General features: G+C 35.2%; 3 protein-coding genes, 1 long non-coding RNA gene and 1 pseudogene across 17 annotated transcripts; 3 read left to right on the forward strand and 2 right to left on the reverse strand.

The window, feature by feature from the left end:
• Positions 1-78,519: 78,519 nt before the first annotated feature.
• On the reverse strand, positions 78,520-116,047 carry RASSF9 (Ras association domain family member 9). Its single transcript, XM_008531064.2, has 2 exons — positions 115,098-116,047; positions 78,520-83,359 (listed from the first exon to the last, which is right to left on the reverse strand). Exons 1-2 carry the CDS (start codon positions 115,142-115,144, stop codon positions 82,099-82,101), a joined length of 1,308 nt encoding a protein of 435 aa, XP_008529286.1. The 5' UTR covers positions 115,145-116,047; the 3' UTR covers positions 78,520-82,098.
• A 28,784-nt stretch (positions 116,048-144,831) lies between these two features.
• NTS (neurotensin) lies at positions 144,832-156,485 on the forward strand. The gene is made up of 4 exons (XM_008531065.2): positions 144,832-145,185; positions 147,482-147,543; positions 153,008-153,232; positions 155,715-156,485. Exons 1-4 carry the CDS (start codon positions 145,116-145,118, stop codon positions 155,865-155,867), a joined length of 510 nt encoding a protein of 169 aa, XP_008529287.1. The 5' UTR covers positions 144,832-145,115; the 3' UTR covers positions 155,868-156,485.
• A 48,895-nt stretch (positions 156,486-205,380) lies between these two features.
• LOC103558211 (protein cornichon homolog 1 pseudogene) lies at positions 205,381-205,935 on the forward strand (annotated as a pseudogene).
• Positions 205,936-233,086: 27,151 nt separating this feature from the next.
• Positions 233,087-924,670, reverse strand: MGAT4C (MGAT4 family member C). Of its 14 annotated transcripts, none has more exons than XM_070600674.1 (10): positions 924,336-924,670; positions 829,845-829,877; positions 624,083-624,193; positions 539,558-539,618; positions 277,044-277,093; positions 270,220-270,370; positions 246,869-247,038; positions 243,342-243,494; positions 238,134-238,281; positions 233,087-235,122 (listed from the first exon to the last, which is right to left on the reverse strand). In XM_070600674.1, the coding sequence occupies exons 8-10, from the start codon at positions 243,486-243,488 to the stop codon at positions 233,981-233,983; spliced, it is 1,437 nt and encodes a 478-aa protein (XP_070456775.1). In that variant the 5' UTR covers positions 243,489-243,494; positions 246,869-247,038; positions 270,220-270,370; positions 277,044-277,093; positions 539,558-539,618; positions 624,083-624,193; positions 829,845-829,877; positions 924,336-924,670; the 3' UTR covers positions 233,087-233,980. The 14 variants fall into 14 exon arrangements, with proteins under 14 accessions (XP_070456775.1, XP_070456768.1, XP_070456777.1 ...); XM_070600667.1 differs by lacking the exon at positions 246,869-247,038 and adding an exon at positions 256,475-256,555; XM_070600676.1 differs by lacking the exon at positions 539,558-539,618.
• Positions 495,753-498,615, forward strand: LOC139080201 (uncharacterized). The gene is made up of 2 exons (XR_011534509.1): positions 495,753-495,861; positions 498,236-498,615. It is a non-coding gene; the product is annotated as an uncharacterized lncRNA (long non-coding RNA).
• Positions 924,671-1,153,433: the final 228,763 nt, after the last annotated feature.

Genomic DNA, 1,153,433 nt, shown 5'->3' on the forward strand with positions numbered 1-1,153,433 from the left:
AAACTGAACATTTTACATAATACAGTGTGGCAACTCTAGGAATCAGATTCCTTGTATTATTTATTTTAAAGTCAGTACTCATTGCCATGTGTAGCCACTGAAGTCTCTACTTGGTTATTTAGTTATCAGCTAATGATAGGACAGAGATTTCCTTAAATGCTTTGTACCAATATGTCTCCTAGGCTTTGCCAACAAGCTGAGTTTAAGTTGGGGCACGCATTCACCACTCAAGCAGTCAATTTAGAACTGTAACTTAATCTTCACTCCCTGTTTCCCCAGCATCTCATAGTCATCCGGAGGTGAGAGCTTAGCCTTCTCAAGACTTTCCTGGGCACCTGCACAGCCCCATGTACATACGTGCCTTCTAGATTCCCAGGAATATATTTTCACTATTTGAAACCCACTATGGACATCTCATCCATCAGATTTTCCTTTTAAGTCTGCTGATCAGCTTGTTTGTTCCATCTGTTATTGCTGCTGCTGGCAGCTGCAATGTTAAACAATTGCTATTAATTGTTTTCCATGAATGCCCAAAGGGAAAGATTGTTTACCCTGGGTGAGGTCTGAATTAGGTCAAAGGGAGACCTACCCTATAAATGCAGTTTTCCAGGGAGCTGCAGACAGGTCAAATAATGACAATTCTCTGGAACTGGAGCTTTGGAGAAACTCCAGTCCTATTCTGTCCTCTCTAATTGATGCTAGGCTGCTTCCTTTCACTGTGATTGTGCAGCTGTGGTTTCCAAGGCTACTACAGAGCTGGGGAGAAGGGAATGGGAATACAAAAACTTACAAACACCACATAGTTTGCTGTACTCACCTAGATTTAGCCATTTATCTTGAATAAATACTCCTGAATTATTGCAAGCTTTTGATAAACTTTCAGAGCTCTAAAAGAGCTGATTTTGACAATTTTTACCAGTGCTTTCATTAAGTGAATAGACTAATTTTGAGTTGGTCTTACCACAAAGAAATTACAGTTAGTTCATTTTTTGTCTCCTTTTCTTTTGAACAGAGAGAATTGTACAGTGATCTGTAAAAGTTTTCTCACCATCCATCTCAGACACATTAATCCATCATTAATAGGTTTGAGCAAAAGGAGAAATAATTTCAGGCCTGTGAAACATTCCAAAAGAGAGGGCTATATCTCTGTAATCAGAGTAAGTTGGCCTCAGTGAAAGAGAGAACATACATTAATTGAAAGAAATTTTTGAAAAGATTAGTGTCATAAAAAAGAGGGCAAAGCATTCCAACAAAGAGCACACAATAAATGGCATAAGGGTACTGCTGAGAGACACAGAGTTCGTGATTGTCCCAGGACACATTGTTATATAAGATCCTTTATTTGTTCAAATTTCTCTGAACATAGATGCATTATCCTTATTTACAGCTTTTTAAGTGAATTTGTACAATAAATTCAGGAGGCACAAGACAAAGAATGGAACAGGCACTGTTGATGTTTAAATCTCTTCACTTGGGTAAATCTCTTGATCACAAATTCTGGTACTTAAGAGCACAGATTTCAGAAAAATACAAATCTAAATTCAACTCCTGCTTCTTGTACTTAATTGTTCTGTGACACAAAACAGTTACTTACTGTCTGGAAACCTCACTTTCTCCCTATATAAAATGTAAAGTTTATGAGAAATAAATTAAATAATGTGTGTAAAACTCTTAGCTCAGTTCTTAGCTTATAATGAGTTCTAAATAAATGGCAGATATAATTAATATATTGTTCATATTAAATGTCTATGCATATAAATGAGATGTTCTTTTAATTTGAAAGTTTTTAGTAATAACAATTTTAAATAAGGACTTGTCCACATGTGACTGTGAACCATATGTATCTGGATCAATAGTTAATATATACAATTAATATATGTATACAATACATATATGTTCATATACATAATGTATATAATACAGTTAATAAGTGAATGTTAACGAAAGTGTGGTTCTATCATTCCTACTTCCCTGTGTTATTGGAGAAAACAATCTAAAGTTGTTTAAAATGAGAGGCTGAGTAATTCTGTTCATTATCTTGTTGTTTTATCGCTCTTGTTTCACGTTCATTTCTTTTTCTTTTTATACCATGCTTATTTTTGTTTGGTGTTAGAGCAAGCATACTATTGTGAAAAAGTCTTGCCATCATTCAATTTCATTTCTGCATCAGTCATCCTTCAAACTCAAATACATAATTTACTTGTGCAGCATTGTTATTGCTATAGCTATTTCTTTCCTAATTTCTATTTCATAGATCCATGAAATACTACATTTTCTTTTCTACGTCAACAACAATAATAATCATGCCTATCACTCATTAAAGATTCTCAATGGACTAAGCAAAGTCTCAGGAATAATAATAGCAATGTTTACTGTTTATTGAGAAAGGTCTTATGCATATCTTATTAACCTTGACAATGAATATACTAAGGAATTATTATTTTTATTTTATGGATGAGAATACTGATATTCAGAAGGCTACAGAGGTAGAAAATTGGAATGGCTTCAATTTGAATTTTTCTGTCTAGTTCCAAATACATGTTCTTTCTGCCTTAACATATAGCCACACCATATAAATACATCCAAAAAGATTTCCCTTGGAATCACGACTGTTACAGTGATCTTCTCCAGTGATGCTGAGGTGACATTACAGGTTACTCTTAAATGTAAAAATTCTTTTCAAATTAAGCATTGTCTCTAAGATTGTCCTACATTACTCAGAACTCTGTTCTCATTGATTGATTCTTGCTTCCTCCTCTCAAGCATATCTTGTCCTTTCTACCATGTTCCTTTAACCACAGCACCTGAGATTAAACATATTTAATGGTTTTATGGTCCTTAACATATAAATTATGCTATATTCCCCTCTGTTTTTTGTTCTGTAAGTTCTCAAATCACTCCCAACCATAAGTCAGTTAGTATGGTCTCTCTCTCTCTCTCACACACACACACACACACACACACACTCATATACACCACACACATTCATACATGAAATGCTACTAAACAAATGACCCCAAAACTCAATGGGTTAAACAATATTTTATTTTCTCACAATCTGGAGGTCAACCAAAGGTAAGCAGATTTGGCTGGACTCAGCTGAGAGGCTGTGCAGATCCCAGCTGATCGCATTCTTGCGTCTGGAGATAACCTGATGTATGTTGGGCTTTGCTGCAGTTGTCTTTCTTCATTCTACTGCAATAGTTGGCTGGCCAGGCATATTTTTCTCGTTGTGATAGTATGTCACAAAAGAGAGACATCAATGATGCAAGTTCTTGTCAAACATTTGCTTGAAGCTCTTCTACTAAAATTCTATTGAACAAAGCAAGTCACATAGCTGAGTCCATGGAAGTAGGAGGGAGGAGAGAGGATAATTTTGGACAAGACGTAATCTCCTACCAGGCAGAAATACATTATATATCTCTAAAAGGTACCCTAAATTTTGGTCTGAGTCTTACACAAAGATGTATACTGCTATAGGTGACATTACATCTCTTGTTTCTGGATGACGCCTAACATACAAATCTACTCTGGGACCAAGTTCTCATTGTGATAGTCCAGGAAGAGGCAGTACCACAACATTTATCATAAGCCTCATCTATCAAGAGAGACATAGTGTTCGGATAGTTTGGTCTTCCTCTCTGTGAGTACTGATTAAAGAAGATAGGGTAGCTCATTAGCATAGCCTTCTTATTTGCTTACCAGATGAAGACATAGGCCATCTCTCTCCCACCCACACTTTTTTGTGTGGGTCTGATATAAAGAGTGCTGAATTCATTAAGAACACATGAATGGGCTAAAGATAACTGAAATCGTCAGTTATCAAATTACTCAGGGTAGTTCAGAAGGGCTTCTTCAATAATGTGAAAGGTGTTTCCTAATAATATTATGTTTTCTGTCCCCAAATAATACTTACTTTTGTATGTTCTGCCTTATTATAAAGGACTATAAAAAGGAAATAAAATAAGGCAAGATGGTAAATTATGACTAATAGAAAATTTGTGGTGACACTTTGTCTTAAGATAAAGTTTAAATAAATGTGTTTATAAAACAGATAAGGTAAGGCAGAAGCTTTTCCTTTTGAGATATTTATATGAATCTAATTTTCTAAATTTATTTGGCCTAGAATTAGAGACTACTTTTTTTACAAGGTCAACCATTATCCACAGTAAGGATTATATAACACTAAAATAATTCAATTATTTATATATTCCTAGATGTCTATACGTTCGTCTTCAAAGCACGTATGTATAGATTTTACAGCTCACGTAATAGTTTTACATCTCTTTCCATATGCTAAATATGTCAATAACAGATATACCAAAAGCATAATCATTAAGAACATTGTAAAGTATAATTTAAATAACTTTAAATAATTAGTCACTCTTCCATTTGTCAGGATCTCTTGAAAATATGTAATTATTAGGTTGACGCTATAGTTACTGTCAGTGTTACTAATGGCAACCAAGGAAAGCAATCTTGAGGTTTAGCAATTAAAAGAAAGACCTAAAAAATTTGGAAAAAGACTTATCAGATTACTTCTAACAATATTATGAAAAATAGCAGAAAGAACATTTGAGAAATGGGCAAGTCCTGTGTCAATTTGCTAACATGATTCTAACATCATTAGTTTTAATTTTCCCAAAGAAAACTGTTTGAATCAGAAGAATGACTTTAATATGCTTTAATTTTTATCTAAATGTAGATATTGATTCATTATTGACATTATTTATATCATTTGAAGCAAGACGATTTTGATGGTTTATTTTATTTTTTAAATGTCATGTGCTTCTCTTACAGTAGAAATACATGTCATTTTGGAATAAAATAAGTTAACTAATGATGAATACAAATTATATCTTTGGTTTAAACTATGAAGTCTATTTTGAAGAACATGTGAGAAATTATTTAAATCACCAAAATTTTGCTTTTAAAATTATTTTAATTTAATGAAAAGATCAACAACCTTATTTATTCAATTTCTGGATTAATTATTTTAAAATTTTAAATAGTTTTGATATTGGAATCAGGGTACAACAGCACTTGCCTATTATAGGCTAGGAAGTCAATGTTGACTATTGGCTTGCTGTCATAGCCACTGTGTGTATGTATATGTGTCTGCGTGTGTGTGTACAGATGAATTAGAAGAGAACAATACTGAAGACGTATATTCATCTGATTGCCCTCAACTGAATTATTTGCAGAAGTGGCAAAGTTTAATTTGAATTATGTTTAAATTCCTGATTATCTCTGAAATTTATTCCAAAGGTTATATTATGGTGCATTTTTAAAACAAAAATTATTGTGTATCCCAATGATTCTGTCACAAGCCAAGCTGGTCAGTTTAGGGAGTAGAAACAGCCAAGCCCTTTCAGACCATCAAGGAATTTACAAAGCTTGGCAAGATTTAAGATTCATTCATGTGTCACAAAAAGCTATCACTCAGGCATTGAAGAAGTATCTGTTAAAAACTTCCAGATGATTTTTCAAGATAAACTGCCTAACTTCCAGCACTGAGAGGAAAAAAAAAAAAGATGGGGGGGGGTGTTACTAAAGAGGAAATGCACATGAAACTGGAATTCTTTGATATGCTGAAGGATGACAGTCAGTTCAAGACGCAAATAATATCAAGCTCATGAGCATGAACTACCATCAAAGCAATAGTCATGTCCTTGTAGCACTGATTAGAAGCCCATTTAAACTGAATAAGGAAGAGATTTAAATTTTGTGATATTAAAGATTAAAATGGTCTGTAGTTATTTGGAAACAAAGAGTTGGCAGTAGTTGTCTTTTTAAGTGTTTAAATTTAACGTAATGCTTTATTTTTCTCATTGAACTTCCAGGAAATGGGTAATGTGTCTTACAATTGATAGTGTCTATGAGTTGAGGAAATACAGTACTTATATTTCAAAAGGCAAAATACCAGCCCAAGTTACATTTTATTTGTAAATGTTTTTTCTAAAATGATTGAGATCACATTGGCTATCTTGAGAAAGCAGAAATTTTTCGTATGATTCTGTTTGATCTACTCATTTGCATAGCAAAACTTTTATCATAGACAAGGCATAGATAAACTTTTATTGAACTTCATCTTTAACTTATTACTAATTAAGTAATATACTTTATTTTCCTGTTCCTTTCTATGCATCCCTCCAGTTATAAGGCCTATGGTACTCTTTGTTACTCTATATTTCTTATTGTAGTAGCAAGGCAACATTACAACTACGTGTTCCAGGGTTTCTCAGCTTAGCTGCTGATGACTTTATGGGTCTGATAATTCTTTGTTGTGGAGGGCTGTCCTGTGCATTGTAGGATGTTTAGCAACATCTCTGGCCTCTACCCACTAGATGTGAGAAGCAAATCTCCCTTCTCCGAGTTACAACCTGATATCCCTACTCTGATACAACCAAAGTTATCTCCAGACATTGCCAAATGTTCTCTGGAGAGTAAAATTGCTCTGGCCGAGAACCGCTGATCTGTTGTAACACTTAAGTGACTTGATGAAGTTCACAAAAGGAACTATGACTCAAATCCAACTTTATACCTTGCTTACAGTTTGCGTGATCTTGGGACTTGGTTTTATAACCTCTGAAATGTAAATAATACATTTCTTATAGAATTGTTATTGGAATTAAATGGAATAATATATGTTTTAGAATAACAATTTATGCCTTTTACTATAGAGAAGATTTGAAGATTTAGAGACAAAAGGAAGAGAGATCATATTAAAATGTAGATGTGTATAATTATTTCAGCTCAACAATTTTGGAAATGATTTGTTGTAGCTTATAAAGTCATTATCAGCATATCTTTCCTGCTACTTGTTGCTCTTTTCATGCATTTCTTTAGACTTAATACTTCATAGAGGTATAGAACATTTGGTCACCTTCATTGTTATAATTCCTCACATTTACGCTAATTATACTCAATTATGCCTATTATTTTATGCTGTTATTATCTATCCCAACTACTAATCTTAACTTTCAAACTGGTATGTTTTTCTTCACGCATTGGCTACTGAAATTTGTCCCTGCTTTAATAGGGAAATAGACATCAGGAGTGGCATCCATTTAGTTGTATCTTAGCCCTTATTGGTCAAGATAACTTAGGCCTATCCAAGTTCTTATTCTCACCAATTTTAAGTATTAGCCGACCTTTGGTGACATGATCTGACTTAGATGGCGTGGAAAGAATGGGAGCATGGAGAACTTTTAGGAGATGATTTCAGTAATCTATAAGAAAAGTGATATTGCAATGAAGAAAAGATGAATATAAGAAATATGTAGATGGGAGTCTGATTAGATGTCAGTGATGAACAAGATAATGGCATCTGAGGAAACTGATGGTTTATGGGATGTCTGCACCTTGTTAGATTGGGGAATTACGGTGGTAAAGAATACTCAGAAATGATGAAGTATTCAATTCTGAATAAACTAAGTTTGAGGATTAAGTAGAAAGTCGAGGCCCAAATATCTAGTAGGTAGTTCGACCAGACACACATAATATCTAAAACTTAGAGAATTTTTAGCCAAAGCTAAACATTTGGCAAATATATATGTGTGTGTTATGTATGTTTATATGTGTATGTATGCATATACACACATGTGTGTGTGTGTTTATGTATGTATAGTAGTTAACGTTTTAAGATGAATCATGAAAAAAATCAAATCCTCAGGCACTAGAATTATTGGTATCATGTAAATCTTCCTAAATAGTCCTGTGAATTTTTAAAGTATTGAATAAATGAATGTTACTTGTGAAAAAATATCAGCCATCATGATTGCTAACGGGAGGAAGATGACAATGTACTCAGCACATGTTACTACAGTTCACAGGCTGTGACTTTGTGACAGCTGTGCAATTTTAGTGAAATTATGAACAAAGCATTGTAGAACAAAGCATTGCAATGTTGGGAAAAGTGTTTCAGAATCAGTCTTTGAACCGAAAGATTTTATATAATAATGCAGTTGGTACTGACAAACACCTTCCTCTCAATATTTTTTTATTTTGGCAGTAGGAAGAGCTGGCATGTATTTCCTCTCTCACTTTAATTTCTAACTTCATGTATGCTAACATAACTAAGCAGATTTGACTGTATGAGCAGAAGTTATTGCTCCTCCTTTCATACCTCTTAAAATTTACTTCTAATAGTTCAACTGAAACTTCAGATGCTTCTACAAATGCTAAAGTTAATCCAACGTCATTCAGATGTTTTTCCTTCCATTGGTCTCTTTCACTAATTTGATAAGAGTTTATGAAAAGAATTAACACAAATGTTTTAGATTAATACTTATATTTAATGATCTAACATAATGAAGCTTCAAATATCAGTAGGATAATAGATGTTATTATGAGTTAGCTTTCAATCAGAAGCAAAGAATATGGTATTTTGAAAGATTATTTTAAATTAAAGAAGATTTGTTAATTCCATGATACTTATAGCTTCCCTTTCCATAATGTAATTGTACAGTTTGTGAATTCATACTATAGAAAACTGCCAATACAAAATTAATGTATGTAGTTGTAACATAATGTATCGTTAGATAGACACACGCACATGATAAACTCATAGTACTCATTGGGTGAATTATAAAAAACAATTTATTTTTAAATCTCATAGTCCTTTTGAGTCTGTATTATCAGGGAGCTTTTTTCCCTTGCGCTGGATAAACAGTAGGATATTTCTATGATTTTCGGGTTAATCTTAAATAACAAAAAGTCCTATGTTACTTGAACTCATTTACACAGCCTCAGTTCAGCAATTAAAAGTGCCCAGTCCCACATCCCAATGCAAACTTTGACCTTGCCTTAAAGTTAAAACATCCCTCTCACCCAGAAGGAGTTTCTGCTATTGGAAACAGAATGTAGAGTAGGCGCTTCTTTTATTTTTCCTTAGTTTAAGCTTCCATCCTTCCTCTACTGTCTGGTTCAGTTCAATTTCTGACTTTTCTGGAGATAAAGCAAGAGGACAGCTGAAAAACGTGAGGATAAAAGTTCTTACTGAACTTACAGTGTTTGTAAGATGGCTTAACAATTTCTGAGTGTGGTCGACGTTCGAACACAGGTTTCATGGAAAAATTTTCTTTTTCCCCTCTCACTTATTCTTTATTTTGTTTAAAGTAACAAATTAAACTAAATAGCAAATTAATGTAATTGTATATACTTTTATTAGATATTCCTTAACTCTTTGCTTTACCAATAGCACTTTTTCTACCTCCTACTTTTTGTACAAGCACATTCATTTTGTACTCACTTGGAAGTGTTTGAAATTCACTCCTATTCTTCCATCTTCTTCCCATGCCTAGAAAAATGCATCTGTAAATTAGACAACAAAAAAGTTTTAAATGTTGCTTCATCAACCCTAATTACTCTGTATAAGTGACTCAACAATTGTTTTAGGTTATGATTCATTTTCTTGAATCCTTCATTGTTCCTGCCACTGGAAATATCTTAGTGTACTTTCTGTGAGGTGGTGATGAATTTTCTTCCTGATGGATGCCCATATCAACATCACAAAGCGTCTTACTGCCAGGATCCCATTACCTCTCCAAATGGTCTTCTTGGGCAGAAATTAAAATGTTTAAGAGCCAGGTCCCTCATACAGTTTATATTTGGTCAATGGAAAACACTCCTGCATTCTTTTCCCCCACCATGCTGTAAGTAAACCCTACCAAAATGCTACAGTCCATTTTTGCCTTCTGGATTTTTCCACTCTTGTGTTAGATAGCACTCTACTGTGTTTTGCTAATTGCAAGAGATATATATCAAGCACTCTAATATTGAAACTCTGCTTTTTTGACTTGATGTAAAGAGAGAAGCACTTCCACTACTAGTCCCTCAGTGGAAGGAAATAGTCATCACAGAACAAATATCTCCAAAGAATTTCTCCTCTCAGACATCTCCCAATTTCCAATGTACTGGCCCTTTGATTGACACCTATGACATGAGAGAAAGATCAAAAATAATAAAGAGAATTCTTAACCTTCTCTTTGGAAATGTTCTTCTTGTTCAGACTTGTAATCTGATATCTGGGATCTCTCGTAACTTGGTGTGTGACTCAATATTTCTAATTCAACATCCTGTTCCACATGTTGCATGCTGAAGCAATGGCTGATTGACACCAAGGTAAGATTTATACCTTATAACATAGGAAATTATCTATGCAGAATCTGAGAGAAATGTTCCTCAAAATGCCTCACCCTCTAAACTTAAGAAAATATCTGAACTTCTCTTATAATAATTTAAGCATCATTTTAGTTTAAGGCAGTAAAAGCATCTGTTAAAATATGAGTATAAAAATTATCTGCAAACAATAATATAAAAAGTAATTGCTATCTACAAGATCTTGCTTTAGATTTATTTTGCACATTATTCATCAGTAATTAAAAGAAAAATGTTTAAAATATCTAAAGCAGTTAGAATTAAAAAACTAGTTAAAATGGTTGGTATCCAGGGCAGAACTGCCTGGATCGGAGCAAGAGAGTCATGAAACACCCAAAGTGGGGAACAATGTCTCAGTCACTATAATAGGGTAGGACATCCCTCTAAAAAGCTTGGAATTGACAACCTGCAGCATGAGGACACTCTTAGGATAGTGTCACAGCTGAGAGAACAAGAGAAATATGATGGATACCCCCTTTCACTAAGGTTAATCTGTACTGACCCACAAAAGACAAGATTTAGAAACAAAGTTTTTCTTAGAAAATTCTTTTTTTCCCATAAAATGATTTCTAACATGGGCAATTCCATTATATTTAGGAAATTCTATAATAAATAATAGTATAGGAAAAAGTTAACTATTGTTCTAGGGTATCTACCAGATATACATCCACTATAAGGTACATAATATTTTTATTTATTTATCTCTACCTATAATATATATTTCCAAAATTTATCCTAACTTTTATAATAACAATTGCAATTCCCAGTGACTTAAAAAAACACAGTTTGCAGCTCACTCATGTGATTATTGGGGCTCTGCTTTACATAGCTATTCAAGGACCCAGGCTCCTTTTGTCTAATGACTCCACCATTCCATAGGGATATTGAATCCTCCATTGGATTAGATTGGGATCCTCCGTGTCTGGTTGGCAGAGGAGGGAAGAGACAGAGTAAAGAAGGCATGAAATATTTAAGGAGCTATGTCTAGAGGTGGTGTACATCAATTCTATCCACAATCTGTTAGCCAAAGCTCAGTCACATGAATATAGCCTTTCTCTGTTTCCAGGAAAAAAATGAAATTAGGCTTAGTAAACATATAGGATTACCTCTGTCATAATGAATATTGACTCCATGGTTTGCAAAAATAGTAGATTAATCATTAGAAAATAATTATTAAGGAAATTTTTATATCTATGTTAAATAATTTTATTAAATAATAACATAGAAGGGAAGTAAAAGTGCTTTAAATTGACTTAGAAAATATCAAGCGTTTTTAATTATTCTGTTGACGTTGAAAACCCAACAGAGTACATTTACAAAAATAGTCAAGATTATATCATAGCTTTTCAAAAACATGAGGTGTTAGTAAATATAATATGTTAAAAAATATAGACTATTATAACTGTAGTATACACACCTGTAGCAATATCACAAATATTTGAATTACCTACTACAATGAAGTGAAAAAATACACCGAGCTGAAGTTTATTTGCTAAGCATTCAACAGTTAAAAAAACCCAGAAACTCAATATTGCACAAAGGAAAACATAGTTAGATGTTTTTACACATTTTAAAACGTACTGATTCAAAAAATATACACTCACTTATCAATTAAAGTCTCTTCCATATGTTTAAGAGTGGTGCATAACAGATGAAAGAGACATGCATTTTCTAGTAGCAGAGCTGACACCTTGGCTTAGTGAAGAATTATAGCTAAATAAACAAAGTTTTTTGAAGAATAGGAAAGATACATGTATATCTTTGGTTCCTGCTGAGGTGGCTAAGAGACAACATCCTTAAGATTCCTAGGGACAGTAGGTTTGATTGAGACAATCTGTAGGGCATACCCTAATCTCTTAAATGGACCATTTGTGTAACAGAGCATTCTGACCTTTTGAGTTCTCTGAAGTTTTGAGAAAAAGTTATATAATCATATACTAAGCTTTTCCTATATACTATGTTGTTGGCTTTTTTTGGTGAGGAAGACTAGCCCTGAGCTAACATCTGTGGCAATCTTCCTCTACTTTGTATGTGGCATGCCTCCACAGCATGGCAGACGAATGGAGCAGGTCTGTGCTCCGGATGCGAACCCACTAACCCAGGCCACCAAAGTGGAGAGTGTGGCACTTTAACCACTTGGCTACAGGGCCATCTCAAATATACTATGTTTTTGGTAGCCATTTTCAACTTATAATAACCTTTGCCAACTGGAGAGGCTGATAATTTTTAAAATCATCAAGTCTTGGTTTGTTTTGTTTACCAGTTCTTCCTTTAATTTCTCTCTCTCCTCTCAAGTTTATTATAAGCACCAAGAAAAAACCATGAGTCACCTTCAACATTTTGCTTGGAAATTTTCATAGCTATGTAAGCAAGGTTATCACTTAGAATTACTTCTTTCCATATAAATGCAAGAGACAGTTTTGCTAAACTTTCTGCCACGACATTATCACGGATCCCTCATCCTCCAGTTTCCAATAACATATTCCTCACTTCCATTTCAGCAGTAAATAGCAACATTGTCTAAATTCAGATTTCTACTAATAGTAAGGGAAGAGGGGTGTGAGAGAGTGAAAAGGGTGAAAAGGCGCATGTGTATGATGATAGAAGGCAACTAGACTTTTGATGGTGAATATGATGTAGTCTGCACAGAAGTTGAAATATAATGATGCACACCTGAAATTTATATACTGTTATAAACCAACATTACCTCAATAGAAATAAAAATAAATAAACAGTATATTCAAAGGAATTGAGACTTTCTCTATGATGCTCCTCAACATTCTTCTGGCCTCCACACACTGCCCCAGTTCCAAAATGACTGTCACATTTTTAATATTTGTTACAGCAGCTCCTACTTCCAAGTACCAAAATCTAAGAGTTTTTTTATTGCTATGTAGCAAACTACCATGAAGTTAGTAGCTTAAAACAATACACATTTATTACCTTACAGTTTCTATGGGTTGGGAGTCCAGCACAGCTTAGCTAGACCCTCTGCTCCAGGTATCACAAGGCTGCAATCAAGGTGTCAGTGGGGCTGCATTCATATCTTGTGGCTCAACTGGGGAAGAAACCACTTTCAAGCTCATTCAACCTGATGGCAGGATTTATTTCCTTGCTTCTGTACGATTGAGAGTTTTGGCTTTTTTGCTGGCTATTGCTTGGAGTATTCTTTCAGATACTAGAGGCTGCAGATGGTTTTTAGAGACCACTCGCAGTTTCCTGCCTTGTGAACTTTTCCAACATTGCTGCAAGGATAGTCTCTAGCTCCAGTCTGCTAAGATGGAATATTATGTAACATAAGTAATCACAAGAGTGATATCTCATTACCTTTCCTATGCAATAAAACTGAATCATGGGGGTGACAGTCCCTCTCTTTTGCTATATCTATTGTTAAAAAAAAGTTGCTAGTCCTGCCCATATGCAAGAAAGGGGATTACACAAGTTATGGCATTAAGAAGATTTTTCTATTTTCCTGCATTCTATATTTTCTGTTATGTGATTATATAATTTTTTAAATAAGAAGTAATTTTATTTTAAATGTTCACCAAAATAAAAAGTATAATATTGTTACTCTACAAAAAAAGCAGTCCTTTCAAAGATTACCACTAACCCTTAAATTATAAATCCAGGGTTGGTTTTCTTTTCAGTTACTTCTGCAGTATTACCATATTTAAAAATTTTATTGAGGTCATATTGGTTTACCGCATTGTGTAAATTTCAGATGTACAACATTATATTTCGGCTTCTGGACAGACTGCATTGTGTTCACCACCAAAAGTCTAGTTTACATCTGTCACCATACACCTGTCCCTTTACCTCTTTGACCCTCCCTCCACCCTATTCCCCTCTGATAGCCACCAATCTATTCTCCATTCTATGTTTGTTTGTCTTCCACATATGAGTGAAATCATGGAATATTTGTCTTTCTCTGTCTGACTTATTTTGCTTGGCATAACACCCTCAAAGTCCATCCATGTTGCTGCAAATGGCACTGTTTCATCTTTTTTTTTAAGGCTGAGTAGTATTCCATTGTATGCAAGTCAAAACTACAATGAGATATTAGTTCACACCTGTCAGAATGGCTATTATTCAAAAAACAAGAAATAGCAAGTGTTGGAGAGGCTGTGGAGAAAAGGGAACCCTTATACACCACTGGTGTGAATGCAAACTGGTGCAGCACTATGGAAAACAGTATAGAGACTTCTCAAAAAATTACAAAATAGAAATGCCATATGATCCAGCTACTCCACTTCTGGGTATTTATCCAAAGAACATGAAAACACTGATTTGAAAAGATACGTGCACCTCCATGTTCATCGCAGCATTATTCACAATAGCCAAGACTTGGAAGCAGCCCAAGTGCCCATGGATAAAGAAGATGTGAGATACACACACACACACACACACATATATACACACACACTGTAGTATTAACATCTTTAACTATTCTCTCAGTCTCTGAAATACTTTTTCCTCCAGACTTCCTTGGTGGTATTGATTCTGATTTTCTGGTCATTCTCCAAACTTCCCTACTCTAGCTAGAACTTTTCTATCCCTGACACTCTCAGTGTATGTACTGATTCAAGGCTGTATTCTTGACCATCCACTTTCTCTTCCTATTTATCTGTTGTGATCATATTCTCTCCATCTGTTTCAACTGTCATTTCAACAGAGTTGATTCTTAAAATATTGTCTCCAGAAACTATATCCATCTGCAATGCCAGACCTTTTTTAATGCTATGTGAATGTGGATTTTTTTTAAATTCAATGTCATCACTGGACATTTGTACCACATATCTTGTCATCACATCAAACTCCACAAAATAAAACCAAAGTCAGACTTTCTATCAAATTAGCTCTTACTACTAAATTACTTCTTTTATGTTAACGATACCATCATTCTCTCATACATTCAATAATTTTCACATGCTAGTCTGTCTTATCTTATTTCATTATTTAATGCCTGGAGCTCAGCTTTTACGGAGAATACAAAAACCAGATGAAGCTTGATACTTGCCCTAAGGGGAGAATTTGATGATTAATCAGACATGTAACCCTGAAGGTAAATTCTCCGGTTATGGTACGAAAAGCGTGTTAAGGAAGTACATATACATCAACAGGAAATTAATCTGAAGGGTCAGAAGATGCCTCTAAACTCAATCTGCATGATCTTAGAAGAGAGGGCCATTGAATTTCGTTTTGAAGTTTGCTAGTTTGTCAGCAAAAAGGGGTATTGGAAAAGAAAGAGCTTCTCTGTCAGAAGGAATAGCATTTATAAAGCCATGAAGTCACTTAAGCATCAAAGTTAATTCTTGACTCAACTCCTACTCTTCCCTTTCCTCCCATAATCAATTTGTCACAGAGGCCTTTACTCTGGCTTCAGAACATTCCTCTTACTTTTGTCATTTCCTTTGCCACCAGTTAGTTTAGACTTTCATTAACTCTTATCTGGATTGATCTCTTGAATTCCTAACTCACCTTCCTGCCTCTCCTCTCTTCTGATTTCAACTCATCCTACACACCAAAGTCAAATAACTGTAATTATGTTAGAAACATGAACTGAATTTTGTCTTAAAGTTTGAATTAGAGCTTGTCACTATTCCAGCTCAAGAATCATTGGATGTTTGAGTCATTCTCTAAAATAAAAGAAACAAGAGAAAACTTGGTACTGTGCTAATGTAATAAATTTGATGAGAGGTAGCTAGAGAGATGAGAGAGAGAGAGAAAGAGAGAGAGAGAGAGACAGAACAAAAGGTTGTATAATGAAGCAAAATAAGAAGGGAAAGATTGTTCCAAAGAGTTCAGCAAAAGTCACAGAAAGAACCTGCCATTTGAAGGGGATTTGATGATCAGGTGAAAGAACGAGAAATAAGAAAAATAAAACCTAGACAGAGGCAAAAGCATGTGAAACATCATAAAATCATAAATATCCTTCATATAAGATATTTGGGAATGATGAATGACCTGCTTATGCTGGTAAAAATTGTGTGCAAATCTGAATTATTGGGAATGATTTTCAGAGCTCCTAGATTGAATGCTGAGCTCCTTAACTTGATGCTAAAGGTATTTGTGATAGTCTTTTAATTATCTCTTCCTACTTCTTTATGTATCCCATTGTATTAGGCATGGTTTTCCAGAGAAATAGAACCAATAGAATATATATATTCTATCTATCTATCTATATATATAGAGAGAGATTTATTTTAAGGAATTGACTCACATGATTATGGAGTCTGGCAAATGCAAAATCTGCAAGCTCAGCCAGCAGGATGGAGACCCAGGGAAGAGCTGGAGTTAGTTCAAGTCCAAAGGCCACAAAGCTGGAGACATAGTGTATTAGTCAGCTCAAGATGCCATAACAAAATACCATAGACTGGTTGGCTTAAACAACAGAAATTTGTTTTCTCCTAGTTCTGGAGGCTGAGAAATCCAAGATCAAGGTATGGCAGGGTTCAGTTTCTAGAGAGGGCCCTCTTCCTAGCTTGCATATGGCCATGTTTTTCTATATCCTCATAAGTCAGAGAGAGAGAGAAAGAGAGAAGTTGCTCTCCATTCCTCTTCTGTAAGGCCACCAATCTTATCATATTAGGGTCCCACCTTTATGTTCTCTTTTAACCTTAATTACATCCTAAAAGATCTATTTCCAAATACAATCTCATTGAGGGTTAGAGCTTCAACATATAAATTTTGAGGAGACATAATTCAGTCCAAAGCACCTGGGAAGAGCTGACATTGCAGCCTGAGTCTGAAGGCCATCTGCTGGCAGAATTCCTTCTTGCTCAGTGGAAGTCAGTCTTTTGTTCTATTCAGATCTTCAACTGTTTAGGTGAGGCCCACCCACATTAAGGAGGGAATCTGCTTTACTCAAAGTCAACTGATGTAAGTGTTAGCTTTGCCCAAAAATACCCTCACAGAAACATCCTAGAATAATTTTTGACCAAATACCTGGCAGTGTGGTCAAGTCACATTGACACATTAAATTATCCATCACACCCTTGTTTCCTCCCAAATTGCTTTCCCCTTTTCTTTGAATACGTCAAAATATCCTTCCGCCAAATGTTTACTCACCTGGGATATATTATTTTCCTACCTCTATTTAGAAAAACTACACCCATTTGGTAATATACAGATCAAATGCCATCTCTTTCATAAAGGTTCCCTTGATTATTGCCAGAAATGATTGCTGTATCTTTCTGTTGTAAAGTCTCTAGTAGTTTGCATCATTCGTGTAGTTCTTACCATAAACAGACTTATAATATTTGTGTGCTTATATGAGTTTCGTTGCTCTATATTCACTAAGTTTATCACTAGAGTGTCTCAATAGCAATATAATATCTCCCACTACTTTATATCTACTCATATTTCTTATTTCTTTCTATTTCCCCTTGTTGCCAAGCACAGGGGCCGTGGGCTTTAACTGGGGTCAGCGCTTCTACCTGGGGTAGAATAACCAGAGGGATTAAGAAAAGAAGAGTTAGTGAAGAATCAAATGCTTAGTGGGCCTATCCCATGATGTTTGAAATCTTTAAAATTACACAAGTATATATACTTCCATTAGAATACGAGATAATAAATAATTAAATCATTGTGTTTAATATCTGAGATGAGTTTTTAACAATATTTAAATTTAATTTTTTAAATTTTTATGGAAAGCTATTTTGACAGACTAGAAACACAGGGAGCCCTAGGACTCCCTTAACAAAGTACCAAAAACTGAGTGGCTTTAAACAAGTGAAACTTACTGTCTCACAGTTCTGGAGTCCATTAGCTACCCAGTCTATGGTACTCTGTTACAGCAGCCTGAATGGACTAAGACAGCTAGTTTAATACTAGTTTAAATGGATGTGCTCAGCTAATATTCTGCAAAGCACTTTGAGGGATAGAAAAATAAAAATTAGGATCTTGTCTTTAAGGAATTGAAAAAATGAGATTGATATATAATTAAACCTAGAGAAAAATGCAAACAATATGTAATTAGCTGCTAAATTGCATGGTATAGAATATAAGAGTATAACTAATAAAAGAAGAGGTTATACAGGATAATTTCTAAGGGCCTGACAGCCTTTCCATGTTGGACTGGTGTGAGATATTTCAAGGGACAGGAATGACCTACGTAGTTTGAGCACCCTGTGCTAATGGAACCATCATTTTCTAAATCTGTTTCAAAATGCAACTGCTTTCTAGACTGTGTCTTTTCATTAAAGCGATGTTTCTGGAAATCCAATTGATGGTCCCCATCTTTTACTGTACAGTGTGCAGAACCCATGGTGATTCTGATCATGTGTTAATGCAATGGCCATTATATCACATATGCTGCCTACAATGTTGTAAGTTGAGAATTACTAACCTCACTTCACAAATGCTGAAAATGAATCCAGGGAGTTAAAGTAGCTTGCATTATCACACCATTAGTGATGCAGGAAACTAAATTCCTAGATTAGTCAGTAAATGTCAGAGACTAGCACGCTAGGGTAGGCGAGGCAGGGAGTGGTAAAAGTTTGTTTCCAAATAGAAAACATTTTTTGGAGAAAAATTTGTTTATTCTAAGGCTAAGTACTAGGAATAAATCTGAGTTTGGAGAGGAGAAAAATGAATGTTTCATATTAAGAAAGGAAAACCAGATGATGAGGAGAAATTTATGTTAATAAAATAAAACACGATAGGCTTTCTCAATGAGAAACCCTAGGTGACAGTAACATAAGAGGGAAGATAAATCATTTGCTATCTGGTCACATCTTATCCCTTCATCCCTATTTCTTAGTCAAAATGAGCATTCTTTGACGTCCTGCAAATTATGAACTCTCTTGACGTCGTCTTCGTATCTGTTCTTTTTTGTGCTAGTCATAACTGTAGATAATGTATTCCTATCATAAAAGGACTATACCACGAAAAGGGAAAATCAGATTAAAGTAATGAATTCTTGTAAATTATGAATACACTCACAGAATTTCTTTAAAACTAACAGTCTAATGTTAATGCTTAGACTTATAACCACTACTACAGGCTACCTCAAAGTAACAAAGGAATATTGTCTATGAAAACCTGAATTTCTAGGCTAAAAGACACTACTGAGTACCCAGTACATTCTGAAATTGTATCCTGAGGAAAAAGAGAAGACTTTAAAAGCTCCAGAGAGAGAAAGAGAATAAAAACGGTAACATACAAAGGCAGGTGAATGGGAAAGATAAAAGGTTTCTGAGCTGCTAGAGATCAGTGAAATGCTGCCTTCAAAATACCGAAAGGAAATCATCTGCAATCCAAAATTCTCTACCCTGGCAATTTAGTAGAAGTCTATAAAAAAGACATTTTCAAAAATGGGTTAAAATTTGTTCAAAAGATGAAAATATGACTTCTATGAATATATAAAATAAGACCAATATTTTATTTCATCCATTAGTTGATGTTAAAACCAGCTCAAAGGAGAATTTGAATATATATTTAATAGGAATGCTAAAATTAATTTGCACTTATGAACATTGTTAATACCTACAGAGCAACATGAAGTAATGTTTGAGATCATCTTTTCTCCAAGGCGAAATCAACTGTATTTCCAGCTACTAGACAAAACTCATTTGCATTACTATGAAAAAGATTATTTGGTTGACTATCAGTTTTCTACACCTTGACTTCTATCCCTATACAGTTATAAAATAGTTTAGTCAATGGGAAGATTATCAAAGGAGCACACTCCTATCGATCCTGCAGTCCCTAAAGGGTGTGCTGGGTGTTGTCCAGAACCCCACTCAAAGGATACTTGGTAATCTTTCTGTCCACTTCCAAGTCTGTGACATTTTTTTCCTGACATGAGAGAGGACTCTCAGTTTTAAATTCTTAAGCAATTAGGAAACTATTGAAAGGTGATCTTCAACAAAACAGGGAGTAATCCAAGAAAGAATCTGAAGAATAGGCGATCCATCCGGATCCATGTCTCCATTGCTACACGAAAGCAGAAAAGCTCCAAAATGACAGCTGAGCATCAGAAAGAGCAACGTGAAATACACAATAGTGCAATTATACATTGTCTATGTAGGGGATCACTTAAGATAACTATTCTCATGCTTTGACAGATCTGTTGGTGTATTTAGTAAAGAAAAATAGCAGTGGATATATAGAAAACTAAATAAATGAAAAAATGCAATTATTAATGCCAAGAAAAAATATTATTTTGTATGAATTTAAAAATAAATACAATACAATGCTTGGATTGATAATGTCATATGTGTATATCAAAACAAAATAAGCACTATTAAATTTAATACATACTTATGAGGTAGCTATATTGGGTTATTGGATGGTACAGAAAGGTACTTGAAATAAGAAGGCCAAACCATCAATTCCTATAAACAGGAAACTAATAAGTGGTGTCTAAATTTGATAAATTAGGAAATAAAACTTTAAGAATATTATTTTTTAAAGTATCTGGAAAAAATAAATGATATGTTTGAAAATGGTTGTTTCTGGAAAGAAGGTCTAGGTTGAGTGAGATTTGAAGAGCGTGCTCTTAGTTTCCATTAAAAGTTTTAGGTGTATTTGATTTCTCAACTATGTGCATTTATAATATTGACAAAAATAAAAAATAATTTCAAATAAACTTAATAAAAATGTAACTACATATTGTGTTGTGTCGTAGAAGCGGATTAAAGTAGGTAGGTGAATTTGGGAAATTATTCTTAGTTGAGGTAACATTTGATTTGATACCTGTTATGAGATTCAGCATTTCCTTGATGGAATGATAGAAGTAAAGACAACTCAGCAGAGAAAATATTATGTGAGCTGTCTCTACCATTCAAATAAGTGATTTTACTGAGTTCTGTATATAACTGAATTGTGAATATAATTTTGTATTCAATTATCTGTGACATTCCCGGATCACTTACCTAAAATTTCAATCTATATACAATGGAACACGTAAGATTACATAAATTTAATTCCTTGTATCCTTGCTTCATGTGTGTTACATAAATTTGTTGGTATCTTTGCTTTTCTGATGTTCTGGTATTTTAACTTTCATTGGTGAAGAGAGAATAGAAAGAAGAAGGAAGAATGAATTGCATGTGGATTGACAGAAAGAACTTTCACATTCTTGTATAGAAAGCAAGTCTTTAATATATGCAAGCATATATTTTCTTATAAGCAGATGTTGACATTACAAAATAACAAGTAATTGAGCACAGATGGTGTGCTTGACATACAAAAATGCTCAGAGGAGAGTTAGCACTTAGCAGAATGAGCAGATTTCCTTTTCAGTTAGAATTCTTTTGGCTTTAAATATTCCAGATTTCTTTCTCACTTAATGTCTCTTTGCAAAGGCAGTGTTCTGAGCCAGTATGAAAATAATAATATACTAAATATTAATGATAGACATAAAAGTGAATTTTATTCCAAATCAACCTTAAAGGAACGATGCTACCTAGCTAAGTGTAAATGATAATTAACATTAGTCTTATGCATGATTACATTTGTATCTTCTACATCTTTTGTTTCCGATTTTATTTTAGTGATATGATTATCATAGTCATTTCTGTTAGTCATTGAGTAAATTAAGCTTAAACTTGCCACAGTGATAGCTTAATATTTCTGATAATTGCAGTGAATTAGACCGGCAGCAGAATAAAATAGTGTCTACTTCTTCCCATTAATGTTTCCTATTGAAAGTGTGTCTAACCACTTAACCAAAATACTAATGATGATAATTGAGAGAGGAAATGGGGAGAAAGGTAAACTCTTAATTCTAGCTGGGAGATAGATAATGGTTTCAAATTAGCATTTTGTGTAGCAAAATAATGTCAGTTTTCATTTTTAAATACAACACCAAGATATTCACACTATGTTCACAGCATTGTCCAAAAATGTTAACAATTAGTTTTGAAGGATTTTTTTTCTCTTTATAAAAGAAGAGAAAGGGCAGACTATAACTCAAATTTCTGGCCTGTGCCGAATTTGTATGTTTAACTGAGAAAGGATTTGAATTATTTTATCCCCCAAAGACATCTCTTCCACACAAAGGTTTTCCCATTGACTTCAAAGTAGGAGCCACAAGAGTGCATATTAACATTGAAATGGATGAAAAACAGATTCAAATTTTTGAATGAGCATAGCAAATTGAAAAGCAGCTAGCAGAAATAATCAGCAGATCAGTCAGGCTGACAGACCATTTGAATTTCTATTGTATGAAAATCAAATGAAAGGGATGAGCATAATTTTTGCTATGAATGTGGAAAATTTCAGACGGTGGAAATGCACGTTCACAAGACAGGGGAAAGAAGGAAACATTCAACTGCTTCGTTGTAATGAAATATTCCTACAACTTAATGAAGCAAGTAGAATACTCTTTGCATCTCTTGCTACCCCTCTGGATACACGGGGATTTTGGTGACCTGTGAGTTCTTAATCATTCCCACAGAGGATTTTTAAAAAACTCAAGATCCTAGAAGACTTACATAACTGGTATTCTTCTCCTGAGTGTAAGTCACTTTTTAGAGAAGGATATAACTCGTATAAATCTCTTGAGAAGCAAGAGGATAGCATGGAAACTTTACTTGGAGGAACTTTGATTAAAATTCTTTCTATACATTTCAAAATTTTCTTTTAACTCTAGGGTAGAGGAGTACTGATTAACTTGATTCATCAAATATTTATTGAACATGTTAAAATAGTGAACTAGTCGCTGCAGAATAATCAATGGAAAAGTTCCATTCAACAAAATTTGAGGCCACTATAATACTGAAGAACAGAAAATGTGCCATCAACAGAACAAAAATTTTGAAAAATTCCAAAAAAATAGCGTCAATAAATAAGAGGCATAAACTGCAAAAGAAGCAAAAAGATTATTTGGAGTCTCAAGAACTGCAATTTGAGAGAGAAAGATTCAAATACAAACTCAAATGTGCTCCAAGGTAGACAAAGGAGACAGAACTTTATAAAGGTAAAAGACACATGCTTACAAAGGTTGTGTTGAACAGTCAATGACGGGTTCTCGCAAGGAGCGAGCTGACTTGCCAATATATGATTGGTCCTTGAGTTGTATCTAGGCAGATTGTCTGTTCTTGGAATGAGGAGATGCTCCAAGATGTGACCTCCAGTGTCAGGCAAAGTTCAAAATTTCAGTTAAGGTCCAGTGGTGGACATGGTGTATGTGCATAAGCCCAACTTTCTTACTAGCCTCCTAGCTCCATTTTAGAAACTTTCGTTCATGTTATTCCATATTGTTATTATCATCACATTTTACCCTTTTGACCAAGATCTTTCAGGAGAGAGCATTGCAGATCAACTCTTTCATATGTATATATATATGCTTCATCGCCTGGAAGGCTCATTCTGGGGAAGTTTTGCCCTACATAGGGGGGAAAGTAAGGTGCTCAATCATCAGTAAGAGTGACATAGTCAGAGGCTTTGGCTACAACTGAGCAATGAGGAGTTGGTCAGGAAATGAGTCTTAGGCATAGTCCCTATCTGGAAAAAGTATCAAGTCCGGAAGATTGTATACCAATAGACATTGATCTGTTGACTGGAGTTGCAAGATTGGTCAATCATCTCAAGTCACTGAGACATTATTACTCTAGTAGTAGAGAAAGATATGCAGCACTGAGAAATGCAAATCATTAGCAGTTTGAAGGCAGCAAAGATTGCACAAATCAGGTCAATAGTCATTAGTATAACATGGAGCAGATCTGAGTGAGTAGTAGCATATGAATTTCAAATACAAGTACACATAGCAAATCTCCAATAATAATCATAAACAATATTTGTAGCCCTGATCTCCTGCAAGCACCTATACTTGAAAGAAGTCAGCTGAAAATACAGTAGAGAACCAGAGGGTGTCATTAAAAGACGTTGGACTGGAGAGGTCTTGTGCTATTTTCATAAATTTTTTGAGGTCTAACTCAACTTCACCAGAAGAGTTAATCTAGGTGCAGCAGGAAGAGTCAGCTATGGCACAGATGTCACACTTCTGTGTAAAGACATAATCAAATGCCATTTAATTATCTTATACAACCCTCATTAGGGAATCCAGAGATTTCTGTTGTTGAGCCAAGGCTTGAGCGGTAGAATTTGCCAGTTTAGCTATGGTTAGGGATAAAATTTTTATGAACAGGTCGTCATGGACAACGTCAATCCAAGGGACAAGGTCGTTGGCAATGTTAATCAATGGAGAGTAGATGGGATATAAAAGGGGAGTTGCCAAGTGTTGCTTAGACCAATGAGATTCTGGTTGGGTTTTTTCTCTAACAAGAGCTTGAAATGGAATATTGTGATATCCTAAAAGGTCTATTCCTGTCATATGTCAGCTGTCTAGACGTTCATAAGCCCATGGTTCCCTGTAATAATCACACACAAAGGTGTACCCAAAAAGGGGTACATAGTATGCAATGCCTTATAGGTATGCAGCAGTGGCAGCAGTCACGTGCACTTGTTATGGTCCTTGCCGTGGGGCTTGAGAGGTGTCTTCCTCTGATGATGTGTCCAGAATACCCTGTCACCAGGCTTTAGACTGTGACCAAGAAGATCTTTTAAATCAGAATCTGGGAAAGGTTCTTTAATCTGTTGATGATAGGCTTGAGCATAACACATTAGAGACTTACAGTAGCTGTCATACTAGCAATGGTATAAGACAAGGGATCGGCAGAAGGTTGGATACTAATAGACATTGATCTGTTGGTGACTGTCTCATGTGGAGTTTATGTTTTCCAAAGAGGATACTGTAAACAATCGGCAAGACCAAAAGCAATACCTTAGGCCAGGGGAGCCCAGCCAATTGGTATATAACAAACCTCAAAGACAATTGACAGGAGCAGAATCTAGTATCTACAAAGGTGCAAGCACAGTTTTTCTCTCTACAATTACTCTCTCTCTTTTTTTTTCTTTTACTAAAGATAACCACAATAAAACTAATTTTTTTATATTAAAAACTTGGCCTGACTATTTATACAAGTGAAAATAAGAATACAGACTGACAGTTTCTGAATTCTGGAGGGGTCGGGTAGGTATAAAAAGCAAATGTTTCATCTTTATTCACAAAGTATGTCTTAACAAATTGTTGATAGCTTAGGAGAAAAGATTTCTACAAATTTGGAAAGACAAAACAGTAAAGCATCTTCTTAAGTTCATGTAGTCCCATGTAATTTAATATTTCTTCTGCTTGAATCCTGTTTTTCCATTGGTTTTCTTAGATTTGCCTTTGATTGATAATGATAGGAATAATGATAATTCCAACAAGTTTGAAAGCTTTTTGTTCAGGTTTGTGTGAGTTGCCCAGTGAAGTGGATGCCTTCATCACTGGAGACTGTGGAAGGTAGACCTCAAGAGGGAAATACATTTTCTAACAGTTTCCTTGCCATTGTGAGGGCATCAGCTCTGTGGTAAGGGAGGGCTTTAACTCATCTGGAAAACATACACACAGTAACTAGAACATAATGATAACCCATGCTAAGCAGTAATTGAATGAAATCCAGCTCCAGGTGCTCAAAGGACCCAGAAGAAGGAGTTCTGAGTCCTCTCGGGACAGAAATAGTTGTTCTCAATGCACTATGGTAGATGAAGGAATGTAGAAACAAAAAATGAGGTTTTCCAGGGAGCCAAGAAGAACCAGGCTGCTGTCTTGGATTTCCCATTGCCCAGACTGTTCCTTTAACTTACAGCCATTGTTTGCCAATCTTAGTTCCTCTGATTCAGAAGCAGACTATTGTGTGTTACAAGGACATCAGGATGGCAAAAGTTGGCAATGAGCGGTCAACATTTTTCTTGTTGAAGTAGAATGGACTTCATTTATGTGTGTCATAACCTTTATTGTTTCTGTTGCTGCTGCCTTTGCATGAAAGTCAGCTAAGAAGCTTTCCTAATATTTAGTGTGAGCCTCAATTTTGATGACAGACAACATCTTATACCAGGACATATTAGATTTTCAGGAATTTCACATAACTTCTGGAACTCTTACATACTTACAAGGATATAAAGAAGGCTTAATGCTATTTCTTATTTAACAACATTTCCCATGTAATTTAACATAGCAGATGAGCCCGGTTACTTTAGCATCCCTCTTTTTATAAGGAGTGATCTAAGGAGAGAGAACAAATCTTTTGAGATGTTTCAGGGATTCTCTGAAAAATCCCAAAGTTAGCTAGAGGTCAAAAAGACTTCATTTTGAATCTGATTTTGGAAATTTTGTCAAAAATATCAAAGAAATTTTTTAAAACAATTGCCTAAATAGGACCACAGATCATTCTGAAACAATATTTAATTATCTATTCAAGCAAAGTGACAAAAAGATCTCAAAGACAAATAGAGAAAGTTACAGAGCTACAAAACCTTAACTCTTTTAGCAGAAAAGACTCAGCTTTTCTAAAGCAGTCAAAGACCTGATAAAGACAAAACATGGAATCTTTGTTTCCCAGGCAGGTTACACTGAAGGTAAGGAAACTCTGTTTATAATTTTTTATTGAGAGCAGATCAATAAACTGAGAAGACTTCATCCTTTAATAGAGAAAAAAAATTTCACATTAAATTTGTATTAAAATTCATTTTTAAACAAATTCATTTTAATCTTAGCCAGCTTGACCATGCATAAAACTCTTTTCTCAGAGGTCTTCTTCCATAAAGTTTCTATAAGTTTCTTTCTACATTTAGAATTTGTCCTTTCTTCTCACCCATAACCAGTTTTACTTTAGAACAAATTTACTTTCCTAACAAAAATATCCGTATTTTTTAAACCTTCTTTTACTGAAAACATACGTTTACTCAATAGCATAATCTTTTTTAAAGTGGCACAAAACATGTTCACTAATAGATCCAAACATTTTTTAGTTGTTCTGTGGTGAGAAGCCAAAAGTAGATAAACCTATGTTCAGTAATTAATGTCTTATTATTTTATCTCATCTGGAGATGATCCAGATATTCAATGAATTCTCCATAATTTAATTTAACTTAGCAAAACTCCAAAGTTTCAGGTTACCAAAAAGTTTTGAAGTTGTTTTTTAAGCACACGTAAGACATAATTATTGCACCTAAAATTTTTATTGCATAGCATTGCTGGGGATCAAAATTGGCCACCTCAAAAGGTGTCTCTTTGGCTGGATTATTTTTAAAGACAAAAGACGCTGAAAGATACTTTGACCTTCCTCCTAACTGCCTGAAAGAATTTAACATAGAAGTCTATTCTAGGAAGGAGCTAATGCCGTAAAATAACTATGGTATAATGCAAAATAGTTATGATAGATGGAAATGCAGTAGCAAGCCCATTTTTATCAAAGTTCTGCCTCTTGGGTCACATTGTTTATAGATGGCCCAGCAAACACTTTTTTATCAAACATTTGCATTTCCATCACCATGTAAATTCTTTTCCTCCCCTTTGAAGTCCCAAACCACTACCTCCAACATCCTCCTTTGTCTTTAGCTAAAGATGGTATTTAAGGTGGTGGCTTCAGCCATTCTGGTGAGTTCCTCAGTTTTGCTGGGTTTCTCCCATGTATACCTGTTATTAAACTTTGATTTTCTCCTACTATTATATTTCATGTCAATTTAATTCTTAGACCAGCCAGAAAGACCTAGAGGGTAGAGGAATTGCCTGGCTTCCCTACAACATGTAGGTAACTCATTTGTTCTTAACAATCATACTTAGATTATTCATGAAAATTTTGTGAGGCATTAAAGCAGTTACCCATTATCTTAAGTTATTATTTTTGCTGACAAATCATATAACAAAGATAACATGAGTGTATTTAATTAATAACCCAGTATAAAAGTTGCATTATATCCAATGCAGATAACTCTAAGGGCATGCCTATTTTAATTAAACCAACAAAATTAATCAAACTTTTATTTACCAAAGATTACTTTATATTGTATTCACTTAAAAACATTTGGTTCAGTTTTTATTATATTTAGAAATAATTTATATAAAAGCTTACTTCAAGTTAAATAGAACTCTTTAGAAATAAGTTTTGATAACACCATCCAGAGGTAGAATATTTATTTGTTTATTTATTTAAAAAATTTCAGCTCTGAATCAGGTGCAATACAAAACTTACCAATTTATAAATAATTGTATCTCTAGCAGATGTAACAAGTTCAAGTGAAAGACTTTTGATATTTATTTTTGCTTGAGACAAAGAGGCTATGAATTAGACTTTGGATGAGAGACCCTCCCTAGCAGCCTGTCTTCAAAACCAAACACTTCTCTCTGTCTCTTTTTTTATTTTTACCTTTAGGCTTTACTGATTGAGCCAGCCAGGTTTATTCTCAAGCTAGTGTGGGCTGTTATCTGCTAAGGTGTTTACATTCTAAAGACATGGTAAAACTTACAGCTTCAAAGGATGGAGGAAAAAATGCAAGCTTTTCTATTCCCTAGGAGCTTTTGGGTAATTGCAATTTAAAACTTTAGCCTTAGGAATTGAATGTGGGTGGAGGAGGAGCAAAGGCAGTGACAGTAGTGTCAGCTGACTTTTCCAGCTTTGCAAGCCTTTGAGGGAGGTCTGAATTGGCCCCAGTGAGTTTAGAATTAACAGAAATTGTTTTGATGATTCATTTAGAGGCCTCGAGGTACCAATTGAAATGAGTTTCACATTCAATTTATTTGATATGATGACTCTTTTATTTTCCCCCACTTGAGCACACAAGTAAACTAACTTAGAAATTTCAAAGGAGCTCCATTTAGGCCATTAAAGTCTTAAATCATCCTGAGTCATGTGAGTCCAGAGGGACAAAAATCTCCATGCAGAAGGTCCAAATTCTTTAAACCTAACACCAGCAGAAGTCCCAGAAGGCAGGCTGCCCTTCAGCATTCCCCTTAGAAAATGGACTTCTCTTTTATAAGTATTTACAAAAAAACCAAAGGCCCAACAAACCAATGAAACAAAAGGAAGTTCCTTAAGAAAGCTGACAATGAAAGAACAGCCAGACCAGTATCAAAGGACACCCAAATAAAGAATCCTAACCTCAACTGAGGATGGGTGGTTTGGGCCCAGGATGACTTACCACCAAGACTCAGTGCCATCAGGAGGAAGCAGAATGCAAAATACTCTTTTCAGGCACCTTGCTTGTAGTAGTGGCACTGGAATCAGAGGTCAATCACACTAGATCCCACTTCTGAAACCATATAATGTCAACTAATAAGTGGCATAAACTGCAAAGGGAGAAAAAAGTTTATTACAGGTCTCAACAATTGTGATTTGCAAGACACAGATTCAAGTAGAAACTCAAATATGCTCCAAAGTAGACAAAGGAGACAGGGATTTATAAAGGCAAAGGAAACAGGCTTACACAGATTCTGTTGAACAGTCAGTGATAGGTTCTGGCAAGGAGGGAGCTGACTTGCCAGTATATGATTGGTCCTTGAGTTACATGTAGGCAGATTGCCTGTTCTTGGAATGAGAGGATGCTCCAAGATGTGCCGTCCTGTGTCAGGCAAAGTTTAAAAGTTCAGTTAACATCTAGTGGTGGATGTGGTGTACATGCACAAGCCCCTCTTTCTTAATGGCTTCCCAACTCCATTTTAGAAGCCTTGATTCAATTCCATTTCGTTATTGTCATCCACAATAGCTAGTAGGATTGGATAAATACTTAGAACAGAGAAACTTGCCGTTGAATACACCAGGAGTAAGCAGGGCATTTCACCCAAAGGAGTTCCAGATAAGCTCCAGATAAGTTCGGTATCAACAAATACCAATTGCAGAAATAGTAAATCATTAAAGTGTTCATTAAAGAACTCTGTTCTGAACAATTGTCCTTCTCCTCTTTTGTGTATCGGTTTAGTTGATTTCAAACCTACTTGTTTATTACTTAAGTGAAGTTTTTTTCCCACTTGTTTATGGCTTAAATAAAGTTGTTTTAATCTAGGAGTAAAGTTAGCTGTGTTAGGATGTCATGATCTGCCCTCTGTGGTTGTTGATAAGCATTCAACAGCTCAGCTGATGATAGCCACTGCTTATGATAGCAACACGTGGAGAAGCCACTATGGCTACAGGATATTTAGCCTTTAAATACCAAGAGTTTGTGAGGGCTTACCAAGAGTTTTCAGTCTGGGCAAGGCAACTCTTTGCTGACCTAGATAGCTTTCTGGAGACACTTGGGACATTAGCTCCTGCCAAGAAAAGGAGGCCACTCTTTTACTGGCAGTGGTGAAAGCCATGTAAAGGCCTCGTAAAGAAGATCATCCTGAGCATGAACACTGCTGCTGTCATTCCTTAGAAATGTGCTCTAGTAACAAGGGACTTTTATTTTCACTGGCAGCTGGATGTCAGCTCTTGGTTGGCCAAGCTGTCTCTCCTGAGAACTAACCTTGTAGGAAAGGTACACATCAACTAAATTTGGGCTTTATTTCTTTCATCTCCCCTTGTTTGGAGCAATAGTGGGATTAATTTACCATTGGTTTGGAGTATGTTATTTCCTTATAGGCTTATTAAGAGATATTATCCTGCATACTATTGGCTTGGGAAATTTTATAATTCCTGTAGTGAACTTGTGTTAGATAAATTGTTGGCAAAGACAATCTCAGTCTCTGAGTATATTTTGTCACCCTCAAAACAAGACATCCTCTTTACTGCCATGAAAATAGAATGCTATTTATAAGCTATACATGATAGAGCCATGTGGCTCCGGCTCCTTCTAGCAGTGGTTCTCAACCACAGTGCCACATTAGGATTAGATGAAGAGCCTTTACAAAGTACTAATTCTCAGGCTGCACTCTCCAAATATTTCTGATTCAATTGGTCTTCACAGGACCCAGAAGTCAGTATTTTTATTTATCTATTCATTTATTTACTTATTTTTGCTGAGGGAGATTTGCCCTGAGCTGACATCTGTGCCAATCTTCCCCATTTTGTATGCAGGTCACCTCCACAGCATGGCAGCTGACAAGTGGTATAGATCCATGTCTGGCAATTGAACCTGGACTGCTGTATTGGAGCACACCAAACTTAACCATTAGGCCACAGGGCTGGCTCCCAGAAGTCAGTAGTTTTAATAAAACTTCCCAGGTAGAAGTTTTTCACTGTTTGATCACTGGTGAATATCCAGCATCTAGAATAGTTTCTAACACATAGTGGGAACTCAATAAATGTTTTCCAAGTGAATGAATAAATGAATGAGAATCAGATTTTCCTCAGGGAAAGTATCAATATCTAGATAGTTGTATGTAATTGAAAGATAAGGCCATAGTTCTGGAGGAAAAAAATCAAGTGATCCTAGAGTTTTATACATGATTGCATTATCAATAAAATGTGAAGAAAAATAAGCATGTTTTGAAATATGCATACACAATTTATTACCAAAGCAAACTATATGAAAACATGACTCTAGGTTGTGTGACAAGCAACAAGAAATCCAGGAAACAGAGTACGGGATATAAGAAGTAGCATTTGAGTACAGCACAAACATAGCAAATAAAATCTGAAATAATTAGGAGACCCTGTAGATCGTGCCACTTGGAAGATTGTCATTACTGCAGGAAATTCCATTAAGGTAACAGTTCCTTTATTTAATCTTCAATCTCACTATTTGTTTCATAAGGAATCATTTTATAAATAAATTTTAAATGCTGTTTATTGCATTTGAGTTCTTTAATCAAATCAAGCCATTAATACTTAGTAAAATTACCAAATAAAATATAGTTTGGTCTTTAGACTAGAAACCTGGTTTGTGGCACAGAGCTCCTAAAACACTTGGAATTTCCTGAGTGGTGGGAGCATTTTGTGTTATTCATAAGGAGCCCCACTTGATCACGCTTGAGTTTACGCTGAAGAGGAGACTTAGAATGGGGTTCCCAGGAAGCCTGGGCATGGTGCTGCTCACCAGAAAGACCACGTGATTACAGGGCTGGAGGTTTCAGCCCCACGTACCAAACTCCAGGAAGAGAGTGAGAGGGGCTAGAGATTAAGCTCTATAAAAACTCTTGAACAATGATATTTGATGAGCTTCCAAATTAGTGAAAACATTCACTTACTGGCAGCGGGGTGCACTCCAACTCCGCAGGGAAAAAAGGTCCTGTACTTGAGACCTTCCAGGCCTTGCCCCATGTACCTCTTCATCTGGCTGTTCATCTGTATCCTTTATAATAGACCAGTAAATGTAGTGAAAATTGTCTTTGTGAGTTCTGAGAGTCTTCCAGCAAACTATCAAACCTTAGGAAGGAGTTCTGGGAAACCCCAATTTATAGTGGATTTATTACGTCAGTCAGAAGTATGACTGGCATCTGAAGTGGGGAGCAGAACACGGGACTAAGCTCTTAAATTTTGGGGTCTGCACTAACTCTGGGCATTTAGTGTCAGAACTGAAGTGAATTCCTGAACACCCAGTTGGCATCAGGAGAATCAAGAGTATTGGTTGTTGGTTTGGAACAATAACCTTAAAAAGTTTAAAATAAGGAAAGTGGGATATTAAAAGAAGAATGGAGTATTAGCAAAGCAATGGTATCAATGGTAATAATAGCATCATATTTTATATTAGGAAGTTAACACATACTAATTAAAATTGATTCATCATAGAATAGGGTATAAGTACAGTATTTAAAATCACAAACACTACCACCAGAAAACAAAATATAAAAATCACCATATCTTGGGGGCGAGCCTTTTGGTGTAGTGGTTAAGTTCCTGTGCTCTGCTTTGGCAGCCCCAGGGTTCACAGGTTTGGATCCTAGGCACACACCTCCATGCCACTCATCAGGCCATGCTGCGGTGGTGTCCCACATACAAAATAGAGGAAGACTGGCACAGCTGTTAGATCAGGGCCAATCTTCCTCACCAAAAATATATAAATAAATAACTATCTCCTGAAGTTGTGGTGGGAAGGGTGGTGAAAGTGTATCCATTGCTCGGTTTTCATAGTGGGCAGCCAATAGATACAAAAAGTTGAAACAATAAATAGAAGGGTAACATTTAAAGTTATATGAGTAGCTATTAAAATAACAAAAACAGGGGTCTGCCCAGTGGCATAGAGGTTCAGTTTGCACGCCCCAATTTGGTGGCCGGGAGTTTATGGGTTCAGATCCCTGAGCATGGACCTACGCACCACTCATCAAGCCATACTGTGGCAGCGTCCCACATACAGAGTAGAGGAAGATTTGCACACATGTTAGCTCAGAGCCAGTCTTCCTCCAAAAAAACCAAAAAAGCACAAACTATCTTCTTGTTAAAAGTAATAATCTCCTTGGAGTTGCATGATCAGATTAGTTTTTGTTCAATATTATTATGTCCTATTATAATTTTTTTGCATCTATCATGTCTATAATTTAGATGTTTTATTTGAAATATCCTATGAACTGCAAAAGAAAGTACCATTATCTATAATAAGAGACAATCCAGAGGAACATCTAATTATTAATATTTTATGATTATGCTCTATAAAATGCACACATTTGAAAATAAAAGAATAGCCCTGTGTGTTTTTTAAAATTTTGTTACACCATATATGCAGCACATTTTACCCCTATTATGCATTGTAGAGTTCTCTGTTTACTTATTGTGAAAGTAATACCTACCTATTTTAAGTTCACAGGTAGATATTTTGACCTACCTTTTTCAAATACGTTGAGGCAGATAAAATTGATTAAAACCTTTCTTTCAGATTCTGTTCTGACTCATCCACACAATTGTTTTCATTGGATTACAGAATTATTCATAGACTATTATGTAGCATAATGCCATTAATTCTTGAACTATTTCCCTTTTATAATTTATTTCTTTGCATTTAAAGAGGGTTTCTACATTTTGTGAATGCCTTAAAATTGTAGTTTTAAGAAAGTTACAGTGTGTAATTAAATTAATCAAGGGCTATCAATTTGGTAGAGTGAGTTTCTGGGTAAGAGAGCTTGAAAAACTACTTAGAACTTGATTAATTTTGATTTATAATGTATCTCTATCAAATGGAGTAGCTAAAGCATTAACTGTTGACTAAAATGTGAGAGATTTAGGGGAACACAGTTGGAAAGTGCTTTGAAAAGCACAATGTGTTCCCTTTTACATTTACACGTCCACACTGGAGCTTGCTCTGCAAAATCTGTTTACGTTGGCACCTGCATTCACAATGCAGCTTCCCTTTCATGAGCTCTAATGGGCAGGTAGTCGGGGACAAGCAAACTCATCCCAATGCAAATGGATGAGGATGTTCTCTCTTGGATTCAGAAAATGCTCTTCTACAAAAGACTTTTTGAAAGTATGAGAATTATGTGTCTGAAAAAAAGTAAATTTATGAATAAATTACAATGGAAGTAATTATGCACATAAATGATTGGAGTGGTTTTACTTATAAGCTGTTAGATTACTTCTCAGTGGTAATAGCTCACTAATCCGAGAAGGCTATGTATTTATCAAATACATTTCTTTAATCTGCAGTTTTCTTCAGTAAATTGCAGAAGTCTTATAGATTCCCTTTGTGTCTTAATCAATATCCACTGAGTCAAGAATTTGACCTTGCTGCTTTCTTCCTCAGTCCTACTCCTTAAATGCATTACTACACTTTGTTCTTTTCCTCTCTTGCAGGATGTCATGTTGACTGAGCCCTCCATGACCTGTTATTTTTATTACCGTAGCTCTTTTTTTCCCTGCAAATAGCTTTCTATTTTTCTGTTCAGCCATATTTGTGCTACCATCATTTCCTAGGGCTAGATCATCACTTCAAATCTGCTTTTTAAATTTTATTTCTGGCTCCTGACTCTATGTTCTTGGGTGGTTTTATTTACTTCCTGTAGGAAACCCTGTATGTAGAGGCCTGCCCAGTGAGCGGATGGTCACAACAAGACCCCCCTGCCATCCCAGAATGCGACATAAACATTCTCTTAATGGTGCTTCCTGGCTTCCTCCCTTTAAACATCCGCTAACAAAACTAAAAAGTAGTCGAACCTTTGACCCCCACTGGAGCGATAAAACCTCTGGACTCTTTCTGTCCAGTGTATATAGGTTACATCTCGACGTGCAATGTGGTTTAGAAGATATCACAAGTTAAATTTTCTCTCTCAGTACTTCAGTTTCTTCTTCTTCAAAGATGGGAATAATACTGCTTACTTTTATAGTTTATTTTAAGGATTAAATAGAATCAACACATGTTAGAAACTCCTAGCACAGGATCTAACATAGAGTAGGTCTTTCGGGGGGGTCTTGAAAACCATTGCCTGATAAGTATTTATCAAAGGCTTTTTGTTCTGTTGTTTTAATTCTGAAAAAGGACACTTATGAGTTGCTGAACAATCGCTGGATGCTTTCTCAGTTCACTATTAATTGAAGCTACAATGTAGTGCTAGGTGCACCTGCCATTTTATACTTCAGATTTTAGAAAAATAAACAAAAACAATAAAATTGAAAACACCTCTAAGGATCTTATCAATGACCTTGGTTGCTCAGGCATGGCTGAAGCGACGTGATCTGAATGCAGTAGTTGTTTCTGTTGAGTTTGCCAGGGGGCCCACCGCCACCGACCCACACACACATGCACACACATGCATTTCCCCTTTTGAGTTATAACTTTGACATGATTCAGTTTGGAGAGTATAGCTGTAGCAAATTCAACAGAAATAAATTCAGCTAGAGTTCTAAGTTACACCTATGGTAAAGTCAATAAAGTAATTTTTTAACCTGGCCCCCTGACTTTTACTACAATGTCGAGTGGGTTTTCATACCACATGTGAATCAATAGACAAAGCCTGGGAAGCAGAGAAATAGAAGTACACTATTTGAAGTTTCTTATACTATGTGTAAAGTGGAAGCTCCGAAAAAGTTAAATATGCTTCTACACTCTCGGATGAAAATAGGTGTTTGTATAAAACTTATACTCTGATGGTAGCTTTATCCATAAGAGTCAAAGCCTGAAAAGAACCAAATGTCCTTCAACAGGTGAAGCAATCAATACATTGTATGATATTCATACAATGAATACTCCTCAGCAAAAAAATACACTGTTGATACACCAAAAACTGTGACTGAATTCCAAAATATTTATACTGATTGAAAGAAACCAGACCAAAAAGAGTGTATATCATATAACTTCATTTTTATTTCATCTATATAAAACTCTAGACAATTGAAATTAATCAATAGTGACAGCAAGTATATCATAGGTTGCCTGATAAGGGGGTGGGGAGATGCTATGGGCAGGACCAGGATGGATGAATTACAATGGGACAAATAGAAACTTTTGCAGAAGTATGAATATGAGTGTTATCTTGACTGTGCTGATGGTTCCAGGGGTGTATACATGTGCCAAAACTTATCAAATGTACACTTTAAATATGTGCCATTTATTGCTTGTTAATTATTCCTCAATAAAGATGTCAATTCCAAAAAAAATATATATATATATATATATGCTGTTATTTCCCCGGAAGATAAAATAAATTTTAATAGATAAAGTAGCTAGAAACTCTACAAAAATTCTAATGAGGAGGGAACATTTGCTCAATCTGTATTAAAAAATTATATATACATATATATATATATACACACACACAATAAAATAAGTGTGTATATATACACACATGGGTACATATCAATATATATCTCTCTACATATTATATATACATATATCTCTTTCTCTATCTATACATCAAATTACCTTATGAAATTATCTAACAAATTTAGCCCTAGCCCAAGGCTAAAATTATATATTTGAAAATCATCCCCTTAGCATACTGAAATTCTGAGTTCATAAAAATTAAGATTCTAGAAAAAGAAGAATAAGATTGGCACAGCAGAACATTGAATAACATGAAACTTCAGACAATCAGAGGAAAATAGTAACTAGAAGAGCAATAAGAGAATTAGGAAGAAAATAAGCATATATACCATATGTTTAAGAGAATTCTTTCCCAGAGGAGATTAGTCATTTAAAAATGGGGTGCATGACTCTGAACAGACTCATGGCATGACTACCAATGAGGCATGACTAGAGTAACCTAACTTCCAGTGTTCTATGGACATTCATATTTTATACCAGTTATTTTTATCACCTGCCTTCACAGCATAGCACTAATATTTGTATATTTTACACCTGCTTAAGTTAATGGTCAGTAAATTACATAGTATGGATCTTTTCTTTTTATTCTTTTACAAATGATAAAGCATTTACAGTCACCTTTTTAGTACTCACTTTGGGTAAACCAAGCAAACAGCACACTTCCTAGAACACACCGAAACAATGCCTTCACTTTCTGTTGGGATGTGCCACCATATGCATTCATTACTTCACCAAAGATATTTCACAAAGTATTTTCCATGCCTTTTGTAATTGGAACACCTCACTATAAAAGAACTTTTACTCAAAGTAGTTTTCCTCTAACATTAAATGTGCAAATGAAGACTTTATTTAAATCTTATTGAAAAATTGTTAAAAATATTATTTGACCCACAGCTAACACCACACTCAACAGTGAAAAGCTAAAAGCTGTTCCTCTAAGACCAGGAACAAGGCAAGGATGCCCACGCTCACCACATTCATTCAATCTATGACTGGAAGTCCTAACTAGAGGCAAGAAAAAGAAATAAAGGGCATCCATATCAGAAAGGAAGAAGGGAATGGTCTCTATGCGCAGATGACATGATAGTACATATAGAAAACCTTAAAGACTGCACCAAAAAACTATTAGAACTAATAAATGAATTCAGTAAAGTTGCTGGATACAAAAAGCAATACACAAAAATCAGTTGCATTTCTATACACTAACAACTAACTATCAGAAAGAGAAATTAAGAAAAAATCCCATTTACAATTGCATCAAAAAGAATAAAATACTGAGGGATAAATTTAATGAAGGAGGTGAAAGATCTGTGCACTGAAAACTGTAAGACACTGATGATAGAAATTGGATAATACACAGATAAATGGAAAGACATTCAGTGCTCATGGATTAGAAGAATTAAATCTGTTAGAATGCCAATATTACCCAAAGCAATCTAAAGATTCAGTGCCATCTCTACTATATTCCAATGGCATTTTTCACGGAAATAGAAAAAATAATCCTAAAATTTGTATGGAACCACAGAAAACCCTGAACAGCCAAAGCAATCTTGAAAAAGAAAAACAAAGCTGGAGACATCACACTTCCTGGTTTCAAACTATATTACAAAACTACAATAATCAAAATAGTATGATATTGGCATAAAAAAGATATATAAGTCAATGGAACAGAATAGAGAGCCTGGAAATAAACTCATGTATATATGCCAATTAATTTACAACAAGGGAGCCAAGAATATACAATGGGGAAGATAGTTTCTTTAATAAATAATGTTTGGAAAATTGGTGTTGAAAGATAAACTGAGGCTTGTGAACATTTTTAAGAGTTTATTTGGGCAAAAATCTACTCGAATTGGGCAGCATCAAACTAGAAGTGGTTAGGAGTGCTCCACTGGCAGGAGCTCAAGGAGAGACTTCTCTAGGAAAGGGGTGGAAGGGAAGCAAGAAAACTACTGATTGGCTACAGCTTAAAGCCTATTGGCTGCTTGTGATTTAGTCATCCTCAGGTTTCAATTTTGTAACCTAGAGGCATTTACAGGTTTATAATTTGGTTTGCAACCAAGGCATTAGAGCCAGCTTAGTCTAATGGCCTTCTTGTTTAATTAATTAAACACTGGAGAGGCATCATGCAAATGAATGAAACTGGACCCTCTCTTACACAATACACAAAAATCAACTCGAAATGGAGTAAAGACTTAAATGTAAGACCTGAAATCAAAAAACTCCTAGAAGAAAACATAGAGGGTAATCTCCTGACATTGATCTTGGCAGTCATTTTTTGCATTTGACACCAAAAGCAGAGGCAACAAAAGCAAAAATAAACAAGCAGGACTATCTCAAACTAAAAACCTTCTGCATAGCAAAGGAAACCATCAACAAAATGAAAAGGCAACCTATGAAATAGGAGAAAATATTTGTAAATTATATATCTGATAAAGGGTTAATATACAAAATATATGAAGAACTCACACAACTCAGTAGTGGAAAACCAATCTGATTAAAAAACAGGCAGAGTGGCTGGCCCCATGGCCTAGTGGTTAAGTTTGCTGCACTCTGCTTCGGCGGCCTGGGTTTGGTTCCCAGGTGCTGACCTATACCATTTGCAGGCAGCCATGCCATGGCAGCAACCCACGTACACAATAGAGGAGGATTTGCTCAGATGTTGTCTCAGGGCAAATCTTCCTCAAGCAAAAAGGAAGATTGGCAATGGATGTCAGTCCAGAGAGAATCTTCCTCAAGCAACAAGAGGAAGATTGGCAATAGAGGTTATATCAGTGTGAATCTTCCTCATCAAAAAAAAATGAAGAATAGGCAAAGGTTTGCAACAATGTGGATGGACCTTGCGCACATTATGCTAAGCAAGGTAAGTCAGACGGAGAAAGATAAGTACTGTATAATCTCACATATATAGAATCTGAAAATGTTAAACCTGTAAAAACAGAGAGCAAAATGGTGGGGGTATGGAGAGGTGAATAAGGGTGATGGTATTTAAGTGTACAAACTTGTTGTTGTTAGTGCTGTAGAGCGGATTCTGACTCCCAGCAGAGTGGAACCCTGCCCAGTCTTTTTGTGCCATCCTCTCCCTTTCTGGCGCTGTATCAGACATGCTCCACTGCTATTCACAGAGTTTTCATGGTCTTTTTCAGAAGTGGGTGGCCAGGTCCTTCTTCCTAGTCTGTCTTAGTCTGGAAGCTCCGCTGAAACCTGTCCAGCATGGGTGACCCAGCTAGTATTTGAAATACCAGTGGCATTGCTTTCAGCATCGCAGCAACACACAGCCCCCACAGGATGACAACTGAAAGACAAGTATTGTAGTTCCCTGACCAAGAAACAAACCCGGGCCAGGCAGTGATAGCACCTAATCTTAATCACTACACCACCAGGGCCAGCACAAAAAAAATTAAAGTTGCAAATAAGCCTTAGGAATCTAACAGTATAATGAATATAGACAATAATATTGCACTATAATTATGCAATGTGATAAATATGGCTACATTGGCAATCCTATTACAATATATAAATGTATCAAAGTAACACATTGTACATCTTAAACTTATACCATGTTAAATGTCAAATTTATTCAATAAAAAAAAAATGGGCCAAAGATCTAAATAGACATTATCCAAAGAAGATATACAAATGGCTGACAGGTACGTGAAAAGGTGCTCAACACCGCTAATCATCAAGGAAATTTAAATCAAAACCAGAATAAAATATTGCCTCCTACCTATTAGAATGACTATCATCAAAAAGACAAGACATAATAAATATTGGTGAGGATGTGGAAAAAAGGAAACTCTTGGGCACTGTTGGTAGGAATATATGTAAATTGGTTCAGCCATAGAGTACGATATGCTCTAGGAAACACACTTCTGGGTATTTATCCTAAGGAAATGAAATCATTATCTTGAAAAGACATCTGCACCCTCATGTTCATTGCAGCATTATTTACAGTAGCCAAGAAATGGAAACAACCTAAATGTCCATAGACAAATAAATGAATAAAGAATGTGGTATATATACACAATGGAATATTATTAAGCCACAAAAAAGAAGGAAATTCTGCTATTTGTGAGAACATGCATGGAACTTGAGGGCATTATGCTAAGTGAAATAGCCAGACAGAGACATGCAAATAAATACTGCATGATCTCACTTATATGTGAAATCTAAAAGAAAAGAACTTACAGATACAAATAACTAGGGGATCTACTCTCCTGCTGTGGTCACCAGGAAACTACTGATCTCCTTTCTGTCAGTATAGATTAGTTTGTACTTTCTGGAATACTACATAAATGGAATTATACAGAATATACTCTTTTCTTACTGTGCCTTTCGCTTAGCATAGTTATTATGATACTCATAAGTAATATAGTTTGTGTCAATAGTTCATTCCTTGTGTAGCTATACAATAATGTATCCATTCATCTGTTGATCAAACTTGGATTGTTTCCAGTTTAGGAACATTACAAATAAAGTTGATATGAACATTCATACACAAGTTTTTGTACAGACATATGCTTTCACTTCTCTTGGGTATATCTAGGAGTAGAAAGTCTGTATCACACAGCAAGTGAATGCTTAACTTTTCAAAAAACTGCCAAACCATTTTCTATTTTACATCCTACCTGCAGTATATGAGAGTTCCAACACTTTTGCATCTTGACAATAATAGATATGGTCAGTTGTGCATGATTTTCTTTTTAATTTAGCTATTCTCATGAGTGTGCAATGGAATCTCATTGTAATTTTAGTTTGCATTTCCCTAATAACGATATTGCACATCTTTTCATGTGTTTATGTTTTTACCTGTGTATGTTCTTTGATGCAGTGTCTGCTTAAATGTTTTTGTTTCTTAATTGCGATATAAAGCAGTGTTTTTAAAATTTCTCTCAGGTGCTTCAAGTTCTTGAGAAGAATTTTTACGTTTTGTGTTTTCAATTCAATGATGACTTAAAAATTAATATGCTCATATTGTGACATCTGGATGATGACATACAACAAAATTTTACCACTAAATTTCAGCTCCTACGTTTCCATTTGTGTATATAAAGAATTATCCAGAGCTACTGAGAAGCAAATTGTTGCCTACTTAATAATCAATTATTTGTGTCAGATAATTGATGCCAAGAAATCCACATCACATTACTGCTGTATACTACTTTTATCCTTTGGAATCTTAAGATATTTTTCTTCATTTTTTCTCTAATCAATCAATTCATATCTTATAAACAATTCCTCTTTGATATTTCATGTTTCTTTTAGACATTTTTTAATGTCTTAATATCCTCCATTTTACTTATAAGAAAAGATATTTTTTAAAAGTGTCTTCCTTCTTAGTTTTGGAGGAAAAAGTCTCTTCAGAGCTGCATTCCTTTTGCATTATGGTCAAGGAACCTGTAAGATTTGCCACATTTCTTCCATTTATTTCTAATTTTTGTTTCTTTAACATGGCAGCACAAAATCATTAACATGAAAAAATGGGAGTGTTTTGTTTATGATGACATATACTGTTACTGTGTACCAGAACCTTTTTATTTCTTTCTCCTTATAAACATTGTCAAATGTCAATCTGAATATTTTAACACCACCCTTCAGCTGAGGGTATTGAGGTAAAGGAAGGAGAGGTGAGAGATGCATAAGTAGGTAGTAAATTTCTCTGTTCATCTTACAGCAATATGCAAACTCTTAAGCAACATGTCTATCAGTGTAATTGAAGTTGTGAAAAAATGTTTTTTCTTTTTTTTAAAGATTGGCACCTGAGCTAACATCTGTTGCCAATCTTCTGTTTTTTTCTTCTCCCCAAAGTCCTCCAGTACATAGTTGTATACGCCAGTTGTAGATCCTTCTGGTTGTGCTATGTGGGACGCTGCCTCAGCATGGCTTGAAGAGCGGTGCCATGTCTGCACCCAGGATCCCAACACGTGAAACAAACCCTGGGCTGCTGAAGCTGGAGCTCATGAACTTAACCACTCGGCCATGGGGCTGACTCCTAGGTTTTCTTTTTATTTTTTATATTGTTAGATGAATCATGGTCCAATAAACATGATCACTGTATATATAAAAGGTGTAATAGAAAAAATATTTGATTTTACATTCAAACAATAATAAATCCCATTGGAATAAAAAAAGTTATTCGTTTGTAATATTTTACTTAGTGTTTATATAGCATTTTAAATATTCCTGGATAGGGCCGGCCCAGTGGCACAGTAGTTAAATGCCCACATTCCGCTTCAGCGGCCTGGAGTTCACTGGTTCAGATCCCAGTGCGGATACGGCACCACTTGGCAAGCCATGCTGTGGTAGGCGTCCCACATATAAAGTAGAGGAAGATGGGCATGGATGTTAGCTCAGGGCCAGTCTTCCTCAGCAAAAAAGAGGAAGATTGGCAGTAGTTACCTCAGGGCTAATCTTCCTCAAAAATAAATAAGTGAATATTCCTGGATATTAAGAAATCCACAAAGAAGATGCTCTATTTTCATTTTCCAGAAAATAATTACAGAAGATGGTAGTAATACATTTATTCATTATATTTCTTTTGTAAGCATTCAAAAATGTTAATTTGGAAAAGACAATTGTATTATGAAGTGTTTTCTTAGAGATTTTTGAATTTATCAAATTACTATAGTACATTTGTCTTGTGAATGAAATTAATTTTATCCTATTATTTTCAAGAGCACTTAAAATTTAAATTGCTAAATTACATAATTACCTTCTTAATAAAACTGAATCACTTTCTCATTACCGAGATGATAAAAGAGCTATCATTCTTCATTATTACATGTCTTATGATAATGATGCTGTCTGAAATGCCTGACTGATTTAAAGTGGTGCTTTCATTCTTTGCAAAATTAAAATAAAATCCAAACATTTTATATGTCATCTCAGAAAGTTATAGCTCTTAATGCCCACCTTTACTAAATTAGAACACTTTTTTATGTTTATCATTCGCTCAAATGTATCATAAGTCTTTCAGATTTTGTAAAAGTATCTTAATTACAGATTGGAAAATTAAATTTTGAAAAACTTCTTTTGCTCTTGGAAATATTTTTAAAAGGCAAGAAATCATTATTGAAATTTATTTATTTATTTAATGTTTGGTGAGGAAGACTGGCCCTGAGCTGACATCTATTGCCAATCTTCCTCTATTTTGTATGTGGGAGGCCTCCTCAGCATGGCTTAATGAGCAGTGCATATGTCCACGCCCAGGATCTGAACCTGCCAACCCCGGGCCACTCAGACTATTGATATTCTAACAGTAAAGAACAACTTGAACACAATACTGTCTCTACAATTAAAACTTTATATAACAATATTTAAGGAATCTTCAACGTTACTTGTGACATTTAATACATAGCATATATGTCATTCATAACAAAAATTTAAGTTCTTTGATTTTATTAGCCTTTAGCATAAATTGCTTATTGTAAATCACTTTCATTTCTATCTACTTCACTCATTTATATTGTCTTCTTAAGTTTAAATTTTAAAATTCTATCATTATATGCTCCAGTTTTTTTTACTTTATCTTATTTATGCTTAAGTTTACAAGCTATTCCAGACAAAATGAAGAAACATGCAAAGTCCTCTAATTTATACTATTGTAAAAATAAAAACTGCATCCTAATATGACCTATAAACCTCTCACATTTTTTCAAAGCATTGAAGGATGCCTTATTCCTCATTACTTCTCCCGCCCTACCTTTCTCTGTGGTTAACACCCACTCCTCATTCTTTCGGTGCTTTGTTTCAACATATCGCCTAACTACCCCTTTTATAGTTGATTGTGTTCTCTGCCACTGTAATTTGATTCCCAGAACATTATCCATTTTTCTTGTTAACCACTTTATTCATTTTTCAAATCTCATAGTTATTTCTAATGATTTTCCAGGCCCATCCAACAATTTATGAGAATTATTATAAAAGTAAACCTATTGCTTTGTGCCCATTTTGAACAGGACATTTTTTTGAAAGCACAATATTTTATAAAGCTACTCTAAAATGTATCAGATACTTTGTCTCATAATTGTTGTACCCTTAATGAAAAGTTGCTCTTTTGTAAGAAATATAAAAACTGCATATAGTAGAAATCTGTTAAAAATTACTAAAATTTATGGAGAGTAAGTTTCCAATTAATAGAGTGTATCAAACTGGTACGAGAAGTTTATAGAAAGGAGGCAAAGCATAAGCAATTCATCCTTTCATCTGAAAAAAAAAAAATGTAAGTACTTCTGTCTACCGGAAATGATAGCATATATAGTCATTTACGTCGTAGAAAAAAATATACTAGTTCCTTTGAGGAAGCCACCTTTGTCAAGAAAATTTCACTAAAGGGTTTCCTAATAGAGCTTCCTAACTTTATTCTCAGGTTCATATATTAATTCCTCTCCCACTGCTCTGTACTGTTTAACTGTTTTGCTCTCCATGTGCCTTTATTACACAAAGCTTAACATTCCTTAAGTATTTTTTATGACTTCTCAAGCTAGATTAAATGAGTTAATGTCATCATGTATTTTTCTTTTATATGAATCTAGGTCCAGTACTGAAACAGTTGAGATCTGCCTTGACAGTCTTCAATAACAATATACTTATAAATTAGTACTAAGAGAAAAGTATTTTCATTTGATTTTAAATTTGATAAGATCCTGGGCCAAGAACATGGCATTAGGAATAAGAGCAGAATAGTGAGTTAAGAATGACTACGGTTTACAGCTTTAGTAACAAAGTCTGTTATGTTTCGAGATTGAGAAGGGGCAAAAGTCAACAAGTTGGGAGAAACAGAGAGGAGTAATAATAGGTTTACAGGTGAAAATAATGAGAGTGGATTTAGATTGTAAAACCTTGGGCCACCATATTAATTTCAGGTGACAATGACTAATAGGCAGTAGGAAATAATAGGTGGAGCAATGAGAGGGAGGGTGATGAAATCAATTTGGTAAGATATAGTAGTTGAAGCTATTAGATTGGATTAAATCCACTGGAAAAATCTTAAGAAAAGAGAAAGAAAGAAAGAGAAAGGAAGTAAAGAAGGAAAATACAATGACTCACGAGTCTGACTGTAAATTTAGGGGTCAGTTATTTTCAGGTCGGATTAGTAGGCATACGCCTAAAGGAGGGCACAAAATAAGAAGTTTAATTCACGAATAATTAAAAGGCAGTATATAAACATAATTTATCCTTTGTGAACAGAGCCTGAGACTCAAGGTTTCTATGCAAGAACATAGGAGAAGCAATTCACAGACGTTTTGATGGACCACTGGAACCATCAAGCTTGTCTACAACAATTACTAGTGGTCTAGCTACGAGAAACTTTGAATTCGGGATTCAAGTATTTCAACTAATGAACGGGCTTGGGTATGAGATGGCAAACTCAGTCAAAAATGAACTTAGACAATAAGGAATATTAAAATAGTTACCAGAAATTGAGGTTCTCTTACGGTGCTTAGTTAAAAGCAGTCAGTTGCATGGAAGTGGGAAAGCGGACTTACACACTGAGCCACAAGCAGTTGCAAAATACAGACCTATCCAAAGGGAGAAGAATAGACAAGGCAAGCAGACCCAAAGTTAAGGTGTGGGGCCTCAGGCTCAGCTCCTTTTAGGTTCTGCACTCAGATTAGTTGCTCTTCTTCCCTAAGTAAGATTGAAAGGCAAAGAGTGAACTCCAGGGAAGTCATTCCACATGGAAATAGGAGGATGGAGCACAAAGCATTCTCCTCTAACAGAACACTACTCTTGTAGTCTCTCTGTTCTTCTCCCAGGAGTTACTGCTAAAGATAATGAAAAAGTTCTGTCATTTCTCTGTATCTCTCTTTGAAAAGCTTCTCTCTTCTTCTTCTTTTTTTGTTTTTTTTTTTTTTGAAAGAGCAACTATATGTGATAGAACAAAGCTTTCTCCCTTTTTGGTGCTGTTTAGAGTGGGGTTCCTGCTGCTTTCCACACTAGAGCACGGCAATTAGGATTTCAATAAGAGGTTAAACGTGCTACCCTAATAAGTCACTAGAAAAGAAAAAGTCCAAAGAAAAGCTTAGTATTAGCAAGAGAAATGTTCATCTTATGGTTATTTCATTCTAATAATGGAACAGGAATTTTCCCTTTCTTCAACACCACCTTCTGAACACAAAATCCGAAGAAACGGATAAACTTTTCCTCACTCAGTAGAGGAGGACACTGCATATAAGCAGATGCCTGAGGCCTGCCTCCGAGGAGAACAGGGCTGGGAATTTTCTGTCCTTCCAAACTTCCAGAGGAGAGTCAGGTTGTTTATATTTACATCTACAAAATATCCTCTCACCAGAAAAAAAATATTGTCTACTCTATATCCTATTATAATGCTTTTTGATTCTGAATTTTTGATTGAGACGCCACTGTAGTCTTTTTGCTGGCATGGGTCTCTTCCTGCCTAGAGCTTTGGGTGGATCCATCCCACTCTGTGGGAGGTATTTATCATGTCTGTTTCTTTGAGTTCCTTCCCAGCACTCTCAGCTACTGTGTTCATTTCAAGTTGTATCAGGAAAATTAAGGAGAGTATCTTTCAAATACAAAAGAACATTGTGAAGAGATTTTGAAAAATAAATATATTGGATTTCAATGAATTTTACACTGAGTATTTTTTAGCTTTCATATGTGGCATTATATTCAAAAGTCTGAAATTAAATTACATAGGCTGTTAATAACTTAAGAGATTATATCAGAAACCCAAGGCGTTTTCTCCTGCCACAATTAGTTCTTTATGAGCTTCATAATTTATGACTATTATTTTTTTCACACAGTCTTAAAATTTCCCTTTAGAAAGTTGTTTTTCTTCTTTGTAAAGTTAGATTTTACTCTTCTTTTTTGAAAATATACTTTATCTTTTGTGATTTGGAATGACTTCATACCAAGAGTATCATATTTAGACAAGAAGACAAACGTTACATTATATTGTAAATTGTTGAAAAGATTCTTAGTTAAATGGAGAAGATTATCAGACATTTATCATTTTTGCATTCTGGAATGCAAGTTCTGCAAAGGAGATAATGAAAATAAAATAACCTGCAATAGGCTAACTTCTAAAGAATTAATGAACTAAAAGAAAAATAAGTAAAATTGGATTATCTAGAAACTTTTATTTCACATAGAAATGTTGATATTAAGTGATGTTCCCATACTTTTTACCGAATTCAGTCCTTTGCTATGATTGTCTCTAGCATTTTAGTATTACATTGGTGCCTGTATCAGTTGGGATTTTGTTCGTTTGTGTATCAGAGCTATCCACCATGTGTGAAACAAATAGGATTTATTTTTTTTGAGTAACAAGAGTCAGGAAGTAGGTAATTGAGGTCAGTACAGCTGCTTAAGGAAATCATCAAGGACCAAGATTCAGACTGGCTTCCTGAGCTGCTATCCTTAGCATTAATTTTGGACACTGCTTCACTCCTGGAGAAGTTGAGCACATTTCAGGTAGCAAAACAGGGTAAAAGATGGGGCAGTTCAGTCTGTCCTACCAAGGGACCTCCACTTACAACTTTGGCCAGAACACGGCCACCCCCAGTACAAGTATTTTTAACTATGTGTGTGTGTTTTTTTTAAAGATTTTATTTTTCCTTTTTCTCCCCAAAGCACCCCCGTACATAGTTGTGTATTTTTAGTTGTAGGCCTCTCTATCTGTGGCATGTGGGACGCCACCTCAGTATGGTCTGATGAGCAATGCCGTGCCGGCGCCCAGGACTTGAATCGGGGAAACCCTAGGCCGCTGAAGTGGAGCCCACGAACCCAACCACTCGGCCACGGGGCCAGCCCCTTAACTATGTGTTTTGACCAAATAAAAGCAGGATTCTTTTCGTAAGAAAATAATACATCTATCACTGTATTGCTTTTTCACAGAAATGGGTTACAACACTTTATAATGATTGCAGCAGTTTTCAAAATTCAGAATGCTTACCAGTCATTTAGAAAGTTTATCAGATGTAGAGTTCAAGTCTTTGAAAGGGGAGACTTATTCGGTGGGGCAGAGAAGACTCTAGAATTTTATATTTTAAATTGTCATCATAGTTCATTCTGATACAGATGGTTCACAGACTATTTTTTGAGAAATACTGGTAAATTCTGGTAAAGTTCATTGAGGACATTTTCCATTATGATTAGTGGAGTTCAAAGATAATTGGTGTTTTAATTTATTTGTACTTTATGCTTCAATTTCTTATAATTTTATTCTTTTACTTCTTCCCAATATTATCCATCTCCTTTTCTTTCTCTGTGCTTATATGTGAGACTGTCTGACTCTTGCCATTTGCAAACTTGCTGTTTCTAAAAATAACGATTAAATGAACTTAATAATTATTTTTCTATCTTCGTTGATCCTTAAGTTACAGTCACTCTGGAAACTATTATATACTTTTGGGAATAAACTCTAGATCTATTACTTAAGGTAAATTTTCAGACATATTTCAAGATGGCAACATACTGAAACCTTTTCAAGTTTGAGAGTATGCGAGCATCGAGTCTTCAGAATTCCTGGTGAAATAGACTCCTTTTCTGCCCATATCCTCCCTTTGATTTTGGTACTGATTTTAGAAAATACCTCTCTTAGCCTTCCATTGTATAGAATGTAGTCTACCTGAAAGGAAGCAAAGGGGCTTAGTCGTCATAAATTACTAAGTGGTTCCACCCCTCCTTGCTCACATTCAGTGATGTGCTGGAGGAGGCTAGTGTCGGCTAAACTGTTAGCGTCCATTCCCAATTCCATGTTCAATTGGTAGCTTGACATTGGCCCAGGTGGGTATGTTTTACACCACAGAAACTGGCAAATGCTACAAATCAGGCTTTTGTTTTGCTTTGTTTTTCCTAGAACATCACTGCCTATGAAATTACCCATCTTTCCTCACCTTCGACCCCTTAGGAATTTGAGTTTTGGTTCACATACCTAAGAGAGGGTGTTGAAGAGAGAAAGAGAAGAAAAAGAAAGGAAGAAAGGGGAGGGTAGAGGATGAGGGAGGGAGTGACGGAGGGAGGGAGTGAGGGAGAGAGAGAGAGAGAGAAAGAAAGAAATAAAAAAGAAAGGAAGCAAAGAAGGCAGGAGAAAGACTCGGCGAAATCAATCAAATTCTAGGCCTGCCTGGTTTTCAATTTCATTCAAAATTTAAAAACAAAAGAAAGGAAAACATAAACTGGAGTCTGAAGGTTTGAAATAGAATCCTTCTTAGTAAAATAAAAATAGAAAATTTTTTTTTAATATGGTAACTAGTTCCTAGTAAAAAGTTCTTGGTTACATTAATATTGTTTTACTCATCCTTCTCCAAACACAGAGTCCAGGCATTTTTGAAGGACGGGGTGGGCCACAGAGAGGAAAGCTGTGGAATGGCTCTAGAACAAAGTGAGTCATATAAATGATTTACTATGTTCTGTAGGATACAGATCATGGGTTGCTGAGATCATCACAATGGAAAATATTGATTCACTTATAAGAAGATAGAAAGTCAGAGCTGAGTCAACCCTCAAAGCACACTACAGAATGATGCCCTATAAAATCCTACATAGACAAGCTCCATTGTTTGGCAGCCTCCACACAACCTGGTTTTGCAAGATGCCCTTGACTGATGCATAGAGTCAGTTCTCCTTAAATCAACATGGTATGTTAATAGTGAAGAAATAATTTTGTAATAGCTTTTGTTTGTTCCATGGATTGCTCAAGGCAAATTGCATAGCGTGAAATGGGATGAACTCCTAAATTAGCACTCCAAAGACAGCAATCCCATAGGTCATTGATAAATGACATACAATACATGCGCTCTGGTTAAAGTTTGTATTTTGCAAGTCAATCTAAATAAGTACACACCATGTAATAGACTTGAAAAAAGGTCTCTACTAAGGATATGAGCTTTGGAGAGACAGATATACCAAAGAGACATAAAGAATGCAATCATCATCCCTTCCAAAATAATCCAGTGTAACCAATCATTAAAGGTTATTCTCTTAAGAGTGCCCAAATGGACTGACTGCAATATTAGTCAGTAATTTAAAAATAATAGAAAGACTGAAATATATATATATATTTTTGGTAAGGAAGATAGGCCCTGAGCTAATGTCTATTTCCAATCTTCCTCTTTTTGCTTGAGGAAGATTATCCCTGAACTACCAACTGTTGCCAATCATCGTCTATTTTCTATTCAGGATGCTGCCATAGCATGGCTTGATGAGCAGTGTATAGGTCCACAGCCGGGACCCAAACCTGCAAGCCCAGGGCACAAAGTGGAGCGTGCTAAATTAACCACTACACCACCAGGCCAACCCATGAAATAAATATTTTATGAACAGATGAGGCAATCATAAGAATCGTTTAGCTGTGTATACATACACATTAAATGCTTTTATTCTGATTCTAGTTTTTGTGTAAAGCTATCTCAGTACATGTCTGATTCCATTGACTTTCACCTATGCACATTATGAAAGACATTTTCCTATTGGTATTAATATTATTCATATTAGCAAATGTTCTTCTAAAGAATTAAATACTGAACTAATAGTGGAGAGTTAAGTCCACCTAATCTCGCGTGTATTAAACATTCATTTGACAGAAACCTAACTCAAAGTAGAAGAGTAAAAAAAAGCCAATTTCACAATCACCGAGAAGGATGGGTGTGGAGGTGACAGAGGCATAAGAGTGGATCTAGGGCTCACATATTAACGCTACAACTCTTTCTACCTACCCGTGCTGCTGTTCTCTGTGTTTTGGCCACATTCTTGGTTAATACAGACAGGCTTCCTCCGTTTAGTGGGGAAAATGGGCAATGCCAATACTTAATTAACATATTCCTTGCACTAGGAATCCAGAAGCAAGAGAGTGAATTTTAGCTCTCCTAGCAAGTAAAGAATGTCCCAGTCTAGTTTAAATTATGTGCCGTCTTTGAAAAGAATCACTGTGGACTGGACAATGAGTCCGTCTGAAGGCCTAAATGAGAGCCTAAATCATATGCCTTCTCCTAAATCTGGGACTGTTTGGGATATGATTGACAGCCTCACCACAACCATAAGAAATGGAAATTTAAATATTCCTCAAAGAAGTAAGTTTAGAGACAGACCACATCAAGAAATGTTCACTATACCATGTAGTAAAGTATGCAGATTTGATTTCTGGTACTTTTTAGCTTTCCCACAAAAGTAAGCAGAATTTTCAGTTTTCTCCAATGTAATTAAAATATGTCCAATCTGTTGGGTATTTAAATGTATTACCATGGTGACAAAACAGGTTTGAACAACATTTAAAGATTCCCAATCATCACCAGAAAACAACATGGAAGGAAAAGCAAAGAAACCAGGAGGTGCCTGTCTATGCACAGTGTATTCATTAGAACTACTTATCTTTGGGTCAGACTGGTTTTAAAAACAGAATGTATAAATAATAAACATAGTCGCCACAAGAGAGAATCTCTTTGTTATGAAACTAACAAAAAACTAAAATATATCAGTTACCTCATTTCTCCCATGGCATTGGACTAATCTGGGAAGCAAAAATGTTTCACCTTGTCAACATTTCATTGTCGACACACATTTTAAACACACATTTTAAACAAACATTATTACAATGAGTAGTGTCGTTGTGCCTCTTATGCATAGGAAGCTATTTCCATAATTCCAATAATTACGTTTACTCAAACACAACTGCCTGCCATTGGATTAAATCGAAAATGTACAGTAAAAATTACCTGGAGTAGGCAGCTTGTGACCAAATAGTCAATTCCTTATAAGAGTAAATTTAACTGTATCTTCTCTCCTGGCTGAGAGCCTCCCAGAAATAAATGCAGGAAGTGAGTAACATTAATTGCCTCATCCAGAAATAAAACTTTAAAGTGTATCAAAGCCTCTGGCCACCTTAGTGCACAGCCTTTCTCATCCTGCAGAAACCCAGTGGCACTAAACTCTTGCCTGTTGAGAGGTAGAATTCCATAGTGGTTAGACATACAGATTCTAGAGACCGCTACCTGGATTCAATGCTTGAATCTACCGTTCACTGTCTTTAGGACTGGACAAATCACTTAAAACATTTACCTTAGAGAAGTGTGTTTTAAAGGACAGAAGAAATAAAAAGCTACCTCATAGCATTGCTGTGATGAGTAAATGTTTGGATATGTGCAAAACACTTTAAAATAGTGCCTGGTTCATAATGTGAACTGTGTGTGAGTTCGTATTATTGCTGATCCCTATTCTATTTGCCCAGGGAATCTTTCTATGGAGGACAGCCATAAATAAAGTTTCAAGAATAAGCCCAGAGCAGAGACAAAGAATTTGGGTGACTAATGACTAATCTGAGGATCCCGAGGAAGTGGACTCAGTAAGCGTGGGGATTTCCATCAAAATCGAGCCTTCCAGGGGCGAGCCAGCAGTGTAGTGGTAAAGTTCATATGCTCTACTTTGGTGGTCTGGATTCACATGTTTGAAACCCAGGCATGGACCTATGCACTGCTCATCAAGCCATGCTGTGGTGGTGCCCTACATACAAAATAGAGGAGGATTGGCACAGATGTTAGCTCAATGACAATCTTCCTCAAGCAGAAAGAGGAAGATTGGCAACAGATGTTAGCTCAGGGACAATCTTCTTTAGCAAAAAAAAAGGAAAAAGTCCAGCCTTCCAGGACCATGCAAGGAGACAGCAGTTAAGGGTCAGACTTTTACTTCCTTGCTTATTTTCTCTTTCCCAGGTTATTTTTAGAGTACTCTATGGATCCCCTTTCAATGTAGTTTTGGTTTACAGTTTTCAGTTCTCAGTCTGCTCCCAGCAAATACTCACAAAATGTTTGAATTTTAAAGGTAATTTTAGTTATCACTTTACAGGTAAAATAACTCAATTTAAAAATGATTAATTGCTCTTTCATAGGTCACACCACTAATCATCACAGTTAATCCCATATTAGAATCAACTAGTAAGTCTTCTGATGTGCATTTCATACCCTTTCCCCTGTTCTCAGGCTTTGAATGGTAAAACTCTGAGACTGAAATACTCCCATCTGGAATCCCATTATATCAACGAATCAAGGATAAATTTGGTAAAAAATAATGAAATATGTGAACTTTAGAAAAATGAAAGACATTAGTACTAGAACCTGCCATGCTATGCAAGTTGAAATCACAAGTCAAGACTTGTACTCCAAATGCCTAAGAAAATTTCATATTCTGAAGTCATCGAAAAGTATGTTTTCCTGTCAGTTATGTTTGTTCCTCTGACGTTCTATCTCTCAGTGTCAGTGGTTCCATTCTCTCAATGTGAATGTCAATCTGGGGCTTCATCCTCGAGTTTACCTTCTCTCTTGCCCCCTCCTTTGCAAAAATCCCAATTATTACACTTCAAAATCCCTCTTCATCTCCTCTTTAGCTCCTTTTTCTCCATGAGCTCTACTTCACTTCAAGCTCTCATCAGCTTTCCCTGGATTGCCTCCTGGCCTCCTTTCTCAATCATCTTCCATCAAAGTCAGGCAATTTGAAAACCTTGGCATGAAATGTGAAGGCCCTGTATAATGTGACGCAATCCCACATTTCCAACTCTATTTCTTACTAACCCCTGCAGCCCTACACAACTATCTCCCTGTACTCCGGCACTGCTAATGTGTTCTCATGTTTCCCTGCCCTTAATATCCTTTTCCTCCTCCTCCTCTTCCTTCCTTAATATGAGATTCAAACATTTCCTTCTCTGAATTTGCATATTCTGGGTTAGCCCTGGGGTAATTATTGTTTTGTTGTTATTTTCTGCTCAGATCCCTTTCCTTACCTCGCACAAGAAGTACGAGGATAGGTGGAACCCGATTGGCCAATCACTATATCCCCACCCCACTGACACAGTTGTTGGTCTAGGACTGATTTAGCTGTGCAATCAACATCCCTTTCTGATATTGTTCTTACTGTATTAAGAAGGAAACTCTGTTCTTCCTGGCACAGAGAACAGAAAACATGTGAACCTAGGTCAGCTAGTGGCCATGTTCTTCATCACATGAAAAAGCCTGTCTGTAGGATAAAGAAGGATGCAAGGAGAGAGGAGAGACAGGTAGAAGATAGCACTGGTAGAGATGAATTCCTCTTCCAAACCCCGAGGTTCACAGACGTGCCAGGGTTGCTGTAGAACTCCCTTAATTGGGAGAGCTTCTTTTTTTATCTATCCAACATACCTTTTTTTTTTTTTGTTAGTTGGGTTTCTGTCACTCACAACCACAGAGTCCTAACTAATAAAAGTACCCACCCTGGACCACACGCTATCAGAGCACTCTCATTTTCTATAGTTTTTTTTTTATTATTATTAAGGTTGTAAAAGTTAACATCCTTGTGAAATTACAGTTGTACATTACTATTAGTCATGTTGTAGTTACACCACTTCACCCCTAATGCCCTCCCCCCACCCCCCTTTCCCCTGGCAACCACCGATCAGTTCTCTTTGTCCATACGTTAGCTACCACCTATGAGTGGAGTCATACCGAGTTCGTCTTTCTCTGTCTGGCTTATTTCACTCAACATAATACTCTCAAGGTCTATCCATGTTGTTGTGAATGAGACAGCTTTGTCCTTTTTATGGCTGAGTAGTATTCCATTGTATATATATACGACAACTTCTTTATCCAATCATCAGATGCTGGGCACTTAGGTTGGTTCCATGACTTGGCTATTGTGAATAATGCTGCAATGAAGATAGGGGTGCATAGAGCTTCTGAAATTGCTGATTTCAGGTTCTTAGGATATATACCCAGTAGTGGGATGGCTGGGTCATAAGGTATTTCTATTCTTAACATTTTGAGGAATCTCCATACTGTTTTCCATAGTGGCTGCACCAGTTTGCATTCTCACCAACAGTGTAGGAGGGTTCCCTTTTCTCCACAGCCTCTCCTACATTTGTCACTCTTGGTTTTGGATATTTTTGCCATTCTAACAGGTGTAAGGTGATATCTTAGTGTAGTTTTGATTTGCATTTCCCTGATGATTAGTGATGATGAGCACCTTTTCATGTGTCTATTGGCCATCCATATATCTTCTTTGGAGAAATGTCTGTTCATGCCCCCTGCCCATTTTGTAATTGGGTTATTTGTTTTTTTTATTGTTGAGTTGTGTGAGTTCTTTGTATATTATGGAGATTAACCCTTTGTCAGATAAATAAGTTGTGAATATTTTTTCCCAATTAGTGGGCTGTTTTTTTGTTTCAATCCTGTTTTCCCTTGACTTGAAGAAGCTCTTTAGCCTGATGAAGTCCCATTTGTTTATTCTTTCTATTGTTTCCTCATGTGAGGGGTTACGGTGTCCGAAAAAATTCTTTTGAAGCTGATGTCAAAGAGTGTGCTGCCGATATTCTCTTCTAGCAGACTTATTGTTTCAGGCCTAATCTTTAGGTCTTTGATCCATTTTGAGTTTATTTTAGTAAATGGTGAAAAGGAATTGTTGATTTTCATTCTTTTACATGTGGCTTTCCAGTTTTCCCAGCACCATTTGTTGAAGAGAATTTCTTTCCTCCATTGTAGGCCCTCAGCTCCTTTGTCAAAGATTAGCTGTCCATAAATGTGTGGTTTTATTTCTGGGCTTTCAATTCTGTTCCATTGATCTGTGCATCTGTTTTTGTACCAGTACCATGCTGTTTTGATTACTGTGGCTTTGTAGTATGTTTTGAAGTCAGGGATTGTGATGCCTCCAGCTTTGTTCTTCTTTCTCAGGATTGCTTTAGCAATTCAGGGTCTTTTGTTGCCCCACATGAATTTTAGGATTCTTTGTTCGATTTCTGTAAAGAATGACATTGGAATTCTGATTGGGATAGCGTTGAATCTGTAGATTGCTTTAGGTAGTATGGACATTTTAACTATGTTTATTCTTCCAATCCATGTGCATGGAATGTCTTTCCATCTCTTTATGTCATCATTGATTTCTTTCAAGAAGGTCCTGTAGTTTTTGTTCTATAGACCTTTCACTTCCTTGGTTAAATTTATCCCAAGGTATTTTATTCTTTTTGTTGCAATCGTGAATGGGATTGAGTTCTTGAGATCTTTTTCTGTTAGTTCATTGTTAGTGTATAGAAATGCTACTGATTTATGTATGTTGATTTTATACCCTGCAACTTTGCTGTAGGTGTTGATTGTTTCTAATAGTTTTTGTATGGATTCTTTGGGGTTTTATATATATAAGATCATGTTGTCTGCAAACAGCGAGAGTTTTACTTCTTTGTTACCTATTTGGATTCCTTTTATTTCTTTTTCCTGCTGAATTGCTCTGGCCAACACCTCCAGTACTATGTTGAATAGGAGTGGTGAAAGTGGGCACCCTTGTCTTGTTCCTGTTCTGAGAGGGATGGGTTTCAGGTTTTGTCCATTGAGTATGATGTTGGCTGTGGGTTTGTCATATATGGCCTTTATTATGTTGAGGTACTTTCCTTCTATACCTATTTTATTGAGGGTTTTTATCATAAATGGATGTTGGATCTTGTCGAATGCTTTCTCTGCATCTATTGAGATGATCCTGTGGTTTTTGTTTCTCATATTGTTAATGTAGTGAATCACGTTGATTGACTTGCGGATGTTGAACCATCCCTGTGTCCCTGGTATAAATCCCACTTGATCACGGTGTATAATCTTTTTGATATATTGCTGTATTCAGTTTGCCAAAATTTTGTTGAGGATTTTTGCATCTATGTTCATCAGTCATATTGGCCTGTAGTTTTCCTTCTTTGTGTTGTCCTTGTCAGGTTTGGGGATCAGGGTGATGTTGGCTGCATAGAATGTATTAGGGAGTGCTCCATCTTCCTCTATTTTCTGGAACAGTTTGAGAAGGATAGGCATTAAATCTTCTTTGAATGTTTGGTAGAATTCTCCAGAGAAGCCGTCTGGTCCTGGACTCTTATTTTTGGGGAGGTTTTTGATTACTGTTTCTATTTCTTTACTTGTGATTGGTCTGTTCAGATTCTTTATTTCTTCCTGATTCAGTTTGGGTAGGTTGTATGAGTCTAGGAATTTATCCATTTCTTCTAGGTTGTTCAATTTGTTGGCATATAGTTTTTCATAGTATTCTCTTATGATCCTTTGTATTTCTTCGGTATCTGTTGTGATTTCTCCTCTCTCGTTTCTAATTTTATTTATTTGAGACTTCTCTCTTTTTTTTTCAGTGAGTCTGGCTAAGGGTTTGTCGATTTTGTTAATTTTTTCGAAGAACCAACTCTGTTTCATTGATCCTTTCTACTGTCTTTTTTGTTTCAATATCATTTATTTCTGCTCTAATTCTTATTATTTCCCTCCTTCTACTGACTTTGGGCTTTATTTGTTCTTCTTTTTCTAAATCCGTTAGGTGTCGTAAGAGGTTGTTTATGTAAGATTTTTCTTGCTTATTGAGGTGAGCCTGTATTGCAATGACTTTTCCTCTTAGGACTGCCTTTGCTGCATCCCAAATAATTTGGTATGGTGTGTTTTCATTTTCATTTTTCTCCCAATAATATTTGATTTCTTCTTTAATTTCTTCAATAATCCATTGTTTGTTCAGTAGCATGTTGTTTAGTCTCCACATTTTTGGCCCTTTCCCAGCTTTATTCTTGTAGTTGATTTCTAGTTTCATAGCACTGTGATCAGAAAAGATGCTTGATATTATTTCAACCCTCTTGAACTTATTGATGCTTGCTTTGTTTCCCAAGTTATGGTCTATCCTTGAGAATGTTCCATGCATGCTTGAGAAGAATGTGTAACCTGCTGTTTTGGGATGAAGTGTCCTATATATATCTATTAGGTCCATCTGATCTAATTTTTCATTTAATTCTATAATTTACTTGTTGATTTTCTGTCTGGATGATCTGTCCATTGGTGTTAATGGGGTGTTGAGGTCCCCTACTATTATTGTATTACTGTTGATGTCTCCTTTTAGTTTTGTTAAGAGTTTCTTCACGAATTTTGGTGTTCCTGTGTTAGGTGCATATATATTTATGACTGTTATGTCATCTTGGTGGAGCATCCCTTTTATCATTATATACTTCCCCTCTTTGTCTTTTGTTACCTGTTTTGCTTTGAAGTCTACTTTGTCTGATATAAGTATGGCAACACCTGCTTTCTTTTGTTCATTATTGGCTTGGAGTATTGTCTTCCACCCCTTCACTCTGAGTCTGTGTTTGTCTTTGGGGCTGAGGTGTGTTTCCTGGAGGCAGCATATTGTTGGATCTTGTTGTTTGATCCATCCTGCCACTCTGTGCCTTTTGATTGGAGAGTTCAATCCATTCACGTTTAGTGTGATTATTGAAACGTGGGAGCCTACTGTTGTAATTTTATCACTTGCTTTCCGGTTCTTTTGCATTTTGTCCTGATGGAGAGCTGTTACTTTGGATTATTTCTTCTGCTTGTCTCCTTTGTTCTGGATTTTGTAACCCCTTTCCTTTTTTGATTTTTCAGGAATGAGTTTCTTCCTGAGCAATTCTTGGAGAGGAGGGTTTGTGGTGAGGAACTCCCTTAACTTTTGTTTATCTGGGAAAGTTTTTATTTCTCCATCCTATTTGAAGGATATTTTTGCTGGGTAGAGTATTCTTGGCTGCAAGTTTTTATCCTTCAGAGTCTTGAATATTTCATTCCAATCTCTTCTAGTCTGTAAGGTCTCTCCTGAGAAATCTGCTGATACCCTTATGGGGTTTCCTTTGTAAGTTGTTTTCTTCTGCCTGGCTGCCCTTAGTATTTTCTCTTTGTCGTTGACTTTTGCTAGTTTCACTACTATATGTCTTGGGGTTGGTCTTCTTGCATTAATAAAGCTTGGAGATCTATTGGCTTCTGTGACATGAAGTTCCATCTCTCTTCCCAAGTTTGGAAAGTTCTCAGCTATTATTTCTTTGTACAGGCCTTCTGCCCCCTTCTTCTTCTCTTCTCCCTCTGGTATACCTATAATCCTTACGTTGCATCTCCTAATTGAGTGGGATAATTCTCGGAGAGTTTCTTCATTTCTTTTTAGTCTTAATTCTCTCTCCTCCTCCGCCTGAAGCATTTCTATATTCCTATCCTCCAAATTGCTAATTCTGTCCTCCATATTATCGACCCTACTGTTCAGAGAGTCCAGATTTTTCTTAATCTCCTCCATAGTGTTCTTCATCTCCAGTATTTCTAATTGGTTCTTCTTTATGGTGTCAAGCTCTTTTGTGACATAGCTCCTGAACTCATTGAGTTGTCTATCTGAATTCTCTTTTAGGTCGTTGAGTGTTTTCATAATGGCAGTTTTGAAATCATTGTCATTTAGGTTGTAGATTTCATTGTCTTTGGGGTTGTTTTCTGGATGCTTATCATTTTCCTTCTGTTCTGGAGATTTAATATATTTTTTCATACTGCTTGATGGCGTGGGTTTGTGCCTCCGCATAGAAATAGAGTTTAGTCGCTGCTTCCACTTGTTGTAACTGGTGTGTGTGTGTGGGGGGGCAGCTGTTTAGACTGCCCCAACCAGGAACCCTGTCAGCTGTTACTGACTGGGTCTGGACCCCTCCTCGTAGTCACAGTGGTCCTGTGGGGTCCCTTGTTGGTTGTGGGGGCTATCACAAGGGGGCCTCAGGCTGCTGGTGCCTACTGCTGCAGCCCACCTAGACGTGCTCCCTCCTTGTGGTCTGCAACAGTGTTGTGGGCTTTCCCATCAGCCAGGAGCAGGATCACCTATAATCTCCGATTTGTCACTAACAGAGCCCGGCAGATCACACTTGTCCACTATAAGTCCCAGCAGAGCTATGGGTATCTTCTGCAGTCTGTCATTAGCTCACGTAGCTGTGCTGCTTTCACCCCAGGACCTTCCCGCCTTGTGATTGCCAGCTGGGACCTCTCCACTAGTGCTGTGCAGAGGCTTTCACTGAGGCTGCTGTAAGAACCTGGAGTTCCCCCGTGGGCTACGTAGTCGTTTCACCGGAGCTCTACTCTGCCACACTTTACTCTCATGGGATCTCTGGGAGCCCCTTGCCTCGTCTGGGACACAGCCAGAGTCCGTAGGCCTGGCGGTGGCTTGTAAGCTGCTGCCTTGTGTGGAATTCTGCTCTAGGGAGCTTCCTGGTGTTCTGAATGCTGTGTGGGTCCTCCCTGCCAATGGTGAGCAGAGGCCCTCCCTGCTGGGGGGGTGTGGGACCCTGGAGCAATACCCCGGGCCGCAGAGCCGGGTGTTGGAGCTCCACCCAGTCCCCAGGCACATCCACGGGAAGTCTGGGCACCCCTGCACCAACCCCTGTGCAGGAGACCATGAGCCCAGCAGCAGCTTGTGGCCTGGAGTGGCCTGGAGGATCCGCCCACCAGGAGCTTTCCTTTTTCCTGGATTCTGGGCGTGGCCTCCCTGTTAATGGTGAGCAGAGGCTTTCCCTGCTGGGGAGATGCGGGACCCCGGAGCCTTCCACCATGCCACAGAGCAAGGCGCTGGAGCTCCAAGCGTGTCCCCAAGCATGTCTATGGGAAGTCCGGGCACCCCCTGCACCAAGCTCTGCGCCGGGGACTGTGAGCGCAATGGCAGCTTGCAGTCTGGAGCCGCCCCAGGGGATCTGCCCACCAGGAGCCTCCATTTTTCCTGGCTTCTGGGTGTGGCCTCTCTGCTAATGGTGAGCAGAGGCTGTCCCTGCCAGGGAGGTGCGGGACCCTGAAACCTTCCCCCGTGCCACAGGGCCAGGCACTGGAGCTCCAAACGTGTCCCCAAGCACTTCTATGGGAAGTCAGGGTGCCCCCTGTACCAAGCTGTGCGCCAGAGACTGTGAGCTCAGTGGCAGCTTGCGGTATGGTGCCATGCCGGGACCGCCAGGAGCTTCTCTTTGTTCTGGTTTCTGGGCGGGGCCTCCCTGCTAATGGCGAGCAGAAGCCTTCCCTGCCGGTGGGTGTGGGGCCCTGAGGATTTCCCCCTGGGCCTAGGTGCGATCACGGGGGGCTTGGGTAGCAGTGTTGTCACCTGTTTCCACCGTCGCTCCGCTGGTGAGTGCACACTCCTGTCCTTGGTGTCTGGCGATGCTATGGTGGAGTCCGTTGGAAGAGAGCCTCCCGCAGGAACTCATTTTCTATAGTTTTATATTTGTTTATTTTATTCCTCAAATAAGACCAAAACTTTGGGGGGAAAATGGAGAGGGTGATGCTTCATGTCTGATTCTGCAAAGTATTAACACAATAAATAATACATAATTGTTGAATAAATATGTTAACAGATGACTAACTTAGAAAGCTTTTACAATAAAGCAAATTTAAACATACACAATTATGATCTTTGAAATAATGTTGTTAAATTAAATTTTTGATTTTTTTCTCATAATAAAATTGTTAATTGTAATATTTGACTACAGTGATAATATAACCTAACATTATCATTCTGCAGATGAAAGATATAGGCCCCAAAATGATGAAACTTTACCAAAATCATGTAGTTGGTATGTGAAAATCTCCTCAACTTTACACTGGGAAAAGGACAAAAAGAAAATAGTAAAAAAGAAATATCCAAGCAAAAATAATTAAATGAGTTAAATTGGATAAAATTACTTAGTCATCTCCATTAGTGTCATTGCTTTCATTCACTTATAGCTTACTTTATATTTATTGTTTCTGCTTTTAACAATGAATTTCCCAGGAATTAAAATTCTAGTAACTGTAAAGAATAGATTTCTTTCTCTATGATATATTTATATTTGCCCAACAGAGAGTGAATCAACAGTAAAGAAGAGAGTGAGTCTGGAAACATAACACTCCAGGATACATAATTGATTCTTAAGCTTTTAGCATTTGTTCTAAGTGTATATTGGGTGCATCATCCATCAAGACTTTTTAAAAATTTTTCCTTTATTAGAAATAAATAAGAAGGACAGGAGGATCTGGTCAAGATGGCGGCATAAGCAGACTCTGAACTCATCTCCTCCCACGAGCACAACCAGGTCACAACTATTTTTGGAAAAATTACCCTGGCTAGAAAATTGAAAACTGGATAAAAAGAACCCCCACAATGAGAGACTGTCCTGACTAAGGTGGAAGAGGCAGGAATTCCTGCTGGAGAGGAAAAACCACCTTAGGGAACAGTGGAGATTCTCAGCCAGCCAGGTGAGAGCCACCCTAAGGTACACAGCCATCCCTGGAGAAGTGAGGTCTGGAGCAGGGCCGATACTGCTATAAGCATCATTCAGACTCAGCCCAACTGAGACGGGGGTCTTACTGTCTGGCTTTGCTGGCTATTAATTGCAGCAAGGACACCCCCAGAAAAGCCATCAGCTGAAAGCCGAAAAGACCCAGGTCTTAAAGGGCCCATGCACAAACTTACTCATTGCAGAAACCTAAAATCACCAGAGAGAAGGCTGACAGTCTTCTGGTGAAACAAGACTCACCTTGTGGGTTCTGGGGGCATCTCGGTGAGAGGAGAGACCTCTCCGGAGACTGAGACATTGGTGGATGCCATTGTTCTGACCTGGTCCAGGCGCGCTGACACAGAGCCGGGTGGGCGCCATTGAGTTCTTCCCTTGGCCTGTTAGCCTGGGGGTCTGCCAAGCCTGCTAGAGCACAGATTTAATCCAGTTCAGCCAGGTCAGGCAGTCTGCCCTAGGAACTGTCCCCACCCAACAGCAAGCCTTCAGGCTACTTTTCAGCTGGCATTGACTGGGTGCCTTGATACTCTACAGGCAGGCAAGGGTGTCTGCTTCTGTGGGGCAGTCTTGTGTGTGGATCAGGTGAACTGTGGGGAGCATTGGTGGAGAGGTGGGGGGGCCTCTGCAGCATGGTGTCGGGGTATGCTCCAGGGGGTTTGGAAAGTGTACACTGAGCAGGATTGTGTTGATGATGCTGTGGTCCTGTGGGGGGTGAGGCTTATCAGAGGCAGAAGACCTGTGCTTCACAAATAGCCACAAAAAGGATCAGCCCCACTTTCCAGAGCCTGAAACAATTGAGTGCCTAGGGCCAGCCCCACTGACTGCACTCCTAAGAGAACTGACAACAGCTTTGCAGGCCTGAGGCCTATGCAACTGTAAGTCCCTGAGCCTAGAAACCAACTACACTGGATACCAACCCAATTAAGAGGAAAATTGCAATAGGAGTGTGCTGATAGACTTTGTAGCCAACAGTGCTGAGGCTCCCCAAACCGGATTTACAAACAGCTGGCCAGGGAAGGAAATACTAGACTCCTTGGGTACCTGCAGTGGGAGCAACCCTGCCACAGAAGAAGGACACAAATAGCCCACAAAGGGGTCATTCCTGGATCATTTGGACTGATGATGAGAGGAAAGCACACTGCTGGACCTCATAAGGCATCTCATACATAAGGCCACCTCTCCAAGATCAGGAGACACAGCCGACTCACCTAATATGTGAAAATAAGCACTGAGAAAGAGGCATAATGAGGACATGAAGAAATACTTTCCAAGCAAGGGAAGAGGACAAAACCACAGAAAAAGGACTAAATGAAACAGAAATAAGCGACCTACTTGACAAAGAGTTCAAACAAAATATCATAAGGATGCTCACAGATATTGGGAGAAGACTGGGTGAACACAGTGAGCTCATCAGCAAAGAACTGGAAAATATAAAAATGAACCAATCAGGGGCCAGCCAGGTGACATAGTGGCTAAGTGTGCACGTTCCGCTTTGGTGATCCGGGATTCACCGGTTCGGATCCTGGGTGCCGATATGGCACTGCTTGACAAACCATGCTGTGGTAGGCTTCTGTCTCTAAAGCTCCATGAAACAAATTCAGGGTCAGTATTTTAACTAAGAAGAGAATCATGAGATCTAACAAAGTGTGCTCAGTTTTCAGCAAGTGAGGACTGAAAACAGAAGGAGCCTTATTATTTTAAATAGTTTTATCTGAGAAAGAAAGGGATTACTGTATCCTTTTCTCCTATTGGTGAGTTGCATTACATCTCTCTGTAATTAAATGTTTATTGTAACTTGGCCTAAACCCTTCATTAGATTAGATTCCTGAAAGAAAACTACTGTATTTCTTTTCCCCCATCACTTAGTATATATGTCTCCGTGTATAACTACAACCTGGAGCTTACTTATGTGTCCTTACCATCAGATATAAGGAAATAAGAAAGAACAGCAAAAGGATTTTTCAATCCTGAACAACAGAAACACTTATTTTCTTTTTTCAAGTTATTTTCTACACAGGAACTAGCCCTAAATTCGGCAGATACATCCTATTACAAATGGTTAACATCCTGATTTCATGCATGTTGAAGTGTTAGTTTGAGCCAAATGAAATTGCAAATTTCTTAAGTGAAAAATGATTTAATAGCAGTAATTTTACATTGTTCGAACTAGCAGGATACTGATTTCCAGTTATTATTTTAAGAAATGTTAACCTACATTTGGATTATTGTTCACTTGAAAGGAATATTTGTTTCTCACATTGTTTTTAAAACCCACTGAAAACCTTTGCATGTGAGATTTTACCTTTTCCAAACTCAACTGTAATCATATTTTTCAGTGTATGTCCAGACTCAAGACAATACACTATTATATATAACACCAACTAGATTACTTCTTGACCCAGCTGTGGACCTGCAGCTGGATCAGGTGTATATTTGTGTTTCAGTTGTCTACTTGTAATTTGCTATGAGAACACGAATCAGCCTTTTAGAGCCAGGACTGAAGTTCTCTTGTGAGCAGTGGAACATTTGGCCAAGTTGATTTTTTTTGTATTGCAGATATAATACCTGCTCACTGTAGAAAACTTAGAATATATAATTGCGCCAAATGAAAAAAAAAGGAAACCAATTTCTACACGGGACACATTCATTACTATTCTTATGTATGTTCTTCTAGTTTTTTTCCTTATATATTATATTTACATAAATCAATACATGCATATGCATATTTGGTGCATATTTTGCATGTGTTTGTATCTGCAGTTGCATAGAAAAAAAGTATGGTCGATGACCTATTAATGTTGTTTTTATGAATTCTTATTACTGTAGGATCCTCTATTACTCTACATCTATGAGCATCTTGAAACAAACACTAACCTATTAATAATTCTCATATTACTTTAGAAATATGAATTTTTGTATATTCCTTTAATACCTATGCAGAAATGTGTGCTTCAACTCATGTAAAATCAAATGTAATGGAAATGAAGATTTTTCTACCATTAAAGGCAAAATAGAAATTAGCTGGCTACATAATTCAATAAAAAAGTAAAATTAGAAAAAATAAAATATTTCAGACCAATTTAATTGCTTCTCAATGACTGTGAGAGAATAATTGCTAAAACTACAATTTATTTTGGACTCGACTAGCCAATGTTTCCCAGAATGTTTCATAAAATGCTATTTTCATGGATCTTCTTAGGTGTAACAGAAAAAAAAGGAGTTCAGTAACCAAATAAGTTTGGGCATACTTGTTACCGTGAGTGAAGCAAGCTATTTGTTGCTATTGTCATTTGTTATTGTGTACTTTGTTCTTAACACAGATATTCTTGAATCTTTTAACATGCTAATGTTGGCTGTAAATATCCAATTACAGAAAGTAGGATACAATATATCCCAAAATTTCTAGCCAAGGAACTCCTCCATTCCTTTGACTTAAAAGACCTGACTAGTATTTCAATGAACAATTCCTGACCAATGCTTGCATAAAAATATCAGAAACTATTTTCCTTGAATGCTTAGCACGTCATTTCTTTTAGTAGCTTCTACTTAGTGGTCAATGTAGACTAGACTATGAGCCTGCTGCAAATTTTCTAACTCGATAGCCTCATATGCTTCTAAACTCTTTAAATTCAGTGACCGTCCCTCCTCTGACTCTTTAGTCCCCAAGGTATTTTGACATCAATTTCTTCTGCTTAATCTTCAACTCTGAAATATTTCTTTTATCACCTACTCCATCTACTTCTCTGACTTCTTTACTTGATTGAACAAATTCCCAATTACTAGGCATTGCAGTCTGCATTTCAATGCCTTCTTTCTTCTTTCCCTGCTTTGGCTTTGTTCCAGTTGTAACCAGTTGGAACTCTTCTCTTTTTTTTTTTGCTAAGAAAGATTCACTCTGAGCTAACATCTGTTGCCAAGCTTCATCTTCTTTTTCTTTTCTCTCCAAGGGCCCAGTACATAGTTGTACATTCTAGTTGTAAGTCTTCCTAGTTCTTCTATGTGAGCTGCCACCACAACATGGCTACTGACACACAAGTGGTGTGGTTCTGTGCCCAGGAACCAAACCTGGGCCACTGAAGCAGAGCACATGGAACCGTGGAACTTTAACTGCTAGGCCACCAGGGCTGGCTCTGGAACTCTTGTTGAAGTCATTATAATGAACAGCCAAGGCTTAAGACCTGTGCTCTGTGGATTTTCTTGTAGTTATTAGCAACTAATTTTTCAAATCTAGCAATGTCTCAAAACCCAAAAATCAGAATCTTTACTCTTTTATCTGTTCTTGATTGGACTAAGTCTCAAAGGGTAATTTTATGTATTTTTTGTCTCCTTCCTCAATCATAATCCAAATTTTCAAAGCCTTTTCTACAGATAATATTGCTGAGCGTCTCTCTTATCTTTTCCTCTGTAATCCAACTGCCGCCACCCTTTAGTGCCTCATTGCCTCCTGCCTAGACTTTTCCAATAGCATCTATTCAGTATACCCTTCCAGAATAATTGTCACAAAAAAGTTTAGATCATGTTATTGCAAACTTACTGCCTATTCAAATCAAATACAAGCAAATGCAACATTTATTTATCACTTTTCCCAAGTCTGTTTTCTTTAGCCAGACTAGACTCCTTAGATCTTGTGCTCATTCATTAATCTTATTTCTTTGCTTATTTTTCTCTCTACTGATAACTTTCCAAGTCTTTCATGGTCCAAAATAAGATCCTTGACATCATTCATTGACTCTAACATCTGACTCTGTTATCATGGGAAATTTGTTTATCCTACTTTGGCCTCAGTTTTTTTTTAATCTGTATGGTTGAGATGATATATCTATTTCTCAGAGTTGTAAAATTGAAATGAGATAATGATGGCAAAGTGCCTAGTTAGATATAGATCTTCAAAAATGTTAGGTTCCTTTCCTAACTGATTTTCCCTTCCATATAGGCCTTTTTAAAACTTCTGTCATGCTGCTTTTTATTATAATCATCACTCATATCTTTTATGATTGTATGTCTTGCCTCCTCAGTGAGCTCTTAGAGACTGCATGCTAGTCTTGAATCATACTTCTTTTGTATCTACCGCAATATTTAATATGTATTATATTCATTGTTAGGATCATCAAATATTTGTTGAATGGATTTTACTAAATAAATTATGAAATCTTCTATTGAAGTACAAAGCAAACTTGCAAGTTTAAATTGTAATGATTTCATGGGAGCTCCTAATATGTAGATGAAAAAAAGCCACCTAACTTTTGGTTTTTAAAAAGAAAACAGAAAGGAAAGAAAGAAGGAGAGAGAGAAAGGGAAAGGAAGAAAGAAAGAGAGAAAGAAAGAAAAAAAGAATTAAAATCTCATTTTTGAAAAACAAGGTGTCTGGCCTGGTGGCATTGTGTGCTCTGCTTCAGTAGCCCAGAGTTTCAGGTTCAGGTCCTGGGGGTGGACCAAGCACCGCTCATCAAGCCACGCTGTGGAGGCATCCCACATAAAATAGAGGAAGATTGGCACAGATATTAGCTCAGGGCCAATCTTCCTCACAAAAAAAGAAAAGAAATAAAACACAAAATTTAAATACAGTTTAGGATGAGATGATATAAGACAGCCAGAAAACTACAACATCAATCATATGGTAATGCAGGAAGGGAAATACTCTGATGTGCCCTAATTTCAGCATCTCTAAAATGTAGGTAAATTCTTTTTTTTTTTTTTTGAGAAAGATTAGCCCTGAACTAACATCTGCTGCTAATCCTCCCACTTTTGCTGAGGAAGACTGGCCCTGAGCTAACATCCATGCCCATCTCCCTCTACTTTATACGTGGGACGCCTACCACAGCATGGCTTGCCAAGCAGTGCCATGTCTGCACCCGGGATCTGAACCCGTGAACCCTGGGCTGCCGAAGTGAAATGCGCACACTTAACCACTGTGCCACCGGGCAGCACCTATATAAATTCTTTTTTAATTCTCTTCTATGTGAGGTATGGTGGTAGGATAATATTATAAATGGAAATATTTTGAGTAAAATTTCAAAGAACTACTATGTATAAAGTAAGATCATCGTTGTATATACTGTAAGTATTGTGTAGATGTGTTTCTTCCCAGATTTATTATATTTGATTTAATCTTTTAATTTCTTATTAGTCATTATTTTATGTTTACATATTATTCACTATACATGATATAATCTACACTTCCTCCTCCACCTCTCCTGCGGAATGTGCTACCTGAAGTTCAGGCCTATCCAAGTTCAGCTTCTTCACGCATCCCCAGCATTGTGTTCATTAAGTTTCAGACTAAAACTCCAGATATCTTTATTACAGTAAACTCCCAATTATCCATGATAATGGGTTCCCGGAAGAGCCTATGTAGACAGATGTGTTGGGAGATTTGTCACCTTGAGTAAACTCTCCCGTGCTGCTCCCTGGGAGTAGCAGAAAATGTAGGGTGAGAGCAACAGGCAGGCTGACTCCTCACAATGACTGAAGCTCCAGAGGGTAGCTCAGTTATTCACAGAGAACTTCTGGAATGTCCCTGTGTCATTCTCCTGTCAAGGATGAAAGAACTGACAAAAGTGAGAGCCTCTAGCAGCAAACATTTGTTGAGTCAACGAGAGGATTTACTTAGTGTGGTTCCAGCAGAGAAGAGGTCTCCTCTCTCACTTCCATCCCCAGCTTGGAGTAAATAAACACACCCACTGAAGAAAGACCATGGTAGGATAAATGCTTACCTAAGGAAGCTGTAGTTAGATGGAGACATTTCTACCAGGTGTTCTGTAAAATATATTCATGTAATAAGGCAGCAGACAACAATGAAACATGTTTAAATCAATGCTAAGCAAGGAATAATGTCTCCTTAAAGACTGCCCAATATTTATGGCATCCGGAAACAATCCCTCTACTGTCATTTGGAAACTGCTGCTGATTTTTCTGTAGCAGATACACAGGAAATGTAAACTGTTGGTTGAGATAATGAGAAGGGACGTGGCTTCTAATTGTGCAATTTGTTGTCAAACAACTGATGTAATTTGAATTCAACCAATATTCATGAAATACTTAGCAGTTCTAGGCATTTGTCTAGTGGCTAAAGACGAAAAGATAAACAAGAGGCTGCACACGTCGCTTTGTTGCTTTAATGGATCTTTAGTGTGTGTTACAGAAGGATTTGATCCCAGGCTTCAGCTATTCCATGATACTTTTCTACCAGTTCTGTTGTTTTTTCCCAAAGAAAGAAAAGGCCCTAAGGTAAATATCCTTAGAATATTAGCATTGGGGCAGCAAGTGTTACAGTAACGCAGAGACTGTGAGGAACCCACTTTCCTAGAGACAACATGTGGAGAGAGAGAGAAAAGAGCACTCTACTGGGAAGTTAAAGCCTGAATCTTAGCAATTCCCTCATTAATTATCTATAAAACTTCAGCTGTCTGGGACTCTATATACTCTTTTTTAATATGAGAGATTTGGACGACATGACCTTTTAAACTTGTCTCTGACCCCAACAGCAATAAGACTACTCTAAAAGAAAGATCGGAGTTTTGAGAAATACGTGGATAGCAGACAGTAATGGGACTTCAAGACATTGAATATGAAGATTTGGTAGAGTGGGGAGTCTATGAGATTCTGAGGATTTCATTCTGGATAACCAATGCCTGGGTAACAGTTTTAGAGAAGTTAGTTAACTATTAACTCCTTCAAAAGGCAGGCAACGTGAGGACAAAGGAGCAGCCGGGGTGATTCATATATTTGCCAACTGAGCACAGATTGCCTGGGAAAGGTATAGCCAATCTTGTTTTTTCTTTCCCTGACTTGTGGGCTCTTGTTCTGCCCATGTAGAAAAATTCCCCTGGCACAACACGTGAAAACTCATTACTCATTTAGCATGGAGAGAGCATACACTCTTCAAGCTTCATTTAATTTGTATCTACAAGGAATGATGAATACTAAGCATGGGCTCTAATTATGATTTCAAGATATTGGGGTAAAGCACAAAGTGGTGACCACCCATGATCCCAGCTAATGATGGTATTAAGTAAAATAAGGTGGAGACACAGACTCACAGAGCCAGTTTCAGCTGAGCTTCCATGATGACAGAGGCCCACACAAAATGACACATCACTGCATCAGGCTTTATGCATTTAATTCATATCACATACTCCAATAGCATCAGATATGGAAAGTTGCTTATTTGTTTGTGTATATATGAAAAGTTTGAAATATTTTAAGTTCAAAATAAGTAGATAATTGTATCTTTTCATAGTAATTTGGGAATTCTTCATTCTCAATCATTGTAATTGATATTTTGTTTATAAGGTAATAGTCATGTAATTTTTTTCCCATGGTATTTTTATCACTTGTATCTCCACCCTATTGATTGTTAAGACAATCTTTTAAAAATTGTAACATCCAGATAAAAGTCAGATCTGATCTCTTTCCAATTGTATCAAAACCATTATGTAATTCCTTACACGCCAGCATTCAGGCACAAATTGCCTCCTCTCTAACTCGACAAAAGTGAAGTACAGTAAAGGAAGATAGTCAAAGATCCTTTGCTTCTTTTGGAAATTAGGATCTTGACTATGTCATTCTTGCTGTTATCTGTTATCAAATACGTGTTGTCAAATAAAATGTGCTATGCTTGTAATAATGCTCAATAACAGTTTTTGAGGAGTAGAAGAAACCTTAGATGCTATAGAATTTTTAGCCAGCTATTGACTGACTATCAAGTATATTTATTATATCACTTTCTTTTTCTGTTATAACAGGAGTTTAGGTCTAGTCTTCCCATTAAGAATGTCTCAATCATTCTAGATCACTTTGGAGTGTTGGCTGTTATGAGTAGTTCATATGTATATAAAACGCTGTTTTTCATAACAAATATTTATGAAGTTGATCTCTTTATCTTGATAAAAAGCACGCTATATAAACAAACTGCACCTTTTTTTTGCTATAACAATTTCTTAACTTAATTAAATTAAATATTGCTAGAAATTAATTTTTCCTGAAAATCAGTTTTTTGTTTTTGTTTTTGTTTTTTTTTGCTGAGGAAGATTGCCCTGACCTAACACCTGTGCCAGTCTTCCACTATTTTATATGTGGAGTGCTGTCACAACATGGCTGATGAGTGACGTATGTCCACACCTGGGATTTGAACTTGTAAACCTGGGCCGCCAAAGCAGAGTGCATCAAAATCAACCACCAGGTCAGACAGCTTGCCCCTAATCAGATGTTTTTAACAAATTATCATTTGGTATCTGAGAGATAGTCTTCATGACACATAAATTATTCATACCAACATCTCTTAGCTTTGACAATTCTGTGCTTTATTCTGAGATACTTGGCAATTTCTACCACCTTTAATTGCACTGTCTGCTCTGCAATAGGCAATCCCTTCATAATGTGTCTCAATGACCAAATACAGTGTAACTTTATCTTGACTTATTAGGTTTTATAAAACTTTTGGTTGTTGCCTTAGGTATAAACATGTGGTCATCCTACAAGCAAGAATGCACACATTGCTTATAAAATGTGTATTATATTTCAGTTTGTAGCTCTATTTCTGTCCTCTTTATTCCACACAGAAATTTTTTATTTCACTGCTGGATTGCAGTAAAATATTTTAAGTGAATTTTTATTATGTAGTGTAAATTATATAAATACCTTACTGAAATGGTAATGGGATGAACAGATAAACACTGTAAATGATTCCCCAAAACAGCAAAAGCTACAACATAGCCTACTGTTAAAACTGGTTACACTTAGGTGCTGGCCTGGTGGCGTAGCAGTTAAGTTCACATGCTCCACTTCAGTGGCCCAGGATTTGCAGGTTTGGATCCCGGGCATGGGCCTATACATTGCTTATCATCAAATCAAGCCATGCTGTGGCAGGCATCCCACTTATAAAATAGAGGAAGATGGGCACAGACCTTAGCTCAGGGCTAATCTTTCTCAAAAAAGAAAAAAAAAGAAAGCTGGTGAGCATTTAAATTATTTTGCCATAAATGGAATGATGTATGATTCTTTTACTAACATACTAAAAAGTAATAAAATCAAGAAAAATATTGTAGTAATAAAAGTTACCATAATATTAAAAGCACACTCTATGCCAAGTGTGATGCTAGGTATTTTCCGTGTTATATCTCTTACCTTTCAAGCATTCCAAAAAGTCGGATATTATTATCTCAATTTTCCAGTTGAGGAAATTCAGGCACAGAACAGTTGAGTAATTTGAGTAAAATCATACAGGTAACAAGGGCTGGAACCTAAATTTGAACTGAATCTACCTGGCTTCTTGACTGAGAACTGTCTTAGTTATTTTGCAGAAGAAATCACATTTAATTTTAGCTAAGAAAACACAACACTTTTGGACAGATTATTATTCTTAATATGCAAGGCTTCTTAAGGTCATACTTCAGGAAAAGAGTATAAAACACGTCAAGAATGTTTGCAGTACTCATATGACATCAGTAATCCCCACAATAGCCTAATTTCTTCTAATATTTTCACCTCAGATTAAGCACTATCTAGAAATGAGACATTGAAGCTCCTCCCTGGACACATGCAGTGTGTGGAGCTGCCTTTTAATAAGTTTCTGTTTCTAGATTGCCTTTGGCTTCGGACCCTGGAAACTTTTATTGTCTTTTCAAAGCCATTGACCTCCCAGTCATCTTGAGAACTCTTGCTTTTCACCTCTTTTCATTTTAGCCTGGTAAAGTCTGGAGATACTCACCAGCTCTGCTAGAATTAATAAACCACACTTGAATGCCATTGCTTTAGAATCACTTGGGTAGCTATTTAAAAACACAAAAGTTGGGGCCACAATGCAGATTCCTCAATCAAATTCTCCAGGGTGAAGTTCAGGAATCTGCATTTTTAATGAGCACTCTTTGTGCTTCTGTTGTGGAGACAGGTTTGGGAACTACTACAGAGTCACGGTGCAGAATGGTCTAAAAGTTAAATCTCCAACCCAGGACATTTTCTTCCCTAGTTGGTCCTACTTTTGAATTCTAAATCCCAGTTAGCATCACCACTCCCCATCCCCAGCGCAACTGCTGTTCCCCTCAGTATTTGACATTTGGGCATTTTATTGGAAGATGACCTCAGGAGTGGGTGGTGTGGGTGGCTGCTGAAAAAGCATCCTTCCTAGTCATCTTTGGGCTTTTTCTCTTTAAGGTAATTTAGTTTTTTGGTTAATGATCTACAATTGAAAAGCGGAAAAACACCTATGTCAAACACTTGCACTTACTAGAGGAGAGTGACTCAAGAAAATTTCACGTACACAAAGGTAATGCTAACAAGCATTTTAAAATCTTAGTTTCAGTTCTGAAAAGGTAGAAAACTTTTTTTCTATGCTCTTGTCTAGGGTATAACAAATGCTTCTTAGAGAGGAAAGAAAAAACTTTAAAAACAGGATTTGGAATGGAAAAACCTTATCTTGAACGTGTATCTATGTGAGCGCTGGTGTATTTCTGCTGAGTGATGGGCAGTTATGATATATACTTTCCAAGATAGTTAAATTATAATGAGGAAAGAATTCATTTACAGGAAGGGAAAGAGGTAGTTTATTTTGAATATAGTATGTAAGCATATTTTACTCAAGGATAGAAATTTCACTTTTCTGTTGTTACTTACAATAATAGTAGTTAACATTTACAGAACAACTCTCATGTTCCAGGCACTGTGCTGGCCCTTTAGTTACACATCTAATTTTATTAACATATTTTGGCAAATACTAGGCACTAATCTCTGTTAGACACCAGAGCAATATAAAAATAAATAATACAGGTTACTTTCCTCTCTACCTCTATTTCCAGCATAGTTTTCTGTTCTGGAAACACAAATGATGCTCTTTTTTCCTGACCATATATTGTTTAGCTAACATAACCATGACTCTTTTGTCTACCAAGGCCCACCCTAACTCATTTGGAAAGAAATGAGATAAGAGTGAAAATGTTGGGAAAGGCAGAGTGTTGAGTTTTAACTCCCTCTTTGTCAGTTAGTGGGCTACTTTAACGCTGTACAGGCTCTTCCAGAGGTAAAATAAACAGAATAGAGCCAAGAACTATAAGCAAATATCTAATATTTGGTAGGCTTATACCAAATCCACTGAACGAGTTACCTTGCAGAATTTAACCAAACCAAGGACTATAAAGATTATCTAATTTTTAAAATTTTTCTTTTTTAAAAAACTATTTTATAGTTAGGAATCTGACATCCTGGGATTCAAATGGTTTGCTTACAGCATTCAGCATTCAGGCTTCCAGCTCCCAGTTAGTAGGTCTTGTCATTAGTCATCACCCTCTAGCTGTTTGGTGTGCACGGAAAGCCTAAAGAGCTTCTGCAAACATGTAGGAGGGTCAGAGGGATGTCAGACACAGGAAACATTGCTAATGTGTTTACACTGAAAATAGTCTACATTTTAAATGTATTTATGGTGAAAAGAAACATATCACGCCCCAAATTATCACTTTAATACAAAAACTCTTAGCAAAAAATTATGCATTTCCATTTTCATATGAATTTGCTTTTTGGTATGCATGGGTCTTTTTAAACATAGTCGGTCTATATACATTTTCTAATTCCTTTCTTTTAAACTAGATTTCACTATGGCGTGGTCTTACAGGCATCAGTATTTACAAATTTCGTACCCAAATAATACCTCAGAACTTAACTAACAATTCCTCCGTTATTGGTGTTTTAATTAGCTATTATACATAAAGTTAGGATGGATAGCTAAATGCATATGTGTTTTTACAAATTTTGGAATACTTTCTTGTAGTTTATTATGAATAATAGGAGTGCTGATTGAAAGGTGTGAATAATCGAGGGTTGGTGATAGATAGCAATATTTCCAAATTACTTTCCAATGAATTATAAAAATCTCCATAAGTAAATCTAGGTGCCCACGAGGTAAGGTCATTTCATTTACTTTATTTTCAAACCGGGAAGTTCTTCAGTAATCTGATGGTGGGACCAGTACATGGTACCAGCACAAATTCTAACAATGTCAAGCAGCATAAGAACAAAATACTTGGAACCCCAATACAAATCACAGTCATTAAGGATGTACTTGGGAACTGCTACAGCCAGGTCTTTAATCTCTCCCTCTCTCTCTTTTTGCTTTTCTGTCTGGCCATCGTCTGGAATCACAAGCAGTAACTTTCATAAACAACATTTTCTTTCCTCAGAAGAAGAATTAGTGTTTTAGCCTATTATTAACCATCTTTATAGATAAGAATGGAACAAAACTCAAGGGGAATATGCTTTCCTCGACTGATATTTTTTTGAACTTTAATTTCATCGTAGCAGAAATTACAGAATACTTGTGATGAGATAGCAATTTCAACAATTGATGATTTGATTAGCACTTCCTGAAGCACCAGTACCTCTGGGAGCACAATAGTAAAGCTGTATAATCCTTGAAATCAGGTTGCGCTGGCTAAATTCCTGGTAAAAGGAGATGGTGTCAACCATTATAAAAAATAATCCTAAATTGTGCCCCACCCTTATGTTTACCTCCTTTGTTTTTAGTGGAATGTTCTGTGCATTTGTAGTCAATATAACACACCTATATCATTGCTTCTTCTGTTAATTTTATTTTTAAAAGATAAATGCCATTTTCTTTTAATAATAATTGAACTCCAATATTACTACATTGTTTGCAACCAAAGACAATATTGGCCTCTGGGGGATGCTTAGAAATACGAGAGACAGGGAGAGGGGGCTGGGAAGGGCATTTATGTTAGTCCCAACGTTGAGGAACACTACTGACATTTAGTGGGAGGGATCCAGGGGTGTTAAAAGTTCTGCAATTAATAAGAAGGTCTGGCAAACCAAAATTCTGCGGCCCAAATGCCAGTAGAGCTACTGTTGAGAAACAATGCAGGTTAAGCATTTTTGTAATATCAGCATTAGTTTTGTAGCCTTATAATGTACTAATTTGGCCAACAATCCAGTATTATTAGACATCCTATTTTTTTCTATCTTATGGTCATGGTAACCACAAATATTACTAGCTATACTTTATAGTCTCTGTCCTACACAAATGAGTAGAAATATTTGACTTCTTCACATTCAGATTTCTTTGATCTTAATATTTTTGGTCAGAGAAAGAGTTCTCAGGGGTAAAATGAACTGCCAAATCAACAGAATGGCATAGAAAGTCCAGAAATAGATTCCAAATACATACCAGAGTTTGGTTCACAAAAAAAGGTGTCATTTAAAAATAGTGGGACAAAATTATTTGGTAAGTGATATTGGTAAGTAACTGGTAACTATCAAAAAAAAAAAATATTGTCTCCCTACTTTTGAACATTGTAACAAAATGAATTCCAGATAGTTCAAATGTTTAAAAGTAAAACATAAAACAAATGCAGTATAAACAAGGCATGAGAGAATTTTACTTTTAAAATTAGTTAGCATGTAGAGGGAGGACCTTTTTAAAAATGACAAAAAAAATCCCTCATGAGTTATTAATGAGAGAAATACATAAATTTAAATTCAAAGAAATTTTTAAAAATTTTTTACATTAAAATAAACAAATTAAAAAGACAAACAGCATACACTGTGGGAGGAGGGAGTATATTTCTAACTCAGGTTGTAAAAGGTTAATTTCCATAAAGAATGATTAGCAATGTGTATTAAAATTTGAAAATCCATTTGTCATCATTTGACATAGCATTTCTACATCTGTCAATGCAGCCTCATAGAAGTACATTGAGAGGGTAATGTTGTTTATTGTAATAAATGATTGGAAAGCACCAAAAGACCATTGGGAGCAGACTGGTGAAAAAAATTATGGTAACTGACACAGTGGAACTACCTGCTGCCATCAAACAGAATAATGAATCTCTATATGAATAATACAGGGCCATATATACATTACATATACATTGTGATGTGAACGTTGAGTAAAAAAGACACATGATGTTCAAATTATTACTGTTACTATAACTCAAATTATTCAAAACATGTGCACCACAAAAAGTAAGTCTCCCTTCTACCCTATGGCCTAACTATCCAGAGATCCTCCTCAGAAATATCCACTGTTAGGTGTCATTTATGAGTTGTTTCAGATATAACCTAGGTATATACAGGTATATATGTACATATGGCTAAGAAAATAGTGTTAACATTTCTATGTGTTGTTACTGGACAGAATGCACAATTGTCTAATAGAGTCATTTTGTCATTTATAGAACAAGCAAATGAATTTCCTTACTTTTCAAATGATTTAGTTAATAAAGACAGTAAAAGTTAAAGGCTTATTTTGAGAAAATAAGGGTAGTGAGAACTGGATAATAGCAAGGAAGATTTACAGTTGGATATTTTTACAGTAAAATGAACTTCATTCTAGAAAGCAAGATACTAGGCCATAAAACCAGCCATCCAGTATAAAAGTGAGGACATTCTGGGGCTGGCTCCTTGGCCTTGTGTTAAATTTGGCATATTCTGAATCAGTTACACTTGAACTCCACTTTGGTGGCCCAGGCCCAGTTCCCAGGTACAGACCTATACCACTCGTCAGCAGCCACACTGTGGTGGCGACCCACATAAAAAATAGAGGGAGATCGGCAAAGATATCAGCTCAGGGTAAATCTTCCTTAAACAAAAAGGGGAAGATTGGCTACAGATGTTAGCTGTGGGCAAATCTTCCTTAGCAAACAAAAAAAAGAGATGGGATGAAGAATAAATGAGCTACTATTCACTCCTTTAATTATTGAAAAGTTAGGACATTCACGACAAATTGAAAGAAATATTTATGAAACACAATAAAAAGTTTTGTTAGATTTTATTTGCTATATATTTATAGTATCATGAAATAATACCTGATCTTAAATTGTGTGAATTAATTTCAACTGATATAAAATTTATTTTTAATATAGTCAAGCAACACACCCAGAAAGACAAATAATATCATATGAAAGGGTACAACTACTCCTTTTATTGTTCAGACTCCAGTTACACTTGAACAAGTTATATATACTTTACGTTTCTCACATCAGGTTTATTAAACCAATCAGGTAGCATAAAAAGAAATAGGCTAATATTTTTAAAAAATCTATATCTGAATTTAAAGGTACTCCTTTTCTCACTAGAAAAATACATTTTAAATAAAACAATAATCCTACTTTGAAAAATTATAAAATGCAGCCACAGAAACATATTTTGTCATATAAAGTAGATATTTAAATAAATATAAAAATAAAATTTTAATGGATTAGAATAGCTTCTACACACTAATGAAGAGCCATTTACTTATTTTTTTGAATTAAAACAGAGAAAATAAAATAGATATTTCCTTTAGAATATTCCAAAGTTATCTTGTGTGTCTACCACTTAAAACCCAACTCTATAAAATATGTTTTTCTTACAAGCATACAATGCAGAGGAAAACACCATAATTTAACTATTGAATTGCTTTTCAAAAGACAACATTTGCATTGCTTTAAATCAGTAACTCTGTGAAATAAAAATAAAATAAAAAATTGATACATTAAAAATTCTTCATCATAACACAGATTTAGTGCTTCCCCAAAGAATTTATAAGTAGAATTACTGTTAATGTTTTAAGTCTGCTAAAATGCACATGTATGTATAAAATACACAAGCATCATTTACCATGTACAGAAATATATTTTTTAAAAGTTTACAATCTTTTAAAATTTAGCAATTCAATTTAAAAATTGAGTAAGGACAAGATTGATTAGAGGGAGTAAGGTTAACAAGACAGATGACAAATTAATAAGACAATCAAATATACATTGGAGGGATGAAGTTAGATAAGTACATAAATAAAAATAAGCTAAGCCAGAATATAAATGCTCCCCTATGAAAAGTACACCTAAAATATTTGTGGATTCAGAGACAAGCTATTACAACTGGTTGAATGGAACAATCAATGTTTCATAGAAGAGATAACACATTAGAAAGAGTGAAAATGGGTAGGATTTCGGTGTAAGGCAGATGGAGGGAAAAGAGACATTCCAAGAGGGAGGATGAACAAGGCACAGTTTGTGAAAATCGAAGTCTTGTTAGAGGAGGAAGAGCAGTCAGCTATTTGGTTTGCTATTCTAGCTGCATACAGCAATTTCACAGCTGACCTGTTAGGTTACTCAAGAATTTACACACACTATTGTAAAGGTTCTAAAGATAATAAACATCAAAGCTTCTATCAATTTCTGTATTTATAATTTGAATTCCCACTTAATTTAATAAAGAATAGCTCGGTATCGAGAGATGAGGGCACTGTATTTTACTATTGTTATTTGTATTAATGTATTATTCTAAACTAGAGGTTCACCATGGTAACTGATGATTTAAGATGGTAATGAATCGAAAGCACAAATGCATTTTATATAACTAAAGAACAAATAGAAATTCTAAAGTGAACTTAAAAATCAATGGTCCTGCTTTCTGATAAGTTATTAACATTATTTACTGTTAAAATATAGAAGAATTGGCCCTTAGAATGCATCACTGTGCTTTACTGTATAAAAGCAGGAGTTAATTCAAAGTTTCTAAAATGAAATTATCTGTCCTGTCCTATTTCTTATCAGAACCTCTTTTGAATTCAGATAATTAATCAAATTATATAGCAGTTATGTTCTTTTCGTTATTTTCTCACTAAAGAGTAATCTAAAGAGATTACTTTCACTTCAGGAAAACATTACAATTGGTTTATCATTGATGATGATGTTCTGAATTTAATCCCCAGTATGAACAAAGAACACGTCAATAGCTTACCATTTTGCTGAATGATTTAATGGAATATTAAGCATTTAAACTTCCCTTTCTCAGATGAGTATATAATTCCTTCTTAGTTTTTAAAAATTAAACCCATGCTTGTTTTATTACTTACTGTTCATCACTGCACTTTCCCTGGAGTGGAAATTCCTATTTTTCTTACCAGCCAACTTCAAATAAGGCCATCAGCAATATCTTGGTGCAAGAAATAATAACATAGATGCTTCCCAAAAGTGAAATACTAAGAAAATTCTAAATATCTTCCCAAAGATTGGTGAAAGTCTGGGAAATGGAGGAATAAAAAAATAGAAACGCAGTTAAAACATGCACTACAGTAAGCATAAGAATGAAAGAGAAGAAGTAAGAAATACTAGGAATCTTAACTGACATTCACATCTTAAAACTAAGTAAAATATTTCTACTTACATGTGCACTGACATACAGGAAAGGTGTCAGGTAAAGAAAAAATAAAACTTCAGCAGTATTCATTTAACAGTACAATAAAATGATAAAATTAATTGTCTTCAATGTGATTATATCACATGTTCACTGGCAAGATGCAAGCAAGGGAGGGAAGGGGAGAAGACAGAGAGGGAGGAAGAAAGAAATTCTTAAGTAAAAACCAAGTAAAACCAAGCATAGTCTGGCACTGTAATGATTATCAGTTAACGTGGGATCTAAGTAATCCATACGGTTTGTTGGATATTTACTATCATGCTCCAGTGTGGGGTAGGGAGTAGAGCTAGTACTTATTTCAGTTTGCACCTTAGATAATGTACTATTAAGACAATCTGAATTATAACGTAGCAGAATAAAAGGGTTTTGTTCACATGAGTGCCTCTCTGTAAGTTCCAAGACAAAATGCTAATACTTACGGCATACAGAACTCTATTTTACTCACACAAAGGACCCCAGGTTTCATCCCTTCAACTTTTGTGGATAGGGTGTAAACAAACAGAAGTATGATCCTGTGATTTTCTCAGTAACCCATACTATACCTTACTCAAAAAATGAACCTGCAGAGCCCATTGGTCTGATCAGAAGATGGGCACTGTCAGATAGAGAAAGCACATACATATCTCTTAATAATTTTAGGCTTCTTTAGAAAACTTTCTGTCCTCGGTTGCACTTGGCCCTTCCTCATCCACACCCGCACCTGATCCACTGCTGGTATTTGTACATGTCTCAACAGCAGCACTTCCCACCTCCTGCCATCCAGGCCTAAACAGGTAGAAGGGTTCAAGAAGTAAGAGAGATGATGCACATTCTAAATACCAATCAGAATAACCAAGAATTGAATTAATACTTTACATTATAGCAGCTGCCATGTACTTTACTGATTTAAAAGTTCCAATGACACATTGTAGAAAAAATATATTACAGCACATTTTAATTTTACTTGTTTGTGTGTATAGTTTCAATACATTGACTGTCTAATATTAAGAATGAGTTTTACGTTTGTCTAAACCATTTCTCGAAACTATGAGATTCTAATTCCCATCAAATTATTTCTCTGTTATACGCTTGCAAGCTAATTTGTGCTGCAGTCCTAATAAACAGTTCACCCTTTGAACTTGTAATAATTAGGTCACACTGGAAATCTTAAATCAAAAAAAACTTAGAAATTTCTCTAGTTTTTATTAATTCCTTTAACATGATTTACATTTTTTTCAGACTGTAATATTTAAAATAAAGTTTCCTGTTAAATTAAACAAACATGAACAACATTAAGGTAGGTTAGAAAGAAGCCATTCCAATTATGTTGACAAAAGCACCATGTCTGCTACAGTTGTTTCTGAGTCCTGACTGTGGTTAGAGCTGATGCCAGTGTCCGAGTCTGTGTCATTTGTATACACATTAAATACTCTTTGAGTAAAGGGACGAACCTCCCCACTGCTGTTGGGGACCTCAGATTCCTTCCCTCTGTTTTCCTTTAGCTGGCATCCATCTTTGTTGTTCATATGAAGTGAACTGAATTCCTTGGCCAGGAGTTCATATTCTTTTGCTTTCATCTGAAGCAATGAGTCACTGTATTTAATCTCTTTCTGGATGCCACTCAAGTGAGAGTGGATTTTCAAACCTGCTTTCATGCTTTTCTCCAAATCACACTTAACACTTTCTAAATTAAGGCTTTCAAGTTCACTTGCAGCTGCCCCTTCTGCGTCTTCATTTATCTCAGTGCAAACACTTCTTACCTCTTTCTCTATTTCAGCAGAGAGCTTGTCAATGAGCATTCTGTAATATGTTAGTCGTTCTTCCAGCTGTACAATTCCATCACTTGCACCCAGGTCCTCCAAGATCTGGTTTTCATCATACTGCAAGCCCAGCTTTTGTTCAACTTCACTGAAACTGGGCATTAAATAAGCATCCTGGACATAATTTTCTCCATCATTTTCTACCCGATCAAGGTGGAACTTCGCTTCACACTTTTCAATTTCCAGATCCAGCTCTTTCATTCTCTTGACTTGCTGATGAATAGTATGATCCTGGGAAATAATCAGATGAACCAATGTCTCCATACTATCTCGATCCTGGGAAACTGTGTCCTGCTTAATTTTAGCCAGTTTCCGGAAAGTTTTTCTGACAATTCTCTTTTGCTTTTCTGGTGGTAATGTCTTCATGTAATTTGCTGGGCTGAGCTCCCATAGCTTTTCCGTGTTTTGCACTAATTTGGCTTCAGCTGTCCGCCACAAGGGAACTGGAAGAAAAGCATCTGCTTTGACCAAAACAAATTGCATGTTGGGCTGCTCATCTCCCCATGCTTTCCAAAGCTTCAGGATTCTAGTTAGTGGAGGAAGGACCCGTTCTGAGCCTCTCCACTTTTCTATGATGCAGTAGTCACTGGGCTTCCCCAGAAGAAATCGTTTCTCTCCAAATGCGGTCTCATGTTCCTCAAGTAAAGCCTGGATGACATCAGCAGAGGTGGTGCGTTTAGTTAAGCCACAGACAATCTTCTCTTCCTGGCAAACCCAAACCACAATTTCCTTCTCTTCTGAATCCATGTCTTTAGTTGGAGATCTGAAAGAAAAACAAAGTACATTATATTTCTGTCATCACCTGTGTAAACTCAGAAAGATGGTTTAACTTTAATACCCTTTCTAGATTTTACCCTTAATAAGAGATGCATCTTGAGGTTGAGACCACATAAGAATCAGAAGTTTTACTGCAAGAAAAAACTTTTAAAACCATGAAAAATATCTTAATTTCCTTTTATTTCCTTGTGGGCTCCAGAAGAGTAAATTGTCATCAAAGACAACTGAGGCTATTTAAGTTTATCTTTAGAAGTCAGTCATAATGTAACTACAATGAGAACTGCTAGAGTTAAGACAATAATCAAAGCAGAGATGAATAACAGGAGATAGCATAAGACTATTTTTGCTGGAGTCTTAGGACTAGAGAAGGACCATCGAAGCATAAGCAGAAATGGTAGGGTGATCTTGGAGTCATAGAGTTGAAAATAGTCCATTATTGAAAATAGTGATCGTTTCATTCAACAAATGTTTATTGTATGCCAATCATGTGCCAGATATGCCTGAAGATTCTAAAGATGCAGCAATAAAGAGACAGGGACACAGACATAAATGTGTAATCAATACAATATCAGACAGTGGTAATTCCTGGGAAGAAAATTAAACTAGATGAAGAAATAGAGAATGACTTGGAAGAAGGAGAGGTCTTTTTCATTTAGAGTGCTTAGGAGAGACTTCTCTAAGAAGGTGACATTTGAATAGGGACAAAAATATGAGAAAGAGGCAGTCAGAGACCTAAGGGAAGAATTCCAAGAAGAGTGAACAGAGGTTCAAAGGTGATGAATTAGGTTCAAGGGACAGAAAGAACGTGAACATGGCTGGAGGCTGAGGACAGAGGAGTTGCAGGTTTGTGTTGCCTGGAGGGAGAGGTTAAATGATAGGCAATGAGCCCTGCAGGCCATGATAAGATATTTGGATTTTGCTCTAGGTTTACTAGGAAGCCATGGGAAAGTTTCAAGCAGAGGAGGGATATGATCTAATTTATCCTTTAAATATATCTGGCTTCTGTTTATGGAACAGACTATAAAAAAGGTAAGAGTAGAGGCAGGAAGCCTTTGCGGATGAGGTCTCAGGAAGACGAGGACCGCCTGAACTGGAGTTTTGGCAGCAGAGATGTTACGAAGTGGTCGGAGTTGGTATATAGTTTTCAAGTAAGGACTTGATAGTAATTTCCTTTGTAGTACAGTGGGACAGAGAAAAAAAATCCAACAATTTTTCTGGAAGAAAAAAAGACACAGGTCATAAAAGAAACAAGGAAGTTCCATGATTTCCAGGCCACATCTACTGAAGAAATTTTACGATCATATTTACCATCATGACTATAAATCACATTGATTGTGTCTTTCATAATATCTCTATAAAAGAAGGTGAAGAAACAAATGACATGAAATGAATAGTAATCCAATATGATTTATGATTATGATTTAGACATAAGATTTTTGAGTAGTAATTGGCTTGATGTGGAAGTTAAGTTAAAGTCATTTATCACTTTATTTACATAGCACACTCAAAGCATATGAAAACAAGAGAAACATACCAAAGAAATTTTCCCCAGCTTCTACGATCTTTTAACACTTAGAATTTATAGTGTTTGTGTTTTAGTAGCAATAGCAATTAACATAACATTTATTATACTCATAATATTATTATTGACTCTCTTGAGGTCATAAAGTGACTACTAAAGGTGAAAGAATAAATCAGCGACACCAAATAACATAAAAGATTAGACCTAGTTCCTAACAAACAGCACCCAATAAAATTTAAATATTCAACTGTACTAAGTAAAATTTTATAAGTGATTATTCAAAAAGTCATATTGATTTATGGTTGTTCTCTTATAAAATATTTTACATTTAATGACTCAGTATTGAATACTGTGATATTTTTAAATACATATGATATTTGACAATACTTACAGTTCATAATTTGATAATTCTAAGCAGCAATAAAGAAGGTTAGAATTTAGGGTAACAAAATTATTTTCATATTCCAATTAGTAGAGAAATAGTACACAAATATATTCTAAAAAAACAAGTTCTCAAAGTAACTGATACTAACTACTGTCTATACAGCACAAATTACCTCCAAATTAACCCTCATCATGATGTTTTCATCGTGTATATAAAATACTCAAAATTAATATAAACTTTTTTACACTGTGTAGTATACTTATTAACTTGGGTAAGTTGAAAATGAGGAAACCATACTCTATGCACTTACTGTATGTTAAATTACAACTAATTTCAATAGGTTCTTTTTATAAATAATGGTAAGAATAACAAAATTGAGTAATTGTCATAATTATCAACCTTATGAGATAAAGCCAACAGCTACTACATTAAAACTAAGGACATGTTTACTTTAAACTATTTTTTAGTGTTTAGGGTTAAACGCTAAAAAAAACATCACATATGAGAAAATTAGTGCCTCTATTAATAACCTCACAATATGACTGGTTCCAAACCATTTTGGTTTTTTTTAAAGATTGGCCCTGAGCTAACATCTATTGCCAATCTTCCTTTTTCATCCTTCTTCTTCTTCCCAAACCCCCCAGTACGTAGCTGTATATTCTAGCTGTAGGGCATCCTTCTAGTTCTGCTATGTGGGACGGCGCTTCAGCATGGCTTGATAAATGGTGCTAGGTCTGCGTCCAGGATCCGAACCAGTGAAACCCTGCGCTGCCAAAGCAGAGTATGCGAACTTAACCACTTGACCACGGGGCCAGCCCCTTAAATCTTTTTCTTTTCCTTTTTTAAAAATTTTTTTTAAAGATTGGCACCTCAGCTAACTGTTGCCAATCTTGTGCTTTTTTTTTCCCTGCTTTTTGTCCCCAAATCCCCCAAGTACATAGTTGCATATTTTACTTATGGGTCCTTCTATCTGTGGCATGTGGGATACCACCTCAGCATGGCCTGATGAGCAGTGCCATGTCCATGCCCAGGATCCGAACTGGTGAAACACTGGGCCACAGAAGCGGAGCATGCGAACTTAACCACACGGTCATGGAGCCGGCCCCAATCTTTTTCTTTTTAAGTCTGGCCTAAACATCCTTGTATTTTCTTGGGTCACTTCTTTCTAAATATTTGGGGGAATTACGACCATCATTTAAAACAGATAATTTTCAAAAATTCTGGCACTTGACTGAACAAGCTTAAAAGTAATGACCATCCATTACTGAACTTAACCAATAAATCTTCCATATCTAGCATAAACTTCATCACATTTAAATTCTACTTTGTAGCAAGCTTAGGATTTTGAGCATTGTATTTATTTGTAAGGCTCTTATTGAGTTTCTATTCAGTCATTCAACAAATACCTGCTGAGCACCTCCTCCATGGTTGACACTGTCATGGAAATGTGGATGATAAAAAGTCACGTACAATTTATAACACAATATCCCTGGCTCATCGTGGGAAGCAGTGCTAGGGGAACACTTTAGTGTCAGTTCTAGTGCTAAATTTCTTATTACATTAGTGGTCCCCAAATGCTACAGTGATGATCCCAGCATCAGTTCATTTAAACAACAAAAAGAATATTCAAAGAAAAGATAGAAAAAGGATGAAAAATAAATATTCATCAAAATTAAATCAACTTAAGAATCTTAAATAGTGAATACTTTTTAGAAATAATTGTTTTCATTTGGTCACAGATCCATATAAACACTAGAACTGAGACTAAATAAAATGTTCCCTTCCCTACCTTTGGAAACACCATCTAGCATAAGTAAGGACATCTACAAACACATATTCAACAAAAGGTTAAAAATATAAACTTAGACTAGATAAATTTGTCTGTTGTGTAACACAATGTAATAAACTTCTTACCTAATGTAACAAACTTCTTACCTAATAATTCAAATCTAGTAGCTGAGACACATATCTCAAACTCTAATGCAGCAAAATAACAATAAATACGTCCATTGCAAGCCTAAGAGTGCTGTCTGTTTTGTTTTGCTTTGCTTTTGTTTATGTTTGTTGGGGGGAAGGGATAAAAATTTTACTGGATCTTCAACTACCCAGAGAACATACTATAAGCACAGAAAAACTGAAAAATTATAGGGTTTTAATTTATAAAACCTCATAGCTCAATAATTCATTGCCACTTTCTATTTTTATTACAGTGTTTTAGATCCATTTATAACACCTCATTGTCAATCTGATTAACATTACTTCTTTTCTTTTTCTTTTCAGCTCACCATATATTGCCCTTGTTCATTCAATGTTACTTTATAACACAAATTAAAATTTTTTCCTGTGTATTGGAAATATGTTTGTTGATATTTACTATTTTCAATCTAACAAAGTTATTTTTATTTTAGATGTTTCTTGGTTTGCAGCATCCTTGATTTTAAAAACTCACATGTGTTGTAGTTACCAATATCATGCTCATTTTACAAACGAGGGAACTGAGACAAAGAGAGGGCAAGTACCTTGCCTAAAGTCACAAAGCTAGAAGAAGAAGTGTTCCTTACAACTCTAGCTTTAGATGTTAACCTCCAATTTATCCCTGAAAATAAATTACAATAGCCATTATGACTGCCCGCTAGCAAATATTTCCCAATTTATCAACTGATTGAATTTTAAAAGTCATTTTTAAATTAACTGCTTGAAGCTCAGTGCATTTTTCCCTGAAAATTAATGTTCCACCTAGTATAATCAATCAAACTTCTGGTTTGAATGCTTTTAGGTGAAGCATAAATTTGCCTTCCTTCAACCCTATCATTCTTTCATTTAAACATCCAGTATAAAGCTAAGTATTGAGAGAGTTGTATGTATCTGAATCTGTGATATGAATGGAGCAGTGACAAAGAGATTGATGGCAGATGGTCAGGTTAACATGGAGGGAGGTTGCAAGAGTGGTTCTATCTAGATCCTCTAGGAACTAGTAACCAACAGGTGGACATCCACATGGGAGCTATCCAGGAATACCATGGCTGTTGGCAAGTATAGATTATGTATAATTCAATTGGCTATAAAATGGGGATTTCTTGGACGATAGGATTCAAAATTTATAACTTCTGTGTTACATTATAGAGTAAAAGTATTTACTCTATTTACTCAAAAGTTGTACATTTATAAGAATAAATTAACTACCATATTCACATTTAATTCACACTAGTTTTAATTTGGAATTTTAGGTTAATTCAATAATTGTTTACTCATACAATTTGCAAGCAGATATGAAATTTTATATGCAAGAATCTAGTCAGGTCATGGCTTCAAACTATGGTACTTAGCATTCCTAATATCTTATTATCCATGAAGTTTCTTGAATAGCTTATATGGCCAGGAAGATTTGAATCAATTATCTACATCAGCACATGTAGTAAGATTATTTACTTTAAAGTGTCCACTTTAAGGAGGCAAAAGCAATGAATAAATAAAAACTTCAGGTGATGTCAGCAACATGGTGGAGTGAGTTGCTCTGTTTCTCTCTCACCCCTTGAACAACAGCTAAATGGACATTCATTGACCAATGGAGGATACCTACACAGCAGAACAGAATGCCTGGAGGACCGACACAGCTATACATCTGAAAGTGGATGGACTGGGCCCCTATGAAGCAGTAGAGATAGGTGAGCACTCCCCTGCCCCTCCCCAGCAGCCCTATGCACATGCTGGAACACTTTCCTGGTCAGCACAAGTGTCCATAGTACCACCGAGGCTCCAAAAGTGGGAATATGCCTTGGCATGACCATAGGAAGAGGCGGTGGCAGCCCTGGGCCCTTGTGTGAGCACTTTCCCAGCCAGAGGGAGAGCTCACCATGCCACTGCAGTCCTAAGGGGTAACCCAGGCTTTGACCCTCTGAGGAAGCCCCACCATGAAGCACAGCAACTGGCACGACCATAAGAAGAGGTGGCAGCAGATCTATGCACCCAGATGAATGTTTTCCCAGCCAGCACAAGTGCCCATAGTAATGTAGCAACTCCACAAGTGGGAATCTCCCTTGGTGAACTGTCGAAACAGACAGTTGCAGCCCTGAGCCCACATATGATCAATTTCCTGGCCAGTGGGACAGCCCACAGTGCCACTGAAGCCCCAAGGAATGGCCCAGGTTTGACACCGTGAGGAAGCCGCATCCACCAAGCACAGCAACTGATGTGTCTATAAGAAGAGGCTGCAGAAGATCTATGCATTGGGTGAAAGCTTTCCTGGCTCGTGCAAGCACCCATAGTACCCTCACAACTTCCAGCAGATGGAGTGGGACCAGAAACACAGCTTCTGCTTCTACCCACCAGTAGTAAGTGGAATCTGCAATCTGATACTACCACAAATTCCCAGGTAAAAGATTAATTCATCTAACACCACGAGAAACTACAGCAGCAAGTCAGACCAGAAGGAAAATGATAGTTCTCCAGAAAACAACCCTGAAGTCACAGAAATTTACAAACTAAATGACAGAGAATTCAAAATAGCTGTCATAAAGAAACTCAATGAGTTACAAGAAAACTGAGACAGTTCAACGAGCTCAGGAATAAAATTAATGAGAAGAAGGAATACTTCACCAAAGAGATTGAAACCATAAAAAAAAAAAAGAAACAGAAACTCTGGATATGAAGAACACAATTAACAAAATAAAAAAAATAATCTAGAATCCTTAAAAAAATAGAATTGATGTTATGGGGGACAGAAGTAGTGATTTAAAGGATAGAAATATAGAAATGCATCAGGTGGAGGAGGAGAGAGAATGAAGGTTTTTGATAAATGAAGGAATTCTTCAAGAAATATCTGACTCAATTTAGAAAAGCAACATAAAGGTTATAGGTATTCAAGAGGGAGAATAGAAGGAGAAAGGAGCAGAGAGCTTGTTCAAATAAACAGTAGCTGAAAACTTACTAAACCGGGAGGAAAGAACTGGACTTACAAGTATGTGAAGCCAATAGAACTCCTAATTACACTGATGCAAAAAGACCTTCTCCAAGGCATATAATAGTAAAATTTGCAAAAGTCAATGACAAAGAAAAAAATCTTAAGGGCAGCAAAGCAGAAGAAATCTACAAAGGAAGCTGTATCAGGATTTCAGCAGATTTCTCAGCAAAAATCTAACAAGTAGGAGAGAATGGAATGATATATTAGAAATACTGAAAGACAAAAACTTTCAGTCAAGAATACTCTATCCAGTAAAACTATCCTTCAGATGTGAAGGAGAAATAAAAGCTTTCCCAGATTTAAAAAAAGTTGAGGGAGTTCATTGCCACTAGGACCGGCCCTACAAGAAATAATTAAGGATGCCCTCATAGTTGAAAGAAAAAGGCAAAGGTCTATAAAGCTTTGAGCAAGGGGAGAGACAGACAAAATCAGAAAACTGCAGTTCTCTTTCAGAACAAGGAAGCAAATACTTAATTATAACTTGAAAGATAAAGGGAAAGAAAGCATCAAAAGTAACTATAAAAGCTTCAGCTTAGTCACAAACTCACAAGGGGAAGAGGAAAGGGACAGAACTTGATTAGGCTAATAGAGCTAAGAGGCTACCAGAAAACTGACTATTTCATCTACAAGATCTTTTACGTAAACCTCACAGTAACCACTAAACAAATAATCAAAACAGAGCCACAATTCATAAAAAATGAGTAAACCTACACAGAAAACCACCAAAATGAAATGTCAGTCAAAAATACAAAGGAAGAGAAACAATGGGAACATAGAACAACCAGAAAACAAGAGACAAAATGGCAGTATTAGGCCCTCATATATCAATAATCACTCTAAATTTAAATAGATTGAATTCTCCAATCAAAAGACAAAGAGTGGCTGGATGGATTAAAAAACGAGACCCAACAATCTGCTGCCTCCAGGAAACACATCTCAGCTCCAAAGACAAACATAGGCTTAGAGTTAAGGGATGGAAGGCCATACTCCAAGCTAATGGCAAAACAAAGAAAGCAGGTATTGCCATATTTATATCAGCAAAAGCAGACTTCAAGATAAAAAAGACAGTGAGAAACAATGAAGGGCAGTATATAATGATAAAAGGGACTTTCCACCAAGAGGACTTAACACTTATGAATATATATTCACCTAAAACGGGAGCAGCAAAGCATATAAAACAACTATTAACAGATGTAAAGGGAGAAATTAACAGCAACACAATAATAGTTGGGGGCCTCAACGCCTCACTTACATCAATGGATAGATCATCCAGATGGAAAGTCCAAAAGGAAATAGTGGATTTAAATGAAACACTTGATCAGATGGACTTAATAGACATATAGAGAGCATTCCATCTAAGAACAGCAGAATACACATTCTTCTCAAGTGCACATGGGACATTCTCAAAGATAGACCATATTTTGGGAAATAAGGCAAGCCTCAATAAATTTAAGAAGGTTGAAATCAAATCAAGCATCCTTTCCAACCACAATGCTGTGAAACTAGAATCAACTACAAGAAAAAGGGTGGGAATGTCACAAATGTCTGGAGACTAAACCACATGCTACTGAACAACCACTGGATCAATGAAGAAATCAAAAGAGAAATTAAAAAATACCTGGGTACAAATGAAAATGAAAATACAGCATATCAACTCTTATGGGATGCAGCAATAGTGGTTCTAAGAAGGAAATTCATAGCAATACAGGTCTACCTCAATAAACAAGAAAAATCTCAAATAATTTTAAACTAGACCTAACAGAGCTAGAAAGAGAAGAACAGACAAAGTCCAAAGTCAGCAGAAGGAGAGAAACAATAAAAATTAGAACAGAAATAAATGAAATAGAAACTAAAAAAAACAGTGGAAAGGATCAATGAAACTAAGAGCTGGAAAGTACCTCAATATAATAAAGGCCATATATGACAAACCCACAGCCAACATCTTACTTAATGGTGAAAAGCTAAAATCTATTCTTCTGAGAACAGAGACAAGACAAGGGTGCCTACTTTCTCCCCTCCTATTCAACATAGTACTGAAGGTTTTGGCCATAGCAATTAGGCAAGAAAAAGAAATAAAAGAAATCCAAACTGGAAAGGAAGAAATGAAACTCTCGTTGTTTGCAGATGACATGATTTTATATATAGAAAACCCTAAAGAATCCATCAGAAAACTATTAGAAATAACCAACAACTACAGCAAAGTTGCAGGGTGCAACAATAAACGTACAAAAATGTGTTGCATTTCTATACACTAATAATAAACTGGCAGAAAGAGAAGTTAAGCATACAACCCCAGTTACAATCTCAACAAAAAGAATAAAATATCTACAAATAAGTTTACCCAAGGAGGAGAAAGACCTATACACTGAAAATTATAAGACATTATTGAAAGAAATTGAAGAAGGCATAAAGAAATGGAAAGATATTCTATGCTCATGGATTGGAAGAATAAACATAGTTAAGGGTCTATATTACATAAAGCAATATACAGATTCAATGCAATCCCAATCAAAATCCCAATGACATTCTTCATGGAAATAGAAAAAGAATCTTAAAATTTATATGGAACAACAAAAGACCTCAAACAGCAAAACCAATCCTGAGAAAAAAGAACAAAGCTGGAGGCATTGCAACATCTGACTTCAAAATATAGTACAAAGCTATACTAATCAAAACAGCCTAGTACTGGCACAGAAGCAGACACATAGATCAATGGAACAGAATTGAAAGCCCAGAAAAAAACCATACATCTATGGACAGTTAATCTTCGACAAAGTAGTCAAGAACATGCAATGGAGAAAGGAAAGTCTCTTCAATTAGTGGTGTTCAGAAAATATGACAGCCACATGAAAAACAGTGAAAGTAGACCATTATCTTGCACCATACAAAAAAATTAACTCAAAATGGACAAAAGACTTTAAGACCCGAAACCATAAAACTCTTAGAAGAAAGTATACGCAGTACAGTATCTGACATTGGTCTTAGCAGCATCTTTTCAAATACCATGACTACTCATGCAAGGGAAACAAAAGAAAAAGTAAACAGATGGGATTACATCAGACTAAAAAGTTTCTGTAAGGCAAAGGAAACCATGAACAAAACAAAAAGACAACCCACCAACTGGGAGAAAATATCTGCAAATCATATATCCAACAATAGGTTAATATCCAAAATATATAACGAATTCATGCAACTCAACAATGGAAAAACAACCCAATCAAAAAATGGCCAGAGGATATGAACAGATATTTTTCCAAAGAAGATATACAGATGGCCAACAGACACATGAAAAGATGTTCAACATCACTAATTATTAGGGAAATACAAATCAAAACTACAATGAGATACCACCTCACTCCCATCAGAATGGCTATAATTAACAAGACAAGAAATAACAAGTGTTGGAGAGGATTTGGAGAGAAGGGAACCCTCATCCACTGCTGGTGGGAGTGCAAACTGGTGTAGCCACTATGGAAAACAGTATGGAGTTTCCTCAGAAAATTAAGAATAGATCTACCATACGATCCAGCTATTATACTTTTGGGTATTTATCCAAAGAACTTGAAAACACAAATGCATAAAGATGAATGCACCCCTGTGTTCATCGCAGCATTATTCACAATAGCCAAGAATTGGAAGCAAGCTAGGTGGTCATCAAGGGACGAATGGATAAAGAAGACGTGGTACATATACACAATGGAATACTACTCAGCCATAAGAAATGATGGAATTCTGCCATTTGTGACAACATGGATGGACCTTGAGAGTAATATGCTAAGTGAAATAAATCAGAGGGAGAAAGCCAAATACCGTATGATCTCACTCATAAGTAGAAGATAAAAACAACGGCAAACAAGGACATAGCAACAGAGACTGTATTAGTGGTTACCAGAAAGGAAGGGGGTGGGGAGGAGGGGCCGAAAGAGGTGATTAGGCACATGTATGTGGGGATCGATTGTAATTAATCTTTAGGTGGTCAACATAATGAAATCTACACAGAATTTGAAATACATTATGACGTATACCTGAAAGTTATATAATGTTATAAACCAATGTTACTGCAATAAAAACAAAACAAAACAAAAGAAGAAAAAAGAAGATGTGGTATATTCATATAGACAGTGGAATACTACTCAACCATAAAAAGATGAAATCTTGCCATTTGTGATGACACAGATGAACCTTGAGGGCATTATGCTAAGCGAAATAAGTCAGAGAGAGAAAGTCAAATACTGTATGATTTCACTCATGTGGAAGATAAAACGACAACAACAACAACAAAACAAATATATAGACACAGAGAACAGACTGCTGGTTACCAGAGGGGAAGAGGAGAGGGGAGTGGGTGAAAGGGTTAGAGGGCATATGTGCGTGCTGGTGGATGGCTTTTAGACTTTGAGTGGTGGACACGATGTAGTCCTCACAGAAATTGAAATATGATGTGCACATGAAATTTACATAACTTTATAAACCAATGTGACCTCAATAAAAAATAAATAAATCTGAAAAAACCCTCAAAACCATCAAAGCAAAAGTACATATGGTCAAAATCTCTCTGTCATAACTATTTCAGGGACTACATCTCTTAAATACCAAGAAGAAAAGACACTCTATTAAATACTCACATACACACACATATATGCACATCAAATAACGTGTAATTAATTCTGATAGCACATACTTAGGAAACTTAGCACAAGACTTTATTTAAGAAATAATAAATAGTGCACAAAATTCTAGACATTATGATAAGAAAATATTGACAGATATGCTGAAAAATGCATTATAGGGATTTTTTTCAGCATTAAAAATACAAAATAATTGAAAGAATCTAAATATTCAATAATTCTGAACTGCTTAAGTAAATAATGGCAAGTTCATATGATGGAATACTATGCAACTATTAAAATAGTGTTGTAGAAAGACACTGAATGCTATGGTAATAACTACGGTATATTGCCAAAGGAAAGTTAACTGACTTAGAAAGCGCATTATGGTATTTTTTAGAAAAGACATATTCTGGAAAAATACATGGAAAGAAATTACCTGGAGGGACACAAATCATAAAAGATGTTTGCTCTAAATGATGCAATTATGTAATTTTGATTTTCTTATTTGTGTTTTACTGTTTTCACTTTTTTATGACTAATACAGAAAATTTAACTATGGATATGTTATATTGTAAAGGATTTGGGAAATGTACTAATGGCAAGAACCTGAGTAGCTCCAAGTTACGGGTAATCATTAAGATACTTTTCAGGGTGGGCAGCAGGGCCCCTCCCTCCATTTGCCATGTTGGGGTTTCTCTTGGCATCGGAATGCTGGTTTGAATCAATCATTGGTCTAAATGCAATAGTGAAATATTGTTCCTTTTATTTACTGACTAGAATATAAATATACTATAATAAAAGGTAAAAAAAAAGAATAATTGCATTATCAGACATACTTCTAAAACCCAGTATATGAACACTAGACTGCAATCTATAGGTATCTACAGAAAATATGTGGACCTCTGAATGCATTTTTCCATAGAATCTATGTTAGAATTACTTCCTAAGCTAGTCTGGAAAGTAGATACTGACACAATCTAGCCGCCATGTGTAGGAGTGATTCGAAGTGAAATGCTTTTATTGCCTGACTCTCTGCAGAACCATACTCCATACTTAGAAATCAAGTGGTACAACTTTTTTGGTTCCAAGCTATTGGTGGCACCTGTGCCTGGAGATTGTGACGGAAGGATCTTCAGTTTGGAGGATAAGCAATTGTGAGGCTTTGGGAGCATATCTGAGTCCTGGCCCACTGCACAGACTGTGCTCTGGCTCCTTTCTATTACCATCACTTCCTCTTTAAATGGAAGATTCTCTCCTTCTGAGCCAGTGGTTCTCTACCAGGGGAGATTCTGCCCCACCCAGGAGACAACTGACAATGTGTGGAGACATTTCTGGTTTTCATATTATGGTCCAGGGGTGCTCCTGGCATCTGGTGGGTAGAGGCTAGGAAGATAAACATCCTATAATATGCACAACAGTGCTCTCATAGCAAAGAATGATCTAGCCGAAAAGGTCAATGGTGGTGCTATTGAGGAATCCCGTTCTAGATTTACAATAAAATACACTTTCGTCACTGCTTTGCCTTGACGCTTTTTTCTTACATCTTCTAGAGAAATAATATATAGAAATATAATAGTAATATGTAAAAATATAGTAGTAAAATATATGAAAGCAAAAATAACAAAGAGAGATGTTTCCAATCTCAGGTAGTCTAAAATAAATGATGAAAGTTGATATTCTATTTAATGGAATACCAATGGAATTTTTTTTGCTGCTTTTCATCCCGTAGCCAATCTTTATGCCTGTTATTATTAATACCGCCCAATTGTTAGTACCACAGCTGGTCATAAGGAATATTAATATTAGCATTTAGATGCTATAGAAACATAAACACTGAGAATAGGGTCCACTTTAGTTTAGGAACTTACATTTACAGACTAGTAAATCTTCATTTATCAAGAAATAGTGTTTAATCATTTGGCTGCCAAATATGAGGAGTGGACCGTGTGGTGAAAAGATGTGTGGATGAAATGACACGATGGGAAAGGTCGGGGAGACCAGCGCAGTGCCAGGGCCGTGGTGGGGACTGGGAATCAGCCGAAGGGGTTTTCATTGTATTTCTCTCTTATTCCTTCTTTGCAGTCTTTCTGCCCAGACAGAGGGGGCAAACGAAGACCAGGATTAGGAAAGGAGGTTCCTAGGACCCAGAAGTTTGGCAGAAGAGGAACCCAACATAATATTTGCAGTCTTTATAAGATGAAAGGGAAATTCCCAGAGACAACTGTGGGAAATGAGAAAAAAATGTGCTATCACTTAGTTAAGGCTGGGGGTATTGTAGATATGTAAGATACACCTAGATAAGTCAGAGACAGCTTCTAAAAATACCTTAGCAATAAAAGTACACTGAATATAACATTATCTTGCTTTGGTTATTTAAAAGACACTCTGAAATCTAATACTGTCCCAAAGTCACCATTATTCAAATAAATTGGCATAAGATACTATATAAAAAAATCTGGTTATTTTTGCTTTCTGATTACTGACCACAAAGCAAGATTTACTAATATCCTACATTTTATCAGTCTTTTGACTAAGCTAAGATATTGACACAATATGTTTTTTTTCCATGAAGTTCTAAGTAAGTAAATGCTTTTCAGTCAAACTTCTTATTTCATAGGGAGATGAGGATTATCTCCCTGATATTTTCTTAACATATAATATAATTAATTCCCTTTCCATTTTTGATTAACGCTCAATATATATTTACACTCTTCAAAAGACAGAAGTTTATGTTACCCTGCTATAATTAAGCAGTTCAAAGCCATAGCAAGGAACACAATCAGAATTAAGACAACATATGTTATTCATTTATGTGTCCCGTATTCTGATAAATGTAATACAAAATAACAATACAGAAAAATAAATTAGTTCCTTCACAGAGATTCTGATCCAGCAGGAAACTGATCTTAATGCCTCATAATAATTAGATTTTTCATGGAAAAGATAAATGACTGTGAAGTTTTGGAAATACTTCAGAGGCAGTCCTTTTTCAAAGCGTCTTACCCAATAAGTTACTAAGTCTCACAGGAAATGGGGTCCAGTCTATTTAGCCCTGCAACGTAGAGCTCACTATATGTGGCACTCAAATTAAAAATATGTCAGTAAAGAATACTTGGAGATAGAATAACTCAACAATACAAGATTCAGAAATGATGATTAGGAATGGAAGCTATAACACAATGATAATAAAAGAAATTTGATTTTAGTATATTTACCTCAGGATCAAATACGAGAATTCCTTGTAGAAACTCACATTACTTTGAATAAAGCATATAATTCATTAAAGAATAAAGTAGGTGAAGATAAAGAGAAAATTTACTAAAATAAGCTCCATATAAAGGTTCTAAACTGATATTTGAGTTTATAAACCGATCTTTATACCAATTAAGAAATTTAAAATGCTGAGGATTCCAAAAAGAGTCAGTATGGATATGAAGGTGTAAATTACATGTCACAGCTATTTTTGAAGTACAAGATCTTACTTCCAAATTTAACAGTGTTTTTTCACAATAATCAGAATTATCACAATACAACTACAATTAGTTTAGCTAGTAAATTACTTAGCTTCATCATTATCATGTAAGAGAAAAATTTATATTTTGTATATACGATTGGGTGGCTTTATAATAAGAGAAGAGAATGACCCAAACACAAGCAGAAATTTAGAGACAAAATTGGGTAATAACAAAAGCTTAAATGTATGATTAAAAAAAATTCTATGTAAATCAATTGAAATCATTCTAAGTTGGTTATACTCCAAATAAATTGTTCATTTTGAATTATGGTATATGAATTTTTATAACTTGCTTCAAGATTCATTTTGTTAACGGAACTGTAGTTTTAGCAAATGTGACTGAAAGCTGAGGATAAAATGAGATGGGAGATAAGATGATCTTTATGTTGAAGGATTTGTCATATAGCTAGGAAGGAAGAAAGATACATTTAGAGAGAGAGATTTTAAAAATTTAAGACCATCTTAAAAATTACTGGAAATCATGAGATACACTCTGTACAAACGTGCTATAAAATTTCCAAAAAAACCCCAAAAAACAATAATCAAGTTAAGTAATATTCAATAAACAATAAAAAGACAGAAGTTGACCTCAACCTCTTCAATTCATTCTCAATTCCCATAACCCCTTTTAGAAAGTCAGTTTAAGTAAAAGAGCCTCAAGAGATATAATTTGGGACAGGATGCTGATTTGAATCTTTTCTGTAAGGAAGACCCTTTTAAATTGTGACTTAACATGATTACATGTGGTCCTGGTAGTTAGGAACAGGTACTTAAAAAGTAGTAAGGTGGCTGGAGAGAAGAATAGCGGGGTGTGTGTGAAAGGATGCATTGGGTAATAATAGCTCACATTTACTGAAGTTTACTAGGTGCCAGGCATTGTTCTGAGGGCTTTATACATATTAACTCATTTAATTTTCTTCACAACCCTATCAGATGGGTCCTATTGTCAATATTGCCATTTGTTTTGGCTATTTTTTGTATTTAAAAATTAATCACCTCAGAAAAAATGAAGGCATTTGAAGTAAACCATATATATGATTGATGGGATTCATGACATGACGCCCCCAAATATGGCACCTTGGTGACAAATAAATGACAAGCAATAGGATATATTGGAGTATATGAGGAGGCCATTTGGTAAAACTAATTGGGCCTGACCTTGTTTTTCCAAAAGAGCCTGACTTCAGCATGCACTATATATCTGCCTTAAGCATTTATTATGTCCCAGAGACCAGAACAATACCCTTTAAGATAAAGATGTAACTTCCCCCACATCATCATTTCCTTAAGGATAAGCATCTCTTCCTAGGCTAGGAATTGATTGCTGCCCTCCTGCATTCTCCTTGCGACCAGCCAGCTTGAGACCACAGACCTGCCACCTGCTGTGTTCATCCACTGCTATGTGAATTGCTGTGCCTGCGAGACAATCTCATGACTATTGTAAAAGGGACATTCCAACCATGTATGATACACACTCTGATGATATATAACCGCTCTGTATACCCCCACTTCTTTGGAATGCTCTATTCCTTCGTAAAAGGACTCTCCTGGGCTAAATGGTCCTCGGATCTGGTTCATAATAAACTCACCCCAACTTTGACTTAAATATTGATTATGGATTATTTGCACTGACATTTCTATATTGTGTATTTTAAGCTGAAGGACTTTGAGAAGATGGGAGAAGCAGTAAGTTCACTCTGACGTCTCCACAAGGCCTCTTCCCTGAAACAGGTCCTAACACCCTCACGTGAGAGATGCATCCTTATCTCTGAAGACAAAGGGATGAGAAGAAGCCAAACAGGCCCTGCTGAATTTCTCCCAGTTTACTACACTTCCTTCAAGTTCTTTGACCTACCATACTTCTCCATGACCGTCCACTCTTCACCAAACCCAGCATAAAAATACTCCAGTTTAACCGTTTCTTTGGGTCTTCATTTCCTTAGGAAGGCTCCAGTGTCATGTAAAACTCATATCAAATAAATTTGAATGCTTTTCCCCTGTTAATCTGTCTCTGTAGGTTTAAATTTCAGATCCACCCAGGGACTTTAAGAGGGTTGAGGAAAACTTTTTCCTTCCCTACCCTATACATGAAATAGAAAAAGCAATATTAAATGACAATTTTGATTGTCTTTCTTTAAAGCACACACATACACACACACACAGTGTTTAAGCAAAATTAAAATTAATGAAGCAGGCAAATGATGAGGAAGATATGGCCCACAATCAAACTCTGAAAAACTGGAACAGTCAAAAATTAATAAAAAGTACCCTGAAAATTAAATTTTGATACATGTGTATATATATACATATACATAAATAAATCCATATATATGTATATAAATAAATCATTATATATATATAAAATCATAGGTTTATTCTCGACTAATGCCAGTTTAATTTTCTAGGAAGTAATAACATAAGCCAATCGTGCAGGATAAGAGAAACCCTAGACATCCCATAATTACAAGGTAGCTATAATACATAATTCCCATAAGCAGACAGAAGGGCAGGGAATGTGAAAAGAATGTGTATTGGAGACTACTGGGGGGTAAGTAAACTAAGCTCATAGTTCAGATCCCGGAAATTGATTATAATCAAAATGTAAATATTTAACATGTAGTATTTACCAGATGAAATGCTGAGAAAATATCTAATCTCATTGGAAATTCTAGTGTTTACTTCCCAGTGTTATCTGTGCCTGGCAAATACCTAAACTTTCTTTATTGACTTGTACTTTGGAGAGAAATATTTCTTAACAACAAAGCATATTTATTAAAAGAAAGTTACCCAGCCTGAATATTTAGTTTAGTGACAGCTGTAGCTCTGTCAACTATTAGCATCCATTTTCCTTTTGACAGCTAAGCCCATAATTGGTTTTGCCTTCTGAGACAAAAGATGTTTTCTAATGATGGTGATATTCAGTTTGTATTTGCCCTCAGCCACCTACTCTTCCAGCTCTAAATGTATTCCGAGTTTTCTTGGCATATTTGAATGCCACTAGAAATATGTAAGAATTTGAATTATCTGGAGGATAGCTGAAAACACAAGATGACCTTTTCCTCTGGTCCTTCCTTGATATCCCGTCACACTGTAACAACCATCATTTGACCACACATTCACCTCAACTACCTTTCCTTCACAAACTCAAACAGCAATCCAGTCACTTTATCTAGTTCATCACTTTCCAGTAACTACAGCCCACCACAAAGTGACTTCCACCCTCACCTACCCCCAACAGACATATTTCTTCTTAGGTTTATCAGAGATCTGCTAACTGCCAAACCCAATAGCCATTTTCCATGTTCAGAACTGACCTGACTTGACCTCACTGTAACATTATGCTTTGCGACCTTTCCCTCCCATTCTTGCAGCAATTTGTCCTTTGATTTCTCTGACTCCACTCTCTATGGTTCTTCCTTTACCTTTCCAGCTTCTTCTCAGTTCCAGCAAGGGCTTTGCTTCTTCTGCATATTCAGTAAATGTTGGTGTCATGCAAGGATGGCCACAAATTCTTTGCAGCTCCTTCTATCAAGAGATGGAGTTTATTTCCTCCCCCTTGAATAGATCTTGGGACTTGCTATGGCCAACAGAATGTGCTGAAAACCATATGTGCAAGTTCTAGAGTCCAGGCTTCAAGAAGTCCAGCAGCTTCTGCTTTCTTCCTCCCAGAATGCTGTCCTAAGACTGCTATTTGATGAAAGAGCCTAAGATCGAAGACCACATGGGAAGAGGGACCCAGCTATTTCAGTCGGCCGGTTTGAACCTAGCCCTTAGCCAATGCACTGCTCATGAGAAAGCCCAGGTGAAACCAGCAGAAGAAAGACTCCAGTTTACTCACAGAATCATGACAAATAATAAATTGTCTTCAGCCACTAATTTTAGGATGCTTTATTATGCACTAAGTGATAACTGACACATATGGCATCCCCCATGCTTCTATGGTTCATTTCATGTCTCACTACACACATCTCATGGATGACTGTCCACAACTTTATTAACCAATTACAGGATGACAGTTGCCAAAAATAATTATTTTGCCCTTGAGCTCTAGACCATGTTTCCAACTTCCTTTTTTGCATGTTTACTTGATATTTGTATTTGTATAACCCATAAACACCTCAAATTTGGCCCATCAAAACTAATTCATCATCCTTTCCTCTCATATCCCAAACTATTCCATCTCCTGATTTGCTATCTTACTACCCTGCCATCCTTTCTCTCAAGCTTCAAAACTGGCAGACTTTCTAGGTTCTTTTCTCTGTCTCATCTCCCTTTAATGACCAGTCACTATGCCTGTTTTATTCTTTCTCCCAAATGTCTCAAATATGTGCCCTCCTATATATCGCCACTACTAAGATTCAGACAACCTTCAGTTTTACAACAGATCACTGTAGTGAGCTATCACATATTGTATTATTATAAACTGTTGCCCACTTCATATTTGTGTTCCATAATATTGCCAGACTGCCCTCTATAAACTGCAAATCTAGTTGTATACCTTTCTTGATTAAAATTTTTAAATGGTTTCCAAGTACATCATTTTAAATCTCTTAACTCTCTTCCTCTCCCTTTCACCCCCTCTCCTCTCTCTCTGTCTCTGTCTCTCTCTCTCTTCCTCTCTCTCCTATTCTTTCTCTTTTTCCTTCTTGCTCCTAAGATTCCTTCCCTTACCCAATTTCTCCAACTTATAGCCAAGCATATTTAATATGCACATTGAGCTAACTATTCCTAACTTCTTGCTGATCACAGGTCAGCAATATGAGGGCAACCTGGCTGTCACATATATGCCCCTATGGATTGCTAGCCTGTATTGAACTATACCAGCCATACTTTTGTTTTCACTCTGGGCTTTTCCATAACCTATTTGCTTGGCCTGAAATACCCTTTTTCACTGTTCTCCATCTGATTAACTTTTACTCTGCTTCAAATGTTGCTTCCTCTAGGAAAATTCCCTTACCTTTTCTGAATAACCCCACTTCCACCACCTTAGATGGAAATGAATGCCCATTCCTGATGCTCCTACAGAACCCAGTGACATTCAGTAACAGCATTTTCTACCTTGCACAATGCTTGCTATTTTGGTAGTTGGACAGTCAGGTCCTAGAGTGAGTCTTTCATCTTTGAAGCCTAAGCACCTAACACAGAATATGTTAATGTTTCTTTTATTTTTTGGAGCGTGTGGTGGGAGGCCGTGGGGTGGGGTTTTAATGGAGTAAGAGATAAATGAAGGGAATTTTTCAGTCACCTAGGGCCTAATGGTTATAACTGTCCCACTATCTGCTTTTCTAAATAAAGTTTTGTTGGATGGCAGTCATGCCCATTTAACTATGTATTGTCTATGAGTGTTTTCATTCTAAATTGACAGAGTTTACAAGTTGAGACAGTGACATTACGGCCCGAAAAACCTAAAATACTTATTATGCTACCTTTTACACAAAAAGTTTGCCAACTCCTGACCTAGATGATTTATCTGCACTAAAAATCCAGACTTTATGTTTGTTTAAATACTAAAACATTCTTTGAACTCCAGTATCTACACAATTCTACATATGGGTCTCTAGCAGGTGAAAATAACAGTCTTTAAACAGAAGAAACTTACGATCCTGTGGAGGTAATGGCCACGTTTGGAAGTAATTTCAACCAAAGGTAATGATTAAAGGATCAATAAAAGGATGGCTGTGAAATGCTTCATGGAGATCGAGTGGGTTTAACACAGGATTAGTCAGCTTGAAGGCCCTGACTGGAAAGCCAGAGTGTTTTGCCCATTCCAGGTGCAGTGTGCTCCATATTAGTCAGGCCCATACACACATCAGGAGGTGTCAGAGTAGGCCAGAAGAAAGGCTGCTTTCACAGCCCCATCTCAGGCGCAGTGTGTCCAAACACCAGGTGTTTGCAGGTGGACTGTTTGGAAACACTCAGATGACACTCTGAATTTTTCACTCTTCACCCCGATGTTCTTCCCACCCCATGATTACCTTTGCCATTTGTTCTGTTCTTTGTGATGACACAACTGTATTCCCAGTTACTCAGACCCAAAATTGCAGTTATCATTGATTCTTTTTTTCCATCCTGATCCTTTCTACCGCCCCCATCCACGCCATTTTGAATTCCTATAAATTCTATCTCCATAGTGACTATTATAACAGCAATCATTATCTGAAATTTCATGTGCATTTACTGTTTGTTTATTGTCTGCCTGTCCACCACTGCACTATAAGCTCAATGAGAGTAGAGACCTTGACTATCTTTCTCACTATTTTATACCCAGAATATAGAATAACACATGGCACATATTACGGTAAATAAATATTTATTGTTGAATACAGGGATTTTATTATAATATTTTAAAATGCTTGCCTTTGGGGTCAGCCTGGTGCTGTAGTGGTTAAGTTTGCCCACTCTGCTTTGACAGCCCAGGGTTCATGGTTTTGGATCTCGGGCACAGACCTACACACCACTCATCAAGCCATGCTGTGGCAGTGTCCCACATATAAAATAAAGGAAAATTGGCACAGATGTTAGCTCAGGAACAATCTTCCTCAAGCAAAAAGAGGAATATTGGCAGTAGATGTTAGCTCAGAGCCAATCTTCCTCACACACACACACACAAAAAGCTTGCCTTGTATTTATGTATGTCTATGTGTCTACTAATCAGCAAGTTCCTTAAAAACAAAATCCACCTTTGATCTTTCATAAAGTCCCCCAAAGTTCAGGGTTCATTTAATATTTCTGGATTTTTAAAAATCATCAAATAGCCATCATCTGTAGTCACAACAAGGCAAATATATATGAGTAGATGCCAAATCTGACAGTGTGCAATAGTTCAGGAATATTTTGTTTTAGATGCTAAGGTAGATAAAAAAGCGATATGATAGTATGCTCAGACTACATAAAATATTATATAGCACAAGCTGCATTTTACTTAACCCTCTAAACTGTGATTACAATAAGTTCTCCTAACTAAAAGTACAACCACAAAAATGATCAACATTTTTTTTTTAAAATTAACTTAGTCTACGTTTCATGCCTATTACTAAACGTTCCAGGAAGAAACTCTTTGACTTTCACTACTAGAGTAGAATAAAAGGCAGTCAAGAAACCAAAGCTAATACTTTGTGGTCCACTGCTGTAAAGTGCCTAGCTTCCTGCACTGTTAAGAAAAGATGAAATCTCAAAGGTCCACTATAGCTTCCTAAGTGCTTTTTCTAATTGTGCACAGCTCTCTTCTTCATGTGGGATTGTAGTTATTATACGTCTACCCTATGGAAACATCTGTGGTTTTTCAACAGCGTTTCTCATAGCTTCCAGGCAAATGTAATGTCTTATGTGCAGAGCTAAAAATAGGCATCCTCAGGCTCTACTATGTAAGACTGTGGTTTCCCCAACGAATGCCCTGCTACTGGATCTTACGTTTCCTCAGTTAACCGTGACTGCAGGAATTCCAGAGGATTGAAAAGGCCTGAGTAAATGAGGAACATTAGAGCAATTAAAGGTATTGGAAGTGGCTATAAAATGTCCTAGCCATTGTTTGAGAACAAGCATACACTGTGCCATAGACCAGTAAGCCCCAGACACAAAACTCCAATCAATTATATGCCATTATTAGTAAGCGTGAAAATTTGCTAAAGTTGGACTGCTATTAGTATTAATGGAATTACAATGAAAAGGATCCACAAAATAATAGATAATAGATAATAAAATAATAATAGAATAAATAATAACAAAAATAATAGAATAACTAAATTCTATGAACTGATAAAGCGACCAATTTAGTATGATTGTTAGAAGAAATAGCGGTCAACTACAGTTGACTATAAGTCTAATACTGTTATATAAACATATCCTTAAAATTTTTCTGTACACTTCCTCAACTGTAAAATACCATTTTCTAGCAACCCAATCAAGATTATGGATTCTCGCCAACTGACCATATTTCTGCCTGCTTCCCGGATTCTTCTCTTTTGATTATCCTACCTGAGTCAGTCTCAGCTTCGTGTGATTCAGCCCCCTCCTACATCTTTTTGTACATCTTATTGTGTTCCCTTCTCTTGTCCAAGCCTGTCACCTACCTGTGGGAGTTTAATAAATGCTGTCTAATTATCATGATGCTCCTTTTATTTTCCTTTACCTCCATTTGTTGTTGTTAGTGTTGTCAAGTGGATCCTGACTCCTAGCGACCCTGTGTACAGCAGAATAGAACCCTGTCAGATCTTCTCGTGCTATCCTCTCACCTTCCTGTGCGATACTAGACAATGGTCTACTGTTATTCATGGGGTTTTCATGGTCAATTTTTTGGAAGTGGGTGGCCAGGCCCTTCCTCCTATTACCTGCATTTACTCCTCTCTTATATACTTGTACTTAAAGTCAGTCAAAAACATTTGTTGAGCACCTACTCTACAGAGAAACAGCCTTCCTCAACTCCAAGAAATATATTCTTATTTTCTTAATTGTATTATAAAGATTGTGATTTTACCTACCCTGTCAAAGATAGTTTTCCATGGTGGAGTGATTAAAAATAAGTCCATGTTGTGAGATATTTAACCATAGTGCTATTTTCTCAATTAGGAGTTTAATCTCTCAGGAATGAGGTTGTGTCTTTGCATGCCTGGTATAGTACTAAATACAGTTTTTACCAGTCCTAAAGAAATAAAAGAAAAAGATAGCTACTCATACCATTCATACATTGTAGTACTAAACTTAAAATTGTGCTTAGCAAATAGTAACATGCGACAATTCTTAGACATTATAATTTATAAACTAATCACATCTTTTCATAAGTGGAAATAAACACATTTGACTTTTACCCTAATGCTACTTTTCACGGTGGAGGTTATATGGCAACCAATGCATCATGTTTTAGGTAAAATAAAACTTTTAAAATAATCTCTCTTGTAATTCCATTTCTTAAAGTTATCCTTAAAGGAAACAAGCAGGAATCATAGAAATTTAGACATGAAAGAGGCCTTAAGTATCTAATTCAACCTCTCATTTTATTAGACAAACATAAGACTAAAATATTTAAATTATGTATGTTTTCATCTTACCAAAACTCCCCAAAGACAAATAAGGAAATATCCCTTAAACCATGCTGTGTTATACGTTGCAAATTAACGTAATGGTCTCTTAATTTGGCTCAAAAGAAGAGTGAAGATTGAACCTGAAAGCTGTCAAAATTCACATTTCATCGAGATCCCAAGATAGTTTTATATAACATTTATGGACTCATTTCCAATGATAGCAGTAGTTTGTAATCTACCTCTTTGTGTCTAAGGAGGAAAAACGATCAGAGGAGATAGAGAAGCTCTAGTGAGTCGAGGTTGAGATTCTGAAGCCCCAAATATCCCAGCACGTTTAAGTATTAAAAACTTAGATACACTTCATAGCATTTTTAATCCAACAGGCCTGAACAGGGAGTGAATAGTTATCGAGCTTTTATGATGACCTAGCACTATGCTAAGTCTTTGACGTACGATCAGACTCAATCCAAATGGTTTAGGATTAACTGTATTTTAGAGATGAGATGAACCCTAAATCCTAAATAGGCCCTACAGAGTAATGGTTAAGAGCATTGATTCGAATCCTGTCTCTGCCACTTATGAACTGTTGCACTGCACTGTGTCTTAATGACCCCATATGTAAAATAGGGAAAACAATGGTACCTTCCCCAAAGCATTATTTTAAGCATTATATAAATCACTTAGAACAGTGCTTGGCACATCATAAGTGTTATAAGAAGTCTCAGCAGAGGTGGATTTACCCTGAAGCTAATGAAGCTTAACCATAAGAGCTGCTTCATTTGCACAGTTACTTTCCAAAGTCCCAGAATGACCTTAGTAATATTTTTATTCATAATTGTGTATTCTTGTATAAAGAGCATCTCCCTTCAATTATTATACTTGGATTTGCTCTTGCATGCTATTAATATAGTTGTTGTACTAGGAAGATTAAGTGTTTGTCCTACAGCACACAACTAGCAATGGCATAACTGAGATATGACCTCAAGTCTGTGTGACTACAGAGCTGGAATTTCTTAACAAAGATATTTTTTCTGCCTATTTCTGGCATTTTCCCTTTGTCTCATAAACAGTAATTATCTTATACAAAGGACATAAATCCTCCTTTCATGTGAGAAAACAAACATTTCCCAATCATATTTCCCTCATCTCAAAAGAAGGAGGAAATGTTCCACCTTCAGCAGTGAGGTCTAGAGCAGCCATCCACCATCATCTGACAAACCTCACTCATATACATAGCTTGTTGTGTTCAAGGAGAGTGAAGGCAGTGAAGAGCATCCCTAGAGAAGAAGGAGCTACCCTCCTCCTTGGTTTGTTTTCTACACAAGCCCAGAAAGGTCTCCTACAGGATCTATTTGACAAATACAGCCCTTCACCATTTGAAAGCAAGGAGGAGTTGAGCCTAGGTGCAGAGATGACGAGAGGTCAACAGTGAATTTATGGATTCATTCTTTAAGTTACCCATGCATCCATTCATCACAAATGTACTGATCCATTACTCTGATTCAAGTGCTGTATGGGGACCATCTGTATTTGGAGAGCATATATTGAATTCGTTTATTAAATCAACAAATATTTATTGAACACCTACTCACTGGTTATCTAGAAAGGAACCAGATAGGTAAGGTCCCTACTCTCACTGAGCCTATATCCAATGAGAATTTTTTTTTTTAATATTTTTTTTTTTTAAAGATTTTTATTATTTCCTTTTTCTCCCCAAAGCCCCCCGGTACATAGTTGTATATTCTTCGTTGTGGGTTCTTCTAGTTGTGGCATGTGGGACGCTGCCTCAGCATGGTCTGACGAGCAGTGCCATGTCCGCGCCCAGGATTCGAACCAACGAAACACTGGGCTGCCTGCAGCAGAGCGCGCGAACTTAACCACTCGGCCACGGGGCCAGCCCCCCCAAAGAGAATTTTTTATAGAACTCTTAAGTCAGAGGGCATTCTAGCCTGCAGATAGAAACCTTTGAGGATAATTTTCCTTGTTTGTCAGCATATTTAATCCCCATCAATCATTCTTATTCTTGAAATATCTTGCTTATCACTGGTGGTGTTGAATATCTTCCCAAGGCTCTATTCCATTCACATAAAGCAATCACTTTGCCCTTGGGTGACCATTTACATTAGTAATTGCTTTCAATTATAGTCAACAAATTCGCAAACTTTCTCTAGAAGGTGTAGTATTACAAGAGGCTCCACAAGAATGGAATCACAATCTATTTAAAAAAAGTAAATAATTGACTCTTAAGAAATCAATATTGTATGTGCTGTGCGTTTTGTCAAAAGGATGTCTTTAAAAACTCTTAAGCAGATATCCATTAAAGAACATTAGAACACGGAAGTAGGCTAAACTTTTTCTCTTCGCATATACACGACACAGAGAACATGTTGCCTTGCTTTAGAAGGCCAATATGCTAGAGACAAAGAGATTCCTTGTCAAGGCTGGTACCCACATACACCTGAAAGAGGTAAACTCATGCCCCTATTTCAACTTTCTTCCATTTTCAGAACTAAAATCAAAAGAACAGAGTCACACTTTTGTAAATTACTTAGTGCTATTATCAGATCTCTTGCAACTACATACCAATCAAATAACATCAAAAGTTTCTAGGTTATGCAGTCCAGCTAATAAAGATGTCATGTAAATAGTTAACCAGCTACAAACCCTTAAAAACTTAAAAAAAAAAAAAAATCTATTTAAGAACTTTTCATCTTGACAAGTTTCATGAATTAGTGCAGTACATAATAAAAGATCTTATGGAGTGGGTTTGAAGTTAGCTAATAATTGTTTGAGTAACAATTCAAGATTTAAACTAGAGCTCAATTTCACTGTTGTCACTGGTGTTGAGATACTCTTGCCAGGAAGAGAACATTCCAGTCATTGTTCCTAATGGGCTGTCTGCTGCCAACTAATAACTACTTAAGTTCCCAGGTATCATCAGGGGAAATCTCAGGAGCCCCTGGGAACTAAGAAAATGTACATACTCAAATATCTGGCATTTTTCAATCCAATTTCAGGAACATTTTAAATATTTATTGGAAGTTAGACAAAATACTACATGATAATTTCCTATTCTGCAGAATTCATAAATCATCATACTTCTAATTACAAAGAGAAAACATCCATCTTGCCAGCAACTTTTACGCTAACCACAAAACAATTCTTCCTTCAGATGAAGCATTCATGGCATGACGTACTTATGGGAGCAATAAAAAGCACCTGGTTTTAATAAACACGGCAAGATATGTTCTAATTAATTCAAAAGCAAATTTTAATGTAAATTTTATACATCAATTATAAACAACAGAGCTGTATTATTTACTTATATATTTATTACAAAATTATACTTTGAAGGCTTTTAATTTCAAGTTGATATTATGACAACGTTGTCACAATGTGTGATGGATAGACATGTATCTGTAAGTATAGGGAAAGCCAAGCTCTGGCTGAATAGTACTTAACAATAATAATACAGGCCTTATTAACGAGATTAGATCCTTTCATATTCATTGTTAATTTTCTTTTCTCTTACAAATCACCTAAATGAACTAAGTTTATATTTCCGACAAATACATGGGCTACTGCATTACTATAGCAATTTTCTGCTTCTGGCAAGGATTGGTAAAGGTCCAACCAATTCTCTGCCCCAAATTTCATTAATTAAAACATCAAGGAGTCATAACTCACAACCAAGTATCCCAAAAAGCTATAATTTATAGTGACATTCCCCTTTTCTGACTTTTAAATGTTGCTGATTGCTATTCAGAAGCATTAGCTTTGAAAACAATCATTATCTTGAAAATAGAATCCAACATAAAGATGACCACATTCACATGGAACCTATATGGGTATGTATTTGAATATGTTAATAACCTAAATTCAATCATTGAATGTCCATGTGAGCATCAAGTGAATTCATGCCTCACTGTGTGCTTCTTTGCCCATTATATGAGAAACAGTAGCTACCTAGTGACTTTTAGAAACCGTTTTCAGCGACTTGAATTGTTTATTGAAACGAAAATACCTAGATTCTCTAACATTTTCATTCTTCATGTTGAACAAAAAGCTGCGTAAGAAGATATTCATCAGTCTTTGAGAATCAGTCACAGAACACTATTATTCTGGAACCAAAGTAAACAATCCATCTCCTGAGACCAAAATGTCTTCTGAAAACTGTACCTTTCCTATTGAATGTTACTGCAATTAGAAAATTTAAAAAGATCATTCTGATTGTAAACACAAAGATTTTAGATTGGCTCTATCTCTTTCATTTATACGAAAGTTAGAATTGAAAAGCATGAAATGTTTGTGACTACAAATACCATCATTTTGTGATCACATGTTATTCTCAAATTTCCTGAAGATTGTTTCCAAAATTTTTAAATTAATTATTTCTTAAAATTTAGAAAAAGATGATCTGGTAGAGTAGGATTAGCTTGGTGTCCAAAACCGTACAATTATTTGTCTATCTCCTTGGGTTTTGGATTATATCAAATGTTAACCAATCCTTTATAAAGTTTCCACTTTTATATAATACAAACTGACATCAGATGATGAATAAAGAATAAAATAATTACCATGATTTTAGTTTGAGTGCAAATTACAATTTTGGTTTACAAACTTAAAATTATATTAACAACTATATTTCAGGTCCATCACATGCCAGGTACCATCCTAGGCATGAGAACACAATGATAACTAGACAGACATGGCACTGCCCTTTCCAAGCTTTACAGCTGTGTTTTCTCTTTTTTTTTTTTTTTTGAGGAAGATTAGCCCTGAGCTAACTGCTGCCAATCCTCCTCTTTTTCTGAGGAAGACTGGCCCTGAGCTAATATCCGTGCCCATCTTCCTCTACATTATATGTGGGACACCTACTACACCATGGCGTGCCAAGCGGTGCCATGTCCCGCACCCGGGATCGGAACTGGTGAACCCCAGGCCGCCAAAGCAGAAGGTGCGTCCTTAACCACTGCGCCACCGCGCCGGCCCCTACAGTTGTGTTTTCTGTCTTTGCATCTCTTAGTTTGAAGTTCATTTGTGCCCTCTTTATCTCTAAAATTTTGAAATATCCATGTATTATGAGGATATTTACAGATCTCAGGAGGTTTAATCCTGGCTGATGAAATATCACTCGAAGCGTGAACAAAAATGAAAAGACAGAAAGCAAATAGGATGCAGAAAAGTTCAATACACAAACTTTCTCAAAATTTATGATCTCAAATTCCTAATATTCCTTCCAGCCATCCACATTTTTTCCTACTGACCAAGACAAAAGTACGTTCGAGTAGTTCTTTTAGCGCATAAATCATCTATCACAAGGTATACAAACATATTGCTCAAATTCTTCTTTACAATCTACAGGGAATTTTATACTATATATTTGAGGAATGCATTAGATGTTATCAGATAACTGTCTTATCGCCAATCATGTCTTCTATCACAGGATGAATCACTTGTCATTTAAGGAAACATCTGGTTTCTACACATCCAAGTAGGGTAGTTTAGATCACTATGGAACCTGGTAAACGAAATGGATAAACTTAATCATGTAACTAAGTTTCACCTGCAGTTTCACCTTTGAGAAGGTGAAAAAAACAAAACAGAACAAAGCAAAAATACCTCATCTACAGCAATACTAAACACTGAAGGAAATAAATATACATTAATTCTATGTCAATACACCACGGAGCTTATTTACTGCTTAGTTTGAAATGTCCATATTTCAACATCCCTGCCCACCAATGTGGCTTAAAATTTTAAGGACTGGAAAAATACAAATATGTAAAGGGAAGCACTCAGTTTTTAGAGCAACTTACACACGTCCTCACTGTGACCACCTTCAAACACGCTCATAAGAAAGCATCACCTTTGGGAACACCATTCCATTTTCCCAGAGAAATGTAAAATACTATTAAACTCCCCATTTTTCGTTGTTCTTTCTTTCCACTTTTTCATAACTTTGCATGCAAAATGCCATATTACAAAATGTTCGTATACTCACCTCCTTGAAGGAAAGAGAGTTGTATGGGTAGAGTAGATGGTGCAGTGGCAAAACTCAGGGAAGGAAAGTGAACATGTGCTTCCCAGAGGGAAACGCACAGGGGCGCATGCAAAGTTTTATTGCTCTGCTATTTGGCATACAATGACAGAATTCCCGAGTTAACAATTATAAAAAACAAAAAGCAAACATACGCACACCCAACAACCCTAAACTGGGGTAGCACTCAGAAAGATCAGTATGCCAGAAATATAATTTGTTTTATAAAACCGTGAACTTTCCCAAAGAAACTTTTTATACATTTTGACCAGGACTTAAGCAAAAATACTTCAAAAATAATGCTACTGAATAGTCATTTAAAAAGTAGTAAGGATTTTCTTTTGGCAAGGGGAGTCTTCTGGAATATTTTTTAACGTACTGACACCACTAAAATACAAACCTATTTCAGATAATCTTTACTAACATACTTTTAAAGAATACCTAGACATATTTCTTTATTTTAACATATAGTTTCATTAATTATCAGAAATACCATAATTGTGATATATCATCGACTTATTAGCAAGTAAAACTGGTTTAGAATGTTTTATAGTATTGATTATTACTGTTTTAGTTTTTCAAGCAAACTTAGTCAACTAAATCATTAAAACCTTTGGAATGAGTTAAAAATAGAAATTTCAAGACAACATTCATGCACAAAATAAGTGTGGGGATTTACCTGAAAACTGTATTACTCTATATTGTCGTGCAGACACTACCGCAATTGTATCATTTCCTACCAGGTAATTGTATGCTTTTAAAATTACACCAAGTAAATTACGACAAGTACAAACAGGCATGATTGAAAGAAGAGTTGTGGAAAAGCCTCTATGCCAAAATAAATATATTTTAAAAAGTAAGCCTGTGTTTAAAATTACCCTCTCATTTTTTTGGCATAAAAATTAACATTTGAGGTGTTAATAACATATTTAATAGAACTGAAACACACACACTGGCTCAAGAAACATATGTGTGTGTACGTGTGTGTGTGTGACAAAGACATTTTACTTACAACTTGGGCACTGCAGGCTTGAAAGAGCAAAACAAATCAAATCAAAGTAAAACAGCAATAACAAGGATTAAGGAAGACAGCTGCTTGAATTCTTTTTTAGTGCCTAAAACCACCTAAAGTTCTCAAAGAGTTTTGAAAGGTTCAGCGCATAAAAAGCTTCTCTACAGAATGCTTTCACTTTGGGAACTTTCCAGGTTTCAGGAATGCCCCTCTCTAAGGGGAGCCAAAGCATTGTTTCCGGATTGTATCAGCCACTGTGTTTTTCGTTCTAATTAGTGGTTAATAAAATCTAGCTATACCTTCATCAAAATTTCCACTCTCCCTATAGTATACTAAAATTCTGTCTGAAGCAAAACGAAACTTGCTATCCCACTACTCTCAAATATGCAAGGCAACCCAAAGGGAGATGCTTGTGATGTTAGTTGAGGAACCAGGACTGACCGAACGAAAAAAGGGGTCAAGATCATCATTCCTTATTTTCAGGGATCCTTGCCCCGGTCCCTGCAATCATCTCTTCTGAAACAACAGTCTCAGCCGTTGAGTATAAACACCAGACCTAACTCCCTGGGGCTTTGTACTCCAAGAACAATTCTCCTTAGAATCTAACTGTAAGAAAACACACTTTCACACATAAGCTCCCAAGTACACACACGCAGGACCTTACCTGTTTTTATGCCGAGTCTTTCGCAAATTTCTTCCAAAGGGAGCCATGGTCTGCCAGGCAAGCGAACAGCAAACACTGTATCTCAAAGTTATCTGGGCGTGGGGGGTGGGGATATCTGGATTTCTAGAGTGAAGTGGGGACGACTGGAAGCTTCCTCATCACCTCCTCAGACGTGCCTGGCTTTCAACTCATTAGCAGCCGGCTAAGAGTGTTGCTCCGAGTTGTGCAACTGCTGCTTAACTTTGAACTGCGGGATTGTTGTGGCTGCTACACCTTTGGAGACCTGCCCAGCTGTAGCCTCGAAGAAGGCATTTGGAAGCAGGAAAAGAAAAAAAAAAGGGAGAGAGGAAGGGAGGGGGACTCTATTGTGTTCTGTAGTTATTTGCAGACTTGATAAACTTTAAGAACTGCCAACCCCACAGGCATGGTAATACCCGTGGAATGGAAATTTCACGAGATCTGGAAACCCCCCCTCCCCCGCTTTCCACACCCAACCCCACAAGGTGAACACACACGAAAGGATAGAAACTAAATACCCCCACCTCCCAGCCAGCTCCAGCCTGTGAAAAGTAACTTGATCTTGGCAAGCCGGAATGAGGGCCAAGATCTCTGTCTACAGATTCGACGCAAACCTTTCTGCCCCAGGGCTCAGTGCTGCAAATACGTTGAAGAGTGAAGCTGGAGAGCGGATGGAGGTGGACTGGCAGACCACTTGGGAATCTGAGCCCCCAAGTTCATGATCCTAAGAGCTTCCGCAACTCCACTCCTCCACCCTCTTCAAGTTCATCTTCCCAATGCTGAGGGATCTGAAGGACCAAAGGCTCCAGGGCTGACAGATCACAGCATTGGCATAGGAACCAGCCCGGGTTTGGGGTCTAACTTGCACGGCCTTGACAACGACCCTTGCCCCATCTTTGGCATTTACTGGGCCTTTGGTGCCCTGGGAGTTTGAAGGAAGAGCCAACTGTTTGCTCCTGCCCCTCAGTTAGTAACGAAAGAGAGGACACGCCTAGAGGACTTGGTGGAGCCCGAAGCCGTGCGGTGGCATCCCCCGGGAGCTCGAACCTGCGACCTGGGCCGCCAGGATGGAGCTGGCGAGGGGTCGCGGGGGCGCGGGGGCGGGTGACCGGGTGCCCGGGTGCCTGGCGGTCTCAGCTCCCCTGAGTCCGCGACGCCAAGGAAAGTACTGTCCAAAGGCGAGGGCCCTTAGAGTTTTCCCAGGACTTTTTCTATGGTTTCGCCCCGCCCCCACCCCACTCCCGTCTCGCTTGCGCACCCCTTCCCCGCCCCCCTGCTCCCAGCCGGGCTTCTAATCGTTCGCTTTGGCAGCAGAGGGAGGGAGGGAGGGAGGAAACAGACATCACAGGACTGTAGGTTCTCTCTGAATCTCACTTCAGGCTAGTGGATCTCTGGACCTTGGCAAAGATCCTGAACGGCTCACACTTTGGGTGGCCACCGCCCCCCCCAACAACAGCAAACAAAAAAGTGATCTCAAAGGTTTCTATAATTTTTATATGAGCTGATTTATGCATTATGATTTATTCAGGATTCTAGAGAGATCAAATTAAATATTATCTATAAGTCATATATATATATATGTATCCCAAATTGTTACAAATTAGAAAACATTACAACAGCCAGAGCTTTAGCACAGTTACCCTTTTTCTATTCCTGCAAGATAAGATAATTTTAAAATATACCCATCTTTTAAATGAATCTATGTCTGTGGTACCAGAGAAAACCTTGAAGACATCAAAAGTGATAATGACATATTTTGTTTTATGTTTTATATGATATATACGCAACATACATACTTTCTATGCAACATAATCTTGGGTATACTTCAGTTTCAGTTCTTGATTTTATTTCACAAGCACACCACAAAAAGTGATTGAAACTATTATGGAAGATTGCCCAGTTATTTTAAACATTGTTCAAAATATAACCCCCTAAAGCTATACTGTTTACTTATTAATATAATGGCTGCAGTCAATTTGCAAAGAATTTTGCATTTACCAATATCCCTATGTTTCCTGTAGTTTCAGTCCAACACCCTTTTTAACATTATTTGTATATGCAGTTTTCATATAAAACGTTTTTCAATAAAAGAGTTTCAATGGGACAAGAGGAAACAGCATTACATCTTTATTAGCATAACCTTATGTCGAGTTTCGAGTTGGCACAAATGAGTCTCATTTAGGTTGTTATTATTCCTCACATAAAATATCATGACAAGCTCTCTGATGTATAAGAATAAACACAAAGGGTGGTGTCCCTCAGATATTAAAAGCTGAAAGCAATCAAAAGCATAGACACTAATATCCAAATAGAAAAATAAGCAAGTAACAATTTTAAAAGAAAATAAAATCATATTTTAAAAAATCAATTTCATTAGTAACCAGATTTTGTATAGGTAAATTGAAATGAGACTTTCTTTTGCCTCTACCAAATTGCCTGATTTTTAAAATAATGATGCTCAACTCAGTCAGTGTGATGGTCAGAGTATGCTACTGCACATGAGTAGTCCAGATTGGCACGTTTCTTGTGAAAATGAATTTGGCTATGTACGTCAACAACTTTCAAAATCTTTCAAACTCCTTTATTCAAGTTTATACCCATAAGGGTTTTCCCAAGGAAATAATCAAGGTTCGTTGAAAGGCTTATGCCTATTGATACTCATGTGAGAACTAAATGAAATTTTGCAAACCAAGTGCTGACACATAATATTAGAGAAAGTACTATTTTTCTTTTTTACAGGGTAGAGAGTAGTATCAAAAATTAACTCAACTTGAAAATAAGGTAAACTGATGACTACACGTCCTTTCAATGATATAATTAATGGAGCATTGTCTAACAGTTCCTCCCAAAGATTATCAAATTCTCCGAAAGAATGCTTTTTTTTTCCAACTGATTCGGCCCAGCCTCTGAAATTAGATGTCAAATTGTAAAAAAAAAAAAAAAAAAAATCAAAGTAGGTGAATTGGAAATGATTTTTGTTCAGAAGTGATAAAAATGATTTTTATCTAGTAGGAAGATAACTCAAAAGGTTCTAGTTTTATTGGCCTGTAGAACGTCAACCAATTTTATACCTAACTTCATTTCATTTCAACCTTTTTTGAATTCTCTCAATATATAACAGGCTCTCCTATTCTCTTTTGGACCAGCTTTACAGTTCTGCTGGGTCTCTCATTAATTTAGGGCAATCTTCAACACTTGCCCACCATGTATTTGTATGAGATTCAAACATTTCAGGTTTTTGAAAATTATACTTTGAAAAATTCTGGGCATGCTTCAGTCCTTTTCTGAATCAACAGGAAATCTTTATAGAAGAAAGACGGTTACTTAACTATACAATCCCTGCCTTCCTGAAAAGATAAAATGTGTAAAATGTTTTTATGGTAGAAAATCAGAATGTTCTTACATTCATCTCTGAGTATGAAGCTCTGCCAAAATAGATAGAGAAGGTGGATTCCCTTACATATTTAGATTAACACGAAAAATCAACACGGAAGATGATACATTATACTTGATAATGAAAGAATGAATGAATATTCTCCTCAAGAGAATAAAGATTCTTTAACTACAGGTAAGCCAATATCAAAATCTAAATAGAGTTAAAACATGTAGTCTGATAGGAAACCCTGTTTTTGAAGGAGGGATAACCAAGCAAATAAATGTATCAATTCTTGGTCTAGTTCATTCACAGACCCAGCCCCTCTTCATATTAGGAAGTCTTTTTTTTTCTTTCTGTTGAATTTTTCCCAGGTTTATTGAGATATAATTGACATGCATCATTGTACAAGTTGAAGGCATCCAGCTTCATGGTTTGACTTAGATATATTGTGAAATGATTATCACAAGAAATTTAGTTAGCCCCCGTCATGTCAGACAGACACAGTAAAAAGAGAAAGCAAACAAAGAAAAATCATCTTTTCTTGTGGCAGGAACTCTTAGGGTTTACTCTCTTAACTTTCGTATGTATCGTGTAGCAGTGTTAACCATAGTCGCCATGCTGTACATTACATCCCTAGTACTTATTTATCCTGTAACTGGAAGTTTGTACCTTTTGACTTCCTTTCTCCAATTCCCTGCCCCTTGTCTCTGGTAACCACGCTTAAGGCTTTTTATTATATGAACTTTTCTGACTTTTAGCTTTAGCACGTGTGACTTCTCTAAGGGTGGCAGATAAAGCATGGGATTAAGAGCAGAGTTTTGAAGCTCATACTCAGAGATCCATGCCACAGCTCAGCCACTTCCTAGATCTTGGATAAATTACTTAACCTGTCTGAGACTCAGTTTTCTAATCTGCAACATGAAGAAAATAACAATCATGTATTCTCATTTCCCATTAAATATAAATATAAAAGGATTTATTCTTTACCAAAAAAATGGTCTTCTACAAATGTGTTGTAATCTTATTACCGGAAATTTACTTTTAAATTAAATTACTTTTAATTTAAATTAGCCTACTGGTACACATCTGGACTGGTACGAGCCAGTTTTCTGCAGGGCCTACATGAAAAGAACGGCAGCACTGAGGTTCCGGGTCTTGGATTACGCACAGGTCCTTGACTCTGAGCCAGTTTGTCACTGTGTATATGGCAATCTGTGAAGAAAAATCATGCTACATGGCTTGTTGTAATCAATCAGTTTATCTGATTTACTCAAAACCTCATTTTCAGTTAAAGGAAAAATAGTAAGATGCAGAACCTATTTCGACGAGAGAGAAGAACTCAGAAATAATTAAAACTGGCCAGAACATGGGGTCAGAACTTGGTCGAGAATCTTTGGACAATCAAGATGCAGCAAAGGAGCACCATGTGGAACAGGGCTGTTTATAGTACAAGGTGGAAAACCTCAAAAAAGTTAGTAGAGGGGCCGGCCCGTGGCCGAGTGGTTAAGTTCGCGCGCTCCGCTGCAGGCGGCCCAGTGTTTTGTTGGTTTGAATCCTGGGTGTGGACATGGCACTGCTCATCAAACCACGCTGAGGCAGCGTCCCACATGCCACAACTAGAAGGACCCACAACGAAGAATATACATCTATGTACCAGGGGGCTTTGGGGAGAAGAAGGAAAAAAAATAAAAGCTTTAAAAAAAAAAAGTTAGTAGACATATGTGGTTAAACTGAATTCCAAAGCAATTATTATTATTACTCCAATGAGTATCTATCTTCTGAAGTCCTTTCCTGCCTTGTTTGCTCACGGTAATAGAAACCATGTCTAAAAATTGAAATTCATGTGACTTTTCTGACAGAATCCTTTAAATAATGGATGTAGGTGTCATGCACTGTGAAATAATCTCTCCAAGAGGTTTTGAACCTCGAAGGAATAACTATCTTGAATGGTTGGAAAGCCAGAAGCAGCGATTCCATTTCAGCTCTAGGATTCTATAGTGGTAATGTTCTTTTGATTCTCCAAAAAAGTTTAGAATGGCACTCCTAAGCTTTTCTAGGACTCATATAATCACATGTCTAATTAGTCATCCAGCTTCAATAGGTGGCTTCAAGCTTTTAATTAACTAAACAGTATTTGAATAGCTGGCTGAGTGGGTGTTGGTCAGGTACCTGTGTCCTAGATAAAAGGCCAAATTTCTTCACTTAGTAGCCATGGCTTTTACTAACTCTAATGAGATAAAGTGACAAATCTATATAAGGATGGCTACTACTAGAAATTGCCCAACTTTAAAGACAGTGTTGTGAAACACAGACACTTTAATAAAATTAAATGTATAATATGAATATATAAACACACTCAAATATACAGTCCCCTGCTATACTAAATAATAAAATCATAGTATTATGTTGTAGTGCTTTACATAAAGTATTTTTATTCCTCATATCTCATTTAATTCCAATATGGTCAGTAGCAAAGAAAATATTATTTTAATTCTATAAATAAGAAAACCGAGGTTTAGAGTTATGTAATGATTTAACTATTACTCAAAACAAAGCACAGACTGGAATCAAGATGGTTTTAGAGTAGGTAAGAAACATAAATATCCTTTCAAATCTCTCATCATATAAATGGAGAAGATGAGACTCCGAGATAAATGCACATGCTCAAGGCCATGTGTTAGCATGGAGTAGAACCAAGAATGTATCTTGTCAACTATGTTAACAACTCAGATAAAGCTTTCAATTAACAGAAAATAGAAGAAGATAAAAATCTAGGGACTAAAACAGAACTTAGAATTCATCCATGCAAAGACTCATTTTACTGCTAAGGTCTCTGAGTACAGAAGAGAATAAGTTAATTGCCAAACTTCACACAGTATTTGGCTTGAAACATGATTCTCCCAATTCAGTATTCTTTTTAAATTATATAACTGCATGTGCTCAATCTATTTGCAAGCATTTAAATGACTTGGGTTCAAATCTCACAGGCTTAAATGACCACCTCTGTTTCATAGTTTATAAAAAAGAAAATAAGTTTTAAAAAAAGAAAATAGTTTTAATCCAGGGACAGGAATTTTCATGAACTCATGAAGCATTAACAGAATTTTTCTTGAATAAAGTCTGATAGAGATATGTGATGTGCTTATTACTAGAAATTTACCCTTCCAGTTTTAAGGTGTCAAAGACTAATAATTTCACAATTCAGAACTCTCCTTTGACAAATATGGAATGGATAGGGAAAGAAAAGTTTATACCATATGTTTCCAGCCAAGATATTAAACATCACCTTCGGTAGTTCAAGCCAAGTGAGTTTTGATGCAGAAAATTGGTTACAAAGGTGTTGGAAAGAATGGAGAAACAAAGCTGAATAAAAGAAAGCTGCTACCGTACTTGTGCTGGAACCCTTGAGCCAGAAATGACTTCTCAGCTGCTGGAGAAGCTTTCTCGACCTTCTACGCCTCTTAGAACTGCAAGGCTGCTCCTGGCAAAAACCCTGAACTGCGCACTCCAACAGTGCTGAGCCAATATTTGCCAATCTCTCGGCTCTTCCCACTTTCCAAACTTCTGCCCATATTTCCCAGTGTTAGAACGTAAGAGAAAGTTTGCACTTAAGCCACTAGCTTGAAATCTCAGAAATGTAGTTGACAGGCTTTTAACCCTGTAGGCACAGGGGGAAATATAGAAGGATGTGGAGTTGAGGACAATTAAATCATACACAATTTGACATTTGGTAAATAGTTTTCTAATGTATAGCTACGTGGAAGATTACAGAGACAAGGTGCTTTCTGTGTATGAACTAAGTGGGGGAAAAACAGAATTCAGGAACACGGTACATATTTCCAAAGGAGAGAGATTGAGTAAAAGCGAAGCTGTTGGCTATATTCCTATCTTATGACAGATGTAAATAAAACAATGTATCAGTCAACATTCCCTTCTCTTAGAAAAGGAACCAATGCTCTAACAGAACTACTGCCAAATAATATTATTCTTGTTGACCTAGAGCGTGAGTTCTGGAATCAGACATGTGTGAATTTGAATTTGGCCTCTGTTATTTACTATTTGTGTGACATTGGGACATTGAATTATTTAATCTCTCTGAACCTTGATTTCCTAAGTAACCTCAAATGGATAGAATCCATACCTAATATGATTGTTGTGAAAATTACAATAGGTAACATATATGATATTCCAAGTACCGAATACATAGTCAATAAATGTTAGCTCCATCTGCCTGCAGTCCCTGCCACTTGGGGCATGTATGATTCAGGCTAAAATGATCATGCTGGAATGGATTTTCCTAGACAGAATTAGGACAATCACTTCTCTCCCCATCTCCTCAACTACTCACACATGAGACTACTAGAATTACTACTTGTAAGGAATTAGAGTTGGTGACTGGTCTTCAACTAGGTCTAACTAGGTTATAGATTTTATCAGGAAATATTAAAAAGGAAACATCATTTGTACAGAGGGAAATAATTAGAATATTCTTCAATTCAAGGTATTTAAAAAATGTTACAAAGGACAGTCATTTATTGATTTAAGACCCTGGGGTTTGTCTCAAATATTGACACCCAAAATAAAAGACTTAAATCTGGTTTTCTCCTTTGAAATGCATTATAAGAGTGATTCAAATTAATCTGTGGTAGTTTGATGAGAATATTATGTAATAACAAATGATTTTTTACAAAGAATGAAAACAGTTTTATTATCAGTGTTGTTAAAAAGATGGAAACATCCTCTTAATAAATTTGCTAATCAATATTCCTTATCATTTATGTTTGGTTCACATTTAACAAACACATTGACTTGAAGCTAATTAGTTCTTTGATACAATAAATGTTTGTTGGACATCTAGAGAATGCAAAATGTTGAATTAAAACCTACTATTAGAAGATGACAAGGTACAGTTCTGGCTTTCAAAGAGCTTGAGTTGAATGGAAAAAATAATTACAATATAGTGTCGTTTCTTGAATTAAACTGTGTGTAAAGTACAGTGGTGATACAGAGGGAAGTGATTAAATCTATTAAGGAGAGTTGAGGAAAATCATCACTCTGAGAAGTAGATGCTATTATTTCCATTTCATAGACGTTAACAACAATAATGGTTTAGAATTATAATACAATCACCTACCTGGCCTTTGGAAATTTTTGCATAATTGATATTTAGTAGATATTTTATTAAGTAGATTTGGGACTATTTCCTTGTGTAAACTTGTTAAAGATTTTATGAATGTGATTTTAATTCACCACACTGCCAGCCATCTTTCCTTACAATATGGAGAACATATTAACCTCATATATATCACAGCACTAATGCCAATTTTTATGGACTGAATTGTGTCTCCCTAAAATTAATATGTTGAAGCTCTAATCCCCAATGTGATTGCATTGGGACATAGTGCGTTTAGGAAGTTATCTAAATGAGGTTAAATGACGTCGTAAAGGTGGGGCCCTAATCCCATAGGGCTGGTATTCTCATAAGAAGACACAAAGACGCCAGAGCTCTCTCTGCAGGCACAGAGGACAGGTCATGTGGACACAGAGGAGAAGGCTGCATTTACAAGCCAGGATGAGAGTCCTCACCAGAAAGCAAATCTGCCAGCACCTTTGTTATGGACTTCCAGCATCCGGAATGCTGAGAAAATGGATTTCTGTTGCTTAAACCACCCAGTCTGTGGTATTCTGTTATGACAGCCTGAGCAGACAAATACACCAATAATAGGAAGCAGATGAACCTGGAGTAATTTTCCTTGGGGAAGAACACCACAGTACCTTTTGCCTGTTGAAAAGAAGCTACCTCCTTTAATATTCCTTTGTGTTCTGGGAGAAGAGGTAGATGAGTTTGCACTTGGATCGGGGAGCCTCCTGGGAAGTTCAGGGGTCTCGGTCAACACCTTCCCTTTGAGTGCCATGTTTCCCAATGAATAAAAGTGCCATTCTGGGCTGAAAGGATACCAGGGATGTTAAGGGTGATTCCAATCCAACTTTGAGGAAGTTCGCAGGTTGCATCTTTCTCACTAAGGTTCTACAGAAAAATTTGTAGCCTGTGAGAGAGGACTCCTTCTGGAAAACTTGCAAGACATGGCCACCATAGATTTTCAAATTCTAGCTAAGTTTGTTAGTGTAGGTTAGGAAGAGATGTGGGGCCTTCAAAGTTGCCTTTTCTGCACTTGCTGCGATCTGAGCTTGTTAGGGCAGTGGGCACAGATCTGACCCTGCAGATCCAGTTTTTGAGATTGAAATCTTGTGACAGCAAGAGAAACAAGGGCAGCTAAAAAGCTAGAACTGCAGGTAAGCCATTCACATTTTCAAAGTTTCCTTCCTGGTGCTCTCTGTTAACAGGACTACTTTGTTTCTATATGTAAGAAGGAGGGAAGCAAAGGACCGAGGAGTGGTGATATTAGGTTTCTTGATAAATATAGGCATTACTCAAGTGATTGATGGGAGAAATATAAAAACACGTACCTATATTACTACTCCGATTTAGTGTCTTAGATCTTGTAGGTTTTCATATATAGCAGAGCCCTAAAAACTACAATTTAAAAAATGTTCATGCTTGTGAACAGGCAAATCACAGAAGGATTAAAGAAACTCAGTACTGAGGTGTTAAAAACTGTCCACAGATTCTTTAATGCTCCTCCCTTCAATAGATGAAAGTTAATTCCCCTCTCCTTGAGTGTAGACAGGTCTTAGTGACAGATTTCTAACAAACAGTATTAGGTTAGACTTAGTGACATTCTTCTAACAAATAATGGTGGAAGTGATGGTGCATAATTTTCCACATTAGGTTATAGAAGACTGTAGCTTCTACCTTGCTCTGGGAGAACTCATGTTGTGAGCAGCCCTATGGAGAGTCCCAAATGGTGAGGAGCTCAAGCTTCCTGTCAATGGCCACATGAATGAGCTTAGAAGCAGAACCCCCCCCCCCCATCCTTCAGAGATTTCAGCCCTGGCTGACAGCTTGACAGAAACTGTTACCACCCAAGACCGAGATTATTTGCCCTCTTCAAGACATGCCACTAGTCAAGAGGTAAGGTGTTAGGAGAGAAAGAGTCTTATTACAGCTTGCTAGCAAGGGGAAGATGACTGACTGATCTCCAAAAGTACCATCTTACAGAACAAAGACCACAGGTCAGTTATATAGGGGGCTGGTCTTCAGGTAGGAGAGGCAGCTGGTCCCTGGTGCGGGCATCCATCTGATCTCTGGGTGGTGGCAGACATCCGACCCTAGTTCCTGATAATCTTTTGTTTTACTGGATATGCATCAGAAATGGGAGCAATGCCTTATACCCAGATCTTTCATTGTCATTGGTGACGGCTATCAGTATAGACTCTCTGCCTGGAGGTGATCACACCTCTAAGGAACTCAAAAGAACAAAGTTATCAACTTATCACAACTGGAAGGGGCCATAAAATCTACAGAGCATGTATATTTCCTGGAGGGTGCACAACCAGCTGGGTTAGTTAATCAGGTCATTCAAAGTTACAATACGGCTTCTTTTCTATAATATGGCTTCCCTTGTGTCAACCTTGTGTTGACCCAATATCAAAACCTCATGTGAGACCTTGAGACAGAGCCCCCTAGCAAAGTTGCTCCCAGATTCTTTCCTCTTATAAACAGCCTGAATTAATCAATGTTTTTAGTTGCTAAGTTTTGGGGTAAATTGTTACACAAAGTATTTATATCCTGATCACAATTCCAGCATGTAGAGGAGGAGGGTTTTCCTCCACACCACACGCAATGCTTTAGACACCAGCTGGATGTCTTAACAATTTGACTCAATTCTGACACTTGTCTACCTAGAGTCAGATTCCGCAGGTTAAGGGTTCAGTCCTACAAGACTGCCCCCCTCCAACTTCAGCCTCCAGTGGTAAGCCGAGGTTGTCACCTGTGCTTCTGACTAGCAGGCTATAAATCAGAGGTTCCCACAGCCTCTTCCTTGGGTTCAATTAATTTGCGAGTATGGCTCACAGAACTCAGATGAATGTTTTACTTACTAGATCATTCATTTATTGTGAAAGAACATAACTTAGGAATAACCAGATGAAAGAGATGCTTAGGGCAGGGTATGAGGAAAGGGTGGAGAGCTTCCCTACTCTCTAAGAACATGCTACACTCCCCATGTTTCCACGTGCTCACCAACCCAGCTCTGTGAAGTCTTCCTTTTGGTGTTCTATGGAGGCTTCATTACATAGGATTGATTGATTCAATCCTTAGCCATTGGCGATTGAACTCAATCTCCAGCCCCTCTCCCCTCCCTGGAGGTGGTGGGAGCCCGGGGACTGAAAGTTCCAATCCTCTAATCACAGAGTTGATTCTCCTGGTAACCAGCCCCATCCTTAGGTGAGGGCCAAGAGCCACCTCATTAGTATAACAAAAGACACCTTTATCACTCTCTCATTTAGGAAATTCAAAGAGTTTTAGACCTTTGTGCCAGAAATGGGGGCAAAGACCAAATACATGTTTCTTATTATAAATCACAATATCACACAGAGTTGAATAACTGTTACAATGAGTCTCACTAGATATGAAAATAAAAATAGTCAAGTCACTTCTTGAATGTTAGATTGGCCGAATTTTTAAAACAATAATTCTCAGTATTTACTAGGGCACACACTATTGATGTATATTTAATTGAAACGTTCTAGGGGGCCAGCCTGGTGGTGTAGTGGTTAAGTGGTCTTTGGTATAAGTGGCCTTTGGTGGCCCAGGGTAGGCAGTTTCAAATCCCATGCACGGACCTACATACCGCTTATCAAGTCACGCTCTGAGAGTCCCACATACAAAACAGAGGAAGACTACCACAGATGTTAGCTCAGTGACAATCTGCCTCTAGCAAAAAGAGGAAGATTGGCAATAGATGTTAACTCAGGGCCAATCTTTCTCACCAAACATATATATATATATATATACACATATCTATCTATATATATATATAAATTAAATGCACACATATCTTTGACTCAGTGGTTCTACTTCTAAAAATCTAACCTAAAGGAGTATTTGTAAATGTCCCAAAAGGTGTACTTTTGTATCATTGTATGCAATAGTGAAAAACTGCCTAACAACTACTTGTTTTATGTCAGGCACTTTCCTTAATCTTATAAGAGTCTATGAGATAACCTCATTTTTTAGTCACCATTTTATATAGAATGAAACCAGAATATAGAGAAGTAAACAACTTCCTTGAGGTCACGAAGTTCCTAAGTAGCAGAACAGAGATTCAAAGCCATGATATTAACAATTACAATATGCTGCCTCTCATAAAAAGAGATACTTTGAATGTATTTTGACAGGAGAATATTTAAATAGTGAACTCCAATTATAGATAACTCTATGAATATTAAAAGTAGTAAGTTAGATCCATATACAATTTGATGAAATGATTTCAGTAAGTATTTTCCTTCAAGTGAAACTACATATCAAGAGTTGCTAATGAAAAAGTCTGAAGATATTAAGCAAGTGATGCTAATGAATACAGATAGAAGCCTGGATAGCTCTAGCAGATTGCTGCTATGTGGAACATGGGTCTATTATTTCTAAATTTTCTGATTTTTTAAAGATAACCTATGAAAATCTGAATTTTGTAAAATGTGAAATCTTGCCATATTTAACACATGGCAACAAATTGAATTTTTAAAATGCTGAAGTCAAATATAATATTTCTGAATGCAGATACTATCCACAGTGATCGAGGTTGAGCTCTCTCTATAAATTAAGAATAATAGGGTAAGGAGAGTTATACAAAGCCACCTGAAAAATTTCACTGAAACATGATTGAATTCTTCATCATATCTAAAGAAATAATGTCTTAGTCAAAGGGATTTTAGCCAACCACTGAAACAGAAAAGTAGAAAGAAGTGATGTGTTCCAGGAATCTCAGTGCAAGTCCTGACCATGCCCAGAATCATAATGTCGGATCTTGATCTATTGGGCTGTGCATAGCCTTATAGATGAGCAGTTGAGAACTTGGGCTCTTGAGCTAGACTCCATGTGTTTGAATCCCAGCTCTACTAGTTACTCACACTCTCTGTGCCTCAGTGTCTCTATTGGTAAAACAGGAATTATAATTATATGTGCCACATGGAAATGCTGTGAGAAAGTAATGGCTTAATAAATATTAGCTAGTATTACAGTGGAGATAAAATATCAGATTACCAGAGCATGGTGCCAGAAACCATTCTTATCATTTAACAGTTTTGTGCTGATTTCATTCTCACAAAACAATTCCTGATTGTAATAGACTTATGTACAATGAAAGAATGTCTCGGTCTGAAAGTGTGAGAGCAGACCTTGTGGAAGTTAAAGATCTTAGGATAAATTAAGAAATTGCTATTCTGATTAAAGTACTTCGCTCTCTGGTAAGTTCAGTTATCATGAATTAGTTGCCTAGGACTTGATTATATCTAAGACATGATCAGTTTTCTGAACCCTAAGCTGTGGTAAATTCGCCAAGATAGATGCCAACCAAAGAGAACCGTTGGCACCTATGCAGTTGGAATGTTCTTTCTTTCACCATGAGATTTTTCTTTCAGACTTTCTCTCTCCAAACCATAAAAAAAGACTTAGGTGTCTCTTGTTCATTGTTTCCTCCCCAATCTTCAGCTCAGTGCTTGACAAAAAGTAAGTGGTCAATAAATATAAATTGAGTGAATTAATTAAAAGTCAATGAATGCTTGAAAAACAGGTTCCCTGATACCAGGTTGTTTGTTGTCATTTACCTCATTTCAATCAGTGTTACATTGAGTTTTTTCTGGTTCATTGATAGTCCCATTTAATTGACTTCTAAATATGAAATATTTTGCTATGTCTTTCACAATTGGAGCAGGAAATAGAGAGTGGAAAATGAGAATTGAAAGAAAGGAAAAGCGACTAGCTATGTGCAAGAACAACATTCATTCATTTGAGGGTGAGGGGTTGCAATAATGATTTACTGCAGAGTTATGGAGATGAGCTTTATCTTCCTGCCAGAAAAATCAACAAAATAGCAAATATATAAAATAACTCTTTCCAGGCTTTGGGAAAAACACAGCCTATAGCTATAATTCCTGAAAGAAGGATAACTCGTGAGCTGAGTCCCACATTTACTCTGGTGTTCTGCCTGGCCTTTCCTCAGACTGCTGCACAGGGAAGAAAAACCCAAAAAAGAAGGCAGCCGACTTGCTGGGCAAGAAAATAATGATCCTATTTTAGAACTGCTGAGGCTGCTGTATTCTGTGGCACAGGGTAGCAGAGAGGAGGGAGTCGCACAGAAGGAGCCTCAGAAATCTGCATAGTGGTCCCTTCAGATGTTTTGCTAAATACAAAACAGAGCAGTGCAAGGCTTGACTCCACAGGCCTAGCACAGAATAATTGTTAGGAAGGTAAGCACAGAACGCAGATTCTGGAAGTAGGCAGGTGTTGGAAGAAATTGGATTTCCAAACTGCTAGAGTGAAGAAACCTCAGAAAGGCCACACCTTAAGAGTAAGAATCATGCCTGAGAGCAGTGGTCCCTCGACTCTGGTCCTCAGAACAGCAGTGTTAGCATCATGGGGGAACTTGGTGGAAATGGCAATTCTCTGACCGCAACCCGCTCTAGTGAATCAGAAACTCTGGGGGTGAGATCCAGCACTCTTTAGATAGAATTAAAGTTCACAAGGAAATTAGGACATATTTTTAAATGAGTAGTGATGAAAATACAACTTATCAAAATGAGTGGAAAACAGCTAAAACCATGATTTCATGGAAATGTATAGATTTAAATGTCTATATTAGAGAAGAGACAACGTTTGAAATCCATGTTCTAAGCCTAACCTAAAGATAATAGAGAAGGAAGAATAATTTAAACCAAAAAGGAAATAATAATGATAAGATTGAAAATCAATAAAATAACCAACAAATAATGGGAAAAAATCAACAAAGCCAAAAATTGGTTTTTGGAAAAGACAAATAAAACTGAAAAATCTCTAACAAAATTAATCAAGAAAAAACAAAAACACAGACAATATCAACAATGGAAAAAGAGAATGTTGCTATAGATCCCTCAGATAAGAAAGAGACAAATATTGGGGCCTGCCCAGTGGCCAAGTGGTTAAGTTCATGCGCTCTGCTTCAGTGGCCCTGGGTTTTGCTGGTTTGGCTCCTGGGTGCAGACATGGTGACACTCATCAGGCCACGTTGAGGCAACATTCCACATGCCACGACTAGAAGGACCCACAACTAAAAAATATGCAACTATGTACTGGGGGGATTTTGGGAGAAAAAACAGGAAAAAAAAAAAAAGATTGGCAATAGTTGTTAACTCAGGTGCCAATCTTAAGAAAAAAAGAGATAAATATTATGACCAAATGTATATAAAAAAATTTGATAACTTAGATAATATAGCAAAATTCATTGAAAGAAATTAATCACTAAAACAAGAATAATCCAGATAATCTAGGATAAAAACAGTGGGACACTTACTGAGGCAACATCTCAAACTGGTATTGTGATCATATTGTCAGAACATAACAGACAGTTTCTTAGCATGATCACCATGAAAGACAATTATTGGGATGTGTTAACCTTAACATTTATATTTATTTAAACTGCTGATTATCCATGTCTTAAATAGTTTGTGGTACCCCATCAGCATCTTGTAGACCCACGTGAAAGGACTTACAAAAAAGCACAGGATGACCTTTCTGTCATCCTCCGTGATTATATTTAGATAAACAATAGATTAGATAAAAGAAATAGAACATATAAATAAGATTAGATTTATTTTAAAAAGTTCATAAATTTAAACTTTCCCCTCAAGCTGAGGTGTTTCACTGGTAGATTCTAACCAAAGTTAAAACAATAACACCAATCTTACAAACTTTGCAGAATATACAAGAGGAAAGATCACTTCCCACCTCATTTTATGAGGCCAGAATAATCCTGATACCAAAATTAATTAAATATATTCCAAGAAGAGAATACTATAGACCACTATCTCTCATGAAAAGACATGAAAATGTCCTTGACAAAGTATGAGCAAAGTACATCCAACAATGTATAAAAAGGATAATAAGACAAGACATAGTGAGGTTCATCTCAGTGCCAAAATGATTTATTATTTTAAAAGATCAGTACAAATAATTCATCACATTAATAGAGAGAAAGGATAAAATTTACATGATATCTTTATATATATATATATTTTATTGTGGTAACATCGGTTTATAACATCATATAAACGTTGGGCATACCTCTTTGCATTTCAGTTTCTGTGCAGACTATATCATGTTCATCACCCAAAGACCAATTACAGTCCATCAGCACAAACATGTGCCTAATCACCCCTTTCACTCTCCTCCCTCCCCACTTCCCCTCTGGTAATTACCAATCCAGTCTCTGTCTCTATGTGTTTGTTTGTTGTTATTTTTATCTTCTATTTATGAGTGAGGTCATACAGTATTTGACTTTCTCCCTCTGACTTATTTTGCTTAGCTTTAAAACCCTCGAGTTCCATCCATGTTGTTGCAAATGGCAAGATGTCATCATTTTTTATGGTTGAGTAGTATTCCATTGTGTCTATATACCACATCTTCTTTATCCATTCATCCTTTGATGGGCACCTAGGTTGCTTCCAAGTCTTGGCTATTGTGTATAATGCTGCAATGAACATAAGGGTGCTTGTATCTTTACACGTTTGTGTTTTCAAGTTCTTTGGATAAATACCCAGCAGTGGAATAACTGGATCATATGGTAGTTCTATTCTTAGTTTTTTGAGGAATATCCAAATGGCTTTCCATAGTGGCTGCACCAGTTTGCACTCCCATCAGCAGTGTATGAGAGTTCCCTTTTCTTCATATCCTCTCTAACACTTGTTAATTCATGTCTTGTTAATTATAGCCATTCTGACCAGGATGAGGTGATATCCCATTGTAGTTTTGATTTGCATTTCCCTGATAATCAGTGCTGTACATATTTTCATATGATATCTTAATAGATGTGTAAAAAGTATTTGAAAAAATTAAATGCCCAATAATGACAAAAACTCTCAGCAAACTAGGAAAAGCAGGGAAAACCTACAGTTAGCATAAAACTTAATTGTGAAATACTGAAGTCCTCCTGCTTAAAATCAGGAATAGGGTAAGGATTTCTGCTCTTGCTGCTTTGTTTCAACATTGTACTGGAGGTCCTAGCAAATTCAGTTAGGAAAAACAACAATGACAGAAAGAAGCAAAGGACTTCAAGTTTAGAAGGAACACAAAAAGTGTCTTTACTGGCAGATAGAATGATTGTTTAGGTAGAAAAACCAAAGGAATATACAAAAAAGCTAGTAGATCTAATAAGTGAATTTAGCAAGATTTCAGGATACAATCATAATATCCAAACGTCTATCTGGTGTCTATATGCTAAGAATAAACAATTAGAACATAAAATTTAATGAAATAGACCCCCTAACCTGAAAACAACAAAATATTACTGAGAAAAGTTAAATTTACAAGGATCTAAACAAATAGACAATATGCAATGTTGAAAGCTCAATATTCTGAAGATATAAATTATTCCCAGTTTGGTCTCTAGATTCAATGCAATCCCAACCAAAATAAGACTTTTTAAAAATATAAACAAAGAACACAATTTAAAAACTTACACGAAATGCAAAGCACTTAAAGCTGCAAAAATGGTTCGGAAGAAGATAAAGTTGAGAAATATGTACTTGATTTCAAAACTACTGTAAGGCCACAGTAACCAAGACAGTGTGACATTTACATAAGGACAGAGAACTAGATCAATGAAAGAGAATAGATCTAATACATACATGATCGATGGTTTTTCAAAGGAAGTCCCCAAGAATTTCAATGGGGAAACAGAAGTCTAGTCAGCAAACGATGCTGGAGCAACCGAAGAGCAAAAGAAAAATTTGAATCTTGATCTTTATAGCATTCACGAAAAGTAATCAGAGATGTTTTATAGATCTAACTTTAAAACCTAAGATTATAAAGCTTCTAAAGGCAAACATGGAGGAACACTTTCAGGACATTGGCGTAGGCAAAGATTTCTCAGGATATTAAGAACACTAACGGGGCTGGCCCCGTGGCCGAGTGGTTAAGTTCGCGCGCTCCGCTGCAGGCGGCCCAGTGTTTCGTTAGTTCGAATCCTGGGCGCGGACATGGCACTACTCGTCAGACCACGCTGAGGCAGCGTCCCACATGCCACAACTAGAAGAACCCACAACGAAGAATACACAACTATGTACCGGGGGGCTTTGGGGAGAAAAAGGAAAAAATAAAATCTTTAAAAAAAAAAAAAAAGAACACTACCTAGAAAGGACAAAGGGAATAAATTAGATTTCATCAAACCTGTAGAACTTGTGCTCATTGAAAGACATTCTTACAAAAATAGGCAAGTTGCAAACTGGAAGAAAACATTTGCAATACATATATCTGCTAAAAAAACATTATAATGCAGTAATAAAAAGACAAACAACCCAATTAAACAATGAGTAAAGGCCTGAACAAACACTGCCCAAAGAAAAATATAAGAATGTTGACTGCACATGAAAGAGTTCAGCATCATGAGTCATCAAAGAAAAGCAAATTAAAATCAGATACCACTTTACACCCAATATAATGGCTAAAATTCAAAAGAATGGCAACATCATATGTTAGCAAGGACTTTGCTGCTGGGATTTTAAAATGGTACAACCACATAAAAAACTAACAATTTCTTTTTAAGTGAAACATGCACCTACTCTATAGCCCAGCACTTCCGTTCCTGGTATTTATAAAGGAGCAATGAAAATATATGTCTAGGAAAATACATATGTGTAAATGTTGATAAGAATTATATTCAAAATAGTCCTAAACTGGAAAAAAACAATGTCCATCTCACAAGAGAATGTATAAACAAATTCTAGTATATTTCTACAGTAGAATAATCCACAGTAGTAAAGAGGTACAAACTGCTGATATGTGCAATAGCATCAATCAATCTCAAAAACATTATATTGGGACCAGCCCAGTGGTGTAGTGGTTAAGTTCAGGCACTCTGCTTTGGTGGCCCTGGGTTTGCGTGTTTGGATCCTGGGCATGGACCTACACATTGATCATCAAGCTATGCTGTGGCAGCATCCCATCTACAAAGTAAAGGAAGATCGCCACAGACGTTAGCTCAAGGCCAATCTTTCTCAAGCAAAAAGAGTAAGATTGGCAACAGATCTTAGCTCAGGGCCAACGTTCCTCAGCAAAAAAAAAAACCCCATAAAAATACAAAACAGAAAAAAAATCTTGAGCAATAATAGACACTCATAAAAAGTACAGTGTTTGATTCCAGACACTCACAAAAAGTACAGTGTTTGGTTCCATTCGTATGAAAATCAAGGATAGGCAAAATTAAGTGTTTGCCTGTGATGTCAGAGGAATTCACTGGGAATGTGCATGAGAAAATTTCCAGGCTGGAAGGAAATGATCTTCGTCTTTATCAGGTTTTGAACTGTGAAAAGTCAAGTATCTGTCAAAACTCATCAATCTTTATACTTAAGATCTATGCCTTTCACCATATGTAAATTATACCCCAATTAAAAAACAAGCCACAGAGGGACAAGAGTTATATACTGACCATCACCAAAACACTTCGAAATTGGAAAGCAGAGAGGCAAAAGAATGTTCAACTTTGGAGAGAAAGAAGGATAAGTTTCACATAGAATCTCTGAGATGGAGTCTAATTTAAGATTTTGTGAATAAATACTGGAATGATTTAAAAAGATTAAGGCATATAAATGTGAAGTAGAAAGAAAGAAGACAGGGAAAATAAGAATAAAAGGAAGGAATGTGTGTAGCTTACGATTGGATGAGCAAGCTAACATTTATTGAGTGCCTGTTACATTCACACTGTGATATATGTGTACCGGGTAAAAACAAATACAATCCGCATGACCATATTTTAGACAGTAATTATTATTTTTATTTTACAGATGATGAAAGAGGCCCAGAGAGTTAAAATCTAAAGCCACAAAGGTAGAAAGTTATAGGAGTAAGATTTAAACCAGGGACTAGCAAAATGATGGATGTTGAGGCTGAATTCAATACATAGACATTTAAATTTGTCTGCTGAGTGTTGTAAAAAAGAAGATTGAGCTAAATATTTGCATTTAAAGATTATGACATTTTCATAAAAATCTGAATTTCTGGAAAATGCTGAAAAATGGAAAGATCTGCCATCTTGGGTCTATGTTTCCACATGAGGGAAAATCATCTAAAGCTCAGTAGCAAGCCAAACGTCCCATTAAATAGGGCTTAAACAGGACACGTTACCTGCCTGGCCCTTGTGGGCATTTCAGTGTGGATCCCTAATTTATGACCATGTTCACCTGACCTCAGAGCCAGAGAGGATGTAGAAAAAAGGTGATGATATTATACTGCGAAGGAGGGACAAGAGATCATAGGAGTAGAGAATCTCTGCTTTAGGAGCTAAAGGGTTTGTGTTTACTGAAAGATAGCAAAGGAAACTGACAATGCCAAAAGCAAGATATTATGTAACAGAAAAAGACAAAATGAGAGGCCTGTTCAAAAGGAAATTCCATTTTATTGTGACTAATATTCTTTAGATGTTTTCTAACTTGTCGTGCAGATGCTGTACTGATAATAGAGAACCTCACAGAAGATACATTATTTTCCAAAATAGCCGGATTGATGTTGGCAAACAACCTTCCTCTGGGTTGAGGAGTGGGGTTAGACTGAGCAGCTGGAACCAATGTGATCGAGAGTTGGAAGGTGGAGGAAATTTGCAACCCACTTACAAACACTTACTGGGTTTCCCTCTCCATAAAATTCAAGTATCAGGCTAGTTGTTCCATACAGCCCACACACTTCCAACATTCATTGGCTTAGTGAATTAGGATGATATTAAAATATGGCCTAGTACCCCAAGAGCACTTGTCTGGTTTTGTCTTTCTATACATACTAGTGCCTCCACCTAGAGTACAAAGTGGGAAATGTTTTCCTTCCCAGGCCACTCATTTCCACTCACCTCAGGCTGTAACATCACTTTCTCCCTGATTCTTCTTTCATACTTTCTAATCTTCCACCCGGTTAAAGCAATTCAACACATGCAGAGCCCATTCGGGTTCTACACAGTCCTTACAATAAGAAGGAGGATTCTGAGATAAAGTGTCTTTGTTTAATATGTGTAACACACCTAAGCCTGGAAAGGGAGAAAAACAAGGTTAAACTGATGAATTAGAATCAATTTGAAAATAGAATTCAATCTGACTTTTTACTAATTGTCCTTTTAGGTTAAAAGTATTAGCCTGCCTTTAGTTAGCATAACATTTTCTTCAACAAGTTAATACAAGATTTTCTTTGCCTGGTACTAGGATCCAGTATAGTATGACAAAGATTAGTTGTTGCTTGAGAAAGGAAAGCATTGTTCAGTCCTATCCAAGCTCTACTTCATAAGTCCCCTTATCCTTATTTAAACTCTCTACAGCTCTTTTTATTTTTTTTTTAATCTACACAATGGGAATAATATCATCCTGTGAAACCTGCTTTACCGTATGCTATGTTATATGAAATCAAATTAACCTGCACAGTGCCTGTCATAGAGTAGGTTTCCTATAAATGAATTTCAGGTTTAATCTTTAGATTACTCTGAGGCCTGTAGTATTGGTTACAGCAGCTATTTCTAGACTCTGAATGCAATATTGTCACTCAATCCTCTGCCTCTGAAGACTTGCCTGTACCTATTCTTTCTGCATAAACTGGCTCACCAAATTAGAAACACCAACATGTGGCTTTAGGATCATCATACTCCCACTTTTCCTTAATGGTAACTTACAGAATGTCAATTGCAATTGAAAATAATATTCATGGGGCCAGCCAGGTGACATAGTGGTTAAGTTTGCATGCTCTGTTTTGGGGGCTCTGGGTTTGAGGGTTCAGATCCCAGGGATGTGGACCTATGCACCACTCATCAAGCCATGCTGCGGTGGTCTCCCACATGCAAAGTGGAAGAAGACTGACACAGATTTTAGCAGGGCTCATCATCCTCAAGCAAAAAGAGGAAGATTGGCAGCAGATGTTAGCTCAAGGCCAATCTTCCTCACCAAAACATAAGTGAATAAAATAATAAAAAAGAATATTCACAACTCCCTTGAAGGGAAGCATTCTCTCATACCATTTGGCAAGGACTCTCTCCAAAAGAGTTTGCCTCCTGAGTTTTATTGTTCACAGCTTAGAGAATGAAAATGTCCCTGTAAGAAGTGAGGGAGAGGTAGATAGCTACCCTAAAACCATCAGGGAGGGGTGCTCAGACACCTCATTAACTTATCCAATTAACAATATTCACTGAGTGCCTACTATGGAGAAGCATTATTTTGTGTTCTGAGAATATAAGAAACAAAACCAAAAAAAAGGAGAGAGATTTCTGATTTTACTTACAAAAGACAAAAAATGAATGGGCAAATAAAGACCATAGAGATTGAATGGGGTAACAGTGGGATGGGTTTTAAATAGATAGCTGTATCAGTCAACTATTGCCACCAAAATGCTGTGTAACAGATGGCCCTGAAACTCAGTTACTTAAAACAAAGCACACAGTCCTGTTCATGTCTGTGAGTTCGCCAGGCTGATCCTGTTTTAAGCTCAGAAAGCTCTGCTTCAAGCTTCAGGCTTGCAAGACAACTAGCTCAGCTTGGATTCATGTTTCTCCTCATTTTGGAACCATCCAGAAAAAATCCTTCTTCTGGAAGTGGCAGAAGAGCGTGAGGGCAAGCCCCATGCTGCAAAACACATATCAAGTCCTGTTTCCTTCTGTCTGGTAACATCCCACTGGCTAAAGCAAGCCTCATGGCCAAAGTCATGGTCAAAGAGTGGGGAAATATCCCGTCCACTCTGGGATGAAGCAGAGAATGAGCAGCTGCTGAACAGTAACCTAACTGCAGTGTTCATTGAAGATCTCTGAGGAGAAAGGCTGGCCTGTTTGAGGAAAAGCCAGAAGGCCTGTGTGCATGAAATACACAGACAGAGGGGAGAATGGTAGGATATGGCAGTAGAGAGGGAGTCAGAGGCCCATTCAGGATAATATAGGCCAAGGTCAGGAATTTGTTCTAAGCATAATAGGAAACTTTTAGAGGATTTTAAGCAGATAGTAACAAGAATAAAGTTACATCTTTATTTATTTATTTATTTTACGATTGGCCCTGAGCTAACATCTATTGCCAATTTTCTTTTCTTCTTTTTCCCAAAGGTCCCCTCCGCCCCAGTACATAGTTGGATATTCTAGTTGTAGGTCTTTCTAGTTGTGGCATGTGGAACGCTGCCTCAGCATGGCTTGATGAGCAGTGCTAGGTCTGTGCCCAGGATCTGAACTGGTGAAAACCTGGGCCACCGAAGTAGAGCACGTGACCTTACCCACTCAGCCGCAAGGCCAGCTCATGAATTTACATTTTTGAAAAAACTTCTCTGGCTACTGTGTGCTGACTGCATTGAAACGAACCAAGACTGTTGGTTGGGACACTATTCAAGTGGCTCTTGCTGCAGCTCAGGGGAGCGATGATGGCTTGGACTTGGATGGTGATAATGGAGTAAGGAAAAGTACTTCGGAATATATTTTGGTGGCAGGCCTGCACCCCAGGAGGTTTTGACTACTTGAAAGTGGTGAGGGGGTAGAAAACAAATTGTAAACGACTTCTAGTTTTTTTATCCGTGCAACTCAGTGAATGATGGTTCCAATAACTGAAATGGAGAACACTTGAGGAGGAGGATATTCCTGGGAAGATGTTTGGGGGAATCAAAAGTTTTATTTTGGACAGTAAGTTTGCTTAATGACTCTTCCAAGTAGAGCTGCTGAGGATGCAATTGGATGTACAACTTGGTTAGTGAGAGATGTGAATTGGGAGGTTATTATGGAACAGATATGATTCAAAGCCATGGGACTTATCAGGATCACTAGAGAAAGAAACTAAATTGAAAAAATAATAAGACTGAGGAGTACTAATAATATGAACCATTATGTTCCAAATTCAACATCTAATATCTTCTTAAGATAAAGGAAGAAAAAGTGTTTCACTGAATCAGCTCCTGGTAAAGGAGAGCTCAACAGCATCTGCTCTTTTCTGGGTACTACAGGTGCTACAGAAATTTTATTAAATTTGGTAACATTAAAAAAAAAAGAGGGGACACTTTTCTTTCAATGAAAATTCATCTCATTTTTTCACTCTAGATAATTATATACATTTGTAAAACTAAGAAAAGTAAGAGAAAATTGTTAGGAAGTTTTTTTCTGTAATGCTTCATTTTGGACTTAAAAAGTAGGCTTATAAGGTCAATTACCTGAGCATTGCACATAGTAGGTAGTGATTTTGCGGACATCTCAATACTTTCTTAGATTTGAGAAACAAGATTATAAGGGAGCTCAGCAGTAACTACAATGTGGAGCATCCTTAGTTGAATATGGCAACTTTCTAACATGTGAATCCCAGGCTTGTGAGAGCCCAGGCATGTCAGCTTGTGCTACAATTGGAGTTTAAGCTGCAAAATATGCTTTGACTACAGAAATCCATCATCAATTTTTCCAAGTCAATTACTTATAAAGATGTAAGAGCAGAGACAGGAAGATCCAAAGGGAAATGAGCTGGGAATTTACAGAGGCTATTGTCAAAGCATGGTTACATGTAGATTGGGAAATTGGACGTTTGGTTTACATTTACCTAAGTCACCAAGGTCTAGGTTATATGCATTTTGGGTGTGAGACAGCATATGGGTGTGTGCATGCACGTAACTATCTGTATGTCTAGAAAACGGACTTTAATTGAACAGAAAAATCAATTGAGATTATAAAGAGATTGACATCATTGTTTGTTCAGATGAATCAGAGTTACAGTTCCAAACCAGAGACTCATTTACAGGAATGGAATAAACCCACAATTATCCTAAGCACTCAGCTGATGAATGCACATGATCCCAGGGCGCTCTTCTTAAATAACTTTTTAAAGTTGATTTTCCCAGTCAGGGAGGAAAAGAACAACTAGAGAAAAGGCTGAGAAAACTGAAGTCATTAAAGCTTCACATCAAATATTAAGATCAGTGATAACAAGTGAGTTTTAAATAATTTAAATTAAAGTAGAGATGTGGCTGAAAAATGTTACAAATGGGAACATGGAAAAACATTATAAATTTAAAATACTTAATATTGCAATTCCGTTGCATAAATATGTATTGAACATTTATGGATTGTAAGAGTTGGAAGAAGAGGATATACAACGATGAGTAAGAGTCCTTTTCTTCTAGAAGTTTACAGTTGTAGCTGAGGAAAATTAATTTTCCCTCTACAATTCAATGTTCTTGGTTGTGACCCCTCCCTTCTCCACCCTTCCCCTGCCCCTGTAATAAAAGACAGATTAACCAGAGAAAAACAAACAGAAGTTTAATAATAGGGACCGGCCCTGTGGCCAAGTGGTTAAGTTTACACTCTCTGCTTCAGCAGCCAGAGGTTCATTGGTTCAGATCCCAGGTGGGGACCTAGCAACTGCTTGTGAAGCCATGCTGAGGAGGCGTCCCACATAGAAGAACTAGAAGAGCCTACAGCTAGAATAAACAACTATGTACTGGGGGGCTTTGAAGAGAAAAAAAAAAGAAGTTTAATAACATGTATACCTCCTGTTATATGCATAGGAGATAACCAGGAAAATGGAGTTAACTCCCTGAAATGGCCCAAGGCACCAGCTTAGATACCATCTCCAGCTGAAGACAAAAGAAGATGTTGGTGGGGGGAGGCCAGTTATAGGAGGGTACCAGGAAAAGCATAATAAAGAAGAATATGGTTGTTATAGAGATTTAAGTCCTTTCCTCCTCCACTGACAAGAGTTTCTAAAGAGTTAGTCATCCTTTTCTTCCAGGTAGAGAAAGAGACACTCTTAGAGAGGAAGATTTCCCTTATTAATGTAAATGTCTCTTACAAAAGGGTGACTTCTCCTCGGGTTTTCAGATCTTCTCCTGTGTCTGCCATTTCTTAAAATTTACCAGCCCAAGATAATCAATATGCCAAAGAGGTATATTTTGGGGTGGCAAATTCTGCTCCCCTTCACAGTTTGCCACAAATGGATGAGCATTTAGCAGAAACTGGGAAGAGTTGAAGTCGATGAGACTACTTTCAGCATTCAAACTTGGAAAGGCTTACTTCGATTAGGCTGAAAAATGCAGTCTTTGAAAAACGAGAGATAATGTCAGAACGTGACATAGGAAGGTCAAAGGCAAGGTGGAGGGCAGATTCCAAATGGTAGAAACACCACAGGCTAAGTTTTAGATGTGAAGATATAAAGAGGATGGAGAGCCCAGGGAGCTGTTGATGGGGTGGTGAAGGCTCCAAAGGTAGAGGAAGAAATCATCTGGAACTGAAGAACCACTGGTCATCAAGGAGTTCTCAGCCTCCCCAGCTCCAGATTGAAGTTTACAGACCACTCTTCCCAGTTGTCAATTCTTCAGGCATCTCTGTTGATTATTTTAACTAATTGCCTGATAAAGGTCAGACCTAAGTCACAGTAGAAGCTCAGAAGTCTGGTACCAGTACCATAGAGATGTTGCACTCTACAGGTAACAGATAAAGCTATTTACATCGATAAATAGCTAACCTATTTAGAGTTAGCCCGTGCCAGATGACCTCAAATTGGAAGGCCAACACGTGAAGATTATCAGATGTTCAAATTTTTTCTAGTTATTTTAAGAGCGAAATAAAGTTAAAAGGATTTTAGGCATAAAGCCTTTAGAGTAAAAGTAGTTCACCCATCTCCTAAAATCTTGCATTAAAGGCATCATTTGGGTATTTCCTAGAATACTTTTTTTTTTTTGGTGAGGAAGATTAACACTGAGCTAACATCTGTTGCCAATCTTCCTCTACTTTGCACATGGGACACCACCACAGCATGGCTCGAGGAGCCAAGTGTAGGTCCACGCCTGGGATCTGCAAACCCTGGGCCACCAAAGTGGAGTGTGTGAACTTAACCTCTATGCCACTGGCCCCCCCAGAATACTCTTTGTGTGTGAGGAAGATTCGCCCTGAGCTAACATCCACTGCCAATCTTTTTCTTTTTTTCTTTGGGGAAGCTAGTCCCTAGCTAACATCTGTGCCAATCTTCCTCTATTTTATACATGAGATGCCTCCACAGCATGGCTGATGAGTGGCATAGGTCTGAGCCCAGGATCCAAAGTTGCAAACCAGAGCTGCTGAAGCAGAGTGCATGGAACTTTAACCACTCAGCCACCAGGTGGGCCCCCACTAGAATACTTTTTAAAGACAAATATCCAAACATAACTACCTTCTTAAATTGTTTAATTGGCTTTTCTATAGCTTGAGGCATTGGGATTGGGGCTAAAAAGAAAAGGGGAACAGATTTTAAAAATACCAATTAGAGGTCAGATGAAGTTTATCTATATCATAATTTTACCACAAAAATTTACACATCTTTTTCTCCCAGAAGAAAAATAGTGTATAGCCTCTATTTGATTCTGAATCATTTGACATTAGTTAACACATTTTGTCCCAGTTCTTTCAGATTTACCATATGTTCAAAACAATTCTTAGATTGACAACTAATATTCAAGTGATACACTTAAAAGAAAATGAATTTCCATTATTCATTCTCTCTTTTTTTCTAATTAATTAGGAATAAATTTTGTTAACATTTCCTGGAGCTTCACATATTAAAGAACTCATTTGAGGAAAATAGGAGTCACATTTCCTTTTTACTGTTAGGCTGCTATCACACATTTTAAAAGATTATTCTTTGTATTTGCAATTCAAAAGCAGATAAAACAAATTCAAATATCACGCAGAGAATATATAATTTCTTGATTTCTTCATCAAAGTGGCTTTAAAAGGATTGTATCACAAAGATGGTCTGATAGTGAGAAGAAAGTAAGCATAATCCTCAGAGTTCTGTGACCAGTTAAAATAAAAAGCCTTTTAAACTTCTATTGTGCCCCCTAGTGGCAGGAAAGCAAAAATTTAGAAGTATATATTTCACATTTCTTTGCCAATCAATTACCCTTTACATAAAACTTTCCTCTAGTGAGCCGTGTTCAATATTGTGTTGTATGTAAGTTTGCAAAACAAACCAAAGCATCAAAAATATCAGCCGTTTGTTAAATTCCTGAAGATTAAATTATATGAATGACTCCTTGCTATTTTACATAATTATTAAATGTTTGGAATTAATCCCTTTCCTTAAGTTTGGGGTAAAATGGAGAAGTTAATTTCAATGACATATACCTTATAATATAAATCAACTTTCTAAAGAAATCAATCCAGATTTTTTTTCTGTTACTACGTGATTAATATATTTAAAAAGTGAACAAGTCCCACACACCTTTACCTTCAAATATTCACATTCTTATCAACATCCTCTCTTGAGATTATTGCATGTATCCTGAAATACTTGCTGCAAGAAAAAAGCTTCACTCCAAAAGACATTTTGAGCAATTTTCTTCTGATAACCCAGAGAGGGAATGAGCGTCATCATAATTCATGAAATACGTGAAGGTACCATCTTAGAAAAGTGACTTTGGTGGAGGGTGGTTATTTAGGATTGTCTCCTTTCTGGAAGTCCAATCTCACTTTTATAACCATAACAGGGAAAGAAATTGGATGCATTGGTAAAAACCAGTGAGAAAGGGATTCTTATACAAAGAATAGTGTATAGCATCAGGAGTGAATCCCAAAAGATCAGGGAGCAATGCAGACAGAAAAAGAAGCCACTGTCAGAAACCAGCAGTCAGTGAGACAGTAATCCATATTTCCGTCTGCTAGCACATAAATGATTTATAGTTGGATTTTATAAATTTGAAATTGTTTTTCTAAGTCGTTCAACCAAAAGTCAGCATGCATAATTCAGTCATCCTCCTAGTCACTGAAACTTCTTTTTTGTTAGGAAATAATATCCTATTCCTTAGAGCTACTGGTCTTGCATTTTTAAAAATGTCTTTTCTTTCTTTAAACTCTTTTGCTTAACCCGAATGTTATAGTTAATTCTCTGCTTATCTTCCATTTCCTTCTTCTAGCACGTGTTGTCTAAGACCTATACTAGTCTCTAAACTACAAAACATTTGCTCAAGAGTGTGGGTTATCAGGAAAGAACTGGAGCTCTTTAAGAACTTTCAAACCTAAAGACTCAGATTTCATGCACTCATCCTGGGGATTTTGAAATCATAGATCTCACGCTTCGCAAAGTTAAAATGACAACTTCTTGGAGTCAGAGAATGAGAGGAAATGGGGACAGAATGGTACTGGAAGTTCTTTTCCAGTATGTTCTGTATGGAATTACTTTTGAATCACTCCTGTGCGTCAGAAATCCAGAGCAGCAGCCGCAATTAGGGAGGATGTCACTTTCATTCGAGGTTCAGAAGTGGGGGAGGCTGGTGGGGGGACAAAGGAAAAGGGGAGAAGGAAGTGAGCAGAGGAGGGATGGAGATGAAGGGAGGGCACATCCCGAAGAGATAATCCCTGTGCTCTCATGACATCATCCTCCTGCATATATATATAGGGAATGGCCAAACCATCTCTCATAGTTCGCTTTCAAAGTCAGCTGAAGGCAAGAGGAAGCTCCAGAGAGAGCCCCCTTCAGCGTGTCTCTGAGGCTTGTGAACTCGGCTTGCTAGAAGGCTAAAGGAAAGGATGGCAGGAATGAAAATCCAGCTGGTATGCATGATACTCCTGGCTTTCAGCTCCTGGTGTCTGTGCTCAGGTAAGCTCAGCTGCTTTTTACAACGCCCTGAAGTGATTTCTTTTTCGTTTTTTGCAGTGTCTTGTTACTTACACTAATGTATCCTGGGAGAAGAGTTTCTCCCTTATTCTAGATCTGCTTTCTAGTGACAGAAACTGAATATTTCCTTTCTCTGCCTTTATGATTACAAGAACTGAAACGTTTCTTTCCCCTTTTTAAGTCTGCAAAGTAATCAAAGGGATTTCAGTGAAACACTTCATGCTCCCCTTTGGAACGTAATCGCTAGGAAGGAAAAAACAAAACAAGAGGTAAATTAGGCTGATCAGCATGTAATGAGACGTACAGGTGCCGTGCCCTGGGAAAGTGCAAAGCCATAATTAAAAGCCATTGCATTTAAAATGCTTCATCTCATCCTCAGTCATTCTCTCAGGAAGCAGTGGCTTCTCCCTCCTCCAAATTATTTTCCTAACTGTGTGTGTGTGTTAAGACAACAAAGAAAGTGAAAATTGATGCTTAATGAATAAATGAATGAAGCATTCTATGTAGAAAATTATTTCTAGAAAAATGCAAAAAGCTTCCAAGTCCTTTTTGAGAATATATTTTATATAGTCTTTCTATGTGATAAATAAGCATACTATTGATTTGTTTGTTTGCTTGCATGTTGTTTATGTTGATACAAAATGTAATTGGAAAATTGACATTCTTATGTTAAGGAGAATGATTTAGCTTTGCATGTGATTATTAAAGAGAAGCCACATATTGCTAAATATCTATCAAGAACTAAACTTGAAAAAAAGGTTTAAATTTGAGTAACATGAAATATGATGGTTGCAATATGCTCCAATTAATGTTTGAAAAATAATTGAATGATCACATCAAAGTGAAAAAATAAAAAACACAAGGAATAAATGCAGCTTTTAACTTCATTTCTAGTTTTAAATCTTATAAATATGACATTGAAATGTTTAATTCAAACTTCTGCTATGATATTATTTAAATTATGAAATTAAATCTAGCAGAACATATAAATGTTACTTAGTAAAATTTTTAATTTATTTTGGTCATTAGAAAAAGACCTTGAATTTCCAATGTTGCAAGTTTTTAAATGAGATAAATACCAAATTTTCTACAATTATGATTTTATCTAGTAGTTACAAGAAGTTAAAAGTATATTTAGAGTATGTGAGAAAAGCTGGGTTACTGATTAAACATTACATTTATTTGTTGAAATGTCTTGTTTATTGTTGAAACTTCTTACTGTGATAAGCCAAAATGTATGGGGATGGTGGTGTACATTTTCTATAACTGCCTAAAGGAATTTGACCCTCCTTTAGGAAAATAGCTCGGGCCCTTAGAAATAGAAGTAAAAGATCTATGGCATAATTCAGTTTCTAGATACAATGTAACAAATGGTTTCTCCAAGTAGGGCACTTTTTTTTAATAAGAATGTGTAGTGCAAGAAAGACAGTCATTTTAACTTCTACTTTATTTTATGCCATACAGATCAGTAAGTATGAAGTAAGTCACCTTATTATAGTGTTCTATAACTTTGTTTCTATTATCTTATAGAATTTAAAAAAATTTTTCTTCTCTGCTAAATATTCATTAATGGAAATGGAAAGGATATTCTAAAAAAAATCCGAAATCCATTTTCAACACCATTATACACATAACATGTATTGATGGACAACTCCGCTTTCACTTAAACAATTTCGGTAATAGCCTGTGATAAAATTGCTAAGGACACACAATTCTAAATTCTTGTTTAAAGTAGACAACAAATCTTCCAAAGTGTGTTTTGTAAAATAGCTTCTCAAGTTAATTAAATCTTGGTTTCTTTCTTATCCTGAAATTCTCAGTAAGCAATTCCCTTTGGTTTTGTCATGAAAGAGTCTCTTATATACACCTACTTATTATTTTGTTTTTAAAATATTTATATGTGTATACTCTATTTATGTAAACTATTCCTGGTAAAAATTAGCAAGCATATTTGATAAAATTCCTATTATATGATATAATCAGTTTTTTTATACCGAGATTCAGAGATTAAACCACTGTAAATCATCAATAGCTCTCCTGGCATTTACTCATGTGCTTGTTTTCTTAGAAGTGCTTCCATTATTCTAACTGCCTGTTAGCCTAAAAGAAAACTATGATTAGTTCTTTCTGAATACCATTTTAAGAAGAATAAACACATAAGACAGGCAAAAAGCCTCTAGGAGTAAATTTTGGGGGGCATGAGTCTAAAATCTGTAGGTTACAATATAATTATATGATATGTGGTTATATGGTAAACATGTGGTTTGATTTTACTCAGATTCAGAAGAGGACATGAAAGCGTTAGAAGCAGATTTATTGACCAATATGCATACATCAAAGGTAACTTTTTCTTTTCTTTACCTGAAGATTGAAAAACATATGAACTCTCACTATAAACCAGGTGTCTTTTTCCTATAGTAATAATTTCCCATCAAGACTGTCAAAACAAGAACTTCTGTTCATTGGGAAGCATTTCTGTTTTGGGGAAACTTTTCCTTGAGTTCAAAGGAGTTAAGGGTGTTGATGTGGCAGGGAAAGAAATTATAGTGACTATCAACCAATATATTGCAACTTTAATTAGATAGCCACATATTATTTATGTGGACATGTAAGTGGATTTAAAGGAATCCTGTTTCTATTCCTATCACATTGTATATGATGAAAGGTATATTGGCCTAAAGTTAAATATGTAAATGAAAATTAAGTGACATTTTTGCCTTTTGTATTGGATTGGAGAAAGTAAAGTGGAGTTCCTAAATTAGGAATGAAAGTTCATGACAATCCATGAGAAAAATGTGGTGGAGAGTGAACAGCAATAGACTGGCCAAGAGAAGCCTTGAGCTCTGCTCTGCCACTGTGACACGTGAATGATTGATCTAATTCAAGTGGGTTAGTTCACATCGCTGGCCTTCTGTCCTTATTTTTAAGCACTTGAGTTGGAGTTTATAATCTCCTAGACATTTACATTAAATCCATGCCTGGGTTTAAATTCTTCCTATAGTAGAAGTGTTATCTGTACCTGGTCATTGTTTTTACTGAACCAAGTAAAACTTTGCATACTGGACCCTATTATTACTCTCTTAGGGTCTTGAAAACAAGGTTCTTAGATCCCAATCTATACCTAGGAATAAAATTCAATTAGAATCTGCCTAATTCCAATACTGATTTACCCAGAATGAGCCAATCAGTACGTATTTAAATGCAGAGTTAGAGAACAGCATTTCCAACCAAAAGATGTTTCTCAAAGAAAAATGAACTTTCAGGCAGTCCCCTGGCACAATCAATGTGTAGCACTGGGAAACCAAGGCTGAGGACTCAACAGATGCTATTGTAAGAAAGCACATGCTCAAAACTCCTGTGTATTTTCTGAAGCAATACCCCAACTCAGGTCCTGCCACCTCAGGTTTCTCTTCCCCAATTGGATGAGTGTGTTCCAGATACCACAATCCCTAGTACATAAGTAGAGTTGTGTTTGATGGTGGTATAGAAGCGAAATACTCAGTTTTGAGTGTGTGTGTGAGTGTAGGGCATTATTATCTGAAAGCTAACAAAGAGGCATTTTCTACTATGGTCCTTAAAAGCCGTTTGGGGAAAATTGAAGCATACATGTTTCCATAATTGCCCAAATTTATAAAAATGGAATGGATTAAAACCAAATTTTACTCTAATTTGATAGGTTTCATATCAGGAATGATCAAATTTAGTTAAGTCTAAAACTCAATGACCAAATACATTTAACCTTATGATAAATATAAGCACCCTTGTTTAGCGCCCAATCAGAATAGCAATGGCTATAATCACTTCAACTCAAAAATAGGAAGACAAGTGAAGTCAATAGTCTGTGTTGGAAAATGAGGCAGATTAGAATATCTTAGTTTCTTGGTAGAGATTTTACGTCTATAATTCCAATTTTACATTGACACATAAAGGTCTAAATAATCTCCAAAATGTGGTATAGTTTGGGGAGTGTTAGCTACTTCGTGAACACATGGGTGCAAAGTTGTGATTCCTTCCTTGGCCAAGACACTGCACAGAAAAACAATTGCAGTATATGGATAGTTTAATTTTTCTTTTAAGAAAAATACATAACAAAAGTATAGACACAATAAAATTTTTTTCTTTCATTCAGTCATGGGATATATCACTAAACCAGATCATGGAAAATAATTGAATCCCATTTCTTCCTTTTAACTGAAGTAAGTAAATACAGTATAGTCAATGATGAGGAAACACCCAGAAGCATAATTATTCCAATTTTGCTGCTAGGATGGGAACAAAAAGCTCATTGTTTATTTTTTGCAAAACTGCTATTACTTATTTCTCTGTGATTCAATGAGCTTTTGGTGTGTGTCGGGTCCTATGCAAATAGAAACTCCAAACTTATGACCATTTTAACCAAATTACTACATTTAAAAAATTTAAGAGAGTAGTATTTAATATTTGTATAACTCCATTATTAAAAGCTTCAGAAAGCTTCAGCTTTCTTCTTTTCACTTTAAGTGTGTAAAACATGTGAGCAATTTCAATTTTAGAGTAAAGCTATTTAGACATTGAAATACAATGTGTAATTACACTTAAGCAACAGAAGGCCAAGAGAGACTCCAGAGTCTGAAAAGAAGTAGAAGATAATTTTTTTCTCACAGTGCAATTCTCTTTATTACCAATGCTAGTACTTTGGTATAGTTTTATTAAGAAAGAGAACCTGGACAACTCTCAAAAAGCTGGGGAAATGTTATAATTTTCTATGATTAAACTCAATGCCTTGTATACCGTAGGAGTTTAATAGATATTTATGACCTAACAATGAGAAACTAGGATTCAGTACTCAGCCTTACTTTTTGTTTTCAACTATAAAAAACTTCAGGGCTCCACCAGAGATTACTTTAATTATTTTCAATTTGGTGAAATGCTTGAATTCGCCATTTGCTGGACTCATCTGAGTTCAGCGTATTACAAATAGTGAATATTAGTAACATAGATCAGGTTTCACTTAATTAAGAAAACAGAAGTTTGACCAGGATTTTATTCATTATTGGAAAGTTAAATCAAATAATGGTAAGGAGGAACCACAAATATTCTTATTCTCCTCATCTTAAAAACAAGAAGAGGCAATATTCTAAATTTCTTATCTACGGGCTTAGGTCTATTATAAACATTTGTATAAAATAATTTAATAAGTGAGAATGTCTACTTTTAAAGAAAATTAAACAAGACACGTGTTAAAGAGTAAGGCAGATTTTATTCAAAAGGAACTACTGCAATGGGAGTTTTGTAGAGATTGGGCTCAACTTTGAATACGACAAAGACAAAAAGTAGAAATCTGATCAAAATTTGATTTTTGATCAGATGTCCAGGGTGATCAGATACCAAGGGGGAACCATTTTCACTACATTGACTTCGTGGGAGTCTTGCTAAAATTTGGCCATGCAAACCAAGGACAGTGTCCAAGGTCAGGACCTAGTCAAGAAGCCTTGAAATTTCCTTTAAACTCAAGTTTTCCAGTTTACTTGACAGTGGAACTCCTTTTTAAAAATAGTGCAGAGGGGCAGCCCTGATGGCCTAGTGGTTATGTTTGACACGCTCCACTCAGCAGCCAATGTTAGGTTTCCAGGTGCAGAACCACACCACTCATCTGTCAGTGGCTATGCCATGGTGGCAGCTCACGTAAAAAAAAATGAGGAAGACTGACAAAAGATGTTAACTCAGTGTGAATCTTCCCTAGCAAAAACAAAACAAAACATACTAGTGCAGAGTTAGTGTTGTAAGGAATACACTTTAGAAAATACTCAGTGAAATGATCTTGAAAGAGCTTCCCAGATGTAAAATTGTGGTATCCCATTAATTTTGTCCGGCAGGACGTAAGGTGTTGCTGCTACACAATGTTGCCTTTAAGTTTCCCATAGCAGAAAAATTCAAGCAATGGCTGGATAATCATGTTCAAAGGACATAGTTGAAAGGATTTCCAAGCTGGTTGAAAATGTTGTAATGAATAATATCTTTGTACTCACCGATTTGCATGTCCTTAGGATAAAATCTTCATCAAAGGATATGCATATTTACAATTTTTGTACAGATTGCCAAGACATCCTTTAAAACCTTATGCCAATCTACACCCAGACTAACAATTATTTAGAAGGGGAAGTGTCTGTTTCCACATGTCCCCATAAGTACACCGCTGAGTGTACTTATACTTTTTAAAGTCTTCTGATCTGAGGGTCCTAGCCAAGTTGAACATCATACCAAATATTTCTTTTACATAGCTCTTCTTTGATGAGTGATTCTGGATTGCTCTGCTCATATTACTTATCTAAGGTTTCAACTTTTTAGAGTGTCTTTCTTTTGTAAATCAGTCTATTCACCATTTTCTTTTAGAAGAGCTCCACCTGTGTTAAGGATATTAACATTTCGTGACAGCTTGTACAGTATAGCTTGTTTTTGACTTTAGTTCAGGTTGTTAATTTTCCAAAGAGATATCTCTCACATTTATGTATTGAAAATGATCTTTTTCTTTATGGATTCTGGTTTGAATATTTGCTTAATGACATCTTTCCAGATTTATAAAATAACTTCTATGTACTTATGCACTTTTACTTTTACTCTTATTTAACTCATCTGGATATTGTTAGACAATAACGCATCAAGAAAAGTTGTAACTAGATCTAAATCCAGATTTCCCCACAGCCGATTTTCCCAAGGATTTCAGATGCAAACTTTGCTAATTACTACATCCTCATATGTACTTGGATCAATTTTTGGACATTATGCTCTCTTCTGTTGGATTTCATGTTTATCTTGTTCTATTAACTTACTCGTTTGACTACTACAGTTTTAAAATACATTTCAATATCGGGTACAGTAAGTCCCTTCTCATTATCTTTTAACTTTTCTGAATCTTCTTGGTTCTTCCCACACATTCATGTTTCAAAATTAATTTTGTAAGTATTTTGGTAAATCCTCTCCTCTAACTTCCAGTATCTGCCTATTTTCCAAATTGGAACTTTGGCTTGCAATCGCATTACATTTGGAGAGTAATTCAGAGGGAATTGACACCAGATTCTGTTCTTACTAAGTTTTCTCACCATGGCTTTGTAGTCATTCAAATCTTATTTTTATTTTAAAGTCCTTTAGGAAAAGTTTATGCTTTTATGCTCTTTGAAATTTTTGTTAATTTTTATTAATTATTTCACATTTACATTCTCCTAAGACCTTATGTTTTCTCATTGATTATTGTTGGCACATAAGAAAGTTGTTGAGTGTGGTAATAATGGTTTCAGACAAGATCTTGTTAGAAAAGAATGGTAATTCTAGAAAGTATTATAAGTTTCAAATAAACAAATTGGTCAGTTGTGATGCTGCCTGTGACAACTATTAATGTGTGGAATGTAAGTCTCGCACTACTGTAATTGTCCAAATCTATTAGTATCATCTTAGTCCCTCCTCCATTAGACACTCAACTGAAGTGTAATTAAAAGAGAGTGGTATTTTTAATATTTTGATCTGTGATATATACATATATATTTATATACTTGTACTTACTGTCACTTATATTTCTTTCTTCCTTTGCTCCAGCATGCATCTGCACATGTGTGTGTCTAACTTTATTGCACTTTTAAAAATAAAGGATATGAGGTATTGACACTATTTAACTTTGTGATATGAAGTTACTAAATTAATAACTGTGTATTTCTTAGGCTAGAGTAACGTTAGACCCTAAAATGTAATGCCTTAGTACAGTAGAAATTTATTTCTTACTCACATAAAACAAGTTTTAACTGTAACATCTATTTTGTTTTCTATATTTCAGATCAGTAAAGCAAATGTCCCTTCTTGGAAAATGACCCTGCTAAATGTTTGCAGCCTTATAACCAGCCTGAACAGCCAAGCTGAGGAAACTGGAGAGTTTCGTGAAGACGAGCTTGTTGCAAGACGGAAATTTCCTCCTGCCTTAGATGGCTTTAGCTTTGAGGCAATGTTGACAATATACCAGCTCCGAAAAATCTGTCACAGCAGGGACTTTCAACACTGGGAGGTAAAAATATAGATATAATTATGGTTATATTAGTTAGCTCTCATTTCTACTGATATTTTTTAATCCTGATCATTATTATAACAGGAAAACTTACAAATATTAAAGAAGAATAAACCATGTGTTGAGATAAACATTTCTTTAGATCTTCTAAATGTCCTTCAAATATTTGGGATTCAACACAATATTTTTACTTCAATCTTAAAAGAGGGATATGTCTTAAGGCAGATTTGATCCATATGTTTTTATTGTGCATAAATGGATGGCATGCTTAAGTTATTTTTGGTGGTGGTTGTGGTGGCATGTGTAAGAAATTCAGAGAACTCAAAATTTTTTCTTAGAAACACAAAGTCATGGGTGTTCATCTATAGACAAACACAAAACACAACAGGTTCCACTTGTATTTGAATGTATTAGGCAATAAAACCAGAATGATAGAGATATATATCTCTCTCTCTAATATGAACGTGTGAGAAGAACAAGAAGATTTAGAAAAATTAAAAGATAATGAAGAGGGTCCTTACTCTACCAGATATTAAAATGTATTTTAAAGCTGCGGTAATCAAAGTGAATCAATAGAACTAGAATAAACATACAACCTAAGAGAAGAGAATGTAACGTTCGAAAATTGATCCAAGTACATATGAGAATGTAGTAATCAGCAAAATTTGCATTTGAAATATACATAGATATTCCTATTTCATTTGAATGCATTGGTTTTACATGTCCTTAGCAGCTAAATTAACTCCACCACAGCCAAGACAGCTAAATTCCACTACACAGAACTACAATGAAGGACTGGATGAATCTATTTATTCTACTAAATGCTATGCTGGTGACTCACCATCTTTGGTTTGGGAATGTTTGTTTGGAGGAGGCAAAGAGAAATAAAAATGCTTCAAAAAAGGATTTTTAAAAATTTTCCCAACAAAGGAAACATTTCTTTCAAATTAACCTGTAAGAGAAATTTGCTTAATATTTTATATTTCGAGTTTGCACCAACACTGGGGCTCTGAGGGTGCCTTCCTTGTTAATATCTGCCTAAGAATAACTGACTATCACACAGATACCCTGTGGAAAAGAGGAAATGCAAAGCAGAACTTTTAGCATTTATTCTAACTTGTAAACAAAAAGACATTTTCTAGTTGAAAAACAAAGAAGCCAGTTTTAATTTTACTTGCTGGACTATTCATCCCCTAATGCCAATTCCAACGAAATAGTTTAGTTAGTTTTTAAAATATTGTTTAAGTCAATAAAACTTGAAAAATACTAATTTTAACATACGGAAATGTCACTTACATGCTATTTATCCAGAAAAAAACCAAACCTCAATAAACTATTATGTGGACAAATCAGGTCCATGTAAGATTATAACTTTTGCTGTTTTAAATGTTATTGATTTAAAACAAAATGACAATATCATTCAAATCATAGTTCAAGTAATTACAGACTATACACAGAGGGAAACAAAACATCAAGAAAAATACTAGATTGACAGTTGCTGTTTTTCCTTCCCCAAAATTGAAGAGCTGTGTGGTGAAATACAGTACTTGGTGATCCAATTCTATACATATGTATTATAATTAAAAACTTAGTCTCCTGTCAGTATTAGTTATAGTCACCCTGAAGTTTAGAAGACAATCAGAAATCTGAATACAATTCTTCAGCATCTATTTATTTTTTAATTTCTGTAAGTCATGTGCAAAACTCTGGACAGAGTTCTTAAATATTTTTTGCTAGCTGAAAGTTTTGAATAAGAACAGTATTATCAGAAAAAGTGTTTGGAACTAATTTTAGAATGGGACCTATTCAATGAGATATCAGGCAATATTCCACATGGAGATTAGCTCCCTTGAGTTACTGAATCTGAACTTGCTTTTAATTATTAAGCACCACAATCTAGAGACATCCTTACCATTTAAGCAGAGCTTTCACATCTGTGAATTTCTACAGCTGAGTAAGTTATGCAAAGCAGGCATTCCTCTCTCTCTGATTGAGAAACGGATCTTTGGAATAGCTTTCAAGTCAAGTCAGTAATCACCTTAATTGAATAGAAACTTTGAAGCCAAACTTGCTTTACTAGATTCAAAACTATATTTGTTGTGATTCATGATGTATTTCTATAACATTTTGGTCTATCATAAGTTGAAGGCTGAAAAATACTCAAAGTTCTGTTAAGTATTTTTTCTTCAGTTGTAGACATTAGTGTATAGCCTTGATGGATAAAGAAATTTTTTAAAAAGGCAAACCTGGTGAACTAGGAAGAACACTGAATAGAGAGTCAGAAGAATCAGGCTCTCATCCTCGCTCAGCCACTTGATAGCCATCTGTCCTCGGATGAAATAGTTAATTGCCTTGGACCTCATATATCTCATTTATGTATATTATGCTGTCTGAATAGAAAATAAGGTAAAATGGAAAAAAATACTCTGAAATGGAAGACTGTATGCATGTGAGTTTGATTCACATTCTGTCTATCTTTCAGTTAATTCAGGAAGATGTTCTTGATACTGGAAGTGACAAAAATGACAAGGAAGAAGTTATAAAGAGAAAAATTCCTTACATTCTCAAACGGCAGCTATATGAGAATAAACCCAGAAGACCCTACATACTCAAAAGAGGTTCTTACTACTACTGAGAAGATAAATATTTTATTTACATGTGATTGTGATTTATCATCCTTTAATTAAATATCAAATTGTACTTCTGTGGAAATGTGACAGAACACAGTTATTTTGTCTCTTCTAAAATTGTGACTTATGAGATGTGATTTTACTGTATTAACATAAATTGGACTGAATGTTTTCAAATAAATCTAGATCTTCAGCATGATGTGTTGTGTATAATTAATGTTAATTAAGTCACATATAGAATGTTCTGTAATTTTGAAAAGCACTTAATGGGTTGTTTAAACAGTCAAAATGTTTGACATTTTAAGCCAAATTCTAAGAGATTATGAAAGTCTTACAGCAAAGTCTACCCTACATATCATTAACTCAAAACAAAGTAATAGTACTTCTTTCATTATTTGGCTGATCATTTTTTTAAATTGAGAGAAATACATGCTCTCTTCCCAGACTCGCTCATGAGTCTCTCAGATACAAGGAAGGTAATAGTAATAAAATAGGATCTTCTTAAAAGAATGTTTAATGAACTATTGTTAACTGTGCCTATCTTAATCAATGATCTTCAATTGAATTTGTTTTTTCTGTTAAATGAACTTAATAGCTAATAAAAAGACAATAAGCCATCAGAACCACGTGTATCTGCAGATTTACTTCCATTACAGGAATTACCCTTTATTGACTTTTTTCCCTCACATTTCAATCCAGTAAATGATAACTTTATTTTTAACTTCACTGAGGAATTTGTGTGGTTAATATTTTTCCCAATTGAGAGGGCATTTCTGAGGCAAAAGGAATACTTGAAATAACCTCTTATAAACTTCCTTTAAGACCATGCTTATGGTCTGATAATCCCTCACAGCCTTTACATTCCGCCATTAGCAGTGGCTTCCAAGACCCTCACTCTTACAGGGCTGTAGGAAGACCTCTCCTCACAGGGCTGCAACCTAGTCCATAGTCATCTATGAAAGAAAAATGTCAGGATTTGAGTTGTCTTGGAATTAAGGGGCCTTCATAACTCCATGTACTTTTGATGAGAAAGCCTCTCCCCTGCTCTGAACCCTACTCAGTAGGATATAAGAGCAGCCCACTGATCTCTGGGATTTTCTGGTAAAACCATGACTTCTCAAAAGCACCACCTCACCATCTTTCACCATCCTATCAGCTTCCACATTAAAAAGTGCCCAAAGCACTGAGCCTAGTAAGGAAACTATTTGATAGTGATTCAGAGTGTGCACTCCGGAGTAGAGTGCCCAGGTTCAGCTCCATTATTCACTAGCAGCCTTGGACAACTAGTTTGACCTCTCTGTTTCCTCACCTACAAAATGCAGATAGTAATGGGGTTTGGAGGAGGATGAAATGGTCTGATATATGTAAAATGCTTAGAATGGTGCCTGGAACATATTAATAACACACTAAATCTGAGTTCTTCTAACCACTGTCATACCACTTTTCTTTTCTCCTTCAAAAACTACAGAGCATAACACTATTTCATATACCAACCCTCTGTGTTTTGAACAACTACTGATCTCCTACTTGATTCATTGATTATCCTTGAAGACTTCCACATGCATGTGCAAGATTCATCCAGTAATCTCCCTCCTCAGTTCCTGACATCTTCACTTCTAATAATAAACTTTTTATCCATTTCATCTCATCCAATCACTTCCATGGTCTCATACCATAGAACTTTTCACTACCAATAAATTCAACCTCTCCAAAATCTCAATTTTAAGGCCCCTCCTCTCTATATGTCATCTTTTCTTTCCAGTTCACATCATCACAAATCTCACTCCAACATTTTGGATCCCATCTAATCCATTGTCCCCACCTCTTTTCTCTCTTCACCTTCTGGTCATGCCCTCACTTTGCTCTTTACTCAGCTTAGATTCTATGGTCCAAATTAAAATCACTCCCTTTTATCCTCAATTCCCTGTCCTTCTCTTATATGAGCCTGGAAAACACCATTGGTGCAACTGAAATCTCCCCTTGATTCTGACCTCACTTGAGAAGCTGAACATCACTGGAGAAAAACACCCAGCCTTGTTGAAGAGTCGCACTAAAAATCTGTGATCCCAAATCTCAAGTGGGTCCTTAGTGCTGCTTAGCATTCTGACTACACTCATTTAATAAATTTTGCCTCTAATTCTCACAGATGATTATTTTATACCTTTTCTTCTTCTTTAAATTGCAACGTATCATTTTCCTCACTTTCGTCAGATGACGTTCTAATTATTTCAATAAAAATTAACAGGGATAAGAAGAAAATTGCATTATTTCCCCACCACCAATGTAACAACCAGCCTGCATTTACCCCTCACTCTCTTCCATCCCAGTGACGGAACTGTCCATTTCAATGGAGGACTGTCCCTTCTCTTCTGAGGCTCCCTCCTTCATTTCCCCATCTCAGCAAATGGCCCCACCTCTTTCTCAGGCTGAAAATCTAGTAGTCATTCTTGACTCCTCTCTTTAATACACACCTGAGATTTCATTAAGAACTTTTGATGGCTTTGCATTCAAAATACATCTCAAATCCATCTACTTCTTGCCACATCTACCACAATTGTCCTAAGCCACAAGTTTTCCCCTTGGAACTGTGGCGGTTTCTTCCTAGCTGCTCTCCTGTTATCATTGTTATCCATCTACATCCACATAACAGAATCCATTTTTTAAAAATGTTAATTAGATTATGCCACACATCTCCTCTCAAAATCCTGCAATGTCTTTCCATTGCACTTTGAATAAAATCCAAATTCTGTTTTAGAAGGCCCCAAATGCTCTGGCATTTGCCTATTTCTCTAATTTCACTCGTTCTCCTCCCGTCTTGTCATTCCTTTAACATATCCAGCTTGTTTCTGCTCCAGAGCCTTTAGAGTTGCTGAAATCTCTTTTCTGGGAAGATTTTCTGGCAGAAAATCTCTTCCTGAGGGCACAGGACATCCAGTTAGAGACTACGTTTCCAGCCTCCTTTGTTACATGGAATGACTAAGTTAGAGCCAATGGAATATTGAGTGGAAAAAGTGTGTACAACTTGTGGGTCTTTCATAACTTAAAGAAAAACCTCATTTCTTGTACTTCGACATTTTCCTCATTTTTTGGTCTTAAATGTGAATTTCTTTTAACCAAATGAATGAATACCATTCTCTTGAGGATGGCATTGATCGAGAGCTTAAGTTTTGAATAACTTTATGGAGCAAAGCTGTCTCACTATCCTGGACCAATCAGACTATTATTTGAAAAAGAAATGCAGTTCCAACTTATTTAAGGCACTGCATTTTTCAGCCTCATTGATACATCTCAACCATTACTTTGTTTTATTTATTTATTTATTTATTTTTTTATATTGAGGTAACATTGGTCTGTAACATTACATAGATTTGGTGTACATCATTATATTTCAGTTTCTGTGTAGTCTACATCATGTTCATCCCCCGAAGACTAATTACCATCCATCACTGTACACATGTGCCTGGTCACCCCTTTCACTGTCCATCTCCCCTCTTCCCCCTGGCAACCACCAACCTAATCTCTGTGTCCACGTGTTTGTTTGCTCTTGTTTATCTTCTGCTTACGAGGGAAATCATACAGTATTTGACTTTTTCCATCTGACTTATCTCTCTTAGCATAACACCTTCAAGGTCCATCTCAACCATTATTTTAATTGTTACAGTTTTCTTCAGGCCTTCTCATGGTTTCTGTACACTTGATGAGGCTTTTTCTGAACATCCTAAATTAAATAAGTTTCGTCTCTGAGTCAGGATCTCCATTTAACTTCTTTATTTTTCTTCATATTTGAGAAAGAATAAAAGAAAAAAAGCCACTAACAGCCATCAGCTGGGAGCTGGCCTAGCACCAACAACCAGGCCATGGTGTTCTGTTAAACATAAACAATTTTACGAACTAAAACTTCAGACAGACTCACTTTAACCATGATGGCAAAAGACAATAAACAAGACCATTTTCTAATCTTGTCTAAGCGAAAACAAAAACAAGAACACTGTAAACCACAAAAATGATCAATTATCCTCCTTTCCCACATAATTTGAGTCACTGCTGCTTCGTTACCAACTCTTGCTTTAAGTCTGCTCCATTCTTCTGTTTCCTGGATAAAAACCACTATAAGACCCAATTATAGAGTTGCTCTCACTTTCTGAAAACACCCAAGCCACAGCAAAACTACACTTCTGGAATATTCCCCAAATTACCTAACACCAGCCCAAATCCTCTAAAAGGCTCCTATCTGCACACTTTTATTGAGAAGCTCCATGATTTCTCATAGAATGAGATCTCCAGTGCCAATAAACCCAACTTTGTCTGAATATGCTCCCAGTGATCTTTGGCTGGGAGGCATCGGCACAGCACATACCATAACTTGAAATTATATAGTCATTTATTTGTCTACTTGTTTATAGTCTATCACTCCCACTAGAATCTGTAAGCTCTGTGAGGACAGAGATTTAGTCTTTTTATTCCTCATTGTGTCTCCAAGGTTGAGCACTACACCTGGTAAGTGTCAGTAAGGATTTGTTGCATGAATAAATCAATTAGCAGCAGAAGGACTCTTAGTCTTATAGTAAGAGGTTTTAGACATAGTTATACAGATTTTTAGCCCCAACTCAGGGGCTGGCCTGGTGGTGCAGCGGTTAAGAGTGCATGTTCCACTTCGGCGGTCCAGAGTTCTCCGGTTCAGATCCCTGGTGTGGACATGGCACCGCTTGGCAAGCTGTGCTGTGGCAGGCGTCCCATATATAAAGTAGAGGAGGATGGGCGTGGATGTTAGCTCAGGGACAGTCTTCCTCAGCAAAAGGAGGAGGATTGGCAGCAGATGTTGGCTCAGGGAATCTTCCTCAAAAAAATAAAAAAGTCCCAACTCAGAGATGACATTTCAGAAGGATTGGTATAAGCTCAGGTATCTACAAGAGGTCCCTGGTCTTACGTGAAGTGACAGGATCTGAGAAACTGATGTTCACATTTACTCATAGTGACAGTCTAGGGAGATTATGCCTCATTTTTTTGTCTCTTAGATTCTTTGTGAGAAAAAAGCAAACAAACAAATATGCCTACGTGAAATTGGTAATAGTTGAAATGGCAAGAAATGGATTTGTGAAATATAAAAACGAAGAACTATCATAAGCCAATACTTGAATATAGGAGGAAAAGAAGAAATGAATATTCTAAGATTATTTTGAGATTTCAAGACAGGAACCTTGTTCTATATTTGTACTTTCTGAGATTCCTCAGTCTCTGCTGGGATAATGTGAGCTATGTGAAACTCGGATTTAAGTCCACTCCTTTTGGAGGGTTGAACAAAATGGCAACATAGAAGGCTCCCAAACTCACTTCCTCCCAAAGATACACTGAATGTACAGCTACGCACAGAGCAATTTCTTCTGAAAACAATCCATAAACTAGCTGAGTAACTACTACACATCAGGCAAATGAGAAAAGACCCACACTGAAATACATAGGAAAGACATGCTCTTGCCATAAAACCCACCCGGCACATCGTGATGCAGTTGGGAGGGAATGCCTGACTCCCAATGTCTCCCAGAGGAGTGAAGAATTTGGACTGCACATCTGTGACTTTGCATTAAAGACTCTCGTCTGAGGGACAGACGCCCCAAAACACCTAGCTCTGAAAGCCAAAATTGCTTGTGTCCATGAGACACCTAAGACTCTCATAAATAAAGAAGCAGTTTTTCACAGCTGTGGTAACACTTGCTGAGGGTACCGCCCCAGGGCTCAGTATGGAGACAGCTGGAAAAACACCCATCTCACAGTCTTTCTCTGAAAGGGGTCTGTTTACGTACTCTACACACTGGTGCCTGATGATCCAACTTCTAATTTTAGCACACGTCTAGGAGCTGGCTGTGATTCTCCCCAGAAACCAGGGGAGCTGGTGGACATCTCCCCCACCGTCTCCTTCCAGTCACTACAGCAATAAAACTAAGTTGCCAGTATCTCCCTGGAAAGAGCTCATACACACATCTGGTACCCTAGGTGTTGTGGCTTCTGCTTGAGGGACATACCCCCAAACCACTTAGCTCTAACAGCCAACAGGGCTTCACTCATGAGTCCCATATGACTTTAGTCAACAAAGAAGCTGTTTTAAAATGCATTCAGGGGCACCTACCCCTAAACTTATAACCTACCAAGACTGAATTATGAAGAAATAGAAAATCTGAACAGACCAGTTACTATTAAGGAATTTAAACCAGTAATCAAAAACCTCCCTAAAAGAAAAGCTCAAGACAAGATGGCTTCACTGGTGAATTCTACCAAACATTTAAAGACAAATTAATACCAATCCCTCTCAAACTCTTCCAAAAAAATAAAAGAGGAGGGAACATTACCAAATTCACTTTACAAGGCCAGTGTTACCCTGATACCAAAAGCAGACAAGGACACTACAAGAAAAGAAAAGTATACACCAATATCCCTGGGTAACAAAGATACCAAAAATCCTCAGTAAAATATTAACAAACCAAATTCAGCAGTATATTAAAAGAATCAGACACCATGATCACGTGGAATTTACTCTAGAGAGGCCAGGAGGGTTCAACATACGCAAATCAGTAAATGTGATAGACGACATTAAGAAAATGAAGGATAAAAATCATAGGATCATTTCAATAGATGCAGACAAAGCATTTGACAAAATTCAGCATCCTTTCATGATAAAAATTCTCAACAAACTGGATAAAGAGGCAATATACCTCAATTTATATGACAGGCCCACAGCTTTTCACCATTCAGAATGATGTTAGCTATGGGCTTAACATACATGGCCTTTATTGTGTTGAGGTATATTTCCTCTATACCCACATTGTCATTCTTGAAGAAGACACAAATAAATGGAAAGATATTTTGTGCTCATGGATTGGAAGAATTTGTTACTAAAATATCCATATTACCCAAAGCCATCTACAGATTCAATGCAATCCCAATGAAAATTCCAATGGTATTTTTCACAGAAATATAAAAATAATCCTAAAATTCATATGGAACTACAAAAGAACCTGAATACCCAAAGTAATTCCAAGAAAGAACAAAGCTGGAGGCATCACATTCCTGATTTCAAACTATATTACAAAACTATAGTAATCAAGATACCATGGTGCTGGCACAGAAACAGACACACAGACCAATGGAACAGAATTGAGAGCCCAGAAATAAACCCATTTGTAGACAATCAATCAATAGTTTACAGGAAAGCCAAAAGTACTCGATGGGAAAACATAGTCTCCTCAATAAATGATGTTGGAAAAACTGGCTATTGACATGCAAAAAAAGAAACTGTACCTCTATCTTATACTGCTCAGAAAAATTAACTAAAAATGGATTAAAGACTTAAATGTAAGACCTGAAACCATAAACCTCCTAGGAGAAAATATAGAGAAAAATTTTCTTGACATTGATCTTGGCAATGCTTTTTTAGATATGACACTAAAAGCCCAAGGAACGAAAGGAAAAACAAACAAGTGGACTATATCCAACTAAAAGCTTCTGCACAACAAAAGAGACAATCAACAAAATAAAACACAATCTATGGAATGGGAGAAAATATTTGCAAATCATATATCTGATAAGGGTTTAATATCCAAAATATATAAGAAACTCATGCAACTCAATATAAAAAACACAAATAACTCAATTAAAAATTGGATAAAGAAGGGGCTGGCCCCGTGGCCGAGTGGTTAAGTTCGCGCGCTCTGCTGCAGGCGGCCCAGTGTTTCGTTAGTTCCAATCCTGGGCGCGGACATGGCACTGCTCATCAGACCACGCTGAGGCAGCGTCCCACATGCCACAACTAGAAGAACCCACAACGAAGAATACACAACTATGTACCGGGGGGCTTTGGGGAGAAAAAGGAAAAAATAAAATCTTTAAAAAAAAAAAAATTGGATAAAGAACCTGAATAAATATTTTTCCAAGGAAGGTATACAAATGGCCAACAGGTACATGAAAAGGTGCTCAACAGCACTCATCATCAGGGAAATGCAAATCAAAACCATAATGAGATATCGTATCACACATGTTAAGGTGGCTATTACGAAAAAGCCAAGAGATAAATGATGGTGAGGATGTGGAGAAAAGAGAAATCTTCTACCCTTGTACGAGCCCTGTTGGTGGGAATGTAAACTAGTATAGCACTATGGAAAAGAGTATGGAATTTCCTCAAGAAATTAAATAGAATTGCCATATGATCCAGCAATTCCACTTCTGGGTATATATCCAAAGGAAAAAAAAAAACATTATCTCTAAGAGATATCTGTACTCCCATATTCATTATGGCGTTATTCACAATAGCCAAGGTATGGAAACAACCTCAGTATCTGTCAAGAGGTAAATGAATAAAGAAAACGTTATATATATATATATATGTATACGCACATATATAATTTGGCCTTAAAAAAAAAGAAAATCCTGCTAATTTATGCAACATGAATAAACCACATGCAGGCCATATGCTAAGTGAAATAAATCAGACAGAGGAAAATAAATACTGCATGATATGGCTTATGTTTGGAATCTAAAAACGCCAAACTCATAGGAACAGAGTAGTAAAGTGCTTCCCAGGATTGGACTAGGGGGGTGCGGGGTTGTGGTGTAAACGGGTGCAACATTTCAATGATGAGATGAATAAAGTCTGAGGTTCTAATGTATAATATAGTAACTATTGTTGATAATGCTGTATCATATAATTGAAATTTGCTAACGTGAGGTGATGGATGTGATAATTAACTCAATAGGGGAATCCTTTGACAATGTTTATGTAAGTCAAATCATCATGTTGTGCACTTTATCTTTCAGTTTTGTCAATTTTATCCTGACAAAGTTGAAAAAAATAATAAATCCAGGTCTTGCCCCTCCAGCACTCATCCCTTTGGAGTCTGAATACTTCTAATCAAGCATAGATTTTATGCAAATTATATTGAGAATTGTTATATTGTATAAAACATCCATTTCAAATACAAACTTTAGAAGTGATAATAGTATTTATAACATAATTTACAAAATTAGAAGTCATGATGTTTCTGGGATTTTATCTGTATGTTCTCTTACTATAAAAATATATATATACAATATTATGTTAAGGGTACGATACTACATTAAAACATAAAATATTATTTAAAGGTGGATATATTTTTCTTATTCTACAGATGAGAAAACTGAGTCTCAGGGGAGATTAAACACCTTCCCAGTTTTGAACTGGGAGTAAGTGACAGGATCAGGATTTGAACTCAAGTGTGTTTAACCCCAGAGCCTGTGATCTTGCCACTATACCATGTGCGTCTCAGTAAGAACACACCATTGACAACATACTTGAGTTTTGGATGGTGAGTTTCCATGTGTGGCATTTTATATGAATAATGGCTAAAAAAATATTTAACTGGATTCTTTTGGTGGATGAAGAAAGTGAACATAATATTCCTGAAAATGTAATCTCCAACTTTGTACTAATGTGCTAATTACGTAAATTATCAAATCAAACATATCAATACATTCTAATCTTTTTATTATATACATATCAATAATTAAATGAAGAATTATTTGAAGAGATTTTAGAACATCACCTTTTCAAATGTGTTTGTTATATTATACATAAATATTTCTTTTACTGTTTTTCCCCTGAATAAATTTCTGCTTTCTGTGCAAAATATAATCATTAAATGACTGTACTGAAATGTCAACAAAATTCTAATTCTATTTTATATTTTTATACAGTGCTAACACAAGCATGGAAATCTTTTTACCTTTTTAACAACTGAAAAGGTTAGCTATTATTCATTCCCATTTATTTGCATACGAAAACATAATTCAGTTTTTTATTTAATGCCAAAAAACAAGGATTTTGAAGAGAAAAGTCATCTGTCTCCCCAAAAGTGAGCACACTTGTTGTACCACAAATAACGTAAAAATTAAACTGTTTGACCCTTTACCAATCTTTTTATTATTGGTGAAACACAACAGTTAGTATGATAAAACACATATCTCTTTCAAAATCTTGGAATTTAATGATGTATTAAGAAGATTTTCAAAACCTTTATACTTTTATTAGCGAAAATTTATTTTCTATTTCCTTTTCTTAAATTGAGATAACATTGGTTTATAATATTATATAAATTTCAGGTGTACATCATGATATTTCAATTTCTATGTAGACTACGTCACGTTCAGTAAATTCTGAGGATGGCTTGAATAGAAATTTTAAAAGAGAGAAAAAATAAATAAGAAATGCAAAATAAATCAGCAGTCAGAGGTGGAACTTTCTGGAGTGGTGGTGTGAGGTGCTCTGTGAAACCTCTTCCCCAGAGACGTGTCTTACAAAACTGCTCAAAAATATAAAAAACACAATCATTCAAAATTTGTACAAATTGATCAAAGGGCTTATAACAAGTTGAAATACATTTATTCAACAAAATCTACAGAACTTGGTAAGGACAGGGAGATGCCAAGACATTCGAATTCAGGGCAACACCCATCCCTCCACAGCTCTGTATTGTGGAAAAGCTGTTCTGCTGGACCGGACAGCAGATTGGCAGTTCCCGCTTCTTCCAGCTTCCTAGTGTGGAATTACTATTCTGAGTGGACTCAGCAGCAGGTAAACATAGGCAGATCCCTTGGGACACATCAATTCATCAATTGATGAAAAGATGAACAAAACGTGGTGCATCTCAAAAACAGTATGCTGTCTGAAAGATGTAGATTACAAATAGCTACACATTGTACGATTGCAATAATGAGAAATAAGCAGAATAGGCAAATCAGTTGAGAAAGATAATAGATTAGCGGTTGCCTAAGATTGGCGTAGTGTGACTGCTAATGGACACATGGTTTCCTTGTGGTTTGAAGAAAATGTCCTCAAATTAGATTATGGTGATAGTTGCACAACTCTCCGAATATACCAAAAACCATTGAACTATACACTATAAAAAGGTAAACTTTATGGTATGTGTTATATATCAATAAAAATGTTAAATATAAATTGGTAGAAATAATACAAATACAACAATGTGTGGGACGAAACAATTGCACACAAAGATCAATTGACAAATCCAGTATCACAGTGGTAGATTTTATCACCTCTTGTTAGTGACTGAATTATCTGAGAATGTGAATGTATTTGGAGATAGAGCCTCTAAAGAGGTAATTAAGGTTAAGTGAGGCCATGTGCGGGGCCCGAATCCAACGCACTTTATAAGAAGAGAAAAGAAAGAGACGCCAGAGATTTCCATACACAGAGGAAAGGCCATGTGAGGACGTGGTGAGAAGGCGCCATCTGCCAACCAAGGAGAGAGGCCTCAGGAGAAACCAACCCTGCCAACATCTTGATCTTCAGTTCTAGCCTCCAGAACTTTGAGAAAATAAATTTCTGCTGTTTAAACCCCCAGACTGTGAGATTTTGTTATGGCAACCCTAGCAAACTCACACATCTGTCTTTCAAAATTTTACAGACAGAAGTGACACAAAATCATTATGAGAAAAGAATTACATTAAAAATAATATAATTATAATGCTCTATCTAATGGACACAAAAAATTCCTCACGCAAAAACTGTGAAGTACACAAGCTCTCCAAGCATACTTGGAACATACATTTTAAAAAATTTAATTTATACTTGGTCATTAAAAAAGCCTTGTGAAATTTCAAAAGTTTAGAGTCATACAGAACTCATTACAAGCTCAAAATCTCATTAAGTTAGAAATAAATAGCAAACACATAACTAGAAAAATCCCCTTGTTTAGAAATTTAGAGCTAAAATATTAAATAATCCACGAGTCAATGAAACGATCAAAGTAAAAATTATAAAATATTTAGGGTATAATACTGAAAATGCTTCATGTGAGTATATGTGAGAAAATGGTATATATGAGTATATTATTATATATGTATATAATGGTATATATGAGTACATGAGCATATTGTTACATTTATATGAGTATATACATATATATACTGTCAGAATATACAGACATATACATATAATAGTGAACAATATGTCTAATAACAAAAATATTACATAATATATATTTTTGTCAATTGTTATTTTGTCATTTTTATCTTGATTTTATATGCTTTTATTGGGAAGGTCATTTAACCACACTGCCAGAAATGGAAGCCCATGAATTTAAACTGTATAATGGTGTGATAATTAACTTTGGTGCCCTCTCATAGCTATTTCTCATATTACTCACTATGATGCACAAGTAATGCAATCCTAGGAAATGCAGTATCATATTTTATATTTCTTACCAAATACAAGTTCAAGAAATGCCTGTGAAAAGACTGTGGATCCCCGGACACATTTATAAAGAGATTAGTTAAGCCTACCAAATTTTGTTTGCAATCCACTTAAATAAATGACCAGAAATTTTTAAACAGAAAGGTTTGGTTTATATTCTTTATTTAAAAAGAATAGAAATTGTAATATAAAAAATATTTATTTCAACATTACCTCTTTAGGTAACTCTACAACAACCTAATTTGATCTGGTAACCAAAAGGCCAAAGGTCAACATCCATTCAAACACCATTGGCTCCATACACCACGGGAGGTTCATGCCAGTGCACCACTACCAGTACTACCCTTCCCACAATTCAGAATTAGTTTCCACTTTCTTCACGTTATTATACTTTCAAATACATTTACTATGGTCATTGTCATGTTTGGCTTGTATCAAACCAAGAACTTTAACAAACCAGAGAATATACAGATACTGAAGACAAGAATAATAAAAGTGCTTTAAAAAATGAGTCACAAAGAATTAAGGATGCATAGCTTTGAAAGAAGAAGTTTTAAGTAGGACATAAATGACTTCCAATATGTGAGAGAATCTGCGCAGAAGAGGATTGAATTGTCTTGTGTTTCCCCGGTGAGCGGAATGAGAAAACACGTGGTAGATATTATAACAGTTCAGTTTAATTTCGACAGATGAAAGCCATTTTGATAACGTGATGGATTGGCATTTGAAATAGATGATGGACCACTATTTGGCAGCATATGTGTTTGTGGGATCATGTTAAATACCAGATAGGAGATAGGATAAGGTTACTTTTCAGGCTGCATCCAGGCTAATGACATCAGGTTTAGGATGAAGCATTAGTAATTGCTTAATTAATTAAATAACTTAATCAACAGACATTGTGAGTGAGGCATAATGCTATCCACTAGGAATGCAAAAGTAAAAACCACAGACCTTGCCTTAAGCAAGTTTAGAGTCTAATTGGGGGATCGGGAAAACCAACAGATAAAATAGAGTGAAAGATACTGTCAAAAAGATGTGAAAAGAATGCTGTGAATGTCCAGAAAAACTCCCCCTTATTGAATATAGTGATGCCAATGAAGGACTCATGGGGATGGTGGCAAGTAAGTTGAACTATGAAGAGTAACACATAAGAGTTGGATAGAAAACGGTTAAGAGCACGTGATGAAAGAATTACGGCACATTTAATGGAATTAGAGGCCTAGAGAATACGACCATTCACGGAGCAGCTTGAGGTAACAGAATATGAGGCTCAGGTCATATAATATGAAAGGTCTAATCTGCTATGTGCTGAGAATTTTTTTTAGCTGTTTTTCCTTCAAAGCAATTAAGCAATATTCAAGAATTTTGACCAGAGAAGTAGTGATATGATATGGCTTTTAGGAAAATCTCCATTCAGAAATACAAAGAATGAATTGGATGGAAGTGAAACAAAGAAAACAGGAGTTATTCAGCAGCGCCAAATGAAGAGAGAATGACTCAAACGCAGTGCTAGTGCGATGGAGAAGAGAGAAAAAATTCAAGAAAAATTAGGAGGGAAAAGATACAGTATTTGCCAGTTGCACAACTGAAGAAGAGATGAGGGAGTGTGAAAGAAGAATCAAATGATGCCCAGGTTTTTAACTTGTCTAACTGGGCCTATAATGATGCCATCTCATTAGAAATAAATAAATAGGAATAACAGGTATATTGGCCCCCAAACCCCTGCTACCCTGGCTCAGAGTCCCCACTTTGCTGCCACACCTAAACACAAGAGCACTCTGTCTGATTTGCTTCTTTCTTCCAAGTGCCCTTGCCCTATTCCCCTTTGAGGTGGTGGCTAGTAGGTATCCTTTCCGGAGAGACTTCCTCTCTCCAGCGACCCTGCCACTCAATAACCTTGTGTGTTACTGCCATCTTGTGATCCTATATCTTCTTTGATCAGTCCCCAAATCTTCAAACTCACCGCAGAGCTCTGGAGACATTCTGGGCTAGAAATGCATGATTTGGGATCATGGGTATAATAGGTCGTAGTAGGATTAGGAGGAGCAGATGAGAACTTCCAAGAAAACTGCTCAGAATGCAAAGAAAAGAGGATGAAGATGGAAACATTGGAACACCACTTTGAAAGGCACATAAAGAAGAAAGAGACTGTGAATAAAATTGAGGAGGAATAGAAACACCAGAGATTGGTATTATGTAAGAAAAGAGAGGAGACAATTCCGAAAAGAGGAAAATCAAAAAAGTTGAGTTTCGAAAGCAACATAAGGGTTGAATAAAATGTATCCACTTTATTTTGCCTTCAGGCCATTAGTGGTTTTAGTGGGAATTTCTCTCGCTAATAGGGGAGTGAAATGTAAGAAAGTGATGCTGTTAGCCAAGAATTGTAGCTGACATTTACTGAGCACTTACTGTGTGCTAAATGCTTTTACATTCATTATCACGACTTTCCAAAGAACTCTCTGAGAGAGGTAATAGTATTACTCCTAGTTTACACACAAGGAAATTGGCATAGAAAGAGATTAAGTAACCTTTCCAAAGTAACAAAAATTGTTAGCAGTAGAACGTGGATTCAAACACAGACGAAATGGCTCCTGGATCCGTTTTCTTCACTACACAGTACATGCATTTGTCCAGGAACTTTTCCATGGAGTTTTGTCCCTATCTACATCCACACTAACTTTACGTTCCTCTAGGCTGAGAATGAAACTTTCAGCGTAACTGAATTACACAATGCCTTTGCACATAGTAGGCACATCGTTAATTGATTATTAAATATTGTTCTGTGGTTTTTTTTACACCAAATTCTAGCGAAGTGATATAAACATTATAGTTAGCAAATCAAATGCACTTGCTGTCCTCATAGACTTAAATGGACTGTAAGAGACAATCGCAATTTCAGCAAAAAATTAAAAATGAACAATAAACTGTAATATGTGCCATGGAAAAATATTAAAAGATCTCGCAAGAACTTATAACAAGGGGTCATGGAAAGTTTTGCTGAGAAATTAACATTTGAGCAGAGATTTGGTAAATAAATATATATATAGGAGTTATGGATAACATGCAGATGAGGAGATGGAGCATTGGAAGGACCAGGGGAAATTATTTCACTCAGGGGAACAGCATTCTAAAGGCCACACAGCAGGAAGAGAAGAGGCCTATTCATTGCATTGAAACGGTAGGAACAAAGAGAGAGCACAGCATGGGCTTGGGAAGGAAGGTAAGATCACAGACAATCATATTGGAAAGGTAAAGTTCTATTTTTTAATCCCAAGAGTAATCAGCTGCTATAAAGTGAGGGTGAGTGTGATTTCAGAAAATTTACATTTTAAAATAATTATTCTGTCTGCAGAGAGGAGAACAGATTAGAAGAGGGCAAGAGTCAGTGTAAACAGATGACTTTGGGGACTTTTGCTGAGTTTCCTGTCAGAGATGATGTGACTTGGGCTCAGTGTTAGTCTTGATGATGGGTGATAAAGGGCAGACTTGAGAGCTGTGTCAGAGAAGAAGCCAGCAGTCCTTGTGACTGGATCATGTCAGCTGTAGAGATGTGTTCAGCATGATGGCTAGGATCCCCATCTGTGCAGAATAGTTCCCTGAGAAAAAAGGGCACACAAAGTGATCACAACGTTGTTTTATTTGGTTTGTTTATTTATTTTCTATTTGGCGGAGGTTGTTGATTCTTTTGGGTGGGTGTGGAGATGTATTCCTTTCCTAGGGCTGCTGGAACAAAGCATCAGAAATTAAATGGCTTAAACAGCAAAAATTTAGAGTCTCAGTCTGGAAGCTTGAAGTCCTGGATCAAGGTGTGTGCAGAATTGGCCCCTTCCGAGGGCTGTGAGGAAGAATTGTTCCGTGCCTCTCTCCTAGCTTCAGGTGGTTTGCTTGCAATCTTTGGTGTTCCCTGGTGTGTAGAAGTTCAGCTTGACCTCTGCCTTCATCTTCATTGGCATTCTCCCTGTGTGTACATCCATGTCCAAATTTCCCCTTTATATAAAGACACCATCATACTGGATGAGGGGCCTGCCATATTCCAGTTTGACCTCATCTTAACTAACTACATCTGCAATTACCCTATTTCCAAATAAGTTCACAGTTGAGGTTCTGGGGTTAGGATTTCAATATATGATTTTGTGGGGGACACAATTCAACTCATAACAGAAGGGAAGCCACAGTTCAGGAGCTGACATTGAGTCATATTGGGTTTCATATATGTTTGAGACATCCTTTGACATATCCAAATGTAAATTGCCTGGTAAGCGGTTGAATATAGGAGATAGTACTTAAAGGAGAGATCAAGATGAAGGTACAAACTATAAAATTAAAAATCGTAATCCTACAGATAGTAATTCATGCCATGGGCATTGCTGATGTTAATTAGCGAATGATAGAAGAGAACTTAAGACTGCACATTGAGCTTTAGTGAAGAAAAATGACTTGAATCACATTCATTCATAATATAATTACTCAGCTATTTGTAAGTGTATATAGAAAGGGCTGTATGGAAGACTGAGACATGAAACTCTTTAATTATAGAAAGCACTAAAACATCATCACCATTCTGAACAAAACAGGATGGTAACTTAGGCTGAACTTCACCCTATTACATCGTCATTTTCTTTCTCATTCTCTCTCATTCCAATAACAATTTAAAAATCCAGTTCCTACATAACACTGTTTGCATATTTCCGTGTCAGATGACTAGAGTTACAGAGATTTGCAATGAAGATTTGCAGTGAGGGTATTTTGGATGGAAAATTTTTAAAAAACCAAAACTTTAGGTTGGAGAATTGCTAGGTATTCCAAACTAATTTTGTTTTCCACCAGTCACAGAAGATCTTTTCATTTTTTGTTCAGTTTTTCAATCCTCGTTTGGGAAATAAGGTAGTAAGTAAAAACGTGCTGAGACCAGAGTCAGAATCTCTCTGTATTTGTGGACAAAGAACCAATATGTACTTTGGACATTTATTTAAACTACAAAGGATCACGACAACTTCAAAAAAAATCTATGATTTGATGCAAGGGGACTTTGTGACTATTACTTTGCCCTCTTCCCAGGAACCCAAACAGTCTTTGAAATAAGTACACAGTTCTATCTGGATCCTTCAGCAAGATGCAAAGATGAAAAGTACCCAGTACATCATTGTCTATCTCTTTGAAAGGAATCTCTTCATCTCTTTGTGGCAGGCTATGCTTCGACCCAGGTCATCCCTACGCTTTTGGCAATAGGTGATTTCTGAGAATCACTGAAAGCTCTCACTGTGGCTCTTACTGAAGCAATCAGCATGCTGCATCAGTCCAGAGGAGATATCAGTAATGATGCAAAGCCTTCTGTTGCCTCCATTATTTGTGACTAACAGCTAGGGAAAACAGCTCCTAGAAGCATTCTGCCTCTGCAAGAAGGTCACACTCAACTGATGGAAAGTGGTGGAATTATGCATTTAGCTGAATGCTCTGGTCCATGGTCAGAAAGGTTGCCATAAGTACGTAAAGCGAAGGAGCCTCTGTGATTTTATAAGGGAGTAGGGAAATTTATGACAATTCATTCAGGAGAGAAGAAAGCTCTTCTCCTTTCTATAGCTCAGGGACACGAAATGATGAAATTGTTCAACCTTACAATATCCAAAGGAAAATTGAACGAAATGCAAAATTCATTGTATTTTGAGGTTTTTATAAAAAATAATGAGTGATTCAATTTTTACCTCTAGGTTGAGATGACCTGAAAGATATCAAGTTAGGTGACATTGGCTATATTTACATGATAGTAAAATGTAGGTGAAAATTGAAACACTGTCAATGTATTTTTACCCAAGGTTTAAATAGAATAAATTTGCAGTAAAAATTATTCAGTTAATGTATACACATTTATTGTATTGCCTAGCTGAGTGTTTCCAAAATACTTGCATGTAACACTAGTCCCATGGGATATTAACAGTTTTTTATTTTTTTAAAAATAAATGACTTTCCTTGATGGAGGAGACCACAGACCTGTTATGGTCATTGCCTTCAAGACATTGCACATAAACAATTGTACATGTCCCTGTATTGCTATCACATTGTAGGTTCAATGGATCCTCAAAATCCACCATTTTGATGCCTGGTCATAATTATAAGTAACTTCCTATGCCTGGGGGCCATAGGAAGCAATTATACCTCAAATCCAGGTGTAAGACCTAGGAGATACAGCTTGCAAAATGGAGGTTTTGCAACCATATAAGGTAATTATGCTGAGGTTTCATGGTGACATGTTTAGGATGCAAGAGGTTTGAAAACACCCAATCTGAGTTTCCAGAGACCTGAAGGACTTCTTCCAGGTGTTGAGGAGGAAAATAATTTTTCCTCTACTCTCCTGGAGTTCTTGTCTGAGATACTTCTTGTAATAAAGGACAAATTAACAGGAGAAAAACAAACGCAAGTTTAATAACACATATACATGGGAGAAACCCAGGAAAACTGAATAATGCGCCAAAATGGCAGAAGGCCTCACTTTGTTTACCATCCTCGGCGAAGGACAAGAGGGGATGTTGAGGGGGGGAGAGTCAGGGCCTTCAAAGGGAACGAAGGCAATTCACAGGTGCGTGAAAAAGAGCAAATGTTTGGTAAACACATGTTTATTCAGCCACACAGAATCAAATAGACTTGTTAAATTCTTCCCTATCACCTAGTTCATCTTATGCCATGGTGATAGGCCTTTCCTGGAACTGTTTTTTTTTTTTATCTGAATATTTTTAGGCAGTTAAGGGGGAGGTAACATGAAAAACCTTGAGTCTTTTGTTTCTTAAAAATAATCAACCTAAAATAATCTTCATATTAGAGACACATTTTGGGGTGGCCAAGTTTGTTTCCCTTCACAGGGTAGGCAGAATATCATAACTAGAATATCATTATCTGCTTATTCTTCTATGAGGAATTGGGAACTTGAGAAGCCACTGTCACCAAATATTGCCACAGTCTGATAACTCTTGCATGTTTTGCTGAGTCTCCCATTTGGAAAATTCTCTGGTAAGCAGAGTTAAACAATTCACTTTACCTTAGGATTCTGTACATCCATTAATATGCTAATATACATCGAATATACATCGAATATCACCATGAGGAGAATATACAATGTAGGATTTTCTAAATTTATTGAATCAGAGAACTCCTTTTAAAGGAATAGTTCTTGACAGCATCCATGTACATATCTTGAGAGATACCACCTGTACCAACACTAATTTAACAATTATTGCCTGAATGCCGAGTATATGCCAGGCATGGTTGTAGACGCTAAGAATACAAGTGGAACAAACCACCCAAGGGCTCTACGCCATAAAGCTTCTTCTCTAGACCTGGGAACAGAGATGATAATAAATAAGGAAACAAATGAACTAACAACAGAATTTAACTTAGTAAGAAAGTCTACGAAGAAAAATAAAATGATGTGGAAAATTTGGGGGTAGCTTTAGTTTGGGTGATCAGATCCTCAGAAAGGATATGAAGTGACTATTTCTTGGATTAAAATTTCAAGTTTAAAAACCTTATATACTCAGGTTAATTGTATAAACCTGTGTAAATCTTTGGAAGAGATTTTTATGAATTTCTATTTTCCTTAGTGAATGCAAGACAAGAATAAAATAAGAATAAATGCATTTTTTAATTTCCTGGGAAATATGACACATTAGCATGCATAAAATCTAAAAGTACACCTTCATGAATTATTATAAAGCAAAAAAAGAGAACACTGCCAGAATCCTGGTTTGCCTACTCATGACATTATCCTAAGTCCTGACTCTTCTGGTCATCACTTTCATCTTTATATTCTTTATCACCAAAGTCTGTTTCGCTAAACCCTATCTATGTCTTAGCTGTGCCTGTCTTATATATGGAATCATGCACAGTGTACTCATTTGTGTCTTGCTTCTTTTGCTCAATATTAATTTGTGAGATTCATCTATGTTGCTGTATCTGATCATAGTCCATTTACTTTTATTACTAAATCATATCCACTACATATGTCATCCATTCTTTCCTTGATGGACATTTGGATAGTTTTCATCTTTTTTACTACAAGCAACCCTGCTGTATGTTTTGAGTGTTTTTCTTGGTGCACACAGTTATATATTCATCTAGACTAGAGCATATACCTGGGAGTAGAGTTGCTGGCTCTTAGATTATGCATTTCTTCAACTTTCTATAGAAAGCCAAATTGCTTTCTAAAGATGTTATACCAGTTTATAATCCCACCAGCAATGTATGAAAATTCTTCTACATCATCATCAATACTTTTTATTGTCAGTCTTTTTAACCCTAGCCATTCTTTTATATACATAGTGGTACTGAATTTTGTTTTTAATTTGCATTTCTCTAATGACTAATGAAGTTGAGCACTTTTTCATATCTTTACTGGCCATTTAAATATCCCCATTTTGACATTTATCACCTGGAAATTACTAATAAGATGAAAAGAGAGATCCAGATATATATGTGTGTATATGTGTGTGTGCGCGTGTGTGTATATATATATATCTCCATGTATATAATATTGCACTGTAACAAACATATTTTTAATAGAATCTGTGGTGATTTTCACACTCATACTGGTGTTTCTAAAGGAATAATTATTTTTAGCTCTATTGCAGTTCTATTTGTATTTCTGTATGATTTCTCTTGTGTTTAAGAAATCATTCACTGTTTTGTGAATTTTTTTTGTAATTTTCTAAGAGCTTTAGTATTTTAGGGGCCAGCCTGGTGGCATAGTGGTTCAATTTGCACACTCTGCTTCAGCAGCTCGGGCTCTGTGGGTTCAGATCCCAGGCACAGACCTACATACTGCCCATCAAACCATGCTGTGGTGGCATCTCACATACAAAATAGTGGAAGATTGGCACAGATGTTAGCTCAGGGCCAATCTTCCTCACAAGAAGAGACAAAAAGCTTTCGTATTTTACTTTTCCTATTTAGATCCAACATCCACTTTGAAATGATTTTTGTATACATGTGGAGAAAAGGATAAGTTTTCTTTTTTTTTCCATATGGGTATTTATTTTTCCCAGCATCATTTATTGAAGAGTCGTCACTTTCCCCACTACTCTAAAGTGCCAAACTTATCAAGAATTAGGTGTTCCTATATGCTTGGGTTATAGTCTGGTATCTCTACTTGGTTCCATTGGTCAAGATCCTTAAGGCGATATCACACTGTCATAAGTACTGAGAGTTTGTAATAGTTCATTAAGCAGGTCCTCCTACATTTTCTTCCTAAAAGTGTTAGTTATTCTCAGTCCTTCACATTCCATTAAAAATTTAGAATTAGCTTGTCAAGTGTTACACACATACAAACACACAAATAAAACCTGTAAGGATTTTTATAGAGAGTGAATCAAATCTACAGATCAATTTAGGAAAAATTGACAACTATATAAAATTGAGTCTTCCAATCCTTCTGAATAATATATTTAACAAAATTTTTACATAAAGACCTTGCAAATTTTGTTAAAGTTATTCCTAAATGTTTGATATTGTTATTGTTCTTAGAGATATAACAACCTTTTATTGTTTTACCGCCTCACAGAAATACAATTGAGTTTTCAAACTATGTTGACCTATTCAAGTCCTTTGTCAATTTTTGTATCAGGTTGTTTGGGGTTTTTTTGTGTGTGTGAGCTTAAGGATTTCTTTATATATTCTGAATATTAATCACTTAACTGCAAATATTTTCTCCCATTGTGTGGGTTGTCTTTTACTATGTTAATGGTGTCTTTTGATGCACAAAAATTTTTAATTTGATGAAGTTAAATTTCTCTCTTTTTTCTTTTGTTGCTTGTGCCTTTGATGTCTTATCAAAGAAATCATTACCAAATCCAACGTCATGAGGATTTTCCTCCATGTTTTCTTTTAGGAGTTTTATGGCTTTAGCTTTTATGTTTATGTGTTTGATCCATTTTAAGTTAATTTTTGTACATGGTGTAGATAAGTGTCCAACTTCATTCCTTTGCATGTAGATATCCAGTTTTCCCTGTATCATTTGTTGAAGAGACAATCCGTTTCCCATTCAATGGTCTCGGCAGCCCTATTGAAAATCATTTCATCATCTATGTGATCATTTATTTTTAGACTTTCTGTCTTATTCCCTTGGTCTATACGACTGTCTTTATGCCAGTATCACACTGTTTTGATTACTGTAGCCCTGAAGTAAGTTTTGAAATCAGGAAGTGTGTGACCTCCAACTTTGTTCTTCTTCATCAGGATTATTTTAGCTCTTCAGAGTCCCTTGAAGTTCCATATGAATTTTAGGATGGATTTTTCTATTTCTGCAAAAATCTTTGTTGAGATATTGGTAGGGGTTGCATTGAATATGTAGATTGTTTTGGGGAGTATTGACATCTTAATATTAGGTCTTTCAGTTCATGAACATGGATGTCTTTCCATTTATTTAGATCTTTAATTTCTTTCCGCAATGTTCTGTAGTTTTCATTGTATAAGTCTTTCACCTCCTTGATTAAGTTAATTCCTAAGTATTTCATTCATTTTTGTTTTTTAAGACTGGCACCCGAGCTCACAACTGTTGCCAATCTTCTTCTTTTTATTTTCTTCTGTTTTTTCTCCCCGAATCCTCCTAGTATATACTCATATATTTTAGTTGTGGGTCCTTCTGGTTATGGCATGTTGGATGCCACCTCAGTGTGGCCTGATGAGTGGTGCCATGTCCGCACCCAGGATACAAACCAGTGAAACCCCGGGTTGCCGAAGTGGAGAGTGTGAATTTAACCACTTGGCCAAGGGGCTGGCCCCCTTCATTCTTTTTGATGCTATTGTAAATGGTGTTTTCTTAATTTCCTTTTTGGATTGTTCGTTGTTAGTTTATAGAAATGTAAATGATTTTTTGTGTGTTGATTTTCTACCTGCCACTTTGCTAAATTCACGTATGAGTACTAATGGATTTTACGTGTGGAATCTTTAGGGTTTTCTACACATAAAGTTATAGGATCCGTAATAAGATTGTAGAGCCTGAACAGCTTACCCTGAATGTGTCTCCATTTTTTCTAACATTTTTATAGTAGTGAAACTAGGTTAATATGAATATTTGTGGACACTTTTAAAGGTATAAGTAATTAAAGATAGTTTGAGAGATGTTGACAGCAGTGTGACAGGCTGTCTAAACCCATCTACCTTGTAGGTTAAGAGGCCTACTGTCACTCAGTCTACAAGCTTTGAGCTCCCTGACTGTGTAGTTCATCTATATTTCTCAATTGACTGCTTGTCTGAGTAGTTGTGAATCCTGGGGCCTAATTCGTGTGTATCCTGGAGGGTCTGTCTCCAAGATACTCCTTTAGAATAATCAAAGATGAGTTAAAGGAGAGACTATACTTTAAAGCTTTATTATTATCTTGGGAAATAGTCTTATGTGATTACTTTCTTAAAAACCAAAAATGTAAACTCCATTTCTTGATCTTCCCAGAAAACCAAACCTATGAGTTCTGTTCTCTTTACATATTCTAGTGTCCTTTGTTACATCATCCTAAGTTCCACTTTAAAAGCATCACTGGTATAACTTTCTGTTGTGATTGGTTTATCTTACACATTTCATAATTTTAAGGACATAGCAGAAGGAAAAAAAACGATATAAAAATGGGTGCATAGACTGTAGGATCTTATTTTTGAATTAAAGGCAAATTTCAGGGAATCAACGAGCATAATTTACAAGACTGTTTGTGAGGAAAAGCAAATCTAGAAATTCCTTTTTAAACTTAATTTTTTATTTTTTGCATTATATTGCCATCTAATGGTTACAAGTGGTATGAAGAGCAAAGCTTTTATGACACTGTCATGTCAGGAAGCCTTATCTCAGTCAATGAACATTTACAAAAAGGCAAAACATAAGTATAATATCAATATCTCTTTTTGGTAGATTATCCTAAGATAATCAAAGAGTGGTTATATATTTGAGATTGTAATTTTCTTCTCTCTTTTCCAAAGTTCATCTCAAGCATTCCTCACAATTCCTTCTTTAATCCCACCATCATCCTTCGGAGGACATTGTCATTCTTCATAAGATAATAGAAACCTAGTCTCATGTCCCTTCTCGTTTCTTGCTTACATTTTAACGTTCTTTTCCTTTTTCTCTGTCCATCTGCTTACAGAGGTGAGCACACGTCCCATGGAGAGTAGGAGAGGAAATGGTTCAGGACCTGCCCACCAGCAGAGAATGTGGTTCCATTTCTACTTATTTGCCTACCTAAAGACAAGCATACACCATCATTATGAATATTAATTTCTTTACAAGACTATACTGTCTAGACAATATTTAATAAGAATATGAAAAAAGAATATGAAAAAACCCAGGGTTTTTATGCTAAAGGGGTATTTATCTTCTTGATTACAAGGAGCTCTCATATTGGCTGAGAATTCCCCAGCTCAGCCACTAGAAGAAAAACAATGCTAATACCAAATAGTGTCCAGTGTCCTGAAATCGCTCAGCTCCTATGAGAAGAAGGGTGCCCGTTCATCCAGTCACATTGTGAACCAGAATTTCTTGTGTAATATTGCAGGTAATAAACTTTGAGTTGAGTGTGTACTGACCATAAATTACATGATACAGTTTCAATTTCAAAATAAAAGTATTGATGTTTACATCTTAATTTGCAGCTGGATCTCAAATTTGAAATAAAAATAAATATTTCCTGGGGCTGGCCCCGTGGCCGAGTGGTTAAGTTCGCGCGCTCCGCTGCAGGCGGCCCAGTGTTTCGTCGGTTCGAATCCTGGGCGCGGACATGGCGCTGCTGGTCAGACCACGCTGAGGCAGCGTCCCACATGCCACAACTAGAAGAACCCACAACGAAGAATACACAACTATGTACCGGGGGGCTTTGGGGAGAAAAAGGAAAAAATAAAATCTTTAAAAATAAATAAACAAATAAATAAATAAATAAATATTTCCATGTAATGGAGGTTTAATTGTACAAATTGCGGTATAAAACCACATCTTGGAGTTGCCTAACTCCTTACCTAACAGTATACGGTTTTATATATTATATGTATGCTTTTTCTGGTGCTTACAAGAGAAAGAAACTCCGAGAATATACTGAGAAAACCCAGTACATGTCCAGAGAAGTAGAGTTTGGTAATTCATACTAAGCCTTTATTAAACATTTACCAGGTAAGTGAAAGATGACGGAATGAGCGGATGGGGGGTGGCTGGTGGGAGTGGCAACATCTGTAAAGAAGCTCTTTCCCGCCGTGAGTTCAGATAGTGAGCATAAAAGCTTCTCTTAATGTGCCTGTGAGTGGAGCAGCTTATTTTTTAATTTCCTTCCTTCTTCCGACGGTGCCACTCCTAGGAATTCTTTGGGGAGGACTCCCACTTAAAATGGCAGCAGTCTCTAATAACCCACCCTGATAATTCTCAACTCACTGTCAAAATTAGCAATATATGTATGTTTTATTGTAAATATATAACATATTTACAATTATAGATATTATATATACGTGTATAGAATTCTAGGGCAGTGAGACCCTTCTGTGAGCGTCTCTGGCTGCAGCCTGCCTTCTGCCCGGAGCCCTGAGGAGCACCTCCAGGACCGACCTTTGGGAGCAGCATAGGACTGCTGTTCAGTGCCTGCAGCTGTGACTTAAAAACAGACGAACAACGCTGACAAAAAGGCTTAAAAACAAAACCAAAATAAGACTCTATTGGTAAACACCTAAATTTTTGTAAGAAAATTTAAAATTAAAAAAAGCAACAAAGGAATAACAACAAAAAACCGAAAGAACAAAAGTTGCTTCCTGATGGTTAGCTTTATTCAATTTTCTGTGATGAGGGGAAATCATTGTTCATCCTGTACAAATAGAGATATACTGAATATAAATATTAGGTGGTGTGCTGAGAGGCACAGAAAGAGAAAAATCTTGCAAGGGCTTTAGGTTCCAAAGGTGATGGTGGTGGTGGGGTGTGTGAGTGTGTGTGTGAGTGTATGTGTGTGTGTGTGTGCTTGTAGGCTTCTCATGTCTTTTTTAAAGCCATTTCACAGGACCTTCCCAATTTATCTCATTCTCTAACTCTGGTAGGCATTCGCAGTGTGCCGATGCTCTCTATAGCGTAGGATTTCCTAAAGTCTACTGATTAACTCCTTGTCAACCAGGACACTATTTAACACGATAGACTACAGTATACAATAAGGGAAAAATAAAAATTGGTATCCATAGCATAGAAGGTCAGCCAGTGAGTTATTTCCAGTGGACACATGCTAAGAAAGGCTTTGCGGGGTCTGGCCTGGTGGCACAGTGGTTAAGATCACATGTTCTGCTTTGGCGGCCCAGGGTCCACTGGTTTGGATCCTGGGTGCAGACCTACGTGCCGCTTGTCAAGCCATCCTGTGGCAGGTGTCCCACATATACAGTAGAGGAAGATGGGCACAAACGTTAGCTCAGAGCCAGTCTTCCTCAGCAAAAAGAGGAAGATTGGTGGCAGATGTTAGCTCAGGGCTAATCTTCCTCAAAAATAAAAGAAAAAAAAGAAAGCATTTGCAGGCACAATATTAATGAAGGCTTTCTAAATAGAATGTGTAAAGATAACTAACACCAAGTTAGGGGGAAAATTCTGTCAACATTTCCTCTAATAAGCCACACTAATAGAGCACTAGAATTTCAAGATGGAAAAACTTTTTAGTAAACCACCCAATAAACATTTCTTTTTTTTCTTATGGAACACTCACGACTAAATATCAAAATCAATTCAGAACTAAAATCCTTAATGAAATCACAGGGCCATTCCAGCTCTCATGAAAGCTGTCATTACTCTACACTTAGCGAACTCACGATTTGTAGCAAAATATTTGTATAAATCTTCTATTGCTGCTGTAGCAAATTACCACAAATTTAGTTCTTAAAACAATATAGATTTATTCTCTTACTGTCCTAAAGGCCAGGAGCCGAGAATCAGCTTTGCTAGGCTAAGTCAAGGTACTGCAGGCTTGCTCGTTCCGGGGGTTCTGAGGCATGAATCAGTTTCCTTGTCTTTTCTCAACTTTAAATGTTTGCCTGTATTCCTTGCACGTGGCCCTGTGGCCCTTCCCTCCATCTTCAAAGCTCATCGCTCCAGTTTCTGCATCCATCATCACATCGCCTTCTCCTCCGCCTTTTACTCCTCCTGCCATCCTCTGATGAGGACTATTGAGATCACATAGAGTCCAGTTGGATAACCCAGGATAGTCTCTTTATCGCACAATCCTTAATGTAGTCCCATTTGCCACATAGTATCACATTCACAGGTTCTGGGCAATAAGATGTGGGCATATTTGCGAGCCATTTATTCAGCCAATCACAGTCCCTAAGTAGCTGAAGTAGATAGCTGTGGATACTTATTTAGAAGGCAATGATTTGGGGTCAGTTAGCAACTTAAATGATCACAGATTTATGAACCTTGATAGTTATCAATATTAAATTCTTTTTCAAATGTTCAAAATATCTATCAATAGATTGTGAGTACTTACATTTTTAGTGAATTTTTATTTAATTCTTACTGTCTTTTACATTTCATTTTTTATTCCATCAAAATTAATTTATCCAAACCAGAGGTACAAATTAAAATTATATAGTGTTTTCGTATATTCTTATATGTTTCTGCCATTTTCTTTTCAAGTAAATAGGCTCTCATGGGCTTAGAATACTTTTTCTTCACTTTGATTGAAAATTCAAAACTCTAAATTATAGAAAAAAGTAAGAATATGCTTAAGGGAAATAAAATTAACAAGGAACAGGCAGAAATGAGGCATCTACATTACAGAACAGTTAAGGAAGCATCAATATTTTTGAACACTAGGTGGTATTCCTAACCCACAGAACCGTAATGAAACAGCTCTCTAAATGTCTCGTTGTTTTGGGAAGTTTAGTCACTTTATTATTTTTGGCCTAATTTTTAATGTAAGATTTAAATTAATCAATTAGTGGGTTCTGACATAAATACCTTGCTATTGAATTTCAGTATCACATACACGTACTTTACTTTATGCAACATGTTTTTAAAATGCAAGAAGAGAATAGTTTATAGGTAATATTTCCTCAGCTTTTTTTAATTATAAGTTTCTGTTTTGAAGTATCATAAAGTTAGTGCAAACCGAAAGATAGTTATCCAGACTCGTTCCTTTGAAGGTACAAGCATCAATAAAGAAAAATTAATATTTTTAAAAGAATAATACTTACATGCTCAGATTTTAATGCTGTTAAATCTTCACAACGTTGAACAATATCTATTTCTTTGTTCCAAATGGGTAATTTTTAAATCAGATAGTAAAACATATAGCAAACATGTTTCTATATTCTTCTATAGCTTATAGAAATCTCCAATATTTTCACATAATACAGGACCATTGTTTACAACAGATCTTTGTGCTGCTTTTAGAGCACTATCATTGTCAAATATGTGAATCTACAAAGAGTAAATTTTGACAGGAATGTCAACTGCATCTTTAGGCCATAGCGAGTGTTATCATCTTTCCCAGAAGTAAATCCTTGTGCAAAAACAGTTACAGGTATTTTTTCCTACTTTTAGTGAAATCTGCTTTTTTTACAAGCTCAGTTTCATGAAAAGGACAATCAGATGGAACATCCCTAATGAAAAAGGGATGAATCCGACTGGCTTGTAGTTCTGAAGGATTGTATTTTATTTTATTTTTTTAATTTGGGCAAAGCCTTTAAACTTGTGAGAGGAAGGTCAATGGAAATTGTAACGGTTTTCTATTGAAACTCTATCTCTGCTTGTGGCTGGAGGTAAGAACAAAATTTTCAATCAGACAAGTCAGCTGCAGACTGTGCCACTGCAAGTGAACTGAAAACAAATTTCTCCACTAGATCTTCGGAAGAGTTGCAGATGAAGTGCTCCAACCACTGCTAGCACCACCCTCTCTTTGGCGTGAAGAAAAACACTAACCGAGATCTGCAATACGTTCTATTTCAGAAGTAGTTTACAGAAAGAATTTTGAAAATTATCGAAATGTTAGTAAATTGCATTTCAATGTTATTGGAACACATAATTCACATATTAAAAAACTTACGCACTATGTTTCGAGATTCAATTTGATCTTTTAAAAATATTGAGAAGTTTGTGGCTCAAGTGGGAGGCAAATGAGGCGGTTGTGACTGACCCTCCACTGAAAACAGAAATGCTGGAGCTTGAAAACGAGAGGCGTAGAGGAAATAATATTTCAGTGAAGACTTACTGAGCAAAGACCCGGAAGAGGAAAGAAACCCAGAAGGGATAGCTTGGCTTGGGAATTATTTTATTCTGGGGATTTTTTTTTCCCTAGGCACTACCCAATGCCTGGTGAATACCTCAGACATTTGTCACTCACCCTGATGGCCTCCACACCAGAAGAAAGGGTGATCTTGAAACAGACAGGCTCTGCAGGCACTGAGGCTCTGTTTAGAAACATCTTGGTCTCTTGTAGTTCTGGGATCTAGGATTCATAGGACCTTTATTTGCATGCTGGAAGCAAATAGAAAGCCTTGTTAGGGTGAGATAATATCATTCTAGGCCTCAATATATCTCTGAAATTTTCCATATTCAATGCCTAGCATGTAGCACAAATTAACTAGGGAAATATAGAAAGGAGAGACCTGAGTAATAACTAAGAGAAGCAGAGATAATAGGAACAGACCCACAGCAGATTCTGATAATGGAACTGTTAGAGAGAGTTTAAAATAAATGTGCTGTATACGTTCAAAGAAATAATGAGATTGAGAAATTCAGTAGAACTCTTTAAAAAAACCAAAAGAAAACCCCCAAAAATAGAACTTGAAGTATGATAGGTGAAATAAAAACATAATGGGTGGTTTTTAAAGTAGATTAGAAACAGATTTAGAGAGTATTAGTAAAATTAGGATAGGTAAGAAAACAATATCCAAAACGAAGTGCTGAGAATTGAACTTGAAAATTATAGAAAAGAGCAAAAGACACATAGAGGATACAGTGGATGTGTTATAAACTTATAGTAGGAGAGGAAGAAAAGATCAGAGCGGGATGCACACGTTCATGCTCAATATTGTAATGAAACTTTTGTCTCCACTTTGTGTGTCTGCTGTGTACTCACTGAATTGAGACAATGTATGGTATTCTGGATCTTTACTTAAAGACAAAAACAAGACAAAACTTAGAACTGCTCTGTTTGATGTGCCATTCACAATAGCAATGCCTAGAGTTTTTCCAAAGATATTAAACTTTCATTCCTCTAGGCAGTAATCATGCAGGTAGCATTTCTCTGTGGACCAATGAGGTTTGAAAAGTTCTTGAACATAAGGGAATGGGTAATAACATCAAAAAGTCCCTTTGAATATCCTGTAAATTTGAAACAGAATCAAATTTCACTGTTTCCTTGATCAGTAACTTCATGTGTAACATCTTCACCCTGATTACAATAATTTTTAACACTGTGGATGCTAAGGAGATAGTTCCAATCGTTATTTTAGCACCAGGGCAGGCCTCTTCGGAAACTTCCATGGCACAGATTTATCATTCGGTCACGGGAGGGGAGTTCTGATAACCAACAGGCTGAGCGAGCAACAAATTCTAGTTCCTCGGTGCCATCTGCTGCTGGACTCTAAGTCAATCGCTCACAATCTTGAAAAAGTTATAAAATTAAGGATGTGGGCTTTGCTCCACATTATGTGTTTCAGAGTTATGGACATCAAATTATTGAAAAGCTAGAAGCAGTCAAAATTAGACTGCCCTTCACCAGCAGAACTCTTTGCCATAGATTAACTAACATCTTTTGCCAGTGGATCTACTTCCAGCAGTCACTCCTTGATAGGCTTACAAGATTTAACTTCTAGCTCCAATGTAGTTGCTCACCACAACTGGAAAGGGCACTAGTGACAGTCCAGTGTTTCTCCCTCCCTGAGGCTCTAGTTAGCCAGAAAATCCTCTGGCCCCACTTCACATAAAGATTGCATGCTCTATTCCTTTCTCTCATTTCCCAAATCTCTCACTATTTGTAACTGATCACTTTACCTGGTACTTTCTAGCCACTGTCTGGTTTCCTAGAGCTATCTCTAGACTTTAGTTTATTTTTAACTTTTCAAGGCTTTCTAAATTTTTCTTTTCTTTATCTTTTTGTGTGTGAGGAAGATTGTCCCTGAGCTAACATCTGTGCCAACCTTCCTCTATTTTGTACGTGGGATGCCACCACAGCATGGCTTGGGGTGCAATGTGTAGGTCTGCACCCAGGATCCGAATGTGCAAACCCCTGGTCACTGAAGCAAAGCATGCGAACTTAACCACTACACCACTGAGCCAGCCCCTGAATTTTTCTATTTTTAACAAACAAAATTTGGGGGTAAAAGTTTAATTTTTTTTTAGATTTATTCTGCTTAAATATAAGCAGAATAACTAATTCTGTAATTTTTCAGTACTCTTTTTACAAAAAGTGTTGTCATTGTCATCATTGGATAATCTGATTTGTGGGTTTATGACTGCTTAAGAATTGAAATTAATTTCTAAATATGGTTAGGGGAGCAAAGATGTCTCAGTCTTCTATAAAATGGAGATAACAGTTTCCAGCTTTTTTATGTACAAGATAATTGCAATTGGTGCATAAGGGCTTTGTCAGCCACAATTCTATAAAATTATAGAATTTCTATAATTCTAGTAATTACAGAAGTGCTATTACTATGTAAGTTGATTTGAGACTAGAGTTAACAAGAAACAGCTTGTTGATTCAATAAGTATATTTTATCTTCTTTGAAAACTCTATACGCTCCCTAGCTAGTCACAAGTAGGATCACAACATGCTGTCACTGGAACAGATGTTGTTTTACAGATGGAAAGTGAGCCCTGAGGAGATAATGTCACTTGCCCCATAAGTGGGAAAGACAGAACTGGACTCAGATCATTAAACACTGGGATGGGTAGGGGCGGCGAAGGAGGGCATAGTTCAGAATTCTAAGTAAGAATCTCAGCTCTGTTATTTAACAGTTGTGACTCTCCGAATCATTTTTCTCATTTGTAAAATCAAGACATCAATATTTCACACCCTTGTTTTGAAGATTAAATACTAGACATAGGTTAAAAAACAGAAAACTAAACACACAGAAAATTAAAACATCATCACCATATAGTGGGCCTTCGGTAATCAATTCTCTTCTCTCCTCCCCTTGTCCTCTTCTTTCCTCTCTCCCCATCTCCATCCTCCTTCCCTCCTTCCTTTCGTCCTACTTTTTTCCGCTTTAACTAATCTTGCATACTATTAGTAACCTGTTTAACTCATTACCTTAAAGGTGTTAATTTTGTCTACTGAAACACTTTCCAAAATGATAGAATTACCTTTAAGTAGAGCAGAAATGGACATATTTCAATGCGTGGGGGAGAATATTATGCGAATTATTTGAAGATGGGAAAGTAAGACTTAGGTGAGGTATTTGAGAAGATGAATGACATTTGATCAGGAAAAAGAAAAAGATGCGTTTTAAAAAAATAAGTGTTTCATGTATTTTCTTGTGAAAGCTGTTATATAATTATTCAATACTTCAATTACAGGCCTCTAGTGAATGGAATTAAAACATAAGTTATTCAGTAAAAGTCTTAAAATCTGGGACATCACCATGAGTATGTAGAGACTTTATATTTTGGTGCTGTTGGGAGATGAAGCAGTAAGAGATAAACTCTCTAACTCCCTATCAGTCCTTTGACTATGTGAAATATTAAATATCTCTCTGTCATTTTTCAGTTGAGTTTAGATATATTATGTGGTTCCTGCCAAGATTACTTGCTTACACGCACTTTGCTTTAATTTTCGCAATTTAAAACTGTGTGTCTTCAGGTGATTAATCATGGTGGTTATTTCGCTACTAAGGTAAAAATGTACAATTTCAACTGCATATGTTGAAATTGTAAAGTAAAATTATAGATTTTATATATTCACTATTAGAGTTCATTACTAAACTTTAGTAATTATAGTTCAATAATTTTCAGGTTTTAGATGTAATGAGAATATATTTTGTGGAAACTATTATTTAATAGAAAAATTACCGAGAATCTTATTACTATAATAAGGGCTTAGTAATTTAAAACAGGGATAACTAGAGCAAATTTATTATATTTTTTCTTTCCTAGGATGAGACATGGACATTTGAACATGCTCTTTTCTTTGGCATTAACATAATTTAATGTCAATGTATAATTTATATGTCATTTCCTGATGTAATGAACTTATCTTTTGTTTAAAATTTCAGAGGGAGTTTCTGGAGAGAATATGATTAAAATAGTGGCAATCATTCAAATCAAAAAGTACGTTGGCTTCAATTATCTATATTTTTAGAATAAATGGATATTAAGGGACTCAATTCCCCACTTTAATTTCATGTGAAACAGAATGGGAATTTCTCTCAGAAGATTTAGGGAATAATGAGTAGAATACTGTTAAGCTATTGTTCTCCAGTGTATGCCATCTACCAGTCCGTAATCCAGAACCGTATCCCCTGGACTCCCTTTAGTAACTGGCATCTTGTTGGATTTAGTCAATGAATACATGAATAACAATAACTTTTTTTTTTTAAAGATTATATTTATTCCTTTTTTTCCTCAAAGCCCCCCGGTACATAGTTGTATATTCTTCGTTGTGGGTCCTTCTAGTTGTGGCACGTGGGACACTGCCTCAGCGTGGTTTGATGAGCGGTGCTATGTCCGCACCCAGGATTCGAACTAACGAAACACTGGTCCGCCTGCAGCGGAATGCGCAAGCTTAACCACTCGGCCACGGGGCCAGCCCCAACAATAACTTTTTAAAATAAAATTTTGGTGCCTTGATGAACTCTGCTGTGATCAGACAGTAAATTCTGCGTTATTTCAGTCCTTTGAATTTGATGTGACTTGATTTATTGTTAGTCTACTGTTAATTAAGGTAAATGTTCCACAGGCATTTGAAAAGAATGTTTGTTCTACGTTTGTCAGTGGGCAGTTTTATTAAAATAATCATGGGTTAAAAGAAACAAGATGGAATTTTCTAGCAATTGATGTGAAGTGGTAATAATCCTACCAAATGATATCAGGAGTAATGTTTTTAGTCTTTGTCTATATTTCAAGACGCACATTAACAAGTTAGAAAATATGTCGAAAAGGGTGGTACCTGAGGCTTTGCAAAACTATGTGTTCTCTCTTCTATACATATATCATGACGTTTAAATGTCTGTTTCACTTACATAGTTTCCTTATTATCCTTTATATTTGTGAAGGATAGAATTATATGGCTCTTTTGAGAATTTCACAAAGAATGTTGGTTTAATAACAGAGTGACACAGTATTACACACGTAGATACATTTCATCTTCCGAAAACCATATACTTGAGAAATTACAGATTATAAATCCAAAAATACTTGCATTACCATTTTTAAAATTTATAATATCTACCCAGTCAATACAATTAAAAACGCATACTGTACTATATTTTTATACTTTTATTTGACACATACATGATTGCTAAAGACTCATTTTTTTGGGCCGGCCCTGTGGCCGAGTGGTTAAGTTCCTGCGCTCTGCTTCGGTGGTTCAGGGTTTCACCGGTTCGGATCCTGGGCACGGACGTGGCACCGCTCGTTAGGCCACACTGAGGCAGCGTCCCACATACCACAACTAGAAGGACCCATAAGTAAAATATACAATTATGTACTTGGGGGATTTGGGGACAAAAAGCAGAAAAAAAGAAAAAAAAGACTTTTTTAGGAGAATAATCTTAAACATGAATTATTTATGTCAATTTCAAATTAGAAAAAACTGGAATTATTTTATAACTGAAATCTCTATTATATACACCTTTAAAATAGATGACAACTCTTCCTGTGTACAGTGTCATTCTAAAGTCTCTGGTGATTAATATTTAAAAATTTTATATTATGCAAAAAATAAGAAAACAGACAAATGTTTCTGTTGATACATTTCGAATACAAATTTTCTTGTGGCAGTCATTTTGAGGCAATTATCTAGGATTTACTAAACACAAAGCTGTTGTCTCAAAGTATACACAAAAAACATCCACAAAATCATGGGTCACATCATGAAGTCTGCATTATGACAAGGAGTCGTGTCTTTAGATGGTCACTTATACACGAAAATTTACAGATGGCACAAAAATCTGCCATGTACAATTTCCACTGTGTGTGTAGAATAGCATATAACAAAAATAGCTAAGAGGTAGGGGAATTATAAAAAAGACAGGCAATATTTTTCAGGGTGTAAAGATCTGAAAGTTCAGGAATAATGGGAAATGCTCTCCAAATAAAAATGGAAGTTAGCAATAATTAGTGACTTTAATAGCAACATATGCCAAATACTAATATTTAGTCTCCTGAAAAAACCACTGTGTCTCCTTAACAACAAAACAGCTGATTCTAAGGTGATATTCATATATTTGCCGTGAAAATAGAATAGCAAGATATTTGAATGATTTCTTACTAGACTTGCCTAATAAACATTTCACTGGTTTGCTTTGTGATATTTTGAGTACTACTATTTTAAAATCTGTTAGGATTGTGAAAAAGCTGTAGATACAAGAAATTATTGAGTATGAAGGAGAAAAGTAGACTAGAACACTGTAACACTGCATTAGGGGTCTAGCCTCTATCAATAAATACTGCACGCACATTTATTCATGCACCAAAACATATATTTAAGTTTGGAGTGGAAATTCTATCCATCACACTTACCTTCACTTTTGCTGCCTCAATCAACAATTAAGACAGATGTGACACAATTAGGACATTAGGAAGCCATAGTCCTCATGATATAAGTCTCCTGAAATATATTTTGGAAAATAATGTGGTTGATGTAACTTTAGTTTAATTTAAGTTAGCTGGGCTTGCTTTTTATCTGACTTGTGTATGTCACAGTGCATCATTTAGACTATTTTAGAATTAATACAATACTCAATACCATGATTCACTGAAGATTTGTACTCCTGCTTCCTGAAATTCTGACTTATTGCCTGAGACTAACTCCGTGAACAAAGAACAGAAATTACTCATGTCTATAGGGATCCATCAAGATATGAGGAAAAGTCTACTGACCTGGGAATCAGAAATCTCCCTCAGGCTCTGCCCTAAATAAATCTCTGTGAGTGTACACAAATGCAAACTTCCTGGGCCCCACTTTCTTACTTTTTTAACGGAACGAGGAGCATAGGAATTTAATTAATTCCCAGTTTACCTTCAACAAAATATAAATCATCTCAGTAATTTCAGTCATATACTCTACAGTAAAATTTGTTTAGATTTATGTCTAGGTATTTCATTTTTGGAGCTATTTTAAATGGTGTATTTAAAAATTTTTTCTCTTCCAGTTGTACATTGCTGCTATACGAAAACACCATTGAATTTGTGTGTTAGTTTTGTATCTTATCACCTTTGATAAATTCATTTATTAGTTCTAGGAGGTTTATTTGGATTTTTTCCTAATCCTTGGGTATTCTACACAGACAACTATGTCATTTGTGAATAGAGGCAATTTTGTTCCTGCATTTCCAATCTGTATGTATTTTATTTCCTTTTCTTGACTTGTTGCACTGGCTAAAACCTTCAGTAAATGTTGAATGAAAGTGGTAAGAGAAATTTGTCTTGCTCTTGATCTTAGGAGGAAAACTTTCAGTTTTTCGCTGTGACTTATGATGTTACCTGTATGTTTTTTGTAGATTTCCTTAATCAGGTTGAGGATGTTCTCATCTATTCCTAGTTTGATGAAATTTTTTTAGCATGAATGGATATTTACTTTATTAAATCTGTTTTCTGCAACAATTGATGTAATCCAGGTTTTTTTTTCTTCTCTCGACTGTTAATAAGGTGACTACATTGACCAATTTTTGGATATTGAACCAACTTTGCATTTCTGGAATAAATATCAGTTGGTTGCAGCAAATTTTTCTTTTTAAATACATTGGATGTTATTTGCTAATATTTCGTTAAGGAATTTTGCATCCATGTGCATAAAGGATATTGATTTGTAGTTTCCTTTGTATGTGCCCTGTATATGTCTCATTTTGTTATCAGGGTAGTACTAGCTTTGTTAAGTGAATTAGAAAATGTTCTCTCCTCTTCCGTTTTCTTCAGAAGAGATTGTGTAGAATTGGTATTGTTTCTTCTTTAAAGATTTGAAATAATTTGCCATTAAACCACTGGGGCCTGGAGATTTCTTTATCCCAGAAATGCTCCAGAATTTTTAACTATGAATTCAACCTCTTTAGCAGTTATAAGACTGTTCAAGTTATCTGTGTCATCTAGGATGAATTTTGCTAGTCTGTAATTTTCCAGGAATTGGTCCATTTTTTTCTAAATCGTTGAATTCCTTTGCATGAAGTTGTTCATAATATTCTCTTGTTATCTTTTAATATCTGTGGAGTCCATAGTGAATAAAAAATCTTTCACATCTGATACTAGTACCTTGTCTAGGTATCTTTCTCTCTCTCTCTCTGTCATTCATTGAAGGCCTATATATGGTTTACATTAATTAAATTAGAAAATTTGTAGAATTTATTTAGAAAAATATCTTGCTTATAGCAAGCCCTGAATGAATGTTAGCTTTAGTTATTAACATACATCATTTCTTTTATCCTACAACAAACCATAAATAAATCACATGAGGAAGATATTACTATCCTTATTTTATAGATGATAAATTTGAGTTGCAGAGAGTTTAGATAATGTGCCCAAATTTAGTGAACTTACCTAATGAATGGAGGAAATAGGATTCAAATACAAGTAATATAACTCAAAACCCATGCTCTTTCCACTGAAGTAAATCCCTTAAAATATTTAAAAATAAACTACCTTTTCATTTCTTGGTCTGTAAAAGGACAGGAATGCTCAGTTGAGAAAATATAAGTTTTTTAATTTGTTCAGTTTGATGATCTTAGACATTCTATGCATTCATGTATGTCCACGGGAAACATGATATACAATATTCCCATTGCCCCAGGAAGTTCCCTCAAGTCCCTCCAGTTAATATCTCCTTCTCAAAAGCATTCACTTAATGACTACTATCATCACATATTAGTTTTGCCTATTTTTGTACCTATAACACATGGTATCATACAGTATTCATTTTTTGGTTGTTGATTGCGATGGGGTGAAATCTGGCTTCTTTCATTCCACATAGTATTTTGAATTTTAATTCATATTACATATATTAGCTGCCCATTACTTTTTAAATTGCTGAGTACTATTATATGGTATGTATATACCACAGTTTATTTATTCACTGTCTTCTTGGTATACGTCTGGATTGTTTCCAGTTTTTAGCTGTTTTAAATAGCATGTCGAGAATATTCTTGTACAAGTATTTTTGCTGGCAATTGTTTTCAATTTTGCTGGGTATATACCCAGGAACAGACTTGCTATATCATAGAGTAGGTTGACATTTGGTTGCATTTGCAGTGAGCAACCCTGAGGGATGAAATAATGTCTCTTTCTGGGACAAAAAGCAGGCTTGCCTACTGCTTTTTATAAAAGCAGTGGATTCCCCAAGCTTAGGTTCCTTGGCTGCTATACAAACCCACTACATGCACAGCTTCTACCAGAGTCCTTCTATGCCATTCTCATGGGACTTGGGGCATAAGAAACATGTTCACATGCTGCTGTTCATGCTCTCTGTTGTGCCTTGACTAATAGGCCCTTTCACCTCTTAACCAGGAGTCTCATGCTTTCTGACATCATCCTTGAAACAGTAATTAGTTAAAATTACTAACTTATTTAGCTGTATGGAAAATAAAATCAAGTAGCCCTCGGTAAAGTGAAACCATTTTATAAAAATCTCAAAATTGAAACTTCTTTATAATTTTCAGAGTAAATAAATAATGTAGTCATTACCTTTCTAAAGATATCTATCTGAACATCCAAACTCTCCCTGGATACTTTCCTTTCATAGCTACTCTTTGTTGTGTATGTCTCAGCAATGTAGAAAAACTTCATTACAATAATTTTCCCAATAGGAGCACAATTCAATAGACTACCTGTAGCCTAAATATCTACCTTAGAGGGTGCTGTGAAGTTGAGGCAACTTGCAAAGGCATTAAGTATTTTGTCATGTAATGTTGCTTCTCTCTTTCGGTAGCTTTAGTTTCTTTTCCCAAAAGAGGCACATATTTCACTAATATGTAAACAAACCCATTGAGCTTATTTCTAGGTCTATAATTGCAGCCTCATACAGGTTTGACACACGCTCAGTAACTCCAGGTTATTTCTTGATAGTAGGTTTAGCTAATCTTAATCCTGCAACATGGAGTATGGTTGCCGGCAGAAGTCTTAAGTGATGCTTAAATGATTTCTATGAATATTAAGCATGATTTTACAGGAAAATAAAAAGACAGAAAAAATAATTTCTTCTTTTGGCGCTAAAAATATGACATGGCTAAGAACTTTCTGAATGCAGACAGAATTTAGTTAAAAACATAAAACTTAAAAGTATTACAGCAAAGAGAGTTGAGGGAGAAAAGAATATAAAAAACATTGCGTTAGCTTATATAAGGCAACCACTTTTCACTATTAAAATAAAATATTTTAACATATTATTAAGATAATTTTTAAACATGTTAAAACATTTTAAGAAATATTTATTAAATATATGTTAATTATTGAGGTGAGAAATTAAATAAAATTACTTTGGTTAGCAAATATCATTATTTTGAATCCAAACTAAAATAAAAATAAAGAGTAATTTTTCAATTAATTCAGAATACGGTGACTCTCATTTTTCTTTTCTTAGATTAGCAGCTGAGCTAACAACTGTTGTCTATCTTTTTTTTTTTTTTTGCTTTTTCTCCTCAAATCCCCCCAGTACCTAGTTGTATATTTTAGCTGTGGGTCCTTCCAGTTGTGGCATGTGGGATGCCGCCTCAGCGTGGCCTGAGGAGCGGTGCCATGTCCGCACCCAGGATCTGAACCAGCGAAACCCTGGGCCGCCGAGGCGGAGCACAGAAACTTAATCACTCGGCCACGGGGCTGGCACCGTTGACCCCCTTTTAAAAATCTAATTCTGTTATGTTATTTCACAACTTAGGAGAAGTATACAAAATTGAATGTAGTTTTTAAAGACCAGAAGTAGACTTTTCTTTGCGTTTGAGTAGGCTGTTTTATCTGCTAATTTGTAAATATGATGGGATGTCTGCCCTCTACAGTCAGGGATTTATCATTCCCAAGGAACTCCATCAGAATAGGAGTTACACCATTAAATGTCACTTTATGTTAGGATATGGGCTGATGCTTATACATGATTGTATAAAACTTCAAAATAAAGGATAATAGCATTTACTTTTCTCTTGGATAGTTTCTCCGCTATGTTTTATGTACTTAGCTTACAATGACTTTGAAGGCATACATATTCCAGAAAGAAATCAGTGTAAAGATTTTTCTGTAAATAAAGGTTCTTTGTGCCTTGAAAGTGTCCCATAAAACAAAGCTTGTAAGGATCCTACGTGTCCCATGAGCTTTTGTTCAATTTATGTATATCAGATGTATGTGTCATTTTAACCTATATACAAAGCTTGTAACAATTTTTTTCCAAAAATAAGATTGTTTTAACCAAGATAGCCTCTGGATCATGCATCATGCTTTATATCTATGAGGCAAAGACAGAGGCACACTGATTGACCGCACTGATGCTGCTTATTTACCTAGTGGGCTTTCTATAGTACTTACCTGGATTAAAAAAAAAAGAAAGAAATAGAAATGAAAATCATCTTTGATTAGTTGCTCTAATTTGCTATCAGTGGGCACAAATCTCAGCTACTAGAATTCTTTTAACTCATGTTAATTTAAGTGGCTCTGAATTAACTGACTTTTGGTAAAGGTATGTGGGAATCCTAAGACCAGCACAAACGCAGGAGAACTACAGGTACCATACACATTACTCAATAGAAAGGCCTAGGTTTTAAGATTCAGGAATCTTAGAGTTTCCATGAACAAAGTGCATAGCTTCAAACAACCTTTCAACCAGCAACTCCAATACCAGGAGTTTTACAGCAGACAGAACAAGAGGACCAATTCAGAATTTATATGCTTGACCCATGGTTAATCTCAGCCTTTTCAAAGAAATACAAAATTGCAACTGGCACATAATAAATGCCTAATAATATGTTCAATCAACAAGTAAAACATTTTACTAGGAAAAATCAGATTTTGACCCGCTTACCATTGCCATACCACCACGAACTCCCACACTCATTGCTTTGAAACAAACTCTGGCTTCTCCAACATCTCCGGTGAAATCAGGGCACTAAAGAAGTCCTGTTATGAGAATTTAAAAAAACGTGGAAGTATCCTCTTTCACTGGCTTTCCTACTCCTAATGCAAGGGCTCATAAATTATAATCTAAAGAATGTCTCCTCTAATGTGTTGTCTTCAAGGGATCATGAATGAAACTCTTATGTGAGACATTGTTCGGTAAGGGAAAAGTAATTGTGGGGTTTAATTTTTTTTATTTTATAGTTTTTATGGTTTTCCAACCAAGAATTATCCAACTTTCATGAACTCACCAATAAAAGAGTGAAAAGGCAAGCTCAGAGTGGGTGAATAAATATTTATCAAGTAAAAAGGACAAAATGCTGATATGCAGAAAATATATTGAACAATAAATATATAAGAAAAAGTAAGCAACCCGTATAAAAATGGGCTGAAGACTTGTATAATTACACCAAAAAAAGATAACTAATGTTGAGTATCTATGTATGTACTTTATCTATCTATCTGTATATCTATCTATCTGTCTATCTATCTATCTATCTATCTATCTGCAAGCTGATTAGTCCCCAGGGAAATCATAACCATAGTGAGGTTCCAATAATCAATCACCAGAATGGCTAAAGTTAACAAAACTAGCAATACCATATGTTAGCAAGGGTGGGAAGTAACTTGAACTTTCTTATGCTACTGGTGGTATTACAAATTTTGAAAAACTGTGATGGTACCAACTAAAGTGAATATATTCATAATCTATAATCTAGCAATTTCAATTGTAAGTGTATAATTAATAGAAACGTATACAAATGTGTGTTGAAAAACAGCTACAAGGATGTTAATATCAGCATTATTTATGGTAACCCCAAACTGTTAATAATCCAAATGTCAATAAAAAGTAGAATGGATAAATAGTTTTCTCAGATGTCTCTATAATGAAATACCATACAGCAATGAAGTTGACACACTGGTGAAGCACACATCAACATGAAAGAATCTCAAAAGTAACATTGAGTGAAAGAAACCAAACATGTAAGGTTATGTACTGAATTCTTTCGTTTACATAAAGTTTAAATCCTGGCAAAATTAATGTATATGGGGTATTACGCATTAGGATAACAGTGGTATTTTGGAAAGAGTGTGAACATTGTGAATAGAAGGTGTTATGAATTTGTCTTATTCACACTTGTTAAGTGGAGCACAGGGTAGCTGATGGTGAGTCTTGTTTCGACAACGGACTGCAAAAGAAATTGAAATAAAGAAGTTTATTTTTCACAGGTCCTGAAGGAAGTACCTGGCATGCCTTGAGGGGCCACACAGGGATGTCAAGTCAGAGTACAGAAGGAGAGAGAGACAGGACCTGGGGCACGTGGCTTCATTAGGGTTCATTGGTGTAGTACTTTGGGGTTCCTGGGCTAAGACCAGATTAGTCAATTCAAACCAAAAGAGTGGGGTTTTGGTAAGCCCTGTGGGGGTCTTACCTAAGGGGAATGTACAGGGAAGGCGTTGGGAGGCCGGGAAACTGTTGATCAAAGGCTGTTGGGGAAATCATATCAGGAACTTACATTTAGTTGTGACTCTGAATGTTGCTATCTAGGGCTTGCACTTGCCTTAAGGGCTAGTGTCAGTTTAAGACCACTGCAGGCCACTTGGCCAAACAAAATGGGTGCAATATCACGGAGTAACTCAGCTAAACTTTCCACAGAGGGGCAATAGGAGTAGCTCTGTGGTGCTGGTAATGTGTTATTTTTGGTTGAGTGGTATTTACATGACTGTGTTCACTTTGACAGAATTTATTCAACTGTATTCTTATGATGTATATACTTTCCTATACATATACTATACTTTGTTTTCTTAAAAATTCACAGAATTTATGAAATGATTATTATTCAGTGTGTAAGCCTGTAAGTTTTTCACTGTATAAAACTTAAAATGTGTTTTAAAGGGACTTTATTGTTTGATACAAACTGGATATTTTTTTTTCCTGTTTTTATTTTTCCTCAATCATAGAGGATCCATTTTTGTTTTAACTAAGTTTCCTTAACCTTAGTTTGTTAAATAATTTAATGAGCAAACATGCTGAGATTGGAGTCAGAATCTTTCTTTGGTACATAAGAAAAATTGACAAGTTTTCCAAATATTTCTAATGACCTACAAAGAAGTATGACAACTTCAAAAAATTCATGAGACTTCATGCAAGTGAGGGTATTCTAAGGCTTTTTTGCCCTCTTCAAAGTAAACTCAAAGTCTGTGAAATAAATACACAGCTTTGTTTGGATCTGTCAGCAAGACCCAAAGATGAACCGTGCCTGGAACTTCATTGTCTGGTCCATTTGAAATGAGTCCCTTCATGTTTTCTTGGTGTGCCGTGCAGGAACTAGGTCATCTCAACACCTTTTAAGCAGGCTACTTCTAAGTGTTGTAAGAATAACCCCTAGAATCGCTCTGGCTCTGCATCTGTGTCAGAGGAACCAGAATGATACACTTAGTTGCATGCTGTTTATGTCCTTCAAATCAGGAGGGAAGCACTAAATCCAGCGAGAAGTGGGCTTCTTTTTGGTTTTACAAGGGAGAAGGAGGAATTGATGTCAATTCAGGAAAGTTGGAGGAAGGCCGCCCGCTCCACCTCCACTTCTGGGTTTCAATGAGAAGAACTTTATGTAAGTGTCAAAGTTTTATTATCAAAAGGAGAACTGATTAAAATACTTTGGGGAATATTTTGAATATTCCCTGTAATAAAAAAGAGTAACTCAAATTTTTACCTCTAGATTGGCATGGCCTAATAAATAATTTGTGGACATTGATTATGATTGCAGGATGGCAAAATAATTATCTGAAGGGCAAAGCACTATGTCAAATTTAGTTTTACTTTTCAATTTTTTCCAGCAACTTTATTAAATTGAATAAACTCAACCAAAAACAGAGAACCCCACACACATATCGATCATACAGCCTACTTTAGAGGTCCCATGATATTAGTTATGGAACTCTGATTTTTTCAAATATTACTGGGCTCTCTCTCTCTCTCTTTCTCAACTGTTTTACGCATTCCCTCTCACATGCACACACACTGTTTTACACACACTCTCACACATATATGCTATTTTAGATACACACTTGGGCATGCACCCAACTTCCCTAATAGAGTAGGCCCAGGGCAGGCCTGCAAGTCTATCCTTTTAAAATAGTATACATAATGGGTTGTACATATCCATAGACTGGGTCATACATATCCATAGACTGTAGCAGTTACAGCCTTATATAGCTGTAATGTGATTAAACAGGTGTAATGTTCACACATCATTTTATATTGTAGGTAACCCAGTCCGTGCTGTTGAAGAAGTAACTTGTAATTTGAATCTTTCTTTCAGATCCAAGAAATGTCATTTGCTAAAGGCAGTTTACAAACCATAGAAAGTAGTTAAACTGGAGTTTGTGGGTGATAATGACAGGGTTATAATAGAATCTGTAAGGCCCTGCTGAGTTAATATACCTTTTCAGAACTTATCCTACACAGTCAGAATATCACAGCTATGAACCTGGTTTGAAAAATCATCTTGAGAGAACGTCTTCAGGCCTGGTAACTCCTGTTAGGCTTTGCTGCAAGTATATAAATTCATGCTTTCTTCACAGTAAACCCTATCATAAAGTTTATAGTTCAGAGACTTCCTTTCCTAAGTCTCGGACTCAGTCCTCTGTCTACTTTATGTGATAAAATAAGCTGAAAAATCCCAGGCTAAGCAAAGTCTAGCAAGCCTCTCCATTGCACGGCTTCTTGGAGCCTTTAATATACTAATGGGTATTATGGACTTCCAAGCAGAGAATGTAGTGTGTAGCATTAACCAAACTCACTGGACTACATAGCTCTTCCTCAATGGGCTCCTTCCAACACCAGTGTGTGGTTGAACACATTTTGAGATTCAAGATTCCATACAGTTATTAATTCAACACATATGCACCCTGCTATGTGTCAGGAACCATTCAAGATATTAGGGTTACATAAATCAGCAAAGCTGTAAGGTCTTTATTCTCCTGGAGACCACATTCTATGAGGTGGGAGGCAATATTTTGTAATATTAGTAATATTTTGTAATAATAATGTTATAAATTATTATCATAATTTGTGTTATAAGGAAAAGACATAGATGACAGCAATGGAGAAATCGTTGGCGTCCACTTTAGTTTGGTGACAACGGAATTCTTCTCTGAGGATAAAACGTCACTCTATTTCTAGATCATGGATGTATTCAGATTAATATTAGGAAGTGGCCAAGTGAGTAAGATGAGCTGTTGAACATCTGTTTTCCTCTACAAATAACAACACTAAAGAAAATTGGAACAGTAATAGCTTGTAATCTATTTCATGTATCATTGTAATGCAAATACAGCATCAATAATGAAAAAGGTCTTGTATTTAGGTCTTTTTAAGGTTGTTTTGGAAAAACTCAGTTCAGTCTCCTTCTGTATAGAGAAGAACCCAGTTCTTCCCACCTGTGAATCTCTCCTGTATATCTCCTTTACTGTTCACACTGAGCACTTCACTACTGACACTTCTGGTCACCAAGTCTGTGGAGGGTTTCCCCACACCAAGGAATTCTCTGCAACACCACCTGGGAGTCCTACAATTTAGCTCAATTCTAACACTATCTATCTGGAGACAGTGTCAGATCCCACAGGCTAAGGTCTCAATGCCCCAAGACTGCTCCCACCCTCTTCAGATGCCAATCATAAGTAGTAGGTCCCCAGGTTTCCACAACTTCTGTGGGACTTGGCTACAAATTAGAGGTTCCCATGACCCTCTCCTCACGTTCAATCAGTTTGCTAGAGCAATTCACAGAACGCAGGGAAACATTTACCAGTTTATTAAAGGATATGGTAAAGGATACGGAAGAGCTGCCTGATGAAGAGGTACGTGGGGTGAGGTCTGGAAGGGTCCCGAGCACAAGAGGAGCTTCAGCCCCCGTGGAGTTGGGATGCGTCACCCTCCCAGTGTGAGTGTGTTTGCCAACCTGGAATCTCTCTGAACCCTGTACTTTTGGGGTTTTTATGGAGGCTCCATCACATAGGCATGATTGATTATTAACTCCATTTTCAGCCCTTCCCCCTTCTCAAGAGAACAGAGGATGGGGCCGAAAATTCCCACCTTAGTCATGGCTTGGTCTTTCAGGTGACCAGCCCTGACCCAGGAGCCCACCGAGAGCCACCTCATTAGAACAAAAGACATTCCTATCACCCAGGAAATGACAAGGATTTCAAGAACCCTACGTCAGGAATCAGGGGCATAGACTAATATATATTTTTCTATTATCTCCCAAACGTCTTATTTTATTTATTCTTGTTAAGACCTTTTTAAAAGTAGTTTTATGTTCATAGCAAAATTGGAGGGAAGGTACAGAGATTGCCCATATGTCTCCTGCCTTCGTACATGCACAGTCTCCCCCATTACCACAAAGTGGTACATTTGTTACAATTGATGAACCTAAGTTGACACATCGTAATCACCCAAAGTCCATAGTTTACTGTTCATTCTAGGTGTTGTACATTCCATGGGTTTGGACAAATGTATAAGAACATGTATCCATCATTATGGGATCAATACAGAGTATTTTCATTGTCCTGAAAATCCTCTGTGCTCTTTTCCCCTCCCCCTGCTAGAAGCAGGAGGGGATTTTTCTCCAGTATTTTCTGTGAGAATCTGATGGAGCTCCTGGAGGTAAATCTCACAATATTGTAGGCAACGCCCGCATGACTGGGTCCCCCTGGAGTTTTTGTCTCAGAGTTGTTCACAATGAGCTTCCAGATCAATTGCAGTTCAGGTTTTCCTACCCCGGCGCTGGTTCTCAGGGCAGTTTCTGCTTGCAAGTGTCTGCTCCAGTAAGCCACGACTCCCTGTGTTTGCCTGCCTGGGTCTCCAATCTTGGGAGCAGCAGTTTGCCCTGTATCCTCTCCTCTCCTATGGATACAAGAAAAGTCGTTGATTTTTCAGTCTGTTCAGATTTTTACTTGTTCTTAAGACAGAGTGGAAAACATCAAGCTCCTTACACGCAGAGCAGGAAACTGGAAGTCTGATTTTTTTCCTACAGGAATCTTTTACATATTATCACAGTTATTTTCAATTTTCTGCATCATCTTTATGTCTGGTTCTATGGATTGCTTCATTTCTTGATAGCAAGGGGTTTTTTTCTGTGTTTTTTTTTTTTTTTTTTGTCTTGCCTTTTTGTCTGACTTGTAATTTTTTAATTAAATGCCATACATCATGCATGGAGTTACAGGACAGACTGAAGTAAACAGTATTTATCTCCAGAAATGAACACATCTCTCTTCCGTCAGCTCATTAGTGTGTGGATTGAGCTTATCTAGTTAATCATAAAGCTTAGTATGATTAGATAGTTGCTACTGTTGTCCTCAGTGTACTAGTGACTTCAAATTTCCCCCGCAGTGAACTGTATTTCTCTGTATTTCGTGTGGAGTGTGCAGTACTGGAAGGGTTTTCTCAGTGTTCTCACTCCACCTTCACTTATCAGCAGTATCTGCGTGCCTGCCCCAACATCTTCATTACATGGGTCTCTTGCATTTCTGCACATCTTGTGAGCAGATGTACTGGCAGACTTCCTTCCAGAGTAAGTTTCTATGGATATTTGTATAGCAAACATCCTTGGAAGATTGGATAATATCTTCTTCTAGAGCAGAGAGTAGATTTTCTTACTATATAGTATAATAAAGATAATATTTCCATTGTTTGAAGTCCGTTATTAAAGATTGAGGTTCCCCAAGCTCAGGGTTCCTAATCTGTGACACAAATCTACCGTGTGTGTAGCAATCACCAAGTTGCTCCATGTAATCTCCATGAGACTTGGAGGTGAGGGGGCAAGGGAAAACAACACAAAACATGTGAAACATATCCTACTTGCTGTGTTGGGGATCATAAAGTCTGACCCAGAAGTCTCACATCTGCAGCTTCCATGAAACTGTAGCAGGTGAATGTGTCTGTTTGCAAGTAGAATAAAATCTCAGCTCCTTCACAGTTTTTTACTCTCTTGCACTTCTCCCAGAAGTAGACTACTGTTGCTTGTTAGTAGCAGCTAAATTTATTCCAACAGTTGAGGGGGCGTTTCTTTTGTCAAAATTTAGCCTCAGCATTCCTGCCCACCCTCTCCATAGACATCAAACTCTCAGTTATATTTCTGGTTCGTCTCAGGCAGAAGAGTTTCCTATTCCTCCCTTGGTGGTAGTAGATCACTGCTTGTTGTTGGTGTTTGATCCCTGGCCCAAGAGAGTTTTTTGGCCTTTCAGCCAGCTTGTGTGTGTGTGAGAGAGAAATATATATATATATATAAAATATATATATATATTTATATATGATATATATGTTAGTATATTAGAGAACTTATATCTATATCTATATTTATATCTCAATTGGAGAGATATATATATCTCAATCCCTCATTATCACTGGATCTTTAGCAATGTCCTGAGAGCCAGAAGCTTGTTTTCCCATATAGCAGAGGCAGTCTTGCTTCTACCCCTCTATAGAAGCAGTGGCTCTTTGACTATGCCTTGGGAACAAGAGAGTTTGTGCCTTCCTCCAAGGTTTAATATTTTGGCATAATAAAGAAGGGTCCTGGGAAGTGGACAGGGTTCTTTTCTTGAACCCCAGCAGCAGACAATCACCACTCCTAAGTCTCAACACCAAAAGGGGCTCTCTCTTTTCTCTTGCCCTTTGCTCAGTCTTTCAAGTGAGCACCAAAGGATGTTCACAGAAAAGAGCTTGGAACCTAGTGTAAACTTCCCTTATATCTAGGTATCCTAGATGTCACAGTTGCTACTATTGAAATTAGCCCAAACTTGGCCTTGAATAATTTATTAATTTTTTAGCTGATTTCTTCTTTCATCTGTATGGTGCCGTCTCTTCCTCCAGTGTTATTCAAAAGACTAATGTATCCATCTTCCTTTGGAACTCCATTTTCTTGGTTGTCTTGTGACCTCTTCTCTCTGATGGATTCACAATAAGTTATGATTTTTGTGCATTATTCAGATTCATCTCTTTTTTCACACCGGGGCTCATTGCGCACCTGGGCTTGTGCTCAAACGTGCTGGGAGAATGGGCCCAGTGGTGGCTGAAGCTGCAGTTGTGGCTGTGGCCAGGGGAACTGAGTGGTATTACCCAGAGGTCCCCACATGGCCCTTCTCCTCTAGCTCTGGTGCTGCTTCCTGCTCCTCCTCCCCAGTCTTGGCTTTCAAGTTCAAGGCCTTTTGTTAGAAGCTGATGCTGATGTTTACTCCTGTGCTCATCTTCTTCAGCATCTGGCAGATTTGATGACCTGAAGATTGATTACAAGAATCCTAAAGACCAGTGTAATACCTTATATCTTCTTTTATTTTCAGAGTACCTCACCCATGCTTTCTTCTGTGTCATGTCTGTTTGTGCAGCCGAGGGCTGATGATGGGTTTCAATATTCCCTTCTTTGCACACCATACTTGTAGGTATGTGAGTAGACCAGTGAAGAGCAGATCAGCACTCTATGACCCTACAAACATCATCAGTGCAGGTATTCAAGCATATCGTCAGAAAGAGGGGTGGTGCAAATTAGATTTTTATTTTCTAGCCTTTTTTTACTACCTATATGGTGTGATCTATGTTGTGGTGAGCTCTTAGAACAATACACAGAAGATTGATCCAGTTAAGTTCATGCAAAAAGCTACCAAATGAAGGAATTCTATCCAGCAAGATCCTGTTTCTATGAATAGCCTGTGGAATCTGGTGAATTACTTAAAAAAATGACATTTTAAAAATATTTCCAGAATTTTTGCTTGTGGAAAGACTTTTCATATGTTATACTCAGGTAAAGAATTTAAATGGAATTATGCATAAATTAATATAAAATGATTACTTCTGGCGTTGACAGGTTTGAACTTGCACTCCTTAAGGAACAGCCGTAATCCTCTGAATGATTGTGTTAATTATTGATTGTCCTTAGTCCATCTGGACATTTTGTTTATAGGAAATTTTAGGGCTCACTTTTAGTTTTACTGAAAGGTCATCTACAGGCATCCCCAATTTACTATGGTTCAACTTAACAGTTTTTTGACTCTATGGTGTTGCAAAAGTGATATGCCTTCAGTAGAAACCACACCTTGAATTCTGAATTTTGCTCTTGTCCTGAGCTAGCAATATGCACTGGGATACTTTCTGGTGACACTGGGCAGTGGCAGCAATTCTTAGCTCCCAGTCAACACTGGGGTCACAAGGAAATAAAGCTACAAAAAGAGACTGATGATTCTGCCAAATTATCTACATAGTATGCAATTTGATCAAGTGTATAATACATTGGTATTGCTCGCCCATGGATAAACAACTTAAGGTCATTTTCAAAAATAACTTGTTTAAAGGTTAAAAATTATTATGGTGTATTGTAGATGGTATCAACAAAGCATTCTTTCCAATAATAGATAAGCTATTAATTTAAAGTCAACAAATAGAACAAAATTATAAGGATGTATAGGACCCACAGTAAATATGAATGTATCATTTATCCTGTCAGTTGTGAGTCTCTGTTACTGCTTATGCTTTATCTACTTCCATTGTCTAAAATCAGCTATGTTTACCGGGATGATTTTGAGAAGGACCATTGAAATGTGTGGGGCTTCTGGTAATTCATCCTAAATGAGTCCTCTCCATTTTCTTGAACACTCTTAAACCAGTAAAATAAGGTTAAAATGAAAATCCAGGAAATACTTTGAAGAAAAAAAGTAAGTAAGGTACACATACTTTTAAGAATGTGTGGGGAAACCAGGAAGGTTATCCAAACTTTGCTGTATGGGGCTGGGGTGAGGGTGGGGGTGGGGTTTATGGATTGAGAGCTACGCCAACTCTGGAGCTCATCTCAGTTGGCTACAGCCTGACTCATTGTCCATCCTGAGAGAAAACTCACATATCTCAGAGCATTTTTATTGTACCATGTGCCTTTGGAATGAGCAAAGATGAGACTATATTTAGTTTATTTTAAGGAAAGAATATATTCACCTCCCCCAAAGCCCCAGTACATAGTTGCCTTTCCTAGTTGTATGTCATTCTAGTTCTTCTATGTGGGATGCCACCACAGCATGGCTTGACAAGCACTGTGTAGGTCTGCACCCAGGATCCAAACTGGCGAACCCCAGGGCGCCGAAGCAGAGTGCACCAACTTAACCATTCAACCATGGGGCTAGCCCCAAGAAATCAATATTCTTATTGTCTTTTAATTATTTTGAAAAATACGCTATACATGGTAACTCAGTAAAAAATGAATTTCCTCATTCTAGAAAAGAGTAATAAATAAATCTTTCTATAATTCTAAAACACATACATATTTCTACTGTTCTTTGGATTACAACGTTTGACACTGAAATTAAAAAGTACAAATAGTAGGGGCTGGCCCAGTGGCATAGTGGTTAAGTTCCCACACTCTGCTTTGGCAGTCCAGGGTTCACCAGTTTGGATCCGAGGCACAGACCTATGCACTTCTCATCAAGCCATGCTGTGGCAGGCGTCCCACATATAAAGCAGAGGAAGATGAGTATGGATGTTAGCTCAGGGCTAATCTTCCTCAAAAAAAGAAAAGTTACAAACAGTAGATTCTTTTTGTGATCAAGTAGCTAGGAAAGAATTACTTTTATGTATACAAGACAAGTTTTTCTTTAGCCTAACAAAATAACCTAAAAGACTTGAGGGAGGATGATGAAAATGCCTAACGGGGCCCATTTATAACTCAAAGAAATAGAAATTTTAAAACCAAATTGTTCGTGAGGAAATGAATGCTAGAGAAACAATTCACCAAGTAATATTAGTCCCTTCATTTTTGCCTAGCTTATAATTTGCATTACATTGCCATCTGGTGGTTAAAACAGATGTTAAAAACAAAAGCTTTATAGCACCTTGCTGTCAGAGGGCCTGTATATTATCAGGCACAGATTTACTATCAGAGATAGAAATATAATCTATGATGTTCTTTTAAGCCCAGTAGTCTAAAAATTATATTTTCAGAATGGAGAGAGGAAAAATCCCTTAGACACAAACACAGTAGAACTCCAGGCAAGGACCTCGATCGAGTAAGTGCATAGTGTTTGTTCACAAGCTGGCTTCCCTGGCTTGAAAACACGGTCAGATCCAGGCAGGGGCGCGCTTAGACTGAACGGGAGAACTTACACACCTGGCGATTCCAAGTTAGGGCCTCATAGTTTAATTAACTTCGTGAAACCCTCACTTGTAGCAAAACAAAACTCGGCTGTTTACAGTGGACTTTTCCAAGTTATTGTGTAGTTGCATAATAACACAAACCTTGTTATGTTAATAATAAATGTTAACAAGAGATATTCTTATTAGAATTAAGCTTTGAATAATCTTTCTGGGGGAAATTATGAGAAAATAAAGCATTCTAGTTACGAAATTTTGTTTTCCTTACATTGAATTCCTTTTTTGGGCTAAAATTTCTTTTAAAAAATAAAATTTTATATCAAGTATGTGAGAATTCAAACACTGTTGAGAATGATAATTTGCCAAATTTTGCTTGGATATGTACCAACCAAAAAACATACAATAAAATTTGAATTTATAAGGAAAATTCTTACTGTAAGCACCAAATTTGTATTTTCTGTCTGAAATTAGGATGGAAATATGAAAGGTTACATCTGATTAATATTTTCTTTCATTACTGGTGGTAGCTTCACTCCATCCATGTTTTTTCATAAACATGCCCTTGTTTATGAAAAAAAATGAGGATTTAGAGAGAGAGGAAGGAAGGCAGGTACATATCATAAACTGAGAAAGTTATTCGGGGCTGTTCTGGGAAAACCAGGATGTAAGGTTACCCTAGAAATGGCTCACATTGACTCTTTCCTGAGTCTCTTTTTGGCCTTATGTACATGTTAATTCTTTGAAACTGTATTAACTATTATCTAGGGTTATACTGAACTAAACAATATGGTTTATAGTTTTCTGCATGGAAGTGTGATTTCCACCTGTCTAAATGTGTTTTTGGCTTTGTTGATAGATGGTTCATTTATTGACTTGATCAAGCGTTAGACAGTAATCATTCTCAGCTCTGGAAACTTATTGAGGAGCCAGTTTTACTTAGGAATATCGAAGCTGGTATTTTTAGCATTTAGACCATCATCATGAGACTTCAATGCTTGAATATCATGTATGGTCCCTGGGATAGTGAATCTTTTACGTTTTCCTTTTTTTGTTGTTGTTTACCTGTTTTGTTTTGTTATCTGTTTTGTTTTTGTTTAAATGAGTGTAATTAAACATCATTTGTGGTCTTGAATAACAGGTACACAACATAAAATCTGAGGGTAAGGGAAGAAAAATGTTATTGCCAGGGCATGAGACTTTAAGTGTATGTGTGTGTGTGTGTTTCTTTTTGTCTTTCTCTCAACCAGGTGGCTTTTAGCCCAAGTGCTAATTCCATGAAGCAATTGTAGCCTCTTGGTGGCCTCAGAAGTGCTGGGATCCCTAGATCCTTTCCTAATTTTTCTGATTGGCCTCATTTGTTAGAGCAGGAAGTCCCTCTGGGCTCTATTTAATGAGTTGATTCTGAAGACAATATGAGAGGAATAGGGCCAGATATGACTAATATTTAGGTTCGGCAGGATCTGAATCACTGGATTCATTTTGGAACATGCTAAGAAGAAAACTGGGAGACAATGTCAGTCACTAATGGTTAAGGTGATCATTCTGTTATCACCTCATATAAGAATATATAATTGGAATTTCTTAAGGGAATTTTATTAAAATCCATATGGATATTTACTTTTTCTTCTGGAATATTAGTGATGCAATTTAACTTTCAATTTATAATTTAAAATACTGCTAAAATCTCAGATTCAATTTGTCTGCCCCTCTGTCTACTCAGGGCTATTTGAATTCCAACAAAAACATCCACAGCTTCACAAAAGTTTAGTCCGTGACTTGCAAAAAAAGTCACTGTGTACTTTAAGTACTTTAAACAATTCTACTTTAAGTAGAATTATTTAATATTATTATCCAGAAAAAACTACTTTCTGAGTCAGTGTACTCTTCATTAAGCACAATTACCTTTATGAAGTTTGACAAACAGTACTATTGATGTCAAACTCTGTTGTTGTTTTCCTTTAAATTCTGAATAACATTGACCAAAGCATTCTATGCTTTTATATTTCAGTAGGCTATTTTTCTCAAGTCATACTTTTTCACCTTTCTGTTATTTTTTTTATCAATACCAAAATGGTAAAACTGGGAATGAAACAAAACAAAATCTTTGTTTTACATGAGGTAATTGTTGATTTATATATTTATAAATTTCTTTTTTTTTTAAAGATTTCATTTTTTCCTTTTTCTCCCCAAAGCCCCCCGGTACATAGTTGTATATTCTTCATTGTGGGTCCTTCTAGTTGTGGCATGTGGGACGCCGCCTCAGCGTGGCTTGATGAGCAGTGCCGTGTCCGCGCCCAGGATTCGAACCAACGAAACACTGGGCCGCCTACAGCGGAGCGTGCAAACTTAACAACTCGGCCACGGGGCCGGCCCCTATAAATTTCCTTTTTTAAGTAATTATGTGGTTACAGGATTAGAATGTTTTTCGGGTACTTTTATAAAAAGTTCAGAACTTCTGAAATGATGAACTAAAAATATATTCAAAGTAAAACCCCAGGAATATTTGTAGTATTCATACTGGGAGGTGCGCAATTTGACCACTAGATGGTGCCCATAATCCAAGTATCTGTAATTGAACGGCCCTCACAAGATCTTTCCATTATATTACGGAAGTTGTCATTTTATTATTTTGAGTCAACTTATACTTTTTATTTCATAAAAAATGTAATTCATCATATTAGCCATTTCTGGTTATATTTCCCAACAATTTTACTCTCATATAGGAATGTTTTGATGAATATGCCTACGTGATTTTAAATGAAAGCATAGAAAGAATGGAACAGATACTTTTTTTCCATTTAAATTCATGAGATTGTCTCACTGATCACCTTTAAAGTCATACTTAAGACAAATGACAGTCTTTTCTTTCCTTTTGGGGACAAGTACAAGATTCAGTTGATGGAAACAAATATTTATAAAAAGTATACACAGTGTTTTTATGCTCTCTAGTCTTCACATTTTTGAACAAGTCTCAATTTGTTGCTTCAAATGAATAATAAATTCCAAGCACAGGAATGAAAACAGCAAGCATACTGCTTCACCACGTTACAGACTTTAACAAATACAAGATTTACAATAACTATTTGTGCCATCTAAGGAATAAACATTTAGATCATCAGTTTTTATGTATTTTATATATGTATACATTTAATCAGTAAATGCTGTCCATGAGATCAGCTTAATGACACTTTTTAGGGCACAATGAATATTAGTATTTTTGATGAAAATATGTCATGAACACAGAGTAAAAAGTAGAGTTTTTCAACTTGTTTAACAGAAATCTGGTTTTTATAAAACCTGATTCATGAAAGGAATACAATTAAAAATCTCTCTTCCAAATGACAACAATAGCTCTAAATGGTAGGTAGTTCTGATGAATTGGAGTTTTTCTTTTTTTAATTTGGACGTAAGCTTCAACTTTGTGAGGAGAAGAACAGTGGGAATTGCAATAATTTTGTAAAACCTCTCTTTGGCTCTGCAAACATACAAGCATCAAATTTTCAATCAAACCATTTGGCTGCCATGTGTGACACTGGCAGGGAACTGAAAATACAGATTGCTCTGTTACTCACTTTTGCAGAAGAAGCTTGATGAGCTGTATACACTAACACAGGAATCTCTTCTCAATAGCTTTGACATTTTGTTTGTGTTGAGATCACAGAAATAATATATGCGTTATATTTTGCATTTCAGATACCTCAAGATAAAGTTTTTTAAATTGTTGAAGCAATTTGATGAACTTGCTAAAATATGATTTCAAAATTTGAGAAGGGGCCAGCCCGGTGGCACAGTGGTTGAATTCACAGATTCTGCTTTTGTGGCCCGGGGTTCACCGGTTGGGATCATGGGTGCGAATATGGCACCGCTTGGCACACCATGCTGTGGTAGCCGTCTTGCGTGTAAAGTGGAGGAAGATGGGCACTGATGTTAGCTCAAGGCCAGTCTTCCTCAGCAAAAAGAGGAGGATTGGCAGCAGATAAATAAATAAATAAAATTTGAGAAAATTCGCTTGGAGTTTGGACTACACTTAGTCTTTAGAAAAGATCCAGTTTAATCAACCAGTGATGCTACTTGGTATAATGTAGAGAAAACAAAAGTGTCATTAAAATGTTCAGTTTTCAGCTTGTTGTGTAAGATTTAACCCAAACCACAGGGGGCAAACCAAATAATTAGACAACGAATCGTGAAGCCCAGTTCTATCCTCAGCCAAAGCTAATCATGCAAATATGAAACAGAGTCAAAGACTAGGGAGATACACAATTTATGACATGAGATTGAAAAAGAATCTGAATCCACAGAATTTTATGTTTCTTTTACCTTTGCTCAGTTTATGTTTGGAATAACCTTGCTTGGGAAACTTGGCTGAGGTGACACAAAAAAAGCCCAGAAATATACCCAAAAACAAATACCAAAGTCAATTTTGAAATAAGCTACAAATTACTCAGTGGAGGTCTTCCTATGGTGAAATCGGATTTCATGGTTACAGGTCTTTCAAGCAGATGTGGAATCATTGATTGGTCAGACAAAATGATGACAGAATGTATGTGAAAGCCCTTTGCCAGTGTCAAAGCTTAAAAAATAGAAGCTGTTATTTTGCTGTCATCATGTTTCCTCATGGCAGTCAGCTTAAAGACTGTTATTCAGAATTTAGTTATTTATCAAAGAAGTAATAACGTCTTACCTTGCTGGAGGCAGAGAGCTGAGCTATGTTTATGCCTAATTTTTATTTTATTTTTTTCTGTTCTCTGAGCTATGTTCATGATTAGTCTTTATTTTAACTTTTTCCACCTGTAAATGAAAGCATATTATTTATGAAGGACTAAGGTCAAGGATCTTGCAGTTATTCTGTAATGAGGCCATGTCACTTTATTCATTGCAGACATTTCAGAAATTAGTTATATTTAGGTCTTTTTGAAGCGTATGGGCCAGAGGTATGTGTAAAGAAATTATCTTTCCAGTCTTCCTTTCACCACACACTTGAATCTGGGAACAGCTAGAAGGGAATTAATAGTTTCCAAGGTTGAGTAATAGCCCTTACAAGATACTTTTAGTATCCTGCAAATATAAGTTTGCTACGAAGGAAGAAGAAGATAGACCTTTATCTTAGTATCATTCCTTTGAACATAGCTGAAGATGGCTCTGTTGTGTCAAAGAAAACCATAAATTTTCTTTTTATTGCAGAGTTGAACAAGAAAGCAAAAAACCTATCAGTCATGAAAAGAGTGAGTCCAGACAGATCAGAGGGTAAAGATACAAATGGAAATCCTTCAGCTAAAGATTTCACCAGTTTAGAAGAGGGCAGACGGTGCAGGGGCTTTCAAGATTGCTTAAGATATTAAAGTATGCCTGAGTAATGGGAACCACCATTGTTTATGGGCTTCTGTTGCTTTTTTTCCACATAAATTTGGAACTTCTTCACTTGGCTCAAATTATTTCACTTGGATTATGTTTATCCAAGTGAGGGGCTTATCATTAACATATAGTAAACACCACAGGTCACTGTTCTTCTAAATATGAGACTGAATTAAGCGTTCAATTTTTTTTCATATTTCATATCATGTAAGTTTAAGAAGTCAAATATCCTCATGTCTCAAATTCATTTAACTTCGGTGTGAATTGGTCTTCTTATTTCCTTAGAGATAGAAATTATCATAATACTTCATGTTGAGTGTCTACAGTTGACTCTGTATTGTGAAGAAGAGAAATATATGGAAGAAACAGTTTATTGATATTTTAAAACTAACTGGAAAATATCAAGTTATTTGACTGTTACATAAGCAAGGATAATTCTATTTACTTGTCAAATGAGTACTGTCAAGTACTAATTAACCTTTGAAAAATTTGTTTAGAACTTGCAATTTTAAAGATACTTATTACTAAGTTGAACCTCCTTCAAGAACTGCTAAGTCTGTTCTTTAGGGTTAAGAACAAGTGGCACCGGCACGAATATTTAATTTAGCTAAGCTTAATTAACTAATACCCAAACTAATTGTCAGATCGTTAAATTGTACATAATCTTATAAAATCTATCTTTTAGTACACACCTATCCTCCCCACATTTTGAAACAAGAAAAATACAAGTGATTGGGCAAAGGAAATGGTTCACTTACTTTGGTTTGTCATTAAATCTCGGTTAACCATTTAATACACTATGTGTAGACTCAGTATTCAAGATGTATTCTTACTCTCCAAGTTTCACCTGATAATGTTGTAGAATAAAGAGAAACTTCTCTATAACTTTGTTTAATTACAATCACATGATTTATACCCAAGTAATGAGAATCCTTAAGCAACTTGAAATATCAATGTAGAAGGCAGGAAAGCTGGAAAATCTCATGAGGACTAGAAGAGGTACAATTTTAAGAGATTCTTCCTTCTTTCTTCTTTCTTTCCTTCCTTCCTTCCTTCCTTCCTATGTATTTTTGCCATTTCTTCTCAGGAGCTCCTGTAATTTTAAACCTTAAACGTTAGATTGGCTTTGAGGAGGAAGATTCATATACAGCTTTAGTCTAAATTTATCTCACTATTTTAGATAAATGGAGGAAACTTTATTCAAAACTTGCATGGAAACAATATCTTTAAACCTGACAATGACATTTGAATAAATACTTTAAGTTGTGCTGTAATTTCTCAGAGCAACTTCTGCCTGTCCCTCACTCACCTTAACCATTTCTCGTGGTTTCTGTATTTTTTTATTTTTTGCTTGCTGAATTTGAGGTTGACATTTATTTCTTTCTAGGTTAACTCTCCTTAAAGGTAACTGAAACAATTTGGGGTTTGTCACTTTATGAAATTACTCTTAAGTAAAATGTTGATGTTGATTTATTGACTTTATTTTGTCTCGTGCTTATTAAAGGATTAAAATTCGCCTCTAAACCCCTTTAAGTCAAAGGGGTTTCACTGCTCTGTAAAATTCTAAAAATAATATCCTGCTCTGCTTGTCTTGCGGTTTTATTGTGATAATCATGTAAAATTGCGTTATAAGCTACAATTCAGTATCAAAAGAAATTGTTGCAAACTGACTGCATTGATCAGGGTCTGATGTTAGTGAGATATAGCTTATGCTTACGTTATTTTATTTTACATCTTGGGTTGCCATATCATATCACTAGCTAGGCCCAGGCACACTTACAAAGGACCACCCATTCAGAACAAAAACATAATACAACTGGAAGATATTGTCATCAAGCATCTTTGTCCTATCCTCCTATTTCACAGACAAAGATATCAAGGACCAAAAAAGAGGTGACTTTCTCATTGCATAACAAAATTAGAACTAGCATCCAGGACATCTCACTTTGGGGAGAAACTGACAGAGGGGAGAGGCAGAATCTTCAGTCCAAATCCCATCTCCACCATTAAGTCCGTGTTCTCATTGGTTGAATACGAATAATGATACTTACCACACAGGTTGGTGGTTTGAATCAGGTTAGAGAAATAGTTGAAGAATCTAGAACAAGGATTAGCGTAAAGCAAGCTCTTAGCTCATCAACCCTTCATTCTTTCCCTCCCTTCTTCTTTAACCTTCAAATTAATTAGGATGATGACCATTGTTCTGTGTGCATCCCATAATTCACATATAGACTGAGTGACATTGTTCTATATATGGAAATACTTTGTGAAGTGAGTAATAGGGAAACTACTTTGAAGTCCGACCTGAATGAATTGGACAGATGATTTTCAATAGTTGGTGTTTCTTTGCATTTGACATGAATGGACCCATATTATAAACTCTTATTAAACTTAATTGCCAAAAAATAATAATTTAATGTAAAAATCATATGTTGAAAGAATTCCCTCCTACCACTGGTTTGATTTTTACCGAACCTCTAAGTATTTATTTATATAAGATGTGACACTTAATTTCATAAAACTACACTTAGCTTAAAAGAAATCACTTATTCACTCACCTTTCCAGGGTGGTGTGCATTTTTCAATTAGACAATAAACTTACTATCTATTTAAAAAACAGAGTCATAGTCATTCCAGTGACTTTCTGACTATAAATTAGAAAACAATATTCTTTCTGTAATGTATGTGACGCCAGAGCAAGAATTACAAATTGGGAGCAGGTAAGAAAATGGTTGTTGACTTTCCTTAGTATTCAAGTTACACTGCAGTCAGAATTACCAAGTGTAACCCATAGCATCAAACTCCATCATTTTACAATATTCCTGAGACTGTCACTTGTATGGGCGTTCTTTGGCAGCCTCACATGACTGAGAGTTTTACTATTTTATTACAGAGAGGAGCCAATTAAATGATAAACTTTTATGAGCTTAGAAAAAATACCTAACATGAATGTTTAGACATCTCATTTTTTTGTTATTCCCATCTCAGAGAGTGGGAAAAGTTAAGAAACAAAAGAGACATGTCTGGGAATGGTACTAGTGAACAATGGAATTATATGATTTAGATTATAATCAGGAGAATTTTATATATATATACACATAGATATATATGCATATGTATATATATATTTTATGCAATATATATTATGTATATATGTATGTATGCCTAAATATGCATATATATATAGTTTAGTTTCAAATTTACAGTCATCCTCCACCAAATAATTCCTCCCATATTCTCTTTTTCTGACTATGTCAGAATATTTGGGAATATTTCACGTGCTTGAAACTTCACACTAAGGAAATTTGTATGCCAGATACAATAAGAGCAATTGAAGAAAACAGCAAAACAGAATCTCCTGCTTTCTTGAATCTCTTTTTTTAGCCTGGCCTTGTTTACATAAGAGTTCCTCCTTCATACTATATATAGACAAATTCATGTACACTTTTCATTGACTCTCAAATAGTGGTTTGACATGGTCAGGAGACTCAGACTTGGCCCATTAAATACAATTTGAAGTCCCAGGAGTTTATTAGGATCCTAAGGTTATTCTGTGTTGATGGAGCTCATTAAGTAAGAATTGATTACCCATCGTCAAAAATCATTCCCCATTGTCAAACAGAGTAAGAGCGTGAACTGTGTCTGGTTTTATTCACTCTTTTTGTTTACTTGAAGGAAACATGTGGAAAACTGTAGAATGTACTTACAGGCCCCTTAGAAACTTTTAAAACTATAACTTATGAAAGTCATCCAAACACTGTTTAGGAAAGAATAAGTTCTCATGGAAATGAGCTTGATGTGCTCCAGATGGTATGCATCGAAGAGACTGCAGCAGGCTTTCTAGAGTTAGTACTGTATGGTAGCCTCTTGTCTCAAGACAACCGCCAAATACCTTCTTCTCTGTAGTATTATCGTACATTTTCTGGCCCAAATATCGCACTATATCTTTTGTTTTTGAGATCTGCAGAACAAAGTCAACATCTGAACTTAGCCAAGACTGCTTTGACTATTTGAATTCAAATGTGTTAATTGCTGAACCACTGGTTTAAATCATCAAAGTTTGAAGGTCCAATGAAGTAAAATTGCATGATGCAATTATTTACGTAATAAAATATTAAAAATAATTAAATATTGACTATTTGCTTTTTGATCTTCACAAAAATTCAACATTATGTATTTATTATTAAACCTATTTTACAAATCATGTTTATCACATAAGCCATGACTGGATTAAATAACCGAATGAAGGAAGTGAAAGGCAATAAATTGTCTTATATATTCGGTTTGAAAGAAACTGTAAATTGCACTTGTAACATTATTCAGGTCTGTGTGTCAACTACATTTTACATAGAATGAAAATAAAGATGATTAATTTGATTAAGCCCAAGATATTTTATTTCTTCATAGAAATGATATAACTTATGTATTACAAAGACCTTTATTTTTACTCAATTCACTGAAAAACAAGCTATCATGTAATTGACTGAATAGTTAAATCAAAATATTTAGCTGTTTATATTGATACTGTGGGGTATTTGTTAATTAAGCTTTTTTTCTTACTTTCTTTCACAGAAACATTGCATAAAAACCAAATATTTACTAGAGTTGAAACATTAGTCCTTTCCAATAGCAAAGTGTATTATAAGAACACAATTAATATACACTTAATAAATTCTTTAAAATAGCTGTCCATATGCTAAAGTAATATTTATTTTGTATTGCCTTGGGAAAATAGTTTTGCTTTCTGGCTTATGAACAACTTTTATTAATATAATTATTTGTGTAGGTCCAAATGGTGTTTGGAAGTTGTTACAAAATCAAATCCTAAATTTTTAAAATAGAAGAATTGTAAGCATTGAACTTTTGATTTCTCACAATTATTTGAAAAATACAAATTGTTCCATGGCTATTTCTTGTGGAATAAATCCAGGATTTTTGCTTAGAAAAAATATTCCTGTAAGGTGACTGACACATGTTCAGTGGTTCTTAACCATTTTGGGATTTTGAAACTTTTGATGAAAGACATTCTATCTGGAAAAACTCACACACACACACACACACACACACATACATACACACACAGTTTGTTATAAGTTCAAGAAATTTAATGATCCACTAAAGGGTTGGGTTTACCTTGAGTCTTAAACACCAAGTCAAAGACTTTTGGATTTGATTCTCAACAAATAGTTGTGGTTGGGAGACCAAGAAATTATTGACTATCAGTCCCAATATGCTCCCAGAACGTAGTTATCAATGAAATGATGTCTACCAAAAAGATTTAAATAGATATTACCAAGTTCCAAAGTTGTTTAATGGCATAGATGATGCAATTCAGATCATAGTCACTGAAATGGCAGAGAAGACCTTGTTATAATGTGTAAGTGGATGCTAGGAGAGAAAATGTGAAGTAAAAATGTGTGTTAAGTCATTTAAACAGTAAAAACCATAGAAGAAGTAAAATAAGAGAAACTGGAAATGTAGGAGGGAATTTGTTTAAAATGTGCAATGTATGCAACAAAGACATTGAAAGCCACTGAACGTACCAAGAAAAAAGAAGAAAAAAAAATCGTGCTGGATACATAATATCCAAAGTAATTTCTCCATCGTAATACTCCTAACACCAGTTTTTTGTGTAGTTCTCAGGTTACAGGTAAGATCATGGTTTAGCAAAGTCAGATAATCAGAATAAAGCTATAGGAAAAAGTGAAAGTAACATAAAAGAACTGCTGATGCTGCAATAGACAGAGAAGCAGCATCAATATTTATAAAATATATGAAAAATTATGAAAAGATAATAAAACTCTAATGGTTAGATTCTGTGATTATAATGATGCTACAAATGGATGCTACAAAATAGTACCCTTCTCATCTGTTGTACCACAACAAAATTCCTCTTAGAAATTTGTGCATTTAAAAATTAATTTAACTTCAAAACATTTTGTTTTGTGAAATTCTAAGGTAAATGAATAATGTACTTTCTGTGTGGTTGCATAAGGACTTAATGGTCCCATTGGCCATAGAATCATAGAATGCTAGTTATGGAGGGAATTTTAGAGATTTTTGTACCAGGATTAACTAATACTATCAGTGTATTTCAGGGTCTTAAGCATCATCCCTACGACTAGATAATTATTTTGAATAAACTATGCTTTTAACCAGAAGTGAATCCGGGTAAAGGATACTGACTAGATTAAGGAGGAAAATACTGATAAAGGGAACATTATTTATAGAAGATAGTACACCCTTATCTGACATAGAGGTCTGAAAATCTGCAGCTCCTCTGAAAACTACAATTATTTTTTGCCAGTACTTTAGCTTGGTTTTAAGCTCTTACCTACTGTTTCTTCTGATACTTCTATGGTAAAGGGAAAGCTATTATCAGCAGCAATATTTTTTTCCTACAGAGTCAGTCGTATGGATACGCAGAATTCGTTGCCACCCAGGTAATGCGATTTGTTAAAAGTCCTCCATCCCAAAATAGACATCCCATCTGTGAGTTCACGCTGAAATTTCTGTCATTATACTCACTTTCCAGGTAAGACAATGAGGCTCCAGAAAGCCCTTGAGAAATGCACATAAACTATCACTGCTCTTTCCTGGATGATTATGTAGAGTTTGGAGGTCATGAATCCTTTCTGGTATCTTGGGTGAAAGCTTACAAAATGTGCACCGACCTCTGTAGACGTATTTTCTTTCAACTAAAGAGAATTGTTGAATGTTGAGAGAAGATTCTTCATAAAATCTATGGCTTTTAACATTTCTTGTTGCTTTCTATTGTGAAGATTGTGAACTTTGGAAAAAGGACACTCCGAACAATTGGGCAAGAACCATATTGAGAGCCAGAGAAGGAATAATTATCAACAAACGGACATTCATGAAGTCAAAACTTGAATTTGAAACAGACCTTGCCCTATATTCTGAATGATTAGAACTTTCAGCTATGTATTAAAGTAAATTCATTTAAAATTGACAAATTTTGTCCAATTGTTTGAGCCATGATTCATGCCAAATCTACAGATCTAAAATTATCAAAGTGATCACCTTTTCACTTATCTGAATTTTTTCTGCATTTAAAAAAATCCAGATTTTCATAGACTATTTCTGCTTAATAAAGGTACACAAAGCTGACTTGTAAGGCTATGCTAAGGAAGTGACATGCGTGGAACACAGAGGGTACACACTAAATAGCTGGTAAATAAATGACATTTAGTTGTGTTGAACAACTGAAAGTATCGGTGCTTATATTTCTTAACATCCAGAAATTTTGTGTTATGGTTATATTATCTATGATTGTATCCCAAATAATTTATAAAACATTAACTCCTGTATTATCAAAAATTTAAACAATACCAAAATATAAAAAATTATATTCTCTCATTTTATTATTAATTCAAAGACAGTTCTCTGACTATTCACTCGTATTTACCCCTGTCTGGTTTGACCACATTCTCTCACTTTCTCTTGTTTTTGCTAAGCTTATGGATAGGGTTGCTGGTTTCTTTTTCTGACTGACTTATATATAACTATTTCTGTATCTATCTATCACCGTCCCCTATCATCTACTTAGTTTGAAACTTCTGGGGTTGCATGAGAATATAAGAGTACTTAATCAAAACAGTCTTTTTATCATTTGTTACTGAAACTGTTAAACCCAGCTGTTTCATTCTACTGGGTATCCTAATTACTTAACCAAATGGAGATGTTTTCCATCTTAGTTCTTTGAATGCATTTTTTTTTTTTAATTTTCAAACTCGATGAATGATAGACAGAGCATTAGATCCTGAAAAACAACATTGGTTTGTGTGTTTGTTTTTGACATTAACTAGCACTAAAACTTTGAACAAATTTGTTAAACTTTCTGGCATTTCAGATTCACAATCTATCAGTAGAGGGTATTCGACAGTAAATTTTTTTACTTAAATGGTGTTTGACAAAGAACAAGTTTTGTTTTATCTTAGAGAAAATGTTATTGAGAATTTGTGAGCTGGAATTGATATAGGGGGTTCCTTGGAACTATGTGTGAATATGTGTGTGAATGTGTGTATGTGTGGGTACACAATATTCTATTCACTGCCTTTGTTCTTTTTAACTCAAATAGCCATCATTTAGGCTTCTGACAATTTATAGGTATTTAAATAGACACTTTAGTTTCCCTGTTGGAATACATACCAAGGCCTATATCAAATAACCTCAAACTCTCTAAACACTCAGAGCAAGCCAGTGTATTCTCTGTGATCTGAAATTTGAAAACTTGACAAATAGATTTTTAGAGTATTTACTTCCAAGACAAAGAAAAGTAAATTAGAGATTTGGATAATATGGGCTATGACTGCATGAGGAAAGACACATATGGTGACATTTGGACGATTTATGAAAAAAATCTGTTACAGAAAAGCTGAAACAAAGTTGAATTAAGTGGTAGTTTTTCGCTCTCTTTCTTGAATAAGTGTACTTAACTTTATGGAAAGAGGAGGGTAATTCAGCTTGCAAACAGCACTGGATTGAAAAGTATTGTTATTTACATTCTTACATTTTAGCAAACTAAAAACATGGCACCATTAGATTTTATGTATTAAAATGAAGACTAATAGTTTCTAATTAATAAGATGTATATAACAAAATTGATATAAAAAAGATTACTTATGCAGTTTTCCAAAAGCTAGACTCCCAGATTCAATAGGAGGGCATGTACGGTAACCTCTGTAAGCTGACAAGGCAGTGGAGAGTTGGCTGGAGCTTTTACTTTTCAGTCCAATTCCTATAGTTGAAGTAAACTACAAGGACAGAGAACAGCAAAGGAAATCTTCACCTTCCATCTCGTCTCCTAATCTATGACCCTTCCAAGTCAGATAAACAAGACACTTTGGGATTTTACTGTGGTACAGTGATTCCCAATTGTACAGTGGCTCCCAGTTCTGGTTGCACATTATAATCACTTAGAAAGATTTTATTTTTTTAAATACTGATTTCTAGAAACTCCAGAACACTTAAAACAAATTCTCTGAGAGTGGAGCTCAGGAAAGCGCAAAATGCTTCCTGGGTGATATTAACCAGCAGCTAGACTTAAACACTGCAAATTTAGATAAACATGAGTACAAAATAATAGTGTTCAGAAGAACTGGGCTTAGGATTTCACTAAAAAGGTCACAGTTTTCACCTATCTCTACTGCGTGACACTGAGCAAATTCCCTAACTCTTACCTGAGATATCTCCTCTGTGTAGTAGGAATAATAGCCATTCCTATTTGATACAGTAGTTTTAAGGATTTAATGCAGTGTTTCTGAAAGGAGTCCATACAGCACCTGCATCAGTGTTAACTGAAATACATTAAAAATACCAATGCCTAGACCCATCCAAGATCTATTGGTAAGAATCCAGTAGTCTGGTATATGCATTTTCAATAAACTATCCAGGCAATTCTTTTGCATGATGAGTTGTGATATCCATTATTTTGATGGGTAATGGAAGCACCCATTAGGAGAAGACCCAGTACATATTAAGCACTCAGTACTTATAAGCTATAAGCTGATAAATGCAACTTTAGAGTTTGTTGGTGTTTTCTAGTCTTTCCAAAATAGTAGCTGAAAATTTTAAAATTCAGTTAATTAACCAAAAATGTTCTGCACATATTGCCAAACTACCAATTTGGCAGATTTGGGGCTGGAGATCTGAAAGACCATCATATAATGCATCATATAATTCAAATTGACAACTTTGGGAGTCGTTTAATGTACTCAGAGTCCATGAGTTTTGTTAAATAAATGAAATTAGGGGAAAAAACCTTAGACTTCTAGGCTGCAGTTGAGTTCAGTGAAACAAATTGTAGAAGCAAGTGTCTTAGATGCTCAAATTTTAAAAAAACAAAAATTTGAGAAAAAATATTTCATGTGAAGGAACTTCCAATTGTCTAATTTTTAGACTTCTATTATTTTAATATAGTTGTACCTTCTAGATAATCACTTTATAGCCATATGCTTTGTCAATGAACTCACTATAATCAAGAGGTGATATATGATATCGGCTAGGAGCATGGACTTTTGAATTACACAGACCTGAGATAGAATCCATTCTCCATCACTTATTAGTTATATGGCCTTGGAAAATTTACTAAATCCCAACTTCCTCATATGCTATTAGGTTTTATAATAGTTCTTATCTCATATGATTGTTTCACTTATTAAATAAGATAATGAAATGAATATGAAGTCTTCCCATTGGTGTCTCATAGCTGCTGACAACATGTTATTTACATGTAAGCACTGTTCTAGATAGCCAGTCCTGAAGGTCTAGTGGTTGAGATTTGGTGCTTTCACCACTATGGCCAAGGTTCACTTACCAGTCAGGGAATCATACCACCTATCTGTTGGTTGTCATACTGTAGTGGCTGCCTGTTGCTGTGATGCTGAAAACTCTGCCACCAGTCTTCAAATATCAGCAGGGGTCACCACTGGTGGACAGGTCTCAGTGGAGCTTCCAGACTAAGACAGCAAAGGAAGAAGGACTTGGCCGCTCACTTTCAAAAAAATTGGTCATGAAAACCCTATGCAGAGCAGCAGAGCAGCAGAGCTTTGTCTGATACAGCACTGGAAGGTGAGAGGATGGTGCAAAAAGACGAGTGGGTTCTGCTCTGTTGTAGGGGTCGCTAGGAGTCAGATCAACTTTACTGCACTAGCATTGACTGTTGTAAATGCTGAGCCTCCATAAATGATCTGTAAATTAGAGATTTGTTAGTTTTGTTTCCTTTTCTTATCAGTCCAGATGCCTTTTTTTCAGAAGTAGACAACTTAATCTCACTCTACGGCCTCCTCTTCCACCCTCCATTAAATATGAATTATCAACATCATGATTTATTACTCAATTTCTAAGGAAATATTATTAACTGATTAAAATTAACTTTGTCAATAGATGTAACTGATTGTCTTTCCTAGGTCACTCAACTTGATTAAATAGTATAAAATTTAACAGTCCCCTAGTAGTTTTGCTAGCATCGGGACCAACATCTGATTTTTCATATTTTTTTTTCTCTCCAATAGAATGAGGAACAATTTCATTAAGGTATGAATCAACTAGTAAATTTTGAATCATATGGTAGATTCATGAACATAATTAATCAATTTTACAAAATTAAACTTGAATTTTTCACAAAATTGTTTTTTTTCTTGTATTTCTTGGAAATATAAACTAAATTGTTGGATTAAGTCCAAGAAAGTTGTTCAAGTGATTATGAATGTTAATACATTGCTCAAAAATCCTCCTAGACTGGTTTAAAACCTGTGACTGCTTAGACAGTATAATCCAGCTATAGCACTCCCATATATTTCTTGTTATTTTTAAGTGTGTATGGACATAACTGCCTTCCTTGTGTGCATTCATTTAAAAAAATTATTTGTCCTGAGTATACTATGAAGAAAAGTAGTGATTTAACTAAATGAATTTACTGTGCTTAGATTATGTATTCCAAATTCCCAGTGCTTTTACAATCCAGATGCTATTTTGCTTTGAAATCAAATGGAGAAATCGTAAGCAAATTAATTAAAAATGCTTAATGTTTAACATTCCATTTTATATAGAAAGACTAATGAGTTGAGTAATCAAGAATTCTAAGTAGAGCTGGTTTCCTAACTTACTGAAAGTGTGTTTTGGTACCTATGCAATATCTAACTCCATGAGTCCTAAAACATGAGTGGCTAAAAAAGCAAAATGAATCACATAAATTATGAGATTAACATAAGATAAAGCAGTGGTATAGGGGTTGTTTTTTGTGTTGAGTAAAATTGTGCCTTGTAAAATCTTATCTTGTGAGAGCAGTGTGTGAATTTCATTGCAACAATTATTAAATTTACTGATAAAAATCAGAACAATGGTGAAAAATTTATTTATAAGTTTAATTATTTATAACAATACAATTTACATTAATAATAATATAAATATATTTGCAAGAATAAAATAGGTATTATCAAAATAATTCAACAAATGTCACTTTCTTGCTGTAAAACAAAGTACTATATGTTAGAGTGACGCTGTATGAATGGTATTTACAATAGTTATTTGTAGTAGTGCATCAGATCACTACTTATTAAGCACCTACTAATTTGGTGGTATGTTGATTGATAACGTATAGATTTATCTACATTAAATTGATTTGGCCAGTTGAGAGATTTGTCAGGAAAAAATATTACAAAATATCTTTTTACTTTTCAAAGATGATCAGTTTAGGTTGACTAACTAGAAGGGCACTTACTTTTTTTTATTGGTTTTACAGAAGACATATGACCCAGATTCATCATTGCCCAAATTAATTCAGCCATCTTGTAGCATCCCATGGCGGATGCTTATCCATTTAGTAAAGAGTTTAACTATTTAATAAAAGGGCAAACAAAATAGAGCCTTGGGTCTAATCTGGAATACTGATTTGATTACAAATAAGCGTTATCTATTTGGTCAAGCAAGTAAAAACACTAGATTTGCACCTAAATTGTCTCTTGACACTCTCAAGAATCAAATTTTGATTTGCTTGAATAAAAATGTGAGGCGTACTATGGACTAAAACGTTGAGCCATGGTAATTTGTAATGCTTAGAGGAAAGACAAGAACTTGCTTTAGGCAAAATCATGAAACAAAGCTTTTCCTTCTGAATCCTCCTAGCTCATGTATGTGCCGTTCCCCCTGCTGTGATTTTCCCTCGCTGAGTCCTCAGTAAGCTCTCTTTACCACAATATTTGAAAGGGGTACCTCATTACTAGTCAGAATTAATTGTTATTGTCATTCACTTGATAGTAATTTGATACAACAGAGAGTATTTTGAGTGGATGTTTCTTGCTTACTATGATTATATCTAAGACTAATTACAGTAAATCAGCAGAAAGTTCGAGTGCAGAAATATATACTTCACTTATGGATTTAACTGAACATACCTTCAACTGTTAAATTAAAGATACTTCAAACACATACTTAAGTGCTAGAAATCTTATTAGTGACAAATTTCCCAAATGTTTTTCCAAACTAATTGGTTCTTCTAAGTGACTTTTAAGGACATTAATGAAATCATGATTGATTACCAAATTATGCTGGATAAAGATACTACATACAATAAAAAAAAATTATGCTCAGTTACATACAATGTAGATCTTAGAGAAATGTTAGGAATAGAAGTTCAAATTGCAGTAACATGATTTTCAACTTTTAATTTGGCTTTTTTACTGCAAATAGAAAAGCTCCTTTATTGTAAATCTATGCAAACCTAAAGTTGTAAATATATGTGTATATTTTAATAAAGGACTTCTTTTTCGTGAATATTATTGGCCCTGAGCTAACATCTGCTGCCAATCTTCCTCTTTTTAGTTTTTTTCCTCCCCCATGCCCCAGTACTTAGTTGTATATCTTAGTCGTAAGTCCTTCCAGTTCTTTTATGTGGGAAGCCGCCACAGCATGGCTCGATGAGCGGTGTATAGGTCTGTGCCCAGGATCCAAACTAGCTAACCCTAGGCCACCAAAGCAGAGTGTGTAAACCTAATGACTTAGGGAAAACCACCGTTTATTCTACTAGCAGAGATCAGTTTGCCCTTTTGAAAATAACTGTATTAGATAGGGCGATTTATAAATCAAGGAAATTACTTTTTAGGGCATTATCTTTCTTATGTTTATCCCTTTACTAATAGTATAATGTTTTGTAGAAAAAGAATTACAGTTCAAGACTAGATCCAATGTGATATAAAAAGAGAAAAACTTGTAAACACTCAATATCTTTCAATAGTACTAGTTGTTAAAGTGTAGGAGATAGTTTAAGTTATTGAGTTTATTTTCTAATAGTAAATAACTTATTCCAACTATTGATACCATCTTATGTGCTCCCATAAGGACCAGTAACAGACAATTGAAAGATTGCAGATGTAACCTGTCATCAAAGCAAGATTATTTTAAAAGACACCATAAATATTTTTAATATTTTTGCAAAAGGTAGCTTTCAGTTATGAGAGCTAACAGCCTCCATGGCTTTATTTATGCATTGATTTCTGATGATTTTTATCCTTTGAAATTGTATTTATTTGCAGCTAGGCAGAATGATTGTAGGTTATGTTGGCTATTGTGGTTTAAGCCGTAGTAACACATAGTATATTAAAAGTATAGACTGTTTCTGCATATTGTTTATTCACTGTCATTGTTAAATAACCATTAAACCTTTAAACAATACTTTAGCAACCATTAAATAAAGTGATAATTTCTTGTATATTAAATTTAATGAGTGTATGCCTCATGGAAATTTTCATTTGCTAGAAAAAAATATTGAGAATCTTATCACTGTGTCATTGATTCAGCTATTTTAAAGAGATGGCTATTTAGCATATTGCCTTCCTGCCTACAAGACATGAAATTTGAACATGCTGTATTCTTAATGTGATTGTCGTTTTCTATGAGCATATAAAATTTACATATTTTCTCACATAATGAATTAACTTTTGAGTAAATCCTCGAAGAAAGTATTTAGACAGAATGAATAGGAAGCTGCAGTAATAGTTCAAATACAAAAACTACTTTGGTCTCAAATATGTATGTTTTTCAGAATAGGTGTTCAAATCCAATTATTTAGAAAATGGCCTCAAATCTGCCTTTCAATTTCAATGTTCAAAATAGAATATTAAAGCCTCTTGGAAGATTTGGGGATTAATGAAGCGAGTTCTCCACTGGACTTAAATCAGAGAAACCATGATGGGCAGATTAATAAGGTGGAAGGGACTAGAATTTTGGGAAAGTGTGACCTTGTTATCCTCATATCTTTATAATTTTAAAAAGAGAATGCCTTACAACTCATATTTTAACCTTCAAATGTTGAGGAATTCATATAAAACAAAGAAATTCTAAAATGCAAGCCCTCTTTTGAGAGAAATGGGATCCTCTAATAAACAAATAAGTTTTTAAAGAATTTAAAGAACTTAAAAAATTGCACAAAAATCTCTAATGAGCTATGATTTTCAGAGGATGTCATGTATAAAACATCAGTGAGTAACAACATGTAACTAAAAGTCAGTTCAGAAAAGACACAACCACGAAGACAGTGGATTGAGAAAGCTAAAGCCAAAAATAAGTGGGAGGTGGAAGTTAGAAATAATGCTGAGGATACATTGTTTTGTCTCCCCCCAACCCCGCTCTCTCTCTCTGTGTATATATATATATATATATATATATACACACACACATATACACACACGTATATAAATACACATATATAAAAATATATATACACACAGAGATATATAGACAAACACACACACATATATATACATATGTATAATATATATGTGTACACACACATATACAGAAAGAGATCTATTTATCTGTACATAGACTTGCTCACATATATGGGCAAAGATGCAATTATTTTGGATAAAAAAGATGTTGCCTCTGTTTGGGGTAGATTTAAAAAAATGTTGAAAGCAAACAAAAAACAAAGAGCAAGAACTAATCAAATTATATTTTGTTATGGCATTTTTTTCTCCTAACGTGAATAACCCCAAATTGAACAGAGAAGAAATTCAAAGCAGTCGAAATCTAAACATTGAAACTCAAGGTAGACAAGGAGATAAGTTGCCTATTTTCAAGTTTGAACATTACAGTCCAGGTAATTTATAAGTCAGTGCACTGATAATTTTGCCAGTAATAGAAATGATACCAGAGAATAGGAAATTGACATTTAAAAAAAATATAAATATATACTTTGAAAACTGCAGCTCTGAGAGCTTAATATAGATTTTGAGCAAAATTTTAGAAATTGTAAAAGTGTTTCTTTTTCTTTATTTTTCAAAGTAAAATGGATTTAGATTTCTTAAAAAAGAAATGATCATTAATATTTGCAATGGGAACATTAGGAGCAAATGTTCCAAATTTTTTGTAAGGTTTCTAGAGTAATAGAACGACAGGAATATATCTTGACTTTAGGAAAGGATTTACATAACCCTAGATGACATTCTTTTGGAAAAAAATATAAAAAGTCATCTTGGATGACATTTCCAATAGGTAGTGAAGTTTGTGATTGTTACTGATCAGGATGAACGCCTCTGGCAGTGTTTTCAATGGTCATATTCTTTTATACATATATAACACGGCCAAAAACAAAGGAAACAGATTTCTTGATTAATGGATTTGTTATCTCATTTCCAGCCCTAACAGCTTACAAGGTAAAATTATTCCAGTTTCACAGATGAGGGAACTGAGTTTCAAAGAGGTTAAATAACTTTCCTCATATCTGGAGGCTAGTAATCGTAAAATCGAGTGTCAAACCCAGGTCTGTGTGACCTTCCCACTATATTTCCTATGAAGACAAAAGGCATACGTATTAAACTTGTGGTAACATAAAGCTAGGAAGCAACGTTAAAACACTGAATGACAGAATCAAGAACTGGAAAAGCATGGCACCACGGCTCAGAAGAAACAAGATGAAATTCTCTTGAAATTAATATTGTCTTAAAAGAAACCTTCAAAAAATCAATTGAACATGTACAGAACGGCAAATCATGTTTTATCAGTAGATTGCATAATAAATACAGTTTGAGTGTGAGCTCCCTTAGTCAGTAGTACGGTGATAATAATAATAAATGTAATCTTAGACTGTATTAATGGATATATTGACGAGGCAAAACAAGAGAATTACATTGCTCTCTTCAATCATTAGAGGACATTGAGAGTAGTGTTTTCAATGTTAACCCTGGGTGCAATTTTCTAAAGGACCTGTTGACAAACTGGCAAACATTGAGTGAAGTGTGTCGTATGGACATCTAGAAGAGCAAGTGTTTTCCCTAAAATACCTTATAATTGATAAATGTTTCATTTACACACCAAGATTGTACAGCACAATTTTTCTATGACATTTTTATAAAAATTCCCAAAGAATACCAGCTCAGTAAGAAATGGAATGTTCGTCTCATAAATGTAGCTATACGAGAGAAAAAGTTCTAAGTGACACATTGGTTTCCAAATTATATTTTATACCTGGAAAATATCTACTTTATAAATTGCACAAGGTTATAGTTTTTCAATAACAATGCAAAATTGCTTGCATTAACACTTTTTATGTTTTTTTATATGCACACTTGTTATTGATGCTAAAATGTGTATTTTCCAAAAATGTATATTTTCTAAATTTTTATTATGCTCTTACAAGATGCTTTTTTCTGGATGTCCATGAATGCTAAAAAGGCTCCCTTAAGGAGAATAATTTTAAGTGTAAGTAAGCTTTTTAGTCAGTTTTAAAGTATACAAATCGAGACATTATTTAAGGTACATACCATATTTTGTGCTTGAAACCTGTCAGTATCTTATTTTCATAGCAATTAAATAACTCAATTATTAATGTCCCCTTCCATATTTGTAACAAAGAAAATAATATATTAAAAAAATTTACTGCAAAGAGAGAGGTCATGCAATGCTTAATAACTGAATATAATTAAACCTAATAACTGTCTTTTTGCTCTATGCCTCTTAGACAAGATTAGTAGAGTCTTATTCTGAATTTATTTTTCTTTGGTGAGGAAGATTGGCTGTTCCTCTTTTTGCTTGAGGAAGATTGCTGCTTAGCTAATATCTGTGCCAATCTTCCTCTATTTTGGTATGTGAGATGCCACCACAGCATGGCTTAAAGAGTGGTGTGACGGTCCACGCCCGGGATCTGAACTGGTGAACCCCAGGCCACCGAAGCAGAGCACATGATCTTACACCACTAAGCTGACCCAGAATTTTTAAATATTGGAAATACAACATTGAACTATGTAAATAATGTCTGGTCAGATTTTCTTTTTGAAAGAGAAAGGGGGTCCCCTTGACCCCTAACAGAGAAGCTTTCTTTGTCAAAGTCTTTTCCTTAAGTTGACCCACAGTCAACCTATAAAGAAAACATAAAGACATTTTTAGGTGATTGGCCAGTTTATTCAAGCCTGGTTTCAGTAGTGAAAGGATCAAATTAAAGATGAAATATGACCTTTTTGGATCATATTTTGCATTTATCATTCTCTCGCAAACATGCAATCTCATTGTCACCCTCAGCAATCTTTCTTGAAGTATTTTTCAGAAGGTGATGTCAGTCGCTGCTCTGTGAAATTGCCCCCAGAAGAATATGTAAAATTTTACAAACATTTCGTGGAGTCTGCCCAGGTCTTGATATTATATGTCTTTGTTGTGTACCTTTTACCATTGAAACCACAGGGAAATAATTGTAATTTCTGAGTTATATGTAGAATACTATACAACTAGCTAGTTAATAAAATGGGTGAGAAAGGCAAGAAAACAGAGTATCTTTGAGTGTCTGGCTAGTAGCCTCCAAATTAAGGTAAAGTTATAAGTTAGTGGCAGTGTTCATCTTTTCTTATCACTTTAAGATTTATAGGTGCCATGACATATTTATATTTATAGGTTCATGTTTTCCCTATCTAACACTATAGCAACTGTGTGCAAAGAAAATACACAGTATCAACAAAAGAAAAATATTTCCCAATTTTTTATCCGAGTTTCTAATTTAATTGATGTGCATAGAGTGAATAAAATACTTCCCAACCTTATTTTGGACTGTAGCGCACCGGTGAGTCCTAAGGATTTTGTTTCAGGATGGAAGGAAGAACAAGAAAAATTCCTCCATCTTTCTCTGTATCACAGGTCTAGTCTTCACACACCCACCCACACATACACACACATATATACACACACACACGAATATTCATCTACATAAACATGTATTTGAGTCTTTCCATAAACACACCTGAAGTACTCTTCACTTCTCTTCATAACAAATCCCTTCGTCTTTACTGTTTGTCAAAAAATAGAAAGGATGAGACAAGCTCAGGACATTCTGAAAAACCAATGTCTTTAGGGTGCACTATGGTGCCCTGAATTGCTTTAACAGATACATAGTGTAGACACAATTGTCCAGTCCCTTACAGTGATATTTGTCAAGTTTGCTTATCAATTGGATGCATATGCCACAACAGCATCATTTAGGACACTTTAGAATTGTTCCAAAGAATGATAATATGACTTATGGAAGAATTGTATCAGCTGTTTTCAGACAGCGTAACTTGTTATCTGAGACTCAGGTAGCAGGGAACAGAAGGCATAAATTACGTAAGGAGCAATCTCTAGATGAGGGAAAGAGCATTGTCTGGGTATCCGAACATCTGATCTCTCATTCTGGCTTTGCTATGAACTAGCTCTGAGCGTAGAAAAGTCAACCGATTTTTATGCTTCTTACTCCTCTCCTTTATAAGATGTCCATTTAAACTCCAAAAAAGTATATGATAAATCACAATGATTTCAATCACATAAATTTTAATACAAAATGTATAAAACCAATTTCAAAATTTTCTGCATATACTGAAAATGTTTGTAAGAATGAACTAACTATAGGCCTTCTCAAATTTCTTCTATTAAATGCAGGTACCCAATGTAACCTGAAAATATCGAGCATAACTATTCTCATTTGCAAAAGGGAAACTAGAAAAAGACTGCTTCCCACAGAAAATTTATTAACAATAGGTGCTCAATTAAATGTTTTTATACAATGAACAATGTCCCCTTTCATATAAATAATCAAGGGAGAGAGTTTTTGTCTTCTTTGCCTTTCCATCACCCAACCTAAACACAAAATTCTGTTGTAAAGACATCACTTCCATGAGGAAGTATCCATTACAGATGTATAGAAGTCTATGGAAACCTAAGTTTACAAGAGAAAAACAGATTATCATTCTAACCAACTGCATATTCACGCAGATGCTTAATAAAAGCTACCTGATGATATAATGAAATCAATTCTTGAGGAAGTGTATATAGTTGGCAACTATTTTTCAAGACTTACCATCCAACAAACTAAATGTTTTCATTTTCAATCCTTCATCTTACCTTTTTAACATTCAGCAGAAATTTTAAAACTAATATGATAACATTAAAAAGTATAAATGAAAGTAGTATTAACTATGGACTGATACTCAACTTCAGAAGTTAAAATAAATACAAGTGTGTAGTAGAGTAAAATTATATTGACAATGTGTAAATCAAAACTGCCGAGACCATTGACTTTTCTTTTAAAATATCCCATCCATTGCTTTCCCTCCCAAGGACAAAGGCAGCAAAAGAGGAAGGGAGCAAACAAGGAAACAGGAAGACCTGCTTCAGGAATTGGACACATTGGTTTAATCAGCTAAGAAGTCCAAATGCTAATACTCCTAATAATCAGCCATTCCTTTTGTGTTTTGGTAACGTAAATCCTTATGCAGTGTATATCAAATGGAATTTTTTGATTCATATCTGACATTTCAAAGTTTCCATTTTTGAATTCCCCTAGTCTTACATAAGTAACACATTGTCTAATTCTTTTGAAACGTACGACATTTTCCCCAACATCTAGGGCTCCATGATGTAAAATGTCATTTTGCCGATCTTCTGTTCCAGTAGTCACTTTAATTTTTTTAATTACAATTGGATTTTCAAATACAATCACAAAGATGTCTCCTGTTGAAGGTGGTTTCCCCCAAAAGTACTCATCAACACTGCTATACGCCTTGCTTGCTTCATAACTTTCAAAAACATTCATGTTGGTATATAGGCTTGCAGGAGGGTTATCAGGGATGTCAAATGACTCCTCTTCAAAATCATCATCCTTCAGCTTATTCTCAGCCCCTTTATATGATGAATAATAACCCATGTGCTGAAAGAGAGATGGTTTAAAACGGATCACATTTTTCTGAGCCAACAGATCCCGGAAATGAGTCAGCAGCCAATCACAAGGCATTTCTTGATAAAACATTAATAAAAAATGTGCCAAACGTGGGAGGTCATGAGAATGGTAAAGTTTTCCAATGTAGCCAAGCTTAGAGAATTCAAGAGTTACCCAGTAAGTTCCTTCTAGAGATGTAATGACTTTCTTGATGGCAGTTAAGAAGTTTTTTGAACATCGAACATCGTCTTCAAGCATTACATAATAGTCTGAAGTATTGGCACAAAAATTAAGCAGAAACGCATAGTCTACATTTTGCTTGGAACGAAATCTGACTCTATCTTCTGGATCATTGTAATTTCTTTTAAGGCCATCCAGGATTGGGTAATACTCCTCTGGAGCATGTATAACTATTAATCTTCCTGCAATAATATGGTGGGCAAATTTCTGTGTAATATCCTGAACCATGACCTCACGCCAGGATGAATTAAACTCTGCCAGATGAACCACCACTGAAATCTCCTTCAGCTCTTCATAGCTGGATTGCTCAAAAATTGACCTGATTGTCTCAAGTAAATAGTTTCCTTTTTTTCGTTTTACTGACGAAAGTCCAATTGTAAGAAACCCTGAGCAAAAGAATTCAGAAGAAAGACAAGTTAAATGTGAGATAGGTTTTGAATAACGTAGAAAAAGGAAAAAAAAAAAAAAAAAGATATTTTCCCCTTAGGCCTGCTACTAAATGAAGTAAACCTAGTGAGGATTATGTATAGAACATTTTGTGATTAAAGTGTTATGCTAAATATATAAAGGCTGTACTACTTTATATATAATTGACATTTTCTATGAAAAAAATTGCATTTTAAGCACAATGATATATGAACTCTATTACAGTAAACATTTGCTTATGAAATTAAAAATATAGTTTAAAGCGTTCTGCAGCTTAATGTTCTCATATATGCCCATTATAGAAAATAGAGAGATATTTAGAGAACATCCATGCTATTTTTTTAAAAACCTGCAAAAGGAGAAGGGAATTCGCAGTTAAAGATGACAAATTCTTTTCAGATGATGAAAAAGAAAATTAAGGGTAACATTCTTTTAATCATCTTTAAATTTTTCTTAGAAAACATGTCATATATTTTCATTTTTCTTTGATCACTGTCATCTTGTAACAGAAGAATTCATAGCTGGACTTCACAGTTTTATTTTGAAATTCATCTAAATGTTAATTAGAATGCAAACGGCATCATAAGCTATTTTTGAAAAACTGCATTATTTTTCAAGTATATGGTACACTGTTCCAAGACATAAATATTACTGTTTTATTTATTTTGAAACACATTTTATAGTAATTTTGTCTGGACAAAGTTTTATTCAGATACTTAAAATCTAAAATTAGAATTGGATATTTTTAGGGAATAAAATAAAACCCTGTGAAATGGCAGTTTGCTTCTGAGAAGTGTTAGATGTCATTCTATTGAAATGTTTCCACTTTTTAAGGCTCTTATTCTCACTATGACTCACCGTTGAATAAAATCTCAGAACCACCATTTGGAAAATAGGGAAATGTTCGTATCCCCCAAGATTACTGTTTTAATACAGACACCTACATGATATGATTTGTGTGGTACTGAATAAGCCCCTTCCAAGAAAAATCTTTTTTACTAGTATGTCAGAGAGGTAGAGATTTACACATTTTGTTTAAATGCTTGGGCTTACAATGTTGACTTCTACTCAAAAACTAATACGTTACCTGGTACCATTAAACTCCAGCCACCAGCCTTCATTAATGCTCAATAATGGCCAACACTTCCAGACTACTTTCTACACAAAAGGCAGGAGTCTATGCACTTTACCTGTAATATGCATCTTGAACATTCATAATAGTCTTTGGCATAGCTTTGTGCTTGTCATCATCCCTGCTTTATAGACGAGGAAAGTAAGTCACAGTGAGATCATGAGGTAATTTGTGCAAAGTGTGACACTTCATAACTGGTGGAGTGCCAAAATGGAAGCTGCCCTGCTCTCACCCTGTTTTATATTGTTTGCATTGTTTTATATTGCCTCTTCAGGGTAAAGCAATTGGCATTTGTGCAAATATGCATTAGTAAACTTAGCATGGAAAGGGGGCATTAGTAATGTTTGAATAAAGGCAGTGTAACAGATGGAGATTAAAAAATAGTGGCAGTTTTATGCAATTAGAAGGAAGTTTAAGAACATAGACATTTGAAATGGTAGAATGAAAGAAAAAAAAAGATTTAATGAAAGCTGAATTAACTAAGTTAAAATTTCCTCAACCTAGTGATCACAAACTCACTTGCATAAACACTCCCAGCAGGGAACTCAATTTTGTGGTGTCCACACAATTTATTAAGAAATTCGTGGAGTTGTTTGGAGGGTGAAAGGGGTAAAGGGGCACATATGTATGGTGATGGGTTAAAACTGGACTATTGCTGGTGAACATGATGCATTCTACACAGAAATTGAAATATAATAATATATATCTGAAATTTATACGTTAATCAATATGATCCCAGCAAAATAAAAAAAAAGGGAAAAAAATATAATGTTGAAGAAAAAGAGGAAAAAGGAAATTCATGATATCACTGCACTTGGTTGATTTTAAAATTCATATATTTCACATAAAAATACTTTAAAATCAGGTTGCATATTACAATTGATGGCATCTTACAATTAAAACTGATAATGCTTATACTTTCTTAGTGCTACATTAATTCGATCGTGACACTTTCTATACTCCATGGAGTCTTGAAATCCATGAAATGTAGTATGTTACTTCTTGGATCTAAACCGCCAGTGATGGGTTGAATAGTTTCCTCCAAAAAGTCATGTCTATCTGGAACCTCAGAATGGGATCTTATTTGGAAATAGAATATTTCCAGATGTAATTAGTTAAGAATCTTGAGATTAAATCCTATTGGATTTAGAGAGGATCCTAAATTCAATAACTGGAGTCCTTGTAAAGAAGAGGAGAGGACACAGGGAGACATGGGGAAGAAGGACACATCAAGATGGAGGAAGAGACTGGAGTTATGATGCCACCAACCAAGGAATGCTAAGGGCTACCAGAAGCTGGAAGAGGCAGGGAAGAATTCTCCTCTAGAACTTTTGGAGGGAGTGTGGGGCTACCCAGCACCTTGATTTCGGACTTCTGGCTCCAGAAATGTGAGAGAATAAATTTCTGCTGTTTCAAACCAGATAGTTTGTTATAGCACCTTAAGGAACTAATACAATGACTTTCACTATTTCAAAACTGGTAGCAAGTCATAAAAACCAAATTATTAGAGTTAGAAAATGTATCAAGATGGGAACAGTTATTTTTAAAAGCTAACTTTTAAAATTTAAAACAAATTGATTTTTCTTTGTCTCTCTATACAGTTCTACAGAAAACTGCTAAAAAGATCATACTACAAATAGGCATTTTAATTTTTTTTATTAATGGAATTGGATCAATGAGTAACTGCAATTTACGAAGAGACATTGAAATATTTCCCAAAGAATATATTACACTGGTAAAGCCTAGAAACTTTTATTGCTATAAAAATGAAGCAAATTATCATTATTTTAAAACAATATATTTTACACATTCTTGATTTACAAGTGTAAAGATACTTACGTTTTCTTTGTAAAGGCGTGGCAGCTAAGTAGCGATAGGTGACATTGATGGTTCCTGAGAAATTTGATAAATCTTTGAAAGTATGCACATAGCGTTCTGAGTTCAGTTGATGGGTGGATGTTTCCCTTCCAAATTGTTTGTCTCCTTCCTGAATGCCAAGGAGGAGGCAGAGAAAATAAATAAATAACAACTGGTCACAGCTTAAATAAAGTTTCTCCTTATGCAGTAAATATATGGGGCTGATATGTAATATGGGTGTTATATAAATCTCAGTCACTGGGACCACATGCTGTCAATCATTATCTCTCCCCTGAATGTCTACCTGGAGTCTCTACCCTCTTCCACTCTATAGTAGACTTACATTTGCTTTTCTATCGCATACATTAGTAATGGCATCCTCTGGATAAAAAGTCTCTACATGAAGACTCCCACTGCCTTCATGTTAAAATTCAAATGCTTTACAATAATTCAAGGATCTTAAAATTTGACACTAATCTGTTTTAAAGCTCCATGTAAAGCTAATTGCCACTAAATTCCCCATTTTTGAGTCATATTAAGTATTTACTCTTCTTCCAGCACTGTCAAATAAAAGACCACACGTTATTTCCATGAGTGGGAAACTTTAGGAATGATTAGAAAGTATGCAGCAGTGGACATAAGAGTTGTATTTTGGATAATTCATTAATCAAGATGCTTTATTCAGTCTCTTACATGACCGCTAGAATCGAAGGCTGTTGGGAATGGACAGCCATGGTCCTTGTGACGTGGCAGTTTTTTCCAAGGTCTTTGAGGTAGCTCCATTAAGATACATTTGTACCAAGTAAAGGAAATGTCTTCAGACCTTGCACAAGTCTTTCCCTTGAGACGTGTGCTTGTGTGTATGTGTGTGTGGTATTCTGTTGGAAATGAAGTCTGGTCCTTTTTATATTTAGGATCCTTTAAACTATTTGGTAACAGACTTACATCATTCAATCTTCAGGTAGGTTTATATCCAAGAAAACATATTCATATTCAGCTTAAAATATATTCTATTAACCATTAGTTGCTTCCTTTTTTCTCCCATCTCTAAGTCCAATTGTAGATTTTGATTATTTAATCACCATTTGATGAAGTTCTATTGGCTATACATTATCAGCAAAATGATGACTTTCTTGGCTTTTGTATATGGTTTACTACCATTAATAGGATATGTTTGGGGAAATGTAATTAAAAAGAAATGTTTCTTTTTTGGCAAAGTGTCTACTGTACTCTGTGGTGTTACATGGGTCTATTTCTGCTATTCAGCATAGAATGGCAGGTCAGGCATGTGTAAGCCATTAAGACTATAGAGAAAGTGAAGATATTAAATAAGTTTGGTCATCATATTATTTGGCTGTGGTCAGTAAAACTTTAATTAAACTCCTGCTCTAAAAAATTAGAATTCAAATACAAGTTTTACCTCAATTGAAACAGTCACTACTTCACCTCAAATTCATATGTCAACGGAAGGGGTGACTAACTCAAACTTTTAAATCTATGGCCAAACTGGAATTGTCTTAGAATAAAAACTGAGAATAGTGGCTATGACCGGGAAGAACTTTCAATCTTGTCCTTGCTAAATCAAGATTCATTCTGAATATCTTTTCTGTGTGTTCAATTATGTTTATGAACCTATATTTGGCCTTTAACACTGTATTTCTATATTTTATACTGCCTTGATAATTTGGACAAAGAAAATACACTTTAGTCTTTTATAAGATTTATAATGGATTGGCCATCTGTAAGTTATAGACTTTCAAAATATATGAAATTAAATCTTGGGTGCTAGATTTCTTATAAATATGCTAATTGAATATCCATTGAGTTTTGATTATTTAAAATTTTTCACACAGAAATATTTTCATCTTTGTCTTTCTGAAAACTTATAAAACATCATTAAAGTTTTAAAATAAACAAATTTAGGATTACCAAAAGTAACCAGGGATTCAGTTTAGCCTCAACTATTTTAATAGGAATATAACAGTGTCCATAATCAATAGCGTCTAAAAGAAATACCCATAAAAATCACAGTAGTCACAACTCTGAATTCATTTTACCATTCTGTTCTTATGTGATGTCACAATCTAACAGAAGTGAAGGATATTGAATATTTCTTTAAGAATTCTTTCTTGAACATGTAAAAATCCAGACCTTTTCTGTGATAAGATAGTGTACATTCATCCTGATTGAAGGATATAATAGAATATAAAATGAAACGTAACTTATATGAAAGCACTTTATTAAATTCTCAAGAACAAGTTTCTTTACACATTTCAGAATAAATAAATAATGTGGCTTTCACCTGACTCAGCCTTGTTGGCTGCTTTCCAGAGGCATCTACCTGAACAGCCAGGCTCTCCCTGGATACCTTCTTTCTGTAGCTACTATGCTGTAGTGTATTTCTCAGTAACAAGACAAAGCTTTATGACAATCATTTTCTGGATGGGAATGCAATTCAACAGACTAGCTACAGACTAAATATATACTCTAGTGGCTACTTTGAAGATGCTCGCAGCTGAGAGGCTAAGTTGATTGGGCATGCAGCGTCTCTTCTACTTAGCTTTCCTTGTAATACTATTTGTCTCTTACACTGAGCTCAGCTTCCTTTCTCACTGAAAGGCACATATGCCCCTAACATGTAAGCAACAGACTGAACTGTTACATGCGCAGGATTTCAGGCCACCAGTGGATTTTCTTGCAAAAAGGAGCAGAATAGAATGTGCTAAGTAATTCCAGAGACCTTACAACTTCTAATTGTTTACCTGATTTCTCTGAATTATGACTACTACTTCCCCCTGAAATAAGCAAGACAGAAAAAGAAAGACGCACTAATGTGCATGCTTAGAAAATTTCAGGCAGTGTGGCATTCTGGAGTCCCAAAAGAAAATCAAGTCAGATAACTTTATGAAAAATGAAATAAACACAGATAAAAGGGTCAAAAAGTGGGAAGTACTTAAAAGAAATTGCATTATATCCTAGTAGGGGGCCAGTTTTCCATAGATATTAAACATTTTTAGAACAACAAGCTTAATGTAATTTTACATTAACGATCTGAAGAAAGTTTCAAATCTTTATACGTATTAAGCTTTGGGATAAAATTTAGCTCAATACGCAATTTAGGTAGAAAACATCATTTAGTATATAGTGAAAAATTAAGCTGGTAAAAATACTGTCATTGAATTTTCAATAAGTGAGGGTGCTTGTATTTAACAATCATTTTAACCCACTTTTTCCGACTTAATAAAATTATTTAAAAATAATTTCAATTTTTAAAGCTAAGATGCAACCTCTTCTCTGCACCTAGGCTAACTTGCAAATTTGAGTAGTTATATGGCTAATGTAGCCAGAAAAAATTTCACTGAGAAAGTACTCTTTAGTTAGAGCTACTTCATTAAATCATAACTTTTATTAGGTGGCTAGGATCAATGTTTAGATAGGAACGTGTAAAAATTTACAAAACAAAGCAATAGCATTTCAGCTTCTTATGGATATATACTCTACTACTCCTTACACTTTTTATAGTGAATTTGGAGAGGTTCTATTCCAAAAAAATATAAGGAGGTTTGTTGCGTACAATGATCTTTTGTCCGTTTAAAGTGAAACATTGAAACTGCACTTAAAAGTGTTTCATAAATGCAGCAAGTCATTGAATTCACAAGCATCCTGCCAATAACATGTTTTTGATTTACAAGCTTTGATTTACTTCTACCAGTAGACACAGATGTAAGAAATAAATTTTTATTACAAAATTAAATCATTACTCAAGAGCTTCTCTAGTGAATTTATGATCTTTAATTCTATCAAGAAAAAGATAGCTGGATCACATGGGCCTTGCTCTATCATCCTTAAATCCAATAAACCTAATAATCAGGTTAAAAAAAATCCAAAGTGCATATCACTAGTAAGCTTCTCCAGTTTGAGACTAAATCCAGTTTACCTAAATCATGCCTAGTCAAATTTCATTAGTTTGTTGTAATTTCAACCATTGTGAATTGACTATGGATAGGAGAATGAAGTGTCCACCATATTAAGACCTATACTTGAAGGTAAATGGCCCAGGTAGAGTCAAGATCTAGGAATCTGGCAGGATTCCACCATCAAAAAACAACGCTAAAGGAAGCAAGATGCTTTACAGAAGACCTCCTACAAGGATCTGTACCAACTAAGATGATATGGTAGGTTCATAGGCTACAGAATAGAATCTGACAAATAGTGGATAGTTAACAAACCATGGGAAATGCTCTCTGTGGTTATTGTCAGATTCTTTCTTGCTAAGACATTAATTGAAACTTTCAGCATGCTTGCCTGATGGAAAGTATTCAGTCCTCTTTGTAACCAAAGGTTTTGATTTTCTGAAATATGGGAACAGGAGTAATACAAAGATTAGGATTTTTCCGGATATCTTAAGCTCAATTCAGATAGAAAAAGTGAATAAGCAATAATGTCCATATTATTCCCATCCGACATAAAATGATGTGATAATTATAACAACAACAATAAATAATAGAAACAAATTGAGTTCTCAGAATTAGCCAGAATATGCCATTTTATTTATTTCCACAATTCACTTAAAAATTCATTTGTATATTGTATACTAATTTTATCTTTTTTAAACTACTGGTTTTCACATTAATATCTTTAGTTCTTGAGGTTCTATATTACTTTTCAGTGAATATAGATATATAACATGGTGGCCATTTAGGACAATAAAAATCGAAACAAGATGTCACACTTTGCAATAAAATATTCCTTCTTAATAAAATAAATAGCACAATTAGGATAACTAATTAGACAATGGGATTTTAAAAATTTTGATGATAATACAGGAAAGTAGAGAAAGTAAGGAGTAATATGTTAAGCATAGTTTGTTTATTCTATATATTTCAAATTCAGGCTCAAAAATTGTAATGGTTCTATATAATATTAATTGGGCATAATGATGATAGCTAACTTATTTGTAATTAAATGTATTAAGTATTAAAGAAAATATTGCAAAATAAATCAAAACAATTGTAATGTTAGTAAGATGTAATTAACACAAAAGGTAGCTAGATAGAAAATCAACGTTAGAATTTTGCTCAAGCTAAGGCTATCGCAACAGCCTGGGATTGAAGTGAGGTTACAAGTGGACTAAGTCTAGTTTGACTTAGGTCTTATCTGAACAAAAAATAATCATTCTCCCAAACTCACCAGCACGTAGCTATCTTCAATGTACAAGTTCATAAATAGAAGGAAAATGACAAGAACTCCCAAGAAAGACACTGTAGAACGTTTTCGCAGGCATCTCATTTTATCCAGTGTCTCAAAAATATATTTCATTTGATGAAATTTAAACATTCTTTCCTGTGGAAAAGAGGCACAGAATTACTAACAATTAATTTTGGATGCAAATATTTCCTCATCATATATATCAAAAGCTTCACCCTTCGAATGTTTTAACGAAAATTGTTTGCAACTTCATACATAAGGTTGGCACAGATTATTAATAGATTAACAACAGGTCAGTGCAGTGATTTGTATTGATGTGCAGTAAATCAAAATGAAAAGCAAGTCTCAAGGTTATTTCCGAACAAATACACATCAGTAACAATAACATAATAAAAAATAATCCTTTGATGAGAAACATAATAAAAATAAAAGAGAAAAACAAACATTGAGATAACATCTACCTACCCATATTATAATGTAACAAAAATGAGAGAAACTGAAAGTATGGGTCTAATACTGATCCCACACTAGGTGCTTTGAAAAGAGCTCCAGGGAGGGAATTTGGGTGAAAGAAAGAGAAGTCACATAGGAAGTCAAAGTTTTGGAGATAAGTCCAGACATATTCAAGAATTTCTGAGTTATAATTGCTTTGCTTATTTTTCTAATTATTCTTGTTAATCAGAGTAAATCCTGGAGTAGCATATTCACATTGCCTTATTTGATCTACTGACTGTAAGTGTGGCTGTTTATAATAACTCACGGACAGCAAAAAGGCAAGATTAGTGAAGAACTACTTTTTTCCCATTTCATTCTTCTATATTTGTGATATCCTCCAGGCACAGATTCATTTAGATTACTGATTGTTCCTTAAAAAAATAAAAACATAGCTGAAATGACCAAAAGACTAGTTAAATCATATTTGTCTAAAATCAAGTATAGTCTGGAAATTGTGCCACCTTGAGTTCTGTACTGGGTCTCTCCAGATTCAGCTTTAGAATATGTATTTTTGTGCTTAAATTGCTTCAGGAAGTGAAAAAGTCTTGGACCCCAAAGTCTTAGAACAATGTCTAGGACATGGCTGGCAAAAAATGTCTCTTCAATGAATTAATGCAATAAAGAATTTATGAATCCTTATAAATTATAGGAAAGAATATTAGGAACAGGGAGAAAGTCTTAACAAAGGCAGAGAATGGAAGAATTCTTAAAAGATATATTCTAAGAATTATTGTCTACTGGCATAAAAACAAACACGTAGATCAATGAAATAGAATAGAGAGCCCAGAAATAAATTCATGCATATATGGTTGATTAATCTATGACAAGGGAAGCAGCAATATATAACGGGGAAAAGACGGTCTCTTCAAAAAATGGTGTTGGGATAACTGGACAACTACACGCAAAAGAATGAACATGGACCACTATCTTACATCATACACAAAAATAAATTCAAAAAGGATTAAAGACTTAAATGTAAGACCTGAAACCATAAAACTTCTGGAAGAAAACATAGGCAGTCAGTTCTTTGACATCGATCTCAGCAATATTGTTTTGGACTAGTCTCCTCAGACAAGGGCAACAAAAGCAAAAACAGACAAATGGAATTACATCAAACTGAAGAGCTTTTCAAAGCAAAGAAAACCATCAACAAAACAAAAACGCAACTGGGGCTGGCCTGGTGGCACAGCAGTTAAGTTCATGTGCTCTGCTTTGGCAGCCTGGGCTTCACTGGTTCAGATCCCAGGCACAGACCTATGCACTGCTTATTAAGCCATGCTGTGGCAGGCGTCCCACATATAAAGCAGAGGAAGATGGGCACAGATCTTAGTTCAGGGCCAATCTTCCTCAGCTAAAAGAGGAAGATTGGTGGCAGATGTTAGCTGAGGACTAATCTTCCTCAAAATAAAATAAAAGAAAAAAAAAGGTAACCTACTGAATGGGAGAAGATATTTGAAAATCATACATCTGATAAGGGGGTTGATAACCAAAATACATAAAGAACTTATACAAGTTAATACAAAAACAAAAACCTGAGTAAAAAATGGACAGAGGACTTGAATAGATGTTTTTCCAAGGAAGACATACCGTCAGCCAAGATGCACATGAAAAGATGCTTAATATCACTAATCATCAGGGAAACGTAAATCAAAACCATAATGAGATACCACTTCACAGCTGTTATAATGGCTATTACCAAAAAGACAGAAAATAACAAGAGTTGGAGAGGATGTGGAGAAAAGGAAACCCTCGTACACTGTTGGGGATATAAATTGATGCAGCCACTTTGGAAAACAGTATGGAAAATCCTCAAAAATTAAAAATAGAACTACCATGCAACCCAGCAATCCCACCTATGGATATTTATCTGAAGAAAATGAAAACACTAATTCAAAGAGGCATATACACTCTTATGTTCATTGTAGCATTATATATGAAAGCCAAGATATGGAAGCAAACTAAATGTCCATCATTAGATGAATGGATAAAGAAGTAAGATATATATATCTCACATCATATTTATATATATGTGTGTGCGTGTGTGTGTATATATATATATATATAAAACATATACAATGGAATATTACTCAGCCATAAAAAAGAATGAAATCTTGTCATTTGCAACAACATGGAGGGACTTAGAGAGTATTATGGTAAGTGAAATAAGTCAGCCAGAGAAAGACAAATACTGCATAGTTTAACTTATATGTGGAATCTAAAAACCAAAACAAACAAACAAAACAAAAACAGACTCATAAACACAGAGAACAGGCAGAAGGGAGAGTGTTGGGGGAGTGTGCCAAACAGGTGAAAGGGATTAAGAGGTACAAACACCCAGTTATAAAAGTAATAAACCATAGCAATGTAATGTACACATAGGGAATATGGTCAATGATATTTTAATAATTTTGTATGGTAACAGATAACTAGACTTGTGGTGATGATTTTATAATATAGTTAAACATTAAATCACTATGATGTATACTTCAAGCTAATAGGACATTGTATGTCAATTATACTTCAATAAAAATGTTTAAAAATAAAGTTTATGTGAGTTCCCTTAAAAAAAAAGAATTGTTCTTCATTTCCTTTGGCCATATCTTTCTCTAGTGATTCTTATTTTCCTTGTTGATTTGTAGGAGTTTTAAATATATGTGCAGAAATGCACAGATAAACACTAATCTTTGCTTATGTTGAAATTATCTAAATATCTTCTTCAAGTATTTCTTGTATTTTCTTTTTGGTAAGACTTTCGCAGTATAGAGTTTTTGATGTCAAATTTGTTTCATGGTTGTTGGGTTTTTTGTACTATATTTAAAAAATCCTTTCCTATCTTGATGCTAAATGGAGAATTTCCTTTATTCTCTTCTAGCTTAAAGAGGCTTCCATTGAAGAAATTTGGGAAAAACAATACTTTAAAAAAGACTATGATTGATAGTAAAATACTGACAATATAAATTCATGATAATATGGTGATAATAAAAAGAAGAGGGGAAAAGAGGTAAGAAAGCTACCTGCCACAGTTGGAGGTGATCACTGCACTATCTTCTAACTCTAGAAACTCGGAATTGAAAAGGAAGTACTAAAATTTCCCTCTGAATTTCCAGGAGGAGCTGTATTTCACCCACAGTTGATGATGGATATTTTCAGATACAAGACATCAGGCAGCATTGGGCGATGAACCCTGAGAGAAAGGAAATGAAAGAAGTAAGCCCTATCATTTCTCCAGTTTGGGGCTGGGGGCCATTTTCAAAAGGCAGCACAGGACATTGATGGAAGAAACTGAGGAAGATACAAACAAATAGAAAGATATCCTGTGTTCATGGATCAGAGGGATTAACATTGTTAAAATGTCCATCTATAGATTGAATGCAATCCCTATCAAAATTCAAAAGGCATTTTTCATAGAAATAGAAAAAACATTCTAAAATTTGTGTGGAACCACAACACATCCCCTATACCCAAAGCAATCCTAAGAAAGAAAAACAAAGCTACAGCCATCATGCTTCCTAATTTCAAAGTATATTACAAAGCCATAGTAATCAAAACAGTACGGTACTATCATAAATACAGACACATAGAACAACAGAACAGAATCAAGAGGACACAAACAAACCCATGCACGTACAATCAACTAACATTTGACAGGAGAGCCATGAATACTCGATGCAGAAAGGACAGTCTCTTCAATAAGTGATTCTGTGAAAACTGGATATTTGGAGGCAAAAGAACGAAATTGGACCCCTATCATTTTGATGTAACACCATACCAAACAACTCATTTTTAAAATGAGAAGACATAATTTTCTCTCTATAATTCCTTTTTGCCCCAAATGTACGCAAAATTGGCACATCTGGTTCAACAAGACTTCATCAGTTTTTAAAGGCAGAATCGCATTCTTTTTTGGAAGAGCCAGGTGTTGAATGGTCACATATATGAGACTACTATAACCAAACTTCAAAGACATAGCTATTTAAAATCATTTTGATGTAACACCATACCAAACAACTCATGCTTAAAACGAAGAGACATAATTTTCGCTCTATAATTCCTTTTGTAAAGATTATTATATATGAATATATGGATAAATATACTCACATACAAAATGTGTATTACATATTCACATATTTACATGCAATTTTGAAATTATAAATAGTGTAGCATGTATTCCTATACATTTATACACATGTAATTATACATCTATAAACAGAGCTGTATTCACTGGCAATGAAACAGGTAAGTTGGTGACAAAGTAGTATTCTTTCTCAATATTTAATACTGATCCTACCTGAAGTTTTTCTCACGTTTACACGTTTACAAACCATCACTAAAGAGGATACAGACCTTAGTTATCTCCTTTCCCTCCTGTAATATTGTTCTTTCCACTGCTCTATCCAACCTTCTCTTTTCTTCCTTCTTTACAACCTTTTGGTACTAAGGTGACCTCTCCTACAACCACTTTTTGAGCAAAATTCAAAACTTAGATTTCTAGCCAGGACTTCTTCCTGAGCATAGTTCCAACTGTTGAATAATAACTTTTATCTCTAGTAGATTTCCTGCTGACCACTCAAACACAAGGAGTTCAAAACCATAGGATGATTTCCCCTTCCAGCCTGCTCCTCCTTCCAGAGTCTCATTTTTGGTAGGCCTAGCTGTCTTATCACCAAGTCAAATCATCTGAAAAAATATTTTCCTCCTCCTCTCCCACAGTCAGAAACATGCCAAGCCGTCTCCAGTCCTCAGCCTCTCACTTGCTACAATTTCTCCCGTCTGCTTCTCACTGTTGTTATCAGAGTTCAGGTTAATACTTCCTTTAACTTTGGCAACAGCAAGAAATTTCTGATGGCTTTTCCAAACTGTTCGCTCTTTACCATTTGTTTCTAAAGGATCAGCCCCTAAACGGGAAGCAAGAAGCTAGTTTTGCAAGTCCCGTTCTTAAACCGGAAGTGGGAGGATCCACACTAGGGGAGAGGTCAGGATTCCTTACCAGCCCAGGGGCTTTCCGAAGATGTTTGCTTAGGCAGACAGTAGGGAAGACATAACAGGGCGCTGTGGTGCCAAAGGGCAGAAATCAAGACAGCTGTTTGCAAACGATCTGTCATCACAAATGATGAAACAATGCCCTAGGGTAGACCAGGTGTTAGCGAGGAAATGCAGCCAGCCCTGCGCAGAGCTCAATGACTAGGTCCATTCAGACCCGGACTTCCCCTGCCGCCCTGAACTAGAAAACTGTATCAACCCAAATCCAGTTGGTCTGTTGCAGTCCTGCTGTTTTCGAAAATCGGGGAAGGGGAACCCAATGCCTCTTCAAAAGTATTTTATTTATTTATTTCTCAAGTTCTGAAATTAGCTGCACTTTTGATTGTACTCTGCATTTCATGAGAAAGTGACACTTGGCAGAGAGCTGAGGAGCCCTTCGTCAGGGAGAGGAGGCACAGGCCCTGAACAATGCTTTTGAATCAAAACTGCAGTTTCTTCATCCAGTGTCTTACTTCTACTCCCACTCCTGAGGTAAAGTAACCAAAGATTGTTCTGTTTGGTGATAATGAATCGTGGTAATGTTAAAAAAAATTTCCCGTAGGAAATAAAAAGAACTAGGCCCACTGTGGTGGGAGCCCCATTGCTTCAGGCAGTCTCTCCCTTTGCTGCCTCCCTCCAAGCTATGTGTGGGGGAGCCATGCCAATCAGCTGGACTGCTAAGAGGAGCCAAAGGACCAGTGCAGGATACATTGCAGGCCAGCATCGCCCTTCTTGACCATATAGAAGGCAGAGGCTTGGCATCTTCTGTTTGAGGACACTGAAGTTTATACAGATTGTCATTTTGCCCAAAGTCACCTAACTAGAAGCAGCACATTGCAAAGTTGCCACCCAAATGAAGCTTGGATTGTTTGAGACAGGAGCTTTAGCAATTGCTGCAATAACTGGAGGAAGAAATGTGAAACCTTCGCAGCTTCATCTGGAGAGTGTCAAGATGGCGGCTCAGCGGATCTGAGCTGCCAACTCCAAAGGCCTCTCTCTGACCTTTAATGATGTAAAAGTGCTTTCTTCTAATGTTTTGCTTGTGTGCAATTCCACATCTTTTAAAATGCAAAGCAAGTGATCACAATCAAAGACTGTTACTCAACTAGCTTTATTACTTTGAAGTTCTACAAGGTTGACTATCTCTGTGTTTTGGATACATTAGAGTATGAGTGGTGGAAGAGGCACAACTCCACAGAAATGGGCTACATCCCTTCCACATACATGCAGCCCTTAAACTACTGTAAGTCTACACTGTGTGCCAGCAGAATGAATGGCAGTATTCCAGACAGTCAAGAAAAAGTAGCTAAGGAATTCAGTTTGCTTGGAGGGTAGACAGGTGAAAAGAAAGGGTCATACAAAATCCAAGAATAATAACCATTTCTGAAATGAGGTCCAAAATCTTTGATGGGCTGCCATCTACAAATCAACTAAATGCAGAACAGCCAGTCAAGTAGGACAACACTATTTTTAGAAACAAATGTTCATACAGTTTATTCTAACTCTCTATCCTCCAAGTCAAGTCTGATGCTCCTCCATCAAGTTTTGTCGCAGGATTGAAATCACCTATCTCTGAACAATTTCAGAACAAGGAGGATTTTTAAATATCCTGGTTCAACCGCGAGAAGAGGGCCTGGTATCGCCTGGACTTGGACTTGCTTGGCAAATCCTCTGGTTGAGGCCAGACCCAAGGTATAGAAACTCACATTGTTAGCAAAGAGGATAGTTCCAGGAGAACTATGCAATTTTCCAACACCAACACCAGCGTCAGCATCCCTGTGCCTGAAGATAGCTCCTGGGGAAGTGCAGCAGATCTCCACGGAAGCTCTGCTGGACTCTCCCTCGGAACTCAACATTGAGTGGCATCAACCATGTCTTATGGGTAAAACTGAGTACTAAGGAAGTAAAAACCAGTCTGCTTGTCAGTTCTAGAATCCCTACCCCTGGTTAGAGAATTTAGGGATTGAACTATTTAGAAATACATAAGGCCAAGCAGGATGTTATTTGGTGCAAGACTGTTTATTTTATTTCTCAAAGGCCTAATTATAAATTGCTTTGTATGTGGACCTGCTTTCTTACATATTTCCTTTCCTGATCAGGCTTGGGATATTCTGTGCATTAGTTTAAGAAAAGTACTCTTCCCCACCTTTGCCTCACATTTTAATCTGCATGGATTTGCTATCTTCTCTTATCCATTCCCACATTTTAAAATTTAATTTTTAGGTCACCAATTGTTGCCTTCTTGCTGAAGATTTCTCTGAACCCCATTTTCAGTCAAAAATTCTTCTTCACTTTTTTGAACTCTTACTATTTTATCTATACTTCTCTTAATTTACTTAATACTTCCTACTTCTTGATGTTGTATCCATATTTCTTTTTTCCCTTTGGATTCTGAGCTTCTTATATGTAGAGTATTTCTTGAAAACTTCATATTATATCACTTGAGTATTTAGTGAGATGTTTTTAGAAAGAGGGCAAGCAACCACTACACTGTCTTTTTTTGTATGTGTGCATTTTTGCATTGCAGAAATCTTGAACTTGATGCCACAGGGAAACTATCAGCCCATGAATATTTGTATTTCTTTCCCACAGCATTCTGAAATCTTGCCCAAGAACTTTCCTGCCATTATCCAGACCTACAATGTAATCTGTGGGCTCTTTGGTTGCAAAAATGCAAATGAGCACATCAAACTTTACTTTGTCCTTTATCAAAGGACTATAGACTCTTTTTGTTTGTCTTATCATTTAAGTGAGAAGTGAGGATAATGCCACTTGTTAGTTTTGTTATTTAATGGATTGAAATATTTTATAACTGAGCTAAATCAAAATTTTTTAGGGTATTTAAGAAACGCAGCAGAAAAAAATAAATGTTGACATTGTGAAGACCAGTTGCAAAATAGAGAATTAGTTTGTGCCAGAGACGCCTCAGACAGATGTAATCTGATCTAATATCAGAATTTAAATATAGTGCAAAGTTTAGAAGACATATAATTTGGGGACAAATATTCTTTGGATCTAATGGACTATCTACTTCTCTTTACTACCTCATGCATATGCATGTATACATGGAAATAAAGATTCTGCCATTGTAACACTATGCATATCTATTATTTATCTCAAATCATTGCTCATGGAAACAGAGTATTAGTTGTACAAACCCTTCATTACATTTCTTCTTGGGAAGACACTGTGTGGGAATTTGTATGCTAGTTTTTCATCAACTCAAGAAAAATGCTAATTTATTAAAGAATTGATGTTGATATGAAGTGACAAGTGAATTATTACACCATAGAGCTGTTTGCATAGAGTGCATATGCTTGTGCGTGTTATCACAAATTCTTCATGTTTCTGGAAGGTTACTTGGACTGTAGGCAACAAACTACAAAATGTTAATGAGCTCAGTTCTCTCCCTCCAGCTCCTCAGGGTAAAATCACACTTCCCCAAAGCAAACTATTCTCTGGTCATATAAGGGAATGGTGAAAAGGAAAACCATACCCCTACCTATGAATGTGCCCACATTATTCTCTGCCAGGCACTAAGCTTAACTTCTACGTTATTTAATAGTCCATTTTTAAATCAACAGTTAGAATGCAACAGTAAATTACATTCTCCAACTCACATGGGTTTGCATCCAACACTCAACCTCACTTTAGGGAAAACATGAGGGAAGTCTTGGAGTGCACTGTTCATCTGTCTGACATGTGCCACTATGTGTCTCTGACTTGCTTGGCTTGCCTTTTTTAATGCTTCCTCAATTTGTTTTTCTACTTTGCTTTTTAGAAGGCTGCACAGGCCCTCAGGGCAGCATTCAGTATTTTCTGATGAGCAGCAAGAATGTTGCTGACATAGCAAAAGCTTCAGGATGCCACAAAAATGAAAACGGTTTTACAAAATATGATTATTGTTGCATTTTGTACAAAAGGCTCAGATATTGATAGGAACAAATGTAATTGTTTTCCATTTAAGCTTTTTTTTTTTTTATGATGCCAAGTTGTACTGTCCATTTGTAGCTATAGGTGGTAGTGAAGTGGAAAATTATAGAGGCTAGGCTAGTCCATAGGGTTCACAATGAGGACCAGCAAGATTTATTTTTCTGGTTCACTTTAAGCTTCAATGCAGATAGAAAATGTGTAGCACTGACAGACTGGAGGTTTCCTGCCACTGACTATAAAAATAGTAAAATTGAGATGAGGATTGGGAAGAAAGAGCAGTCTTTTTCAATGTTGAAGCTAACTAAGATGAGAAATGTACTTTATTTACCAACTTCTCTTTTAGAATATCATTTTCGTATAGATTTCTAGTTTCTTTCCAGTGAGCTGAAAAAGGCCTGGCTAGAGTGGAACCAATAACACCAAACGTTGAACTCATGACTTTAGCAAGAATACAGGAGTTAGTGCTAAGGAGAGTTATGGTCATGAAAGCTGTTTTGAGTTGTGGAGAAGAAAGAAAGAGTAATGATGATGTTGATAACTAATTCAGAGGACTGTAAAATATATTTTGTTAAATCTTCCACAAAACTCATGAGGTAGATAAGAATATAATTATCACTATTCTCACCATGCAAATAAGGAAACTGAAGATCAGATAGATTAAGAGACATGCCCAGGTCCAGGATATTGCAAGTATGCGATATAGGTATGATAAATGACAGGTCCTCTTTCTAAATCTCTGACTTTTCACGCATTCCAGTCTACTCAGTTTATCAGAGAGACGTAAAAATTTGGTGCTTTCAAATCAACTTAAAATTTGGGTAAAGCAATAGTATTGAAGGACATTAATGATCATATTTCTATTACTAATATGAAGAGGTAATAAAGTGATTACTTTTACCCAAAGAGATCATGCAAGAATTTATGCACAATTACTAGTATAATATAAAAGACTGTACCACACTATCTCAATAAAATTTACACACATTTTTATACAGTAAAAATCAGGTAAACTTTAACTCAAATTCAGTAGTACCAAGTACCAATTTGAGTAGATGAGTATGATATATACATAAATATGTTTTGTTATTTCAATAATATGCTCAGTTAGAATATGTTTTCCTCTTTAAGTAAGAATTACTTTTCTTGCTTGTTATTAAATTCTAAAGTTAGAATGAAAAAGTCTGTTATATATAATTCATTACCATATATTTATCCTTTCATTCAAATGCAGAGTTCACACTAATTACTAGGTATCTGTACTAGTCACAATGATGGCAATTTCCTATCCGGCTTAACAAAAACAGAAAAAAATTAGCACAGGAAGTACGACAAAAACACATCTTGCGGTTAGAAATACTTTCCTGGTAGCTGTTCTCAAGAATTTTTAGAAATATCACTAAGTGATTGTTTAGTCTGTGTTGCCCTAGATATTAAATATTGCTGTTGCTCTTTCAGCATTTATTGAAGCTTCACTATGCACCTGACATTGTGTTAAAAGAAAAGATTAGTAAGTCCATATTCTTGCACTACTATTTAAGGCAAGCTAAGTAGAAGGTAAATATGCCCAAATTAGATCAGTAAAATGTTACAGATATGACTTTAGCAGTGTGCAAAGATTACAGTAGAAACACAACATAGGGAAAGACAGGAGTTATCCTAAATCTTGGGGGTGATGTCTTCAGGAGATATTCCATAGAGGAGGTGATAGCAGATAGGGGATGAAAAAAGGGTGGGGAAGATTCCAGATAGAGGGAACAGCAGAAAGTGGCATGTAGAATGTAACATTTCTGTATTATGAAGTTGTTTTTTCTCTTTTCTTAAATTCTTACCACAGTCTAAGCAGAAATAGTACAAATTAACGTACTACAAAAAGGTTGACAAACAAAATGAGCAGACTGATATCAGACTTCTACTGCATAATACTTTTTTTAAAAAGGAAGATAATGAGAAAACATCTGGGGACTTTTGTAGGGACATGTGTTGTCCCATAATAGCAGTTCACAAAAGTTCTCTTTATTTTTCAGGGGAAAAATAAAATAGTTTATTCTGATATGTAAGTTCTCTGGAAATAAAACAAGGCTTTTTCTTTTAAAAAAATACTTAAAGATATCCACTAACTCATTTTAGAGATGAATTAAGAGCCAAGAATGGAAACACATGGTGAAAAAGAACTAGAATTCTTTTACGTAGTTTTGATTCCAGATTCAAGAAACCAGTAGGATTTAGGTATTCTCATGTTGATTTTGAATTTGAGCAGTAAAGTTGGACTTTACAAAGCTCTCTTCTTCTTTCGTACCACTGAATTTTCTAGAATCAAAAATATGTTAATAAGACTGTATCCAATGTTCAAGTAGAATATATTAGCCATTGTTTATAGTCACTTGAAGCAGTAACTGGATTCCCCCATTCATGAACTTGCTTACGACGGCTATAACATTTACACAGTTTGGAGTTTATAAGAATAATTGCCAACAAATTTTGGTTCTTGTTTATTTCCCTCAGAAAGGTAGAGTTGAGCTGGGTAACTTAAAGTTTACTTTTGTGTCAAGAAACTTGAGTAATGAATTTTTTTTATGTACTTTAAAACTTCCTGAATGAAAATATCCAATATCATTTGTCAATAAATCAGCACATATGATATTGTATGTAAGACCTGTAAATGTTCTTCTCTGTTTACTATTCTTAAATAGGTGTAAAATTTTAACTATGTAAAAATATATAAAGAAAAAGATTAAAGAATTACAATGATATATTAATACGGTTGTGAGCATTTAATACTAGTATGAATGGCTATTAGTTTCTTCTTTATAATCTTCTATATGTCCTAGTTAATATATGTTAATATTTAAATATTTAATTTAATAATAATTTAAAACAATATATTTCTTTAAAAAAGCCCCTGAAATTCTACATATATTTTCAAAATTATGCAAAAAACTTTGAAGCAAAATACTAGATGGGATTAGTTCTAAAGGTAAAAATTGTTTGTGCTCTGAGCCAAGAAGTGTTTCAATTCTTCTTTTCCTTTCCGTATTTTTTAAAATAACTGCTCATATATTAATTCTTTTGGGAGATATAATTTTGTTTTCTAAAAAGACTCATAACTATACTCTAACATCTAAATGGACAACGTAAGCCATAAAATTCTACGACATAGAATTTGAGTGATGAATAATTTCAGGTCGACTAGAGGTGCTAATTCAGATATAAGAAGACAAATATGATTAACCATCCTACAAACTACTCTTGGTGAAAATGAAACAGCCATTTCCATAGTCAAATGCTCAAATGGCAAGCCTATAAGCATCTGTCGCCTAGGCATATATGTATAGCAATGACATAACTGATATTTTTAAAATGCATTTTAAAGTCTCAATTCCATTTATTCATCTTGTTACAAGAAATCTTAACATATTTTAATATATCAGTTTTTTTCAATTCCCACACTGTGGGGAGAAAAAACAAAGTCTTAATTCTGTTTCCATTAGAGGATAAACCAAATGAACTAAGATTGTCATTCAACTGTTAATGTTACTAGGATTGAGCCTTGTTTTTACTCTGGCTACTAATTTCTTAAAGTAGGTTGTCAATATTACAATAAAATTGTAATAAAAGATTTATTAACCTAGATTCGTCATCAGTTGCTTAAACATAATCTTTATACCAACCTTCAGTCTCTTTTTCTCATTCTCCCATAGTGTGAATTACTTTATTGATTACGAAGCTATGGCCTGAACGCAAATGAAAATCTGTAATGAAAAACTCATTTTAGAAAGAAATTAGTAAATTCAATAGTGGAAAACAATTTTCCTGTGTTCAATCTTGTAATCTACTTTGCGTTATTTCCCACATGTACCCTACACATCAGTGATTCATGTCACTGTGCACATAATCAATTAAAATAAAAGAATTACATAAAATATGTTTCTCCAATGCTAACCTCCAGCTCTCTCATACTAAAATAGTTATATTTCTATATTGAATATCTAACGATGCTATTAGAGAGTTAAACAGTTTTGCAAATACATTCACTGTTGAAAAATTCATAGAATAACATTTCCTTGTGTTGTTTTAGAGATTATATAACTTATTGAGGAAAACAGGCTATTAATATAACCAATGAAAAAGCACTAAAAAATTCTAAATTTTACAGGAATTTATTATATGGTAGGCACTATGCTGTAGGACTTTCCACATGTATTGTCTGTATTAATCCTACTAGGACTCCAATAAGTGAATAGTATGATACACATTTTTTAATCAAGAAAAAACGAGGATTAACGGAATGTTTAACAAATTTGCCCAAGGTTGCGTAGTCACTGAGATTCAAACCAAAGATCTATCTGACTTTAAATACTGTGCTCTTAAACATCATACTATTTTGTTTCTCTTCATAGCGTGAAAATAATTCATCATCAACTCAATCCTAATGCTTGGGATTCCTGTACAAAAAAACATATATATGTACATATATATTTATATCAAAATATATATCCATATATATATTCACCTGCCAAACTGGCCCATACTAGTGAAGGTACAATGATAAATTAGGAGGAATACTTCTTTCAGTACTATAGATACGTTGTAGTGGCGATGGCATGTTTATATCGTGTCTTGAAATCTCACGTTTTTGCTAATAAAAAATTCTTTTAAAAGTTATAATAAATAAAGCAAGTGTCTAAGTTTCATTCATAAGGAGTGGGAATAGAAAGAGGAATTATATTACTTTCATTTTTTTAATTACACAAGTAAGTACACAAGCAAGAATCTGTTAAAAAAAAAAAAAATAGAAGCTGTGAATGTCCCCCTTCCCTCCACCCCTCTAAGTTTTTACTAGAGATAAACAGTTCTCCCCATAATTTAATTTTCCAGGGCCTTTTCTACACCCATGAGCACCCACCCACACACCCACACCCACCCCCCACACACACACATACAGACACCTGCTTAAAGTAACACAATTACATTGAACCACATTATGTGTATTGCTTTGCGTCTTCTTGTTCCTTAATGTATATTGGAAATCTTTCCATATCAGTACAAATAGGGTACTTTATTCTTTTATACTGCTGAATCGCCTAATTGAAACACTTATTTATTTGGCCCTCTCCTTATAAATATATCTGTAAGTTGTTTCCAAACAATCGCTATTACAAAAAATGCTGCGGTAGAAATTGTAATATGCCTTTGTGCATAATTTTTGGATATAATCCTATAAGTGAAATTGCTGGGTCCAAGGGCAGGTACACTTACTATAGATACTGCCAACTCCCTTTAACCTTATAGTATTTCCCTGTGTATTAAATGTAACACTGTTGGAACTGGTTCTGTGTTTATTGTCAGCATTTCAAATAGATCCCTGTCTCCTGATAAATTCAAACAGATCTGAGAGATTGCTGTTGACAGCTTAGTTAAATAAGCTTTCTTAGCTCTTCCAATCCGTGTGTTCATAATTCCTCCAGAGCCGGAGACATTATGAAAAGGGTCCTTTCTAATTAAAGTAGCAACAGCCAAGTATTTGTGTGTGGCTCCCTCTACTAAGGAGAAGGCAACTGCCACTGAATATGTGCATGTTTCAATCTGCATTGGATTTGGTTTCTAAAATCATTATTAACCAGTCCTTAGTGTATGATAAATAAATATGTCTACATTCTTAAAAGAAAAATAGTAGCAAAAGAAAGCTCTAATGAACCCTTATTTGGAAACCTTCAGGAAATAGAGGACTTTTAACTTCTACACTACGCCTCATCTCATGAGCAAACTGACCATTTGGCCTCATAATAGACGGTGAAAGATGCTGTGAGGAGACCGCGGGAAGCATTTTCATGTGTTTTTTTCTGACTCTTGGCCCTCTGATAACTAAGCAGTAAAATAAGACTTTTTCTGTCTTCCATGTCTCCACAAAAACAATTGCCAGTGACAAAGCTGAAATTTCCTAACAAGAAGCATTATTTAAAAATAATTATAAATTTTTGTATTCTTTAATAATCTTCTTTTCATTATGTTTGTATTCTGAATTTATAATTTTAAAGTCACACTTCTCATTTGTGCTTCATTGCCTACTCTAATGTTTAATAATTAATTACTTAATCAAATCTTATAGTGTAATACACTATGTTTCTTGTCCAGAATTTTTAAATGTACATGGTTTTCCATGAAATTCGTATGAGGAAAAATATGGAGAATATAGGTCATTACAGACTACACATTTTAACTGTTTTTCTATCTGGTTAAAACTTCTGTCCCAGTAATAAAGCATTCTGATTTAATGGGAAATTTTCCACTCTAACTATTAGCCAAAAATTTGGAATTTATGTGAATACATGTAACACTGAAACTATGTCAAACATAGCTTAATATTTCACGACTCACAAAAGAGTTCAGAATCTTTCAATGCCCCATGGCCATTATGATAGCTTTTACTATAAGTTTCCAGAGATTTGATTAATTCTAAAATTCACTTTGCTAAGTTCATCTTTGAAATAATAGTTTTAGACTTTAATGTGCTCATTCATTTTTCCTAGAAAAATAATGTACATGTGCTGTAATAATTAGTCAATATAAAATATTATATATAGTTAGTAATGGCTTATAATCAATATGATATTTAATTTTATGTCCCATTTGACCTGAGATATTTAAATTTTCCAGCCTTGAAAGCAAGAGCATCCAGTCCAGAACATTTCAGACACATGCTGTTAAAACTGTTCCGTCAACTGCTGTCTCTTTTTTTTATTTTTAAAGATTGGCACCTGAGCTAACAACTATTGTCTATCTTTTTTTTTCTGCTTTATCTCCCCAAATCCCCCCTAGTACATAGTTGTATATCTTAGTTGCAGGTCCTACTAGTTGTGGCATGTGGGACATGGCCTCAACGTGGCCGTACGAGCGGTGCCATGTCCGCGCCCAGGATCCGAACCAGCGAAACCCTGGGCCGCTGCAGCAAAGCGCACAAACTTAACTACTCGGCCACGGGGCCGACTCCTCAACTGCTGTCTCTAAAGAATATCTTGCATCTTTCAGATCCCTCTGCCACACTCCTCTGCATAGTCTTTCTTAAAACAAATCTGACCATGTCACTCTCAACCATGAGATTCCATAATTCTATTTGCTGATTGCACAAAGTTCAAATTCTTTTGCATGTCATTAACAGCTCCTGTCACCTTTTCTGGCCGTAGCAGTTGACAGTATTCCACCCCTAACACCATGATCTATGTCTGTTCAAATATACACACTCCCCACCTCAGCAGCTCAGCTGATGCTCCCCCGATGAAACATTCTTGATTTTCCCTCCTCTGGCAGAAGTCATCAGTATTTTCTTGGCATCTTGTGTGTAACTTGTAACTTGTTCATCATATCACCTTTAACACTTTGTTGCAATTATGTCTTTGCACAATGCTGTTTTATTTTCTCTAATAAACTCTGGGCTCATAGAAGACAAGGAAAGCATCTTTATATTTACCTTATTTAGGAAAATTTGTACCTCAGAGATGTTCTCCAACATTTTTGAATGGAGTTTTAATTGATGAATTTACCATTTGAAAGTACATCTCACAAAAGCATGGCTTTAATTAAAATTTGAGAAAGCTTTAGTGGAGTTTCAAGGAAAGTGTTTCTAATTATAAGACATTATTTTACTAGTCTGTTTGCTATATGGTATGCAAAAGGGTGGATGGGAGTGTGATCCTGCGGGAGATTCTGGGAGCTGGGAGCAGGATTTTTGCATTAAAACAAAAGCTCTCGTGAAGGAAATAAGAGTGAAAAATCTATATTATAGCTAAGAAATGACGTAAGATCTCTCATGAAATACCCTCATTTATCTACATGTTCACTCTGCATGTAATTATTGCGAACTTTTACAATTATTATAATTTTGATCATTAAAATTGGAGAACCAAACACTGTATTTTCAGTTTTCTGGTTATTGTCTACAGCATTTAACATAGTAATAGTCATATGATTGGCACTTAACAAAGACCTTTTTAAAGACTGAACTTATTAAAGATGAGAGGTAGTAAAGTGACTGATGCTTTTTAATGGACAGTGGTATAAACATTAGAAGCAGATAATAGCAGCATATTGAACTCTTAGTAAGTGCCAGGCACTGTATTAAGAATTTTATGTACTTTTCAAAAAACCAACTCTTGGTTTCATTGACTTTTTTTGTCTCTATTTCATTTATTTCTTCTCTGATTTTTATTATTTCCTTCCTCCTACTAGTTTTGGGCTTTGTTTGCTCCTCTTTCTACAGTTCCTTTAGGTGCACTGTTAGATTATTTGGCATTTTTTCTTGTTTGTTGAGGTAGGCCCAAATTGCTGTTAACTTCCCTCTTAGAACTGCTTTTGCTGTGTCCCATAGAATTTGGCATGTTGTATTTTCATTTTCATTTGTCTCCGAGTATTTTTTGATTTCTCCTTTGGCTTCTTCATTGACCCAGTTGTTCAGTAGCATCTTGTTTAACGTCCACACATTTGTAGCTTTTCTGGTTTGCTTCCTGTAGTTGATTTCTAGTTTCATACCTTTGTGGTTAAAAAAGATGCTTGGAATTATTTCAATCTTCTTAAATTTATTGAGACTTGTTTTGTGGCCTACTATGTGATCTATCCTGGAGAATGGTTCATGAGCATTTGAAAAGAATGTATATTCTATGGTTTTTGGATGGAATGTTCTGTAGGTATCTACTAATTCCATCTGGTCTACTGTGTTGTTTAAGGACAATGTTTCCTTATTGATCTTCTGTTTGGATGATCTATCCATTGGTGTAAGTGGAGTGTAAAAGTCCCCTACTGTTATTGTGTTTCTGTCTATTTCTCCTTTTATCTCCATTAATAATTGCTTTATATATTTAGGTGCTCCTATGTTGGATGCATAGATATTTACAGGTGTTATATCCTCTTGTTGGATTGTTCACTTTATCATTATGTAGCTCCTTTTTTTGTCTCTTGTTACAGTTTTGTTTTAAAGTTTATTTTGTATGATATAAGAATTGCTACCTCAGCTTTCTTTTCTTTGCCCTTTTCATGGAGTACCTTTTTCCATCCCTTCACTTGTGTATTGGAGAGGACGTGGAGAGAAGGGAACCCTCGTACACTATTGGTGGAAGTGCAAACTGGTGCAGCCACTAGGAAAACAGTATGGAGAGCCCTCAAACATTAATAATAGATCTACCATGTTATCCAGGTATTCAACTGCTGGATATTTATTCAAAGAACTTAAAAACATGAATGCATAAAGGTACATGCCTGTGTTCATTACAACATTATTCACAATAGCCGAGATTTGGAAGCAACCTGGGTGCCCATCAAGGGATGAATAGATAAAGAATTGTGGTATATATACACAATGGGATACTATCCAGCCATAATAAATGATGAAATCTGGCCATTTGTGACAACATGGACAGAACTTGAGGGTATTATGCTAAGTGGAATAAGTAAGAGGGAGAGAGTCAAATATGGTATGATCTTATATAAGTAGAAGATAAAAACAATGACAAAAAACCACATAGAAACAGAGATTGGATTGCTGGTTACCAGAGGGGAAGAGAGGAAGGAGGAGGAGTAAAGGAGTGGTGATGGACTGTGATTAGCCTTTGGGTGGTGAACATGATGTTATCTACAGAGAAATCAAAATATGTAATGACATATACCTGAAATTTATATAATGCTATAAACCAGTGTCACCACAATAAAAAAAATAGCCAAAAAAATTTTATGTACAATATTTCTTCTAACCGTCACAGAAAACTTGTGACATAGGCATCATTTTTATCTTTGTCATTTTACACACGGGGAAACAAGTTTATTGAGATTAGATAACTTTTTTAAAGATATACAACCTACAAGTAATAGAGGTAGGGCTTGAACTCAGAGGCAGCTGATTTCAGAGCCCAGAAATTGACAACATAGTCTTCCTTTTTTGAATTTGGGTTGAAAGAGATTGCCGGTTATTTTAGCATAGAGTGGCATACTGCAAAAGTCTTATTTTGTACATTTTTGAGATGGGAGATTAACTTGGGAAAGGACAAATGAGTCACAATGAGAAAATAGGTGTAATAAATTATCCCACAAATGCAGAGACATGGGGAAATCACTGTAAGCGGAACCTGGACAATGGGTTAGTGCAGCAATCATTTTACGTGAGGATATGCCTTTTGAAACCAAATTGTGTGAATAGGAAAATAAATTCTATTAGTTATTGAAGATTATTTTTATTGGAATAATGGCTATTTCCATAATGTTTGTAAATACACAGGGACATAGGTCAATTGGATAAAAAAATCAAAGTTCCTGTGCAAATTGAATTTTTTTTCATTTTCAGAAAATTGTGAAAACACTATAAAATCAGTTTTAATAACCCAAAACTTCAGCATATTATTTTGTTCCACATTAATAGACTTTTTTTTATGAAGTGGCCTCTGATGTATGGTGTCATTACTTTAAAACCATTGTATTTTGTAATTTAATTTAAAAATGTTCATTGTTATATACATAAAAAGTTTCTAAATGTAAGACTTCTTTGCATGATATACTCATTTATTTTCAATACAGTCAAATTTTAATATCAGAATTAAATTTATATGGGGCCGGCTCGGTGGTGCAGCGGTTAAGTGCACACGTTCCACTTCTTAGCGGCCTGGGGTTCGCCAGTTCAGATCCTGGGTGGGGACATGGTACCACTTGGCACGCCATGCTGTGGTAGGCGTCCAACATATAAAGTAGAGGAAAATGGGCACAGACGTTAGCTCAGGGCCAGCCTTCCTCAGCAAAAAGAGGAGTACTGGCAGTAGTTAGCTAAGGGCTAATCTTTCTCAAAAGAAAAAAGAAGAATTAAATTTATAGAAGCCATCTTTGGAATCTTATAGTTGAGTATTTTTGTGCAGGTAAGGTTATGTGAAGCATTACTATTTGTTTTTGTTTATCCATTTCTCTGTGTGTTGTATCATATTCTTTTTTAATTCTTCATTTATTAATTTATTTGTGACTTTTTTTGTGCCTACCATGTACATGCATAAATCATGAGGATGCAAATATAAAGATAAGATTTCCCCCTAAGAAGCTTAGAGTCTCTTAATGGAGAGTCTTTTAAAGTTTATTAAATATCAACTCATACTCTGCTTAAGAAGTATCTCTGCTTAGCAGAGCAATAATTAGAAAGGAAGAACAATACTGCTCCTGCTGAAGGGAACTCGTAAACCCAAGCTAGCCAGACCACTCAAGTCTGCTACTTGCATCTAAGAGGTAATATATCAAATAGCAGTGAACATGGGAAGCAGAAGAGAATGTCTTCATCATAATCTTACTGCAAGTTAGTCATGGAGTTGCAGATAGTGTTTTCTTCAAAATATACATTTATTATTTTCCACAACAAGATTTTTAAGCATATGTTCAGTATGCACAGGCATTCTGCTGGGGTTGGAGGCAGATAGATGCATAACCAAGACAAATTTCTTTCTGCCCTACTATAGCACAGCATCTTTAGAAACCATTTTGAGAGCCCACCTTCTCTATCTGGATATACAGACATCTGTAATTTGGCGTGTCCTAAATCAAGTTCATTTTCTGTCCCCTCCTCAACTCTACCCACGTGTATTCTTGGGCCTGCTTCCTTATTTTGGCTAGTGACAACACGATGTCTCTGTGCTGCTGCCTGAAGTGAAAAAACCTCAGCATGGTTCCTGACTCTTCTTCTGTGGCCCTCACTATGACACACGCCATCCCTCATGGAGTATGTAATCCAGTTCTGTCAATTCTGTCTCAGAAACCTCTCTGACATTTTTCTGTTTATCTTTTCTACCATTTCTTTCTCACTCCTCTCCCTTCTCTAGAATGTAAGCCCCCTGAGAGCAAGGACTTTATCTGTTTTGTTCAATGCAGTATCCCTAGTTCTTAGAAGAGTTCCTGGCACATAGTAAACCCTCAACAAATATTCGTTAAATGAACAAATTAATTCCTCTTTCCAAAATAACATAACAACAATTAATATTTTTGGAGGATCGCTATTTGCCAGGCACAGGGATATATGCTTTGTAAAAATTTCATATTTAATCCTCAGAATTACCCTATAATAGATTGGCACAACAAGGGTGATTAGACTCAGAAGACCACGTTCATAAATTCAGGATTTTACTTAATTGCCCTGTTGTGATATTGTGATTTATAAGAAATAAATATTTGGTCTTCATCCAAGGTTCCTAGCTGTAGCTCCCCAAACCCTTGGAAATTCCTAAGTGATAAGAGCTTAAAGGTGTCTCTTATGTTTATAAAGTCACTTTTGGAATGGGCTTAAGGATGGGGATGGTTTGCTGGGAGAACCAACCATGGGATTAGGGAGTTGGAACTTTTAGTCCCACTCCTGAACCTACTCGGAGAGGAGAGGGTCTGGAGGTTGAATCAATTGCCAAAGGCCAACGATTTAATCAATCATGCCTATGTCATGAAGTCTCCATAAAAACCCAGATGCATGGGGTTTGGAGAGCTTCCGAGATGGTGAACACATGGAGGTGCTAGGGGAGTGGCAAGTTCTAAAAGAGCTAGAAGCTCCACCCCCCTCCCCATTCCTTGCCCTATGCATTGCTGCCATCTGACAGTTCCTGAGTTATATCCATTTTTAATGAACCAGTGATCTAGCAAGTAAAGTGTTTCTCTGAGTTCTGTGAGCCACTCTAGCAGATTAATTGAACCCGAGGAGGAGGTTGTGGGAACCTCTGATTTGTAGCAAGTCGGTTAGAAGTACAGGTAACAACCTGGACTTGAGATTGGCATCTGAAGTCTAAGGAGGGGGTTGGAGGAACCTCCAATCTGTAGCCAGCAGGTCAGAAGCACAGGTAACAACCTGAGCTTGCGACTGGCATCTGAAGGGGGTGGGGTTAGTCGGTCTGGTAGGACTGAACCCTTAACCTATGGAATCTGACACTATCTCCAGATAGATAGTGTCAGAATTGAGTTGAATTCTCGGACACCCTGCTAGTGTCCGAGAATTGTTTGCTGTTGCCTGGGAAGTATTCATCCCCACATATACCTGTTCGAATTGGGTTCAGGAACCAAAAACACCTGCCCAAAACCACTCATTCCTACAGTTAGTCTTTCCTAATGTCAGCATAATCTTCCTAAAGATCGATCATAATTCTATTTACCCATTTAAAACCTTTCGATGACTTATATCTCCTTGTCATTCCATGTTAGGTACATTACATCTCGGCTACAGCCTACATTTCCAGTCTATTTTTCAGACATTCCAAGAATCATTATTACAGCTGTGCAGGCCTACTCGCTTCCCAAGTTATGCCCTTCACCTCATCGTGTGTGCCTTTGTACTATTGTCTTCTGTGCCTGGAATTACTTTCTCCTTGCCTGCTTAAATAGCTCCTATTCATCCTTAAAATTCAACTCCAAATCTTAGCCTGAATCAATTTTGAAGAGATAATGTGGAAACCAGATACATCTGAATTTACATCCTAAATCATTCTGCTTACTTGCTGTGTGATTTTAGGCAAGATCTTAATCCTCAAGTTCTTCAGTTTAAGTTGGCTCATTCACACCTGATTTCAAGGGTTATTTCTTTGATTAAATGAGATAAGGAAGCAACTAGAACTTGGTACACACTCAAACAAAAGTTTACCAGATCAATTCCTTATCCTGACATCATCAGTTAGATAAACTGCTCCATTTAGTTCACATTTCTATTTGAAAACTTGTAGAAATTACATTTCTTAAATTTTCAAATCTAACCATATGCCTGTCACCAAGTAGATTGTAAATAAATAAATGTTGCATTTATTGATGCATCTAAGATATAATTATATGTACTAAAAGCACACTATGCTTTCTTAAGCCAAATGTAGTTTATGTGTTATTATTCCTTATTACTAGTAATAAACAGTTGACTGATTCTACGCTTACATGAGCTTTGTACACCTTTTACATCAAGAGTACCACATAGTTTTATTTGTTCAGCATTAGAGTCAAGACCTATCAAGCTTTGGTCAGGGTGGGTGAGTCATGGGAAAGAAAGGAATATCAAAAGGCAGTGCACAGACAAATTGAGTGTGGGGCTGGATCTGCTGTCACACCAGAAAGAATAGCTATCACTATCGTGGAGACATTGCTGATTCAAGGCTGATGTTAGTATGCTTTGTAAATAGCCTATTTAAATACATACAAATAAATTAATAATGAATTTAATAAATAAAATTTAATGTTTAATGAAATAAGTAATAAATTATAAATAAAGTACATGTATTTAATTTCCTAAATTAAATAAATAATATAAATGTATTATCAATAAATTTAATAAATACATACAAATAAATTAAATACATCCATACTGCTTTTAAACTACTTGGGCAGAGATCTGGCCTGGTAAAAACCAGCAGAGTCTTCTACCAGTGTGAGAACACAAAATTTCCCTTCTGCTTCTTGTGGCAGTCACAATTTCCTGCTGGATGAGGTGTTAGCAGGCTGGCTCCCAAAAGAAAAATGGAGGGGAGAAGTTGCTGAAATATTTCTTGAAGATTATTAATTAATTTATCGTTTTCTTTGGATTCATTTTCTTCATAGAGGAGAGAACTGCTTATCTAATTTAAAACTATTGCCCCTGATATTAGTGATGACATCTTATTTACACCTAATAGGGAACTTTTACAAGACAACTGTATTGCAATTAGATTCTAACTCAGTTTTCCTTTTATTCATTGACGAATGTGTGTAACTCTTACTAACCTTAAAAAGAACTGAGAAAGCGTAATGATTTCAGACTACAATGTGTCAAGGGGTTAATTTGAATTGCATATAACTATATTTAGATGCGCAGTTTAGAAACAACCATTTAATGATAATAACCAAGTTTCTTAACTACAAGTAGCAATTGACTTGGGCAAACATTTGTTGTCCCTATAATCCTATTAAAAAAGCACTTTGGGAATTCAAGTTTATTTTTTTCTGTGTTGGAAATATCATCTTTCGTTTTAAAGGAGGGAAGGAAAGAGATGACAGGAGGTCTAAGTCGTGTGCCATTTTACAGAAAAGGCAAAGGAGGCTTGGAGATTTAAATAATTTGCCCACATTCATACAACTATTAAGTAACAGGATAAAAATTCATAGTTAGGTTTGTACAGTTTGAAATCCCATGCTAACCGGTGAAAAAAAAATTGCTTGTGAACAATTTGTGTGATATTTATGTGCTATAGTCTGAACGTTTGTGTCCCCTGCCCCAATTCATATGTTGAACATCTAATGCCCAAGGTGATGGTATTAGGAGATGGGGCTTTTGGGAAGTGGTTAGGTCAAGAGAGTGTAGCTCTCAGGAGGGAGATTAGAGCCCCTATAAAAGCAGCCCCAGGGCCAGCCCCTGGCCACGTGGTTAACTTCCCGTGGTCCGCTTTGGTGGCCCAGGGTTTTGCTGGTTCGGATCCCGGGCGCAGACATGGCACGCTCATCAGGCCATGCGGAGGTGGCGTCCCACACAGCACAGCCAGAGGCACTCACAACTAGAATATACAACTATGTACTGGGGGGCTTTGGGGAGAAGAAGATAAAGAAAAAAAAACAAAGAAGATTGGCAACAGATGTTCGCTCAGGTGCCAATCTTTAAGGAAAAAGAAAAAAAAAAGCAGCCACATGAGGATATGACCAGTAGTTTGCAACCCCGATAAAGACCTTCATCCACTCATGCTGGCACTCTGATCTTGGACTTCCAGACTCCAGAGCTCTGAGAATTAAATGTCTCTTGTGTATAAATTCTCTAATGTGTGATGTTTTGTTAGAGCAGCCGAAACAGCTAAGACGTTGTGTCTGTATATTGATACTGAAGTTGAAATCAGTGTGATTGGGGAAGAAAAAAGACGACACTCTATGCTAGAGGTCTTTACTTGGCTATGTCTGTATTTATGAGATGAGGCTTGTAATGTGTCTTAATATTGGTGAGTGTGACTACCTGTACAGATGGTACTGCATCAGATAAAGTACATTAAATGGAAAACTTCACTAGAACCAATGACCAACAAACACTTACTGAGAAGTCTACTATACACAAAGCATTGGGTGGTTTCTTTTTAAAAGAAGGTTGAAGAGACAAGACTAAAAATTGATTAGATGCACTACATATTTATGCATTGCTTTCTAATGGAATATTAGTTTATATTGTAATATGGAGGAAAATAGTTATCATTTACTCAGTGGTCCAAAGCATATTTTACTTTTTAAATTATGAAAAAGCCACCTAAAAGTCAAACTGATAGTCATAGAATATTCATGCTATGGAGAAATGTGAAGATCATTAGCCAAACAACAACTTTATGCAGAAGGAAAAAAAAAAATCAACACTAGAGTCCAAATGACTGATTTGACTTGTTATTGATGGGACAGAGAGTAGCCTGAGGTTCCCTGACTCTCAGTGCAATGCATTTGAAATGATTCCAAATTGTCCTTAGAGTCGAAGATCATAGTGATCATTAGATTCAAAGTCACCAACGACAGCGTAAAAGAAGTATAATCAAATATGGGAGAAGTAGAACTTAAATGCCACACTTCAGATGGATATTCTATGTAAAATTGGAAGCACCACAGTCAGTGGTTCTGCCCACATTATAAATGATTGTGCTTTTTCTACTGAGTCCCAAATGCAATCTCTTTGGGTTGAGGCATCATCTATTAAATACAGGCATCTCAAGCAGTACCATCGCACTCCGTTTGATGAGTAATATGTTCACACATAGGAACTAACAAAAACAGAGAATAGTAGATTTCTATCTCCCATTTCCTTCTCAGGTTCACAACGGGGTATCCCAAGTTAAATGGGGGTAAAACTGCCTACATGTAAATTTACATAAATCGTTATTTCTGTTTCTCTCCCACTCTCTCTCTCTCTGGTTTTTGCTGAGATTTTACAGTTTTATTTATTTGAATTAAATTTGCTTAAAATGTTCCTACATTTTAAAGCATGAGAGCAAAAGATTGCATAGATTTTTAAAGAAAGAGCAAGTCTAGATTATGAATATGTAGAATATCAGTATCCATACATCAATATCAATATGTATGAATATCAATAACAAAGCAACATATCAATTGAAAGATCTAAAAAATGGGAATTTCGTGACAACATCTGCAATGTTCAAATAATATAAGTTTCACAACAACAGTTACTTGAGGATAATCTAGATCCTAACAAGACTGACTTGGTCCATGCAGTGTGTGAAAAAGGAAGAATTTCAGATAAATATCTTGATTTCTTTTTAAACTAGAGTACATAGTTACAAAGCGGTTTCACTCCCACATTGCAACAAGTGGCTGGACTTAAGGAATATCTAATTCCATTTAGATGGGTAAGGCTGTCTCCGGTTTCATACAATCTCCCCTCCCTCCCCAACTTCTTAATATTTTACTACTGAGCTGCATCACTCATTTATATTACCTATATGATTCTAGGCAGTTGAGTATGCAACATCTGATCCAGAGGAAAGGGAGTCCAAGCTGTAAAACGTTTTAGTATTTTTCTTCTTAATGGTTTGGTTATCCTTGAGGTGAAGAGAGATGCAGTATACACACTTTATGCATTTTCCATCCTGTTAGGAAAGGAAAAAACAAAAACCAAAAAATCTTATCATTAGATGTGGCTCTCTTAGTTTAATATCATTAGATTTTTCCTCATCTGACCTCCAATTATATATATTGATAATCAGAGAAAAACATTCTGATTTCTATATTTGTCTGCCTAAAAGGAGCACATTTCCTATTTCGGCTATTTCTGGTCTCTGTGAAAGTGAATTTTTCATGGCATATCCACCATGTGCTTTGTATTACTTGACTGATACCGACCCTGATATCAATTTCCCCACATTAAACCCATCGTATATGAGGTTAAAACCAAAACACTCATTCCCTGCTTACTTACTGGCTTCCTGGCTTCAGAATCCACTATCCTCCATGAAGACAGACACCGTCAAGGACAAGCACCTGGACTATCTCCTCCGGCAAAGAGATACGGGCTGGTGGGAAAGCTGCTGACCAGCAAGGTCACAGGCTTCCTCCTCTCTGCAAGTGTCTCAAGGCCAAGGACAGGCTGGTGGGAAAGCTCCGACCAGCAAGGCCATGTGCTCCCCCTCCCCTACCTAAAGCCCCAAATAAAAACCCTTCCTTTTAGCTGTTTGGGGAGTTTGGGATTTCAGCGTTAGCTGCCCTCTCTCCTTGCTCAGTGCTGTGCAAAAATAAAATTCCTACTTTCTTCCACCACACCTGATGTCAGAGATTGGCTTGCTGTGCAACGGGTGAGTGAACTCACTTCAGGTTCTGTAACATGGCTACAGTGAGAAATTTTACTGATTATGCCCATACATGTATTTTCAGCTTGAATAATATTTATATTTCTTATTGTCAATTAAGAAATTAGCAACATTGTCTTCCATTTCAATGTGTTCTGTATTTTATTTAGTGTGAGCCCATCTCTCAGACCCTAGTTATATCTGAGGCCCTCATTATACTTGAGCCTTTACAGCGTAGGGCCAGAACAAATGAATTTCAGATGGCAGTACTATTCTAAATGCCTCTTGCCGATTTCTACAGTATGTATAGCAGAGTTAAATCAACTGTAAATGAGGCAAAGAATTACTTTTACATTGTGTATTTGTTGGTAATCTAGGATGCTATGGTTGACTGACTGCAGAAATGTCCCAGATTCTTCACCCTTCCTTGTATGTATCCCCTTTTCAGTGTGACCTCGTGATTTCTCCTATCAAGAGAAGTGGAGTCTGTTTCCCATGTGATATAAGTTGACTTTTTAATGTATTTTGGCCAAAAGAAAGCTGTAGAATTAATAGTGCGCTATTCTAAGCCTAGAACTCAAGAGACCTTTTGTGCTTCAGCTCTCCCTCCTGGAACCCTCACTGCCACGGGCAAAGGCCAAGCTAGTCTAGCCCAGCCCAGATGGGCACAATTGCCCAGGTGACCTGAAGACTCCCAGGGAGAAAAATCTTGTTGATTTAAGCCACTAAGTCAGCAGTTTTCAAAGTGTGGTCTGGGGTCGCCTGGGGACCTCCGGCACCTTTTCTGATGATCTGCAATATCAAAACTACTTTTGTAATTATATTAAAACATTATTTGTCTTTTAATTCTCATTCTGTCAAGAGTGTACAGTGCGGTTTTCCAAAGGCATCATAATGTTCAATATCAAGACGGGGTGAATACAGAAGCAAATATGAGAATCCAGCAGTCTTCTATTGAGACAGAAAGAGATTAGCAAAAATGTAAAACAATGCTACTCTTTACAGTGAATTTTGCTTTGATTAGAAAATGTTATTTTTTAATAAAAAGCATTATTTAGGGCTGGCCCCGTGGCTGAGTGGTTAAGTTCCCATGCTCCACTTCAGTGGCCCAGGCTTTCGCTAGTTCAGATCGTGGGCGCAGACATGGCACTGCTCATCAAGCCATGCTGAGGCGGCATCCCACACAGCAGAGGCAGAAGGACCTACAACTAGAATATACAACTATGTACTGGGGGGTCTTTGGGGAGAAGAAGAAAAAGAAAAAAATAGATTGGCAACAGATGTTAGCTCAGGTGCCAATCTTCACAAAAACAAAGTTAGCTGTTATTAAAAAAAATGGGGGGCCAGCCCTGTGGACAAGTGGTTAAGTTCATGTGCTCCACTTCGGCGGCCCAGGGTTTCTCCAGTTCAAATCCTGGGTGTGGACATCGCACCACTCATCAGGCCATGCTGAGGTGGCATCCCACATCCCACAACTTGAAGGACCCACAACTAAAAATATACAACTATGTACTGGAAGGATTTGGGGAGAAAAAGCAGGAAAAATAAATAAATAAATAAACAAAAATGTTGTTTATAAATAATGTCCCTATTTGTAATGATAAAGGAAATGACAAATATCTTAAAATTTATATTTTAATTTTTACTACAGTAAATATCAATATAAAACCCACATAAACAAACCTATTTGGAGTCCTCAACAATTTTTTTTTTTGAGGAAGATTAGCCCTGAGCTAACTACTGCCAATCCTCCTGTTTCTGCTGAGGAAGACTGGCCCTGAGCTAACATCCATGCCCATCTTTCTCTACTTTATATGTGGGACGCCTACCACAGCATGGCTTTTGCCAAGCTATGCCATGTCCGCACTCGGGATCCGAGCCAGTGAACTCCGGGCAGTCAAGAAGTGGAGCGAGGGAACTTAACTGCTGTGCCAACAGACCAGCCCCTCAATAATTTCTAAGAAAGTAAAGGACCCTGAGAACAAAAAGTCTGAGAAATGCTACATTTTTATTTCTACGTTATGAGAATAGCACTTCTTCCTCAAGTAAAAATCACTATGCTTTGTCCTTCATGACCTAATTGCCCTAGCATATCATGCAGTTCCAAGGACTTGAAATCCGTAGACCGTGGATATACTTTCATTTCTTGAGTAATAGTGAGTCATTTTCAGCCTTATCCTTTTAAATTTGAAAAATGGGGCTTATTCTTTTTCTAAAACACTGTAGAAATATTGATTTATCTAATTCGTATACAAATATTTACTTGCTGATTTTATACAAAGCAGTAAATTCTGTGAAACACATAAATATGGAAGCTGAGAATTTTAACTAAGAGTATCCCTTCAAGCTTCCACTAAATTTAGCTTGAGGCTGAAGAACTCCACTGGAGTTGTGATAATCGTGCACTTGGGGAGGTGAAGTTGCTCACATTTTATTATACTAAGATTAAAATTAAGGCTTTTAAAATTTTTTGTGAGGAAGATTCTCCCTGAGCTACCATCCACTGCCAATCTTCCTCCATTTTTTTGTATGTGAGTTGCCACCACAGCATGGCCACTGGCAGGCCAGTGATGTAGGTCCACTCTTGGGAACCTAACTCGGGCCACTAAAGTGGAGAATGCTGAACTTAACCAATAGGTTACCGGGACCAGCCCAAACCTAAGGCATTGTGAACTGAAAATGTCTCACTACTCTGACATTATGTAAAGAGATGAAGTAAAAAGCAAGAAAATGATTACTCAATTCTTGAGGAGTCCATATTTATCAAAAAGGACAGACAGGTAATATGGGATCACATATCTGCTGTGATGAAAGGATTATGGGCTTAAAATTTTCTGTGGGCTAATATTGCATACTACAATGCACAACAGCTCACTAAAATATCTCATATAAGCTGGCTAATTCAACTGCATTTGAATAAAATAGCTTCTTCTGCTTAGTACTTTGATATTATCTCTTTGGCTTAGCCTCAGGTAGCTAGAGCAGAGGAAATGCAGGAAGTAGAAAATGTAATTTAAGAGCCCTTCCCTCAATGCATTGAAAGGAAAAATGAACCACGTACACTACAAATATTTGGGAAAACACAAATTACTGTGAATTCTAATTGCTATTGGACACTGTTGAAAAATAAAAATTGAAAAATAAAACAGCTTATGAAAATAAACTCAGTATTGATGGATTGAAATTTATGTTTGAAAATCTGCTCCTCCATCCCTCAAAGACAGCTTGCTATAAATTGAATGTCTCTGTAATGGCATTTTCACATTATCTAAAAAAAAAAAACCAAAACAGGGAAATAGCATGTGATGTATTTTAAAGTTAAAAAAAAGATTTATGTTAAAAAACATGGTACATGAGCATTGTAATACTATTTTCTACAAATAAGTCTAGCTGATTTAAACCAATGTGAAAATGCCAGCCTCCCAAAGAGAGTAAACAGAAACTTTTGAAATGTTTACACCAGAAAATGCCAACAACAGCTGCTTGGTATACACATCTTTCACGTGAGTAAAGAGAAGAAAAGACTTGTGTATGTGTCCTGTCCAGTTTTAGCCCCATTTTCCAACCACCATATGGGTAACTTCATTAGAGAGCCTGACTGGTCATTTTATGAATTGCCCACTTAGTCAAACAGTAAGCGTTGATGATAATTACAAGAATCCCAGAGGCTATAATATTAATATCGTGTGTTCAGGGAGTCTAAAAGATTAGAAGAAGAACACAAGTTATGCTTTTTTAATTTTCTTCAAAAGCAGAATCAAACAAAAACTATACCCATTTTCTCTGTTGACAGGGCTTAATGGTTTAGTAAGATTAATGTGATAAAATCCTTGCTTCAGGGAAGAGAAGGAAGGAACAGAAGCCTATCAGAATTATGGAAGGAAAAGGTTGAGCCATGCAGAGTTAGGAAATTAGTTTGAATTAAAATTTTAGCAGATGTCAGTTATTTGAGTTGAGTCAAAAGAGAAAAATATCACTGTTTACACTAAGTGCAAAATGTAAAGAATTAAGTATTAGCATCTTTATAAAGCCAAACACTTGAGCTCTTCTTGAAGCCAGTATATTGGATCTATAGAGTCAGAGTAAACTTTCTGATGAAAAGATAAAAACAATTAAAATAAAATTGTGTATATACACATATGTAAGTACCTTTTAAGAATCTTTGATCTGACACGAAAGAGAAATTTGCAAGGACTAAGATCAAAGTAAAAGCAGGAACCCTAAAAAGTAATCATTGAACCTAGCTTTCCTCATGAGAACTTCCAGCCATCCTTGGAAAGCTTCAGCTGCCCTTTTGACTGCTTCATGGGTAAGAGAGTGAAATGTACAACAGAAGATCTCCTCCATAAAATGAAAAATAAACCTCATGGGCATAAAAGGCAGAAAAGGAAATATACAGTCTTGTCTTTAGTGTTGGCTGGATTAAATTAAAAAGAGAGAGAGAGAGAGTAAGTTGGTCTTCACCACAGATCTGAAATCCGAACTCATGCTATGTATTTGGTCAAAAACCTAAAACAAAGCACTTATTTTAAAAGTGGTCCTGGGTGGATAGTGCCCCCTGTAGAAGTGAATATTCTAAGAATGGAACTCGAAGTTGGGCCTTAAAGAATTCTCATCAATAACATTCCACATACGTGAGATCAGAGTCAAAAACAAAAACACATAAGGAAAATAAGATTTCAGGAGATACAACAAGCAGGAACTGCAGAGTGCAATCAGAATCACAAAACTAAAATAGAGGCTTGGATTGAACATAAGAACAAGAAAGAGGAGATTATTACATTTGTAAAAGACTCTGGAATTTCTTAGCAAAAATATAAAATTTAAAAGAATAAAAGGAGATTAATTTAAAATAAGTCATAAATGCAGATCAAATCAGTGAACTGCACATAGATTTAAAGACCATGGCATTACGAAACTAGGAAATGATTTGAAAAAAATTGAGACCTAAAAGATAGAGAAAAATGGAAGAAGTCACATTAAAGGAGAAAACGAGGAGTTCCAGAATTTCTGAAAAACATCTATCCTGGAATTCAGGGAGGCCAACAAATTTAAAGTGGGATACATAAAAATTATTCCTAGATACATCATAGCCAGCTTCAGAACAACAAAGATCAAGAGATTTTAACAGCAGCCAAAGAGAAATAGCAAATTACCCACACAGATATAGCAACCAGACACAACTGACCTTCCACTAATAAATGGAATCCAGAAAACATTAGAATAAAATCTTCAATGGTATCAGAAAAATTGCTCACAACCTAGACTCACAATCCAGGGAAATTAATTTTCTAGAATGAGAAGAAAATACAAATACTTTCAGACAAAGAAAAACTGCAAAATCTTCACCAGAGGAAAGTCATAAGAACATAATTCAAGCAGATAAATAAGGTGGAAGGTTATAAGAAGAAATGGTAAAAACAAGTGGTAAATATGTAAGAAAATCTAATAGTAATTTATAATACAATAATAATAATTTCTAACTCTCGGAATAGTAAAGCCAAAATACCCACAACATAAACACAAAAGTCTGGATGGCTCACGAGAATTAAGACAATCTAGTATACTTATATGTTAGGAGGAAGTTAAAGATATTAACATGCTTGTGTGTGTTTGTGTGTACATGTACATTCACTCTGGGAGATACCTTAATTGTATTAGTTGTATCAGTATACTTTATTTTTGTTCTATGATGTATTTTTTCTTCTAGCATCAATAAATTTCCAAGTTTTAATCAAAATAGCAAGTTACATGCTTTGAAGAACTCAGAAATTTCCAATAAACATCCTCTAGAGTTCACTGTTAAAGCAGTCCTGTTGTACAAATAGAACTTGTGTACATAAAACTAATGAGCACATAACCTCAATTTAGGCATGAGTAGCTACCCCAAGAATATTTGACTAATGGAATATCTTTGATAATATATGAAAAGGTGAATGACCCTCAGAATTCCACTGTGAATGAAACCCAATCTCACCTTAAGAAAGAAGCTGTCATAATCTGTCCTGTACAGAAAGTGTTGATACACTGGAAAAAAGAAAGTCCAACATTATTAATACAATTCTTTGGTTTACTATTGATAAAAGTAAAATAAAAAGTATTCTAGATAATTTACTATTCCCACACAATTGCATTATACTTATATTTATTAAAGTTTTCTAAATTTACAGAAAAATATAGAATAAATATTTTAACATATTTTATTTTATATGTGTATATTACACAACATCCTTTTATATTAAATTATTCATTAAAAGTAGGTAAATTAAACATTTGAAGTATATATTATGTAATATAAAGATATATGTTGACAAATAAAAATGGCATGCAATAGGATATACTGGAGTACATGAGGAAGACATTTGGTATAAGCCTAATTCAGCCTGACTTTGTTTTTTCCAAAAGAGCCTGACTGTGGACATTGAGCACGCATTGTATATCTGCTTTAGATATTCCCTATGGCAAGAACAAAGTCCTTGAGATAAAGATGCAACTTCCCTCCCCCTCCCAATGTTGGCATTTCCTTAAAGATTAAGCAGCTTTCCTTAGGCTAGGAACTGACTGCGGTGCTCACCTGTGACCACCCAGCTCAAGACAGCTGACCTGCCGCCCTGCTGTGTCCATCAATCGCTGTGCTGACAGAGCAGTCTTGCGACTATTGTAAAAGGGACATTTTAATCCTATGTGAAACATCCTCTCTGGGGGTATATAACCACTCTGTGCACCCCACATCTTCAGTGCCCTTTCTTCCTTTGGGAAGAAAGGCCCCGGGCCATGGTCCTCAGATTTCAGCTCAGAATAAACTCTCCCAAATTTTCATTTATAGATTGGTTATGGATTATTTTCGTCGACAATGCAAATATTTATCTTTTAACATCACCATTGATTTTATCTGTGCTAGCAAATAAGTTAGATATATTTTATAATATTCCACTTAAGCACAGAATTATTTGCCCTTAGAAAGAAACTTCAGTCCGTATTACCCAGCTGTCCTTCACCTAAACAGTGCAGAGGCTAATTTGTTACATGTTTATACATGTTATTGATTTTTCCATCATATATAAAGGCTTACAATGTTCCAAAGATTGTTTCTGCTACATTATAAATTCGTTGCCTGGAACACAGTTTGCTATTGAATGTCTGCCAGACTATATTAACAAAGGTATTTAGAAGAAAACCATGCAGCTACAACACGATGAATACACGAAGAAAAGTCTCTAAAGATGTCTTTAAAATCGTGTGTGTGTTCTTTAAGCAGAGATAGTTTGAGGAATAAATACATTGTTATTTTGCATTACTTTTCTCCATTGTACTTAAAAGTACTATTTATGTTTTTAAAAGTTCAGCGCTTCTCTGGGCTATTTAGGCACATTTGAGGAACCAAAAACTTGATTTTCTGGAGTTTGATAGTAGGTCAATGTTTATTCTTTTAGGCAATGGTTAATTGTGAAAATTCATATGCTCTTGAGGCACACATTTCTCTGCTTCTCCTGGCATCTCCATCAGCTTTGTTCATTTCTACTTAGATGTGCTGTGGTCAGCTTCTGTGGTCAAAAACACCCTTGCTGAGATTTCCGTAATTTTCCTGCAATTTTTTCTTCTGTAGCTCCACATTTGGCAAAAATATTTGTCATCGGAGATTTATGTTTTAAAATAGTAGTCATTTTCAGATTCTCATTTCAAATAAACCATTTCTCAACATGAAGCTATTACCCTTACAGCTAATCAGCTATATCTCAGCACGTTGAGGCCAGGGCTTACAATCAGAAAGGAGACAGGCTTGAAGGAGGCCTAGCTGGAGATTCCGGGAATTTCTGTAGGCAAAAGGGTGTAGCAGGATGAGCGGAATTTTGGGCAAGCATTTTGTGTCTGGTCACAGCAGCACCTTCGAGTTGTAAAGTTTATGTTTCCAAACTTATGGATCCAACATACTGATACAGGGTGTCCAGACACTAAAGGTGGTAATCAGATGATCAGGAAATCATGAAAGAACTGTATTGGCTTTCAGAACATTATAACATCCTTCAAGACCAGGTGTCTTGTAATGGACTATGTCTGCTGACTCTTTCCACTTACTAGTGGTGTGACCTTAAATATATTTCAAGATGTTTTAACAACAAATCTGATTTTTTGCAATAAGAATTGATTAATTTTCTACAAGACTGGTTAACCAAATGGAATCTGCTGATTTGTTCTTGTGTGCATATCAACAACTGGAAACTTAAACGCACACTAAAAAACTTAAACACAAGACCTTAGGAATACATCAGTGATTTTTTTTTTTTTGAGGAAGATTAGCCCTGAGCTAACTGCTGCCAGTTCTCCTCTTTTTTGCTGAGGAAGACTGGCCTTGAGCTAACATCCACGCCCATCTTCTTCTACTTTATATGTGGGAGGCCCACCACAGCATGGCTTGCCAAGCAGTGCCATGTCCCAGGCCGCCGAAGCAGAAGGTGCGAACTTAACCACTGCGCCACTGGGCTGGCCCCTACATTAGTGATTTTTAAGGATTATATTTTCCTGATAATTGCTTATATAATATTGAGCAAAAATATCTTAGAGGGGTACCTGAGAAGAGGTATACAGGAGACAAGATTTTCAATTAATAAAAGGTAATTAAACAAAGATAATTTTCTCTGATTGCATTATCATATATTTTCTTTTTAGAAATATTATTTTGATGTAAAAATAAAATTACTATTATAAGAATCTGTCCCATTTAGGTAGAGATATAAAGGGAATGAATGAAAAAGAGAGTTTAGTTTTTCTTTTTTTTTTTCTGAGGAAGATTCACCCTGAGCTAACATCTGTGCCAGTGGTCCTCTGCTTTGTATGTGTGTCACTGCCATGGCATGGCTGTCAACAAGCAGTGTAGGTCCTTGCCCAGGAACCGAACCGGGGCCACTGAAGCAGAGCACCCCAAACTAATCCACTAGGCCACGGGCCTGGTCCCATGTTTACTTTTTTCTGATTATTATTTAGCATATTAAGTGGCATTTTCAATGTGACAACTTAGATATGATTTAGTTGTATTTACTTTCATTTTGGGGTCACTGTCTTCTTTCTGAAGCATTACTATGAACAATGGTTAATTTTAAAGACTTCTGTTCTTTAGCATGATTAAAAATATTTTGAATCACGCTACAAATAATTGTTAGCATAAAAAAGTAATTGATAGAATTACTTTATTATTTTCAAAAAATTTCCAATATTCAAACTTCAAATATTTAATATTATAGATACTTAAATATGTAATATATAAATATGTTTATAAATATATAATATAAGTACTCATGTTGCCATAATAAGAGAATGATACATTTCTATCATCTTTAAAATAAATGTAAATTTTATATCTTATAAAATGAAAACACATATAGGAAAAATCTCAGAGTTATGGTAAGTGACTAAGCATTCTACAAGGAGATAATAAACCTGGAAATAATTATACACATTTAATGGTTATGGAAGGATTTTCAAGATAAAAATCTCAGCAAGCGAAAAATCACTGTACATCAACTGTCTGAAGAATAGACAGTCCTTCATTAATGACATATATTTGAATACACATTCAGTACATCCCTAATTTCTGGATGAATGAATTGCTCAATCACATAAATGTCATCTATTACTATATTGTATGTTAAATTAAATAATAAGAAATGTGTACTTTCTGTATTAGTCCCAAGCCATTTCCTTTATGAGCACATGAGAAGCTTTAAGAATCAAATCGACCACATTACTTCACTCAGTGAAATTTACGGCAGATAAGGAATACAAAGCATGAAAGAAAATGAAAGACAGAAAAACTACCTTTCTCAAAAACTCCGTGCTCATCTGAATCTTAAATCATGCATTCTTTTCCCTTCATGTCTTTCTTGATGGGAATCTTACAGAGAAAAAAATGGGTTAAACTGACAGTGCTTCACTGTCAAGAGAAACCTATAGTCAGGGATATATCTAATTCCCAAAGCTTTCATCATTAATATTTTATGTGTCTCACGGATCTGTCCTATCTAGAAGAAAAATTTATCTTTCATTTGTGCAAGCACTGCTTGCAGAGTTATAGATTTCATCTCTGTAAACTGAGTGCTGAAATGCAAACCGCAGCTAAGGTAAGAGGCAAAATGTCCGCTGTATTTCTTTTCCTGGAGTCCGGCTACACTTCACCGGAGTTGCAGAGTCAGCCAAGCAATGTGTAAGATCTCTGGGGAACTAGGAAGGCTGTCAGTTCCATGCCTGCGTAGTTCAGCCTACACATGCGAATGCCCACCTGTTTAAACTGACTTGTAAAAGAAGATGATTAGCTATGGTGACTTTTTTTAAACTTAAACGTTGACAAGGAAGTTTGATGCCTACAATGCTGGAAATCATGAGCTTAGTCTCGAAAATTTCCTTCATTATAGATGAGATGAGCAAATGGCAAATTAATGATCTTCCAACATTTCAAACTGGAAAGGCTGGATGCTGTGCTTCAGTTGAGCGTGGCTGCCTTAGCTGAACGAAGGATACTGTGTAGGCTCATCTGGGACACCGAAGCCGAGTGCTCCCTGGGCAGTAGTCATCCAGAGAAAAGTGGAACAGACAAAGAGGGTCTAGTCCCCCGTTTCACAGTCAAAAACACATTGGGCGTCCATCTGATAGGTGCGCCTAAACCGCAGGTGCATGTGGATTCACAGGAGGCTCCAGAAGTGGAGTAGAGTTCCCTCTGTGGTTGAAAAGATTATTTCTAGAGAAATGTATTTAGTGTATATTCAAGGGAAAAAAAAAACCTGGTTTCGAGGGTTTTTTGCTAGAAAATTTAGAACTCAAAACTACAAGAAACAACTGTGTTTCTTCCCTTCAGATCTCTTATCTCAATTTTTAATTATATTTTAACTAGTATAATTATTTAACATCTTTCTGATCTTTTAGGACATAAATGAGACCCTGTTTATTTTGGCGCACAATTGTATTCCTGGAGTCTTCTACATTATTGGAAAGCAAGAGGTGTTCACTAAGTTTTTGTTAAAAGATCTGCATATGTTTCATTTTCATCAGTGCCTACTAGCATGTTCTACATAACAATTCTCAATAATGTTTGTGGTAAGAGTGATGATTTATTCAAATTATAGCTACTGATCATAAATTTACGTGAAGCACTATGTTAGAAATAGAGTGATTCTAAAATGTCTAAAATTAATTTCTAGGGCTCAAAGAGTTGACCATATAGTTGAGGGAATAAGATGTATGTGTAAAAATTATACAAAATGAAAAATATTAAGTGACAAGAGAATATATTAGCTGTAATTGTAGATGGCTATTACATACACACAAATGAAAGGACACTCCTGATAAAGAGAACTACATGAGTAAGCATGTTGGAATCAAAAAAATATAAACCACAAATAATAACGATGTTGTTAAGAATGATACACCTTAGAAGCGCTGACAGAACATCACTCCTGTCTCTAAGAACCATCTAAACCCAGCTTTCCTATCAATTTGTCTGTTTAATTTTTGTAGTAGAAACACACAGGATTCCCATGAACTGAGAGGATTAACATTCAACACTCATGCTAATGTTACCAGAAGGGCGTGAGAATGTTTCTCTTCTCACACTCTAGCCCACAGCTGAGTGCTTCAAACTTTTTAAATCTTTGCCGACCTAGAATGCATTGCGGCAGAGGGAGAATGCTCCCTTGCTTTCACTAGATCTTTACTTGTGATTTAAGTCTCTTTTCATATCTTTATCCTTTCTTCTTTAGACTTCAGTCCTTTTCCCATTCCCTTCTTCCCCAATTTGTTTCCTCAACTCCTCGGTGTCTTCATCCAGGCTATACAAATGGGAGTGGACTTTCAGTCTTTCATTTACAGCTGGAAAACCAGGAATGTTAAATTCACTCATCTCAAAGAGGAACCATATAGTCAAGCACAGGAGAAGGGCAGGGAGCTTATTGGTGAATCTGGGGTGAGGAAAGGGGAGTAACACCTGAAAGACTCCTTTGTAACTCATTTGTAACATATATACAATGGCATATAACAATGCCGTTGGGGAAAGGTTACGAATTAAGGAAGGCATTTTCTGACTGTGACTTTTGGGAGCTCTCTTGTTTACTCCAAGCATTCAGCCGCCTCCAAGTAGCGTTCCTGTTCTCACAGCAGCTTCCCTTTTGGCTTTTCAGTATATCCCTGTCTAAAGGATGCCTGTTGTCCCTTCAGCCAATCAGGTAAGTGAATCAGACAACGGCACTGCCCAAATAATGTCCTAAAATGCAAATCCGGTCAGATCACTCTTCCTCTGACCCCTTTATTGGTTTCTCATTGTCTGTTTGGTTAAATAAATTTCTTAGCCATATATTTCACTCACACCAAGAATCCTATGCCTCAGCCACACTGAACTCCCTGCCGTTTTTCAAACACATTTCATGTGAACTTTCATGCTTCAGTGCTTCTGAACATATTTTCCATTTCCCTAGACAAAACTCTGATCCAGCGTCACCTCGGTGAGAAAGTCTGTAACCCCTGCAGCAATGTCGTTCATCCTCTTCTTGAGAAAACAATTAGAGGACTAACTACATCTTACTGCAGTCTTTCTGTGAATGTCTGTATCTTCCCAACGCCATAAACTCAAGGACAGAAGTCATATCATGTCATCTTTGTGTTTGTAATATGATAGATATTCAATATTGCTGAGTGACTAATATAATTAATTAAGATGGCCTTTTTCCACTAATTGGAGGTTTTCAGGGAAAATAATTTAATGCAATCAAATTTCTCTAGCAGACAATTTTGAATTCTGTCCACTGCTATTTGAGGAGGTATTTTTTATTCGGCAGTTCTTTCTGGATCTCTTAAATAATAGATTATTAGAGATCGACTTAAATATAAGGGCTTTTAAAATCTAGATTCGAACCTCCATTGCCTCACGTCTTTCCTTAGTCATTAACTAAACTAAAGATAGATATTTTTATAAGAGAAAAGAGGCCATAAATGAAAACCCACATTCAATTAACCATGAGCATTTTTATACATACGGATTTTAGTTATTAATAGGATGTTGCACCTAAATTATCCAGAATATTATAATATTCCTTCCTAATAACTGACACATATAAATAGTATAATAAATCGGTTAGAAACAGTGCAAACTAAAAAACTTCATCAGAAAGATGATAGCACCTTCTGCCCATTCCTTTGGCTAGCTTGTGTACATAGTATAAATTCCCCAAAAGTCTATAAACTATTTTGTATTATGCCAAATAAAATTTTCAGACTCCTTTCATTACCTCTTTCAGCAAGAAAAATAAACTCAGTAGTCTACTAATCGTAAGAAATATTTTCCCCAATAGTTTACATAATATTCAATAAGCCTTGCAATTCAATTATACTTTAAATTTTACAGTGTTTTAAACATGAAAAAATGCTTTAATTATTGTCATGGATACTTCGAACAGTCTTGCAAAGCAAGCTCAACAACTTTTGATATTATCTTTAACTTTCCTATTAGAAAAATGAGGCGACAGAGATTTGGTAACTTCTGGAAGGCAACATAAATAATATATCTTCTAGGACTGAATTAAAAGTAAGTCATGATATGTGGAAAAATGCCTCTCTGACATTTCTTTTTTTACATAGCCTCTCCATGATTTTAATAAAATGGTAAGAGTTCATCCAACTCTAACAAAACATGCTTAAGTATATAACTTAATATTTTATTTATCTTTTAGTCATAAAACACATATTCTATTTTCAAGTTTTGCCCTCAAATTCTTCCCAATGCCACTTTTATTAATAGACAGTCTTACATTTATACAAAGCGTTTACAAAGATATCCACATTATTTTCTAGGAATACCTTTTGATTTAAAGAATATAACATTTTAAACAGACATTTTATTCGATTCAAATGCAACAGCATTGCATTTCCCTGGAAGACTGAACCTTCCTCCTTAATGTTCCCATAGCCTGCTCTTCATTGTCTGCTCAGCTCTCTGTCCACACTTGTTCAGCCCTTTGTTGATATCTTCTACCTTCAGAAGAAACCACAATTCTCTTGAGGAGCTGGGCTGACACAGTGTTTCCAGTTTCCATTCTGCTAGTTGGAAATACCTGTCTCCTCTGTTGTCTTGTGAGCTGCAGACAGCGCCATCCCACTTCTTCCCTCCCTCCTAGAAGATATATCCATGTTGTAAGGGGCTGACTCGAAAGTCTCAATCTGCTGTGACCTGTATAGTTAATAAAGGCTACTCTCTAGCTAGGCTGCGGTAACTAGATACGTTTACTTTTTTTGACAGAAAACCACAGTGTGAAACTTCAGTTTGACCTGATTACAATGAACTGAAATGAGAAAGGTCTGTCCCTTTGGTTTTTCCTCCTCTCACTTGACTGTCTCTCTGTGTTAAGAGCATGGGTGCAGCAGCCCCTGACCAAGACTGCAACACTTGGAAAGCAAGTTATCACCCCACACTGTCTACCTACAATGCAAATCAGCACACTGCAACTGACCTGAGAAATGGGAGATAGAGGTCTTCCGCAGAGTGGGAACAGAAAGAGAGAAGGAAGCAAAAGAAAGGACACAAAGCATTTTCTCTGAAATCTTTTCTGTTCTCAATTTCTTAGAGGTAGAGAGAGAAACATGCAAATACGACTATCTATGTCGAATAGTTTAGTTAGGTATAAAATAAAATGAGCCCTACAGCTTCAGTTTTTCCAAAGGAAGTAGAGACCTCTGGGTATGACAATCTATTTGAGGCTCAAGGCCTCTAATCAGCTTTTTGATACACAGAGGGAGGCCTCTACACAGATCGACCTCTTCTAATTTGTCATTTCACTCAAAGAATAAAGAATTGTTTTTACCTTACAGCGTTTTTCCAGAGGCGCCAAGTCTTTTCGGGTTTTTTTCTTAACTAATAAAAATTATTTAGGTAAAGTTCAGGAAACGTCCACAATTGTCTTATAAATTTTTAGGAAATGCAAATGGCCTACAAAGTTGAAATTTATTTATTTGCCTAAGTGCTCATGTCAAATGCCTATTATAGTTTATGTCATATTTGTCTATTTAATCACATCATAATACAATACTTACCAACCAAGGGAGCTCAATAAATTGGAAATAAGCCATTCAAATAACTTTAATTAATAAATCATCTTTAACTATAAAATTCTATCCTAAGAATTATAATTCTATCAAGCCTCAGACTGAGCAAACGTATAAACACCTAATTCATAGCAGTTAAAGTAAAAGAAAAAGAATGCAAAGTGATAGAAACGTTTCTTGCTCAGCAGTTAAAGTAAAAGAAAAAGAATGCAAAGTGATAGAAACGTTTCTTGCTCAGATTCCGGATCTTCAGAAGAAGATTCACCTGAAGAATTCTTCCCAACAGGGGACTCATTCTTTTAGGAAATGGGGTAGGGAATAAAATCCTGGGTTTGGCCAAGGCTGTTGAAGGAACTTTTTGGTGGACAGACATTTCTCAGCGCTAGTGGAGGATGGGGTTGGCCAGGAAAAACCCCCTGTAGAAAGCAGTAGGAAGGGAGGGCAGTCTTCACATGCTTCCTGGAGGAAGGTAGGGCGAGGAAGGTCCTCCTTTCATCAGTTTCCTCCATTGTTCTATTCCCAGTATGGGCCTCCAACTTACTGATGATATAGAGGAAGGAAGCCTGGGTCAAGTGCTTCACTTTGGAGTAAAGAGACAGATAGTGAAAATGCAAATTGCTAAAAGCACCTTTAGCATCAGTTTCATTGAACTCTGTTTTTATGGATACTGGACCATCTCTTCCATCAATGGAAGGCATGTAACAAATTATGAGTCCTGCTGATCTAGGTTGAGCCAAAAACAGGAGTGAACTTTCTTGCCGTGCCAGAGTAAGAACAGGAACAAAAATAGAGGTGCTAGCTGGTCAATGTAGGACATAAGTCCCAGATCCACAAGTCCTCTCTGCTGCACCTGTCTCTTACTAATAACTCAGAGTATTCCCTGGTCCTCTTGGGCCTCTGCCAAATGCCACAATTGGATTGCCTCTCCAAAATTTCAAACCCAACTTCCACTTCAGTTAATTTTGATCTGCTGTGTGTGTTCTTTTCTCTTAAGTCACTCTAGTTTCTCAGATCAGCCTGTGCTATTGATCACATATATTTTCTTAGCAGGGGCAACAATGCAGATGTTTTTGAAGAGGAAGATTAACCCTCAGCTAACTGCTGCCAATCCTCCTCTTTTTGCTGAGGAAGACTGGCCCTGAGCTAACATAGTGCCCATCTTCCTCTACTTTATATGTGGGATACCTGCCACAGCATGGCATGCCAAGCAGTGCTATGTCCGCACCTGGGATCTGAGCCAGCGACCCTGGGCCACCGAAGAGGAATGTGCGCACTTAACTGCTGTGCCACCAGGCTGGCCCAAACAATGAAGATTTTTAAGGAATAAATTACTTTTTGTTCTTTTCTTTTTCTTGAGGAAGATTAACCCAGAGCTAACATCTCCCACCAGTCCTCCTCTTTTTTGCTGAGGAAGACTGGCCCTGAGCTAACATCTGTGCCCATCTTCCTCTACTTTATATGTGGGACACCTGCCACAGCATGGCTTGACAAGTGGTGTGCAGGTCTGCACCCAGGATGTGAACTGCTGAACCCCGGGCCACTGAAGCAGAATGTGCAAACTTAACCGCTGTGCCACTGAGCTGGCCCCTTCTTTGTTCTTTTCTTTAAGCTTTGGTTTGATTTTTTTTTGGAGGTATTCTACTCTTCAGGCTTATGACTCATGTCTCCTCATCTGATTTGCAACATTTTTCCTCTCTCTAAACTATTCCTTTTCTCTACAGTCAGTTTCCTGGGAAAGTATTTTTTCTTCTGTTAATGTTTGTTGTTTCATTTATCAAGATCAGTCATTAAGTCAAGTTTCTGAGGAAGCTTTTGAACCTCACTTTCATTCTCTGTATTTTCTGATTCCAAGGACTCATTCTTATGTTGCAGAGTTTGACCTGGTGTCATAATTTGTTCTTTTACCTTCTCCAGTAAAATCTACATGTGTATACACACTCTCCCAGGAAAAGCCTGCTCCTTCCTCTCTCTCGCTGCCTGGCTATGTGAAGAACTGAGCTCATCTAATGTGTAGTTGAGCTGGGTGTCTGGGCTTTGTGAATTATTAAGGGATTCCGTTTATTACTCCAGCTTCCTATGCCTCTGAAGCTCTCCCTTTGCTGGGCTGCCCTGCTTCTAGCCAGCTGTAGCGGTGCCGTAGATAAAAGGCCTGTAGGCCTTGGATGGGCTCTCTTAGCCCTGCTCCCCTGCCCCATGGCCTTGCACTCCGGGAAGCCCCTCTGTGAAAGAGTTGGTCAATGCTACAGAGTCGCTTTGTGATGGAGACTCCTTGTAATTCTGTTTCATCCCTCTGACACACATGTGACTATTAACAGCTTTTTAAATATTGGGCTGATTTCTTTTTATTCCCTTCTAAGGCAGAAAGTCTCCTTCTGCTGAGGTGCCCTTAGGGATGAAAATAGTCGTGAGATTCTTTACCCTGGGACGGATTCATCTTTTTCTGGAATTTCGTCATTTAATTTTGTGTCTTCAGTTCACCAAGCAATTAAAAAATATGACTTTGTAGCTTATCTGTCTTATTCTTGAGTGCTCTTTTAATAAGTATCTCCCCACAAAACTCTTCTCTTCCTCTTGATTAGGCGACTCTACCTACAAAGATATCGATTCACATCAAAGTTGAGATAATATAGATTTGCTTCTCAAATATTGAATCCATCCGCCACTCTGCTCCTTCGTAAGTGACAGGGTCAATAGCAGCACCTTAAATTGGAAAATTTAAAGTATATGTTTGACTTTTAGATTTTACTTAATCTATTTGTCTGAAACATAATAGCTGTAGAGGGAAAGTCTCCAATCTTAGCATTCCACATATAACATGGCACTAAGGTGACAGGAACAGTGTAAGCTCTGAGACGTTGAGCAAGCCGATGAATCTATACAATATTCTCTTTCTTAATCGATGTCTACTCTGTCTTTCCAGTCCTCTCGGCCAATTCGGGTCATTCTTAACTCTATCTTACAATCCATATCCAATTCATCAGGAAATCCTGCTGGCCCCACCTTCAATATACATCCATAATATAATCATGGCTCACTGAAACAACTGCTGTCACCTTGGTCCAGGCTACCATGATTTCTTACCTGGATTTAACTAATATGGTTTTAAGCATCTGTATTCTTTCACTCTTGTAAACTTACCTCCTTACTCACCACCCGAACCTATTCTAAATAGAGTAACTAAAGTGACCTTATTAAAATGAAAGTCAGATAATCTAATTCCTCTACACAGTTCTGTACAGTGTCTTCTCATTTCTTTTGAAATAAATGCCAACCACATTGGTCTAAAAGGCCCTCATTGATCTGACCCCTTCCTTGACCTCATCTCTTTCTCTCTTCTTCTTCCTTCAGCAGCAGCCCCACTGCCTTCCTTGTTGTTCTTTCCACATGCGGGTGAGCCTCCTGATGTAGGAAACGTGCACTGGATGTTCCAATTTTTCTTAAAACTCTCTTCTCCTAAATATTCCTATGGCTGTAAAACTTGCCTTCCCTCAAGTTGCTGTTCGATTATAACTGTCTCAGTGAGGTCTGTCCTAACCATTAAACTGCAAATTCCTCCCTTCAAATGGGCGTTTTAATACCCATCAGCTTGTCCTATTATTTTTTCTTTTATATAGAATTTATCTCTTTCTAATATACTATGTAATTTATTTATTATTTATTATCTGTCTTCTTAGACTAGATTGCCAACTTTTCAAGTACAGGATTTTTTTTCCTCTGATGGTTTGCAAATATCTAGTAAGTAACAGACATAATATTTGTTGAAAGAATGAATCAATATGAGAGAAAAAGCTAGTCAACCAATCCATTTCTTGTGCATACATTCCTTCATGATCTTCGCAAAGAGATATTTTTTCTCCACATTTCAAGTTTAGTATAAGTTAATTGTCTGTAGTGAAAATTCCCTTAATAATATTTATTTTTATAGATGGCAATAGTTTTTAATGGTTATAACTCTTTATATAGATCTTTCTTAATAAGCTGACATTTTAAAGCTCTGTCTATCCCTAAAGAGATTTGTGGAAATATAAAATATTACTAGAACATACAGAGGTATACTTGTCAGGAGACAAGTAGAGCAATTATCTCCTACCAGGTCTATAATCAATCAGATTCAGAATCATATTTTTGTACTGAGATCTAATAATACAGTTAATTAACAATTTTTTAAAAGTTGACCAACCAAGAAGTGAACTCATTATTTTGACAAAACCCATAGGAAAACATGTACCTAATTTGCTTATTCAAGAGTATTCTGGCATTCTTAAACAAGGATGAATGAAATCTAGATTAGCGTGTAGAATGTTGCCATCTACTCTAAATTGTAGCTAAAGAAGAAGTTCAAAGCTCATGAAATAATACGGGTAGGCCCAAGGCAAAGTTCCAAAGGAATATTACTTTTCAATGCAGAGGTAGGCAGTGGAGAATATGACATGACAAAGCACAAAGAGAGTAGGGAAGTGCACTCACCCATGTTAAACGCATTGTGAAAATATCACAGCAAAAAGCTGTTCGACTTTGGAGGTTAGGAAAGTACCAAGGCATCATGGGAATATGTGGACTTGGGAAAAATATAGATCCAAAAGGAAGTCAAAGCTAAAAAAGGCCATCTCTTTTAGAGGAAAAACATCAAATAGTATAAAGCAAAATTCAGAGGATCAAACAAGGCTGAAAAAATTCATAGAGATAGCTTCAATTGCTTTTTTGAAGAATGATATAGCTACGTAAATAATTTATAAAACATGCTTTGCAGTTGGCTTATAACAGTATCATTCAGGCCATAAAATATTTATTAACTTGGCTTCTGGTTCTTCAGCAGTACCAATGGTGGTTAACACTTATGTAACTCCCGGGAGGGCTGTTGAGTTGCACACCTCCAGGGAACATCTCTTATTCACGTGTAAGACCATGTGAATGATTTCTCTTCACATCAGGTGATGTGGAAGCAATAGCACTATGTGTCAGGCCTTCACATAAGTTATGAATTCCTTTAATCTTCTCAATAATTGTATGAGTTAGGGATTTTTATTATTAACCCTATATTAGTTTCTCTCCAGAGAAACAGAACCAACAGAAAATATGTCTATATAAATCTTTCTTCTCTCTTTCTAAATTATGGAATTTAGAATTCCCACGATCTGCCATCTGCAAGTTAGCAGACCACGAAAGCTGGTGGTGTAATTTCGCTCAGGGTCCACAGGCCCCAGAACAGGAGAGCGGAGGGGGTAAGTTCTGGTCTGAGCACAGAAGATTGATGTTCCAGCTCAAAGAGACAGGCAGAGTGAGCAAATTCTCCCTTCCTTCACCTTTTTGTTTTATTCAGGCCCTCAACGGATTGGATGAGGTCCACCACATTGGGTAGGGCAATAGGCTTTATTCATTCTACTAATTTAAATGCTAATCTCATCTGGAAACATCCTCCCAAACACTCCCAGAAATGGTGTTTAGGCTCACAGCTGGGCACTCTGTGATCCTGTCAAGCTGACACATAAAATTAACCAACACGTCCCTATTTCACAGATTTGAGGACTAAAGAACAGAGTTAACTTGCTCAAATAAGACAGTTAATGTATCGGAGCGTGGATTTTAATGCAGGGAGTCAGTCTTTATGATCACTGTTCCTAACTGCCTCTTCAAAATAAGACTTAATTGACTACCTTCAATGTTTTCAGCACCATTCTTGGTGCTAGGAAACAGCAATGAAATGAAAGCAAATCTCTCGCTGTCATGAGCTCTTGTTTCTGTAAGGGTCTTCAGACAATAATTAACAGCTAATGTATAGGGTGCTCATTGTGTGCCAACAACGGTTCAAAGCTCCTTATAAATATTAACACACTCAATCTTCACAACGACCCTATCAGATAATTGCCATTGTTATCCTCTTTTACAGACAATAGAACTGAGGACAAAAGGATTAAGTGACTTGCCCAAGGTTATAGAGCTAGTAAATGGTGTTTATCCTAGTCTTAAATACTTTGCTACATTTTCTTAATTCTATTGCAACAAGGCAAGCACACTCACGTCACTAAACTAATTTTTCAGAAAATATTCTCTGAAGTAAATATACTCCAACTTTTCTAGAAATTCTTTTTATTATGTTTTTTTCTGACTATACTTTTTTTTTTTTTTTGCTGAGGAAGATTCACACTGAGCTAACATCCATGCAATCTTCCTCTATTTTTCAGTATATGGGCTGCTAGCACAGCATGGCTGCTAACAGAGCAGAGGTCCATGCCTGGGAACTGAACCCAGGCTGCCAAAGTGGAACGCACTGAGTTTTAACCACTAGGCATTGGGGCTGGCCCAACCCTCTATAGTTTTACAAATTCCAGGTCAGACTAATGCTTTGGTTGTTGTCTGCCTGAAAGAGGAGGAGAAAATGATATAACTACAGGTAAGTAATAAAAATTAAAATAAAGAGCCAGATATGTTTGTGAGTGTACAAAATGTGACTCTACATGTATTTATCTGAGAGTCTCATGATAGATAGATACTAGATAAATACACACAGATCATCACACACATTTACACATGCGCATTCTTTCCTCTTTCTCATCTTATATGTTTTGAGCAACAAAGTAAAGGGTGGATGGAAGGATATTTGGATAGATGGATAGATAGAGAGATGGATCTTTAGTTGGGTAAATAGGTAAGTAGGTAGGTAGGTAAACAGGGAGATGGGGGTAACTACATATACTAACAAACAATTAAAAAAATATATAGCTGAAAAGAATTGAATTTGAAAAGGAGAATATTGTACCAATATATCTACCCCCTTTTTTGCTCATGATAATTAATTTAGGAGAATTGCCTAGCTGTTTAGGACCTTACCCAGGTAATTTTCTTCTTTGGAGAAGGAAAATATCTAAAACTCCTTAACTTTTACCTGAAGTCTCATATTATTAATAGTATTATGGTATTGGAACATCTGAGAGGACTAGAAGTTGCATTGCCTTTCCCTTATGTAACACATTCTTCAAAACAAGGCCATATGAAAGGACAAGAAGACTGAGCCAATGGTTCAGTTTTTAAGGGCTCTGAAGAATCTTAAGAGACCCAGATGGAGTACACTCACACTGCAACTCTGACTTCACTATAAAAATATGGATTATTCCACAAAGTACAGACTCTAAGTGCTTATTGATTATGACATACTATTTGGTAATGGAGATGGAAAAACAAGTATTTTCAACAGGTACTCTTACTAATGAAGCCCTTGAGATTTATGTAAGTGATTCTAGTTGATTAGAAAATATTTTTTCAGAAACAGTTTTGTTAGTGCATTGGGAAGTACACGTTCTATTATCAGAATAAAACATTTGCTCAAATGAAAATGTGCCAGGTATTTCAGATATCTTATTTCCATTACCATTTCTGTCTAAAACCATGAATGGAAGCGTTACCTTGGTTATTGCAGTTTCTGAAAATAAGACTGTGCTTGTCTACTCAGTTCAAACGTCCACTCATATTCCATAGTGGAGGTCAGTACAGATGTATGTCTTCTTTCCAGAAACTTTTATATTCAGTAATGACAAAAGGCAAATTTCTTAGTAATGAACATTAGTTCTTTTGATTTTAATGTTTAATTTGGCATTTAATTAAAAAAATATATAAATCCTCTTACCGGTTAACTTAATGACAAAGCACATTAGATTAACTATCAATGCTCTTTATATTTCTTCTGTAGAATGAAGAGCACCCAAAGGAAGTTGAACGGGGTATCATCAAGTCACGGCCTTAACCTGATTGTCTTATTATCCTTACTTTTTTTACCCTGATTCCGCCAACCCTGTTTATGGCAAAATAGTAAGGTATGATTTTAACAGTTCTCCCAAAGGCTGCCTTCGTCAAAATGATATCCCAACTGACATGAAGACTTCGCATTGCACTACGAAGGGGACCGGTTCTCAACCTTTTTTCCACTTCAACATATCTGAAAGATGGTACATAATTCTCTCAGTAACAGTGGCAACGCAAGGGTCTTCCAAAGGATGAGAAGCACGTACACTCTGACATGCGTGTTATCTTTAGTTTATTCCACTTTTAAGTATAGGAGCTGTTTTTGAAATACAAGTGAGCACTTTAACTCATTTTATTAATTTTTTTCGAAAAGTATTTCTTTTCTAAATTAGTCCTACAGGAGACCAGAGCTCAGAAGGAAGACTCCACAAGATAGAAGAGGTTTAAAAAGGAAAATATAGAGTGGAAAAGCACTGTTTTTTTGTTTTTTTGTTTTTTTTTTATCGAGACAAGGAGATTCACATCAGTACACTGGTATAAACAGGTGGAAAGCCTGGATGACAAGAGAAGAATTTGTGCATTGCGTATCTAGTCAAATCCTGACGTAGAGATGGTACTTGATAAATATTTTTTCAAATGAATGGGATTAGGAGGGATTCATTCAAGGGAATAAAAAAAACACAGAAAATAACCTTAATTCTCTTATAATTGTAAAAGACTCAAGAGATGATCTCTCTTATTATCCCGCTTAGGAACTTTACCTAAGTATAATCAACAAGGCAAAGGTGAAGGGGTCATCATGGACTTGCTGAGAGTTCAGGTAGCAGCTCCAAATGCTGAACTATGAAAGCAAAAGACAAAGGGTCACACTCTGACTAAAGAATGGCACATTCAGCAGTCTCCTTTCTAAAACAGCTAAGGAGGGGCTGGCCCAGTGGCATGGTGGTTAAGTGCCTGCATCCTGCTTTGACAACCTGGGGTTCGCAGGTTCGGATCCCGGGCACAGACCTATTACAGCTCATCAAGCCACCTTGTGGCAGCATCCCACATAAAACAGAGGAAGATTGGCACAGATGTTAGCTCAGGGCCAATCTTCCTCAAGACAAAACAAACAAAAAAAATCGAAGGACACACAATGGTCATCATTAAACAGCACTATATATGTGGTCTTGTCTGATGGGAGGATGGGGATTAGAATGAAGGTTAGAATATAAAAACAAAATAAAAATGGGAATTTTCCTGAAAAATTACCCTGAAAACATTCCTATTTATTCAAAAACTATGGTATAAGTGATATACATATATACATACACATATATAAACTATAACATATGAATAAATTAATAATGTATATCTGCAAAATATTTAAAGATATATATGTGTGTACTATAATTATAATCACATTCCTGTATCTTGAAACACTAGAAATGTTTAAACATTGAGAACAAAGTGAAATGGCGAGTATTGAGAGCAGGTTTACAACTCTTGACTTATTCTCATTCCAGTATGTACCCATTGAATAGAATGGTTAACTCCTCACCTCCCTCGTGCTCTCTCTCTCCCACCCTTTCCTTCTTTCCATTTTCCTGTTTTTCTTTCTGGTTGCTCTCCTACCACATTCCCACCCAGAAGGGCTCTGAAGTTCTTCCTGCTGTGTCGTCAGCTCTGTTACACTGAGGACCATAGCTAAGCCCCTCTGGGCCTTTAGCCTTGGATAAGATGTTTCTCAAACTTCCCAGTTGCTTCTTTACCAGGAGAGACTCACGGTGCCAGTCCCACACTGCCATGCCACTGTTTGTCTCCTGGTTTGGCAGATGCTGTTGACGAGGTATCTCTTCCTTACTAGAGTGTGGACTGCCTTTCTCCTCCCTTTATTTTCTGCTCTTCTTGTCCAGACTTTGTTTTGTTTTGCTTTGTTTTGTCTTTTTGCCACCTGCTGTATCTAAACATTCTGGCCTTAGTTAAAGTTACTGCTTTGTCTTGCCCAATCCAACTCCTTTCCTTTGCCTGGGACAACAGATAAATTCACTGTTATGAGTGATTTATTTAGGTTAATTTACCCCTTAGTAACTGACTCAGGCTTTATCACACTTTTTTTTTTTTTTAACTTTTCTTTAGAGGCCAGCCGAGTGGTGCAGTGATTGGGTTTGCATGTTCTGCTTAGGCGGCCTGGGATTCGCCAGTTAGGATCCCAGGTGTGGACCTACGCTCCTCTTGTCAAGCCATGCTGCCGCAGGCGTCCCACATATAAAATAAAGGAAGATGGGCACAGATGTTAGCTCAGGGCCAGTCTTCCTCAAAAAAAATTTTTTTTCTTTGTATTTTTGACTTTTTAATTTTATTTTGATTACCATGGAAAATAGCCAACACATATTTTCATGTTGAAATGATCAAATAGCACATTTAAAAATATTTGGAAATATGAGAAACACTATTAAAGCAGCAGCAGAAAGAGCTTCCAGGATTGCCCATGTGTCTATGCTTCAATCTGGTTATAAAAACTTGTTAGCAAACACACACACAGAGACACACATCAAATGTAATGTGAACTCACTCAGAATCAAGACATTGTAACCAGAGCTTCATGACTACTGCTCTAATAATGGCACGTGGTTGGACCTATATATTCTACTCTTAATTAGTAGGTATGGAGAACAAAAAAGAGAGGTTTATTAGCTGGAGGGAAACATATTCAAATAGATGTGTTGCCCCATAAAGCTAGCTTCCTGGTGTGAGTATGATTAAAAACACAATTATGGTTTTTCATTACTGTAAAAATTCAGGGGTAACAAAATTAAAGTATTTAATTTTTAGAACAGGCTTGTGCTCTCAGCATGGAAATATCTGGGTTTTTTAAAGAAATTCTATATGAAATCAAGTCTATAAATAGTGCAGATGTTTCCTAGGCATTCAACTTTAGATAAAGAAAAAAGTCAAAAGTGAGTGAGTGTGAATATCAGTGAGCCTTCCTCCTCTGTTGTTCAAGGGGATGTGGACGAAGGGAGTGTGTGCTATAGTGGACCACAGTTTTAGCACTCCATGCCGGAGAAAATATATGTAATTATTGTGGGTAAGAAAACAATAACAGCGAAATATAAATAAAAAACATCTGAAAAGATCCTAGATGATAGATTATGTTCCCAAAACACATCCTAGTAACCTATAGATGTTAAAGAACAATAACGAGCTGGTTTGCAATATCATTGACTTGTTGCCACGGTGACTTTTTGGGGTGGTGGGAAGGCAGCACAGTCAAAGCAATTTAAATCTGAGAGTCTGGTCCAAACCGGAGATGAGTGTTCATTGGATAGAAAATAGAGACCTCATTTTAATCTCCTATACACACTATTTTTTATAGTATTGCATTTATTTTGATGGCTGTTTTTTGTCCACATGAATTTACAAATTCCCCGTGATTCCAGCTATCTGTAATGTTCGAGATAGTGCTCATTTAGCAAAACTGATAACACTAGGGGACAATGTCTAATACAGCCTCTGGAATGCAGAATGGAAAATACTTGTTACAGGAATTGAATGAAGTCTGGGGGTGACATCTCAGTGACGTTTTGGACTATTGCTGTGAATGCAACTTTTACATTGAGGCCTTGCTCAATTGCTGTGTTACAGAAAGGGCCAGAGAGGTCATGCCGATTTCTAAAAGGAAAAAGAAAAACACGTGGTCTACACAGACAAAGCCAACTATCTTGAAACAGCTCCCTGTTGTCCTAAAAGATAACATTGCTGAGTGTGACAGGCTATAGGCTCTGTCTCAGGGGACGTGCCACAGAGGGTTAGACAACTGAGATGCTTGCTTAAAGTCTTCATTAAAAAAAAAAAAATCTACCTTGCGAAGCCTCCATGTCACTAGAGAATGGAGGCATTATGTAGCTGTTACAGTTTGCGCGCTATACTGTCTAAGGATCCCTGGCGAGCGGGAGCTCTTAGTGGAAGAATTGTTGGCAGTATTTCTGTTAGAAATGCTGTGAGTCATGCAGAGACACTTTCTGAGCATCCTCTTTCAGAGGTGTCACGAAGTGGACCACAGCACAGCATAATAAAAAGAGCAGCAGCCTGAGAACCAGAAGATGGTATTTCTAATTTGGTCAGTGCCATTAAACCATCTGTGTAACCTTAGATTGGCCTCATTTTCCTCATCTGCAAAATGAGGACTTTGGACTAAACCATCTCCGAGGTCTTTTCACCTCTAAAATCCTACGATTCTTCTCAGCATTGCTATGTGTCTTTATTCTCCCAGAGGGATGATTCCTTTGACTAACTGGAAATAAAGTAAAAGCTTCTACTGAAAAAGGAATTGGTAAGCAACAACTCATTTGTCTTCCTATATTTTTTCAGAGACATTCTGGCACATATCTTGTTGTCAAATATGAGATTTTTTTTAAAGGAATTTAGTACTGACATATATCAACCACAGTTTAGGCATCTTCTGAGAAAAGAGAAAAAACACCCCAACACAATTGTAAATGGTAAATAGTAAACTGTAAGTTTCAGTACAATGTTATCAAAAGGAAAGTTTAGGGGCCAGCCCCATGACCAAGTGGTTAAAGTTCCATGTGCTCCATTTCAGCACCCTGTGTTTGCGGATTTGGATCCTGGCACAGACCTACTCTACTTATCAGCCATGCTGTGTAGGCATCCCACATACAAAATAGAGGAAGATTGGCATGGATGTTAGCTTGGTGTGAATCTTCCTCAAGGAAAAGAAAAAGAGGAAGATTGGCAATGGATGTTAGCTAAGGGTAAATCTTCCTCACCAAAAAAAAAAAAAGAAAAAAAGAAAATTTAACATAAGTATCAAACCACTACAAATAATATGAAATATGTTTAAGACTCTCCTCCCTCTATAAAACACCTTTGTGGAGGGTTTCATCCTTATAAAAAAATCAATGGTGATGGAAAAAATGGGAGGGCGTTTATAAACCCCAAATTAATCTAAATCTTCCAACAGCAAAATAAATATAACATGTTTTAATGATCTTACTCTCCCAGATATTTGCATTCTAATCTGTCATAGACTGAATATTTGTGTCCCCTCAAAATTCATACGTTGAAACCTAACCCCCAGTGTGACGATATTTGTAGGTGGGCCTTTGGGAGATGGCTGGATTGTGAGGATGGAGCCCTCATGGATGAGTTTAGTACTCTTAAGACAGATGTCCCCGAAGAGCTTCCTTGCCCCTTCTGCCATGTGACAGCAGAGAGAAGACAGACTTCTGTGAACCAGGAAGCAGGCTCTCACTGGTCACCAAATCTGCCAGCACCTTCATCTTGGATTCCCAGCTTCCAGAACTGTGAGGAATAAATGTTTGTTGCTTAAGCCACTCAGTCTAAGGCATTTTGTTATAGCAGCGTGAACAGGCTGAGGCGGTAATTGGTACTGAGAAGTAGGGATGCTGCTGTAGAAATGTGGAAGTGGCTTTGGAACTGTAAGAGGTAAAGTCTGGAATTTTGAGGCACATGCTAGAAAGAGCCTAGATTGCTATAAATGGGCCTTCAAAGGTGATTTTGGAGAAACCTCAGAAAGAAAGGGGGAAGCTGAAGAGAAAGCTTCAATCTTCTTAGAGAGTGACTAAGCAGTTGCGCACAGAATGTTGATAGACAATATGGACGGTAAAGGCGATTCTGATGAGGTCTCAGAAGGACACAGGGAACACATTCTTGGAAACTGGAAGAAAGGCAATCTTATCATAAAGGGGCAAAGAACTTGGCTGTATTGTGTTTGCATCCTAGTGTTTTGCAGAAGGTAGAACTTGTGAGCATGGAAATTGGCTATTTGGCTGAGGAAATTTCTAAGCAAAAGGTTGGAGTGGTCTAATTCCTCCTGACTACTTATAGCAGAATTCAAGAAGAAAGCAATGACTTAGAATTGTTAATCAAAAAGGAAGCACGTGCATACCATTGGCTCCAGCCACCAATGCCACCCACCTTAGTTCCTTGCCACTGAACCTGGAAGTACCACTGAGGACCCCACAGCCTTGACTGTCAGTTCTTCCAGACTTATGGACTCCCAGCATATCATCTGTAACTATTGATAAATTAGTCTCTTCATCCAAATTTATATCATTTATTTTTTTGTCTTCTATGACTTAAAGCTTTCAAATTAATACAGAATATTACTAGCTATTGTGAGTATCTTTGTCTTATTCTTAATTTTACTTAATTTAAAATTTAAAATTTAAAATTTAAATTTTAGCCATTTCGTGCAATGTTTGCTGATGACTCCTAATGAATACTCTTGATCATGTTAAAAGAAATTTGAGGGCTGGCCGGTGGCACAGCGGTTAAGTACGCACTTTTCGCTTCCATGGCCCGGGGTTTGCTGGTTCAGATCCTGGGTGCAGACATGGCACTGCTTGTCAAAGCCATGCTGTGGCAGGTGTCCCACATATAAAATAGAGGAAGATGGGCATGGATGTTAGCTCAGGGCCAATCTTCCTCAGCAAAAAGAGGAGGATTGGCAGCAGATGTTAGCTCGGGGTAATCTTCCTCAAAAAAAAAAAGAGAAGTTTGAAACTAACATGTATAAACCACAGTTTAGCCATCTTCAGGGAAAAGAGAAAAAAAAGGTTACAATTTGTAAATTGTAAGTTTCAGCACACAGTTCTCAAACAGAAAGCCTTATATAAGTATCAAATTATTTAACATGATGCAAAATATATTTAGACTTCCTCTTTTGTATAGTCTGAGGAAGTGTTGAAAAAATTCTGGAAATGCTTTTTCTTGTTTTATTGCATTTTCATCCAAAACAGTATCCTCTAGTGTCTTTATATTTTAAATACATTGAAGTTTTATTTGTATCCAACTTCTGTGTGTGCTCTATAGGCATAGCACAATAACAAGTACACACAGCTATAGATTTAAACTATGTGTGGGATCAATCAAAGATGGTGTGTGCACATGTCTGTGTTAGATTGAGTTTATTGGTTTCTTTTTAATTAAAATCTTTGATATCTTTCCCCACCTTCCATTGAATGGTCAGTTCTCAGGAAAATGTTTTTACTTTTAAATTTTTATTATTTTATTTTATTATTATTATTATTTTTGAGGAAGATTAGCCCTGAGCTAACTACTGCCAATCCTCCTCTTTTCTCTGAGGAAGGCTGGCCATGAGCTAACATCCATGCCCCTCTTCCTCTACTTTGTATGTGGGATGCCTGCCACAGCATGGCTTGCCAAGTGGTGTCGTGTCCACACCAGGGATCCAACTGGCGAACCCCGGGTCGGCGAGATGCAGAACGTGCGCACTTAATTGCTGCGCCACTGGGCCAGCCCCTAGGAAAATGTTTTTAAAATCCTATTTCTAGGGAAAATGTTTGTTGATTTAACAGTTTTTCTGTGTATTTCCTAAGTGTTTTGTTTTGTGCATTTCTTGCCCTGCTAATCATTTTGGTGGATTGCACTATTTAACATTAAAATTATCTATCTTTTTATTGTTTAAGTTGCTGTCTTCGAATACCATCATATCTAATTTAAAATTAGCTGCGACTTAATTGTTTATCACTTAATTTTATATCACTTTTTGCCGTTTCACTTTAGATATGTTTCTCCTGTGCAACTTTTACTGAATTTGTATTTATTTTTCAAATCTGAGAGTCTTTATCACTGAAAGTCATATTATTCATTGTTTTTCATAAGTGATACGTTTGATCTCATTCCTTTGATAACATTATTTTCTCCCATATTTAAAATATACTATGAATTTACTGTTTACTTTCTTTCCTTAGGAAAATACTGATTGACCAAGTTTTCTGAAGTATTATTTATCTTTACAAATATTACTGCCCACAACCACAATATTATCATCTATTTGGGATTAATCAAAATTTTGACTGTATTCACTAATCGTCACTAATTTTCATACACAATATCTTCCACCTTGAGATATTCTCTCTTATTTAATTTTCATTTGAGTGGAGCAGATCTTCGAGTAATTAGCACGTAGAAGGCTCGTGAGCGATGTACTGTCTGAATTCTTGTACATCATCCTGTGCCTACTCTTAGCCCACAAATATAAATGAGATCTCGGCTGGGTGTAGATTCTAGTTTTGCAGTACTTTCTTCTCAAATATCTGTAAATATTCTTCACTCTTTTCTAGAATCTAATACTACGATGAGAATTCTAATACCAGTACTGTTTTTTCCCCTGGAGGAAAAGGTTTATTTCAAGGCTGGTAAGTCCTTGGTGATCGTCTAGATCTTTACACAACGAGGATTTAGAGTCTTTCTTAAAAACCCAAAGCCACAAATGTGTTTGGACTCTTCTCCCCGATCCACTAGTTAGATCATACCTAAACTTACTTTTTGAGAAGATGGCAGGAGAAGGAATAATTAGCAGATGCTTGGGCTGCCTTCTTAAATTCTTCCTAAAGTAGGTTTTTCTAACCATAGTGGCCAGAAATGATTGTTTAATTTACCATTGGAGAACAAAAATTCAGAGGAAAACACATCTCGATTGTTTACTTGTTGCAATGATTTATCTAAAAAGTTAAATACGTATCCCCTCCTTTCCTCTTTCCTATAGAATGTCACATTATTATTATTATTATTAAAACAAACAATAAAGATATCAAAAACCAAAAGGAAAGAATTTAAAATAAGTTGAAATGCCTAGATCAGGGACTATTCTAATTCTTGGTGCTTAAATAAGAATATTTTATAAGAAAAAAAGTCTTGTCTCAGATGTTTTTAAAAAAGAGATATAGTAGAAAGGAAAGCACAAAAGCAATAGCCTTGAATAACAGCTACTTCCCAAGAATTGAATAAATGAAGCAGAAACACAAAACGTCAATGTGTAATTGTCGAAATTTCTTAACATGAATATAGTGATGGGTTGTTAACCATTTTCCCCTGACTGGTTCCAGATTTTAATTTTACTATGAGAATCCCCAGGAGACTGTTTTATGTGAAGCATTAATGCATTTTCATATCCCTAGCCAAATGCACAAGAAAGCAGAGCATAAAATGGCTAATCAGACAGGAGAAATTCAAGTATAAATGACAGTATCTAGAGACTAGCAGACCTTGTCCTGAAATGGCTGAAAGTCTAATGCAAATAATAAACAGCAACTCAAAGAAATATGAGAGCTTGAAACTCATAGCTTTACAATTCCTTTCTGATTTTATATGATTCCACTGAAAAGCAGCCTAAATATAGAATTGCAGAAGAAAATAAAATGATGTTCCTTGACTCAAAGGCATGTTTTTGTGTATTACTTAACTCGGTGGAGAGCCATTGAAGTGTATCATACTATCTCTATGCTACCACAGAAGTTTCACATAACTTGCAAGTGCCTGTCTCTGGCATCCACCAGACACTCAAAGTATGAGATGGAAGATAGCCATCCCTTTACCTAACAGCTCCCTAGAGAGGATCCCTAAGGCACAAACGCGTGCTCACTGGTATCACACGAAGAACTAGTAATTGTCTTTTCTTTTCATTTTAACTCCATCCACTGTAGCGAGAAGTAAGTATAGTTTTTCTTGTAGCCCTACAATAACCCTTGGCACTCTAGGCTTTTCTGATATATGACAGGATGAAAATACCTACAAAAGTGAAAAGGACCTTTGACTTTTTCATTGAAGATCATAATTCTCTCAAATAACTACACAACCATCTGATGCTCACATAAAAATCAGTGATTACTAGGTTAAAAATCAGTAGGTTACGAAGAAGAACTTAAAAATTGCCTTTTGATCTGCAAAAGCAAACATCACGTTATTGCACAATCCACTATCAACCTGTTTGGTTAGGTGATAATACTCATACAGCTTGGAAGCAGCTGAAAAAAGGATGGCAATAGTTGTCATTACCATATTATTTCATTTATATGAAAAGTGAGACCCAGTGAGTTTATGTGGTTTGGTTTCCCAAGATCATTATTATCAAAAGTACTGAAAAAAGGGGGGCTGGCCGGGTGGCATAGTGGTTGGGTGCATGCACTCCACTTCAGCAGCCCCGGGTTCATCAGTTCAGATCCCGGGCACAGACCTATGCACTGCTTATCAAGCCATGCTGTGGCAGGCATCCCACGTATAAAATAGAGGGAGATGAGTGTAGATGTTAGCTCAGGGCCACTCTTCCTCAGCAAAACGAGGAGGATTGGAAGCAGATGTTAGCTCAGGGCTAATGTTCCTCAAAAGAAAAACACTAAAAAAGTATGCAAAAATGTTATATTCTTGACATTGGGGATTTCTATATGTAGAACATGGGCACCCTAGGGAAGTTTTAGCACTAATTCATATAGATTCATTTTAACTAAGTTCTCAGTTAATTCTGTTTTTCATTTATTTTGGAGTTCCAAGAGGACTTTCCATCTTAACCTTAACCATTTTTCTCAAGGTTCTAGATCCATCTTCTCTTTACCATTATATTTAGTTTAAGTGAATCTTAAGTGCCTGCATTATATAGATATCGAAAGGACTGTGACAGGTACACATCATCTAGGAGGCATATGATTGTTCCTTTAACTCAACATTTAAAACGATCCTTCCTATTCCCTCTAAACCTCATCAAACCTTTGTCTCCATCTATGCTCTCATCTACCATCTACTGTCAGAGGAAAATGTGGATCCCTTCTTTCAAAGCTAACCCTGAGCTCTTTCGTACTCTCGTTCAAAACTTCACTTTTCCTATTATTAAATCTCTTCTTTTAAATTTTATCAGCATGTCCCTTTCTGCTGACTCTTTACATTCTGTCATAGCATAACTAAAGTTCTCATATTTTTCAAGTCTTATTTTGACTTTCTTGATTCTGCATAAGCAATACCTTCTCTCTTCACCAAGCATGCTATTTAATCCTTTGATTATGTTTCCGCAATCCTTCTTTTATGAGCGACTCCCGGTGTTTCTAATAGATAATACTTTCTCAATGCCCATTTTTCTGTATCTCTCTAATGCATTTGGTAGAATTGACCACATAGAAAATACAAAGATCTCTTTAAAATTCTCATTGCTTCTCATTAATTATTTATTCAGAATTTATTATATGAAATCACTTTGCTATAAATTAGACACAGCCCTTAATAGCAAGGGATTACAGTGTGTGGGGAATACTCAAGAAAGGGCATTGTACATATTATAGTGTAAATAATTCTTAGTTTAAGGGACTGTATTGAATACAAATCTCCAGTAGCAATGAATCCTCTTGAATACCATCTGCCTCCTAAATTTACTCCTCCTACAATTTCCAGAGTGCTACTCTCTTCTTCACACTCTTATTATTTTACCTCTTTCTAATTTATTTCACTAACTTTCCTCCATCTGTCACTTCATTTTGGCTAGGGAAAGGTTCTGGATCTTGTCCTTTCCCCTGCTGTCTTTACACTGTCTGTGTTGCTTATCTATACGTTGCATCAACTAGCATCTAGAAGTTGATGATTTCTATATCTCTATTTATTATCTGTCTATATCTCTATCATCATCTCACACAGGACATATTTTCAACTCTGTTAAGATATACTACAATATATCCCAAATTGGACTTGATCCTATCTAAAATGAGACGTATTTTTTTCAAGTTCACTACCACTAACTTTGTAAGTCTCCCATAATTCGTTACCTGAAGTAATATGATATTTATTTTTAAGTTTAACGTTAAGTATTTCGATAGGTGGTACATTCACATGATTCAAAATTCAAAGAGTACAAAATGGTATATCAGGAAAAATTTTCCTTCATTACCTGTCTGCTAGCTACCTAATTTCTCTCTAAGACAGTAGCACTCTTATTTCTAAATTATTCCATCCTTATAGGAGCAAATAAGTATAGACTCATTCTTTTTTCCTTCCTTTTATTTTAACAAAATAGTAGAATGCTATACACATTTTTGTGCCATTTTTCTTTCATTCAGTGCATCCAGGAGATTATTTTATATCACTCCACAAAGGAGTTTCTTCACGTTTTTTTGAAGCCCTATCACTCCTTTGTATGGATGCATCACATTTCATTTAACCAGTAACCTATTGATGGACACTTAGATGAAGCAGAATCTTTTACTATTATAATGTCACAACAAATAATCCTTCATATATGATCTCTTTAAATATGTCTAACAGGTACACTTTTAGAATAGAATTGCCCGATCAAAGAATATTTGTAGCTGCAATTTGTGTAGAAAATGCCAAATTGCCTTCCCTGGAGATTTTTCCAATCTAAAATTACATCTGCAGTGACTGAGAGTACCCTGCTTGCTCACATCCCATTGATAGACCATGAGAGCAAGCTTTTCCATAGTTGACAATCTGAGTCACAAAATGTTATTGCAGAGAGGTCTTTAATTTAACAAGCAGTAACTTTCTAATTGATCTCTTATCACTCTCTCTCTGGCAATTCTTTCTTAAACATTTCTGATTCTACTCTTGTCTACATACATATGGAAGTCCAAACTGGCATATAAAACACTTCCAAATTTGGCCGTCGAATTCCTTGCTGGTTTGATCACTTGTGTTTACCCTCCGTGAATATTGCAGCCCCAGCCTCCTCCAAACTTACCATGCCTTTCCATGAATTTATAAATTTGCGTTTTTGTTTCTCTTTCCATGAAATGCCCTATCAATTCCTTTTATTGACCTGGGAAATATCTGCTTCTGCTGTCTGAATCGACTGTCTCCTCCTTAAATGTAGTCTTCTTGAATTCTTTAGGCCAAGTTAGTTCTTTGTATTTCTGTGCTGCTTTAATATGCCGGGAATTTTACATTTCTTGCATACTTTTGTAATTATCACCTTACTCTTATGCTTAACTCACAGATATTGAAGTTTCATTTGTGTTCAACATATTTATTAATTTCAAATTGCAGGGTATTGCCTACGTTAAAGAAATTGTGTAAAAAATGTTCATTGAAGAGAATGAGAAAGGGGAAAACATGTAAATTGTTGGTATAGATGAGAATTCAATTAAATAATGTCTGAATGGTGAAAGGACAAATGAATTGTGCAATGTGATATATGTACAAAATCAAGGGAGAAAACATGAAGTTGTAAAACTCCACTGGGTAAGAGAATCTTGAATATTGGCCAACAAAAAGAACTGTAATGTCAGCATATCATGCTTTTTGTCTCAAGCAATTGACAGAGATGAACAGTACATAAATTATTTTTAAATGCTCTTAAATGGATGGAGGGGAAGTTAATATGCCGCATAATTATTCTCAATTGAAAGTAAATAAGCTTGACAATAACTGTGTTGCATCTCTGTAAATACCAAGTATATGTTTTACCAATATTGGTAAATGTGAAACTGTACAAAAATACACACACAAATATGTAGGTGTTATACACTGCTGAGCATTTTAAATACTACTTTTAGAAATAAAAACTATAAAATACATAATATCTTTGAAATTAAGCTATTTACTCAATGCGTTGGCAGGTATTACAATAGTTTTTATTCCAAAAACTAGGATTATTACACAGCTGCCTGCTCTGCTGAATTTTCTAATGATAACATTTTCTTGAATGTGACTTTTATAATTCTTTCTCCTTTCCCTTCTCTCTTTTGAGTATGAGACCTTGGATTTGTTGTTGTTTATTTGGTAAAATATTCTGCACTCTGCTCCTCTGAAGAATGACAGGGATTTGTTCTCATAAAGGCACAATTAGCTCGCTGCATCCCTTTAAGTTTCCTTGCACATTAAGCCATTGATGAAAGGATTAGTGAATCAATCCTTTTCCCGGGCAGACACAAGAGGAGAAGCGCAAGGCACTTGCTTGCTGCCACAGCACTTCCTCAGAAAGAATTGTGGTGAAAGAGAATGGTAGCTACATCTCCAGTATCCATTCTCCCCTTTTCCCTTAGTTTCAGAATTCCACTTTGAAAAAGTAGCGGATATGTGCTCAGATTTAAGAACAATGCATTTCCTAGATTTACATACTGATGGACATGACACTTGTTGAAGTTCTGACCAATGAGATTAAGTGGAAGTTGAGTACCATTCTGGGAAAAGTTCTTTAAAGAGACTTAATCGCTGGCATATGCTCTTTTAGTAATGAAATGATGGCTTGAGTTCCAGCAGAAATCTTGAGAGGGTGAGGACAAATGTTCTACTTTAAAGAGGCAGGAATAAAATGCTAGCCTTTTGTGCGTGTACTCCTACAGATATTTAAAATCACTTGAAACAGTTTCCTCTGGTGTGGTTCTGAATATACATTTAGGTTCATTTTACTTTTCATTTGGAGAGAATGCTTTTTCATTGCTTTTTATAATAACATACGATACTTACCTGGTTTCAAAGTCTTAGCTCCTATTCTAATCCTTTAAACCTATTTCCTCTTATTGGTAACTCATTTTAGAATTTTATGCATAAGCAAACACGTTATTTAGAAGTGGTTGTATTTTGTTCCAGATGTTACCTGTATACAATGTTTTTATGAATACATTTAGCTTTTTCTTTGTTTTTTTGGAGGGAGGAGACTATTTTCTGTTTCTTCCCTGCTTATGAGCTCTCTCTCTTTTTCCTGCTTCTCTCTCTCTATACCATCTAATTTGAAGTAATCTCCTACTCCTAGCTAATTTCTGTAAGTTAAGCATTAAGCTTTTTCTACTTTTCTTACATCATCTCATGATTTGATTTTTTTTTTGGTGAAGAAGATTAGCCCTGAGTTAACATCTGTTGCTAATCTCCCTCTTTTTGCTTGAGGAAGATTGCCCCTGAGCTAACATGTGTGCTAATCTTCTTCTATTTTGAATGCGGGACGCTGCCGTAGCATGGCTTGATGAGCACTGGGTGTGTCCACATCTGCCCTGGATCTGAACCTGCAAACCCTGTGCCATCGAAGGAGAGCTCATGAACTTAACCACTATGCCACTGGACCAGTCCCGTCTCTCGTGATTTCTGATAGTTGATTATCTTAAGTATGTTATTCCATTGTCTCTGGCAAAAAATGTTGCCGTCAAATATCTGATAACAAACTGTTTCCCTTATAAGTAGCTTGGTTGTTTTGCCTGGGCGCCCTTTAAATAATTTTTTTTTTCTTTAAAGCTCAATAGTTTTACTAGAACAGGTCTCATTTCTGGCTATGATGGGTTAATTTTCCTGTGTGTGGTAGGACTTAATATATAGTTTCTTATATCAAAAAATTTAAAAATTTATATTTTTTGTATTTATTCTGCTCCATTTGTTTTTGGTTTTTTTCTGGATCTTTTATTCTTTGCTTATCTTTTATATATGTTACTTCCTCTAGACTTTCTTTCTTTCCTTTCTTTTTTTTCCCCTTTCTTGTTAACTTATTTAACATAAAAAAATCACTTTCCACCTTCGATCTTAATTGTCTCTTGTTTTATCTCATTCTGTGTTTCATCCAGTTTTGTCTCCATTTGTGAAATTTTTTCTTTTATTGGGAACGTTTTACTTCTCAAATCTTTTTTCTCTGATTAAGTTATGACTGAGTTTTTACAATTCTGATTTATGTTGTTCTTTTATGCTCTATATTATTTTCTTTAAAATTGAGCTCATTTGAAAAGTATGGTTTTCTGCTGCTGTTGGGATGTTATTTCATTCCCTGTTCTATTCTCATGAAACACCATAAGGAATTCGACTAAGATAGAGTCCTAGTACTTCACTTTGTCAGTAGAGTGAATTTTTCTACCTAAAGCCCAAGTCATGTCTTTATGGTTGGTTCTCAACACCCACAGTCGTGTCCCTGGAGTACTGGTTTGTCTGCCTTCCCAGGCTCTTTATTCATCTTTGTAATATCTTGTCCTAGTTCACTTTTGCCACTTTTCCAATTCTATACTAACCTTCAGAATCATATGTCCATATACTGGCCCTTACAAAACCAAACCTTGGGTTTTGTTCCAAGTTCAAGTATATTAGATTATCTCAAGTTGACATTTGGCCTTAGAATTTCATAGTCTAAATTGTTTTGCCACCAAATAGATCCTGATTCAAACAGTCCCTTGCTGTATATATATAGTGTTGCAGTTTATGATATGGATCTTTAACTGAAAAGTTGTATTGAAAACATCATGTATAGGAGGAAAGTGGTAAGGAGAAGTAGAGCATATGTAAGTTTTATAGAAATTAATTTGGCTTGAATTGATCATTTGTTTGCCAGAACATCTTCACATTGACTTTAGAATATTAATGCAATTGACATCATAGCTACAATATTGGATACTAACACAATATGTGTATTTAGTTTTCCACTGCCTTCTAGATCTTACTCTTTTCAATACCGCAGTGCACAGAATCTTACCATATTTTCAGTTTGTTTAATATAAATAGTTGCGACATGAAGATATTGCATTTGCATATTTTTGGGAAGATCTCCATAGAAATGCATACTAAAAATTATAATAAGAATAAAGAATATATGTCTTTGACACTTTACTTGTCGTGGATCCAGACATTTTATTATATTTCCGTATTTAACTCATCAGAGATATTTAGTACTTAATAAGGTATGAAACTAGGTAGGTGTATTTAAGTACCTTTAATTCACTTAAAATTAGCCTATTATTTTCATTATTAAACGTAGTTTCATGAGAAGTTTTGTTCAAACTAGTTTCTACAACAATGGAAAACCTTAAGCACCTATTAAGTAGGAAATATTCTCTACCTCAAAGTGTTTGCAGCATATGCCATTAGTACATCTCCCCCTGAAAAGATCTTTTTGCTTTTCAACCAGCTAATGTTTCATTTCCAAGCTAATTCTAGTTAGAATTTTAGTAAAATAGAGGGCACCACGCTGTCATTTGACACTTATACTAATGGAAGAAACACCTGCCTGAATTACATTTAGATTCAGTTAATAGACTTGTTTCCTATACTTTCAAATGACATTGTTTGGGAAATCATTTCCTAGGAGAAGCATATTCTGTACTTAAGTTATATTGTATGTAATATAGAAACTGTAATTTACCTTGTCTACTAAGAGATGAAAATCTGATGAAAATGTTCAAATGTTTTTAATTTATCTTCCTCCTTCTCCATGGCCTTGCATCACTTTTTCCTTTTCTAAATTTTAATACTGGGACGTGATTATCATAGTTTTGTATTTTCAAAGTAATTTACTATTTTGTTCCTTCCTTGCTATCAATGATGAAATTGTCCAAAATGCTTTGAACACATGCTATGAGAAAAGTTTTGATGCGACTTCCTGGAAGTTTACATTAAGTTGGAACCACTGAGGCATGTGTGATTGAGCATCCATGGGAAGGTTCTGGCACAGTCATATGTTGTCTCCAGCCCGTGCATAGTTTCAGTTAGGTTTGCCTCGCCATCGCGGTGTGTGAATGGCTGGAAGGCAGAGACCATGTTAGATGCATTTTGTAATCCCACTGTTGCTGTGACAGTTTTAGGTGACATTTAAAGTACTCAGTCCTCCTTCACTTCTCCCTGATCACTAATCTCTCCACAGCGAATCCTGCTAATACGTTTCCTATACATATGCAAACATAGATCTTATAAAAGAGAAATGAGATATATATATATTTCTAAACACACACATATGTAGATATATTTATTGATATAACTTTTTGCTGTTTTTAACCTTATACATTTCATTTACTATTCCGAACAGCAAATTATTTCACATAATGTTTATGTGAATTGTACTCATATACTAGGGGATTAATTTTATTTTTTCGAAGTAAATAGCAATTTTCTATAATCTATACCTTACTTATCTTTTTATAGAAATATAATGCATATCTATGCTACAAAAACTCAAATGCTAAAATATTGTACTCAATGACTGAAAACTTTCCTTCTCACTTAAATGCATTTATAGAATAGTCCAGCATTTATTGAAATTCTACCTCTTTTTAACAAATTATATTATACCTTATATGAGTGTTTATATCTGCATTCTCTAAACGTTTAAATCTTTTTTCTATACCTGTGCCAATAACCTATTTATTAATTAGATGGTATAAAGATATTTTTATAGTTTGTGCTTACAGAAAATTTATGCAAATTGCCAAGTTCCACAAGAAAATGATGCCTTGCTATCTTGAGATCGTTTTATGTCTGTCAATAAAGATTGACATTGTTATTTTTATTTTTTTTTTAATATAGGGCTTGCACCTTTATTTTGAAGCTTATTCTTAACTATTTCATGGTTTGGCTGAATCTCATGGGTGTTTTTATTTGAAGCTTTTTGTCATTCATTAATAAAGAGTTTGTTACCTTGGGTTTTACATTCTTCTATCTAAACTAAGATTTTATTTAGAAGAGAATTTCCCTTTGAATTTTTTCAGTGTATACATTTTTTGGGTTTTTTTAATAGCATCAACTTCTGAATTTTTTTTTTTAGTTTTTGCCAGAAAATATGAAAGGCATGGTTTCTGCTCTTCAGGGTATGTTGCAATTATCTTGTGGCCTGATACATGGTCAATTTTTATGAATATTTCATCATATGTATATATTTCTTTCTTTCTTCCTTTTTTTTTTCCTTTTTGGTGAGGAAGGTTGGCCCTGAGCTAACATCTGTGCCCATCTTCCTCTATTTTGTATGCGGGATGCCAGCACAGCATGGTTTCATGAGCAGTGTGTAGGTCTGAGCCCAGGATCTGAACTCGCAAACCCCTAGCCGCCAAAACAGAGCACGTGAACTTAAACACTGTGACACTGGGCTGGACCTGATGTGGCATATTTTTAAAATGTATATTTTCATTAGTTAAATCTTCTCTTTATTCTGTCTTCTTGCTCTGCTGATTTATGTGTTCTTTTTAATTAAAAATGGTTTATCATTTACCACTTTCTCCTTTCATTTTTATTAGTGTTTGCTCTCTACATTCCGAAGCTACATTTTTAAGAGCATACAAGTTCTCTACTACTGTGGCTTTTTGTATTGTACTTTTTATTCTACCAGATTTTATTGTTATGCCTTTTTCTTTTCTCTTTTATTTTTCTTTGGGTTACTTTGTTTCATTCACTTCTCCAGAAAGATAGTGTAAACCAAAATTGTTTTAAATCATAAGATTTCTTATTAAGGGAATTTATCCACATTCACATCTATTACTGTTACAATACGTTGGACTTAGCAATGGCATCTTGTTTTCTATCATTTATTTGCTCTTCTTTGCTGTTTTTTTCTTTCCTAATTTTGCTGGATTGATTGGGGATTTTGAGGTAACATTTCCTTTTACTTGAATAATTTAGAATTTATACAAATAATTTCTATTTTTCTGAGAGTCATCATTAAATTATTAAACATAAAATTTTAAAAATAGATTTTTCACAAACATTCAGTGATAATCAGTATCTATAGACTATTTCCAAAGAAGACAGGAACCACTCTGCTCCTGAATGCCTGACGCCCATTCCCACATTGAAATCATCTGTAACTTTTATTTTTTTAAATATACTGTCACAACAATTACTTTGACATATACCTATGATTTGCTACTTTGCCCCCCAATAGTCCTTGTATGGAGTGTATATTATTTGTAATTGATAAACTCAAATGTTCATAAATTTGAAGTTTTTTTTTTTTTTAAAGATTTTATTTTTTCCTTTTTCTCCCCAAAGCCCCCCGCTACATAGTTGTGTATTCTTCGTTGTGGGTTCTTCTACTTGTGGCATGTGGGACGCTGCCTCAGCGTGGTCTGATGAGCAGTGCCATGTCCGCGCCCAGGATTCGAACTAACGAAACACTGGGCCACCTGCAGCGGAGCGCACGAACTTAACCACTCGGCCACGGGGCCAGCCCCTAAATTTGAAGTTTTTTATAACTAGATTTATTTTTTATCTTCAGGCACTGATTCTAAGCAAGGTGAGAAACAATCTAGTCACTTCCAGGCAAACTTGGTCAAATAAAATTTTGAAATTTTTTCTACTTCTTTCTTTCCCAACTTAAATATTAGCAATCAGGGCTAACAGAATAGTTAAATGTTAGTGGAGAAGAGGGAATGGGGAAGATAGAGTATGCATGTTGAAGTATTTTTGGCATACAGATTTGTAAGATGGTTCCAAAGTTTTCTGCATCAAACTGTAAACTACTGGATAAAAATTGTTATTATTGTTGCTAAAGTAATGATAACTACTGACATGGAAGTGTGTCATTGTTATTGTTAACTTTTTCTATTCACCTGTCAACAGTGAAGTAGAAAAATATTTTATCTTCATTTTTATTCTTTACTAAGACACCTATTTGTTTTTTCCTTCGGCTATGCATTAACAATGAATATTTACTAAGTATTTGCAATATTCGTTATTACTCTGTAAGACATAGTTGCTACCTTCAAGGTCCTTAGAATTTAGTTAGTGAGATAAGAAATAAGACTTTAAAAAATTAATAAACAAGAGCTTAAGTAATAATTTAGAACATTAATAAGAAAAGCCACCTGACCATAGATAACTCACTGTCACACGGTTAGTTACATAAAGGGTGACTATTAGTGGAGTTCAAAAGAGGACAAGACCATTACCCCCCATACAGAATAAGAGTGTTGGAAGAAAAATCTAGAATGTACCTTGAAATACAACAATAGAAAGCAGGAGGTCTTTCTATGTGGATGAGTTGACATAGCAAAAGTAAAGAGGTAGGAAATAGTTCAAAGACAGGAAGTAATTCTCCATAATTTCCAGAGTAAAATTATCTTTTAAAGTGAGACCTTTCTAAATTTAGAGAGGGCTAATTATGCATAACTCTCCTCTGAGTCACCTAGGGTCGATTTGACTGCTCCAGTCAGGCTAGATCACAGAGGGTCCTTCAAAACCACCTATTAGGTAGCCCAAACTGCAGTACAGTAAATGCTGCGTTGTGTTTAGGGTGGTGCTCGTGCGAGAGAGGTGTAGCAGAGATGTGATTTAGTCTAAATCCTAGGAAAATAAATGGACTCCTATTACTCCACCAACTGACTATGTATTTAACGAGAACGTGTGTGCACGCAGCTTCAAAGGCTGCATGAGCATTATGAGTTTTAGTGTTTTGCACTAAAATTAATGGAATCAATGTCTTAAATCCCCAAGTTGAAAACCTCCTACTGAATTTCCTATATCAAGCAGTACTTTTCCAAAATCCTTTTCATGATGAAAACTTATCTTTGGAAAGAATAATGTTTCTTACTCAAAATATGTGTTGTCAAGAAGCCTAATTAATCACAAAATGACAGAGAAAAGAAACAAAATAATTATGAATATTTAATGCCTTTTATATCATATTTAAAAGATTTAACCATCACACTTCATTGGAATAAAAACAATTAGTGGATGAGGAGATAAATACTGATGTAAATTTGAATACTAAAATACAGGAAATGACCATGCTTATTGATTTAGAAATGGAATGAAAGGTACACTTGCATTGTAATAACAAATTAAAACTTCTTGGAAGTTGAAGGGGGAAGGAGTCAAAGATACGCAGCAAAGGCCGCACTAGCTATTTTCCCAGTTGTTTTAAGTACTTCTGTTTACCTAAAAACTTTATTTTAAACTGCTGTAATAGATGTTATGTAAAGCCAAATTATTAATCTGGTTAAAAAAAAGCAACAGAAAATAGATTTACACTTTATGAATAATTTTAAAAGCAATTTAAAAATAACATCTATTAAACTTAAAAATTAATATATGAAACATTGCAATAGGCTAATAGGTTCACATTAGGCCATCAAATTGGTTTGGAAATGAAGTATTTTCAGTTCTCTGAATCCATTTATTTGATATGTAATGTAATAGTTGAAAAGGGAAATCTCTAAAACAGCATCATGTAACCTAAAAAGCAACTGTACGATCTCTATAATGGAGAAGGAAGTGAGAGATATCATCTTAACATAGTTATTCTCAGTAGTCTTATGTAGCACTAGTCAATTTTAAAGCAAAATGGTAATTTTTTTCACTTTGAGAACTCCATTACAGTTCTTATAGATTTATTGCTTACCAATTTTTTCTTTAGATTATCACTTTAAATTGAATAATATTTAGTATTTTTTCTACAATATGGAATGGACAAATAGATGAGTTAATATAAATGTATGAGATTTTTGCATTTGCTTATCCTAGCTGTCAAAGGTAAATCTCTAAATTGAAACTAATGTAATGTTGGCAAAAAGAAATAAATATCAATTTTTAAGTTCCTAGTATAATCTATTTTTATTTTTAAGAAAAGAGTATATTGAGTATGTTTAGGGCTTTGAAGCTGCATATAATATCTGCATTGGCTCGTATGCTGGATGGGGTGTACAAGTTACAGTTGATCTCTTGACTAAGCTGGATAATATATGTCAGCTAGAAGGGCGGATCCTGTGGGCTGATGGTGGCTCCAAAGAGATGTTCGCATTCTAATCTTCAGAACCTGGGAATATTACCTTATCAGGCAAAAGATGTGAGCAAGTTGAGGACCTTGAGGGGGGAGTTTAACCTAGGTTATCAGGTGGGCCCTAAGTGCAATCACATCTATCCTCATAAGGAGAGGCTGAACAAGCTTTGAGACAAACACACAGAAGAGAACACAGCACACACAGCAAAGGAAAAAACACTGTGAGCACAGAGGCAGAGACTGGAGGAATACAGCCACAGTGAAGGAATACCAACAGCTACCCGAAGCTGGAAGAGGTACAAGGGATTCTCTCCTAGAGCCTCTGTGGGGCATGTAGCTTGGTGGCATCTTGATTTTGAACTTCTGACCGCCAGAACTGTGTTCTGTTGTTTTAACACACACAGTTTGTAGTAATTTGTTACAGCACCCACAGGAACTAAGCCAGCTTCTTTTTTTTTTTTAAATCTACTTAAACTAACATAACATCCCTCTGTATCCTATGTTTTGAATGTGAGCTGCCATCTATGAGAAGATTCTTATAGACTAAAGATGGAGCAAGAAGGGGACACTTGATCCAGGCTGTGCCAATAATATTTTTCTCTCCCTCACTCATGTAGGCATAGTTGATTAGTCAGGATACAAACTTGCCCAAAACTGAGACAAGTAGAATATTTCTCTGGATTTACTTTTCCCCTCTTAATTTGCAATCCTTTGGTGTCATCCTCTCTTAGTGGCAAATGTGGTAAATGTGAGTCTGGGAGCTTCTGGTGACCGTATTTTTAGACATCATGGATAAGGCCAGGTGGATAGAATGCAGCAGTGGATAACTGCAATGACTGGATTAGAGGTCCTCCAATATAAGACTCTTATACTACTCATCTTTCATTCATCTCTGCATCTCCAGAACTTACGTATGCCAATCATATAGTAAATATTTAATAAATATTTGATAAGCAAATTATCTGTTTAAACTAGCTTCTCTTCAGTGTGAATTCTGGCTTTATCTAATTATTGGAAAGCCTTTAAAAAGACCTCAAAATTCCAACCCAGTAAAGGGGAATGTTTAGGGAGATATTTAGATATTTAGGGAGAGCCCAAGTCCAGAGGGCTCAATTTCTTTTATCTGGAAACTCTATTTTTTTAATCAGCATTTTTGGACAAAGCAGGGGCACTAATCCAAATTTAGAAATTGGGATAGGACACACTTTGAAAAATAATTTTCTCATAATTTTTAATATTATTTTCTTAAAAGTCTCAAGCAAATTGACTCCTAGGGAGGAGAAGGTGGATTAAAAGGAGTGGGTTGTTATGAGCCGGAAGACAAGTGAACTTTTGTTTTCAATCTTCGAACCTTCGGTATTTAGTTTTCCAATTCTCTCAAACTTAGCTATTAATTTTTAACACTTAGCAATGTTACATTGCAATTTTCTGGAAAAATGAAATGAACCATAAGTGTTTGTTGAATGGGAGTTGACATGAAAATGAAGTCTGTTTTCTGAACTAAAAATAATCTTGCCATTAATGTAGGTTTTTTGTTTTACAAATATGGACATTTGTTATCAAAACAGTCAGATAATTTGTTAAATGCAAAAATATATGGACAACCTGATATTTCTTACAGATCTTTATTTTGGCGTTGATCCAGACTTAGTCGTTATTACTTCTAGCAGGACTCAGAGTTAGACAGTGATATATCCCCTCATCTCATTCACCTTTGCTACTAATAAACCATTGAGAGCAGTAGATGGACTTGAATACCAAGGTCTTGACATGTTATTTTCATTTATGTTCCCTTCTCATGAGAAAAATCTATGCAAATGCAGATAAAACGTGCTGTACTGAATAAGTTGCTTTAATGCAAATAGTTAAGTCACAGCAAACTTGAAGGATGATAGCTTTACATTGACTAGATAATTTTATTTCTAAGATCTGTGTTTTTCCGAAGTATCCCATGTTTGACCTACAGCAGATTGTTTTATGTATTTGATAAACAATATGTTGGATTTAGGGCATCTTTGTCCTTCCTCCAATATGATTTTACTTTATAAACTCTAGTAGAATCTTACTGAATAGCAGAAAATGTCTTTAAAAACAAACCACTTTCAACAACAAAACCAAAAACAACAACAAATCTTCCAAAATCACATTCAGTATATGATCGTATAGAAAAAGCATCATATGTAAGATTTTCCACCTTCTCACATAGACCTCATTAGCATACACGTTATTAGAAAAATAAATCAATGAGTAACATTTTCTATTTCAAATAACATATGTTGAGTGAGTTGCATATAGTATGAAGCATCTACCTGGCATTTGCTATAAAGGAGGGAGAAGATGAAGAGAGTCATGAGAAATAACACCAAGAGATATATTGGAAAACAAACACATTCCTAACTGTATTTCCTATAAATACAAATAAAACGGAAGGAAAATCGTTAGCCACATTCAACTTATGTTGTTATCTTCCATATTAGTGATTATTTGTTGTTTAATTCAATAAACAAACTTTATTGAATGTTTGCTATATATGGTAATATGCTACTATTATACTAGTGGAAAGGTTAGAAGATAAAGTATGGTAGAATATTCTTTCAACATAAGAATGCTGCCTTGGGGCTGGCCCCATGGCCAAGTGGTTAAGATTGTGCGCTCTGCTTTGGCAGCCCAGGGGGTGCCAGTTCAGATCCTGGGCATGGACCTACACATCACTCATCAAGCTATGCTGTGGCAGCATCACACATAGAACAAGTAGAATGACCTACAACTAGGATATACAACGGGGCACTGGGGGTTTGGGGAGAGAAGAAAAAGGAAAATTGGCAACAGATGTTAGCTCAGGGCCAATCTCCCTCTCACCAAAAAAAAAAAAAAAAAAAAAAAGAATTAATTTGTACACTTAATTTAAAAATATTTTTGCCACTAATTTTACAAATATTTATTGAATGCCTATATCACAGTGAGATTGGGGAGTGATAGACAAAAAATTGTCTAATACAGCACCTACATCTTAAATGACAGCTGTAGTCTCTAACACCTTCAGAAAGGATTGTTAGTATTACATTCTTTCTAGTTTTAATCCAAAACTCCACAAATTCCTCTATACACCATGAACTTATTGTGTGCATCATACCTTATTATGTATATTATGCCTTACAAATTGTTTTAAATTTCATGGATAATATCTATTTTTCTCAGATTCATGAAACTCTGGAAGATGCTAGTCATAGGTTTAGTTTATATCTTTTTTTTTTTTTTTTTTTTTTGCTGAGGAAGATTCGCCCTGAGCTAATATTGGTTGCCAATCTTCCTCTTTTTGCTTGAGGAAGATTTGCCCTGAGCTAACATCTGTGCCAATCTTTCTCTATTTTGTATGTGGATTGCTGCCACAGAATAGCTGCCAAGGAGTGGTGTAGATCCGTGCCAGGGAACCAAACCCAGGCCACCACAGCAGAGTGCACCAAATTTAATCACTAGGCTATGGGACCGGCACCAGTTTTTACCTCTTTTGACTGATTTGTCATCTGATCTGGTGTTTGATGTTATTACGTTTCTCTGCTTTTTCAAGCAGGATTTTCTCTCTTATTTTAAAGCATTCTCTTGCTTTGAATGTGTTAATGGTATTTTTTTTTCTCTGAGTAATTTAAATTTTTTGTGCTAATTATTTCTACAATGTATTTAGTTATGCATTTATTTCTTTCAATGTGTGAGGTGGTGTCTCAGGAAAATTTACTGTCATTTCAATGTCTGCTGCTGAGTTCAATTTTTTCCATTGGTCTTGAAAAATAACAAACTTTCTCCCTAAGTAGGATCATGCCTAATTTTGCATTTGAATTAAATCTAGAGTAATTACTGTTTTCCATAGTGAAAATGCAATGAAATCAATAGTCTCAAAAGCTTTTGCGAAATAGAGGCAGCCCTTTGACTTCTCCAGACAGTGGGCTGGTCACCAGGAAAGACGATAACTCTCCTGTCAGGTCTACGAAGCCCTCAAGATGTGCTTTTGTGGATGTTTTTCCTGAAGTATAGGTGTTCTGCTTTGGTAAACGAAAACGTTTTAAAAAATGCTTTCATGCTTAAGGATTTTACTTCAGTAAATAAGTGTAGCTTGGAATTTAGAATTTTACAGGACTTGATAATCCAGCTCACATATTCACATTAATTGTTAAAGTTCTAGTTCCATGAGCCTTGTATTTGAATAATTCTAGCTTCAAGCACATTTAAAAGTCATATGCCTTGATGAATTGGGGGAAAGATTGAATAATAGGAGTTTAAGAATTCAACCCAGAATTTTTTTCTGAAGTGGAATCCCTGAACATCATTCTGTGATTTGTTTGTTTGTTTGTTTTTAAGGAGCAAGATGATAATCTAGACGTAATGCTAGCAAACAGCACTACAGTACAAGTATAAATCAACTATGTTATTTTGAGTTAACCAAATATGACAGAAAAAAACATAACATTTATAATCTTAGTTTTTTAGTATTTATATTTTTAGCACAGATGCTGCAAAAGATGTCAATATAAAAATTTTTCTTTCTTAGACTTTCTAGCCTGTTCCACCTCTACTTAGAGAATAAAGCATTCAATGATATCTCATATATTTCTGGTTTGGTAGTTATTATTGCTGCTGATTTAATTACCTGAATTTTACCTGAAATTACCCTTAGTAAATGGATCATCATTTCTGGGTCCTGGCAAAACCAAATGAAGTTGATGACAGATTTTCTCAATGAAGTCATTAATGCAAACTTCATACTAGAGGATTTCCAATAAATTTATTAATAGAGAAACTACTTATTTTAAATGACTAAAAATGTTATGCATCATTAAAATGCCCTTATATACCTTTGGATTTTGGAATGCTCTCAGATGTAACTGAGGCAATGTTGTTATGACTGGATTTTATTCAATAAATTCATTCTAGGGCAAGCCAAATATAAAGTTGAGTAAAAGCAAGGAAGTATCAACTGCTGATAGTTTTTCTTTGTTTGCAAAATTTTAAAAACTTAATCCTCTATAGTTACTTACACATCTCAGGCGAAGGTTCTGGAGCCACGCAGATGACTCTACAGGGTTGCCCGACTCCTAAAGAGTAGAGGAGCCTATAGGGACTGCAAATCCACCACATGGGACTCAGAGCATAATTGTTGATCAACTGTACATCATCCATAACCTGAAACTAGTCAAATGTTCTCCCTATCAAATATCCTTAAAGAAAGCTAGTCATTAGATGCCAACACAAAAATTTTTCTTATTTGTGTCTTATTCTGTCTTGGCTTTGAAGACAATTTTTTAACAACAAAAAACTTAACTCATTGTGTTCTTACAGAGACACTGGTATATGGTATTGCAAATTAATGCAACCTTTCACGAAGCCATTTGTGGCAATATGAAGATGTCATACTCTTATACCAGCTATTATTTCTTGGAAGTTTTCTTAAAGAATCAAACAGAACAAAACAACAATATACATGAAGATATTCATATCAATGTTATCTGTAAGTTCAAAACATTTAATACACCTGAATTGCCTATTACATAGTAAACTGGCTTTGTAAATCATAATACATCAATGTTATTATTATTATTCATCCATTTTAATGTGATGATGAAAACTGTTCAGAAATATGAAAAAATGTTTGTGATGTAACTCTAACTAGAACAAAGCAGAACGCAAATTACATTCATTTATTCTTTTATTTCCGCGGGTATTTATTGCATGTTTAATGTGTGGCCAGTCATTGGGAAAAAAGAAAAAAGCAATGGGAAAAATGATAAAATCCTTGACTTTATGGAGCTTATAGACTAGTGAGAAACAAGTAATCACACTCAGAGTTAATTAATTATAGCAGTACTGAGAGGTGCCAGGAAAGTTACAGGTGCGCTGAGTGGTCTAACAGGAGACTCTAACTGAGCCTGAGAATCAGACGAGCTTTTGTAGGAGTGTTAAACTGAAGAACGAATGGGAGTTAGCGAGATGAAGAATCATGGAAAGAATGTTCGTGATAGAAGGAAAGTCATGGGCAAAAGCCCAGTCACAGTGATAATTTCAGGAATTTTGAGGACAGGAAGAAGGTCAGTGACTGCAGGATAGAGAGCAAGTCAAGAGCGCTGCTACCTGAGGTTGGAGCAAATAAGGTCTTTTAGACAAAATGTCAGGGATTTGATATCTAAGTAATGGGAAGCAATTAAAGTATCATAAGTAAGTATATACACTATGATTGCACTTATATAAAAATAAGTGCAAAATGTATAGTCAAGGAATTGAAAATGAAATTAGCAATGACTCAAGGTGGAATTTTTGGAAATCTCTTTAAAAGAGAAAACTAAAACATAGTATATGATGTCACTTTAACTCCTCAATTACATCTACATTGACTGAGAAAATCCAGTCTTCTCAATACATGTTAAGTAATTTTTAAAGTTCACTAATCTAACTTTTAGGACATGAAGCATTGAGAGAAGTTCCAGCAAATAACACTTTCTACTACAACATTATCCCTAACCTTTATAGGCTTTTTTCTCAGTTTTAATAAACCTTCTAACTGAAAAGCATATATATTGTAACTGTTATATTTGTATCAAAAAGTATGCTCATGAAAGATTTGCAAAGCTTACAGAAACCTTGAAATCAAATCATTTATACAATTTATAGGACTCAGTTGAGGCGAAGAGTTATGGTTTTACTGGTTTACTATGAATGTGAGATTTGCAGGCTTTCTTCAGTGAGACGATTGTTCTTTTTCTCAGTCCATTTTCTCTTGAAAGTTTAAAGATGCTAAAGGTACTTATTTTTCGTGTGTTTGCAATGCATTATTTTTATTTCCTTTTAAAATATAAGCAGTACAACACTTTCCTTTAAGAAGCACTGATTTATTCTATAAATTTGGTAAGAGGTCAAAGTAGCCGTTATAGTTTTAAACCATAGAAAGTTTCTGGCATTTTAGGGAGACTAAATTTTTCTATTTATATATGAAATTATATATGAAAAGAAGTAATGTTGCCACACTGCATAAGAAACTTGATTACACAGTTATAAAAATTTAAATGTATCAGTAAACTAACCTAGAAGCTAATGGCATTAGGACTGAAGAAAACGAGGACAGAAATTTTTACAGAGGCTATTAAACATTTGTCAAGATTCTGTAATCATATAAGAAAGGTTGCTATTTGTGGCTCCGCAAATGAAATCAAATGTCGCTGTCCTTGTGTATTTGCAAAATGATATCAGTGTTAATCTGCATATATAACACGAGACTAAGGCACACGAAATTGGCTCTTTCCATCTGAAGTTATATAAAGTCAGATTTAATTTCCAGATTTTCCACAGAGATGACAAATGCTTCTAACAGTCTTCTATTTAATTATTACAGAAAAAAGGATTTTAGAAAACCTTTGAAACAAAAGAACTAAAGATGACTTTTCTTTGTATATATGTATTTAATTCCTCTTAAGATTAGTGGGAGTTCTGTGTGCGCATTAAGGAAAGACTATAACCTAAGCCTCAATTTCAGACATTTCCTGAAAGCACTTTTTGAAAGCTTAACTAGAGTGGCTACGTGCTTTTCACCCACGCTTATGCGCAAACACTTCCAAGGGGACTGCACTTACTTTAAAAACCTAATATCACAGAGGTGTGTTACATTAACCAAGTTCAATAAAAGACAACTACAAATGGAATGCAAAATATCTTTTCAATCTTTCTATAATCACTTCTGAATGGGAAAGAGAGCCGCCTGGGGCTGAAAGTGCTTTGCCAGTCATTTTAGTAATGCAATTATTTGAAAAAATGTGACTTCTGGAAAATGCCGTTGACACAAAATACCAAATACATATGCACATGTGTATACTGTGCAAGTATACATATGTACATAAGTAGGATCCACACTTTCAAGCTTATTGTCTAAATACAATGAAAGAGTTGGCTATAGTACATATCACTTAGATATTATTCATGCATGAAAATCTTATAATCAGAGGCATTAGCGAAGTGAGCTTCAGGTTTATGGCAACATTTAGTTTTCTAGCTAAAATCTCTATCACCTTGAAAGGGTAGATGACATTTCACTACTCCCTAAGTGGTGCTATGTTATCTTTCTTCCTAACTTCCAGCATTTTGTTGTTGTTGTTACATATAATGCTATAGGTGTACCTAATGTCCGTGTCGAGCCCATCTTTCTCTACAGAAATAGTTGAAAAATGGCATGAGCCTGTTGGGGAAGATCAGCAATGACGGAGTGTGATCCTCTTCCTTATTCATGTTTGTAGGGAAGATTGAAATTGATTAGTTAGCCAGAAGTTATTTATTAAACGTTCATTAACACCTCCTACTGTGCTAACCAATGAAGGCAATACAAAAAAAAAAAAATAGCTTTTATTACACGGTTTCTGCTATATACTATTTATTTGTAGCAAATGAATATACATGAAATAGTTAAAGACCAGTTAAAGATTAGGCTGTGTCATAAAGACGGTAAAGGCTGCAAAAGTTTGACAGTTAGGAAGATGGTTGTGGGTTGTAGTAGCCGTGAAATAATTCATGAACTAGGTGGGTCTCCCCAGAGGGGAGGAAATAGAGTGAGTGATGATGTGAGACTGGAATGAACGCAGCATTTATAAGTGACAATAGAGAGATCAGCCTTTTTGAAACAAAGCATATGTTGGAGAATGTCATATGGTAGGATATAAGGGGAGAACTTAAGCATAGGAATAATTATGAAAGGGCTTGAAATGCAGAGATATTTGGGAGGAAAAAGGGAGCCAATGAATTACATTGTGTTTTGTAATCATTCCTCCAGGAATATAAGAAAAATGATAATAAAGTAGGGTGAGGTTGGAAACAAGAAATTCAAGACCACTGTCAAAATCTGGGCATGACACAGTGAAATCCTGGTCTCAAGTGGAATTAATGGTAATTGCCGAAGTATGCGAAATATACACTCTTGATTAGCTGCTAACCAAATTCTTTAATTAAATATTTAGGTATTATTAAGCAAAATAAACTAATTTTTAAAAATTTTAATTTAGAGTCAGAAGCATGATGAAATAAATTCACAAGTGTTTTCAGAAGAAATTTTAAGAAAGAACCCATAAATTATTCTAGCGTAACTTAAGCAGTATTGTTGTAGAGGCAACATTGTAACAAACTCTAGATATTGTGTAATATTTGCTTTGCTGCCTGAATTGATTATTAATCACAAGTACTCAAGAGCAAGTGATTTTTTTGGCTAGAGATGATTTGTAGGATTTTTTTTCATGCTAAAATTTACATTTGAGAATGGGAACTTTTCAGATAAAATGGAAGAAATATCACAGAAGAAAAAAGGAAGAGTGGAAAAGGGAAATCAAAACTAAAACAAGGAGTAGAGCACAAAATTCAAGAGGACAATGAAGGTTTTACTCAAGTTTGGAGGCTCTGAGCATTGTAAAGGGATAAGGAGGACTGAATTAGAACAGAAACGAGGTTCAGCCTCACTGGGTAAGTTGGGATAAAGCAACTACTCAGTAAACTAAGAAACCTAAACTAGTTGATTTCTAATTGCCCTGTTTTCATTAAGATCTACCTATCAAATGATGAGAAACAGAAATGCATCCAGGTTAATTAAGATTATGGATTAAAAAAAAGTCCAAGGAAGTAAGAGAGACATGAAAAATCTCAACAGAATTATAGCTGAGTCTCACAGGGAAATGAAACATCGTTCCTTCACCACTCAAAATACAACAGGAATTTGAGTAGTCCAAAGAATGCTGTTGACTCTCACCCACCTAAGAGGGCGCTAAGCTTGTGAGTTGGATTCTCCCTGGCTTCTTCTGTGTCTATCTGTTTTTCCTTTACATCTGATGAGCAACCAAATTCTCCAAGTCTTTCTTTCATTTGGAGAACTCTGCCTAATCTTGTCTTCTATTCTTTTTACGGCTTCAATCTCTCCATGATTTATTATTTTTATTTTTTACTAATCCCTCCTACTATGCCTCTCCCGCTTCTGGACTCTTAATATACCCTCTCTTTCTTTTGGTATTCCTTGCTTTCAAAATCCAAAGATGAGCTGGTTGGTTTGGTCAATCATCAAAACTCACTATAAACTGCACCTGTTGGATTCCAGTACACCTCACAAATCAGTGGGTCAGCTTACGGGTGTCAATCCTTCTTATTGTGGACAAGGTGGAGAGGCCACGTTCTCCAGAGCATGACCATCAAAATGTGCAAACTTTTCAACAGAGGTTTGTGATCATGGCATACAACATGAAATTTATGAGAAAAGTGCAGTTATAACAAGCAAAGACATCATATGGCCTGTTCGATAAGAGCTCCTTTGATTTTATTCAAAATAAAAAAACTCATAACAACTGCTATGTATTAGGCATTTATAATTTTTGAGACACTATGATAAATGCTTCAAATATATTATCTATTATTTTCATAGTAATCCCAAGGCCAGTTTATTTCATTTATGCCATATTAAAAATATACCCACAATTTTGGAATGGTCCTAAGTGCCCAAGGCAAAAGACCTGTTATTAGACAGGGCTGAGATTTGAACCTCCATTTCTTTGACCCTACAAGCTTGCTTTTCACCTTTCTCTCTCTTTCCCACCACATCTCCATCTTTTCCTTCCTTTCTCATGGTTTTAAAGATACTAGTAGAAGTTATAAAGTCTATCATCTACCTTAAGGAAATATTGTGATGTTTGGTGACAAGAAAACTATTGAGATTTATAAAGGTAGTTCGGAATATAGCCATGTGCTACAGAATGATGTTTCAGTCAACAATGGACTGCATATACAATGGTGCTCTCATCAGCTTATAATGGAGCTGAAAATTTCCTATCACCAAGTGCATTTGGAAAAAGACACTCAAGAGATTCGTCCATGACATCAAAGGATTTACCAAGGATGAAGTGGTTGAAAAAATCAACCAGGCTGTGGTTGAGGTGGCAAACAACTTTAATCTGTGTGTGGATGAGGATGATATTGAGGAGCTCCTAGAGGTGGTTCCTGTGAAATTGATTAATGAGGAGTTGGAACTGGAATAGGAATGCATAGCTGAAGAAGAGGCAAGAGAAAAGGAAACTGTGGGAGAAGAAAAAGAAGAAAAACCCTCAAGAAAACTCACAGTAAAAGGTTAGCAGAAGCTTTTGCAAACATCAACAAACTCCTTAAAAAGTTTGAAAACAGGGCTGGCCCGGTGGCACAGTGGTTAAGTTCGCACGTTCTGCTTCAGCGGCCCGGGGTTCGCTGGTTTGGATGCCGGGTATGCACCTATGTACTGCTTCTCAGGCCATGCTGTGGTAGGCGTCCCACATAAAATAGAGGAAGATGGGCACAGATGTTAGCTCAGGGCCAGTCTTCCTCAGCAAAAAAAGCAAGATTGGTGGCAGATGTTAGCTCAGGACTAATTTTCTTTAAAAAAAAAAAGAAAGTTTGACAACATGAACCCAAACATTGAAAGATTTTCGTTAATAGAGAGGAATGTTCATGGTGCAGTATCTGCTTCCAAGCAAATCTATGATGAAAAAAATAAATAAATAAACCAAGGAAACCACCATGAACATATTTCTGAAAACAGCCACATCTCCTCAAGAAAAACCTCAGGCAGGTCCTTCAGGAGGTATTCCAGAAGAAGGTATTTTTATCATAGGAGATGACAGCTCCATGCATGGTATTGCCCCTGAAGGGTTTCCAGTGGGACAAGATATGGAGGTGAAAGATAGTGGTATTGATGATCCTGACCCTGTGCAGGCCTAGGCTAACGTGTGTGTTAGTGTCTTGGTTTTTAACAAAAAAGTTTAAAAAGTAAAAATTCAAAAAAAAAAAGAAAAACGCTTATACATTAATGTAAAGAAAGAAAATATTTTTTCTTCAGCTGTAAATGTGTTTTTGGCTGTGTCATTACAAAAGAGTCAAAAATTAAATAAATTAAAAACTTGGGGCGAGCCCAATGGCGTAGTGGTTAAGTTTGCATGCTCTGCTTCTCTGTCCTGGGGTTTGCAGGTTTGGATCCTGGGTGTGGACCTACAGACTGCTCATCAAGCTGCATTGTGGCTGCATCCCACATACAAAATAGAGGAAGACTGGCACAGATCTTAGCTCAGTGACAGTCTTCCTCAAGCAAAAAGAGAAAGATTGGCAGCAGATGTTAGCTCAGGGCTGATCTTCCTCACCAAAACAAATAAAAAAATAGTAAAAACAAAACCTTTATAAAATAAAATGTTACAATAAGCTAAGGTTAATTTGTTATTATAGAAAGAAAAATATATGTGTGTATTTTTGCTGAGGAGGATTCACCCTGAGCTAACATCTGTTGCCAATCCTCTGTTTTGTATGTGGGTTGCTGCCACAGCATGGCCACTGACAAGTGGTGCAGGTCCCCACTTGGCAAATGAACTCGGACCATTGAAGTGAAGCATACCAAACTTAACCACTTGTCCGCTGGGTTTGGCCCCCCAAATTTTTTTCAATAAATTTAGTGTATCCTGAGTGTTCAGTGTTTATAAAGTCTACAGGAGTATACAGTGATGCCCTAGGCTTTCACCTTCACTCACCACTCACTCTCTGACTCACCTAGAGCAACTTCTATTCCTACAAGCACCATTTATGGTACCTGCCCTATACACATCTGCCATTATTTATCTTTTGTACCATATTTTTACTGTACCTTTTTTGTATTTAGATATGTTTAGATACACAAATACTTAACCATTGTGTTACAATTGCTTACGGTATTCAGTACAGTAACATGCTGTACAGGTTTGTAGCCTAGGAGCAATAGGCTCTACCATATCGTCTAGCTGTGTGGTGGGCTATACCACCCAGGTTTGTGCAATACACTCTATGATTGCAAAACAGCAAAATTGCCTAACAACGCATTTCTCAGAATGAATCCCTGTCATCTTTGAGCCAACTCCAGGAGAAGACAACTTCACAGAATTCTCCATTTTACTCTTTGCCTACACTCCTGTTTGAAGGAGAAAATAATACGACCAGAAAAGATCAGGAATGTACATGATAGCAATCTTAAAGATTTGGAGAAGAGGTGATATTTCAGTAAAATTTTCTGGAGACCAGTAGACGGTGGAAGGGTGAGGTATAATTTAGCATGTATCTGCAAAATCTCTAAGATAGCTAAAGACAAGGCAGTTAATTAATTTATCAAAAAATATCTTATAAATAAGGGAGACAAGGCTGAATAAGGCAACTTGGAGATATCTATATTTAATGGATAAGGAAGAGATGCCATACAATGAAATTAAGAATAAAGTCGTTCAGGTGTAGGAAAAGTGGGTCTAGCAAATTTCAAGAAGACTTGTCAATCAGTTATGTCAAATACTTCAGATTTGATGTGGAACTAGTTTAATGAAATGATACAAATATGTCTTGTTTTAGATAATTTTTTTAAAATAATAGTAAAAGAATATGCTAGAAGAATGTTTATTTTTCAGTTTGTGTGAAATAAAATACTGGGGTTTCAATTGATTATAAAGAGCATTAACAGTTGTTTTAAAAACGGTAAATAGAGGCCAGCCCCATGGCTGAGTGGTTAAGTTCGCACGCTCCACTTGGGCGGCCTGAGGTTTCACCAGTTCTGATCCTGGGTGTGGACATGGCACCGTTGATCAGGCCATGCTGAGACGGTGTCCCTCATAGCACAACCAGAGGCACTCACAGCTAGAATATACAACTATGTACTCTGGGGCTTTGGGAAGAAGAAAAGAAAAAAATAAGATTGGCAACAGTTGTTAGCTCAGGTGCCAAAAAAAAGGTAAATAAAATTCTAAGTAGTGTTAATTAATCTAGGTCACTATAAATATTAGCCCTGATATTCTCGGTGATGGTCAAAATCAATTTAGAATAATTCTTTTTAAGTCTATCATTTCAAAGGGTAACATAAAATGCCAAGACTTCTGGATAGAATGACATTAGAAGGAAGATTAAAGAATTTGAAGATGTTTACTCTGGGGAAGAAGACAAAGTAAGTAACAAGGTGGAAGGACAGAGCAATAATTTTCCAACATGGCATTTCTTTAACAATTATTTACTGAGCACTTACTATGTGATAGGATTTAGTGAACAAGACCCCCAAAATCTTACCCTTGAGGATCTTAGAGTGATTCGTAAAATAAGCACATTAACAACTGCGGAAAAATTTTATAGTAACGTATGTTATCAGAGACACAGGGTAACGAGAAGATGAGTGATCAGAGTGTATAGCTACATTGTCTCTTGTACTTAAAGAAGATCTTCTGCACAAGTGACGCTTGGGATGATAGGAAAATAATGGGAAGGTAGCGATATTATTTTTCTGGGGCTGCCATAACAAAGGACCGAAGACTGGATGGCTTAAACAAAAAGAATTCTATATCCTCACAGCTGTGGCAGCTAGGAGTCCAAGATGAAGGTGTCGTTAGGATTGCTTTCTTCTGAGGCCTCTCTCCTTGGCTCATAGACAGCTAAATTCTCTCTCTGTCCTCGTACGGCCTTCTCTGTGTGTGTGTACCCTATCTCCTTTTATTAAAAGGACATCAGTAATATTGAATTAAGATTCACCCTAATGATCTCATTTTAACTTATTTACCACTTGAAAGGTCCTATTCTCCATATGGTCATTCTGAGGTACTGGGGGTTAGGACTTCAACATGGGAATTTGGAGGGGACATATTTCGACCCATAATAGTAGTCATATGAAGAAGTGGGCAACAATATCCCAAGCCAGAAGAACATCTCTGAAAAAGGAATATGCTTAACATGTCAACAGAATAGCAAGGAGGCTGCTAGTTCCAGCGCATAACAGGAAGAACGGCAGATGCTGAGAGTGAAATGGCCGCCAGGGGCCGAATCACATAGGGCCTTAGAGGGCACGGGAAGCAGTTTGCATTTCACTTTATTTATAATGGGAAGCAAGTGTAGAGGTAGAAGCAGGACATACTCTGAACTGTACATTAATGGACACTCTGGCTTCTCTGTGGACAATGGAGCGTAGGGCAATGAAACGAACAGGAAGCTCTTTTAGAAGTTGCTGCACTAAATACTTCAGACGAAAGAAGATGCTATTTTAGACTAGGCAGCTGTAAACTTGGTGAGAAGTGGTCAGATTAGGGATTTTTTCCTTGTTTTGGAGATACAGCTATTGAGACATATGATAGATTAGATGCTGGGTAGGAAGGAAATGGAGGAATTAAAATTAGTCATCCAATTGTGCCTCAGCTCTTAGACTGAAGACAGAAAAGACATCTGGATTTCTGTATAAAACTTAATAAGGACTAGAGTGTAAGTTATATAGAAGTAGATTCAATAAGAGTTTAGGAAAAAGTTTCCAACTAGAATTGTTCAACATCGCAATGGATTATCTTATGGGAAAATAAGTATCTGTCACTTGAATTGGGCAGGTTGAGCAAGGTAAAATTCAATCTTTTTCAATTTTAAGACTGTATGATTGAAAGAAACCTTTCTAGAGATAATATTAGCAATGACTTACAGCTTATGAACATAAATACTTGTGATTTAGCTATCACAAATATTGATACCAACGCTTTGGGGAACAAATTCCAATCCATAAATATCATCAATGAAAGTGAATTTCAGAAGATCAAAATTTTAATTTCCAAAATATAGCATAGAAATAGTTTCAATTAAGCCATTATTGAGTAAATGAATTTGTATTTCTCTCAAGGAGTAAATTTATTTATCAAAGTAATATTAGTGGCAAATTATTACTGAGAACTCTGATGCTTTCTAAAGTCATAATCTCACATTAATCATTATTAAAATCTTGCACTATGCCATGAGTCTGCTGCCATTAAATAAAGAAGTTGACTGAGAGAGTCAAGCTTCATCATGCCCCAGAGTGAAGTGTTAGAATTTCATTCATTCTTGAAATTCAAGAGTGGATGGGTCTGCTTGGGGCAACCATCATACAGTCGTGAATTATGATCACAGTGGGGTTTCTTTATCAAGCATAATGGAAATAAAAGATATGCTACAGACAACATCACAGAGTATTTGAACAGTTAATTTCTCTCTGGGGCATAAAAATGGGAATAAAAAATGCAAGTTTTTTAAATTGTTCCATATGGTTCTGTGTGCTTAGGACTGGATGTTGGCTGGAGTGGATCTTATCTTTTTTTTTTCGTAGGGGAAGATTTTCCTAAACTAACATCTGTTGCCAATCTTCCTCTTTTTTAATTCCTTTTTCCCTGCCAAAGCCCCAGCACATAGTTGTGTATAGTTATAAGTACTTCTGGTTCTCTTATATGGGCCACCACCCCAGCATGGCTACTGGCAGACAAGTGGCGTGGTTCCATGCCCAGGAACTGAACCCGGGCCACCAAAGGGGAGCATATCAAACCTTAACCACTAGGCCATCAGGGATGGCTCCAAAAATGCAGTTTTTGACTACCTTTTGAGATTTCATTCTAACTGGCTTATCAGAAGGTCCCTCTGGCACCAAGTTTGGCAACCAACTTAATAATGTACATCTGCATTGGCTTTTCTCCCATCTTTTGTTCTTCCTGGTTCTCATCTCATGTTCCTTTGGATCAATTCTTAAATAAGTTAGTGGTCCACTAACACTTTTCAATGGTGGTGAGTGGAGAGATGAGAAATTCAGGTTAAAAGATATCGTACTGGAAGTGGCCATAGAAAACAAAGCCTCGGGGTGGGATTCTGGAACTGAATTACTCACCAGACAAGCAGCAATATGGACCCCCTTGCTGATGGCAAGTGAGCTGGCATTAATCCCTTCGACAATAACATTCTGGTTACTAACAAAATCTCAAGGATAAATGGGGGAAAAGGTTAGATGCAGTATGACATACTGAGGTAGAAAAGTTAGACTGGATGTGTTATGTGAAACTGGAGAACAATCACTTGGCTATGTTCCCCAAAGGGCGTATAGAAAGCTCCTTTCAGCATAGCAATAAGGAATATATAGGTGATGAGAAAACTGGTATTGTTGAGAAGCTCGGTTATCTGATTTCTAGAAATCAGGGTTAAGAATATATTTCTCTAGTATCAATGGAGTTGATAGGACCTCAGGATGGTAGTGATCATATGTTGCTACTCAGAGATAAGGTGGACTTAATCACCATAATGGACATCATGGGCAGAATGGCAATTCGAATGCCTTGCACTACAGGAATCCGTGGTGGCGGCTAAATTGATCATAATGTTTCTAGTGGTGAGAGATGAATGAACACCTAGAGTGATTTTGGCTTATATACCTAGAAAAATCACCAAAAGACAAGCAGAAGGCAAACTTCAGCCACCAAAATGGAACACTGCAATTCTTCATCAGCTTCTAGATCTAACAAGTTCAGATAAGTAGAAACTACTGATTGAAGGAAAGACTGCAAGCTATCACCTGTGTACGTGATCAGTATTTTCCTGATCTTTTCCCAAAGGGCTCTAGTGCCATTTCCTAATGTAGGTGTGCACTGGGACAAGGAAAATACTGAGATCTCTTGAGGGCTTTAGCAGTCCTGTTTGTGTAAACATGATTTCTGAGAAGTTGCCAATGACTTGTATTTTGTTCAGGGCCCTGGAGGAAGGAAAGTAGAGTATAACAGATAAGAAAGTGTGGGAAGGAGACACCAGAGAAGGCACAAAGGACATGTATCTACATGTGTGTCTTATGTTCATACCTGTTGGAGAGACTCCACCTCAGAAGAGTTGTTAGGTAAGTATGTGGACAAGATAAAATCATCTTGTGAATATCAGCAAATGTTTCTCCTTGACTACCCAGTGCTTTGGCAATATGCCCATGAAAAGATTAGCTGTAGAGATAGGGATGTGTGAGCAAGAGAGGAACACCAATACCATGCGCTGCTTCTCGCCAAGATCAGCCTTCTCACCAAGACACTGTTACTGCTGAATGCCAACACTGAGCCCCTCCCTCCCTTTTTTTATGGTGAGTAAGATTGGCCCTGAGCTAAGATCTGTTTCCAGTCTTCCTCTTTTTGCTAAAGGAAGGTCGTCCCTGAGCTAACAGCTATGCCAATCTTCCTCTATTTTTTGTATGTGGGATGCCGCCACAGCATGGCTTGATGAATCGTGTGTAGGTTCACACCCGGGATCTGAACCCATGAACCCCCGGTCACTGAAGCAGGTCTTAACCACCATGCAACCAGGCCAGCCCTCTGAGCTCTTTTTTTATCATGGAAAAATCATATATGATATTTATAGACTAGGGGCTTGTGACATTAAAGTTAGACATGTGTCTAAACAGATTGTTTAAAGGATGGTTTGTACAGACTTTGAAAATAAGTAAAGATCACTGTCAGCCGTCATAGGTCATAAAAATTAAACCAAACCAAATAAAATGCATTCCCTTTATTTTAGTAAAATTACTAAAGCAGTAGATGATTGGAAAGCAATATAATTGTGTTGTATGCCTCTGGGAAGAATATTTTCATCTATTTTCCCTAATATTTTATCTATATTCTAAATGGTAACTCAGCAGTCAAAAAAGGGTATGCGATTTCAATAGGTGAAACATTTTTAGTGATAAAATTGCACTCATCAAATTCTAAGAATTGACTCTGAAAAATGCAGTGATTGTGAAATAAGACCACGTTAGCAATAGGACCCAATAAAGGCTAATTTACATAATGAAAAACAATGAGTTGCACAGTTTTGCTTTCTTTAAGTAACATGGACAAAACTTGAGATGCAAAGATATTTAAAAGAGTAAATAAAAGTTAACTTAAAATTATAATCATTTCTTAATAACATAGTAAACCTGAAAAAATATCTTCATTATTTCTCTCTTCCAGTGATGCGTACAGAGGAGTGAGAGATGCGACCTAGGAACCCAGAAGAAAAGTTCCACTCTCCGGAGCAAGATCACTAAAGGATAAGATTTTAGCAATTATTGTATTTACTAAGATCTATTACTAAAATGAACTGGATAGGATTGACTGTAAACTCTCTTCTAAGAGGATTAACAAACTGATTTTCATTAAGTATTCCTTGAAAAATGTGTAGGAGTGAGTGAGAAAAAAATAGGTTTTAGAGGAATGCCAATAAGCAATGCCAAAAAGCAGTCATTGACATGATATCTCTATGGTAATACTATTTTTATTTGGCTGTATCTAATGATTCAGACTGCTCAAAATTGTTCAAATACACAATGGATTTTGTGTGTGCTTTGCTTATGTTTGATTTTACCATGCAAATAATCAATACAAGCTCTACTTCAAGGGACAAAGTCTTACAACTAGACATATGTTATCTTCTTTACAGAAAAAAAGTAGGTAAGAAACAACAGACTATGTGTTTATAATAAGAGAAACTTATTTGTCAAAAGTAGGTCATATTTTAACCTTCTATGTGTATGTAAACAATTGATCTCACTTAATTAATGAAGCTATCTATAGTTTTGGAACAGAATTTTCCATCAAGGGTTATACAAATTCTTAATTTCAACAATATTTTAGAATTATGATTATAAACATCTTCAAAAACAAATGAATAATGCATTGGGGCATATAAGACTAATAAAAATAATTCTTTTAAAATTCTTTGTTGGCTAATTTTATTGAAATTGATCAGAAATAATTAAAATTTTGGCAAAATAGCTACAATCTTCAAACTGTAGTTTCTATTGTAGTTATAAAAAGTCGAGATACCGTGTCACTGTTTATAGCTACTAGAAAATCAATACCATGTTTCTCAAAAGGCAATATAATTGCTGTTATCATTTGGAAACTCAAGTTTGTAAGTTATGAATCGTGAAGACTTAATTAAACGCATTTATTTTTTTAATGAATGCTTTTTATTAGCAAAAATACACGTTTTACTGTTTTTTTCATGTAAAAATAAAGAAAACTTTAGGAATTTAATCAGGCACTATGGAAACAAGCACTTTTTTGTTTTTTCCATTTTTCCTTACAATATCCTAAGATGTAAAATTTAATAAATTTTTATCATTGTTATTACTGTCTTCTATTTTCTATATTTTTTATGTGGCAACTTCATATTTTCCTTGTACCCTTTTTTATTACAATTACGGCTATGCAAGAAGTTATAATTGAAGTGTTTAAAATTTATATGGCATTTTTCATCTTATCTGAGTGATAACTAATTAAGTAAATAATTAATCCATAACATCTCTAAAGTAGTGTGCAAGCATTTCATCTAAATTAATTATGTAAATCAAGAAAGTAAACATACTACAGAAATATAAACACTGCAAGATAATCTAGTCAGATGGAAGTGGTTTCATTAGGCTTCCAATTAATCTGCTGGGAGATGCTATAAAGTGTGTAAAAGAGGGATAAACAAAACAAAAACAAAAATAAACAAAAATAGTCGAAAGTTCTTTTAGTGTGTGAGTGTGTGCATGTGGGTGTAAATTTGCATAAAATCATAGTACTTTTATTTGGAAATAATTTTCTTCATCATAATTGTAGCAGTAAACCCGTTATATGTATCCAATTACTAAAAAAGTAAGTTACCCAATATGTCAATCCTGAGCAGGACATAAGTAATTCAATACTGAAAAGAGATCAAACTTTAGCTTATATTTCTCACACAGCAATACCTACCCAAGATATCTATTGTCCTTAGCATCCTTTAAACATTGCTCTATGTAAATGAATTTTGGTAATATTTAATAATGAGAAAGCCCTGATTTTCCAGCACCGATGTCTTAAAGTACCTGAAGCAATGGCAAAATACCCTGGCATGATCTTGAAATGTGCAAAGAGAAATGAAACAATGATCCAACTACACTATGTTTTATGTTATCACTTTGTCAGGAGGGAAACACAGCGACTGTGAAACTTTCAGATAAAACCAACATAAGGTAGAATTTAGACACAATATAGTATCAAAAGTTGTATAATTTGTGTCAACTCAAATACATTTTTATTTTTACATATTTCACATTAATTGCAAAAAAGAAAGTGAAATTCATAATGATTTGATAGCTGCGTTAAAATACACGTTGAGAAAGATGCTCAGTAAGATCTCACCGCTGTTGGTTACATCTAGGGGAGTCACTATTGTGGCCGGATTACGTCATTCATTCTATAACTATTTAGTGACATCTACTGGATGCTAGGCTCAGTTATCCATCTGAACAAGGCAACATAGTTGCTCTCACAGTAATTCTTTGTTAAATTATCATGTTATCTTTGTTGTTAAATCTTTGAGGCATTTAAGAAATTTGTGAAATACCTCAATCAGTCTGTTTAAATTAGAAAGATAGACTTCCCACCTGTTACACAATTACTAGAAAGTGTCTTCATAGGTGCATTTTACTTTTTCATTCCAATGATAAACTGAGATTAAGTGAAGGAAAAATCCCATTGTTACCCTTAAATTCCACTTTGCATCACTCTCAAAACTTGTTCTGTACAACCCAACGGATAGAAAGGCCAGAGCCACAGTAAAAAGAGCCAAAAGCTTCTGCTGCGCTCAAAAACAGATTTGTATTCTCCATGTCTCGTTAGTCTATGGTGTGCACTTAAATTTAATTGTAAAATGTAAAAATGTGAATAGTGATTATTTACTTGTGTTTTAACTACTTAATAAATGCCAAGTGTTGTGCTCAGTGCAGAAAAGATCAAGAAAATACAGAATAGTGGGAAAGCCTTATAAACATTGTAAATTAGTGAAATATATATTTCACATTCTAAAAATTTTGAGGAACTTTTGATAGAAGTAAAAATAATGAAACAAGTTGAAGTATAAAGGATTTTTAAATAATTTTCCATCTTGAGAAGCAACGACATCACTAAAAAGTAAATCCTAGGGGCTGGCCCCGTGGCCGAGTGGTTAAGTTTGCGCGCTCCGCTGCAGGCGGCCCAGTGTTTCCTCAGTTCGAATCCTGGGCGCGGACATGGCACTGCTCATCAGACCACGCTGAGGCAGCGTCCCACATGCCACAACTAGAAGAACCCACAACGAAGAATACACAACTATGTACCGGGGGGCTCTGGGAAAAAAAGGAAAAAATAAAATCTTTAAAAAAAATAAAATAAAATAAAAAGTAAATCCTATTCTGGCAAAGCTCACAAACAACCCTAATTTGTAGGGAGAGTGCTAATGGCCAGAGGAACAGATGTGGCTCATAAAATTTGGGGTGCATATCGCTATGTTCATTACCTTTTGAAAATAGTAGCTTCTGTGCTCTTATAGCAGATACACTGTTCAGAAAGTGGAAGAGGTTGCTTCAGACAATAGGTCAAAATTTTGCGAGACTTACAGTTTCTACCTGGCATAGAGACAGGGTCATATAGCAAATCTGGTGTATTCCCTTAGTGCAGCGTCTTTCCCAGACATAGAGCAGACATATGCTAAAACAAATGTCCCTTTGGGAAGAGGGCATATCTCTGGGACCATTCCTATTCTCTTTTAGATTTTGGAAAAATTTGTATTAGCTCTAAATACTGGGAAAAGACGATATTCGTGTTCTATATACTTGAAGGAACTCCTGCAAAAGAGAGTATAGATGTGACCAGAATGATGAATGGACTCACACAACCTACAACTTTCTGTTCATATGTGGCAATTGTTCTTATGGGAAAGTGAGTCAGATTCTGACTAAAACTCTGACTACCTTACGTGGAAGAATGAAGGCTGGGTATAACAGTGTTTCTGGTGTGTTATGAGAGAGGTTGTGGGAGCAAGGTGTTGGATGACAGATTAGAATCTCACCAACACCTCTGGAACACACATCAGATATCAAAGGTCATACCAAGCAGGATTACTCCTATTACACTACACATAGACAACTGTACCTATCAAAGGATAAATAGCATCTTGCCTGTGGTAGTGCTAGGCTGCCACAACTTACACAGGGAAACATTTTATAGCAAAAAGTAAAAGCTCCCTGTTTGTGGTACCCTTGGGTCTCATTCATTCTCATGTTGCTGCATCTCTGAATTAACGAGGTTCAACCAAGAAAAGTAATCATTCCTACTTTTCCTTTCTTGACCCATATATTGTGTTTACAGAACATCTCAATACATTAGATTACTTAGTAAACGGGGATAAGCATTAGCAACAGAGAAAGAGAAGCAAACAGGGTAAAATTACCAGGGATATAAAAGCAAAGGAACTAGAGTATGGAAGGGGAATAGCGTCCTTTCTATGAAACAGAATTATTGCAAGGAACAGGAGGAGATTTTAGAAAACACCTATTTATTTTTGAAAATATGATTGCAGTGGATAGTACACCAAGAAACTTAGAGCAAATTATAAATGATGAACTAAAATCTTGAAATAGGAAAGACTTCATGGAGATAGGATAATGCTAAGTTAAAAAAACAATAATAATACAAAATAGAGGCAATGAAAGACAGTTACATAGTTTAAAAAGAGAAGTATAATATGAGCCTGAAAATTTCTATTGGAATATTTATTCATTCATTCAGAGAGAATACATTGTACATAAGAATAATTAGAAACAAAAGAATGAGAAAATAAAGCTAAAAAATAGAAAGTATTAAACAAGACTGAAGATTGAATCTTAGTTATGATTACATAGGAATCAGATAAAATTACATATGAAAAGACAAAGATTTTCAGAATGAATCACAAAGTAAAATTTATCTATATGCCACTTACTAAAGGCAAAGTGAAATAGTGTGTTTAAAAATTTAACTTTAAACAAATTCTCCTAGAAGTTCCTTTATGTAAGTCAGTATTAATATTTAATAAAGGATAATTTAGGAAAAAGTAAATAAAGCAAAGTGTCTTATAATTTCAATAAAGAAAGAATACATGGAAGCTACAACAAAGCATAAAGCAGTAAGGCACAGCAGATAATATTAAAAACTGAAAATTTAACAAAACCAAGGATAGTAGACAACTCTAACTCACAATTTATCAGTCTTTTACATATTCAAAAAGAATTGAGAGAATTTGAATATATAAATTAGTAAAGGCCATTCAATGGTTTTATTAAATTTGACATGCTATGCACCAAGAATAAACATTATTTCAGGAGCCACAAAACATTTTCAAAAATTGATCGTACCAAGTCAAATGTAGATATGACATATCATAGTTTGTGACATTCTGAGAAAGCGGGATAATAATACAATTTTAAACAATCAAAACACAACTGAAAATACTGGTGAATATATATATATATATAATTATATATAACATATATAATATGTGTTAAAAATCACCACCTGAAATAACTCAGGTCAAAGAGAATCTCAAAGCTAAAATTGCAGACTACCTAGAAATATTGGCAAAGGCAAACATATCAAAACGTATGGAGCTTTACCCAAAGAACAAGAAAAAATGTAAACTCAATAAGCTACAGAAGACCCAAATAATACAATAACACAACATTTTATTTAAACCATGAGCCTGAGTTTAGTGCCTCTGCTGCATTTTGTAAAGGATTGTAAGAAAGGAATGCAAAGAACTTTGAATGTGGTAGGATTACATATTAAACTAATCAAAAGCAAGTGGGTCAGAAGTCTACTAATTTTTAAAAAAATTTTATTGCTAAGGAAACCAGGAGAATGAGCTAAAATTTCTTTCACTTCGGAAGAGTAAAATGATGACCTATTTTTCTTATACTGTCTTGGCATTAGATGTGGCCACGTGATTGAGTTCTACCTGTTGCAATGGGAGCAGAAGTCATATGTGCTAATTCTAGTCCTGCCCCATGAATCTATGGGCCTCCTCAATTTCTTTTTCCCTTCCTCATCTGGATGCAGAGTTTGATAAGGACCGAAATAATGACTTGTGCAGCCATAAGATAGAAGGAGGTTGGGCCCCTGAATATAAGTCATAGGTCAGCCATTCTGCTGACTTGAGTACCAAATTAAACTACAAAAATCTTCTGTAAGGTTGGGTTAGCACATGTTTGGATTTATATTTGTTAAAGGTCCTTGGTATACCCTAAATAATGAACTAGGGAAAAAGAAACAAAATAATATATGGACTGATAAAATGCAGATAAAATAATATCTATATTTAAGAATATAGAATTTGAAATTTAAATTAAATACCACTAGATTAAATAAGGCACAAAAAAAAAGAATTATATGCAATAAGCAAGTGGAGTTTATTCCAGGGGTATTTTTGTATCGTATATATAAATGTTTAATTGACAACTCCTCTTTGATTTCTAAGAGGTATCTTAAACCAATAATGTCTATAACTAAACTCTTATTTTTCTCCCAATATTTGCTCCTTCTTCAAGTTTTCCCCTTCTTTGTAGGTTAATATCCATTCCATCAATTGCTCAAGCAAAAATGATGGTGTCATCCTTGACTCCTCCAGTTCTCTCACATCTCACACCTATCAAAAGGTAATGTCTGGTCTGCTTGCAAAATGCATCTGAATTCTGACCATTTCTCACAACTCCTTAGTCACCACTCTGTTCCAAGATACTCCCAAATCTCACCTGTTCCAAGATACTCCAATATCTCATTATTTTTTATTAACTAAAGCCTTCATGCTTCATTCTGTGCCTCTTAGAGCATGTACAGTAGTCAGAATAGTCTTCTAAACATAGGCTGGATTGTCATTCATCAGTTCAGTGGTTCTTGACCTCATCTAGACTAAAAGTGAAAATCCCCCGATGGCCCGCAAGAATCGGTGTGACCTGACACTCCTCCACTCCATCTTTCAGACTTCCTCTCCTGACTGTCTTCCCTGCTCGGTAGGCTAAGGTGGCTCTCATTGCTGTTCACTAGTAAGCCAACCATGCTATTTCTTTAGGACATTTGAACTTGCTTCTCTTTCTGCCTTGAATGTTCTTGCACCATATATTCACATTTCTTACTCCTCTTCATTCAGCTCTCTAGTCACCCTGCATAAAATAGTTGCTATTTTCTTTATATTCCTCTTATTATGCCTTGTTTTTCTCTATAGCAATTATCAGCACTTGACATATTTATTACTTAATTATATGTCCTCTTCACCATCACAGTGTAAGCTCCATGAGGCCAAGGGCTTTACTCTGTTCACTTGAGTAAACGAATAAGTAAAAAGATAGCTTAATATTAGGAAATCTATTACCATAATTTATCACAACAATAAATCTATAGATAAAAGGATAAAAACCCTATCACAATTTTGAGAGCTGGAAAGACAGATAAACTTCAAATTAATATTACCAGTAAAGACTCCATAAGCTAGGATATCAAAATTCTTCCTTAAAATGGTAGAGAACAAAAATCTTAAAATAAAAACTAATATAATAGGAATACTGAAACAGAAGAAGCATCCACTTTAATTTCAGAAACTGACTAAAGATGTCCCATTTAACAGTGAATTTAACATTTGTCTGGAAGTTATAAGCAATGCAATATGGATCAAGAAACATAAATAATAGAAGGCATAACTAGCTATTTTTACATGATATGTAAAACTAGCAAAATTCAAAAGAATTAATTGAAATATACATTAGATATTTGGGGAAGGAAGTTGGAAATCACTCTACTTTCTTCCTCTTTTCTGCGGATCAAGATTTTGTCACCACAACTCTACTTAAACTGCTTGTCAAAGTCACCAATGACATCCACAATTCCAGTTAAATGGCTGCAGCAATTTCAGACCTCACAACTACATTTCATGCCATCTAGAAAGAGAAAATTCTCCAGGTAGATTACAGAAGTTTCCTACAAATATTGCTTCATCTGCGTGCATTGGGTCATGAGAGGGTTTCTGAGCAAATCCTTGTATCAGAGTGAATAGAAGGTGCTGATCCGTTTAAGCAGGTTGGAGTCCACCAGTAGAACTGAAAGCACGTGCACTGTGTTGAAATAGGTTTGGGCACTCCTGAATTAGAGTACTGTTTTACAAGAAAGGGGACATTAATCTGAGAGCTTATGAAAATCAGTGATGTATGCTGTATTTAAGTTAAAGTTACTTAGTAACTTAACCACTTTCCTCTAATGACAAAATTATAGTCCCCCCAAAGCAGAGATCATTGAATTTTACTTCTACAGCTCAGGGGACAGCTGATTTCTGAGCTTGTAAGTTCTGAGCTTGTAAGTAGTTTGACATTTCATCAAAAATGTCAAACACTTAAAATTAGTCTTCAATAAAATTAATTTCCTTAACAATGTTAGTTAGTTCTGGTGAATAAATATTAGAGATTGTTATAACAAAAATAAAGTAAAAAAATCTTACATAAATCCATATTGAATATGAAGTACAAGATATGTCAGAATGATAATTTCCAGGGCAAATAAAATAAAATGGCTTACAATGAAATTATACAAGGACAAAATAATATTTTACATCCAAAGATTTGTTTTGAAACTCTGCATTTCTTAGGGTGACTCTATCAAATAAAAATAGTATCTCTGATTTATAAAAATGGAAATACAAGGCAATGCATTCCCCATTCAACTCAAATGGCTTAAGAAAATATGGTGTCTGGATAAAGAAATTCTCCAGGATTGCCTTCTCCTTTATATATGAGAAATGCATATATAAAAATATGAGTATAAGACTATCATATTAATTTATACTCTAGCATAAGTAATGTTCTTAATTATTTCTTCTGTGAAATAGATATTGAGTTTATAACAATACATTCATTCTTGAATGTTAAAACTTATATTAATATCTGGATATAATGGTCATTTGAAATTTACAAAACTCCATTAAAACTGGCCAAAATATTCCCCATTTGAATTAAACTTACCACTGAACTAAAATTGTATTTTAATTTGAATATATGTTGATACAATTAGTACTGCTTAACTATTATGATTATTCTTACTACCACCACCACCGAATATCACCTTCACTATTATGACTATGAACAATGCTACTGTTACTATTATAATATTTACTACTTTTGCTACAACTATTAAAACTGTGGTCACTCAAAATTTAATTCATAGTTTTTGTTAGTTCTGTAGTGATTTCTCTCAAGCTTCCCAGATCTCATCATTCTTCCTTTTATGTGGCAGAGGAGTGCAGAGGAAAATGTGGAGTGCTAGGAACACACAGATCTTGTCCAGTTACTAGATACATAGCTTCATTTTAGTAAGAAGTTCTCTTTGGGCCTCAGTTTATTCTTCCACATATAAAATGTGATCATATGTATATTTTAATTTGGGGAAAATAGTAGGATAATCTATACAGAATACCTGGATCTAGGAGCTGGTCATGTGTATATTATGCTTGAGGATCAATAAATACTAGTTCATTTTTTTTGAGGATCAACCTGGAAGTTGAACCTTATCTTCCCGTCCCTGTTTTAAGATGTTCTTGATATGGTAAGTTTTCCATTTCTTTCATGATTTTATATATTCACATTTGGGCATTTGCTAGGTCCATTATATTTTTCTTGAAGCAAAGAATCTGAATAATAGCTGATGTGATATACATTCATCAATGGCAGGACATTTTAAAACAAGTCAAAGTTATAATGAATTTAGCATTTATTCATTTATTTTATATAAATTCTTTCTTTCAATAGAAATCACTTCTAATATTCTCCAGAAAAATGTGCTGAAATATCTTAGTGAGTTTGTATTGGATTCATTTCACTAGCCAGATTTTGATATTTATCTCTTCAGATCCCTAATTCTTTAGTGTTAAGTGACTGATAAGCAAGACAATAGTACCAAAGTAAAGAGGTGATATTTGTAACAATACACTTTTTTAGTCTCCACAACACAACTATTAAGAAAACACCCCATTTAGTTTGAAAAAATAAGCAATGTGAGCTATATATAAAACATATAGCTAAGCTTTTGGGTACATTAATATAGTAGCTGTAATTAATAGCGTTCTTCAAATGTAAACTATCATGTGGCCCATTTAATTCAATTATAAGAATGAAATCACCTAGTACAATTTCAAATCAGGATAATACCAAGGGAGCAAAATTGAATGTGGCACAAATGATTAAAATGAATAATTCCATAATTTCATTTGGTTATAAGAAGTTGATCTCTCTCTGGACAGGTTTCAACGCCACGTTATTTCAGGAACTGCCAGTCTGTGAAGGTTCATGAATTTTAATTGTAATGCTGAAGTTTTTTAAACATCTCTTTATCCTGAAATTACCATCAATGTATTCAATGAATACTCAATAAGTACTTTCTGATTGACTGGCTAGAACATCTGAAATAGTTGCTTTATTGGGAGGCAAATACAATAAATAACTTTTAACGGGATGGAATGAGCAGCTTCCTGCTAAGTAGAATATAAATTATTTTTCATCAATATAAATTGACTCTAAATTCAATGATGTTTGGGCTTTTTTTGCCTGAAGCTTCCAGCTGAACTTTTGTCCTGGAATAACCTTTCTTCTCAAAAACTCTTCTACAAACTAATGAGATATATAAAATAATTACATTATTTGTAGAAACTTTCTAGTAACTAAAACACAAATGAAAAATCGACACTGTGAAATGCTATTATTTCCATTTTCAAAAGTATTCCAAATCGATATGTCAAATTAAGTCAAATTACACATTTGCCTCTAAATATGCACCGTTCACTTTTTTATTATTGTGATAAACTCAGTTTTCTTACTGAGTCTACATATTTTCTTAGTTCTGGAACACAGTGATCTGTTCTGTACAATTCTCTGCTTGAGAGAATCATCTGCTGACTATTTGAGATTCAAGTATTTCTCTAATTGTGTGAAAGAGGTACCTTTGTTAACTGTTCCCTAGCCGTGTTTGTACAATTTTTTTTAAAAGAGGTATAGAACGACATGAATCCCAATTGATTTTTATTCAATCAAAGTTGTGATACACAAAATTAATAGTGATAAATTGGGAGAAGCTATGTGACACAAAATGAGTGAGTACTGAAATATACAAGGTACTCTTGCAAAATAACGAAAATGCAATAATATCTAGAAAGAGAAAAAGCAATAGCAAAATGGAGGATGAATGTAAATAGGAAATCCACTGCAGAAGAAACTTGAATGGCTAATAAGTGTACAAAGGGATCCTCAGTTCTCTAATAATTAAATCACTCAAAATCAAAACAATAATAACATTATACTGATCAAATCACCAAAAATTTTTTAAAATCCAATGCTACCAAACTTCGGTGATGTTTAAAAACAGTTAGCCTCGTAACTGTTGGTAGACATGCATTTTGGTGTAATCTTTTTGTAGAAAATTTGGTGATATTTAGTGAAATTACATATTTGTACATCCCATGACCAAGAAACCTGTGTGTTCCTCAGAAATATTTAAGCTAAGGCCTTTGAAGAAATGTTTATGCAGCCCTGTTTTTGGTAGCAAGGCACTGGATTAGAGGTAACCTAGGTGTCATACGTGAGAGAACTGATAAATGTTGTAAATGCATGCATTATGTGTAGCAAAATTGTCCCTTAAAATCCTACTACAGGATTTACTTATGTAAAATGCCCCAAGATGAACATATATAGAAACAGAAATTACATTGTGTGGTTGCCTAGGGCTGGGGCTAGAAATGGGGAATGACCATAAATGAGCACACAATTTCTTTTAGGGTCGACTAAAATGTTCTAAAATTAAATTATGGTGAAGGTTGAACAACTTTATAAATATCCTAAAATTCATTGAATTGCATAAGGAGAATAGTTGAATTTTATGATATGTAAATTATATTTCAATAAGGCTGGTAAAATACGAATAAAAAAGACAAATGATAATGCAATACTATTTATCATTGCAAATATACACGAAAGCAGATATATACAAGATTCAAGCAAATACAACATATACATCAACTACTTTAAGTGGATTCTTGTAAAGAGAAGAAAACAGAGAATTGAGGTGGGGCGCAATAGGACAGTTCGTGTAAGACAGCAAGGAAGCCTTGCATGCACAAATGATGGAGTGCCTTAAACTGAAAATGATTAGCTCAACTTTTGTCCCTGGGAAAAAAATAAAATAAATAAAACAACTATCAAATAAAGTATTTGATAAAAACCCAGGAGAGAATAAAATGTTGTTGACATAAGGTTTTGAGAATTCAAAGTGGTGTGCTTGTTATCACAATTCCCAGAAAGGTTTGGAGAAGAAAGTAATGACTGTATAGACAGTGGAGATCAGAATAACAGTGAAAAAGGAGGCTAAGTACGCGGGACAGACTAGACATTTCATGTGAAAACTGTACGTTCTCCATTGTTGTTATCATAATTGCGTTCTTTTTCATAGTTATCAAAAAGCCAAAAAGATTCAGAGGTATTCAACTATTTAAATGTCTTGTTTTGTTTTCTTTAATCTCTCAGTAAATAGCCTTTAACCATGAAGCTCAAAATGACCACTATTTTTTAAAAAATATGTTATGATAGGAAATTGATTTTAAACCTTAGGCTATAGGATATGCTTGGCATAAAAAAGTAAATTTGTTTACATTATCTGTAAACAAACTCATGGATGGTATGATAATTATTTTACACTCTGTAAAGGAAATTCAGATATTGCAATCACTAACTTACTACTCTATACACTGTGTGCGTTCTCTTCCTCTTTTCCTTTTCCCTCCAGAAAGCACCTGAATCTTTGGTTTAGCGTCTGTGCAATTCTGCTAGTAGTAATATACACCTTCAATAGATTTTGATACAAACACAACACAAAGTCTCTTTCTTCTACAATTATCATCTATAAGAAAAAAAATAGCAGATAATATGTACTTAGAAAGTACCAATTGATTGATTTGCTCATTTTTATTTAATTTGATTGCTCTTTAATCATTTCTGAGACAGTTTAGAGCAGAGAGATTAGGGATACTATTTAAGTAGTGCAGTCGCCTGTCACCCATCAAAATCAAATCATTCGTAAATTTCTAGCCTCATTATTTGTAAATGAGGACATTATTATCTATCCTGTCCTCTAAACTTTTGGAAGCATTTGGGAACAAATGAGTTCACGTGATAGAGCATTTGAAGATATTTCCCTAATTGGACGTGGGCAATAGTCTAGATGGACAAATTCTTTTCCTTATATGTGCTCGCATTCTCCAAGCATAATCGGGGTTACCCCAATAGAGTCATAAATAGAATTAAGTAAATGCTCACATCACTGACTTATAGTCAGGATAATGCAGGTTATTCTTTACCTATGTTGCTGACTCCTCTTGTAAATGAATTCAAAATCCTTTTATGTAAAGATTGAAAAAGAACTTTGAATTCACAATGAAAAACAAAGTTTTGGTTTTAATAAACCTTTAATAAACACTGAAGTAAGTAAAAAAGATGAAGTCTACTTACACAGAAAAAAATCTGATGGAAGTTTATTAATAGTTTTGCCCTGACTCTTTTAAAAGATATGTATTCAATTAGGAAAAAAGAAAGTAAAACAACCTATTCTGTGGAGAACTTAATGATACGCAATTCAGCTCCTAAATCTAGATTTTATTCGAAACCAAAAAGATTTTATTCCTAATTTTATTTTGCTATGAAATGTCTAAAAGACATCCAAAAAATTTAAATGCTGCAGTTGAATTTTTCATTTTTGTTAAATTCAAGAAGAGAAAGCAACATCTACTAGATAAAATATTCCTCCTTGTGTTGTATATAACTCTGTATACCTCACGTAATTGTGTCCATTTTTGTTTTCACGTATGATACACTCTCACTTAGATTCAAATAATATTTTGTTTCTCAATATTCTTGCCGAAATGATCCAAAAATATAGTTCCAAAACATATTTTTTTTTGATTAACCAGTAATTTTTATTCCTTATTTTTACTTGGACAATATTTGTCAGAACATTGTGGAAGTGTATAACTTGGTTAGTACCTACATTAAATTCAATATTTTAGCTAATATAAATTTAAAGTTTTTAATTTTTTGCAGGTTCCCCAAAAGATTTAGATGGAAAAATAAATCCTTTTTTCGATATGGTGTGTCGTTTGTTGATGCTAATGTTTATAAATTCAATGACCTCCTCATCCCCAAATAAGCTGCTTTTTATTTTTCTATCAAAGGTTTCTTGTGTCTAACAGTAGTATAGATCATTTTTCTACTTTTTCCTTTCTTACCCTCACTAATGAAACTGGTAATAGTTTTGGACTCCATGCCATTTTGTCATGTAGTTACAGCTTGTCCTTTTATGAAAGAAAATGAGAAAACCGCTGAGTGTTATAGATATTAATGGTTGTTAGAAAAGTATAATAAAAGGCTCTCTTTCTAGAGTATTGCTAAGCTTTTATGTCATTATTCATGAATGACTAATGCATTCAAAGGAGAGGAGTGCTGATCTCCAAGGCTAGGATGATGGACAGTGGAGAGGGAAAGAGCAGCTAAAAGAAAGCTGTTTGTCATATGTGAAGATCTAATAACAGGCTTGCCCACAATGAGATATTTCAGCTGAACTTAGAAAAAGAAGCTTTTATTGCATGTGAGGTTATCCTTCATGGCATCTCAAATCACCAAGGACAATCTGCGGGACGTCTTTGGATAACTGAATATTTTTAAAGCACACTGACAATCCCAAACTCCAGAAAGTAATAAATAGGATCTTAAGTAAGGCCATGAAACTACACTTTTATTATTTCCTTTCTCCTACCAGATCACATATATATTACTTAAGTTATGGGCATAAAAAGAATCATAAATAGGGCCTCTGCATTAGTTGTTGTTCTTTGACTATAAGCAATGGAAACACGCTGTAGCTTAATAAAACATAACATGAATTTATTAGAAGGATATGGAGGAGCTTCCAGAATCCCAGGAAAGACTGAAGATCAAGAAAGATAGGATACAAAGAAGTTCCTCGAATCATGGTAGAGGAACTAATGGGCAGTGTCATTGGGGTAACACAACTAGTGAGAATCAGCTCCCAATATTTTTTGTTTTAAATGATTTTCCAGTTCAAAGTTCAAGTTCTAGAGAGAAACAGCCATGTGATTATGAGAGGAAAGTGTGTGCATGACCTTATTTGTAATGTTGCATGGAAAGTCTGTCAGGTATAATTACCCAAGGGAATACTGAGATAGTATTACCAGAAAAAAGAGTTGGGGGGATGAATGCTGGAAAGATAAAAACAAAGTTATGAACTATACCTGGAATCTGAACATCTTCCATGTCTATTATTTTGTGTGTGTTCAATAATTACAAAAGTACACTGATGTTTACACAGAGCCCTAAGCTACATACCTCACAGTGAAACTGATTAGAATCTGGCCCTTATAGAATGTCTGCACTGTCTTTGATCTAGCAGCATCTTAATACCACGTAGAGGCATACTAATTTACCAAGCTAGAGTGTACTCTTTTCAGATTGAGGTGATCTATCAATACACTAATGTCAATTACATCATTGCTAAATTAAGATTTGTAATATACAGTAGTCTTCCCTTATTTGTGGTTTCACTTTACATGGTTTCTGTTACCCAAGATCCACTGCAGTCCGAAAATGTTAAATGGAAAATTCCAGAAATAAACAATTCATAAGTTTTAAGTTGCACACCATTCTGGGTATCGTGATGAAGTCTTGCACCATCCTGCTCTATCCCACCCAGAACGTGAATCATCCCTTGGTCCAGTGTATTCACGCTGTACGTGCTACCCACTCATTAGTTACTTAGTAGTCATCTTGGTTATCAGATGGACTGCTGTGGTATCTAAATGCTTGTGTTCAAGTAACCCTTATTTTACTTAACAATGGCCCCAAAGTGCAAGAGTAGTGATGCTGGCAATTCAAATATGCCAAAGAGAAGCCAGAAAGTGCTTCTATGGTAAAACAAATCTTCTATTTGTGAAATTGTGAAGGAATAAAGAAATTTGTGCTAATTTTCTTGTAGCACTTCAAATATATACATATAGGAAAAAAACATCGAATATATAGGGTTTGGTACTATCGGTGATTTCAGGTATCCACTGGGAGGCTTGGAACCCATCCCCCAAAGATAAGGAGGAACTCCTGTTTCGACGGGATTTGATTCTGCAAACAGTATTGTTTAAAGTGGCAATAAAGTCCATAAAATAATCACACTGTAAACCTGTTGGATGTATCAGTTGTTCATCCATTCATTTAATTATTGTCTTTCTGATATTTCAAGCAATGTTCTAAAAATAAGGGATATATTTGGTGGTGGTGGTGGGAACTCTGTCGTCACAGAAATTTTATTCTACTGGAGAAGACACAAAATAAATATACCTAAGAATGTATGATATAATACCAGCTGATTGTATGTATTATGAAGAAAAAAGAAGGTAAGGAGTTAAAGAAAAATGGGGTTGGAGGCTGTGAGGTGGAGGACAGATATTTTAGATGGAGTGATTAGGAAAGGCATCTCTAATTGTCATTTGAATAGATATTACAATAAAAAGACTAGACAGTTAAGTCACAAAGATATTATCAACCAGAAAGAGTTGGTCAATTGACGTGTTATGGTTTTGTTATTCTTTCAATATTCTATTACTCAGGATGCCATTGGCTTATTTCTTTTCTTATCCTACGAACTTTTCCTGGGACTTCTTATCCACTCATATATTTAACTATGATAAATATGATAAGATAATGATGAACAAACGCCTATCCTGATCTCCCTTCCAAACTTCAGACTTTTATATTTAACCGCCTGATAGGTAGCTCAATAGGAATATTCCAGAGACACCTAGTATACATCCTCTTGAAGCCGAAATGGATTATTTCCAGCATCTTTCTCATATTCCTCTATTAATTCAGTGACCAACTATACAATCTTTAACCATCTTTGATTACTTTTTCTTCATGAAACCATAAGTCTTTCCTTTGTCTCTTAAATATTTCTTAAATATAAAAAGCAGCCACTATCCATTCCTACTTCTCTAAACCTTTATAACCTCTCACATGAACTTTTTCAATGGCTTCCATAATAGTTTCCTAGGCTTCAATCAAACATCTTCCAGTCTGTCCAGACACCGCCCTCATTGAGATAATTATCTATATGACTCTTTATACTCCTTCTTAAAACCATTCAGTAGCTTCTTATCGACTAAAGGATAAAGTCTAAGCTCCTTAAATGGCATTACTTGTCATAAAATCAAGCCTAACTTTAAGAATGCTCTTGTGACTAACCCTAATAAAGAATTCACTTTAAATTCTCAAGAAGAGTGTGTAGTAAAATCTACCATGCCTTGAAATATTCTTTTTGGATTCTGTGATGCCATGTTTAACAAACAGTTGTAGGTTCTATACTCAGATTCTCTCTGATGGCTTTTGTCATTTCTGTGCACCATTTCTCCCCTCTGGTTATCCTCGCTTCTGACAAATAGAAACGGCAAGCAATAGGATATATTGGAGTATATGAAGAAGGCATTTGGTGTAAATCTAATTTGGCCTGACTTTGTTTTTCCAAAAGGGCCTGACATGGCCATTGAGCATGCATTGTATATCTGCTTTAAACTTTTCCTATGGCAAGAACAAATGCCCTTCAGATAAAGATGTAACTTCCCCCTACATTGGCATTTCCTTAAGGATAGGCGTCTTTCCCTAGTCTGGGAACTGATTGCTGTGCTCACTTGTGACCGTGAAGCTTGACACAACAGACCTACCACCCTGCCGTGTCCAATGGGACAGCAGACCTACTACCTACTGTATCCATCAATTGCTGTGCCAAGAGAACAGTCTCGTGACTATTGTAAAAGGGACATTTCGATCATATGTGAAACATCCTCTTTGAGGGTATATAACCACTCTGTACACCCCGCTTCTTTGGTGCCCTTCCTTCCTTTGGGAAGGAAGGCCCTGGGCCATGGTCCTCACATTTTGGCTCATAATAAACTCACCCAAATTTTCATTTATAGGTTGGTTATGGATTATTTCAGCCAACACTTCCAACTTCCTGCTCCTGCAATTATATTTGAGGCCTGCCCACAGGCAACTGCAGCCCTTTTGCAGAGAACAGGAAGTACTTGGGAGTCAATAACCTCCTGGAGCCCAGTTTGGCAAATACCCTATGGGAGTATAAAAGCCCAGCTCATTTGCATTGAGTAGGGAACAATTTTGAGTAGCATTCATCCTTCAGATCTTTCTTAAGGAATCAAACTATAGTTAAGACTTTGTTTCAAATTTCACGCTTGCTTGTTTTCTTCCCTGCTCCCTCACCAGTTTATCCAGGAGCTCTTTTCTAATCAATCACTAGAACATGAATCATTATCTCCAGGTCTGCTTCTGAAGACCTGACCTAAGACATCATTCTCTCCTATTTTCCCTCATATCTTCTGGCTCCTCTTCATTGCTCTTTATTGCCAGCTTTTCCTTCTCCATCCAGCATAGAAATGCTTGAGTTCCTCAACACTCAATCTCAGATGCTTTTCTCATTGCACCCTATGCCCCCTCCCTGGGTAATTTCATTTATCCCTAGGGCTAATGTGACAGTCAAATTTTTTCCCCAATCATCTAGACTTTCCTTTGAGCTTTAGACCATGTATTGTTTACATTCTCCTCAATATTCCTACATGGATGTCTCACAAGCAACTCAATACATCTCAGAATAAAATCATAATCTATCTCAACTCCCATTCCATATATTAGCTGATTGATCACACCGAGGAAGAAAGTCAACCAGAGAATTGCTGGCATAAGAATAAAAAAATAATAGATATGAGAAGCCTTCAAAGGAGCGTTCAAACTTGGGGGAGTAGGGTGGAAAGTTTTACTGGACTACGTTCAGGAATGAATGAAGTTTTCCTATGGATTAGCAGCCATTGGACAATTTGATTTGTATCAAGAAGAATGGAGAGAAACAGATAGAAGCTAATGTTATGTGCAAGAGGTTTTGCAGGGGGGGATAGCTGAAAGATCAAGTATGTGCAAAGGCCACAGTGGAAAATTCTCAGTCCTTCAAAGTCTCTCACAACCACCTCCTGGGTCCTCATGACTTCCCTCCATCTCATTTGCCTCACCCTGGATCAATTCATTATATTTCCCCTGGATTATTTTAATAAGCTTCAAAATGATCTCTGTAAACTCTGACCCTTCCATGATCTATTTTATTTTATTTTATTTTTTTATTTTTTTTTTAAAGATTTTATCTTTTCCTTTTTCTCCCCAAAGCCTCCCGGTACATAGTTGTATATTCTTCGTTGTGGGTCCTTCTAGTTGTGGCATGTGAGACGCTGCCTCAGCGTGGTCTGATGAGCAGTGCCATGTCCGCGCCCAGGATTCGAACCAACGAAACACTGGGCCGCCTGCAGCGAGCGCGCGAACTTAACCACTCGGCCACGGGGCCAGCCCCTCCATGATCTATTTTATAATGTCTTGTTAAATATTTAGTAATTATAAGACATTATAAAAGGCTATAAAAGATATAAAGCTAAAATATCAAAATACTCATTTGGCCATCAACTAGTTGAAGAAACCCCCTACATGCTTCTCCCTGATCCTATTTGATTTGTCTTCACTCAGACATGACCATGATCCTGACTTTGAGTTTGACGTTTACTCCCTTACTGTCCTTAAAACTTTATTATTTATATTTGTATCTCTAAGATATATTGTTTATTTTTTTCTGTGTTTAAAGTGTTTAACTATAAAATAATGCTATAAGTATTCTTCTATGATTTACCTTTTTCACTCAAAATTATGTTCCTGATATTCATATATGCTATGTAAAACTGTCATTTTTAACTTATTTATACAACGTTGGCAGATTTTGGAGATGTTCTTTTATAAAAACTAATTATCTAATTAATTAATTAATATGTATAAAAGTCATTTCAATGATCATTTCTATATATGTCTTCTGATGTACACATGCAAGGGTTTCTTCAAATACTTAAGAGTAGAAACACAAGTCTTTAGCTTTACCAGAGAATGTCAAATAATTTTCCAAAACATTTGTACCAATTTCACATTCATAATCCCACCAGTAGTTATAAGAATTTCAGCTTCTCTACATTTTCTTCAACACTTGATAGTGTGTTCTAACCCATTCCTCATTCAACAGCCACTATGACCTTTTGCAAATGCAAATCTGATTAAGTCACCCAAACTCTGCCTAAAATCCTTTCATGGTTTCTCATTGATTCTAGAATAAATTCCAAAAGTTTAACATTGTCAAAAGGTTCTTTTTGCTCTGACCTCTCCGTGAGTTAATACTTTATAACATTCTCTTTGCCTTCTATCTCCACACTGGCCTTCAGTTTCTCTTTCTGCCCCAAGGCTTTCCTGCATGATAAACTCTTTCCTGGAACCCTTTTTTTTCTACCTCTTTCCCTGACTAACTTTGCTCCTTTATTATCATGTTAAATATCACTACCTCAAGGAAGCTTCTTAACTCCTTAAAATTTATTAGACTCTCTCATTAACTGCTGTAATTATACATTGTGTTTTCTAAATATAGCATTTATCACAAAAATGCATAAGAAATGTGTGTGTTTTTTAATGTGCCTGCTAACAACCTTTATGTTCATATGAGGTCAATTACAGTCTGATCTGTGTTGTTCACAAATTTATTTTGAGCAACTAGCAAGAACTAGACTAACAGTCAATGCTCACTATACAGTCATCCATCACTCAACAATGGGGATATGTTCCGAGAATTGGGTTTTTAGGAGATTTTGTCATAGTGCAAACATCACAGAGTGTACTGAAGGGGAACAAAATGTGCCACTCCAAAATGTGCCTCTTTAACATGAAGATTATTTTAAAGAAACAAAAGATTCAGAAGTTTTTCTTGTTACCTCCCCATTAACTGCCTAAAAGAATTCAAGTACAAAACTTGTCTCAGCAAGCGAGCTATCACCTTAGCCCAATATGAACTAAGTGGTAGACAGGGAGGAATCTAGAAAAGCCTGTTTGGGCTCTCCTCAGTGTTCTATTTCTGGGTGGCCAAACATTTGTTTATGAAACATTTGCTGTTTTTCATCTATCCATGAACTGCCTTCCTTCCCTTTGAAGTCTCCCACTCTCCCCACCCCAACTTCTTTTGTCTTTAGCTGAAGATGGTATTTAAGGTGGTGGCTTCAGCAATTTTTATGAGTTACTTGTTTTCCTGGCTCTCTCCCATGTATATGGGAGGTATACATTTTATTAAACTTTGTTTGATTTTCTCTTGTTAATCTGTCTCATGTCAATTTAATTCTTAGACCAGCTGGAAGAACCTAGAAGGGTAAAGGAAAATTTCTTCCTCCCCTACAGTGCTTACACAAACCTAGATGGTACAGCCTACTACACAGCTAGGCTATATGGTACCAATCTTATTGGACCACTGTCATATACGCAATCCCTTGTTGATGGAAATGTCATTACGTGGTGCATAACTGTATGTGTTGACTGGGAATGACTACTCCTTATACACACACACACACACACACATACACATTATGCTTTATATTAATTTTCACTTCAAAAGTGGTAGGTTATCATTCAGCAAATATTCATATCCTTCCTACACTCCCATTTCCCCCAATTTCTAAGTGAGGGGTGTACTTTCCTCTGCCATTGATATTGATGTTAGCCATGACCTGCTTTAACACAATGGAATGTGGAAGGTATAATGAAGGCAGAAATTTGGAATGCGTTTCCCCTTTTAGGTATGTCATCTTGCCTTTCACCATTGTCATAAGAAGAATATGCTTTAGCTAGTTTGCCAGTCCCTTAAAAATACAGGAGTCACATAAAGCCAGTGTAGACCCAATAAATAGGAAATACCATCTGATATGCAGGTTGAGATATAAGTACCTCTTTTAATTAAACCACTGAGATTTGTTGATTAATTGCAGGCAGCAAAAGTTAACAGAGACACTAGATAAATTTTAAAAAGAGATGAAATTCTTGAAAGGACACAAAATTAACAAATTTAAGTTTTCTCAAGTAATTAGCAATAAAATAAAATGAATCCAATTTAAGTTGAAGTGTAAATAGCTGCTCAAATCCATTTTTTCCCCAAAATAACTTAGATGAAATAAAATGTGTATTTAAACATTGGGAAATTTGAGTGGAGGGCTTCTTTATTTTAAACTCTGATTATAAGCCTTTTACCTCACAAATTCTCTCATGTGTCTGGACATAAAACAATAAGGACCACGGCTATTATAAGTTGTAAGTGACAATTTCTCTTAACATTTTAAGGGCCAGCTTTAAACTGAACATTTTCCATTAGTTGTACAGAAAGAGTTTTATAATCTTTTTTTGTGTGATGACCTCTACTTTTCAAAGATGAGATATAAAATACTCTTAATTACCAGCAATATCTAATGTTCAAGTTTAGCTTTTTAGTCATAAAGATAAAGCCATTTAAGTTTCAGAGGTAGTGAGTATATCATAACCAAAAGCATATAATTTAAGTCATGCAGATAACATAGTTCAAATGCAAGATATACTTGCTAAGACTATTCCTGGTTAAAGTAGCTTCCATAGTCTGGACATATCACTAAACTCCTAGTCCTAGCAGAGTGAGACTAGAAAAAGTAAAGTCTTTCTACTTTACCAGAATATAAGCTTGATGCTAGAATTTCCCTCCTTAATTAGGAGAGTCAATAGGAGAGTTAATATCCCCCTCTTACAGAGCGGTGGTCTCATGCTAGGATCCAAACAACGCTCACATACAGAAGCAGAGATTCTAAGGAAATCTTATAAACTTTGTGACCTGAGCCCCTGGCTACACTGAATCCTACTGGAGACAAATTTCTGACTCAAGCCAGGTTGATTCTCTCTCTGAAAAATGAGAACTGGAATTCATGGTTAGATCACTAGATCCACTGTATGTGCCTGGAAGTGAAGTGATGTAAACCTGATCAGCTTACGGGGCCATGTGGATGCTGAAGACATAAGGAGAGGCCATGTGCAGAGAAGAAAATCAAGAAAATATGACAGACATGCAGAGCTTGAGGATAGAGCTTCCTGTCTGGGTTCCAAAGAGCTTTCAGTTCCTTTTCTCCTTTGCCAAGAGGCCTATGTACACGTATATCTTTTCATGCAACTGAAGGGAGGAAAGTCTCAGATACTCAGTTGCCCATTTACCTTTCAACCTTATCTGTGACCAGTTGAGATGGTTCACATCAAAACCTAACATCTGTGATGTCAACCACAGGCTGTTAGGAAGTGCCTGCATGTATTCCAAATCTGATTTCTCTTTTCTTCTAGCTGAAGTTCCCTGACAAAATATAACCTTTCTCAGCTGAATGTACATAGGAGATTGTATATGTATTGATGGTTATAACTATGTTGGTAAAGATGGAGAGAAGCGTTGTAGCACATTCTATGTTTTGGTAGAAGGATGGGATTTATTGAGACCTTTTTTTTTTTTTAACCAAATAATATCGCTATTGACTGAATTGTGCCCCCACCTCCAAATTCCTACATTGAAGCCCTAAGCCCCGATGTGACTGTATTTGGAGATAGGACCTGTTAAGAGGCAGATAAGGAGATAGGGTCTATAAGGAGGTCAAAGGCAGGGCACTGATTCAATAAGATTAGTGTCCTTACAAAAAGAGACAGCAAAGAGCTCTCTCTCACTCCATGTGTCCCCAGAGGAAAGGCCATGTGAAGACACAGGCAAGAAGGTGACCACCTACAAGTCAGGAAGAGAGCTTTCTCACTAGAAACCAAATTTTCCATCACCTTCATCATGGACTTTCTAACCTCCAGAATTGAGAGAAAATAAATTTCTGTTGTCTAAGTCACTCACTCTACAGTATTTTTTTTATTGCAGCTCGAGCTGACTAAGACAGATATTTAACAAATTCCATGTATGAGGGGGCCCTATTTTTACCTAGGAGTCCCAAAATTTATAGTAAGCTGAATAACACAGCAACTTGTAAGTTGCTATAGCTTATGGAACATCTCCACTGGGATGTATATCTTCCAAAAAAACACATTTCCTTCATGGCATGATTAAGGGTGACATTTTTCTTGGACAAAATCAATTTATATTTAATGTATTCGTACCCAGAATTATGTGTGCTTTTCTGACCTGGAGGAAAACTCATAAACAAGCTGTAACAATGTAATGAGTACTCTAATGGAAGTATGGATAACTTTCTATGAAGGAACAGAAGAGCAACCAATTAGAAATAAAAGGAAATTTATATTTAGAGAAGCTCTTTTTGGAGATGGGGAGAAACATAACCTCTCTCACCTGAAAAATAGGATTCGATGGCATTTTAAGTAGTTTGCTATTATGAGATTTTAATTTTATTGTATCAGCGTTAATTTGCTAGAGAGAAGAACCGAAGAACAAATCAAAATAAGCCAATAAAAAAATCTACATCTGTAAACTGGGGTAAAAGAAAATAAATGTAAGAAGAAAAGGAATCAGAAGGAGTCTTCATGAGAAATGTTAATTACTAAACCTACTATTATAATAGATTGTAGGTATTGCCTTGCCCAGCACGTAAAGGCAGCAGGAACTAGTGTGAAAGGGTGGAGAAATCAAAGAGATCATAGACCAAGGATCTCATTGTCGGAATAAGCGATTTATGTGGCTTGTTCCTGTGGCAGCCTTTTCTAGAGTGGGAACCATGATGATTTCTCTTTTGTGTTCAGTCTCTAGGATAGTGCCTGGAATATAATATGTATTCAATAAATTTCAGTGACAGGAATAACAAGTACAATAAATTCCAACTACGGGGAAGAGGGAGCACTGAGCATCCAGGTGAGACCATTAAGGCAAATGTGGATTGAAAAGGTCTTGCATGTACTTTATACTTTTCCCCTAGTACTGGATATCCTGGTCCATACTGTGCTTTAGAATTCACATTTTTCATTTCAGCTTTAATATACAGTCACTGTAGGTCATGTTAATGAATGCTCTTCTGTTTCAGCAAGTGAAATATTTCTCTTACCAGGAAAGCTATATACAGTGAAAATGCTTATAGCTTCCTCTAATTGAAACGACATTGCTGGTTATACCCTCAAGTATGGGTCTTATATCTACTTATTCTTTGATGCTAAGAATCATGACACTATTATTAAAATAGAGACAAAATATTCCTCAGGTCAGGAAAAAATTGGTGTGTGTGACCAAGGGGATTATGTATTGCATTTCATCACAGGGTTGTCACTCTTGTGATATATTGTAGAGCACTAAAAGCTATTGTTCCCATGAATTATAACCCCAAATACCTCCACTCTGAGGATTCATTGTATTGGGGATTTCAGTATTATACATCACCACTGTAATGTGTAACATATTTTCACTGACATATCTTTATGATATGCTATAGGCTAACGTAGAGTAATTATCCTTACAGGAAGGTTTTACAAGAAATTTTATGTTTTAATTCATATGTTCAAAGTTATTTAAGCTGTCTCTGTAACAAGAATGCTAAAAATACTCACAGGTTGTATTGTAAAATCAGCACTTAGAGATTTTAAATTATTTTCAATTTTTAAGAGGTCCTTTATGAGAAAAAAATGTTTCATCAATAAGACAGTAAAAACTTTCAATGCTTGCTTTTCATTTTACATTGCTTCAGCTGGTGCCAAGTGGCTGTTTTGCAGGAAAACAAAATAAAGGAAGAAAAATATTAGACACACAATTTTACCACACTAAAGTAAATCGTAAGCAAATGTAGAAACGAGAAAGCTGTTTAAATGCAAAAATCTTGCTCAGTTCTCTGTCAGGTCATACAACATTGAAACGGTGTCTAAATATTTTAAACATAACAAGAAATAAGTCTCTTTATCTTATGTGGCTAGCCACTTCTAGCTTCTGAGTTAAATTCTGGGCTGGCTAGCCATTAGTAGATAATTAAAATGACCTGAGAGAGCCAACATTCAACACAGACTTGCTTTTCCTGGCTTAAGAGCCTAGTTACTTTGTGCAAATTGGGAGGAGACCATTATCATGCAGCCCTGGCAATCAGTGTTTAATTTCTTGATAGCCTTGACAGTTGTGGCCAGAGTATAATTGGCATGGGCCTTGGTGCAAAAAAAAAATAAATTGGGTCGTGTACAAAACTAAACAACATAATTACCAACAATTAGACATTAATTACGAGGTAACAGATTCTCAAACCCTTCTGAATTTGGCCAAACTTAGACCTAATTATATTTTAATGTTGTGAAAATAGCCATGTTCCTGAGATAATCAGGTGTTCAGAAGGTGCTTCCTGTAGATTTTGTGCTTTATAACGAATTATCATGTCAGGAAATTAAATATGCTTATGTTTGTGGATGATCTACTAATCACAAAAAAATTAGCGAGGTGGGATTTATGCTAATTTGCTAGAAATTTATCTACTTCACCTATTTCATTTGATCACTTATTAAAATACTGATTTGCAAAGAAATGAAAATTATTTTAGGAGTATATAAAACAAAGTCTCATTGATGATTATGTTAAGAAGGAGGAAAAGGAAGGGATGCTCAGGGCAAAAATAGAGCTTTGCTAAGCATCTTCCATCATAACAAAGAAACCCTGTCCAATATTAGACTCCGGAGGAGCCTTGCCACAGCACACTGCCAGCCACAGCCTTAGTAATAGGTTTCTACTACCACGTGGGGCATGAAAAAGCATTCATATGAAAAAAATTTAGCTCATTAGATACTTCATTATAATTATTAAAGACCCTTTGGGGCATGAGAAATATGCTACAAACATTCTTTCTCATTAGAAATGTAGATGAAAAATAGTATCAAATTTCAACAGCTTAGCAATATCTGAATAAACATTTCCTTACTCTATTTCCTGTGATCTGAAGACCTGAGGCTTATGTCTATGAGTTCTCCTACCAGCTAGTCATGGTACAATCCACCTATTCTGTTAGGCATATATCCTAACTACTTGTAATTGAGAGGTTATTCTGTGCAGAAGACCACAGGTAAAATAGCATCCATGCTTGCTTGAAGGAGCAACCTGTTCTATACTGTTTTACACCTCAAAGCATATTAAATTTGTTTAATTAGCTAGGGGTTGTGCACTCTGTTCTCCAAGGGAAGTAAGATACATTTTTCTTTTCACATTAGTCTTCCTAATTTCCATACCTCACATTCACTCTTCTGGATTGATAATTAAAAGTTATCTATCTATCTGTCTATTTATGTGTTGAAGCTATTTTTTAAAAGTATATTAAGTAGAATATTTTTTTCTGATTTCTGCTCCATATCCTTGTATTCTATTTAAATCTCTCATAGAACTTGCAAGTTATCCAGTTTAATGGCCCCTTCTGAGTCTTCATTCCAGGCAATGTAGCAATCGATATTTCTGAGCATCTCCTATTTCTTGAAAGCTTCTCTTCCCATGAATTTCAGAATGCTGGCTAGTCATTGGTTAAAAGTTTGGTGATGTCTCAATACTTATTGGCATAATTTAAAGGTAATTATCACTGAGATTCAGAGACTTTAAATTTGACAGCAACCTACCTTACTTGATACTTCCTTTGTACATTCTAATCTTATTATTCCATATTATAATATGCACTTTTATATTCACTTGCCTTTATCCCTGCTGTTTCTGCACGTGGAGATACCTTACATATCTTAAACTTGACCTACTTGGTAAAGTTGTAAAGTCTTCCTTACTACACACCATTCAGCGGAAAGACTAAATCATTGGCCCATCTAAACAACAGTGGATGGATTCTTTCTTGTCTTTATCATGCCTAGCTAAAAAGGTTTGGCACATTGTATGTCTGCGAACCAGGCAAGGAAAGGGCTACTGGAAATCTGATCAATAAGTAACATGGTCTGTCAAATGTTTTCCAGACAAGGAGAAACTAAATATTCTGTTTTTCAGAAGTTGATGTCCCTGTTTTTGCAGATATTGCCATCTTACAGTGAAACTTAAATGGCTGCAGCAAGACCCTGGCAAATTACTCCAGCTCCAAGCATCCAAAAGTTACCATAGACCTATTACGCAATAGCATGTTACAGTGAACTTGTTGTGTAATGGTACCTTGAACTCCTTATGTAATGGCTCCAGTGTTCTCTATTGATTCTGCAAGTGACAAATCTTTTCTTCACCTACTTCAGCTTTGGTTGTGCTTTTGAGCTCCATACTCACCAAGAGACAAACTCATTGAGTTCGGTCACAATTTGAAATTATGAAATCTATGTGTGTATGCGCATTTGTATGACTTTTATTTACTCAATTTCAGCTTGAAGTGCATCTGTGTCTTACCCAGAGAAAGGTGGGTCTAAATATCAACGTGTCTGAGGCTTGGTGAAGTGAGGGTAGAGAGAAGTAGCAAAGATAGCAGAAATATGCAAAAGATAAATTTTAAATACTACAATTTTTCCTAGTATTTAGTATAGATTTTTCCTCCTAAATAGCATATGCTATTTATGCTATATAGGCCAGTATAAGCCTTCTTTGAGTGGGGCATCAAAGATGGCTGCAGAAGAAACCTTGGTTCTCTTCCTTCAAAGTTGGAGAAATTACTGAACATGGTGAATTGCTAGAGAAAGGAAAATGCAGACTTTAATGAGTGATTTTTCTTTCATATTTAAGTGCTTAAACCAGTAGTACAATTACTTATGGTTACACTAAAATTAGTGATTTAGGGAGAAAGCACTGTAGATTCTAATATATCGGTAGGGCACCTGTAATTTGGACAGTGTAGAAGCACATATGGCGAAATAAAATGGCCTCTCTAAGACAACATTTGAAAGTCAAAACTAAAGCTAAATCTCAAGTCTCTGGATTTCAGAGCTTTACTTCCAAACAGAATACTTATTGGCTTCCAGTGAGAGCAAAATAAAAGAGAGAGACACATTTAAAGGATTCAAACAAAAGAATATAAACAATGAAAACAAAATCCATTTTGAAGCATTTCATATGGAACTACCAATTTTGAAAACAATAATAAAGTGAATGACTAATTAAAGGGTTCATTTTTAAAAGGCTTCTTGCAAACACTCCTTTTTTGGTATTTAAAAATTATGTTCTTACTGTAATTTTTTAAAACAAATTGTATATGCACATCAGAGTCTCTGCAACTGTTTAAAATCAGCAGGACCGACCACTTGCCTTCCCAGAGAGAAAGGCATGTAGCTAATCGACCCTGCCAGAGAGTAAGTGTACCCACTGTGTTTGAATTTGGGGTGAAATTATATGTCTTTGCAAGTTTTCACATGCCAATTATTGTACTTCACAAATCTGCATATTACTAATACCTCTGCAACTGAAGAGGAAGAGGAGAGAGAATTTTCTAAACAATGCAATTAGAGCAATATAGGCAATTAACTGTGCTATTTAGTATAAAGCGGAGAGTGCTAAAGACTGAAGTAATAAATATTCACAAACACTTCATCACTATACAAAATCGCAGAACAGCCACACATTTTTAATACACAATGCAGGCAGTCATATTATTAAACTTAATGGCATCTGAGAAATGATGAAATGCTCACAGCCTTGAGCTTGTAATGAGATAAGCTTGTAGCCTGATCAGCTTGCATACAAATCATCTCATCTGAATAAAATTAATGTTTGATTTTTATATCTCTCCTCAAGCACTGCTGAGCCCCCCTGTTTATTTTATGAACAATTATAGAGAGGAAAATAAAAATTTATTTGTGATATGATATATCAGTTGGAGGGTCTACAATACAGGACATTTTAAGTTCTCATTTCTCATGGTAAATGTAAGAGTTTTTGTAAATTAAAAAAAATAAAAGAATGGAATTCTTGATGCTAAATACAATGTGAGAAATCTTTTAATGCTTTTACATTAATATAAAAATGTTTATATTTTAAGCATGTTTTCACATTCCAGAATAATAATAGCTTGCTAGTATTTAATGTTAAAATGATTGACATTCATAGATTTAATTGCATTTTTTTCCTAAAAATTTGATATTCCCTCAAATACTCATTTTAAAATTATAATGTTAAAGGAGATAAACGTATCACGAAGATAACCTTTCAAGAGCAGTCAAAATAGGAAAATTATATACTTTATTTTCATTTCTGTGACTAAAGTTTACGTTCAATATTTTAAATTCCAAAGTAAATCATTTCCTTAAATTCTTTTTGAAGTGAGTTAATTGTTAACAGATTTTACTTAAAACAGATTGTAAGCATCTCAAAGTAGGACATTGTCATCTTCCCTGAACATTTCAAAGAATGTTTAGTAACATTTAACCTTCCATAGCTATGAAAGAGGAAAAAGCACAAAATCTCAATTTCTATTTAAAACCTGTACTGGGAAAGAAAACTACAAAGAAACTAAAGTAGAAACTCCTTGTGGGAGGCTGTCCTAGACTATATCCTAGACTAGAACTCAAATTATGTTACATTCCTTCAATACACCACTTGTAGTGATTTAGAATATCAGTATCAAATTTTATCTCCAAAAATAAATGATGAAGATCTATCATGTTTCATAATAAAATGGAGATTTAAGCCATCCATAAATTAAAGAGAATATTTAGGAAAAATATTTAGTTAATAAGCTAAGTTGAAAACTCAAACTTTCTTTCTTGAATCACGTTAGCTCTTAAAAGATATTCATTTTACTGTATCCATGTAGACATCTCCTAAGTGACATAGTTGAGGGTTAAAGGAGTTAAATCATAAAGTGCGTACAATAAGACCTGCCAAATAACACGTGTTCAATAAGTGTGAGTTGTTACTCAAGAAGTGTCCCTTCACTTCAGCTCCCCCAGCTCTCTTGTGTGTCTACCAAGAGTCATTTGTGTTAGTTCTCATACACGTGTTTGCGAGTTAAACTTCTCTTTAATTCAAAAATCATAAAATTTGGAAAGAATCTGTACTCAGATTCCAAGTGTTACTCAGTTCTCCTACTTCAAAGAAACAAAACCCAGAAATCACAGATAATGCGTTATGGGTGTGGCTTATCCAGGAAATTGTGTCCGAGGTCCCCAGGATGACTGTTAGGCTCCACAAGTCTCTAGAAGGACTCACAGGACTCATAGAAGCTGCTGTGCTCATAGTGATGGTTTATTACTGAGAGAGAAGCTCCAACAGAGGGAAAAGGGGCACGGGACGAGTCCAGGTCCAGTCACATGGGCACACACGTAATTCTCCCGTCAATAACGTGTGACAACATGTGCAAAGTGCTACCAATCAGAGAATGTTGTGTCTACAGGACTGACCTCAACTACTCAGACTCCAGTCTCCCTCAGAGCAAAAATAGGCATTCACCATAAATCACATTTTTTTTTAAGATTTTTTTATTTTTCCTTTTTCTCCCCAAAGCTCCCTGGCACATAGTTTTATATTCTTAGTTGTGGGTCCTTCTAGCTGTGGCATGTGGGATGCCGCCTCAAGTGGTCTGATGAGTGGTGCCATGTCCGTGCCCAGGATTCGAACTGTCAAAACACTGGGCCACCGCAGCAGAGCATGCAAACTTCACCACTCAGCCATGGGGCCGGCTCCATAAATCACGTTTTTGGCTTAAGTTTCTCTGGTCAAACTGGTACAGCATGGCCCAAGAGATCAGACATACAAAAACAAGTATTCATTTTAAAGATAGAGTGGCCCAGGCCTGAGACATATAAGCATAATTCTATTCTTAACAAGCAGAATGTTCCAAGGGCCAGAGTGATCTCCCACGAACCAGCCAAAAGCCAGAACTGAAGACAGACCTTTTTTTCGAATGTACAGGGTTTAAGCAACCCAGGCCTGCTGAATGAATCCTTTCCTGCCCTGAAATTTAAAGTGGAATTCAAATCAGTCCACCAACACACAGAGAAAAAAAAATATCTTGGCACTACAGTGAAAAGACTAGTGAATGAATGCGTCTATGTATTGTTAAAATAAAATCTTGTTACTTAACTATAACTTTTTAAATAATATTCTGTTTTAAATTACTTTTCTGATTAATCAACCAGTTTCCGTAATTCAGGTGCCTCATTCAATCTTAGCCATCCATAACTGATAGATATACCTTATGCCCTGGTTTATGCCTTTGTGTCCTGGTTCCTTAAATGGGGCCCCTCCTTGTTCCTGCCACTAAGGCTATTCTATAACCTGTTTCCCCCAATTTCCTGCATGAAAATCCTAGTCCCTGGGGCTGGACCTCCCAGCTCTGTGCCCTGACTCACAGGATCCAGCCTGCCACCAGGCTCACACCTACCACCAGGTTTACACCTGTGAAGCGCAACAATTCTGCCAGCATGCGACCTCCTGCTGGAAGCCCCTGAGACGGCCTGCCTGAACTGCCACTCTAATTTCAGTCCCTCCATCTCCTGTCATGTCAGATGGGACTTTTTTCAATTCCCTGTAGTTTTCCCTGAGGCATTTGCCTTACAACGGTAAGCAAGCTTATACTGTTTACGAGTCTTTACATGGGTTCTTCTCACATCGTTTACCTCACAAGGCCACTCTGTTCAGAGGGAGATTGGTCTCTCGTGCAGACAACATGCATTCAACAAGTATTTAGGGATTTAGTGAGTGGCATTAAATACCAAGCACTGTTCTAGTGCCAGGAAATATGTGAATATGTAGTTTGGGCAATTGAATGTCTATGTTAACATATGTGTTTGCACTAACACGTACATATACATAAGGTCTCAGTCTTTTCCTTAATAAACAAAAGAAGATCAGTATGTAGAACCGACTTTCAAATTAGCCCCTAGCTATCGTTCCTCTTTCCTTTCACAGTCTCCTGTGGGTCTTTTTGTACTTTGCTCATGTGTCCAATCCAGCTCACATCACTTTTCAATCCTGCTAAAGATGCTTTACCCTGATCCTGGAAGGACAAACTGTTGTATTTTCTGCTCCACAGATTCTAATCTGTACCACTGATTGTAAAACCAATACTCTTTGCCACTGCATGCCCCTAAATGTGGTGGAGAATGCCATAGGGTCACAGCCACTCTGACATTAAAAACAGAGAATAAAAAAATGAATTGTCCTCTCTCAATACACACAGCTGTAAATTCAACAACTACATGACAACCACATTCTGATTATCCTACTCCTGGAGGGAATCTCTTGAATTCTCTGATACTCAGACCACTGGAGAAAAAAAATCTACCCTCAAATTAATACATCAGTACATGCTAGACAAATATAACCAAATAAAATATTTAGTAAAATGTCTACGAGGCAGATCATGGAAGTACAATCTTAAAAACCACAAAATTTAGTACTGCATCCTCTGAAGACTTATTTTATGTTCTATCTCACATGTTCAGTTACAACTCACAAAGATAGTTCTCTCTAAAATTGTTTCTAAAGAGTCAAAACACTCTCCATGCTCTGTTCTCATTATGAGAATTCTTCCCTTCCCTGAGCATAAACTTTATAGTAAAGAACAGATTCTGTTGTTGTAGACAAACACATTTTAGTGCTGTGGAATAACATTATCAATCAAAGCATGTTCAAAAGAAAAAGGCAAGTTATAGGGATCCATATTTATACAAAATACATTACACTTACTACCATGAAGCGGTATACTTATTTGGTGTTAAATATTTCTTGAGTAAATTCCAAACTCCACTATCACAAACGGTAATTGAGAAAGTGACGTACTAGTTCTCACAATATATTCAAATTTAATTACAATTTTAGCCATAGTCAGAACTAGGAAAAATAAGTGAGTGAATTTAGTGTTCAGTGGACCCAATCATTTTCTGCAAGAAACTCACTTTCACTGAGAGCTTAGCTCATCTAGCTAATGACATCTGTGTCACCCATTCATTCTTTCCACAAATATGTGTTGAGTACTCACCATGTGCCTGGGCCTTTCCCGGACACTGAGGACACTTTGCTGAGTTAGACAGATAAAACAACTGTTCTCATGGAGCTTATATTCCAGTGGAAACAGCACCAACTATTCAGAAGGTTGTGTTGTGTTGTGTTCTGAAGAAAATAAAGTGTGATGATATGATAGATAATAATGGGAGAGTGCTAATTTAAATTGAGTAGTCAGTTTACCTCTAGCAAGGGATGATATTTAAGCAAAGATCCAAATAAAAGAAGATGATGCTGGATGAACATTATGGGAAGATGGATGAACTACCGTCAAGGTGGAGAAGAGCTTGGATAATTCAGGAAACAAAGATCAATGTGGCTGAAGGGTAGTGAGTGTGTCAGAGAATAACATGAAGTGAATTTGGCAAGTTTGTCCAGATCCAGATTGCAGACCTTTGTAGACAGAAAGAATGATTTTGTATCTAAGTGTAATGGGTAGCCACTGGATGGTTTAGTGGCATGCGTGTGGAAAATGGATGGTAAGGAGTTATGGTTGGAAGTAATAGTGACCAGTTAGGCAACCACAGCAGTGACATAGATGAGAGATGATGGTACCATGGATTAGAGGAGGTAGTAATGGAAATAGTGAAAATGGATACATTTATAATATGGTTTAATTACTGTAAACAGGACATGGTGGTGGCTGGATGTGGGTATAAAGGAAAAGGAATAATTAAGCGATCATCAATGCCTAGATTTGAGGTTTGAATATATAGAAAGATGGTAGCTTTATATAAAAACCAGGAAGGAACAGATTGAGTGCATGTATGTGTTTCGGATGCATTAACTCTGATGACACTACTAGACAGCCACTGGAAATGTCAGTTTGGTAAAAAAATTATAAACATACATAAGTATATATATTATGTCATACAATATAAAGTTGTATATGATATATATGTATACATATATGTATGTGTTTATATATACATGTATGTGTGTGTTTATGTATATGTGTCTGTGTATATATATATATATACACACATGTGATGAAAAGTGTACCAGAAAAATTATCCCAAACTTGGAAATATGCAAAAGATATTACTTTATGTTCTTTCAGTGTGGTGCTGGCCTTAACTTTCTATTAACTAGGCCATAATCCAGCTCTGAAGGGACAGAGGTTAACTTGTAGATTTGTTGTTGCCGTTACTGTTGAGTATATATGAATATCATTTCTATCTAGTGGAACAGAAATAAGGTTAGTTTATTGCCCTATAAGACATTAACCAGTTGTAACTCTAACTCAGAAATCTTATCCTAACATTCCTTTATTAAATTGCATATTATATATACATATGTGTACATATATTTAAATACACACATAGCTATTTTTGCATATGCTCTTTGGACCAATTTTAACATCCTGTCATTAACTAATGAGTTAAATAGAGTATTTGGTATGTGTTCATTTTATATTTGTGTGAGATTATTGAGTTACTCTTTTTGAAAATTATGATATAATAGATACAACATTAATGATATGTATCTGGGAGCCATTGGCATGTAGATGATAGCTATCAAATGGGTGAGATAATATAAGAAGAAATACAGAAAAATATGCAAGAATTGTTCTGATTCCAGAGGACAGGGAATATATATATATCCATTTCACTATATGCTCAGAAAAACTCTATGAGGTTTTGATATCTTCATTTTCCTATCAAGTAAATTATGGATCAGAGCGCTTGAGTAGCTCTCCCAGAGAATCAAGACTAAAAACTGTTAGAATGCAAATGTATCCCTGGTCAGTCTGACTCAATTTCATGTTTTTTCCACAAGAGCAAGATAATGCTCCAGATGAAAATAGCTTATTTTGTTATAGGGCTAATGGGCAATTTAGCCAATCTCCATTCCCTTTATTCCCATCCCCCTCCTGGTGTGTGTGATTGCTGTAATTTAGGCTCTGCAAACTGCAAAACTACCTCGTAATCTATATTATCTGACCCAAAGGAGTTACTTCAAAATTGGTAAGTATAGACCATGTAGAAAATGCAAATACTATCATAGTATGAGGCATTGCGGTACAGGCAAAATATGGAAAACAAGATTACATATACTGCAGGATTTTTAACACATATAATTTGTACATTTTTTAACTGAAGTAGTATTCATGAGCTAAGTAGATGATTAAATTTCTCTTTTTTTTTTTTTTTTTTGAGAAAGATTAGCACCGAGATAACATCCTCCACCAATCCTCCTCTTTTTGCTGAGGAAGTCTGGTCCTGAGCTAAAATCCAAGCCCATCTTCCTCTACTCTATCTGTGGGACACCTGCTTGAACATGGCTTGATAAGGGGTGCATAGGTCCACCCCAGGGATCCAAACTGGTGAACCCAGGTCTGCTGAAGCAGAATATGTGAACTTAACCACTGTGCCACTGTGCTGGCCCCTTATTATTACCTCCTTTTTCACCACACTCTTTAAAATGCATATTTCTGTAGTGCAGATAGACAAAAATAGATTTAAGGAGCTTAGGAAAATGACAAATTCACCTACATGACTTCTATAATTCAGTGATAAAGAATATGAACAAACTAGAAAAACATATTTTTTCTTGTAGGGACAGCAATAGTTAAAGGGGATTGAAAATAATAGTGAACACATCATATTGCCCAAATGAAAGTTTAAAATATAATACCAACTTCATTGACAATGACACATTTATGGTAGGCTCTGGACCATTGACTTTACGTATATATCTCCTTCTAGTAAACCACAACTGCTTGAGGGCAGAGATCATAATGATATTCAACTGTGAATTTCAAGAGCACATGGTGAGCCCCTCGTACATTTACATTACTGCATTCATTAGCATCTATGTCTTATACATCATGAATCCCATACTTCCAAATCTATAAGTCTAAAAATATAAAATTAATAACAGAATAAAATTAGAATTTTGACCATTTTTACCTGCTAGAGATGTCTACTAACCGATTTGTTAAACAATTGTTTGTTAGAAAAACAAAGAAAGTTAATGTTTGAATTTGAATGCTCTAAACTAAGAACAAAATATTGAAATGTATTGAAAAATGTAAATGTTCGGAACAATGAATAAATGAAATGGAAAAAATTATGTAATTTTATTTATTAGTTCAAATATTTTATTTTAACATAATCAACAATAGGGGCTGGCCAGGTGGCGTAGTGGTTGACTTCTCAGGCTCCACTTCAGTGGCCCAGGTTTTGTGGGTTCAGATCCTCGGTGCAGATTTAGCATCACTTGTCAAGCCATGCTGTGGGGGCATCCCACATAGAATGGAGGAGGTTTGGCACAGATGTTAGCTCAAGGCCAACCTTCCTCACAAAAAATAAATAAATAAATAAATAAATAAATAAAAGTAAAAGAATCAACAACATAGAACCAGGTACTTAGGGTCTGCCATCCTTTATGCCCATTTAAGAGAACTGTAAACAAATAAAATGTGAAAAGTAAAACTTTAGAAAATTTTATGAAAATAATGAATGCAATATGTAAATATGTCATTAAAGAATATGAAATACTTAAAGTTTGTTGCAGTCATTCACAGAAATATAATTGAGGATGATAACGTCTTTATGTAAGATGTTAAGTCAAGGAATATTTATGGACAGCGAATGTGTTAGATTAGCATTATGAACTTGAAAAGTAATTATTATATAACAAATTTAAATTGCATGGAGGCTAAATGAATTATTTGTTTAAATGGCTTTTTCACACTTAAAATAATTGTCCTACATCTTCAATAATGTGTAGGATATTCTCTTCAAATTTCCCACAAATATAGAAACTAAACTTCCTATTATCTTTAAATATTATATTCTTAATCCTCAGGTTAAAAATTTTATAGCTATCTTAAATGGTTCCAGGTCTGCTATCCACTCAGAGAGATTCTGATTCAGTAAGATGAAGATAGGCCCTAGAAATCTACATTTCAATAAGCGTGTCAGGCAAATTTGATTCAGATACCGTGTGGAAGCTTTTGTGAGTGAAATTTCTACAGTAAGTACTTAAATCCTGCTGATCTTTCTTTGCTATACTTTTTCATCTCTAGCCCACAGTCAACATCTTCACTATGTAACTACATTTCAATGCAAAATATTCAATGTGAACTCTTACCAGAACTTCTGCACACAGCCTTTCCTCATGACATTCTGCACTGAAAATTATTAATCACCTTTAAGACTAAAAATTCTTAGAGACCCAGACCTTGTCCATGTCACAAACTTTCACATCCCCAGCATTGGTCGTTTACCTGGAACATAATAGATCTATCTGTTGAATTACTGAATAAATCCATATTATCACTAGACCTGTTCTGGAAAATCACTTTTAATCAGATAACCCTCTGCATAAGAATGCTTAATGGGTGCCAACCAGAAAAATTAAAACTTTCTGAAATCCTAACTTGAGAATATGAATATTTTTTCATTAGATAGACTAAGACATCACATGAAACCGTTGAACTTGCATTTGTACCAAGACTACATTTCATAACCCCTTAATTTCAATCCAATCAATTTGTCAATAAAGTTTTTGTAAATTCTTATTAGGAATATGAATTCATATAAAACATGATCCTTGTTTATATGGTATTTTGAAATCTAATTACGAAAGACACATAAGTAAATAAAGATATGAAAGTATGCACAACAGTAAATGGCAAATTCTCATGTATATATATATAAGCATAAATGTATACACAGTAGGAGACAATTACATTCCCCTTAGGTAAGGCTTTGTAGAGCTGAAGGCACCTAAACAGGGTTTTTTTGAGGAAGATTGGCTCCTGAGCTAACATCTGTTGCCAATCTTCCTCTTGTTTTTCCTCCCCAGTATAATTGTATATCCTAGCTGTAAATTCTTCTAGTTCTTCTGTGTAGGACACCACCACAGCATGGCTTAATGAGCAGTGTGTAGGTCTGTGAGCAGGATCCAAACCAGCAAACCCTGGGCCACCAAAGGGGAGTGTGTGAACTTAACACCTATGCCACTGGGCTGCCCTTGAATAGGTTTTAAAGGATAGTTAGGAGTTAGATAAGCAAAGAAGGGGGAAGGGTTTTATAGACATGCTGAAATAGAAGAATATAGGATGACTTTGGGAGATAAAGAATAAATCAAGCAGAGGGTTTATAGAGAGTTAAAGTATGAAATAAGTTTTAAGGATAGCTTTTAAGGGGTAGCTGTGTTTTAAGGGACTTATGTCTGTCAGACCAAAGGATCTGGAGTTTATCCTGTAGGCCCCATGTTGACTCAATGATTCTGGTGAAGGTAAGTGGCCAGCAAAGTGGTATGAATTAGATGATATCCAATGTCTTTAAAACGGAAAATAAAATACTTTGGAAAACCAAAATGCATGTATCTTGCTATTTAATAATAAATTCAATCAATGAGTATTTATGCTATGCCAGGCTAGGTAATGAGAATACAATACCAAGAAAAAAACACACATTTAGTAAGGCTGAAATTCTAATGGGAGCGATATACCCTGATCAAATAGTCACACAACTATATTTATAACCAAAAACTGCGACAACTTCTATGGAAAAGTCCATGGTGTTTTATGAGCATATATAAGAATTACAGGGATAGTTTTGCTGAGTAAGTGACTTTAAGCTGAGTTCTGACAGATTTGTAGGAGTGGGAGCACAGGATTGGGGAGAGAGCATTATAGGCAGAAGAAAGAACAAGGACAGCGGATGTGTCAGGGAGTAGGGTACCATCTGGGAATAGGAAAGAATGCTAGTGTAGCAGAGAGGGAGGGAGCGAAACAAGCCAGCCATGTAGTGGGAGAGGGAGGCAGGAGCTGGATTAAACAGGGCTGTTTAGCACTCTTAATGGCATTTGTCTTGAAAAGAACAACGATGGTGAGTCAGGGGTTTTTTGTTATATGTAGTCTAAGCATAATTTTGGAACAGCTCATTACTTTTTTCACATACTTTTGATTGGCCTATTATTGTACAGTAAATACGTACAAAATGGATTGAATACCAAAGGATATTTGTACCAAAGGACCAAACATTTTGTTCCTTTAAAAGTATTCCCATTTGTGCATTAGTTCACAAATTTAACTGAAGTATCATAATGTTTGTAAGTATGTGGTAGGACAATTCTTTCTTCTTTATTCCTCCTCAAAATACTTTGTTTTCTTAAGCTGGTCAATTTTTTGAATCGCTTTTAGCATTTTAGAATTATATCATCAAGTGCTATAAAATCCCCTAGGGGATTTTGATTCAAATCAAATTGAAACTATGATACAAATTAGGGACATTTAATATTTTTTTTTAATATTCCATTTTCTAAACTTGATTTTGATACCAAAAATACTGTATTTACAAAATGGAATAATAAACAAGTCATATACATCATTTAATAAAATCAACATATAGATGCTTCCTCTATTTTTCTGAGTCTGATATTACAATATAGAAAGAAATTTCTTGGCCATGTGTAGTTGGTCCTGGCCTCATCAGTATCAGGGTTTGAAACAGCTAAGCTAAGTGCTTACAGATTATTGTATATGTCAAAATTACTAAGTTTAGTAATTCAGTAGTATCTAAATTATATACTAAATTTGAAGATGCGCTATGCATGCAAGGAAAAATAATATGCTTAAAGAACCTGTATGCTGCTTTGCTGTCTGCAACTTCCCTATTTTTATTACCTTTGTACTACAGCCAACAATATCTAAATGCATTAGGGGTTGAGAAGCAAGGGCACATAGACACAGAATTACAGTCAACTATAACAGATGAGGTGCTCCGCGGAGAATGAGTGTGTCTTTCGACAGGCTGCAAACCACTTATGAAATTATTAAAGTAATAAAATGCAACTCAAATCCCAAACTATTACTGATTCCAAACACGACATAGTGTTTTCAAGGATGAATTTTATTTTTGAAGAAAAAAAAACCCAACTCTGTATTTCAAATAAAGTTTCACTAAGTAGCTTAGACTGCTGTTTATGTTCTTAATAAATATGGTGTAACAATATTTGGAAATCTAAGTAACCCTGACCTTCTCATCATCCTATAGTGTAGCAGCAGGATATTATAGAAAACACAAGAAAAATTGCTCAAAAGAACAAACATTTAGAAGAATAATTCAGGAAAAGGTAACCAATTCTCATACTAATTTGGAGTATGAAATAAAAGCCAGGTAACTTGAAATATGAAACACATCTTTGACAAATGTATATATTATTAAATAATAGATTTCATATTGGTGTGAATATGATGTAGTCTATACAGAAACTCATATACAACAATGCACACCTGAAACTACATAAAGTTATAAACCAGTATGACCTCAATAAAATAATTAAATTAAAAGAACAATAGATTTAACTTCATGTGCCCATTTTGAATTAAAATTATATACCTCACATTTTGGTACATTATCTCATTTACACTAGTCATCACAACAATCCTATTTATGAAGAAACCAAGGCTGATTGAGTTTATATCAAGTGCTTAACGTGACATTTCTAGAAAGATATAATTCCACAAACTGAAACTAGACTTTTTATTCTAACACCAAAGCCTATATTCTTAATAATTCCTCTAAGGTAAGTTTGACATTGAAAAACACATTTCTGCTAAGTGATATCAAATTTGGAATTATAAAATATGACAACCAGTACAATAATACAATGATCATGATGATTATATCCATACAAAATTGTACATTTTTTGAGGTCAGCGATCATGTTTTGTTTTTTAATTCAGCGTTTATTACAAGTATTTTGAGAAGCACTGATATAGGTGGTGGTTAACAATGATTTACTGAATTAGTCAACACAATGAAGCTTCGTTAATTAGAACTGACCGGTGAAAGCTTAATCCGAATTAGTGACTATTCAGAATTCAAGCAAATCTTTGTAAAATATAAATTCTACTCAAATATTTATTTAGAAATGTCTATTTCAAGCTAGGCTATATAAAGTAACGCCTTGATCAAATAGTGACTAAGGTAAATTGCCTGCCCTCAGTGAGCTTACAGCCTTTCCCAATATGTTATGTGCTTCGATGAAGAATTGCACAAGAAGCTGTCAGAACTAGGATGGTCATTTATGATAAAATTGAAATTGGATTTAAATAATCAAATATCGCTGGTCACTTTATCAAATACTATTTGTGGCTATGAATTTTGGATTTATTCGAGAAATATTCAACGCCATTCTACTGCTGCTTCATGGTTGTAAAATGCATTTGGTAAAGTACAAATCCGTGTAAGTTGTCTCTTCTTTCCACAGTTTGTACACAGCACAATACAAATCAATCCAAATTTAATCTTATTAACTGTAAAACAAAATTCCCAGCCATAGCTTTATCATGTTAAATTATTGTGCTGATTTTTAATTTCTCCTTGAGCAATTATTACCAGTAATGAACAAATTCATAGCATGTACCTTTCTATATATATATATATATATATATTTCTGCCAAAAGACCATAAACAAAAACTTATTGTGAGGTAACATCATGTAAACACTAATTGAGGGATGTTGTACAAAATAACTCTGAACTCTTCAAAAATGTCAGTGTCAAAAAAAACAAAAAGTAAAAGGTAAACAAAGAAGAAGGAAAAAAGAAAGGCACTCAGGAAGTGTGCCAGGTTGAAGGAAATTAAAATATGACAACTAAATGCAATGTATGATTCTAGATTTTCTTTTGCAATAAAGGACATTACTGAGACAATTGAAGACATTAATAAAATTTTTAGATTAGATAACAATTTTGTAAATGTGTTCATTTCCTGATTTTCAGAGTTGTACTGTGATTATGTGCTTAAACTGTGAGGGGGATGAAATCACATGTGGAGGTGCTAAGGACAGACAACCTGAAAGGCAGTGTTTGGTATAATGTCTTCTTTAAATGGGCTTTTTCTTTTTGCCATCTCCCAGGCCCTCTATCACTGGATTAAATGAAGCAGAGAGGTATAAAACATGTAGAGAAGTAGAGACAAAATACACATAAGCAATACAGATAAACTTTTCTGGTCTACTCTAACATTTAGGGGAAAATTGGACTGGATTTCATACTCCGAAAACACTAAAGCTAAGGAAGAAAAAGAATACAGAGAAAGCAGAATGAAGAAAAAGTTCATAGAATGAAAATACATTAAAAAGAGAAATAAAAGGTGTAGCATATCTAATGATCTTCCCGTTTTTCAACATTTTCTCATGTCAGAACCTGGCAAAGGAGAAGAAGACAGGAAAAACTTGTGCGATTGTTTACCAGGTCAGAAGTGTTCCATGTGAATGTAGTTATTCCAACAACCAACATATGGCTTGGAAGCGAAGTAGAGATGGGGACTTTTGCTGTCTGATGTATTGCAGAAAGCAGAAGAGAGAGTGTCATCAGTTGCTTGGCTAGAGGATTCCTGTGTGACTAGAGTACTTTGAACATTGGTGACCAATTGTCACATTTTGCTGAGATTTGAGGGGTTTCTACAATGAACACTTTCAATGCTGAGACTGCAACAGTCCTGAGAAACCAGCATGATTGGCCATGCCATGAGAATTCTCATGAAAGAAGCCACATTGAAAACTCAGTGTGTTTACAAGGTCACTAAAAAGGTCCTTTTAACCCCTAAATCGTACCATTTAAACTTAGCTAATTTTAGAAAATCTTGTATTTGAGATTCTTCCCTACAATTAAAGTGCAGATTTCCTTGGAAAGCCATTGTCTTGATGCCATTAATATATTATTAATGAGTGCTTATTTCAGTATCTATAACATTTATTACGCATTTAATATGTGTCACTGCTTTGCAAACATTGGTTCAACGTCTCATTTAAAAACCTGAGGAAGCAGTCACTAATCTTATATTTTTTTAAGATGAGCAATATAAAGTCAAAGAAATTAAGTCATTTGCTCAAGCTGGCAGAGTTAATGAGCGATTTAAGCAGAATGTTTACCTATATCGAAGCTTGAGTCCTTGGACATTCCCTTCTCTGGGGGAAAATCTAAGTACACGGCATTTTGCTGGATATTTTGGGAACTTTCAAGATGTATGATGCACTGTTCTTAAGATGTTTACTATCTTACATGGGAGTTAAACATAAATAAGTTAAGGTATTACTGAGATTTGCATAGCACTTGGTGTACACAACCCTTGTGCAAACATTAAGTCAATCAACCATTCTAGTAGTTCATTAAAGCAAGTATATCAGGAGTTTATAAATCCCATTTCACGGATCAAAAATCTGAGGTTTAGATAAGCTTAATGACTATTTAATGGCTATTGATATTGTAGCTAGGGGTTAGAATCCAAGACTTTCTTTTTATAGGCTCGTCTTTATTTTATTTTGCTGAGCTGCTTCATACACACATTACCAAGTAATAATTACATTATAGAAACTTCCCTTAGGATCATGAATTTCAGTAATCTTTGTGATCCTTATACCCAAGTTTCATCATGCTGTTGCAACTTCATAAATGTTTGCTGAATGAACAAATCTTCATTTCTCCAATATATCTGGAATTTATTTATGTACTCCACATCCAGTAATTATTTGGTGTAGATTCACACAGGGACCAAGTTGTTTCATAAACAGAAATGCCCATCCCAAAAAGCTGTAAAGCTTAGTGCCTAAAAGAAAGATTCTCGAGCCAGAAAGACTTTATAATCCCAGGTCTTCAATACTCTACCTGTGTGATTATGCAGAAGTTACTCATCATAATGGAGAGTAAGAGTAAGAGTAATATCCTACCTATCTCAGAGACCGTTATACAAATTAAATGAGTTAATATGACCAAGGGCTTAGAAAAGAGTCTGGAACTTATTAAGCATTATATGTCTTGGCTACTGTTATTGTCATGGTATTAATTATTATTTTACTCAGAAAGCTGATTGGATACAGTCTCAGCTACCTGTTTGATTGTGGCAATATTATTTTATATCACTGAGCTCAACCTCATTACCTGTAATATTTGATAATGTTTGCAAATTTACATAGTGAGAATAGTGTTTAACATAATTGCCCAATAAAATTTAAATATTTTTCATTTCATTTTATTTCATAAACATTGAGTAATTACAGTATATCAGGCTCTTTGTTAGTCTCTGAGGATGAAAAAGTTTTTAAAACACGTAAAACATGATTCTTGTTTTATGATATTTTATGGGGGGGTACAGTCATAAGAAACTATTTTTTCACCAACTAATTACTCTAAGGAACTTGAGGGTGGGCTTTGGATATTTCAATTGTTTTTCCAAATTGTTCTTTTTCCTTTTATGTTAAGGAGATGCAATCGCCAACCACCCTGAACCAGACCAAGCCTCAAGGAGAGATACACCTGTGACCTTTGCTTTATTTTTAATGCTAAGATCTCTCCAGGCGGAGCTCAGTTCTTATTACCATAACCTGCAGTGTATGTGGAAGCATGTTTTCCAACTGAGCCTGCATAAGTGAAACCCAGCTCTCTCTTTTGAATACTCACTTCCCACCTGAAATAAAAATGTGCCTGCTTCCCTCTGTTTCAGGATGCTATGACTCCGGAAATGATTCCTCATGGTCTCCTAATTGCTGCAAATACAATTTAATTTGTGAGACAACTACTTCTGGTGGAGAATCTGATTTAACTCACAAGGAGGGAACCCACTTTGGTTTCGGTAACATTTTCACAAATACATAATTACATATAGTGAATCCATACGCAGCCAGAAGAACACTCAGTTAGAGCAAATATATACAACATATCATTTATCATCCATTTGTCTTTTGATTTATGGAGTTTTTTCAGATGTCTGTCCATTCTTTAAGTTTGCTAAGGTCACATCTCAGATTTTTAACTCAGAGCAAACAGACTACCCCATATATACTACAGATCATATATATTTTTTAATGGTTAAGATTTAACTGATTTTTTCTTAGATTAGTGGCAATAAAGCAAATGAAAATGAGATCACCTCTAAGGATGCTGACAGAGTCTCAAACCCAGGTGTTCTGATCTATGTATTCTGCATATCTTTTTAATAATTAATATCAATGATTCAATTTATTAAAGTTATTAGAGCCATTGATGACTTTTCCAGGTGTGAAATTATGGAGTCATTACATTTTAAAATATAATCATAAAATTGTATGCATAGAGGAATTCCACGCATATACAATTTTGAACATGAAACTGTCATAGAGAAAAACTTTAGCTAGCAAAATCTACATTAATGCAAGCATTAATGTTCTGCGGGAGACTTCCAGTTCAGACTGGGATAAACTATTATTATGGAGGTGAATTGCTTAGTATAGGGAGAGAATAACCTAAACAGTAATTCACATATTTCTTTGAAGAGCTTCCTGTTACCCCTTACCTAATAGTGATTTTTATTACTATGAACACTTACTTTAACGCTGCATCAGCAACATTTATAGTGGGCTACTAAATTTATTATATGTCAACATTTACATATTCTGAGATTGCTAAAACAATTTGACTCTCTCATCAACTTACTACACTAGGAGGAAATATTTTTAGAAATGCTGATGTGAATTTTGTAATTATTAACATACCTCAAGCAGTAAGGCCCACAGTAGAACAATTATTCAAGGATATTCCAATTAGCTACTTTATTTTTATTCAAAATGTTATTGTTTCTTTTTGAAAATAAAATGCAACAGATCAGCAGAAACTGGTCACAGTGAGCTATGATATTTTACACATTTATGAGTATATAACATTTATTTGCATTTCCAAAAATAAATTTTTGATCAAAATAGTAATCCAATACTTTGATCATCCAAGGTATTATTTCTAAAAAGGAGAATATCTTGCTAGTCATTTTATAGGGAAATATTAATATGCAATTTAGCAATGTTTTACATAAATGTTTGCAGGATTTGCATAATAGGATAAATTTCCTCAAATATAGTCAGCCTAAAAATACAACAAAAAGGAATTTTATTGCTCTTTCTTATTTGTGCCCTTTCCTATTTATAACTTCTCTGCATTTTATTTTTGAAGGCTGTGTTATATTTTACCATCTAGAATGTTGCATTTGTCTTTCCTCTTCTTCCTCCCTTCTTCATGTTTATGCTTGCTTGTACTGTGATACAATTTTTCGTCTCTAATAAACAATGTTTTCATTGTGCCTCTAGCTAAAGTAATGCTGTCACATTCATAGACAGAGAGGAAAATAGTCATTAGTGAGGTTTTAACAGACACCCCAAATGCCAGGATCTATGTTTCTTACAATAAAATTCAAAGTTGGTTATTCTCATCAAATAACACACATTCACAAAACTGTCAGCTTAATAGTTCATCTTTATTTTGGATATTTCTATTTTCTTTGCTTTCATTATTACACTGGGTTTACCTTGGTCTTTAAACACTTCCCTAGTCACTTCTTTTCATCTTATTTTTTACAAGGTGGTAAAGAATAGTTGTTAAGAACCCAGAAGCAGACACATCTGAATATAAATTCTACTGTTTTTATCTTACCAGATCTGTGAAATGTCTTAATTTTCTCATCTGTAAAATTTATATAATAAATATCATCTCCTGATTCACAGTTCATTGGAAAGTTAAATGAAATAGTACATGTGACATTCTTGCAGTACTTGGCAAGAAGGTGTGATGGGATATATGTATCATCATTGACATGCGTCCTCCTTCCATTGTTAAAAACCAAGCTTTCCTTACGATTTTTCCCTTCACTTTTCTCTTCCATTCCCATGGCTCAAGTGTGTGGCTCTACTTACTGCGACAGTGTTAGTAGTTCCTATGACCTAGACATTCCTTATGACGTGGTATTAAAATAAGCTTTATAAACTTCCATCTTAGCATAAAAATGCTAACATTGATTTTAAAAGGTTGAGAAGTGAGAATGAAATTATTTTAGAAACAAAAAGTTTAAAAAAATGCACTCTCTTAGTCTTCTTCCTTATTTACAATCTCTGTAATAAGTTTAGAATTTATGTTAGTATTAAAGTTACTTTAAAACAATATTAACATTTGGCTACTTGACAATTGGAATTAGCAGTATACTAAAAGTCACTTTCATATTTCCCCAAAAAGATTATTCCAAGGTATAGCAGCTGATAAGTACAATTTACCATATACAATAGAAGTATGTATAAATAGGAAACTCAGTTGTAACTTAAATTATTGTAGATACATTCGGCTTAAATCAAATAAAGAATGTATAAAAATTAAGATAGAGCACAATCAAGTTTTTAAATAAAGAGCTCATAAAACAGGAAAATGTAAATTGATAATATAAACAAATAACACTTGGCAGTACATTAAAAACTTCATGTATAAAATGATTGGATTACTAAGTTCACAAAGCTAGAAAACTAGAAATCAATCAAAACTCACTCCTTTACCTTCTGATTCTATATCCTCTTGTTCATATCTCAATTTTACACCCCACATTTATCTTAAATCTGCTCCATCGTCTATATAGTACTTGGTTTCAGAACCTCATCACTTCTCACTTGAACTGCCAACATGTGACTGAACCCATCTTCTTCTTTTCATTCACGTCTCCTCCCAATGAATCTGCCAAGGGATTATTCCAAAGTACTTGTGCAGCCTTCCCTCTCAGCTTTGTCAGTGGATGGCTTTATAACGCCAAACAAATACCAAACATTTTAGCGTGGTGTTCTCAAACCTGAAAGTACATCAGGATCACCTGAAGGGCTTGTTAACAAAATGAGTCTCCCAGGATCCTACCTCATAGTTTCTGCTGCAGTAGTTTTGATTGAGCCTTGACAATTGGCATTTCTAACAAATTTCCAGGTGATGCTGGCCTTGGGACCATACTTTTGGAACCACTGCTTTAACATGACCTAAAATGTTCTCCATGATCTTTCTCGCATCTTTGTCAAACCTAATATCTCATCATATTCTCAAACTTATTCATATTCCAAAGAGGCCTAAACACTGTGGGCTCTCATACATTGCCATATACAATCACATGTCCATTCTTTCTGGAACATCTTTTATTTCACTTTTCCATTGTTCTGCTACCTTGTTTACTTGGCTTGCTGATGATCACATTCAAGATTCAGCTGAAACAGAGTTTTGGCTTGGAAGAATTTTCAAACACATTTTTGTACGATCTTCCCCTGAGTCAGCCAGTATTTGTGCATAACTTTTCATTATACCTACCAAAATGTAATTAGCAATTGTTTTTTCTATTTTGCATGAAACTCTTATGAGCTCCTCATCTTTTATCTCTATATTCATAACTGTGTCTGGCATTTCAGGCTATATTTACCATAGAGTGAAAAATGTGCGTACAATCATTGAAAAAGAATATGAAAAATAACAAATAAAAATATCTCTTTGAGATTAATAGTATTCTTGGATATTGCTGCTTTAAAGATCTTTTATGGCTATTCTTATTTTTTATAAATAAGGATACTTTCTTGTGTTGTGAATTTTAAAAATGACAAAATATTGGCAAAATTATACAGTATATCCTATACAATCCTTTTTTAGGGTCAAACAATATTTTTGTGCTGTTTTCATCTTTCTTATCTGGTATATACTGAAGTGAAGTGGTAAGGAGAGATAATGTTTATATTAAGTGACTTCATTTTTACATTAAATTGAGGAATATATATGAGAACTATGCAGCACGCACTGTTCTAATTTATGTAATTTCCAAAAACTCAGCGGTAACAGTAAACTGTGAAGCAGCAGGTAGTATATCTGACCCATTTATTATTCTATCATCTCTTCTTCATCCCGTGTAGTGTGGTTGGTTAAATTTGTTTGAGAATACCAGCTTAGTATTCAATAAAACTGACCTACAGCTCTCCCAGGACATATTTGCACCAAGTGTAAATTCTAGCAGGGTGATGCAGTTGCTGAAGAATTATCATCAACAAAGTGGAAGTTGGGTGGAGAATGGAACACATAACTGGCAGCCTAACCACATAGCGAACCATGATATTTAGTATGATGATGGATATTTTGATGGGATTGCCTTCCCTGGAAGATTCTCTGAAACTAAGGCATGATGTTATTTTACCCCCAGTCTTTTTGTTTCTTTTTTTGAGGAAGATTAGCCTTGAGATAACATCTGCTGCCAATCCTCCTCTTTTTCCTGAGGATAACTGGCCCTGAGCTAACATGCGTGCCCATCTTCCCCTACTTTATATGTGGGATGCCTACCACAGCATGGCTTGCCAAGCGGTGCCATGTCTGCACCCGGGATCCTAACTGGTGAACCCCTGGTGCCAAAGTGGAACATGTGCACTTAACCTCTACGCCACTGGGCCGGCCCCTTCCCCCAGTTTTATTGAGGTATAATTGCCAAATAAAAATCATATATATTTAAGGTGTACAATATGATGTATGTAGAATAAGATGGACAACATGATCACAATATGATATATGTACATATTGTAAAACGATTGCCACATCCATCACCTCACAGTTACCTGTGCGTATGTGCATGTGTGCGCGTGTGGTGAAAACACTTGAGATCTGCTCTTTTAGCAAATTTCGAGTGCACAATACAACATTATTAACTGCTGTAGTCTCCAAGTTGTACATTAGATCCTCAGAGCTTATTCATGCTGCATAACTCAAACTTTGTGCCCTTTGACTGACATCTCCCCATTTCCCACACCTCCCAACACCTGGCAATCGCCATTCCACTCTCAGCATCTGAGTTCCCCTTTTATGTATGTATGTATGTATGTATGTATGCATGTATGTTTGTGACGAAGATTTGCCCTGAGCTAACATCCATTGCCAATCCTCCTCTTTTGGTTGTTTGAGGAAGATTAGCCTTGAGCTAACATCTATGCCAATCTTCTTCTACTTTGTACGTGGGATCCCCCCACAGCATGGCTGATGAGTGGAGTAGGTCCACACCCGGGATCTGAACCTGTGAACCTGGGTCGCTGAAGTGGAGCTCTCGAACTTTAACCTCTTGGCCACAGGACAGGGCCCTGAGTTCAGCTTTTTTAGATTCCACATATAAGTGAAATCATACAGTATATTTGTCTTATTTCACCTAGCAAAATGCCCTCCAGGTTTATTTATGTTGTCATAAGTGGTAGGATTTCCTTCTTTTTATGGAAAAATAATATTCCATTTATATATATATATATATATATATATATATATATATACGTATGCCACACTTTTTCATTCACTCAGTGACAGACACTTAGCTTGTTTCCATGTCTTAGCTACTGTGAACAATGCTGCAATGAACATGGGGGTGCAGATATCACTTTGAAATACTGATTTCATTTCCTTTGGATATATACCCAGAAGTGGGATTGCTGGATCATATGGTAGTTTTATTTTTAATTTTTTGAGGAAATTCTATACTGTTTTCCATAGTGGCTTTACCAATTTACATCCCCCAACACAGCGAACAAGTAACTCGTGATATTCCTAAAGATAAATATGTTTTTCTTTTAACTTTTCTTAACATGAATTGGTACATAAAACCTCCCATAGAAAAAAAAGAGAACAATTTTGAATGTGTACATTAAAAAGCATGTTTAAAAAGGAACTATTTTAAAACATGCAGAGAAATTCTTTCAAGTACACCTGCAACCTAGAAAAAAATTATCTTAATGAATATTAGATTTCTCCCAATGTTTAAGAAATAGAGGTGGGGCATAAACTCTTCACGCATTTAGAATTCATAAAAATAAAGGATTTCTTCACTATGTCACCAACATCCTAATATTTAATATAACATATACACACAAAGATTTCTTTGAGAAAAATGAAAGTATTATTTATAAAATAATTAAAACACTGCAAAAGATTTGCAAAAATATATCCTACGATTACAGTATCTAACAATATATTTTGAGATGTCTCTTTCTACTAGTAATTTAAATCTGAATTTTAGCCTTCCAATTTCATGCTTAAAAAGACAGATTCTTATTATATTGTGAGTATCCCACTAGACTGAGGTTTATAATTTAATATTGAATCAGAATTCTAGCCTATTAGGAGCAGTTATTTTTAAAAATATATTCAGTTGCTAGAATGCGGTTTGTTTTTACTTATCACTGAATAAGAATTTCATATTTGTTTAAAATTGTTTGAGAATATGAAAATAAAGCAAGCACGGCAAACATATGGATGGAAAGAAGACTAACGACAATTTGCACAGAGCACATAGTCTTGGTAGAGCATTTGTAATCTCTGTACTCCATGGAGCAGGCATGGATGTTCACAGTTATGCTGAGAATGTAATTAAGAGCAGAATGTTGACTTTCTTCTCCTTCTTGCTTTTACTGTTCTCAGAAGATTACAGTGACATTTCTTGCCCTACTACGTTTTGTTTACTCATCACATTTTTATTGTTACTGTTTTTGTTTATAGTTAAGCAACTTTAGCAAAAATTTCCCTCCCAGACTGCTCTCCCTTAATCAGAAATGCCTTGCTCACTCCCACTGTGGTGATTAGTTAAGCCGGTGCTGCCTGTCACTAGATTTGGGCCCAGAGAGAAACACATGCAAAACTCTTGTTTCAAAACCTTACATTAAAATTAAGATGCTTATATTAATATTAGGACAAGCTTGTCACGTCTTTGCTAGTCATGTTCTGAGCTGTTTTTTTTAGCCAGGATATCTCTCAACAATTCCTAGTTTATCTGACTCACAGATTCCTCTATCTTCTAGACCAATATTCCTGAATTCTGCTCTGACCCTTATGATCCCACCTCTGTTATGATCCTGCTTTCTGATTTTCCCCTGGATTCCTAGATCCAATCTGTTTTCTTGCACCTTGCTTTTTCCAATCCTGTACTCTTCACATCCTATAGTTATACTTGTTTTTAGATCGAAGGCTGTTTTGACAATAACTTAAAACTTACCCTGTTTCATCAAAAGTAGCTGCCCAATTCTGGCATTGATACTGATATCAATATAAAGTTTGGAGGAGACATGAACTTGTGGTAATACTTTGAGATAAGGAATGGCAACATGGACAAAATTCAATAGATAAGCAGTCAACTAGCACATTAAACTCTAACATAGATATGATTATTAGTTATATTAATTAAAATTGTGAACTATTTTCCATGTAATCTTTCAGATGATGAATGCTTCATGGATCTTAAACATATTAACCTAAATAATGCAAATTTTAACAACTGATCTAAGCAATTCTACTTCTAACCATCAAGAACTTCTATTACGACTAGTGTCACATATCATGAATATTTGAATTGTTAGCACCTCCTAAAGTAGCTGAGATAACTGCAGCCAAGGGTAAAGATAAGTTAGCATAAGGGAAGCCATCTTATAGAAGGAAGCCATGTTGAAACTGTAAATGACCCTGATTCACCAGACACCCCCCACCCCTGCTTACTTGTCAGTAATGCTTTAGCTTGCATGTAACCTACATATGAAAGAATCTGCTTGTGAGAAATATGCATGCTCTGCTGTTTTCATAGTCCTGGATTAGACGTAAACCTCCCTGTTGCAATAAGGTGATAACTTTGTTCTTTAAGTTTTCTCAGGAATGTAATGACCTTTGGGAAAGAGCCCTATGCCAGTGTCCATCACCCCTGACAGAAGAAAGAGATGAGCTGGCATCTCAAGGTCTACTCCACCAGATGGTCAGCATTCCAAGAAGCTCCTTTTCAGCCTACTTGCCATATTTAACTGCTTCAAGATTTTGCAGTTTTAAGATGCTTCTTTTGGGCATTAGTCTGCTATCTTCCCCCTAGCTAGAAAGCTATAATTAAAAAAACCTTTTCTCTCCTACCACCTTGCCTCTGGACTGTTGGCTTTTCTTTGCATCAAGTAGGAGACCCCATTTGGTGGTAATAGAGTTAGTTAAACTACAACTAACTGAGGAATAGATTGAGAAAGCAATCTTCACAACCAAACCAATTTTTTTGGAATTTTGTTCCTAATTTTTTCTTTGTAGCAAATAAGAGCAACATGTCTTCTTTTTTCCTTCTCAGTGTTCAATATTTTTAATTGACTTTGATGTGTTCTGAATTATTTTTCTAATAAACAAGACATACTTCTTATGCTATGTCAACATTCCAACTCTACGTCCATATTCTTTCATTTCAATGATATTATTCATCATTAGTTTAGATCATCCACTTCCAGAGTTTAACCAACCACTATTTGAACATCTTTAAAAATGGGAATGAGGAGCCGACCTGGTGGCATAGTGGTTCAGTTCGTGCACTCCACTTCTGCAGCCTGGGATTTGCCAGTTCAGGTCCCGGGTATGGACCTACACACCACTCATCAAGCCATACTGTGGTGGCATCCTACATACAAAATAGAGGAAGACTGGTACAGATGTTAGCTCAGGGACAATCTTCTTCACCAAAAACAAAAAAAAAATTGGCAATGGCACTCTTCCTACTGCATTGTACTACAATGAATTTCATGTTGAAAAATTTTAATCCACGTGCAAGCCTAATTCATTGAATTCTCCTAAAGTTTATCCCTGGTGTTATTCTAATTTAATTCCATATGGCAGAGCCATCCATTAGTATGAATTTAGTGTTTTTAAAATCGTTTCTTCTTTGCTTATTGAGGTAATATTTATATATAGGAAAATTCATTCTCATGGGGTACACATTTCAGTGAACTTTGACAAACTTATACAGTGGTATAACCACCTTCATAATCAAAATAAGAATATTTCCATCTTTCAAAAAGATATTTTCATTTCTCTATGTAGTCTCTCCTTTTTCCCTACCCCTCAGGCCCTGGCAACCACTAATATAATAAATGTTCCGATAGTCTTACCTTTTCTAGAACGTCATATAATAAATCTTTCCTTTCTACAGGAAATACTTCATTGTTATTTAAAGAGAACCTAGAATGGGCAAAAAGTGGTTGAATGAGACAAAATATTGCTTCTTTGACCCTAGACATTATGTCTTCCTGCCTTCAAAGTGCAAAGAAAATGTCATTTTTCAAGGGTCCATGCTTGAAAATACTAAAAGAGGGTTATTTATCTAAGTTGTACCTCATGAAAAATATTTCACAAAACTTCAGAAGGAGAGATCTCCAGAAATCCAAAGATATTCTTAAATTATGAGAAGATTACCTTAAGAAATCAAATGGCAACTTTATTGAATGGCTCCCAAATAAGGTAACCAGAACATTCACCTCCAAATGTACTGCGATGGGAGATAAGGCATATGTCCAGCTGAGTGAAGAACCTTTTGGGCCTTTGCCTGTCTTAAAGTACATTTCTTTGAGTGAGCAGAGATTGGATTTCTCTTTTGCGGTTCAACTTTTCTGCTCAAGTTGTGCTGGAGAAGTATTTCTTGAGGAGGAGCAGGAAACAACTAAACAGAATGATAAGAAATGATTGAAAATGCCAGTGATTTTAGAGGAATGGAGTTTATGTTGTCCACTCAAGTATAGTGATGATTTTCTAGTGGGAAAAATAGGACTGGAAATTGCCTACATTGTGGTAGTTCGGTGGCAGAATATAAAAGAAATTCTTTGAAACAACATTTAAAGTTCTCAGGAGTATAAACCTTTTATCTTCCTAGCCTGTGGGCAGCAGGGTGCAGCATATGGAACATACATACAATATGAGAGAAAACCACAAAACAGGAGGGATGTATTCATTCCTCTGTGTGGTACCAATTTGGTATATGGATTCTTAGGCACTATTCCTACTCTAGACAACCTGGAGACACACTTAAGATGCATAAACCTATGTGTTAGAGGAATGTCCTCAGAATAATCTGAAAGTTCAAAAGAAATAACAAATTACGTATTCTCCCAATTCTACTGAGAAGGAAAACTAATTCTTTCCACGGTTTGCTGTAGATATGACATTTGGGAAGTTTGAAACAAATGGTTTATGCATTGTAGTTTATAGTTATGGTCCTGTGGGAAATTAATTCACTAATTTTAAAATCCCACTGCCAGTATAACAGAGCAAAAGACACTGTGAAGACTTTCTATTTACTTGAAGGAAAAAAACAAGTCACTAAAACTTCATTGTAATGAAATTATTAATGACTATTGAATATCATGATAATTATTAAATTATAAATTTTATAAATGCTAAATTTTAAATAAATTATGTAAATCAATAAAGTTGAATAATAACTTTTAAATAAATTTTAAAGAATATCATTTAACAGAAGTTAGGTTAGGGTGACTAGACAGGATTTGATAGGTTTTATGTGGAGACAGAGGAGCATATTTTAGAAATCAATGACTTAACTTTTTAAACTTGAGTCCAGTAATAATCTCAATTTTTTCCTTTTTTGATTAAGATTCATGCTTTCCTATTTCCAGAATTAGGAGTGATTTTAACTGTCTTTTTTATTTGAAAAATAATACTCCAAAGAGAACATTAGACTTCCCACATCGTTATTCAACTTTCTAACTCATTTGAGAGAGGAAAATTGGTATGGCAAAATTTCTTTGGTTTCTCATAAAATTATTTTTCACATTTTGCCATTGTTGGAATCTCATCAAAAATATTTTAAATATAAATAATCTCTTAAGGTAACTGAAATTCCTAGGGTGTAATATATTCATTTTCAATCTGCCCGCCTTCAGACGCAGTAATAACATTGTACAGTAGCCACCTATCTCACAAATATCACAATAAGCTGGACAGAAAGCACAAACGGAAGTTAGTATTATGACAGTGAGAACAAAGCATATTAGGAAAAACAAGAAATCAAAAGTCCCTGAAAAATATTGCACTGTGCTTTTTTTAAATTAATGTTTTTTCTCTTCTAGCCCTTTTTAATATAAGTAGAAATTAAAGTCACTGATTTCTTACTAAAAACTAAGGGAAATAATCTTTTCTCAGAGCTCCTGACAATTGAAAAATCTTTTATCTCTTGAAAACTTATCAGCCTTGAAAACACCTTCATATTCAACCGTGTAAATCCCACATGTCAAATCATAAATCTGACTATTTTCTTTGAAAGCAAAAACCTAGTAGAGTAGTCATTTGTGGAAAATCACTTGCAATTCACTTTCTGCATCCTTTTGTATCCTCTACAAAGCCATGAGAAGATAGTACATTCAGGCAGCCAGTCATGCGCTCCTTCTGATGGTGCAAACCCATGATCCTCAAAAGAATTTCAGTTTCCCCTTCTTCACACTTGCGTTTATGCAATAACCTGGTTCTTTAAATACTTACAGGTCAAAAGGAAGACTCCGTGTTTAATTCTCATAGGATTTCATTAGGTTGTAATTCTGATTCTGAAGGACATTTGATGACACCTTTCCTTTGCACGTCCAAATTGCAGCTTATCAGTTAGTGGATTCTATTTAGCTCTTATTATATTTGGGGAAAATGCAGAAATAGTGACAAAATTAAAGGAAATAAAAAGTCCTAAAAATCTTCTAGGATTGATATTCCCTTATTTGTTACACCACGCTTTATGGAAATGAAAGACACTTCTTTTCTTCATTTTCTAAGTCTGTATTTGCTGCTCTCATTTAAGGAAGCTCACTCAGTCTAGAAAGTACAGTGTAGTTCCTTGACTTAATATATTTAATATAAATCCATACTTTTACCATCTAAAATAATATAAGAACCCATATCTCTACTTACCTCTGCAACTTACCCTTTACATTTCCTCCTAATTCCTAGCTTCAGTGATATATTGTTATACATTTTAATTCTCTATATATTTACTCCTCCGTGTATTTCTGTGATTCTAGGTGTAATTATTTCCCCTTGCATGAAAAACTCACTTTAGTTGGAACAGCTGATAACAAATTCTCTTTTCTTAATTTTTATGGAAATTCTCTATTATATCTTCATTTTTGAAGGATATTTTCATAGGGTATAGAATGCTAGGTTGGCGGTAACCTTTTGAAGTTTTCAATAACATGCAATTATCTTCTAGTTTTTGTTGTTTACTATAAAGTCTACCATAAGTGTTATTGTTGGTCCTTTGAAGAAAAGCATCTTTTATAAATAGAGATATCTTTTCTGTCTTTGGTATTTAGCAATTTGAGGCTTTATCTCAAATTTGAGATAAATTTGAGGTACATAGCTTTTCTTGACTCTGGGGTTTCTTGTCTTTCATTCATTTGGGGAAATCCTCAGCCACTGTTTTAACTTATTCCTTTTGTTTTGCTCTTTTCTTGTCTCTTCTCTTCCCTCATCTCATCTCACCTTACCTCACCTTTTCTTATCTCCTTTCTCTTCCACTCTCTCCTTTCATCCTGAGGCTCTAGAAGATATGCTAGAACTTTTCATCATAGAGGCATCTTGTATGCTCTTTTCTGTATTTTCAACGTATCTTTCTCTCTGTAGTTCAATCTATTTCCTAATGACCTGTCTTCTCGTTCACTAATCCTTACTCTAGCTGTATCTTAAACTGAGTTCTCAATGTTAGTTCTATAACAACCACATGATTCATTTTATAGATTCCAATTTTCTGCTGACATTAACTATCTTATAACACATATTCTTGTGCATATTAATCATTAATATTTAAGTATCCACATATGGTACTTCCAATAATGATTGTCTTTTAATTTCTTGGTTTTCAATCATTTAATCCTGCTTTCTAAATCTGCTAATTTCTGATAGAATATTGAACATTGTGTATGCAAAATTATAAAGATATTTGAGGTTATGAGTGTGGTTATTTTCAGCCAGAGAGGACTTTTTCTTTTTCAATTTCTGGCAGGCTGTAGAGTAGGGACAGATCAATTTAATCAGTCTGGGGTTGAACTGACTCAAAGCTGGTTTTCTGTCTTTGTAAGAGGATTTATTTGGGTTTTCTCTTACCCTGGTTGAAGCCTGAAGTATTTGCCAGAGCCTGACTTTTTTGGCAGGTCCTGAACTAAATGTTTGTCTCCCCTGCCCATGAATTGGCAGAGGCTCCCTAGCTTCTTAGCATTTTGGCTAAAGTTAAAAAATCAACAAATGCTTGGGAAGGTGCCAAGTATTAAGCTCCTCTCTACATTCTTCTTTCTTTCTGTGATCTTGGCTCCTCAAGTTCTGGCTATCCTGGTAGACATCAATCCTGATTTTCACTTTTTCAGTCTCCAGAGACTACCCAAAGCACTGACCAATTTCTAGCGCCTTGATCCTTTGCACAAATCAGTAAGGAAAGCAGAGAAATGTGGTCTCACTCAGTATAGTTCACTTCTCTGCAGGATCTTGATTCAAGTGCTGACTGCTGAAGTAGTTCTCCAATATTCTTAAACAGATTTAAAAGTTTTTTAAAAATTAGCTTTCATAGTTGTTCTTCATGATTCATTTGTTCTCCTCTAAGATAGTTTTTCATTATTAAATTATATGATTGTATTAGGATATTAATAAAACAAAGTGCTTTATAAAGTGCATATTAGACACACTATAAGATATAAAGGAAACTTTTTGATTAACTTTTTATGAGTTAATATCTTTCAGTTATTAACACAATTAATTTAGAATGTGAAAATAGGTATTTGAAAAGATGGAAAGACTAAAATATTTACAATATATTGGTTCTATCTTCTGAAAGAGCATCATCTATTCTACCATGTATAGATATAGCTATCTATCTTCATCAATATGTGAGAAGGTTGACAATTATAACAAAAAACATATCTGAAACTGCTCTCATTTTTGAACCATTCATTTACTATAGCCAGGTGCAAATCTTTTCACTCTTCCATCTGTCCTCCATCCGTCTCTATATACACAAACACTCATACAAACACCCATATATAACAATATCATATACAGATGTGTGTATACCAACTATACACACACACACACACACAAATACACATAAATAGATACCAACAAGAAGCATATAAAGGATGAAGAAGCAGTTGCTTGCAACAAGCTTTTTCATCCGAATAAAAGGCATTTTTGTAAATGGTTTCTGAAACAAATATGGCCTGTTCTTTTTCAGTCTCTTCATTCCAAACTACCCTCTGAGTTTGATGAATTTTTCTATGAGTGCCTGCTATCAAGTTCCTCTATTTGAGTTTTGGTATCATGCACTGCTTTTACCTGTACCATCAAGCATCTTAATTTCATGTTGTTTAAATGACTCCATTGTTAACTCTGTTTCTATGACCTCATACATTTCATAAGCTTAGGGAAACCAAAATGTAAAAACAGAATTCTGAGAAAAGATTTGGGAATATATAGCATTTTAAAATATATGGGCTTTAGGGAAGAAAGATAAAAAATAGTTTTAAGTGTTTAAATAAATAATTTTGGCATGCAAATATGATCATATATCTTTATTGACTGTGATCTTGTCTAATTCTTACAGAAACTGGAAGAAATCCAGAAATGACATATTGACTAAGCTACACACAATTCAATGAAAAATACAGTGACAAAGTCTACCAATTATTTTATTAGGTAAGTTGTCTTGACAGATTACAGACTGTTTTTGATAAGTTAAATTGTTCTAGCCATGTAATTTGTTTCTAATTACCTCAATTCATTGAACATTTTGTTTCATTTTTAACAAAGTGACTCAAGATGCCCAAACTTTAGCACTTTGTGAACATAAATGTTTAGTAAAAAACAAATATTAAAATGATTTAACTGTCCAATCAAAACATTCAATAAAGTAGCTTTAATAAATTTTGTAAATATAAACTATCGTTTCAATTAAGAAAATTGTCCAAGGTTGTAATCCAATGTGGCCCCAAAAAATAATTTTTACAAAAGGAGGAAATTGTCGCTTAAGCATTTAGTCATTCAAACAATTGTGAACTGATATAGTTTGAAACAAAAAAAATCTGTTACATAGAAAATCAGTGTGTTTAATTCAGTTGTTAACACGGTCTAAGACCAAAGAGAGTGAAATTTATGTTTATGTAGGTTTTTTCTAAATGTTAAAGTAGTGATTTATACTGAGACAATAATCTTCTGTTGTTAACTGAAATTTTATCTGAAGTCAGCCCGACGATTCTAAAATACAGCATTCCGTGTATCACACACAAATGCATACACACACTCATTAAAAACAACTCATATTTTTAATTGATTGCACAAATAAGTGTATACTACATAGGGAAAGTAATACTGTATGTGTGTGATTAATCTACCACTCTTAATTTTGAAAAGGCCAAAAGTGGTTTCTTTACCAGATATAGGTAATTTGAATGTAAACATATTGTATAATACTTATGCAAATATGAAATATATTTTGGATGGGATTTTTGTTTCTTCTTTTTAAGTAGAGATAGATAGATGATAGATAGAAAGATGATGTTACATTTTAAGTGGAAATAATATAATCTGTTTTGACAGAAAAAAATGATGGGTTAATAGTGAATTCTGGTAAACATAGGCAGGACACCTTGCTGTATCAATTAAAATGTGTACAAGTGTAGGAGTGAATTCTGGTAAACATAGGCAGGACACCTTGCTGTATCATCAATTAAAATGTGTATAAGTGTAGGAGTGAATTCTGGTAAACATAAAATATAAATGATTGTTTGAGAGATACATCTTTTTTTATTGATTTTCAATTGAACAGAAACCAAGACCCAAAATAGGTAAATTAAAATATTGTTAGAATAAACAGCTCAGTAAATGGGAATTGTGAAGCTCAGAGCACGGCTCCATATGCTTCATTTAAATAAGATCAGAATTTTATGGGAAACTTCATTTTAAATTATGCATATTCAAAACACTGGCTAAGGCAATTAGGTTTAGTAAAATGTTTTTTAAACATGAAGTCCCCAATATGTTGTCACTGTGATACATTCAAAACCAACCAACCAGCATTTAACTGGATTATATAACCTAAGTGTATGTATAAATACATAACCCACCGCAAAATCTGACAATCAAAATTATTTCCTTTTGTCAGTAGGGTCTAAAGGCTATTGAGTCACTTTTTTTTTCTTGCAATATCAGCTCAATCGCAAAATTTAAAATGAGTATTTTCCATAATCTAATTTTCTGTTTACCACGGCCATGGTGTTTGACGTCCTGATTTGTCTTTTACTTTTTTAAAGTGTGTTTATAACTTCCTCTACAGTTTTAAATCATTGTTTAGTTTTAGATGAGTTTATTATGAAAATTATTTTAGTGGATTTGTGTAACGTATCTTTCTCACATTTTCATTGTTCATGTGCACAGGAATTTCCTCCCGTTCCATCAATTCTTTTCGTTTTACTGGGGCATTTTTGTGTCAGTTTGAGTAATACTTTATAAACTTTTATTTTTATCTATTGTGACGTTCTTCTGGGAAGAATTTATGCTTTGATTAGGTATGGTGGTTCACAATAGACTGATGCTTTCATGACAGTCGTGATTTGAGAGCACTTTTCTGAGTATTACTTTTAATTTCACCCATTTGTTCCCCTGTAATGCTCAATGTGCCGGCACTTCTTCATTCTCAGGTTGAAATCTCCTGTTTCCAAGGTACCAAGGGTGTACTACAGAATGTGTCACAAAAAATATTGGGATTTTGAAAGCTTGGTTATCGCATATGGCTCAACACTAGACAAAGACAGCTACACGGAGCAAATGCTCAGTTCTGAGCCAGAACATGCTCATTTTACTTTACTGGGACTTTCAAAGAACAAATGCCATCTGTGTGAAATAAAATGCTATTGAAGGATTTAACAGCATTACTCATAATGGTTATATCTTAATGATCATGTCGAATTGTTCTGTCCCAAAATTTATTCAGGATTAAAACATCCTGTAGACTGTTGTTGCTGCTGCTGAGTCTGCACACTTTTCTTCATGTGGCTATAGTTTTTGATATGACAATAGAAACAACGTCATAAACAGAAGGGTGAGAATGCCTGTGAGAACCTCAGGAAAAGAGGAGTGAGTAGCATTTGGAGCATCAAGGCTTAAGACGGAGACAGCAGGGAATCAAAGCAGAGAGAAAAAGAAGCCAGCAGAGTACAGGATCAGCAGTAGAGATTATAGTGTTAAGCGATAATCTAGGCCAGGAGGGTGGAATTTTGTTCTGAATAACCTGCATGTTCTGAATTCAGGACTGAGGTCACCATAATTTTGTAGAAAGCTCTTTTTCAAAAATTTTCCAGGTCATATTTAATTTCATCACTCATCCTGTGATTCATTCAGCATCTATTCAATATGTGTTTATTATATCACCTGGGTCCATTGTAGACATATAGTGATAAATTGGTCAAAATAAAATATTTTTTAAAACGTCTTCCTTCATGGGGTTTACATTCTGGTCTGTAAGACTAGTACGTGATAGAACAGGTATCGGAGTTGTCCTAAGTACTAATATTATGCATGCAAAATACTTAGTAAAGAGCAAAACATGTAAATGCTAGTCTCCAAATAAATGTAACATTGTTATTTTTGGAGAATGATCTCATTAGTGCTATACGAGAATGCTACAAACTCAAATATAAAAACCACCTGCTAAAACTTGCCATTTAATATTTTTAAAAAAATTAAATTGAAGTTCCAGTTTACGTATAGTAAAATGTATACCTCTTAAGTGTCTTTTAAGATGAGTTTTGGCACATGTATACATCATGCAACTAATCACCAAATCAGGGTGTAGAAACTTTTTATCCCTATAGAGTTTCCTTATTACTCCTTCCTGTCAAACTCTGCTCTGCATAGGTAATCTTTGTTTTTATTTCTATTCCATAGATTAATCTGGCCTGTTTTTTAACCTTTTAAAAATGGCATCCTATAGCATGTATGCTTTTGCGTCTGGCTTCCTATGCGCCCTATAACAACGTGGCGCTCCACCCATGTTGTTGATGCATCTGCAGTTCATTGCTGTATGTGCTATAGTACGACATTTTACAAATATATTACAATTTATCTGTTATCTTCTTAATGGGCATTTGGTAATGTCCAGTCTTTGGTTGTCATATAAGGCTCTCTTGGACATTTGTTTCATTTCTCTTTCAAAAATATCTAGCCACATCATGTTGTAGGTGTACAGTTTGCTTTATAAGAAATTACTAGATACTTTTTCAAAATAGTTGAAAATTTTATACACTACCAGTATATCATGAGTTTTTATGTCCACGATTTTGGCTGTTGCCAGTCATTTTCATTTTAAACATTCTGGTAGATATAAAGTCATATTTCATCATACTTTAAATTTGTATTTCCCTGAGGACTGACAAAATCGAGCGCCTTTCCATGTGCTTACTAGAAATTTGTGTAGATTGTGCCCATTTTTACCACATTTGACATTTCTTTATGCATTTTAGATACGATTCTTTTGTCAGAGAGATGCACACAAATATTTTCTCCCAACTGTGGCTCATGTTTTCAAAGATATGAAGTTATTTTCATATGTTTTCTCCTAGAAACTTTATGGTTTTAAAAGCTTTATGTTTACATATAATTTCTCTCAAAATAAGTTTTGTATACAATGTAAGATTTTATGGTCCCCGATGAATTGTCTTGGAGTCTTTGTTGAAAACCAGTTATCTACATATGCATGTCTCTGCTATAGTCTATGTATAGACTCTACCTGTTCCAACGTTCTATTTGTCCATCCTATGTCAATAACACACTTCTATTAATAAAGGTATAAATAAGTGTTGAAATCAGGCAGCGTATGTCCTCCAAATTTGTGCTTGCTTTTAGTATTGTTCTGTTCTAGGTCTTTTCTAATTCTGGAGTAATTTGCGAATCGGTTAGTCAATTTGTAATAAATTGGCTATTGGGATTTTTATAGGAGTTGCTTTGAATTTGTAGAATAAATTGAGGAAAACAAACATTTTAACAGTACTGAAACTTCCAAACCACCAACATGATTTTTCTTGTCATAAACAGAAATGTTTTCGTTTCCAGGGCAGAGATATTGTACATTTCCACTAAATTTATTCAGAAGATTTTATGATTTTAATGCAATTGAAAATGGTATTGTGTTCCAATTTAGTTTCTCAACTGCTTGCTGCTATTACATGCAATTGCTTTTTCATATATCGACCATGTATCCTTTGAATTTTTAAAGTTTAATATTTATCACAGTTTTTGTACATTGTTTAGGATTTTTCACACATCTAATCATGTGATATATGAATAAAGAATGCTTTACTCCTTCCTTTTCAGTCATCATACTGAATTTTCCCCTGATTTTCTTGCCTGATTGTATTGGCCAGATCTCTAGTCAATATTAAAGAGAGTAATGAGAGCTCACAACCATGTCTTGTTCTAAATTTTAGGGGGAAAAGATTAATATTTTGTCATTAGATATATTATTAGTTGTAGGTTTTTAAGAAATATATTTTTTCATCAGATTGAGGAATTTTTCATCTATTCTCATTTTATTGTGAGTTATTCACATGACTGGGTGTTAAAGATAGTTGAATGATGCAGTTGTATGATATTTTTCCTTTAGTAATGTTGTGATTTAGATTAATTACTCCTTAAATGTTAAGCCAGCTCTGCATTCCGTGGGTAAGATCTCATTGGTAATGATGAATTATATTTTTTATTTATTATTGGATTCAATTTGCTAACATTTCTTAAGGATTTTTTTTTTTTTGAGGAAGATTACCCCTGAGCTAACATCTGCCGCCAATCCTCCTCTTTTTGATGAGGAAGACTGGCCCTGAGCTAATTTCCATGCCCATCTTCCTCTACTTTATATGTGGGACGCCTGCCACAGCATGGCTTGACAAGCGGTGCCATGTCTGCACCCGGCATCTGAACCACCAAACCCCAGGCCGCCAAAGAGGAATGTGTGAGCTTCACTGCTGTGCCATTGGGCCAGCCCCTTCTTAAGGAATTTTTTCAACTTCACTTGTGTTTCATTGAATTACTAGATAACAAGTTGAAATGTTTCATAAAACTCAGCATATTTTGAGCCATTATTTCTTTGAATATTTGTCTGCCCTATTTTTTCTCTCTTCTGATTCTATAACCACAATTACTCTATGTTACTTGATATTTTCCTACATATCACTGAATCTCCTTAACTTTTTTTCATTTTTTTCTGAATCTTCAATTTAGATAATTTCAATTGATCTGTCCTTAATTTTACTGATTCTTTTTTTTCTGGTGTCTAAAATGCTCTTTAGCCTCTCTAATGAATTTATTTTCGTATATTGCACTTTTCTGTTCTAATATTTCTGTTTGCTTTTTATAATTTTCTTTCTTTGCAGTTTCACCAACTGTTCCCTTTATGTTCATTTAAACTTCTTAAACATATTTTAATAGCTGTATTAAAATACATTTTGCTAATTCAAAACCTATCTCATTTAGCAATGTGTTTTTACTGATGACTTCTGCTGCTAATCATGAAACACAAGTTCCTGTTTTATTGAGGTATGACTAACATACAAATGCTATACATATTTAATGTGTACAATTTGACGTGCTTGAAGATACATATGTATCTGTGAAACTATCACCACAATCTATGCCATATACATATCCATCATGTTAGGCTTTATGTAATGTTTAGTTAGGATGGGTCTCTTTCTTGTCTCCTTAATTCAAGGGTTAGATTTTGATTAAAAGTGATGTCCTTATTCCAACAGAAATTTCTGTATTCTCAAGTGAATTCCCAAGGCTAGGCAGGAATGCCAATGATGCCAGTACTGCATGATCTCTGGTATTTCCATACGGATCTGAGCTAAAGAGTAGCTACTGTCTTCTAGGTCTAGAAGACTCTCAAACACCTCTAGGCAGAATTACGAAGTCCTTCCTTTGCAGAGTTATGTCCCTTCTGTTACCCGGATCAAATTCTAGCTGCCTTGGCAGCTCCAAACTCTGATTTCTGCCTCAACATCTCTGTCTATCAATTAATAAAATGTCCCCCAGCAGAAGGCCAGATTGAAGGGAGGACTTGCCTCTAGTTCCCTTCTTTCAAGGATATTGTTCCAAACACAAGGAATGCATATAAATAAATTTCCTAATGCATTATAGCCAACCTCTAGAGTAACAAAGATGATGACCTTAAAAACAGAAAGACAAAAAAAAAAAAAATTTGATTCAAAGAAAAAAGACATGGTAGAATACTTCTGATTAAAATTATATTTCAAAAAACAAATTCAAATTAAAAATGTTCCAACAAACAAAAATCGAGAGATTTTTCCACCTGCAAATCCTTATTACAGGAAATTTTGGAGACAATGGGATATTCAGTCAGCAGGACAAGTTTACTAGAATGGCTGAGATATAAGAAAAAATGAAAAAAGAACAACAAAAAGGAGTGATATGTGAGTAAATTCAAATAAATATTGACAATATAAAGCAATAATCATTTTGGTCTTTTGGAGTTTAAGAAAAAGAAAAAATCGAAATAGAATTAAGGTAAAAATAGACATTACAAATAAGTTTGTGGAAGTGAAAGATGTTATCATATTCTAAGACCTTAAATTATGCAGGAGGAGGGAAAATTATAGATATTAGACTTTAAAATTAAGCATGTATATTTCAATTACCAGAGTTACAGCTACTAAACTATTTGAAACAGAGCATATTTATATAATTGTGAACAGACATGATTATTTGAGTAATATTTTTAAATGTATGCGAGTATCTATAAAATTGATTTTTAAACTCTTCAAATAGTAGAAGCATTTAATACAGACTGATAAACTTTTTCTTAACCTAATTTATAATAACTGTGACATAGTAAACACATTTTCTACTTTGACTATAGATTTCAAAGATGTTAATTCATATTTTCATCTGAATGAGGAAATTATAAACTCCCACATTAAAATTAATTTGAAATTCCCTAAATGATCCCCTGAGAACTTCATGTTCTGATTTATTTCAGCTTTTTACATTTGTGTACCAATATTTTTAAGGGTAGGTTACTTTCTTACATGTGTGCTGTTCAGTTCAGCATACTTCTGCAAAAGCCATTTAAACAATTACTGTTTTCTTTCCTTAGAAAATGTGGGCAGGTCTGTGGGATACTACAGAAGATATCTTTTGTTGTCTATTCTCTCAAACATAAATAGGAAGCCAGTCCTACAAAAACATGTGAGAAGAATCCTTGAATACTACAAATTCCTTCATTCCACGCAGTGACTACAGAAGGCTTAATGTATACAACGTGTTCAACACACATTTGTGGAAACACAGAAAGAAGAAAGGTCAGAGGAGGGAATAAAATGAGATAAAATGAATTGTTCAATTAATTATAGAATATTTAAATTGAGTTGCACTAACTACTGGTTGTAAACAATAAAAGAAAAGAAAATAATCATTCAATATAGTCATTGAAATATATGTCATCTGTCCTTGCATGCCAGACAGAGTGTGCAAGCTTTGGTCTCTCTTCCTCTTATTGTTAAAGACACTAATCCTATCGTTGGGGGCCTACCCTCATGACCTCATCTAAACTGATTTCCTTCCCAAATGCCATCACCCTGTGGCGTTAGAGCTTCAACATATGAATGTGAGGCGCGACACAAGCATTCAGTTTATAATATTCCTAATGTGTAAAATATTCAGTTTTTAAATTATCTATGAAATATTCAGTCTGTTTGGGTAATGTAGAAACAGACTTTGATTTCTCTCAGTCAAAAAGAGATTAAATCTATATGATTCTTTGCACAATGGTCATTGTTTAATAGCGTTTAATTCAAGCCTTATTAGAGACAATCTTGAAACAAAAGTCTAGTAGATTTGGAAATATATATAAAATAATTTTAATACTGGAAGCAGAATTTATCAGTGAGAAGTTCTTTAGTTTGTATGCACCTGCGTCTCTTTCTTGTATATAAAATATACATTGCATATAAAAATATGTATACTAAATCACAATTGTTTGTATGTGCTATTGTGTGTATTAATTAATTAACTGAGTAAAATTTTAACAGAGTGAACATATTGGCACCAAACATTAAAATTAGGACTATTTAACTATTTATATGGATAGCTTATATGTTCAATATCTGTTACACTTTTTAAAGTAACGACAGGGTATGGGACAGGCAGTGGAAAGGCACAATGCTTTTAACAGACTCATAAAACTGTATTTGGATTAAAAAAACTCTTTATGATACCCTGAGGCATTTTTGAACAAAGATTGACCAGAAAGAGATTTTTTTGTTTTGAGGAAGATAGCTCTGAGCTGACATCTGCCACCAATCCTCTTCGTTTTGCTGAGGAAGACGGGCCCTGAGCTAACATCCATGCCCCACTTCCTCTACTTTATATTTGAGATGGCTGCCACAGCATGGCTTGACAAGCAGTGCGAACGTCTGCACCCAGGATCGGGGCCAGTGAACCAGAGGCCGCTGAAACAGAACGTGCGAACTTAACTGCTGCACCACCGGGCCGGCTCCAAGAGATGGGTTTAAAAGAGACATAAGAATATTGGATAAGTCTAGGAAGAAAGAACTAAGTTAGGCAAGTAAGGAAAATGATAGTTACCAAATGGTGGTTTACCACTGTATGTAACACTGCACTGACCATCCTTATAAGCAAGCTGAAGGCTGACTGGGCCAGGAAGCTGATGGCAGGCATCAGGCTTTGGGGGAAGAAGTGTTGGCAGGATGCGCTGAGTTTTTATCATAGAGGAAGTTGATATTTAAGTGGAAACTTCCTGATTTTTCTTTCCTTTTTTTCTTTTCTACCCTTCCTTTCTCTTCTCCTTCCCCATCACTTTCACTCTCCTCATCCCCTCTTTGAACTTACTTCTCTTTTCATTTTATTCCTTGTTTCTTTCTCTTCTCTCTCTTTTTCTTCTCTCTCTCTCTATTCTACACTCCCTCTGTCCTTTCTCTTTCCCTAATGCTACCCCCTTCAGAAATGTTTATTAATCATATGCTATGTAAATGGCATAAAGAATTCACAGACAAATACTTTGTTTCACATTGGCATAGCCAATATTAATATCAAGAATCTAGCAAACGCTCCTAAAATAGATGGTGAAAACATAAATTAAAAAATAAAGGTTCCCTTCATCTCAGTTTCTTTTACTTTCTTTTCAGTGAACATTTATCAAATGCCTTCGACATGTCAGGCACTGTTCCATGGCACTGATATCTCAATCAAATGGGAAAGGCAAGGATATAAAAAGAGAATTATAAATTAAATTTTGAGTATTTACTACAGGATTAAATAGTAATGTGGATCTGAAAGAATCTTCATAGGTATGGAAGAAAAGGGAAGGAGGGGACCAGAACCTCAACTGGATTCTTTGTTTTCTTTAGTTTATTTAATCTTCAGCACTCCATGAAGTAATTACTATTACCTTCACTTTAGATGTGAGAGACTCAGAGATTAATTCACCCAGTTCAATGAGAACTCACATTCGTGAAATGTCAAAGACTATTTCCTTATACTACTTTGTGATTAGAAGGTTCAGTATAAATTTATAGAAGAAATTGATGATGACAATATCTACAGCAATGATAATAGCAATAATACTACTAATATAATAAGGAAGAAGAAAGAGGACAAGAATAATAACATGTACAAGAAGAGCAAGGACAAGAAGATTTGATAACATTATGTAGCACAAACCAAATGCCAGTTCTACGTGCTAAATACAGTAAATCATTTAATTCTCATAATCCTACAATAATGTAGTGTAGCATGTAGGATGAAAAGTGATAAAATTAGGATATGTTCAGTTTTGGGAAAAAACTAATGATGAGTACTTCAATTTTTGTCCTCCTGGGAATGAAGAATTAATTAATGAACACTTATAACTTGTCAAACTTACCAGTAAATATTTGAAGATAACATTTATATAGAATACAAGAAAACATGTGTATGGTAAGAATCACATTATTCGAGTTAATAGATTGATACTTAAAAAAATTGAACTACCTAAAATCAAATCAGTGATGACATCCATTCTGGGCTTTGCCTACAAATCTTATAATTGTCCAAGACGACCATAGCATTTCCCTCAACTTGACTAAACTTGTGGAAAGGCTTCTTTCTGCCTGTAGACCCTGTCTTCCTTCTCTCTGCTATCCCTACGGAATCCAGGAGGCCTAACTGCAGAGATCCTCTTTTTTCTTAGAGAATTTACTTTAGAAAACTTGTAATTGTAAATCCTTTTTCTGGCCCTTTGAGATATAAATCTTTTAAAAAGCCTCTTCTCAAGTTTACAACCCAGGGTTGTTTTTCTCGAGAACCTGGGAGGCATCCCTTTGAAATGTAATCATCAAGGAGACAGGCTCCCATCTTCCAGCCTCTGGGTAGGAGCCTAATCAACTTCAATGGGACAGAGCCTCACTCCAAAGTGTAAAACCACCTCTGTCATGAAGATATGAGAGAATTTACTTTTTCTTTGGGCAGGGCCAATCAGCAAACACAGATGGTCTTTATCCGGAACCGTAGCTCTTAAAACTCTCCAGCCTTTTGTTTCAGCAGAGTTGAGTTCAGACTGCATTCTGAATTCTATCTTCTATTGTAATAGCCTAGAATAAAGTCTTTCTTACCTATTTAACTTTGTCCGGTGCAGTTTCTGCTTTGACATAATGTACAATCCCCCAAACTCTGAAGATAGTAACATTTTGGAGAGTAAACCACTGGATTCAATTTAATCCAAAAATTCTAATTCTAACTATGTATTTAATCCTCTTAAGTAGTAGATTGATTATCCCAAAACTAGATCTGTTTAAGTAGCCAGTAAGAGCCTATGTAAGTAGAAAATAAACTTGATAAGGACCTATAAATTCATTATTGGCTTCTTTAACAATTCGTGTATTAGCTTCAAAAATGACTTTCAATTTTTCACTTGTATGGACATTTTTAATCTAATTCTTGCATTAAAATGTGACATTACGTTTTTCCAATGAGAGCATTACTATCAGTATGGTTAAGAACACTGCATTAATAGATTTTTATTACACTCTATTTATAGTTGAAGGAAATATAGCTTAACGAAAGCTGATGGCATTCTGTGCATATAATTCTTAGATGATCCATATTTCATATTCGCCAATATTGTACAATATTAACAGCATTTATATTATTTTTTCTCTGAATATAGATAGCACTTAATGGAATTTGCAGGAATTATATTAATTAAAAATTATATTTGTTAAAGTCAGATATCCTGAAGAAAAAAAAACCTGTAAAGTATAATAAAGATAATTCTACATTGTGATTTATTACTAGTAATACCTTCAACGGCACAATCTTATCAGTATTCTTTAGCCTTTGAAATAATTTTCTCCTACAGAAAATATGAATAGAAGGATATCAGAAATTTTGACACAGTTACTTTTTCCCATGATTCTTATACTTAACTCTAAATTGCAATAATTTTAGCAACTTTCAACATTTTTAACATGCTTAGCAGCAGCATCAGGTTTTAGACTTATGAAATTCTTCCCTACCTTATGTTTAATTAATTTAACCAGTCTTAAGCAAATCAATCTTTATTTCTCAACTTGACTGTAATGAAAAAGTTCTCTAGGGGCTGGCCTGGTGGCATAGTCCTTAAGTTCACATGCTGTGCTTTGGCAGCACGGAGTATACGGGTTCAGATCTGGACACAGACCTACACACTACTCACTAAGCCATCTTGTGGCAGCGTCCCACATACAAAAATAGAGGAAGATCGGCACAGATATTAGCTTAGGACCAACCTTCCTCGCTATATTAAAAAACCTCAAAAAGGTCTGTATTTTTCCATCTTCCTGTGGATAAAAGATTCAAAAGCAAGACTAGACATTAGCAAGGGAGAGAGCCATGAGAGTAAGAAATTTAGCTTAGCACAAATGAGTAGAAGGGGAATTTTCCTCTTCATTCTTCCCTAACTCCCACAAGTTCTCAGTTCTCTATCCCACAGACACCAAAGGCAAAGGTGAAAAGAGCTTTATTGTTCTGCAAACAACAAAAACATCCTCTTTGGTAAAAGTTTTGAAATATCATTTCTGTACTTAAGATAGAAGTTCTAATAATCTCACACATCTGCCTTCTCTCTTGCCTCTTAATAATTATATAGATCATAGTTCTGTTATTCTCTTAAAAGTGAAGCCTGAAAACATAGGCTCAACTTTCTCACTTTCATTTTTCTTGAAACCATTTTTGCTCTCCACTTTATCTACCTAGCCCATTAATCACCAATGTCCTGTCAATTTCAGAATATTCTATTTGAGTCAAGGATTTTATACACAGATAAATATACTCAAGATAAGGATAGTAGGCAATTGGTTTAACTTAGATGTCTCTACTTTTCTTCGATGGATATTTTCTAATGAAGTTATGATGTTAATCTTTATCTTTAATATGAGTCCTTTTAAATGTCTGGATTCACGTCGGGGCAAACACTGACTTGCACATGCAGTGTTCGGCAATTCTCCTTAGCGCTTTCTCTGACAACTACGTGCAGGACTGCAGTGAACAGAGTTGTGAGTAATAAATCAGTTAGCTGTAAAGATCTATGATATGAGATGTCAGCCTCTATCTTGTTTCCCAATGTTGGCAGCTTCCCTATCCTGAGACCAGCATCATCTAACATTCATCCATAAGCCCTGCTTTAGACCAGGTCCAGGAACACTCCAGACCTTGGTCCTCATGAATTTCTTAAGTTCTAATCCACAAGCTTCTAACTAGGAATCAACAAAGTTACCTAGAAGTACTCATGAACTATTTTCAATATTTCAAAATACTTAATGTACAATTATAATTTACCTATAAAGCCTGATTTACCTATAGTCTAAATAGTGTCAAACGTGTTTGCATTTAATTGGAATTATATTAGTTGTGTGTACTTCCATACCACCTCAGATTTTACTCTAAAGTAATACTTATTTTGGTTCTGGATGTTTACTTGATTACTCTGTCTTTCTCAGGATAGTAATGCTAAACCTGGCTCATTCATTTGACAGATGACTGATAAACAATCAATATTTTCCAGGTCTTGGGCTGGGCACCAGAGATAAAGGAAACAGACTTCACGTTGCTTTCAGTCTGCACCTGATCTGATTGGAGAGGGAGGTGATCCAACAGTATGACACAAAATGATAAGTATATCAACAGTCTTTATAGAACATAGAGAACAGACACCTAAGTCAGAATGAGCAGAGAGACTGGGAGTAACACGTGGCAATATGCCTCTTTGCTTCCATTTGTCTTTGAAAGAAAAAGTCTTGTAGCTATTTCTGATCTCAACTTGATCTTCTTGTCTTTAAATATGTGTGTCTTTAATGCCTTTCCAAGTCCTCCTATTGGTTTCTTTTGCTATTTAGAGCCTCCCCAGCAGAGGAGCTGACCAGACAAGAGTTTCTTCTCTTCTTACATGACTTTAACCTATTTTTGCACCTGTTGAAAAGTAAGTCCTGTCGATGTGATCTCAGCCATTTTCTTTGTCTATCAAGGTAGAATCCTTTCAGAGATTATCCCCAAATTCCTGTTTGGTCTTTCTCAACTTTGAGGCTGCTGTGTGACTTCAGAGTTAATTGTCCAGTTACCGTTTCAGAAGTTTGGTCTTCTCAGAAGATGAAAAAATCTTACGTTATCTCCTAAAATTTCCATTAAAGAAAGACACTAACTTCCCCCCTAAATTCAAAGATGGCAGCCCTAGAATTCTCCTTCCTTTATGTCTAGTATGGAGGTGAGAAAAACACAAGGAAGAATAGCCATCTCATTTGCATATCCACCAAACCCTCCTTTTCTAATAAGTATAGGTTTTCCCCTAACTAAACAGCATTTTATCAAACTACATAGGAAACAACCCTAAAAACATTCTAATCCACTCCACCCAAGGGTAGGGGGTATTATATTAAATTTCTCATAAAATACTTCTTTTGTTATCAGAGGTTTTGGATACAGAGGATATATATCTTTTAATAAAAGAGAATCATTGAAAAGTAACTATAATAATTCCCTGATGGAAGAAAAAAACATCACTGTGACACTATTATGCCAGGACCCAAGATTAAAAGAATGAGAACAGCAGAAATGTTAATAATTATACACGCTTATTGAATTTTACTTTTATGACCTAATTGATATTTCAATATCAATTGCATATTGCAGATAGTTATATGAAAGCTTCAAATAGTTACCAAAAAAGAAAGATAAAGAAAGGCACTTATTGTTTGTTAGTGAGATTATTGTTTTTGTAAGTTGCAACAAAAGTTCCTTTCATGGACTGTGTCTTTAAAAATAAGCATTAAATACTTTGTTCCGTGGACTCGGCTTGACATGATTCCCCACAGACTTCAGGGTGTGACATCTCCTTTACCAGCTCAATAGCTAAACTCCTGGAATACTAGCTGTGTGTGCTGAAGGATAAGAGAATTTGTGGCTGGAGGATATCTTTCTAATTTACTTGAGATTTCCTGATATCTTTGCCTTCCTTGTTTTTGGCATCAGTGATCTAAACTGACAGATCAATTGGGGATAGAAACATGCACTTGTTAAGTTCTTTCCAAAAGTGAGTCTGAGACCTAATACTGCTTCCCAAGAAATGTTGCTCTTCTTTCTGTTCAGTGCCACCCGTCTGGGAATCATGGCAATAGGCTGATTGTTTCACAGATATGGAGAAAATAGCTACACGATGGCAAAGTCATGGTGGCACCATATGGTAAGTCAAGGAAATAAATACATCTTCTGGAATTTAATAAAATAGTTTTAAACTTCATAGTGAATATAAATAGTGGATGATACCACACTGTGTTCTTTTACTGTTTTATGTAATAGTTATGTCATTATTCTCCAAACTTAAAAAAACAACCACCATCGTAAGAGTTTATGTTTAATGGTTCTCCAACACAGATTAATTGAAAGAAATTAGGATATCAATTGGAAGAGTCATTGAGAACCAAGCCATTTTTTATTCAAAAATTATATGCACCCATATTCATATATTCCATACACATATTGGACTGTATGGTATGTACTTAACAAGAGTTTTTGTGTATCCAACCCAAAGTTAAAAGTGAAAGAGATAGACCTATAAAAGCAGTTTGAAAATGAGAAAAATAAGATTATATGGAGATAGAAAGCAAAATTTTAGAGCAAGTTTCAATTTTCTCCATCTCTATGTGGCTAGTAAAGTCAAATATCCATCACTCCTTTACCAGACTACCCTAAGTGGTCTTCCTGCTTCCATTATGTGTCCATGTAATGCATTTCCCGCCTGGGGATCTGAGTGGTCTTGTAAAACTGAATCAGGGTATGTGACATCCCTCATTAAGTTTCCATTGTTTTCCACAGAGTACCCGACTCTTCTATGTGCTCCCAGGCTCTATAACCTCTTTTCTTGGCCCCATCTCTGTAATCTCATCTCTGACTACTCTTCCAATTACTCTCTATGATCCAGATATACTGAATTTCTCTCTGTTTCTTTAGCTCTCCTAGTTCATGCTCATTTCTGTGTCTTAGCATCTCTTGTATCCTCTGCATAGATCCTTTTTCTTCTGGATTGTTTGTGACTCTCTGTTCACATCAGATCACAAAAGAGGCCTTCCCCTAGTGCCCTCCATATAGATCTGCTACACTAGTCACTAGTGATAGTTCCTATCACATTATCCTGTTTTATTTTCTTCAGAATATTTGTCACTATCTTATTTTTATTTATAATCTATCTCCACCCACTTTTTGAAAGTTTTATGAGAGTAGGGACCTTGTCTGTCTTGTTCATTGCTTTATTCCTAAAGTCTAGAGTGATGCTTGAGACCAGTATATGCCCAATGAATATTTATTGAGTGATAAATGTAAATTTCTTTCATTTGGACACAATTGTCTGATTCTAAAAGTTAGGTCAAATTGCATCATATCAGTTACACGTAGATTCTATTCTTAGGCTCTGTGACATCAAAGAGTCTTCATGACTTACTTCTATTTCCCAATCCTGGAAGAATCTCAGACTAGATTTTGAATGATGAGGTGGGATAATTTTTTATGAGAATTCTATCACTTATAGGATCCCCCTATAATGCATTTTGGAGTAAGTTAGGGCATAAACATATTTAAAATTAAAAGTAGTTCCTAGATATATGGATGGCATCCCTGTCATTTCTTTTCAACAAATTGTACATTTTGTGTATTTAAGTTTGTATGACATAATTTATAAGTTATGTAATTTTTTAAATCACTTTCTGGCCCCTTCTGTAGTTGTATCATCATGAAAAAAGCAAGATCTTTCACTAACAAATGGGGTATCTTTATATCCTTCATTTTATTCAATCATGTATACTTACACACATACAGGCACACACCTGAGAAGAGTACTTGCAATAAACTTAATTCATTAGAGATTGTTACTATATATAAATTTGTGATAAACAATGTATATGTCAGAAATAGGAATTCTCAAAGACAACCTCTTCTAGTACACATCACAAAGGCATAATCCACAGTATAAAAATAAAAAATATAAGCTCTCTGAGAAAGGAAAATAAGTGATCAAAAATATATGTCTTCTTTTTAAAAGAGAATCAGCTCTAATTTAAGGAGACTATAATGTAGATCATACAGAACTGAAAGTATATTTAAAAGTCAGGTGTCGTTTTTTAAACATATCCCTTGTGAAGATAAGAAAACCAAATTTACAAGCTTTTAAACTAAACAATGAGCTGTGGTTAACTGAAAATCAAATTGAAACAAAGTTCTCAAGTAAGACTAAATTTAATTATACTCTGTTCTCCATCAAAAGTGACAGAATTTTCTATTATATTTTCCTGACATGCAATGAAATAAGAAAAAAAAACCTCATTGTCACATTGTTGTATGGCAAAGCCTGTTTCTATCCATCTAAATTATACCTTTATATTTATATGGAAGTCAAAGTTTGAATAACATGTTTGAGTTAATTATGGAACACCACAAAAGAAATTTCAGCTAGCTAGGAGATGAATTGTACTTAATTTTAATCTCTTCAGAAATAATTAAATTGAAAATGAACTTTTAAGATTTAGGAATTCGATTATTATTATTATTCTTTTCTCCTAGTTTTTATTTTCTTTCCTAAAATACATATGTACCACCATGGAGATTTGCGTTTTTGAAAAGGCTATTTCAATTTGCACTCTCCTTTGTGCAGATATTAAAATGAAAGTGAAATAAAATAAAAGTGCTTCTAGGGGCCAGCCCAGGTGGCATAGTGGTTAAGTTTGTGAGCTCTGCTTTGGCAGCCCAGGGTTTGCAAGTTCAGATCCTGGGTGGTGACATACACACAACTCATCAAGTCATGCTGTGGAGGCATCCCACATACAAAATAGAGGAAGATTGGCATAGACGTTAGCTCAGGGACAATCTTTTTCACAAAAAAATTAAAAAAATGTTTTAAAAAGTGCTTTGAATAATGTCTAATTTTAAATACAAATTTACTACCCAAATCTGTAGGTATTCATTGAATTAAATACTCATTGAATAAAATTTGGTAGGAGGGAGAAAACAAGACGAAACCAAACAAAATCACCTGCATCTAATAATGGACCTATATAATTTTGTAATGTGCAATATTTTACCCACAGCTGCTGGAGATATAATACCATCATATGAGGAATACACAGTCTGTTGTCAGAAAGAAACGAAATACACGTGATATAAGTGCTATGGTAAGAACAAGTTTAGGGTTTGTACATGGAAGGCTTCTTGGACTTTAAATTGAAGTTTAAAAAATAATTAAAAGTTATACAGTTCTCATATCAGAACAACAGAATTTTCAAAGACCTTGGATGTGAGATATACTTGAAGAGTAAGAAAAAATTCTGTATGGCTAGAATCAGGTATAGGAAGAGGAGTTCTTGGCAATCTGTATTTACTACTGAGAATCTGGGTATCAACTCCTTTGCTCACTTCCCTTCCTTCCTGACACCTGCAAATAACTCAATTCTGGTAAAGAGTGGTATCTCTGTCTCCCTAAGCCTCCAACATTTCCTCTCTCTCCTCTCAGTCTCACCTTGATCCTTGCTCATATTTCACTGAGCGAATGAACTTTTAGTTTCCTGCTCCTCACCCTCAACAAAATCACCAAATCTACCAACATACCCGCATTCTCAACCACATATATGTCTTTGTTCCTGTTAAAGTGAAGGGATCATTTGCTTAAGACCAACTCCTCTACTTAGTGGTTTGAGTTTCATCCCCTTTCACATACTCCTTTGCAGTCGGCTTCACTCTTTCTCTCCATTGTTGCTGTTTTTTTTCTTCTCTACTGTAATGTTCACATCAGAATATAGATATTATGTAATGTCTTCCACCTCAAAAAAAACCCCCTTCTGACTCCACAGTCCACTCTAGTTCTCCATGTCTCTGTTCCCATTTATAGAAACACACGCAAACACACAAAACGCACATACACATTCTCTAAAGAGTGGTCTATATTCATTATTTTACTTAGTCTTCCTTCACTCTTTTTAAACTCCCTCTTGATAAGCTTTGTACCCATTACTCCAGAGGAAATTCTCTTGTCAATGCTATTAATTGCCTCCAGGTTGCCAAATCCAATGGTGTTTTTTTCCAGTCCTTGATAAACTTCACAGCTTCTGATACATTTGATCCCTATCTTCTTCTTATTTTCTTAACACAGCATCAAAGAAGTCATCCTCTTCTTTCTCTTCCTCTCTCAATGAACCCTTTTTAATCTCCTTTTCTGGTTCTTCCACATTTTTTTTCAACCTCCAAATAATGGCTTGGCCCAGTACTGAGTCTTCAACTAGAGTCTGTATCTACATACCACACCTAGAATTTAAGCACCTCACATCTCCTCTTCTTTTACAATCTTAGTTCAAGCCACCATCACCTCTCATCTGGTTTAGTCCTTTAGCTGCTCTTTTCACTTCATCCCCAAGGGCTTCCTTGTATTTCAGCATGTGCCTACTTGAAGGCATTTGCTTTCTGTGCCTGGAGTATTCTTCCCTGGGTGATTGGATATCACTTCTTTCACATCTCTGATCAAAAATCCCCATGGCAGAGAGATTTTGAATTAACAGTCTACCTAAAGTGGTCATTCTCTCCCCTTATCTTGCCTTATTTTCTTTCTAGCACTTGTCATGACCCGATGTAATTATTCACTTGTTATTTTCCACTGATATTCATCAGAATGAAAAGCACCACAACAGCAGTCTTTGTTTTGTTTTCTGCTATATCCCCAGAGCTTAGAACTCTGCCTAGAACAGATTGCCACTGAAAAATTCTTATTAAATTATCTTTGAAGTCTCACAAAATGGGATCCAGGGGAGGGGAAGATGATCTGGCATTCCGAAAGAGGTGGGGAAAAAAGAGAAAATAAAACTGAAAATGAAATAGGCTTTTGCACATAGTTGAGTTTAGTGTGTTGGTATTCTAATGAAGTATTCAAAAATTCATAGTCCTTTCTTAGAAAGTATGTTGGATTTACCTATTTTTCTTTTTCTAAATTATGTTTTCTTCAGCTGCACCAGAGATGGCAGATGGGACCTTTCCATTTCTCAAAATAAACATATTCCTGATGGTTAAGTGTTTTAGGCATAAAAAGTAACCTCTTCAATACCTATTTCCTTAAGTCCTCATCCTTCCCCCAACACACACACGTGCACACAGCACTCCCAACCCTCGGACACACACACAACATAAATGTCTGAAAATCTTCTGAATCACTTGATGACAAGGTTCAAGCACTCATATTAAATCTCCTGCATCATTACTTTCACCAGACAGGCATTGCTTCCTTTGTATTATAATGAAGGGTCAGTTGTTTAACTTCATGGGTTTTAAAACAAGTCAAATTATTTCAGATATTACATTTAAAAATTAAAACAGGAGTGAGCAAATTCAGTATAAATACTAAAAACGAATCCATTTTTTGTAGGCTCCCAAAAAGTTGCCACTGACGTGCAAAGAAGATGGGAGTTCAAAGAAGGGATCTAAGAGAGATATCTATGTTCTTGCTGGAGTCCATGGTATATTTAGATTTTAGATAGAAAGTTGACTGCCTGACAGAGGTCATTTTCCTACCGTCAATCCAAAAAATGAATTTATATTGTGTATCTTGAATATGATCCAAACGTTCACTCTTGGAATTTCAAAACCATCTTGTACTCAGGAATCATCCTTTAAGACTGGGGATAATAAGATGGAGAGACAAATAAATAGAAATGAGATGCAGAAGTGGTCAGAGCATAAATTATCTGGGCCAGGGTAGTTTTGACTACCTTCACTGGTTTCTTTTGAAGATATAATGCAAACAGGTCCATGCATTTGTTTTAAATGAGAAAAACTGTCTAACTACAGTACAGAAAATTTGCAAAATAGAAAAAATACATGTAAATTCAGCATAATGACATAGACATTGTTATTGTTTTAGGATAATTAATTGCAAATTTTCTTTTTTCCCCATGCATTTTAGAAACATATAACTGATGTTTCCTCTTATCATGCCAATGTCAGGATAATATATCAAAATGCCTTTCTCTGGATCACACTTGCCTACTCATTTTAGTACCTCTAGTCTCTTCAAATCCCTTCTCATCTTGTTTTGTTTTCCCCAGGAATGTCTCAAGTGTATTTACGAAATTATCTTCTTGCTTGCATTTGGCTTCTATCATTTTCTTCCTTATCAGTATTGGCTCATAATTTTGATACCTTCTGAGACTGCCTCTGCCACTGTTCTTTCCATTCCCATGGCTTCTGAAGCCGCCTCAGGCACTAACAAAGTTGAGATGCTGGTGTGATGTCCTCTAAATATGTCTCTCCCAGGAACAATTCCCTCTCACAGCTCAGAGAGTGTCTATTTCACATTCCAATGAGCACCAATAGTAACTCCAGGTGGAAACGTAATGCCCTGGTCATCACCGCTGCTGCCACACTCTTCTAAATGTTAAGGTTTTCTCTCAATGCCTCATTAGAGGATTTTATAATACTCTTTCTTTATTATAGCATCTTTCCATTTGGACACAGGCACAAGCTTCATCAGGATAGCATAGTCGATATTTCAAGTGACTTAGCCCCTCAGGTAAATGAATTCTTGATAGATCTGGTATGACAGTTCTACTATCAGATTTCAGTATTTTAACATGTGTATAGAATAGACTTTCAAGTTTTGGTCCTTGCTGAATATAGTTAACATCATAGTATATTACCCTGACTATTTTTACTGAGCATTACATAACTAGCATCTTTCATGAGTCTGTATTTGAATGTAATGTTCATAATTTTAATAGTTTAATATATGTATTTGAGAGCACTCAGTGCAAAAATAGGGGCATCAGATCCCAAGAATTCTCTCCCCTGATGTAGAAACATTACTTTGTGTGTATGGTAGGGGAAAGGAGTAATATAGTAAATATTTTCGTGTTATTATTCTGTAATAGGATTAAACAATGTAGTAGTACAGCTGGAAACACAAGCCAGAATTTTTCCTCATCTTAATATTAGACTAGAACTTTATGTTCCAAGCTTCTGACTCATGACTCTAATACTCCCCATGTGCTTCTCTCTTCAAGTACAATAACACGTTGTTTCAGTAGATCTTGTCCACGACTTCCTTGTACAGCCTGTTCACTTCAACAAATAGTTATTGGACTACACTATGCATCAAGCACTATGTTAGATGTTAAGACTACAAAGGATGAATAAGACATGGGCCCTGCTCTGAGCTACATGGTTCCAGTTTGCTCTGGAAACTGCACATCCACAGCCATCACTTCTGTCTACTGACTTTCTTGCAGACAAGAAAAAAGAAATCTAATAGAAAGGAGGATAAAACCAAAGGAAATCAATTAAATATTCCTCAAGGAAGCTCTCGGGAATAGAAACTATAGGAAGATCAACCACATCAGTAGCCTAAAATGTTACCTGAGTGCATTGCTGTTCTATCTATACACTATTTTAATTTGTTTCCTTTTTATGTCTATTTTATACCAAATCTAAAATGTACACAATAAGTGCATTTTATAAAAATATTTCTTTCAACCAGTGGAATAGATATCTTTGGCTTGAACTAAGAAGAGGCCTTTACACCCCCAAAGAGAGTTTTCTAGAGCTTTCAATTAATCAAGGGGAGCATTTAAAGTCAATTTCGCAGAAGAGGGGGTGGACCAGAGTGATCTCACATTCACAGGATTTGTCTGCACTCTAGGAGAATGAATGCTGTGTTATTGCCCAAATTTTCTCTCTGAAACAGAAGGAATAGGGATTTGCATTTTCAAAATAGATTCCTTATGCCAATAAATCCTAAAGTTTTCTCCTTTGGTATGCAAGACTCCTATTTAAAACAGCAAAAAACATTTAGTTAGCAAGGCACAATTAAATGTATGTCATTACAATACTTATATAGTCACCACATTTAGGACAATTAATTCTTGCTAAGATTAGCAAATGCAAACTAAACAAACAGAGCCTGTCAACTGACTAACTCCTCAGGGAACCAATCTCCACCAGCTAGTGAAGGTTATCAGGGATTATCAAAGCCACTGTCAAGAAAATGTGAACTTGTGGCTTCTTATGTCTGGAGGGATCATGAAATGTATGCAGATTGGAAAGAGAAAATAGTTAGCTTGATGCTTTTCCTAATTTTGCTTTATACCATAACTGGTATTATCTGTAAATTAATGAGCAACCTCAATATTAATGACCATAGAAGTTCAAATATATTGGAAAACAAATGAATAATAATGCTATAAATAATGAATAATTGATTATATTATAGTTATACCCTCTCATACAATGATACATACATGTATCCACAAGATATAACAATGTAGATGACTTTAGAAATGCACATTTCTTAAAACATGAATTGCAAGAATGATGCTTAAAAGTGTATTACTTGTATCAATACAACAAATAACTTTTTTTCTTGGCTGAGGAAGATTCTCCTTGAGCTAAAATCTGTGCCAATTTTCCTGTATTTTGTATGTGGCTTGCCACCACAGCGTGGTTGCGGACGAGTAGTATATGTCTGCACTCGGGAACTGAACCCCGGGCCTCTGAAGCCAAGAGCACCAAATTTAACCGATAGGCCATGGGGCCGGACCCAGTAAACAACATTTTAATCTGATATTGTTTTCATTCTTCTTACGGAAAATAGATCAGTTATAGAAATCAGAAACTATAGTTTTGTATCTAACATTTTGGGAGAATATGGGGAGTATTAAGATATTTATGTGAACACAAACACGTCATTCAGAAGAATCCTGAAATTCAAATTAGGAATTAGAGCCAAAGAATGGAGAATATTGTGCGCACATGTGTGTGTTCTTAGTTCTAATGCTTAATTTAGATTGGTTATATTTCAACTTAACACAGCAAATATTTACTCCGTAGGAGCCATGACCTATGTTAGGTCCCAGAGATAAAGGAATGATGACTACTGCATAGTTTCTGCCTGTGAGTAGCTTGAAATCTAGTAATGGTATAAGGAAGTAAATAATTAAAAACAAAATGGACCTCATGAAAGAGATTTTTTTAAAGGGTTAAGAGTTTTCAAGGATAGAGCAGATAGACTTCTGTCAGGAATAGTCAGGAGAAGCTTGATGGTGAAAGTGATGGAGAATTTGGTTTATATGCTAGGGAACAGAATTATAGTTTATGATATAAGCAAAATATGAGCTTGTATATAATTTGTAGCAAAACGCATTGTTAAAAAAGCATAGTATGATTGTGTAGAAGTCTTCTCAAGATGGGCAAGACAAAGTATTGCCCTCGTTACAGAGAAGAGGGGATGCTTCTGCTCTTCTACCTCCATCTCTGCCCACCCACCCATCCAGGCCTTGGTAAATTCCCTTGGGAAGAGAAGATGTTAATCTTATTGCTCAGAATCTAAAACATTGTAATTGCTCCTCATTAGAGGGAAAGCTCTCCATAAGGGCAGGGACTTTTTGAAAGTTTTATTTATGGATGTGCATAGATCCTAGAACAGTGCCTGGTATATAATAGATGCTTTATAAACGTGTGTTTAATGAATGAAAAGACACTAAAAATGGTGGCTATTTGTTTTTTAAGTGATTGTTTCCATCTGCCAGACTGTGTGCTGTTTGAAGGGAACAACTAGCTCTTAATTGACTTTTATAAACATATAGATGTACTGGGCAATGTTTAATGTTTTGGAATGAATGGATGTCAGAAAAAATATTAATGAAGGGTCCTACAGTCTAAATGAAAAGGGCAAATGTCTTGGTTTTGCAAATAGAAATAAATAGAACTCAACAAGCTATCAAACATTTAAAGGAAGTCAAATAGGTTTTGACCTTTTCAGCTTCATTCATCCTTTAACTCAAAGGCATTATTAGCACTTAAATTACAATGCTTGTGTACTGAATTTCAGTTCAACTAGTTATCTTTGAGAGAAAACAAAATGTGTCCAGTGTAACTTACCCAATTATGTAGTAGAAAATCAGAATTTGTCACAAAGGAGAAGCTGATGATGCCAATATATTGTTATTCTGATCAGGAAAAGGAATTGAAAATACAACAATAAGTTGCACTTTCATGTGTTTATATGGGAACACTCCAAAAGAAAAGATTCTGAACAACACAAAAGGAATTTCACCTCGGCCATCTGCGGGATGAAGCAAAGGATTTTGAACAATTTCTTTCCCTAAATTTGTAGCAAAGATGTCTCTGGAAATTTGACCTTTAACAGATGACTCTCTACTTCAAACACTCCCCTTTTTTTTACTTTCTTCCTAATTTATGTGCCAAACGAGAAAAGCAATTTCCATTACATTATGAACAGGTCATCCCTCCCTTACTGCATTTTCTCAGGGTCAACACAATCATGAGCAGTAATGGATGTCTACTACAGTTGAGATGGTAGAAGAGCCTGCTCAAATTGAAATAAAAACCTACCTAAAAATTTATGCCTGAAGTTTTAGCATCGTCAGTGGTTCTGGCAATCAGATATAATGTGTTAGAAATCTACAGAGATTATAAATCAGATTTTTCCCACTAATAGAAGCATTCTAAAATATCCTCTTTAGCAAATTATTAGCTTAGGAAGGGGCAGAGATGATATTATTCACATAGTTGAAAAGAGAATGTTTCTGGCACAAGCAATTTTTAGGCTAAAAGAGATAACTTATCCTTAGGCAAGACCCATTAAAATATTTTGATTTTTTTTGTGTGAATTCTCATACACTTGGGGTATATGCAAAACTCCTGCTTGATAATATATGTGTAGCTAATTGGTGGGTTAGCTCTGCCTCTCTAATTTTCTGCCTATCTAATTACCTGTGTAACATTTAGAAAGGAACCAGGTTATTGTGAAGCAGAATGTTTAATTAACCAAAAAGGAATCTAGTTCTGGAAATAAAATATGTATAAGAATCATAACATAAGCGTTAATAAGTGATGTCTTTATGTTACTAGGTAGAACTGAAAAAACCTCAGACTGTATGTAGTATTTGACTTCTTCTGAACATGTGATAAGTGATTTAAAGGGTATTTATATACTTCTTATTTGAAATTCTATTAGATTGCCCAACTCATATAGATGGTAGAATTCTAATTTTCACTTTGGTAACACTATAATAGTACTATTTTGTATTTTTATAGAAATTTGTAGTTGAAAATGAACATGCACATCATTTGTATTATTTAATCCCAAATGATGACCTTCTAACAAAGGCAAATAGAAGTTAGGAAAATGAAACTTAAAAGGATCAAGTGACTTGGTACAAAGCTTGTCAGTTTTAGCAAGGCGGTCCCACTTCTCTGATCATTTCTCTTTGTGGAAAAATTTTAACATGAAAAACCCTACATTTTATTTGACACATCAATATTAGCTCAACATCCTTTGGTTTTTTGGTGCTAAGACAAAATTCACAAAAGGGTTCGAGAAATTTCTTCTCAAATAAATTAACATAAGACATATCGCAAAGTACTTCAATCGTGGTCAGATTTGGAAGGAAAAGCAGTAAAACAGAGTATTTGAGCACATAGGAGCTGAGACTCGTGTGTCCTGGTTTCAACTCTGACTAGGTTACTGATCATATATTCTTGGATTATTGATCCTTCCATTCTTCAGTTTTTTTCATATCTATGTAGGGAAAATTACACCTACCTCAGAAGGGTGTGGCGTGGACGAATGAAGTAAAACACGTACAAAGTTTAGAAGAGTGCCCACTTATTTGATATTTTAACCTAGAGAAAAGGAATGCAGAATAAAGAGTGGTCCTCTGCTCATCTGGCATTAATTGTGACTACGTATGCACATATTTATCATATGTATGTACATATTCATCAAGGAGGAAAGGAAAAGAAAAAATTGGCAGCTGGACAAGAAAAGACAATGAGTTTCACAAGTGAGAGGTGAGAATTTGGGGGGAGAATGTCACCATTCACTAATATCTAACATCTATGACTGGCCCTGTGGGATGTTATTTGATATTACGTGGAGAAACACTCTCTGAGCCCATACAGCAATCAATAGGTCGCATTTCCTATAATGTTAAATCATACACAAGGATCTAATAAACTATAGAAAAAAATAGTTGTAATGTGCCAGCAGTGGAGTAGGGACTCAGTAACACAGGTAGTGACTGAGGAATCTATTCTGTTTTAGATTTTTAGACCCAGATTGATTCCGTAGTAACATATGGGTGTCATCACAGGAATTTTGCATGATTAATGCCCTTGCTGCTCAGTGTGATTTAAACATGTTTTAGAAAAGAAAGTGATATTTTGCAGGAAACGATTTTCTCTATAAGCTGCTTATATGCAAGTCTGTTTCAAAGAGGTAAGTTTCTATGACAAAGTTTCAGTGCTTACCCCGTAAGCAACTAAGAACCTGGAAGCAAGCCAGATGGTTAGTACCCCACAGTTTAAAGCAAAACCAATATTGCAGGCTGGCAGACACTTTGATGTTAATGGCCCACTAGATTACTTTTCAGACCTTTATTACAAGGACTCCAAAGGTGCAGCCTTTGATAGGGGACAGTCTTGCTGTGTTTCAAGGAGTGGGACCTTTAATCTCCCTTTGGGCTGTCAGGTCTCACAGTTGTACCTCCATGGCCTTGGTGGTTTGTTCGTGAATTCCAGGACAATTTCTTTCTGCTATGACTAGAAAGAAGGATGAATTAAGTGTCCTCGATAATAGCATAGCAGAAGAGAGCAATTTCATTTATTTTATAGTTTTCTCTTTTAGGTATTCCCTTTCTAAATATGTATGGTATGAGCATTTAAACAATATTCATAAACTTTTAAAGAACGCATGAAGAGAACTAATTTTTTTTCCTTTTAAGCTGATATAATCTTTCATAATGTTTTCCCTGTGAAATAAAATTCTAGTAAGCATATGTATAAATCATATTTCTAACATTTCTTACTATCAAAATCATTTAAAGACAACTTAGCTATATTCTCTTTATTCCATGATGGCTTCAATAGTCTATGACATTTTCTAATATTTACAGGTTTATCATGTGTATTTTGTAATCGATTAAGTGCTCTTACCTGAAACTGGGCATGCTACTCTCACTCGATACTTGATGATAATGATTTTTCTTCCATATTCAAAATAATGTACGATCATGGTAGCAGTAGTAATAACAATGAAAGGCATGACAGTGGGCTAAGATGTAAGTTTCTTATTTAGTACATACAATTCACTTTGAAAGGCCATCTGGTTTAATTGTTCATAAAAAATATGAGTGCATTTCTCTAAAGATGTATTCTTAAGAACATCTGAAAATAATATATTTAAATTGAATTATTTCAAATAGAAACTGATACAACCTCATGTTACACTGATATAAGACCAGCATTTGGGGAAAAAAAACTACAAGCAAAAAAACCCTAAAGATTTCAATTGATTTTCACAAAGTGATAGACAACCCAGGATTAATAGGCGTAGTCCTTTAAGGGCGTCATGCGGATGTTTATTGAAGAATGACTGTACACCTAACACTGCACTTTCCACGCACGCTTGAGAGAAACTCTCCATCAGTATGAATCACTCGCTGAGTCAGCGTGCTGTTGTGGTTTCAGTATCATTCTAAATGCAAACTAGGTACCAATCTGTGTCTTGTAAACAGTGTATGTATGCATAAGTCCTGCTTTGCGCTGACAGAATCCTTGACAATTCATGCATCAGTGCAGAGCTTCTGGCCGACACTAGTTGTCCCCTCTACTAAACGCCCTCTCTTTCTCCCTTCCCATTAGTTGCTTGAGTTTTGTCTCTCCTAATTTACCTCTAACTCATTCCTAAACCCATGCTAATTTGTATTCTTCCCACACTACTCCACTGAAACTGCTATTTCCAAGATCACCAGTGACCTTGTTTTTGCTAAAACCAATGCACACTTTCCAGTGTGTTTGCATCTTGTTGTTTTTTGCCTCACATGAACTGGTACTGCATTTGACACTGTTGCCTCCTCCCACCTTCATGAAATATGATTTTCTCTTAACTCATTATATTACTTTTCTCTTAGTTTTTTGGTCTACTTATTTGGGCTGTCTTTATTTCTTTCTTCCTGCCTTTCCTAAATGTGGATATTTTTCAAAGACTTGTCCTTAGTTCTTTTCTACTTAAAAAAAAACTTTTTCTCTTCTTACATTGCTGGGATATTTCATCTATTTCCATGGGTTTATTTATGTCCTTCTGATTCTCAGGGCAGCTCTTTCTCATGAACTCCAGGTCTATATATTTAGTCACGTAATGCATATCCTTTTGACTCTCCTTCTTGTTCATATTCATCTGCTTTTCTTCTTCTCCATGCCACAATCTCTGTTCAGACCACATCATCCTCTTCCTCACAAACTCAGCATAAGCTTGACTGACACCTCTGTTCTAAAGTTGTCTACTTCCATTCCATTGACAGAGAATCAAAAGGGTTTTTTTTCCCTAATATATAAATATATTCATGTTACTCCTTTAATAACACTAAAACTCTCCAGTGACTTCCTCCTTCACAAGAGGAACAACATAAACTTCATACTAAAGCTATATGAGGTTCATTTTGTACCATTTCCTCTCCACTCTGCCAACTTCTCCAGCCTCATCTTTCCCTCTGCCCCCTTGTTCCCAGCCCCTGTCACCCAACTATGCTTTTGTCATACAGCCATACTTTCTTTTATTGAGCTTCACTTTATTACACGTCATAGATACTATGTTTTTTATAAGACTCTCCACCAGCAAAAAGATTACAACTTGCTGAAGGCTCAGATAATGGTTAGCATTTTTCAACAATAAATTAATTAAGGTATGTACATTGGTTTTTTAGAAATAATGCTATTGCACATTTAATAGGCTACGGTATAGTGTAAACATAACTTTCATATGTGCTGGGAAACCAGAAAAATTGTGACTTGCTTTATTGAGATATTCACTTTATTGCGGTGGTCCGCAACCAAATTGGCAGTATCTCTGAGGCATACCTACTGACTTTTTTGCAGATTGAGCCATATGTATGGCTCTCTCTTATCCCTGAGTGTCTGTATGTGCTATCTGAAATATGTCATATCATTTTCCTTGGCTAACTTGTACTGTTTTTTTTTTTAATCTAAGCTTTGAAGACACTCCTCTTGGAAATCTTCCCTTAATGCTATAGACTAAGTCAAGCACCTTTACTGTGAATCTCACAGTATCTTATACCTACTCCTAAGTAAGTACTTGTTTCTTTCACTGAAGAGTGATTCTGGAAGGCCAGTGCTGGGTCTTATTCATTGTTATTTTCCTTAGAGCTTAGGGTAGTACCTGGAATAAAGTTGTTGTTAAATAAATATTTGTGATGTGAGTTAAAAATCAACAACGATAATTATTACAAAAACTTGAGTCAAGGCTATGTAATAGAAAGTAGGTATATTTTAAGATGCACTTTTGGATTCATATAACTTTATGTGACAGTTCTAGATAACAATCTAACCTGTCCAAAGGCCAGCCCCATGGCCAAGTGGTTAAGTTCGCATGCTCCCCTATGGCACCCCAGGGTTTCGCTGGTTCAGATCCTGGGCAAGAACATGGCACCACTTGTCAGGCCATGCTGAGGTGGTGTCCCACATAGCACAACTGGAGGCACTCGCAACTAGAATATACAAGTGTGTACTGCGGGGCTTTGGGGAGAAGAAAAAGAAGAAGGAAAAAAGAAGATGGGCAATAGTTGTTAGCTCAGGTGCCAATCTTTAAAAAATAAAATAAAATCTAAACTGTCCACAGCAGACTGAAAAGTCTAATTTACAGCCATTCAAAATGTAAACGTAGATGCAGTATTGATACTACAGAAACATAGAGTTTATAGTCACTGAAAATACATTCGCTTTTGATGCAAATACAAGAAAATAATGAAAGGTGCAGTCTCCCCTTACAGTCTACAAGGAGGGAGTTTTCAGGGTTGGTTGAAAGACCTGGATTCAAAGACTTGAATTCTTTCCAGATCTCAGGCGTCTTATGCTAAGTGGCTTGGCCCTCTGACTACTTAAAGTTGACAAGACATGTGCAGCAGCTCCACAAAAGAGATTTCATCCTCTCCATATCTCTATTTCAGGAAAAAGAAATCTCAGCAACTCCACTCTCATCCCAGCAGGTTTCGACTCATACTTTCTAGGCAAAGATTAGGTCCCAGTTCCAGTTTCTAAATCTCTGGCAAGGGAGGTAAGATTACAAAAACAGCCTAAATTAATAATATGGGAAGTAAAAATGGATGTCAAGGAGTCATCCACCATGACCAACACAAAACCAAAGACCAAGAAAGTTACCACCGCTCAGGTTCTGAAATCAATGACACATGTAGGATGCTTCTTTATTATGCAAATATATGAGTATCATGGGTGGGAACAGGGGGCTGAGAGATCGTATATGGTCAGTTAAAATGGTAAAATTACAAGCAGATTTACTAACTAAATGATTCAAGGACCATCTCAAGTTCAACTTGAAAGAAAATAGAAGTTGATTGCTAGAGATAACACAAGTGGGCAATTTAATACAAGCAAAAATATTCTGTCACCGTGAGCCTAAGAAGCAGAGTTATTCACTGTAATTATCCTGGTAAATAATTGCTAGAGAGTTTCAAAAAAAATCTCAGCTCAATTTGTTTAATTGAAAAAGACTTTATCTTGAGCAAGAGAAGTATGTTACATGTCCCGTTAGCATAGTCTTTTTAGAAAAAAGTTTATATTCAGAGAGAAAGTAGAAAGAGTGTAGATATATAGTTTAATATAAACATGAAAAGGATGTAGAAAATATACACACACACACATCATATATACACATACAAACACAATGAACAAAGTGGCAATCTATTTCGTAAAACCGGGTGGAGGAAATTTCTGGAGATGGATAACCAACGTTTAGTTTGTTTCCCATTCCATTACTCACCAGCAATGTGACCCTCCTAACTAAGCCTAGGTTTTCTAATTAGTAAAATTATGACAAAAATCATTTGCAACTCTTAGGATTGTTGTGGAGTTCGGGGCCAAAGCGCGTGTAAAGTGCCTGACACAGTGCCCAGCACATTGTGAACATTATATAAACATAACCAATAATAAAAACTTTAAAATCACTATTTACAATACTAAGCCGTAGTAAAAGAAGAAAAATCATCTTGTTCATATAACATTTAAAAAAATTATTGATTAAAACCTTTTCTTTTAATCAGACTTATGAGCTGACCCAAAATACTGCTACAATAGGTTCAACTTCTTCCTTTTATTTACACTCTGTGGAAATTAAGTTAGAGAGTTAACATCATGCAAAAGGGTTTATATATTAGGAGAAAAACTAATCTTGGCTTAAATTTTTTGAGGCTCACAACCCATTTATAATAGAATAAAGTTACATGAAAATGTGAATCAGGAGATATGACAGGGAAGATAGAAAATAAGATACGTAAAAGAACACATTGGAAAGTGATATCATACAATTAATTGTAGTATTTCATCCATAAATAATTCTACATTACAATCCTGAAGGACAAGGAATTTCTTTTTTCCATGTTTTATAAAGCCAGCCTACTTTACAACCTTAAATTACAACACCTAGGTGGTTCTTAATAATGTTTTGATGATCACAAATAATACTTTTGCAGCTTTTCATTTCCTTTGAGTGAAAGCTTGCTTCATATCCTACTGTTTTCTTCCTCTGTATTCTGTGCGCTTGGCATCTTGCATAAGCCAGCTAAAAGACGTCTGCTGCGGTTGTGGAGTCATTTGAATTATATAGAATTATTTTGCAAAATTTAGGTCACTTTTAGTTATCATTTACTACAAAATACTAAGGCAATAATAATATAATGACTGGGTTGTAGTTTAGTCATTTCTCTTGACTTTTTTAAAAGCTATGTGAACCTGTGATAAAATTAAGAAGTCATTATCAAAATGGATTAGTGGCTTTCTTTTTCAATAAAGAGGCCCAATCAAGGGTCTGCAAGGCCTAAATATTAGCATTGGTCAGACTCATCTTCTGCCAGTACATTATACCGTCAAATTATACAGAAGTTTGAATACATAGAAGATGCTTTGATCCATCTGCAAAGAATGATCCATGATTAAAAGAATTGGTTGTCTTGAGTGCTACCTTGTCATATTTTATACATTTTCATAGTTTTCTAGTTTATTATGCTACAGTATTTGATGTTTTCGATTAGAGTCTTCAGGTTTACTAAACATGAAAAGGAGGCATTACCATGCAAAGGTGGGCGCACACATTCTACACTGTTATAGAGTTTATTTGAATGCAGCTTACACGGTTTCAGGGTCAGCAGTTACAAAGTTGTTGCTGAAGGGGCAGCTCTAATGGGCTGGAAAATCTGGACAGCACAGATAGAACGCTGTAACAGATCTAAATTTGTATTGTATGCCATCTTCAAATTGTTAAGCCTTTTAACTCAATAAGCAATATCGAGTAATTCCACACAACACAATAACCAATATTGGGCAATTCCACACTACACAATAATAAAGCATACAATTATTTACTGTTACAATTAAGGTGTACTTTCTAGTCATAAGAGGAATGAAGACATTCCTGGAGAGGTGACGTGGTTTAATGAAAACACCATTAGACAAGCAGCAAAGGCTCTCAAATGAGATAATAAATGTGAAAGCCTTTGAAAAAAGATAAAGTATTATAAAAACATAGCATTAATATTACAGATCTAAAATGTTCATTTCCAGCAGATCTCATGCATTCTGGGGCTACTAGAATAACATTAAAAGTTTTTCATTACAGCTAGTAATATGTGGTGCCATGGGAATCTCTAAGATCCATGTTTCAAGTTCAAACTTGGAATTTATTGCTTTTGTGATCTTAAAGGTTGACTGTTAACATCCGTTTCACACACAACCTCTTAATTTTGTTTTTATGTGGTGGTGTTTGGCTGATATTCTTGTGTTTTTCCTTTAGGAAATGTTCCATAGCAACAGCATTATTAAAACTGGACATGTTCCAAAAGAGGAGCCAGATACCATGGCAAACTTTGATTCAATCTCAGTGGAATCAGTGCAAGGCCATTGTCCCCAAATCATCACTTTTGGATGTCTCAATAAATCTGGCTTTGATAACATGGAAATTTGTCTTCACGAAAGCCTGCAGAGGAAGGAACATGACTATATTTGCTGTGAAATGCTAAATTACACAGAAATTTCAGAGGGCTGCTGAAAGTCTCAAGAAGTTAATTTAAGAAGGTTTATATCTCTGTTCTCTTTTTCTCTTTTCTTTCTTTCGCTCTCGCTTTTTTTCTTTATTTTTGCTGGCGCTTGAGCACGTTTCAAAGAAATGTGTTTTACAACCAATATCAATAATATCATCTGTTGTATTTGTTTTATCCCCTTTCCAAGTGAAGTTCAGGAATCTCATAAAAATGATCTCATCAATCCTTAGAACACCCTGATATGGAAAGTTGTGAAAAAAGTGTTAATCACCCTCTTACAAAGTGAGAAGAATAAAGTATAAAGGCTGTAGGTGAGCAGCAGTTAAACCAGTGGGAGATCTAGCAGTACAACCAAGGTTTCATACTTCTTTTCCCTTCATTTTATTTTGGTCATACCACCTTAGTTCTTTAACTTTTCTTCATTGATTTAAAGATCTTATCCCTCTCTCTCCAAGTAGGACATGAGCTCGGTGAAGCCATGGGATTCAAACAGCAACTGCTTCATTATATTTCTAGAGGCCAGACAAATGTACAGAAAGTGATTAATACATATTAAACTGAATTAAATTAAGCTCTCTTTCTTTTTTCATTTAAAAAGTACATGCAAATATTTTTTTCAATTCAAATATTGCAAAAGGGTTATACAGTGAAAAGTAAGTCTGTTCCGTCCAGATAAACAGTCCGGAACCCAGAATTAAATGCTGTTAACATTTTCTTGTCATATGTATCCTTCCAGACACTCCCATGCTTATTAATGAGTGTGTGTCTCTTAGTATTTGTATTCATTTTTGAACAATTGAGAGAGTAATATTAAGTACACTGTACTACATCTTTTTTAATTTAACAATATATAGTATAATTTTTCTTTTTTTTAGTGAGGAAGATTGGCCCTGAGCTAACATCTGTTACCACTCTTCCTCTTTTTGCTTAAGGAAAATTGTCACTAAGCTAACATCTGTGCCGATCTTCTTCTATTTCTTGTATGTGGGATGCTGCCACAGCATGGCTTGGTGAGGGGTGTGTAGGTTCACACTCGTGATCCAAACCTGTGAACCCTCGGCCACCAAAGCAGAGAGCGTGAGCTTAGCTACTATGCCACAGGGCTGGCCCTATATTGGATAACTTTTTATGTAAACTTTTTATTTGGAAATAACTAAAAATTTACAGAAAACTAACAAGAGTAAAAATAGTATAAAGAAAGCCATACACTCTGAACCTAGATTTAACTATTAGTAACATTTTACTCTGTTCTTCCTTTGCTTAGTCTCTCTCCCTTTCCTTTCTCTCTCTCATCATTTGAGGGAAGTCACACACATCATGGCCTTTTACTCCTATGTAATTTGACTTTAATGCCTTTAATTCTCTTACATAACCACAGAAAAATTATCAACTTTAGTAAATTTAATATTGATACAATATTTTAAAATAATACCTGTCTACATTCTAATTTAGTTTATTGACCCAACAAGACTCTTCAGAACATTTTTTTTTTTAAAGATTTTATTTTTTTTCCTTTTTCACCCCAAAGCCCCCCGGTACATAGTTGTGTATTCTTTTTTGTGGGTCCTTCTAGTTGTGGCATGTGGGACGCTGCCTCAGCGTGGTTTGATGAGCAGTGCCATGTCCGCGCCCAGGATTCGAATCAATGAAACACTGGGCTGCCTGCAGCGGAGCGCACAAACTTAACCACTCGGCCACGGGGCCAGCCCCTCTTCAGAACATTTTTACCTCTCCAACATAGGACCAAATCTAAGAGGAGGGGTTGCATTTAATTACTATATCTCTTTAGCCTCTTTGAATCATAGCAGAGCATTTCTTTGTCTTTTATGCCAATGATAATTTGAAGAATACAATCCTCACTGCCTCCTTTTTAATAAAGTGTTGCTCATTTTAGATTTTTCTGATGTTTCCTTATGATTAGTTTTAGATTATGCATTCCAGGCAATAATAGTACATAGACGAATTTGTTCTCCGGGAATCGAATCTAGGGGAACATAATATCCATCGGTCCCTCACTGGTGATGTTAATTTTGAAAATTAAAACAACAGCCCAGGTGCTGTCTGATTTTCCACTGTAATGACTCTTTTTGTTCTCCTTTGCAACTAATAAGCAGTCTCTGGAGAGTCACTTTACTAACACACAAATATCCTGCTTCACATAAAAAATTTCCCCTTAGATTTAGCATCTATTAGTGATTCTTGTTTGATCCAATCTTTACTATTACAGAAGCAAATGACAATTTTGCAACTCCCACTCTCTCTCTACATTGGTCTTCTGCATTCTAATGTAAGAAAGGACCATACCTTCTCCCCTGTTTATCATCTTTATTACTGATATAGACATACTTTTTTTTTAATACCTTATAATTCATTGCTTCCCTTACTTATTTTGGTCCTCACATTTTGCCAGGTTGGATCAAGACTCTACCTTGAAAGTCTAGGGGGACTCCCCTCACAGGCAGAGCTGTCTGCCCAGAGGAAAAGGCAGCGGGAAGCAGCAATGAGTGCTTCCAAGGCAGCCGATGCAGGGCTGGTCTCAGGTCCTAGAGCTGCCTGCCTGCTGTATGTGGAAAAGCACTTTATTAAGTGTCACATAAATGCCAAGTAAACCTCCTCCAGCCCTAACTGCAGGTGGATAACCACATGCCAAAGCAGCTTGGTCTGACAGTGCTGACAGCCTTTTGCTTCTGTCTCAACAATTGTCCGGCTTGGTCCCACCAAGCCACTCACCCTGATCCTTACCTGAACCTGCTTGGCCCATCAGCCCCCACATCATGAGAGACTGAAGGAGAGGAAGAAGTTAAGAAGATATCATTCATGTTACTGACAGTGGTCTCCCAGTGTCTCAGAAATAATCCCACTCCACCGCCGGCCCTCTTCTTTTTACTCTCCCGTCAAATTGCCCAGGTGTCTCCCTTTCGCTGGGCCTTCTACACAGCTTCCGGAGGGCCTGGGAAGAACATTTAAAGGCCACTGAGTACAATGTGAGTTTTCCCAGGGTCTCAGCCTCAAGTAGGACATGTTCCCCTTTATGCTGTGAAGACCAAGGTGGTCATAGCAAGGCACCCATTTAACCCAACTCCAGAGAACACGTGGCCAAATCTCACCAGTGGCAGGAACCTGCAAGACAAATGCGAAGAAACACAGCATTCCCTTTCTGCTCACGGGTAGCAAAGCTGTTTTTGCCAATCACCGATGCTACTTCAGTTTCAGTCTCTCCTTCATCTGAAATTGCATCATTTCTCTTATTTAAATGACTGAGTGAAGCCGTGATGGTCCTCTCAGATTCCCAAATGTTGATGCTTTGTCCCCATGTGAATAGGCATGGGACATTACATAAACACCTTTTTCACTATTTCTCTTACTGCACATTCCACATTTACTCACTTCTTTTTTAACCCTGTAGTTTCTGTATATAAAGACACTAGACTTTGTACTTAGAAGTTTCAAAAGTCTTTACTGACTTGATTTGATTGTCAATGAAAGTACAATAAAATATTAGGGTCTTTCGAGACATATAGAAAGAATAAAAGAGGAGGAAGAGTGGGGAGGGGAAGAGCTGAAGGAGTAGCTGTGCCATCCAGCCCCATGTGTCTACAGCCCCCCAGCAATGGCTTGTGAAGGGCAGTAACTCCCCATTCACCCCCTCCACACATACACACATACCTCCCAGCTCCTGAGGGTTCTGCTGGTCCCTCAGGACTTTCAACAATGCAGGGGGAGGGGACTGATTCTAGCTGCTAAAGGAGTGCAGGAGAAGGAAGCCTCTAGATATTGTGCCTTATTAATCAGACTAACAACAATGGTGGCCCCAAGTGACAATATCAGCAGTGTGACTCTCAATTGCCCTCCTGTTGATAATGGGTGAAAACAGGGGTCCCTGGTCCAAAATGTCTTAACGAGAGTCCAACACTACAGCCCTTGCTCCAGCTCTCCAAACCTACAATAAGTACATGTGGCTACGTTTTTTTCTGGTTGAAAGGTTAGGAGGAGGCAACTGGCCATCTTTCTGGCTCCAATTATCACTTTCTCTTGGTTACTGATCCACTTTCTTCATTCAAAATTAGCTCATCTCCATGAGCTCTGCCAATTACAAGTTTAGGAAGATTTGTAGAAAGTTTCCACTAATGGTTAAGCAGCGGTGGTTGACAGCCACTTAGAGGTCTCAGAAGATTCTGTGACTGCTCCCTGTTGCAGACACATCCTAAGGTGACCCTCAGGGAGTCACAGCCTTGTATAATTCTTTCCGTTTGAGTATAGGCAGAACCTGTGACTGACTTAAACGGCCAGCAGAATATGGCAAAAGCGATGGGACGTTACTCCCATGATTACACTGTTATGTAAGACTCCATCTTCACAAACTCAAGCAAGAGACTCTCCTCCTGGTCTCGAAGCCTTGTTGAGAGAGACCTGTGAGAGAGCCTCCTGGCAAAGAACTGAGGCAGCCTGTAGGAGCTGAGAGCAGCTTCCAGCTGACAGCCAGCATGAAAATAGGGACCTCAGTCTACAGCCGCAAGGAACAGAATTCTGCCAACACTTGGGCCTGAAAGAGGATGCGAACACCAGAAAGGAACACAGCTTGATAAAACCTTTATTGCAGCCTCTTGAGACTCTGAGCAAAAGCCTATTTAAGCTGTGCCTGTATCACTGACCCGTTGAAACTGTGACATAACGTCTATTGTTTCAGGCATCTAAGTTTGTGGAAATGTGTCACAGAGCAATAGAAAACTAATACATCCCTCATGCAGTGAGAAGAGCCCAGGAGGAGAAAAGAGGGGCCACAAGCTAGCCTAGCCTCTGTGACCTCCAAGTCCAGCTCTTCAAGTCCCCAACCTGGTTCCAGCAGGAAGTACTGCTGTTTGAGTTTATTTATTATTTTTCTCTCAAAGACAAATAAGACAATTAAAGTAAAAGAAATCTTAGATAAAAACTTCCCAAGAAGAGCAAGGTCTTTCATAAGGCATGGCCACAGGCCCACAGGCAGAAATATACACACTGTTCCTCCTAGAATGCATTGCTCTGTTTCATGATTGTGGTCTGTCGTTCACTGACAGTCTCAAGCATGTTTACACCAACCAAACTGGGAAAGATGGTGACTGCCACAGCAGCTTGGTGGCTGTGCGAGATACCCTCAAAATGAAAGCTTTTCCTACCAACACCACTGTGGCAGGAGACAGATAGGGATTGACAGAGGACTGAGTTTCACTGCTGCCTCCTGAAAGGGACCTCAGATCTTCCAGTTCTGGCTTTCCAACTATCAGCCCCCAAATTAAGCTTAACAGAGAAATCCTTTCAGATTATGGTTCTCCAAAGGGATCTAAGTCTGAAATCTCTCACCATATATGCATTTAATCAATATTTAATGAGCTTCTACTCTATGCCAGCACTGCTGATACAGCAGTGGGTAAAACATACAAAATCCCAAAACATATGGAACTTGGAGTCTAACAGGAGATACACAGAAGAAAATGGCAATTAAAAAACATGACAGGAAAATACAAGCGCTGTCTGAGCACAAAAGAGGGACACCTCAGCTACTGCAAGATGGTCTAAGAAGGAATCCCCATCCCCCACCAGAAGTTGCATCTCAACTGAGATGGGAAGGATGGAAAGGAGTTGACGCTGCAGGGTACTCCATGCAGAGGGAGCATGTACCAACACCGAGAGGTGGGTGTGAGGAGCAGCAGGACTGAGCTTGGAGTTTGCAGATTAGTCATGATAATGAAGTACAGCAGTTATCCAGCATGCACTGGGGGCCAGTGTTATGCTAAATGCATGGTATATGTCATCTTGTTTGATCCTCACAGCATCCCTCAGATGAGGCAACTGAGACAAAGAAAGGTTAAGTGCTTTGCCCATGGTTGTACCCTGGGTAAGGGGTGAAGCTAGAAATTAATGTACAGCTGACTACTTTCAAAGTCCACACTCTTAATCCCCACACTCACACCCCAGTCTATAACTCAAGTGAATAAACCAAGTGGTGGCGTTTCAGGTCCAGCTTCCATCCTTCACCAATAGAGCCACCAACCCAACCTACGGGTCCAAATCCACCCCAAATTCTGGAACTTCTCTGACCTCAGAATCTCTGTCCAGTCTCTGAGTTCTTGCCAATAAGTGAGGTGCAGTCAGGCCTCTCCCAGTTGCTGGGTCCCTTGTTACCAAGCCAGGTTTCTATATTGAGGCTCTTCCCCTTAGACCTCCTGAAAACCAGAATCCCGCCTCTGAATCCAGTTACCTTGGTCCCTCTTCTCAAACCTAAGATACCACTTTGCCTCCTTTTTTGGCCTTCTTCTTGCTTTTGGGGACTAGAACCCAGTCTTCCCCAGTCTAGACTGACTACAAACCATTGCTTAGAGAACAGCTTTATCACATGGAAGTGGCCACAATTTTGCCTAGGCGTAGTACTGTGGCCAACTTTTCCAATTTCAAACCCTCTTTTCATCTCACTTCTCTGAATTCATAGTGCATCTCACTCCTCCTTCTGTGTCAGATGCTAGAGTTAGTAGTCAAGTCCTGTTGCTTTGTTTTTCAGACTACAGTAATCCCCCCCATCCATGGAAGATACCTATGATGAAGATTAACTTATAAATCCGGCAGAGTTAGAGATTAACAACAATAACTAATAATAAAATAGAACAATTATAACAATATACTGTAATAAAAGTTATCATAGATCTTAGCAACCTCAGCATATGATTTTTTTTCTTTCCTTAAGTCGAGAACTCTCACTTTTCACTTAAAGGAAGCATTTTACAGCTTCTCTTCAGCATATCTGAATTGCCAGCATCACTACTCTTGTGCTTTGGGGCCATTATTAAGTAAAATAAAGGTAACTTGAACACAAGCACTGCAACACCGTGACAGTTGATCTGATAACCGAGAAAGCTACTAAGTGAGTAACGGCCGGGTAGTGTATACAGTGTGGATATGCTGGACGAAGGGATGGATTGACATCCTGGGCGGGCTGGAACAGGACGGTGGGAAATGTCGTCATGCTACTCAGAACAGTGTGCAATTTAAAATTTATGAATTGTTTATTTCTGGAATTTTCCATTTAATATTTTCAGACTGCGGTTGACAGTGGGAATTAAATCTGTAGAAGGCGAAACCACAGATAAGGGGAAACTATTGTATTTTGGAAACAGGAGGAATATCTTTCTCTCTTGACCAGAATATTTAAAGATATCTTGCCCTTCTGAACAACAAAAACAAATAAATTAATCAAACTGGTTTTTTTTCTAAGTAAATCAGAAATCTCTTCTTAAGAAGAATTCTGTAATCATTGTAGAGCTACCAGAATAAATAGCTCGATGTATCGCCAACTTCGAAAACAAAATTTTCTATCACTATAGTATACTTTTACGTATGTAAAGATATATAATTCTATATGTATATTCATTTATTTTGCATTCATACATTCATATTGGTATATTATACTGTCATATTCTCTCTAATTATATTGATTTTTAACCTGTATCCACTGCAAATATTTCTCTCTCTGGGTTTCAGTTAATTTCTCCAACCTCTTAAGGTCTGAGTGCTCTTCTATTTAGCAGGTCATGAATCTTTCCTGGCACAGCCTTGCTTCTTTAGGATATTTTGTGAACTTCTGGAGGGTCCAAGCCTTAAAGTCAGGAGGCTTATTTCTTTATTTGCTTACAAAGCAAGAGCTGTTTATTTTCTATAAAGATGCTTATAAACGGCTTCAATTGAAACAGAATCATTTTTATGAGAATAAATTAACTTCTGAGTAACTACGCCCACAATTTTCTACATTTTTGGATATATTGCTTTCCTTTTTGTAACCATAATGATCTTCTAAACATAATAACTAGATATTAAATACGTTTTGTACAAGTTATGAAAACCAGTTTATAAGGGTGAATGTTACTTAACATTGTACACATCCATCCTTCAAATAAAGTTTCTCCATTTATGAAGGAGTCATTATTTGACAGTTCTGACCAGCAGGTCTTTATTCCTTTTCTATTCTAAATTGCCTGAGCATGACTCAATTTCTAACAATCAATTTCCTGCCAGACTCCTTGGTGTCTAGCATCTCAAACTACTTTCTTTAAGGCCACCAGTGATCTCCCCTTCAATTTAAAGTGCAGTTTTGTTTGATCCTTTATTTTGAGCCTTTCTGCTGCCTTTCATACTGTTGGCCACCACATTCTCAATTATGCTCTTTCTAGTTTCAGTAACATCAGTGATGCATGGTACAAATTATATAAGTGGTCACTCAGTTTCTATACCCTTTGCCAAGTCTATGCCTCTTCATATCCTTTGACTATCTGTGTGTTCCAAAGAACCCTTGCTACATTTATATAAAAATTGACAAGTAGATATTGCTAGTATTTCCATTGTTTGGAACATAACTCAAAGTCCACAACCTACAAACTTACTTGATATACTTACGTATTATGATTAGTATGGTGTCATCCACATAATAGTGACAAGGAGGCTGCAGGGATGGGCAAGTACTCTAAAACTCTACGGAAGTCCATTCAATTTTCCTTTCTATAATTGAGATTCACTATTATCTCAGTGCTTTTGTTTTTCCCTGGTGCAAATACATTTTTTGCCAGCTTCAGTTTGCCTGCACCATTTATTTAGCTGCTATCCTTACGCTAGATGTTATGCTAGATGCTGGAGTTTCAGTGGTGACTTCGACTGTGCCATTACTTTCATGAAGATTAAAGTCCAGTGGGGAAGATTGGAATTAAACTTTAATCAACCAAGAAATTCTCGAACTGCAACTCTTGCATGTGTTAAATATTGTTTTAAGAGCCTGTCGTAGGAAGATTTTACCTGTTGAGGAAGTCAAGGAAGATTTCTCTAAGGATGCACTCTTTAACTGAGATTTGAATGATGAGTAGGAGTAAAGTATGTGCAGAAGTTTGAGAGGAACCTGCTAAGCAGAAGGAATGGCATGAGCAAAGTCTCAGTGGTGGGACAGAGAAGAGATTGTAAGAGAGACGAAAAGAAGGCAAATGTTGAGGGAATGCACAGACAAACCATGTTGGGCCTTGTAAACTATATTAGTTGTGTCACTATCCTACAAGTAATGGAAAGCGATTGAAGGTGACAAGGGGATGAAGAGAGGCTATGGGGAGAGGGAAAAATTAATGCCATGTTCAGATTTATTTTTCCTGAATAAAGCTTTGCATAGATTTCCTACCATCTTTTCCTTCCTGATCTAAAGTTAAGGAGGCAGTTCTAATAGTTTAGATTTGGTTTCCTCCTGAATCAAAGGCCTCTCATTCTGAGTATCCCTTGTTTCTTCTAAACAGCAGAATTTCATAAAGCTTCTTCTCTAGTTGATTTCCTTCAGTTACATTGCTTTTGCGTGTCAACAATTTGAAGATAGTTCCTAAATATCTCACCTCCAGTCTTGTTTATTCAATAGTTACAGTACAATACAATAGCTTTGCTCTTTAATGGGCATCTCAAACATAACATATTCAAAATATACAAAGAGAAAAGGGACCAGTTTCTATCCTTCCTCCTTTCCCTCAGGCAGTCAGGCATTCATTTAACGAACATCTGCTGAACTGGCTTCCAGGCCATGGGTACTCAAAGAATTAGGCTGAATCTTTGACTTCAAGGAAATAAAATATTCTCTATAATTAGCTATCATATTCCCTGTGATTAACGATCACAACCTTGTCAGCTAGTGGATTTTTTGTTAGACTTTTCTTTTCACTCTCCTCAAAATGCTTACTTTCCTGGATCTCAGGCAGTCTAATGCTGAGTTCCAGCCTATTTCCTACACTCGAGACCATTTTTCTTTCCTAATCTAAATTTATCACTTGTACCCCATTACGCACTATTGCTCTGAGAGTTAATGCTAAAGATTTGGGCAAGCAGGAAGGAGTTATCCTAGAAGCAGGAAGACAGTTGTGTTGTCTTTCCTAGAGTGACCTGTCCTAGTATCTTTTGCGCCCTGTCATGAAACTCATATTCTTTTTTTTTTTTTTTTTGGTGAGGAGGTTTGGCCCTGAGCTAACGTCTGTTGTCAATCTTCCTCTTTTTGCTTGAGGAAGATTGTCACTGAGCTAATATCTCTGCCAATCTTCCTCTATTTTGTGCGGGATGCCACCACAGTGTGGCTTGACGAGCAGTGCTATGACCACACCAGGGATCTGAACCCATGAACCCCAGGCCGCTGAAGCAGAGGGCGCAAACTTAACCACTACACCACCAGGCTGGCCACATGACACCCATATTCTTGATGTGACATCAACACCACACTTACCTCTGTATCTCCACCACCTATCAGAGTGCCCATAGCATTGTAGGTGTGAGATGCTGTAGATACAGCTTAACTGATTATGCCCTCGTTGGATGCCATCTCTTTCTCCATATTGGGAACTCACCATTATGATATACGAACAAACTTAGACAACAGTTTCTGGGATAGTCTTATGAGACAACTGTGAAATTAGTATATGGTCTTCCCTAATGCTCACTACCTCTTTCTCTCTCTCTTCCTTCATTATTAAATTATGTTTGCCATAAATCACATGCCACCTAACTCATAGCCAGAAGGGAATGGGATGATGCTTTATTTTTTCTTTTAAAATGGATTTTTAATAAATAGCTTTTATACAATGTTCTTCAAATACTTTAAAAAAGTGACTACAGTGAACTGAGTCATCTGATCAGAAGGGAATTCATTCCCCTGGATCTTCCAGTTGACCTTAGCTCAACAGTGAAACAGTAGGTCATGCAGGATCAGACATTTCCTAACCTTAGCTCATATCTGGTCAAGAGCATCAAGAGTGAATAATTACTGACTCAAGCTCTCTTTCCTAAACTCTGATATTCTCCTCCATTTTGTCATGTGTGACTCTCCTCTGTATTCTTGAGTAATTAGTCACCCCATTGGATACCACCCATTATTTAAAATAAATTAAGAGAATGTGGAATCTAATAACACTGTTTGAAATTTATTGAAGTGGACTCTCTTGGCCTTTCTGCTCCTTTGATGGGTCAGACTGCTTTAAGAAGTTTTGGACCGTCTTGCTTCATTTCTTTTAGGAAGCATTCCACATTTACTCACAACCACAGTGATCTCTCTAATCTCATACCTTCCACAGTATTTAAATTCAGAAAAACTCAGTTTAACTTTCCAGCCAAGGTGGATAGTTATGCAGTTATGACCAGGTTGTCCCTATTGGTGTTTTTACAACCAGCATCTGTTCTGATACTTTGGTGCTAATTTTTGGTTTCCCTTCATCCCTGCCTCCTGTCATACTAAATACTGATTCCTCCCTCAACACATTGTGATTTCTCCTCCCATTTTGACTTTGTACTTTCTGAAGGACCCTCTGTCTGAAATATCCTTTGCAGGTCTTACCTGGAAAATTCTCTACTCATTTTTAAAACTCAGCTAAATGACAGCTTATTTTAGAACAACTTTCTGATTGTTACAGGTAGAATAAGTCACTCCTTGTCTATGTTGCCTCAGCACTCTGTGCATACCTCTAATATAAAACTTATCAAATCTATTAGAATTATTTATGTTCAACTTTGGGTTGACCTCTAGGCCATGAGCCCTTTGAGAGCAAAGGTGGTGTTTTGATCCTTGTTGGCATGTCCTAGGTGTTCAATAGTTGTGTGTGTATGCTTTAAATAATTTGTGAAATAAGTCAGAGTACCTAGAACTGAAGAAAAAATACCTTAGCAAAATGATTGGATTGTTCTTTTATGTTTTACACACACATTATCACTTTGATTCTACAAGATTATAAATTCCAGGGAAGAGAATTTTTTACGCTTTTCTATTTGTATCTCTCTTGATGTAAGATTGGGCACATGGTAGATGCCTCATTAAAATGAAACAAAACAAACTATATACACACACACACACACACACAGATTTTAAAAATCAGACCACCCAAGAGGCCAGCAGGTGGCACAGTGGTTAAGTGGGCGCACTCCACTTTGGCAGCCCAGGATTTCATGGCTTCGGATCCTGGGTGAGGACCTGCACACTGTTTATCAAGCCCTAGTGTGGTGGTGTCTCATATACAAAGTAGAGGAAGATTGGCATGGATGTTAGCTCAGGGACCATCTTCTCAATCAAAAAGAGAAGACTGACAACAAATGTTAGCTCAGGGCCAAACTTCCTCACCAAAAAAAAAAAAAAAAAAATCAGAATATGCTTATTTTGCCTTTCGGAGTGTGTTAGGGATACAGAAAAGCATGAGTTAGAGAAGGACTTTAGCCTAATTCTATCACCGCTTCATCACCCACTATGAGTGCCTGGAAGGCAGGGGAGTGTTGATCTTCACACATATCAGAACAAATCAAACCTTTTATAACTATAAACTGTGATCGACTCATGAAAAAATTCCCGTATCATATAATTGTAAAGGTGGAAAAAGCTCCTAAAAGTTATTAATCCATTTTTTATTTAGTTCATTTTTCATATTAAAAATCTGAAATATAACATAGATCAGAAATCTTATATGTAATAAGTGATAAGGCTATATCTAATATGATAATCTCCTAAATCCCAGGATCAAGTTTTAAAGAGTGATTAGTATAATTGGTTCCCAAAGTTTTTGTATTTGTAATATATCAGAGTTTTTGTGTTTGTAAATATTGTTTTTTAACGAAATTTCTGGATTAAGACATGCACACATAAAATATTAAGCAAGTCAGTAACATTGAATATACTAAAGGAGGCAATACTGATTGACCATACTGTATTCCAGACACTGTCTTCAGTGCTTATAAGGTTAACTCACATAATTTTCACAATAACCCTAGGAGATAGGTACATTTATTTCCCACTGTTTTTATATGAAGACATTAAGGCCTGACGGGGTGAAGCAAGAAATTGTTCTCAGCTAATCTGATCTCAGGAACCATATTTTAACTGCAGTCCACGCAAACAAAGAAACAAACAAAAGGGGCCTGCCCACTGGCACAGCGGTTAAGTTTGCATGTTTCGCTTCGGCGGACTGAGGTTCACCACTTCAGATGCCAGGCGTGGACCTATGCACTGCTTTTCAAGCCATGCTGTGGCAGATGTCCCTTATACAAGGTGGAGGAAGATGGGCATGGATGTTAGCTCAGGGTTGATCTTCCTCAGCAAAAAAGAGGAGGATTGGTGGCAGATGTTAGTTCAGAGCTAATCTTCCTCAAAAAAAAAAAAAAGAAACAAAAAAGTGCTTTGACAGCCTCAGCTATTTGTTACTCTACCCAGCAGAACTGTTTGCTCATCCGATCATAGTCTCTGATGCACTTAAAATCAAGAAGAGTTGCTGGAACTGAACTTTCCACCAAGCCTTTCTACTAATCACAGCAGATTTTATCATGCTCTACCCCACATTATACATTTCACCCAGCTCAATATTTCATCTGACTTTGCAGTACCAATATGTATACTCTGTTTTAGCAAAGATATATCTTACACATTAATTCAAATGCCATGGTACACCTCTGAGAGTTTTACAGCGTGCCATGGCATACAGGTAGAGAGTCGCTTGTGAATGAAGACTGGGACCAAGACTGTCTATATACTACCCATGCTCAGCTCCTTGCCACTGAAATCAGTATCGCTGAACAAACAACCAATTCTTTGCTTTTAGTAGAACTTCGCATTTAAAAAACCCACTCTGATGTCCATTTATGTTTTATTTATCACAAACATTATCAAAATTAACTCTGGAATCTTGTTAGGTAAAATTAGCTAAATTCAAGGCCTGGTGTCTTATAAAACTTTTTGGCAAAACATCCACAGCTTAATGTCCCTTGAATGTAGTTAATTCATATTCTTAATTATCGCATTCTAATTTTACTCCCTCATTCTGCTCATTTTAAATGCACATTAGCAAAAGGACTAAGTTCAGGGGTATAATTTTTTTATTATACAATATTACAAGAGTAAAATATTTTGTGCTAAATCAAGCGTGTGCAAGCAACTTTGAATTGTTTCACAATTTATATGAATGTCACTAGGTAGTCCCTTCAGTGGCTAATTAAATGATACCATCTAAAAATGGTTTATCTTCAACTGATAGGTTCTGTGTACAGATTGATTTTCTCTGAGAAGGTTAGATTTCAGGCCTTTTTTTTTTCTTTTAAACCACTGGGTATCTGTAAGTAAATTAAATGGGTAGTAAACATCACTTGCAGTTCAACTGTCCTAGGACCTAGCGTTAATATATGCCAAACTGCTGAAAAAATGGGTGTTACACTTCAGATTGTCTCTTCTTTGCTTTACTCAAACACAAACTACTATCATTGGAAGACATTGTTAACTTTTTTAATTAAAAGAAAATATAAAATTCTCATTCTCCTATTTATCCTAAGCCCCATCTGAAGCCAAATGACTGTAAACTCAGTGCATCAAGACCATCAAGGGCTTTATAATAAAATAAAGGTGAAATGTAAAGCTGGATTGCTTGAATGTATACTACAAATAGAGGTAACTTTGTCCAAAAATGATTTTTTTTGGAATCCATTGTAATTTAAGCATTTTATTTTTTGTAAAGTTGCAGTGATCACATTCAGAATCAAATCTGAGTAATAAAATAATTGATAAACATTTTCACAATACCCAAAGGTAAAGTACTTATAATTCTATTTTAGGTTGAAACATACCGGGGAACTTAAATAGAAACACAAGAAATGCAAATAAGCCCACCCCTCAACTCATGTTTCCTAATTCCTAGGAAGTTCTCTACTTTATTCAGCCACACCTTGAAATAAATTCCATATTTTTAGTAATTTAAAGATGAGAGCTTTCCAGATAGAAAAAATATATAGCATGCACAAGAGCAAGGATCTTTTATATTGTTTAGTTGTAAATAAATCCCAGGCACCTAGAAGAGTGCTTGGCACAGAGTAGACAATAAAAAAAATTAATAACTAGTTAGATAGCCAGATATATGAAGGGAGAGAGAGAGATTGAGATTGACTGATTGATCTGAGGCACTGAAATTTGAAAATCTGTTTCTGAGTCCTGACCTCTCCATTTACTGATTTCCTGACTAGGTGATCTTTGGCAACAAGTTAAAAACTATTAGTCTCTGTTTCCTTAGCAGCATAATTTCAATTACTTCATCACAGACCAATTGTTAAGAATGAATATTATGTCCGTGTAAAGACATTTTAAATTTTAAAGTCCATATCACATTATGTTTATGCACATAAAATATACACCTAGACATCCATGTATTCACATACTAATATAAGTGCTAGCTAAGATGACATCATGATTACCATACTTTTGGCTTAACTAGAAAATTGGCCATCGAAGTCCAGAACTTCACACCTTTAAGACAAGCATAGAATTCGTGATACACCCAGTACTTCACCTGAGAAAGCAGAAAACTAAATGGTACTCTGTATTCAATAATCAAAAGAAGCTAATGAAAGTGCTTACATAAACTAAGTACAGGAGAGGAGTAGGGCATACAAGAAGAAAAAAAAGTGTTATTTTGGAATAGATAATCACACAATTTGAGGAACAATTTTCAAAAGAAAACAATATATCACCTTCAGCCTCTGGGAAATGCACAGAACTTCAGAAGGGATCATAGAAATCTCTTTATCACTGTGCACTTTTTCCATCACTTCTTAAGACCTGTAAAACCTGTCACTTAGCAACATTTAACTTGGTGCACCACATACAAAGAACTGGATGAGATAATACAGAGAAGAATAATGCAAAAGAAAAAAAGGCATTTACTTAATTCAGACAAAGAACATATGTATAAGAAAGAAGGCAGGGAACATAGCAATACGAGTAGCATCGTGCATCTTTACCTATGGCTCCCTGCACTAAGAATTCTTCCTAGGGAGTTTGTGGCATGGGAAATTGCTAGGATCCCATTGATGCCCTCTATTTAAAAGAATAAAATGAAAAGCAAAAACCTTCTGTCGATGAAGTCCACCATTCAGGTGGATGATATCATGCATATCCATGTTGTACAAAGTTGTTCAAAGGAAAACGAGATAAGCAATGTTAACACTGCCATCATTACCAAAGCAGTACATTTGTGATTAGAGACACTAACTCTGAGAGAAGCATTCATACACACCTGAAATACTATTTTCAATGTCTACACCATTCATTGGCTGAGTAAGATTTTCCTCAATGTTGATGGAAGGATATAAACAGATTTTTAGGGAATTAATTGTTAGGAAACAAATGCTTTCCCTTGGTCAAGATTGATCAGCTGTGAACATGACAGAGTCAAAACCTTTGGGTTATTCAACTCCACTTTAAAGAACTTAAGGAAAAAAATTCATTTCAAAGCAGTGAATCATTTCAAGTTCCCATTATCAGAACTTTTGGATTCCCATTTTTACATTTTGAAATTCACAGAATACACCATCATAAATCTCCCTGTGAAAAATTAATTCCAGATGCATATTTGTAAGCTTTTGAGGTTTGGTGGATTATATATTGTTTTGCCTGAGACAACAAGCTTTATTCTTTAGATTCGATTGATACAGATCCGACACTTTCTACAAACTCAGTTTTGTTCAGACCTGTATTAACTAAAGGAGACAAATCGAACAACAGTAATGTCAAGCACTGGCAAACAGGACTGGGCTAGTGGAAGATACGGAAGTGTGACATAGCTGAGAAATCCCTGCTGTCTTCAAGTATAACTGGAACACCTCCAAACCCTGATTTCTAATTATCCAAATTACTGGTTTGCACAGGCAAAAATATTCTATGTTAAAGCAGAGTGAAAATAAATCTGAAAAGTATAAGTATATTGAAGCCCAGTGGACAAGTTATTATTCAAAAGTTTTATTACCCTAGAAGAGATGGAGATGTTATTAAAAAAGAATATTTTAAATAACAGCTATTTACATTTTTCTGCATCTTCATTTCACAAATAACTGCATTCAACTTTAAAGTAATGATAGTCTGCTACTTGATACCATGCTAATAGACAACCTTTGAAGAGTTAAAACTGTTTTTGAATTCTTCATTTGGTGGCATGTAAACATTCTCAGTCAATTAAAAGCTTCATTTTATCTGATTTTTCAGGATCCCTGTCAGATTCAATAACCTATATCCACAGCAATTCAACAGCTCTAAATATATTTGATTTGCTACAATATTGTAAGGATCCTCAGGTATAAATATCATTACTAATAAATGATTGAATAATTGAAAGCTTTATTTTCAGGGTTTAAATATTCTGCAAATATATAAAACACAGTATTTTGTTATGCATTCAAAAGCACTTAATGTAATAAATGATTTTAACACTTCTTAATTCCAGAAAAAAAACCCACTGTTTCTTAACACTATTTGCTATTATCATTTTCTTAGGTTAAAAAAGATAAACATGAATACAAAGTACTACAACTTCGTTTCAGAAGCTAAAGCCTTTGCTCACTTGGTAAATTTGTTTTCCTGAATAGATACAACTTTGGAGAACTCTCCCAAAGAACTATCATTTAACAATTAGAAACTTTGACTCATTTTAAATTTATAGCAACACTACTTGGTTGATCATTTCTATCTCTACTCCTTGCTACTAATAGCAAAATATAAAGAAATAGAGCAGAGTGGTGTACATATCCATAGATATTTTTAAAAACACATTCAAAATAATCATCCTATAAAAGCAGTTACTTTCCCCTTTCTAAAGACCAGCTGAATGTACCTGCCATTCATTTCCTACTGCAAATTAGTTTGCCAGGTACACGTTAGCATGCTCTTTTGCAATTCATTTTGCTCAATCCACACTTCCTTTTAATAATGTTAAACGTTGCTCTGATTAAAAGCTTACCAGATAGTAATCCTGTTCCACACTGACACTAGTTTCTTCCACTGTTTCCTCTGTTAGACACATCTACCTTTATTTTGAAAGAGAAGGTAAAACAGAAGAGGCTCTTACCAGAGACAGGGAAAACAATTCGTTCAGCTAGATCCAACAGTGCTGTGTGCAGCCTGGCAGCATGAGTGATCCTGGGGCCTCACACAAAAGCGAGATAATTGGCTCTCAATGAAGAGATGTAAACATCCATCATAATGGCACTGGGGCTGAAACTGAACGCTACCTCAGCTGTTCTATGTACTCCGACTGGAAGATGATGTCACAAACATCAACTGGGTGTACTCTCATTGGCTTCTGTTACCTGGAATCATGTCTTAACCCTAAACTGTCAGCTGCAAATTGAAATGCTCATCTCTGACCATAATTTTTGCTGAAAAGAGGAGTGAAAGTGATGTTGAGCTACTGGAGGATAGCATACTGAAAATACTGCCCCCTAAATATGCTAAGATCTATTTACATAATTAATCAATTAGGGTCCTTGGGAATTTTATTTCCCAAAAATGTTTATTAAATTACAGTATTTGTAAAAGGTACTCCACAGCATGGATATTAAAGGAAAAGATTAATATAGTCACAACATCTGGAATTTTAAGTTTTCTAATTACTTTGTATTGATTTTACAGAACTACCCCATGAGATTAAGAAAGTTGAGAAAAATTACAATGTAGACAGTTGCACACTGGAGCTTTCAATCAATTTGGACAAAGCAGCCATCTGTATTTTTAAACCTTCTAGTAACAATAAAAAAATAGAAATGCGCTTTACTTTCTGAATGTTAAATAGTATCTCCAAAGTTTTGTGCAATAAAGCTTAAAGTATGAGATATTGAAAGCATAACATCACTAAAATAATATTGTTAAATATTAATTTTTACAAAGTAATTTATAAGTCACTGGAACTACAGACAAGTCCATTTCAGTAACTGAAGATTACTTTGTAATATAGTGCTGTTCTCTTTGAGAACAAACGGGTAATAATTATCCACCCTTTACCCTCTATCTTGACAAAAGCCCCAGACTTCTCCTCAGGCTTAAATCCAGTGGGAGAGGAGGATAATGGGCTAAGCTGGGTGCAGCAGCTTGCTGCCAGAGGGACAAAACTACGATCACCTTGAAATATATCCAGCTTTCCCCACCAAAAGGAGCTGTCAGCTGCATAACTGTGAGATGCAAGAATTACCAGAGCTATTGAATGACCAGCTCCTTCTAAATCCAGCCCGTCATATCCCAGGGCAAGCCCCTTGAAAGCTGTGCAGCTCAGCATGCACACAGTACAACCACCTGGAGAGAGAGTGAGAGAAATTCACTTCATCTATCCCCACCCTTAAGGAAATAAGGTCACCAACAGTGCTCTTATATGCCTTTATGTTGGTTCATGTCCTTCTGAATAATGGATTCAGGGTGAATAGTTGTTATCATTCTTCCACATTTTCAGTGACAGAACATTATTTTTATTGTATGGCTCATAAGAGTTCTAATAGTTGAAATTATATGAAAAGACACTTCCATAGACCATACATTCAAAATTTCCTTCCAAGTTCTAGTTTTCTTTCCTGTTGGTTTGATTATTTGATTCTTCTTATTAGCAAGTGAGTGCGTGATTTAGAGGCAAGAGTTCTAGATCATATTCAAAAGATCCAGTCTCCGATTTTTGCTCCATCAGCTACTATCTGTGAGAACTTTGAAAAATGAATAATTTGTACGTATAGAATGAGAATGATAATGCTACCTACAACAAAAAAATAGTTGATTTAGGGGTTAGATGAGGCAATGTACGGAAACATATAAAATAAAAAAGTATTACATTAATACAAGATGCAATTATTATTGTTATTATGCAAAAGATTAAATGTGTTCATTTTAAAGGCATTTGCGTAATTAAAATTAAAGGTCAATTCACTGTCTTCAAAATAATGAAGGAAAAATATTATTAATCTAAATTCTGAAAATTTTAACTAGAAAATAATGCTGCAAATTAACTTGATTTATAACACTGACTCATTCAATGCTCTTTCTTTGATGTTGTTGTCCCTCCCAGTATATTTGGAATTTAATCATATTAGTCAAGTGCAAGAATCTCGACTTAAGAAGACTATTTGTCAAAATGTACTTTGGGCCAATGTGAAAGACACTGTTCATTTATTTCTGCCTAAAATCATGGGAGTTTAGATAGAAATGCGCATTAAAAAAGATTCATTGCCATGCAAAGTGACATAAAATTAAATTACAGATCAGAAAGATGAATTTGGACAATAGGAATGTCAACTGTATTTCTGTAGACAAATGATAAAGCTATTGTCATTTCTAAGAAGATATGTCATGGAGAGAATAATTATTTATAAAATAAAATATGCTCCTCTATTTCATACATTATATAAAATTTTAATGGCTTAAGCATTTAATAGCAGAGATAACCAGCAAAACTAGAGTACAACTTGTCACACATAGAAAACATACTGATATATATATATACCATTCAGTTAATTTTTAAGATAAACATATATTCTGATGATTTACATAAACAGATTGTAACCTGTCTTATGTCGTTTTGCATTTGTTTGTGTGCTACCGTGCTACATAGACAGAGGACACTATGAAGACTGAGAAATATAAATACTCCTAGCTCTCTTTAGGTACTTTGTATCGAATACTCACATCCTTCACATGATTCTTAATAAGTTAATACCTTGGTAAAGGGCCCCAGTTTTGTGTTATTAAAATATGTAAGTAAGCTATTTTAAGAATATAGATTTCAATGATTAAATATTATATAAGATCAAGACTAATCAATGCATCAGTAAAATTTTAAGGGAGTTCACTTATTAAATATAAAAGCATAAATGTTTGAATTGTGTACAAAATAGGAAAATTAATGGAATATAATTTAATTCCTAGGAGAATGAATAGGAGAGAAGGAAAATATAGTAGAAATATTTTAAATTAATTTTGGCTTATAATAAAAAATGAATCTTTACCCCATATGTTAAGTCAATTTCAAATTTCACTGCAATTCATTAGGACAGAACTTATATTTTAATTTTAAATAATTGTATCTATAGACTCAAGGAGATTTCAGATAAATATAATGTACAATATATCATATATGGAAATCAGTTTAATTGGCCTACTGTAGTATTTTATATACAAGAACAGAAAAGTTATATTCCCTTGTGGTAGGCAGAAATCATCTGAAATTAATGATGAGTGGAAGTTATGAAGATTTTAGTAATTGTTGGGTAGTATTTCTTTAGGAAGATCAGAGATATTAAAGGTTAGGGCCTTTCAGTGATTTATTTGCAGTATGTCCTTTTGGAAAGTCTAATGATACTTGAACATCAGTCTATACATGCATCTGGGTTAAAGCCAAAAATAAGATAGCGAATATGTAATATGAACATTGAGAAAAGACATAAAAATCCTTACTACTATCATAAAATAGTTTTAGTAAGAAGTCCAACCTAATCACATAATGTAAAAAAAAGTTCTAAATGTAAAAATGTTAAAACATTAAGGGACTGTGAAAAAAATAAAAGGATGGTGCCAGTTTTTGAATATACTATTTAGTATAAACGTGTAAAGGAGTAAAATACATTTGTTTCAGGACTTCAAAAAAATCTCCAATTTCATTAAAAGGGAAAATAACAAACATCACAATTTATAATGAATCTACCAACATTGTCTCATTATTTATTACCTTCCTCCAGCTAAAATGGCCAGCTAACACTTGTGAGTTTCAGAGAACGGACAAATATTTTAACCTTAACAGCCATGTAAAGACTTAACATAAGGGGAATTAAAAATCTAAAGGAATTCTCTAGGCTTTATTCCTGAATAAATTTATATTAGTGACTGTTTTCTGATATGAAGAATATGGAATCTGTAAAAATATTTTTGACAAATCAAGTAGAAGATGTTTTGTAGTTCAAGCCAAGTAGACCTCAATTTTGTTACTATGCTTCCATACTACATATTTCCCAGGAGCTGAAATCATTGCAGTATTTAATTGCCTGACAATTATTTCTGTTACACCAATTTTGTAGTTCAACTAATTATTTATATTATCAAAACAAATCAGCACTAGAGGCTAATTAAACTAGAGAAGTCATCCTCCAATGTTTCCCAACCTACATCTTAATAAGGTTTACATTAATAGTAACTGCAGAAGAAATGAACGTGTCCTGCACGTGTTAATTTTATAGGCAGGACTTAGGAATTTATATGGGTTTTAAACTCTTGTGAATGTTGTTACTTACTCTGAGCAGTTAGCAATGTTAGAATATAGCATTTTACTACGTTTTACAGCATCAGCAATTGGCCCATTGCTGAATTATCCACAAGATGGCAGCTCTGCTTATATGGCCGCTGATATTCTTAACACACAAGTTTATCCTTTTATTATTACTATTATTATTTAAAGAAATATAATATGTGAAGTATATAAGGAAATTATGTGTTTGCTCGTATTAGGTAACTTTTCAGTTTAAGAAGACTAAGTGGTTAAAGGTATTTATTAAAACCTATTGAAAAGCAGGAATTATTTAAATCATCTTAACATGTGTGACTTCAAAATATTATGTTTTGCTAACACAATGCCCAAATGCTTCATCCCAAAATCATTTCAGAGGTTAATTTATTTATAAGAAATGATTTTGTTTCATATAGACTTTGATGTTTCTTTTTAAAAAAAACACAGTGTTCAAAATAACTGTGAATCAATGACAACTCACTGGTACAGTAAGAGAGATCTGAGAATTATATTTTTCATCTGCTAAATTCTAGGCATAACCAAATCTGATAAGAATATCTATTTATTGACCTTACTTGTATTCCTTTTTTATACTGAGCCATCATCACTGTCATTTTTTTTTCTTTATGTCTAACTTAAATCTACTGTGTGGCAGCTTCAGTATATTATCTTTATTTCTGTTTCCTGTGCAGATAAAATTTTGAAAGTGCTTAGAATTATTAGGCCATATCACCTTTCTTTTCTGAGAATAAATATCCCCAAGATGTTTAACTCTGTTTATGTGCCAGTAAATTTTATTCTAGAGAAGGGGAAAATGATTGGGTAAGGATGAAGAAAAGTCTCCCCGTTGTATGTTAAAGAAACATGAATTCTCTGACATGAAGGTAAGAAGCCCATGCTATTTTGGTGATTGCACACACTGTTTTTAAATGCAAACTGAAAACATTAAATTTCACGGAACTTATCTCTTTTTAATATATACTCATTAACTTTACAAGTTTCCCTTTGAACATCATGGTTAATCTCTGGGAGATACCTAAAGATCCGTGGGCAAAAGGACTTGTTTTCCACCGTGTTCTCTGAACAACTGTATTTTCATATGACTCAATTAAAGACCCTTCACTTGCTTTCTTATAAATATATTTTGCTTTGTCTCTGCTATAAGTGTTTACAACTTCACTTATCACTTTTTTCTTTCACATCAATTTTCTTGCCTTTTGTCTCTTGTTACCCAAATTAGATCAAATCAAGGCCTACTATCTCCATCTTGACAAATATGGAACAACATTAATCTCAAAGAAACTTAGAATTCAGTTTAGATCTCAGTGAGGAACATTTGAACACAATCACTTTATACTTGACAGGAGAAAGGGTTTATTCTTGTCAAACCCATCGTGCTTGAAACATTGCTTCACATGTATGGATGTTTACATATGAAAAATAGTGAGAAACAGGTTATTAATCATTGTATGATATTTTAACAGGCTATAACTTTCTAGTAGAAGGATTTTCAGATCATTTGGAGAAATCCACATTACCACAAGGAGGATTAGGATTATTATAAAAGTAAAAGAAAGAAAAATATCATCATCATTGTCACTGGTTTCAGTGCTTACTTTGTGCTAGGCACTATGCTAAATATTTTACATTGATGATCTAGTTTGTTTTTGTTTTATTTTATTTTGTTTTAGATCTCCAAGACAGGTCAAAGTTAAGACTTCCAAAGGGGCTCTTAAATTTACACTGTCAGAAAGTATTTTTCAATCAGAGCTACTTATTTGAATCTCAACTTGGAAATGCCAAAACATAGGGCCCTTCTATGGACTGAATACTTGTGTCCCCCTGCAAATTCATATGTTGAAACCTAATGCCCAGTCTGATGGTATTAGGGGGTGGGGCCTTGGTAAGTGAGTAAGTCATGAAGGTGGAGCCCTCATGATTTGGAATAGTGACCTTATAATAAGAGAGGCCCCAGAGAGCTACCTAGCCCCTCTGCCATGTGAAGTTACAGCGAAAAGATAGTCATCTATAAGCCAGGAAGCTTGCTCTCCCCAAATACGGATCTTAGGTTTCCTAGCCTCTAGAATGGTGAGAAATAAATTTCTTTTGTTTATAAACTACCTAGTTTATGGTATAGCAGCCCAAACAGACTAAGACAGGCCACAGTCACACTGCGTGAGAATCTCTGTGTATGGAGAGTGGGTGGCACTGGTGTATATTCCTCCCTAAATGATTATCTCTATAGCCAGCCTTGGAAATCATTGGCAAAACCTGTAGATATGTGAGCCAAAGGTTTTAACTTGCAGCATCCGATTTCATTGTAATAAATAAAAAGTGATGTAAAAATCGAAAATGAAGTCTGTCAAGGAAGCAGGGCATAATTTGTATGTCAAACAATACTTTGGAGAATGAACGAAGGAAAATCCAGACTACTCTGCATCACTAAGGTGAAGAGATGACATCAACTGCCTGAGGAGGAAAGTGTGATGGAGCATGATGAGTTGGGGCCGAGAAAGGCTAAAGGACTAGAAGTGGGGGAGTGATGTGAGGCGGAGCCGATTCAGCATTGAGAGTGGCCAGCGACACTGGGTGCTAGTGCTGGAGTGCCCTGATCTGCCAGGACAACCCACGGATCAGGTCCCTTGTGAGGCAAGATTTTTCCTGCACATCGCCTGGCACAAATCACACCCTGTCTTGCCACAAGACAATATCGAGCCTTGCCCTAAATGCCCTGTGTCGATACTCTCCTTTTCAAAAACCCAGGATGCATATAAGCCCATGGACTCAGAGGAGGGAACCTAAATAGTAGGAGGGTACCTAAATAGAGGGTACCTGGATAGCAGTTGTGTGGAATGGAAATGTCACAGTAACTGTATTTGGGTGGGAATAGACCCTTTGAAAACCAAGCCTGTGACAGAAGTAATAAACTAATTTTTCTATAGATCTTTATGATTCCATAGAATTATACTCATAAACCAAGCTTTGTGCCTGAGATATGCATTATTTTAATTGTACTTGCTCAAATGTATGGCAGAAGTCATATCTTCAGAATTAATCATTAAGCATCATCAGTAATAAAGCCGGATTTTAATACATTTCTGAAGGTACAAGTGAGAATGCTATTCTTTGTTATAGTCTCTATAATGAAGTGAATGCATTTATCTCTCAATGTATATAATTAAATAAATGAAATACAAAGTTTTAAACAATTATTTGGCAGTTAGTGCAAAGCTACTTATAGATAGTCTAAAGAATTCTAAGAATTGTTTTAAATGTCTAATTTACTACTATACTTGTAACATATATAATTGGTTTCTTTCTCCTTACATTTGAAGTTATTACAATATATCTACTGTACTTCAAAATCAATTATCTTATCTTCATTTAATGATGATCTGTCAGCAGCAGTTGGTTTTCAACTATTCATTTAAATCTGACATAATTTCAGGGCTACCTGTCTTCAGCAGTGCGGGACTAGAATGACTTTCTTTAAATTTATTATTTTGCCAAGCTTTGGTAAATAACCTCTTCTGAAAGCATGTATGTTTACTATTTTTGCTATTAGCTGGTGTCAGGAAAGGCATCTGCCACTACACATTATCTGAAATGATTCAATAACAGTGTACTCCTGCAACCATGGTCACCACAATAGAAAATACCTGGGTGCTCCTTCTACGCATTTTTTAAAAAGTGGTTAAGTTGCAGCCATTGTTTCAGGACACTGTAGAGAGTCAACGTGAATTAATGACCTTCAACCAGATCTTGGTCGATTGTTTTCCAGGAGCTCATTATTCAACATAATCCATGAAGTCACCAAAGGTAAATGATCACGATTAAAGGCTATAGGAATATTATGCTTTGTCAAGATAAATGACAAGTGGGTGTGACTTAAGCCTCTGTGATATACCAGCATATTTATCTATCACCTCTGTCAGTCCATCTTTGAAATTGTAGATGTGGAAAACATACTAGCTCTTTACAGGTTAAATTAGAAAAAAAATCACTAAATGGACAGTGTGAAAATGTAGGAGATAACAAGAAACATTTTTTTTTTTTTTTTTTTTTTTTGCCAGAGGCCACCTTCTCCTGCTACATTTGTTTTGGGTTTTGACTAACAGAGGATCAAAACTGGTTGCAGGTTAGAAGGGAGATATTCCCACCTTTCCACTATCCTGAATTCAGAATCAATTAAGAAGATGCTGGAAATAGATACGTGACTATAAATATGTCACACTGTTTTTTACTGTAGGCTTCACTGGAGTACATGGTCTGACTTATGGCCAAGCTCCTAAATGTTCCCCAAATTCTAGATCTTGGAGTGAGCCAACCAATGGCTATCTCCTGTGGATCAAGATAGTGGCCCATAATGTAGAGGACAGGAGTAGGTTTATAGTCTATCCTTTTTGTGGTCAGGCTACACCAGGCCTGCTAAGATTAATCCATGTTCAGATAACTCACTCCTCTCCCAATACTGTCCCCGATATAAAGCTAAGTCTTTTATTGATTGACAAATTACTCTAATTAAAACTTCATCTCATCCTTTGTTTAGTTTTGCCCATACAGTCTATAAAAAAAAAAAACTGCCTCATATTTCACTTCAGACAAGTTATGCCTAAGGACCTTAAAAATAAAATAATGGCATTGGCAAAAAGGTCACTTGCAACCCCAGGCCCCTCCACAGTGATTCTTCCCCAAATGGAGACAGAGTCATTTTTCTGCCTTATGTAACTTATGTAATGGAGAGAAAGTCCTGGAAGGACACACATTTCTATGTTGAAAGGACCCATGGGGGCTCCAGCAAAATGAATGAAAAAGACCCATATTAAAGCACATCATCATGAGATTTAAAATCACCAGGGATAGAGCATATCCTACGAGTCTGAAATGAGAAAAAGCTAGTCACATAAAAAAATTTAGGAATCAGACCAGCATCAGACTGTTCAGCATCAAAACTGAGAAAGGAAACAATGGAACAGTGAATGCTTTCAAAGTTATTTTCAATACAGAAATTTATACCCATTGACATTACCAATTAAGTCTCAAGATCTTCAGACATGCAAACTCATAAAAATGCCATCTTCCATACACTTTCTCAAGATGCTGCTGTATGATGTGCTCCATCAGAGCAGCGGGTAAAGCAAGAAAGAGGAAAATGTGAGTTTAGGAAATAGGTGGTCTAACACTTGAGAGAGGCCACAGAATTTTCCAGATGATGATGAAAGGGAATCTCAGGATGGCAGCTAGGTAGCAGGCCTAGACAGTAATCATGTACTAATTAGAACAGAAAGACAGCATTTTCTAGGAAGGATATTTTAGTAAAAAGTAACCACAAAGAAATAAAACTGAAAGATTATTTGATGTGTTTGAATGTATTGAAGGCAGGTGTATTTTTCTGCAGAGTGTAAGTCCAGATTAGAGCAAGGTAGTAGAAAACTAAGGCAATCCATAAAAACTGAGTTACTTAATAAAGGAAGGAAAACTAAAAGTTATTTAAAGGGAGGAAATTTTACTCCTTCTCCTACACTAATAACTAATAAAAACCTGAATACTTATTTAAGCTTTAAAATGTGATAAAACCATATCGGAATGGTAGGAGACACCAAAGGCAAAAATGCTACATTCATGTTTTTCAAAAGTAGCTGAAAGGACTTCTGGTTTCCAGTCCAGCCTGTCAGAACCTTGGAAGTAGTCAATCCATCCTAACAAGAGAAAAGCCAGACAAGCTGAAAAATCCACAACTCTTCTTAGATTCATCAGAGAAGTGAGGTCTCAGGGTAAACTTTTGCCTCCAAAATTGGAGAGGCCAATAGGCAGATACAGAGAATCACAAATTTCCAGAGCAGAAATCCACAAACTGAAATGTCCACAGGAACCAGTGCTGGGGTAGGAAACCTGAACAGTAACGGAGGAATTGCGAGAGGCTCAACATGGACAAGTCTGAGAGAGAAAAACTCCAGTAGCACCCAGACCCTGGGGAGGGGGAGGGGCATACTTTTGTGAATTTTGCCTCCATGAGTTCTATCAGATTCCTACCGTGAATATAGAAAAGAAGATATGCTTATGTTTCTGGCAGGAGGAAGGGAAAAGGAACCATTTTGAACATATCAGAGCATCCGTTCTTCTTAACAAGCTCTGCCCTCTGGAGAAAGTAGTTAACCAGAGTCTAACCTGCAGCGGTTTTATCTAAACCTACCGGATCTTGGAGAAGGGAAATAATCAACTCCAGCTGGCTCTAGCCTTCCATGTGGAGGAAGGGAAATACCCAACTTCAGTTCCCTCTAGCCGTGCTGCCCCACCTAACGGAGGAAAAAAACTGAGAAACACATGTGAAGTTTGCAATTAAGAGGCACAGATTCACTAAAAGACTGTGATCTAATCAGGACCATAACCTAACAGTAAGACACCTACCATCCTTTTTTCAGAAAACTTTACCAAAGTTAACATTCAATAATATGCTAAGTGCCAATTTCCTGATAGAAATCTCTGACTCACAAATGATTTTTATAGCAGTGTGTGTTTTCACAGGAAATGATGAAGTGGACTTAGGTATCATCTACACTTACTTTCCCTGGTTCCCATCCAATGACAGAATCGAATTTGAGCATAGACTGTAAATCAGAGATTCTTGAGTTAAATTACCGATTTTATACTTAGTAATTATGTCATCTTGGAAAGCAGAAAGTTATTTACCTTCTCTGAACAGTATTTCTTAACTTATTGTAAGATGAAATCATAATTGTAATTTATCTCAAAAGGTTCTTAAAGTTATTAAAAGGACAAATAAATTATGTAAATTATTTAGATGATTATATAGCACTTGCTAATGGCTCAAGGAAGGAATGGCTTTTTACTCCAAACCTTGTTATATTTTTATATAACAAATTATCTTTGAAGCAGAAAAAATTGTAGGCCACATATGAATATATGTATATTTTTTCTTCTAATTAAAGAAAAAGACTTGTTCGTTAAACGGCATTTATAAGTACTCATAAGTATTCAACAGAACCAGGAGGGTCAATGGTGCATGTGGTAAAACTATGATGGTTCTCAACAAAGTGTGTCCATAGAAGTAACATCTGAAGAAAGTTGTTAGGCACTCACAAATACTTGGCTAGCACTTTCTTATGAGAAGTACACACTCGTTCAATATTTATTGAATTGCTTTCACTTTAGTGAGATATTGTATCAGAACATATATGAAACAAATTGTGTCAATTTATCTTCATTTAATTAACAAACATTGATAGCCTGATATTGCATTAATTGCTATGATACAAACATGAAAATGACATATTTTGGTCTCAAGGAACTCTCAGTCAAGGGAGAGTTTGAAACATTAAATGAAACATAGCAGACCCATTTCTTATTGGTCAGTTGAGACAAACACAAGTTTACCTAGAAGGCTGAAATGTCAAATGTTCATTTTGTACTTGTATGAATAGAAAACAAAACCAATCAGCAAGCTATTAGAAGCAATTTCCTGAGAAAAACAACTTTCGAGATATATAATAATGTTGTCACTGATTCAGACCAATATTCTGAAACCCGTGTATCTGTGACATTGCATTGATTTTCAATATGCACAACCAAGACCAAGAAGCATATCAAGACAGTCAAGTACCTTCTGAGTCATCTTGGATTGATTAGATGTAATAGAGTTCATGATTAATTGAGAGGCCTACCCAGAAGTGCGTTGTACTTTAGCACTGGATCTGCGGTGGAGGGGAGTAAGAATCAGAGAGAACCGGACCTGTAATTTAAATGTACCAAACACTTAGCATCCTACCCCACCACATCCATGCCTTGTTTAAAAACCTTCAGAGATTCTTGTTGTTCTTAAAATAAAAGTAGGAGGACTCTCCCTAGTATGATTTACAGTGTCCTGTCTGATCCAGCCCCAATCACTCTAGCTCAACTCCTATCAGCCTTCTTGACTTCACTCTTGTTCTCTCTCTTCTCCATCTCAAATGACAGATTTTAGTCCCATTTATTGCCATAATATCATTTGATACAGGGCCTGTTTGTGTACCCAGACAGTTTCTTCTGACTGAAATGCCCCTTACCCATTCTTCTTTTCATATTACTCCTTGTTATCACACTTAAAGCCATTTGAACCTTCTATTATTCACTCATCATCATGTTGCATCTTTTGGCCACAGGCCTTTTACACATGCTTTCTATTCTGTCTAAACACTCTTCTACCCTCTCCATCTCCCTCTTTATCTAGGTGTCTCTACTCACGCAAGATCAGCCATCCCGTTCTCCAAAGAAGTCTTCCTCGATCTCCTTAATAAGTCGAATCCCCATTATACGCTCTCATAGTCCATATATCTTTCTTTTGTTGCATTTATTTTTGCAATAAATAGATTTATTTCCGTGACTTTTTAAATGTTTGTATGTTCTTGTAGAATATAAGGTCCTTGAAAGCAGACGTTCTGCTTTTGCTTATTAAGTTAGGCATTCAATATACTTCTGTAGACTAAATTAATGTCTAGATATTTCAGTATACTATACAAAATATGCATACAAGCTTAGAATCTTTGGCATGACATAGCTATTTATTTTTAATTTTCTAATTTTTCACATAATTTTCACTTTATATCCCTCTTGGAAAGCAATTTCCACCTGATGTCAGAATTAAAGGAAACATAAGCAGTTTTAATATATTTATAACATTTGCTAAAATGTTTTACTTATTATTTGTATCTTCAAAATTTTGACCCATCGAATTTCCATATGGGATAGTTCTCAACTTTATTCCAAAATGGTTATTTTGTTTGTGAAAATTTTGTCATTGGCTTAAAAGATTTTGCTTTACGTAATATTTTCTGTTAAAATATTGCATTTTACCTTGCTGTATCTGTGTGAAATTTTTCTTTTTCAAAAGTAACTTGAGGTTTTGAAGTAAGCCATAAATTGGAGATAAAACCAAAAACCAGAAATTTGGGTCTAGGTCCATTTTTTTTAAAAGATTGTCACCTGAGCAGACATCTGTTACCAATCTTCTTTTCTTCTTCTTCTTCTCTTTCTCTTACTTCTTCTTTTTCCTCCCAAAGGCCCCTCAATACATAGTTGCATATTCTAGCTGTAGGTTCTTCTGGCTCTGTTATGTGGGATGCTGCCTCAGCATGGCTTGATGAGTGGTGCCATGTCCGCATCCAGGATCCGAATCAGCAAAATCCTGGGCTGCTGAAGTGGAGCAGATGAACTTAACCACTTGGCCATGGGGCCCGTTCCAAAGATACATGTGCTTTGAGAGACCCAAATAAATTTTATTCTGCGTTTTAAATAAAATTTTATATTTATTACTTTTTTATTTCTGAACTGTCTTTTCAAATATTTGCATCTGCTTTAGAATACAATAACTCAATCATGGGGGAGTAAATCAATAATAAAATTGAACTGAAAAATATAAAAGCATCCAAAAGCATTACAAACCAATATTAGGCCTTCACTGGAAAACAATTAATTGGATGCAGAAAAGAGGTGAACATATTTTTAAGCAGAGAATTTGGACTTTTCTTTGTCTTGGAAGAGAGGTTGTTCTGGCCTTAGAACTGGTTTTTTACTTGTGGACTTCATAGAATTACACAAACTTGTTTGTTGAAAACAGGCAATGAAATTCTTAAATATCTGTGGAGTAAGTTTTTGCACCAAAATATGAGTAACTTAGTCACTCATGATAATCTGTCACATTTGGACAGCTATAATTTTTGTTGGGATTAGAGTATGTTGAAACCCATAGTGACATTCCTAGATTATTCTGGTGAGGTTGACTCTGAAGTATCAAGGGATATCTTTAGAGAAGATGCTTAGAAAGATAGCTACATGTCAGCCTTGAATTATAAGTACTTTTCATCATAAAGAGAATGTTTATATTAGTCATATAGACTTACGATTGTAGAGCTGCTAGTGGACTTAGAAATGATTAATTTCACCATCTCATTCAGATTACAAAGATTATATATGTGAAAAATGAAATTCAAGACTTCTATTCCACTAGCTCAAGTTCTTACAACTAAAGACATCTTTATTAGGATGCTACACTTCCTGACTGGCTCTCTAACCCTTATTTCTTTACAGCACACTTTTCTCTATCTTAGATTCAATGGGCACATCACAAAAGAACTGTTTGCTATGTCAAAATGTTGCTTATGTAGATAGGTAAATTTGTATTTTAAACATGCTTGATATACAAAGCTTTTTTTTCCCTTCAGTGAATATATTTTGAGATCTTTTTCTCCTTTTTAAACCTTATGTCTACCATATTTTTAGTTAGGGATACACAGATTTTTGAAGTGTCTGTTAAAATCATTAGTAAAATAAAGTACAATCTTACTAAAATATTTTGTCTTACTTATTTAATTGGTATCATCGCCCAAACAAATGAAAGGATTTTAACTACACATATGTGTCCTTGTGCTCTACCACTAATAACTTTATTTTTATTGTTTATTTCTTCTGATCTATGTGATTTTCTGAAAAGAATGATATTTGAAGAAAAATAAAGTGAGCATTTTAAAAAATTATATGTATGTATATGTATTTAAAACAAAAAGCAAGTTGTGTGTGTGTGTGTATGTTTTGTTTGTTTTGTCTATAAAACAACATTTCTTGACAGTAGTCAAATGGAGAAGACATTGCAGTCCCTCCACCCACCACCACTCCCCACACACATACACACCACCTTTGCCTTTTGTATATATTCTGTCATATATATATGTTCATATATATATACTTTTTTTCATTCATACAGCATAGTATGCTGGTTAAAAGCACAGCTTCTTTTTTTTCTTTTAAGGAAGATTAGCCCTGAGCTAACATCTGTGCCCATCTTCCTCTACGTTATACAGGGGACACCTGCTACAGCGTGGCTTGACAAGCAGTGTGTAGGTCCACACCTGGGATCTGAACCAATGAACCCTGGGCTACTGAAGCAGAACATGTGAACGTAACTGCTGCACCATCAGGCTGGCCCCAAAGGCACAGCTTCTTGAGCTAGACTGCTTGGGTTCGAATCCTGACTTCGATATTTATCAACAATGTAACTTTGGGGAAATGACTTAAATTTTTCTCTACCTCAGTCTCCATCTTTATAAAATGAAAATAATAATAGTAACTATTTCATTTGTACTTTATATAAACTAAATGAATTAAAAGGTAAAGCTCTTAGAACAAAGACTAGAACATAGGAAGAACTACATAAATATTTGTTAATCAAATACCTTTAAAAGAGGAAGATGTCAATATTCCTTCCCAGGTTTATGGAAATATGATTGAGTGATATCATTTGTTATGATAGAAAACAATGAAAGATGAATATATATAGGAAGTATATTGAATTTTGTGTGTGGATGAGTGATATATAATCAGAAGTTTTGAGTAAAAATTGGAATATATGAGTATGAAACTCAGAGACAGGAGATTAGAGTTAGAGTCCCAATTTGGAGATTTATCAGCATATAAATTGCATATAATAACCTAAAGTAAATACACAATGAGAAGAAAAGAGGGCCTAGTAGTGAGATCTCAATCATTCCAAAATATCATGATAACAACCAGTAGTTCTAAATCAACAAAATTTCATGCACCACTAAAACTCAAAGACCAGTAGTTTTCTGATGCCAAGATATTCTAGTTTTTAAAAGTGGCCTTCATCTAAATGACAATACATATAAGCCTCCCATTGATAAAACTGCCATTGTGCTAGAAGTCAGCAGTAAATATGAATGTGAGTTGAACAAAGTGTGGAGCAATGTGGTCAGTTCCCAAACCACATCAGCATCATAGAATAAACCCTCGAAAGTTTATTTGGCTACTGAAGTTTTGCATCAAATAATGATGTAAAAAGACTAGCCAACCATAGCAAAAATTTCTTGGCAGATTTACAAATAGACTATTCTAAAGGTGAGTTTTCAAGGACTGAAAGAGAAGCAAAACCTGTATTTACATAAGAACACTTAGCCATCCTCTGTCTGTATTATATACTCAGACTTGCTGGAGTCATCCTATTATAGGAAAGAGAAACATAACTTTGGGGTCAGTTGTTTGCCTCCAAACTTGCCAGGACAAAATACATAAGAGGGCTTGAAAATCAATTTCTGCCTAAGAGTTAACACCATTCTGTGAAAAGAAGAATGTGAGAAAAGTGAACAGTTATAGAATTATAAAAACTCCTCTTAAGAGAAAAGCCTTGGATCCTAAGATAGCAAAGACTGGATGAAGTATGGCCTAACATGACAAGGGGCTCACAGACATTTCGATATGGCCACATGGATCTTGGGGAACTGAAGTTGTCTCTAGGAGTTGATAAGGTTGTTCGAAGAAAAAAAGACAACCTAGAGTCAACAGTTCATTCACCTTGATTTAATTTAATATGAGACCATGTGTACTATTCAGAACAAGTAATAAGCGTCACTTGAAAATTAAAATCACAGTCAATATGTAACATCACATATTATCTATGTTTAAAAGTAATGTAATACTAATGAGAGGATATATATAATGGTATGGGATAGTATAATGGTTAAGAATAAAGAAATTATTCTGGATTTTGGTGTTGAGAAAAGGGATGCAGAAGGGTCAGGGTCGGGGAAGGAAGGGTCAGGATGGAAGCAGAGGTTGGAGTAATGCAGGGCCACTGGTAAGGTGATGCAGTTAACCTCTGGAAGCTGGGAAAGGCAAGGATTCTCCCCTAGAACCTCCAGAAGAAATACAGCTGTGCTGACCTATTTTCAACCTCTGGCATCCAGAACTGTATGATAACAAATCTGTGTTGTTTTAAGCCACTAAGTTTGTGGTAATTTATTATAGCAGCAATAGGAAGCTAATACACTACCACTTAATAATTCCATAATAAATGTTAGCTGATATTATTGAAAAAAGAAAAAAAGAATATGGTCAGTCCTATATTAAGAAGAGGAAACTGTTATTTTAGGGAAAGGAATTATTTTTATTTTTAACTATATTCATGTTGTAAAATGAAGCCTGTACATCGTAAAATATTTGAAAAATATAAAACTGTACACAATAAAAATTAAAGCTGTCCTTTCCATTCTGGGCCCACAGCCTGCCATGCAGAAAAAACGCTTTAGCAGATTCTTCTGGATCTCGTCAAAAATGTTCTTACATAAAAAAATTTATAACTTTTTCCCCCTGATTTATGGCCTTTAGATTTTGTCTTATGGATTTGTCTATTTCTCTCTTGTTATTTTGTCAATTACTGCTACTTATATTTTGAACCTCTGTTACTGGTTTATACATTTGGGATTTCTAGGCATTTTTGATAAACTGAGCCTTTATCATTGTGAAATGACTTTAAAAAAAAATCTTTGTTAATACTCTGTATCCTGCAGTTAACCTTGACTGACATTATTAAAGCCACTCCAGCTTTGTTACGACTTGTGTTTACAGAATATATCCTGTTCTATCGTATTACTTTTAAGCTTTCGGTGCTTTTCTATTTAGTGCGTGACTTTTGTAAACAGCATATGGTTGGGTCACTCTTTGTTTAACCATTATGGCAATCTTTGTCTTTTAATTAGACTATTTAGTTCATTTACATTTAACATAATTATTGGCATGGTTTTATGTTCACTATCTTACTATTTATTTTTTGTTAGTCCCATCGTTTCCTTGTCTTCCTCCTCTCCTGTCTTCTTTTGGGTTGAGTACATTTTATTATTCCTTTTTATCTTGTCTGTTGGTTTTTTCACTGTGTCCCTCCCTGCTTGTTGTGGTTTCTATATGAATTACAATATGCGCCCTCTATTTATCACAGTAGTCTATCTTCAAGGCTATTTTATGCATAATTTAAGGAACTTACATTAGTAAACTTCCATTTTCTTTCTAGTCCTTTATGCAATTGTTATCACACATTTCATGCCCCCCATCTCTCTCTGAATATATTTTAGAACCAATTGTCTATTGAAGAAATTAAAAAACTGATTTTAAAAAGACTTTTATACTTGCCACATATTTACCATACTCAGTCCTCTTCATTTTTGGTATAGACTCTAATTTCCATCTGCTATCTTTATCATTTATCCTAACTAACCTGCTTCAACATTCATATAGTTACAGGACTGCAGATGGTGGATTCTCTGAGCTTTTGTTCATGAGAAAATACCTTTGCTGCCTTTGTTTTGGGATGATATTTGAAGGATAATTATTTCTGAACTTTGAATTCTATTTCCACAACTATTTTTTCCTTTAGACTTTAATGAAGTTATTTCATTGTTTGTTTTTTTTTTTAAGAAAATTAGGAGGTGAGAGTTATTGTTCTTCATGTGGGTACTATGTTATTCGCTTCTGTCTGCTTTTAAAATGTTCTATATACCTGGCTGTCAGCAATTTGACTATGTTGTGTTTATACGTGGCTTTTTTACTTTATCTTCTTGGGGTTTGTTGCATTTCTTCAATCTATAGGTTGATATTTTTCCTCAGATTCAAAAATATACTCAGTCATTATTTATTTATTTGCCCCATACACTTTCCTGTCCTTTCTGGGATTCCAGTGACACATACATTAGACTGCTTGATTTTGTCCCACAGGTCCCTGTCTTTTAATTGTTTTTTTTAATTCGTTTTCTCTGTGCATTGGTTTCAATAATTTCTATTTTCCTATCTTCAAAATGACGGATAATGTATTTTAAAATATCCTATCCTGTGTTAAGCCCATCCAGGGCTTTTGTTTTCTGTTTTCATTTGGATATTTTGCAGTTTTCAGTTCTAGAATTTGCATTCAGTTCTTTTTTATACTTACCGTTTCTTTACTGAGATTTGCCTTCTTTTCATTTATTATATTTAGATTTTTCTCTACACTCTCATTCATAATAGCAAACTAAGATATTAAAGCAGCTAATTCTGACATATCATCTCTGTGTTTGTTTCAAATAAATTTTTTTCTTGTTTGGTTTTGAATCACATTTTCCTGTTTCTTCAGATATCTAGCAAAAATTTATTACATATTGTACACTGTAGATATTGTATTGTTGAGAATACGATTCTTTTGTGTTCTTTTAAAGCATAGAATTTTTTTGCAAGCAGTTAATCTACTGATACATCATCCTCATTATTCAAGTCTTATTTTTCAGCTTTTATTTTTAGTGTGGTTCTAGAGAAATCTTTATTCTGGGACTATAGGAGCTCTTCCACAAAGACTTTTCTCCATTGTGTGTCTTTTCTGGAGTCTCACTGAAGTGACAGAAGTGTTCAGATGAAATCTGGTTTGTTATACTTGGTGTGTTTTTCAGCTGCTCAGTATTTTTTCTAGGCGAAACCTTACAGAATATTACCCAGAGCGTGTGCAGCTCAGTCTTCGGCAAAACACGTAAAAGCATGCCTATGCAAAGCCCTCAAGCCTTTTCTTTCTGTTCCCTACATGACAAATTCCAGCTACCTCGTCCATGTAAAACGCTCATCTCTACTTCTTCAGCATTGTGAGGCCACCATAGTTTACTTGGATTCCATCTCTATGTCCTGTCCTATCAGGAAAGTTCCTCCAGGCAGAAAACAGAGGCAATTGTGAGGTTTATCTCTTGTGTTTCTCACAATCCTGTGTTGTTTTTCAAATTCTAAATTCTGTCGCTTTACCTGTTTTGTATGCCCTTGTAGTGGGTGACAGTGGGAGAAATATCCAATAGCAGTTCTATCCTGGACAAAAGTGGAAATTATATATATAATCAATTTCCATTATCCTCTTTAGAAATTATTCTTTCTTCTCTGAAATAGTATATAAATTTGGCAGTTTTAAAAAACTGATTATGTTTTCTATAAGAATAAGACAGGAAAATTAGAGAATGAAAAAACATTTTTTAAAAACCCCTTCACAATGAAATAATTTGAGTTTCTTCTTAACTGCTCTAGCTTTTACTAATAATGATTAAATGTGAAATCAAATAATAATAAGAACTGTCGGTATTTCATATACTTACGCTAATCTTGAGATACTGACCATTGGCAATGCACTGTTTGTTGGTTGTTGTTACATTTTGAAACTCTGAGCTACAAATGCATTATGTTTTCAACTATCTGCCAAAAGCATAAATAGTCGAGCTTTAAAATGACACCAGCTACATCTCTATTTGTCTGAATAAATGTCTGTATGTGATATGTTTATAACTGTTGCAACACTCCTTTTCTTCACTCTGACAGTTCTGTAGAGATACAGTATATCACTATATCGAATAAGAAGCACGTTCAATACTTTGTGCTAAGGCATTGCTGTCTCAAAATGTTTACAATCTGATCCTCTCTATAACTATTGAATCTACTATAACCAGCATTAAATGTTGCTCTAAACTGTATGGCTGAATTAAATGTAAGCACAATGTTTTCAAAACACTTCTGAGAGCTCAAATATAAATAAATGTATTTGTATCATCTAATCAAAATGCAGTGAGTAAAAGGACAGAAAAAAATTTATGCCAATAAGTAAACTAGAAAATAGATAAACAAAAATACATTGTCCAGGGTTGGAAGACATAAACTAATACTATACAATAGATTGTGCTTTACAAAAAATTTTTTAAGTATAGAATATAGAGAGACACTTAAGTAATAATAGTTAAAAATAAAAATGCCCATTAGTTTCCTGATTTGGGAGTGTGTTTATGTATATGTATACATTTTCTCTTCACTTTGGGAAGATAGAAAAGTGATTAATGTGGTCCTTGCAAGCCTTCTCTAGAGGCAGTTCTTTTAGTAGTGGTGATTTCACCTGTTTCTATCATCTAGCTAGAGGCAGAAGTTTAACCTAGCCTAAGAAAACCTACCAAAATCATACAAGAAAAGAAATCATATTTCCTAGGGGGAAGCGGTTCATAATTCTGTCTTATCCCTCAAGCTTATCATCATTTAATTACAATAGAAAGCTTCTTATTATCAAACACTGATTAATTGAAAATGAATAGTGGAGTAAAACAGGAAATCATGAACAATTATATATGCATGTATTAGACAATTGTTTTGACATAAATCATGTAAGTGCACATTTCAGGTTTTTTCCTTCAGTTTATAGCTAAGTCTTTTTCTTTTGGCAACAGTGTTCTGATTAGAGTTCCACTCAGTTTCTACCAAGTAAAAGCATCAAATGTGACTATAACTTCCACTTTCTTTTAATTTTAGGTGGAAGAAAAATTTAAACCAGAAAATCCTGAGAGCATATGCCTGTTTTCTTTTTTTTGCTGAGGAAGATTAGCCCTGAGCTAACATCTGTGCCAATCTTTCTCTATTTTGTATGTGGGTCACTGCCACAGCATGGCTGCTGAGTGGCATAGATCTGTACCAGGGATCTGAACCCCTGAACCTGGGCTGTCGAAGTGGAGTGTGCAAACTTAACCACTATGCCACAGGGCCAGCCCGGGGCATATGCCTTCTAGGTGTTCACTATTTTTCCAATAATTTTCACATAATATAATAGTAATAACTTTAGCAACTAAACTTTAAGATTTTCTAAATATTAGATCAAAATTTCATAGAAACAAAACCATATTTATCTTGTATTCATATTTTGTTGGTCTATATAATATTAATGAAAGTACAAAATTACCATAACAAGAACATGTTGGACAAACAAATTTGTGATCACACTCATTTAAGTCTTGGTAGGCATATAATCCAAGTGAAGAGAGGAGAATATACAGATACAAGCCTCCTAGCCACAAGAGTTCAGACTCATATAGATATAAGTTGCTATGTTTTGCTGTAGGAATGAAGGGTGAGTCAGTGGGAGAGGCACTTATGTGGAGGTATGTTAAGAGAGCTTCTGTGATACATATTTAATGTCATTTATCCTGTTAATTGTAAGCTTTATAAGAGCAGGGATCCTGCCTGTCTTGTTCACCACTGTATCTCCATTGTGTAGCATTGGGCCTTGTAACTAGTTAAAAATCAGCATACATTTAATGAAGAAAAGCCATGACCAAGCCATTTATACAACACAAATACACACACACAACATGCAGATAGCATACAAAAATACATAACTTTGCAAGAAATCAAATAACCATTTTAAGAACTAACCCACTTTCAAATTGACAAAATTTAGAACATGATGAGAATTACTGAAACAGAAATGATGGACTAAGCACACTTGTACATTTTTGGAAAAAGTGTAAATAGATAGATTAATTCAGAAGGACACAATATTATAATATGTGCTCAAAAACATTAATATATCCTGAAGTTTTCAGAGATGTAAATGAAGATCTATTTATCAAGATATTTTTTACAGATATATTCATGACAGTAAAAAATTGCAAATTGCTTAAATATTTAATAGATTTATTAGATAAATAATGTGACATCCATATGATGAAATAATATGCAAGCATTTAAACCATATATTCTTACACTAATGACATGGAAATGCCTAATGGAAGTGGAAAACTGAACTATATATTTAGAAAATCACATCTATTTGTAAAACATATATACATACATATGGAAACACAACAAAATAGGATTTAGTACTCTATTTGGGGGGTGATAAATTCTTTGAAAATTTCTGTTTTCTTCTTTATTCTTCCTTTTATTACTCATTTTTTTCTATAATAAGCTTACTATTTACAAATCAGGACAAAAATTGCCTTATAAGCCATTTTATTGTAATTCCTGTTTCAATTTTTTGTTCTTTCAAAATATCATCAGAAAACAAATCTTGATTGTTATATTTAGTGGGTTGCAGAGTGGGTGTAAGGTTTTGTACACTTTAAAATGCTAACCTGACATGACTATTGCTTAAATTCAAGGGTGTCACATTTGATGAAATCTTAGTGGTAAAAAGAACATTACAGATGCCCTAATGAAACCTACATCTTCAATAGCATGTGGTCATGTGGCCATGCACTATTTCCACATTAAGCCTTCCATAAAAATGTGTTCTAAAATTGGCATGTACTTGTACCTGCTTGAGAAACAAGAACAGAAATGTACAAAATAATACACCCAAAAGACCAATATCCTTTACTTGAACAAACATTTACGCTTTAAAATTTGTCAGTAAACTGAATATTTATTAGGCATGAAAATCTTACAAATTGACTATTCATGACAGTTTGATGATAGTTTCTAAGTGGAAAGTAAAGTTTTTCAAAAAATGTTAAATTATATAAAAATAAAATAAGAACGTTTTTCAAAGGATTATTAAAGTTTTATTTTGCTTTATTATGTTTTTTAGGTGAGGTACTTACTGTTAAGGCAGCTGTTTTCCTGGGTTTATAGCTAACCTATACTTCATAGCCTCATTTGCATTTACATTGAGAACCTATGACTGGAAAATAAAATGTGGGCTTCAGACCCCCTTGTAAACACTCTGTAGCAATTTCTCCATTCTTTCTTTTCTCTTAAAAAAGAGCCATTACTGGTCATATTTAAGGATGATGGGGTTACTAGATGCAAAGGTGTTGAATCTCTAAATCACTTTTTGTATAAGAACTTCTCAGGAAAGCAGTACAATTAGGAACATATACACTGGCCTTCGCATGGTGAGAATAGCACAAAAGTACTGAGATTACTTATTGCAGCAGCTAGCAATAATTACAATGACTAACACAAAAACCAGTACCTTAAAGTGAGATGCTGGCATAACAAAAATTGGAATATGTGACATTAGCTTAGTAGTGTGGCAGCAGATGATAAAAGATAAATGAATAAAGCAGCTTGGTCAGTTGGTGATTGCAATGAAAAGTCATTTAAAAACTGCCACCTGTGGTAGCTTGGAAGGCAGTTCAAATATTAATAAGCATATAGCTCTAGAGAAGCTTGGAAGATACATGTAAATACCTTCCAAAATCTAAGGGATGCAGTAAAAGCAGTTCTAAGAGGGACACTTATAGCAATACAGACCTACCTCAGGAAACAAGGAAAATCTCAAGTAAACAATCTAACTTCACACTTAACAGAACTAGAAAAAAAGAACAAAGAAACCCAAAGTTAGTAGCAGGAAGGAAATAATAAAGATCAGAGTGGAAACAAGTGAAATAGAGACTAAAAAGCAATAGAAAAGACCAATAAAACTAAGAGCTTGTTCTGTGAAAAGAGAAACAAAATTGATAAACCTTTATCCAGAATCATCAAGAAGGGCCCAAATAAATAAAATCAGAAATTAAAGAGGAGAAGTTACAACTGACACAATAAAAATACAAAGGACCATAGGAGATTATTAAAAACAATTATATGCCAACAAATTAGACAACCTAGAAGTAATGGATGAATTCCTAGAAACGCAGAATCTTCCAAGATTAAATCAGGAAGAAATATTAAATCTGAAGAGAGTGGTTACTAGTAATGAAATTGAATCAGTAATCAAGAAACTTCCAATAACCAAAAGTCCAGGACCAGATGGCTTCACAAGTGATTTCTACCAAACATTTAAAGAAGAGTTAATACCTATCCTTCTCAAATTATTCTGAAAAATTGAAGATTAAGAAACACTTTCAAATTTATTCTTTGGTTTTGTTTTAGTGAGGAAGACTGACCCTGAGCTAACATCTGTTGCCAATCCTCCTCTTTTGGCTTGAGAAAGATTGTCACTGAGCCAACATCTGTGCCAATCTTACTTTATTGTTTATGTGGGACCCCGCCACAGCATGCCTTGATGAGTGATTGTGTAGGTCCACACCCAGGATTTGAACCTGCAAGCCCTAGGTCAGTAAGCAGGTGTGTGAACCCAACCACTACACCATGGGGCCAGCCCTCAAGCTTATTGTATGAGGTCAGCATTACCCTGATACCAAAACCTGACAAAGACATTAGAAAAAAAGAAAATTACAGGCCAATATCCCTGATGAACATAGGTGCAAAAATCTTCAACAAAATATTAGTACACTGAATTCAATAATACAGTAAAAGGATCATACACTATGATCAAGTGGAATTTGTCGCAGGAATGCAAGGATGGCTCAATATCTGCAAATTAGTCAATGCAATACACCATAGTAACAAACGAAGAATAAAACTCATGTATGATCCTCTCCATAGATGCATAAAATCTTTTGACAAAATTCAACATCAATTTATGATAAAAACTCTCAACAAGGTGAGTATAGAGGAACATACCTCAACATAAGAAAGCCATATATGACAAACCCACAAGTAACATCATACTCAACAGTGAAAAGCTGGAAACATTTCTTTTAAGATCAGGAACAAGACAAGGATGCCCACTCTTGCCACTTTTATTCAACATAGTATTTGAAGTCTTAGCCATAGCAATTAGACAAGAAAAAGAAATAAAAGTCATCCAAATTCCAAGGAAGAAGTAAAACTGTCATTGTTTGCAGATGACATAATACTGTATATAGAAAAACCTAACAAGTCCACCAAAAAGCTATTATAACTGTTAAAAATAACAAACGAACTCAATAAGTTGCAGGATACAAAATTAATATGCAGAAACCTGTTGCATTTTTATACACTAATAATAATCTATCAGAAATTTAAAAAACAATATCTTTTATAATTGCCTCAGAAAGAATAAAATACCTAAGAATAAACTTATCCAAAAGGTGAAAGACCTATACTCTAAAAACTGTAAGACACTGATGAAAGAAATTGAAGAAAATACAACTAAATGTAAAGAAACACCATGGTCATGGATTGGAAAAATTAATATTGTTAAAATGTCCATGCTACCCAAAGCAATCTACAGATTCAATGCAATCTTATAAAAATACCAATGGCATTTTTCATAGAACTAGGACAAAGAATCCTAAAATTTGTATGGAACCACAGAAGACCCCAAATAACCAAAGCCATCTTGAGAAAGAAGAACAAAGCTGGAGTTATCACACTTCCTGATTTCAAACTATACTACAAAGTTATAATTCAAAATAGTATGGTATTGGCATAAAAACAGACCCATAGATCAATGGAACAGAATAGAGAGCCCAGAAGAAACCCATGCTTATACAGTCAATTAATTTAAGACAAAGGGGGCAACAATATACAATGGGGAAAGGATAGTCTCTCCAATAAATGATGTTGGGGTAACTGGACAGCTACGTGCAAAAGAATGTAACTGGACCACTTTCTTATACCATATACAAAAATAAACTCAACATGGATTAAAGACCTAAAACTAAGACCTGAAATCATAAAACTCCTAGAAGTAAACGTAGGCAGTAAACTCTTTGACATAGATCTTAACAATATTTTTTTTGCTCTGTCTCAGACAAGGGCAACAAAAATGAAACTAAACAAATGGGAGTACATCAACTGAAAGGCTTTTGAACAGTGAAGGAAACCATCAACAAAAGAAAAAGGCAACCTACTGAATTGGAAGAGATATGGCAAATGATATATCTGATAAGGGGTTACTATCCAAAATATATAAAGAACTCATACAAGTCAATATCTGAATAACAATCAGGGGCTGGCCCAGTGGCATAGTGGTGAAGTTTGCACACTCTGCTTCAGCAGCCCAGGGTTCACCAGTTTGGATCTGGGCACAAACCTACACTTCCCTCCTCAAGCCATGCTGTGGTGGCATTCCACATACAACTTAGAGGAAGATTGGCACAGATGTTAGCTCAGTGATAATATTCCTCAGGCAAAAAAAGGAATATTGGCACCAAATGTTAGCTCAGGGCTAATCTTCCTCACACACTCACACAAATCTGATTTAAAAATGGGCAAAGGAGATTGAGAAAGACAAACTCTGTATGATTCCACTCATATGTGGAAGATAAACAAACACATGGACAAAGAGAATAGATTATCGCTTACCACAGGGAAAGTGGGTGGGAGGTGGGCACAAAGGCTGAAGGGGTGCACCTATAAGATGACTGACAAATAATAATGTACAACCGAAATTTCACAATGTTGTAAACTATCATAACCTCAATTAAAAAAAAAAACAGGCAAAGGGCCTGAATAAATGTTTTTCCAGACATACAGATGACCAACAGACACATGAAAAGATGCTCATCATCACTAATCAGCAACAAAATGCAAATCAAAACCATGAGATATCACCTCACATCTGTCAGAAAGGCTATCACCAAAACGTCAACAAATAACAAGTGCTGCTGAAGACGTGAAGAAAACGGTACCCTCACTTCCTCTTGGTGGGAATGTAAATTGGTGCAGCCACTATGGAAAACATACAGAGTTTCTTCAAAAAATTAAAAAGGGCATTACCATATGATCCAGTACTTCCACTTCTGCGTATTTACAAAAACGCTAATTTTAAAAGATTTATACAACTCTATGTTTATTGCAGTATTATTTACAATACCCAAGATATGGAAGCAACCTAAGTGTCCATCGATAGATGAATGGATAAAGAAGATGTGCTTTATATCTAAAATGAATATTACTCAGCCATAAAAAGAAAAAATCTTGCCATTTTTGACAACATGGATGAATCTAGAGGGAATTATGCTAAGTAAAATAAGTCAGACAAAGACAAATGCCATATGATTTTACTTATATGTGGAATCTAAAAAATAAAATAAATGAACAAACATAACAAAACAGCAACAGACTCATAGATACAAAGAACAAACTGGTAGTTGCCAGAGGGAAAGTGGAAGGGGGTTTCAGTGAAATAGATGAAGGGGATTAAGAGGTACAAACTTTCAGTTATGAAATAAATAAATACAGAGATGTAATATACAGCATAGAGAATATAGACAATAATATTTTAATAACTTGTATGATGACAGACGATTAGTAGACTTATCATGATGATTGTTTCTTTTCTTTTCTTTTCTTTTTTACTGAGGAAGATTTGCCCTGAGCTAACATCCATACCAATCTTCCTCTATTTTTCGTATTTCCTATATTTTTTGTGGGTCGCTGCCACAGCATGGCCACTGATGAGTGGTGTATGTCCATGCCTGGGAACCAAACCCAGGCCACTAAAGCAGAACATACCAGACATAACCACTGGGCCATGGGGCCAGCCCCCATTATGATCATTTCTTAATGTATATAAACGTCAAATCACTGTGTTGTACACCTGAAACTAACATAATATTGTATGCCAACTATATGTCAATAAAAAAAGATATGTTAGTAGTATGTGTTATTGATATTGATGGTTTTAGAAAAGTATTACAAGAAAGATATCAGGGGCCAGCCCCATGGCTGAGTGGTTAAATTTGCACGCTCAGCATCTGTGGCCCAGAGTTTCCCTGGTTTGGATCCTGGGCACGGACATGGCACTGCTCATCAAGCCGTGCTGAGGCGGCATCCCACATAGCACAGCCAGAGGCACTCACAACTAGAATATACAACAATGTGCTGGGGGGGTTTGGGGGAGAGGAAGTGGGGGAGAAGATTGGCAACAATTGTTAGCTCAGGTACCAATCTTTAAAGAAAAAAAAAGAAATAATTTGCAGGTTTAAAGTAGAAATGAAAACTAGTAAAGAAGTTCAGTAAAATACATAAGAGATGTTATTAAAACTTTGAACAACCAAGAGCCAGTGAGACTTCTCAACTGCACTGTGACTCAGATTTGTAACAAAGATCAAATGAAGGGCATGCTCTGCCCACTCAAGCTTGACAGTCTCAAGATTATCTGACCTGAAGTTGAGATAGAGTGAGACATGACAGCAAGGTAGAAAAGACATAAAACATATTTGAGAACCAAGTCTGGTAGTTTTGGCTACTTGTAACTGAACCTGACTGGAAGCAAATAGTTTGCCAAGTTTTTAAAAGAATTATATTGCCAAATAGCCACAAGTCCATATTAAAGGGTCTTTGACTCTGCAATCCTTAAAACAAGGTTTGCACACTCACATTTCCATGAGCATGAGGTGGGTTCTCTCAGGTGGATAGCCAAGAAAGATGTATTCTTCAATACCCACTTTAGATATGGCCATGGAGGATAAGAAGGAACAAACTTCACTGAATTTGGGTTTATTAACAAAGAGTTCCTCCCAGGGAAGATAATCAGGCCTAATCAAGGATCTTTCTTTTTTCTCCAGGAAGTGGGGCTTTATAATATCTCCCTAGCTGGATTCCATAAATACCGTGGACTTCTGTGTGCCTCCTATTCTCCCATTTTCCAAACGACAGTTGTTGTTGAGATTATTTTGTCTCTGTCTGTTAGTAAGTGTATATGGAGGATCAGAGGGCAAAACCCATGATTTTTTTAATTTTTAGATTTCAGAACGATGGATATGACTTTATACATGAACCTGTCATCATCCAAAGATCCCAGAATATTAACCAGATGCTATGACTATTTGGAATTTGGGGTTGTTCATTTGGAGAAGTCGAGAATATGGGAGAGAGATGATGAGAATATGATGACCAGAAGGGTAGACTTTAAAAAAACATACTGCTATATACTTAGAAGCCATTTCCCTTTCCTCCTGGACGCATCCATAAAGCTATATTTTCCAGTCACTGTTTCAATTAGTGGAGGATCATGTAACAAACTTTTGTCCACAAAATCTCATGCCTGATGCTCCACACTTACTCATTTATTTAAGATGAAGATGGAGCCATTAGAAGATGGTAGGATGTTATGTCACTACTTGTAGGCAAACCACTCAGGAAGGGATGGACAACTGATAAACTAATCGTCTCATACCACCAAGCCTCTGGATTTTTTGCTGTTGTTGTTATGGTTAGCATTAATTATGCTGACTATAGAGTCACTTTTGAGCAAAAATAATTCCATCTTACAACCAAAAACTAAAATATCCCTTTTAAAGAAAAATTATATAGTATATTTTAGATATACAAATATATATTTCAATATATAACTATTGCTATTATTTTAACTTATGATGAGGTTGAAATTAGGTAATTTTTTTTTTTTGCGAAGACATCCACATTCATAATTTTTCAAAGTCTATTATTTAAAAAGAAAATAAATCCTACTACTCCTTTTGTGGTAAAGGCATCAGGAGAGCTATTCCATTTGGCAAACACTGATTTTCACTGGGGCCCATTTTTCCCCACAATTCAAGAAACACAAAATAACATGTGGATTTTGGAGATGTGATTTTAAGTGAATATCTAGACATAATTAATGATAACTTCTGAAGACGCTGTCATAGGGACATATGATGTCTTTAAATTAATAACACTTTGTGTTGCCCATATTGTTTTCCACAAAGACTGCTGCTCCATTCTATTTGACCAAATTGGTATAATTGATAACAGTTAGAGCTTGGAGTGCCATTTTAATCATGTCAGTACAGCTTTCCTGACAGAAGAAAATAAAATAGCCGCTGTATGTTATCTATTATCAGCGGGGAGACAGAAATGTAAAAGAAATGGCTGTTTGTTATTTTAACCTGAGACTTCGGGACTTCTAGATCATGGCTAACCATTCACTGATGGTTTTGAAGAGTTTGTGCTAATCTCTATATGCAGTTATTGAAAGCTACCTGGTGTGTAATTTAGCACAAAGGAAAAGATGAGAAAACGGTTTGAGTAATTGTTAGAGATATACACAAACGATCCAGGAAGAAGTGTCGGTGTCGCAATCCAATGTACACATCAGGATAGATGCGGAGAGGGCTGATGGCCACTCTGAGTTTATTATAATCAGCGTTTCAATATATACCTAACTTACATCTGTTAAACATACACAGGTGTTCTGGATGAAGTAATTAGCGAATGCCAAGAATTCTTAGTGATTTCTCAAGGAGCCCTCCCTTGGCCTCTGTTTTGATATTATCATGTTATTGCTGTGCTCCTATACTTTTATCTCGGAGCAGGCAAGGTCTCTTAGGCAATGGTCCCTCCTGCTCCCAATATCGATATCGTTTCTCCATCTGTGCCCCCGGGCGGCCGCTGCCTGGCTTAGGTTGCCCCCCAGGGGGTCTTACCCGTCATTGGCTAACCTGCCTTCTCCCCTCCGGGTCACAGTTTGTTGGCAAGCTTTTTCCAGTGATTATTAACCCTTCCTGTGTCAGGGGCGGCTACAAGAAGCATGTTTGAAAATATTCTAAACATTAGTGTAATCCCTAGTAAAAAGATCTTTATGACAGAGAAGCTGTCAAGATCTTATTATTTAAATATTTAATTTTAGTTTGAATTAAAGACTAAAAATGATCTTAGTTATAAATGTGATTGCTTAAAATTCTCACTGATTTGAACGGGTGTTCAGTGTACATGTAGGGGGAGGGGTTGATGCTGCAAAGAAAATAGATAAATGTTGCTAATTTAATATTGTTTAATTATTATGAGATAATGAGCTGGTTATTCCAAAAAGCATTGTGTCTTTCACCTTTATCACCATCCTTTGGTATGTTTTGTTTTCCTTTTTTCTTAAATAATAGGAAGGCAAAATTCATTTCAACTATAGAAACTGCAGGAACTCAGTATTTTCACTTTCTTTGGCAGCTGAAGAATGTTTACTCTATCCTCCCGTTGAGGAGTTCTGAATTCTGGATTCTGTGGCATTTCTCATTCCTTGCTTTTTTGGTTTTGTTTTTTGTTTTGTCTTTTGAAATTTTTGAAAAAGTCTTTCTCTCTAAACCAAATTTTTAACAACGGGGGCACTTTTCATTATGATATATTTATAGTTCAGTGCATAAGAGGGTTAGCAATCTATATCCCAATATTGTACCACTTTTCTTCTTTAACTCTTCTGTTCTACTCCTGGTAACATCTCCCACCAAGTTGTGTTAACTCTACCAGGGTAGACAGAGATCGTGACAAACACTGCATGACCTAGGAGAGTGCCGGGCATGTGGCACTTCAGAAATTAAAAAAAAAAAACAAAAAACCATGCTTTGCAGCCCAACTATATCTGAGACTTTTCTGGAAACTCTTTTACTTAGCTAACTATTAACTAGTTAAGTCACTACTAGAGTTGATATTTCCCTATGACCTCTCGTCCCACCCCTAACCTGGCTTATCTCTAACTCAAATCTCGTGTAGCTTTTCTGTACTTTCCTATCTTTTTTCCCTTATTATAAGGGAAAAAAGTGTTATTCACACTCATCAAAGCTGTCTTTTCTTACTAAGCCCTTGTTTTTATCACTTTCCCATTCCAGAACTTTGCTTCCATATTTATTCTCTTCTTGTCTAGCGCCACATGCCTCTTTAACTGCACTCAGTCTCCTCTGCCTGCAAATACACATAGGGCTTGACTATTTTGAAAAACAAAAGGAGTAAAAGGTAATTCATTTTATCCCACCAAACTTCTCCCAGACAAACTGTTTATCTCTTTTCTGTACTGATACAAAATAATATAATAAATAGTAAGCAAACATGGCCACCATATTATTTCTCTCTCTTCCTTGTGTTACTAGCAAGGGCTCTCTCCACCTGTGTGCACAGAAGCCAATATTGTGTACACAGCTCTTCAGGGAAGAAAGTTTATTACTCAATCGATTGGCAAACAGACAGGAGAAGGGCTCTCAAATCTGTCTCCCCCCTCCATGGGATAGAGTAAAGTTTAAAGGATCAGGGACAGCAGGCTGGTATGCAGAAGCACTGGTGGGATGAGTTTTGATTGGCAGATCAAAATTTTCTCTTCTGCGCATATTGCTGGCTGGCTCACAGCCCCTGAAAAATAGCCTTAACATTCTGCTGATAAGATGAGGCCAACACAGGTAAACAAAGGTAAAGCCGTCATGTAATTTAAGTCATTCTCTTCTCTACTGACAAGAGTTTCAGGAGATTTAGTCTTCCTCTCCTTCCTGGCTCAGAGAGGAAGGAAGATTCCTTTTATACATGGAGATTCCTCATATAAATATAAGCTTTCTCTACAAATGGGTAACTTCTTCTAGGTTTTCAGAGCTTTTCCCGGAGTCTACTGTTTCTTAAAAATAATCAGCCTTGGGGCCGCTGGGTGGCGCAGCGGTTAAGTGCGCACGTTCCGCTTCTCGGTGGCCCAGGGTTCGTGGTTAGGATCCTGGGTGCGGACATGGCATGCTTGGCACGTCATGCTGTGGCAGGCATCCCACATATAAAGTAAGGAAGATGGGCACGGATGTTAGCTCAGGGCCAGGCTTCCTCAGCAAAGAAGAGAAGGACTGGCAGTAGTTAGCTCAGGGCTAGTCTTCCTCAAAAAAAAAAAAAAAAAAAATCAGCCTAGGATAATTCTTCTGCCAAAGAGACTTATTTTGGGGTGACAAATTCCATTCCTGGTCCTGTGGTTATACTAGCTTAACTACATAAACTGACTTCCAAGCCCATCACTGTAATGAAATTGCCCTCTCAAAGTTTCTAGTGATTTCCTAATTATAAAATCTCATGGTCATTTCTGTATTTTCATTTTTTATAGCTTCCTATTACATTTGATTTTTTCAATCTTCGCCTACTTATTGAAACCCACTCTTTCCTTCTATAGTTTTGCCCTAACTTGATTCACGACTTTTCTCATCATTTGTTTTTTCTATGTCCTCCTTTGCTGGCTCCTCTTTCTTGCTTTTCACTCTGATCTCATAAAACACTGTGTTTTGGTCTTTTGCTATTACACTTGTCATTTTCTATTCTTGTTCCCGTGAGTTCATGGAATATTCTGGTTTCAAGTAAGTATACTTAAAAACATCTATCATTACTCCTGTGCTCTCCTTGGAACTCTAGAGACATGTTCCCAATTTCTAATCAAGTTGTCCTTTCCATAGATGACACATTTCCAAAATATAGATGTAACTTTCCCCTCACACCTGTTTACACCATCCTGCTAATCATTACCCACGCTCAAAAGTGTTTTAGCTTATCTCTTTCTTTACCATATTGGGCAAGATGACAAGTTCTCCAATTTTTGCTTAAAATATTTCTGTTGGATTAGGGATAGCTCAGGAATAGGCCCAGTATGGGCTGAAAGAAAAACCTAAAGACACTCCCCACCCCCCAAAAAATAGATACAAATCTCTTTGAGTGAAAAAGTGGCTTTAGGAGGGCACTGTGGTGATCTGAATGTATTACTCTTTGTAAGGCAATGAGAAATATTTAGTAAAATTTTGTTGTCTCTGGTTTATAGCTAACCACATGTAGGGAAAAAATGATTAATATTTTCTATTCTCCACTTGTTTCAATTCTTTAACACTTTCACCTCTTTTCTCAATCTAAGCAGATTGATTCCTATTTTACAGATAAAGAATGCTTACAAGAACTCCCTTAACTTACTGCCTCCGAGATTGCAATTGCCTGTATCTGCTCCCATTCTTTTCTCCTCTCTTTATGTTACAAAGGAAGATATAACTGTATTTCCTCATGCCTAAGGTAAATTTTTCCACTTGTTCTTAGAGTTTTTATGCCCCCCACTCTAGCAATTCATCCTGGATAGGATTTTAATCAAGTCAAGCCTGTATGTATTTAAAACAAACAAAAATAAGTAAAACAAAACAAACCTCTCTCCAGATAGCATATTTTCATCTCTCATTTCCTTTTGTGGGGGACTGGAATCGGCCACCCCAACATATGTCTCTTTGGTGTCAGGAATATTTTGGGCTGGTTACTTTTAAAAACCTGCAGATAGGAAAGAAACTCTGAAAAGCAGAGCTTACTTACCCTTTGTTAAGAAACATTTACATTGTAAAGATGTTGGAGAGGTTGTGGAGAAAAAGGAACGTTCATACACTGCTGGTGGGAATGCAAACTGGTGCAGCCACTATGGAAAACAGTATGGAGATTCCTCAAAAAATTAAAAATAGAACTACCATACGATCCAGCCATTCCACTACTGGGTATCTATCCAAAGAGCTTGAAGTCAGCGATTCCAAAAGTCCTATGCACCCCAATGTTCATTGCAGCATTATTTACAATAGCCAAGACATGGAAGCAACCTAAGTGGCCATCAACAGATGAATGGATAAAGAAGATGTGGTATATATGAACAATGGAATACTACTCAGCTGTAAAACAGAACAAAATCATTCCATTTGCAATAACATGGATGGACCTTGAGGAAATTATGTTAAGTGAAATAAGCCAGTTAGAGAAGGATAATCTCTGTATGACTCCACTCATATGAGGAATTTAAAAATGTGGACAAAGAGAACAGATTAGTGGCTACCAGGGGAAAGGTGGGGTGGGGGGTGGGCAGAAACGGTGAAGTGGTGCACCTACAACACGAATGACAAACATTAATGTACAACTGAAATTTCACAAGATTGTAACCTATCATTAACTCAATAAAAAGAAAAAAGAAACGTTTACATTGTAAAGGAAATCTCCATCTGTAAAGGTGTCTCCTTCTCTGTACCAGGAAGGAGGGATGACCTTATCTCTATAAACTCTTATCAATGTGGAAGGCAAGGACTCAAGTCTGCATAATAACCTGACTCTTGTTTACAGTACTTGTGTGGTAATCTCCCATAACTGACTCTCCCCACCCCCAACATCCTCCTTTGTCTTTAGCTGAAGATGATATTTAAGGTGGTGACTTTGGCCATTTTGGTGAGTTGCTCAGGTTGCCTGAGCCTCCCCCATGTATACATGTTATAAAGCTTTGTTTAATTTTTTCCTGTTATTCTGTCTCATGTGAATTTAATTCATTCTCCAGCCAGAAGAACCCAGAGTTGGTAGAGGAAATATCTTCCTCCCCTACACTTTCATATGATAAGTTATTATAAGGTTAATATTCACTGTCATCACTTCCTCATATCCACTCTCCTCTCAATCATTTCAGCTGGAAGTTTTATTTTCTTTCTCATGGGTTTTCTCTTACATTTAGGGTTCTTCTTTTCAGTCCTTTATAGATTTTTCTTCCACCTATCCACCAAGACAGTGTCATTTATGGTTCTATCACAGGCCCTCTGCTTTCCTCTCTCAACAGTTCCTGGTTAGTCTTGTCCCTTCCTACATCAAGGCGTAGATTCTTTCATTCAACAAATGTGTATGGAGTCCAGGCCCTACACTTAGTTACTAGGGATATAAAGTAAAAAAACTATTCTAAATATAGGTGGTGAAATGTGTAGGAAAGGAGGCGGAAATTACCTTCTATAAGAAAAATCTACTCTGAAGGAGCAGCTAGGATAAAAACCCCAAGGCAGATAAAAAGCTTGGTACATTCTAAGGTGGAAAGAAACCTAGATTAGTTTGGCCCTAGTGACAGAGAGTGAGAACAGTATGAGATGACATCAGAGATCTAGACAGCTGTTAGATCATGGGGAAGGTTTTCATAGAACCCTAGGTAAGAAACAATGGTGGTTTTACTCTCAAATATTTCTAGCTTTATGTCAGATTTAATTCCTGGCTCACATTTCCAACTGCTTAGTGGTCATCTCATTTGGGTAGTATTCAGATGAACTCAAACAGTTGGAAACTGAACTCATCATCTTAACCCCTAAACATGTTGGTTTTTTTCTTCCCTCTCTTAGAACTTGGAACTCTGAAGCACTCTGCTACCTAAGCCACAAACCTGTGAGTCTTCCATCATATACTTATCCTTCTTTCTCACCCATCCCTTGTAACACTAAATCAACCATAAGAGCTGTTGATGCTTCCTCGATATCTTTGTCCACTTCTCCCTTTCATTCCCAGTACAACAACACTTGTCACACAATCTCTTTCTTCAGTCATCTCAAAATTTCTCAACTGGCCTTCCTCACCATTAACCAAGTCACCACGTTGCTAGGAGAATGATCCTTTTAAAACACAATATGATCCTATAATAACAACCTTGTTTGAAACCCCTTAGCTGCTTGCTGTCTAGGCTTTCATCCTGCTTCTCTCTCCATTCCTTGATTTCAAAGATCTAGCTATCTTCAACATGGTACAGTTCCCGGAAAAAATAATTATAAATAAATAAAATAATACATATAAGTGTCACTATTATACATGGATCGTATGTTCTAGTGTTAGTATTCTTTTAATACTCAATTTCTAAAATGATAAAAATATTTTTGATAACTTTTATTTTGCACTATTTCATAAAAGTAATGGTCAAGGATTAAAATATTTTCTTGTAAAGAAGCCAGATGAAGACAAATTGAAATTGTAGATTTCCATTTTCTCGGGAAAAGAAAATATTTCCCAAGCGAAGAAAAGAAAGGTTAAATCTACAGTGAAAAGCTTGACAGAAGATATAACTCCAATGAAATGAATAGAAAAGATATCCACAGGGAGGAAAAGTAATACTCTATTTCCACCATTGACAAGGTGTCCTGGCTTTTGAATACTTCACAAAAGCTCTTAGTTATCAACAAGTAAGAATGATGACACTAGCTTGTGAATATTTAACGAGTGTGCTGATTATGTTCTGGAGAGTTTATTCTTGTAAAAATGGGAAGCAGGCACGTATGCAGCTCAATCTTTGAAGCATAGTAACATTATAATTTTCCATTTGATAGAAAATATATATATACACATATATATAAGTAAACTTTTATCTAAAGAAACTTTTTCAAATGAATTTTATTTAGAATTTTATTCTATCTAGATGCTGATATTTTATTTAAACTACATTTGAGACTATGCATGTTACTTAAGGGGAACATTCTGGAATCAAGTTAGTTGCAGAAGAGTTAAGAACCAAAATCTGTATGTAGACTCTTTCCAAATCCTTGGCTGACAGGTAATGCTGCATATATGTAGGAGATTGAAGAAGTTTTCATAGGAAATGACTCAGAAACCAGGAGAAGGGTCTGTTCTTAAAAGACAGAATTGATCCCGATGAGATTTGTGAGTTTGTTGTAATTTTGACTTCTTCTCCAACTCAGGAGATTCACGAAAAGCTAAGCCAACTTTAGGAAAAGAAGTATAAAGAGATGGGATTGTTCATCTTATCTATTTAGACATACAATAAAGCCATATTAACACAAACAGTATGTAACTAACTCAGATAAACAAAAGTCATGTAAATCAAGAACTTGACACATGATAAATTTAGCACCAAAATTCAATGGTGAATAATGAATTTTAAAGAAAATGATGTTGGAAAACAACGGTTTACTATGTGGAGAAAAATGTAAAGGTAAAGATATATACATAATGTAAGTGATAGATAAATAGACATATACATGCATAAATATATACATACAACTGTTAAAAGAGAATCTAGGGAAGTATATTTATGGTTATGGCTTGGAGGAAAGCTTTGTAAAGCCCAAAATAGTGAAAAACAAACATTAAAGAGAAAAACAGATGGGCTTAACTATATCAAAACAAGATATCTATTGAGGGACAAAATTATGTGAAGATACATATGTAGCACAAAAATAGACAAGAGCTTAATATCTAGAGCATTAGACTATCTCCAGCAAATGAAGCAGAAAAAAAAAACTAATAAAAATGGACAAAGGCTATAAAAAAGAAATTCACAGAAGTAACTTGGAAGACAAACTCACTGGTAATTAGAAAAATTAGAAAGTTCAATAGAATCAACTATTGTGAGTATGTGAAGAAATGGGAATCTTCATGTATTGCTAGTAGGTATGCAGCCTGGTGAGATTTGGTTTCAAAGTGCAAAGTCTAAAATCGCTACGTTGTAGTTGACTTTCAGTGAGAGACTGAAAATCACAAAAGTGGAAAGCCAAATAGTTAATAACCACGAAACATTCCACTTAATTAGTCATGAAGAACAAAAATATAATGAAGAGAGATTTTTCATGTATCAAATAATTAAATATTAAAAATAAGATAATATTCAATATTTGCAAGTGTTTGATGAGATGGGAACTTCTACATAGCATTAGAAATCATGTAAATTTGTTGAAACTTTTCTGAAAATCAATTTCACATTGTGCATCAGGAGCTTTAAAATGTTAATAAGTGTGGCGGTTAATTTTATGTGTGAATTTAATTGGCCTGGGGTTACTCAGATTAAACACTTTTGAGTGTGTCTGTGAGGGTGTTTCTGGATGAGAAATTGAATTAACACATTCTATAAAGCAGATAGCTCTCCCCAGCGTGGGTGGGTATGATCCAGTCTTTTGAGGACTTGAATGGAATAAAAGACTGAGAAAGAAGGAATTCACCCCTTTTTCCTGCCTCATGACCCAGTTGGGACATCTCATTTACTCACTCCCGCCCTCAGAATGGGAGTTACACCATCGCCTGCCTTGATTTTGAGGTCTTTAGATTCAAGCTGAATTACACCCCACCTTCTTGGGTCTCCAGCTTGCAGTCAGCAGACTGTGGGACTTCTTAGCCTCCATAATCCTGTGAACTGATTCGTCATCATAAATCTCCATTTATACGTATACATAAATATTTTTTTCCCGGTTCTCCAGAGGACTATAAAATGTATATATTTTCTGGTTCTCCAGAGAAACAGAATCATTAGGATGTCCTGATTCTGTTTCTCTATCGAACTGATGATTCAATAACCTATCCCCTATGAATTCTACTGCTACGATTCTATCGAAAGGAGGCAATCAAAACAGGCACAAATGCATAAATATATTTTTCATAGTATTTCTTATGGTGAAAACTGGAACAAATCTAAAACCTCAACATCACGGCAAAGGTTTTAGAAAGCATAATTTATGATGCTCTATCAGATGCATCCACGAAAAATTATGTTTTGAGGGAATTTTAATGAATTCAGAAAATCCTTTGTTATGTGGACAAAAAGCATAATGAGAAATTCTATTGTGTTGAAAAGGAATATAGTAAAATTTTCATAGCAGTTATCTATACCCTGTGGTAATTACCCGCTCGACTGTAAGCCAGAAGCAAGGATATCGTACTTTATTTACCTCGAAATGCTCAACACTTAATCCAGTGTTAGTCCAGTAACACTAGCTACTCAATAAACAGCTGTTAAGAGAATAAACTTGAATTTGAATTAATTAATTTGTTTTTCTTACACTTCTGTGTAATTTGGAAATTCTCACCAATGAGTGTATATTGTTTTTATAATCATAACATATAAATATTATTTTAAAAATATGTCTGTTGCAACCTCCGGTAAGGTTTAGGAATAAATATGTTCTTTTCTTTCCTCTGCTGGGTGTGGATGAAGAATCAGAAAATTTACAGTGTACGCTTGTAAATGAACATAAGTGAGGCCATCTTGTTACACTAAATTACCCTTTTCTAGTCAAAACCCTTCTAGCATGTAATCATTATAAATGACTACACACTTTTGTGTTTTTCTGGCCCTCATCCTGTGCACATGCCCCTGCTGAGGTACTCTGATAGCTTTGTTAACAATCTTAACAAATTTTCCCAGGGAATAAGAAGGTCTCCAGGAAGAAGGAACACCTGTAGGATATCCATCTTCACTGACAGAAGAACACTGCAGTGTCCTAGAGTCTGTCATGCCTGAGGCCAACATCTCTAAAGCCCCTCCTTGTAGCCCATTTTCCCTATATGACTGCCTCAAGATTCTGTAATTCTTTAAGATTTTTTTTTGAGACATTAGTCTCCCATCTTCCGATTATGCCAGCTAGTCGAAAAAAAGCTTCCTTTCTCCGTCTCTAACTCGTTGTGATTAATTGTCTCAGCTCACAGCGAGCAGAGTTAGCCCATTGCTCAGTAGCATGCTGAGTTTTGCCAGTGAAGTTCTGCCAGAAAAGGTGTCTCCGGAATATTGGTAAATGACAATGTCAACCAAAATTTAGAAATGGAGAGAGCTATATTTATGCTTCAAGTTGAGCCACAAGGGACAAATAATTTTAATATATTATTAACTCCACTTTTTCTTTTGGTTTTGTCAATAAATTTTAGCCTTCCTTCTATATTAAATTTAATTTTTAGATTGAAAACTACTTTCACATTGATGAGCTTGATACTACTAGCTCAAATAATGAAATCACATAATATTTAATGTAAAAGTTTTCCAACTTATACCTAAACTGTTTATTCAATACATTATACAGTGATATAAAGAGCATTTGCTTTGAGAAAATAAAACCAAATTATATTTTCCATATTGAACTTAATTACATAGAAGAGTATATTTTACTTCTTCTGTGTGCAAACTCAGATGAAATTGTTCAAATATTTAGCATTATGTTTTTCTTGCCATTTACCTGACTGATAATTACTATGTCGGAAGATTAAGTGGAAGGAGAGACTGGAAATATGCACAGAATCTGTAACAAAAATCAGTGTGTAATAAACTTTGCATTTTAGGAAAAAATTAGTAAAGGATGAAATGTGCCCTTTGCAGTAGATTTAACTCAAACTTTTCAATTTCAATCTCGAATTTCAATTTGCTGAGCAAACTTTCTCTATTTGGGCATGTTTTCTTCTCTTCTGGCTCGGCTCCATTTCTACTGAGGCCTAAAGGATTCCTGTGAGTTGGCCCACATCTACAAAGCACCTAGTGTGAAATGGCATTTTACTCTGTGCGTTCATCCTTTTCTATTCTTTTCCTTTGTTGTTAGTTAAGAATTGACGGGAGGTTCACTGAGATGCAAGTCATCAAGAATCCCTACTACAGAAGAAAAACATACTTTATTCCATTAAAAAGTAAATTATAGCAGAAACAAGTTGTCTGCTCCTGATCATCAAGACATGGTCCTGAGATTTTAAAAATATATCTATTTCAGAAAATGTACCATGTTTTAAATTAAAATAATGCAATGAACGTGGCTATTCAAACCAATTAATAAGAAATAGGTCAAAACCTGTCTACACATACAGAGTGTGTATTTAGAACTGGGGTGGTAAACACAGAGAAGAGTGATTCTTTTATGACAAAGACAGATTTGAAGTGATTATTTCATCCAAGAAGTAATGGCACTACTAAGCAACTTCAAATTCCATATACATCAGCTTGTCAACATTCTGTCATTGAAAAACACTAGCTTTCATTTTAGTTTTGTTGAGTATAACCTGCCACATAGCAATAGCCTTCTTCCTCCCTCTGAATTTCTGCGAAAACTGAGTTTCACTTGCATTTCATGGACTGAGGATAAAATCAAGTTGCACTGCAATACAATATCAAATTTAGTCAAGTGGGAGATTCTACTATCCACATCCATAACATTGAGATCCCAGTAAAACCCTGAAACAAATGAGATTTGAGGTCCCTCTAGGCAAAAATTGGAAATTTCAGCCAGAGGAATATGCAGGATGCAGAAGAACTCACTTCCCTCTATGTCCAATGCAGAACAGAGCTGTCATCTGCTTTCATGTGAGAAAGACACTTATTTAGCAGATAAAAGTTTTGTACTACCAAAAGTTGTAAAAAATTACTTTATATATATGTAAACATATATGTGATTTTAATGATGTAAAATTGAATGTATTCTTCCAAACAAGAAAAAGAACTTGACCTTTAAAAATAGTATTATTACTTTCTTTCATAATTTCAATTTACTTTAATGTCAGCATTAACTAGAATGATCCCTAACCACAAGTGAAAGTCAATTCTTTTTTTTTGCCAAAATCCACAGCAAACTCACCTGAAGCACACATTCCTTCATGAATAATCCAAAATAACACTGATTTAAGTCGTTTCGACACTTTGTAAACACCTACAATATTCTACGCAGTCATTAGCCACTGAGATATAAAAGTTGTTAGATATGATCCTAAAATAGAAATGTTTACGGTCTAAGGAAGGAGAGCTAAGAACAATCAAGTCAATTCAAAGCAGTGGGCTAATTCCTGTAAACGAAATATTTGCTGTGTGCCATCAGGACTCAGAGGAGAGACACCAAATCTAATCTGGTGAGGGAAAGAGGGAGCTCTAAGATAATAAATTCTTTTTAATTCTACTCTTCAGCTCTTTACACTTTATCAAGTGGAAGGGCAGTGTTAGGGCCTCATTAACTCATCCACACCCAGGGGCTCACTAATGTGAGAAGTCTGACCTCCAGACCGTCTCAAAGCATTCCTGAAGGAAACATGATGTTAAGCCGGCCTTTGTATCTCAGGGAGTCTTGTCAGTACTTTTAAAGATAAGAATCATTTATCATGAGCTCACTTGCTTTTTAGGAGTACTGTTTTCAAGTCTTGAAGAGTTTGCTGAACTTCACTCTTAAGTAGGATAAATGATTTCCTTGTTTACATTATCAATTTGCTTGGAAAACCTTTTTTTATTTTTTAGAATGTAGAAAGTAAATTCTAGTCCAGCACACTGTGACTATTATAAATTATAGATTAGTACCACTTTAGAATACATTGTATTTAATGAGTGATATGTTTCTCGGTACAGAAATTTTTCTGCTTTTACATTTATGTGCTTCTCACCAAACGTATGGCACAATATTTGCATGGATGTTTCCTTTTTTTTTTTGAAAGATGTAATATCCTCTCATTTCATCTGCTCTCTCTGTGTTGACAGATGCACGATACTGCAGGATGGCTGCACCATCCTGTTGTAAAGTGTTTCCACTTAAATAAACAAAAACGTATATTTTAAAATATCACGCGATACTTGTTTTCTTCTCAAAATAATTTTTCTCATTTTACTATTTCTCAAATCAGGATCCATCATAAATTGCTGTGTGCATTGATGCAATTTTCCACACAAAAGGTACAATCAAGGTTTATGATATAACTGATGATTGATGGAATCTTAGAATTAACAAAGTACTGCATTCATAAGAATATCTCCCTTTTTACCAAGAGGTGAAAAGCCAATATCAACTGCTACCATCTCCTAAAGAGAAAATGATTTATGCTCTGTATTACTATACTATTTCATTAATCTATTTTATTCACTTAAGAAACTTGAGAATGAATCCATATCTGAATAAAATCTGTTTCAATTCTCAATCCTAACGAAGCATTAATATTCAATCATTGAAATTATTCTTTCCTGAATCAACATTTTGCTCCAGTGTATAAACACATGTGGATTCAAACCTTCTGGTAATGGAAATTAATTTATATATGCATATTTTCTAAAATGTTTCAAATAAAGCTAAGCTTTGACACATCTGATTAAATAAACATTTGAAAATGAAAAAAATAGTCAGATGTAAATAAACCTTAGGAGAAATTGATTCTCTCTGCTGTACAAGGGTCTTTATTTTGTAGGAAAGTGTTAATGAGACAGAGGCAATAGCTACAATCTCTTCTATTGTTTGTTTAATTTTTTATTTATTTTTCTAACCTAATATATATTCTGCCTTAAGAAGATTAGGAAATCTGAATCTCCAAGCCAACCAGTGATTCAAAAGTAGACACACTTTTTGGGGCCAGCCTGGTGGCATAGTAGTTAAATTCACACACTCCACTTCAGTGGCCTGAGGTTTGTGGGTTTGAATCACAGACACGAACCTATGCACCACTCATTAAGCCATGCTGTGGCTGCATCCCACATACAAAAAAATAGAGGAAGACTAGCACAGATGTTGGCTCAGGAACAATCTTTTTCAAGCAAAAAGAGGAAGACTGGCAACAGATGTTAGCTCAGGGCCAATTTTCCTCACCCCAAAAAAAAGTTGACAATTTTACTACCTCTGTTTGAATTGAGGGATGGTGGTGTGGGGAATGAAAGTAAAGGGACCAAGATTCCAAGAAGCCATGATGACTTTTATTCTGAGGAAAGGAATTGAGGCTTAACTTTTCCTCACACTTTGTGAAGATGCAGCCTTTTGCCAGCAGCTCAAAGAGTAGAGCTTCAGACGTGTTTTTACTTAGTTTTCTGATATTAATTTCACTTCCATTTTTTCCTCACATCTTTTTCCAGTACTCTCATTGTAACTCCTACCATTTTAATCCTCTTCTTTTGGAGAACCAATTTCAGTTATATTGCTCTAATCAAAAATGAAAGCAGGAGAATTTACAATTTGATTTAGACTTAACATACTGATTCTTTTAAGGCTAATGTTCTATGTTGTGATTATTTATTGATTCTGTCTGTGTTCTTCCCTTTCAGCCTCTAAATCATGCTGGCTTCTCTGAATTTTCCAATTGAAATACAAGATTTAGACTCTATTAGAATTACTTAAGACACACTTATAAACATTTAAATCTTTAAAGGAGACCATTAGCTACATTGTGCCCACACAAATAAGTGAAATCAGAGTATTATGATAGAATTACATTTGAAGATGTTATTAATATCTCTTTTTACCTTGACTCAGTTCCCTATACAGCTGCGATTTAAAACAAACTTTTGTAGATCAACCCTGGAGAATGGCTAAAGTAGGATATCTTTAAAAGACAAGTAAAATTACTAAACTCCAGAATTTAAAAAGAAATGAATCAAATCCTGGGTTCTAACTTCATCTAGCTATGTAGCCTTAGATAACTCTGACCCTCAGTTTCTGTGTATCGTAAAGGAGGCTATTACATTTTTAACGTCAGAGTACATAACATAAAAAAAATACTGTCTTGAATTTATAATGTTGCTCAGGATTTCTAACTAATTTATACATTTTCTTTTGCTTTTCCTAGAGTACATTTGTTTTCAAAGGATTAAATGCCTAAGAATTTTACAGTTTTCACTTTGTTATATTGCTTGAAAACAATCTCTCTCTTTCTCTCTTGACTTCTATATCTGTCCTGTTTCTTCTATCTGCTAGAATGGATGGTGGGCATTGCAAATAAAACTGGAGTCGATAATAGGTAAATGTGTCAAAATGACAAAAGGCGAGGAAGTTCTATTTTCTTAGAGAATTTAAGTACTTCTAGCAGCTTTCATGCCTTCTTAATGTGAAATTTTCATTAGTCTGATGTGAGAGAAAAAGTGAGTGGCTTTTCTAAAAATATAACTAATAAGCACAATCTTTGAGTGTATTATATTATTTTTTAAAACTGTAAGTTGCTTTCACCTATCCCAAATGTTTTTTGGTGGCAGATAGCTTTTCTTGATGAAGTTATCCAGGCTCACTCTTTAAGCTGATTGTTTTAGTCAGTAAGGTTTTGCTGATTTTGTGAAACAAGCTGTTATTGGTTTTGGTGTTTTTATGTAAAAGCTTGAAGGAAACAGTTATTTTCACACTCTACTTTCTGTATGATTGTTTCTAAAGCTATTAGACTAAGAAGATGAAAAAACTTCTAGCAAAAGGTATACTTACTCCAATAGTTAAATCATTTCTACGTCATCAAACATGCTAATATATTTAAGAAGGAAGTGACTAAAATTTTAATCTTGTCACCATCTCACATTTATTCAATGGGAAATAAACCAAATATCATACAATCTGTTACAGGTTGAATTGTGACCCCTGAACAGATATGTTGAAGTCCTAACCACCAGCACTTGTGAAAGTGACCTTATTTGGAAATAGGGTCTTTGCAAATGTAATCAGTTGAAATGAGGTCATCAGGGTGAGCCATAACACAATATGACTGGTGCCTTTATAATAAGAGAAAAGACACAGACATACGAGGAGAGAACACCGTGTGGCAACAAAGGCAGAGATTGAAGTGCTAAAGCTGCCAGCCATGGGATGCTGAGGATTGCCAGCCAATCACCAAGCAGGAGAGAGGCTAGGAAGACTTTTCCCTGCAGGTTTCAGAGGAGCGTGGTCCTGCCATCACCTTGATTTTGGATTTCTAGCCTTCAGAACTGTGAGACATACATTTCTGTTGTTTTTAGTTATGTAGTTTCTAGTAGTTTGGTAGGGCAACCCTAAGAAACTGATATACACCATCAGGTCCATATTAAAAATAAATTTAGTTTTAATTATAGTTTAAATTAGATTTGGTTCAAAATAGTATAGAATGATGTCCAACACCTAAGTAAATGTTGACTAAAGAAATGCTCTTATGTTTTGACTGTTTACATTCATAAGAATAAAGACTATCCATATTATTTTTTAAGAAATTCTTCAAAATTTTATATAGTGATTTTAAATTAAATAGCTCTTAAAATATATTTACTTACTTTTGTACAAAGTTGTTCATTTTCAGTATTTATGCACTTATAAAAGGACTTGCTTTACTTCCAGAGGCATCCTGCCATGTGGTGCCCTACATTTTAACATGAACCTCTCCTTTACCAGAGAATGAAGTAGCAGAGTCTAATTTCTAAGTTAGAACTTAACAGGAGAATAAAACTAGGAGTTACAACCATTTTGAGAAAAAGATCTGGCAGTGTCTTATAAACCTAAAGATACCCCTGTGATATGACCCTGCAATTGCACTCCTAGCTATTTACCCAAGAGAAGTAAAAACAGATGTCTACACAGATTTGTCAAGAAAGCTCATAGCAGATTTAAGCAAAATGAAACTTCCCAAGTTGCCATCAACAGAATGGATATAAAAAGTGAGGTATATTTATGTGATGGAAAACTGCTCAGCAATAAAAAGGAAAAAATGAACAATAAACACAGTAACGTGTATAAATCTCCAAAAACATGCTAAATGAAGGAAAGCTACACAAGAGTATGTGCAGTACAGTTTCATTTGTATGGATTTCTAAAAGAAGTGAAATTAATTAGGATAGTGGTTGCCTCTGGGTTTTGGTGGGGAAGACATGGACTATAAAAAAGCATGAAGGTTTTCCCTGTGTGATAGTAATGCTCTGTGCCTTGATAGGTGATTGGATCGCACAGGTGTATACAGTTGTCAACATCTGTGAAGTGATACACTGAAGATTTGTGCCTTTTATCATTTGGACATTTCATTTTAAAATAAACTGTAAACAAATATCTACCTTTAGGTGATTATTTCCATGTTAAGGTATTTAGGGGGAAGTGTACTGATGTCTACAAATATTTTCTGAAATATATACGATAATAAGAAAGATTGGACTACAGATAGATGGAAGGAGAAATGATAAAGCAAGTCTAGTAAAATGTTAATAGTGAATATATGTTAATGTGCGTATAGGGTACTATAAAATTCTTTCCACTTTTCAGCATGTTGAAAATGTTTATAATAAAATCTTGGAAAATCCTGATGAGAAAAACTCAAACATGTGAATGCATAGTCTCCAGAGTATGTTTTCCTAATTGTCATAATGAAAAAAGTGTTATTTCTATGTTGAGAATTTTTCAATTTTATTGCTTCCTGAACCATTCATCATAATTATTAAACATGTCATTGAAATCAAAACAGAAAACCATCGTCTAAGATAAAATATTGTCACTAACAGATTCTACCAGAATGTCTGTATTTATCATAAGAATTGTGTATTATATACTATTGAATACAATATTTTATATTTATAGTTGTCTCTTTCTGATCATAGGAAATTAGTACAACGTTAGTAAATTTAGTCATTAGCTAGAGGCATTGGGGTGTAATGCATAAGACAAATTATATATTTCTACATTGCTTATACTTACTGTAATCTTATTTAATATACTAGTTATCACATAGATTTTTAGTAAATGTTTGTGGAAGGAAAGGGTGGATAAATGCATTCTATTCAGAACCAACACCATCTACCCATCAGCTAGAACTCGTGAAAAAGTTCTACCCAGACGCAAACGGGCTGTGTTATGATGTCTGTGGGCAGCTGCTTTTAAGCAATTATTTTACATTAAATAAAGGGAGCACACAGTTTTCTTTTTTCCATGGGAAAATCTTGTCCACACTTATTTTGTTTTGAGATATTTTGAAGGCAAAATTTTCAGCTGTTTAAGTATTATCTATTTTTTTGAAAAGTGTGACACTTAAAAAGACATTTGAAAAATAAATTATGTGTATGTACACACACACACACACGGATAATGTATATATAGGACCTTTGAACATTTTTCCACTGGGAGACTACCTTACTTTTTAAAAAGTGTGATAACTTTCATTAATTGTTTATTTTATTCATTTAAAAAATCCAAATGCCTATTTTGTCCCAAGTACATATGAGAGAGAAAAATATAAATAAAATACCAGCCCTATCTTTAGTGTGTTCAGAATTTTTACAGCTAATTTCTCTACAAATATAATTGCTGAAAACTTTAAATTTATATAAATCTCTAAAAGCTTATGAGACTAATAGCAAATTCATCTTCACTTAAAAGAGATCTGGGGAAGAGGAAGAAAGGGATTTTTTTTTTTTTTTGGCAAAAATAAAAATCACATAAGAACTTAGACAAGTATTTGTCTGTTGCTTTAAGAAAAACTTGAATGCTTACTGGGTCATGTAACAGCCTAACAATGATGGCAGTGATTTCAGTAAATAGACCACACACACACACAAAAGGATGGCAAAATACAAAAAAATCTGAGAAGTAAGCACAGAGAAAGTCGTTTTTTCCTGCCTCAATCAAATACGTAAGTCCTCAGTAGATAACGAAATTTTCTTTTCTTTCGTACTAATGTTTAGTACGTTGATACACTGTGCTAAGTATTTTTATAGTCATTATCTTATTTGACATTCATAATAACTTTGTGATGTTGGGTTGCTATCCTAGTTTTATAATTTTTTTTAAAGAGGGCTTCAAAAGGAAAGGACTTATGTAAAGTCACAGTGGAATTTTAAACTGATTATCTCTAACTAGAAGGCTGTGTTCTTTTAAAAAGACTGTTTACTATTAATATTTGACAACAATAAAAAAGTGAAATTCTATTCTTTATTAATACCCATTGTGCTTCTATAATATTATTAGATCTGGTTCTACCCAAAAAGTTTTCATGTAGTCGGCTGCTAACAGCATTCAGACAACTACCACACTTTCCCAGTCCTCTAATCTTTAAAGTGCCTGCTGATCCAAAATAGAATCAGATAAGTATCTTGACCTTTATTTACAAAGCCCTAAATGGTGTGGATCTGCTAATGTGTGCAGAATGCAGGATTGAACAGCAACCTGCATCCAGTCAAGCATACTCAGCCAGCTTACCGACGCTCAGTAAGTCAATCTTTAGATACAAGTTTGTAAAAGAAAAGAGACAGAGAGTTTCTAAACTGGTGGCTACAGTGTTTGAAAGTTCCTCTGAAACGAGAAAACCTAGGGACAAAAATATTAAAAAAAGTCTGTGTTATCCTTGATGATTTTACTGTTCTTCAGTAAATTGCCCAGATTCCAATAGACTACAGAAGAGTCCAAAATTTTAAGAATAATTTTATCTTTCTCATGCTTTCTCTTACGCAGCTTGAATTTAAAAAGTACAAACACACACACACACACACACACACACACACACACACATATAAATGAGGAAGTATAAGATCTTCAAGGAAGTGGAATTGGTGGGAAAATAGGAAGAAGGAGGAGAAAAGAGGAGAGGATAAAGGAACAGAAAGAGGATGGAGAAGGCTCAGTTAGGAAAATAAATATAACAGGAGAAGAGCAGAAAAAAGAAAAAGGACAGTACAAGGTAGAGAAACGCTCCTCTTTTTATGACTTTCCTCTCTCCACTTCTTTTAGGGAAGTAAACAAAAATAAATATTTCTCTTAAAAGAATGCGAAAATGCAATGATTAAGAGCAATGTCATCTTCAGCTCTGGAAACAACAGGGAATGATGGGGCAAACCAGCGTTCCTGCTGGTGCTGGAAGAGGATGAGAAGCGAGCACCATTCAGCTCCAGCCAATATTGGCAAAACTGATTTTTAAAGAGGAGCTGAAATTCAAATTTTATGAGAAATTGAAATATTGACAACTCATTCAAAAAATGTTTAAAGCTATGGGAATATTCTCATTGCCCCTTACTGATTACTCTCCTGGAGGTTGGGCCCTGGGCCCAAGGAATACCTGATTGGTTGTGTGTTTATTACTAAAAAGAGAAGGGGCTGGGGAGAAAATAGTATTCCTCACTTTACCTCTCTCCATCCTTAAGGCTGGGTGGATCCTCTGATTACTGTGTTCTTCTCTAGATCATTTTCTTATCTGTGAGGTTCATGCACAGTTCTCTATGCATGGTCCACAAGGGGTGGCTCTATGGTCTTGCCCATTTTCTGCTTCCATCAATTATTTGTTGTTTTTTTTGTTTTAAGGTTTTATTTGTTTCCTTTTTCTTCCCAAAGCCCCCCGGTACATAGTGGTATATTTTTCGTTGTGGGTCCTTCTAGTTGTGGCATGTGGGACGCTGCCTCAGTGTGGCTTGATGAGCAGTGCCATGTCCATGCCCAGGATTCGAACCAACGAAACACTGGGCTGCCTGAAGCAGAGCACGCGAACTTAACCACTCGGCCACGGGGCCAGCCCCTCAATTATTTGGTTTTTAAAGGGAGTTAGTATTTTGCTTTGGTTTAAATTCATTTTTAATGGGAGCCTCACAATGTCCAATTCTGGGTTATTTGTTGTCATCTATCATCTAGGACCAAGCAAGTGAACTGAAGGAACCAGAGCAACTACAGTCTAGTTTCAGGAGTATGTCCTCCAAGCAGAGCCAGCTTCACGGCTACGGGATTGTGACCAACTAGTTACCCTGAGGAACCCAAGGGTGGGTTTGGATAGTTAACTATTTTTCCAAATTGTTTTTTTTCTTTTTGTTATGTTAAGGAGATGCAATCACCAGCCACCGTGAACCAGACCAAGCCTCACCAGAGCTACCATTGTGATCTTTGCGTCATTTTTTTTAAAATTTATTTATTTATTTATTGAGGAAGATTAGCTCTGAGCCAACATCTGCTGCCAATCCTCCTCTTTTTGCTGAAGAAGACTGGCCCTGAGCTAACATCCATACCCATCTTCTTCTACTTTATAGGTGGGACGCCTACCACAGCATGGCTTGCCAAGTGATGCCATGCCTGCACCCAGGATCCGAACCAGCGAACCACGGGCTGCCAAAGTGGAACGTGCAAACTTAACTGGTGTACCACCTGGTCGGCCCCTTTGCGTCATTTTTGATGCTAAGATCTCAGCGGGAGAATGTTAGGCCTTATGACTGTAACCTGCAGTGTATGTGGAAGCATGTTTTCCAACTGAGCCTACGCAAGTGAATACCCACCTCTCCCTTTTGAATATTCATCCCCGGTCTGAAATAAATGTCCCTGCTTTCCTTTGTTCGGGGATGGCATGTCTCTGGAACTGATTCCTCATGGTCTCCTAATTGCTGCAAATACACTTTAGTTTGTGAGACAACTACTTCAGGTGGAGAGTCTGATTTAATCCGCCAGGAAAGAACCCACTTTGGTTTCAGTAACAGGATCACTAGAGTTGCCAAGGGTTCTGCCCTCAGCAGGTATTTAATGAGTGCTCTGTGGCTGCTGTCTTGAAATTGTTAGTAGTTTTAAGTCTAGATATGTGCTTTCTAAGTAAAGTGTGGTGGGACAATGGATCATGAGCCAGGCTCTTAGAGACGGCACGCTCATGCCATCTTGCATCCTTCTGCCTCCCGCCATCTCCCCACCCCTCAGAACGGGCCCTTGGCAGGGAACTCCCTGGTCCTGTCCTCCTACCTCTCCCACTGTCTGCCCCAGCAGGGGGCTGGGAACAGGCTTGGTGAGCTTTAGGGTCACATGAAGCCAGTGGCCGAGTCACAGGGCTGCCTCCAGGTAGCTGTGAGACACTATGCTCACCCTAAAAGTGCCCCCATGCTTGAGGGATGACATTCAATAGGAAGTAAAAAATCTCACACCAATTCAAGAGAGACCGCAGAAGAAAAGACTCTTTCCTGCCTTTTGAACAAGTCCTACATTTTCATTTTATCCTGGACGCTGAAAATTATGTAGCCAGTCCTGCTGTTTACCTACTGTTTCCCTTGCACCCCACAAACCTCTCCTCCTCTCCCTAAAACGTACAATATCAAACTAAAAATTCCAGCAAAACCTGAGAGTTTAACAAGATTAGTTAAGAGAAAAGGGAGGCAATTCCTTTTAGAAGCAGGCATTACACTACGCTCCAAATCTGGAGAGGGTGAAAAGCAAGGGCCTGTGTAATAGCTGTCACCTTTTTTTTTTTTTAAACACACCCGCTTGCTCACTTTAGTTTCCTCACACGTAGAGTGTGTATAAGGCAAAACTGTGATGTACTCCTTCAAATCTCAGGCAAATTCCAATTCTGTCACTTGCTAAGTGGGTGACCTTGGCCAAGTTACTTAACCCTTTGCTAAGTTTCACTCCTCTATGAAATGATTATAATAATGACCGTGCAGTGTTGTTCAGGTTGCGTGGTGTAACATGAAACAATTACATAGTATAATGCTTAGCATATGGTACAGGCACGCTCTTATAAAAAACATGCATATACAATTTAAATAATATTTATATTTTTAATATCTCAATGCATACAAAGTAAACTCATTTGGTGTTGAATACAAAGAACTCATAATTTTAGTTGAAAAAATCAGAAGTCATTATACAGCATTTCTAAGGCTATGCCCACCAAATCTGGATGGGCTTATCAACTATTATTCTGTGGAAGAGTTGAAATAGCCAACAATGCCTTCCAGTGTTTAAGCTAAAGTTAATTTAAGGGTTCAGAACCCCTGAGCCCCAAGTAAAGTGTTTAGAGTCTTTCACATGCTAGAATGTTTTTCCTTATATAGTGAGAATTTCCTTGATTGCATTGATGAGTGAAGGTGTGGTTCCATATTCACCCATTCTATGTACTTGAATAGAATTAGAGTAGTGGCTAATGTCTGTGACAAGCCACACTTAGTAAAAGCAGGAATCTAGATATCTTTCTCACTTCTCTTATGTATATATAAACAATATTTGTGAAGTCACAACAGTTTAAAATATAGTAAAATTAAATTCCAAATAAGCCATAATTTCTTATTGGAGTTCCTTTACATAGTCTCTGAGAAATTGTGGAGGGTATTGACAGATGCAGCATCTAATTTGTTCAGGCTTTTAATGAAAAGTCACAACCTAGGTCAGCACCGTGGAAAATCAATTTATGCAGAGATGAATTTTACTCATATTAAAATTTCATGATCTTCTTTTCAAGATCTTTAAATCAGTGTTTTTAGTCTTAAGTAACGTGTATTCTGTGTACTAACAGATATCGTGTAAGTCAATTGATAATAAGCACAGTATATGCACTCATTAAAAGGATAGACAAGTAATGATTAATACAAGGCACCGAAGACTTCTAAGGCAGTTAACTGAATGTGGAACAAATCACGTTCTTACAAATGAGAAATGCCAGGAGAAAAATTTTAATTACTCTCTCATGAACTTGTGAAAAACTATGCAATCAAAAGAGAACAGAGTTTATTTGGAAAGATGAGTAAAATGGTTTTGTTAATATAATTTATTCAATATTTGCATGTGACTAGGTTAACTAAATTACATCTTAGCAAAGAAACTAATATGCTAAAGATAATTAGGTTCTAATTACCAAGATTATTAGAAATAGTCATTTACTTGGTGATACATACTAGCAGTAAATGAGGAAAGCTTATAAATTTCTAAAAACATTTTCCGAATGATCTATAGTATCTACAGAAGGAGAGCGAGTACCGTGAAATAGGATGCACAAATGTGAAACAAGCTTAAATTGTTGTTGAGATTGTAGGGACCGATGTAGTAGTTGGAATTAATTCCTACTGAAGTAACTAAATGAATCACTTCTGCTTCAATGAATTTGCTCTAATTTAGGTCTATGTTCTTTTATTCTGGATCCAATGGAATTGGACAAATATTCCCTTTATTTATTATTTCAGGAGAGCAATACCCCCTCCCTCAGCTTCCTTACATCTCTTTTTCTATTATTTGACCCCATTCACTCTTCACCTTCTTGTAGAAGTCATTGAAAGTTTAGCACAATAGAATGAAGTTTGTAGGATGTTTTAACAGCATAGAATGGAGTAGATAAAAATAGGAAAATAGAGAGGAGAGAGAGAAAAGAAATAGAGTAAGAAATACCATTGAAAATTATAGGTGGAATCAGTGAAAAATATTGAATCTAAAGCCATTTGACCACTATTATATGAACACTGTGCTTGAATTCACAAAATCTTCTAAAATCTGTCTGATTTAGGAAATCAGGAAACATATAATTATTTTATTTCCTTTTCAAGGGCTTTGGTTTGTAAAGAATATTAATGAATACCTTTAAAAGTTTCTCTCTTTACTCTCTCTTCTCCCAGCAGTAATATGTGCTGTACACCGATGGCATGATATCTTTGGGAATTATGAAGTAAATATTCAACAGAAATATATGAAATTTAATACTTTGGAAAAGTTTGGGAAAGATAAAGCTCATCTTCTAGAATTCATTATAGTCAAGAAGGGGCAACTTAAACATCATCAGACTTCAATATTTAAGAAGGCAATTTTTATTTTTATTTATTTAATTTTTTTTTTTGAGGAAAATTAGCCCTGAGCTAAACTACTACCAGTCCTCCTTTTTTTTTTTTTTTGCTGAGGCTGCCTGACCATGAGCTAACATCCGTGCCCATCTTCCTCCACTTTATATGTCGGATGCCTACCACAGCATGGTACGCCAAGAGGTGCCATGTTCGCACCCAGGATTCGAACCAGCGAACCCTGGGCCGCAGAGAAGCAGACCGTGTGCACTTAACTTCTGTGCCACCGGGCCGGCCCGAAGAAGGCAATTTTTAAATGTCCCAATAAAAATATAAGCGTGATATCATTGAATAGCACTTTAAAAGAAATGATAAGTAAAGAGGACTGGAAAACTCTCAAGAAAAAAGCTTCTGAATTGAATTCAAAAAGTAAAATTAAAAAATTTTGACGCAATTTACCTGACTACATTTAGAACATCAACAAAAAAGCTACAAAGTAGCCATGAATTAATTGACAAAAGAGCTGTATGACTTGTTTGTAGACAATCATAAAATATTACTGAAAAGAAATTATAGGAGATCTGAACAAAAATTTTAAAAATCTCATTTTCATGAGATTAGGAAGACACAATATCATAAAGATGACTATTCATCTGAAGTTGATCTATAGATTCAATACAATACACAAACATACTTGAAATTAACATGAAAATACGATTCAAAAAGTTAGAGAAATGCAAATTAAAACCACAGGAGGCCAGTCCAGTGCCATAGTGGTTAAGTTTGCATGCTCCATTTCGTTGGCCTGGGTTTGCTGGTTTGAATCCTGAGTGGAGACCTATACACTACTCATCGAGCCATGCTGTGGTAGTACCCTGCATAGAAGAACAAGAGGAACATACAGCTAGGACATACAAATACGTACTGGGGCTGCGGGGAGAAAAAATAGGAAGATTGGCAACAGACCCAATCTCAGCTCAGTCCCAATCTTAAAAACAAACAAACAAACAAAAAAAAACACACAATAAGATGCCATTACTATATTAGTCATCTCAGGCTGCCATAGCAAAATACCATAGACTAAGTGGCTTACCCAATAGAAATTTATTTTTTTCCCATTTGCAGAGGCTAGAAGTTCAAGATCAAGTTGCCAACATGGTTGGTTCTGATAAGAACTCTTTCTAGCTTGTATATGGCTGCCTTTTCCCTATGTCTTCACATGGCAAATAGAGAGAGAGATCAAGCCCTCTGCTGTCTCTTCTTATAAGGGCACTAATGCCAACTTGAGGGCCCCATCCTCATGACCTCATCTAGTGCTAATTATCTCCCGAAGGCCCCAACTCCAAAGACCGTCACATTGGGGATTAGGGCTTCAACATACAAATTTTGAGAGGACACAAGGGAGTCCGTAGCAATTACAAAGCTATTAAAATTTCTAAATTTACGTTGTACCCCTGAAACCAATATAATTTTGTATGTCAACTATACTTCATGAAAAACAATTTGTAAATTTAAAAAGAAAGACCATCTTGTAGGACTGAAACTTTATACCCATTGTTTCAGTCATGCAAGAAGTTTTAGAGATCAGCTGTACAACATTGTCCTCATAGTGAACAGTACTGCACTGTGTACTTAGAAATTTGTTAACATGCTAGACCTCATCTTACGTAGTTTTTATCACAAAAAAAGAAAGGAAAAGAAAGAACGATCATACCAGAGTCCTGCTGAGGGTGTAGACAAACAGGAACACTCATGCAGTTTGTACAACTACCTTGGAAGTTTTGGAAACTGTTAAACGTATGCCTGTCTTTTAATCCAGCCATTCTATTCCTAGGAATTTACTGAAGTGAAATGAAAGTATATATCCATACAAAGACTTGTGCATGAAAGTTCATAACATCTGTATTTAAGATAGCCAATAACTAGAAGCAACCCAATTGTCCACCAACAGGTGAATAGGTAAATTACATTATGTCCATACGATCAAATACTACTCAGCAATAGAAAGAATGACCTATTGATACATACAACGTGGATGAATATCCTAATTATGCTGTGAGACAGTCAGACAAAAAAGAGTTCATACTGTATGAATCAATTTATGTAAAATCACAGAACATGCAAATGAATCCAGAAAAACAGAAAGTAGACCAATGTTTGCCTGTGGATAGGAGGAGGGTGTGGAGAGGGGAGAGAGATGAAGAAAGGGATTATAAAGCAGCATGGGTAATGGATATATTCATTATCTTGATGGTGGTTATGACTTCACAGGTTCATACATGTATTGATAATTATCAAATTGTACAATTTAAATATGTGCAGTTTATTGTAAGTTAATCTTACTTCAATAAAGCTATTTTTAAAAGTGTATAAAACCTCTCACTTCCAGCCCTATTCCAGCTACTGAAATGGCCCTTCTCTGTAAAGAGCTATAAAATAGTACATAATATTTAAAACAATAGATTTCGGACATCAGACAAAAGGAGTTCAGGACTGTAATCCCTGAGAATTGGGAAACAAATGAGCTGACCCCTATGCATGTTGATGCTTCCTGCCTGGAAACTCACTCAAGAATGTAGCACAAGGAAAGGAGGTCAAAAGCAGAGTAGAGCAGGCTTGCTAAGTTGAGAAAACTGAAATCAGAATTCATGGAGCTGAAGATAAATGATCATTTTATAAAGGTCTACGCAGTTAAAGAGCTCTAGAAATCTGCACTTCAATCCGGCTAAACACTGAGTGGCCGATGCTCAAGGTGAGACTCCCTAAGGAGAATAAAGAACACTACTGCGGAAAGAATCACAATGGGCGCAATAAAGCGAACAGCTCTCTCAGGGGACACAGGACTGGGAGATGTTTGGGATCCAACAAACCAGAGTGGAAAGATTTCCTGAATATGAGAACATTCAGTGAAGATGTCTACAAGACTAAATCTTAAGAAAAGGGTTACACTAGCCTTAAAGCAGAGGCTAATGTATAACCACACTAGTACATTCTAAAAATAAACCTTGAAAGAATCAAGCAATTTGAAAATAAACTGCTTGCCAGAAGAAAATTCAACAACCTTTCAAAGGAAGACAACACTTTCTTTTCCAACACTTTTCACAGAATGCTATGTTAGTACTAAACAGCGTTGCCTATGCCTGGGAGAGCAGTCATAACATAGCTGGGGACCCATTGCTGCCCTTGGTGTCTGACACATCCAGAATGCAAACTGGCCCTCTGGAAGGGATGGTGCTGGCACCAGCCAGCCTACTTCACTCTCGGACCACTCTAAATGTTTAAACATGCTTCTTCATATTGAGCCAAATTTCTAGACCATATAAATTAAGTATACAGTTTTTCTTGCAAATATTGTGGTGTTTTTTGTACTGTGAGCTTACTATACTGGATTAAGTGAGAGCTTTCAGATCTAAGACACTAACAAAAAATTATTGGCTATATTGTATTGTATTATAGTATAGTCTATTACATTATCTTATATATAAAATAGAATACATTCCCTCTCAGTATCCACCCACATCATCATGATGGCACATTCTTCCTTATAAGTGGCACAAACTTCCACTGTTACATCTATTATTCAGAATCATTCCAGATTCTTATTATCAATGGCTTTTAGGCTGCAATTGTTTATCACTCTCAAGAGGTGAGACTGCTAGTCTTACTCTGACTTTTACCTCTATAGTCTTACACCTTAGCCATAAAATGTTAGTTAGTGATTGAGATATGTTTTCTATGTCTGTGCTTTTTCCTACTCTTCCCATTTTGCCCAGGATTTCACCTTCTATCATCCAACCCCTATTTTTCAAGATGCAACAAATACCTACTCCTCTGACAAAACTCAGATTAAATGTTTTCTGCCAGGAAGCATATTTTTGCCCACTACAGATACAATTCGCTCCTGCTTTGTGCTCCCACTGAAGCCGACACAGATATCTATCAAGAAAGAACTTATTACAACGGACACCTATATGACCTTCCATCTCCTCCACACATCAAATCATTCTCCACGATGCTGGACCTATCTTACAACAGAGTGATTCTGATTGTAGTTTCCCTTCATAAACCCTCCCCATTGCTTTTAGGATAAAATTCAAAGGACTTAGCACAGTAAGCATAAAATATAAAGCCCTTTATGATTTGATTCCAGACTATTTCTTTAGCTTTATTTCCTGTAGTCATTTACCCACTAGCTCAATATGTAACTGTTAGTAAATTTCTTGATATCACCCATACTTCCTACACTCTCTCATATTCCCTGACTACCAACCAAAATTTTCCACTTAGGCTGTCAGTGAGGCAGTGACTGATTCTTTCATATCATTCAGTTCTAAGCACAAATATCACTCTTCAGAGAAGCATTTATTGGCTCCTATATAAAGTGGCTTCCCCATCATTCATTTCCCTGCATTATGTTCACTTAGCACTTATTGCTGTCAAGAATGGTAATGTTTGATTGTTTTTCTGGCTTCTTAGTTTATAAAGTAAGTTTAATGACTGTAAGGATTTTTTCTTGTTCTCTGCTCTATTCCTAACACCTAAAACAATGTCTGTTTTTTAAGTGAGTGGACAAATGAATGTTTAGTGAATGAATGAATGTGTCTGTTAGTTACCTAGGAAACTCCGTACTGTGTCAGCATCTTGTGCCCCCGCTTCTTCATATCAAGTATCTGAAAATTGGAAGGAACTCCGTGGCATCTCTCTCGAACTGCCCAGTATTTTAAGATTCAATGAGTAATAAATTTTAAAACAAAGCTCTGCATTCAAAATGAATGAAATTTCAATTCTCATAAAGTAGTAAGGATATAACTTCACAATACATTGAGTAAATTTAACTTTATGGAAAACCTGCTGCTTGGTCCTTATTATTTCTCTTTTGGCCATGGAATACTATAAACCTCAACAAGTACAGACCAATATCAGCAGCTCTACACTGGGAACCTCTATCCTAGTCCAGCTTCCCGTCACTGCAAGAGCTCTTTCATCACAAAGGAATGTCAGCAACGTAGTGGAGTGAGCTATTCCCTTTGTCTCTCCCCCTTTTTTGAACTACAACTAAATGGACACTCACTGACCAATGGAGGAAGCCCACATAGCACAACAGGATGCCTGAAAGACACATGCAGCTATACATCTGAGGGTGGATGGACTGGCCCCCCTGGAAGTGAGGGAGATAGGTGAGCATACCCTGCTCTCCCCTGGTAGCCCTGTGGATGCACGCAAATGCTTTCCAACCTGGTGCAAGTGCCTGGAAAGTGGGAACATGCAGCAGGGTGACCGTAAGAGGAGGAGCAGTAATGCTTAGCCTGCACTCATGGTAGCTCTCCTGGGGGAGAGAGGGAGCCCACCACAACCCTGTGCCATAAAGCAGGCAGCCATAGCCTGGGTCCCAGCAGGAAAACCCTCCCCGCAAAGCTCAGCAGCCCCATGGACTGCATATCTTAAACAGGGACCTCAGCAGATTTCCTCACTGGGGCAAACACTTCCCAGGCATGCACGAGCCCTCACAGTGCAGCTGCACTGCCAAAGAGGGAAAAGGTCTGGAAGGCTGTGGGAATACACATGGCAGTTTTGAGCCCATGCAGGCTTACTTTCCTAGTGGGGTAGGGAGCGCACCATGCCGCAGGGCTGTCAAGGAGCAGCCATAGATCAGGTCTCAGCAAGGAACCCCTGCCCACCAAGCACAGAGGCCCCACAGACTGCAGGTTGTAAATAGGGACCGCAGCAGATTTCCACACTGGGGCAAACACTTTCCAGGTGCGCACGAGTGCTCACAGTACAGCTGTGCTCCCAAAGAGGGAACGTGTCCTGGGGCAGCTGCAGGAATAGGTGTGGTAGCTTTGAGGCCACTGGTGATCACTTTCTGGCTGGGAGGGGAGTTCAGAGCACACCTGAGTTGCCAAAAAGTGGTCCTAGCCTAGCGAGGAAGGCCTGCCTGACAAGGACAGTCCACACAAGGGCCTGAAGACATAGCAGGCTGGGCAAGCACCCACAATACCACCACAGCTTCCAGCAGACAGAGTGGGGCCAGAAACACTCCTCCTGCTCCCAGCTAGCAGTAACAGGGGGAATCTGCATCCTAAGAATAACACAAATGTCCTGATAAAAGGTTAGTTCATCAAACACCATGAGAAAGTGCAGCAACAATTCAGACCAGAAGGAAAATGACAATTCTGCAGAAACCAATACTGAAGACCCAGAAATATAGAACCTAAATGACACAGAATTCAAAAATAGCCACTGTAATGAAACTCAATGACTTATGAGAAAACACAGACAGACAGTTCAAGGAGCTCAGCAATAAAGTGAATCTCTTCACCAAGAAGATAGAAACTATATAAAAGAATCAAGCAGAAATTCTGGATATGAAAAACACAATTAATGAAATAATAAGCTAGAATTGTTAAAAAATAAAATTGATCTTATCGAGGAAAGAATTAGCCTTCTTGAGGATGAAAATGAAGAAACTCTACAGGTGGAGGAGGAGACAGAACTAAGATTTTTAAAAAAATGAAAGAATTCTTTGAGAAATATCTGACTCAGTTAGGAAAAGCAGCATAAGGATTATAGGTATACCAGAGAGTGAAGAGAGAGAGAAAGGAGCAGAGAGCTTGTTCAAAGAAATAATTGCTGAGAACTTCCCAATCAGGGGGATGGTTTCAGATTTACAGATAAATGAAATTAATTCAACACCCAACATTATCAACACAAAAAGACCCTCTCCAAGGAATATAATAGAAAAAATTGCAAAAGTTTAGGATAAAGAAAGAATATTAGGTGCTGCAAGGCAGTAAAAAAATAACCTACAAAGGAAACCCTATCAGACTTTCAGTGGATTTCTCGGCAGAAACCTTACAGGCTAGGAGAGAATGGAATGATATATTCAAAACACTGAAAGACAAAAACTTTCAGCCAAGAATACTCTATCCAGCAAAACTTTCCTTCAGATATAATGGATAAATAAAAGCTTTCCCAGATAAACAAATCTGAGGGACTTCATTGCCACTAGACCTCTCCTATAAGAAATAATTAAAGATCCCTTTGCACCAGTGACAAAAAGGCAAAGGTCTACAAAGCTCTGAGCAAGGAGATAAATAGACAGACATGATCAGAGACCTACAGCTCTCTACTAAAACATGGAGGTAAAGGCTCAATTACAACTTAAAACAGAAAGGGAAAGAAAGCATCTAAAGTAGTGATAAACACTTCAACTTAGCCACAAACTCACAAAATTAAAAACAGAACAATATGTACCAGCAATTAATCAGAAGGGGAGAGGAAAGGAAAGAATTTTCTTAGGTTAATGGAGTTAAGAGGCTATAAGAAAATGGACTATCTCATATCTAATATCTTTCATACAATCCTCATGGTAACCACTAAATAAAAAATTAGAGCAGAGCCACAATTCACAAAAAGAGAGAGAACTGAGAAATCCCTCTCAGAAAACCAACAAAATGAAATGGCAGTCAGAAATACAAAGGAAGAGAAACAGTGGAAACAGAAAAACCAGAAAACAAGAGATAAAATGCCAGCATTAAGCCCTCCTATAGCAATAATCTTTCTAAATGTAAATGGACTGAACTCTCCAATCAAAACACGCAGAGTAGCTGAATGGATTAAAAACCAAGATCCAACAGTATGCTACCTCCAGGAAATGCATGTCAGGTACAAAGACAAACATAGGCTTAGAGTGAAGATATGGAAGACAATACTCCAAGCTAATGGCTAACAAGAGAAAGCAGATGTTGCCGTACTTCTATCAGAAAAAGCAGGCTTCAAGTTAAAAAAGACAATGAGAGACAAAGAGGGGCAGTATATAATGATAAAATGGACACTCCACCAAAAGGAAATAATGCTTATTAATATATATGCACCTAACACAGGGGCACCAAAGTACATAAAGCAATTATTTAACAGACCTAAAGGGAGAAATTAACAGCAACACAATAATAGTAGGGGGCCTCAACACCCCACTCACTGCAATGGACAGATCATCCAAACAAAATGTCAACAAGGAAATAGTGGATTTAAATGAAACTCTTGACCAGAGGGACTCAATAGACATATATAGAGGATTACATCCCAAAACAGCAGAACATACATTCTTCTCAAGTTCCCATGGAACATTCTCAAAGATAAACCATATGTTGGGTAACAAGGCAAGCTTCAATAAATTCAATAAGTTTGAAATCATCCCAATCACCTTTCCTAACCATAGTGCTATGAAGCTAGAAATCAACCATAAGAACAAAACAGGGAAAGTCAGAAATATGTGGACACTAAACAACATGCTGTTGAACAACCATTGGATCATTAAGAAATCAGAAAAGAAATTAAAAAATACCTGAAGACAAACAAAATGAAAACACACCATACCAACTCTTATGGGATGCAGCAAAAGCAGTCATAGGAGGGAAATTCATAGCAATACAGGCCGACCTCAACAAGCAAGAAAAGTCTCAAATAAGTAATCTTAAAATGCACATAGAGCTAGAAAAAGAAGAACACACAAAGCCCAAAATCAGCAGAAGGAGGGAAATTATAAAAATCAGACCAGAAATAAATGAAATAGAGACTAAAAAAAAAACAGTAAAAAGGAACGATGAAATTAAAAGCTGGTTCTTTGAGAAGATAAACGAAATTGACACACCCATAGCCAGACTCAACAAGAAAAAAAGAGAGAAAGCTCAAGTAAATAAAATTTAGAAATGAAAGAGGAGGAATTACTACAGATACTGCAGAAATACAAAGGATTATAAAAGAAAATTATGAAAAGCTCTATGCCCACAAATTTGATAACCTAGATGAAATGGATGAATTCCTAGCCTTATACAACCTCCCAAATATGAATCAAGAAGAGACAGAGAATTTGAACAGACCAATAACAAGTACAGTGATCAAAACAGTAATCAAAAACCTCCCAAAAAACAAAAGTCAAGGACTAGATGCCTTCTCTGGAAAATTCTAATGAACATTCAAAGAAGATGTAGTACCTATTCTCAAACTATTCCAAAAATTGAAGAAGATGGAACACTTCCTAACATATTCTATGAGGTCAACATTACCCTGATACCAAAACCAGACAAGGACAACACGAAGAAGGAAAACTATAGGTCAATATCACTGATCAACTAGCACGCAAAAATCCTCAACAAAATATTGGCGACCCAAATACAGCAATACATTAAAAGAATCGTACACCATGATCAAGTGGAATTCATTTCAGGGACGCAAGGATGGTTCAACATCCACAAATCAATCAATGTGATACACCACATTAACAAAATGAGGAATTAAAATCAGATGATCATCTCAACAGATGCAGAGAAAGCATTTGACAAGATCCAACAGCCATTTATGATAAAAACTCTCAATAAAATAGGTATGGAAGGAAAGTACTTCAATATAATAAAGCCTATATATGACAAACCCGGAGTCAACATCATACTTAATGGCGAAAAATTGAAAGCCAGCTCTCTGAGAATAGGAACAAGACAAGGGTGCCCACTCTCACCACTCCTATTCAACACGGCACTGGAGGTACTGGTCGGAGCAATTAGGCAAGAAAAAGAAATAAAAGGAATCCAAATTGGAAAGGAAGAAATGAAACTTTTGCTATTTGCAGATGTTATGATTCTATATATAGAAAACCCTAAATAATCCAACAGAAAATTATTGTAAAGAATCAACAACTACAGCAAAGTTGCAGGGTACAAAATCAATTTTAAAAAATCAGTCACATTCCTATACACTAAAAATGAACTAGCAGAAAAAGAAATAAAGAATAGAGTCCCATTTAGAACTGCAACAAAAAGAATAAAATACCTAGGAATAAACTTAACCAAAGAGGTGAAAGACCTGTACACTGAGAACTATAAGTCATTACTGAAATAAATTGAGGAAGACATAAAGAAATGGAAAGATATTCCATGTTCATGGGTTGAAAGAATAAACATAGTCACAATGTCCATACTACATAAAGCAATCCACAGATTCAATGCAATCCCAATCAGAATCTCAATGAAATTCTTCACATAAATAGAACAAGGAATCCAAAAATTTATATGGAACAACAAAAGACCCCGAATAGCCCAAGCAACCCTGACAAAAAAAGAACCAAGCTGGGGGCATCACAATCCCTGACTTTAAAACATGCTGCAAAACAATAGTAATCAAAACAGCATGGTACTGGCACAAAAACAGACAAACAGAGCAATGGATCAGAATTGAAAGCCCAGAAGTAAAACCACACATCTATGGACAGTTAATCTTTGACAAAGGAGCCAAGAACATACAATAGAGAAAGGAAAGTCTCTTCAGTAAATGGTGTTGGGAAAATTGGACAGCTACATGCAAAAGAATAAACGTAGATCATTATCTTGCACCATACACAAAAATTAACTCTAAATGGATTAAAGATTTAAATGTAAGAACTGAAACCATAAAAATCCTAGAATAAAATACATACAGTACACTCTTTGACATTGGTCTTAGCCACATCTTTTCAAATACACTTCTTTTGGGAAACAGAAGAAAAAGTTAACAAGTGGGGCTACATCAGACTAAAAATCTTCTACAAAACAAAGGAATCAATCAGCAAAATGGAAAGACAACCCACCAACTGGGAGAAAACATTTGCAAATCATTTGTCAGACAAGTGGTTGATATCCAAAGTATATAAAGAACTCACACAACTCAACCAAAAAACCCCAAACAACCCGATGAAAAAATGGGCAGAGGATATGAGCAGACATTTTTCAAAGGAAGATATGCAGATGGCCAACATGAACATGAAAAGATGCTCAACATCACTAATAATTAGGGAAATGCAAATCAAGACTACAATGAGACTTCACCTTATACCAGTCAGAATGGCTGTAACTACCAAGACCGAAAACAATAAATGCTGGAGAGGGTGTGAAGACAAGGGAATGCTCATACACTGCTGGTGGGAGCACAAACTGGTGCAGCCACTGTGGAAAACAGCATGGAGATTCCTCAAAAAACTAAAAATAGAAATACCTTATGACCCAGCTAACCCATTACTGGGTATCTACCCAAACAACTTGAAATCAACAATCCAAAGTAACATTTGTACCCCTATGTTCATTGCAGCACTACTCACAATAGCCAAGACATGGAAACAATCCAAGCGCCCACTGACTGATGATTGGATAAAGAAGATGTGGTATGTATGTATGTGTGTATATACACACACGTGCGTGCGCGCAAGGGAATACTACTCAGCCATAAAAAAGACAAAATCATCCCATTTGCAACACCATGGTTGAACCTAGAGGGTATTAGGCTAAGCGAAATAAGCCAGACTGAGAAAGACAAACACCATATGATTTCACTTATATGCAGAATATAAACAAACACATGGACAATGAAAATAGTGCAGTGGTTACCAGGGGCAGGGGAAGGGAGGTGGGGCCTGGGCACAGGAGGTGAAGGGGAGCACTTATGTGGTGACAGACAAGAAATAACGTACAACTGAAATTTCACAATGATGTAAACTATTATGAATCTCAATTAAAAATAAGAAGGCCATAAAAAAGCATCTCTTTCATCATATCTTCCTGTAAATCTACTTACTCATGTCTCTTTCTGTCCCTCCCAGCTTGGTGAAGGAAAATAATGTGATAATCTTATTTGAGCAAAAACATTGATATCTGATAATGACTTAGCTTAATTCATCTTTTTCAGAAGTTTGCGTTTGTTTTAAACAACCATTAACCGAAAGATATGAGTAAATATATCAAGATTTCGGTTGTAATTCCTAGTAAGGAGAGACGTTTTCTTTCTTTCAGCTTCTCAAATTATACCATATAAAAAGATACTTTGCATAAAGATGATCTAGATTAACAAATATAAGGAAAAAATTTACTAATACATGTTTCCTTTTAACACTATCAGTTTATTAAAAGTCAATGTTTCCATGGTGATAAAAATAATAATTATAACTAAAATTTATTGAGAACATAACATGTACCAAACACCATGACTTCAAACATTGTCTCACTTTGCCTGTATAGCAGTACAACAGGAAATCACTTTTATCCCAAATTCACAGATAGAAAAAATAGGCTTAAAAAGTGGTCAAGTAGCATGCTTCATGTCTCACTGCTGGGCAGCAGTGGGGCTGGAACTCATATTTTGATTTGTGTGATTACAAACCTTAATATTCTACAGCCTTTCACACAAAAAAGAAAGTTTTAGAATTGGATTAGATCTGATCTTTCATTAAACCTTATGTATTAATCCGCTACTAATGGCCCTGAAAGGTCATAAAAACCCTTCTTTGTGAACAATGAAAAATTCATGCCATCATAAATTGCAACTTGTGTTTTTATTCAGCTCCAATAGTTACCACAGCATTTTCCTCACTGATCAAAGTCTACCACCTGTACAATACGCACCACTTGAGCCTATTCTTGTTCCTCAACAAGTAAGATATGTAAAATCAAGAAGAGAACTCCCAAAGACTGTAAAAAACTTCTCCTAATTTGACATTCTAGAAGTTCATGTAAATCTTTTAATAGATATTTAAAAAACAGATAAATTTAAAAATTTTAGCTGTATGCATTTTTAAATCCATTGAAACTTACCATAACTTTTTTGTAATAAATGAGTCCTAAGGTATCAACTCTTCTGTTTTATTTTTCAACAATCACTAAAATCTATGTGTAAACAATTGTTTTAAAAACTTGATGGTCAAGAGAAAAAAATAAAATGATTTGACAATTTTTATTTTAAAATAGAGGGCCATATCAGTTTCAACAGCAAACATTTTGATCTAAGATATATTTCCTACTTACATATGTTATTTCAATTTCTTAAGATATGATTTAATTCTGACTGTGGTTAATATCAGCAGTCCAAATACGGTTTCTTAGCTACAGGGCTCAGCCATTCAGCATTTTGCAATCAAATAACTAACATCAAACTAATTAAATGATTTGCATCCCTAGTTATCTAAGGTAGGCTTTCCAAAGACTATAACATCTTGTATCTAAAGTGCAGCATTCATATTCTTGTCCTTCCAGCTCTTTATTTTGATTGAATTTGAGATAAGCTAAGACACAAAATAGATCATTTACTCTTGGAGGCAGATATAAGAATTTTTTTCATTTTCCAAACTAAATGGAACTTTTTCTTTGACTTTTATTGTGTTTTAGGAAGTATCTCGATGGTTTGGAAATATTTTTTAAATTATAAAATTTAATGAGAAAATTGGGAGATATCATTGAAACAACACTAGATGACTGCTTAAATGAAATGCTGGAAATGGATTTATAAGTATATTCATTCAAGGACCAGTATGTTCTTTTAAACATTATTCTTAACTTGTACTTTTTACTTAGACAGTGACTTACATATTTCTCGATTCTAAACCACTGCTTTAGACGTTGAACTAACATGGTTACTATTCCATTTTCACAGTCATAATCTTATCAACAAATTTTTTATTTTTCTTATTTTTTAAAGAGATGAAAGCAAGATCAGTATTATACTAAATTTGTTTATTAAAAAAGGAATTTAGAGTTTCTTTAAATTTTCTTTTTATTAAAGCTTCTGCTGTTACAGCTATCACTATTGCTACTTAGTTGAAATTTGGTGGAAGAGATCAACAAGAAAGCCAATTCTGTTGCTTTAACTTGAAAAAAAACATATTCCCCAGACACTACTTCCTGTCATTTTTGGTAGCTCAGGAATGTGTTCATATATGAGTCATAGAGCGTACATTTTTCAGATTGCAAAATTGTCGTAGCATGAGATAAGATATGTAAGATTTAGATTGTGAATATAACAGTTTCCAATTTATCGTAATGTCTGCTTCAGTTTCCATTTATAGTCGAGTTTATTGCTAGGAAAGAGAGGGAAAGTTAATTCCAGATTTTATTCATTATTGAAGTAATTATTAAAAACATAATAAACTAATTACAAATATTATTTTTATTGGCCTTGCGTCAGAGCTTAACATGCTAGTGTAAAATTCAACAACTCATGAGGTTCCATGGGCAGTTTAATTTTAGAGGGATTTGAAAGACTTAATAAGCCCACAGAAATTTTCCCATGGAAGTTTTCTTTTATGATTACTATCTATGCAATACCGTTTAGTCATATATACCTGCTGGCAGAAAAAAAAAAGAAGAAAAATAATTGTAGAATTCTTAAGTATCTCAGTGAAATCATAAATAAAATGCATGTATCGCTTAACGACGGGCATATATTTTAAGAAATGTGTCATTAGGCCGTTTTTTCACTGTGCAGACATCATAGATTGTACTTACGCAAGCCCGGATGGTATAGCCTACTACACACCTAGGCTATACACTATAGCCTATTGCTCCTAGGCTATGAACCTGTAAGCATGCTACTGTACTGAATACTGTAGGCAACTGCAACACAATGGTATTTGTGTATCTAAGCATACCCAAACATAGAAAAGCTACAGTAAAAATGCAGTATAAAAGATAAAAAATGGTACATGTGTATAAGGCACTTACTGTCAATGGAGCTTGCAGGACTAGAAGTTGCTCTCGATGAGTCGGTGAGTGAGTGCGTGTGAAGGCCTAGGACATCCCTGTACATTCCCATAGACTTTATAAACACTGTACACCTAGGCTCCACTAAATTTATAAAGAAATACTTTTCTTTCTTCAATAATAAATTAACCTAGCTCACTGTAATTTTTTTTACTTTATAAAATTTTATTTTTTTTAACTTTTTGACTTTTAAAACACGGATTGTACGGCTATACAAAAATATTTTCTTTCTTTATATCCTTGTTCTACAAGCTTTTTTCTATTTTTAAAATTTTTTACTTTTTAAACTTTTTTGGTAAAAATTAAGACACAAACACACACACTAGCCCAGGCCTAATCAGGATAATCAATATCACTGTTCACCATCTCCACACTTTGTCCCATTCCACGTCTTCAGGGGCAGTAACACACATGGCGCTGTCATCTCCTATGATAATGCCTTCATCTGGAATACCTCCTGAAGGACTTGCCTGAGGCACTTCTTGAGGAAATGTCACTCTTTTTAGAAATATGTTCATGGTAGTTTGGTTGGTTTGTTTTTTTTATCATAGATTTGCTTGTAAGCAGATGGCGCACCATGAACATTCCTCTCTATTAGAGAAAACCTTTCGGTGCTGGAAGGTCCATGTTTTCAAACTTTTTAAGGAGCTTGTTGAGGTCTACAAAAGCTTCTGCTATACCCATCACTGTAAATTTTCTCGATGCTTCTGCTTTTTTCTTCTTCTCCTGCAGTTTCCTTTTCTCTTGCCTATTCTTCAGCTATGTGTTCCTGTTCCAGTTCCAACAACTCCTCGTTAGTCAATTCCTCAGAAACTGCCTGTAGGAGCTCCTCGATGTCATCCTCATTCACACACAGGTTAAAGCTATTTTCCATCTCAATCACAACTTTGTTGATTTTTGCAACTACGTCTTACTTGGCAAATCTTTGGAAGTCATGGACGAACTTCTTGAGTCTCTCCTTCCAAATGCCATTGAAACACTCTTTAAAATGCCATTGAAATCCAAACACTCCTTGGTGACATCACCCCAACTCTAAGCAAGGTTCTTGATACAATCATGGATGCTGTAATTATTCCAGAATTGCACCAGTGTCATGTCAGTGTCTTCCTCAGTTGCAGCAATAGCCTGGGCAAAGGTCCTCCTCAGGTAGTAGGCCTTAAAAGCTGCTCTAATTGCTTGATCCATTGGTTGGATCAAAAAGGTGGTGTTTGGAGGGAAAAACACCACTTTGATACTGGGATGAAGATCACCAACAAAAGGAGGAGGCTCTGGAGTATTATCAAAATAAGTAAAATCTCGAAAGTTATGTTATTCTCCAAACATCACTTCTCCATTTCGCTGACACAGCAATTCAGGAGGGCATCTTGGAAGAGGAGCTGGGTCATCCATGACTTCGTATTGCTCCTGGAGTACACTGGCTGTGTGTGCTTATGATATGTTAGAAGGCCCTGGATTTTCACTATGCCAGATCACAAAGGCTTTCAATTTGTTTCCTGAAACATTGCCCCCAAGCAAGACTATCACCCTGCCCTTAAAAGCCTGAAACCTGGCACTGTCTTGGCCTCCTTATGGAAGAAAGTCCTTTCAGGCTTCTGTTTCCAGAATGGGGAGGATCATTAATATTGGATATTTGCTCTAGCAAGTAATTTTCCTCCACAACCAGTTTATCTAAAGTTTCCAAAAATCCTTTAGCTGATTTCACATCAGAGCTCACAGACTCACCAGTCATTTTCACATTATGTAATGAATAATAATTCTTGAATTGTTTAAACGTCTAGGAGCTAGCAGTAAATTTTAACATCACAGTCAGGTCCCGCCTTTTCTTTCAACATCACAAACAAACTTTTTGCTTTGGCCATGATCATCATGGTGCTAAAAGCGATCTGCTTCTTTTTCTGGTCTTCAAACCAGGTCATTAGAAGTTTCTTCATGTCTGATATAGGCCCTTCTCAAATTTTTGTTAGCTTCATTGCCTTTAGTGAAGCAGATGTTCTAACAGTTTCCATCACTTTACTCTTGTTCTTCAAGATCATAGTTATGGTGGAATGGGACATTCCTGACTGGCGAGCAATAACCATCATTGATTTTCCACATTTGTAGTCCTTAAGCACTTTTAATTTTGTTTCCAGGTCAATCACTCAATGTGGCTTTTTACTGGCAACATTAGCAGTGGATTTTCTACACACTTAGGGGCCGTTACGAACAAAACAACGTGAGATTAAATCAAACACAAGAGAAAATGATGCTATCAAGAGATGCAGTAAACACAATACGTATGAGGCTGCTGCTGGCATAACATGGCATACTCTTTTACAGTAAACTTTTTTTATAAGTAGAAAGAGTACAATCTAAAATAATGACAAAAAGCATAGTATGGAAAATACATAAACCAGTAACATAGTCATTTATTATTGTTATCAAGTATTATGTGCTGTACATAATTGTATGTGCTATACTTTTATAAAACCAGCAGTAGGTTTGTTTATACCAGCATCACCACAAACATGTGAGTAATGTGTCGCGCTATGATGTTAGGATGGCTACAACATCACTAGATGATAGGAATTTTTCAGCTCAATGATAATCTGTGGGACCACCATTGTATACATGGTCTGTCACGAACCTAAACACGTTATGTGGTGCATGACTTTAATTTTGAAGTTGTCTGTAAACAATGAAGGTAAATATTTAGAAGGATAATTAAACTAATGAGAACTTAACTCTTCCCCTTTCATTACCTAGCAAATCATCAAAATTTTCATGAATTTTTTTCAGAAAACTCAATTACAGATTGACAGAGAGAGAGAAGGATAGAGAGATGATAGTAAAAGAGAAAGAAGATAGTTTACAGAAAGTTCCCATTAAATAAATGTCTTTTAAAAGTGTCCAATAAAGTTCTCAATAAATATCCTCTTCTTCACACCTATTCCCTTCGTTCCTCCTAACCTCAGGGTCTCCCATTCCTTTTTTCCCTAGAATTGGAGCAAAAATAGCATATGAAAAAACACATAGTATTCAGCCCTTTTTTCATCCAGATTCATCATTCATTTTAATCCCTATCACTTGATTTAAATCCTTAGTAATATATTTTTAACCTCAGATTATTGATTAATTCATTCAGCAAATATGTATTTTTTCAGACACAACTCTAAAAGCTTGTAATATCTGTCAAAAGATCAAATCAAATAAAAAGGTCCTGCTTTCATGGGATTCATGTTTTAATGGAAGAGACAAGTAAAAAACAAATATAAGTAAATAAATTATACAATATGATTTTCCTTGCTTTCTCCAGCTTATGGACCCTTCCAAGTCAATATCTTGCCTCAGTTCAAATTACCTTCTTCTTCTGGCAAACCTCCCTTTTATAAAGGCACTTGTGATTAAATATAAAGCCCACTCAAATAATCCAGTATAATCATCCATCTCAAAATGCTTAGCTTAATCTCATCTGCACAGTCCATTTTGTCATATAAAGTAACCAGGTTCCAGGGATATGACCTGGATATTTTTGATGGTCATTATTCAACCTACCACAGCAGTCATAAGAACCAGGAATCCTAATCGACAATGAAGATCATTTAATATGATTATGCTTTCATTATTTGTTGTATGACATTTTACAAATTTTAGAAAGTTATACCTGACATGTGGAAATAAAACAGATAGATGAACATATAATCTTATATAAAAAGACTGTTCCAAATACAGTCATGTGTTGCTTAACGGCAGGGGTACATTCTGAGAAATGCACTGTTAGGCGATTTCGTTGTTGTGCAAACATCATAGAGTGTATTTACACAAATTTCCAGATGGTACAGTCTACTACACACCAAGACTATACGGTCCTAATCTTATGGGACCGCTGTTATATACGCAGTCCATCATTGACTGGAAACGTTGCTATGTGGTGCATGACTGTATTTCTTTTTCTGGTAGTATTTATTGAGGAAATAATAAAAAAGGAGAAAAATCACGATAAGTGACAAAATATAAAAGTAGTAGAACAAAGTGTTAGTATCCACTATTAATTTTTACATAATAAATTGAGAAACAGAATGGTAATTCATGATAAGTGAAAGATTAATAGCAAGAGGTAGCATGACCCAATATGAAAATTATTAGAGAGCTTAAAGTACCGAATTAACAGAGGTGCAACTTATTACTCTCCATGTTCCATCTTTATGTTTCTATGGAGGTTTTCAGCTATAAAAGTTTGTACATGCGGAGAAGAGCATTGTTACTTGTCTGCAATTTCAGTTGGCTTCAATGTGATGAAGTTTCCATTTAGATGCAGATCATTTTCTCTGTAAAATCTTCAGTTCCGTTTCTCTTCATGGGTTGGCTTTATCCTTCTGCTGGCCTTTTTCAGAGCAGCAAACTGCTGCAGGGGTCTACATGTTTTATTGCCCTCGTCAAGTGAGGTCAAGAATGTGTCTCTTTCTCCAACCATAAAAAGGAGGCCAAGTATTCACTTTGCTTAGATAATCCCTGAACAAATCACAAACTTATTTCAACTACTGGTTTTAAAATTTTCGGTCAAAACTTACTTACTGATTCGGATGGTAAATACACATTATCTATCAGTAGAGAGAAGTCAGTAAGAGTTCAGATTTTTGATTCAGACTCTCTCAGACCAAACACTAATTCTGTCACTTAGTAGCTTTGTGACCTTGGGCAAGTTACTTTACCTATATCTCAATGTTCTTATCCGTAAAATGGGAATAATAAAGGTAGCTACCTCAAAGATTATATTTTTATGTCACTAAGATAAAATATATTATATAAAAATTTCTTTTATATAACGTCTAGCCATCAAATTCTAATTACGTATGATTATACGTTAATTTGTATATAAGAGCAGATAATAAATACGCTAATATATAGTCATGATTTTCTAGATTGTAGATGATTTGACTTTTTATCAGCTAAAGAAGTATTGCTTTTTATAATACACATTTTTTTTTAGTTAGTTTCCTCTATTTAAAGAATAAAGGAATCAATCCTAAGTCAACTACAATTTAAGGATATGAAAGACTTGAAAAGTTAACTAATTATAGATGCTGTTTATGGAAATTACAGTTGTGAATACATTTGAAAAAAGAGTATACTTTTTATTTGAAGTTTTCTGAAGCATATTTTAAAATACTGTGTTATTTTTAATTCTAGAAATATTTTTCCTAGATACACTGGCTGAAGAATTGCATAAAATAATGATAGGGAAATATATCTTATTGTCATATCGTTTTTCTCTTTTGCATCAGTGAATGGCAAAGCATAAGAAGAAAATGTAAATAGCCCATAAGATAATAGAGCTTGTCTCTCACTCTAAAGTGACATGAGTTATTAAACTATCATAATCTACATTTTAGTGTTCTACTTGATTTTTGTGAATCTATTAGTGGTTAATTGAGCACAGTTTTAATATATTCCATCTTTATTTTCTAAAATAATATTAAAAGAGTTGTGATATGAAAAGAAAAAATAGCTTTTTAAGATTATAAAATTACTAAGACAGTTTTCAATATGCAGTAGGCAAAGACAAAAATTAAGTATGTAAAACAATGATAATACAGTTAATATAGTTTAAGAAAAGCATAATGTTGTGCTTATAGGTGTTGTGTTTTAAGTTTTTATTCAAAGGAATTTCACAGCAATGAAAAGAAACAACAGTGGGAAAAAACACAACTAAATTCACATATATCTTCTTTTTCTATATTACTCATTAAAATTATTTAAAAATAAATATTAATGCATCATGCTTTCTGACTGAAAAATGTCCTAATACAATTGTTGATGCTTTCCACAATCTTTTTCATACTAATTTGATATTTAAAATCAAAGGCTACCTAAAGCTACTAAATCTTACCTATTAGCCTAAATGAATCAATGCATCTTCATTCTCAGGAATCATTCAGGGTTAAAAAATATAGAAATCAGTAGAAGATAAGATATTGTATTCAAACGCAAAAAATGTTAAATTTCTTATATAAGCCTTTACTAATGAAAAGAAAAGTGAGAATAAAAATTAGTCTTCAATTAGTTTTATTCTTTAGTTGATTTACCACTGGAAGCAGAATTTCTTTCCTTTTAACTGAACACAGGAATGTAAATCAAACATATCGTCACAAACTCATTGATCTTCTCTTAACCAGCAAGTTAAATCTCCATTGCTAAAAACAAAATACAGTTTTCTAAGATTGGTTGCATATTGCTTTTTTATTTTAGCTGTCTATCTCACAAATTTCTGCAGGTTCTCATGGAGGACAAAGGAATGATTGATGTCTTTGTGTAATCCATCCACATATAATAAACTCACATATTGTATTAGGAACCACGAGTGTGCTTCGTTTGATCATGATATGGCTCCTGATACATATTTCCATATTCTTACATCTTTTTCATCATTTTTGAGCATTTTAGTTACTTATTGATTAAAATTTATTTTGCATTCATTTTAATTTTTTATTTGATTTTGATATATTTATTTCTGCTTGATTTTAAATTGCTTTTAGCTGTGGATTTTATTGCTGAACATGTGATTTAAATTCAGGTGTAATTAGAGTGTATTTCAAATATGCCACTTTATTAAGTGTGAATTCTAAAGGGGCAATTATATGAACAATATAGTAATTGTACCATTGAGAATATTCTAATTTTGTATTAGGAAGTAAAGTGGTAAGAAAATAAATACTTCGGTAACAAAGCCATAAAGAAACAAAGGTTTTTCTGCCTGTGCAAAGCAAATTAGGAAAATAGTCAATGTTTCTTTTCCAGAAACATTTGTTCTCTGCCCCAGTTTTATGTCTGGATGTTTACTTGGTTTGTATCATTCTCAAGAGATATAGCTTATTAGAACCACTTGGGTGGAAGTCTTAGAAATCTAACGACAATTGTTTGTTTTTCCCAAAGAACCACTTCCTAATGATTTTTATTCATCCCTGCAGTATTAAAATGACATGTTCAGTTTTAGATGAGAGTTTTAAAGTTACTTCAGCTATTCTAATACCTGTCATGGAATAAATGTCAATTTTTCTGACCTATAGTAGATGTTTAGAAGCAGATCAATTATTTTAATATAAATGTTGCCTATTTCCCCGATGCTTCACACAAGCATGAATAACAATTTGAAGCTACCAGATCAATACCATGCACGTTTATTTGCAGTAGGTAGACATTCAAATACAGACATTTATTCTGTTGATACTTTAGATTTGATTATCTCTAATATAATCTAGTTCATAATAATTGCTAATACTGAGATTATAAAAGTTTGTTGTTCCTTCCATGTAGCCAGATATTGACCCTCTTTCATGTCTTTCCATAGGAAGTTCTCATTAATCATTACGTACTCCGGAGATGTATGAAACAACTAGTATTTATTTAGAACTTTCTATGGCTTCGTGATGCAAGGTACAAAAAAATTCTTAACGAAATTCACAAATAAACGTACAGTGGAATAGTAGCAGAGGGTTCCAGTTAGAACTGTGCAATTAAAAAGAATTGTGGTTCAATCCTGACTTCACTACATTGTCTTTGGAGATGGGCAAATCCAACCTCTCTATAGCTCTGCTTATTTATCTGTAAAGTGAGTAAAGTAAAAGGGTCTAAAGCAGGTATTGTAGTAAAAGCAATAAAATTAGTGCCTGACACAGGGCTCTCAATGTAGTCCTTTTCATTCTATTACCATCAAAAGGATTATATTCTTAATGTCGAAATGATGTGGCAAGCATCACATGGGCTTTGAAGTCAGGAAGACCATTTTGACTCTGCTAACAGGCTGTGAGACTTTGAGCAAATTATATTACAGATGCGAGTCTGCTTATGATTCATAAAAATGAGGATCATATTTTCTTTTACACAATATTGTTGCAGGATTAAATGAGATAAGCCATAACTTTTCATAGTAAGTAGCCAATAAATATTAGTTTTATTCCCTACCCAGCCATTCAGCTGAAGAAAAAAATCACGAAGGCTTAAATCCATCAGACTGTGTCATAAAGTGTTCAAATCTGTATACAGAAAAGATAGATGAAATTACCAAAGAGTAAGTAACTTTTAATTTGTAACTACACGTGGGTCATATTTTACATCACTGAAAGAAATTGTTGCTGTGTTTGTAGAACCAACTTATCTAATTATTTAAAAAAATCAAGAAAATCACTTGAAACTTCACATCTTTGGAAGTGTGCAAATATTGAACCAGCTTTCCTTCTCCAATCAAAAAAAAATTCAACAGAATATGAAAAATGAAAGCAGTTAACAATTAAAGCCAAACTATGTAACTAACAAAAGTCACCCTAAAAGAGCCTTGCCTCACTCCTCCTTCAACAACAACAACAAAAATATGGTAGTGAGCGAGTTAAGGAGAAGGATTTAGACAAGCTGTATTTTGATGTCAGGAAGCTTTTCATATGACTGTCTCAAATATCAGAACACTGCATGGCTGGCTTAGGCTCTCTTCCTTAAAATTTACTTTAAAATAATTGGGACCATATCATTAAAATGATTATAATCAGTTATGTAAATACACTAAGATACAAATAAGCAAGTACTAATGCAGAGAGACTGTAAAACATGTTTTTACTGTCACTTTAATACCCTTTTGCAATAAAATAATATCATTTCACCATCACCCTAAGGTCCTGAGATGCCCCATATGGTAAACTGCCCATAAAACGTTGTCACCTTGAATATGCAAGATGAGAAAACTTACATCAAGTGAAGGGCAAAGTTCTTTTTCTGCAAGTTCTCCATTTGCCACCTGCTCCAAGTAACTAGTTGAAATTACAGATATTTTCATGCTTCATCATCTATTGGTTTAAGCCACAGTGCTACGCTAGGGAGAGGTGAGAAGGACTGGGGGAAGAAATGTGCCGCAAGATTCTACCGACTGTGAGGGAGGTCGTGCAAGTGGGAGCTGTGGACAACGTTTGCAATTATCTTTTGTTTGTTTATTTGTATGTTTGAGTACTATTTCCTATATCACCATCCACTGAATAAGAGCTACCTGTGCTGGGAAGATCCATCTGGAAGCCTGCATATATTTGTGCTGCAGACTATTCTAGTACGTGCTTCAACTTTTTTCAAAATTCTTAATCTTCACCTTAGCAACTCTTTTGAAACAAATACAGAGGACATCTGCTGAATCCCACAAGACAGTCATGCTCACCACTTCAAATTGACATTTCGCATAAGTAGTAAATGTCAAGATGCAGAAAAATGAGGTTCAATTTGGGGCCTTCATCATCAGAGATGTCCTAAAAAGTCTTGGATTTCTCTGAAGATATTTGGGGAAATTTTTACTGACAAATTTCTAGGTACAATTTTTTGGCATAACAGTGTTCCTGACATTTCTCTGGAATTTACGAGAAAATGTGTGTGTTTGTGTGCTCATTTACATATGTTTTAAATAAGCAGACATACCTGTATATTCTAATACTCTAAATGATGCACTTTTAATTACATCCCAAGATAAGAAAGCTAATTATGCTGTAAGAAGGCCTAAAAAGATACTTACGTAAAAACATATTGCACACAGTGATATATATTCGAAAAAATCTATTTGAAAGCCTCTCTAAGTCAGTTTCTATTTAACTGCTCTCTGAAATACTGCCACAGGCCACTTGCTTCGCCTATCGTGGACTTCCTAAGACACCTTTCACGTCTTCCATGCTGTCATTAGAAAATGTGTAAGATGGGATAGGGAGTAAGTAATACTCACTGAAAATGCTTACATCTGTAACGAAAGAATACCACAGATGAAAGCACTTATGTGTCTTTTCTTCAAAATAGAGAAAAATAATCATTCATACTGAGAGTTACTCTGGAGGATTAAATGAGATAATCCACATAAAGGAATTGGAAGAATAACTGGCTCATAAAAAATGCTCAGGTAAAACAAGGCATTATTATTATTATTATCATCATCCAATAGTGCCTAAACATGTTGATGTTTAACAATAACATGTTTTATTGTTGTTTTTAATACTGGTCATATTGTTGTATTTTTCTGAAGGTCATTCTCTATACTTATCACTATGACTAAATCTAAATCTCTATGTCTGTCTACTATCTATCTCTCTATGTATCTATCTATCAGCTAAAGAATGAATATCAGTGGTTAAAGAAGAATACTTAGAAAACTTTTTAATTAGGCTCAAATGTATGTGTAATGTGCATGAATTTGGATGTTTTATATTTGTGTGTATGACTTTGTAAAGCATATCTAAATAAGTTGTTAACAATTGGTCCAATTAGTGGATATTAGAGCACTAATCAGGATCATTTCTTGAGCACTGGTTTTGAAACAGTTTTCACTTTTTGTTTTACTTACAAAAACACCAGCTACCCTCCCTTTCCTCATTTTCTTCCCCTTAGCCACGTTTAACTTTTTTTCTTTTTGGTGAGGAAGATTGGCCCTGAGCTAACACTTGTGCCCATCTTCCTCCATTTTGTATGTGTGTCGCCACCACAGCATGGCTTGATGAGTGCTGTAGTTCCACGCCCAGGATCTGAACCCATGAACCCTGAGCTGCTGAAGCAGAGCATGTGAACCTAACCACTATGCTACTGGCCAGCCCCAACCACTTTTAACTTTTGTAGCTGCTTTATTAAATACTACTTCTTGTTTTATTTTGTTTTCAACTGTGGGCACTATATATTGACTACACACTAGGATAGTAGAGAATTTAGCACTCTTTCCTTCCCCTACCCTAATTACACATGCACAACCTTCCTACAACTCTTCCTCCTAATTTAATTTTATTCTAATATAGACTAAATAATAACCCAAATTTTGACTATGTAAATACTATTTACATCACAGTTATGTAGTCAATGATGATTAATTTTCATATTTTACATAACTCCTTTGGTTTTTCCTGACAGTAAATTTGCTTGAACTTCTTATAGTTGCTATTTTTGCTGGTATTACATATTCAACCCAAACTCTCCTCCAGTTGTCTAAATCTCCTCTCAAAATGGTGAGATGGTAGATAATCTATCAATTTCCTCTTCTTGGAGAAATTTCTCATGGAGTCTTCTGATATGCTCAGATGTGGTCTACTCTCTGTCTGACACACAGCTTTTATCCTAGTTTCCCCTATGCCATTATCCTAGGGTTGTATGTTGTCTCTCATTATTTAAATCTCATTTCTTATTTCTTTCTTGGTACACTCCCCTGTTTTGGTGGGGGGCATCCTTTAGTAGGCTCCTGAGAAATGCTGCATGCAAACTGATGCTGTCACACCTTGAACGTCTAACTAGGTGGTTAATCTACACCCATATTTGGCTGATATTTGGACATGGAATTCTAGATTGGAAATTATGTCTTCTCAGAAATTTTTGACTAATCAACTTAATTATAATTTTTAACATGGTACACATTAATCTTTGGTGTCATACAACATCTTGATATTTGTATAGCTGAGATATCCCTAAATCTTATTCATCAACTTGTTCTGTTCTTTCCTTCAAGAAATATTTACCATCTAAATTTCTGTAGATATCTTTGCCTTTAAAAATTGTGGCCTATGAGGGGCCGGCCCTGTGGCTGAGTGGTTAAGTCGAAGCGCTCTGCTGCCGTGGCCCAGGGTTTTGCTGGTTCAGATCCTCGGCACAGACATGGTGCTGCTCCTCAGGCCACGTTGAGGCGGCGCCCCACGTGTCACAACTAGAAGGACCTGCAACTAAGATATACAACTACGTACTGGGGGGAGATAAAGCAGAAAAAAAAAAAAGTTTGGTAATAGTTGTTAGCTCAGGTGCCAATCTTTAAAAAATATATAAAATAAAATAAAAATAAAAATTGTGGCCTATGAAAACATGTGATTTTGGCGGAAAACAAGTGCTGTTTAAAAATCCTAATGCAGTCTAGTTTTTGATGTTTTGCATCTGATGTGTTTATGGGTCCAGTCCTATCCCTGAAAGTTTGCAGAATCCTTTGTCTTCCTGAAATTTCACAATGATGAGCCTGACTTACTTCTATTTTCTCCCATTGTAGTGATTACTTAATGGACACTTATAATCTGCAAAATCATGTTTTTCAATTTTTGAAAATTGTATTGAATTATTTTATTGATGATTTTCCCCATCCATTTTCTTTCTCTATTTTAGAAATTCTATAATTCAGATATCCAGACTCCTAGATAAATACAGTATTTTGCTTAATTTTATCGTTTCTATTTTCGTCTCTTTGTCTTTTTGCTTCTCTTCCTGGTAATTGTTCTCATTTACTTCCCAACACTATGTTGCAGCCCTATGCTGAGCCATATCGCAGCTGAGACAAAAGGAAAAACCAGTAATGATGAGGACTTTTAGGCTGCTTAATTTTAAAATGGCTTATGATGAGGATTTTTAGGCTGGTTAGTTTTAAAACTACAGATGAGATTCAGGCTCCAAGGAGTGGAATTTGTTTGCCCCTTTGTTGGGAAACATTTACATTTCTAAGGGAAACCTCTATCTGTGAAGATGCCTCCCTCTCTGTGCCAGGAAGAAGGGGGTATGGTTTTATCTCTAGAAGGTCTTAATCAATGCCAGAGGCAAGAACTTAAGTTGGTTACTGTCTGGCAACCTCATGTAACTGTCCCTCACCCCCCCCCCCCAAATCCTCCTTTGTCTTTAGCCGAGGATAAAATTCAAGAGGTGACTTCTGCCATTTACTCAATCCGGTTTGATTCTTATCTAAAAGTTGTGGGACCGCCAAATGGCCAGACCATATGGGCACTGATACCATTTTAACTTTTTTACATATTCTTTGTCTTGTAAAGAGATAACTCACATACCTATGCCTTAAATTTAGCCTTACTCTCCACCCAACTTTGCAGGAGCAGCAGAAGCTCTGACTGCCCATGGGTCCTGTCCCCATGCTATTCTACTCTCTAAATAAAAGAGCACTACTGCCAGATCTTAAGAGTCTAAGAAATCTTTCTTTCGACTCCTCGGCTCACCGATCCCGCATCAGTAATACCGATCTTGTCTTTATTTAAAAATTATTATGTTGTTCATTTTAGATTTATGCATTAATTTTTCTTTTTAAAAATATTTTATTATGGGTCTGGCCCGGTGGCGCAGTGGTTAAGTGCCCACGTTCCGCTTCTCGGTGGTCCAGGGTTGACAGGTTCGGATCCCGGGTGCAGACATGGCACTGGGTGGCATGCCATGCTGTGGTAGGAATCCCACATATAAAGTAGAGGAAGATGGGCACGGATGTTAGCTCAGGGCCAGTCTTCTCAGCAAAAAGAGGGGGATCGGCAGTAGTTAGCTCAGGGCTAATCTTCCTCAAAAAAAAAAATTGTATTAAAGCATAATTTATTTGGATTACTGAGTTGATTGATGTACCCTTAAATTTTGCACTCGAAGTGGGCGCCTCATTTGATTCACCTTAGTCTCAACCCTGCTTAATGTTCCCTGATGTGTATCCTTTCTTAAAGCGGAGTACATCTGACATCTGACGTTAGTTGAAGTCTATTGTGTTTCATGATTGTTAATCCAAATCCAGAACACAATGGCCAGTATAGTAGAATTGGAATTACAGATATAAACCTTAAAAATATGGAAGCAAAAACTGGACAAAATTGAGCTAATAAAGAAAATAACATTTCAAAATAAACAAAAATTCTGACAATATGTTTAGAGGGATTTGAAGATATACCATTAAGAACTGGTTGGTACTTTGAAAACACAGAATATCCAGAGAACTAACAGTTCTTTATTTTTAAGCAATCTCTGCTTTTTTGCCTCCACTCTACTCCATCTTTTTTCCCCACAGCTAGAGGTCTCTCAGGTTGCGATTAACTAACACTTCGAGGAATTCTGCAGAGTGATGTCAATTATGTTATTTCTTATCTTTCTCTACTGACAGCTGAGGGTTTACTTTTCTCAGGTGTTTTTTTTACCTCAAGTCCAGAGTTTTCTCATCTTGAAAAATGTTGTTGCATTGTTTTCAACTGGCAATCTCTCCTAACTTGAAGTTTGTGTCTTGAAATGAAAACAAAATATCATTTAGTGTCACTTTAGTGAAGTTTGAGTGTGGAGAGAAAGCAGAGGTAAGCGTTCAGTCTACTACTTTCATTTGAAATTTAGCTTCTTAAGTTTTTGTTGTGTTTATAAGATAACTGCAAACTTTATCAGCACAAAAAAAGAATTACATGAGTCAAAAGGTCTACAATGAGACTTAAGATGTACAAAATATGTTCACTTTTTAGCAGAGGGTTTAAGTACCATCTATGTACGAGATGCTATACTCTTTGTTGAACACATAATCTTTTAGGAAAATAGACATATCAATAGGCATTGTCTATAGTCTGAAATGTGTTATATTGGAGAGAGTCTCAAGATGCTGTGAGTACAACCAGAAGGAAGTCTGACCATGGCTCCAAAGTTCAAGGAAAGTCTCCCAGAAAAGATAACTTCTAAGGTGAGTCATTAAAAAAAATGAGAATTAAGTAATAAAAGAAAGACAGCGAATGGAGAGGGGCTGCTCCAGCTAAATCTAACAGCAATGCAAGTGAAATTCTGGAAGGAGAAGAGAAGGTGGCAATGAGGGAAGCCTCAAGCAATTCACTCAGCATATTTACAACAAGATATGAAAGGCAAGAAGGAATAAGAATTGTCAAGATACTTCTTCAAAAGCTTAAGTCACCTATTCTTAACATTAATGAGTTAACAATGTCTTTACTCAACTGCATCACTACATATCGACAAAATAAGTGTAAACAAGATGAAATGGATGAATTTACCACCTGGCCTGTGAAGCACTATGTGTGGTTTTCGGGTTTATTTAGGAAAAGAATAATATTTATAATATATAAACTCTCTATGCAAGAAACTTAAAATTATGTAACTTGTGAGGAAACATTACATACAAAAAAATGCCAAAAGAAACTCTACTTGACCTTCTGGAACTAATTCTAAGATACATTATTGTGTTAGAAAGAAACACTAGGAGCATGAGTTGATTCTTGACATTCCATTAAGATACTAAGGTTAGAGTCCTGACAAAGCTGTTTAACAAACTGATATGACCTTTCATTCCAGTGAGCATCTCTCAGTACTTTACATTTATCATGGAAAGTGCAGGCAACAAAAGGAATTAGCAGCAGATAGAATTTCTTAAAATGTCTTGGTTTTCAGCAAGTTAAAAAGTGTATTTATTCCCAGGTACTATGTGCTTTGTCTCTGCTGCTTATTGTTAGAAAACAAATGACTGAGAGCTCATATTTCTAAAGTGTTTAACTGTAGTTTAATTGCCACATTCCTAATGCACTGCTAAAAATGGCATTTCAGTCTAAATGTTTTCTGCCAAGAAATTGTCCCTGGCATTTCTTGTCTGTGTAATCATGATCAATTAACCCTTCACTAATCCCATTAAAATAATTAATATAATGGAGATTTTGACATATATTTTTTAAATTATTAAAGGTCATGGGAGTTGTAACCTAAGGTACTCAAGGTAAGTATAATCACATTGGGAGTGCACATGCAAGAGCAGGGAGCATGGGCTAAACAGTCGTTTTTCCTTCTCCATCTATAATCATAAAGGTAAGTCTATTCTCCCAAAAGAATATTTTGGCATTTGTTTTAGCATGAACGGTATTTACACAGGTTATTCTCTTCTCACCTTTCCATTATACAGCTAAACATTCACTCATTTACTCTTGAGAATATTTTATTCATGGGGCAGTGGTACTCAAATCGGGATCACAGACTTTATTTTTCTAGGCTAGAAGAAAACACAAAGATACGTTTTTTTTCATTGTGAATTATGATCATTTTTATAGCTGAAAACAATGATGGATGGAGATTAAGGCCCTTGGTTAAGAATACTATGACATTGATATTTTCCATTTTCCTAGCATCATTAAATTTTTGATAACATTATTTCTTTAGGTTTTGGATATCTTCACAAGGGCCTTATTCATGAGTATCAGTAATTTGTAGAACAAAGAACAATGATATTCTACACTTTAACAATATTTGTGTTTTCGGACTAGTTTTTAACTTTTCACATTATTAACTTTCCCATGTGTAAAACCTAACATTGACCATTGGCCACTAAAGTCCCTATAGCCACAAGCGTCTATGCTTGGATTTTATTTATTTACCTGGGTCTTAAAATCTCTCATTTAAATGTTGCATGGATATCGTGATTTAATTTTCATCTTGTAAGCTTTCAAAAGCTTTGCCACACAAAATATGTGAACAGTATTTTTTAATTACTATGAATATTAAAAATTATTGAATCACACATTGGGAAACATTTTAATAAATTTATTGATTTATACTACTATTAATTATAATATTAATTCAGTTACATTAATGTCATGATTATTTAGTATTTACTTAATGGGAAAAAAATTGTAGGCAAAGTAGATATCAAGACAAAAAGTATTACCAGACATTGAGAATAATATTTCACAGTGATAAAAAGGGGTAAATACATCAAGACATAATAAATCTGATTATATATGTACTTAAGATCAGAGTTTCAAAACACATGAGACAAAAATTGATAGAATTGAAGAAAGAAATCTCAAATCAACACTTTTGGATGGAGATTTTAAAGTTGCTTTGGTAATTGAAAGCAGGAAGACAAAAAAAATCAATGAACAAAATTATCAACTCAAACTAATTGACAATTATAGAGCACTATTTTCCAAACTGTAGGATACATATTCTTTTCAGGAGTACATAGATTATTCACCAACTCCCAATAAATTTCAAATAATTAGATAATGTACAGTATACTATTTTACCGCAAAGCTATTAATTAGGAAGTGATGAAAAAAAGATAGGTAGAAAATCTCCAAATAATAAGAAATTAAACATTAAACTTGTAAATAATCCATGGCTCAAAGAAGAAATCACAAAGTAATGTGGATACAATTTTAAACTGTAAGAAAATGAAAGCAGACCATGACAAAAATTGTGGGATACATTTTAAGAACTGCATAGAGAAAAGCTGATAATTTTAAACTACTCTTTTGGTGAAAAAATGAAGTATAAAAATAATAATCTAATGTTCTACCTTTATAAGTTAGAAAACAAAAATCAATTTAAATTTCAAAAAGAGTAGAAGAAAGGAAAATGAATAATAGGAGCAGATATCAATAAATTTGACAAATGAAGAAAAATATTAAAAAATTAACAGAGTCAAAATTTTTTTCTTTGACAATATTAATAAAATTTATATATCCTTGGTCAGATTTAAGGAAAATAAAGAGGGTAAATTCAAAATACCAATATCAGGAATGAAGGGGACAATACTACAGATCCAACCAACAACAGAGTTTCATAATAGTATTTTATGAACTGTTTTATATCAATAGAGGCAATAATGTAGAAATAATAGACAAATTTTCAAAGAAAATCTGAATATCCCTTTATCTATTAAGGAAATATATTTACAATTTAAAACTTTTCCACAAAGAAAATTCCAGGCTATTTAAAGAACTATTTAAATAACTCTTTAAGTAGATATTCCAGTGAATTCTATCAATTACGTGAAGAAGAAATAATACACAAACTTAGAAAATAGAAGAAATAAAGCACTTCCAAACTCACTTTATGTCTTGACATCAAATAAGAGAAAAACTTGAAAGAAAAAAATTACAGTCCAATATTTCTTATAAACATAAATGCAAAAGTCTTTGACATAATATTTGCAAATAAAATTTAGTTACATAGATGAAGGATGTTACATGATGACCAATTGGAATGTATTCTAGGAATGCAAGTTTGGTTTATGTTGTTGTTAGTGCCCTCAAGTTGATTCTGACTCCTAGTGACCTTATGTATAGCAGAGTGGAACCCTACCAGTCTTTTTGCTCCATTCTCTCACCTTCCAGTGCTATATCAGACAATGCTCCACTGATATTCATAGGGTTTTCACGGATAGCCAGTTTTTTGGAATTGGTGACCAGGTCCTTCTTCCTAGTCTGTCTTAGTCTGGAATCTCTGGTGAAACCTGTCCCCTATGGGTGACCCTACTAGTATTTGGAATACTGGTGGCATAGCTTTCAGCATCACAACAACAGTAGTCGTCACAGTATGGCAACCATCAGACAGGCAATGTGGTTCTCTGACCTGAAACCAAAGTCAGGCTGTGGCGGTGAGAGCACCAAATCTTAACCACTAGAGCATCAGAGTGATTTAGCATTCAGAAATTTATCAATGCAATTTGCCATGCTTAGAGTGTAGAGACAACAAATAATAAGATGATCTCAAAAGATGAAGAAAAAATATTTGAAATCCATCCACAATTGAAATTCATGATAAAAACTCTTAAAAATCTGGAAATAGAGTAGGACTTTCTCAATCCCATTAAGGGTTTATGTGAAAACTAAAATTATACTTTGGAGAGAAATGCTGAATGTGTGTCTCCTAACACTGAGAATATCACAAAAAATCAGTTCTCACCATTTTTATTCAACATTGTAATGGAAATCCTACTAGTGAAATCAGACAAGAAAAATGAAAATACAAATGTCATAAAAATCTTAATATCAGATAATATAACTCTGTATGTATAAAAACCTATGAAATCTATTTAAAATATGCTTGGGCTAATAAGTGAATTTAGACAGCTCACAAGATAAAAAGTCCATGTAAAATTTGATTGTATTTCTATACATTAACAATGGAAAATGAAAACTTTTAAATATTACCATTAATAACAGCATCAACTAACATTAAATAGGAATACATCCAACAAAACGTGTGTGGAATCTCTAATATGAAAACTATGAACTGCTTCAGAGAAACAAAATAAGACCTAAAAAAGGGAGGTATGTCACCTTCATAAATAAGAAGACTCAACATTTTTAAGATGTCAATTCTTCCTGATTTGTTAGCTTTAATATAATTTTAATCAAAATATCATAACAATATTAGCTGATTCTAAGAGGAAATGGAAAATGATCTAGAATAGTCAAAATAATCTTGAAAACAAATATATTTGGTAGAGTTACACTAACTTATTTCAAAACTTGCTATTAATTTACGATAATAGTAAATAAACATGTCAATAGCATAGTTCAAGCATTTTATAATAGACAGATCAATAGAACAGTAAAAATCTCACACAAATGTTTTCAATGGATTTTAGAACAAAGTCTGAGTCAATTCAATGGGAAAGGAAAGTATTTATGAAATGTAGCTGGAATCAACTGGATTTTAATTTTATGTTAAAAGAGATTCTTTGGGCCAGACTGGTGGTATAGTGGTTAAGTTCATGCTCTCTGCTTCAGCGGCCCTGGGTTTGCTGGTTCAGATCCTGGGCATGGACCTAGCACCACTTGTCAAACCACACTGTGGCAGCATCCCACATAAAATAGAGGAAGATTGGAAACAGATGTTAGCTCAGGGCCAATCTTCCCCACATACACAAAAAAATTCTTGATCCTATGTTTTTAGTACACAAAAAGTAATTTAGCTGGTTCATAGAAGTAAATGTAAAGCTAGAGAAACAACACTCCAGAAGAAAATATAGGACAATAACTTTGCCATCTTGAAGTATGCCAAGATTCTTAGAAAGTACATAAAACACCAAACAGTGAAAGTTTGCATTTACTTCTCCTACTGTAAATTCTTTCAGAAGATGATATTCTAAATCTAGATCTAGGCAAAATAGAATCCTGGAAAGATCATGGCCTTGAAACAAGGATTATCTGGTCAGATTTGTTAGGTAAATACCAGGTTAACTACCAACAGATTTATTAGTGTAAGAATTCTTCATACTTTTAATGAGCTAATGTTCTTTTCTATTGACAAATAAAAATGGCAAGTAATAGGATATATTGGAGTATATGAGGAAGCCATTTTGTGTAAACCTAATTTGGCCTGACCTTGTCTTTCCAAAAGAGTCTGACTGTGGCCATTGAGCATGCATTGTATATCTGCTTTAGACATTCCCTATGGCAAGAACAAAGGCCCTTGAGATAAAGGTACAACTTCCCACGCCCTCCCAACGTTGGCATCTCCTTAAGGATTAAGCATCTTTCCTTAGGCTGGAAACTGATTGCTGCTCTCACCTTTGACCACCCAGCTCAAGACAATAGACTTGCCTCCTGCTACGCCCACTGAGATAGCAGACCACTATCTGCTGTGTCCATCAAGCACTGTGTGGACAGGGCAATCTTGTGACTATTGTGGGATGGACATTTCAATCACATGTGAAATATCCTGTTTGGGGGTATATAGCCACTCTGTGCACCCCACATCTTCAGTGCCCTTTCTTCCTTCAGGAAGAAAGGCCCTGGGCCATGGTTCCTCATAAATCTTTGTTTAATTTTCTCTTGCTATTCTGTCTCATGTGAATTTAATCTGTTCTCTGGCCAGACAAACCCACATTTAGGTAGAGGAAAGTCTTCCTCCCCACAGCTATCATTCAAAATAACCACATTCTTATTTTCTATGCTTCTAAAAGAAGGTACTGGACCTGTTCAAGGCACATAGCTACATGAGAACAGAAGCTCAATTCCTTAAATGTGTTGAAGGATCTTCTACAATCTTGACCTAATATATTTTCAAATATAGCCTTCATCCATAGCAGCTGCCAAACATAACATAATATATCCGTCTATATTTAGTTAATAACCTGTTGAAATAAGCAACTAATTCTTACTAAACACCTTCTTCATGCCTTTCTTTATGTTGTCTCCTGTGCCAAGAATTCCTTTAGTTTCCTCAAAGTTTAGTGTCAAATGACCCTCAGCAATGGGCTATTGCTATTTCCCTCAGCTGAAAATGAATTCTAGTTCTGCTAAATACTATTAACATTTTCAACTTCTACTTTATAGTTAAAGCCTACTGTACTTTTTAAAGTGTAAATTGAATTTCCTTACTATATATTGATTTCACAAGATGAGAGTTAATAATTTACAATAGTAAATCTCTCATAACCTTTTATATAGTTTTATACACAGTCAACTGTCAACTCTAGTTTTATGATCTAGTTTTCTTTTTTCCTTTTTTTTTCACAGACGTGGGCACCAGAACATTTTGAAATCCTAAAATGGTATCGTTAAATATATTTATTTCACACTTCTGTTTATTAGGAAGCCTTACAAGGTTTTAAGGTCACAGTTTAAAGACTGGGAAATGTGAAGAATATTTAATATTGTGAATTATGCTTAAATGATCTAATAGGTTCTCACAGCAATGCCCTAATTATGCTTTAATTCATTAATAAGAAAATTCTAGTTTATGTGAAATATTCCACATTTTCACAAGTGGGACAAAATCAAAAGGCTCTGCCGTACAGGGGCAGCGTGAAGTCATCATTTTCATCCAGTTAGAAGACTTTTCCTTTTTCTACTTCATGAAATGATCACTTGTTTTGCATTGCAATACAGACTATAATGAACAATTTTAAATTTAAAAAAGAGAGAAAACATATCAGTTTATATTGCTAATTCACCCACAGTTAAGACTACTGTCATGCATCCTAAGAACACTTTAGAAAGATTTCACTGATTGCTTTCATTTAACTACCTCTTTGCCACTTATGGGCTTAATTTTACACACAATGGAGCACACTTAAAACCCAAGGGAAGATATGAGGTTTTAGTTTTCCATACCCAATCATGGAAATCATAAAACGAAGAAGGTTTTTTTGCATTTGCTAAATATCTCACATCCAAAAACATAGATGCGTACTAAAATCTCTCACCACAATTTTAACACACAAAAATAAGCATCTCTTCCTTTTATGTTCCTTTAAAATTTGAACCAGTATCTGTCTCATTTTCCAAAGTATGCCATTTTCTTTCAAAACATATAGAGTAATAAAATAGAAATTTCACAGTAGAAAACTATATTGTAAATGGGAAAAATCTTTATTTTCTAAAGACTTTTTTTGGTGAGACCTGTTCCAAATCAGATCAGCATTTTTTTTTTTTGAGTAAATTAATTCAGTAAATGTTTTCAGTAAATTAATGCACTTATGTACATACCCCTATGTTTAAATAAATAAACAAACTAAAGAAATGCATTCACCAAGAGCTGGGCTATTATTGAGAAACATTTCTGTAACTATTTAATTATCAATATAAATGACTGTGCTAACAGCAGAAGGGTTGATTAATTTTTTGTTACAAACACTTTCATATTAATAGACAGCTAAGTTTTTGTCAATCCCTTTGTTGTTGAACTGTTCCAAGAGATCATCTAACATATGTTCAAGTTACCAGTCTTCTAATAGATAAAAATTTAGTAGCAAGAGGCTGTATAAATCAAGCCTGCACCATCCCACAGCAGAGGTCTGACGACCCCTGAATGTGACCTGCTCCCAGAGGAAACCAATTTAATGCTCCATCGCACACAGAACAGTATGTATGAATCACAAAACCTCCAGATAAATTAGTGACAGGTACATCTGAATAGGATTCCTTCTAAGTCGCTTATCTGCAGCCAGGCAAGCTCATTTCATCCTCACTTTCAAAGATAAAGCCACATGGCATGTTGCCTTGGCAGATTCTCACAAAGTAAACAGTCCCTATCGCCCATTATTGGGGAAAAAAAATCTCCTTATTTCAGGTATTGTGACAGCAAATGGGATAAATATCTGCCAGTGGAAAACTCATCAGTCGACACAAGGCCTTACGTTTTCTCTAACTTTCTTAAGCTCTGTGCCTCATGTTCTTTCATTTTTATTTTTGACAGTTCTGATACCCGAGAGCTGTAGCCATGGCAAAGTTCGAGAAAGAAACAGAAGGTTATCAAAGACAACTTATCAGAGCCCAAACAGGGAGAAAAGATGCCAAGAATCACTAGGTATCTGAAAGACAGATCTGTGACAGAAGAAGGAAAAAGGGTGCACCAAGATTTTATCTTTAACCAACACTAATTCCATTTGAAAAAGCCAGAGAAACATTGAGATGCTAAATACATGCTCTGAGTACTTAGAGTTATTAGTCATAGAAAAGATGAAAAAATAAACTATGTACAAAATAACATGAAAATGTTTACTTGTAAGGGATCCTATTTACATATCAACCATAAATAGACTGGAATATCAGAACTATATAAAATTAAATGCTTTAAACTGAATATCAATGAATAGCACAAATGTGCTATCATCTTCAAAGTATCCATTAATCACCAGAATTCTTTTAAACTGAACAATAAAACAAATATATTAATTCTCACTTTCTGCATTTCCTATAGTCTACAATTCTACTTAATCAAGACTTTCACTATGTTTCTTAATAAAGGCCATGTCATATCACAGGTCAGTCATATAGCATACTGGAATTCGATAGCACGAATTAACAGGACTCACGTTTTAGGTTCTATTCATAGTCCTTCTCAAGCAAAATCAGGGTTGTGCTTTCTGGGTGAGTCTAAGTTAAAATGAAATGACAAAAATCTTAGTTTCCCATGCCACTGCCACTTAGAATATATGCAAATAGACCCCCAGTTAATCAAGGAGAAAAAATTTCATTAAAGAGTACTGATTTGTAATTTGGTCCTTTCAAATGTACAGAACATTTGCCCTCCTCCCCCTATATCTTCCTTTGCAAAATTTCTGCCCAATGAATTTGTTACTATAGAAACTCAACTATGGCTACGGTCAGTTAATGAAATTTGGGTCTGAGATTAACCTCTGTAAACATGTAGAGTGGTTGGGCATCTAGAATTGAGAAAGACAAGGGTGATGCTGGAAAGGAAAAAATAATAAACCATATAATTTAAAGAACGTACAATATGATAGATTTAGCTACATTAACTGCTGTCTTATATATGAAGTGATTCATAGGATTCCAAATGTATAAAAATGAAAGCAAAAGTACTTTGAAAACATTACCAATACCATATCCAATGACACCTTGGGGAATAGAAATATAGCTACTAAATTTACCTCCTTTGAAATTACACAGGTTTAATTAGATTGGATATATGTCCTTTACAGCTACAATAATTTATGCAACATTAAACATCATTTAAAATGTGCAAGAACTTCAGTTAGCAGGCAATAAAATTATTATTTCTGCTCTATCTAGCTACTATGTTTATACTGAGTTATTTATTTACAATGCACTTTAACATCAGCAATTTCTTAGAAGCTTCAGTAAAACGGAGAACTGAAATGTTCAATTAAAACATTAAACTCTACTTGTGAAGCACCATATTATAATAATGTTAGTTTACTTTTTACGAATTAGAAAAATATGAAAATGTAATCAGAACAATTAGCTTGAATATTTAAAAAAACATATGTCATGTGTGTATTGTTCAACACTTTGGTTAAATTATGTAAATACAAAGTTATATAATAGTTCTTAATCATTACATGTCAAGAGTTTTTTTACTGTACATTGGAATATTCAAACTTTCTGGTTAATTATCCATTAATTCAACAAATAGATTTGTCTAAGATGGCCTTACAATTCCCCTCAGCTTGACTAAACTTTAGACAGGTGTCTTCCTGACTCTAGGCCCCTGACCTTCCTTTTCTTAGAGCATTTACTTTAAACTTGCATGGTAATTATTTTTCTACCCCTTTCAGATATAAATCTCCTCCCAAGCTCTTACCAGTTTTATAACCCAGGAACGTCTTTCTCCAGGCCCTGGGAGCCATCCCTTTGATCTGTAATTATCAAGAAAGATAGTGCCTCTGTCTCCTAGCCTCTAGTGATGGTAGAAGTTTAACTTCAATATGCACTATTAACAAACACAGATGACCTAATCACATTGACCAACTACCCCGACACATCCTCTAGTAATTTTCCACCAGCCATATCAGCTCTTAAAAATCTCCCCGTTTAGGAGGCTAGCCCCGTGTCCACATGGTCAAGTTCTCACACTCTGCTTCGGTGGCCCAGGGTTTTGCCAGTTCAAATCCTGGGCGCAGACATGGCATTGCTTGTCAAGTTGTGCTGAGGCAGCATCCCACACGCCACAACTAGAAGGCCACAACTAAAAGTATACGACTATATACCGGGGAGCTTTGGGAGAAAAAGGAAAAATAAAATCTTAAAAAAAAAAGTCCCACTTTCTATTTCAGCAGAATTAAATTTGATATCTCTCTCCTTTTGCAATAATCTTGAATAAAGTCTTCCTTGCCTATTTAACTCCATCCAGAGCAATTTTTCTTTCACACCCTCAAGTGTCTGCTATGTGCTGGCAGACTAGTAGTTCAGTGGTAGAGGAAGTAGACACAGTACTTGCTTCCATAGTCCCTACCATCTAGTGGGAGACTGAGACAAGTTAATTGACACTTAAAATAGAAGGTGATCTGGGGCTGGCCCTGGCAGGTTCATCGGTTTGGATCCTGGGTGTAGACGTTCACACTACTCATTAAACCAGGCTGTGGCAGCGTCCCACATACAAAATAGAGGATAAGTGCCACAGACGTTAGATCAGGGCAAATCTTCTCTGCCGAAAAAAAAGAAGAAGAAGAAGAAGAAGAGGAGGAATAAGAAGAAGAGGAGGAATAAGAAGAAGAAGAAGGAGGAGGAGGAGGAGGAGGAGGAGGAGGAGGAGGCAGAGAAGGAGAAGAAGGAGGAGAAGAAGAAGAAGAAGAAGGTGATCAATACCAGACCTCAGGAACAGAATGGGGCACTTAATAAAAGTGAAGCAGGTGATGAAAAGTATAATAGACTAAGTGGCATCAACCCCATGACTTCACAAATGATGGGGTATCATCCTGGTAAGTTGGAACAGGGAAAATGCTCCAGGAAGAGGGTCTAGCATGTGCAAAAGCCCAGAGGCAAAATAGGTATTGCAAAGAAAAGAAAGACCAGAACGGCTGGATTGCATACAGTGATGTGGGGGAGCGGCAGGAAATGAGGCTGAGATGTAACAGGAGATAGGAAAAGGCATTTATTCAATCCTATAGTTGTTCATTTTTCCTTTGATCAACACATTTATAGGAGAGGTGATATAACTTAAGGTTCCACGCCAAGGGCTCTGGAATCAAATTATCAGGCTTTGAAACCTGACTCTCTCTCGAAGTTGTTCCACACTAGGCAAGTAGACTAACCACTCTTAACCTCAGTTTCTCCATTTCATAAATGGCGATAATAAAAATACTTACCTCATGAGGTTTTGTGAGGGTTAAAAGGGAAATTCCACATAAAATGATCAGCACAAGTCTTGGTATGTAGAAAATTATCTATGATGATGATGGTGATGAAGACAATGATAGAAAGCAATCTATGATGATATTGATCATGAAGTACATACTCCATACCAGGCCATAAGGGTCATGGTTAAGTGGCTGAAGAAAGGAGAAATTGCTGAAACATTTTAAAAATGAATAAATATTATCAAGTTTACATTTTTGAAATAGCATTCTGATTACAGTTAGAAGAATGTTTTGAAAGTTGGGAAGTGAATGCTGCAATCCAAGTCTGAGAACAAATAGTTGTAGCTGAAACTTTGAGTAAATATTTGTAAGTATGTTAATTAAAAATCAATGTGTGTAGGAGTGATGGGTTTATAATAGAATGGCCTAATAACTGGGTAAACATACCTCTGTTTATTAACTGTCGTCTGGTTGTAATTATTAAGAGCACGGCTTTCTTTCATAAAAGGATCCTTGTTTGGATAAACTATGTAGTTGATGTCCTTGTGAGCATCAATTAGTATGTTTTCTAAAGGGAATTTTGTTTAATCAAGCAAATCAGTTGAATGGAAGTCGTCCAACACAACAGTAATCATAAGAGAAGGAGCTAATATTTATTTTAGCTTTTTTGTTTGTTTGTTTTTTGTTTTTTTATGCTAATTATTTGTATTAACTCACTTACTTCTAACAACAAGCCCATGGGTATTATTGTTATTTCCATTTTGCATATGTGAAAATTGGAGCACATGGAAGTTAAGCAATTTGCCTAATTCACATAGCATTTGGAGGAACACAGGTTCAAACCAGATAGGCTGAATCCAGAGCTTGTGCTGTTAACTCCAATATAAAAAGTGCTATAATAAAGTAGTTGTTAGAGAAGCTGAAGCTCAGAAAAGGCTACTATAAGCTAAGAGAATATTAAAGAATCAAATAAAGAACTTTGGGGAAATAGGAGAAGAAACTATTTCAAGAAGGTAGAATGCAAAAAAGGATACAATGAGAGTAGCTTCTAAAAAGAAAGAGTATTTCAAGTAGGTTTTAAAGGATGAACAGGATATTTGTCTCCTTGAAAATCAAGCATAGTCTACTTTAAAGAAAAATCTGTAATGGTTTATATTTTTCCCTTATCCCAACTAGATAGGATCACTGCATCTTCTAAATGTCCTAGTATTTACTAAACATGTGAAAATATATGTTTATCCACCCCAAAGAAATCTGTAACCAGCAGCATTCTGATGCATTTCTATCATACTTAAATGAAAACCTAAAATTCAGCCTCCTTTCCATGGCATCTCTGATAATATTCTTTCCTATAGTGAACACACACACATTCACATATATAGCACATGCCAGTATCCAAGCTACTCCTGCCACAATAACCTCTGTTTCCTCAAATGCACCAGGCTTCCACTGTTTCATTTGCTGGACTAAGCTTCACCCAAATCTTACATTACCAGATGTATATATGAAGACGTTTCTTAGGGAAAATATTTTATTCTTTGCTAAAGATATTTCTTTTTGTTTGAGAAAACTCTACCTGCTGTCTCGTTCCTGGCCTCACTACACTCTGCACGTCCTTTAAAAATATCTGATAGTAAAGAGTCTCTCTCCCTCCTAGTAGGTGTCACAGTCACATTTTACATGTGTTTCTATGATTATTGACAAAATCATTACCAGTTTTAAGTCCAATGAGGGCAGAGGCTCTGTTGGTTTTTATACTGTAATATATCGTGGGGGAGGTCAGAATATGCCACCCTAACATATGCCACTTTTTTCTTTGAAATTTGTCACTTTTTTTTCTGGGAAAGATTCTTTTTTTTTCCTCTCCGAAGCCCCAGTACATAGTCATATATTCGAGTTGTAGGTCCCTTTAGTTCTTCTATGTGAGCCACCACCACAGCATGGTTACTGACAGATGAGTGGTGCGGTTCTGTGCCCAGACACCAAACCTGGGCCACCAAAGCTCTGAACTTTAACTAGGCCGTCAGGGCTGGCTCAACATATGCCACTTTTGAATGGGGACCAATTTGAGCTGAAGGTAATTGAGAATCAACAGATGCAGAAAGATTCCTTCTCAGAGCTTCCATTAGGTAACTAAAAGAAGAAACTTCAGAGAAAGGAGGGCTGTTAATAATCTCTTCTCTGGGAGATTTTTACAGCCATGAAGAAGATGCAGACTTAGCACCAAGATGAATCTTCACATACAAAAAACCTTACTAAAATAGCTCTTACCTTCCATTAGTTTCCTCATATATTTACTCTCCTGTAATTTACTCTCCCACCTAGAAAAGCCCAAATCTTCCTTTCTTTGTCTAGTCCACAATTTATTACCCTTTGTTAAAAATACAGTGTAAGCTTCCAAGTCTAACCACTCTGTGGGGAGCTCATTTCTTTTCTGGGGAGGCTGCATGCATGTAAAGTTAAACTAAAGAAACGTATACCTTTTCTCCTATTAATGTCTTTTGTTAGTGTAATTAGTTTAATTCTCAGGTCCCAGTACTAAACATAAGAGGGTAGAGGAAAAGTTTTTTCCTCTGCTACTATCCCTGGCACCTAAAGCAATGCCAGACTCAATAAATATTTGATGAATAAATTATGTGTGACTTGGCAGTAAGCCATGTACTTGGAGTGACTGATTCACAGAAAACGGCCAATGAAAACTATCAATTGCTATTACCAAAGAAAGGTTGCTGCAAATATAGTGTACTCTGTTTTATGTTGTCCTCATCATCATGACTGTTTCTAGAACTCAGATGAGGGCCACATGTAAGTAACACAAAATAATAACAAAAAAATAAAATTACACAAACAAAATGACTCAAATGAGATTGAGATAGGAAGTCCAGGGCTGTTTTGACAGTTTTGTGGTCATCAAAGACCCAGGAGCCTTTCTGATTTTCCACTCGTAGCCAACGGTTTCCGCCTTGAAGATGTTTGGAATATTGCTACTTTAGTTCTAGCCTTCACAGCTTTCAGGAAGCAGAAAATAGGAAGGGAAGAAGGCAAAAAGACACATCTACCAGCTTAGTAGGTCCCCTAAAATGAACTATTCTAGACACCCACTTCTAACTTTAGCTTAGGTCTTATTGGAAACACCTTCAGAATGGAAAGTGAAACATGGATATCTAGATAATTCTATTGCTACCTTAAACAATATAGTGATTATTAAGGTAAATGGTAGAAATATAAACAATTTTTCTTTTCTCTTATGAAAATATTCATTTTTAATTTTTTGAGCATTTTGCATCATAAAACTGTTCTTTTTTACTGAACCTTCAGGAAATAAGTCTTCGCAAAATAATTTTTTATTACATATTTTCCTTTAACCTTAGTGCCCCAAAATGCCAAACAAGGGAAGCCCAGGATTAAAACCAGATTCATGGTTTGAAATATCAAGAACCATGAAATGTTATGACAAGAACAAAGACAAACCTCAAGTGCATTGTAGATATACACAAGAAGATGCAAGACTGTCTCCTTTACTCTGTCCATTTCGAATATATCCCCACTAGCAACCTGACGAGACTTTGACATCTTTATGTTTCTCTGCTCCCTGACTGCCCTCTTCTCAACCCTTAGCTTCATTCAGTCAATTCTTGATGCGAAAACTACTGAAGTTAAGCCACAGCAGCAGGAAGTCGTTCTTCTTTGGCTTTTGAGTGTGTTTTTATGTGTCTCTGTGCTTACCTATGAGTGAATGCTTGCTGTTGGGCTAGTTTTTCAAGACAAACGATGAATTCACACAGTGATGTCCTGAACTGGGCTAAATTTGGCAGCTCTATCATTTCTTCATTCTTCCTCTTTGCTAAATTTTCCTGTTACTTGGTTTAAACTGAAAACAGAATTATCTGCCAGAATGAAATGAGGATTGTAAATTCTCAATTTTATCCCACAGCCCCTTTTCTCCCCAGAAGATAGCCTGATATTTGAATTTCAAAGGCAATTTCTTCATGAAAACTGAATCTATGGAGTAGAAAATTCATGGAAACAACCACTTTAGAAGGCTATGGCTGCTCTTAATAAATTTGAGAGGAAGATGTTCTGTCCAAAGAATCAGGAGTGATTATAATTTGAAATGAAATTATATTTGTGCTCTTATTTTTAAACTTGTTTTAGGGACGCTTCTGTCAAAAGAGAATTTGTTTTTAATTGATTAGTAAGGACCTGAAGAACTAAATAGACTACATTTTTTTTTTCCCAATAAGATTAGCCCTGAGCTAACATCTGCCACCAATCCTCCTCTTTTTGCTGAGGAAGACTGGGCCTGAGCTAACATCTGTGCCCATCTTACTCTAGTTTCTATGTGGGACGTTTCCCACAGCACGGCTTGATGAGCAGTGTGTAGGTCCGCACCCAAGATCTGAACCAGCCATCCCCAGGCTGCAGACGCGAAACATGCGAACTTAACCACTGTGCCACCAGGCTGGTCCCTAGACTACTTCTTTATTCCATGACAGTTTTGCTGTTACAAAGAAGAAAAGCTTACCTGTGCAAAAAAAAAAAAAAAAAAAGACCTGACTCCTGAAAAAAGCACTTTTTAGATTTTTGCCAGACATTGTTGAACAATACAGTTAAATAAAATTAAATTTGCTTTATCTACTTTTTCTTTTTAGTGCTTTAGAAGGATCAGACAGGTTCCAATTGATTGTACCTTTTAGACACTGAATAGAGACTACACAGATGTGTTTAAAAATCTGTAAAATACAGAAGACTTAGCTGAGAAAAATGTCCCTTCTTTTTAGTGTTAAATATCCAGCAACACAGTTCTCTCTTTTCTTAGTGTGTGTCTGTGGCGATGGTGGGATGACACCTAAGGAACCAAACATAAGATTTCCCAGGACGAGGCTGCTGCTCATTGGATTAACTATGTCACACCTTCAGCCATTAAATAACAGCTTGCTTCTATTTAATTTTTGCCTATTGGGACAGCTATTTGCAGGTGATTAGATTTCTTTTAGCTTGTATGTGTCCTACAAAAATTCCTAAGGAGAATGCTGATGACATCATTGAAAACATATTCCATTACTTATGCATCATAATCTCAAGTGTTCACTTGTTCTTTTGAAAATTTTAACACAAAATATTTCAGATATACCAATATAATCCCCCCATAATACATTTAGGATAATGTAATATACTTATTTTTAAAAAATGCTAAGAACATCATATATAAATTTGTGACTGACCTTAAGTTTCTTTTTTTTTCCTGCTTTATTGAGGTACAAGTGACAAATAAAAATAGCATATATTTAAGGTCTACAATGTGTTGTTTTGACATACACATGCATTGTGAAATGATTACTGCAATCAAGCTATTTAACATATTCACAAACTCACATGGTTTCCTTTTCTTTTTGTGATGAGAGCATTTAAGATTACTGTCTCAGCAAATTTTAGGTACAATACAATATGATTAACTATGGTCACCATGTAATGCATTAGATCTCCAGAACCTATTCATGTTGCATAATGGAAAATTTGTACCGTTTGACTAACATCTATTTCCCCCAATCCCTGGTAACCATCAATCTACTCTGTTTCTATGAGTTTGACTTTTGTAGATTCCACACGTAAGTGAAATCATTCAGTATCTGTCTTTCCGTGCCTAGCCTATATCATTTAGGAAAATGTCCACCATTCATCTATGTTATCACAAGTGACGGGATTTCCTTCTTTTTTAAGACTGAACAATATTCCCTTATATTATCATTTCCCATTCATTGTGTGTGTGCGTGTATGTGTATACACACATATCACATTTTCTTTATCCATTCATTCGTCAGTGGACACTTAGATTGTTTCCATATGTTGGCTATTGTGAATAATGCTGCAATAAACATGGGAGTACAGATATCTTTTTGAGATAATGATTTGTTATCTTTTGGATATATATCCAGCAGTAGGATTTCTGGATCATATGGTAGCTCTATTTTTAATTTCTTGAGGAACTTCCACACTGTTTTCCATAATAGTTATACCAATTTACGTTCCCAGCAATAGTGCCCAAAGTTTCTTTTTTTTTTTTTTAAGATTTTATTTTTTCCTTTTTGTCCCCAAAGCCCCCCCGGACATAGTTGTATATTCTTCGTTGTGGGTCCTTCTAGTTGTGGTATGTGGGACGCTACCTCAGTGTGGCTTGATGAGCAGTGCCATGTCCGCACCCAGGATTCGAACCAACGAAACACTGGGCCGCCTGCAGCGGAGCGTGCGATCTTAACCACTTGGCCACGGGGCCAGCCCCCCAAAGTTCCGTTTTATTCTTATCTTGCCAATGCTTATCTTTTGGCTTTGTGATAATAAGAAATTTAACAGATTTGATGTGATATCTCATTGTGATTTTGATTTGCTTTTCCCTAATGACTTGTAGTGTTGAGTGTTTTTTCATGTAACTGTTGGCCATTTGTGTATCTGTGGAAAAATGACAATTCAGGTCCTTTGCTTCTTTTTAAGTCAGGTCATTAGTTTTGTTGCTATTGAGTTGTATGAGTTCCTTATACATTTTGGATACTAACTCCTTATCACGTGTATAGTTTACATATATTTTCTCCCATTCTTCAGGTTCCCTTTTCATTTTGTTGACTGTTTCTATTGCTGTGTAGAAACTTTTTAGTTTGATGTAGTTCCACATGTTGATTTTTGCTTTTGCTGCCTGTGCTTTTGGTGTAAATCCAAAAAAAAATCATTGCCAAGACCAAGATAAAGGAGCTTTCTCCTTATGTTTTATTCCAACAGTTTTATGGTTTCAGGTCTTATGTTTAAGTTTTTAATCCATTTCAAGGTGATATTTGTGCATAGTATAAGAAAAGGGTCTAATTTCATTCTTTTGCATGTGGATATTCAGTCTTCCAAACACCATTTATTAGGAGACTATCCTTTCCCCACTGTATATACTTGGTCTCTTTGTCAAAATTTAGTTTACTATATATGTGTGAGATTATTTCTGGGCTCTTGATTCTATTTCATTGATCCATATGTGTGTTTTTTTTGCCAGTGCCATCCTATTTTGATCAATCTAGCTTTGTAATACAGTTTGAAGTCGGGAAGTGTGATGCCTCCAGTTTTGCCTTCTCTACTCAGTGGTTCCATATGAATTTAAGGATCTTTTTTATTATTTCTGAGAAATATGCCATTGGAATTTTGATAGATGGAATTTTGATAGATGATATATTCAATATGCATTGAATCTGTAGATGACTTTGTTTAGTATAGACTTTTTAACAACGTTAATTCTGCAAATTCATGAACACGATATTTTTCCATTTATTTGTGTCTTCTTCAATTTCTTTCATCAATGTTTGGTAGTTTTCAGTGTATAAATCTTGTACCTCCTTGGTTAAATTTACTCCTAAGTTTTTTTGTTTTTTTTTTTTTTTACTGAGTTCATAATACTTTACATCACTGTGAAATTTCAGTTGTGCATTATTTCTTGTCTCTCATCACATAAGTGCTCCCCTTCACACACTGTGCCCACCCTCCAACCCCCTTCCCCTGGTAACCACTGAACTCTTTTCTTTGTCCATGTGTTTGTTTAAATTCCACATATGAGTGAAATCATATGGTATCTGTCTCTCTCAGTCTGGCTTATTTCAGTTAGCATATTTCCCTCCAGGTCTATCCATGTTGTTGCAACTGAGATGATTTTGTATTTTTTATGGCTGAGTAGTATTCCATTCCATATAAATATACATTCCATATACATATATAAATATATATGTACACCATATCTTCTTTATCCAATCATTGGTCGATGGGCACTTAGATTGTTTCCATGTCTTGGCTATTGTGAATAGTGCTGCAATGAACATAGGGGTACATATGTTACTTTGGATTGTTGATTTCAAGTTGTTTGGGTAGATACCCAGTGGTGGGATAGCTGAGTCATAAGGTAGTTCTATTTTTAGTTTTTCGAGGAATCTCTATATTGTTTTCCATAGTGGCTGCACTAGTTTGCATTCCCAACAGCAGTGTATGAAGGTTCCCTTTTCTCCACACCCTCTCCAACATTTATTATTTTTAGTGTTAGTGATTATAGCTTTAACAGGTATAAGGTGATATCTTAGTGTAGTTTTGATTTGCATTTCCCTGATGATTAGTGATGCTGAACATCTTTTCATGTGTTTATTGGCCATCTGTATGTCTTATTTGGAAAATGTCTGTTCATATCCTCTGCCCATTTTTTCGATTGGGCTGTTTGTTTTTGTGTTGTTCAGTTGTGTGAGTTCCTTCAACTATGGAGATTAACCCCTTGTCGGATATATGATTTGCAAATATTTCTCCCAACTGGTGGGTTGTCTTTTTGTTTTGATGCTAGTTTCTTTTGCCTTTCAGAAGCTCTTTAGTCTGCTGAAGTCCTACTTGTTTATTTTTTCTTTTGTTTCCCTTGTCTGAGAAGACATGGTAGTTGAAAAGATCCTTTTAAGTTTGATGTCAAAGAGTGTACAACCAATATTATCTTTCAGGAGTTTTATGGTTTCAGAACTTATTTTCAAGTCTTTGATCCATTTTGAGTTTATTTTTGTATATGGCATGAGATAATTGTCTACTTTCATTCTTTTACATGTGGCTGTCCAGTTTTTCCAACACCGTTTGTTGAAGAGACTATCTTTTCTCCACTGTATGTTCTTGGCAACTTTGTCAAAGATTAACTGTCCATAAATCTGTAGTTTTATTAATGGGCTTTCAGTTCTGTTCCATTGATCTGTGTGCCTGTTTTTGTACCAGGACCATCCTGTTTTGATTACTATGGCTTCATAGTACATTTTGAAGTCAGAGATTGTGATGCCTCCCGCTTTGTTCCTTTTTATCAGGATTGCTTTAGCAATTTGGGGTCTTTGGTTGCCCCATAAGAATTTTAGGATTCTTTTTTCTATTTCCGTGAAGAACGTCATTGGGATTCTGATTGAGATTGCATTGAATCTGTACATTGCTTTGGATAGTATGGACATTTTAATTGTGTTTATTCTTCCAATCCATGTCCATGGAATCTCTTTCCATCTCTTTATGTCATCATCTATTTCTTTCAATAATGTCTTATAGTTTTCATTGTATAAGTCCTTCACCTCCTTGGTTAAATTTATTCCTAGGTACTTTATTCTTTTTATTGAGATTGTAAATGATATTGTATTCTTGAGTTCTCTTTCTGTAAGCTTGCTGTTAGTGTATAGAAATGCAACTGATTTTTGTAAGTTGATTTTCTACTCTGCAACTTCACTGTAGTTTTTAATTATTTCTAATAGTTTTCCAATGGATTCTTTAGGCTTTTCTATATATAAGATCATGTCATCTGCAAACAGCGAGAGTTTCACTTCTTCATTCCTTCTTTGGGTTCCTTTTATTCCGTTGTCTTTCCTAATTGCTCTGGTCAAAACCTCGAGTGCTATGTTGAATAAGAGTGGTGATAGTGGGCAACATTGTCTTGTTCCTGTTCTCAGAGGGGTGGCGTTCAGTTTTCCCCCATTGAATATGATGTTGGCTGTGGGTTTGTCATACATGGCCTTTATTATGTTGAGGTAATTTCCTTCTATCCCCATTTTGTTAAGAGTTTTTGTCATAAAGCTCTTGGATCTTATCAAATGCTTTCTCTGCATCTATTGAGATGATCATGTGGTTTTTAGTCCTCATTTTGTTAATGTGGTGTGTCACATGGATTTATTTGCAAATGTTGAACCATCCTTGTGTCCCTGGTATGAATCCCACTTGATCATGATGGATGATCTTTTTGATGTATTGCTGTATTTGGGTTGCCAAAATTTTTTTAAGGATTTTTGCATCTATGTTCATCAGTGATATTGGTCTGTAGTTTTCTTTTTCCTGTTGTCCTTGTCAGGCTTTGGTATTAGAGCGATGTTGGCCTCATAGAATGTGTTAGGAAGTGTTCCATCTTCCCTAATTTTCTGGAATAGCTTGAGCAGGATAGGTATTAAATTCTCTCTGAAAATTTGGTAGAATTCCCCAGGGAAGCCGTCTAGTCCTGGGCTTTTATTTCTTGGGATGCTTTTGATTACTGTTTCAATCTCTTTCCTTGTGATTGGTCTATTCAGACTATCTATTTCTTCTTCATTCAGCTTGGGGAGGTTGTAAGAGTCTAAGAATTTATCTATTTCTTCTAGATTCTCCAATTTGTTGGGATATAGTTTTTCACAGTATTCTCTTATAATCTTTTTTATTTCTGTGGAATACATTGTCATTTCTCCTCCATTTCATATTTAATTTTATTTATTTTAGTCTTCTCCCTTTTTTTCTTAGTGAGCCTGGTTAAGGGTTTGTCAATTTTGTTTATCTTCTCAAAGAACCAGCTCTTTGTTTCATTGATCCTTTCTACTGCCTTTTTTGTTTCTCCCCAAATCCCCCCAGTACATAGTTGTATAGTTTAGTTGTGGGTCTTTCTAGTTGTGATACGTGGGACACCACCTCAACGTGGCCTGATGAGTGGTGCCACATCTGCGCCCAGGATCCGAACCAGCAAAACCCTGGGCCTCCGGTAGCAGAGCGTGCAAACTTAACCACTCAGCCACGGGACCGGCCCCCTCTCCTTCATTTACGAAGGACAGCTTTGCTGTTTAAACAGTTCTTGGTTAACAGTTTGGACCTTGAGCTTAATTCCATGGGAGCAAGCCTGGGTCCATAGGGATGGACCTGTGCCTGAGTCTTTGTGGGTCGGATTGGCCACAGGGCCCACTGAGTTGGGCCTGGGTCCTGGGTCTACAGGAGTCTGGCATCAAAGGGGCCAACATTTTGCCATGGTTCACTAAAGTTGGCATGTTGCTGAGGTTCACAACAAAGTCAACTGTTAACTTCGCTCTCCTTCCCCCACACAGCGGTTATCTCTGCATGCTGTGCTGTAGGCATGCAGCCCACATGGGGAGGGGTGAAGTGGATAACGTGAAACTGTCCTTCCTACTCTTTTCAATGCATCTTTTTTTATTTCTGTGCTCCACTAAGGTGCTGTAATCTCTCACCTGGATTACTTAGCTCTTGCGAAGTTATTTTCAAATTGATTCCTAAGGAGAGGAAATTTCAAACTGATTCCTGAAGTTACTGTGAGGAGACAAGCACTGAAATTCCTATTCTGTCATCTTACTGACATCCTCTGACTTTAATTTTCTAAATGTGGCTCACAGTTGCACTCAGGTTATCAGCTTTCTTACTTTTAAACAATTGTATTTCTTAGAGAAAAAGCAGAAAGGGATTATGATGAGTAATTTAGCTACCAAATTTTAATCAAATTTAAATTCTATTTATATAAAATATGACCATTATTTTTCTGTCCTCAGAGCATTTTAATATACATCATCTGAAACAGGCTACCTATCATTTGCTATACAAATATGGACTACAGTAGTGGGTACTTCATCAGCTGAAGTTAAAAAACAATAATTTGTTTATTTATTTACCTGTTGAGGGGTATTATTATTAACAATGAATAACAAATGAGTTAATAAAGATTTGCCAGTTGAAATAAAACGCTTTCAATTCTCACATTGGATGATAACCATAATTTTTGTATTATGCATGAAGTCTTTCAAAAAACACTACCGCATCAAGATTATAAAATTTGTATATCTAATCACTGAATCCATGACTTATGGAGAAATATGATTATGGGAAAACATACTGATGTCTTCCACCTCTATGCTTCATAAGGAGTCAGTCTTTAATACACCTTTGGAACAATCCTTGTTTAACTCAGTTCCAAGATAATACATTGCCGGCTACTTGCATCCTTAGAAACTTGCCCAGTGCTGCCTTACCTGTCAATAAAATTATGAGAAATTTTGACAGAAAGCATAGATAATATTTAAACTTGTAGTTTTTTAGTTGAGATGAGCCATTTTTACAAAGAGTCAGTACAATTCCTAACCAGACTATATGTTTGGCCCCCATATTTCCTAGTTAGGCAAATTTACTACAACAGTATTAAATTGAAATTATCACTTTAACTTATTTCCACCTCTCCTTTTCTCTATTGAGCTTTCATGTTCTGTTATTTGAAATTTTAATTCACATCAAGTTGAAAAATTGTATTTTATTCTGAAATGACATGTCTTCATCATTTTGCTTTTAGGTTTATTCTCAGTGTGTATAACTTACCTAATAAACATTTGCATTATTATGGAAATACACACATACATACACATATATAATCTTTAATTGTAGCTCAGAATCATATGTGCAAATTTTTCTTTACATTCAGCCCAGCTTCACAAATCCTGAACCAATAAAAAAATTCTTAACATCTAGGTGAAATAAGTTATTTTTATTTATAATTTATAAACTGTTCAAAATCATTCCACATTTTAATTTACCTCACATTTCAGCAATAAATGCACTATTATTAATCACCTTGCTTGTTGAGAGAAGACTCAAATGCTTTTTTTCATTATGTTACTAATTGCATTCACTCCTTAGTCATTCTTTTCATTGCTTTAAATGTAGTTCATTCTTCTTTTTAAAGATATTCATCTCTGAATGCATTAATGTCCTGATTTAATTTAAACTAATTATTGTCTAGGTCTGCTACATAGCTTTAATTTTTTTTCATCTATGCATTCCTCTTCCTTGGATCTTACCCTAGTTTTACTGTATTAAATATTTAATTAATTTCCCCAGAAAAGGGTTGATTTGGAAGTAAATTTTATGCATAGTTCTTACCTAAGACTACATTCAGGTAGCCCTGGCCCTGGAATGATAGCTTGTCTGGGCTTGGAGTTTAGAATTCTGAAGGCTTTGCATCACTGCATTTACCTAGTGTCCTAGCTATCTAAGACTAATTCTTTAGTAGATGGTCTTTTTGGTTGGTTGTTTGTTTTTTCTCTTTGAATACTTTGGATCTTCAATAATCTTTGGGATTCAGAGATATCATAATGATGTCTATTCATATGGATCTTTTATAATTCTTTTTTTTTGCAGTTGGCAGCTTTTAAAAATCTTGGCACAGCTGTTTCTCTTCAACTTTGAAAAGTTAAAATTGGACTCTTAATAGATTTTCTTTTAAATAATTAAGATCAATTCCTTGAATTTTTGTATTGTATAATTTTTATTATCATATTACTCATTGAAAGAAAATGAACCACATGTACTGACTAAAATGAAGTATTTTTTTAGAATTATTTGGTTATAACCCAATAGCAATTCCTTGAAACTAAATTTACTGTTACTTGCATTTATTTCCATTGTATGTTACAAATATGTGGTCACCATGTCCTCAGAATCTCACAGGAAATGAACACACAAAAACCTGGTATATATTTTTACACATAATTGCCCGATATTGTGTAGTGAAATTGGAATGACTGCATGATTTTATCTTCCTGAAGAAGAGATTCACTTTACCCTTTGGCAGGCATCTAAAGGGGCAGATCACCTTGATCCAGTATGGGGCTCAGGCAATTTGAGGCTGGGTTTGTCTTTGGGAGACTCACTGTACTGTACATTTAATTCATTTCTACTCCTGGTAAATCAACTATCAATTTTTAATGCATTTTTAGAATGGATTGAAATATTTTCTACTTAACCTTCATAAGGTTATGGTGGAACTTGCAAGATCATACATTTCTGGTGATAATATAAATTGACATAATCTATCTTTTCTGTGAGTTTGTGATTATTTTGTTTACTCTTTCTTGTTTTTGTTATTTATTTCTATGTTGTTTTTTCCTTCACTGGAGACCACCTGGATTTGTTCTTACAAGGTCTTTTGTTTTTAAAATAATTTTATTTTGTTGTACATTTATGCATATCAAGTGACATTTTGGGGTCTGTCCAAATCAATAAAATCTTCTGACTTTATGACTATATTTTTTAGAGTTGTTTCTCTAAGCCCTCACTCCAATTTCACAAACAAATAAAAGCTTGGATGTTTGTGTGGAAAAGTTTTGGTTGTCTTTCAGTAACTAATTTCCCTTATATGCTTGAGTGAAGTAGTCACATTCAACCAAGGTGATTTCTAAAGCTCTCTCTAATACACAGCAGTAAAGGACATTTATTTCAAGTCCAATACATTCATGCCCAAGCATATCCTTGGCCTGGAAGTGGGGGGCTGTGCTTCTCTAGATAAAGTTCTTTAGTTCCAAACCTAGCCCAAATTGGCCTCACATTCTTTTCTTTCTCTTGTGAATGTAGCATAAGATGTTCTGCTTAACCATAATATTTAACAATGCCTGTACTCTTCCTATTCATCAGTTTCTAACTTATCTAAATAACTAGTAAAGATGGCTAGGATATACATACATTTGATCAAAACTTCTGTGATGCAGAGATGATGTACAGAGGAATCAAGAACAATAAAATCTTGCCTACAGTGGAATCAAAATAGGGGAGAGATTATTGAATACATTCTTTCAATTATAAGAAAATAAATGAAAATCTAAAATTAAAATGAAATCACGCATAATCCTATCATTCTAACATAATTATTGCCAGTAAGATAATTTTGAAATGCAGTTTATGAAGAATTATCAGGAACTATAAATATGCATATATTTTCACTCAATAATTTCATTTCTGACAATTAAATCTGAGGAAATAAATCAAAACAAAATGCAGCTTTGTACATTGAGATGTTCATTTTAACATTTATTTTAATGACAAATGTTTTAAACAATCTAAATATCTGACTAGGGTAAAATTATTGCACACCAACTTAAACTCCTTAAAATTAAGATTATCACAATAGCTACATGGGACATCCATTTGATATAAGGTAGAAAATTGTCAGACCGTTATAGTAAAAGCGAAACTACTCATTTATATGGTTAAGAAATGAAAGAGACCTAACACTATATGAAATAGTTTCATCAGGATAGTTGGATTGTTGTGAGTTTCTTTTTATTTTCCATTATTACAGTTACAACAAATATATAAAAATCATAGGAAAAATAAACAGCAGAAAATTAAAATTAAATAAGAAGTGAATTTAATTATATAATGCCCATGGAGTAAGCAGCTATGGGAACTTATTAATTGATACCAATTTGAAATTATGTTTAGCCTATCAATTAATTACTTTTATTAAGCTTTTGTTATGTGAAGCTTTGTTTTATTATTTTTGTTATAATTAGACAGTTAAAAATAAGTACCCTACAACTTAATTTTTAAAGGTAAATTCTTTGCCCTATTCAACTTTTTATGTGCTAATGTCTAAAACAATGGCTTAAACGTGGCATGTTCTTGATGAGCTCTGTGGAGCAATTTTGAGACTATAAATCTTTGACATCCTTTTAAAAATTAATTTGAGTAGATAATGCATGCACATGGATCAAACAATCTTAAAAGAATACACAGCGAAAAACTTCTCCCTCCCCCATCATCTGCCAGCCACTTTTCTCTTCCTACATATACAAATACCTACGTGTATTATTTCCCTCTTTTTAGACAATGATAGCCTACTAGACATAATTTACTGCAGATTGATTTTTTTCCAATTAACAATATATCTTCTAAATCTTTGCATATCAGTACAAATTTGAACTTCTTCATTCCCTTTTATGACCCCATAGTATTCCATTACACGGATATATCACACCTTGTCTTCATTCATAAACATCTTTTTTTGCTTTTATTTGGCCCAGCATTTCCCAAGACTTTTTAGATGCATTTGTTGGTGTGATGCAAGGCATCAGAGCCAAAAGTGAAGTTTCTAATAGTTTCTAAAGCTTCCTCTCACACACTGTATCAATGTTAGGAAATCCTGCTGGTTTTACCTTAGGAATATATCCAGAATTGAACTTCTTCCCACCATTTCCACTGAGCTATTTTTATCTCTCACTTGGATTGATATAATTACCTCTTAAATGTCTCCCACTTTCAACGCTTGCTTCCTTTGCAGTCTAGTCTCCAAACTATAGATAATAGAAATTATCCTTTTAAAATATAAAGTAGGACTTCTAGAATTACCTAAGATAGAGTTAATACATATCATTTTATCCCTCCCACTGAATAAAATTAAAAACCCTGGGCAGAATAAATAAACAAGCATCTTTAGACTCCAAAAAAATAAATAGCAGCATGTGGAGGAGGGAGCTGGAGAAAGCATTTCTTTAAATCTGCATGTGAAGTCCACAGATTGTGCATGTATGGAACTGACCTGAATCAACACATCAAAAGCTTTCAGAATTTATGATATGAAGTAAATGACTTTCCAGGTGACAAATTAGCACTTGGTTGGTGGACATGTTGGGTGGACCAGACTATGACTGCTAAGGCTTTGGCAGCTGTACTGACACTGGAACTATAGTGAATAGAAGCTCAGTCATAACATTCAGTCTGAACCTAACTAGCTTGATGGCATGCTAAAACAAAACAAGCAAAACAAAATGCTCCAGAGGATTTTAAAAGGACCCAGAGTCTCATATCATAATATTAAAATGTCCAGGATTCAGTCCTCACTTAATCAACATGTTGAAAAGCTAGACGCACCTCAAGTCTCAAGGAGAAATCCATTTGAGAGACAATGACTCCAAGATAACTTATGTTAGGATTATCAATAAAAATTTTAAAGCAGCTATTATGACCTTGTCTACATGAAAGGCAAAAACTCTTGAAATGAGCAAAAATGTATAAGTTCTCAAGAAAGAAATAGAAGTTATAAAGAAGAAGCCATCTAAAATTTTGGACCTAAACATTACAATAACGAAAATAAAAAAATTCCATGTAAGTGATTATAGAGGAGAGAATTAGAGAACTTGAAAGTAGACTAACACAAATTATCCAATTTGGACAACAGAGAAAACAAAGTTTGAATTTATAAAACTACCCAAGGGACCTGTGACACAATAGCACAAAGTGCCTTTGGAGTCCCAGAAATAGAAGAAAAAGAGATTAATGAAGAAAAAATGTTTGAAGAAACAAAGGCTGGTAAATGACATAAATTTACAGATTTAAGAAATTCAGAGAAATTCAACCAGGATAAACTCAGAGAAAACCACATACAGACACATCTTAATCAAACTGCTGAGAGAAAGATAAAAACTTTTAGTCAGGTGGAGAAAAATTACATATTACATAAGATAAGAAGACAGAGTAATGATTTTTTTTAAAGTGTTGAAACAAAAGAATTGATAAGACAGATTTCTGCAGGTAGTAAACATATCCTTTAAGAATAAAGGCAGAATAAAGACATTCTCAGATAAAAGAAAACCAGCAGAATCATTTACTATAAGACTTGCCCTCGAAGAAATAGCAAAGAAAATTCTTTAAACAGAAGAGAAATGGTAACAGGAAAATCTAGAACTTTGGGAATGTTGAAAGGGCAATAAAAATGATAAATAACTGCATAAATAAAATGTTATATTTTTCCACTAAGTTCTTTAAAATACGCATGAGTTGAAAGCAAAAAAATATTAAATTGTCCAAAGTGATTTTCAAAGTATATAGATGTAATACATATAATAACCACTTCATAAAGGCACAGATTGGTAAATAAAGAGGCCTATAAGGGGGTAAGGTATCTACTTTTTATGTGAAGTGATAAAATATTAATTCTATGTTGGGGCTGGCCCCATGGTGTAATGATTAAGTTTGGCGTACTCTGCTTCGGTAGCCCAGGTTCACAGGCTTGGATCTTGGACACGAACCTACACCACCTGTCAGCCGTGCTGTGGCAGCAACGTACACATAAAATAGAGGAAGATTGGCACAGATGTTAGCTCAGGGAAAATCTTCCTCAGCAAAAAACCCCAAAAACAAAATACAAATATTATTTGCATGTATATTGTAGAAAGTTATATTTATGTATTGTAATTCCTAGAGCAACCTCATCCAAATATATTAAGGTACGTAGTTGAAAGCTGAAAAATAAAATGGATTACTAAAAATATTCACATAGTTCAAGAAAAGGCATAAAAGTGGCAATAGAGGAAAAACACCAGAAAAAGAAAAACAGAGGATGAACAGAAATATAATAAGAAGTCTATATCCAACCAGATCAATAATTACATTAAATGTAAATAGCTTTAATCCATCAATTAACAATATTAATTCATATTGTCAGATTGGATTAAAGCAATAACAACAAAACAAGATCCAGTTATGTACTCTACAAGAAACATATTTTAAATATAATTATATAAAAAAGTTTTAAAAACATTGTAACAATAATCAAAAGAAAGCTGGAGTGACTATGCTGATACCAGACAAATTAGATTTCAGAATAAGGAAAATTACTAATGACAAAAACAAGTTAACCACATAAAGACCAAAAAAGGCAATTCTTCAAGAAGGTATTGCAATACTAAATGTGAATGAACCTAAAAAGATTGCTTAACATTCATGAAGAAAAAAGCTGATAGAACTGAAAGAGAAATAGAAAAGTCCACAATTTTACCTGGAGACATCAATACTCCTATGGATGTTAATCAACAGAACAAACACATAGAAAATCAGCCAGGATATGGAATACCTGACCAATATTATCATTCGAATTAAAAGCACACTCAACAACTACAGAATACATATTAGTCTCAAGTATACATGGAACATTTATCAACATAATCTTATCTTGGATAACAAAACAAACATTAACAAATTTAAAAGAATTGAAATTATACAAAGTATGTTATCCCATAGACAGAGTATATAGAAAACAAATAGAAATCTATCTGTAAAACTTGAAAAATATTTGGAAATTAAATAATATACTTGGAAATAAGCTATAGGTGAAGAAAATGTCTCATGAGAAACTGGTAACTATTTTAAACTAAATTAAAAGGAAAATAAAACATATCAAAATTTGTGAGATACAGCTATGGCAGTTTAGAGGGAAATTTACAGCATTGAATGTTTATATTAGAAAAGAAGATATATCTCAAATCAATAATATAAGCTTCCACATTAAGAAACTAGAAAATAAAGAGAAAACGAAATGCAACAAAGGCAGAAGAAATTAAAATAATAAAGACAAGGTACAAAACCACTGAAATTAAAAGCAGAAAAACAATAAATAAAATCAATGGAACTGCAAGTTGGTTCTTTGCAAAGTTTCATATTTTGATAATATTAATAAACATTTTTCAGATCAATTAAAAGAGATATAGACAGACGGAGAAAGCAAAAATTGCCAACATCAGTAACAAAAGCAGAATGTCACTACTGAACTCAGAGCTGTTAAATGTATAATAAAAAGATAAAAGGATAATTAGAAATACTGTTAATAATTCTATGCCTATAAATTCAACAACTTTGAGTAGATGGACTAATTTCTTGAAAAACAAAACTACCAAATTTCACATCAAAAAAGATACATATCTTCAACAGTTATCTATCCATAAAATCAATTGTTTGTAGTTACATATCTTTGAAGAAAATTACAGGGCCAGATAATTTTGCTGGTATATTTTAACAAATATTTAAGAAAAAATTATGTTAATCCTACAGAATCTCTTTCAGAAAAAAGAAGAGAGAATATTTCTTAGTTTGTTCTTTGAGGCTGGCATTCCTTGGATACCAAAACTAGACAAAAATATTACAACAAATGAAAACCACCGAACAATATACCTCATGAATCTTACAGGCTTTTAATTAATACCTGCCCTGGTATTGGATCCCCTACATTAAACCCAGCATATATAGGGTTAAAACCAAAAGCACTCATCTCCTTTCCCTCCTTCTTTAGTTACACTCGTGTGTAAATATCTGTTAACCTTCAACTCCCTGAGCTTTACAGCCAAATAGAAGTTACAAATTATTAAAGCCCAGGTGGCCTCACACTAAACTTTTGGCTAATCATGGCTTCTTGAAGTTTATTACAGGAAAACTGGTGTCCAGAGAATATCAAGAAGCTGAAGCTTCCCAGATCCCAACTGCTTGGCTTCCTGGCCCCAGAATCCACGATCCACCACAGAGGTGGATAACCAAGAACCTCCACCTGCAGATCCCCTTATCTCACCATCCTCCTGCCTGCAGGCAGCCTCACAAGGCCAACTGCAGCCTGGTGGGAAAACACTGAGCAGCAAGGTCACAGGCTCCTGACTAACTACAAGCAGCAAAACTTTCAAACCCTTTACTTATTTCTTAATGGGGAGCCAGCAATTCTTAGGGCTTTGGCCCTTTGCTTGCTCCCTCCGCCTGAAAAAAATAAAGTAAAGCTGTTTTTCCTTTTCATCCAAGACTCTGTTCTCATTATTTGGACTGGCACCAGGTTCAGAGCCCGAACTTTCAGTAACAATTGCTTGGCTTCAAAGTCCCACATCATGTACGTAATGTAAATTTGAATTCTGTGTCCAGAAAATCCTGTGAACTTGTATTTTCAGGTTTTCACAGCGGATTTGTTTTTTCTAGAAAGAGCCCCAAGGAAAGTTCAACTTTCTTACTTACTTCCTGCAGTACACTTACAAGGTCCTCTCTATTATAAGTGCATTTCTCCATTCTCTTGTTGGCTTTAAAAGTTCAGCTCATTGGGGAAGTATATCTGACTCTGGTATCATTCTTCGCTATCAGTTCCAACTGTACCAGCTCAAAATATTTTGGTCTAGCCCAAGTTCCTTCTTCGTGGCACCTGGGGATTTCCCTTTCATTACTTTTGTACTCAACTATGCATTTACTATTTAATTTATCCAATATTAGTAAGTGTTTCTGGCAACAACGGAAGGTCCACATTGAATCAGATCATCATGTTGAAAGGACAAGAAATACATATGGTTCTAAGACTAAATCATTCCTTTCTCCTCTCTGCTATAATTATAAGCTGATGATTTCCAAGTACCTTTGGAATTCACCTTACATAAAATAAAGTCAAGTAACATATTACCCTTTTGTAACAACATTGACAAAATATAAAATAGAATGATTTATGCATAAAACATACATAATGCATTTTTGTCTTGCTGATTTGAAAAATAAGTACAGAATGTCTGCTACTCAGTTTCAAGAACTATCTCCTTTTAATATTCAATAGACTCTATCTGTTAGATTTTTTGTGGTGTTCAATTTGCTTTGTAAACACAGATTCAGTACTATTTTCTCTGGTTTCAGCTGGATTAGATTGCTAATAGCATCCTTCTGGATTCTACTTAATAGCTTCTTCTTCCTTTTCTAATTTCTGAGTCCTAACTCAAATCTTTTTTAGTGCACTATTTCCTATTTCTCTTTTAGAAAATGGGAGTGGCATACAGGATACATAAATAACCGCTCTATTAGAAAGCAGTTGAATCCCAGCATCAACAAGAAACTTAGTTTCTTGTTCATTCAAAAGTGATTATTGGGTGCCAACTTTGTAACATTTGTTGAGCTGGAAATGAAGTGCGCCTTACAGCCAAAAGTGAGGGGGTAATGATATAGTGCACTAAATGTTAAAATGGAGACATTATGAGACAGGACATCTTAGTCAGACAGGGAGAAATATGAAAGTCTTCTACCAGGGGATGATACTGGCACTGAAACTTGAAAAATAAATAGAAATTTTCAGCTTGAGGAAACAATAGGTACAAAATATCAAAAAGTGAGTAAACACAATGTGTGAGAAAATACAAACATTTTGGTATAGCTGAACCATACGTCATATGTGAAAACTTGGCTAAGGATGTGCTCCAAAAAGCTTCCAGACGCAAGCAGTTACCAGATCTTGAATGACTTCGTTTCTCTACTAAGGGAACTGAATCTCCTTTGAAAAATAATGGAGAAGTATAGATGAGTGCTAACAAAGGAAATAACCTGACTAGATTTACAGAGTTGAAAGATCATTGTGGGAGCAGCATAGAGTACTGAGGACACAATGTCTATGAACGATTGTCATCACTCAATAAAGTAGCTCTACTGTTCCTAGTAATTTATTTTTCTGCTTAAATCATTTTTCTTCTTTTTTTGGTCTATTTAATCTTCAAAAGTTCTCTGAGTCAATATGCATGCACAATTCCCTGGGTACAGTTATTTCAATAGTATCGACTACGTCCTATGACAAACGTTGTGCTAAGCCCTAGGAATACTAAGACAAATGACACAGGGTTCCTGCTTTCTAAAAGTTGACTACTTTATTAAGATGGCAGTCCTTTTCAATAGCATGGCAAATGATTTCACAAAATCATGCAAAGATATATATATATAAATATAAATATGTATATATTTATATAAACCATGAGAAGAAATAAAATTTATACTGAAACTTCCAAGGTTAACAAAATTGAAAAGATGCTTACTCCCCTTGGACTAGTATTAGTTATTGCTCCAGTTAAAGAAGACTAAATATTCCAAAACTCTTCTTCCTTTCCATCCTGCCCTTCACCCCCCAACATCCTAAGTCTTATTCATCACTAAGACTTGCTTTCCAATGGTGTGCATTGTGAAGGGGGAAAGCTTTAATTCAGATATTCTTCTCAAATTCTGCTCTTCATTTCCTTCTCACTCTTTCTAGTCCCTAACCATCTCTCACTTAAACTTTGGTAATTACCTCACTTCGGGACAATCAATCTTACATACTGCTGCCAGAGGGATCTTTCCAAAAGATAAATTTGCTCGTATGACTCCCTTGATAAAAAAAAAAAAAAAATAGCAAAAGCACTTGGTAGTCTTCCATTGCCTGCAGGGAGAAGCCCAAAGCTCTGTGTGGGTCACAGAACGCCCCTCACTAGGCATTGGTGACTTGCCTCATCAGTCTTCCCACTGCCTTTTCCTTACTCTCAAATCCTTTAACTTTTTAAAAAATGTCTCTTCATCTGTAGAGCTTCCTTCTCTATCCCGAAGGCAGAAGTAGACAGGACTCTAAATTATAGAACTTTTCTCTTTGTATGAGATTATGTATATGTGTTTTCCCCTCTAGACTGTGAATATTTAAAGATGGGGAATGTATTTTATTCATCTTTGAATCCTCGGTACTTGGCACAGTTCCTGGCCCAGTTTTTGTCATGTTGAAATTATGAAATACACTTTAAAGTGAATTAAATAAAAATAAATTAACCCAGAGTGGAGAACAAGATCTAAAAGTCAAATAATATAATAAATCATGAAAGAACATTCTTTTGGAAAGCAGAAATGTTAAGAATGTTCCTGTAGAATATGTCTGCATTTAAGTTTTCCAAGTTTGCCTTTGGGCCCTTCAAAGTTAATCAAGATTTTTTTCAAGTCCATTAAATGATTTTTAGCAAACAAATTTAACAAAATACACTGAATAGAATAAAATTTTATGTATAGTAACCATATTATTAGACGTTTACAAAGTGTCAATTTAATCCAATTCAGAGTACTGAACGTTTGAATGCTAACCTTTTCTTTATTTGAATTCAGAATATATCAGTTCATGTGTTTTATTATTTTTAATATGACATCAAGACACTCCAGGGTACATTTTATTATTCCATTTATTCATGCCTAGGGTACATTATGAGCAACAAACCCAAAGGCTAAGTGCTTTAACCACCCAAATCATGTATTAGTGGATCAATAAAACACACCCTGGAGTATCTTAATCCCATAATATGTCTCCTACTTCTTATTAAAGGGGAAAAAAAGCAATTAATCTTGAACAAAAATAATACTTTAAAATCACATCATTCTACTGCTAGGGTACAAATGAAAAACAATGGCAGTTTCTTGTTAGGGCAATACTAGAGAAATGACGAACAATGCAGCCCGTCTAGTGAAAGAATAAAAAGTATTTCTGCTCTAAAACCTCCTGTGGATAGACAGCCCAAGTCTAAGTAAAGTATTATATATTTCGATCTTGTAATTCCTTATATAGTGGTACTCTAAAACAAAGGAATCAGATAATGGAGTGTTGCATTTAAATATATCTGATAGACTGAGACTTGCCACATATTTCAGACGATTTTACAATCAATTACAAGCTTGTAGTAACTACAGCTTATTATGGCTTCTCCCTCTGCCCTGTGTTTAGTACTGTTTTCCTTTTGTCATCAGATTAATCACACCCAACACATCAATTTGTATATTGTGGATGCTCAACAAATATGCAGTTTAAATGATGGAATAGTTCTATTACTAAACAACCTCAATTCTATTTTGGAAATTATTGAATTGTAAATGAAATTAAATACACACATAAACACACACACATATTATATAATCAATTATCATAATAAAATTATCAAAAAGACAAGCGAAGGCAACCATTATTTATATAACCTATAATGTTAATAGTATTTTTGCATGTTAGCTCATTTAATTTTCACAGTAAAACTAGCATAAAGCCTTATTATACGTTAATAAATGACGAGAAGTCTGAGGCCAAGAGATATTGGGAACATTGTTCATGTTAGTAATTGATACACCAAGATCGAAGAGGAAACAGATCCGGAGTGTGTGTGCTTGCAGACCCATTTTTATTTTCACTATAGCTTTTCTAAAGTAAATGTCTTCAAACTTTTAGACTTTGTTTACGAAAAGTGACCCAGCTCTAATGGTTCAGACATCGGTCTGGGACTGACTGTATTATGAACATTTACCATGACTGCACAGTGCCAAAGACCATGAAAGTGCAACAGATCAGATTAAATGTATACCATTCTTATTATATATACCTCGCATTGAATTTTTGTTATCTTTATTATTCCTCATATATGTACATAAAAAGTGAACTGTTTAAACTTTGGGTAAGTGGATAAATGGTATCTCAGAGCAGATCAAAGAAGAAATGTACAATATTTCTTGTATTTTTAGACTAAATATTGATTATAGGAAAAAAATTGTCATCACAAAAGAAAATAGCATTTTTGGAAGTGATAGAGTTCTCTGTTATGCATGGACTTAATAAACTATAGTAGAACAGATTTGTACAGCTGAGAAACTCATATTGAGGGAGGCAATGAGACATGAACTAAGGTTATTTAGTGGGTAATTAACTTTTTTTTTCATGAGGAAGACTGGCCCTGAGCTAACATCTGTTGCCAATATTCCTCCTTCCTTCTTTTTTCTCCCCAAAGTCCCAGTCATAGTACTATACTCTAGTTATAAGTCCTTCTAGTTCTTCTACGTGGGATGCCACCACAGCATGACTTGATGAGTGGTGTATGAGTCTGCACCCAGGATCCAAACCAGTGAACTCCAGGCCCCTGAAGCCCAGCACACAAATTTAACCACTACGCCACTGTGTCGTCCCCTAAGTGACCACTGTATAACGTTAAAGCTGTTAAATTTCCTTATTTTCCTTCCCTTCTGCTCCACTTCCACTGACCTTCTTTTAACATCTTGTTAATTTATTCAGTGAAGTCTTCACCTTGATAACTACTGGTGTATCTAGCTGTGACTTTTATTCGAACATTCAACAAATATAGTTTGAATGTTTAGTAGGTTTCAAACATTGTGTTAAGTTCTGATGACATAAAAATAAAAACTTTAGAACCATACTACTGAAGAGCTCATCCTCAAGATTTTTCTTCTACCTAACTGCTTTTCTGTAAAAACGTTAGAAATGATATGGTAAAAAATATGTATGAAAAAATGAGATGCATTTGACTCTAGTGCAGGTTTCAGCAGTGGAGGTGAGAATAAGCAATGTGTTGAAGCCTTTAAATTTCATGCAAACGATTTGAATTTAACCCATAGACGATATTGAAACAGCGAAGGAACTTGATCTCTGGAATCGTGTGCTGAAAGTGATGGTGTAGTAAGAATAACTTTGTAACTGCATGCAATGTAAAATATCTGCACTCAGCTGACTTTATTGCATATTCAACAGGAGCCAGCCACAGCGTGATAAAGAGAACAGAGACTTCACACTCACTTAAAGGGGATTATATTCTTTGATAAGTGTAAATAATAACAGCAACAACAGGAGTGACCATTTATTAAATTCTTGTTACTGGTAAGCAAGATATTAGATTGGCCTTATAGGTATTACATTCTTTACAGATATCTTACAAGGTGTCTACCATTTATTCCATTTGTATAAATGAGGAAATTAACCTCAGTTAAGCAAATTGCTAAACTGAGATTAGAAATGAGGCATTTCTAGTTCCAGAGTTTATATTTCACCATGCACTTGCCCTTCAACAAGAAAAGGGAGCACACCTGCAGATTTTGTGGAGAGGTTTTCTGTTTCATGTTGCACTATTGAGTGTTTACTACTCATAATACAAACTATGATTATTAAGGATAATAAGAATACAAATAATTTAGTAGTGTAGACATGAATTAAATAAAGCCTACTCTGCTGGTGTGGTAACTTTTTTAAAATTAGGAATTTATTGTTTTAAAGCATTCTTAGGTTCACAGAAAAATTGAGGGGTAGGTACAGAAATTTCCCAGGTGCCTTCTGCCCCTACACATACTTTGCCTCCCCTATTATCAATACCACCCCCAGAGGGGTACATTTGTCACAATTGATGAACCTACACTGACACACCATCATCACCCCAGTCCATGGTTTATTAGGGTTCATTCTTGGTATTGTACATTCCATGGATTTGGACAAATGTATAATGACACATATCCATCATTATGGTATTATACAGAGTATTTTCACTGCCCTAATTATCCTCTGTGCTTCACTTATTCATCTCTCCCCATCTTAACTCCAGACAACCACTAATCTGTTCCTGTCTTCATAGTCTTGCCTTTTCCAGAATTTCATAGAGTTGGAATCTTGCAGTACATAGTCTTTTCAGATTTGCTTCTTTCACTTAGTAATATGCACTTAAGTTTCCTCCATGTCTTTTTATAGCTTGGCACCTCATTTCTTTTTTGTGCTGAATAATATTCCACTGTCTTGATGTGCCACAGTTTATTTATCCATTCATCTACTGAAGGACATCCTGGTTGCTTCTAAGTTTTTGCCAATTTTGCATAAAGCTGGCATAAACATCTGTGTGCAGGTTTTTGTGTGGGCATGTTTTCAATTCATTTGAGTAATTACCAAGGAGAGTAACTGCTGGATTATGGCAGGAGTATGTTTAGTTTTGTAAGAAACCACCATACTGTCTTCCAAAGTGGTTGTACCATTTTGCCTTCCCATCAGGAATGAATGAGACCTTGCCACCATTTGGTGTTATCAGTGTTCTGGATATTAGCCATTATACTAAGTGTGTATTCTAATAAGGTATCCCATTGTTGTTTTAATTTGCATTTCCCTGATGACATATGATGTGGAGCACGTTTTCCTATGCTTATTTGTCATCTGTACACCTGCTTTGGTGATGTGTCTGTTAAGGTCCATTTTTTAATTGGATTGTTTGTTTTCTTATTAAGTTTTATTTATTTATTTTTGGTGAGGTAGATTGGCCCTGAGCTAACATATGTGCTAATCTTTCTCTATTTTGTGTGTGAGACACCACTACAGCATGGCTTGTGGTACATAGATCTGTGCCCAGGACCTGAAGCCAAGAACCCTGGGCCTCAAAGCAGAGCATGTGAACTCAAGCACTACATCACTGGGCTGGACCCTTGTTGTTGAGTTTTAAGTATTCCTTGTGTCTTTCAGATAATAGTCCTTTATTAGATGTGTCTATTACAAATATTTTCTCCCAGCCTGTGGATTTCTTCTTTTTGTCTTGATATTGTATTTGCAGAGAAGAAAATTTTCATTTTATCAAAGTTTAAATTATCAATTATTTCATGGATCTTGTCTTTGGTGTTGTATCTGAAAAGTCATCACCATACTCAAGGATATCTAGATTTTCTCCTATGTTTCATGGTTTTGCATTTTACATTTTAAGTCTGTGATGCATTTTGAGTTAATTTCATAAACAGTGTAAGGTCTATGTCTAGAGTCATTGTTTTTTTCATTTGGACATCAAGTTGTTCCAGCACCATTTGTGAAAAGGCTATCTTTATTCCATTATATTGCCTATGCTCCTTTGTCAAATATCAATTGATTGCATTTATGTAGCTTTGTCTCTGTCTTCTCTATTCTGGTCCACTTATCTATTTGTATGTTCTTTTGCCAATACCACAGTGTCTTGTTTACTGTCAATTTACAGTGAGTCTTGAAGTTGAATAGTGTCAGTTCTCCAACTTTGTTCTTCTTCAATGCTGTGTTGTTTATTCTGGGTCATTTAGCTCTCCATATAAACTTTAGAATAAGTTTGTCAATATCCACAAAATAATTTGCTGGAATTTTGACTGGGACTGAATTGAATCTATAGATTGATTTGGGAAGAACCAACATCTTAGAAATATTGAGTCTTCCCATCTATGAACATGGACTATATCTCTTTTTGTTTAGTCCTTTGATTTTCTTTTTATCAGAGTTTTGTGGTTTTTTCATATAGTACGTGTACAAATTTTGTTAGATTTATACCTAAGTATTTCATTTTTTTAGTGCCAATGTAAGTAGTATTGTGTTTTTAATTTTAAATCTCACTTGTTAATTGCTAGTATGTAGGAAAACAACTGACTTTTTAATATTAACTTTGTATCCTGCAACCATGCTATAATCACTCATTAGTTCAAAGTTTTTTTAATTGATTTTTTTCAGATCTTCTACATAGACAATCATGTTATCTGTGAACAAATCAGGTTTATTTCTTCCTTCTCAATCTGTATACCTATTCTTTTTTTTCTTTTTATGTTACATTAGACCTTCCAGGATTATTTTGAAAGGGAGTGGTGAGAGGGGACATCCTTGCCTTGTACCTGATGTTAGTGAGAAAACTTTGAGTTTCTAACCACTAAGAATGATGTTAGCTGTAGGTTTTTTGTAGATATTCTTTATCATTTTGGGGAAGTTCTCTTCTATTCCTAGTTTACTGAGTATTTTTATTATGAATTAGTGTTGGATTTTGTCAAATGCTTTCTCTGCATCTATTGATATTATCATATGATTTTGCTTTTTTAGCCCGTTGATGTGAGAGATTACATTAAAAATTAGTTTTTGGGGGCCAGCTCCTTGGCCGAGCGGTTAAGTTTGCGCGCTCCGCTGTGGCGGCCCAGGGTTCGGATCCTGGGCGTGGACATGGCACCACTGGTCAGACCATGTTGAGGCGGCGTCCCACATCCCACAACTAGAAGGACCTGCAACTAAGATATACAACTCTGTGTGGGGGGGCTGGTTGGGGAGATAAAGCAGAAAAAAAAAATTAGTTTTTGAATGTTGAACCAACCTTGCATACCTGGGATAAATCCCATTTGGTTGCATTGTGTAATTCCTTTTATACATTGTAGGATTCAATTCACCAATATTTTGTTGAGGATTTTTCATCTATTTCAAAAGAGATATTGGTGTGTGATTTTCTTTTCTTGTAATGTCTTTGCCTTGTTTTGCTATTAGGGTAATGCTGGCCTTGTAGAATGAGTTAAAAAGTATGCCTTCTGCTTCTGTTCTCTGAAAGAGATGGTAGAGAATTGTATACTTTCTTCTTAAATCTTCAGTAGAATTCACCAGATAACCCATCTATGCCTGGTGCTTTCTGTTTTGGAAGGTTATTTGTTATCAATTCAATTTCTTCAATAGATAACAGGCCTTTTCAGACCATCTGTTTCTTCTTGTGTGAGTTTTGTGACTTGCAAAAATTGGTCTATTTCATTTAGGTTATAAAATTTGTGGGCATAGAGTTGTTCATATTATTCCTTTATCATCCTTTTAATGTTTATGGAATCTGTAGTGATGTCCCTTCTTTCACATGTGATATTAGCAATTTGTATCCTCTCTCTTTTTTTTTTCTTAGTTAACCTGGATAGAGACTTCAATTTTATTGATCTTTTCAAAGAACCAGCATTCAGTTTTATCAATTTTCTCTATTGATTTTCTGTTTTAATTTCATTGATTTCTGCTCTAATTCTTATTATTTCTTTCCTTCTTCTTACTTTGGATTTCATTTGCTCTTCTTTTTCTAGTTTCTTAAAGTGGTAACTTAGAGTATTGATTTTAGATATTTTTTATTTCCAAATATATGCATTCAATGCCATAAATTTCCTTCTAGGCACTGCTTTCATAATGTTCTATAAATTTTGGTAAGTTGTGTTTTCATTTTCACTTAGTTAAAAATATTTTTAAATTTCTCCTCAGATTTCTTCTTTGACCCATATGTTAGTTAAAGTGTGTTGTTTAATTTCCACTTATTTTGGGATTTTCCAGTTATCTTTCTGTTATAGATATCTAGTTTAATTTCATTGTGGTCTGAGAGTAGATGTTGTATGATTTATCCACTCTGGTAATCTTTGTCTTTCAATTGGTACATTTAGACCACTGACTAAAGTGATTATTAATGTAGTTGGATTAATATATACCATTTTCATTCCTATTTTCTTTTTTTTGCCCTTGTCTTTGTTCCTATTTTTGTATTCCACTCTTTTTCTGCCTTTTGTGATTTTAACTGAACATTTTATAAGGTTCCATTTTCTCTCCTTTCCTAGCAAATTGCTTATACATCATTTTTTACCTTTTTTTTAATGATTGCCCTAGAGTTTGCGATATACATTTACAGCTAATCCAAGTCCACCTTCAAATAAGACTATGCCATTTCACAGGTAGTGCGAGTACCTTATAATAACAAATAATCCTAATTCCTCCATCCCATCCCTTGAATCATTGCTGGCATTCTGTTCATTTGTATATAAGCATGCATAAATAAATAAATATGCACATAGACACAAGATATATACATAAGCCTGCATAATCAAATACTTTGTTGATATTATGTGTAGTAACACTTTGAACAGACATTCAGAAGGATGCACTAGACCTTGTGAACAAATGATCTCCAAGACATGATAAATAAGGGGGAAAAATTGTATTTTTCAATGCTGGAATTATAATCCACTTCTCTTGGCAATACTCTCCTATGTTGAAAACTCCCTACTGAATATCTCCTCTATAGCTAAAATAAAATCTAAGTGTCGCTTTTGTCATTCAGTTATGATTTCTTGTGAATAGAATGGGGAAATGAGTGAGTACTGACTTATTTCAGGGAATAAATCAATATTTTTAAGCACCTTTTGCAAGCAGCCTTGCATAGACAGACACAAAAATAGGGAATACAAAAGAATAGTCCACTCAAAGTATTGTATTCACTAGTGGAGTTAATAGTAGAGAGATAATGAAGAGATATGGAGATTCTATGCTAAAAATGCTGTGTTTTCTGATTACTGCTGCAGAAAAATTTCTTTTAGACTGCCCCCAAACTATAAAAACATGAACAGAAGAATAAGATTTGAATAGATGTGGTGCTTACTGGTATTACATTGACTACAATTGGTCTGAATAGTCCAAGTTTTTTTTCTTTATAGTTAATCTGGTTAATTTGTTTCCTAAAGTTTTAGAATTTTCAGAGAAGGAAGAGGAATTTGCAAAAGGATAAGTTAACGTTTGACAGATTTCTGCTAGACTAAATAGGGTACATCACTTTAGGCAGTTTACAGAACCAAAATATTCGTATACCTGTATATAGTTATTTATACTTCTATTTTCAAATTTTATTTTTTAAAATTTAAGCTAAATAATACAACTGAAAATTAACAACAATTTCACATATACAAACTTTGAAGAAAAAAGACATTCAGATTGTCATTAACAACGAGAACCCTGCAAGTTAAAATTTCTGGAGTATGTTCTGCTAATAGACTAACAAATATACTTCTAACAACACTAATTAAAAACACTACAAAATGTATGATATTTTAAAGTGAGAGATATAAATGCAGATCAATAAAAACATGAAAAGTGAACGAACACATTCTTTTATTATAAAGTTTTCATTAAATCACTGAAAATAGATTTAAAGTTAAAGAAAATTGTTTTGGGATGATATGCAATTATTTTGGAAAATAAAATTATATCTCTATAGTATACTATTATCCTGCTCCTAAATTTGCAAATGATATTTTTAAAAAAATCAATCAAAATTACATTGCATATTAATATAATTTTTGAGTTAGAATGTAAAACCATTTCTGTACATTGCTATATTCTCTGTGCCTAGAACAATTCTCAAAATATAATAGGGTCTAAATAAATATCTGTAGAATTACTAAATGGAAGATGCCTTACTATGTATGTATGGTAAATACAAACAAAAATAAGTCATAAGAAAAATGAAAAACTGGGGAAAATAACCATAAATTTAGAACTATCAGACAGCTTATGAGTCTTTAAGAAATTCATTACTAACCCAATAGGTTATGAATAGATAATGTGATCCACATGCACAACATATTCCAGAGAGAGGGAAAGAGGTTGAGAGAGAGGTCAAGCCAAACAAATATAAAAGGATGTTCTGGCTTGAGAGTGATTTAAAAATTGCAAATTAGCACACATGCCCATGGTCATTTCCATCTCTCAGATTGACAGTGGTATTTTACAATGTTGACAAAATTTCTGGGAAATAGATACTCTTTTCTATTACTTATATTTTATCTTCTGGATATAAATTAACACTATGATCCAAAGTCTTAAACATGTATGTACCATTTGACTCATTAATTCTATTTGTAAGTGATCATCTCGAGGGGCTAATTAGGAATTTGAGCAGTTTTATCTACAAGAATATTCATTGCTACATCATTAAAATTGCAGAAAACCTGGAAAAACTTTATGACCCTGCAATGGAGAGATTGATTAAACTAATTAGAGAAGTCACAAATGGTGTTTTGCACATTTGCCCAAATACATTTGCATGAATAGTTACATTCAATGTGGATAAAATACAGCATCCGTCTTTAAGTGACAAAGCAAACTATACACAACTTCCATTATGATCCCATTATACATATATGTAATTGCATGTGTGCATGTGTGTGTGTATACACATAGGTAAAATTGTGTGTGTGTGTATATATATAGAGAGAGAGAGAAATTTGAGGGAGGGATATAACCTTAAGTTGTTGACACTGGTAGAACTTTTGTATTTTATTCTGTTCTTTAACATTTATTTTCAGATTTTTCTACAATGAACATATAATCCTTTCTGTTAAAGGAACAATAAAAATGTTTCCATTTTTAGACATCTTCATTCTGAATCCAAGATACTTACTGGCTGCCCACCCCTCATCATTTTAAGATGAAATGGTAATAAACAATATCAGCATGTATTCTGTGACTCACAAACAAGATGACTTAGCATGGTACCTGGCACCTAGGAAGCATTTAGGTAAATATTTGCTGAGTGATAAGGGAATTAAAAAACAGCTTGCTTTAAGCATTCTATGGGCACTCTATATAAAATAATTGGCTTCTTTTAGTTTGAAATTTGTGAAAATTAATTAAAATTGTACTTTCAAACATCATGATTTAAAGCCTGCTCATTCCAATTACAATTTTGAATGATCTCATCCTTGTCCTTATATCTTTTTCCCATTGTGCTATTCTCCAATCCACAACTCCATTTTTTCCTAACTTAGCATAAAGAGTTCTTGTTAAATGTACTTCTTTAAAAAACCAAGGCAAATTCATGAACAAATGAATGATTCATTGCATGGAAAAATTTGTGGAGATTCATAAGAGGCATTATGTAGAGGGGAGAGCACAGTCAAGTATTATTGTACCCTTTTACTCAACGACTTTTAAGTGTGTTGGTGTCCTAGATAGCACTGAACAGGTCAAAGACTAGAAATGGGTAGGCCTATTACCATTATTTCTTACATGATTCATTTTTCTTCCTTTATTTGTCATAACACTGACTAATGTGCTGTAATACCAGAACACGTTTAAGTCTTCCATTTAATAATTCTTGATCTATATCACAACATGCATTCTTCCTGCAAAGTAGAAAATGCTGAGAAATAGAGGCACTACAGAAGGTTTCACTGATATTGGAAGCCAGCTTGAAAAGAAATTGAAGCCATTCACCAGTTTTCTGAAATGCTCTTATATCTAGCTTCCCTTTCTCTTAGTTAAAAAGACTTACTCTTCTAATTCTTAACAGAAATAACAGAATTACTCCTTTGTGGCACTGTTGCCTAAGCAATCATTCTATATACATTGGAATACTGCTACCATGTCAGGGAGAAAAAAAAAAAAACATTATTGGGGCAGCCCTGTGGTGTGGTGGTTAAGTTTGCCGGCTCTGCTTTGATGGCCTGGGGTTCACAGGTTCAGATTCCGGGCACAACCTCAAGCCACACTGTGTCAGTGTCCCATATAAGATAGAGGAAGATTAGCGCAGATGTTAATTAAGGGCTAATCTTCCTCAGCTAACATCTGTTGCCAATCTTCCTCACAGAAACAAAACAAAACATTAATGCTAAAATAAGGTAATGATTATGATGATTTCATTCAGTAGAAGGTAAGCTTCATGAGGGCATGGATTTTTCATTTTAATCAGGGCTATCTCTCACTACCAAAAATAGTAAAAGGAAGAAAAATCATGACAAGACTAAACCTAAACATTATATGAAATACTGTGCTAAGCCACTTATAAGTGATATTTCATTTAATGCTCATGAGAAGAAAAGAAGATATGCCTTATCATTACTATTTTATGACGTGGCTTAAAAGAGATCAAATATCTTGACCAAATTTACTAGTATGTGACGGAGCAAAAAGTCAAATATAAATTGTGAAAATATTCTGCCTTTGAGAGAATGAGATTTACTTAAATGTTCACCTTTATCCAATTTATACTGAAGTATAACAAAATATTCATTTATTCTCATTTCCTTTCTGTATCAGCATAATAAGTGTCAGCCACATTAACCAGATTAACATAAAACTAGCTTTCTGTTTAACGTCCAGTGCTCTGGGTGAGCTCTGTGTAAACGTGTAGCTGCCACCGACTTTTCATATGGCCTCTTCCTTTCTGGGTCTCACAACCTCCTCCTGTGCTTCCATGCCACCTAAGATACCACCTGATGGCTCTACTCAGGAATCTGCTCTCTTTCAGATAGTTCATTTGTAATGTCAATTTCTACCAATTTCTGATCCACTTAATTTCTCCTAACCCCCTGTCCTTTGCCTAGGTACTCGCATGCTAGTCTTTCCCCACGTAATAAGAAAAATATTTTGAAGATTGTATGTTACCATTTAAAGTACAACTAGGGAAAATATTTTAACTCATTTTTCGTAACTTCCTACAGTATTCCACAGCATGGCATAGTATTCCTTAGACAGCAGGTGCTCAAGAAACACTTCTGAAGCAACGGATCTGGCAGAGAGTTACATTATTTTTGTTTTTCTTGCTGAGGAAGATTAGCCCTGAGCTAACATCTATTTGCAATCCTCCTCTTTTTTTGTTTGACGAAGATTAGCCCTGAGCCAACATCTGCACCATTCTTCCTCTACTTTGTATGTGGTTGGCCGTCACAGCATGGCTGACAAGTGGTGTAGGTCCATGCCTGGGATCCAAACCCACGAATCTGGGCCATCAAAGTGGAATGCACTGAACTCAACCACTAGGCCATGGGGCCAGCCCCTAGAGTTACATAATTTTTGTGTGTGAGAGGAATATTGTCCCTGAGCTAACATCTGTTGCCAATCTTCCTCTTTTTTGCTTGAGGGAGACTGTCACTGAGCTAACATCTTGCCAATCTTCCTCTATTTTATCTGGGATGCCACTTCAGCATGGCTTGAAAAGCAGTGCTAGGCCTGTGCCCAGGATCCGGAGCTGCAAACCCCGGGCCAGCAAAGCAGAGCGCACAAACTTAACCACTATGCTGCCAGGCCAGCCCCTATAGAGTTAAATAATTTTTAATTGGTAACTGGCATGATGATGTAAAACAATTAAAACAAGAATGGGATGCAATGATTAATAATAATAAACAAAATAATATATATATTTCAGTTCATTTGGGCCTCTCTCATACTAATGTTTTTTCTTGAAAGTAATCCCATTCCTTCCACCTCTTAAATTATAACTTTCAAATTATTTATATACTCCTCTTTTATTACCTGTCCTTTATTGGAGGTCCTGTTCATGGCATGCAGCAATTAGGGCAATAGACTCCTAACTAGTTTCGGTCTGAACTCTTCCCCTGCAACTGGATACCAGAGTAATTTTACAAAAAGAAAATATTAGCCTGAAACTCTCTTCTTAAAGTCTTTCAATGGCTCTTCCTCGTCTATACGACAAAATCTGGAGGCTTGTGCATAGCATGTAGGACCTTTCAGGATCTGAGCCCTCCATCTTGCCTGCCTGTCTCATCTCTTGCAACTCACCATTAGGTGCAGCCCACTCCAGCCACAGGACATTCCATAAAACGCACCATGAACTCTATGGGATGGGGCCTGTTCCTCCTCCTGCCTATATGCCATGTCTTCTTTCTGACACCAGTCTTCACCAGATCCTTTCATTCGCTTGGCAATTCCTCCACATTGTTGAAAATTGAATCCAGAGGGTACATCCACACAGTTATCTTTTTATATCTTCTAGTTATGGCCTAGATGTATATCCTATGTGCCCCCTCTCAATCTTGTACTAACAACACTATCACTCTTATCCATCAATATTTATTTTGGAGAATCAACTGTGTACAAGGTTCTATGCTAGTTACAGAGAATGCGGGCGGTACCGTAGCAAACAAAACAGATGCCTACATTGCCTGTCTTCACAGCACACAGAGTATAGCTGTGAAAAGTATTGCATTTGTCTACTTCCTTCCACTATGCAGTAAACTCCCAAAGGAATGATATCTGCCTTTGATCCCTATGTTCCTAGTATGGCACACAATAGGTAGTGCTCTCTGATAAAGGAGTTGCCCTAGCCCTTTGTTTATTTTCGAAACTTCACCAGCACCGTGAAATGTATTTTATTCTTAATGATGACCTCAGAGGCAAATAGTGAAACAGAATTGTGTACATAGCTTATTTGTCTCCTTTGCAATTACATTATTGTTGCTTATTTCAAAGTTTTTTTCCATGTTGTGACCAAAGGCAAGTAAATTACAAGACATTGCATAAACTCAAACAACTAAATATTTTGGACTACTATTCTCAGTGGAAAAAGAATCGCTAGGGAACAAAGTTGATAATGACTAAAAGTTCTCAGTGGACCTAAGTAAAATATTACTAAAAATTGAATTGCATCATTGTGTATCCAAAATGTTGATAGAGATTGTCTCTTCTTCTGACTTGTTAACTACGTAGCACTAATATATTCGTACAACGCTCAATTTAGCTATTGTGTTTGCATAGCTGACTAATAAAACATATCACTTTAAATAATTTTCCTCTCCGAAGTCTAAGCTACCAAATGAATAAAATTTTAAGTGTGTTGCCTGGATATAATGTGTCATATTTATTCCTCAATTTATATAAATTGGCTTAAATATTGGTACAATTTTATGAATATTACATATCTAATGTCAATATTTCAGGCACTGTAATGAGTTTCTCCCCCTTCTAATAGACTTCTTCCAAATACAAAATGCAAATAGTTGTCTGAATTAATCCTTTTAAGTCTTGATGAATTTCCAAATGATTGTGAGCCCATAGCAATAAAAATTTTACTGCCTACTTACTTACTAGTCCTAATCTCCCCACAGATAATGACAGTGCACCTTCTGACTTCACGAGTCACATAAGTTAAGGTTCAGATATTCTCCTTTTTCTTACTATTATTGCAATCCACATGTGAGTACATATATATTTCATATATGTGTAATAGCTATACTATTATCCATTTAGAATTGGTTATATAATATTTATAAACACAGTATATTGACTTTTTCAGTTCAAGGAATTATGGAAATATTTATTTTTAGATTACTTATTTATTTATAGTATACATTCATAATTATTTATATTAATAAATAAATTCATGAGCTACACACAAAGAACAACTCAGGGAGGAAGCATAGTAAAAATCTATTTAACAAATGTTCAATGATATTATTTATAAATGTTGTCAATTGGTTGTTTTATCCAGATTGTGCAATAAAATGGGTAAATATTAAGTTAATGGATTCAGTAACAAGCCCATTATTACTGGAACTGTAGTGTGACTTCTGCAGCCCTAAAGATTATAGCTGAGCAGCAGAAGGGGAAACAAGTAGATCATCCATTACATTGAGCAGTTAATGATATTTTATTGCGTTATTTATCAAATACTGTGGATGTTATTTGTAGCTGCAAGCTTGACCTTAGCTAATCATAATTTGATGAATGTGTATATTGTAAAGGCATGATGATAAAATGCCCGATTGTTTTATGAAGCAGGAACATGAACTAGTATTATGAAATTCAGTAAGAGTGTAGCTTCAAGATATTAATGCTTGGACACTCATGTGCAAGACAGAATAAATGCTTATGATTCAGACATGGATGCTGAAATTTCTTTCTCCTTCAGTAATATAAGTATTCAAGCCATCTATCTCAAATGATTCCTGCAAAGCATTTTTGTAAATGAAACAGGAACACTGTGATGATATCATTGATAATGATATTATTAATAATGATATTATTACAATATTAGAGTTCTTTTTCTATCAGAAAGATGTGAAAACAATCAGAAGCTTTCACAATGTTATTTATGAGTTTGTATTTAATTAGATTTGAATATATATTTTGAAGAGAAAGTGTAAACGCAATAAAGAAATCAATACTTACTATGTAATTTTTAATTTCAACATCCTTCTAGGAAATGTGCTATTATTTCCCAGATGAGAACAATTACTTCATTTAGTATATATTTTTTAAAAGATTTGAATGAGAAGTTAGCTCATTAGAACTCTTTCTTTTCATATGAAAAGTAATATTGGTAGCAATGAAGTGATATTTTAAAGCAAGAATGTAATTTTTAAAGCAGTTCTTAGATATGAAATCACAAAATTTACTTTACACACGGGCCACCTAGATTTATGAGAGAAGAAGCTAATAGAAATTAAATAAGAATCGCCTCTCAATTAAGAGATATTTCCTTTGAACCACACTGCCTATCAATGAAAACTGATTATTCATAAACTCCTTGGCTTTATTCCTAAACATAGATTTAATTTTTTCCCTCTAGGATATAGAACTAACTTGTAAATTATAAGGTGAATCTTATTGAAGCTATTGAGTCTAAGTATCAAATTATTATGTTTCACAACTTATGTCTAATACTTAAGGTTTTTTCCCTCCTAAAATATGGCTGTCAAAACTTTATATTATTTCCAAATGAAAGTTTTATGTGATAAATTGAATTATTGTTTAGTAAATGTTCACTTTTTCTCCTCTCTTTCTTGATGCACAGTATTAACCTCCTGATAACAATGACATTGAGTGTGGTCATGTCACTTGCTTTGGCCACATGAAAAAACATGAGAGCATAGGAGTCTTACATTCGCTTGTGTAATCTGATTTGGTTTATGTCTTCCAGGGATCCTCTGTGAGACAGCATACACTCCATCAACAGCTTTAATTCAGCCTGGCTCCAAACCGAGGCTCATGAAGCAGACTTGGACTCAAATGAGATCCTGGAACCAAGCTCAGATAAACCACAGCCTGAGTGGAGTCACTAAACTCATTCCAGCAGAATCCAGCAGAGCCACAGCTGACTCATAGATTTATGAGTTTTGTTGTGAGCCAATTTGACGTGGATTTTTCTTTTTTTAAAAGCAGCATCATTCTTGTGTAGCTCACAAATATACATATCACTTTTTGGAGTATTGTTGTTAAGAAACTATTATATTTTCTTAAGTAATATCGTTAAGAAACAAATTTATTTTTAAGTTGATTTAAATTCGTATATTTAAGGTCTAATATTTTATATTTTATTGTTGGGTAGTGAGTTAGTAATTGTACCCTAATGTGGGCAAATATTTATGGGAAATAACAATAGCAGAAATACTTCATATTATTATGTATAAAATTCATTTAGCATTTCTAAATAAGATAACATAATTTTATGTTTATTTTATCAACTCAATCTTCAAAGGATAGTGCATTTGAGGACACACTTAAGATCACATTTATACAGAAATAGCAAACATTTTGGAATGCAAGTTTCTAACTCAAAATTTGAATCACTGCCTAATAAAGATATCCAAAACAAATTTGGGACCAATATTCATAACCTTTTCTTATATGTGTTTCTTAATTGATAAATAGATAAATGAACCCAGTTCTCCATCTTTAAAATTTTAGATATAAGTAACAAAAATTAGTTCTAGAACAAGGGATTTGAACTTCATAGGAGAAACTGAGGCTCAGGAAGACTGACATCAGATCCAGATACAGAACTTTCACACGATAGAACCACAAGTTGACCCCAGTTCCTCTGATCCCATGACCCCTATACTATCCGTAATTAACCACATGGAACTATTTTTTAAATAAATAAACATCCTTATTTTCCAGAAAAGATTTAAAAAGTTACAGAATGTGGGGTTACTGAATCATTTGATGATTTTTTCTTCTTTCTCATTTTATAAGACAGGATAGTCAACGTTTGTTTTCTGTATAAAATCTCTTGCAATTGGGAAATTGTCAGCAAAGGTGGTCTTGAGTTTTCAGAAGATTTCCTTAAGAGACTTTTTGGATAATATGAAAGACAGTTAAAGACTTTGAAAGAACTACAGTCTGAAAATATCTCAATCCAGAGAATAAAATTCCAACATAGGAGAAACCACTAGTGCACTTTGATTTTTAGAGTAAAACATTGCCACTTATCTTCTTGGTACTGTGCTTGTAACTCAGGATAACAATTGTGCCAAGGGGTTCTTGATGCTTTAACAGTAAGGGGCTAATCAAAACGTGAAAAGGTAGTGAATGGACATAGTAATAATAGGCACATACATATATGAATATGCTAGTTTGTTTAGAGAGGAAAAAATAACATTGATTTCTGGATGAAAGGAAGTTGTGTGTGTGGCTGATAAGGTCCAGTGGTAATATTCACTATTACTATCTTCCAGCTGTTTGGAAAATTAGTTTAAAAATCCTACTTATTTAACCATGTTTTTCTCATAATTACAATGATGTTGTGTTTTCTAAATTTGTTTGGTACAAATGGATAAACAAATGTTCTTATTTACTCTTCAGAGATTGATTTACCAAGTGTCCTTTTGTGGAAAGCTACAGAATCTCATAGAAAATTCTAGATTATCATATGCATCACATCTCAGTTACAATATAGCCAATCCACAATACTTGAATTAAAAAAATTTGTACACCTGAGGTTCTTTAGGATTGGAAGCAATGCAGGAGATTATTGAGTTCAAAACTATCATTTCAGAGGTGAGAAAATCAAAGTTTGGAGAGATGAAACAATTTTTCCAATAAAACACAATTAGCAAACAGAAGTTGGGACTAAAGCACTTTCTTCTGTATTATCTGTTAAAGGCGGAGAATATGAGTAAACATGATGTAATCAAATCATTAACTTATTTGCTTTCAGAGGTGTGGCAGACACTGTTGGTCACCTACCCAAGACCAATCTTCTCTTTCTCATGCTAAACAAAAACTGAATCTTTTTCATGGCAACATACCCATCCTGGGTGGATGAATCATGGATGTTCTAATTACTGGTTCTCAACAGATGGCAGTGCTGTTCATCCAGGAAGTATGAAGAGTGATGTAGCTGTTATGACGATGAGCCTCAGGCATTTAGTGCTTAGGGCTCATAGGACAGTCCTACACTATAAAGAATTGCCTCATCCAAGATGCCCATGCTGCCAATTGGAAACACTGGTGTAAATACTCATAGCAATCTTCTCCTGTTGGGCCAGGAAGGAGCGTAGGGATGGACATGTTACCCAGTTCAGGCCAAATGAAACATAAAATGAAGTCTGTTGTAGACTTTAGTGATTTGCCATCCTGGCAAAAAGAGGTAGTCCTGTGAAGAGAGCTCATCTTTGCTCCTGTATGCTTCCCCATTGCTGCATGCACTCTCCCCACAAGATAGGGTGGTTGGAGCTGAGCAGCCACCATGTGATGATGAGGTCACTAACATGATACAGAAAACATCAGAATGGCAGAGAAGAAGGATGGAAAAGTCACAGAGTTAACTCGGGGAATGCATACCTCCGTACTTCTCAATTAACAAACAATACATAACCACATAGGTTAAATACTGTCCATCAGGAGCTCTGTTATTTGCTCTTTAAGGCATGCTAACTGATGAAATAAATATCCTGGGTAAAATTGGTCTTTGGGAATAAGATATGTAAGCATTGTTTAGCTATTATCAAGCCATTCTAAAGTTAATGTTTGGTTTAAAGAAGTTGTATGCTCCTTTGATATTAGACCACTAAATATTTTCTTAGCTCTTAAATATTTTTAGAAATCTGGTTGGGTTACTTTATTTTTTGAAGAATATTGTACATGAAGAGAGAAAACATTATATCACTATTTAAAAAATATTTGGGGAGTATGTTCATGGGCCCCCCTCTTCAAATTTGTCAATGATCCCTTGCCAAGAAACAATATTTCTAAGAGCTTAAAACAAAAGAAAGGAAAAATGTAATCTTTGAATGATAACTAGGGACATTAAATAATTTAGTAAAGTGATACAAGGTTAGAAGAAGACCTGGAACATAATAAATGGCTTCCAGAAAACAGATAATCCAACTAATTTACATAATAAAGATTTGTAATTTGAATTCTAACCAGTTTCTTTCCCATATATTGGAAAATGTTGCTAAATTTTAGAGATGGAAAAGAAGAAATCATCCTTTGTGTTACATAGAAGTTTTTGTTTTTGGGGGTTTTTTTGGTGAGGAAGACTGTCCCGGAGCTCACATTTGTGCCAATCTTCCTCTATTTTTTCTATGTGGGATGCCACCTCAGCATGGCTTGATGAGCAGTGTGTAGATTTGTGCCCAGGATTTGAACCCCCGAGCCCTGGACCACCGAAGAGGAGTACACGCACTTAACCCCTATGCCACTGGTCGGGCCTCTTGGCTTATTTTTAATGATAATTTTATTGCTATAATACTGTTCATGGTTTACTTATTTTTCCAATCTATTTAAGCAGTGATAAAGAAAATTTTTTTAATCGCTAAACCAATGCACATTCAGTACATTTTAAAATCGTGCTTTCAAATAAGCACAGAAAAATGAAAATTACTCCATACACCTAAGAATTGTGCATTGCCAAACAAGTAAGAGGGAATTGAGCTGAATTATTAAGCTTAGGTTACACCTTACAAAACTACGTTCAATGAAAACTCCTGCAGTAAAATTTGTGCATAGTCAACCAAAGTAGGTTTTTGATGTGTGCACTGAGCTCTTGTATTTTTAAAAGTGCAGTGACCTTTTGGATTTACAATTCAGTGCACAGTAACTATAATACCATAATAAGTTCTTGATTCTCTTTCCCTTGAAATGTACAACAAATTTTTTAAGTGAGTGCCTTTACAACACAGGTTCATCTGTTTTTTTGTGTGTGTTTGTTGATAGTGATATATTATGTGCTTGTGGAGTGAACTAACAGTATGTCTCAGATGCACAAAAATAATTTAGTATCGTGATTACTTAACAAAAAATTCTATAGGAAAATATTATGTAGAAATATACTCTAATCATAATTTTACATTTTTATAAGCTGGACACTTTTATTTAGTTGGTATAATTTCCTCTCTACTAATTATCATAGGCCACATTTAAATGTAAAGCAAATATTACTGGGTGAGGTTTGTTTCTTTTGCTTTTTTTCCTATGGAATACTTCTTGCAGATAATAAGCAGTATTAAACAACAATATTTTGGATTCTATGAAGACCCAATGAAGTAAAATGAAGAGTAAAATGTAAAATGAGTAAAAGAGTCAAATGTAAACCTTTCTATTCAACTGATGGACCTAAAAATTGGATGCAAGTTAGACTCATTTGGGACATACCTTGAAATACTCATGCCTAGATACCATTTCAAAAATTCTGATTTATTTCTCTGAAGTGAAGCATCTTTATCAGTATTTTTAAAAACCATTCCAGGTGATCTTAAATATTGCCAAGTTGACAACCCTTAACCAAAATCTATTCATTTATAATTATTCATTTATGTAAATAAATGATTAGAATCAAAGAATTTTATAGCATAAAAGACTTGAAGATGATCGAGTTCCACACATTTTAAAAGACTCCTTTCCTACCACATCTTTAGGTCAAAGGACACACTTGAAGTTGACCACCAGCAGGAAATTAACTCCATTAGCAATTATCTGGATGCCCACCCATCATTTGGCTACTTCCATTTCTATTGTAAGAATTTTATTTATGTTTCAATGATCTTTTCTTAAAGAACAGAAGGCAAAAGTGTGTGTTTCTGAGGAGGAGTGAGGTAGAACGCAGAAAAGCAGGAGGTGGTAGATGGGGCAGAGAGAGACAAAGATACAAAGTCGCATTAGCTGTTTTAGTTTTATATCATTAATTATCCCTTTAGAGTAAACGAAACTAGGGTTAATTGCCTCCATTCATGAAAAAGATTAAAGTACATCCATAGTGATTTATATCAGCCTTAACTATTAGAATAAAAATAGTTTTGTGACAGTGTATTCTGCAGTTTTCCAGCAATATCTTTGCCTAGCTATTCTGCGTCATTTATGGCTAATCTTCCCTCTTCTTTCTTTTTTTTTAATGCAGATGTTCCTTAGCATGTGCTCATCAACATGCTCTATAGAAGCATTTTTCAAAGTGCAGTTTGAAGACCACTTGTACCCAAACTACCGAAACCTATACGTTTCAAAGCCTCATTCAGACATGGTGAATTAGGTCCTCAAGGATTAATGGCTGTATTTTTTATTACATTAATTTTTAAATTTATTTTTATTTTTAATTTCTTTTTTTATTGAGGTAATGTTGGTTTATAACATTATATAACTTTCAAGTGTACATCCTTATCTTTCGATTTCTGTGTAGAATATATCATGTTTATCAGCCAAAGACTAATTACTATCTATCACCACACACATGCACCCTGTCACCTTTGTTTCTCTCCTCCCTCCCTCCTTCCCCTCTGGTAAACACCAATCTAATCTCTGTATCTATGTGTGTGTTTGTTGTTGTTGTTTTTATCTTCTACTATGTGTGAGATCATATGCTATTAGACTTCCTTGTTCTGACTCATTTCACTTAGCATAATAACCTCAAGATATATCCATGGTGTTACAAATGACAAGATTTCATCCTTCCATTGTACATATATACCACATCGTCTTTAACCATTTGTCCCTTGATGGAACTTAGGTTGTTTCCAAGTCTTGCTTACTGTGAATAATGCTGCAGTGAACATAGGGGTGCATACATATTTACACATTCATGTTTTTGTGTTCTTTGGATAAATATGGAGCAGTGGAATATCTGGATCATATGGTATTTCTATTCTTAATTTTTTGAGGAATCTCCATAGTGTTTTCCATAGTGGCTGCACCAGTTTACATTCCCACCAGCAGTGTTGAGTGAGAAGTTTTTTCCACTTCCACTCCAACACTTGTTATTTCTTGTCTTGTTAATTACAGCCATTCTTACAGCCCTGAGGTAATATCTTATCATAGTTGTGGTTTGCATTTCCCTAAGGATTAGTGATGTTGAACATCTTTTCATATGCCTGTTGGCCATCTGCATATCTTCTTTGGAAAAATGCCTGTTCAGATCTTTTGCCCACTTTGCAATTGGGTTGTTTGTTTCTTTTTTGTTGAGATGAATGAGTTTTCTTATATATTTTTGATATTAACACCTTATCAGATATATGGTTTGCAAATATCTTCTCCCAGTTGTTAGGTTATCTTTTCATTTTGTAGATGGTTTCCTTTGCTGTGCAAGAGCTTTTTAGTTTGATGTAGTCCTACTTGTTTATTTTTTCTTTTCTTTCCCTTGCCTGGTCAGAAATCGTATTTGAAAATATGCTGCTAAGACCAAAGTTGTAGAGTGTACTACTTATTTTTTCTTCTAGAAGTTTTATGGTTTCAGGTCTTACATTCAAGTCTGTAATCCCTTTTGAATTAATTTTTGTGTGTGCTGTAAGACAATGGTCTACTTTCATTCTTTTGCATGAGGCTGTCCAGTTTTCCCAACACCTTTTATTGAAGAGACTTTGTCATTGTACGTTCTTGGCTCACTTGTTGAAAATTAGGTGCCCATAGATGTTTTTGTGTCAGCACCATGCTGTTTTTATTATTATGGCTTTGTAGTATATTTTGAAATCAGGGAGCGTGATGCCGCCAGCTTTGTTCTTTCTTCTCAGGATTCCTTTAGCTATTCAGATATTTTCTTGTTCCATATAAATTTTAGGATTCTTTGTTCCATTCCTCTGAAAAATGTCATTGGAACTTTGATGGGATTGCACTGAATTTGTAGATTACTTTAGGATGTATGGACATTTTAATGATGTTAATTCTTCCAATCCAAGAGCACGGAATATCTTTCTATTTCTTTGTGTCTTCTTCAATTTCTTTCAGCAATGTTTTATAGTTTTCAGTGTACAGTTCTTTCACTTCTTTGGTTAAGTTTATTTGTAAGTATTTTATTCTTTTTGTTGCAGTTGTAAATGGGATTTTATTCCTAATTTCTCTTTCTGCTACTTTGTTTTTAGTGTATGGAAATGCAACTGATTTTTCTGTTGATTTTGTATCCTAAAACTTGACCATATTTATTTATTATCTCTAAAAGTTTTTTGATGGATTATTTAGGGTTTTCTATATATAACACCATGTCATCTGCAAATAGTGACAGTTTCACTTCTTCTTTTCCTATTTGGATCCCTTTTTTTTCTTTTTCTTGTCTGATTGCTCGGGCTAGGACTTCCAGCACTATGTTAAATAAAAGTGGCAAAAGTGGGTACTCTTCTCTGGTTCCTGTTCTTAAAAAGATAGCTTTCAGTTTTTCTCCGCTGAGCATGATATTAGCTGTGAGTCTGTTGTATATGGACCTTATCATGTTGAGGTACTTTTCTTCTATACCCATTTTATTCAGAGTTTTTATTCATAAATGGATGCTGTATCTTCTTGAATGCTCTCTCTGCATCTATCAAGATGACCATGGGATTTTTACTGTTCATTTTGTTAATGTGGTTTATGATGTTGATTGATTTGCAGATGTTGAACCATCCCTGTATCTCTGGAATAAATGCCACTTGATCCTGATGTAGGATCTTTTTACCGTATTGTTGTATTCATTTTGCTAGTATTTTGTTGAGGATTTTACATTGATTCTCATCAGTGATATTGGCGTCTAGTTTACTTTTTTTTTGTTGTCCATGTCTGGTTTTGTTATCAGGGTAATGTTGGCCTCGTAGAAGCAGTTAGGAAGCTTCCCCTCCCCTTTAATGCTTTGGAAGCACTTGAGAAGGATAGGTATCAAGTCTTTGAATGTTTGATAGAATTCACCAGGGAAGCCATCTGGTCCTGGACTTTTAATTTTTAGGAGGTTTTTGGTTACTGTTTCAATCTCCTTACTGGTGACTGGTCTATTCAAATTTTCTATTTCTTCTTGATTCTGTTTTGGAAAATTGTATGTTTCTAAGAATTTATCCGTTTCTTCTAGATTGTCCAATTTGTTTACAAATATCTTTTCATAGTATTCTCTTATAATTTTTTTGTATTTCTGAGGTGTCCATTGTAATTTCTCCTCTTTCACTTCTGATTTTATTTATTGGAGCCTTCTCTCTTTTTTCCTTAGGGAATCTAGCTAAAAGTTTGTCAATTTTGTTTACCTTTTCAAAGAACCAGGCTTTTGTTTCATTGATTTTTTTCGTTTTTTTTTTCAGTCTCTATTTCATTTATTTCTGCTCTAATTGTTTTCTCTTTTTCCAGTTCCTTTAGATGCACTGTTAGATTGTTTATTTGAGATTTTCCTTGTTTGTTGAGATAGGCCTGTATTTTTATAAACTTTCCTCTTAGAACTGCTTTTGCTGTATCCCATAGATTTTGGCATGTTGTATTTTTATTTTCATTTATCTCCAGGTATTTTTTGATTTCTCCTTTGATTTCTTCATTGACCCAGTTGTTGTTCAGTAGCATTTTGCTTAATCTCCACATATCTGTGGCTTTTCTTATTTCCTTCCTGTAGTTGATTTCTAGTTTCATACCTTTGTGGTCAGAAGAGATGCTTGGTATTATTTCAATCTTCTTAAATTTATTGAGACTTGTTTTGTGGCCTAATATGCGATCAGTCCTGGAGAACGTTCCATATGTGTTTGAAAAGAATGTGTATTCTGTAGTTTTGAGATGGAATGTTCTATATATATCTACTAAGTCCATATAGTCTAATGTGTTGTTTAAGGTCAATGTTTCCTTATTGATCTTCTCTTTGGATGATCTAACCATTGGTATAAGTGGAGTGTTACAGCCCCCTACAATTATTGTGTTGCTATTTCTCCTTTTATTTCTGTTAATAATTGCTTTATACATTTAGGTATTCCTGTGTTGGGTGCATAGATATTTACAAGTGTTGCATCTTCTTCCTAGATTGTTCCCTTTATCATCATGCAGTGCCCTTCTTTGTTTCTTGCTACAATTTTTGTTTTAGAGTCTATTTTGTCTGACATAAATGTTGCTACCCCTGCTTTCTTTTCATTGCTATTTGCATGGAGTATCTTTTTCCATCCCTTTACTTTCAGTTTGTGAGTACCTTTAGGTCTGAAGTGTGCCTCTTGTAATATGAAGCATATACATCTATTTTTGTTTTTTTATCCAATCAGCTACTCTATGTTTTTTTATTAGAACATTTAGTCCATTGACATTTAAGTTGCTGTTGATAAGTATGTACTTATTGCCATTTTGTTACTTTTCTCCTGGTTGTTTTAGTAGTTCTTCTCTGTTCCTTTCTTCTTTTCTTGTTCTCTTTTCTTGTAGTTTGATGGTTTTCTTTAGTATTATGTTTGGGTTCCTTTCTCTTAATTTCTTGTATATTTATTATATGTTTCTGGTTTGTGATTACCATGAGGTTCATTTATAATAACTTATGTATATAACAATCTGTATTAAGTTTGTGGTCTCTTCAGTTTGACCTCTTGCTAAAAGCTCTATTCTTTTACTCCCCTCCCCTTACATTTTATGTTTCTAATATCACATTTAACCTCTTTTTTTGTGCTTATGTATCCATTACCCTCTTATCATGGAAAGAGATAATTTTAGTACTTGTGTTTTGACCTTCATATTGGCTGAGCTGGATTAAATCAGTGCTCTAGTGGGCGGGGTAAAACACATTGTTAACAAGCCAGGGGAAGAAATTCAAAGACATCTATCAGCATCAGTGTCAGCACACCTGTATGAGGTCATAATAACGGCTGCTACAATGTCTCAGTTCCTGGGGAGGTGGTCCTGTCTGTCTCCTGCCTCTCTGAGACTCACTTGGAGGTTATCAAGTTATTCTCTCTCATCAAAGGACTGTGCACCTTTCTTTCTGGTGATTTTGTGTTGGTTTCTGGAATGGGTGAATTTGTGCATAGGCCCTTTAACAGCGGGCTTTTCGTTCTCCTTTGTTCCGTAGCTTTTCTGGGGGTATTCCCCATTGCATTTAATAGTCAGCACAGGCAGATATTATAGCACTCACGTCAGTTGTGTTGAATTCAAAAGCTGCTTATTGTGGCAAGGCTCTCCCACTCAGATTCCCTGCTCCTCCAGGAAAATCTTCGTACCTTGCAATTGCTCCCAGCTGTTAAGCTCCATGACCAGAATGTGGTTTTTTCCTCTTCAGAGAGATGTTTTTGCCTCTTCCACCTTAGTTAGTGTTGTCCCTTATTGTGGGGGTTCTTTTTATCCAGTTTCCAGTTCTCTGTCAGGGGTATTTGTTCCACTGGTAGTTGTAAATTTATTGTGTCTGTGGGAAGAGGTAAGTTCAGACTTTTCCTATGCCACCATCTTCCCAGCTGGATCATCATTATATTAATTATTATACTCATTAATATTTTTGGGAGGCTTGCTTTTTTTAAATTGAAGTATAGTTGACATACCACATTATATTAGTTTCAAGTTTAAACATGGTGATTCAACATCTGTATACATTACAAAATGATCATGATGGTAAGTCTAGAAGCCATCTGTCATTAATCATTTAATACACTACGTACCTTAACAGGATCGATGCTCCCACTATTACTTCTGCTTTACTCATTACAGCATTTGCCACATTCTACTGAAATTTTTCAAAATACAGAGGAATTTCATGAAGAGCAGGAAATGGTTCATTTCCTCTATGTCTCTAGCAAGTGGAACAGCACTTATCACATTGTAGATATTAATATACATGTGAGGAATAAAGGAATGGTTCAATAAAGCCATTACCTTCATGCTCATTTAAATTCAAAAGATAATTCAATATCATTGCCTCCAAAATTCTGTTTTAAACCATCTTGGTCTTCACTGGTTTCCCCAGTTTACATGCTTTTGTCTCATATCCACATCTCTCTTGGGTTTCCCCCCTGGATTAGGGTTCACTGAGTAAAAGCTCAAAAAGCAGCCCATGGACCAAGTCAAACTTACCCCTATATCTGAAGTCTATTTTAAATTTATTAGCAAGAAAATAAAGAGTGAAACATAACTGTCTACATTTTTAGATGTTATGATTGTCTATATAGAAAATCCCAAAGAATCTACAAAACACTCCTAGAACTAAAAAGTGACTCACATGATACCAGATTAAACAGGAATAAATTGTATTTCTATATGCCAGCAATGAATGTGTGGATACTAAGATTAAAAATACAATACTGCTGATAATGGGGGAGGCAATACTTGTGTGGGGGTAGTAGATATACAGGAAATCTCTGAACCCTCCACCTAATTTTGTTGTGAACTTTAAACTTCTCTAAAAAATGAAATTCTTTAATAAAAAGGAGTACCACTTATAATTGTCAAAAAAATTAGGTGTAAGTATAACAAGACAAGCACAGAATTTGTATTATGAAAACTGTATAACAGTATTGAAAGAAATATAAAAATCTAAAAAATAGAGAGACCTCCTGTGCTTATGGTTTGATTGGCTCAACATAGCAAAGATGTCAATCTCACACACTAATATACAGGTTTAATGCAATTTTTATCAAAATCTCAGAAATGTTTTGTATGTAATGTATATTTATAGATAAGATCATTCTGAAATTGATATGGAAAGGCAAAAGAGCCATAATGACTAACAAAATTTTGAGAAAGAACAATTAGGTGGGCAAAATCAGTTTTGATTTCAAGATCAATTTCAGTTTCAAGAACTGAATTCAAGACTTAATATATAGCTATAGTAATCAAATTGTTATATTAGCAGAGGGATGGACACACAGATTGATGAAATAGAATACAGACCCCAGAAATAATCCACACAGATATATCCAACTGATTTTTGACAAAGTTACAAAAACAATTCAATGGAAGAAAGATTGCTCTTCAACAAATGGTGCTGGAACAATTGAACATACATAGGCAAGAAAAAAAAAAAAAAAAGGTTAACTTCAACCTAAGTCTCACATCTTAAACAAAAATCAACTCTAAATGGATCACGGACTTACATGTAATATATAAAACTATAAAACTTTTAGAAAAAATAAAATATAGGTGAAAATATTGGGGACCTAGAGCTAGTCAAAAGTTCTTAGATTTGACACTAAAAAGATGATTGGTAAAAGAAAATATTGATAAATTGGACTTCATCAAAATTAAAAACTTTTGCTCTGTGAAATTACCTACTAAGAGGATGAGAGGACAAGTTCAAAAGTGAGAGAAAATACCTGCAAACCACATATCTGATACAGGGCCCGTACATAAATATGTAAAGAACTCTCAAAACTCAGCAGTAGAAAAGCAAACAATCCAATTAGAACATGAGCCAAAGACATGAAGAGACAGCTTATGATTATATATAAATGGCAAATAAGCACATGAAAAGATACTCAACATTAGCAATTAGAGAAATGCAAATTAAATTACTAGCCATCTATCAGAATGGCTAAAATAAAAAATAGTGACAAAACCAAATGCTGGTGAGAATATAGTAAAAGTGGTCATTCATACTTTGTTGGTGGGAATGTAAAATGGAACAGCCGTTTTGGAAAACAGTTTAGCAGTTTTTTAAAAAACTAGATATGTAACTACTATGCAACCCCACAGTTGAACTCTTAGGCATTTGCTTAGAAAAATGAAGACCCATGTTTACAAAAAAACCCCAACTGTACCTGAATGTTTATATCAGCATTATTCACAATAGTTTAACCAGATGTCCATAAATGAGCAAATAGTTAAACTGTGGTTCATCTATGACATGGAATGCTAATCAACAATAAAAAAAAATGAGCTATTGATAGATGGAACAACCTTGTTGAATCTCCAGAGTTAAATGCTGAATAAAAGAAGCCAAGTCCAAAAGGATACATACTGTATTACTCAATTTATAGAACCTTCTTGAAATGGAAAAATTATAGAAATGAGAACAAATTAGTGTTTGTCAGTGCTTAAAGAGAGAGTAAGGACAGGAGGGCAGTGGATTTGGCTATACAGGGCAACATGAGGGATCCTTGAGGTGATGGAAATGTTGGGTATCTTGACTGTATCAATGTCAGTATTTGAGTTGTGATATTGTACTACAGTTTTACAGGATGTTACCACTGGGTAAACAGTACATGGGGTCTCTCTGTATTATTGTATAACTCCACGTGAATCTACAGTTTTCTCAAAGTAAAATTTTTAATTAAAAAAGATGTATCAGATACTTGGTACTGAAAAAAAAAAGGACTTTAAAGTCTTCAAGAAAATAGTCCACTATGGAAAAGTGTAGGCTGAAACAGTCGAAGGCAGTCAGCTACACTCAGACTTTGACAATCCTTCCAGCAAAGACTGGTTAATTTTTTTTTAAATATGAGAGAACTTTAACAGAAAGTAACTGAAACCAGAAACCTGAAACTATTCAAAGGAGTTGAAAGTAGGAAATAAATGATCTTTCAGTACTGTTTTTTCTGGCAAAGGGAATGGGATAGCCAAGTTCACAGGCTTTAAAAAAACCCCACCATGCACAGTCTAAATCATACTCTGAGTCACTAGTCACAGCGTATTCTTTCATCTCTAAATGAGATAATATTGTCAGCTTCACAGGATCAGTAAAATATTAAACGCTTTGATGTATATCAAGTGCTTAATATGGCATCAGAATCACCATAGTTCTCAACCGTCACCACCTTGCCAAACTCCAAATGGTAAAGTCAGACATCAGTAATGTCAGAAAATGAACCAAAGTAGTGAAACAGCTCTTGTGGTTATAGTTTAGGTAAAGTAAAGTTAGGGATTTTGTCAATTAAACCATCAGCGCCATACTCTACCTACTCTGATATGTCAGAAATTTATACTTCTCCATTCAGCTGAATGAAATCTCAAGTTTTCCTAAGCTTCACACATTATCTAATTTTGATTACAGTACAAAGGAAATATGTTTCATGCAAATAGATGCTTAATTTTAGGCTACATGTTTAAATAATAGCTAAATACAACTTTCTAAAAATTTCACTGTTTCTTAGTAAAAATATTTTCTCCCCGTATATAACAAAACATGTTCATTATGAAAAAATTGAATGATCAGCGGTTGAGTTTGCACGTTTCACTTCTCCGTGGCCCGTGGTCCACTGGTTCGGATCCCGGGTGCAGACATGACACGGCTTGGCAAACGCCATGCTGTGGTAGGCATCCCACATATAAAGCAGAGGAAGATGGGCATGGATGTTAGCTCAGGGACAGTCTTCCTCAGCAAAAAGAGGAGGATTGACAGTAGTTAGCTCAGGGCTAATTTTCCTCAAAAAAAACAAAAAGATCTTTAATGGATAGTAAAACTTAAATATCTTACTACTAGTATTATCTAAGAAGAGCAAAAGAAGTAAGTAAGTGCATTACAAGGTTATATCAGCTTTATTATGCTTTTGCTCTTAAGTAAAAATTAGATACAAACAATCCACATAGTATCTTTGATTAGAAAAATTTACCTGCAATTAACAAGGTAGAAATATTTTTGTAAAATTTAATGGGGTTTGTTCCAAAGCAAAATAAAGGTTTCTAAACCATTATCACTATTTTGTAAAAGTCATTTACATAGCATACTTTGGACACTTTAAAGTTCAGTAATGAACAAAGATATTAATTAGGGTTTAAATTTGCAAATGAATGGCACATATTTTTATTACACGTAAAAACCAAAGTCATTTCCATTATTGTGTAAAATTAGAAAAAGTGCTATATTTACTTAATTGTCTTTGTCTTTGCTGATGATCTATTCAACATGCAAACATTGTTAGAAATCAGATTTTCATTTTATTCACTATTTTATTCTTATATTTCCTAATAATTCTATTATCTGTAAGGAAATACGTTAACTATAAATAAAGAACAAATTTAGTTTTCATTTACTCAATATTGTGCTTTAAAATACATGGTAGAACTTAATATCTTCATTAAAAATATTCTCATAGGGTATATAATAAAGCATCTTTTCTCAGCATTATAATTTTTGGTAGTATATACCAAATTATAATGGAAGATGCCATTTAAGATTATACATGCTATTAGGATGCAACTAAAATGTGTAAAGAGGAAATGATTACATCGCATTTGACCATTGTTATTTATTCTAAAAAAGTTATGAGAACATTGAATATGCAGCATTCAGGCTTTGTGGGGAAGAAAAGAAAGTTTAGGTGAAGTTTTTATTTGCTTAAAAATGCATACTCTCTTGTAGCTCAGCAGGATTAATGTCATTTTAAAACGGAGGTTACTAGGTTTGGATATTACATTTTTTTTTTTAAGTTTAATCAGTTTGCCATTTGGTTCAACAATCCCCTCAGGTGCAGTTTGATTCAGTGTCATAAAATGTTTATCTTGTATGAATTTGTGAATAAATCACACCCCTCACTACTCTGTAAGGTCCATTTACTACACACTTGGTAGAAAGACAGTGCTTTTCCAAGAAGATGAAGACATATTGTACCCTTATGTCTGCCATAAGGTTTAAACCCAACACAGAAATTTATAGCTGCTTTTTTCTTTTTGGAAGCACAGTCTAGTCAAGCATTAAATATATAGTTAACAGATATCCAATAGTCACAAGAGAGTTGACAACTTAAATTACTTGGTTATAATGAAGATAAATAGCAATCTAAACATGGGCATATATTGCACCCTGCAATGCAATTGACTCTAATGTTGTTGCCAGGCAACTTCCCAGGACAGATTAAAAATACTTCCTGTAATTTGATGGTATCAGGACACAGACACACACACACACGCACACACACATTTGCAGGAATGACCAAAGCTCTTCTATTTTAAAAAATAGTGTGACCATAAAATGCATTTGAATTCACACACGGGTGATATCAAAATGAAATTCTGTTTCGCAAAATGTATGCTTCGTGGTGTGAGCCTTTAATAGAAATATGACCTATCATAGACTTTCAGTCACTCACAATATATTTAAGGAGTGAGACGGTTTATTTTCTGAGATGAATTGAGTGTTCTCAGAGGATTTATACCACTGTTTGGGGAAATTTTTGCAAAGCAAAAATTAACTGGAACAAAATGAAATCTTTTTGTCCTAGTCATTCTTATAACTGGAATAAACAAAATGGTATTACACAATAAACAGTATATACATAACTTCTTGTGTAGGGGAGATTTTTAAATTTTTCTTATTTTATGTTTTTATTTATCTTTTACTTTCCTAATTGGTCTGTCATAGCTAGATTCTCTCTCCAAAATTCACATATGCAGTCTATTATTGAAGGCAGAATTATAACAATCTTTGGTAGGCAGAGACAAATCAAAAATAAATTCTGTAATACTTGTCACTCAGCAAATCAAGCTTACTAAACTTTTTCTTTTGTCATCTCTGAAGAAGCTGCTAGGTTGACCTCACTATTGATTTTGTTAATCAAAGGAAAAGATAAAACTTTAGGTCCCATCTTTCCAGAATAAAATGGCCAGCTATTCTCCTGATCATTTTTGCTGTCCTCTAAATATTACCTAGCTATTCTTTTCAGTTTCAGAAATTTCTTCCAGCATGCTTCGTGGTTACCTAGGTTCAGTCATTCAATGACTTTTTGCAGAGATCAGGAAAAGGTTTCAGACATTTCTATTCTGTTTTCCTTTGATGACCACAAGTATGTTTCCTGGTTGGGTTGTAGCAGTCTAGTAGGGAAAGCAGGACTAAGCCTATGAATAGATATACTCAACATCTAAGAAAGTAAGTGCTCTGTAATGAACTACAAATTCCACAGTACTCACTAAGTTACCTTATTTCTGGAAATCAGTTAGTGGAGATATTAATGAAAAGGAACTATAAGTTTATGCATTGGGCCAATCAAATTTTATCCAAGAAATACTACGTTCTAGGAATTGTGCTAGGTACTAGAAATAGTGATAATAATAATAATAATAATGATAATAATAGTAATATGCCACAATAGAAGCACCTAAAGAATCCAAAGTCAAGACAGTAATAATGATAATGCAAATTAGCATTACAGAAGCTTGGTGTGCTCCAGGAGCTTTCAATGTATATCATTTCATCACTAAAACAACCCTTTAAAAGTTACTGTTATTATTCCTAATCTACAGACAATGAAACTGTGGCACAAAAATTTAAAATTTTAAGTAAAACTCCAGAGTGGAAGAGCTGTTGCTTAAATTTAAGTTATTCTACTTCAGAGTATATCCTGTTAGGTGATGAATTTTTACAATGTATCGGTATAAAGCATTTTGGTCATGAAATCTGCCTGTTTACATTCATCTTTGTACTGATAACTGTTCACAATAATATGCAAGATGTATTGCAGATCTAGAATAGAGGCAAAGAGATCAGCTGTGGAACCATTCTAATTGCCCAGATATTAAAAAAAAGAGTATTAAAAAAGTATTTGATATAAAAATAGAGGGATTGAGGACCAACTGTAGACATTTCACAAATAGAAGTGAAATTAATGTCAGAGGTGCTGTTGAGGAAGAGGAAAGAGTGAAAGATGACTTCACTCTTCTAGGTTTTGGCTAAAACAGTAAGTGAAAAGTTAATAACAAGAGGCAAAGAAGATTGTTCAGGGAAAAATGAATGAAATGACATATTGAGCCTGAAGATAAGATGTCTAATGCACTGAATGCAAGACTGGAACTCAGAAGAGTATACATAGCCAGAAACGTAAGTCTGCAAGTGACAAATTAGTGGAATTATGTTCTAATTTTGTGAGAAAGGATGAAATCTATTGCCTGAGAGGTGTGGATGGGAGATGGAGATGTGGTGGAAATTCTCTTCTGAGAGTTTATGTCAGTGAAATAGAAAGAGAAGAGGCAGCTGAAAGTTAGGAGACAGGGAAGTTGTGATCAGAGCAAAGATGTTATAAAATAAAAGATTCTTGAGACTAATTTTCCAAGGGAAATGCAGTAAGATTGTGATGTTGTACCAAGGGGCCCACGTAAATTAGTGCTCATGAACTGTCTGCGAAACCAGTCAATAAGAGTGTATCGTTTTCTCCTGCCATCTTCAGCTTCTCAGGTATAGACGTGAGGGTTGGATTTAACTTGGTTTGGCCAACTTAGTATAATGGTGGAGGAGGAAGAAAAGGAGGGAAGGAGGGAAGGGGGAAGGAAGAGAAAGAGAAAGAGACACTTTTTTTTTAGTAACTACTTTGTTAATTAACCAGAATTGTCTGTGCAAAATATACAGTTAATAGTAGGTTTTGACTCTAGAATAAGAAAGCATTTCGAAGAAGAAACTTTCCATGAAGTATTCAAGTAACCTCAGAGATTTATTTTTTAATTTTCTTTACAAGTATATAAGAAAATTTGAATAAAATTTTGAGAAGAGAGAGAGAAAAAAGTAAAATGAATAATTCGTTTGATAGTTTCTATGCCTCTAAATTATTTTTAAGAATCAAGACCTTGAACTAAGTTGACTATTGTGAGAAATAAACCTGAAGATTCTAAAAATGGATCTTAATTAGAGTGAAACAAATTCTCAGACTAGGAAATCATATGCATCAATCGATATACTGTACAGAAAAATAGATTTCTGACTTTTCAATATTCCCCTCACGAATGTAGTGTTTACGATATTATACTTGTTCATCAAAATGTAGCAAGTTAATCCTATTCTCATAAGAATAATTTCAAACCCAAGAGCCTCCTTTATAAGATGCTGAGCACATATTAGCTACTTTTTTATTGATTTAGACAATACATGAGTTGTCAGAAAAATCTCATTTTTTAGAGCTATAACAAGATGTTCTTAATTGTAGATGTTTTAAAACAATCATTAGTTACTTTTTTGAGCCAAAGTAAATTTAATTCATGTTGAAGATCTATAATGCTAATCATTGTGTCTTTTCTGGTTTTTCTATGTACCTTAATGGCTGACTGCTCAATAGGAGATTAGATGTCCTGCTACAAGTGTACTTGTTACAGGGCTGTTTCACTTGGAACCAGATGGGAAGAATTGCTTATTAATTCCAGCCACTTTCCCCAAACTGACATTTCCTTAATTTCATCAGTAGAAGTAGTAGCTATTTGAAGCTGCTGCATTCCGTGTTATAAATGATTGTTCATTTTACAGGCCAAATGCCTCTTCTCCCTGAAAAGAAAATTTAACCCATAATATGACTGAGCCCTATTTGTACTGCATCTCATAAGAATTTCTAACAATGATCTATGGCAAGATGATTTGAGTTGCAATAGGTGGTACTAGACAAATCTCTGCTTTCTTTACTTTCCACTCCCATCCTAGCAGCAGTAATGGACAGGTAATCTATGGAAAAATTGTTGGGAAAGAGAAGAATGGATGAGAGGCAAAGTGGCACCTGGATCCCAATGACTTGTTTATTCTTCATCTCTAGCAAAAGAAAATTACATCACTACATCAGCAGACCTAAATTACAGAAGAGAACTCAGTCATGTTCAGAAGCTCTAATTGGGGAAAGATTGGAATAGCTCCTTGAATAACATCTATATCAGACTCCTTTCCCTCAACTATCACTCATTCCATATTTATTAACATTCACATTATACCAGACATTATGCTATTAACTACACATACAAAGATGACTACAACATCTGTGATGAGAGGAGGTAAGACTGGAGAGAGGTGATCATCAGGTACACTGGCGTATAGTGTGTTTATGAAGAAATGAAGGAACATGAGTTTGGAGTCACAGGCAAGGTCCATGATATTAAGGACATTGATGGCAATCTAAATTTGGACTTTTTTTCTCAATAGACAAGGAAGAGATCATGGATAATTGAAGACATTTAAAGACAAGGAATGATATGAGTTTTAGAAAAATCCTGGCAAGAATTTGGAGAGGATTTATGGGGACAAAAAATTTTGAGGAATCCATTACAATAGTTGATAAAGAATAAGAGGAAGGAAGAGAGGGAAGGAGGAATAGAGGGAGGAAGACTAGATTAAATTTTGAGGATAGAGATGATAGAGAAGGAGACGAATTTAAGAGATAGTTGGAAGTGTAAATAACATGTTATGGGGACTAATGCAAAGAATATGATGTTAAGAGCATAGTTTGGGCCTGGAGAAAACTCTGAGACTGGATATAATTACTTAAGCAAAATATACAGAATGATGGAAGAAGAGGACTATGGATTATAACTCTAACGTATCCTAACATTTAAAAAGAACTCAGAGGGAATACGTAGGATGCTTGGAAAGAATATCCAGAAAAGCAACAGGGAAACCATCAAGAGAATGGAAGTGTCAGGTGAAAAATGACCAAAATCCTATTCAAATGTATACTAAAATGTAGCAAATGGTAATTGTTCATGATAGTTGTCGTAGCAGTTTCAACGGAGTACTGAAGGTGAAACCCTGATTGCACAAATAGGATTTGATGAAATATAATCAGGTGAGGATCACTCTTAAATAAGAATACTTGACTTAGGAGGAGAATGAGACAGAATGCTGTTTGGAGGAGAAATAGGCTTCTCAGAAGGGCATTTTAACTTCTTTTTTGTATTGAAGAACACATGTACAAATTTGTATGCTACCAGCAAAAAAACCAATAGGGACAGACTGAAAAGGGACTAAGAGGAAATATTAACTGAATCAACATTGTTAATCAAAGGTAGACAGGATGCAAAACCAGTTGTAAGTATATTTTATTCACGAGAAGGAATAAGTCTTCTGCTGAGGTGGAGAGAAACGTGGTACAAATTTTCAGGATAAATTACCTCTGAGGTGGAAAAACTTACCTTTTCAGAGTCAAATTTTTCTTTATGAAGCAGTAATTAATTTAATTATGAATGAGGTTTATATCGAAGTGGTAGAGGGCTTAGAGAGAATGCTGAGAGTTATTAAATGATTGTCAGAGAGCAGAAGAGGAGCTAGCTATGACATAAAGAAATATTTACAAGCCACACTGATTATCCATTTAAGGATTGACCCTATAGTTGGGTAGTGGCAGTAGTCTTATCAGTTTCAAAACTGCCTCCAGAACTATACAGTCATATGTGTGCAGAAGAAGAGAAAGCATTTTACTAACTTTGGGGCAGGGGGGTTATTAGATTGGACATTGTTCAACAACAAGAATAAAAAGTATGTGTGTTGTCAATGGTGCTTGATGAATAGACAGGAAATTGCAGCCAAGAGGATGCTTTAAAAGGCTAGGAGAAAGAAGGAACAAGAAACAACATGCTCAATGTTATAGGTTGAATCGCATCCCTCAAAAAAGATATGTTGAGATCCTAACCTCTGGTACCTGTGAATGTGACCATATTTGGAAGTTGATTTTTTGCAGTTGTAATCTAGTTAAGATGAGGTCAATAGGGTGGGTTCTAATTCAATACAAGTGGTGTCATTACAAGAGGGGGAAATTCAGACACAGACACACTGGGAAGATCGTGTGAAGATGGAGACACATGGAGAAGATGCCCATGTGGCAATGGAGGCAGAGATTAGATCAACGTATCTACCAGCCAAGGAGTGTCAAAAATTGCTGGCAATCACTGGTGACCAGAAAAGGTAAGAAAGGATTCTTCCCTACAGGTTCCGGAGGAAGCATGGTCCTGCCAACATTTGATTTCTGACTTTGTAGCCATCAGATGTGTGAGACAATACATTTTGTTGTTTTAAGCTACCCAACTTGGGGTGTTTTGTTACAGCAGCTCTAGGAAACTCACACACCTAATAAGAGTCAATGGATCAATTAGTTTTTAGAATGTGGAGAAAACTGATTAGTTAGAAAAATGAATTCTTTTCCTTTTCTGTTTTCCATAATTGATTAGTTTATGTTATATATGACAAGAATATGAATAAGTGAATTGAAAAACCCTTCACATAATTCAACCTTAAAAAAAATTAATGTTTTCTACTAAATTATTCAATGACCAAAGGGTTCTTCAATATTGAAAGAACCTGAATTTTCAGTGTTCTTTCAGGCTAAAGTACACTTCGTTAAAATAAAGTAAAACATAAATGCAAGCATATTATATATTTAAATGTTGCAAAATATATCCATGGAAAAGATTTATTTGCATTTTCTATCTGGCACAAAGCACATGTAACTAATGACTGTTTACCAGCTTTTATGTAACACAATTAAATTATGATTCATATAAATTGAAATAAACAAAAATATATTGGAATTAAACATTCACTCTGACTGTGAATGTGGATACCTGTACATATTTTTTGACTAATAAATGCTTGACTGTGGAAAATATTTAATTATTTGTACCTTTAAATTATTTGAATGGAAAACATTTATTGGCAGTATCTGTGTTTGAGAATTTTTTTTTTTAAAGATTTTTAGTTTTTCCTTTTTCTCCCCAAAGCCCCCCGGTGCATAGTTGTGTATTTTTAGTTGTGGGTTCTTCTAGTTGTGGCATGTGGGACGCTGCCTCAGCGTGGTCTGATGAGCAGTGCCATGTCCGCGCCCAGGATTCGAACTAACGAAACACTGGGCCGCCTGCAGCGCAGCGCGCGAACTTAACCACTCGGCCACGGGGCCAGCCCTGTTTGAGAATTTTATTGCCAGCCTTAGATGATGTATAGTGCAGGGAGGAAGAGAGATGAATGATGTTTTTGTTTTCTAACAATAATAATGGTCACAAAGATGATAATGATACCTAGGCTTTAACGAAGGATTGCTGTATCACAGACTTTACAGGGGCTATTTTATCTTATTTATCTCAAAACCAAGAACAAGCACACAAAACAAGTAGCTGCAACTATTATGATCTTTTTACAGATGAGAAAACTGATGGTTAATGAGCATGAGTGTCTTGTCTAAGATCATACAATGAAGAAATGGTCGGAGACAGGGTTGGGGCCCAGTTACATTCCAGAACCTTTATGGTTAATCACTATATGGCTTGAGTAAATTTCATAATTATGTATTCGAAGAATATACATTCATTGCACTTATTTTTTCCTTGGAGAAGTTATTTCAAAAGACTAGTGAAAAAATATTCTATGATCTTGATTTTCTCACTTCAAACTCTCCTTATAACTAACTGGAGATAGAGTGAATGGTCAGAGGATATGATTTGTGAGTCACACATGTAAATATAAGTCTGGGTTATGCCAGACTGGTTGATGGACTGCTTGCGTATTTAACACAAAACAAGCAATGAATAATTATTCGGTTTTCCAAAAAAAATGACAGAGAGAATATGTGAATTAATACTCAGAAAATACTGTAAAGAACTGAGCTCGTGAGCAACTGATTATAAAAAGAACCAGGAAGGAGAAACAAAGTTAAAATAAAAACAAAACAGTAAAGCTTCAGGAAAGAAAAAGGAGAAAAGAGTATTAAAAAGATTGTAAATACAACTGGGGAAAGGAAGAAAAAGAAAGTTGATTGGATTTTGCCAAGAAACCATTTTTGACTCTGTAAAGGAATACTGGTAGAAGGCTGAGAGCAAATATTCCACTGAAATTACTCCCTAGAAAAATTCTGGGTTTTTTTTTGTTTTTCACCCAGAACAATTTTCAGAAATTTCTCTAGCTTTGGGAGTTATTATGGTTATCGTGAAAAGGTTTATGTTAGAGAGCAGTAAAAAAAATCATTTTAAAATATTGCGCCTACTATATAGTGTGTTTCAATCAAAAATATTCATAGGAATCACGAGGGAAACAAAATAACATTATTTCTCTCTTCATATCTTATAATTTCATGATCTGTTATCTAAATATAGGAAATTATTTCTAAATATAGGAATCTAAATATAAATATAGGAAACATAATCATTATCTAACTAAAGGAAATTAATGAAGAATTTAATTAAATTGCAGGATTTCTTACATCTAACTTAAGAAGATTTCTTAAATTTTACAGGTCTGTTAAAAATTCTTGCTGAAAGTTTTCCATCCCAAACTCTAACACCCCAGGGCTTGAACTTGGTAATATTAAAAAGGAACAAAAGAAACCTGGTTTTCTTTCAGCCTTTTTGTGTTTATATGTGTGTGTGTATATATATATATATATATATATACACACACACTGTGTATATACACACTATATATACACGTATATACACACTATATATACACAATATGTTTAAATACATATGCATAGGTAAAATATAACTATAAATCACAGCTCTTGCAGTTCAGCCAGTTTTCCAGCTTCCTAGATCAAGAAATAAAGTAAGAAACTCATTCTGAATTCTAATAGGTGACTAGAAGAAGAAAAGGGTGACATTTTAGTCTCAGACAAACGTCCCAAAGGGAGTAGGGTAGTCAAAATACACAGAGAAATGGATAGTAATATTTTGGTTCTTATGCAGAAATGAATGGATAAAGCCATTTTACCTCATGAAGTTATCTTGTGGTAGTTGGGTAATAAGAGGAAAATGAGCCCTTAAAGCTCAAGAAATCAGTGTGTGTGATAGTGTGAGGGGTGTGTGTGGTGGTATTGGGAGAAGGAAGGTTAATTTTGACTCTTTTAAATGAGTTGTGATGGGACATGGGAAAAACCATCAGTAGAGATCATTTTGTATGTATGTGTTGAGTGGAGAGGCAAATATGAAGGCAAAAGTGAAAGAAAAAAAGCTGCCTACATTTCAGCATAAATCTATAATGTAGGAAGAAAAATATAACTCCCATACAACATTTGTAACTATATCTTTCATGGATTCAAGGAAATACAAAATATATAAATATGAAGCGTGAGCAGAAATCGTGAGTCTTAATTTCATGAGTCACTCAAATAATTTAGTTTATGCACCAAATCAGCGCAGGAAGAGAAACTAAGTTGCTTACTAATGGTTTGGTACAAAATATGATTTTTCTTGAATCAAGGCTTAGAATTGGGGTTTCTTTCAATGAAGAGATAGAATGATAAAAAATGTTAGAATGACAGAAATCAGGGACCTACAACACTATGATAAATGGAGATAGAGTTTATATGTATTAAACATTTTACCACCCAAACACTCTTCCACTCAAATCTGCCTTCCCACCACTTCCATCCCTCTGTTTTCCCACTCTCATGCTGGCTTAAACACAGTTAACTGAGGTACAAAATTCTATCAGCAGATTTGTAGCTAGTGTTCAAAGTCTTGGAACTGTGAGAAGCCCTGGGCAGTTGCCTTAACCCTTAAAAATAGAATTTAAGAGAAATCAATTTCTTTTCAAAACTTACAGATCAGTTAAAAGAACATCAGTATCTCTGAAAGAGTCATGGATTTGGAAAAATATTGTTTTTCAACTCTTGACAATCTTAAAAATTGCTGTAGCACGTAAAAACACAAACATATCAATAGCTCCGGTTGTAAGAGTGCAATGGAGCCTAAATCTTCTGGCCGACAAACAACTTCTGTGTCAAAGAGGCAGTATTTTAAAATCAATTTTTATGCCCATGGTAACTCTCATTTTGAAATGAAACCTAAAATCTGTATTTTCTTTTTATAAAATGATATGGGTCAATATTCTGGCTAATGTCGCAAAATTCAACAGGATACTGCAAAATAATTCAAAATTTAGATATGCATGCAATTAAGTTCCATTTCAACACACTATTTTTGAAAAGTAGTGTGTGGAGCTTTTTTGAAAAAAATAAAAAAGCATCTTGGCTACAATGACAAACCAGCTTTTCTGCAGTGGATCCCTCCAGCAAAGGCTTAATATATCTGATTTGTCAAAGTCAACGCTCCTGCTAATCTTTCCCACTATGTCAAATGCTGAGAGCTATCACCTATTCATTTGGTTGCTCAGTGTAGGGAGAAAGATGGAGAATGGGCAGAAAGTAATCCGCACAAACATCAGAATAAAATGGTCTCTTTGAGCACATTTGCAAGAAGGATGCAGAAGAATTAGAAAATCAGCTGTTTTATGAGATTTCTTTTGCAATTCTCTCTTTGCCTGTACTTAGTTTGTTTACTGTAAATTATTCCTGATTTTACTACATTACTTAGTTAATGAAAGTGTTAAGACTTCAAAATATTTTCTATTAGTGTCAAAATGTTACATGTTTTGGGGCCGGCCCAGTGGCACAGTGGTTTAGTTCCCACGTTCTGCTTCGGCAGCCCAGGGTTCACCAGCTCAGATCCTCGGTGTGGACCCACTCACCGCTTGTGGGATGCTGTGGCAGGCATCCCACATGTAAAAAGTAGAGGAAGATGGGTACAGATGTTAGCTCAGGGCCAGTCTTCCTCGGCAAAAAGAGGAGGATTCACAGCACATGTTAGCTCAGGGTTAATCTTCCTCAAAAAAAAGAAAAAGATATTTTTCACTGCACTATATAGTCAGAGTGGAGTGAATAAAATGTTAAATATGAAATGCTTTAAAAGCTTTCAAGTAATATTATTACTATTGCCATTTAACCTGAAATAAAAGTAGTCAAGCCAGAGTTTTAATCAGTCTATAAACATTCTATTTAAATAAAATTTTTGTTTTTGGGAAATTTCAGAAAACATATGGCAGTCATATTTGTTTTGAATTCTTCTAACACAAATGGAAGTTTCTATATTGCAACAATTGAGAATTTGACTATCAACTACATATATAATATCTCCCCCCATTGAATGCATGTGTGCACATGTGTTCACAAATGCAGAAATGTGTGTTTGTGTGGAGGGGATATGCTATAACTGAATTACATTGTAATGTAAATACGAGTTCAGTGAATCTGGGAATGCCTTATGGTAGAAGTGATTGAAAGCAAAAATTAGGAAAATACAAATCTTGATGTGTTAAAATATCCATCCCTAATGTATCAAAAATTATTAACATTATTCTTCACATTTTCTATAATGGGAAAGTCAAAGTGAGGACCTTTGCTGTAAATCTGTGTCCATGAACCATACAATCTAGATATTTAGAAAAAGAGTGTCACATAGGTAGAAGATAAAAACAACAAACAGCAAACACATATCAAAAGAGCTTGGATTAGTGGTTACCAGAGGGGAAGGGTCGAGGGAGGAGGGCGAAAGTGGCCATTAGGCAATGTGTGTGGTGATGGATTGTCATTAGTCTTTGGGTGGTGAACATGATGTAATCTACACAGAATTCAAAATATTTTATGATTTGCCCCTGAAATTTATGTAACATTATAAACCAATGTTACTGAAATAATAAAATAAATAAATAAAAAAGAAAAGGAATGTCAAAGATATCGAGCAAAAGGAAAATAAGGCCTATGTTTTCTGGATATACAATCTTCCAACTTTGCTAGAATTATATGCAAATCAAAATTATTAGTATAGTTTAACAAATCACAAAAAATTGACCTGAATATTTGTCCTTGCACGTAAGAAACGAAAATTAATGTGAGGTTTTTCTTCATGGCTTAGACTCATTGGTTAATTGACATATGTAATAAAACATAGAAAGAAATAAGTATTGGGAATACTGGGTTTAAATCAGGAAAACCTGGGTTCCAGAACCTTTTCCTCCACATATTAGCAACCTTAAACTTCTATTTCCTCATCTCTAAAAGGGGAATAATAATAGTATTTCCTATGCTTGTTAAGAGGTTTAATCTTTCTCTTTAGATTCTGCCCACTTTTTCCTCCAGTAATCACTACGAATGTACTATGCTTTCTCCAGATGGTTAGAACTTTTCTTATGTTGTATGTAGTGTTCTGTTTTCATCTTAGAGCAAAATTCAGTACTTTTCATTTGATATCTAAAGAGAGTTTGGGACTATAGTGTTTTGGGGGCTTGTTATTATTATATTCAATGACTAGCTTTCAGCCTGACCTTTCCATTGACTGACTTAACTAATTAGATAGTCAGAGCTGGGAAATGGCTGAGTGTTCTAGGTGATGCCTGCTCAGTCCCTGGAGCACTGAAATCCACTGACCATGAGTGGGGTGGCTGGGCATTAACGTTACCATCATCATTACAAATGCTTATCTAGAGCTTAATCTCTTATACCAGGCACTATTCTAAAAACATATTTATTAAATCTTTTAATCCTTATAACAACTCAGGGAAATAGGTACTATTACATCCATTTTATAAGTAATAAGTCTGAGGCACACAGAGATAAAGTAAGGTGTTCAAAGCTACACTGCCATTAAGTGATAGAACCTGAATTCAAGCTCAGGCAACACAGAGGGCACCGGATCTCTTGGTCTGAACATTACACCATCTAGACTTTCATCATAATTTAAGAAGAATGAGAAATACACTGGCCTAATATATTCAAAACTGTTATACATATTACACTTGTATTTGACGATTTGGATCCTGACAGTGGCATGTTTTAGATAGCAGAGTCCACTCTCTGACTCTTCTGGTCCAAAATTTGAAGTGTCTTGCACCAACCGCCAAAGAAAATTACAGGAGAATTTCCAATGAGAATACTGAAGTATTGCATGCATACAGCTTCCCCAGTACCTTGAGTTTTCCAAGGTGAATGGAGGTATTAAACTTGCATTTGTATAACAAATATTCTTTCTGATTATAAAGAGATGACTTTTTGTCTCTGCACAATTTAAATAGTGTTAATAAAATTAATAATAGTGATAATAATTATCTAAACTTATATCAATAACTGTATATTCTATTCAATGCTATACTCTATATTTTGTCTCAATCAAGTAAATAAAAAAGCAAAATCTTTTCCTTTTTCTATAATAGAAGCAAGCTATGTAAATGCAATACACACACAAATATCTATTGAGGACCTTTCATTTTGAAACTATATTCTCAATATTAGAGGGACACCACCTATTTGGTACTCATCTGGATAGGAAATATATTATGGCATCTGCCTCTTGACAATTCTGAATGTGTGATCCACCACAGCCAATGAGTATCTGGGTATTTTCTATTTCACCAATGTCCTTAGAGCATTGGTGTATGTTTTCATCTCAAAAAAAGGAAGAATCTTATGCTGCCATTCTCTCACCCTTCAGCTCAAAGCCTGCTGCCTTATTACCAGACATTGAGAAGAGTAAAAGAGGAAATATATCATAATAATAAAATTCTGGGAATTATCATTTATTGATCATTTCTGAGGCACCAGATACTATACTAAATAAATATATCATCTCAGTTAATGTTCACATATAAAGTATAAGAATCTTATGGAGAATAACAAGTCTTATTGATGTTATATAGATAAGGGAACAAAGGCTTAGGGAGGTTAGGCAACCTTCCCAGGATTAGACAACTAACCTGTGGCAGAAATGGTTCTAGAACCAAGCCTCTGCTCCTAATGCAAACTTTCTTCAGTGCTATATGGAGACACATCTACAGCTCTAAGGTGTAAAGAGACACTACACCGAAGTAAGCTTCTCTGACCTTCTTACACTATTGTCCAATTCAAGTGTCCATGCCTTATTTTTTGAACAGCTTTATTGAGGTATAACTGATATTCAAAGAACTGAAATATTAGTGGGTCACGCCTTGTTAATGTCAGCTAACAGGGGCCGGAGGTCTAGGGGGAAGAAAGGCCATCGCAGGTTTGGGATACTACTGTTATAAGCTTTGTTCTATATACTTCTAGGAAAGAAGAGGGCTATGTTTCATAAGTAGGGGCCACCTTCTCCCTTCAGTGTGCAGCTCTGATGCTCCCGTTCCACATTTCTTCATGGAAGAATGTGGATCATAAATGGACATGCACTTCACACTTACAGTCATGATTTTGGTGATCTACTTACTGTAGTGTTAGCGAGTACTACACACACTATCCTTATAGTGCTACGTTAAAACAGTTACAAATGTTTTAACATATTAAATGTATATTTTCTGCTTTCTGTCACCTCAAATGAAGTTTCTAATATCACAGAGCCTGTACTTGGCCAATTGAAGCATTCTTTTCGATTAAATTATAGAAAAACTGTTTTGGTTCGCAGGCCACTTACATACACACACATACATGTGCACACGTGCAGATGCTCCCACACATTCCAAAAGGGAAGTTTCCATATCCTTAATAGTAAGATTTTTAGTTGTCCAATAATAGAAAATTCTGTTCCATTTATACTAGTGGAAATGAAATATATGATTGCCATATGTTTTCTAAAATGTCATAAAAAGTGAACCTTTTCACTCACATAGAATATTTAAAAGCTAACAGAGTATAAAATCTCTGTTTCAAATTATATCAGATCCCAGAAATAGAAAATGCATGTATTATGTATAATGTATAGTTCAAGACTGGATTCTTTACCTAGATTATCTCACTTAATCCTATAAAATAGATGCTTTTATCTCCATTTTAGAGATAAAGAAATGCAGATGAATAGAGTTTAGGTTAATTTCCCAATTTTTTACAACTGGTGGGTGATGGAACTAGGACCTGACCTAAGGCTTGTTCTTAACCATGCATCTATAGGGAGCAGGCCTGGGGAGCATAACAGAAAAGAATCTCTGAAGTTTAGGGCTCAGTTCCATTGCCAGCTCATTGCAAAAGTGTGCTGGAAAGTCCTGTTAGCTTGGTACAGTGAAGAACTAGGTATCAAGATGATCCTAATACTAAAAAATTCTGACTTTTTGTTTAGTGGTAAATCTAATCTGAGGAGCCACAAAGAAGGTAGCATTCTTCATATAGTTTTCCAATTTTCAGTGTATAAAAATAGTGACATTTTACCAAAAGTGCATCTAATATAAGAAACTACATCTATCTGTTTATCATCTATATGTATATTACGTATATGTGTGCATAACTAATTGATACATCTTCAAATTTTAAGAATAGGCAGTAATAAAATAAATTAAAAATTAAATATAGAGTTAAATCTCACATTTGATATACATTTTTTTCTGCTCCAACTAACAGAATATATAATTTGACTCATGACCAGGCTAAATTTAGAATTTAAAAAATGTCTTATTGAAAAATAAATAGAACACAGAATTTTAAAACCTATACGTGACTATCTATCTCTATCTTTTTAAGGTGTAATTCATTTTGGACCAACTTTTGTTGGTTACCTCAAACCCTCATTCATACATTTGTGTGGTTTTTCAGGTTATACTTGGTAGAAGAAGAAACAATTTGATGTACTTAGTATTCAGCAGAATTTAAGATATAACTATCAATTTGAAAGAAAAGTCATAGTTCCCTTGCTATTAAACTCCAAATATCTGCAAATATCATTTCTCTCCCTTTCCGTATAGTTTCATTCAAGATCCTACTAACAATTTTGAACAGCTGTTATAAATCTTTGTGTACCCTAAGACCTTGCATACTGTCATTGTCGTAATCTATTGAGAGAGTAATTATTCTTCATATTTGTCTATTGAATAAAGTGAGGTTTGTTGAGCTTAAGCAACTTTATCAAGATTACAGAATCAGTGAGAGTGAAAGATAGAATCTTATATAAAAACTATGGTCTTCCCAGCTCTGCTTGCAAGACTCTCTGACTACGGCCTGGAACCGTTCTCAGTCTTTACTTACTTCAGTGCCCAGAGTGAGTATCAACAGGATCGCCAGTTTCAGCTGCCGCTGAGTGATACTCACAGCCTGACTTCAGTCGTTGTTTTGGATACTTCTTTTCTTTTTCTAAATTGGTCATCAAAACACTTCATCTTTCTTGCATACTGCTTCCATAGGGGTTTACAAACTGTGTTCCATGGAGCTTTGGGGTAACACTGGATTCTACTACAGTTACATTTGAGAATCAAAATAGCATTTTTAAAATTTGTGTATCACTCCTAAACACTTATGAATACAAACTTTCACCCTAGTGAATCAAATATTTCTAAGTTTTTCTCATCCAAAAACAGCCAGTTAATGAATCCACAATTACTTTATGCCAGTACCATTTAGGTATTTTGGGGAGGAAAAATTTTAAAAATGAAAAAAAAAACCCCAGACATGGTTCTTTCCTAAAGTTTCATTCACCTTGGGGAATTTCAGACTGTGTTAAAATGATGTTCCACACACATAACTGGTGCAACTTCATTTCACCTCCATAGACTTCAGGGTGTCACCGTACAATTTCCTGTTGGAGGATCTGGCACCATCCATTCTTGTTCTATTTCGAGTTCTCTTTAGCTTGTATTTTGCGTTTTCCATTCTCTGACACAAAACTGCTCAAGGCAAATGGACTTTTATAAATATAAAATCCTCCCTTGTTTTTGTTCAATAACTTCTTTGGAAACATTTTCCAAGGCTATTTCTTTAAATCTTTGCATCCTAAACTTAGCATCACTGATATTAATGTGTAGTAATGCCTTCCGTTAAGCAGAACATAAGCAGATGATAATTCTGGATTTTAGGCGACTGGAAAGCAAATCCTGAACAATCTGTACATCCTACATTCCCCAATGAAATGTCTGTGAGTATTTGTGTTTGTGTGTGTTTTAATTTGTAGTCAAGTAATTTATGAAATGGGGTAAAAGTTAATATTTTAAAAAGATTATTTCCTCCACCCTCTAGAATTTGTAAAACATAAGCTAGAACCCTTAATGTACTGGAGTGAGCACACATTAGAAACAATACATAATTAATCAAAATAATTGAAAGAGGAGGCAAAGAAGAAAACAAAATCGCAGTATGAAAACATACATGGTTAGGAAAATATAAATTAATTAATTACAAATCAGAAGAAATATTACTTTGTTAGTAGGAAAAGCCCTGGGCTAACTCTAATAAAGTTAAAGATTGTGTATACACAAGTATGCAGCTCCTTGCATGCACGGGCTATTTTACAAATTGTTCTGTCTTTTAATAATATTCTATATTTTCTACAGGGTAGCTTCTCAATTAATTATATTCTCTGCTTAACATATAGAAAGTAAAATATATTCTGTAGAAGAAGATGTGTGTTTACAATATGAGAAAACATTAAATCTTTGGAGAATGGATTAGTCTTCACTTCAAAAAATTCAGCAAAATAAATTCAAGATAATTTAAAGTGTTATAGGAAAATCACAAAATGATCTAAACAACCTGAAGGAGTTGACTAGAGTTAGGAAAGTCTTTTCTTACTAGGTCTAAAAAAAAAACCCCAAAATGAAACAAAAAAATAATTCAGTTAGATTGATATAACTATATTACTATCGCTGGAGAAAATGTTTAGTTCTCTATATTTCAAAACATATTTTATGTAAATTAAATGTAAAGGAAACTCTGGAAAGATATTTGCAACATATGTGGACAAAACAAGTTTTTGCACTGAATATGTGGTTATTGTTGTAATATAAAAATTGAGAATTTTGGGCCAGCCTGGTGGTGTAGTGGTTGAGTTCCTGCTCTCCACTTCGGTGGCCCAGGGTTTGCTGATTTGGATCCTGGGCATGAACTCACACTCTGCTCATCAAACCATGCTGTGGTAGTGTCCCACATGAAAAACAGAGGAAAATTGGCACAGGTGTTAGCTCAAGGCCAATCTTCCTCACCAAAAAGAAAATCAAGAATTTCATTTTAACCCACAGATTAATGTTAGCTCTTTTAATTTTTTCACATTAGGTTTTTAGATTGTTATAGTCTTTCTTTTCTTTTCTTTTCTTTTTTTTTGTGAGGAAGATTGGCCCTAAGCTAATATTTGTTGCCAATCTTCCTCTATTTGCTTGAGAAAGACTGCCACTGAGCTATCATCTGTGCCAATCTTCCTCTATTTTATGTGGGACACTGCCACAGTGTGGCCTGAGTGGTGCCAGGTCCACACCCAGGATCTGAACCTGAGAACCCTGGGCCACTGAAGTGGAGCATGTGAACTCAACCACTATGACACTGGGCTGGCCCCAGATTGTTATAGTCTTGATATCATTGATACGCTGCTTCTTTTATAATAATAGAATAATAATAGAATGAAAAAATTTCTGAGCATTTCTTTAGATGGTAGGGGTAAATTAGATTATCATTTGAAAATATGTATCCTCGCCCTCCCTCATAACCATGGGGAGAAAATACTTCCATACCCCTTGACTTTGGGCTTGGTCATATGACTTGCTTGGCCAATACAATGTTAGTGACCTTGACAGCAGCTTGAGAAGGCTTGAGAAGTTCTTGGGATTGTCCTCTCATACTTATGTCATCACCATGAGACGAGAAGGGTGTGTTCTGACTAACTGGCTGGCCCTAAAAGGAGGATGAGATATGTGGAGCAGAGATGACAGATTCCCACATAATACTGGCTGTAGGTATCGATTACAATTATGTGACAGGAACCACAAATGTTAAAATTAAAAGTTTCACAGATTTACTGTACTTAATTCACTGCAAAATCAAGGGCTAGTGATATTCTTTTGAGGGTATGGTTAACTAATGCTATGGGTGTTATTCACATGTCACAATAATTACATAACAGACCATCCGAAAAAAGAATACCCATGGTAATCAATCTAGTGTAATCATGTTTTTCTTGAAGATACCACACACTTTTCAAACAGTATTAAACTTAGTCCAGGAGAGAAAAATAAAACAAACAATTAATAGTAAAATAGCTAGTAGTTATAAATTAAATGAAGAAAAAGTGGGGTTAACAGTATATATACAGAGTGACCCCAGGAGTGGGGAGCTGCAGCAGTCTTTGAGATGAATAAATAAAATGGGGGAGTGATCCATGAGGATATCCAGGGGAACGATGCTCGTGGTAGAGGGAACGGCAGAAGTATATATTCTGGGTAGGCTCGGCCTTGGCATGCTCTAGGATTAGCACGCACACCTGTATGGCTGGATCACAGTGAGCATGGGGAAGCATTGTAGATAAGAAGGGAGAAATGGTCATAATAAGATCAAGCAGAATATTGTGTCTATATTAAGGAATTTTGATTTCATTCCAAAAATAATGAGAAATGACTTGTGGAATTCTTAACAAGAAAGTGATGTGATTAGATATATTAATTATATGTACTCACTACCTTCTTGACTAAGGTAAATATTCACATATATGTATTTTCAGAAGTTAATATCATTAAACATAAATTTAAGCTCATTTTCCAAAGTCTAAGTAATGAGTAAGGGATTATTTCCCAAAGTGTGTTACCTAGAGCAGTGTTCTTATGATATACTCCATGGGGGAAAACAAAAGTTCTTTGGGCAGCATAAGTCTAGAAAGAGCTGGTTACACATTTGAAATGTTTCTTCCTGAGAATGAACAGTACATACTGGAATTCCAAAGACTATGAAAAGTCCTAAAATAAAGAAACGTGTTCAACCCAATATTTGACAAATATATATGGCCACAAAATCTTCTTATCATTTAATACACATTTCCATTATGCAGAACGAAAGATTTTTCATTTATTCTAGGGAAAAAAATCCCAGGTCATTGCTTTTGAAACTATTCCAGGAGACCTTGGCATTTTCTACAGCCCCTTTAGGTTTGGAAATGATAGTGGTGCAGACACTGGGGCTTGGGAACGTTGCCTCCTACTTCAACAACGTAAGATTTCATTTGAACCAAGGCCCATCTTGATTTAAAAAATAAAATTCAATGAAAAAGGAAAATAGACTACTGTGTTCTTTTAGTAAGGGTTTTTGTTTTCACTTTAGGGCATTTATTTGCTTTTTGGATAAATAGTTAGCTAACTTACAGATCCAATAAGACTGAAGTCTTTCTCAGAATTGGCTAAGCTCACTAGATAAATGTAGGACACAACTCTAATTTTAACTAAGCATTTTTCACCTCTGTGCCATTAATTATAACAATCAGATAAGAGAATAAAGTCTAGGAGCCAGACTATATGATTGATAACATCCCATTAATTACGGACTTGAGGGATCTCAGTGATACTATTCAAAAATAGAGTTTGCAAGAAGATAAAATAAAATATATATAACTTAATCTTCATATAAATGCATATATATCAAAATGATTTATTGAAATTTTTAATCCTAACAGGTATAATTTTGAGAGAAACAACACATTTATATGAGTTTTAAATTTACAAAGGCTATTTACAACAGCTATATTGTAATATAAATAAAACGTTATAAAAAATAGTATTTTTCCTTATCCATTTCTTTGCCTTTTAAATGGATTAGAGCAGTTTTAGGTCACAGCAAAACTGAGCAGAAAGTATTGAGAGTTCTCTTATATCCCCTGTCCCCACGCAGGCACAGCCTCCCTGAATCAACATCCTGCACGGAGTGGTGCACTTGTTACAACTGATAAACATATACTGATACATCACCACCCCAAGTCCATAGTTTACATTATGGCTCACTCTTGGTGGAGTACATTCTATGAATTTTGACAAAAATATAATGACATGTATTGTTTCCACCATTATAGAATCATATAAAATAGTTTCACTACTCTAAAAATCCTCGTACTCTGCCTGTCCATTCCTCCCTCCCTCCTAACTCCTGGCAACCACCGAACATTTAATTGTCTCCATAGTTTTGCTTTTTCCAGAATGTCATATAGTTGGCATCGTACGGTATGTAGTCTTTTAAGATTGGCTTCTTTCACTTAGTAATAAGCATTTAAGTTTCCTCCAGTTCTTTGCATGGCTTGATAGTTTATTTCTTTTTAGCACTGAATAATATTCCATTGTCCAGATGTAGCACAGTCTGCTTATCCATTTACCTACTGAAGGACGTCTTGGTGTGTCCAAGTTTTAGTATTACAAATAAAGGTGCTATAGATATCTGTGTACTGGTTTTGTGTGGACATGAATTTTCATTGTACCATTTTGCATTCCCATCAGCAATGCATGAGAGTTTCTGTTGTTTCACATCCTCCCCAGCTTTCAGGGTTGTCAGTGTTCTAGATTTTGACCTTTCAGATAGGCATGTAGTGGTATCTTCTTTTAATTTGGGTAATTGCCTAACAACATGTGATGTTGAATACTTTTTCATATACTTATTTGCCATCTGTGTATCATCTTCTGTGAGGTGTTTATTCAGTACTTTTGCCCATTTTTATTGGGCTGTTACATTCCTTATTCTTGAATTTTAAGAATTCTTTGTATATTTTTATAACTGTCTTAATTGTCTTCAGGTGTTACAACAAAATACCATAGACTGAGTGGCTTATAAACAATAGAAATATATTTCTCACAGATATAGAGCCTGAGAAGTCCTAAATCAAGGCTTTAGTAGATTTGGTTTTGAATTCCCAATTTCTTTTGTTCATTGCTGACATAGATGAAACTGATTGACTTTTTAATATTAACCTTGTATCTTGCAAACTTGCTATAATTGCTTATTAGTTTCAAGTGTTTTATTGTCAATTATCTTGGATTTTCTACAAGGACAATCATATCGTCTTCAAAGATAGTTTTATTTCTCCCTTCCCAATCTATATACCTTTTATTTCCTTTTCTTGTTTTATAGTATTAGCCAGGATTTCCAGTATGAGGTTAAAAAGAAGTTGTGGGAGGAAATATCCCTGCCTTTGCCTGATGTTAACAGGAAAGTTTCTAGTTTCTCATCGTTAAGTATGATATTAGCTGTAGATTTTTTTTGTAGATGTTGTTTATCCAAGCAATTCCTTTCTATTCCTAGTTTTCAGAGATCTCACATCATATCCATAATATATCTTTAGATAAATAGGGCAATATTTTCAGATAAAGAAAGTGAGCCTTAGGTTTGTGATATCTTATTTAGATGGAAAAAGGCTAAAATATGAAGAAAACTACAGGGAAACTAGAAAAAAAATCTGTGAATTTGAATTTCTTAACAGATTATCAAACAAATATATTTAAATAATATGAAGATGTTTTTCAATGAGATCTGGATATGGAAGTGCTTTTTGTATTGTTTTTATTTTTTAGGCCTGGTTAAGTTGTTCTCTATATGATTGATGTAGCTTCTCTCTCTCAATCTCTCTCTCTCTCTTTCTCTCTCTCTCCATTAAATACATACATATATAATATATAGCATAACATAATACACACATACATACAGATATGTATATGTGTATATGTCTATTTGGGGGTGTTAGATAGTGCTTTTTAAGAAAAAAATTAAAACCAAATCTACTTATACACATCTGAAGAATATTTGTTATCTTAAAACTGCTCTGGAGAAATCATCCCATGTCCCCTGATGTCAGAATTATTTCTAGAGACATTAAAATATCTCTCTTGGTTTCCATGATCCAGTTTAGCTCATTTGAACAAAAATCAGTTATGATATATCTTCTTGAGTAGTATTCATCTGAAATATAAAAAGTGCTAATATTATAATTAACAAATCTTAATTTATCTAACAAGAGATCCCATATAATAAATTTATCTGCTAGGCATTTACTATATGGGGATAACTCCCTTTAAAAGAAATGCAAAACAATAATCACTTTGTAATTCTTAATATAATCCGGATTTTTGAGAAATAAGGGGAGTAATTCTGCTGGACTTATCTTACTTGATTTAACACCAGAAATGGCACACCTAGAAAAATCAAGTCAAAGCAAATTGAAACATGTCTATGATAGATAGAGACACCAATCTATACATCAAATTATATGCTACACACATGCCCACATTTCAGGTAGATTATTCTTTTATTACTTAATAGTGAAAATAGTATAATGCTTTTATTTTCTTCTAACGACAGACTCAGCCCTATGTTCAGTATACTTCTCTTCCTCTCTTCTAATCTGCAACTGACTAACATTTCCTTGACCTCTCATTTCCCATGCTGAAATTCTCACTGTCTATTTCAGAATAGGGTGTATTTAGTCATTAGTTGCACATCATTCTCCTCCTTCTAAATAAGTTCTCATCATTTCTACATTATCTCCAGTCTTACTTCTCTGTAGTTTTTTTTATCCCAGACAAATGTTCAAACACTATCTGGAATGGTCCACTATATGATTATTAATGTTCTTTAGTAAAAGTGATATTTGATTTTAAGTAAACTCTATTGTGAAATATATTCTCCATGAGAATGGCTAAGGCAATTTCTTTTTCCCCCTGTTTGTTGTAACTCAGAAGAAACTAACTTCTGTAACTTCCCTATTTATATCTCTTTCTCAGACATTTCTTCTTAATTTGTTTAAAAACTGTCCATTACAAATCTTTGTTCGAATCTCACAGACCTCAAAACAGACAAGTACATCAGCATTTGCAATGTTTCTCATATGTTGACTTTCATTGTTTATTACTTATTTTGTTAAAAGGTATGAGTATCTTAGCAACAAAATCTGTTTACTCTACTACCTTCATATATTTTCCCCTTTCCCTATTCCCGATATCTAAAGAAATAGTGAATTTATGAAATACGACAGTAACATTCAATAGTAAAATAGAAACATGGTAGAACTAAATCAAATATTGTTTAAGGTAGAGAGTATTTTTAGTGACTGAACCAAAATCTAATATGCTTGCCAATGTATCACTATTTTATTAACGGAAGCACCTAGCTATTGGTACACTTCACTGTAATATAGCTGATATTTCAGTTTTTTTAAATTATAATGATAATTGAGAGAAGGAAGGTGGGAGGAAGAAAGAGAGAGAGAGAGATCAGGGAGAGGAGTATTAGACCCATGATTGAGTCTTGAGGGACTCTTAAGTGTGTGGTCCAGTAAAAGAGAAATAATAAGAAAAGAAACTATCAAAAAATGGGAAAATTAGAGAAAGAAAATGAAACTATGAGACTGTGGTATCAGAGAAGTAAAAGGGAAAATGTTTCAAAAAGTGTTGAATAGTCAACCCTTAAAGGCTGGTGGGAACCAAGATGCAAACTGAAAAGTACCCAGTGGATTTCTCAGCAAGAAAGTCAAAGGACTATCTGCAAAAGGTTGGAAGAGTCAGGAAGGGAGAGTAAGATCAAAGAAAATTGGAGAGAACTGAAGGTCATGGAAACAGTGTCTTGAAAAACAACTCTTTGAGAAGTTTGTGTAGAGTAGTAGAAATATGAACAGCTTCTAGTGGGGAATATGCCACCCCAGCCATGGACTGGTAGGTATGTGTAGTCAACACAGAGAGACTTCCAATGGGAAAATTTTTATGGAGAAAATAGAACTGAAGATTAGGAATAAAGAAGATTTGACAGATTGAGGTAGGTACCTGAGAAGCCCAAAATTGAGGAGAGATTGAACACTGATAAAAGTTTGGTTGCTTCCTCCCACTAAAGAAGGTGGAAAGAATAGAGGATTGGTGCAGGTTGATGTAAGCTTTTTAGATATGGAGGCAAGAGAATGTGAAAGAATCCGCCAGATGATTTCTATTTTCTCAGTGAAATGGAAGCTAAGATTATCAGCTGTAAGAAAAGCAGGTGGGCAAAGAAGACAAAGAAATTTGAACAGTAATGAAAAAGAGAATTCCCTAAAAAATAACTTTCTAAAAAGCAGACTTCTCAAACAATGTCTAAAAGGAGAGAACTTGTGGCAAGGATGTCTCATTGTCTTTGTGATTATGAAGAAATGAAATTGCATGTTGTTCACAAACTTGTCTTTTTTTCCACAATGATAAAGTGATAAGAATGTTCCAAGATGGAAGAGATCATTTTACCTGGAGTGGACATGAGGTTTGCTGGGAAGACATCATTGTATAAAATGGCATCTACCCTGAGCCATAAAGGACAGATAGAACCAGGACCTGTGACAATAGAAGAAGCACTGTCCACAGCATGAATAGCAAAAGTCAGGGCTTTAAAGTAAAAAATTCTAGAAGATCCTGCCATGCCATACTCATCAGGGGGCAGAGGTGCTGTACTTGCTTCTCTTTCTTGTCTTCTCAAATAAGTTGTGTATATGTATGTGTGACTTACAGGGTAGTTTCTAAAAGCAAAGCTAACAATGAAAAGAAAAAAAAAATATGTATATACACAGTTAAACATAGTTCTTGCCCTAGAAGGATTTTTTTCTCATTATTTTTTTTTATTGTGGTCATAATAGCTTATAAGATAGTGAGATTTCAGTTGTACACTATTGTTTGACACCTAGAGGATATTTTTGGCCATCTGAGGTTCACTTTGAGAAAATGAGAAAGACAAATTGAGAAAGATAGAAACTATGAGAATCGGGGCTTTTTGCTGTTGTTGTTGCCTGCTGCAGGTGCCTGAGGGCAACACACACACTTTAAAAGGACAGAAAGCACAGAATGTTCACTGATTTTTTTTCCTTAGCTCCTTTTTAGACCAGAATCTCATTCAGGGGCAGGGCTGTCTTTATTTTTCTTTCAGTACAATGTACACAGCTGAAGCACTTACAATGGGTTGTAGCAAATCCACACAATTTAAAAGAAGGTAAAAGGGGAAAAAATGGCATTGCTAGGGTTTTGCAGGCTCATGCATTACAGGATAGAATTACTTTGAAATCTGAAAAGTTAATTCTCATTGCATTTATTGTGGTCCCTGACTACCCCTGACTCTGTGTAAGATACTCTTCCTTATTTGTCCTTAGCCAAAAGCTCAACATATATTAATTTTGAAGCACATTTGTTGAATCATCATTAAATCTGCTCGGATATTATATGTTCCATTTCTTTTGTAAGCTACATATTTCCTCTCCTTGAAATGTTTAGCAAGAAAGTAGTCAATAAACACTGAAATGAACAAATGAATATGAATATTTATGACTGACCTATTAGATCGATATCATTAGACTGACAGCCTATACCTTTGAAACTGAGAATACTATTCTGGGGTAAATCCCTAAAAGGATTTATATTCAAATCTCACAGATATATATATTAAATCGCTCATTTAATTGAGCTACTGAAAAGAAGAAAATCTAAAGACAAGTTCACTTTAAAAAACAGACAGCTTTAAATGCAACTGTTTGGGAATAAAGTCTTTTTGATACTTACGTCATTGTTTTCTGAACAAATGCTTACTAAGAAAATGAAGGGTTATATAAATGCAAACTTAAAATGATCAGCTTCTGGAGGGATTACATTGCTATAATGTGTAAATCTTCTATTATCTAAAATTAATTGCACACAAGTCAAATATTTGTTTATTCTTATACATATGTGTGTATACATATACAATTGTGTACATACACATTATATACACATATGTTTATACACACAATTATGTATATGTATATATGTATATATTTATACACACTCAATGTGTGTGTATATATATTCTCCACTATTTCTTGCTATTTTAGCCAGATATGAATTCAGGTAGAGTTTATAACAGGTAGAGATTTTTGTGGAAATATTGAAGGATATTACAATTCCAAGAAATTGATGTGGGAAAAAAATCTTGTATTTTGTATATACGTACACAGTTTTATTATTTAGAGCTAAAGTGACAAAAGCCACATCCAGACAAACTCACCCAGAATTACTATCTCCAGCTTTTTTAATTTTTAAAATGAAATCATGTTAGTGTGGTCAGAAATGACTCCAAGTGAACCCAAAGGCCAAGTTTGATTGGGTTCTTGAAGTGATACGGTGGTGAGCTGCTGGACGTTAATAACATCATCGGTCAGGGGAAAACTTCAACACACGGATTCACTCTCAGCCACAGTATCAGAATACTCATTCTTTTCTCTTCGTCCTGACCCGGAGATTTACAGCCAAAAACATAAAATAACACCACATAGCATTCGACAGAGGAGTGGTTTAAGACTCCCCTAGCTCCAATACAAATTTAACATGTGCAATATGACTTAGTGTTTCAGTTTTATTTTGCTGTAGCGTACTAGGCAAAAGGCATTATGAAAAAGAGAGTTCAAAAGAAAAGAAAACATCTTATGACTTGTAACATAGAACTTCTCTTCTCCCTGACCATATTATGGTTTGAAAGGATTTCTTATCAAACTCTCCCCATAGCAAAGAAAAAGAAAGCTTCTCTTACCAGAGAAGAATGAAGCTTCAACCTTGCTATAACGTTTCCTGCAGCTCTTGTTTGAAAAGACAGATCCAAAGCAGCTTTGTGCATACAACGGATGTGGCTGATCTCCAGGCCCTGCACAAAAAAAACGGTATAATTGGCTCTCAAAAAAGTGTTGTAAACATTCATCATGATGGCACTTGTGTGTTGAATCTAGACACTGTTACCCTAGTAGACGTTTTACAAACAGGCCAGTTACATTTCTACTTTCAACACTTGCTATTTGGTTTTCTCTAGTCAATGCTGGGATTAACATCTTTAAAGAAACCACGAATTTGTGAGTATCAGCTCTACTACTGCATCATGACCTTTGGGTTCTGAAAGTATCGTTCAAGACAAAAAAAAATAAACATTTTAAATCAAGATGGCAGTGTGTGATAAATAAATTTCCTTGGCATTTGTATGTCTTTATTTTTAAACTTGACAATATTCAATCCATTATCTACATGCTAATGAGATACCAATATTATTGAGTCTCTTTTGCTTACTATTTGATAGAAGCCAAGTGAACATTCCACATCTCTACAGGGCGCAGAAGCCACATCAATGATGCCTGCAACATACCCTAGCGTCTGAGCCCAGCTGTGCTGGATTTCTAAGTCTCGTTAAATATTCCACTGTTCCTTTGCCCAAACCTTCAAAGAGGCCCAGATACAACAACATTCTTTAATTCTTATGGGAGCGATGAAGGGGTCACACAGCCTGGGCTTTTTTCTTATTATTAAACATTCAAGTTTTATAGGAGCATTAACTGATGATAACTATGAGTGTCATGTTCCTGTTACGGAGAAAATGTGAACACTAGATCAAAAAATAAGCCTCAATGAGAAACACAGTCTCAAATTGTATCACTTCTTATAATGATCTAAGCAATAGCTTGATCTTACAACTACATGAAGACGTAATCTTTGCCTTGCTTTCCATGTGTTTAAAGCCTGGTTAACAGTTATTAGCTGTGCTACTGTTTGAAAAACATGAATTACCTGCATGGAAGTTTCTCTTTTCTTTTTCATTTTAATTTCCGGTAGTTTATTGTTCATCATCCAAATTAAATAAGTATAACAAAACAATTTATAATTATACAAATTATGAATGTATAAATCTCTAACAATTACAAATTATGATAGTTTATAAGATATGTCTCCTAAAAGCAAGTAAAAATTTAGGTACTCTACAAGTGTAAAATTCTGTTTATTGTTGAGTCATTTTAAGGAACATCTTTAGCTAAATTAAAAGAACTTAAAATCTTGAAAAGTGAGCATTTCTTATTTATATTTGTAATCAGTGCCATTTAAAGATTTTGATTATAATTCAGAATACTACAGACCAATACACAGTACTCCTCTAGGAATGCAGATGGCTAATCTTCTCATTATGTTACTTAGAGAGGCAGAGTATGGAGTAAGGAGCCCTGCATACTGTTTTTCCAAGGTCAGTATCAGTGAACTATTATCTCCCTTATTATAACATTTGCCTTTATAAAATTTTCCAGTAGTAGTTTTCTTATTTAATTCTTTCATCAGAATAGTGAAGAGGGCATTACTGTTCTCCGTTTTACACATGAGAAAGGTTTAGAAAGGATAAATGATTTGACAAATTACTACAGTAAATTCTTAACTGTGGGGCTTTCTGATGTTGTTCAACTATGTCCTAAAACCATTTCTTCTAAAACAATATTTCCAAGATTTAAAAAAGAAAAAGTGTGGGGCTGGTCCCGTGGCCAAGTGGTTAAGTTCATGTGCTCTGCTTTGGCAGCCCAGGGTTTCACAGGTTCAGATCCTGGGCACAGACCTAGTACCACTCATCAAGCCATGCTGAGGTGGCATCTCACATAGCAGAACCAGTAGGACCTACAACTAGAATATACAACTGTGTACTGGGGGGCTTCAGGGACAAGAAGAAAAAAATGGCAAACCACAGATTGAGAGAAAAGGTACAAAAGCATCTATCAGACAAGGAACTGGTATCTTGGTCAGGTAAAAAAATTCTTAAAAAAAAAAAAAGTTTGTGTGATTTAGCTTGCTGATTTGAAATGGGGAATAAACAGTTAGAGAATGATTATAATTTATTTGCAGCTGTGATGCATTGAGGAACATGAAGATCTCTTTCCAGGCCTAATGATTTTGGAAATGATTTGCAAATGAACTTTGAAAAGATAATGCTTTATTATTTTATTTTAAACATTTTTTTTTAAATTTAAGGATTACCTCCAAAGTATCTAGTAGGTGACAGACTCCTCGTTAAGTTCTTAGGATCCAGTAGTAAAAAGATAAATATCTTCCCTCTCTTCATGTTATTTTCAATCTTCCTAATTACAATGGATAGGATCACCTTATGTTTTTCTTCACTGAGGAAATAGTAGCCACTACATAGGAGCTCTCAACTCTCCCAATTCACAACAACCATCTACTAAACTCCTTTGAACTTCACCCATGAACACATTTAGATGTTCAAGGAACATTCTTATGCTAATTCCTCTCATTTACATCAGTTGTTCCCTCTGCACTGAATCATTCTCATCAGTTTACAATCCTGCTTTAAAGTTTCCCTGAGGGGGCCAGCCCTGTGGCCCAAGTGGTTAAGTTTATGCTCTCTGCTTCAGAGGCCCAGGGTTTGCTGGTTTAGATCCTGGGTGTGGACTATCATACCTAGCACGGCTCATCAAGACGTGCTGAGGAGGCTTCCCACATAGAAGAACTAAAACAACCTACAACAAGGACATACAACTATGTACTGAAGGGCTTAGGGAGGAAAAAAAGAGGAAGATTGGCAACAGATGTTAGCTCAGGGCCAATCTTTCTCATCAAAAAAGAAAAGATAAATTTCCCTGAATTTAAACATAAAACCCTCCCACTCCCCTACTTCTCTCTTGTCATTGTATTTCTTCATGGGAAAATATCTCAGAAGATTTACTTTCTCACTTTCCAGTTCATTCTCAGCTAACTCTAAAAGTGTCCATACCCAACAAGTCATTAAAAGATCTCATCTTACCTCATCTTTCAATAGCGTTGGAACTCAATTAACTAGTTCCTTCCCAAAACACTGTCTTCTCTTGGCTTTAATGATGCCACATTCTTATGATGTTTCTCATAACTTGCAGGCCTTTCAAGCCCAGGTTCATGTGCCGGCTTCTCCTCCTCTGCCCAAATAATGTGTTTGGAATACTCGTTGAGGTCCTGGCCTCCCTTCTCTGCTTAATCTACACTTTCCCTGTAGGTGTTGTCATCTAAGTCCGTGGTTTTAAACATTACCTATACTCTTTTGACTACAAATTTATATCTGCAGCCTGGCCTCTCCACTGGACCCTAAATGTTATTCTCTATCTGCTTACTGATCTCAATTCTTGGCTCTCTAACACGCATTTTTTAACTCAAACATGGCCAAAACAGAACAATTAATTCTACCTTGTCTTCACAAATCTCACCTTTCTCCAGTCTTCCTTATTTTAGCAAAATTCACTAATTGTTTAAGCTAAAAACCAAAGGGCTTTTTAAGTTTTTTTTATTGTGTTAAAAATCCAAAGCATAATCGGGCCGTCTCGGTGGTACAGTGGTTAAGTTCACATGTTCCGCTTTAGCAGCCCTGGGTTCTCCGGTTTGGATCCCGGGTGAAGACCTATGCACTGCTTGTCAAGCCATGCTGTGGCAGGTGTCCCACATAAAAAGTAGAGGAAGATGGGCACAGACGTTAGCTCAGGGCCAGGCTTCCTCAGCCAAAAAAAAAAAGAGGAGGATTGGCATCAGATGTTAGCTCAGGGTAATCTTCTTCTTCTTCAAAAAATCCAAAACATAAAATTTACCACCTCAACCACTTCTTAGTATACAGTTTTGTAGTGTTAAGCATATTCACAGTATTGTGCAACCATCTCCAGAACTTTTTCATCTTGTGAAGCTGAAATTCTTTACTCATTAGACAACTCTCCAATAACAATTATCTATTGATATATGCAACGATATTCATGAATCTCTAAGCAATTATGCTGAGTGAAACAACCTAAGCAAAATGAGTATATACTGCATTATTTCATTCATATAAAATTCTAAAAATGCAAACTAATTTATAGTGACAGAAAGCAGATCAGTTGTTGCCTGGAGACTAGAAAAGAGGGGTGGTAGAGCTAGTGAGAGGGATAGTCAAGGGTCATAAGGAAGTTTTGTGGGTAACAGATAACTTCATTATCTTGATTGTCTTGATGATTTCATGAATGTGTATATATGTCAAAACTAATTAAACGGCACACTTTAAATATGTGTAGTTCAATTTATGTCAATTATGCTGCAATAGTAGCAGTTACAATAAACTTGTAAATAAAACTCCTAAAATTAATAAGAAAATTATAGTCAGTCTGACACTTAAAGGCAAAAATATTTTTACAGGCATTTCGCAAAAGAGGATACCCAAATGGCCAATGCAATACCAAAGAGTGCTCAACATTATTTCTCATCAGGGAAGTGCATACTTGCCATATTGAATAAAATGTCTAAAACATTATCTCAAGATTTGGGGAGAATGTGGAACTCTTACTTACTGCCTGAAGGTTGGCAAATTGGCACAGCACTTTGAAAAACTGGCAACATATGTTGAAGCTGGAAATATACCTATTTTATGACCCAAGAACTACACTCCTAGTTTCATACTCAAAAAGTGTATGCAAATGACATCAAAAGATGTGCATTAGATTGTTTATAGGAGCCCTCTTTTCAGTAGCCAAAAACTGAAAACTATCCAAATGTCCATCTGCAGTAAAATGGATGTGTTTTGGAATATTCACATATTATGATAAAATATATCAATAAGAATTAACAAACTATTGCTACACATGACAAAGATAGATGAGTCTCTTAAGCATAATGTGGAGAAAAGATGTCACACTGAAGGAGCATATCTTGTATGATTCTATTTATATTGGCTTCAAAAATGGTCAAAACTGTTTTATAGTAATAGATGTTAGTCTACTGATTATTTTGGGGGTAGGCTGGGAATAATAACTAGGAAGAGGTACAAAATAGTTTCCTGAGATATTGGTAATATCTTCTTTCCTGTTACGGGTATACTTATGGAGATAAAATTCACTGTGAAAATCCACTGTGTTATTCACTTAAAAGTTTGCACTTTTCTGGATATGTATGTTTCAATAAAACTTTTTATATATACATCTTCTACAAAAAGATGAAATAAAGTCATTGTGATCTATGTTGTTTAGAACAGAATTTGAAATGTTTTTGAAAAAGCATTGCTAAGGCAATAGTCCATGTTGTCCTGATAATGAAAACAAATCACACAGATAAGGTTAAAGTGTTCCAGTTGGAAAATAGCCATTGGAATAATTATTATCCCAGGATGACTACACTAGATGACATTGTCAAGGTAAATAATGCATTTATTTTCTAGAATAATACACCACTATAGCAAAGATATTATGTTGCATTTATTTTACACATCTGTTTATGACACTTCTTGAGGTTCTGATTAGAGAAAACAACCTGCTTTTTTGGTGCCAATTTACAAAATCAATGTAAACAGGAAAAAGGAGAAATATAAAATAGTATCTTATAATTTGTTATCTTATTGCTTTTTCCCTCTCACATTATTGGTATGAATTCTATGTATGGTATTCTATATTATCTACTGTTCACATAATTAGATGAAAACTGTTATCATGGCTTAGAGTTAATCACATAGCTCATTCTTATGAAATACATGCACGTGATTAGCCATGGGGGAAAAAGTGTGGATATCACAGTGATACAGAAACAGACTTGAATATTTGTAAATGCGTGCAAGGTGTACATTGTTGCTATGCCTCCTTTTCCTCATCTGTGAAAGGGAGATGATAATACTCAACTTCCTGACTGATTGTGAGGAGAGAATAAGATAATTAATGTGAAATGTCTAGAATATACCTTTACATTTTGTAAATGAAAGCATTACATATGAACACATAACATATGTTCTAATCTAAATACCATCATCACATCATGCACTAGTAACGAGGTGGCTTCTTTGGCCATATATCACCAGGGCTTTATACAATAGACAAGCTTGGAATATAATGATATGAAATGGATAAAAAGATGAATAATACCAAGGAGAACAGATACTGAATAGTGGCCCTACAGCAAAAAACAGTACAGTCGTCCCTCTTTATCTGTGAGGCATCAATCCCAGAGCCCCAGTGGATGCCTGAAAGCATAGACAGCACCAAACCCTATACGTACTATGTTTTTTCCTGTACATAGATACCTATGATAAAGTTTAATTTATAAATTAGACACAGAAAGAGATAAACGACAATACATAATAATAAAATAGAACAATTATAGCAATATACTGTAATATGTTACTATAGACTTTAGCAACCTCAGCATATGACTTATTTTCTTCCCTTAAGTTGAGAATTTTCACCTTTTCACTTAGAGGAAACCCTTTGCAGCAATCTTTGGCATATCCGAAATGCCAGCATCACTGCTCTTGCATTTGGGGGCCATTATTAAGTCAAACAAGGGTTACTTGAACACAAACGCTGCGATACCGTGACAGTCGATCTGATAACCCAGATGGCTACTAAGTGACTAATGGTTGGGTAGTGTATACAGCATGTATCCGCTGGACAAAGGGATGACTAATTGGGGTGGGACAGAGCAGGATGGCTGGAGATTTCATCACACTACTCAGAACAGTGCACAATTTAAAACTTACAGATTGTTTATTTCTGGATTTTCCATTTAATATTTTCGGACCATGGTTGACCTTGGTAACTGAATGGAAAGTGAAACTGCAGATAAGGTAGGACTGCTGTATTCCAAAAGGGTGCTTTTCTCTGAATAAGCAGAATTCTGTTTATATAACTATGGCTGAAACTTTGGTCTGAGTGAAAAAGAATGACTGGAAACACTTGGGCTGTAACTTACAAAAGTTTAGACATTCTTATTTACCACTAAATAAAATCATTATAATGCATAAGCACCAGTTATATTTTAAAAAATGAATAAATTTTCTGGAATTGCTTTCAGTAAGAAGCCCATAGATTGACCAGAGTCTGATCTCATTATAACTTTTATTGCTTTAAGTAGACTTGGTTTATAACTTCCCTCAATATTTTCTCTGGAAAAAAATGGGATCTTTTTAAAAAGTGAAGAGACCTGGTATAAACACAAGAGAGAGAGGAGAAAAGACATATGAATAACAAAAGAAATGAATAGCAAGGAAAGAAAATACAAACAGAAATAAATAGAATTGTGTTGAGAGCCATGTGTATACTCACTTCTTTTTTGTGATGACATGCATATGCCCTGACATTTTATTATGTCAACTAACCTAGTGTTTCAGAATATGACTATTTGTGTATGACTAATCACCTCAAGTGTATGAGTCATTTAACATTGTTTTTCCTTTGCCTAAGAGCAAAATAATTTCTGTGATTTTTTAACATGATTTTTTAAAATGGCCAGATTCTGTCAGAAAGTAGATCAATGATTTGCTGAAGATGGGAGTAGGGGCAGGGCTATTGATTGATAAGGGCCCCGTTTCAGATGAGGAAACTTCCATCTCATGATGTGGGCATAGTTACATGGTTGTATACACTTATCAAAACTCATCAAAAAGTGTATTTGAAATGTATATATTTTATTGTTTGCAAAGTCTATCTCAATAAAACTTATTAATACTAAGAAAGATTACAAGGGCTAGGCCCCCCAAAAAAGGTAAGAGATATTGAACTTCTAATGGACCGCAGCAGTGCACAACTCCAAAATATTATTATTCACGAATGTAAATGGTTGCCTTGGAGTTATGCTAAAAAGATGACCATTCATGCCAGACCTTATTCTTACTTAAATTATTTAGAACTTCACCTTCTCTGTGAAGTATTTCTCAAATGCACACTCTTTTCCCTTTATCTCATCTGCACAGATTTCACAACTTAATAGAATTAAGTATATATAAAACTGTACTTATATAAAAAGTTTGTGATAATCTTTTAATGGAAGGCAATAAACTCCTCCATAATAAATAGGCTGGTCTTCATATTAGTTTTTAAAGATTTTAAACAAACACATAAAATAGGATATAACAACATTGACTATTACTATAAAATAAAACATTAAAAACTGGCATACAAGAAAATAAATGACGGCTAAGTGAAAATTGAATTCAAATGGCAATACTCACAGTTAATACTTATCTTTCCTTTTCTTGTCCTTCTTTCTCTTCTAACTTTTCTCCCCCCTCAATTCTGCCCTCCTCTCTGTCCCATTCTCTTCCTTCTTCTGTCTACTTTTCATCATTATTATAGCAACTGCTATTTATTGAATCCTTTTTATGTGCCAGGTGCTAGTTTGAATGCTTTACTTATTGCATGAGTTATTTTTATTTCTTTTATTTGCCACATCTCCTTCTGTATTAGGCCCTTCAGCTTCCACTTTCAAAGTAACTTCTCTGCTTTATTTTTAATTCGATCTTGAGGTACCAACAAATATTCACGTGTATCATTTTACAAATAAACTCTTAAGAAGATTACTGTGAATTTCTATGTTTTCTTTTTTCCTATCAATTAATCAACATATCTTAGTACTTGGATTCTGCCTTTAGCATTTCTGTAAAAATAAATCTGCTATTTAAACTGTGTGCTGGTATTATTTATCCTTGAATTCTGAGTCATTTGACATTGTTTATAACTTCCATTTAAACTTCCAACAGCTCTCCAAATTAAGCATATCTGAAACATTTATTCCTTATGCAACATGAGTGTCCTTACTCAGATTTCAAATTGCCAATATAGACATTCTCTATCTCAGATTTTATTCAGAATATTTTCTTCTGGTGTTGACAGTTTTCAAGTCAGTCACTCACCATCTTAAGCCATTCTGCTTAGTGCTGTGGTCCTCAACTAATATTTGGGAGATATTGTAATCAGTAGCTACATGAAGTAAAGTAACCCAAAAAAAGTCAACATAATATTGAGAAGAACAAAGTCAGAGGACTGGCATCACCTGACTTCAAAATTTCCTATAAATCTACAGTAATCAAGACAGTGTGTTATTGAGGGAAAAATAGAAAAATAGATCATTGGAACAGAATAGAGAGCTCACAAATAGATCTACATAAATGTAGACTGATCTTTGAAAAAGGAAAAGGGGCAATACAATGAAGCAAAGACAGTCTCTTCAACAAATGGTGCTGGAAGAACTGGCCATCCAATCAAATAAAAATAAATCTAGACACAGACTTTACACTCTTCACGCACTTTAACTCAAAATGGATGACAGCCTTAAATGTAAAATGCAAAACTACAAAACTTCTGGAAGATAATGTAGAGATAACCTAGATGACATTAGATATAGAGATAACTTTTCAGATACAATACCAAAGGTATGATCAATGAAAGAAATAATTGATGAGATGGACTTCATAAAAATTAATAACTCTGCTCTGAAAAAACTAATGCCAAGAGAATGAGAAGATAAGCCATAGACCGGGAGAAAATATTTGCAAAAGACACATCTGGTAAAATACTGTTATCCAAAATATACCAAGAACTCTCAAAATTTAACAAGAAAGCGCCAACCCAATTGAAAAATACACCAAAGACCTTAACAGACACCTCACCAAAGAAGATGGACAAATGGCAAATAAGCATAGAAAAAGAGGCTCTCAACATCACATGTCATCAGAAAATGCAAATTAAAATGAGATACCACTACACACCTCTTAGAATTGCCAAAATCCAGAACACTGACAACACCAAATGCTGACAAGGATGTGGAGCTACAGGAACTCTCATACAGTGCTGGTGGGAATGAAAATGGCATGGCAACTTTGGAGGACAGTTAGATGGTTTCCCACAAAACTAAACATACTCTTACCACATGATCCAGCAATCATGCTCCTTGGTATTCTTAAAGGAGCTGAAAACGTATGTCCACACAAAAACCTGTACATAGGCATTTATAGCAACTTTATAATTGCTAAACCTTGGAAGCAACCGAGATGTTCTTCAGTAGTTGAATAGATAAATAAACTGTAGTACAACCAGACAATGGAATATCATTTAGTGCTAAAAAGAAATGAACTATCAAGCCATGAGACAATGGAGAAATTTTAAATGCATATTATTAAGTCAAAGAAGCTGATCTGTAAAGATTGCATACTGTATGAGTCCAACTATATGACATTCTGGAAAATCCATGGAGACAGTAAGTTGTTGGAGGAAGGGAATAAGGATGAATAGGTAGAGAACAGAGGATTTTTAAGACAGTGAAAATATTCTGTAGGACACTACAATGATGGACACATGTTATTATATATTTATCCAAACTCATAGAATGTATATCACCAAGAGTGAACCCTAATGTAAACCATGGACTTTGGATGATAATGACGTGTCAGTGTAGGTTCACAACTGTAATAAATGTACCACTCTGGTGAAGGAGGTTGATAAGGAGGGGGACTATGTATGTGTAAGGACATGTGGTATATGGGAAATCTCTGTACCTTCCCCTCAATCTTGCTGTACAAATTGGCTTAAAAATTAAAATCTTAATTTAAAAAGACAATAAAAAAATCAAAAGCAAAAAGGCTCACGTAAGACAATGTGCATAATTCTTAACTGTACAGCTTGATGAGTTTTTATGAAGTTAACACATTTATTGATCCAGTCTTATAACAAATCCAATTACAGAATATTTCCAGCAGCGCGAAAGCCTGCTTTATAGTCTCTCCCAGGCGTTATTCTTCCCTACCACCCTGCAGAGAGCATTCTTCTCACTTCTGTCACTGTAGACAAACTTGATCTGCTTTTGAAATTTTTAATAATGGAATAACATATTATTTTATGTCTGACTTCTTTTGCAGAGTAAGATTTAATACTGTTGTTTCATATAGTAGCTGTTTGATCATTTCATTTTTATATACTATTACATTGCATGACTAGACCATGTCTAATGTATCAATTCCAAATTTGATGCAAATTTGAGACATTTTGGACTATTAATTATTTTGCTTTGACTACTTAACGAGTACCCCCAATTTTGTGGAGAGTAATGAAAATGTTTTGGAGATAGAAGTGGTGTTTTCACAACATTGTTAATGTGCTAAATGTTATTGAATTGTATTCTCTAAAATAGTTAATTTACGTTATGTGAATTTCACCTCAATAAAAAGAATTATGTTACTTTGGACATTCTAACACATTCTCATCTTACATATATTGTAGGGTATTCATATTTTCAGCTTTAATATGCATTGCCAAGTTTTCCGGGTGGTGGTTCCAGTTTACCACATTCACAGTAAATGAGACTGCCACTTCCTCCACATTCTCGTCAACACAATTTTTTTCCCACACTCACTATGGTTTTAATTTGCATTGCCCTAAGATGAATGATGTTGAGCACCTGCAATAAACTTACAGGCTATTTAGGTAGCTTATTAGTGAAGTACCTAATCTTTCATTAGACAGCCTTATTTCATTAGTTTGCTTTTTCTTATTGATTTGTAGTAATTCCTTATTTATTTTAGAGAAAAATTCTCCATCATATAAAAATGTTCCTTGACACTTACTCCAATTGTCCAAATATTCTCTCAATGTGTGACTTGAGTTTTACTTTCCTAATATTGAACAGAAGATCTTTCAATGTAGATCAATATCCCATTTTTTTCCTTTACAGTCAGTGCTTCTTAGGTCTTGTTAATATATATTTGTCTACCATGAATTCATGATTAGGTTTTATATTATCTTCCAGAAGTTTCATTTTATTATCTTTTACATTTGAGTCTAAGATCCCTTGGAATTAGTCTGTAGTATGTGAGGTAGTGATCAAGCTTCTTTCTTTTTCTTTTTTCTCTTCCTGCCTTTCCATTTTTTACATCTACATATGCACATTTATTTATGTATATGTATGTATATATACAACTATGTATATACACACAGTTGCCCATGTAAAACATGTGTGTATGGACATATGCATGTATACACATGCATCAAGTTGTGTATTCATATATATTCATATACATACAGATATGTGTTTATATATACACATACATGTGTGTATGTATTCATGTGTGTGTGTAGATATCTATGTCAATAATGTGACAGATATTGAAAACATCATTTTTTTTTTACTACAGTGAGCATTATGTTTGCTGTATATCTGATGATCATATGAGGAAGCTGGGTCAGCGGTCAGTCTCACTTAGTTCCATTGAAGGCAGTATGCCTTTCCCTCAGGCTCCTCAAAGACTTTTTCTTTGTGTTTGGTTTTCAGCAGTTTTACTATGCAGTCCCTAGATTTTCTTTGCATTTGAGATTCTTACAGCTTCTTCAATCTTTGGTATTACGTCTTTTGTCAGATTTGGAAAATTATTGGTCAGTGCTCTTTGAATTTTGCTTCTGCCTCTTCTTTTCTCTCTTTCTATGCCTCTAATTAAATGTACCTCTCATCTCTTTTTTGGGTCTCAATTCTTCAAGATAGATATTCTTTGCTTGAATTCAACTGACTGCTCCAAAAGATTACACAGCAATCTTCTCTTCAGCAACGTCAATCTTCTTTTATACCCACCTATTGAATTCTTTATTCAGTTACCAAAATTTTCAGCTGTAGGATTTTTTTTCACATTATACACACATTTTTAATTCTAGAGTTGTTGAAATTTTCTAAATTGCATTCATTTTTGGATTTAATACTCATAATCACTTTAAAGTTTGTGTCTAATAATTCTAATATCTATATAATCTGTGGCTTTATTCTATTACTTAATTTTCTCTTCGTTTTCAATCATTTGGTCCTATTTTCTGGTGGGACCAGTTACTCTTGTTTAATTGATGGCAGATAGAAATTCATGGGCAAATCACCTGCTTCAGCTGAGGCTGTCTATTTCTGGTTTGCATTTATGTTGAGTGGAACTCTTCTAGGGTCTCCACTGGAAGGGTGGGGAACTAGCTAGTCACTCTTCCTAACGAGTTCCTGCACTCCAATTGCTACTTTCTAGTACTGTGTGACTGCCAGGTTCTCTGTTTTATTTTTAAGCCCTGAGCAGCTGTTTTCTCCTTGGTTTCTCTTAATTTAGCTCAAGTTCTTATTGTTGCTCTATGAGAGATTAAGACTGATGACATCGGTACTTCATTCTAGCCTGAAAGGAAAGTTTGAGCAAGTTTTTAACTCTGTAATTCTCAGTGTCTTCTTCTTCAAATGTGAATAAATATAACCACTCAGAGGATATATTTAAATCACAGATAAAACTTCTTATGTAAAGTGCATTGCTGAGCACATTGCAAATGATTAATAAAGGGTAGAGGTTATGATTGCTGATTTTGTTTATCAATAAGTAATAATTGCAACTTACCACCACCACGACAATGTTAGGCAGGTAGGCTAGACTGGTGTGTTGGCTCAAAGATCACATTGGGAATTTGCCTCTCTCAGTCTTTCAGTTCCGCCATTTATAGTCTGTGGCTTTTGCCTTGCCTTCAAGTTTGCCTTCTCTGGCGCAGAAGCCAATCTTCCTCTGTGCGTTACACGCATGCATTACAGGTAAGAATGGAAAGTTGGCTGCAACATGAGATGGTCATTCGCATGTCAAGCTAGCAAACTTTCTCAGAAATTATGAGCAGACTTCTGCTTATGGGACTCTTACCAGAACTTTCTCCATAACTGTAAGGACTGTTAGGAAAGGTAGCTTTTGAACTAGGCACATCAACTCCCTAAACCAAATTTGTCCTGTAAATTTACTCACACTTACAAATTTACTCGTGATTAAATTTGCACAAGATTAAGTTCTTATTATCTATTGTTTTTCAAATTATGATGAGCCATGAAAAAAAAGAGACTGCGTGGCCAAATACGTTTGGGAATTACCTTACATGACAATGTTATAAAAAGCCAATAAAAGGGTCAGAACATTGTTGTAGAAGAAAGAAAATTGTTCATTGTTTTCTCACAATTTTTTTTAAAAAAGGTTTATTTTTATAGTATATCTGTAAATATAGAGGGCTACTAATCTTTGGGAGACACTTCAGGAAACTATGATATATCACAATTTATATATAATCATATAGACTTATTTATATAACCATATGTAAACATAAAGATAGATGATAGATAAAATATTGCCATACAAAAGTCACATAACACTGTACTTGTTCATCAGTTCAAACATAGGTTTTATAAATCAGCAATGAAATGAATAAAATGTTTGTTGACAACCTTGTGATTTCAGCACTGGGAAGTAAGCAAAGAGGAAATTCAATGACATGGAGGATAATTAAAAAAAGGTTAACCGTGGTTTGGTTTCTAAATTCACAAATTCATAAAAGGAATGAACTTTCCAAAGTTTGAAGGCATTATGTTAAATATATTATAGGAAACTTCAAGTTGTGACATTGAGATATTTTATCCAGTACATTTTATGTTTCTGTCTCATGAGAAGAAAAAAAAAGGAAGGGGTAGTAAATGTGTTTGAATGAAAAGGGATTAATTTCTGTTATATTCCATCATCAAATAATCCAGCCACATAAGCAAGACTTCCTTCAAAATCGTGTTCCAACTATCCAACACAATTCCCCATCTTTCCAACAGCCCATGGGTATATATATTAGTACATTAATTTAATTGTTCTTTTTGTGAGGAATGGCTATTTGAGGAAAGTTTTGTTCCTCTGGATGAGGTTGACCGTGGTTCGATTCCTATTACTAAATATGTCTCCTTGTTAAATAACTGCAAGTTTTATTTCTCTCAAATTATTTTACTGAGAAAATGATGCTTTTAAACCTCTTATTATTTCTGTAAAATACAAAAATGAAAAGTAATACACAAAGGAGGCTCTTCCTTCAGAGGAATAATGAAGCTTTTCTAAACATAATTCTCTGAAGATCAGATTTCGGAAAAAGAACCCAATGACAAGCATCACATAGAATTTCCCACTCTTACCTCTGAAAGGACTCACTGCATGTCCAAATAAATTACAGAAACAACATAGTTTTAAAATTGGAAAATATTCAAGTAAAGTCACATATCCATGCTTGCAGGCAAAAGTAAGGACTAAATTTGCAGATAGAAATTACTTTGCAATTGGTGTTTTGAATTCCTCAAATTAATAATATCTAGTTTTCAAATATCCAGGGATGCCCCTAGCCCTGTCAGCAAGATCTGGCATTGTTCTTTTACTCAGCACCCTGTCAGGAAGGAAATTTTTCAAGAATACCTAAGATTTATAACAAATTGAGTCCTATATTTTAAGAGGGCTTTCATTATGCAATATAATCCTGATGAATTAAGAGATTCACAAAAAAGAGGTAGAGTTTAATCTGTTTAAAAACTTTCATTCAGGACATGTCTACTTTAGCCAACTTCCCTTTAAATCTTTTAAAAAAGAGGAGGAGGCATATTTATCCACACAGCCAGGGGATGCTGCTATGCCTCTGGAGGAAAGCTAGAGGACCAAGCTGAAAAGGCACATTTTAAAAGATGCGTGATATAAAAATCTTATGGGCATCCTGCATTATCTCAGCTCTTTATCATATGTCCTATCAGGAAAGTCTGTTAGAAACATCGCCACCATCTGGTTTCTGATATCATTCTACTAATTTGCCCTCAACTACTTTCTACAAAAAACACCTGGGGAGCATTTTCAAAACCCGTGCTCCTGAATCTCATTCCAGAATGACTGAGTTGGAATCTCAGGTGGGCAAAATGGACCAGGAAGTCTCTATTTCAGTCAACTTTAGTGGTTATGGCAGTCAGCAGTTTTAGAATCACTGTTCTAGGATGTATATAATAGATACATTTTCTTAATGACAGGATTATAGTTCCAGAAAAGATTGGATTTAAAAATTTTTTCCTTTGAATTACTAAGTTTAATAAGTCATCATTTCATTTTAATAGAACTAAGCAATTTCTTAACTGGTACTCTACTTACAATGCTGTAGTACTTTCTTGCCTAATTTAGGCATATCAGTTTCCATTATTTAACTTTCATTACTTACTTTTTCAAAGCACATAAAAGAGAATTAACTGAAGTCAACATGCAAATTAATACTCAATCCTATTGTCCTGTTAGAAAAATGCATGAAAGCCAGGATTCAAATGATAATTTAAAACTAATAGATTTTTCTGATGGTCTCAACAAAAGTGCTTGATTTTGCTTATGAATACATTTATTTCAGCTAAGTCATGACATAACCCTGTGGAAAGATAATGTTATTTCTGGGTTATTGCTATCCATTCTCTTTCAGGTCATGATAAAAAGAATACATATGCTGGGGATCTTTCAATTTGGGAAGTTATTTTAAATATAGTTTAGCAGAAACATTGTCTTAGTTTTAAAGATAAAGAAAACAGCCTGTTAATTTATTCAGCAAGAGAGACTTCCAGTCCCAGATTTTGGACTCCAGAAGCTATGGCTGACGATCAAGCTGTCAGCAATCGCTACTATTCCCACCCGCGAAAGGAATGATGGTATCTCTAGGAAAGACACACGTATTGCTTTAGCAGGACCTTGTTAAAAAGCAAAAATACAATAATAATAAATAAAATCACAGATTTTTCTCTCTCCCCTTTCATTTCACGTACTTCAGTGTGCAGTACCCCACGTGAATATCTATTGCCATAAAATACTTTTAAAGAGAATATTTTTAAATTGAAAATAATAGAGCTCAAGATTTAAAGTCAGAAAATCATAGACCAAAATGTTTTTGTTGTCAGTACAAAAGAAAAAGCACAACTAAAAGAAAAGAAAGCCACCACTAACAGCAAACACGGAAAATAACTCAAGTCTCTGAATTGAATGTTAGGTTTAAAGGTGAGCAACGTGTGATTAGCTACCTAAAGTATTTTAGCAGCTACCTTAGATTCATTTTAGAAGAGCAGATATGAATACCTTTAAAAAACACTTAAAATCATTACAGACTGTGAAACTAACACATCCCTCATTTTTAAGTGTTTCTTTTATCCCACACCCCCATCCAGATTTCTGGTCTTCTCTACCTCCATGGCCAAGTAGTCCCTATAATCCTCCCCCCGTCCTTCTCTAAAAGCTTTCAAAAGTGCAAATGACCTTTTCCTTGGTAACGTCTAATTCCCATAGTTTCCCACTTCTCCGTGTGGTACCATCCTGGATCTCTCAACCATGTCGCTAAGCTGTGTTTGCATTTAATATTTAGATATATGAGTGCAGTCATAAATCTCCACTTGGAGATATGGAACAGGAAGGAAGAAAACAATTATCTATTGGGCGCACAATGTGTGCTTGTCACTATATGAGGTGATCTCACACACATTCAATCTACTCCTCACAATTCTGGAAGGCCATACTTAATAATGTGGAAAACTCATAAACAGGTCTTATCTACACATGTGGAATGAATATCACAGAGACCTTTCAGATTCAATGTAAATGTAGACCTTTTAGATAAAATGTAAACAGTGGGAAAATTATAATTATCTCACAATATTGTTAATTCTGGCAGGCAATTTTTTCTTCTCTTTTATTGAAAGCTGTTTACAAGAACATTTATTATAATATGTAAAATACTTTGGGGCTTTATGCACACAAAAGCTAGGCTATTTAACTTCGACTCCAATTTTAGAGATAGCAATGTAAGAAGGAGTGAGGTAAGTCTTTAGAGGTTGTTTCCAATAACTTGATATTTAGTTTTCAAAAAAATCATCTTTTCACACACCACCACAGCCTCAGCACTACACTCAATTCTTAGAGAAGTAGCCTAATAGTAAGACATTGTGAGAACTTATTCCCAAATATGCATATGTTGATGAATCATAAAAGCATTACTAAAAAAATTGTAACTATGTGAAGTGATGAATGTTAACTAAATTTATGTGGTAATAATTTTTCAATATACACATATATCAAATCATTATTTTATACACCTTGTGCTGACACAATCTTGTATGTCAATTATATCTCAATAAAATTAGAAAAAAGAAAATAAAATACAGCCTCAATCACTCTAAGAAAGTGTTACTGCTAATAGAATATATATATTGTAATACATATGCAAAATAGGACTTTAAAAGTTTTTAAAAGAATGAGATGAAGATTAAAGAAAAAATATTGAATGATGTCTTCATGCTATCGTTAGTGTGATAGGCATGTCTCCAAAATAACTCCCAAGATTCCCATAGCTGATGTGACACACTGGATAATTCCCTTCCCTTGAATGTCAGCAGAATGTATGATTACAGTGGGAATATCACTCCTGTGATTAGGTTATAAATCAGTTGACTTTGAGTAAACAAAAGGGAGATTATCCTAGGTGGGCCTGGCTTAATCAGATGATCCTTTAAAAGAAAGTGAAACATCAGAGAGACTTCCTCCTGGTTGTCTGGAGAAAGGAAACAGCCATATTCTCAACTGCCTATGGGCCCCATGGAAAGTAACTACTGTGACCTAAAGGAGCGGAGAACATTCTCCAGCCAATGACTAGCAAGACAATGGGAACCTTACTCATACAGTTGAAAGGAAATGAAATCTGCCAGTAACTAGTTATGTCTGAAGACAATCCCAAGCCCCTAGATGAGAATCATCCCTTTATGCTTTCATTGACATGAAACCTGGTGACAGCTAAGCAGGGGGCCAAGATGTGTGTCTATGTATATATGTATGTGTGTATATATACATATTTCCACGTGGTTCCTGGGTCTGAGTAAATCGAACAGAAGTTAAGTGGAAGTATCTACAACCTTACCCAGAGAAATAAGTCTCCTTTCCTTCTCCTCCCTCTTCTGTTCTCACCAAAGGATAGGAAGGAAAGTGAGGCTTAGAGAGATTAATAACCTATCTGAATAAAGAATACAGAACAGCAGCTATTATATCATATGAAGAACCTGTTCTTCAGTAGCTTCTTTTTGAAAATGTTTATTCCTTGTATTTATGGTATTCAGACATCGTTGTTTAGTTAGATGTTGACATTGTACTGATTTTGAACACTTGTAACTCAAGTTCTTCAATTCTAGAAACATCTTGAGTGGTAAAGTAGCTGAGTTTGTATGAAATGCAACTGGTCTCTAAATACTTCAACCTCCTAGGCAGGAGTCAAAGGGGAGACTAGGCAAACACTGTCCTATATTGAGTCTATGCTGCCTAATTCGGTAGGTCAACATTTCTATGGTTACAATAATGGAACTCAGAAAAAGCAAAAATACACCAACATTGTAGTAGGGAGTTAAACTGTCAGATTTAACACTTAAATGAAAGATAAGACCTTGTAAATATCATATTTAAAATTAATATTTATCAATTCTTCCAGTAGAATTTCTATGGCCTTTTTCTATGATCATAATATTTTTGTCACATTACAGGACAGTGTGTTTGTGTTTGTGAGGGTTTTATCTTTAATAATAGATAATATCATGCTAAAATGGTCTATAAATCTGACGCTAACTTAGGAGTAAGTAAAAATATAGGCTGTTAGGTTTCTCTTCCCTGTGGAATATATTTTGTAAATACAAAGTTTGAGAGCCACTAGTCTAATTCACAGCAGTTAAACTGTTAAATTTTTTCTACTTGCCATTTAAAAAAAATATTATCACTAAACGTCAATATTAAATCAGGTCATAGGAGAAATAGCATACATCCTCAATTACATGCCAATGACAATTATGTCTCTTTCTTTTCAGGAGGTGAGGGAAAATACATTATCTTAACATAATGCAAAAGAGTTTTAAAGTCTTGGCACATTTTTCCTGTCAATTCTCATTTCCTACACCCCTTAAAATACAAAATATAAATATTTATTATGCTTCATGCCCTTTCTATGAATATAGCTCTCCGGACATTTGTAAGTTTCAAAGCCATTCACGTTTATCATGATGAATGGAATGGATATGGATATGACAAACAGCATTACAGTGCACATTTTGTTTTTTCCTTTTGAATATTTTTGCAGTAAATTCCCAATGTAGGTAGGTCAAATAGAGCACGTTTGTTAAATTTTAAAATATCTTCCTTCTAATGATTATATGGATGACTATCCTTTAATTGGTCTCAGTAAACAGTTCTTTTGGTGGGTCTTTATGCCTCAATGCAAAGAATCCACAGCAAAATCAATAAGGGCTCATGAAGTACTCTCAGAATTCCAAGAGGGATGCAAATGTTCATTATTTGAGGACTTCACAGAATTTTGTGACTATCTTAGGGAAATTAAAATGCACTCATGAACAGAAGGTTTAACAAAATGGAGATGAGAGGAATTATAGTTTATAAATGAAATTCATTACAGAGAAAAATCAATTTTGTGCTGTGGGGAAGTCTTGACCTTCCAGTGCCATTACAAAAAGTCATAGAGCATGAAGCTCTGTGTCAGGGATAAGCAGGCATTCTCCTTTATTATTTCTGTTTGTACCATAAGAGAGCCCTGTAGCAGCTGCATGCAGCATTACTTCATGAGTATGTAACTGTATTTAAATCATTTATATATTACATTTTACAAATGTAATAGGAAAATGTGTTCTTTTGCATTCACCGTTAAGAGTTGGAACAGATGGTGAAAGGCTCAGTTTAAACTAATATGGGCATTAAAATAACTGATATTGCATGCATTCCTTGATATAACAGAAGTTTAGTTCACTATAAAATGGGCTTGTGACTTTCTGGAATATATTAAACATAATGTGTCTTTTGCAATAGTTTTTCTACATGAGGAAATTCGCTGTTAGAATTTACTCATACCAATTTTTCAGACTTAAAAAAAATGTAGTCATTCATTCAACAAATATTTACTGAACACCTGTTATTTTCAGGCACTGTGCTTCATACTGAGTTGCTTACAAAGATGAATAAGACATAGTTCCCGCCCTCAAGATGAGATCGTGGAGAAGATGGAGACAATAGAAGACATTGGCAACATGTGAAGCATTTGGAGCACCTCTATTTGCAGTGACTGGGTCTGCGGTATTTTCACATCCTCTAGGATCTAGGCCTGCAATTCTAGTAGCTGCAACAAATTGGCAATAGAGCTTAGGTTCGAATCCCAGCTGAGACATTCTGTCATTTGAAAAGTAGGCATGGACAACTGAGAAGAAATTAACTTATTATTCATACATTCACTATATATTTTCCATCAAAATAGCTAAAAAATAAGTTAAAGAATTAAAAAAATACAACAAGGATCAATCATTTGAAAAAACAATAAGACCCACAGGGCGGTCCGGGTGGCAGAGTGGCTAAGTTCACACATTCTGCTTAGGCACCCGGGGGTTCATTGTTTGGGATCCCGAGTGCAGACCTACGCACTGCTTGTCAAGCTATGCTGTGGTAGGTGTCCCACATATAAAGTAGAGGAAGATGAGCCTGGATGTTAGCTCAGAGCTTGTCTTCCTCAGCAAAGAGAAGAATATTGGCAGCAGATGTTAGCTCAGGGCTAATCTCCCTCAAAAATAAAAGAGAAAAGAAGACCTTTTCACACAATGGAATCCTACATTAGTCTTAATGTTTTGCTTGGGATCTCTCATGTTGTCTTGCCGGGAGTGGATGATGTCTGTCATATCTTTGAACAATTTTGCACTAGGTCCAAGTTCTACTCAATTTTCTATAGTTACTGGCATGCATATGGACTTCCTTTGCCTCTAGGCTTTTCTCTATGCTATTGCCCTTGCCAAGGACCCTCCATCCCTTATATCCTTTTTGACCTTTCTCTTTGCAAGTTCCTATTCATCCGTTAGGACTTGACTTAAAGATTAATATTTCAGGCGTATCTTCCCTGACTTACAAATTAAGTTAGATTCACCTGAAATATCTTCATTTAGAACTTTTAATTTTCTTTTAACAACATTCATCTTACTTTGTTTTAGCTCCTTGCTTAACATCCACCACGTGCAGCAAGGTTGCAAACATGATAGTTAGGTGCTTAATGACTGTAGTAAAAAAGAAAACTATTATATGCTCTCCCTCTTGTGTTAAGTAAAATACTCTTTTACTTGGCTCACTTTTTCTTGTATCTGTGTCTACTGGGGATTTGATCTGCAGACACTGATAGGTAGAAATGAAAGCAAAACTTCAGATTTAAAATGCATACTAAAAATGCATTATTTAAATCAATACATTATAATCTTTCTGGGATTCACTAATTACAGCCAGTTCATTATGCTATTTCAGAAATGTTGTTGTTATTTATGAAAGCAGCACCAGAGTTAATGAGTTTTTAATTTAGCCGACCTTCTCTCTGGGTACTTTTTTAAGTTCGGTCCATCATCTCGTTTCTTCACAGGTGTTACCATACTGTAAGACGATATGACTCGGGAAGTTATTTTTTCCTTGATACCTCATTGAAGATTTCAAGCAAGCTTTACCACGTGATTTGGAGAATGTGGGGCAGTTTAATCACAGAGACTATCGTGCAGGGCTGCTGCTCAGTCTTCTGCTAATCTAATGAACCTCTCGAAAGTTAGAGGCAAATTATTTACTTAAAACATTAAAGAATCATTTTGCAGTATTTAAGTAAGAAAGAATAAGCAGTGGAAATAGAGAAAATTGCATCTGTACTTCTCAAAATGATTTTATATTGAACTCACTTAATATGGAAGGCATGATCATTCAAACACGTGCACCTGCTTATATTTGATTGTAACATGTCTTTCAAATAACCATCTACACCCTCAGTATACACCTAATTCACCTGCACTAAGATTTTACTTTGATGATTGTACATTCAAATTTCTGCAGATGTTCTTAGAGAAAATGTTTATGAAAATAAGCTCCTCAAGATCTTGTCCTCCAAAATTTATGAGAGAAATAAGCTTATCTATCCAAATATATTGTTTTTTCCAAATAAGTACTTATTTGTTTATTCAGTTCAATCTCTACAAAATATTATCTATAAAAATATTAATAATGAATTAACATTCACATAAAAGATATTATATTCCTGTTTTATCTAAAAAAGGAATTAATGAATTATTTATTGAATACTAATATTTCATTTACTTTTGGCAAATTCATGACTTTGATATGTCAGCTTACTATTCAGATATGCATGATATATTTTATTTAAATCATACTTTTTTCAGTATAAAATGCTTTGAAATTCACAATATTTTGTTGCATCACCCCGCAACTCTTTGAGACAGGCGATAGAATTACTGTTAACCCTATATTGCAAGGGAGACACTGAGGCTCACAATAGTTAAGTAATTTACCGTAAGTTAAGTAGCTAATAATAATGGGGTCAAGGATCAATTCTGAGTTTTCTGTATTAATGGGCCGTATTCTTTCTACTGAAAAATACTTTCATTTCTATGTGGTGTTAAACATTTGGAAACACATAATTTTTGTTTATGTCTATAAGTTTCCAAGTTGTATAATTGTCACTAATATGCAGATATTTATGTGAATTTGCTACATAGAATACAAGCCATCAATATTTTTGATATTTTATTCACATATAAAGAAAGCAAGGCTTTGTTACGGCTAGTACTTTTCAAGCTGATAGAGAAAGAAGATTGGCAATTCTCCCTAAATTCATTCATGCAGCTACAGACTATTTTTCCCATCATTCCTTGAAGGCCCATGTGACCAAAGACTAGCCTAGGGCCCATGAAAGGTGAATGGAAGCAATATGTTCAACTTCTCCTCTGTGTCCTTAAAAGAAAAAAAGCCTTATTCTTTCTTTCTCCTCCCCAAAGGCTTGGTATGTACATGTTTGCGGGAGTCCGAGCAGCTATCTTAGATCCAGAGAAGGAAATTCTGTGCTGAGAATGGCAAAACAACAAATTTAAAGAGCCTAAGACCATTACACAATGACATAGCATCACATTAGCCTTTGGGAAAATTTTTGCACCATATACTTTCACACAAGCAAGAAACTTCTGTCTTTTATAATCAGTGTTATTATTTGAGCCTTTGCAATATCATCCAGGGTCTGTATTTTAAATTATACACATACACACACATATAGACATACTTGTAATAACTCAGGGATAGAGTTAATTCAGAAGTGTATTTTTTGTATGTTATACATTTTTATTGTTTAATTTATATATATAATTTAAGTATAATTTTTAGTAAAATAAATGCTTAAAATAGATAATTTAATGAATAAATAACTGAAAATAGCTCTCTGTTAAGTTGTGAAATACTTATCTTTTCTACTATCAGCTTAAATCATGTTTCCAGGCTTGTTTGTAGCATTTGACAAATAGAGTACTATGTTCTATTAATTCAGAGAAATCTAAATATACCACAACTTTTCAGCCAAAACCAGTCACATCGTAGATTGGCAAAGATCAAGTTAATCTGAGTTAAATGAAAAAAATCTTAGTTTTTCATTTAATCTGAATTAGCTGTTGTCTTTCTCCATGTTATTAATAATGTTGACATGACCAATGGTTCTATCCTTGTGTCTCTTCTATTCTCTAGCTATACTCACTTCTATTTTCTAGCTACATAGTGACATGTCTCAAATTATGTGCACAGCCAACAATTATTTCCTTAACTTAAAATTCGTACACCCTAATGTCTCCTTGGCACTTCCACTATACATATCCCAAACTCCTGAGTCCCTTCACATAAAAAGAAAACCTACTACAAACCCAACCTTCTCCATGACAACTGATGATACTTCTATCCTTGTAGATTTTGTGTCCAAGAATGTTGCAGGCAAAAAATTTTAGAATTATCTGTGTTTTTGCACTATTTATTTACTTATTTTTATTGAAGTGTAATTGACCTACAATATCATATTAGCTTCAGGTGTACATCATAGTGAGTCAATATTTATATACATTACGAAAGGAGCACCACAATAAGTTTAGTTACCATCTGTCACCATACAAGTTATTACAATATTAGACTTTATTCCCTATGCTGGACATGACATCCCCAACTCTCCTATCCTCTGGCAAACACCAGTTTGTTTTTGTATCTATGAGTCTGTTTCTGTTTTGCTTTGTTTGTTTGGATTTTAGATTCCACATATAAATGAAGTCATATGATAATTGACTTTTTCTATCTGACTTATTTCAGTTAGCATAATACCCTCTAGGTCCATCCATGTTGTTGCAAATGGTAAAATTTAACTATTTTTTATGGTTGAGTAGTATTCCATTATATATATATCTTCTTTATCCATTCATTTGTTGATGGGCACTTGGGTTGCTTCCATATCTTGGCTATTGTAAATAATGCTGCAATGAACATGGGAGTGCATATGTCTTTTCAAATTACTGTTTTTGCTTCCTTTGGATAAGTACTCAGTAGTGTAATTACTGAATTGTATGGTAGTCCTATTCCTAATTTTTTGAGGAAGCTCTACACTATTTTCTTTAGAATCATCTTTGGTCCTCTCTTTCCCTCATATTGCACATTTAGTCTATCATAAAATCCTCTTGACTCCATTTTAAAAGTTTTTCCAGAATACAACCAGTTCTTAATTCTTTCATCACTAGCATTGTGCTCAGTAACAATTACATCTTCCTAGAATTCCCTTATAGACTTTTAATTTATCTCTCTGTTCCCGCTGTTGCCATCCCTATAATATATACATATAAATGCAGGCTTTGAGTGGTTTTTTAAAAATGTAGGTTGTATTATATCAATTCTCTGTTCAAAATCTTCTTCCTTCCTATTCATACCGACTCTGATAACAGTTTCCCCACATTAATCCCAGCATATATGAGGTTAAAACCAAAACACTCTTTCCCTGCTTACTCTCTGGTTTCCTGGCTCCAGAATCCACTATCCTCCATGGAGACAGACACCGCCAAGGACAAGCACCTGGATTCACTATCTCTTCCCCACAAAGAGATACAGGCTGGTGGCAAAGCTGCTGACCAGCAAAGTCACAGGCTCCCTTCTCTCTGCAAGCAGTCTGAAAGCCAAAGACAGGCTGGTGGGAAAGCTCCAACCAGCAAGGCCATATGTTCCCCCTCCCCTACCTAAAACCCCAAATAAAAACCCTTACTTTTAGCCTTTTGGGAAGTTTGGGATTTCAGCGTTAGCTGCCCTCTCTCCTTGCTCAGTGCTGTGCAAAAATAAAATTCCTACTTTCTTCCACTACACCCTGTGTCAGAGATTGGCTTGCTACCCAACGGGTGAGTGGACTTACTTCAGATTCGATATCACTATTGCTTCTTCTTTCACTTAAAACAAAAGTCCAAATCATTTAAATAGCCTATAATGCCTTACATGAACTTAACCCTTGCTGTTTCTCTAGTCTCCTGATTTTTCCCTCTCTCAGTTCCAGCAACACTGGCTTCCTTGCTGTTTCACAGACTCTCAGGACACATCCCATCTCAGTGCATTAAGTCCAGCTTTCTCTCTGCCTGGTGTGATTTTTTTCCCTCAGATATTCGTTTGATTAACTCTTTTACTTCCGTCAAGTCTTTGCTTGAATCTTACATTCTCAGTAAATAAAATCTGTAATACCACAACTTATCCCCAGCTTCCTGTCTGCACTCCAGACCCTCCCAATCTTCCTTAGTCTCTTCTATTTATCCTTGTCCATAACGTATATCATTTTCTTACATTTTATCTAATTTAATTATTTATTTCATCATTCACTGTCTCTCTCCTTCTTCTCCCACATAGGCAGGGGATTTGTTTAGTTTGTTCCCTGATGCATCCTATGTGCCTAGAACACATGGCTTCTGGCCAAAACATATTTGTTGATTTCAAGACATCTAACACCTGATGTATTTCAGTCACAGTATTATACATGTTAAGTGTATAATATCAGTTAATCCTGTGGTAGGCAGCTTCTGCGATGGTGTCCACTGACACTTGCTTCCAGATATTCACTCCTTTGTGTAATCCTTCTCCTTGAGTCTAGGCTGGACCTAGAGATTTGTTTCTAATGAATAAAATAAAGCAAAGTGATGGGCTGTCACCTCTGTGATTAGGTTAAAAAATATTCTGCCTTCTGTCTTGCTAGCATTCTCTATCTTGTTGGCACTCTACTCTTCTCTTGCTTACTTTCTCTGATGAATCAAGCTGCCGTGTTGTGCAGTGCTCTGTGGAGAGGCAGACATGGCAAGAAACTGAAGGAGTTCTCTGGCCAACAATCAGAAGAGCCAGCAAGACAATGAATCTTCCAACCGTCATGTGAATAAACTAAGAAACTATTTTTCCCAGCTGAGCTTTGAGATGGCTACAGCCTTATAAGACCCCAAGGGCCCGCTGAGCAGCATCAGGATTCCTGACCCATAGAAACTGTAGATAATAAATGTTGTTGTTTTAAATCACTAAATTTTAGCATTATTTGTCACACAGTGGTAAATTACTAACATAATTCTCAACACAAAATCATGTGTTTGCATGAAGGCCAAATCTTTCTATAGAACCTGTGGAAAGTGAGTGTTTAGTTTTTCTCCCAGTATAAAGTTTACATCTGTAAAGGCATATCTGGACTTTTAACCCACATCACTAGAGTGCCAACTCACATCACCATCTTATCTTAATTTTTTCTCTAATCAGTCCTAAACATAAATCTTAAAAGTTAAACATGTTAAGTTTTTAGTATTCTATTTATTTTCTTATACTTACCCACATGTACAAAATATATGAAACATAAAATACTACTTAAAATTTAAATGCCAAGTTACATTACTTCTTTCCTTTTCATATTCCTTTAAAAAGTTCTAATGATGTCTTCCATTAGTGACAAATTCTTAAGAAATGCAATTATATTCAAGCATGCCCCACCACTCCTGACTTTAAAATTAAATTCTCTGTTTCAAATCAATTAATTGACTTTTAATGTCCCTTTATTATATAACAGATTTTTTTCAAAGGAAAAAGACTTTAAGAAAAGCTTCTGGATGATAATTTAATAAGAACAACACTATCTAAATTATCTCCTACCCAAAAAGCATATTTGTATTCTAAGACAGAAAATGCAGTGATTTTCAATTAAGAATGATGTTCTGGGGGCTGGCCCCATGGCCGAGGTGTTAAGTTTGCACGCTCCACTGCAGGTGGCCCAGTGTTTCGTTGGTTTGAATCCTGGGCATGGACATGGCACTGCTCATCAGGCCACACTGGGGCAGCGTCCCACATGCCACAACTAGAAGGAGCCACATCGAAGAATATACAACTACGTACTTGGGGGACTTTGGGGAGAAAAAGGAAAAAATAAAATCTTAAAAAAAAATTTAAAAAAAGAATGATGTTCTGGAAACACCATTGGATTTGGATAAGGAGACAGTGATCTTTTCCCAGCTCTGACACTGAGAGAGTGGCCAATACAAAGTTTTTGTGGGCCTCCATTCCCTCATCTAATCAACAAGAATCTGGTTTCCATAGTCGCTTGAGTCCTTTCTAATACAGTCTTGTTAAACCATGAAACTATGTTTAGAACTAACATCTCTACGCGTTGTGAAATGCTGGAGCACATGGATAATTTTCTGTTCTTTTTCTAATGCTTGATATATCTAAATTAAGGCTAATTGAAAATGACTACTAGTTACTAACCCTATGTCCATCCTCCCCATCTTTCTTACCAATAGAACTCTAACTGTTTTTCTCCAAAAAGTTACATGCCTACCTAAAGGATTATAATTTATGGTCTTTCTTATCTCTAGAAGTAGCCCATAGGTGTCTCCCAGGAATACTTAAATATGTCTGTCTCATTTGGGAATGGTACTCTTTGGTTGTTTTCTTTCTTCTTTTTTACTTCTCTGAAATTTAGATATAATGACTGGACTTAGTCATCTGTATCTTGGCTGACAGGTGAACTTGAGGAAGAAGCAATCCCATGCTAAGGATGAGAGAGAAGTAAGATAACCTACCCTCCACCACTGCCCAAAATGTAGACCAATCATATAAGCCATGACAGAGTTTTTATAAGTGAGAGAGAAATGACTCTCTAACTTGTTTAGGCCATTTATCTGTTTTTCTATTTTACTAACTGTACCTTATTCTAAACTGATACAGTATCTCTATCTACTTTAATTACTTTGGTGTCCAATGCAGAAAATATACAGGCTATTTAGACCTGATTCAATAGTCAAAGAGCATAATTTATATCATGTTTACAACTTTATAGTTTTGCTTCTATGGCATATATATTATCATAGTTATTGTAATAATGATGTAGTAAAAACAACTTTGTATCATTTTCATCTATAAATTCATTCCAGAATAACATAAATTCATTCTTTTCTCTTTCTCTGCTTCTCTCCCTACATATGTATGCATATATACCTATACATATTTTTATAAATACACATATATATCACTTTATTTGTATTATTAATTTCTTGGGAGGGGAAAATTTATTAAAATGACCATGGATTTCTCATCAGACATTAAAAACAGCCAGAAGAAAATGGAACATTATCTTTAAAGGACCAAAGGAAAAGAACTATCATACCAGAATTTTATTTCCAGCAAAAATATGTTTCATAAATGAAGGAAAAATAAGGATATTCTCAGATGAAGGAAAACCAAAAGTCTTTATTTCCAGAAGACCTAATTTAAAAGAGATGCTGAAGGAAGTTCTTTAGGTTAACATAAAATTATTTTTCTACTGTTAGATTCTTCAAAATATGTATAAATAGCGAAAAGAAAAAATCTTATCTGTGGCATTTTCTATGTATGTCCATGTAATATGAATGACTACTATAACATAGACGTCAATAGAGGAGGGTAAAGTGGCCTAGATGGTTGTAAATTTCTACATTTTTCTTGAAATAGTAAATTATTAACTCTAGATGAACTGTGATAATTTAAGTATGCATATTGTCATCCTTAGAGGAAACACTGAAAAAAATACCAAAAGATCTACAGCTAGAAAGCCAATAAATTAATTAAAATAGTATATTAAATAAATGCAAATAAGACAAGAAAGGAAGAAAGGCAAACAGTGGAACAAAATCAGAATGTACAGTGTACAAAATATAGTGTTTGAAGTAAAGGGCCATAAAGTGTAGGCTCTAAAGATAAGTAAGCAAAATGAGAAAATTTTGGAGGAAGTGGAGTGAGACACAGAGTGGAAGCTTCAGTGTAGACGAGTGAACCTTAATATGATGTCGAAGATGGAAGCTTCTGTTGGGTAGACAGCAAATAAGGGTAAGCCAAAAGGATAAGCCTTTCATTTACTATTCATATGTATTATAATTTATCTACTATTATTTGAAAATGCTATGAACCATAGAAGTTGTTTTTCCGGATACTATTACTCACTAATTTAACTTAATTGTGGTATTTATAACGTCTACTTATAATATTAGCCAACACTTTTTTATATAGTATTTTATAATGAAAGCATTTTAGTATATATTATCTCTTTTAAGTGCCAATAGGACTTTTGTATTTTAACCGTATCTAGCAGAAATAGTTTTAAAACATACTTTACTTCTCATTAAAGTTAGTTAATGTTCTGAATTTTATTTTTATATTCCTATGAGGGCAAGTAATTATAGGACTTGACTGGAATAAAATGATGACCTCAGGAGCTTTTGCCTCTATACTTTCTATTTTATGTGTCTGCTTCCAGCAATTATAGGCGCCTTGAAAGATTACTACTGGTATTCTGGCTTCCTAGAAAATTGGATCATCAGGCATATGAAAAGATTTAACCTTGTTTAAACAGAATTTTCAGTAAACTGGCTGAAAGCAAGTGCCTAAGGAAATTTAGGATCTTTAGCTACTATATTCATGGGCGGTCAAACGCCGTTTTTGCCTTACTTCTGGGTTCACAGTTATTTCTCAGACATGAGAAGCTGTGGAAGTCTCATCTTCAGCTAAGTACGGTATTACACTCAATGAAAAGTCTGTATTCATTAACGAAAGCTTGCATAAGGAAAATGTAGTTCTAATGCATTTTCATTCATCAATATGTACGTTATATTCACGTTTTATTATATGGCTAAAATCTTATTGTAATAGAATTTTTTTTTCTTCTAGGTTAAAAATTCTAAGTGTCCTATTTTAGTAATTTTAATATGATATATTCTGGAGGACATAGACCTTGTAACAAATAATTTCAGTACAAATTAAGATTTTTACAATTTCAAGTTTTATATTAGAAGCAACTTTTGAGTATAGTCTTGTAAAATAAGCATTGCCTAAGGGACCAACAAATATAGAGTTTTTAGTCACAAAATACTCAAAATCCCAATTGAGAAAAAAGAGAAAGAAACAATTGGAGAAAGATCTTTCAAATGAAACAAATCCCATTACTGGACAGTAGATAAGTACATATAACAGGGAGAAAGGAGGAACAAAGATATTGGTAAATTTTTCATTTAAGTAGGAATGGGAGACAGTCTCAAAGAAATCTGAGATGATACCTAGATAAGAGGCAATGACAAACTATGAGTAAGCTAATATTGTGATCTGAATACCAACTGCTCCTGACCTTATTGTTGGGAAAGAGAAAAGGGCCAGGACTGAAAGAGAACTGGACGTTCATTTAGCGCCAGTGTCCCAGAAAACTTTTCTTTCCCAGATAGAGCTAAAGGCTGCAGCTGTGATGACCTTGGGTCAGAAACGCAAACTCCATAAGATTTAAAATTCCGCCTGCAGACAATCTTCCCTCAGTAGGGGGCTGGTCGCGTACACTATGGAATATTCATAAAATGAAATGCTGTGCATTTCTTACAAAAGAAATATTGCTTCTGAGGTGTTTTTATAGAAAGATTTCTGGTAGTATAAAATGAAAAATGTAGGTTCTTGAGCAGTGCTTATATTTTATATCTATTTTTGTGGAAAAAAGTCTGTTTGCACATATCTAAAAAGAATTGGGAAAAAGAGAAAAAGCTCTTAAGATTTTGGATATAGATACTTTGCTCATGCATACAGACATCTGTATACTATACGCAATTAGAACATTTACCACAGGCACTTATTTCCTAATAGTTAAAATTACATGCCCGGAGTTTGATGGAGAAAACAGTGTTACAGCTAAGAAAAGATCTTGAACCTGTTGGAAGAAAAGAGACACAATTTGGAACAAGTCCAAGATCTTCCATACACTGGTTTCAAAAGCACTGAAAAACTGTGTAAAGCAGTGTTAGCAGGATTAATTAAAATAACAGATTAGTGGGGGCCGGCCCAGTGACACAGTGGTTAAGTTCACATGTTCCTCTTTGGCGGCCTGTGGTTCACTGGGTTTGGATCCCCAGGTATGGACCTACGTATGCACTGCTTGGCAAGCCATGCTGTGGCAGGCGTCCCACATGTAAAGGAAGATGGGCACGGATGTTAGCTCAGGGCCAGTCTTCCTCAAAAAATAAATAAATAACAGAATAATGCTTAGTAATATTATTTTTAAAAGATTAGAAATTCTGCTCAGTACATCACTTACTATTAAAATCTATGTTAAGACTTTCTAAATTTGTTTCCCTAAGATAGAGCCATACTCAATCCTTTCTGGTTTAATGAATAAAGTCCACCTTTAACAAGGAATTACAAGTGGGAGGAAATGCTAGACGTTTCAGATGTGACAATGGACCTTTTCATATCAAATATACTTGAAGCATGATAGTTCACAAATTCTGTTTCAGACGATAGAGAATTTGTATAATAGGATCTAGTGTGCAACAGAAATCAGAAATTTCTATCAATGCATAAATTGAAAAATAAGATTGTGTCATAGTTTTTTTTCCCCTTTGCTGCTATACAATTTCATATTCCCTTCTGACCCTCTCCCAAAGTCTCCGCAGGATAGACTATAATAATGAGATCTCTTTCTTTCGCAAACAGAAAGTCAGGGACAGAAATGTTTAAGCGTCCCTCTTGACCAGAAGTAATTAACTATCTAAGTTATAAATACACACTCATGTCTGGGGAGGTTAAACTGATTTTATGAACTGCATAGATGACAAAAGCTCCCATTTTACTGAAGGGATTCATATTCTGGCTATTCAGATTTTTCTTATATGAAGGCCCATTGTTTAATAGTAAATAAAAGTCTTCCACTGTGGTATGGGGGGATATGGTCAGATTAGCGTTGAATTTAAAATTATGTACATTTTTCTTTACCCTGTATCTTTGCACTTTTCCAAGACGTGGACAACTTCATAAATATATGTCTATTTGATAGCTGTACAAAGGTTCCTTAATTTCTAACTTGTCAATAATCAAAATATAGGCATGAAAATTACGTGCATACACACATAAACTTATCAAACGTCCTAAAAGAATATTAAAAAAATAAATTCAAAGTTAGAAATTTAGCTTTTAATTACATAAATGTTACTACGCATCTTGAAAATACTAAACCATATAACAGGGATAGTACAACCTAGAAATTAAAGACCCTACTTGGAGTCAGAATGCTTGTTTTCAACTCCCCAGTGCTCCTACTTGCTCTGGTGTAACCTTTGATAAACTTCTTAAACTTGTTAAAATGTAGCTTCCTCAACTGAAAAATGGGGAATAAAATATTAACTAACTCAAAAGTATGTTTAAGTGAGTCAATGAGATAAAGTAAAAAAAGTTCTTAGCAGAATCCTCAGGACATAGTGTGCACTCTATAAATGATTACTAGATGGCATTTAGTTGCAGAATGATTAATTAAAAATAATTGTATGGAATATTGAAAACAATAATTGGCAAGGAATTTATATATTCTTTGAAAGAAGATTCAAGTTTAAAATGCATGGAGAATAATTTGCACTATAAAATTAATGTCTTAACATTATTACTGCTAGCATATTTGGAATAACCAACTGTGTAATTTCAAATATATAATGTATATGTATACTTGTAAATGTATATATCTGTATTTGTTAATGTACACTATATAATATATATTATATATCACATAATTATAAATAATAAATTGTCATTAGTTTAAAAAGATCTTATGGAAAAAGGGCATGACTGTGTGAGACAGAGTCTATATATTATATATAAAGTATGCATTGTACTTCAATTTGTCTCTGGTATACATTTCTTGAGATAAATTACAGTATAAAATATGTTTTCAATGGTGTATTGCTCAATGACCCTATAAATATTCTGTTTCAACAGAAAAGGAACTGATAAGAAATGGGTAAACTGATACTTTGGGAGATATCAACATTCATGGAACTCTCTCTTGAATACGCATGTTATAAATGCAAGTTGACACACAATAACTATAATAATGTGAACTCCCATGATTTTTACATTACCGAGTCATCATCAGCATTACCATCCCCTCGAATCATTGGACAGTTACTAACACCAGGCATTTTAAATTATTTTCAATGCATCAACTAGTTCAATTCTGATAAAAATATTATGTTATTATTACATCCATTTTAAGGAAACTGAGGAACTAATTAATAGCTTCCCAAAGCTATACAGCTAATATGTTATAAGAAAAAGAACTAAACCCAGGGTATTTAACTAACTTAATTAATTTTCATTTTAAAGTAAAATGCTGACTCATTCCACAATAAATTATTCTTTAATATTGCCCTAAAATTAAGATTTTAAAGTTTTGAAATCTCACATATTTGAAGGGCATCCGTATACTATATGCAGTATCTCCACAGTCTTCAAGTTTGAAAAGTAGAGTTCCATCTGAATGAATGAGCAAAGGTATTCCAAAAACATCAATACTACAATAAAATAGCCAACACTTTTTTCTCTCCAAAAACTCTAATTCTACAAACCTACTAAGTTAAGGAAAATTTAACATTTATCATTCAACCCACCTATACTGTGTTAACAGCTGTTCCAGGCACTTAGTTTCCTTGGTATATGGAAAACAAAGACCCCTGTTCTTAAGAGCTTACCTAGAGAAACAGAGCCAGCCAATAAAAAACAAATGTAAATAAGCAAATTTTGTGATATGTGAGAAGTTAATAGATGTCATAAAGAAAGAGTGGAACAAGGCAAGCATTTTTGATACTATCTAATATTTTTAAGTATTCTTTTAAAATATAATCATGTTACTCTAATGGGGCAAGAGAGTTGGGTTGCTGTGTGTGCATGTTTGTGTGTAAACGTGTGTTGTTACATCTGTATGTGCATAACTATTTATTGCTATTTACAAGAGTTATAGTGGTCAAATGCTAAGCAGATTCACATTGATATGGTTTTCTTCTAAAAGGTCACATATTATATTAACGTTAGCTGTTCTTTTTTTTTTCTATACTTGAAATACCTTGGGCAATAGCAACTCTTCCCAAATCTGATTTAAATGATAAATGGAAAGATTGGTAAATGACTATAGTCATGTAGAGTATCTATAGCACCTGTCATCAGAAATCTCTAAGTAATTTATGGTATCCTTTGAAGGGAAATGAGTTTATGATAAATAATTGTAGTGTCTTTTTGCTTTTGAAGTTCCCTGTGTCTAACTACCATAGTTGGTATGATTAAACTTCATCAAAATGAAATTAACAAGGAAGTATCCTAGAAACCCAAGTTGCAGGAGAGGAAAGAATACAAAAGCCATCATACATTGAAGACTACTCTGAATAAAAACTGAACATCACAGTGCCTTTTATATTTCCTTATTATTATCATTAACCTTGGAAAGGGAAAAGAAACTAAGATAATTTACCATTTGGTTAATTTTACATTGATACGTAGTACACTAAATGAATGTCTTGTTCATGTAACTAAGCAGTTAACTTTATAATTAAATTTAAAATCAAAATGTGAATCTGATTCACACTCACACATTATTTATTTAAAAGATGCAATCATTGGTTTTTTATTTTATATCCAGGGAAGTTCAAAAATACACTAAGGAAATATTGCATTATGAAACAATTCTTGTTATTAAAGAACATTTAAGTGCTCTGTAATGTATAAGTAATAAAGAGTCAAGCTTTGCTGCATTCAGAGAAAAGTGTAACAGCAGAAATATACCTAACTTTTAGAGTAGTTTGGTAATGTTTGTGAAACAGAGCCTGACAATTTAAAGGAATACTCATTTATTTTGTGTGTGTGTCTGGGCGTGTGTATGTACCTTCACCTGAAGTACACACTATTTTCCTAGCTTTGAGAAATTTAGGGTTCTTGATCATTATAAATACAGTCCAGATATTTTATTGCGTATGTATGGAAATATAGTTATCAAAGATCTTAAGTTTCTCAAAGATAGAAGAGTGTGTATTCTAGGAGAAGCAATGTGCTCTCAATTCAGCTCACTTACTATCATAACAATGACACTCTTTTTCAGCTATATTTTGAGAAAGTAGATAAATAGAACTGCCTCTTCACAATACATCCAGTTCAAGATTATATAAATTGTATCTCTATGTTAATTCCTGAAGAATTCTGTGGTTTCAAGTAAAACAGTTGTGTTTTAAGGTTTTTGTTTGTGCAGCAAGAACACCTATTATGAAATCTATCTTCAATAAATTTTAAGAGTATAATATATCATTGTTCACTTTAGGAACAATGCCATAAAGCAGATCTCTAGAACTGATTTATCTTGCTTAATGAAACTTCAGGCTCATTGATTAGTAACTTCTCATTTTTCCCTCCTCCCAGCTCCTGGTAACCACCGTTCTACTCTTTGATTCTATGACTCATCCTTGTAAGTGCAATCATGCTGTATTTGTCCTTTTTGTGACCGGCTTATTTCACTTAACATAACATCATGAAGGCACATCCATGTTGTCACATATCGCAGAATTTACTTCTTTTTAAAGGCTAAAGAGTATTCCATTGTATGTACATTCTTTATCCATTCACCTGTTAATGAATATTGAGTTTGTTTCCATATTTTAGCTATTGTGAATAGTGCTACAACAAACAGAGGAGTGTTAATACCTCTTCAAGTTCTCGATTTCAATCTATTGTATAAATATCCAAAAATGGGATTGCTGGATAATATGGTAGTTCTATTTTTAATTTTTTGAGGAATCTCCATACTGTTTTCCACAGCGACTGCATCATTTTGCATTCCCACCAACAGTGTGCAAGAGTTCGAATTTCTACACATCCTTGTCATTTATTTTTTTAAAGATGGTTACCAGAAAACTTAAAATAAAATATGTGGCTTGCATTTAAGGCTTGCAATATATTTCTGTTGGACAGTGCTGTTACAGACTATTAGAAGGAGCATCTTTTTAAAGAATTATTTATGCATATGCCATGTTTCTCATGGAGAAATGAGCATATCTTATCTTTTCCAATTTCTAAAACTCTAGACAAATAATTTAACTACTATTAGTTTTGGTTTCCTAAGGTTATTCCAGGATAATCTCTGAAACAAAGTCTTCCTTCTAGGCCTATGAATCAATTTTGGATTTAAAACAGAGTCGAATGCTTAGTCAGATACTAATTTACTTTTTGAACTGCATAAATGAAATGTCATTTGTAAGCTTGAGGTTTCTCATCTGAAAAAGAAGTCCAGAAATATAACCTATAGTTGTTGCAAGAATTATAGAATCCATGTGCTAACATTTAAGATCTATAATGTAATAAACACGTATTACTATAACTCACTGTCCCTTAACCTCAATGCAGCAATTAACACACGGTAGGTAATGATTTTTGCTGCTGTTGATGCTCTCCGCCCTTCTATACTAGAAAACAAGATTGTGTTTTTGTTTTGCTTATTTTCCTTCTTAAATTTGAAGAGATGCTCTTTGCTCTTCCTTAATCCCATTTAGACTCTTCCACACACTCCAAAATATCCAGCCTCCTTGAAGTAAAACCAAACAAATATTATTGTCGGAATGTGGGAAATGAAATCTCTCAATGGGAAACGTTACAAAATAAAACCATAATCACAGATGGTGAATAGACTCCAAGGAGACAATGTAAGGCATCTGGGTTTCAAAATAAATGTTGAACCTAATAATCACCTATTGTTTAAAAATGTCATAAATTTTAACATTTTATATGACAAATACTTACATTTAATTTCCTTTTTTTAAACATCTTGGTGAAAAGCGCACAGCTTCCTTTTCCAGCTTGAAAAACAGGGCAATATGGGAGTCAGAAATAATTGTATTCTGGACTTATTAATACCTAGGACCAATTGAATTGGCAAAGATTTATTAAAAGTTACAAAACTTGGTGGTGAAGGGAGGGAAATGATTGCTTTCATATCTTGTTAGTGGGAATGTACATTGATACAACCTGTCTGTATTCAGTCAAACAAAATAGATTAATAGTAATATATGTGTGCATATTTTCCTTTGACAAAGCCCCTCTATTTCTAGAATTCATATTTAAGGAAAATGCCAAAACAGATGCACACTCTGTAGAGGCAAGAATCTGCGTAGCAGTACTATCTGTATACACATAGATATACACAAAGAATTAGAAGCAACCTACACGGCCAGCAACATGGATATGATTAGGTATATTATGGTACATATATGAGAAAGAATACTAGTCATCTGAAGTGATTTTGAAAAAGAATATTTAATCATGTTAAAAGATAGTCCATGCAATTTTAAGTGAAAAATTTTATAACATGATATGCATATATAATACATTTTCTAAACTACATAATAAATATAAAATACTAAAAGGGCATATATTAAAATATCCTTGACAGTGATAATCTCTAGATTATGGAGAAATTCTTCCTTTTTATTATTTGTATTTTTTAAGTTTCTCACTACACACAAACACAGGCATGTGTATACACACGCACACACACACAGACACACACACAAAGAAGTCTTTCCTTTTAGCGAACGAGATAAATTAATGTAAGTTGTATTTTCACTCCAAAAGTGTGCCTAGGACATTAGCAGATTTGATAAGGATATTTCTACTCCTACATATAAGCATTAGAGAAACCCTATTCTGATTTTATATAAAAATTTAATCAGCTACGTGAAAGTAACCGTTTGTAAATATGCTTGAGTGATAAAATTTATAGATGTTATCACATTCCAGTAAAGTTACCCTTCAAAAAGAGAATCCAAATGCTTCTATCACTTTAGTCTTTAATTCTCAGCAGGTAGTCAAGGTTATAACATTTTCTATAATAATCAATTTGACAAAGTGGATTCATCTTTATTTTTAATTATAAATAAAGTTGGGATAAGCATAATTTCATAAAAAGTGACAAAATAGTCAAAGGTTTGGAGGTCTCATGAGTATGAGGTTAGTAATTCTCATTTTCTACCTTCTTGATTTACATCTTTGTTCAAAAGAATTCCAAACATTTATTTTCAAGAAAGTATTGAGGAAGAAATACATTGTTTGCTAATAGAGAATTTCAGAGTGTTTTCTTATTTAGAGGGATAAAATTTTCAGAACTAATTTTCTCTAATTGTTACAGTCAATTTCTTTTTACTTGTGAACTTGCAAGGGTGGCAGAGATTAATGAAGAGGTCTAGTGAAACAATAGTCACATATGATAAAATTCATATTTTGGTTACCCCACAGAATTTATAATTTTAGCCTATTTTTATTTACCAGAGCATGTACATTTTTAATGCCCCTTTTGATTTTGCTAATTACATTTGTTTAGGAATTTCAAAAGAGAAAAACTGGGTCAAATACTAATATTTCATTCATATATTCACACATATGTTACTTACATAACAGTTTAAGACATTCTGTTTACTATGGGTAAGAATGATAAATAGGATATAAGTCCTTCTTAATAGAAGCTACCATTTAATAAAGATTTTATTCTAAAAAAATACTTAAATGTTAAAAGTGTCATTTGGTTAATATGTGGTGTCCACATACTAAAGAGAACAATCAAGATTCTTGAGGGAAAAAATTCAAAAGATTGTATGGATCCCAAGTATTGTTAGAAGGGCAGTGTAGCTAGAAAGGTATATGGGAGAAGAAAATGAAGGGTTCTGAGTGCACAGGTAAGGACACTATACTTTATTCATTAGACAACAGAGACTCCCTTGCAGTTTAGAGTGATTCTATTGTTTTCTGATTCAGTCCACTTCTCCATTCTCACATGACACTTCTTTACTTTAGTGAGTTCAATGTTTGGCAGAGACTGTAAGTCTCCTACTTGGTTTCATTTTGGTCTTGTTCGCCCGCGCCTCTCCAGCCATTCTCCACGGTGTCATAAGAGTGATCTTTATGAAATGTAAATCTAATCAGTTCATTTCTCTGCTTAAAATTCTGAATAGCCTCTTCCTGCATACAGAATAAAATCCACTATCTGTGTGTGGTCCCGTTTGTTCTTCTCAACTCACCTCTCATCGCCATGCACTCTGTGCCTATAAACAAGCCAGCTTCCATGGTTTCTTAAACACACTATGTCACTATTCCTTAAACAGGCTGTTTGCAACACTTAGAAAGCCTTTCCATTCGACATCCTCATTTGCCTGCTGTACTCATTTTCCTTTCAAAATTTGGCTAAAACTCTCTTTCTTCTGAAAACCCTTTCCTAAACTTTCTCCTCATTCAAGAACAGTTAGCAACTCATTTACTCATTATCCCACAGCACTTTCTTTACACTTCTGAGGTAAACTTTTTCATTGTAATTGCTCATTTACTTGTCTGTTTCCCTTACAAGATGGAGGATTTTCGTCTTGACAGACATTGTACTGCCCGGTAACTTACACGGTTTCTAGATAGTAGATGCTCAGTAAATGTTGAATAAATAAATAAAAGGACAAAAGATGGAGTAAAATATAATTACTGGAAGCTTTTCGTGGTAGTACTCAATATGGAGTTCATGAGACACACGGATTTCTTACAAAATGGTAGCCGCACTGAGTGACCTATCATTTTCCCACCCAGATTTTCTTCTTTCTAGGAACATTTGCTCGTACTGTTCTCTGACTAGAAGATTGTCCTTCCTCTTGTTTAATGAACTTCAGTTTTGCTTATTAAAAGCATCCTATCTAACCCTACCCTTCCAAAAGATCTTCCAGCATTACACCAATCAGTTTAAGCGATGTTGCTGATGTTGCCCTGAAACAATAGCCCTGCGTTCTTGAGAATTTCAATCTCTCCCAAAAGCCCCTTCCTCGTACTTATCGTTTGTGAGCAAATTTTTCCTTATCTTTTCCCCAGGAAAAGCAAAGATAGGACTCAGATCGACTAAAATAGATTAAAGAACAAATGACCTAATTTAAATCTGTGCCATGCCACTCTGAAATCTGTACATAAGTTAAAACACAAAACATTCCGTTTATTCATTCATTCATTCAGCAAGAGCCTTGGAAGTGGCAACCACTGTGCCACCTACTGGAAGTTTAACATTTAACAAGATACTTTATGTGTCTGTAAATGTACATGTCAAGTAGTTTACAGTATATTTGAAGAAAACAAGGAAGTGATTAACATCATCATTGAGGACCCATTGCTTACAATTTTCTTAAAACATTATTTTTTCACACATCAAATACAAGATTAATTATTTAAATTTCTTAGAATGGTGCCTGGAACTGAGAATATTGCCTCTTCTCATCTGGTAAATAAAATTCCCTGAATAGGTCTACATGTGAACAATGAGAGCTCCAGTATCACACCGCCATTGCAGAATTTTGATGTTTTTAACAGATTGAAGGCAGTAAAATAAGATTAATTTATAAGAGAAAAATACATAGTCAACTATTGCTTTACATTTTAACTGAAATGCTGATTATGAATTTAAAATACTACATTTATTTGCCAATGCACATCATTAATTGTAATAGTCATCATATTATAGGACCTTTTATTTATTTTACCTTTTATAGAGATAAAAATTAAAAGAATGTAGACCTAAGGTACTACTAGATGCAAGACAGCATAGGTTTGTGGGATCCACGTTAAAAACCCACAATAACAAGGAAATTTGGTAACAGAAGAATAATGTACCTCGGAGTCAGAACACCTGTCCCAGAACTGACTGAGAGTCAGGGGCCGGTAGGTGGCTCAGTGGTTAAGTGCACACATTCCGCTTCGGCGGCCTGGGGTTCGCCAGTTCAGAATCTCGGGTGTGGACATGGCACCACCTGGCAAGCCATGCTGTGGTAGGCTTCCCACATATAAAGTAGAGGAAGATGGCCATGGATGTTAGCTCAGGGCCAGTCTTCCTTAGCAAAAAGAGGAGGATTGGCAGCAGTTAGCTCAGGGCTAATCTTCCTCAAAATAAAAAAGAATGAGACTCAGAGGCTAAGCAAGTGTGTCGGTTTGCTCCTATATAAAGGGAGTAATTAAAACTCACAGATATATTGCCAATAATTAAATGTTAAAATGCATACTCTATGGAAAATATAATAAACATTACTTAAATACCTTATTTTTCATCCTGTCATACTGTTTAATTTTGAGAATCTGATAAAGTATCCAAAAACTTTCCATGACTTCTAATATCTATTTTACAAATTTAAAAGAACGTCAGTTAAAGTCAGTCTGCTGTTAGTTGAGCCCAACATGTAAACAGTGGGAATCCTTGTCAAGAGACCTGGATGCTGCTGAATTAATCAATCTTTACTTTTGTGGGGTCAGCAAAACAGTTTTGTCTTAATGTTTAAGATAGATACATCTCTTCTGAGGGAGGACCGATATCAATCAAATGCTCACAAGAGTCTTGTGTATAAACTCAAGTTCTAAATCATGTTTGAATTTATACCAAGATCTATGACAGAAGGATCAGAATATTTATGTCATGGATAGGCCTTTATCTCCCTGTAGGGTGATTAGATGATGACTTCCTGAAAACACTGGTGTCAGCTGGTTGGTTCCAGTGTTTAAAGGGATCATTCTCTGTGAAAGGGATCTGTTATCATAGAGACCAGAGCATTCTTGCTCCTAAGTAGTGTATCATTAGATACTGACACACAGTTCTTGCCTTTTTCTCCAACTCTTAATTCTGATACATGTACTCTTCTCTTGAAGATATCCAGTTAAGTCTTACTCAGCCTTGGGAATTATTTTCCCCCCGAAAGGTAACTTTGCATACCAGATTTAATCCTCAGCATTGCTTGAATTCTCAGGAGGTCTTTATTTCTTATTCTTTTTTTGTTTTAATCCTTATACCACATGTATCACAAATCCAAACACTGTAAAGAGGTGTATTGTATTTTTGCATGTATAGATTCCCCCTGAGCTAACATCTGTTACCAATCTTCCTTTCTTTTTTTTTCCTCTCCAAAGCCCCAGTGTGTGGTTGTATATCCTAGTTATAAGTCCTTCTAGTTCTTCTATGTGAGCCACCGCCACAGCATGGCAACTGACAGTGGTGTGGTTCTACGATCCGGAAAAGAACCGGAGCTGCTGAAACAGTGAGAGCGCTTCAACCACTAGGCTATCAGGGTTGGCTCTTTATTTATTTCTTGTTCTTAAATTTTGGAGTGCTTATTCACTTTTGCTCTCATGAACTCACCACAGTTATAAAACAATTATTTCTCAATTCTGATGTCTACAATTATAATTTTCTAAGGGTTCTGGATTTTCCTAAAGCAGGATAAGTTGATATGTGGCTAAAAAATGACTGAAGATTTTCTAATTTCTAACTGCAAAGAGTTAAGTTTCAATACATTTATATAACGTTACGTCCTTTTTAAGGTAATTTGATTTTTATGGCATTTGAAGTTGCAAATAATTACAAACAAAACAAGTCAAATCAAGTTTCTGCATTATCTTAAATATTACTCTTAACTAAGAAGTTCCCTTTAAATTTACTAACTAAAATTTAAAATGTACTAAGTAAAGCTTCCCTGATTTTACTAACAATATATATTGTTAATCTTAACAATATATATATCTGGCTGTTTACATAAGCATTAAGACCAAACTTCACTTGTTTAAAATCCTTAACTTTATAGTAAAAGAAAAATAAATATATTTTGAATGTTAAAATTATTTGTAAACTGGTGAAATAAGTTAGGACTGAACTCGGAATTGAAACCATTATAATGCCTGCTCTGATTCATAACTCACAGGCCATATATAGATTAAGAAAAATAGTATTAGCTATCTGAAATTAGTGGTAACTTTAGAATAATAATAAACGCAATATTCAAAACATCATTAAGCAATTCATCTAAGGTAGACTCCTATAAATCCCTACATTTATTTCTCTCTCTTGAAGTATCCAATTTTATTTATTCCAACTTTTAAATCTCTCATCTCCAATGACTTTTGGAGAGTTTCAATAGTCTCCAATCTTTTGTTTTTCTCCTAATCAGAATCCCCCTTCTAAAATCCATGAGGAACTATGTCACTTTTCGTTTGAATATTATTCTCAACAGCGGCATTGTTTCCATGCTCTTTTGCAAATCTGAGAGCCCTTTTTAACCTTAGCAATACCAAGATCCACCACACCACACTAAAACAGTTATACTAACTGTTGTAAATAAAACACAATTCGTAATACATTAAAATGGATACTCTAAAATACTTTAAAATAATAATGCTTTAAAACACTTTCATTGTACTAAAAGTGTTATTTTAATACTTTAAAATTAGTAATATTCTAAGATACTTTTATTGTATTTCAGGAACACAATAATATAAATGCATATTTGAAAAATAGCAGCACCTGTACCTACGGAAGAAAATTTGTTTTGGCTACAAAAACATCTGTATGTTTATTTTGGTACTACTGTATTGAGTTATGTTTGACTAAGAGTAAAATTCACATTGTAAATGGACAATTGACACATTTTGATACAATTGACACATTTTGATAATTTATATAGCCATGTAACAACCACTATAATCAAGATAGAAAACATTTCATTCACCTAAAAACGTTCCTCTGTGCCCCTTTGCTGTCGTTGACATCCCTCAATCCTCAGTCCCTTTGCCAAATATATTTTGCAAATATTTTCTTTCAAAAGGCTCACATTTTTTGATTGACTGTGTCTTCTGAAGATCAAAAGTTGTAATTTGATGAATTACAGTTTTATTCATCTTTTTGTTTAATAATTTGTGCTTTTTGTGTCATGTGAAAAACAAAAACTTTGCCTAATCCACAATCACCCTCCAGAGATCTTCACCCACATGCTTGGAAACACTGATATACAGGATAAAATCCAGATACTTAATATGGAAAATAAGAACTTGGTAGGTTTTGATTCATTTCTCTCTTTCCAGTTCTGTCTCGTCCTCTCTCTAACACATCCACAATCTCTAGTTTTATTAAACTAAATTCATTACACAAATATTAAATCAACATAATAAAAAAAATTGATAATTTTAAAAATTAGACTATCATAGAAAAATGCTTTAGAAAATTTGGGGATCTCAGGATAGAAAAGTATCTTATAAAAAGACACAAAAAGCACAATTCATAAAAGACAATAGTGAAAAAAATGAGTGCTTTTAAATTAAAATTTTCTAGAGCAAGAAAAACTATAACAGAAAATTAAAACAGAAGTAGAGATAAGGAGAAATTATTTTAACATAAAGTTTTAATTTCAGAAAATATAATGTATTTTGACATATGGCTAACAAAAATATAACTGAAATAGAAAAATTGGAAAGCAATAAAAACACACAGTTCACAGAAGGAAAATATTGAATTACAACTAAAGTATAAACCATGCTCAACTTTATGATGGTCAAAGAAATGTAAATAGAAACAATAATGAGATTTGAGTACACAATCATCAAATGACAAAAGTTGAAACGTCTAATATTACCAAGAGTTGGAGAGAATGAATTGGGAATATAGTCTCAAATAAAATTGAATATGTGCACATCTGATGATATAGTGATTCCACTTCTAAGAATATGCACCAGAGTTACTCTTGAACAATGTTCAGTCTAAACATTAGAAATATCCAAAATATCTTTATAAACTGTATATTTACGTATCAGTATGCATAGACCTTAGAGAAATTCTCTAGAGGGGAAAAATAGGAAGTATGCTGCACATTTAAATTGTATATAGTAAAGTACTGGATAATATAAATGATGGCCCCTTATTTGCATATCAATGGTTATTCTGGGGAGAGAAATAAAGTAATGAACATGGAGGGACAAAGGAGAGGTTAGCATCTGTACTATTGGTTTTTCTATAAATATAGGCACTGTATAACTCAGTTATTATATGTAATAAACAACCATAAAATCTCAGTGGTGGATAAAAATAAGAATTTATTTCTCACATCTTGATACACTGAGTGGCTGTATTGTCCTCAGCAGTACTCACTCATGTGTTAGAAGATTGGCTGGTGTTCTGGGGAGTTCACAGGGCTCAGCTAGGCAATTCTTCTTCAAGTTGAAGATCAGCTTGGTTCAGTTCTACTTTAATTTCCATTTGGTATTTAATCTGGGTCCCACACTGAAGGAGCACAAGATACCCAGAGGAAATTCTTCTCATGGGGATAGGAAAGGCACAAGAGGGCACAGCCAATTATACAAGCACATTTCAAGTTCCCTGCTATCATCATTCTGATAGCATCCCTTTTGTCGAAACAATTCGCATGGTTCAGCCCAACGTCAAGACGTATGTAAGTAGAGGAGGAGGTTGTCTTGCTTAACCTGTGTGGGAAGAAGTGCAATGTAACACGCTAAAGTTACAGGGAGACGTGAAGAATGGAACTCAATAATCTAATCCACCACATCTGAAGCAAATGTGAGAAACGTCAATATTTGTTCATTCTGATTTGTGGGTATATGGGTGTCTGTATTACTTTTCCTTTTGCTTTCTCTGTATTTTAAAATGATTTCCAAATTTTAAAATGAACTACAGTATAATTAACTCGTTATTATTAAGCTTCTTTATCTTTCATAATTCTATACTCCTGTTTACAGATTCTCTGTCCCACTGTCTATTTGATGAATTTATGCCCATCCTTTAAAACAAAACTGAATCACCACCTTCTCCCTAAAACTGCTTCTTCCCTTTTCCATTGTGGTCAGTTAGCCATTCCCTTGTTATTTTTAAAGAACTTCATGTATATCCTATTTCTAATTTAGCACTTACGTCATTTTGTTCTAGTCATTTAATAATTCAACTGTCTCCTTCCACTAAAGTTGAGTTCCTTGGTGGCAGAAAGTAGTTTTATGTATAAATATATATTTGAATGCATTTACCTGAGGTGGAAAAGCTTACTATCTCTTCACCAACATAGACTCTTTCTCTGTCCTAGGCACATAAATAAATAGGCTACATTTCCCAATCTCGCTTGCAGGTAGTTGTGGCTGTGTAACTGAGATTTAGAAAATGAGTAAAAATTATGTAAGCCATTTCCAAACTGGGTCCTTAAGAACTTCCCAACGTTCCCCTCCTCTGGCTGGATGCATATGATGATGAGACCACGGAGTGGTAAAGGCGTAGAGTGGGAAGAAGCCTGGGTCTGGAATGGCTCTTCTGCTACCTAGCACACAAACAAGAAGAAAATTTTGATTGGCTTGATCTCTCAGACAGTCAAGCCCATTTGTTACACTATTTATCCTACCTACCTAATGGATCTAACCTAGTAATTATCTTGTAGAAGCCGTTCAGTAGATGAATGTGTACAATAAAAAATAATTAGATTGATTACTGGGATTATACTTAAAAGAAAAAATGAGCTCTCTGGGGAAAATATTGAGATTCACTTTTTTTAGAGTAAGATACCTGATACAGAGGCATGAGTGTCAATACCTAAAATTATGTGGTAACAAATTTAATAATATCATTTCAGGATTTTTCAAATACCTACGAACATGAAATAAATGTGTTTTTGTTATTTATTCATTAAAATGTGTTTTTTTTCAAGAAATGGAAGCTACAGATTTGAAAGATTGTTGATAAACCTGATTACATAGAAAATCACACAATAAATATTTGTATATACATGAAGTTCTATTTAAAGGTAAACACTGATTATGAAAAAGCACTTTTTTAGCTAATTGGCTCAGTGTAATTGAGGTCACCATTTAGCCACTTAAAAACATTCATCACTAAATGCTTTTAAAAGTTTTATGAATCATGTAATTGCTCTGAGTATTTTTGTAAGCACTGTAGTTTGTGCTAGGAAATGTACCTGCTATGTTAGGGGTCTCTCATAAAGGCATATTGATGAAGCTTTTGAAATAACCCTAGCAGACAGATCTAATTTGAGAGTACATATCGGTAGGTTTATTCTCAAAAGGAAAAAATAATCAAACTTTATCTCTTCAATTTACAGTCTCAAATTAAAGGTGAAAAGGCTTTAAAAATTTAAACACATATTGCATAGCTTTTTAAGTGTCAGATATTACCAAAATTCAAACATTTCTGATAAATTCAAGTTGGCTATAATTGCTGAGAACTTAGTTAATTGCAATTATTTTGAACTCAAGATGTGCACTTCCTTATAAGTGATTTTAAATTACTTGGTTCCTTCCTGCATTATTTATGTCATTAACAAAACCAAGTTGCCACTAAGAAAATAATCTGAAGAATTAAGCCTTGATAAATTAGTCTCTTAGGGGAACAAACCTATGAAACATGTCATCTTAAAATTAATGCAGCACTTTTTATGCTTTGAGCAGGAGAGGAGACACTGAATATATAAGTTGCCTTTATCATTGTTTTGATTTGCAATATTTAGTGCTAGTGCACAGAGGCTTAATAAACTCCCTCTTTTCCAGAAATGGATTCTGATCCCCTGCTCTCCACCATATTGAACAGGTTCATTTCTAGATAGTAATAGTAGAAGCCATAAGACACATCAAAGTTTCAGGATACGCCCAGAGGATGCTGGAACCATTCTCATAATACCAGATAAATTCACAGAGCTTCCAGAATACATATGACTTGAGTTATTATATTTCTTCTGTAAAGATGTATGTTCCTTCCACAAAATACCCTTTCACGAAGTTTGACTGGATTGTGGCCCACTATTCCTAGTAAGCAAGGCAATACTCATCTGTCACCTTTAACTCCTGCAGTTCTCCTGTATAAATTATCCAACTCACAAAACTGGCCCTTTCATCATTGCCAGGTTTCCAATTTTCTTATGAAGTCTCCAAGCATGTAAATATCAAATACTGTTCTGTTTTTGAATAATTTTTACTCCAGCCTCTGTTTGTGAACATCTTATTCATCATTACACTAGTAAAATTTCTTTTTCATTTTAGTTGAAAGCATCCATTCCTTTTTCGTAGTACAATACCACTGTAACTTTCTTTGGGATATATTTTTCCTATGTTTATGCATACTGGTTGAGACTTAAAAAAAAATCCCTGATCATGATGATTGCCTGATTGCCTCAGGATAGGCAGCCAACCTAATCATATATATATATATATATATATATATATATATATATATACATACACATTATATATATATATATATATATATATATATAATGTAACATAGGAAATATAGAAAGTTAAACGGCTATAGCCATATTGCTTCCATGATAGGAGAACCTGTCTCAGACTGAGAAAAAAATCTCTCTTGTTCTTAAGGCAAAAATACTTGGAGCCATTCTTAATCTTCTCTTTTTCTATACCCTGGAAAATACTGCCAGGCTTATTTGAAAACATATACCAAAACTAACCATTTGGCAACATTCTACCCAAAAAGCCAGTTAATGCTACCTTCATATTTTTGTCTGAACTAGTATAATAGCCTCATAATAATTCTCACTTTTCCATGACTAGCATAATCTATTTTCACACAGTAACCAGAAATCAGAATTTCTGCTTTTGGCTATGATGTGGTAGCTTAGATTAAAATAACCATCTCTCATGAGCAACTAGAGATGCTATGTAAAAATACTTTAAAAAAAGGTTTGAATTCATGGAAGAGCATCTTCATCTAGGAATAAAGATCCCAGGATCATGGGAAGAAAAATGCACGGAAGTGAGTGGGGCATTTCCTTCTTTTTTCTCTATCAGGGCTTGCCAATTTCTAAGTGAGTGGGCATAGAGACCGAGTAGAAAGCATTCTGCTTTTTATCAACATATCAAAACTTTCAGAGTGCATTTAGAGCTTAGTGGCAATTTTACAGCCTCAATTGTGTGTTTCTGTGTGTGTGTGTAATCCAAGAAGTTAGAAGGAGCATTGCAAATTAAACCAAAAAATGTGAAAGGAACAAAACAATGAAGATCAGATTTGTTTATATAATAAACTCCTAGCAAGATAGAGTGAGAGAAGACAGATTATCAAAATTAAGAATGACGAGTCCACACAAATAAATATCCTATAGCCTAAATAGCTAAGAGGTTATGAAAAATAAGCCAATAACTTAAATTTCATTTGAAATGGAAAAATTCCTTCAAAAATCAAAGTGAAATAAAAGTAACATGAGAAAATAGAAAAAATATAAATAGATATTTACCTATTAAATAAATTAATCCATAAATAGAATAATTCCACAAAGAAAAGTCCAAGCCCAGATTGCCTTACTTATCTTCCCAAACTTTTGAGGGAGAAATAATCCATCATTTTCATATAAACTCTTCAAGACATGAGGAAAATAGGATGTACTATTTATTTTATTCAATGATGCCAATATAATCTATTTATCAAAATTAGATTTAGCCATTATAGGAAATGAAAATTATAGGTCAGTATCTTACTTGAATATGAACACAAAAACCTCAAACAAATACTGGTAAATTGAATTCAGCAAGATATAAAAATAATAATAGGTCAGGGGGCTGGCCCCGTGACTGGGTGGTTAAATTTACACGTGCTCCACTTCAGCGGCCTGGGGTTTGCAGGTTCAGATCCCAGGCGTGGACCTACTCCACTCATCAGCCATGCTGTGGAGGCATCCCACATACGAAGTAGGGGAAGGTAGCACAGATATTAACTCAAGGTGAATCTTCTTCACAAAAAATAAAAATAATAATAATAATAATAGGTCACAACCAAACTGGATTTATTCCTGCAATGCAAATTTAGTTTACCATTTTAAAAATCAGCCAAAGTAAGTCACCAAATTGAAAGAATAAAAGAGAAAAATAATTATAATAGATGAAGAAAAGTCTTTTGGGAAATTTCAGATCCCCATTATAATGAAATAATGTTTTTAAAAACTTTAGCAGATTAGGAAAAGAAGGTACTTTCCTAATATAAAAAGTCCATTTAGGAAATAAGAAACTTTTAGCAAACATCATACTTAATAGTAAACTATTGACTACTTTTCCTATAACACCAGGAATGAGAAAATGATGTCCAGGTTGAGAGACAATTTTCCAGGGCTTTTCAGGACTATTTTCTGATGGATGTTTGTATAGAACACTGCCTCAGAGAGAGTTCAAAAACTAGACTATACATTCACCAAACTTATGACAAAGCTTCCATATAGTACAGTGGAGAAAGGATCATCTCTTCAATAATGGAGCTTTTTTAATTATATGTTTACATGGAAAAAAATGAATCTTGATCTCCACATCAGCACATACACAAAAATAAATTCCAGGTTTATGGTATGTGAAAGATTTTTAAGAAAAAAGAGGGAGAAAATTTCTATAACATAGGAAAATATCTTCATTACATTGGTATAGGGAAAAAATTCATAATCAGTAAACAAAACACAATAATTATTAGAAAAAGACTGATAAATTAGAGTTAATTAAAATTAAGATTGATCAAAAGCACCATTAAAAGAATGAAAAATAAGGGCCAGCCTGGTGGCATTGTGGTTAAGTTTGCATGCTCTGTTTTGTTGGCCCGAGTTTTGCAGGTTCGGATCCCACGTGCAAACCTATGCACCACTCATCAAGCCATGCTATGGAGGTGTCCCACATGCAAAATAGAGGCAGATTGGAAGAGAAGTTAGCTTGAGGACAATCTTTTTTCAAGCAAAAAGAGGAGGATTGGCAACAGATGTTAGCTCAGGGACAATCTTCCTCACCAAAAAGAAAGAAAGAAAAATAATCCACACAAAATATACTTCAATAGGTGAATGGATAAACAAATTGTTTATCAGCCGATGGATATGACGTTATTGGGATGGCATATTAGTCAACAGTAAAATAAAATTAGGTACTAAACCACAAAAGAGTAGGAAGAATCTTAAATGCTTGATGCTAGGTGAAAGAAGCCAGTCTGAAAAGGTTACATACTTTATGATTCCAAGTATTTGACATCCAGAAAAGGCAAAATCATAGAGACAGTAAAAAGATCAGTGGTTGCCAGGAGACCAGGGCTGGGAAGCAAGGATCAATAGGTGGAACAAAGGGAATTTCTAGGGCAGTGAAACTATTCTGTATGATTTTATAATGGCAGATACATGACATTATGCATTTGAAAAAGTCCATAGAACTGTACAACACAGAGTGAACCTTAATATAAGCTATTGACTTTAGTTAACACTGTATCAATATTGGTTCCTCAGTTGTAACAAGCGTATCACAGTAATGCAAGAAGGGGGAACCATGTTTCGTGCAGCGAGGGGTATAAGGAGAACTCTCTGTTGGTTCTGCTCAATTTTCCTATAAACCTAACACTGCCCTAAAAAAAGTAAAGTTGATTATTTTAAAAAATTCATAGAGAAAAGGTATTTGCAATATATATATTCAACAAAGACTCACATCTAAAGATCTACAATTTAGTAAGGAAAGCATAAACAACTCAATTCAAAATAGGAAAGATATGTGAAAAGACATTTCAAATCTAGGTTGTCCAAATGGCCAATAAATAGGAAAAAGGCGCTCCAATTCATTAGCCATAAGGTCAACCAAATTCGAACCACAAAGACTTGCCACTAGATGTCTTCAGAATGGCTAAAATTAAAAATCTGACAATGCTGAGTGAGGATATAGAGTAAGTCTCACTCTCATACGTTTTTGGTATGTTTGAAAACTGTCATTATTTACTGAATTGAACGTGCATTACCCTATGACCCAGAAATTCCATAACTGGGTAGATAACCAAAAGAAATAGGTACACGTGTACTGCAAAAGAAATCTGCAAGAATATCCACAGCAGCTTTATTTATAATAGATGAAAACAGGAATTGATCTAAATGTCCATCTACAGTAGAACGTATACATAACTTTGAGTATAATTATGTGATGGAATACTTTATGCAGTAAGGAAACAAGCTACTTTTTGCATGTGGATATACAGTTCATAAAATCTGTACTTCAAAACAAAACTAATTCAGATCAGATTGTCCTTCTGCTCAAAACCTTCAAATGAAATACCAATTCTTTGCATTGGCTTAGAAGGCCCCACAAAACATAGTTTGAGGCCTCCTCTTCCTCTTTATCCTTTTGTTCATTCTGTTCCAGCCATCTGGGCTTTATTTGCTGTTCTTGTAATATACCAAGAATAGTCCTCTCTCAGGGCCTTAGTATTTACTGTTCCCTCTTCTGGAACGTTCTTCTCAAAAGTATCTTCATAGCCTGCTCCCTTGTTTCTTTCAAGCTTCTGCTCACATATTATCAACCCATAGTGGACTTTCTTAACAGTCCTATTTAAAAGTCTCCCTCTCCAAATTCTTATCTCCTTATTTGCTTCACTTTTTTTCATAGTTCTTATTACTTCTTGGCATATTTTATATAATTTTGCTTACTGATATATCCCCACCTTTCGACGGGTGAACAGTACATATTTGGCCTTCAAGAAATATAAGCTAAATGAATGAATGAATGAATCAATCAATGAAGACAGCTTAAATGGGTTTTCTGTCACTTTCAAACTGTCTATTGATAAAAGAAGCATAAAATAATAAAAATAAAATAATAGTGAGAATAGCTGAGACATGTAGTGCTTATTGTCACAATTATTTTACATATTTAAGCTAACTTATTCCTGACAACGATCCTAAAAGAGGTACAATATTTCCTTGTTTTATCAACAAGAAAACTGAGACATAGAATGGTGGATTCTTTTCACAAGTCTTTTCACAAGTGGGGACGCCAGTATAAAAATCCAGTATCATAACTGTTAGAATACATTGCCTTTTCTATAGTAAGGAGTGTTAATTAATAGAAGGACAATGCATCCATAGGGGAATAATGTGATTTTTATTAATTAGTTAAAGGACATAGTGTCTTTTCTGTACATATACAGTTACACAGAAGAGTAGATAAGTGGCGTATTCTCAATTTAATGTGTGGTCCCTTTAGCCTCCAAGTCCTCACTACAGATCCAGCATGTGCCACTGATAATGCCTGACTGGGAATGCAGATTATGTTAGATCCTTAGAGAAACTGATTCTGGATCCTCTTAGAGAATTATTCATGGCTCCATGGCTACTCTCAATTTTTTGGAGATAAATAAAATTCTGGCTAAGCGTTTGCCTTCTGGCTTGATGCAAACAGGAAAAAGTCATCATAAATTATGTAAAATAGTTTGCCAGTACTAGAAACTTTCACACCATGGCCTTTATTGACACAGAAGATGTTAAATAAAGCCCCAACGCATTACCAAGAAAACTCCACAGACCAGGTTGGATTTAGCATCCAATTTCCAAATGTGATTAGAATACATCACCTTATACAAGACCGGGTCTCAGGCCTACCTGAAATTTTATTCTTATATTAACCAGAACCAGCACGAATGCCCTCTTTCCCAGATCACTACTTCTCTTTACCTGAATAATTCCTTTTTTTTCTTTATTTTTCCCCACTGAATATCTAGAACAGCAATCATAAAGCACAGAACGGGAAATGTTCTATGATTAAACTTACGTCATAAGTTTTGTAGCTATGGAAGTTATTTAATATATTTGATAAAGTTTAAAAAGATCAGTGAATGTCTTGTCTTGATTATAACATACCTTCATTTGAATGTCCTAGAGATAACCTTAGATTATGCAAGAAAGAAATTTATTTCTCTATCACGTTAAATTTCACATAAGTAATCATGCACTGCGTGACCATGTTTTGGTCAACAATGGACTGCATATACAATGATGGTCCCATAAGATTAGTACCAGATAGCCTCGGTGTGTAACAGATGTACCATCTAGGTTTGCATGAGGAGTACAGAGGAGGAAGAAATTTTCCTCTACCTTTCTAGGTTCTTCTGGCTGTTCTAAGAATTAAATTGACATGAGACATATCAACAGGAGAGAAACAAACAAAAGTTTAATAGCATGTATAAATGGGGGAAACCCAGGAAAACTGAGTAACTCACCAAAATGAGCAAAGCCCTCGTCTTAAATACCATCCTCATTTAAAGACAAAAGATGATGCTGGGGATGGGGAGAGTCAGGGATTTCAACGCGAAGGAAGGCAATTCATAGGTAGATAAAAAGGAGCAAACATTTTGAAAACAACTGTTTGGCCACACAGAAACAGAACACAGAGAGGAGTCAGACAAACAGGATTTTCTAGGTTTCTCCTTGTCCACCACGTAGCTCATGTTGTGCTAAGGTGATAGCTCACTTCCTAAGACAGATCTTTTTATCTTAATTCTTTGAGGCAGTTAATGGGGAGGAAACAAAAACTTTCTGAGTCTTTTTTTTCTTAAAAATAACCCATCCAAAATAATCCTCATGTTAGAGTGATACATTTTGGGGTGGCAAATTTTGTTCCAGTTCAGTACACTCTATGATATTTGCATGATGACGAAATTTCCTAATGATGTATTTCTCATTACATATCTCCATCGTTAAGCGACAATGACTGTACATAATTCAGGTTTAGTAAGGCAGCCTGAAATCTTTGCAGATTCAAGCCCCTTCCAGTTTGCTCTTTCATTATGCAAATGGTCCAAGGTGGGGCTCTGGGCACGAATCTAGATTTCAAGCAAAAGAAGGCAGAAAAAGGAAAAATAAAATGTCCTGTCAATTCCTGTCAAAGACATATCCAGGATGTTTGACAAATCAGTTACCCCTGGACACTGGCCAGAAATCAGCCACATTGTGACATCTAACTTCAAGGGAATTTAGTAAATGTTATCTGCATTTTTGACGATCATGTATCCAGCAAAAGACTGGGAGTTTTACGAAGTTAGAATAGATAAACAGATTCTGTGGGATAACCAGCAGTCTCTGTTAGAGTTGTCATCATGCAATTCAATGAGAATCCATTTTCAAGTCATATTTCAAATGGAGTCACTTTTCCTGTCAAGAGGACTGTAGTGTCATGTGCTAGATACAAATCGAAAGATAATCATTACAGGAAATAGGTAAATTGCAGTTTTGCTATTTTTACTTTTAAATGTGTATATAAATATTTTTAAAGACTTGAAAATTAAAGAAAACAAGCAATTATTGGCAGAGGTTGAGAATTTCTGAAAGGTGATCTGATTGAAGTAAATATTGTATTGTAACTCTCAGACCAGGATTAGCAGAAACTGAATTCTCATCTTACAGCATTTTACAAAAATCTCTAAAGAAAGAGAAGTAGATATTATTACAAACACCCTCACACTAATTATTATTATTTGTTTTTTGCAGGGGAAGATTCACCCTGAGCTTAAAACTGCTGTCCTCTTTTTTTGCTTGAGGAGATTAATCCTGTGCTAACAACTGTGCCTGTCTTCCCCTATTTTCTATGTGGGTCACTGCCACAGCATGGCTGATGAGTGGTGTAGGTCTGCACCCGGGATCTGAACCTCCAAACCTGGACTGCTGAAGTGGAGTATGCAGAATTTAAGCACTACCCCATGGGGCTGGCCCCTCACACTAATTATTAATTGAAGATAATTAGATATTTATAAAGGAAACCCTCTGTTTTTCACTCATAGTTTACTATATATAACTACATTAGACTACAAGTAAGAGAAAGCCCAACTTCCAATGGCTTAACCACATAGATACATGTGTTTCTTATGTATCAAGAAGTCATTTAGATAGTTTAACAACTCCAAGATGTTGTTGATATTCAGACTCCTTTTATTTTAGCTCAATCATCTTTGGCATGCCACTTTCAACTTCCCGGTTGAAAGGTGGTTATTGATTACTCAAGCATGACATATGAGTTAGATGTAGGCTAAAAGAAGAGGTATGGCTAAGGAAAAAGGGTAAAGTTTCCTTGTTAGGTTTTTTAAATTTAGTATTGTAAAATGGGCCAGTTAAAGTTTTATTGACCAGAATTGTATAATATGGACATCCTAGCAAAAAAGGAAGCTTTAGAGACTGGAAATTAGAGGAACACAACAGAAAATGAGGCTGCCTTGGATGTTGGGGGGCCAGTATACAATGTCTGTCATGTTACAAGTGCTCTTTTTTAATCTACTAAATAGCAAACTGTATATTTACACTTATTTTCAACAAAACCTCTTTTGTTTCTAAAAAATACTGAGATTAAAGAACCTCTGAGTTTAGGCAGGAAAACTATCTGATCCAGTAAACTTTCTCTAACAAATACAGTAGAGATTCTGCTCCCGAGACTGAGTGTAGCCTATTAGTGTTCGGTTAATATCCACTCGCCTTGCCACATACACACATATACCCTCCATGGGAAGAGTATATTTCGGAGACCGTAAACATTGAGGTTTGTCATGTGACCTTTCTTTGACTTCATGCTAGGTAAAATATTGCTTACGTGTGCATTAACTTGAGACTTGGACATTTGACTTGCTGTTCCCAACGGAATTTTAGTGGATGAGAGTTGACCCAAGGCTTAAGATGAGATGAGTGGTTGTGCTTGCTGTATAGTGTCCTGTCACTTACCATTAGAAGAATATTCTTTGGCTTGTCACTTGTCCAAAGAAGATGAGAGACATAGGAATCAAACCTGTATCCATTGTTTGGTGCTAAGGTCAGTTAAACCCAGCCTGCCTAAGGCAGATCCAAGCTCACTTACAAGTGAGTTAGAAAGAAATAAATGTTTATTTTTGAAAATCATAGAAACTTTGAAGTTTTCTTTTGAAACATCATTGTGGCAATAGATGACAGATTCTTTGGGCAAAACAACAAAAACAGTCTTCCTTAAAAACTAGATGAAGGGGCTGGCCCTGTGACTGAGCAGTTCTGTTTGTGAACTTGGCTTTGGCGGCCCAGGGTTTCATTGGTTCAGATCCTGGGTGCAGACCTAGAACTGCTCATCAAGCCATGCTGAGGTGGCGTCCCACATAGCAGAGCCAGGAGGATCTACAACTAAAATATACAACTATGTACTGGGGGGCTTTGGGGAGAAGAAAAAACAAAGGAGGATTGGCAACAGATGTTAGCTCAGGTGCCAATCTTTAAAAAAAAAAGTAGATCAGCTAACTGGGGATGCTAAACCTTACATTTGTCACATAATGCTCTGTATGCTAGTTATTCATATTTATGTATTCTTATTTCTCTTAACAGAATATTAACTTGCAGAGGCAAATTAAAGAGGCATTAAACATAGCTGTATCACCCCAATCCTTAATAATTCTTTAAAATTGTAATACTTATAAAATAAAATTAACCATAAAACCAAAATATAAAATAACAACTATTTTATTTAAAATTCATGAGATAGCTTTTTTTAAAAAAAAAAGATTGGCACCTGAGCTAACAACTGTTACCAATCTTCTTTTTCTTTTCTTTCTGCTTTTTCTCCCCAAATCCCCCCAGTACATAGTTGTATATTTCAGTTGTGGGTCCTTCTAGTTATGGCATGTGGGACGCCACCTCAACATGGCCTCCTGAGTGGTACCATGTCCACGCCCAGGATCCGAACCAGTGAAACCCTGGGCCGCCATAGCAGTGCATGCGAACTTAACCACTCCGTCATGGGGCCGACCCGAGATAGCTTTTTGAAAGTATTCGCGTTTCAAATATGGCAAGTAGCAACAAGTAGTTACCACTGATTCACACCCTATGATTCAAATGCATGTTAACTGTAAGACTAATAGAGGCTGGCCCCATGGCCAAGTGATTAAGTTCATTCACTCTGCTTCAGTGGCCCAGAGTTTCACTGGTTCAGATCCTGGGCGGCAACCTAGCAGTGCTTCTCAGGCCATGCTGAGGTGCCATCCCACATAGCTCAACTAGAAGTATCTACAAATAGAATATAGAACTATGTACTGGGGAGTTTTGGGGAGAAGAAGACGGAAAAAAAAGAAGATTGGCAACAGATGTTGGCTCGGGTGCCAATCTTTAAAAAAAAAATTAACACATGTTTTATAGAACAGTGTTTAAAAAAAGAAAAAATGATGATAGGTCTTATCCAAAGGATACACCAAGGTGATGTGCCCAGAATTACTTTTATTGTCAAGAACTGTGAATCGTCTGAAATCTTTCCCTACTTGACAGCTAGCAAGTTAGCCTGCCACAGTTTCATGGATGTTGGCAGGAAACATGAGACTCCTGGGTCAATGTGGGATTGGCATTACGATATAGATTTTTGGAACAGAATAGAGAGTACAGACATAAAGTCACACATATGTGATCAATTGATTCTGAACCAATGTGCTGAGTAACGGAGAAAGAATAGTTTTTTAAACAAACTATGCCAGAACAACTGACTATCTTTATGGAAAAAAAGTGAACCTGGAATGGTATCAGTAGGGATGGTAGAGTAAGGACCTCCAAATATTTGCTTCTTCATGACAGCAATGATAACACTGGGAAAAATGGTCAAAATCAACTTTTTCAGAACTCTGGACATGAACCAGATTCTTGGAGTGTGTAATCAAGAAAAACAGCAGAATATTGGTAAGAAGGATGAGCTCTATCGCATTTTAATTTGTCCTATTCCCATCTCCCTCTCTCCAGCTCCATAGTAGTTTGGAAAACCAACAGTCTCACAGTCCTGGTAGCTGTGAAAAACAGGAGCCTAGCAGTAACTGGAAGGAGCGAAAAGGGTTTGAATTCTTCAGAAGCCAAATCCCTAGAGAATTGTCATTATCTGACAAGCAGGAAGTGCAGACAAGAAGTGAAGGCTAAGGCAGAGTTGTCAACTGCCTGAGTGTTGAAGGCATGTACCAACACATACACACAGAACACCATGGTAAAGGTTGGGAGAATCACTACTTCAAGGAATTTAAGGAAATCTCTGTCTAGTAGTTGACCACTAAACTAACTGAGCAGAGACATCTTTGGGCACACAAGACAAAAAATACAGACTTAGAATTAGTTCAATAAAGTTATTAAGTAAATACACAGCAACAACAACAAACCTGGGGAAGAGAAATCTGTTTTCCAGAATTGCCACATTATATTACTTTATTTATTTTTATTTATTTATTTGGTTTTTTTTGTGGAAGATTAACCCTGAGCTAACTGCCACCAATCCTCCTCTTTTTTGCTGAAGAAAGCTGGCCCTGAGCTAACATCCGTGCCTATCTTCCTCTACTTTATATGTGGGTCACCTCCCACAGCATGGCATGCCAAGTGGTGCCATGTCTGCACCCAGGATCCAAACTGGCGAACCCCGGGCCTCTGAGAAGCGGAACGTGGGCACTTAAGGGCTGTGCCACCGGGCCAGCCCCTATATTACTTTAAAAGTGCAATTTTCAATAAAAAATTATGAGATGTGCAAGGAAACCAGAAAGTATGGCACATATACATGAAAAAAGTAGTCAATAGAATCTATCTCTGAGAAAACTAGAGTCTAGCCTTACTGGAAAAGATTTCATATATTTAAATATGGTCAGGTAACTAAAAAAAAAAACAAAACCCATAGTTAAAGTACCAAAGGAAAATATGAAAATGATGTCTCATTAAATTAAAAAATATCAATAAAGAGATAAAATTATTTTAAAAAAATTAACCAAACAGAAATTATGAAGTTAAAAATCATAATAAGAGAAATAAAAAATTCACTAGAGGGGCTCAATAGCAGATGTGAAGCGTCAGAAGAAAGAATCAATGAACTTGAAGGTAAGTTAGTTGAGATTACCCAGCTGAGGAACAGAAAGACCAAAAATATTAATAAAAATGGAGAGAGCCTTGGCAACCTGTGGGGCACTGTCAAATGTATCAGTCTAAGTATGGTGGGAATCCCAGAAGGAGAGGAGAGAGAGAAAGTGACAGAAAGAATAACTGACAATATAATGGCTGAAATATTCCCAAATTTTACTTAAAAATCACTAATCTACACATTAAAGAAGATCAAAAAACTCTAAGGGATAAACTCAAAAGAATCTCAGAACTAGGTTTATTGCATCTAAACTGTCTAAAGACAGAGAAGTGACTCATGCCATAAAGGGATCCATAATGTATTATTTTCCTATTTCTGCTATAAAAAAATTGACATAAACTTAGTATGTTAAAACGACGCAAACTTATTATTTTATATTTCTATAAGTCAGAAATCTGAAATTGATCTCACTTGCTAAAATGAAAATGTCAACAGGCCTGAATTCCTTTCAGAGGCTCTAGGGAGAATCTACTTTCTTGCCTGTGTCAGCTTTTAGAGGCTACCTGCATTCCGTGGTTATGAGACTACTCTTTCATCTTCAAAGGCAGCAAAGTCAGCTCAAATCCTTTTCATGCTTCTGCATTTCTCTGACTCTCTATCTTCTGCCTCCCTCTTCTACTTAGAAGAATCCTGTGAAGATATTGGGCCCACCCTGATAATGCTGGATAGTCTCCCCATCTCAAGGTCAACTGATGAGCAATCTTAATTCCATCTGCATCTGTAATTCCCCTTTCCCATGTAACCTAACATATTCATGGATTCCAGAGATTAGCAAGGGAACATCTTTGGAGTTTCATTATTCTATCTATCACACTTAATAAGATTAAAAGCTAATATCTCATCATAAATCATAAGCAACCAGAAGGCAGTGAGATGACGTATGCAAAGTATTGAAAATACAGCTATCAATCAAGAATCATATTCTGCAAAACTATCTTTCGAACGTACAAAAATTAAGGCACTCACGGCAAAAAAAAAAAATCAATAAATAACAAAGAGTACATTGTTAGAAGACCTACATTACAACACATGGAAAGGAGATCCTTCTGGCAGAAATGAAAGGAAATAAGGCATACTCACATTTTCACAGGTTTGGGGGATTAAGACATAAACCTCTTTGGGGGCAATTATTCTGCTTCCCACAGAAGAAAACTTCAAAATCTCATAAAGACTATTTACAAACAACCCAGAATCAACACCATATTTAATGTTGAAAGACTGAAAGTTTTTTCTCCAAGATCAGGAACAAGGCAAGGATGTCATTTCTTCCTCTAAATATTGAATATCATACTGAAAATTCTAACTAGAGCCATTAAGCTGGCAAAAGAAATGAAAGGCATCGAGCATGGAAAGGAAGAAGGAAAACTATCTCTATTTCCAGAAGACATGATCTCGTATATATAAAATCCTTTGGAATGCACACACAAAAATTATAAGAACCCATAAACAAGTTCAGCAAGCTTGAAAGAGCCAAGATCAATGTATAGAAATCAATTTTATTTCTATACCCTAGAAGAGAACAATCCAAAAATGAAATTAAGAAAATAATTCCATCTAAATAGCATCAAAGACGATAAAATACCTGGGAATAAGATTAAGAAAGTTAGTATAAGACTTGTACGCTGAAAACTATAAAACAAGATTGAAATAAATTAAAGAAGATGTAAAAAGTGGAAAGACATCTCATGTTCATAGATTAGATGACTTAATATTATAAAGATGGCAATACTTTCCAAACTGATTTAAAAATTTAAAGCAATTCCTATGAAATTCTGGCCAGGATTTTTGTTTTGTTTTGTGTTGTTTGCAAACTGACAAGCAGATCCTAAAATTCACATAGTAATGCAAGGGACCCAGAAGAGCCAAAAGAATCTTCGAAGACTCACAATACTTGATTTCAAAACTTACTAGAGAACTATGATAATCAAGATGATATGGTACTTGCATTAGGATAGACATATAGATCAACGGAATATAATATAGTTTCCAGATGTAAACCTTAAGTTTACAATCAGTTGATTTTTTTGTGAGAGTCGCAATATAATTCAATGGAGAAAGAATAGTCTTTTCAACAAATAACACTGGGACAACTAGATATCCATGTCCAAAAAATGGAGTTGGACCTCTATGTCACACCATATCAAACAAAAAGAAACAATAATAATACTTATATAGATCTAAATGTAAGAACTAAAATTCTAAAAATAAATTTCGTAAAAATGAGTCAATCATCTTGACTTTGGATTAGGTAATGACTTTTTCAGTATGACACCAAAAGCACAAGTGATTAAAAAAATAGATAAATTGGACTTTATCAAAATTAGGAACTGTTGCATTTTAAGAGAGAGCATTCTGAAAGCAACAAGTTACAAAATGAAAGAAAATATTTGCAAATCATATGTCTGATAAAGAACATATATCCAGATACATAAACTGTTTCAACTTAATCAAAAGACAATCCCCTAAAACGAGAAAAGATTTAAATAGACGTTTCTTCAAAGACCATATATAAATGACCAATAAGCACAAGAACAGATGCTCAGGATCACTAATCAATAGGAAATGCAAATCAAACTGCAATGAGATAACACTTCTCACTCATTAGGATAGCTATAATCAAAAAGATGGACAATGAATGTTGATAAGGATGTGGACATATTGTAATCCTCCTATGTTGCTAGCAGGAATCTAAAATGGTACATCTATTTTGGAAAGGAATTTGGTAGTTTCTCAAAAAGTTAAACATAGAGTTACCATATGGTCTTCTGGATGGTGATGAAAATATTCTGGAATTAGATAGCAGTAATGGCTACACAATTTTGTGAATATGCTGAAGACTACCCCTGTACAATTTAAAAGAGTGAATTTTATGGTATGTGAATTATATCTCAACAAAAAATCAATCCATACACTTAGTTCATGACATATGTATATATAACTCAAAACGAACCATCAATCCAAACCTAAAGTTAAAACTATTAAAACTTAAAGAAGAAAATGTCAGAGAAAGTATTGCCACTCTTGATATTAAGCTACTCTGAAGAATCAGAGAGGACTCCCCCCAAAACTGAGTTCAAATGTCAGGACTGGTAACATCACACAAACACATCTAGAGTGTATGAAGAGTTTATTAGTAACATAATGAGACATTTGGGAATAGCAGGAAAGTTTACCAATCTGGTCCAAAAATATCTTAAGAAAGAAGGGAAAGGAGACAGATGATGTTTTTATGGTGAAGAGAGTGGGGCCAGGGGTAGCATTTCCTTACGTGTGTGGTTTGAACTTCCCACTGGCACTAAAGGAGGAAGCATCCAGGCTGTCTTATCAGCTTGTTCAGATATGAGACAGAAGGGGAAGAAGGAAGAGTAAGGCTTAACAACTGTCAAAACACATTTAACAAGGCAATCAGACTCTTTATTACTCTTGGAATAGTCAAAGATTTCTTAGATCACAAACTGCATGATCAATAAAAGAACAAAAATGGATAGATTTGACTTTATCAAGTTAAAACACTTTTGCTCTTCAAAAAGAACAAGAAAATGAAAAGTCAAGTCACAAACTAGGAGTACATATGAATATTTACAAGACTTCTATCCAAAATATATAAATACCTTTTACAAATCAATAACAGAACAAAAAAATAAGTAAAGAAATAGGCAAAAGATTTAAACAGTAACTTCACAAAAGTAGCTATATAAATGGTCAGTAATCATATGAAAATAAACTCAACCTCATAACTTATAAGTGAAATGCAAATTAACATAACAAAGAGATACTTGTATCCACTCTTTATAATGGCTAAAACAAGAAAAATTCAATAGCAAGCATTGAAGAGGAAGAGGAGGCACCAGAAGTCTCAAACATTGCCGAAGGAATTTAAAATAACAGGCAATTTGGCAAAGTATTTGAAAGTTCTTAATAAAGTTAAACATATCTTTATGGTATGATCTCTCTGACCCACTCTTAGACTTTTACCCAAGAGAAATTAAATCATATTTGCTCACAAAGACTTGCACAACAATGTTTATACACACACACACACACACACACACACACATATATATATAATGTAATTTCTGTTTAGCTTAGAAAGTTTTTTGGAAATATAATTATTCTGTAGTGCATCCTGTTGGTATTAAATTGTTTTTCATTTTGCTGATGACTGGTAGGAAGTTCATTTCATCAATAATTTAGACTTATACAAAAATTAAACGAAACACAAGTATTACTGTTGGAATTATAAGTTTGTCATTCTTGGAGAAATACAACCATAAATCATCCACCCCTGGTCTCTAAGATACTTTCAAAGATTTAAGACTTTCGTGCATGCTTCAGCCTTTTTATTCACATATTTATTGTCCTTTTCGCTACTCATTTAACTACTGACTTGTGAGTCTGATAATCAGCTTTTGACAGTTGATAATGGAAGCTATCGCATCAAAGCAATGTAAGCAACGTTAATTAATACTAAAAGCAAGTTCAAAGTAAAAGACATAAAACTATCTTCCAGTTTGATAGAGACAAACAGATAGGTGTTAGGATAGCAAAACATTGTTTTCTTCTCTCCCTCCTTTGGTATGCTAGCCTTGATCTTGACCCAAAGGGACAAGTGCATTAAATATACCAACTTGCACTTGGATCCATAAAATACTTTTTTCAATTCAATTATGTGTTTAGTGAGAAATGTCTTCCCTCATGAATTCTGCGTGCAGTTGAATAAAGTTTACTTCGAGGATAATCGCCATTGTTATTTTATAATAGAAAGCAATTTGCTGTACCTAAAGACCATACCATTATTAGAGAGATGAGTGAGCATCCAAGTGAGCAGTCTACCTTATCCTTTCCCTGTAGGCAATGGAATATGCTCTTTGGCAACTAGAACCTCGCCTATTTAATCCACAGTTCCAGACATCGGACTTACTCAAATATCTGGTAAAAATCATCTTCCTTTAAGAGAAGATTTAAGGGCTGTGAGCCAAAGACTTACCACCTCAGCATCAAGTCAGCTGTACCGCCAACTTTCTCTCAAACTATACCTCAGTCCTAATTCCCATCATTTGTTTTGCTGTCTGTAATCATTCCACCACTTTGCCTCCTAGGTCCAGTAACTTGGTTCTTTTTTATGCTCTATGGCAGACTCTTCCAAATTAAAGGTGATATATATTTGCTTTACTTTTTCTCCTTGTAAGGAATGCCTAGCATTGTTTTTGGAACATGTATTGAGTTATCCAGCTGCCTATTGAAATACATGTTTTCCTTGAGAACTGATCATCGCTGTGCTATTTCCATTATTCCATAATGGATACTATTCCATATCCATTATGACTAGAGATCTGTCCTGAAATCTATTCTCCTATTTTTTCCCATTTTCATTCAAACAGCTGAACTGAACAATTTTTTTATCTAACCCTTAGGAAGATAGTCTTTCATAAGGCTCTGGATCTGCATAGACTCTTATTTTTATCCCACCACAGCCCGTTGATGTGCCACTGGACAAGTTCTTATATCATTAGTGATGAACTGAAGATATATTGTACATTTCTTAGGAATAAATAAAATATGTTCCCTAGGAATAAATACTATGCTTTTAGAAACAACACTGACTCTTTCAGGAAGCTCAGTAAACTAAATAAAACCTCATCTGTTGTCCCCTTTAATTTTCTAAGTTCTCCTAATTCCGTAGAAGTTTAAATATTTAAATTTATGTAGAACTGCTTCATTTTAAAGCATTTATTTGGGCATATATTAGTTCAACACAGTACTCATCTTTCCATAGGCAACTCCGTAGGCTGAACAGGTTCACATAACATAAACATTTTGCTCACTTTTCCCCTTTCAAGGACACCACCTCAAGGAATCCTCTGAAAGAAGAAGCATTGCTCTGTTAAAGGTTTCAACGTGACTTCTTTTTCAACTCTTTTGAAGAAGATAATATGCACTCCATGAGAAATAAGACCATGTTTATTAGGTACAATATGTAGTACCTAATATGTGTTCCACAAATATTTTTTACACAATACAAACAGCCAACTCCTGTATATAATTAATACATGAGGGTTTGTAAATTTTTAGTCATTTAATTTCTGAAATCTGTTTAACGTTATTAAGGATAACAATAACAGCCCCCTCCACTATGAGGAAAAAAAAAGGTGACATTTCAAGTATTCAGGGAAGAAGCAAACTCATCTTTAGAGAAAAAAGAAGAGCATTGAAAATAAATTTTGTATTTGTACTATATCAAATAGCTTATGCAAAATTGGTTTTGTCCAAAAAATGCATCATACGCTATGTTAGATTGGATAGTCCTTCTATTGCAACTTAAAGGAATGGTGCCAGGTAGCAAGTGATCTGTCCACATTTCCCCCACTTTAACAACTCCAAATTAGATTATTCAAATGTGCCCTTAAAGAGGTTCCCCCTGGAAACCACTCTTAGGCTTCCTGGGGTACAGAATAGCCTGACTTTTGATTGGTTTTAGCCTCAGGGAATGTCACACCAGAGCACAGCAGTCTCCAATGACTACCAATTTGCTTCCCAGTGTGACACTAGGCACTGCCTGTGGTCATTAACATTGTATTTGGTAAAGGGCTTCACTGTTTACCGGTTGTCCTTTCCTCATTCACAGTCAAGACAATAAAGACAATCAATTGCAAGTTTAAAATTTAACCCTCAAACTTCTCTAATTTAAGATTTTTACATTGAAGGTGCTTTTCTTTCAGTTATAGGTTTGTAGAACTCAGGACAGAAGCTTTATTTTTTCTTTTTTTTTTTTTTAAAGATTTTTCCCGTCAGGTAGAATAGTGACAATGTTCTCTACTTTGTTCACATTATTTCATTTTTTATTTTAATTGCTTCCAAAATTGAATATTTAAATTAGTATTTTATTATGAGTTTTATTCTTACAGCTTTGGGTAACAGCTCCAACTTTAAAATAAAGAAAAATAATAGGGGCCAGCCTGGTGGTGTAGTGGTTAAGTTCACGCTCTCTGCTTCAGCGGCCTGGGGTTCACTGGTTTGGATCCTGGGCGCGGACTTACACACTACACATCAAGCCAAGCTGTGGCAGCATCCCACATAGAAGAACTAGAAGGACATACAACTAGGATATGCAACTATGTACTGGGACTTTGGGAAGAAAAAATAAAAAGAGGAAGGTTGACAACAGTTGTTAGCTCAGGGCCAATCTTCCTTACCAAAAAGTACATAAAAAACCAAAAAATAATAAATTTTATGATAAACATGAAATTCATAGTGCACTGGCATTCTAGTTCATGGAACTTGGACAACTGGCTGTATTGATTGGTTAATGGATTATTCAATCCTATGCACTCATCTAATTGATGAATGGGAAAGTCACACCAATTTTCTTAATACCTGAACTTCAAACATTAAAAATAATGAAAACATTGACGTTAAAAATAATAATGTCAGTCAAGATGCCACAGTTATTTTATGGGTTCCTTAACTTAGAAATAGGATAAATTTTTAGCCATTAGAATAAGGGACCGAAGTTCCTATACTTTAGATGAGGCTAATGAGGAAAAGAAGATATAAACTATATTTAGGGGAATGGAATTGCAATAACTAGCAATAATGACTGTACATTTATGAGATGAGCTGTGGACTCAATCATATAGCAGCTTAATACATTATAGATAATCTGTCCACCAAAATGTTTGTAACTTTAAGAGCTCAGCTATTTAAGTATTTGCAAATTTAGGCAATAGTATGGATTTCATGAGTAGACATTGAGCATGGTCCCGATAAGGCTGCATCCTAAAGGCTGGCTGTCCTTGGACAACTATATTGTGTTTAATAGGAATGACATTTTATGGATTTATTTTTTTCTAAGCAATGTCTTGTCCGATCCTGTCTCATTATTCAATAGTCATTATATTCCTACACATTGCTTTCTCAAGTTTCCTTATGTAGAGATTTAGATAGAGTTAGCTTTGGCCTATCAGTTTCACCAAGTTGGCAGATTAATAATAACAAAACGCTGATAATTATGGAGATCATTTACAGTGTTCTAGGCACACTGCTAATCCTTTAACATGCACTATTTCATTTTATCTTCACATCAACCATTTGAAATAGAAATTATTATCACCGTGTATTGGATAAGGAAGCTGAACTCAGAAGGATGATATAATTTTCCCAAATTCATAGAGTCCTGAAAGGACTGTTAGAATGTGAACACAGAATGTGTCAGTTTAGATTCCAGAGCCTGACATTTAAACACTGCTTTCTATTGCTCCTGGGTAGGACAAATGTTTATCTGCAAAGGAGTCAGACTAACATTTTCACAAACCATTGAACCTCAGCATTGGAGGGGGCCTTGATGATCCTCCATTCTAACGTCTACTTAACTTTCTCCGTAATCTCAACAAGGTTGTCACCCGACTGCCTTTCAAATAACTTTACAATGAAGGCCTCACTAGCTTAAAATGCAGTCCATTCTGTGGAGAAACAGTCACTTGGTCTGTTTGAAAGCTATTTCTTGTAATGTACTTTTTGGTCTACCTGTACCTCTTTTCAAAGAATTCTAGTTTACTTCTTCAAATATGAAGCAGCACTTTTCTTGTCTCAGATTCCCTTAACATTCATTGAATATCTACCATAAACTAGATGAACATTTTATCAAATATATGTTATCTCCTTTAACTCTCACCACAGTTGTCGAGGTTTTATTATTTCCTTTAAAAAGTCTAAGAAAAGTTAAATAATTTACCAATGGTTACAAAACAAATAAATACAGAGTTTAGATAGTACCTGTCTTCTAACACATCATTTTTACCCTAGAGAATCATTCTTACAAATTGACAATTCAATGGATTTTACTTCTCAACATATGTAATTATAATTCCCATTCCTTTTCCACTTCCATTTATTCTGCCCGTGTTTTAGTATTAATTTTAGGAACTCAAATATTTCCCTTGCTGTCTTCACATGGTTTTCTATTGTGCTTTATGTGTGCAAAGTTAAGCTAGGCCTCCCTGACTCCTAGACTGAAATATGATCAATCACATAATAAACTCTAAATATGATATGCTCACTCTGAATGAGAAGGACACTTGTGAAGACAAAGCAAACAGTGACTGAGGAAATATTTTGAACTTACAACTAGAGGGGAAATACTTTCAGTCTAATTATTTATATCATAGTATTTATGTGAAACATCTTTAACATGTTTATTTAAACTAATGTCATTTGCCAATGACCCATGTATTTCAGGCATAAAATGGATGACCTATTTTAACTAAACAAAAGCAATACGCAACATTATGGAAGTTTAACCAATATTAATTTCTATGCATTGTAATTATTATTTTATAATTCTTAGTTATGAGTTAATTTTGATAAAGGGAATGTATTTGTTCATAATTTCCTTTATCAAAATCTTCCTTCAGAAAAGGGTAATGCAATCTTATGTCTGATTTTCAGCATAAATGTTAATGCATTATACATTAAAGTTTTAAAGATCCTTTGTTCACTGTCTGTAGGTACAGATCTCACACAATGAGATGTAATAGCTGATTCACTTAGCTTCTCCATCCTTATATTTTGAGACTAACAAATTGGAAATAATTGTTTGATTCAAGTCATGCTATTAGACAGCATAACATCTAAGATATCTTTTTGTCAGCTTGCCAAAAAGAGAATTTTAGTGATGCATTACACCATAAAAATCCTCCTTCAACAGGCCTTTTAATGATGATAAATAAAGAATTTGTGCAAACCCAAGCAATTAATCCTTTTGAAACATTTCACTGAAATGACTAATAAACCACCCGGAAATGCAAATACATACGTAAATTATTCCTTTGTGAATTCAAGCTTGGGATTACCACACTTTTTCTCTATCCTTGAGAACAGTTAGTTTCATTAGTAATTGCATTCTTTTAAACCTTTAATTAAATGAGATTTTAGATTCAAAAGATATGTGTAAAATAAAATCATATTACATATGTTAACAAAATAGATATAAAGTTATATTAGATATTTTCACTGAAGGTTTCTTTTTAGGGTTTTCTTAGTCATCTTCTTGGGATTTTTCTTTGGTGAAGCACCTATGAAGTCATATTCTTAATAAAAATGAAATTTAATTATATACAACTACAATTAAATTTTTGAACCCTGAAAAACAATAATTAGTACAATGCACATGAAATGCAAAAGTTGTATGACTACATTAAAATGACCATCCATGTTAATATACCTAATCCTATGAAAATGGCAGCATATACTCCCAGCTGCCCTTTAATTTAGTCACCAAGTTAAGAATGTACCCTTTCATACCCAAAACACTGCCTTCCAGTGGGAAAAAAGAAAAAAGGAAACACATTGCAAACACCAATATTACAATATTCATTATACACCTGACATGAATTCCCAAGTTCATAAAAGACACAGAACTTGGGTCTCACCTTTGGAAGTGCAGGTGTCATGTGTTCCTGTTAAAGCATGGATCCTTAGTGGAAGCATAGTGACCTGCTCAAAGATAGGTTCTCAATACACATTTTCAAAGAAAGACAAAAAAATATTCTATATGGTATGATAACATAAAAAATTATTCAACTAGAATTCAGTCTTTAATTAAGGGGATTCATTGTATATTAAACAAAGTTAATAAGTGATGAACCATGGATAGTAAAGATGATAAACAACGAACACTCCTCTAAACTTTCAGGCAGTGAAAAACAGGTTCTCAACAAAGAAACAAAAATCTAGCTGAGAACAATAGGACAATCTCTAGAGAGTTTCAAGCAGAAAAGATTGTGACAATAATTTTCTACCCCGCAGAGATGCCATTCACAGACAAATTTACAGATAATATACCACCCGTGTGTCCTTTCTTGAGAAAAAAATCAAAATGAAAAACTCAAATACATGATGGAAGGGAATCAGTGGCTAAGGATTTCTTAATATTTAACATAGTTATGAAAATAAATGTCTCTTTAATAATAGAAGACACACAGCATATTGAGAACAATCATCAGATTAGCAACCATGCATTTTGTCAACAAAAAAACAGAAAAAAGAGGAAAAAAAAGTAATAATTTTGTTTAATTTCTATTTGGTACAGCCTGTGAGGGCCTGGGCCATTTCTAAGTGGAGTGCCCTTGCATTTCCACTGCCCAGCACAATTCCTGGCACATGATAGACTCTTCAACAATGTTTGTGTGAATAATACTGATATCGGGGGTAAGGAGTAAATACTGCTTCATACTTGACATTGGTTTGGAAATATGCATATGTATATACATAATTCTTATAGATAGATCAAACAATCCTTTGCTTTTGAAAGTGTCATTTTAAAGAGTCTTAATTTGAAGTCTGAGATGAGGAAGAACATGTATGATTAGGTGACTGGCAAAAGAATTCTTTGGACAGCCAGGATATTGTTGCTTTTCCAGAAGTACGGGGAAAATAAGAGTTAAAGATTACGTGGGGGAAAGGCAGATCTTTTGAAATGCATTGTACTCGAGATGGCAGAGGTCTAGGAAAAGAATGACTGTGTGAGTGGCTGTGAGAACTGTGAGGTCTGGACACCAGTCGCCATAGTCCAGAAGCCCCCATGATGGAGTTGACATGGAAGAACTGGAACTCCCAGTAGTGCCTGATGACCTTAAACATATCTGCTTCGGATGGGTGTGGAATTATGGCATCTGTGACCATCAGAAGCTATAAACTATAACTTTTCTCCCTTCCTTTCCTCCTCCTTTTCTTTTGATTAACGTGAGACAGCTACCCTTGGTCCCTCATATCCATTTTCTTATAAAATTGAAGTTAAAAAATCTCTAACACCACCTAAAGCACATCACTCTTACCATATGAATATTTATTTTTGGTGTAAATCTAAGAACTTGCTATTAGCAAAAAGTCAAATGCCAATAACTGAATGTTGAGGGTTAGAAAACTAGAAAACACTACATCATTTTGATTAGAAATGTTAACAGAATGTGCTTGATACTTCTATAGGAATGGTTCCTCAAGAGATAAGCAATAATCATTATCCAAACTTCCACATTAAATTTGGAATTTAGACTTTTATTTTGTATTCAATTGGAAATATTATATCATGAAGGTCAAAGATGGAAAAAAGAACTGAGAAAATAGATGTGAAGTAATGTTTTTCTCATATCATCAAACACAATCATAAATAATAATATTAATAAACAACAAATAGACCAATCAACTAACTAACAAACAAAACCCCCAGAGAATCACAAAAGTGAAGTTTAGGACTACCAAAATGTCAGAAAACCAAAATTTTATAACTGATATATTTACAAAAGTCCACATATGCATTTGATAGCAACTGTAAATTATGATTAATGTTTTACTGTGGATTTATTGGTTTTACTTTAATCTTAGGCATGGTGCCAGAAACGTCAATTTGTATTGAATAATATTGTTTTTAATTAAGCCATTGACTTAATTTTCTAGTCTAGAAGACTATAAATACCTTCATTCATTGAACATTTATTAATTGCTTTCCATGTGTAAGATACTATACTAAATACTTGTGTACATCAAGGTTTCTTAAGTTGGGCACTATTGACATTTGGGGCCAGGTAATTCTTTATTGTTTGTGTTAGTCAGAGTTCTCCAGAGAAACAGAACCAACGGGTTATTTATATCTGTATCAACTATCTATCTATCTACTTAGAAAGATATTTACTATAAGGTATTGATTGGCTCGTGTGCTTATGGAGGATGACTAGTCCCAAAATCTTCAGGGTGAGTTAGCAAACTGGTGACCCAGGAGAACTGGTAGTGTAGTTTCATTCCAAAGGTCACAAAAGGACACCCATAAAAAGCCAATGTTTTGGGTTGACTTCAAAGGCAAGAAAAAGTTGGTCTCCCAGTTTGAAGACAGTCAGGCAGGAAGAATTCTCTATTACTCAAGGAGGGTAAGCATTTTTGCTCTACTCAGGCCTTCAGCTGATTGGATTAAGCCCACACACCTTAGGGAGGGCAATCTGCTTGACTCAGTTGAACAGTTTAAATGTTAATCTCATTCCAAATATATTCATAGAAAACATTGGAACAATGTTTGACCAATATCTGGGCACCCGTGGCCCAGTCAAGTTGACACATAATATTAACCATCACATTGCAGAAAGCTCTCTTGTGCATTGGAGGATGTTTAGCAGCATCCCTAGCCTCTAAACACTAGATACTAGTAGCAACCCTCTTCCTCAGTTGTGACCACAAAACAACATAAAAATGTTTCCAGGCATTGCAAATGTCCCCTAGGTGAAAAATCAACCACTGTCTTACATTATCATCTTTAATTTTTCCAACAGATTTGCTAGGAAGATAATATTATTCTCATTATACAAATGGGAAACCGAGGCTCAGAATTATTAGGTAATTTGCCTAATGCCACATTAATTATGGAGCCAGTATTTAAATCCATGCCTATCTGACTCCAAATTACATTCTATTTTCAGTACATCATGCTGTCCAAAGGCAATTGAAAATTGGATTGGACGCTCAAGAGACAGATCTCGCCAAGAAATATAGATTGTGAGTCGATGTAGCATACAGAAGATAGTTGAATCCATAGTTGTAGATGAAATTTACTTAAGAGGAGCAATGTAATTATTAGCTCCAAGAGGAAGGAACACTTTCTGACAGAAAATATGGAATCTTGGAGTTCCCTATGGATTTTTGTAGCCCATATAAACCCACTCAACTGAGCTGAATCAAAACATCATTGTGGTGATAAGTATGAGTCATTGAATCTGTGCTGATCTCCATATGTCTCCCTTCTCCTTCGTTCACAAATCTGAAATCTTCACAATAAAAATCATTTCCTCCAGAAGTCTTGTGTGCTTATGTGTGTCTTACATTTTACTAACACAGGACCACAAATTTACACTGGCCTAAAAAAATATTGCCTAATAAAAAACAGAAGCTTGAAAGTAAAAGGATATGAAATGAGTAAATTTTAGATGTGTATAATAACCATAGGATAAGATGTCATGGGGATAAAAAAGGGTAAGCATAAAAAAAGCTATCTCCATTCTAAACAGAAATCAAATTGATGAGATTCTATAATTTTGCAATATCCTAGACTTTGCCCACATAATTGGGATAAAAGAATTCTCTGGGGTTTTGTCTGTAATCTGTGGTAAATATCCTCCAAGATGGTCTCCATTTATTTTTGCCTCCTGGTGTCTATTTCCTTGTGTACTCATCTCCCACACTGAATGGAAATGACCTGTGCAATGAACAGGATATTCCAGAAATAACAGATTGTAACTTCTGAATCTACGTCTTTAGATTTAGAGCTAGGTCTTCCTCTGAGGCTTCTGTTGGATGACTCACTCTGAGGAAAGTTACCTGCCCTAAGGAAAGGTCAGCATAGTGAAGAATTGAGGTTTCCTGCCAACAATTACCACTAACTTGCCAGGCAAGTAAGTGAGCCATGTTGGAAGCAGATCCACCAACCCAAGCCTTCCCATGACTGTAACCATGGCCAACATCTTGACTGACCCCTCATGAGGAACTCAGCTAGAACTACCTAGCTAAACTATTCCTGAATTTGTGATACTGAGAAACTGAAATGATAAATGTTTGTTGTTCTTTTAAGCCACTAAATTTTGAGGTAATTTGTTAGGCAGCAATAGGTAACTAATAAAACAGCCATTTAGAAGTAGACGAGGGTTGGGAGAAGCATCTAAAATATTTAAATAGTCATATTTTTACTTGTTCTATCTTCACCATAAATACCAAAACTCAGATTTCTAGATTGAAACACAAAGGTTACCATGGAGTTGATGTCTAAGACATTTTTCATTGAAGTTATCTATAATTCCACTAAAGGCGTAAGTTAAAGGAGCCAAATATAAGAAAAGACTGACATAAGATATTTGAAAATAAGATAAATACATTAAACCTTCTCAATTCATCATGTTTTTCTCAATAGGAAGATGGACCAACATATAGTGGGAAAAAAAATGCTCCTAAAAATGTCTCCAATTGGAACATTCTAAAATGCATTTTAGCTTGTGTAAATATGATTTGAACATCAAAATTATTTCATGGAAAACTACACTAAATCTATGAAAGTCAACCAGAATTCAGAGCATCAACAGTCAGAGAATTGTTGTACTATAATCAATTGAATCTATTGATGAACAGTAAACACTAGCTGGTGGACTATGCAAGAGTTCCAAAACTGATTATAGAGTTCAAAAACTGATTTTAAAGTTCAAAATGATTTCTCAAAGAAAGGCATTGACTTTGCTGCTATTGATTGAACCTGAAGCAGTCCATATGTAAACACCACTGTATTTGCAACTTATAAAAGCAGCAGCTGAAAATGAAAATTTAAAGTACATTGATCAATTGCTCAAGAAGTCTAAGTCTTACAAAGCAGAGTTATACATAAACCCAGTGAAACTATACACTTATGTAATTTTAGAAGTCAGATTATATTTTAAGCTATATGTCACTTTGTTTACAGCTATTATAAATGATAGTAGTTTAATGATAACCTCTGAAAGGCATTTGTTCACAATGATTTAAAAATATGTTTCAACAATGAATGCCAACGTTGATTCATTCCCCAACCAGATTGCCACTCCCACCTGAAGCTTTATACTACCTTTAGCTCTATATAGACAAATCAACATATGTCTTTCAGGCAAATGCTATTTCTCTATTCACTTCTTGTTTAAGTTTGTGGCAGGTAACGTTACCTTGTAGGTCATCCAAATTTTTATTGACATATTCCAAATGATGTAGATGAAGAAAAACAAAATCATTACTCTTTAACCAAAATATGACGACTAAACCTTGCAAGTATCTGAGAGGAATCTGTACTAACTAGAGCAGGATTCTCAAAGTGTAGTCTCTTGACCAGCAGAACCAGCAGCACCTGAGAACCTTAAATTGTTGGAGCCAATCCCAAACTTAGACATCTGAAACTCTTAGGTGGGGCTGAAACTGAATCTCTGTAAATTCTGTAGAATCTGTAGAATCTGAAACTCTGTAGGTGGGGCTCACCATTCTTTCATTCAATAAGCTCTCTGTGTGATTCGGATGTATGCTAAAGACTGAGGAACAATTAGAATGTAGAAGAAACTATATACATACATACATTGCATGCTTATTGGCAAAGACAACATCTCACATTTAGGAAATAAGTTGGAAAAGGTTTTGGTTCAGCTCCACTAACCATCCTTAATTCAGAAATACAGAATCTGTTACCCCAACCAAAATCAAAACAAAGACATAGGAGGCATCCACTCTTCTACTATGAAGACAGCATCTTCTGAGACAGGAAAAATTCTGTCCTTGCATCTCTCCTAAAATTACCTTTCATATTATTGGTATTCCGAGAGTAAATTATCAGCACACAGCATTATTGCCATGCATTATAGACTGGGAAGTGATGCCAACGACTCTGGGAGTAATAGATCCTGATGATGGTAGTTTTTGTTTGGGTAGATTTGGGACCGAGAACAATTAATACTGTGACTTTCTCGCAGTCCAAGAATGCAGTAGTAAGAGCAGAGGCAAACCTAATCTCCTTCATTCAAGAGATTCACATAAGCTGAAGAAAATTTTCTTAAAATAATGGCAAAACTCCCTGTGCACAATGAAATGATCGAACAATGTTAATCAAATATTAGTGTTTCAACATTAACCTAATTTTTTCTGCATCACATTCTACCGGATACCTCATTTTTCACTAAAAATTCACTTTTGGTAACTCTTTTTTGAAGATGCTCTTTATTCCCCACAGCCCAAAATATGTTCAATACTCTTTCTCTGTGTTCCCATAAAGCTGTTCTTCACTTACCACATTTTATTGTTGTTAATTGGTCATTCAATTATCTCTAGTTTCTTTCATAATACCTAAAAGAGTGACATTCATTTTTTGTGTGTTTTATTATTTAATGTGTATCTTTTCCTTCCATAGTTCGCTGAGAGCAACAGCCATGTCTTTTCTTTTTACCACCAAATGTCTGGAAACTAAATTAGTGCCTGACACGTAGACACAATAAATATGTGTGGACTGAATGAATGAATAAAGTGAATGAACTCTTGGCTATAAACTCCATCATGTCTGTTTCATTTTTCATTGGATTCTTCTGAACTGTTATTCTAACAGATACATGGTAAGCACGTAACAAATATTTGGTCACTTAATAATTTGCTTATTTATTGAAACTATTTTTCCCAGCCTAAGCTATGCCTTTAAATTAAAAAAAATAAAGTTATTTTTATGACTTTGTATTTTTATAGGTAATTTTGCCCCCTTTTGTGATTCTCTCCATAATTCTGATCTTAAAATGACCTCACATTAATTTTTTTCTAAGTCTAATTAGAAAACTATGCTTATGTTTTATTTCAACAGTTCCTACTTCTGGTTGAAGAAATTTTATTTCATTCATTTGGGATTTGTTAATGAGATAACTAAACTGAGAAGATTCTGTTTACATAATTAAGAGAGCTGATTAGTAAATTTTCTACACACATACACCCAGAACAGTTCAAAAGAAATACAATGATAAAGAAAAATGACATGACATCAGTTTTATATACCTGCTATATTAATGTTATAGTAATTCTACAATATTTATATCAATGGTACAATAAACATTTAGTTTTAGCTTTATATATTTTCTGGGGGGGTGGCGGTGCATACTGACGACTTTCTCTTTTCTGGTCTTTTATAAGCCTTGAAGCATCCCTGATTAACTCCCAGAGCAGTCTCTGACAGAAAACACAGATAAAAGAGAAACTACCATAAAATTTAAAAATTTTCCTGAGGTTATTTTGATCTCTTTTTTCATTTTAAAAGATATATTATTCAATTTATAGGATTTTTAAAATAAAAGCAATAGAATTATATAATGCATATACTAAGTACTTTATTCACATTATTGCATTACTTTATATACAAAACTTCTAAGATAATTTTTAACCTCTATTTTATAGAACAGGAAACTATGTCAAAAAATGTCAGTAATTTGTCTAAAGTGACAGTGCCAGTATGCATAATATTCAAGAATTATACTTACGTTTATTTGATTCCAATAATCAAAAAATCAGTTACCTCTTGTACAACAACCCCCAACTCTAGTGGCTTAAAACAACTAACCTTTATTATTTTCACAATTCTATGGGTCACTAATAGTTCTTTGGGTCTAGGCTGGCTTAGCTGATTTTTGTCATCAGCTGGTGGCTTGACTGAATCTAGATAGTCTAGGATGGCTTCACTGACAGACCTGGCAGTTGGCCTACTGTCAACAGTGACTCAGTCTTTTTTTCTTTTTTTTTTGGTGAGGATGATTGGCCTTGAGCTAGCATCTGTTGCCAACTCCCTCTTTTTGCTTGAGGAAGATTGTCACTGAGCTAACATCTGTGCCAATCTTCCTCCATTTTGCATATGGGACACCGCCACACTGTGGTTTGACTGTGCCCAGGATCCGAACCTGTGAACCCTAGCCACTGAAGCAGAGCATGGGAACATAACCACTACATCACTAGGTCAGCCCCTCAGTCTTTCTTTACATGGATTTTCCCTCAGGCTGGCTCAGGCTTGTCCATGTGATGATGGTAGAATTCCAAGATCAGCAAGAGAGCAAGCCCCATTACGTGGGCACTTTTCAACCTCTGCTTGCATCATATTTGCTGATGTCTCATTGGCCAAACAACTCACACGGCCAAGCCTAGATGCAAAGAAAGGAGAAATTTTCTACTATACAGTTTTTAGAACAACGTCTGAATTGTGTTTTTATCCAAATAATCTCAATTGCACATACTCTACATACAATTATATTCCTGGATATATAATTGAGAATACATCCTATAGTCTCATGACAGGGGACAAAGTTTTGACCATTATTTGTTCTGAGCTGTATATAATTACTCAGAAACATGTTTAATCTATTCACTTATATTTTAATAAAACTTCACAAAACTTACTGTCACTTACTATGCTGATATATGTTCTTAGCGGAATTATTTGGACACTTTAGCTTATTTTTCTATGATATTGTGTAGTTTACTTCCGTAAGGACTGTCTTCTGTTTCTGAAAGTTAATTTTAGACAGTGATTGAGAAGTAGAAACCATTCTATGTTAAAGGAGTTTGTTGATTAAAACACATCCCTATGGAAACATTTTGGTTAGTGGTCAGTCAGTTTGCTTGAGCACGTGGTATCACTGGAAACCCTTCACTGCTTCGTCTCCAATGTACACAATGTGTTTTCGCTACAACTAAGTACAGTATACATACAGTCAGAATACCATCTATTATATAGAGCATTACTTGGCCAGTCAAATCAAAGTACTTTGGAGCAGGACAAGCTTGCTATGAAAAAAAAAATAATAAAAGTCTTAACATAGCATTAAAGAAAGGCAAAGACAAATGCCTATTTCCTGAAATGTAGAAATATATCGCCTTATTAGTGAATAATAGCAAGTGGTCAGGTAACTCTTATATTCACGCAGCTATATTATCTGTTTCTGCTTTTATACTCACTATACAACCCATTTTAGATTTAATAGTGATTGCTTTATAATCACTGTTGACTTGTTTAGTCTCATTTTCAGTCTTTTAATTCTTTCAAGTGAGCCACTAAAAATTCGAGATCTAGAGTGTGCTTTGAACTCAGAAAGATTAACGAACATTTCTCTATCTGGATCCAAAGGGATAAATTGTGTAATGATCACTTAATTTACAAATCGATTTGTCATAGTATTCCTTTCAATAGCCACCCTCTGGCATATTAAAATATGAATTGATTTATAAATGATGATTTATACACTTGCTCAGAGAGTAATATAACTTATTGACATGAAGTCTGCATTGCAAAACTCATTAAATACGAATTCATTTTTCTAAAATAAATGCAGTAGCAATTGGATCATAAATTATAACATTTTTTCTAAAATGTTTGATATGAAATGTAACTTTGATAACCTCTAGTAGATGCTATATCACAAAATATTTATTTCAACTAGAGCTTAGTCTGGAGTTCAATATAGGTTGAGTAATTTTACATAACCACAGGCTGTGTCTCTTGCAAGTAAAACACATATTTGATATTACATCTTCTTGCCAGATTAGATGACAATGTTCAAATCACAAAATCCTCTTGTATAAACAGGCTGTTACTATAGTGCCAGATTATGACTTTTTAATTACCAAATGTTTCTCAACGTTTATTTAGGGTTTTAGAAACAGTGCGGCTTTTTCGTGTAGGCAATCAAATAAAATAAACATTTATTTTGATAATATTTGAAAGCATAAATCCTGGAAAGTATAAGAAAAATGATCTTTAAATCCCAGCTTGATAGAATAGAATTATAGTATTTGGACCTAGAAAAAACTGAAATTAACTCAAAAAAACCACTCAGGCTCACAATTAACAACAATAAAATGAGGGTAGTAAGAATATTGTCACAGAAGCAAATTTCTGTTTCTTTTATGAAATTGTCAGTGAATAGTGACAGTACTTAAAGCTTTAAGCTGCTTTCATAAAAAGAAAAAAAAGAACGAACAAAACGTTTTGCTTTTGTCCCAGAGCATAATATAAAATTGTCAGAAATAACTTCTTAAAGTCGTGTGCCATGTTTTCTACAATGAAATTAATTAAAGAAATAGATCCCAGTGCTCATGGCATCGATCGATTTGAATCAAGGTTATATTCCTATGTTAATCACATCTGGAGTAATATAAATCTGTACAACTGAATTTCAGTTTGAAGTTTTTTATATACTTTGCTCTCTTCTTCCATACTGTTGTATCTAACATTCAACAAACAATTTCCATCATGACATTAAAGAACTCTTTACATTTTTCTTTTCTAAGATTGTAAAATAGTTTTATCATTATTTATGATTGTACCCTGAACTGAAAAAGAACAACTGATTAAATATTCCCATATATTTCATATACCTAACAGTCCTAAAAATGGGACATAGAAGGGGAAAAAAACCTCGGTTTTCCTATTGCATCTCTGCATGGGAACTTCTGAAACTAGTAGGAGAAAAATTTTATATTGGTTACTGAAGAAAAAAATGAAACCACATTTCCCAAAACATTTTTGAATTTACAAAGGTTTCCTTTATATGCTTCAAGTTAAACTAGCCTTTGACTTAAAGAGCAGATAATTAAGCAGAGGCAAATGAAAAAAGACTTTTTAAAAAACAATTTATACGATTAAATTCTACCTTCTGTGAAAAGTGTATTTACTTGAAAACTTTAAAAATTGTTTTTTTCTAAGCTTTAAGTGCATGGACACATGCACAAGTACATTTATCTGAAAATATATACTGGCTTTGGAAGCTGAAATGTCATGGTAACCTTCCAAAGTAGTGTGTGGAGACAGTCATAACTCAGAAGGCATCCCCAAAAAGGCAGTGTCTAGATGCCACTTCAAAGTGATGTGGTAAGAACAGAAATACTAGACAAAAGTTATTGGGAAAACAGGGTGGCTTGAACCCATGACGTTATTGCTGCAGTTCTAACTTCAACGACAATGGAAACATTTCAATAAATAGTAAGCGTTTTGTCACCACTAAGTTAACATTCATTTATTTTGTGAAAAATTAATTTTCCCAGTGAATATCAAATAAGAGAATACAATTTCTTGATTAACTTTCCATAAATCACAGTTTTCTATGTTTCTCCATTTTTATTTTTAGTTTATTATAATTATCTTCATCAGGGTTGATTTTTCTTTGTAAATTTTAGAATAAAGTTGGACACATTTTTTTTAAATTATGTCAAATTTTAATAATGGTAGCCTTTGCGAAAGTGAGGTTGTTTTCTCTTCTACTTCCTCTTCCACCTCTCCTTTTTCTCTCCTCTTCCCACAGTCCTCTTTTATTCTTATGAAGTCCAATAAGCCTGGGTTATTTCTAACGAATCTAAACGTTTCAAGAAATTATAATCTCCATGAGGGCAGGAGTTTCTGACTGTTTTGCTCATTGATATTTTGCCTATGCTTCTAAAAATGTCTGAGTTGTAGAAAGCACTCGAAAATATTCAGACAAATTGTAGTTAAATAACACACGACAGTGTACAGTTTAAACTTATGTCAGTTGCATGGATTTACTCATAAAATTAAAGAAATATTTGATCATTTTTGTTTATCCCTGTTTCAGAGCAGAGTTAAAGAATGTGAATCCCTGACAGTCAAAACACCATAATCAAAGTGGTAGAATCACATCACTGGGGTCACCACATCCTCATTTTGTCAAGTCTTGTCTGATTAGGCCAATCCAACTGAAAAACAGATAGCTGAACGAAGTTCCCTGTTTTCAGGGAGGAAGGAGGTATTTCTCAAATTTTTCAGAATACTCTAATATATTTCAGAGTATAGGCAGGTTTCTCTGCTGGAAATACTCCTATGCAACCCTTTGGTTGGCTCCTTCTTGTATTTCAGATCTCAGTCCAAATGTCAGTTTTGAGAGAAGTCTATTCCCATTATCCTATCTAGAGAAATTCCCCCATCTCCGTGCTATTCTCCATCTCATAATATCTTCAGATTTTTATATGTGCATATACATACTCATACATTCATGCTCGTGTATGTTTAGTTTATAGTTGTTTGTTTCCCACATTAGAAGTTGAATTCATGGAGGGCTGGGTACAGAATCATCTTCTGTCTATTCCAATTGTATCTCAGGATCTATAGAATGAATAGTAAAAAAGAAATCAAGAAAAGAAATTGGAGATTTCTCCCTGTGTTAAAACTTAAGCTCCATACTGGAAAGATTGTCTTTTATTGAGGGCCTTTTTTTTTTTCTGTTCCAGAGACATGGAAAGTGCTCAATTGATATTTATAAACTTGAATCAAGATGTCCACAATGGAATCATCTCTCAAGGGGTCCATTTCTTTGGTATCTTTCCCTTGGGTGAAAATAAAACACTTAGCTTACTGTTTAAATGTTATTCTCCTCCTTTCTCATAATTCCCTTGTGTTGGATCTCAATTCCCTAATGCTTTACCAAACTCCCAAATAATTATGCAGGTTTGGATCCGTGGAATGAGTTGTGGCCTGTTTAATGGTCCAATGTGGAGAATATGAGACAAAAGAACATCAGCCAGTTGACCATCTCAGCCAAAGTCCCGGATAAAGTATAAATGACTGGTTAAGAGCACAGATCCTGCAGCCGCATTGAGTTTAATTCAAACCCAGCTCTTCCCATCATTAGGTGTCTGATTTTGAGCAGCTTAACTCGATCACTAGCTGTGCCAAGTCTCCTCATGGCTAAAATATTATAGAAGCTAGTCATCCATATTTTCTAGAGATTAGCTCAATATATGTCAAGAATTAACAACTGTGTGTGACATTATAAACGTATGTGTATTATCTCTTATTTTAAAATATATGCCACAAGAAGGAAACTTCTAGAAAAGGATTAGATGAGGCTAACTCCAAAGGAGGAATTCAACTATCTTATAGCCTGGCTCTGCCATGAGTAACATTGTCAAGTTGTTTAACTTCTCTGTATCTTAATTTGTTCATCTATGGAATTGGAATTACCGTAATACTGTCTACCTCAGAGGGATTCCATGAGTTACCATATGAAACATGCTTGAAACAGGGTCAGTTTCATAGTAACACTCTAAAAGTGAGTTATTTTGGTAATGATGATGTTGATGGTGATGATCCTATAAAGGTATCCAGGATATATGGCAAAATTTTAAAATTTTAAAATATATCCAGTATATACTTAATGTTTTTTGAACATGTAGTTCATCTGGCTGTTTCATCAGAAAAGATCATGTAAAGTTACTCATCAATGCATGTTACTAGATTCCTGTCAAATGCATTTAATTATTAAATCATCCGACAAGTTCAATTATCAGTTATACCTATTGGCTTATGGTTAGAAATATGGGGCCGGCCCAGTGGTGTAGCTGTTAACTTTGCACGTTTCGCTTCTTGGCGGCCCGGGATCACCTGTTCAGATCCCAGGTATGGACATGGCATCACTTGGCACACCATGCTGTGGTAGACGTCCCACTACTATAAAGTAGTAGAGGAAGATGGGCATGGATATTAGCCCAGGGCCAGGCTTCCTCAGCAAAAAGAGGAGGACTGGCAGTAGTTAGCTCAGGGCTAATCTTCCTCCAAAAAAAAAAAAAAACAAAACAGAGAGAGAGAAAAAAAATGAAATATGATGTGATCCTCTTTTTAATTTGAAGATGCTAATTTATAATACATTTGCTATAGTTTTAGGTTTGATGATGCTTTATTTCCTATTGGAAAAACTAGATTGTTTTCCATCACCCCAAATTTTAGTATTGCTTCTAGTTAGAGCTTTAAATGATGAATGACAATTTCAAATTAAAATAGGGTAGGTAGAAAAAAATATGAAGGGAGTTATAATTTAAAGTCTTTGTAAAATAAGCTATTGATTTCCTGAAAGTTGCTAGGCAACTGCTGTGAAATAAATTGCATAAACACTTCTCTTGATTTTAATGAGTTGCATAAAAAATATGTATAAGTATGATTCATATTCTAGTTTAATATTAACTATAATTTTTTTCTTGGTCATAAAGAATACTGAAATAATAAACATATGGTTTTCTTTAGATATCATTGTATTATCTAGGTAAGTATTTCTGTAAAGTAATTTGAAAGCTTGTGTACCAGCACATAATTATAAGGAAAATTACTTAAGGTCATTTTTATATCTAATCCATGGCAATAAAGTTGCAGCTCAGTCAGCAAAACCTTAGCATAACCTTTATTCCGTTCAGAAAATTCTATTAATTCTAATTGTTGCAGGCTTAATGAAAGTGTGATTCAATATTCCCTAACTGACCTTGGGCCATTTCCTTTAAGAGGTGGCCATGTGACCAATAAAGGTATATGAGTCATTTTGACTTTATTTACTCACACATACCCTAAATTCTAAGCAAAAGAAAAAAGATTGTCCTGTATGAATAAAGTTTAATAATAAGAACTTTAACATAAACTTCTAAAGCATATGACTGAATAGCTTAATCCAGTCCTGTTTGTAAGCGGTCTGTGCTCATCCACCTGGCTGCTTTGTGATTACTCCTATTGAAGCAGCTCATACTCCTCTAGAAACTAGCTCTGTCACCCTGTATATTTTAAAATTGTATCCTCCTGCTCTTTGTTTTACCCAAAAACTTGCTGCTTCCTGATGATACAGTTTCACCTATAGCTCGCTTGAGCAGATGACTACATATTTTCACCAAAATGGCTTTCAGAGTAGAATTGCACAAAGTTAGCTCTGTAAAACTCTAAAGCATTACTGCTTGACAAGCTTATTGTTAAAAATGCTAATTTGAAGCTTGTCTTCCAGTTGTACCGCCCTTTACCACTTTACTCATGTAAGCATAAATTTATCTGAGAATACTGCCTTCACGTTTACAAGGAAATGGAGACAACCAGTGAGAAACTTCTAAGACTTCCTTGTCCCCTACCCACTTATAAAATGCTTTCAATTCATACCCATGCTTCCACACTTTATTCAATTTCAAATAGAAGTGCCCCTTCCATTTAAAGTAACTCAAACCTTGGGAACTTTCTATTTGTTTCCTCCCTTTTTTTGTTTTTGTTTTTTTCATAATTTTAAACCTCTTTCTCTCTTTACCTTCAACAAACCCAAAGTTCTCTTATCTTAAAAATTCATGGCAGATAAACACATACACACACCTTCAGACAACCCCATGACCCTCTCTATCAATATTTATGTGTAAGATCTTATCAGTATGTATAGTTTCATCACTACATATTGGTGACTTCCAGACACTTTTGCAAGCCAAGTTCTCTCTTTCTCACTGCTAAATCTCTCTACTTAGTGTCCAACTCAAACTCAACATTTTTATGTTAGCTTCTTATTGCTCTTGTAACAAATTGTCACAAACTTGTTGGCTTAAAACAAAAAAAAATTCTTACAATTCTATAGGACAGAAGGCTGAAATAAGACTCACTGGGCTAAAAACCAAGGTGTCGGCATGTCTGCATTCCTTCTGGAGGTTCTAGAGGTGAATGGATTTTTCCTTTTGGAGGCCACCTGAATTCCTTGGCTTATGGTCCCTTCCTCTATCTTCAAAGCCAGCAGTATAACATCTTTAAATGTCTCTCTCCCTTTCTCTGACCCCTGCTTCTGTTCTTACTTTTTCTTGTCTGACTCTTCTGCCTCCCTCTTTCCCTTCTAAGGGCTCTGATGATGACAGTGGATCCACCTGGATAATCCAAGATAAGCACCTTCATCTCAGGATCCTTAATTTAATCACAATGACAAAGTCCCTCTTGCCATGTAAAGTAATATATGCGCAGGTCCAGGGATTAGGATGTAGACATATTATAAGAGTATTATAGGACCATTATTCTGCCTGCCACAATGTATAAAATTTAATGATTGTTTTTTCACCATATACCAGTGTTTCTCAACCTCCTAATGACACTTTGGGAGGATAATTCTTTGTTGTCAGGTTGGGGAGAAGGGGATGTCTTATGCATTGTAGGATGTTTAACAACATTTGTGGCCCCTATTTAAGATGTCAACAGCACCATTTCCTAGCTATGACAACCAAAAATTTCTGAAGATATTGTTAAACATCTCCTGGGAAAAAAATGTCATAATTGAAAATCACTACCCTAAACTTTTTTCTTTCTTCCTTTTCCATAAGTCAGTGGAATGAACCAGTATCTAACCAGTTCTAAATTAGGAACCTAGGAGTTAATTGTGACTCCTCCCTCTCTCTCACTCTGTAACCAATGGACACTAAGTACTGTCTATTCTAGCTCTTTACTCTCTATCAGCCTTACTACTGACATTTTAGGCTTCTTTTTTCCTCACCTCAATTATTGCAATAATCTTCCAGGCATTGTTCCTGACTCCACTACACTCTGCTTTATCCCAATTTCTGAACTGTCCTCAAGGTCCTTTCAGCTGTTGCTTCTCTTAAGCTTTCCTTCGTCCCAGTTTTCAGTCTATCAATGCTTTAGGACATACTTAGGTTCATGGGTTCACAGTAGATGTTTTGATATAATAGCAAAGCTTCTTTTCTTGTCCTTTACGTGGACTATGAAATTGAATACGGTGTTTTACAAGTGCTGTTCGCATTAGGTTTGTTGTGCTTTAGAGGTTTTGGCATGTACATTTCTCTGTGTACTTAGAAAAAGTAGAGATACTGAGATCAAAGGGAAAATTCGAAATCCATCTACACTCTCCACTGGTTTTAGTATCTAATTGGTTCACGCTGTCTGTGGTAATTGAATTGGATGCTGGCCTTCCCTGTAGTACAAGTTACTGTCAAATAGACAAAGTTGTCACCATTAATTTCAGTTTTCCAGAGAGACTGTTGCTTTTATCTCCTCTTTTATCTGGGTACTGCTTAGAAAAAATACATTGTTTCCAATTTAAAAGTAATGTATTAATTTTAAAGATTATAGTTTCAATCAGGTTAGAAATAAATATAAATGTGACATTTGGTAAATAAATATAAACGGAATGTTTAAACTATTGGAAAATACACTTCCGCTGACACATACACAATGCCTACATAAATAAATTGTAGAAATGATATTTTCTCAAGTTTATAGTTCTTTTAGATATATCTAAAGAAGATAAACTTTGGTGTCAAAAAACTATCATTTGAGTGTATTTTTAAAGTGTCAGTGTTGCTCTTCCATCCACATAAAGAGCCTTGATTGACGATTGTTAAATTTCTAGACTTTAAAATAAAATACTTGCCCAAAGATGGAGATTAAAATACAAGCAATGCGTAGTATTTCTTTATGAAGTAAGAAGGTAAATTTGATATTATAACGTTGCAAGAATGGAACTTGAAAATTGTTTTAAGTCGAATAATTATTTATCACAGTCACAGTTTTTCAAAAACCTTTGCAACATAGTGACCTAGAACTTACTTCACACATACGTCACTAAAATATGGTAACAGGAGATTTTTCCTATTACCTGATCTTTCACATTCTTGCTCTACAAACAGCAGCAGCAAAATACATCAGTCTGAAGAATGGAAAGATAGTCATTGTTTAAAGCTTTTTAGTAAAGAATTTTCAATGTTCCAATGGTGTTTATAGATGGCATTTTTGCTGTTTTTTAGCAGATACCAAAAAATCACTAAAGTTTCAAAATTAAAAAATAGCCATTAAGTACAATTTAATCATGGCTAACCTTTTTCCCTTAATAACCTTTAAGTATTGGGGTTTTTTTTCAGTTTATAATGATTTTAGAATGTTGAATAAACCCAATGTATTTATTTTCAGCTACTGCCTGAACTAAGAGCAATATTTATATTCTTCATGGAAGTGGTATTTCCTGAAGTACCTACCTGTTCCCCAGTGAATGAACAAGTGAATGACTGCAGGGAAATAATAAATAAAGTTCAACTTTTCAGGAGTGGATATTGCAAGTTGCATTGATAAGGTCTTTATATTTCTAATTATTTAATTAGTTTTTTTTATAGTAAGTATTCTCCAAAAAAGAAAACCACTTCGGACACAAATAAAGAGAAACTGGAGGAAGACTGACAGAAATAAAAGGAGAGAGAGGAGGAGGGAGACAGGGAGAGACAACAGCTTGAGGGATTAAATGCGAAAGGATATTGCCATTAATTTTTCAAGCAATTTTCTTCAAATCATGGTTTCCCTTAGAATGACTTGTAAATGTCCTAATGAAACATATGTCTATTCTGTTTCCTGGATATTTCCTAGAAAATTATTTTATGCCAAAGATTCAGGAGTCAGAGTATCTTGTTATAAACATTGTTTTCCTAAAAGCAGAAGAGTTTTCTCCAGGTAAAATAAATAAATAATAGTTTTAATTGACAAGAATAATAAAATATTTTACACAGAGAATGAAAATTTTCACACATTATAGGCATGTTTTAGCAGAAAGATGTAAATAGCTTTAAATCTTTGTCTAAAAACATATTTTCTGTCTAATAAGACTTGTTCAAATGCAAGATTTATTAAGTTTTAATCCTTGTATAACTCCTTCAATTTTCGCCATATCCATATATTACTCCAACGTTCTTTACTTAATGTTTTACTTTAACTTGAATCACTATTTCCTAGCTTAATTTTAAGAATAATATTCATTAATTCATTAGTTTGATACACTATATTGTTCCAATATATTTTAAAATAAAAATAATTTTTAATTTTAAAATACACTTTATATTTGCAATATTTTCTACGGCAGCATTTTTAGGAAACCAGTTTTGGTGGGAACATTAATTCAATCTACCAGGCACAGAGGTAAAATCAAAGGTGTATATGACACACAGTTCTTTTGTCAGCAGAAGGCTACACACAGGAAGAAAGACATATATACTAAAATATGCATTAAGAAAAACCTTTACAGGTGTCAAAATTGGAATTCAAAGTAATGGAATTGGTGCAAGAAAGTTGTTTTATACTTTCTGAGGAAATCCCTAATAGATTAGGAATAGGTGGTAAATTCCTCATGAATACAGTATCAGTGTATGTGTTTGTGTTTGCACACATGTGTGATAGGGGTGTGTGTAGGCATAAATTCATCATTTGTATTATCAGCTTTAATCCTACATTAGCATGGATAATGGAGAGTTAACTATAAGAGACTTTAATTTTATCCGGATAAGAAACTCAAAAGATAATCCCCACACGGCTGCTAGAATGTTAAATGTTCTTATGTAAGTTTAAGGTCAAAGAGATGAAATATAGATTAGGCACTTATATTTCTACCTAGATTTTCAGAAGCTCTTTTAAAAAGATAGTTCACATTAAATGCGTGGTTATAAATCCTATTTAAAATAACTCACTTTAAGTTTCATCTCTAGATTTTTTTACTTTTATCAATAAAATCATGCCCCTTTCAAAAACTTAAAATGATAATTCGCAGCATTTTATGATGCCATTTAAACTAGGCCTTACCTTTACTTGTTTGAACCTAGATATGCATAGGGCAAGAATGGATAATTTACCATGTTTCTCACATCAAACTAGATAGGGAGACTTTCTTAACTTGAAGAATATTTTTACTGTAAAGATTAGCTTCCACCACTGCAACAAAGTGTAAGATTAAATTAAAGGTAGAGAGACTTATTTAAAAGTAGTGTGTGTGTTATATATATATATATATTTTCTTCGGTCAGAATAAAATATACAAATCAACTTAATCAGCCAATTTCTATCTAGTAAATACTTCCGCAAATTCTGCAAAGAATCTTTATCTCCTTCTTCTGTCTCATGTCTTTTCCCTACTTAATTGAATCAGTCATGCAATCCTGTGGTTTCTATAATCAATATATCTCTCAAATTCTGTTTTACTCCCTTATCATTTTTCTTGATTAATATATAATCTTGATTATGTCACTCCAATGCTCAAAATCTTTTAAGAATACCGTTGAAGGACACTTTGGCCTATCATGTCTGCCTACCTTTATATCTGCACCTCCCGCAACCTGCCTGTATGGATCCTATGGTTATGCAGACATGCTGAACTACCTAACTCCTCTCCAAATGTGCTCTGCCCACTTACGCGGTCCTTGTCTTTTTATAGGCTGTCCTCTTGATCTATAAGGCGGCATTTTATGATGCCATTTAAACTTTACTAGGTCCTTTACCTAGCTTGTTTTGTTTGCTTAAACAAACTTATAATTATTGTTCAAAATAGCTCAAAATTTATCTCCTCTGTTGGGTTGACTCTGACCCCCCATCCTTATTGAAGCAGCGTTCTACGCTCTTCTTCCTGGAGCCTGAATGAAGATGTCAATTAAATTCTCTCTCTGTGTCTCTCTTTCTCCCTCCCTCCTTCCTAAGAATGGTGGATACTTTGAGGGCAAGAGCCTTAAGTATTTCCTAATTTAACTATCAAAAGCATGATAAATGTAGATAAATAGATACTTGGAAGTACATCCAAACTAAAATGTTAGTTTTCGTGTAGATAGAATGTGTTTGTGTCTCTTTCCCCCAGCCTACTCTCTAACCCTATAAGAGTAGAGGCATTTACTTGTTACTTAACTTATATTCCTCTCTCTCTTTTTTAGTACCTAATAGTACGTAACTCATCAGATTGTTGGAATGAATAATAAAATATCACATGGTAAGTATGAAATAAATCCTAGCTATTTTATTATTTTTTTATAATTATCAAAGATGTACATGTGGTCATAATACCACGTGAATTTTTTGTATATGGAATACCATTAGAGCATATGAGAGGCAAAACGTTATCTGAAAATTGTGTGTTTCTTTCATTTTATCTATAAGAAAATTGAGGCACAGAGAAGTTATGTAACTTGCCTATGATCCTATAGTTCAGGGTTATGAAGGAGTGAGAACTAGAGTCCATTTTATTTAGTAATCTCTTGATTTTATGCACTCTCACACATTCAAAATATACCTATTGAACTAATTTTGATGCTTACATATAAGCCCGTTTTTAATATATACTTGTAGTACGTCCCTATTACCACCATCACTACGACTAGAATCTGAGCTCCATGAGGTGAGAAATGATGAACACTCTTAACCACTCTGTAAAGAATTCCTTGGCAATTGGCATGTTTTCACTAAATAACATAGAAGCAACATCTATATTCATTTCAGCGCTCTGGAGTAGAGTCCTTCATATGCACATCTAAATTGGCTTCCTAGCATTTATTATTTAATTTTTTAATAGCTTGACTTTAACATAATTTGTGTCTCAGAATGTTGGCTATCATCCTCAATATCCAGAATTCATTGACAGCATATTCCTGTGAAATTAAATACATTTCACAAGCTATGTTTCTCTTGTACCTTTCTTTCTTAATAAGTTCCTCAGACAGATACCTTCAAATTCCTGGGAATGTTACCACAACTATGAGGAACCAAGAAATTCCTTTCACGTGATACTCTTAATAAAATCACAATGAGACTAGACCCTATACAGGCTCTCAAAGGGAATTTTGAATCATATTTTCCTAGATACTCTAGAAGTACTTCTTTTTTTCATTTCCTAAAAAAATCAATTATATAGAAATTAGTGTATCTCCTTTCCTCCACCCCAATTTTTTTTTCTTTCTCCAACCTCCCTGCCATAATTAGGATACGGATATATGTATATTAGAATGTCTATATCTAGATAGATAGATAGATAGATAGATAGATAGATAGTCGGGATCCACTTTCTCGTAAAACCTCTATGCGTGAGGCTTCAGTCCCAGATTCAGCTAGGGAAGATATTTCCTTCTGCTCCCAAAGTACCCAATGAGAACTTCAAGTTTATCACCTACCATATTAACAAATTATTATTATCGATTAAGTATACTTACTGGTTGATATATACTTATTGATTTTTACAATGTCACAACTTGGCACAGAGCCTCAGACATCGCAGATACTCAATAGTTATTGTATGATCTGAACTCAGAAATACATTTTCTAACCTCCCAAACTTTCCTAATTTACTTTGCAATTAAATCCTGCTCTCAATCTCACTGTAATATCTTCAACCATTATATTTAGAACCAACTGGATTCCTCTACTGTGCATGTTAAAATGTTAGAGCCTAGGGGCCAGCCTGCTGGCTCAGTGGTTAAGTCACAAGCTTCGGTAGCCTGGGGTTCATGGTTTTGGACTCGTGGCACAGGCCTACACACTGCTCATCAAGCCATGTTGTGGTGGCATCCCACATACAAAATGGAGGAATACTGGCACAGGGACAATCTTGCTCATCAAAAAGAAATAAGAAAAAAGAACGTTTGAGGCTAGTGCTGTACATATATGGATGCGTGATTAAATCTTATACAAGATTTAATAATCCTGTTATTTGGTTCATAAACAGCAAAGTGAATGCAATTAGTAATATATGCTGCTTACTTGATTAAAAATTATTCCTCTTTTATGCTAATAATAACTGCCTTCATTGATTGAACAATTAGCATGTGCTAGGCAAGTATATTTATAATTGCCTTGAATCTTTGCCACTACATTTTTATTATCTTATTTTTATTAGTGAGGGAGTTGAGAATTAAATAAGTTGGATAATACGCATAATATTACCAATTTTTTCCTAAAGTTCATCTTTGAATAATATTCTTTTACCAAGGTGATAAAATGACTATATCTGTAATTGGCTGAAATATACCAGTGTGCTAAATCAGTAAGCTGGCTTCCCGTCTCACATCACAGCCAGAGCCTTAGGTTACCCAGGGCTGTTATCATCCCCTCAGCAACACACACACACACACACTCACACACTCTCTCTCTCACACACACACACAATCTGTCTAACTTCCTCTCTTCCTATTCATGCCCTCATCCATCCATGGCACCTAAACTGGCTTCCTTCTCCTTCTCCAAACTCATTCTTGCCACACGGTTTACATTTTTTTTCAGCCTTAAATGCTCTTACATAGATATCTTCATGACGGTTCGACCTACTTCATGTATCTAATGAAACTTTTTATCAGTGATTTTCCAGATTGAAATAGCAGCCCCCACATCCAGCTTTCCTCATTATACCCAGCTGCTGCATTTTCCTCTGTAGCACTTTGTATCACTTGACACATTTAGTCTTTTTATTAAAAATATATTTCCTCTTTCTTGATGTAGGCTTCATATGGGTAAGATTTTTGTCTATTTGGTCTAACTCTATATCCCTAGGGCACAGATCAACATTTGGTTCATAGTAAGTGCTCAAATGATACTTGTGGAATGAATGAATGAATGAATGAATAATATGTGAAAATAAAATGCTTAAAGTCCACAATAAATTTGACAGAAACAACAGTTATCAGCACAGAATTGATTATAGTTAAGAGTTGCATAACTAACCATAATTCATGTCCTTGGAAGTCAGACAAGTTTAAAATTAAATTCATCCCTGCTCTATCTTTTCTTTGCTACGTAACCATGGAGGGATAGTTAGTACGTTCTTCAAGCCTTATATCTCAAAAGTAAAATTCTAATAATTTCTTCACAGCCTTATTTTGACTGTTGAATAAGAGGATATAGACCAGTTAATGGCATTTCCCTTTCTTTCCTGTACCCTGTAGGGTAGGATACACATACATCAAAGCAAGGGGAATATAGAATTTATCTTCCAAAGCAGAACTCATTAAGAGTGAAAGGTGGCTCTACTTATAATTACAGTGGGATGATAGACACACATCAGCACTGCCCCAAGCAAGCCAGAACATATGATTAGCCTATCTAATAGGTACACACAAATTCAGATATCAAAAGGAATTAAAAGCTCACCAAGTAGGCTGGGTATAGTAGATTGGCACTCAGCATCATTTCCATCATTTCCTGAGGCTGGAAAGCTAAAAATATTTCCCAAGACTCTCCTTCATTGAGGTTTCTCTGTGTGCATTAGATTTTGCCAGTTAAATGCATAGTGTGAGCTCTAGAAGCTAGAAGTACAGGGGAGACCATTTGTCCTTTGCTTTAGCTGTTGCTGCAGATAAGCACAGTAACGTTGAGATTTTCTCAACAGAGGCCCATGTCTACTCACTAACTGTGTGGTTCTTGGGAGGAAACTGCTGCACTGGTTACTTCCTCGGGTCTAGATCTTAGTCACAGTAGCATTTTCTTGAAGTCAGAGACAGCAGCCCTCAGACAAGCTAGGTCTGCATGGAGTGGTTCTGAATGTTAGAGCTAGAGGCCCTTTAAGTGACAGGTGAGCTTCTAAGTTCTCATATAAAATATTTTTCTGCCAGTAATTGCATCAGTATCTTTCTGTTTTCTACAACTTAAAGCTAACTAACATACCAAGATACCCCACAGAGGCGCCTGATTCACAGAGCACTTCTCCACTTAGTGTGAGTAAAATCTTTTCATTGGTCAATGTCTTATAGATTTTCTGGGATAAGTAGCTATGATAAGTAGGAGTTTTTGCTTACATCTTCAAATTCTTAGGTCATCATAATGCACATTAGTTAAGATCTTTACATAAGCCGGTATATATAGATTAGATTTTGTTTATCTGAGAGGTGACTGGAGAGCCTTATTGTTAATGATATTACAAGGCTAAAATATACATACAAAACTCATATCCAATATTTTCAGATTTTTGTGGTTGGCACAAATGTTGCATCTATTGCTAGAAACAATAGTCTTCATGAAACTGTTTATATTTCTGTAAATTTTATAACATTGAATGTAAAATTAGCAGTACTTTTCAATAATTCAATATTTCAGTAAAATATTTTACCTGTAGGTGAAGCTGAGTCAATGAGAACTTACTTTGGCCTATGTTAAGACCCCAGAGTTAGGAAAACAAAACCGTTTAGGGCCAATTTGTTTGCTTCAAGATTGAATGAAATCCAATTGTGCTGACACTATGATTACAAATATGTAAAATCCATAAATGCAAATGGACAATAGTTGGAAGGGAATAGAAATATCACTGTAGTTGATTTGAATTAATGAATTCAATTTGAAATATTTTAATTTCATTTTCAGGTTTGTTATTGGTACAATAAACATCAATAAAAAATATAGTGAATTGAACTTCTTGTTTCATCCCAGAAGGTATTTTTGCTGATATCTGAATATTTACTATGTACAAGAACAGCCATTTAGGTGTACAGTCTGGTCAAGTATCCTGATGGTAGATAAACAGCTGATTCAATCATACTTAACTAAGAATGGAGAAATGAAGTACCAAGGGCACTGGGGCTTGCAGAGACCAAATGGCTCCCTGACTGAACCTGGTTATGGCAGAATTAATAAATGTAACCCCACCAGCAGTCAGACCCTTTCAGGATAACCAAGCAACTCTATTAAAAGGAGATATTTAAGCGTAGAACTGTTTTACAGTTAAAGACTACATAAATAATAACACCCTATGTCTCTTGGCATATAAACACAGATAAGAAAATGGTACACACTGGGCAAGAATATAAGAGGGAAAGTGAGGACATTAAAATTGCATTATATTGCCTCTGGCTTACACAAACTATTTCAAAGATGCAATGACCTCTTTCATATAAAATTTTAGAAAATCAAAACCAGAATATTTCCTCTCTAAGAAGTTTTCAGAAAGTTTGTGTTTTAAATAGCATTATGCCTTCAGGACTACATATTTCACATGAAATACTAAGAAACTAGAGAACAAAGCAAAAGACCCCTGGGGACTTCAAATCTCTTAGATGACTTTAAAATGTTTTTTGAGGAAATGAGTTCCCATAAAGGGACACTTGGGCTATCAAAACATCTACTGAAAAGAAAGTGAATAAAATATTCAATGATTTTTCTCTCAATAACAAAAGTAATAAAGAAAACCATTGGCAACAGCAATCCATTTTAAAGGCAAAACTCCTCTCAGGCTGAACTCTTTCTTTCTCCTCTCTCTTCATTGCTGTGGTGACATCTGCCATCGAATAACCGAACTGTACTTAACAGGGTCAACACATCTGCTAGTAAATACCAACATCAGCTTTCAAGCTTTGCATTTTCAAGTTTAATACTGGGCTTAAACAGTACTAAAAAGTTTGACTATTTCTTTATTTCATTCTAAAAGCAGATTTAGCTTACTTAAGCGGTCTTCCTGTGAAAATATGTTCTGTACATAATGAGTTCAATAATCCTTCATGAATAGTTCAAAGTCTTGAGAATGAAAATTAAAATAAAATTATTTGCATAAAATTGTTTACTGCTCTCCAATGTAGAAAATATAGTTTAAAGCAGATTACTTACTATATTCCTAGAAAAAGTCTCAAACCTTCTTAATGCTATTCAATATTTAGAAATAATTTAAAATTATTTAGCAGCTAGATTTCAGATAATATCTCCCTTCCCTTTACCTTACACTAAGAATGAAATAGCTGTACAGGTTTAATGTGTATTACTCTGAGATATTTAAAAAATACAAATCAAAAATTCTCAGTAGATAATTGGGTATATGTCATAGATAGATAATCACAAGGAAGAAATATACAACTCAAATGTTTTATAAAATAACTTAAAATTCAATAATATCCACTTATGGATTGAGTGCCATGTATAGGTCAAGCACACGAAACACAAACAAATTATAGTGGAATAAAGTTTTGCCTATTAGATTGGAAATTGCATTTTTTAAAAAGACAACACTGCAATGGTGAGCTTACCGAGAAATTGGAAGTCTCAAATAATATCAATTACAATATAAAACGGTAGAATATTTTTAATGGAAATTGGCCATATTATTAAACATTTTAATTGTGTTCTCTTTGACTCAGGATTCACAGTCTTAGGAATTTTTCTATGAAGTTAAATTACACAATTTTGTAAAGACAGACGAAACAAAGGAGTTCTTCGCAATCGTTTTTTATGTTCTTAAATTCATGTATAGGTACATTTATTTTCAGCAACACTTGCACATTGCACCAATGTTAACAATACAGAAGTAATAAGTATACATATTAAGATTCTCATCATTTTCTACTGAAATCCCATTTCTTACTATAAGCAGAGTAACAATTTGGAAAACGTTTTTCACAGTTTTTATAGGAGCATATACAAGGTTTTCAAGAAACCATTATTATAGGAAAAATATTATTCTGTACTTTGCTTTTCTCACTTAGCAATGGATTTTTCTCAAAATAAATATACAAAAATTGACCCCAGGGATTGAATCACCATAATTTATTCAATATTCCCTATTGATAGATAGATTATTTCCGCTTTTGTTTTTTCCGTTTCAAAAAGGTTGTAATAAAAATCCTTGTAGCACATTATTTCTGTGATGACACTCCAGTTTCTGTTGGATCAAGGCCCAGATGAGATTATCAGTTCAATGGTCACGTGCACTTCAGTGTTTAAAAGTGTTGCTGGACAAATTCCATGAAGTTTGCAGTGGTGTCCAATTTCATCATCAGGTTATCAGTGGAAGTTATGGTTGTGTTATATCCTTGGCCACAGTGAATATGATCAATCTTTCAGATTGCTGTCAACCTGACTTTTTTAAACAGATCTCATTATTTCAATCATCTTGTCCTTGATGACTAGTGAAGTGGAACCTATTTTCATTAGAAAGCTATTTGCATTTTCTCTTCTGCGAATTTCCTGGTTATATTCCTTGCTCATTTTTCTGTAACTGTTTTCTTCATTTCATTAACATGTATAATTTTTGTTGTAAAGTAGACATATTAACTCCTCATGTGTCAAGTGTCACAAATATTAGGTTGAACCATGTGCATTTGTCAATTTGTCAGTCTTTGACCTACCAAATGGCAATTAAGAATTCACTCAAACATTTTATTTCAATCTATCATTTGTCATTTGACTTCATTGATAGTTTCTTTACCAAATAAAAAAAGCTTAATTTCATGTAATCTGTAACACATATATATATATTTTCTAATGCTCATCTTAATATTACTGTAGTTTTTTAGCTTCGTATATAGCATAATATGGGACTATTTTTTTATTTCAAAGAGATAGCTGTAAAGTTCTTCGAAATTAATTCATTATTAATAACTTTCAGTTTATCTGCAGAACTGGTAAAATGATTCTAAACAAAAATTATTTTTCGCATCTAGAGTTAACATTTAAAAAATTATTTAAATATGTACAATACATAAAATTAGGTATTCTACTTTTCTTATGATTATGCTTCCTATATAATGTGAAATCCAAAATGATCATCAATTAAATTTAAATTTTACCAAACAATAATATTATATCAATGACATTAATTAAATGTGACAATGATGGTTTGATCTGAGGCTTAAGTGCCGTTTGCGGAGGGTAAAATGGTACTGATGGCCAGGGTTCCTCTTCACACTTCAGTAGATTATGAGATGACTCAGTAGTCTCAGCCTCTTTGAGATATGAAAACTTTACTCAATCTGTAGCATACTGTGATATCATTGTCATTGTGCGTAAGGCATCGTGAACACCATCTCTGTAATTTTCCAAAGAGCATGCATGTTTTAAAATAATACTTCTTGAAAGTAACATGTTTCCAAGCACAAACAAAAGTCCAGGCCCTAAACTCAGATGGTCATTCAATGATTCAGAATGTGTCTGTATTTTATTGTTTATGTTAAAACAAAAAAATGCAAAGTGTAAAAATTAATGTAGAGAACTTCTAGAAAATGGGAATTAGCCCAGGGAACACTTTGTAGAATACAGATGTATGGGCCTCTCTCTCTTTCTCTTTAACGAAGGTTTACAGTACAGTTGAGTAGATAAAAACCAGAGTAAAAATAGACCTCATGAGTTTTACACCAGCAACATGCAGACACTCCACTAGGTGCGCTCGAGCCATGATGCTCCCACGAACCCCATGGATGCACATTAGTCATGACCATTTACCAAAGATGTAATTGAAGCTCAGAGAAATTTTAAGAATCCCCCTGAACCACACAATTATTAGGCAGGAAACAGGTTTCATACCTAAGTGCATCTTTTCCAAAGCCCTCGTCTTTCTGCTTCCACCCCTGGAGCAATGACTTTCAGTTGAGCGTCTGCTATTTAACTGGTTCCTGCTCACTACATATGGCTTCATTTCACTGCTCTCATATTTACTGAAAAATGTTAGAAGAGGCAAACAACTTATTGAAGAAATGAGCCTGTGGCAGTCAATTTAATTCCAAAGCTCTTTCAAAACCCTGCCAATAATTTTAGCTGTCTTCTTCCCCCATACATGTATGACACCATATTTGTGGAAAAAAAATTTTAAAACATTCTTTATCATAATTAACAGCAATACAATTATGCAGATTATGCTAAAGATACACAGGCATACAACAAAATGACATAATGCAGAAACAAACAAAAAAAGAACTGGGGGGATGAGACTGGCATGTTTGATTCCCTGAATTTTAAGCTAAATTGGATTCATTGCTACTTTCAGCAAAACTCCCTCCTGCTTTACACCTAAAAGCAGATTGAGGCAGATTGCATCATGAGTTCAGTCCTTTCAAATTACAATAGTTTATGATGCTCATCTGCATTTTAATCAGATACAAAGCATTTATTCTTGAAATGCATCAAAAAAGCCTATTTTCAGCACCTGGAAATGCATCAGAGCGTTTATAGGCCAATCGAGTAAAATATGTTGCACATTTTTACTTTGTATCTCTTTCTCTTGAGTATATAATATTACATAAATAGGGTGTCTGCAGTTTTATTAAAAGCTGTCCATAACCCTTTCAAATAGGGATGGAGAGGTGATTTCATAGTCAAAAAAATCATTTTATTACGATTTAACTCCTGTTTTAAAGGAGTTGAATTTGTCATCCAATTTAATAAAATGTTTTATTCTAATAATAAAGGGTGTATTCAGCAAATTGGAGCTTACAACTACTACAATCTTCTTTAGATAAAATAGGAATTGGTCAGCATACATCCAGCCGGAAATTAAATGAGGTGCCAGAATAGTATCTTGTGGTAGTATTTTTGTGGCACGGTATTTTATGTCACGTCTGATAGAAGCTTTTCATTTCATTTTTCAGAGAACATTATCTAGTTATTCACTTTTATAATTTATGGCTATTATTAATAAGATCAAATCATCATCTTTAATATAAGACTTTTGCCTTGTTGAATAAAACATATCTGAGTTTCTCACCTAGTATTCTAATTATTAAAAATTACTGTATGAACTATTTTCTATCATTATGTTTTTACATACTAACTGGAATATTAAAAAAAAATAAACGTATACAAAATGCAATAAAATCACTAACGTTCCAAAACAAATGCTGAAAAAAAGAGAATAGTAATGAACTTTCACTGAAAAGCATGCTTTTATGAATATGATGTTTAACTATAATACACATTAACTTACATATTTATGCCTTTAGTTTAAATACATTTGAAAAAGTAGATATACAAATGTTCTACAATTTAAATCATTACAGATACTCAATAGCATATAACCCTTAGGCAAATTTGATCATATAAAAAAAGTAATTGCCAATTTGAATTTCAAACAACACTCTCAATTTTCTTGGTAATCCAAATTACTTACTTATCGGCACTTTCTTATGGGGAATGAATATGTTGCCTTTTTGCCTTTTTAGGTGTTTACCTCTGTAGGGGGACTAGGCTTTGTGCCCTTTAAACCTTATGACCTTGAGACTCCTTGTCTGGGTTATGCGCCAGCACTCATGATGGGCTTGGCCAACCCAGTTTTTTTCTCATAGGATAGTTAGTACAAAGACCATGCAGTCTGAGGGAACATGGAGACCCTCAGGTAGGGGGTGGGACTCTGGGCCTTGGAATGCAGGTCCTACAGGGACAGTCCCCCTTGGCAAGGACACAGCCTTTGTTCCTCTGCTTCCTTAAGCAAGCTTCTCTCAGGTGGCAGTAGTGGATGCACATTGCCTGTCCAGTCGGCCGCCGCTGGACATTCCCTGTAAGTAACTCCCAATAAACCTATATATCTCATTCGCTGTCTCTGGGTCTTTTCTTTGTTCTCTTGGGGACCTATACCGCACTGCTCACCCAGCTGGGAGTGTGGCAGAACAACCTCTTTATTGTTAAAAAACAGCAAAGAGAATGTTTTTAACAAATTAGTAATACCCTATTTCTGGACTAAATATGACAGTTTTTCAATATATAAATTTACGTACTTTTTAAAATGAAATTACATTTTATTTAGTATATATTATTTGTTTATTTACTTATGTCTTTTTATGGCAGTGTGGAAAAGAAATAGTAGGAATACAGCTGTATAGAGAAGGAAGCATATTTTAGGAAAAGCAAATTAATGCAAAAAGAGCTTTGTAACTATAGGTCTGACATTTATTTTACTACTAGAAGTTGATTGAAGCAAATCTCAAATCAAGTATAGGCCTCATTCTTTGTAAAATAGAACATAAGGGATTCTGTTAGCATGATAGAAGGAGCTGTGATTCCTTTCATTATAAGACTTCATTTCCTTTTTGGCTTAACCACTTACTGTGTTATTTTGAACACGTCATTTAGCCCCATTGAGACCCAGAATTCTTAGCTGTAAAATGAACATTATGTTCACCTCCCAAAATAGTTGTGAGAATTTAATGACATGTATAAAAACTTTTTTAAACTGTTCAGTTAGATAAAAATGTTAGGTGTTACATCATTTTCCTTTTTCTTTTCGGGGGGCAGGTGTCCCTACCACCACATTCTAAAGTCTCTTGTACATTTCTCAGAATCCACTTCATGTAAGTTCCTAGTCAGAACAGTCAACAAGCGGCACATGTCTAAGATTTGGAAAGTCGCGGAGGAGATGCCGTTAAATCTGTAGCTGGAGGCAGCTGTAGCCAGATGTGTGAGTACACATGAAATTCACAGCAGGCTATTGGGAACCACTGGCCTTGATTCTTCAGGCTGAAATCTTTGCTCTTAATTCCCCTAAACTTCATGGATTCCTTCACAATTTTTGCTCTTCAAGTTCTTCCAAAAATTGTGTATTGTGTTTTTTTGTCTAATGTTAAGCACTTTTCACCTAAGACATATTAAATAACTTCTCTTCTCCTGGTCAAACCCTGAATGACATATCAACATTTATGTTTTTTGCCTATATCAAATGTTGATGACTAAGGGAATACATGGTAGTCCTTTGTGAATATGAAATTATCAGTAATATTAAGAGGATTTTAATTATATAATACCATAATTAAGTAAATTTGGCACTTTTCATAAACTTTCCACAGTGAAGTTAACTTCATCCTGTCTTTTAATTCTCAACATTTGTTCTTTTCTGTGTGTCTCTCTCTCTGATTCCCTCGAGTTTCTAGGAATTTTTCCATTTCATCTAAGTCGTCCAATTAATCAGCCTATAATTTTCATAGGATTCCTTTACAATCCTTTATATTTCAGCAAAGTCAGAGTAAAGTTCCCTCTGTCATTTCTGATTCTAAGAATTTAAGTCTTCTCCCTTTATTTCTTGGTCAATCTAACTACAAGTTTGTCAGTTTTTAAAAAATCTTTTCAAAGAACCAGCTTTTGGTTTCACTGATTTTTCTTTATTGTTTATCTATTTTCTATTTCCTAATGACACTCTAATCTTTATTCTTTCCTTCCTTCTGCTAGCTTTATATTTACCTTGCTCTTTTTCTTCTAGTGTCATAGGTTGAAGTTCGGGTTTTTGATTGATATCTTCCTTCTTTTACAAAATAGGCATTTACAGCTATAACGTTCCCTCTAAGCACTGCTTTAGCTGCATCCCATAAATTTTGATGTGCAGTGTCTTCATTTTCATCCATCCCAAAGTATTTTCTGGTTTACTTTGTGATTTCTTCTTTGAACTATCTATTATTTGAGAGTATATTGTTTAATATTCACATATTTGTAAGTTTCCCAAATTTCTATTCAATAATTAATTTTTCTTTTTTTTTTTTCCTTCTTCACTCCAAAGCCCCTCAGTACATAGTTGTATATTCTAGTTAGGTCCTTCTAGCTCTGCTATGTGGGGCACCACCTTAGCATGGCTTGATAAGTGGTGCTAGGTCCACATCAAGGATCTGACTGGTGAAACCCTGGGCCACTGACGCAGAGTACACAAATTTAACCACTCAGCCATGGGGCCAGCCCTCAATAATTAATTTTTAATTTTATTCCATTGTTGTCAGATAACACATTTTTAAAAATTCCTATCCTTTAAATAGACAGAAGTGTATTTTTTTTGGCCAATTACGTAGTCTCTCCTGGTGAATGTTCCATGAGCTCTTGAAAAGAATGTATATTCTGCTCTTGTTGAGTGGAGTGTTCTATAAATTTCCATCTAGTTGGTAGGAATTTGAAGTCTCTGTTCAACATCCTGCTTCTCTCCCGGGGACAGAATCTTTGAGCCATACCTCTGATGTTACCTGGATATAAGGACAATGGCCTGCTTCTCTCTTAGTGATACTTTCACTTTAGGATCTGGAAACTTGGTATATGGCAAGGCAGCAGACACAGGTCTCCTTGGTTTGCCTCTCTTAAAATGGAACTCCATCAGAAAAACTAAAGTAAGGGTAGTTGGGGCCCCAGTTTATTCAGCAGTGCCAGGCCCAGAGTACAGCTTCTGTCTCATAAAGTAAGGACTGGGCAGAAGAAAGAAGACCCCACCTCTCAGCTGTACTCAGTTGGAACTTGGCCTTAGCAATTGGTAGTTAGGAGAAGGATGAGGAATAATGACGTCTTGCCTTGCTTTAAAAATAGTCGTTTTACTGGGAGTTGAGGGCAGAGGGAGCCCTGTGTTTATGGTTGTTTCAGTCTGGAGTGGAGTTTATATCTCACAAAGCTGGGAGGAATATGGATGGCAACAGTCTTGGTTCAAACACCACAGAATCACAGTTATTACCAAATTTTAGATTTGCTTAAATAAATGTTTCTTCATCTGCTATATCCCCATACAGCCACTGTCAAGCAAGATAAACACTTTTTTAAAGTTGTATTTTGCATATTCTCATCTGTCCTTTTCCAATAGTGCTGCTACTATCATTGGAAAAAAAGCATTGTCTTTTTATTCTACTTTGAATTTGTATATTGTGAGCCATAATCTAAATTATCATCCATAATAATGATAACATTTTAGGGGATAAAAAAATTCCCTGTAGTTAAATTTAGATTTAAATGAGTCAATACAAAAAAAAAAAAAATGTACTTTTGGATACAACTAACCATTCTGCAGGTCTTCCTACTACCAATTCACAGACTTCACCAGGAAGTCTACCCATCAGCCACTGGAGATGCCTCACCTGTGAACTCCCCCAACTGGCCCATGGGCATCCCCAACACTCCACACACCTCACCCTTCCTTCATGGCTGGGTCCTGGTGTGCTCTTCTATGGACAGTGAGAGTGAGCCTTTGCAGATGGCTAGTGAGCAAATGCAGAAAGCCAGCCCAACTCTATAAGATCAGGAAAAGACTCACAAACTTGAGTATTTCAGGACACTCACTAGCAAAAACACATAGGAGGCTCACCACACCTGGCCCGGGTTTGCTAGATTGAGAGAAGGCATACAATCTTAATCTCCCCCTCCTCCACTTAGAGGAAACAAGAAGTATGGGAACATTTGAAATTACCCATTTAGAGAAGAAAATTGTGAAAAGAACGAAAAAGAGTGAACAAAGCTCAGGTGAATTATGGGATATGTTCACAAGAAACAATATTCTCGTTATGGGAGCCCAGAAGGAGAAAATTTTAAAAAATGGCAGAAAACTCATTTAAAGAAATAATGGCTGAATATTTCCCAAAGCTGCGGAGACACATGGACATCTAGGCATATGAAAACATAGGCGCTCATACAGATTTGACCAAAGAGGACTTCAGAGAGATACATTATGATGTAATTATTGAAAATCAAAGACAAAGAGAGAATTTTGAATTCAGAAAAAAGAAACAACTCATCCCATACAACAGAATCCTCATACGACTATCAATAGATATCTCAGGCAAAACCTTGCAGCCCAGGAGAGGATGAGATGATATATTCAAAGTATGAAAAGAAAAAACCTGCCAACCAAGAATACTTTACCTGGCAATACTGATCTAGAAAAATGAAGGAAAGACTTTCCCAGACAAACAAAGTCGAAAGCATTCATCACCACTAGACTTACCTTACAAGAAATGTACTAAAGGGAATTCTTCATGCCAAAATGAAATGATAGAAATGAGTAACATGAAAACATATGAAAGTATAAAACAGTCTGGCAAAGATATGTATATGGTAAAATTTGAAATATTCTAATACTGTAATGGTACGGTAGTATGTAAATCACTTAAGTCTAGTATAAACACTAAAAGACAAAAGTATTAAAATTAACTATAGCTACAATAATTTTTTTATGGATACACAATACAAAAATATGTAAATTATGAAATCAAAAACACAAAAAGGAGGAAAGTAATAGTAGAGTTTTTGTAGATGATTAAAAATTAAGTTGTTAGCTTGAAATAGACTGTTATAACTATAAAATATTTTATATAATGCTCATGGTAGTCACAAACCAAAAACTTGTAGTAGATACATGAAAGATAAAGAAATAGGAATCAAATTAAACAACTACAGAAAATCATCAAATGACAAAGGAAGACAGCAAGGGAAAGAAAGAAACAAAAGAACTAAAAAATGGCCAGAAATCAATTAGTAAAGATGGCAATCATCAGTCCTTAGCTATCAATAATTATTTTAAATGTAAATGGATAAAATTCTCAAATGAAAATACAAACAGTGATTAAATGGATATATAAAATAATGACTGAATGGATATAAAAATATATGCTGCCTATAAGAGACTCACTTCAGCTTTAAGGACACACATAGGCTGAAAGTGAAGGGATGGAATAAGATATTCCACGCAAATGGAAACCAATGGAGAACAGGAATAGTTATACTTACATCAGACAAAATAGACTTTAAGTAAAAAGCTTTAACAAGAGGAAAAAAATCGTTATTATATAATAATAAAGGGGTCAATTCATTAAGAGGAAGTAACAATTATAAATACCTATGTGACCAACATTGAAGCACCTAAATATATGAAGTAATATATTAACAGATCCGAAGTCAGAAATAGACATACTGCAATAACAGTACTGCAATAAGGAACTAAAAAGAGAAGAACAAACTAAGCCCAAATTTAACAGAAGGAAGAAAATAAAAATCAGAGCAGAGATAAATGAAATAGTGACTAGAAAAAAACCAATAAAAATAAGATATATTTTTTGAAAAGATAAACAAAATTGACAAACCATTAGCTTGACTAAGAAAAAAATAGAAAAGTTTCAAAGTTTAAAAATGAGAAATAAAAGAGACATTACAACTAAAGCCACAGAAATAAAAACATTCATAAGGGACTGCTATGAACAATTATATATTAACATATTGGAAACCTAAAAGCAATGGCTAAATTCCTAGAAACATACAACCCACCAAGACTGAATCATAAAGAAATGGAAAATCTGAATAGATCTATCTGTAAGATGATTGAATCGGCAATAAAAAAATGTCCCGACAAAGAAGGTTCAGGACCAGAGGGCTTCACTATGAATCCTACCAAACATTTAAAGAAAAATTAATGCCAAAGTTTACCAAAATATTGAAGAGGAGAGAACACTTACAAACTCATTTTAGGATATCACCATTATTCTGATAACAAAACCACACAAGAAACTACAAGACACTACAAGAAGCCACAAGACACTACATGAAAGGAAAATTGCAGGCCAATATCCCTGATGAACACAGACACAAAAATCCTCAACAAAATACTAGCAAACCAAATTCAACAGCATATTAAAAGAATCATATACCAAGTCCAAGTGGGATTTAGAATTCAAAGACGGTTCAACACACACAAACAAATTAATGTGCTGCACCACATAACAGAAAGGGATAAAAATCATATGGTCATTTCAATAGATGCCATAAAGCATTTGAAGAAATTCAACATCCTCTCATGATAAAAACTCTTAACAAATTAGGTATAGAAGAAATATACCTCAACATAATAAAAATCATATACGACAAGCTCACAGCCAACATCATATTGGTGAAAAGCCAAAAGTTTTTCCTTTAATATCAAGAGGAAAACAAGGATGCACGCTCACACCACTTCTATTCCACATTGTACTGGAAGACCCTTAGCAGAGCAATTAGGCAAGGAAGAGAAATAAAAGGTATTCAAGTTGGAAAAGGAGAAGTTATGTTGTCTCTGTTCGCAGATGACCTAATTTTATGTATGTAGGAAACGCTAAAGACTCTACCAAAAGACTGTTAGAACCAATAAAAGAATTCAGTAAAGTTACAGGATATAAGATCAACATAAAAAATAATCAGTTTCTATACACTAAGAATGAATTACCTGAAAGAAAGCAATACTATTTAGAATAATATCAAAAAGAATAAAATTCAGCTGCATGTACTGCAAAAGGACTGAGTATTTCTTTTGCTATCTAAATGTTGTGCATAATGCATTTTAAAAGCATATGTAATCTAAACGCTTATGGAGTTCCAAAGGGTCTTAATATTTTAATGGAAATTTCTACATGCAATTATTTGATATACAGTTCAGGTAAATATAATTATTCTGTAAGTCATTATGATAATTACCTATTTGTCCACAATTGTGGATAATTATTTTCCTTAAACTTTTTTACTTATTTCCATGCAAGTTATTTAAAAAGTCTTCTACATGTTATTTAATAATGATAACAATCATAATTTATATATAATTTTAAAATTATGAAATGAACTCGAGGTAAATTTACTCATTTAATTGGGAATAAAAATATTTAATAATCTTCATATATACATATTGTGTATGTATATCTATTACATAAATGCATAGCAATTATACTTCTTCCAATATTCAAAAACACAATATAAATACAAAATATATTTTTTATAAATTAGCTAGGAATTGTGGTTCCTTATAAGATTGGAAAGACCTAGTCTTTAAGACTTCATAAAAACAAAAAACAAATATTCCTCTTTCTAATTGTGCAGGTAAAAATTGCCCCAAATTCCTTTTCATCACAAAACCTACACAGGTTGCCTTGTAATTATTTACATATATGTTGCCATGATTATCATTTAAGCTTATCATGGAAATTAATTTCCTTTAGTGCTCTCCAAACCATCCTACACAGTATTACCATAGTGATTTTTTCCAAAATACAAATTTAATCATTTTATTTAAGCATTTAGTCATTAATAACTTGCTAACAAGATGAACATTCTTATTTAGTGATTTGTTTAGTTCAGTGCCTCCACAGTATCTAGTGGGTAAAGCTTACACTCCTTGTAGTCAAAGTTCTCCTGAGTACCTCTTTTGCTCTTTGTAGTGATGTTCAAATATATTTGCATAATAAAATAAATGGTACATATTTGGGTACAATATTTTGCTTAGCCAGGGAATACTTGGCATTCTGAAGTAAATAAATAAATGCGCACTGACAAAATGAAGAAATCTATGAATGGAGGAGAAAGCAGATGCATTTCCTTTGAGGAATATACAATATATAAAATAGTATAAACACACCTTTCCTTCTTCACTGCATTTAAACTGCTAAAAGTAGCAAGAGGAGAGTGTTCTCCCTCGCTTTCTGTCGACATATCTAGTCTTGAAATCCACTTCTCACATTTACCAGCCTTGGAAACTTGGGCAAAACCCACAGATTCTGTAAACCTATTTAATCATCTGTAAGATATGGATAATGAAAGTACATGTTTCACAGGCTAGTTGATTAAATTAAACGAGGTAAGATATGTAAATCTATTAATAGTGCCTGGCACACTACCTGTACTCAAAAATGCCAAGTATTATGACTGTCGTTATGCTATCTGTGAATATTATAATTTCAGTTCTAGCTCTTCAAGGGAAACAACCCATTTTCAGAAATAAATACCTGTTACAAATGTATGATAAACCAATCTAAATGAGATCAAAGTTTTGAAACATTCTAAACCATTATAAATGTTGCACTTAATTTGATTTAGCCTGAAAAGAAAATTAATAATGCTTAGTGAGGAATGGTAGTTGCTAATTGTTGCTATTTGCCAGATAGTGGGACCTTATATTGTGATGCTTTAGAGTACAGATTAGTGTCAGATATTTCAGCTCAAGGCAGGGTGGGTGGGGTGGATATTTTTCCATTTTAAAATAAGGAAACTTCGGCAGAGGGAAATTAAATTACTTCCTAAGTTCACAGAGATAGCTAGTGGTTCTTTACGTTACAAACACTGTCAAATAGTCTTAGGAAAACAAAATTAAAAACATCAGAAGGCAATTTTGAAGAGAAATAAAGAAAAATATATAGCTTTATATAATGTCTTCTAAATATATTCATTCATTCAAAAATATTGTCAAACACTATTCTATGGACTCGGCTCCCTCTGTGAACAATACAGACAGCTTTCTTTCCTCTTTGAGCAATAATATAGGATTCCAGGAGATAGAAAATAAAACAAAAAAATAAATTGATCCCACATGTGATAAATTCAACTAAAGCAGCAAACAGGTGCCAAGAGAAAAGAGGCACAGTTGAGGCGGGTGGAACTTAGAAAGGATGATCAGGAAATGCTACCTGCTAGTGGTGAAATTTAAGCTAAGATGAGAAAGAGACAAAGAAGGACGAGCAGAGAGAACATTTCAGACAAAGACAGTTATGACAAGTGCTTGGGGAAGGATATATACTGGCCTGTTTTGAAAAACTGAAAGCCTGTTAGTGTGGCTGGAACACAAGGCGATACAAAAGGGGAGTCTTGGTTGAGCCTGTAGGAGGTGTGGCAGGTAGATCCTAGTAAGAAGTTTAGATTTTGTTCTCAAATTTGGTAGAGCCAGTTAATGGCTTTAAACAGGGCAATGGCATGGTCTCATTTACATCATAAAAGGTCATTTTGAAGAGAACCTATTTGCGATGTGAAAGGATGTTAACAGGGGAATCAATTAGGAGGCTTTTGTAGTTATTTGGATGTTAGATTATTATCTGGCCTGGACTGGGGTTGAGAAGGTGAGATGTCAATGAAAAGAAGAAGATAAAATAGGGATATATTTAGGAGGAAGAATTGGCAGGCTATCTTGATGCATTGGAGGTACAGGACGAGGAAAAAGGAGGAATGAATGATGACTATCATTTTTTTTTATTTGAGGATAATGTCATATATTGACTGGGGCAGAATGGGAAGGGACAGATTCATGGCATGAACAAAACTTAAGCTGAGATGGCAAAGACCGTATGTAATTTATCATCCAAACAGGCACACTTTGAGAGTGACAGAAGAGACTTTCAATAATGACTGCAGGACAATTGGCATAAACTAGGATTGTCACCCTAGAGAGAAGCAATATAAATAGGCTAAAAGAAAGAATAATAGCTAATATTTGTGAAGCACTGTGTGCCAGGCTCATACTTTATTTAAATATTCGTTAATATATTTCTCCCCAACCTCATTGTTATTAAAGACATTTTGAAGATGAGAATACTGAGGGAGAAAAGGAAGTAATTTGTTCAGGTCACGAAGCCATTAAGGAGTGGCACTGGGCTGTTTTTGCCAGCAACCCATCTCGAGCCCACAGGCTTAACCAGTAAATATTATGGCCCCTACAGAAAGTGTTTTCATTGTAAATTGGTGCCTCTCGTTCAAGAATGAAAATCATCTTCCTAAAAGTAATCTAGCTGACACACAAAGAATATGGGCTGTGCACTCTGAGGTATACTTTTCAGCACCTGGATATTATATCAAAAAGCACAATGTCGTTCCTACAAAATGTCTCTGTTTTACATCTAGGGATAGAGACTTGGCTTGCAGAAACCCTAAGCCTGACACGAGAAAATCATTAATATGTCAGTAACTACTTTGTTTGAAAAAAATCTCAAAGGAAACTTCCACCCCATAAAATAATTCAAATTCTATTGGAATTATTATTTTTTCCTGTCTTTAGAATCTCTATCCTGAGTCTCCCTCACAATCCTCCTTTTCATTTTTGTAGGCAGCAAATGAGGTTTTCAGTGCTGGAAAAACCTCTTCAAATTCTTAATCAAAAGAAATGCTTCTTTGGTATTATTTTACTACTTGTAATGAGTCTAATTAATTAAGATTGCTGTAGTCGTAAACAACAGAAAGGGACTCTGCCTACCTTAATTGGAAAGGGACTTTACTGGAAAGATAGCTTGGCTATTCATGGAATCCTAGAAACAGCTAACAAAATACACTCCAGCTGGAAGAGCAGAGACGACGACAGCTGAGGGAACTGCAGGAGCTGGGCCTGGGAGAGCACCCTTCAGTGCTCCTTTGCCAAAGCTCAACTCTACTGATTTCCAGTTTCTAGATCTCTCCATTCAAGGTTTAATATTCCCAGGAGAGACGATCTGGTGGCCCAGCTTTGGTCTACCCCTGGATCAATTAGCTAGGGCTGGAGATGTAAGATACCAAAAGGGGCCTAGGTCTTGAACTGGGCCCCTTTCCATGGATTAGGGAATTCCTATATGCCAGAAGTTCAACTCTATTGGCATCTTCTAGCATTCTGCCATATGGATGTTGTCCGTACATGCACACACCCATACAGACAGATACACACACATGCCACACTATTTTCTTCTACCCCAAAAATGTACCTGCCTAACACAAACCAACCATACTACACAGGCCCTCTTTTTTTTTCTGAAGGAGATAACTGGAGACACAACCAGCTACTCTAGTCAGAGATGATACAATGAATCTTTAGGGTCTCCAGTAGAGCCAAATGTCTTCAGATTTCATTTCAATATACAAAAACATCAGAAACAAATGAAAATTTAGCACCTTCCCTATATGATAAAGCAAACAAAAGAGATAAGAAATCCATAAAAAATATGTTGTTTTATTCAAAGTAGAATAAAATGGGAAAATTATTCCATTCAGCAAATAAGAAAAATTTTGGTCCTCATATTTGCAAGGGTCACAAGACCCTAGGGAGCATATATCACTTCTCTTCTCAACTTCTTTGCCTTCAGCTCTTATTCTAGCTGACTAAGGTAGAAGTATTTCTCCCTTTGGAATTCCTGTCTAAGAGCAGTAGCTAAGTGTGTAGTCATAGTACAGGAAGTAAAAGTTCATGTACTATTAAGTGTGATGCTAAGAAATGTTACTATGTGGATTCTGGTCCATTTATTTTGATTAAGGGACACTGTTTCAGAGAATATTCTCAATCCTGAAAAACACCTGCCAATCCTCACAAGGTATGGTCTGCTGAGAACTAACTATATGGCTGAATTTTCAATATGGCATTTTCTTGTTAGATAAGGTAAGATGCTTTGGGGATTAAAAGTAGTTGGTAAGAATGGTGAATACTTGTGTAGCTGGTCCCTCAATTTTTTTTTGCCAGACATAGATCTTGGTCAGTTTTGGAGATGGCAGTTTCCTGCTATTAAACCCATGCATTTCCTTCATCTCTGACATTATGATCAATATTTATTCACCTAGTTAATAAGTATTTAATTTTTTTATAAATATAAATGAACACTGGAATTTACTGAATAGGTCATTCTGTCCACAAGATTGTTGATAGTAATGATAATCAGGTGATTAATCAGAAATATTTCTGGTCTCTGGGTTTTTCTGAGAAGTCCATTTCCAGAGCTGACTCTTAATTTTCCATCTGAACCGTCTCACTATCCAAGTCATTTATATCCAACAATTGTTTCCCTGAACATAATATAGACCTTGCATTGGGACTATCCATCCAGGAAAACTGAACAATAATAAGTACTTCTGGAAGTTCTGATCACTTGGAGGAATTTGTTTTGAGCAAAACTTGGGAACATTCCATTCCCAGCAAGTGCTGGCATAACATAGAAAATCATTGTCAATCTGAATCGTTATTCTTTTACTTTGCTTAACCAGATAGAATCCCCGGAGATCACAGTTGTGGATTAAAAGAGGGTACATATGTGGCAAGCACAGGTAACTATATACTAAATGTAGACACTAGTGAAATATGAACTCTGAATATTGCTATGTCTCTAATCCCCTGTGTTTCCACACCACTGGAATTATTGCACTGTGGGCGTAGAGAATGCATATTTCCATTTTTTTTAACTTTAAGTCATTATTTTGCTTTCATACCATCTTAAATGCCATATGGTATGCAAATCTGTAAAATAACAAATATATAGATTCCCATACTCTTCTGTCACTCCTTTGTAACTAACAATGAACTACATAAAGGTACCAGACATTTGGGACCTCATTTGACTTGTGTGGCTCCCTTCACGAGCTAGAGCAGAGCATAAGCAACTTGCCCTGCTGTTTGAGAATTTCACAGCTCCAGTCCCTGTTAATCACTCAGAAAACACAGCTGTGCATGTTACCTCTGAATGCCCAGACCAAAGAAACGCATTTTTAACAGTCACTGTCCTTATTGGAATTCAGTGTAACATGATAAAAGCAAATAACTACCAGGATTGCTGGGGAAAAAAGATCACATTACCCTAGATAAAGCAAATCTTTTGGCATTGAACCTCTGTCTACTTGGAGATCACTCTGACAAATGGTTTTTATACGTTTCCTCTACATAAAACGGCAGGGTGTGCCCATATTAGATTTTGGATATTGCTTAATTTGAAAATCAACCTATTAGCATTCGATGCTTAAATCATTCATAACATGTTTCACTAGTAAACACACTGAATTTTTTAAGCACCTTTATGGATAATGAGATTTGTCATCTACATTTTGGAAAGCAGATGATGCATTACAACTAAAAAGATGCTGAGTCTTTGTAGATGGCCAGTTTATAAAGAGTAAGTAATAGTTGAGGAAAAGTGAAATTCTCATGCATTTTTTTCTCTTTTCATTAGAAATACCATTTATTTTTTGGAGGGTTTTTTGGTGAGGAAGATTGGCCCTGAGCTAATATCTGTTGCCAATCTTCCTCTTTTTGCTTGAGGAAGATTGTCACTGAGCTAACATCTGTGCCAATCTTCTTCTACTTTGTATATGGGACACTGCTACAGCATGGCTTGATGAACGGTACATAGGACCACACCAGGGATCCAAACCCATGAACCCTGTGCCACTGAAGTGGAGCGCATGGACTTAACCACTACACCACTGGGCTGGCCCCCCATTTAGCTTTTTTAAAATGTATCAAGCACTGAAATTAACATTTCTACCACTCATGATGTATGTGTGGTTTTATGAAAAATGACAGTATTTCTTTTGCATAAAACATGATTTGATTTAATTAATAATTTTAAATAAGAAACAAAATATTTTCAGAGGAAAATTTATTTTGGTAACACTATAACAAAGATAAGGAAATTCAGGATAAGTATCTCTGGAGGAAAGGAAAGTAGATAGGGTGGGATACACAGGAACCTTAAAAATCTTGGGACTTCTATTCCATAAACTGAATTGTGGATATACAGGGGTCTATTTTATTAGTACTATTTATGATTATATTTTAGAATGTATTTTAAATTGTGTATAGCTTTTGAATGTGTAATAACGTTTAATATTTTTTTCCTATCCAATTTTATTTATTTTGCCTTCATGGATTTTTGCTGTTTTAAAGATTATTTATTTTAGAGCAGATAAAAAAGTTCACAGCAAATTTGAGAGAAAGGTACAGAGGTTTCTCATATGTCCCCTACCTTCACACATGCATAGCCTCCCTCATTATCAACATCAGTTTTCTGAATGCAACAGTTTTTATGAACGAGCAACCTACATTGACACATCATAATAACCACAAGCCTATAGCTTCCATTAGGGTTCACTCTTGGTGTTGTATATTCTATGAGTTTGGATAAATGTATAATTACGTGTCTATCATTATAATATCATACAGAGTATATTTTCACTGCCCTATGCTCTGCTTATTCATTCTCCTCCTTGCCCCCTACAACTAGTATTTTTTAATCATATTTATCATTAATTTTTTTTGAACTAATCTTTGGCCCAATAGATATTAGGCAAAGAATATAAAATTAAGCATTAAAAATACTGCTAAATGTTGGAACTTGTACTCCCTCTCATCACCAGAAATTCCTTTAAAAGCATGTATGACATACTGAATTAAATTCAGCTTTGTAAAAAAAACAGGCAAACAAAAGGAAGCGAATATCTCTTCTGTCTCTTTGGTGATGGGTCTCTTTTTGTCATATCAGTTACAAAATTTACATTAGCTCAAGACATTATTCTTAAACAGGGATTGCTTTTTGCATAACTTTATTTCATGTTCACAGAAAATCGTGTAAACGGCAGTGCCTTGACTCACGCTAAATGAGAGTTGCTAACATTTGTACTGTCTGTTGTGCAAACAATACATTCAGAGAAAAAAGAAAGCATAGACTGAGACTAGTGATAGGGCTAGGATTTGAAATCTACTTAAGTAACAGGGGTTTGTTTTACTTGACATAATCCATCATTCTCATTTGTATTGGAAACTCTTTCTCAATCTATGAATTCTGCCTGATATCTAAGTTTACTAAAGTAGATTAAGAGTCATAGAGCCTGTTCCATATCCTTAAACCATCAATATTTTACTATACATAGTATATTCAGTTCACAAAACATTAATTTGAGGTTAATATGTCTTCCATTATTCAATATGATAAAAACTGAGAATACAATGAAAAATAAGACATAGTCCCTGCCTTCACTGAGTTAATAACCTGATGAGGAAAACAAATATGGCAACCTAATTATAATGACATATGATAGAGCCAATAATGGAAAGAGGCCTAAAAGAGATGTATCAGGTAGAGTGTAGGGTATTCTACAAAGAGGTCTAATATCACAGGAAAATTTAGAAGAATGCATGGCATTTGACCTTTTAACTTATCAAAATGTGATTGTATTTTATGGAACATACATATCTCTCAAAACTCTTCAAACTTTATACAAGAAAAAGTTACATTTATTTCCCAAAAATTCAATGCAATATTTTAAATAAACCAATTTGTGGGAAAAGGAAAACAACCTGTGTTATATTTCCATTACAACTGGAAGAATTTCAGAAATATGTGGAGACCATTTGGAATGGCCTTAAGTGTTCTAATGTTGATGGAAATAAAAAAGGCATCACAATGTCACAGTTGGTGTGAGACTTTCTTGGCCTTTATGCACTTATCTCAAACATTTCTCCACTGTGTCTTGTTTATGTAGCTTTTGTTTTATATATTGTTTTGCATATGTAGCTTATCTACTGTTATACAATGAATCATAAAACAGTTGAAAATGTTGTGAAGAAAAATGTGGAAATGAAAGTAAAGCAACGGAAAAAGATTTATTTCAATGAAATAAAGCTGAGATGTTTTGAGAAAGAAGATCATACTAAAGGAATTGCAGGAATGCTGAAGAACACATTATCAGGGTGTGTACCATGATGATAATAATGAAATAGTAAAACGAAATTTTTGAATTACCATTCACATGCAGGATGTGCTAGAAGATAGCATTCTCCATTGGAAAAGCGTGTAAAATAACTGGCAGATGGATAGAGAGACAAGGGGCCCAAGGGCTCAGATTCTTTACCATCGTTGATTCAGAAAAAAGACAATAACGATGCCTTGAGAAGTTAAAGGTGAACGCAATAGCAGAGGCAAATGAGTTGGGGAAGGGGTTGTCTTTCAAAGCAAACCTGAGAAATTCAACAGAATCAAGATTCAAGCTATGCTCGTGTTATGGACAGTCTGTTTGTATCCCCCTAAACTTCATCTGTTGAAGACTTAACCCCCCATGTGATCATTTTTGGAGGTGGGACCTTTAGGAGGTGATTGGGTTTAGATGAAGACATGAGGGTGGTACCTTCATGTTGGGATTAGTGCCCTTACAAGAAGAGAATGAGAGAACAGAGCTTTCTCCTTCTCTCCAAATACACAAAGAAGTGAAGTGAGAACTGTGAGAAATAAACGTCCATTGCTTAAGCCACCTAGTCTTTGATATTGCATTATAGCAGCCTAAGCAGACTAAGACAGCTCATATCATCAGAATAATAGTGGAAGCTGTATTAACTCTCTGTGAAGAAACTGCTAGTTTTCTGTCCTAACTATAACAAAATAATCAAAGGAGGTAACACTGCTAACAAAATTTTGCTGTAGATGAGACAGAATTGTTTTGGAAGCAATATTGTCCTATAGGTTCATACCTCAGGAGAAGAAAGTGTGTGGTTACGGAGCCTTCTAGAGCTGGCGGAATTCATTTATTCAAGGACTTGTGCCAATGACATTATGTTAAACCCAAATTAATCTATCACGTATTCTGAAAAATGAATTTCCTCAAAGAAATGTCCAAAGGAAAATTGCAAGTTGTCTGGAAATCCTCAAGGCCTACTTGACAAAGGAGAATTTTTGAAAATTATGTACAATCTTATCTCTGGCCCTTAGTAAATAAAAATATTGCAAACATGGCCCTAAAGGTTTTTGACTCCTTACCATTCAGCCAGGAATGTAGAATACAGACCTAACACCCAAGTGATTTTGTTCCCTCTGAATATGACGCTGCATTTTTAACCCACAGACCATGAGTTGTCAAGACTTATTATTCTCAACTGCATAAACAAAACCTAGTCCAGCGTGCACACATCAAACAAGAAGTTTTACTAAAAGATTTTTTCAAACATTTTGACACCAAAAAAGGGCTTTACAATTTACCAACCAGGCATGACAAAAATTTTTTGTACATCAACACCATAAGTTACCTCCACAATTTGTGCGTGATTTGAAAGGCTTTATAAAGGTGGTTGAGGATAGAGTGAAAATTGTTCCTGAAGAGAGATGTTAACTTTGAAGAAGTTGATGAAAAAGACACTGAAGAGCTCTTGAAATCTCATGTGGAGAAATTAATAGCCATGCTTGTTCAGAAGGATATATACCCCAGCTTAAAGAAGATAGAGATGCTGACAACTCTAAGAGGCACACAGTCAAACCACAGGTTCCATATACTTTGAAGGGATGTATGGGCCATACAAATGTAATGCTAAATGTTATCCTCTAATGTGTCAGTCAAATGATGAAAACGTCTCTTTAAATAGTGTCTGATGTCTTTTACTGTGACAGTTCAGATTCTCCAGGAATCAGACACCAAAGCAGAATTAAAAGGCCAATAGATTTACTGAGAGAAACACCTGTGAGAGCAAAGGAGCGAGGGAGCAGGAGTAGGTGGGTATCACATTTAGAACACAGTGCCGGTCTAATAACTGAGAATGAAGAGGAGAAAGAGAAGGAAGGAAGATTGTGTAGACAGAGCCTCAGACTTTGAGAAAACCCTGGGTAGATGATGGGAAGTCCCAAAGAAATTTCCCATTGGAGGCATCATATGAGGGTCAGAAATGGCTGACTCTGGTAAGTGCCCTCACTTTGCTCACTTATGGGGCAAGGTGCAGCTTGAAGGTGTGTGGCCTTGGTGTAATCATGATAGTAGACCCTGAGGATTAAACAACTAGATCCTGTCAGCTAACTAATCTTTGGAATAGATTCTCTGTTGAAGGGAGATCTGAGGGGTACTTTTCCATGGCTGGCACACTTACAGACAACATTTAAGGATATAAACAGTGTGAGTTAAAAATGAATTTCCCTTTTGCAATAATTTCCATTCCAAAGCATTGTGCATCTTCCCTGAAGCTTGCTGTTCTGAGTCTCCATAAGAGTAACAAAATGATAGGGAAATTATGTCAGTTCCTCTGGGTCTGATAGTTTGCCTGAAGTTCCCCCTTCATCACCTAACTCCTCTGTCTGTCACCTTCAGCAATTCATCCATTGATTGCTTCAACACTCCTTGCCTCCTCCCATCTCAACATCCTTCACTATCAATCTCAATTAATAGTCTCAAATAATACAGGAAATTTCTTTTTATTATACTTCCTCTGAATTCTCTTATAATAAATTTAGTTACTGCTATATTTTATTTATGATGTTTATTGAAAATGTAGATTTTATATTACAGCATGCAATGTGTAGTTGTAGTATTTAGAATGCAATTGTTAACAACCATACTAATTCTTCAGTGATCAGGAAGCAATATATATATATATTATTTTTGTGAGGAAGATCTGCCCTGAGCTAACATCTGTGCCAGTCTTCCTCCACTTTATGTGGGATGCCACCACAGCATGTCCTGACGAGTAGTACCAGGTTGGCACCTGGCATCCTAACCTGTAAACTCCGGCCACCGAAGTGGAGTGCGCAAACTTAACCACTACACCACCGGGCCAGCCCCAAGGAAGCAATACTTTAAGTGCTTTGTGTCTTATTATGATAGTTTTATACATATATAAATATTTTTAATGTTTTAATTTCATTTTAAGAAATTAACTTGGGATTTTGGATTTATGTTGGAAGTTGTTAGGAAAAAAATGCCAGTATTTGCTTGAAGGTCTCTGGCAACTTGGAAGATCTCTCAGTTTTAATTGAGGACTTTGGGGCTGAAGATATATTTCAAACTCCTGCACATCTCATCCTAGGGCCTCTGTCTACTTCTCCAGCCAACCTCATCTTTGACTACATTGCATCTTACACTCGTCCTCTAGTAACACTGAAGAGCTTGTAGTTATTTGAACGCATTATTCTACTTCAGATTTGCATTTCTTTAGTTACGCTGTTCTCCATGATGAGAAAGCTCCCATTTACTCCATCTTTCTCAACCTGGTTAAATCACAATCCTTAATGTGTGAAGTGATTGGTTTAACAATCATTAAGTTAATTAACTATTAATAATTAAGAAATGATTGGCTTAATGATCATTTCTCTCAGTTGGCTGCACACCTTCTTCTGGTCATGCTCCATAGATGGCTACTATATATGGCTCTTATCCCTTTGTTTTGGAGGTCAAGAATGAGGACTTACTCTTACATTCTAAAGAAGAAGAAGAGTGAATTAAAATGGTTAAATGTGCCATATCAAAAGAAAAGAAAGAAATTAAGCGTTTTTCAAGAAGAAAAGCTTAATTATAAACAAATCTGCTGACAAAAGTCACTATCGCTTATTGTGTTATAATTCTAAAAAGATCTTATGTAACTACTGCAACTAATGTTCTCCTTTCCAATCTAAAGTGCTTATCAAATGAATTAGAAAATATGAATCAATGCATGTGCATTTCTTTCGTGATAACGTGGCCAAACTTATTACTTCATGAATTTCATCTAAAGTTCATTTTTCCCTAAAAGGATTAATTACGTAATCCTTTTCCCTGTAAATGATATATAAGTTAATAATTTGAACTTCCCACAGTTATATATCTGAATTTAAAAAGATATTTGGGGAGAACTGAAAGCTTTTTAATTAATATTTGAGGATGGTTCTACTAATTTCTCTGCTTTCTATGACAACTGTTGATGAAAAAAATTATCAAAATGGTTTATTATTATAAAATAACAACTTACATTTTTTCTATATATAGTATTTCCCAACATGTAATTACAAAAGAAAGTACACTTGAATTTTTCGAACTACTTTCTTTCATTTTATATATGTAATCTGCTTATCTCAACTTTTGGATAAGGTAGCACTGAATCTGACAAGGTGGATAGCGGGACTTAATTAATCAGGAAATATGGGATGCCCTGAACTGTTGTATACATGTTAGAATTGGCAAAACATCCACTTTCTACAAGCAAGGAGAAGTCATATTTCACAGTTATGATGCAATTACATTGTTATTTCACAGCTGTCAAAAAGCATAGTCTTGAAATATGACTTTTTAAAGGATGTACTTAAAAAACTTTCTCCACATTTTAACTGAGAATATTTCAGAGACCTTACAAATATTGCAGCTAAAAGCACCTTAAAGAGAAGGAGATTAGACAATGAAATCTTTTATATGATTTTCAATAGAATAAAAAACTATTTTTAAAAGCCTCACCCATAGTTTTAACATAAAGTGAAAGACACATAGAAATACAACATAAAAAGATACATGAGAAGATTGGGGCAAAGGAATATGAAATTATGATAATGAATAGAAATCAAACTGATTTCAGTACACAAAATGTATGCTATAATTGCTATAATATCCTCTACTATTGCTAAAAATCAACTGCAAATTAAGCTTTGACTTTCCTAATAGACAATAGAGAGAAGCGTAATTATATACAAGATTTACAGTGCCCATGATATAAAGTATAGACCAGATTGTTAGAAGCCAGGTGATATTTCCTGGTTCTAAATTCTGACAGAAATAATTCCAGTGGGTTATTATGATGGGCCATTCTGTAATGAGTGAATCACATCTTCCATACCTACAGTAATGCTGTTGTAGTAAGCAACCTGTAAGATGAAATCAAAATAAAAAGATAATAAAAAAATAAGTTAAAAGAAGGGGGCTAGAGGCCAGCCTGTGGTGTAGTGGTTAAGTTCACACACTCAACTTCAGCAGCCTGGGGTTCACAAGTTCAGATCCTGGGCACAAACCTAGCACTGCTCGTCAAGCCATGCTGTGGCAGCATCCCACATAAAATAGAGGGAGATTGGTACAGATATTAGCTCAGAGGCAATCTTCCTCACACACACACACAAGTAGGGAGCCTAAAATTATTCCTGTTTTACCATCTTATAACTTATCCAATTTGTGAAAGAATTATTTGCTTTTGATAATAATGTATTAAGGTGTAACACTGAGAAAAGTATCAATAGACAAGGTGTTTATAATGGACTTATGCAGTGTAGCCCACAATCCATTCCTTTTCACTAAATCTAATAATGAACAGACATTATGAAAAAATCTAATCTCATCTTGTCCCATTTTCTTGAGGTGATAAAAAGAACTAACAATGGAAGAACAGAACTAAAGCTCAATTGCTCATCTTCTACCAAGTTGCCTTGGGAAGCCTCTCCTTGCATTTTATTAAGAGGAAATTACCTTGATATTTTTGAGTGTTGGAGAAATGTTCGATAAACTAACACTACGATTTGGAAGAAATAAAGTTTGACTCTATTTGAAATGGAGATGCAGTATCACTGACCAAAGTGTGTTCCAAAGAACATTAATCCTGTGAAATATTATGCAATTTTGAGAAATGAAAAAACTGGAGAATCACAAGATGCACTACCAAATCCATGGCTCTGTGAAATACTGGAGGAATAAATTTCTAGCATTTTCCCAAATTTATATAATCTCAGCATTTTTTTTAAATTCATGCAATACACTATAATCAAAACTGGAATAGATTAGGCTTAGTCTGGTCAAATAGAAACATAGCTGGAGAATAAATACAAAAAGTTAGTTAATGATGAAATTCACTACTGAAAGAGATCCTTGTGCAATTCTAGAAATATAAAATATCCCTAGAATATTTTATTTACCTTGATATTTTAAGATAGTATCCAGTAAGAAAGTTGTAAAGTGTCTACAAAATTCTAGTTAGCTGTATTATTTAAGCTGCTAGTCCTTATTTGTTTCGTGGATACAGATGTGCAGGAAACACCTTATATGGTGATGATTTGGACCTGTAACTTGTGTTCATAGAGCACTAGAGGAATGATTTGATATCATGTAGGGTATAGTATCAGTGTTTGCTACTACCAGCTTAGGAGAGTTACGTGCCTGCTTTACAACTTCTAGGTCTGGTCTTAAGAGCACCTGCCTCACTTGAAACAGATTGCTTCTTTTCCTTTATGCTTGAGATTGTTGAGTAGATATCTGACCATTGGAAAATAAAATATTCTGAATTAGAAAAATCCATAATTTATTAGAACACTCCTCATAATGAGAATTTGTTAAAGATAAAAGGAGCATAAACACAAGTAAACATAGATAAACGTAAGTAACCATTGAATTAAAAACCTTGCAGCAATGAGAGCAAAAAGAATGGGAAGAGCGAATTTGGACATTTGAGTGGACGTTTCACAAATTTCGTTCATATAAGAGTTACTGTTTGCTGACCAGAAAATGTAGCATTTCAGTTTTGATCTTGTTGGAATACTAAAAACAATCAAATCCTCTTCCAAAAGAATGAGATTTTACACAGAACATGCACCTCATTTATTTCTGTATGCTGTATGCTCTTTCTGTGAACTGACTTTTATTAGAGTTGACAGGACTTCTTTTTTCTTCCCTCAAGTTCAATGAAAACAGTTTTCTCTCAAAATGTTTGTCACAACCTTTGGACACACAAAAGCCCAGGGAGAGAAAAGTAAACATAGGTATACACACATCTATCAATCTTTCGATATTAAGGCAGGGGAATAAATGTTTAGAAGACTAGCAGAGAGCCATTAGGTGTTACTTCTAGGTCACCTGCACAAAGCTTACTTCCGAAAATCAAGTAGCTTGTACTCAACTATCACAGACATATCACTGGAGAAAATAGAATCCAGCAAGAAATGATAATTTTAGCAATTAACAAAACAAAATTCATTGACTAAATAACTATACTAATGGACCATATTTTTAAATATTTAATAATCTCTTTAAAGCACCTGCTTCTTCTCGTGGATTAAAAGAGACCGGCTTCGTTGGCTAAACGCCTGGTAATAAATCCTAGGTCCAAGCAAATTCTGAGAACAAGGTAGTATAACTCTTCTTCCCTACAATTTGCCTCAATCTTGGCTGGTTGTCTAATACTTTTGCATCATTGTTTACGTAGAGTTAGAACTTACACAATTACTTCAACAATCTAACATTATCTCCTTAGTAGCTACATATTTATTTCTGTATCTATGTATCTTGATTTCACTGTAACTAAACTCCCAAATTTTCCCTTTTAAACTTTCTTCACCTCCTGACTCCTATAGTCTGTTAATAATGCCATTTCTACTGTAACCCCAGACCGAGATCCTTTAGAAATCTTAATTTCATTATTTCTCAGTTGGTCTCTCTATTATGGGCATGTCCCATGCTACAGAAGTAGGACAAAGTACTTGCACCTAAGTTTAATTCTGATAGCCTGTCTCTTTCCATGGTCTTCACTGTTCTCAAATGTAGTCCCAAAACCAAAAAGTGGTATTCATTTCTTTCTGTATTATTTTACTCTCTTCTAAAGGGTCATCTTCTTATATTTTCCTTTATGTATTCTATACAACAGTGACATTAGGCTATTTGTCATACTACCCAACTCCACCTCCCAATCCCATTTACATTCTTTTCTTTAACTTTTTTGGTACAGCTTCCGGTTTTTTGTTTGTTTTTTTTTTCTGTTGAAAGAAACTCTTAACATTTTTCTCCTGTTAAAATCCTACGAATCAGTGAAAGAGAAAATAAAATAGCATCTTTACAATATAGACCTATTCTGTTCCCTCTGGCAGGAGTAACCTGAAGACATTTGTTTGTATACTTTTCTGATTTTTACCACTAATCTGCAAACTGATTAAGAGGAAGAGCCTCATCAAAATTCTCTGGTAGCTACTTAAGAATTTGCCTAAATCTGGAAAAAAAATATATACTTATTAAAGGAATAAGTTAATCAAAAATATAATTTGCTATAGCACTCATATGAAATAAAGTTTTGTTATTCTATATAAATTTCTATATAGAAATAACAAATTATTAGATACATACTACAAACTCAAAAATATTTTGAAAGGAAAAAACTAGGTAAAATCACAACTATAGGAAAGAGATGCTTGTTTCCTGCCAAGATGATAAAACATAAATTGGAATTATCTGCTTACTTGAGGTAAATAGAAATCTGGACAAAATATTTTAAAACAATGATTTTCAGATATTGGAACAGGAGGCTGTACAGGAATCCAATCTCTGAATAAGGAGAAATAAAAGAAGTGAACCCTTGATGCTCACAGCTTACTGCAAGGAGAGTGTATCCATGTCTTAATGCAGAGAAAGAGAAATGAGGCCAAGTCTGGGACATCCCTAAGATGAGGAGATCAATGTAGAGATCCAGGGAGTGAAGGCAGAAAGAATTTTCTAGGAAGAGCACTGGACATGAGAGATCTATACAGAAAGTGCTCTGAAGCTCTGTAGAGCGCTCCCTTGAATCTCCACTGATATCTTATTAACTCATCCTTTTAAGGAAATTACACTAAGTTACAGAAAGAACCAACTCAAAGAATTAGAGAAATCAAACCTAAGAGCTCACACAGGGCTGGAAATACTTCCTATCCCTAATAGCAAGACTAAAATAGACAGGGCAATTGAGGAGGTATCAGTTAAGCACTAAGAAATATTTGCCTCAGTGGTGGGACAAAGTTAGCCCATGACCAACGTGTGCATTGGTGCCATGTAACAAATCTTAAAAGTAAGCCTGAAAGGGTCTAATAGTTTAAAATAATTTAACAATATTCCAGAACAAAATTCAAGAATTTAATGAGAATACAAAAAACATTCAGCATCACAAACAGGTTAAAATTTATAATGTCTGGCATCCAATAAAAAATTAGCAGGAATTCAAAACAGCAAGTAAAAACAACTCATAATGAGGAGAAAAATCAATCAATAGAAACAGATCTATACAGAGATAAAAGACATCGTAGACAAAGATATTAAACCAGTTTATACTACTATATTACACTTGATCAAAAAGGTAGAGAAGAGTGAGAAACCTAAACAGAGACAAGAAGATATAAAGGACAAAATCAAACTCCTAGAGCTGAAATTCCAATATCTTATACTATTGGTATGATTAACAATACTGCAGAACAAAAGATTACTGAAACTGCTGCGTAGCAATAAAAACTATTCAACACACAGAGAAAAAAATAAAATCCGAAAAGAAAAAGAGCATCAGTGACTTTTAGGACAACTTCATTTGACCTAATAAATGTGTACTTGAAGGCCACAAAGGAGGGGAACACAGGAAAAAAAATATTTGAGTACATAATGACCAAATATGTTCCAAATGAATACAAAATATAAACGTACTGATCCAAGATTCTCAAAGAACTCAATGATAAGAAATAAGAACACTAAGTAACATCATAACCAAATGAATTAATTGATGATATTTAGAGAAAATATTAAAAGCTACCAGTTAAATGAAGAGCCATATCAATGAGCAAAGGTAAGAATGACACCAGACCTCTTGTTGGAACTAATGCAAGCCAAAAGACAGTGGGCAGACATTTTAAAGTACTGAAGGAAAAGTAATACCAATTTAAAAAACTATCAAGAATTCTTTATCTAGCCAAAAATATCTTTTGTAGATAAATGTAGACAGAAACACTTCCTACAACAACAGAGTATGGCCCTCTGAAAATCCGTTCCTCCATACGAGCAAAAAGAACACTGGTAAAGATTTTCAAAATCAGTTTTTACAGAATTCTGAAAGCCAACTTCCAGCTTGCAACAATTTGAGGAGCACTTGTTCAATAAAATTAGATCAGTCTTGGTAAGAACAGTAAGTTTTATGGTGTTTTAATTTAGCCATGCCTTCTCTCTCTCTAGTTCTGTGAGACCTTGAAAACCAGCAGCCTTGCCCTCATGGGAACTGTGAATATGAGCAACCTAGCAGCTAATGGAGGCAGAAAAATGAGTTTAGATTCCCCTTCTTCAATTTAATCACCAGAAAATTTTTACTATTTGACATGTCAAGCAGTTCCCTATAAAAGTCCCATTTACAGGTCTTGTCCTTATTTAACACTTGACTCAGAGCTCATTTAGAGTAAAAAGCACTAAACTGTGGGAATATGTTGGAAAAAACCTGTGATGATTAAAATGGCGGCTAGCTGAGGCAGTGATACCAGCAGAGGCAAATAAGAGCCTGGCAACAAACTTAAAATTATTATTATTATCCAAAACATAAGATGTTCAGAGGTATCTTTAAAGGATACACACATGTGTAAGCTGTGTTTGTACCCAAAAATACCTGAGAATCCCTATTTTCTCACCTCTGGCTGATCTTGAGGTTTTGTACTGACAGGAAGTAAATGGTAAGGCAGAGCTGGAAACTACCAGAGTACGGAAAATATGGCCTATCATACAAACAGAGCCACTTGGCAAAGAATCAGAGACTGGTTTCAGACATTTAATAAAATCTCTATAAAATTATTAGGTGACCATTAAGCTAGTCAAGTTGAGACTTCAGGGGCCATACACAACAAAATGACACAGACTTTACAAAATTAGGCCAGAAAAGTCACTAAACAATAAAACAGTTGCAGCACACAGAAAAAAACAATAATAAAATCAAGAAGATAATTGATGGGAAAGGAGAAGGGGGGAAGGAACCTGAGTTCTAGAGCTTTCACATGTATATATTTTTAAATTTCCAGTGTGCAGCCACAAAAATGTTATGAGACGTGCAAAGGAAAGAGAAAATATGAGAAAATTAAGGCTAGATCTACCATATGATACAGCTATTCCACTGCTGGGTATTTATCCAAAGAACTTGAAAACACAAAGGCATAAAGATACTTGCACCCCTATGTTCATTGCGGCATTATACACAATAGCCAAGACATGGAAGCAACCTAGGTGCCCATCAAGGGACGAATGGATAAAGAAGATGTGGTATTTATACATGATGGACTACTACTGAGCCATAAGAAATGACAAAATCTGTCCATTTATGTCAACATGGATGGACTTTGAGGGTATTATGCTGAGTGAAATAAGTCAGAGGGAGAAAGTCAAATACCATATGATCTGACACATAAGTAGAAGATAAAAATGACAGAAAAAAAACACATAGCATTGGAGATTTGACTGGTGGTTGCCATTGGGGAAGGGGGGAGGGGGGAGGGCAACAGGGGTTATTAGGGTCACATGTGAGGGGATGCACTATAATTAGTGTTCGGGTGGTGAACATGATGTAATGTATACAGGATTCGAAATATGATGTACATCTGAAAAGAATAAAAATTAAAAAAAGAAAAAGAAAAAAAAAGGAAAATATGACACATACACAGGGGAACAAAGCAGTCTATAGAAACTGTCCATAAAGAAGCACATATGTTGGATTTAATTTTTAAAAATGCCAAGTTAATTATTAGAAATATGCTCAAAGAACTAAAGAAAACCACATCTAAAGAATTAAAGGGATATATGAGACCAATATTGCACCAAATAGAGAATATCAATAGAGAGATAGAAATTATAGAAAGAACCATTACGAATTCCAGAGTTCAAAAGGAAAATACAGAAATGAAAAGTTTACTCCAGGAACTAAAGTGTAGGTGTGAGTTGGCAGAAGAAAGAATCAGCAACTTGAAGATAGGCAAATTGACATAATTCGGCCTAAGGAACAGCAATAAAAAGGCATGAAGAAAAACGAGCAGGGCCTGAGACTTGTAGGATGCCCTCAAGCATACCAACACAGACATAATGGGAATCCAAGAAGGAAAAGAAAGAGAGAAGAATGAAAACTTTTGAAGATTGTCTTAAATCTATTCAGATTGCTATAACAAAATACCATGGACTGAGTAGCTTATAAAACAGAAATTTATTTATCACAGTTCTGGAGGCTGGGAGGTCCAAGATCAAGGCACTGGCAGATTCCATGCCTGGTGAGAAATCAGTTCCTAATTTATAGACAGCTATCTTTTTCTGTGTCCTCATATGGTGGAAGGAACAAGTGAGGTCTCTGGGGTCTCTTTTATTATGGCGCTAATCCCATTCATAAGGGTTTTGCCCTCATGACCTAATCACCTCACAGAGGCCCTGTCTCCGAATACCATCACATTGGGGATTACATTTCAACACATGAATCTTGGGGGGACAATTCACTCTATGGAAAATATATAATGGATGAAACCTTTCCAAATTTGATAACAAACATCAATCTATATACCTAGGAAGCTCAAGAAACTCCAGGAGAGTCACATCTAGACATATCATACTCAAATGTTGAAAGCCAAAGTCAAAAATAGAAGCTTAAGGTTCACAATGTCTAGAGAAATAAAACATATATCAATAGTATAAAGTCTGGGAAGATAGATATAGAAAAATAATTTAAAGTTCATGTATTAAATCTGACGTTGTAAATTTTTCTCTGTTGGCTGTGCTAAGATGATTACTTTTGTAAATCCTAAAGCAACCACTAAACATAACCCAACAAAGAATTGTATCTAATAAGACAATATTCACAGTAAAACACAATTATAAAAAATACTTTTAAAAATGCGTAAAAATAGGAAAATAAGTACAGATGAGAAAAATATAAAGCTAATAGAAAGATGGTAAATATAAAATACCATATAAATAGCGACATTATATTTAAATGGACTAAATATCTCAGTTAAAAGAGAGAGTGTCAGATTGAAGAAAAAAGCAAGACCCAACTATATGCTGACTTCAAGAAATCTACTTTAAATATAAAGATACAGATATTAAAAGCAAAAGGATGGAAAGGAAGCAAAAATGAATTAAAAGCAAGCAAGAGTGGCTGTGTAAATACCAGTCAGACACTACACCAGATAAAGTAATGAATTAAAATTGTTGTATAGCTCCGTTCTTGTCCTGAGGGAGACAATTCCACCCAGGGATATAGAATTGAATAATATAAAAGAATCGCAAGTGGAAAAGAAAATTACTTTCAATATATGCACGTAAAGTAAATAAGCTAATTCTCTTCCTGAATTGTTTTCTAAATTTAAAATAAACAGCAAAATCTTATTTTAAAGTACTTTCCTTGATATGACTTATGCCCCAGTAGAGGAAATGAACTTGAACAAAGTATTTCTCACTCTCTCCAAAGCAGATGACTTTAATATAGTCTAATTTCTTTTACACAACTTGTGTTGTTGTGATTGTGATTGTTTTTAGTCTATCAAAGAGAATACTATTCTATAAGGCAGTATAGATCAGAGCAAAGGCACAAATCACGAGTAATCCAGGCCAGACTTTGAATTCCGGGTATACCATGTCCTTGTAAAGGCAAATTACTAAATCTTCCTGATCTTTCCTAGTATTATTGTTAGGATTATAGATACTAAACAATTAGCAAAATATTTGGGGCGTAGTTAGCGCTAAATGAATGGTAACTAGTATTATGTCAGAAAACAGTGGAAAATTGTGTGGGAGAAATATACTACTGGGATTTAGTGCCTATGGTACAATATACACAGTTTTATACTGTATTGCATACTATAAATATCTTTCCTATTGTACACATCTATGCCAAATATTTATTAATAAACTTTGAGGGATAGTGTATTAAACATCACATTTTATGAAGCTCATTATTTTATATTCCATCATGCATGACTAAAATAGAGGGCAATAAATATCTTTTTAAAATAATCTATTATTGCAGGTCATAGCTAAGAAAGAAGGACATAATGGAATTTTGGAGATGAAGCACATGACTATTTCCCTTCTCACTCATGTTATTATTTTAGAATATTCTTAATTGTATGACCATAAAAAGTATTCTAATATTAGCTAATTCTAAAACATATAATTGCCATCTCTTTGTTTCCAGTTATTTCGAGTATCGTGGATAATTTAAAAATTAACCAGTGGAACTGCATTTCTTTTCTAGACTTGTAGGAATAATTAAATATTGTTTTCTTGGCATCATCTAAATCTGAAAGTTGATGGCACATTTTGAAGTGAGTAGCAAGAAACTGCGACAAAAATCCTTTCAAATACTCGTTATTGAGAAAATATTACAATTTAAGCTAACTTTGCCCCTTTAGGATGCAAGAAAAATGCCAGTAATCTCAGTTATAATCAGATGTAGTAAATTAGTGCAAAATTCCTCAATAGTTTAGCTTTGTGAATATAGAATAATGTGCCAGTTTAGTTGCATTCAAAAAGTGTTATGTGGCTCTCTAAAACTGAAATAATTAGGTTTCATTCTTATCATGATTATCTAAAAATATTATGTTTACCTGAAACCCAAATGGTAGCTAGTCCTTAAAATTAAATCTTATTGTGCTTTCAGCCATAATACTAGGAGTATATCTTAGAAGGTCTGGGACAAAACGAAACTCTTAGATGATTAAATTGCCCCCTCAATAATTCCACTGAATTCATGAGATTGTTTAAAATGTATTAATTACTATTATTTGTAACAAATTTGGCATATTAAAACAACAGACATTTATTAACTCATATTAACTCATTTCTCTGAGTCAGGAGTCTGGACATAGGTCCTTCATTCAAGGTCTCATAAAGCATGCAATCAAGACTTTGGCCAGGGGCTATCCTGGTGGTACAGTGGTTAAGCTCACACATTCCGCTTTGGTGGCCCAGGGTTTGCCGGTTTGGATCCCAGGTGTGGACATACGCACCGCTTATCAAGCCATGCTGTTGCAGGCGTCCCACATATAAAGTAGAGGATGGCGGGCACAGATGTTAGCTCAGTGCCAGCCTTCCTCAGCAAAAAGAGGTGGATTGGCAGCAGATGTTAGCTGAGGACTAGTCTTCCTCAGAAAAAAAAAAAAAATTTGGCCAGGCTGCATTCCTTTCTGGAGTTCAGTGTCCTCTCCAAAGCCCACGTGATTCTTGCTGAATTCAGTGCCTTGTGTTTGTGAGACTGAGGTTCTTGTTTTCTTGCTTGTTGTCATCCTGGAACTGCTCTCAGCTGCTAGAGGCCTCCCGAAATTTCTTGCCGGGAAACCTTCTCATAAGCTCTCTTACAGGCCCTGTGATAATGTGACAACTTACTCCGTGAAGACCGGCTGGAGAATCTTAATCCTGTCTGCTAAAATGGAATCTTGTCTAAGCTAAAATCATCACAGGAGTAACTATCCTGTGTTATTTTCTGTCAGCTAGCAGCAAGTCACAGGTTCTACCCATATAAAAGGAAGGAGATTATGTAAGGACATGAGTCACTTGTTGGGGGCTGGGGGTGAGGGTTCGTTTTAGGGTGTGTCTGATACATGAGTATTAAATTAACTAATACAGGTAAGAGGTTTATAATCCAGTTTGGCAAAAGCACATTCTCAATAATTCTAGCTCTTATCTACTTCTGCTGTTGTCACCTAGGAAAATTTCCTGCTCTCTGTCATATGCCTCCAATTGCTTTACGAAATTAGTTGCTTCAACTATTAGCCTGCCTTAAAAGTTTCCTTGTGGTCTTCTCTCTAAGAGTCTCTCTTTTTCTAGGCCACTGGTCACTGCTTTCTCTTTACGCATCTAAACTGTTGTCACAAAGGTGATGATGATTAATGAAAAGATACCAATCTATAAACAAGTCTATTTAATAAAGGTAAAAATACAACAATTTATCCTTATGAAATGAACATGTAGACTGCATAGCACAATGGAAAGAACAGCACACCCCCAGCTAGTGATCTCATTCTCTGCTTTTCACTTCCCCCAGAAGTCAAATGTTGATTCTACAAGTTCATAAAGGTGAAGACTCTGTCACATCGTTTGACTGATGAATTGGTAAGAGAGGGTTAAATTTCTGTGCCACTCCCAAACAAATGAGGGCACAGAGCAATTCCAGCCGATGTTGGCTGCTTAGTCAGTGCAGTCATACATCAATTACAGTAATATAATATATCTTTCTCCGCGAATATTCACACCCATCACTCTTATCAGCATGGTAACTTGTCTGTATAAGTACTAGCACCATTCTGAGCACAGATACTGTAGTTTAGGCTAGATTGGATTGCAGGTGAGTGCACAGTGGTTTCCTCTGAGGTTCCCTTACAAGTAGGATTAAGTCTCATGTTCCCCTGAAATCCAGTATCTAAATATAGCTCTTGGTCTGCAATTTCCTAGAGTCACCTTATTAACTCATCAACTTTTTTCTTTATAAATCTTTCACAATAATGATAATATCCCTGATAACATTCCCAATTATTTTTATTATTACGTCAATACCTACATGAAATACCCAATGGGGTAAATAGCTTGGGAAAAACAGTATCAAGTAAATAAACTATAGTTTTGCATCTACTTTGAGAGAGAGTTTCATTTGTTTAAACAGGTTAATAGCTTGTTCTTCATCTATCTGTAAGAACATGTATTGCTTTTGGCAAGTAGATTGATTTGTTGATTTGTGGCTTTATCTTCAAACATATGTAACTTGGACAATGGTTTTTTATATTTGGAGAGCTTTATAGACTTATCATTTTAAGTTACCAATGTAAATCGGTTACACAGTCAATATTATCAAAATATTTATTACACTTGCATTCACTGTGTCTTATAATACATCCTTAATATACCACTATCAGCATAATTAAACATACAAGTTATTTGTTCATACCAAGTGTTGCTCATTATTAAGGCTATTTCCTTTTCGGAACTATCCACTTTTTTGACATCTGTACTGGATAGAAAGAGGATTACACACAAGAGGCCAAGTTTCAGTAACTACATTCTAAAGTATACCCGGGGTCACAACCACTGACTGATTGTAAAAGGACAGTTCTGTACAGAAAGGAGTTGCAAAGTAGCATTCATTAATTACAGACCATTGATTGCCCATGGGCATTAGCCTCTAATCTCCTACAATGGGGATCATTCCCACCAACTGTATATTCAATAGAAATATTTATTCAAGCTACTTAAACTGCTAGTAAGCTGTACCATAGGCTACACTTTCATTTTAGATTTTCAAGTATTCTAAGTTCCATTCTTTTTTCATAATTTTTTCTTTTTGCTTGATATTCTAGGATTTCAGACTACCTGATTCTCATTCTACTTCTGTTAACATATTGAAAATCTCTGATCAAACAACCAAGATTATTTTAATATTTGAGTACTAGGCAAGTAGCCTCAAATTTTGAGGTTATAATTAGTCCAGATTTATAAAGCTTCCTCTCTTCACCATGGAACTCCTGCCCCCAACTTGGTTTCTGAAATAGAAATTCTTCTGGAGCTTCTCTCTGCCTTATGAGACTTTTTCCTTCCTTCTACTTATTTTCACATATATTAGGTATAACTTGGTGAGATTTCCCAAGCTAGTTAAAATTACACCAAGACTTTATTTCCTGTGGTTATCTGGTCAATGGTCTTCAAATCTTAAAAATTTTTTCATAGGGGCCAGCCTGGTGGCACAGCAGTTAAGTTCCCACATTCCGCTTCAGTGGCCCAGGGTTCACCAGTTTGGATGCTGGGTGTGGACGTGGCACCGCTTGGCAAACCATGCTGTGGTAGGCATTCCACATATAAAGTAGAGGAAGATGGGCATGGATGTTAGCTCAGGGCCAATCTTCCTCAGCAAAAAGAGGAGGATTGATGACAGATGTTAGCTCACTGCTAATCTTTCTCAAAAAAAATTTTTCCATAAATCATATTAACTCAGAACCTCCCAAAACTATTTCAGTCACTAGCACTTCTTTCTTTAGGAGAAGCCAGATCTCATCCATATTGTCTACATACACCTTGGTCTGACAGAACAACAAAAACTTTCACAATTCCTGTCTCTATATCATAGGAATTTAGATAACCTCTTCTTTCTGTGTTCATTTTTTTTTCTTTCTGACCAGTTGACTAAGATGCATGCCATTTGCCAATGATTATCTTCAGCGAACACAGCAAAGATAGTCAGGCAGACAGCATGCAGCTGTCTTACCGTTTTAAGCAGACTTACTTTCTCTTTGTTCAACCTTTTTTTCTTTAACAATTTTATTACTTCCATCTATAAACCATTTACCTTTTGATTTGAATCTGACAAAGAATCAAATGCTGGGAATCACTGCATATACTATGGCAAAAATTAATCTCAGAAGGAGATGGAATTGTGCTCTTAGGCATGTAGTAGCCTCTTGATTCATGCCCCCACTTTCTTCCTGAAAATAACAGTTCAATTTAATTAGAGAGCTTTGTTGTTCAGTGATTTCCTTATGAGAAAACCTTTCTGATATCACCAGAACATCTGCTCACAAAGTGATAGGTCAGAACATCCAGAGTCCCTGTTACGGACTGAAGGTTTTTTCCCCCCAAAATTCATATGTTAAAGCACTAACCCTCAATGTGATAGTGTTTAGAGATGGGGCCTTTAGGAGGTAATTGGGGCTAGATTAAGTCATGGGGTTGGGGTCCTCAAGATAGGATAAGTGCCTTTATAAAAAGAGACACCAGTGAACTGGCTGTTTTTCTCTCGCACCAAAGAAATGCCATGTGAACACACAGAGAGAAGGCAGCCACTTGCAAGACAGGAAGAGAAAACTCACCGGAACCAAGTAGGCCACCACCTTGATCTTGGACTGTCCAGCCTCCAGAACTGTGAGAAATAGCATCCTGTTCTTTAAGCTACTCAGTCTATGGTATTTTTGTATGACAATCTGAGATGACTGACAGAGAACCACCCCCCCACCACCTACCAAATAGTCATAAGTATATGTTGAGATTTTCCCAAATCCAAATAGACCCACTAAGTATTACTTCTTGTTCTGAAGTACTCCAAAAATAAAAATAAATTACTAGATAATGTTTCTAGCAACTCAAACTTAAGTAATCTCCTTTTGTTCCCTTTTATTACTTAAGCCCTTGAATCTTTACATAAGTCAATTCTACTCTGTCTTTTGAGCTATCAGTTTCAAAATTATTTTTCATGAATTTAAGAATTATTATATCATCAACGTAGATGAGTACATTTCATGATGCCATCATTAAATCCAAGCCATCTGGCGCCAGTTGATTATAGTAGGTATCCTTAAAGCAACATCATGAAAAATTATTGCATACCTAACCAAATAAAGGCAAAATAGGATTTGACCTTCTTCAGTAACACAATTGAAAAAGAAAAGACTGTTTTTTTCAGATCAATAACAGCCTAATATTGTACAGTGGTCTCCTTAATTTCCTGGAGCCATATTTGTACCTACTACTAAATTATACAATCCTTAAATATAGAGAAGTGGTTCTCAACCAGGGGTGATTTTGCCCCCAAGGGACATTTGGTAATGTCTTCAGATGTCTGAACACATCTTTGGTGGTCACAACCAGTATGTGTTGGGAGGGGCATGCTACTGGTATTCAGTGATTAGAGGCCCAGGATGTTGCTAAACATCACACTGAGATAGCCTAGCACACAGATAATTATCCAATCCAACATGTCAACGCTGCTGATGTTGAGAACCTAGATTCATGTGTTTTTCAGACAAGTCAAAGATGACTGTTGCCCAAAAACTCATAAAACATAAAACAATATGAAAAATATGGCGCTAACTAAAACATTTGTTTCCATAAGATCTTCAGTTAAAGCATACATTTATATCATTTCTGTGCTTATTTATATTTTCCACAGTAGTTGTAGTACAACTGAATATTTCCCACTTAGCATGCCTAATGACTTAAAAATCACAAGATCCCCCCTCCAGATTCACTTTTCCTTTGAAATTAAAATTTTCATTTAAATAATAGTTTAATTCAAATATCACCTCCTGGAGGGGTGAGAATGCCAATGTTCACATGTCTGGCATATCCTACTCCACCATGAAATGGAGATAAACTTTTCCCTTGGAATATTGCATCTCTCTAATCTCTCAGACCAGGCACAAATCTTTACTGTAATATAATAGTCTCTTTGGTACCATTGTATTAGTTTTCTACTGCTGCTATAACAAATAATCACAAATTTAGCACACATGTATTATCTCACAGTGTGTGAAATAGAAGCCCAATATGCATCTCACTGGGCTAAAAATCAAGGTGTTGTCAGGGCTGCATTCCTTTCTGGATGCTTTGGGGAAGAATCTGCATCAAGGATAATTCAGGTGTTTTGGTAGAACTCAATTTCATGCAATTATAGGACTGAGGTTTCTGTTTCTTTGTTGGCTACCAGTCAGGGAATGTTCTAAGCGTCCAGAGACTGACCACATTGCTTGGCTTTTGTCCTCTTACCTTCATCTTCAAGGTAAGAAATTTTGGGTAGAATTCTTCTTATATTTTGAATCTCTCTGTCCTCAACTTTTGCCTCATCTCTCCTCTGCTTTCCTCTTCTATTATGTTCTCTCTGACTTCCTCTTCTGCTGTTAAGGACTCATATCCCAGAGACCCAGTTAGGGAACCCAGGATAATATCCCTATTTTAAGATCCATTTATGAGTGACGTTATGTACAGTGCAAAAATACCTTCACATGAGAACCTAGATTAGTGTTTGATTGAAAAGCCAGAGGATAGAAATCTTGGGGAATGTGTTTAGAATTCTGTCTACCACTGCATCATTATCATTTGAATATTAAATATATTGCTTCCCTCAAAGAATCATATCATATAATGCCTCAGATTCACTATTAGGGTCTCAGAAGAGTATCCCATCATTCTCAAAACACAGAGGGAATGCCAGAGTCTTAACCTTCCCCCTTATGCTTAACAGAGTGCATTCACTATGATCCTACCAGTTTAAAGAAGGAAGAGATTACTCCAATCCTCTTCCAAACAGGGTTTTCTCCCTCTCATTCTCTTTTTCTGTTCATCATTTAGTGTCTTTGATTCTTGTAATTCAAGAAAATGTCTTGCAAATTTACTTGAGTCGGGATTTCTGTGTTTTTATTTCCTTCACACCTTTGTTCAGGTTTTACTTATATTTGTTTCCCAGGTCCTAGAACATTAATTGTCCAAGGTAATGTCTACAAATACACAAATGAAATCTTGAATGAATCTATCAAGATTTCATGTCTTTTATAATTGAATTACATTTAGTAGACATTCATTTTTCTATCTGCTCACAGCTTTTCTTTCTTCTAAACTTCTGATAAGATTATTTTCATTCCCTTGCTGTCAGGAAACAATTTCTTCACGTACTACAGTCATATGAATCTGGTAGGTGGTCACCAATTACAGTACCTCATCACCTGCCTCACAGTTGGTTTTTCAAAGGTTTAACCATTGTGTAAGACACTTTTGATTGACATATCCAATTATTTTCAACTCTCTTCTATGTTACCTGCTTCCGCTTTAGGAGCTGAAGAAGTTGCATAACTATTTTTAAATGTGAAAACTCCTTTGAAGGTCAAAATTTATAGGTCAGTATTTTAACTTGACAGGTAAAATTTTGGTAGGTATTATAACAGAGTCAGTTAGGATGGATATGGCACATAGATGAAGTCTTTGATTTTGGTGGTTACAGGAGTCCTTGACTGGATGTGGCAAGAGGTTGAGAAGTGCCAGAAGCTTAAAAATGATACTGCTATGGGTGATTTGGTTTAATTAGAGGCAAGTAGATATTAAGCTTTCTCTACTTTAAAATTCTATATTTTGGCCATTTTTCATTTTACATGTTTTGTCAACAGACATTAATTGAGTATCTGCTTCATGCAAACCTCTGATTTAGGAACTGGGGATACATGCTAAGTAGGGCAGATATCCAACATGCACTGAGTGATTACTAGGTACCAGGCTACTCTAAATGCTTTGCATATGTAAATAAAATCAATCCTCACACAATTCTATGAGGTAGGTAAAATTTTTTCCCCATTTTACCAATGAGGAAAATAATAAAGAGTTTGCTTATTTGCATCAGGTTACAGCTCTCTAAGTGACGGAACCATAATTAACACCCATGAAATCTGACTGTGGAAACTAAGCATGAACAAGAACAATATTTTACAATAAATAAATACAATGACTCTATTAAAGTACTTTTTCCTTGAACATATTGTATATTATGAAAATGTATTTTCCTGTAAGGCCTGAAGGCCATATTCCACTTTATTTCTATGCTATGGCCATACCTCTATTATAACACTCATCCTGTGGGATTCAATTATTGATTTTCTTTTTCCAAATCTTCATGATAAACTCTTTGGGGGCCCTACATATCTCCCTACTACAGTGCAATATGATGTAAGAAAATGGAGAAGATTCTTTGCTTTGCAGATAGAAATAATATAAAGAAAGAACAACATGAAAATCTCAGTAATCACTTGGACCCTTTTTGTCTCAGATTGAATCCCAGGCCCTTTACCCTTAGGTCTACTCTGCTCTCTATTGCACAATATAATCCAGCAAAATTATTTTGCTTTGCTCAGTATACAATGATATTTTAGTTTCTTGTAAAAATTCATCTGATAATGAAAGAGAAATTTAAAATAATTAAATTAGACATTGTATTGCTTTTATGTATCAATGTACATTTTAAATCAAGCAATCCATTCTTCAGTTTAATAGTAATGCTATTTCATCACAAGACTCTCAAAGGATCTTCTAAAGGAGATGAATTTGAAAATACCTATCAATAAAAGCAGTCTGTGGAGATATTTTCTATTATTGTTTTTAGGTCATTGTTGATGAATACAAAGACAAATCTGTTATGTGGATTACCAAGACAATTTAGGTGAGACAAAAAGTGAGAAAACACAAAGTCAACCCATCAAAGATTTAGGAAAATACAAGTGGAGGCAACCAGAACAATATCAACAATATATTTATTTGATTGGATGAAGTAAAAGATTGAAAAAGGATCCAAATTTTGGGGGGTTTTTTTTTGAGGAAGATTAGTCCTGAGCTAACTGCTGCCAAGCCTCCTCTTTTTGCTGAGGAAGACTGGCCCTGAGCTAACATCCGTGGCCATCTTCCTCTACTTTATATGTGGGACGCCTACCACACCATGGCTTGCCAAGCGTTACCATGTCCGCACCCAGGATCTGAACCGCCGAAGCGGAACGTGAGAACTTAACCGCTGCACCACCGGGCTGACCCCAGGATCCAACTTTTTGAATCTCAAGTGATTCCTAGATCACTTAGTGCAATGGGCTGAATGTCTGTGTCCCCCCAAAATTCATATGTTAAAATCCTAACCCCCAAATTGATGATATTAGAGGGTGGGGCCTTTGGAAGATAATTAGGTCATGAGGGCGAACTCGTATGAATGAGATTCATACCCTTATCAAAGAGACCCCAGAGAACTCTCTTTCTCTCCCTCTACAATGTGAGGATATACAGAGAAGAGGGCCAAGTGCAAACCAGGAAGTGGGCTCTCAACAGATACCAGACCTGCCATCACTTTGATGTTGGACTTCCCAGCTTCCAGAACTGTGAGAAATAAATGTTCGTTTTTTTAAGCCACCCAGGCTATGGTATTTCTTTTTTGATAACAGACTAAGATGCACAGAATTATCTCTGACTAAGATACACAGAATTATTTATTATCATTTGGCATGAGGGTTGCTCATAATGTGTGTTTGTACATTATATGCTCTTATAAAAGTTACCAACACATCTAGGGAAAATCAAGTAAATAATATTGCATATTAGGGATCGAATAGCTACTAATATTTTTAACTGTTTACTTTTAGTTTTGACTGGATGCAATAACTCAAGATTTCCCAACAGTGAAACAGAAAATTTAGCAACATCAAGACTATAAAGATTCTTTCACCACTTTTCTCCTTTCACTGGCTTCCTGTGCTGGCTAGTGGATCAATTAGTGATAGATTCTGGCAGATATATGATCTATGACATTCTATTCAATGTATTTTTTATATATAGTTTTAGTTATTTTTTCAAATAAATGCCTTTTATGGTTAACCCATTTTTGTTTTCCCCACTCAATTTTGTCTCACTTTAAATTATTCAAAAAGATAGCTTTACTCACCATATGCAAATATTTTACATACCAGTAGGACTGATTTGAATAACCACAATTCACCATTTATTCTCAAGCTAAACCCACTAAAAGTCTAACTAACTATGAAGATACAAACTGGAGTTATTTTGATTGAATAAAGCTTAAATAAAATCATGTAAAGCTTTTTAAAAGTAGAAGTCCTAAAATAAATGGAACGTTATCTCAAACTGCCTGTGACACTTAGTTTCAAGGCTTCTAAGGTGAGGCACTGATCTCTGATAGGAATGTATGAGGAGAGAGGGTGACAGCACTGATTTTGATTGCTTTCCTCTAGCTGACTGAAGAAACACAACGGAGAAGTATTGCAAAACTCTGTAGGCCACCATGCTTAGCTGGGAATAGGATTGCTATGATACGTCAGAAAGATAGTCAAGTAATCAGCAAATCAGCAGACAACGTCTGGTGAAAGAAAAGGAAAATATGTAACCCCCACAAAAAAAGGAGAATATTTATAATTCAAAGATATCCCTGATTGGTGAGGGAGGTTGATATTTAAATAAGGAGAAATCATAAGATTAAATAATAGGTGGGAAAAGAAACTTACCTTTGGTTCTATACATGGTCATATTTGTTTGGGAATATTTTACATGTTTTCAACTAAAATAATTCTGATAAAATAATATATATTCAGTCAGTTAAAAGATTCTGTCAACAAGAACTTGTTTGGGTCAGGAAGAACATAGCTTATTTTACAAGCTATTTAAGAAATTGAGAATAACAAGAGAATGACAAAGAAGAAGAATGTATAGTTAGTTCTGTCATTATGTGACTACAAAAGAGAGGAATAAGTGATATGGAGATAAGGAGGAATTAGTACTTTGAATAAAAGCTGAGACTATATCAACAAGAATTTGAGATATGGATGAAAAGAAATTTGTTCAACCTACTGGTTAAAGAACATCCTGGACATTCGTCTCTCATGCCATTTCTCTTACTGGTACACTCATGGCTAGTATAAATGACCAAGTATGCCTGAAACCACACTGCCTTTTCAGCCTTACCCATTGGCAACACTGCATGCAAAGAAACTCTAAAGGGAGAGGGTTATGGAACTGTGAACAAGTTAGGAGAATATCTAATTCATCAATATTGAAATGTTTTCAGTTAGTATAAAACATAAAAAGAATACTATGCCGAGTGTTGGTGAGTTAAGGGTTGCAAGCTCTAGAATTCGCCTAAACAAAGTCAAAGAGGATTTTGCAAATTAACTTGAAATTAATAGTGTTGTGTCAGGATGCCTGTAAAGAAGTTAGGAGACCTAGTGAGTGATATCATTCAAACTTATTAGATGTTCAACTTTATGGTTTTGTTCTTATTTCTCTCCCTTTCCATCACAGGTTACAATTCTCATCACATCATGGCAGCACTAAAAATTTTCATGTTTTCTATGCATGTGTATATGTATATCCGTATCTATATCTACTTCTATAGGTGATACCACACACCACTAGGATGGCTATAATAAAAAAGACAGAGAATAACATATGTTGGTCAGGAGGTGGAGAAATTGGAACCGAAATACATTGCTTCTAGAAATGTAAAATGGTGTAGGTGTTTTGAAAAATGCTTTGGCAGTCTTCAAAAAGTTAAAGATGGAGTTACCATGTGATGTGGGAATTCTTCTCCTAGGTATACAACCAAAGGAATTGAAAACATATGTAAACACAAAATTTGTACAGGAATGTTCATAGCTGCATTATTCATAACAGCCAAAAGTGGAAAGAACAATGTCCATTAATTGATGAATGAATAAGAAAAATGTGGTATACCCACACGATGGAGTAATATTGAACCAAAAAAGAAAAAGGACTGAAATTCTGAGACATACTACAATATGGATGAACTTTGAAATAATTATGCTAAGTAAAACAAACCAGACAAAAAGGCCAATTATTGCATAATTCCATTTATAGGAAATGTCCAGAATACACAAATCCAGAGACACAGAAAGTAATTTAGTGATGCAAGGGGCTGGGTGGGAGGAGAAAATGAAGAGTGATTGCTAATGGTTACCTGGTTTCTTTTTGGGTTGATGAAAATATTCTGGAATCATATATCTGATGGTTGTACATCTTTGTCCATATAACAAAAATCACTGAATTGTACACTTTCAAAGGTAAATTTTTTGTTATGTGAATTTTATGTCAATAAAACTAATAAAATAGGGGCTGGCCCTATGGCCACTTTGGTGGCCCAGGTTAGCAGATTCAGATCCTAGCCATAGACTCACACTACTCATCAGCCATGCTGTGGCAGTGACTCACAAACAACATAGAGGAAGATTGGCACAGATTTTAGCTCAGGGAAAGATGTTAGCTCAAGCAAAAAATAAATAAAATAAGTTATATGTTGATTATAAATTTGAGTAAATGATAATTCAGATTGTAGATGTTTTTGAAAAAGTTATATTTATGAACTTAGCTTAGAGAGACAACTTAAAGAGAAAATCACTTTGACTACCTTAGTGTCAAAATGTCTGTTAATCAAAAGAAACTGTGAGAACGGAAAATAATTCCCAAAGTGGAAGGTGATATTCAGAGCTGATGAAGGATTCATATACAGAATACAGTAAAATTCCCACAAATCAGTAGTAATAAACAAATAACCTTACTAAAAATTCGTAAACAGACTTGCATAGAAAGTCTCCAAATTAAGATATGCAAATGGTCAATAAATATATTTAAAAATACTCAATCTCATTAGAAAATGCTCATTCCCCATAAGAAAGTTAAAATGAAAACCAAAATTATATACTACTGTTTACAGGTCAGAATGAATAGAATCGAAAGGAATGGCAATATCAAATGTTGACAATAACATAGAGTATTAGCATGTGTCTTGTACTGCTGCTAGAAGTTCAAATTGGTACTATTGCTTTGGAAAACTCTTGGGCATTATCTACTAAATATAGACACATACATATACATTGTAACCCAGCAATTCTACTCCTAAGTATCAACAAATGAAATGCAAGCATTGTGTATCAAAAAACATGCACGGGAATGTTCACAGCATTGTTCTTTCAACCCAAAGTTCATCAAGTATAAAATGAGTAGATTATATTACATTTTTATTATCAATGAAAATTAATGAATGGCATACAAAAATGAGATTTAATCTCACCTATATAATATCTATGAATGTAACCAGATGCAAAATTATCAATTTAATTAAAAATATGATCTTGATTCAATTTATAAAGAAGGGAGCATGGATTCATTAGAAGAGGGCACAGATAGGCATCTCCCACGTGCTAGTAATGTTCCATGTCTTGAGTTGGATGGTGGTTACACAATCACTGAGCTGATCCATTATGATTTCTGCATTCTTCTGCGTTGTTCCTCAATATAAATGTTTTTTAAAATGCAAGTCATTGAATAATATACACGTGTGATCCTATGTATGTGAATACTTAGAAACAAAACCATACCCATATGTTAGTTATATAATATACTATATTTAATACATTATGTATTCATAGCATGTAAGTGTATTGCATACATATGATATAGCAAATGTAGATATTTATTGTTTATAAATACAAAGGAAATATTTAATTGGGTGAAACTCAATCTTTAGCAGTGCTTAGCTTTGAATATTGGCTTAGGACGGGGGAGCAATAGCAACTCTCACTATTTACTCCTGAAATATTAAAATTTTATTTTACTGAGATCACTCATGTATTACTTATACAACTTTTAAATGCAAAATTATAAGCAACATTAAATACATTTTTTCTCATTAATGTTTTCAGAATTATAAAGTTTAAATTATTTCTGTATAACTTCGGACCATTATTGAGGAAATGCTCTGTGGTAAAAATCAGTCACCTGTGTCAAGGCATTTTCAAACAGTGAACAATATTCAGCAAGCAATAAAGTGAAATCTTGGTAATAATTTCTATTCCTATCCTCTATACCTCCTTAAATCTGCAAACTTTAAAATCTCAGCAAGTTTTTAAGGTATTCAGGGCAGTGGAATTACATGCAAGCATTTCTCTCATAAATCTGCTTTAAAATTTTACAATTCAGGATTTTATGATCCTACACCAAATCTATATGGCAGATACTTTCTACATTTCATTCTTCTTGACAGCAGGGGCCTTTTACACTTATTTTCAAAAGTGAAATCTAACCACATCAGGAAGTTCAAAACAACATTGTTCAGTGAGATTCTAGTTTTTTTTCTAATCAAAATAGGTAAGGCCTATGCTGTAAGGCTCCTTGGACTATTCTGCAATTGTCAGAATTTCTCAAAAGTAAAAGATTCCTGTTTTTCTATCTAAACATTCAGTCATGTCTCAATCAGTTTTATTTAAAGCTACATGGATAACAATATTATTTGGAATCTCATGAGTTAAATTTAGAAGCAAGATTATTAAAGAGGAAATAAAGTATTTCTTTTGATTGAGTACAACCTTAATTCTAGGGTTTCCCTGCAAAATAATTGGGATAATAGAAAAATTCCATCAAAGCCATTAAGATTAAGCTAATTAAGAAAAAAAGTGAGAGTGGGCAATATTTAACCAAAATCTATTAGCCAATCATCATTGGCAAGAAAAATGGTATATGGCTATGGGTTAGAAATCTGGATAAGTGGGTTTTCATCTGAATAAATGACTACTTTGAGTTCTTATGTATTGTCTGGAATAAAAATTCACCTAATTTATTCAATAAATATTCATTGACAGGTACTGTATGCCAGATGCATAATAAAGAGATATGGAAAGAAGGTGAGTAATGTTGGAGGTCTGCTTATATTATATTACGGGAGCATGGCTGTGAAACCTACTTTCTATAAGATCTCAAAAATCCAGAAACAACTATTATAATTCAATCTGAGTACTGATCAGTCATTCAAGGTAGTGTAAGTAGACTCCAAATACTCTTGAGAAAAACAAATCGAAGATACCAATAAAGGCACCTTATTTCTATTTAATCTTGTGAATCTAGCAAATGACACATTTTACGCTGCTCTGGCCATTTTACATTTTACTTTCTGCAAATATTTTCTCTTTTTTGCTTCTTTATTTACCCTAAAATCCACTGTATTATATTGCAGAAATGGTTACACATTCTTCCCATCAGTGTATGTACACTTTCCACAGTATAACTTTGCAACTCCTGCAATCAAGAGATAAATTTTATCTCTACACTCTTCACATTTGGTGTTGGAAATGAACTGGTTTCATTGAATTGAATGTGGTTGAATTGAATCTAATTGGTTCACATGTGAATTGCTTTGGCCAGTGGGAATTTATCCAAGGTGACACAAGCAGAGGCTTTCTAGGCACCTGCTCATCGAGGCTTACCTTCCTTGCTGTTGACAAACTCAGGACTACAATATGATGAAGCATGAACTAGCCTCATGGAAGATGAGAGATTTCTGGAAAGACAGGCCCAGCTGACTCAAGCATCCCAAGTATTCCAGCTGAGACCAGTTCCCTGCTTATGCATCAGGGACTGCAGCCCCATGAATAAGCCCAGGTGAGAACAGAAAAGAACTGTCCAGCTACCCAAGAATCATGAGAAATACCAAAATTGTTCTCATGTTAAGTCACTAAATTTTGGGGTGGTTTTGTGCAGCAAAAACTCATATAACTACTTTGATTATTGCACGTATCATCAATTAGGATTTTTTTCTTTCTTTTTGGATTCAAACCAAGTCAAATTAAACCAAACTCTCTCAAGGAACCAGAGAATGTTTTGCTTCACAAAATTCGTAAATCCAGAGATAACTAGGTTTTTATATAAATTAATCAATATTTCACATAATGCTGATCAATGGGACCTGATTTTTCTCTTTTCTCAGTTCTGCACTCTTTCATATATATTCAATTTTAAATTAAGACAATGCCTACCTTTAAAAGAGTATATTTGCTATGATTCCTAGAAATTTCTACTTGGGTTTAATTGACTATGAGATGCATGATTATCTCGTCTAGGTAACATGTTACAATTTTTAGCGATTACTGCCCCCACCTGACACGTTTGGTTACCCAGAAAGATAAAAGATATTTACTGAATGAAGGGTGGATAAATTCTAGGTGGCAAGAACACCAGATATTCACTATATAAAAAATTCTAATGAATTTTCTTTTTCTTGCACAAGGAAGATTGACCTTGAGCTAACATCCATGCCAATCTTCCTCTACTTTGTGTGTGGGATGCCGCAGCAGCATTGCTTGGTAAGCGGTGTGTAGGTCCGTACCAGGGATCCAAACCCATGAACCCCAGGCTGCCGAAGCAGAGTGCATGAATTTAACCACTACGCCACTGGGCTGACCCTTCTAATGGACTTTTATCAGCATTATGATAAAATATATGGCTGTCTGAGTTTAAGTGTCATTTTTTCCCAGAAGTCTTTCCTAATCCCCTGTACTAAGTTGGGTCCCCAAGTTATACATTCCTGTAATACTTTTACTGTGTGTGGTGTTTTTTAAAAAATAAACTTGATTGATTCCTGTTTTGTTCTATTGACAGTAAGATCCACAAGGTCAAGGGCCATAATTTTCTTCTTCACAATTGTGACCTCAGGATCTAGTAACATGATAGGCAAATAAATACTTCTTGAACAAATGAAAATAAATTTAACTGCAATTTCAGATTCTTGAACATAAGAAGAGGTTTCCACTTAGGCTTACGTTTTTGGGTTCCTTCCTCAAATGTTTTTCTTATGTACAAAGATACAAATTTAGTCTAGAAATGTGAAGGCCATTAATTATTGTGGAGGAAAAGAATTTTGTTTCGAATTCAATACCATGTTTCAGTATTCATTTGAGTATTCAAATTTTGTATCAACGTCATTTGACAATGTTAGTATTTTAATTCTGTAGTTTTGCATAATTTTGAAACAGTATCTTAACACAGTAGTTTCACATAATTCTCTGGTCAGAGAAAATAGTGAGCATGATACTAATTCTTTGAAATTTGTGGAAACTTTTTTAGTTACCTTATACAAGTTCAATTTTCATAAGTGTTCCCTGGGGATCAAAAAAGATGTAGTCTCCAATCGTTTTCTGTAATCTGGTACATATTATTATTAGTTGTCCTGTGTAAATACTCTAGATACTTATTAATATTTTTACTTGCTTTAGCTCCTTATTAACAACAGATATTTGTTTAAATTTTCCACCATGAGGCTGGATTTGTCAATTTCTCTATATTTCTATTATTGTTACTTCTTTAAAATGGTATTATCTGTGCATTACAGTTTATAATTTTTAAGTCTTTCAGATGAAAATTTACCAATATATATGATTTTTGTCCTGAAATTTATCTTGTCTGATATTAATACATTTACTTACTGAGAATGAGACCTAGAGAATGGATTAGATGATGGTCTGAATTTGTCTTTTTCTCCAAAAGAAAGAGAAGAATATATAATTTTCAATAAAAGAAGAATGTATAGGCAGCAATAAGGAGTGGAAAACAATTACTTAGCAGTATCCCTAGGACCTGTGAGATAGCTCTGCCATGTAAAAGACTCGTATTTATTTGATATTTGAGATATATTGAGTACTCACTGTTAGGCAATTTGGGGTGAATTGGGGATATTAAACCAAAAACACATAAACTTGCTGGTCTTTGGCGTTTTAACTCAATCACAAGTCGTATTGTGGTATCCAAAATAAATCATTTACAAAATCTTTTAAATTACTCTTGGTAATGATTAATGTCACTCTTCAAAATTTCTTGTGTTCTAAAATTTGTCTCCTCTATAGTTTTTTCCTATACAAACTCTGAAATTTAAGTCCATGTATTCAATGTATGATTTTTTTAGTTCATTGCAACAATTTCATTTGGGCTCTTCCTATGGTAAATCTTGCTATATTCATACAGGAAGTTAAACACATGTAATTTTTTTCAATGGTTATAATAATATCGATCCATATGTAGGTGGCTTTTTCTATATAACTGTGTGCTCCTCATATACCTAATATTTACGCATAACCATCTTTAGAGAGCCAATGAAAGTGTCACTCCCGTCAGAAAACCTCTGTACTTCAGACTGCTTTGAGCGTGCCTCTTCTCTGAGTCTATAACACTCAGGGAATACCTTTATTGCAATAGTTTTATACTCTATTGAAGTGATTTATTTACAGATTCTGTTCACGCAATAGGCTGTATGCTCCTTGATGGGAGGGGCAAAATGACATTGAGCATTTCATTTCTGGTTATTAACAGATCTTTTATGTAGTGGATGTTTATAAAAAATATTTTGAACTCAACCAGTCTATTTATATACTAAACAATGATTTATGATTTAGGTAATAAGACAAAATTTAAAATCTCAATAGAATGTGTGTATAGATACAAATACGCAGCATACATATACATTTGCTATATATCGCTTTTTCATGAGAGAAAAGCACGTCTGTAGATGCTGGTGTGAGCCCATCGAGCAACATGTACTTTTTATTTAAAAGTAGATTGGATAACTTTAACCTTATCCTCGACCAAGGACCAAATCTAAGGAAAACGTAATATTTAACTGAGGACTTTGTCTCATTTAAATCTATTTTATAGATTCTTTTAAAATACTGAACAAAATTTCTCGTAATACAGCAAAATATTAATAACACATCTGTAAGGTGTTGATAATTTACACACATCAAAACTTCTGCCTAGTTTATTTTGAATCACGTATTTTAAAGCCTCACGTTATTTTTAAAGATTAGAATATTTAAAATATCTAAAAATATTAAAAAATGTTATAAGAATTTCAAAGTCAGTAGGACAACCCTTGCCAGACTGCCCCTATTGCAATGCACCACCAGTCTGGAAAATTGGAAAAAGTCAAGGTTTGCTAGATAACTGCCACAGACTACAATTCTTAATTAAGTCATGCTTTTGGAGTTATAAACTTTAATATACTTTTTCATGGCATTCTATATTTTGCAATAGCTGCTTCCTTCAGAGTATATTTCTCTGACAGCATTGGGTATATCAGTCACTAATAACTGGCTTCGTGTTTAGAAAAAGGAAAAAAGTTCTAAGTCCGTTCCCCACTTACTCCACAACAAAGAGTTACATCAGACAGCAGGTTAACACTCACACTAAGCTTATGGTTCTACCAAGTGTATTCTTTCTGAGTGTCCAAGTGTAATTGTACTTCTGCTTCAGTAGAATTCTATGCTACAGAGTCTGACATGGACTCAAAAATCAACCTCTTTATTACAAAAGGAGTTGTATTGAAAAAGCAAGAATATTACAGGGTATCCCTTTTCACAACACCACAACAAATGTGTCTTGAGTCCTCTATTAAATATTCAGGAATGCAGCAGTGACATATTTAAACACAAAATGCTGCAGAAAAAGTGCCAGTAGCATTTCCAAGGGACTGAAATTGGGTGGCTCAGATTTAAACTGTTGTTTCACGGTGAATTATGACCCTCTGGCCCTTTAGTGTCTCCAGACGTCGAAAATGGATGTCTGTATTATTATATATTATCTGAGATGCTTCTGGAGACTGAACTGGTGAAGAAAAATCCTCAGTCTTCAGTCGCAGCAAAGCCCTCATTGACTTAAGAGGAATTTATCAATGTAAAGGGATTGGTTTATTACTGCTTTAAACCCCTCATGCATCACAAAAGGATTTGCTAAATACTTTCATGGGGACTGCCTGTGTGCTGCCAAGGGGCTTCTGAAAGGCACTGAACCTTTCGGTGATTGAAATCTACAGTCCCGCTGCAATGAATTAACATAATTGGAATCAAGACTAGATGTTTTTATAGGAGCTGATTATGTGCAGTTCCAATAGTATCATTACTTTAGTCTGTCTTATCCTGGAGGGCATAAGAAGACTTGGAAACAGGCATTAAATATGATGGCTGCTCAGCAGGTGAACAACTCTTTGGTGAGAGGTGCATTAGCTGTAATTTATAAAGTGTAGTCGGTGGCATTTAACATTCTAATTATAAGTAATATTAAGATGCGTTAAGAGGTAATATATTGTGTGTGCTATCTACCTAAGAAGAAAGTTCCAACCCATCTATATTAATATGCTTTGCTGGAGAAACACAAGATTCTTCTTCATGGTATATTAACCAAATGAAATGTTAGGGTTATTGAGGCCAGAATCCATGTAACTGTAGATCTATTTATCTAAAAAAATCATTGGTAGATCCAGTATCAACAAAAAGCTATGCATCACATGTAGCCACCTATGAAGCAAGTCAAACAAATAAAAGATCCAACCATTTAAGTTTCATCTATAGCAGGTTAGTCATTAATGTCTTCATGGAATTGTTTAATTTCAAAGATTCATATACAAATTCACTCTATTATAATTTGGAATACCATGGGCTTGCTTATTCCTTACAAGTAGCCCAATAACCATGAAAAGAAAAAAGAAAACCCTAATGTTATTTGATAATTTCTTTCCCTCCCCACAAGATGCCTAATATCGTAAAAAATAGTTCCACAAATACATGTCTCTAGCCTAGCAACTAGCAACTTAATTTTTTTTAACAATCCCACTTTTCCTTAGATGGTAAATGGGCGCTTAAAATAAATGAAATCATTGCATTTCATTTAGATTAACATTGCAATCAACGAGTAGATGAATGTTTAATTATAGAACAAGATATTCTAAGAGCTGAGTAATTTAGATTCATAGAAGAACTATATAAATTACAGAAAATATGCGAAGGCTATTTCTTTTTGTAAAACATGGATACAGTAAGTCGAGTAAAACTGTAAAAAAATTATCAATTTGAGACTGAGACTTAATGATTGGATGAAAATGGCTGAAGATGAGTTTATCAGAGAGGTCAAGCCAGGCAAGTCTGTTTCAAGGCAAACATGACTGCTACTGAAATATTTTCAAATAGTTGGAACTCCTTAGTAAGTACTTCTCTTGTAAATTATTTGCAGTGCTTAACTTTATCTCACCTCTACCTCTTCCTCCAAGCATTCCTTCTCAAACTTCAGTTGATCATAATTAGTACAATGAAAATGAATATAGGAGAAACACAAACCTAATCTTTATTTTAAATAATATGTGTACTCCTTTGCCCCACAGACACATTTTATGCCTTAGAATACCTAAAGGTTAACTAAGAAAGTAATTGCCTATATCTCGTAATTTTTTTTTTTAGGTTTGTTGCTGGAGATCCCAGTTGCTGTCTCCCTGGATAACACATGGGCATCCAACCTCCAATACAGCTTTATGCAAGGAAGGGGATTGGGAAGCCTGGGAATGAACACTTGATCAAGTCTGGACAAATCATTGTTTTTTTTCTTGGAGTTTGGAATGTTGATACAGAGAATGCATTAGTTTGATGTGGAGATAAGTGTAAAGAGTATCCATATTATTGGCACTAGTGTTGGTGCCAATGGTGGCTAAAGAAATGAATGGCCAAGTAAAAATTTTGGAAAGCAAAAATGAAACACCCTGCCTAAGAAGCCAGTCTTCAGAGAGGAAAATTGAACAAATGTACATAGAGAGATGAGATGAGAAGACCTGAAGCCCCACAAAGATATGGAGAGACTATCTACCACCTTACACTTACGCTGTGGCCACATTGAATTTATTGCAACTAATTAGTTCATATTTTCCATATTGCAATACATTCCTACCTCACTTAAATTAATTTAAATGAGCATATATTATTTTTGTAATAAAATATTTATTATTATAATCCCCCATTAACAAAGAATCATATCTAAGTTTATGTCATCTTTTTAGTGCTCACAACTAATTACTCTCTTCTATAAAGATAAAGGTAAAATGAACTTTGACTTTTGACTTTTGACATTTTAAAGTAGAAGTTCATTGATATTTTGCTTGTGGAGTGTACAGTAGAATTATTTTAGAGACAAAAGAATACCACAATGCTTAACCTGTGATTTTCAATATGATCATATACATTTATAGTGCTAAGTTTTCAATGTATGTGACTTAAGTAATCTAGAAGTTTATTTCTCTTTCACACAATTTTCCAGGTAGGCGAGTTGTCAAGAACAGTTCTACTTCATGTCTTCATCCAGGGACTCAAGTTGGCTGTAACTTCTACTCTGCTTGAAAAGTGGTTTCCCATTCTGGGTCTAAGGTGGTGGTTACAGGGGTGTCTAGTCCATAGCTAGTAGAGGGGAATAAAGGGAAAAACGAACGACAAGCAGTTTCATTTTATGACAATAACATGAAAGTTGCACCCATCACATCTGCTCACGTTCCTATAGTAGGGGCTTCACCTCATGACCATACCTAGCTGTATGGGAGATCTTTTTAGCTTTAGCCATAGAACCTGCTAAAATCTGGGTGTGGAAAGTTATATTACTAAGAGGAACAAAGAGATAACAATTGTTCATAAATTAGAATCTCTGACAAGGAATAATCTTCTAGTGTAATTTTTTGGTACATATCTTTCCTGTATAACAAAACTACTTAGAGATCCTAGGTTGCCAGGAATAATCATACCAGAGCTTTTATCACTTGAATATTTTTTCACTCACTTAAAGATTCTATTCAGGATAGATGCATTAACAAGCATGAAACTTGTTTAGAACTATATTTTAATATAGTAAAATAGGAAATAAAATGTTTTGTTAAGTTTAAAAGTCAATCTTTCTCATTATACTTATTTTTTAAAAGATTTTATTTTTTTCCTTTTTCTCGCCAAAGCCCCCTGGTACATAGTTGTATATTCTTTGTTGTGGGTCCTTCTAGTTGTGGCATGTGGGATGCTGCCTCAGTGTGGTTTGATAAGCAGTGCCATGTCCGCGCCCAGGATTCGAACCAACGAAACACTGGGCCGCCTGCAGTGGAGCGCACAAACTTCACCACTGGGCAACGGGGCCAGCCCCACTCATTACACTTTTTTAAAAAAATCATAAAACTATTGTAATTTTGTTTTACTAAGGAATTCAAGTTTTGAAATGAAAAATAAAACCAAATTAATGTCATTTAAATTAGAGTAAGTTGTCATTTTTGCCATAATATTCCAAGGAAAATTTTGATGTTAGCATTTAAAAGGAAAATGTCCATACTTTTAAAATCAATATGGTTCAAATTTTTAATCACTGAAGCACAAAAACTTATGGCTTAGGAGAAATTGGAGAAAGTAAAAATGAGATGGAGTTTCCTGGATTAGAAAGGTATTGACCTTTTGATTCTCCATTTCATTTACGCTGATTGCATCAGACAAAGAGAAAGTCTACAAATTGTGGCTGATATGAGAAGGATAGAAAAAAACCTAATGTAGAAGTCAGAAACTAATGGAAAATAAGTTTGAAGTAATTTTTTAAAGCAATAGAAATCAGCTTTCTTTTCAAAGTGCTGGAGAAACAGAATGATATAAAAAGTATCAAAAAAGGAAAATACGCATGATCTATGAACCAGCAACCATATGTCTTATTTCGGTCCAAGAGAAGGTTTTAGTCCTAAACTTCAGAGATTTAAAAGGAGAATGAAATTCTCCATTTGGATTTTAGGGTCAATATCAAGCAGATTAGATTTTCAAACCATTGTAGTTATATATCTTTCTACCTGGCCTCTTTATGGAATCTTTCTTTTAGCTATAAGAACGTGGGGTTAGAATCTTGGGTTCTTATCCAAAAATGTCATTATAGTTACATGATTTGGGGCAAGGTCTTATTTCCCTGTAATTTTTTTACTCTTAAAATGATACATTAATATGTTCTCTGGCTTTCCCTCTGGGATGTTTATTAAAGAAGCTGCATGCAGTGGAGATAGAAAAACCCTCAGGATAAAGAAGAAATATCTTTTAGGATCATCATTTACTTGAAGTTTTTGTGAGAGGAAGGATAAATTATGTAAAGTAAGAAACATTTTGCATTAACTATAAGGAAAGGTAATAAATACGTGGCTGTGCCCACTTGGGCAGCTTTGCTCTTGACCTACACATATCTCGTAATACTACTCAGTTCTTAATTGCTTTTCTTCCTCTCCCTCCTCTAGCCACATTTAATTCCAAAAACTCTGGTAATAATGTGAGTTTTACTACACATTTCATGTGGAGACCAAGATATTGCACACCCCTCTTCAGTGTACCTCCCCACCTCAGTACCTAGGCTTTATTCTGATTACCACCCTCCCCCCACACAGCCATTATGCACCACAAGTTAGTTTCATTCTCACAACGTGAATGCTACATTCTATGACACAAGATTTTGTTCAGCTACACTTATTTTGTCTGGTATTCCTCAAATATACTCCTGTAGTAGAGGTGGAAGAGTATGTGACTTAGCCCATCGTACCATAGGAAAATATTAAACAACCTACCCTCACTGGGTTATGCATGCTCATATTCACCCTCTGAATTTAAGGAGAATGGTTAAAAGAACAAATTCTAAAGCCATATTGCTTGGTTTCACATCCACTTACTGCTACATAGTGAAGTAACGTAAGTGTCCCAGTTATTGCTAGTTCTTGAGTTGAAAAGTTTTAGAAGCAGAGCACAGTGAAAAAACTCAGTCAAGTAGATCTGAGTTTTAAATCTGGCTCTGATGTTCATTTGATGTGCGTCTTGGGAAAAATCACTTGCTATCACTGATAGCTTCTTTGTATGAAAATTTGGGGAAATATAAATCTAGAAACTTGTAAGTATTGGTGATATACATATACACGTACACACACACACACAGACATCACTAAATAAATAGTAGCTACCACTGTCTTCAATATGTACTGAGGATGAAAATAGAGAGGAAGATGCAAAAGGTTTTTAAGTAACATTTAGTATAAAAAAATGCAAGGTTAATGGTCAACATTCAATTAACAAATATTTTTTGTTAGCCTATTATGATTGAAGAACAAAAACTAAGCATTAGACAATGAGCAACATCAGACATGGCCCTTTACTCTCATTCAGTTTGTTCCCTTTGTTGTCTAAAAAAATAGCGAAATGAAAAGGATGTACTTTCATTGCTTATGGAAGCAATCTGGAAAAGAGATAAAGGAGGAGAGTGAAGGCCCGTGAATGTGGATTCTAGATAAACTTATCAGGCAAATCAGTAAATCTACTTAGTAGCTTAATAAAAAATAATAAATGACCTTGCTGTGGTCAATCATAATATGTTATATTACTTATGAGTTTATTGACATATACACTTTTAAAAATAAGTCAGAAGAATATTTCAACATGAAGAAAGTGAGTATATTTAACTATAAAAGGATTTTAAGGAAAGCAATAGCTTATGCCTAACTTGCATATTTGGAGAGTTTAGGATCAATCCTAAGAAAGGGAAAATCAGCTTTCAACAAAGGACAGATACTAGGGACACGAGATGCTAACAACTCTATGATTGTACTTTTTCCTAAACCCGTATGCTTTATTTCTAAATCAATAGTCTTGGCTGCCTCAGAAAAAGCATTAAGACAAGTCACATGAGGATTCCTAAACTGGAATATTTCAGACATGAGTGCTGGAACTTTTCACAATATTTTACCATTTCCTTGATTTAATATTCAAAATTGATATAACAGTTTCAGAAAACATTTTAGGAATACATGAGTGTGAAAAATGCTTTGCAAGTTGAGAATAAACTGAAACCTTGTGTTTTTTTGTGGAGTAATGCAGCAAGCACATCTTTTGAATATTCGGGTAAATATGCTTTTAGCCAAGGATGCCTTTGCTTTTCAAATTCAACACCTGAGAGTTTAATTAACACCTTTCTAATTAATTGACTTGCACATAAACAGAGCTTTAGTAAAGATTTAGGATCACATTTGAAATTATGTTTTTCATTTTAATTTTAGTATCTGAAAATATTTTCAAGCATTTCTATTTTAACCAATATGGAACCATATGACACTACAAATATCTAGTGATCTTAGTATTCTGAAATTATGTATATATATAGCTAACTTATAATCAACTTATACAGTTGACTTATATATCCATGACTTTTATATATAATTGAAATATATATATATATTTGAACTGACTTGAAAGAAAAATCCCATCTACCACTTTCCAGGCATGGAGAGTGAGGAGCAGAAAGCTGGAACACTTCCTTTATCTTCTACTACATTCTCACGTTGAGAATTCATGAACAAAAGGTGAGGCAAAGATTAAGTAAAGATGGAATCTGGGCGTTTAAGGCAACAAGCTAGAAAAGACCAGAAGGAATCTGTGAAATCAAAAGACAAAATTTTGAGTTAAAAGAATACACCAAGTGGGGCAAAAGTAATTGGCTCTTCCTTGTACCACTCTTGTATCCCTCTCTTATGCTGAAATCCTTGATAATAGGGAGGAATGCCTCCATGAACAGTGGGAAAAATGCTCTCTCCTCAATGAGATCCATGAAAAGAGAGACTATAGTGAAGGGAATGCAGGGGCAATGAAATGGCCTTGGAAGCCTCCAGAAGCACTCTCAAGCATTTAACTTGAGGATGCAGAAAAGAAATAAATGGAAAAAAGTAGAAAATCCGGAAAAAGTTAAAAGCAGAAGTTAAGTGATAAGAAAACTGGAAAACTACAACATTGACGGATAAAACCAAGGTTTAGTTCTTTAAAATCTATTAAATTAATAAGCTGCTGACAATTCTAATCAAGAGAGAAAACAAATTTATAACATTCGGAATGAAAGCAATTATAACTAGAATGGGAGCAACCAAAAATTCTGAGATGTTATGAACAATCCTACACTAGAAAATTTACTGCATGATTTTATAGAAAAGTTTAGTGGAAAAGTATTAAGAGGAATTCTAATACTTAAGCCAACAAAGAAAATTAAACTATTGGGAAATATTATCACTAAAAGATACTACACTCAAGATTTTTATGAAAATAAGTGATTCCTCAGATGTGCAGATTGCTATGATTATAGGTACTTATTTTATAAACTATTCACCACTTTTAAAATATTCTGTAAACAAGATAGTCTAATTTTATTTTTTTAATTTTAATTTTATTTACCTATTTATTTTGAGGAAGATTAGCCCTGAGCTAACTGCTGCCAGTCCTCCTCTTTTTGCTGAGGAAGCCTGGCCCTGAGCTAACATCTGTGCCCATCTTCCTCTACTTTATATGTGGGATGCCTACCACAGCATGGTGTGCCAAGTGGTGCCGTGTCCGCACCTGGAATCTGAACGAGCGAAACTTGGGCCGCTGAAGTAGAACGTGTGCACTCAAAATGCTGTGCCACTGGGCCAGCCACAAGATAGCCTAATTTTAAAATCAGGAATAAAACATTAAAAATAATTACCGCCATAGAAGTTTGGAAGGTAGCGTATTTAGATTAATGGAAAATCACATTTACTCACATAACCAAAGCACAATTTTAATACGTCAAACATGACATTATGTAGCTATTTACACATATATTTAGATTAATATTTTTCTCTAAGGTATTTATACAAGGTTTAATATTCATATAATATAAGGTATTAAATCAAATTCAATTTATATTCATTCATAAATTTCATCTCTACATAGTCAGAAAAATTAATTTTATGAAGAGATCAATTGAATAACAAGTATTTGAATAAGAATTTCTCAATGGCAAAATCAAATAGATCTGATAGTGTTCATAGAAAACATACTTTGAGGATATTTGGTTTAAAATACAAAACTTTCATTGTTTCAAGAGAGATAAGCATTTAAGAAAAAGCTCCTATCCTCTTGTCTATTTGAATCACCATTCACTAGAATAATTATTATTAGGAAATATGCCTGATTCATTTTCTTCACTTACTAACTGTGTGTGGTATGACATATCACAGCAATTACTGTCAAGAGAATTACTATTAAAAGAATATTCTTTGCACTTAAAGTGTTTTCACTTAAAACAAAAAGAATAAAAGTAGTCATTATGTGCCTATTATGGAGTGATCTGCCCCAAGATATCCTCACAGCTGCCTCTTTTACTTCTTTCAGGTCTTGCTGATCAAATATCACTTTCTCAGAAAAGATTTTCCTTATCACCTGTGTTAGATTATATTTTTGTTCACAATTATTCGCTCTACCAGGAGGATTACACAGTTTTGCGAAGTTGGCTTCAGGTTTGGCCATATGACTTGCTCTGCCCAATAATATGCAAAGACAAGTGACACGTGTTCTTCCAGGAGAAGCTTGAAGTACCGTCCCATTGTTACTGACATCTCATTTCCTTCTGCCTGGTTGCCCGTAATGGTCTGCATAGAAGACGTTTGTCAACCCTGGCCCCAGAAGACAACATGGAAAAGAGCCAGGCTTGACCTGTGAATGACATGTAGCATTAACCATAGCTAAACTTTTATTGTAGTAAACTTTTGAGATTTGGAGCTTGTTATCACAGTATAGCCTAGCCTATTTCCAGGGTGCGCTGTCTCATACAGGCAGCAGGCATCCGTCCTCTAACCCACTTCATTTTTTTCCCATAGTATTTTTTTTTGCCCCTTAACATATACATCTATATTCGCTCATTGTCTGTCTTCATTCATAAGAATATAAGCTCCATGAGGGCAGAGACTTTATTCTTCTCATTGCTGAATACTCAGTGCCTAGTTTAGTGACTGACTGTGGTAATTATTAGCCAGATGGAAGGTGCTTGGGAAGAGGAAGGGCAATCTTCCCAAAATGCCAGAGGAGAGATACCAGCTGCTGAATTGTATCAACTGCATTTAGTTTTTCAGCTTGAGGGAGAAAATAAATCAAAAGCGGAAGGTCAGGAAATTGGAGGACTGGGTTATTGCCGTTATCCATGAAGTCTGGACATAATGAAGAGAGAGAAACCACACAGCAATTTGAACAGGGGAAGTTCAATATACAGAAGTATTAACTACAACAGAGAAGTGGAAGAATGGGGACTAGGCTAGTTAAGAGTTAAAGAGGACCCTAAAGACTATAGGAATAGCAGATATAAGGAGCAGCCACAAATACAAATACATATATAGTGCTAGGGCTGGGATAAAAGGCCCAAGGAAGAGACCCAGCTCCTTCCTCCCACTCCCCCACCTCCCATCCTGGGCTGAGATACTGACTTCACTGGAGGGCATGATTCTGATTAATTGCATGGCAGGGAAGTTACTGCAGTGCTGCACCTGTGGAACCTGATAGAGATGCGTCCTCCAAGATGGAAAGAAAGCTATTGACTTGGAAATGTCTTACTGAGGCACTCTGCTGCAAAACCACCTAAGGAAGTGTGCCAAGGAAAATGGTGGTCACTATGCACTGCAAGATTGGGTGATGAGGAAGCTACCCATGCTAGGACATCAGAACCAAGAAGCAAAATTCCTTTCCTTTTGCAATGTCTACCATCTTCTACTGGAAAAGCTTAAAATCATGCCAACTTGCAAAAGAAAACAATTTAAAGGCCCCAGATACATTTTCACAGAGCAGGAAATGTAGGATAAATTTGGGGTTGAGTGGCAATAAATTGATAACTGACATGCTACATGAGAGATTTTGGTGATCATTCCAAGAGAATGGAAAAAAGGGTGTAACACCTTTGACAGATGTAGAGCCATTAACAAAGTAGATTTAACAGGATTTGATAACAGATTGGATATAGAGTTGAGAAGGAGGAGTAAAGAATCCTCAGATTGCACCACGAATGATTGATTCCCTGGGATGTGGATTTCAAGAAGAAATGATCTTTGGAGATTCATAGTGAGGACTGGTGGAGAAGGAAGTTAGTAAGTAAAGTTCTAGACACATTGAATTAAAATTAAACATTAAATATCTAGGTGTAAGTGTCCTTTGGCTAATTGAATATAAGGATCTGGAGCTCAGGAGAGACATACAAACTGGGATATAGATTTTACACTTTCTATATAAAATAATTATTAAATATTTGATATAGAGATCAGCAGAGAGTTTCCAGGTAATATAATAGGAATTGGATATCCACCAAGAGTGAAAAGAGAAAGCTACCAAAGACAGATATCCTAGAGAATTAATCTTTTCTCTTTTGTCCCCTTGGCTTCTGTCAGTAAGAATGTTTAGCACCAAGTAGTCTATTCGCAAGGTCAGGTCTTATGTAGCACATGGAGAGTTTATCCCTAGTTGGGATATTTCATATACCATCTTTTTCTGAATTATGGCAAACTATAACATATGTATCTCCTAAAACTCAATATTATATACACACTGCAGAATGGATTTTTAAAACAATTTCTTATACAACAACTGAATCATGTGAGCTATCAGAAAGCAACATCGGCCTAATAAATCAAGAGTGACGTGTACGACAATTTATAGCTCTGGGTAGAATTAACTAGCTCTTGCAGGGTGAGGTTTCTTGGGGAAGCATTCTTAAATGAGTTAGAAGATCCTCTGGGGAAGTCAGCAGGCTATGTTGGAAAGGCTAAGGGTAAGAAGGCCCTCAGTCTCCCCTGGATGGTTTGGGCTCTTTCCATGCTACTGTCACTGTAGTCACAGTCCTGTCAGTTATTGTAAAAGCAAAAACTGTACAGTGAAGACAAGGGGAAAAGGGGAAAAAGTGTATTTCTTTAAACTTAGGAAAATATAAAACTTACTTTAGAAAAAAGGAAAAAATGTCAGTTGATGAACTAAATACTAAAGATCTGGAGGGTAGTCCAAGTTAATGAAGTATATTTGAATGGGGGATTGACAGGGTAGAAATGAAGAAATCAAACATAAACAGGGCAGGGATTTGAGCCCCTATTAACGTCTTCTGTGTATCTGGTTTCCAGTGTACAGTCCACCACCTTGGACTAACCTGACCTTATCCTGAAGAATGGCCTCCAGGCCTAAGATCTTCCTTTCACTCTAGCCTTCATTTCAAGTCAGAGAGACATGAAGACCCTCACTGACCTACTAAGACCCAGACATTAATGAATTCAGTGCTCTCAGAAACCCCAACAGTGTTAGAAAGAGAAACAGGAGATTTACTCATCTATACTGTAAGTCACTGGTGTATATTAACATAATCACAGAATTATATTTGCAATAGAGAAAAATTAAAACACAAAGAATGAAAAAAAATTGGCAAATAGTCTTGACATAGCTTATGATAGAAAATTCCTACTTGTATATTATATATTTATCTCAGAATGACTTGAAGAATAATTTCCCTATGAAAATTATAAGCAGAGAAATTTAGGCAATGATCTATGCATAATTTCAATTCTTGGCTCACCCTTCTGCCATGATTTAATAAATCATAGGGGCATTTGTACTGTAGAGTGAAACAAAAAGCTTTGATAGTATAAAGATGTTGGTTTGAATTTTAACTCTGCTGCTTACCGTTTGTGAGTTTTTTCTCTAATAGCTCACATCCCATAGGCTTTTGTGTAAATGAGGATAGATTACAATTTGTAGGGCTATTTTGAAGATTAAAAATAATGCATACAAAACACCTAGCACAGTGTATGGCAGAGAATAAATAGTGCCTCTCATTTTTGTTGTTATACTTCCAGCTACTGAGTTAGCACTGCTCTGGATCAGCATTATTCTGCAATCATAAACTAACTTGACCTCTAGCAAGGTTTTGAAAGGCCACAAGGAAGCCAATTAACTTCATTAATTGGTGTCAAAAAATGAACACTGCTACTCTTTTTAGAAATTTCAGTGACTTTCTCTTCAGATTGTGTTGTGGTCACTGTACAACAAAATATATATCTGATAATTGCAGTTAAAATAATTTCAGTGCTGACTAATCTATTTATCCAAGTGTCTGTCACATTACTGTAGTCTTATTTAGTAACTAGCATTGTCAGAATTAATTGGTCAGATGACCATGCATATTAAAATAAGAGGACATGGTCAGACATGACAGGGTCACAGCACATGCAGAACTTAGTTATTTACCACAATAGGATTTTCCTCTAAGGTAAGAAAAGTTGTTCTAAGTGTTATTGATTTTTACATGGAAAATGTGTCCCATTGATTTTTCCATCTAGACTCTTAACTATGGCTTTTAATACACTATTCTTTTCTATAATGACAACCAATAGAAATCAAGAACAGAAATAGGATGGTAGAGGTAGGGAAAGGCTAAAATGGGGCTTTGAGAAATATGCCCTAAAAGAGTTTCTTTTTCCCCTACACATGTGAAAGTATTTCAAAGTGTTACTTACTGCTGACATGGGAAAACGAGGTTCTTAGCTATTTGCATGAAACCGTATGGTGAGTTTAAAAAGTAAGCAACTGAATTTGCTGTTTCAAAGCATCTATGATTTTGGGCAAAGAATTCCTGGGTTTCTGCTGAAAATGAAGTTTAAATTATTTGGAGGAGTTGGTAGTTTGAGTTTCCATATTTCTTTTAATCAGGCTTCGTTTTTCGCGGCTGTCATTAATCGGTTCTATTTCATTACCTTTTGGGACTTGGCGTTCAAGCGTTTGGAAATATATCTATTCAGTCAGTGTAAGAAACAAACAACGACAACACTGCTGGAATTCTGACCATTGTTTATCATCTGGCATTGCACAGTCAGTATTCTTTGTGCTTCAAAGAACCTACTTCTCCAGGGCTAACCAGCAGGAGCCTCTGTAGACAAAACTGTACAGCATCTTTTTTCTATTTCCTCTCTCCATACATCTTTCCTACTTTTCTCTCATCTCTCTCTCATTCTCCCTTCCCTTTTGTTTCTTCCTTCCATCTCACTCTCTCCTCTCTTCTTTCCCTTTCTTCCTTTTCTTTTCTGAGTTCTTTTTTCTTTTAAATTTGAAAGCTCAAAAGAAGTAATTTAACTTAAAAGTTCAATATTTGCGCAATAGGATTTTGCCAGGAAACAGAGTTTATTATTTTATTTGTACCAGATTTTGAGCAGAATAGAATGCAAACACAAGGAAGACAATTCTGTTAACGTGCTAATAGATACTACCTATTTATCTCAACAGTTTGTGTGTTAGTTTACATGCCATGGAACAATAGCTTCTTAAGTAAAGCCACTTAAGTACTCTGGAAATTTTCAGATTCATTTAGAATGTTTTAGTTAAGAGTGCTACATTGGTATTTTTTTCTGGCTCCATAGGGCAATTTGATTTTCAACATTGATTACTGCTTGAAAAAATAAAAGGTTAAAAGAAAAAAGTACTTAATAACTGGACAAGTTATTAACTTATAGAACATTTATCATTCGAAATATTAAAAATCTCTAACTCTATAGCTTAAGGGATCACATAAAATATATACCTGTAGAAAAACAATCCCAAGTTTCTGCTTTGACATTTTAGTTAACTAAACAATAACATTCATACAAACTAATTTTTTTAATAAAATCAGACACTTAATATTCATATATTGTTGGCCTTTTAAAATGTCCTAACATTTTATCAGGTTTACGATATCTTTTTTGTATATTAGTATCCCTCATTTTATGCTTGATGATCATTGAGACACTGTAAGTTGCCTGCGGTCACACAAAGTAGAATTATCAATATTCTAGCGCCCTTGCTCTCTCCAGTCCGTATTGCACTTTAATTGTTTTTAATGAGATAAACTACCTTCAAGAAGATGGCATACAGAATTGGCTTATTTTAATAAGGGTCAAGTAGCAAAGGTAGGCAATGGGGTCAGCCCCCAATACAAGAAGTAGTTGGATATGGAATACAGTAGTCAGTGCGAGGCCAGCCTCAGGTGAGACGACAAAACTTTAATGGATTTGCAAAGCAGTTCTCTGCTACTCTACAATTTTCTTCTAACTCTGGGAAAACAGTGAGACAACTTGAACCCCACTATAGAGAAGTGATTATGTAAGAAATTTTATACAAGCTTGATTCTTCTGTTTGGAACCATGGTGGGGAGAGGAAAAGAAGTGTCAAAAAGAGTGATGTTCAAGGAACTGATCACTTTCCCCAGGCAAAATTGAAGATGATTAATTATATTGCCTAAGGAAGAATTTATTTATGCTTGCATCTTTATTTAAAAACAAACTATTGGAAGTAGTTCCAAAAGGCAAATAAAATAACAGTAAAAGAATTCTTTATATCTCTATTTATTTCCTTTAGTCTTCTGCAGCCTTCCAATCCATGGAAACAAGTACATTTTTAAAGGCATGTTCTATAAATTTGCCTTCTTTTTTTACTTGACCAATAAAGCTGGAAAAGTGACAATCAAAACTGCAGCTCTTCAGACAAGCTTGAGGCAATTTTGGATTCAAGCACCCAAAAAAAAGAAAAAGAACAAAAGCAGACTTTTTTCCTCAGATTGTGCTTCTGGCTTCTGTTTTTGCTGACAATGTCGCAAAAGTACTCCACATCAAAAAAGGCCTCTAAAGCAGACTTTTAGATCCCAGCCAGTTATGAACATCATTTTTAGCTATTCCACTGAAGACCTGCCACTAACACCATTAGCCTAGTTCTTTTTTATAGCTCTAAGATGAGCATTGTCATTTAAATTAAAATAACACACTTAAGTATGATGTCATAATATTTATCCACAAAAAGCCTCATAACTAAGAATGGACTTTTGTTAAATCCTTAAATCTTGAACCATATAGATCCTCTTCTAAGGCAACCCAGTAATCCATTCAGCCTTCAAATAGTATTGATGTGCCATGCCACATTTACAAAAGCATTCTATTTTTCTACAATACTTTTTCCTTAAGGTTTTCTGGCATTTCATTCCTTGCTCTTTTTCAAAAGAAAAATTGCAGAAAAATAGGATCTAAGTTTCCTGACAATCGTTATTTTATTAATCTTCATTTTCCACAAACTCCCTCATCTTCTCTGATGTGATTCATAATCCAAATTATTATCTTCCAAAAAGCAACGAGAATCGTCACAAGGAACTCCTTTATTTTTTTACAAGTGTTTTAGTAATTAGAAACATGAAGACAGCATAGTGCTCCAAGAAGACCTCTGAGGAGAAGGTGTCAAGTATTTTCTCTCAGCTGTCATGAGTTAGCACACCAACCAGTCATTCTGACATACTTTGAATCAGACATCCCTAAGCAACGAAGTAGCAGCTTTCCCTCCAAACTAACATTTGATAAGCATTTATCAATCTAATAAACATTAACCAGATCATGTGAGTAAAAAAAACCCAGCTCTTAAAAATATGTTCTCTCTAGTCAAATAGTCTTCCACAGAGTTGAAGACCAACAACATTTCTCCCGCCATATACAACTGTCATCAGAATCAACAGTAGTTTGTGCCGAATAATTGGTTACCTGGTGGTAAAGGGATATGCAACGCATGTACTAGAGAGACATTTTGATAATTAACAGAACATGTGGGAATTGTTCTATGCCACAGTTTGATGTCTATTTCTTATATTTTATTAAACTTCCATGGTACAAAAGAGATTAAGCCATTTCAGTATAGTCTATAAAACAAACACAGTGGAAATTTTGTTGTAAAATACAAAGTAAAATTTTAACAGGAAAAGGAATGTATGAACTAAGTAAAATCAGTTATAAGAGGTAAGAGCAGAATCACTGTGAAGTCACAGGAAAGGCTTGTAGTAGGAGAAGGGGACACCTGAACACACCTGTCACATAGTAGACATATGCTAGATCTGGCAAAATCAACATAGTAAGCAAGGGAAAATCCAGGCCAACGTGTAAACGTTTGGGCTTTAATTTTGACCCAGTAGGACGAATGGTCAGAAATACGAAAACCTAGATTGAAAAATCCTGCAAATCACTAGAAATCATACTCTTATTTTCTGAATAAGCAAGCAAACTGGATCACAGCTTATCCTAAGAAAAGGAAACTTCAACATCTAATGCAAGTGCAAGTAGATATTTTCCCAAAATGTTCAGATAATAAATATTTTAGGCTTTACAAACCACTCAGTTTCTGTTACTACTACTCGAATCTATCCTTGCAGTAGGAATGCAACCATAGATAATACCTAAACAAATGTATATGCGTGTGTTTCAATAAAACTTTATTTATAGACATTAAAATTTGAATTGTCATATGATACAAAATATTCTCCTGTTTATTGTTTTTCAATCGTATAAACAATATAAAAACCTCTCTTAGTTCACAAGATGCACAAAATCTGGCATGGGCCAGCTCTGACCTGTAGGTCGTAGTTTGCTGGCTCGTGGTCTAGAGAAATAAAACTCAGATAATAGGTAAGCATGTTCCTCTGATGCTAGAAATACACAAAATCCGGGCTGTTCGTTTTTGCATAAATTTTCTAGTCTGAAATCTAGCTTTGGGAATCCAAGAATCAATAGCATCAGCAAATTGCAATGTTCGAATTCAGTTTTTTTGAGATAAGGGCCTAGGGCTTAATTCAGAGACAAATAAAAGAACTCAGATTTGGCAGATTGTGCCTAGGGCTATTTCTATTTCTTTGTATCTTCCTCCAACTACTATTATAAAGCTATCTTAGAGACTTGAAAAATATTTTTAAATGATTAGCCATATTTATTTTTTCTATGAAATACATATAGATCTACTGTATGTCTAAATATATAGCGAAATGTGTACCTTATCACGTGATAGTTATTTAAATTTCAGGCTTTAGTGGCAAAATGAGAACTAGCATATGTAATTTAAAAGAGGACATTTACATTCACAAGGTAGTATGTGCAGTAGTTAAGGGAATGGTCTACAGAAACAGACCACCTGGGTACAAATCAGAGTTCTGTCACTTATTAGTATATGACTTTGGACAGTTACCTAAACCCTGTGCCTCAATTTATTCATCTATAAAATGGAGATATTCCATAGGAATGTTTTGAGTTGACCTATGTAAAATACTTTCAGGGACTGACATTAAAAAAGTGCTATAAAGTTGTTTGGTTCGTTATCATTATCAGAAAGCACCGCTCATGTATCATTCCCTTATTCTCACCAAGTCCCTTTGAGTAACAAAATAACACGTATACACACACACACAAACTCACAGAACAAATTAGGTGATCCAGATAAACTTCCTCCAGGTGAACTTTAACACGTGTCTCGACCAACTTTCAATATGACAGTACTTTCCCAGTCATAGTCCTCATTTCAAATTAAAAAGCAGAATTTATTTAAAAATATACAGCAATATTTAATCTTTAGAGGGTATAAGGAGAGAAAAAAGTTATATCTTATAGTAAATAGCTATTTGAATGGCTAATTCAAGTTTATGAATTTGAACAAAAATAATATTATCAGTCAACTACCTTTAATTATACTGAAAATTTTACCTGAAAGGAATAGAATAATGTTATTCCATGACAGGTTACTCTTCCTCTTATTTAAATGGCTCTGTATTTCTAATTGAACATTGTATGTGCATTTCTAATTTTAGCACAATATTTGTATTCACGCTACATGGAAATTCAATAAGAGGTTAAGAATGGAAGTAGCTGCCCTCAATCCCAATACTGGCCAATTAGTCTTATGTAAGGTATTTCAACAATCTGGCTGTAGCTTTCAAATTAAAATATTTACATATGATAATTGTCAGCATTGCCCTTAAAGCTTAAAACTTTGTCACCTTGTTTTTATGATCTTTTAAAAAATAAATTCTAAAATGAATGCCTACAAGTTTAACATCATAAAAATCCCAAATGTTGATATGCAAACAACAAAACAAAGAAAAACAAAACTATAGTCAAAAATCCAGATAGATTATCTATAAAACACAAAAATATAAGTAAAATGCATTCTTTTGCCAGCTTCCTTATATCTTTTTTAGGACAGGAGCAGATATAAATATTTACACAAGACGCATTAACCTCATTTTATCTTCATTACAACCTAGTCGGTATTCACTAGCTTTAGTGTCCTTCCATAAGCGAGAAAACTTGAAACTTAAAAGAAAGATGATGCCATGTCTTCGAGATTGTGCTGCAAATCCACACCACAGTTAGAATCTGAGTCCAAATTTGGAATGCTAGTCCAAGTCTCTTTGCACTACACAAAAGATGACCTGCCCTAAATTACACTATAGTGTCATCTAATGGCCCCATTTTGTCTGGCACTATAGAAGAATGCACCTCCTGTATTTTCCAAAAGTGGAAAATGCCTTTTGGGTCACAAGGATACATTTACTTTAATCATTTTTTTGATAGAATCTTCTGGAAGACTAGTACCAACTTCCCTGTCTTCTTAGAGACAGGCCTCTAAAGGAAATTTACTCTTATCTTGATGATTCACAGCCTCCATTTTGAACATCCATTACCATACCCTGTGGTACTGCCTCGCCTGTCAAGCTGTCAGCTGTCACAGTTCACCATCATCGTGCTTTCATCTAACACCCTTCTGCTCTGATTCCTCTCAATGACTCCAGGTCAGGGAACCAGATGACCAAGCCTTTTAAAGATTATATGTAAAAATCCTCAGTTTTCTCAACTGTAAAATGAGGTTGTTATACCAGACCAGTGGTTCTCAACCTGGCTGTATATTTGAATCACTCGAGGAGATTATTTTACAAATATTGATGCTCAGGTTCCACTCCAGAAGATTGTGTTTTAATTGTCCTGAAACGGGGCTTTGCCAACTATAGTTTTTAAAATGCTCCTAAAGCGTTTTGTTTTGTTTTTCAGCCAGATTTGCAGAAGATAGTATTAATGATCTCTAAAAAATCTTGAAATCTGAAATACATTGTTTTCACAATTAAAAGAATCCATAACTCTCTAAATGAAGGTTTGCATCCTACACTCTATTCAGTTTCTAGCCGAGTAATTTTTCTTCAAAATACAGATTTTATTTATTCTTCCTCACTTAAACGTTTGAAGCTGGTGCACAGTTCTGCATAGTTAGATAAAGGCTTCCTATTTGTCACCAAATCTACTCAGTGTTTCCATCTAATTTTTCCCTATTCCCCTCTACATTTCTCAAGCTCAATTCTTGGATTACATTGCAAAAATCTAAATAATTAATGCAACAATCTAACATTTTCAAAGTGTCCCCATATATGTATAATTCTGTATTTTCAATATTGCACCAAATTATCAGGACTATTATCTTTCCTTTCTTCCCTCTGCAACATATTGTTGTACGTTTGATATTCATAGAGATAAAAAAACCTCTATTCCAACGGAGTTCATAGGTGAATGTGAAAAACTATCAAGTGAACAGACAGTTGTAATCAATGTGATAGAGATATTATAGATCCCTGTAACAGTGCAGATTGGGTGTAATTAAACCGACTTGGGAGAGGAGGTTAAATAAGGATTCTTAGAGGAAGTGAAGGTTGCGTTTAATCTTGAAAAATTATTCTAGGTGGAGAAGGAAAGGATCAGAAGAAAGACACTCCCAATCAGGAGGAAAATATACGCAAAGTTAAAAAGATGTAACAGTGTAGAATATTTGGGGGTATTTCAAGTATGCGATTTGATATGACTGTTGAGTAGAAAAAACGGAGAAAAGAATAGAGAGAGGAGACTTAAATAATTATCTTGGAGCTAGTTTGTGGAGAAACCTAAACGTTCTGCCACAGATGTTACATTTTTATTATAAAGAACAATAGAGAAACATTGAGGAAACTTAATGAGCAAACCAAAGACGTAAGTAATCCTCATTTCCCATTCATAACTGAAACATTAGAACGTGATTATCCTTAAGTAATAGTATTGCCACTTATGAATTTTAAGGAAATAATAATGATATATCTTGATTGGTCATGATAGAAGTCATTGTAATAATTAATAGTTATCTTCTTAGAGAATCTGTGTATATGAGTTTGCCATTTATAATTGCTAAGGCATGGAGTATAGAAGTAAAAGTTAGGAGGATGAAAAAAGTAACTTCCTTTTAAACTTGACAATGCTGACTGTGAAACAGTCAACACAGCACATTGAACATGTACACATAAAGGATCTGAACCAAGAGAGAATATAGAGCATATAAACGTAAAGAAATAAATCTACAAGATATTTGAAACTAGTTTCATAAAGAGACACAGAAATTGAGATTAAAGAACCAAACTCTCAGAATCATAAATATTTAATAGGCAGGTGGAGGAATAGGACCTTGTAACAAGAAGGAGAAGAAATAACTAGACAGGTGAGAAAAAAAGCAAGGGAGACTGATCTTAGGTAATCTCCAATAGGATAATGTTTCCAGATTGTATGTAGTCAGGAACGTCAAATATAGAACAGGTGAAGGGACCATTCACAGTGATGTGGTAGAGGTTAGAAGTCAGATTGCAGAGGTGAGGAATAAACAGCATGTGAGGAAGTATTTTTCTTTTTTTAAAAAAAATTTCCTACATGTACTTAGTTACAGATTTTTCAACTAAGACTTAATTACATAATTTCTCATTTGAGAAACTATGGGGTCACTCCTAATGACCTTCCTAAATTGCATAAAAACAGTTACTTTTCTGCTTCCATCAATCTTCCATAATAATTAACTCCACCTATCTCCAGCTGCAGAAACTCCACTCATACCTCTTGTTCTGTCACCAATCTCCTGCTGGTTATTGGATTGCAGATTCCCAAGTTGGGAGTTAGTATTAACTGCATCTTCCATTTTCTTTGTAAAATCCCAATCAATAGCTATAGAGCTTTATACACAATGACTACTCAAAAATGTACTCGTTAGATAGAGTTACTCTTCCGTTTAATTAAGGAATCAGAGGTGGGGTCAAATCCTCCTAATTCCATGCCGTTTGGAAGAACAGTGTTCTAAAATCACTTATAAGCTTTTAGAAAGATTGTGCAACTTCCTAGAGAAAAGAGTATATTTTCTCTGTAGAGAACTTACTAAGGAATGTTGAAAATTATTACAATTTTTTTCAGTATTTAACTAGAATAAAAGAATAAGAATTCTTGAAGTATTCTTAATCTTCTATAAATATACTACAGTGCAACAAGTTAATAGGTTTCACATAAATTTATTTTTTTAAAGATTGGCACCTGAGCTAACACCTGCTGCCAATCTTCTTTTTCTCTTCTTCTCCCCAAAGGCCCCAAGTACATAGTTGTATATTCTAGTTGTGAGTGCTTCTGGTTGTGCTACATGGGATGCTGCCTCAGCATGGCTTGATGAATGGTGCCATGACTGCGCCCAGGATCCAAGCAAACGAAACCCTGGGCCGCTGAAGCTGAGTGAGCGAACTAAACCACTTGGCCGCGGGGCAGCCCCTCACATGAATTTAATTTTCTTGTGATTAAATAGCTGATGTACATGTTGGTCAAAAGTAAAAATACTAAATAGGATAGGTGCAATATGAATGTAGTTATTAATTCATCCATGTTGACTTTCAATAACTATCCATTTTAAATTTCTTCATGCTTTAGAAAATAAATTATTAGCACTATTAAACAGAAGACTATTGGTCCTCTTTTCCCAAATGTCTAGATATTAAAGTTCCCCACTGTTCAGCTCTTGGACCTCTTTATTCTGTCTTTACACTGTCTTCCCCAGAAATAGCATCTCATCCCATAGCTTTAAATACTAAATGTGCGCTGATGACACTCAAATTTATATCACCAGTTCTGAACTCACCCTGAGTTCCAGATTTGCTTACACTTCCACCACCTTGATTCTTCTATTTAGATATCTAAGATGAAAATCTCAAATATCCAAAGCAGAACCCTTGATTTCCACCCCACACAAAAGGAGGAACAAAGTAAAACAGCAACCCATTCCTCCATTTAGTTTACTCATTTCAGTAAATGGCACCACCATCCTCACAGATGCTTGGCCAAAAGCATAAGAGTCTAGCTTTATTCCTCAGTTTAGTTTGCCCCAACCCCATATGCAACGGCTCAGTGAGCCTATTGGCTGAGCACTTCTGTCACCATTGCCTAGTTGTGGTTGCATCGTCCGTCTACCTAATTTCAAAACCCCCAAACACTGTTTCCTTTTTTGCTTCCCTTAAAGTTTTTCTAAACAGAGGAGCCAGAACAATCTTTATTACACAAAACCATATCATGTCTTCTTCTTATTCAAAACTCTCCAATCACTTCCTATAGTACTTAGCATTAAATTCAAACACTCAGCTTGGCCTGCAAAGCCGGATTTTATGGCCTATTCATGGTTTTTCAACTATGACAAGATTATTTCTTTTTTAGTGCCTTGGAGATTAATGTTCATTTTGCGTAGGCCTTGATAAAATGTCACTGATTCAGACAGGTCTTCCTTCTTGCTATCTTTTGCTATACTCTGAATCTGAAGTAATACTCTTTTTCTTGTTTTTGTTTATCTCTCCTCCTAAACATAGGCTCTGTAAAGGCATAGAATTTGACCAAATGCCTAGTAGGTTGAAGACTGACACACTGTAGGTGATCTAAAAATACTGCTGGATGAATGAATAGATGCAGGCACACTGCATTTGAAGATTGCTAATCTACTGCCAAAAACCTCTAGGCAATTGGATTACAGTAAAGGCATGTGCCAAATAACAACGTTTCAGTCAATGACAAACTACATATGCAAGAGTGTTCCCATAAGATCAGTACCATATAGCCTAGGTGTGTAGTAGGCTATACCGTTTAGGTTTGTGTGTGTACACACTATGACGTTTGCACAATAATGCAATCGCCTAATGACGTATTTTTCAGAACGTAGCCCTGTCATTAAGCAATACATGATTGTATTTAAAAGAACTGGAAATTCCTTAATGTGTTGCGCTTTACAAAGTCCTTTCACAGATTATCTCATTTTCTCATCACAGTTTAAAGAGTTTAAGCATCCTTGCTTTACAAGTGAGAAGAATGGGGCTAAGAGAAGTTAAGGATATTTCCCCAGGACCCACACATATTCAATTGTTGGGACTAGGGAGGAATTCCAGCTCTGATGAACATGATGTCATATTTCCTCCTATCTGGCCGAGCTTCAGGATTAATGTGCATGTTTTGTTTTCAATGGAATATAAAAGATACATAGAGTGAAATCTTAGCCATATGGTTACATTGTTTCCGAGACAAGACTGCATTTTTTAAAGCAAGTTCTTCAAATAAGTTATCCTTTAGGTAAACAATGACTTAGAGACAAAAAACAATTAGCTTACCTAATTTTCCTAGTGTAGAAAAAATTACATTCATTGCTAGGGTGTGCTGAAGGTAAATTAATAAACATGCACTTGAGCCAGAATAAGACTTGTATACTGAATGTGATAGGAAAACCATTAGGTGTAATTTATGAATTTTAGGATTCTATACTATATTTCTTTTCATTTCTTCTTTCTATGGCTGTGAATTTAGAACTGTTTGAATCCAAGACTTCAGGAAGAAAGAGGACAAGAAAGCAAACTTATTTGTTATACATCTGCAAGCACTGTTTTCCTGGTGTGTGATACATCATGCTCATGGGAGTATTTGTGCATTCTTTTTCCAAGATGTTGGTAATTTATTTCGAAACCTCCTTAGCATATTCATTTAAGTAAAAATTATGAGAAAGGACTTTTATTTCTCATCAAGTAGAAAATATACACTACTTAGAAAGTCCTGTGATATTGTGGTTCTCTCTGTGTACAGATACTGTATTTACTGCATGCACAATACTCTAGCATCAAATCTTTTAGAATTTAGATTTTATTGTGAATTCAGCAGTCACACCCTCTATAATAACCATGTCAGGACTAACTAGATTGCCATTGAGGTAATTAAAAAATATATACTATATATCAGAAAAGGTGCAAATTATATAGAGAGCTTGATTTAAAGGAGGAAGTTATCTTATGACAATCACTTTACAAGTTATGACATTTTAGATCTTGGTGAAATATGAGATTTTCCTTTCTGCATAGTACATTTACATTGAAAACTTACATATATTGTGCTCTGACAATTCAATTAGTTAGGTTTACTTTTAATTTTAATTTATAAATGATAGTTTAAGATAATATCATCTAAATTCACTCACTCATTCATGAAACATTTGTATGCTTATTGAGTACTAGTCTGGATGCTAGGAGTGAAAAAATGAATAGTAAATGATCAATCCTCTAATGAAATCTATACCCTAGTAGAGTAAGCAAAGAAATCAACAATTATCATGTGGTTTTCCATCCACCTAATGACTACTGAAAATAGATATATTCTGATCTATTTAACAATTATAGTTTTTGTATAAATTAATACAATAGAATTCTAATATATAAAATTTTTATGAGGTTAACAGAAGCTTTAGCATGAAAGATTGATTTTCTTCTTAGATTGGAGGCAAAAATCAAGTTTCTAAGCTTTCACAATTGAATTCTGAAACCTGGAAAGTGGGAATTTACTGAAGAAAGATGACTTAAAATACAGGCAATTTTCCCTGCCAATGGGGTTTTGGTACCTCACCTTCTTTAGAGCATGGTCAACATACAATTATGATATAGCTTATAAGGGGATAATGCACAAATGGCACTTAGAACACCCAAAATAATCTTCAGTGGAATGTAAACACAGATTTCAGATTTTTAAATTTAAGTCTGCAGGTAGGGGTATGCTTGTGTATATAAAACAGATGCAAAATATTAGTTGATGCCAATATAGTTTTAATGATTCACAGAAAAACCTTACAGGATGAGCAGGTAATATAGGTGTGGTTAATTATCAATTTTTAATTTTAGTAGCAGATAAAACCTGGCAATAGATAGAAACTAGCATTTATTAAATGGTATTAATCTGATTTTTATTTTAAATGCACTATTTCATTTAATCTTAAAAAACTCTTGGTTAAGCCTCAGAGTAAAGAGAGAGCTTGTTTAATAAGGAAGCTAAGAGATTCAGCTCTTGTTTATTGATACAATAAATTCTATGAGTGAAATACCTGGTTCTTTCTTTCCTTTGCATTTCTGGTACCTATCAGACTACCTTGAATACAAACATTTGAATGATAAACCTCTGAGTTTACAGAGATAATTAACATACGACAATGATATAGTTCTGTTGTCAAAGTTCTTGAGTACTCATCCATCCAGCTTATGTAGAAATAGAGTAAGTCTTATAGCACATACTTATGAAAATCAACTTAGCAGAACAAAACATTTTGCCCAAAGCTTCCTATGACTCAAATCTACTTTTTCCGGAGCTTTTGGAATGTTTTCCATATAGTTCAAAAGTGTATTTGTCTTAACCATGATATAAACCTCAGATAATGAATGGGTGTCTTAGTTAGTTTAGGCTTCTGTAACAAATTACCACTACTGGGTGGCTTATAAACAGCAGAAATTTATTTCTCACAGTTCTGGAGGCTGGGAAGTTCAAGATCAACGCTCTAGCAGATTCGATGTCTGGTGAGAACTTCCTTCTTGGTTCACAGATGGTCATCTACTTGGATCTTTACATGGCAAAAGTGGCAAGAAAGCTCTCTGGGGTTTCTTTTATGAGGGCACTAATCCTATTCATGAGGTTCCACCCTCATGAACTAATCACCACTGAAGGAGAACAGAATACTCCACCCCAAAATATGCCATTTTGGCATATTGGTTATTTTGAATTAAAGTTGCTTAAGAAACAGTTGATGCCAAAAGAACACTCTGACCCTTTTTTGTCCCCTGAAAGCAGAAATAAACTTCTGATGTGAAGGCAGTCTCCCTGTGTCAGGAAGGTAAAGGCATCCTTATCACCAGAGGTAGGGAATTTAGGGCTGAGAAGGCTGTATAACCAAACCTTGTTACTTCTTCACTCATTTACTACCTCAAGCACAAATCCATTTGTCTTGTCAATCCTTCAGGAATAGATTGTTTCCTTGTCTAAAAGGTATAAAAGCTGCCTGCTTTGGTCACCTCTTTGAGTCTCTTATTTTTTATGGGGCTCCTGTACATATGAAATTAAACTTGTTTTTATCCTGTTAATCCTGTCTTATGTCAATTTAATTATTAGGCCAGCCAAAGAGCCTAGAAGGAAAAAAGGGAAAAGTTTTCTGCATCTACACCACCCAAGCCCCCACACTTCCTAATATCACATTGGGGTTTAGGATCTCAACATATGGATTTGTGGGGACAGAGACATTCAGTCTATAACAATGAGTAAGCTATAAAACTATTTTTTCTTCTCTGATCCATTAAGTAAGATCTATATTTAAAAGGAAACTTGAACCGGGGCTGGCCCTGTGGCCGAGTGGTTAAGTTCGCGCGCTCCGCTGCAGGCGGCCCAGTGTTTCGTTGGTTCGAATTCTGGGCGCGGACATGGCACTGCTCATCAAACCACCTGAGGCAGCGTCCCACATGCCACAACTAGAAGGACCCACAACAAAGAATATACAACTATGTACTGGGGGGCTTTGGGGAGAAAAAGGAAAAATAAAATCTTTAAAAAAAAAAAGGAAACTTGAACCTTTTCACTGGTTGGTGGTATATTTGGCTCTAGCTATGTTTTTCATAATTGAACATTAATAATGCAAGCTCCTTTCATCAGCAACTACTATGAAAATTAAATGTGTGAGGCCAAACTTGAAAAAAAAAGTTGCTGGTCACATTACAAGTTGAAATGCTATGCTTCAATTTCAACAAATTCAAAATCTCTTAGCTCAGTATGAAACAAATTAGTATAAAATGCACTTGCACACATCACAGAGGATGAGTTTATAGGTCATGGCCTGCGAGGAGAAAGATTTAGCAAATATATTTTATAATGAAGTAACGGGAGTAAAAACTTGGACATTGATCCATTTTTCTCTCTAACTATAATTTTAGGAGCTATCAGGAAGAATTCCACGATCACCACCTCCCACATTTAAAACACTGGCATTAATCCAATTCCCTTTATTATGTAGGTCTAGAAATTTAGCGAGATTACTCCAACTTTCCCCACTTTCCTGGATTAAAAGAACAGTGTGAAGTTGAAAAAAGTAGGCTCCAGGTCATGACAGTCTGGATTTGAGATTTGACTCTGGAACTTCTGGTGTTGTCTTAGGGTAAACTGCATAATATCCCTGTGTCTCAGTTTCTCTATCTATTGAATGAACTGAAAAATATCTCCTAGGGTTGTTATGAGGATTAATTAATTAATTAAATGAATTAAGATATGAAAAAAACACTTAGAGCTCTACCTAGCACAAAGGAAAGATTCACTAAAAATTATCTAGTTATTTATTTATTTCTCTGTCTCTATTTATTTAAGTTTTCCAAATTGTAAAGCAGGTATCAGGAGCTTTGCCAGAGACTCGAACTTTACATACGTAGTCAGTCAGCATCCTCATATCCTCACCTCTGTACTTGCTTACTGTAAATGTCATGGTCTATGCTTTTAAGTACTTCTTCCCACCTCCACTAAATATACTTGTTTTATCTACTCCTTCTTTCAAAAACTCAACACTTGGTAAATCCAAGCTGAAGCATGTGCCTCTATGAAGATGAAAGGGGCTGGAGAAATACTCACCACTGTGCAATTTGTCTCACGTTAAATCTATGACTACAGATGTGGAGAGAACCCCCACAGGATTTTCCTGTCACATTTCCCTTGTTACCTCACTCTCCCATTCCCTGGAGTGCTTTTTCACAAATTCTCTTTTCTTTATACTTATAATCCTTCTCCCTTTTCCTCATGCTCTGATAACCTTGCTTCTTTGGTGATTAGGAGACAAACAGTAGTAAACTTTTGTGTCCTTAAAATCCTCACACCACCACAGCACCAACAACTTCTGCATCTACACCCACAAGCTCCCTTTCCTCTTCTTGTAGCCGGTGACTTGTCTGCTATCTTGGTTGATGCCAATCTCCACTTGTAACCTGCATTTCATGTTCTAGCTTTAGTCATAGAATTTACTTCTGCAAATGTTCCCCTTTTTTTCCTACATCATCAGATTTTCCCTCTGAGCAGAATTATTTCTAAAATATTTCTTAACTTAATTAAAAAGAAAACTCTTTATATCCTTCCAGCTACTTCACAATTGTCTGTTCCATTACAGGAAATTGCTCAAAAATATTATTTTCATTTGCTATCTGAATTTCTTTTTCTTTCTTCTTTCTTGAAAACACTTTAATCATGATTTTCTTCCCATATCTTATCTGGAAATACTTTTTCAAGGTCCCTTTTGATTGACACATTACCAAACTGAAAAGACAGTTCTCAATCTATATATTTTATAACTTAAAACAGATCATTACCTGATATTTCCATATTAATTCCTTACTGACACTCTAAATGGTTTCTGAGAAATCCCACACTTCCACTCGTCCACTTACATCCCTGGAAACTGCTTCTCATTCCCTTTTTGTGTTCATGACTTTGATCCCAACCTCTTAACACTGGAGTTACTAGGACTCAACCTTTTAATTCACTTCCTTTTTCTACCTATAACAGTCCTTAGTCTCACCTAGTTTAACGGTTTTGCATTAACATTTATACTAATGACTCTGAAATTTATATACTTTAACCCATTTAGTTCTCATAAATTCTAGACTTGTATATTCAAGTGTCTACATTGTATTTCAAAGTTTATTGACAAATATATTAGGGGTCAGCCCAATGGTGTAGTGGTTAAGTTTGCATGCTCTGCTTCAGTGGCCCAGGGTTTGCATGTTCGAATCGCGGGTGCAGACCTAGCACCATTCATCAGCCATGCTGTGGCAGCATCCCCCATAAAATAGAGGAAGATTGGCACTGATGTTAGCTCAGGTCCGATCTTCTTCACAAACACACACATATATGCACAAATCCATATTAATTAAATGGTGGTTGCCAGGGGCTGAGGGGAGGGTAAATGGGGAGTAGATGTTTGGCAGATATAATGCTTCCATTATGCAGGATGAATAAATTCTAGGTAGGCAGTATACTATTGTGGCTATAGTTAATGTTATATTGCATACTTATAAATTTGTTAAGAGAATAAATCTCATGTAAATGATCTTACCACAATTTTAAAAAAAGATTTATTATTAAGCTGTAGTAACTAAGAGAGAATCTGCACAAGGATTTTAAAAATTAGAATAGAACAGAGCATCAAGAATCAGACCACTCAAGTATAGTCTTTTGATTTATGAAAAGGTGAAAGTGCAGAGCCATGGGTGACAGGATGGTCTTTTCAATAGAGGGTTCTGGATTAATGCCTTATCTGAGAAGGGGTATAGGATGCAGTGTTTGTCAAGGAGTGTGCTTAGGATCCACATGTAAGACAGGGAAGGACATGAAACAGCTTTGGACAAAGGGAAAAGTAGAAGTGTGATGTAGGCCCAATAACAACCTAAAGTAACCCCCATGGCAATCTGTAGGCCATTTAGAGTGGATCTCCATTATGCCAGGGTGGCCAAGTCTTTGCACTCCTGCTTGGATCTGCCTTTGGATATGAGCAGCCTTTTGAAGAGGTATAATTTAGGGTTAGGTGGAACTCTGCAGCAGAGCTAATCCCTGAAGGGACAGAGGGACTGATAGCACTCCCAGTGGATGAGGTGCTCCCAGGAGAGCGGTCTGGAAGTTGCATCACAGTATCTATCTCAATTTGCTTTATTTATTTATTTTTTTTTTGGTGAGGAAGTTTGGCCCTGAGCTAACATCTGCTGCCAATCTTCCTCTTTTTACTAGAGAAAGATTGTTGCTGAGCTAACGTCTGTGCCAATCTTCCTCTATTTTGTATGTGGGATGCTGCCACAGCATGGCTTGATAAGCAGTGTGTAGGTCTGCACGTGGGATCCGAACCTGTGAACCCCGACTGCCGAAGTGAAATGCACTAACCTAACCACTATGTCACTGGGCTGGCCCCTGCTTTATTTTGCTTTATATGATTCATCACTACTGTCATTCATACATTGATTGATTGATTGATTGATAAACTTAATGAGAGCAACGAATTTATCTCTTGGTTAGTCTTTCTCTAGTGTTAACAACTGTCTCAAAAACTGGTGCTCAATAAATATGTTTCACATGAATCAATGAGGCTGAAAATTTAATTGAGACCAAACTATGATATATGTGATAAGTATTGTTAAAAATATGTTAGTATCTGGCTAATTCTGACCTCTTTGATTTCAGGCTGATTTAGATATGATCTCCAATTCTGATATGCACAGTATTAGTTAATTGACCTTGGGCACATAGGTTAATTCTTTGGTGAAGACACCTGGTATGTTGTAGTGATAGATAATAAAGAAACTATTCTTATAAAACACATGATAGTGGTAATTATTAGCAGCAAAGGAAATGTTACAATTGATATTAAAGAAATGTTAAGAATTTTATTTTGCTATCAACCCCTAGTTGATCATACTTAATCTAAAGATTTTAAATATGAGAAGAAATTTTAGATTTTGGCTTATTTCAACAATGAAATACTTTTATTCCTGTATCATCCAGGAATCTTGTGTCTGACATGAAGCCCAGAGAAGCCCTCTCCACTTTGTTTTGAAAATTCTTCAGTTTGTTTCTCCCTTTTGTCAACAAATGTTAATGTCTGAGAGCCTTAGCCAAGAATGGCATTCATTACTTTTCAGTTTCTTTTCTGAAACTGGGACTTAAAAAGGATATGCTCTTTTTTTCTCGGTCCAAAAGAATAACAGTAAGGAGAATACTTTTAACATGTAGCTTCTAGATTCTTCTGCTACATTTAATATTGCTGAATTTCCAAATAAATTAACCAAAGATCTATCTGTGGGATTGTTCCACCATTCTACCTCTTTCTTAGTGAATGCTAAATCATATATTTCAACCTCATTTTCCCTCATCTTAAGTACCACCTCTACTTCTATTAGTCTTCACAAGCTAATCATTTTTTCTGTTTCTATTTTACTTTTTATAAATGACTTTTCTTATATCTTTAAAATAGATTTCAAACATAACAAAACATAGAAGGCCATCATTAAGACCCTAGATTCCTTAACACAATTTTTCTTTAGAATTTTCAAATAATTATGCTTGTCTTGACATGAGGAATCTGCGCTGCAAAAATATTTAGAATGAATTATTAGAAGATAGGAATTGCATCTTTCTTTTATAACACCTGCAGAAAGAGTACATTATAGTATTTGAATGATTTGATGATTTTTCCCTTGATTGATTATAAGTCAAATGACATATCTCTTTCAAAATTTGTTTTTAACATCAGTATGCAACAAAGAATGTGAAGTCAGGGTCACTTTGAGAAGTGACTGCAATGTTCTCATTCCAGTAGGATTTGAATTCTTAAGAATATTTACATGTTAGGGGCCAGCCCGGTGGGTGGTGCAGCAGTTAAGTGAGCATGTTCCACCTGAGTGGCCCAGCGTCACTGGTTAGGATCCCAGATGTGGACATGGCACCGCTTGGCACGCCATGCTGTGGTAGGCGTCCCACATATAAAGTAGAGGAAGATGGGCACAGATGTTAGCTCAGGGCCAGTCTTCCTCAGTGAAAAGAGGAGGATTGGCAGCAGTTAGCTCAGGGCTAATAATCCTCAAAAAAAAAAAAAAAAAAAGAATATTTACATATTAAAAATAGGTTGTAGTCAAAATATGAGATAAGTCAACCAAAACTCTATAAGATAATTAGAATGATTAAGCAAAATCCAGAACAGGCTTCTTAGGTACTGCTCTGTCACAAATAAACTTTAAGCACAGACCGTTGAGAAACATCATCCTGGTGGTAAGCCCATCCCTTTTTGGAGACGGACACATAAGATTCAGTGGGAGGACGTTGCAAATCCCAGTGCCATTTGTATGACCATCACATTTGTAAGAAAGGAATGTGGCAGGATATTTCAGTTAATGCATTAAACCTAAATTCACTTTCTATGTTCCAAAGCTGTGGTCTCCATACAACCTTTTGATTTTTATTTAGCTTCCCTTGTGGGTCTGCTGAGATCAAAATCACAATGGTCATGTGGAGTTCTGATTAACTAACATCATTCCCATAAGTTTGGTTTATATGAGTCCACTAGACAAAGAGAAATCTGTTTTCATTGTGCAGAACAAACCAGATTTTGAGACAATAAGAAAGAATACTATATTCTGAACTGTGGTATATTCACCTAATAAATGTTAGGACAGAATGTGTGACTAACAGTTTTCTCTCTCTCTCTGACTCATTATTTGATTTCATCAGATTTTACAGTAGGGGGTTGATAAACTATTATTGTTCTGAATTAAAATTATACAGGGATTAATGTAGTAACTCCTATATACAAGACAGCATATCGCTGATTGTTGGCAATTCAGCCAGTCCTGCGGGAAGTTCCGTATGCTTTACAAGGGTGATTGGTAACATAAAGATCATGACCTGATGTGCAATTTGGGTTAGAATTTCCCACATGTATTAACTAGAGATTATCTACAACTTTTTCCCCTATTGGTAGTCTCATGAACTCTTCACGCAGTTTACCTTTGTGATCTTGGCATTTTACCTTCCATATATGCTGAGTGTCCCTACAGTCTTGACTGATATTAAAATGGAACAGCCAGGGAATCATAGAGAGTTGGAGAAAACAGTAACCTAAAGTTTACCAAGTCTAAACTTATTTTTAGTTGCAGCAGGATTGGGACCTTTGGGAACAGAAATCAGATTTCCTGATTCCCATGGCACGAGACAAAATCACACCTAGAAAAATCAGAAGGGGAATTTATCCTCCAAGGAGCTACACAAATTAGACCCTACCCAAAGTGTCTCCCCTTCATCCTTATGTGTCAATACTTATTGCCATTGAAAATATTTTCCTTTGCAAAACCAGAAAACAAACAACCCAAACCCCCAAAAACCCCTAGGAAACTCACATCATAAATTTCATGTAAATATGAATTCGTTACTAAAAGCTGAACAAGACTGATTCTGTACTTGAATAATTATGATGATAATGGCGACTATAATGATGATGATGATGTTGATGATGGTGGTAAAGGTAATGCAAGTTCATGGCAATAAATTAAAATAATACTGAAGGTTATATAGTAAGATGTAAAACGCTCAAGCCCTGCCCCTAAATTCTGTTTCTCAGCTAAAATCACTTTTTTATATTGCCTCACAGTGTATCTTGAATATCACAAATAGGTTTGCTTCATTCTTTATATTAATATTCTATTGAAAGGATATATCATAATTAATCAAATCAGTCCTGTATTCACCATATTTAGGTGAATTCCAGTCTTAGCTTTTACCAGTAATGCAATAATGAATATAGCTTTATGAATCTCCCCAATATATTTGTTGGATAAATTCCTATGAGTGATATGTCTGTTGTAATTAAATCTGGGGGAAAAACTTCTGCAACACATATGGCAAGACTCAATTCTCTAAATGGGAATGAGCTTTTGCAAAGAGAAAAGGAAAGTAATCTACTTGAAAAATGTAGACCAGGTCTGAACAGATTTACAAAAAAATTCATAAATAAATGACCAATAAATGTGTGAAAATTATTTAACCTCATGCATTCTGAAATAAGTGCAGATTTTCAGTTTTCTTTTAACCTAACAGATTGGCGAAGACAAAAATGTTTGTTCCCACTGAGCATCCGTGAAGTTGTGTGGTTACGGTGACTCTCGTACACTGTTGGAGGGCACATAATGTAATACAACCTCTTGCAGGATGATATGACAATATATATGCTTAATTAAAATTATTACATTTATATTTAACTTTACTAGGACTTTAAAAAATGTTCTTTGGAAGATTAAAAAAATTTGGAAATTGCTAAAATATGAAACACATGCCATAAGGATGTACAGTCGTGGTATGTGCTGGGGTAGTCTGCTGATTTATGTATGAGTGCCTCCTAAGTTCATTTCAATCACGTTAGTTTATTCACTTGGTTTCATTCTGAAGGAATGAATTCATTCTGATCATTTTGTCTGTGGTTGAGAAAATTGAACTCTAACAGATTGCAGTCCCAAAAGAAATTGCCTAGTGTTAGAGCTGCAAGTAATTGCTAAACTCCCACGTGCCTCAGGGGAGAAAGTATGTCCTTGATTAGAAAAACATGCAAGGAAAAAGAGGCAGTGAGCTCATAGTTAATGGGCAAGATAGCATTCTCTGTTAAGTGCTTTAGAACAACAAGGCACATTTTTCTCCATTTTTACTAACTAGAGGATTAATTTATATTCCCAAAGAAATGTTAAAATTCGAATCATTCTTCATCATTAAGTAGGAATTCTATATCTTCTCATTACCATACAGAAGGGCAGTTTAATTCAAATGAAGTAGATAAATAAATAAATCCAAGGGACTTATTTAAATTAATTTAATATATAATTCTAAATTATATACTTCTGACAACACTGCCACGAATTAAATAGGATAGTGTACTGTTCAATTATGATGGCTCTTACAGTCAGAAAATCAATATGCAGCAACAATAAAAGTGCTTGGACTGTTTTAGTTTAGCAGAGAGTATTATTTCCAAGTCTTTCAAGAGGAAAAGCAATGTATTTTTCCATCTATTCACTCTATTTCTCATTAGATTTTCACCATAAATTAATACATAATTTATATATCAATTTAATTCATCAGAGTAAATATATAGTTTGGTTTGAAGTCACTTAATATATTGATCAATATAGAGTTCATTTTAGAACGTATATATATTTCCCAATATATATTCTATATATATACTTTGTTATTTATGATCAAAACCACCATTTTTCTCTGTCTAATGATAACTGCAAAGAAACAGTGAAGAAAGACAAAAACAGGTAATCAACATAAAATGGGAAGTTAAAGTGCATCCACATAAATGCACCCTATTGGTACCAGATGAGTAGTATCTGACAAGTAGGTAAAGTCAATTCAACAGTTAGAAAACTGCATCAAATAAGTACTTATATATATATAAGTATATATATATATATATATATATATATATATAGTAGATATGTATAACGTACTAGAATGCATCAAAAATTCTCTCAAGTAAAAAGCAAACTCTCCCTAGAAGAATCAAAATTATCTATGATGAATAGCCAAACCACTCTTAAAATTCATACAAATTAAAAAAAAAAAAACTACTAGTAACAAGCACCAAAACAATAATTGCCACAGCAAAAACAAATCTAGACATATAGAAATTAAGTTATTGACAAATATGATTCTATCTGATAAGTGAAAAGCAATGGGGTATATATTGGAGTATATGAGGAAGCCATTTGATATAAAACTAATTCAGCCTGACCTTGTTTTTCCAAAAGGGCCTGATGTGGCCTGTTGAGCATGCATTGTATACCTGCTTTAAACATTTACTATGGCCCAAAGACAAGAATGATGCCCTTAAAGATAGAGATGTAGCTTCCTCCCACATCGGCATTTCTTTAATGATAAGCACCTCTTCTTGGAAACTAAGGATTAATTACTGACCTGCTGTGCTCACCTTGTGACCACTGACCTGCTGACCACTGACCTCATCATCAACCATGAGCTAAGCATCTTGTGACAACAGAAATAGAGACATTCCTGTCATATGTGATATATATTCTCTGTTCCAAGATGGTATATAACCACTCTGTACACCCCACCTTTTTGCTGCCCTTACTTCCCCAAGGGCTAGACCTCAGGTCTCACTTATAACAAACTCACCCCTTTTTTGATTTATAGATTGATTATGGATTGTTTGCTTTGACATTTGCCTATTGGGCCACTAAAATGTAAAGTAAATATATACGTAGAGACTTCAGGTAACGCAAAATGAAGCTTTTCACAGCCATGCCATTGGGCCTTAAGCTAATACCTCTCAAAAGAAATAATGGACATCACTTAAATGAAATGCAGTTGTAATTGTGTTGTTTCTAGGTAAGATCAAGAAAAAGCGACAAAAGCATAATAATAGATTAATATGGAGAAAGTTACACTTATATCCACAAAGACAGAAGTGAAAGGGGTTTTGATTAAACTAGGAACTGTATGACACCAACTTTAGTTTAGCATGATTCAATAAATAAGAATAAGGCTAAGATTTTTCTTATTACTGTAAATGTTGATCCTTTAATTTATTTCAGTTAAAAAAAACCCTTAATATTTCTCAGTATATTGTTTGTAATATCTAAAGTAATTCTTACCAAAAAACACCTTATGAGGAAAATAGTATTACTTTCCTTTTTTACAAGTGAGAAAATAGAGCTGTATTGATAGTAGGAAACTCCCTCAATAATGTATAACTAGAAAGTGACAGAACTAAATTTATTAAAATATGATAGAAAGCCTTTCAAGGAATTTAACAAAATTTAAATTAAAAAATTATCAATATGATGCATAAATATTCTGTTGTTTCAGGATTATAAGTAGAAGCTAAGCTCTGTTATTGTATTCTCCAATGTCTTCTATCCAATTTGGTCATGGACAGATTAACTATTTCAAAATACAAAATCCATACAATTCAACTAATGATTAATTAAGAAACCCAAGGTTCTTTATTACTAAAGTTTCAAAGGCGAGCTTCTTTGGTATATTTATCAGTTATAGTTCTTGGTTTATAAACAACAGATTCTGTCTAACTTAAGATGAAAGATTTAAGTATTGCAAGGATATACTCAAAAGTCTCAAAATTTATGGCAGGCTTAGGAAAAACAAGTACCAAGGAAGGTCCATAAGCAAATGTTTTAGACAACAGTTTGGTCAAACAATCCCAATGGCAATATGACTTCTACAGTAAAGATGACCTTCCATAATAATAACAACAAAGAAACAATGACAATAGTAAAATTTAAGTTTTATTGATTTTTCTAAAGATTGGCACCTGAGCTAACAACTGTTGCCAATCTTTTTTTTTTTTTTTATGCTTTATCTCCCCAAATCCCTCCTGGTACATAGTTGTACATCTTAGATTCAGGTTCTTCTAGTTGTGGCATGTGGGACGCCGCCTCAACGTGGCCTGACAAGTGGTGCCATGTCCGCACCCAGGATCTGAACCAGAGAAACCTCGGGCCGCCGCAGAGCAGCGCGCGAACTTAACCACTCGGCCACGGGGCTGGCCCCTAAGTTTTATTGATTTTTAATTGCATTCAAGGCTATGTTATAAGTGCTCTGTTTGAATTGCTTCATTTCATTTTTTAAAGGAAACTATAAAAAAGTTATTATTCTCTCATTGAATAACTTCTGTTGGAGAACAAGTGTCACCCTGTTAGAAGAGAACATTTTTCCCAACTTAAGTTATGGGTCAGCTCTCTGGTTGTGCCAGGCTGGAAAAGTAGGAATGACTTCTCTGACTTGTATTATGTAAGACAGGGCTTACCTCCCACCAATACACAAAATATTAGAAATGAGTGTTTGTATGATGGACAATAAAACATCTTTCCTACAACTAACTTTCAAATTCTTCCATAATTTTTATTAACAAGACTATAAAGCAGAAAATAGAGCAAGGATTTCAGCAAACTTTAGTGCTCACTACTGTATTAATAAATATTTATAGAATAATATATAAGGGAGAAAGAAAGACAAGAAACCAAGGTTCTAAGTTACCTAATATTTGTACTGAGCACTTAAGCTATTTCCTTTGGTTCTAACAATCATAAGACAGATTTTATTATCCAACATTTGCTAATAAGTTAACTTGATTGGTGATAGTGAAATTAATTTTCTTGCCCAAAGTCACACTAATGGAACAGAGTTTTGAATCCAGGTAAATAGGACTGCAGGTCTGTATGAAGAAGCACGACAGGTGATTTATTACTTCTAAGGCTTTAATGCTTCTAGGAATAACAAAATAAACACACATGCCATAACAACCATATCACTGGAGAGAATATTTTTCATATTCTGTGTTCCCTCATCCACAGTGAGCCGTCTCCTGTTTTAGGTATTTCCTGGGTTTATGCCCCACCTTCTCAAACTATAAGCAGAATTAGTGTTTAAAATCTTTCTCAAAGGAAGGCAACGACATATCCTCCAGACCCAGCAATCAGATTCAGACATGAGAAATCTTTAATTTGGTTCTGGGATTTGTTAGGGGCTCAGCCCAAAAATTACCTTTTCCAGATTCCAAATTTGCACAGACTTTACACACACACACATGCATATATTTATATATATAAACACACTACCTGCTTAAACTAGTTAGAATGGATTTCTTTATTTGCAACTAAGAAGTTGGATTAGTCAAGTGGCAAACCATAATTGAGTGCTAAACTTTATGATATACACTATTAAGAATTGGCATATCTCAAAGAAATGTGGGAAGTATGAAGGTTTCATAAGAGAATTGGAAACCTATTGGATCTCTAAGAGATTGGTCAGGGTTGGGTTTAGGAGGATGAAAGGAATTTCAGCTAAGGGAAATAATATGAAAGACAAAAATGTAGGATTTTTCTGACCCATCAGAGGATTGAGAAGATGTGTGCGAATAAAATTTGTGAGGATCAGCCTGGGATATAGTCTAGGATTAAGCTTCACAGATGTTGTGTCACTAAATTAGAGAGGCTCTTGGGAAAACTTAGGATTGATATTTAGGAAGTAGGAAGTTACCATAGAGAAATTGGTAAGCAATAAGAGAGACACGATGTAGAGGCCAAAAAAATCATGAATGGAGCTGAGACATTTTTGGCACCAAATTGACCGCCATCATTACACTACAGGAGAATTTGGACCAGCTGTTTCACTTCCGTGAAGTATGACATCCTTATCCAAGGAAAGAGGATATTATGTCACCCAATCTCTAGAATTTCTTTTCAATACATGGTGCTGTGATTAAAGTTCTCTTAAAGGATTATTAATATAGTAGGAAAAATGGAAATGAAAAGAGGCAAGAATTACTAATTGGTCTTTGTTTTTATTGTAATGATCCAAGCATGAGATAATTAACGTTTAGACAAAGATAAGTGCAGAGGAATTAGACAAAAAATTGATATAAGACAAAGCTCACAGATTTTTGTGTTACTGGATATTGGTGTAAATAGAGAAGTGTGATTTTATTGAAAGACGGGGAATTTGCAGGCGAGAAAGAGTTTATGTGAAGTTAGTAAGTTTTAGCATAGGACTATCAAGTTGGGTTTTGGAGGGCTCTCTACACAGAAATGTTTAGCAAATAATAAGAAAAGAACTTTCTCTATTTATGATATTTCTAATAAGATATTAATTTTCCCTTTATATCCTATAGCAGCTAGGGAAATAAGGCAAGGGTCTCAATATAGTATCCTGTGTCAGGGACTAGTGCTTTGCTGTCATTTCCCTCCAAATGTCAAGAGGGAAGAACAGAAGCAGTGGACCATATTGTCCTTCTGAAGCATCTATTTTGACAGAAGTGTCCTTTGGTCATATTTCATATTTCTAGTGCATGTGCGTATTGGTAAGAACAAGTATAAGAAACAGGTCACTTTTGTACCTACAGGCAGAGGTATTAAAATAATGATATTTTAAACCCTAAGAAATGGTTATTTATCACAAGAAGCCATAAAAGATTTATGATTATGTCCTAAACATTTTAAAGAAATGTTCATAATTATAAGTTCTGAATTTCTAAAGGGATCTTGAGAGTTCCATAGATCTGCTTATAATCACTGTCAACAGACAGGTTTTTTTAAAAAATATGTAAAAATCAGCAGAGGAGGAAATTTTAGAATCTAGCTTTACCTCTTTCTGTGTTAATACTCTCATGTGGTGTAAAGTTCTTCTTGTGCACACATACAAAAGTCCTAGTTCTGCATGAAGAGTCCAATTATTTTTTTCTGATCTTAGTGACAACTGAGAATTGTTAATCACTGACCTTGGTAAAGCTTCCTTCCAAATAAAGGTGGTTATGAGATCATTATTTTATTAACACTAATTCCTACTTACATCACAATAGAAAAAGCAAAGGAGGCATAAGAACGCAAATAGATATATTAAAAGCCTTTCAACTTTAGTAATCATTGAAATACAGGAAATGAAATTAAAAATGAGTTGTTGCTTTTCACGATCAAATTAGACATCCCTGATAGGATATCCTTTTTCACATTAACACTCAATGCTGATAAAGTTGTGATAAATACCCTTGAATTGTAATATGGACAATATGACATTATATAATCTTTCTAGAAAGCAGTTTCTCAAAACATCACAATCATTGTGGTTTGGTTACATTTCTGTTCCATCTTAGATCAGATTCCTCAAGACTGTTTTAAGTTCACTTGTGACTTAAACCAAAAATCAAGCCTGAGAAGAGATTTAGGTGCAAGTAATTTATTGACTCTTAAGTCAGGAAGTAAAGCAGATAAAGGAAGGGGAAAGAACCAAGAGAGGGTAAAGCTGTGTCTATGATAAAGAGTATTCCTGGATCTTCCCACAGAGTTGCCCCTGCTACCAGCTGGTACAAATGCTGGGCATGGAGTAAGCTTGAATGTTAATATTTAACACTCATAGAAACTAGGAGATAGGGATACTGGCCTAATAATGAGGTTATAGGAAGGGTACCAAAGCAGGTCTAGCGCATAGTTTTGAAAACAGTCACATACATTAACTCAACATCTGTGCATAGATGGTCATTGCACTTTACACCCATTAAAAATTGGTTCTTGGTTATTATTTTTCATTTTAGTGTACAACTTTTTTGTCAAATAGCAGAAGATCCCTAGTGACTTGAACTAAAAGGAGGAAGAAGAAAAATATGAGAATTAGATAGGCTTTCACTTTACAAGTTTAGTTATTTGAATCAGTATTTTTATATTAGAATTGCTAGTATATCAAAATGTACAAGCACAGATAGTTTGATATTTTCCATAACTTTATTACTCGGTTTCAGAGCCAGATACATAATTTGAAATGGCCCAGTGCAAAACGAAAATGTGAGCTTCCTTGCTAAAAATTGTCAAGAATTTCAAGATAGCAACAGCAGAGCCATAAACCAAGAATGGGGCCCTTCTAAGTGTGAGACCCTGTTCAGCTCCACAGGTCACATGCCCACGAGGCCTGCCCTGCCTTGGGAACAGTTACTCCAGTTTCAAATGGAGAAGTTTTCTATTTTGATACATTGTCATACAATAGAGATAGTTTCTCATGTTGTATAAATAACTATGTATAAAATAAAGTCTTTTATATTACAGATTTGTGGCAGTTCCTTATTTGATCCATCTATAAAATGAGAAAAAAAGCAGATTTAAGATTTTAATAGAAGAAACACTTGGAGAATTGAGATAACTTAAAAATACATTATATATTGAAATGATAGGCAAAATTTTAAAAAGTTTAAATATTTTTGAAATGGATAAATATAAAATGTATTCTTCCATATACCCTGAATTAATAAAATATAATATCCTAACTCAAGAAAGATAAAAGGAAGGAGTAGGGAAAAAACGTTTTCCAAAATTAAGATGTTAACCAGTTCTTGATTCATGAAGAATACAATCAATATCTGACCATAAGCATAAAAATAACTTCAGAGTGTGTATCAGTCAAGAGCAAAAATTCATCAAAACTGAGTGAAATCACTGCTCTAGGCTGTATATTATCAGCACAGGATAAATGGGTCATTGGGGGGATGCAGGAATCATCTGAGTTGTGTGCAACATTTCATGAGTTAAGATCCCACTTGACGAAGCTTTTATGTCATCTGATGTCACTGTGACTCATAACAAAATTATTTTTGAAAATTGGATTTTTCTTTGAGCATTAATCATTGAAACTGGGCATAAAATATAGTGTTTTTTCCAGGTTTTCACCTTTTAGCCACAACATAAACAAAATTAATATTGAAGGAAATGAGTCTAGAGTATCCAGGTATCAAGAAAGAAAGGCCCCATTGAGTTTACACATAAAAGGTAGCTGCCAACTGTAGACAATATTTTCCTGCTTTGATTCCCTTCCCTGAGAGTCTGTATTTTTCCACAACTCAATACCTATTGATCTACAGTCATTAGGTCAGAAAATGAAAAGGTACCCTCCTACCATGAAAATAATAACGAGCATTGATAAAATTGTTTCATGAAAGAGATTTTGTTAAAAGGACAGCAGTGCAACTGTTTAGTCCATCTGTAATTGCCAATCATTTATTGTGAAAATCTACTTAGACCAAGTTTTCATTCAATTTAATTGCTGTGAGATAGTTCCACTCAAATACATAAGGCTACAAATACACACACACATACATACATGCACACAATGGCATTCATGGTATTACATTCAGCAGTTCTGCTTCTGTTGAAGATAAAAGGTTGCCATTAGCTAGTGTCTTCTTATGTACAAGAGATGGTTTAAATGATGGGGTTTTTTAGACTAGATTTAATATAAAGGTAGCTATGAGACTTATAACTCCCTCAGTGAGTATTGTTGATTTTGATGAATTGGTTCTTTTTTCCCTCCCAAATGACAATGTGTTCAAACAGCTGTCAAACATTTCAACCAACAAGTATTAGGTTGACCGTACTCTCTGAGGTTATATCATCTTATTCTGAAAACTTCAATTCATCTTCTTGGTTTATCACATCATAATAAATGCATTTGTTATGGTCAAAGCCTTATAAGAGGTAACATCTATTAAATCTATTAATATTTATGGGACTATAAGGGCTTGTAACTGCATTGTGAAGGTGTGTGTCTACGTATGTATATATGTGTGTGTGTGTGTATATATATAAACCTTTGGGAGACTGTATGCTTTAGGAAAGGACAGTTTTATAAAATATTGACTGAAGGTATACAATAGATAATCCTGAAAAGCCAAAGCCAATATGCAAGCATACATATATTATAGCATTTTTCTTTAACTTTCTTTGTTCATATAACATATGGACATCTTTCAAGTCTGTAAATATGAATTTAGTTTGCTCTTTTCACATATACAAAGTAGTAAATATGCATGCACAACACATAAATTTTTATTAGAAAAATAAACTTGGTAGACATCGATTTAATGGAGCAACAGTATCTATTCCAAGTATGGAAAAGTCAGGGAATAAAGTAAAGATAGAGAGAAAACACATAATCAATGGTTTGCTCTTTTGTGATTTTTTTTTTTTTTTTTTTGCCATAGCACAGGTTAGTATTTAATTCTTGTTTATCATGATTTTTCTGCTTCTATTAGGGGGGTTGTACCTTGGGAACAAGTGCCCCAGTGTTCTCAGTGTTGTGTCTGCAGCGTCTACCTCTGTATCTGACACCCGATAAATCCTCAGTAAATATACAGAAAGAAGGAGAGTGGGAGCGAGTAAGGGGAGGGAGGGTGGGAGGAAGGAGGGGAGGAAGGAAGGAAGAAAGGAGAAAAAGAAAGGCGACTTTTGAGAATCTATTAAAATAATACAGACATCATATGAGTCAGAATAAGATAGCCGCAAGCAAAAATGAACAAAAAAACATCAGTATTAAGATTGTTTCATATCATCTGACATATTGGAGAAATGACTGAAGTTATGAGAACTCTAGCATAAACCATACAAAAATGTATTTCATTATATTAGAATCAGACTATGTATAATTACATATAATACTTTCTAAATAGCTCTTCTATTTTAAAAAAAGTATAATAACAATAACAATAAAGTTTTGATTGACTCAGATTCACATATAAAACCTTTTAAAGGGTTGGTCTTGTTCCTTTTAGGGGTATGTGTGAACACAAAGGCACTGGAGAAGTAAATTATCACGGAGCCATAAAATTGCAGGTCCAGGATTCATTCTCAAATTTGCCACATTTCAATACTTAGGCTCTTAGGTATTATTTCTGTGTTCATTTATTTTCCTAATCAATATTTATCGTATACATATCAAAATAAGTCTATTCCTTTTACTTTGAAACTACAGTGTACTTTATCTAGATTTCTTTGATGTTCTAAATCAACGTTGGTTTAGGTTATTATTCTGGTGTATGAATACTTAAAGTTTACTAGTAATGATACCTAAATTTCAAAACAGAAAATGTTTATCCTTTATAAACAGACTTTCAAATCAAGTAGTTTTAATGTGTTTCTGATAGAGAAACAGTGAACAAAACTAGGTACTGTGTTGTTATTTCTTTGAAATTAATTGGTCCATTTATAATCTAAGATCTATTGTTTTTGGCAGATAACAACATAATGTGGTAGTGTACCATATTTTCTTTATTGCCATTATAAGAAAATATACTATTGGTTTTCTAAAATATAAGACGTAAACTATCTCCTAATTGCCAGTGACATTTATAAACTATCATTAATCTACTAGAGGAGGTACCTATAGACATTACACAGAACAATGAGTGCCACATTAAATTAGATAGGCATGAAAATTAAGTGAGAAACCATTTTGGTAAACAATATGCAACCTAATTTTGCTCTTAGATAGTAACTTACTGCCTTTGCTTCATAAGTTGGCTCTATCTAATATTATCTTTTTGATTCCTCTTGTTGGGTACATTAATCTTTGAAAGGAAATGTGACAAATATAAATTATCTCATCTCATTTAGCATCTTGCCCTTGCAAAAAGGAAAGTAACATTAAAATGAAAATCACTTAGAGAAGGGCAAATGTACTAGCATGCCAGATCTATCCAGCTTTACAATTCCTTTCCTTCCTGAAAAATGAAAGGGGTGAACCCATCTAGAAGTTATGAATAGTTTACAAATCAATTTGTATGTCATTGTGCTATGCAAAGTTTGTAAAAAGGAGAAAAATGGATTTAATCTATTTGAATGCTCTGTGCAATAGATGTCCTATTCCTGTGATAAGTAGTAGCTGTCAACTGATGACAGATATATGCTTTGTAATAGTGACATGCCAATTACCAAGAAAAAGATAATGTCTTGTATATTTGAAAGTTAAGTCCAAAATATGATGAGATACTAGCTTACCTAGATTTCCCACAGAAATGACATTATGTTAGCATTGGGAGAAAAGGGAATCTCTTGCCCATTAAACATGCAGTTAATGTTTCTCACCTCCTAGCAGTGCATGCTACACTCTGAGCTGTTTTCATTCTTCTGGAGATAGATTTGCACTGTCCAATAGTGAAGATGGATTTGCACTAATCCTTTCATGGTTTTTCACTGCTTGTGACAACCAGCATTTGAAACAGAATTATTAGGAAATAATGGCACCAACATCGACCCCAGGATGGAAACAAAGTCAACTCATTCATTCTCTTCTTGGCCAACCAACCTTCTCTGGACTACTAAGCAATTTTTAAAAAGAAAATAAAACTATTAATTATAATTATCTTCATAACCCTCATTCATAAAGAAAAGTTTGAAACAAATCTAAGAAATTATAAAAAACTACGCAAAGTCAATTCTTAAATGGCTTATATAAGAATATGGATTGAATAAAAATAAAAAATCAGGAATAAAAAGTCAATAGTTTAAAATACTCATACTGCAGGAAAAAACAACAATTCTTATTAAAATCTAATGTCCTCTCACTAAACTGTAACCCTTTTGTTCCTTTGCCATGATAACAAGTCTGATAGTGTTTCCTTTTTGAATTGTAAGTTTCCATGCAACTATTATCATCAAAACTTGAAAAGGTAGATTATGCTGTCACAAACGCACATCATATCCTATTAGTCTCAATTAGTAGTTGCTTCTTGATAAGTATTTTTAAAAGCCAAAAATTCTAAATTATGGGGTTATCTGAGGGACAAACTCATCTCTTGGAAAGCTATTAATTTATAACAGTGTTTTTATTGAAATAATAGAAAATAACATGAAAAAAATCAGTTGAAGCATGAAATAAGAGAAACAAAAGTGAGAGAAACAAATAAAACCATTAGCCAAGGTAAACCTCAATAACCCCATAACTTAATAGAACTCTAATTCTATGTATTTACAAAAGTATAGGTAGCATGGACATTTTGATGATTTTGCAAACAGAATGTCTAGTTCTAGAATATGTTTGTTTCAGTAGTGTCTCTACTTCATGGTTTGTTATTAGGGGACTTGATATAAATTCTTGGCTATTTATTTATGTTATAAAGTTTTACACTCTTTTCTTTCCCAGGACCTTTTCTTCTTCTACAATTCTTTCCTTAAATTTATGTGAACCAGTGATTCTCAACCAGGAGTGACTTTTTCACCAGGGACAATTAGAAATGTCTGGAGATATTTTTGGTAGTCACAAATAGGGGGTTGTGTCTCATTGGCATCTAGTGGGACCAGGGCAGGGATGCTGCTAAACATTCAACAACACACGGGGAAACCCTCCACCTCCAGCAAAAATTATCCGGCCCCATTGTCAAATGTACTGCTTAGAGGAATCCTGATCTAAACCATAATGGGAAAATGAACTCTGTAACTGGTTCATTTTTCATGTATTTTCTAAAGAAAAACAGTACTCTCAATATTTCAATAGTTGTTCTGATAATCTATTGCTGTGTAACAGCCCAAAATAGTGGCCTAAAACAATAGCAATTATTTATTTTGTTCATGAGTCCAGCACTTGAGTGGGCTCAGCTAGTCAGTTCTCGCCTGACTTGGATTTCTTATGCAGTCGCAGTTGCACGGTGTCTGGTGACAGTCATAGGGTTATCTTAAAGATTTCATCACTTGTATAGCTGGTAGCTGGGCTGGAAAGACTCAAACAGTCAGAGTCAGAACAGTTGGGGCTTCTCGGCATCTCTTCTCTCTCTCTATGGTTTCTCCATCTGCTTTCTCTACATGGTGGCCTCAGGGTAGCTGGGTTTTTTATATGGTGGCTGATGGTCTTCCAGAGCAGATGTCCCAAGAAAGACTGGCAGAAGCTGCATGAATTTTTATCTGAATCACACGATATCCCTCTACTATATTCTATTTTATTAGGCTGTCATGATGTCCTATCTAAATTCAAGGAGAATTAACATCGGCCCCACCTCTTGAATTGACGAGTGTCCGAGAACTTGTAGGCACAGTCCACCTTCTTGGCACAAAGTGTTTACATTCTTTCCACATGCAAAACACACTCACTCTCCCTCAAGACTCCCATATGTCTCATACATTACAGCATCAGACTCAGGGCCAAGTTTCAGCATCTTGTCTAAATCAGGTCCACATACACATGAGGCTCTTCGGGTGTTTCTTTCAGTACAGCTCCTTCAGTACTGTTCCTCTGAGTCTGAAGACCTGTGAACTGAAGAGACAAGTTATCTTCCTAACATCCAGCCAACATATAATAGTGGCTCAAGTATGGAATGAGTGCTCTATAGACTCCCATTCAAAATATACAAAACAGGAGGTAAAAAGTCACTGATCCATAGTATTTCTGAAATCCAGGCATTTGTGTTTGCAGTTGAGTATTTTCTGAGTCTGCTTCCTGCGCATAGAAATTCTGGAGTCCATGTCCTCTCTTAACTTTATACAGTTTCTGTCCTGTCTGTCCCATCTGCTACAATTTATTTAAAACTATGTGAGTTGTTTATTAATAGATTTATAATTATTTCCATTAAACAAAATAGACAATCACAAATCTCTTTTGGGAAAGCTCTTTTATATCTTGGGCTTCTCTTAAGGCTGCTGTGGGGAAAATCCTTAGAATTCTTTGACATTCTATTGTTTAACGACAACTATCTGTGAAGCACATTCTCAGCATCCTTAGAAGGCTTTTATGTCTTTGAGAGGGCCTGTAAAACATAACCTTAGAACTTCCTTGATTCTTAATAACAGCCCATCTTGAATTTGATCTTTGACTGAAGAAGTAGAGAATGTGAATAGACCAATCACCAGTAAAGAGATCGAAAGAGCAATCAAAAACCTCCCAAAAAATGAAAGTCCAGGACCACGTGGCTTCCCTGGTGAACTCTACCAAACATTCAAAGAAGACTTAATACCTATCCTTCTCAAACTCTTCCAAAAAATTGAAGAGGAGAAGAAGATTCCTCACTCATTCTACGAAGCCAACAGTATCCTGATACAAAAACCAGACAAGGACAACACAAAAAAAGAAAATTACAGGCCAATGTCACTGATGAACATCTATGCAAAAATCCTCAACAAAATACTAGCAAATCAAATACAACAATACATTAAAGAGATCATACATCATGATCAAGTGGGTTTCATTCCAGGGATGCAGGGATGATTCAACATCCGCAAATCTATCAACGTGATATACCACATTAACAAAATGAAGGATAAAAATTACATGATCATCTCAATAGATGCAGAGAAAGCATTTGACAAGATACAGCATTCATTTATGATTTAAAAAACTCTAAATAAAATGGGTATAGAAGGAAAATACCTCAACATAATAAAGACCGCATATGACAAACCCACAGCAAATATCATTCTCAATGGAGAAAAACTGGAAGCTATCTCTCTAAGAACAGGAACCAGACAAGGATGCCCACTGTCACCACTCTTATTTAACATAGTATTGGAAGTCCTAGCCAGAGCAATCAGGCAAGAAAAAGAAATAAAAGGGATCCAAATTGGAAAAGAAGAAGTGAAACTGTCATTCTTTGCAGACGACATGATTTTATATATAGAAAACCCTAAAGAAGCACTAAAAAACTGCTAGAAATAATAAATGAATACAGTCAAGTTGCAGGATACAAAATCAACATAAAAAAATAGGTTACATTTCTATACACTGAAATCCATATGTTAATTTGAAAATATTTTGCAGTCTAGAGAGTCTGGGACTAAGAAACATTTTTTGCTTGTATGTGTGAACCAAGCAAATCCCAATTGCTTTATATTTCCTATAAATTTGGCTTAAAATTAAATGTTTCCTTTTCCAGCTCTCTTGCTTTTCCTCTCTACAGTGTGTCCTTAGGATAGCTAGATTTCCTGGTTGCTGAAACCTCCCAAAGCAAGTGTTCCAAGCCAGACCTACAGAAATGCATGATCGTTGGTAATCTAATCTCAGATAGAGGAATGCAATAGCCCTTTGTCTGCAACCTATTCATTGAGGCAGCCACAAAAGCCACCCAGGTTCAAAGGAAGTGGACTTAGACTTGACTTGTTCATGGAAGGAAAGTCAAAGAATTTGCGACATGTTTTAACCTATGGAAGTGCTCTATATGTTATCTTTCCTTTGAAGTACCCACAACTAGGTCCTATTAGTATCAATATTTATATCTACTGCCTATGACTTAATTTTCCCCATTATGATTATCTCCCAACTCTTTTTTGTCTCTTTTCAAAGTCTGACTCAATCACCCATTCAAAAAGTATTAATGATGACTTATCTGTGTCAGGAGCAACAGGAAAAACAAAAGGAATAAAATACGTGGTTCATGACCTTAAAGCATCATTGTTTAGTTGAAAGAAACTATAAAATGTGAAACAATTCTAGAATATAAATTAATACAACAGCATATTAAAAATAAAATTTTGGCCTAGTCACGAATATGAAGTAGATGGATCATTTATAGAAATTCAAGATGATAATTAAAATGAATCTCCTCAGTCACATCAAGGACAAAGATGATTGAGAACTGGAAAATAAAGACTGAATATTTCGATTTCTTTGGAGAAAGCTGAACAGTAAATTGTATGTATCGTCCTCCTCCACAATCCCTCCTACACCCACACTTTGAAAAGTGGAGAGTAAAAGCTAATCCCAAATTGGTGAGAGGAACTTTAATGGACCAGTCAAGGAATCAGATACCCATGTTACAGAAGGAGGTGTGGCACCAGGGGATGGTTCTTGACTCATGCTTGAAAAAGTTAAAGGGAAAACAGTAGAAGGTTGCAGATGCAAAGTACCACCACTTTTCCTAAGGCAGGGGGAGGGTCAAAAGTGCAAGAATCTGATGTACCAGGTATGGATCTAGCAGTAGAAGTACTGCCCTGCAATCATTTAGAAAGGCATCTTTTCTGAAAGGATGGCCTTCCAAGGCCTGAGCCAAGGCGTCCATATGCACACTACATCAACATTTGAGAGCTAATGAGAAGAAACATAATGGAGAGAGACCCTGTACAAACTGAGGAAAGAAGCTGGCAAAGAGAAAGCCCCAGAAACGCTTTGTAAGAAAAAAAAAAATTTGACCAGAGCAATGCATTTGGCCCAGAAGGCATGAATTCATCTTTAAAATGTTCTTTCTTTTTTTTTCATTTTTAATGCCACATTTATTTGTTTTAGTTGTTTATTTTCAGATGTACATCATAATATATTTTGAATTCTGTGTAGATTACATCATGTTCACCACCCGAAAACTAATTATAGTCCATCCGCTCACATGTGGGCTTAATCACCCCTTTTTTAAATCTGTACTCCTCTCCGCCCTCTGCTACTTTGATAATGGAGATTGAAGAATCCTTGGCTTACAAGCTGAATGTCCATGAGGGAAGCTTAGCTAGGAAAGAGTCCAGAACCACTTCTCTGACTTACATTACAAGGTCCCTAAAGAGGAAGTGGACGTATTTCACTTTAAATTAGGCTCAGCTTTTAATTATTATATGAGGTTAGTCATTTAAATTTTACCAAAGTGGGATTGTATTTTGGCCTTAAAGTGACCACAAAGCATTTGATAATGTAGGATAGGTTAAAAAAAAAAAAAAAAAAAAGCATGGAGCCTGCCAGAGTGTCCAAACTGTACCCACAATTGTGCAAATTCATCCTACTGGTAATATACAGCACACCATCCTTCAACGGCATCTTCTATTGTGTATTTTAAAAGAGTAGATACAGAGATGTTATGACATTTAGTGTGGGTAGAATTATTAGCCCAGATATTATTAATCTCATGTAATTCAATGAAAGAAAGAACTGTGGATAATATTTATTTCCACAGTCTTTCTAAATCACCTCATATGTCAAGAGCACACATCCTAGATTAAGCAAATATCAACATAAATAAGAAAAACAGTAAATAGAAGAATCTTACGGCTGGGTGAACATTTTAGCACTTTGTAGTCTTCATTTAGTAATGGTTCTCGTCTCCCATCAGTGATCTCAAGAACTAAAGGAATGCGGATGATGGCAGGAGGGGAGGGCACTGTTAGCTATGCATACCAGGAAACAAGCAATGTGTAAACTGAAAGACAGGGAAAAATAGTTGTTGCAGGTCATCTAAGACTGCCTGCATCTCTCTGAAGATACTAAAAGAAACTGAAAAATGGAGCCAGTGTCCTTAGAACAGTTAAATGTCTGGAGTCGAGGTCCATTTTTCAGATGCCAGCAAAAGATTGAAATTTATAATTCTGCTTTAGGGTCTTTTCTTAGTAATTAACTTACCTACTGGAAAATTAAACACACATGCACACACACACACTCACATTGCAAAAATATGTATCTAAATGCCTCATTTTCCCCCACTTTAACAAATTTTGTGGCGAATCTAGATCTGGGTCACACAATATTTGCATTCAGTCAACATACTATTATCAAGGCCACCTCAGAGAATAACCTAGAAGTCCCAAAGTATCCCACCAAGTCAATACTTTTTAGTGGATTTATGAAGAATAAATCTCAAAATAATAATCCATTTTTTAAAAAAGTGAATAAATTGGCAGATGTTACTGAAAATATTCTAGGTGTCAAACCATGACTTAGAGACTGTTTCTATTCATATCTCCACTTTTCTTTACTCTGTTCCCTCAGAGTAGCAAATAGGGACAGAAGCAATTACTAGACTTGGTTTATTCACACACCCCTAACCAATCCGTCTGACCAATGGTATAGTGGACTCTAATTTTATTGACTTGAGTCATATGTCCATCCTTCATTCTGCTGTTGGGTTATGTAGGGATCAGAGCGGGGTCTTCACTAATTAATATACACGGAAAGAACTGAGTTATTTCAATGAGAGAGAGATGGTGTTTATATGAAAAACACATGTCCACATATTCCTATATACTAAAGCCACGGTCCTCCAGCTCATTATTCCTGCTTCTTGAGAAGAATATAGAAACATGTGTGGTGCATTGAGGTTGAATTCATGTTGCAAGTCTATACAACAATTTCATACACTAACATCCCATCTCACAATGTTTTTTCAGTAATTTATGTAACAATTGGCTGCGAAAGTTGGCTTTTATTACTCTTTGAATTTTGAGAATATCAGACAAGTAATATTGCCAGGTTCATTACTGCTCTTGAGAAATTCATAATTAAATCCTCTTCAAAATACCATTATAATCATTTTTAATTCTCTGGAGATTTAACAAAAAATAAAATGTAACAACTGCAATAAAGTTCACTGGTAAATATGCAAGATGTATGTAATTAATTTCTTATTTCTGAAAATATTTCTGAAACTGCATGTTTGCAAATTGTGTATGTGTTAACTTGCTTAGGTAACAATTGAAAGAGGAAAGCAAAAGAGTCAAGGCTCTTCAGGGCTTTAGGGAAGTGAGGTTCTGTGGAAGCATATGGAAATTCTTCCTTTATCTGGACAAGTATTTGTTCTTCACGATACCCATGCACTGTAAATTAGACTTTCATAAGGTGTTTAAAAAATCGAAACCTGAAAAAAAATACATTTTAATAGAGGTTTACCATATGTATAATTTTTTTAAATATGAAATATTTTCATTAGGATTTAAAATGAACACTTGTCATTAATTATGATTCAAAACAGTTAATGGCAAATTAGCACCCCAACAATCAACCATTCTCTTAAAATCTTGACATCACGTTGTGTAAAGTGCAGGATTCAACAATCTTTATGACCTCTTTGACATGACTGCCCTTCCCCAAATTGTGAAGCTTTATGTAGTTGATCTTTGACAGAATTATAGACATCCCTAATAATTTTGTGATATTAATCTTTGACCATTAACAAATTTTTAAAAAATGAGTAATCCAATGCTTTAAATTTGTAACTATTATTTCTAGAGCTATCTTTTGGTCGTATACTTCCTCTGGTCTTACAGCCAATAAGGAGTGTTTAAGTAGTAATTTTATACATTGGTTATATACATATATGTACATATACCTATACATATATATACACATACTCTTAATCAATGATTGCCCAAAATTCCCCACCATTCATATAGCAATAAGAGTCACAAATTAATTCAGTTATATGACTTCAGAAACAAATAAGAAGATGTGCTAATTTGGAGAAATAGAGTTTGCTTTTGGTAAATGTTATTTTAATAACATTGACATAAATAAATTACTTATTAAATTACTGAAAGCTTAAACATCAACACTGACTCACTTTAAAAGGACCTCTGATAGTCACTAATAACTTAAAGACTAGTGACTTAAAGGTTAAATTTTCTGAATCTTGTGACATTATCTAGTACTTTATTTACATTATTGCATAGTGTTAAAGAGATTGAAACTGAAGAATCTACTTCTTAAAAGATCTAGTTTATACCAGATTGTCCTTCCCCCCCCCAGTTTTTAATGAATGAGGAGCTATGTGAAAATTAATCATTATTTAATTGGTTCTCCATTGTTCACCAGTTCTCTGAGTCTCGGGGACTTAAAACAAGTTGGATACAAGTGGTGATAATTTTGAGTTAGACTAGTCCAAACAAAAGACTTTGCAAGAAAGTGGATAGACACAGAGATGAAAATCACCAGCACTGCCTTGTTATCCTGTGTGCACCCATACAATTGCCACACCTGTGTTTGAAATACTTTAGACAAATATTATGACTTTCTAATAAGATGGTGAAGAATTCTGGCATTTCCAACAAGCTCCTTCCGAGGTTGGAAAGATCCTAAGTTGCATTGTGGCTGCATTTTTCCTACATGTTTAGGAATTAAGTCTTTTTTTCTTTTACCTTTATGAAGGGATATGATAGAAAACATCTGAGGAATTGAGAAAACATATAATCACACCCCGAAACTTTCATAGAAGAATGTCAGTGTTAAAGGATTATGGATGCTTCTCTTATCAACACCAGAGAATATGCTGTTTTAGATGTTTATCTCAAAAATTCAAAAATCAGGACAGAAACATCATCTATCACTTGAGAAAAGACAGTTAGAAACATTTGAAATTTGAGTGAAATCATTTCATGGTATAAATGTATCTTGCTCTTAAAATTTAAGCTAAATATATCAGGTTATATCATGAGGAAGTAACATGAACCTACGTGATCTTTCTTTTCTACAGCAAAATTTCCACTAATTTAAGATGTAAAACTATAGAGATAAGATGTCAATAACCAGGCAATAAATCAGACTGAGATCCAAAAATATAAATTATCCATCTGAATAAAATTTGTGTGTAAATTTCTGGTTGACAAGATGATACTACCTAATGTATTTTATATGCCTGAATTGCTTTTGGATTCACTGGCATGAAGAAATATGTCTATCCACATTAAACAAAAATACTTGATTTCTTTCACTAGGTAAAATAACTAGAGAATTCAAATCTTTTCTCTCTTTTTTTGCTATAGATTCTAGCAACACAACCTTGTTTAGAGCTCAGTTATAGTAAATCATTAATTTGGTTGTTAATATAAGAAGTGAGTTATATATATATAAGAAGTAAAACAATTAACATTGCCTATAATTCTATCTCTTGTATTTAGTCGTTGTTAATATATGGATCTACATACTTCTGGTCTTTTCCCATGTTTTATTACAAAAACCCAAACCAAAACATGCGTGTATGTGTACATATATATACATGTCTACACACACACATGCTCCCAATAGTTTTGTTTTGTTTTTGTTTGCTTTTGATATGTATAATAGGTAAGTAATATCAAATCTAATTTGATAGGATTTAAACAAAATGTAATACATGCATAGATAAAACCATGTTGAATTGGTGGTGTTAGCTAGTTAGTTATTGATGACTTGAAATTAATTTGAAAATGTAGAAGTATGATTAAAAAGGGTGTAAATTACTAAGTATTACAGCAAAAATATTCCTGAATCAAAATATTTGAATATTCATAAGACATTATAGCGGTCTTAAAAGTATATTTTCCATTTTAAATAAAATGCGATGGCCTGCCTGTAACTACTGTGATGTGAATTATATTTTAACCCACTTTGAGTTAGAAATATTGAAAGGTTCCATTTCAATCACATCTCCAAATACATTGTTCTTCATTTTCACGTCTCTTCAACACTTGAATCCGATTTTTTATCTTTTATAGTGTTAAATCCAAGTTCCTCCACTTTAATAGATCCCAAGTGCCTAAAACAAGTAAAGTCTTAACATACAAAACTTGACTCACAGTTTCAAAATAGAAAGCAGTACTTACCCATCCAAGAAGGATGTAACAGCAGCTGAGAAGCTGTCAAGGAGAAAAATGCCAGAAGGATTAATAAATCATATTGCTATAACGTGATGATGAGCATTATAGACAGCTATGTAAAAACTAGGTTGCTAGCAGTCAGATGACCTGGCTTCTTTTAGCCTTGGTAGTAGAGTAGTGCACATTTATCTTCTGTTATGCGCTGGTAAGCAGCTGGCAGTCTCGGTGTATATAAAGATTACTTAAAGACTTTATGATTGGCTTGGATCCAGAAAATGTCCTCTGAGATTACCGTTAGCTATCAGAGATCTCAAATATTGCTGAAGATGATCGAAGAGGCAAAGGAAAGCCAGAAGTCAAAGAAAGACAAGAATAGTAAGAAAAGTTGAGAGGATGATCAGGAATAAAACATGTATACTTAATGATAAAAGAATTTTAAAACAAATTAATGAAACCTAAATGTCCCTGTGGTTCATAAAAAAGAGTGATTTAGTAGGTTATTAAAACGTAAGGGTAGGTAACATCTAAAACAAGGGCTTACAGAAGAGTATTTTTTACATTTTTATTGTTTTAGTGTTTCTTATAAATAGAAACTAATCCTCGTAATGTATTTTCCCTATTATATATGAAAGGAGATATGTTGCTATTCCACTGTGATTTCCTGTGACCGTATGTATAACATGATATAAATACCAGGAAAAGAAAAGAAACAAACAAACAAAAAAAACCTCTCACTTTGTTACTAATCCCTATGCAATAAATTGGAGAAGCTTTTGAGAAAATCAAGCAATAATTTAACTGTGAGGTATTACATCTGGTTTGGTGACTTGACAATACACAATTAAGATAGTTTATTGATAAATAAATTTCATTAAAATGGATGTTAACAGTATTTAGAAAATCATATTTCCAAAGAAAAAGCCCATGAGGAATAAGATGCTTTCATAACTGCCATAAATGAGAGAGTTTTTGAATTTTAGGCCATTAGTATGATACTACCTTGCATAGCCTAAATTGACAATTCTTACTCATCAACATATACTTTAAACATAGTCAAGAAGTAAGAAAATCAACAATGTGTATAATTCTATCACTTGGAGTTAGCCATTTTTAATACGTGGATCTACATAGTTCTGGTCTTTTCCCCACGTTTTATTACAAATAAACAAACCAAAACATAGCAGAACAAAATCTGTCTTGCCAAATCTAACATATAAGGATATGAGGAATGAACGTTCACCATAATCTCACTTAGGAAATGAATGCTATTGATCTTGCTGAGTATTATGCTAGATTTTTTCTATGTACATACAATCATCTTTGAATGTTACTTAATGTACAAATATATTTATACATATGGCTTTTTATAATGCATACGGTTTTTATAATAATTGTAAAAACACCATTTTCTAACTCATTTTTTGTCTCTAACACTGTATCTTAGATATCTTTCAATATTAGTTCAAACACATCCAATTATTTAATGATTATATATTTGTGATAAAAGAATGATTAATTTATATGTGATTTTTTGGTAACAAATAATTTTGCACTTAAGAAAAACTGTCCATTATTAAGTTAGTTTTTATAGTTAAAACAAGATGAGATTGGTTTTGCAGGAAAACAAGGGAATTTATGTCTTAAGGAGAATTTATGTCAGGTGCAATTTGCAATGATAGATGTTATCATTAAGAAAATAAAATTGTGTAAGTAAGGAAGCCGAGGACTTGCTTAGTAGAAGGCAGGTCTAACAGTTTTGGTTCTGAATAGATTACAGCTGAAAGTGAATATTAGGAGATTCATTCTAAAGTTGATTTTCCTAAGTTGATGCTAAGAACTGCAAGAATTCATTTGCCAAAATTGAGAGTTGGAGCATTTGAAACATAGGAGCTACTCCAACATTGTTGAATTTTCATTTCTATTAATTTATTTTTGTCAAGTTTATTACTCAGGTAACCAAAGGCTGTATTGAAATCATCACATGTTAAAAGGACTCAATAGGATGCGTTTGAAAAACAGAAGCCTAAAATCATAATAAAGCCCTGAAAAGATGTTACACGTAACTTGCATCTATCTAACATCCATGAACTCATTCCCCAAAATGGCACCAAAGTATGTGTATTAGCTTTTCCTCAGGTGTTGACTTTTTCTTTGTAATTTAAAATATTCGCTCTATACATACTTTAATAGCTGTGGTCTTATTGTTGTTCATAATAGCACCTTTAGAATTGACATGCATTTCCTCTTCAACCAAAATTTGTAAAAATAAATTATCTCTCGATTGTTTTGTGATTAATCATGATATAGTTTCTCTGCTAAATCTTAAGTGATTGAAAAATAAATCACATGTGCTGTAAATATTTTTTGGACCACAAGCATTGCAAACTGACATTACAGTATGGATTTTTCATCTTGACAGCTTATTGCAGCAGCCAACTTGTCCCAGATTTTCCTTAAAAGAAACACTAGAATAAATCTGATCAAACATAAAGAATAAAACAAAGCACTTGTTTATTGCTGTAAAGGAATCAACTTGTACATCAGATATCATATGAGATTTATTCCAATTGCTACTGGATAGGTTGAAAATTTTAACTATAAAAATTAGCAGTAATTTTGCTGTTTTCAAAGGGCCAAGATAAAAGGACTACTGAATAGAACAATTGCACCTCACCTTGTTCTAAGGGTAGGAAAACAACCAAACACAAGAAGAAAATCAGTCTTTTCAGGGCATAGATTAAAAACACATTTTTTGATGTTATTTACGTAGTGAATGTTTCTGCCAACAAAAATCTCAGTGCTATAATCTATACTTATTTTGTCACTGTAGTAGTAAGGTAAAAGGAATCAGCCCAAATATATACTAAAATGCTTCATCCAAGGAATAGTATCACCACACAAATCTGTGATATGTAGCCATAACAAAGATAAGATGAGTGACTTTATTCTACTATAAATGTATATAGAGTCAGAGAAAGAGTCAAGGACCTTTTGCTGTTGCACAATACATATATTTCAGTAAAGGTAAACTCAAGCAAAATATTATTTCACTTTTGAGCGAGAATTAGGCTCTGCCTGTGTCATGGCCAGAAAATGTCTTAGGGACAGTGGGTTCAATAGCATATCAAAGTAAATAGAGGAAAAGTGAGGCAGATGATAAGTTAGGGATTGTGATTATGATCTTCCTCACCCTTTTTAAAAGTACTCTTAATATCTTGGATAATATTTAATAAACTATTGTTATATAATAGGTGCTATGCTTATTTTCCACATGTGTTCATCTTATTTTATCCTCCACAGAATCCTACAAAGCAATTTTATGTATTTCACTCTAGATATGAGAAAACTGAAGCACACAGAGACTTGGTAATTTGCTTTTGGTCCACTAGCTAGTGAGTGTCAGAGTTAGAAGTGAATTGAGATTGTCTACCTCCAGGGGCTGTGCTTTTGATTCTTGGATAGACGGCCATAATAACTCATTTGCATAGAACTTTTAGAGTTCTTAAAGAATTTTCATGCCTGTGCTCTCATTTTCCCTTTATAATCATTATACTCAGTCTGTGGGATGGTTGCTGTTCTGTATAACAGACAGAAACGCTAAAAATATGTCTGGTTTTGAGTAGTAATTTTAGCAGTGATTAGGTCCAGAGTTTATGACAAGAACAGCTCAGGCTCCTGTTGCAACTGGATCACCCAATCAGGCTTTTCCTACTGCCCTACAAATGTTTTATTCCTTCTAAGAACACACCCAAATAAACTTCCTGTATGCAAATATGTATCTCAGAGTCTGTTTCCAGTGATCCTGAGCTAAAACAACAGTTTCAGTATCAAACCATTCTCTTGAGTTTGTTGTCCCATCTTCTTGGTTTCTATAATACTCCCTTGTTGTTTTCTTTTTTTCATTACTTTCATTTATTTATGCAGCCTATGAAGTATATCTATTTCATATATTCGATTTTAATATTTTGTCTCTACATTCTGGAGACTCTAGTTTTTGATTCCTCATTTCTTTGGTTGTTTTGTGATTTTTTATTGTAAAATTATATTTCCTAAAATTTTACTTGTAGGAATTATTTGTGGCTTGGACTGAAGGCAGTTTCTTCTATAGAAAAGTCGTAGTTGTTTCTGCCATGTGACTGGGGGCTATACCAACCTAGGACTACTTCAAGCTGTAGTGTTGCATTGAGGTTGTTCACATCACATAAGTAGGATAAATTTAGGCCACAATCCAATATAAGGGTTGGTTTTTACCTAGAAGGATTGTTTTCCCTCATCATTCAGCACTAGGATTCAATCAGGAATATCTTGTAAAACCCTCAGTAAACATACATTTAAAGCTCTTTTACACTTCCATGAAGGGGCTAGCCAATTTGGTGGACCCAGGTTTACGACAGAATTATATTATTTTAACCTTCCTAATTTAAGCAACTAGACTTACCTCTGGAAATCTATGTAAACTAAAACTCAGGTTCACCCGAATTTGCAATTGCACTCAAGGTGGAAGCTAGTTTCAGCACTCTGCTTATCACTTTCCATTTTCTCCTTTTGTTTAGTTTTGCCTCAAAATATTCCTTACTTTCTATTCAGCTCATCAGTGCATTTAAATGTGTTAATCTATTCAGCATTTATAATTTCCTCCAGCCAATGAGACAGACAGATTACCCATTCTGCCAGCCTGCAGACATGTTAGTCCCTCCCTCTAATCTTCAGCAAATATCTTCACTTTTAACATGTGGTCCTTTTTCCCAGCCCAGCCAGCTGGGATGAAGTAAAAATAGAGACTTAAGAGCAGAGAAGCTAAATCTTTGGTTTTTATTTTAATGAAAGCTACATTACTGATATAATAGACAAACAGTTGGGAAAAATGAAAAATTAAATCACTCTTCTCCCTCATGAGAATAAAAAGGATAATTACTCCCTTTGGTACAGAGAAAAGTTTGAACAATGTATTGGAGAGAATCATTTAGATCTTGGTGGGACGTAAGAAGAAGTTTTATACATCTTTTCTGCTGTTAAATCAGTAAAATATAAAAGGAGTATTTACAGAAATTACTAAACAGTTTAGGGACCCAAGAACAAAGGATGCATCTTCCTTTAATTCTTCCTGGAATGATGCAAATAAATATCCTTTTAGGATTCCCTAGTAACCCAGCAAAAATGGGAGCATGAGGGTTAAGGTGTCTCTTCGCTGCTGGAGAAGGAGAAGACACAGGCAGCCACAGCAAGTCTCTTGTGGGTAACAAGAGACAACAACAGGATTTCCTTTTGCCTCTGATAACAAGGCACTTGGCTGAGAAAGAGAAAGCAGGCAGATGTTTCAGGGATCTGTGGTCGTGATGAAAGGAAATTTTAAAGAGCAGTGTGGGATGTATGTCAAGAAACCAGGTGGGAGTACAGAAACCTCAACAGATGCCAGTGTGGTGTGGATATGAGACATGATTGTAGATTGCAACAGATGTCAGTATAGGACAAAGGAAGGCTGAAGCCCAGATGCCTCACCATCTGATATTATTGTATTACACAAACTTTTCAGAAATTAAACCAACCAAGGAAGAAAGGAAGAAGGAAGTTGAAGGGCAATTTTGAATTGACTGAATTAAACCCTGAGCCTGAGAGTACTTTGAAGAAACCAAATTTACTTAAAATTGATTATGTTTTTGCTACCAAACAGAATGGGAACTTAGTTAGAAGCTAACTCTGGTTATGAGGAAAATGAAATAAAAATAAAGATAATTACATATTTTCATCACTTGAATTTTAGAACCTAATATGTTTCTCTTCCACGGGAGATCAAGAGGCTAGATCTCTCAGAAAGAAAGTAGTGGTCAATTGTGTAAATTACTGCTGACAACTAAAGTTGGATGGGAACCAGCAACAAGTGACCCTGCAAGCAGAATCCTAGAATGGCAAGGGTGGAAAATCAAATGGAAGGTGAGAAAGTTGAACTGGTGTATATGTGTGTGTACGTGTGTGTGTGTGTATACACTCTCTTGAAAAACTGGTTACGGAGGGAAATAGGAAATGAAAAACAGATAAAAGTAATAACTAAAGAGATATATGAGGTCAAGGAGACATTTGGTTTGCTTTATATTAGCTTAGAGACAGTAGACCACATTTCACTGATTAGAGGGAGTATGTGGTAGAAATTTAAATGCCGAAGATGCAGGAGACAGAAGAGCTAGAAGTGTAGTGGGAGCAAAGGAGCACATGTGAAGTGAGATTTGGATTGAAGAATCACTCTGTTGTAATGGGAATGGGAGGCAGCAGGTCAGTTTTTAGATACGGTAGCAAAAAAAAGGTAGTTACTGTCTGAAGGATTCTCTCTGGTAAGAAATGAAGCCATACACTGAGATTAACAGAGGAAAGAAAGAAGCAGTAAAAGATTTAAGTAGAGTGAATAAGATGTGATTTCACTGCAGAAATAAGCAGAGTAAACTTTCTGGAGAAACACTGCTTCTTGAATGCATTGTGGAGAGCCCATTTGAGTTTGGTGAACATGAATCTATAGTGCTTCCAATCTACTGTTCAATGCTTAGCTGTTGGCCCACAGGCATAGAGAGGGATTTGTCTGTAGTTGCATTCTTGACAGGTGTGCATGAGATTAGAACAAGGGAGTCAAGAATATTTTTAAAAGAGTAATAGTAAATATGTTACAACCAAAAAGAAGGACTGGATGTGAAAGAAGAATGTGGAAGTAGAAGGCAGTTGATCGGTAATGAGACAATTGAGGATCAATGAATTGGGCATCTCGTCACTGATTCTACTTTTGATGATGGTAGTTGTTAGGATGACCAGCTGATGAAGTTATCAGTGATTTGAAAGAAATAACTTGGAAGTCTGTAAGCGTCCAGCCTCAGAAAGGGAAGCGGGAAGAGAGCAAGGAAATCAGAGAGTTCAAATCTGATGATCAAAAGAGGGAACAGAGAGAGTAGTCTGGGTGCAGCAACAAGAAGCAAGGGAGAGTACCAATTATAAGGAATCTGTGCTGGGTATATTTTATTTGGTTTTCAGGGAAGTGGAAGTATCTTTGAACATAGAAAAATACCTCATTTTGGGAATAGGCTGCTTGTAAGGGGCCAGTCTCAGAAAAGATTCAAAGAGATACTGGATGAGTATTAGTTATGTTGTGAAGAGGCTTTTAAATATGCAAGATTAGATTACATAATCTCCGAAGGTGCTTCCTACTCCAAGCTCTCGTCTGAATCTGAATCTTTATCCACCTACCGTCCATATTTTCTTTTTCTCCCAAGTTCAGTTGTTAGCAAAATTGACTATATCCTCAATCTCTTTCTTGAATATCTTTCCCACCGTCTTACACTAACTTAAACCTGGTTCTTTCCAAATGATATTTCTTCTTCTGCAGACTTTATAAGTTCGGGTCTCAAAGTGGGGTTAAGTGTCCTTTTTGTATTCGTCACTCTATTTCAGATAATTACATCTCCTTCCTCTATAAAACACTTCACGTTGGTGCTGTCATCTAAGATCGCCCTTGTCTCCCCTCTTTGTTCTTTGATGATGTTAGCTCTTGGCTTACTGCTTCTCCAACACCGCTTCTGTAGTTGTAAATTCAAAGTCGAAGACCAAGCTTCTCCCTTCTTCTTCTCAATCATCTTGGTCCCCACCCTAACCTCAAAACTCACTGCTGTGATTATACACATGACTTCGTTGTTACTAATCACTACTACTCTTGCAAACTTTCAATTTCAAACATATCTTACTGCAATTTCCTATCTTTCCAGCTCAATCCTTCTAAGACCCTAACTCCAACAATAGTTTAAAGCCAATGAGACCTCACCATTTTTCCTTATCTCTCACCCCGCACCCAACACCCATGCTTCTTTTATTATCAAGCTTAAATTTAATTGCTAGTAAGTATAAAATCACTCACTTAAATGCAACATCAACTCCTTTGTTTCTTATCATGTTTGTTCACTCTCTTAGCTAAACCAGACTATGGTTAGATCCTAATTTCCACGTACTGTGCACCTACACATGCACCTGCACCACTGCGCTAGCCTAGAGGAAACCCTAAACCCTCTGCACTAGCCTCACTTTAAATTCCTGAGCACCAGCTCACACTTTATTTCCCTAGTCCACTCACTCTTTACTATACTATCTGACTAGGTTATACTATGTCCTTTTGCCACAAAATTCAGCTTGTGACTATTCTTCCTATTTCACTGAAGAAAATAAAGCAGTCAAAAGAGAAATTCCATCCACCACCTGCCCCTTCACATCTATTTTCTTCCATTTGTGCTTGAATACTCTAACTTCTCTTTCGTTGTCAGAAGGGACTGCACTCGAAGTAAGTATAGTCTTTCCACTGTGTACTCAATCCAATCTCCTTTTTCTCTCTCAAGGACATTGCTTTAGCAATTTTCCCTTCTCTCTTTCTTTATTAAATATTCCCCATCAACATCAAAATAATACTCAGTTATGCTGCCTATCCTATAAATACAAATTGTCTTGACATCACTTCCCCTTCTAGCTATCACCTCGTTCTTCTAACTATAAGTAAAACCCCTTGAAATCGCTATTTTTGATTCTTTGAACATCTTTCTACCAATTTTATTTCAAGCACACTATCATCAAATTTTTATTGTTGCAACTCCACCAAAACTGCTCATTTTGTTGTCACTATGGATCTCCACATTGCCAAGTCCAATGGTCAATTCTCAGCATCATGTTTTTTGACCTATCAGGAAGCAGCAGGCACCACTGATCATTCTCTCCAACTTAAAATACTTCCTTTACTTGATCTCTTTCCTAATAACACAAGTCCTGGTTTCCTTTCTATTTTGCTGGCTGTTTTTTCTCAGTCTACTTTTTTGTTTTTTATATCATCTAACAAACATCTAAATAATAAGCTACCTTAAGATTAAGTCTTTCAATCATATCTCTATATTGATTCCCCCAAGTGACTTCATCCAGTTTCAAAGATTTAAATCCCATGTCAATTTTACTGTTTTTCAAAGTTGTGTCTCCAGCTTGTAACTCTCCCAATCTTCAGATTTATCCAATGGCATAATCTAGGCATACAAGATTTAACATGTCAAAAACCATGACCCTTACATCCTCACTTAAATCTGATCTTCCTGTGTCTTCACCAACACAGTCAATAACTTCCAATCGCCTACTTAAAAAAACAATGAACCTTCCTTTAGTCTTGTTTTCCTCACAACACACCTCTGTCATTAGCAAATCCTATTTACACGTCTTTCAAAATATATCCCAGAAATTCTTGCTTTCATCCTAGTCCCAGCTATCATCATCTCTTGCCTAGATTTTGGAAAATTCTTCTGCCTATTTCTCTGCTTCTTCCTTTCTCCTCCCACCTTTCAGTCTATTTTAAATGAGAAGCCAGAGTGATACTAGAAAAACTTAGATCATATCACAACACTACTTTACTGAAAAGCCTTCAGTTGATAATGGAATGAAAGGGAATGTTAAATTTTCAATTTGATCTGCAAAACCATTTATGATCTGACTCCCTGCTCCCTCGCGGACCTCATCTACCACAACTCTTCTCTTTATTCATCCCCTCTTCCTCCTCCATAATTTTCAAACCTGCCAGCTACACACCCCCTTAAGGTCTTTGCCCATACTGTTCCTTTGCTTGGGATGCTCTTCCCACACACACCTACAATTCCTTCAGATCTTTATTTTAAAAAATCACATTTCGGTGAGACATTCCAGCCTACTCTAACTAGAATTTTTATCTCATCTCCTACACTTAATATCGCCCTACTCTGTCTTTTTTGTTTTTTTAAGCACTCATCATTATTTAATATAAAGCAGAGATTATACAGATTCTTGTTTATTTCTGTTTCCCTACCAGTGCCTTCATGAAGGCAGGGATTTTTGCCTGCTTTGTTCACTAGTGGATCACAGAGCCTACCCACATAGCAAATGCTCAATAAATATTTTTTGAATGAATAAATGAATGAATGTCATTCGTTCCATTTTATAATCAGTTTCAAATATGAAATTTAGTTTACATTAATCAAATTCCTACAAGGAGCACGTTATGTATTTTTCAATTACATTACTGCTTTAGAAGACGTTCTGTACCAATAAAATTTCAGGTTTGATTACTAATAGGACTAGTGTGAAGAATACGATACCTGTTTTTATGTATCTCAATTGTGAAACAAATTAATTTGGAGTTGAATTTCCAGCCTGCCACAAAATTAGCTGATCCTTAGAGTTCTTACCTCTAAAAATGAAGAGGTTAACATAAAGGATTGTGGAAGCTCTTTCATCATAAAATTCTATTAAATGTCTATCCACATCTAAAGCAGAGGAGAAAAGAGAAAATTAAGAAATTATGCTAGATTTTGTATAAAATAAAGGTTTCTATGTACATAGTATCAGGGAGATATTTGGTTCCTAGTAAGCAGTCAATAAATATCAGTTATTGTTGTCATTGGGTAGTCACTTTCATTCCCTGTTATTTTTCCTATTTCTTTCCCTAAAATGGATAGACAAGATTTTTAATCTATGTTTCCTGTGTACAAAGAAAATAAATCTAATGATTAAGACAAAAATCTTTTGGAAAACAATCTATAAATGGTATAAACCTAGGTACAAAGCAAACCTTTGCAAATCGTTGTACTCTTTTCAGATTATGATAGTATATGTTTATATTTTATTCATGGTTAAGAGTAAACTTCCAAATTCAAATACATAGTTTTTATCCAACTTTAAATTAAAAATATTTTCAGGCATGCAACTTTTTAAACATTTATTCTTTCAATAACATTCAAATTGTATAAAGTTTATATTGTTACTTATTGTTTATATAGATAGTAAGTAAAAATATATTTTTCCCTAAATTGAAAGTCTATTTTCATAATATAATCTTCTTTATGAAATTTCTAGAGCTGAAAGACTTCTCTAAGGATACTAAGAAGCGCGAATTTTTACCCCCAAATCCAAAACTGTTACTAATTCGCAATAAATATTTTTAAAATTACAAAGATATTTGGAGCAAATTGCTCATTTTCATTGTAATAAGAGCCCTTCATTACTTCAATTCCTTTTCAAATTCTTCCAGACAATGTTGGAAACTATGTTCTCTTTTATGAGGACAATAGAGATGATTTTATTTCATATTACTGTAAGAACATGTGAATATTTTTAATCTTATTATTTTCTTTTGAGAAAAGAAATACTGCTTTTGTGGTACTTTAAAAGCTGCAAAATAATCATGATTATGAGGGTAGGATTCAAACAACCTAAGTGTCAGTGGATAAATGAATAGACAAAGAAAAAGTGGTGTTATGTATACAATGGAATATTATTCAGCCTTAAAAAGGAGGAAATTCTGCCATTTCTGACAAGAAGGATGAACCTGGAAGGCATTATGCTAAGTGAAATAAACCAGAGAGAGAAGGAAAAATACTGCATGGTATCATTTGAATGTGGAATACAAAAAAAAATTCGAACTCGTAGAAACAGAAAGTAGAATCCTGGTTACCAGGGACTGGGGAGTGGGGAAATGAGACATTAGACAGAGTTCAAACTTGTAGTAGAAAATTTTAAAGCAAAATTGAAGAAAAGAATTCTGTAAAAATGATTTTATAACTCTAAAAACAATTGAAAGGCCAAATGTAAGCTTTTATTAACCAGGAAGAAAATAGATGATGCACTTATTAGAACAGTATTAAATCAAAACAAAGTAAAAAAAAGAACTGTACATTTTGAAATTTTAATGCTTTCTACCTTAATTTCCTAGTTTATGTGCATAAGTGTATCTGCACAATGTATCTCCTAGCACGTTCTGTCTGTACAATGAAATGCCAATGCATTTTTTTTTTTTTTGGTGAGGAAGATTAGCCCTGAGCTAACGTCTTTTGCCAATCTTCCTCCTTTTGCTTAAGGAAGATTGTCACTGAGCTAACGTCTGTGCCAATCTTCCTCTATTTTGTATGTGGGATGTGGCCACAGCGTGACTTGATGAGCAATGTGTAGGTCCACGCCCAGGATCCAAACCAGTGAATCCTGGGCTGCCAAAGCTTAGCATGCGAACTTAACCCTATGCCACTGGGCCAGCCCCTTAACAAATGTTTTATCAATATTTCTATATTAGGCTCCTTAGCTTTTAGAAGTTTTCAAAAAAATCCCAAATTCTTGCTGGCCTTCCATAGAGCAATTTTCCTTCAAAAAGAAATATCCATCTGGCTTTATTCTTAATTACATTAAATCAAAACAAGTAATTTTGACACATATATTTTAGACTTATTTGGATCCACACAGTTCTTGAGCAAAGATTATTGCTTCCAAAAACCATTTAAAACAAATGATATTGAAAATTATTTCATGGGAGCTGACCTCGTGGCCTAGTGGTTAAAGTTCTGTGTGCTCTGCTTCAGTGGCCCAGGTTTCTCAGGTTCAGAACCTGGGTGTGGACCTACTCCATTCATCAGCCATGCTGTGGAGGTATCCTACATACAAAGTAGAGGAAGATTGGCACAGAAGTTAGCTTAGGGATAATCTTCCTCAAACAGAAAAAAAATAAAAGCAGAGGAGGATTGGCAATGGATGTTAGCTCAGGGTGAATCTTCCTCATACACGAAAAAATTGTTTCATAATATATCTAAACAGTTGATTTTATTTTAGGTTGTTTTAAGTTATCATCCATAAAAACTTCATGAAAATGTTGTATGATCTTCTTTTGTCTTTTGAAGTCTTTGAAGAATAAAACATATTCCTTTTCATGATAAAAATAACACATTGAGTGAACGATTTGCTCATTTTACTGCACAACAATAACTAAAGAAAACAAATACTGAATTGGTTAAAAAAACTCTCCTACAATGAGTTTTCCAAAGATGTTAACTGTCAAATTTCTCTGTCTTGTGCTTAAGTGATGTCTCAGAAATAGCAAGTTAAAAACTGGCAAAACAATGTTCTTTATTTGGTGCCATTTAAAATATCTAAAGAGTAAACAATGCTTGAACATTGTGTTTTCTAATTGGCAAGAGGCAAAATAAAACTTACTTTTAACTCAGAATACAAAATGGCCACACAGGAACAGTTCCTGAATCCATGCACAAAAAAGTATCCCTGAAGATTTCGGAACTGTAATATACACAAGAATGGCTTTGCTTGTGCACAATGATTCATCTTGCTTTTATTCCTACAAAACTGATCAAGCTTCTCATGTCATCTAAGGGTTCTTCCAATTCTGACATTCTACTCTTCAAAGGAATATCCCTCAGATTACTAAATATAATAGGGAACCAATCATGAACAATACAAGTGACTTCATTCTTTCAGAATTTTCAACTATAAATTTAAAGGTAAATCAGTGCAATGGCTTCCAAATTTTTTTCTATATTTCATTTTAACAAAATGATCTTTACACCTCTGAATGTTTACCTTTTCTTTTGTAAGGTTTCTCTATTTATTTAGGCATTCATAATTAATAACTGTAGTTAATCTATGGTTCTCTTTAGTTACTTCATGAACTTATCCTGAATTTATTCTTATCTGTGTAGTGTTTCTGGGTGTTCTTCTAGGCTTAAGCTTGTTAATAATTCGCCTATTATTTACTTCAAACTGTTCTCTCCCTTGTATGAATTTTCTGAATCCTACAAAAGTAGAATAAATACTGGTTGATTAACTAAAACCACCTGAGAAGACATTTCTCTTTGCAAGCCCTATTTGGCAGCTTGTGTTATTTGCCAATGAATTCTTCGTTTCCTCCAAGTGTCTGCCAAGGTTCAGTATTTGTAGAGCATACGTCCATAAATAATTAATGTTAGACATAGCCAAGTGACTAGATTTCACCAATGGAAAAGTGACAGGGCGCTACTTCTGAGCTAGCATCGAACAGAGTGGCAGTGTGTGTTTCTGCTTCCACTCTGTTCCTTGAAAATGCCATGTCATAATTAGCTATTGCTGCTTCAGCCAGAGTACCGGAATGAAAACACATGGACCAAAGGCCTGTGGTCCAGTTTAGCTCACAGTATTCCGGTTGAGATTAGCTGACCTGCAGACTGCTGAGGTTTAAATTTGTAATTGTTATTTTAAATCATTGAGCTGCTGAGGGGGCTTGTTTGTTATGCAGTGTGTCCTAGTAGAAAACTGACTAATACTCCCTGGCATAGAAAATGAACACTTATTCAGGGCCTTTAATACAATTTAAAGAAATGCTGTACAGAAAGATAGTAACCACTTTAGGATGTTATTAATGAAAATAGTATCATATATTAAATCTTCCATCTTGACTAGTGTTCACAGATGACGAGTTAGTCTCAAAATCAAGGCTGTGAAACTTTAAAGACACTTAAGGAACATCTCAAAGACTGAAAGGTGTAGCCTTTTACCTCTAGATAGTTAACCACTTAAGGTAAGAGCTCAGTTCTACCAAAGATATACATGTTCCATTTAGGTGTCATTCTCAGATCACTCTCTGGCTTCCATTCAGATAACATGAGTACTATAGAGTTAATACAAGTATTTCTTCACAAAGAAATAGAGAAGTAGCCATATTGTATAACATTTTCAATTTTAATATTGGAGATGTGTTATATACAAAGAAAATATATTATTCAATTATATATTGCCTAAAACATAACACATATTTCAGTGATTTAACAATTTATGGTGTGTATGCACTCTATGTTTGAAGAGTTAATATCTCTCAGGAGAAGATGAGCTTTCCCTTTGAAGAGATTATTTTACATTTCATGTAAATAGTTGGGAAGTTGGCACAAAATAAGACATTTCAGCTTTCACATTAGTTTTTTGGCTATGATTGATTTCTGGGTCCCTTAAGTTCCTGCTTTTCTAATTACGCCTATAGTTTAAAACTAAGGTTCAGAGAGATGGAAACACAGAGAAAATAACCAATACATTTCCTTAATTTTATAGATTGTTAAATGAAGCCCAGATTTTCCCAAGCTCATAAAGTTTATTAGCTCTCCAAATCAATTATCCATCCCAGATATCTCCTTTCATTTTCACCCTTATAGGAATTTTAGTCAGACGTCTGACTTCTGGACTACTCGTCAGACGTCTGACATTTGACAGACCTAAAACTGAATTCGCCTTTACTTTCCCTAGCAAAGTGTGGTCCTCTTATTTTTCATGCTATTAAGTAGTTGTTAAGTATTAAGTAGCATGAACATTGGTATCAGCAAGGATCACAACGGGAAAAGATCACACACTCAAGTGTAGTAATTTAGGAGACTTTAATGCAGGGACAGTTAATAGATATGAGGGCAGGTTCAAAGAAAGCCAACAAGCCGTGTTGACACCCCCTGAGTTCAGCAACAACAGGGAGTCACCAACATCACTTGGCCTAAAGAGGCGGGGTTAGGGAGAACTTATGAAACACCGAGAGGGAGCTGGTCTGTAGCTACAACTACAACAGAGTATAGCTCATCAGGAACTGTGGACTTCGGTGGAGGAATTCAGCAAAGGGCAACCCATGCCTAGGCAGGGAGACAACTGCAGAACTAAACACCTCAATTTCACTCTCCCTCTGCCATAACCTTTCCATGGTGGCTTCCATTAACCAGACTCAACAGGAAGCTATGGGAAAAGAAAAAACCATTGATGAAGTTAGTAAAGGTTGATCTTCTGCTGCCAGAACAGGGTGATGAACAATAAGAAGTAGACCTGGAGGGATAAACAAAGTTTATCTAACACACTCATCCAGTGTTTCAACACAGAAACAAGAGAATCTTTCTAACTTTTTCCCTCTCGTTCACCCTATTCAGATTCAAGAGACATTTTGGCTCATCTAAAACCCAAATGGAATTCTGCCCCTCCATGGAGTGATGTAATGGACTGAGGCAACCACTGGTGGTGAATAACCCACCAGCTCTCAGCATTTCTTAAAATGGGGTAAAAAAATAAGAAGTGATTTAGCTATCCCATCATTTATTTTTGACTATTTTGAGTTAGCTTTATTATGAAACCCAGGACATTTTGAGCATACCAACCAGAGTTATTAATCTGTAAGTATGGATGATAGTGTGTCTTTGTAGGAACCCTCTGAGATTCTATGTGTGAAAACTCTCCTCCACACATGTCTAAGAACACTAAGAACTACAAACAAAGCAGCTATGTCAGGGCAACACATCTGACCACCCTCCACTGGGATATGTACGATTTCATGACAGTGACTTGAATTCTTCATTTAAAAAAAAGAAAGATTTAAAACTTAATCAGCCTTATGTTGATAAGGTTTGGGGAAGGGAATGAAGTGACTCGTAGAAGCGTGATGCAAGCCCACTCTGCGTGCATCAGCCTGCACTTTGTTTAAGAACTCCTGGGTGGTGAAGAAAGTGTACCTGCAGGTAATTACTGAGCTGAAGAAATAGTAAGGCTGTTCACCCAACCTTCTCTTCCCTAGAGGGTAGTTAGAGCTACACCCTATGGGGCAGAGAGGAAAGGGCGTACCACCTGTTACACCTGTGTAAAATAAAAATGTTCTTTAAAAGGCTCTTCACCACCTACTGAAGACGTCCCATCTTTTAAAATGGCACAGAAGGTCTGGAATAACTAAACTGTACAAAGAAAGGCATGCATATTCAGATTCAAAATAGTCATGTAAATGAAGCAGTTTGCATCTGGAGAATGAAATTTCTATTTCGGTGTAATCAAAGTATTTTGAAGAACTAAAGAGATATTCGGTATAAATGAAGTACCAATTTCAGAGGATATTCACATACTCCTATGAATATAATTTATGCTTTGCATTTCTCATTCTGATTTTGGAGTCCAAACTTCACAATACAGTAGGCATGGGTTCTTACAGTGTGGATAAGTATCAAAAGAGGTATGAACAACAAAATAATACAATTATCCTTGGAAATACAAAATAATACAATTATCCTTGGAAATACGGGGAAAAAATAGGTGAATTCCAGAGATATCTACCTATAAGACTAAACTTTGAGCAGCGTTTGTTTCACTCCAGTGCTTAACTAATGTCTGCACTACATAATTTTTAAATAATGATGAATGAATGGATGGATGGATGCTGGCATGCATGGATAAATTAATGAATGAATTAATAAATATGGCTCGATGTAAGCATCTTCTTTTTCACAAAACTACTAAAATATAAACCGAGATTCGCCGTCTCTGATAATGTGTCGGAATCAAGCTATACCGCGACTGAGTATCCCTATGTGATTCTAGAGATTTTCTGTCACTTTCAGAAACGGAAATCCAACTTTAGGAAGTTCAAGTAATCAAAGATTTGAGATATCTTTAAAAAGATTTTTTTTAATGAGGCAGAATTGTAGAGCTGTCTATTCCTGAGAAAGAGGTGTCACTGTTCTCTGGAGTGGCTAAGCTCCATCCTCCTGTAGGGATTATTACTGGGGTTTGTTCTTCTAGCTCACTTCACTCCTTCTCATTTACTCTGTTCAAGGAAGCAAACATCCACATTTTTCAGTGGAAAGAGTCAAAGCACTGACATTCTCTCAGTGCTGGCCAACTTTCTCTTGCTTTCTTAGACTTTCCTATTCCAAGGTAGCTCATGCACTTGTGGTGTCAGCGTCTACTTGCATACTCTCTAACTCACTTTCCACAAGGCAAGTATAGGAACCTTTTTAAAGCATAAAACTTACCATGTCCTTTGTTTAAAAAGCTTTAGGGGCTCAGAACAGTGCTTCGGAAGAGAGCCCAACTGTCTCCAGTATATCCTACAAGGCTGTTGATGATCTGGTGTCTGTGTTTCTCAGGAGACCACAATCATTTTAGGGTGAGAAAATTACCTACCATACTGGACTGTCCCTGCAATGAATCTTGTCCCACACCCACTAACTCTTGGTAATGCTGCTCCAGTCATTCCGACATACAAAAACATCTCCAGAGATTTCCAAATGTCCATGAGAATGCTGGGGAACTTCTTCAGTTTAGACTGTTTCTCATAGAAATACTAAACCTCAATCACCAGTGGATTATTCATAGTTCACTTAGTAAGCAGTCTCTTACCTCAGATACCTCTACACGCTCCCCACTCTTCTGGAAAGTCCTTCATCTCCATCAACCTGACTGATGACGGAAGGAGCAACAAATACAACTTTAGATATCTTCTTCTCTATGCCCCCACCAAAATACGAATTACGTCTCCTTACGGACATCTTATACTTTCCCTGGACATGATACTGGATAAAAATGTCACATGACTTAATTACTTGTTTGTCTCACCTGGTACATTCAAACCTACTTGAAAGCAAAAATATTAACCTATTCAGAACTGGGCCCTCTGTTCCCAACCTGTGATGTACTTACCAGGTACTGGCACATTCTAGGTACTTAAACATACATGAATTGATGAGGGTGGCACTAAACGTAAAACTAGATGACCTGATTTTAAACCTGTACCTAGTACCGTTTGTGTGATCATGGTCAAGCTGCTAATAATTTACAGCATCCTCTGATGCTCACTATCCCACAAAACTTCAGTTAGGATATGTGAAATCTCTTTAAATACTGATTTACAACTGTAATCATTTTAAATTCAAACTACAATTTTCTAAATGTTAGTAGAAATGCTGTTGAGCCATAAGTTTCATTTTCCTAAATGGCTTAAATACTTTCTGGACTGTAACAGCTTGTTAGAGAGTTTGAATAGCTGTCCAAGTAGGCATATATTTAAAAACAATTAGTCAATTCAACTATTTAATCAGCCTGTACTTGTGAGAAGATTGTTTTAATTCAAATCAAAGTGGCCACTCATGATGCTCACATGTACCAATTTTGCAATTATTTTTCCTTAAAACTAAATTTTTTCCCAGTCCTCTAACATTTTTGTTTTAAGATAGGACAAAATATGGCTAAACTATGAGAAACAATAGCTGTGGACAGCTGTGTGTTAATGAACATCTTAGGGCAGTACATTTTTTCTTCCCTCTCTCAGAGCAAATTTTGCTACAATCTTCTCTTAATTAACATAATTGATAACAGTTATACAGATATCTGGCATTTTAATCATGCAGATACGTCTTTTGCTGTCTAAACTGAAATTAAAAACCACCGGCGGTCTTTTACTTTCAGTGGTAGCTGGAAAGGAAATTAAAATAGAGCTGGTAATAAATGGCTGATATGTTCAATTTGAAAGATCACAGACCTAGGTCACACACATGGGGAAGGGACAGCACAAAATACTGTGACAAATGCAGAAGAAAAACTTGTATCCACACAATTCATTAGGAATTCTGAAGTCTTTAATAAGCTCTGTAACACATGTTACCCATCATAATTAAGGCCAAGATTTTTAATTTGATTAGCATCAATTCTTCTGTAGATTTAAGAACAAAAAGGGCACAAACTCTGTATTACTCATTGCTATTTCATTTATCAAATTAACAAGGAATATTTGGTTAAGGGGATCTAACTATATACAAAATTCTTTTGAACATTCATTCTGTAGCTCACAAGAGAGTGCTAAACTTTGATACACTAACATGCTAAACAGTAATACTAAATGAATATCAGCACACTCATCTAGACATTGTCATCGGCTCACTTTCAGATAATATAGGCAGTTAGAAATATTACAAACAGTTCTAATTATAAAATTACCTTAGACACGGGTCATGGCCTCTAGATAATATCAGGAATTTATCATTATAGAAACTATAAGGATGACAATGAGCCAGGAATCTAACATTTTATTTCCAGGTTTATATTCCTCAATGAAAGCTGAATCACTGGGGATTTTGGTTCAAGTTCCTAACAGGCCCACTTCTTCAAGGACAGTTGGCTTTAACGTTTGGGAATCATATGAGCGAAGACACTAGATGACGCTATGACTGAATGAGTACTGTATAGGACTTCATATACTGAAGGAGTAATGTACACAAAGAAGACAGAGGAATCCTGAGAACAGAATGGGAGGGAATATCTATTTTTGAAAGTCGGATTTAGGGAAGGAATAATCGGGGTCAGAAATGTATTGTATAATTTCATGTAAACTACAGAAGAATATCAAAGGGAATGGTAATCAACCATTGAATGTCTACAGAAACTTCAAGGGGTGTAAGATGTGAACTTCAATGTGTTACTAGAATCAGAATATTTTTCTTAACGCTATAAAGCCATACCTTACAAAATGATCAAGTGGAGAAAATTAAAATTTTTGAGAATATCAGTAGAAAATTCAGCCTGAAATAACTATTGAAAGCAAGCTATCAATTATTCACATTAGTTAATTAATGATTAAAAGGGTTGAGTATCTAATTATGAATTTTAAGTTGAAGGAAATATATTTTCCTTCAAGCTTTTCTTCTTCGGTTACATCCAAATTTCTTCAAAAAGTAACTGACACTTACTGCTTTCTTTTCCTTCTACCCACTATTTCTTGTACCCATCTAATGGCTTACACGTCATAAACCTGCCTCAACTCTCCTTTCTCCATTTAGATGATCTAGTAATCAAAACAAACATATTCAGCTGCAAACCAACATATTCTGAATAATGTTACGAACAATCAGATATCCTCGAATGGCAGCTTCTCAAAATTCAGATACTTCTCTCCTTATCTTCCCTTCTTCTAAGTAATAGACTTGCCTTTTTTATATTGTATTCAATTTTTAATGTTATATAGTAATACCCCAAGACTATGTGCAAGTGCTTTAATAGTCTTTTGTCATGTTAATTTTCTTTTTTTTATGTATTAGTTGGCATAAATATATAGAAACTTTCACTTTGGTAAGATTTCTAATGTGAATCCTACATCTTCATGCAATTATTTTATACAGAAATAGCAGTTGTCATTGAATGCAAAATACTAGCTTTTGCCCTGATGTGGTTTTTCCTTTATACAGACAAACCATTACCTTCAAAGGATCATGAAAATGATAAGAAAGAATGAAGAAAAAAATGGTGTAATGTATCAGGTTTCAAAAATGTTTCCTTACTTTTAAAAAGTGGCAGCCTTAAATCTTTTTAAACCAACTAAACAATACAAAACAAACATGGCTTCTACATCAGACATCTTGGTGAAGTAGGCTGGGGAAACACTGTATTACATGTCAAAGAATGTCAGGTCACTTTTGGAAATTACATAGTAAGAAACTCAAAAGTCACCACTCTCCCTGCATAAAATCTAAAGACATCTATCCGCTTGAGGGAAGATTTTTCTTTCAGTAATTAGAGTCCCATTTAGCTGGAGCAGAGATTCAAATTGAAGTCAGTACCATTGTATCACATATAAGTTAAAAGCCACTGAGAATATATATTTACCTGGATTGAAAAGTCATGATCAAGGTTTATTCAGTTTAATTAGAGGAATGACTTCAGTCACCTTAAACCCCACAGAGTACCTAGCATACAGTTTGAGCATAGTAGGAATCAACACTTTTGTTGGACTGTTGATTTTATCTCCCTAGTTCCCATGTGAGTAAATTGAGATGAAGTGTACATGGCCAAAATTTGACAAATAGGAAGTAGCCTCTTGAGAAGAGGCTATTGAGAGATAGGAAGAATAATTTGGTTTAAGTAGGGTTCTCGTAACTCGATACAAATGCCGTCAATCCTTATACAAGAGCTAAAGTAAACCCTCATAGGAGGGTTTACATGTTTCGCAAAAGGATAATAGCTTAGCTGAAAAAGCTGTGACTACTAAGCACTTTTATCATAGAGGTCCCAATCTCAAGGGGGCTGCTTCAGCCTGAGGACATGTTTTCGTTTGTACTGTACAGTGCTTTAAAAGTGAACCTGAGTGTCATTAGGCAGGAGCTATGCTCTCAACCCGCTATTCCCAAGTGTTTTCTTTTTGAGGAAGATTAGCCCTGAGCTAACACCTGTGCCCATCTTCCTCTACTTTATACATGGGACAACAGCCACAGCATGGCTTGATAAGCAGTGTGTAGGTCCACGCCTGGGATCCGAACCTGCAAACCCCAGGCCGCTGAAGCAGAGGGCACAAACAAAATAGCTGTGCCACGGTGCTGGCCCCCACAACTGTTTTAAACTAGATCTAACTTAATTTTTACATTTTTGGATGGCTCCCAAAGGCATATGAATATGAAAAGCTTGAGAATTGGAGGACTATTGTGGAAATTTGGTTATTGTAATATTCAAGTTCCAACACATTAAACCAATCCAAACAAAACCACAAAACCTACAAGCACATGGTGATAGTAATTTTCTTAAAATCTATTCTTTTTCTGAATTTGTTGTGACTATCAACTTAGGAGAACACACCCATATTTTTAAGAAATATTAACCAGTTAAGTGTTCAGAGATTATTGTGAGACAAATCCAATTCCCCATCTTTATGAAAAAGTAAACTTAACTTCCTACTTCTCTTCATATACAAAATTGACTCAAAATGTATCAGAGTCGAATATAAAATCTAAAACAATAAAACTTCTAGAAGAAAACATAGGAGAAAATGTGTAGGACTTTGGTTTGGCAAAGATTTATTAGATACAATACTAAAAGCATGTTCCATAAAGAATAAATTGATAAACTAGACTTCCTCAGTGCTAAAATTTCTACCATGCGAAAGATACCGTTAAGAGAAGGAAAAGTTAGAGAATGGGAGACACTATTTGCAAAGCTTACATCCGATAAAGGGCTTGCATATAAAATATAGAAAGAATTCCCAAAATACAATGATGAAGAAGCAAACAACCTAATTTAAAAAGTGGGCAAACGTATTGAACAGATATTCCACAAAAAATATACTTAGCAAATAAGCATATGAAAAGATGCCTTGATATCATTAGTCATTAAAAAATGCAAAATAGACTACAGTGAAATACCACTATACACTTATTAGAATGTCTAAGATTTATAAAGATTGACCATACCAAATTGCCATAGACTGAATGTTTGTGTCCCCCCAAATTCATATGCTGAAATACTAACCTCCAGTGTGATGGTATTTGAAGGTGGTGTCTGTGGAAGGTGATTAGGTCATGGGAGCAGAGCCCTCATGAATGGGATTAGTGCCCTTGAGACCCCAGAGAACTCTCTCACTCTTTCTACAATGTGAGGACACAATGAGAAGACAGCCATCTATGAACCAGACAGTGGACCCTCACCAACACTAAATCTACTGGTATCTTCATCTTGGACTTTCTAGCTTCCACTTGTTTATCAGCCACCCAGTCTGTGATACATATTAGAGTAGCCCAAATGGATTAAGATACAAGTGTTGGTGAGAATGTGGAACAACTGGAGTTCTCATATATTGTTGGTACAGATGTAGTAGCACAACAAATTTGGAAAACAATTTGACATTTCTTAACAAGTTAAATATGAGCTGTCTCAGTGGCATGGTGGTGAAGTTCCCACCCTCTGCTTCAGCAGCCCAGGGTTCACGGGTTTGGATACTGGACATGGACCTACACACCACTCATCAAGCCATGCTGTGGCAATGTCCCACTTACAAAAAGTAGAGGAAGACTGGCACAGATGTTAGCTCAGGGTCAATATCTTTCTCACCAAAAAAAAAAAAAAAAGTTAAATATATACTTATTCTATTATCCAGCTATTCTACTCATAAACATTAACTCAAGAGAAATGAAAGTAAATTTATATACAAAGACTTGAATATAAATGTTCATAGCAGCTCTATTTGTAATAGCCTCAAACAGGTAACAACCAAAATGACCATCAACAGGTGAATGGATAAAAAAACCGTGTTATTTCCTTGGAATGGAATTTGACTCAGCAATAAAAGGGAATAGATTCTTGTTACATGCAACAACATGGATGATTCTCAAAATAATTATGGTGAGTAAAAAAAGGCGGACTAAAAGAGTGCACACTGTATAATATAATTTATTTAAAAAACTCTTGAATAGGAAAACTCATCTTCAAGCAAGTAGCAGATCACTGGTTGCCAAGGGACAGGAAAGGTGGGAGGAAAGGGTTACAAAGGGGCATGAGGAAACTTTTGGGGTTGAGACACATATTCATCATCTTAACTGTGATGTTACTTTCACGGGTGTATATGGAAAACGTATATGTATATCTGTACATATGGGTGTATGGCAAACATCAAGTTCTAGACTTTAAATACATATAGTTGATTTATGTCAATTATACTTCAATAAAACTGTATAAAAGACAAATGCACATAATCAGGGTGGCAATTTGGTAAAGCCACGTGAAAAATCATTCCATCACAGGGATTGGAGCCTGAGAAGCAAATATTTGCTTCCTGTAAGCAATCCATTTAGGAAGCCAGATTGCAATATGCATTGGTGAGGAAAAACTTAGAGTGACGAGAGATAGGCAAATTACTTCATGTTTAATGGAATTAGGCTACATGAGCCTGATGTATCCATTTCTACTTTAGGGTAGACTTTCATAAGGAGGATTTAAAAATTAGTGATCTTTTGATCAAACTCTCTCTTCCCTAGACAATGCTGAAAAGAGTACTGTCACTATTTTCTTCTGTGACTCACATTCTTTGCTTTCATGTTAGTCTGAACCACAATTGGCATGTTTTCTTTAGCTATGTTAAGGTACCTAATCAGACTTTAGTCCAGTCCTTCACTTATGGTAGGTCTCTTTAAAGAGATTTTGGACAACACTCTGATGGTTAGTTACATGATTGAACTTGGTTAGGCTATAGTACCCAGTTATGTAATCAAATATTAATCCACTTGCTGCTGCAAAGGTATTTTGTAGATGTGTTTAACAACTACAATCAGTTGACCTTAAGTTGGTTTAAGTAAAGCTTATCTTTGATAGTGTGGATGGGCCTCACCCAACCAGTTGAGGGCCTTAAAAGTGAAACGGGTTTCCCAGAGAAGTAATTTTGCCTCAAGACCGCCACATCACCTCCTGCCTGAGTTTCCTGTCAGCTGGCCTACCCTGCTAATTTCGGAGTTTCCAACCCACACAACCACTTGAGCCAATTCCTTAAAATCAATCTCTTAATACCTAGATCCATTTATATCATTTTGGTTTTGGTTCTCCGGAAAAGATTGACTGATATAACTACTAATAAAATATGCACTGATTTTATAGTCTTACTATGAGGAGAAATATCATTCCTGATTTCAAGGATTTGCGGAACTCATTTTTTTTTTTCAGGCTTTTTATTTGTTTCTTTTTGATGAGGAAGATTGGCCCTGAGCTAACATCTGTTTCCAATCTTCTCCCTTTTTTTTTGTTTTTACCCCAAAGCCCTAGTACATAGTTGTATATCCTAGTTGTAAGACTTTCTAGTTCTCCTGTGTGGGACGGCGCCACACTATGGCCTGAAGCAGTGCTAGGTCTGCGCCCAGGATCTGAACTAGTGAACCCTGGGGTGCTGAAAGGGACTGCGTGAACTTAACCACAATGCCACCAGGCCGGCCGCTGGAACTCATTTTTTAACACCAAAGTTTATAACAATATATATCTTAAGACTTCATAAACTATTTTGAAGATAATTTTTTTAGATAGTAATCACTAATATTTGAAGGCTGATTTATAATTTTCAAAGTGCTGTTTAAGTTTTTCATCTAATCTTAAAATATACGTGTTAGTCAGCTCAGAATGACACAACAAAATACAAAATATTGGGTATCTTATTAATTAAAATCATTTCTTATAATTCTGGAGGCTAGGAAGTCCAAGATCAAGGTGCCAGCTGGTTAGATTCCTGGTGAGAGCTCTCCTCCTCACTTGCAGAAGGCCACCTTTCACTGAGTGCTCACACGGCCTTTCCTGGGCACATGTGCCCAGCGAGAGAACAAGAGCAAGCTCTCTGCTGTCTCTTCCTATCAGGGCTCTACTCCCATAATGGAGGCCCCACCCTCATGACCTCATCTAAACATAATTCCCTCCCAAACGCCCCATCGCCAAACATCATCACAACAGGGGTTAGAGCTTCAACACATGAATTTTGGAGAAGACACAATTTAGTTCATAGCAATACATAAATGTTCTCCTCCTAAGGACTTATTTTCTTTGGAATTCTATATCCCTTCAAATATGATCACATATTTTGTTTCATTTGATTTTAACAGCCACTATATCAAGTATACAAACTGAGTAGCATATCATTATTTTTTTTCATATAAAGAAATTGTAAAAAGCCTAAAACTAAACAAACTAAATGACTTGCCCGGCATCAAACAGTCAGCAGAAACAAGAAGTATTTCCTTAGAAGTGATCACACTATTATTATTTTGCTACACCACGCTGTTACAAAAGATCTTCAAATCCATGAAATAAAAAGACACATATTGCACGGAATACAGAACATAGCAAAAGCTGCGATAAACACTGGCTCTGGCATTTCTACTGACTTAACCTTAAAGCCCTGAAAGATAACGGTTCTGCAAACTAAGCAGCAATTAGGTTTCCAAGAATCCGAAGTGGTAGCTTCCCTTGAATTTTATAATAACGTAATCATAAGAGGCCCTTGCCAAGTGAAGTCAATCATATGAAGATTGGGGTTGATTGATTTATCTGAAACTTATGATCAGAATAGTTCTCAAAAACTCTGTATGAAGTACATGCAGAAATAGTCTAAAATATGTTTTGTCCATTGTATAATATGTATGTTCCCCAACTGAGGGAGAAAAATGCTATAAAGCAGAGAATTTGAAACTTATTTTAAACAAGCAATTATTTTTTGAACAAATACTTGCATTGAAATCCCATAGGCTAATCATATTAAAGAAGTTCCTCTAATTTAGGTGGTGTATGTGTGTGGAAGTGTGTAAATATGGATTTGCATCCACTCCACCCCTTCTCCCCGAGGCATATCATTGGAACCCTTTGTTCCTTTGTGCTGCTGGATTCATTTGAAAATGCTACTTTCAGGTGATACTTACCTACAATTGGATATTTTAATATCGGGGTTATTGTTCTTCTTAGACTATAGATCTTTGGTTAAAAATGTAAAGGATAGTCACAAATGGAACTCTATACCTGCTACAATAGAGACAGCTCCCTACAAAATAATCCAACTCCCTGATTCTTGCCTTCCCACTGACTTTAACCTCAAGGCTCTAAAAATAATCATTCTGTCTAACAGTAAGTAGTAATTCACTTTCCCATTCAGCTCCAACCATAGCCTCACCTCAATTTTAACAGTTGAAATTCTTATGTCCTCTATGGGTCATATCTGGTCACTTTTAAAACCTCTTAAATTAAGTTATTATGGAACCAATGGATATCACATATAGTATCCCCAGGGTGAACTGAAAAGTAAGTCAGAAAATGCCTTGCTCTAACAGCTTCTTTTCAAAATTGTCCAAAGAATGTTTTAGATTGAACACGATTTATGGGACACTTTACATTTTTCTTATGATAGGGGGCAGAGCTGTTGATTGAGATCTTACATCATGAGCTTCTACTGAAATTCAGGAAACTGCATTTCAATTACCCAAGATTCCTTTGGTTCTTACATCGGTGTCACAAAAATAAATTGCTGTAAAACTTTGCAATCATATCCCACTGAAGGTATTCTAGACCAAGGTGGCAGGTTATCATGGAAACACACATTTGGATAAAGATGAATCAAAGGAATTTTGATAAGCCACAAAACCTTAGAAGAAAAGCTGGTGCACTTTTTCATTTCTAACTGCTTTTTTAAAAATATAACTTTGACTTAGCTCAATTCTTAGGTACAAAGGTTATTTTTTATTACAAATTTATTTATTTATTTGTTATTACTTTTTTATTAACTCATCAAATTCTTGCAAAATTTTTGACATAGATACATTTATTAACCTTCTTTCCTCTTTATAGATAGGGAAACTGAAGCACAGAGAGACTCAGTTTCTTAAATTCATTCAGATGGTAAAAGACAAATCAAGATTCAAAGAGGCAACGGGTCAAGGACAAAAAGTTGAATTATATCTAAATTTGTAAATGGTAGATATTTTATTAGGCAAAATTGGTAACTCTAAGGATCACATCACAATCTTTCACAAGAGCTCGCTTTCCTTGCACTGTCTTTATCTTTCTGATATCACGGTCCAAGTTTTCATGAACACCGACATGAGCAGAGCACTATACTGGTGGCAGATTTAGAATGATTCTTAGAAAGAAGAACTTATTTATATTTCTTAGCTTGTAGATGAAAAAGTAAGCATCTTTCCAAAACAGCAAATGGTAAATGTAAAATGAATGATTCAGGTCACAAATTCCATGAGAAGTCAGAACTGTTTGAGGTTTCCACTTCTATCCAAGATGGAGTAATACAGATTCTCTTGCCTAAAACAACCAAAAGAAAAAAGAAAAAAACCTACACAAAAATCTATGACACAGTTTTCAAGGCACTGGATCAGGTAAGGAAGAACAGCGATCCTTGAGAAATGAGAAAAAAATGGTGCAGCTCACAACGAAAATAACAAAATTGTGAGCCCCACACTGCCCTGGCTTACTGAGAGTATGCCCTGGCCATAGCAAAGGCAGGTGGATCCACACAGAGCCCCAAAGATTCACTGAATTGGGAACATTTTGCTGAAAGGTCTCTTAGCCTAGTGGAGAGAGCTGTGATACCACAAATGGATGGATCTCAAAATAATTATGTGGAGTGAAAGTAGCCAGACAAAAAAGAGTACGGTATACAATTCTACTTATCTAAAACTCTGGAAAGTGCAAACTTACGTTAACAGCAGACCAGTGATGACCTGGAGAGGTTCAGTGCAGAGAGGATTTGCAGGGAAGCGTTTTGACGGTAAGTGTTATATTCACTATCTTAATTTTGGTGATATTTTCACAGGTGTATAAATATGTCACAGCTTATCAAATTGTACAATTGAAATATTTGTAATTTATTGGACTCAATTATACCTCAATAAAACTATAAAAATTTCTGGTTTGGCCATAACATTTTAGAAAATTTGGGTTTTAGGATTGGTCTTTGTTATGGATACCATGTTTGTGTCCCCTCAAAACTCACGTGCCCTTATAGGTTGGTATTAGGAGGTTGAACCTTTGGGAAGTAATTAGGTCATAAAGGTGAAGATCCGTGATAGGCTTAGTGTCCTTCTAAGAAGAGGAAGAGAGCTAGTCCTCTTTCTCTCTCTCCTCCATAGGAGGATACAACCAGAAGATGGTCATCTGTAAACTAAGAGGAGGGCCTTCATCTGAGCATGCCGGCACGTGAAATTGGACCTCCAGCTTCCAGAACTGTGAGAAATAAATGTTTGTTGTTTAATCTACTCAGTTTATGGTAATTTGTTATAGCAGTCTGAACTGATTAAAACAGTCTGAATGGAATGATAGAATTTAAGAAAGGAAAGGCTATGCTCTGCTTGGTGAATGGTGTGAGTAGAGTGGCAGTATATTGTTTTCAGAAATCTGCAATTTGATTACTTTGGCTTGAATGTTAGTTAATTGTGTCACGAGAGAGAGTACAGGGGTAGTTTGGGATTAAATACTGTTGTGGGATAACTGCAATTGTCTACAAAGATATTGTATTTGTTTTCTATTGTTGCAGAACAATTGCTATAAATCAAGTGGCTTACAACAATTCAAATTTATTATTTTACCATTTCCATGGATCAAGAGTTGGCATGAGTGTATTAGTTTCCTATTACTGCTATAATAAATTACTACAAATTTAGTTGCTTAAAACAATACACATTCATTCTGTTGTTTCTGGATGTCAGAAATCTGAAGTCAATTTCACTAAACTAAAGCTGAAGTGTCAAGCGTCGGCGAGGCTGTTTCCTTCCAGATACTCTCAGAGGAGACTCCATTACCTTGCCCTTTGGCAGCCTCTAGTGGCTCTCTCTATTCCTTGGCTCATGGCCCCTTCCTCCATCGTCAAAGCACATCACTCCAATCTCTGCTTCCACTTCCACAGTGCCTTTGACCCTTGATTTTCTTGCCTCTCTCTTATAAGGACCTTTGTGATTGCATCTAGTGCCTACCCAGACAATTCAGGCTAATCTTGCCTCTTAAGATCCTTAACTGAATCACATCTGCAGTCTCTTCACCCTTAAGGTAATATTCGTAGGTTGCAGGGATGAAGACAAGGATATCTCTGGGGATCTGTTACTCAGCCTACCACAGTGGACTGGCTGGCTCAGGTGCTCAGGTCTCAACAGGCTGAACTCACCATAGTGGCTAGGGCTGCACTTCCCTATGAGGCTAGAGGGTCTCCTTCAACTTTACTCAAGAATTTCTTACTGGCTGCCGGCTGGGGCTGTCACTATCAGCTGCGAGAGGCAGATCTCAGGGCCTAATCGCATGACTCTCTCACATCATGCAGCACTTTTTCAAGCCAGGAAGAGAAAATTATTCCTGTTATTGTGACGGTTGATGTCTTACATAACCTTAGTTGTGTGTTAGTCAGCCATTTCCCCCAGTTAAGTAAGATATGAAAAACCTGTTGAGTACTTTCATTATATATTTTAGGAAAAAACAGAAGCCTTCTATAAGGTATTTTTGATATTTAAATATATTTTATCCTTCTTTGGAGGGTCAACCTATCATGTGTTAACAAATAAACAATGAACATATTTTCAAAGTAGAAAAAGTTGCCACCATAAAGCAGTAGCAAATTTGGCCAGCCCCATGGCACAGCGGTTAAGTTCACACGTTCTGCTTCTCGGCAGTCCAGGGTTCACCAGTTCAGATCCCAGGTGCAGACATGGCAGTGCTTGGCAAAAGCCATGCTGTGGTAGGCATCCCACGTATAAAGTAGAGGAAGATGGGCACGGATGATAGCTCGGGACCAGTCTTCCTCAGCAAAAAGAGGAGGATTGGCAGCAGTTAGCTCAGGGCTAATCTTCCTCAAAAAATAAATAAATAAATAAATAAATAAATAAATAAATAAAAAGCCGTAGTAGATTCAGAGCAGACAAATAAAAGAATCACATTGATGATGCTGAGTGCTCTTTTTTGCCATTTTCAAGAGAAAAGCAAATAGAAAAATTCTAGTCTGCAGGTGTTCAATACAAATGAGATACTGAGTTATGACATAAGTTTCTGATCTCTATGGAATTTATGGGTTTTCAAGATATTTTGTTACAAAATGCACCTTATAGAATTTTCTGATACTTTGAGAAGAATGGAACAAAATATAACAAAATAAGCACATCTTAGGGCTTTGTCATTGGTTTCAAAAGAGCATAATGAAGTACATCCTCGTGTTCATGTTTGATTTTAGTGAAATCTCAAAGAGAAATTATCAAGAGGAAAACATTAAATATGATTCAAAACATAAATTTGTATAAATGACAAGGGAGAAAAAAGTGACATCTATTTCTCTGGCTTCTAAATAAAATTATGAATCTATTCTAGCATACGTTATTAACTTTTGCCTTTACAAGGGTTTACTGGATGCTAGGCAGGGTAGTCACTCTACCGTCTACTCCTTTCAGAGTTGCATTCACAGGTGGTATTTTTTTCATTTTATCACAACCATATGTAAATCTATACTGATTAAGTATAGTGCTTATTTGGTATCCCATTAATATGCCCTACTAGTTTTTTATTAATATTTTGCATATATATTTTGTGTCAAAGTAAATTATGAACTAGAGGGCAGAAATTATTTCATATTTCTTTTTTACGAGTGTCCATATCTATGCTTTGAAAACTATGAAATTTAATTTATAATGATTCTGCAGATAATTTTAAAAATATGACTTACAGTACTTCACATAATTCTAAGCATTTTGTAATCTAAGCACAAGTTTTCATTGATAGAGGAACAGACCTACTAACATGTACTCAATACCACACATAAGTGTGTATGTGTGTGTTTGTTGTATGCCTGACACATAGTAGTTGCTCTGTAACTGGGAACTATAATTAAATTTATAGATCAACTCCCCTAAGATTTAGTTAAGCTTTCTATATCTAGAACACAGTTAAGAATAATGGCATTTTTGGCTCCATCCTACTAGAAATTGTGTGACTTAAAATTGAGCATTTAGTGTTAATACTTATGATCTAATGAGAATAATTCAGCCTATATTTAGAAACAGAGCAAATTTCTCATAGGACATTGGTCTTCCATAGGTAGTAGAGTTAAAAAGCAAGTTTTATTACAAATATTAATTTATAATGATAAAAACAGTGTGGACACTGAACAGCAACTTCATTTATGTACCCATTTTAACAAATTTCTAACAATATAGACTTTAAACTCTCTGAGCAAATACTTATGGATTACAGTAATTCTTTGATTCCCCAAAATTAGTAAAATTCTGGAAAATAGTGTCTATTCTATGTCTATATCTAATTAATGGTGTTTTGCTATTATTTTGTTGACTATTCAAGTTATTGAAGAAGTGTTCTATAATAGTTCTCTATGATTTTTGCTTTGTACGTATTTTGCCGCCTCTCAAAACCATATCTAAATCTGCATATGATGCATAGGAATGGAATTGCAGAAGACAGTTTAAAAACAATTTAAAAGTAATTGTCGGTTTTTTGGTTTATTTTTAATTATTATTACTATTTTATTTTATTTTAGGAAGATTAGCCCTGAGCTAACATCTGCTGTCAATCCTTCTCATTTTGCTGAGGAAGACTGGCCCTGAGCTAACATCCATGCCCATCTTCCTCTACTTTATATGTGGGACACCTACCACAGCATGGCGTGCCAAGCGGTGTGATGTCCGCACCCAGGATCCGAGCGGGCGAACCCTGGGCCACTGAAGCGCAACATTCAAATTTAACTGTTGTGCCACCAGGCTGGCCCCATTGGTTTTTTTTCTTTTTTTGCATAGATAATATACTTATCATAGAATGTGTATATAAATTCCAGAAAATTCAGTTATATATGTTAAACATCTGAAGCATCAAGTTATTTATGAATGCTTTCAACATTAAGATCAAATATTCAGTCTTAGAAATAATTAATGATCTTAATCTGCACTATTAGACATAAATCAGAAAAAAATAGTATGGAATTAAGAGTAAAAATTTTGAGGGGCCGGTCCTGTGGCCCAGTGGTTAAGTTCTTGCATTCCTCTTCGGCGGCCCAGGGATTCCCCTGGTTCAGATCCTAGGCGAGGACATGGCACCACTCATCAGGCCACGGTGAGGCGGCATCCCACATGCCACAACTAGAAGGACTCACAACTAAAATATACAACTATATACTGTGGGTATTTGATGAGAAAAAAGCAGGAAAAAAAAAAGATTGGCAACAGTTCTTAGCTCAGGTGACAATCTTTAAAAAACAAAAGTAAAAATTTTTAGTGGTTTCCCCAAAAATCTTTATATATATTAGATATAGTATTATAGTTATAAGATATAGTGTTATAAACATAACATGAGTTCGAAGGTAGGTCTTATGGACTGAATTGTGTCCCCCCTAAAATTTATATGTTGAAATCCTAACCCCAGTACCTCAGAATGTGACCATATGGAGAGACAGGGTCTTTACAAGGGTAGTTAAATTAAACTTAGTTCTAAGCTAATTAGTGGGCCCCCATCCAATATGACTGGCTTCTTTATAAGAGGAAATTTGCACACAGATATGTACAGAGGGACGATGGTATGAAGACACCGGGAGAAGACAACCATCTACAAGCCAAGGAGAAAGGCCTGGAACAGATCCATTCTTTCCAGCCTTCAGAAGGAATAAATCCTTGATCTTTGATTTCATCCTCCAAAACTGTGAGGAAATAAATTTATTTTATTTAAGCCACCCAGTCTGTGGGTCCTTGTTATAACAGCCCCGGCAAACTAATACAGATTTGGTATTGGGAAGTAGGGTGCTGCTATAACAGATATCTAAAAATGTGGAAGTAGGTTTGGAATTGGGTAATGAATAGAGGCTGGAAAATTTCTGAGGTATGTGGTAGAAAAAGCTTAGATTGCCTTGAAAATCCTGCTGGTCTGGACATTAAAGGTAATTCTGATGTAAGTTCAGGGAGAAAAGAGGAAAGCTGTAAAGAAAGCTTCTATCATCTTAGAAAATACATATTTCATCATAAGCATGATATTGGTAGAAATGCTAATGTTAAAGATTCTTCTGGTGAGGTCTCACATGGAAATGAAAAGCATGTTATTGGAAGCTGTAGGAAAGGCAGTTCCTTGTTAGAAAGTGGCAGAGAACTTGGCTGAAATGTGTTCTAGTGTTTTGTGAAAAGCAGAACTTATAAGTGATGAGCTTGGATATTTAGCTGATATTTCTATGAAAAGTGTTGAAGGGGCGACCTGGTTTCTCCTTACTGCTTATAGTAAAATGTGAGAGGAGAGAGATAAATTGACAAAGAAATCATTAAGCCACAAGGAACCAGAATTTGATGATTTGAAAAATTCTCATCCGGTCTATATTGTAAAAAATGAGAAAGGATGTTCTGGAGAGAATATCAAGGGTATTGCTGAATAACCATTTGCTAAAAAGATTACACATGCGAGGCATGGGTGCATTCAATCATTTCAGCAGAAACCAGGAATAAAGATGTGGCTTTTCAGGAAAGATCTGTCGAATACTCTCTTATCTGGTGGCTTGGACCCTCATGAATTGCATAGGAGGACAAGACGGTTGAGAATTTTATACCAGACAAACCCAACTTAGACTGAATTGGGCAGAGATAGGAGAAAATGAAGCAAGGCTGTTAGACTTCTGAAATTTTACAGGATGTGCCAATAGAGCTGTCTGGCTGTGAAGGTACATTATCCTTCCATGAAAGGGGAGAATGACCCTGTAGGCAATTCAGAGGTCAGCAGGGCTTCCGCTGTCATCCAGGTCCAGAGGGCACAGGGGGAGGAGGAGAGGGTCAGCTCTGTCACATCGTCAGTTCCAAAAAGTGAGGCCTCCTCCTCAGTTTCAGAGAGTGGGGACATTTCCTCAGTTTCGGAAGGCCGGGCCATAGCCACTCAAAGATGAGGGGGTGGGTCTCCTTGTGTGCCCAAAAGAGACTGGCACCCTATTGGGCCAGAGGACAGAGCATTGATCCAAAGAGGATTATTCTAGACCCTCAAAATCTAATGGAATTTGCCCTGATGGTTTTGCACTTGTTTGGGACCCTTAACCTCTTTTTTCTTGCCAATTTATCCCACTTGAAATGAAATGTCTGTCTCATGACTGTTCCAACACTGTGCTTTGATAACGGATATCTTGTCTGGTTTCACAGCATCACAGCAGGAGAGGAATTCTTAAATTTTTTGCTATAGTCTTTAGGTTCTGTTGGGATGGGGTGAATGTGTTTTGAATATGAGAAGCACATGAGTTTTGGGGGTCAAAGGGTGGTGTATTGTGGGCTTAATTGTGTCCCCCCAAATTCACATGTCAAAGTCCTAAACCAGTACCTCAGAATGTGACTGTATTTGGAGATTACCTTACAGAGGTAATGAAGTTAAAATGAGGTCATTGTGGTGGGCCCTAATCCAGTATGACTAGTGTTCTCATAAGAAGAGAAAATTTGGACACAAACATGTGCAGAGGGAAGATGATACGAAGACAGTCTTCTACAAGCCAAAGAGAGAGGCTGGGAATAGAGTCTTCCCTTATGCCCCTCAGAAGGAACCAACCCAGTTGACACTTTGATCTTGGACTTACAACCTCCAGAGCTGCCAGAAAATAAATTTCTGTTGTTTAATTCACTCAGTCTGTGGTACTATGTTACGGCAGCACCAGCAAACTAACAGAGAAGACAACTGACTAAAACACTTCTTAAAATGTTATCTATTGTTGAGTAGGAAAATAAATAGAAATTTGATCATTTAAGACACTATGGGCCTTATGATTCTACTGTATAATAAATCTAATAATTTTTACTCATATCTCAACTATTTATTTATAAAGCAAATGGTATATCTATGTGTGGGTATATACTTGTATATACACACATATCCATATCCATATATATATCCTTATAAGTTGATTTTAAACTCCTTCAGGGAGAGGATATTTAAACTCTTATTTATATTTGTATTTAATATAGCATATTGTCTAATGCATCCATGGTGTTTCATAAGTTTGAATAAAATAACTAATTAAATATAGATTTAATTTACATTAGATGGCTAACTCTGGCCCAAACACATTGGCTTAACATGTCCAAGTTAAATAAAAATAACTTCTAAAGTGCCTTTTTTTTAACTCTTATTTGTGCAACTAAACATAAGTGAAAGGAAAGAAGCTAATGTTGATGCGTTTGATGTGCTTCGGAAAGCTATTTGTCTCACAGTCGGGCTTGGCTATATTGTCAAATGACTGTAATTCCCCTATTCTCATATTTTTCTCCTTTTGAAAAGAATTCATGTTTGCAACAATTCAGTTTGTATATAAAATGTTCACTGCATTTATCAATTTAATTCCAATTAGCTTTCCTTAACCTAAAAATACCATTCTTTATTACTACAAAAGATTTTCATCTTTCATTCTAAACGTTTTCAAATATCTTGAGAAGCATTTTCAAGGAAGCGACTATTCAAGCAGTTTCATACTTCATCTTAATAACGCTAATTTCATGATTGAAAACAGAGTTGGTTCTATACTGACATCTCATGAGTAATTTATTATGCGATGAAGTAACACCCCAAAGACAACCGATTCTGGGAAATAAGAGAGAACTATTGACGAAAAAGCATCAATATAATGGATTATCTCTATGTCAAGTATACTTAAACAGAAATAATTGTTTAGTGGTTAATTTTTATAAATATACTCAAAGCTTGTCTTTTAAAAAGCCATACATTTTATTATGAAAGGCACAGACCTCTAGTAAATGGATGTTTCTAGTTAGAGAGGAGTCATGAAGTGGGCGTTGCAAATGGCTTTCTAAACTGCTTTGCACACAGGCACAGACACACATTCTCCTCCTGTGGATTAGAAAACTGGTCAGTCACCTCTCTGTTTCTTTAACTGGGAAATGTTTAGAATCAACTTACCATCCTACTGAAGATAGCCTAAAATTCCATAGCTTAACGCAAAGGCTTGTGGGTAAAGGTAAGTACATCCATTCACTTTTTCCTTCACATATATAGTTAATATATATAATAATTCTATATATTATGTAAGTAATACATATGATAGATAACATATAACAATTTAATATAAAATCATGAATATATTCATAAATTAGTATGTATATTTGTTTAACAATTTAACAAAAATTGTATTTGTCGAATGTCTATTACAAACACAAATGCAAAATGCATTGTTCCTGCTCCTCAGGAGGTGGAAATCTCATGGAGATGTCAGACATATAAGCAAATAAACCAAAATTGGGTGAGTTCTATCCCAGAAGTGTATGAAAATACTACAGGAAGGAGGAAGTGGAAGCTAACCTTTTTGAAGGGGTTTAGAAAAGATCTCACAGAGTCACTGATATTTACTGTGTGGACAATAACTTTTCAAAGCAAAAGAGTAGGATGGTATCTGAGTTACACAAATGTCCAACCTTCTTATCATTTGCTAGACCGTGTAATTTACTATTTCTAAATCATTGATTATTCTTATTTTCCAACATTCTGGAGTTTTAAGGTTTTTTTTTTTTTCGATGCTGAAATTTATACATAATTGCAATTACCTGAGTCATTGTCTCTTTTTGTTTTGTTTTGTTTTGTTTTGTTTGAGAAAGATTAGCCCTGAGCTAACTACTGCCAGTCCTCTTTTTTACTGAGGAAGCCTGGGCCTGAGCTAGCATCCATGCCATCTTCCTTTACTTTATATGTGGGACGCCTACCACAGCATGGTTTGCCAAGCGGTGCCACGTCCGCACCCGGATAGGAGCTGGTGAGCCCCCAGGCCTCCAAGAAGCGGAACATGCGCACTTAACGGCTGTGCCACTGGGCCCGCCCCCTGAGTCATTGTCTTATTATCTTTATCAAGCATGAGGAATTTTTCCCCTTATATTGCACAATAGATTCCTGTATGCAAAATAGAGAATAATTCCTAAGAAATTGACTGAATAAATTAGTAACTATCACTCTTAAAGATGTAGAATTTTGCATTTAAAAACAATTGTTGATAAAGACGAACTAAGGTAATAAGCATGAGAATATGAGACAGATTTGGGAAATATCAATAGGGTAAAATCTATAGAACTTGATGACCAATTAGACGTAGGAGTTGAGCAAAAGGAGTAAGTGTAGTATAATTAAAGATTTTTTTTAGCGCAAGGACCAGATAGGCAATGGAAACAGTTACCATAGTAGAAAATACTGGGAAAGTGTTAATTTCAGTGGGTGGAAGAAAGGAAGACTTTAAAAAATCAGTTTGGAATAGATTGCATTTAAGTGGCTATTTGTAAAACATTATACTAATTTAATTTTACTAAAAGTTATGGATGCATATGAACACATAATTATTTATTTTTATTTCACTCTAAATTCAGATAATTCTTTCCAGGTATGAGGTCCTTTAATTAGTTGATATGGAGGACACATTTGTTTAAGATATCATCACACCTCTCAAGTAGTTTATGGTTTAACAGGAAAGTAAAACTTGTTCAGACATAGCTAAATACCTTTTCTAAATAGTCAATTAAGTCAGTATCTTTAGAAGAGTCTTATATGGGCTGAGAAAGAATTTAAACTACTGAACAGAATAGTATCCATTTGCTAATTTGTGACCTTGTACATGTATAAGCCTCAATTTTACCATCTATAAAATATGGATATTTGGTAGAGTTGTTTTAAGGACTAATTAGCTAAAACACACAGAACTATCTAACGCAGTGTTTACACTTCCTCCCCACTTCTCTTGTGTGTCTAAATCACGAGACCCACGAATATCATATTTTTTAAAGGATGATTATTAAGACAAATCCAAGAACATCTATTATGGAAAGATTCAGTTTCTGACTGGTCATTATGCACATAACTAAATTAAACTTAAAAAATCACCTACTTGACTTACTAAAACACATTGCCAATAGAAATTGCACCTACGAACTATCTAAGTCTTCAAGAATAACTTGAGAGGACTAAGTTACCTAGTTCAGTAAGATTAATGTATGAAATTCAATGGCAAATTGACAGATCACAGTGTTGTATTATGTTTAGTGATGTGGCCCAGTCATTCTTATTAAATTCAAATACACATTTTATATAATGTTGGAAAAATGGTTTAGTACATTTACCACGGTTACAAAAATGTTCTCTCTGATACAGTCCAAAGATGAAACAGCTTGTGAATCTCTGCTTGGTTACAGTATTCACGCTTGCTAGAAGAATATCTAATTTGCTTGCAGATAATTTATCAGAATTGGACTGCTTTGCCTCTTTCACAAGTTGCTTTGGCAGATCAAAAAGTGTTCTGGCCCGGTCAGTGTTTGGCTTGAGTCACTGATGGATATGTAGGAGATAATGAATTAGAGGCAGCCAGAGCCTGTGAATCTTGTGGTTGGAAAAGTTCCGAGTATTCGTTGGCATGGATTTCCTCTAGTCAAGGGTGTTAGTTTTGGAAAGCTAAGGAGCTGGGACTGAGGAACATGGGTAGTGAAATACATAGTAAAGGAAGCTTTTGCCTTTCGCTCTAGGAAGAAATACAAGAAATTGTGTTGACTCCCTAGTACTGGTCCCTTCCAGAGTTTCCTTGAAATATATTTTCAAATGCCTTCTGTATATTTGGAATAAAAGGACTACCTTAAGTCTTAAAAGAAACATTGATAAAATTAGGAAAAATAGCTATACCTGGGATGTTAGTCTCCTATATATTTTTTAATTAATTCTCTATGTGGAACTCAAAATTTTGAATTTTGAATAATACTTATCAATTAGCCTCTATAGTAACAATAATTTCTTTAAAAGAAATCGTCTTATTAAACTTTTTTTTTCCATATTCCTTTCCCTCTGGAGGGAGGGAGATGAGTTGAGTGCAGTCTGGGGATCCAGATGAACTGAGACTCAAATCCCAGCTACATAGCTTACTAATTGTGTGGCCCGCGTCAAGCCCCTTTGTCCCTCAAAGCATCTTTCTATAATGTGAAAATAAAAATAATACCACCAGGCCAGGTGATGAATAAAATTAATGCACATAAAGCATGAAGCTCCATGTCAAAGGTCCTAATGTTGAAAAGTACTTGCAATTTTGTTTCTTCACTCAAGTGTGAGTGTGTGTGTATGTGTGCATGTGTTTAAGAGAGACAGAGTCATTGAGAGAGACTGAGAGAGTGAAAAAGAGAGAGAATAAACTGTGTATAGACAGAGAAAATGTATGTTTTAGAAAAACCTATTCGTGTGTATTTTATAAAAGACACCAGAAAACACAGGTATGCTCTGCTTTGAGAAATTTCTCCTTTCTGAAATTTAATCGAAGAATGAAACCTAGTGGGAAAGACTTGAAAGAATTTAAGAAATAAGTTCATTTTATTCCAGTTCTAAGTTTGTTGGCATGAAAATAAAGCCAAAAATCTATACGTAGGTAATTTAACATAGCAGATCTGGCAACCTGAAAAGTGCCCCCAGGGTCAATTTGACAACCATATAAGAAAAGAAGTATCTACTATATTCAAAACGAGCAAAGGTGGCCTATTTTTTTACATTTCCACTAACACCCTCACTGCTGCTAAGCTCGTTAGTGACAAATAACAAGGGAAAGGTCATAGGCTTTTGTGACTTGAGTCAGCCCTGTTTTGAAATTACGCTTATCAGTGTTGAAGACAGGATCTCTACGAGGTGACTAGTCTACCAGACACAACTTTTATTTTTATGTTTTCAAAACATTTTAAATTCTCCTGCGTAGTGAGCAACTAAATTATCTTACTTACAGAGACCTACACTAATACTCCTAGTTTTCCTATCAAGAAAATCTAAATTGATTTTAATATAATGTAAAGACAAATATTTAAGTGTTTACATAACCAGCTCAATATAAAACAAACCATAACTACTGCAAACAGCAATAACAAAATGAAACAAATAAAACCTCTGCTAAAAGAATTGGATAGGAGCCATCTTTACTATGCCCAGTATTTCACTGAAAAATGTGTCACTTACTGGGAAAACAAAGGATATATAAACTTCCAGAGAACACACAGCTAGTGAGCAGCTTATCTCTCAGGGATTACAGTGCAGTTATGCTTAATTTTAAAATCATAGCTCTTTCCCATATGTTATTCTACATTCTAACTACCTCTTATGACAGACAAATTATAAAATGACAAAAGGCAAAGTAAAAAATAACAGACAATTTAAGTGTTCTTAAGCCCCTTGGGGATTTTGTGAAGACTACTAATGTTTATCATCTGTCAATACAGATCATCAAAATTAAAAAATATACTTTTGATAAAGGGTCATGCCTATTTTTGATTGTATGCCCAAATTAATGCAATAGAGTTTTCTTATAAAACAAACACAAAATACAAATGTCAATTCCCCATTTATTTTGTGATTACATGGTTATATACTGCCTCAAAACTTTTAAATGAATGTTTATACCATAATTTATTCCTTTTTGTTGCCTAAGACTTCAATGCTACCTTTGAAGTTAGGATTCACTCACTCTAATCACAATTCTATAAGTAAGAAGTCATGGATCTTAGATCTTGGGTCAAGATTAGAAATTGTAAAAAGTGGATAGAGTCTTAAGATGATAATACAGAACTCTTAACTTAGAACAAGAAAAACATGACATTGTGAAAGCATCTGCCCAGTAAATTGTACTGTTTTTGAAACCATTCTTTCTTTACCTATTTCATATTATGGTAAGCATTCAGACAAATTGTAAACTGCTTTAGGAACTTGTTAGTTTGACTAAATGATGTGCTATTTATTCACTTAATAAATATTTTTAGAGCACTTATTTTGAGCAAGACACTGTTCTAGGCTCTGAGGATAGAGTGGCAAAAAAACCCAAACAACATCCCTGTCCTCACAGAAATCCCATTCTCATGTTATCATTTTAGACAGTAATTTTCTCAATAGCCAATATTTTCCTTCCTAGATTTCTTTCCTTCTATGAGATAATAAGTCTAGAGTTGGACACGAATTATTTTTTTAAATCGATAATGTTACCATATAGTTATACATATACACTGATATTTTAACACAAAATCATTTATATTTATGTAAAATCATTTGATTGCTAGTCTAGCACTCTTATTAAAATGTTCGTACAAAAATGAAGACAGGCTTTTTTCTATTTGTTACTTAAAGTTAAAGAAATCCATTTTTTATTAAAGTTCAATGATAGCTGATAATTTTGAAATTAGGATTTGTTTAGAATGGGATTAATAAAAATCCCATGTCTCGCCAATGTCGTCATTAGTAGTATAAATTTGCTTTATTTTTCAAAATAATGCAAGATTTACGTTACAGACTGAATTCTATCACCCCCAAAATTCATATGCTGAAACTGTAACCCCCAACGCGATTGCAGTTGGAGCTAGGGCCTTTAAAGAGGTAATTAGGTTAAAAGATATCATAAGAGGGGGACCCTAATATGATAGGACTGGTGTCCTTATCAGAAGAGGAAGAGACACCAGAGATCTCTCTCTTCCAGCATGCACACAAAGGAAAGGTCATGTGAGGACACAGCAAGAAAGTGGCTTTCTGCACACCAGCAAGAGGAGTATCACCAAAATAAAATCTGCCAATACTTTGACCTTGGACTTCCAGTTTCCAGAATTGTGAGAAAATAAGTTCTGTTGTTTAAGTCACCCAGGCCCTAGCCCAAGAAGTCTAATACAGTTTTAAATTAACAGACAAGCTAAGGACTCTGCTTTTATGTTATTTCCTTCTAAATGATCTCATAACTCAATATTATCTATTTTAGGTATGAAATAGGAAAAATTTCAATGCATCTTAAGACATCAATTGTAATTTTTAAGAAGAATGAGAATATATCAATAATTTAGAGTATTAACCAGAGAAGTCTATGATTTCAGGATCATCTTTGCTTTTCCTACAAAACGGAGGCCACGGGTTTTTTGTGATGCTATAGTCACCATATATACAGATTAAATGTATAAAGAAAAGCCACAAGAGTTAAAGGAAAATATTAATCCAGAAGCAGGTGCATAAAGAAAGTTTGATTGACAAAAGGAAAATTATTATTATTATTATGAATGCCATATAGTTATATAGCTAAATGTAATGGAAAAGAAGTTATTTCACATGCATTATCTCAATTATCCCCCCAAACACAGAGAAAGTCACAAAAATATTAACAGAAGTATCCTCTCAAATACTCCCAGAGCTTCTTATATATCTTCCCTTGAAAAAGATCATCACAATTGCACTTATCATTATTCATGCGATTCTTTGTTATTGTTTGTCTCTCCCATTAGACTACAAGCTCCAGATTTCTTTTCTCTTTTCTCTTTCTATGCAATTATGTTTAACTTTTTAAAATTTAAATTACACGCAAAATCTCCTAAATGCCTAAATTCTCTTTCTTCTTTGGTAGTGAAAAGTTTTGTATTATGGAAAACCAACTCCAAAGCTTCATTTTTCTTTTTTTAATGAAAGTAGAATCAAATTTTATTCCTCCTAATCACTTTATGAAAAAACATTGATACTTATGAAATTCAAATACTATGTTAATGTAAAGACCATCAATTTAGCTTTCAAACTGGCTAGGAGTAAATTAGTAGTCCTGATTGACAAATTCTTTTGAGTATCCAGTTCTTTGGATATTCAATGGGTGAAAGACTTTACCAACCTTCCTTGCGATACAGGACGGGGGATTCCAATGTCCTGGAACATTCCTTGAGGTGATACTATAGCTTAACAAATTTGAGGACAATCTGGTGATATAGTGACAAGTGACAAGTATATGTAAGGTTTTGATGCTTGTCCCCATTTCCACCTCCTTTCCATATTCACGTGCAAGGTTTCTGAGAGTGTCTTACTGCCTAATCAGAATATTCATTGCAGTTAAAGGATGCTATAGTCCACCGAGTGCGACATTAGGAAGGGAGTCATGCTGCCGCAACTCTCCCTACCAGCTAAAGATCGCAAGATCTGTCTCTAGAGAAGTTTGGATAGGAGGTGGCAAGAAAGAATTTCTGTGACTAGATTAGAAAAGATTCTCTTATAACAAGTAAACAGAGCACATGCACCCCCAAAGGATCTCTTCATTCATTCATTATTCTTGAAAACATATCTTAAGTGTTTTCTGTGGATAATTGGGCTCAGCACAGAGAACGAGAAATTGGCAAGCAAAAGAGATGCACAATTTACTAAAGTTTGCAGTCTAACCAGGAGCCAAAAATTGATCACATATTTCTAAACAAAAGTAGAATTGCAACTATGACGACACTTATGACAGAAGCAACAGCATGGGCAAAAACTTACATTAAATAAATGAATGAATGATAAAATGAACGTCACAGCGGGTAAAAGAAACTCAAAGAAGGCTAGTCTAGCTGGAGCAGAGAGGCCCTGCAGGAAGCTAGAAGAGGAAGCAGAGACTGAACCTATCATACAAGGCCTTGCTAATTTTAACCTTAGAAAAAAGGAAAGACATTGGAGGTCAGTGTCTCTGCTCACACACTTAAAATGTAAGGGTTAGAGAAGGGGAAATATAAAATTTGTATTTTGAAAAGATAACTCATGCAGCATTGTAGAGAAAGGAAAATGATTGTAGGGAGCCTTGAGTGGATATGGAAAAACAGTTATTAAGCTCTTGAAATTAGACAGATCTGGGTTTTCTACTCAATGTGTGATATAAATTTGGAAGAATGGATGTTTGTTAACTGCTAAAATAATTTTTTTATACCCTTCTTCATTACATGGAAGGCAGCATTAACTGCCAGGAATAACTTTATAAATACAATGGCTAAATTATACAGCTATTTCATGCACTATTTATCATTCAAATAAGAGAAAACTAAGCTATCATAAATGTCTGTCTCTATTTGCTAGAAAAGTGAAGGTAGTATATTGATTCCAAAGTAATGAACAGCAATATTCTCTTGTTCTGACACTGAAATAGTTATTCTTTATTTTGTGCATTTTTTCTATTACTAAATAACTACTAAACTGAATGACAAACATTGCAGTATTTCAAAGAGTAAAATCTATGGAAAATATTAATACAATTGCTATGAACAGAATGTCTGTGAAACCTTAATCCCCAGTGTGAGGGTATTTGGAGATGGGGCCTTTGGGAGGTAGTTAGGTCATAAGGTTGCAGTCCTCGTGATGGGATTAGTGTCCATATAAGAAGAGATAGAAAGAGCTCGCTTCCTCTCTCTCTCTGCCACGCATGGGTACCAGGAGACGGCCTCTGCATCAAGCAGAGGGCTGTCACCAGACACTGGGTCTGCTGGCACCTAGACTGTGTACTTCCCAGACTCTAGACCTGTGAGAAATAAATGTTTGTTGTTTAAGCCACCCAGTCTATGGCATGATTGTTACAGCAGTCTGAGTTGATTGAGACAACAAAGTATACACAAGAAATACTTAGAAAGTTCATACATGAAAATTAAATAAATACATTTAAGATGTAATTTCTAATCTTGAGTAGAAATTAAATTCCATGCAGAAATGTGTAGATGTTGTGAAAATCATACGTAGGCTAGATAAGTCACACAAACACACTGTTTTTTGAATATGGAGTTTCAAATGTAAAATCCGTTAAGATATTTTTATGTTTTTAGTGGAAATAATATCTGATATTCAATAAAAAGTGGCAGAGGTGACATAAAGCAAAATATAATTCCATTATCTCAATATTAACTAAAGGTGCTATTATTCAAGTACTTTGATACTGAACATCTACTAATGCAAGAAAATTATAATTAACTTTTGTATTACCATGATATAAAATAGTGTTGAAAAGAGCTTAGAATATTTAAGATACTCCAAATTTCCCCCTTTTCTTTAGTGATTGAAAGTGCATTACAAAATGACCAAGGAATATTAACACTTAAATAAAGAACCAATGAGCAACTTAAATTCTTATTTTTTCAGCCTTCTCAGGTCATTTAGCCAAAGATCTCCAGTATGTGACACAACTGTGCTCCTCTGCTTGCTCTGTCTGTAGCACAATAATTGCCCCTTACAGCCCTTGAAGATTTATAGTCATTCAACGTTCACACATGCGATGTGACAGTCAAATGTTACATGATATGGGCAACAAGGAGGAATAGAACATTATCCTTGCATTCTAAAACTTCAGAAAAGCAGCTGGTGAAGGCTGGCAGGCAAACAGCTGACTCAATTCAATGTGGTAAATACTATGAAAAATTATGTATAAAGAGCTATAAGGGAGTGACTGATTTTGTAGGCAATGTAGTGTGTGGTCAATAACGTCTTATAACAAAAGTAATTAAGAATTTAGCTTTGACATTAAATAAATATCTTTTTATTTTTTTGTTTCAGGAAAAGCCCCCAAGAACTAGGCACTGATATTAGAGAAGTAATATGTTGTTGTGACTGTAACAATTGTTCCAGTTGGTCAAGGCGTTCATTTTTCACAGAATACACTTGCTTTTCTTTTGCATCCAATCTTCTGCTCAAACTTTTATCATTTTCTGAAATACTACTTATTATCTTTAAAAAAATCTATCTCAAGTCCAAACCACAATGGCTGGAAATATCTATTGGCCTGGTGTCCCTTTGAAGACATCTCTTCTTATTCAGGCTCCATCGCCTTCTCCGCCTCTGAGTTGCTAAGCAATAGTCCTCTGATCACTTATATTAGTCCTGTTCACATAAAGCTCAACTTGTTCTCTGTTTTATCTCCATAATTATCTGTAAATATTTTAACAGGAAATTTTCTCTGATGATTTTTTAAAATATTATCTATAATGCTACACACAGTGAGGTTCTAAAATATTTGTTGCATTTAATTAAGTCATTTCGCTTTTTTGCATAAGCAGTAAGTTCATTTTAGAATTATGCCCCTCAACTCTTAAACTTCAGATCCATCAAATGATGTGCTCTTCAAAAGAAGTCAGTCTCTCTTGTGCCCTACATCTTGGCACATATTCCGGTCCTGGCCTTCAATACTCTCATTTCCAACAGTCTGACACATTTCTAGGAGTTTATCAAAAAATGAATTCAGGCATTGTTTCTTCCTGGAAACCTCCTTTATCCCCCAATATCCATCAGAAATCACTTTTCAACATTCATGTATAACTGTGTTAATACCATACTTCTAGCAGAGTGCTTAAGATCCCATATTGTAATTCTCTCCTTACTTTCTTGCCTGGAGAAAGAGACTGAAAGTTATTCATTCTTCATCCTTATATGTTAGTTGATAGTGATGCTTAAACATTGACGAAAAAAATGAATAAATTATAATTTTAAGAAAGGCTTTGAAATACATGGATATGTTTGAACATGCTGATTTGAAAGCTATTCCAGATACAGGAAACAACAAAATATGGTAAGAAATGCAGAAAAACCTGGTTTATAATAGGGTTGAGAAAGTAGTTCTGCTATGCTGGAATGTAGGCTTAATAAGAGAAAATAGATAAGAAATGAGTGAAAGAATTTATAAATTCTTTGTTGAATTAATCAATGAGTAAAGAGGGCCAGAATCTCAGGCTGTGATTAGAACTGGGCACTCTAGAAATTTATGTGATTAAAATCAATTCCTCAATCAATAAGCAAGAGGAAGATAGCAACATTATGAGTAGGGTATTAATATGTTTAGTAAAGCCTGTAGTGGGGAGAATTTGTGGGCATGGAGACTAATAGGAGGTTATTAATTGAGATACAAATAATAACAGAACCTGATCTGATAAGATAAGGTAAGATAAGATAAGAACTTATAAGATAAGAGGAGATAGATACAGGGGAGATTGTAAAGGAGGAATTGCCACGATTTGGCAAGTATTATTTCAACAACTGATCCATTATTCATTCAATACTACTTTTGCTCTAGGCAAGCACTACTTGCTATGGAAAATTTTATGTAAACATGGATCCTGTCCTCAAAGAATTTATATTTAAGAAAGGATGGGGAGGGGCTGTGCTGGTGGCGCAGCCATTAAGTACGTATGTTCTACTTTGGCGGCCTGGTTCAGATCCTGGGTGCAAACATGGCTCCACTTGGCAAGCCATGCTGTGGTAGGCGTCTCACATATAAAGTAGAGGAAGATGGGCATGGATGTTAGCTCAGGGCCACTCTTCCTCAGCAAAAAGTGGAGGATTGGCAGCAGATGTTAGCTCAGGGCTAATCTTCCTAAAAAAAAAAAAGAAAAAAAAAAGGTTGGGGAAAGAACTCTGAAGAAGAATGAATTAGAGCTGGAACTTGATAGGAAGAATTTCAATAGATCACGTGGTTCATTCAAGGGAGAGGAAAATCCTGTAAAAGCCACTGAAGTTAGGAGGGTAAGGACTGTGTTTAGAATGAAGAAAGGTCTGCAGTTGGGCTACAGAATATGTCACAGATAAATAAAACAAGATGAGGCTTAAAAGAAAGATTAGATTATGAAGGAGAGAGATTTGAATATCCAGCTAAAGAGTCTAGGTTAGGTATTAGCGTGGCTATCTCTTGTTTTTTTGGTCACCTTGCATCTTTTACTTGCTTTTATTTTTCTTCTTTTTTATTTACTTAATTTATTTTGTGTAAAAACATCCTCAATTATCCTCCGGAAATATCTCTTTTTCAGTAAGGGACATCCTGACCCTCTTTCCCAGGAATCTGAATCTCCACCATTGACAAAAGGAGAGAAAATGGGAAGAGCTGAGGCACACTGGTTGCAATGTCATGGATAGATTTTCCTCTCATTCCTGCAAAGTTCCCTGTGTCTTGTGCATTGCAAGAGCTGGTGTGTTTTGCTTTTCCTTTTGGTTTATGAATTACTTTGAATCCTTTCAATAAATTCCTTTCGTTTCCCTTAAGTAGGCTAGAGTTGATTTCTGTTGCTTAAAACCAAAGTACCTTTATTCAGAAACCAACAAAATTACATTTATATGACAGTTTCACATAGATGGTGGGGGTCAGAGTAAAACCATATTTTGTTTCACATATGTAGTTTTCAGAGAAAGAATAAAAAAGTCAAAAGATCTGTCCAGTGAAAGAGTTATTGTAGTACAGATGTTATTCCAAGGTGTCATTATGTAGCAAATGCTGTGCTATCTTTTGAAGGAAATCACAAATCAATGTACAAAGTAACTGTGACTTAGAAAGTGTTCTTGAAAAGAATAAGTTTCTCATGCTTTTGTAGCCAGTCCATAAAATCAACAACTTATGTTGAGAAAGCAAGAATTAGGTTATTCTCGGAGAACTTGAAGAAGATATTTTAAATTACTTAAAAACGTGTAGCTGGCAAGAAATGCATTCATGTTCAAGTAATTTTTGTGTAAAAGAATAAAAGGTTAAGAGTAAGCTAAAAGCAGGACAGACTCAGGATAAAAATAAACTTACTTTCATAAATTATCATCTGATTTATATGTCAGATATTCATCAAACCTCTTGCTATCATTAAACATAACAATAACTTTTGTTACCAATAACAGCTGAAACCTATTTAGAAGTAAGTGGCACAGTTTACCCTGAATATTATGTGAACTCTCTCATTCAAGCTTCACAAGACTGCTGCAGGACAGTCTCTGCAATTCTTAGGGCTCTTTCATCACATAGGAACAGAAAACCTGATCCACATTTGCTTAAGTGAATAGAACATTTATTGGCTCACATAAATAAAATTTTCTGGAAGAGGATTGTCTTAAAGGCAGCTTAATGGGATTAAAAGCTATAAACAAGATTTACAGTTTCATCTTCTCACTTTGAGTCTCCCCCTTCACGAGTTGTCATTATCTACCCACTCAGGATGGCCACATAGGTCCAGATGGACATGTTACTAAGTTAAAGTCCAGAGGAAAGAGAAACTTCCTATCCCTCAATAACTATAAGTCATGGCTTGATTCTCCTCTAACTGAATGGTACTCATTCCTGACACAATCATGATAATATGTGTTGACTGACTTGCACTAGTTGTAATAAAAAATTGTGTATTAGTAATAATAAAGATCATAATCACAATAATAGCAGTGAACACTTATAGTACTTTCGGAATTCCAAGAACTTGGATTAGATTAATTTATAGATCTTCACAATAACTGTAATACATGATGCACTATTACTACCCACATTATATTGATGAGAAAGCTGAGGCACAGAGAGGTTAATTTACTTGACAGCATTCACACAGATGTCAAGTGGAAGAGGTGGGGTTTGATCAGAAGTTGTCTGGCTCTACAATCTACAAAGTAACCCAAAGTAGCCCTTGCACTGTACTGTACTCTGTTCTTTGAACAGACAGTAAGGACATCCCCCTGTAAATCACATGTGCTGAAAGTAGTTGTAACCGAAAATGTAAGGTGCTATTTCCAAGAGTATAAGGAAACTGAGGCACAAAGAAATTAAATAGCTGCTCTGAAGTAATTAACCAGTGACTGGTTGAGCTAGAATTCAAGCTAGATGTGTCTGATAGCAGACTAGAATATGTGAATGCTCGTGATGACTGTTATTGAATATATTTGTAGACAGATAAGTAACCAGAATTACATTCGAGAGTATATTACCTTGATGAATTTTCATTCCCCCTGTTAATCATGTTCCTTGATAGTCCAAGACCTGTTATAAACCTCTCAATCAAGGGACAAGAGGGAGAACAAGTGCTGCCTGGAACAAAACAGCCATTGGGTAGATTTAAGTTTCAAGGGTAGTTTTACTTCGGTTTTGCTTCTTTTTAAAATGTAATCTAAGGCAATAATCTTGAAATCTTGATAAAAACATGTAGAGTTTTTTCTATTAGCTTCCATTCACGTAAGAAGAGTGAATCCTGGTAGACTAAATCACAGACTTTTTCCCATAATTTGGAAGGGGTATCCCTGACACTATTCATACTGGCTCACAGGAAGAAGTTCCATATGACATAAGGAAACCTATGCCACAGGGAAAGAGGTAATGGCAAGCCCAAGACTTTGTCAATGCAAAGACTTACCACAGACCAAGTAAAGTTAATCTCTGGTAATGGGGCCTGGGCATCCATGTTTCTGAAACTGTTACCAAGTGTTTTTTAATGTTCAGTTAGTGTTAAGAAATATTGCTCTATAAAAACAAAAAAAGACACTGTGTACCCAATTCCCACATCATGTAGGCAATAGCATCACTGGGCTATTGGGAAGTTGCCAGGGAGACGAACCTGAGGAAGACCTTCTAACTCTCTGTAGCAGTGTATAATGGATCTAGAAGTTCCAGTGTACTCTGGTTAGGTTAGGGGAAAAGTAGGTGCAGAAAGGGCCAAAGGATAAGTCAAGGGTTAGGGTTAGGACGAAGAGACCCCTGTATTTTGGGATTTTATGAATAAGGAAAATGATCAACATCATAGACACCAGCAACAGGTACCAAAAAATTCTCCGTGAAAAGACAGAGAGGGGACAAATCCCCTCAATATTCGCCAATCCAGGCCCAAGAGCAGAGGAGCTGCTCCATAACAAAGATCCAGAATACCAGACGCATCTGCGATCCAATGCCATCTTGAAAGGAACAGATGGTCACAAAAGTTGAACATTTGCACATTTACAAGAAAGAGAATTTTTTTAACTTAAAAAAATAATGGTACTTTAAATTGATAAGTTAATTTTTGCTTGTTTTTGTCTTTCCCTTACACATTTAGATGAAGGTGAACACTGAGGTCAGAGAGTGGGGGCTAGAGAGGAAAAATCACATGAGTTATAGTTAATAAAAAGCTTTATTTCCTGTGCACATTTAAATGATGTTGTGCTCATATTTTGACCTGTTTATGCTAATTTTAGAGATCCTTTTTTATTCTCCCTGCACTTCCACTTTTTCTTCTGTCATTCAAGCAGTCAGCAATTGCTATGCTTCCTTGATTACAGATAGGTTTGTGACTGGAAAGAAAGCAAACTTGCCAACAATACACCCCTTTCTCAGCTACTATTTCTGGAAATCTAAACCCACTGAGGAATTTTACAAAGTGCAGTTGAGGAAACTATAGAGATAAACACCTTTGAAAGAAAAAGCAAGAGGGAGAGAATTTACTTAAAAGGCGGAGAGCAGCCCAATCTCCTGACTGGAGAAAGGAGCGTGGGCTGTGAGGCCAGAAGCAATGGAGGCGTAGGTTTTAGAGGTCCTTAGCACAGTGAAGAAGGGCCAAAACGTCCTAACGAAATTGGTGCATGGTGCTTGCAAAGCAGCTGGCCCGTAGAAATCTGTGCTTACAAATGTTGAGAAAGGTTCTTATGTCCACAGTTGACATAGAAAGCAGCCTCCAGACCTATTGAAGGTCGCCCAAGCAACTATGGCAGTATTTTCTTCCAGTCTGGTGGGATCAAAAGCCCAGTTAAAATGAGGTCAACTGAAAGAAACTGAGGTCCTGTTTATTGCATATCTAGGTACTATTCATACCTACTACAGAAAACATAACTTTAAATTGATAGACTAAATTCATGAACATTCAACTAGGCTCTTCACTAATCATTGTTTAAAACATTAAATACATAATAAAATCTATCCTTGAGTGCAATTTTGAGAGAGAGGAATGAGACACTTACACAGAAAGTTGAGCCAACACACATTAGACTTGACCAGGCAATGGGCTGCTATGACGGATTTCATCAGAAAAGAGAAAATCTATTAGTATATCCAAATACACATATATTGCCTCTAACATATCTACATCTAAATTTCAAGTCATTGACAGAGAATACTATGCCCTCAATTTAATAAAAATATCTTGAGCAAATATACGGACTCACAACATACTACAATGTTGCGCATTTTAGAGAAATAGTTCAACACTTTTTTCTGGCTAAAATTTAATTACTTGGAAAATATAATTAATATGGACATTCCAAATACACTCCATTCCTCCAACTTTGAAGTTACTGTAGGTCTTACAACACCTTATCGTTTATCTGATAGAAAATCAGAACGTATCCCGTATTTGTCTTCAAACTTTGGGATCTGACATATTTAATTGCCTAGCGAGTTTTGGATTTGAGGAACATTTGCTTTAAAGATAATTATGCAAGGCTCCATTTTTTAGTTTAATCTTGCTCAGTGCTATCTAAAGATGCTACTGCTGTTCAGAGGAGCGTATCATTACTCAGAAAGGAAATGATTTATTGAGTAATTAAGGCAAACTAAATCTATACTAACTCAGTACAAATTATGTGAATGCTAACTTGGTCTGAGCTTTGTACTCTTTTTCAAATGTAAAATACTATTTCTATTGTTGCTATTAGTACTTTTAATATTGTTGGGTTTTAGCAATATTTTCTTTTAGTTTTAATTTTATGTTTATTTTCTAAGAAAAAGCAAAAGATACTGAAAATCAGTATGGGCATTTTTACTAGAATTAGGCATAGTGCAGAAGAAAGCTTGGATGATTTTAAAACTATGAATAAAATAATGATTTAAAATTACACAATACTCATTTACTTTCAGTTAACAAGCATTTCTGAGTACACTTTTTATGTACCTGGCAACGTTTCCTATAAATATGTAATAGTAAATGAGTTTTGATATGACATAAAAATTATCTTATAATTTTATTAATTCTACTTATCTATTCATTAGATTATGAACAACGTAAATAATCATTGAATTGCCTTCCACCACCATGGCCTCCAGCTCTAGTTGACATCAATTATTTTTTATAGATTGAATTGAAAACTAAAATATGAATATGGGCAAAGTTTGCAAAAAGGTGGAAAACTCTTCCATATATCACTAAAGCAAAACACTGTGAAAAAATTAAATCAACAGGCCAAGAATTTGGGAAGTAAGGGATGCATGAATGTTTGGGTTTATATTTCCATATAAAAACACACCCTAAATTAAATATATATTAAAGAAAGCATAGTACATTTATACAGATAAATGGCTATAGGAATTATGCCATTATCATGCCATAATAAACATGATAAAGTGAATATATTTGCAACAGCAATAAATAAATATTTACTTGGATACTTAGAGTTATGATAGAATTTTGTCCAAACATATTATATTCAGACATCACAACACTTTTAAATGTTTATGTTGAGTGTGACAGTCTGAAAGTTCTTTGTGATATTTTATGTAGAAACTGACACCTTTTAATATGCTTTAAAAATCTTACACAAATAAACTAGGAATTATTTTATGTACCTATTTATATCATCAGACATTTTAATAAAATTGAATTTTAGAAATGTTTTATCTTTATTTTCTGGAAAGTGAAAGTGATTAATTTTCTTCCACAAGTTGCTTCGTTGTTTAGTTATAATCTATTTTCTAAAATCTGGAACTAGACCCAATATTAATGTTTAGCAAGTAGTTAAATCTAGAATGCGTTGCTAAAATATTGACAATTTTTTTTTTTTAGGAAGATGAACCCTGAGCTAACATCTGCTGCCAATCCTCCTCTTTTTGCTGAGGAAGACTGGCCCTGAGCTAACATCCGTGCCCACCTTCCTCTACTTTATATGTGAGATACCTATCACAGCATGGCTTGCCAAACGGTGCCACGTCCGCACCCTGGATCTGAACCAGCGAACCCGGGGCGAGGAAGTGGAATGTGCGCACTTAACCCTTGCCTCACCGGGCCAGCCCCCAATATTGACTATTTTGATTCCCTCTAAAATACTGCTATTTTAGCAATAGCACAAAAATGTTCTTAATAGAAAGTAACACAAAGAGAATTCATATTCTTAAATGAAATATTCTTCTTAATTGTGTGCTTCAAAGAACCCTCTGAGGGAAGTCTGAAATCATCTTACGTTGTCCTAAAGTCTAAGTTAAGTTGATAAGGCAAAGTGAACTGAACACCAAAATCAAAGATTCTCTTTGAGTTGATATGATAAAATGTGGCATCAGATTTATAAAGTTTTGTTGTGGTTGTAGCTGTGTTTCAGTGATATAAAAGTCAATACTTTTGTGTTGTGAAAATTAGAAATATTCAATAAAATGGAACCACTGCTCTGAATGCTGCTGTGAGCCTCTGTCTCAAGAATATATTTGGCCTAAAATTGATTTTACAGTAATGATAGAAAAGATATGTAAATAAATCTAAACATGATGCTCAATTTAAAAACATTTATTATTATGACTTTCATGGATAACAGCATTTAATATATTACTAAATTTTGAAAATATATAAACCACTTAATTTTTTAGAAGTCTGTGTTTTCCTCTATAATTCAACATAAAATTATTTTCTGCTAGAATCTCCACATTGTTTTTTTTCTAATTATAATTGGATTATTCTGGTTCTCACTTAATGATGAGAAGAATAATGAATTTGTCCTGTTCCGTTACCAAGAAAAAGTGGAGAAGAAATAAGCTGGGTGCCATTGAAGAGTTCAACTTCTACTGCAATTAAATTTGTGAAATTCTGTTGCAGCAGTTCTCAATGACATTCCAGTGTTTTCTCCACAAAACTAGGCCTAGCGGTATATACAATACGAGGTATATTGTAACAAAACTTCTTTCATCTACTCTTTAGCATTGTGCTAGCCCCTATAATTGATGTCAGATTTTTTTAATTCAACTTTTACAATTTTTTTAAAAAAAATTTGTGGACCCAAGCTTAAATATAGCAATGAGTCAATGGGTTTAGGAATTCAGGATGTGAGATCGAGGTAGAGGTAAGAGATAGAAAGATAGAGATAGGGATAGAGCGAAAGGGAGAGGAAGAAGGAAAGAGAATGAATATAGATGTCATCCCTGATTATTTTCAATTATTGCTTGATATAAGCCAGCTTCTATCCCTCCACAGCCCCACAGCCTTTTCCCAGGAATTCCTAGATTTGTCTAGAAAAATCTGGTGCCTACTCATGCTGAATCTTCTGGCTTCATAGAATGGCACAGATGTTCCTAGCTGAGTAGATTTTAATCCTGCTGTCTGCCGGAGATCTTTACATGAATGCCTCCAAAACTCCTTGGAATCACGTTTAAATGCAGAATCATACTCTGCCATATGGGAAATTATAAACAGAATCATATCAGACCTTGTACTTTTTAAGAGCATTGAAATACAGATTTTCATGTGAAGTTTTAAAAAATATTACATGCTGGCTCAAATATTCCTTATTGACCCTGAGTATGAAGAAAAAAAAAGTAAATGTGCAAGTTAAATTATTTGGTCACAAGTACAATCATTCTGATATAGGAAAAAATCCTTTGTACCTATGCTGACCTTTACAATCTTCTGTAACCTGCATTTTTTCCATCTCTGCAGCCTCACAATTGGTGTGCTACCAGTCGCGCTCAATTATTGCTGCACATGCTAGTAAGTCTGTCACCTTGTGCTTTAATTATGTTCTTTCTTTCTTTTCTCTTGCTTCACTAATGTTTACTCAGCACCTACTAAGTGTCAGACCTGATATTCATGGGAGAGTGAGAAATAGACAAGGAATATGGCCTCACAGTGTTTGCAGAAGGAGGATTCACGGCCTAGCCGTGAAGAATATGGAAAGAAAATGATAAGGTGCTCTGGTTCTGTGCAGCAGGGAAGACTTCTCTTCCCGACTAATAAAGTGAGTGAAAACTCCAATCTTGAATCAGTATCATTACCTGATTCCCTCTTCTTGTGCAAGGGGAATAAACTACAACTTGAGAAAAATCACAGCTATTGTCACTGTTACTTCCCTTTCTCCATCATTCATCTCATCTCTGCTTCTACCTTTATTTCCTCTCTTCTAGATATTTTGTCCCTTCTTATCCCTTCGATTCTCTCCACGGGCCATGAGCATTCCCAAGGGCCTCCCATAATGAGAAAAATAAAATAAAAATAAAAAGCCATGCCTACGATCTTGCAATCTCTACGACTATAACACAATCTTTCCCTTCTATTTCTCTCACGTTTTTGCACTGTTTCTTACTATTTCCACTTCCTCACATCCCATTCACTCTCAGTTTACTACCTCTGGCTTCTATATCCACAACATAATTATATTTACACATATGAAAATCAACAATTGCCAAATGCAACGGATGCTTTTTTCCAGTTGAACTCATTAAGTACCTCAGATGCATTTACAATGGTTTTAATCTATTTTTCACACACCATTGCACCCAAGGAGACTGCAGGCTCTTATCGCTTCATATTCTACCGGCTTTTCTTTGAATATTTCTTATCTTTAATTTTCATAGCATGTAATTATGTCCTCTAACCTTCTACTAACTCTTTAGATAGTTTAAATTGTTCTCTTGATTTCAATTAATTAAAACAAGCCTATAACATATCTTCAAATGACATAAAGTGCTTTAATGACAAAACATTCAAATCTGAAATCCTCATTCCTTGTGTAACCTCTCTTCCTCTGATATTTTTTATTGCAGTTAATGACACTAAGCCACCCAAGTTAGCATCTTGGGAATCAAGATGCTTCAATCTGTTGAAGTCTTTCTTTTTTCAATTTTACAATCTATTGATTGCTAAGTTCACACACATTTATCTGCTGAATATTCTTGAATCTATTTCCTCATCTTTATTACCATGTAATTTATTTACATTCTCTTTATCATCTATATACACTTATTTACATACCTTACTCGTAACTATCTATAACTATCTCCAACTGCCACTAAGGTGTAAATCACATCATATCTGTCTTAGTTTGTTTGGGCTGCTATAATAAAACGCCACAGACTCCATGACTTATGAACAACAGAAATTTATTTCTCACAGTTCTGGAGGCTGGAAGTCCGAGATCAGAGTGTCAGCATGGTCAGGTGAGAGCCCTCTTCCATATGTAAACGTCTCCTTATATCTTCACATAACAGAAGGCGAGAGGGGTATTGATGGATTTCTTTATAAGAACATTAATTCCATTCATGAAGGCTGCATTTTCATGACCTAAGCACCTCCTAGAGGCTCCACCTCCTATGCCATCACTTTGGCCATTAGGATTTCAACATATGAATTTTGAGGGGATACAAACCTTCAGTCCACAACAAAATTCTTCCCCTATATAACAGCAATGCAGTGGCTTCCTCTGTCAGAAGAACTAACTAAATCCTTTCCATGTCACTTAAAACCATCACAGGCTGTGTGCCCATGAAACCAGTCCTGCTAACATATTATAATCAAATAAAAACAGCTTTTACTAACATAATTCACACATTGTGTTTAACAGTTTTTACTTTTAGTCATACTTTTAATTGTATTCCATCCTTTCCTTAGTTTGCGTTGTTTTCTCTCCAGGAATGTTCTTCCCACCTTCCTCGGAGAGCACACTTTCTACTTAATGTTCTAGATTAATATCTGGTTGAGTGTCATTGCCCGATAAATCATTCTAAGCTCCCACACACACATAGATTGAATAAACCTAGATATTCCTCAGGCTTAATTATGAGCATTTCTGTTTTTTATTCACTTCTAAATTTTATAACACAATTTTATATGAGAGTCTTTCCTAGTATGCTCTGAACTCCTTTGGGGGCAGAAATTTAATATTATTTGTTCTTTCTGCATAGCATTTTACACGTACTCAATATGCACAGGGCTCCTAAATCTAAGCAATATGTGTAGAAAAGCAGGCAAACTTTGCCTTTCTTTTCTTTAGAGAAAAGAATATACCATTTATACACTTGTAATAAAGGCTGAGTGGTGGGAGCTTAGAACACTGGCTATTCATTGGCATTTAAAAAATGTATTCAAAGGGCTGGCCCTATGGTGTAGTGGTTAAGTTCACACACTCTGCTTCATTGGCTCAGGGTTTGCGGGTTCAGATCCTAGGCACAGACATACACACCACTCATCAAGCCATGCTGTGTCAGCGTCCCAAATACAAAATAGAGGAAGATTGGCACAGATGTTAGCTCAGGAACAACCTTCCTTAAGCAAAAAGAGGAAGATTGGTAGCAGAAGTTAGCTCAGGGCCAATCCTCCTCACCAAAATAAATAAATAAATAAAATTAAAAAAAATAAAAAATGTATTCATAACTTCTGCTTGAATTAGTCATCCTGCTATCAATTGTTTATTATGTATATGAAGTCTTGAAGAAATATCAAGGTGAATTAAATGAAATGTTTTGTAAAAGTCAAGGTATTTTATTAAATTAAATATAGCAATGTTTTATTTTTAATATATGTGAACCAAGGGATTTAAGTGTTGCTACAGCTTGAAAAATAAGTTTAATTCAGGAGAAGCATAAGCTGCTAAATCAGAGTCACCTTGTAGGAGGGACTTTTGCTTAAATAATTCAATTTGTCTAGCAGAATTTGCCCACCAATTAAAAGAACCAGTGACAAATTAATTAACAAAGCATGAAGTATATTAAGGAGAAGTTTAGAATATGGAAATTTATACAGACAGAAGGATTTGATTTGGTTTTCATAAATTCAGCCTAGATATTTGCAATAATTATCCATTTCTCACCCTTGACATCTGCTTATCTTCTTTTGCCCTCACCAGCACACTCACCCTGACTCTTGCTCTTTTATATATTTTTCTAGTGCTTTCTGCTTGTTATATTCTGTACATAATCAGTGCATCATGAAAGTTATCTGAATTCAAATTTGAATATAACATTAGCAAAAATTGGGGAAATGTCCATAATGTTGTTTGATACAAACTTTCTAAAAGATTCCTTTGTTAAAGTCTGCACAATATAAGATAATCTAAAGCAAAAGAGATAATGTTGGTAATTTAGTTTGAATATAATAATTTTTGTAATATCCTTAACACATGTATCCACATTATGGCCAAACATGAAAATCCATATAAAGGTCACATAATACAACATATGGTACATGCTTCACTCTTAAGTAGCTTCTAGTATTGTTCTCTCATCTGAGATACTTTTCCTGAAAAAATAAAAGTTATATGTGCATCATAAATAATGGTTTAAAAGAAAACTGACAGAATGATAGCTTAAAGAACAGCTGTGAGGTGGCAAGCATTTTTAACAAAAGTCACTGCAATATCCACATAGGAAACGTATTTCAGAGAATATTACTTCTAAGACAAAGGCTTTAAAGCACTATTTAAATCTGAAGAATTTCTGTTATTATTGTTCAAAGCAGATTTCAATGAGAACCTGGAGAAATTAGTGTCCCATCTCCATATTTGCTTATTGAATTTTATTATCCTTCATTTCTATTTGGCACATGCTTTAATATTATATTGAAAGTAAATATGTCCCATAAGGGTTCAATTCCACAGTTTCTTTTTTCTCTTACATTTTGTTGTTAGTGCCATCAATTGATTCCGACTCCTAGTGACCCTGTGTATAGTAAAGCAGGACCATGCTTGGTCTTTTGGCGCCATGGTCGCATCTTCTGGCACTATATCAGACAGTGCTCCACTGTCATTCATTGAGTTTTCAAGGCCAATTATTTTGGAAGTGGGTGGCCTGGTTCTTCTTCCTAGTCTGTCTTAGTCTAGAAGCTCCACTGAAACCTGCCCACTATGGGTGACCCTACTGGTATTTGAAATACCAGTGGTGGCGTACTTCAACAAAGAAGAAAAATCCCAAATAGACAATCTAAAAGTGCACCAAAAGGTACTAGAAAAAGAACAACAAACAAAGCCCAAAATCAGCAGAAGGAAGGAAATAATAAAAATCAGAGCAGAAATAAACAAAATAGAGACTAAAAAAATAATAGAAAAAATTAATGAAACCAAGAGCTGGTTCTTGGAAAAGATAAACAAAATTGACAAACCCTAGGCTAGACTCACCAAGAAAAAAAGAGAGAAGGCTCAAATAAATAAAATCAGAAATGAAAGAGGAGAGATTACAATGGACACCTCAGAAACACAAAAGATAATAAGAGAATACTATGAAAAGCTATACGCCAACAAATTGGATAATCTAGAGGAAATGGATAAATTCTTAGAAACATACAGCCTTCCAAAACTGGACCAAGAAGACGTAGAAAATTTCAATAGACTGATCACCAGTAAGGAGATCAAAACAGCAATTAAAAACGTCCCAAAAAATAAAAGTCCAGGGCCAGATGGCTTCCCTGGTGAATTCTACCAAACATTCAAAGAAGACCTGATACCTATGCTTCTCAAACTCTTCCAAAAAATTGAAGAGGAGGGCAGGCCTCCTAACTCCTTCTATGAAGCAAACATTATCCTGATACCAAAACCAGACAAGGACAACACACACACAAAAAGAAAATTACAGGCCAATGTCACTGATGAACATCGATGCAAAAATCCTCAACAAAATACTAGCAAATCAAATACAACAATACATTAAAAAGATCATACATCATGATCGAGTGGGTTTCATTCCGGGGATGCAGGGATGGTTCAACATCCTCAAATCTATCAACGTGATACACCACATTAACAAATTGAAGACTAAAAACCACATGATCATCTCAATAGATGCAGAGAAAGCATTTGACAAGATACAGCATCCATTTATGATAAAAACTCTAAATAAAATGGGTACATAAGGAAAATACCTCAACATAATAAAGGCCATATATGACAAACCCACAGCAAATATCATTCTCAGTGGAGAAAAACTGAAAGCTATCCCTCTAAGAACAGGAACCAGACAAGGATGCCCACTGTTGCCACTCTTATTTAACATAGTATTGGAAGTCCTAGCCAGAGCAATCAGGCAAGAAAAAGAAATAAAAGGGATCCACATTGGAAAAGAAGAAGTGAAACTATCACTCTTAGCAGACGACATGATTTTATATCTAAAGAGTCCACTAAAAAACTTTTAGAAATAATAAAGGAATACAGTCAAGTTGCGGGATACAAAATCAATGTACAAAAATCAGTTGCGTTTCTATACGCTAACAACGAAGTAGCCGAAAGAGAAATTAAGAATACAATCCCATTTATAATTGCAACAAAAAGAATAAAACACCTAGGAATGTACTTAACAAAAGAGGTGAAAGACCTGTACACTGAAAACTATAAGACATTGTTGAAAGAAATTGAAGAAGACACAAAGAAATGGAAAGATATTCCGTTCTCTTGGATTGGAAGAATTAACATTGTTAAAATGTCCATACTTCCTAAAGCAATCTGTAGATTCAACACAATCCCTATCAAAGTTCCAACAACATTTTTTAGAGAAATAGAACAAAGAATCCTAAAATTTACATGGAACAAAAAAAGACCCGAATAGCCAAAGGATTCCTGAGAAAAAAGAACAAAGCTGGAGGTATCACACTCCCCAATTTCAAATTATACTACAAAGCCATAGTAACCAAAACAGCATGGTACTGGCATAAAAACAGACACACAGATCAATGGAACAAAATTGAGAGCCCAGAAATAAACCCAGACATTTATGGACAGCTAATATTCGACAAGGGAGCCAAGAGCATACAATGGAGAAAGGAGAGTCTCTTCAATAAATGGTGTTGGGAAAACTGGACAGCCACATGCAAAAGAATGAAAGTAGAGCATTCCCTTACACCATGCACAAAAATCAACTCAAAATGGATTAAAGACTTGAATGTAAGACCTGAAACCATGAGACTTCTAGAAGAAAACATAGGCAGTACACTCTATGACACTGGTCTGAGCAGCATATTCTCAAGTCCCATGTCTGACCGGGCAAGGGAAACAAAAGAAAAAAGGAACAAATGGGACTACATCAAACTAAAAAGTTTCTGCACAGCAAAGGAAACCATCAACAAAACTAAAAGACAACCTAACAATTGGGAGAAGATATTTGCAAACCACATATCAGATAAGGGGTTAATATCCAAAATATACAAAGACCTAATACAGCTCAACAACAAAAAAACCAACAACCCAATTAGAAAATGGGCAAAAGATCTGAACAGAGATTTCTCTAAAGAAGAGATACAGATGGCCAACAGGCATATGAAAAGATGCTCAACATCATTAGCTATCAGGGAAATGCAAATCAAAACTACAATGAGGTATCACCTCACTCCAGTCAGAATGGCTATAATTAACAAGACAGGAAACAACAAATGTTGGAGAGGGTGTGGAGAGAAGGGAACCGTTGTTCACTGCTGGTGTGAGTACAAACTGGTGCAGCCACTATGGAAAGCAGTATGGAGTATCCTCAGAAAATTAAGGATAGATCTATCATATGATACAGATATTCCACTGCTGGGTATTTATCCAAAGAACTTGAAAACACAAAGGCATAAAGATACTTGCACCCCTATGTTCATTGTGGCATTATACACAATAGCTGAGACTTGGAAGCAACCTAGGTGACCATCAAGGGACGAATGGATAAAGAAGATGTGGTATTTATACACGATGGACTACTACTCAGCCATAAGAAATGACAAAATCCGGCCATTTGTGACAACATGGATGGACCTTGAGGGTATTATGCTGAGTGAAATAAGTCAGAGGGAGGAAGTCAATACCATATGATCTCACTCATAAGTAGAAGATTAAAAAGACAAAAAAATAAAAAAACACATAGCATTGGAGATTGGACTGGTGGTTACCATTGGGGAAGGGGGGAGGGGGGAGGGGAAGGGGTTATTAGGGTCACATGTGAGGGGATGCACTATAATTAGTGTTCGGGTGGTGAACATGATGTAATGTATACAGAATTTGAAATATGATGTACATCCGAAAAAATAAAAATTAAAAAAAAATTAATTAATTAAAAAAAAAAGAAGAAGTACCAGTGGCATAGCTTTCAGCATTACAGCAATACGCAGCCACCACAGTATGACACCCGACGACTGACAGATGGTGTAGTTTCACTTCATTTTCTTCTTTTTTATGTAGATTATTGGTAGTGTTTTGCTTTATGCTTGAGATTAAAGGTCATCAGACTATGAAGAGCCATGTCTGGATTTAACGGGAAAGGCTATATATTGCCTTTAGACTGTAACCAGAGGTAGACAATTTGCTGGACTGGATTTTGGGAGAGAGTGAGAGCACCTTCATTTGTATTATGCGTAGTTGCTTCATGTTAGGCATGGGTATTGAGTTGTGATGAAAGTTAAATATGGGTAGAAAGGTGAGAATGGCTGCTGGGTGAAAAAATATGTGGACTCTTTGGTCTAGGGTCCATTTGCCTTCAGATTAGGCATTGCCTTTCCTGTCCTTCCTAGTATTTATTGCAGGGTAGTTGACCTTGCGGAAAGTGTTTCATAGACACTCATGTCAGCTCACTTATGGCTGGATTCAACGAATGAATGAGTGATAAAAGAAGAAACAACAGTGCTTTCTTTTCATCCTTCTAGTCTCAGGTTGACCTTCTGACAGTGCTAGTTTACATCTATGGCTCCATCTCACTATACACATCCACTATGTTGCCAGTTTCCACTGGTTGATTCTTGTTACTGATCTATAATAATGCAGCCCCTTTCTTCTGTCCTACCAGCCTGGAAGTCCCTCCTGCTGTTGGTAATCTCTGAGTTATTTAATGATATCCTACTTGCCTTCTCCATCACATTATAGCCAATGTCTTGCATTAAATTCCATCTGATTTAAATACTGTATAGGAGGAAGAAATTTTCCTCTACCCTTCTAGGTTTTTCTGGCTGGTCTAAGAATTAATTTGATAAGAGACAGAGTAACAGGAGAAAATCAAACAAGCTTACTAACAAGTACACATGGGAGAGACCCAGGAAAACTGGGTAACTCACCAAAATGGCTGAAGTCACCACCTTAAATATTATTTTCAGTGAAAGACAAAGGAAGATATTTAGGGTAGTGGTTTGGGACTTCAAAGGGGAGAAAGGCAACTTAAATGGAGATGGAAAAGCAAATGTTTGGTAAACAACTGTTTGTCATGCCTTGCAAAGACAATCGAGCATAAAGAAGACTTTAGCCAAATGGGCCTTGCTAGGTTCCTCCCTGTTGACCTCATGTAGCTTACATTATACCATAGTTATCTATGGTGATAGCTCCTTCCTAAAAGAGGCCTTCTATCTTAAATTCCTTTAGGCAGTCAGGGGGATGGTCAAAGTTTCTTCCTGTATCTTTTGTTCTTAAAAATAATCAAGTCAAAGAAATGCATTTTGAGGTGGCAAATTCTGCAATCCTACAATACCCAAAATGATTTTTGTTTACCTATTGGACTTTGATTGATATAGAAAGAGACAAAATCAAGATACTAAGATCTCTGTTGGATGCAGGTCTTTGTGGTGCAAAAGAACTCCCGGAGTCAGATATCAGAGGTCTCTCAGAAGAGAGGAAGTGGTGATCAGACAGTGGTGGTGTCAGGGGATAACAGGGTTTTAGTTAGAGGAAGAGGGTGAGGAGAATATCAGAGATTATGCTGAGAATATGTAAGATTTTACTGATGTATTTACAATGAGTTCCAAAGGAGTCAGTGGAAGGGTTTCAAAATTTGGAAACAGTGGGAAATGCGAATCAGAAAAACAGCTGTATAGGCTTGTATAGAAAAGATGTCTAGGGGATGGGAGATTAACTGGAAGTTCTGTGTTTCTTGAGAGGACTTAGTTAGATGAGGTAAAGGGATTTTTATTTATTAGTCACAAGGCAGATGGTGGTTATGGCTATGAGTGTTGATAGAGGATAGGGTGAGGGGAAGTGCAACTGGGTGATTGATGCAGAGAACTGAAGTTCCCTCTTCTGTTCTCCCAGTGGAGTATGGAAGTTGGGAGAGGACTGATTCTAAACAGAACACATCAACTCCTTTAACCTGCCATTACTCCTGTTTATGGAGTTGAGGTGAGCGCCTTCTGTACCTCTTAATTCCCTTGTATTGCTTTTGTTGTGATCTGACATATATTACATTTTAAGTGGAACTCTATTCCTAGTCTCACATATGATCGATTTCTTAGTATTTACGAGTTACCCAGAAAAACTGGAAATGTCCAATTTTACTAAGTATCATACTTAACTGATTCTTTCAGAAATAGGTAATGCAAAATATTAAAGGAAATATTTTTTATTTTGCCATCTAATGGAGTGTCAGAATTTAGTAGTTTACCTTGTTAAAAAAAGTAATTTATATGGTGACTAACAAATAACAATGTACAACTGAAATTTCACAATATTATAAACTATTATGACCTCAATAAAAACAAATTACCCAGGGGGGAAAAATAGTCAACAGTTCTAGAGAAGTTAAATAAAACTGCTCAAGTCAAAAATAAAAAAGTAATTTTAACATCAAACTGCCCCCTTGTTTTACTATTCACTAACTTCAGTTTTTCTCCCGATCTTTTTTCACTGTTAGATATTGCCAGCTACACATAGGGACTTGTCATCTTGGAATCCAGGTGGCATCAAGTCAATAAGTTATTTTCTAAAATGTTATGATTGATAACTTCATGATTGACACCTACGTAGTCCTATAGTTAGTCTTATTCCTGCCAAGATGACTTCCCACCATATATTTAGAATTGTTGAAAGATTAGTGTAGGGTTAAGTATTTTACAAACTTTATATTTACTGGCTTTTCATCAGCATCTGAATAAGCAGGGTATCTCTAGATTTCTTATTCTGCTATGATTTTGTTTGATTCATTTTATTCAATCTGTGATTATTGAATATATATTGTGCTACATACTTGGGATACAAAGATGAGTTAAATATTCTCTTGCCCATGAGATATTTTAATAATGGCTTTTAAAACTTTAAAAATTCTATCCAGGTTATTAGGCACACAGATTTCTTGCCTGAAGAAAAGCATTCACTAATTCTTTCAAGCCACCTATGTCCTTAGTAATGTGCCAGGATATAAATATACCAAGAATGTTATTCTATCTCTTAAAAACCTGTTTTTCAATTTATAATTTTTACCTGCCTCATTTAATTCTTTTTGTCTGGTTCTCATTATATGGTGCTACATCATAACTGAGATTAAACTTGACATGAATGACAAACAAAATATAGTACCTTATATCCACGAATACATTCTTAAGTTATCAGCATAACACTTCAAAGTGTAAATGAATGTTCTTGTTGAATAGACAATGTTGATTTCAACTACACATATTTACAGGAATTTCTGGGTCAAATAGTAAAACAAATGGTAGGTTTCTAAATCATACCAGCTTCCAAAGAAATCTGTATGTTCCCCAACATTTCAGTTCTTTCATATGTATAAAAAGACATGTAACTTATTACACATTTTAAAGAAAAATTTTGTGAATGAAGTTACCATTTTAACTTCTTTTAGAAAACCCATGCTTGCAAAACTTTGGTAAATAATACAGGAGCTGTATCCTGGGAATCTTGGATATGATGAAAATTTTGGTGAAGAATTTAAATTGGACATGAACCAAATTTGCCTTTGCAGAAGTGAGATTATCAGTTCTTATGGTATATACATTTCAACACTTACACGAGTTGCTGAATTTCTCTGCAAAGTGATTGTTGCCAATTATATTATCAGAAATATTTTTTGTTATTTTCCTCTACCCATGTTAATACTCTTATTGAATATTGGTTTTTTCCAACTGTGGGATATGAAATCATATCGTGTTGTTTTAATTTTAATTTTCTTGATTACTAGTGAGGTTGGACAACTTCTCCTATGCTTATTAAGAATCCTGATTTCTTCCTCTTGAATTGTCTTTAAAAATATTTTTATAAATGTTTTTCCCTGGATTATCTTTTCTATTATTTTTTTCTTTTCCTTATTAATTTATATGAGTTTTGTTTAAATTCTCTCTACTAATCCTTTTTTAGTTATACGGGCTGCAAATGCCTTTTCCTAGATGGTGGATTGCCTTTTTTCTTTATATGTTCTATGTTTAATTTGACTTTTGTTGAGGTAATTGTAGCTTTACATGCAGTTACATGCAGTTGCAAGAAATAATACAAAGAAGTCCTGTGTACACTTTACCTGTTTCTCACAATGGTAATATTTTGTAAAATTACAGTATCGCATCACAACCAAGACACTGACATTGATACAATTCACAGGCCTTATTCAATATTCTCTAGCTTTACTTACTTATACTCATATGTCTAAGTGTGTGTTTATTTAGTTTAATAGAATTTTATCACATGTTGGTTCTCATCTCCATCACAAGAGTTAAAATACTGAAGAGTGTCATTACAACGATGATCTTCCATGTTATCTTTAATATAACATACCCATCTCCCTTCTGCCATTCTTCCCCTACCTCACCCCTCCACTCTGCTTTCAACCCCAATAACTGGCAAGCACTAAACTCTTTGTCACTCTAAAATTCTGTCATTTCCAAATGTTTAAATGGAATCTTACAGCTGGTCGTCCTTTGGAGTTGGCTTTCTCATATACCGCAATTCCTTAGAGATTCACCCAAGTTGTTTCATGTATAGTTTGTTCTTCTTATCCTTATTATTATTCCAAGATATGTACCACAACTTGTCTAATCATTCATTTGTTGGATGCTCTGAAAGTATAGTACCAGAACTGAAACTAAATGAAATTTTCACAGGAGAAAAATATGCCACTGAAAGTACACTCTTTATCCAAAATTGCACAATACAAGAACAAAATTTCCACCATGAATTAGATTCAAAAGCATAAAGGAAGAGAATTAGAATTCCCAAGACTGATAACTGAACCATAATCATCAAGATCATAGAAAATATGTTTTATAAATGAGCAAAGTTGCAAGATAATAAATCAAAACAAATATAAAAAATTTTTAAGTATTATAAGGAAATAAAAAAGGCAGATTTTAAAATTTCATAAGCAAGTAAAGCCACAGTTTAGCACAGCTTGAAAAGATAATTAGTGAACTAAATAATTATGAAAAAGCAAAGAAGGATAAAAAATGGAAAATCTAAATGAGTGGATAAGAGGCATGGAAACCAGAATAAGAAAGTCTAACAAAACAGGAATCAGGGAAATGGGAGCAGGGTGATTTTAATGTAGGTAATGGTGGTGGATATACCAGAAGTGATAAAATTCTTGCCTATTCAAGTTCGAAAAATACATCAGCCCCTGAGTAGAATAAATTTACATCTAGATACATGATAAGAAAAAAATGAATCTTGAACAAATAAAACATCTTAAAGCTTCTGAAAAGGAAAATAAAATACTATATCCAAAAGAAGATCAACAATTGAATTTTCAGAAGCCACATCAAGTGTTAGAACAAAATCTTGAAACAGAAGAAATAATTATCTTAAGGAGTTGAGTGAAGCTAAGACCCAATCTAGAATTTAAAACTTAAGCTATCATTGAAGATAAAGAGCAAAATATGAATGAGAGAAAAACACATATTTGATAAAGGACTTGAATCTAGTATGTACTCTCACAATGAGCTCTCACAATGCCCTAAGAAGAATAATATGAATTCAACCAACACTCTTAAAAATGCACAAAATATGTGAACAGACACTATACTAAAATAGTGATATGAATGGCAAATAAGCGTATGAGTAAATGTTCACTGAACAAATGCAAATTAACACCACAACTGGATCCAACTACACACCTACTAGAATGGCTGAAACTAAAAAGTCTGAAAATAAAGTGTTGGCAAGAATGTACTGGAACGAGAAATATCACACATTGCTGGTATGAATGCAAAACGGTACAACCACTTTGGAAAATAGCAAACCAAAACTGACACAGTTATTGTCTTTTGCTTTAATAGATGAGAAAATGCATATTTTGTGTTTCAGACCTGCCACAAGTTATTGAGGTAGGAGATTTAGACAAGAGACCTCAAATATTTATCATTTCAATGTACTAAGTGTTATTACCACCAGCAACCCATATTAAAAAGAGGAAATAAAAAATTACAGCTAAAATAACTCGCCCAAGTCCTCGCAGCTGGGTTAAGTGATGCAGACAAGATATGAACTTTCCTTTTTCTCTAAACTTTGGAGTAATATAAAGTGCTATATTTAATTAAATTCTCAACAGCTGGATAAATTTTTCTGACTTCAAAAACCTCAAATACCTAAAACTCCCGATTCTGCTCGCTACACATCATTCATTCTATGTAAATCTGTAATACTAAATTTTCCCAAATTGTTCAATGAAAAATACTAGTTTCTTGGGCTCTCAATAGGTGATGGGTGAAAGAAAGTTACCATGATCACATATATTTGGGAAAGCCAAGGTTAACAGCAAAAATGATATTTCTTTATTGCAAGATTGTCAAAATTTGTGCAAATTAACATACATTACTAAAACAACATAAAGTAAATAGCAACTCCTATTTGTATTTTACTACAAAGAATAAATTTTTCCTGAATCACCTTGCAGGGCTAACTTAGAGTTAATTTAGAATATCTTCAATATTTTGCTGTAAAATATAATGAAAATCTATTAAATTTTCACTGTTAAAACTTAGGATTTAAGAAGTTATTGAACAAATAGAAGTGTTTCTAGTACTCCAGTATGGAGAATAGTGTTTAATAACAGTAAGTGTTTAACAAATATAATAAGGAAAGTGCTCTATAAACAAAGTTTGTTTAAACCAAGTTTTACTTAACCGAATACAAGAAAACTCAAACAGCATTATTTGAGCATCGTTTTTGTGTTGTGAAGATTAGACCATAATGAGATAATTTGGCATGTGCTATAGATCTACCTGAGGAAAGATTTTTTCATTCCTTCCTTTTCATTTTTTGTTTACAATTTAGAAGAGCAATTACTGGGAAATATAAAAATACCTTTAATTAGAGCTTCATCTACCAATATTTGAAGAGGAAATCTAAACCAATACATTTTAAATTTAATTCTTTATCTGTCTCTAATTCAATATAAAAAAATGTCATTTTCCCTCTAACATAGCATAATGGGAAGGTTATAGTTCATAACAAAGAACATAAAATTTAGTTCAATATTTAAAACGTTTCTTGCTCATGCTGTATGTCTAGTAGGAGTTGGCAGGAGGGCCCTATTTATACCAAGGATTAAACATGGCAAAGGTTTCATCTCTACACATACAGGATTTCTGCAGCAAGGAAGTAAAAGTTCAAATCTGACACTATCAATCAATCTCTTCCACCTGTAACTGCTATGTGACTTTGATTTCATTGGCTAAAGCAAACTAATGGTCATGTCTGTCTTTAAGTGGTAGGAAATTGCAACCTAATCATTTGCCTAGAAGAGCCACAATATATGGGAACACCACTAATGGCCATGATGAACAACTCTTTAAAATGACATGATACGAGTTTCAAAATGTTGTTCCAAGTTTAATTTTTCAAAGAATTTATCAACAAAATGATGAAACATTTTTCTAAAGTTCCACCACTGATTGGTTTATGAAGGGACACAAAAGAGATACAATATCTTAAATTTAACAAGGTTGGTTTCTGGCTTAAAAGTGGAGATGTATCTAAGCAAACGGAAATATGGTGCTGAAAACTTTGATATGAGGTTACAGCGGAATTCTTTTGGTGACCACTTTTGAGTTGTTGTTATAAATGATTCACCATTTTCCATGCATGGAACATTAAATAGAGCTCTACCATGTTTGGTGCAATGAATAAAAATATTGAAAGTATCCAACAGTGGAATGTTCTCAATTATGTTAGAGCATTGCACGAGACAAGAAGCAATTCTCAGCTCATATGGGAAATCTTTATGTAAGCCATGTGTTCCCTTTGGCAAATCTTAACTGAAGTTAAATATGAAGAAATAAGACCTTTAAGAAAAATGTGATTTAACTTAGTCATTACAGCATGAGTATGTATGTAATACATGAAGAGACATTTTAAACGCTAAGAAAAGTCCCAATGGAATATGAGCCTCCAGAGAGTTTGGAATTTGTGCTTACACAGTGGTATAGCTCCAGCAAATATAAAAGTGCCTGGCCAGGTGCTTTATAAATGTATGTAGGCTACACCGATGAATGAATGAAAGAATGTGTGAATCACTGAGAAAAAAATACAATAATATTTTTTAAATGCAGTTAAAGCTTAGGGCTATTTCCCTCTTTGCAGTAGCTGTGAAAAACTGAAATATTAGCGAGCGGTTAGAGTCACTGGGCATTTACATCTAGTGGTGCCTAATCAGTACCTGGAGAAGGATTACAATGAAGCATTGAAAAATGTTTTTTTTTTTTTTTTTGGTAAGGAAGATCAGCCCTGAGCTAACATCTGTACCAATCTTCCTCTATTTTATGTTGGATGCCACCACAGCGTGGCTTGATGAGCAGTGCTAGGTCCTTGCCCTGGATCCAAACCTGCCAACCTCAGGCCACCAAAGCAGAGTGTGTGAACTTAACCACTAAGCCACCAGGCCAGCCCCTTGAAAAATGTTTTAAATTGCTGTGTTCTTTGATTTTAAAACATGGTGAAGACAACTGATACATTCTACAATTATATTATTTACTCATTGCTCACTCACTTCGGCTGTCACAAATAACCCCACAGAGCAGAAAGAATATAGAGTATACATAAAAGAGGCAAATAGAATTACATGTTAGTAAGAAAGTCCTCATTATTTTTGATGCGGAAAGCAATAAGAAAAATGAAAATGGCTATGAAATTTACAAACCGGATTAAACTGTTGTTCACCATGGGGCCCCTGAGTCAGTCAATGCTATTTTTAAGGCTCAGAAAATTTTGGTGATGATGCTCAAGGTCTCTGGAAGATAAAACATTTGGTGTAGGATCAAATTAAGCTGCAAAGAGAGGACGAGGTATTAGCCTGGATATGTGGTGCTACAACAGGAGACAGACCTCTGCCCAGGCGTTAGCTACATAGTGCTGGTAACAGAATTAGCTGTAAGATAGTGTAAGCTCCAGATGATCAAAATCTATCTCCCTGGTCTCTGCTCATACCTTGTCTGTTCCCTCCCACTCACACAGCTCAGTGCTCTGTTTATTCTAGACATAAAAAGGTATTTGTTTAATAAGTGTTCATTAAAATAATGTGTGGAGTAGACTGTCTGTAAATTCGCATTTTGCCAAGCAGATGAAGCTTATACTTCCTGGAATTTCCCACATATATCTGTTGAGATGGCTACTGAACTCTGTGGTGTTTTTCTCCCGATAGCCTTTCTCAGATGGTTTTATTTAAAGTTTCTTAAAGTAAAGAGCACTAAAACTTTATAGAAGCTGTTATATAGGAAAAACAAACTTTCAACTATAGTTTATGAATTGTTTGAGACAGAGAGAGAAAAAATATATTTTTTTAAGGAGCTGAGTAGATCAAGCATTGAGTGGGACTATAAAGTGATACAACTTTGGAATAAATAGTAAATTGAAAAAACATGTTCCTTACGTTCACTATTGTAACTCTCTAATGGATTTTTCTTAGAAAAGCATTTCTGGAGACTAAGAAATGTCAAAATGTTAAAAGAAACTTACTGAAGCATTGTTTGTGACAATGAAAAACTGACACAACCTAAATGTTTTATCAATAGACAAAGGGATGAGGAATATATGGAATACCTATTGGCTGAAAAACTCTACAGCAATTAAAAGAACTAAATCTCTATGTAATAACACTGAAGGATCTCTGGAAAATTACTAAGTGAAAGGAAAGAAATGTAATATAGGTCATGTCTCATAATGCCATTTAAGTAAAACTAAAAAAAATTTGAAAACCACAAAGTAATACTAAATAAGATCTATTGCCATTCCTATGTGAATATAAATGCTTAAAAATGGACTAGATGTCTACACATCAAACCTACAAAAGTCATTATATCTGGAAAAGGAGGAGGGGATCTAATTGTGCTTTATGTATGTGGAATAATCCCGGAAACAAATATACTAAAATATTAACCGTGGATAATTCTGGGAAATTGACATATGAGTGCTTGTTTTTACTGGTTTTGTATTTTCAAAATTCCTAAAATAAAGTCAAAGAGAGGAAAAAGGGATAGTTATTGAAATTACTTGATAACCTCCCTCACCTGCTTTCTAAGGATTCAATGAGAACTGAACTTGTGAAAGATTAATTCCCATGTGGAGTTAATTAAAAGGGATTTCAAAAAGGAAAAATGGGAAGTTAAAAAAGTAAATGGCACCGGAAATAGAAGTGCATTTCCTTAGAATTTGTAAGAATGTGCAAACCTTTTGAGTACATGAGAATACTCTTGGGAAATATCAAATTAATATTATTTCAAACACTCTTCTAGGTCCTGCAGATGCCAAATGGGTAAGTAAAGTAAAATAAGTCAACATGTAACATGTGAAATATAGAAAGATAATTATTATAAAGAGGGGGGCCCATGATGTTTGCCACACATAGAAGAATTCCCTAACATCCATCTGTTGTGTGGAGGGTGGCAGGAACATCCACAAACACTTTTTGAAAAGGGTGATTCCAGAGCTGAGACTAAAACAGAAAAGTAGAAGTTAGCCCGCTGGTCCTGAGGTGAAGCAGAAGGTGCGAAGTGACCGAAGAACCAGAGGATGTTTTTAGACCATGAGTTTCTTGAGAAGAGGAACTGAGACTTGACTTTTTAGGCTGCAGCCCAAAATCCAGCAGAGTAGGAACAAATAATTTTTATTTTATGAATGAAGCAAAGAACTAGATGACCATCTCTTATATGTTGTTTTCTATTTGCAAAATGAGGACAATACAGCTTATCTGAACCTAATAGGAAGTTTTTAAGAGTGATACAATTAGATATTTCTTAGTGTAAGAGGAATATCCTATTTCAAATTTAACTTATTGTATATAAATTTTTAACCATGTATATCAACTCATAGAAATGTCAACGCTTTGAACATAGCCACATTTTAAATTTATATTTGCTTTGAATGTTCTTTGATAAAAAATTAATTCAAGTTGCTTGGTAACATTTACCACAAAGTGAATTTCAAGGCATTTTAATATCAGCCATTTTAATACTAATGGAATAATTTCTAAAATACTATTAAACTACAATATACTATATTATCTTTTTTTTTTTTTGAGGAAGATTAGCCCTAAGCTAACTGCTGCCAATCTTCCTCTTTTTGCTGAGGAAGACTGGCCCTGAGCTAACATCCAGTGCCCATCTTCCTCTACTTTATACGTGGGATGCCTACCACAGCATGATGTGCCGAGGGGTGCCATGTCCACACCTAGGATCCGAACCGGCGAACCGCTGGCCACCAAGAAGTGGAACATGTGCACTTAACTGCTGCGCCATGGGGCTGGCCCCTACAATATACCATATAAACTATTAACCTTTTAATGATATGTTCTTTTGCATGAAGTTTAAAAGCTACAAAATTATGTAGAAGAAGATCACAAAATAGGTAGATATGAACGACATTCATATTTTAAAAACGAATTAAGTGAAGAAATACAAAAAAAATGAGAATATCAAATTAGTCATTCACTTATAGCCAAATATTAGAATTCTACTTTTTAACTATTTAAATATCTAGTATTTTAGGTGATTTGGGCAAGGTTAAGTCCTAGCATGGTAGTGTTGGCAATGAAATTCTGTGTTTACAGAATTATGATTATAATTATTTTTAATATAAAAATTATTGACAGATATTCATTCAAATTCTAAAATAAAGATTTTTATTCATTGAATTTACCTGTAAATATCGGCAAAGAACAAAAGTATTTAAAGTACTACTGATAGTCACTAGGATGGGAGTTAGACAATATTATGTATCTTTTAAAAGGGATCTATTACTCTTACACATTTCAAATAACTGTTTTGGATTTGGGAAAATGACTAAAACCTGAGCAAAGTAAGTACAACAGAAGAGAAGTAAAAAGTAATCAGAAACTACACCACATGGAATGGCAGTATTTTGATGTTATTTCATTTCACATAAACGGTATCTCACATGCATTCTGTGACCTGCTTCTTCCCCCAACATTCTGAAAATTATTGCCTTTTAATTAACATAAGTTTATACTATCACTTTCAATGACTGCACATTGTTCAACATGTTTTAAGTATATAATTTACTCAACTTCCATTATGCTAATGAACATTTAGGGTGATTCTAAAGTTTTTGTTAAAATATAGCAATGAAGCCATTTGGACACGTATCTTTCCATATTTGTGTGATATCTCCGTAGGATAAAAGCTTAGAAGTGGAGTTGCTATTTCAAAGGAAGCTGGCCTAAACTCAGCCATTATTTACAGAAGGAATTCTCTTCCCTTAATTCACTCTCTCCTGGCTGAGTTATTTGTCCCTACTATGTGCCACTATTGTGCTTCAGTTTATTTATATCTCTACACTCCTCTATGATGTGTCTGACTCCTCATAGACTTCCGGAAGTCTGAGAGCGTGCACTATTTTATGTCTTCAATAACTTAGTATTTAATACATATTTGTTGATTTGAATGATTGTTGCTGACAGAATATGAAGAAATAACTTAGATCTATAAGTGTTAGAATTATTACAGACGCACTTGGATTATAGAATGGTTGTGAGATCTCATAAGGCTCACGTGATATCTCTGTGATATACCTGGGATGAAGCTACCCATACTGGACAGATTTTAACTGCTCTATCTAATAAACATGAATAAATAATGAAGTAAATAAGTGGTATAAGTAATTAGTATAAACAATATAAATATTAGTGGATCACTGTAGCCGAAATTTTTTTATATATAATTTCTAGTATGGAATTCTGCCTTACTTGCAGAAACACAGATAAATTGAGTCTCTTGTTATATATTCACAAGAGCCTTTGATCCTTTGATTGCCTTTCCTGAAACTTTTGCATCTGGGTGAAAGCTAGGTACTATGGACTGAATTGTGTCCCCGCAGAATTTATTTCTTGAAGCACTCACTCCCAATATGATGGTATTTAACGATGGGGCTTGGGAAATAATTACATTAGATGAGATCATATGGGTAGGGCCCTTGTGATAGAATTAAATCCTTTATAAGAAGAGACTCCAGAGAAAAATCTCCCTTTCTCCCTTTCCCATGTAAGGACACAAGGAGAAGGCAGCCGTCTGCAAGCAAGGAAGAAAAAAGCTCTCACCAGAACCCAACCATACCAGCATCCTGATCTTGGACTCCCAGCCTCCAATTTGAGAGAAATAAATTTCTGTTGTTTAAGACATGCCATTGATGGTATTTTATTATGGCAACCCAAGTTGACTAAGCCACCAGGGAAAATAGAGTATTGAGATAAACTTTTTCACTGAGCCTGGTACCTAAGCAGATGCAATGTGTGTTTTTGAATATTTGTTTAATAATTACAAATAAAAAGTAGGTACCCAGGCTCCCCTTTTTTCCACATCTTCACCAACACTTGCTATCTTTTGTCTTTTTGATGACAGCCATTCTAACAGGTATGGGTTGATATCTCATTGTGGTTTTGGTTTACATTTCCCTGATGATTAGTGATGTTGAGCATTTTTTCATGTGCCTGTCAGCCATCTGTATGTCTTTTTGGAAAATATCTATTCAGTTCCTCCATCTATTTTTTAATTGGATTGTTTGTTTTCAGTGAGTATGTGGAGAAAAGGGACACTGGTGCACTGCAGGTGGGAATGTAAATTGGCTCAGCCACCATGGAAAACAGTATGGAGCTTCCTTAAAACACTAAGAATAGAACTATCCTGTGATCCAGCAATTCCACTTCCAGGTATGCATCCAAAGGAAATGAAAGTAGGATATCGAAGAAATATCTGCACTCCCATGTTTATTGCAGCATTACTCACAATAGCCAAGATATGGAAACAGCCTAAGTGTCTGCTAGCGCATGAATGAATAAAGAAGATATGATATATATATATGTATGTACACACACACACACACTCATCTATGTGGCTAGGGGTTGGAGGAATTGTGGACATGTTCCTGAAAGGGTACAAACTTGCAGTTAGAAGATGAATAAGTTCTGGAGATCTAAAGTACAACATTGTGATTAAAGTTAACAATACCAGAGTACATATTTGAAAGTTGCTAAGAAAGTAGATCTTAAATGTGCTCACCACAAAAAAAGAAATGATAATTATGTGACATGATGGAAGTGTTGGCTAATTCTATGGTGGTAATCATATTATAATATATAAAAATACATCAAAACAACTCATCGTACACCTTAAAATCACACAATGCTTTATGTCAACTACATCTCAATTACAAAAAAGTACCTAGGATATGCAAACTCTATTCCAGGAGAAGGTTTGTAATATTTGATTTTTTCTTCACATTTCATCCAGTTTTTCATTTCATAAATATTCATAGAGAGCCAGTGTATATCAGATACTATCGGAGTTACAAAGAGATACCTATAAAACACACTTACCTAACATAAAGAGATTTAAATACAGTAAGTTAAATGTGATACCTTTTTTTCCTTAACCAATAAAAATGTTTATTAAACACTTAGTACATATAGGGCCTATGCTAAACATAATGCCTGGTCAATTTGACCTTACAATTTAATGGGAAGACAGATTTAATTACAAAAGCAATCTATAATTATAAACTGTAAAAAGTGTGATGAAGAAAAAGTATAATGGATAGATTAGGTCTAACATAAATTGAGAAATCAAGAGAGAGCTTTCTGATGAAGATAAGAATAATATGAATAGCATTAGTATAATACAAAAGGAAATGTCTTAGGTAACAAAGGAGAGGTACAAAAAGTGTGATACTATTTTAAAGGACGGAAAGATTAGATTTAGTGAGGTTTTCTGCTGTAGAGAAATATTTGTGTAAATTTGATGGAAATTGTCACTTTTAACAAGAATCTTGAAGCATGCATATAATTTTGGGAAGGATGGAAGAGCATCTAACAGAACGATTCTGCACATAGAAAACAACTTAATTGGAAAAATGTGAGAAAAATTTAACAGACAGCATGCAGTTGAAATGTCATTCCTGTAGAGGAATAATGGAATCTTGGATAGGTCTAAAGCAGATTGCTAAAAACCTGGCTCATCCTGATATAGCTTTGTGATACAGTTGAGAAGAAGATCAGTCAAAGTAAATGAATAAAAGAAGCAATACTGCCATCAGAGGAAACGAAAATAATTTTATGACAGAGAAGAATCTGACGGGCCTTACTGAAGAGGTATCAGTGACTTGCACTTTGAAAGAGAGTAGAATCTTCGCAGAAATGTGATTTTAAAAACCTCACCATTCTAGGTTGGTCCAATAGTGTGAGCAAAGAGGTAAAAGTTGAAAAGGACAGGTTATGCTTCAATAAGCCATATATATAAAGATTGTTATGCAGATATACATATATATCTTAAACCAGTTAAGAGCCACAGTACTGAATTAAATCATTCTCCATCACTTATAAGCAGTATTCAACCTCTCTGTCTCCACTTCTGCATCTGTAAAACAAACCTATTTATAGTATTTAATGGACACATTGATCTGAAACTTAAACAAATGAATATGCTTAACACTCTTAGAAGAGTACCTAGCAAATAGTAAATGCTTAAGAGTTGTCAGGTTACATAAATTGTTAATTGTTTTATTATGTCAGAAAGAATTCCATTCTAATCAACAGAAAACACTAAGGAAAAATCCACTAACAAAAAGAAAAATCACTGTCCTCACGCAGCTTATATCCAAATGAGGAGGACAGAAAAAAACAATATAAAAGCAAAGCATTTTAATATCAGAGAGTTGTAAATAATATGAAAAATGCTAATGACTAATAGACTAACGAGACAATACCAACAATAAAGTTGTACATGATGATTCTCTGAGAAAGAGGTTTTTAAGTGGAGACCCAAATGAAATGAGAGCACACTTTATGCAAATATTTTGATATAAAGTACTGTAGACACAAGGAACAGAAAGTAAAGATGTCTAAAATGGGAAAAGCAAAAAAGGAAGATTGGCATAATTGACAGCAAGAGGCTGGCATGACTAGAGCAGGGTGGTGGAGAGGAAGATAAAGAGAGAAGGTATAAGTGGAGACAGAGTCTGGGTCCAGATTATCACTCGATATAGTGGACCATTTTTAGGACTTGATATTTTTTATAAGGATTATAGGAAATCATTAGAAAATTTTGAGGAGTGGATCAAATCTAATTTATAGTTCTAAAACATGATTTTAGAAAATTTCAGTTTGAATACAGAAGAATAGAGTCAGTAGTTTTTCTCTTTTTCTCATAAAAATTGTCCAAAAGCAACAAGGGAAACATGAAATCAAGAAGAAAATTTCCATTTTTAGTGAAACTAAGCAATAGCTAAAACCCCAAAATACAAAATAGTAGAAAAGCTTCTAAATTGCCGTAAAGATCAAAGAGCAGTGTATGAAGCAGAAGGCAAAAAGAAAACTACAGGGGAGGAATTTCATAAAGAGCCAGTAAGATAACGTCTCAAACATGTGTGCAAACATTTAGGTGTTAAAACAAGTCTCATATTTGCAGAACTGGTATGGGGGCTTGTGTCAGAAGTAGGAGATGCTCTGGAAACTGCTTAGTTCTAAGAAGCAAAAGAAGTGTTTCTAGATAAGAAATCACATAAAAAAGTCATATTAGCAAAGATGAGTCTTTACGGCTGAGTGAAAAGGAAATACTTTGTCTCATAAGAAATCTTACCGCTGCCTATCCCCATTGACTAAGGAGAAGTAAAGAAAATGCATTCACACTCAAAATCTTGAGTCAAAAATAAATTTCCACCTAGCCTGGGACACAGCTCTGGCCACCCACCTACATGACTTTCTTGCAAATTAATGGTTCAGGGTACTAAACTTTTATAAAAATAAGTAAACAAAAATAAACAAACATACAACCTATAAAAAATGTTTTGCTTTGTTTTGTTTTAAAGGAAGGGAAACTAAAGGAAGAGAATAAGAAAAAAATGACAGAGGGCCGGCCCAGTGATGCAGCGGTTAAGTGTCGACGTTCCGCTTCTCCGCAGCCCAGGGTTCGCGGATTGGGATCCCGGGTGCAGACATGGCACCGCTTGGCAAAAGCCATGCTGTGGTAGGCGTCCCGTGTATAAAGTAGAGGAAGATGGGCGTGGTTGTTAGCTCAGGGCTAGTCTTCCTCAAAAAAAAGAAAAAATGACAGATAAATCTCCCTAAGGAATTTTGCCTCAGAGTATATAACCAAACATTTTTCTTTAATTGTAAAAACTAACAGGCAACTAAATCCACAGAGCATAAGCACAAATTAGCATTCTACCACCTCAAGGAAGAAATAATAAGACAATAGAAGGAGGTGTAATGTTATCTGGCAAGGCTTAGAAAAAGAGTAGAATGAAATAAGCCTATCAAAAGAGATACAAGGACAGAAAATGGGCCAAAATAAACAATTTTTTTAAAGGGAGTTAAAAAGGATTATAGAGAAAATGATAGGCATAAAAGAAAGATAAAGACAAAAGAATCAGAAAGAAAATATGAAAAATTGTTGAAGGCTTAAAAAGGATTATGTAGAAAACCATAGATGTGAAAGACAGATAAGAAAAGCCAGCATTTGTCTAAGTGGCTTCCCATTGAAGAACATAGAAATAATGGGAAAAAGTTAATATTTTGTACTGCAAAATAGGGCTTGAATCTGCATATTGAAAGGAGGGAAAAAATGTCCCAAACTATCAACACTGAGGCGTATCCTAGTAAATTTTTCAACATCAAACATAAAATCCTATTTAAAGAAAGATGCTTTAAGCAGCCAGGCCGGAAAAAAAAAAAAAAAAAAAAAACTGGAACAGACCCTTTAATTGAAATTAAGGGGAAAGAAGGCTATTCGTAGAACACTTCTGAAGAGGCTTCTTTGTGAGGACTGAAAAAATACCTTAAAAATGCTCAGGGAAAAGGAACTATGATCCAAGGAGTTTATATTGAGTCAAATAATCTTTCATTAATAAAAGTAATATGGGGCCGGCCCGGTGGCGCATTGGTTAAGTGCACATGTTCCGCTTCGGCGGCCAGGAGTTCGCCAGTTCGGATCCCAGGCGCGGACATGGCACCACATGGCAAGCCGTGCTGTGGTAGGCGTCCCACATATAAAGTGGAGGAAGATGGGCACGGATGCTAGCTCAGGGTCAGTCTTCCTTGGAAAAAAGAGGAAGATTGCCAGATGTTAGCTCAGTGTTAATCTTCCTCAAAAAAAAAAAAAAATTAAAAACTAAATAAAAGCAATAAAACACTTTGAATATACAAGAAATATTTCTATGAACTGTTTCTAATATAAGTACCAAAAAACGAACACCAGCCAATCAACAGACTATTAGAAAAAACTCTGGCGGGTGAGGGAACTGTGGAACATTAATCTATAGATGTAAGATTAAAACAAATGTGATGTTTCGGTGAAGGAATAGTTCTGTGTGGCATGCCTTAATGCAGAAATGATATAAACACCGATGCTGGAGGAAAGAGAGTAAAGACAGCAGGAGGTATGCTCATTCCTCACCTTTCTGATAATAGCTAACATCAGAAAAAGACGGAACTCAAACACTTCTCAAATCAGTACATTTAAATTGACTAAACTTAATTTTTAAAAGAGAAAGATTTTCACATTGTTTTTCAAAAGTATCCTAACTCTGTGCTGAAATAAGAGATAAACCTGAAGCAAAATGATTCATAAAGATTTTTAAAAATGTGCAGAGACAGAGGCAATTCAAACATAAAGAAGCAGAGTTCACAAAATCAATAACAAACAAGGGTGAATTGAGGCCAAAAAGCATTAACAGTGACAAGTCAGGGCTCTGTATAACATTAAAGCATACCAATACCACTGCAGATGAAAGAATTACGAGTATGTACATATCAAATAAGAGCTTCAACATACATAAACAAATCTACAGGAAATACGAGGAGAAGAAGACACACATTCGTGGAGGATATTTAATTTCACCTCTCTGACCCTTAACTTATCAAGGGGACACAGAATACTTAAACGTATAAGGTATCTATACAGTTCTAGTAAATGCTAGAGTTGGGGCTCAAGGTCATCATCACTGGCTCCAGAGACTAATTGCTTTACCAGCATCATATATTGGGACACTAGAGTGCCTCTTGGCTGAGGCAAATATACATATATTTATATATTTGGAGAGGAGATGAAAAATTTCTCTTCTGATTAAAACAAGAAACAAGTGAAAATGAGGGTTGTTGGAGTTTTAAGAAAAAAACTGAGTTAATTTTTTGAGAGAGCAATAGACTGCAGTAATGAGGGGGTTAGTGTGAGTGGCAACAGTGCTAAGAGACTAGTTAAGGTCAATTGGGAATGATACAAGGGTCCTGGATGGTTCCCAGAATCCAAGAGCAGAATTTAAGTGCAGCAAAGACCCAAAAAAGCTCCTCACACTACCACTATGTCCATCTCCCAGCTCCCTGGGAGTCTGCTCCCCACTTCTCTGAGTCCCATTCTACCCTATTGCTCTTTGCAGGCTGCCTTGCTCGGTCCCTTTTGCAACTAGCCCAGTATTGGCTGCCAAATTCCTGCTGTCCTTGACTACCCAGTTTAGGTACCAAATTAAGACGGATTAGAGTACCTATAACCCTATTCTAGATTCCAGCAGAAGATAATCTAATTGCTGTAGTTTATGTCATGTGGTAATAATTATCTCATGCTAAACTGGTGGGATGCAGGACAGGACCAGGAGAAAAAAAACAAAAAAAAATTGGCTGCAAATGAGGAACCCCAAAAGTCCACTGTAAGTATGAATCCCGTTCTGCACGTACAGTAATTTAAGTTATTTACTCAAGTTCAATTTAAAAATTATACCCGAAGTTTTCTTAATATGTCCATGCCTTCAATGATATCATCACCATCTTTTTTGTTTAAATGTTGCCTGCAGAACAAAAGCTAAGAGAACATGTCTTTTTACCTAAAACAGTATGTTGAATTTTTCACCCATGGATACGTAAGAATCATAATGAAAAGAATGCCACAGAAAAAAGGTTTGTGGGAGGCAGTCATGTGTTGGAATGGGATAGAGTTCATGTGGGAGAGAGTGTGTGTTTCTCCTTAGGCTGATGTATTATAGCACTTATAGATTGCCCCGGGGAATCAGCGACTAAGATAAATTGAAACAGAATGTAGACGGCTGGGGGGGGGGGGGGGTGGGGAATGTTCTGCCAAATGTTAACTTTGTAGTTTTATGATTTTGGCTAATGTGTATGTTTTTTCAAAAATATACACTACAATAAAATTACTATGTCAGTTCAAAAAGAAAAATTCCAAAGCCAAATAAAGAAACTCTTCAGTTATTTCTATTACTAATCCCCTATATTTCTAAGATAATAGAGACTATGGTACTCAAACTTTTTTAGAAAAGCAATTCAAATTGTAATACACAGCAAAATTGAATATCATTTATAGAATTAAAGAAAAATATTTCACTGTAATAAATTAAAAGATACAAGATATTTATTTCTGTTTATTGGGAAACTGCTTCAGCATGAGATTCCTTCCCCAAATAATTTCTCTTGAACCAAGTGAACAGTGGGTCACGTTAGTAGCAGAAAGAGACTAGGTTGGTTTTATAGCATCAGTGAGAATGATGGAAGACAGAGCATTTAACTAAATCCAAAATCTCTGTTTCTGGTGCAACCATGGATGTGATCCAAAACCTTATGAAATGGGAAAATATTTGTAATCTGTTAAAAAATGCAGGCACTATTTTTCTCTTTACATTTTCTTGAATAAAGTATTTATAGTGTTATTTGTAAACAGAAATATCTAGTGGATATTGAACATTAAACCACCAAGTTGGAATCAAAGGCAGGAAGTCATGACTAGAGTTGTAGACGTGGATGGAGTTTAAGATGTAGCAATGGGTGAAACCATCCAGGATGAGCAAATATCGAAAAAAAAATAGAAAAGAAGGCAGACAACAAAATGTAGAGAAATGTATACTTATGAAACGAACAAAAGAAGAGTATCTTGGAAAGATGTACATTTCTCACACTTAAACTAATAGAAAATGTTGCAGCAAATCATGTTTCATTTTCTGATACACTGTGTGTGGCAGGAAAAAACAGCCATTTGAAAGTCAAATAAACTTTGCTTCATATCCAAGTTACCTATTTCAATATAAAAATGTGAATAGAGAAAGGATCCCATGCCAATCACAAATGAAGTAGAAAGATTATCATGAATGATCAACCTTGTAAAATGGTTTGCAAGCTCTCCGGGATGTCAGTAAATTTAGGGAATCATAGGGAACACAGAGGTATGCAGGCTAACTCATAGGTGACCTCTGTTATTCACATGATTTAGAAATTGATACCTAAGCTGATCTCATTATGTTAGCAAACTTTGAATATCAAAACTTAAACAGCTCTCACATAGTAATTCATGGTAGTAGGCAAGATTAAGCATTGAAAATCTCTAGAAATAGAAAAAATGCAATTTTTAGTGGAAAATCTGTTACAAACAAAAGGATTCAATAAAGCTAATTACGTACAGATTTTACATTTCTGCAATAGTTTACTCAATCAGAAAACATCCGATCTTTTACATGAACTTTTTTCTATCTTAAACAGGATTCCAATAAGCAGAATAATAAAGGACTTTAATTAGCTGTGTATTTGTCATTTCTATATCTCTCTTGAGATATGTTCTATATGTAAATCAACTAAGTAAGATTGTTTATATTTAAAACAAGTAATCTAAGCTTGTGAGGCTAGAATGCATCATTGTGCATCACCTTAATACACTTCCATATACAGACCTTATTTTGATTAGCTTTGCTTCATTCTTAGCTTTTAAAAAAGGAGTCTTGCAAACCTCAACATAGAGTAAAGTAATTTGAACATTAGTTTCCAAATACACCATCATGCTGTGAATGGAGAGAATCTAGAAAAAATAAACACAATCTTCTCTCTTTGACAGTGAACAACTATAAAAAGGAAACTCAGAAACAATCTGTATGCACATTAACGGGTAATGGATAAACAAAATTTGATACGTCCAAAGAATGAGATACTATTTGCCGATGAAAAGGTGCTACAACATGGATGAACCTCAAAAACAGTGTTCTAGGAGGAGGAAGCCAGACACATAAGACTACATATTGCATGATGTCATTTATATGAAATGTCCAGAAAAGGAAAATATATAAAGACAGAAAGTAGATTACTAGTTGCCTTGGGTGAGGGTGAGAAATGAAAGTGAGTTTAAGTAGACACAAGATTTATCTTCGTGGTGATGGAAATGTTCTAAAATTGAATTGTAGTGATAGTTGTACAAGCAGTAAATGTGCTAAAAGTCATTGAACTATACACTTAAAACTAATGAATTTTATGGCAAGTAAATTATACCTCAATAAAGCTTTTAAAAAGGAAGTACATCATATAATCATGGATGCTTTTCAGAAATTAAGATAAAAAGGAAAATACTCCCCCCCGCAACAAAAGTAACCTCATAGAAAAACAAGAATCTCCATTTTCAGTTTATGTTAATTTGTAAAAGTACTAGCTGTGATGCACAGTAACAGTTTTAAAATAATATGAAAGACTGTTTAAAGTTTTGAGCTGGTTGATTATGCCCACCTACCACTGAAAATAAAGGATAGTTACAAGTACCAGTAAGATACTCCATACAAAGTATTCGTCTAATGATAATTATTTAACATATGCATTTAATTATATAGTCTATATATCCTTCCAAACCTCTAAAAACAGCTCCTAAATAACTATTAGATTTTGCCATTCTTAAAACCTTCTTACAATTTTAAAACATTTTGAGGGGTTGATAACCATTTCAAATAAATCAAGTTAAATATAAGGCAATAGTCAAAACTTCCTATAAGATTTTACAAGTTTGATATATGTCCATCCAAGCTGCTAAAATTCCATTCAATCACAAGAGCAATATATTTTCCTCTGCTTTTCTCATTTTACTGCAGCAAAAAATATCAAGTGCGTTTATAACTCAGAAGTGATTTCAGTGACCCACAGCAAAAGACTAAGGACTGTAATAATTGTTTTGACATTAATAATGTTTGAGGCACAAGTGTTTTGTTCGTTTATTTTATAATTGTTGCTTCTCCTGGAGAAAGAAAATTGATCTTTTTTTTGGTCTGAATTCTGATTTGTCTCTTACATTACAGAGCTTGAAAGACCTTAAGATAACATTTCAACAGCAACCTCACAGTAACTTGAACATTTTTATTTGTTTCTCTCACCCAAAGACAGAAGCACTAGATAAAACTAAAGGGAATTAAGCCTTGCATATATACATATCCATGGTCCTTTTTACTGCATCTACGTAAGGAAGAAAACACATATATGAATATACCTTAGAAATGATCATTTAATAAGCAATAAATGTGGTTTATTACTGAATTTTACCTCATGAATGTGTCAGGTAAAATTCTAGCATACTGTGCATTCATATGCACATATGCCTATGCTTACATCTATGCTGGGCTGCTGATCAGTGGCCTGATCTGCCTGTCTATGTTAGAGCAAGAGTCTGAGGCTCACTGTCTCTCCTTGACTGTTCATCAATATCTCTGTGTCTGTATCTGCTTGTCTGTATTTATGTGCCTGTCTATTCATCCTTATCTCTCCATGGTGTCTTTCTGGCTGGCTGTCAGTCTGCCTGTCCCAGTAAAATGGTCTGACCATCCCTGTCCTGTTGTCAGTTCCTATTTGTCAATCTGTCTCCACGTGTGTTTGTTGGCCTGTCTCTGTTTGCATATTGATTAGGCTGTCTGTATTGATCTGTAGGTGTGTGTCTGTCTATCCATGATTCTGTCTACTTGTACATATGTGCAGATTAAGATTTTTTCTTTAGTGTAGAAATGATTTCACAAGAAGAAAACAAGACTTGAAATTAATGCCAAATACAACTTCCTCGCAGTCAAAGGAGAATATATAACAAATGGGCACAATCCAGTTCTCAGCATTATTCTCAAGATCCAGCCCACCTCTCCCCAAGTCACAGCCTAGAAATAATTATCTTCTTTTGCAATGAGAATCTTCATTCCTTCGTGTAAATTCTACCAATTCTCATAAAGATTTTTCTTTCCTAGATTATTTCCAATTTTGACCCCACAAGGATAATCCAAAGGAGAAAAAAAAATCCCTGGTAGAACATATTCTAAAACTTGAATTATTCCATGAGGAGTAACACTAAGTATAAGGTGGTGGGAGAGAGCTGGAACATAACCCAGGGTGGGATTTAATGCTCTAATTCCTATATATTTCATGGTTCATTTGCTGGTGAGATGAGAAGATGCTTCTCACTATTCTGCCTGTGAACTAGAGGTCTGCTTTTCAAATCTTCTGTGAGTAATCCTTGGAAAAAACACAAACACACGTGACACTCACAGACATGCGCACAAACACCTTCACACACATTCACAGGCCTACTCACATACTTCTTAAAGATAAATAAAACCATTTTTAGAGGGAGTAAACTTAAATTTATATTAAAGAAAAATAATTCCAGAACAACGGAGTATGCGTAGTTATCCACCTGTCGCAATGAAAATAGCCAAAAGATTTATACTTTGATTTTGCTCTACAATGTCCAGAAACCTACTAGAGCCTAAAATAACATGGCTCATTACAATAATTTCCTAAATAATAATAGTGTTTATTAAGGTTCTACATATACACAAACATATATTTTAATTGCTAAACTTATAATTAAAAGCTGGAACTCTTAAAACTGGTTATTTACATTGACTGATTTTGACAAATGATTGACAGCCTCCCACTTTATGATTATTTTATTTCTTATATTAGATATGGACATCTAGCAATATTACAAGGATTTGATTATAAAAATGAGGTGACAGAAGAATAATTTATGAAGTAGGTCAATGGTATTTATACCACATGAGAGTGCTGGCCTATTTTTCTTTTCAAAAGATGTTCCCCCACCAAATTCAAATTTGGCTAGAAAATATGATTCAGTTCTACAAAAACTGAAGGCATATCAGATGTATTGACGAAATTAAAAAGGACAACTCAGGAATTCACACAACACACAGCATATGTTTCTTAGAATTAAAGCAGAATTGCCACCTGGCAAAGTTTTTGCTCACACAGGTCCTTCTACAAACGCATTCAAATCTAGTACCTGTTGATACCATTTAAATGAATAGAAATAATACAGTATTTATATCCAATTGTCAGTTTTGTTTATTATTTTGCCACATAAAATCATTAAACATTCACTTATTTACAGAAAAAATTAAATATGAAATTCCTGTGAGTTTCAAAATTATAGCATTTTGTTCTTTAGCTTTTCTAGGATACACCTAAGCTCTTAATCCATACTCATTCACTATATGATATTTTAAGCAGAAAAAAAGTCCTAAAAAGATAAATCACACCCTCTATAAGAAAAGAAAAAACAGAAATTACGTCATTAACTAGAAAACTACCATAACCACTACATTCACATAAAAATGTGGGACTAAAGTAAGCCCTCCAACATTTCCCCTCTCTTTCACCTGAATTGCCACTTGATACATATTTTTCAACATTTTCACAGCTGTTCTCATAGTAAACATAAAACTCTGCCATGATCTGAGAGCCATTGTAACATAGTGGTTAAACGCCAGATTCTGGACGAAAGATTCTGTATCCAAACCTTGGCTGCTCATCTAAGCTACTTATGCTAAATAACCCTGGGCAGTTGCTTTGTCTATGCCTCGATTTCCATATCAGTAAAATGACCATAATAGCAGCTACCTTGCAAGGTTGTTGGTAGGATTAACATGAGAAAATGCGTGTTAAGTGTTCAGAATAGCTTTTAGCCCACAGAATGGATTCAATAAGTGCAAACTGCTATTGTTATTATATATTTTTTCAGATGCTGTTCTAACATTAGGACTTTAAAATGTCCATTGAGAGTGAAGGTAAAATACTCTAGTAGATATTCATGTCAAATTGAGGTATTTGGAAGGATTTTGGCAGAAGAAATGGATTGAGTTACATTTTTAGGCTAAAAGCCAGTGGTGCCATCTACAAAGTAGACTATCTTGTGCAAGGATATGGAAGTTTGGGACTATCATTTGGTCAGACATTGAATGGGATTTTTCATGTCCTAGAACAAGAGTTGGCAAACTATGCTAGTGGTCAAATGTGGCTCCTAAGAACGTCTGTTTTCTTGGTTCTTTTTGTTTTGTTTTTACATTTAAACAAGAAATAAGGAGAAGGAGAGAAGGAGGAAGAGGAAGGATATATGATAGAGACCTTATGTGGTCACAAAGTCTAAAATGTTTACTGTGTTAGTTTTCTCGGGCTGCCACAACAAAGTACCACAGACAGGGTGGCCTCCACAACAGAATTTTTTTCTCACAGTTCTGGAGGCTAGAAGTCAAGATCAAGGTGTTAGGAGTGTTGCTTTCTTCTGAGGTCCCTCTCCTTGGCTTATAATCGGTCGTCTTCTCCTGACGTCTTTACACGGTCTTCCCTCTGTACGTGTCTGTGTTCCAATTTCCTCTTCTTATGAGGACACCAGTCATTCTGGATTAGCACTCATCCAGATGACTTCATTTTAACTTAATTATCTCTTTAAAAACTCTGTCTCCAAACAGTCACATTCTGAGGTACCAGGAGTTAAAACTTCAGCATATAAATTTGGGGGGGTGACCATTCAGCCCATAACTTTTACTAGCTGGCCTTTCACAGAAAAAGATAACCAACCCTTGTTCTAGAAGCCAGAGGAGGTCATATCTGACAAGTGAACGATATTTTCTTTGTGTCTTTTTTTTTTACTATTCGTTTATCAATATACAGGAAACCCAACATCAGAGGTAGGCCTTAAGATGGCAACATCACAATAGAAACAATACCCCCTACCATTTTTGACTACTTATATGAACAAGTCCCTGCATAGTATTTGACTACATTTTGCCATTCGTTTCACAAGACCATGGGGATATTATTATTAATCCCCACTAACTTTTACAGATTAAAAAACTGAGTTGGAATTAGAACATAGTTTCCAATTTCCTTAAGTACTAGGTCAAAATATCCAAAGTTGGGAATCAAAAAGCAATGGAACAAGAACTTCAAGGATCTTTTGGAAAATGAAGTCAGATGCCTACACCTTCTTATTGGTGACTGGGTATATTCATAGGTTTAAGATAAGATTGGCATTGACAACGAAAACTGACTCAAAAAGAAAATAGAATGGCTTTGCAGCAGGTTCTTGCTTTTGTATCCACATTTTGATCCAGTTAGAATGTGCTAGCTACTTTCCTGTAACACACTTTCAAAATAATTGCTTGGTGGTTCCCTTTTATAGAGGTCTTCTGTACAACTATTTCCAAATTTCAATATAAAGACGTATAAGACAGACTTGTGTTATGCTTAACTTACCTTCTCATATAACTCAGAATATTAAAGGTTTTCTCTATGTGCTTAATTCAATATGAAATGTATCTGAGAAATTCAGACTCAGAATTTTTCAGCAGACTTGTGACCTAAAGAAAGCAGCTTCTAGCTTGGATTTGCATCCTATTTTTGTAAAGATTCAGACTCAGAGTTAAGGTCAACATCTGGTGGATTTAATATTCACTTTTGCCAGTTTCACTCTCATTAAAAAATGTTTAGCATTTTCTAAAAGCAAAAGCTGTCTTTTATTTTAATAAAAGTTTTCTTATATTTTCTTTGTTTCTTAAGGGGAGAATTTGTATGCTTGAACTACTCTGTTCAGTTGGAATTGGAGGCCATCTCCCTAGACAAGCCACTCTAGCAAAATAAAATGCAAATGAAAGGGGCAAAGGGCACAGTATAATGAACAAGAGGATTTACTGTCTTCTCTTCTATTTCCATATCCTTTGGGAGAATGTAAAAGTGGAAAAATGAGATACAGTTCTATCTGCTTTCCCTGGTAAGTTATGGTTGGTAACTTCGCTATTTGATAGACATGGAGAGTATGCCAACTAATTTCTCAAACTAATCTTAATTTCCAACTTTATCTAGGCAAGGGTAATGCTTTAGTACTTCTGTAGAATACTTTAGTACCAAGCAATTACTACACGCTCAATATGTTATTTTTATTACTAAGACTGCTAAACAAATGGATTTGATAGTACACATGTATTAGCACTGCATTGTTGAAGAAAGATAAGAGACAAAGTGGTTTCACATTCTGTATGTGAAACTATGATAAAATGCATTCAAAAGTAGGTCTTGTTGGGGCTGGCCCTGTTGCCGAGTGGTTAAAGTTCTGAGCTCTGCTTCAGCGGCCCAGGGTAAATGGGTTCAGATCCCGGGGAACAGACTTAATCCGCTCATCAGTCATGCTGTGGAGGCATCCCACATGCAAAATAGAGGAAGATTGGCACAGATGTTGGCTCAGGGAGAATCTCCCTCAAGCAAAAGAAAGAAAAAAAGAGAGGACGATTGTCAATGGATGTTAGCTCAGGGCAACTCTTGGTCATCAAAAAAAAAAAAAAAATAGGTACTGTTTCTTGACCACATGTTGTCCACAAACTATGTGTTTGTGACTTAATGTGAATGATCTCTACTAGCCACAAGAACCTAAAAAGTAGATACTATTATCACCATTATACATCTGATAGGATAGAGGTATGTAGGAGATCATTTAACTTACACAAACTTGCTTAACAGATTCAAACCTAGTTTGTCTCACCCCCAATCCAATGTTCTGTTGACACTTTGACACAAGGAACAGAGTTAAGGAAGAATTTGAAAACAACTGGATGACCAGTCTGGGCTTCTCAGTAAAATTGAATGCAAATCATTGACTGAATACTGGAACATTTCAAGCCTTACACACATAAGTAGCCACTAAAGAGTCAGCCTTAATTGCCTTCCTCTGTGGGCACCAATTAGAAGTCCTGAAATATCAATAAGCTGGCTGATTTAGGAGAGAATACTATTATGTGTTTTTTCCTCCTACACATTGTTTTGAAGCACCACACATATCACAGGTACTCAATAAATATTAAATATTTAACAACTCATAAAATGAAATTATACTAATATATTTTGCAAAGAACTCACCACAAGATGAAGTAAAACAAGTTTTAGCAGGAAACCTGGAAGCTGAGCAGATTTGGATAGCTGGGTAAGTGAATAAACCCTATAGGGGGCCAGAGACACTAACACTATTGTAGTCAAGAAGGTTAATAGGAGGCCAGAGTGATAAAAATGTTTATTGCAATTTGACAACTGAAACTGCCCCTCCTGATTTTTACATATGTGTTCCATTCATCCAGTGCCCAAAATGTAAATTAAAGGATAGTTACTAAGCTGCGGTCAGATCTTTCCCATGCCAAAACACAAAGTGACTATATTTCATTATCTATTGGTATTATCTTATTTTGAAAGAATATAAAATATATTCCATGAAGTCATTCTTTTTTCCTACTTGTGCCCTCTTTTGGATAGCGTTTGAGATTTTCAGAAGAGCCAGTTGTGATAATAATAAAGAAAGGATGTTAAATCACTTTATCTTCTGGCATTCATAAATCATTGAAGTGTAAAACTCTGAGACACGTAGGAATGTGTGCAGTTTCAGAGAGCACACTTGTGTAGGTTTAAACAAGAACTGTACGTTTTTGGGGGAGAAACCAGGCTTGGAGCAAAGTCACTTGCTTTTTTTCTTACGTGAGTGAAGGGAATATGTTCCATAAAGGAGAGAAAAAGCTTGCCAAATGGAGAAATCCATAGGGAAACTTTAATTTAAGCCCCTGTTCCTCAATTCTTGTAAGATTCATGAAAAAAGCAGCACTTAAAAGTACTCTTTGAGACCTCTATTCTCCTTCCTCTTTTCCATTTTTTGCCTTTTACAACCCCTCTGAGGATAAGAAAGAATGCACTTAAAGTTTCTATTTGGGTGACTCAATCCTTCTCTCTCTCCTTCATTCTTCCAATAGTCTCTCAAAAGCTCCCAAGAAATCAGAATGCAATTAACAAGTGCTCTCTGAAGCTCTGCCACCATTTCCTCCCCAAGCCTGTTATTAACCCACTAATGGGTCCGCAGACTCTGTGTTCCAGTCCCAATACAGCAGCAGGTACACCACGCTCCAGCTCAACGTACCTGCTATTCTACCCATTCTAACATCCATTTTTCACCAGGAAAAATATTAACAACATGGTAAGTTGCACTGCACCTATTCACACAATAATAAAATGCCTAAAAGCATCAAATGTCCTAATATCATAATCTAAAATATTTCTCCAGTTTTCGGAAACCCACTGTGACTACTATGTGCTCGCTTTCTATCCTATACCTCCATTCACTCTCTGCCCCAGAACACCCCCTTAGACACACATACCTTTAACTTTTTGGAAGCAGGCACAGAAGTCACCCCTTCCTGTTCTAATATATCATAGGTATAAAAAGTGAAATTTCAGTTTAGGATAAGGCTTTCTCCATTTTTATTGGTTCAGTTAATCTTCAGAAGTTTGTCAGCTTTTAACATTTTGCTGAACAGTTTTGTATACTTCTATAGATTTATCAAGGTTTTTGCTTCACAGAAGAAAGTGGAATAAAAAATTTTTATAGTATCTACGTTTAACTAAAACTGTAGCAACTAATTTTAGTAAGATTCTTCTGAACTCAAAAACAAATATCTGTAAAGCCAACAAAGTACACCAACATAATATTCCCAAGAAGACTCCTATTGGAGTTTCTTTAAATTAAATGCTTTTATCATTCATGTATTTATATATCATAAACATCAATGACACCAGAATTAACAGCATTTGAGACAAAGTTTGTATTTGAGAATATATGGAGAAAAAATCACGATTATGTAAAAAGATTCAAAAATATATAAGGTTAAGTGAGTTTCCAAAGTATGTATTTCCCTTCATTATACGTTGCAGCTACAAGAGAAAATCCTCAAGAGAATTAATATGAACTTATGTTAATGCAGCCTGCAGAATGGTTTTGTTTTGGTTTTGGCTGTTTTTGCTGACAAGGCAATTCAAACTATATCCTACTAATCTTTAGTAAAGGAATCAGATTATTCACCTATAAACATGCAGCATCAAAGTGTCAATCTTTAGTCAATACTGACTATTTAACATCTTTCTCTCTTTCACACATTGGGATTCCCAGCTCATTATACCATTAGCTGATAAATAGGCGAGGGTAATGAATGGAGAAAATAACTACGTACCTTCAGAGAAAACCTGCCCGATAACAATAATCCATTAGAAAACTGGCAATATCCTCTGATCTATTGCCTGCAAAGCTATGACTTGATGGAGAGTTTCATTCCCTGGGCTCAGTTCTCCAGAAGAAAATCAGCACAATTTAAATATTTCTTGGAATGTGACAGCTCTCTAGATCCCCGGTTGCATTCTGTTCCCCAGGGATGGCAATCTGGTGTTCCTGTGTGCATAGAGCAGTGAAGATGAATTGAAAACGCTTGAGATAAATTAGGAATGGCTAAGTTAAAATTGTCTCTGCTCCAGACTCTCTCATCTGCAGTCTGTAAGCCTGTTTTTCTGTGAAAAAGCTAGATGGCAGGCTGCCTCAGTAAGTTCTTCTTAAGCGACACAGAGGATTTTCAATGAAGAAAAATTCTCCCATTATCTAAGCTAATGTGACTGCTGCTAAATCTAGTTTTTAGAGTGTCTACTTGCATGAAATTCATTTTCACCCTTGCCTTTTTTCAAACTACAGTGAGGAATCCATACTATCATGCTATATACATATCTTTCTGAGAAAAACACAAAGTTTTCAGCTAACATATTAAATTGTATCCCTTTTTGCAGTTTTAATGATTATTTATGCATAGAAAATTTCCTCTATAGGTCCTAAACCCATTTCATTGCATTTTATAATATGTAGAAGGTTTTGTCTTAAATTGCGGTACCCCAATATGAATAATTGTTTTTATTAACACTTATTTTAATGCAGTTCCACATAGAAGTGAGTCATTTTCAAACATCAGTTAAAATGCAGAGGTAATATGAAAATATAAAAGAGGGGTGTAGAATCCCAATATGTGACCACAGAAGTCGGTATTGACTCTTTGAATATCCTCCTAAAGAAAATAAGATGTTCCAAATAAAACCAAATTTCATAAATTATTTCCCTTCAAAATTAAAAAAAGCCATTTTTGAATTCTGTTTATTTCAGTTGAATGGTATGTTAGGATATGATCATTTTTCTCCTAAATTAGAAAATTCTTTTAGAATTTTAATAATCTGGATTTGAGACTTAGTACACTTCACATGGTATATTGGCAACACACAAAACACAGAAGGGTTATGGAAATTTTCAGTTCCATTTCTTGGATATTCTATAGACACAACTTTTACGTTATCGGAAAGGACATTTAAAAGAATCATAATACATGAGTATATGTATATTTTTTAAAAAGTGCTGGCTAGAGAAAACCCCAATCTTATCCTTCCATAACTTTCCACGTGGCATTCTGTAAGGCTCTATGCCTGATTATTTGACGGGTAAATAAATTGTTGCTTCCAAGATAAAGATGAGTTGCACACATCATGAGGGAAGCAAAGACAATATAATCACCTGAGAGCCAAAAGAAAAAATAAATCAACAATTCATTTTTCCTCCATCCACCCTGTGGCTGTAGCTTATCACTTTACTCAGGAAGGTGGAGACAAAAGGGAACACCATAGCAAATACCTCCAGCCCCTCTTCCTCTTCAGAAGTGGCAATGCTGGAACTATTGCAGGGCAAAAAACACACGTGAGTTGGAGAAAAGTGGCTTCAGCATCCCAGTTGGGAACTATAGTTATTAAGCAGATTTTCAAAGACCATGAAAGAAAAAGCAAGGAAGGAAGGAAGGCAATTTATCACCCTCAATTGCCATTGTTAAAATGACCATGGTATTTAGTGTGAAAGATACATAAAGCAAATGAAAAAAGATGAAAGTTAATATATTTAATAACTGAGAGGTGACTGAATATCCAACTGCATTGCACAAATGTGCACTGTGCATCCCAGTTAATGTAAGAGAAAGTACAGTAGTGAACATACTTTCTTTAAGAATTTCAGTTGTCTATCTCCACTTAAAAACTGTCAATTTTACTAACACTATGCTACAGTGATAAATTCAGGACCATATGCAATTATAAATGATACCTAAACAATTGGAGTATTAGGAATTGTTTCTTGTAAGAAGTAACATTTAAGAAAAGGCCAAGTAAACCTTGATTAAAAGGATAAGGAATATTTCCAGCGACTGGGAACAAAGCACTAAGGGAAATATGCATATTATACTTGAAGCAGCTCAGTATGGCTGAAGTGTAGAGTGAGGTATGAAGAGCACAGAAAGAGGTGGTTGGAGACATAATGAGTCATTTATGATGTATAAAGCAGTGTGGACTTAATCTTGGAATGGGGAATAATTGAGAGCTCTTAAATAGGGAAGAGAAATAATCAGATTTGCATTTTAGGAAGATCACTCTTTACGCCATGCTAGTCAGGTAAAAAGCATCACAACATATCTAGTTAGCCAAGCCAGACACTTAGTAGTCATAACTTCTTCCTTTACTTCTAATATCTAGTTCGTTATCTCTTGATTCTACCTACTTTAAATATCATCTGTTATTTCTGGCTTTCATGGCATTATTTCTAACTTTCATCATCTCATCTATATAATAGCGAGAATCTTTCATTTAATCTCTCTGTTTCAAGTAATTTCCTCCACCAATAACTCTTACATAGCTGTCACTTCTCTTTCTAAAGTAGACATAATTATATCACCCCCCGCCAGCCCCCCCACCCCACCCCCCGCCTACAACAATTTATTTACTCATCATTACCTGGAGAATAATGCCCAGAATCCTTGAAATGATCTGCAAGTGTTAGTTCAAAACGTTGGGAGCTTCCCTGGTGAAATCTGAAATTGACCACTGTACACAGAGGGCAAGGAGAGACCTAAGAAAGAGGCGACCACTCCCGATTGTTAAGTAGCAGGTTTAATAAACAAAGGAATTTAGGAGATTTGCCTTGAGCGGCTGCAAGATGAATGAATACAGCTCAGCACCTGCCTGAACCTTAAAAGTTTATACAGAGGCTCCAACTGGGTTCAATTACATATACCATCCTGCAGATGGTCTCAACATCGCATTAATTTCTCAAGTCTGCTTCCTTGAAAAGAGCTCGCACTGAGGGAACTGTGGACGGAACTTATATTCCAAGGACAGGGAGGGGGTGAGGAGGCTCCGATTGCCCAGGTTCAGCTCAGGGGTCACACGATGGTCACGACCTCTCCACGACCTCCTCCAACAGCAAGACCTGACTGCATAGCTTTCTTCAATCAACACCTACCCTAATGGGGCTACAACCTTAAGAAAACAAGACTAATAAACCACATTGTTAGTTTTTACCTCTAAAAACCTCAGCGCAAGCTGCCCCTTCAACCCAGAGTTTTTCATCAGAACTATGAGACCGTAGAACTCTATACCATGGAATATTTTTGTTAAATATTATTTTCTCTTTGAAACCATCCTGATTCCCTCATTTAGAATTTCCATATGTTTGTGTATATCTACGTCTTTTGAGTTTGTTGTGGATATTGTATGCCTCAGTTCCTTTGTCATCTTTTTTCCTAATACTTTCATTTGTATCCTACTTCTCTCTTTCACTTTCTTTCCTTATTTTTTCTTCCTCTTCCCGTTTATTCTTCTACTGTTTATTCTTCTACTCTTCTTGCTTCTTTTTGTTCTCCAGCCTGGCTCCATTTTTCCCCTATCCTCATTTTTTCTAATCCTTGCTATTTTTTAAACAAAGACCTTGAAACTGTAACTGTTGGAGAAATGTCCTAAAACTTTCTCCAACTAATGGACACTCTCATTTTCATAGTCTCTTCAACTAACATGATGCAAAAACTAAGCTGTGGAAAGGGGTTGTATTTGATTTGCATTGCATAGTTGTGATATAGATCCACACAAAAATTGACTTTAACTTTTTTTGTTGTTAAACTCACAATTTTCTGCAAGGTCTTTTGTAAGGTATTTTTCCCAAATTATAATTTCAATTAAAATATTAAAGAACCTAAATGTATATCAAAATTCTATCATTCAAAATTTATTTTTAATAGCAATAATCAGAAAGGAGGTGCAATTTTTGCCACTACATATAATTTTTTAAATAATTCATTTTCTTTCAGACTTATTTTATAATAGTTGTTGCAGTCCAAAAATATGGCTTATTTTATAACAAAATCGGCTCAACATTTATAAACTTTTAACTTTTAATAACTTATTTATCCTTAAAAAGTTATTGGGATGAGTGACTTTACAACATGGAGGATGTTTGCAATATGATGAAATTAAGAAATAAATAGGGGCAGGCCCCATGGCCAAGTGATTAAGTTCACTCACTCTGCTTCTGTGGCCCAGGGTTTCACTGGTGCAGATCCTGGGCGTGGACCTAGCACCGCTCATCAAGCCATGCTCAGGCAGAGTCCCACATAGCACAACTAAAAGGACCTACAACTAGAATGTACAAATATGTACTGGGGGGCTTTGGGGAGAAGAAGAAGCAAAAAGAAAAGATTGGCAACAGATGATAGCTCAGGGACAATCTAAGAAAGAAAGGAAAGAAGGGAGAAAGAAAGAAAGAAAGAAGGAAAGAAAAAGAAAGAAAGAAACATAGACGTATGTTTTTGCTTATAAATAAAAGAGACATAAGTCTAGGAGATAGGGAATATTTATGAAAGCTTTAATAAAAAAGAATTTATATAAAAGATCTTTCAAAATTGACAGCATTGTATGAAGAGAAATAAAGACACATTAAAACATATAATAAATATTTAACTTAGAAATAAACAACAAATGATATGAAGGACTTGTACACTAAAAACTACAAAATGCTTCTGAAAGAAATTAAAGAAGACACAAATCAACAGAAAAACATCTCGTGTACACGGAATGGAATAATTAATATTGTTAAGATGTCAGTACTACCCAAAGTGATCTACAGATTCAGTGCCATCTCTATCAGAATCTTGGCTTTTTTGGGGCAGAAACAGAAAAATACATCCTAAAATCCATATCAAAACTCCAGGGACTTCAAATAACCAAAATAATCTTGAAAACAAAAATCAAAATTGGAGTTCTCATGCTTCCTGATTTCAAAACTTACTACGACACAGTCATCCAAACAGCGTGGTGCTGGCATAAAAACAGACATATAGAACAGAAGAATAGCACAGAGTACAGAAATAAACCCTTAAATATATGGCCAAATTATTTTTGGCAAAGGTGTCAAGATCTTTCAATAGAGAAAGGATTGTCTTTTCGACAGGTGGTGTTGGGAGAATTAGATGTCCACATACAAAAGAATAAAGTTGAACACTGATCTTATACCATATACAAAAATTAACTCAAAATGACCAAAGACCTAAAAGTAAGAGCTATAACTGTAAAACTCTTAGAAGAAAACATAGGGGGAAGCGTCATGACACTGGATTAGGCAATGATTTCTTGGACATTACACCAAAAGCATCTGCAAGAGAATAAAAAAATAGATAAACTAGATTACATCAAATTAAAAATTCTGTGCAAATGATACAATCAACAGAATGAAAGGCAACTCAAGAATGGAAGGAAACATTTGCACATCTTGTAACTGGTAAGGAGTCAACATCTAGAATATATAAAGAACTTGTACAATTCAACAACAAAAAAGTAAACAACTCATTTAAAAAATAAGCAAGGACTTTGAATAGAAATTTCTTTAAAGAAGATGTACAAATGGTCAATAAGCACATGAAAAGCTGTTCAACATCACTAATCGCTGGGGAAATGCAAATCAAAACTACAATGAGATAGCATCTCATACTCATTAGGATGGCTACCATCAGAAAAACAGAAAATAACAAGTGTTGAAGAGGCTGTGGAGAAATTCAAACTTTTGTGCATTATTAGTCGGAATGTAAAATGCTGCACCTGCTATGAAAAACAATATGGCAGATCCTCAGAAAATTAAAAATAGAATTACCATATGATTTAGCAATTTCACTTTTAGGTATATATTCGAGAGAACTGAAAGGGACTCAAACAGAGAAATGTGTACCCATGTTTATAGCAACATGGGTATTATTCACGATAGCCCAAAGGTGGAAGCAACCCAAATACCCGACAAAGGATGAATGGATAAAAAAAGTGTGGAATATATATACAATGGTATTTTATTCAGACTTAAAAAAGAAGGGAATTCTGACACATTCTACAATATGGATGAACCTTGAAGACGTTATACGAAGTGAAATAAGGTCAGCACAAAAGAACATATTCTGTATGATTCTACTTATATGAGGTACTTAAATCAATCAATTCATAGAAACAGAAGTAGAATGGTGGTTATCAGGGACTGGGGAGGGAAAAATGAGGAGTTATTTTTAATAGGTATGGAGTTTCACTTTGGGAAGATAAAAAATTCTGGAGATTAATAGTGGTGATGAATGCACAATAATGTGAATGTCCTAATACCTCTGAAATGTACACTTAAAAATGGTTAAAATGGTAAATTTTATCTTACGTATATTTTATCAAAATAAAAAAGTTAAAAAGTAAATATTAAGTCATTACAGTTGTCTGATGAAAAAAATCAAAGAGGTGAAAACTTCTAAGCATTTTCCTAAGCATAAGGCAAGTTATTGTCAAAATCAAAGTGTTGAACGTTATGTGCTGTTTTCTGTCTCACATAGTAAATGATCTGAAAAAATATTTGCCTTGTTTGTGAGTTACAGGATACCTGCTGTTATTTTATATTATCATTTCATCTTAAAATAATGGAATAAAAACATTAAGTTTCTTGGGTTAAGAATGTAGATGCCTAAACACAAATATAGTTTTATTGCTTCTTTTAACAAAAATGGCTACACATTCATTGTAGAAGAATCTAAATGTGTTAAAAAGAACAATAAAATATATAAATTCCATCACTGTTAACATCTAAAAAGATGTATCCTTTCTTCCAATCTCGCATATATATGTGAAATAAATAATATATATAATATATATAATGTGTACATAGATATAAGGCATTTTATTTATATAATCGTTTTCTCTCTCATGTGGATATAGATATATGTAATTCCTTTTATATGTATGAGGAGTATACGTATTTGAGGGAGTATTTCAGTTTTGCAAGTTATGAAGATTGGTTTCACAACAAGATGAACATATTTAACATTAGTGAACTGTACAGTAAAAATGATTAAGATGTTAAATTTATGTTATGTGTATTGTGTATTTTATCAAAATTCAAAATATTAAAATCACATCATAAATTTATTTTAAAAGATGTTTTCAGTGGAAGAGGTTTCAAAATTCATTGCAAAAATTATGTGAGAATGTGTTTAAAAGACAAGACAATGATAAGTTTTGGAATTCATATAGATAAGAAAATTAAAATTGATGAAAGAAATTTTATTCAGTTATTGCCTAATAGTAAATTTTTTTATTATTTATTTGCAAAATCAAATTAATTTTACCAAGTAAAAAATAGTTCCTCTTTTGTTTTTTTGTTTCACTCAAGGTGAAATATTCTTGATAATTATATTAAATATATGCATTTCATATTATACATCATAACCTGGACTAAAGAGCATAAACACAAGTACTTGGTATATTCAAGAAAGCTGAAATAGTAATACTTTAAAAATTCTGTCAATAGATTTGATGATAGAAACCTCACAAGCAGCTTAAGGCAAAAGATGTGTCACATCTTAAGTTTCTTTAAACATGTGAAACATGACTTTGAAAAAAATACAGTAGGATTAGCAAACTATGTTTTACTCTTCCACAATAAGTGAGTTTCTTATTTATCCTGGCTCCAGCCCAGTTATCTATTCATGAATTATTACTGATTTCCATGAAAATAAAGTACCTAATAAATGTCTTGAAAAAATTTAATACTAATCCTATTAGAACTGACATCATTGATTCAAGAAAGCTTGGTTTTATTATAAACAATAAACTGTGTTGCAAGAAAGTATTACTTTAAAAATTCTTAAACTATTTAAATAATTTTCTAATTAATATTAAGTAGCTGATAAGTTAGGTAAACACAATTTAAGAGATTACTTGAGGAGCTGGCCCATGGCTGAGTGGTTAAGTTCCCGCACTCCACTTTGGTGGCGCAGAGTTTCACTGGTTTGGATCCTAGGCTCGGACCGAGACTGCTCATCAAGCCATGCTGAGGCTGTGTCCCACCTAGCAGAACCAGAAGGACTTACCACTAGGGTATACAACTATGCACTAGGGGGCTTTAGCGAAAAGAAGAAAGAAAAAATGATTGGCAACAGATGTGAGCTCAGGGCCAATCTTAGAAAAAAATTACTTGAACTCTATTGCTGGAATAATACTCCTTTTGCAGGTACACAAGCTATTTACGAACTGCATAAAAAATAAATGACCTACTTCCTCAATTAAAATAAATATATATAGAAAATTGTAGCAACAAATTTCCAATCCAAATGATCTGAGTTCCTTCTGGCTTTCAGCATTGCTGTCTGCTGTATATGTCAAATGTGAACACTTTGATACATTTCTGGATACAAGTAAAGTAGTTTAAATAGTTTATATATCAATAAGGTTTATGTTAGATGTAAACTTTTAAGTCAGTTATGAAAGCTATTAAATGATATTTTTAACTCTAAAGTGTCAATTTTAGAAAATATGTCATCAAGTTTGTCAAAACACTAACCACACTAATGTAAGCCTTAAAAATTTAATATTTTTATCGTCTATGTTCTTTAATGGATCAAAAAACATTTGAGCCCATTTTCAAAGTTAAAAAAATGCAAATGTATAAGAGAAAAATGTGAACTTCGTGTGGGTAAAATAATGCAATTTCGAAAAGAGGATGTCAAGGCCATGCTCAAAGCCAAAGGACACGTTTGGAATAATTTCCTGTTATTATACAGGGCAGGAGCTCAGGATTACGCAGAAGTTTTATTTTATTTCATTATAGAGAATGGAAGAAAATGTTAAAATTATACACCAATAGCCAACTTTATTGGATCTCCTCTTAGATTGGTGAAAAAGCTGAGTGTGACAATCATGAAAACCCTATTGCCAGATTACTCAGTGGTGAGCTTCTGGACAACCATTTCATAGTATTTTCAAATTTCTTTTGCATATCTTTAGGCTCTAGTGAAATACAGGGCATGTGATATCTTTTTGAGGGGGGTTAAAATCAAATAAATTTAAATTTGTGAAGGAATTTTGGAGAATATGTACTTCAACCCCGTTTTCTTTATTTCTTCATTATCTTCCCCAAAGTCATTGACAGAATATCTAAACCAACATTTTTAATATAGTGCTCGTTTCTTTCTATGCTTTCATCTATGGAAAAAGCCTAGAGACATCAATATGTTTACATAGTGTCATTCAACCATACAAAAATTTCAATAATTACATTAAATCACTATGTTATGCACTCCAGGTGATAAAATAATGCAGAAAAATACTAACTATTCCTATAAGATCTTACAAATAGTTCAGTAGGAAAGTTTAAAATCAATCAAATGAGAAAAAATTGTACACAAGGCAAAACATGATAGAACATAAGAGAGTTATAAACAAAATGCAATTAAGAATTCAATACAGCAATTTGCTAGTCACTAAATCCATTGTGGAGCAGCCAATTTGATAAGAAAATAAAATTACTTCATAATAATAGCTGGTTATATCTTACTTAAAAGAGCAAGGTCAAACCTTTTCTTCAGCACCAGTTGTGTAAAGAAGAATTGTATATTAGGGAAAGTCTCATGCAATCTCTTGAAAATAGCCGTGTAAAACACATGGGACGTAGAAACTATTAAAAATTCTTCTAGTTCTCTAGCATGTTTTCCAAATTCAAAAGGCTATGAACAATATAAAAAGTCCTTTAGAAAGTCATCCAAAAATCCCCAAATGTGTAAAGCTAATCTCTAAGAAGCTGTCCTAGTAGATATGCCAGGGACCCTAGAGAACATCTTACAGTTTGCACAGTATTGACTTTGAGTCATACCATTGATTTAATGAAATATGCCAAATCTGGAATCACCAAGTCAATTTCAAAAAGTATGTAATAAACAGTGATTATCAAACAAGGCTGTAAACACCATCAGCATTATGCATTTTAAGTATGCAAACATTGTCATCATTCTAAATATTTTAATATGTTTATAGAAAGTTTTAGTTATTATCCCAACCATTTCACGTTCAATTTTACTGGGAAAATACACCAAACCTATCATTAGTTGAAATTTTCCAAAACATCCTAATTAATAATGGACTCCCAAGTAATAAATATTTGATCCTAAAAAAAAAAGTAAGCAGCTGATGCAGCCATAATAAGAAAATTGGGTGGGGTCGGCCCCATGGCCAAGTGGTTAAGTTCATGTGCTCTGATTCTGTGGCCTAGGGTTTCACTGGTTGGGATCACGGGCGTGGACATGACACTGCTCATCAGGCCATCCTGAGGCGGCATCTCATGCACCACAACTAGAAGGACCCACAACTAAAATATGCAATTATATAATGGGGGGATTTGGGGAGAAAAGGCAGAAAAAAAAAAGATTGGCAACAGTTGTCAACTATGTACTGGGGGGATTTGGAGAGAAAAAGCAGAAAAAAAAAATGATTGGCAACAGTTGTTAGCTCAGGTGCCAATCTTTAAAAAAAAAGAAAAAAGACAATTGGGAAAGTAACCTACATTCAAAAGCCACCTTGCAGAAATCTACAATGTATATGTATTGCTTAATTTGTCACAAATGCACACAAAAAACCTCATAGTATTAAATGTACAAAATTGTTTTCATAATTTATTAAACAGATGAGAGATTTTTCTTTTTAAAATAAACTTTATATTTTAGGACAGTTTTAGATTTCCAGAAATTGCAAGGATTTTACAGAGTTCCTGTATTCTCCCTCAATTAATTTGTTTATTATTAAAATCTTACATTAGCATGGTATACTCGTCACAATTAAGGAACTCATACTGATACGGTATTACTAACTAAATTCTATAATTTATTCAGATGTCTTTAGTTTTTACCTAATGTTCTTTTCCTGTTTAAGATTCCATCTAGGACACCTCTATTACATACATTATTCGTTTCTTCTTAGGCTCTTCTTGATTGTGACACTTTCTCAGACTTTCCTTGTTTTTGATGACCTTAACAGTTTTGAGGAGTATTGGGCAGGTATTTTGTACAATATCTCTTAATTTCCCTAATGTTTTTCTCATGATTATCCTTAGCTTATGGCTTTGACAAGAAGGGCACAGAGTCAAAATGTCATTTTCATTCCATCATATCAAGCGTACATAAGATAAACATGACTTATCACTGTTGATGTTAACCTTGATCACCTGGCAGTATTAGGTTTCTTCATTATAAAGTTATTCTTTTTTAAAAAATTTGTTCAGGCCGCGTAGTTGTTAAGTTCGGCACTCTGCTTCAGCGGCCCAGTTTTGTAGGTTTGGATCCCGAGTGTGGACCCACACCACTAGTCAACTATGCTGTGGCAGTGACTCACTTGAAAAGTGGAGGAAGATTGCACAGATGTTAGCTCAGGGCTAATCTTTGTCAGCAATAAAAAAAAAATAGTAATAAATTATCAGACTGAGCTCTTTGAAATGAAGTCACTATGCATAGCTCACATTTAGAGAATGGGGAGTTATTCTTCACCTTTTTGAGAATAGAGTATCTGTAAAAGTTATGTGGAAATTTTCTGCATAGAAAATTCGTCTCTTGTCATTGTATTTCTTTTTTTTAAAAAGATTTTATTTTTTTCCTTTCTCTCCCCAAAGCCCCCAGTACATAGTTGTATATTCTTCATTGTGGGTCCTTCTATTTGTGGCATGTGGGAGGCCACCTCAGCGTGGTTTGATGAGCAGTGCTATGTCCGCGCCCAGGATTTGAACCAACAAAACACTGGGCCGCCTGCAGCGGAGCGCACAAACTGAACCACTCGGCCATGGGGCCAGCCTCATCACTGCATTTCTTTAGTTAATTATTTATATCAGTAGACTCATAAATATGTATTTTAAACTTTAGGTTATAATCCTATACTGCTTCATTTTGTTTTTCAAATTTTCCAGTTTGGAACACTGGGGGTATTTTCAGTTGGTTCCTGTGTCTTTTTGACGTACCCCAACATTATGAGATTTTTTTTTTTTATTTGAGCACTTCCTTAATTTCTGGGACTTTAAGGTGCCAAGACTAATCTGTATATTTCCTACCCCATTCCTCAATCAGCCATTTTCCCAAGGATTTCTGGCTCCTTTTATTGGAGAATGGTAATAAGAAACCAATATCTGGGTGCTAGGGAGGCTCATTGTTACTGAGGTCTTCTTGCTTCTTAGCCCTCTTAGCTAACAGAGCAAGGAAACACACCTGTGTGTATTAACCCATGTATATACACATATCCTAAATATTTCTAAATGTATCAATCTCTATCTACATTAAGCTGCAGAGGAGTTTATATTGATTCCTTCCACTCTGCTCCATTACCAGATGGCTTCCTCTATCCCTCTCCCATCTGCTCTAGGTAAGCCTATCTTTGCTTATCAGCACCTTTTTCCTCCACTCCTCTTTCAGTGAGATTGTTTCATACATTTGCAATCCAGTTATACTGTTTGTCACTTTCTCATTCCATTCTGGGTTGCCTGACCTCCAAAAAAATTTTAACTTTGCATATATTAGGGTTCACTCTGTTCTGAAAATTTCTATGTGCTTTGATAAATGTATAGCAACATGTATTCAGCATTAAATAATTATAAAAAATAACTTCACTGTCCTAAAAATAATCCCCTGTGTTTCGTCTATTCAACTCTCTCCTACCCTGTGAAGCCCAAGACACTGCTGATGTTTCTACAGTCTATGATTTCAATTTTTCCAGAATGTCACAAAATTAGAATCATACAGCATGTGTCCTTTTCATACTAGCATCTTTCATTTAGCAAGATGCATTTAAGATTGATCCATATCTTTTCATGGTTTGACATCTTATTCCTTTCTATGACTGAATAATATTCCATTGTATTGATGCTCTCACAGTCTGTTTATCCATTCAATACCTATTGAAGGATACATTGGTTGCTTCCAGGTAGTGTTGACTATGAATAAAGCTTTATAAAGATTTACATGATGGGTTTTGTGGAGACATAATTTTTCAAATCACTTGGGTAAATACCTAGAAGTGAGATGGCTGAATCGTACAGTAAGATTGTGTTTACCTTTGTAAGAAAGTGCAGAACAGGTTCTTACAAATTGCACTATCATTTGCACTCCAACCAGCAATGAATGAGAGAGTAGCTTGCATCCTCACCAGTACTGTATTGTAAGTTTTTTGGATTTTAGCCACTATATGTGTAGTAGTATATCATTGCTGTTTTAATTTGCAATTCCCTAATGACAAATGATATTAAGCATCTTCTCATGTGCTTGCTCACCACTCATATATGTTCTTTGCTGAAGTGTCTGTTCAGAGCTTTTGCCCATTTTTAAATGGGGCTGTTTGTTTTCTTAATGTGGATTTCTTTTTAAGGAAGACTAGCCCTGAGCTAACATCCGTGCCCATCTTCCTCTATTTATATGTGGGACGCCTGTCACAGCACGGCTTGACAAGTGCATAGGTCCGCACCCAGGATCCTAACTGGCGAACCCCGGGCCACTGAAGCGGAACATGAGAACTTAACCAGTTCTTAACAACTTCAAGTTCTTAGCAACTTAACCAGAACTTAACCACTGTGGCACCGGGCTGGCCCCTTAATGTAGATTTTTAGGATTCTGTACCTACTTTGGATACAAATGCTTTATCAGATACGTGTTTTGCGAATATTTTCTCCTAGCGTATGATTTGTACTTTTATTCTCTTAACAGTGTCTTCCTAAAAGCTGATATTTATTTAATATTAAGAAAGAACAACTTATTGACTTTTTCTTCTGTGGATTATGATTTACTGTTGTAGCTAAAAACTCGTTAATAAACCAAAGTTCACGTAGATTTTCTCTTGTATATCTTTTGTCTCTTCAGACCATGTTTCTTCTTGCCTTTTAGCATGTCTTGTAATATTTTGGTAAAATACGGATATGATATATAGGTTAATAGGAACCGAGGTAATTAGGTCTTTAATATGAGGTTGTATGTTTCTCTACTCCTGCCAAAGCCATGAGAGGATCTTTATTGGCTCTTCATCATGAAAACCTGGTGGGGATTTGTAGAGGTAAAACCCATAAAAGCTGCCTCTCCCCACACTGTGGTCCCCAGAAGATTCTCACTCTCAAGCTAGTCTACACTCAGCCTCCAATACTTCATTATAACTCACATTGAAGTGTTCCTACCACATACGGCTGCAGTGGCTTGTGCTCCAGGTGAAGTAGACCTTGGCTGTGGTTCTTGGCATTCACTCTCTCTTCAGATTTCAGGATGGTGGCTTGTCCTGCGACTTCATTTATCTGATGAGTTCAAGAAAATTTCTTCATTTTCATTTTGTTCAGTTTTGGTTGTTCTTGTAAGAAAAGGAGTGACAACTTTCAGTTTCTTGCTTGTCGGAGCTGAAAACAAATGTTCTTTTTGTTTTCTTCAAATCACCAGTTATTAAGTGCGTGTTTCACATTAAGTTGCTAGAATGTAACATTAGAATAAAATCTCTCTTAAAAGATTTTTTAAAAGTATGACTGATTATAAAACAAATGGATCATAAGATACAAAATAACAATAAAAGAGAAGGAATGGCTGCAAATTCCAAGAATGTGATTTGAATTTACAATAAGTATGTTTGATGATAATTTTTTCTATGCATTGTAACTTATACTCTTAATTGTAAACCATCTTTTCTGTTTTATCTTCTTATGTTAACATAAATAATAGCTTATAGAGTAAAATTGACATTAGTCTGTTGAGGAAAATGGTTTCACAAAGAAGTTCACTCATTATTTATATTGGCCTATATAAAAATCTGCATTAATATGTAATTCTCTCTCTCTATATATATAATAAATATCTGCTAAAAAATTAAATAAGATGCAAAAACCATGGTAATTTTAAGGAAATATGGATGGAAATATCAGACAGATGTGTTTTACACACTTCTCTTACTTCACTTCAAACCAAAGTCTATACAAAGGGATAGTCAGTATCAGCAAGCAATAGTAGGCACTAGCACAGTGTGCTATATATAGTCAGTGTATAGTATTTGTTGAAATACTCTAAGATGCTAACGTTATTTGCAACCATCATCATCAACAATGAGAATAACGTTACACCAAAAAGGTCTCAAGAAATAAGATGTTGTCACTAAAATGAAATTCCTATCTCATATCACCATTTACCATTCAATATGATATCTACTGAATGACAACTCCATTCCATGCATTAGGTTCTGCACAGAAATTAAAGCATTAAACAAGACCGAAATCGCCCCTGCTCGTGCAGTTTACACTCCAGTATACACAAATGTTCCCTTCCTCTAATATTGGCCTTCTCCAAATTGCAGAAGTTCTTTGTTTACAATTAATTTTTGGCCTCCAGTCACTCTGGGGCAGAAATGTGAGAGTGTAGTCCACATTTCCATGAATGTGCATAAAGGTTTTCGAGCAAAGATGTTCAAATCTTAAATGGCTTAGGCAAAATGTAACCAATATTTTTATGGTTGCACAGGATAAAGCAATTTTGCTTTGAATGTAAAATCATGATTTTGCTAAGGATCACCACCCCCCAAAAAAGAAGATAATTTGCTATAACGTCTAAAGCAAGTGGAAAGAGATGATTACACTCAAATGGTAGCCCATGCATCTGGTTTTTGTTTTGCTGCACTCTATACATGCAAAGAATCTTGTGCTGTAGGTCTGCTAGGGGCCTCCTGGGGCTTAAGTGGGATGCAGAGCCTAGTACCTTGAAATAGCCATATCTTTGGAGTTTGACACTGAGGAGTAAGTGCCAATGACAAAATTTAGTGAAATAATAGATTTGCACTAAAGAAAATAAATTCAAATAGACCAAAATGAGAAGACTAGATTAAGATACAAAGAAGACTTTCCATGGGTGGAGAAGATGGGCTAGCCTGCAGCAATTTCTTCTTTTCCTCCTGCTTGCCACCTCCAGCTTGAATGTATGTAAGTTTAAAGGAGTTAAAAAGGAGTAAACAGTAACTAATCCTCACTCATTTTCCACACTCTTTTTGAAGCAGCTGCATAATAATCTTTAAATCCTTGACATTACTTGATTATGCAGTTTAATTAGCACACAACTCATGGCTGAATATTAGAGATTTTTCATCTCGTATCCCATACCACTTTTCAAATCACATCACATTTGAATGCCCTATTTTTGAATAACAATCCATTAAGCATAATGCTCATCATTTACATAAAAGTATTATTTATTTTTAAGAGTGTGTTAGCTGTCTTTTCACAATTTCACCTAGAATTTTCGTCCAAAATTTGATATTATGATGCTCAAAAAAAGATTTTTTATTAAAAGTATCAATGTATTGCATGTGATATTTTTGAGAAAATATGTGAGTTTGCATCAAGTTTGCTTTTACAGGATTATAATTTTAAACATATAAAAGAATTTTCGCAGGTCACAAGATTATGAAACTTCTTGAAAAGTTTTAAGATCATATTCTAGAAATAATCATATTTTTAGTAAGTACTAGATTTTACTAAGAAAAAGCTTGTTTTATAGAACTGTATGTTACTTGTATGAAAGAGAGTAACTATTAATATCATATATGAACATGTGGAGGATAAATTTATACATATATATAAAATTATGTAATATATTGAATTTGGGCTCTGACTTCAGTGTCTATCCCTAGTTTATTAAAAAAATTCTAAAGAGATTCTATTTACTTAAGTGGGTAAAAAACTCTCTCATATACATCAAATTAACACCAAAAATTCTTTTTACTACTTATACTCCAAGTTTCTGAAAGGAACTTTCCATCAGATACAATGTTAACTTTTTGTGGTGTTTAACTTACATTTTAAGTCATTACTCTCATTTCAAACAGATTGTTACTATGGTGTGCTTGTGTGTTTGCAGTTGTGCATTTTGCCAAGTATGCCTCTGCTGCTAAAAAATAAATAGTTTTTTTTTTACAATTTGGTTCATTGATTTTTTAGGCTATATTAAGGTGTATCACACACTTACATCTCATATTGTCACACTTTATAAATTACAAAGCTTTCTCTCTTAGAGCTACTTTAATGAAGACCGTTTACAAAGTGTGTGTTGGTGGGGAGGACCCTAATAAACACTGTTTTTATGCTCAATTCTTCCTTTTGGGGACATTCTACCTCTTATGTATGAGAAAAGACTGAATTGCCCTTCTCCACTTGGTCTGTACATATACAGTGCAATGAACTGTTTTTGCTAGTAGAGCTTCTGACAGCTTCGAGAAGCACTGAGGAATATGAAATAAAAAGTGTGGTGCTACGAAATAGGATTCACAGAGTCATACATATACGCTATGTTTCAAAGCTTCTTTAAGCTAGTTGCACTCCATAAAAATACTCTTATTAAACATGGTTTATAGCAACTTGGTAAATTTTCACAACCAAAAAGTACTGGCATGATACTAAGGTGCTAAATTCAGCCGCCCAAATCCTATCACTATACTATGCATGCTTATTGTAAGCACAGTCCTGCTACTGCTACGTGAAGAAACAGCCACACAAAAGGGAGACATCATAGAGTGAGAGTTTTATTTTCTCCACTAGTGAAATGGCATTTAGCTCTACATTTTGAAAGTATTCTCACAGGGCACAGAAGACATAGAGTGTAGATGTTTTCTATCAGTTATTACCCATGTATCAGTCTAAGGAAATAACACTGAAGGACTGTGTGGGTATGTGTATGCCTTCCTTCTCACGCTCAATAATCTTTTCTAGTCAAGTCACATTACTATATCCAGAAGGATTCCTTAGCACTTGTAGAATACATTTATTGGTAGAACAGGTAATATTGCGAAAATTGTTTCCTCTATCTACCCCCACAAGTGCCACCCACAAGCCCAGATTACTTCTTTCATGAAAGTCAGCACACCATGTTTTTTGTGGGAGTTCACATAGCAGTTTCCTCTAACAATGTGTTAGTCCATCTGATTTATCCTCCCTTCATTTCTAGTAATAGCTTTACAACCCATCTCGTATTTCTAGCCCCAAATCTATTCATTTATAGAGAGCATTTTTAGCTAAACCTACATCTCTCAGACTATTTCACTAAAGAAAAAAATAGGAATGTATTAGATGATTTTATAATAGATATCCATAACCAACATATATGAACAGTAATAATCACACATTTCCAAAGCGACAATGAATAAATGTATATCTAAAATTCTAAGATTTTCTAAATTGACATCTTTCCATGTCTTAAGAAAAATAATGGATATACGGATCTCTTTATTATTAAAATGATTGTGTGATGATAAGTAGTGTTAAAAATGCCTTTTGTTCAGATGCTATTAAATATATCTAATTATTTTAATTTTTAAATTTCGAGGCAAATATTTTGTATTTGCAATTGTATTTTACACTAAGGTTTATGTGTCTATATACCAATAGCCTGTGCACTTAGGACAAATGAGATAAATATAAAATAACTATAAAATTAACAATATATAAATTCATACACTTTAATTTTATTTGATAGATAAGCATATTTTAAGTACTATTTAATAGTAAGTATATTTATTTATATTAAAATATATATTTGAAAATTTGTAAAAACTGATATATGAATTTATAGCTAAAATGTTAGTAGATATTTGTATGTAAATAAGTGATTTAATTTTTGTAAATTTATAAATTTATTCAATAAATATATGTGAGCAAGTATATATTATTGTATGAATTACCAAATGTAATTAAAATCTTTAACAATAATACATGGCAAACGTACAAAGAATATATGAAAATGTATATATACTGTTAAGTGAAATGTTATAAAATAAAGCCCTATGAAGGTTACCTTATGGTGGTATCCAGGTCAAGAAAAAACTGTTCAAGATTACAGCTAGGACAAAGAAAACTATGCTGATATTTACATTCATATCTATCAATCAATCTATCTATCTGTCTCTGGTGCTGAGCTATAGCAGTTCTCTGGGTCAGATATCTAGGAGTGGAAATCCTGTTTTAAAGGTAAGTGTGTTCAGTTTCCAAAGCAGTTGCACCAACTAACACTCCACCTGCAGTGAGTGAGAGTGCGCGCAACTCCACATCTAGTCAATACTAACGTGTGTTTTCTAAAGATGCTCATTTGACGAGTAGAAAATACTGCCTTCTTTTATCATAGCTTTTACCTTACGTTACCCTGATTATTGATACATATATCTCGACATATACCTCTCTCTCTATATATATATGTATACACATATATATACCTACCTGTCTATCAAAGCTTATAGACAATTTGTTCTTTCTCAAAATTCTTTTTGGTTTTACTAATTTTCCAGTGTTTTTTTCCTTCTTCTATTCATAAATGTTCTTTTTATCGCCTGTAAAATAACTAATGCTTCTACAGTTAATTTGGGCCAAGAGAGTTTGTGGCATTTCTTTTCACTTCCCTGAGAGTTTTTTTAATTAAATACAAGGTCATAATGGTAATGTTGGATAACATGAATATTTTCTTCTGTTTATTTTTTATCCTGTATAAGAAATCCTTGTAAATATCATGAATATCGTTTCTTGCGTTTTTTTCTGAACATTTGATTTGCTTATATATTTACATGTTTTCTTTGAATTTTTTAATAAATGTTGTGAGATAAGGATTTAATTTCATTTTTTTCCCCATGCACCCACCATGTACTTGCAGCAACATCAGTAAAAAAGAAATGGTCTTTGTTCCTCTCCTCAATTTCATCTCTGTCTTATCAAGTACCCCTAAAGGCACTCTTTTAAGTGTCAGTTGGTTATTTTTGGACATTTGTATTTGCATTAAAATTTTATAAATGCTATATCAAATACTACAAGACGCATTTGTGATTTTAATTCATTTCCATTGAATCTATAAATTTGGGGAGAATTAAAATCTGCTATAATATTAAGCTTTTTTATTTAACTGCATGGCCTATCTTTATATTTAGGAATATCCTCTTTCATATTTTTTATAAAATCTTCTTAAAATTTTAACCATAAAGGTTTTCACATTTTTGGTTATTTATTTCTTATCACCATATATTACTATAATATTGTATCATACGAAGTAAATAGAGCTTACTGAAAATGGGCCTGCTTCTTTTTCTGTTTGGGTGTTTTTATGTGTGTTGAGTCAAAAGTTGAGTTGGATTTGGGTTTTACTGCTGATTTAGGCCCTTCAATGTACCCTAGACTCCAAATTCATCCAGCAGCAAGCTGATGTTCTTCTGTGCTTTCTGTTGGGAGTGGGCTGCTGGGAGGTTTTCCTCAGTGCTTCTGCTCTGTTTTTCAGTAGTCCCTGTATGGGGGTATCCTTCTCCATGCTCTTGCCCCCACCCAGTACTTGATGCTACTGAGGACAGAGAGAGATTCTCAATTCTCCTGTTCTAACTTCAGTCTTAGGTAGGCCCTGCAAGCCTGGACCTCGATGGTTTAACATAGTGTCATGATATTCAATCTCATTCCCTCAATACTATGAACAATAGAAACTCAGTAATTTTCCACTAACAAATATGAAACTATTGATACCAGTTCCTATAATATTAGTGTAAAGTAAAATATTTCAGGCAGAAAAGCCTTTTTTGGAAAAATTATTTTAAAAATCGTATTATGTCCTTATTTTTAAGTGAATAAATCTTAAAATTTAATTAAAGATTCTAAACTTCAACTAATATATGAGCTTACTATTTTCAGCTCCCTTTATCTAATATCATCTTTGCTGGCATAGGAAATAGAGATATAGAACTTTCCACAAAGGAGAAAATGACATCCAAACACAGTCCTTTGGATATAGAGTTATATATTCTCATTTCCAGAAAGCAGCCTCAAGCACAATTAACATCTACTGGGGAAGACATAAGGATGGAAAAAATGCTACATTTAATTTATTTATAAATGACTATTCTACATATGTTAAAATTTGAATAGTTAAGAATTTAACTCAAATATTAATACTCTGTATTCATATAAGCTTTTAAGGGGTACTACTGTCTAATTAGAAAAGTAAAGATATTCCACTTCATAATGTAGCTGAATGCAGTACAGCCAAAGGAGCCCTTATTAAATCCAAGAATGATCAAAGTATTTTAAGTTCTGGACATAGTTAAGTGAATATTGAATTAATTGTTTCATCAAATAAAATACCAAAGGATCTATAAAATACTCTAAATATCTCCACTTTCTCCATTATCCACTTGAAACTTGGAACGTGTTTCACATTAGTCATATAGTACCAAGTTATAAGCTACTTTTTGGAATTAATGAGACAAGCAGTTATTTGGAAGAATTTAATTATTTGTACTGTGATTTATTAATTGATAAACTGTAGAAGTAAGATATATGACCTACTAAGGTTCCAAAGAAGGTCATTTTCAAGTCTACATATTTTTGTTCTTTAAAAACTTTAATAATAATAATGCTATCAACAAAATCAACACTAATAGTTAAGGTTAAAATTAATTGACTACTTCCCTGTGACAAACATTGTTTAAACTCTACATATATTATCAAATGTATTACATCCTACTTTTACAAATTGCGATCTGAGAGATGCAGTAATTTGGCTAAGGTTGCAAAGTTTGTTAGTGGTAAAGCAGCCTTCAAACTCAGACAGCTTGATTCTGCAATCTTAGACATTAACCATTACATTCTATAGGATATGAACCAATTCTCAGCTTTTGAAATAGGAACTCATACAAACTATATCCTCAGTGTTCAAATAATAAATACTCCCATGGAGGTCAGGACAGTTTCCAAGTCAAGAGGGCCATTACTATAACAATATAAGTAACTCTCACCAAACATAACCAACCACTGCATGCCTATTCTCAGATAAGAAGAAAGTGCTTTCTGAGGAAATTTGTTATGGGTATTTAATAAAGAAGTCAGTTTTCCATGTTTATAGCCATAAACTATAAAATCCTTTATGCTTTACCAATATCTTGATTATCACACTCTTTTCACCACAATACTATGCGGAGGTCAATATATACCACTTGTTCAAGGTAATAAGGGTGATAAGTAAGAAATCAGGAATAAAAAATAATATCGTGAATCCCATGGTACCTCCACGTCACCATGCTGCTTCTTCCATGTGAGCTCATTTGTAACTATACTCTTTACTTCATATTCACCATTAAAATTAGTCACCACTTATGGTTCATTTCAGTACAGAAATTTTAAGTCACCAATTAAAAAGAAAAGGTGACGAAACATCACAGAAAATAATGTGAAATTAATGGTATAATATAGCCAACTCAAGAAATATTAAAGTCGAAAAGAGACTGAGGTAGAAGGCATAATGTAAAATGACTTCAAGGCCTTGGCTTGGAAGACAGTGACATTGTGATCATGATAATGAAACTAATAAGAATATTCAAATTGGTGATTCTAACTACAATTTCATAAATAATCCAACGTAATGGACAAAATCTCAACTGAGTAGGAGAACATTTGGGGGAGAGGTGTGTGTGTGTCTGTGTGTGTGTGTGTGTGTTTAATTGAATCCAAATACTATATATTAAAGAAAAAATATCCAATTATCAAACTAAGATATAGAGCAGAGTTTCTTTTTTTATTTTATTTAATTTTTAAATTGAAATTCACAATAGTTTGTATCATTGTGAAATTTCAGTTGTACATTATTTCTTATCATCTGCCATCACATAAGTGCTCCCCTTCATCCTCTGTGTCCACTTCCCACCCCGCTCCCTCTGGTAAGCACTGAACTGTTTTCTTTGTCCACGTGTTTGTTTATATTCCACATATGAGTGAAATCATATAGTGTTTGTCTTTCTCAGTCTGGCTTATTTTGCTTAGCATAATACCTTCCAGGTCCACTCATGTTGTTGCAAATGGGATGATTTTGTCTATTTTATGGCTGAGTAGTATTCCATTGTATATATATACCACATCTTCTTTATCCAATCGTTGGTTGATGGGCACTTGGATTGTTCCCATGTCTTGGTTATTTTGAATAGTGCTGCAATGAACATGGGGGTACATATATCACTTTGGATTGTTGATTTCAAGCTGTTTGGGTAGATACCCAGTAATTGGATAGCTGAGTCATCTAGTATTTCTATTCTTAGGTTTTTGAGAAATCTCCATACTGTTTTCCATAGTGGCTGCAGTTTGCATTCCCACCAGCAGTGTATGAGCATTCCCTTTTCTCCACTTTCTCTCTAACATTTGTTAGTTTTGGTCATGGTAATAATAGCATTCTGACTGGTGTATGGTGGCATCTCATTGTAGTTTTGATTTGCATCTCCCTAGTGATTAGTGATGTTGAACATCTTTTCATGTGCCTGTTGGTCATCAATATAGCTTCCTTTGACAAGTATCTGTTCATATCCTCTGCCCATTTTTTGATCGGGTTGTTTTTTGTTGTGGTGGAGTTGTGTGATTTCTTTATATACTTTAGATATCAGCTCCTTGTCTGATAAATTATTTGAAATATTTTCTCCCAGCTACAGTAGTTAAAACAGCATGGCAATGGCACAAAAACAGACAAACAGATCAATGGATCAGAATTGAAAGCCCAGAAATAAAACCACACATCTTTGGACAGTTAATCTTTGACAAAGGGGCCAGGAATATACAATGGAGAAAGGAAAGTTTCTTCAATAAATGATGTTGGGAAAACTGGATAGTTACATGCAAAAGAATGAAAGTAGACCATTATCTTGCACCATACACAAAAATTAACTCTAAATGGATTAAATATTTGAATGTAAGAACTGAAACCATAAAAATCTTAGAAGAAAATATAGACAGTACACTCTTTGACCTTGGTCTTAGTCACAACTTTTCAAATACCATGTCTGCTCGGGTAAGGGAAACAAAAGAATAAGCTAACAAATGGAACTACATCAGACTAAAAAGCTTCTGCAAAGTAAAGGAAACCATCAATAAAATGGAAAGACAAACCATCAACAGCGCGAAAATATTTGCAAATCATTTATCAGACAAGGAATTGATCTCCAAAGTATATAAAGAACTCACACAACTCAACAAAAAAAATACAAACAACCAATCAAAAAATGGGCATAGCATATGAACACACATTTTTCCAAGGAAGATATACAGATGGCCAACAGAGTTTATTTTTAAAATACAGATAAAAATTACAAACTAATGGACATCCTTACTGTATCTATGAATTTAACTCACAACAGTTTTGTTAATCTTAGAAAGGCCTTTTGAGGGAATTTTGATCAAGATCCAAAACATGTTATATGATGAATAATCTTTTTTGGTACATTAAACTCTGACATAAACTCAGAGATCTTAATGAAAATGACATATCTGCCTTTAGTGTAAAAAGAGGATATTATTAATAGAGTAATAAAAGTCTCACAGAATAAGAGGAAGTCAGAGTTCAAATAATTTTAAATCCAAAATCATGTTTATTTAGGCACCACTTTCTTTTGAATGTTAACAAAAAATTCCAGTACAAATGCAGAATTAAATACAGCTTTTCCCAATTTTCCTGTCAGGTCATGGCACGTAGAGGAACACTTTCCCATTTTTTTTCCTGCTCTACTTCACTTTAAACTTTGATACATCTAAATAATTAACAAGAGCCGTAGATTCTTTTTCCCCTTTTCATCATGCTATTTTCAATTCCAGTTCCCTCTTATATTCTTTATGGGATAGCTCTTATTAAAATTTTCAATTGCTCCATGCAATTATTTGTTTGATATTTTTCCCCATCCAGAAAAAAAGCAAAGTAGTTGTCACTAATACTTCAATATGCTTCATATAGAGTAGATATTCACAAACATATTTTGAAGGAATGAATCAATTTAGTTTAATATTTCCATTCACCTATAAAAGATTACATAGGAGAGTAGTAAACTGTACTAGATGATTAGACCTTGGCAGAAACTCATGATGCTTCAGAAAAATGTGAGTGACAAAAGGAACCAAACAACCAGCAGCACCCTCACATTGCCTTCACATAGACAGGACCCCATGGACAGCTGAGCTTTTTTCCGCAGTAACATAGGTAACTGTTTCTTCCCATGTTAATGGGGATGTGTTTAAGATACACAGGGCACATATTCCTTTGTCAGACTGAAAGCTTGAGTCCCCTGGGGCTCTAGTAAGAAGCAGCTCAGATCTTAGACACAAACTCAGTCATGCCTGAGTCATGCCACGTTAGTTTGTTCGAAGGACTAAAGTCAATTTTAAAAACAGATGATTGATTAATTGACTTTTGGGAATGTAATCTTTAAGACAACTTAATCATTTTAATACAGTTACTTTACTTTCACTATTAAAACCAAGTTTTTATTATTAAAACAAAATTTCTTCTTTAAAAAATAATTGAATGATTCAATAAAAGTTTCATCACCATTAAAATTAATTTAAATCATATTAATACTATAGTGATGGGAAAAATATATAGTGTTTAATTAGAATTTAATCATTTCTATCATTGTTACTAGTCTAAGTCCATTCTATTCTTTTAAACGAAAATAGAATAAAGTATATAAATTTTGAAGAACAAATATTTTCCCACAAATTCTATGGAAATTGCGCCACTGCCTTTTTTTAAAAGAGTTGTAGAAAAATGATTGAGATGAGCATAATATTGGATATTTTTTAAATAACATCTGTTTTCTGCCTAGATACACTTAACAAAATTTTATGTATTCTTAAGTAAAAGGAAAAAAGGAATCATGTATAGATATTAATATTGTTTTCGTTAATTTTGTCTGTAAAATGAAATAGATTTATAGAAATCAAAGGAACATAAATTTGGTATATAATCAAATGACTTGTAAGAAAACTCAAGTGGTACAGAAGACTACCACACTAACATTTATTTTCTGATATTCTAATAATATAAAATAACGTGTACAACCTAAAAAATAAATTCCAACTAGAGAGAAATGAGGAAAAGCACTATTTGATTCTCTCTTAGACAGTGATTCTTTCTGAAATAAATATCTAAATAGTGTGCTAAGTAGCCTTTAAGAAGAATAGTTATGAAAGCCTTTTACATATTTCCTTTGCAAGGAAGAACTCAGGAAAAGAAAAATAAGAAATAGCATTTTTGACCTCTTTCTCCGGATCTGCCTTATTTTTTATTTCCTTTTTATAAAAGAAGTTGGAGATTTAAAGAAAGCACTTATTAGCTGGCATAAGTATGACCAAAAGGTGATATAAGCGCAGATGCTTCCCTTCCTTTCTCTGTTTGGAAGGATGCTGTGTTAGTCCTCTACTTTTCTCAGACCACCACCGTCCCTCTACCATAACAATGAGTTAATTCTTTTCTTTTCTCCCAAGTTTTCTGGAATCATAATCAAAGAGTGAGATCAAATTGGGTCTTTAAAATCTCTGCGCTTTTCTTTCTACAAAGCAGGCCATCCAGCCTTGCTATTTTTCTATTTTAATACCTCACAAAGGACTATTTTTGTAGTTTGTTGACGAACTTTTTATCGAAGTCCAAGATAGTTTACAAAATTCATTAAGGCTTAATTTGAGAGAAAAAAATACTTTGGCCGTAACCCACAAATGAAAATATTGATTTATTTACAGCATTATACATATCTGCTCAGCTATAAAAGTCCAGCTGCTGTGATTCATTATTCAGTGATAGTAGGATTCTTGCTCTTTCGAGATGTAAATGAGAACAAATGAGTTACAATTCTGAGTAAGTTTTATGCACCTGAATTACAAAAGTCAGTAAAAATGAACATAGATATTAACCCCAAAGTGGACTTTAAAGAAATGGTTTATTAAACCACTCTTTTTGTTACCAGTTTGCCATAGCTTACATAATCAGAGGATGGTGATCAATTAAGGCAGTATACTGTGGTAGAATTAGAATTGGACTGAAAATTGAGAAAAGTTGATTTTCTTACCATAGCTTTACTAATGGCTGCTATTAGTTGTGTGAGCTTTCTTTCCTCCTGTAAACTGCCTGAATCCCATAATGCTGCCCTTGTCATCACACTCAGCATGTTCACTCCCTTGTTATTCATTCATTTAATACTTGTTCAACAAATATCAACGCATTGTTATCAGATGCTGATTTTTGGTAGTGGGGATAAAAGGGAGAGTCCAAGGAGGCAAGACCTCAGACTTCATGGAAGTGAAATAGGCTATTTCAAACCCATTTGAACAAATAAAGAAAAATGCAGGGTCAAATGGAAACACAAACAGGGGGAAATAATCTAAGGGCTCTGGAAGACTTTCAGGAGGAAGCAATTTCTAATGTTCCTTAAATTCAAGAGTAGAGAAGAAGAGCCTACAGAACTGAAGAGACCACAAATGCTGAAGTCTGGAAGTGAAAAAGAGCATGGTTCATGCATGAACTAAAACAAACTTAAGTTTAAAGTGTAGAAAACCTCAGCTGTGAGCCTATATAAAAATTAAAATTTTCCCCTGGTATGCCCAGGCGACTAGAGATATTAAAGTACTCTTCCGGGTTCATACAGTTCAGAAGTATGCCATCTTACACCATAATTGAAGAAGTCTATCATGGACAATTTCTTGTTTCCATTTTCTTAGGATTCAGAAGTAAATCCCCCCAAAAAAATGGAAGAGTAAAGAATACTTCAAACATGGTAAATGAAAGAATTCCTTCACTTTTTAATACAATATCATTGCCAACATTGTGAAACAATAGACATTCATTTATCCTCTGAATATTTTGTTCTCTGAATATCATCTATTCAGAAGCTATAATCTCCTAACAGGTTATTAAAATATACCATTTTCACAGCATTCTTTCCCAGCAATGACTCTTTGAAGTCTTTCTCTGTTTCTCATAAGTAAGGGTGGCAAACTCCCAAATTTGTAGTTTAACTTTCATTTTCTACGTCAGTGACACATAGATTGTAAGAAGGCATTGAAGCAGTACAGTAGTTAAGAACAGAGGCAACAATCAAAATAACCAACCCAATTTCAAGGAGAGCTGTTCAAGTTCACTGAACAGTGTCAGAATGTGCTGGCGTCACTTAGACATATATCAAACATGTGTCTCACTGCATTTCAATGAAGACTGGACCTATGAAGAAGGGAAAAGAGGAAAAGATCTGATCAAGTCATCAACACACTTGAAAATGAGAAATACCACTAAGGAATTAGTTGTTAGTGAAAAAAGGATCATGACCTAAATGGCACCAGAGTTTAAGCTGATTAAATCAACTGGATGTGTTAAGATAATATAGAATCTGTTGAAATTTAATAATAGTAATAATAATAATAATGGCACTAATGGCTACCATTTTAGGACTCCTATCACTAATGCCTAGTGCCAGGCATTCCACTTGGTAATTGTCATTTGAAGTATTTAGTTGCAAGAGGAAAAACAAAATTGCTTACTCAAATTTAGGCAAAATGGCGACTACCACCATTACATCTTACCACAAAATGCAAATGTTCTCAAAAATTTCCAACTACTTTGAAAAGATCAAGACCAAGACTTTGATGAAATGAAATTTTAATGTATTATAATGTCAGTACTTGATCAATAATGGTTCCGGGTGATTGAAAGTTAACCTGGGAGGGGCCGGCCCCGTGGCCAAGTGGTGAAGTTCGTGTGCTCAGCTTCGGCAGCCCAGGGATTCACTGGTTCAGATCCTGGGTGGGCACAGACATGGCCCTGCTCATTAGGCCATGTTGAGGCAGTGTCCCACATACCACAGCTAGAGGGACCCACAACTAGAATATCCAAGTATGTACTGGGGGGATTTGGGGAGAAAAAGCAGGAAAAAAAAGGAAGATTGGCAACAGTTGTTAGCTCAGGTGCCAATCTTTACAAAAAAGAAAAAAGGAAAGTTAACCTTCTTAAAAGATGTGAACTACATCATAACAGTTTAGTGAGAATGAGAAAAGTACAAGGAAGGAAGTCAACTCTTGTCAACTTCATGGTTTTTATTGTCTTTATGTATTTCCCACATGGCAGAAAAGTGTTGAAAGTTTGTGAGTTGTGTGAAAATATACAATTGTTTCTTTTATGTTTGTGAGTAATGAGACAAAAGCTAGAATGTCCAGATAAAAAAATCACTTGAAGATCTGATGGAAAGCATATGCTAAAATTCCTGATCTTGAGATATCTGAACAATATCTATCTTCTTACAAAATAGAAGATTTTGGCAACAGAACTGAAAACTCACATATATTTGTATATAAATGGTTAAAGAAAAAAATGTCTTTTTACATCATATTTAAACTTTATGCTTTCAGCCAAACAAAATTTTCCTTTCCCTGATCACAAATTTTTTATCATCAGCAAATAAAGGACATTGTGTTGAAGTTGAAGGAATTACTCTTAAATTATGACCCAAAGTTAAAAGAACATTTTGTAAGAATTAGTATTTTATTTTTTTCTGAAAAGAGATTGAGCCAAAGAATTATATTCATCTTCTGGGAAATTATCTCAAAGAAGATATAGTTGCAGATGTTAAGAATTCAAAGTAGTTTGAAATTTTTAACAGCATTCCCAAAACTTTACACTCTGATCATTCATACAAGTTGACCAGACACATCAATCTTTAAGATGGTCAAAATGAAATAAAAGAATTAATTTTGAGCTTTTACTCTATTTCCCAGAAAATTGCCTGAAACAACTGTACAATAGTCAAGGCTATGACAACACTATAACTGTGGCCAATATGCATGATGGTATTGAGGCAAAATGTTAAATAAATTAAGCCTAAGTTCTCATTTGTTCCTTGAGCACATTATTCTCTAAAGCTTAACAGAATTCATTCTTTTAGAAGGATTTCCTCAGTGTGATGTATTTTGGAACTGGTGAAAAGTAAGTCCATCATCTCCAGCCTCACCTCATCAAGGGAAATTGCTGCAGAATGTAGATATAATCACTAAAGACCTTCTTAAAAGGTGGAGTGCTCATTATGAAGCTGTGTGTACAGGAAAGACAAACTTTGAAAGCTAATTCAACTTATGAAGTACTGAGTGATCAAAAGGAAAATGTGGGTACAGGAGGATCAGCTCAGATGCTACTTTCTGCTGTGTGTGTCTTTTCCGAATTCTCTTTCATTTGAAAGTGAAATTTGAGATGTAAATATTAAAGACAGAAATACTGCAAACAGCCAAAATAAGACTTGAATCATTTGCAGTGAAACACCAAGCTTTGAAATGAATCCTTGAAGATTGGCTCACAGAAAAAATGAAGAAGGCTATTAACTTTGCAACAGGAAAATATAAGAAAATGAATATCTGTGTAGAAAGATAATCAAATTTAGAAAAAAACATGCCAAAAGAAATGATATAAGAGAGTGGTGTTATATCATCAGAAAAATCAAACAGACAATGTTTGGTTGCTTCAATTGTTTTTACTAACACTGGATAGTTGTTTTCAGTCAGTGGATCAAATGAAGTCAATATATAGTAACATTTAGTGATTTTTCTCTGAAGAATAAAACTTCAAATGTATTTTTATCAAATGTAGTAAAAATGTATAGTGAAATATCTAGTGAAGACATTTTTGGATTATGGAAATACTGGAAATCAGCTAGGATCAATCCTAAAGAAATAAAGCCATGGGTTATGGGAATGTCTAGGTTTTATGTGAAATTTACTTTTTTGTGAATCTGCTAAACTAATTATTATATTTAATAATTTGTGGGGTGGCCCCCTGGCATAGTGGTTAAGTGGCGCACTCTGCTTTGGTGGCTCTGGTTCGTGGGTTTGGATCCCAGGCACAGACCTACACCGCTCATGAAGCCATGTCATGTTGGTGACCCACATACAAAATAAGGGAAGATTGTCACAGATGTTAGGTTGGGGCTAATCTTCCTCAAGCCAAAAAAAAAAAAAAAAAAGAGGAAGATTGTCAACAGATGTCAGTGATACCACACCTGAAGTGAGCTCACTCACCCGTTGTGCAGCAAGCCAATCTCTGACACTGGGTGTAGTGGAAGAAAGTAGGAATTTTATTTTTGCACAGCACTGAGCAAGGAGAGAGGGCAGCTAATGCTGAAATCCCAAACTCCCCAAAAAGCTAAAAGGAAGGGTTTTTGTTGGGGCTTTTAGGTAGTGGAAGGGGAGCATATGGCTTTGCTGGTCAGCAGCTTTCCCACCAGCCTGTATCTCTTTGTGGGGAGGACATAATCCAGGTGCTTGCCCCTGACGGTGTCTGTCTCCATGGAGGATAGTGGATTCTGGAGCCAGGAAGCCAGAGAGTAAGCAGGGAATGAGTGTTTTGGTTTTAACCCCATATATGCTGGGTTTAATGTGGCAAAACTGATATCAGGGTCGATATCATTAGCTCAGAGTGAACCTTCCTCACCAAAAGGTTTTTCTGTTAGATAATTCTCACATCAAGTGAAATAACCAATTTGAAATTAAAAAATTATAAAAATATTTTTATCGATCATGAATTAAAAATGGAACAATCTGGCTATGCTATTTATTAAAGATTAATGTGTGATTATAGATGTTTAAACAAAGTCATTGTCAAGTTTGCAGAACTTGACTCAAAACTAAAATGTAATCTTAACATTGAGAGATCTCACCAAGATGGTGGTGTAAGCAGACTCTGAACTAATCTCCTCCCATGAACAAAACCAGATTATAACTATTTTTGGAAACATTACCCTGGATAAAAAACTGAAAACTACATAGAAAGACCCCTCACAACAAGGGACAGTCCTGACTCAGGCAGAAGGGGCAGAAATTCTTGCTGTAGAGGAAAAAAGCCACCTTTGGGAGCAGCAGAGTTTCTCAGTGAGCCAGGTGGGAGCCACCCTAAGGTACACAGCCCTCCCTGGAGGAATGAGGTCTGGAGTGGGGGTTGATACTGCTATAAGCATCCTTTAGACTCAGCACAATGATGCAGGTCTTACTATCCGGCTTTTCTGGCTATAACTGCAGTGGAGAATGCTCTCAGACAAATTATCGGATGAAAGCTGAAAAGACCTGGGTCTTAAAGGGCCACAGCACAAACTCACCCATCTCAGCAAACTAAAATCACCAGAGAGAAGGCTGGCAGTCCTTTGGTGAAAAGAGACTCACCTGGTGGGCTGTGGGGGCATCTTGGTGAGAGGAGAGACCTCTCCAGAGACTGAGACATTGGTGGGGGCCATTGTTTTGACCTGGTCCAGGCCTGCTGAAACAGACCCCAGCAGACACCACTGAGTTTCTTCTCCAGGTCTGTTAGCCCACAGGCTGCTGCCACACCCACTAGAGTGCATATTTAATCCAGTTCAGCCAGGGTAGGCAGCCTGCCCTAGGGACCCAACCCACCCAACAGCAAGCCCTCTGGCTTTATGTCAGCCTGCATTGACTGGGTGCCTTGATCCTCTACAGGCAGGTGAGTGTGTCCACCTCTGTGGGGCAGGACCTGTGTGAGGACCAGGTGATCTGTGGGGGGCATTGGTGGAGAGGAGGGGACCTCTGCAGTGGGGGATCAGGGTAGACTCCAGAGGGTTGGGAATTGTACATGGAACAGGACTGTGTTGATGGTGTGTGTGGTCTTGTGGGGGAGGGGCTTATCAGTGTCAGAATGCCTGAGCTTCACAAATAGCCATAAAAAGGATCAGCCCCACCTTCCAAAGCCTGAGACTATTGAGTGCTCCCTGCCGAGGGCCAGCCCCACTCAGCTGCACTCCTAAGAGAACCAACAACAGCCTTGTAGGCCTGAGGTCTATAGCAACTGTAAGCCCCTGAGCCTAGGAACCAGCTATACTGGGTACCTACACAATTAACAGGAAAACTGCAACAGGACTGTGCTGTTAGACCTTGTAGCCAATGGTGCTGAGGCTCCCCAAACTGGATTTACAAACAGCTGGCCAGGGAAGGAAAGACTAGACTCCCTGGGTACCGGCAGTAAGAGCAACCCTGCCACAGCAGAAGGACACCAGTAGCCCACAAAGGGGCCATGCCTGTATCTTTTGGACTGGTGAGAAGAGGGAAGCACACTGCTGGGCCCCAAAAGGCATCTCTTACATAAGGCCACTTCTCCAAGATCAGGAGACATAGCAACTCACCTAATACATAGAAATAAGCACAGAGAAAGAGGCATCATGAGGAGACAAAGGAATACTTTCCAAGCAAGGGAACAGGACAAAAACCCAGAAAAAGGACTAAGTGAAGCAGAAATAAGTGACCTACATGACAAAGAGTTCAAACAAAATATCATAAGGATGCTCACAGATATTTGGAGAAGACTGGATGAACACAGTAAGTTCATCAAAAAAGTACTGCAAAATATAAAAAAGAACCAATCAGAAATGAAGAATACAATAGTGGAAATGAAAAATTCACTAGAAGGACTCAACAGCAGAGTGGAGGATACAGAAGAATGGATTAGCGAGCTAGACAAAAGACTAGAGGAAATCACTAAAGCAGAACAGAAAAAAGAATTAGAATGACAACAGTCTAAGGGAACTCTGAGACTATATCAAGCACACTAACATTCATATTATAGGTGTCCCAGAAGGAGAAGAGAGACAAAGTGGCAGAAAATATATTTGAAGAAATAATTGATGAAAACTATACTAATCTAAGGAAGGAACCAGACATTAAGTACAGGAAGTACAGAGAGCTCCAAACAAGATAAGCCCAAAGAGGCACACACCAAGACACATTATAATTAAAATTTCCAAAATTAAACATAAAGAGAGAATCCTAAAAGTGGCAAGAGAAAGGCAACAAGTGACATACAAAGGAAAGCCCGTAAGTCTATCAGTAGATTTCTCAGTCAAAGCCCTACAGTCAAGAAGAGAATGGCATGACATATTTAAAGTGCTAAAAGGAAAAAAACCTACAGCCAAGAATACTCTATCCATCAAGGTTGTCATTCAGAACAGAAGGAGAGATAAAGCGCTTCTCAGACAAATGAAAATTAAAGAAGTTTATCACCAAGAAATCAGTTCTACAGGAAATGCTGAAGGGACTTATTTAAGTGGGAAAGTGATGATGAAAAATAGGAATAAAAAATTATGAGAAAAATAACCCCCCCCAAAATAAACCAGGCTATAAAATCACTGGTAAAGGTAAAAATATAGTAAAGGTAGCAGATCAACCACCTGTGAAGATGATATGAAGGTTAAAAGACAAAAGTTTTAAAACTAGCTATTTCAGTTATAAGAGTGTAATGGATAGACACACAGAAAGCAAGAGTTTATATATGATTTCAAAAACATAAATTGTGGGAGGAAGGGATTGAAAAATCAGAGCTTTTAGAAAGAGGTTAAGCTAAAGGGTCTATCAACTCAATATAGACTGTTATGGACATAGAATGTTATATAGGTTGAACATGGTAATCACAAATCACAAACCTGTAATAAGTGAGTAAGACAAAAGAAGTCAAACATATTACTAAAGAAAACCATCAAACCACAAGGGAAGAGAGTAAGAGAAAAAGAAAGGAACAGAGAACTATTAAAGTACCCAGAGAAAAAGTAACAAAATGGCAATAAATACATATTTATCAATAGTTACTTTAAATGTCAATGGACTAAATGCTCCAATCAAATGGCATCGTGTGGCCAATTGGATAAAAATAATAAGACCTGTATATATGCTGCATACAAGAGACACACTTCAGAACAAAAGACACTCACACACTGAAAGTGAAAGGATGGAAAAATATATTCCATGCAAATGGCAAAGAAAAGAAAGTGGGGGTAGCAATACTTATATCAGACAAAATAGACTTTAAAACAAAAACTGTAACAAGAGACAAAGACGAACACTACATACTGATAAAAGGAACAATCCAACAAGAAGATATAACACTTGTAAATATCTATGCACTCAACATAGGAGCACCTAAATATATAATTGTTAACAAACATAAAAGGATAAATAGACAGTAATACAATAATAGACAGGGACTTTAACACTCCACTCACACCAATGGATAGATCATCCAAACAGAAGATCAATAAGGAAACACTGACCTTAAACAACACATTTGAAGAGATGGACTTAGTGGATATATATAGAACATTCCATCCCAAAACCTCAGAATGTACATTCTGTTCAATTGCACATAGAACATTCTCCAGTATTGATCACATATTAGGCCACAAAACAAGTCTCAATAAATTTAAGAAGATCAGAATAATACCATGCATCTTTTCTGACCACAAAAGTATGAAACTAGAAATCAACTACAGGAAAAAAACCAGAAATCCAAAAAAATGTGGAGATTAAACAAAATGTTACGAAACAACTATTGGGTCAATGAAAAGAATCAAAGGAGAAGTCAAAAAATTCCTAGGGACAAATAAAAATGAAAATACAGCATGCCAAAATCTGTGGGATACAGCAAAAGTTATTCTAAGAGGGAAGTTTATAGCAATTCAGACCTGCTTCAACAAAGAAGAAAAGTCCCAAATAAACAATATAACAGCACATCTAAGGGTATTGTCAAAAGAAGAACAAGCAAATCCCAAAACCAGGAGAAGGAAGGAAATAATAAAAATCCGAGCAGAAATAAATGAACATAAACTAAAAAAAATATAGAAAAAATTAATCGTTCTTTGAAAAGATAAACAAAATTGATAAACCCTTAACTGGACTCACCAAGAAAAAAAGAGAGAAGGCTCAAATAAGTAAAATCAGAAATGATAGAGGAGAGATTACAACGGATAACTCAGAAATACAAAATATAATAAGAGAATGCTATGAAAAGCTATATGCCAACAAACTGGATAATCTAGAAGAAATGGATAAATTCTTAGAAACATAGGACCTTCCAAAACTGGACCAAGAAGAAGGAGAGAATTTGAATAGACCAATCACCGGTAAGGAGATGGAAACAGAAATCAAAAATCTCCCTAAAAATAAAAGTCTAGGACCAGATAGCTTCCCTGGAGAATTCGACCAAACATTAAAAGAATACTTAATATATATACTTCTCAAACTCTTACAAAAAATTGAAGAGGAAGGTAGGCTTCCTAACTCATTCTACGAAGCCAACATTATCCTGATACCAACATCAGACAAGGACAACACAAAAAAAGAAAATTGCAGGCCAACACCACTGATGAACATTGATGCAAAATTCCTCAACAAAATACTAGCAAATTGAACACAATACATTAAAAAGATCATATATCATGATCAAGTGGGTTTCATTGCAGGGATGCAGGGATGGTTCAACATCTGCAAGTCTATCAACGTGATACAGCACATTAACAAAATGAAGAATAAAAACCATGTGATTATCTCAATAGATGCAGAGAAAGCCTTTGACAAGATGCAGCATCCATTTATGATTAAAAAACTCTAAATAAAAAGGGTATAGAAGGAAGATACCTCGACGTAATCAAGGCCATATATGACAAACCCACAGCAAACATCATTCTCAATGGAGAAAAACTGAAAGCTAAGAATAGGAACCAGACAAGGGTGCCCACTATCACTGCTGTTATTTAACATAGTATTGGAAGTCCTAGCCAGAGCAATCAGGCATGAAAAAGAAATAAGAGAGATTCATATTGGAAAAGAACAAGTGCAACTGTCACTCTGCAGACAACATGATTTTATATATAGAAAACCCTAAAGACTCCACTAAAAAACTGCTAGAAATAATAAATGAATAAAGTTGCAGGATACAAAATCAACATACAAAAATTGGTTGCGTATCTATATGCTAACAACGAAGTAGCAGAAAGAGAAATTAAGAATATAACTCCATTTGCAATTGCAACAAAAAGAATAAAATACCTAGGAATAAACTTAACCAAAGAGGTGAAAGATCTGTACATCCAAAACTATAAAACATTGTGGAAATAAATTGAAGAACACACAAAGAAATGGAAAGATATTCCATGCTCTTGGATTGGAAGAATTAACATAGTTAAGATATCCATACTTCCTAAAGCAATCTACAGATTCAATGCAATCCCTATCAAAATTCCAACAATATTTTTCACAGAAATAGAACAAGGAATCCTAAAATATATATGGAACAACAAAAGACCCCGAATAGCCAAAGGATTCCTGAGAAAAAAGAACAAAGCTGGAGGTATCACACTCCCTGATTTCAAAATATACTACGAAGCCATAGTAAGCAAAACAGCAGGGTACTGGCAAAAAAACAGACACACAGATCAATGGAACAGAATCGGGAGCCCAGAAATAAACCCACACATTTAGGGACAGCTAATATTTGACAAGAGAGCCAAGAGCATACAATGGATAAAGGAGAGTATCTTCAATAAATGGTGTTGGGAAAACTGGACAGCCACATGCAAAAGAATGAAAGTAGACCATTCCCTTACACCATGCACAAAAATCAACTCAAAATGGATAGAAAACTTGAATGTAAGACCCAAAACCATGAAAATTCTAGAAGAAAACATAGGCAGTACACTCTTTGACAGCAGTCTGAACAGCATATTTTCAAGTCCCATGTCTGACCAGGCAAGGGAAACAAAAGAAAAAAGGAACAAATGGGAGTACATCAAATTAAAAAGCTCCTGCACAGCAAAGGAAACCATCAACAAAACTAAAAGACAACCTAACAATTGGGAGAAGATATTTGCAAAGCATATATCAGATAAGGGGTTAATATCCAAAATATAAAAAGAACTCATACAGCTCAACAACAAAAAAACCAACAACCCAATTAGAAAATGGGCAAAAGATTTGAACAGAGATTTCTCCAAAGAAGATATACGGATGGCCAACAGGCATGTGAAAAGATGCTCAACATCATTAGCTATCAGGGAAATGCAAATCAAAACTGCCATGAGGTATCACCTCACTCCGGTCAGAATGGCTGTAATCAATAAGACAGGAAACAAGTGTTCGAGAGGATGTGGAGAGAAGGGAACACTCATACACTTCTGGTGGGAGTACAAATTGGTGCAGCCACTATGGAAAGCAGTATGGAGTATCCTGAGAAAATTAAGAATCGATCTACCACATGATCCAGCTACCCCACTGCTGGGTATTTATCCAAAGAATTGAAAACACAAAGGCATAAAGATACATGCACTCCTAAGTTCATTGCAGCATTATTCACAATTGCCAAGACTTGGAAGCAACCTAGGTGCCCATCAAGGGATGAATGGATAAAGAAGATGTGGTATTTATACACGATGGACTACTACTCAGCCACAAGAAATGATGGAAGCCGGCCATTTGTGACAACATGGATGGTCCTTGAGGGTATTATGCTGAGTGAAATAAGTCAGAGCAAGAAAGTCAAATACTGTATGTTCTCACTCATAAGTAGAAGATAAAAACAGTGACAAACACACACATAGCATTGGAGATTGGATTGGTGGCTACTATAGGGGAATGGGGAGGGCAAAAGGGGTGATTAGGCTCTCATGTGAGGGGATGAACTGTAATTAGTCTCTGGGTGGTGAACATGTTGTAATCTACACCGAATAGAAATATATTACGATGTACATCTGAAAGCTATATAATGTCATAATCCAATGTTACTGTAATAAAATAAAATAAAAAATCTAATGTTATCATTCATTACTGTGATAAAACAGTATGTAAGTATAAAATTGTGAGGATTTTTTTTTTTGAGGAAGGTTAGCCCTGAGCTAACATCTGCTGCTAATCCCACTCTTTTCACTGAGGAAGACTGGCCCTGAGCTAACATCCGTGCCCATCTTCCTCTACTTTATATGTGGGACGCCTACCACAGATGGCCTGAAAAGCAGTGCCATGTCCGCATCCGGAATCCGAAGCAGCGAACCCCGAGCCACTGAAGTGCAACGTGTGCACTTAACTGCTGCGCCACCGGGGCAGCCCCAAAATTGTGAGGCTTTTTATCTTTATAAAAACATAGTTTTTTTTTAATTAAAATGTTTTAATCATCAATGTTGTTTCCCTTTTTTGTATTGTGATATTTATTTTACATTATTTTATTGGCATTATTATAACTACAAAATTCAATAAAAGGATGAATTTATTGTGTGCATTTTTTGACCATTTTTAGTTAATTTCATGATTATTCCTGAAAATAATTGTATCACATAAAGGAAAAGAACATTAAAAAGAAATTAGTTTTGAGAGTCAAATGCCCCAGCATGCTGCTGCCTTTTGAATTATTAAAATCATAAATCTCGCCCAAATTGTCTTCATCAGACAATGTGTAACCCCAGCCTAGACTCAATACAGTATTATTGTTCCATCTAGCTATGCTTTGTACTGGACACAACTTGTCCACTATTTGAAAATCGTCTGGTCACAGCAACCAGATCCATGCAAGCCCCAAGCAGCTTTTGCAGGTGCAGTCTCACAGAGCCCAGCCTCAAGCTGAGGATCTTGCTATGTGAGTCCAGCCCTGGAGCTTCTCTGAGACCCATGTGTGGAACATCATCTATTCAGATTGCCTCGGTAGTCTGAAGGTATAGGGGATTAATGTCAGCAGGGCCACCCTGGACCAATGGGGACAAAGAGTGTTGGACACATATTTCTGTTGTATCTTTGGATGGACAATTCTGTGGTCCATTTTAAAGGCTCCTCAGAAGTTCCCAGTGGGAATTCTGGGTAACAATTGCCCAGAGGGCATCCGACTCAGTAACACATCCTTGCATTGGCTTTTCCTCCTTCCCTATTTCACTCTCCCTGCTCTGCACTCCCCTTCCTACCTGGGATCACATTCTGAAATAAAGTAACCTCAAACAAGCATTGATTCAGGTTCCCTTTTCAAGGTGGACCTTGAACTAAGGAACATTTAATGCGTCACCTGGGCTGTGTCTTCCCTTAGAGGCTAAATTGCATTTATCAGACATATTTCATGAGGAAATAGACAGTGCCAGTGTCTTTACCTATAAGTGTTCATTTGAAACACACATCATCATCTTTCCAGTTTTTACATTGATCTGTCCAGTCATCCACCCTAAAGTCTGTCCAGATTTTCTGTGACAATTTAATACCTCCGTCACAATATCTAAATAGTTGGTTCTCAATTGCCGTTGTTATGGCTCTCAGTCTGCTGCTTTGAGAGGTCACATCTCAGTTTCACACTGGGTCTCAGCTTTCTCTGAAGGAATCATTCTACTTTGCTCTCTAACCTTTTGTATCCTCCTTTGTTAGAGATTGTTGCATTTTTTACCATGTCCAAATTCAGAAACAAGCGTGATAGACAAAAGAGTCAGAATGATGGAGATGAAACATCATCTTTATCACAGATTTGGATGAGTTTGGAGAATCAGCTTTGGTGTATTTTAATAATAGGTTTCCTATTAATGCACCAAAGCAAATCTTCAATAGAGAAGCTGAGATATAAACCAGAATGTGAGAAAAAGCAGCTCACCAAACTTTATGAATAGATGCCACTGCTCTGTTCAGGAAAAACTAAGAGAAAGTGTTTTAAATTTATACGTATCATTACTGCCTTGTTTTCTCATACTTTAATAATTATCCCTGGAAAATGGGAGCCCATTGGTTACAGATCTCTAATTTTGTCATATACAACAAAAAGTATTTTTCAAATCTGAAAGTTTATTTCTAAGAAGAGGTTTTATTTTTAGATAGCCTGCTTCAACCATAATAGGCTTGGGGAATTCTTATTGGAACATAAAAAGACTTTTCTTTTCTCAAGTGGTTTCTCTTTTATTGCCTCCCTTGAACTCCATCCTAATCTTGACGACCCTTTTTGCTTATAAATCACCCCTTGCCTACAGGGATTTATGCACCTTTTGACTGAAAAAAGTCATATCTATACTAAAAGAGAAAATCGGGGAAGAAATAAAAATAAGAATACCTGGAGAGACATGAATTAACTCTCAGTTGGTTGCAATTGTAAATCATTGTAATCATCTTCTTAAAAATATTATTCAATCAGCTATTTTCTATAATAAGATTAAATATGCATGTATACTTAGAAGGTCAGGTATTACGATTGAAATTGTTTTTCTCCGGTGTCCTGAATACAAGAAAGATTACTTTTCTATATTAAGGTGACTCCATCCTTGTATTCATCCTTATAGCAGATCTCAATATTCTGCTAGCATTTTTTCCTGTGTTTAACATGTCTTCCCTGTTTATTTCTCTCTGCACATATTTCTTTGTCTTGAATCCATCATTTCCCCACACCACGGTCAAGTTTTAATTTCCCCACATGGTATATTCTGTGTTTTGCCCTTTTCCCCATCATTATCTTCAAGACGTAAAATTAATCTACTAAACATGAGTGGACCTCTCTCTGCTGCCAGTCCAATTTCACATATAAGTAATGATAGGCTTTGGCTGCAGGTCATTTGGCTTTGGAGAACCAAAATCACCCACCTCTACCCATACTGCTTAATCTCCATATTATTGTAACTTCACTAATCTTACACTTAATCTTGCCCAGAAAGATAAAAGATGCAAATAAAACGATCTTTCCTTTCAGGAACTTCTGAAAAATTCATTAAGATGAACATCAGACTGCTAACTTTTAATAAATGCCATTTACTTTGGGACATTTTTCTTAGAACCTTAGTCTTGCCCTGTCCGCCAATCCTTAACTATTATATAATGAATAGATCCTGATCAAGCGCTCACATTAAACTATACCTCACAAATCTCATAAATATCCCATTTTTTTTCTGTCCCCTCTCTGAAACACTATTAAGCCATTTACAGGTCTTAATACCTCCTTTACAATACCTATAAACACATTGTTTTAGTAGAATTCACACTTTGAGTACTTTAAAATGACTGTGAATTACAATTGTGTCTATGGAAATTTCCTGATTTTTATGTTAGAAGGGCCAAAGTTTCTATCATTCTGCTGTAGGGAGGCAGTTCTCCATAAGATTCTGGCCTCTGTTTTCTGAGCACAGGCATTAACAATTTTTGTTCTATGTTATCTTTCAAGATTTCTTATAAAGCAAACGGCTCTGAAAGTTAGAGAGTGTTTTCCAGAACAGAAGACATATTGGTTTGCTGTTCACGTGAGTAATGACAATGTCTCTCTCCAGGGAAAGAGTTGGGTAGATTTGCTCACAGTTTTCTTATAAAAGATTGGGGTTTCCTAAACTCAAGAGTTTTTTACTCTAACACAACCCATTCTGTGCCCGGGCATCACCTGAAACTCGTCATGTCACCATGTGGGAATTAGGGCTTGAGGACCTAGTGCAAATGATGTAATGCTAACTACTGTTGCTGTGAATAATAAACTGTCCTTTGTCTCTGATGCAGAAGGCTTGTGTCTTTTGCCAGTATACATGAACTTTTGGCAGGGTAACTTATTATCTTGCACATAGGGTAAAATCTCAAACCCTTCACAGATTTTGAAAACTCCAAGAAAGATGACAGACCTAAAATTAACTTCTTTGCAATAGTGAGCTTAAAAGTAAAATCTTTTTTAGAAGCTATATTTAATATCAGTAAAAAACTACTCTACTCTCCGTGTAGAAGATAATGCTGATAGATTAACTAGTTATAACTACAATTTAATAAATTTAATAACCATTTTCTATGGGTCAGGCACTTTGAAATGAACTTTAGAGATGTGAAGTAATTTTATTTTCACAACAAATTGGTGTGGTATGTTTAGGTACTCCAGATATAAAGATACGGAAACTGATATTAATACTAAGTACCATGTTCAAATTCATACAGGAGGTGATTGATAGTCAGATTAGTACTCAAGCCTAACAATAAGACTGAAGTTTTTCCAGCTAGTCTACATTGTAACTTCAGGGTCTCAGTTGAAAATTGGACACTGGCTGCCTAAAGGATCAAGACTAGCTGACGTATACCTTTTCCTATACGAATAATATGTTGAACTTGTTATTATCCAATAAGAAGAGGACTTGAAAACCAACTTAAATACACTGGTTTGGGAAGAAACAATCTGTAATAGAAAGAAAAAGAAATAAGTACTACTTTTCTTTCCTGTTACTCATAAATTTTCTTTCTTTTTCGTTTTTGAAATGTCATCAGCCTGACATCAGAATAATAGCTACAGAAGACAATAGTATATGAAGAATTTTGAAATCCAATGGATGACATTAAAACATATTTAAAATTTTCACAGTTCTAGAGAAGATATTAGAAGGTCTCTACAATTTCAGCCAGAGAAGATCATAGGAAGAAAGAAGAATTCAATTAGGCAGTAAATAGAAGGGAGTGAGAAATTTCATCTACCGAATCAGACAGCGTTGAAAAATGGTCCCGCCTGTCTAATCAGCTCCTGGGAGGAACCCAGGGCACATGCCCAGTTCTTGCAAAGTGATTTTAAATTGATGAATGATAAACAAATATATCAATAATTACAGCAAACCTACTATAGCAAAAAGCACAATGGTTTTTAATTTTCCACCAAGTAACCTCAGCATGCCCGTTAGTAAGTTAAGAGATAATTAAGTTAAGATATAATGAAAGGAGCAAAGTCTAAATCACTAATACTTCATTACTATGTTTAAAATAATCAACATCTTCTTTTTGTGAAAGCACTTGTAATATTAGGGGAATGTGATACACGTGATACTTTGTTTTCAGCTAAAATCTCTAAGATTATTCAGTTTTCTGTTAACAGTGTTAGACTGTTAAGGACATTTAATTTACCAATTTATAAATTTTGATTTATGAAAATTTTTAAGAAGTTTTTGGAGAGATTTTACTGTTAGAATTTTCTGTCATGCCTGTGGGATACCTAAAAAGAAAATTAATTATACCTAATTTCTAAAACAGATAACAAAGCTTAAAGGAATTTTGTTGGTTAAAATTATAACTAGAATTTTTTGGGGATATTTTATTCTGTTTAATTTGAATTAATTTACATTAGTCAAATACTTTTCTGGAAGTATATGTTATTTGGTACATATAAAACTTGTAAAACAAATTTTATGTGTTGGACTTGAAGATTCGTACATTATAATTGTAAATTAACAAACTGAATACAAATTTAATAGTTATAGTTTCCCATAAGCATTCAAATAATACCACTGAGTAAATTTTGAAAAAATAATGATATAAAGGATTAATTTATGCATTTTTCTCTTACATTGAATATTTGAATATACAAAACTATGCCCGTGTTATTCAGTACATATAACTTTAGCATTAGAATATTTTCCTACATAGCTTTTCCTTTTATCGTAAGTAGTGCCCCTCTTTATCCCTGATAATGCTGTGTCTTGAAATCTTTTTGACAGTCTGAAAAATTTAAAATGAACCTTTAGACAATATCTTTTAACTGTTACTTTTAGTATGTTTACATTTATCAATTACTGATGTATTTATTTCTGCTAATTTATTTTGTTTTCTATTTATCCTGCTGTTTTATACTGTTTTCTTCTGTTTTTCTTTTATGCCTTATATTGGCTTGATTGAGATTTCTGGCTACCTTTATTTCCCTCTTCTGTTTATTTATTTGTTTTACAATACTTATTTGGATATATTTTATATTATTTTAATCATTATTTTTAACATTTTTAAATCAATGCTTGACATAAAATCCAAATCAAATCAAGACTTCTAGCCATTCTCATGAGAAATATGAGAAACTTAGAATGCTAAAACTTTAATGGACCTCTTCAGTCTGCAAGTTTTGGCCTCTTAAGTCTCCCACCCATTTCGATAGATCAAAAATTAGTACTTAATGTTGCTTACATTTTATGTTTTTAACCTCTGCTTACACCTACACATTGACCTACACATTTACTTGTTTCCATGCATACAAATTCCTTTTATAGTTCACTTTTTGTTTTAAATTTTCTTCTTTCTGGAATGTTTTCATTATTATTTTGATTTCAGCAATTATCGTTTGATAATGTACTGATGTCCACCCTGAATGGTAATTTACATAAGGAATACATTTTAGGCTTACTCTTATTTTCTCTCAGCCTTTTATAATATATTGTATTCTCACCGTTCCTGTTAAGAAGTTTACTATCAAATTAATTGTTTTTCCTTTCTATCTGAAGTCCTTTACAATCTTCAAGGATGATGCCATTCTTCTTCAGTCTCACTATCTTGTGTCTGGTATGGATTTATACACAACCTCACCACTACTTGCATATTGTCAGAGTTTATCATTCTATACAATGTTTTTTAGGTGAGTAGTGATATCTTATTATAGTTTTATTTTCATTTCCTTGGTAATTAATGAAGTTCAGCAACTTTTCTTATGGTTAGAAAGACCACTTGGTTATCCTCTCTTGTGGAGTGTCTGTGTGTGCTTCTTTGCCAATTTTATTACTGAGTCGCCATTACTCTTTCCAAATAAATATCTCGTTAATCCAGTAAAATTTATTAAAATGGTCATTCTTGCCCTTACCTTTGCCATAAGTAAACAGATAAAAATAAGCCTATTTCTGGACTTTCCTTTTCAGTGTTTCTCAAAGTGTGTTGCCCAGAACAGCTGCACCCATATCATCTGAGAACTTAGTGAAAATGGAAACTCGTCCTCCAGTTCTGCTGAATCACACTCCAGGTGAATCTGATGTACAAGAAAGCTTGGAAACCAACGTTCTATCCTCTTCCATTGGTCTTGGCTTGAACTTGCATTAATACCAACTTCATTAATTACCATTACCCTATATTAGTGTTTCAGTTTTCTTTTCACACACACACACATCTGTTCAGATATACACTTGCTTTAATTTCTCTCAGTACTGTTTTGTGGCTTTCTGTTAGAGATCTTGCACATCTCTTGTTACATATATTCCAAAAGAGTTAACGATGTTGGTGTTATTCTAAATAGTAATGTTTGATTTCTTTTCAATTTGTTTGTTGGTAGCTTATAGAAAAACAATTGACTTACGTGTTTGATCTTCTATCCTGTGATCTTTAGTTAATTTTCTTATTAGTTTTAGTCATTTAAACATGGACTCTATGATTGCATATGAACCTAATTAGGCAGTCTTATAATAATTAAATTTAATTTCTTCTGTTTTAATCTTTATTCTTTCTTTATTTCTTGCCTTATTCTATTTACTTGGGATTTCAGTATAATTTTTAATGGAAATAGTTTTAACTAGCACATCTATCTTCTCTTTAATCTCAGGAGTAAAGCTTGCAATATTTTACCATTAACCATAGCATTGATATCCAATTTGAGACCCTGAGGTATTTCTTAGAATTTTACCCCCTTTGAAAATTCTGAACTCAAGTTTAACTTTTCAGTTCCATGAAACTGCTAAAAACTTGCCTTTGCTTTAAGAAGCTCTCTATATGGTTTTTGAAACTACTGCCCTGGTCAATTTAATCAGCACATGTCTTGATAAGTACTTATTTAGTTACTGAGTGTCATGGTCATTTCTCTGAGCTTCTCTTCTCTCCCAAATATTGGGCTCTCAAGTTCTGCTGCCTTTGAAGATCAAAATTCTAAATTCTGTATCCTAAGTCCTGTGAAATTTACATTATCTGTACTGATTCTTCTGCAACTAAATAGACGCTTTTTCCATGAGCATGGAGAAGGCCTCTCCAACCCAGAAAGGAAAAGTTTTCACTTCAATAATGCTTCCTCACTGCAGGTGTTGTCGCCTTAATTCCTGATTGCCATAGCAGCTCTCCAATGTCTCAAAAACCTATTTTTTTAAGAATTATTTTTGTTTATTTAGATAATCTCATCAGGAACATTGGTCTACTACCATCAAATAATTGTAAAATATTTTGTTTTCACAGCCCAAAGGAAAATATTTACCTGATTTTATTGTTAAACATGTTTAATGATTTTTCAATACGCTTATGTTATAATTTCTGTTTGATAATTTTATTATTTGAACTCCCTGAAGGTTGAACACTTTCCTCTCATTTTTCCTGCTCTATCTCCTTAATGGTTGAATCTTCAGTCTGAGCATAATTCTAATGATATTGTAATTTATGTTTCATCTTTGGAAATGCTGTGTAATGTTGGATTAGAATTCAAATATCCAACTAGATTTTAATTGTTTTCTCTGCTGGACACCCAGTAGATCCCTGGCTAGGGAACACTTTTACATTAATATTTCAACTTGCATTTATAAACATGTAATATATAATTCAAATTGCTAAACCTACTTGACAGTGGACCAGTGTTATGAGGGACTCAATTTATTTTTTGTTTTAATTTTTTTAGCCAAAGTCCAGGCTAACTTAAAAACTTTTCCTGACATCTCTTTCCTTTGGTGGTTGAATTTTATTTCTAGTCTACCTATCTTTGAGATTAAAGCCTTTAGAAGAACCAGCCACATGGACAATTTCCTTTTTAATTCCCTCATAATATGCTGGCTTTTGTGAAGGCCTTTTTTTCTATCTCTACATGGGCAGTAAAACACAAATCTTACTCTCACTCTTCCCTCAAAACACATATCCCTGGGACTTCTACAGAATTGTTTCATCTGATAATGTTATTTTTTCATTTAATACTGCTCAACAATTTCCTAAGAAGTTGCAATTTATTTTTGTTTCCTGTATTCTTTGATACGTTACTCTGAGTTTGATGTATATTAGGTATACTAAAATTTTATTTTTGATATTTTATCTTTCATTTCTAGGCAGGAGTTGTGTTTGAAGCAGGTGAGTGTCCATCTTCCCAGAAAATACCAGAAATGGATGTTCCAGGTGATGCTTTACATGCACAAAATAAATGACTGATGGTACAACGAATGCATTGATTGCTCATGCTGCAAGATTTGCAGTGATAGAGCACTATGCCATCACACAGACTGAAATTATCAGTGTAGATCTTACAGAATTTGAAATGAATAGGCCAACATACCACAAATCAGACTACCTCCATAGTAGCCAGGAAACTCTATAAATCCTCACACTTAAGTGATATATGCTAGGTTAAATTGAGCATATAAATTGTGGTTTATTCCTCATGAAATTTACTTTCTGCAGTAGTCAGAAATTCTCTTGCTATTCACTTTAGAATTAAATATCTAGTTCATTTTAAACAAGTAAAATGAGTTAAAATAGAGAATCATTAGAATTGCAAGTATAATTTCAGAAGAAAGTCAAGCATCAGAAGAGAGTTTTCAAATGGAATACTGTAACAAGAAAGAGTTCTTTCTACAGCACAGTAGAGTCAGCAAGGCTGCCCATAACTGTACTTTATCACAAAAAAACAGACTTGCATGGCTGAAAAAGATAGCTCTTCAATGCCAGATGGAAACTGCGTGGCAAACTTGGCAGCACAGGCAAGCACTTTCAGCGAGAAAGAAGACAAGGCGTGTGGCAACCCTTTCACTTCCATAGGGAAAGGATAAATAGCTAGGAAACTAAAAATAGACAATGCCATGTTTTCTATTAATTGAAAATAAAATGATGCCTCTCTTCCCACTTCCTTTTGATGAATATTAATCACTTCATGCCATTTTTACAACTGGGAACTGCACTGAAATGTCTACGGTACATTAGAAAGGAAGGTTGTAATTTTCCACATTTGCATTACTTAAAACTCAAATTGCAAAACATTTTCATGTTTTTATACACTTTGTATCATTCTAAATCAATTTGTCTAAGTACAGGCACACATATGCCCATGAAGCATTTTGTTTCTACTTCAGTTCTAAAAATTATTATGTACTTTAAAATCTACAATTTTATTAGGCTAATTATTTAGATGCATAAACCACTGAGAAAATTATAAATCATAATGTCCCTTCCCAAAAGAAAAATGGACTTTAAGAAGAAATAAATTCTATTTCAAATAATGCCAATTGTTTGCTTTTTAGTGTTAATTTATTCACATCTTCTAATGAAATAGCACAGGAAAAAATACAATTAGTGACAATATTAAACAGATACAACGTATTTCAGTGTTAAAGTTGCTGTATAAGAAGAACACATTTTCGAGAAGTTTAATATGTTCTGATAAAAATGGTTTAAAAAAATTCATTTTAGTATCTTTAACATGTTTATGATTATTTCAATAATATTTTCAAATCTGTAAAGCATGGAAAGAATAATGGCTGAAATAAATTAGAACAGATCATATCATAATGCCAGAAATTTTAAGCACATCATTAAAAGATGACACAAAATTAAACAATTATCTTTTCACAGTGCAAGACTTTCCAAAACATTCTAATTTATAAGGACCATGAAACAAAATCCCAGGAAAAGGAATATGATTTTATCGTATTATTGAAAAATGGACTGTAATGTTTAGCACTATATTTGTCAGTATAAAGTTTTCTATTCAGAGACACATGATTACAGGATCAAAAAAATAAAACATGGGGGCTGGCCCCGTGGCCGAGTGGTTAAGTTCGCGCGCTCTGCTGCAGGCGGCCCAGTGTTTCGTTGGTTCGAATCCTGGGCGCGGACATGGCACTGCTCATCAGACCACGCTGAGGCAGCGTCCCATATGCCACAACTAGAAGAACCCACAACAAAGAATACACAACTATGTACCGGGGGGCTTTGGGGAGAAAAAGGAAAAAATAAAATCTTTAAAAAAAAAAAAAAATAAAACATGGAACCAGCTCTGATGGCCTTGTGGTTAGAGTTCAGCACACTCCCCTTCAGTGGCCCAGGTTCGGTTTACTGTCGCGGAACCACACCACTCGTCTGTCAGTAGCCATGCTGTGGCAGCAGCTCACACAGAAGAGTGGGAGGACCTATAACTAGAATATACAACTATGTACTGAGGCTTTAGGGAGGAAAAAAAAAATGAAAACATAAGCTTGGATTATATAATGTACTGACTGTCCTTGCAGAAAAATGATAAACATCTAGAATCAGATTCATATTAAAAATAAAAAAGACATCATTAAGGCAGAGGTTCTCTATTTCCAAAATCCTTAGCTATTTCATTAAACCACATTCCTTGGAGGTACTCAGTCTCCTGTCTGGCCAGAGACAGCTCACATTACAATGATTTGCTCAGAGTCTCTCCAGACAGAATCACTTGATTTCATCGTGGCTTTGCTGAAGAGAAGAACTGCTTCAACATTCAGTGGTCTGAGTGCCAGATCCACCTGATTTCCATTCCTGCTCTGATCTTGTAGACTTGTACCCATCACTGACCATTTGCCTGAGCAGCAGCTGCATGGGATCAAGTGGCCACAATTGAGGAGAAAGGATATAAAGAAAGCAAAGAAGCAAATACATCTTTATAAGTGATAATTTCATTAAAATCTAATTTGCCATTCAGGCCAAAGAGACATTTTCTCCCCCTCCACTTAACACACTTATTAGAGTACATTTTGTGGTGTCACATCACTATGATGTTTCAGTTATTGACCTATGTTTCTACATATAGAACTGACAGGTTGATAATGAATATGTAGAACTGACTAAGAAGCTAACCATAGAAGACAAAGCCAATAATACAAATATTAGCTAATATGAATTGAATCTTTAAATATCATTACTATTACTCTCACATTACAGTTTAAGGAGCTGAGGATTAGAGTTAAGTATATTGTCCAATGTCATACAGCTGATAAGTGGTAGAGCTCCAATTCACACTTAGACATCCTGAGCTAGTGTGCAATTGCCACCCTTGTGTCATACTGGTAGTTGGAATAGATCACTATTTACCGAAGTTTTGGAAAAAATAGGTGATTTAACAAGGGGTCACGCTGCTCAGAGATGATGAAATACTGGTGATAGATGCAAGTAGTAGAGCTGACAATTTGTGAAGAATAAGTACTCCCACTAGAGAAGCAGTAAAATTATAAAGCAATTAAGACAGTAGCCAATGAGCTTGATAAAAGTTAAGAATTTGGGTGGAGATCTCTGAAAAGGAGGTAGAGAGTTATAAAACAATTCAATGAATTGGGGAGCATACTAGGGTGAAATAAAAACATCCACAAGTGAAATGCTCTCAAAAGATGTTTGATAGCAAGAAAACAGCTGCAAAGGAAGCCTCCTTAAACACCAGAGACACCCTTTCTGGGCTTTGAAAAGAATCCTCTCTCTGGATAAAATGAAACACCAACATAGCAATCATTAGTTTAAAATAAAATTTTATATTTGTAGTCTTTTAAGTTATTCATGATCTTTAGCTATGTTCAGTGCATGGTATTAGATAACAAATCCACAAATTTACTTACAGAGTGACAAAATTATCCAACTGTATATGTGTGAAAACAAAGTTGATGGAGAAGCAATTTTATTATCTTATAAATACTGCAATTAACCTTTAAATCAGAGCGCTTTTCAAAAATAAGGCAAATAAGCAAAAATTGCCAACAGTTCAATTTAATTAACCCTAATTAAATTGCAACATGTCACTAAACGTAATTACATTGTATTTTTCATGGGGTTACATTTCATAATGCATTAAATATTGTTATTAGTTGTGGGCATTTTATCCTCAGTAAGTAACCGGATAACTTATTTATGTTTTTTTTATAAGTTAAATTAAACAAGTACTAAATCTTTTTCTAACATAATTTATTTGGATGAGTTTGAAAAAGAATTTTTATACTGATATAAAATCTCTAATGGCAGAAACATCATATGAAGAAATCTGTGTGTTATTAGGTACAATCAAGTTTGTTTCTGGAATAATTGCATCATCTAAACACTTGAGAATCCTGTAGCTTTCCCAAATCTAATTTAAACTTACAGATATTAGGCTTTTTGTAGCTGCTCACCACCACCTCTCCCCAAGGAGCGTGTATGTGTGTACTATAGGCCAGTAGAGATTGAACAGTTCTTAAAAATTTTAAAACTCCTTGAATTAAATTACTGTTGTATTTTTAGACCAAGCAATATTTCATTTTTACAATTTTATTGTACAGTTGTCAATTCCCTATGAAGTTGGCAATAAACTTAGCTACCACCTGTTTACTATCTTTGTGATGGTAAGAATTGTGTCATCTCTAGGAAAATCAAGAATATGTACTTTTAAGTTTGGGGAGGGGAGGAGAGAGTTCTGACCAAAAATATGGTACTAAACGACCAACCATGGTACTTAGTTTGATAATTCATTTGACCTAAGCCATTGAAAATCCTAGTTAAAATGAAAGTATCTTTTGGATAAGAGGACACTTTAGACTTAATAATAACAACACCCTTTTTGACCAACCCTATACTAGCACCTTGCAAATGAAAACATCAGTGTCGGCGTTTAATAGAATAGAGAAAAAGGCCAAAGTTTATACAACTCTTAAGAAATTCGTTCCACATGGCTCTGTCTGCGCCAGTAAGCTATATGTATGTTATGCTGTCTCTCACAATTCAATGGCCTCAATCAGCTCTATGTATTAGCATTAGTTTCAAATAGAGAGATTCAGATAGATTCAATTCAGTTCAATTCACTTCCTATTTACAAAATTTAACATAGACTTTTTTTAAAAAAGGAATATGCCAAAAGTACAGTGGAAGCATAGAGAAGGGAGTGATTAACGTGGTTTGAGGGTAGAGTCAAGAAAATCTTTAAAGGTTCTTTTTAAAGAGTAAATCAAATTTGAGGTAAAAGAGAGGAAACCATGCTCAGGTGGGAAGTATTTATGGTCAGAGGGGAATAGTATTCAGGACTGATTTTTGGAAATAATCAGTAAAGAACAGACAAGAATCTATCAGAGCATAACATGCCCCCCAGAAGGCAGCCTAAGCTGTACGATGTTTTTATAGCAGGGTTGGCCCATACACCACATCCAGTCTGTGACCTGTTTTTGTATTGGCCCATAAACTAAGAATGACTTTTACATTTTTAAACACTGTCAAAAAATCAAAGAACAGAGATGGTCTGTGGCCCAAAATGTCTAAAATATTTACTTTCTGGTCTTTTATAGGAAAAGCTTGCCAAATCCTCCTTTACTACATGAGTAAAGACACTAAGGGAGTCAGTGAGGGAGTGGAACAGAAGGATAAAGAAAAGCAAGAACTAAAGAAATAAATTAAGGAAGAGGGTCCAAATGAAAGCAAGGATAAAATTAATCCATTGTGTAAATGTGTCCTAGAAAGCAGGGACAAAAAGAACACAGTTTCAGGGTGTAGTGGTTAAGCTCGTGCACTCCGCTTTGGCAGCCTGGGGTTCACAGGTTTGGATCCCACGTGTGGACCTAGCACTGCTAGTCCAGACATGCTGTGGTGGCGTCCCACATAAAATAGAGGGAGATTGGCACAAATGTTGGCTCAGGAATGATCTTCCTCCTGCAAAAAGAGGAAGATTGGCAACCGATGTTAGCTCAGGGCCAAACTTAGACACACACGCACACAAAAAGAATAAAAAAGTTTTAAAGATTATCTCAATTGGGGCAAAATAAATTCAAAAGAGGAAAAAAATATGTATTTTTTGCATCAAAACTTTATTTACCCTTTATTATGTCAATAATTCTCAAAATGTTAAAACTACTTCTCTCCTGGGCTACAGAAATATATAACCAATTGTCCGTCTCACATTTCCACTAAGATATCCACTCCCTATGTCCAAAACCCTAATTATGCTATCCATCAGCCACTCTCAAAACTATCATCCTCCAGTGTTCTGGTGCTACCATTCAAATTGTTACATTCAAAGTATCCTCAAGAGTTACTTCTCCTCTTTGCCCACATTCCCAAACAATCACCAAATCCTATTGATTTTATCCATTATTATCCTTAAAATCAACTCACGTTTCTTTATCTCCTCAACCGTTTTCCGAGACAAACAGAAGATATTTTACCTTGACCACTGAATTTCCCTCTTAAGTAGTATTTCTGTTTCCAATTGTGTACTCTCTAATCCATTTACCAAAAAAAATTGAAAAATGTGTTCCTGATAAAGGAGTTGTACACAAAATATATGAAGAAATCTTGAAACTCCTTAATAAGAAAACATACAACCTAATTCAAAAAGGACAAGCGATTTGAATAGAACTTCACAATAAAAGATATAAGGCTGGCGAGTAAGCACATGAAATGATAGTCAATATTACTATTCATCAGAGAAATTCAAATTAAAATCACAATCACATATCACAACATACCCTCTAGAATAAAGATAAAATGACTGATACACCAAACGTTTGCAATGATGGGGAACAACAGTAATTCTTGGTGTGGGAATTCAAAATGATAGAGATACCAACTTCAGAAAACAAATTAGCAGTATCTTACAAGATTAATCATATATTTATTATAGAATCCAGCAATCCCACTTCTAGACATTTTTCTAAATGAAATACGCCCACATGTGAACATATATCAATGTTTACGGGGGCATTATTTTATAATAGCCACATCCATTGGAGGATGGATAAAGAAATTGTGATGGATTCCTACTATGGAAAACTCCTCATCAATAAAAAGAGCAAAGTATGAACACAGCAACAATATGGATGAATCTCAGAAACATTCTAATAAGAAAAAGAGTCAAATGCTAAATGTTACTATTAGGTAACAGTGTGTTTACAGGTTTTCTGCAAAACCTAAGGAGTGGAATTGTCAGAACAGGGGCTTACAGCTCAGTGAGCAATAGGATGAGTTAACTAAAAATTGGATATGTTGATGAGTATGAGGCAGATGCTTATAAACATTCATCACCAGCTTACAGGAGGAAGTTTATAAAGATAGAATCCAGAATCCAGACACTGTGCTTACAGGTAATTAAGAGATATCAAAGCAGATTTTAGTGTCTGGAAGAAATAAAAATTTATAACAGGTAGGGTTCCAAGAAGTAGGATAGGAGATGGGGCACTTTTAAAGGGAATCTAGGAGCAAATACCAAGCAGAGATGCAGACATGTATAGCATGAGCTCTGTCTTCAGGAAAGAAGGCCAAATCACTGGGCAGGGTTTAGGAAACAAATTCTAGTCTATTTGAATTAGTAAAAGGAAAGCAAAATTTTGGATCTCATAGAAACTAGGAGGCTAGGAGAGTGAATTTATTATTAGTTACCCTGACCCACACATTCTGAGAGAGATCACTTAAACTATTGTAATAGCATAGAGGTCTACTATAATAGTTTTGTAAAAATAGCTGGATCTTCCTTTATTAAGATCATTTAAAAGTATTTCAAGGATGTTCTTCCACATATCCTAATAAAATTCCCACTGTTGCAGTCATACATTTATGTTAGGTAAGGAAAGATGCAGGGGGTTTCTATTTAGTCAATATCTTGACATACAATTAAACCTTTATTTACTGTGGCTAAATAACTTCTTTTAAATTCTTCTCTAAGTTACATCCCTTACATCTTTCCCTCAAAGTTTAAAAAAAAATGGAAAATGATTACTTTAGGATGATCATATACATATGTCTGTATGTGTGTGTGTGCTCCTATGTGTGTCTATGAATCATAGTCAAATATATTTTTATATGACTGGTTAACATTAAGATGTACCAAATCAGTCTTCTAACATCCTTTTTGTCACCTAAAAATTTTTCCTAAGATTGGGGCTGGCCCCATGGCTGAGTGGTTAAGTTCGAGAGCTCTGCTGTGGCGGCCCAGGGTGTTGCTGGTTCTGATCCTGGGCAAGGACATGGTACCACTCGTCAGGCCACGCTGAGGTGGCATCCCATGTGTCACAACTAGAAGAACCCACAACTAAAATATACAACTATGTACTGGGGGGATTTGGGGGAAAAAAGCAGAAGAAAAAAAAATGAAGATTGGCAAGAGTTGTTAGCTCAGGTGCCAATCTTCAAAAAAAAAATTTCCTAAGATAAAAGTTAATAAGTACTTGTAAGAGAAATATAGCAAGTTAGTATTTAAAATGCCCATGTGGAAATATTATATAATTCTTAGTTACTAAAGAATAAAATTAAATGAAAGATTTTCCTTTGCATGGCTATGCTATTACTTTTGTTTGAGTGACTATTTCTTGCATAGTTTGTGAGTATATATGTGACATTTCTTCAACTCATCACACCTTTTTGTTTTGCTTGACTGCCACTGAGCTAATATCCGTGCCCATCTTCCTCTATTTTGCATACAGGATGCCACCACAGCATGGCTTGATGAGTGGTGCTTAGGTCCGTGCCTGGCATCCAAATCCATGAATACCAGGCCGCTGGAGTGGAGTACACAGACTTAACCATTATGCCACTGGGCTGGCCCCTCACCACACTTTCTAAGGATACTCTTTCAAAAAATACAATATCAAATTTTCTAATTTTTAGTTTCTCTACCTAAAAGGTAAAGGAAATTACATTCAGATTACCTAGGAGTATATAATCCTGACTCCGTATAATTACTTTTCAATCTTTTCTGTCAAACATGTGTTAATGGTGAGTTAATCATTCATATAGTTTTGAAAAATGTTACTATGAAATATGAAAGATAACTCAGATTTTACACAAATATAGTTTATTTTCTCAAAAGAGTATTTGAGTTGGAATTTTCAGGCCCAAAATGTCAACATGCTGATTACAGAATATCATTGATATAATTTCTGTACTGTAGATACAATTGACTTACATTATTTTTAATAGTTAATTATATTTTTATTATAAATGTATTTATTTTTTATTTTTTCTATTTGTAAGCACTTCATTCAGATCATCTAAAGTTTAAGATGACATGACTTTATGTGAGTTTGTTAATACACAGTTTTAATACCTTATGTTAATCCATTATCATGCATAAGATTTGGTAACAAGTACTAGATATATCCCCTGGCTCCTGTATCACTGTAACTACACTTGGAAGATATAAAATTCTCTGATTCTCTAGAAGCCATTATTAAATAGTTTATATTTTTAAAATTTTCTAAATCTGTAAAATATTTTCTGTGATAGCAAAACAGTGATGAAAGTATTACTTACTAAGCTCCCTTCAATATATTTTAGTAAATAGAGGATAGTGAATCCTTACCCAGGTGAGGCCCAAGAAACAAAGGTCCTGAGAGAATAAGAATCTACTAGCATGCACGTAAATTCTTTCAACATTCTATGTCAGTCTTTGTTGGGGTAATACAGTTTCTAGGTATACATCATAGAAAAAAGTGACAAGTACAAATATTTACATATAAGTACCTGTGAATACTTATTGATAATAACAAAGGAATTGGAAATAATTTAATTAACAATTTATGTTTGGGTGAACATTTAAATAATCGTATCTTGAAATGCTGATATTATGCAGTCATCATCATTGCTAAAGATGTGTGTGTTTATAAATATTGTGAGTGTGTGTAGAGAGATATTAGAAAAAATATTTTAATAACCATTATAAATATGCTCATTATCTATTGGTTATTAGGAAGTGCTTAAACTCTATATGTAAACTATAAAAGAACTGGGCCATCTCTGGAACTTGTCTCTAGAGATGAGAGTAGATATTAAGAAAACACAGCATGGTGAGGAAACGCAAAAAGCTTCTGCTTGGTAACACACTCTGGGTCTCCAGACAGTGATTACTGTTCTTTATTATTCAGAATACAATGACAACTCCTGTGTCCTAAAAGGAAATAAGGTATTCAAAATTTTAAGAAAATCTGTTGCAATGTATTCTATCTAGACACAGAGCCATTCCCGAGTTTTCAGGTATACTAAATGCTATTACCAACACTCTTATGTCTCTCTCTACTGCACAGATTCTGCTTATACTAACTGCAACTACTTTTTAACTTCTGTGTTATCTGTTTCTCTCTTAGATAGCACACATACCACTGAGTTTCCTTCTCTGCCTCTTTTATTTAAATTTCTCCAGAGAAACTATCTGATGGGGTTGAAAATCACCATCGAGTGTGCTGTTTTCACAAGATATCTCATCATGAAGTAAGGATTAGACAAGGAACTCCTGACTTCATTCATGTTTTGATCTCTGTCTCTAAGAGTTGTGTACAAACCATCAGGACCCATGGCACATAATCATAGCAGAAATTTTATTTTTATTCTACCGTGCTCTTTAAAAATATTCTGTAGGTAACTGCTCCATCCCTGGATAAAAACCTAAGCAAATCTCATGCTCATCTCTTAAGTAATAGAGAATTCTAAACTGCTTATGTCAGAGAGCATGGCCTTGATTTAGAAATATTCTTATATGTATTCCATATTACTCAACGCTTCAATCTAAGTTAAACAATAGGCCTTTTCTTTTTCTTCTCCTAACTGTTGCAGACTAGAGACAGGTCCTCTGCCTTCTAAGAAGAGCAAATAGACGGAGTCTTCATTCTTTCTTGCTCTCTTCATTTGTCACTTACTATCTGTTGTTTCTGACCCCTCTAAGATTGGAGAAAAAATAAGAAAAAAAGGTAAGAGTTATAGAAAAATTCATACTTGATAGCTACTCTTATGAAAGAGCTTAGCACATTCTGTGCTTGGCAAATATTTAAAACTTACTCCTTCTCTCATGTACCCGTTCTGGGTCCATCAACTAAAACCCCTTTGACTTGATGTTGACCTTGACATCCCTTCAGCTAGCTGTTCTTTTCCAGAGTCTGGCTTTCCAGCAATTCACTCCACACAATTTCTATGTCTTCCCTGAAGACGATCCTCTTGACTTGGGCAAGACTTAACTTCATCCTGGCTATCTCCTAAATGGACTACATGTGGTCCATAGGAAACATTTACACAATCTTTGGCCTGATAAAGTATGAAAGTACAGGCTAAATCCAACACAGACACGTCTTGTCCCTTACTCCAGTCTTGGGAACAGCTGGCCAAAATATCTCATCTTCTTAGACTTACTCTGTGAAGGTCATTATCTTGGTCAATGAAAACATCTGTATTAGCTTCCTAGAGCTGATGTAACAAAGTACCACAACTGGGTGGCGTAGAACAATATAAATGTATTATCTCACTGTTCTGGAGGCTAGAATCTAAAATCAAGGTGCTGACAGGGCAATACTCCCTCTGAAACCTTCCGGGAGAATCCTTCCTTACCTTCTGCTAGCTTCTGGTGGTTTGCCAGGAATCCTTGGCATCCCTAGGCTTACAATGGCAGCACTTCGATCTCTGCTTCTGTCGTCATTAGCATTCTCCTCTCATGATGGGTCTATATGTCCCTTTTCTTCTTCTTTTTTTTTTTTAAAGATTTTATTTTCCCTTTTTCTCCCAAAACCCCTGGTACATAGTTGTGTATTTTTAGTTGTGGGTCCTTCTAGTTGTGGCATGTGGGATACTGCCTCAGCATGGCTTGATGAGTGATGCCATGTCTGCCCCCAGGATTCCAACCGGTAAAACCCTGGGCCGACAAAGCAGACCACTCGAACTTAACCACTCGGCCACGGGGCCGGCCTCCCTTTTCTTCTTCTTATAAGGACAACAGTCATATTGAATTGGGGCCCGTCTTGACCTCATCTTAATTTGACTACATCTATGAAGACCCTATTTCAAATAAGGTTACATTTATAAGTACCTGGGGTTAGGACTTCAACTTATCTTTTTTGGAGGATATAATTCAACCCATGTCACATCTAACAAAGCTCTCCAAGTGGTCTCTCTCACTTTACATTTAAAGACAGTCATCACCACCCATTCTCTCCCTAGTGTACGGTGGTGGGAGGGGCCGTACACTATGGAAATAATTTTCTTTAAATAGTCTTTCAAATAAAATCCTCTTACTTGTCATTCTTTTAGTCTGTTCTATTCTTGTGTGAGAAAATTTTGCTTTTTAAGAATTGTGAAACTGGTTCTCCTGAAAAATCTTCAATGAGACCTGATCTTACTTTGGCATTTCATGCAAATTGTATCACATTATTGGAGTCAAGTAAGCCCATCTTAAGTACATATACATTTAGCTGTGACAGATTTACATACCCAAGCAACCACCATCAAAAACAACATATAAAGCATTCCATTAACCTAAATAATCAATTGCCTTTGGTTCATTTCAAGACTATCCTGGTCCCTCTCCCAACCCCATCAATCCCTTGGTCCAGGAAAATAGTGATCTCATTCCTATCACTAAAGATTAGTTTTGCCAGTTTTAGACTTTCCTATCAATGAACTCACCTAGTATTTACTCATTTTAATGCACATGTGTTTTCATTTCTTCCAAATAAATAGCAGTAGAATTACTACGTTTTATGGTAAATGTATACTTAATGTTAAAAGAAATTTCCAAACTGTTTTCCAGGATTCTAGTTACTTCACATCCTCATCAATCCTTGATATTGCCCATCTCTTTAATTTTTGCTATTCTAATGGGTTTGTAGTGGTATTTCATCATAGTTTTAATTTGCATTTATCTCATGACTAGTGATATTGACTTTCTTTCCATGAAGGTATTGGTATTGGTATCAGTATATCTATTTTTGTCAAATGTCTGTTCAAAACATTTGCTCTTTATAACTGAGTTAGTTGTGTTCTTATTAATGAGTTGTAAGATTAAAAAGAATTATTCTGAATACAAGTCCTTTTATATATATATTTAAAGTGTTTTTCAAAGAGCAAATGTTTTAAATTTTGATGACAAAATTTTAACAATGTTTTTGTAGTTCATCCTTTTTCTGGTTCGGTTAAAAATAATCTTTTCCTAACCTAGTATTTCAAAGATTTTCTCCAATGTTTTCTTCTAGAAATGCTATAATTTTAGCTTTTATTTTTAGCCCTGTGATCTATTTTCAAGCTAATTTTGGTGTATGATGTGATGTATGGTTTGACTTTTATTTTGTCTACATGAATGTAGAATTTTTTAGCACAATTTGTTAAAAAGTGTAGCCTTTCCCTCATTGAATTACTTCCACATATTGTTCAAAATCAATTGACTGTATAAGTGTGGGTCTATTTCTGGACTCTCTATTCTGTTCCATTGATCCATATGTCTATCCTTTTACCAATACTGTACTGTCTTGATTATTGTAGTTTTATAGTACTGCAGTGAATTAGGTAGTCTTTGTTCTCTACGTCTGTTCTTTGTTTTCAAAATTGTTTTGATTATGCTATGTTCTTAGAATTTCCATATACATTTTGCAATAATCTTATAGATTTCTACAGAAGTTTGCTGAGATTTTGATTGGCATTGTGAAGAACCTATAGACTGATATGAGGATAATTTAAATTTTAATCGTACTGAGTTTTCCAATCCAAAAACAAAGTATATCTCTTGGTTTATTTCAGTATTTATTACTTTCTCTCAACAGTACTTTGTAGTTTTCAGTTTAAAGATCTTAAACATATATAGCTAAATTTGTTCCTGAATAGTGCATTCATTAAAATCTACTTAAGAGATACTTTTTTAAATTTCTAATTGCTTGTATATATAATTGCTTCTTATATATTGACCTAGCATTTTATGACTTGCTAACCTCATGTGAGAGTTTATAAGATCCAGTAACTTTGTTTTGTAGATTCCCTAGGATTTTCTACTTACTTCATCATATCCTCTACAAATAAAATAGCTTTACTGCTTTGTTCCAATCTGCATGCTCTGTCTCCCTTTGTCTCTTTCCCATTGTCTCTCCCTCCCTCTGCCTGTCTCCCTCCTTCTCTATCTCTATTTGCCTTTCTCCCTGTCTGGCTTTCTGGTTTATTGCATTGTCTAGAAGCATAGAACAACATTGACTAGAAATGATTTCATCCTTGACTTGTCTCTGATCGTCAATAGGAAAGCATTTCATATTTATCATTAAGTATAATGTTAGCTCTACTTTTTTTAAGCTGCACTTTTCCAAGTTGAGGGAATTCCTTTCTTATCCCAGTTTTCTTAGATTTCTTTTCATATATATTGCTGAATTTTGTCAGATGATTTATCTGCATTTAGTCAAATGACCACTTTATTTCCAACTTATTTTATTAATATGGTAGATTGCATTGATTGGTTTTGAAAGTTAAAACAATCTTGAATTCCAGGGATAAAGTCTACTTCATTATGATATAATATAATTTTTATACACTGGTGGATTCTAAATGCTAATATTTTATGAAAAAGTTTATAGATATGCTCATACACGTGTTTGTGTGTGTGTGTGTACATATACACACACACACACACACACACACATAGACATGCATACTCGTATTGGGCTATAGTTTCTTTGTAGTATCATTGTCTAGTTTTGTTCTATCAGTTAATGAAGAGAGCATTATTAAATTTCCAATTGTGATTGTAGATATTTCTATTCCTTTTATTTTTGCCAGCTTTTGGTTCATTTATTTCTAAACACTTTTTCTAAAAATACTAAGACATTTATATGTTTATTATATATTACCACACAAATTGCCAGCTTACCTAAATACTTTAGAGTTTAATATTTATCATTAGAAAGTTTTCAGTTAAATATTTGTCAAGGAGAAACAAGAAAAATAATTTTATAATATCTTTCCATCAAACATAAAATGTGTTTATTAAAGTTATAAGGAAATATGAGATAGAGTTTGTCACTACAACTCTTTAGAATATCATCTATAAAAATAAATAAGCCATTTGGTAGGCAAAAGTCACAGATATCCTGGTATGGAAGTAATAGGAAAACAGCAAGGGGTTTAACTTAGGTGAAATTGAAATTAATTTTCACAGTTTAGTTGCTGGGTGGTCTCAGATGACATGGCTGTTTAATCTTAGCTAGTACAGGTGTGAAAGTCATAATACGAAAACTGACACATTCAAATAGAAAGGGAGACAATATTATAATTAGGCTTCATACTCACAGTAAAGTGTGAAAGCAAAAGCTTTTTTACACAATGTCTCTAATTATAGAAAAACTACAGAACTTTTTGGAAGATAAATATGGACATTATATACCTTTCATTCTCAATATTACTTGTAACAAAAGCTCTTTTTGGCTGATGTTTATGTTGAAGAATTTTCATTTTACCAGTGCCCAAGATCAATTTTTTAGTGCCATTCCAGCGATGGAAGTATGCCTAATTGCCTGGTGCAAGATCCTTTCTTTCTTCCCATGAAGAGTGTTGTTTTGGAATTAAAGCACATTCTATCCCTTTTCCTGTCTAATTAAGACACAAATATGATTTGGCCTGCTCACCACAAAAATGGCTGTGGAAATATGTTCATTAGTTACTTATAATAAGTCTTTACAAGCAAGATTCTATATATGATATTTATAACTGATAATATATATTGAGTAATGTTATATATACACTTGACATGCTGTATGTGGCTGAGTAGATTACCCTGCACTTAATGAACATTCACAGCATTGTGGCCTGGAGTAGACACACAACTGTAATTGCTGCTTTCTCTAGGAACAAAGTAATGTTATAACATTGAAAATATATTTTATTCCAGTGATGAAAGCTACACATGCAAAATTACTGGGACTAAAAGTCACATTCAAAATCTTTACTGAAAAGAAGATCCCTACTAAAATGGCTAGTGTTTTACTTCCATTAAATCTATTGTTTTCACCATCTCTGATTCATTCCTACACATACACTATATGGTAAGCTTATTCCTTCTCATGGTAAAAACCAGCATTACATCATTCTCAAAAGCATAAGTAAATTCTTATACTGAGGCTCTATCAATGGTATTTTAGGTATAAATTACATGTGATTTGCTACTAAGATTCATTTATGGTGAGTAAATTTGTAGGCTAAAGATAGCATTTAAGTATACAAAATAATTCTAATTCTTCATTATTGAATATGTTAAATTTTGAAAATACATCAAAAATGTTTCCAAGGCTGCATATTATGATTTAATTAATTTATTAAAATTATGGGGATGGGGCTGGCCCTGTGGCCGAGTGGTTAAGTTCGCGCGCTCCGCTGCAGGCTGCCCAGTGTTTCGTTAGTTCGAATCCTGGGCGCGGACATGGCACTGCTCATCAGACCACACTGAGGCAGCGTCCCACATGCCACAACTAGAAGAACCCACAACGAAGAATACACAACTATGTACCGGGGGGCTTTGGGGAGAAAAAGGAAAAAATAAAATCTTTAAAAAAAAAAAAAATTATGGGGATAACAGGATGTTTTATATTTACTGTTTATTTTATATGATCCTTAAAATGGCGTCTCAGGTAGTTAAAATAGAAATAGATCGGCAAACTCAAGCTGTGTTTATCTCTGAGTTATAATATATTTGGAGAGTTATTAATCAGAATACAATGTCTGCATAGCTTGTCTATAATACATATAGGTAATACTATAATCCTATATTCATATTTATAGGTAATACAATAATTATAGGTTAACATGCATTTTGTGTTATAGTATTAAATAAAAATGCATTACATTAACAAAAGCTAGATGTTTTTACACTCACTAAACTATCCTTAAAATATAGTATTAAAGTTCAATTTCAATTATGTCTCTTAAACACACTGAATGAATTACATTCTATTACACTGTATATAAAATCTCATGTAAATTGAGGTCGGCCAGGTGGCTGAATGGCCAAGTTTGTGCACCCCACTTAGGTGGCCAGGGTTTTGCCAGTTCAGATCCTGGGCGCAGACCTAGCACCAGCCATCAAACCATGCTGAGGCAGCGTCTCACATAGCACAACTAGACGGACCTATAACTAGAATATACAAATACGTACTGGGGACCTTTAGGGAGAAAAAAAAGATTGGCCTCAGATGTTAGCTCAGGTACCAATCAAAAAAAAATATCTTATGTACGTTAAACGAGGTTATATAGGCTTTGGGTACATCATGCCAGCAGTTGTATCAAAAAAAAAAAAAAATCCACATTCTCAGTGAATTAACAGAGTTGACTCAATTTTCAGCATTACTCAAAATCCAGTGTGGTTGCCATTAGGAAACCATATCCTGTCCATTTGGTCATCTTCTGAAGCTGACCTTAACACATAGCCCACAAGGTATCAGCAGAGAGGGAAAGACAGAAAATGGAGACAGTGCAAGGGAAAGACTACAATCCAGATTTGGTTGTGGTGTATATACTTTCTTCTCACACTCTATTAAGTGAACTTGGTCACATACTGCCAGTTAACTTTGTGAGAAGAAGGGTAGAGCCTGGAAAATATAATGTTTCTGTGTGCCCAGGAGGAAAACAAAACATGCTTGGAGAAAACATGGTATTTCTTTTGTCACAAAGATTAAACAAAAGAAGGAGGAGACTCACAACCATATGCATAAAGTGTGGATTACATTTTTCTGGGATTTCCAGGGTGGCAGTGCTGTTGCAAATACTGAATACATCTGGCAAGAACAACAAGAATAATGTCATTGATAAACCACAAGTACTCTCTTCACTTAGAATTTCTCTTTTTCAGGAAATCACAATTAGCTTCTCAAAGAGTAGATTGTGAGAGCTTCCTCTACTACATTTCAAAATGGTGTTAAATATTCATTAACACAATAAAGTAACTCATTGTGGAATATTTCTTTTTTCCTAAAGTAGTTTGGTATTTCTTCAATGAACAAATTATCTTTTTTAATTGAAATAGAATTTTCTTTTACTTTGGATAAAAATCTGGGAGGAAAACATATTTCAGTGAAAAGTTAAAGCGCTGTAATAAAGTGTCATTAAACAATTATAGTTACAAATAATGAGTTAAGTATTTTCATATGTCTTATTTACATGAGCTATAACTATAAAGCAGATTTTTATTATTAAAGAAACCAAAAGATCATTTTACACTTAATAGAGCCCTACTTCATAAGCTAATGCTGAGTCATAGTCCACAGGAATAAAACAATAATTATTCTTCATTGTAAAATTATATTCTACTATGTAATTAATTTTCTGTAATTGTCCCTGGTGACAAATTCTTGGCTCAGAGCAGCTGGGTTTTGCATCATGATTATTTGTTAAATGATCACCACAGTATTAAAAAATATGACAATATTTTTTGTCATTCTTTTATTTACTGCTTTAATTTTATAAAATCTTGAAACTAAAAGACATTCTAAAACTTGCTATGTGCAATCTTTTACTATGTATAGCTACCATTACAGGTATTTATACAACATTATTCAAAAAAAAGTTATCAGAGTATGGGACAGTACTCACAGGAGTAGTGGAAAAATATTCAGTACAATATACCAGCAAGAAGTTGGAAGATATATAATATAGCTAAGTTACCCTAGCGTGGTGGATGATGGGAGGTTAAAAACAGCTTGTCGGTAGTATGTGTTTTTTGCTGCTAGCTATGTTTGACAAAGCATTGCAAGAAACTTATAACTAAGCAAAGAATTGGCCATTTTGCAACAAAGAACGAAACGGAAAAGAGAGAGTCAATAAATTCAGGCATTAGGATGGAAAAGACAACTGATACTTGGTCAAAAATTAAATCATAAAAATGAGAACTTTTTAGTAAAGAAGGTTGGCCATGAAATAAAATCTAGCCTTGCTACAAGGGTTAAAATAAGCTCGTGGCCATCATGTGATCTAACGTTTAAAACTGGAAATGGATTAAGATGAGGCCTGACAATTCCTTTCTGTTATACTCTTATTTGGCTCTTATTCCTGGATAATGATCATATTAAGACACCATTGCTCAAAAGTGGGTAAACATTACAGGAAATGACTCAAGAACCCAATGCTAGCAATATATACTTTGGTTTAAACTAAGTAAGGATATATTGCCAATATGAGGGAATATGCTGTATTTCATGTCCCGTACATATGTACACAACTAATCTCCTCAATGTATTTTGTTCACTTTGAGAAACACAAATCATTTTGCTCTCCAGTTCAATTTCTAATCTGTATTTGAATTTATTATATAAAACCCATGGCTTTATAGTAGAATTCTAAGCAAAATGAGAAAGTTTAAAAATATTTTTATCTTTTTTCTACAAAATCCTTTCTACAGGAAAGAAATACCATGCAAAAAGATTTCATTCTCCATCAGGTTTTTAAATAATTTCCCCTTCAACTGAAACTCTCCTCATATTGATCTGCATTTCTCTCCATAGACAATATTTTTGGATGTACAAAGTAACTATGATTACAGAGTATCACTTAAACCTACATTGGAAATAAATAAGAGATCTGTAATAAAAGAAAACATACATTGTGTCCTTTATATATTACCACTGAACTAGCATAATAAGATTATATTGTCTCTTAGGACTATTATCTGATGCTGCCTTCTCTCTATTGATTAGGTTACTTTAAGAATATAGTAGAGCAAATACAACAATATCAGTCTAAAATAACATCATGCAGTAGAGGACAATTTTGAGTTTAAGAATTTCATATTAAAATTAAAATGATTTGGCACAAAAATCACACAAGTCAATTTCTGTTTTTAATTTGGAAGAAATTTTTTTATTTTAAATAGTAAAACATCCACTCTATTGCTGAAATGATAGCTTATTGTAGACAAAAATAAATTCATTGAGGATTTTTTAACAACTTTTTCTTCTCCAGGATCTTTTTTCTCTTTTTCTTTCTTTTAATCTGATACTTTGCTTTATGGTATCATAGCCTCACAACCTTATTCACTTCAGCAGGGAGCATCGCATAAAAGAAATGCTTAAAAGGGTAATGGCATTCACTGCATTACTAATCTATTCTTTCAAACACTGATTAGCATTGAAATTGATTTTTAACTTCTTGTGACTAAAATGATATTAATCTAGCATTTGCTGTTAGAAACATAACACCTATCTCATGTTAGCAGGTGATGACACATCATTAATTTCATAACTTAGTGTTGCAACTCTTTACAAGCCATCAAAAACGTTAGTCCAAATGATCTCTATAAGAGAAAGTAACTATAAATGTCTTCGTATACTACAGACTGAAGATGTTATCCTTGTTTGGAAAGTATTTGGCCTAATGTATGCACCCAACTCTGGAATTCACATTAGTATCTTTTTTATTATAACTCTGGGGTTCTCAACCCTAGCTATGTACTAGAATCAACTAAAGAACTTTAAAAATATTGGTACCTTGGTTCCACACCTTGGGGCAGTCTGAGGCCTCAGAATCAAGCTTCTGGGGTGTAGACATGCCATTCTCTCTTGCATATTCTCTGGAACGTAACTGATTTGCTAAAGCAAAACTGAGATATTACATAAAGATGTCTTGTTAAATGAACTCAGACTGTGTACAGAAGCCAGTTTCCACACACACAGACCTCAAATCTAGATTTGGGGCCTCTGGTAGGAAAACATTATTGGACCCCAGATTGAATTTGTGTTTTGCATCTTAAATTTAACGAGGAATAAGAACCTGAGGGGCAGGCCCTGTGGCCAAGTGATTAAGTTCACGTGCTCCACTTCCGTGGCCCAGGGTTTCACCAGTTCAGATCCAGGGCACAGACCTAGCATGGCTCATCCAGCCATGCTGAGGCGGCCTCTCACATAGCACAACCAGAAGGACCTACAACTGGAATATACAACTATGTACTGGGGGGCTTTGGGGAGAAGAAGAAGAAGAAAATAAAAGAAGATTGGCAACAGATGTTAGCTCAGGTGCCAATCTTTAAAAACAAAAATTGACTTATTGGGTCAATGTTAACATTGGTTTTTTGAATATTGTTTCTAAGTAGTTGAAACCAGTGATAGAGTTCAGTGATTGTACAAAGAATCCTCAGTGAATTCCAAATGCATCACTTATCTGTTTATGTTAGACAAATCATAACTGTTTAGTTTCTTCGCCTGTAAAATTTACTGATCCATCTGCTTTTATAATCTCAGAGATACTGCGATGACTAAATAAGAGAATAATATATGTTAATTGCTATACTTAAATTATTACATGCTCTTTTAGTGGAAAATCAATGATAAATATGAATGAATACATAGCATTTGTGCAGTATTTTAAAAGACATCAAACTCACATCTCCAAAATGGCAATAAAAAATGTATTTCTGGTGCCGGCCCGGTGGCACAGCAGTTAAATTCGCACGTTCAGTTTCCGCAGCCCAGGGATCGCCGGTTTGGATCCCAGATGTGGACGTGGCACCACTTGGCAAGCCATGCTGTGGCAGCCGTCCCACATATAAAGTAGAGGAAGACGGGCATGGGTGTTAGCTCAGGGCAAGTCTTCCTCAGCAAAAAGAGGAGGATTGGCAGAAGATGTTAGCTCAGGGCTAATCTTCCTCAAAAAAAAAAAAATATATATATATATATATATTTCTATCTAGCTCATTTCAAGTCCCTTTCTGCTTGCCATTCCGTATTCAATCCCTCATTGCTATACTACAAACAACTGCCCTCATTCCTGCTTCAGGGCTTTTATTCTTATCCGTCTTTCTGCCGAAGTGTTCTTCAGTCTGATTGGATACAGCTCTTTGAATGAATATTTGCCCTTTGTCCATCTGGGCAAGCTCCTCTTTAGCGAGGAATCACGTGACTATTCTTTAGAAAGGATTAGCTTGTCCTCATTTCCAGCACTCTCTGTCCCTTTATCCTGCCTTACACTATAATGTTGCACTTATCACTATTGTATACTATAGTATCTGTTCGTGAGCTCCTTGTCTTTGTTCTCCTCCACAAAGGAGAGTTGAACTTTATGAGGATATTGCCTTTATCCTTCATGTTTAACGGGATTTCTACTAAAACCATACAGAGCCTATAATGTGCACAAAGTTGATGAAAATATGCATAGTGAACACAAGAAAAAGATACGTTTATTAGTAGATAAGGGGTGACTACAGTATATCTTATCTCCAACTACCAAGTTACTCTGAACTTCAAGGTCAAACCAGGAGGAGAGAGTTGGTATAGCAACTAGTTGGTGGAGACATAGTTATAAACTAGCACCAGAAAAGTCAAAATAAGCATTGCAATTCTATGTTAATAGATTGGTAGGTTTTAAATATTGGAGGTCAGAGGTTAAGATAGTGTTATCAATTAACACACAAACTGTCAGGAAGAGTATACAGACATTGTAGATTAACATTAAACAGAAAATTTAAAACAGCATGATACATGAATGAGCAAGAGGACAAAGGAGGCAACAGGATCCAAAGGCCCTCTAAAGAAACAAAAGGGACTTCATCAAACAACCGTCAAAGGACAAGGGCAGGGAAAGAAAAAGTGAAGGGCAAATGACAAGGGAAGGAAGCCATTGCGGCCAGGTGAAAAATCTATTTACCTTTGGCAGCTACTGAAAAAAGAAGTCCCTATCTCTTAGTAACTCACTACATCTGGTATATTTTGACTCCCCAAATACCAAGTGTATTGCATTTGATTCTGTTTTATTGCAAACCAAGCAACTTTTTCCCATCTAAAGCCAAACTGATCAAATGGACTGTTAGCCCTTCCTTATCCTCAGTTATTGACGATGTCTGGAATATTGTAGTTGCTCAATAAATGTTGACTTAATGATGGATAAGCATAACATTTTCCCTTTTCTGTTGCTAAAGAAATTTCACATTTTTTCTGAGAAGGTATTTAAATATTGTTTAAAAAACATAAAATAGAGGAATTAACAAAATGGAAGCATACTAAAGATTAATCTCCTTTTAGAAAAAAATTCATGACAGTTATTTTTCAAATAAATTGTCAGCAAAGTTTAATATTGCTTGATTAAATAGCACATTTTATGTTCTTTAATCTCCCACTATAATCCACGAATTTCAGAAGATCACTATATGTTCAACTCGAAAATAAAAGGAGACTGAAATGCTACCTTACTTACTGTAAAAATGATTATTCTGACAATGCTTTTGCTATGTTTGAGGTGAAAATAATAGCAAGGGTCTATGGTACTGCCATTTTAAAATAAGTAAACTAGTGAAAAATAATGAAAGAATTTCACAGTACAACTTGAGAACCATAAAATGGGAAAGCGACAATAAAAATCTCAGGGAGACAAACACATAAGATATGTTTCACTGAAGTCAAAGAAAAATGGAACTTAAGAAAAATCTCTGAGGTATGGCCATGACCTTTACTGTAGCTATAAAAAGAATAAAATAAATGAAAACTAGTACATATGCCATTAAGTATTTGATTCCCCTCAATAAAGTGTGTTTGTGTGTGTATACAAATGCAAGTATACCAGAAAATAGCTTCCTACTTGCCACCATGTGGTGGAATACACAGCACAGCAGGTCATCCGTCAAAGCAGGAGTCTGGCATGGCATTAATATGGTTAAACATTATGTCATTATAAAAATGAAAGGTTGATGTGGAACTTACAGCTAAATACACTGCTCTATAACTGACAGTATGCATTCACTTTGTCCTACAGAGTATACACATTAAGGCCAAGATGCCAGGCTTGGTATACTGAATGTCTAGTTTAGTATTTGGAAAATAGCTAAATGTATAAAAATGTTAATTATGAAAGAAAAGTTATTTCACCAACAGCAGTTGTGCTGATATGTATGGCACAGGGCGTGGCCCTAAAGAGTTGTGATCTTGACCATCTTGCCTGTAGGTACTCAATATGTCCTACCTGATGATCAAATCTATTTGAAAAACTGAGAAGGTTATCCTATAGATCTCAAAGTCCAGATAAGAGAAAGAGAAAAGAGGAAAGTGGAGTGCTCTCTATAGAACGTATTTTTCCTTGAAGTGGAAGGGAAAAATTAATGAAACATTTCAAAAATATTAGAAGAAATAAATATTAAAAGATGAATAGATCTAAGTTGTGTGAATTTTGAACCTATAGATTATTAATGAAGAAAATTAAATATAATACAATTGCGTGCAATTAACTGTGAGATGATGAAGTCAAGATCCAGATGTGAAAATCGAAGAGTATTGTTGAACATTGAGACTAGAGAAACTGGGAGGTCACTAAGCTTTGATTTTAGGCAAACACACTCCCGTAAGAGCTTGTTTATTCAAGTGTTACCATTTTATTGAAAACTTGGAATAGTCTTTACATTTTACTTGAGATTCTGGAAATTAATGATTTAGTAACTTATTTTTTCCTGATGGTTGTTTTTGCCAAGTATGTTTTTAATGCAATTGAATTAATTTTGCCTATTGATGCTGGATTTCAAGTCATGGCCGGAGAAGTTTCACCACTTCTTGGTTGGAGAGAAATTCACCCGTATTTGTTTCTCATAATTTTATGGTACATTTGGTATATTTACATATTTGATCCAAAGAGGAAATATTTGGAACTTGTTAAATAGTGGGGGAATGGATCCAACAGTCTGTTTTTTCCCAACATTGCTTATTAAAATCTCATGATTTCTCTGCTAATTTAAGATGCTGTATTTATGATGGGCTATTTCCATTAGTCTTTGTTTATGTGCCATTCTCCTTGTTCTTTTCTCAGGGTTTCCTGGATAATCTCACTTATTTATTCTTCCAAGTAAGTTTCTTAACCAATTTGTTTAGCTCAGAATTGGAAGCAAGGACTTGACCTTATTTTAATTGAAATTTTGAATATTCATAAATTGAGGAATAATGGAATTTTTGGTTTTTGCTTTTGAGTCTTCTTATCCAAGTAAATGATATTTTTCCATTTTAAGTCTACTTTTGTGTCTTACACATTTTTTGTGTAGGTTCTTTGATATTACTTAAGTTTGTACATAAGAATATTTCATTTTTGCTATCAAAACATCTTCCCTTTCAGTACTTCCTCATATTCATTTTCTTGTTTTTTGTTTGTATCAATGAAGTTTATTAGTTTTCATTATGTTGATTGTAAAACCAGACATTTTACTGCATTATCTTAATACTTGTTTTCATTTTGTAATTGATTTTTGGGGAGATGAGATTCCTAGTGTATATTTAGGTTATGCAAACAGAGATAATGTTATGTTGTCCTTTTCAATTCTAATCATGCTCATTGTTTTGCCTCACCTCATTGCAAAGCTAATATCTCCAATGTGTATCACAAACTGTGGAGGGTCGATATTTTAAACTACTTGCAAGGTAGCGAGTTAGTCTGTCACAGCTCCAGGGATCCTAACAGAAGACATGAGACTCCTAGGTCAGACACAAAGGGTTTTATTACTCACAACAAAGCAGGCAGCATAAGTTTTATATTTCTATTGGTTCTCTTTGCTTTCCAAATTCTACAGGGTCAATGGACAGCGTAGGTAGATGCTGTGCACACACTGGGTTTGTGTGACAACTGGTGAACTCCCAAGTTAGGACACCTCCAACCATGTAAGGAGGAAACAAGCAAACCTGTTCAACCTTTTCCCCAGAGGAAAACATGTTATTTTTACTACTCCTGGTCCATAAACAAGTCTGCCCTCAGCTCTGCAGGGAGACATTAAGTCTGTATTCCAAGGCTTTTTACTATACAAACACAATTGAGAATATATTCTGGAACAAATGTTGACACAAGTCCTGCAGAAAGACCATGGAGAATTTTCTCCCAACATAATGTTAAGTAGTAGTGATGATAAAAAATATCCTGTTTTGTTTCTGTGTAGAAAAGATCTTAGCATTTCTCTATTAAGTGTCTGGCTTGGGTGCTGAGATATATTAATTCTAATATGTTAAATGCATATCCATTGACCCCAAATTGCTATCTTTTTAATAAGAATGTGGATAATATTTTGTTAAATGACCTTTAAGAATCTACAGAGACAATCATATGCTGTTTTTCTTTATTTCTATTAATATATAATAGTGGATAAATGTCTCAATGAAGATATTAATGAATTTTTTAATTTATTTCTTTTATTGTATATTGTAGGGAGAATTCTAAGATGATCCACAATGACCCATGCCCTTGATCAATCCCCTCAACTTGAGTGTATGCCTTCGTTTTAACTGATAGGATACGGCAAATAATGGAATATTACCCTTGTGATTGCATTAAATTATATGGAATTTTAGAAAGGGATTTTTCAAACACAATAAAAGCCCCTAATTAGCTTCCTTGAAGGTAATCAAAAGGGAGGTTATCCTGGGAGGGACTGATCTAATCAGGTCAGCCATTTTAAAGAAGTTCTAAAAGTCAGAGGCTAGAAGCAGCAGAGATGTTCTCTTTCTGGCCATGAAGATGCTGACAGCCTTCTTGTGAACTGCAAATGGAGAGAGGCATTGGCATTGAGATCCACGGTTCTACCACTGCAAGGAAGTGAATAATGCCAAGAACCTTATGACCTTGGAGAGAACCCTAGACCTCGGATGAGAGACCCTGAACAGAGGAACGAGTTAAGCTGCGCTTGAACTTCAGAGCCATGGAAATTGTGAGATAATAAACGTGCATTGTTTTAAGATGCTAAGTTTGTGATAATCTGTTGTACAACAATATAAGTTAATATTATGTAGATGTATTAATGGATTTATTAGTGTATATAATGGATTTCCATGAATCCTGAAATAAACTGCATTTTAAAATATTTTTAGATTTTGTTGGCTTTGTTTTGATAGTATTTTATTTAAGGCTTTTACGCAAATATTCATGAGTAAGTTTGGTTTGTAGTACTTTTTTTATAGATATATAGCATGCATATATTTTAAATGAATAGAGCACTCAATAAATTTGATAAGCGTTATATGTTGCATTACCTATTGCCATATATATTTTTCCTTTGCAGCAAAAGAACAGATGGAATTTGCTGTAACTGCTAGCTAATTCCTTTTTATTCATAAGAAAAATATGAGATTACATGCTGATTTGAGAAGGTATTCTAAATGTTTCAACTTCTCACTTTCTCCCTTTTTGCGGTTATATATTTTTTCTGCTTTTTCTCCCAAAATCCCCCAAGTACATAGTTGTATATTTTAGTTGTGGGTCCTTCTAGTTGTGATATGTGGGACGCCTCCTCAACGTGGCCTAATGAGCAGTGCCATGTCCGCAGCCAGGATCCGAACCGGTGAAACCCTGGGCCGCTGAAGCAGGGCACGTGAACTTAACCACTCGGCCATGAGGCCGGCCCCTGTAGTTATATTTTTATTTGTCTTAATATATGTTTTCATAATTCTTTCAACTTGGTCAGTTGTTGATAAATCCCTTGAATCTCTGAATGTTAAAAATATATTTATTTTACCCTGCCACTTAAATGCTCATTTAGCCATTGGCACTCAGGTTCAAAATGATTGATGACAGAGGATAGGTAGGGTCATTTTTCTCTTTTCTTCATGGATATATTTCAAGCACCTAGAATCATGATTGAAAAAGCATAGTTGCTCCATTAAATTTGTTGGTGAATGAAAGAGTAACTATTTCATTATTGCTTTCTACAAGCATTATGCATGAGTTGGCTATGGACATTTTTATTCTCACATCTTTATATTCTCCATTTAGCATGTACATATGTATGCACATACGTATGTATTTGCTTATTTGCTTATTTTTAATGAAGTTTGTTTTTTGTGGGGTGTTTTTGGTAGAAATGTTTGGAGTTGTGTGCCTAGCTCTTTATATTCATTCCATTCAGCACTTGGATGGTACTTTCTATCTGAAACATATTTTTCTTCACCTCTGAAAAATGATTTTTTATCACTTTTTGATAACGTGCTATTTTTTCGTTCTCATCTTGTAGCTTATATTTATGTCTTCTATTTTAACTTCTTTATATTTTTCCATCTCTTTGTCCTGTATTTTACTGTTCTTTTAGAAAAAAACCTTCAGCTCAGTTTTCTAGCTCATTGTTTCTAATGTATTTATTCTGCTATTAAGCCCATCTATTTAGTTTTATTATTATGATTGTTAGATATTTCAAGGACTCTGGTGGCCTCATCTTATCTTTTGTTGAGACTGTTTTAGTTTTTAGGATGAGATGTCCGCCATATACACAGTATCTATTAACCGTATATCATCTATCAACATTAATTCAATAATTATGTATCAATAAACCCCTACATTTCAGATTTTAATGCTTGATGTTAGTACAGTCTACTAGAAAAAAAATCTTTCTAGTGTTTGCATTATGCAGTTCAATTCTAGTGAGAAAACATTTTTAAAAAGAAAGAAATTATACATCTCTGTGTGTGGTATGTTTAAAGTGGATATTAAATTTTTAAATAATAAGGAAAAATTAGAGCAGATAAAGGAAATAGGGACTACGGTGAGCCTCAGGGTATGCTATTTTGCATAGACTGGTCAGAAAAATCTCTGATTAGGTGACCCTTGAGCAGGGACCTGAGAAAGTAAAAGAGCAAGTCATGAAGAAATTACAGAAGAGATTTTCAGAGAAGAGGAACAGCATATGAAAAGGGCTTTTTAGTATATATAAGCATTAATGTTTACAAAACTTACTCCTGTATCTTATACAGGAAAAGTTATGAACATTTTCCCTTGGTACACCAGTTAGCTATTTCTGAGTAACAATCTTCTCTGATGCATAGTGGCTTAAAACATCAACTGTTTGTTTCTTATGAGTCTATGTGTTAACTAGATTGTTCTTCTGATCTGCACGAAGCTCAGCTTATCTTATCTGGGCCTATGTATTTGAGATGAACTGGTAGGTTAGCTAGAGGCTGGCTACGCTAGGATATCTTCAATTGGGATATTGCCACATGTTCCTGATCCTACTCAGTCTAGCCTGGCTATTCTCATGGTAGTGGCAGAGTTTGAGGAGAGAGAGTAGAAATAAGTACTTTTTCAAGACTCTACTTGTATCACATTTGCTACTGTCTCATTGGGAAAAGCAAATTACATGGCTGAACCCAAAGTTAGGATGAAAGCATGCTACAAAGTTATAGAAGAAAGACAAAAATACAGGGAGATTTCTTAATTAAGGCCATCAGTGTAAGCAATCAAACATGATTATTACTTTGAGAACTAGAATTCTTTCCAACCATAACTTATTTGGTTGTTCTACGCTTTGTATCTCAGATGTTCATCCATTTGTAGATGCTGTTTCTGTGTATCATAGTCAAACTGTGTTAATTCTAGAGAAAGTATGCTGCCTTATAATATGAATGTATTCCACATTTTTAGTTAATTTTTGAGAATAATTTTATTCCTAAAGACTTCCAGTTTCATCTGATGTATTAGCTTGTTTTGAACATAATTTCCTGTTGAAAATAACTGAAGGTGTAGACAAAACATGTACGATATTTTGGAAAGGTTTGAAGAACAATCAATAGAAGGATTTGAGCATCTACAATAATTTAGAAAGTGAAGTGTGTGAAGTGTGCTATATATGTACCCAATGATTTTCCCTGAGGGTATTTTTTTCTATATCACTTTATACAAAAGTAGAGTATAAACTGAAAGCAACAGTATTATGCCTGAGAAGACAGATATTGGAGCTCTGGGTGGCCAAAGCCACTTTGGAGGGAGAAGAACCTTGTCTAAGAAGTAATAGTCATACACTAGGAGTTAGAACTTCACCCTATAATAAGAGCAAAACTAAAATAACCCAGACCAGCAAAACCTTGAGAATGAAAATGCTCCCACAAACTTAAGCAAAGACTGATTATTCTGTAGTCATGGTCATAAGTAGCCATCAGAACGTCTTGTTTAATCCATTGATGGTAACTCAGTGAGCACACTTTACAAGCCAACCAATCAGTGTCAGTCTTTCACTTATGACAGTTAGCTAAACAAGGATAGATGATTCCAATAAACATGTTTATCTGCTAATAAATAGCCTGTTTCTGAGTAATCACACTTATATATGTGATGTTAGCTTACTCACACTTCTGAAAGTCCACTAACTCATAAATTCCACTCTGAGCTCTATTTGGAAATAATGTGCCTAACAGGCAAAGTTCTCCCTTAGTAGAGTAAGCAATAGTATCAATTTTGTGTTGTTAATTCATATATCAATGGTGTTCTCATGATCCTTTGACAGTCTAAAACCAAGCCAAGATGGTATCAAAGTGATCCGCTGGTACTCTATTTACCCGGCAGAAAAAATACTAATTCTGTATTAAAAATTATAATATCACCCAAACTTTCTAAAATGTTCTCATCCACAATAGCTGGCATCTTATTTAAAATTTAGAGGCTTGAATCAAAATATGACCAGATTACTGAAAAACAATAAAAAGCAGACTATGGAAATAGATTCTAAAGTGATTCATATATTAGAGTTATTGAACAACTACTTCAAAAAATTGATAATTTGTTTAAGAAAAGGTTAAAAAAGGACAAAATGTAAAGAGGCGGAGATTTTCAACAGAGAATTTCAATCTATAAAGAAGTATTGAAAGGACATTAAAGAAATGAAAAAGTATAATATCTGAAATTAAGAACTCATTAAATGGAATTATCATCAGTCTGGAAACAATAGAAGATAGAATTAATGAACTTGAAGACTGTTATTTTGATAGAATAAGTGCAAACATTTTGGAAAATTGTTTGGCAATATTTACTAAATCTAAGCAAAGTAATTCCATTTCTAGGTATACACCCAAGAGAAATAAGTGAACATATCTATCAAAATACATGCCCCAAAACATTCCTGGCAGATTTATAATTACAAAAAATTAGGAAAAAAATCCAAATATTCATCAGCAGAAGAATGTAATTTATCACAGTTTATTTACACAAAGGGATACAACACAACAATGAAAAAGATGGAACTACTGCTAAGTACAACGAAAAATAAATCTCACATACATAATGTGTGAAATAAAACAGACACAGAGTACATGCAGCATGAGTTTATTTATACTATGCTCAAAAACAGGCAGAATTAACGTATGTTAGAAAGTGATGTGTATTAAACAAGAGAAAAATGGAGTCACATGACTGCTGCTATTCACCCCAAAATGTGCAAGGGTGGAAACACCTATCTATTCTTGTACAAAAAAATGAAAAACAAAAACTCTACAGAGTAGCAAGAAAATACCCTTTTCCCCCTCACTTTAATTTTGTTTAATGCCTAACCTCTTCTGACTCCTATGACCCAATTAAGTGAGAATTTAATGGTACATCTGGATTATAATATTCTGGCTATGAAAAAAACTATTTCTGAATTTCATTTTACATGTTTTCAGAGTGCCCATAAAAGACTTTGTTTATGTAATGTTATTTTATTCATTAAAATGAATTCCCTGCAAATGGTGTTTAAGAACTCTGATAACAAACAGTGACCTAATTCTGAATAGCTGAGAAAGAGGTGATGTCCCAGGTGTCATCTCAAAGGGACAGAAAATGAAGCAGCTGTTTCCTATTATCACCCATGTTTGAGGTACAACAGTGACATTCATTTGCCATTCAAAAGTCTAAGGTGGTAATTAGATGGTGCATTCTGTCTCTTTTTATCATAGACACCAAAGCCTATAAAGAGGATTGATTCAAGCTTGTCGATTCTATTACTTCCAGCTATTAAAGTGGCATAGTGTTTATTTTCTGAAATGACGTATTACACATCTGGCTTTGGTAGATTAACTAAATTATAAACTCATTTGAATTTGTGTGCATATATTAGAACTATATGACACTATGGCTTTAAAATCACTTTATAGTTAATTTTTTCTATGAAAACTCCTTTAAAAAAATCACATACTGTAAATGAGTGCTGACTTAAATTGCCATTAAAATAATTGCCATTCCAGTACAATTACTCTGATTATAATGATATATAAATGAAGATGTGTGAGGTTTTATATTTTTAAAAATGTAAATCCAATAAGAAAGTAATGAGGGGCTGGCCTGGTGGCGCAGCGGTTATGTGCAAACGTTCTGGTTCCGCGGCCCGGGGTTCGCCAGTTCAGATCCCAGGTGCAGACATGGCACCGCTCGGCAAGTCACATATAAAGTAGAGGAAGATGGGCACGGATGTTAGCTCAGGGCCTGTCTTCTGCAAAAAAGAAAAAAAAAGAAAAATAGGAAAGTAATGAAAAGATAGGTGAAGTACTACAGCATAATATGTACATTGTATTAAAAATGAATAAAAGGAATTATATTTTTTTATATCTTAGTTACTTTTATAGAGAGTACAAAATCAAACTTTTAAAAAAACCTTGGAAAAATAGTTCTAAAATTCCTCTCTAAATGTGATAGTATTTTATACATAAATATTTTGAAGCAGTAAGGATGCCTTTTGGGGGATATTTTGGTTGTACTCATGTGCACGTGTAATACACTTTAATAGACAACACATTTGTTGGATGATTAATAGAAAGTTTATAATTACAGATATGTCTGAATTGAAATATAAGCACACCATTAAAACAAGTAATATTTTTCTAAATGATCAATTCCCATGAGAAAAGAAGTAACCTCTTAAAACAGAAATTTGATATTTACGTTTCTTAAAAAGCTGAGGCAGGGGCTGGCCCCGTGGCGGAGTGGTTAAGTTCGCGCGCTCCTCTGCAGGCAGCCCAGTGTTTCGTTGGTTCGAATCCTGGGCGCGGACATGGCACTGCTCATCAAACCACGCTGAGGCAGCGTCCCACATGCCACAACTAGAAGGACCCACAACGAAGAATACACAACTGTGTACTGGAGGGGCTTTGGGGAGAAAAAGGAAAAAATAAAATCTTTAAAAAAAAAAAAAGCTGAGGGACATTTATATCAATTAATGATGGTACTCTTCCTTTACTTGAAATATTACTCTTGTATGATTTTAAAAACTCTCCACTTAAAAGTTTTTTACTCTCAATAGAATTTAAAGTTGTGTTTGGTTATGGTAGATGTACTGTAACTTCAAGCTTTCAAAGGGAATTTTAAGGGGATAGTCTCATCTATCCATAGCTCTAATTTATACGTAAAAATTCAGGTAGGCTCCCATTTTAGATAATATTCAGGAGTGATAAGTGTTATAAGTCATTTTCAAACAAAGACATTAAAATGAAAGAGGTAATTTCTTAGGACTGATCATCTTCTGGCTGGCCCTCTAGAAAAGGTGTTTTCCTTCTTCAAAATGTTATAGAAACTGGCTTAGGTTCATGGCTTAAGAAAACTCAATCTGGTCAATTAGAAGGCTTGGACACGAAGTCTCCACTGCGGCGTCTGTTATCAAAGGGAAGGATTGGTGCTTCCCCAAACAAGAAGACTGATATGGTGAAGTCTGCCACTTGATGGCTCCATCACATAGCGGCAACTGTAAATATAGGACCCCCCCAACTGATAATGCCATACAAAGGACTGATTCCTCCACAAGTACCAATGCTCACCTATCAGGATGACAGTGGAGCCAATATTCTGACAAGCTACATTGCTGTCATATGCTGGCCCCTGATCACATGAGAGAAGGAACCTTAATTAGTCAGCTCAAAGTTCTTTAGCTCATGGGTTGGATCCAGCACTTTAAGAATCTTAGAATGCAATGAGCAACCTTGGTTATTATTTTTTCCTTTCCAAGATATATCACATATCTTGAACCTTCTCATGTAAGTAGCTTTGTAGAAATAATATTATAAACTCTTAAACTTGAAGGAAAACGTTCAGAAAAATAATGAGACCAATTAATAACATATCAAATAATAGATATATTTAAAGCTGTTTTATCAATTTGAATTAATTATAATTTTAATAATAAAAACTGGGTTCTCTAAATGCCCTGTTTTTCTGCCAGTTCATCTCAAAAAAAGATAGATATGCATATATAATATATATGTTTATATTTACATATAATGCATAGTTTTTACCATTGACTCTTCTTTGTCTTTATAAACAAAGTTGACAGTTTCTATTGAGTTAGGTCAGATATTTCCAGAACACCTAGCTAAAAAAAGAAAAATAAAATAGATTTTTCTAGCCAAGGGCAGTTTCATTATTCCAGACAACACTTTGTATTGATCCTCCTCTATTTATTTCTAATTTTGTTGCCGCTGATTGAGTTGAGCTCTAAATCTTGTGATGGCTTACATGCTGTTAGGATGCTGCATGCTACTAGAAGAACAGGGTAGCAATGTTCTCATTTTAATCTCTAATTTAGTTATTTGCAGCAAATTAAGGTGCCTGATGTAGCATTTTAACACAAAATTGCCATATTGTGTGTCTGTCTTTATTCACCCTCACAGAAAACAGAGGGTACACAGTGAACACAAGTTTCTGCATTATATGTCCAGCATAGGAATTATGAAGCAGATAAACTAATACAAATTTTTCAGCAATTTACCAATGTATGTGGCAGATAATGTTTACATGCATGGCTATATTTCAAATTTTCTATGTTTAAAATTTGCCAGAAGAGCAAAATGTGATATAAAGAGGGTTGAAAGACAAACCTATCTAAACGATTTCCTTCTATAATAGACCCTAAACTCTCACCTTTGCATAAGGTTTTGTTTTGAAAAGCTCTCTCAGTGAATAACTATATATGGTACATTTACTCATGGACACACATTGAGAGGTATTGATTTCTCACATTAACAAGTTTCAGAATATAAAAGCTGAGGTAGTGAAATTTATGAAAAGAATAATTTAATGAGAAGGAAAAGGAATCTACAAAAAGGACAGAATGTGGGCTATTGACATAGTATTTCGGTAAGGCTCTACACATAAAATGTATTTATGTATAAAATGTATGTATGTATAAAAGCTATTTGCTGGGGAGGATACTCAATAGAAAAAAAGAAAAATGCAGACTTTTAGAATTATAGAAAATATAATTAAATATATATAATGAGAAGGTTTCACATTTTGCCTTTTGGTGTGAAATATTATAAGGGCTGCTTTGACTTTTTTTTAACCTCTCTTCTTAGTTTTCCTTTTAGATGACATTATTTATCTTCTTTTTTTCTTTTTTTTCTCCCCAAAGCCCCAGTATATAGTTGTATATCCTAGTTGCAAGTTATTTATCTTTTCTATAGCCTTTAGCAAACTCTACTTTTTTAATCAAGGCTAGGGGTCATACCTTAATGATTTTGTACTCTTAAAACTAGCAAAATAAACACTAGACTAAATTTATTCCACTTGACAATATTACTGTATATATATATATATATATATATATATATATATATATATATATATAGTCTACTGGTCTTTCTGAGGAAAAAAGCTAACATTAGTAAGTTTGTTAAATTTTTTATAGTTATGTTTAATAAATCTCTCAAGCAAACATAATTATCCCACATTCATTACTCCAGAATAGTGATGAGCAAATTATTTTTGCCATGAAAGATAACTCATGACATGCAACCTTCAGCAACAGGAGCCTTCCTAGCATTCTTGAGTGACCCTTGTTATAGCTTTAGTCATCATGTCATATTACAGTAGTGGAAACGCAAGCCTGGAGAGGGCCAAACCCAAACTAATTAACCTTTGTCTATCACCCTGATTTGTATCCTCAACTCTCATACCCACTTCCACCACCACTGTATTATCTGCAGTGCCTTATTTGCTGATTTCAGCTGATTAAAACCTATGGTGTATTTGCACACCAATTAGTAACTCCTGGGATGGGAGGAAGGTAAAATATAGAAGCTCAGACATGTTGTATGATTATCTTAGGTCATTTTTAAATGGACTTAAAAATTCGACTACAGCTATTGTCAAGAAAAAAGCAGGTGAAATATTTACGAAAATTTGTAAGTGAAATGAGACGTAAATTGAGTAAAAGTTTTCCAGGTGTTTCATTCCCTGTGCAATAAATAAAAACTGATTTTAAAGTATATGACATGAAGAAGGAACATTATAAAACCATTTACATTTTGTATGTATATTTTAAGTGATGAGAAGACACAATAATCTCCTTTAACAACAAAATGTGTTCTAGGAAGTAACCTTTCAACATTACTGTGTGTTCTAGTTATGGTTCCTGAAAATTTAGTCAGAGGAGAAAAGCATTTAGTGCAGGCAGTAAGTGAATACTCCAGCATTGCTATAAGTCTAATATTTCCTAGTGAAATTGATGCATAATTTTAAATTTAAAACTGAAAAACATGATCAGCCCTTTGTTTAAAGATTTTCCAGCACACATGTGCATTTAACAAGTGCTCATGTAATTTCTTATTCACACAATAAAGACATCCACTAATACTAAAAAGTTCAAGTTTAGTACATATATACTTCGGCCAGGAGACTTAGAAATAAAAATCAGGGGCCGGCTCGGGGCCGAGTGGTTAACTTCATGCGCGCGGCTTCGACGGCCAGGGTTTCAGTGGTTCGGATCCTGGGCGCGGACATGGCATCAGTCATCAGGCCATGCTGAGGTGGCATCCCACAAAGCACAGCCAGAGGCACTGACAACTAGAATACACAACTATGTACTGGAGGGCTTTGGGGAGAAGAATAAGAAAAGAAAGAAAAGAAAGAAAGGAAGGAAGGGAAAGAAAGAAAGAAAGAAAGATCAGCAAAAAGCTTCAGTTGTCTTTTGTGACAATTTTTTCATTTTGACTTCTAGCAATCTTAGAAATACTTCTATTTCATGAAAAAACATATGATATTTGTTGTTTTGCTTTGATGCATTGTCAATTTCAAAATGACCCACAATTTTAAAACATAATACAGTATGTTTTACAACATGACATGACATAAAGCAGTCTAATTTTCAAGTAAACTAACTACTTTTTATGTCTTCAAAAAATAGAAAAAAGATTTAAAAATCATGTAATCATTTAGCTTTTCTGGCGCACATGCCAGATGTGGCCTCAGAGTAATAAAGGGATGTGACAAATTCAAACACCACAGTCTTTCCTGAGACATATCCAATAACCAAAAGGACATGCATAATTCTTAAAGAGAAATAAATAAATATGGTTTTAAAAGCATCTTTTCAATGAAAGAAATGTAGGCTTATTTATGTTTAGAATTGGACAATTAAATAGTAAATAATATGAAGAAAATTGCTAAACACATCCACATGATCAAAATAAAATAATCACTTTATATCAATCAGACTTAACAAAAACTGAAAGAGCTATAGGATGTGTTTGTGGTAAGAATTTAGAGACCATTGTTGGTAGAAATGTGCCTTGATACAGCTTGTTTGGAAAGCTACCTTGTGACCCTCAGTCATTCGCCTGGTTATATCCCATTGAAACAGAGTCAAGTGAAAATCTTCAGGATATGCATTGAAGAGTGGATTGTAGCGGTAAGTTGGGGAAATAGAGTACATGTCCATAAATAGAGAAAATGCTCAAAAAGTAATGATATATCTGTAGCATATATTCTCATGTGGCTATTTAGAAGATTAAATTAGAACTATATTAGTTGATTGATTCAACAAGGTCTTATTGAGTGAGAAAACAAGACAGCATATATTATGACATGATCTCATATATGCTAAATATACAAGCTTGGATAAAAATACTAAAAACATTCCAGGATTGGACAGAGTGGAATATTGTCAGAGAAAAAGCAAAGAGGTTCATGGAGAAAGACAAGCAAAAAAGGCAAATGAACAAAGTACTGTACATTAAAAACTGCATAGCTTAATCACATTATGCAATGTTAAAACACAAACACTCACAATAAATTGTCAATTTATAAATGACCTAAAATTTTAAAACATAATTCATCACATGTTGTAACACGACATGAAATAAACAAGTCTAAATTTTCAAACTGCCTTCATACACATATTGGGGAGTATTGGTGGATGTGTGTGTTATATACCCAGTAAATATATAAAAACCTACAAATATAATTTTGTAAGACAAAGCAAAAAAAGGAAAATAATCTATTAACTCATTTATTAACCCTAGAATGAAGTCTGGCTCATGGAGAAAATTGGAAACTATAATTATTTGAATGCTTATTCTTTTCCAGACATTTTAGTTTATTCAATAAGTATTCATGTAGCTTCTACTATGTACTTTGCACCAAGTTCAATGTGAGACATGTAGAATATAGCAGTGAATTGAAGAGGCATGATCCCTGTACTGAAGGCAATTGTAGGAGACAGGAAATAAATGAAACAAATAAACAAACAAAATAGTCACAAGTATAAAGGAAAAAAAACATGGCTGCTGGGATATATAATAAATGGACAAGGTAGATTGCACAGGGCAGTCAGAAAAGACCTACCTAGGTCTGCCGTCTGCAGGTACCTGAAAAGCAAGGGAAAGTGTTCCAGGCATCCAATTAAGGAGTTGTGATGGTCAGTTCAGGTGTCAATTTGGTTAGGCTCCTCAATCAAACACCAGTTATTCAATCAATCACTACTAGGTCTTGCTGTGAAGTTGTTTGGCAGATATGATTCACGTCTACAATCGGTTGACTTTAAGTAAAGCATATCCTCAATTATCTGGGTGGGCCTGATCCAGGGTATTGAAATACCTCAAGAGCAGAACTAAAGTTTCTTTCTGCCAGGAAGAAGAAATTCCACCTGTGGACCACAGCTTTAGCACATGCACGAGTTTCCAGCCCGCCCTTCCTGACAGTCTGCTCTACAGATTTTGGATTTGCCTCGCCAGCCCTCACAGTCATGTAAACCAATTTCTTGCAATAAATTTCTTTATATATATACACACCCATATCTATATCTGTATCAATATATCTCCTACTGATTCTGTTTCTCTGATGGAACCCTGGCTGATACTGGAATGCAAAGGCTTTGAAGTTAAAAATGAATATGATATGTTCAAGAAACTGAAATCAAGCCCGTGACTGGAGCACAGTGGGAAAAAGGAGAGGGCTAAATAGGAGCTAGGCCTCTGCATCATTTTATTAAATCCACATGATGCTCTTAGAGGTAAGGTTTACAGTGTCCATTTCAAAGAAGAAAAAATAAATTTAGTGAAGTTATATACTGTTACCACAAACTAAATATCAGGTAAATGGTATAGAAACTGGGATTTGAAGCCTAGATTTATCTAACTCTACAGTTCACAATTTTCCAGTTTCGCTTTGTTACATTCTCATTCATATGTAGGGAAAACAATAATAAAATGACAATGATAGACTAAAATAAGCAGTGTGTTTGGTTTATAAACCGAATCTAAAGTTATGCTCCAAATCCATATGTTTCTCCATCCCTATTTCTTTAAGGATCTTTTGTCTCTTGACTGTATCACTCCTATTATTCTTCATCTCTGTCCTTAGGAAACTGTTTTCCTAAACATTACAAACACATAATCTTATATGACTTCAGCATCCAAATTAGTTTATCTCTCTAGGAGCATATTTCCTTGACCCTCTGAACCCCAATGAACCTATAAATCCATTCCACTCCCACCATACTCCCACCACGCTTCGTCTTCAACCAAAAATGATTGCACCTATGAAACCTTAAAGTTATCTCACTTGGAGAACTTTCCCACTCTTCTGCTCTGTGACTTAGCCTTATGCCAAAGTCCTTGACACCTCTGAGTGTAGCTTAGGTATCAACTCTTTCCCATTCTTCTTGTCTTTCTATATGCACATTAGTCTTCACAAGACACTTTTTTGTTTTATTTCAGCATCAGTCTCCTATTCTGCCCAAGTAAGCGTAATGGTAGTCCTGGAGCCATTTAAACGTATGCACTCTCAGCTATTGCTCCTGGGCTGCTGAACACTATTGCACACAAATTACCCAAGTATCTAGTCCAGCCTGCGCAATAGAATTTTCCACAATGAAGGAAATTTTCTATATCTGTGCTGTCCAATAGAGTACACACTAGTCACTGTTGAGCACTAAAAATACAACTAGTGCATCTAAGGAACTGAATTATTGTTATTATTACCATTATTGTGTGTGTGTGTGAGGAAGATCGTCCCTGAGCTAACATCTGTTGCCAATCTTCCTCTTTTTGCTTGAAGAAGATTGTCACTGAGCTACCATCTGTGCCAATCCTCTCTATTTTATGTGGGATGCCACCACAGCGTGGCTTGACGAATGGTGCTATGTCCGCATCTGGGATCCAAACCTGTGAATCCCGGGCTCCCAAAGTGGAGTGTGCAAACTTAACCACAACACCATGAGGCTGGCCCCAGAATTATTAGTGTAATTAATTTAAATTATTATTTAACAGACACATTTTGGACAGTACAGCTCTAGACTGATGTTTTTGTACATTTGTGGTTCCAACCCAAGTGGGATTTCAATGCAGCACAAAAATCTTGGTATTTCCCTTCTTAGGTCTCTCTCCCAATCTTCACAGCTCTGGCTCAGAGCTGGGCTTCCTTGAATTCTTTAAACTTAATCTCTGATTTCTTCCACACTTTCAGTAAATGACTTCGACTTTTTAACACACAAATACTCTGTTAAGCTATTGCATAAATGTCATGAACTTTCTTCACACACACCAATCATTTTCTTTTTCTATCCAGTCACACTGGTTAAAATGTCCCTAAATACTCTCAAGAAATAATTACTCCATACATGGCCTTGAACTCTTTGAAGATTTATCATTATCAGTTAGTTCCCTTTCCCCCTGTATCTTTAACTTATTCCTTTACCCTGGAGCCTTTTCCTAATATTTTAATATATTTGATTTCCTTGAAAACATCTTTTCTCACTCCAACCTACATTCCACTCTAACATTGTCTTTCTGTTTAAAATGTACAGTCAAAACTTGCAAAATAAATAATTTATCAAATAAATCAACATTTTTGAATCCTTATCAGGTATCCTTAAATTCTTGACAAAGCTCCAAAACTTATCTCGACTTCTAGTCTTCTCCTCACTTTCCTGCTCGGACTCTGATCCTTTGTTTGTTCATTAAATGCCTAGTTCTCCTATTAGCTCTCTCTCATTCACACTCTTAGTTTTCTCCCAGAGCTTCAGATAATGATTCCAGTTGTGGTAGACAGAGGCATTGCTCAAATTCCTGTTCACAGACTTGTGGCCTAGCTGTGGAGAGACAACTGCTAAGGTGGGCTCCAGCTCTTACCTCCTTCAGGACCTGCCTCAGCTGCAGAGACTCACCTGTCCTAAGGTCTTATCATAGGCAATCCTTGCTGCAGAGCCTCCACCAGGTAGGATGAAGCCTTGTCAGGCCTGCATCACAGTGCAGCTTCTTCCACCCAATCCTACTTCCTTCATACACACAAATAGACACAATGGAAGAGAAAACCCCATTTAAAAGAGCAATAAAAATACACAATGCAAGGGAATTAACTTTTTTAGGTATGTAGCATCTGTATACGAAAAAAAAACGCTACTGAAAGTTTATGAGTATATTTGAACAATTCGAAAGCCATTCCTTGTTCACAGATAAGATTACTCAACATCATAAAGATGTCCGGTTAATTTACTTCAAATATATATATATATCATATATCATGCATCATATATATCTCAATCCTAATACAACTTAAACACAATTTACTTAAAAAATATGGTAAGAATCTATCAAAATCATCAGTACAATCTCAAGGCAAAAACCTCTTGCTTCACCGATTAATGCATTTTTATACATAATGCAATCCTAATGCGTTTGTCAACAATTGATTTTTCATTTTTTCTGAAACAACAAATATTAATAATGAAGTTCCTATGGAAAAATAAATACTCAAGAATAACTTAATAAATCTCTATAAAAGGTGAGCCTAGGGGGTACTAGATAGTCTAGATATCGAAATAAGCTATTAGTATCTATATAGGACTATGGCTATGATATTGATTTGTATCTTGACTTTACAATCTAGGTTAACACATTTAAATGCATGAGCTTTTGTTGACTTTTTAAAATTTTCTCTATAGAAAAACAGATCTTCTGTGAATAGATTCATTTTTATTTTTTCCTTTAAAATCTATATGGATTTTATTTTTTTGTCTCATTGCACTGGCTTGAACTTCCAGTATGATGTTGAATAGCAGTGGCGAGAGTGGACGTTCTTGTCTTCTTTCTGAACTTAGGGAAAAAGTGTGCTGTTTATTATGTTAAGGTCATTCTCTTCATTCCTGGCTCAGAATATTTGCCATGAACGAGTGCTGAGTTTTTCCAAATGCTGTTTTTGCATTAATTGAGCTGATCATATGACATTTCATCTTTAGTCTACTAATATGGAGAATTACATTGATTTTTGAATGTTGAAGTAGTTTTGCATGCCTGGGATGACTCCTACTTGAAGGTGATATATTATCCCTTATATATATTGCTGAATTTGATGTTGATATTTTGGTGAGGATTTTTGCCTCCGTTTGGATAAGGCATATTGGTCTGCAGTTTCCTTTGCTCTTAATGGTTCTGTTTGGTTTTGATATGAAGGAAACATTGGCTTTATAGAGTGAGTTGGGAATTGTTTATTCCTCTTCTATTTCTGGATGATGTTTAGAATTGGTATAATTTCTTCCCTTCCATCGGTTGCAATGAATTTCCAGTGCCTTACGGCGGCAGTTTTTATCTTTTTCTCCCTACAGATTACATCTTTTATTCTGAATGGGAGATAGAAGCGGTGGGATCTGGGCCAAGTTTTAGGAGTTAATGCTGTTCCACTCCCTCAAGCAGAACCAGGAGAAGAGCTTTCTTGGATTCTCCCTGACTTTTTTCTGTGATATCCTGGTCAGGCTCAAGAGGGAAAGTCTGCAAAATGTTGCGAACCCCTCCTGTCTGCAGCGCATGGACTTCTCACACTAGTTTAGGCCATACTTGATCTTTCGCAATTTGTTTAAAAAATTTAACCTGTGTTTCTTATCCACTCTAAGAAAACAAATGAAATGGTGTTTTTCCTTGCTGCAAGTGGCTCTCTTTCCTAGAGTTTCAGGTTACTTAATCACACTGCTATCTTAGTTCTGTGACGGGTTCAAGAAAAATAATTCACGTGTAGTTTGTCCAGGTTTATCAATGTTGTATGGATGAGAGTGATCCTCTTTCCAGCTCTCTACATTTCTGAGCTGAAACCAAAAAGAATCTTTTTAAAGAAAAGAAATCTGGCTTTTAAATTTGTCTTGACAATTTATTTAAGGAATATGTTAAGAACCCATCAAAATCATCAACACAATCTCCGTACAAAAATCTTTTGCTTCTCTGATTAATCTTTTACAAAATCACCAAAATAAACTTTCCAACACTTAAGTAGGCTATTTTAATGTATTAAGTTTCTAGTTAACCGAAAGAATAAAAGTTTAAGAAGCAGTTTTTTAATCGGCTTGCGCAAGGCCCCCGGTTCAATCCCCGGCACCTCCACTTTGAAAGTTCTCTTCATGCCTTGAGCAAGTGTTCTTGTTAACGTGTTTTTGATTATATTTAATGCTTATATTTTATTGTTTTGTAAGACATTACACATGTATTGCATATGACACAAATACAAAAACCCTAAATGCTAAAACCTGGTTATGGATATTGGAATAGTTTTAGTTCCTTAGAAACAGAAATCTCCATTAAACATGGAAGTCTTTTGCTTACGTGTTCCGATTCTTAAACGTTCTTGGAAGCGTGTTATTTATAAAAATTGAGAACAACCTATTACGTGTCTAAAATGTTTTCTTTCACATACCTTAGCCTATTGTGGACCATGTTTTGAGACATTAATCTATTATTTATTTCTATCTATATCATATCATAGTACATTATAGTATATTATATTAGCATTTTCCTTTGCTGAATTCAAGAATTTAGGTGACAAGATACAAACCCAAAACAACTTGTGACTCTTCCTGGCTTTTTGTTCTACAAGCTGAAACTTGAGTCTGAGAAGAGGCACTTGAGTAGGAAAGAATATCTGCATCTGTATCTACATCTATTCATCTGTCTATCTAACTATCTATCTATCTGTCATCTGTCTATCTATTGTCATGAGCAGGCATAGCAAGTTTGGTTCAAGCCTGGATTAGATGAAGGTTCCCAGTCTGGGTTTGGGGAAGGCAAGGAAGCTATGGAGCAATCAGGGATGTGGGGTGAGAAGGGGAGTGAGATGAGAGTGAGAGAAACTGAACCATGCTTCCCGGAACTGCTAAGTGAATGCAGCAAGACCCTGCAGTCACCTAGAGGAGACAGAGTTTCCCAATGCCGGTGAGTCAAAAGAGTTCAAAGAGAAATGACATATGTTACATAATCAAACAGAACCGTAGGTAGTCTTGTGAAGTTTACCCTGTGGCCACTTGAAACAGAGGGCTCAGACAGGTGCTGGATTTGAGCACTCATGTTGACTAGGATGTTGTTTTAAATTACATTCTCTGTAGGCAAATGGCCTTTGCCCGTGTCTGAGCTCTTTGAAGTGTCTCTGAACTTTGAAGCCAGCTTGGCAGTGGAACCCTGAGACCCTGAGGTTATGCAATAGAGTAGGTGTTCAAAATAGATACTAATTTGCATTTTATAAAATACAGGTTTTACATAGAGATTCACATGGCCCATATGAGGTGGCTTATTCTGGATTACTAAAATATCAATGCTTTGATTGATTTGAGCCTATGATGAGTGTAGGAGATATTACAAATAATTGAGGGTTTGTTCCTCACCAGTTTGGAAGGATGGGAGCTCAAAATTAAAATTAACTTGAGATTAAGAAAATTAAGTTATAGTTCCTGCTCCTCTGTTTCAAAACTATTGCTCTATTAAAACAAAATAAAAGACTATAATTTGTTTTGGTGTATATTAACCAGTTAAGTTATTCTCATTTTTTTTTTTCTAGAGGCTTTCCTTTTTTACTCCAAAATAGCACTTTAAGGGAGATGAAAGACAATGAAAGAAAAATTGAATATTTGTCATCTTCCCAATGGTATTGTCAAGTTTCTCATTATTCACATTACTGAAGAATTTAAACATTTTTCTAAACTACTTGCAGTGACAGAAATAGCTTTTTAGGGCTGTCATTGCCTCTCCTAATATAGACTGATAGCAATGTTTTTATTCATTTTCACATTTTTTTAAATGAGCATTTTATTTTTATACTTTGCAATGCATGTACCTTAACTGGCAGTTCAAAATATTAATGTTAATAATTGGTGACTGATTTACACTTTCTATGGCCCAATAGAACATCAGAAAAATATAGATTAGAGAATCGAGTAACTTAAGCATATCATTTAAGAATAATTTTTTAAATTCTGGCTTCCAACAAAATAGGAATATAGACCCAGGCTATTGGTTGAAAAAGCATTTACATCTATGTGAGGTATTTTATTTCTTTTATATATTAAAAGTCTTGAAACAAATAAGACAAATTGCTAACAGTTTTTTTTTTTTATTGGGGTGATAGAATCATAGAGCTTTTGATACAGCATTCTTTGAAATGTTCTGTATTTTAAAAAATTTCTTTAAAATGTAGAGTGCACCATAAACTAATAAGGACTCACATAGTGCTTTGTATCCTATATGTCATGTATTTTCCAAAAGAGTGCTGATTTTAACTGATTGCTTTATTGTCTTAGCATTTACCAAACTTTTTTCCAATTTTTTATAACAGCTTTATTGAGATATAATTCATATACCACAACATACATCTTTTAAAGTGTACAATTCAGTGTTTTTTAAATATCTTGTCAGTCATGGAACCATCACCTCTATCTAATTTTATGACATTTTTTATCATTCTCTTCCTCCAGCAACCACTAATCTATTTTCGGTAAATTTACAATATTTGGCTTTCTGTGACTGGCTTCTTTAAAGTAGCATAATGTTTTACGGGTTAATCTGTGTTGTAGCACTTATCAGTACTTCACCCTTCCTGCCCTTGTTGATTTAGGAATCACGGCCCCAGTACAGACACTTAAAGCAGAATGTAGTCAAATGTGCAGACAAGTTTATCTTCAGTATCGGAGGCACAGTGCAGCTAAAAAGTAGTCACCAGGACCACTCATGACTTAGGTATTATTGCTTAGTGGTAATTCCTCCCACATACTGGCACTCATCATTTATTTTAGTTGTTGCTTTTTGGGTGGGAACTATCGTGGTTTCTTGTATTTTCATCATTTATATTATTTCTGATAGTTTCCCATCTCCTCCCTCTCTCCCTTCCCTGGGTATTACGGAATATACACTTAAATATGTGCAGAGCCATATTCTCTACTCTGCCAATGTTATAGGTATGTTTATGTTCTCATCTTCACTTTATACTTCTGTATCTTTAGTATCATCTATAAAACCAATCTACCCATATCAGAACTGTTCCTATTCCACAGTGGTATGGAGTTTTCCTTCATTTTTCAAACTTGTATTTTGTGTCAACCATGTGCCAAGTATTGAGTGAAATTCTGGGGATGTCATGATGAATGAAATATAGTACCTGACCTCAGAATCAGAGTTTTCTGAAGATATATATTTTAACAGTATGATAATGCCATAATAAAAGATTGACCATCATATGATAGGAGACATTGTCAAGGATAATATTGAGTCACGTCTTGAAGGATAAGTAGAATTTTGCTAAATAAATGCATGCAATTGGAATAAAGACAATTTTGAGAAAAAAGAACACTGTATTTCAATATAATATGATGAGAAAAGGGGTGTATTCTGAGAATCTGAAGTCTCTATGTGTGAATTATGTCCCAAGCTCTTATGAAAGGGGCACTATACTGAAGAAAGAAAGTTAAAGAATGAAGATAATCCTATTAAATTTGTGCTAAAACATGCCCAGGGGCACATTAATTAAATTGGTCCTTTTAACTCTCCAGGCTTGACTTAAGTAGAAGCAACTATCATTCTTGCTTTCTATTACCTCTGGCCCCCTAATATAGCCATTCTATGAACTTTTTCTTCAGAGCTAGTCTTGATTTTTTTTTTTAAAGATTGGCCCTGAGCTAACATCTGTTGCCAATCTTTTCTTTTTTCTTCTTCTCTCCAGAGCCTCTCAGTACATAGTTGTATATTCTAGTTGTAGGTCCTTCTGGTTGTGCTATGTGGGATGCTGCCTCAGCATGCCCGGATGAGCAAAGCCAGGTGCATGCCTGGGATCCGACCCTGAGAAACCCTGGGCCACCAAAGTGGAGCACGTGAACTTAACTACTTGGCCATGGGGCCAGCCTCTAGTCTTCATAATTTTTAGTCTATTTTCCACAGTATGAACAGGCTTGCTTTGTTAAGTTCTGAGTGCTCATATTACACTAGTGTGATAAGTATTTTCAGTCAGCTATTAGTGTGATGCTGGACTGGCACATCAACTTCTCTATGAAGGCTTTAAGAAGAACAGAACTACAGATATCACTCTGGAATTTCTGATTCAATAAGTTCAGGATAGTTTCGGAATTTGTGCCAGTGCTTCTGATGACCCGGTCATCAAGAAAGGTAACCTCTAAAAGAAAGATGTTGTTTTCCAATCTTCGAGTTGAAGTTTTTTAAAATTAGCAGACTTCTGGAAGCCACATTACAGTCTAGATCAGGGACTCACAAATCCAGCTTACCACTTGTTTTTACAGTGTTTTTGAAAGGTACCTAGACTTATTTATCTACATGTTGTCTGTTGCTACTTTCACAGAAATGGCAAAATTGAGTAGTTGCAAGGAAATCTTATAACCCACAAAGCCTAAAATACTTACTATCTGGCTTGCATGTGTCAATATATTGGCCATAATTCCTGAATCAAAAATTGGGAGAAAAGGGTACATTTCTTTCTCCTCATTAATTTCTTTAACTTCCTTTATTTATTTGCTTTGCCCTATTTCACAGTGCTTTATATGCGACTGTGATATTGTCATTTATAATAAGAAATACATATTTGGACTTCAACCTCTTTCCGGGCACAAAGCTCCTAAAACCCTTGGAATTTTCTAAGTGATAAGAACTATAAAGATGTCCTTTGTTATGTTAATGAGATGATTTTGGAAAGCACCTAAGGGTGGGGGCTGGTTGTCAGAAGAACCAACCCTGTGATTAGAAGGGTAGAATTTCAGTCCCACTCCTCTGACCACCCAGGGTTGGAGAGGGGCTGGAGGTTGAACTGTTCACCAATGGCTAATGATTTAACCAGTCATACCTATGTATGAAGCCTCCATAAAAATCCACAAACATGGGGTTCAGAGAGCTTCTGGATTGGTGAATATGCGGAGATGCAGGGAGAGTGGTGTCCCTGGAGAGGGTGTGGAAACTCTCAACCCTTTTCCCATACCTTGCCGTCTGTATCTCTTCACCTGGCTGTTGATTTGTATCCTTTAACATCCTTTGTAATAAACTGGTAATCTAGTGAATAAATGGGTTTTTTGAGTTCTTTGAGCCATTCTACTAAATTAATCAAACCTAAGGAAGCAGGTGGTGGTAACCTCCAATCTGTAGCCAGTTAGTCAGAAACACAGGTCACAACCTGGGCTAGCAATTGGCATCTGAAGCAGGTGGCCGGTGGGAGGGTCAGTCTTGTGGGACTAAGCCCTTAATCTGTGGGATCTGATCCTGTCTGGGTAGATAGCGTCAGAATTGAGTTCAATTGTAGGACACTCAGCTGGTGTCCGAGAATTGGTGGTGTGGGGAACCCCCCTCGACACATACACATTGGAATTTGTAGCAGAACCTTTAATGACTGACTTTCTAATTTCCAATAATTGAATTAACACTGATATTTTTAGAGATATCCATACCACTTATTTTGTATCCACTGTCACATCATAAATAAAAACTTTTACTCATCTGATAAACTTTAATTTCCTTACACTTGTAATACCCCAGAAAGTTGACTTTGGTTTCCTATTTCGTTAAGAATACTGGTTGAGGTTGTTAGGAAGAGGGAAATCCCCCCTTCTACCCTTTTTGTGTTCTTATGTCTGGGCTAATAATAAAATTGACATAAGACTAGATCAACAAAAGAAAAAACCAATTTAATATGTATGTATTGGAGATCATAAAGAAAAGATGCTCAGAGAGTGAACAAAGTGGGCAGTGTATATGTATCTTTTACACAGAAATGGTAAATTTATGAGGAATGACAGGACAAAGAAAATTAGGTTTGGGATACATAATTAGTGAGGAATTTAAGCAGAGTTAAGGTTTTAGCTAGTAAATTAGGGAGGTTTGTTTATATAGGCTTCTTGGCCCTGAATCCCCTAGGTCTGTTGATAAAGATGCAGAGGAAGCACCTTTCACGTGAGAGATTTATTTCCTGCTTTCAGGGGGGAGAGACAGGAGGATTAGAATGCCCTTTTTGCTTCTCAAGTAACTTTAATTCAAAATAATCAATATGACATTGTGGGATATTTTGAGGCAGCCTGCCTTGGTAATAAACAAGGTCATTAATCACTAACAACTCATTGATCCTTCTTCTATTCAAAATCTTAATGATGATGACAATGGCCATCATTTTGTGAACACTTACTATGAGCCAGAGACGTTTATTATTTTATGTGGTTATTTCAATAACTCCGTAAGATAGGCATACTTAGTCTACTCATTTTTATAATTTTAGAGAAGTTAACAAATTTGTTAGTGTTGGAACCAGGATTTCTATTCAAGAAGGGGATTCTTGAAACATCCCCTGCCATTCTTAATGATTCAATTTATCTTTCCTCTTTTCTCTGTTGATCTACTCTGAAGAAATATCTTTTCTTCTTTGTTAGGTAGATTCATTCACCTATGTTCTTAACCCCATGTCCTCTAGTGGAATTTTGTCTAATGTGATGTGAGTAACCCAACACCTAGAATCATGCTCTCATTAACTCTTACTGACAGAATCTATTCCAAAGACTAGTATCAGGCACACTGCAAGAGTTGGTTAAATGGGTGAATCAAGTTCAATGTGTTTTTTACCCATCAAATATGCAATTACATGATGTATTAATTTTCCATGGCTTCAGTAATAGAGTGCTACAAACTTGGTGGCTCAAAACAGCAGAAATGTATTTCCTCCAGCTCCACAGGCCATAAATCCAAAGTCAGAATCATTCGGCTGAAACCAAGATGTCAGCAAGGCTATACTCCCTTTGGAGGCTCTAGAGAAGAGTTAGTCCCTTGCTTCTTCCAGCGTTTGGTGGCTGTCAGCATTCCTTCAATTGTGTCCACATCATTCAGTTTTCAAGGCTAGCATCTTTAAAACTGTCTCTCCTCCATCTTAACTTGTTTTTTCCTCTGTGCATGTTAAATGTCCTTGTGACTCTCTTTTATAGAGATACATGTGATTGTATTTAGGATTCACTAAGATAATCCAGGTTAATCTTTTCATCTCAAGATCCTTAACTTGATCATAGCAACAAATACTTATTATATTTTATTTTGTGCCATATGACTTAACATTCACAGGTTTCAAAATTCAGGATGTGGATATCTTTTGTGGGGACATTTTTTAGCCTACCACGTGTAACATTTCTAATGATTCTGCCATTGATATCTTTTAAAGTAATGTATGAAAAAATAATGTAAAATATTTCTTTCTAATTTCGTGCTACACACAATATTTCATTTATCACCCATGTTAAAGGCACTAAGCTTATCTTCGTGAAATTTTATCTTGGAAAATGAAGCTAAACGTAATCTAGAGAGTGGTATAGCTTGACTTAATTTTATGATAAATATCGAGTTGTAACATTTATGTTCCTGTTAAGTATAGAATGTGGAATACTGTCGTGTGTCAGAATGAGAAGACCTCGATCTATATTCATTGGAATTGGCCCGACAGTTCCCCATGCATAATGTAATGTATTATTTCTTGCTGAGCCACAGGTGTCTGCTACTTCTCTCGTCCTCTTCTCTCTTCTTTCCTTGCTTTCATGCATTTTCTTCCCTGAGAATAATCTGGGAGCCAAATGTGGAAATATTGGACTTGGAATGACTGATTCGGTGCATCCTGTGCAATTATAGCAGAACATTATATATTCTGATGTGAAAACATTTTTTCTTTTCTTAATTTTTCTTGCCATGGAATGATTCAAATTTTCATAGTAGCACTTCCATGTACCATTTTTACCTTCAGGATGTGTTTGAAAACTGATACTCCTTGTGTCTGAGAAACAGAAAAAAATATTTGTTGATTGTTTGGTTTACCTGTTGAATATTGTTGTGAATTTACTTGATTGTCCAAAGCCTATAGTAAAAAAAAAAAAAAACAAAAAAAAAACCCAGGAAGACTTTTTTATAGATGAATAAAAAAGAAATGGCAAAATGAGAGGGAAAGTATCCGTGATGGCTTATGAATTGGGCTCTAGAATCTAGACACTTGAGGCTGGGAGAATTCTCAAAGGGCAGAGTAGTGAAAGGGCTTCCTAAAATATGCTGGCTTAGTAAATCAAGAGAAGCACCACTCTGAATGACTAAATATTTTGAGAAGTTGGGTAGAGATCCTCTCTAGCGAACACTTGACTAGGAACTCTCACCCCATGACCCTGTACCCTGTCTGTCAGCCAGTTTACCATGTTACCTGCCTCAAAGTGAAAATCCCATTTCTTTTCCACCAAAATCACACCTTTGACTGCCCAGCAAGAGGGATGCCCACCAATTCACCAGAACCTTGCTTAGTGTCCATCTTACTACTATAGTTGTTGACTTTCCATCACCTCTTAGGACATGTATAAGCCCCAAGGGACTCCTGGACATGTAGCAGAATGTTAGCAGGTAACTTTTGTCCCAGTCTTAGAGGTTTACAATGGAACAAACTCAAGATTCTGAAGTCAGGATGAGAGTTGTACCGTTATATAACTATTGTCAATATCATGATTCTGGCACTGACTTTGACCACCTTGGACACCATATACCAGAGATGGTAGAAGAGATGAGTTATCTTGTTGTCTGGGGCACTTGGAGTTAGGATTCAGAAAACACTAACATGACAAAGAAGTAGAAAAACGTTCTTAGCTAATCCATACACACTGAAGATACCATTAGGGTCCAAAACATAATTTTAAAATAGCTAATACTTTAGGCCTTTCAATCTCAGCAGCTTCTCACAGCTCTCTATTAAAAAGGTAACTAAAATATTAACTTGCTGTAAAGATTAAATAATATAAAAAATATACCTAGTCTCTGGCATGCCATTTCAATGCATGGTAGCTATTATTAAATTTTATATAATTATTGTATAATTGCTATTATATAGTAATTATTGTGGTAGTGGTGGATTTTATCCAAAGTCTAGTGTCCTCCAAGGGCGTTCTCTTTCATTATTACAATTTCTAAACATGTCTATCAGTCTGCATCCAGATAATTACTGAGGCAGATCTGTAGATGATAAAATTGAAAACAAAAGTTGAGAAAAACAAAATAATTTACAAAATCTGTATATATAGCTTACAAAATCTGTATATATTTATATACTAGAAGAGAACTTTGTTATATCAAATTATTTGCTACTGTGAGTGGTTTGAAAAAAATGTGTACATTGTCACTTGATACTGTTGGGGGAAATAAGGAGTCTCTGTTCCTTTTCTTTCCCTCCAAAGCTTCAAAGACACAAACGCCTGGCATTAAAACTTACAGACTATGACATAGGGCGTGATCACCTGATTCTTTCATTTCTGTGCCTAGCTCTGTATCTCTGTGGCTTGATAAAACAATTTTTGAAAACTTCACTGTGGAATATGTGAATGTGGGTAAGGAAAATCTATAAGTATTAAAGATCTTCATGAATAAGAGTATGTGTGTGTGGTGTGTTACTGTTTTCAGGCTGTTTCTCTTCTGACCTATTTTCCATCAAATATTCGTACAGTTAGAACACCAAGACTGTACCTCAAAGCCAAAGGACCCCATTCATTTGTTGTTCCCTAAACATGAGCATACTGTTGGTATATATTGAGTGTTATGTTGTTTAAAGTTATAGTTCATTCCCTTTTGTCTTTGTTGCTCTTTCCTTGTTGGGTCTTATTATTATGATCATTCTAGTCTACTCAGAATGCTTTTATATATTTCTAGCCAACTCTATTACGAGGAACTAGTTTTGTCGTGGCAGCTGCTTATAGTTAGCACCTAGCACAATGTCATATTTTGTAAGTGTTCATTAAATTATTTATCAATGTGGCATATCAATAAATAAATAAATAAATAAAGGGGCAGGTAAAACTATGTTTAGAATTCAGAAAATCCCCTGGGATGTCCAGACATAAAAGTTAATGAAAAATCTCCAACTCAATAATGGCAAAACTATTGGGACTTAGACCTTTGGGAATGTGGGTTTGAGTAACCCAATCAACTAAAGACCTCTGACAAGAAAAAAATGCAGTTTGAGGAAAGATGGACATAAAATGGGTAAAGGAAGATGGCAGCAATAATTTGAACTAGTCCCTTGTGATCAGTTGTATTAGCACATTATTTCTATTTAACCTCCACGCTTGTCTGAATGTTTTATACAAGGAGTAGTGACAGTTATTTATGCCTTATAACCTTAAACCTTATAAAGGTAAACCTTATAGTTTAAAGTTACAGAATATCCAGATGTGAATGTGATGACAATAGATGAAAAATTAAGATTTTCGTGTGACCTGGTATATTAATCATGTTTCTAGCTTCCGTAAACTTTTGTTTTTTTTTGAGGAAGATTAGCCCTGAACTAACTACTGCCAGTGCTCCTCTTTTTGCTGAGGAAGCCTGGCCCTGAGCTAACATCTATGCCCATCTTCCTCTACTTTATATGTGGGATGCCTGCCACAGCATGGCATGCCAGGTGGTGCCATGTCCGCACCCGGGATCCGAACTGGCGAACCCTGGGCCGCTGAGAAAGCGGAGCATGTGAACTTAACCGCTGCGTCACCAGGCTGGCCCCCTGTAAACTTGATGCTTTAACATTTGCCCTTCATGCCTGCACAGACAGGCCTTGTTTTGAACAACCTGATAGTATGCCTGCATTGCCATGCCTTGGCCTCCTGACTGGCTCACACCACCTCCCTTCCTGGAGAAGAGTCCTTGTCCTAGGGGACTTTTCAAACGCAAACCAATCAATCCAGAGTCCACACTCCCAACCACTTTCCTGATTGAGCTTTCACACTCTTGGCCATTAGAAACCTGCTCTGATCACCCCAGAACCAGGCACCAGACAATTAGGTGCCTACCATCTGGTACCCAGACAATATGCCCAGAGCCTGAAACTAGCTAACTATAATCCTGCTTACACTGCCTCACCCATTCCTTCTTTCAGAAACCACAACAGAGGCACCTGTCCACAGTTTCCCCCTTTTCATCTGCCTAGAGACCAATCCCAGGGGTTCCCTGGGCCTAGGGCATGGCATCCCCTTTCATCTTGGTAATTGTGAGTAGTAAACTGTCTTTTCAATGGCAATCATCTCCTGATCTGTTGACCTTACTATACCTCCAATTTTCTATTAATACACTATATTTTAAAACACTCATATTGGAGGGCAGTCAAATATCTTTAATTGCATGAAACATAGTTGCAACATGTAGTGAGGAAGATGCTATTGTTATTACTGTTTTAAATATGGGTAGAAGAGAGAAAAAGAATACTGAGACGTCAAAGCTGTGGATGTCCTACTATTTGTCTGTTCTTAGCCCACATTTCCATTCTTCTTTGCTAATTTATCTTCAGGCCAGCTTTACAAATTAACTCAAAAAACAGTTGACTATTATCTACCTGGAACTCTGCTTGGCACTGGAGATAACAGGCATTAAAGTATAATGTATATTTTGGATTACATTCTTTTTAAATCAACAGTTACTATGACAATCAAAGTCACATAAACTGAGAATATTAAAATCTAGTTTTCAAAAGTGGTAAATAGTGAGGAATTGTCTTTATAAAATAAAATATCCATAGAATACTTTTAGATAGTCAACATGCAAGCAATGCAAGTATTAACTCATTTACAAATATTACCTCATTAATTTTCACAATAATCCTGTTATTCTTATATTGGGGAAACTGAGGCAAAGAGACATTAAATAATTTGCCCAAGATCACAAACAAATCATTGTAAGTCAGTATTTGAAACTAGGCAATCTGGCCCCAGATTTCATGCTCTTAGCAGAGTCTACAATATGTTGCATCTCATTTGCTTTAAAAAAATGATTATTTCTTAAAATATTTATAAACAATACACAGTTGTATTATTTTTCAGCATCTCATCACATCATTCAACAATTATTTTCAAAACTGCAAACAAAAACACCAAAGGGACAGAACAAAGCACAATTGGATACATTATGAAAACTGTATTCACTTATATTATTTTAATAATTTATCTAGCACTACTAAGTTTTTTTTTCACGAAAATAACAGGATCTATTCTTTTATTGTCCCAATGGTTCCATTAATGATATAGTAACTATTTTAAAGTATTTATGAAACTTTACTATAAAACAGTATTTATACCATTTCTATTATGAAAATACTCATAACTACTCGTACAACTTCATTATATAATTCAAGTAATTCTCTTTCAGTTATTTTCTCATTTCAATACAGATCTGGTAGGCTACTTTAAATTTTTCATACTAGAACATTACAAGTTATGTATGACATTTTACTCCCTAGTACAAAAGTATTCTTATAGTTTTCGCCATGGACCTTTCAATTTTTTTAAATTGTTTTATTGAGGTAATATTGGCATATAACATTGCTTAAAATTCAGGTGCACATTATTATATATCAGTTTCTGTATAGACTGCATTGTGTTCACCACCAATAGTCTAGCTTTCATCTGTCACCATACATATGTGCCCCTTTACCCTTTTGCCCTCCCCCACCCCTTCCACTCTGGTAACCAGTAATCTGCTCTCTTTATCTATATGTCTGTTTATCTTTGATATGTGAGTGAAATCATATGATGTTTACCTTTATTTGTCTGAATTATTTCACTTAGCATAATACCTTCAAGGTCCATCCATGTTGTCACAAATGGCATAATTTTGTTGTTTTATGGCTGAATACTATTCCATTGTATATATTTACCACATCTTTATTCATTCATTCATTGATGGGTGCTTGGGTTGCTTCCATGTCTTGGATATCGTGAATAGTTCTGTGATAAACATATGGGTGATCTTTTTAAATTATTGATTTCGTGCTCTTTGGATAAATACTAAGTAGCGGAATAGCTGGATAATATGATATTTCTATCTTTAATTTTTTGAGAAATTTCCATACTGTTTTCCATAGTGGCTGCGCCAGTTTGCATTTCCACCAGCAGCTGTATGAGGATTCTCTTTTTTCCACATCCTCTTCAACACTTGTTGTTTCTTGTTTTGCTAATTACAGGCATTCTGATGGATGTGAGGTGGTCTCTCATTGAAGTTTTGATTTGCATTTCCCTAATAATTAGTGATGCTGAACATCTTTTCAGGTGCCTGTTTGCTGCCTATATCTTTCCTTTGGAAAATGTCTGCTCATATCTTCTGCACATTTTTTGCAGGTTGTTCATCTTTTTGTTGTTGAGTTGTATGAGTTTTTCATATATTTTGAAGATTAACCCCTTATGGAATATATGATTTGCAAATATTTTCTCCCAGTTGGGATGTTGTCTTTTCATTTTGTTGGCAGTTTCCTTTGCCATACAGAAGCTTTTTAGTCTGATGCAGTCCCATTTGTTTATGTTTTCTTTTGTTTCCTTTGTTGTAGTAGACATGGTATTTGAAAAGATAATGTTAAGACCAATGTCAAAAGTGTACTGCCTATATTTTCTTCTAAGAGTTTTATGGTTTCAGGTCTTACATGCAAGAATTTCATCCATTTCGAGTTATTTTCTATGTATAGTGTGAGATAAAGGTCTACTTCCATTCTTTTGCCTATGGCTGTCTAATTTTCCCAACACTATTTATTGAGGAGACTTTTCTTTCTCCATGATATATTCTTGGCTCCTTTGACAAAAATTAGCTGTCCAGAGATATGTAGTTTTATTTCTGGGCTCTCAATTCTGTTCCCTTGACCTGTGTGTCTGTTTTTCTACAAGTACCATACTGTTTTGATTACGATAGCTTTGTAGTCTATTTTGAAGTCAGGGAGTGTGACACCTCCAGCTTTGTTCTTTTTTCTCAGGATTCCTTTGGCTATTCAGGGTCTTGTGTTGTTCCATATAAATTTTATGATTCTTTGTTCTATTTCCATGAAGAATGTCATTGGGATTCTGATTGCATTGAATCTGTAGATTGCTTTAGGTAATATGGACATTTTAACTATGTTTATTCTTCCAATCCATGGAGCATGGAATATCTTTCCATTTCTTTATGTCGTCTTCTATTTCTTTCAATAACGTGTTATAGTTTTCAGTGCACAGGTCTGTCACCTCATTGATTAACTTTATTCATAGCTATTTTTTTCTTTTTGTTGCAACTGTAAATGGGATTATATTCTTGAGTTCTTTTTCTGCCAGTTTGTTGGTAGTATGTAGAAGTGCAACCAATTTCTATGTTGATTTTGTACCCCGCAACGTTACTGTATTCATTGATTTCTAATAATTTTTTTTGTAGATTCTTTAGGACTGTCTATATATAGAATCATGTCATCTGCAAATAGTGACAGTTTTACTTCTTCCTTTCAAGTTTTAGAGTAATAATTTTGAATAACCATGTTAGAAAGGCCACAGTTACATGAAAGATATATATTTTTCTGAAATACAAAGTAGATTACTATTATGTATAAAGGTCTTTTTAAAGAAGAAATTATTGATTCATGGCAGATTGATTTAAAGTAAGAATTACCTGCTTCTGTAAGAGTCATATGAGTATAGATATTGATTTTTCTTCCTCTCTGATTCTCATAGAAAAGAAAATCCCAGAAAAAAAAAAAAACATTAATAGGAAAACAGGTGAACAGGAAAATAGAGTACCAGGCATGTATCATAAACTTAAAGAAATTTTTGCTAGAGTGAAGATTATACCAAACTGACAGGCATTTCAAGGTGACTCATATTCATGATTTTGAAAAAGTAGTATGTCTGAAAAATGACATGGATCCAGAAAAATCTCCATTAACAGCTCCTTATACAGAGAAATGAAGATAGATTAGAAGCAGGCAAGCAAAGATACAGCAATGTTTTCCTAATATGTGACTTCCATCTGGAATGAACAGTGAGATAAGTTGGAAACTAATGGAGCAAGGATTTCTCTAGGGCTGGTTGAACAAGAAAAGTGAAAAATCTGGAGGCAGAGTTTCCAAAGGAAGAAAGAATCCCAGAACATCAGGATGCAATGCTTACCCTGGCAGAAATGGGAGGCAACAGTTTGGCTGGGAAAGATACCCACGTCGTAAGAGAAGAACTATTCTGAAAATATCAAAGCAAAATTTTTTCTGATATATATTTATTATAACTTACCTTTCTATCCTTCTGAATTTTGAACACGTTTTTATTTTTATTTTTGTAACCAGTGCTGTACTAAGTATTTTTTGTGTCCTGGAATCAATCCATGTATTCTTAACTACGGGTCAGGCATGAAATGAGTATAAAAAGTAGAGGAAGCATTTAGAAATGTTTATAGCAAATTGACATTCCTACGACATTATTGTTGTAATTTATTTTTATGGGTTGAATGTGAATCCTTCAAATTCATAAGTTGAAGTGCTAACCACCAGTAACTCAGAATGTGACCTTTATTTGGAAATAAGGCCTTTGCAGAAGTAATTACTTAAGTCAAGATGAGGTCATTGGGCCCTCATTATGCATTATGATTAATAATCTTATAAGAAAGAGAAATTCGGACACAGAGGCACGTACACAGGGAGGACGCCATGTGAAGTGAGGGCAAGATCAAGCTGTACTTCTGCACACCATGGAACACTAAAGATTGCCATAGAAGAAGGAGATTGCCTTATACGACGGGGAAATTTGGACACAGAGCCACACATACAGGGAATACGCCATGTGAAGATGAAGGCAGGGATCGAGCTATATTTCTGCACAATAAGGAACACTAAAGATGGCCAGCAAATCACCTGAAGCCAGGGGAGAGGCATGGGACAGATTCTCTCTCTCTCAGCTCTCAGAAGGAGCCAACCCTGCTGACACCTTGATCTCAGCCTTCCAGCCTCCAGAACTGTGAGACAAAACACTTCTGTTGTGTGTGCCACTTAGTTTGTGGTACTTTGTCAGGAAGCCCTAGAAAACTAATATATTTATAAAAGTTTCAATTCCTAATGTGTTAAAATTTAAAAATAGATATATAATACAAAATGAGGCCTGGTCTACCACCATAGATATTTTGATAGTCATTGTTCTAAAGCACAGTGCATTCACAGATCGAATGCATATAAGTTGAATTTCCCAATACTAAGCACTAAGCTTATCTTTTTTTTTTTTTTTTCCATCTTATACAAGTTTTGAGAACTGAAGTACCTTGAGGGGACATGCAGATAATATAATTGAGTGAAAGCACTTATGGTGAGACACTACACATGGAGAGAAAACCTGCCTAACTGGAGAATAAATTCTTAGCTAAAATCATATGTGCTGATTTTTCAAATACTACATTGGCCAAATAAAACACATCTGTAGACCCATCAATTTGAGATCATGTCTCCATAATTGTTTCCTTTGGATATCTCAAGCACAGCCATTATTTCACTTGTTTTCTATTCCAAAATATTACCTAAGTCCAGAGTTCTCAAGTTCTCTTCTTAACTACAGTCCTGTATTCAACTACATATTCAACTTCTTCATTTGGTTGTCTTAGAGTGTAGCATCTGGGCCTTGCTTGCTCAGCAGAAACCCCCAGGCCCATTGCAACTATGTGTCCTTGTGGCTCCCTTCTGAGCAGGCAGCCCAGCTACTTGGATTTGTAACAACCTGGGCCTGGCCAGCCTGGATCCTCCCTTATGCCATGAGAAGAACATCGCATTTTACAGGGACACAAAGCCCCTCCATGTGAGCTACTATTGCTGGGAATGCTGGTTGTACCAAGGACAGCCCTTGGGCAAGCATGCAGCCTTTGTTCCTCTGCCTACTTAAGCAAGCTTCTCTCAGGGGGCGGTTGCGGGTGCACACTTCCGTCCAGCTGGCCGCCACTGGACACTCTCCCTGTAAGTCCCAGTAAACCTGTATGTCTCGTTTGCAGTCTCCGGCTTGTTTCTTTGGCCTCTCAGCCTGATAGCCCACCGTCCTAGCCCAGCTGGGCTTACGGCCTAACACACGGTGAGCCCACGAGGAGACCGAGGAAACCCCCATGAGCGCTGAGACTATGGGGCATGGGAAAGGGTGTCCGTGGGGTAATCTTGGGTTGGCTGGTGTCCTCCCTCTGGGGGCCAGTCACCACCATCTTTTACGGATGGGGCCCACTGCGTGAGTACGGGGACCCCCCAAAACACCAAAGGGCCTAGGAGAAGTCCTGGGCATGGTTGATGTGGGAAAACAGAAAGTAGAAGCCCGGGCAGTAGCTGCTGCAGTGGGGTGGCCCCTCCTTGACGCTGTACGCTTAGCCACAGAAGCTGAAAAGGATGCTAGAGCGAAGGTGAGGCAGCTGCAAGAGAAAGTAAAGTTAGAAAGGGAAGCACACTGGGTCAAGTTAGAACTACCAAGGCTCTGTGCACATGCCTGTGGGAGTCTGAGGAGAGGACAGAGGTCTGACCAGCCCCTACAGGCAGGGGCAGATCCCACTACCGGCCTGCGCCTGGTCCACATGTGCATTCCACCAGGAGGGGTTATACTGCCGCAGAGCTGGTGGAGCCGGGGAGCGAGTGAACTAAATAGATGTGGAAAGGGTAAAAATTGGGGGGCGGGGGGAGGACTTTTAAACAATAATTATGTTTTATGGTATAAACACTTGAAAAACAGCTCCCAAAATCTTTTTGGTAACTTGAAACTTTAGAGTTTTGCAAAATTATGTTAAATGATAAAAATTCATTGAGTATCTAGGTCATTTTCCAAATAAGATGAACTATTAGAAATTGATTACTAAATACAGATTTGTCTGCCTTTGGTTACTTATCTCAAAGAAATTAAAAGTCGCCTGGGTTTATCGATAAACATGTTTTGTATATGCTGAGGAATTTTCTATGAGAAAACATGTATTTCTAGAAAGTCTCTATACAAAGAAAGTAAAATGTATGTTTTCAATAAAAAGGTAGAAAGATTAGAGATGTTTTTCTTTGTCTTGCTAAAAAAGATAAATTTGTCCTAAAGTACTAGAAAGGGAAAGAAAAAAAGAAGACGGGACACATTCTAAAAGCAAAAAGTAAGTGACAGAAGTCTGTGAAAGTAAAACCTTGAGGAGTTTTGTGTATGGTCAGGTCGACTGAGATTAAAATAAATAAGTTTCAATATCAAAAGTAAGGCAGCCACAGAAACAGCCGCTGGCTCCAGTGCCTGCACAGGAGCAAGGACAGGCCAAGAGCATGTCCGGCCAGGACAGAAAGTGCCCGACGGGGCAGGGAGAACACAGTGAATGCCTGGTCCAGCCACCCTGCACCAGCACAAACAAAAGGCAGCCATGACTCCCCGCCCCTCCGTCCTCTCCAGCGCAGCACAAGCGAGGCCAAGCAAGGCACAAAGAGGGCAGTCTGCGCAGTGACTGACTGCCGCAGCCCAGGAAAGCAGCAAGCACCTCCTGGGAAAAAGTGATAAACAACCAAATGCTGTTCTGGTGGCTTTAACAGCGCCCCCAGTGACAGCCTGGGAACACCCTACCCCCCTCAACTAGGGGGAGGGCCAAAGGACCTTGGCCCATCCTTACAGCGCTGTGCTCAGCCTTACAGGTGGCTCGGGTATTGGTGGACTGGAGGCCACAGGTAGAAACAATGTATTGGTCTACAGGAGCAAAAAGCATTTTGCTGTCAGGAGTGGAAATGAGCAAACTGACTTCCATCACGTCCCACCCCATCCTATGGCAATGCTTCTATAACACCACCAGTGGACAAAAGCCCCCGATGTTGCTTTGTTTCATTATATTGATGATGTCTTGTTAACCTCTGAGTCTTTTCCAGATCTTGAAGGAGCCTCCAGCTCCCTCCTCACCCACCTATGCCAATGAGGATGGATGGTAAATGACAACAGAGTACAGGGGTCTAGATTGTCTGTCAAATACTTGGGTGTTATCTGATTGGGTAAGACAAAAGCAGTTCCTGCTACGATTGTAGATAAGATACAGGCTGCCTGGCCTCTTTATAAGTTGATGGGGAAGGGGGCCATCTGGGACTGGGGCTTACTGAGCAGGAGGCCTTTGCCCAAGCCAAAGTAGCAGTGAAACAAATTCAGTCCTTGGGTGTTTTAACACAAGGACAACCATGTCAATTGGATGTTTCCGGTTACCCAGAAGGGTTTGGATGGAATCTCCGGCAGAGGCAAGGCAATAAATTAGTGCCCCTTGGCTTCTGGTCCCAATTGTGGAAAGGAGCTGAAAACCGGCACGGTGCCCTGGAACAATTATGTGCTGCTTACCTGGCCCTTCAGCAGGTGGAGCCCATAATCCACTTTCTGCCAGTCACGGTCCACATTTGTTTGCCCATTGCGGGGTGGCTGTGGGATGCTTTCCAAAAGCCCCACTCCAGAACAGGCCAAACACAGACACTAGCCAAGTGGCATGCATATTTACAATAATGAGGGACCTACACCAGCAATCCCCTAAGTGCAGAATTGCATGCCATCCTAGGACCAGTAGCATACACTACAGAAGAACCAATCCCGTTAAATGAGGTACCTATGCCTGAAACCCTGCCAAATATATGGGAAGGAGAAGGACCAATCCTGGCGGAGACCTGGTATATGGTTGGCTCTGCAAGGGGAAACCCTGCCCAGTGGACAGCAGTGACCATCCAGCCTTCAACCGACAGTATATGGTTGGACTCTGGCTCTGGGTACAGTAGTCAATGGTCTGAATTGCAGGCTGCCTGGATGGTGTTGACTCGTGAGCCCAATCCAATATGTCTATGTACGAACATTCAGGCAGTTTATAAAGGGCTCACCCTATGGATGGCCCAATGGGTACAACAAAAGTGTACTATTAATGGTCATCCATTGCCGGGGGCAGAACTCTGGGATGATATCTGGCAACAGGTCTGGGAAATGACCGTAACAGTATACCATGTGTCTGCACATCAGGTGACAATGCTATTAGGAAACCAGCAGGAAGATGAGTTAGCTCGAATTTGCCTCCTGGAAGAAGAACCAGCAGAGAGAGTGGCAGAATGGCTATAAAAGAGGATTGGACATAAAGGACAAAAAGCCCTCTGGGCTATTGCTAAGGCCTGGGGCCTCCCCCTGTGCTATGCAGACATAGTGGAGGCCCGTCAGGAGTGCCCTTCCTGCTTCTTGTGGAGACCCCGTGCCATTCCCTGGGACACAGGCCAAATAGCCAGAGGCAACCAGCCCTCTCAAGGCTGGCAGATGGACTACATCGGGCCCTTGTCTCTCTTTGATGGCTGTCGGTATGCTCTTACTTGTGTGGACACGTACACAGGACTGCTGCAGGCATACCCCAGCAAAAGGGCCACACAGAAGACCACCATAAAGCGCCTGGAACATCTCTGTACTGCATACAGTGTTCCCACAGACATTGACAGTGACCAACATATGCATTTTACTGGCCACCAGGTACAGATGTGGGCCATCAAATGGACATACATTGGCATTTCCACCTGCCATACAACCCAAGGGCTGTGGGGCTGGTGGAATGCATGAACAGCCTGCTGAAACAACAACTAAGGACAGAAGATGGGACTCTGGCCCACTGGACAAGACGGCTGACAACGGCAATACGGGAACTAAATGAACATGAGAGACACACTCGACCCAGTGCATATCAGATATTGACACAAGGACCTGATACAACAGAACATCTACAAACATGAGCTAATCAAGGAGAGAAACTGCAACCACAGATGGGCACTCAGAACAACAACTTGCCTCTGCCACAAGAACTTCCTACTGGGACCCACATGGTCACTTGGCCCTGGGACTGGCAGGTGGGGCCCTACTGTGTGGTCTCTTAGCTCCTTGGGGAACAGGCTTAGAGCAGGCTGTCACAGTGATGCCTTTCATCATAGGGGGCCACCCAAAACCTCCAGACTTACCAATCCCAGGGCTTCTGATTCCTCGAGGTACATTTATCCTTTCCCTTTGGTGTGTTGTTGTTCCCCCCCACCCCATATTACTGCCCCTGGGGTGCCCACACCGGACAAGTGGTATGGTATTGCCGGCCTGGCTTGAAACTGCAGGCAGGTACCATACTGACTCAAGGTACTGTAACTGCATGCGTCTTGCGTGATGGTCATGACCTCCCTTTTTGGGTCCCCTCTAAACATCTTACTTTTCATCCTTAGGACAACATCTGCGAACGTTTTCACTGCCTGAAGACACACCGTTGCTGACATACAAAATCACTCCAACTGCTGAGTATGCAGCGAGCTGCCTCTCTCTTCAACCACAGGGTTACCATGGTGTCTCCAAGCTGCCAACGCCTCTGACTGAAGGGCCCTAGGAGAGTGGAGGAACACTGCCCTCTTTCCCATTTCTACTCCCCTCCACATGCTGTGCTCTCTATTGCTGTTGTGGTGTCTGCTTACAATGCTCCTCTATGTGTCTGGCTCAAGGGACTCTGCGGAAGAATGGCGCACGCGACAAGATTGTGAGGGCCATTAGGGCAAAAGGGGGATGGGGTGTGGGTCCTGGGCCTTGCCTGCTCAACAGAAACCCCCAGGCCCATTGCAACTGTGGGGGACTGGAATTGGCCTCGCCAAGATATGTCTCTTTGGCATGAGGATTATTTGGGGCTGATTACTTTTAATAAACTGCAGACAGGAAAGCAACTGAAAAGTAGAATTTACTTACCCTTTGTAAGAGACATTTACATTGTAAAGGAAATCTCCATCTGTACAAGGTGTCTCCCTCTCCGTACCAGGAAGAAGGGGGGATGACCTTATCTCTAGAAACTCCTATCAGTACAGAATGCAAGGACTTAAATCTGCATAATAATCTTATTCCTGTTTATTGTACTTGTCTGGTAACCTCCTATAACTGACTCCCCCCACCTGCAGCATCCTCCTTTGTCTTTAGCTGAATATGACATTTAAGATGGTGGCTTCAGCCAATTTGGCGAGTTGCTCAGGTTGCCTGAGCCTCTCCCATGTATACATGTTATAAAGCTTTGTTTAATTTTCTCCTGTTATTCTGTCTCATGTGAATTTAATTTGTTCTCAGGCCAAAAGAACCCAAAGAAAGTAGAGGAAATGTCTATCTCCCCTACACAACCATGTTTCCTTCTGGCTCCCTTCTGGGCAGGCAGCCCAGCTACTGGGATTTGTAACGATCTGGACCTGGCCAGCCCAGATCCTCCCTTATCCCATGAGAAGAACATCATCTATTTGTTTTCTTTTTTGAGGAAGAATAACCCTGAGATAACTGCTGCCAATCCTCCCCTTTTTGCTGACGAAGACTGGCCCTGAGCTAACATCCATGCCCATCTTCCTCGACTTTATACATGGGATGCCTACCACAGCATGGTATGCCAAGCGGTGCCATGTCCGCACCTGGGATCCGAACCAGCGAACCCCAGGCCACCAAAGCGGAACATGCGACCTTAACCACTGTGCCACCAGGCTGGCCCCCAGAACATCATGTCTTACAGGGACACAGAGACTCTCCATGTGAGCTAATGTTCCTGGGAATGCTGGTCGTACCAAGGACAGCCCTTTGGCAAGCACACAGCCTTTGCTCTTCTGCCTACTTAAGCAAGCTTCTCTTGGGGGGCAGTGGCAAGTGCACACTTCCATCCAGCCAGCTGCCACTGGACATGATCCCTGTAAATAAGTCCCAATAAACGTATATGTCTCGTTTGCGGTCCCTGGTTCGTTTCTTCAGTCTCTCGGCCCGATATCCCACCGTCCTAACCCAGCTGGGCTTGTGGCCTAACATAGGGGCATAGAGCACTTAACATGTGCCAAATGAAAACAACATTCAACTCCATAAAATCACTTGGTTTCCAACTTCGACTAGTGACTGGCACCCAGTGTGGAAGACGTGAAGCTAACTGTCATGTGTGACAATGCCCTATCTCTTGTCATACAATAGCAAATCCACTATTATGCTATGTTTGTTCTACTACACATATGTATTTTTGAAGGTCTTTGGTGAAGAGTGGTATGTTTATTTTCATGTGAAATAGCCACAATAATTATGTACTGTCATATCTTCCTGACTTAAAAGGCACTTGATATATATAGTTAGAGATTATCTATTGCATATAGGTTGCTAGATATTCACTGTAAATTACATCCTTAATAAATATGAAGTTATCATCTTTTTCCCATTTAATGCTAATTGCAATGGTGTTACATTTTCTCCAATTTAGCATTCCTACTCCTCACTTCATTGTGTCTATGTTTGATAGAGCATTACCTGTCATTTTGCTTATAGAATATTTCTTGCATGTTATTTTATGATCTGTTATAAACAAAGAGGTAATATAGTCCAATTTACTGGCAAAAGGGAGTCTCTGGAGCCAGAGTCTTTGCATCCGGATAGAAGTTGCAACATAAATAACAAAGTGACCAAAGATGATCAAATAACTAATGCACATTTGAGAAATATTTAACACAAATTGAAGTGAATGTTATCAAGTTTAATGTAATTCAAGTCCCCACATATTAATTAAGTTATAGTAGAAAAGAAGAAAAGAATGGCACTTGATGCTGATAAGGATTCTTTCACTTTCTCATCATAATTACTAAGAGAAGTATGAAATTAAAACTTTTCATGGTGCTAATTGATCAATATATGTCAAATATTCATTTTCATATGCTTTGACTTGTACTTCTTTTGTTGGCAATTTTTTCCCTTTGGAAACAATCAGAAATTCCCAGAAAGACTTAGATTCAAATATTCTTATTTCAATTTCTTTTATAATACTGAAAATGTAAATTTAAATTAAATCATCAAATTCTGTCCTAATCATATTATGGAAAATGGTATTTTCATTAAATTTTAAGTGAAAATTGCAAGATATAAACTGGTTTCTACCTGGTCTATTAAACGCTTCACCAACCTGTAAGTCACAATATTTCTTATGTCAAAATCACAATGCCAGGCCTCCAACCTGCCTTTTTACAGAACTCCCTATTTTCCTGGAGGGTTTCCTCCAACAAATGCTTATGAGAATCCCAAGGGTATTATTAGTCTTGGTCATTTTCAGGTATGCCAGTAGTGAGGTCAAGAAAATAATACACCAACATGATAATGGTTATTTTCACTGGATTTTAGGTTTGTTGGTGATTATTATTTAAGATTTTTTTTGCATATTTATCAATTTTTAAAACTGAATATAGATTTCTAATATCAACAGAAATAAAATTATGCTATGTAAAATGTCATTAAATACATATAGTATTTATTTTTGTATTACCATTTTTGTATATGTACCTGTTTCATAACGTTGTTAAATTTATATACTTAGTCTTAAGCCTCTGGATTTTAATTTTTTGCACTACTTTTCCTTTAATATTCTGTTAGCTGACCTGAAATTAATGGTGCAAGAAAGGACAATCAGTGTGTGACAGATATTTGGTTTCTGCAAGAATCATGTTTGAATGGATCTACCCTTATTATATGGAAAAAGCTTAACTCTGACATTAATGAGAACTAATCATGTTAAATTTCTCAGCCTACTGAAGCTTAACACTGACCTGCTTTATCAAAGAGATAGCTGTAAACAGACATCTAGTCATGAATAACACCACTGGAATTCCATGCGCTATTATCTCCTATTTAGAATGAGAAATTGGAAATTAAGAAAATACTTGTATAGGTTTTTAATCTTAATAAAGACCACTTTAAGTGACATATAGTAGATATGTTTGTTTATTTAATAAGACCACAAAAATAGTGTTATGTTCAATAACCACTCATATTCAGAGAAAGATCTATTTATTTCTAGAATCATTATACAACACAGTATCATGTTAAAAGTTAGTAATATATTGTGCTTGCAGATATGTGTTTTCTTTCATAGATAGAGCAATAAACCATGCAACTTGGACAAGTTCAAGAATCATCCAAGATATATATGGCAAAAATAAAGTGGAAATTAGCACAGTGGCTGTCACAACATATATTTGACAATAAGACTTTATCATTCATTCTATTTAATTCAACCAATATTTATTCATTGACTATTGTGGATGTGACATGTGCTAGGGGCTGTGGACACATGCAAAGGACAAAGACAAAAAAAGGGTCCCTACATTTATAAAACTAATTTTCTAGAGAGGGAAATTACAAGAGAAAAGCAATCTAGAGTACAAAAAATATATATCACCTATAAATTTTTATAGGTGATGAGAAGGAAATAAACAGAATGTATAAGCAGAAAATGAAGGTTCGTCTACCTCCAACAATCTGGTCCGTCACAGTTTCTTTGAGGGGGTGATGAGCGAGCTAAAATATGAAAATGAGAAGAACTGAGGCATATGGAAGTAGAGGGAAGAGCACTCTAGGCCAAGCGAACAGCGACTTGAAGGAAGTAGTTGTGTCTTCATATAAAGCAGATATTTGTGTCTGTTGGTGGCTCAGGTGCCTTTCTACTGGCCTCCAGGCTAAGCTCAAGATGGTTATGTTAGCAATGCATGTGCTCTCTGCAAATCAGACCTTCAGAATTATTTGAAAATATTTGAAAAACATTCAAAGTCTATTTTCATGATTAGAAATATTAAAATGATATATTTGCCAATGAAAGAAAAGGGATAATTCTGAGGTTTCTTAAAATAAAACATCAAGCTCTGCCTTCAGAATTTCCCAGCCCAGCTTCGTATTCTCCCTCTCACAAAGGATCAGAATCTGGCAAATATCTTGAAGGGATTCCAGCCATGGGCTTGAGTCCAGCTGCTTGTCCCCAGCAGGATTTTGTTTCTTAAGCACCCTAGATTTCAGGGCATTTCAGTCTACCTTTCAGAAAATTTCTCTTAACTTGCCAGACTCCCACATAGTCCCTGAACTCAGAAAACGTCCAGTGGAGAGAATCAGTCAAGCGTTTGAGGCTCCTCAGTTTTCGGCTTTGTTATTCCAGCGCTGCATGTCAACTGAAAACTTCCTTGTTTCTCCTTCCCCCAGCAGAGTCTCTCTGCTTGAGCTAAGTCTGATCCACAGCTTGTGCCCAGAATCAGCAAATATCCACAGGGGTCTAAAAAAGATTGGTTTATCAGTTCACCCAGGAAAAGTTTTCTCCTTGGCTGGAATTTTTTTTAATTTAGATTTTATTTCTCCTATAGCTATCTCGTGCCTTTGAAAATATGCTTTTTGTAATTTACACAAATTTCCCCAGTTTTTACAGCACTAGAAATGGCCTACTGCTACTTATTAGAACTTATCTAGAAACAGAAGTCTTCAGTACCATTTTCATTTACTATTTTGATGTGGGAGGGTGAGATTCCTTAGTCTTGCACTTGATCATCCTTTGACTTCTCACAACATAGTTTGGTAGCCAATGTGAGTTTTGTGCAATTGTCACATATTTCCATTCCAATTAATCTCTCAAGAACAAGGGAAAGAACCGAAGTGAATTTGAGCTGACACACTCTCTTATAATGAAATGGACTTGAGGCAAAACTCCATTTATCACCTGATCACCAGAAAGCACTATTTTCCCTTTCGGCATTTTGATTCAACAGGAATTTGTGATAGCTCAGATAGCTCAGGGCCAGTGTTCCATAATCCAAAAAGTGACCAGGCATTTCACCTTCCCTAATGCACCATTACTCTGTTTAATGTCTGTGAGCTCTTTTAAGGGAGATAAAGAGGAAAATAGACACTATGTACTTCATATCTTTAATAGGTCACCCTATAATGTATCAGTCTTACCCTCAATGAAGAGGCTCTAGTTTTTTTAACTTACCCAAGTGTAGGAATTGGTCAGTTCAACCCCTGTTGGTCACAGTAGATATACTGTTGTCATGTTGTTATTGTCGATGATGTTGTTTCAGTTGTATAGTCCAAGCAAGGCCTTGGTTTACAGCCCATCTATTTTGTTTCTAGAGACCTCATAAACAACTAAATACAGTTACAACCAAGATGGCGCTGGTCAAACCATTCATATTACCAGACTTAATAGAATATTACTGCAAAAGAGCTGTTAGCTTGTAATGGCAGTGGAAGTGAAAAAGCAAGAGCTGTGGTGGTCATTAAACAGAGTGAGTGCTACGCTAAGCTGCAGGTGTTGTGGCAGAGGGGCTACATAAATCTAGGGAGAAAGAAGAATCTCTATTTCTCTCTAACTTGTCGGTAGGAAGATGACTGATCATTATATTACTGCGAAAATTGGAAGATACAAACAGATAGTCAACTTCCAAGGCTATTCCCATAATAACTCTGTCATCTGTCCCTGAGAAAGCAAGAGGGAATAACTGAACAGTAATGGAGAAGCCTGAGGTCACTTCTCTTTCAGATCATCTCTACTCTGTTGTCTAGTTGCTGGGACACCAGTCCTTCATTGAAAAGTTAGTGAAGGGAGGTAGACAAAGATGATAGAAATTTACCATGAATCTACCTTCAAGGGAAAGTGAAAGGATTCCTTGCAGAAGTGGTAGAAAGTAAAGAGACAATTAAACAAGGATAAGAGAATAATTATCAAAAACGTGAGTGGGAAAGGAGCCCTTAGTAAAAATAAGACAATCCATGTCTTCACTGACCTTCCTCAAAAGAGTGCCCAAGAGGGAAACTGGCTCCAAGCTAAAGTTTATAACTGTGAGTAAATCTGTTTTAAAATTTGTACTGTGTCTCTCCTTGCAGGCAGCACTGACTGATTCTTCCATTTGTGCATATATATAAGGAACAAATTGAGTTAAAAATAGTACTCAAAGGTTAAAGAGTTTACATAAGTGAGAGCATAATATTTCCACTGATAAATTGGTAAATAGCTTATTTATGATGCTTCAGATTATAACAGATTTGTGTGTTTGAGGGCTCATTTACAAGTTTTTTTAAAAACTAAGTTTTATTATTTCCAGGACAGTCCATAGTTTCTTAGTGAACCGAATTAAAATAGACTTATGGTAATTAAACAATTACCAAATTTAATGATATTATTGTGGTAGATTGCATTGTGGTTTCAAATTATGCATGCTTCCTTGTATTCACACTCTTTACCTTATGATTGTTTTTGCCAAGTGGATGCTCTCAGATGTGATGCAAGAGGAGCTTTAAGTGTGTCTGAGTAGATGGGTTGGGCCCTCCCATTTCTGACATTGCCATGAGAAGAGCTTCTCTCAAGTAGCTGTGAACCCATTGAGCTTCAGCTTCAAAATGAATACATGTGGGGCCTAGCTGAGCCCAGCCCATGATGAGGAGCTAAGCTCCTCTAGATTCACAGTTTGCCGAAGAGTCACTCCTCCCAGACTCCCTTCAATTAGCTGATTCACAACAGAACTGGAGACCCTTGAATACGGGAATAAATTCTTATTGTTATTGTATGTAACTGAGCTTTGGGTAGACTGTTAGTAAGCATTACTGAGTCAATAGCCATGTGACTTGCCTAGGCCAATTGGATATTAAAACACATGAAGAGTAAAGGGTTAAAATATGCTTACATGAATGGGCTATCTTTCTTCTCTACTGATTTTCCTTCAGCTCATTCTAACACACACAAAGTGAACCTTAGCTGAACTTGTAGGGAGAAGCCAAGCCCTAGAGACCTGCAGCATGAAGACGAGAATTACAACTGAGTCCAGTCTAAATGTGCTGACCTGCAGCTGCGTTCAGAACGATGAACGTAGGCATACTTATTGATGTATGTCTCTGAGTTTTGGGGTGGATTTTATGTGGCATTTTTGTGACAGCAGTTGACTGACAGAATTATAAACCATAAATTTTTTATTGGAGGCATAACTGCTCTCAGAGAAGGAAGAACTTTCTTGACTTAAACTAATATAGATAAAGGAGGACATTTTTATTCATGTTAATAAAATCAAACAAGATAACCAAAATGTTTTCCCCAGAACTCAACACTTTGAAAAAATTTTTCTCCCTTTTGGGTTATTTCGGAAAATCAGCTTTAGGCCATAGAAGGGAAGAAGAGCTCAGAGAATCCATATTTCTATAAATATAATTTGCCTTTTGGTATTTTCAACATCAAAAAATTTTTAAAGTAAAAGTTCATTGATGAAAGTATATAAAGTTTATAACATAAAATTGAGGAAATTAATATATCTTAGTTCTTTGATTTTCTTATCTGATACTATAATTTGAAATGAAGAGATGTCTTTTTTGGTATAATATGTTATTGTGGGATGTTTAAGTTTTTAAAGTTGGCTTTGTATTCTAAGTTTCATGTCCTTGAAATTACCTTAGGAAACAAGTCATCATCATCATCATCATCATATGTTTCTCTTGAAATTTTCTACAACTGTATTACATTTGTTCTATATTCGTGGGGTCTGTACCAAAGATGCAAGAGTATTTATAGCTTGGGGGCTTATTTAAATATAATGCAGGGGTGGAATCAAAAATATAAGTTGTAATCTAATTATAAAATATAATATAAAAATATATAAATATATGTTTATATATATAAATATATATAAAAATATATAAATATAATATAAAAATATAACTTGTAATCTAATTATACTTTTGCGTTTCAAGGGTTTGTTCTTTTAAAGCAACCACAATCAATATTATGTAAGTTACATTAGATATTTCTCTAAATACTCAATTGGTATAATTTTTCAAATTGTAATCTTTTATATATTTCCCTCATAATCTTGGATATGATTTTGGTGTTATTTTCTGATCATTCTGAATAGTTTTAGAGAATTAAAATTGTGCAACATAGACTTGAATAGGTATATTCACAGAGTTTCAAAACTTCTGACAAATAAAAATGGCAAGTAATAGGATGTATTGGAGTATATGAGGAAGCCATTTTGTGTAATCCTAATTCGGCCTGATCTTGTCTTTCCAAAAGGGCCTGACCGAGGCTGTTGAGCATGCATTGTATATCTGCTTTAGAGATTCCCTATGGCAAGAGCAAAAGGCCCTTGAGATAAAGGTGCAACTTCTCTCCCCCTCCCAACGTTGGCACCTCCTTAAAGATTAAGCATGTTTCTTTAGGCTGGGAACCGATTGCAGCGCTCATCTGTGACCGCCCAGCCCGAGGCAACACACCTGCCACCCCGCGGTGTTCACTAAGACAGCAGACCTATCTGCTGTTTCCATCAATCGCTGTGCTGACAGAGCAGCCTCGTGACTATTGTAAAAGGGACATTTCAATCATATGTGAAACATACTCTTTGAGGGTATATAACCACCCTGTGTACCCCACTTCTTTGGAGTGCTCTGTTCCTTTGTGGAAAGACTCTCCTGGGTTATAATCCTAAAATTTAAGCTCAGAATAAACTCACCCAAATTTTCATTTATAGATTGGTTCTGGATTATTTTCATTGACACTGCAATTAGATACGCCTTGCAAGAAATGTTAAATAAAAAGTTCTCCAGTCAGGAAAGAAAATTATGTTGGTTAGTGTAGTGGATTCAATAAAGTCCCCAAAAGGGTATGCCCAAATCTGAACCCCCAGCACACATGAATGAGAGCTTATTTGAAAATAGGATCTTTGCTGATGTAATTAAGTTAAGGATGTTGAGATGAGATGATCCTGGATTAAGTGTGAGCCCTGTATCCAATGATTTGTATCCTTATAAGTTAAAGGAGGCAGAGTCTGAAGTGATGCATCTACAAGTCAAGGAAAACCCAACTTGGTGGCAGCCAGCAGAATCTAGGAGAAAGGCCTGGGACAGACTGCCCCTCAGAGCCTCCAGAAGGAATCATCCCTGCTGACACCTTGATTTTGGATTTATAGCCTCCAAAACTGTGAGAATAAATTTCCGCCGGGTAAGCCACCAAGTTTGTGGTAAAATGTTATGACTCTTAGGTCACTAACACACATTCTGGGACTGGGAAGTAATGTGCTGCTCTAACCAGTCCCTACAAATCTGTAGGTGGCTTTAGAACTGGATAATAAGTAGAGGCTGGAAGAATTTAGATGCATATGATAGAACAACCTGAAGAGAAGATTAGTAGAAATATGTATGTTAAAGGTGACTGGTAAGAGTTCAGAATAAAATGAAGAACTTGTTACTAAAGACTGGAAAAATGGTAGTTATTGTTATAAAGTTACATTAAATTTGGCTGAATTTAACCATAGAAAACAGTATGGAGATTTCTAAAAAAATTAAAAACAGAAATACCATATGATCCAGCTATCCTGCCAATGGGTATTTATCAAAAGAATTTGAAATCAACAATTCAAAGTGATTTATGCAGGGGCTGGCCCTGTGGCTTAGTGGTTACATTCGGCACACTCCACGTAGGTTGCTCAGGTTTGGTTTGCAGACCCACACCACTCACTGGTGGTCATGCTGTGATGGCGACCCACATACAAAATAGAGAAAGACTGGCACAGATATTAGCTCAGGGTGAATCTTCCTTAACCAAAAGAGGAAGATAGGCAACAGATGTTAGCTCAGGGCAAATCTTCCCCAGAGGAAAAAACAAGAGAGAGAGACAGATTTATGCATCCCTATGCTCATTGCAGCATTATTCACAATACCCAAGACATGGAAGCAACCATGTGCCTGTCAATGGATGAATGGATAAAGAAGATGTGGTGTATATATACAATGAATACTGGGCCATAAAAAAAGACAAAATTGTGCCATTTGTGACAACATGGTTGGACCTTGAGGGTATTATGCTAAGCAAAATAAGGCCAGGCAGAGAAGGACTAACACCATATGACTTCTCTCATATGTGGAAGATAAACAAACACATGGATAAGGAGAACAGATTAGTGCTTACCAGAGAGGAAGCGGGTAGGAAGAGGAGGAAAGGGGTAAGAGGGAGCATATGTGTGGTGATGGATTAAATCTAGACTATTGGTGGTGAACACAATGCAGTCTATAAAAAACTAAAATATGGTGATGCATACCTGAAATTTACACAATGTTATAAGCCAATGTGACCCTGATAAAATAATTAAAGGAAAAAAATTGGCTGAATTTATTCTACTCTTGAGTAGAAAGCAGGATTTGTAATAGATGAAATTAGCTGAGGAGATTTACAAGCAAAATGTTGAAGCTGCAGCCCAGTTTTTCCTTGATGCTTATAGTAAATGTGAGAGGAAGGAGATAATTTGAAGAAGGAATCGCCAAGCAAAAAGGAAGAAACATTTAATGATTTGGGAAATTCTCAATCTATCAGGTTGAAAAAAGCTAAAATTAGGAAATTGACCCTTGGAAAAGCATGGTCTGGAGAAAGGGCTTAGGGCATGTTTGAAAAATCTTTTACTGAAAAGATTCAGTGTGTGATGCACAAATCAAAGCAACCGTCTCAGCAGAAGCCAGAGTTAGAGATGTATTTATCCAGGAAGGATCAGTAGGAAACTCTTTCCTTATGCTGCAAACTCTCATGAATTACAGCGAGACTGACAACGTTTCTGGGAATCTTATACCAGCAGAAACACTGCCAGAAATGGACAGAAACTGGACAAAATGAAAGGAGGTTGTTAGCCTCACACAATTCAACTTCTTCTCTGTGAAAGACACTGTTAAGAGAATGTAAATTATAAGCTACAGACCATGGGAAAATATTTTCAAAACACATATTTGATAAAGGACCTGTCTCCAAAACATACAAAGAACTCTTCAAACTCAACAATAAGAGAACAAACAACTGACTTTAAAAGTGAGAAAATATTCGAACAGATGGCTCACACACAAAAAAATACAGATGTCAAATAAACATATGAAATACTAGTCAACATCATTTTGATTAGAGAAATTCAAGTTAAAACAACAATTAAATACCACTACACACCTATTACAAAGGCTAAAATCCAAAAAACCCTGATAATATTAGTTGCCAGCAAGGAGGCAGAAGAACAGGAATGTAGTTCAGTGCTGGTGGCAGTGCAAAAAGACACAGACACTGTGGAAGAGAGTTTAGTAGCTTCTTACAAAGGTAAACATAGTCTTACCATATGATCTAGCAATTGTACTCCTGGGTATTTATGCAATTACTTTGGAAAATTTAATGTTCATATACAAAAATCTGCACAGGAATGTTTATAGCAACTTTATGCATAATTGCCAAAAACCAGAATCAAGCAACATGAACTTCAATAGGTAAATGGATAAACAAATTGTGGTACATCCATACACTAGAATACTAATTAGTAATAAAAATAAATGAGTTATTAAGCGACAAAATGGCATGCATGAGTATTAAATGCATACTGTGAAGTGGAAAAAGCAAATGTGAAAAGACTAAACACTGTATGATTCCAATTAGATGGCATTCTGAAAAAGGCAGAACTGTAGACAAGGTAAAAATTTCAGTGATCGCCAAGGTTGTGGAGGGGAGGAAGAAGGGAAGGATGATGCAGTAGGTGAGATACATGTGTTGCACACAGTCTCCACTACTAGACAACTCTAATCCACTTCCCCAAGTCAAAATGCTCTTTCTTCCACCCTTCCTGTTCCTCAGGCTAAAATACTCAGAGACATCCTTTATTTTTCAGTTTTATTATACTGCACATTCAATATATCTGCAAATTTTATTGCTTGTAGTTTCAAAATATAATCAAGAGCATCATTATTTTAATCAACTCCCCTGATATTACCATGCTAGAAATCATCATCTTCTTGGATTATCCTAAAATTTCCTAACTGGTCTCCTAGAATATGTCCTAGCCTTCTTTTAGTTCTTTCTTAACAAGGAGCCAGGGTGATCTTTTTACAAGTATACATGAGTCAGATCATTTCCCCACTCAAAACTATCAAATGCTGTAACATCATAATAAAATTTGATATTCGATAGTGTAATTCCATCTCCTTCAATATTTCCTTAATGATTTTTGGCCATTTGAGTTTCAATATAAGATCTTGTCAATTTCCTCTATATACCACATTTTTAATAATTATCAGAAAAGTAGCACTTTTAGCACTGTCAATAGCTGTCTAGGAGAATTTTGTTGGAATTGGAAAGATTTTGTGTATTTCAGACTTGCTTTTAAAGAACATCATTATGCAGTTCCATTCTTTATGATTCTGAAAAAATGTGAATAGTCTTTTATTTCTCTAGTATAGCTTTAATATGTCTACTGGTCACAAGAAGTAAGTAATGTGACCTTTCCATGTACTTTTTCTTCCCTGTAGAAGATAATTTCTATCAAATGAAAATGAAAATAATCAGGATAAGTAAGTGTTCACTATAGGTATCTGTTCATTTTTCATCATTATGGTACATGAAAGGGATTATATGAAGATTAGTCTTTGACTTTAATTTAAATGGATTTTTACTAGTAAATTGGATTTTGTTATGCTTCATAAGGATATATTTTGTGTAGCAAACTGAATTGCCTACCTTTACAAATTGATATGAATCAGGAAAGAAACTTCATTTCATGCAAACTTTTTAATATCGAGGCAGAAATGTAAAATTTAGTCTTGCAATCATCTGTGGTTCTACTGCATTAAGAATTCTATTTATCTAAGCAAATGGCATAGCTTGCATTTAGGTATGCCCCTCTGTGCTTCTGTACAGTATTATGTGTTAATATATTTAATCTATTCAACCTCTTTGGATGTTTTAAACATAATCACACGCATTAATGCTAGAGCTTGGGCATACTTGTACTACCTATAATGAATTTGGCTTATCAGCAAAAGCTCTATAAGCTTTTATCTAGTAACATATATAGAATTAGCATCACAAACATTGTTTTCTTGGAAATTTGCACTTTCAGCTCTAAATGCTTAATCTTTTTCTCCATGTTAAATGTATACAGCACTTTAAACAGTTTTAATTTTTCTGGATTTTTAAGTCACTATTTTATTGTAAAATCTTTAGCTCTTTCTTCACTTAAAATGGCAATTAGATATTAGAAATTATATTTCCACATTGATTATAATTAATGACACTAAAATTAACTACATGTAAAAGTATACAATGAATATTTTACAAATGAAAGTTACACATAAATACTGTTGATACATTTACCAAATAATTAGCATTCAACACTCCTATGGAATCTGCTCATTGCAAAAACAATGCTAACTCTTCCTCTCTCCACTCCCTGACCAAAAAGTGCCAGTTACATCAGAGCAGCCAATTATACATTGTTGGTGTCAGAAACTATTTGTTGGCTAACAAACAATTTGTCTTTTTCAGTTCATTAAAGTCAAATTTTGTTTGAACCACAAGATGCTGAATTAACACAAGCCTCTTTACTAATCCCAAGAATGAGTTATTATTGATCTAAACCAAGCATGGTAATCTCATAGCTTCTGCTAGTTATTATTTAGGACTAAGAGTATGACCAGATTTTGATCTATGAGCCATAAGGAACCCGATGAGTAGAATGGTAGTCTCATTCCTGATTGAACAAAAAAGACAGAAAACTTTGCCTTTTTTTCTTCTTGCCTTAAATGTAGTTTTTTGAAGGTGTGATAGAGCTTTGCAAACCATCTTTAGGCCATGAAGTGAAAACCCTAAATACAAAAGGCTAACACAATTCATTAGAAGGGTAGTAAGAACCTTATTATTAATAAACAAGTTATTGCATCAAAACTGAAAATATGAGGCCGGCCTGGTGGAGCAGCAGTTAAGTGTGCACATTCTGCTTTGGTGGCCCAGGGTTCACAGTTCAGATCCTGGTCCAGACATGGCACTGCTTGGCAAGCCATGCTGTGGCAGACGTCCCACATATAAAGTAGAGGAAGATGGGCATGGACGTTAGTTCAGGGCTAGTCTTCCTCAGCAAAAAGAGGAGGATTAGCAGCAGATGTTAGCTCAGGATTTTTTAACCCAGTATCACTTCCCTAAACAAGTGACAAACCATCTTTATATTTTATTCTGCTCATGAAACATATTATTAGGCATTAGAAAAACCTTAAAAATGTTACTGTAATACTAAAGTGAACTTGAACCTGTGAATCAATGTGACTCTGTTATTCAGTATAACTCATTCTTTCAAAAAACATGATATATTCAAAATTTGGAATTAGAAGAAATGTCTACCATTGGTTAAGGAACATATAAGCCTAAATTTCTGGCCAAATTTCATGACTTGAATTTCACAAAGGGTGGGTGAAATAAGGAGGAATTTATTTATTTATTTCTTATTTCCCCATAGGCTAGGGTCCTATTTATCAAGATATCAAATTATAGGAAAGAAAACATGTGAGTCACTTTTCTTATCCCTGACAAAGTACAAAAAACATCAAGTCCAGTTCGTCCATAGAACTGTGAATTTATCTTCTATATAATCTTCCCAGATCCTGTTGCCGTGATTTGTATCCCCGAGCTTGTTGATATGGTGATCTTACATCTTATCATGTAATTAATAACCTTCACTCTCTTTTTCCATTTATCCAGGGAGAACTTATGTATGTTTCTCTTTATGTTTCTGGTCACCGCCTCCTCAGGTAATTCACATAGTGATATATATGACATATATATGTGTCACGTAATGTATTAGCCACAATAATTCATGAAACAAAATGTTTTAATGTAAGTACTAGTAGTATGTAGTATTTTCTAATTTGTGAAAAAATTAAAGATTAGTATAATTTCTACATTATCCTTGCCATGTGATTGAGTTGTTTTAATACATATTTCTGACTGTTTTCCACATATATTAAAAATAAACTGTTTTACTAACTCCTTCCAAATTAATGATATAGCCCGTATTTTTACCTTTAACTATAATTGTGCTGCCACAACATTTATAGACTAAAAAAATTTTTTTTTGCTAAGGAAGATTAGCCCTGAGCTAACATCTGTTGCAAACCTTCATCTTTTTTCGCTTGGGAACAATTAGCCCTGAGATAACATCCATGCCAATCTTCCTCCACTTTATACATGGGTCCCCCCAACAGCATGGCTGTTGAGTGGCGTAGGTCCATGCCCAGGATCCAAACTTGCAAATCCAGGCCAACAAAGTGGAGTATGCTGAACTCAACCACTATGCCACTGGGGCCAGCCCCAAGAAATTTTGAAGTATGTATGAAGGTATTTGCATATTATACATAGCATTTTCATTTATATAGACTATTGTCATTTTAAGAGTATGGCTTGATAATACTATGTGATAGCTCAAAAAAGATTGGGAAAATGCCTATGCTTTTCGGGACCACACAGAATTGTATTTATGGTCAGCAAAAACATTTTCAGGCAGTTGCTTAGCAACCTATGTGCAAGGAAAAATTTGCATCAGTGCTTAAAGAATGAGAGCTTATGATATTAAATTCTTTCACAGTGTTTGGTATTACTACTCTTTGAAGATCACCAACAATATTAACTTGGTTGGTTTTCTAATTTCATTTGAAGCTTTCAGTTTACTTATTAACTTTCACGTAAAGCACAATAAGAAAAATACACAAAAAATCTTGGATAAAGAAAGAGTGGAGAGAGAAATGGAGAAGGAATGAAGTAAGGAAGGAGGACAAAGGATCTCATTTTAAGATGCAAATAGTAGCTTCACTACCCCTTAGGGAACACAAACTCTGGTCATAATCACTGTGAAGGTGCTATTTCCCCCCTCTTTTTCTGGGGCTATTTTACAATAAACACTACTGTCCCCTTTGAAATATCTTTTTAGTGAATTTCATATAGGATAATTCAAAATTGAAAGATAAAGACAGATACCCACAACCACAAGTGTGTGACTAATGGCTCCTTTACCACACATGCTCATTCCATGAGGATAACTTGGACAAGCTATACATTTCCACTTGCATCCCATGAAGAACAGCAGTAGCATGGTTAGAGTCTAACAATAAATCACTTTCATTTTCATTTTCTCTTTAAGGTTTAAAAATAATCACAGGAACCTAACCAACTACGACAAACAATATGAAGCAATATTATAAATGATGATAGTTGTTCACTCATTAATACTAACATTCTTTCTTTACATAAAAATAGGATTTGCATATTCTGCTTCCTCTTGTTATCCCTATTACCGTTAATGCCACCACTGTGATGTCAGGTAAGCTAGAAATCAGTTAATTTTTATCCACACTTATGTGCCCCTGCTGCCCATATGTAATAGGCAACTATGTCTTCCTTAATTCTATTATCAATTTTTTCTCTTGAATCCAAATTATTCTTTCAAACTCACTGCAGTTGCTCCAGTTCTTTCCTCCATCACCTGTAGAACTGCTTCTAAATTGGTCTTTCTATTCTAATCTTTGCTCTCCAAAGTGTAGACATTGCTCAGAGTGCTCTTTCTGCATCAATGATCATACCACTACTTTACTTAAAACCTAGCAAAGACTTCTTATTACCTGCACAGGAAAGTCAAAACTCTTAGCATGACAGAATACATGACTCCAAAAGCAGCCTTGCTTACCTTAGCTGCATATTCACTCAGTAATTCCTGCCCCCCATTACATGCTACACTCAAATAATATTGAGAGAGTTGTAATTTTCTAACTGTGGTGGTTTTTTAATCTTTCTCTCCATTACTTTAGGCATAAAATCCCTATGCATATAACTTCCTTCTCTTCCTTATTTGAAAAACAATTAATTCCTGACACTCAAATTCACCATTGCTTCCCCCCAAAGCTTCCATTTAACTCTCCTTCCCAGTGAAGTTGACTATTCTCTCATCAGTGTTAGCACTCTAGTTGATGCATATTTCTGTTACTATATCATATTATATTGATTTACAGATCAGCAGCTCTTATATGATTAGCAGACATTCTTTTTCTCCAAGTTTTTTTTTCCCGGGGCCTATACCAATATCTTTTAGGTTCTAGAGCTTGATGTTTAAGAAATATTCAGTTGCTCAATAATGTGATATTGAATAAATGAAGTAATTCATCTATTAAATTAATGATTGAAGTAGTAACATGAATTCTAAAAGATAACATTTATGGAGAAATTTGATCTCTAAAACATTTGGCATTTGTTTTTCAGGGAAGAGAGTAATTGAATGAGATTCCCTGAATCAAAGCCAGGATTTGCCATTTACCTTCTTTACTCACCAAATATTTATTGGATAAACATTATATACGCTACAGATTATTGAAAAAGTTTCTAACACAACATATTTACAATCCCATAGGCAATGGTTTAAGACAGAAGAGAGATGGGCTGATATTAGTCATGAGAATCTGTTTATAAGATTGAAAAGAAAGTCTCTTACCCTAGACTTGCAGAGCTGAAGCATAATTCAAGGAAAAAGTACAGTTTGAATTATGTTTTGAGAATGAACAATCAAGTGCAAAAATGTATGGAGGACATGTCAAGGAGAAGAAATAGTAGGGACAGAGGCTTGGAGGTGAAAGATAGAATGATATTTAGGGGGAATTGCAGGTAACTAATATGCAGTTGGCTTTTTCCATCACAAGGAAACCACAAATTCAGATTAATTTTGGTAACAGGAGTTTATTGTAAGAATACAAGTAGAATCAAAGAAGTATTGATTAATTCATTCCTTAAATGTTTATTGACAACCAACACTGCAACAGGCACTGTGCCAAGATCTGGGGATATAATGTTACCCACAATAGCAATCAACCTTGAGTTTATGGGCTTCTATTCTAGTGAGAGAGAGAGAGTCATATATCTTATAGTCCTACACATAGCTAACAATGCCGTGACGGAAAAGGACAAGGTATGATTAGCACATATAATGAGGGAAACTGAAGCATAAGAGACTCATCTAGCACTTGAAAAGTCAGGCTTCATGGAGACCTGAAATTCATTCAGAATTTAACAGTAACCCTACCAGCCCATTGCTATACTGAAATTCTAGAATATGAGGACATTGGGAGAATGAATAAGTGAGTTTAGGACCAGAGGCAATGAGCTTGAATTGTTTGTGGGGAATACAATGTGATATTCCAGACTGAGATATTAGCTAAAAGATTATTTTTCACCAAGATTTAGATGGCAGATAAGAACATGGGGATGGGTGAAGATAGAAGCAAAAAACATTAAAATCTGTATTAGCAAATAATATTCAATGACTGACTTCCGTTGCTTCTGTTGAGAAATTAGTTGTCAGTATTTTTCTTGTTCTTTTGAAGATAAATTTTTCTCTTTCCTCCCTTCTTGCTACTTTTAAAATTATTTGCTTTCTATGTTTTTCTTCAGTTTAACTGTAAGGTGCCAATGTATGCTGTTTTTTATATTTATTTATTTTACTAGAGGTCACAATCCTCCTTGAATCCTTAGCTTATATAATTATTATTTTCTTAAACACAGTGATTAGCTTTTTCAATATTGCTACTGCCACACTTTTATGGGACTTCACATTTTATGGGGCTTGAATTACACATAGGTTAGACCTTTTCATTTATATTTTTTCTGTATTTTTCTATCTTTTTCTTTGAATGCTTCAATTTGAATATTTTCTGTTGATATGATTTACAGATTTCCAATCTAATCCTGGATTTATTCTTTTGTTAAAACTAAATATTAAGTTTTTAATTTCATTCATTGCATTTTCAGATATAGAATATACATTTGATCCCTTTTTTAATAGATTCTAGTAAACTTTTGATCTTATCTACTTTAAGAATTTCCCATCTATTTTCTCCAATAGCTAATCTCATTCATATTTTAAATTTCTTGGCAGGAGGCTCCAGTGTGTGGATACTCTGGAGTCTGTTTCTATGGTTTGACTCTCTCTTCATATTGTGTTATATTCATTGATGTTCCAGATCTGGATCTGGATTTGGTCCATATGCACTTGGGACAGCAGACACTATCTCTTCTTAGCTCTGCATTCAATAACTTTGTATTGGTAGTGTAAAATCACTCATGATGGGAATGTTTAAACCACAGAAATTGCAAAAGCCACAAATCAAGACTCCGCCAACTCTCAAAGCCATTGCATATAATCCTGTATTTTAGCATGTCTAGTAATTTTGTTGCTGTTGTTTTTTATTGAATGTCAAACATTGTCTATAAAAAAGTTATAGAGGCTCCCATTGAGATTACTTTTCGTTAGGGAGGCTTTCCTCTTTGCTTGGCTAGGCAGATAGAATGGTGGCTGGTAACCTTACTCCAACCAGATTTCTAGATGAGTAGGTGATGGGTTGAAATTTTGGTAAAGTTCTGTCTACCTCAAGTTACCCAGCTCCTCTGGTATAGTCCTCCAGAAATTTCAACTGAAAGATTCTCCCCTGAACTATCAATCTTCTTGTCTCAGCAAAACTGACACTATGGAGAGCTTATTAACAATTAGAAAATTTTATATGTAATATTTCCTTATTCCTGATTTAGTTTTTCTTTAAAAAAGGAATAATTGATTATATATAATTATTAAATAAAAATAATAATTTTAATTTTATGTAAAATTTATGGAGATAAAAGCACTATGAAATATGAAGAATAGCTGAATTTAGGATAAATTTTTCTTATTTGCAATAAATTTTTATGTTTGAGTGATTCCTATAATTTTAAGAAAAATATAAAACATTAATGATAGAAGTAATTTTTAAAATTAAATACTTTAATTTTAGACAGAGCTTATTTGTCTTCTCCTATGACACATTATCCCCCTTACCCTTCTTTCTAATTATTCTAATTCTCCCCTCATTCTTGTTATATATATACATTTTTATATTTAATTTACTACATTTATAACAATAAAATGTTAATTTCTTTAGTAAAGACTATAATCATATTTCATTTACAGAAGACAGTCTGTTGATTTATGCTCAAATAATGTAAAACAAAATGCAATTAGTAATATTTTCATTTGAAATTTTTTTCCAGAACTTTATTTTGGATAGGTGTTAGGTAGAAGGAATCTAAATGTACTACGGCATTTATGCAGTAACTTTTTTACCAAAAGCTTAAAATCTTTGGTGGAAGAGGTGGGCTTACATTTCAATCATCTACTATCCATTTTAGAGCAATTTCAAGGAAGTATAAAATACATCCAGTTAGTTCTTGAGAAAATTCTCTTATTACCCCCAATTTTGTGCTTAGGATATTATATAGTATTTATTTAATAACATCTTAAACAGAAAATTTCTGAGTGATAGTATTAGAATTTCTACATTGTTGTTATATGATAAAAGATAAAAAACTCATCATGAATATCATCATTAATCAACATTAGAACATGCATATTCGAAATATTCTTAAAATATTTCGATCTTATATACTTATTTAATTTTAATGAAATCAAATTTTTAAAAAGAGCATTTAAATATATTTTAGTTAGTCTGAGAGTAACAGGCTTTCTCTGTGATTACGTAGATTTCTTATGATCACCAAAAAATAACAGATAAAAATAGCCCATAGAAATGGCAACTGTGGTATAACATGACTCACTCAATATAAGAGGTATTCTTCCCTTGAAGAACATAACGTCAACTTAATAGTGGGTCAATTAATTTTCTCCCTTCAGTTGACAACAAAACACAAATATATTTAGCTACAAATAAGCAGAACTGCATATTTTTAAACATATAATTTGCTTGTTAGACAAAAGAATGAGAAACAAAATAATTAGTTTTAACTTTTGAACCAAACATTGTAAACAGATTCAATAATTCACCAAGATATTGAATTAAAATAAGCTACTCTTTATCTTAAGAGCAAAATGTGACTTTTTCATACTCACAACATTTAAGTGCCTACTGAACTGTATATCTTGCACACAGTAGGTGATTAAATGTTTGTTCAAATAATAATAACTTCTCTTTTAGGAAAAAAAACATTCATATCATCTGTTTCTGGACTTGATAATATTTCCACTTCCCATAATATTCTTTTTTTAAAAATATAATCTCACTTTTATTTATTTATTTTTTAAAGATTTTATTTTTTTCCTTTTTCTCCCCAAAGCTCCCCAGTACATAGTTGCATATTCTTCCTTGTGGGTCCTTCTAGTTGTGGCATATGGGACGCTTCCTCAGCGTGGCTTGATGGGCAGTGCCATGTCCACACCCAGGACTTGAACCCACGAAACACTGGGCCACCTGCAGCAGAGTGCATGAACTTAACCACTTGGCCACGGGGCCAGCCCCTCATTTTTACTTTTATGTAACATTATCACAGCAGGTCTGCTTAACATAATCTGAATTAAATTATTTTCCATAAATTAACAAACGTGATTTGACTCTCAGTCAATTAGTCTTGAAAAAACTTTGGATCAGTTATAATCAACTATTATGGGCTATACAGAAAGGAGTGGGCCTCAATAACTCAAGAATCCAAAAGTTTAGTAGGCATAAATAGACTGCGTAAATTAATGTATTCTTCAATGTTCTTCACAAACTTTAACAATTTTTCATGGCTGTATGTAACAAATGGATGTTGTTTATGGTTGAATTAGAAAATCTTATAGCTCAGGAAGTTATTATTCTCTAGAGGAGAAGTAGACATTGTATCTTTCCAAACATTTAAAAAATTTTAGACCTTCAAATTAGTCGAAAGAGCAGTACATTATAGCTTGTGTAACCGTCATCTAGATTCAACATTTATTAACTTATGAAACCAAGAAAGCTCTCTATTTCTACCAGACACCTAATATCAAGTAATAAGCCAAAGTAGTCTTCCCCTGGGAAGGAGCAAGAGCATAGAGAGATGCTCCTTTTCTGGGGAAGGCTGGCAGGGCCTGCTAAAAGCTGAGAATGAAGGAGAAGACCTGGAAAAAAAAGGGCCTTTGACCTCCCTGGTGCATAGTTTAAGAACAGGAGAGCAGGAGCCCCTTCCCTAAGGAATTTAAAAGTATGTGTTCCATTATAGTTAACTTCGCCAATAATAAAATGTTGTACCAGTTCATTTACGGACCTTAGTGATTCAATGTCCATCATTATTTGCTTTAAAAAAAGCAAGAGACATAATAACTTCTTAGCATAAATCCCATTTACCTCGTTCTCTACAGTTTTCTCCCATAATCAACATGTAATATTATAAGAAATAGCAGAGAACACGGAGAAGGAGAACAAGAAGAAGAAGAAAAAGAAGCAGCAGCAGCAGCACCACAACTACCACCACCAACAACTCAAGAAATAAATAGCTAACAGAAAAAAAGCCTAGAATGATAAAGATCTTAGAACTATCAATCAAAAGGTTAAAATAATTATAAATGACATCTCAGAAGATCTATTGAAAAGGTAGAGAACATGCCTGAAAAAAATGGTGAATTTAGCAGACATTTAAACCTAAAAGAGAAGAGTATAAAGGAAATGCTACAAGCAAACAGACAAATTAGAGATGAGATTTCCCTCTGAAAGTTTTATCACACTATTAGACACTGCAGAGAACTTGAAGACAAATTAATTGAAACTATCATATTAAAATGTAAAGAGGTAAAAAAGGAAATAAGAACAGGACAGAAGTTGAACTTTAGGCCAAGATTTAGTTACATTTACTAGATAACACTCTCTTCTCAAACAACTAAAAAACATAGAAAATATATAAAATAGAGTTGTCAAACAAAAGTCAGTATAGGACAGTGATTTCTGAGAGAGGAAGAACAAATGAGCCAAGCCCAGTAATATTCCCAGCATACTGCCTGTAGAGAACCTCCTTGGCACAGAGCAAGAAGGTGGGACCAAGAGAGAGCTGAGGGATTTCTGTGAGTGGAGGAGACAGAGTTGAGATTCCAGGGAGGGCAAAGCAGCTAGAGCGTGCAGGACAGAGTACTGGAGAGGAGACAACTGCAAAGAGAGAGAGTTCTGGAGATCTTTTCAAGGTCAACCTTGCATCTACAGCTGAGTTAAAAAACAGTAACGTGTGAAGAAACTACACAAGCCTTGGGTGAATGGGAGCATAAGGAACGGTCAATGGAGTTTCTAAAGGGTCATAAACAGTTTGTTGCCATAATGAAAAAGTCTCTTAATTCAAGAGATATTGAAGGCAGGGGATGTTGTACTCAGAAGGTAACCAACAGTGGGATAAAATTAGCCCGAAAATAGGAGTTGCTCTGGTCCTATCTGAAAAACACACAGAGAAACGTAGATTCTTTCCTCTCATCATATGCAAAAAATAATTCCAAATGGATCATAAACCTAAATGTAAGACAATGTGTATTTTACAAAAACACAGATAATCCATGTAAAGAAACAACAAGTATTATTTGCCTTTGCCCCCATAGGGAATATATTCTGAGCAATATTTTTAACCATATGTTTAGAATAAGCATAGATTTTTATTATATCCCTCAACAGAGAGTAAGATAATCATGACAAAGACCAATTTGGTGATAATTAAATGGGAAGAAGTGATCTGATACCTGATTCTAGAGTAGTCTACTGTAATCTACGGCATATTTTACATCGTGCAGAGAAATGAATATAGTGTGTATCAATCTGGGCTTCCTTATTAAACAGCTTTTATCTCTACTCACTGTTCAGAGGTATTGAATCTTCTGTCTTAAGCCCTAGGGATAAAATTTGTCTTTTTTCCCTTGAGGAATCTTCTTTCCTCATATCCTTTTGCTTTCAAAATTGTAAGATCTTGAGGGCCAAATTGGGGTGAAGTCCTATAAGAAATGAGTCAAGGAAGCCACTCAACCTGCTTCTAGTTTTATCCAGAGGCTGGAGATCCAAAATAGTCTCTGTAATTAATGTTGTCACCATTTCAGGTAACTACAATGGAGTCTGAGGTCAAAGCTCAGCCTGTGATAAAGGTAGTGCATTTATTTAGTTCTGTGTTGGTGCATCTGTCGCCCTCATGGACCTAAGCGTGCTGACAGGGAGCAGACAAGTTTTACTTCACATTGTATCCATCGTTCTTTTTCTACCAGATATGGCTGAACAAAATCATTTTATCTGTATTAAACCTGTAACTTTATTTCTAGCCAAGTAATTTGGTTTTCATGAAAACTAATGGATTAAGTTTTTTCCCTCTTTACTAATGATTTCACTCATGACTATTTGCCAAAGGAATGGCATAGCTATTTTAACATAGTTAAGATTCAAGAGTTTTTCATAAAGTGAGAGTGAGCTTTTATAAAGCATTTAGTTCATTTTTAAATAAGCCAAATGAATTTTAGCTCTTTCCACTAAGACACTAAAATAAAGGATTCAACTCAAGTTTCACCCTGACTGCATTTGACTAATCAGATTCCTGAACAATATTCTAAAGCAATACCCATTTCAGTGAAGCTGCGATATCACAAAGTCCAGACTGGATAATTTTCTTTCAGAGCAATCTACTTCCTAATTACATCATCTTAACTATGCTCTAAATGGACCCACTAGTCTTTGCAGTGTTTTAAAAATAAAGTTTTCCTATCCCAGTTTTAATTTAACATGAAAGTCTTTTGAAATAGAGCCAAAGACAGGCTACATAAATTTTCACAGAGAAAAAGAAGAGGTGACTTTTTATAAAGACTAAATAAATTATATACTCCTTTGTGAGATAACATTTATCCATGTACCATCTTAACTTGGAGCAGGCAAACCTCTTTTCCCCTACTTTTACTTTAACCTAGAGGCCAATAACTTCAAATTGAATTAACTTGCTTTTCAATAAGATCGTTGATGCAACTGAGTAATTATGGCAAGTTGCTTGATCATTATTCTTCTCAGCTCTGCATATATAACACTAATTGAGTTAAAACTTCTATTTACATATGACAATCAGTGGTTAACTAAACTGTCACATTTTTAATTTTGAGGTAACATTAATTAAGAGATGTGAAAAATTCATCTAAGAGATGAACCTAGAGAAACGTTATATTATATTTATATGCAGATAGAGTATATATGTAATTGTTTTCTTCTTAGGAGTAGTAGAGTTGTTCAAGAAATGAAAAGAACAGCTATGCTATTTTTATGATGTTAAACGCAGTATATTTTAAGGAGCTTCTTCAATAGGTGAAAATATCCCATCAGCAAATCTTACACAACAAAATACAAGTTAGTTTTCTAAATCTTAATCTAGATAGTTGCTCTTACCACCAAAACAATACACGCCACCCCCCCCCCCACCAGTAAAATGTCTTGTGGTTCTGATTATAAAATGAACACATCTGATGCAGTACTATCTTTTGGAATTCATCTGTAGCAAGTTCCTGGACAATCTTTGATCCTATTATGACTCGCAATATTTGTCCCGTCTTTAATGCTCTTTTCTCATCAGCCAATCACATATGTTTTGTTATTAAACACATAGTTTTCAGGATACAATAAAGTATTCCACCTGATTTGGAAATTTTCTATGTTCCAGTCACTGTGACACATGGTGAGGACTCAGAGAGGAAGAGAGCACAGTCTCTGCTTTCAGAGAATGTGTCATCCAGTCATGTTCAAATGGATAAATAAACAAATGACAGTTAAGCGCGATAAATGCAAAGCAGGAAAAGCACGCAGGGATTGCAAGGAGAGTGAGTGATTATTGCTACTTGGAGGGTGAGGGGAGAGTTTGCAGAGGAAGTGATAGGGGATTTGGGAGTGAAGAATGGATAAAATATTCATCAGGTGGATAAAAGGGCGTTTTAAATAATGGCACTTAGATGTTCAAATAAATAGAGATTTGCTATTCTTCCCTAAACAAAATTCAACCACCCTTCTTAACAGAGCCCGTGCTAATGTTACTAGTGGGTTTTTTGAACGCTCACTCAGGTATTTTACACATCTTCAAAGCTCCCACAGAGGCTGTGTTTTGTGTTAGTTGTCAGGAGGTTCATAAACATCAGATTTTACTTCTGGATGCATGGTAAGGTTGTACTTTCTCCTCTCATTTGAAGGTAGTTCTGAACAAGTAACTTTCTTTGATCAATGGAAAAGAGTGGAAGTGGCATGTATTATATCTAGGCAAATGCTTTTGAGCTCTAATACATTATTTGACACATTCTCTTCCATCTGTCATGGTGTTCATGTACACACATATTGAGAAAGAGTCTGTGTGAGCCTGAGTCCTTGAGCGGCAAGGATAAGCACATCCCCATCCGGCTCCTTGATGGACATTTAATGTGAGGGAATAATAAACATTTAATCTTACATATCAATAAGATTTTGGGTTGTTGGTTACCACATAACCTAGCCAATCCTGTCTGATGATGATTGTAAATACTTCAATATTAAGGCTTTGGTACCAAAATGAAGTAGTTAAATGAGAGAGAAGTCACTTATATATATAAAATGTACATTGTTGTTTAGTGTATCTCCATTTTGTAATGATTCTCCTCATAACAGTCACTGCAAAGCTGATCTACTCATCCCTGAGTATGCATAGCCATTATAGTGCCCCTGCTTTTATATGCTTTCTTGGTATTCTGCACTGTGTCTTCATAGCACTTAATTTATAATTGTGAAATTACCGGTGGGATTATTACATTATTGTTTGCCTCCTATCTATATTGTGATACCAGGTAGATGATGCCACTTTAGTATACCCCAGTAAATAGCAAAGACCCTGGATCAGGGTGAGCATTTAATAAGTAAGTGCAAGTTAAACAAATAAGTGAGTGAATGAACGAGGATATGAATGCGTGAGTGACTGAAGATACGAAGTGCGTATTTCTTGACTTTACTTCCCTCTAAGGCCTTAGACAAGAGGAAAAAGAACTAGACCAAGTTCTGGTACATAGGTTTTACTAATTAGAATTTAAAATAATTAACAGGCACTTAAATTATCAACTTGTAATAGGTAAAGGGGGATTTACAATGATATAATACAATTTTCTCATTTTACAGATTAGAAAACTGAAACTATACAGGCTTGTGATTTACCAGTGGTGACATAGAGACTCAGTGATATTGCTTTCAATTTCATGGTAATAATGAGGATTTCCTTCTGAGAACAGTTTCCATAGTTTTCCTTCTTAGAAATGTAGTTTCCAAAGGCTCAAAATGAATAGATGCCATTTGATAGCTGCATTATCTTGAGCAAATATTAACCCTTTGGGATTTCAGTGTTCTCATTTCTAAGAGCAGAACACCAGTATTATCTAACATATAGGCTTATTGTGAGAAATAAAGGAAGTAATATATGTAAAATAAGTAAGAAGCATTCCTGCGTACTATATACATATATACATGTATATGTATACTATATACAATGAACACTGTCTGTGTATGTACACACACATTTGGTCTGATGCTGATGAAGCTGATGATGGTGATGAATGCATATAATCAAGTCACAAAATGTGAAATCTTTAACAGATTTCAAAATTCTAATCATTCTTCACACATATTTTAAGTCTTTGGGAATAGTCATGCATTTAGCTGAAATGTCTAAGACTGGAGAATTTCATGATGTAGGGTGGAGAAATTACAAGTATTATGGTTAATTTCATAATTGTGGGGCATTTTATTTTTTTTACTTTCTTATCTCCACGGTGTGATTATTTTTGAGTCATAACTTTAAAATTATTTACCGGGTTATATAATTACTATCAGTAAGGCTACATTTTAAACAATTATTGGAGGAAAAAAGAGAGAAAGAGGAGATCATTTATTGTTTGCTAATTTTTACTCAAGATTCAAAATGGTAAAGGGGTGAAAATTAACATTTAAAAAGAATCTACCTTGTGTCGGAATTTTCAAGGCATACAATATATGTATATAAAATATGTAATATATAATTTATAAAATAGATAATTTGTAATATATACATATAATTTCACCTCCATGTGTTCCCTACTAATTTTTAGAGAAAAAGGAAAGGTAAACTATGTGAAGATAAACAATTTGTCAAAATTGTCAACAAGAAAACTACTAATCGAAAAGAGTTTAAGAAAGCAAATAGATTGATAATACTAAAATAGTAAAAACCAAGCTTTCAGATTTCATTAAACAATCTAATTTAAAATTTTAAGGCTAAATTAAGTACCATGTCCAGAGGTATAGAGATCAACTGTTAAACTTCAGCTCTTTTATTTTAGTCATGTGAAACTAAATCCCAAAGGTGCCAAAGTGCTTACCTAAATTTGCCTAGCGTCTGAGAGATGGTGATTCTGACTCCCTACTCCTCTATCCCTGGTTTATTTCCAAAGACCGTATGTTAATATACATTTCACAATATTTATAACACAGATTTACTAGTTCAAACTTCCATCAGAAAATAAATGTGTGGTAATCTTGTAGATGATCATCTGTCACTGCCAGGCATTAATGATACTAGATCCTTCTCATTTATTTTAGAGCCCATTTTCATTCCATATATTCACCTTTCCCAGACTAGTACTTACGCCACAATTAAAATAACAGATAGTTAAAATCTATCATAAGAGTCTAAAAATACCTTAACAGTACTGTTGGGAAACTTGCAGATAACTTGAAAAATATGGCTATTTAAAAATAGATGTTTATACTCCAGTGACATGAATTCTTACAACCATGGAGATGAGTGACTATAATATATTAATGTCTAACCTACCTGGATAGAATAAACTGGGTCAAAATAGAAACTTGTAAAGGAAACCGTTTTCTACTCATTTTATTTGAAAATAAACACTTAGCAATTTTAGGGGCCGGCCTGGCGGTGCAGCGGTTAATTGTGCACATTCGCTTCGGCGGCCCCGTGTTCACCAGTTCAGATCCCGGGTGTGGACATGACACCGCTTGGGACACCAGGATGTGGTAGGCGTCCCACATATAAAGTAGAGGAAGATGAGCATGGGTGTTAGCTCAGGGCCAGTCTTCCTGAGCAAAAAGAGGAGGATTGGCAGCAGTTAGCTCAGGGCTAATCTTCCTCAAAAAAAAAAAAAAACACAACACAAATTTTAAAATCAGGACTTTATGAAGGTTATTAAAGGGATTGTTCAGAATGACTGAACATGTATTCTGGAATGTGAACATTATGTATGTATATATGTGTACATGTACATACACGTAAACATGCATATATGCAGCTCTATGTATCTCTAGGTATATACGCTATATATATGTAAGGAACCGCACCACCTGTCTGTTCATTGTCATACTGTGGTGGCTCCAGGTGGCTGTGATACTGAAAGCTATGCCACCAGTATTTTAAATACCAGGAGCATCAGCCACGGTAGGTGGGTTTCAGAGGAGCTTTCTGACAAAGACAGACTAGGAAGAAGGACCTGGGCACCCATTTCCAAGAAAACTCTCCATGAAAACCCTGTGAATGGCAAAGGAGCATTGTCTGATATAGTGCTGGAAGGTGCAAGGATGGAGCAAAAATGATAGACAGAGTTCTGCTCTGCTGTAAGCACGGCTGCTAGGAGTTGGAATTGACTCAAGGGCATTAAAAATAACCATGAATTTGTATATATATATATATAGTGTGTGTGTGTGTGTGTGTGTACTGTATAGCTGGTATTCTTGAGTGAGTAAATGTATAGGTGTGTACATATATGCACACATATATACACACTACTATGTAGTAAATTTAGGCATGCTACATTAAACAACAATGCTGAAAATTTGAAAAGACAGAATTCTAATATATAAATTTAATACTCTTTATAAAGACACTGGTATAACCAAAGAAAAGTTCTAAAAATAAACTCAATGTTGGCTTAAAATATTGTCTCTATTCTTAGTAATTTCTGCCTTTTAAGAGTTCTTTATCAACTTATTTGCATCCTTTTCCTCACCCATATCATTCTTGAAACTGGTAAATTTCTCATATTGACAAAATTATTTGTTGTGTAGAAAAATTTAAGCCTTTGCTCATTATCTTAACTTTCACTTGAAGCAGCCATTTGTCAACAGCTTGACTAAAGTCTTTACGTCCCTCTAAACAGTACTGCAAAGGAGTTCTGCCTCCAATTACTGCTTCTACAGGAAGAGTGCTTCCAGCTATATCTTGGTTTTGAAGTCCTCAATGTCTCAAAAATTTTAAGATAAATATATATATGACAACTGCTCTTATAATTATATCCTTGTGATAGCCACAAATTAGAGGTGGGATGTCAGCATTCTTTTTCCACAGCTGGAAGAACAACACCAAGCAATGTTATCTTTACTTAATTTGATATTATCTCTTTCCCAGTTCTTAACTTTCGGACTGAAATATTCAATGTTTGAGAAAACAGAAAATCTCTTTTCAATGTAACTATTTTTGATCATCACAATTTTTATTTCAAAATAGATTCTCTATGTCTTGATTCAAAGTTCTTGATTGTGATGTATATCTACATATATAGCATTCTCTTTTAAAACCTGTACCTTTGAGCATAGAAATTTAGTGTTCAACATTAACATTTTATGAGATAAATAAATGCTAGAATATCCATCACATATTTTGAAATTTGCATAATTCAAAATAAAATCTCTAAAGGAATAAAGATAAATTTAAGCCAATGCATTCTTAGATATTATAAATCTATAATGAATGCAGATCATTTCTTCCATAATGCTGTTCTTTATTTTCTCACCACCACCAGTATGTAATCTATTGAGGGCCCCATTTTAAATTATCAGTACACCTTGTCATGGTAGCCATAAGGCTTTGTGTAAGTTTTGCTCACTTCTCCCCCCTCCACCCCCCGCTTTGGTGTATTTTTTCTTTAGCTGTTGTCACATAACGAGTGCTTGGATAGCATTCATTTACCTCTGTCTCAGTTCCTTTGTGTTACTGCCCTATTTTTGTACACTGATGATAGACTCAGGTTAAATAATTAGATGGACATTCCATTAAAAAATACAAAGCAATATGTATGTAAAATTTGGGAAAAAAGTGCATTTCCATATATTGATATACTCTACAGTTACCCAAACCTTCTATTTGCTTTGAAGGGATAAAGCTCACTGGAGTGTGAAAGCAAAGAGAAAGGAAGAATTAATAACAGCTTTTGATATTCAAAAGACAAAGGTCACATATAGAAAAGAGAGAACTCATTGGTTTCCACTAAAGGGTCCCTCCATTATCTCCAACACCACAGGGTGTAAAAATCCTCTGCTTCTTCTATATTTTTTTAAAGGAATTGGGGAACTAAAAAACAAACAAACAACACCGTTGCTTAAATCATTATACTTAAATGTATTGCTTGAATTCTTTTAATCAATTAAACTTTCTGCTTTGAACTGAAACTTTTCCCACTGCCATGCCATAGATGAGAACTAATGAGAGAGAAAATAAAGGTATTATCATTCTTTGCATATGGTCACGTATGTTAATAATAATTGTGGGATAGTATATTATGGCATGCTCAAAAAATAATAATTACTGGGGCTGGCCCCATGGTCAAGTGCTTCAAGTTCTGTACACTCCACTTTGGTGACCCAGGGTTGCAGGTTCAGATCCTGGGTGTGGACTTCCTCCACTAATAAGCCATACTGTGGAGGCATCCCACATACAGGGTGGAGAAAGATTGGCATGGATATTAGCTCAGGGCTAACATCTTCTTCAAACAAAAAAAGAGGAGGATTGGCAACAGATGTTAGCTCAGCATGAATCTTACACACACACAAAATAATAATAATAATTATTATTACTATGCTTCCTGATATTTTCAAGCAAATATGAGGATAAAGTAATAGGCTTGTGCTATGACACTCTGCATGACAGAACACTAAAGAGATGCACCAAGGACATTTGTATATATGTAGCTGAAGGCATGAGGAAATTATAATAGTAAAATACAAATTCTTAGAAAACATTTTTACTATAATAGTCAATAATTATGAAGATTGTTTCTTTGCTAAGAATATTTCAAATTAATTTATTTTACATTTATTTTGAATACAATTGAAAAATGTTTTCTATTTAACAAATGTATAAAATACAAAGATGAAAATGACAATTCCCAAGACCCAAAACCCATGATGAATATGAGTTTCCATGACCCAGAATTGAGCATCATTAAGGTCTGGGCATATTTGCTTCCATCTAATTGTTTTGTTTTGTTATTGTAAAATTATTATAGTTTTTGTTAAAAAAGATACGCTTTAGTTATGCAATTTAAACTTAATAGAAATTATGAACCCGAAAAAATTTTTGATCTTTATATGTATATATTACCATGTTTAGTGACATTAATAGAACCTTCAGGTTTGTGTTGACTCATCCTAAAACCTTTTGATGGATAGAGGTAGGATTTAAAAACTAACCTTGCTCATCTCATCTGTTTGCTTGAGAATCTTCTATTATTGCTTTTTTTTTTTTCTCCTAGCGTCCATGTTTTGGGGTTTTTGTATTATGTAGTGCCCAATTTAATGATGGATTCTGCTGTTGAATACTTTTGCTGACATTAAATATTGTCTGGCAAATTTAAGGAAATTATTAAAAGGAAATAACCATGAGAAATTCTGTGATATCCACTTTACAGACTTTTAATAAGAATTTCCTCTCAAAGGCTAACAGATTTTAATTTGATTTTTTAACTTTTAGGATTCCAAAAGGTCCAAGATTTTTATTTTGCATTTTGTTTTATTTTATTGCTGTGTATCACAGACATGAAAAATAGCAATGTTTTATAGATACAAAAAGCACGGCAGTGATACTACCTTTTTTCTATTTCAATTGATATCTTAAAAGAAAAAGAACAAAAGGTGTTCCAATATCCTTTTGTTTTCTTCTCATGTTGCCTCTTAACTTTGTTTTTTTTTCCCCCTTCTTCTTCTCCCCAAAGCCCCCAGTACATAGTTGTATATTCTAGTTGTAGGTCCTTCTGGTTGTGCTATGTAGAATGCTGCCTCAGCATAGCCTGATGAGTGATGCCGTGTCCACACCCAGAACCCAAACCAGCAAAACCCTGGGCCGCTGAAGCAGAGCACATGAACTTAACCACTCAGCCACGGGGCCAGCCTCTTTACTTTGTTTCTATTTCCCTTTTCCATAAGGGCTTTTTGAAATAATATTTTCCACCAAGTGGAAACAGTCTCCATAGCCTGATGCTCTTCTCTAGAGGGTTACTGTTCTTGCAATATGGTTTGGAGACGATTAAACTAACAAATACCAGATTTTAAGATATCTCATACACTCCTGGCTCCAGCCCAGCAGGAGTGGCAGTGTTTCTGGCCTGGCTGACTCGCTAAAGGACACATATGAGAATCGCTCCAAGCAGAAGGAAATTGTGATGTGTGTTGTGGAATCAGCTTGCTGTGTGTGTGGTTTTTTTTCACTCCTTCACTAGTAGCATGAAATGTGGTCTTTCAACACAATTTCAACAGGAATATCTCTCAGCTTGTACTAGTACTTGACCTGGAGACCTTGATTAAGCAGTTTTTTCTCTCATTTCACTTGGTGAAACCTCCCATTATGAGCTCTCTGTAACAGAATAGAAAATCCTGACATGCAATATGTAACGTATTTCGAAATTCAAATTCTACATTCAAATCTCAAGCACGTCCATTGTATATTTAACGTAGTTAAGAATAATAGACAACTTTAGGAGCTTCATATCCATTACCAAGTGGAGAATTTGGATTGTTTCTTCTCAACTATCTTCTTCAGATTTTTCAGAAAATCACACTTTCGTTTTAAGGTGAAGAAAAGAAAAAAAGTAGAAAACTTCCAAATTGAGCTATTTTGTTTAAATCTACCTGTTTTGCATGGTAGCTCAAATATCACAAATTTTGTTTTGCCCTTTCTGGCCCTTCCAAAAAGCTAACTAGTCCTTCCTTTGGCCTGTCATAGCACTTGGCTAATATTCTATATTAGTAATTGTTGCATTCAATTACAATAACCTGGAATATATTATCTAAAAATTTTCTCAATCACTCTAATTATGCATTTCAGCCTTTTCATGAGTCCCAAAAACTGAAAAAGACATATCTAAGAATGTGAGACAAAGGATTAGTATTATTACTAATAAGGAAAATAAAAATCATCTGACACTTACTGTGTAGTAGTTTTGTGAGGATTAAACTTCACAACTATCCTCTTCCCTAACAACTCTCCCAGGAGGTACATACTATTATCACCCCATCTTATTTATGAGAAAATTGAATCATAGAGAGGTGTAATCTGCCCAAGAATATGCCCTTAGGGAATTCCGAAGCTAGAATTCAAAGCCATACAAACTTACGTCTAAAACCAGGCTCTCTGTATCAAACATCTTATTAGAAAGTGCCAGAGTCAACACCAGAAGTATGTTTAGTCAATGGAAAAGCATGTTACAGACAATAAAAGTTTCCTTAACTTTTTCGTTGGTTGCTTTAAACTGTATATAATGTATATAATACAGGTATTCATTCATAGACACATATATATGTGTGGGTGAATGTGTGTATCAATTTTACGTATATATCCACATGCATATCTATACCTACTCATCTAGAGAGAAAGAAAAAAAGATTATTTTTTTTTAAATGTGGGTTTTTAATAGCTTAGAAAATTGAAAGGAAGCGAAAAGATCTCATTGAAAATAGCTTAAAAAAATAAGTCTCTAAGAAAAAAATGCACCAAGAAGTATGCAACTTCTATATGAAGAAAACAAATAAAAACCCTAGTATAAGAATGACTTGAATAAATAGAATGCTATATACTGCTATATGAAAAGATGCTCCACATCATGTCATGAAGGAAATGCAAATTTAAACAACAATAGGATATCAATATATATCTATCATAATGGCCAAAATCTGGAACAGCGACAATACCCAATGCTGACAAGGATGTAGAAGAATGGGAACTCTCATTCAAGGCATAACGGTACAGCTACTCTGGAAGGTGGTTTGGTGGTTTCTTACAAAACTTAATATACTCTTACCATACAGCCAGCAATCCACTTCTAGTTATTTACCGAAAGGAGTTGAAAGCCTATGTTCACACAAAAACCTGTGCACAGATGTGTAGAGCAGCTTCATTCACAATTGCCAAAACTTGGAAGCAATCAAGATGTCCTTTAGAAGGTGAATGGATCAATTAAACTGTGGTACACCCAGACAATGGAATATTTTTTTTTTCAGAATTATCTTTTTTTATTGAGTTCATAATAGTTTGCATCATTGTGAAATTTAAATTGTATATATTTCTTGTCTGTTACCACACAAGTGCTTCTCTTCACCTCCTGTTCCCATCCCCCTACTCCCCTACCCCTGGTAATCACTGAACTCTTTTCTTTGTTCATGTGTTTGTTTATATTCCACATATGAGTGAAATCATATGGTTTTGTCTTTCTCAGTCTGGCTTGATTTGCTTAGCATAATAATCCATCCATGTTGTTGCAAATGGGATGATTTTGTCCTTTTTTATGGCTGAGTAGTATTCCATTGTGTGTGTGTTATATATATATATATATATATATATATATACCACATCTTCTTTATCCAGTCATTGGACAATGGGCATTTGGATTATTTCCATGTCTTGTCTATTGTGAATAGTGCTGCAATGAACATAGGGGTATATATGTTACCTTGGATTCTTGATTTCAAGTTGCTTGGGTAGATACCCAATAGTGGTATAGCTCTGTAATATGGTATTTCTATTTTTAGCTTTTTGAGGAATCTCCAAACTGTTTTCCATAGTGGCTACACCAGTTTGCATTTCCACCAGCAGTGTATGAGTGTTCCCTTTTCTTCACATCCTATCCAACATTTGCTGTTTTTTGTCTTGGTAATTATAGCCATTCTGACTCGTGTAAGGTGATAGCTCATTGCAGTTTTGATTTGCATTTTCCTAATAATTAGTGATGTCGAGCATCTTTTCATCTGTCTGTTGGCCATCTGTATATCTTCCTTGGAAAAATGTCTGTTCATAGCCTCTGCCTATTTTTTTATCTGGTTGTTTGTTTTTTGTTGTTGTTGTTGTTGAGTTGTGTGAGTTCTTTATATACTTTGAAGATCAACCCCTTGTCTGATAAAGGACTTGCAAATATTTTCTCCCAGTTAGTGGGTTGTCTTTCCATTTTGTTCATGGTTTCCTTTGCTTTGTAGAAGCTTTTTAGTTTGATGCAGTCCCATTTTGTTTCCCTTACCCTAATAGACATAGTATTCAAAAATATGTGGCTAAGAACAATGTTGAAGAGTGTAATGCCTATATTTTCTTCTAGGAGTTTCACAGTTTCAGTTCTTACATTCAAATATTTAATCCATTTAGCATTAATTTTTGTGTTTGGTACAAGATAATGGTCTACTTTCATTCTTTTGTACATTGCTGTCCAATTTTCCCAACACCATTTATTGAAGAGGCTTTCCTTTCTCCACTGCATGTTCTTGGTTTCTCTGTCAAAGATTAATTGTCCATAGATGTGTGGTTTTATTTCTGGGCTTTCAATTCTGATCCATTGATCTGTTTGTCTGTTTTTGTGCCAGTACCATGCTGTTTCAATTAATATAGCTTTGCAGTATGTTTTGAAGTCAGGGATTGTGATGCCTCCAGCTTTGTTTATTATTCTCAGGATTGCTTTTGTTACTCAGGGCCTTTTGTTGTTGCATATAAATTTTTGGATTCTTTGTTCTATTTCTGTGAAGAATGTCATTGAGATTTTGATTGGGATTGTGTTGAATCTGTAAATTGCTTTAGGTAGCATGGACATTTTAACTATGTTTATTCTTCAGACCCATGAACATGGAATATCTTTCAATTTCTTTGTATCTCCTTCAATTTATTTCAATAATGTCTTATAGTTTTCAGTGTACAGGTATTTCACCTCTTTAATTAAATTTATTCCTAGGTATTTTATTCTTTTTCTTGCGACTGTAAATGGGATTGTATTCTTGATTTCTTTTTCTGCTAGTTCATTGTTAGTGTATAGGAATTCAACTGATTTTTTAAAATTGATTTTGTACCCTGCAACTTTACTGTAGTTGTTGATTATTTCTAATAGTTTTCTGGTGGATTATTTAGGGTTTTCTCTCTATAAAATCATATCATCTGCAAATAGCAAAAGTTTCACTTCTTCCTTTCCATTTTGGATTCCTTTTATTTCTTTTTCTTGCTTTATTTCTCTGGGCAATGCCTCCAGTACTATGTTGAATAAGAGTGGTGAGAGTGGACACCCATGTGTTGTTCCTGTTCTCAGAGGGATGGCTTTCAGTTTTTCACCATTTAGAATGATGTTGGCAGTGAGTTTGTCATATATGGTCTTTGTTCTGTTGAGGTACTTTCCTTCAATGCCCATTTTATTGAGCGCTTTTTATCATAAATGGATGTTGGATCTTCTCAAATGCTTTCTCTGCATCTATTGAAATGATCATGTGATTGTTATTCCTCACTTTGTTACTGTGGTATATCACATCGATTGATTTGTGGGTGTCGAACCATGAATCCCACTTGATGGAGTTGTACAATTCTTTTAATATATTGCTGTATTCAGTTTGCCAATATTTTGTGAGGATTTTTGCATGTAAGGTCATCACTGATATTGACCTGTAGTTTTTATTCTTCATGTTGTCCTTGTCTGGTTTTGGTATCAGGGTAATGTTGGACTCATAGAATGTGTTAGGAAGTGTTCCATCTTCTTCAATTTTTTGGCATAGTTTGAGAAAGATAGGCACTAACTCTTCTTTGAATGTTTGGTAGAATTCTCCAGAGAAGCCATCTGGTCCTGGAACTTTGTTTTATGGAAGGTTTTTGATTACTGTTTCAATCTCTCTACTTGTGATAGGTCTATTCAGATTCTCTATTTCTTCTTGATTCAGTTTTGAGAGGTTGTATGAGTCTAGGAATTCAGCCATTTCTTGTAGGTTATCGAATTTGTGGGCATATAGTTTTCCATAGTATTCTCTTATAATCCTTTGAATTCCTGCAGTATCTGTTGTAATTTCTCTTCTTTCATTTCTAATTTTATTTATCTGAGCCTTCTCTCTTTTTTTCTTGGTGAGTCTGGCTAAGTGTTTGCCAATTTTGTTTATCTTCTCAAATAACCAGCTGTTAGTTTCATTAATCCTTTCTACTGTTTTTTTAGCCTCTATTTCATTTATCTCTGCTCTGATTTTTGTTATGTCCCTCCTTCTGCTGACTTTGGGCTTTGTCTGTTCTTCTCTTTCTAGCTCTGTTAGGTTCGTTTTAAGATTACTTACTTGAGATGTTTCTTGCTTGATTTGGTGAGCCTGTATTGCTATGAATTTCCCTCTTATGACCACTTTTTCTCCATCACATAAGAGTTGGTATGTTGTATTTTCATTTTCGTTTGTTTTCAGATATTTTTAATTTCCCCTTTGATTTCTTCAATGACCTAATATTTGTTCAATAGCATACTGTTCAGTCTCCACATATTTCTGAGTTTCCTAATTTTGTTTTTGTGGTTGATTTCTAGCTTCATAGCATTGTTATCAGAAAAAAAAAAATGGTTGGGATGATTTCAATATTCTTAAATTTATTGAGGCTTGCCTTGTTACCCAAAATATGGTCTATCTTTGAGAACGTTCCATGGGCACTTGAGAAGAAAGTACATTCTTCTGTTTTTGGATAGAATGCTCTCTATGTATCTATTAAGTCCATCTGGTCAAATGTTTCATATAAATCTACTATTTCCTTGTTGTCTTTTTGTCAAGATGATCTGTCCATTGAAGTGAGTGGGGTGTTGAGGTCCCTTGCTATTACTGTGTTGCTGTTAATTTCTCCCTTTAGGTCTGTTAATAATTGCTTTGTTTACTTTGCTGTCCCTGTGTTAGTTGCATATATATTAATAAGCATTATTTCCTCTTGGTGGAATGTCACTTTTACCATTATATACTGCCCCTTTTTGTCTCTCGTTGTGTTTTTTAACTTTAAGTCTACTTTGTCTGATAGAAGAATGAAACACCTGCTTTACTTTGTTGGCCATTAGCTTGGAGTATTGTCTTCCATCCCTTCACTCTAAGCCTATGTTTGTCTTTGGAGCTGAGGTGCATTTCCTGGAGGTAGCGTATTGTTGGGTCTTGTTTTTTAATCCATCCAGCTACACTGGGTGGGTCTTTTGATTGGAAAATTAAATCCATTGACATTTAGAGTGATTATTGTTATATGAGGGTTTAATGCTGCCATTTTATCTCTTGTTTTCTGGTTGTTCTGTTTCCACTGTTTCTCTTCCTTTGTGTTTCTGACTGCCATTTCATTTTGTTTGTTTTCTGAGGTGGATTTCTCAGTTTTCTCTCTTTTTGTGAATTGTTGCTCTGCTCTGACTTTTTGTTTAGTGGTTACCATGGGGATAGCATGAGAGATATTGGAGATGAGATAGTCGATTTTCTTATAGCCTCTTATCTCCATTAACCAAAACAGGTTCCTTCCCTCTCCTCTCCCCTTGTGTGTAATTACTGTTACAAATTGTTTTGTCTTTAATTTTTGTGAGTTTGTGGCTAAGTTGAAGTGTTTATAATTACTTTTGGTGTTTCTTTTCTCTTTCTGTTTTAAGTTTTAATTGAGCCTCTGCCTCCCTATCCTGGTAGAGAGCTGCAGGTTTCTGATCATGTCTGTCTATTTATCTCCTTGATCAGAGCTTTGTAGCCCTTTGCTTTTTTGTTGCTGGTGTGAGGGCATCTCTAATTATTTCTTGTAGGCGAGGTCTAGCGGTGATGAACTCCCTCAGCTTTTGTTTACCTGGGACAGCTTTCGACAGTTTTTGACTTTCAGTAATTTGAATATATCATTCCATTCTCTCCTAGCCTGTAGGCTTTCCGCCAAGAAATCTGCTGAAGCCTGATAGGGTTTCCTTTGTAGGTTATTTTCTTCCACCTTGCTGCTCCTAATATTCTTTCTTTATCACAAGCTTTTGCCATTTTTACTATTATATGCCTTGGAGAGGGTCTTCTAGCATTGATAAATTTGGGCATACGATTAACTTCATTTATCTGTAAATCTGATACCATCTCCAGGTTTGGGAAGCTATCAGCAATTGTTTCTTTGAACAAGCTCTCTACTCCTTTCTCCTTCTCTTCTCCCTCTTGAATACCTATAATCTTCATGTTGCTTTTCCTAATTGGGTCAGATATTTCTCAAAGAATTTCTTCGTTTTTTTTAAATCTTAATTCTGTCTCCTCCTCCACCTGTAGAATTTCTGCATTTTTATCCTATGAAGAGTGATTTTTTTCCCTCCATAAGATCATTTCTATTTCTTAATGATTGTAGATTATTTTTTATTTCATTAATTGTGTTTTTCATATCTAAAATTTCTACTTTTTTTTTTTGTAGTTTTGATCTTTTTGGTGAACAGATTCATTTTATTGCTGAGATCATTGCATTGTCTTTCTGTGTTTTCTCGTAAGTCGTTGTTTCCTTATGATGGCTATTTTGAATTCTCTGTCATTTAGGTTGTATATTTCTGTGTCTTCAGTGTTGGCTATTTTGAATTCTCTGTCAGTTAGGTTGTATATTTCTGTGTCTTCAGTGTTGGTTTCTGGAGAGTTGTCATTTTCCTTCTGGTCTGAGTTGTTGCTGCAGTTTCTCATGGTGTTTGATGAATTCATCTTTTGTTGGGGCATTTGTATTATTCTTAGGACCTAGGTTCCCCCATTACTGCTAGGTGGGAGTAGGAGCAGCGTTTCTGACCCTTCCACATCTGCTGGAAGCTGTGGGGGTATTATGGGTGCTTGCCCTAGCCTGGGGAGCTTTCAGGCACTTGTATGGACTTTCCTTGGTGGGCAGGTATTCCTCACTGGGCTAGGGCCACTTTTTGGCACCTCAGGAGCACTCTGAGCTCCCCCTCTCCACCAGAAGGTGATCACCAGTGAGCTAAAACCTACCACTGCCTGTTCCCCAAGTCACCCAGGGCACAGTCACTCTTTGGGGGCTCAGCAGGACAGTGAGTGCTGGCAAGCACCTGCATAGCATTTGTTCCAACACTTAGATCTGCTATGGATTCTCTTTATGGTCTGGTCTGTGGTCTGTGGGGCCTCTAGCTTGGTGGGCAGGGTTTCCTCACTGGGACCCAAGATATGGCTGCTCCTTGATGGCACAGTGGTGTAGCAGGCTCCCCCTGCTGCCATGAGAGCTACCTCAAGTGCTGGCCAAATGTTACTGCCACCACCTCCTACGTTGCCCTGGTGCATGTTCCCACTTTCTAGGTGTTTGTACCAGGTTGTAAAGCTTTAGTGTGTGTGCACTGGGCTACCAGGGGAGAGCAGGGCATGCTCAGCTATCTCTGCCACTTCCCAGGGGTCCAGTCGGTCCATCCTCAGATGTATAGCTGCATGTGTCTCTCAGGTATCCTGTTGTGCTGTGTGAGCTTCCTCCATTGGCCAGTGCATGTCTATTTAGTTGTGGTTCAAAAGGGGGAAAGACAAAAGGAACAGTTCACTCCTCCATGTTGCTCACCACCATTTTCAAGTTTCATCAACAATGGAATATTATACAGTGCTAAAAGGAAATGAGCTAACAAGCCCCATGAAAAGACATGGAGGGATCTTAAATGCATGTTACTATATTAAAGAAGCCAATCTGAAAAGACTACATGTTGTATGATTCCAACTATATGACATTCTGGAAAAGGCAAAACTATGGAGATAATAAAAAGAGATCAGTAGTTGCCAAGAGTTGGGGGTAGGGGAGAGATGAATAGGTAAAGCACAAAGGATTTTTAAGGCAATGAAAATACTCTGTATGGTACATGTCATTATACATTTGTGCAAACCCATAGAATATACAACACCAAGTGTGAATCCCATGGTAAACTATGGACTTTGGATGATTGTGATGTGTTATGTAGGTTCATCAATTGTAAAAATGTACACTTTTGTGGGGAACATTGATAATAGCGGAGACTGTCTGTGCGTGTGTGGTGGCGGGCAGGAGGTAAATGGGAAATCTCTTTACCTTCCTCTCAATTTTGCTGTGAACCTGAAACTGCTCAAAAAAATAGTCTTAAACAAAAGCAAAAACCCTTCTTCCTTCAACTATCGAGATGCTCTGTACTTTCAAGAAAGCTGAGAACTCCCTAATCCTAAGAGGTAAATTTTTATAGTCCACCTTCTCATGATAAATTCAATAACAGACATTAATGAAATTCTTGAAAATAAGATGAGTTCTGATGGAGAGCTCCTGGAAAATTTTTCTTTACTCTGAACACAAAGGAAAAAACATTCTCTTTTCTTGGCTTTAGACTTTGAGTATGCTTGAAGATGACATAGCTACCATGAAGGCAAGCCTGACGTCAAAAGTCAAAGCAATAGTAGTACAGAAAGAAGGGAGAATGCAGCTTTGAACTACTGACCTAGCTAAACCCAACATCACTATGCCTTTGGATGTGTTGTCACATGAGCTAATAAATCTTCTCTTTTGCTTATAATGTTTTACATTAGACATTCAATCAATTGCAGCTAATGCAGAAAGCATTCTGATACATCAATATCTCTCTATACATTTTGTTCCCAAAATAATACATACTTATTTTTAACTAAAGATGATTTTAACATTCATGTGGACATAAGCAAGCAAAATATTGGGAAAATCTCAAGATTGTTTAATTAGGAGGCATTGAATAACTACACAAGACAAAAAAAAAACTACATGATGAAGAGAACATAATTTTTAAGTGTGAGACTGATACAAAAGTACACAAATCTTAGAACCAGGATAGATAGTTCAGAGTTTAACCCAAATGCATATGTTAATTTAGTATATTATAAACATGGCATATCAAATTTTGGAGAAAATATATATTATTTAGTCAATGATGCTAAGACAACATAACATATAAAAATAGAACTGGACTCCTCACTCACACTTCATACCAAAAAAAATTCTACATAATCAATGATTAGAGACAAAATAAATAAACAACATGTAAAAGTAAACATATCAGAAAAAATATGGAGATCTATTTTATTTTGAATAGTTAAACTGGTAAAATAGTAAATGATTAAAATAGCTAAAAGATCAAAATAGTAATGGAATGTTTTTTAAAAAAAACACTCCATGGTGAAATGGGGATGGAGATGCCCCCATACACTATTAGATGAAAAGTGATTGGTACAACTCGGAATGCAACTTGGCAACGTTTATAAAACTTTTAAATATCTACACTCTTTAAATCAGATCTTCTCCTTCTTGCAATTTTTCTTACAAATACATTTATCAGTGTGACATATGTGTTGATATGGTACGAACCAGACTATAACCTAGAAGGTGTATTATTGTATGAAAGAAGCACAATATGTCTAATAGGAGGGGGATATTGTGGGCTACAGTCAACCAGAACCATAAAATTTACCTCAGCAAAAACTTATTAAAAAGAATAACAGGACAAAATGATAGTGTTATTAATAATCCCATAGTTTTGGAAGATATTTCAAGACAAACAGAGAAAGAGGAAAAGTACAGCTCTGTCCATCATTTCTGTATTCTTTTGTCCTTTATTATCTTTACATTCCCATTATCTTTTGATTTTATGCTGAAACCCATAGGCAGAAAAGCTGCTGCAAGTGACTACTTATATTCTGGAGAGAAAATCTAGTTTTAACTTTAATGTGATGTGTGTTGGGGGTGGGGTGTGTGTGTGTACAGAACTCTAGACTTAACTCTCCTGAGAAGTTAGAAGTCCTGACAAAGGGATTGGAATAGAACAATGAACACTATTTACGTTTGCCATGCTGAAGAGAAAAAGTTTAGAAGAAAACATTTAAATTCTTTCTGGTTCTAACATTCTATTTTCCTTTTCCTTTGTTACAGAAGGCCCAAGGAAGGGAACCTTTAAAATTCCATTTTCTAGCATCAGCCTCCACGTGAGTAGTTTTGACTGAAGGCTGATTAAACTTCAGTACAGCAATCTTGTTTGAAAACTTCAGAGCAAGAGGCACTTTATTTTCCAGGTATCAAGAATAAACACTTTGAACTCTTTAGCACTGTAATAATTCTCTGAAAATGCCAAGTTCTAGTTTCCAAATTCCCTATGCTCCTAAAATGATGAGAAGTTACAGTATACACAAATGACCTTCTCCCTGAGCCACATTAGCTGCTTATTCAGCACAGTGACCTTCCCCTCCACAGACATTACTGTAAATCAACAATGAAGATGTCAGGTCCAGGTTCAGAGTTCAGTGTCATTATTTTCTCCTCTTAATGGAAGAGTGTGGTTACCAAGCTTTCCATCAAGCTGAATATCTGTACTACCCAACACAATGAAACATGTTTTCACTCCTGTCTAAATTGCTATGGCTGATGCTTTGCCTCAAACACTGAGAAATGACACAGATTCTCTCTCCCTCTCTTTCTCCCACTCCACATTAATCTATGTTTTAAAACACATGGAACACATTCAGATGGTTGGGTAGGGGGAAGTGAAAATGGATTTTCTAAATATGTTAAGACATTTTAGAATAAGGTAAACATGTTATGTTGAATTTAATTTACCTTTCTGTAGTCACATTTTATCCATCATTGACAAATAAGTGCTCAGATTTAGGGATGACCTTCGCTTTTATAAGGAATCATTTTGACTCTCAAGACAAATTAAAAGGTTACAATGATTAACATGTAAATGAAGGAGAAGTTTCATGTTTGCATCCTATCCTTTTATAATGATTATAAAGTAGAATCCAATAGATAGTCCATTAGGGAATTTTTAAATATTTCTAGTGTTTGTAAGAAGGAAGATGTGCCAGTGTAATTCAATGGCTCTAATTTGCACAGGATTAGAGTTTGGTACACAGAATACTCAAACATTCAAACTTTCTGAAAAATTATTGAAAAAATATTTTTAGTTCCTTAATTCTGTGAAGGTATTTTAATGTCGTACTGTAAATTAACTTCATTTTTCATTTATATTTTGAAAGTCACTCGATAGGTCTAAGTAAATGAACATGAGAAAAACTAGAAAAAGGACTTTTTATAAAAGTTGTATTTGTAGACACTGTGGTGTCTGGAAATTACAACTGTCAATTCTTAAATATTTTCTCTAAATTTCATTATCTTCGTCAAGTTTATTACTATACTTTATTCCATACAATTGTAAAAGCTATCATTTTGTGCATAATTTTTCTTTCATCTTTATTTTATTAATTTTTCAATACTTCTTAAAATACCATCTCTTTTGCAATTTTGAAAGTAATATATCATCATTGTAAATTGTTTTTGAAATGTAGAAAGGTACATATGAGAGGAAAAAATGTTCATAATCTCAGCCTAGAGGAAATCACTTTCCACATTTTAACTATTCTTTTCTAATATTTCTTATAATATAAATATCAGTATACTTATCTGTTGCAATTAAATGGGATCAAATTGTATATAAAAATTTGTATTTGCTTTTTAAAATTAACATTGTATTTGATAATTTTCCTATGGCATTAAGGAGCTTGGAAAACACTATTTTAATTACCACACAATATACATCATACATGTAGTTACACCTTAATTTACTTACCCATTCTCCTATTTTTCGTTATTCAGATTGTTTACAAAGTATGCCCTAAGTATTTGAAAATCAAGATTTTGTATTAATTTATATATTTTTTCTTGTTTTCTTATTATTAATCCTGAGAATAAATGTCTTTGGCTGTAGCATGCCAAATTAATCTCTAGAAATATTAACTAATTTTATCCCCACTAATTATGTGTTAGGGTGCTTCTGTTTCACTGCAGCCTGCCAGTGTTGAAAAGTATAAATTTTTTAAAATTTCTACTTATTTTATAGGGTGGCAGTACAATATTTTAATGTGAGTTATTGGCTTTAGCTTGTGTTATTTCCCCTCTGAGATTTACACATATACATATAAATTCAGTGACACAATTGGGCATACAAGTCCTCGAGGGTCTATCTGCAGGGCAATGTGCATGCGGAGACGGTTCTGCTTAGAAAGAAGACAGCTTAAGAAAATATGGAGGTGAGAAGAAAAGAACATGCCTTTCTCTAACATTGATTTAGGGCTAGCCCAATAAACCTTTGTGAGAAGGTTAATGCCCATACATACTATTAAGGAGGTTTCAGTGGAATTATTTGAAATTTTGAGGCAAGGAAGCACTCATTTGGGGCCCAGGAAATAAAAAATGACAAGTTGACATAGCAAGATATTCTTCTAACTTTTCTGAGAACACGGAAATTTCTGTTACCTCATCATTATACCCCACAATTTAAATGCACATGTTATGTATTATCTTACCATCTAAGATAGGCATTTAATATTGTTTGTTTTTTGGTTACTAACCTGTTCTCTTTGTCCATCTATTCTTGAAGCAATATCATCTAGTATTAAAAAGATTTCTGTCGGGTTTTATAAAAATAGAGGAAGAAGTTTCACACATTTATCTTTCCGGATGAACTTTAAAAAACTAATTTTATTTAAAACAATATATGAAGAGGATAAAAAAAATCAAATAGACTAAACTGTATATATTGACAGAAAATTTCTCTATGATTACCTATCCCAGTCGTTTCTTTCCTTTACAAGATTAAATGTTTCCAACCTCATATGTATCCTTCTTAAAATATACAAATATTCTATGTATGTACAAGCAAATATCTGTATGCATTCAAATGCATATGCATATGTAAATACAAATATTGATACATTCTTTTAACACATGAGATTTTTTTCTACTTTCTTCTTCCCATTTGTTTACTTGTACAGAATGAAATGCTAAAGTTAATTTTGTTTGTGAATTTATACTTAATATAGCTAGAGTTTTTTCTTTAAATGATATTTCTACCAAATATTTTAACTTTTTCTTGAAAATCCTATATTTTGCTAAAAGGCTATTCAGAGAAATCTAAACACTATAAATTCTTATAGTTGTACTTAAACTTTCCCTAACGTTTCAATTAGTAATATTGAAGAAGAGATTTTTAATGCTTATCTGAATTCAGTTGTCTCATTACTCTGGGTACAGTGCATATTAAACTCTCTCACCACCTGTACAGAAACGAACTAACATAGCAACCCTGAGACCACTATCCTTAGAATGGCTTGCTTGCAAGGCTGGACCTTGGCTGGCATCTGGAAACTTGGTTCTTGGGGTGTTTCTAATCAACAGTTAACTGATAATGATGGTTTGCTGTGCCTAGACTTTTAGGTAAACAATATGATTTATGCTGAACACCTATTTTTCCTTTATGAGTCTAGAATTTTGGTACCTTCTTGGCAGAGGGTACTGATGTGACCAATCCCAATAAAAACTCTGGATACTGAGTCTATAATTAACTTCTCTGGTAGACAACACTTCACGTGTGTTGTCACAACTCATAGTTGGAGGAGTTAAGTGTGTGCTGTGTAACTCTACTGGGAAAAGATTCTTGGAAGCTTGAGACTGGTTTCCCCTGGATTTCACACCATGCATTTTTTCCCTTTGCTGATTTTGCTTTGTTTTCTTTCACTATAATAAATGTTAGTCCTGAGCACAACTATACACTGAATTCTGTGCACTCTTTTAGGGAATCACCAAATGCAAGAGTGATCTTGGGGAACTCAACACATTCTCCCTTGCCTTTGGATGGGGCCATGTAACTAGTGCTGGCTATTATGTTGTTGGTGGAAGTGATATGTGTCATTCTGGACTTTAACATTAAATTGCTGGTGTGAGACACTCCATTGTTTCTTTGTCTGTGAGATGGTAAACAACACTGTCCCAGAAAGTGAAGATTCTATGAGGCTGAGGCTGAGAATGAGGATGGCATGGAGCAAAGCATCCAGCCTACCCAAGATGGAATTTGCATTGTATGAAATGAGACTTGGACTTTTTTTTTAAGCCACTGAAATTTTAGAGTTTTAAGCAATTACAGCACAAGTGGGACAATCTTGACTGGTACAAAGACTCAGTAGATTTTTGTTATGCTGAAAATAAGGTTACATAGCATGAAGGGTATTTATATCACAGATTAATAACAATAATCACTTGTCATGCATGGAAAATTGCATTACCTGTCACTCATACTTAAAATTTTAATGGCCATAGTTTATTTTATTAGAACAGATTATCCTCTACTGCACATTTTTGTCATCTTTTTTTGCAAATTATATTGACAGCCTGGACTAGTTGTACAAAGAATCTACATAGATCAAAATATACTATAATTTATAAGAAAATAGTCTTTTAAGATTTTCTGAGAGTTCATCATATATATAATATTCATCATTTGTGGAAGCTTTCAAAATTAGGGATAGGCAGATATTAATAGTCAGGCACTAATAAAATGATGACCTGATTAAAATGGCATAAATCGATGGTTTTCCCCACCACTTTTTAACACAGACTTATGTTGATTACATTCTACATAGCATTAGCTGAATTTAGTAGCAGAAGTGTCAGTGCAAAACTGAAGTTGAATGCAGCTGGATATGACACCCTAATATCGTTTATTCACAGTAATAAAACCCAAGAAACTGTACCCTTAAAGAAATATCGAAATGTCTCCAAAATAAGCTTTATTTCAGAGAAAATACACAGGTACAAGCTGACTTTACCTCTCATCTCGGGGGTTCCCAGTTGGAGTGTGGTATCTCTGCCTTCACAAATAGTTCATAGATCAAAAGTAAGAGCTAAATATGTTAATGATTTCTATTTTCTAATCTGATTTTTCTAATTTTTTTCACTTAAAAATTTAAGCAATTATCTTCCAATGAAATCTTAGAAAAGTTGAAGCCTAAATATTGCTACAGATTTTCCTTGTGTTAGAGTTATTATAATTAAAAAACCCCAGATATAATGAGCTGAAATTATACTTTAAAAGATTCTTTGTTTTTCCAAAGGCTAAATATGTTTTTATCAGTAATTTACATCTTGTTTTAAAGTGTAATAAATAAAATTAAAACTTTTTATATAAGTATTTTTGCCTTAAGATATAAATGCTGCTGTCTACAACATGTCTGATTAGATCATAAACATGCAGTTGATAAAGACAGGCTTTCCCAATTCTTATCTGTGGAAGGTGATGCTTTCTCACTCATTGGGAAAATCTCCTGAATGTAAAGGTCTTTGCATTCTATGGTTTTTTTTAACTAGGCTTCATTTAAAATTAAGATAAATTAATCACAATACTTTTATTCTATTTTATATCTCAGCCTGATCATGGTTCTGTTTATGCTATAGCTACAGAGAAATACATTGAATTAACTTAGTAAATAATGTTTTTAAAATAAACTTTATTTAGAATACTTTTAGATTTACAGAAAAATTGTGAAGATAGAACAGAGAATGTCTATATATCCACACCACTTCTCCTATTATTAACATCTTACATTACTATGATACATTTGTTACAATTAATGAACTGATTTTGATACATTGCAATTAACTACAGTCCATACTGTATTCAGATTTCCTTACTTTTTACCTCATGTTCTTCTTTCTGTGCCTGGATCCCACATAAGGCATGTGTATTCATTATGTCTTCTTAGGTTCCTTAGGTTGTGACAGTATCTTAGAATTTGTGTTTAATGACCTTAACAGTTTTGGGGACTCCTGGTCATAATGTCGCTGAATTGGGATTTCTTTTATTTTTTTGCATGATTAAACTGGGGTTATGATTTATTTGCTCTTTGTTTTTCTTTTTTGAAGAGAGGAGGCAAATACCACAGAGATATAGTACCATTTTCATCAATCATAGATTCATACAAGGGCACATACTATCAACATCACTTATCACTGGTTGTGTTCATGGGTGAGTGAAGTAGTGTTTGTCAAGTTTCTCCTCTGAAAAAATTACTCTTTTTTTCCATTTTGCACACTATACTCTTTAGAATGAAGTCACTGTGTGCAGCCCATACTTGAGTAGGAGTTATGTTTCACCTCATTGAGGACAGAGTAGCTACATGAGTTATTCAATGATATTTTAACTACATCAAAGTACTTTGAGAAAGTATTTGCAGTCATCACATACTCATCTTGACTACTAAATTGATTCCCCTAAATTAATTCTAAAGAGAATAGTCTGTTAGTAATTATACACATTCTCATTTCTAGGAATATTTTTCCGGACACTCACTGAAATCAAACCCAGAGTACACTACACCAGGTGTTATCCAACATGTGTGCATAAAAATCATTAGGTCTGATGTAGTCCCATTAACATGATAGAGGATTTTGGTACATGATACTTTGAGAAACAACACATTAGCTTCCTCAAATATCCAACTATGTTTTTATTGGTTGGAGATGTTTTATTCTAGTCTGATTCACAAATTTTATAAATTAAATAAATTTCTTATCTAATTTTCACATGTAAAGTGGCACGGTATAAATTAAAACACAGTTTCGCTGACTCCCTAGGCAGTGATTTCTCTAGTCTTGTATATTAACTATTTTTCTTGTCTTGATCATCAAATATGGTACATTCACAGCCTGTTAATCTTACACAAAACTTCGCTTGTACCGCTCTACCTCATCTCAAGTAGATAACACCTCTCTTCAATATTTTATAGCTAAAATTGAAAAAGCATGTATGACTTTCCTCTATTTATCTGTCTTTTTACCTCAAAGCATTGCTGTAATTATGCATTTGCTACATAGAAGATTCTCTGTATGATTTCTTTCTCCATCCCTGTCTACCTCAGGGATACAAGATGTTCTTTGTATTGTCACAACAAACTTCTTCATAATTATTTTATAAGACTTAAGTGTGAAATTATAGGAAAAAATATCATGACTAAATATTGGATAGAAAACAAATATGAAGAAAGTATAGTCCCTCATGTGAAAAGGAAAAATAAGTTCTTCTCAGGTTATTTATTAACAATTTCTATTGTGCCAACTCCCCACTCTAGTTTACAGTGGCATCTTCTACTCCTTCTTCAAGTCCCAGTTTTGGTGTCAATCCCTCAATGGTGCTATCTCTGACTCATTGGCATATTTTCACAACTTCTTCTCCTTTATGGTACTTAAAATTAAAGCAATCAATAAAATGAAAAGGCAACATATGAAATGGAAGGAAATATTTGAAAACGTATATTGGGTAAGGGGTTAATATCTAAAATATATAAAGAACTCAAACAACTCAATAGCAAAAAGAAAATTCCAATTAAGCAATGGGAAGAAGAACTGAAGAGACATTTTTCTAACACCTGTTAGGATGGCTATTATCAAAAAGATAAGAGATAACAAACCTTGGCAAGGATGTGGAGAAAAGAAAACTTTTGTGCGCTGTTGGTAGGAGTGTAAATTGATACAGCCACTATGGAAAACAGTATGGAGGTTCCCCAAAAAATTAAAAATAGAATTACCATATGATCCAGCAATCCTGCTTTTGGGTATATACCCAAAGGAAATGAAAACAATCTCAAAGACATCTCTGCACTATCATGTTTTTGACAATATTGATAATAGCCAAGATATGGAAACAACTTAAATGACCATCAACAGATGAATGGTTGAATGGAAAGAAGATATGTGTATACATACAATGGAATATTATTCAGCCACAAGAAAGACGGAAATCCTTCATTTGCACTCCTTAAAACTGGGGTGTCTTGTAACTTGCAAATAGAATGTGGTGTAAGTGATTGTGAGTCAGTCCTGAGCCTATATATCAAGAAGACTTGCACATGTCCATTTGACACCTTGTGACATCAGGGTGAACAAGCCCAGGCTAGTCACCTGGAGGATGACAGAGTATGTGTGGAGTGGCCCTAGTCATTCCAGGTGTAATAGGCAACCCCATCCAACACATCAAACTAGTCCTTGGAAAAAAGAATTGCCACTAAAGCTGAGCCCAAATTGCCCAACTGCAATTGGTGATTCGTTAAATTTTAGAGAAGATATAGAAGACAATAGATAATGTAGCTAGCGCTAAAATTACACTGCTATCATGGAAGTTGAGAAACGTGCCAAGATGAATTCTGACGAGAAAGTTCACTACAGTTGAATAGGCCACGGTACATTGAGTTTTTATTACATTCTGGGTAATCTTGACACTTGAGGAACAGCAAGGTTTAAGGCATAGCCCAAAGATTTCACAGAGAAAAATCAACAGGATATGATTGTTCCCTGATTCTAAGAGAGAAATATTAAGGTTTTAAGTTTGAGATGGGAAGATTTGTGTGTTCCTGATGGATCTGATGAAAGTTCTAAAGAAGAGCTAGATTGGGCTTGGGTGAGTTAAGATGACTTTGTTTCTGGAGCTAGCAAACTTTTCTTATAATGTGTTATTGTAGACTGCTGAATTTGTAACCACATATTTACATAAGATTTTAAGAAGCTATTTTAAGTTAATTTAAGAAAAAAATTATACACACATGCACGCATGGAAGGATGTGTTTTCATGTGTGCACATGCACACACACACACGTCATCTTTGTATAGATGAGTCCATAACTAAGAAGGAAAATAAATCATTTCTTGAAGATTGTAACAAAATTCCACAAAATGTTCTTTATGAGTCGATTAAATCTTCTGACTCTTACTTTTCCAATACAAATTATTTCTACTCAAGGATGTTTTTTATTGATTGAGCATAATCAATTCTATGTACTTTGTACTCATATATGGGTAAGAATAGCTGATATCTGAAAGACAGCTACATATTAATACAATAGCTATGAAAAAGACCATCTGGATTTCATACATAGTCTTTAACTGTTTGTTAATCTACTTCAGTTTTTTTCTTTATCCTTCTGTTAGGCATCCATTTTTCTGGCAAGCATTGTCCCCTACATGTTTCAAATGCTGGAATGATCACATTGACAAGACGTCCTCCCACCAGGATGTTTTCACAAGTCACCAAATGATGAAATCTTTAGCATTTGGGCCACCACCTTGTGGCAGAGATTACCCATGTCTCACATTCATTTGGGACATGGCCAACTGGGTCATAAGTCGGCCATTCTTAAAATCCCTTTCTCTAAACATTCTCAGAACCAGTTGCGTCATTTTGGGTTGTGTGCAAGCAGACATCAAGATAGGAATCAATATGCTAGATATTTTGGTGGAAATGCCAATAAACGATAAACTAGGAGGAAATGAGTAGCATGGAGAGCCTTCAGACCACCGCATAAATATGATACTTACGAAAGGAGTGAAAAAGGAAGGATTGGGTAGGGAGAAATTCAAACTACAGCAAAGTTTTAAGAATGGCTCAGCCAGACCCATGTGAAGTCCTTAAGCAAATCTTGCTCATTTCAGGAATCCCACATCTGGCAGAAAGGGGCAATACCAGAGAACCTACTGTGCTCAATCATTGGCTGGGAACAGCCAAAGGGAAATGTGACTTTGGTAGGAACTTGGTAGTAGACCCACAGGGATCTATAGCTTCAGCTGGAGCTGTCAACTATATCCCACAGAGCAGTTTCTCCTGAAGTAGAGCACTGAGCAGGGCACTTAACCACAATCCTCTTTCTTTGCTGGATGTAATCCACTTTCATTTTAAGATTCAGCTCAGATATAACTTCCTGAAAGGTCATCTCCAATATCTTCCACAAATTACATCATCTAGGTAAGGAATCTTTCTTCTATTCACTATGTACATGATCTTGTCCTAATATTTTATTCTTTTTCAAAATAATCCTTTACTTATTTGTTTCATACAACTGAATGTAAATACTTTGAGGTCAGGAGTTATTTCCTCTTTATTTTATGTTCCACTCAATCAGGTAAACTGGCACAAAGTACGTTATTGAAGGAAGAAATGAAAGAGATAAAAAGAGTGGTGGATTTTATTTTCGTAATATGATCACTGAGAATATCCTTAAACCTGGAGATAGTGATACCCCTACTGCCATTACTGTGGTTGTTGTGGTATGAAAGGAGCCCTGGTCTTGGAGCCAGCTGATGGATCTGGATTAGACATTTACTGATAAGACGTAATTGATTGGAACTCTGTGCCTAACAATTTCCTCAAATAGGTATATGAATCTGCATTTTAATTCACTGCTATGAAAATAAAAGACACTTGATTATAGATTCCAGACCAAGTTAATACAGAAAACCTATAACTTGAATACATATTGATAGTACTAAAAACAGGACAGCAGGACCAAAATGGAGTCACTTATGCTAAGCCCCACACCACCAAACTGAGACTTAATTACGGTTTTGGCTCTCTGAGAAACGGAATCTTAAACCATCATTCAGAAATCACCTGATAAGCACTAGATTAGCTAATCTGCTTGATAGACTCCTGCCATCCCCTAAAGGAAAGTAATTTTGCACTAACCAACCCGCTTTTTTGTCTAGTTTTACTTCCTTGTTCCTGCTCCCCTCTGCCTATAATAGTCTTTCATTTTGTACAGCTTCTCAGAGCTCCTTTCTATCTACTAGATTGGATGCTGCCCAATTTGAATTGATTTTTGCTCAAATAAACTCTTAAAAATTTTGATATCCCTCAGTTTATCTTTTAACAGTTCTTACCGTCAGAAGAGGGAACTGAAAGAGATCCCAGGGCCCACAGGAGAAACGAGCAACCAGACATGGTGCTTGTTGAGCCCCTCAGCTCACTGCCTAAGGACATCCTGCGTAAGTCTCTCTTGTATGCTCCGCAACTTTTCTGTTATGAGCTTTCAGACTTTATTCGAACATTTCTTTTTCCAGACTGGGTCTGGAAGCTGGTGAGAGTTGGACTAGTTTCGACTTAAAAACCAGACTTGGTCCAGGTTGCACCTGGTCCTACTTAAGCTGAAGTAGGGCTAGTGTGAGACTTCAGGTGAATAAAATCTTGTTTTAAGGCTGAACAAGCAGGTTAACCTTATCAAGGATGATCTTGAATTCCAGTGGCCACAGTGGAGAACTTTTAACCTAGACAAGCTTATCCATTTACAGGTGCCCTAGAGAAAAAGGGATCTCACTATAAAGGGTAGAGGGAAATTATTTTTCCTTATTGACAACTTCTTGTGACCAGTATGAGACCCACTAAGACACCCTGTTTGCTCCAGAGCGTGCAGATGGGATCCTGGGAAAACTGGCAGAAGCTGGCAAAAGGTGAGGATTGTTATCAAAGTCAGTGCTCCTCTGGTGCCTGGTGAAGAAAGGAAAGTAAAATTTCACACTGTCCCTTCTTTTAAGACTATAGGCAAAAAAAGTTAGTAAGAATTATCTTTGGATTGTGACTTGTGAATTTGCTTTCTGATACCTATTGGTTGTCATCTTTTCTCTCCCAGGGTCAGCTATTGCCTTCTTGTTTGCCTTGCTTTGTGTCCTGAGAACTTGGCTTGGGTTTCTGCCTGATTGAGGCATGCAGGTTCTTGCGTGTGCAGGCAGCTCAAATGTCAGGTTGGGGGTCCCAAAAATACAGCCGGACAGAAATGTAAGTTGCACTCCATTTGTGGCAAGGGTCCCACTGGCTGTTGCCAGCTCTAAGGGGAATTGTCTAAGTCTTTCTTTTGGTTATCTTTGGGAGTGGCTGTGGATCTTAGGAGAGTAATATCTTTTGTACTCTCCATGGAGCTGCTTCTTGTGTCCATAGGGTTTTTCAATAATGCCAGGAATATTTACTGTTTGTCTCAGCTGAAACCTGATAATATATGCAAAAGTTATTCTTAAAAATTTTAATATGTCTGTTTATCTTTTAATGACAGATAGAAGAGAAAGAGATAGGGAAAGCAAGAGGAACACAGGGAGAAAGGAAGAGAGAGAGAAAAGGAAAGGGAGAGGAGGGAAGGAGAGAGAGAGTTACGTATATATGCTCTTTCAAGAAAGAAAGATAAATTGTCTAGTGTCAGAATCAAATAAGGACCTGCAAAGGATGGTAGTGAAAACATGAACTAATTTAATGACTGCCCTGTTATCAGGACTTGTAGCCTAGAGACTTGTGTCAGATTCTGTTTGTTGATACTCAGTACCCTCCCATTCATTCAAAGCACTTCGCATCAGCATAAAGGTTTAAAAACTTGAACTACATTTCTCCTATTCCCTTTCCAGCAGGGTTCTAGATAGATCCCTAACATCAAGGGAAATAATTTGAAACACAAAAATATGGAGGTTAAGTCTCCCTACACCTTTTGGGACCCTCCTGTCGATCAACCATTTCAGATCCTCAGAAGCAGGTTCTAGCCCTTCCAACATGTGAGAAAGCCTCTAGTATGCTATATTAAATCTCCTTGTGTTTAAAACACCTACATTGGTGTTTTATTTCCTAGCCAATTCATAAATGATATAGTATTTGGTATAATAAATAGTTCCCTAGAAACTTAACCTCAAGATAGAAATCTGCGATTATTTACTTAATTGAGTTAGATTAGAAAGCATAATAAATATGTTGCCAGTAGACAATGGGATGCTGGCAGTTCATGACATGTAGCTTCAGTTATGATACAAATTATTTAACTTATCATCTTTCAAAGCAGTACTTTGGGAGACAAACTGGCTTTTGTATTGGAATATTGTCGAGAAAATAATGAATACAAGCACAAATTTGATGGCCCAGTCTTATTGCCCTGGGGGTTGCACAGAAAGAAAATGAGAGACTCAAGATTTGAAAGACACAAATCCGAGACCAGAGAGTTTCTTTACTAAATAGGCAGGATGTCTTATCTGTTGTAACCACAGGACCAATGATCTCAAAACCAGACCCAAAATTTGATCTTGCAGTTTGCAGAATTACAACACATGTTGAATTCAAAGCATCCCTGGGTCTCTTATTTGAAAATCAGAACCTTTTTCTAGAGAAAGTAGAAGGTTGAAAATTGGAGTGAGAGTATTTTAGAAGATTATAATGATTTTAAATAACTTGAACTCTCAAGACACTGGTCTTCTTGTCAACAAAAGCAAGCTTCCCTTTTCTATTTTTGGAGGTCAGCCTCTCCATACTTGAATATCCAATAAAGGCTTAACTGGTGACAGTTAGTTACCTTGGAGAAGCGCAGTAAAACCAGAGCATTATATATGACAATATACTCTGAGAGTGTTAGGGAACAGGGAAGAAACATCACAGCACTGGATTAAGATGAATTTATGATAGTGGCTTAGATTAAATGAAGGTACAGGGGATAACGTAAAAGAATTTATTCAAAATCTCAGGAGGCTAGGAATTTGAGTGTCTACCACATGTGACAGCCTCAGCCACACCCTAATGATGCAAATTTGAGTACTCATAAGACATGTTGTTTATCACTGATGTGTTAAGAAATACATCAGCAAGGAGAGCTCCGCATTTGTAGAAAACTCTATAGTAGCTATATTATGAAAGTTAAAGATTATGGTAGTAGATGACAGCACTGAAATTAGTTTTCTGGGGGTTTTTGAGAGATGATGAGACCTAGAAGTCACAGAATTCAAGTCATAACACTTACAAACCAGAGACAAAGTAGGCAAATTACAATAACAGATGGCAGAGCAAATTGTGGTATTCAATGATATCATCTATTGACACTACTGTCAGTGAACTGTCTAGTAAAATACTGCTTAATCTACATGCTGAAAAAATCTAGATCTGATGGAAGAGCTCTAACATAAATTATCATAATGGAAAATCAATGTCCCACATTGAATTTTCAGACTTGAGCCAATTCACACATGCAGACTGTCTTGAATGACATAAAAACTGAATCAATTCGCTTTAGGAAGGATATTGCAACACAGCAACAAGTACGTGCTTTAACTATTCCTTCTCAACTTCCCTAAAAGAATCTGTAGCATTTAACATGATGACTGTGCTGGCGAAAATCCAAGACAAAACAGGGACGTCTGGTCAAAGAGGAATGATTATACATTTACAATGATCCCTGGGTGCCCCAAACACCATGGTGATCTACTGTCAGAGAGGATAATTATGGAGATCAAATGACTGATAGAGTTGTGAGCTGGATCAATTTTACTATGAGTCTGAATGGTCTGTGAACATACTCGTTGATTTTCCCCCAGTTCCTGAACACATAGGTGAAAATAGCCTTACTCAGCAACTGGCTGCATGGACAATTGGCTCTGAGATAGACACATAGAATAAAGGCAATGTTGCAGGAAGATCCAGGTGGAAAACACTGAATCTGCCATTGCATAGCAAACTAGTGAACCACAAGCAAATATTGCATTCCTGGGGACTGGGTGAGAATAGTACCACCACAGAGTAATTACAAAATATTAACCATAAAAATAGATTTAAAACAATGATAGAAAAAAGATTACATACAAAGCAATAACAATCAGCTCTATATGGACTTCTCATTAGCCACAAGACAAAACACAATGTAGTAATACCTTAAAAATGCAAAGTGAAAATAAACGTCTGTCTAGACTTAGATTTGCAGCTAAAGATTAAAAAATAGAGGTAAAATATGAGTTTTTTAAGCCAAAAAAAAGGGAATGAATTTATTACCAAAATGCGTTGCAGAAGACACTTCTAAAGAATGGCATTCAGGAAGAAAGAAAACAGACCAGAAGAAAAGTGTAGATACAGAAGGGAATGGCAACAAAATGAGTTGATAGAGGACAGCTTCACATATTTCTCTTAGAATAAAAGCCACCCCCTCTTATCCAATACAATAGCCAACAGGAAGGAACCTGCTTTGATTTCATTCCCCTGTTTCATCCTCTATACATTTCACCAGTTACCTCTGAATCCAGTAGTTCTCATAGTTGTGTACTGCCATTTGACTATTCAGGTTTCAAGTAACTTACTTTCTTTCTCCAACGACTACACAAAGATCTTTCTTGACAGGCTTTTCCTGGATTGTCAAGGTCTAATTTTCCTTCCTTTCTTCTGATTATATGTCAGTTTTAAATGGTATTTGATAATTTTACTTTTACTACCCATTTGTTATATAACTTTCACCTAATTATAGAAAAATGGAAGTTACAGCAAGGAAATATAAGGAAAACACCCAGTTATAACATATTGCATTACAAGTCAACAGGTTTTTTTGCCTGCAAACAAAAGACACCATATAATTCTGTAAGATGATTTGCACATTTAACAGCTTTCTTTACGACATGTATTTTCAGTTAACTGTATTTCTACTCTCTCAGGTCTAATTCTTTTTTCTCTCATTCCTCATCACCTTTTCAAATTTATTTGCCAAAATTCTTGTTTTAATTGAAAAAAAAATCACAAGTCAGTATTACTTAGGTCAGAACTGATTCAGAGGAGGGAAAATATGCACCGAGGTCCTAGGGTAAGATGGAATATAACACCATTTGGAAGAATACTGACTGATTGTTAGGGTACCTTAGGTTAAGGATAGTGGCAAAGTAGAGGTGAAGAAAGGGAATCCAACCTCAGACTTACAGTTGAGAAGATGTCCAGTTCTGTTATTTCAAAGATTACAAATAAGCAGTGAAAATTGGTCACTACTCTAAGAAAAAAAAGAAGAAAATGTGTGCTCTACAGTTAGAAGGTCAATGCTATTGTCCTTTTAACAGAGGGATAGTGAATTTATAAAATGAAGGAGACCTTATTACATAAAGTTTCGGTTGGATACACAACAAACTATGAGTTTTCAGTAATTTGATATTATAGTTGCATAATTATAATAATGTCTTGGGTTGATTGCTTTGGAAGATGGATTATGATGTATCTAATTGAGTTGAATCCTTTAGATAAATTCTGTTAATTTGACTTGCTGAACACTAAAGGTAGTGTAACTGGAGATTAAAAAGGCATTATTATACTCGTTATTATAGTTTATTCCATGACATATGCCACTTCATTTACTGTAAAGTCAAATACTAACCAGGGCAAAAGGTCAAAGATACAATAGAAGTAATTCTTTCACTTGCACTAGAACTAGTGAGAGTATGAACGTGACTATGGCACCTCATTCTCTAGCCACACTGTGTTACTCAGCCATGCTTATATATCTGAAATGAAGCATTGCCAGATATTTCATACGATAAGGTCTTATACTACCTGATAAGTTATTAAGGAAACTTCCTAAACTTCTAACATGAAAGATATATTGAGCAGTCCATCTTTCATAGAGTCATTGAGACTGAAATATCAGCATACATCCTGATCCCTGATCTCTGGACAGGCTATTAATTATATTGCATGTACAGATAATATTTTTCCCACATGCTCCACAGTGCAAGTTTTTTTTTTAATCAGAGATGTATTGTTGAGTGACAATATTTGAATAGCATATAAAATTACATAAATCTTTGTAAAATCATACCCTAGAAAAGGCAGCTCTTTCTACAATGCCAATTTCATAAAGAGACAAGAACAGATTTAATCTTGAAAGTTTTAATCAAATCCGTGGGACATCCTTAACCAGCCTTCTGTACATGTCAATTTATAGTCCTTCTTTACTGTTCTTGGAGAGCAAGGTACTTGATTCCTGTGGTTCTTAATTGTCTCCTTCCAAACTTCAAAGGAAAATTAAAGACTTTTCATATCACTTGAGAAATATAAAACGTAGGCTAGATTAACGAATAAATGTTAATGCCATTAAAAACAACAAACAGAGCAACAGGAGTAAAGCATTCACTTAGACCGTGCACCATTTAAATGCCATTTTTAATATGTGTGCTTTGATACATTGCAAAAAGCCCTATCACCTACAAACTGTATTAAATGATCTTCGTATGAAAATCATAGGCATTTTTGCAAACGCTCTATCAATATTTTGTGAGGACTCGGCTTCTCCAACTAAAGTATTACTTATTGCTTATGCAAATTTACATTCCAAATGTTTCAACTCTGAATATTATGAATTCCAGTATTATCTATAGTCAATGAGAAGTATTAACAAAAATAATGTAAGGCAAATACCATTAATATATAATTAGCTTTTGGCAGTTTCATCCAGATTACTTCCAATATTATATATAATAAAATCACTTTTGCTCTTTCAGTCAAGACAAATGCTACATGATTTTGTCAAGCCAGATACATTGTTATGTATGCACCTTTATTATTTTTATTCAGATATAAAAATTCATTCATTTATACAAACAATATTTACTTTATAGGCAATGAGCAAAATAAACACTATTCCTTATCTTATGGAGCTTATATTTGGATAAAAGTGAGAAGCAACAAACAAAACAACAAAATACATAATAATAACAGATCATGAGAGATTCTTTGAAAAGAAATAAAATAAAGTCAGTGGATAGAGAAATTCAAGAGTGAGATAGCTATCTCTTGAAAGGTGGACATGGCAGGTATCTCTGTCAAGTTAATATTTGAGCATAAAATTTAAAAAGAAAGTGAGTGGTTCATACAACACTTGACACCATTCCAGGCAGAGGAAGCCACAAATGCAATGGCTGCAAGATGGAAAAACCCTGAGGATGATCAAAGAAGACCAAGCAAGTCCACATGGCTGGAAAGTGAATGAAAGAAGGAGAAAAGGAAAATAGGTATAGGAATACCATAAGGCCATATTTTCTAAGATGCTATAGGAGATGCTGTGTGTGTTAAGGAACCTGAATGTTATTCTGAATGAGATAAAGAACCATCAGAAGTGTCTGAGCAAAAAAATGACATTATCTGACATATATTTTAATTCATATTTACTCCCCCAGGTGGAGGTGGAGGCCAAGAGAGGAATCAAGGAGAAGAATTAGAAGGCCTCCAGCAGAATCTAAACCAAAAAGTATGGTGATTTAGAACACAGAAGTAGTGATAGAAATAATGGGGAAAGTTGAATTCAGGATATATTTCAAGTTAGCAACACTGGGATTCATTGATGTTTCTAGTGTGAGGTGTGAAAGTGGGATGAGAAATCATAGGCATAACAGAAAAATAACTTGTCACATTCACAAAGCCAATTAAATGCATAATCAGCTTTGAACACAGGTAGCCTGGTTTCAGAGCAGGTGATTAAATCATACTTACTTAATGACTTAAAACAATTATTTTATTATAGCTCGTGATTTTGTAGGTCAAGAATTATGGAAGTTCACACTTGAATGATTTTTCCACTTCATGCAGCACTGAATGACATCACTCAGTGGTATTCAGTTAGTGCACTGTATGCTCTGGAATGTCCAACATGACTTCACTCACATACCTAGTCACTTGCTGGTGATGCAGGAAGGCTGGGCTTGCCTGAGGCTCTCTCCCTCACCCTGAGGGCTCCAGGTCTTATGGCATCTCTGCAGGAACGTAGATGGGATTCTTACATGCAGATACAGGCTCCAAAAGTAAGTATACAAAGACATAAGAAGAGAAAGCTTCTGGTCCAGGCCAGATATTAGCATAGAATTATTTCTGCTGTATCTCATTCGGCAGAAAAGATACAGAGCATGTCCTAGAATCACACTTTCAATGGAATAGTGGACATGATCAATTACTCACAAATATTTAAAAGTATTAAATTTTTCCAGAAACAATGCTGACTACTCTCTTTTCAGTTGGTTAACTAGGTGGGTATTAACGCCTATAATTATGAAAGGGAATTCAGAAGGATAACAATTTTAGATTGGATAGGGGAACTTAAAACTCACATAATTTGAAATCCCTTCAAGACCATTATACTCAGTATATAATTCTACCATTTTATGGAGTATGGAGAGAAAATTGACTATATAGTAGAAAATTGGGCATGAGGATATTTAGTTTATTTATTACCCACAAATACACCATTCTCATATCTGTAAGGAAGATAAAAATAGTCGCACCAATCAGATGTTACATGGCTAATTTAAAGGTAGTGTGGTAGGGATTCAGACTGACTAGTTTAGGATCTCATTTTCACCATCAAATAACTGTGTCAATTTACATGACTTACTTGACCTTCCTAAATCTGAATTCCCACTTTTATAAAAAGACAATTATAATAGTATCTAAACATCAGGCTTGTTACAAGGTTTAAAGTAGATAATCAATTCAAAATATTAAATCCAGTGCTTGGCTCTCACTGAGAGCTCAACAGTAGTGACTGTTATTATTCACACATTCACACTCTCCTATAATCAACTGGATATCAGGAGTAAACAGTTCATGTGACAAAACAAAGAATGGATTTGACAAGTTCATTCAAAAAATGAATGAGATGAATTTGACAAAAAATCTATGAAGTCCAAATCTTACCCTGAAAGCCTCTGTTAAGATATATATATTGCAAACACAGATTTCTAAAACATAAAAGATTATTTATTTATAGTAAATCATTCTAGTTCTCCATGCCCCAATTTTGTCTTTAAGTAATGAGAGGTAGATAATGTGTCACTAAGCATGCACAGAATTTTGTACCGTAGGCAAGCAACTCTTAAAAGATTAATCTCAGTGGTTAAATAAAGAGGAACAGCTGTCCCTTCTTTTCTCTTAAGAATGATAGAGGAAGATTTTGCTCCCTAGCGTAAACAAATTTAGCTTGGGAAAGATCCTGGGCTATTAACGTTGGAAAGATGAGACTAATATCGCTAGCTCTACAACCTAAGGAATGTCCACATGGTTTCCTGTCTCATCCCTATGTCAATAGAAACATCCCTCTGGAGCGGTGAATCTCTGTGGAGTTCTCACAGACTGGATATTCAGTCATGGTATAATTTCTAAGGCTTCTTAGCCCAGGAGCCAAGTTTTAGTAAAATTTACTCAGAATAAAAAGCCCTAACTGAGCAGAAATATGCAAATATTTCTTGTGCAGTCCCACAACATATCAATTCACTATAGATATTCCCATAACTTTACAAAGAAGTAGCCTAGGTATTCTCAGTAAGACTTGATTCTTGCAACAAGTGAATATTATAAATCACTAGCCCTAACTGGCAAAATTTGTAAATTATTCTTGTTTTTTTCATTTGTTGTATCTTCTAAGCTTTCTTCAAAGGTTACATATTGTTAATTTTGAAATAACTAAAACAAAACATATATATTATTTTCTGTGTTTTGCATAACATTTTTTCTTCAATTTTTTCTGGAACCTAACAAAAAATAGTTCATAAACTTAATGGCTAAAAGATAGTTTATGACGTTTCTATGGATTTCAATAATTCATGCATTTTCTGTATGCAAATATCAAACTTCCAGCATTTTCTTCAATAGGTGTTAGCATTGTTATATATAGTTTAATATTTTTATGCATATCTCTCCATTCCAATATGCTCACATTAGGCAGTAAATAACCCTGCATTTAGGCTCAAGGCATAAGAGTCACCACTCACCAGCCATCAATCAAGATTCCCCAGTGTTAACAGTTGACCTTGTATGCTACAGTCCATGCAGTTTTCAGAAGACTAGGAAAGGGGGAAAACGTCAATAATTCAACAGGAATAAGTGCCTCTGTGCTAAAATCAATTACTCATTTTTGAGCCTTTTTAAAAATTAATTTATTTTTAGGCTGTTCCCATATTCCCTCTTGGGATTTATTTCTATGTAAAGAAATATTTCCGGATAAGGTAGAATATTCAAAATTTGCATACATTTATTCTTGCCAAAAATTTTGTAGAATGTAAGAATTGGAGTTTATTAATATTGGTCTGAAAGCATCCTTTTAAGGTACCATTTGATCCAGTCATGTACCAAGTAGTGGATGACAGTATTCATAGCCTAAGTAATTACTCATTCCAGCCCATTCTAGAGGTAATGAGGCACAGTTATTGTCTATGGCCTTAGTGTACAAAGCTCCCTGTATAACTTCACACTTCATCAAAGATATTATGTGAAAGGTAAATCCAGCCCCTCTTCTGCAAAAACAATCCATCAGTTGCCCTTGCTCGGAAGCAGCTTTCACAATCTCTATCACTGATTTTTAAAAAATTAAGAATACCTTGTAAGTATTTTAGTTTTCACTGTAAATTGTGGGACTGTATGCAAACATATTTAGGCAGAGGATGCCAGATATAATCCCAAAGCTGGACATAGACCCCCAAATGAGCAAAGAGACGGCTCTAAATTTGTTGTAAGTAGAGATTATGCATGCTTGACCACCATTCTTAAAGATTAATAGCAGAGCAATTTTAATTTCTTGTTCCTTGACCCTTACTAATATGCTTTTGAAATCATTCAGAAAACCCTCTTAGTAAGGAACTTGAGAAGCTATACTGTAGCTGTCAGATGACCAATTGCATGGAAAATTGAAATAGATGGAGAAAAGTGTTTCCACTGAATGATTTTGCACCAGAGTGTGGTAATCACCTTGGTAATGTTTGGCTAATGCCCTTCTTTTCTCCATTACCTTCCATCAACTTCCATCATGCTTCACTTCCTTTCCAGGACTCAGGGTGGCTCTCACTCCTCCCTATACCAATTTCATTTGGTACCAGTCCATTTCACACCATTCCAACACTTTGTTCTCATCAGTTTATGCTCATTATCTTTTCAAATATCTTACATCATAAGTGAGCTATACCACTATTTCATTTTCTCATTCATGTATTTAATGCATCCTTAAAATTCACAAACAAGGAGAGAGTGTATAAAGAAAGAGATCTTAAAATGAATAGAAAAATTAGAAATGTCTGTTAAAATAACAGACCAAATCAAAAGAAAAACATTCACCAATCCAACTGAAACTTAACACTTTAAAATAAGATTATATTAGTCGTGCCAGCCAGTGGTGCAGCGGTTATTAAGTTCACACCCTTGGCATCGGTGGCTCAAGGTTTGCTGGTTTGGATCTGGGGTGCAGACCTATGCACCACTTATCAAGCCATGCTGTGGCAGGTGTCCTACATATAAAATAGAGGAAGACGGGCACAGATGTTAACTCAGGGTTAATCTTCCTCAAAGTAAATAAATAAATAAATAATATTATATTATATTATATTAGAGGGTAGGTGGCAGCCTATTGATCATTTACCTGCATTCAGACTATTCAGTTCATCCTCTATAGTCCAAAGGAGATCTGATAGGGTATTCCAATCCTTAGCCCAAATCCTGCAATAGAAAAAATGCTCTCTCCCTAAAAGAAAGGCTGGAAGAATGTTTTAAATTTATGTTACCCAGAAACAAGTTTTACTCATTACATAGATTCATTGATAAAACATCTAATGAGTAACTAAATGTGTCAGAGAAATATGTTTGACTTGAGAACACAAAAGTGAACAAAATATAATCCTCTTCTTTTTTAAGTTTTACAGTCTAGTGTAGGATTAAAATTATATTAGAAATATGCTACATCTGCATTTGCCTGTATTATCTGATTGTTAAATGTAATACTTTCTTATTTCCTCAACTAGATTGTAAACTTCAAAAGTAATTCTTTTAAATTATGCGTATGCTACTAGTACCATGACACACTTGCATCTCTTTCAACTGCCAGGATAATATAGTAAAGGCAGAGAAGCCAGCAGGAGACTTTACTGGGAAACACAGTGCCAATTAAAATGATAAGAGTAGGTAACATGATTTTCTAAATTCTCCAGAGATTAAGACATATTTTCCAAATGTACCTAGACTAGGCTTTTCTTCATGGGGCAATGATTTCCCAGTTCCTTCACAATTAAGGATCTATATTCAAGAAAAGAATCTATGTCCCATAATCAGCAACTTGGAGCTGTTTTTCAGTGCTAAAAGAAAAAATTATCATTTTCTTTTGTAACTTATCCAATGATTTTTATCTCCTTATATATTCTTTGTATTTTGTGATCTATAGTACAAACTGATTAGCAATGTAAGATTTTCCATGTGGTTATGGTTGTTTTGGCATAATGAATCCAAGGATATCTCAAAAACACGGTAATGTCCTCTTCAATATCCTTCATACAAACTTCATATGTATTATTCGAAGAAACTGAAAATTATCTGAATTATATACAGTCAATAGATGATAGGTAAAGGACATACAAATATATAACCTAATTTCAAAAAAAAGTGCAACATTCTCTCAAATAAAATGAACCCAAATATCAAAGAGAAGTAAATAACCTATTGGGAAAGCCCCATCCAATAACAAACAAAGAGACAGAAATATCAAGAGAAATGCAGAGGAAATACTAATGCAAGAGGAGCCAGAATGGCAGATGTGAGATTAATTGCTTCACTCCAATTTTCTTTTAGTAATTACTTTTTAAGTTTCTTGTGCTGGATTATCTGTCACCAACAAACGATCATCCCCGCTTCTATGTTCTCCACTAAATTATAGAAGAGGGTGAAAAACGAAATTTCCTAGAATTTACCTTCCAGTATGCATCTGGATTAGTTTTCCAAGGAGAGGAAATCCCCAGAAATTTGGAAGACATTTAAAAAAAGAGCATGCGTATTTTCTCCAGGGGCAGTAGTAGGGATAAGAGTCACAAGAGCTTCCTGGCGAGGATTTGAGAATCACTTACAGCTGGAGAGTTGCCATGAGGTCCCTAGTGATTTTTTTAGACTGGTGGTGTCCTTTCACAAGACGAAACACTAACTTGGGTGCTTTAAGCTGACTGGAGGTGCCTGATTGCTTCCTTTGCTTTTCCAAGGATTGCGGAAGTACCAATGTCCTTTCACTGAAATATTTAATACCTAGAATATATTAAGCGGCTTCTGTTTTCCTGAAGGAACTGTGATAAACAAATTGTGCTAGATCAGGTAATGGACGATTACTGACGGATAAAAGAGGAGCTATCAAGACACTAAAAGGCATGTATGGATCTTAAATGTATATTTCTAAGTGAAAGAACCAAAATCCAAAATGCTCCCGACTGTATGAGTCCAACTGGAATATGACATTCTAGAAAAAGTAAAATTATATAAATGATGAAAACATCAGTGGTTGTCAAAGGTTTGGGGTAAGGAGTAAATGTTTGAGTATATAAAGTTCGGGGGATTTTTTAGGGCAGTGATACTACCCTCTATGGTGCTGTAACAGCGTATATGACTGTATACATTTGTCTATATCCACAGAACTTCACAACATAGAGAGTGACCCTTAATGTATGCAAATTAAAAAAAAATCATTTTGGAGGTTGGAGGAGTCCAGGATAGAATAACACAAAGCAACTGAAGGATGGGAGATAGGTGAAATCCACATGAAAAGAAATTGAAAATATATGTCCAGTGGAAAATAATGCAAAGCAGAGTGGATTCAAATACAAAACTCAAGTTTCAGATCCTTGGTATCTTAAACAGCAATGCAATTTCACATTTTAAAATTACATTGATATTTAGATTATCGCATAACTTCCCAAAAGGTGTTCCAGAAGAAACAAATCCCAAGTAATGTTCCATGGTTAAGTGATTTAGGGAAATAAAATTGCCACATTCTGTATTCTGCTTTTGTAGAGTCACCCTGTACATTGGTTTACTAAAATTTTTGATAAATGTGACTATAAAAAACTGTATTAACAACCAAGACTTTATTTTATGCAGCATTTCCCAGAAATATTTGAGCATGTGGATCTGTTTTTTTCTTTTGCATAAAGCCTACAAATTTCTTGCAAAATTAATATATCCACAAATATATTTGCCAAATATAAACCAAAACTCCTACAATTCTGTTTATGAACAAAAGAACTTGATCACATTAAAATTCAAATATGAAATATCTTGACTGAGCAACGTATCAGTTCTTGCATTTTCAGTGTAGAAGAGGAAGAGTTCTGAAAAACGAAGATAAAAAATGAGTATTGATCAGTGTTTTAAAACCTTTAAGCAGTTCCATTTTGGATGAAAACAACATGTTATTTATAAAATTATCTTTGCTAGATCAATTTTATACTTGCTTTTATTTTAATGTTCTGTTAAATTATTTTATTGCATATTTGAAAAATGTCTGTGATTTCTGAAATAAATGATACGTGAACAAGACTTTATGTCCTATAATTATTCCTATTATAACAGATCTTCAATATTAAAATAATCAAGTTAGCTCCATTCATAGTAAGTTAGCCTAAGGCTATAAGAAAAAATTAAGCTGGGCAGCAAGTTGATGTGCTTTTTATAAGACAATATGTTTCACAATTCCTCTAAGAAAGTATTGATCTATTACTGGAAAAGCAGAGAGAAAAAAAATCCCTCAAACTCAAACTAATATACTAATGCAGATTTACATGGAACAAAAATCAAATTTGCTTCAGGCTAGACCTAATCACTCTGTGAAGAAAAATATATAAAAAGGATATTCATTAAATCTTTTCTCCATTACTTCCTTTCCTTTGAGATTGTTCAAAATGTTTAATGCTTTCATATGCTCCTTTGAAGTTTCAATAACACATTTTCCAAAAGTTTTCCTAATTTTATATTGTATAAGACAAACCGTATTTCTATATAATCAGTGGTTTCCTCAGATTGGCAATTACTGAACATTTGAGTACCTGCTGTGTTTAAACCAGATCACCCAGCAATCTTGAGAGTCCAAGGTACCATTTTGGCAAACTGTGAAAAAGAAATGAACAGTTTTTCACAGCAGTGAAACACAAATTCTTATTGAGAAATTTACATCTCTTTAAGATGGTTAAAAAGGTAAGAGGATTTCACTGTCAAGTTCCAAACAAATGTGATGTTAGCCATTCATGAGAACAGATCTTTCTGCCACACACTAATTGTGTGACCTTAGATAAGTTATTAAATATCATGATTAATCTAGTCCCTCATTATTGTTCCCAGGCAAAGGACTGGAAAATATAGTATGGGTGGCAAAAGACACAATTTGTAAAATTTTTAGTGATATCAATTACTCTATGCTGCCCACTGGACTCATGTAATAATCAATGTGAAATCTCAAACCCAGCTCAAGGGAGTGAATTTGATATACATTTTAACAAAAAAAAATACTAAAGGGATCATGTATGAGACTAGTTTCATGATATATATTTTTTTGATCCTCGATCGAGAGAACAGGAAAAGAACTGGATAAGTTTGAAAATCTTATAATTACTTTGGATTTCTCAAATGAAGGCCATAGCAAACTATCATTTTAAACATTGTTTTAAAAACTTTTTAATTGTGTAAAATTTTTATTGGTAAAAACTTTGAAATTTGACAATGCCAGATGTTAGAGACACTGTCGATAAAGTGATCTCTTACATATTACTCAAGTGTGTGTGAATTAAAATATCCTCTTAAAGAAACAACTTGGCGTTCACATAGCCTATAAATCAGCACTTCAATTCTTAAGAACATAAGAAAAATTGTTGCACATCTGCAAGTGAGATAGTCAAAAGACTCTTCATAACTGTACTGTATCTAACAGTAAAAAAAAAAAAGGAGAAATATTCCAAAAGGTAATTGGTAGAGATTTCATAACAATGTTTTGAATTAAATAAGCAAATATGAGAAAATTACACAAGCCTACCTTTTTTTATAAAGATCAAAAAATAAAACTAAGCAATATTGTATTTAAGCAAACATGTATATGTGGTAAAACTATTTAAAGTAATATTAAAAGTCCACTATTTTTAAAGCAATATTAAAAGTCCCCTATTAAATGTCTGGGATATAAGGATGAGAAGGAAGTGGTGGAATAGTATAGGGCAGGAACAAATAGGTAATATAAGATTTTGTCAACATTCTAGTTCACAAATAATAAATAAGTAAACAAACAAATAAAAAATGGGTCATCCACTGTATGATTCCCACAATGATATTCTGAAGAAGGCAAAAGTATGGAGGCAGTAAAAAGATCAGTGATTGCCAGCAGGGAGACAGGGAGGGATGGATAAATAGGCAAAAGCACACAGGGTTTTAGGGCAGTGAAATTTTCTGTATGACCCGACAATGGTGGGTACATGGCATTATAGTTTTGTCCAAATCCATAGAAGACATAAAACCAAGAGTAAACCCAAATGCAAAGTATGGACTTTGGATGATAATGATGCGTCCTTGGAGGTTTGTCAATTGTAACAAACGTACCGCTCCAGTGCAGGATGTTGATAGTCAGGGAGGCTGCACGTGTGTGGGGGTAGTGGGTATTATAGGATCTCTCTGTAACTTCCTCTCAATTTTGCTGTGAACCTAAAACTGCTCTAAAAAATGAAGTCTATTTAAAAGAAAAAAAATGCGTCATCCTGTATCAAGATGTATGATAGTACATATTGAACCTTGGATGAAGAGTAATCCAATTCTGAATAACTAACTTCCATTTTAAAAACCATCAGCATAATTTGCTAAATTATAAATTGAAAAATAGAATAAAATCATTCTCTGAAAAATTCAGGAAAAATTTGTAAAATTAACTTCTCAGTTTAAAGAAAAAAACATTTGACAAACTAGGAATAGATGAGAACACCTTTTATATTATAATTGATATGGTAACATGCAATTTAACTCAAACTGAATTTTGAGATATTTATATCATTCCCTTTAAACTCATGAATGAGACGCTGTTGTCACTATCACTATGTCTATTCAACCCAATATGTCCTAGCCGGTAATTTAAGACAAGCAAAATAATTCAAATATATAAAAGTAGGAAAGAAAGAAACTTTTCATATTTTATGTTGATATAAAAATATGAAATCTTCCTCAAATTATTAATATTGATGGCAGACTCTATTGCCCCAGACACTGAACCAATTATGGAAACTTGGTGTATGAATGAAGTGACATTACAAAGGAGTAAAAAATAAATTCCTATCCCATACCATGGACATGGATCAATTCCACTTAGATTTAATGATCTGAACTTGAAAACAAAACTTTAAAATTTTTGGAAGAATATTGGTACAGATAAGGGAAACAATCTTAAACAAGGTGTAAATAGGGCAAATCTAAAATAAAATTAACTACATTACAAGAATAACTTTTTTGCATAAAATAGACTATTAAACATCAAAATGGAACCTGAAAACTTACCAAAGATATTTGCAATGATTCACTGTAACAGAAAATTAGTCTACAAAATATATGGAATAATCACCAAGATCAATAAACGGCAAATGGCCCAAAAGAAAAGAGGGCAAATCATATGAAGAAGTTCAGAAAAATTTTTTTAAAGACCGTAAATGTAGTAGGCAAGGAAATGAAAATCTAACCACAGTTAGATACTATCTTACATCTAGCAAATTGACAAAAAAATTGAAAGCTGACAATTCCTGCTGTGCCAAGAATGTTGAATAATAAACTGTTTTCCACTGATCTAGAGAGTATACCAGTCTGGAGATTAATTTGGCAAGATCCAGTAAATTTTAACAATGTGCGTAAAGGAATTCTTGGAAGGTGGCAATGTGGTATAATTTTTTAATACCTGTCATCCCCTTTGTAGAACAAAGCAAAAAAGAAAACATAGCCAAAAAAATCCATGGACAACGTCAAAAATAAAACTAACTGACACTGTATCCCCATGAACTCCAAAATACAGGGGGTAAAGAAAAATCACCTACAGCTTTAAGGCATACACTTTACCAGCAGGGGGAAGAAAAGTGTGTCTGCCAGAGCTGAGAACAAAAGAACAAGAAAATAGTCAAAGGTACTCACTACAGAGTTTAAACAAGCAATTAGGAGAATAGTAGCTGAAACTGGAAGAGCTTTGCACATTTGCAAGCAATTAAACTACTGCTACTACTTCTAGTACTACTGTGTAACAAATTACCATGATCTTAGCGGCTTAAAACAACACACGTTTATCACCTCACAGTTTCTGTGTGTCAGGAGTCTGGGCACGACTTATGAGAGTCCTCTATTTAATGGTCTCAGAGGACTGTTATCAAGATATTGGTCAGTCTGCATTCTCATCTGGAGCTTCGACTGGGGAAGAATGGCTTCTAAGCTTACTCAAGTTGTTGGCAGAAGTCACTTCTTTGCAGATTCAAACGCTTCTTGCTGTCTCCTGGAGGATACACTAACTTCCTTGCAATGTAGGCCTCTAGGAATGGCCTTTTACTTCTTCAAAGCCAGACTGGGAAGAAAGTCTCTAGAACAAGTTTGATAGTAAGATGGAGTTCCAAATAATGTAATGTAACCACAGGAATGGCATCTCCTCCTTTCTGCTATAGTTTATCGGTTAGAAAAAGCCACAGCTCCTGCCCACACTCTCAGGGGAAGCATTACACAAAGGTACAAATACTGTGAGATGGGGATTGTGGCAGGCCACACGCTCTCTCTGTCCATGACAGGACGAAAGCAAAATGGCCAGTGAAGCTATCTTCTAGAACAAAGTCCCATACTGAGAAAAACTCAGAGATTTTGATTTCAAACTTGAGACAAATAAAGAAAATAGAAATGGGGAGCTGGGAGCCAGCCTGGTGGCATAGCAGTTAAGCTGCTGTGCTCTGCTTTGGTGGCCTGGGGTTTGCCACTTCAGATCCTGGGCGCAAACATATGCACTGCTTATCAAGCCATGCTGTGGCAGGCATCCCACATATAAAGTAGAGGAAGATGGGGATGGATGTTAGCTCAGCGCCAATCTTCCTTAGCAAAAAGAGGAGGATTGGCAGCAGATGTTAGCTGAGGGCTAATCTTCCTCAAAAATCAAACGAAAAAAACAAACAAATAGAAGAAAGAAAAACTTGCTAAGTGTAGAGGAAGGAAAAAAAATCAGATGACCTCAGAGAATAAGAAGCCATATCTTTTTAACCACTGTAAGACAGAAAAACTATTTTTGTCGGTTTCTCCCTTGTAACAATTCAAACAAATTAATTTTGCATGAAACTGAGCAGGAAAAGTATCACAATCAAACTTCACTCAAAGTCTTTATAAGATAAAACACCATAAGAAGTTGAATAATATCATTAGAGAAACTTTAAAAATTACTTAAAAATCTACTCATAAAACAGATGAAAAGTATAAACTAATATTTCAAAATTACCTAAAAGTAATTAGAAAATGATAAAATATATGAAATAAAAGCATTGCATTATAATTAGATAAATATTTTACAGTGGAGACAAAACTACAAAGAAAATTAATGAACACAATAGATGCTGCCTGAAAAAGCAAAATGTTCTAGGCCGGCCTGGTGGTGCAGCAGTTACGTTCGCATGTTCCACTTCGGCAGCCCCGGGTTCACCGGTTCAGATCCCAGGTGTGGAGATGGCACCGCTTGGCAAGCCATGCTGTGGTAGGCATCCCACATATAAAGTAGAGGAAGATGGGTACAGATGTTAGCTCAGGGCCAATCCTCCTCAGCAAAAAAAGGAGGATTGGCGGCAGTTAGCTCTGGGCTAATCTTCCTCAAAAAAAAAAAAGCAAAATGTGAAAATGAGCAAATTTAAAAAAAAAATGGATAGAATTGAAGAGATTCAAAGACATTGAGAAAGAAATGAGTATAGAAAAGGTATGTATCATAATGCAAAGAGAAAAGTCCAAAAGAAAGGCATTATAATCCTTGATATATATATATATATATATATACTCAATAACATAACTTCAAACTACATAAAGCAATAATTGACAAAACTGAAAGGAGAAATTTAAAAATCCACAATTAATCTGGGAGACTTTAATACACCTATCAGAATAGCAGAATAATCAGACAAAGCCTCAGTAAGAATATAGATTATAATTAACAGTGGAAATAATGGATATATATAAATAACAACTCAATTTACATTATTGAGATGCATAAAACACTGTGCATATTAAAGACACAATTGATATTATTTTTAATTGTATATTGAACATTTACCAAAGTATACTATATAGTACACAATAAAGATAGCTTCCAAATTTTTCAAATTATTTAAATCATTCAGAGTATGATTTATGACAAAATTAAATTAAGCTAGAATAAAATAAGATAACTAGACAGTCCCCATTTAATTTGAAATTAAACAAAGGGCTTCTAAATTTATGCATCAACGAATTAAAACTGAAAACTAGAATATTTTAGATGAATGTTAAATGAAAGAAAATGAAAATACAATGTATTAGAACTTGTGATTTGCTTAGAGAGAAATTTAGAGCTTAGTTACACATATTAGAAAATGAGAAAGGCTAAATGTCAGTGATTTAAAGCTTCCGTTGTGGAATAGAAATTTAAACCTAAGAAATGTAGACATAAAATTAATAATAAAAGAGCAAAAGTAAATAAAATAGGAAACAAACTTTTAATTGAGAAATGAAAAGTCTAATACCCCTAGCAACATTTAGCAAAATGAAATAAGAAAATACACAAGTTGTCAATAACAGGAATGTGAAGAAAATCTACTACAGATTCTACAGACAGCAAGAAGATAAGAGGATATTAAAAACAACTTTATGCCAATACAATTAACTCTTAGGATGAAATGGACAAGTCCTCAGAAAAATACAAAGTGACAAAAACAATAGAAAATCTTACTAGTTGTATATCTATTAAAGAAATTGAAAGAGTTATTCAAAATCCTTCCTACAGAGAAATCTGCAGGCTCAAATAGCTTCACCAGGGAATTCTTTCAAGTATGTATAGGCGAAAGAACACTAATCTTGCAGTTTTAAAACATACTTACCATTTTTAGAAATAGAGGAAAAAAATATATATACATATTTTCTGTTATGAGGAAAGTATAGCCTTGATTTCAAAACCAGTAAAGGATTTTAGAAGAACATAAAATTAGAGGAAAAATATCACCCATGGATATAGACACGAGAATCTTTGGGAAAATATAAGTAAATTAAATTCAGAAATATATATAAAAAGGTAATATATCACACTACATGAATCTGAAAATGACTAGCATCCATAATATGTAAGTATCTTCTAGAAACAAACAAATAAATAGAAAACTCAACAGAATATATGCAAAAGACTAGAACAGGATATTTCACGAAAGGGGACACCTGATATGTCAATAAACACAAGAGATACTTGTATACACCCACCAGAATGGTTAAAATGGAAGATCAAAAAGAAGTGTTGGTGAGGGTGCAGAGCAACTGGACTCTCATAAATTAGGAGTGTGATATTGGCAAAACCACTTGGAAAATTCTGTAACAGTGTTGACTAAAGCTAAATATAAACATACCCTGTGACCCAGCAATTCTATTTCTCATCGTATATATAACAGAAAAGGATACATGCATTCACCTAGTCGTGAAATTCAGAACAACACTATTTATAATTGGCACCAAATGCAAACTATCTAAATTGTAAATGTCTATCCAAACCTAGAACGGAGAAATTATGTGATGTATATTCACATACCAGAATAGCATAAAACAGGAAAAAACAGTCTACAATTTAGCACGAAAAATTATGGCTGAATCTCACAAATACAATATTGAATGTAGGAAGACAGACAGAAAAGAATTTATGCTATGTTCATCCATTCACACAGCAAGTAAACCGGAAAATTATAAATCAGGATAGCTGTCTTTGAGGGGGCTGTGCCTAGAAAGGGAACATGAGAGGAACTTCTGTGTTCCTGGCAATGTTTTGTTTCTTGATCTAGACGTGAGATCACCATTCCTCTTGTGAATTTGCAGAGAGCTGTACACCTACACTAACTTCTCTTTTCTGGATTATACTTCAATAAAATGCTTAAGAATGGCCGATATCTGCAGAGTGGATTTAGTCTGTTTGTCACCTGGCCTAAGCAAAAAATAGAAGAAAAATACAAGTCAAAGTACTTTAAAATATCTGCTGATTTCAGAATTCTCTCAATACCCTGAGTTCACATTATAGCTCACCCCAGCTCTGACTGAAGATCCTCTCCTTAAGTTGCCAATATAAAACTCACCTTTCTCATTCTTCAAACTGGTGAGAAATTTTTGTGATAATTACATGAGAAAAGATATATAAATCTCTTGTCCAATGCCTGGAACACATGAAATATAGTTTCTGCCCCATAGAATTTATTTATTTTTTCTTCCCAACTTAAAGAGGTTTGCACTCACTTATGTAACCTGAAAATACATGATACAAAGACAATTTTAACATGCACCCAATTAAAGATGCTCAGTAGCCATCACACAACTTTGATGTCAGCTCCCTGGAAGCTCCCCAAATACTCCAGCTTGCTCAATTCATTTGCCCTTTAAAATTTAATGAGAATTGGCTTGAATTCTCATCTTATATATAGCCAGCATTTCTGAATTCTTACTTTGACTGAGTTCTCCATGCCCACTTTGTTCATGTTTTAACTTTCCTGTATATTTTAACGTACTAAATATTTCACTACTCCTTTTGTTCCTAACATACCACTGATTAAATTATAAAAACTTCATTATAGTTAGGTATGAGCAATCCAAAATGCAGAGTTTATAAGACTCTATAATATGGTTCTGTGGTTTAAGGAGAGCTTTTAAGGCTAGCAAGGGCCTGATTTGATTTGCAGAGGACAGAATACTGACAAGTAGCCATATCAACTTCCCATGAAATGACCAGGAATATTGATTCCTAAAAAAAGTCCTGTACAGGAGCAACAAAATCTTCGAAGGCATAGAAGTTGAGTTTTAATTTAGGGTTAAGCAAGATAACAAGAAAAGAGACAACTAAGGATAAAACTTGTGGCAGGTAGTGAAAAGCCTTGCAGAATAGAAGGAGACATAGATTGTGGCCTCAAAAAAAATGTGGAGAGAAACTTGTCTTCAGAGTCCTGAGCTTCTCCACATCTGGACCATTTCTCCTTAGTGGCACATTTTTCTCCGCGCGATTTCTGCCTCCTATCAATCTCAATATTCTCAAGCTTTCAGCGATGCCATCTATACAGTGAGATTTTACTTCACATTCAGATAAAAAAAAATCTAGAGGATTAGTCCCCTTCTAGGACTATTTGCATTTTACAATGTAGTAACTGTTTAATGGGTGATACTATAATGGTGAAATATTTACTTTGGTCAGTGATAGAAGAAAGCACCCTAAAGAATAGATAATATAGTCAAAGACCTATCCTGAATCCAAAGATTAGGATGAATTTCAACAGACAGTTTATGGCAGAACTTATGCATTAGAAATCAGTTACAAAACCTTAATAAAGGAAGCAAAGCAGTATATGTTGTGGGCTGAATTGTGTTCCTCCAAAAGTCCTGTGTTGAAGTCCTAACGACCAGCACCTCAGAATGTGATCTTATTTTGGAATAGTGTTGTTGCAGATGTAATTAGTTATGTTAAGATGAGGTCATTAGGAGGGATCCTAATCCGATGTGACCTGTGACCTTAGAAAACGGAGAAGTTTGGACACAGACACCTTCCCCGGGAGACTTCCATGTGAAGACTGAAGTGATGCTGGTATAAGCCAAGGAACTGCCAGAAACTACGAGAGAGGCCTGGAACAGGTCTTTCCCTGGCACCTTCAAAGGGAGCATGACTCTGCTGACACCTTGATCCAAAACTTCTAGCCTCCAGAGCTGTGAGACAGTGCATTTCTGTTGTTTAAGCAACTCAGTTTGTGGTTCTTGTTACAGCAGGCTTAGAAAACTAATATACTACTCTATTTTTAAATTTACTTTCAAGTAAATTTTAATATTCAAAGGGTGGAGGATGACTGTGGGAGTGCAAGGAGTTGAGAGGACATCCTCACATATAAGACTGTTACTCCGTTCTACATGAAAAAGGACTCCGAAATGGATTCTCTCTCTGGGAAAAGAATTAATTGTGATATTGTCATTTCTCACTTTTAATGTATGAGATATGCACCAAGAGCAAGATGGAGAAGAGTCCTGAGCTAATGTATCGCTATGCAAAAATAGTGAATGTAGGTAATTAGATAAGAAAGGATTAAATATCATCTTGAAGACTGAGAATGGCTGTCCCATCAAAAGACTTCTAGCTCCTACGCAGATGAAGAGCTTTAATTCTGGAGAAATCTAGATAGATAGAGACTGTTGACACAGATAGTCCTAGAGCTAACTAAAAAGTCACCAGATTAGATGTTTCTATATCATTGGGGGCATGAATGGGAATATATTAAGTGATAATTAGTAATGGTAATAGTGATAATGGCTATTTCTAATGGGTATGCTCAGTCTGTGTGGGTACACATCAATTATAACATAATAGGGCTGAATGAAATAAGCACAGTAGGAGATTTTTACCCTTAGACTAATATTTTTAGATTTATTTTAATCTGCATATTTTAGAATTTGGTTAAATGCCATGATACTATTAAACAGTGTGACATGATTATAAAATAGGCAGAAGTCAGATACACGCCATGAAGACAGATTTTTAGAGAATTTTATTGGGGGAGATATTTCTAAGGGACAAAAGAAAAAAGAAAAGGAAAAGATAGTCTGGCAAGAAAATCAAAGTAATTGCAAGGGAGAATTAAAAGGTTGTGATCTCATTTTTTTTAAAAAGAAAGCTTCTAAATTGAGTGGTGCCATGTGAGACTTAGAATAATCATATTATGTCCATACATGACTGATGTGATTACCTGCTACAACACTGAGCATAGATCACACAGGAGCACAATATGAGCGCAAAGAATGATAGCAAGGGATCACAAATGAAAAGGTTCTGTATATATTTGGTCCCCATAAGGTAGATGCGACATACATAAGATGAACATGTCTGCTTTTTGGCAGGGTACAGGTGAGTGGAATTTTGCCAGCTTCGTGTGCCGTGTTTCAATACATATTATTTTTATACAATTTTAGATATAGGTAAGTTTGAGTCTCATCCTGCATTTTAGTTTCCCCACAAGTATTAGGAAATGGGAAGAAATGGGATGTAAGATGCTAAAATGATAAGAAACTATGAAAATAGAAATGTTGAACAATTTGGCATTAAGAATTTTTAAATCAAATTTTGTAACTGTCACGCATTTTCTAAATCGAAATTTAAATGAAAAATTCTGTAATCTATAATTCTACATGCTGTATCTATGGAAAGTTAATATCCTCAAATCTTCAAGAAATAACTAACTCATTATGTTAGCACTCATTATGTCCTTTTAATGGTATAATAAGGGGTAGGTTTAAGGGGTAGTGTGCTGGGAGTTGAAAAGTTACCAAATTATCATCTTCCTGCCATTGTGGCATATTTCTGTTTGTCCCCGCAAAGTCCATGTTCCTCTTCTCCCATAGCAACATATTTTTAAACGCACGTGACTTCCAAGCTATAAAAGATATTTCCTGGCCTCCCTTCCAGCTAGGCATGGCCATGAGGCTAAGCAGAATCAATAGAATATGAGTAGAGTGAGATGAACAACTTCCCTATTATTGTGTATAAAGGATTTACTTGTTCTTCATTTCACATTTTTGTGTTCCAATCTGCTAAAATGTTAATGTGATGATTGAGGTTAACACCCCACTTGCTGTGAGATAACAAGAAAAAAAAAGGTCAAAACAAACAGAACTTCATCAATTGCTGGTAGGAGTATAATATTGGTAAAATCACTTTGGAAAACTGCATTGTGGAACAGGGCCCATTTATAGGATAAATAATAATTATATAGTTTATAAAATTTTATAATTATAAAAATAATTTTATAAACTTTATAGTGTAAATAAATTTATAGCTCCCTCCTGCCTTATGAAAGGGAAATGCAAGTCTGCTTGTTCAAATCACTGTATACTGGGGACTCTTTTTTCATAGCAGATTAGATTAGTTCATAGCAGATTAGTTTCATTAGCAGATTAGATTAATCATAGCAGATTTGTACCCTAAGTACTACATGACATTTTAAGCTGGACTCTATTCTTTGGGCAACAACCTCACCTCTTTTATTCTTCTTTGCTACTAGTGAAAATTTTCATATATGAAGTTTTCATAAAGAAAGTTTTCATATATGTAATATAAAGTGTAAGGCATAGTGAATCTATTTTCTGGAAGAAATGAAACTTCCAATGTGATGGAATTAAGAACTCAAGACAATAATGTGATAACGAAAATCTGAAATGCTTTAACATCCTAGATACCTTTCAGAACTGGTCTGTAGGTCTGTATCTGAATGTTTCAAGTAGAGTCATTATTGGAGCTAAAAGCTGTTATGTAAATTGTCTCTTTCCTCATCTTAGTTATCAGTCTAAAGTGTGCCCAGATTTCCTGGTTTGTGCAAGAATATCATAGAAAATGTTTTAAAGATTTTTGACAAGTTGAATCTGCAATTTTCCAGTAATTCAACTATTTGTAGGCATATAGTATGTCTCACTTATGTCTAGAAGTAGCCAAATTGTATTAAGTATGCTTCATTAACAAGTCATTCAACATTAAGCATTAATTAAGTACCTAATAAATTCATATTAAAAGAGAAAAAACCCTGTAATTATAATAATGAGTTCTTCTCCAAGCAGTTAAGCCCTATCTCCAATATTTTCAGATATATCAAACATAAGATTTACAATCATTTCAGAAATAAGACTGAGGCTGGTTTATTTCCTTATTTACATGCTAACATCATACCTGAAAATATATCAAAACATAGATTGCTTTTTCTGCACAGAAAGACTAAATAAAGATGAATGCATTTTCCATTTCAAATGTTATGATCCCCACTCCCAATTCGAGCATTTACTCTAAGCTGCGCTCCTCTGATGCCTTTGAGTGGATGGCATCGTTTCAAATAATATCTTTACATAATGTTTCCTACTCTAGTCTCCACATTCAAATGCATTTGTGGAATCCAGCCATGCATGTAAACAACAATTTTTCAAATCCCTGATTCCAAGAACTAAAAAAGCTATTCCACAGCACAATGTCCAACTAAAGCGTTATTATCTCATCTAATTAAATGATAACTAAAGCAAAGAAGAAAATGATCGTCCACTGACAACAAGAAACAAACACAAAAGCAAACATAATAAGTGAAAGAGAATAGCTATGGAACATGCGTAAATACATTTATCCTTTTTTTAAAAAAAAGAATATATTTGCAATTCATAGAGAATCTGAATTTTAAAATAATTGCTCACTCCATTCTTCTTGAAATGCTTTTATTGTCTTGGCCACAGGAACAGCAAATGCATCTCATTTTTCCTCTATCTCATTGCCACTCCGTCTCCTCCCTTCCTGCCTCCTCTTCCTAACTTCTAAAGGTTGGAGTGTCGCAGAACTCATTTCTCAGGCCTCTCTACTTTCTATACTTACTCCCCAGGCTATGTCTGGCTTGAAATGTCATCTATACACCAATGTCTTTTAAATTAACATCTCCTTCAATGACTCCCCCCTAAACTGCAGAATCTACGTCCAACTACCTAGTTGGTATGGAGGTGACTGTCTGCTTAACAAATTGGTCAAATTTAACATGTTCCAAGTGAAATTAGTAATTTCTCTCCTTCCTTTTAATGTGTTCCTGTCCTGTCTGTCCCACATCAGCAAATTGCACTTTCACGAACCCATATGCTCATGCCTAAAATTTGAGTCATTATTTTCTCCATTCATTCTTCCATTACTATATTCTGTCAGCAGGATCTGTGGGTGCTGCCTTAAAAAGACTTACCAAATACAATCACTCGTCACTACCTCTGCTGCAAACACCCTCCAAATTCACAAGTTATCCTATGCCTAGAATGCGATAATTTCCTAACCATTTTCGCTGATTCCAATACTATAGTTATGAGTCTAAAAGGCAACCAGTATAATATTTTTTCAATGAATACCAGATCTATCCCTCCCCTGCTTAGTGGTTTCTCATAATAAAATGCAATGTTTATCTCTGAGATAAAATCCACGGGGATTACGGGGCCTTACATGATGTGTTTGTCATCAGGAACCAGCCTAATCCTGTTAACTTTCTCACCACTCTCCCGCTTACTTACTGTCCTCTAGAAATCTTGTGTGTCTCTCTGTGCCTCTACAATATTAAACTTCTTTTTGCCTCATATCTTTAGTACATGTTGTTCCTGCTCCTCGAATGTTTTTTTCCCAATATCTTTGCATGGTAATTCGCTGGCTCCATAAAAATCTCTGCTTAAATTTTATTTTCTCAGAGCCCGACCAACTTAGAAAATAGTCTGCCTACCAAGATTCTTCAGCTACCAAGCATATCACACTTTCTTCCATGCCCAGCTTTAATTTACCTCAATATTTATCAGTAACACATATATAGATATATAATATTTTATTGGATTATTTGCTATTTGTCTCACTCACACTAAAATTTGTTTCCACAGAGACAGAAACATTTGTTGGTCCACTACTCTATCCCCCAACCTAGAACAGATCAATATTGGCCTCATAATCTGTTCTACAAAAATAAATATAGTTGTCTTCATTTTTAAGGATTATTTTTAAAACTTGGAATACACAAAATAAATTAGTCACAAATGTTGGCTCAAAGTATAAGTTCATCATTGATCTATTTATTATTGTATTTTTCTCGTTTCTAATAATGTAGTAGGGACACACAAACACATCAGATGCCAACATAAAAGCCAAAATCTTGACCACGACTGAACTATTTATATAGTCCTCCCTATTTAATCACCTGCTTTCCTTTGCCTGAAGTAACCGTTAGTTTGAATATACTGTGTGAGGGTTAATCTTCTTAAATTTATAATGTCAGACTTCCAGTCAGTGAAATTTTATGACTGGGGAAAAGTTTTCGGTGTATCCCAAAACTCCTCTTAACAAAAGACAGAATACAGTTAGCTAAAGAAAAAATTCAGAAACAACATCTTTAACAAAATTAGGTGACAAGTTATCCCAAGAGTATTAGATTAAGAATGTTGGAGAAAAAAGCACTTTAAAAATCAGAATCCATGCAAGATTAATAGCTATGCAAAGGTAGCAGAGGGAAAATAAAGAAAAGTTCTGATGATCCTAGAAACTCAAGGTAAGAGAAATCAAGCGCAGATATTCACACTAAGAGAATCTCCAACAAGTTGACCAAAGTTCCACAATGAAATGGAGAAAAAAGAGAGAGAGGGAGAGAGGGAGGGAGAGAGGGAAAGAAAGGAGGAAGGAAACAGGGGATCCACTAAGGGATCAAGGAATAGAGATGCTTTTGAAGAGAAAATACAATATATAACCAAATTGAATAGGGCAGATACAATGGAGGTAAAGGTTCAGGTATTTGGTGGTAGAAGATTCCAAGAAGGCAGATCACAGAACTCTGGAGATAGCTTATTTGGACTAGCCATTTGTTTGAAATTTTCCAGATGATATAAGAATAAAGTGTCTAGTAGTGTATCCACAACCCCTAAATAGAACCCTCTTTCTGCAAATATAGGAACACCCATCTCATTTCTTTCTTTATCTACTTCTCTATCACTATTTCTATCTCCGTTTCTACTTCCATCATCTATCATCTCTATTATCTATCTTAAATGTCTTGAGTTCATGTTGATATCAGTATAATAGCTTGGGGCATATTCCAATTATACCTCTTTCCATGTTTGTAACTCTTCTCTCTAAAAGTTGTAAACCTAGCTCCCATTATCAAACCTAAAATATGGAGAAGGTAGTTTCAGAATTTCTAACCTGCATCATCTCAAAAAGCATTCATTAACTAGAGTTCAACATTTGTTTACCCTTCTCTTTTGTTTACGTAAAATTTATTGATAAAATACCTAAATATTAAAAGTACAATTTGCTGACACTTGAAAAATGATACATTGATGTAGTCGACATCCCTATCAAGATAAAGAATGTTTAATCATCTCAGAAAGTCCCTGGTGCTCCCACCATTCCAGCCTCCCTAAAGATAACCACTTTTGTGATTTTTTTTCACTACAGATTACTTTTGTCAGTTCTGAAACTTCACATATACAGAATGATACTTTTTTTTAATAAAGCAAACTCCTTTGTCTCTGTCTTCCTTCACTCAGCATAGTATCTGTGAGGCAAATCTATGATGTAAGTGTTCCAGTAGTTACTCCATTGAATTACTGAGTAATAATCCACTGAATGAATATAGCATGTATTGTTTACCCATTACTCCATTGATAGCCATTAGGATTGTTTTCAGCTTTTGAGTATTAAAATTAAAACTGCTACAACTACTTTTGTACAAGTTTTTTTGCAAGCATACATTTTCATTACAGTCATGAAAATATATAGAAGTAGAAATGCTTGGTCATAATATGCATAATTTTATAAGGAATTGACAACCTTTTCCCAAAGTCATTGTGTCTTTTGAGGTGGTTACTCTTGTGACCATTCTCATAGGTGTCTAGTGGTATCTCATTATGTGTGTTTGTGTTTTTATTTGGCTTTATTCTTATCACAATGAAGTTGAGCACTTTTTCAAGTGTTCATTAGCAATTCATCTCCCTTGTGAAGAATTATTTCAGGGCTTTTGCCCATGTTTATTGCATTTATATTTTAATTTGTTTTTTAAATTTTTTCCAGTAATTTATTGAGATCATAATGGTTTAAAACATTCTATGATTTTGGGTGTACATTATTATTTATCAATTTCTAAATAGACTTCATCGTGCTCACCACCAGTAGTCTAAATTTGTCTGTCACCATACATATGTGCCCCTTTTGCCCACCCCTAAGACCCTTCCCCTCTGATAACTAAAGATGTGTTCTCTTTATCCATGTATTTGTTATCTTCCACATATGAGTGAAATCATGCAGTATTTGTCTTTCTCTCTGGCTTATGTCATTTAACATCACACCCTCAAGGTCCATCCATGTGTTGCAAATAGGACAATTTTGTCTTTTTTATGGCTGAGTAGTATTACATTGTATATATACATACATATATATATATATATATATATACACACACATACATATATGTATATATATAACACACTGTCTTTATCCGTTCATCTGTAGAAGGGCACTGGGTTGCTTACATGTCTTAGATATTGTGAATACTGCTGCAATGAACATAGGAGTACATAAATGTCTTTGGATCATTGATTTCAAGTCCTCCAGATAAATACCCAGTAGTGGGATAGATGGATTGTATGGTATTTCTATTTTTAATTTTTTGATGAATCTCCATACTGTTTTCCATAGTGGCTGCACCTGTGTGCATGCCCACCAGCAGTGTATGAGTGTTCCTTTTTCTCCATGTCTTCTCCAAAATTTGTTGTTTTTTGTCTTGGTAATTATAGCCACTCTGACCTGTGTAAGGCAGTATCTCATTGTAGTTTTTGATTTTCATTTCCCTAATAATTAGTGACGTTGAGCATTGTTTCATGTGTCTATTCATCATCTTCTTTAGAAAAATGTCTCTTCATATCCTCTGCCCATTTTTTGATCATGTTGTTTGATTTTTTGTTGTTGACTTTTATGAGGTCTTTATATATTTTGGAGATCAACCCCTTGTCAGATAAATGGTTTGCAAATATTTTCTTCCAGTTGGTGGATTGTCTTTTCATTTTGTTCATGTTTCTTTTGCTATGCAGAAGCTTTTTAGTTTGATGCAGTGCCATTTGTAAGCTTTTTCTTTTGTTTCCTTTGCCCAAGTAGACCTGGTATTTGAAAGATGTTGCTAAGACCAATGTCAAATAGTGTACTGCTTATATTTTTCTTCTAGGAATTTTGTAGTTTCACGTCTTACATTCAAGTCTTTAATCCATTTTGAGTTAATTTTTGTGTTTGGTGCAAGGTAATGGTCTGCTTTCATTCTTTTGCACGTGATTGTCCAGTTTTCCCAACACCATTTATTGAAGAGACTTTTCTTTCTCCATTGTATGTTATTACTGTTTTGTCAAAGATTAAGTGTCCAGAGATGTGGGGTTTTGTTTCTGGGCTTTGAATTCTGTTCCATTGATCTGTGTGTCTTTTTTCTGTCAGTATCATGCTGTTTTGATTACTATAGCTTTGTAGCATATTTTGAAGTCAGAGATTGCGATGCCTCCAGCTTTGTTCTGTTTTCTTAGGATTGCTTTAGCTATTAGGGGTCTTTGTTGTTCTATATCCATTTTACGACTTTTTGTTCTATTTCTATGAAGAATATCATTGGGATTGCATTGAATCTTTAGATTGCTTTAGGTAGTATGGACATTTTAACTATGTTTATTCTTCCAATTCATGAGCATGGAATGTCTTTCCATTTCTTTATATCTTCTTCTATTTCTTTCAATAATGTCTTAAAGTTTACAGTGTATAGGCCTTTCACCTCTTTGATTAACTTTATTCCTAGATATTTTATTATTTTTGCTGCAGTTGTAAGTGGGATTGTGTTCTTGATTTCTCTTTCTGCTAGTTCATTGTTAGTGTATAGAAATGCAGTTTATTTTTGTAAATAGAGTTTGTGCCCTGCAACTTTGATGTAGTTGTTGATCATTTCTAATAGTTTTCTGATGGATTCTTTAGGTTTCTCTCTATATAGAATCATGTCATCTACAAATAGCGAGGGTTTCACTTCTTCCTTTCCAGTTTGGATTCCCTTTTTTTTCTTTTTCTTGCCTAATTACTCTGACCGAAACTTCCAGTACTACATTGAATATAAGTGGTAAGAGTGGGCACCCTTGTCTTATTCCTTTTCTCAGAGGCATGGCTTTCAGTTTTTCACCATTAAGTATGACATTGGCTGTGGGTTGTCATATACAGCTTGTATTATGTTGAAGTACTTTCCTTCTATACCCATTTTATTCAGAGTTTTTATCATAAATGGAGGTCGGATGTTGTCAAGTGCTTTCTGTGCTATTGAGATGATCACGTGATTCTTATTCTTCATTTTGTTGATGTGGTTTGTCACATTGATTGATTCGCAGATGTTGAACCATCCCTGCATCCCTGGGATAAATCCCACTTAATCATGGTGTATGATCCTTTTAATGTATTGCTATATTTTGTTTGCCAATATTTTATTGAGGATTTTGGCATCTATGTTCATCAATGATATTGGCCTGTAATTTTCCTTCTTTGTGTTGCCCTTGTCTGCCTTTGGTATCAGGGTAGTGTTGCCTTAAAAGAATGAGATAGGAAGCGTTCCATCTTCTTCAATTTTTTGGAATAGTTTAAGAAGGATAGGTATTCTGTCTTCTTTGATGTTTTGTAGGATTCTCCAGAGAAGCCATCTGGTCCTGGACTTTTGTTCTTTTGGAGGATTTGATTACTGTTTGAATCTCTCTAATTGTGATTGATCTATTCAGATTCTCTATTTCTTCTTGATTCTGTTTTGGGAAGTTCTCTGAGTCTAAAGAATTTACCCATTTCTTCTAGGTCATCCAATTTGTGGGCATATGGTTTTTCATAGTATTCTCATAATCCTTTGTATTTCTGCAGTGTCTGTTGTAATTTCTCCTCTTTCGTTTATAATTTTATTTATTTGAGACTTCTCTCTTTTTTTCTGGTGAGTCTGGCTAAGGTTTGTCAATTTTGTTTATCTTCTCAGAGAACCAACTTAGTTTCATTAGTCCTTTCTACTATTTTTTTAGTCTCTATTTCATTTATTTCTGCTCTGATTTTTATTATTTCTCTCTTTCTGCTGACTTTGGGCTTTGTTTGTTCTTCTTTTTCTAGTTCTGTTAGGTGCAGTTTAAGATTACTGATTTGAGATTTCTCTTCTCTGATGAGTTGGGCCTGTATTACTGTGAATTTCCCCCTTATGACTGCTTTTGCTGCATCCCGTAAGAGTTGGTATGTGGTATTTTCATTGTTGTTTGTCTCCAGGTAGTTTTTAACTTCCCCTTAGATTTATTCAGTGATCCAATGGTTGTTCAGTACCCTATTGTTTAGTCTCCACGTATTTCTGACTCTCCCAGGTTTTTTTGTTGTTGATTTCTAACTTCATACCATTGTGGTCAGAAAACATTGTTGAGAGGATTTCAATCTTCTTAAATTTGTCGAGGCTTGCCTTGTTTCCAATATATCATCTATCTTTGAGAATGATCCATGTGCACTTCAGAATAACGTATATTCTGCTCTCTTTGGATGGAATGATTTCTCTATATACGTCTATTAAGTCCATCTGATCAAGTGTTTCATTTAAGTCCACTATTTCCTTGTTGGCTTTTTATCTGAATGGTCTGTCCACTGATGTAGGTGGGGTGTTGAGGTCGCCCACTATTATTGTGTTGTTGTTAATTTCTCCCTTTAGGTCTGTTAATGATTTCATTATGTACTTTGGTGTCCCTGTGTTAGGTGCATATATATTAAGTGTTATGTCCGATTGGTGGAAAGTCCCTTTTATCATTATATACTGCCCCTCTTTGTCTCTCATTGCAGTTTTTACCTTGAAGTCTGCTTTGTCTAATATAAGTATGGCAACACCTGCTTTCTTTTGCTTGCTATTAGCTTGGAGTATCATCTTCCATCCTTTCACTCTGAGCCTATGTTTGTCTTTAGGGCTGAGATGTGTTTCATGGAGGCAGCATATTGAGGGGTCTTTTTTTTTAATCCATCCAGTTACTCTGTGTCTTTTGACAGGAGAATTCAATCCATTTATGTTTAGAGTGATTATTGATATATGTGAGCTTAATATGGCCATTTTATCTTTTGTTTTCTGGTTGTTCGATGTTTCCATTGTTCCTCTTCCTTTGTATTTCTGACTGCCATTTCACTTTGGGGGTTTTCTGAGGGTATTTTCTCTCTTTTTGTGAATTGTGACTCTGGTCTGATGTTTTTGTCCAGTGCTTACTGTAGGGTGTGTATAAAAGATCTCATAGATGCAATAGTCCATTTTCTCATAGGCTTTTATCTCCATTAACCTAAGCAGGTTCCATCCTTTCCTCTTCCCCTTCTGAGTTGTGGCTGTTACAAATTATTCTGTTTTTAATGTTGTGAGTTTATGACTAAGTTGAAGGGTCTATAGCTACTTTTGATGCTTTCTTTCCCTTTATCTTTGAAGTTATTAATGAGTGTTTGCCTCCCTGTTCTGATAGACAGCTACGGGTGTCTGATCATGTCTGTCTATTTACCTCCTTGCTCAAAACTTTGTAGACTGTTGCCTTTTTTTTTTTTTTTTCCAGTCTCAGGACATCTTTATTTCTTGTAGGAGATATCTTGTGGTGATAACTCCCTCAACTTTTGTTTATCTGGGAAACCTTTTATTTCTCCATTGTATCTGAAGGAAAGTTTTGCTGAATAGAGTATTCTTGGCTGAAAGTTTTGTCTTTCAATATTTTGAATATATCTTTCCATTCTCTCCTAGACTGTAAGGTTTCTCCCAAGAATCTATTGAAAGTCTGATGTGGTTTCTTTTGTAGGTTATTTCCTTCTGCCTTGCTGCCCTTAATATTTTTTCTTTGTCATTGACTTTTGCTGGTTTTACTATAATATGCCTTGGAGAAGGTCTTTTAGCACTGATGTAATGAAGCATTCTATTAGCTTTGTGTATTTGTAAATCTGGTTCCTTGCTCAAGTTGGGGAAATCCTCAGCTATTACATATTTGAAAGAACTCTCTGCTCCTTTCTCCCTCTGGAATATCTATAAGCCTTATCTTGCTTTTCCTAATTGAATTGGTTGTTTCTTGAAGAATTCCCTCATTTTTTAAAAAGCTTTGTTCTGTCTCCTTCTCCACCTGTAGTTTCTATATTTTTATCTTCTAAATCACTAATTCTTTCCTCCATAACATCAGTTCTATTTCTTAAGGACTGTAGATTATTTTTTATTTCATTAATTGTGTTTTCCATATCCAGAATTTATGCTCGATTTTTTTTTTTATAGCTTCAATCTCTTTGGTGAAGAGATTCATTTTAATCCTGAGCTCATTCAACTGCCTCTCTGTATTCTCTTGTAAATCATTGAGTTCCTTTATGACAGCTATTTTGAATTATCTGTCATTTAGTTTGTAAATTTCTGTGCCTTCAGGGTTGGTTTCTAAAGAATCGTCATTTTCCTTCTAGTCTGAGTTGTTGCTGCAGTTTCTCCTGGTGTTTGATGAACTAATCTTTTGTCAGAGCATTTGTGGTAGTTAGGTCACAGATTCTACCTGTTACCACTAGGGGGAAGCTGGAGCAGAGTTTCTGGTCCCATTCCATCTGCTGGAAGCTGTTGGAGTACTATGGACACATATGCCAGCCTGGGGAGTGTTCAGGAGCTTGTGTGGACTGTGCTTGGTGGGCTGGGCTTCCTTCTGGACTGAGCTAGAGCCACTCTTTGGGGCGGCAGGGGCAGAGTGGGCTCCCATCACCAGGGAGGCAATCATGAGCAGGCTAAGGGCTGCTGATACCTCTTCCTACAGTTGTCCTGGGGCAATTCCCTCTTTTGAGGCTCAGTGGTACTATGTGCACTTGTGTGAGTCTGGAGTGCACTTGCCCCAGCATGTAGACCTTCTGCCATCTCTGCTTTCAGTCCTCCAGCCACTGTGCTTGGTGGGGAGGGGTTCCTTGCTGGGACTGAGCTAGGGACACTCCTTGGGGCCATAGGGGCAAAGTGGGCTCCTCCCCCTGTCAGGAAAGCAATCTTGAGTGGGCTAAGGGCTGCTGCTGCCTCTTCCTACAATCAATCTGGGGCACATTCCCTCTTTTGGGGCTCATCAGTGCTATGTGTGCTCAAATGGGCCTGAAGTGCTCTTGCCCCAGCATCTAGACTATTGCCATCTCTGTTTGCAGTCCCATGGCCACTGTGCTTTGTGAATGGGGCTTCCTCACTGGGACCTAGCTAGGGCCACTCCTTAGGGCTTCAGGGGCACACTAGACTCTGCCACCCACAGGGAAAGAGATCACGAGCAGACTAAGTGTTGCTGCTGCCTCTTTCTATGGTTGGCTTGTGGATGTTTCCACTTTCAGGGCACTCACATCAGGATGGAAAACGTTCCCTGCACATGCACAGGGCTGCCAGGGGAGGGCAGGGAATACTTGCCTATCTCCACTACTTCCTGGAGGGCCAGTCCATACATCCTCAAATGTATAGCTGTGTGTGTCTCTCAGGCATCATGTTGTGCTGTGTGGACCTCCTCCGTTGATCAATGAATGTCCATTTAGTTGTAGTTCAAAGGGTGGAGAGACAAAGGGAATGGCTCTCTCTGCCATGTTTAATTGGAGTGGAGAATATAGAAGTATGTTGTCACATGCATTGACTTGCTCTCATTAGACTATTCTACCAATTCCTGAAGAGCCCCATCCCAGTTGTTAAGGCTGTATAACAAATTATTCAATAGCTTAGTTGTTTAAAACAACAACATTTATTTTGCTTATAGCAGCTTATCTCTGCTGTACTTAGCACCACCTAAGGTGGCTAAGAGAATGGGGCTGGAATAATCTGAAGGCATGCTGAGAATACGTAAGAACACCTGGGGGATGAAACACCTGGGTTTCCTCTGGCAGCTCTCTCTATCTCTATGTGGCATCTTCACGTGGTCTCTCCAGTGTAATGATTTCAGTGTAAGCAGATTTCTTATAAGCCAACTCAGGACTCCTCAAAAGAGGAGTTTTCCAAGAGAAAGGCAGACAGAAGCCTCAGAAATCACAGATCATCACTTTCATTATAATATATTGATCAAGGCAGGTACAAAATTTACCCATTTCAAGGATAGAAAATACCTCCATCTCTCAAAGAGTGTCAACATGAAATTATAAGGACAAGTAAGATAGGAGATAGATATATATCTCTATGGATACATAGATAGAAGATTGGTGTGCACATCTTTAGAAAATACCATCTGCATCAAGCTGTAAAGCAGAAAAGACAAATGCTGAAAGAAAAAATAACATGAATGCAACTTACCATAAAGGAGAAAAATCAGAGAATCAGGATTGGCAATAGGTCACTGAAGAAAGCCACTAATTCAAAGTATGGTGGATCCAGGAAGATTTTGTTGGTTGCACTATGATGAGAAATTACCCAGAAACAGTTGAGAAACACAACACTAAACACTATTTCTGCTTCTCTTGCAACCTAAGTGCCTTGAGGAGGAAATAGCACTAAAGAATAAGTGATCTACAACATAGAGCTAAAGAAATCTTCCTAGCTTAAACGTATTGAGTCTTTCATATGAGTGAATTAATAGGGGAAGATTGTGGTTGCTTCATTTAAAACTCTATAAAGAGGACAATAGGGTCTACCAAAGACATCAATGGATGGGGGATGCTCTTTAATACTTATGACTTATACTTAGATGGCAGTTTAGAGAGTGCTGGCTGATCAGTTTAGTACTCTAAAGCAGTCTCTTTCTATTCATGACTTTAAAAAGCCTTCCCTTTCTCAGTCTCTCCATACAATTTGTTGAACCTGTACATTTCACCTTGCCTACCCTTTGTAGACCCATCTTTTCTGATCGTGTTTTCTTCCCACCTGCCTGTCCTGCATCTGTGGCTTCAGACTGACCTTGACATCCTGTGTGAGATTTTTGTCCTAAGAGCATGGGCCAGGGCCACTCACTCCCAAATCCACCCCTAGTTATTATAATCCCATTGCAGAAACGGACCCCTGGTCCCCATTTTGAAGGTGAATGACCAGAATTTTATAAAACATATCTTTTATTTCATTAAATTCTCTCAATCCTATGGTTTAGGCTCAACGTTATTACCTTTGCTTTAGAATAAAGAAGTACTTATGATTGTTTGAAATCCCATAGCATGTAAATAATAGAGTCATAAGAATTCAAGTATTCTAATCCTAATCTAGATCTTTCCACACACAGGAATCATTTGGGTATTTTGATGCCAGTCAAGCCTTTACTATTCCTTAATGTAAACTTTACTACATGGATTTCTAAACTATATCTGAATTTCATGGATCTTTCTTGCCAAGACTGAGAATTAGCTTGCACATATATAGTAGTTAACATGTAAGTCCTGGGAACTTTCATAAGTGGTTTAGGTATACTACTCAGTTAATTATGACAGCAACACTATCAGGGATTTGAAAGTAAATACATTAGGGAGCAGTAAGGTTGGAGCTGGGGTGCAAACCTAGACAGTCTTTCTCCAAGATTTAATGTTCTTACCCATGATGCAATATTGTTTCTACCCAACCAAAGGTGTCCTTACAACTTTACCAAAGAGGTTTCTACAAGTTAACAAAGAAAGAAGAATCAAAGTGGAAATATTTAAACAAAACCAATTTTTAAATAATTAGATTATTAAATTCTTAACTTGGTAATGAATGTCTTGCAAGACTATTAGTCATAAAATGATTTCTTTCCAGGTGAAACCATTCACTGGATTTAAGGTTAAAACACATATAATTACTTGCAAACACGCACAATGTATGATTTGTTAGACTCATGCCAGAAAAAGGATACTGGTTCTAGTTCTTAAAGTAAAATTCCTAAAGCAGCAATTCATAAATTTCCATCATAGCCAGAAAAATATGTCTTAAAAATTGTTTCTCTATATTAAATTGGAATTTATTCATTTAATAAGATTAAAGATGTGATGGCTTTATGGATTTAAATAATTAAAACAGTAATTAAATCAATGAAATAATATGAATCATTTAATATTCACCCCACCTATTTCTAAAATTATCTGTCATTTAAGCCAAATTAGTGCCATCCATTACTAATTAAATATGTTGTTCCTATTCCAGTAATTATTTTAATTTGCTAAAATCCTAGTAGACAAATGGACAAAACCATCAATATAAATACCAGTTTAGTTTTTAAAAATATTTTCTTTGTTCTTGAAGCTTATAGTTTAATCATTACAAACAGCTGCTCATACTGACTCTTTCTTGAGTATTTAGACCAACTTCTGAAGACTGGAAAATAAATAAGGTTCCTTGACTCTCCATTAAAAGATTTACATTAGGTGTAATATTTTTGTTTATACAAAAATTAGGACATTAATGAAATGCTCATCTGTGTACCGCAGGGGAAATTTGGGGTCAGTTACCTGTGGTGGTAACCTTGCCCACATTGCCACCATAGTTGAATCACTGCTTGTCTTCTGCCACCTTGAGATCCAGCTATCTGTATTGAAATCAGTAAGCACATTGTACCTTTGTGCCCCTTACTCCCTGAAGTTATATTATATATTCAATATACATATATGGATGTAATGAAAGCTAGTGTTCACCTCCCCACTGTATTTCTTAATCTCTTTGAGAAAGTATTGTCTTCTGGGCCCTCTCAGGAGATATACTTAGAAATAGGTTAACAGGTTACACATGATAAATTTACTTGAACGGTCTTATTTACTTAGACAGACATTTGTAGCATCTTAACTACTTTCTGTCAATCTACCAGGTTGACAAATAATAATTCAAATTATTTGTTGTTCTAGAAAAGACTGAATCTAAAATAAATAGAAAATGTACATGTACTTGTAATTTCCATCCAAATTAACATTACATACTTTTGTCTTTGGAATCATCCTTACAATCTATTATCTATTCCTTATATATACATATATTTTTTTTTTGAGGAAGATTAGCCCTGCGTTAATATCTGCTGCCAATCTTCCTCTTTTTGCTGAGGAAGATGGGCCCTGAGCTAACATCTGTACCATCTTCCTCCACTTTATGTGTGGGACGCCTGTCATAGCATGGCTTGATAAGCGGTGCATAGGTCCATGCCTGGGATCCAAACTGGTGAACCTTGGGCTGTCAAAGTGGAGCATGCAAACTCAACCGCTATACCACCAGGCGGGCCCCATATTCCTTATATTTTTGCCAATTCTGCTGCAATAACAAAAAGTATCCAAATCTCAACGACTTACAACAAAAATATTTACTTCATTCTTCATGATCAAAAATGTTATTCATGTTCTTCACGGACTGTGGATCAGCTGTGTCTCTGCTCCACGTATAGTCTCATTCCAGGGCTAAGGTTAAAGGAGTCATTATTTGAGACCCTCTGTTCTGATGGCAGAAGTTCAAGTTCAATCATACAATCACATTAAATGTTTCTACTTATATATGGCACATTTTAGGTTTTTCCACTTTCCATTGACCACAAGAAGTCAAGTGTCCAAGTCTAACAACAAGGTGAGGAAGCATGACTAGGATGTTGATGTGTATTCCTCTTCCTAAGGACTAAACAAATAATTTTTAGAAGATTAGTTTTGAAAATACAATATTCAAAACTAAAATGCTAAATCTTGCAGATCTTTTGGATTGCAGATTTGGCATTGTCACCGGGTGGCCCCAAGCACTTGCTGGGAACTGATTCTAGTTACAAGTTGGACTAAAACAATGCGTGTTTAGATGGATGCATTGAGCACATTGGCTTCCTTAAAGTAAGACAAATTACTTAGACAAGGGGATTCAGTAATTTAAGACATGGACTACCACAATAGAGAGAGATGCGACAACTTATTCAGTTGTCAAGGAAAGCTTAATGGGTTTAGGGACAAGTATAAACTCAAGTCCTCTGATCCTTCCATATATTTGCAATCCTATTCTTTGGGCCTGACCCTTTCTCCAGCAATTACCTAAATTGCATATAAGATACTTGATGAGGCTGTGAATTTGACTAATATTGTAATTTGGAAGCCTATAGAATCAACCTTTTTTTTTTTCATTTGGCTATTGTGGTGTTTCAGCTTCATTTATGAGATTTATCTAATATAATAAGAGAAAGTCTGGGCCATAGGATAAAATTTTGAAATTAGAAACTTAAAGCTGCCACTCTCTTTTTCAGTTTGTGCAGTGGAGTTGGTACTAACCACCCCACCACACAGAGTTAGTAATAACCACCCACCAAATTATTCTTATGTTCATTTCGTTCTACAGCAGCAGCTACAAGTTATCGATAAATTTTATCTTTGATGGTCACTTCATTTTAGGTCACAATAAGTACTAATTTAACCAATTATAATTTTGGAATGTCCTGGAATTTGAGAAACCAATTTCACAGTTTATTAGTGTAATTCTTTCTACCCTTGGTTCCAACTCACCAATCTAACATTCCCCCAACTCACCACAACTTCACCTACTACAAATTTCTGTGTCAATGAGAGTTCTTAGTTTCAAGCAAAAAATCTCCCATCAAATAATGACCTCAAAAAGTAATTCATTGAATTGGTAGCAACCATACTTGCAAGGAAAATGGCAGTATGAGATTTGGAAAGCAAAAAGTACTTTATTCTATAGGTTAGAGAAAATTATGTTCGGTTTTTCTAAATAGATGTTTATTGTAACATAGGCACACCCATTATTTATATATTATCTATGGCTGCTTTTGCACTATCGTAGCAGACTTGAGTAGTTGAGACAGATCATATGCTGCACAAAGTCTAAAATATTACTATCTGACATTTACAGAAAAATTTGCCAACCTCTGCTATAGATTGTTAATATTTTCTGAAATGTTAGAAGCAAAACAGAAAATAGTGTGGTAGTCTTACAGGTCATTGTAACTTTTTTCATTATTCTTTTTCTCACTTTTTGTGCAATGAAAAATGAACATACGTTTCCCTTGGAGAAAACTTCCATTCTAAAATTGACGAAAATAGAAAGGAAATAGATTATGGAGAAAAAGTACACATAGCATCGCTAGTAAGATTTCTGTGTAACTGTCAGAGAATAAACAGATATCACACAGGTTAAAAAGAACAATAAAATGAGCGCTCAGAAGCGAGTTCTTCAAAAGATTGAATTTGTGTTTTAGAGACATTTTGATAGCTTTGGCTTGAGTAACTTGAGGTGATAGACATCTCAGTTAAGAGGTCCTGTAGGCAGCTTATTAGAGTAAATCACTACACAGACTTAGAAAAATACTTTGTCTTTAAATAAACATCTTAAGTTTGTAAAGGTTTACTTATTTACCAACCTGTTGTTTTCCCCACATTACTTTTCCTTTGTACCCTAATTTTGTATGTTTTTGGAGCTATCAGTTTGAAACAAACATAATTTCGTATTTCCTGGAGTGCTAATTCTGCTCCACAAAGGAAAATGCAGCCCAAACATAACTGTCTCTGTCATTAAGCAACAGCATTTTCTCTTGAGCTGTGAAATGCAAAGTGATATGGAAAACAGCAGAAGCTAAAAATTTAGGGCATCTGCAATTTTCAAGCAGTTTCCATAATAACTAGCCAGAATGTTTGCTTTGTTTCCTGGCCAACCACCAGCCTTTGCTTAAAGATTATACCTCTTTATTGATCTATTTGCTGGAATGAATCATAGAAGTTTCTCTCTCTCTTTCTCAAGAGTTGTTTTCAATGTTCTTGTTTGCCAGTAGTTAGTTAGCAAATGATATATGAATCCAAATTTTGTTTTTTGAGGAAAGTGCCTAATAGAAACTTCTGAATGTTTCGAGAAAGCATCTGTAGACCCATAGCTCTACATAATATAGCCTCTGCAGTGTCATTTTTCAATGGTTCTGCTAAAATTGAACTATGATCAAAATGCCCCGATGGCGCATTTTAGGGAAGTACACAAAAAGGCACAAGTAACATGACCCATAGTTCTAGCTAAAATAAAATCTTCAGGAGTCATGCGTTTCACAAGTGTTATTTAATGACATTTTCTATTAATATTACAAGGAAATATTTTTGTTGTCATTCTTCTTTCCTTTAGCATATCAATTTAAGCCCATTTATGCTAACATAAATATTCACTTAAATGTATTATTTAAAATAAAAGAAAAGAAGAAAGTCAAACCTGTTATTTGGAGACAGAAGCAAATTGTAGTTACACTGCTCATAAAGCTAGCATAGATCTCAGTGTATCTGAAATTAAGAGATCTGGAATGAAATTTTGTTATTACAAATTGTCTGATTATAGAACTTAATTATAGGGAATGGAACAAGCTGTTATGTGACTTAAATGACTTTTAACAAGCTTTTTTTTCTAGGTTCTAGGCACTATAAAAACACTTTTTATAAGCATTTACATAATCCTCTTAAGAACAGTAAGTAATATGTTCCTGTTTTACAGATTAATATTCTCATTTTTTTAAAAAGGCTGAGAAATTTGCCCAAGGCCATATATCTATTATGCATCAGAACAAAAATTTGAACATGAAAACGTTTCTAGAACTGGAAAGAATCATAAAGTCACCTCGTTTTGGAATCTGCTTTTAACCATACAGGAGATAGGATAACTAATGGCATTTTGTAAAAGGGGAACCTCAAATCCCCCTTCTATTAATTACCCAGAACTTGCTTTTCTCATTAGTCAACCCTAGACATACCTTTATTTGATCTGATTTCTTTAATCTCAATAAATGGCCTATGTGGATTAGATCTTTGGGCTTTCCTTCAATTTCCAAGCCACTTTTACCCTTATTCTGCCCTCTCCATCCATCGACACAAGTGGGCTTTACTTTGCAGTTTGCTTATTCCTGGAATCCCATCCTCTAGGTCCGGTATTGCTGGGAAAGATTCTAGCATCTAAAACAAAATGTTTGTATATTTTAACACCTTCCAAGATGGTAAAGGTGAAAAATGTACATTATTTCAAGAACGATAAAGAAAATGATGAGTGAAATATTCATCATCTGATAAGAAATTAACGTTCACAAGCTTCTGTAATCTTTTAGCAATACCATCAAAAATAACTCTCATATTCATATGAAATCTTCTTCATTGACAGAGAATACTAGATTCTTACCCACTTAATGTGTAACAATCAAGCTCAAAATTTGTCTTAGTGTGCCTTTTATTTCTTTATTCAGTTCTATTTCCCTTTCCAGGAAACTCCTTTCTCTACCCAGTCTCCTTCCTAAGGAAAAGAGATCTGATAATTACTCAGATATGTTATAACCACCAGGTATACTTGCATTTTTAAAAAGAGGACCACCATGATAACCCCAAAGGAAACTATATAGCACACCATCTGGCAAATAGTAAGTTCTCAGTGAACAAGAGATCTCTTCTTACATTCTAAAAACTAAGGAAAATACTGCAATTGTGGGCTGAAGTTGCGTGTCACATTGATAATCTAGTCTTCAACATATTCTCATATTATCTCAGATTTTCCTACCTATTCCATATTGATATGTGAGAAAAGTTTTGTTAAAATAAGATACTTTCCACTTTGGGGAAAGTTCTTTTTATGGTATCTTTATTTAAATTTTGTAAGAATCTACTTTATTGCAGCGATGATGCTGTTTAAACTGTTTCGCTCATTTATTTTTCACTTTTTCTAACAATAGGTATTTCTTTCTGAAATGGGTTTCTAGATGTATTTCAACTTCAACCACCATTCTTAAATTTAGTATAGATTTTGTTATCAGCATTTAAATTTAAAACCCTATTCGATTATTCCCAATGCAGGTAATTGTTCAAGTTTATCAAAACTGAGCTGAGTAAAAAATATCAGTCCCTTTTAAGAATCTTTAACTGAATCTTGACTTAGTAGAAGAACCAAATGAAGTCTAATTACAGGCAGGAAACAAGTATTATCATTGAAGTATCCAAAACATGCTTTCAGGTAATTGACTTCAATTATTTCTATTGCTCTATTTCTACTGGGATTTATGTTCCTATTTCTAAATTAAAAAGTAATTAAAACTGTTATCTAGCATCGGTACATCATATTCTGTGTTAAAGAATGCAAAATATATTAGGTAAAATTTCAAGCTACGATGATAAAGGCAAGAAATTACATATGTCTTTAGGATTTCTTAGCTGTATAAAGCATTTTATGAAGGGCCAATTATAAGAGAGCAAACTATTGCTTGATGCACATATTTTAGTATCTTATTTAAGTCCAGTTATTGCCTGCAATAGCTTCTGTATTGGTCATTCAGCCTCCCGAAAATGGACATGCTGATAGAAGTATGATCAACTGAAGCTTATTCTAGGAAATAAGCAAACAGATATAGACATATATACATATATTTCTCCCAGAAAAAAATATATAATTTACATATAATATATAAAATATATATTTATAAGTATACTTAAATAAATATATACTTATATATAAATATTATATATATATTTCCTGGTAATAGTTGGTAAAGAGAAAATTACTGTTAAAATCCTTATGAATTAATGTTTTATTTCAGTTTTGTATCTTCCAAGCTAATTAGGAATGGAAGTTTAGCTACAAAAATATATTGATTTCATTCAAAAATTTACATCTTTTTGTGTTATTTTCTTCCTCATGTCCAAATAGTTACTTTTCCGATGGCAAGAAAATACACCTTTTCACCATTGACTGCTTCATTGTCAATCCCATTTTCTATTACGCTTGATCATACTAGAAGAATGTGATAAGGTGGTCCACAGTCGTTAAATTATATATATTAGTTATTTCCCAGTATACTAAGGCAAAGGCTGATACGTTGACTGACAAATGCCCACGGAACAGCTTTAACTTTTTATGGAGGTTAACCAATGAAGAAACTTATACTTTGTCATTAAAATAGAATCAACTTTAATCCAGGGAATTTGATAATTTAGTTCTAATGACATTTGACAGGGGCAACTAAGGTCTTTCTATGAAGTCTGATTCTGAAGCCCTCTGGATTCTTTAAAACCTGTCCTCAAGATTTATTTCTCATAGGAAACCTAATTTGTTATGCCTTAAGGTTACCAAAGATGAGGAGAATAAATGGTTTTAGTGCTTAGACAGTTTTCCTTTAACATAGGTTGTTAATATCCTGGTCAGAAACCTTGCCTAATTATGTGTCCTCTCCTGCACTTGCCTCAATTACTGCTAACTGGCAACAGCACCAAGAGGTGTTTGTGATTCCCAGGCTCATTCTTAGACTGTGGCAACACTCTTCCCCCATACGTCGTGCGTAAGCTAGGACTTTTCTGCCCAGTCGAAGGGGAAATAGTCCAAGAGCAATTCAGTTATCTTTGGCTTGAGGCTTCTATACGCCGTGAGTATAGCAGGTAATTCATGACGGTTTATTTTCCTCAAAAAGTCAGGATGCACATCTTGTGTTTTTGTGTGTTTGCTCGTTTTTAATGTTTGATCTCTCATGAACAGCTCATTGTTGCTTTAACCAGAACCCATTGAAATGAAAGCTAATTACTAATTATCTTTGAATTTGTCTTTACCACAGTGGCAGAAATCATTCTAAGCATTTTAATTTTTATATTACAGATTCTAATGATGTTAAAGATGGAATTTATTGTCTAACGTGACTTTGTGACATAATGTAACCCAAAAAGTCTATAACCATATTTTTGAATGTGGCACAAAAAAGTATATAACAAGTTATGAAATCTGCAATTGTGTGAAATATATCATGTTTGCTTTCTTTTGAACAACCAGTAATCAATGAGACCTCACTGTAAAATATACATATACGTATATAGAAATAAGAATGATTAAACATGAGGGTTTTTTTACATGCATTTACATTTATCTATGAATCTTAAAAAAATGCTTTTCAAAGCATTATAAGTCTAATAAATATGTCAGCATTCCTAATAATTTGTAGTAAAATATAATCAAGCTCTAATAATAATAAAATAGAATAAAGAGCAAGTAGTTTCCAGTGAAATAGGTACACTGAAGGCTGAAAAATTACGTCACCAAATATAGCTTTTTTGATACTGAGAGATTATGTCAGTGCAAGTATGTCTCAGCAGAATATCACACTCAATAATTAATGCCGGTAATTGGAGATTTGCAAAGTATAATAATTGGTCTCTATTTTACCTAGGTAGATAAATTAATGGGTTAAATAAGAAACACTTGTAAAAACACAATTAACAGGTAAGACAGCCTAAAATTCCGTTTTCTGAAAAGATGATCTTACTTGAATGCTATTGTGCAGAACTTCGTTTGTGCTTGAAATATCTGGGTCAATGTCATTTATATAATTTCCCTAGCACTCTTGGCAAAAGTCAGAGATAACAATTCCTAGGGGAAGTTAAATCATGCATTATTATATGCATTATTTTATCCACTCATTCATTTATCAGCAGATATTCATTGGATGCAGCTATGTGCAAAAATATTGTTCCAAGTGCTGAGGATGCAGCCATAAACAAATGGATACCAATCCCTGCCTTCATGGAACATGTATTTGTATATATTTTCTTCTCTGAAGCTAAATGTTCAAATATTTATTTTATATTTCTTCACAAAAACACAGATAAGCCTGTGATGAATAAGACGTCCAATTAAAAATGTAAGTATTAAGACAGAGACTCGACAAAGAGATGACTCCTGACATAGTCTCTCGACTTCTAGCTCAGTGCTCTATTTGCTCAGCCATATAGGTTTTCTTCATCACATAAATGTCCAATTATTCTAGAAATCATTTTGTGGACAAATCTACTTAAATTCATAGTTAAGTAACATAATATCAACTACAGTATCATTAGCAGGGAAAAAAGATCATTTATGATGAGGACTTGAGAAGTGAAGCTGTATTTATTGTCTTCTTTCATTTTCACAGTGAATGAGATACCAGATAAAAGTTACAGAATTACAGAGTGAAAACTGGCATTCTCCCCTTCTGATGTGCATTGCCAGGTTTGTGCCTATGCTGGAGAAGTCACTTTAAATATAGAACCCCAAAGAACAAGATTTTAAAATAGAAAAGGAAGAAAGCTGAAGCTTCCCGTCAGTTCCGCATTCATGATATCTCAGGGTCTGTTTAGGGCAATTGCAAAGCGGTAAGCCGAGCGCCTTAGGTGATCTTCACTAAACTGATGCACACGTAGATATCCTCAGCCTTCCTCTAAGAAACCTTTAAACTCTTCCCTGCCTGTTGTCTATATCCTTTTCCTTTTTTTCATAAGGCTGTATTTGCATGCTACTGAAAACACCAAGCTGAAAGGATAAAGCACTCATATAATCCCACCGTGTAAAACAAGTATTAGAAAATGAACAATGTGAAATCCCCTCCTCTACCCTACTCCCAGTGTCATTCTCCACAAACAGAAACGCCGTTGGTCCTGTGGTTCATATCCTTCTCAACCCTCCTTGTTCCTCAGCTCATGTAGATATAACATCATGTGTCAGTTTCCTAGGGCTGCCAGAACAAAGTACCACAAATTGAGAGGCTTAAAACAACAGAAATGTAGTTTCTCACTGTTTTGGAGGCTAGAAGTCCAAAGTCAAGGTGTTAGCAGGGTCAAACTTCCTCGGAAGGCTCAAAGGAAGAATCCTTCCTTGCCTTTGTCCTAGCTTCTCGTGGTTGTCGGCAGTCCTTGGGAGTTCCTTGGCTTGTGAATGAGTCTCTCAAGTCTCTGCCTCCATAACCACATGGCATTTTTCGGTGTGGCTGTGTCTCTGTCCTCTTCTTTTAAGAGCTTCAGTCAGACTGGATTTAAGGCCCACTCTAATCCAGAATGACCTCATCTTAACTTAATTAATTGCATCTGATGACAAGGACTCTCCCCTTGACCAAACTTTGGTCAGGTTCCTAGGAGATCTCTTCTGGACCAGGGTTCAACCTCGGCCTCAATACTGTCTTTGGCCTGCCCAGCTTAGGCTTAGCAAAGAATCCTCTAAGTCATCCCCCCAGCCCTTGGTATATGATCACCTTTGATATCTGATCATATTTCTCATCCCAATTCTTGATATCTGATCACACTGACCTGCCTTCAGCAAGAATCTTGTCAAGCAGGTTTAGCAAGAATCCCCCTACCCTTGATGTCTCCTCTTAGTAATTTTCCATCCACTGACTCCTTCACCCTGCTCCTTGGCTATATATTTCCACTTGTCCTTGTTATATTTGGAATTCTGTCTATACTAGTCTCATTCCCCCTATTGCAATAGTTACTGAATAAAATCTGGCTTTCCTATTTTAACTAACGTACAGCTCTGGCTCTCTTTGATACTGCAAAGCCCTTATTTCCAAATAAGCTTAGAAAACTTCTGAGTGGACGTGGATTTTGGGGGGACACTATGCAACACAATACACAATAAATCTATTTACACTTATACATTCACATACCTATATTTGTTATTGTTGCATAAATCAGTTTATTTCTATCTCTTTCCAAAGAAATTGGCCCTTCAATATTATTTAAGATTCTGGGACTCCTAGATAAAGCAAATCACATACCAGACAAAATAATACAAAAAAAAAAGCCTGAAAATAAGATAATTATGGGGAAGCTAGTCATCATCTTCTATGTATCTCCATAACACACAGTAAGTATCAGTATTACAATGACTTTAACACTATTGAAATCACTTGTGTGACTATACCTTCAGCTGGATTTTGAATTACTTTAAGATAGAAGCTATGTCTTACATTTCTGAACTCTCAGGCTCAGATATGATTTGCAGACATAGAAAGAATTTAGTGAAAGTCTCAGGTTGAGCCCAAACAGGAATTCAAACGTGTTTAGGAGTGTCTAGTAAACTGATGGGGTCATCTCACCAGAAACTTATTTACCTGCAAAATCAGAGAGCTGCTTTGAAGGACTCTTCCTAAGGAAAGCAGAAATCAATGAGGCCAGCTGAACCCACAAAAAGAATGCACCAGAGAGACAGGTGATTTTGAACATAAGACTTGGTCTTTCACTCAAATGTGTCTATGTACTAGTCCACATTTGGCGAATAATCCCTATAGATTGTAGGGAGACTGTGAGTTAGCTTTGAAAGAGTGGTTTCACTGAAAACCCTATAAATCACGGCGAAACCAGCAGCACAATTTGGATCACCTCTAATATCACACAGCACAAAGAAAGGATGGATCATCTCACTTAACCTGTTTATGGACTCAGATGTCTGTCACACTGGCAAATACCAACAAACTTATTCATGACCATAAGTGAGATGTCCTCAGCAAACCAGACATGCTTAGAAGGCTGTTCAAATGATATACACAGAATGTTAGTCAAATCTGATTCCCTATAAACCCATTTGTGTTGATGGACTGATAAGCGTTAGGGAAACGTGGGTTACATAGACTAAACTGGAATGTGTTATAACTTAAATTTAAACAAATAAACAGAGGATCACATTGTAAATTTTAGATGGGCTTCTAGTGCTTAAAAGAATGAGGCAGATAACCTTAGGAGATATTTCCAAAGTTATATTTGTATTTAAAAGGAATTAGTGTAAACACAAATTCGTAAAAAGCTAAAAAATAGAGTCATGAACCTGTTAATACAAAGTAATCATATGGTGACCAAGATGCATAGAAATATACAATATACTTTTTTAAAAATGAAAGGATATTATAAGTGTAAATTATTCCTAATAGTCTCCCAAATGGCTGTCTAAATTCATGAGAATTATAAAGAAAATGATATGCTTTCTTAATTGTTATTTTGTCTAATTATAAATCTCCATGACCTTTAGACTATATGAATCTAACGTTTAGGAAGAACTGTAAGTAGTTAGAGAAACTCACAAAATTCATTTAAATTTTCTTTTTAAATTTCTAGATTCACAAATTTGACATAAAAGCCAGTTAAGAAAGTTGCAAGGGAAGATTTTTTTTTTCTGAAGTTTCAGTTAATTATAATCTTCTGTCAGAGAAAATTGCTTTCATTTATTCTTTACAAAGATTGAGCTTTTGTGTATTATTCTGTATTCCTACCTGGCCAGGAATTCAGAGGCACGAAATGAAGCTAAAGCTTCTGAGGAAAGCGTTTCAAAGTTTAATATTATTACCTGTGGATTTAAATTACAGTAGTTTCCTAAGAGCTTTATTTCCATACTATTTTTGTGAGTCATGTATCCAAATGCTTGAATGAGGGAAGACAAGATATGAAAAAGACAAGGGGGGCAAACTTAAGAAAGACCTTTCCCATATTAAAGGACAATCCCCCTTTTTCATGGGCAGTCATCCCTAAAATGGAGGTTTTCCGAGGGAGTAGTAAAATGGAGTCACCAAACTGTAGACACATGTCCTGCTGCTTGGTTAACTGCAATTTTCCTTCAGTTCAAATGTTGCTTTCTTAGGAAATCCTTTCCTACTCTCTGTAATTGTGCTAAACTCCTCAATATTACTCTCCTATACGCCCATGTTCTTCTCTTTAGAAGGACTTATCACAGTGGTATAATGACATTGAGTGTGTGGTCCTTTGATGGTGTCCATCTTCTCCATCAACTTCAGATTCAGAAAGATCGACCTGTACATACATACATCTGTTTACATCATATCTGCATTTCTTGTTTTTTTAAGATTGGCACCTGAGCTAACAACTGTGGCCAATCTTTTTTTTTTTTTTCTTTTTCTGCTTTATCTCCCCAAATCCCCCCTGGTACATAGTTGTATATCTTAGTTGCAGGTCCTTCTGGTTGTGGCATATGGGACGCCGCCTCAACGTGGCCTGAAGAGCAGTGCCATGTCCGCGCCCAGGATCCAAACCCTGGGCCACCCATCGGAGCGCACGAACTTAACCACTCGACCACGGGGCCAGGCCCTCTGCATATCTTAGTATAAGACTTGCCCTAATAGTTGAATAAATGAAAGAATGAATGACTCAGCATTTGTCAAATTCTCCATCCAGTACACACATTCATAAAGCTACCCAGATTACTCACTTGATACAGACAAAAGAGACATCAGGCCCATTAAATCCCATTAAACAGTTGATACACACATACACACACACACACTCCTTGCACCCTTGCATTTATCAATTCACCTGCACAGACTCCCAGACCACGCTTACATTTACCAAAAATACAAGTTTAGCACGTGGTTTCTTTGGAATCAAAGGGATGTATAATGAAGGCTTATGCTTATAGAGGATATTCTTCACATAGCACTTAATCATGGACCTGATCAATGCCTTTCCTTTTCCAGAGGAAAGAAAAGAGCGGCACATTTTTGCTTTTAAATGCTATGCCTTTGGCACATAGTTGTTTGAAATTCCATTAAAGTGATGTGCCTTTAGAATAAATTAGAGAATGGCTCAAATTCTGTGCTTGATATAATTAAACCACAAGCTTCATGACCCCGTATTCTTGTGGACACGCCAGCTGCCTTTGCACTCATGCTGTTTGAACGGAATACCCATGTGAGCCTTCACTGAAGGGAACTATCCAACTTTAAAGCGTGGTAAATGTGTCTGTGGCTTCACTGCTACCCTGTAGGACCAAGTGGGACCTTTAAAGATTTTTAAAATCGCTCAAATATAATTAATACAGTTATTTACTTCAGCCTTGGAGGAACAGATAGTATAGTTCCATGTATAAGTAATTTTTAAGTATTTTAAAGTACAGATTGGTAAGAATCACCTATGAAGATATGTTCCAAAATTCTTATGAAATTTATGAGGTGAATAGAAAGTTTTAACAATTTTTTTCTGTTGCAACCTCACGTTTATTCCATTGTCATCAGAGCGTGAAGAATTCAGTAACAGTGAACAATTATGATAGGATTCATTTACTGCATGTTTCCTATGTCAGGACGTTTTGCACAATAGTTTTATTTTTCAATATAATACACTCATTCTAATTTTGAAAGGATGGAAATTTAGGGAAATTCATCTATATGCACTACTTTACACAGCTGGTCTTTGATTCAAATGCAGACCTGGCTTATTCAAAGCCTCTGCTCTTTTTTACATTGCAGCGAAAAAGAAATCTCATGTTTCTCCGTGACTACTCACACAGAACACTTCTGTAAGCAGGTGTGCGAGTGGATTTTCTCACACCAACCAATTCTTTGACATCAGTTGCTGTCCTACAATCCAATTCTGACACTAACCAGAGTTAGGGTAGACCCCGCAGGTTAAGGTCTTGAAGCCAGGTACCTGAGGGTTACTGCAGGTATTCAATAAGAAATTTGCAGTTTTTCTGTTTAACTTGAGGAGTGACAGGGGACTAGAGGATTTTTGAGCTTGTTTTGCAGAAGAAAGAGAATGGCTTCTGGGAGGTTGCTCACCCGATGGCCGGCCCCCAGCAGCTGTTGAAGCACAGAAGTCAGATTGCCCAGGGGCTTATCAGGAATGACCCCTCTGTTTCCCTGAAGCTCCTCCTGCCAAACCCCTAAGCTCTATAAAACCCACCTGCTTTCTGCTTTTCTGAAGGCACATTTGAGCGAATCCATGCTTCCACCTTCTTGTTTTGGCCAATTCGAATAAATCTTTCTCCATCTCCAAGCACTGATGTCTCAGTGTCTGCCTTACTGTACATCAGGCACATGAATTTGAGATTAAGAGGTTTGGTATCAGTCTAGCCCCACAAGATTGGTCTCTATTTCAGATGCCTGTCACAAGTGGTGGGTCCCCAAGTTACCCACAACTTCTGTCCGACTTAGCTACAAATTAGAAGTTCCCAAGACTCCCTTGTTGAGTTCAATAATTTGCTAGAGTGGCTCAGAGAACCCAAGAAAACAGTTTACTTACTATTGCTGTTTTATTCCAAAGTATGCTTTAAAAGATATGAATGAAATGCCAGCTGAAGAGATGCACAGGACAAGGTCTGGAAGAGCACAGAACTCAGGGGTTTCTGTCCTCCTGGAGTTGGAACACATCTCCTGGCACATGGATATGTTCACTAACCCAGAAGATCTCTAAACCTTGTACTTTAAGGATTTTTTGGGAGGCCTCATCACATAGGCATGATCAATTCTTAACTTAATTTCCAGCTCCTCTCTCCCCTCCAGTGAATGGGAAGTAGAGGTGAAATTTCCAAGCTTTTAATAACGAGTTGGTTTTTCTGGCGACCAGCCTCTACCCAGGAGCCGGTCAAGAGTTATCAGAACAAAAGATACTTCTATGACCCAGGAAATTCCAAGGGATTTAGGAGCTTTGTGTCAGACACCCCTGTCAATCAGAAAATTGCAAGAGTTTCAGGAACTCTGTCAGTAACGGAGGTCAAAGAGCAAATATTAGCAGGAACTGGAGGCAGAAACCAATATCTATCTATTTATTATTTCACATACATGTTGCCTATCAAACATTCAGATAACTAACGTCATCTTCCAAGTGTCAAAAATATTGCAAAAACTGGAGTTTTAAATATGGAACTCTATCTAAGATATTATGTAATTCTTTGCATTGTTGAACAGTTGCTATCAAAATCAATTCTGCCTTTATTTATGGCTTAATGGGCCTCATTAGGAAAAATCAGATTCTATGTTGCATGTTGGAATGTAGTGATGTATTGATGGGCTATTCAGAACTGTAGAAATATTTGGTTTTAAGGTAAAAAATCAGGCTACTCTGGTTTTGAGTTCTGATTTGCTAACTTGCTTTTCTTTCTTCTTCCTTGATGTCAGGCTCCTAGTTGTTAATTTCGGCTGTTTTCTGTCTACCTCTAGGGGGCATCCTCTGAACACAGCATGCCCAGAGCTCCTCTAATTCATGTCATTAACCTCTGAGTGGGTTTCTGCTGAGGTCTACCTTCTGAAAAGAAAATGGGTGTCCTAACATAGATTCTATGATGGGGGGGGAGGGGCATGAGGAGGGAGGGTTGCTTTTTCAGTAGGCTCAGTTTCTAAGATATATTCTAAGTGATTAAAATTTCCAGACCAGTGATCCACAGATAAGACAGCTGTTACTCGAATTGAAAGAAAAAGAATTGATTAGAATGAAACATGAATTTCCAACATTAGAATATTGTTTAAATAAATCATGAAGCATCTATATGCTGGAATACTATGCAGCAATTAAAATAATTTTACCAGAAGATTACTTACTGACATGGGAAAAAATTTCAAAACGAATTTTATGCTAAAAATCCAACTACACAATCATAAAACTGTAAGGGAGCAGAATTTGTCACCCCAAAATATATCTCTTTGGCATAAGGATTACTTTATGCTGGTTTTTTTTAAGAAACAGCAGACATGGGAGGAGCTCTGGAAACCAAGTAGAAGTTACCCTTTGTAAGAGACGTTTACATTTGTAAGGGAAGTCTCCATTTGTAAGGGTGTCTAGCTGGCTGTACCAGGAAGAAACGAAATGACCTTATCTCTAGAAACTCTTACCAATGAAGAAAGCAATGACTTAAATCTACGTAACTACTTTATGGTTACTTACTTTTCCTGGTAAGCTCCCGTAACTAACTCCCCCCACCCCAAACATCGTTTTTTTATTTTTAGCTTAAGATGGTATTTAAGGTGGTGTCTTCAGCCATTTTGGGGAGTTACCTGGGTCTCTCCCATGTGTACAGGAGGTATACATGTTAAAACATGTTAGTTTTTCTCCTGTTACTATGTCTCATGTCAATTTAATTCTTAGATCAGTCAGAAGAACTTAGAGGGATAAAGGAGAAACTTTTCCTCTGCTACAAAACCAATCATATAAATACAATATGGGCATATAAAAAGGTAGAACCATATACTGTGAAAACAACACAGACTATTATTGATTAATTGGATTGAGAACCAGAAGTCAATAGTTATCTAAAATGAATAAACCAATAAATAGATGTTAAACTACAGAAATATAGAGGCAAATGCCATACAAAATAAGTCTAGGCACTGAAAATGATTGTCTCTAGGGACTAAAACTGGGGAGTGGGGATGGTCAAGCTTTCCAGTTTTTTATTGTTATAGACTTATGGTACTCTTTGGCTCTAAAACTATGTGGATATATAGTATGACCTTGTGAACCTAACTAAATAAAGTAAACTAAAATAAACTTCATCAATTAGATATCCTCACACTTCAAATGTATCAAGAGTCATCAAAAACTAAAACACTGATCCTTTCTTAAAACTTCTCAGAAGAGAGTACCTTGTATATATATATATATATATATATATATATATAACTATGGTATCAAAATGAAAATACACCTTTCACGAAACTGTAAGATCAAATGCATACTTGGGCTTTGTTACAAAATCTCACACAAATTACACATTTAACTAAATGGCCCACTTTTTCATCCTAATATCAAAGGATCAATAATTTCTAATAATATTAAATGATATATGGGAATAGAACTTTCCTTTTTTTCAAAGGGATAGGAAAACTTCACTAATACTTGTGAAATATTCTTTCTGTCAACCTTTTCCAAAGGTTTTTATTATGTGGGTTTTCTATTTCAATGAATCATCCACATTTTTCAAAGAAGCTTCCATTAAGGCAGATGTTTGTTTCAGAAACATTCTGACTCCATTTTATTATTGAATTTCTATGCTAATGTTTTGAGAGATCAAACAAATGAAAACTGATGTGCCTAAAGTTCAACGATATAAATAGTTTAGGATGATGAGAGAAAAGGAAAATATGCTTTAGTGTTTAACTTATGAACAATAACAATCTCTATATAGCAATAGCTCTATTAAATCTTTATATTAGTGCACACACATACACACACACACAACTCAATAAAAGTAGACTCTCTTTGTCTTGCTTTTCCTCTTTCCTGACATAAACTATGTCACTAAAAAGGAAAGGGAATGAAGGCAAGAAAGTAGTGTCGGCCTTTGTCAAGAGATAAAATGGATTACGGGGCATGTTCATCAAAGAAAGCAATTCTAATATTTTATTGAGCTATAGTAACTGGACTAATTTGTCAGTATTGTATATGAAAATTACAGAAGTTTTTTTTTACTGAGATTTTTGGAAATCTTGTGAAAGTATGAAAATTATAAGTAACAAAATTGTATAAACTTTTGAATTATTCATTCATGAAAATGTCTGGTAAATTAAGCTATTAGATTGAGAACTAGTACAGTGGTGCGTGCAATTTTAAGAATACCTAGAGAAACGGATAATTGTTCTGGTGAGACGTAAATTACCAAAATGGATCCAAGTAGGAAAAACTAACAGACCAATTACCATAAAATGGACTAGAAAATTTAAAAAGTGCTAATTTTAAAAAAGAGAATAGATCTAGAATCTTTCACAACTGAGTTATAGCAAAACTATAACTAATTAATAATTCAAATGCTAATTAATTATTTTAACAAATACTAATCATTTTTCTGTGTTAGTCAGTGAGGTTCTGGGAATGCTGCAATGAAAAAAAAAATAAAATCAAGGGTTCTTTCCCAGTAATATTTACATCTGATGTTACTCCAGGGCAAGGAGAGAGGGCAGGATATTTGAGAGCTTCACCTTCAATTTTATGAATCCCAGCATAACTTTAATACCCCTCAAAAAACTGATGGAATGCAACAATGACTCAAAAGAATAATGCATAATTAGGAGTGTTATTCCACATTTGAAATAATACAGCATAAAAGATGGTTAACAAACTCATAGTAAAAGAAATCAGACTTGTGGTTACCAGAGGTAGAGGATGGGAGGAGGGGAAATTGGAGGAAGGTGGTCAAAAGGTACAAACTTCCATTGTAAGATAAATAAGTACCAGGGATGTAATGAACAACATGATGACTATTGTTAATACTTCTGTATGATAGATAAGAAAGTTGTTGAGAGAGTAAATCCGGAGTTCTCATCACAGGGAGAAATTTTTCTCTTTTTTCTTTTCCTCTTATTGTATCTATATGAGATCATGGATGTTAGCTGAACCTGTTTTGGTAATATTTCACAATATATGTAAATCAGAATATCATGCTGTACACCTTGAACTTATACAGTGATGTATGTCAATTTTTTCTCAATAAAACTGGAAAAAGAAGATGATTAAATATCAGAAATAATATATTTATAATTTATTACATAAAAAAATAATGACCCAATGAGACCATGCCCATTGGTGCTTAAAAAGCGTTCCTAAAATTTTTCAGCCGTTTTTAAAGTAAATTATAAATAGAGGGAACAGAAGAAAGAAATTCAAATGTCAGGCATTTTAAAATTAATATTAGGAACCTCAGAGAGATTCATTTTTTGGCCTTTATACTTCAATGTTTTTCTGGAGTTTCCAGCAAAAGGAGAAAAATAAGCATTTAAAATATAATGCTACCCCTGCAGGAAAAAAAAAAATCAGTAAAAAAATAAATAAAACTATTAGAATTAATAAGAGAATTTGAACAAGTGGATGGATAAAAAATAAATATACAAAAGCAAAATTTTTCTCTTCACACACCATCAATAAACAGTGAAAAATAAAAAGAGAAAAACATTCCATTCAAATCATGGCAAGCATATACTATGTTCCTAATTAATCTCTAAAATTTATTGGTAAATTTCTACGTGCTACTAAGTAGCTTAACACTGATAAATTATGTTATCCCCATTTTAGACATGATGCATGCTTTAATCTAATCTTATTTTTCGGATGGTGAAACTGAGTCTCAGAGAGGCTAAATAATGTATCCAAGGTCGGACAGCTACTAAGTTGCAGAAATGAGTTGCAAACCATCTGTACTCATAATTACTACTTTTTTTTGCTTTCCAGTTTATCCTTGGGTCTAAATTGAACAATAAATACACAAAATCTAAACAATTTTTGAATATTGAATGTTAACATTTTTTCAGAATTAGGTAAACTGTCATAAGATTCATATAAAGGAATTATCCCAAACTGCCCATTAAAAGTGATAATAATAGAGGCTGGCCTGGTGGTGTAGTGGTTAAGTTTGTGTGCTCTGCTTTGACGGCCTAGGGTTCACAAGTTTGGATGCTGGGTGTGGACCTACATCCCACTCATCAAGCCATGCTGTGGCAGCATCCCACATGCAAAATAGAGGAAGACTAGCACAGATGTTAGCTCAGCAACAATCTTCCTCACCAAAAAAAAAGTGATAATAATAATAATTAATAAGTGAAAGTGTGATTGCATACCACATATCAAGTTTATGATGAAACATTGTAACCATATGAATTAGTGTTTATGTAATTATAGACAAATTTATCAGCAGACCGGAACTAAAAGCCATCCTAAAATTCCAGTTGTGATGTGATTTTCTTCATACGCTTTCCTTCCTTTATTCACAGTGCCATCCTAGAAGATTGCTTTGATTGGCAGGAGAGAACAAGAAACCACTTCAATTGTTTAGCCTGAGTAACTTAAAAGAGAATCTTTATGTTATTTCTATTTGTAGCAAGAACAAAATATTGTTTTTTTATATTCCTTGTTCTATTTTGTTTCTTCCCTTTTTTCTCTCTTTAGGAAGGTTAAAGCATTTTTCCATGAATACAATTATGACCCTTATAAAGTCCATCTGCCCTTTTATCTTTCTGAAAAGTTTTGATGAAAAGTCTCCAGAGTTTTCATCTCTGGAGAAGTGAACAGACATTTACTAAAAGTCACCTAAGGAGAATGAATGCATAGATATTATCCACTTTAATCAAAAGGCACAGACTTCTACATTTCAGGTGGCTTCAAATCAAAACACTGAATTAAGGTATTATTATCCTCATTTTACAAAGTAGAGTTGAACAGTTTTCTCAAGGCCAAATAGAGAGTAACAGGCAATTCTAGAATTTGACCTGATGCAAAATCCTTTCTTCCACACTTTCATGGATGAACAGGGAGAGTTTATCTGAATTTAATTGCTGTACAATTCATTTTACTGACTATTTTGCAGAATTAAGACATTTAGGTTTTCAAATTAAATCAAATCTGTCAGTGCGTAATCAGTATTTCATGTAGGAGAATGGTAACTTTTATATATTCCCGTATCGATAATTAAGTTAACTATCTTATGTATTGATGATGTATTGAAAACTAATAGAAGGTTATTTAGGTTCCTAAATAATTTAATTATTCAAAGAAGCCAGAGACTAAAAAAGACTTTTTTCTTCCCAATATATTGCTTTCTATAATCATATAAAATTATACAATTATTGCTATAATGTTGTTATAAAGTTTAGAGGAAAAGAATTCAAAATCACAAGGAAAAAAATCTAAAATCATCAGTAATTCAACAACGCAGTGATAATCCCACATAAAATTTTTGTTCACTCTTAGGTTTTTATATTTCTATTCATGTATCAGCAGACTTCATATAAAGTATACTTTTGGCATTAATTTTTGTTAAAGACATTTTTATGAATAAATGCAAGACTTAAAATAAGATCACATTGTATATAAAATTTTTCTCTTTCATTTTTTTCAATTGAACACCATGTTTTTGAACATTTTAATATAATCTTATAAAACATTTTTTAAGTGGCCATTATGCCACTACATTGATACAAGATTTTATTTTACAAATTCCTAATTATTATTTACCTTTGAATTATTGTGAAAATAAAAGGGCAATTTTCATTTAAAAAAGTCTTTATCTTGACCTCTGTTTGTTTTGTAGAATAAATTTCTAAAAATTATGAAGCTGGATTAATGCATATGATATTTTTAAAGATTCTTGGTACATATTTCTAAACTACAACCCTAAAAATTTGGCTCAATTTATATTCCTACAAACAATGTATGAAAGTGTAACTTTTTCATCATAAAATATATAGCAATTAATATTTTTAAGTGGGAAAGAAATTTCACTTATGAATGAATCCTTTTCTTTTTTCCATAGGAATTCTGTTTATTTTAATTTTTATATATTTTTATATATATCTATATATATATATCTATATATATATATATCTATATATATATATCTATATATATATATATATCTATATATATATATCTATATATATATATCTATATATATATATATTGGTGTGGAAGATTGGCCCTGAGCTAACATCTGTACCAGTCTTTTGTATGTAGGACACCACCACAGCATGGCTTGATAAGCAGTCTGGGCCAAGGATCTGAACCTGTGAACCCCAGGCTGCCAAAGCTGACCACACAAATTTAACTACTATACCACCAGGCCAGCCCCCTGAAGTAAGATTTTAAAACAATAACTTTATATGTAAGTTATATTAAATGTTTTTTGACATGTATGTTTTAAAATATTTATCAGCTCATCATTAGTTTTTATTTTTGTGTATATGCACAAGCCTAATTTTTATTTGGTTGACTATCATCCTTGGTTTTACTCTTACAAGGCCCCACAACAGCCTGAAATCAGTTACACATTCTTGTATGCCTTATGGAAGCTGGAAAGCCTTGTAAGAGTTGGAAAGCGACTTGACTATCTATAAGAAAACTTGTCTCTTTAGTTTCACAGTTTATATACAGAAAGGAATTGTGTTCCAAATTGCTCCATCTAATGAAGTATACCGAAGAGATGCTTCTACACTTCATCTAGAGGAAGAAATTTTGAACTTTGGGGTTCTATGTTAATGAGATTTAGATTTAGATGAAAAGACTTTGAACTTAGAGTTGATGTCACAATGGGATGAGACTTTTGGGAACGTTGAGAGAAAGTCAATGTATTTTGCATTTGGAAAGAATATGAGTAGTTGAGGGCCAGAGGGTGGACTGTGGTAGGCAGAATTCTAAGCTGGTCTCCAGGATTCCCACCCTCTGTGTACATGACCAGTAAAATACTACCCCTTAATTGTGAACTAGACTTGTGAATATAATGACACACCAATCCCGTGGTTATGTTATGTTAAAAGGTAAAGGAATTTTATAGATATAATTAAGGTCTCTATTAGTTGACTTTGAGTTAATTATAGTGGAAATTACCATAACGAGCCTGACCTAACCAGGTGAATTTTTAAGAGAGACAAGAAACAACAGAGAGATTTTTCTGCTGGCTTTGAGGTCAGACTTAATTTAAATTAAAACTTTCTGTCACACAAAATACATTCTTAAGAAAATGAAAGACAAGCTACAGATTAAAAGAAAATGTTTGCAAAATGCATATCAGTTAAACAACTTTTACCCCAAATATACAAAAAACTCCTAAAAGTCAACAAAATGAAAACAAACAAGCAAAAAACAGTTAAGAAATGGGCAAAAGATCTGAACAGATACTATACCAAAGACTTGAAGATGTCAAATAAACGTATATTATAAGTGCTCAACACCATTTGTCATTGTGAAAATGTAAATTAAAACAAAAATGAGATATAACTGTGCATCTATTCAAATGGCCAAATCTTAAAAAAATGTAACAATATCAATTTTGGATAAAATGTAGAGCAATAGTGACTCATTCATTCCTGGTAGGAATGCAAAATGTTACAGCCACTTTGGAAGTCAGTTTAGCAGTTTTCTACAAAGCTAAGCATAATCTTACTATACAATCCAGTGTTTATGCTTCTAGGTATTTCCGAACTGATTTGAAAATTTATCTCCATACCAAAAACTGCACACAAATGTTTATGGCAGTTTTATTCATAACCAATATAAACTGCAAGCAAACAGGAAGGCTGCAATAAGTGAACGGATGAACAAACTGTGGCATAGTCATACAATAGAATGCTAATAAGCGATATAAAGGAATGAGCTATCAAACCATACAAAGACATAGGTGAATTTTAAATGCATATTGCTAAATAAAAGAAGCCAATCTGAAGATGCTACATACTACATGATTTCAACTACAAGACGTTATAGAAAAGGCAAAAGTATGGAGACAATCAAAGATCAGTGGTCGCTAGGAATTTGGAGGAGAGAGAGCAGGATGAACTGGTAGAGCATCATAGGTGGATGATACTTGTCCTAGTCTACTCAGGCTGTTATAACAAATTAGCATAGGCTGGATATGTTTAAGCATAGCTTAAACAACAAATATTTAGTGCTCACAGTTCTGGAGGCTGGAAATATGAGATCTGGGTGCCAGTAGGGTCGGGTTCTTGG

The sequence above is a fragment of the Equus przewalskii genome, chromosome 29 (genome assembly GCF_037783145.1).
Source record: "Equus przewalskii isolate Varuska chromosome 29, EquPr2, whole genome shotgun sequence".
NCBI lineage: Eukaryota > Metazoa > Chordata > Mammalia > Perissodactyla > Equidae > Equus > Equus przewalskii.

Excerpts from the sequence above, each read along its gene's own strand:
- RASSF9 (XM_008531064.2), bottom strand. The coding sequence starts at position 115,144 with ATGGCTCCCTTTGGAAGAAATTTGCGAAAGACTCGGCATAAAAACAG. Across the intron at positions 83,360-115,097 it reads AAGACTCGGCATAAAAACAG|ATCTCCAACTAAAGACATGG; the intron begins GTAAGGTCCTGC and ends TTTTTCTTTCAG.
- NTS (XM_008531065.2), top strand. The coding sequence starts at position 145,116 with ATGGCAGGAATGAAAATCCAGCTGGTATGCATGATACTCCTGGCTTTC. Across the intron at positions 145,186-147,481 it reads CTCCTGGTGTCTGTGCTCAG|ATTCAGAAGAGGACATGAAA; the intron begins GTAAGCTCAGCT and ends GATTTTACTCAG. Across the intron at positions 153,233-155,714 it reads GGGACTTTCAACACTGGGAG|TTAATTCAGGAAGATGTTCT; the intron begins GTAAAAATATAG and ends TCTATCTTTCAG.
- MGAT4C (XM_070600677.1), bottom strand. The coding sequence starts at position 243,488 with ATGTTTAAATTTCATCAAATGAAATATATTTTTGAGACACTGGATAAA. Across the intron at positions 238,282-243,341 it reads TTGAAGATAGCTACGTGCTG|GAAGGAGACAAACAATTTGG; the intron begins GTGAGTTTGGGA and ends CTTGGCATTCAG. Across the intron at positions 235,123-238,133 it reads CACGCCTTTACAAAGAAAAC|GGTTTCTTACAATTGGACTT; the intron begins GTAAGTATCTTT and ends TCTTTTGCTCAG.